At 33.9% G+C, this 1,078,441-nt stretch overlaps 3 protein-coding genes, 2 long non-coding RNA genes and 1 other non-coding gene across 20 annotated transcripts; 3 read left to right on the top strand and 3 right to left on the bottom strand.

Moving 5' to 3' along the window:
- The first annotated feature begins 75,764 nt into the window (after nucleotides 1-75,764).
- On the top strand, nucleotides 75,765-75,837 carry TRNAS-CGA (transfer RNA serine (anticodon CGA)). The gene has a single exon. It is a non-coding gene; the product is annotated as a tRNA-Ser (tRNA).
- Nucleotides 75,838-128,386: 52,549 nt separating this feature from the next.
- Nucleotides 128,387-696,406, top strand: LOC118193862 (protein trachealess-like). Of its 5 annotated transcripts, none has more exons than XM_085819599.1 (13): nucleotides 128,387-129,963; nucleotides 530,075-530,140; nucleotides 549,878-550,119; nucleotides 646,741-646,820; nucleotides 668,012-668,101; nucleotides 671,709-671,904; nucleotides 675,286-675,404; nucleotides 679,988-680,184; nucleotides 680,264-680,370; nucleotides 683,719-683,866; nucleotides 688,690-688,808; nucleotides 689,172-689,305; nucleotides 693,807-696,406. In XM_085819599.1, exons 1-13 carry the CDS (start codon nucleotides 129,881-129,883, stop codon nucleotides 695,028-695,030), a joined length of 2,805 nt encoding a protein of 934 aa, XP_085675725.1. In that variant the 5' UTR covers nucleotides 128,387-129,880; the 3' UTR covers nucleotides 695,031-696,406. The 5 variants fall into 5 exon arrangements, with proteins under 5 accessions (XP_085675725.1, XP_085675726.1, XP_085675727.1 ...); XM_035365024.2 differs by lacking the exon at nucleotides 128,387-129,963 and adding an exon at nucleotides 474,431-474,680; XM_085819600.1 differs by lacking the exon at nucleotides 530,075-530,140 and having other exon boundaries at nucleotides 128,390-129,963.
- LOC146996973 (uncharacterized) lies at nucleotides 406,318-410,884 on the top strand. The gene is made up of 2 exons (XR_015041510.1): nucleotides 406,318-406,356; nucleotides 410,716-410,884. It is a non-coding gene; the product is annotated as an uncharacterized LOC146996973 (long non-coding RNA).
- LOC118193861 (uncharacterized) lies at nucleotides 416,150-474,286 on the bottom strand. The gene is made up of 3 exons (XR_004759005.2): nucleotides 474,023-474,286; nucleotides 420,509-420,718; nucleotides 416,150-416,370 (listed from the first exon to the last, which is right to left on the bottom strand). It is a non-coding gene; the product is annotated as an uncharacterized LOC118193861 (long non-coding RNA).
- A 23,390-nt stretch (nucleotides 696,407-719,796) lies between the features above and the next one.
- On the bottom strand, nucleotides 719,797-820,677 carry rad50 (DNA repair protein rad50). 2 transcript variants are annotated; one of them, XM_035364934.2, is made up of 38 exons: nucleotides 820,550-820,677; nucleotides 815,408-815,562; nucleotides 803,544-803,630; nucleotides 803,321-803,422; nucleotides 802,374-802,436; nucleotides 802,193-802,234; nucleotides 801,468-801,541; nucleotides 801,260-801,365; nucleotides 801,103-801,171; nucleotides 798,902-798,991; nucleotides 798,704-798,764; nucleotides 794,346-794,500; nucleotides 794,162-794,263; nucleotides 788,726-788,908; nucleotides 788,507-788,611; nucleotides 784,901-785,002; nucleotides 780,780-780,892; nucleotides 773,878-773,976; nucleotides 773,685-773,771; nucleotides 771,998-772,090; nucleotides 769,830-769,955; nucleotides 769,570-769,705; nucleotides 769,347-769,460; nucleotides 766,001-766,096; nucleotides 762,423-762,570; nucleotides 762,256-762,313; nucleotides 761,769-761,970; nucleotides 754,003-754,032; nucleotides 752,052-752,132; nucleotides 750,068-750,126; nucleotides 749,090-749,237; nucleotides 738,338-738,465; nucleotides 737,724-737,895; nucleotides 731,316-731,454; nucleotides 727,872-728,014; nucleotides 726,192-726,325; nucleotides 722,513-722,641; nucleotides 719,797-719,941 (listed from the first exon to the last, which is right to left on the bottom strand). In XM_035364934.2, exons 2-38 carry the CDS (start codon nucleotides 815,534-815,536, stop codon nucleotides 719,896-719,898), a joined length of 3,951 nt encoding a protein of 1,316 aa, XP_035220825.2. In that variant the 5' UTR covers nucleotides 815,537-815,562; nucleotides 820,550-820,677; the 3' UTR covers nucleotides 719,797-719,895. The 2 variants fall into 2 exon arrangements, with proteins under 2 accessions (XP_035220825.2, XP_035220826.2); XM_035364935.2 differs by having other exon boundaries at nucleotides 820,570-820,671.
- A 32,285-nt stretch (nucleotides 820,678-852,962) lies between these two features.
- Nucleotides 852,963-1,076,606, bottom strand: LOC118181277 (meiosis inhibitor protein 1-like). 10 transcript variants are annotated; one of them, XM_085819592.1, is made up of 29 exons: nucleotides 1,076,337-1,076,606; nucleotides 1,051,298-1,051,345; nucleotides 1,044,254-1,044,327; nucleotides 995,213-995,318; nucleotides 984,962-985,168; nucleotides 972,790-973,008; nucleotides 971,148-971,193; nucleotides 965,951-966,021; nucleotides 962,466-962,565; nucleotides 947,168-947,302; nucleotides 944,739-944,939; nucleotides 934,678-934,846; nucleotides 927,616-927,800; nucleotides 926,311-926,438; nucleotides 923,277-923,412; nucleotides 923,048-923,159; nucleotides 920,031-920,088; nucleotides 916,516-916,640; nucleotides 909,500-909,601; nucleotides 909,320-909,394; nucleotides 905,103-905,226; nucleotides 903,003-903,098; nucleotides 902,799-902,903; nucleotides 894,492-894,628; nucleotides 881,122-881,352; nucleotides 875,666-875,747; nucleotides 865,448-865,539; nucleotides 857,061-857,177; nucleotides 852,963-853,180 (listed from the first exon to the last, which is right to left on the bottom strand). In XM_085819592.1, the coding sequence occupies exons 1-29, from the start codon at nucleotides 1,076,590-1,076,592 to the stop codon at nucleotides 852,992-852,994; spliced, it is 3,726 nt and encodes a 1,241-aa protein (XP_085675718.1). In that variant the 5' UTR covers nucleotides 1,076,593-1,076,606; the 3' UTR covers nucleotides 852,963-852,991. The 10 variants fall into 10 exon arrangements, 7 of the variants coding, with proteins under 7 accessions (XP_085675718.1, XP_085675723.1, XP_085675720.1 ...); XM_085819597.1 differs by lacking the exon at nucleotides 857,061-857,177 and adding an exon at nucleotides 856,229-856,309; XM_085819594.1 differs by having other exon boundaries at nucleotides 881,122-881,271.
- Between the last annotated feature and the right edge of the window lie 1,835 nt (nucleotides 1,076,607-1,078,441).

Below are 1,078,441 nucleotides of genomic sequence, written 5' to 3'. Positions count from 1 at the left end.
ACGTGATGATTGAGAAATTGGGATGTATGCAAATGCCTTCCACTTATCATCTTCCAATCTCCGTGTTTCCGAGCCCATTGGGACATCTGCTACACAGTCCCATATACAACAGTGTCCCATGAACGATTTTCAAAACACTTGCACTTGGACCTATACTGTATTGTGCTGTCGGCTGAGCCACTGTCTGGTACTGATTTTGCTGCACTAAGCGGGACAGTCTTTGGCGTCCTTTTTCGTAGGTGATGTTTGGAAATTCAACAACTTGGCATCTACTGCTGGTTTCACCATCATTCATCCACTTTGCATTAATTCTGATAATGGCAGATCGTGAACAATCTACCTATCGTGCAGTTTCAGAGATGCTCATTCCGAGTCTTTGGGCCATTATAGTCTGCCCTCTATCAGTTTGCTTAGATCAGCAGTCTTTTCATCACTTGCAAAGGTAAATGCAATAATAATACCTTACCTTGTCCAACAGCAGTTAAATACCATTTCCTTTTATCACATGCCCTCCACGTCATCCAGAAGAGTTCATTGAAAAATGTGGGGATGGTCATACTCAATTTGTAAGCAGTCTATTTTCATGATTTGAAAGATAGATTAAAAATCTTATGCTCCAAGATTGGCAACAATCTTAGAATTGAGAATTTGGCAAAAAAGGTAAAGAGCTTATGAAAGATCAGCAGCAGCTTTAAGAGTTGATATTTCGCAACACCACATATATAATTAATGATATTAATGCTTAATAAAAGAAAATTCAGAAAAATAGACTAGGCAGAATACTAGCAGATGAACATTAGGTAATACTTAATAAAAATTGTTCGAAAAAAAAATTAATGTCTTTTAATGCAGCTGTAGTCTTAAATGGCGGTGATAGGTCTGTATAAGTAATGCATATGTAAATATATTGGGCACTTGGTCAATCAAGTGCTTTACTGTGATTAAATGGTTAAGCTACTGAAATTTGTGTTTTGTTCTAGTAAGATGGACTGGTTGTATGGCCTTTTTTGTGCATATCAGCCAGTTGCTGTAAAGTTCTTCAAAAGGCATTCTTTAATTAGTCTGAGAACTTCTGAATGCTTTGACCTTGTACAATTAACTTGCTAATTTAGTAATACAGAAATAATATAGATACTGTATTTAATTTTTTCTTCTCTTCCTTTCCAAGAAGTTTAGTACCTGAATACTTTTCAGTAAATGTTGAGGCCATTTTCAAAAGGTAAATACAGAATCTGCCTTTTACGATGATAACCAAGATCACTGTGCTCGTCAAAACTGAAGGATTAGTGTATTTCAAAGTCATGTGATCATACACCACACGTGACCCTTCCCCTTTGAAAAATCAAAAACTTGTATGAATGAAAAACTATGGTTGTAAGGGCACTTGTAAGCTAATAGAACAGTCTATGCCAGTTATTGTATAAGCCGTATAGTTTGCAATTATTATCAGAGGAACAACTGAATATAAAATGGAATGCTACAAGTGGTGATTTATTACCTGAGCAAATGTATCAAAATTCTTAAAAGTTGGAAATCGCGTTTACTTTGAACATAAAAGGCGAGTGCATGTTGCTTATATTTTAAGTGTGTCGCATGTTTTAGTTTAAAACACATTTTGGTGTTCTGTTGCACCACCATATTTTCTTGTTCTTTTAACAGTGGTATTCAGGTTATAAGTTTTAATATTTTACTGATTTTATGCTTGTTGTACACATTTCCAATGTTCATCAAATGACTGACTAGTTGACGTGTTATGAAATTCCAGTGTTTAGCTACTGTATCTGTCCATCTTTTTGCAGGTACTGTTTACCATTAGTTTAAGTCTATGAGGATCAGGTGTTGCATGTTCTCTCTGAGACTGTATGTGGGTAGTCTTCTTAATTATAGTTCTAAGGGCAAGATATATGTCATTGAAAGTTTATTGAGGATCTCACCTAATAAGCAAAATTGCTTATTTTTTTTTATTTATTTATTTATTTATTTATTTATTTATTTATTTTTTTTTTAATTTTCTTCTTCTGCACTGTTGTGAAGAAGGTTGAGAGGGAAACAAAAGTTTGTTCTTATTTTCCAAGTACAGAATCGCCGATGTTTGATTAAGGCTGCTGGAAAGGATCCAGATTTCTTGAACACTGATAACTGATGATGAAATATTGTTTTATCAATATGAAACAGTAATGTTGATTTCACAGCTATGAACGCAAGATGCTGCAGGCGAGTCTCCGTTCACAACTTTTTGTGACAAAAGGAAAGAAAAGTGTTATTGCTGTGTTGCAGGTAAGCTAAGGAGGATTCTTTCTGATGGCTACTTATGTAAGCTTTTAGATTTGAATATATCACTGAAACAAGCATTTTTTAAACTTCTTCGGTGCTTAACTAGTAACATGTCAAATCCCAAGCAAAAGGACTTATGCCTGAAAGAAAAGGATATATTGTTAAAAGATTTTACGTTCTTGGTTATTGCAGACAAAGAAAAACTACGTTTGCAATTTACTTGGACAAGACATTATAATTAATGAATAACTTGCAAGTGGAAAAAAATGGAGATGTTGAGACTGATTTCCTAAAATGGTTTCAAGCTATAAACTAAAGAGTATTTCTATGTCTAGAACTTTTTTTCACTTATTCTCGAAGTTCTAGGACGTAGTTTAGTATCATCTTAACAAGTTGGAGAAAGAGAAATACAGCATGGAGAAGTAAAAACCCCGAAGGACTAAATGAAAGCTATTTTACTTGGGTTGCTAAATTAAGACAATTCACATGAAATTTGTAATACAGTAGACACTGAAGTGCGTTATAGAACATTACCAGAACACGCATTAATATTTAACAGTGAAACAACAGCTGGTTTAAGAAATTGAAAGAATGGGTACTTGTGGGGTCTTTGACGTATTGGCAAGAATGCACATGGCCGCTACGGTAACTGAATATCAGTTGCATGGTTTTGGGTCCGAGGATTTTGCACGCGATGTACCGAAAGTTGTCGAAGGTTCTTGAGAGTACCTCGCCTCTAAAGTTAAGTTTATAGCAATGCGTTATGTAGTTGAGTTCTGTTTTGTGTCTGAATGACTGAAATGAGGTCCCCTGTTTTTAAAATGCGACGTTGGAATTCTAAAAGAGATCTAGTTAGATTTAAGCTTGCCAGACTTAATTCTCGACATGCAGGTAAGTAAAGTTTTTAAGTTACTGTGGGTATGAATAATTTGTAAATGTACAGAATTGAATTAAATGTTAAAGAAGTCCAGAAGGGTGTCTTATTTTATCGTATTTGACTTAACATTGTACGTCGAAGCCCGCTGCAGTTAGTTAAGTAAGAAATATTTAATGATTAAAAAAATTTTGAGTTGCATTCATGACATAGAAAATGGCGAGCCAACCGGGATTCTATTTACACATAGTTGAGAAAGTATTGTGTTATTTGCATTACATTATTATAGAGGTAAAATTTTATTATTTTACCTTTCCATTGAAAAGGTCAGGCATTTAATCGTCTTCAGTATGTAAATACGCATTTATGCTTGAAATAATTTTGGTTTACTGTATATGTTACGACCTTTCTTTATTTATTTTTATTGTATAGAATTATATTTTCGGGATTGTTGAGTAAACACTTTATGTGGGATTTGCCAGGTATTTTGATAAAATTGCAAATTTTAAGTGGGTTTGCATTTAAAGGTAAAAATGAATGTTGATATGCTAAAGAATAAACGTACAACAGCACGTTTTACTTTTACCAGAACGAGTGAAGTTTTAACCCTTTGACTACTAACGCTACATATGAGTCCCACTAAAAGTCTAAAAATTACTGCTGGGTTAAAAAGTACTTAGAATCTCCTGAATATTGGGGATCATCTTCCAATAGTTGGAAAATGATGACACCGCCGTGCTCGTTGTACACAGAAGAACAAATATGAGTTGCCCAATGTGTAATGTTGGGTTATGCAAAGAATGCTTTACCCTGTACCACACGATGTACAATCTATTTCACTATTTCATATAATAAAGTTTGCCAGGATAATAAGTCAGCTTATAGTAAGTCGATCGCTACGTGCGGGACATACGTATCCCACCATTAACTACGGCTGGGACATATGTGTCTCAGACTTTGGCTTGGAAATCGTTTGTTGAAAATTTTTGATCAACAAACTCAAGGATTTCCAAGCGAATAATGGCAACACTGTAGGCGGAAAAACGTTTTTATAATAAAGTTTGCCAGGATAATAGTAAGTCGATCGCTACGTGCGGGACATACGTATCCCACCATTAACTACGGCTGGGACATACGTGTCCCAGACTTTGGCTTGAAAATCGTTTGTTGAAAATTTTTGATTAACAAACTCAAGGATTTCCAAGCGAATAATGGCAACACTGTAGGGGGAAAAACAATTTTATCTCTATGGCGCCAGATTGTGTATTGGAAATTCTAAAGATACGCTCTTTTAAAATTATTTTGCGATATTGCTGTTGAACTGAATTTTATGATTTAAGTGCGAAGAACGTGATATTTATTAAATAAAGACAACACACAAAAAGTTAAAAAAGTCCTTTTGGGCTTAATATAAAAGCTAAAAAGCTCTTAGTTTTTTTTTTTTTTTTTTTTTAAATTTTTAGTCCAAAGGGGCTTTGTTCCTGAAGGACTATTGTTTTCGCTTTGCGATTTTGCGTTGAATCACTATAAATGTCCGTTTCACTTTTCAAACTGTTTCCACCAAATGTTAGAGTCCTGCATTATGTTTGAAGAAAATAAATAATGAAAAATCTGCATAAATGTATGTATATTTCTCGCATTGTACATAGAGCCATCGAATTTTGAATGACGTCATCCTTCTACGAATATGAGCATGTGGAAGATCAAAATTTGGTACGTGGAATTTGTTTTATGATCGATTTCATATTTTGTAAAATTTTAACGAAGTTTTGAGTAACAAACTCAACGATTTAAAAGCGAGCAATGGCAACACTCTACGGAAATTTTTTTTCATCTCCAGCGCGCGGAACTGTGTATCAGAAATTCTCAACACATGCTCATTTTAAAATTATTTTGCGACATTGCTATTGAACTGAATTTTGTGGTTTAAGTGCAAAGAACATGATATTTAATAAATAAAGGTAACGCACAAAACGTTAAAAAAACGCACCCTTTGGGCGCAATTTTAAATCTGAAACCTTCCAGAATTTATTTATTTATTTATTTATTGTTCATTTATTTATTTAATTATAAAAGTATTGTCCAAATCTTACCTGTAATGAGTTAACAAAGTTTTCAAAACTGCTGCGCTAAGTTTGAGCGACATTGATATTCATTCAGCAATCAAGTAATCTTGATGTGACAATCTTTCGGGGAATCATGGCCCACATTTTGTTAGATGACGTTTTTTCAAATTTCAGTATAACCGCAAGTGTTCCAGTTTGAGGACAATTCCAGAAAGAAAAACACAATTTCATCCGTCGTATTTTCGTCACGACTCGAGTTTCGCATTAGATCTTCCCTCTTAATCCAAAGTAGTCAGTTATTAACTTTCAAGAAAAGTAACGGGATGTGCGAAAGAGAAATATTTCCAAACATTTCGAACCACGTTTTGTTTGTTTGTTTCACTTTTCCTTTTCCCTGGTGTGGAAAAGAAGTTTCCCGCGTTTGAGTGGAATCCATTGGGAGCAGCGATATACTACTCAGCGCAGAAAGTTTGGATGAACACTTTTCGAGTTTTGATGAGTCCCTTTTCGCTGTCTGGGGTTGCTGTGAGTTGTTGGCATCTTCTCAAATCACCACTAGAAGAAAAGGGAAAGAAAAAAGACGAATTTCATCTTTGAGGGGCGGGCTAATGTGTCTTCTGAGGAAGAGTATGTTTCAAGGTATTTTGCCTTTCTCATGTAGTGAAACCTGTTACGACGATTACCTCTGAAAATGATTGGTGAGAACATAAATAAACGACAATTTTGGTAACATAATGGATAGAGCGACGACTTCTAGAGAAGAGAAAATTATGGGTCTTGGGGAGGTTTTACTGCATTCATTTCATAACTTTTTGTATGAATTAGTTTGGCTTATTTGATTACGGCAGAGCACTCAAGGGCTAACTGCTTAAGGGAAAGGGATGCTTTCGTGGAGGACTTTCTGAGGGAACTGGCTCGTATACAGGTTAAGTATGAGGTAAACCAGCCTCATACTTAACCTTAACATACTGCAGCCAGCCCGTTCGCTGGATTCGAACCTCGGACCGAACTACCAGTGTTCAGCAATTTTACCGCTAGGTCTCTGGTGAGCTCGTAACCAGGAAGGAATTCCCTAATTTCGGGAGGGGGTAATGCAGTCAGCCTTCAGCTGTTAAGTGTTTAATTTTTGTTTAGCAGTATAAAAAAAAACTACCTTTTAATTTGTTATTTATCAACATTTTCTGTACATTTTTATTGTTTAAAAATACAATATATAAAAGAGGTTAAAAAATGGTGTCTTCCTGTTTCCGCGGTTGTCAAAATCATTCCTGTTTCCGCGAAATCATCAGTCTTCATAATCTCCCATCCCAAAGAGGTTATATTGTGCGGGGGGGGGGGCGAATGGACCTTGGTCTCTCCCGAAAGGTAGGAAAGCAAAAAATTTTTTAATTTAAAATGAAGAATTTTTAAAAGAAATAATCGAAAAATATTTACCACCTCAGATCTTTGCATGAATGAAGATAATAGTGTATTTAACCCTTTGCGACACCTAAACATTTCCTTCTGTACGCACAGAAAAATTGAATGAAAAAGGATTTATAGGTTACTCTGAACCTTCTTTATTTATAGTAGATGGCAGCTCAACACAAACCAGTCCATATATTTTAGCCATGTTTAATTTTTTAAGACCCTCATTTTTCAAATAAATTTTCCAGATTTTTTTTAGGGTATAAAAGGAATTGTTTGAAAAGAAATTTCTATGTTATTTTTTTGGCTTTATGCTAATCTCCTTATTTAATATTAGTTTTAATGTAAATCGTGCCTCAAATCAAACGGCGAACCCTAGGTGTGCCCAGACCGGACTCACCGATAATCTAAGACAACTGAGAGTCTGTATTCTTTGTTTCTCCGCATCTCATCGGTCAGTTCATGGACAACAATGCTCGTTTCAGCACTCTTTTCGAAACTCTATTCAATCAGTGTGCCACTTTGGGCACACCCACAGAATTAAAACGATAAGTGCTATCTTCACAAAATTTTACTTGTATACTCCTCTAGGACTCATTAGACTGCCTACTTTTTTTTTTTTTTTTTTTTAATCAAAACTCCAATTTTAAATAGTCAGTAGCTTGCCGGAAAGGGTTAAAAGGAGAGAGAAAGAGAGATGCTCAAACTCTGCGATGATTTTGGCAATGAGCTAAAAGATTATTTCCTAAAGTAAAAAATAGTATTCTTCCAAAATTCTGCATAAAAAAGAGTTATAATAAAATCTTTCAGAATAAATATTCGTTCTAAAACGACGACTTCTTTGGTCTTAGTTGCGCTTTTGCAGCTTTTAATTCTTTCATTTATGCAAATCCAATAAACTACATTTTCCTTATTTTTATTCTGAAATCGATACTGATAACTTTTATAAAGGGCTAAAAGTTTTTTTCCCCCTTTTAGTTTCAATAATGTCTAAAACATTCATATTGATCAATATAAAATGTAAAAATAACAGCTAATATTGTAGCAGAATTATAAATGGAATGAAACTTAAGATTTCAAGAGGAGCCTAAACTAAGACACGTCTTGAATCTAACGAAGACGAGGGATAAATATATCTCTTCCAAGTCCTGACGAAAACTAACTTATTCACAAAGAAACTGCCAACACCTTAAACAGAAGAAGAAGGTGTTGAAACTGCCCGGCTGTTCTTAATGACTCACCATGACATCTCCTGAGGGGCTGTGGGAAGGGAAACTGTACTCTCGAACAAGAAGAATTTTGAAAAACGCGGAAAGAGGAATCTCGGAAACAGAACTAATTCTTAAAAAATAATCTAAATCTACGTAAATATATACTATATGTGTTTTTCGAGTTTTGGAAAGGAAAGGCGAGGAGATCTTCTAACACTGCTTGGAAAGGATGCACGGCTTAATTTATTAGTGGGGTATGTAATGTAGTGCGGTGTAGACAATATTCCGTCATTTCGTCCTCCTTGCATAAATCATAAGTTAAACTTAATCGTCGCAATTATGTATGTTATATAAACATCCTTTTTTGCATACCTTCCTCTATGCGCGATTTTACGTTGAAGACATAAAAAGTATTACTGCATGTTATCGCTATACTGTACTTTAAATGTAACAAACAAACAAACAAAAATAAAAAAAAAAAAAATAAAAAATTATAAATAAATAAATAAATAAATAAAAATCTGATTTTACAAACAGGGCATTGCAAATTAAGAGTAAATGAATAAAAACTTTAAATAAATATGCTGTAACAAAAGTGATTGGAATCTTTCCGAATTAAATGCCTTTAGTAGTAGACCTGAATCGGTCGTTACAAACTGTAGTCTTTGCTATTCTTGTTATATTATTTGAAAATCGTAATAATAATAATTAAAAATCTTAAAGCTTTCGGATTTTATATTACGCCCAAAGGGGCGCCTTTTAAACGTTCTGGGTGTTACCTTTATTTATTAAATATGTTCTTCGCACTTAAACTATCCAATTTAATTGAACAGCAGTATCGCAAAACAATTTAAAAAAGAGCATATCTTTTTAATTGAATATCAGAATTTCGGATACACAGTCTCGCTCGCTGGAGATAAAAGTTTTTATTTCGTACAGTGTTGCCATTGTTCACTTTGAAATCAGTGAGTTTGTTAAATCAAAAAGTCGTTATCCGAATTTGGGCTTCCAGATGCCCATATTCGAGTAGAGGACTACGTTATTCAGAATTTGATGTCTCTAGGCACCGTTTTTTTTCACGAAATTCGAACTTTTGGACCGAACTACCAGTATTCAGTGACTTTTACCGCTCGGGCCTCTTTTGTATTAAATTACTAGTCGTCGAATAGAATCTGCTGGTTAGCAATTTAAGAAATTATACGCGGTGGGTGCCTTCCAAGGTGAAATTTCATATTTCACTTCCCGGATTGTTTTTCTTTATTGAATTTTCTACAATCATTATGAAAATTGTCTACTATTTTTATTTTGATCAATGGCCACGGTTAAATGTTATGAGATAAGTGAAGTACGGTTTCATTTCTTACTCGCGGCCCACCAGCGGCCGAGCGGTAAAGTGAGTGAACACTGGTAACTCGGTCCGAGGTTCGAATCCCGCGAACGGGCTTGTTTTCGTGGTTTTCCCCATGTGTAACGTGTATACGAGCCAGTTTCCCTTAGTAAGTCCTCCACGAAGGCATTCCTCCCTTTAGGCAGATAGCCCTCGAGGCTTTGCCACAATCAGACACACACACATTTCTTACTCGCGGTTTATAGGATGCAAAGTTATGAATATCCGGTTCTGGAATGAATTGAAATGGAGGTACTTCAAATAAAACAAAATTCAAGATATAATTTATTATTATCACGCAATAGAATGTACCTTTAAAATAACTTTTCGTTTTATTATGAAATAATAATATCGACATTAAAATATTTGAATAAAATCTCCTTATCATGAAACTTAAAAAGTCCTCCACGGAGGCATCCACCCTTAGGCTGATAGTGCTTTGCCGCTGCGGGCTTTGCTGTCATCAACTAAACCAAACCGAACCAAACTTTATTATGAAACGAAACATAAACATCAAATACTATTCAAACTAATGTGTAGTGTTGGTACTACCAATTTAATCGTTTTTTCCAGATTTTGCCCGTTTTTGACAACATTTCTTAATTACTTAACAAATAAATACAAAATTCGAGACACATCCTTTCTGACAACTGTATTGCGGGCAAAAATAATACGTGGGAAATACTGCAAACGCGAAAGTGGGAATGCTTAAGATGGATGGTGCTATGCTGCATTTCGGTATCGTAGAAAAGGAGGACATGTCCTTCATTCAAGTAATATACATGATATGCGTAGATTATAGGTTGCACACAAGTTAACGTCATTGTAATCATTCAACAGCTTTTTTGTTACCGGTTTGAGAATTTCAACTGCAAAAAGAAAAGCATTACAGAAAGTTAAATCAGCTTTAAAATTCCAGCTCACTTATAATCCCAGATCACCATATTCATTTTGAAGCTAAGCAACAAAAATCAAGGTTATATTTGCAAATTTTCACCCGGGTGTCCATAATCCCTTTGACCTGTCACTTGCTACTCGAGGGCTTTTAAGGGACACCAACTCGTATCCATGTTACTCGTGGAAAAAAAAAAAAAAAAAAAAAAAAAAAAAAGTCTGATGTGTACACCACATGACTTCTTTGTACGGAATATTAAATTATACGCATTTTTCCTGCATTTCATTTAAACGTATTGGATTGAATTAAATTTACATCGTCGATAGCGCATAAACCGCAATAGAATAAATGCACCCTTTAAAATTCACTACATTTGTTCACCATAGCTACGCTCTGGCGGAAACAAACAAACATTCGTGCAGATTCTTCATTATTTAATTTCTTTAAATATAATTCAGGGCTCTAACATCGGGTGGCAAAAATTTAAAAAGTGAAACGCCTCGTATTGTGAACCGATGCAAAATGCCAAAATGTAATTAATAGCCCTTTTGGGGCAGTATGTCTCTTTTGGCTAAAAAAGATAAGGGAAATGAAACAAAACATAAAGCAGATAGAATATGGGAGAGGAGATCGAAATAAAGTAATATCTATTAATATGTTTCGAGGTTGGAAGGAAAATACAGTAGGAATTCTTCCCTAAAATTTTCCCGGCCCACTCGCGACTGAGAAGTAAAGTAGCGTAACGCAAACACGGTTCAATTCCAGGCTGGCCTCGAGGTGTGTTACTTGGTTTTCCCCATGTAACACAGATAGCAGTCAACTTCTCGTCGAAAGTCCCTCACGAAGGTCATTGCTTTCTTCGATTAAACTAGCGTTTCGCGCTTCCTTACAAAGTTATTTATGGAAGAGGATTTTCTGCTTCGAGATAGAATGCACTTAATTTTCGGTATTCTTTCATTATGTCTCATACTGGAACTTTAATCCGGATTACTTATTGATTGGTTTCTGTAAGGATGACTTCGTTGAATAATGTCAGCAGTGAATACGAGTTAGTTTCTCTCAAAAAGCCATACAGCTCTCGAATGGCAGATGATAGGTGAAAGCGGGTCAGGACACCCGGGTGGTTTATAAGAAATATTCGGGTATTGTCTGGAATCTGCAGCCATACAAAGCAAGAACTCTCTGGCGCCTCAAGACGCGCTGCTTCGGGAGCTTAATAGACTAAATTGATTACTATGTTAGCTGTAACCGTAATTCCATCATCTTATTGCTTTCCAGTAATTTCGAGCAGCAGAAAGTGGTAGAAATATCTCGCGACCGGTTGAAAGCTATAAAAGACCGGAGACTGGGAGTCTGAGTGTAGCTGCTTATTTATTGTTGTTGCGAGCTGTTTAGTTCCGCGTGAGTTGAGATATCCGAATTAGCTTTCTCTTTAGAATAGCATATTCAAATTCTTGTTTTATTGTCTGCTCAACTTTATCACAGAAAGTTATGAAAACGATATCAATCTCAATTTTTTATAAAATTTACACTGAAGAGCCAAAAAATCTTGTACAGGCATACGTATGCAAATAATAGAGGTATGAAACCGATCACAGTAAAGCTCAGCGTTGGCAGCGTCTTATAAAAGCCAGTACAGCAGGAAGGAGCACGCGACCGACAAGCTCAAGGCTGTCATACACAGTTAAACACCCCAACTCCTAGAGGCCGTTCGAGGAGCACTAACCGCCCCCCGGGGACTAACCCCCAAGGGAATAATTTTGTTTCACACAGTCTGTCTTAAGAACAAGAGTTCAAGGTGGACGGCTGCGTATCAACTACAAAAAGAACAAAGTTACAGTAAAAAAAGACATCGACCCTCCCCTAGGGTTGACCAAGGGGAGCCAAGCCCCCAAGGACAAACTTCGATATCCAACCATGTAGCATCCCCACAAGCAAGGGGCAACAAGACAGTACCTTATGGCACCTGCCGAGCCTGAACCTACCACCGTATGTTAATGATGGTTCTAATCACTTTGAAGACCGTTAATTTTTCCCCAGAAGTCGAGTCTTTCTAGGTCTTGACCTAGCCAGAACGCCGGAATTGCTCCCAGTCGCCCCTCGGGGGAGCCTATATAATTTAACAAGTGTCTGTTGTTAGATCTGTTACTACTGCTGCAATGGCAGATCATTAAGATTTAAGTGAGTTTGAACTTTGTATTATAGGCGGCGCAGGAGAGATGGGAGATAGCATCTCCGAGGTAATGATCAAATTTGGATTTTCGCGTACGACCATTTCATTAGCGTAGCGTGAATATCGGGAATCCGGTAAAACATCAAATCTACGAAACCGCTGCGGCCGGAAAAGCTCGTGAAAGAACAGGACCAGCGACGATTGACGAGAAATTAAACGTGACAGACATGCAACCTTCCCTAATCGCTTTAGATCTCAATGCTAGGGCATCAACAAGTACCAGCGTGAGAATTATTCAATAGACCATCATTGATATGCGCTGCCGAATCCGAAGTGTGTACCGTTGTTGACTACAGGACACAAAGATTTACCCCTCGCCTCAGCCCGCCAACACCGTCATTGAACTAGTGATGACTGGACCAGTTGCCTGGTCTGACGGATCTCGTTTCCAATTGTATTGGGTGAATGGAGCACGTGTACGGGTATAGAGACAACCTCATGAATCCATGGATCTTCCATGTCATCAGGGGACTGTTACATCTGGTGGAGGCTCTGTCATAGCATGGGATCTGTGCAGTTGGCGTGATATGGGACCTTTGGTACGTCTAGATACGACTGTGTCAAGTGACAGATACGTAAGCATCCTGTCCAATAATCTACACCTATTCATATCCATTGTGCATTCCAGCGGATTTTGACATTTCCAGCTGGAGAACATAACATCCCACACTTCGAGAGTTGCTACCGAGTGGCTCTTTCTGACTTTAGACACTTCCATTGGCCACCTAGATTCCCAGACATGAACATTATAGAGCATATATGAGATGCCTTTCAACGTGCTGTTCAGAAGAGATTTCCATCACTTCGCACTCCTATGGATTTGTGGATTGCCCTGCAGGATTCATGGTATGAATTATATGAATTACTTCCAGCACACTTCAGACATTAGTCGAATCCATGCCACTTCGCGTGGCGGTAGTCACTATACTAGGCAAGTGTGGCAGTTTTTTTGACTCTTCAGTATATAAACCTTCGCAAATACGGAGGGAAACTTGCAATATACAATTCGAATTTCGCGAATTAATAGGCCTACTAATGGCTGAGTTGCTAAGACTTATGCTTAGTTCGCGTCAGGTTTAAATCCTGGAGACTAGGCCGTTTGTGTAGGTTCTTTCTTGGATTTTCCCATGCGCAACGCTAATAACAGCCAGTTTCAATAAGAAAGTTCTCCACAAAGACAACACTTCTTTTAAGTAGGCTTCATGTGCTTAACACTAATTACAAATTTAAATGGTATTTCAAAAACTTTTTTGAAGTGCGTGTCAATGTTTTAGCATTTAAAATTTGAGTAAAATTTTTAGAAGCTTTTGTAAATTGACAAGCAAGTTACTGCTCTTGTCTATTATATGTATTAATAATCAACTAGAGGGGTACTGCTTTAGAATCATCAATAATTGCTTATTTTATACCATTTATTTCTGATTTACATAATTAAAGGTAAGTTTCAAATCCAGAGAGGTGTATATTTGCGTATGGTGGAAGAGCTTCAGCCAGCTTTCGTAAATCATACAATGCGAAAGCATTATGTTACTCATTTCCGTTGAGTTTCGTGCTCATTTTAAGGAGTTACGTTACGTGAGTTAACAATTGAAATGAGCATAAGAAAAACTGCCGACTCGGATGGTTACATATTTTGAATATTTTCTAAAGACTATAAGGATTTATTTATTTTTATGAACTAGTTTTTTTATGTTAATTAGCTTTTCTGTCTTTTTCGCTTTCTGTTTTCCTCTCAGGATACAAATTTTAGTTCGCACGCATTAAAATGAGGTAGAAAGATAATTTATGAGGTAGAAAGATAATAATTAGCATTTAATGGAATGTTTTGGATTGTTGAATCAGAGCGTGTTCCGTCTGCTGAAGATCACGTTCTAGTTGAATCTCTTGATAGGAGTTTGTCTGCGGCGTTGCATTATTTTCCCCATTAAGCTTATCGATATTAGATTAATCTTATCGATATTAGATTTTGGCCAATGTGCTTGTATTCTGTGTAGCCTTTAGTTAAACTACGACTTAGTTTAATTTTGTAATTTTTTTAACTACTTTATCTATGCCTGAATTTGTAGAAACCTAGCTGAACTATGTAGTGACTTATCGCTGAGTTTATGTGTGTAAACAACAAAGTCCAGAGAAGCGTTAAACTCACCTTATTATTTACTACTCAAAGTAAAAATACAGATGATCCCTTTCTTGGGCTTACAGAAAAGCCTCTATTTGGGCTTCAAATCAAGATGCTAAACTAAACTAAGTCGAGGCTGTACAAAATTATCTAACGTAGTTGACGTTTAATTTAATTAACCGGCGAGTATTAGCAGTCAATACGTCAATACGACTGAACGTAGTCAGCTTTAAACAACGGAGCAGCCTGACGACAAACACGTGCCATTAAGGATTCCTAAGTTCTGCTACTGAAGTAAGCGAAACCTTCCTTTAAATACTCTTTATACTTCCATCAGGCCCACCAGCGGCCGAGTGGTGAAGTCGCTGAACACTGGTAGTTCGGTCCGAAGTTAGAATCTCGCGAACGATCTGGCTGCATGGGCGTTTTCGTGGTTTTCCCCATGTGTAACGTGCACACGAGCAAGTTCTCTTAGAAAGTCCTCCACGAAGTCATCCCTCAGGCATATAGTCCTCGAGGCTTTGCCCTAATCAATCAAACCAAACTATCTCTATGGAGACAAAGCAAGCAACGACACGTCAAAATCCGCTGTTAATTTCCTCGAAAAAAATGGAACAACATCTAGTCATTGAGGCCATACCCTTCTCTCATATCCGTGTTAAATGTGTCACTGCTGTAGGACTGCTGTAGCATGTAGCTGGGCATATCCCATTTTGGTTGCAATCGGCCTCACCAAAAGTAAATATATATACATAAACGAATAATTTATAATAAAAAACTTTTCATATACCATCTCCAAGATAAAGTGAAGAAATTCAATTAAAAGCATGAAAAATTTAAAAAATTTATAGTCAGAATTTTAAGTAGATTTGTAAATTAGTGTTTTCTAAACCTCTGTTGCTTTAAAAACATAAAACTCTGTAAAGAAAAATCCTTAACTGAATATATATATATATATATATATTGTAACGTCAGGACACCCGTGTCGGGTGAAAGAAAGATAGGTTGTCTTTTAAATTATTTATTTAATAAACTAAAATAGATTTCTTGATTAAAACATAAGAATAAACTGATCATTACAGCCCTAAATCATACAATATCCGCTAACGCAGATTGGACGCAAAAAGCCTCCTTTTTACTGTAGTTACAGCATAAAAAAACTATTGTTCTACAGAAACCACTGGCGTGGTTTAGAACGTAAAAGATGCGTCCTGCCACCTCAAAATCACATGAACTCTTACACAAAGATTTCACTCGTTTTGTTATCTGCGAAGAGAAACATAATTAGTTCCTTGTGTCCGGAAACTCCCAGGGTTTTTTTTTCTGCAGTCCTGCTTTTTGCAGGTATGGTCCATTTCGTCCGCGAACAAAACAGGAAGTTATAATTCAGCACCTGTGCCCGCGGGGGGTGCTAGTAGCTGTAACGTCACAACCCCTTTTTTCCGCGGGGGGCGGGGGTTTTCAGAACTCCAATACTCGGTAGCTACCACAGCAAGTTTTCAAAGTAAACTAATTAGCAGTTATTAGCATTAATACAATTTTACAACAACACTGGGCTAAGTACCAAGGCTAATATATAACAAGAACTATATTGAGGCCAGTAAAAAAAACATATAATCAACATAATACTGAGAAATAAATTTAATTATACACATACAAATAAAGAACGTATAATTTTCTGAAAAATGGAACATACATTCCTAAGTTTAATATTAATTATATATCTAGCCAGGCTGAAAAGGGAAACCTTGCAGATTTTTAATTTTCCGTTTGTGATAAACTCTCAATGGTAACCCAACACCTGGATGAGAACTACTACATTTGACCTCAAAATAAACATGTACATTTAATTTGACTTTAAAATCAGAAAAAACTACCTCATTACAAGTTGGATTTACATCATTCATGAAGTAGCTATATTTAATCTCCTTTGACCCTTCAGTACCCGGCACCAAGTATAGATAAATGATGAATTGGGGATTCTTCTACTTTCCTTGGTAAATTTACACTACTCGGTGTCTTGGGCAATTCTCCCACGAAATTTTTAGGCATTTGCAAACCTTCCGAGTCTGGTTGGTACGAAACGTCATTAGCTTATCTACAGTTTCTTGTTCGTGCCGAACCGAAAAGGAACTTAACTCGTTCACATTTCCCAAAGGGTTACTGTGATCGTTTAACGCGACTAAGTCAAAAGATGGTTTTACAACGTCACTTTTCTTTTGTAGATCAGATAACCGCGTCTTGTCTATAGTAAGTAGTGTCAGGTCGTTCACCTCGGTTTCAGGCAGGGCGAAATTGGCCTCCTTCATCCCTTCTGTTGAGGATGAAGTACGAGTTCGCCGCGTTCAGACTCCAGTGGACAACTTTTTCCGATTTCATTTCTTGATTGACTCGAAGCTCGAGTCTCCACTGCGTTTATTTGAAAGGAAAGTTTATCGTGTTGATCTACTGTTAATTTTTCGGCAGTTCTGTTTCCTAGCAAAGAATGGCCGGTGTCCAATTCATTTCGAATGACCGCAGCTTTTGTTGTTACTTGGCCAAAAGTTCCTTCTATTGTAACATTTGCTAAAGGTAAACAAACTAGGCCTTTTCAAACGGGTGTTTTACCCAAAAAGTCTCGCCCGTCAGCATCGAAGGAGTGAGATATTTTCCTCAAATTACATCAATGCATGACCCGGTATCTCTCAAAACTAGAAGATCAAAACCGTTCACTTTAGCCATCGTTAGATACGGGGCTAAACAATCTTCTTCAATCTCCTGGACTCTATTTACAGTAAACGGAGTTTTGATATCCTTTTTAACTGCCGGACATTGAGGCTTTAAGTGTTCGGTTGAACCACACGAATAACACTTAAGTGGTCTTCTCATATTAAATTGACGCTCATTCTGATTCCGGAGATGTTTCTTTCTGTCAGAGGCATATCTATCTTCCCCTCCAGACTGGTGATATTTTTGCGAATCTCTTGAATTTAAATGATTTTTATTTCCCCGTTGTGACTCAGAACTATGAATAGGAGATATCTTCTTCCGGGTTTCACGTACGTTTTCATACTCTTCTAGCATTTCCGCTAATTTCTCTGGAGTCGTTATCTTCGACCATTCGTCAATAAAATGTTGCCGCACTTCGGCATTTACACGACGCTTCATTTGGTTTGTTATCATGGCCGTAACTTCCAAACCTGCAATCCATTCTTCAAAATAATTCCTTAATTCAAAGGCAAAATCTCTCCAAGTGGTTTGGGGGTGTTTCTGAGATTGCACGAATTTGATGCGAAATTTTTCTGGACTAAGCTGGAACCTTTTAAGCAGCATCCCTTTTATATAAGCGTAATCATAAGCCTGCTGTTCTGGTTCTCGCATAATCAGCTGAACTATGTCAGTTGGCAAAATTGTCAATAAAACCGGAACCCATATTCTGATTGGTGAAGATTCGCACGCTTTGCTTGGCGCTCAAACATGACTAGATACAAACTGATATCGTTCTCTTCAGGATAAAATTTTGGCATCATTTTTTTTAGATCGTATCGGCTTTTTTTTAGTCCATTTTCTTCATTCCCGCCATTTCCAGAGTCATTTCCGTTAGCGGCTAGTAAACGTAACTTGGATAATTCAAATTCTATTTCTTCTCTTCTAATTCTATCCTGCCTTTCTTCTTCTTCTCTCCTAATTCTTTCCTGTTCTTCTTCTTCTCTCCTAATTCTTTCTTGCCTCTCTTCTTCTTCCTTCCTAATTCTCTCCTGCTCCTTTTTTTCTCTCTCAAGCCTCGTTGAAGTGATATTTTCTATCAGGCCTTTCTATCAGGCCATTCTATCAGGCCATTCGTTCCTCCTCATAGGATTCATTTTTCATATTTTCTATCAGGCCTTTCTATCAGGCATTTCTATCAGGCCATTCGTTCCTCCTCATAGGATTCATTTCCCATAATCAGCTGTCTTAAATCCAATATCCTAAGTTCATTGCTAACTTTTTCCCCTAACTCTTCAGCCAAGGATTTAAGATCCTCTTTCCTAACTTTTGCTAAGAATGCCATGATATAACCAAAATTATGATCCTAACAATTTTAGCTCCCTCACACTACAGATACATACAATTGATTTAAACAGATATCATTTTCACAAGAGAGAGTAAAAATTAAAGTTTTATAATTTTTTTCACAACCTATTTTACAGATGTTAGACAAAAACAAGACAGTTTACACTATAATATGCACATTATGCATTCAAAAATAAAAACAAAAATTTTCTACTTGAGGACGTATGAAACTACAAATAATATTATCCTCTGAAAAGCTTTAAATTCAGTTGCGTAAAATACACTTGCTTATGATAATACAATATACTTTCCTCAAAATTTGGGATATGTTAAAAATATGCATTCAGAAATACAATAAATTACACAATACCTATCCATATGCTAGTAATTAACATTAATATGACAACAGTTAAAAGGAAAGGTATTGGGGGTTTTATCATTCCCCTTTTACTCCTTCAATAGAAAAAAAAAAAAAAAATTTCAGTTCTTACACAAATAAAAGTTTGACACACCTTAACTGTAATTCTAATATTTATAACATTCAAAACGTCTTAGCAATGATATGTCAGAATGCCACCTAACATTAAAACCTTCAAGTTACAGTAATTCTACTCCTTTACACAATCCAATATATAAGTTTAATTTAAGCACAACACCTTAACATTTCATATATTAAAAAAAATCTATTAACACAGGTTTAAATTCTAAATTTTATACTTTCTTATAGTAACATAAAACCCAAAAAGCACATTTCTTTAAGCTTTACAGGAACAAGTTGACTTAAAACAGTTATGTGAACTTACATACTGATTTACAGAAATAAATTAAATTACTTTACTGCCTCAATATAAAATTCCAAGGTACTTACCCGTCTGGATTGGAGAGTTGAAATGGTTGCGATGCAACTTCGCTTCTCACAATTTAAGATTTTATGGACACTGATGATCCAGGCACCTATAACGCACACACACAAGATATGTTGATCTAAATTTTCTCGATCACAAAGGTGATCACCTACATATCACTTTTTCAATACTCTACACATCACAATGATCTGATGATCTTCGGACAATGATTGTCCCACACGCTCACTGCGGTAAATTTTCTCGAACACAAAAGATGATCGCACAAGTAGCACCTTTATCACCCCGCTTAAAGATGAGCTTATTTCAGGAGACTGTCGTTCCTCTTTTTCTGGACTGATGTCCGTAACTTCTTCGTGGATTCTATTCCCCACTTCGAAGAGCTGTAAATCACTTTTCTAGCGGATGTTCGTAAATTCGTGCTGCACTTCAGAGCCTGGCGGTCTGTACTATCTGCAAACACTGATAATGTTCGGACAATGGCTGTCCTACAAACTCGAGATGAATTTCAGACTCGGACGGTCTGCAATCTCTGCATGGATTTTCTTATCCCACCGCTGCCACCATTTATTATAGCTGTAACGTCAGGACACCCATGTCGGATGAAAGAAAGACAGGTTGTCTTTTAAATTATTTATTTGATAAACTAAAATAGATTTCTTGATTAAAACATAAAAATAAACTGATCATTACAGCCCTAAATCATACAATATCCGCTAACGCAGATTGGACGCAAAAAGCCTCCTTTTTACTGTAGTTACAGCATAAAAAAAAAACTATTGTTCTACAGAAACCACTGGCGTGGTTTAGAACGTAAAAGATGCATCCTGTCACCTCAAAATCACATGAAGAACTCTTACACAAAGATTTCACTCGTTTTGTTATCTGCGAAGAGAAACATAATTAGTTCCTTGTGTTCGCAAACTCCCAGGGGGTTTTTTCTGCAGTCCTGCTTTTTGCAGGTATGGTCCCTTTCGTCCGCGAACAAAACAGGAAGTTATAATTCAGCACCTGTGCCCGCGGGGGGTGCTAGTAGCTGTAACGTCACAATATATATATTATCCATTCTGGTACTCGGCTTAGTGAGCTCACTCATTTTTATTCTTATATTCTGGTAAATTGCGCATTTTTGGCTTTACAAATGATTGAATTATGTTAATCTTACCTTCCGTTTAAGGTGTTTATGCCTTTAGTTAATGTGCATGCAATAGTTGTAAAATTATCAACAATTTAAAAGCTGTTTAAGTGTGACTAAGCCTAATTTTTGTTTACCATAGCTGGCATATTTGTTTACATTTGAAACTCAGCAAAATAGTGAATTAAGTCAGTTTCTGTACATTTAGTGTCTTTTTGCCGAGTGGGAGCAAAAGTCAACCCTCAGTTTTGTGAACCAAAAAATCTGCCTTCTTGCCCGCTGGCCGATTTGCTTGATTTTGTGCAGAAACTCTAATTTTAATTGTAATTTTTTTTAAATTGTTTTAACTGTATTTCGTGTTTTATATTTTTCTATATTTTTGAATTTTTAATACAGATATTTTGAGGTTTTGTGTGTTTTTGTCTTGCCGCAAAGTGAGAACTGAATTCATTGAATGAGATGTATACCTCTAATGAAATTAGATGAAATAAGTTTAAATGAAATGTAGCAAAAAATGCGTATTGTTCAATATTCCGTACAAGGAAGTCATGTGGTGTACATATCAGATTTTTTTTAAATAAAATATTCAAATTAATTATGCTGTTTAACAGTTAAACTACTAACTTAAATACTGCTAAAGTATATCATTTTTAATTATTCTAAATAAATTAGTAAATAATGAAATTTCAAAGAGTTACTGTAATTTTTAATTTCCAGTCAGTATGCTTTCATTTATACTTATTTTTAGCAGGCAGAATTAACTATATTTACATAAAGACATCTAAAGAATTATTTGTTCTGAATCTCATGTAGTTAGTTTTGTTTTAATGAAAGGATTTAACATAACCATCATTTACTATTTCTCTTTTCATTTGCATAAATTTAAGTGTTACGTTTTGCGCAGTCCTAAAAACAGCGCTAACTCGCCAAATTCAAGCGCCAAATTCAGCGTATTCATTTCTTTCTGTTTATCTTCGTTTTGCTGTTTTGTACACCGCCGTGATCGGCCATCGAAATTATTGGCATGGCTGTCATCTTGGGAAGTTTATTTTTTATTTTTATTCATCCCTTCACTTTTTATGTTTTAAGCACCGGAGGGTGTAATAAACTCACGCGTGAGAAACGTGATGGAACGAAGAATATGAATCTCATATTATCCCCTGTGGACCATCCCCCCTTGCCTTTTCTCAGGCCGTTGTTGGGCGAATTTTCTTCGACTACGAAATGCATTCGAATGACAAGTAAAATTTTGCCGGAACAGTTGGGCATTCAGATAGGAACAGGACACGTGTTTTAAGAAACAATTTAATATTCTCTTTTAAACGATGCCAAAATTCCTTATCTAGCAAACTATCATTTTCAGACGGTTTGAATATTTATTAATGTCAGTAAATTTAATGTAAGCTGAGATGTAAAATACAGAGGAATGAAAAGAAGAAATATTTTTGTTGAACTGTTTTACTTAACCGTTATTTACTTGCGGTTTTATTTCTTTTCCGTATGTGACTTAAATGCGAGCTTGTTTATCTTAAAAACAATCTCCTTCAAAGCAATTTGGCCCACCAGTGGCCAAGCGGTAACGACGCTGAACACTGGTAGTTCGGTCCGCGAACAGGCTGGCTGTATGGGCGTTTTCGTGGTTTTCCCCATGTGTAACGTGTATACGAGCCAGTTTCCCTTAGAAAGTCCTCCATGAAGGCCTCTCTCCCTTAAGCAGATAGCCCTCGAGTGCTTTGCCGTAATCTAATAACCCCCCCCCCCCAAAAAAAAAAAAACCTTCAGAGCAAACCTGTAGAAAACTTTACTTTGCAAAACAATATATATACACACACACTCTCTGGCTAATGAATTAGAAACGTTTGAGATTTTCATTTGAATGCGTGCTCAGAAGTATGCAATTTTGTTTTAATGACATGGGTTACATGTGGTTAGAATGCTAATATAGGTTAAGGTGTAAGAGTGCTTTTCACGATGAAAGCAAAATGGGAAAGGACAGATCGTTCAATCATCTGAAAAAGGCTTATTTTTGCTGTCCGTTTGTTTAGCAGGGGCCTCGATTTCGAAGACAGCAAATCTCACTCGATTCTCAAAAGCAGCCATACCAAAGGTTTTCAAAAGTTGCTATCAGAACCCACAGTCCTTCTCTAGTAGACGTAACTGCGATTCGAGCACAGTTTTCCAGGAGAGTGATCGGCATCGTCTCCAACGAATTCTACGGCAGAACAGGAACTCTGCTGTGCGTCAACTGACACTGATCGTCAACCAAGGATCTTCCCAACAGATTTTAGCTCGAACCATGCGCAGAGAATTGCCGAGGATAGCAATGCATAGTCGGGTGCTGTGAGAAAACCACTCATTTCCGCCCGACGTATGCAAGAATAACTTTGCAGTGTTGTCGGGAAAGAAGACACTTCGCCGTTTAGTTAGCGTCAAGGAACCAACTCTTGTAGAATCTTGATAGCTTCAGCTATATCTTTTTAGACTTGCCCTTTCGACGAGGCACACTCATTGACTGCGGAACAGCAGGGTTTATATAGCTTTCGGCTTGTGTTCGAGAACATTCTGGGCTAAATCGGTAAGAATTCGTTCCAGAAGGTTCTCCAACCGCCCATGGTATATCTCCAATTTTGTCGCGAAATGGACGATTTCTCGCCAAATATGACAACTCTGCCTTCCCTTGCCATTTTATGGCAACTCTAAAACTGCTTTGCAAGGAAGCTATCTTACCGCACTTGGACAACATGGATTAGAAACCCAAGATTAATATTTTATTGGACCACCTTTTGCACGGATAACTGCTCTGACTCGTTCGAGAACCGAGTCTACATGCTTCTTCCATGCATTGGCTATGCAGCTTTTTAGATCTTGTAAATTAGATGGAAGAGGAGCGTTCTGTCGGATGTGTCTTTCCACCATATCCTAGACATTTTCTATGGGATTGAGTTTTAAGTTTTATTACTTAGTATTCCTGAGTTCAAGCCCAACTGGAGGCTTTGCTGTAAATTCCAAGAAGGAGTCAACTGTTAAATTAAGTTTGAATAATAAAGGGTAATTGACCCTTCGTACGTTTACGTTTCTATCTTTCTGAACTAAGCGATTATTCGCTTACCAGTTCTTAAAATAGGTTATAATAGGTTGGAATAAATAATAGGTTGGAACATTATATGCTCCTTTTTAGAAGTAAGAATGGGAACGCCCTCACCAGCAAGATCACGTGACCACTTCTCAGAGAGATGCGAGACAGGAGCCACGATGAAGTTCGAAAAGAAAAAGGAGTCTGAATTGTTATGATGTTATTCCGCTTTTTATGATCATTGTACCATTTCTTTTTATTTTATTTATCATTTCGCGTGTTAATTACGTCTGTTATGTTCGCGTGTTTTCGTAATTAAATTACTAAAATGCTACTACAGTTGGCATCAATAAGACTGTTGCTATAGTACGGAAGTAGAAGTATATCCTACAAATAACACACACTGGCAAATGAATATTGCGTTTTTCTTCTGTTACCACCACTTGTTACGTTATTTTCTTCCTTCACGTGCGTACGGGGTTCGTAGATTTGGAGTGAATAACGATGACATTTGATGAAGTATCGAAACACGCTTTATTTACCAATATTAATCAGATAGCTCCAAAATCACTTTTACAGTCGTCGAACTGTTATAAACACGCTGACACGATCAGCGACACAGCCTTCACACTGTCAGGCAATAACGGTGGAGACAGCTTCACTGCAAAGCACCCGAGTACAGCTCCCAACGCTGCTCGGTCGTTCTCGGAACTTCATCTACTCTGGAGAGTCTCCACGCTACAACTCGCGATGCACTCGACAACACAACAGAGCACGGCTCCCGAGTTTTCGGTTCAGTCGTTCCTGGAGCTCAACACGCTCTCTCGACGATGCACTAAGAGACTCCTTCGGTGCACTCGCTGCCCGGCTGTCAATTCGATCGTCTTCGCACGGACTAACTAGATGAGACCGACTAACTCGCATTCTACGAGGCACTCTGACTTGCCCTTTCGACGAGGCACACTCATTGACTGCGGAAAAGCAGGGTTTATATAGCTTTCGGCTTGTGTTCGAGAACATTCTGGGCTAAATCGGTAAGAATTCGTTCCAGAAGGTTCTCCAACCGCCCATGGTATATCTCCAATTTTGTCGCGAAATGGACGATTTCTCGCCAAATATGACAACTCTGCCTTCCCTTGCCATTTTATGGCAACTCTAAAACTGCTTTGCAAGGAAGCTATCTTACCGCGCTTGGACAACATGGATTAGAAACCCAAGATTAATATTTTATTGGACCACCTTTTGCACGGATAACTGCTCTGACTCGTTCGAGAACCGAGTCTACATGCTTCTTCCATGCATTGGCTATGCAGCTTTTTAGATCTTGTAAATTAGATGGAAGAGGAGCGTTCTGTCGGATGTGTCTTTCCACCATATCCTAGACGTTTTCTATGGGACTGAGTTTCGGGCTATGTGGTGGCTAGGGAAGGTGTTGGAAGTCAGACTGACGTTGAGCGAGCCAATTTTGAACACTTCTGGCACGATATATAGTTGCATTATCGCCCATGAAGTATCCGGTGCCATCAGTTTAAAAATGCAACATTGCAGGGTGCGCTAGATCTGCCAGTATATAGAGATATCTCACGACTGTTTGTTTACCCTCCAGGAACACCAGGACGCCGCTTCCATGCCAGCAGAACATGCCCCATATCATGATATTCCCATCAGACCCTTGCACAGTGCGAGTAAGGCAAAATGGCTCCATGGAGTTATCCTCAGATGTCCAGTGTCTTCTTTCCCGACAACACTGCAAAGTTATTCTTGCATGTCAGGCGGTAATAAGTGGTTTTCTCACAGACATCCAACTATGCTTTCCTATCCTCTGCAATTCTCTGCGCATGGTTCGAGCTGAAATCTGTTGGGAAGTGCCTTGGTTGACGATCTGTGTCAGTTGATGCACAGTAGATTCCCTGTTAAGAGAGATAATTCGTCGGAGACAACGCCGATCACTCTCTTGTAAAACTATGCTAGAACCACAGTTAGGTCTTCTAGAGAAGGACTGTTGGTTCTGATTCCAACTTTCAAAAATATTTGATGTGGCTGCTCTTGAGAACCGAGTGAGATTTGCTGTCTTCGAAATCGAGGCTCCTGCTAAACGGGCAGGAACAATAAACCTTTTTACAAATGGTAAAATATCTATCGCTTTTTCCCCTTTTAGTTCAGTCATCGTGAAAAGCACTCTTACACATTACTTATACTAGCATTCTAACCGCCTGTAAATCCCTTCATCAAAAAAAGTTTGCTTACTTCCTCCCCAGTGCGCATTCAAATGAAAATCTCAAAGGTTTCTAATTCATTGACCAGTGTGTGTATGAATCCCGTTAGTAGTCAAAAGACTCCGGTGCGCTACGTGTAGAATTAAGATTTATCTCAAAAACTGAGGAGTACGGCAGCCAGGCTGGGGAGCAATTTTAAACTCTGGTGTAATTGTATTTACACGAATTGAAACACTATCTTACAATACCTGCAGAAAAAAAACAATTTACCATATTTGGGAATTTATCTTATGTTTGGTATGATACGAAGAGCCTTTGTGAACTTGCCATAATGAATTAATTAAATAACCAATTTTACAATTTGTAGATAAATTTACGAAAACCTATTTAAGGAATTCATAAGAATTTGGTTTCGCGAATAATAGATCAACACTGCATTTTACGTTAATTTTGGAAGCATGCCTACTGGAAACATTGTAATTAAACTGTTCACTTATCTCTAAAGCAATGTTTCAAAGTGACGGGTTTCATGACTTTCCGTATGTTGTGAAACAGGAAGTAAAAAGCAAGGTTTCGTGAGTAAGATCTCTACGGTTTACAGAAGCTTAATTAATTATTCGATATGGAATACCTATCCATCTTTTCTGCGCACGCAGACGCATGCCGAGGTAGTTGGGTATTTCCACCACGTCTTGTTTGTTCCGGACACAAGCGGCGGTTGACATTCGACTTACCTGCTCGGAATTACAACAGTTTACTGAACACTCTGTTATAATAAGCTAAGCTCTGATGTATTTATTATTTTGATTAATGAACAAATATTGAAAGGAATTTAAAATATACGACTACCTAGCTACAAACAAAGAAGGCAGATATTTTTTCGTGGTCTTACAAATTTTAATCGTTATAGATGAAAATAATTAAGAAGTTCATGTTAAGGTATACAATATTATAAGAAAAAACAGAAAACATATATGAACAAAATACATATCGCTTGTGATGACTTGAGAAATGAAAATAAGATAGAAAATCTCGAATCAAGCCAGCATCTTTATAAGGTACTTTCTCCCTCCATTCTGCATACCTTCGTGGTATAAGGGTTAGCACACTTGGAGCGTATCGAGTCCAGGCGAAGGGCATTGCTCAATTTTCACTTACCCTACTTCAAAAAATCCTAATGATTCTACAGTGGCGCTCGAACTAAAAAAGGTGGTGCATAATGATGCTTCACCACCAGGATTAGGCGATTGGGTGTACTAATCTAAAAGGTGATGGACAATGACTCTACACCACCAGATCTAGCGATTGGGTCCTCTAATCCCCATCCGTCCTTTAAAAGGGGTACTATATAAGGTATTTTCTCCGTCCTTTCTGCATGCCTTCGTGGCGTAATGGTTAGCACATTCGGCGCGTATTCGAGAGGTCCAGGTTCGAGTCCCGGAGAGGGCATTGCTCATTCTTCATGTTTTCTGCTTCGAAAATAACTAATGTTTCTACATCTTGTCCTTCGGATAAACTGGCTTTTTCGATGTCTGGTACGCTTCTTTTAATTTAAGTGATTACTCTCGAAAACAGGAGGTTACCAAAGACGGTTTGAAGGACATTCATGTTTGGGAAGAGTTCCTAATATTCAGACAGTCTTGTGTAGTGTTTGATTTGCTGGGATTTTAGATTAATTCTGAAAAATCCATATTCTAGCAAGTTTTCTCAGGCGGAGAATTCGCATTATTTTAGAGATACTCGCTACTACCAAGTTTTTCCCTACTCTCCTTTCTGATGAATATATGAATAGATTAATTGTCTGCAACATAGGAGATTATATATGTTGGTTTGGTTTTGTCTGGTTTATGTAGCTACGCAGACCATTAGCTTAAAGAAGAGATGGACACAAAGGGAATAGTCACTACGTTACACGTGGGGAAAAACATCTAAAACGCACATGGAGCGAAGTCGTCAGGATTTAAACCAGGATGAATTACCAGTGTTCAGCGGTGTATCCACTCAGTCGCTGGTGAGCCTTACATTGATAGGACAGCATGATAAAGGCTAAAAATTAAAATTTTTGCTAATTAACATTTCGTGCATTGTTTAAGGACTTTGACGGAATTATATCAAGCTATGTATAACAGCATTCTTTCCGTCAAGTGCGAGTGGCATTTTCATTTGAAAGTTCCTTAAACCTGTCAGAACTGTGCTATTCTAGGTGCAGTGACTTCGTTCATAAGACGGGGGATGGGGTTATTTTCCCTCTAATTGGAAGATCATCTCGAAACGAATCTCCTCCTTTTAGCCGATCGAGTGACATGCCTCATAATCCCCCCCCCCATCACCCTCGCATGCCATTCGAAAAGTGATTGAGAACTCAATGGGTCCCTCGTCGACACACCCAAGCGCAACCGAAGCGAGCTTGTCACCGATTTTGCAAAGCACGTTCCTCTGTGCGGCCATCTTTTCAATAATTCAGCCAGACGCATCCTCTCCGAAGATTTTTATTGCCAGGACATGAAGTGATCGCTCGCCGCTTTTACGGCTGTATCCGAAAATGGTCCGGATTGTTTTCCCCCTTTTAGCTCTGCGGAATGGATCGAACAGTTGCAGTTTATGTGAATGGAAAGACAATAACTCTCTTAATTTGGTACTTTGCGAAAAAATGCCTACTCCTTTGTGGTCTGCCTCATTCTGTTCTACCAATCATCCTGGACAGTTTCTTCAACTTTTAAACCGCCGATTTAATAATAATTAATTGGATGAAACTATTTTTAGCTCATTCACTAGTAGTAGGAACTACGTTAATTACTAAAAATTTCCTTTTGGATTAAAAACCGGCAAATAATCTAGCTGAATGTGTACTTTTGTTGCTTTCTTCTTGTCCAAACTTGATTATGACCCATTTTACCTTAGAAAATCTTCTTCGGCAAATACCCTTAGTATGTCTTACCATAATCTAAAAAGATTCAATTAATCCTGTTGCTACAAGTTCTCTCGCCCTCGTTACTTTGGAAATGAAACCTACTTTTTGGATACGTTTACGATGTTAATAAAAAAATTAAAAAAAAAAAAAATATTGATGCTGACACCCACATGATTTCCTTCTACGGAATATTAAATTATACATATTTTTTTCCTGCATTTCATTAAAATTTATAGTCCCGAAATTCATTAGAGACAGATTTCTCATTCAATTATTTCAGTTCTCACTTCGTGGCAAGGAAAAGATACATAAAACCTCAAAATATCTTCATTAATAATTTTAAAAAATATTAAAAAAAAACTTAAAATGCCAAATACAGTTAAAACAATTAAAAGAAAACTATTTTTACAATTAAATTTACAGTTTCTACGCAAAAAACAAGAAATTCGGCCAGCGGGCAAGAATGCAGATTTATCCGTGCACAAAACTGAAAGATTACTTTTGGTCCCACGAGGTAAAAAGAAGGTGCAAAAATTGACTTAATTCACTATTCTGCTAAGTTTCAGATGTAAACAAATGGCTGCTCTGTTAGACCTAGTCGCACTTAAGAAACTTTTAAGCTGTTGATAATTCTACAACTATTGTATGCAGATTAACTAAAGACATAAAAACCTTAACCATAACCTTAACTATATATATATACTTTTGAAGCGGCCGATTACAACCAAAAAAGAAAATGCACAGCTACTTGTTATAGCAGTCCTATTGTAGAGACATTAGGTATTATTTGGAAGCAGGAAAACGTGAAAAATGAGCAATACCCTCGCTGGGAATCGAACCACGGACCTGTGAAATACGCGTCCAGAGCTGCAGACCACTAATTATAGATTTAATTTCACCAGATAGCTTTTTAATGAATCAGATATAGTGATATTTCGTTCTTCATCTTGTAAGGTTGTAGAGACATTAGTTATTTTGGAAGAAGGAAACAGAACAAATTTTCAACGCCTTCGCCGGGAATCGAACCAGGACCTCTGGAATACGCGCCCAGCGCGCACATCACTACACTACGAAGGCATGCTAAGAAGGCGGAAGAAATACTCTTACGGATTTGGTATTTAAATAGCTAATGTTAGTTGAATTATAAATTAAAATTAAATTCTTTTATTCCCCTTGCAGTGTAGCACGTGACGAATATTAAAGGAAAGCTAAGCCGGAAAATTAAAAATACAAGAGCACGTGCATTTAACATTTAATAAATCTCTCTCTCTCTCTCTCTTTTTTTTTTTTTTTTTTTTTTTAATTTCGAGAAAATTCCAGAAAATTCTCGCGCGCGATTTAATATCTTATAAAAAAGAGGAAAACCTCTCAATTGAGTTGTAAGATATGGCATACACGGGAGATATGTCATTATTCAGCAGTGGGCATGAAATTCGCTAAACCTCATGAAACTTATACCTGTACCCCAAAGAAAGAGGATAATAAACCTGCTTGCTCCCTTTGTGGAGAAAATCACGTCTCGATTTATAAGGGTTGTGTTAAACGCCCAAATAATATACAAAAAGCCATCGCTGCAGCGAAAGCCAAAAAAGAAGCAGAAGCAAGAAATAAATTCCAACTTAAAGCCGCTGACTTCCCTACGCTACCAAATAATGCAAATAAATCAGCTTGGATAAAAATAATCCAAATACTGAAAATGAAACTTCGATCTTTTCATGGAATAAAGTACACATTAATAAAGCAAAAGAATTCCTTCAAAAATTCAGAACTGCGAAATCAATGATGAGTAAAATCGAAGTAGGCATAGCCGCTTTCGATTATTTTACGAGTAATGACTTGGAATTCTAGTTTAACTTACTACAATTCCACTACTGCAACTTATTATTTCAACTCATCCTCATTCTGTATATATCATTCTTCAACTTGTAAGTCTGTAAATAGTTTTATTTATTTAAGATTTTACCTGTTTTGGACTTAGCTTATTTTATGATTTTATGCTTCGAGCTCTAACTGCACCGCAATGATACTCATAAGCCATTTTTCCTATGGACTATGTTTTAAACATTTTTATCAAATTAAACAATTTTCTAGCTTAGTTAAGAACTTTTAACGAACTTTGCTTATCAATCAATCAATCAAACAATTTATCGCTGGGATAGCGCGCTGTTTCCAGCTCGTGAAGAGTTGCCAATAGGCACATAACTTTAAATATTCTGACGAAGTAAACTGAGGCATTGAGGTGAAACTTTGCTTACTTCGAAGCTGACCAACCAGGTGCCTTCTCAAGATCACATGACTCTCCTCTGACTGCCTTCACGCAGCATAGCGCAAGACGCAGAACATCCTTCATACAGACTTTACAAACTAATGAACTTTAATTTTGTTTCACTTTCGCCTCTGTCTGCTGATGCACTTATGCATATCTTTATTAATTTTAAATCTAGTAAATGTATAATGGTTGTAATTTTCATGATGCTGGTAAAAACCCTTGGAGGTTGAGACCAGAAATAAAGATACGATCAAAAGATCAAAGATCAAATTGAGTTGTTGTAGTTAGTTAGTTTGTTGTTGTTTTAAGACTTTGTTTAGAAAACTTCTCTTGTTGATTGTAGCGAATTCGCGGATTAGCTTCCTTTAGCTGTTTTGAATTTAGTTAGTTCTCTTGAACGTTTGAGTAGTTAAAAGATAACTACTGTGAGAAATTGCAATACTGCAGGAATATCTGAGGAAATTTAAGCCTTTTTGTTGTGATAATAATAAATTTTGTTCATTTATCATCGGACTTGTACATTCATTTCATAACAAACCTGTACGCAAGCAACAATTTTTGGTGTCAGAAGGGGGATTTGAATTCCAATAACAAGAGCGATTGAAGAACAGTTAAGGCAGTTGATATCAGGCTTTGCATCGTTTAAGGAAGAAATGAAAGCTGGACAGAAAGAAATGAAAGCGGGACAGGAACAGATGAAATTGGGCCAGGAATTCGTTAAAAGAGGAGATGAAAGCGCTCAAGGAAAAAATGGATGCTAGTCAAAAGGAGATGAAACTGGGCCAAGAATCCGTTAAAAAGGAGATGAAAGCCGTTCAAGGAAAGATTGAAGCAGGTCAGGAGGAAATGAAAAGAGAAATAACCTGCGTAATAGAAAGTAAATTTGAGGCTATGGAAGAGAGAATAGGAGCTGTCGAAAATAAAGTCGGACAAACTGAAGAAAAGTTTTCTTCTGTCAAAGATGAAATAGAAGATAGAGTGTCGGCTGTGGAGCAACGAGTCGAAGGAAGAGTTTCGGCCGTCCAACAACAAATTGAAGAAAGAGTTTCTGCCGTCCAAGGACATATTGAGTAACAAGTTGAAGACAGAATTTGTGCTGTCGTCGCCAAAGAAGTTGGGTCTTTAAATAAATTCGTAGCGACGACAGGAAGCAATTCCGATGGTTTTAAATTCTTACCCATGCTTGCTCGTTCCTCACTGAAGCTATCTACGTATGATGAGAAGACATCCTGGCAAGTGTATAAGACCCAATTTTCTTATACACTAATTCTTATACACCAATTTTATAGTTGCGGAAGCGAATGGAGGGGATTCCCAAGCTAAGGCCTGTCATCTCGCCGCTTCTCTGAGAGCAGACGCAGCGGATATCCTGCAGACTCTTCCCGAAAACCAAAGGATAGATTTCGAAGCTCTGTCCGGCTCATTGGAGCTGCGGTTTGGAGAGAAATGTTTGAAAGACTACAGTAGGCTTCAGTTAAAATCCCGCCAACGTAAAACCACGGAAACACTCCAGGAACTCACCACAGATGTTGAAAGGGTGTCCCATCTCGCCTTTTCGGAGTGCCCGACAGAAACAAGAGAAATCCTGTCGCTGCAATATTTCATCGATGACATCCGGGACCCTGAAATATGGAAGGCTCTACGAATGGCGGATGTTAAAGATTTAAACAGCGCTTTAGTGTACGCCATGAAATTCGAGGCAACTCAGCAAGCAACTCGTAGGGATCGCCACCCAGTCAGATCTGTGCGAGTCTTTGAGCCAGTGGATCAATTGATGGCTCGTTTAGATGATTTAAAGCCAGAGAAGTCAACAACGCTTTGGTACGGAGTAGGAGGGAGAACAAAGTGGCTCTAAGGTGTTAGAAATGTGGTATTGAAGGGCACATACGACGGCATTGCAGAACACCCAGGGAACGTATAATAAAGCGGATGATTTGATAAGCTTAGTGAATGCCTTGAGACGAAATACTGGTAGGCCACATACGAAGGATTTCAGAACATTCCAGAGCACGGAAAATAAGAGAGGTGGGCTAAACAGACAATTAAATGCCATGGGACGGAAAAGGATTGACAAGAAATTAAAGTGCTGGAACTGCGGAGCTGAAGGCCACGTACGAAAGAATTGCAGAACACCTCAGGGTACGAAAATTGAGACCATTTCTCAGCAACGACATATCAAGCGACGGAGGTTGCCAGGTAATGAAAAACCTTGTTTTAAAGCGCTCAAGATTTCTACAGTGAGTGGCAACAGTAACGGACTGTCCATCCTATACTTATTATTCATTCTCCAGTTCATCTGGCATTGCATGCAGGGCATTTCTTCTGGTATTGGCATGGAGTGAAAATTAGAAACTACGTATAAATAATCGCGGTTTTGAACTTATTGTTTTATTTTTTTATTGAAAAAATAATCTTTTAGTATGAGTTATAGAGATGATAATGCAGAGCCTTCGCTCCCGAAAAAAGAAAAGTTCAATATAAAAAGGCTCTTACGGATGATGAAATAACAAATTGGTTGGCTGAGCTATCGGATGAGTACCCGAGCGATTTTAGTTATGACAGTGGCGAAGAATTCGTTCCTCCGACTGTTACCCATGATATTTCGTATTCTGATGATGATGAAGAACGAATCGTGCAAGAGGCTGCATGTCAGCAGGATGATTCAACTATGGCGTAAAACGTTATTCGGGAAACTCTTGGTATTTGTGGGATTGATCATACATATGCGAACTATACATGTACAAGATTACTGGAAAATGGATTCACTGTTTCATTTACGTCTATTTTCAGAAAATATGAGCAGAAATCGGTTTTTGCTGTTACTGAGGGCATTGCACTTAGCAAAATTCCCAGATCAGAATGCAGAGCTTCCAAAGGATCGACTGTATAAAGTAAGAGATATGGTGAATTTGTTCAACGCGCGAGTATCTGAAATATATTACCCAGGGTGTGAGACTAGTTTAGATGAATCGATGATACTGCGGCGTGGACGGCTTATATTCAGACAGTATGTGCCAAATAAACTTCACAAATATAGTATCAAGTTGTACACGATCACAACCCCTGATGGTATGGTTCTGAAATTTATGATATATACAAGCATATATTGGATAATTCTGGCGGAAAAGAACATGCAAAAAAAGTCGTTATGAATTTACTCGAGGGAATGCTGGATGTAGGGCATATCATATTTATGGACAATTATTATAACAGCTACGAACTGTCAAAATGTCTTGCTGATAGGAAGACTCTTTGCACTGGGACAATCAGAAAGAACAGAAAGACGCTTCCGAAAGAGGAAACGAAAAAAAAAAAAAAAAAAAAAACTGAAGAAAGGGCAAACTGTAGCAAAGTATGCTAATGGTGTGATGATTGCAATGTGGGAGGATAAGAGAGACGTCACTTACATTTCCAATGAATATAAAAATGATATGGCGGAAATGACAAACAAAAGAGGTGAAATTAAATCGAAACCTCTATCTGTAATTCCATATAATAAATTTATGGCCGGTATTGATAAGCAAGATCAGATGCTTGCTTATTATCCTTGTGAGAGAAAAACAATTAGGTGGCCCACGAAAATATTTGTGCATATTTTGCAAATAATGATGACAATTCCCACTTTATCTATAATAAATATTCCAATGAAAATACATCACTGTATGACTACCGTTTATCCGGGATACGAAGTTTACTGAAACAGCCATCTGTTCTTCGTGCTCCTGTGTGTGATCAGTCTGAATCTGAACATGTACTGAGTACACGGGAAGAAACAAAAAGAAGAAAAAATTCTAAGAAAGCAATGCAAAAGTTGCTATTCCCAAGGGAAACGTAAAGATATAATATACGTTTGCAAGTTTTGTAAAGGATCTCCCGTGTACTGCTTAGATTGTTCAAAGATAATACACAAATAACATTCTAGATGTATCTGTATAATGTCTTTGTAATGTTCTTGTTATAAATTCCTTTGTAATATGTATAATTGTCTGTAATACATATTGATATAAAAATAATGCGTACTGTCACTTATTTTTCTTATTTAAATTTATTTTTTACATTCCACGCGCCAGCCCGTAATGTGGCATTTGGGAAAAATTTTGACATGTAGTGCCAATCATGCACTGGCGCGTAATTAAAAAATTCTTTAATAAAAGGCTTAAATAATACTTAGGTATTACATAATTATCTTTTATTAATATTTTAAAATCATATTTCTTATAATAAGTGTGTTGGCATCTGGATACAATTTACTTCCATATGGATGGCAATAACTATCAATTTAACTCTAGTGACTGGCAGTCAGTGTGTTAATTGTTTTAACTTTATTTGGTGTTTTATATTTTTAAATTGTTAATGAAGATATTTTGAGCTTTTATATATTTTTGCTTTACCGCGAAGTGAGAACTGAATTAATTAAATGAGAAATCTATCTCTAATGAAATTGGAGAAAAGAAGTTTAAATGAAATGCAGGAAAAAAATGCGCATAATTTAATATTCCGTACAAGAAAGTCATGTGATGTGCACATCAGATTTTTTTCTTTAGCATTTCGAAACCTCCGTTAATATGGGTCCGTTTAACCAAGCTGGAATATATTTCGTATAAATTTTAGGACAAAAACGCAGAAAATAAAATTCTTTCTTAACCTTTTCTTCAGCTTGAAAACTAAAGAGACAAATTAAGGAGCGAAAAAGATAAAAAATTGCTCGAAATGTTTTGAAACAATACCTTTTAAAGAATGTTTATTCATACTCTGTTGACAAGGTTTCTTCACCGTCCATCATTAGGCCCCGCCCACTACTGTCATTCGATGCATGAGCACGTTTGGAAAATGACACACGTTTACTATTGGTTCCAACTCAGATCCCGCCCGCCCTTGTCGGCTGCCGCCGTCGTCATCCAGCGCCGCCACGGACGGATCGATAGAAGTTCGTTCCCGTCGAGTTGCAAAGCTGCGTTTAAACTTTAGTCAAACTGAATCGAAAACGTTGAATTTACATTTAAGGAAATGAATTGCTCTTCTTCGAACATGTGAAATAAATAATTGAAAGTAAAAAAAGGATTACGCCCAAAATGGCGTTTTTTTAACGTTTTGTGTGTTACCTTTATTTATTAAATATCATGTTCTTCGCACTTAAACTACATAAAATTCAGTTCATCAGCAATATGACAAAATATTTAAAAACAGCATATCTTTAGAATTTCGGATACACAGTGTCGCGCGCTGGAGATAAACACTTTTTTTTTTTTTTTTTTCTCATAGTGTTGCCATGGCTCGCCTTGAAATTGTTGAGTTTGATATTAAAAACTTCCTTAAAGTTTTACAAAATTTGAAATAGATAATAAAACAAATCCAAAATTAAAAATTCCAGATTCCGAGAGCCCACGCTCGGTTGGAGGAATACATTATTCAAAACTGGGTGGCTCCATCAGGTACCGTTGTTTTTTCACAATGCGAGAAACAGTCATGCGTTCATGCAGCTTCCTCATTATTTAGTTTTTTTTAAATATCGTACATGGCGATAATGTTTGGTGGCAACAGGTTGAAAAGTCCTTTTATGTGTTAAAGAAAAGTTCTATACGAAAGACGAAGCTTGAAAGTACATAAAACAGAAAGAAAATTCAGTTGTGCTTTATAGAATTATAAGCGATAAATATAGAATTAAACTTGATGATTTCTTTCGTAATTGAAGAGCAAAGTTTTACCTCTTCCAGAGAAACAATTTATTTAACTGTTGCCATCTGCAAATCTGCAATAGTTAAACAAATTTTATGATGAATAATTCACAGTATTCGGGAGGGAAAAAATGATCTTCTATATTGTTTATATAATAATATACGTAATACAATTAAAAATTTCATTTTTGTGGGTCATAAATTTTCTCTTTCGAAAATATAATTGTTTCATCAATAATGCTTATTTGTTTCGCTAAAATAGAATGTATAAACACTCTTATTCATAACAGCGTTCTAAAATAATCAAATAAATTAAAAATGTAATGTGAGAGATTAATTATAATTTAAACTATTGTAAGCACGATTTTTATAATGTGTGATTGTATATGTAACATAATTCTCTTTTTTTAATTTTAGAAACCTAAGAAAACTTCTTATAAAATAATTTCTTTGTTTATAAAGATAATAAATCGTTGTTTAGTGCTTGGTCTTACAGGGTGTGAGATATTTTCAGCAAAATATTAGACTGATAATATTTGTATGAAAACTACAGTGTAAATACGAATTTATCCAAAATTATATTAAAATATTATTTTCAAGGTATTTTTAATAATTGCATTATATAACATAATGTATTAAAGAAATCAACCTTTAAACACTGAAATATCAATAAAACAGAACATTTTTATTTTAACGTTAGATAAGGGCAAGTTTAAATGCTTTTTCTATTTTTGATTTCATTTCTCTCGGTTGCAAGGTATAAATATGTAACATTTCCCTCTTCCCAGTAAAATACAAAAGTTTGAATACTAAAGCTCATTTAGCTAGCAGTAATAATAATAATAAACTCACAATAATAATATATTTTGCCTACGTAATTGAATAATGATAGTGATAATAAGCTAATAATAATAATAAAAGAATTTAATAATAATAATAAAAATAGAAGTTAATAATAATAATAAGAAGAATAATAAAAGTTTACTAAAATTCCAAACATGCTTGAAAAACAGTCGGGAAAAAAGTTGAATAATCAGAATCGGTTCTATTTCTGTTCTTTATTCTTTCCATGTTGGAAAATATTAAATTTATATCTTTGTTTAGAAATCATGATTCAAACAAATTCGAACTTTACAGAATTTAAAAAAAAAAAAAAAAAAAAAAAAAAAAAAAAAAAGCCTGAAAGCTTTTAGATTTTTTTTTTTTTTAAATCTTATATTACGCCCAAACAAGGTTTTAAGGTTTTTTTTTTTTTTTTTTTTTTCCCCATTTGCAAACACATACACGTTTTGAGGTATTTGGGCTAACCCCACATTGAGCTAAAAATGTTTAAAAACAGCATATCTTTAGAATTTTCGATAGACCGTCTCGTGCGCTGGAGATAAAAATGTTTTATTACCAACAGTGCTGCCATACTGCTCGCTTTGAAATCGTTGATATTGTTAATAAAAATTTAGTTAAAGTTTTATAAAGTATGAAATAGAGAATGAAACAAATTCCAAATTCGAGCTTCCAGGTGCTCATGTTCGGGTGGAGGTTTATGTTATTCAGAATTTAATGACTCTGTGTATCGTTGTTTTTTCACAGTGTGCGAGAAACACATACATCCATGTAGATTCTTCATTATTTAGTTTCTTTAAATATAATACAGGCCGATAATATTTGGTGGCAACAATATGAAAAGTGATTTGAAGGTTTGAAGTGATTCGACGGAAAATGCTGTTTTGAGACTTAGATACCTCCTGGGCTAAGAAAAAATAAAAAGGTTAAAGCAAGTTGAAAGATGAAATTGCAAGAGACCAGAAAAAATTGCTAGCGTGTACTTTATTCCGGAGTCGTTTGCAGTGACCGTTATGGTTTCCTGGAGCGAGAAACGCGAATCAATTGCCTCCAGGATTCGAACCATGGATCTTCCCCTTCCTAACTTCCCACTCTTAACACGACAAGTGCTTTGTTCAGACGGTGGTCTTAATGTCATAAGTGGTTTAATCTGAACTTCGCTGCTAAGCAACAAACGTTACTACGTCACAAAAACCAGTTCAAAGATTTTGCCTAAAAGTTCTAACTTTTCAACTTAATGCCAAATTGGTATAAGAACCACCCATCGCAGCGATCGATAACTTTGATGAGTCAGCTATACATTTACGCATGCGCAACTTTCTCTTCCCAGAGTGACTATGGCTTAAAAACCTGCTAAAAAGGTGTTAATGGGCTTAATGACCTTTACGCCTTAAACCACAAAGTTTTATGACAATAAAACCTTTGTTTGACCAAAGTCTAAGAGAATGAGGTAATTTTTTACATCCTCTCACTCAAAATGCAACTGGGGAGAGGCGCGATACCAGTCGACCAAATCCAGATGATGACTACTTATTGTCTACCATAGTTTCGTTAGGAAACCGCTGTAAAAACTAATGTGGTTTTCGGGAGCACACATAAAGCAACCTAATAAATCCTCATATGGACTTCGGATAACTTTCCTCTTTGACGCAACTTAAAGAAACCAGAATGTAAGTTTAATTTAACGGTTTTTAACTAAAAACCAATAAAGGTTACTGTTTAAAAAAATTAAGAAATCAGAATTTAAATGTTCGACAATTTTCAAATACTATCATAATAACTACCTATTAGAATTTTTAGGTAATTAATTTTGATACCTGAAATATAAATGCGGTGAATACCTTAAAAATTATCACAATAACTATCTATTAGTGTTAAAACTTAGAAATTTTGAGAAAATTTTATTTTGCTAGACCTCTTGAATAGTGTTCTGCAGAACAGATGTAGACGTATACTTCCAATTACATAAATATTTCAATTGACGTAAGTTCTATTTATATTTTGTTAATTTTAATTTAAAGAAATCAGTTTTATAAAAAATACGAAATCTAATTTTTTATACCGCCCCTATACTAATATTAAGAAAACTGTGTAGTCATTATAGAACAAATCAAGCACAAAATATTGGGTTTCCCTATAACAAAAATTAATCGATATATTTAATTTCAAAATTTGTGGTTTTTGAGGTCTTTTTTTTAACTTGCCTTCAGAATTTTGTCAGTAATAAATAAATTAGAGTAATTAGACGTTAATTTTTTTCCCTTCTGCGAAGTAAAGGAAGTAAAGTAATCGAGAAAAATTTCGGGTATCATATGTCAACGAAGGCATTTCGACCGCTTTCGAATCCATTCGAATCATTTTTTGCGTGACGTCTGTACGTACGAACAGAATTAAGAACTCTTTTTTTTACAAGCCGGTTGTAATATGGATTTCAAATACATTCCGAAAAGATTTTTTTTCCATGACGTCTTTACGTATGTACACTGCTAAAATAAATGGAACAGTTCTGTATCTCCCGTTCTACTGGGCCGATTGATGAAATTCGAATGGTTTTTTCCATGTCTCGAAAGCGCTTCTTATGGTATATATTAGATTCATATATAGCATTGTTGTAATATATGTATTTTGACACAAAATCAGACTTTTTCTGAAATCACATGCCAATTTGTACTTCCTTGTACGAAGTAAAAGGAAGTATAGTAATCGCGAAAAGTTCCAGGCATCATATTTCAACGCAAATATCCATTTTCACCGCTATCGAATGTAACTTAACGATGTTTTTGCTTGACATCTGTTCATAAGGACAGAATAAAAGACTCTTTTCCACCAAAAATATTTGTAAAATTAATTTAAAATGAATTCTACAGAGAATTTTCCGTGGTATCTGTGCGTAAGTACGTATGTATCTCGCATAACTCAAAAACGAGTAGCCTCCGAACGTTGAAATTTTGTATATAGGACTGCTATAACATGTACACTGTAAAAAAAAAGTTCGCTCTTTACAGGCAAAAGTTTTGTAAAGTTACAGAAATCAAAAAGTTACAGAAGAATTTCCTGTAATGGTAACAGGTTGAAAGCAAACTGTAGCGGTAACAGCAGATTTGTTTGTAACATTACAGATAATGTTTCAGTAGCCGCGCGGAAGAATCACGTGACTGACTGGAAATTAGCCAATCAGGAGAAAAGTGTTTGAAAGCTAGTTGCAGAAAAAAACATGGCTGAATGCATGTTGGTTGTATAGCGCAGGTAAGTAAGAAAATGTTTACAATTACTACTTAAAATATTTTTTGTTCATTTTATGCAGATTATTCTCATGCACTTTGCACTGTTATATGTAGTGAGTAAGTATTTAAACGTTTAAGCTTTGCGATTAATTAATATCAGTGTTCGTAATGTCTAATGAGTTGAAAGAGTGCAAAATATTTATTCCAAATGCAGATCTAATAGTAGTATTTTGTCATTGTGCATCCGATAAATTACGCCTTCAACTGCCCTTATTATCATTTAAAACTAATTATTCCAAAATTTAATCACTGTTTGTGGTATATAATTGAAATGGTAATGTGGTTGTTGAAAACAAAACTAATCATTTTAGCGTTCTTTTCCAATCGTCTGACCAAAGAACGTTTGACATCTTTTTCCCGGCAGGCCTTGCGAGAAACGTTTATATAAACATTTAGAATTCTGAATGTAATGTATATATTTTTTTGCTTACTAGGTTTAGTTCATTCTTTTTCTAGGATTATCTAATTAGTTATACCTGATTTATAATTCAGTCTAATATGTTTATGTACGAGTGTGTTATGAAGTAAAATTACAAAAACTTGAACAACGCGGTCGAGAATCTCGTTTATTCCTTTAGTGTAATAATATTTTTTTCAGTGGTATTAATTTCTTACGAAAATATTATAATTCCAAAATGAAGTAATTATATTGATTAAAAATATGCCGTATCATACTTTTCGTAATGTTTTGTTTTACTAACTAGATGCAACTTAATTATTCCATATATTTTAATATACCAATATCAACAGGGGAAAAATGGAAATGACCTAAAATATTTTTCTAACAATTCGTTAAACTAATTATAAAACAAAACTAAAATTTTGTGCATTATTTCCAAAAATATCATTTCATTAATATTTTATAAATGACAACATATATTATATTTTATATATAACTACCATTGCATACTTATAAGTTTTTAAACATTTAATGTAGAATTTATGTTGATTTTATTTTGCCCAGTTTTAATACAGTTTTGAAGTATGATAGTCTTGTTACTAGGATAGCATGAATCTGCTAATACAAGTTTAATACATTTCTTGACAAATGTTTCTCTTATTCATGTAATATAATATATAAATCATAAAATAAGTTTTCTTAAAAATAAATTATTATTGTTTATTGGAATTTAAAACAATTCTGTATCTGTATGTTGTATTAAAAATAAAATAATAATGAATTTTTAATGAAGCATTGATTTTAGCATTAACAATATATATATATATATACACATGAATAAATGGAAATGCAAGCTACTTTTCCTTACAAAACCGCCTATGAATATATACTTTCCTTTAGGCTGATAGCCTTTGCATGCTTTGCCATATTCTATCAATCCAAATGATGCAAATATGCAGAAAATTTTACTTTCTTTGAAAGTTAATACCGGAAATAAAATTCAGTGCATTTGTAAACTACATTAGTTCTCTTATAGCTTGGCATTTAATTGCCCAATGATTTACTAGTCCAAACTAAGGCAGAATTCAGATATCGTTCAAATAAAAGAAAATTAATAAGGTCTGATTTTTAGACCTATATATGAAGATTTATTTTTTTTAAATATTATTTTAAGTCAACCAAATTAATTTCAAATTTAAGTAAGTATTCATGCCTTTCAGTAGCATTATTTTTGATATCTTAAATTAAATAACTGAATGCAATATTTCTTGTTAATAAAAGAAAAGCAATGTTATGAAAGACTAGCGAAGCAGATTTGCAAGTTCTAATTACGAAAGGTCCCATGCTTTAAGGGGTCATTTTTAAAAATACTTAATTAAAAAAAATATTTAACGTAAAACTTCCAAACTTCACACATGTGGAATATTAATTCTATATATTTTATCTCATTCTTATTTTATTAATTAATTTCATAGCATTTTGTGTGACACTAGTAGTAATTATTAATTAAATTTTATGCTGTTTCTGATCTATGTTTTGATTTTGTTATTAATCGCGTTAGTTTACATAAGATTTAAAATTATGTAAGGTACAAAAACCTTCTGCATCTATTAATATATGCTGAAGTGAATGAAATTATGCCAGTGAAATTTTTTAAAATCAAAAACAAATTTCTGTGGAAAATTAAAGTTATAAATTCTAAATGCAAACAAAGGAGTGAATTTGAAAGTTATCAAATAAGCCAAAGTGTTGGTCATTTTTTCAGTTTTGCAGAAGAATTTTTATACTTTGCAGAATGGGAATATGATGTTTGGTTTTGTTAGTATTAATTATTACAACTGAATTATTGCAACTTACATTGCAACACGTAATTTAGCTTAAAATTTATTTGAACTTAATTTTCTAATTTATTTTGATCATATATATTTCATGTGTCATAAGTCTTTGAAATGAACTTAATTCTATTTATTTACACAATTTTTTTAAAGAAGAAAAAGTCACATTTGTTTTGCTTAGTTGCACACGAAGATACATGTGTATATATAGAGAGAGAAAGAGGGGTTATGTTTACTTCCAGACTATTTTCCTCCTTTTATATTATAGTATGAAAATCAAGGGGGGAAATTAAGCAATCAATTTAATTTTGAAGGATGTGATTACAATAAGATCATAACCAATCAAAAATATTCATGAATGAACTACTGGTAACTATCATAGTATTATTATTTAAAAGAAACCTACATTCCAATAAGAACGCTTAGTAACATAACCATTTAAGTTATCTAATAAAAGTAATTTTCATTCCTACTTCCCTATACATTGAATTTCACTCTTAGTATTGCCCACTGCTACTCCCTAGACCTCAAAGCATTTAATGCATCTGGAACTGCAATTTGTGTCTTTTTCTACAGCATGCAAGTTATCACCGTTTAGTTTGTACTGCCACGAGCAATGATCTTCAGAATTATCGTATTGCGTTGCATATTCCACCCCACCCAGCTTTTAGAACCAGATTCTGAAAATTAAAAAAATATTTACATAATTTTCCCCCTTTTAATGCATTCAGAAAATGAATATTCCAAGATTTTAAAATGGATTTATCAACATAATGATTGTTTTCGTCATACTAACAAAGGCAAACTTTTGCACACTTAAGGCCCCGTTGAATCTTTCTCTTCTAACTGTTGAATATTATGTCAGCCTAATACAAACAATGATCTATGATAGTGAAAGCAAATACCAACTGCCATTCACTGTGCGATTTTGCCATATCAGCTGAATGTTCACCCTAGCAAGCATCGGACCACAACCTTCTCTAATTATTTATGTATGATCTGAGGCCTAAGGATTTGCAAGAACAACAATGAGAATGACAGAAGTTCAAATTATAAAGAAGAAATGAGATAACTTATTAGATGTTGCAATTATGTGTATTCTTATTGAAATAGAGGTTTCTTTTAAATAAATAATATTGTGATAGTAGTTGTTTATCCATGATTACTTTTCATTTGTTATATTCCTGTGACTGTGTCCTTTGGAAATTAAATTATTCGTTTAATTTTTCCGTCTTAATTTTCGGAAGATAAAATTAGTAAAAATAAGTGGGAATATGGCATCAAGAGCATTAGATATCCCCATTTTCTTGAAGCTGTTCACTATTATTGTTTCATCAATGATAGGCCATGCATCCAAAATCCACTAGCAAATCAGTTAGTAAGATGAAAATGACCACTATGCGGACGAAACATTTAGGGTAACTTGTTTTGTGAGCGCCTTAAGGAAGACAAACATTACCTAAATCTTTAAAACATATTCAGAATCCTGTGCTAAAAGAAAGCTAGGGGGAAAATGTTGTCCGAGTCCCAGTGATTCCTTTGGACAAATATGTAATATTGTTTTAGAAATTTAAGGTAATAAATATATTTTTCGAATGCTAAAACAGTTCGAGAAATTTATTCAAGTTCTGAATTCTGAATATAAGTATACTGTATATTATATTTAATAACTATGGTGGCTTCATTTATGAAAATATTTGAATATTGGCTGTTTTTGTACAATGAACCTTCTCTAAGCTACGTGATTCCTGAAAATTTTGATCTTTAAATGATAGTGGGCATCCTAGCGAAGTTATGTTTACTAATTAGTTATTTTATGAGGGATGCTGATTAAATTTAAAAAGTGATTGACTGAGGTAGCTTGTCGTAATGAGACGGTTCACTGTAATCCAATTTTTTAAAGAATTTAAGCTGTTCTTAATTAATTAAGATATTGTAAAGAAATATGATTAAAAGTGTTATATAAGCACATGTTTAAAACATCTATTAAAATAATTTTTATAAGCTTTTTAAGAGCATGATTATGATTTTAAAAGAAATGTTTTTTTCTTTATTTAGGAGACATGGTTTACAAAGAGGAGAAAAACCATTCATTTTTTCCAAGCAGTCGAAACGAATTTTTATGAAATATTTATTAAATTATGTTATTTTTTAATTAATTCTTTTTTTCAGGTTTTATGTAAAGTTTATGAATTAAGTAATAAATTATTTTTACTTCTGTATTTTAATTAGCATATTATTTGCTTCATAGTGTTTCACAATAAAATTATAAATTCAATAAACTTCTTAATTAACATGCTGTAATACAGAGAGAGCATAAAGTTTGTTTTCTGTTGTCACATGTTTATTTCACAATTTTGTATGCGAATCTCGAAATTTATAATATCTAGGAATACTTTTTTAGTATCACTTTCGAAATGGTAAATATTAAGCTTAGATTTATTACATATTATGTTTGTAAAAAATTATGGTAAAATTAAAATGCATTAAATTTTAAGCTAAACTGAAGTATTAATTTTAGAAATAAATTTCTTAAAGGCATAATTGTATTAAGAATTTTAAGGGAAACAAGGCTTTAAAAATTAAGGTCAGTTGGCAAAGTTTTATGCTTATTCAAAAAGCATGACATTAGGTTTTTAATGAAAGACTTCTATCTGTTAATGCAAAGGAAATTATTTGAAGGTAAGTAAAAAAGTTATGCATTATTTCAAACAATAGCAGACTGTTGACAAACACTGAGTGCAGATAAGAATAAAAAAATTAGTTAGACGTTGTAATTCAAGCGTATGAACAAAATTTGAATTCCTTGTAGTAACAAAATGAAGTTCATTGCTATGTTGAATTCTTTAATTTACTGAAAATGTCATTTTTTAGAAGGAGAGAATATATTTTTGAAATATGAAGAACAGCTGTTCTGAGTTCTTCATAGAAATATTTCACAAAATGTCTTTTACTGTAATAATATGATCATATCAACATGCAACACGTTTACTCATATAAGTTAAATCTAAAGCAACATGTGTCTATTTTAGCTAAAATTACTAAAAAGAAAGTTCTAGAACATATCTTATTAACTGACACTAACATGCAAATAAAACATACTATTTTTTTCAGCTATTTTACAGGGCAAATATAAGGAGTAGCATATCAATTTGAACTTTTAAATTAATCAAAATGATAATATGAAAGGTCTTTCAATAATATCAGACATAAGTTTCTCTTCATAAAACAAAAATACTCTGCAACAGACTAATGTTACTTTTTGAAAAAAGAACATTGCTGTTGAAAGCACATCTTTTAAATTAATGCTATTCTGAGGTCAAATTGACTAATTTAAAAAGCCAAACTATTATGCTTCACTTGCATATATCTGTATAATGATATACACATGAAGATATTGTTTTACTCAAAACATCTTGATTTCAATATATTTTATTATAATAAGCATCATTTTAGACAAAAAAAATCTACTACTTTTATAAACATATCCTTTAGTATTATCTATGAAAAATATATTCTACACACATAATTACTTAATGGGATATTAGAAGGAAATAATCTGAAACCTTTACAGATACAACCATTGGAATTTTACGTAAGAAAAGTATCTTCTACTCACATAATAACTTGCTATAATAATACAAGTAAATAACCTGTAACGGTTACAGATATATCTGTTGAGATTTTACATGAGAAAAACATGTTCTTTCTACATAATTATTTGCTGTAATATTACACGCAAATAATCTGTAACCATTACAGATATATCGTTTGGGATTTTACATGAGAAAAACATGTTCTTTTTACATAATTATTTGCTGTAATATTACACGCAAATAATCTGTAACCATTACAGATATATCGTTTGGGAATTTACATGAGAAAAATATGTTCTGGTGTTGGTGTTGGTGTATTTAATTACGGCAAAGCACACTAGGGCTATCTGCCTAAGGGGAGGGATGCCTTCGTGGAGGACTTTCTAAGGGAAACTGGCTCGTATACACGTTACACATGGGGAAAACCACGAAAACACCCATGCAGCCAGCCCGTTCGCGGGATTCGAACCTCAAAAAAAAAAAAAAAAAAAAAAAAAAAAAGTATGTTCTACTTACATAACTATATGCTGTGATATTACAAGAAAAAGATCTGTAACCATTACAGGCAAAACTTTTGTAATGTTACAAAGAAAACACCTGTTTCTGTTACTCAAATAACCCATGGCATCCCAGTTTCCATGAGTTTTCTTAGTAACTTTACAGATTTTTTTTTACAGTGTAGATGTATGTGCACCTCGTATTTTGGTTGCAATCCGCCGCATCAAAAGTATATAAATTATATATATATGTTTTTATGGCCTTAGTAAATCTTATACAATATTTTTAGAATTATCAAGAATTTAAAAATTGTTTAAGTTCTACTAAGCCTAATAATTTTTGCTATGGCGGCCATTGCTTTTTTACATTTGAAATAACAGAATAGTAGATTTGTTGCCAATCTAGAGAAAGTAAGCTTCGCAATAAGAAAGATAACGCCTTCTTTGATTATTGCAAATTAAATCATGTTTAATCCATTCTGGAATTTATTCGAGCAAATAAGTGTTTAAGATTTACTTCGTAATTTTCAATACAGACATTTGGAATTTTTATGTATTTTTGCCTTGTTGCGAAGTGAGAACTGAATTCATTGAATGAGAAATACTGAATCGCCTGTGAAAAACTGTTTCATTTTTATTTTTGTTGTTGTTCTTTGCTTAATTTCTTTTATACATCGTTTTAGATTTATTATAATATTTGAATAGAACATGTGGCAACGATTAGATAATTCTCAAGATGATATAAATTTTGTGCATTCGTAGTTAAAAAATGAAGGCCTCCTTATCAAACTTATCGGAAAAAAATTTCCACCTGGATTAATCCTACTAATTTCAAGTTTTTTGAAAAACAGAACTTTTCAAGTTCGTATTAAGAACGAGCTATCTAATATCAGTGTAATGAAAGTAGGTGTCTCTCAGGGCTCGAATTTTTCACCTTTTCTTTTTAACATCTACATAAATGATCTTCCCAGCTACAAAGATGCCATTATCGCCTGCTATGCAGACGATACTGGAATTCTCAGCAAATGCATCAATCCCCAAAGAGCCATCCAAAACCTTCAAAATGCACTAGACTGTATCTTCCCATGGTTTAACGTTTGGAAAATTAAAATGAATGAAAGCAAATCCACTACAATATATTTCCAAAAGAACCCTTCGAGAAGACATCTCAACAATATCACAATTAATAATATCTCCATCCCAAATGAAAAATGTATTAAATATTTAGGCGTTTATCTCAATCAAAAACTAATTTTCAAAAACCATATCGAAAATATCTGTAAAAATATAACCAAGCAATAAGCAGTATCTTTGCACTCATAGGGAGAAATTCTAAACTTAGTCTCGCTACAAAAAGAGTTATTTATCTACAAGCTTTATCCGCCCGATTTTACTGTTTACTTCCCCAGCGTGGGCTGCAACTGCTAGAGCTCATCGCGAAAAAATACAAAGAATTCAAAACAAGGCCATCCGGATAATTACAAATGAGCCTTGCTTCGTACGAAACAGTACTCTTCACAATGACTTAAAAATTAAACCCACGGATTCTGAAATTCTAAAAGCTTCTCATAACTTTTTTATGAAATCTGACAGTCATCCTAAGAATATCATCAAAAAACTAGGATATTATGATTTCACAATTGAACAACGCCACAAGAGGTCCCGCACTATTTACCATAATAGTCGGTGGCAATGTATATATTTTCGTTTTCTTCTTATTAAGCCAAGATTTTACTTCATTTTCTTTACTTATAGTTTTACTTATCAAATTACAAAGCGCCATGGACTTTGTTCTTGCCAAAGCAGGTAGACTTTGTGTGTAAATAGTTTTTGCTCTTGTGAAATGTTTCAATGTACTGCAAATTGTGTTTTTCATCATTTTACTTTCCAATTATTGCTTATCAGAAGAATAATTTTTACGAAATTTTAAAAATGCCTTACAATACATCCTGCAAGAGACGACGCAACCAGAGCTCCAGTCAACTAAAATGCTTTTCATCCCTACTAATAGATGGCACCACACGAGCTCCTCATTTGTTCAAAGATTACTTATTCTACGGACGGCGGCACAGGAGCCTCCGTCGCAGTAATCTCTGAGTTCTAGCACAACATGTGCACAAGTACTTCGATATTATTGGATACAACTTACTCGATTCTTCACACATTTAAAAGTCAAGTATAATATATTGGTAAAGGCCGTTAATGGACCATTTGCCTAAGTGATAAAACATAGACATAAACATAGTTAAAAAATGATTGAAATGTAGTGCTGTTAAGTAAACCTAGGGCCAGAGTGTCGCTATGGTAAACAAATATAATGAATTTTAAAGAATGCATTTATTCTACTGTGGTTTATGCGCTATCGACGAAGTAGATTTAATGGTAAACAAACGTAGTGAATTGTAAAGAGTGCATTTATTCTACTGTGGTTTATGCTCTATCGACGAGGTAGATTTAATTCAATACAATAAGTTTAAATGAAATGCAAGAAAAATGGGTATAATTTAATATTCCGTACAAGGAAGTCATGTGATGCACACATCAGATTTTTTTTCTTTTTCTATATTTTGATTTTACGACTCAATTTATGTCTACAATTTTGTGATATGTGGTGCCAAACTTACGGAGAAATTCAAAAATTTATTTTCGCGCATTTTTTTTTCAGTTTGCGCCAAAAATAATCCACTTGGTGAAGTTCTTAGTATATGCTACCTATTTTCCTTTCCCTTATTACATTGTGCATGAACGAAGAAGTCACATCGTACCTACTTTCAAGTAATTTTAACAAAGTGCCTGAACTACATTTGATGTTTTTATCGCTTTCAACTAATATGTCAAATTTCCAAACCTCGTCAATACATAAATTCACGTATACGTTCTGAAATTTTCAATAAAAACTCTAATTTTTTGCAGGTATACTTAGACATACATTTTATTTAAGAAGATGGTACAAATTTTATAGATTATAAATTTTTTATAATTAATTTTATAGATTTTATAGATTAAAATATTTAAAAATCCAAATTTTAAAAATAATCATAAAAAATGGGCGAATTTTATTTGGAAGGAACCTAAATTTCGAAATGTGAAAGGAAGAAGGAAATAAGTTTAATAAAAAAAAGAGAGATTTATAAATATATATCAAATTCCATTAATATTGAGAAGCTAAAATTTTGAGAGCTCATTATAATGGTTTTTAAAAACTACTCGTGTGATTTTCACAAAACTTTGCAGTTTGGCATAATTTGAGTCGCAAAATCGAAATATGGAAAAAAAAATTGGCATGTCATTTCAGATAATGTCCGATTTTGTGTCAAAATGCCTATATTAGAACAATGCTATCTATAAATCTAATATATATCGTAGGTAGCACTTCCGAGGCATGGAAAACGCAGTTTTAATTTCGTCAATCGGCCTAGTAGAACGGAAGATATAGGACTGTGCCCCCCCTTTTTTTTCGCAGTGTAAAATTTGTGTAGGGAAAATTTGCTATCGACGGGCAACTTTTACAAAATGATCCTTAAAAATCGTCAAATTTAGCAATTTTACAGTTTTGTGCATGTTAAATGTAACTATTACTTTCCATGCTACATAATAACTACGGAAAGATGTTATAAATATGAAATGCTTAGTAAATATTAGAAAAATAAAATAGGTGCCACTGGTCTATTGAAGGTTACTATTAGCCAGTTTCAGCTGGAATTTTATCCGGCTATTATTGACACCTCAAATAAACCCGGCTACGCGAGACTCGCATACAATACATCATAGGAGAATCTTAACCCTTTGGGTATATTTGACGAGAGAGACTCGTCGTCTGCTTACTTGGGCGATGCTACGGTGGACGAGTCTGACTCGTCATCTGAATTTAAGAAGCAGGCGTTGATGTTTGTGGCACCCCCGCCAGTGGGCGTTGATTACAAACATTGTTGTATATTTTTATTTGGAGCAAATAAAGGGTAATTAACCCTTCTTGAGTTTACGTTTCTGTTCTTGCACTTAAGCGATTATTCTCTTAGCTATTCACTCGGTTCCTCAACACTTAGTTTAGTAGAATAAGAGGAAGGAACACTAAAATCTTTCAACAAAAGTCTTTCAACATTCTGTCACGTCGTCCGTGTGTAGTACTCAAATGAGTTTTCATGAAATACTGGAAATAACTCAGCGACCGTGACACAATACGGTATAGTACTGACGCTTTCTTGAACAGAATAAATGAATGTACATTTGTTTTTCACAAACATTACATCCTAGCGATTCAGTGGCCAGCAGTCCCGTGGTTCCTTCTTAATAGTCATCCTGGCGTTTTCACATCATTTATTAACACATTTATTAGTAGGTTCTTCGAAACGACCTCGGAAACGTATTTCATACTTTGTCGGTTTGTTATTACTAAAAATATTCTATAAAATGCCTGCGAAATGTGGGAAATATGAATTGTTTCATACATTCGTCGCTAAGGCATTATATACAATGCCTAGGCATTCTATAGAATACCGGATTTCAAACTTTGCCGGTATAACATATACATTAAAATAAATAAAATTAAAAGGAAAAGTCAGTCCTAACTAAAATGATAAATTTTTGTTCTTCTTTATAAAGGCCCTAACCAATTCTTTCTACATACAAGACAAAACTCGAAAGCTTTTTTGTTTTATTGTTCTATTTTGTATTTTTTGTTTGTTTGTTTATTGTTCTATTTTGTATTATTAGTCCAAAGAGATTTGAGTCCCGAAGAACTATTACTTTCGTTTTGGCATTTTGCGTCGAACTCCTATAAATGTCGGTTCATTTTTCAAACTGTTGCCACAAAATGTTACAGTCCTGCATTATATTTGAAGAAATTAAATAGTGAAAAATCTGCATAAATATATGTATATTTCCCGCATTGTGATAAAGCAACGGTATTTAGAGCCATCCAATTTTGAATGACGTCATCCTACTGCGAATATGGGCATCTGAAATCCCAAATTTGGAATTTGTTTTATTATCGATTTCAAATTTTGTAAAACTTTAACGAATTTTGAGTAACAAACTCAACGATTTAAAAGCGAGCAATGGCAATGGGGGGGGGGAACCTTTTTATCTCCAGCGCTTCGAAATGTGTATCGGAAAATCTAAAGATACGCTCATTTTAAAATTACTTTGCGACATTGCTATTGAACTAAATTTTATTGTTTAAGTGCAAAGAACATGAAATTTAATAAATAAAGGTAATACACAAAACGTTATCCTTTGGACGTAATTTAAAATCTGAAACATTTCAGATTTTTGTTTTTTGTTTTGTTTTGTTTTGTTAATTGTTTAATTTTGTATTATTTTCAGTTTAGTATACGTATTTGCACTTTCTTTTATTTTACATGTACTCCTTTCGGGTTTCGTCTTACATGGGGAAAGAATTGGTTAGGGCCTTCATAAAGAAGAAACATATAATTTATTATTTTCTTTATAAGGCATTCTTCTTTATATGTATAGATTTTGTAATACTTACAAATTTTTGATTAATATACTCTACGATTTGAAAACCAGCTTTTCGAAATAAAGCATTTTTATCTCCTTGTCCGAAACTGTTGCCACTCAGAAAAATGAGTGCGAAAATTAGCGCTTTCAGAGTTTTTAACTAATATATAAGGTATTTCTCCCGCTTTCCTAGCGTGCCTTCGTGGTGCAGTGGTTCTGCACGCTGGGCCGGTACTTCAGAGGTCCATGGTTTCGATTCCCGGCGAAGGCGTTTGCTCATTTTTCATCTCTCCAGCTTCCAAAACATCCTAATGTCTCTACAAATATTTCGGCTGATTAAAGTCGTACGAAGATGAGAATAATCGAAACATTAAATACACTAAATACATTAATAAACATTAATATATTTAATGTTTGGCAATGCTATTTTTAGTTCATCGCAAAACTTAGAAATTTTAATATTTTTAGTTCATTGCAAAACTTAGAAATTTTTATTATCAAACTGTAGGATTTGAAAGCGAGCAATGCCAATAACTTTTGAAATAAAGCAGATTTTCATGTCCAGCTTGCGAGACTGTTGCCACTCGGAAAATATGACAGCCAAAATTAGCGTTTTTATGAGCTTTTAATTAATAACTCTTGATTTTAGCTACTTCTTTCTTTTTTTTTTTTTTTTTTTTTTTTTTTTTTTGGAAAAACGTGGACGTCGTCCTTTTCCAGGACCCCGGAAAGACTCGAAGAAAGTCTGGTGACGATAGCTATATTAGTGACTGAGTTATTATCGGACAACCAAATACACAAAGTTTCTTCTTTATATGTACAGATATATATATATATATGTGCATATGTTAAAAGTGGTTCTTTTTCTTCGTAACTAATTAATTTTCATCGTTATATGCGTAGCAAGAGAAGAGATTAATATAAATCAAATTATTAAAAAATGAAATAAAACCTTACAAAACTTCTTTTAAACGCATAAATATCAAACTGTATTTTATTTTAAAGGACTGACCCAGATATGTTTTTTTTTTTTTTTTTTCTGAATCATGTAGACTTCCGTATGCTCCGTATATACCAGAATGCACCGCTTAGTCTTTTAGTAATTAATAAATAACGCGAAAGTGATAAATCATTTTGTCGTTTATCTCCAAAAATAATTACAGACAAGCAGACGACATTCATTAATGGCTGAGGAAAATTCTCATCATGGCCCGAGGACAGATGGTCCGCCCAAGAACTTGTAGAAGAGTACGGCTGTGTGCTTGGTTCTTATTTAAACGTATTATTTTCTGTCATTTTTAGGGGAAGGAGGGAAGAAATAAAGAAGGGGAAAAGGGAAGAGATTTTTTTTTTCTTCTTCTCGTTAGGTTGATCAGATTAGTAACGTTTTCGTTTAAAGGGAGAAAAATGCAACATGAAAAGCGTTCACTTTGTACGCTTTTATTTAACTTGCTTTCCCGTTCGTTCTAGTCAATTTTGAATCTTATTTTTGACAGCTTTCTGCAGAGCAGATTTTTTTTTTGAAATTATTGTTATGGATATGGTTAAGATGACAACGCACAGAAGGTTTTTCAAAATTCATTATAGAAATTTTTTTATTTGTTAAATTTTGAATTTTTAGCCCAAGGGGGCGTTAGAATCCAAAGTGCTACTAATCTCAAAATAGCATTTTGTGTCGTTCCACTTTCTGCGTTGGTTCGCTTTTTAAACTGTTGCCACCAAATATTATCGCCATGCATTATATTTAAAGAAACTAAATAATGAAGAATCTGCATGAATGTTTCTCGCATTGTGAAAAACAACGGTACCTAGAGTCATCCAGTTTTAAATAACTTAGTCCTCCAACCGAACATGGACACTTGGAAGCCAGAATTTTAAATTTCGAATTTGTTTTATTATCTATTTCAAATTTTATAAAGCATTAGCGAATTTTTGATTAAGAAACTCAATAATTTCATAGCGAGGACTGGTAACACTGTACAACAACAACAACAACAACAACAACAACAACAACAAAAAAAAAAAAAAAAAAAAAAAAAAAAAAAAAAAAAAAAAAAAACCCTTATCTCAAAGGCGATATGCTATTTTACTGTTTTTAAATACTTTGTGGTATTGCTGGTGAATTGAATTTTATGGTTCAAGCGCGAAGAACATGATATTTAATAAATAAAGGTAACACACGAAACGTTAAAAATGTGCCCTATAGGGCGTAATATAAAATCTGAAATCTTTCCGATTTTGTTTTTCCGCTTATTCTTGCTTAATTATTAAATTAACTATTGTGGAATTCTAATCTTCGCACCGACGTATAGATCAACATTTATATTTGATATGAAGTTCTTACTGGTTTTTAAAACCTAAAAAAGAGATTGGAAGCTGGAAAACTTGAATCTCCAAGCATTTTGAGTCATTCGAATCCTATCTGTAAAAAGAGCTTTAAATCAAAATTTTGGGAAGATTAGTTTTATCCAGCAGAAGAATTCATTGAATAAATGAACACTTTTATTGCAATTTCCGTGGTGTCTTCTTCACGCTTCTGTGTTTAAGGGGCGTTTGAACCCCAAAATCTTCAAAAAATTGTGATTTTGGATTTTTGCATTTTCAAACTCTCTACACTTTTATCTTTCTAAAAATACCATTTTTTAATCTCTATAAAAATTAGAACTGTAAAAAAATCTAGTTTCGAATCTAGTTAATTTGTCATCTACTGCTTTGATCAATGAGGATTTTTACATAAAAACGCGTTTTTCTCCAAACGTGATTTTTTTATACTCGATGTACCTTTTCTCAGGAACTACTGTTCACAGGTATCTAAACTTTTTATGGCTTATTTATTAGGTTCCCTAATATTTAATAAAATGAGCTTTTTGTAATAAACTTAGAAAAAAATTTTTTAAATTTTTTTGTGTGAGAAAAGTGTTAAATTTTACTATGTCTAACAAAATATTCTGTAATTTACTCTAAAATTCAAAATGCTTCAAAAGCTCATTTCAGTATAATCAGATAGGTATACTTTAATTACAGAAAAAATTCCAAACTTGTATCTACAGCAGATTTTGAGAAAAGGTACATCGAAAATGGCCAATTTAACATTGTCGGTATAGGGGTTGCTGATACCCCTTAAAATTATTTGGAAAGCTAGATCGTGACTTCAACTGGGAAGCGACTATTTGCTATATTCATCTACACAGAGAAAGGGAAAAAAAGACCGCTTCATTCATCCCAAGAACAGTACGTACAGATGGCGCTCATGGTGCTTACGGATCTTCGGTAATACTTTTGACTGAAACACAAAAAAGGAAACCTAAAGTTGAAATTAATCTTCAGTTGAAAAAACAGCCGAAACTGAACAAAGATATCTAAACGTAGTTGGCTCTTGGCTAATACCACCGACGTAGACTAACTAGCAATTAATATGCACGGCCGTAAAATAGTAGGCTTAACAGTAGAGAAATAACGTAGCCGAAAGCAGAACACGCTGTATCTGAAGTAGATTGCAGATCTTTATTTCTGTATCCCCCCCCGGAGGTCGACGTAGGGTACTCTGCGAAGTACTGGCTAGGATCTGTGCCTAGGCAGTCTTGGCCACGGGGTTATAAAATTTATGAACTTGGCGGTTCCCGATGGTCCATGGGGTGGGTCCTGTACTCATTCTTCATGGGCCGAGGTGTAAACCCTCATCCACCAGGGTATTGGTAGCCAAATAGCAAACTGGACCATTGAGTGTCTGGTCACTGCTGTCCTTGGTATTCCATGTAAAGCCTAAGGAAAAGGGCATCCAGTGTAGTGCTGGCAGGTAGCCATAATGAACGGCTAGTCAGCGCTCCAGGGTCTCATGCCCACCCTTCCTGGCCGGGACAGTGGTTCTGACTGGCCCGTGTGTAGCGGTGGAAAAGAGGGAGTCTAAAATTATTGGTGTCTCGGGGTTGTAGGATCCGTGGGCCCAGCAGGAGTGTAAAATCGTCATCTTAGGGTGACACTGACTGATGCTTTGTATCGATCCCCAAAGTGTGATTAAGTTCACGGGTTGGGTATAGAGTTTAGTTAGTTTATTTCTCTAAGAGATCTTAGACCATTTTGGGCCTTTACCAATTTATATTACATATCCCTTTGGGATTAAAAATTCATAATTTAATTCCAGATAAAGCAGAAACTTTTTCACGTCTTTGCGCAGTAGTCTCGTTAGAGTAATAGTATAGTAGCTTCATAAAATAAAAATTATTTCATAAAATCTACTACTATTACTTCTAGTAGTAGTGAATTTCATGAAGTAATTTTTATTTTATGAATACTCTTATACTACAACTCTACTCCTACTACTATTTGCTGCTGCTTGCAGCTGTTACTACAACTACTACTACTACCTTTTATGCCCCAAAATATAAGTCTCCAGCCTTACCATTGACTTACCATCCTGCAAAGTATTGTAATTTAATAATCAATACGGACGCATCAGCAATCAATAGTCAAGAATGTCCAAGAGCATTTACAGACGGTTCTAAAATCCATGGAGAAGTGGGCGCAGCGTCAATAATCTGTTCATCTTCCTCTATGCCAACAATATAGCAAGGAAAATTATCTCCAGAAAATTCTGTTTATCAAGCTGAGCTGTCAGCAATTCAATCTGCAGTAAATAAAACCATAAGAAATAGATTCAGGACAATGGCAATCTATTCAGACAGCCAATCTGCATTATATGCCCTGAAGGACAGAAGCAATAAGAACCAACTGGTTCAGGATATTCAAAATACAATAAGCGCCCACCTAGAAATCCAGTTTTTCCTCAATTGGGTGAAAGCCCACAACGGGAACGACGGCAACGAGGCTGCTGACCTCTTGCAAAGGATGCATCGACTAACATCAACAGTGAGGTGATTCATGTCCTGTGGCCCCCAAGTCCATATAAAATTTACAGTGAATGCAATTGTCGAATCAAAGTGGCAAAAAGAATGGAATTTTGCATTGCAAGGCAGAAGAGTCCACGATTTTTTCCCAAGAACTGACAAAGAAGCACTGCACTATGACCATGTTCTGAATCAGTATATCACAGGGCACGGTCCTTTCCCCACCTACTTCCATGACAGAGGCATGTGCCCCACGGATCTCTGTATATGTGGCGAAAGGGGTGACCCTGATCATTACATTTTTGACTGACGGCAAACATCTGATCAAGCCTAACAACAATCTAATACCATTTAAGAAATATGCAATAAAGAACAGACACCTTAGGGCCAAAATCAGAGACGTTCATATACATATCCAAGGCCTCGGACTGGATATTTGTCATATCTAGTGTTTATTCATCTCCATATATTACTAAATTATATTTATTTAATTTTTTTAATTTATTGTTCCAATAGTTTCGTTTTTCTATGCAATGCTGATGGACGGGATCCCCAAAGACTTGTTTATTACACCTTCCGCCTCAGAAAGGACATTTGTTCATACATTTAAACTTTTGGAAGCATCAGTTGTTGAACTTTTCAAGGAGAGTCTTTTCTCAGTATGATTTGTGTACACTATTAATACCAGAAATCAGTTATCTCAGAAAGTCCTCTCAAGGGGTTGATGGTAAAAAGTGGGGCAGGAGGTCCTCGGACCCCCCCCCGGGTTGTTCTCCCTCCAAATTGGGGTGGAAAGTTTAACAGTTAGCTAGGTTCAGCAATACCTCAATTACCTGTGGTACTAGGGAGGTGCTGGCCTAGCTTCTACCTGTACCTATACCACTACTACAGCTTCTACCTGTAGTAGTGGATTTCACGAAATATTTTATTACTAGTAGTAATATAGTACTGGATTTCACGAAAGAATTTTTATTTTATGATACTGCTATACTACTACTACTTCTACTACTACTGCTAATACTACTACTACTACTACTTCTACCACTACTACTACTACTAGCAGCGGATTTCACGAAATAATTTTTATTTTATGATACTATTACTCTACTACTACTACTACTACTGCTGCTACTAGTAGTAGCAGTAAAGAGCTGTAGTATAATATTAGTAGTAGTGAATTTCACGAAATAATTTTCATTTTATGATACTGCTATTACTATTATTAGTAGTAGTAGCATACTATTAGTAAGATACTATTACTACTACTAGTACTACTAGTAGTAGTAATAGTGGATTTCACGAAATAATTATTATTTTATAGTGCTGCTATACTACTACTCTACTACTACTGTTTCTATTACTACTAACTGCTGCTATTGCTACTACTACTACTTCCGCTGCTGCTACTACTACTATTACTACTACTAATACTTCCAATAACTACTATTACTACTACTAATACTTCCAATAACTACTATTACTACTACTAATACTTCTACCAATAACTACTATTACTACTACTACTGTTGCTGCTGTTACTACTACTTCTAGATCTATTACTACTATTACTACACTACTATTAGCAGTACTAGTGTAGTAGTAGTAGGTGCTGCAGCAGTAGGTGATTGTGGAAGATATTAATATGAAATCTGACAGTGCATTTCTTCTGCCAGTTTCTTGTACTATGGTATATACGGTGTTACAGTTAAATTCATACAGTCATTCAGATGTTCATTAGTTATCCGGAATCTCAAATTTGGTTTTAACAAGCTACACTTGGCTCGGGAGCTCTAGGTAAATAAGACAGTTATAAATATCAACTTCTCATCTGAGACTAAAATCGTGGGCTCACAATCAAAGAGCAAAGATTTGCTATAGAATGAACAGTAACACTGTTAAACGAAATTCGCGCAACACAAAATGTTAAACACTTCTCAATGTTCGTTCACTTAATCTATCCTAATTCAAAATTGGCGACGAAGTTCTCGAACCTTACGTCATGTCTCGGAAGTTGCAACTCGTGATGGCCATTCTGTTATGCTATCGCACGAATTTCTAATCTATTTAACGATTAAGAACTGCACCAAGATTCTGCCTGATCGATAATTAACGCAGCTGCACGAAGGCCAAAGATTTTAATTACGGCTCCTTTAATGACCCTCTCTAATGGCACCCGTAGTGGTCATTACGTTCCACATTCCCCAGCTCTTTTAATATGCACGGTCATTCTATCGGGATATTACGTGTTCTACGATTAATAACCACTTTTACAAGGAAACTGTCCAGTCTGCGTTATTAAAGCGACTTTGTAGAGGGGCACCAAACTATCAAAAGCTTTATTCAAAGTGTGTGTGGGGGGGCTTAAGATGGCTCTGGACTTACGAAGATCCCCGTGATTTCGGAAGAAGGCAATCAGGGATCAGCGTCAGTAGTATTTTAGTGTAGTTATTGGTTTTCACAAAATTAAACTTTTACAGCATTAAAACATGACATTCATAATTTGGAAACATTGCATTCTGAGGATTGAAAGCTAAAGTTACTTACAATCTGACCTCACAGATACGATACGCCTCAAAAAATACATAAACTGACAAGAAAAGATTCTGATTACGATCCAGCGACTCGTTGAAATATAAGAATCTTTCCTAGAAAGTATAAATTGTTCTTAGAATCTTATAGACTACAAAGTCTTTCCAAATTTTGTGAAGTCATTATGCTATTTTGAAGCAGGAGACGTCAAAAATGTGCAAAGTCCTCGCTGGGATTCAAATCCGGACCTCTTGAATACGCCTCGAGTGTTCTACCGTTACACCACGAAGACATGCTGAAAGGAGGAAGAAAACACCTTATATACTCCCCCATTTAAAGGGTGACTGGGGATAAGGGGACCCGATCGCCAAAACTGGTGGTGAAGACTCATCATCCATCCAATTTAGTTCGGGTGCCACTGTAGAATCATTAGGTTCTTTTAGGTTCTAAGCTGCCTCGGGCGCCATTTCATTAGGGTTTTCTGATGCTGGAGACGTGAAAAATGAGCAATGCCTGGCTGGGTCTCGAACCACGGACTTCTCGAATACACGCCGAGTGTGCTAACCGTTACACCACGAAGGCATGCTGAAAGATTAAAACTGCAATAAATACATTTTTTTAAAAAAATCGCTCAGTTTTTAAAACATTTACAGATTGATTAAACTCAAAAGATAAATTAAACATCTCACATTTTGTCGAATGGCAACCCTCTAAGAACCAGTTAAGCGCGAAACCAGCGCTTTCGCATAATGCAGCATTTTGTGAAAATCGATTCAGCACCTGTGAGTAGAAAGTTTCTATAAATGGAACATTTGATTTCTAGATTATTAGATGGTCTTCCCTAAAATAAAACGTCCATGAAATTCGCGAAAATTTTCATTAGTTTTCAATCAATTAGTTACGTAAAGTTTCCGCACATTTATGTGCATAAAGCAATTTTTAAATAAACTTTAAGTGATGAATCATTTTAACAGCATTGTAGAGATTTAGGAAAATGCAGAAAAGACTTAAAAAAAGTTACAAGACTTAAATTCCATGAACGCATTGAGGGGCTATTTGATACACACTGTATGTATACAGGAAGTTAAATAAAACGACAAATGTAGGCCCACGGGGGCCGAGCGGTAAAGTCGCTGAACGCTGGCAGTTCGCTCCGAGGTTCGAATTCCGCAAACGCGGTGGCTGCAATTTCCCTTAGAAAATCCTCCACGAAAGCATCCCTCCCCTTAGGCAGATAGCCCTCGAGGCTTTGTCATAATCACATGAAACAAAACAAACGAAAACTGTTTTCATCAAGTCTCGATCATTTATGTTTTTTTTTTTTTTTTTTTTCAGCAGCAACATTCTGTATAAGAGAGAAAATATTCGAATTTAAAATAAAATATTTTATCTGTAAAAATTAATTTTTTTTTTTTTTTTTTTTTTTTTTTTTTTTTTTTTTTTTTTGCGTGTGTATCTCGGAAGAGTAAAATCAGTTGAGATGAAAATTTAATACAGTTTTTTTAATTCATTCACAAAGTTGAGGCGCATTTGGGTGTATTTCCGGTTGCGCTTGTTATTCGAGTCGTCTTGCAAGCCAATAGAGTAAAGTACATTTTGTCATTTTGCCGAAACAATCTGGAGTGTCGAAGCTTGGAAAGGATATCGGAAGGGAAAAAAGTACGTTTCGAAATCGATCGATTTTTTCCACCTATGCACGGCAGCTTCCACTTCTAATTCAACAATAACAAGAACAACAACAACAAAATTTACTTCCACCTCCCTTTCTGCTACCTCCAGAAATGGCAACTTTCTTTCCCTTTGTTTTCCAAGAAATGGATTTCGAATATTTTTGCGGCAGCGTTGCCTTATTCCATCTCTCTCCGGCTCTCAACATCCAAGTAACCATCCATAATTTAGAGTGGTGTTCTTTTCTTTACTCGGCCACTTTGTGTGTAGAAGGCCCACATCGTTTTCTTATTTTTTAATTTTTTTTTTGTTTCGCTTCACTCTTGACGGCAGCACTTTAGTGGGAGCTCCGAGCGTTAAGGAATAAGTTTAAATGGATATTTATTCGTTTATTTAATTCATAAACGAAGAGCAGGTTGAGGAACGGAACTCTTTTTTTTCTTAGAAATTGAAACTGCTGTGATATCGATCTAATGTTGAAAAAATTAAATACGTAGCAACGCATTGTTCTTAAATTAATGAAGTTGAAAAAGATATCTCTTTATCCAGTTGTCGGATACACAGAGGCTTATTTGTACGTTTTTCAGACGATTTTGATTGTAATTACAGAAATGTTGCTGGTGTTATTTATGCTCATTCGTCTGACAGGAACATCAGCTCAAGCCCACGATATACTTCGGGGCAAGGAGCGCAAGATTACACTTGTCGTTGGCAACAGCCTTGAGCACCTTACAAGTGACAGTGCGATTTAGCTCAGTTCCGCCCCCAATTTTGATGGATAGCACACCGGGGGGGCGGGTCGAGGGTCTTCTACCTCCTCTGTAATTCCACCAAACCACGCGAGAGGACTTTCGGCTCTCCGCATATTTAGAGTGCCGCTATGCCGAACCGATTCTATACTTTTATTAAGGACGCAGTCTGGCCCGCTTGACGAGCGATGCTCGCCTTATGACACAAAGGAGCTGCGCCCATATTACATAACACACACACACCATAAAAAAAAATGAAAGGTTTCAGATTTTAAATTACGTCCAAAAGGGGCGTTTTTTTAACGTTTTGTGTGTTACATTTATTTATTAAATATCATATTCTTTGCATTTAAACCATAAAATTCAGTTCAATAACAATGTCGCAAAATAATTTAAAATGAGCCTATCTTTAGAATATCCGATACACAGTTCCGCGCACGCTGGGGATAAAACGGTTTTTCCCCTGTAGTGTGGTGCCATGGCTCACTTTTAAATCGTTGAGTTTGTTATCATAAATTCGTTAAAGTTTTATAAAACATGAAATCGATCAGAAAACCAATTCCAAATTTAAAATTGGGTCTTCCACATGCCCATATTCGTAGGAGGATGACGTCATTCAAAATTGGATAGCTCTATGTACCGTTGCTTTATCACATTGCAAGAAACAGACATACATTTATGCAGATTTTTCATTATTTAATTTCTTCAAATATAATGCAGGACTCTGACATTGGGTGGCAACAGTTTGAAAAGCGAAACGGACATTTATAGTGATTCAACGCAAAAGCGCAACTAATCGCTTTGAATTGAAAAAAAAAAAAAAAAAAAAGAATACACTACAATAGTAAATCAAGCTATAAAACAAACAAACATCGTCTTATTGGTTTTTATATTATAAAGCTTGTGTATAGGAATTGGTAGTTGAAACGTAGGCTTGTTCAGATTTATGCACTTTATCTTTAATTTCCGTATTATGTAGATCTGTATTTTTCAGCTTATCAAGAAATGTAATTAGTTTTCCGTGCAATCTTTGTGGTATTTTTTTGCTAAATTTGATGATTTTGATACCGTTATCATATTGTTTATTAATGTAGTCCCTAGGGTTAGTTATGTTGTCTAGAGCACTGCTTCTCAACCTTTTTTGGTCCACGGACCGGTAAAGCTTACGAAAAAAATTCGCGGACCGGTGTTTTCCCCCCTCTCTCCCCCCCCAAATATTTTATAAGGTATTCAAGAATTACTACATAAGTTAATTATAATATTCTTATTACCATTGCCTACACTCATATTTAAATATAAATATAATTAAATATTGTAATTATTACATATCAGTATAATTATCATATATAAGTAAATAAACCTTTCAGAAAAATCACACAATATGACAAAAAATAATCACAAAAATTGTATATAAAAACGGATCAGTGACAATCCCTGGACAAGCGGATGAGGATCCCTTATCTACCATACCTGAAGCGCCACTTGTCAACCTTTTCTCGTCCTCAAGTGGAACAACTGAAATAATCGGAATGCATAATAATGCTTTCGTTGGAAAGCACATCTCTACAAAGAACACATTCAGGTTTTGCACCATTTTCTTCTGATTGTGGCCAAAGGACAAAACCATATTTCAAATGGTCTGCGATAGAGTGCCTAACAAAGCTTTTTCTTTTATTGACAGATTTTAGATTATATTCACCTTCATTTGTATTCGAAAGGGCGGACGACGTACTTGGTTTTGGAGAATCCTTTCTTTGCACGAAATTTAATTTCTTCAAATTAAATTTACCTAATTTAGTAGTATTATTATTGCCTATACTTCCTTTATGCAAAATATGTCCGGTCTTTCGAAACTGTTTTAACCATCTTTTAGTAGACTGTTTCCTTGGTGGAGGTTTATTAAATTTATGTCGGAATTATCTCTAAACTGTTTTCAGAGATTTCGCTTTCCATAACTAGAAAAAGCACATTTCGTTTCTAATACACGACGCCATTTTGTCTGTAAACAAACATGCTCCCTGTTGCCATTCTCCAAAATTAAAATAAACGAAATATCGATACTAGTGGAAGTACCCGATGCCAGTTAAGATAGATTGAGAGTAATGTATCTAAACAACAGAGAGAACGATACCGCTGTAATCCTTCTCTGATAACGATGCAAAAAATACGATTCAGTGTCATTCACTTTTCAGTGTGATGCGATATGGAACCCACATAAAACATTTCGATAGAAAAATAAATTACTTCTCTCTCATTATATCACAAACAATGGCATGCAGTTTTAAATAATTTTCGTCTTTCTAATCAAATGTTCGTAAAAACTCAAGTTCCATCCAATATTTCACCTATATTCAATTTTAGTCGATCAAATGTGGCAGAAAATGGATCATAATTGATCAGAAATCAATAACGCAAACAAACAAACAGACATTCTTTCTTCTATATTTATATAGATTTTGTAAAACTTGCAAATTTTCGATTAACATACTCTTATGATCTGAAAGCGAGCAGTGGCAACACTTTTTGAAAAAATATGATGTGTACACCACATGACTTCCTTATACGGAATATTAAATTATACGCATTTTTTCTTGCATTTCATTTAAACTTATTGGATTGAATTAAATCTACTTCACTGACAGCGCATAAACCACAATAGAATAAATACATTCTTTAAAATTCACTCTAGTATTTGTTTACCATAGCGACACTCTTGCGCTAGATTCACTTAACAGTATTATATTTCGTTCATATTATAACTCATAATGCACAAAATTTATATCATTTAAAGAATAGAATTGTCTAATCGTTCCACATGATCTATTCAAATACTATAATAAAACTAGAACGATGTATAAAAGAAATTAAGCAAACAAAACAAAAAAGAAACAGTTTTTCCCAGACGATTCAGTATTTATCATTCAATTAATTCAGTTCTCACTTCGCGAGAAGGCAAAAATACATAAAAACTCAAAATATCTATATTAAAAATTACGAAGTAAATCTTAAACACTTATTTCCTCGAATAAATTCCAGAATGGATTAAGCATGATTTAATTCGCAGTAATAAATGAAGGCGTTATCTTTGTTGTTGCGAAGTTTAGTTTCTATAGATTGGCAACAAATCCACTAGTCTGCTGTTTCAAATGTAAACTATCAATGGCCGCCATAAAAAAAAAAAAAAAAAAAAAAAAAAAAAAGGCTTAGAGGCACTTAAACAACTTTAAAATTGTTGATAATTCTAAAAATATTGCATCTGAGATCATTGAGCCGGGTAACCGAGTGGATATATATATAAATATATTCCAGAAAGAATTAAGCATGATTTAATTGGCAATAATAAATGCATGCGTTATCTTTGTTGTTGCGAAGCTAAGTTTCTCTAGATTGGCAACAAATCCACTAGTCTCCTGTTTCAAATGTAAACATCAATGGCCGCCATTAAAAACAGGCTTAGTGGCAATTAAACAACTTTAAAATTGCTGATAATTCTAAAAATATTGCACACAGATTTACTAAAGGCATAAAATCCTTAACCAGAAGATAAAAACAACATAATTCAATCATTTTTAAAGCAAAAAATGTACAATTTACAAACATATAAGAGTAAAGAAACTGAGATCACTGAGCCGGGTAACAGAGTGGATATATATATATAAATATATTTATATACGTTTGGTGCGGCCGATCGCAACCAAAATACGAGGTGCACATCTACATGTTATAGCAGTCCTATATACAAAATTTCAACGTTCTGAGGCTACTCGTTTTTGAGTTATGCGAGATACGTACGTATGTACATACGTTCGTACAGACGCCACGAAAAATTCTCTTCAGAATTAATTTTAAAGCAGTTTTATATATATATTTTTTGAAGGAAAAGAGTATTTTATTCTGTCCTTACGTACAGATATCACGCAAAAACATCGTTAAATTGCATTCGATAGCGGTCAGAATGGATATTTTCGTTGAAACATGCTGCCTGAAACTTTTAGAGATTACAATACTTCCTTTTTACTTCGTACAAGGAAGTAAAAAAGCATTTTTATCTCCAACGGGCTAGACTGTTGCCACTCGGAAAAATGAGTGTTTTCAGAGTTTTTAATTAATATCTCGGCTGATTAAAGTCGTTTGAAGAAGATGGAAACAGTCGAAATGGCTTCCCGCGAATTTTTGGAATCGGGAATAATATATTTAATGTTTGGTAATGCTATTTTTATTTCATATTTTGTAAAACTTAGAAACTGTTCATTAAGAACCTCTACTATTTGAAAGCGAGCAGTGGCAACACTTTTCGAAATAAAGCAGATTTTTATCTCCAGCGTGCGAGACACTTACCACTCGGAAAAATGAGGGCCAAAATTAGCGTTTTCAGAATTTTTTAATTAATACCTCTGATTTTAACAAATGTTTTTCTGAAAAAAGTGGATGTCGACCTTTCCCAGGACCCAGAAAAGAATTGTCGAAAGTCTAGTTACCGTAGTAGTGAGTGAGTTATTAGCGAACAAACAAACATACTTTCTTCTTTATATATATATATATATATATATATAGATTAATTATTTCCCGTTACTTCGTAAAATTGAGTTTCAATTTAAGAGTTATTCTCCTGTGTTTAAACTATGGAAACACTGCATAATATTATTAATGTCTTTCATTCATTATACTAAAAATGTAAGCGTATAACAAGTACGCGTACAGATATAAACTGAAAGATAAATATAGTATGGGCATGGAATATACTCTTTCAGTAGCGATATTTTTGAACTAATCCGCGTGGATGTACCAGCAGGTGGCGACTTCGTATTGTAACATGACAGTCCCCAAAACGGTAAAACTTGGTAATAGACATTCATAATCCTAATAATAATCAATACTTGAGTGTTTTAAGATAATTTTAGGACATCGGAGGAAGATTTTGCGTGTCTTCGAGTTCACGTTGTGCATCTTGGAGGAGGGACAATCGATGTCTGCTTGTACGAAATTTCTTTTGAGTGTTGAACAAAACATGTCATCGAGTCATCGTTAGTAGATTTTTATCGCGAGGGGGAAATGATATTTCCACGTTTATGACATCCTACCACTCAAGACAGAAGCGGCAATATTCGCTAGAGCGATAAGATCTTCTAGGTAAATAGAGGAGAAAATCCATCTCCACGCAATCCGAAATAGAGAGAAATCCCGAGAAGCTCATCGGATCGGAGATTTAAGGGTCAGTTTTGACCGGATATGACGCTTTACTACGTTTCGACCACTGGCGTTGTTATTGCGGATGTAGCTTCCGGTCAGCTCTTTCGTGGGGGATTGTCCACAACTTGAATTTGGTTGCTTAATGAGACAGATCTGCGATCAACATTTGATCCATTTGTTGTTGCGGAATTTCAACCAAAGGAGATTGACATCACAGCTATACGCGGTTATACTAGTACCGTAGAAGAGAAAGTGGATATTTTCATATTGGCTTGCGTCATAAAAGTGCCGCCACTTTGGGGATTATTGATTTGAGAAAAGCATCCTTCATAAGTGTGCTGGCATTAAATTTTGTTATTTTCATTAACTTTTAAAAGTAAATAAAATGTTACTAGTATAGCGATAACAGGACATTTATGAAGAATGTCTTTTTACTTTCTTGTGAGAAGTAAAAAGGAAGTATTGTAATCGCGCAAAATTTCAGGTATCATATTTTAACGAAAATATATATTTTGACGGCTATCGAATGCAATTTAACGATGCTTTTGCGTGACACCTGCACGTAAGAACAGAATAAAAGACTCTTTCCCCCCCAAAAAATTTTAAAACTGATTTAAAATAAATTCTGAAGGAATTTGTGGCATCTGTGCGAAAGTACGTATCTCGCATAACTAAAAACGAGTAGAACGTTGAAATTGTGTATGTAGGACTGCTATAACATGTAGAAGTAAACCTCTCATTCTGGTTGCAGTCGGCCGCACCAAAAAGTATGTAAATATATGTATTTGTAGAATTATCAACAATTTAAAAGTTCTTTAAGTGCGGCTAAGACTGAGTATTTTTACCATGGCGGCCATGTATGTTTACATTTGAAACTTAGCAGAATCTTGGATTTGTTGCCAATCTAGACAAACTAAGCTTCGCAACAACAAAGATAACGCCTTCATTTATTACTGCAAATTAAATCATGCTTAATCCATTCTGGAATTTATTCGAGGAAATAAGTGTTTAAGATTTATTTCGTAATTTTTAATATAGATATTTTGAGTTATTATGTATTTTTGTCTTGCCGCGAAGTGAGAACTGAATTAATTGAATGAGAAATACTGAATCGTCAGTAATAAATGTAATAAAACTGTTTCTTTTCTTTTTTTTTTTTTTAGTTTAGTTTCTTTTATACATCGTTTTATATTTATTATAGGACTTGAATGGAACCTGTGAGAATGATTAGATAATTCTAATGATATAAATTTTGCGTATTCTGAGTTATAAAATGAATGAAATGTAACGCTGTTAAGTGAACCTAGCACCAGTGTGTCGCTATGGTAAACAAATACAGCGAATTTTAAAGAGTGCCTTTATTCTATCGTGGTTTATGCTCTATCGACGAAATAGGTTTAATTTAATCCAATAAGTTTAAATGAAATGCAAGAAAAAATGCGTATAATTTAAAATTCCGTACAAGGAAGTCATGTGGTGTACACTTCAAATCTTTTACTTTACAATTTACCTTCATTGAAGTGAAGATTACTTTTTTTTAAAAAGTTAAAAATTAATCTTTATAGAAGCACGAGCACTTTTATGCAACGGTTCCACCGTAACGATGAAGAAAAGATTAAAATGCGTTATTTCTAATTTAAATTTATCATCAGAAGCATAAATAGCTTGTTTCGTTCTTCGGTGGAGAACATGCGTTTGAAATTCATCCAATAATGGATTATTTAAACACTTTCATTTCTCCATTTTTCTCCTTTGTACGAAGTAAAGGAAGTATTGTAATAGCGAAAAATTTTGGGTATCGTATTTCAACGGAAATATCCATTTTGATCGCTATCGATTTCATTTGAACCATTTTTTTGCTTTACATCTGTACCAGTTCGACTTTAGCTCAGTTCCATCCCCAGGCTTGAGAGAGAGCACCCCGGGGGGGGATACGGATCCGAGGGCTTCTCATCTCTCTTTCCATACCATCAACCTCTCGAGATGATTTTCGCTAGCTGCATATTTAGAGTGCTCCACACAGATTCAATTAATTAAAAAAAATCCATGCCTTCTCCGAGATTCGAACCCAGGCTCTCCTGTATGGCAGTCAGAGCCACTAACCCTGTTGGGCAGCAGATCCGCTTATATAATCCTTGTTAATCAAATGTTCGCAATCGTTTTAACAGTTGGATTATACTTACCCATTAGTAAGTATATAATACTTACTAATGGGTTAACTATATCTTCCAACTATTAACCCATTAGTATATTTTGACTTCCGAATATCGGAACATTTCGTAACTGAACAGGAATTTGAAACACTATTTTTTCGCTTAAAATGTAAAAAAATAATTTTGCAAGCAAAATTTCCTAACATGCTTTTGTAGTACGTTTGATACACACACATCCATAGATATACAAAGTAAATAAAAACAAGAAGCAAAAACTTTAAAATGAGTGAATTTTAAAATTTGTTAGCCCAAAGGGCATTATTAGCCCCTAAACGGAATTTTGCGTTGGCATTCATCATAAACGGCTGTACCAATTTTCAAACTGCTGCCAGCAAATATTATCGCCCTGTATTATATAGAGACATTAGGATTTTTTAGAAGCAGAAGATGTGAAAAATGAGGAATGCCTTTTCCGGGACTCGAACCACTCACCTCTCGAATACGCGTCGAGCGTGCTGACCACTACACCACGAAGGCATGCTAAGAAGGCGGGAGAAGTACCTTATATACTCCCCCTTTTAAACGGCGACTGGGGATTAGGGGACCCATTCGCCAATTGCTGACCCATTCGGGGACCCATTCGCGGTGCTTGAGAATAGTCACCCTTTTAGTTAGTTAGTCCTTTTAGTTCGGGCGCTACTGTAGAGACATTAGGATTTTTTGGAAGCAGGAGATATGTGAAAAATGAGCAATACCCTCGCCGGGACTCGAACCACGGACCTCTCGAATACGCGTCGAGCGTTCTGACCACTATACCACGGAGGCGTGCTAAGAAGGCTGGAAAAGTTCCTTATAATTTAAAGAATTTAAATAACGAATAATCCGCATGAATGTATGTATGTTTCTTGCACTGCGAAAAAACAACTATACTTAGAGCCGTCAAATATTGAATAACGGAGTCTTCCACTTGATTATGGGCACGTGGGAGCCAGAATCTTGAATTTTGAATTTATTTTATTGTCTGTTTCATATTTTGTAAAACTTAAATTTTTGATTAAAAACCTCAACAATTTCGAAGCGAGCAGTGGCAACACTATAAGGAATAAAACATTTTTATCTCCAGCACGCGAGACTGTCTATCAAAAATGCTAAAGATGTGCTGTTTTTAAATATTTTCAGCCGAAAGAGGCGTTATCCCAAATGCTCTCGAAACGTGTATGTACGTGTAAATGAAGAAAACGCCCCGTTGGACATAATATAAAATCTGAAATCTCTCAGATGATTTTATATATTATATTTAAAATTTAATTAATTTATTTAATAAATTAAACTGTCCTTGATAAGTTGCTCTTGCCCCTGATGATCTTTCTATGGAATCGGCAATAATTCTCGGGCTTTTTCTTTTTCATTTTAACTGACAATTCCAATTAATTAAGGTAAACTAACACGCCAAACAAATATTGATTTAGAAGTCAAACAACAAAAATCAGCGTTATATTTGCAAATTTTCACAGTTTCGCGCATTGCGTTTCTTTCTCTCGCCTTTAGATTTGATTTAAAATGACAATTGTCGAATTTCACCTATTGTCGAATTGTCGAAGTTGCCTAATGCGATAAGATGACTAATCCTTTCTTTCTGTGTATCTGGAACTTTAGTGAATTTGAAAGCTTTTTCGATAGGAGCCAAAATCCTTGGAATCGAGGGTTTTGAGGTTTGTGAGAATTTAACATTATATTTCAGAATTCTCTCTTGTTCTTCTGATAAACTGACTAGAAATATTAACCATTGGTTTAATATTTACAATGAGAAGATATTTTTGAACTAGTTAAATTGTAAGACTATAAAAGAAGGTTTTGGAATTAAAATGCAAGGGTGTTTTTGTGACTGTTAAATACAATCTCACTTTTAGATCAAGACTTTTCTTCAGTGGCAGTGAATTTTGGATAAAATTTGAAAATATAAATCTGATTTTTGTTGTTTGACTTCTAAATTAAATTCCAATTAATTATTATTACAACAGTGCCCATTTGCTTTTTAAATTGCTAATTATTTATTACCACAATAATGCATATATTTGCTTTCTAAATTTCTTAATTATAATATAATATTTGCTTTTTAAATTACCAATTGTTTATTACCCCAATTTGCTTTCTAACATTTCTTACATTTACTCTCTAAATTGCCAATAAATTATTACCCCAATTTGCTCTCTAACATTTGCTTTCTAAATTGCCAGTTATTTATTACCACAATTTGCTTTTTCTAACATTTCTTACATTTGCTTTCTAAATTGCCAATTATTTATTACCACAACAGTGCACATTTGCGTCATAAATTGCCAATTGTTTATTACCACAATTTGCTTTCTAACATTTCTTACATTTGGTTTCTAAATTGTCAATTATTTATTACCACAATTTGCTTTCCAAAATTTCTTACATTTGCTTTCTAAAATGCCAATTATTTATCAGCATAATATTGCACATTTGCTTTTTATATTTCACTTCGAATTTCGTTGGAAATAATGTCTTTACATTCTCTCTCTGTCTATATAATTCTCTCAATAAAATTTTCCATTGAGATGGCATTCAATTCCTCATGGCTCGATGTAAGACGGATGTCATTTTGTAAAAAAATATATAAATAAAAGAAAATATCTGATATGGCTAGCCCATGACATCTTGCCAATTCCATATTAAGACATTGGTGGACTAACAACGACGTTTAAGTAAACTATCACTTCCTGTTGACCGTTTGTGAATAAAATGTAATTTGTTTATAAACTTTATGACTCAGTATTAATCATAAACGTCACTCATTTATTATTTAGTTCTCCCATAAAATGCACAATGATAACTATACGCTGTAGAGTTTTCCTTATTTTGATGCTGGAGACATGAAAAATGAGCAGTGCCATCGCCGGGACTCGAACCCTGTACCTCTCCAACACGTGCCGATTGTGCTACAGTTACACCACGAGGGAATGCGGAATTAAGGGAGAAAATACCTTATGTACACTCCCTTTTAAAAGCGACTGGGGATTAGGGAACCCATTCGCCAAATTCTGGTGGTGAAGAGTCATTGTCCACCACCTTTTAGTTCGGGCGCCACTGTACAGTCATTAGGTTATTTTGATGCTGGAGACGCGAAAAATGAGCAAAGCCCTCTCCAAGTTTTTTAAAATAAAAATAATTGGTTAGAACAAAATAAGGTCTTTAGAATGTACTCTAAAGTGTTATATCAATCTAAAATTCACAAATCAATTACTTGGCAATCGCAAAAATTTTTAAAAGCAGCATATGTTTAGAATTCTTAATAGAATGTTAAGTGTTGCCATGCATTTCTTTTTATATTCGCTATGTTATTCACATTTGCTATATTATTTCCTTAAAAATAAGATATAGCGATATTATTTGGTGGCAGCATTCTTTTTTTTAAAAAGTGGTTCAAAACGAAAGTGAAACGAACACAAAATTGATGCCTGAGGCTAACGCATTTAATTGCTTCATGACGAAAGAATTTTGTTTTATTCCAAAAATGTATTTAATGCTTATAAATTAATTACGTTGTTCTCAATCACATACACTTGAAATGTAAATTCTGAGAAAGGTTTTTGGCTTATCTTTATAAGGCATTTTCTCCCTCCTTCCAGCATATCTTTGTGGTGTGACAGTTTGCACACTCGACGCGTATTCGATTGGTCCAGGTTCGAGTCCTGACGAGAGCATTGCTCATTTTTACTGTAACCTGCTACATGTATAATATAAATAATGTATAATATATATTTTTAACGAAAGTCTGTTCAGAGCTTCAATTAAAGTTTCGCTTCCTATATATCTAGTTTAGCCAAACTCTAATATGTTGTAATTGGACTGATATAAAAGTCTAACTGAAGGGACTCGTATAAAGTAAATATATGTATTGGACTGATATAAAAGTCTGACTGAAGGGACTCGTATAAAGTAAATATATGTATTGGACTGATATAAAAGTCTGACTGAAGGGACTCGTATAAAGTAAATATATGTATTGGACTGATATAAAAGTCTGACTGAAAGGACTGATTTATATTAAATATATATATTGGACTGATATAAAAGTCTGATTGAAAGGACTGAAATATATTAAATATATATATATATTGAACTAATATAAAAGTCTGACTGAAAGGACTGATATAAAGTAAATATATGTATTGGACTGATATAAAAATCTGACTGAAAGGACTGATTCATATTAAATATACACTCAAGAGCCAAAACATTATGACCACCTGTCAATAACGAGTTGGGCCACATTTGGCGCGCAACACAGCTTCAACCCGCCTTGGCATGGATGCCACAAGTTCTTGATAGATGGCCGGAGACAGATTGTACCACATGTTGTAGCAACGGTCACGCAAATCCGAGATATTGCGAATTGGTGGTCTTTGACCTCTGAGCTGCCGTCCCATGACATCCCAAATGTGTTCTATCGGATTGAGTTCCGGCGAGTTAGACGGCCAGGACATTAACTGGAAATCAGCATCATGTTCCTGGAACCACTCCAACACAATTGTAGCTTTGTGACACGGGGCGTTGTCCTGTTGGAAAATTTCATTTTCATCTGGAAAAACAGAGGCCATGTAAGGGTGCAACTGGTCCACAATGATGTTCAGATACCCTGTAGCATGCATGGTCTGCTCTACCACAACCACGGGTCCAAGAGAACGTCCCCCAGAGCATAATACCGCCACCACCGGCCTGTGTATGACCTACTGTGCATTGAGGGAGCAACTGTTCGCCTAGAAGACAGCATATCCTGACACGGCCATCGGCGTGATGAATGACAATCTGGGATTCATCTGACCAGGCAACTCTCTCCCACTGATCCATGGACCAGTCGCGATGTTCCCGGGCCCAGCGCAGGCGCAGTTGGCGATGACGCTTGGTCAGCAAAGGCACACGAGTGGGACGTTTGCTGCATATCCCCATATCCAACAGTGTCCGCTGAACAGTGTGCTCCGATACTTTTCTACTTGGCCCTGCATTGTATTCGGCTGTCAGCTGAGCCACTGTCTGGCTCCGGTTTTGCTTCACCATGCGAGACAGTCTCCGACGACTTTTTTCTTTGATAGCGTGTGGACGTCCAACACCATGTCGTATACTTCTAGTTTCACCGTCATTCATCCACTTTTCATACGTGCTAACAACTGTAGATCGCGAACAATCCACGAGTCGTGCAGTTTCGGAAATACTTGTTCCGAGCCTTCGAGCCATTACAATCTGTTCGCTTAGATCCGCAGCCTTTCCCATCAAACACAGAATTAAGTGAAAGAATTATTCTTCTGACTCTCCAGCAGCAGTTAAATACCACTTCCACCTGATCACGTGCCTTTCACGTCATCCAGGCGCGTTCATCGCAAAATGTAGGGCTGGTCATAATGTTTTGGCTCTTGAGTGTATATATTGGACTAATATGAAAGTATGACTGAAATATATTAAATATATATATATCGGACTACTATAAAAGTCTGACTGAAATATATTAAATATATATATATCGGACTACTATAAAAGTCTGACTGATAGGACATATAAAGTAAATATATGTATTGGACTGGTATAAAAGTTTTAAATAATAAAATCGAAAAGTTTTAGATCATATATAAATATAGTTTTCTGTTAAAAATTGTTATGGGTTTCAACTGAAGTATCACTTCTGATTGTCAATTAAAGACTTTTATGGCATTTGCATACACACAGATGGAAAAACATCATTCTAAAAATAATAAAATCGTGTTGTGGGAATCCTGATTCGTGCTTATTCACTGAAAACTCACTATCGAATCTTTGGATTGAAAACATTATCTCCCTCACCTATACACGTAGGTTGGCGAGAAGCAATAATAAAATAAATAGAGCATAAAAATTGCATGCTGAGCTTTTGCGATGTTTCACAACAACGGTATTTCGAATCGGACGCAATCATGATCTTCTGTATCATTAATTTCAGTTTCGTATATGTAGAATACCGGCACACATCATTACGCATTTTTTAGGTTATAAGTTATTTCTCATTTTCCAGCCTTCTTAGCATGCCTTCGTGGTGTAGTGGCCAGCACGCTCGACGCGAATTCGAGAGGTCCGTGGTTCGAGTCCCGGCGAGGGCATTGCTCATTTTTCACAAACCTAATTACTCTACAAGGTAGAGCACTGCCATGCATGTTAGCACCAAGCACTAAGTGTTGCACCTTGATGAATGTGTCTAGTACCAAGATATATATACAAAAACCCATCAGAAACTAACATAAAAGAGTTCTTGAGAACAAAGCTGAATGTTCAGACGAGCTATGACACAACAAACGTGCTAAAAATAAGAAAAAAATAGTAATACAAAATTGCTGTTCAGTTTAATTTGAAATCGTATTCTCTAGGCAAGACGTCTGGTGTCCAGGAGACAGTGATTTGAGAGGGTGATCAAGAGTAAAAGCACGCTCCGATATGTAGTGATCGGTATTTCTAAGCCAGTCACGTTCACAGATGCCTATGTCACTGTACACAGATTAGCTTAGGAAGAACAGAAAGGGGCTGTGGCTTGTTAGAAACTGCGTAAAAGTTGCTTTTTCAGTTAGCAGTTCTGTCCAAAACTTTAGGCATCAACCAAGCATTCCTGCCTGTTGCAGCTTAATCACAACGTTCCAGCCACTGCGCAAGAAAATACATGCGGGTAGAATGTTTCAGAAATGTAAATGATACTGAAATGGGGTGCTCCAAACGAAAATGAGTTTCGTGTGGAGTATGGTCCCCTCTCACACCAGATATGTTACTTAGTTCTGTTAGTATAATTGCATATTGGACAGGAGGCAACAGAGAAGTCTCAGTGGCAGTCGATCCCACTCCTGCAACAAGGAAGTTAACTCCAGGATGTTTTTCCGAGGGGGATGGAGAGATGAAATTGCTCTCCCAAAAGCTTTCTAGATGTGCTGTATAAGGTTAAGATCAGGAAATCTGGCTGGCCAAGCCACGCGACGAATATCCTCACTTCCCAGCTAATCGTCCACCAGCTGGGCCCTATGGGGAGAAGCGTTGATGTCCATTAACAGGAAACCAGAACAATTGTGCTTCTGAGAAATGAACATATGGCTCTACGATCTCCTCTCCATACCTTATGGCTGCCAGGGTGCCTTTGGAAAGCACATTCAGCCTTCCATCATAATGCCCGCCCAAACCGTTACACCTCCAAAATCGTAATGATCCTTTCCTCTGATGTGGAAAGGATGGTGAATTAACGGGGGCGCAGCCCTCAGCCCACCCAACCAAGAACACTTGGTCATATGACTTATCACAAGGGCCGGCCCATCTAACAACAAACGAGGGGCCAGAGACCCGGCCGTGCTCAAAAAACTAACAAAGAAAAACAAACAAATAAAATATTAAACTATGAATCCCGGGAAACCAAAAGCCCCAGGAACCGAGTAACAAAAAAGTTAGAAAAAAGAGAAGTAAACAAAATCATAAATACGACCAGTGAATTTCATGTCATCACTGGACCTTAAACATTCACACAAAAGAACATAATAAAATAATAAAGAACTGTTAGAAAATAAAAATAAGACAACACATAACCAAGCAAATACAATACAAAAACACCATTCACACATAGATTCCTATGGCTTCTCTTGAGCTATTCACAATCTTCATAATTTGTCTAGAATATTCCACAAAGTTCTTATAATTTTTCTTGAAATCACTTCTATAATATTTTTGATATCTATCCCTTGCACTCCCAGTAATAATACAGTTCTCAAAGAAATGCATAGAGTCTCCAGTGACATTACAAATATTACATTTATCATTGTCCTGCAATCCAAAACGTTTCAAATATGCAGGGAAGCGTCCATGTCCCGTAAGCATTTGATTGGCATCAATATCTTTATATAACTTCATTTTCTTTTCAATATTTATATTTTTCAGTAAACCACAATTTCTATTAGATTGTTCCCAATTATTTTTCCATTCGTTCAATACATAATTATATAGAGTAGAGGTGGCCCTTCTTCTAGAGTCTGGGATATTTTTAATAATCACATTTTCATCCACAGCTGCAGACTTAGCTAATTCGTCCGCCCTCTCATTCCCTTCATATCCTGCATGTGCTTTTATCCAGTGAAGCTTAATATTATGTATATCTTTCAATTGTGCATATGTCTTTTTTATTTCAAATACAAGAGAGTTTTTACTTTCAGGACCCGAGAGGGTCTGTAGCACCGACAATGCATCAGAATAAATATTTATATTATATCTAATTTTCAATGTGCCTTTAATCCAATTGAGAGCTTCAAAAATAGCATACATTTCTGCTTGATAGACAGAATTCATAGAATTTAAACGAAATTTCCAATTTTGTATTTCAATTCCATAGAAGAATACCACGATCGCACCTCCAATACCCCCCTCGAGTCCTGAACCATCTGTGAAAATATTCATTTCCTGACATTCGAGAAATGCACAGTCATAAGGAATCAAAATCTTATTACTAGGATGAATACAATCATCATCAAAATTTAGAAACGCTTCACTTTTAATAACACATTCATTTATATCTATATGATCAACCAAATTATTCGAAAGTAAAAATTTTTTATAATAAAAATTATACTGGAATGAGAGGGGCGGGACACCAGCAAGGAGGCAGACCACCTCTGTAGAGACTGTCCTGAAGACTCTCGTAACTGCCAGCATCCAGCTTCTCTGCAAAGTATTCAATTTATCTCGCAATCGGATCAACTCCCCTGCCCTAACACCCCAAGCACCTATTCCATAGAAAATCTTAGGTAAGATAACACTGTTAAAAATTCTCTTCAGTATCGGCGCTTTTTTTATGCAAAGTTTCTGTATTAAAAGTACTACGATAAAAATGTAAAATTCTATCAGTTTCTCTATGTATAGATTTAAAATGTTCAATAAAATTTAGCTTTTCATCTATAATAACATCCAGATATTTTATATTTCTCTGAAAACGGATATTCTTACCCTCAAATTTCAATCTTGGTGCTCTAGTTCTAGCACCCCCTCTAGGAAAGAAAAGTCCAAAAGTCTTTTCCACATTAAAATAAATATTTTCAGATTTACTCCACTTCAACATCTGCTCTTCAACTTTTATAAAGGTATGTTGTATTCTTTCCAGAGAGGAGTCCTTAATAATAAGCAGAATATCATCTGCATAACAAATTATTTCTGCATTAGAAACATCAGAATCCAAAAGGAGAGTATTAACTATTAGGGCCCAGAACAGGGGAGCACTACACGATCCCTGCGGACAGCCTTTAAACATATCCAAATTTATATCTAAATCTTCTGAAAATCCCTTAAAAACAATTCTTCTATTACTAAAATAATCCCTGATAAGTAAATAAAGATCTTTTGTAATCTTCAGCTCAAATAATTTATTTAATACGGAGGACCATCGAACAGAGTCAAAAGCAGCCTTGACATCGAAAGAAACAACCGCGACATGTTCAATACTTTTTATTCTACGTATTTTATCAACTACCCTAAAGAGTGCCAGATTAGCAGATCTTCTTTTCTTAAATCCATATTGATTTTCCGCAAGATGTTGTTTATCATTTATGACATATAAAAGTCTATTTACAATTAGCTTATCCAATACCTTAGCAAAAACCTTTAATAGACAAATTGGGCGATATTTATCTTCATTTTTAGGCAACAAAATTAATCTTCCAATCTTCCAGGCAATAGGAAAAACATGCAAAGACAAACATTTATTAAACAAAATAATAAAAAACGAAGGATAGTTCACAAACAATCTTTTTACAACTCTTGCCCGAATTCCATCCAATCCTGGAGCGGCTCTGTCTCTAAGACTTAAAATGACTTCCCTAATTTCTTCGTAGGTAAAGTCCAATTCACCATCCAAGTCGTCATTACCAAAGTTATCACCATTATTATCAGGATCATCAATTTCATCAGTTTCAATATTCAGTGTCTTTTTAACAATTTTCAAATATTCTTCCTTTACATCCGTAGCCGCTCTATTATCACTATCTCGTAATATAATCTGTTTCTTAATTTTATTCGTAGCAACTTTAAAAATTCCTTCGTAATATTCCTTGTCTTGAATAAAAGCCCTATTTCTGAAATCACCCTTCACCTTTTTAATTTTCTTTTTATAAAAAGCCAAACATTTTTTATATTCTATTTTTCTTCGTATTCTAGTTTCATCATCCAAGTCTTTCACCTGGCAACTCTTGCGGATAGCCCTGACTCTCCTTCTAAGAGTATTCAGCTCATAATTCCACCAAGCAGTACCACTACGTTGTCGTATCTCACACTTTAAATCTCTTCTCATTCTTTCTTCAATTCGCTTCTCCATATACAAAATTAAATCATTAAATTCCCCAGCATCCTTCGTATTGACAATACGGTCTTCAATCTCAAAAATAAACCTTCTCATCTTAACGCAACATCTATCAATTCTTTTAACATTATTTGACAGAATAATATCCCTCTTATCTTTAATACTAACATCCTTTATACTTATCAAAATATAGTTATGATCGCTAAGGGAATTTTCCTCCAATATTTGCATGTCAAAGTTCTCAATAAGAGAATTTGGAGAACACAACACCAAATCCGTATATCCATCTCCACATGCAGAAGAGAAGGTGGGTCTAGAATTTTCTTTATTCAATAAAATCAAATCATTTAAAATGATAAAATCTGAAGTTAAAACCCCTCTTTCATCAAGACTCTTAGCCCCCCAAATAAAATTCTTTGAGTTAAAATCTCCAATAATAATAAAACTGTCTTTAAAAACAGATATAACTTCTTCTAATTTTAAAAGATACGTATTCAAACATTCCACAGGGGAAAAATAAACTGAAATCACACCATAATTCCTTCCCTCTTTCTGTATTTCAATGGCAACGATAATATCAGAAGCGTGTTTAACTATGAATTCAATCCCAGGGTTTACGACAACAATAGCAGCTCTTCCTGTATCTGCATGGATGGTCCTCCAACTGTTTTTAATATAAGCCATTTTCTTTCCAATAAAATAAGGTTCTTGAACTGTAACAATATCAGGGATATCCTCAGAAATATTATCTATTGCAGAGAGCCGGCATGCCGCAGCATTACAATGATTAAGATTACAATTTAAAATGTGCATAGTTAAAAGGATCCAAAATAAAACCATTCAATATAATAATTATAATTTAAAATCCAATATATACAGTTTAAAAACGATATATACAGTTAAAATCAGCAATAATTATCCTGAACTTACCTGGGAGGCAAGGGTATAGTTTCTTCCAAGATTTTCAACTATATCCTTTCCTAGAAGTCTTCTTTTAGAAATAAATTACACAATAGTTCAAAAGTCTTTATTTCACACAATGTAAAAGCCGTAAATTATTAATTCGTAGCCACAGGAATAAATAAAAAGTTTAAATTAAAATCAAAATCAAAATCTCCCCACCGCAGAAGCTAAATCACCTCAAGTTTCTAGATCTAAATGTTCCCGAATAAATTTTTTCTCTCTTATAATCGAGGGACACTCTCTCCAAAAGGTATCGTGGTCATATTCCACATTAATACCATATCTATCTAAAGCTTCTTTACAGTTGATACATTCTTTCTTTTCACTATGACAATTTTTCCTCTCATGTCTACCATTACATGCAGAGCAAACCCTTTCAAACTTACAATTCTTCTTGGTGTGCCCAAATCTAAGACAGTTCATGCAACGCTTAGGTTGAATGAATAATTTTACAGGGTATGCTTTCCAACCAATCATAACTCTATTCCCTTCAAGGATATCTTGCTGACACCTAGCAGAAATCTCAAAAATCCTATGTGAAACTCCATGTTCTTGAGTTTTAATACGAAATAAGGATCTCGAACATTTCCCATCACAAACACAAAATTCATTAAATCTTTTCAAAACCAAGTCTTCTTCAACGGAGTCACTAATATTATACAAAATAACCTTCGGCTTAATAAACTTATTCCTTCGAGTCCTAATAAGTGTGTTTAATTTCGGATTCTCCGTAATAGCTTTTTCAACAGCAAGTATATCTGACCTATCTTTTAAATTGATAATCATATCACCATTTTTCTTTCTAAAAGTATTAAAACTTTTAACACCTATATCCTGTGGTTGGAGTTCAGCATTAAGTTCATCATAGACATCAACATCTTTATCAACTGGTCTTATAATCAAATCGTTAGCCCTAGATCTCTTTTCACTGTTTTTCTTTTTATCATTATTTCTTTGATCATCAACTTCTCTATCTCTCCTACTATCCAGTCTTTCATCAATCATTTGTTTTATCTCCTCTTTGAATTCTAAAAGAGTCTCCTCACTACTCTTACGCATATCTAATTCCATAATCTTAAGCGTAGACGTATGTGCCCATTTCACAACTGCCTCAACCTGAGCATTTAACTCAGAAATTAAATCCTTGGGTACTCGCTTCGTTTTTAATTCATCAATAATCCTATAGAATTCTTTAATTATATTCGACATTTCACTATCTCTTTCACCCATGTTTATAAAATAGACAATAAGAGTAATATAATAAAATTCTAACAACTGCGGTAAGGGAGACACTAAAAACACTAAAACATATATAAGAACATTTAGCTCAATCAATATCTTCTTAAAATTCTCAATAAAATTCAAAAAATCTAATTCTGAAGAATAAAATAGACTTAAAACACTTCAAAATAATTTTTAAAGTAAAAACTAAAGTTCTGGCATCCAAATTGAACAAATTGACCAGCGGGCGGAAAGACCAGAAAATCCAGTGCATCAAAACATTCTCGGACCTTTCCTTCCACCGGGCAGAAATACTTCATATAATGGTGCACCAAATGATTTTTTCCTATACTTTACGAACATCTACATGCAATGTAAACAATGTCCTCCACGTTAGGCCTCGTACACTCAAGATTTTCAGAGTTCAATATCTCAATAAATGTGCAAGATAAGATTGTGCATTTAATATTACAGTAAGATACAAGTATACCGAACAGAATTCTTCAATCAGATAATATTTACACACAATATTTAACGAATAATGCATATAAACTTACCCGACCATGCCAGGTGGGCGTTTCAGCAAGGTCGATTTCGAAAAACACTCATAAAAACTTAAATATGCACTTTCTTGCACGAAACTTGATATATCTTGATAGCGGAGAACATAACCAATGCAAAGAACACACTCAAAAATCAACACAAGCAATTTACACAGATTTAAAAGTCTTTAAAATACTAGCCACACACTTTCCACGCAACAAGCACTTCGGCGTTGCCAGAACCATTGGAAGGGATGGTACGGTGTTCCAGGTTCTCTCCAGGTACAGGTACGCTGAGAACCAGTCACGAGGCTGAATCTCGATTCCTCTATAAATAGCACGGTGCTGGACCGAAGTCTGGTCCAAGTCTGCTATATACTACAAAGCGTTAAAAACTCCGATTTTCATTTAGAAACACCCTATTATAGTTTTATTAGTTGATATTAAAGTTTTGAGCATCAAACTTTCAAAAATTATGGAACTTCTAAAATGGCTACTAACGGTAAATTATTTCAATGAATTACATTCCTATAGTGTTGCAAGTTTCTCTAAAGAGATTATCACATATGGCGACAGTTTCTGCTAAACGGGACTTTTCTGAGAAACGAGATTCCTGTAGCACTGGTTTAAACGGGGGGATTCGTAGAAAAAATAGCTCCGGAAGCGAAGTTCCGCCTAGCTACGGAAACGATGTCGCGGCTACGCGGGATTTTTTCAAACCTCACAAAAAATGTCTCGGCTAGAGTTCTGTCCCGGGCAGAGATCAACCAATCAGACGAAAGTTCTGCTTCTGAAGGATCATGTGATCCCAATCTGAGCGATAATCTGAGCAAAAATGGTAACCTAGTTACGTGGGTTTCCTGGAAATGTGCGGGCTCTGAGAATTGTCCCTTTAGACGTCCAGTCCCTCGTAGCCGAAACATTATGTGATTGGGACTTTTATGTTAGCTGATAGAAACATAACGACAGTAAGTCTCCACTCAGGGTGTTTATAAATGAATGGTGCAGTTTTAAATATTGACTGTAAATCGGTGTATTAATTTGCATGGGCAAACCTTGCAGTAAAAGCAGCAACAACTGTCCACGTTTTTTTAATGAATTCATCACAGTCTTTCAATATGTCTACCCTTGGTTACACGCCACACATCTACGCAGTAAATAAATTCTTTCCATATTAGGTGTAGCATGTTTGTCATAGTGGTCTAGCAGCGCATGCTTTATCCGATCATAAACTTCCTCAAAGGACACGAGCATTGGACGTAATAAGTAAACTTGGGTCAGTAACAAACCCCCAAAGAAAGAAATCTCATCCGGCGAACGAGGTGGCCAAGGAAGAAGGTTGTTTTCTGCTTTTGCAGCACGTTCAATCCAGAGTTGCTGAAGAACACGATTAAGAAGCTCTCGTACATTACTGTGAAAATGGGGCGAGCATCATCTAGTTGCAAAATGTATGTATCCTAACTGGTGTTCAGTTGGGGTAACAACCAGGTTTGCAAGATGTCTAGAAATGAGTCACCGGTCACAGTTTCTTGTTCGCGAAGAGAAATGGGTAGTGCACTTTCTCGCAGGACACCGCACAGAAAGTGACTTCATTTGAGTATGTGATTTCTCGCTTTCCCAGATACGGACATTGCGTTTGTTCACCTTGCCACTTATGTGGAAAGTCGCGTCATCGCAGAAGATGAATCTTTCTATAAAGCCATTTTCCTCCATTTTTAACTGCATCTCTTCACAAAAGTCGCACCTTTTGACTTTGTCTGCTGGTGTAAGAGCCTGCACTAATGCCACTGTGTGATGCTTACGATGATGAGTTTTGTCTCTGGTAAGGTAATACAGTACAACTCCAATTATCCGAACACCGAAAATCGCTTTCAGAATTTCAGAATTTTTCAGAATTGACTGAAGAAGAGAAAGAAAAGGAGAAAAAGTATAAACAAGCTCAAGAAAAGGAAAAGGAAGAGACAGGAGAAGATGTGGATGACGTGTCACTTGAATTAAGAAATACTCTTTTGAAAATTCCTGGATGTTCAGAAGTTAGTGCGGAGGATGCAGCAGAATGGATGGTGTGTGATTCGTCAGACTCTGGGTTTCAAATTCTAAATGACGATGCACTTTATGAAAGTGTGAAAGAATAAAGTTTCGAGGAAGAAGATTACCCTAATCTCGAAGTTGAAGAAGACACGGTACCATCAACAAGTGATGCGTTTGCCGGTCTCGAAGTGGATGGAGCGTCAGCCCGAGTGTCACCACATACAACTTCTCATTGTCAGGCGGATGCGCGACTTGACTGCTCGAGAACGGATGAAGACAGTGAAACAGCTGACTTTGACCGAGATGTTCAGCAAGCAACGATTTTCAGCACTTGTAAGTACTGTACAGTATGCTATATAGCATACACGTAAAAGTGTTGCCTTTTCATTTTAATTAATTAAAACCTCTTTTTCTTTCCAAATAGTTTTTTCCTCCCGTTTTCAACTTACAGTACATGGAACAGGTATAGTAATTAAGCAAATTGTACGTATACCTTTCTTCGGAAAAAATCCAATTATGCGAATTTTTGTTTATCCGAATGAGGTCCGGTCCCAGTTGATTCGGATAATTGGAGTTCTACTGTACCTCCATTTATTATTAATTTTTAAAACCGCACCTTTCATTTATAAAAACTATATAGTAAATCAACTTCAAATGAAGGTTTAAGTGCAACCTTTTCATTATAATTACTCGTCAGCTCTTCACAGTCACATAAGCTAAGCAAATCTCTGCAGATTACAGGAAATTCATTGCAAATGCTTGAGTGATATTAAAATGTTAAACACGAAGCGAGGCGTGCCTGCTAAGCCTTAATAACCATATAATTGGCTACTAATTAGAAATTTGTTTGTAGAAATAATACATGCCATAATTTATATAATTTTATAATACTGAGAGGTTTTATAATGGAGTTAACATGAACTCATGCTATTTTATTTATTTATTTTTATAGGGTTGTATACTTACATAGAGAGATGAAATTTACGCAGCATATTGAATATCCAAATCAGACTGAGTCGTGTGATTGAGGATGAGGACTTATCATTTTTTTAGGCTCTGATGTACAGAAGTGTTAAACAGACAATAGACCTCATTTTCCAATTATTTTGCCCTGTATAGGAATCCTCAGCCGTACAGGCTGTTCAAAAAATTGCTATTATTATGGGTAGGATGCTATTACTTCGAGGACAGTCTGAAAAAGGTTTGATTGGTTTCGAGATCGAAATTTCGGCGCAACAACTTTCCATGGTATTGATTGTCTACCAGACTTTGAAATGAGGCTCATTTGAACTCATTGATTTGTATGAATCTTCGCCAGATACTTCGCGTTTTGGGCTGAAAAAGGTAATGATAAAACCACAATCGATCAAAGCGTGCAACATAGGGGAAAAAATGGGAAAACTAGGATAACTTGAATTCTCAATGAAAACAACTAAAATTCATGTGTTGTTATACCGGATTCATTACTCGACCATTATCGTGAATATTTTTAAATACTCGGTGTTATTAGATAACTCTGTTACTCAGCTCGGTGTGCTGAGTTTTTTAAATTCTTATATGTAGGTAAATTGCGCATTTTTTGCATTAAAAATGATTGAATTATGTTGTTTTTACTTTCGGTTAAGGTTTTTATGCCTTTAGTTAACCTACATGCAAAAATTGTAGAATTATCAACAATTTAAAAGTTAATTTAGAAGTCAAACAACAAAAATCAGCGTTATATTTTCAAATTTTCACAGGACTAGTTTTGATGGTTTTACCGAACCATCATCCTCAGCTGCAAAAGCGAAAGTGAACGAGATAAGATATAATGATTACATAAGAAAAGATAAGAAAGCCTGGACAGGAGATATGCTACTGGCGCCATCTGTTGATGAAACCAGAACTAAAATATAATTTCTTTAAAGGCTAAAGGCAAAGATGAATTGGAATTAGGGTCGTTAACTAGAACAGAAAGATTTTTTTGAATGTGAAATGCCTCTAGAAAATTCAGTTCACCAATGGAAGATGTTTTTTGAATTTTGGCAGCAGAAAAATTAAAAGTGTGATTTTCGGACCAAAAATGTTGGGCAACAGAAGCCTTCTGTGTTTCCTTTTTTCTGACATATGCCTCATGTTCCTTAACGCGAAATTTTAAGGTTAATTTGTTGTTTGACTTCTAAATTAATATTTGTTCGGCGTGTTATGGTATCTTAATTTAAAAGTTGTTTAAGTGTGGCTAAGCCTAATTTTTGTTTACCATAGCAGCCATATTTGTTTACATTTGAAACTTAGCAGAATAGTAGATTTGTTGCCAATCTAGAGAAACTGAGTTTCGCAAAAACAAAGATAACGTCTTCTTTTATTATTGTGAATTAAATCATGCTTAATTCATTCTGGAATTAACATTTAAGTTATTAAATTATCCCACATATTGACTCAGCATAACGTCCACAACAAATTAAGTCAGTTTCTACGCCTTCGGTCTCTATTTGCGGAGTGAGACCACAATTAAACTTTCAGTTTTGTGCACCGAAAAACCTGCCTACTTGGCCGTTGGCCGAATTGTTTATTTCTGCGTAGAAACTGTAAATTTAATTGTAAAAGTTGTTCTTTAAATTGTGTTAACTGTATTCATCTTTTATATTTTTCTATATTTTTCAATTTTAAATAATAAATAAACATGTGTATATAAAAATTATTGTACTCAATGATGATCGAAAAGTATATTGTCTGCAAAGAAATGATTTAATATGCGAGAAAATAAAGATTTGTGATACTTTAAGCTCAATTCTGTTAATTGCGTTATCATGCCTTCACTTTTAGCCACCATTGCCTTCGAATGCCAGAAATTCAAGCACCGGATTGCTCCTACGCATTAAAATATCTCACGCATATATATATATATATTTTGTATGTAGGACTACTATAACATACAATTGTGCACCTCCCATCTTGGCTGCAATCGGCCGCACCAAAAGTATATAAATATATATATATATATATATATATATATATATATATATATATATAAGTATAAAGTATATAAATATATATATATATATATATATATATATATATATATTTATATACTTTTGGTGCGGCCGATTGCAGCCAAGATGGGAGGTGCACAATTGTATGTTATAGTAGTCCTACATACAAAATTTCAGCGCTCTGAGACTACTCATTTTCGAGTTATGCGAGATATATACATACATACGTACTTATGCACGTACAGACATCATGAAAAAAAATCTCTTCAGAGTTCCTTTTAAATCCTTTTTGCAGCCCATTTTTGGCAAAGGAGTCCTTTATTCTGTCCTTACGTACGGCTGTCATACAGAAACACCGTTAAACTGCATTCGATAACGTTCAAAATGGATGTTTTCGTTGAAATATGACACTCGAAAATTTTCATGTTTACAATATTTCGTACAAGGAAGTAAAAAAAAAAAAAAACTGAAGCAAAATGGCAATAACTTCAATTTAGTATTTTTAACTTAAATGTTTTATAACCGTTTAAATCAATGCAAAAGTTATTACATTTCCGAATCTGGAAATGGGAAAAAATTGTTGTTTGCCCTCTCGAAAAATCAAATCACTACGACAATAATTGCGAAACGGATGTGCTCATAATTATAACATAACGAGGATCTCCTAAAGTTATCTCTTTTGATAGAATGCGCTATAACTGCGAAATGGATTTGCTGATGATTATAAAGTATAATGGCATGTGACGGTAAATTTCCTATGTTCTCCCCCCATTTAAATGGGCACAGAGAAAAGACATGCGTGTCAGTTTTCCCAATCAAGTTGTAACGCGTTATCGTATAGCATATTTTTAGTTTCGATGATATTGTTCTGATTATTAGATTTTTCAGAACGGGAAGCATAAAAAGTCAAATTCTTTTCTTCCCTGGAATAAAGATCCATAATAATGTGGCAAGGTGCTATACGGAAGAAATATAATATTATTTCAAACGTACGAGATATTTCTAACTTCTGTTGCATATTTCGATATGCGATGGGCCCACCAGCGGCCGAGCGGTAAAGTCGCTGAACACTGGTAATTCGGTCCGAGGTTCGAATCCCGCGAACGGGCTGGCTGTATGAGCGTTTTCGTGGTTTTCCCCATGTGTAACATGTATACGAGTCAGTTTCCTTTAGAGAATTTCCCCACGAAGGCATCCCTGCCTTTAGGCAGATAGCCCTAGTGTGCTTTGCCATAATTAAATAAACCAAAACCAAACCAATATGCGATGGCTTGCGAGTCACCTGCTTTTCAGTACATGGCACTAAATTCAATAAAATGTGGTACGGATGCTTAAAACAGAGGTTCTTAACCGGTGGTACGCGTGCCACTGGTAGTACGCATGAGAAAAATATGTGGTACGCAAAGAAGCAAAGTACTTTTAACTATTCAATTCAAAAATTAAAACCCCAACATCCTGATTGTTTTTTTTCTCTAACACTGGTAAATTTATGCGATCTGAGCTTTGTCAAGCCGCTTATAGACTTCAGCAAGAGGTGAGCGATGTGTCTGCATGGCATATTTCGTGGTTCTTCCATGCTGCACGTTTCGCAAATATTCTTTTAGCCGTAGATATAACAAAATTTACCACGAATGGTGTTTTTAAAAGGCGTGATAGAAATGGATACTGTATTTAATTGGAAATAAAAAGTTCCTATAAAAGAGCTAATAATATCACATCTAATTCTCCAAAAGGCATTTCTCGTTTTGACATTTTGTGTAAAAATTTTCGTTTTGGCATTTTGCGTCGAAATCTTTAATTGTCGGTTCACTATTCAAATTGTTGCCATCGAATATTAGCGCCCTGTGTTATATTTAAAGAAATTAAATATGAAAAATCTGCATAAATGTTTGTATGGTTCTCACACAGTGATTAAACAACGGTATCTAGAGCCATCGAATTCTGAATAACGTAATTTTTCACCCAATATGGGCATTTGGAAGCCCTAATTTAAAATTTGAAATTCGTTTTATTATCGATTTCAGATTTTGCAACATTTCAACAAATTTTTGATTAACAAACTCAACGATTTCAAAGCGATCAATGGCAAAACTGTACGAAAAAAAAAAAAAAAAAAAAAAAAAAAAAAAAAAAAAATCTCCAGCGCGCCAGCCTGTGTATCGGAATGTCTAAACATAAGCTCATTTTAAAATTATTTTCCAATATTGCTGTCGAATTGAATTTTATGGTTTAAGTGCGAAGAACATGATATTTAATAAGTAAAGGTAACACACGAAAGGTAAAAAAAAGTCCCTTTGGGCTTAACGTAAATCTGAAATCTTTCAGATTTTATTATTATTATTATTCAGTATTTCTATTTATAAATTGAAAAATAATCATTGTAAAATGTAGTGGTTGTACTAAAGGTTCTGAGTTTTTTTTTAGATGGAACGCGTTAGTCAAAAGGTTCAGAACCGCTGCTTTAAAAAGTTACTTTACTTCATAAATGGGTGCAATATTTTATATTTAATTTCTTATCCGACATGTTTGTGGCATCGCCTTTTGTCGAGAGATAAATTACTTAAAATAACTGAAGTTCTAAGATACCGGCAGGCCAAATGATTCATTAATACATCGTTTTAATTGTAAATGTGTTCTAAAAATATTGATTTCTGGAGCAATGATCGATGAATCGGCTACTAGTGCCACTGGAAAATTTCAGTATCGATTTCGGCCTCGAAACTTCTGCAGGCGTAACTCTTACTTCGTCTTCTCGCTTCTAAATGAATTCCGCAACATTCGACGACCCCTCCGTCTCGTAATGAAGGAATTAGTATGGGCGAGCGGCCGGCGGCGAAATGACCGAGGCACTCGCGATAACTGCCTTGGCGGACAACGTGTTCCGCATCCACACGGGATATTTCCCTCCCCTTCTCCTCTCCTCTTTGTTTTTGTTTATTTTTTCAGATCATTTCTATTTTCCTTCTTTCCGATTTTACCCGGTGAGAAAAGCGCGTGCACTTGGGTGCCGCACGTAGCGGAACGTTGAAAATTCAACAAATTTGCATTCTCTAGTTTCTTGTTATGCCAGAAAAAAATATTTTTGAGGATGAATTCAAGTGCTTGTCAATATTCAATAAGTTTCGATATTAAGAATTTCACAGGTACAAGTACAGGTCACTTGTACTACAAGTACTACAAGTACAGGTACTACAAGTACTACAAGTACAGGTACTAGGCCAGAACCTCCGTAGTACCACAGGTAATTGAGGTATTGCTGAACCTAGCTAACTGTTAAACTTTCCACCCCAATTTTGAGGGAGAACACCCCGGGGTGTGGTCCGAGGTTCTCCCGCCCCTCTTTTTTTTTACCATCAACCACTTGAGAGGACTTTCTGAGATAACTGAGTTCTGATATTAACAGTGTACACAAATCATACTGAGAAAAGTTCAAAAAATGATGCTTCCAAAAGCATAAATGTAAGAATAAATGTCTTTTCTAAGGCGGAAGGTGTAATAAGCAAGTCTTTGGAGCTCCCGTCCATCAGCATTGCGTAGATAAATGAAACTGTTGAAACATTAAAATGAAATAAAAAAAATAAAATAATAATAAATAAAAAAAAATAAAATAAATAATGAAAAATAAAAAAAATTAAAATATATAAATAAAATAAAATAAAATAAAAAAGACAAATATGGTATAGTAACATATGGAGATGAATAAGCATTAGATATGACAAATATCCAGTCCGAGTCTTTGGATATGTATAAGAACGTCTCTGATTTTGGCCTTAAGGTGTCTGTTCTTTATTGCATATTTCTTAAATGGTATTAGATTGTTGTTAGGCTTGATCAGATGTTTGCCGTCTGTTAGATTTCAGTCAAAAATGTAATGATCAGGGTCACCCCTTTCGCCACATATACAGAGATCCGTGGGGCACATGCCTCTGTCATGGAAGTAGGTGGGGAAAGGACCGTGCCCTGTGATATACTGATTCAGAACATGGTCATAGTGTAGTGCCTCTTTGTCAGTTTTTGAGAAAAAATTGTGGACTCTTCTGCCTTGCAATGCAGAATCCTATTCTTCTTGCCACTTTGAGTCGACAATTGTATTCAGTGTAAATTTTAAATGAGACTTGGGCCACGGGACATGAATTACCTCACTGTTGATGTTAGTCGTTGCATCCTTTGCAAGGAGGTCAGCTGCCTCGTTGCCGTCGTTTCCGTTGTGGGCTTTCACCCAATAGAGATAAACTGGATTTCTGGGTGGGCACTGATTGTATTTTGAATATCCTGAACCAGTTGGTTCTTATTGTTTCTGTCCTTCAGGGCATATAATGCAGATTGACTGTCTGAATAGATAGCTATTGTCCTGAAATTATTTAATATAGGTTTATTTACTGCCGATTGAATTGCTGACAGCTCAGCTTGATAAACGGAATTTTCTGGAGATAATTTTCCTTGCCATATTGAATTGAGGAAGAAGAATAGATTATTGATGCTGCGCCCATTTCTCCATGAATTTTAGAGCCGTGTGTAAATGCTCTTGGACATTCTTTACTACTGATTGCTGAAGTGTCCGTATTAATAATTAAATTACAATACTTTGCAGGATGGTAGGTCAATGGTATGGCTGGAGACTCATACTTTGAGGGAGAAAAGGTGGTGCCGTTCAGGTAAGCATCTTCTTTCAACTGGAGTACTCTGGCTTTTATTGAATCCTTCGCCGCAATTAAATGAAGGGGAGGAATCCCAGTAAGAACGCATACAGAGGAATTAGTTGTCGTTCTTTGCAAATGCTCAGGAGAAAAGGTCTCTGAATGGGGAAAAGTTTCCTTTCCTTCCTTTCTGTCATAGTCTCCGAACAGATTGCGGCCCCATAATTCACTATACTTGAAATTACTGTTATAAATAAAATTTTTTGAATGTGAAGACGAAGTCCCCAGTTACTACCTTGCATTTTTCTGAAATTATAAGCGATTTGATTTGTCTTTTTCTGAGTCTCCGTGAGATGGTACATAAAATTAAGTTGGTTATCTATGTGGATACCCAGAAACTTCAGGTAATCTTAATTTTCTTTCCGTCCAGGCTGAAGGTGGGCTTTCTTAAGAGCTTTTGGCCTGACTTGTTAAAAAGTATAGCTTTGGACTTCACTTGCGAAATGCAGAGTTTCCACCTCTGGCATTCTATGTTAAGCTTTTTGAGAGAACCGTTCACATTCCTTTCGAGGATGTCTCTAGTCCTACCACTAACAACCAACGCAGTGTCATCCGCAAACGCGAAGATCTTCGTATGATCGGGAAATTCATATTTTAAAACGTCATTAAAGGTGAGGCCCCAGAAATCAGCACTCAAGCAGGATCCTTGGGGATATCCTCCAGTAATGTTTTTGCTGGTTATCATGTTGTTATGAATGAATATGCTTTCTCTATTATGAAAGTAATGAATGAGAATACTGAGAAGATTAGAGGGACAGTTGGCTTTATTAAGTGCATGTAATACTGAAGGCCACCATACTGAGTCGAAGGCACTTTTTAAATCAACACAAATAAGTGCACTATGTTCACCTTTTGATTTATTATGTTGGATTTGCTTCAGTATTTTATCAATTGCATGAATAGTGCTTGAGTTGGCTTTGAATCCGTATTGGTGTTTACTGATTGTTTGATTTTTGATAAAGTGATATCTCAACCGTCCGGCAATAAGTTTTTCTAGAACTTTTCCTATGGCGGGCAATAAATTTATTGCCCGAAATGCAGAAGGATCTTCGGGGTTCCTATCCTTCTTCTCGAAAAGTATAATTTGTCCTTTCTTCATGTTATCGGGAAAGGTCGACAATTCTAAGCATTTATTGAAGAAATTAAGAAGGATTCTTGGGTCATGATTGAGCATAATTTTTAGAATTTTGTTGTTTATCGAGTCGGGGACCGGGGCTTTCTTATTTTTGAGGTGCTTGATAATATTATTAATTTCTTGTAGAGTGAAGGGGGAGTCTTTTGAGCCATTCTGTGAGAAATTGGAAAGTCTAATCTCTCTCTGCTCGGGTGTGTCATCTTCTGAATTGTCATCCATGAAGATAGCGTCAAGGATTTTGGTTGCTGCTTCTTGCGATAGAATCTGGGAATCAGGAATACTCTTGTTGTTGCTTGCGTGATCTTTGTTGGGAAGCTTAATTTTTGTGGGGAACGAAGAATTTCCTAGTTGCCAATTTATGGAGGATGTCATACGTATCTTTATTTTGAGAACAAAATTTTTTCCACGAGGTTGATTTAGCTTCCATAATTTTCTTTTTGTAAATCCTTCTTTGCTCGTTGTATCTTACGCATGCAGCATTCCTAGAATTGTCGTCCAGTGTAGATTTTATTTTCCTTCTTAAGGCCTTAGTTTTGTTCCTCTCTGCCCTCAACTCTTTTGTCTACCAATTTGCAGTGAATTTATTTCTTGGAGCTCTAATTTTAAAGCTCTGTTGGGATATTCTTTGTATGATTGAGAAAAAGTTACTGGAGATTACATTTAATTGGTTGCGATCCCTGCAGTAGTTTATGCCATTCAAAATGGAAGTTTTTTCTTTAGCAAGGTGGTTTTTAAATTTCTTGATGCCAGATTCAGTTATGTGAAAACGTTTCGTGCTGGTACTAGAAAAAGTGAGATCAATCTCAAAGTGAATGAACTTATGATCCGAATTATTTTCCTCGTCCAGTATCTTCCAGTTTTTAAGAAAGGTGCTGGTATTTGTGCTTGAAAGGGTCAGGTCAGGCCATCCTTTACCTGAGCATGTTTCGAAGGTAGGCCCTTGTACGGTGTCGTTGTGAAGGACGAGAGAGTTGGCAGCTATGAAATCTTCTACTTGTTCGCCTCTAGAATCTGATTTTGGATATCCCCATTGCACGCAGTGGGCATTCATATCCCCACCGATAAAGTGATGTGCAGTCGGAGCTCTCTGAATTATATTGTCAAGATGTATAAGATTTCTTTCAATTTCTTCTGCGGGCGAACAGTAGCAAGAAGAAATGCATAGCTGTACTGTACCTGAATTAATTGAGATAGATATAATGTCTCTATCAATTTTGCATACAGTAGGGTCTAGTTGTTTGCTCGTTACGACAATGCATGCTCTGGGGTTTTGTTTCTGGACTGGAAAATCTTTGCTTAAGTTTTTATATAAAATATTCCATGATAATGGAAACCCTCTTATCTCTCCTTTCAAGCTGTATGGCTCCTGGATTAGTAGGATATCGTAATCGGATTCTGAGACGAACTGCACAAGTGAAGATGTGGCTTCCTTGCATCTCCTAAGATTACACTGAAGGCAGTTAAGGTTCTTGAGAATCTGTGAAGTTTTGATTAGCATTGAAGGATTTGGGGAAAATGAGGCATCCATAAAAATACTTTGCAATATGAAAAATGAGAAAAAGAGAAGAGTAACTGGGTAGATCAAAGGCTAAATTGCGTTGATGAATCGAAATGAAGTATAATTTAGACTATTTGATAATTTGTGATAGCTTTAATTTTTTTCGGTTTCTCTTTTGTACAGAGGGCACTGAGGTGCATATGCTGCATGCTTGTAATTAATGTTTGTGCCATTTGCGTTGTTGTACAATCTGCAGTTTATGCAGTTAGGTACCTCGGCTCTGCAATATTTTATTGAGTGATTGGCTCCACCACAGAATGCACAATAAGATTTAAATTTGCACTTGTACTGAGAATGCGTAAAGTCTTGACAGTGGAAGCATCGTTTGACGCCAAAGAACTCTGCAATAGGAAGGAAATTCCAGTTATAAGTAATGTTCCTGTGTTCCGTGCATGTCTTGAAGGTTGAAGAATTACATTCAAAAATCCATTTTACAGTATTAGGAAGTCTTCTTCCTTTTACCTTGAAGAGAGCGGAGATCCCTTTTTTTTTCAATGTTGATTTGATCAACATTGAAGTTCTTCTATTATGAGTTCTGGAGGAGTATCTTTAGGAATATTGTTAATAGATACTTTGGGCGATCTTGAATTTGGAGTCTTAATATCAAAGAGGGATTTAGCATCCGCTGTATCGTTCAATGCATGTGACACCTTCTTTAGCTCCTCTTCAGAATTACATCAGATGGCAATTCCTCCATTTTTAATCGGAGCGATCTTGTTTATTTTTGCTTTAATGTTTTTTAAGGGACTAAGAATTTCACAGCTTAATGTTTTAATTTTTAGCACCTCGTTAGGTTTATAAGCGCCTTCTTAGCGTGCCTTCGTGGTGTTGTGGTCCGCACGCTGGGCGCGCATTCCAGAAATCCGCGGTTCGATTCCCGGCAAAGACGTTGCTCATTTTTCAATGATTCTTGCTTCCAAATAACCTAATAGCTCTACAGGTTACGTTACGCTACGGCGGCATTTATCACCTATGCGGCTTGGAAAGTATATGCGATTCCGTGAAGGTGATCATCCATGATCTTTAAATTAATCACACTCGCGGCATTGCCAGTTACAAATTCTCAGAAATGCTTCCATTTGATATGCCATAAAATCTGACATTTACCTTTGAAATCAAGATAAAAAAAAAAAATTATTCGGATTTTAATTATGGCCTGGTAGCTAAAAATGATTCACTTTTAAATTTATAGATTTAATCTTTCATTGTTACCAACCACATGATTTTTAGTCATTTCAAACCAGATATTTAAACGACTTGCCCGTAGCCCTTACGCCTTCAGATAGATCGTAAGACCGTGAAAATATAAAGTCACGCTTATTTCATTGCTATTTGATTATTAGGAGGAATAATTTACCTGCATACAAAAACGGTAATTTTTTTATTTACTATTTTCTATGATATTTGTACTAAATTAAAAGTATAAAATAAAATGCATACGAAAACATATAATATTATATAGCTTTCATTAATAATGAAAGATTTAAAAACATTATTTTAGTCAACGCATTTTTTTGGATAGATGGGTGGATGGGATGGGATGGAACATGATGAATTTTTCTCTACTACAGCAACAAATCTGCAATTTCTATAACGCCTATGATTTTTTAAATTAAGGATTGTAGAGACATTAGGATTTTTTGAAGCAGGAGAGATGAAAAATGAACAACGCCTTCGCCGGGAATCGAACCACGGTTTCTGGAATACGCGCCCAGGGTGCTGACCACTACACTACGAAGTCGGGAGAAATACCTTATAGGATAACTAAGGATATTGTAATAATTCATGTAATTAATACTATATAAATTATATAGGTCAGGTTATAATATCCTTCAGAGTTAAAATTCAAGTTAAGAAAAGTGGTAGGAGAATTCTGCGAAATTTCAGCATCTTAATAAATCACTGGCTGGAATAAACACAACTGGAACAATTCAACTGCTGGTTTTTGCCGATGATATTTATATCATTGCGCGATCAAAACGAGCTGTGGTCGAGGCATTTGTCTCTCTTGAAAATGCAGCAAGGAAGATGGACCTCATCATAAATGAAAACAAAACTAAATTTATGATTGCATCTAATAAAACTGTTCATTTATCCTCCCTTGAAGAGTTTGTTTATACCATTAAAATCGTAAAACAGTTTAAATGTCTGGGCACATTTGATCACAAGTTGCAAAGATATAAAAATTGAAATAAAAAATAGAATATTTATGGCTAAATAGATGTTATTACGGTCTTAAACAACAACTTAAATCCAAACATAAAAACTAAATTAAATTTATATAAAACTTTAGTAAGACTTGCTGTCCTTTACGAAAGTGAATGTTGGATACTTAATAGAGCAGAGAAAAACTTGATGTCAACTTTTGAAAGGAAAATCTTAAGAAAGATCTTTGGGCCGGTACAACAAAATGGCATGTGGAGCATTTTCTATAATCATGAACTAAATTATATAATTATACACTAACTAATTATATAATATATAATTAGAACTAAATTATATAATATCTTCTATAATCATGAACATGGAAAATATTGGAAATATTGCGAAACTGACATTGTGAGAATCGTAAAGGCATCTCGTACCAGAGGACGACCACCCACTAGCAGGATAGACGATATCTGGTCTACATAAGGGGAAGAATGTCTTCGTTGGAGGGCTTTCTAAGAGAAACAAACTGGCTCGAATAAACGTTACACATAGAGAAAACGGCATGCAGCCAGCCCGTTCGTAGTGATTCGAATCCCGGGCCGAACTACCAGTGTTCGCGATTTTACCGCTTGACCGCTGGTGGACTCTAATAAGGTATTACTGTTATCTAAATGTTCTAAACTCAAAGGGAGAGAATAATCAAAATGAAATAATACGACTTCGCAGAATAGCAGTCAATCGTGTTCAAATTTTGGTTTATTACATCTTGTTAGTTACATTACAATGTAAGTCCATTTATCATGCATGCTTTCCGGTAATAAATTCAATGTAAAATATCTGACGTGGACATCGCATGATTTTTTTGTACAGCCTGTTAAATTATACATACTTTTTTTTGCTGCATTTCATTTATGTGTGTGTGTGTGTATTTAATTATGGCAAAGCTCACTAGGGCTATCTGCCTAAGGGGGAGGGATGCCTTTGTGGAGGACTTTCTAAGGGAAACTGGCTCGTATACACGTTACACATGGGGAAAACCACGAAAACACCCATGCAGCCAGCCCGTTCGCGGGATTAGAACCTCGGACCGAACTACCAGTGTTCAGCTACGTTACCGCTCGGCCGCTGGTGGGCCTCTGCATTTCATTTAAACTTATATCTTCGAATTTCATTACAGATATATTTATTATTCAATTAATTCAGTTCTCAGTTCGAGGCAAGGCATAAAATACATGAATCGCAAAGTACCTTCATTAAAAAATTGTAAAATACAGCATAAAGTGATACCAAATACAGTTAGAAATAATTTAAAAAAACAGTTTTTACAATAAAAATGAGAGTTTTCTGCGGAAAATCAAGGAATTCTGTCAGCGGGCAGGAAAACAAGATATTCGGTGCACAAAATTCAATGTTAACTTTTTGTCCCACTTAGTAGAAGACTCTGATGCACCAAGTGATTTAATTCAGTATTCTACTAACAGTTTCAAATGTAAATAAATGGCAGCCTCGTTAAGCCTAGCGCCGCTTAAGCCTTTAAACTGTTGATTGTTCTACAACGTTTGCATGCAGATGAACTAAAGGCATAAAAACCTTAACCCGAACATAAGAACAATATAATTCAATCACTTTTAAAATAGAAAATCCAAAATGTTTTCAGAATAATATATGTTTGGCGCGACCGTTTGCAACCAAAAAGAGAGGTGCACAACTATATAGCTGTTCTATATACTAAATTTAAACGTTCTGAGGCTACTCGTTTCTGAATTATGCGAGATAAGTATATACATATAAAATTTCTTCTGAAGCCATTTTAAATCTATTTTATCATCCGTTTTCGAAAAAGGAGTTCTTTATTCTGTCAGTAAGGCAAAAACATCGTTTAAATGGATTCGAGAGCGGTCAAAATGAATATTTTTGTTGAAATACGAGATCGGAAAATTTTCACGATTGCAGTATTTCCTTTACTTCGTACAAGTGGAAAGAAATATATACAGTAAAACTTCTTACAGCAACAACTTCCCAAAGACAGCCATTTTTGAAAACCTTTGAAAGTAGCGAGTAAATAAAAAAATACTCTGAATTCTCTCAACAGTTATGTTCTTTAACATGACTATGTCGTAAGAAAAATTAAAATCAGCTAGTGGCCGTTTAATGGATATTTCATCATATATCAATCAGCGAATGTAACTATTAATATGCAGCATGCATTTACAGATATTAAAGAGACATCTTTGCCTCTGAAGGATCAATAATTACTATCTGCCCTAAAAAGTTTTATTTAAATTCACACTTACCTATTGTGCGGTAAGCTTAATTCATATAGCTCATTCTTAAATCCTAATCTACAGAGGGAATGGATGGTATGGCGGCTTAAATGTAATTATGTTTGCGTGTTCTACAGAGGAGTCTTACACATTTTTGTAACGATTTTTATTTTCTCCATCAATTTAAATATTAATTTTAAAATATAAACCCGACTAACATCAAACAGGAATAAGGTTTAATTATCGTCTGCGGCATTAAAAATGTACTTTTCTTTCAAATGTCGCCCAAAAATGATCAAAGCTATATTTTCGCGCCGTCCGAAGAGAAATACTCTCATTCAATTATAAAAAAAAAAGATGTGAAAAGCATAGTTTTAATGTTTCTACAAATAAGCAACATAATACGAAAGGAAAGAAACGTCAGAGTTTACATCTGACTGAGAAAAAATTCAAAAAATGCATACCCAACAAAGCTACGTACAGCTCTTATTAAATCTAAAGTCACATCTCATGGTTTAAAGGAAAATCCAGCCCCTCCAGAGAACTACTGCAAAATCTTTAACTATCTCTGTAGGAACTGGGAACAAAATTATAAAGCCTGATTTAAAGCTAAACAAAACAGAAAAACACGGTGTTTTCATCGCCTAACGACGAAACATATCTCTCGGCTTAGGGCTATGAGCAGATTGCCGTATGAAAGTTATTTAGCAGGTGAAAAATAGAAATATATAGTTAGAATAGATGAAGTTTGGATATACTTATCGAAGTGCAATAGAAAAAGATCGATTTACTACCGAAAAAGAGGTGGTGTGGTGTGGTGTATTTAATTATGGCAAAGCACACTAGGGCTATCTGCCTAAGGGGAGGGATGCCTTCGTGGAGGACTTTCTAAGGGAAACTGGCTCGTATACACGTTACACATGGGGAAAACCACGAAAACGCCCATGCAGCCAGCCCGTTCGCGGGATTCGAACCTCGGACCGAACTACCAGTGTTTAGCGACTTTACCGCTCGGCCGCTGGTGGGCCGCCCGAAAAAGAGGAGAGAAAGACTTAATATGTTGCTTTAGAGAAAACAAGGAAAACTTTTCTAGAGGTTTTATGGTTATTATTAATGGATTTTCTTATAAAGGTAAACTTAAAATAAAGAAAGTAGAAAAAAGTGTAAAAATGAATTCGGATTCAGAAATATGTTTTAACACCTATTTTTTAAAAAAGAAATTCCATCTCTTTTTTCCAAATAATCTTCACTGTGTTAAGCTCCATTAGAATAAGGCTCCGAGCCATACCTCCATCAATCTGTTTTTTGAATAAATGAAACCCCAATCCAAGCTATTCCCTTTAAATGCATCACAACTAAGACTGCCGATGCGTCTCCTAGGAATTACTGTGCATGTAGACTTTTAAAACAGGCTCTTTATAAGCAGCATCCCAAAACATCGGATGGACTCTGGAAGATTCTGAAGGAGAAGTGGAAGTAAATCAACCTCGATGTTTTAGGAAAAGGACATTTATCTTGGAAATCAAGTTGTAATATGATAACACAACAAAAGGGCTGTCCCACTGAACCTATTAGAAAGTAAAATTATGTAGTTTGTTTGTATATAAATCTTTGCAAAATCGTTACAAAAATGTGTGAGCGCCCTCTGAAAAAGACGCATTCATGCAATGAAATAGCTTTCAGATTTTATATTACGCCCAAAGGGGCTTTTTTTCTAACGCTTTGTGTGTTTCCTTTATTTATTAAATATTATCATGTTCTTCGCACTTAAACCATAAAATTGAATGTAACAGCAAAATTACAAAATCATTTAGAAAGAGTGTATCTTTAGAATTTCCGATACACAGTCTCGCCGCGCTGGCGATAATTTTTTTTTTCCGTGCAGTGTTCCCATTGCTCGCTTTGAAATCGCTGAGTTTCTTAATCAAAAACTCATAAATGCTTTACAAAGTATGAAATCGATAATAAATTCCAAATTAGGGCTTCCAAATGCCCACATTCGGGTGGAATTGTACGTTGTTCAAAACTGGATGTCTGTAGGTACCGTTGTTTTATCACTATGCGAGAAACACACATACATTTGTGCATATTTTTCATTATTTAATTTATTTAAATATAACGCAGGGCCATAATATCGAGTGGCAACAATCTAAACAGTGATTTAGATTTACAAAGTTTTCGATGCAAAATGGCAAAACGAAATGAATAGCCCTTCTGGGCTAATAATAGATCAGAATTAAAGTAAACCCTTGTTACTTTCAGTAAACAAATACAGATTCTAGACAAACACTGGCAAAATAAAGTGTAGGCTGGTCGAATTTAACCGGAATGGATCTGAGTGTCGATGTGAGAATCAGCTATTTTAGACTTTCACCTGGCGAGTTCCTTTCAGCGATTCGGCAGTTTAGCGTATGGGGTCGTTGTTTCGTATGGCGCATTTATCAAAAAAGATCCTTCGCGAGACGCATACCAAGTATCACCTGTTCCAGTTTTCCCCTATACTTCACTTTGGATGTTCAACGATTCGTTGAGTTTCGCAGTTGTTTACTTTTGATGTTTCCAGCTTTAGGCCTTGACAAGTAACGGCTCCATTCACGTTGAAGGGTATTTAAAAATGATCAGTAAATGGTAGTTGTAAGCCGTTCTCTTTCTCGTGAAGACTCAATTTGATTTTTATTGAGTAACAAGGAAATTACAGTACAGAAGTCCCATCGAATTGTTATCCAATGCGTCCCGTAGACTGTAGATGTATTAAGAATTACACAAATTATATGCATTAAAAATAAATGTTAACTTTCTCTAATGAATGGTAACTTCAGATGAATGTTCCCCAAAACCACATGTGAAAATAATATTAATTTTTTTTGTCTTAATGTAAGTTTGATTTAATTGCTAGCAAAAGATCAAATGTATTGTTATGAATTTTGTATTTAGTTAGCTATTTTTGGTAGAATTGTAATTAAAATTGTTTTATTTCCCCGTGTAATGCAGGGCGTGACGAGTTTTAAGAGAAAACTACGCCGAAAAGTAAAATTACAGGAGTACGCGCATTAAATAAATAAATATCTCGTAATTTATATTTAAATTGAAATAATGTAATTGTGTGTTAGCTATAACTGTAATTCTACTTTTTTGCTTTCCAGAAAGCGAGAAAATAAAAATTACCAGAATGTTCTCGTGCATGATTAAAAAGCTTTAAAAAACCGAAGAAAAACATCTCTATTGCTGCTGATTGTAGCGAACTCGTGGTGAGATCAAAATTTCAGCATTTTGTTTTATTTCTTGTCATAAGAATAAATTTTGTTGACCTTTCATCGGACTTGCGCATTCAATCTTTTAAGAACCCGTACGCACGCAACAGTATTATAAATTAATTTTGAATTTTCTCTGTCAATCGAATTTATTTAACATAAAAATTCTTTAATCCTAGCAATTTTTATTTCCTTGTACAAAGTAAAGGAAGTATTGTAATCGCGAAAAATTTCGGGTATCATATTTGAACGAAAATATCCATGTTGACCGCTTTCGAATGCAATTTAACGATGTTTTTGCGTGACATCTGTACGTAAGAACAGAATAAAGAACTCTTTGACCCCAAACGGATCATAAAATTGATTATATTGGATTCAGAAAAGATCTTTTCGTGACGTCTGTACGTATGTATATATCTCCCATAATTCAAAAACGAGTAGCCTGAAAGCATTTAAGTTTTGTATATAGGACTGCTATAACATGTAGTTGTGCACCTTCCTTTTCGGTTGCAATCGGCCGCACCACAAGTATATAAATATTAATTTTATAATTCCTTTATACGAATAGAGAATATTTGTTAAATTCAAATTATATATATATATACCCACTCTGTTAATCGGTTCGGTGAGCTCAATTTTTCTATTTCACCTTTTATGTTGGTGAATTGTGCATTTTTGGCTTTAATAATTATTGATATATGTTGTTTTCCTCTACCGGTTGAGGTTTTCATACCTTTAGTTAATCTGCATGCAATAGTTGTAAAATTATGAACCATTTTAATGTTTTTTAAGTGCTGCTAAGCCTAACTTAGCAGCCATATTTGTTTACATTTGAAACTTAGCAGAATAGTGAATTAAGTCAGTTTCTGCGCTTTCAGTGTCTTTTTGGCCGAGTGGGACCGAAAGGAAGCTCAAATTTGTGCACCTAAAAATTTGCTTTCTGGCTTGCTTGCAGAATAGCTTGTTTTTACGTAGAAGCTCTAATTTTAATCGTAAAAAAGTTTTTAACTGTTTCAATTGTAACTAGTGTTTTATGCTTTTCTATATTTTTCAATTTTTAATGAAGATATTTTGAGTTTTTATGTATTTTGGCCTTGCCGCGAAGTGCGAACTGAATTAATTCAATGATAAATATATATATATATATATATAATGATTATTTTTCAATTGCTCAATAGAAATATTAAAACAAAATATGTTTTGCCATTTGCTCAACCTGTTGGCTATATTAAATGTGCACACATAAAAATGTATTAAACTGAAAATTGGTTACCATTTTAATTATCAAAAGTTAAGTTATAATACTTTAATTCTAAAATTTAGAGTGAAATTTAGGCCTGTTTAAGAGAGATCAATTTCTTTATGTCTGGTTTTATTTCACTTAACTTTATCCGCAAATTAGGATCCAATTTTAATTTTGTTCTGTATTTCTTTCTCAAATACAACGTGGAAGAAAATACTTATTCACACAAATATAGGCTGTGCAAAAAGGCAATAAAAATTTAACAGCTTTATTTGAAAGACTCTTATTCTCTTCTGTCTTTCAGCCAAAAGTTAGCAAGTGTGCTATTTTTGAAATCTTCGGTTATAGTTCAATTACAGGAAATTTCTATCAATTTTTCTTTTCATTCACGAGATTTTTGAATTGAATAGTTAAAAATACTAAACACATCGGTTTTTTTTTTTTTTTTTTTTTTTTTTTTTTTTTGTGCCACCTATTTTTCTCTTGCGTACCACTGGTTGAGAATCGCTAATCTAGACCATTAAATACATTACATTTTTTAAACGACTTTTGAATTATGTCGGCTTTAATTACATTCTATGCTCTTATTTAGTAGTGTACGCGTGCATTAAAGTGTAGTAGTGTACGAGTGCATTAAAGTAGTAGTGTACGAGTGCATTAAAGTGTAGTAGTGTACGAATGCATAATTACGAGATTGGCATGACACATTTGGCCTCCTTTTCAAATATTTTTTCATTTTCTCATACCGACGTATTCCGCTGTGGTTTTAAATTTTCTTTGAATGGTTTATTGATACACACATTTAAATGCTGAACTAACGGCGTTAATTCGGCTGGAATAACTGCTATGTCTGTATGTCTGCAGTGTCTCTTTCAAGAATTTCTTCGTGAAAGAATTAGTAGGAAAGGTATTTTCTCTCTCCTTTCTGCATGCTTTTATGATGTAACGGTAGCACACCCGGCGCGTATTTGAGAAGTCCAGGTTCGAGTCCCGGCGGGGTGCAGCTGAGTTTTCATATCTCTATCTCCAAAAAATCGTAATGATTCTACATAGAAAAGATATTTTCTACTAAAAGGACACTATATCAACTGAATCTCAATTAAAGCAAATGCAGTTTACTAAAGCCTTCTATGTTCACTTCAAAATCACGGCTTCAATTGACCACAGAAGGAGCAGATATCGGACTCCTAATTCCGCGAATTCGTTCTGGTCGGAAGTGCATTCTTATCGCACATTATGACCTCATTTTCTCGAAAACCTAGACTAACATTCTTGTGCACATCTGCATGAAATACAGCTCACCCCTTTTGCAGAATTATTTACTCCCTCAAAAATTCCCCTGATACACATACTTTTCCCCTTATCGCTTGTCAGTTCAGTGTGCCATTGTTCGAAAGCCTGGGAAAAATCTTCGAATGAAGGACTTTTATAAAGAAAAAAAAAAAAGAAAGAATGAAAAAAAGATAAAAGCATCACAATTTTGAAAGATAAAAGCATCACACATGTATCTTTCAGCTTTTTCCGTGAAGAAAAGGGTGCGCGGTATATGGCGAATATACCGTAAATAAAACTGCTTTTACGATAAATGCGTGCCCTCGCATACTGCCTAAAATTGTTGCCTACTGCAGGTGTCTAAAATTGAGAAAATATTTCTGAAATCTCATTTCTGTTAAGCAAATATTTCTATTTCACAAAGAAAGAATGAAAAATGACGAACTTCAGTAGAGCTTTAGTGAACACTAGAGAGACAGCAAAACCATTGATGCTGATCAATGAAACCGAGCACTGTAACCGTATCTCGCAACGAGATCTCTTTCCGAAGCACGTATACCTTTATCGGAGGAGTCTGCCGAGGGGCTTTTGATTGGAGAGAAAATGACGCTCCATTCAGCAACCCGAAGACGAAGAAGAAGAGATGAGTTGTTTCAAATGACTTGTTTACAGTGCGATTAATTCCATGCATCGATAAACCATTTAAACGCTCATTGACAACAACGTTTCCTTTCAATTAATTTTTTTTCTCTCTTTTTTCCTATGAAGTTTCTGCGATTAACGAGAACAATTGTACTTTCCCGTGCGCCATCGATATTATATTATTTTCCTTTCTTAGAGGTTAGAAACTGATTCGTCGTTTGTTCTCTGTTTCCGACAGAACAATTGAGGTCCACAAGCAGCGCTGAGAAATTTTGATTTACGAAGTGGCTTTTGTGTTGTGTTGGTTACAACTTCAGATCGTCTGTAGGTCTTTAGACTATCGGCTTTTTTACAATCTATACTATTAAAATCTGTGCTCGTCTGTTTGTTTGTTTATGGCATGATCTCCTCCGGAGCTGGAAGATGTTGAGTTTGAGAGAGGTACCCCAGGATTCGAAAAATTCGTGCGAAGCCATTTCGACGATTCTCATCTTCGTACGACTTTAATTAGCCGAGATATTAATTAAAAATTTTGAAAACGCTCATTTTTCTGAGTGGTTACAGTCTTGCACGCTGAAGTTAAAAATCTGCTTTATTTCGAAAAGTTTTACCACCGCTCGCTTACAAATCATAGAGTTTCTTAATGAAAAATTTCGAAGTTTTACAAAATATGAAATAAATGTACATAGAGCCATCGAATTTTGAATGACGTAATCCTCCTGCGAATATGGGCATGTGGAAGACCAAATTTGAAATTTGTTTGACTATCGATTTCATGTTTTGTAAAACCTTAACGAATTTTTAAGTAACAAACTCAAAGATTTAAAAGCGAGCAATGGCAACATTCTACGGGAAAAAAAAAAAAAAAAAAAAAGACAGACAGACCTTTTTATCCCCAGCGCGCGGAATTGTGTATCGGAAATTCTAAAGATAGGCTCATTTTAAAATTATTTTGCGACATTGCTACTGAACTGAATTTTATGGTTTCACTGCAAAGAACATGATATTTAATAAATAAACGTAACACACAAAATGTAAAAAAAAACGCCCCTTTGGACGTAATTTAAAATCTGAAACCCTTCAGAATTGAAATTTTTTTTTTTTTTTTTTTTTTTTAACAGCAAAGCAAAACCGACTAAAGAATATGCAAAAAACCTATGCATGGAAGAAGCTTTGAGATTTAAATCTTTTCGTTCGCACAGATGTGACAAATACGTATGTTGCTTCTAAATTCTTTACCCTGTTTTGACCAAAGAGAATTTTATACGTGAAATTTAAACAGTGCATTTCCATCGAAATGTTAAAAAAATCAATCAAATATATATTAACCACAGTCTGTTATAGTTCCGGAAGATTTTTCTTTAAGCTCAGCAGAATACAACATGGTGCTCAGCGCAAACATCCTCTGAGCCATTAAAAAACAAACGATCGGAATATAAATCAAAGAACATTCTCAAGATGGAAGCAATCATTAAGCAGTGCTCTGTAATCTCAAACGCTTTGACCTGTCAAAACTATGAAATTATGGTTTTATTAAGTTCTATTCACTGCGGTTGCAATGTTTTCACAAGCCGAACTGAGCTTTAATGTTTCGATAAGTGTCACGATCCCCCCCTCTCACTCCAACAGATATTCTTTCCTCCCTCTAATGGCACTCGGTGTTTCTCAAAGCAGATGTAGTACTTTTCTCCGTATGTGTGGAGTTGAGGTATCGGAGAAGATAATTATTGTTGCATCGGCTGCACCTATCTTCGACAGATGATTCTGTTTAAGAAAAAACGCGGTGAGACAGATTTAAGGGGCATCGAATCTATAGAATCATTACTCGCAAGCTCCGAAGATGCATTTGTAAGGATTTTTGTTAGGTGTCAATTATAATACTTTTATGTTCAAAAAATTCTTGGAAAATGTTTATAAGGCAATTCTATTTGATTTTTTTAACCGAAGATCCGGACATCTGAAACTACAGTAGAACTCCAATTATCCGAATCAATTGGGACCGGACCCTATTCTCGGTCTTGAACATCTCGGTCAAAATAAGTTGTTTGATTGCCATCATTCGTTTTCGGGCAGGCAAGTTGCGCATCCGCTTGAGAGTTGCATGTGGTCACACTCGGGCTGACACTCCATCCACTTCAACGAAACACTCTACGGGAGAATCCAAGGAGTTTGAGGGTCGGGAAACGCTTCATTAGCTGATGATCCCGTGTTTGCTTCAACTTCGACATTAAGGTCATCTTCTTCCTCGACACTTTGTTCTCTCACACTTTCATAAAGTTCATCATCATTTAGAATTTGAAACCCAGGATCTGTCGAATTCCACACCGTCCATTCTGCTGTATCCTCAGCACTAACAAAAAGAATATTTCTTAATTTAAGTGGCACGTCATCCTCCTCTTCTCCTGTCTCTTCCCTTTCCTTTTCTTCAGCTTCATTTTCCTTCTCTTCTTCAGTTGATTCTGAAAAATTCTGAAAGCGATTCGGATAATCAGGGATTCGGATAGTCGGAGTTCAGATAATTGGAGTTTTACTGTACTACATTAGTTGGAAATGGTCCATCCCATCGGTCCTTTATACGGATAGCAGTTATCTTCCGCTAAGCACTACACCATCTAGAGCAGTGATCGCCAAACCGTCGATCGTGAGCTACCAGTAACTCGCGGAGACATTTTCAGTCGATCGCGTTAAAGCTTCGATTGGTTAATTTTAATTCCTACACTGACGACAAAAACTGCTCATTTCTCCCGCGCAATTGTCAATGTAAACCTCATATCAAAGTTGATTGTATACCCATTAAACTTCATCTGTGTGATGTTTCGAGATGACTGTCTACAGTACACTAGGAAGGATGGGGCTCCCAAGATCCAGGCTTAAAATGCCTTTACACGGTTATAATGCCCCAAACCCTAGAAGGGATCCAAGGAGGCATAATCCTCACCGATGAATCCAGGGAGACAATTTTAGATGCGCAGTCTTTAAAAAAGCAACCCAAATCAATGGTAACTGGCAAACAGTTACCAACAAAGAGAACATATGCCGTCCAACAGTGTTGACCAAGGTGAGCCAAGCCTTCTATATTGTGTAGGATAAGGTTGTGCCCGTTATGTTTTTCGAGTGTATATTAGACATTTGCTAATTTGGATAGTCTGATTTAGGCACTGGTACTAAGCTATGTTTGTTCTAATAATGGCGTGTTCTAGCAAAATGCAGAAAACTTATCACTTTCATTCCTAATGGGGAAACCGATTTCTTCTTTACTCACGAAAAGGCCAAAAGTGCGAGTTATCAGTTGGGAAGAAAAGGAACGTCGAACGCCACTTCAAAATCGTTTACCCAGGGAGTGAGAAGGATTTTCCACTGAATTAAGGAAAGAAACGGTGAAATCACCCCCAGACAAACAAACAAAATCGGGGTGAAACTGGGAAAACATCTGTCATTTACATGGTGTTCAATGGTCCTACCGGTCCAATGGTCTACATGGTCCTGTTGTCATCTACATGGTGTCATCTACATGTCTTGCTAACGAAAGGCGTAATCTTGACTTCCTTGCGACAATGAATTTCGTGTGCTTGTTCTGATGAGGTCAGACGAGTGAGATCAGTCACCACAACAAAACAAACTGAACAAAAGAAAGTGTGGTTGATGTGTTGGCAGCAATTTTGCATTTTAGAACATTTCTTGATCTCTAAAAATGTAAACAAAAGGTTCACCTTTGGTACGTTCTCGATACCAATATAATTTCACGACTAATTTTTTGTTTATTCATTTACTTCCTTAATTCTTTTTTATCCAGTTTCTTCGCGCTAGCTTCGGTTTTGAATGTGCCAGCGCGTTTTTTCCAGGCACACCCGATCAATGCCTCGGCAAGCACAAGCGCCTCGAAAATTCCCCTAACTTGAAGCGCGTAATTGAATAAAACTAAACAATCTTCTGCGAGTGTAAAGAATTCATTAACCGAGGAGACTTTGAAGCGCTCCAAACCATTCTTATTAGTATGTAAATGAACGGAAGCAGAATGTCGAAATTTTATTCTCTTCCCTCTGTTTCACTTCTTTTCTTTTTTCCTTCTTATTGCTGTTGCTCTTTCTCTCTCTCTCTCTCCTGTGCTTTCCCAGTTAGTTATGGCGATTTGCTGAAACAGATCACGTATTCTAAAATGGCGGATGTTTAGAACAACGAGGCGAAAATCGCAAGCGAGCAATCGTTCTCAGAAACGTTTCAACAGCCGTGTTTCATGCTGTTTAGCGCCTTCTTTTTGATGAGTATGTATGTGTGCGAGGGTAAGCCGTTCGCATCTGCAACTTCTGAATTCTCGAGAGATAAATAAATACGGGTACTTTTAAATATTTGAGCTTTTGGATGGCAACAGAATTAATTTCGTAATATCAGTTTTAAGCAAGCAAATTTAAGAATCGGTGTTCTCGGCTTATTAGAAACAATATTAAGCTGCTCTGAAGAGGCAAAACGCATGGGAGACACAAAATTAACTTCCATCGCTACCTATTAGAAACTCCATTTCCTGTACTAACAAAGCAATTCTACGCTCGATGCAGCTAGCAAGAAAAATATAATTTTTGCGATGTAACTACGAAAGATGTTTTAAAGCAAAAAGTTACGATTTTACGATTTTGTGCGATGAAAACATTATAAAATGAATGGCTTTTATTTAGACACTTGGCTATTAACTTATAATAATTTATAAGTCATAATACTTAAAAACGTTCATAGTAACACAAATAGGGTGTAAAAGTTCGAAAGTTGACAAGCTCCCCAGGTAACACATGGCGTAGCAAAGACGTTACTACGCCCACTTTGCAACCTCTCGCACCAGTTTGCAACGTCTTTGCTACGCCATGGGACGGTCAAATTCCAACGTAAGTTTTCCTTAAAAACTCGATACTAAACTGCCCTTTATACATTCTTAGCCGCCCATAGACTACGTGGATTCACTGAGAACTGCTATTGGATTCCAGTTCAAATCATGGCAAACGGGTTGGCATTTTTGGTGTTTTCATCGGTTTACCTATGTTGTAATGTAAGAACCACCATTTGTCTTACAATGTTATTCTCCAAGGCAGACCTCTGTTTAGGAGATGGTCTTAATCAAATAATCCAAGAATTTTACATTCTAAGAAATTTTTAAAAGTCTTAATTAAAATTAAAAAGCAATAAAACAAAAATAAAATAAAATCTGAAAGCTTTCAGGTTTTATATTACGCCCAAAGGGGCATTTTAATGTTTTGCGTGTTACCTTTACTTATTAAATATTATGTTCTTCGCGCTTAAATCATAAAATTCAATTCAACAGCAACATCGTAAAATGTTTAAAAAAATATCTTTAAAATTTTCCATACACAGTCTCGTGCGATGGAGAAATAACTTTTTTTTCCGTAGAGTGTTGTCATTGTTTGCCTTGAAATCATTGAGTTTGTTAATAAAAAATTCTTAAAAATTTTACAAAATATGAAATAGATAATAAAACAAATTCCGAATTTGGGATTCCAGATGCTCATATTCGAGCGGAAGACTATAGACATTATTCAAAATTCGATGTCTCTAAGTACCGTCGTTTTTTAACAATGCGAGAAACATACTTATTTTCATAAAGATTCTTCATTATTTAATTTCTTTTAAATATAATGCAGGGCTCTAATACTGGGTGGCAACAATTTGAAAAGTGAAACAACATTTTATAGTAGAGGGCGCAAAATGCCGAAAAGAAATTAATAGACCTTCTGGAAAAATTGCTTCGTTGGGTTAATAATGATAACGGAGTGTCAATAATTAAGTTATTTATAAACTAGTAGTTTGAAACTTGCAAGATTCCTCCATTTCTTTCTTATGCGAAGTAAAGGAAGTATCGTAACAGTGAAAAATTTCGGCTCTCATATTTTAACGAAAATATCCATATTCACCGCTCTCAAATGCATTCGAACGATGTTTTTGTACGTACGGATAGAATAGAAGACACTTTTCCCCAAATCGGATTTTAAAATTCGTGATGTGTGCGTACGCATGTGCGTATGTATCTCGCATATGTCAAAAAAAAATAGCCTTAGAATGTTGAAATTTTGTTTATGGGACTGCTATAACATGTAGTTGTGCACTCCCTTTTTGGTTGCAATCCGCCGCAACAAACGCATATATGTAAAACGTGTATATAGTATATATATATATATATATATATATATATATATATTTGAATTTAACAAACATTCTCTATTCGTAATAAGTTAATTAAATTTTAAATGAAATATAATTACAAATGAATGATTAATTGTTGTTGCGAACTAATCTACAATATCATTTAAATTCTAAGAGCATATGTAAATCAAGTAAACTTAAAGAAGGAGCTAACCTACAATATAGTGGATTTTTAAAGTAAAAATTCTTTTCTTTTAACATTAAAGTTTTTACCTTTGCAATAGCCGAAATATTCCTTTTTTTACTTTGTATACAGTGTCTCACAAAAGTGATGGGATACTTATGCTTTACAAAAGGAAACTATGGTAAAATAAGTTAAAAAAACATGTAAAAATTTTTTGTGGGTGTGTTTCATACTTAAATTTAGTAACAATTATTACATCACATACATTTTCTCAAAATATTAAAATATTAATTTAATAAAAATACAGTTGTTTAGAACGGAGCAAAAAATGGCTCAAATAAGTGATGGGACACTTACTTTTCCATCAAATATTTATCCAAAAATTTTACTTTTTAAAAGGTTTTAATATTTTGTTGGATTTCCTTTCACTTTAAAAACATGATTTAATCTTCTTGGGATGGATTTGACTAATTTTTTGTGATTTCTGGAGTGCTTTTACCCCATTCTTCTTGAAGCACCGATTTTAATTGTTGTTTTGAAAAAATGGTGTGTTTGCGAATTCTTGATTTCAATTCTTGCCAAATATTCTCTATGGGATTTAAGTCTGGAGATTGTGGTAGTGTTTTTATTATTTCAGGACAGTTATATAGCAGCCAGGGTCTAACGTTCAAAGCAGTGTACTTGGGGTCATTGTCCTGGTAGAATTTAAAATCGTAATGAAGGTTCAATTTTCGTGCTGAAGATTTCAAATTTTGATTTAAAATGCCAATATACTTGTAATTATCCATTATACTGTCAATAAAAACAAGATTACCAACTCCAGCGGACAACATACACCCCCCCATACCATAACTCCTCCTCCAGCATGTTTTATTGTTGGCACGAAATTCTGTTTGCGAAATTCTTCCCAGGGTTTTCTCCACACCAAGATTCTACCGTCAGAATCAAATATATTAAATTTACTCTCATCAGCAGATATAACTTTATTCCAGTAATCAGAATTCTTATTTATGTTGGATTTTGCAAAAGCCAGTCTGAGTTTTCTTTCGTTTCACTTACGAAGAATTTTTTCCTGGCTGGTCTACCGTGATATGCAGTAGATGGAATTACTCTTCTATTAGTCTCAGGATTAACAATTAATCCATATAATTCTTGTAAATCAGCAGAAACTTTAGGAGCACTCATTCTTGGATTTTTTTAAATATTTCGAACAATAATTCGCTTTATTCCATTGGATAGCTTTGATGGTCGGCCAGGTCTTTTTTTATCCTGAATCATATGATTCTTTTTATATTGTTTAATGATATTGTAAACTGTTGAATGACTCGAGTTAGCTGTTTCAGGAGTTTCTCTAATAGATTTTCCACGTTCAATATGCAAATTAATAACTAATTTTCGAATTTCAGGCAAAGTTTCTTTTCGTTGAGCATTCATGGCTGCACAGAGCTAAAAAAACACAAAAATTCCAAAACAAACTGGAGAGAAATACTGCAGACGATTTTATAAATTATTGCCAATTGCTTTTGAGTAAAAATAAAAAACTCCAAAAATATTTTTATTGTAGTACGTAGTAGTATCTAATGGTGTCCCATCACTTATGTGAGCCATTTTTTGCTCCGTTCTAAACAATTGTATTTTTATTTAATTAATATTTTAATATTTTGAGAAAATGTACGTTATGTAATAATTGTTACTAAATTTAAGTATGAAACACACCCACAAAAAATTTTTTACATATTTTTTTAATTAATTTTAATCCAGTTTCCTTTTGTAAAGCACAAGTGTCCCATCGCTTTTGTGAGACATTGTATGTATTTTGAATAATGTTTCTCCTTGAAGCCAAACTTTGACATTTTTTCTTTTCTCATTGACAGTATTATCTATCGTTGCTTTAGCCGAAAAATCATGGCTTTCACAGCATTTTTTAATAGCTAAATACGAATAATTTCTTCGGAAAGAACACAAACATAGTCTTTCTACCATTGCTTCTTGAAAAGCGTTATTTTGCGTGAAAACACAATTCTGAAAAAGCAGACGATAATTTATGCTTTCAAAAATACAGTTGGAGTTAAAAAATATTCTTCCAAGCAGGCAGTTTTTTATAGAAAATCAAAGCAGTCTAAAAAATATGCGAAAATCCTCTGTACGTGTAGTCTTTTCAGAAGGTGCAACTAGCTAGTAGGTATTTTTTAATGAGGAATATTTTAACTACTGCGAAGCACGATCTTGCTATTAGAGGTTGGTGTTTTGTGGCTATCAGCATTAAATTAAAAATCTATTTGAATGAACCGTTTACCTTGTAGTTACCATTTGGTTGTGGTATGAAACTTGCTTAGCATTATTGATTAGTTCCATGTTAGTCTGTTAGAGTTTACAGTTAGATATCTTTCGAGTCTTATAAGTTCACGGTCTGAGGTAACTCTTCTATCGTCTGCGAGAGGAAATAATTTACAACAAAACTCTTGCTAATTCGAACTTGTATGGAGAAGACAAACTTTCGAAAAAAACACTCCAAATATCATTTAATTATAATTTTCGGCAGTTCAGTTGTCAGGACTTGTGTTTCTCTTGATTTGCTTTGGAAACATGGAATGCTCTGAATAAGAACAGGGAGCCTACTCAAGCTATGTTCAAGATTTGTGTATAACAGACGACACAAGCAGGAAGGGTATACGAAACTCTTTACATTCAATACTTTACAGGCACTTCCGAACTTCGGAATACAGAGACCAACCACTTGTGGTCTGAACGTAAGAATATAAAACTACTAACTAAAACTCTAACTAAAAGCTAACTTTGAATTAGTATACAAATGCCTAGCATTTGTATGACTGGCCTTTATTTAAAAGGTACGTATGTAGTACGCCGAGCTACTGAAACTACAATACGTTTGGAAATATCAAGAGGGCTAAACCTCTGACCTTAATAAGGCAACCAGCAACCGAGTGAAAACTCGTAAAACTGCAGTGGCAAGCGGCTTGCTTCCTGAAACTCCCCTCTCTCTCTCTCTCTTGGCAAAAAGCCACAACTTAAATACTTGGGCGTTAGCAAGACAATTTGCATAAACAAGTTAAAGCATTTAATTCTGGCCGGAAGTAGAAAATAAGAAGTGATAGTACAGTTTTAAAATAAAATGAACGTTAGTAAAACTTAGGATCCTTACACAGTATCGTTCAAATTAATCGAAATTTGAATGAACGAAAGTTCTACTTTAATTAAGAGTTGTACTTTTGGTCTACAATTATACTACATAATGTGATGCTGTAAATTTATAATGGATTAAGATTGTTTTTCTTATAAATGCAACTGTTATTCCTATGAGAAAAGAAGCAATTGGGAGCATGAAGTGCTATCACAGAAAGCAGCCTATTACATGTACCTTAAGTAGGTACGACAATAAGGCAGACTATAATATTTATCTTAATGATGCCATGATGCCATAATAATGCTTATTCTGAAAAAAAAATATACATATATATTTTTGCCACAAAAATTCGAAATTAATTACTATTCAATCAGCTAGTTGCATTTTCCTACTTGATATTTCCTATTTTAAAAATTCTCACTACAGGAGGTTTATGAGATTACGGCAAAGCCTAGAGGGCTATCTGCCTAAGGGATGGAATGCCTTCGTGGAGGACTTTAAGGGAAACTGGCTCGTATACATTTTACTCATGGGAAAAGCCACTAAAGCTCTCATGCAGCCAGCACGTTCGCGGAATTCGAACCTCCGACCGAACTATCAGTATTCAGTGTCAACCGCTCGGCCGCTGTTGGGCCCTTACTTCAGGGTCCTTGAGAATGAATGGTGGAATTTAAAGAGGCCTGTATGAAATACGTATTACATTAAAATGGACGAAAATGCTTTTACTTAATTCAATCCCCCGGAAACGTGAAGGAGTGAAATCAAAATATTCAAATATGCTTACCATTAGCTGACCATCATACCTTAATGACGTAATTATAGACTTCATAGCGATTTTTACTTTAGGGTACCTTGGGTATTATCGCAATCACCTTGGCGCAATATGGCAGTTTTTTTTAACAACAAAAAGAATGGTAATTTCAAATCGAAGAAAGTTATTTATTTCATATCATACGCGTTATTACTTAAATATTTAAATTTTAGTTCGATATTTATCCCGGAAAATGATTTATAAAATAACTTACGAGCGGTATCCCCCGCATTTAACTATTTCAGTCTACCACAATCTTACCGGGCATTTTTAACTCTTCCAAGCAAAATTTAACCCTCGTTTATTTTTTTATTCCAGCAGTATATAAATTTGACTGCTGTAGTAACTGAGAGAAAACTATTCTCGAAACAATTGCCGCTTCGAATGTGTTAGTTACATTTTTTCACGTTGTGTTTCCAAAAAAAAGTTGTTTTCCAAAATACGTCATCATCCAAATGCAAATCTGAACATTCCCGCCTTTGTGGCAAAATATTATAATCCTGCAAAAAATTCCCAGAACTTTCTTCGTTTGCAGGAAATTTCCACAACAGCATATTTCAAAATTCAATTTAAGACCAAAAATATCGCAGTTTGCCTTCAGAGCCTCTGTTATAAAACATCACGAAAATGGCGACTTTGCAAACGAAATATCGATACTAGCGGAAGTACCCGACGCCAGTTAAGTTAGATTGAGAATACTGTATCTAACAACAGAGAGAACGATACCGCTGTAATCTTTCTCTAATAAAGAAGCAAAAAATACAATTCATGGTCATACATTTTTCAGTCTGATGCGATATGGAACCAACATAAAAATTTCGATAGAATAATAAACTAATTCTCTCTCATTATATCAGCAACAATAGCACGCAGTTTTTAATCATTTTCGTATTTCTAATCAAATGGTCGTAAAGGCTCGAGTTCCATCCGATATTTCACCATGATAATTTTCGTCGATTAAATACCGCAAAAAATTTATCTTAATTGATTCGAAATCAATAACGCGAACAAGCAACACACAAACAGAAATTTTTCTTTATATAGAGAGAGATTTTATAAAATTTACAAATTTTTTATTACCAATCTCTAAGTTCGAAAGCGAGCTGTAGCAACACTTTTCGAAATAAAGCATTTTTAGCTCCAACGCGCAAGACTGTTGCCACTCCGAAAATTAATGTTTTCAGTGTTTTTAATTAATATTTAGGCTGATTAAATTCGTACGAAGATGGGAACAATGGAAATGGCTTCCCAAGAACTTTTGGAATCGGGAATAGTGTATTTAATATTTGGCAATGCTAATTTTATTTCATATTTTGTAAAACTTAGAGATTTTTTGTTAACAAACTCTGCGATATGAAAGCCAGCAGTGGCAACGCTTCTCGAAATAAAGCGGATTTTCATCTCCAGCTTGCGAGACTGTTCACTCGGAAAAATGAGGGCGAAAATTAGCGTTTTCGGAGTTTTTAATTAATATCTCTGATTTTATTTATTGTCTTTTGAAGAAAAGTGGGCGCCTACCTTTTCCAGGACCCAGAAAAGAATTGTAGAAAGTTTGGTGACTGTAGCTATTGTAGTGACTGAGTGTATCGCGAACAAACACACAAACAGACATTCTTTTTTATATATATTATATAGATTACAACTATCGATATGGTTACCTGAAGAACTGTTAGCGCGCGATTGCCACAGTTTGGCGACTTCTGAAAATTTGGCGACTTCTGCGAACATGAGGGCTATTAATATCAAAGTACCTAACGAACAACGACACATAACTTGAAAAGTATCTTGAGAAATTCAGTATATAAATATAAAATCAAGTTTCAGTAAAGAGCATGAGTTTCGTATTCATACATAATTTAATATTCATCTGTCGGAGAGATTATTTCTTGCCCTCCTCGATCTTAAGCTTTTTTTTTAATGATTATTTGGCTTTTTTTGCAAGTATGAAATAATAGAGAAGACACTGAGAATGAATAAGTGGGATAATGATGAAAGCGGTCATCAAAAAATAGATTTAGATTGTTCGGTTCTAAATTGAGTCTAACAGTCTAATGGCTGTCGTGAAACGTGAGAAGAATCGTAAATGTGATTAAAATAACATAATAGAAGTGCGTTTCACTCAGCTCCTACTCCGAAATTTCCTGGGCTTTCCATAAGTTCACTTTCCAGTTCACAATCGAACTCTGATAAGCCGAAAACGAAGGCAGCAGAAAACAATTTCGAGCGATCGGAGTTGCAGTTCACGAGATTTTTGTTTTATGATATAAATATTTAAAATGCTACATAGAAATGCATACAACTATATTTAAGAAAGAAAATACAAAACAAACAAAGAAAGAAATTACTGCTTGTAAAAATGAGGAAAATTATTTACATATACAAAGACTGTTCGCATATTTTATACACGAATTGCTTTGCTACAAAAACTATTCGCCTGCTTAGAAAACATTTTTTTTTTAATGCAGCTATATTTTTGAAAGTGTAAATTATCGTCTGCTACTTGACAATTTTGTTTTCATGCAAAATGGCGCTTATTAAGAAGCAATGGACGGAAGGCTATGTTTGTGCTCTTTTCGAAGAAAATTATTCGTATTTAATTATTAAAAAATGCTGTGAAAACCATGATGTCTCGGCATCTAAAGCAAAGGTAGGTAATACTGTCAATAAGAAAGGGGGGGGGGAAGTCACAATTTAGCTACAAGCAAAATAAAAAATCTGAAAGCTTCCAGATTTTACTTTACGCCCATATGGGCTTCTTCTTCTTCTTCTTTTTTTTTTTTTTTTTTTTTTTTTTTTTTTTTTTTTTTTTTTTACGTTTTGTGTGTTACCTTTAAATATCATGTTCTTGGCACTTAAACCATAAAATTCAGTTCAACAACAATATTGCGAAATAATTTAAAATTCTAAAGCGTATCTTTAGAATTTCGGATACACAGTCTCGCGCGCTGGAGATAATTGTTTTTTTCACCGCACAGTGTTGCTATTGCTCGCTTTGAAATAGCTGAGCTTGTTAATCAAAAATTCGTTAAAGTGTTACAAAATATGAAATCGATAATAAGACAAATTCCAAATTTCAAATTTGGGCTTCCAGATGCCTATATTCGCAGGAGGATTACATTATTCGAAATTCGATGGGTCTAGGTACCGTTGTTTTATCCCAATGCGAGAAACATACATACATTTATGCAGATTCTTCATTATTTAATTTCTTTAAATACAATACAGAGCGATATTCTTTGGTGGCAACAATTTGAAAAGGGAACCGACATGTATAGTGAATCAACGCAAGATGCCAAAATGAAATTAATAGTCCTTCTGGGCAAATTGCCCCTTTGAACTAAAAATTGTTTGTTTTTTAAAATTTTCCAAACTATCGCTTGTAAATTTTTAGAGGGCCGATCGTGCAGGCCATATGAGGGTCTTGAACTATCTCGACGAGATAGAAAGAAATTATGAGTTTTTCTTACCGAGTTTTTTTAGCATTTGGTTGAATGATTGTTTAACTAGAGTTTTGCACTAGGGATGCCTCTGAGAAAGATTTACTAAGAAAAATTGATTCCCAATCATGTTACACTTGGAGGAAATATGGAAATATTCCTGCAACAACCTCGCATGTTAGGATTTGAATTTAGGTCGAAATTCCAGTGCTCAACTATCTTATGCATTCAACCATCGAGTTGTTAATAAGTGAATATTATAGTTCGGCGATTATGGGAACAGCAACTGAACCTAGCGGCAATAGCAACTGAACCTAGGGGGAATAGCAACTCACGAGTTGTTCAGTTGCTATTCCCGCTAGGTTGAGTTGCGAATATAAGACAGCAGAACAGCAGAAGCTTAACACCACATTTCTACGTTATGTGCCATGTGTTTGGGATCATTGACGTGCTAGAATATGAAATTTCTATCTAAACCTAACTTTTTAGCACTTTCTTTTAGATTATTGGGGAGTGTATCCAAGTACGATCCAATACGATTTCATAATGCCATCAATAAAAACTACATTTTCTACCTCAGTTGAAACCATACAACCACAAACTATAACGGAGTCACCACCATGTTTAACTACAGGATGTAAATTTTTTGGATCCAAAACGATGTTGGTCTTGCTGCTTACGGTACGACGGCTGTCACTGTATAACAATATTAAGTATACATTCGACCAACCTTTTGGTCGCATCTGAAAATATTTTATCCCATTCTTCTTGCAACACTTATTTTAAATGCGCTTTGTGTTTAATTTTTTGTGTTTTTGGACCGCTGTTAAGACTGTGGCCTACAGATTTTCGCCGACATTGATATGTGGGGACTGTGGTGGTGAGTGTAAACTGCTGTTTACAATGAAAAAGACACTACATTTTGACGTTATGTGCCATTTGTTGGGGTTATTATTGTGCTAGAACATGAAATTTCTATCTAAACCTAGCTTGGTAGCACTTTCTTTTAGATTACTGCGGAGGATTGAATTCTCCATAAGGCGTGACGGCCGTCAGTGACGAAAATGTTGAATTTACTTTCATCAGTGACTACAACTTTCTTTCAAAAAGTTATTCATCTTCAATTTATGAGTTTTTGCAAACTCTAGACGCTTTTTACTGATTTTGCAGGCTGATGAATGGTTTCTTGCCAGCAACTCACTTTCATATCGGGCTTGTCTAATTTCACTTCGCACAGTTTCAGCACTTACACTTCTGCCAATAATTTGAGAAGTTTCTGCAACAAATCTGACTGCACTTACTTTAGGATCGATCTTGATATCTTTCAAAATTTTCTTTTAGGCAACATTACTCAGGATGCCTTTTATTTCTCTTGCACTTTTATTTTCAATCAATCCGTCACTTTTAAATCTTCCAATGACTTTTCTGGACACACGTGTGACTTCCACCAACAAGTTTAGCTATTTCACGATAAGATTTTCCTTTTTTTTATGTAATCTTAGTGTGAATTTTCTTACGTCGGTACTGTTTTCTTTTCGAGGAGCCACTTTCTATTTAAAAGCGTGGCTTAAAGTTCATATAACAAACTTCATCACAAAAGTGAAGAGGTTTAAGATAACATTACGCAACATTAGGTCAAAATAGAAGGTACGTAGAAAAAATGTAATCGTAGTTAAACACATTTTTCATTGGTGTATTCTCAATTTTTTGAACCACTGTACGTGTTTTAGTTAGGCTGTACAGCTGAATATATCCTGAATGGGTCCATGTTTATGCTGGTAAGGCCAGAATTGAGAATTTTTTATTTTAAAGGTATAAACATTTTAATGTCATTTAAAATTTTATAAAAAAGGCCAATAAATTTGTAAAAAGACATTAATTTAAGAATTTACTATGCTTTCATGGTTCAACATCCTGATTAGCCGATCCATATCACGTGACCCCAAGTGATCTCGTCTCACGTAAACTACGTTACAAAAATTTCATTCTCCCAGTAATTACATTAATTTCAAGTTAAATCTTAATTTGGAATAAATGTTTAAATGTCTTTTTACAAATTTATTGTCTTTATTTATTGGCTTTTTACAAAATTTTAAACCATATTAAAATGTTTATGCCTTCAAAATAAAAAAAAATTCTTAGAATTAACATTTTTTATGTGTATACTGTATGTTGTCGCCAACAAAGTCTGCTTGGCGAGATTTGCGCCGGCGAAACGGAAAAGTACCCAGTCTTCATACTCTGGATATGATATCATGGAATCGTCTGGAATGATATCGTGGACTTTCTTCGAGTTTGGTAAGTTTCATACAAACTCGTATGGTTACTTAAAATAAATTGTGAAAATAATGAAATTTCCTTTGCATATGCTGAATCGTAATCTGAGTGCATCTGTTCATTTATAAATTTACTATATTTATTTCCTATAAATATCAACACATATGCAGTTAGGGTTTTCTTACAATTTTACAACAGTTGCAAAATGCAGACAATTCCAAATTCATTTTATTATTGAAAGCTGCCTTACATTGCAGTCATGTATGAACGGTACCAGAATATATATTTTAGGTAAGCTGATTCAAATGTCTGATTGTTGAGTAAATCTGTAGCAAAAATAAAAATAAAAATTAAAATTATTACGCACTTAATACAAACTATATTTATCGAATAGAATGAAAGCATAAAATTGAGGATTCTAATTTTTAGCCGAAAGGGGCAATTTGCAGAGAAAGGGCTATTAATTTCGTTTTGGCATTTTGCGTCTGTTCACTATGAACGGCGTTTCCCTTTTCAGATTGCTGCCACCGAATATGAGAGCCCTGCATTTTATTTAAAGAAATTAAATAACGAAGAATCTGCATAATTTATGTATGTTTCTTGAATTGAGATAAAACAACGATACCTAGAGCTATCCAATTTTGAATAACGTACGTCTCCACCCCAATAATGGGCATCTGAAAGTCCGAATTTGGAATTTGTTTGATTATCAGTTTCATATTTTGTAAAGCATTTATAATTTGTTGGTTAAGAAACTCGACGATTTTAGAGCGAGTAATCGCAACACTGTGTAGGGGAAAAAAAAAAAAAAAAACTGAAAGGTTTCAGATTTTAAATTACGTCCAAAGGGGCGTTTTTTTAACATTTCGTATGTTACCTTTATTTATTAAATATTATGTTCTTCGCATCATGTTTCATAAAATTGAATTCAACAGCAATATCGCAAAATAATTTTAGAAGGAGCCTATCTTTAGAATTTCCGATATACAGTCTCTCAAGCTGGAGTTATAAATGTTTCTTCTGTACAACATTGCCATAGATAGCATTGAAATCCTTGAGTTTGTTAATCAAAAATTCGTTAAAAGTTTACAGAATATGAAATCGATAATAAAACAAACTCCAAATTTCAAATTTGGGCTTCCAGATGCCCATATTCGGGTGGAAACGTTCAATATTCAAAATTAGATGGCTCTAGGTACCTTAGTTTTATCACAATGCGAAAATCATGTACATACATTTATGCAGATTCCTAAATATATATATATATATATCTGCAGCGTGCTAAATTCTAAAGATAGACTGTTAATTTGGCTGTGAAAATACTTTGTGATATTGCTCTTGTATTAAATTTTATGTTTAAGTGCAAAAGAACATGCTATTTAATAAATAAAGGTAACACACAAAACGTTAGAATAAAAGTCCGTTTGGTCGTAAAACTGAATTGTGACAGAAGTTTGCTTGTATGTAAACACAAATAAGTAAAAGGTACACGGATAAAATTAAAGCCTAAACAATTATATTGAGAACTTAATAGGATAGAACTTAATAGATATTGAGAACTTAATAGGATAGAACTTAATAGATATTGAGAACTTAATAGGATAGAACTTAATAGATATTGAGAACTTAATAGAACAAAGGATAGATTGTTAATGGTGATGCTCTTGTTATGCAACCGATTACGGCAAAAGGGCGCAAAAATTATCTCACCTGAGGAAGGGATGCCGTCGTTGAGGGTTTTCTGAAAGAAGCGACTCGTGTATCTGTTTCGCATAGGGAAAACCTTCGAGGAAATGTATACCAAGTTGAGAAACACTAAATTTCGAGCAAAAGCTTTCTTTTTTTCCTCAGTTTAAACATCAGCAACCGTTAGAAATGAAATGTTAAAGGCAAATAAATAAATAAAAAATCTGAAAGGTTTTAGATTTTAAATTACGTCCAAAGGGGCGTTTTTTTTTAACATTTTGTGTGTTACCTTTATTTATTAAATATCATGTTCTTTGCACTTAAACCCTAAAATTCAGTTCAACAACAATGTTACGAAATATTTAAAAAAGCATATCTTTAAAATTTCCGATACACAGACTCGCCGCGCTGGAGATAAAGATGTTTCTTCCTTTACAATGTTCCCATGGCTCACATTGAAATCATCGAGTTTTTTAATTATAAATTCGTTTAAAGTTTTACAAAATATGAAATTGACCATAAAACAAATTGAAATTTCAAATTTAGGCTTCCCCATGCCCATATTCGCAGTAGGATTACTTCATTCAAAACTCGATGGCTCTTATGTACCGTTGTTTATCATAATGCGAGAAATATACATACATTTATGCAGATTTTTCATTATTTAATTTCTTCAAATATAGCTCTAACATTTGGTGGTAACAAGTTGAAAAGAGAAACGGGCATTTATAGTGATTCAATGCAAAACGAAAACAATAGTCCTTCAGGGACAAAGCCCCTTTGGACTAATAATAAATTCAAAATATTTTAAAAAATCTGAAAGTTTTCAAATTTTAACGGTCCCCTCAAATGGGTTTGTTAAGTTTTTTTACGCTCTCGCTGAACTCGCGGTCTACTAGTCTGCTGTTACACGCACTCTACTAACCCATTTTTTTTTTTTTTTTTTTTTTTTTTTTGTCTTAAAAGCAGCACAGCAGTGTATCTTTAGAATTCCCGTGTTGGCATGCATTTTTCCGTTTCTTGTCTTTTCTTTCTTTCTTTCTTTCTTTTTTTTTTTTTTTTTTTATCTTCCGAGGTTTTTCTCAGTTCATCATATCGCTGTTCAGCTTTCTTATACTAAGATGGCTTTACAAAACGTTTTTTAGTAATTTTCTGTTATCGGGACCGGATTCATAAATGTATGAATGTATGCATCTTTGTATGTACGTGAATATATGTGTATATGCATACACACACATACGTTTGTACTTACATATATATATGAACACATATATCCATACATTATATGTATTAAATGCATACATACATTTCTTTATGCGGTCCTGACAACAGAACAATACGTTTTTTTTATCTTCGTATTATTAACGTTTTGTGTGTTTGCTTTATTTATTAAATATCACGTTCTTAGCGCTTACGTCGCGCAAAATTCGATTCAACGGCAAAATCACAAAATATTTAAAAACAGCGTATCTTCAGAATTTCCGAGCGACAGTCTCGCGCTTTTGAAATAAAAAGGCTTCATTCCGTACGATGTTACCACTACTCGCTTTGAAATCGTTGAGTTTGTTAATCGAAAATTCATAAAAGTTTTATAAAATACGTAATATATAATAGAACAAATTTGAAATTTAAAATTCGAATGGAGGACTAGGTTATTCAGAATTGGATGGCTCTAGCCTCCTTTGTTTTCTCACAGTACTTTGTTTTCTCAAAGCACACTAGGGCTATCTGCCTAAGGGGAGGGATGCCTTCGTGGAGGACTTTCTAAGGGAAACTGGCTCGTATACACGTTACACATGGGGAAAACTACAAAAAAGCCCATACAGCCAGCGCGTTTGCGGGATTCGAACCTCGGACCGAACTACCAGCGTTCAGCGACTTTACTGCTAGTAGCCGCTGGTGAGCCTTCTGTATTTAATAAACAATCAGTAGTCTACAGGCTTCGTGTCTACGTTTCGTGCACTCTCTTCTTCAGTTTCTACTATTTTGTTAGTCACTCCGATTTTACAGGAAGCTCTGTTTAGAAACTTACGAGTATAACGTTTCTGAAGGTGATGCTTCCAATTTACTATAATATTTGTCGGGCATATTTATCTGACTATATCATGTTCATTAAAGGCCATATTTATGGATAGTAATATTCCATAGCTTTGAAAAAAATTCATTGCTTAATTTTCCATAAAAGGTAGTTTTAGTAAATTTAGTTTTTACTTTTTCTTTCAACAAATTTTAGTCATTTTTTACGAAACGTAATGGAAAAAAATATAGCAGTAACAATAAATGTATGTCTTTGTTCATGAAAACAAAACTTGGTTTATCAAGAATCTATTAGAGACGAAAACGCAGATGTTACGAGTGTGTTATTACGTCACGCTTTCCCATAACCGGCGCCAAATCGCAGCGCTTGGCGACAGTTTCACGATAACGGGATGATATGTAAGTATCATTATTTATTTATTACGTTATGTTTGGTGTCTACGAAAAGTACTTTTAACCTTTTATTTCCCTACAGGACTCTCAAGTCCCATCAATAAAATAAAATCGCCGAATTCTGTTTCAACGGAACTTTTAAATACCAATTTCATATTAAAAAAAAATGTAGTGAAAAACTTGTAAAACATTTTTGTAAGTTTAATATGAGATATTCTTCACGCACAAAGAATTATAATAAAAAAGTTACAAACTCTTTTTCAAAAAATAAAGTAATTTGGGACATAAAGGGTTAAAGGGAAATAGACCAGACTCACGCTACAAATAGATGGAAAATCATGAGACCTCATGCAGCCAGCCGTTTCCAAGGAATCCATAATAGTGTTCGGACAAATCGTTACCAGAATTATAAGTGTTCGATAGTCTTATCCACTCGATCACGATAGCATCTATTTATTTACAATAATCTATTTCAATTAAAAAAAAAAATCAGTCGAAGTCTTTTAAGGGAAGCATGTCATCGCAGAGATTTTCTGAAGAGAAAAACACATTGCACTGGCGTTTATGTGGAAAAAACCACGAAGAAGCCTCTTTCTCAACTTAAGAATAAATAAATAAATAAAAATCTGAATGCTTTCAGATTTTACGTTACGCCCGAAGGGGCGTTTTTTTTAACGCTTGTGGGTTACATTTATTTAGTAAATATCATGTTCTCCGCACTTAAACCATAACCTTCAGTTCAACAGCTTTAGCGCAAATAATTTTAAAATGAGCATATCTTTAAAATTTCCGATACACAGGAGATAATTCCCCCCCCCCCATCGTTTAGTGTTGCCATCGCTCTCTTTGAAATCATTGAGTTTGTTAATCATAAATTCATTAAAGTTTCACAAAATATGAAATAGGTAATGAAACAAATTCCAAATTAGGGCATCCAGATGCCCATATTCGGATGGAAACGCACGTTATTCAAAATTGGATGGCTCTAGGTACCATTGTTATATCACAATGCAAAAAGTATACATACATTTATGCAGATTCTTCATTATTTAATTTCTTTAATACAGGGCTGTAATGTTTGGTGGCAACAGTTTGAAAGGTGAACCGATATTTATAGTGAACCAATGCAAAATGCCAAAACGAAATTAATAGCCCTTATGGCTTTAAAAAAAAAAAAAAAAGTAGTAATAATTTTAAGATTTTTTTTTTCCAATTTAAAGATTAATTAATAAAAATTTGAAAGCTTTCGGATTTTATATTACGTCCAAAGAAGCGTTTTTTAATGTTTTGTGTGTTATATTTATTTATTAAATATCATGTTCTTCGTACTTAATCCATAAAATTTAATTCAGCAGTAATATCGCAAAATATTTAAATCAACATATCTTTAGAATTTCCGGTACACAGTGTCTGACGCTGGAAATATTTTTTTTTTCGTACAGTGTTGCCATGGCTCGCTTTAAAATCGTCAAGTTTCTTAATTAAAAATTCGTTACGGTTTGACAAAATAGGAAATAGATAATAAAACAAGTTCCACATTCCAAATTTTGGTTTCCACATGCTCATATTTGAACGGAGGATTACATTATTCAAAATTTGATGTCTCTCGATAGCGTTGTTTTTTTCCACAATGCGAGAAACATACATACATTCATGCAGATTCTTCATTATTTAATTTCTTTAATTAAATTGCAAGGCTCTAATAGTAGGTGGCAACAATTTGAAAAGTGAACCGACGCAAAAGACCAGAACGAAATTAATAGCCCATCTGGGCAAATTGCCTCTTTAGGCTGGAAAAAAAAAAAAAAAAAAAAAAAAAAAAACTTCTAATGGGCTCATAGTGGCTCAGCAAATAAGACCTGTGAACACTGGTTTTGTTTAAACCTTGTTCAAATCCCGGCGTACAGGTTGGCATAGAATTTTTAGCGGTTTTCCCCATGAGTAAGGTAATTACGAGTCAGTTTCCTTTAGAAAGTCTTCTAAGAAGGTATCCTTTCCCTTAGATAGATAGTTGTAGCATGCTTCGACTAAATCAGTTCACCTAACCCAACCGAAATTTTAGTATCCAGTGTTATGATCATTTCGGCGAGTGTCTGACCAAGTAATTCTCAATAAATAATGCTTTTCCTACGGTTAAAGTGAATGGAAAAACGCTATTCAATTTCGAAATTCTTGCTTTATGAGGTAATTTGAAGGAGCGAAATAGCATTGTTGTAGAAAGTCTGTGCTTTTTGAATCTTCAGTTTCCCTTCCCGGAAAGTAGGAATGCTGGAAATAAATCTTTAAGGAGACCGTCTCATTTGTCTCTCCTGGAGTCGCTCTGCATTTGTTTATCGCACGAAATTTAATTTGTGTCCTTCTCTTTTTCTTTTCCAGGACGAACTCCGAAGGGAGAACGAAAGGCCAATTTTTCCGCTCCTCCAGCAGGCTCCTTCATTAGGAGTAGTCTCTCTTTCTGTTCTCGCTGCAGCAAACCGGTACAAGCCCGAACGTAAACATGGCCAAGCATTCAGTGCACGCAGGGAGAGAGAGTAGCAAAAAGCGCCGCACATAATAAACCCGAGCCTCGGATTGGCGCATACGCGATCGACCCCTTTGCACGGGCATCTTGAGACGAGCCGCTCCCACTGACGGCAGACCCAGCTTGCGTCACGCGGAAGGCACGTGCGGACAGTGCGCCGACGAACCTCCACGATCGGCAGGGGTGTGCTATTTGCCCATATCAATAATTCGTTGCTGCACATTCGATGATTTTACCTCTTGTTAATTCACGTGCAACTATCAGGACACCGAGAAGCTTCTGATAATTTTCCATTGTTGAAGCAGGAATGATGTGCCAAAGCCAATAAATTGCGGAGGATTTGTAACCTAAAAATGGTAAACAAAACAAAATAAGCCAGGTTTTATGTTTATATCTCAGCGATGAATACGATCTCAATTATATCTTGGTGAGGAAGAATGTCGGTGGAATCTCTTTTCTTTTGCTTATATTTGATGGGCCATTTTCGACCCTTTTTGACTGGTGATGTGATCGATTTGCTTCCTTATTAATTAGCATTCGTTAAAAAAACAACAAAAAAAGTTATATGGCAATTGAATTGCAGTGGTTATTAAAAGAATAAAAATGTGCTGTATATAATAAATTCAGTGGGTCGCAAAAATTCGAAAGGGGTCGAAATTCTAGAATTCTTCGCCCAGGAACTGGCGCAATATTCCTCAATAAATAAGAAACTGAATAAATTAGTGATGGAAGATAATTTACGTTTATAATAAAACATTCATAATAACTGAAAATAATATTCTAGCAAAAACTACTGCGATGTTTCTTTTGTAAGTAAATGAACTGGATAACTATCTCGACTGAAAAACTGAGTGGACATGGATACCGATATTCAGATATCCCTGAAATGAGACTTGAGAAATTAAAGACCTCGCCACTGGGCATACGTTTAAGAACAATTCGCTTTTTCTTATTCGAGTCTGAGTTTTATTTATAATTTCTGCGATAAAGAATTATGGCATTTCCTTCCACCGACTGGAGGTTCTTCATGAACTGAACTGAAAACTCTTGCTGTCTGAAAGTGTTTCTGAAAGGCAATGAAACTGTCGGCTGCAGGATTACGGTAGAAACAAAGCTGGCGGCCGCCGACCCCAGTCTGGGCCGGCACCGAGCCGGAGGCGAGGCCTTGCGGCATCATCCTCAGCAAGTTTTCGGACATCCCGCCTCGGCAGCCACCCTCGCTTGTCAGTGTTGTTACCCCCCGGATCCTCTAAGTTCCATGCAGCCCACAGTGGCAGACGGGTATGGAAGCCTACCTATGGACCTCCATGTTACGGCGCAAGGTTACCATCCTTACTACAGGTAAGTGGCAATTTCCTTTTATATTTTCACTTACTTGAAGATTTATTGGTAATACACTATTTGCATTGGATGCAGATCCTTAAATTTTACATTTTTAAATGCTTCAGAAGTTAACAGAGAAACTTTATTTAAATGCACATGGAATCCATGTGATATTTCTCGAATTATTGTCGCATAATTTTTGTCATTAATTCGAATACTAATGAAACAGATACTTTAAAGCAATGTTTATTTACGCATGTAACAAGTTTTCCTTTGCATTTCATTTTCCTCCTTTATATTGGCGAAATTAGAAATTAGTGTGGTAAAATTGCTTCAAAAATGTATATTTGTTCTATCATGTTGTTAATTTCTGGTATTTTACATTTAAGCTTACTGGTGTTTTGCATTTTATTTGGTTCATAATCTGGTAAAATAAGAATCTGTCAACGAATCATGAAAAAGTCTTGTGAAGTTAAGAACGCTAAAACTTAATCAGTGGAAATGATCTCATAATTCGCAGAGTATCTGCAGTCTGTCTTCCAGTCCTACGAAAAAGCCTGCATTCTTAAAGCTTAGTGTATTTTCAGAATTTAAATTACATTCTTACAATATCTTCGGTCAAATTTTTTATCATCCTATTCAGAATATTTAAGGTTTTTACTTTTTAAATTACGCATGTGAATAAGTTACTTTATTACACTATCTTCGATCATAATTTTTATCATCATTTTCAAAATTTTAAAGATTTTTCTTTTTAAATTACACATACGGATGAATTACTTTATTGATAAATCTTCAGCAAAATTTTGATCCATCAAAATTTTTGTCACCATTTTCAGAATTATAAAGAATAAAAGATGAATTATGATTTATGACATTAAGATGAATTATGATTTTAAAGATGTTTTAAGTTACACATATGAATAAATTAAGTCATTACAAAATCTTCGCCAAAAATTATCATGCAGATATCCGCTAATATGATATATTATAGTTTACAATACCCAAAATATTTTCATTCAGCTGCAACCCAAAAGGTTTTGGAAACGATCTAGAAGTATCTAGAAGATTGCTTTTAATATCTGGAAGATCTAAAACCCCTGATCTTCCAGATATTAAAAGCATTCTACATAACTATATAAAAATGCGCCTCTAAGTTCCATGCATGTTCCTCATGTTTCGTTCCATGTAGTCATAGACATTCTACATGTTCTATGATTACATGGAACGAAATTTAATTGATCGTAGAATCACACTGACCGTCCAGTTACATAATAAAAGCCTAATCTGGCTCTTACAGCACTTTGGGGCAAAGATTTGTTATTTTTTAAAACTTTTTGCGTGTAGTGCATTTCATATATCAGGAGCGGAGTTTAACATTTCTACAAAAATTCTATTTTATTATTCAGTTATTTTACGTACGGTTATTTTTTAATAAATGAGTTAACATACAGGCTATACATAATGTTTAATTTTAGAAAAATATTACCTATATAATATATAATCTCGAAAATCGAGGAAAAGGTTTTATTTATGTATTAGTCCTGTTTGCTAAATAGTATTGTATTTCATTATGTTTGAACAAAAATAAAATAAAATAAATAAAAAATTTTAAAAAGTTGCTTGAATATTTGAAAATAGAAAACCCAGATAGCGCCTGAAATAAAATTTACCTTTATTATCACAATAATTAAAACTATTACAAGTTACCATATCTATATTAAGCTGAATTATAAACATAATCTTAATAAGGAAAATTTATCAAACAATGAAACAACTAATTATCGAAATAAATAAGTCAAGTTTTAGTTGGGATACGAAACACATAATGTTTTTAATATTTTCGTTTATTATTTCATTTTAGTAACCCTATAAGAAAAGTCTCATAGTTTCGAATTGCGAATAAACGCGTTGTCCAACAAATATATTTAGTTCACTATAAACAAAATATTAATGAATATATGAATTAAAATGTTACAGGATAAAAGAAAAGAAACTTCTTTGATGGGAGAGGGGGAAAGGTAAAGATGTTATGATATTCTTCTATTATCAGGACCAGATTCAGGAATATATGCACGTAAGTATGTGTCTACGTGCATATATATGTGCACGTGTGTATGTGTCTACGTGTATGTACATACATATATACACGAATACGTTAAGACATACATCTATATATACATGTAAACATACATACATTTCTGAACCCGGTCCCGATAACAAAACAGTACCAATGTTATCTTACTCCAATATTCTTAAAATTTGTCACTCGATAATTCAGGTCTAAATATAATTAACTGTTTTGGTATAAACATTTACTTATTACTGATTTTGCTTACCTTAATTATGTCTTAGAACTATAATAAATATATAGCTCTAATTTTTGTTGATTCGCATTACCGTTGAACTATTAATTATTGCAGAATGTAAAAATACATTAAAAATTACGCTGTATATCACAATTTTATTGCACTTAATGGAATTTATTACTAATAAAATGTACATTTCGTTTTTGAGAAATAAGATTTAAAATAGTTCATAATGTTACAAATTTTCGAAAAAAAAATATTGCGCTGTTTTAGAAGCTTAATTTATGCAATATTCCGTGTTCAATATTCCATGTCTCCGCAAACTTATTTCTTAGTAAAATTTTTAAGAACATTCCATAACCATAGCTTCCTAAATATAAATAAATAAATAAAAATTTATATTACGCCCAAAGGAACCTTTTTTTTAACGTTTCGTATGTTGCCTTTATTTATTAAATATTATGTTCTTGGTACTTAAACCATAAAATCCAATACAACAGCAATATCCTAAAATAATTTAAAAAGGGTATATCTTTAGAATTTCCAATGGCACAGTTTCTCGCGTTGGAGATAAAAATGTTTTTTCCCCCGCCGTATAGTGTTGCCATTGCTCACTTTGAAATCGTTGAGCTTGTTCATCAAAAATTCGTTAAAGTGTTAAAGTGTCAAATGAAACCGATAATAAGATAATCGATTCATAATAATTATGATTCTGAAATCGATAATAAAACAAATTCCAAATTAGGGCTTCGAGATACCCATATGCGGCGTAAGATTACGTTATTCATAATTGGATGGCTCTAGGTACCGTCATTTTATCATAATGCGAGAAACATACATATATTTATGCAGACTCTTCATTATTTAATTTCTTTAAATATAACACAGGGAGATAAATATTGTGTGGCAACAATTTTAAAAGTGAAATGGACTTTTAAAGTTTTCGAAGCAAAATGCCAAAACGAAATTTATAGCGCCTTTGGGCTAAAAATTGCTATTTGAGGAAACAGTATGGAAATATTGTACAAGTTAAGTTCCTAAAACGGCGCAATAGGTTTTTTTTTTTCAAAAATTTTTATCATTATGAACTATTTCAAATATTATTACTCAAAAACGAAATTATGCACACATTTTATTAGTAATAAATTCTATTAAGAGCAATAAGTATTTTGATATAGAACGTAATTCTTTTATATTATTCTGCAATAATTAAAACTTCAAATGTAATCTGAATCAATAAAAATCAGAGTTGTATATTTATTGTATTTCTAAGGAATAACGCAAGTCCAATAAATAAAAATATCGATGATTTATAAATACTCACCATATTTTAAATCTATTTAATATATAAATTATGGCTGTCGAAACTTCTCTTTGGTTGTATAGGAATTGGAATTAGTTTTGTAATGAAGTTTTAAAGAACTCTTGCCATTTTTGAACGAACAACAGCTTTATCAGTCAAAATTTAACAGAAAAACCGGAAAAACATTTTTTTAAGTTCGCGCATCGTCTGCGGATATTCTTTGCGAATAATCGTATAAATTTTGGCTGTCGAAACTTCTCTTTGGATATATAGGAATTAGAATTATGTTTTGTAATGAAGTTTTAATGAACTCTCGCCATTTTTGAACGAACAACAACTTTATCAGTCAAAACTTACAGAACTGGAAAAACATTTTTTAAGCTCGCGCATCGTCTGCAGATATTCTTTGCGGATAATTGTCTGCGGTAATTTACATTTCTTAGTGGAATTATGTTGGTAGAGTAGCAACGCAAATACGTTACACTTTGTTGGATTGCCACCCTTTTATCTCACAAGCAAAATTATATTAATTAAATAAAAGTTTGTAAACTATTTACTATCATGTAACCTAGGGCTTATTTATCAAGAAGTCTGCAAAATTACACGAATGTGATATAGTTTCGGAAAAATAGTGCTGAAACGAGCATTGTTGTCAATGAACTGATTTATCCGCAATGAGATGCGGAGAAACAAAGAATACAGACTCTCAGTTGTCCTAGATGATCGGTGAGCCCGGTCTGGGCACACCGAGGGTTCGCCGTTTGATCTGAAGCAAGATTTCAAGGTAAAAATTTAAAACTAATATCGAACAAGGAGCTTAGCATACAGCCAAAAAATAACATAGGAATTTCTTTTCAAACAATTCCTTTTATACACTAAAAAATCTGGAAGATTTCTTTGAAAAATGAGGGTCATAAAAAACTAAACATGGCTAAAATATATGGACTGGTTTGTGTTGAGCTGCCATCTAGTATAAATAAAGAAGGTTCAGAGTAACCTATAGTAATATAAATCTTTTTTCATTCAACTTTTCTGTGCGTAAAGAAGGAAATTTTTAGGTGTGTCCATACCGGACACACTGTGCCGCACAGGATTAAGGGATGTTGGAAGCTAAAATCTTCAAACCAAAAATGGTGATTTGGGATTTTTGCATTTTCAAGTTCTCTACACTTTTAACTTTCTAAAAAAATAGCATACTTTAATCTCTAAGAAAATTAGAAATGTAAAAAATGTAATTTATGAATGGAATGCTTTAATTGAGAATTTTTATATAAAAATGCATTTTTCTACATTTTTTTAATATTGGATATACCATTTCTCAGGAACTACTGCTCAAAGGTATGTAAATTTTTTATGGCTTATTTATTACGTTTCCTAATATTTACTTAAAGGAGCTTTTGTTGATAAACTAAGAAAACAAATTTCACAATCTTTTTTCAGAAAAGTGCTAAATTTCACTGTGCTTAGGGCCGGATTTGCGAGTAAACTATATAAACTATATCTTAAGACCCCCCTAAAATTTCAAATATACTCGTAGTATAAGTAGTATTAAAATATATTCTAACAAACTTATAAAGGGTCTCATAGGGCCTTATGAAGTCTTAATCTGGCTCTGACTGTGACTAATACAATGTTCTATAAATTACTCTAAAACTCAAAGTTTAAAAAGCTCATTTCAGTACAAACAGATAAGTGTACTTTCATTACAAAAAAAATTTCAAACGTGTATCTACAGTAGATTTTGAGAAAAGGTGCATCGAAAATCGCCAGTTTAACATTGTCGATATACGGGGTTCCGATTCCCTTTAATGCTTCATTCTGATTAATTATCTGATCGTGCAAAGAACGCGGACACTATCTCCAACAGAAGGGATCCCTTTGAAAGACTTTTTGTAGGAATAATACCCACTGTTGGCGAAGTTGATAACTACTGATCAACGGTAGTTCAGAACAGATTCGAATCCCAACGAACCGGCTCATTCCATAAGGCAGTTCTTTAAGCTTTCTTCACGTGTAACGTAAATATGATAGCTTGCTTTATAAAGTTTTTTACGAAACCTATTTGTTCTATTAGCAGACATATCTGTAAGGCATTTAGAGATCAATAACAGGGCAAACAATTTAAGAGAAAGTGACTGTCTCTCATCATGGAGAAAAGGTAAAAACCCGCAATATCCGAGTGGTGAAATCACTGAACGCTAGTAGTTCCAATATGAGTTCAATTTTAGGCAAACCGACTGGATATATGGTGGTTTTCCCCATGTGTAGCGTATATACTAGCCAGTTTCCATCAGAAAGCTCTTCACGAAGGCGTCCGTTCTCTTAGGTAGAGAGCCCTTGCGTGCTTTGCCGTAATCAGATATACCAAATCAAACTCAAAACTCCCGCAGGCAGCGTTTTCAACGGGAAACAAAACCGCGCCGAGATGCTATTATTCAGTCGTCATCCATTTGTCACAACTGGGCATATTTCCCTAAAAGACCACTGATGAAGGTCTCTTATTCTGATACTTGTCGTTAAGAATTAACTTCAGCTTTCTACGAGCTCGATTACTGTTAAAAATCTTTCATCTGGATAATTTAAAAATACTTTAAAACAACTTGCTTTCGTAAAATTCTAATCTGTGTATATTTTATGACAGTTTCGAAGAAAAAATAAAATTTAAGAAATCCCCTGTGATTTAAAAGCAGTTTTTTCTCCCCTTTGGCGTGCTGTAATTAGGTACAATTATGCGAATGCTGTAATATATTCAAAAACAGAAATATTTTTTAAAAACAATTCTTTTGATGAACAGCTTAATTTTTCAAAAAGTAGTTTCATAAACTGTATTGCGAAACAGCCTAATATGTAAGAGTTAGCAAATAAAATAACATTAACGAAATTAGAAAGTGTATTCTTACATGAGAAGGTAATTTAACATGCCATAAACTTCTAATAATGCAGCCAACGAGTATAAGAATATATGAAACATAAAAAACATTCTTCTGTTTCTATGCTGTTTTGCACCTAATTCTAGATAAAATGCTTGCCTCATATGTGAAATATTTCAACACTGGATTGTCTTTAAACAATATCGATATGATTTGCTTTAAACAATACAACTTAATAGGTTCCAGAGAAAATTAAAAAAAAAGGGGGGACATGGACACCACACGACTTCCTTGTACGGTCTATTAAATTATAAACATGCTTTTGCTGCATTTCATTTAAACTTATTTTCCCGAATTTCATTGCAGATATATTTCTCATGCAGTTAATGCAGTTCCGACTGTACGGCAAGGCAAAAATACATAAAAACTCAAAACATCTTCATTAAAAATTGTAAAACACCAAATACACACCAAATACAGTTAAACATAAAACATCAAATACAGTTAAAACTGTTAAATAAACTATTATTACAATTAAGAATATAGTTTCTACAAAAAAAAAAAAAAAAAAAAAAAAAAAAAAAAAAAAAAAAGGAAACAATTCGGCCAGCGGGCAGGAAGACAGCTTTTTTGGTGCACAAACTGACTTAATTCACTATTCTGCTAAGAGTTTCAAATGTCCCAAAACTGTAGTCTCGTTAGGCTTAGCATCGCTTAAACTTTTAAATTGTTGAATAATTCTACTACTATTGCATGCAGATTAATTAAAGGCATAAAACCCTTAACCGAAACATAATTGAACCGGAACAACATAATTCGATCACTTTAAAAGCAAAAGATGCACAATTTACCAACATATAAGAATAAAATCACTGCTCACCTAGCCGGGTAACAGAGTGTATATATATACGTTCCCTAGAATGCGTATACCAATTTCCCAAAGGCTAGTGTATGGTAGCCAAAAACAAGTACATGGCTTGTTTTTTGCTGCCATTACCCGTAAACATATTTTTCCAATTAGAAAAATTTTTTAAATCACACAAATATTCATGCTCTATCGCTCTCAAATTGAAAGAAAATCTGTTTGGGGAAAGTTAGGTTATCTATCTTTCCATATGCTCCTTCGATCCCTGCACTTAAGTTACGAAAATTTTATATCATTGTAACAAATAGAATGCAAAAAGTGTCATTCTCGTACGACAAGAATTGATCCAGATATTTAGCTTCAAAAATTTGTATATTTGATATCATTTTCAGCTGACGTTGAGGGATCGCTTCATAATTAAATTTGAACGCTTCGAGGTTGTTGCTTTTTTCCTTAATTGCCATTCAATGATATTCCTTTTGTTATTTACTGAGGTCTTTAATTAATAATTTTGTTATATTTGGTATGCCGAAAGAAATTTTGCAAAAGCAATTTAAAAATTTTCACAGTTGAAACTTACGTTTTAATGCTATAAAAAATATTCATTAAACGGCAATCTTTTTCATTCTTAATTAATGCAAAATATTACCAAGAGTTGATTACATATGAATACCGAAGACTGCCAGTGTGTTTTTAAAACACGAATTCTATAAGATTGGCGAATAAGATCTCCATTAAAAATTATTTTGACTAATTATCAGTACTTTTCAAATTTCATTTCAACATTATATCTATTAATTCTTTTTTTTTCTTTTTTTTTTTTAGCCCAAAAGGGCCATTAATTTCAAAATGGCATTTTGTGTCGATTCTTTTTCCAAGCTGCTGCCACCAATTATTATCGCCATGCATTATATTTAAAGAAACTAAATAATGAAGAATCTGCACAAATGTATGAATGTTTCTCGCACTGTGAAGAAACAACGGTATGTAGAGCCATCCAATTTTAAATAACGTAGTCCTCCAACCGAACATGGGTAACTGGAAGCCCGAATTTGGAATTTGTTTTATTATCTATTTCAAATTTTCTAGAACTTTTTTTGAACAAATTTTTGATGAACAAACTCGACGGTTATAAAGCGAGCAACGGCAACACTGTACGAAAAGAAAATTTTTATCTTCAGCGCGCGGGATTGTGTATCGGAAATTCTAAAAATACGCTGTTTTTAAATATTTTGCGATATTGCTGTTCAATTGAATTTTATGTGGTTTAAGTGAGAAGAACGCGATATTTAATAAATAAAGTTAACACTCAAGACGTTTAAAAAAAAAAAAAAAAAAGCCCTTTTGGGCGTAATATAAAATCTACTCGTAAAAGCTTTTAAGATTTATTTTTTTTTCTCCTTTTTTCTTCTTTTTTTGGCTTCAAGATGCTTGTCACTTAATGTTTTAGTATCAGAAACAGTTTTTTCTAAACTGATATGTTACGTACAAATGCAAACCATTCGTTTTTCAATTTGTTATGACTCCAGAATATAATCTCCAAATTTAAAATTATATACTTCCATCAAAGGTTTAAAATTTTAAATTAACCAGGTAATTAAAGGTCTGAAATGCTAAAATGGAAATTTTGTCAAAAAAAGTTCGCAAACAGTTTGTATCCTAGAGACGTAATTCAGTTTTGCTCGATTGATGCATAAGTCACTATACGTAACTTGTGTACTTGTTTTCGAGTATAATGTATGCCAGGGGTTCTTAAACTTTTTACAGTCGCGAGCCCTTTTTATTACTGAGATTTTTTTTCGCGACCCCCAAGACCCTATAATGTTTACAAACATTTTATAGGACCCCATAAGTATTGCGCAAATCCGACACACACGTGAGTGAAACTGTCAATTTTTTCACTTTTACTGTAATATATACTGTTGCAGTTTTAGGTCATTAATTTCTAATTTTAAGACATAGAACAATGTGAAAATTTTAAATAAGTAACAGACGAAATGACAGCGCCACGTGCAAAGCAAGGAAAATGAACGTTTATATTGTAGAGACATTAGGTATATTTTTGGAAGCAGAAAAGATGAAAAATAGCAACCGCCTTCACCGGGAATCGAACCACGGACCTCTGGAACGAAGGCACGCTAGGAAGGCGGGAGAAATACCTTGTACAGTAAAGTGTAGGTAGAACCTTTTTCTCGAAAAAATCCAATCATGCGAATTTTTGATTACCCGAATGAGGTCCAGTCCTCGTTAAGTTCGGGTAATTGGAGTTCTACTGCATTTTAATTAAAGTTGGAGTTCTACTGTATTTTAGATCTGTTAATTGGAGTTTTGTTAATTTTAGATCTGCTAATTGGATAATCGGAGTTCTACTGTATTTTAGATCTGTTAATTGGAGTTTTGTTAATTTTAGATCTGTTAATTGGATAATTGGAGTTCTACTGTATTTTAGGTCTGTTCGCACATTTTTAGATTAATTTCACTGTAATTACATAAACATTTTACCTAAAATGTTTGTATTTTAAATACTCTATTTCATAAACCTTTTTTTTTTTTTTTTCAATATCTTTCTACACCCTAATTTCCAAGGCAATAAAGTCTTTTGTAGTATCGGAAGAGGTATTTGGTACCATTCCTCTTGAACAGCTTTCAGGCCCACCAGCGGCCGAGTGGTAAAGTCGCTGAACACTGGTAGTTCGGCCCGAGGTTCGAATCCAGCGAACGGGCTGGCTTCATGTTTGTTTTCCCTATGTGTAACGTGTATACGAGCCGCCAGTTTCCCTTAGAAAGTCCTCCACGAAGGTTTCCCTCCACTTAGGCAGATAGCCCTCGAGGCTTTGCCGTAATTAAATTAAATTAAATAACCTTGAACAGCTTTCGAAAGTCCTTTTAGATCGACGTGTGAACAATCAATTTTTTTTTAAAAATCCAAAAACACAAAAATCCATGTGGATAGTCAGGAGATTTAGTACGCCTTGATACCAGTTTCTTGTACTATTTTTTCGAAGAAATTAACAGTGGATTTTGACGTTAGGCTGCTTGCTTTGTCTTGATGCAATTTTACTGATTGGTTGGTAAAGAGATTGATTGGTTGGTAAAGGCATTGTTGGTAATGAGAAGGATAGTTCATGTTTGAGAATTGGGTGTAAAATGTGTTCCTGATAATATATGGAGGTGACCTTAATATTTTTATCCAATCACTTTATTTTTAATTTGCCGTTATATGAAAAACAGAAATCATGATAAATCCCTTTGGAAAACATTCTTTAGATTTTTTGAACCATGATTTAAGATTTGTTTCTCTTCTTTGATGGTAATACATGGATCTTCTTTTATTGAAGTCATTTAAAAGCACCCAAGATTCATCTATTATGACAACACTTTTCTGTCCAGACAAATGTTTCCCGTAAAGAATTCTGCAGCGCGTTCTGCGTTCGAAGATATGTCGTGGAGAAAGACAATGCACATTATATATATATATATATATATATTTTTTGCCTTTTTAAAGTTCAGATCAGCATTCGATAATTAGAAAACTATAAATGGATTGGATTGGATTAATCAGTTATGGCAAAGCACACGAGGGCTATCTGCCTAAAGGGAGGGATGCCTTCGTGGAAGACTTTCTAAGGGAAACTGGCTCGTATATACGTTACACATGGAGAAAACCACGAAAACGCCCATGCAGAATTCGCGGGATTCGAACCTCGGACCGAACTACCAGTGTTCAGCATCTTTACCGCTCGGCCACTGGCGAGCCAGAAAACTAGGGTGTAGAAAGATATTGAAAAATAAGGGTTATGAAATAGAGTATATAAAACAGAAAAATTTTAGGTAAAATGTTTATGTAAATAAAATGAAATTAGTCTAAAACCACATTGTTAACAATTGGTACTTAGCATTTTAATGATTTTACGACTGTTCTTTGACTTGACGGATTTTTTTAACACTTAAATGCATGAATTTTTATTTTAAGGCATTAGAATTGATATCAAATAAAATGGGAAAAACACTAAAAAAAATTCTAAACTAAATTTTTATTCCAATTTTTGAAAAAATACTAACTTTTACAAAAACATATGATCAGAAATTTGTGTAATAACAATTTTATGTAATAATATAGGCATTATTATTACATAAAATTGTTGTATATAGACATTATTATTAGATAAAATTTTACGTAATAATATAGAGACATAGGTTATTTCGAAGCAGGAGACATGAAAAATGAGCAATGCCCTGTCGGGACTCGAATCTCAGACATCTCGAATACGCGTCCAGTGTGCTGCCCATTATACTACGAAGGCATCCTTAGAAGGCGGGGAAAATATCTTATAATAATACATACCTGTTCAAACAACTGTTCAAACAATTTTAAAACTTTAAATACATGAAAATAACAACCAACACAAAATCAAAAATTCGTAAACACAATGGATGTCCACACCCTACACATCGACTCACAATAATGACGGTTACACCGTTAGTGGTGCCATCACAATGAAACTTTCAAAACTATAAATGTAAACAGTATGTACCTAATTGGTTACATTATGCAATAAGCTAAAATTTATGTTTTGAATTGATTTACATGACTAAATAGGGGTATGTTGCCAAATGGCAACTACATGCATTTAAGAGTTAACATTCAAATCTTACCTTTGCAACATTATAAACATTCCGTTTTTTCTTGGAACAATTTGGAACAACGTTTTTCACTTGTAGCCAAACTTTGACATTTTCTTTCTTTCTTCTTGACATTATTATCTATCATAGCTTTAGATACCGAAAAATTCTGGCTTTCACAGCATTTTTTAAATCTAGATACGAATAATTTTCTTCGGAAAAAGCACAAATATAGCCTTCCATCCATTCTTTCTTTAAAAGCGCCATTTTGCATGAAAACAAAATTCTCAAATAGCAGACGATAATATACACTTTCAAAATTATAGCTGCAGTTAAAAAAATTTCCAAAAGACGATTTTTTAATATATCTGAACGCCACTATAGAGTCATGTTATATTATTATTTAGAAGATGGGGGCGTGAAAAATGAGCAATGCCCTCGCCGGGACTCGAGCCTGGATCTCTCGAATACACGCCGAGTGTGGTACAATTACACCACGAATGCATGCAAAAATGCGAGAGAAAATACCTTATAAAGTATTTCCGATTATTGCTTCTAGTAAAGTGATTAATGGTAAATGCCGTAAGTTTTGCTCGTGAAGAAAACGAAATTACTTTCTCACGAATCTAATAGTTATCCTCTGCGTGGAATAGGCAGCATTTGTAAAAGAAAAATTAAGCCCCCCCCCCCACTTTGCAAGCAACTTCTTCGGAAGCAAACAATCTTTGCCGGCGAAAGATGTCTTTTCCTCTTCGTGCAACAGTAGCTGAGTACGATTCGAATGATGGAATTAATGAATGGAAATTCTATTTCGAATCCAATAAGCGAGAGAACCGCAGCTCATTATCATTTCCCAAAACTGCGGTGAACGTCGCGCACCCCCTCATTAACCTTCCCTTTCTCTTCGGATGATAATTTATCAAAAAACGCCCCCGAAGTAATCGGAAAATATCCCCCTTTCACTAATCTATCTTTTGGCGCGATTTTGAAAATTTTCTCCTCCTTCTCCGGAATAATATTTCCACGGAACAACGGAAATTATCGCTTGTCCTCCCCTCTTTCACACACCTGAAAGTGATTTTAAGAGAAATCGAGGTCCAGAAAAACAGGGAATGATGGGAAAACGCGTCATTTATCACTGCGAATAAATATACAGTTTGCCACTGTGTAGGAAACTTAACGTTCCACGAGGAAACCTGGAAGCTGTACGCAGATGATTCTCTCGTGCCTTTAGCTTTGCATTTTTCTCCGTGGTATACGCCGTTGCTTTTTCCTTATCGTTTTCTAAACATTTGTCCTCTGGCGTAATTTGGGACGGAAAATGAAAAGAATTTATCTTGCCCTCTTTTCAGACCTAATTGACCACATAAAAGAAGGTTTATTGATTTAATCAATTGCGCATTGGTTGACATCAGGACCTAAAGAGTTATCTAGGACAGTTTCCTAAGATTTGCTTCTCTTCAGATTGCCATTTTTTAGTAGAATCTTTTCTGAAAGAGGTTCTTAAGCAGTCCTTAAACGCAGTCCTTGCGTTTTATTCAATTTGCGATGTATACTGCGGAAAAAAAAGTGGGACAGTTCTACATCTCCCGTTCTACTGGGTCGGTTGACGAATTTCAACTTGCGTTTTTCATGTATCGAAAGCGCGACTTAGGATATGTATTAGATTTATATATAGCATTGTTCTAATATAGGTATTTCGACACAAAATCCGACTTTTTCTGAAATAACATATAATTTTTCCCCCATATTTCCATTCTAAGACTTAAATGACTCCAAACTACCAAGTTCTATAAAAATCGCACGAGTCGTTTTTAAAAAATGAGCTCTCAAAATTTTAGCTCCTCAGTGTTAATTGAGTTTGGTATATAGTGTTTATTAATCTGTCTTTTTTTATTAAGCTTATTTGATTCTTCCTTTCATATTTCTAAATTCAGATTCTTTCCAAATAAAATTCATCCATTTTTTTATGATTTATTTTTAAAATTTGTATTTTTAAATAATTTTAATAACTTTTTCAAAAAACATTTTGAATTATAATCTATAAAATTTTTACCATCATCTTAAAGTAGACGCATTTCTAAGCATACCTGTAAAAAACAATTACATTTTTTTATTCAAAATTCCCGAAGATGTACGTGAATTTATATATTGGCTTGGCCTATTTGTTGAAAGCGATAAAACACCAGATGTGGTTTAAACACTTTGCTAAAATTATTTTGAAGTAGAAACGATGTGACTTTTTTTCCGTTCATACACAATGTAAAAAGGTTGGAACGAGGTGTCTTTTTTTTCCGCTCCAAATTCATGGGAGGGAAAGGAAAATTGGTTGCGATACATTAAGAGGTTCGCCAAGTGAATTATTCTTGGCCAAACGGAAAAAATTTCGCTGAGATAAATTTTTGAATTTCTCCGTAAATTTCGCACCAAATTGTACAAAATTTAACATCTAGGCATAATTTGAGTCGTAGAATCGAAATACGGAAACACATTGGTATGTTTTCAAAAAAAAAAGTCCGATTTTGTGTCAAAATACCTATGTTAGAATAGTGCTATATATAAATCTAATATATGTGCCAAGTCCCGTTTTCGAGATATGAAAAACGCAATTTGAATTTTGTCAGTCGGCCCAGTAAAACGGGAGATATAGAACTTTTTTTTTTCGAACACAAATGACATACGATAATGACCGGTGATCCACAGTACTCAATCTACAAAGATCTACGTAAAATGACTATGTTTCTTGTATAATTTTAGCTCAAAGGGCCAATTTGTCCGGAAGAGCTATTAATTTCGTTTTGGCATTTTGCGTTGGTTCACTATAAACGGCTTTTCCCTTTTCAAACTGTTGCCACCAAATATTATGGCTCTGTATTATTTGTAAAGAAATTAAATATTGAAGAACCTCCATGTGTGTATATGTTTCTCGCGTTGTGGAAAACAACGGTATCCAGAGAAATCATGTTTTGAATAACGCATTTTTTCCACCCGAACATGTGCACCTGAAAGTCCGAATTTCAAATTTAATACTTGAGATTTTTTTAAAATTTTGATTATCAAACTGAAATTTATGAGGCGATAGTGAGAACAACGGGATATCTATTAAATAAAGTTAACGCACAAAACGTTACTAATTAAAAGACAAAGAATTTTGCAAGCAGGCTTACTAAGAAATATGAATATTTATATGGTAAACTGAGAAAAGAGTAAAACAAATTAGAGAAAATGTATGCTAACACTTAACTCTGCAACGGGAATTCTAAACGTATTCTCTGCTGCTTTTAAAATTTTTGTTATTTTGTTATTGAAATGCATAAGGCTTACGTACGAAGCAGACTGGTTTAATTCTTTTCCCACTTTGCAATGTTATTATACATTTGTTTATTTATGTTGTTAATGGTATAACGTAATTGTATAAGCCTCGTGGTATACCTTGTGGAACACGAGAAACTGAAATTAGAGCTGAAAAAAAGGTATGCACTTAACAACAGGCTATATCAGTTTAGAATGTATCAGATTTGGATATCAGCTAGGAAAGAAAATCTTCAAGAGCTTCAGTTCCATGTGCTGACGTTAAAGTGACCATTTCTTTTGCAACTTCAATCGAGCCAGAGTCTCCGAATCTTGCTGTCAAGGGAGATTTTTCAAAGAAGATAGGTTTTCCATATTTTTTTAAGCGAACAGGCCGGCTGCATGAGCGTTTTCGTTTCCCCCCCCCATGTGCTCAAAGAAGCTGCCAGGAAATGTAGCCCGACTTGGTGTTAATGTCCCCCCCCATGTGTAACGTGCCTACGAGCAAGTTTCCCATAGGAAGTCTTCCACGAAGGCAACCCTCCAGGCTTTGCCATAATCACACAAAACAAATCAAGACACCTTCTTATCGAACCCCATCTTCTAAACATAAATGTCGCTAAAGTATTAAATAATGAATAGTTTGTTGGAGAAGAGGAACCTAAAAATTTAGGAATTTTATGCAAATCACATAGCAACCGATTGCAGATTCGCGGGCGATACGAGCTTTTTTAACCGTTTGTTGACTTTTGGAATCATGGAAGTACCCCCGCCAAAGTTTTAAATTCAATGAGATACAGCCTAGTGAAAAGTCCCTGAAAAGTTAGACTTTGCATTTCTTGCTTATTTGGTTAGTTAATGATGGCAAAGTACGCGAGGATTATTTACGTAATTCTAGGAATACCTAGAATATTGTTTTGAGGGATATTGTCTCGTATTTCACTTTCCATTGGAAGTAAATTATTAAAACGCTTTGTGCAGACAGCTCATTTGCCTGGGTTCTAAAATAAAACTTAGGTAAAGCTCTGTGTCAAAAACAGGAAATATGCATACTATATACATTCAGTAAAAGGCGGATGTAAATGATGAAGTTTATGTAAAGTTTTTGTTGTTTAAGTGTGCTGCAAGAATAATTAGGGAGAATAGGTACGTTTTGGCATTTTACGTCGTCCACTACAAAACGGCGTTTCACTTTTCAAATCGTTGCCACGAAATATTACCATTCTGTATTACTTTTAAAGAAATTAAATAATGAAGAATCTTCATGAATGTACAGATGTTTTTCGCATGATGAGAAAGTACCTGTGATCACCAAAATTTTGAATAATGTAGTCTTCCGCCCGAACATGAGCACCTGGAAGTCCGCATTTGTTTTGTTATCTGTTTCATATTCTGTAAAACTTTAAGTAATTTTTCATTAACAAACTCAACGATATCAAAGCAAATAGTGGTAATATTGTACCGAAAAAAAATCGTTTTTATACCCAGCTTGCGAAACTGTCTATCGAAATTCTAAAGATATGCTGTTTTTAAATATTTTGGTATTCTGCCGTTGAATCGAATTTTATGTGACATAAGGACCAAGAACGTGATGATGTTTCGCAAATAAAGTAAACACGAAAACGTTAATAATTAAAAGTCAAATTGTTTTGTAAAGCCATCATAGTAAAAAAATTGGGCTTAGATATGACAAACTCAGAAAATACTGAAAAAAAAAAAAAAAAAAAAAAAAAAAAAAACCCAGAAAACTATTATGCCAATACTTAACGCTGGATCATGAATTCTATATGTGTACTGCTATACAACTGTTAAAAGTTCTGTAGTTTTGCTGTTAAATTGTATATGGCATAAGGGTTAATAATAAAGCTAAAAAGGAAAAAAAAAAATTCCTTCGTGAAAGTAAGTGTAACAACAAAATGGCAAAATGGTAGATTACGAGATCAGCCAGAACGTACAAACCTTAACAAACGCTTCTGGGCGAACGTTAAAATCTGAAACATTTCAGATAAAATTAAATAAATTGAATGCAAAAAGTAAGTTGAAAGTAAGTCATATATTCTAATATTTGCACAGAACTGTAAACAACGAAAGTAAATAAATGAAACTCGGTGTGAAAGTTGGTGATAAATCAAATGAAATAGCAAGATAAAAAAATAATAAAGCCGATTATTGCAAAAATATAAACAGAAAAACACGAGGTAACCTTCTTGCATAATAAAATTAGCTGGCAACAAGACTGTATAATTTGCCTGTATCTCTCTTTCAGTCTGTATCATTAACCTAAAATTCTTACATTCTCCATACTCAGTGTAATAATACCACTTTAAATGTCATTCATCATTTACGAAAGTGAAGTTGATAGCAATCAGACGATATATGATTATAAATCTTGAACTGGTTTTCTTTACATATCTCTTTCATGAATGAACACGAACTTGTTTGGTTTTGAAAATTTACGCTTGATAACAAAACAAACAGAACAAATAAAAAAAAAAATCTGAAAGCTTTCAGGTTTTATAATACGCGCAAAAGGGCGTTTCTTAACATTTTGTGAGCTACCTTTATTTATTAAATATCAATTTCTTGTCTCTTAAAAAATATAAAATTCTATAACAATATCGAAAAATATTTAAAAGTAGCATACCTTTAGAATTTCCTCGCTTTGAAATCGTTCAGTTTGTTAATCAAAAATTCGCTAACGTTTTACAAAATATGAAATAGATAATAAAACATATTCGAAATTCAAAATTCTGGACTTCAGGTGCCCGTGCTCGGGTAAAGAACTACGTCATTCAAAACTGGATGGCTCTAGGTACTGTCGTTTTTTTTTTCACAATGCGAGAACATACATACACTCCTACAAATTCTTCATTAATTAATTTGTTTAAATATAATAAAAGGCGATAATATTGGGTGGCAACATTTTGAAAAGTGATTCAGACGTTTAGGGTGATTCAACGCAAAATGCCATTTACTGACTAATAGCCCTTCTGGATTATCTTCTTTGAGCTGATTAATAAATCGGGGGAAAATAGTTGCTTCTTTTTATCAAATAATATATACCATTTTATTTATAATAATGTTTCAAAGGTGTGTTCTGTAATTTATTTTAATACGAAGTGCACTGGATATTAAAGGACTGCCAAAACATATAGTCTTCACCACACGTTTTCTTTGCACTCAGCTGCACTATATATATGCAAGATAAAAAATATGCGAATCAAAATTATAATTTAAATTAACGGTAAACATTAATTCTCATTCTATTCTAAAAATCACAATAACTTCTCTGTATTGCATCATTTCTAGATCATTCTATGGCCTGCGCGGCTCTGACGGAATAATTGGGAACTGAAACTACCATTGTAAACCAAAACTTTTCTCTTCGCGTGCTTCCATTTTTCATAACTACGCACTTCAGCTTCTGTTTGTGCTGTGCTTGGACGCAATTGCGCTACGCTTCCTGATGCAAAAATATCAATAATGTAAATGTTCTTGAACAGGCGCGATAGGATGCCAAGGGATCTGTGGCTACATAATGTCAATTGGAAATAAAAATGGAATTAAAATCGCCTCGACTGCCAAGTTTTCCTTAGGAAGTCACCACGTTAGCTTACAACGCAATCAGAATACTTTCTCTTCAGTGTAGGATAACTACACATCAACCGTGTCGTGACTTTTTCCTTGTTTTTATTATGTCATATATATATATATATATATATATATATACATACTGTATTCCAACATAGTTGCCCAACTCGGTGAGGTCAATATTTTTATTCTTGGATGTTAGTAAGTTGTGCATTTTTTGCTTTAAAATTGATTGAATTACGTTGTTTTTATGTTCCAGTTGAGGTTTTTACGCCTTTATTTAATCTGCATGCAATAGTTGTAGAAGTATCAACAATTTAAAATAGTGTTAAGCCTAACGTGAGAGCCATTTGTTTGCATTTGAAACTCTTAGTAGAATAGTGAATAAACTCATTTGGTGCACCAACTTAAGTATGTTTTTGCCCAGTGGGACCAAAATTTAACTTTCGATTCCCTGAAAATTTTCAATTCAATGAAAATTTGGTCGAATTTTTGTTTTGACCTAGAAACTTTAAAATTTTAATCCAAAAAATTGTTTTTACTAACTGTATTATGTTTTAGGTTTTTCTACATTTTACTATTTTTAATGAAGATGTTTTATGTATATTTTCCTGATTGATCAAATGCGATTTTTGTGATTAAATCCATCTATCTATCTCTAATCATATTTAAGTTAGATATGAATCAGCTTCTCCTTACAAAGTGCTTCTTGAAGCATACCTGTTCGTAAGCAGAAAACTCTTGTGAATTTTGCCTTAATCCACCAGTTGGACATTAGCTCAGTCAGCTGTATGAACAATTTAGAACTGATGTTTGGTATCATTATCATAATTATTATTATGAAATTCTTACCATTTTAAAAATATGACTTACACATGACAAATGGCGATCATGCTGTAGCGACATTAGGTACTTTTTGAAAGCAGAAGTAATGAAAAATGAACAACGCCTTCGCCGGGAATCGAACCACGGACCTCTGGAATACGCGCCCACATGCAGACCACCCCACCGCGAAGGCATGCCAAGAAGGCGGGAGAAATACCTTATATACCCCCCTTTTAAAGGGTGACTGGGGTTTTTTTAGGGGACCCAATCGCCAAATCTTGCGTGTGGAGAATCATCATCCACATCCTTTTTTAGTTCGGGTGCCACTGTAGAGACATTAGTTTAATTGAAAAAGCCGAAGAGATGAAAACTGAGCAAAAGCCGTCGCCGGAAATCGAACCGCGGACCTCTGGAATACGCGCCCAGCGTGCAGACCATCACACCACGACGGCATGCCAAGAAGGCGGGAGAAATACCTTATAATGTGAGGTTATGTCGATGATCAAAAACTTTTCATGCGTTATAATGTTTCGGAGATACGAATAGGAAGCCTAAATGCTGGTAGTTTCTAAATACAATTTATGTCATGATTAAGTACCTATTCTGCCTCTGTTAATTTCTAAATAATATCTCTGTGATAATTTAAGTGTTAGTTATACCATAATCAATTTTTCAGTAGTATGTAGCATAAAAACTGAATAATAGTTTAAGATTAAAAAATCCGATATAGACACCACATGACTACCTTGTACAGCCTATTAAATTATACACATTTTTTGGCGCATTTCATTTAAACTTATTTCCTCGAATTGCATTAAAGATAGATTTCTCGTTCAATAAATTCAGTTCTCACTTCGCGGTAAGGCAAAAATACGTAAAATCGCATTTTCATTAAAAATTTTAAAATACAGTAAAATATAAAACATCAAATACAGTTAAAAGCATTAAAAAAGTGAGCAAGAAGACAAATTTTCAAAGCATAAAACTGGAAGTTAACTTTTAGTCTCACTCGGAAAAAAAAAAAAAAAAAAAAAAAAAAAAAAAGTTCGTGTAGTAACTGATTTAATTCACTATTTTACTAAGATTTTCTAATGTACATAAATGGCGGCTTCGTTAGGGTTAGTAGCTCTTGAATAACTTTTAAATTTCGGATAATTCTACAACTATTGCATGCAGATTAACTAAAGGCGTATAAACCTTAACCGGAGCATAATAACAACATAATTCAGTTAATTCTAAAGCAAAAAAATGTACGATTCACCAACTTATAACAATATAAAAACTCAGCTCGCCGAACAGGGTAACACAGTGGTTATACATATATATACACTATATATGTACACACACATATATATATATATATATATGTCTCCTGCCTGCTCAACAATTATTCACTTATGAATTTTTGTAATTTTTTAGGATTTAAAATTTTTTTTTGAAATTATATATTTGTTCGTGGATTTTGATACTTGCACTTTATTTATATATGCTGTCAGAATTTAAATGATTTGTAGATTAGTTCGCAGTAATAATTAATCATTTATTTGTTTGCAATTAAATTTCATTAACGTTTAATTTGCTTTTTACGAATACAGAATGTTTGTTGAATTCAAATTTCCTTCCTTGCAGCAATGGCGCAAGAGAATTATTTAAATTTAATTTAAATTTACTCTTTCTCCTTTTGAAACAAATATATATATAGTTTCGGTGCGACCGATTTTGGTACAATTACATGTTATAGCAGCTCCATATACAAATTTCAACGTTCTGAGGTTCTGTTTTTGAGTTATGCAAATTAGGTACGTAAGTACGTAAGTACAGATGTCACGAAAAAAATCTCCTCTGAATCCAATTCAAATTCATTTTACAATCCGTTTTGGAAAAAAAAAGAGTTATTTATTCTGTCCATACGTAGAGATATCACGCGAAAAACATCTTTCAAATGAACTCGAGAGCTGTCAAAATGGATATTTGCGTTTAACTATAATACGCGAAATTTTTCGCGATTACAATACTTTCTTTACTTCGTACGAGGAAGTAAAAATGATCACATATCAATTTTTTTTCTAAAAATTTATTTAAATCAGTACTTGTGCTCATTCATGTCTAATTTTAGCATATAAATGTGAATATGGACTACCACAAATGTAAATTTCGATTGATTACAGTAAAAGTAAATGTCTAAGGTTCTTGAGATCGTTATTGCATTAAGTTTTGTCATTTAGACCCCTAGACCCCCCTAATAGTGTCACATAGATACGCCGAAGTTTCTTCTTTCGCTCCGTTATATAAGTAATTCTTGGTTCTATTTCGTGGAACATATCTGTTGTGCCCAAGTGGCAAATTCCCACAGAAGTTTTGAGGATGTACTCTAAGGGGTAGGCGGTGGATTCCCGTATGTGGATGGCGGAATTATGATAATCTGAAAAGGTAGCATCGTCCTAATGATTACATAGGGGTCGAAATGTGGTCCAGAGATGTGGGATCTGAGAATATCATTTATCAGTTCTCCAGCGTATGGTCAGGCATTGTGGGCGAGAGAGTTCTTTGTGATGGGCCAGAAAGTATTCCCAAGAAGAGGAGCGATTCTTTATCATATTTTAGAATTTCCTTTAGTAATTATCTTGTTCTCTATCTTAACCATTATCACATAGGTTAAATTAGGGAAGAAATTTTATCTGTTCTGTTGCAGTAAAGCGAAAGTATTTTCAAAATGATGATGAAATCCAGTCAAATGTATAGCAGCATAGAACCAGAACCATTCATTCATTGGATAATTAAAAAGTTATTTTATAAGAAATATATTTGAATTAAGGCTTTCTCGATAATAATTATTCGGAGTTTAGTTAATAAATAAAATACTTGGATATATGATTTTCAGGCAGAATTTTCAAACGGTTTCAGAGTCATTAGGAATTTTTTGGACCTCTCGAATATGCGTCAAGTGTGCTACCGTTACACTACGAAGGCATGCTAACAAGACAGAGAAAATATATTATATACTCCCCCTTTTAAAGAGGAATGAGATTAGGGACGTACGCGCCACGTATACGCGCTTCGTACCACCTATACGCGCTTCGTGGTGTTACGGTACCACGAAGGCAAGCTGGAAGGAGAGAGAGGAATTTTAATTTTTGATATCAAATATTTTGTATGATATTTCATTTTAAATTAATTATCAAGGCATAAAGTTGGAAGGTCCCTCCTTTAGTAAATTAAATAAATGAATAATAATAAGATTTTTAAACGTGGATTAATAAAATAAGAATATACTAATGATATACAATTGTTAAACAAAGGAATGCCAATGACGAAAAATTTATAGGCGATTGTTCATGTAATATTTGACATCACATGCATGCATATTTTACAGAAATAGTTACGGTAAAAATAATATAATAAGAAGAAGCCCGCACACTGCTACTAAGTAGTTAAATATTTCGCAATTTGTTAATACTTTCAGATTTAATTTGAAAGCCTAATTAAGTATCTTACGTAGCGAGGGAAGATAAAAACCTTTCGAGATCAGCATCTCCTACACGAAATGATGCTGTATCATAATGTGATGTGAAAAAAGGAAAGATACGTTTTACGTTCTTTAATTTTTTTTTTTTTTTTTTTTTTTTTTTTTTTTTTTTTTTTAGCCCTAAGGGGCAGTAGCCCAGAATGGCTATTAATTTCGAAACGGCATTTTACGTTGTTTTCACTGCAAACATCAGTTTCCCTTTTCAGATTGTTGCCACCAACTATTGCAACTCTGTATTATATTTAAAGAAATTAAATAATGAAGAATCTGCATGAATGTATGCATGTTTCTCGTACTGTGAAAAAACGGCGGTACCTAAAGCCATCCAATTTTGAATAACGTAATCCTCCACCGAAACATGGAAGCTCAATTTCAAATTTGTTTTATTATCTATTTCATACTTTGTATCTTAACGAATTTTTGATTAAAATACTCGACGATTTCAATGCAAACAACGGCAACACTGTACAAAAAAAAAAAAAAAAAAAAAAAAAAAAAAAAAAAAAAAAATTAATCCCCAGCGCGCAAAACTGTGTATCGGAAATATGCTTTTAAAATATTTTGTGCTTTTTGTTTTTGAACATCATGTTTAATAAACAGAGATAACACATAAAACGTTAAAAAAAGCCCCTTCAGACGTAATATAACATTTGAAAGCTTTCAGGTTTTATTATATTTTTATTGCTGTTTTAATTTTACGAATTCAAGCATTACTTTTTTTTAACTTTAGAGCAGTTTGATCCTCTAAAATCGCAACACCTGAATCATAACTGCCAGCCTTGCTTTGTGACAGTCCACCAAAAAATTCAAATCAGTTCTATTTGTGATGAGAAGTATTTAATCGTTCATGGAATCGTATATATGATATGTAAATTAAAGATGAATTAAAGATTAAATAAATGTAAATTAAAGAATTTTGAAAATCGGATACTTCTCTTCATATGAAACTAAAACTGCTAGTGAATATCATCAGCTATCAGTGAGAAAAAAGTTGAGCAAGTTAAATATAATGATTAGCAGAATTAGGCAAAAATATTATTTCATCAGCCAGTATTATCAAAGCTTTATTGTTATTGGAGGGGAGAAAGTGTTTGACAATTTGGGACTAAGTACCACTCAAATTGCAGTCGGAGACGCACAAAGATTTTTTTGATTTTACGTTACACTTCGTTTTATTCTTAATGTCAAACTGAACGAGCTTGAGTTTCCCTGAGCATTTAATAGTGAAAAATAAGAAGAGAAACACACTAATATAAAACTCAAAACTAGGCAAGAAGCAACCTAAGCATTTTTAATTAAACTCTGCTCCAAAATAAAGTTGTTCTTTTGTCTTTTCATAGTGGTTAGTTTAACAGGTTTAGCATCCAAGATCCGCTGAATTAACCGTATTCGTAGTTGAGTTGGTCGGAGTTAAAAAATTGTCATATTGTCAGTGGTTTGGAATTGAGTTTAAATTTCATAAATGGAAAAACTGCACTAGATCAGATCAGATCTAATCATTACACTCTGAAAGACCTAAAGCAATCTGTACTATTAAAATCTATACTTGTTTGTCTGTTTGTTTGTTTGTTCCTACGGAACGGAGGGAATTTGAATTTCGGTACTCCCAGATTGCAAAAATTCGTGGGAAGCCATTTCGACCATTCTCTTCTTCGTATGATTTTAATTAGCGGTGATATTATTTATAAACTCTGAAAACGTTTATTTTTACCTCCATTTTTTTCTCAAGGCAACAGTTTTGCACGCTGGAGATAAAAATCTGCTTCATTTCGAGAAATGTTGCCACTCCTCGCTTTCAGATCGTTAAGTTTGTTACACAAAAATTTCTAAATTTTACAAAATAAGAAATTAAAATAACATTCAAAATTGTAAAAACAACCTTGTATTTATCATAAATATATTGAAATACTCAATCGATTTCGAGGGCAGCTAAAGGTCCCTCCTCATCAGGAGAAAGAAATAAAGGGGAAGGAATCTCAGAAACACGTGGTCCTTATCAGCACTGCACGTGGCTATAACTGGATTTTTAATCAGAGTTGCACTGGCCGCCTACTTTTACTGAGCCAGGCTATCTGATCAAGCATAAAAGACAAGAAAAATTAGCGAAGTTAAAAATAGGGAGCGAGGGGCAAATGCACCTTCACGCTCAGAATCTGAACTTCAAATAATGGCAACCACTGAACGGATTGAAAAGTAGGCGGCCAGTGCAACTCTGATTAAAAATCCAGTTATAACCACGTGCAGTGCTGATAAGGACCACGTGTTTCTGAGACTCCTTCCCCTTTATTTCTTTCTCCTGATGAGGAGGGACCTTTAGCTGCCCTCGAAATCGATTGAGTATTTCAATATATTTACTCTAAATACAAGGTTGTTTTCACGATTTTGATTGTCACATTAGCGTGTTTCTCTTCTACTCTTAAAATAACATTGCCAAACATTAAATATATTATTTCCAATTCTCCAAAACTCGTAAGAATCCATTTAGATCATTCTCATTTTCCAACGACTTGAATAAGCCGAGATATTAATTAAAAACTTGGAAAACGCTAATTTACGCACTCATTTTTTCCTAGTGGCAACAGTCTCGCAAGTTGTAGTTAAAAATGCTTTATTTCGAAAAGTGTTGCCACAGCTCGCTTTCAAAGCGTAGTTTCTTAATAAAATATATCCAAGTTTTACAAAATATGAAATTTAAATGGCAATACCAAACATTAAATATAAAAGTCATATTCTGACGCTGAAGAAAGCAAGCGATTGCATGTGACGTCATTGTACGTCGGAAAATTTTCATTAATGTCGGCATTTTAAATCAATAGCTGCTGTTGGCAACTTTTTTGCTTCAGAGTAAGATAATTGACTGCCACGTTAATTTTTTTATTCATATTGAGAAAAAGTTGTTATATTACGTTAAATTTCAAGGATGACGTTATACGCATTAACCTGAAGTATCAAAATTAATCAAAAGTTTTTGTTTCCTGGTTTGGCAACAAAAAATTATTTATGAATTGGTTGTTGCTTGGAATGATTTTATTCATATTGAAATGTTTTTAAGCATTTTCTTTTAAGGTGTACATAATTATGAATTTTAATTTTACATATTTATATTGTACAGGGGTACATAATTATAAATTAATAACTATAAATTCTTTAAGCCCTAGTCCGCACATTTGGCGGCCTCGCCCATTATAGTATCTTAAATAAAGTACTCTAGTCTTATATTATTAATATATTAGCTATATAGTACATGGGAGAATCCCCCAAAAAATGCTATTTTTAGAAAATAAGTCTTTTTTTTAATTACTTTTTAAAGCTTCATCAAAACATTTTCCTCAAGATATTAGCGGCAATTTCGTCCTGTCAACGTTAAGTTTATGGTTTTTTACTTTAACAAATGAAAGGCGTGGAACTGGGCGTGGTCATGTATTTTTGTTGTATTACGTAACAGCGTCTTGGAGAATAAAAAATGGTAACTGAAAAAAATACTGTATAGGCTGCCATATAGAGAAAATTTAACGGAGCAAAATCTATGTTCCAAACCTGTTGCTACAAGAAATTAATGCATCCTGGAAATTCCGTAGAGTGAATAAAATTGGTGTGAGTGATCAGAAACATTAATTGAAGGCAACAATGTGAAGTTTGTATTAGTTAAAAAGCAACTGATGAAGTTTTTTAACTTCAGTGTGTGAAGGACGTACCGCACATTACTCATCAAAATACTATATATTTCTTCTGCACAGGAAGCCAACATTCGATGATAATTCTAGTGGATCAGTAGCGGAGACACTAATCGCTGGTACCTCGCCGTGGCTTGAAAGCAGTTTGTCAAAAAAATCCCAGGTACTAAGTTTACTTTGTTTGTGCTAAATTTGTTGCTAAATTTACCTTATTTATGACAAATCTTGCTCACTTGAATAGAAAAAGAAGGTAAATTTTCTTTTAAATTTTTCCTCAAAGGGTTTATTCCTAGTAGGAAGTAAAAGAAGTATTGTAATTGCGAAATATTTTGGATATCATATTTCAACGGAGATGCTCATTGTGACCGTTCTCGAATCCATTGTGATTATTCTTTTGCGTGACATCTGTGCGCACCGATGGAATGAAGGACTCCTTATTCCAAAACGGATTGGTTTCTATTTGATTAGGGCAAAGCACTCGAGGGCTATCTGCCTAAGAGGAGGGATACCTTCGTGGAGGACTTTCTAAGGGAAACTGGCTAATATATATGTACACGGAGGAAAACACAAAACGCCCATGCAGCCAGGCCGTTCGCGGGAACCTCGGATCGAACTACCAGTGTTCAGTGATTGTACCGCTCGGGGGCCGAAAACGGATTGTAAAATGGATTTTTTAAAGTCGTCTCTAGGTATGTATGTACACACATATCTCGCATAATTAAAACATGATTAACCGCAGAACGTTGAAATTTTGTATATCGGACTGCCATAACATATAGTTGTGCATGAATATTAAATATCCCTTTTTATTGCAATTGGCAGTACCAAAAGTGTATATATATTTTGCTGCCTGCGAACGGGTTCGTATTTGATTAAATGCACAAGTCCCATAAAAAGTTAATAAAATTTGTTCTTATCCCAAGAAATATAACAAAACGCTGGAGTATTCCTCAAAGGTATTTGTACAATATCGCAGTACCACGCAATATAATCAGTAGCTATATTTTAAACTACTGTAACATTAAATAGAAAGCAATCCAAAGCACAAAGAAAGCTAATCCAATTTCACCGCGAAATCGCTACAATCAACAGCAACAGTTATCTAAACGACTACTGAATCGAGATGTTTCTCTTCGGCTTTTATTACTTTTTAAATCGGACTATGCTGGCAATTTCTGGAAAGCAAAAAGCGTAGAATATTTTTCAAATTAATATCAGTTACAAGGATAAACTTTTATTCAATGTTAAATGCACGTGCTCTTGTATTTTTTCTTACTTTTCGGCATACCTTTCTCTTAAAACTCGTCGCACGCTGCGTTGCACTGCGAAATAAAACAGTTTAAGTTATAATTCTGCTGGAAATGTCTAACTAAATGCAAAATTCGTAACAATATGTATATACATATACGCGTTTGGTACTGCCAGTGGCAATATATATTAAAGGTGTTTCAGCAAATCAGTTACAAACTATCATGAGAGATGGAGTACTTTTAGACGTTGGGAATCACATAGCAATGCATGTTCGGTGACGACACAAAAGAAAAGAAAGGAAGAACAAGAACAGGGGAAGAAACATGTTTATTATGTTTAGTGCAGCAGAAATCAAAGAATAAATACAAAGACAACGATTCTCATAAAAGTAGGTGTTTGAATGTAACGACACCGGATCCTGATGCAAGCCTCTCATGTTCGGCACATGTTCTGGAAAATACGAGGTGTGTCCCGGACTTTCCCTGCAGCTTTACACGATGCGTGGAACAAAATCTTCAGGGGATTTCGTACACTAATGCCTTGACGTACCTCCCCCCTTCCTAGGGAAAGTAGTGAATGAAAGTGAGGTCTGGCGATCTTGTTGGCCAATGCATCGGACCACCCCTGCCAATCCTATGTTAAGGATGCGTTTCGAACGCAATTTCGTAGAAATGATAATTAACACCTTCTTTGATGACAATCTACTGTTTTTGTTCTCATTTCTTGCGTTCCGCTACTCTAAGCATTTAAATAAATATATATTCTCACCGCGTTCGTGTCCTCCCTTTCTTGTGTTTTGGAATGAGTTTCCCAGCATGCATTGCTGTGTGTTGCCCACCTTCTTACACGGGCTAGCCCTTACTCAGCCTTTATTTTCGCAATTATTGCCCGTAAACATATACTTCTAATTACAGAAGGGTTTCAGTTGACCAAAATACCCGTATTTTGGCAGTTCCATAAATAAATAAAAAAAAAAAAAAAAAAAAAAAAAAAAAAAAAATCTGAAAGCTTTCAGATTTTATATTACCCTCAAAGGGGGCATTTTTTTAACATTTTGTGTGTTACCTTTATTTATTAAATATCATGTTCTTCCCCCTTAAAACACATAAAATTCAATTCAACAGCAATGTCACAAAAAAAAAAAAAAAAAAAAAAAAAAGAAAAAAAAAAACTCGCACGTAAAATATCCGTGATTGAAAATGCACGTGATGTTAATGTTAACGGAAGGCTTTATAGAATACCAAATAGCTAATAAAACAAATTCCAAATCTGGGTTTGCAAATGCCCATATGCGAGTGGAGGACTACGTTATTCAAAATTTGACGTCTCTACTTACCGTTGTCTTTTCCACAATGCTAAAAACATGCCTACGTTCATGCAGATCCTTTATTATTTAATTTCTTTCAATATAATGCAAGGCTGTAATATTTGGTGGCGATAATTTGAAATGTGATTCAGACCTTTACAGTGAACCAACACAAAATGGCAAAGCGAAGTTAATAGCCCTGCTGGGCCCTTTGGGCTTAAAAAAAGTCTAATTTAAAGCAGATGACGAAATCTAACTTTTAATTTAATTTTTAGGCAAAATGATTAACAGTACCGAAGTAAAGCTGTGACTACTTAAAACAGAATTCAAAGTTTGAGTCTTTCATGAAAAGTAAAGTTTAAACAGCTTTTCATGTTTGTCATAAAAGCCATAAACACAGTTTGTTCTCTGAGATCGTTGAAATATGGCAAGTGGCATACATTTTGAGCAGCAGAAATACGGAGCTGTTATTCAGGAAGACGGAATATCGCCGCACATCCCTCACGAAGGGATGGCATGTTCTTAACACTTGGCAATTCGAGAGATGGATGAGCTACAGTTAGTAGACATTACACTCGAAGTTCTTTCTTAAGGGAATATGCAAAATTTAGAAGTAGGTTTTGCCATAAAACTTAGTTGAGTAGAAGAATATATTTCTGTGTCTCAAGAAATTGCATGTCGTGCTGTCTGACGAATGAGGCTGTTTCAAATAATGCATGCTTTGAATTTTTGTGCCGCAAGCTGTGAGAATTACAGGTCTATGTTAATAAAACACTGGACAATTAATTTTTCACACTAAAAATCCTTATAGTAACTTGAACCTAGTGTTAACGTTATGTCTGCTAATAATAAATAAATAAATAAATAAATAAATAATAAAAACTGAAAGGTTTGAGATTTTAAATTACGTTCAAAGGGGCGTTTTTTTAATGTTTTGTGTGTTACTTTATTTATTAAATACCATGCTCTACGTACTCGAACCATAAAATTCAGCTCAACAGCAGTATCGCAAAGTAATTTTAAAATGAGCATATCTTTAGAATTTCAGATACACAGTTTCGCGCGCTAAAGATAATTTTTTTTCACGTATAGTGAAGCCATTGCTCGCTTTGAAATCGCTTTATTTCTAATTAAATAAATTTAAATGAAATTCAGCCAAAATTGTGTATAGTTTAGCATTCCGTATAAGTGTGTGTATTCCGTATAAGTCACGTGGTGTCCGTATCAGGTTTTTAGCCCAAACGGGCAATTTGCCCAGAAAGGGTATTAATTTCTTTTTGGCATTTTGAGTGAATTTACTTTTTAAATTGTTGCCACCAAATATTAGAACCCTGTATTATATTTAAAGAAATTAAATAATGAAGAATTTGCATGACTGTATGTATGTTTCTCGCACTGTGAAAAACAACGGTACCTTAAAACATCTAATTTTGAATAACGTCCATTCAAATAGCCTCCAATCGAATATGGGCATCTGGAAGCAAGAATTTGGAATTTACTTTACTATCTACTAGCAGCTAGCCTTTGTCTGGCTTTTAAATGTACCGGGAAAATGCCTGAAGGAAACACCAAACATTAAATTTTAAAACCGCACAGAATTTTACTCAGCGGAACAATTTTATCAAAATAAATAAATAAATAAATAAATAAAAATTTTTAAAAAATGTATTACATATAACAAAAATAGAATGAAATAAGCAATATCCTTTAATACAAATATTAATTATCCTAATAAATAAATTAACCAACTTCCCGTTGCCTTCTCTCGACAAACGTCCAACATCCAAGAGAAACATGAAATTTAAAAACTGCACAGAATGATCGACCTCATTTTTCCAAGTGGCAACAGTGCCGATATTCAACAGTCCAGTATACAATTGAATGAAAAACGGTTGCCAAAACCACATTTCTGAAAGAATGAAACTATTCAAAATCATGCGATAAAATCGAAAAGAGAAAATAAAATTAAAAAAAAAAAAAAAAAAATCTGATTCGAATTTTGAAAAATATCGCTTCGAGGTGCACTGGTTCTTGTCTAGTTGCATCTATGTACCAAATTTCGTAGCCCTGGGTATTAGCCTACGAACGAAAGACACACAGACTCTTTTTTTTATTATATGTAAAGATTTCATATTTTGTCAAACGTTCTAGAATTTTTGATTAACAAACTCAAGGATTTCAAAGCGAGCAATAGCAACATTCTACGGAAAACAAACATTTTAATCTCCGGCGCGCGAGACTGTCTGTTGGAAATTCTAAAGTTATGCTGTTTTTAAATACTTTGCGATATTGCTGTTGAATTGAATTTTATGGTTTAAGTGATAAGATGATATTTAATAAGCAAAGGTAACACACAAAACGTTAAAAACCGTCCCTTTGGGTTGGGCGTAATATAAAATCTGACAGCTTTCCGATTTTCTTTTTTTAGTTATTGTTTTTTCTTGGGTATTTTAAAATCACAAAAAGTCAATCTTAAGGAAAACCTGATTATGAACTAGAAAGAAGTCTTACAGGCATTCTTCTATCCCCAAGATCAAAATGAATGAGAGCGAGGGTAATCTTTTATTAAAATTTTCTTCTTCTTCTGTGTGTGTTCCCAATGTCCCCTCTTGTGGTTGATATTAGCACTCTCGCTCCATTTATTTTAAGAAACATCTTTCTAACCTAGTCTCACGTTTCCTGTACTCTCTTCCGAGTTACGCTTATTTTCTTCTTGCTATTTTATTTATTCTTTTTGGAGTGACCCGAAATGCAATTACTGTACTATAAAATGCTTAATTGCGGAGGAAAAAAACGACGCTTTTTGCCGTTTTCGCGCTTCTAGAAAGCCCCAGCAAACTGGAAATGAAACAAACAAACAAGCTTTTCTAGATCCACCCTCCTTTAAATGTTAATGAGATGGTTTGGAGTTCTCTCTCTTTCTTTGTAGTCTTCCATTCATTTGACTGGAGCTTTTTCAATTTTTTTTTCTGCTTTGTTTTTTAAGAGAAATTTCTTTAAAGTGGGCAACGAGCACAGCGTTTCTTTAAAGGGGGTTTTGCTGGCATGCTTCAGTGCAGATTATTCGGATCGGATTGCAGATTCATTCGATTAGATGAAGGCAGCAATGGATATTGCATTTTTTTCCTTCACTTGAGAATACGAATGGCGATTGCGGATTGCTTATTAGATCCCGAGAGTTCGTCTGTAGAGGAAGATTCGCATTTGAAATAAAGTCCGTGTCTTTGCCGGAAATAGATTTATATAGATGTATTCCAGTTGTCACTTATTACTTCCTTGAACGAAGTAAAAAGGAAGTATTGTAATAGCGAAAAGTTTCAGGCAGCATATTTCAACGAAAATATCCATTTGACCGCTATCGAATGCAATTTAATGATGTTTTTGCTTGACATCTGCACGTAAGGACAGAATATCAGACTCTTTTCCTCCACAGAAATTATAAAACTGCTTTAAAATGAATTCTGAAGAGAATTTTTCGTCGTGTCTGTACGTACGTACGTGTGTATCTCGCATAACTTAAAAACGAGCAGCCTCAGAACGTTGGAATTTTGTATATAGGACTGCTATAACATGTAGATATGCCCCCTCGTATTTTGGTTGCAATCGGCCGCACCAAACGTATATAAATATATTTATATGTATATCCATTATATCACCCGGCTCAATGATCTCAGTTTCTTTACTTTAATATGTTTGTAAATTTTGCATTTTTTGCTTTAAAATGATTGAATTGTGTTGCTCATATCTTCCAGTTAAGTTTTTTTTTTTTTTTTTTTCATTTTAAGAAATCTGCAAGCAATATTTATAGAATTATCAACAATTTAAAAGCTGTTTAAGTGCGTTAAGCCTAATTTTTAAATAACATGGTGGACATGTTTGTTTGCGTTTGAAACAGCAGAATAGTCAATTTGTTGCCAATCTAGAGAGACTAAGCTTCGCAACAACAACAAAGGTAACGCATTCATTTATTATTGCGAATTAAATCATTCTTAATCCTTTCTGAAAATTTTTCAAGGAAGTAAGTTTTTAAGATTTACTTCGTAATTTTTAATATAGATATTTTGAGCCTTTTCGCGAAGTGAGAACAGCATTAATTGAATGAGAAATACTGAATCGTCTGTGAAAAACTGTTTCTTCTCAGTTTTTGTTTTCTTAATTTCTTTTATACATCGTTCTAGATTTATTATAGTATTTGAATAGAACATGTGGCAACGATTAGATAATTCTATTCTTTGAATGATATAAATTTTGTGCATTATAAGTTATAATATGAACGAAATATAACGCTGTTAAGTGAACCTAGCGCCAGAGTGTCGCTATGATAGAAAAATATAGTGAGTTTTAAAGAGTGCATTTATTCTGTTGTGGTTTATGCGCTATCGACGAAGTAGATTTAATTCTATCGAATAAGTTTAAATGAAATGCAAGAAAAAATTAGTATAATTTAATATTCCGTACAAGGAAGGCATGTGGTGTACACCATGTCGTTGTGTCTATATTACATGGAAGAATGGTTGCCACAGCCTGTCTGAAAGAGAAGGACAGTTCCTTATGGTCCAGTTTTAAGAACTTTCGGTATCATCTGATAGGTATAAAGATTATTGTTGCGTGCGTACGGGTTCGTTATGAAATGAATGCACAGGTCCGATGAAAAATGAACAAAAATTTATTATTATCACAGCAAAAATGCTTAAATTTTCTCAAATTATCGTTCAGTATTACAATATCTCACAGTATTTATCTTTTAACTACTCAAATGTCCAATAGAACATTTTTTTTTTGTGTGTGATTATGGCAAAGCCTCGAGGGCTATCTGCCTAAGGGGAGGGATGCCTTCGTGGAGGACTTTCTAAGGGAAACTGGCTCGTATACACGTTACACATGGGGAAAACCACGAAAACGCCCATGCAGCCAGCCCGTTCGCGGGATTCGAACCTCGGACCGAACTACCAGTGTTCAGCGACTTTACCGCTCGGCCGCTGGTGGGCAATCTCCAGTAGAAAGTAATTCAAAACAGCTAAAAGAAAGCTAATCCGCGAATTCGCTACAATCAGCAAGAGCAGTTTTCTAAACAACAACAAACTAAGCAACTACCACAAACTGAGAGGTTTTCCTCCTTTTATAAGATTTTTAAAATCACGCGCTAGAATTTTCTAGTACTTTCTCGAAATCAAAAAGAGATATTTATTTATTTAATGCACGCGCTCTTGTATTTTCAATTTTCCGGCTTAGCTGTCTTTTAATGTTCGTCACGCGCTGCACTGCGCGAGAAATAAAATCATTTAATTTGTAATTGAACTAACATTAGCTTTTTAAATATCAAATTCGTAACATTATCATTGATTAACATTTTTCGTACGACCAACAGATTTTCTAAGACTTTCCAAATGTGTATTCTTCATACTTGCTGAATTCTTCAGCGCACTTCAACATTCTTCATTCAGTACATTCTTGACAGCAAGAACTATTTAGAACTTCTTTAAATCAATATTGAGTGATCATTGCCCTTTGTCTATGATAAAACGTCGACGAACTTAGTAAACTATGTAGTGACTTATCGCTGAGTTCCGAATTACTAAGACGTAGACTCGAGAAATGTTAAAATACCCTTTATTTCACTCAAAAAGAATAACAGTCGGCCCCTTCTCGGGCTTACAGGAAGCCTCTACTCGGGCTTTAACTCAGAATAGGGAATACGAAACTAAACTGTAATTAACTAAACGAGACTTAACCGAAGTTAAACACAGGTATCTAACGTAGTCGGTCCTTAATTTAAACTAAACTAGCCAGCTAATAGCAATAGGCGCGTATAATACGTCCGAGCGTAATGGCATCAAGAGAAACTTAGCCCGAAGGCAAGCACGCGGTCCTAAGGACTCCTTACACTCTCTATCGATGTAAAATGAGCCTTACTTAAATACTTCTTCTAACTCGTTTGTATTCGACGCGATTCCAAAAACTCATTCCGGTAGGAAGTTGTAAGTGGAAACAAGAATTGAAAGGAAAGAGTTTCCAAATTAAAATAACTGTTATGAAATTAAAATATACTTTACAACTTCTTTAAAGCAATAAATATGAGATTAGGAGAAAAACAATTAAAGGAAAATACAACTAGGTCAACTGATCAATAATAATTCCATGTAGATTTGATGATAATTCCATGTAGTCTTTGATGGCGATTTTTTGCTTAAGTGCCACTGGGTAATTGGACTTATCTTAAAAGATCAAGCTAAAATTTAAAATATATGTATTGTTGCGTGCATAGGGGCTCGTAATAGATTGAGTGGACAAGTCCGATAAAAGCTTCATAAAATTCACTAAATTATCACAAGAAATATGACAGAACGCTGGAATTTTCCTCAGTGATATTCGTAGAAGCGTTCACAATATCACGCAATATTATAAGTCATTATACTTCAAACTACTAAAACTTTAAACTACAGTGCATTGCAAAGAGAAGGAGAAAGCTAATTCAGATATTTCAGTTCGCGGAGAACCAAATTCATCACAGCACCAGTAACAAAGCAACTAAACTAAACAACTGAGCTGAGATGTTCTCTGCGTGCTTTTGATAGCTTTCAATCGATCGCGAGAAATTTCTAGTAATTTCTGCTTCTCCAGATTTCTGGAAAGCAAAAATAGTGGAATTATTTTTACTTTTCCAGCATAGCTTTCTCTTCAGATCTGTCTCGCGCTGCATTGCAGGAGGAAATGAAACAATTTTAATTATAATTCTACTAACATTAGCTATCTAAATATAAAATTCGTAACAATATATTATTCATGTATTGAAAATTTTGGAAAGTTGACGACCAGGATGATGATAATGAAGTAGATGAATGATGAAACTTTCTCAGGTTACCTTTACGCAAGCGTAATTGGAAGATAAACAGGCTGAAGTACTATAGGCAAAAGTTATCAATGTTTTCACTGCGTAATTATCGGTAGAAAGAAAGCCCACCCTGGTAGCATACCAGAATTTCGAACAGAACGGAAAATTATGATATACCAGATTAAGCATGTTAAAGTCTTCGTTCCTCTTTATTTCTATTGTTTGAATAAAAAGTTCGGATTTGCAAATGTTTTTACTATTCTTGCGTAAAAATTTAACGGCATTTTGCGTCTTTTCACTTTTCAAACTGTTGCCACCAAATATTATCCGCCACGTATTTAAAGAAACTAAATAATGAAGAATTTGCATGAATGCATGAATGTTTCGGGCATTGTAAAAAAAACAACGACATCTAGAGCCGTTCAATTTTGAATAACCTAGTCCTCCAACCGAACATGGGCACTTGGTAGTCCGAAATTTGAACTTCGAATTTGTTTTATTATCTACTAGCAGCTACGATGCCAGCCTTCGTCTGGCTTTTAAATGCACTGGAAAAATGATTGAAGGGAACACCAAACGTTAAATTTAAAAATTGCGGCAGAATTTTAATCTTTATACTTAAAAAAAAAAAAAAAAAATATATATATATATATATATATATATATATATATATATATATAAATTACAATGTATCCCTTAATACAAATATTAATTATCCTAATAAATAAATTAACTAACTTCCCCTTGCCTTCTCTCGACAAACGTGCAGTATCCAAGAGAAACATTAAATTTATAAATTAGACAGAATGATCGCCCTCATTTTTACAAGTGGCAACAGTGCCACTTTTCAGCAGTCCAGTATACAATTGAATGAAAAACTGTTGCCAAAACCACATTTCTAAAAAAAATGAAACTTTCAAAATGACGCGATAACATCGAAAAGACAAAATGAAAAAAAAAAAAAAAAAATATATGATTCGAATTTTGGAAAAAATCGCTTCGAAGCGCACTGACTCTTGTCTAGATGCACCTATATGCCAAATTTTGTAGCCCTGGGTCTATCGCACGAACGAAAGACACACAAACTCTTTCTTTTATTATATGTAGAGATTTCATATTTCGTCAAACGTTTTAGAATTTTTGATATTAACAAACTCAAGGATTTCAAAGCGAGCAATTTCAACACCGTACGGAAAACAAACATTTTAATCTCCAGCGCGCGAGACTGTCTGTTGGAATTCTAAAGTTATGCTGTTTTTAAATACTTTGTGATATTGCTGTTGAATTGAGTTTTATGTGGTTTAAATGCAAAGAACATGATATTTAATCATGATATCCCCGTGGATGGCCATGTCCGTCTGTATTTGTTTCAGTTTAATGAGACAGAAAACATATTCTTAATTGACTAGAAAGACGACCGGAATTCGCAACTTTTAGTTCAAATAATTGTGTGGGGTCGTCTATTAGTTTAATCACTGTCTGAAGACATAATCTTTCTGAAAGCAAATATTTTATTAACTTAAAACGAAGAATTTTGTAATTTTTTTTTAGAACGCTCCGAAATTCGCTTATTTGATTTTAGAAATGCTAATTTCCGTTTGCACCGACTTTCGAAACAGAAACACGTTTCTTTTTATTACTAGCGGTATCTTGTAGGATGAGCTTGCCCATATGGATTGCAATTTCCAAACCGCAGAGTCCTTTGGTTGGGTTTCTGACAGCCCCTTGCTGTTGCAAATAAGATGAATGAAAACGAGGCAAACTTCTCAACTCTATTACGGTGCTGAATTTTGGAAGGCCTATTCATTTTTCATCGCTCACGCCCCCGACTTTTTCACTGTAATCGTAGCACAATGCCGGACTACGTTCACCTCCACCCCCTGGCTATGTTTCCATGATGTATCTTGCACGTTAACAATACGATGAACTGGAAGATCTGTGTTTAATGGCAACCACTGGGTCGCTCAAAACTTTCATTTTTGTCCACGAGAGGATCTGTAAGAAGAAAAAAAGATATAAATTCATTAAAAAAAAACAACAACAAAGAGAAATAAAATATGAAAGTTTCAGCTTTATATTGCGCCCAAAGGGGCATTTTTTTAACGTTTTATGTGTTACCTTTATTTATTAACTATCATGTTCTCCGCACTTAAACCATAAAATTTAGTTCAACAACAATGTCACAAAATATTTAAAAGAGCATATCTTTATACATAGACTCGCGCACTGGAGATAAAAAATGATTTTCCCTTACAATGTTGCCATGGCTGGCTTTGAAATCATCGAGTTTTTTAAATATAAATTCGTTGAAGTTTTACAAAATAGGAAATAGGGAATAAAAGGAATTCGAACTTCCATGTGCCCATGTTTGGGTGGAGGACTACGATATTCAAAATTGGATAGCTGTACGTACCGTCGTTTCTATACAGTGCGAGAAACATTCACGCAGATTTTTCATTATTTACTTAATTTAAATATAATACACAGATAATATTTGGTGGCAGCAGTTTGAAAAGGAAAATGCCACAAAATGACAGAACGAAATTAAAAGTCCTTCTCTGCTGAAACTCTTTGGGAAAAATCTAAAACCTTTTCTTATACTCATATGCTTATTAGACAGGAAAGTGCTATTCTATAAATTCATAAATTTCATTTAACAGTATTTACTGTTCCTAACCCTATTAACTCATAATTATGTGTGCAAATTTGTAATTTTATAAATATTTTGTTAAAGCGCAATAAATTGAGCGAGAAAATACCAATCCAAAAGAAAACTTCAACTATTTTGTGCCCAAATAAGGGGAATGAATGGTCTTTATTCGATCAAAGAATGAGGCATTTCCGCCTAGTTATTTAGATTCTCTGGACCACATTGCCTGAAAACGATGTGCTAAGTGCTGTACTTAGACAAATATTATTTATTAATGACCACAAATAAACTCATGTTACTATTGCATCTGAGGCAAAACGCTTTCTTTTTTTACTTTCTGATTTTACTTATTTGGGCTTATCTTTTGATCCGAAAAACAGATATTAGAAAAAGCATGAACATAGCAACTTCAATGGAGCATTGAATCTTTTTTTTTTTTTTTTTTAATATCAATAAGTAAACATTTAATGGTAGATATAAAAACCATGCTATGAAGGCTTACAAGATATTTGTGTCAAATCTTTTTTCCTATATATTTTTCATTATGATACAGCATCGATAAAAATGCTGTATTCGAGGGGGGGGGAGAAATAAGTAGGGTATGTTTGTGTTTGTTTGTCGCTCGAAAGTGACAACAGAATGATAAAGTACACTCATGTCCATAAATTAAGGATAATGCAAAATCAGGCAAAGGAAGAGTTAGAAGCAAAACAAATTTGACTTATTTGTAAAGCTTATTTATTAAAAAAAGGTAAAGAGCAAAAAAAGATGCTATATGTTTGATATTATTAAAAAAATTATCGATTTTTTTCTCCCTGGAGCAAATTACAAAAAAAAAAAAAAAAAAAAAAAAAAAACTATTTACAAAATCCAATATTACATGTTTGGTATGATTGCTAATACATTGTATGTCTCCCAGACGATGCAATACAGTCCGTACAACGCCTAGGCATGCTGAGTATCAAATTATTGATCTGATCTTAGGGTATATTACACCACTCAAAAAGCAATGCACTCCGAAGTTCCGTTAGACATGTAGGAGGAGGTTGACGGGCTGCAACTTGTCGGCCAAGCATGTTCCACACGTGCTCTACTAGATTCAAGTCCAGTGAGAATGATGGTCAGTCCATACGGGTAATATCCTCCGATTGAAGGCATTCGCTTACGATGTTTGCATGGTGAGGACGGGCGTTGTGATCCATAAACACAAATTGTGCGCCCAGGGCGCCCCTAAACAAACGTACATGTTGTTCCAGAATGACGTCCCGATAGATTTGGCTTGTCATGATTCCAATTTGAACATGCAGGTCAGCTCTGGAACCCAGAATAATTCCACCCCAAACGAGCACTCCTGCATCACCGTAACGGTGCCGTTCAACGATGTTTTCTTGGTGGTAACGGGTATCTGGAGCTCTCCATATGAAACTCCGGCTAGAATCAGACTGCAAGCTAAACTTGGACTCGTCGGAAAACATCACACAAGCCCACTGTTGCGGTGTCCACAATGCATGCTCTCTACTCCAGGCTAACCGCAGGCGACAGTGAGTTGCAGTAAGTGGAACGTATCTGACAGGTCTACGAGCATATACACTGTAAAAAAAAATCTGTAAAGTTACTAAGAAAAGTCGTGGAAACTGGGATGCCATGGATTATTTGAGTAATCAAAACAGGAATTTTCTTAGTAACTTTACAGAGATTATACCTGTAATGGTTACAGATGTTTGACATGTAATGTTACAGGAAGTTATTCTGTAGGCATAACAAAGTTTTTGTATGTTGATTACCGAAGCATATGCCTGTAAAGGTTACAGATCTTTGATCTGCAATGTTACAGGAAATTATCGTGTAAGTATAACATGTTTTTCATATGTGATTTACCAATGTAAACATCTGTAAAGATTACAGGAAATAATAGTGTAAGTAGATCGTAATTTTTGAATGTGAATTACTAAAGGGAATATTTGTAGATTACTAGTGTTCTGCTTGTAAGGTTATTGCAAGTGATTATGTAAGAACATGTATTTTCATGTGAAATTTTAAAGGATATATATGTAAAAGTTGCAGATAATTTACTTAAAAGTTCTTCCAAATAATTATGCATATAGAACATATTTGTCTTATACAAAATACAAAAATGATGTATTCCTAAATATTAAATATTTTTATTGTAATATTACTATAAATAATTACACATGTAGAACATATGTTTTATGTGAAATGTCTACAGCTACTGCTTGTAACAAAATATGCTGCATTTATTTATTTGTGGGGAAAGGGAAGTTATGTAACTTTAAATATTAAGTTTTTTTTTAAGGAAAAATACCTTAGATTTTCTAAAAGATATACAACATTTTCTTTCAAAATATTTCCAATGTTAAAAAGAAGCTCAAATTTTATGTTTTTCTTACATCTGCATTACTTTCCTTTATTGAATTTTAAGACATCTCAAAGTTACATATGCATCACGAAATAGCTGGAAAAAAACTTGTGTATTAGACTTAATGGTTTTTTGGCAATAAATTAGTAATGTTTTAGAATTCCCCCGCTGAACACTGGTAGTTCGGTCCGAGGTTCAAATCCCGCGAATGGGCTGGTTGTATGGGTATTTTCATGGTTTTCTCCATGTGTAACATGTATATAAGTCAGTTTTCCTTCGAAAGTCCTCCACAAAGGCATTTCTCCACTTAGGCAGATAGTCCTAGTGTGCTTTGCCATACTTAAGTAAACTAAACCAAATCATTCTCCTTATACCCAACAGTGTAATCTAAAGAGACTGCAATTGGATATGATTACAGTAAAGAAATATTTTAATGAAATTGTTTCAATAAACAATTCTAAATATTTTTTCAAATTCTAAAAAAAATTACTTATGTAACTCAACAATGAACTTAAATTCAGTTATCACAAGTTATCCAAAATTATTTTCATGCTTAATTGCATTATTCATTTTAATTACAACATATAATTCTTTTAGGCATAAATGCTTTTTAATCTCTTCTGCTACTGACCATTAATTGAAATAATAGATTAATTAATCGGACAGTTGTACAGGTATTTTCCCAGATTTAAAACTTTATTAATAAATTACATTCTTCTCATTGAATACAAAATTGAAGAATTAGTTAGTCCTAAATTTAATTTTTCAAGTATTCCTTCTACTAAAACATTTATTGCCTACAGACAGCCAGACAGTAAGCTGAACACTAGCATTTGGCTCTAGATTTAAATCCTAGAGAATGGGCTGCCTGTGTAAATGTTTGTGTAACATCAAGTTTTCCTTAAAATATTCCTTTCCTTGGACAGATGGCCCTCTCTTACTTTGTCATATTTCAAATAATCAATTCAAGCATTTAATGTAGGTATGACTTCACAACTTCGTCCCAAATTCTAACTGAAAAATTGAACAGAATCCCCTGATACTGTGTCTATAATACATGATGAATATAGAATGATCTTAAAAATTTAAGGAAGAAAATATAATGTATTTGGAAATGCCTTGATCCTATAATTATATTTTTCTCTGCTATGCCTAGAAAATTAAGAAAAGAATGTAAAAACTGAAGATAAAGAATTCAGCATTAATAATTGATATGATAGTAGTAATAAACTAAAAATTTTTTAATGAAAAATTGATAATGCATAATGGCTCCTTAAAATTTTAATTTTCTATCCTACTATTAATGGAACTAATTTATCACTATAATCAAAATGACTCAGATTTTCTTTCTTTAACTGATGTCAAAAATACGATGATTATTTCAAAATTCCTGTGGATGATTTAATTGTTCTCAAAATTTTCTATTCATTTATTAAATGGTTCAGATTTATGTTTTTGTTATCATTATTTCAAACGACTTTTTGAATCTTCGGGAAAAATGTTTAAATCTTCATTCAACAAAATTATATTTTTAGATAGATTTTTATGGAATAAAAAATTCTGTAAGATAATATTCATTCACACAAGATATTAACTTAGTATTTGCTCATTACTTTACAAGTATTCGATGAAGCCTTTTAGTGTAACATACAGGTTACATAAGGAACCATTTCATTTTAACTTAATATTCCATAATCATATATTTTATTTCAAAAAATATCATATTTTGAAAATATTGGATATTGCAATGGATTTCGACTCTTTATTCCAATACACAGAATATAGAAACAAAAATAGGTTTATTTTTATTTGAAAACTATCCAAAAGGAAAATAAAATAAAAAATAGGTAAAATTTATATTATTGTTATTTTTAATTAACTAGTTGTGAAGGTGCAGTCCTCTTCTTCTTAGGATTCAAAGCATGGCTCCTAAATAAAGAAAAAATCACATTCGTTAGAAGTACATAACATATTCTAAATTTGTTATGTGACATTTTAATTTAGAATCTCTTCATAATAATTGCATGCACTTGCACATATTCCAAATGATTTAAATCTTTTTTTAAATTAAATAATTAAATTGCAAACAAGATTCCTTTTGGTCCTTTCATGAAATCATAAATTGCATGTATCATCCATTTTTGAAGCAAAAACAGTACAAATTTAAATAATTCATTTTGCAGAAAATAATTTGAGGTTTATTAGATATTTACTATATTTATTTGTAATATAAAATAAATCTGTAAAGTAGTTTTAATAATGATCAGATTTTTTTAAGATTAATTTCTCTAGAAATTGAAATGTATTAAGGTAGCACTTCTCAATCTGGGGATCATACAGCTTGCCCTCATGGTCCTCCAAAGTTTCCAAAGGAGACAAAAAAATTTAGTTGAAAAATCTCAGAGTTTAAAAAGTTACATATGACAATCATCTATCACCTTTTCTCGTAAGATAGACATTTTATGAAATTTATTATTGGTTACCCTACTTACAGACTTCCCACTCAGTCTTAGCAGTAAAAGATGGATTTAAAGCACTATAACTGTGGTACTTACCACCATATATCCAAATATACTATCATATATCCACTAAGACTGTGGTCTTACCATCATATATCCAAATATAGAAGAGCCATGCAAGAATTACAAATCATCCTTCTCATTAATAATCTTGAAATATTAGAAATATAACTTTTCTTCAATGGACTTAATTATGAAATATAACGGATTTTAATTATATATTAAAATATAAGTGTACTAGTAGTAATATATGCTAAAAAATTGCTTTCGAAGGGAACAGCAGCAAGGTGATTCACAAATTATGATAATTCACATAATCTCTATTCGAAAAAAGTTTGAGAAACGCTGAAACAGGAGAATAATTAAATTATGGTTAATACTGGTAATTTCAGCCATATGCTTTAAGCTTGATGATCAACATTAAAAAATTCTCAGAAAGTGTTAGATCAAAAACTACTTTTCCACATAATATGAACTTATACGTAACAGCATTTAATACTTAGCTCACTGGCAAAATATACAAAATTTGGAAATGCAAGTATATATATATAAGGCAAGTATATATATATAGTTATCAACAATTAATGCATGAACTTCAATACTTACACAATTAACAAACACATGAACAATGACGTTACATGCATTCATCCTCTGAATTAACTAGTCAGTTTGGGTATTTTCTATCTTAGATGTCGCAAAAATTGATCGTGGATTTAATATTTTAAATGTTCCTCTGATAGACATTTTAATACTTGTATTTTTTACATAGAGTGTCATCTTTAGTTTTACAGATATTCATTTGTTCACTTATTACGATTAAGTTTTACAGACAGAACAGATGATACCTGATTACATTAAGTGGTATTTAAGACAAACTTACTTACTGGTACTTAACACAGTTGCTAGAAAAATATTACATAGTGAAAGACAGGGTACAAAGTCAGAATCTGAAAACTTATTGACTTACACTAAGCTATTTAATGCTTGAAATATTTATGATTAGATAATATCTTTTACATCATCAATATCTAACAGTGATATGATATACTTTAAGTATACAGTAAAACCACTCTATAACTTTTCCATAATTTTGTGCAATTTTGATATTTAATGGAGGTGGTTACTTCATAAAGCATGATTCTCAGTGATAATTAATATCAATGTTTGTATCACCAGAATACTTGATATAATCACTTAAAGAGGTATAGTTGCTAAGGAAGGTTTTTCTATACTTCAAACAATGGTTTACATATTTTAAAAAGTATTTTTTCTGACACTGTTATTTAAAAAGTGTATAACTCCTTCTACTCTTAAGCATAAAAATTTGAAATTTTTATGCTTAAGAGTCATTCATTTAGTTGTAACTTACAGGAAGATATCTTAAATGCCTAAAATGTTTTAATTTATGAAAAACAGCAGTTAGAGTATATTGAAGGGTGCTCCCTGTATTATCAAGGGAGCGCAAGTTTGTGCAATTCTCTAATGTTTTCTTAAATGAAAATAGGTCGATGTGTACATGGATAAAGTCATGGGAGTGCGCGATGCCAAGTTTGTACAATTCACAATTTTTTTTAAGTGAAAATAGGTCGATGTATACATGGATACCGAGTATGTGCAATCTGTCTTCGTGTAGCGGCGGTTTTTGGCACACAAATCGTCGCTACACAAGCCAAAATAACATGGTCAAAGAATTGCACAAACTCGGTATCCATGTACTGCCAAAAATCGCCAAATTTTGCCAAGGGGCACCCATAAATATGCTTTTACCAAAACAAGCTTTAAGGCATACTGTCAATTACATTTTAAATTCCAGTGATTTTTCAACACTAGTTCAAATACTCTAAGCATATGTTTGCATAAGTTACATAACTTTTGCATCAGCAAAATTTATAACTTAGCAAATATGAACTATGAAAAAAAATATTTGAGCTTACCTTGACCCTTGGATTTACTAAATCTATGACACTTTTAACGCCAAAGAAATTCGATGACCGAAAATAAGCGATGATTTATTTAATCTGGTTTTAAAATGGGTCATTTTAAGTTTGGCTATATCAACAACATATTACTCAGTATTGTTGGATAGTGAATTTGTAATTCTTTTTCATTCTTGAAATATATACACATGACAGAATTGGAATAAAAATTTTAGGTTTTTCAGATGAACTCATAGATTGAACTAATTTGTTGAATTTTATCAAGTAGTTCTTAAAAATACAACCAACGATTAATTAAAACCAACTGCAATTCAAATGGATACTCTTTGTCAAAAAGGAGCAGTAGAACTTATTTTAAACATTCAGCAATAAATAGTTTTCTGAATATATTTTTTAGCGTAACGGCAGTTTCAAACATAATAAAGAGAACAACATGCATTCTAATGAGGATAATTTTGAAAATAATTCACATTAAAATATATCTGAAAGAGATTTTTAAATGAAAAGATGACACAAAATAATTATTTTCAAAAAATACATGTTATCTCAGATATAGAAGAAATTTGGCATTGAGCTGAGTATTGAAATTAATATATGCAACTGACGTATCATTACTAATATTTCCATGATTTGATATTGAATGCTATAACTATTAAATATTAGCAAATGCATTTTATAATGAACTTTGCACCAAAATTTATAGTAAATTTACATTGTAAGTACTAGAATGAATGTTGTACCATTTTATTAATATTTTACTTTTCAACAAGCATAAAGGAAAAAATAGAATTATTTTTCTTTAATGTTCCTAGTATGTTACATCATAGTTAAAAATATGTCAAAGTCACGGCATCTGGATTGCCTTTAGTAAATGTTGGTTATAATGTAACTTAATAGATGCTTTATAAGTTGGTAAAGACTGTCCTGGATTAAAACTATCTTTAACACAAAAAATAATATACATTGAATACTTTTACAAATATGTAATTGCTATCCGACTATATAATCTTTTAAGGCGAACTTATCGCATGTATTAATGAAATGATATTCCATTTTTAATGTATGTTAAGTTATTTTGTCGAATTTTTTAAATATATTACATTTATTTTTTCTTTTTCGTTGAGATTAATAATAACATACATAGTGTAATAATGCTCTGAAAAATATTCTAAAGCAGTTCACGCTGGGATTAATGATAACATGTATGGAATAATAATGTTACATCTGTCAACAAAATGAAAAATATGAATATTCTAACGCGATATGTTTTAAAAGATACATAAATATTTAACATGAGAAATTATTAGACTATAGATAGAACATTAATATTAAGCTTATTTGTTTTTAAACTAACATATTAACAAATTTGTTTCTGTTTATAAATATGAGCAGTTTAACTGCAGACACCTGCAGATGTAACGAATAAAAGTTGTTATTTTACTAAATGGAACACAAGCTCTGTGATTTGAACTCTAACAATAATTCAACACATTTTTATTTAGGAGCATTAGAATTATAAGCTAAACATTAAAAGAATTTAATTATAGATAGTGTAAAGAACATAACAAATACATTACATAAAATTAGTAAAATACACGTCAAGCACTATTTCGAACTTACCTCGACCATAGCAAAAATAATGGCTAACATGGCGACTATCGTTGAACTCTCCCGCTAAGACGCTGTTTTTCCACCTTCTTCCTGATTGGTTCTTCTCTCTCAGCCGTTTTAAGCCAAGTGATCACACGCTACGGACAAAATCCAAGCAAAACTTCTTGAAAAACTCCTGTAGAGTTTACAGTTTCGTTTGGTTCTGTGTTCGTTACAGGTATTTCCTTCGTAATTGTTCGCATTTCTGTAACTATACAAGACTTTTGTCTGTAAACTTCGAGGTTTTTTTTTACAGTGTAGACCAATCTGCCCTAAGCGTCTGTACACGGTGTGCCTTGAAATTGTCATACCAATGGCTGAAGAGAGCTGACGAGACAGGTCTGAGGCTGTGCTCCGCCTGTTTCTTTTGGCAGTAACTGCCAAATACCGGTCCTCATTCGACGTTGTAACTCTGGGGCGACCTGTGCTGTAATGTCTACTCACATTACCATCATCTGAGAATCGTTGCCAAAGCCTGGAGATGACACTCTGGGCAATTCCAAGTTAGTCTGATACTTCCAGTTGGGTACGCCCACATTCCAGACGGCCGATAATTCTACCAAGTAAAAAAGCATCCAAATGCGTCCTTTGTGTCATAACCATTCGGTTATTGGACTAAAATGCTTATAAAGCGCCTGCGAACAATTTTACTTCTTTGCCTGTATTCCTTATGTATCACTCTCTTACACTCTCGTCATTGTGACGTACCATCGGTGTCATCTGGTTACTTCCTGAAATTTGCATATGATTATTGAAGATATGTGTAGTGATTTTACAGGTGATATATTTATTTTAGAGTTCGATTTCCGCGTGACTCCGAATTATCCTTAATTTATGGACATGAGTGTAGAAGAAATATTTCAATAAATCGCTTAAATTTATATAGAGTTTTGACTTTGTGTATGTTACCAAAACAAGTGAGGTTGTATATCACTATTACTTTTTATTGAAAATTCTGAACTTTATGGAAGGTATTTTTATAAAATAAAATTATTTTTGTTATTAAGGATTTTATTATGAACTTCTCTGTCCTTTTGTTTTGATTTTGAGTATTAGCTAATTCTAATTGGTTATCGGAACGTGATATAGTAATTAAGATTATTTTTGCCGTTATGTAAATCCAGAATTAATGATTTTTTTATGTATTTAGTATTTTGTAATTTTTATAAATTTTATTTATTAGTTCGAAGGGGCTGAAGAACTGTTGTTTTCGTTTTGAAATTTTACGTCGGAACCCTATAAATGGCGTATCACTTTTCAAATCGTTGCCACCAAATACTATCGATCTGTATTATATTTGAAGAAATTAAATAGTGAAAAAATCTGCATAAATGTATGTATATTTCTCGCATCATTGTGATAAAACAACGGTACATGGAGCCATCGAATTTTGAATGACGTAATCCTCCTACGAAATATGAGCATGTGGAAGACCAAATTTGGAATTTGTTCTATGATCGATTTCATATTTTGTAAAACTTTAAAGAATTTTTGATTAACAAACTCAAGGATTTCAAATCGAGCCATGGCAACACTCTACGGGGGGGGGACCTTTTGATCTCCAGTGTGCAGAACTGTGTATAGGAAATTCTAAAGATATGTTCATTTTAAATTTACTTTCTGACATTGCTGTTAAACTGAATTTTATGGTTTAAGTGCAAAGAACATGATATTTAATAAATGAAGGTAACACACAAAACGTTAAAAAAACATCCCTTTGGACGTAATTTAAAATCTGAAACATTTCAGATTTTTTTTTTTATTATTTTTCGTTTCAAAAACAAATAAATTTCTTATTGATAAATGTTTTGAAGGTTTTTAAGCATTTTAAATAATTTTGTTCAAATTATTAACAATATTTTATCATTTATTAGTTCTACGGAGGCTGTTGTCGCATTGTTTTACACAATTTTCATTGTAATTAGAGAAGTATTTTACCTAAAATCTTTGTGTTTTAAATGTTTTGTTTGATAACTCTTATTCTTCACTATCTTTCTACACCGTGATTTCTAAAACTAAAGCCTCTTATAGTATCGGAAGAGGTTATTTATCCCATTGCTCTCGAACCGCTTTGCAAAGTGCACGGATTATTGTTGGTCGACGTTTGAACAATCCGATTTTTAAAAGTCAAAAGTACAATAAATTCAAATGGTGATAGATCAGGAAATTTAATAGCGATATGAGTGAAGGATATAACCTCGGATACCCGTTTCTTGTGCTATTTTGTTCCAGAAAATTAACAGTAGATTTTGACGTGTCTACTGCTTGCTTTATCTTGATGCACTTCTATTGATTGATGGCTCTGAGGGTAAAGAAAACGTATTTCATATTTGAAAAATTGGATATAAATTATGTTTTTGATAATATGTGGATTTGATCTTAACATTTTGCTCCACTCGCTTTATTTCTAATTTGTCGTTCTGTAAGAAACCAACAAAAACCATAAATCCCTTAGAAAAAATTTTAAATTCCTTTGAACCATGCTCTAAGATTTTTTTACTCGCATTTGATGATAACAAAGGGATCTCTTTTTATTGCGGTCGTTTAAGTACACCCAAGATTCATCGATTAGGACAACATTTTCCCATTTTTGTCACGATAAATGTTTCTTATAAAGAATCCTGCAGCGTGTTCTGCGTTCGGCGATATGTCGTGAGAAAGACGATGCACATTGTGTTTTTTTGTCGCTTTAGGATTCAAAGCAGCATTAATCACCTTATTAACAGTTTACACAGAGCATTATAATGATAATGGCAACTGTCCTTTGACTTGGCGGATTTTCTTTTAACATTAAAGGTCTTTCTAACCTTTGTAACATTCGAAATATTTCGTTTTTTCCTTGGATAGGTATTTGCAACAATTTTTCCACCTGAATCTAAATTTTGACGTGTTTTCCCCTTGTTGTAGACAATCTTAGACAACAACAACAACAACAACAACAACAACAAAACAAAAAAAAAAAAAAACAAAAACAAAAAAAAAAAAAAAAAGACACACCAAGAAAGAGTTATCCGAATGGGACGAAAATCGGTAGAAGTGATACAGAAAAACAAAGGATTATAGTTTGAGAAAAATTGGATAATTTTTTTGAAGTGATAGAGCTTTACAAAAGGAAAACGTCAGTAACGCATTTGTCCACCTCTGGCCCCCTTATGCAAGCAGTTATTCGGCTTGGCATCGATTGATAGAGGTTGCGGATGTCCTCCTGAGGATATTGTGCCAAATTCTGTCCAACTGACGCGTTAGATCGTCAACATCCGAGGGCCCTGCCCATAATGCTCCAAACGTGCTCAATAGGAGAGAGATTCGGCGACCTTGCTGGCCAAGGTAATGTTCGGCAAGCATTAAGGCAAGCAGTAGAAACATGTGCAGTGTGGAGGCGGGCATTATCTTGCTGAAATGTAAGCCCAGGGTGGCGTGACATGAAGCAACGGGCCTTAGAACTTCGTCGACGTACCGCTGTGCTGTGAGGTTGCGACGGATGACAACCAAAGGGATCCTACTATGAAATGAAATGGCACCCCAGACCATCACTCCTGGTTGTCGGCCGGAAGACAGTCAGGTTGGTATCACACCGCTGTCCGGGGCTTCTCCAGACTCGCCTTCGCTGGTTATCGGGGCTCAGTTCACAGCGGGACTCATCACTGAAGACTATTCTACTCCAATCAGCGATATTCCAGTGCCAATGAGCCCGACACCACTGCAAGCGGGCTTGACGTTGTACAGAGGTCCATGATAGTCGGCGCAAGGGGCGTCGTGACCTCAGTCCCCTTTCTGTGAGCCGTCTATGAATGGTCCTTGCGGTCACTAAAGCACTAGTAGCACGTACAATCGATGATAATGATGCATCTGGGGCTGTGAGTGCCGCTCTGACGATTGCTCGGTCTGCACATTCTGTTGTTTCTGTAGGCCTACCGCTTCCTTCTTGACGCTGTGTGCGGCCATGGTTCACCCATTCCTGCCAACATTGTCTAATATCGTCATCGCTCCTGCTCAAATATCGAGCTATTCGCCGATAAGACCAACCGGCTTCTTTGAGCCCTACTACACGACCTCTCTCAAATTCTGACATCTGCGCATGTCGTTCGCGCACCTGTGTGCGAGGCATAGTTACTGTTTACCAGAGTACACGGAATGAAATTCGTGAAAAATTTATGACCTGGAAACGTAATTTCTTCTCTTAAATATCCTACCAATAGCGCAGATCAGATGCGCTGTAGCGACAACCGTTCATTAATTGGCAGCCAAAATGTAAAATTTTGCATTTTTTGTTGAAACCTGTATGCATATCAATTTGCGTCCAATTTGCTTTATATCTTCTCGGTGAGGTTTTTTTTTTTTTTTTTTTTTTTTTGTCTAAGATTGTATATATATATATATATATATATATATACGTATATAGATTTTGAAAAACTTACACATTTTTGATTAACAAACTCTACGATTTGAAAGCAAGCAGTAGCAATACGTTTCAAAATAAAGCTTTTTTATCTCCAGCTCTCGAGACTGTTGCCACTTGAAAAAATGAGAGCGAAAATAAATGTTTCCGGAGTTCTTAATTAATATTTCGGCTGATTAAAATCATACGCAGTCGAAATGGCCTCCCACGAATTTTTAGAATCGTGAATATTGTATTTAGTGTTCGGCAACGTTATTTGTATTTCATGGTAAAACTTAGGAACGTTTTATTAACAAACTCTCGTATTTGAAAGCGAGCAGTGGCAACACTTGTCGAAATAAGGCAAATTTTATCTCCAACTTGCGACAATGTTGCCACTGGAAAAAATGAAAGCGAAAAATACCGCTTCTCCGATTTTTTAATTAATATCTCTGATTTTAACTACTTTTTTTTTGGAAGAAAGTGAACCTTTTCCGGGACTCAGAAAAGAATCGTAGAAAGCTTGGCGATGATAACTGTAGTAGTGATTGATTTATTAGAGGATAAACATACAGACTTTCTTCTTTATATGTATAGATAAGTATTCTTGTTTAATGTCCTGGAAAGATTTTTATCGAAGAAGACCAAAACTAAAAATTTAATTCAAATTGTTATACAAATTGGTATTATTTTATTGTATAACAGAGGTGGAGAGATGATATATTCTCAGAGGAGGAAATGAGACATCGCAAACAATTATGCTTCATTACAGATTCGGAATCTAAGATCAGACTCCGCCCCTCCTCCCATCTGTAAAATCATTAGCTTTGGCGAGAAATATGTTGACCTAGATTCCTCATCAGAGTGATAGTAAATTTTAGATAGTGACCTACGATCGAGCTTCACATCATCAGTTGTAGCAATTATTGTAACAATTATTATTTGATGCTAAAAAATTCCGTTATCATTTTAAATAGTACAAATTTTAGCTACTTCCCTAAATTATCAGCTGTGAACTTTAAATTCTGTAATTGCGATTATCAACTTTATACATTCATTACTTTAAAAATAACTCCTGATAAATTGTTTCTCAAGCTTAAATCTTCAAACTCACGTGCTGACCAGCATCATTGCCGTGGTCAGCACATAGGTTACGTGGGTGGTCACCCACGTGACTGACACGAATGTATCTTGTTTTTTCTGTGTTTACATTTGTCGGTATGGACTCTGCTTTCTAAAATTTTTTACAAAGCAGAGACTTTGTTTTTCATGTGTTCATTTATTGTCATCATTTTGAAATACGCTATAAGTACGCTATAAGTACGCTATAAATACGCTATAAATACGCTATAAGTTTATGTGCTTTATCACCCGACAAAGCAGGTTATAGACTTTGCAATACCTGACTAAGCAGATTTTTGGACTTCACGATTAGTGATTTGTATTCTGTATTTTCATCTTGAAATTATTGTAGTTCCAAGTGTAAAATTACACCACACTCCAAATGTTACAAGAAATAAGTTTTCGAACTGGAAATTATATTTTCATAGTACTTATACTGAGTGTACCCTACATCAGCTCAAGCTCGTTATTAAATCTCTCACCTTCAGTTAAAGACTCTTTTAGTGCCTAGCGGCAGTACTCGTCTATGGATTCGCTTTTTTCGGCGTGAGCCCTGCTGTGCTCTTAAGCATTTAAATAAAGCAACAGCACTAAGGCAAAAACTTCAAATATAGGTAAAAGCGTGTGCTAAAAATTAAGTGCTAAATGCCTATTGTATCCTGAGGACCAACGACCAATGAAAATCTGTTTTATTTTACTGCTCGTTGTGTTGCCACTGCTTGCTTTAATATCGTAGCGTTTCTTAACAAAAAAACTCCTTAAATCAAAAAGAAAGGAGGGAGAACATCAAAATTTGGCTTCAGGTGGAAAGTTGTTCAAAATGCATATATTCAAGGAAAAAATGGAGTGTTTCGAATGTGGGAAAAGTAAGGTCTTTAATGTTAAAATAAAATCTGTCGAGTCAGTAGCAAAATCATTAAAATGGTCAGTGTCAACTGTAAACAAATTGATTAAAGGTTGATTTGAATCTTAAAAAAGGCGAAAAAACGTAATGTGCATCGTCTTTATCCACGACATATCGCCGAATGCAGAACGCGCTGCAGAATTCTGTATGAGAAACATTTCTCCTCACAAAAATGGAACAGTAGACGAATCTTGGTTATACTTAACCAGTTAACTGTGGCGCTCTCGTTTAAGAGTGCGCACCGTTTTGTATCGCCAGAATCGAGCCACGACGAGTATATTCGTCCATCACAGAGTAAGGTGCGCTGGTAAGATATTGGATAAAAAAGATAAATTTATTTTATAAAATTGAAAATTTTATTACTAATATTGACTTATTTAGTTAACACAAACATATATTACATACATAAACTAAAAACGCAATCAATTCAATTAAATATTATACATATAAAAGTAAGAATTTCAATTCCTGCTGAGGAGTGATATTCAGCGAAACAGGTTGCTATACACAATGGGACTTTGCAAATCGAACACCAGTGACGCGATTCCTTCCTGATCTTACGTTTGTAGCAATGCGAACACCTTCGCGTAGGGTTGTTTTTTTCCGATGTTCCGAGTATATAATCCGGAACACGATTCCCGCCTAACTGGTTTAAATGGCCGAGTTTGTGTCGATTTATTTCTTTCAGTTGGATAAGTCGCAAAAGTGTCTTCAATAAATTTGAGCAAAAAGTTGATACGCGATAATGTTCCATTATTTTTTTTTATATAATATGAATGCATTCAGACACATAATGTCTAAGAAATGGAGAAATATCTTTTTGAGTCGTTTTCTTGCTGTGGAGTACGCTATGATAATTCCATCGCTCCTATCCACTCCACCCATTTTTTTTATTATAATCAATCACTAGCTCCGGTTTCTTTGTTGTTATTTTTTTCTCTGTCATTATGTACAGTACTTACTAAATAAATCTCCCTCTTATCTTTCCATTTCATTATACGCATGACGAGTATACTCGTCAATGCACAAAATCGTTCCGTTTCTCCATGACGAGTATACTCGTTAATCACAGTTAACTGGTTAAATGACTGCAATAAAAAAAGATCCATTTAGTATCATCAAAGAAGAGGGGAAAAATTAAAGACATTGTTCATCGAATCTAGAGAAAGTTCTTGGAGGCGATTTATGATTGTTGCTGGTTTTTCATGTAACGGCAAATTAAAAATTAAGAGTGTGGAGAAAAAGGTTAGGATTAATTCCACTTATTATCATAAACATATTTCATACACAATTTTTCAAATATGAAATACCTTCTCTTTAGCCACAGTGCGATCAATCAGTGGAGCTGCATCAAGACAAAGCAAACAGCGGCACGTCAATTTCCACTGTTAATTTCCTGGAAAAAATGTAACAAGAGGCTGGCCATACCCTTCACTCAGATCCCTTTAAAATCTCCTGATCGTTTTGTGCAATTTTGTGCATTTGGACTTAAAAATCGGTTGTCCAAACGTCGACATACAACTTCCTTAGACTTTTGGAAATCTGTTCGAGACAAACGGGATAAAATAACTCTTCCCATACTAGAAAAAGCTCTATTGTCTTGGAAATGACGGTGTAGAAAGATAGTAAAGCAGCGGTGCCCAACCTTATGCTCGCCGATCGTTTTGTATGTGCTCGCCAGGCCGATTAGATACTATGAACAAAAATATTTTTTAAATAACCATTCATTTATATTTCTTAATTGTTAAAATATGAAAAGCATTTATAATCATAAGCGATACCTTGCAAAACGTTATAAAATAATTGATTGCTGACTGATGAACTTGGTAGCGAACGTGGAATCTTATTGCTTCATTCCGATGTTAGATGGCTCAGCAGGGAAAAAATACTTCAACGATTTGTCGAACTTCTTTCGCCAATAAAGCAGTTTTTGGAATCCGGAAACGAAGGTTATAAAGACTTGGACGATAATAATTGGTTATCCAATATGTATTTTCTCACAAATATAACAGCTAAACTGAAGAAACTGAACGAAGATCTCCAGGGAAAAGAAAAAACCCCAATTGTGATGTAAATACGAACCAGTGTCCTTTAAAATGTCCTCTTTTAAGGCAGTAAACAGGAGTTGTTCTTTGAAATCTAAACTCGTGAAAATACATAAGTTGTTGGCAATTTTCGACCTATCGAAATGGGATTAGATGGGAGTTGCATTATCGGAATGGATCGATTCATTAGATGAGTTTATTGTCGACAGTATTTAACTGGAAAATAAGTTCAATATTTCAATAGACGAGCCAAAAATGGCCCCTTCTTTGCTTGCTTTAGGTTTCGGGAATATTTTTTGACTCGGGGGTGGAGCACAATAATGCAAAAGATTAAAAAAGAAAAGAAGTGAGCTAAATTCATCTCAGCGGCCGGTCCGCTCGTGTTATGGAAGATCGTTATTATGTCTTCAGTTACAGTATTGTGAGATTATTAATGATGTAGACTCGGGTCTCGAGGTCAGCCCAGACAGCCGACCGCGCCTACTTGTTGCTCTCGCTGGACGGGCTGGGAGTGGGGGAGGTTCCAGGACTCCTTTTTCCAAGTCATAGTCTTAGGAATTTGGGGAAATAGACTAGAAGAAAGGTTTCTGGAGAAAGTAGCAAGAACTCGAGAAAGGTACTAAAAGGTTTATAGAATTCTATTCCTTCTTTGACGACTTTTGATAACTATTTGTTTACTCTCTTCAGTTCAGTTACTTAAATTATAAAAATATTACGATAAAAATTCGAAATAAATACCTTTTAGCCCATAGTGGTGTTAGGCCAGAAGTGCTATTAGTTTCGAAACGGCATTTTCCATAAAATCGCTACTGTACAAATTGTTGCCACCAAATAATAGAGACCTGCATTATATTTAACGAAACTAAACAATGAAGAGTCTGCATAAAAGTATGTATGTATGTTTCTCGCATTGTGAAAAACCGACTATACCTAGAACCATGAAATTCTGAGTAACGTAGTCCTCCACCCGAACATAGGCACTTGGAAGCTGGAATCTTGTATTTCGAATTTGTTTTATCACCTGTCTCCTATTTTTTAACCTTTATTAAACTTAAAAACGAATTTTTCATTAAGGACCTCGACGATTTCAAAACGAGCAGGGGAAACACATTGTGCGGAATAAAATAATTTATCTCCAGCGCGTGAGACTGTCTGTCAGGAATTCTAAAAATATGCTCATTTAAAAATTATTTTATGCTGATTTTAAACAATTTTAGCACCAAGGGACGTTAGTCTAAATGTTCTCGAAACGTGTATATATGTGCAAGTGAAAAAAACGCCCCTTTGTGCATCATACAAAATCTGAAAGTTTTCAGATTTTTTCCCCTTTAAAATCCTTTTCTTACATTCTTACAGTATTTATTTATTAGTGAAGATATTTTAATTCCTGTGACTTTATATTCAGTGTTATGTCATCCACATCGCCATTCTTCAAATAATTAATGTAGAAATTAAATAAAATACCGCAAAGGTACCCGGATTCCAAAAATTCGTGGGAAGCTATTTTTGACCATTCTCATCTTCGTAAGACTTTAATTAGCTGAAATATCAGTAAAAAAACTCTTAAAACATTTATTTTGGCGGTCAGTTTCCGAGTAGCAACAGTCTCGCCCACTGAAGATAAAAATGTTTATTTCGTAAAGTGTTGCTACTGCTCGCTTTCAAATCTTAAAGTTTCTTAATAAAAAATTTTAAGTTTTACAAAATATGAAATAAAAATAGCATTGCAAAAAATTAAATATATTACTCCCGATTTCAAAAATTCGTGGAATACCATTTCGATGGTTTTCATCTTCGAACGACTTAAATCAGCCGAGCTATTAATTAAAAACTCTGAAAAGGCTAATTTTCGTTTTCATTTATCCGAATAGCAGCAGTCTAGCGCGTTAGAGATAAAAACCTGCTTCATTTCCAAACGTGTTTCAACGCTGTTTTCTCCAAGATTTTTGTTGCAAAATTTGCAAGATTTAGAAAATATGAAATAAAAATAGGATTGCCAAACATTAAATATATTATTCCCGATTCCAAAAATTGGTGGAATGCCATTTCGACTACTTTCATTTCCGAACGACTTTAATCAGCCGAGATATTAATAAAAAACTCTGAAAACACTTATTTTCACACTCATTTTTCCGAATGGCAGCAGTCTAGCGCTTTAGGGATAATAATCTGCTTTATTTCGAAAAGTGTTGCCACTCTCGCTCTTGCAAAATTTTCAAGCTTTACGAAATATGAAATGAATATAGCATTGCCAAACTTAAGAATATATTGTTGATGAAGAAAGTAAGCGATTGAATGTTACGTCAGTGTATGTCGAAAATGTTTCCTTAGTGTCAGCATTTTAAATAAATAGCTGCTATTGGCAACTTTTTTGCTTCAGGTGAGTATAAATTATGCGATATATTAATGTCATGTTGATTCTTTTATTGATATTGTGAAAAGGTTATATTACATTTAATTTGAATCATGACGTCATGCGTATTAATCTTATAATGTTGCGTGGCCCCAACTTGTCAGCAACAGTGGTAGTGACTGCTTTGAACTGTAAATTACACAAACTCGTAAGAAGGGTTTAAATCCCTTTTTATTCCACTTTAGAAATCACTGTTGCGTTCACTTGGCGCTCACAAACTACGCCGACCCGGCGGTGTAACAAAATAGAAAAATACAACTAAAAATAAATGACAGGATGAATAAATAACGAGATCACTACCTACGAGGGTCTATAATCGTAACTAACTTAACCGCGTTCTAAGATACAGCTGAGATTCAGCAAACTTACTGATTAAGAAGTTGAAAGATTCAACGAACTGCCGAAATAGGCACACAGGCCGAAACGCGCGGTTCTTAAATTTCTAATTAACAACCTTCACGCTCGCGATTCAAGAAGCACACTTTCAATCTCGTTTCCCTTCTATTTAAACTCAATTTACCTCTGCTAAAATTTGAATACTCTGCGCGTTCTACTACAATTTACATACTCTGGCATTGGCAATTCTAGGGGAAAGTAAAGGCTTGACAGGAAAGATAGCTTAAAATAAATGTTAGTTAAAATAAATATAAACCCTACAATCTGAAGTGACAAAATGTCAAAAGTTTTGTTTCCTAATTTGGCAATAAAAACATTATTTACTAATGGGTTGTTGCATCGAAGAAATGAACTGTTTTCATTCCTACTGAAATGTTTTTAAACATTTGCTTTTCTGGGGTACACAGAACTTATAAACTTTGATTTGGTTGCAGAGCGTTAGTACTTTTATATTATTTGAATAAGCTAAGTAATAATCAAGAAAAAGTAATTTAATCCACAATAAACTAATTTTTTTTCTCAGATTAGAAAGTTGGCAAATAATCCAGAAAACTGGACTTGCCGATAAATCCAGAAACACGTAAACGAACTGACAACAAGCCTAAACTAACTCGGTTCCGAAAACTGAATAATTCAGATAATTGGTATTTTGGATGTCTAGAATCTAGATAATTAGAATGCTGCTATGTTTTGATCTTGGAGAAAATTTTCAGAAAATTAAAAAAGAAACTGCTTTCGAGCCTTTCTTGATTATTTCAATGATCCACAGAACGATCCGTCAAAATGCGGGTTCTGGAGGAATCGTAATGTACCAGGTGTCAATGAGAGTGGTCACGCAAGGGCAGTTTTCGATCCGCTCTGGTGCGAGAAGGCCAATACGAAATCAACTATCCTCCGCGAGGGCCCGAAACAAAAATGGGCGTTTGCAGATCCATTCATTAGAGCCCCTTTAATTGCCACTCGCAACCGGAACTCGAGAGGTGCGAAAGGGTTAAGAGGGCTCTGGCTCATAAATATGGAAATGCGAGGCCGAGCTGATTCAAATGAGAAATAATTTCGTTTTCAGAGTTAGAGAAGCTGGCCCATTCCGTCGGTTTCATAGGGCAGGAAAGATCCCATCGTCTTTACCCTAACCCTAAATTTATTAGAGTTTCGGCAAATCCGTCATCACTCTAAACGGTTTCTGAAGTAAGTTTAGCACAAATGATTCATTCGTTTTGAAAAAGGCTATACTTTCAAAGATATTTTAAGTCCACACATGAAAGATACATAAAAAGAACCACAAACTCACCAATTTTGTACACCCTCTGCAAATATTCAGTATGTGTCCCGATGGTGACACGACACAGGTCCAGAAGATAATCGAGCTCGTTCCATACATTTTGTAGCATTGTTGTCCTGATGTTCCTCATGTCAATTGACCGGATCTTCGAAATACCATAAAAGTGTGTGTTAAGATTTTGCGTCAACAGTTGCATTTCAAACAGTACCATGTATAGCTTCTGCAACAATTAAAGCCGGAGGGTAACGCCCGTCGACTAGATTTTTGCGTCAACATCGGAGGACGAAGATTTTGCCACCAAGATGATACTCGGTGATGAAGCAACTTTCCACGTATCCGGGAAACTTGGTAAAATAGTGAAAAAAAAACTTGGTGAGATTGTGGTTCTTTTCACATATTTTTACTTCCTTGTACGAAGTAAAGTGGAAGTATTGTAATCGCGAAAAGTTTCAGGCATCACATTTCAACGCAAATATCCATTTTCACCGCTACCGAATGCAATTTAACGATGTTTTTACGTGACATCTGCACGTAAGGACAGGATAAAGAACTCTTTTCCCACAAAAAAATTGTAAAACTAATTTAAAATGAATTCTAAAGAGAATTTTTCGTAGCGTCTGTGCGTACGCACGTATGTATCTCACATAACTCAAAAACGAGTATCCTCAGAAAGTTGAAATTTTGTATGTAGGACTACTATAACATTTAGATGTGCACCTCATATTTTGGTTGATATCGGTCGCACCAAATGTATATAAATATATGCATATATATATATCCACTCTCTTACTCCGCTCAGTGGTCTCAGTTTCTTTATTCTTATATGTTTGTAACTTGTGCATTTTTTGCTTTGAAAATGACTGAATTATGTTGTTCTTATCTTCCGGTTAAGGTTTTTATGCCTTTAGTGAATCTGTATGCAATATTTTTAGAATTATCATCAATTTAAAAGTTATTTAAGTGCCGTTATGCCTAATAATTTTTTTGATGGCGGTCATTGCTTATTTACATTTGAAACAGCAGAATAGTCGATTTGTTGCCAATCTAGAGAAAGTAAGCTTCGCAATAACAAAGACAACGCCTTCATTTATTATTGCGAATTAAATCATGCTGAATCCTTTCTGGAATTTTTTCGAGGAAATAATTGTTTAAGATTTACTTCGTAATTTTTAATGTAGATATTTTGAGTTTTTATGTGTTTTTGCCTTGTCGCGAATTGAGAACTGAATTAATTGAATGAGAAATACTGAATCGTCTGTGAAAAACTGTTTCTTTTTTGTTTTGGTTGCTTAATTTATTTTATACATCGTTCTAGATTTATTATAGTATTTGAAGAGAACATGTGGCAGCGATTAGATAATTCTTAAGATGATATAAATTTTGTGCATTCTGAGTTAAAAAAGGAATGAAATATAACGCTGTTAAGTAAACCTAGGGCCAGAGTGTCGCTATGTTGAACAAATATAATGAATTTTAAAGAATGCATTTATTCTATTGTGGTTTATGCGCTATCGACGAAGTAGATTTAATTCAATCCAATAAGTTTAAATGAAATGCAACAAAAAATGAGTATAATTTAATATTCCGGACAAGGAAGTCTTGTGGTGCACACATCAGATTTTTCATGTGCGTGCCCGTAATACTTTTCAAGATATAGCTTTTTCAAAATGAATGAATCATTTATGCTAACCCTGTATATACGTGCCGTGTCACTAACAGTACATATAGAACAGAGATATACGTAACTGGAAAAATTTCGGCAATTATTACGATGGTAGCCATTGTATTTCGATACATTTAGTTAACGTCTTGTATTACAATTAATTTCTTAGGTTGTTCTCAGCCAGCTCTGTCTTAAACAGTTCTTAAACAGTCATCCAAGACGACTGTTGGCAATCATGTGAAATGTGCTCTTAAAGCTTGTTGAATATTAAAATATGTGAGGTAAATTATCTTTGGAATCACACTGTCAATATCTGATCACTATTCTTTACTATCAGCAATAATTTATGTGCAAGATCAATGCTACTTTCACAGTTTCTTGCTTATCACTAGATAATATTAGCTTTCTTCTTCCTTACTACCAAAGAACTTTATCGCACTGCAATTCCAACACATTTTCCTTTTCAATTTTAATATTTTTCTTCTACGTGAAGTGGATGCGATTTATAAAGAAGTAACACTCCCAAAATAATCCTGGCAAAGCGCAAACATAACTTTTCTGCCTAATTTCAAGTTCATTGCATTTTTTTAAAGTTTTCTGAATAAAAAATTATTATTTCCTCTCTCAGGATGTAAATTAATTATATCTTTAAGTGCAATTTTTTTGGTTAACATTTTCTTTATTGTTAAGTTAGTTAAAAAATATTTAATCTCGCTTGAGATAACTTAAGAACTTTAAGGTAAATTACTCTCTCACTCCAGTATGGAGATAAAAGTGTCTTTTTTCCGTACGTTTGATAATACACGAAAGGTTTAAGAAAAAATAAATCTGAAAGGTTTCAGATTTTAGCCGTCACCCAAAAGGGTTGTTAAGGTTTTTTACACTCTCACTGAGCTCGCAGTCTACTGGTCTGCTGTTACACTCATTCTTACTAGTCCTTCTTTGGTGTCTTTTTAGCTTAATTGTTAAGCATCATTTTCTTCCAACTTACGCCATTTACAGCTCAACAGCAAAATTACAAACATTTTAAAATAAGCATAGCAGTATACGTTTAGAGTACTCAATGTAGCCTTAAATGTTGGCATACATTTTCATTTTTTCTTTTAGTCTTTTCTAAGTTCATGATATCGATATTCAGTTTTCTTTAGTAAGACGGATAACAGAATTTTTTTTTTTTTTTTTTTTGTCTTTCATTATTAACTTTTAATGTGTTAACTTTATTTATTAAATAGCATTGTGATAAGGTCGCATAAAGCTTCTTTGTCTAGGATGAGTTTTCAGAGTGCAATAGTTTTCATATCTGTGGTGAAATCCTGTGCCTTTGTTAACGATTCCGGTTGCTGCCTCGAAGGTCGCTCCAGTGGACAAAGGGGTAAAAGAAGTCTTTTCATCAGGGTCAGGAGATGGACACTTTGTTAGGTATGAGTGAACGAATCTCCCCCTTCTGGGAGTTCCGCGCGAGTAAACACAGGGAGATAAAAAAGATGGTTTGAGAAGAGAGAAAAACTTTTATGTTTAAAGCTATGGGCATGTTGGCCTGCTAAGAACGATCACTCTTCGTGTATAATGCGTTAGAGCATTTTTCCTGTTTAGAGCTATGGGCATGTTGGCCTGCTAAAAACGACCATTCCTCGTGTATAATGCGTTAGAGCATTTTTCCTGTAACAATATTCTGAAAGTACGGGATTAAATATTTAAATATATTCTAGTCCCACATTGTCAAGATGTGTAACTATTACGGTTTTTATCTTATTAAAATTCATGTTACTGTTAAAACTTGAGTTAGAAGTTCATTTCAACCCGGTGTCACAACCCAGGATGCCATACATATTTTCATGCCCTTTGTGTTATTTCTTTAAAAACTAGCCGCTCGCCCGTTGAGCCGCCTAAAATAATTCATATTAAAAAGAAAAATTATATAATGATTTTAATGAGTCAAGCTAGTGCATTTAAAAAATATTGAATATTCCTGATTAGATAATTCATGATTTTAATACATGGTCATTTAAACCAATTACATTAAAAAGTAGGAAAAAATATTCTTAGAGTTGTGTTTATTACTTTTAAATCGTTCAGTTTATTGACCAGTAATACTCCAGTTTAAATTTGAAAGTATCTTGGACATTACTGAATAGCAACACTCTGGCTAATGGAAAATAAAAGTATTTTATTTCACGTTTTGGCAATACATTACTTTTATACATTCGAATTTAATTAAAATTGAAAGCTAAATACCTTACATTTTTCGGATGGCAACAGTCTCGCGCTCTGGGGATAAAAAGTATTGTATTTCGAAGTGTTGCCACTGCTCGCTTTCAAATCGTGAGTTTGTTAATATAAAATTCGTTATTATAGTTTTACAAGATATAAAGTAGCTAATAAAACAATTCTAAACTTGTGCTTCGAGATGCACATGGTCGGCTGGTGGACTACGTTATTCAAAACTGGATGGCTATAGGTGCCGTCGCTTTCTCACAGTTGCGCAGTAGTTTCTTTTCTGAAACTTAGAAAGTCTTTGCCAATGAATCGAAATGCCTTTAGTCAATGAGCTAGTAGGAATCGAAAGATCATGAGCACTTTAAAGCTTATATGTATCTACATTATAATAGGGGGACCGGAAAGTAATGTCGCTTTTTTACATTAAATTCAAACGAATAAATTTGTAACAAGTTTTTATTTTTAATCAATAATATAAGCACCCTCCTTATTAGCAACCTTTTGCCATCTAGTGTGCCGATTTCAATCCCAGACCGATAAAAATCAATTGGTTTATGAGTAAAATATCTCGAGATATAATTTTGGACATCATCCAAAATTTCAAATTTTTTTGTCGCTAAGAAAATGTTGTAGGGATCGGAATATATGGAAATCCGAGGGTGCGATATCGGGCGAATATGGTGGTGAGGCAGTACCTCCCACCTCAATTCATTATATTTTTCCAGTGTCCGTCTTGCACAGCGCAGTCTTGCATTGCCGTGTTGCAGAATGACGCCTTTTCTGTTGACAATTGATATTTTTCGATTAAAGATTGGTTCACTCCATCCAATTTTTCACAATAAAGGTCTGCATTAACAGTTTGTCCAGGTTTCAGAAATTCAAAATAAACAATTCCAAGAACATTCCATCAAACATCCAGAAGCGCCTTTTCGGGATGTAAACCCTTTGTAACTCCTATTAAAACTACCTTTAGAGTTTTGGATTATCATATAGGACTTATTTTTTTGTCTCCACTCATCAAACGATCAAAAAAGGTTCTGTAAGGTACCGTTGAAGCAATACGTTACACGTGATGGATAGGTTGGCTTTGTTTTTTTCGGAAAGATTATGGGGGACACCTGCTTGCTTATTTTCCTGCTTTGCTCCATCCAATTTTTCACAATAAAGGTCTGCATTAACAGTTTGTCCAGGTTTCAGAAATTCAAAATAAACAATTCCAAGAACACTCCATCAAACACCCAGAAGCGCCTTTTCGGGATGTAAACCCTTTGTAACTCCTATTAAAACTACCTTTAGAGTTTTGGATTATCATATAGGACTTATTTTTTTGTCTCCACTCATCAAACGATCAAAAAAGGTTCTGTAAGGTACCATTGAAGCAATATGTTACACGTGATGGATAGGTTGGCTTTGTTTTTTCGGAAAGATTATGGGGGACACCTGCTTTGCTTATTTTTCCATTCTGCTTTAAATGTTCTTGGATGGTCGACCAAGGTTGGTTAAGAGTGTTTGACATGGATTTGCTTCCACTTCTGCCTTTAGCATGTTGTTGTCGACATGCGCAGAAACGTCATTACTTTCCGGTCCCCCTATTATTATCTTAACCTGAAACAATACAACTCGGATATTAAATAAGCTTAACATAATAGTTTTAGTTAGTTTGAGTCCCACTGGGTAAGGTGAATTCACGCTTCTATGAGCTTTGTATTTGTTTTCGAAGAGTGAGTCAAGAACTGTAATATAATCCAAGCCAGGAGAGTCACAAATTACTCGCAGGAAAAAATATTCAAGAAGATCGAGGAACATTTCTTTCATTCCTGCAATTAGGAATTCAAGAACTTACTATTACGTTTTCCCAAAACTGAATCACCCACTCCTTTTTTTCTCTACTAAAGGCTTTCTGGAAAACCAAGATGAATTCGGAACTTCTTATTGACATTTTATTATAGAAGATACAGAACACAGAACACTAGGAGGAAGGGGCACCCAGACCTGGCAAGCTCCAGGCTGCCTTTGCACAGTTAAACGCCCCAACCCCTAGAGGCGATCCATGGAGGCATCACCTCCCGGTCAACCCAGGTGGACAATTTTTGTTTCACTAAGTCTGGATAAAAAGTCACAAATTCTATGGTGGACGGCTGCGCATCCACCCAGAAAGCATGAAACAGAGTTCGACATCGACCGTCCCCAAGTGTTGATCAAGGGGAGCATAATCCCTAAGGACAACCTTCGATAACCTAAGGACAACTCATGTAACGACTCCACAGACAAGGGGTAGACAAGACAGTATCATATGAGTCCTGCCGAGCCTGAACCATCCTCCGAATGAACGCAGGTACTAGTCCTGTGAAGCGTAGTTATTTACACCGTGGCCGAGACTGCCTAAGTGCTTCCCGCCCAGCTACTTCCCGCCCAACTGGGATAGTAGTTAGCGACGCTGACTACCATTCCCAAGAACCCGGGTTCGAATCCTGGAAAAGGCATGGACATTTATAGTGTCTGGGTGGCATGGGAGCACTGTACATATCCGTTCCACCTCGAGTTTTAAAGGAGAGCCGCCTGGGGGTGGAGAGTCGTGCAGTCACCTGTATGGTGTCCAAGGCTCTTTACAACGACAGGTAAAATCTTATAATGAGGAGCTTCTGCTCTAATATTATACAAGCGAGATCAATCGCAACAACACCAAAAATAGACCATCCACTTAACGCTTTGCGGCACAGTGTGTCCGGTCTGGACACACCTAAAAATTTCCTTCTCTATGCACCGAAAAATTGAATGAAAAAGGATTTATAGAATCTTCTTAATTTATAGTAGATGGCAGCTCAACACAAACCAGTCCATATATTTTAGCCATGTTTAGTTTTTTAAGACCCTCATTTTTCAAAATCTTCCAGATTTCTTTTAGGGTATAAAAGGAATTGTTTGAAAAGAAATTTCTATGTTATTTTTTTGGCTGTATGCTAATCTTCCTTATTCTATATTATTTTTAAATGTTTACCTTGAAATCTTGCCTAAAATCAAGCGGCGAACCCTAGGTGTGCCCAGACCGGGTTCACTGATAATCTAAGACAACTGAGAGTCTGTATTCTTTGTTTCTCCGCATCCCATCGGTCAGTTCATTGACAACAATGCTCGTTTCAGCACTCTTTTCTAAGCTCTATTCAATCAGTGTGCCACTTTGGGCCCACCCACAGAATTAAAACGATAAGTGCTATCTTTACAAAACTCCTCTAGGCCTAATTAGATTGCCTACCTTTTTTTTTTAAATCAACACTACGACTTTAAAAGGTAGCGTGCCGGAAAAGGTTAATCTTAAACTTTTTTTTTTATTTATTTAAAGAAAAAGTAATCCTCGTGCACCACAAAGTATCACAATAATCTTAAACGTTGAACGAAGGAATCCCTCTCTTAAGGGGACACGGGACGTTTAAATGAAAAATTTTTTACTTTTTGTTCAAACTTTAAAATATTTTTCAGTTATGTGTATTGTGCATGTATTTACCTAAATATACAATTTTATAATGATAGGGGTAAAAGTTTTCAAAAAAAAAGTAAAATAATTTTATGTATTTTTCCGTTTTATACTTATATTCATATAGCCCCTTGCGCATAAAAACTAATCAGAAACTTACAATAATTTTCTTAATGAATCTATATCAAATGATAAATAAAATTGGGCATGCATTTTAAAATAGGATGAAACATCATCGAAAAATAAATTATTTATTAAATTTTTCACAATTTTTTGAATTTTTATGGGTCATTATTTTACGAAAAGCCTAACAATTCCTAGAAAAGTTCATCAATAGTAAAATGGATGCACAGTTCTCTTATGAATAGTATTGGAATGGTATAAATCAAGTATGAAAATAATTCGATAACAATTAAAACGCAAGAGATAAAATCAGTACTCAAAATTTTCAAAAATCTGCAATCCGGGAAAATGCAATATAAAGATTTACTTTTACTTACATACCTGAAAATGACTTATAAATGCTTCTGCATTCTATTATATTACTACTTCATTTATTAGTTCTTTCTCAGCTCAATTTTGTTCATTTGGTTTAAGCAGAATCAATTTTATGTGCATATGCTCTGTAGACAAGCATAAAACACGGTACACACCGTAGACTTGTATTTACTTGCTAATCTACTTTTACCTATATTTCAAATATTACTGTCTAAAAATTTTCTTCAGTTATTCTGCATAGTATTGAAAATACAATATTATATAAATGAAATGGATTTGATCTATTTAAGTCTTCGATTGATTACACAATGGCAATTTGAAACAAAAGTGCGTCAAACTCTTTCTGAATATTGGTAGCGAACATTCGGTTACAGAACAGTTTTCACTGTCTCTTGGTATCAAAGCAATGGATAGGAAAGCTTGCAATAAATGTGTTGCTCAGCTTGTAAATGTGATCAAGGGTATAAAAGAGAAGGTATTTGAGTTGTCAAGAAAATAGTAAGGGAATAACATGAAAGCTGGTATCCATCTATGAAAGGTGAGTATATTATCGACACTGGAGTGTCGTTTCATGGTATATGGCATAAATGTAGACACAATTCCTTGAATTCTATTGGCTGTGCTAATTATTTTTTGACTGATTTAGCAATTGATTTTGTGGTAATAAACTATATATTTACTAAATTTTATGCAACTTTTTATACTTGATAATGACATCAATTTGAATATATTTTAATATTTATGGGAAAAAAACTAAATGCATAAAACATACTTTAATTATTTTGGAAAGTATATCAAAATGTGATTGTTCGATGGTAGAAAACTTTTACAGTCGAAAAGATTATATATAAGTAGCATAAAAATTTAAACATAGGTCAAAACAGAGTTAAATAACTTGATATTCAATTTTATGTACATTTTGATATTCATAATCACAATGCTTTGAAAATACTTAAATATTTCAGGTTCAACATGACTAATTAAAAACATACACAAAATTATAATGCATAGAAAATTCCTTATAAAAATAGAATAAAATACAAATTCTGAAAAAAAAAAAGGTACTCTATTGTTATCGGGACCACATTAGCATATGCACATGTATATGTATGTATGTATGTCCGTATACATGGTGTGTGTATGTATGTCCATATACATGTGTGTGTATGTATGTCCATATACATGTGTGTGTATGTATTTCCGTATACATGTGTGTGTACACACATATATATACATAAGTACATATTGGCATGCATACATGAATCCAATAATCCACATATATGCATATACACACATTACATGCATATAGACACACATTTCTGAATCCCGTCCTGATAACAGAAGAGTACCAAAAACAAAACTTGGTACTGCGCCATGCATTTTTTAAATTGTAAATCATCTTTTAGTTAGAAGAATAGTTTACAAATGGCTCGCACACATACAGTACTTTTACGCTAAGCAAATACACATATTCCAAAATGTGTGGAAGACACATAATGGAAAAGTACCAAAATTATACGCAACAGAAAACACAGTTTGAACTTAGTTTTCGGTGTAAATATGCTAAATCTCCATTGTTTTTAAAAAGCTCCTACACTGTATGTTATACCTTCATTTTTTAATTGTTTCTTTTCCATTTTACTTTTGTTAAACTTTTTTTTAACAAAAGCAGTTTTATATGTCACACTGTTTCTCAGAGTACTTTGTTTTAAACGTCGGCCATCCCATTTCTTAGCAATACATAATGCTGGACTGTTTGTAATCGAAGGGTTCTTTACATGTGCGAAAGCCTACATTTCCCATATTAAACTGGCTTATTCCTGACAGAGCAGCCAATTCTAGCCTTCGCTTTGAAACAAATACTTCTTTCGGGCAATGATGCCAAATTAAATTGTGCAGACTTTCATTTGAGTTCTGTGTTTTTCATTTGAGCATCGTTTCAACATTTCATCATTTGCTAATCGCTGGTAAACAGGAAGTATCTCAGATACTACCTTTTCAGATAGAAACGTCTTCATAGTACTATGGTTAGGAATTTGTGTGCCTTTGGCTAAAGTTCTATTATAAAAGCACCAAGATTCACTTCCTGAAGGACACTTTTTATGTTGTGGATTGGTATTTGTAGAGCAGCAATGATACAGGGAAGCAAATATTGGAGTTTTCATTTTTCCTACATCTGGTACATTATCTCTGATTGCTTTCCGGTAATAGTTTGTTAGCTTAGCTATAGTTTGTTCTGTAAGATTTCCTTTCTTTTTACCACTCAAACATTCTCCCTTTATCTTCCATTCTTTTACTTTATTGCGTAGCCCAGTGCCAAGTCTTTTCGCAACATGATTTAAACACTCTTCCTTTACTCTTCCTTATCACAATAGACTTTTAAATTTGAAAGGTGTATAAATGATTTTGCATCCCCATCCGAAAGAATTACGGTATATCGCATTTGACATTTTTCAATCGAACGTTTGCACAGTATCTCAGCTGCGAATACTTCCGTTGAAGTGGAAGAACGATCATAGTTCTTTTCGCACATACCTGAGGTTTTGTGGGAATCGAACCACACAGCATATTCCGCGCTATCAACACCCAAATCATGGGCAGTAATTTTACAATGATGGCAGTATTTCGAAATTATCACAAAATCAATAACAAGGCCAGACAAAATATCAATGACACAGCCAATACAATATAAGGAATTATGTCCACGTTTATGCCACGTGCCGTCAAACGACACTCCAATGTCGATAATATCCTCTCCTATCTTAGATGGATATAAAATTTCATGTTGTTCCCGTATTGCTTTCCTCGACAGCTCAAAGACTTTCTCTTTTATACTCTTGCTTTCTTTTACAAGCTGCACGACACATTTATCGAAAGTTTTCCTGTCCACTGTTTTCATACCAACAGACATTGAAAACTGTTCCATAGCAGAATGTCCTCTACCAATATTTAGAAAAGCTTCAACCATGTTTTTGTTTATCTCAAAACGCCGCTGTTCAGCCAGTCGTGGACTTGAATATGTTGAGCCATAATATGTATTGCATAAATTAGACATTATCTGTAGCTTTGAAGAATAACCAAAATTATCATATTTGTTTACTTTTAGTTCATTTTTATTGCAACACTGACACCTAAGTTCTTTCAGTAAATGAATCCACATATTATCACACATGACAGTGTAAGTAGAAGCATTACACTGGTGTGCAAAAATTAAGGACGAGACGGTTCTTTCAATATAACTTTGTACAAAAGCTTTACAAATCAACACATTTAATACCGTAAGATCCCCAATACGTAAGGACATGAGTAATGTAAGCAACACTTACTAAAAGAGAAATCAGAGGGATAAAAAGAAGCTTTATTGAAAAAGTAGCATGGAGCGCAATGCGACTGAAGGCCAAAACATCCCTGTGATGGGTGTCCAGCAAGAAACATCCGGTCTTTAATAGGGGATATGATCTCCCCTGACTGCTTGGCAGGTTTCACAGCGTCTGCCCATGCTGAGAATGAGGGTGTCAATGAGTTGTTGAGGCATTGCTGCCCATTCGTCTTGCAGCGCCAATCGAAGCTCCGGAATCGTTACTGGTGGTAAGGTACGAGCTGCCAAGCGTCTGCCTAGAAAATCCCATACATGCTCGATGGGATTGAGATCCGGAGATCGTGCCAGCCAATCCATACGTTCAATATCCTCACTCTCTAAGAGCTGTTCGGCAGCTACTGTGCGATGACACGGTGCATTGTCGTCCATGAAAAGGAACTGCTGACCCATAGCGCCTCTAAAAAGACGCACATATGGAAGAAGAATCTCGGAACAATAACGGGTCCCGTTGACTGAACCTGCGTCGAAGATGTGAAGGTCTGCACGACTACCAAGCATGATGCCTCCCCAAACGAGAACACCGCCACCTCCATACCTGTACCTTTCAATGATGTTCGAGGGATGATTGCGGCTTCCCCGCTCTCTCCAGATGAGTATGCGATGAGAATCGCTTCTCAGACTGAATCTGCTGTCATCTGTAAAGAGTACTCGTTCCCATTCATTGTCTCTCCAATTCCGGTGTTCCCGGCACGACAGAGAACGCCTTCTCCGATGGGCAGGCGTTAGAGGTACACACCGTACAGGGCGTCGTGCAAACAGACCACAACCGTGCAGTCTTCTGGCCACGGTAAAACGCGATATCGGTCGTCCAGTAGCCTGTGTCGTGTGTCTAGCTATTTCTCCCGCTGTCTGCTGCCTGTTTCTTCTGGCCTGTAAGGCAATATACCGGTCATCTGCGGGTGTGGTTCCTCGTGGACGACCACTACTAAACCCTCGGATAGCTGTTCCTGTAGTTTGAAATTGTCTCCAAAGTCGTGAAACGATGCTGTGAGCAATTCCGAACTCTGCAGCCACACTTGCCACACTGCGGCCTTCCTCCAACTTCCCAATGATTCGACCTCGGGTAAAAGCATCCAGATGTCGTCTAACAGATTGATTATTCGCCATTTCTCGCTGAGGCAGCAACTCGGTGTGATTTTAACTGCTATACGGCGTGCAATCTCTTTGCCAGAAATACTGATCTTACACCGACAACATGCTTTATACTACTCAGACACTCCCCCATTACGTCTACCTGCATATCTGCGCATGTGCTACCGTACATCACCTTACTTAATCTCCTGATTGGTCTTTCTGTCCGCTCTGCCTCTTCGTTCAGCTGATATGCTAATTTTTCGACTTCGTCCTTAATTTTTGCACACCAGTGTATTTTCCACTAAATCATCATTATTTCGAGCATTACTGAAGAAACACAACTTCTGTTCCGTCCTGGACATTTTACTATTGTTTAATGTTATACTCTGCGTGTCAGCACAATCAGAATGTAGTAACTCATCTACATCAGAATATTGTGAAACATCAGCATTTGGATTGCATACTTTGTGCAAACCAGTATCAAAACATTCAACAGTTTCACTTTTGCATTTATTCCATCTTTTATTTGCTTTATTGCCTGCACGTCCCCCCCTTTTTTTTTTGGAAGAACGGGACACAGGTTTTCGCCATCTGGAACTCATAGCATGCATACCTTCGATTTATAAAAACAAATCACAAATATAAGCAAACGAACTTCCCCGTGCCGCTAAATGTAAACAAAACTCAAAGTAGTTCCTGTTGCCATTCACGGAAAGAATAATATGTATGTTGCAGTTCCTACAGTTCGAAATAAAATGAGTTAGTGGCTTGTTTGCGAGTGCAAAGTCTGAAAAACAAATATGGCAGCCCTTTAAATGCCCTTTAAACGCATTTAAATGTCCATGTCGAAAACGAAATTTCCTTATAAAATGCTTAATTTTCATCGCAACTTAAAAATTCTTTTTTGTAAACATCAAATTTCGAATTTTTGAAGGAAATTTACGAATCTGAACGTCCCTTGTCCCCTTAAGGTTCTAGTGTTTGTCGTGTCTTGTCGTAATAAACTTAGTCCTAGTGTTTCTTGCGGTAATGGAATATCAAATTCTTCCTAAATCAATAAGTTTGTTCATTAAAGGTTTAGAATTTCCCTTTTCCGTGAGGTTTTTTTGACTTGTGACTTTATCGCAGTCAAGTGATTTTTTATAAACTCTAAGTTTATTTATAACTGACATGTTTATTGAAGAGAATTGATACTCTTTGAAGATACTATTTGAGAGGTGAAGGTTATTAGGAGGTGAATATTGTGTGGAGGCCTGAAAACCCGAGACCCAAGGACTGATAAATCAAGGTGTAGCTCTCAGATTTTCAGCCCCCTGCACACATAATATAATTCTCCATAACCCGCATAACCCACATAACCCAGAATAGTAAGCCCTTAAAGAACTCTTTTATCTAAAGCTACAAACAGTCAACGAAGGAACTCAGTTGCTGTTGCCAGTAGAAAGTGCAAAATACTCAGAGCAGAAGTTAGCGCTTTAGAAATTCATGTTTGAAAGGTTTGTGTTAAAATTACGTCCTCTTTAAATATCAGACTCATGCGGGGCTGTGTGTTTAATTTGTTGTCTAATTCTGTTTTGACCATTAAGTAAATAGTCTTTTCTACGGACCTCGTTCTGCCTAACGAACCGTTTTTGGACAGCCGGTTGAAGTCACGCTTGATTAGTAACCAAAAGAGTCTGCTTTCTCTCTACGCCTAGAGTTCTGGCGAATTCATTTAATGGCGAATGAAAGAAACTCACGAACAATCGAAAATCAGAAGCGGAAACTTGTGTGATTGGTGAGATGGCGATGCAGTTCACGCCCTTTATAGCCGATTTGGCGTCGGTTACGCTTCGGCGAAATTATTATGATTTTTTTTAGCGTTTTATTTTGTTTGATGCATTGGGATTTCTATATCTTTTAGCTATTAGGTTAAAATAAGGGGTTTCTCTTAGCAGTTCTTTTCTTTTACTTTTTAAAATATGCGTTGCCAGAAAGAGAACTGTGCGTAATACCTAGTATTTATTACGCATGGGACATTCGAATCCTCAAATGCCACGAATTCCAAAATGTTTCGACATTCAAACATTCGAATCTTTTCACATTTTACGTCATTCGATTTTTTTTTTTTTTTTTTTTTTGAATCTTAAAATAAAACAACAGACAGCTCAAGACTTCGGAAATATTAGATATATTGATGTTCGATAGAAATAATTATGAACATATAATGAATTGTTTCAAGTTCAGTGATATTTGGTATCAATACCGGCGAGAGCATTGCCCAGGTTTTATGTCTCCTGCTTCAGAAAGCCTAATGACTCTACAAGGTTAAAGGAAGATACATTACAATTGGTTTGGAAGGTGGTTCGTTTTATCGGCACAAGTCGTTCCACACATCGAAAATCATATAAACGTGAGTTTACTTGTCATATATCTAATTGATGGACTATGGTGATAGGCATGCTCGACCGAAGTGTGTAATGCAATTTGTCTTAATCTCTGTAACAACTTTTCTGCCTGAGGATGCTGTCAAAAGAGGTCGGCTGCAACAATCTATCTTTGATACGTTTCTGCATGCTGGATATTTCCGGATTCACCAAAATGTGTCTTTATTAGTAGTTACGTTGATCTCAGTATTCGCTTTTTCGCAGCAAAGATGTTCATAAGGGCCAAAAAGTTGCTAAAATTCGGCGTCGTTTTTCTCTGTATAGGGCTAATAAACTCATTCCTTGACTACATTCATAGTAACTTGTGAAATGACAGGTCAGGTCAGGTTTAAGTGAGGCACCAAAACTGCTTCATAGACATGTTAAACAATTTGACACGACATGATGATTAACATGCTCCTTTCTAACTTTAAGTTTCTCTCAAAAAGTCTTTATGAGAGCATCCTTCCCCCTCTCCACCATCATGTGTTTTGCCATTTTCAAATAACCTTGTAGTGTTCCTCTCTTTTATCTATTAACTAAATGTGGAAGAACCTAGTGAACTATTAAGCGAATAATTAAGCAAAGTCCAAAAACATAAACGGAAAATTCAAGAAGGGTTAATTACCCTTTATCGCTCAAACTAAAGATGTACAGATGGTTCCTTTCTCAGAACGTACAACAAAGCCTCAACTTGGGCTTAAACTAAAAAAATATAAGAAAACTAATTATTAACTAAAGAGATTTAGCCGATGCTAACACAATTCTAAACTAGTTGGCCTATAAATATCGAATTAGCTAGTGAAGCTATCAAGGGCCCGTAATACGGCCAAGCATAGCAACAGCTTAAAGAGACGTGCTCAAAAGGAAAACGCGCACTAGTTTAAAGTTCGAAGTCGGCGTAACTTCCACTGAAATACTACTCCTTCTCATTTGCATTGAACATGATTCTAAAATCTCATTCTGGTAAGGATTTTACGAGCTGAGGAGTTTTGACTTAAAAATAACCGCTATAAACTTAAGATAACCCTTACAACCTAATGTAATGTAATCTTAAAACGTGTAATCTTAAATGTAATCTTAATGTAATTTAATCTTAAAACCTAATGTAATCTTAAAACGTGGGGACTTACCGCATGTTTTACATCTGTGAGGTTTTATCTATTTATCTTTTAGCTAATCGTTAATTTTTAGTGCTTTCCTATCGCTCTCTTTTCACCCACGCTTTTTCATGCCAGAATGTAAACGAGATGGCGAGCGTTTATTCAGCGATATGGGACCCACATAAAAAATTTCCATAGGAAAATAAGCTAGTTCTCTCTCATTTAATCAGCAACAATGGCTCGCGGTTTTTAATGATTTTCGTCTTTCTAATCAAATGATCGTAAAAGCTCAAGCTCCATTCAATATTTCACTTATATTCAATTGTAGTCGATTAAATGTAGCAAAAAATGGATCATAATTAATCAGAAATCAATAACGCGAACAAACAAACACATAAACATATACTCTTCTTTATATGTACAGATTTTGTAAAACTTATACATTTTTGATTAGCAAACTCTACGATTTGAAAGCGAGAAGTAGCTACACTTTTCGAAATAAGGCATTTTTATCTCCAAAGCTCGAGACTGTTGCCACTGGCAATAATGAGTGCTAAAATTTGTGTTTTCAGAGTTTTTTTAATTAATATTTCGGCTGATTAAAGTGGTACGAAGATGGGAACTGTCGAAATGGCTTCCCACGAATTTTCGGAATCCGGAATAATATATTTAATGTTTGGCAATGCTATTTTTATTTCATCGTAAGTTTAGGAATTTTTTTATTAACAAACTCTAGAATTTGAAAGCAAGCAGTGGCAACAACTTTTGAAATAAAGCGGATTTTCATCTCCAGCTTGTGAGACTGTTGCCACTCGGGAAAATGAGGGCGAAAATGATAGTTTTTCAGAGTTTTTAATTAATAGTTCTGTTTTAGCTATTTGGTTTTGGAAAAAAGTGAACGTCGAGCGTTTCCAAGACCCAAAGAAGAATTTTAATAAGTGCGGTTACGATAACTACAGTAGTGAATGAGTTATTAGCGAACAAACACAAATACTTTCTTCTTTATATATATAGATAACTTACGCAGAGAAAGAGATCTTTTTGAAGAAACCGGCAGCTATTTTCTATCGATATTCTTTAGTTTCTTTGAAGAATTCGAGAAAGGTGAGCTTCCCCGTTCTCACGCTCCTGGAATGGAAATTTAATCAAAAGAAAGCGTTAAAAAGAGAGAAGAGTCACGAGAGATCAAGGCAGGGACGCAATTATGCTAATTGGACATCTCTCGTGAACGCCGGATCCATGAACGGTAGCGCACTTCTTGTCCGGTAGTCATACTGCAACTTAGCAACGCACTTAATGATCGTGGCGTGGCACGAACTGCGCAGATTTGTCGTGACCGCCTTTTCTCAGCCTTTCGCTCATCGCCGTGACGTATCCTTCCTACCTATCGTTAGGAACAGCGAATTAATCCGCTACTATCTGAAAAATGATGAGAATTTTTAAAGCTGAATTTTCATCTGAGGTCATGGAATGTCCGTCTACTGGAATTTGCTGACAGAAGTCGGCATTCTCTCATAATATACTAGTTATCAGTAAATTTGTATGCATTTTAAATCATACCATTGGGAAACTGTAATGTGAAAATTGTTCTGAATACCTTTGTATTGTGATAATCTATCTAAACCAGCGATTCCTCAACCGGTGGTACGCGTACCACTGGTGGTACTCAAGAGAAAAATAAGTGGTATGCAAAGAAACAAAGTATTTTAAACTATTAAATTCAGAAATCTCGTGAAGGAAAAGAACAATTGAGAGAAATTTTTTGTGGTCGAACTCTAACTAAAGATTTCAAAAATAACACACTTGTTAACCTTTGGCTGAACCGAAAAGAAGAATTTAAAAGCATTTCAAATAAGGCTATTAAAACTTTTATTGCCTTCTTGCACAATCTATTTGAGCGTACAAGGATTTTCTTTCATGTTATATTTGAAAAATAAATACAGAACAAAATTAAAATTGCATTCTAATTTATGGTGAAAACTAATCGAAATGAAACCAGACATAACGAAATTAATTTCTCTTAAACAGGCTCAAATTTCACACTAAATTTTAGAATTAAAGTATTGTAACTTAAATTTTGCTAATTAAAATGGCAACCAATTTTCAATCTAATATTTTTTGTGTGCATATTTAATACACATATCCAATATGGTAAATAGTAAATATATATTTTTGTAGTATTTCTATTGAGAAATTGTAAAAAAAATCATTGCAAAATGTAGTGGTGGTACTAAAGTTTTCCAATTTTTGTTTAGATGGTACGCGTTAGTTAAAACGTTGAGAACCGCTGAATTCTAAACTATTAAAAATCTATCTGCCTATTTGTTTGTGACATCATCTACTCCGAAACTGCGGCCAGTTGAGTTTCGAAAGAGGTATCCCAGGATTTCAAAAATTCGTAGGAAGCGATTTCGACCATTCTCATCTTCGTACTACTAAAATCGGTTGAGATATTAATTAAAAACTCAGAAAACGCTCATTTTCGCAATCATTTTTCCGAGTGACAACAGTCTCGCTTGCTGGAGATAAAAATCTGCTTTATTTCGAAAAGTGTTGCCACTGCTCGCTTTCCTATCGTAGAGTTCGATCTCGAACAATTATATCTTAGATATAATATTTCCACTTTTGATGAACAAAGTTGATAGCTGCTTCAGCTTTTCTGAAATTCAATTTTTCGTTCTTGAATACATTTTGTTTTAATGAAGAAGTTCTCCATTATGAGAATTTGAAGATGAACACGTGACACGATATTTTTCGATCCATTCCTCATTTATCTCTACATTAGCAGAAATATCCGATGCCAGTTAAGTTAGATTGAGAGTAATGCATCTAACAACAGAGAGAACCTTCCGCTGTAATCCTTCTCTAATAACGATGCAAGAAATACAATTCATAGTCATACATTTTTCAGTTTGATGCGGTATGGAACACACATAAAAAATTTCCATAGAAACATAAGCTAATTCCCTCTCATTATACCAGCAGCAATGGTATGCATTTTTTTTTTCGTATTCCTAATCAAATGTTCGTAACGCACAATCACACAGGTAGCAACGCTTTTCGAAATGAAGTATTTTAATCTCCAACGCGCCTGCTATTTTTATTTCATAGTAAAACTTAGAAATTTTTTATTAACAAACTCTAGGATTTGAAAGCGAGCAGTGGCAACAACTTTCGAAGTAAAGCAGATTTTCATCTCCAGCTTGTGAGACTGTTGCCACTCGGAAAAATGAGGGCGAAAATTATTGTCTTTCCGAGTTTTTAAATAATATCTCTGATTTTAGCTATTCTTTTCTTAGAAAAATGTCGACGTCGACCTTTTTCAGAGCCCAGAAAAGAATTGTAGAAAGTTTGATGACGGTAGCTATAGGAGTGACTGATTATTTGAGGACATATAGATTTTCTTCTTTATATATATAGATTACATCTTTATGTAAATAATTGCTTTTACTGTATTGCAGAATTTCTGACGCTGAGAATTATCTAAATGGAAGAGCTTTTGAACATGTTATGATAAGTGAGATGACAGTAAACGAAGTAATCACACAAAAAAATCACAAGCACTGCTAGACATGATTGTGATTTATTCATGAGGCTGAAATTGCTGTCACGTTGTCTCTTCTGACTTGCATACCGATCGCTTGCTAATACTTCTTTGGGAATACCATAAAACGATTTCCGTGTCCGTGAAACACGAATAATGAAAGAGAAGTTTAAAGAACGTAGAGTTTATTCAATAACAATAATAATCGCAGTACTGTTAGTAAATAATCTATTCATATAAATTCCAAATTTGCATCTTGAGGTTAAAAACCTTCCATGAGTAAGAAAGAACCTTTTCTACGCTGGCAAAAAGAATTATTTAGTTTATGGAATTATTTCACATCAACATCATCTATATCAATTCATTTTGAATTTAAATACATCATTTTCTTTTACCATGGTTATGCTCGTATAAAATGAATTAAATTTCTTTTTTTTACTACCTTGTACGATGTAAAGACGGTATTATAATCGCGAAAATATGTATGTATGTATGTATGCATCTCGCATAACTCAAAAACGAATAGTCTCAGAACGTTGAAATTTTGTATATAGGCTTGCTATAACATGTAGTTGTGCACTCCCCTTTTTTGGTTGCAATTGGCCGCAGCAAAAGTATATATATACATACACTCTGTTACTCGCTCCGTGACCTCAGCTGTTTTTATTCATATATGTTGGTCAATTATGCATTTGTCGCTTTAAAAAGATTGAATTATGTTGTTCTTATCTTCCAGTTAAGGTTTTAATGCATTTAATTAATTTGCATGCAATAGTTATAGAATTAGCAACAATTTAAAAACTGTTAGGTGGGGCTAAGCCTAATTTTTTTTTTACTATAGCAGCCATATTTGTTTACACTTAACAGAATAGTGGATTTATTGCCAATCTAGGGAAACTAAACTTCGCAAATAACAAAGTAACACTTCTTTTATTATTGCGGATTAAATCATGCTTAATCCATTCTGAAATTATCATTTAAGTTAGTTAATTATCCCATATATTGACTTAGCATAGCGCCCACAACAATAGTCAATTTCTACGCCTTCAGTGTCTTTTTCCCAAATGAGGCCAAACGTAAACTTTCGGTTTTGTTCACCGCAAAATCTGCCTTTTTACCCACTGAACAAATTGCTTGTTTTTGCATAGAAGCTGTAATTTTAATTGTAAAAATTGTTTTTTAATTGTTTTAACAATATTTGGTGTTTCATGTTTTTATGTTATCTTTCAATTTTTAATACAGATATTTTGTCGCAAAGTGAGAACTAATTAATTGAATGAGAAATATACGTCCAATGAAATTCGAGGAAATAAGTTTAAATGAAACGTAGGAAAAAGTGCGTATAACTTGATATTCCGTGCAAAGAAGTCATGTGGTGTACACATAAGATTTTTTAATCTTATTTAACTAGTGTTGTATTAGATATCACAGGTACATTATTTTAGCAAAAGGATTTCTACAAGTAGTATGCCCTTATAAAGTGTCGTAGTATTCTAAAGTAGGTTATGCCATTTCTGTCTACTCTTTCTTCTCCAAACGAGAAAGGTGTTGGAAGTATCATTTCGCACTCACACACTCAATCACATAGCCGCTGTCAGAAAAATTACATCCTATTCATTTACACGACTCACATCCCTGCAATAGAAAGGCAGGTCGACATAATCGTTCTGCCAATTGAAATTTCGTGTTCCCAACCAAACAATGAAGAGCATGTTTTTTTTCGGTAGCCGCCATCACCCATCCGACCTTTCGACCCCCTATCGCCGAGTGGCGCCCCTCGGCAGAAGCGTCACGAGTTTTCGTTTTGGGGATATAATCAGCTTGCAAAAGCTATAATTGAGCTAAGAACGCCTGGCTATGAATGGGAAGTACCTCGCAATTATAGTTATTTCGTGTTGGAGCGTGTGGTAACCGTCGATAAGGAGATATTTTCTTTCTGTTTTGCACTCTGTGCGGGATCGACCCTGCAATTCCGAACTGTTTATTGGTTTCGTTTATAGATCGAAAACTGTAATCAAATATTCTCATTCCTTCCATTCTGTGTTCACCACTCCTACAGATTCAGTATGTCAGACATTGCGTAACTATAACTTCCGAAAGATTTCCAATAGTTTTGCGAATTTCTGTTTCCTTGATAGGTACTGTCAGTTCACGCCCGAAGTGAACAAACACTTCTTATCTGTTGCCAACTGAAATTAATATTGTTGCGTGCGCACGGGTTGGTAATAGATTGAAGGCACAAGTCCGATAATAGGCGAAAAAGTTTATTTTCATCAAAAGAAGTATTTCCGAACTCTGTAATTTTCCCCAAGAATATTCGTACAAGCCTTCATGGCATCGCACAGTATAATCGGTAGTTACGCTTCAAATTACTCAAAACGTTAAACACAACGCAATGCAAAGATCATCTAAGGAGAAAGCTAATTCGGATTTATCTCAGTTCACGAGGAACTACAACTCGCAACAACAATAACTCAGCAACTGAAGAGCACATGCTCTCTCTTCGGCCTTAAATAGTTTCGAACCGGCCGCCGAGATATTTCTAGTACTTTCTGTTTGTCGAAATTACTGGAAAGCAATACGAGGGTGGAACTGCGGTTACAGCTAACATAGGAATCAGTTACATTTATTCAGCTACAATACTTATTACAGTGATACAGGGATCGGACCAAAATCTCGCCAAGTGGTCGCCAAACTTGGCGACTTCTGTCAATGTATTACTAAATTTGGCGACAAACTAATTTGCCAAAATCGTTGTCAGCTTATTTATTTATTCAATGTTAGATGCACTTGTCCCTGTGTTCTTACTTTTCCGGCATAGCTTTTTCTTAAAAATTTCTCTCGCGCTTCATCACACAGAAAAATACAACAATTTTACTTACAATTCTACTAAAACTACCTATCTAAGTACAAAATTCGTAACAATATGCAAACGGCGAGCATATATGATTAAAAATTAACTTTGTTTAATGTAACAGTTTAATAAAACTAATATTGGGCTTGTTCATATTTAATATTACTAAGTAAGAATAAGTATGGATTTAAGTATACTCTTGTGGTGTAAGTCTTTTAGCACGTCCAGTTAGCAAACGGGAGATCGAAGAATCTAAGTCTATTTCTCACATTTCATGAAAATCGAACATTTTCTACTGTGGCCCTCAAGTATAAAATGAGATTTTCACTACCTTGGAATTTTGTTGACCGTATCTCCCGCCATTTTCTAATTACCCTTTAGCCCTTTTAGTACCGAGAGAAAAGTACAGGACCTATGAGAAGAATACCGGGCCAGTTTGACGAATTTGCTAAGTTTTGAAGAAAAGATTATTAAAACCAAACTAAGAATGATATTGGCAAAATTTTCTGCTGCTAATTGAAATTGTATCAAAAAGGTGACTTTTTCGAATACCGACTGTTTAGAAATTCTCTGTAGAAAGGCCCAGGAAAGAATGAAAGAAAGATTTTAGTCTGGCCGCATGGATGCAACATTGTTTGATACAATATTTCTGTTTTAACAGCTATCCTAATGTTGCGATGACGGTCCCAAGAAGCTGTAGCGTGTTGATTTTTTATGCTCCAGCACATGCGCAGTCTCAGCACCAATCAGCTTCAAATATAATGAAAAGAGCTTTTTTTAAGTCTTTGGCCAGCATTAAGGCCAGAAGCGGTGGTCATTTTATTATGGAGGCGCCCACCGTTGTTTCGTAATGAAAGGACAGACAATTTACATACTCCGGGAGTCAAAACGATCCCTTCGGCACTGCAGTCACTAACAATCTTCCCGTCTAGACGAACTCTAAAACCTTCCTTTAAATACTGTCTCTTTCTACCTCGCATGAGTACTCAAAATTAACATTCGGGCAGGAAAACGGAAAGGGAGAATGACAGTAAAGCTACTCGACGTAAAATAACTCGTTAGGTAAAAATAAATAAATCTTTACAAACTGATTATTAGTCCAAACGGGCTTTGTCTCTGAAGGAGTATTGTTCTCGTTTTGCGATTTTGCGTTGAATCACTATAAATGTCCGTTTCACTTTTCAAACTGTTGCCACCGTATGTTAGAGTCCTGCATTATATCTGAAGAAATTAAATAATGAAATATCTGCATAAATATATGTATATTTCTCGCATGATGATAAAACAACGGTACATAGAGCCATCGAATTTTGAATAACATAATCCTCCTACGAATATGGTAATGTGGAAGACCAAATTTGAAATTTGGAATTTATTTTATGATTGATTTCATATTTGGTAAAACTTTAGCGAATTTTTGATTAACAAACTCAAGGATTTTAAAGCAAGCAATGGCAACACTCTACGGGAGAAAAAACCTTTTTCATCTCCAGCGCGCGGGACTGTGTATCAGAAATTCTAAAGATAGGCTCATTTTAAAATTATTTTGCGACATTTGAACTGAATTTTATGGTTTAAGTGCAAAGAACATGATATTTAATAAGTAAAGGTAACACACAAAACGTTAAAAAACGCTTCTTTGGACGTAATTTAAAAGCTGAAACTTTTCATATTATAATTTTTTTTATATTACTTGTTTTTAACAATAAAATTAATCACTGAAAAAGAATTAATGAGTGAAAAAGGCATACATTCTCATTCCTTAATTATATGCTTTGGAATAATCAAATACCATTTACATATATTTAATTTTAATACAAACTGAGCAATTGCGCAAGTAGTAGTAATTTGTTTTCGCACTAAATGAATTTAAGATCATACAACAATATATATATATATATATATATACATGTGTTGTATGATCTTTCGTAATAGATTGAATACAAGTCCGATAAAAAGTTAATAAAATTTAATCTTATCACGAGAAATATAACAAAATACTGGATTTTTCCTCCCAGATATTCGCACAATATAAAGAGTAGAGAAAGCTAATTCGATCTCGCGCCGTGAATTCGCTATAATGAACAAACAACAGTTATTTATTTAAACAACTGAATTGAGATGTTTCTCTCCGTTTCATATCTGTTTAACTCGGCCACGCGAGATAGTTCTAGCAATTTCCGGAAAGTAAAAAGAGTAGAATTACGGTTACAGTTAACATAGCAGTCAATTACATTTATTCGGTTTAAATATAAATTACGAGATATCTAATTATTAAATGCGCGTGCTCTTGTATTTTTTCATTTTTGGCGTAGCTTTCTCTTAAAACTCGTCACGCGCTGCATTGCACGGAGAAATAAAACAATTTTAATTACAGTTCTGCAAAAAATAGCTAACTAAACACAAAATTCGTAGCAATATACATATCAAACATACATCAAGTATATACAATCATATACATAACGTATATATCAAAAATCTAATATTAATAAGTGAGAAAGTAAAAGTCGCTTTGTAAAAGCGAACTGATACAAAAAGCAAAAACAAATCATTATGTACTAAATGAAGATATCTGCCTTAAGCTAGGAAATGTTAAATATTTCCACCAAAACAGTCCCGTTAAAACGGCGCTTTTACATGTCAATCGGAAAGAAAACTCTTCACCTGTCCGTATGCCAGGGGTACATGGCTCAAAAAAGTGAGGGGTCAGTAATAAACCAAAAGTCTAAACAGACATTTCTAGGAAGCATTCAGAGCGGTAGGATGTGTTGTAAGAGGAATTTTGTGCGTAGTATTTTATTATTTTATTCCTAACTAGCTGTTGCCCGGCATGCGCTGCAATGCTACTTTATAAGGTATTTCTCCAGCCGCCTTAGCATGCCTTCGTGGTGTAGTGGTCAGCACGCTCGACGCGTATTTCGAGAGGTCAGTGGTTTGAGCCCCGCCGAGGAAATGGCTCATATTTCATCTCTTCTGCTTCGAAATAATATAATGTCTCTTCACTTGTTTTAATTCCATTATGATTTTTTTTTCTTTATGCGTATTTTGCATGTTTCTATTGGCTTGTGTCTCCTTATACCACGGCTGATAATGGTTCGAGTGGTGAATTTAATTCTGGCGATTTCACTTTCCCCCCTTCGCAGTACATTCCTGGTACTTCGTTCTTAAATTTAAGAACGTTCTTAAATTTAAGAATCATCTTTAGAATTTTATAATTAAATTTAAGACAGATAATTTATCTGTCTTTCCAACGACCACACTTAAATGAAGTCTGTAATCATAACTCGCGTCTTAAAAGAATGCACCAAGATTTAAATCAGCGTGCAGTGTTCGATTGAATCGAGTACTATGCACTCGAAATTTTTCCAGTCTTGCTTCCAGTTACTTGTCTGTTTTAGAGGAATGGGCTTGGGCGGTGCGTACTGGAAAGTTTTCCGGCCTTGCTTCCCGTTGCTCGTTTGTATCTGAAGCTCGCAAATGCCTCTCTCTTTCGTATTTGAAACACAGATCGAGCAAACGATTTTCTTTTTGGTGGCATAACTGATTTCACATAGAAAGTAATGTTTTGTGACAACTATTAAAATTTCACTTTCAGAAGAAAAAGAAAATGCGTGTGATGCAGTAACACACATATTAATGCGTGAAAAATTAAATATTTTACGCTCTGTTGAACGATAACATACTTTAAAATATTTTAATTTTTGCAGTGGTAACACATTTATGTTAAATAGCCGAGTTTGTTAAATAAGTTTGAGACAGATTAACATAACTGTGTTTTTCTGAGTGGCGACGCAATTTTTTTTATATCCTCGTGTTTTCTGATTAAATTTTAAATACATATATATTACGCTTCGCAGAGTGGCAATGCAAAGCTTTTAAATGACTGAGTTTTTAATGAAAAATCGTTAAATTAGAGCGTAAAATGTATGTATACAAAAGAGTGCGGACCCCATGAACTGGTTTTTGAGAAATCTTCTGCAGACATTGACCTTCATCTTGTTTTCAAGGTTGAGTGTGGCAAGTTTCATAAAGATTGGATTTAAAATATAAATTTCCGTAAAAGAAAAATAAAGAAAGAAACAAATATTCATTTTTATATAGCGTTGCGAGCGTACGGCTTCGCAAGGATGCACAAGTCCGATACTAGGTTAATAAAATGTATTTTTATCAAAAGAAATATTTTTGAACTCTGGGATTTTCCACAGAAATATTCGTACAAGTGTATTACACAGTATAACCAGTAGTTACACTTCAAACTACTAAGAACGTTAAACACAACGCAATGCACAACGCATCTAAAGAGAATTCTAACTCGGATTTATCTCAGTTCACGTGGAACTACAGCTTGCAACAACAGTAAATGAGCAACTGAACTCAGATGATCTCCGGCGTTTTATAGTTTTCAACCGGCCGCCGAGTTATTTCTAGTATTTTCTGCTTCTCGAAGTTACTGGGTAGTAATAAGAGTGTGGGAATACGGTTACAGCTAACATAGCGATTAATTACATTTATTCAATTTCAATGCATATTACGTTTGATGCAGGGACCGGAACCCAATGCCGTCAAGTGGTCGCCAAATTTGGCGACTTTTGGCAATTTTTCGCCAAGTCGCCGAAACCGTTGTCAACTTGGCGATATATCGCCAAATTACCGAGATACCCACTTACTGAATGTTAAATGCATGTGCTCCTGTATTTTTACTTTTCTGGCATAGCTTTCTCTTAAAATTTGTTTCGCGCTACATTAAACAGAAAAATAAAACAGTTTTACTTATAATTCTATAAGGTATTTCTCTCGCCTCCTTGGCATGTCTTCGAGATGTAGTGGTTTGCACGCAGGGGGCATATTCCAGAGGTCCGTGATTCGATTCTTGGCGAAGGCATTGCTCATTTTTCACTTCTCCTGCTTCCAAAATATACCTAATGCCTCTACAGTGGGACTCGAACTAAAAGAGTGATGGATGATGATTCTCCACACCATGGATTTGGTGATTGGGTCCCTTAAAAACCCCAGTTGCCCTTTAAGGTATCCGACTACGTTTGATACCCTAATTTTGAAAAAGTGTACAAATAAACTCATTTATGGTGTTAATTAGCAGAATGCTACCTAAAATGATAAAAACAATTTACAAACATATTATTAAAATGTAATTTTTACTTTTTTCTCACATTTTGGATCAAAAATGTATTCAAATTTCACGAGATTAGTTCCCTCAAAATTATTTATCAATATTTTACTTTTATTTTTTTCACTTATATTTATTAAAGCATAAGGAATAAAATGGACTAAAATCTAAGCCATAAAGCAAAATGTCCATTAAATGTACCTGTTTGAGTACATACACTAGCTATTTTTCGAGAAATTTTTCTCTTTTCATTTACAAAATTGTCTGCAAAAATCTTAAATATGTAAATAAACCTAAACTTTTAGTCCATTTAATTCCCGATATTCTATAGAATATTTGTGGGAAGTATTATAAAATTGCTGTAGTAATATTTGAAGTTACGGTGTTTTTCGTATAAGAAATGTTGACGAAAACTAGTTTTTCAAAAAACAAATTTAAAGTTTTATCTTTAGAAAATATATTAGAAATTGATGTATTACATTGCTAAAACTGCCCTGTTTTGTATATTACACCTTCTGTTAACTCTATTTTAGAAGATCTTTTCTTTAAAGAAGCACTTAATTTTTTTCTTGTGATTTTTGCGGAATGTAAAGAATGCCGTTTTGAACTGACAATCCGAGTTTTATCAATACAGTTATATCTCTTGACAGTATATTGTCCATGTTTCATATTAAGTTTTGCCAATATTTTTAACATACCAAAAATCCATTATTAAACTGTATTACTGCTATATAGGAACCCAAACACAATGTTTCCAACTCAAACACTTGGTTTGGTATGATACGTTATTAAAACTCTCATTGTTTTGAGTTTCGAAACACACTGGACAGGATAATGCAGAAAATACATATTTTAGAATTTCAATATCGAATATTCTATTACCAGGTTCATAACCAGCAGCATTATTAGCTTCATTATAGTTTTCAGAAATGTTTTATTGTTTCCTAGTTTTAATTCACTGGCAGAATCTTTCACAGTATATCTGTTTCTAGCAAATCGTCGTTTTTTTAGAATGAAAAGTTCCACACCGACCCATTACGACGTTTACAATAATAAAGTGAAAATATTTTTATCACAATGTTAAAATAACAAAGTAGAATGAGATAAAAAAAATAATACTGAATAACAGCCAGCACGCTATATCAGAGTGTAATCAAATCAGAATGTAAAGACAAACGGAAATGATATTGCCAAATATGATACTGAAATTTCGGAAGTAATCTTGCTTCCAAGCACATAATAATAATACATATATTTCAAAATCATCTTTTGAATATCGCCAATAGTATTCAAATAAAATATTCTTGTTTCGAGCAGTCTGTGTCCCTTAAATATCAACTTCCGGCCATTTAAACAGCAACTTCCGGCCTTATAAACAGCAACTTCCTACTGAACCGAACTGAGAATCTATTGTGGGTAAACATATTGTTGTGTTCATGGGGTAGAACAAAAAAAGCAATAACTCTACTTCTAATCACCGGAGAGACAAGACAAAAATAGGTTTTAGAAGCTAAAATTATAAGCTTTAAATTAAAGTAATAAAATGTTTTTGAAAAATTTCTTCAAAATTGACGATCAGAACGTAGTCAGATACCTTAAAAAAGGAAGTACATAAGGTATTTCTCCCGCCTTCGTGGAGTAGTGGTCTGCACGTTGGGTGTGTATTCCAGAGGTCCGTGGTTCGATTTCCGGTGAAGGCGTTGCTCATATTTCCCTTCTCCTGCTTCCAAAAAGGTACCTAATGTCTCTACAATTCTACTAAAATTACCTAGCTAAGCATAAAATACATAATTTATTTTGGGGTTCATACTAAAAGGTAATTTCAAAAAGGCGAGTTTTGTTTTTTTAAATTACAATGTTTTGTTGCCTGTGCAGCAAATGTTGTACCATAAAAATAATAAACTTTGTATTTATTTTTATAGTATTGTGTTAGCTCTTTTTACTTAACTTTATTCTCATAGGTAAGGTTTTGTTAGAAAAGATAAGGCGACAAAGATTACCATTTGAAAACGGGTGGGAAAACAACTGGCACGAATTGACGCCTATGCATACCTTTCACATTGACAGTTACAAACTGCGTTTCAATTAATCTTCCATAATAAGACAAGACGCTGCTCATATTTCGGTATGGATCGATGAAAGACATGTTCGGAAGATTAATGGAAGGATTTTTATTTTTATCTTTCCATCCGAAAGGTAATAGTGTAGGTGGTTAAATCTCCACACCCGTGCAGACGATTTTTTTTCTTCATTTTTTTTCAGCGTATGGTCCAGTCCCAGAAAATAGTAATTATCTTGTCAAGGGAACGAAAGGACTTGGACTAAACGTATTTAAATGAATAATAGGAGATGCTACGAATGTAGTTGCCACAGATCGTTGAACGTAACCAATTTGTTTTCCATATGCAAAGATGATGACATGGGAACGATTTGAATTTCCTGTTAGGTATCGGTGTTAATTTTAGTAATATCGGAAATTCCAAATCCTACTGAACCGAACTGAGAATCTATTGTGGGTAAACATATTGTTGTGTGCGTACGGGCTCGTAATAGAATGAATGCAAAAGTCCGGTAATAAAGTAATAATAATAATAATAATAATAATAATAATAATAATAATAAACAATTAAAAAAATCTGAAATGTTTCAGATTTTAAATTGCTTCTAAAGGGGCGATTTTTTTTTACATTTTGTGTGTTACCTTTATTTCTTAAATATCATGTTCTTCGCACTTAAATCATAAAATTAAATTCAGCAGTAATATCGCAAAATAAATTTTAAAATGAGCATATCTTTAGAATTTTCAATACAGAGACTCACGCGCTGGAGATAATATTCTTCTTTTTTTTCCGTATAGTGTTGACATTGCTCTCTTTGAAATCGTTGAGTTTGTTAATTTAAAAAAAAAAAATTCCTTCAAGTGAAATTGGTAGTAAAACAAATTTTAAATTCAAATTAGGGCTTCCTCATGCCCATATTCGATGGAGGATTACGTTATTCAAATTTTGAATGGCCTAGGTACCGTTGTTTTATCACAGTGCGAGAAATATACATACATCTATGCAGATTCTTCATCATTTAATTTCTTTAAATATAATGCAGAACGATAATATTGGGTGGCAACAATTTGAAAAGTGAAACATCGCTTATCGTGAATCGACGCAAAATGCCAAAACGAAATCAATAGTCCTTCTGGGCAAATTGCCCCTTTGAACGCAATAAATAAATAAATAAATAAATAAATAAATAAAAATAAATAGAATAAGATAATTTTTATATACGAAATTCCAAGGAAAAGAAAGATAATTTTCTCTAAAGCAGCAAAATTAGTCAATAATTAATAAAAAAATTTTTAAGTTAAAAGTTTAAAATGTCTTCAAGTGGCCAAAAATAAAAAATAATGCAAAACAAATAAGATAAAATGGGTAATTCTTTTTAATTTAGGTACGAATAGTACAAAACAAAAATATAATATGGGTAATTTTTTTTTAATTTAGAAACGAAATCAATAAAATCAAATATTGTAATCCATGAAAATCAAGTCGGGAATTTCTTTTTTTATGTATTAAAAAATTTGAGAAAATAAAATACTTAAATTGTTTCACTTAGCCTTTAAATTACTTAAGATTATTTCAAACATATCTTCTACATTCATGAGAGCCTGTTTAGAACAGAATTTATTATTTTGCTCTGTCAAATTTTTTAATATAAACGATTTTTCCTAACTTGATTTTAACGGCTTAGCGATAATTATACTTTCCATTTTCGTTTCCTGAAGATGTTTTAAAGTTTTGGAAGTTTCAATTGAAAAAATATTTTTCATTTTCTATATGTATATATTATATAATTGATTTGGGGAAAAGTATTAAAAAGAAATAATGTATTAACGAAATAATTATAAATACATATGTCTAATTATAAACAATGAGTGAACAGTTATGAATAAATTAAAAATTGGAAATTCCTGATAGTTTTTCGATTTTTATTATGCCCAAAGGGGCTTTTTTTTTTCATTTACACACACATACACGTTTCGAGAACCTTTGGGCTAAAAATATTTTTAAATAAAATATCTTTAGAACAGATAGTCTTGCGGGCTAAAAGTAAAAATATTTTATTCCGTACAGTGTTGCCATTGCTCGCTTTGAAATCATTTAATCTTTTAATCAAAAATTGGTTAATGTTTTAGGAAATATGAAACAGATAATTAAACAAATTTGAAATTCAAGGTTTCAGGTGACATTATCGGGTGGAGGACTACGTTATTCAGAATTTGATGGCTCTAGGTATACTGCGAAAAAAAAAAAAAAGGGGGAGACAGTTCTAGAGCTTCCGTTCTACTGGGCTAATTGGCAAAATTCAACAAACCCAAGGTCTATTACATATGTAGTGTTAAATTATTTCTGCATCCTTTCGAATTGTATAAAATAATCATTACGAAATATGAGTATTTATTACTCGTATAAATTCTTCCATTAAAATTGAGAAGGGCTGTTAAATCAATGCATAATTTCTGGCTTTGGCTGAAATACACACGTTGGCTGAAACCCGAAGTGGCCAAATTACAAATTTTGGTCATAATCAAGGATGTAATATTTAAAATATGAAAAAAAAATTAAAGTAGGTATTATTTAATGATAAAGAACCGAAAGTTAAAAAAGGTGTTATTAAGTAATTACACAATACTGATAAAAATTTCATGTAGTATATAATACAACATAATTAAATATTTGTTAACAATTATGAAATGCTTAATTGATCTTTATATGAATATGTATTATGTTTTTTGCATTTTGCCTGTTTTGGTACACATGGAAATCAGCCAATTTGGTGGTCTTAATTCGCATGTTCACATAGAACATGCTTTTTTTAATGATCTTACTTACCTTTAATCCCTCTCGCGGAAAATAACGGTTTCGCTTTTATTGGAACAGCCATCCTGCACACTGAGCGCCATCTATCCCTACCTAGATGAATTACTCTCTCTTTAAGAGCTGTTGGGTTGCTGTTTTTGTAAATTCTGAAAATATCGCCACTAGTATTTTCATATTATTATTCCTATTTTTATTAGTTTTACATTGATTAAACCGTTGAAATATCTATATTCAGTTTTTTTTTTTTTTTTAGTAAGGAATTTCCCTCTTGAAATATTCGCCCAAAATAAAACTATCGTGATTTTATTATCATTTGCGTAATGATAACTTAATTCTTCAAAATAATTTTTCCATATTAATTTGTCAGAACAAAATTTTGAGATGGACGTAAAATAGCAAACTAAGGACCTAGAACCTTTCGCAGTATGCCTAGAGCCACCACATTTTGAATAACGTTGTCCTCCACCCGAATATCGTCACCTGAAACCCTGAACTTCAAATTTGTTTAATTATCTGTTTCATATTTCGTAAAAAAAATTAACCAATTTTTGATTAAAAAGCTCAGCGATTTCAAAGCGAGCAATGGCAACACTGTTCGGAGTAAAACATTTTTATTTCCAGCCGACAAGATTGTCTATCGGATATTCTAAAAATATTTTATTTTAAACTATTTAAGGTTCTCGAAACGTGTATGTGTGTGTAAATGAAAAAAAGTTTCTTTGGACACAATACAAATAAAAAAACTATCAGATTTTTCCAATTTTTAATTTATTAATATTTGCTCACTAATTGTTTATAATTACACATATGTATTATGTGTATACATATATATATGTAATGAAAACTATTTTAATTCAGACTGAAACTGAGAGAAATATACGGAGGGTGTTTGTTCACAGACTTTTGTAACGATTTTCCAAATATTTATACAAAAACAAACCTTAGAATTTTATTTTCTAATACGTTCAGTCTGATAGCTCTTTTGTTGAACTATCATATTACATCCTAATTTCCGAGATAAAAGTACTTTTCTTAAAATATCGAGGTTGATTTTATTCCATTCCTCCTTCGCAATCTTCCAGAGTCCATCCAATGTTTTGGAATAAAGAAGAGTTTTAAAAGTTAAAATGCACAGTAATCCATAGGAGACACTTCGGGGGGGGGGACTTGTGTGGGATGTATTTAAATAGAACAAGATTCAATTCCGGTTTCATTTCTCATTTTATCAAAAATAGAGCAGAAGATTTTTGGGTATGGCTTGGAGCCTTATCCTAATGAAATGCAGCGAAGATTGATTAGATAAAGAGATTTTTTTCTCCTTTCCATATATTAAATTTTCCGTTATAAGAGAATCCAGTAATAACCATAAAACTTTTAGAAAAACGTTCCTCGTTTTCTCCGAAACAACATATTAAGGCTTTTCCTCCTCTTTTTCGGCAGTCAATGGATTTTTGCTATTGCAATTAGTTAAGTATATCCAAGCCTCATGCATTGTAACTATATATTTTCATTTTTCACCTGCCAAATAATTTTCATACAGCAATCTGCACATAGTATTACTTCGAGAAACGTGTTTCGGCGCTAGGAGATGAGCATCATGTTTAATTGTTTTGATTAGCTTTACATCAGATTTTATAATTTTGTTCACAGTTCCTGCAGATTGTTTAAAGATTTTGCAATAGCTCTTCGGGGGGGGGCAGGGGCTGGATTTTTCTTTAAAACACGAGAGGCGACTTTGGATTTAATAACAGCTGCATGTAGCTTTGCTGGGTATGCATTTTTTGCCCTTTTTCCCAGTGAGATGTAAGCTTTGACGTTTCTTTCCTTTCGTATTAATTATGTCACTTATTTTACGTGCAGAAATATTAAAATCCCTGCTTTTCATGTCTTTTTTTTAATCATTGAATAAGCGTATTTCTCTTTGGACAGCGCAAAAAATATAGCCTTCGATCCATCGTTTATTTTTCGGCGCCATTTCAAAGAAAAGAATATTTTTAATGTTGCAGACGATAATTAAACCTTATTCCAATTTAATGCCAGTCACGTTTGTATTTTAGAATTAATGTTTAAATTCATGGAGAAAATCGAAATCGTTACAAAAATATGCATACTATATCCAATTACATACCACACAATATCCAAAGTAGGTACTCCATATAAAAAATCTAAAATGCTGGCTGCCATAGCTTTGTTCTTGGGTGAGGCGTGAATGCTTATTAGAGAATATTGTCTTTACTTTTTTCATCCATTGTCTAGCGATTTGATCAGTTACATAAAATTATGAAGGGTGCGATGATATGTGAATATATTTATGCTTATTAAGAATGTCCGGAATAAAAAAGAACCATAAAATTCCATTGCTTAATTATTATCCAATCGCTATTTTTCGATATTACCTACGTTTCGTTCTAACGCCTCCTTATGTCTTTATAATTCAAAGATCTTATATCAAAGATCTTGCTTGATAAATACGATATTTGGAACTTCTCTTTATATCTGAATTTAGGTTTCAAACGTAATGATGACATTTAATAAATGTAAGTCGTATGGTTGAAAACTGCGTTGCTGTTCTTGACTATTGCTCACTTCTCTGACTTATAGTCAGCCCAAGACCACAGAATTTCTCGTGGCAAGGAACGCGCGATGCGTCTGTCGTTGGCAACAGCCTTTAGAACCTAACAGTTTCCCCCCCCCAGTTAAATGGAGAGAACCCCGGGGTACTGGTCCGAGGGTATTCCACCCTCTTTTTCTCCTAGATCAGCCTCTCGAGAGAACTTTCGGCTCGCTGCATATTTAAAGTGCCCCCATGCTGCGCGGACACTATACATTTACAAACATCCAGGATCGCTTCCCGGGATTCGAACCCGGAAAAGCGACTTTAACCACTATACTGTTTGGGTGGCATGAAAAATGTGTATAAGCTCATATTACCTTATAAAGAGCCTTTTCTGAAAAAAAAAAACCTTATATGAGAGAAAAAATACAGATTTGATCATATAAACACCGCTCTCGTACTTTAAGTATATTACCCTACACTTTTTAATTGAAGCTATAATTGCCTTAAGTTGTACCGTTTTTTCAGTACCTTTAGAGAAATCAAAATTCATTTCTAAATTTTGAAGGAACGTGAGCGCCCAATTCGAAAGAACAGTATCCTGCGAAAGTCTTGGAAGTTTTTATGTGTATAGTGTCTTTGCGGCATACGGTTACTTAAAATACTTAATGAGCCAAATGGCTCATCCATAGGTTTGGTGGCAAGGGAAGACGACAGAAAGACTCTCATATCTTTTCCTGGAATTCTCCTTCAAAATTGGAACGGAATTGGGCAAATCATACTATTACTTGCACAGTACCTAAGGTCAACGCTAACGAAAGACATAATCCTGTGCCCCTCATAACGATAGAATTCTTGGACTATTCTAAAGGTACTCACAAACGGAACTTTTTTAAGTCCCCAAAATAAAAAAATCCTTAAATTTTATTTTGAAAACTTTCCAAATGAAATTATATTCGCCCCCATTTCCCCCTAGTTCATTATCTCGCTTTGTGAAAAAATAGCGGTACTTAGAGCCATCCAATTTTGAATAACGTAGTTCTCCAACCGAATCTGGCATCTGGAATGTCGAATTTCTTTTATTATCTCCTTCAGAATTTGTAAAACTTTAACGAATTCTTGATTAACGAACTTGTTCCGTACTTGTAGCTTTATCGTTTGGCTAACGGAGCACTTTCCCGTCGCATTTTTGTTATTGCTTATTTATTATGTTAATCTGTTACATCTGGCAACAAGAAATAATGTAAAGTTTAGTCTCTGATAATTGGCAACTGAGATACATTATTCTATTAGGCAGTAGAACGCGTACGCAAAATGTATTCGCTGAATTAACACTGTCTATGTTCTCGCTAAGAATAAATGATTAAATTATATCGTTAATTACGCATCTCATTTCTTACTAAGCTAAATAACGCTCTCTACATCGCACATATAGAACTCAATGATTTCAAAGCGACAATGGCAACACTGTATGGGAAGAAAAAGAAAACATTTTTGTCTTAAGCGCGCGAGACTGTGTATCATAAATTCTAACGATAGGCTCATTTTAAAATTATTTTGCGATATTGCTCTTGAACCGAATTTTATGCTTTAAGTGCGAAAAACATGATATTTAATAAATAAAAAATCTACTTTGGGTGTAATATAAAATCTGAAAGCTTTCGAGATTTTTCTTTTTTCCTTTATTTCATTTTATTAATTTATTTTACTGTAGAAAACTATCCTCAAAATTCCATACACCGTTTTACTTTTAAACAGCCAACCTCAAATGCATTAGCATAGATCCATAAAATGAAATCCATGAAAGCAAAATAAATAGCATCCATAAAATGAACAATTATTTAACGAATCAAGCGTTTCTCACGATACTTTCTTTGCTATCGTCATTTTTCCAAATTAGGAAATAATGTCGATTATTTTTCCTTTATTCCGTTATTACCACTCAATTAAATCGAATTTATTTTTTGAACTCCTTTCCATACGAGGAAGGAAATGTTCACTTTGTGGACGTTGCTGACCAACCAAAAAGTAAGAAGAATTCTTGGCAGAAGCAGTTGTTAAACAGTGGTCTTTTCAGGGGCGAAAATTGTCTTTGAGAACTTTCAAAAGCCGCCCGCCTGTCACGTAATCAGACGGTAAGTGGGAGAATGCATCAGTCTTAGGAGTATCTGCTGTCAGTATACAATTTCACTATTGCAGTTGAACATAAAAATTTCATGCCTGGGACGAGACGGCCTTTCGTAGTGCCTCGCTCTGACTGCATTAAATACGCGTTTCCTGCTTTAATCGTATCCTTCGCATGCGTCTCCTTTACATACAAAAGGAGAGAGAGAGCTGTTGCTTCAATTTAAACGTAAAGAGAAGACACAAATTGCGTCTCTGGACGCTGACCCTTGTGTGATTTGAATTGTTTAAAACTACGTGCAATTATATACGCATTTTTCAAAAATTCAGGCTCAAGAGAGATCATAAAAGATTGATGCTGAGGATAAAATATTTAAAAAAATCCCTAGTGAAGGTATATTTTTATTTCTGCAGTATTCGGATATAACTCTTAGTCGCACCCCTTATCTAAGAAACGAGTATTATGGCGTTATAATGTGTTTTCTCCCTTCCAGCATGCCTTCGTGGTATAGCGAGAGCACAGCAGGAGCGTATTCCAGAGATCCAGGTTCGAGTCCCGGCGAGGGCATTGCACAAGTTTCATGTCAAAAATTCGAATAAATCTGCAGTGGCACACGAACTAAAAGGTGGTGGAGGACAAGGCGGTGGAGATTCTTCACCCCCAGGATTTGGCAATTGGGTCCCCTAATCACCAGTCGCTCTTTAAAAGGGATATTTTATCCTTCCTTCCAACACGCCTTCGTGATGTAATGGTTAGCACATTCGGCGCGTATTGGAGAGGTCTAGGTTCGAGTCCTGGCGAGGGCATTGCTAGTTTTTCAGCCTTTCAAACGCCTTCTCGTAAAACATTGAGGCACGCGGCAAAAGCTTAAAAGCATAATGGACAAGCTAGAAAAAATGGGCATAGACCTCTGCAGGCCGGAATAGGGCACATGCAATAAACATAATTGGCATTACGATTCACAGAGCTTACTAAAGTAGCTAGGACAGCAATGGTATGTGTATCCGTAGTATGGAAATGTAACTGTTTTTAGTTATCCACGAGCCGATGTGTCGTTAAAGGCTATTAGCACAGTAATGGACAGTGCACATATAATACTGCAGATGTAACGTGGCATGTATTGAGTACACATCTGTTAAGCGTTTACAATTGTGAAGTCTCTAGATGGTTGCAGGGCCAGGGTAATACTCGAGTAGTCATAGAAAGCCGTCCGGGTGCCGTGTCCTGCTGTCACCTGTCTCCTGCTTCCAAAATAACCTAACGTCTCTACAAAATTCACGCTGATCAAAGCTATTTTAAAAGCTGTCCAATTTACAAATTATTTCGCCATTTTGCATTCATAAGAGTTATACTGTTATGCACAGCTGTTAATGTTTATTAAGTTATACAATATAAGGTTTTTCATCTTTCTGACGATCGTAGATATGCAAGGCTTTAATCTTGAAGTTTCATTTCCTGCCTTACAAGTGTTCAAGTGAGTTTAGGAATCATAAATTCACGGCTAACTTGTATTGTAGACTTCCGTGGGCTTTAAGGCTCACCAGCGGTCGAGCGGTAAAGTCGCTGAACCCTGGTAGTTAGGTCAGAATTCGACGAGCGTGCTGGCTGCATGAGCATTTTCGTGGTTTTCCCCATGTGTAACGTGCATACGAGCCAGTTTCCCTTAGAAGTCCTCCACGAAGGCTACCCTTCCTTTAGGCAGATAGCCCTGGAGGCTTTGCCACAATCAAATACACCTACACATCAGCTGTGGACTTCAGCGAAATGCCTGCTGGGATCTATGGCTCACCAGAGGCCAGGCGGTGAAGTCGCTGAACACTGGTACTCAAAAATGGATTTAACGAAGGTATTCTTCCATCAGGCAGATTGTCCTCATGTGCTTTGCTATAGTCAAAAAAACCAAAGTAAATCAAACCTATTGGATTTTCCGTATTCTCTCCCCCCCCCAAAAAAAAATGATATCCTCCACTTATTCTTTTTACACAGACTTCTACCATCTTAGAGTATTCGAAATTACTGCGGAATCTTCCCGATCTCGAGAACATAGAACATTTTTGTCTGAGCTTTCTGTAGTACTCTGAGCTGTGACTCATTCAGTAAAGATGCATAAGGTTTATGAAATAGAACTTCGGAACTGGCTCATTAATTTTAATACATCTGTGTATTTTATGTGCAATTATTAACGATAATTAGCAGCGAATGTTCTAATCACTGTCATTGACATACGTTGATATTCATGTATCTGTGGTTTCCATGACAACGGAAATTTCTTTGATAGAATAAGTAGCAGAAAAAAGGAAAACTCCAAGTAAAGTCTTATCTCATACGTTTATATAATAGAAGGAAAGAAAATCTAAAATGTTTCAGATTTTAAATTACGTCCAAAGGGAAGTTTTTTTAGCATTTTGTGTGCTACATTTATTTATTAAATATCATGTTCTTCACACTTAAACCATAAAATCCAGTTCAACAGCAATATCGCAAAATAGTTTTAAAATAAGTCTGTCTTTAGAATTCCGATACAGAGACTCACGCGCTGGAGATAAAAATGTTTTTTCTCCACAACGTTGCCATGGCTCGCTTTGAAATCCTTGAATTTGTTATTCAAAAATTCGTTAAAGTTTTACAAAATAGGAAATCGATCATAAAACAAATTCCAAATTTCAAATTTGGGCTTCCAAATGCCCATATTCGTAGGAGGATTACGTCATTCAAAATTCGATGGCTCTATGTACCGTTGTTTTATCATAATGCGAGAAATAGGCATACATTTATGCAGATTTTTTATTATTTAATTTCTTCAAATGTAATGCAGGAAGCTAACATTTTGTGGCAACAGTATAAAAAGTGAAACGGACATTTATCAACGCAAAATCGCAAAACGAAAACAATAGTTCTGCAGGGACAGAGCTCCTTAAGAAGAGAGGAAAATCTATAAGCTTTCATATTTTATTTTACTTCCAATGGAGCGTTTTTTGTAACGTTTCATGTGTTACCTTTATTTATTAAAGATCATTTTCTTTGCACTTAAACTATATAAAATTCAATTCAACAGCAGTATTGAAGATTACATAGAGGGCAGATATCTGCACCATGCTTTCTCAGTCCTAACATCTGAACTAACTGCCTTTTATTATGGTCTGTTGTACATCTCATAGCTCTGCCACAGAACGTTCATTGTTTATACAAACTCATATAGTGCTCTTAAATTGTTGGAAGCTTTTCCCAGCACCCAGAATCCTGTGGTAGTGGATGTTCTTAAGGTTCGTATAAACTTAACAATTCGAGGATATGAAGTCCTGTACTGCTGGTTCCTAGACATGCTGGAATAAAGGGAAATGAGCTTGAGATATCGCAGCAAAATCTGCTGTTGAACTGTCCAGTCGCCTCATCCCTTTTCGAAACATCTGTTGTGTCATGAAGGGGAAGATCCGGAGAAAATGGCAGGAAATTTGGGACGTTCAGCTTAACAACAAGTTAAAAAATGTAAAGCCTAGAATTGAGCATTGGGATTTTGCTGGAAATCATAAGGAGGAAGTTCTTCTGAGTCGCCTCAAAATTGGTCACACTAGAGTGACACATAACTATCTTCTGAAAGCTGAAAATGAGCCTATTTGTTTAAATTGTAATGTTTGTGTATCTGTTAGTCATATTTGAGTGTCCATGTTTTAATAGTCTTCGTGAGAAATCTTTTAATAGCCGTGACTTACCTCTCGACCGTTTAATCGGAAGAGAGGTCAATTGTAATTTATTTTATTATTTAAAAGACACTACCTTTTATTACCTAATGTAATCTGTTTTGAAAATTGTTTATTGCATTTTCATGGGTGCTTTTAATTTGTTTTAATATGACTTCCTCCTCTGGATTTGATACATTTGTCCACTTGTTTTTATTTATTGAGTTTTAATTTCATCAATTGTAATCATCCCATCTCGTGTTTGGCGCGCTATAATCATCTTTGGTTTTGCGCCATATCCTCTCACTCAACAGCAGTATCACAAAATATTTAAAACCAGCAAAACAGTCTATCTTTAGAATTTCCGATACACAGGCTAGTGCGCTGGAGATAAAAATGTGTGATTCCGTACAGTTATAAGGTGTTTCTCCCGCCTTCTTAGTGAGCCTTCGTGGTGTAATGGTCTGCACGCTCAGCGCGTAATTGAGAGGCCCGCGGTTCGATTCTCGCCGAAGGCGTCGCATATTTTTCATCTTGCCTGCTTCCAAAAAATACCTTATGTCTCTACACAGTGTTGACATTGCTTGCTTTGAAATCTTCGAGTTTGTTTCAAAAATTCGTTTAAAGTTTTACAAAATTTGAAATAAGCGATAAGCGATAATAAAACTGATTCGAAATTCAAAATTCGGGCTTCCAGATGGCCATGTTCGATTGGAGGACTACGTTATTCAAAATTGGATGGCTCTAGGTACCGTCATTTTTCACAATGCGAGAAACATTCATGCAAATTACTCATTATTTAGTTTCTTTAAATATGATACAGGGCGATAATATTTGCTGGTAACAGTTTGAAAAGTGAGCCAAGTCAAAAAGTGAGAAGACCCAAAATGCCGTTTTGAGACTAATAGCCCTTTGGTCTAATTACAGTAGTGAGCAAAAGGCAACTGAAGCTACGGTACAGCGAATTTTATTGAAAATCCATCTCAGCGCTGCTGTATTATTGTGATTCGTACTCGAAGGAGCATTCGCTGACGTAAAGATGAGGCCATAAATTTACAGTAATTCTGAATTGCGTGTTTATAACTTCACCCGCAGGTCATGGTGCCATTCTCCATCCAATTATCGACACATAAACAGCGAAAAGTTTACTGTTTCGCCTCTATTTGCGAGAGAAATGATTTGAAGAACCTTGCTGGGGGAGTCCCTATAATGGGACACTTTAAATGCATGTCCTGATGTTCCTCGTTTGCATATCAGAATCTTCTTGTACTCTTATCGCCACTTCCTCCACCAGACTCCTAGGATTGACAGATCGGGAATTTATAGCGGGATCTGTGCGCGATCGTTACGCGGCGTTCTTTGTGTGCTCGAAATCGAGGCATTTTCTGCTCAGTAGTGAAGAGTGAATGAAATCTTGTAAGATTCGATCTTTTTTTTGCTGCAAGGTGTTATCGGTAGAAATTGTTTTTAACCTAAAGCGAGAAATTCCACATTATGATGTAATTTTTACTGCCTTGTAAGAAGTAAAGGAAGTATTGTAATCGCGAAAAATTTCGGGTATCATATTTCGACGAAAATATCCATTTCCACTGCTCTCGAAATCATTTAAACGATGTTTCTTCGTGGCATCTGTACTTAATAACGCAATAAAGGACTGTTTGTGTCAAAAAGGATTGTAAAATTGATTTAAAATGAATTCAGAAAATTTTTTTTCTTGATGCCTGTCCGTTTGGATGTATGTATGTTGGTATCTCACATGACTCAAGAATGAGTAGCCGTAGAACGTTCAAATTTTGTATACCGGACTGTTATAACATGCAGTTATGCCTCTCCCTTTATTGTTCCAATCGGATGCACAACTCATATATATATACGTACATACATACAACTCATATATATATATATATATATATATATATATATATATATATATATATATAAAACGGTTTAGGAAATAAATTATATATATATACATATATATACATATATATGAGTTGTGCATATAACAGAATTATATATATATATTATTCTGTTACCTCGCTCGGTGAGCTTAGTTTGAATGAAATTTTTGTTTTTTATATGTTGGTAAATTGTGCATTTTTTTCCTTTAAAAGTAATTGAATTATGAGGCTTTTATGATACGGTTACTGTTTTTATGGCTTTAAACTAATCTGAATGCAATAATTGTAGAACTGTCAACAATTTAAAATTTAAGTGGCGAGTTAAGCCTAATTCAGCAGCCATATTTGTTTACATGTGAAAGTTAGCAGAATAGTGAATTAAGTCAGTTTCTGAACCTTCAGTGCTTTTTGCCGAGTTTGACCAAAAGTAAACTTTTAGTTTTGTGCAAAAATAATCTTCCTTCTTGCCCGATGGACAATTTTTTTTTCATTAAAAACTAATTTAAATTTAAAAAAAAAATTTTTTTTTAACTGTTTTAATTCTATTTGGCCTTTTACGTTTTTCTGTATTTTACAGTTTTTAATGAAAATATTTTGTGTTTTTATGTTTTTGCTTTCGCGCGAATGAGTTATATATCTCTAAGAAATTCAAGGAAATAAGTTTAAATGAAAGGCAACCAAAAATTTTATAATTTAATAGCGCATAAAAAGAAGTCACGTCGTATTCACATCAGATTTTTTTATTATGAGATTAAGGAAGATTAAAAATGGCAACATAAAATGTAAAATTAGGCATAGGAATTTAGATTGGCATAGATTTTATACAAAATTCAAGAGCAAACAAATTTTGTCGAACTCACTGTTTGCAGTAGCTCTAATTTAGTAATAGAAATGAGTAGTAAAACATAAAATCATATTTTGGTTCTAATGTAAACAATATTAATTCTCGCCGAGCATTAAAAACATGCAAAACTGAATGGATTGAATGAGCTATATTTCTCCAACATGTATATGTATCTCATTAAATACTCATTGTATTGGTGTAGCTAGGGGGAAGTCAAGAGAGAACATCTGTCTCCGGCGCAGCGTCTAGAAGGCACTAAATTAGAGTTACGAAGTTTTAGAATGAAATGTTTTCCATTCTTGGCGAACAGGAGGGGCCACGAAATCTTCAAATGTTCCTGGGCGCTGAAAATCCTAGCAACGATTCTGTCCCACTGTCTGCATAAAAGAGATTAGAGAAGACCCTATAAAAGATTCGGTGTTTTCATCCGATGTTTTTTAATCGATATTTATACTTCCTTCGCTTAGGCCGCAGGACCTTGGATAATCGATTATTTTAATACGATTTATATCTTATTTGCAGTAAGTGAAGAAATTATACATAGATTCTACCAACTAAGAGATTTTTCTCCCACCTCGATTTGCTCTTTTCTTTGCAAAAGGAACCGCACCTCTGCTGAGAACAAACAGATGTGTTTTGAAATTTGCTGGAAAAATAAAAATAAACAGTAAAAAGAAACACAGCCGTTAAAAAAGTTCTCAAGGCCGGCCGTCTTCACAGGACCCGTCGGGCCGCATTGTTTTCTCCGTGACGTCATTTTGCTTCTTCCTCCTTCGGGTCCGTCCAATGGTGGACAGATGAAGGGCGGAGGGGAGGGGGCCTCAGAAAACAGCGCGCGCGTTTAGGAAGCGGGAGCTTTTCAGTCTACCATTCACGCACTGCACGTTTCTGCACGTGACTCGGCGTGAGTGAGGTGATGCGTGACTCGAAATATTTATGGTCACGTGGTGGTGACGAAGATGGCTGAAGGGGACGGGAGGACTGAACGGGTGGCGCCCCCACGGTGAGTAGGTGCGAAACATTTTTCTCGATTTATTAAATCATCTTATCAGTAGCTATCTTGATACACGTAGTTACACCTTAGATGAAATCTCAATCCAAGGCTGCTGAACACCGGGAGACAGAAGTTCTCCTTAACTCACGGAATAAAATGGAACCCTTACTGGGAGTTCACTTTTCCAAAGTTATTTTGTGCATTTTTTCTTTATACTGCCAATCGACATTCGTCCGGTGGTCAAAGAAATGAAAACATTATATAATTATATTATTTTGCTCATTAAATTTTTTGTGATTATACAATTAATAAGCTGCATTACCTTCAGAGAGAAATTGCCCTAGGGAATATATTAAAATGGCAATTCGTCCTTGCAGAAGAATCAGTTTAATACATACTAATAAAGAATAGTAATAAAGAAATAAACGTATTCTCCTATCGGGCAATAACATTTGGAAATTAATCAAATTAACAGTTATTTGAAATCACGAAAACTGATGTCACACATCTGGTAACTAAAAATTTGGCGAGGGCCTGCTTAGTGGACTCATGAAAATAATCATGAATCTCTTTTAAATAAAATATTAATTTATAACATAAAATTATCAAAGCAACAACCCTGTGCACGGTGTAGATTATTCAAGAACTCTACAAGGTTACACATGAGAGGAATACGACCCGATCCACCTTGTCTAAAAATAGACCTATTTTTTCCTCTCTCCTTCCGGCGTGCCTTCGTGGTGTAACGGTTAGCACACTCGGCGCGTATTCGATATGTCCAGGCTCGAGTCCCGGTGAGGGCATTGCTTATTTTTTACCTCTCCAGCGTTAAATAAACCTAATATCTCTAACACTCAATCGATTTCGAGGGCAAATAAGTATAGGTTCACCTTCGTCGGGAGCAAAGAAATCTGCTAGTCAATCAATAAACTCGTTCAAGAATCTTTACTATGATTTCTTCCTTCCTTCTGATTGGAGGATTTACGCGAAATGCATTGTTTCATGCACATTTTTTTCTATTGTCGTTTAATATTACGCACTGGAATCTGTTCTGGAAGTAGTAGTAGATGTTAAAGTAGAAGTCAGCAGTAGCTCTGAAAGAACAGAACGTGTTTCTAGTTGTCCGTTGTGTTTCGCATGTTTACGTGTGACACATATTTTTTTACGACTAGAGGGCACATAGGAAAATAAGATATTTCCTTACAAGTTATGTCCTATGCCATCATTTTTAAGCGACTTGGTGAACATAATGACATACATAAACAAAGAAAAACATTCCACATTTCTATTTATTTTCTTATTATTGTATATTATGTAAATTTATTTCATTGTGAATGCTGTAATATCGTGTTTTTCAACCTTTTTCTCCATTGTTAGATTATTCCTCCTCTCCTTTCGAAAACTCGTCAAATAGACCTAATTAACAGTTAATTAGTCTTTGATCATTTTAACGTGTTTTATAAATTAAACAAATATGTAAAAAATATAGAAATTGTTGATAAATACCAAAACTTGAAAAAAAACTAGTTTTTTTAGCCTAATTAAGCTTTTACAAAAAAGAGCTATTATTCTCAAAACGGGATTTTGCGTTGAATCACTATAAAAGTCTGAATCCTTTTTCAAATTGTTGCCACCCAATATTATCGCTTGTATTACATTTAAAGAAATGAAATAATGAAGAATTGCACGAATGTGTGCATGTTTTTCACTGTGAAAAAACAACAGTACCTAGAGTCATCGGATTTTGAATTACGTAGTTCTCCACCAAAATATGGATATCTGGAAGCCCGAATTTGTAATTTGTTTTATTGTGTATTTCATATTTAATTTTTTAAAAACTACTCTTGCGATTTTTACAAAACTTGGTAGTTTGGCGTCCTTTGAGTCGTAGAATGGAAATATAGAAAAAAAAAAAAAAAAAAAAAGGTATGGTATGTTAGAAAACGTCCGATTTTGTGTCAAAATACCTGTATTAGAACAATGCTATATATAAATCTAATACATATCCTAAGTCGAGCTTTGGAGGCATGAAAACGCAAGTTGAATTTCGTCAATCGGCCCAGTAAAACGGGAGGTATAGAACTGTTCCTCCCTTTTTTTTTTTCGCAGTGTACAATATTCATGGTATTATGATCTGAAATACTTTTCTCTACTGAATATAAAAGTGTTCATATGCAGTTAACTTTTATTGTGTGGTTTGGTTTATTGCAGCGATTTTCAACGGGTGGTACGCATGAGAAAAATAGGTGGTATGCAAAAAAAACAAAGTATGTTTAACTATTAAAATTCAGAAATCTCGTGAAGGAAAAAAAAAAAAAAAGTGACAGAAATTTCCTGTGATCGAACTCTAAGTTAAGATTTCATAAATAACACACTTATTAACTTTTGGCTGAATTGAAAAATGAATTTAAAGGGATTTTAAATAAAGCTATTAAGTTTTTATTGCCTTTTTACACAACCTATTTGTGTGAAAAAAAGATTGTCTTCCATGTTATATTTGAAAAACAAATACGGAAGAATATTAAAATTGGATTCTAATTTACGGTTAAAACTAAGTGAAATGAGTAGGGACAAGAAATTGATCTCTCTTAAAGAGAGCCAAATTTCACACTTTTAAGTTTTAGAATTAAAATAATATAACTTAAATTTTGATAATTAAAATGGTAACCAATTTTTAATCTAATATTTTTTATGTGCCCATATTTAATAGAAATAACCAATGGGTTCTGCAAATGGCAATATGTACTTTTTTTTTAATATTGAAAAATTGAAAACTAATCATTGTAAAATGTAATGGCAGTGGCGTAGCTAGGATTCCAGCGCCCGGGGACAGCTGAAGAATTTGCGCCCCTTTCTGTGTGCCAAGAATGGAAAACATTTCATTAAAAAATTTCGTAGCATCAATTTGGCGCCCCCTGGATGCTGCGCCCGAGGAAAAGTGTCCCCCCTTGCCCCACCCTAGCTACGCCACTGTGTAATGGTGGTATAAAGTTTTCAATTTTTGTTTAGATGGTACGCGATAGTCAAAAGGTTCAGAACCGCTGGTTTATTGAGATTACGGCAAAGCACATTAAGGCTAGCTATTTAAGGGGAGGGATGTCTTCGTGTAGGACTTTCTGTGGGAAACTGATTTTGAGTCGAACCCAATTCGGAATTACCAGTGTTCAGTGACTTTACTGTTCGGCTGTTAGTGAATCGTAACTTTTACTGTGTGTATTTTCTGTACATAATATAACTATTCTTCTCTCTTATAACTTTTAAAACATTTTAGCCCAAAGGGAGTTAGCCAAAAAGGGTTATTAATTTTAAAACGCCATTTTACTTAGATTTACTTTTCAAAATGTTGCCACCCAATATTATCGCTATGTATTATATTTAAAAAAACTAAATAAGGAGGAATCTGCATGAATGCTTGAGTGTTTCTCGCATTCTGAAGAAACGACGGTAGCTAGAGCTATCCAATTTTGAATAACGTAGTTCTCGAACTGAACATGGGCACTCGAAAGCAAGAATTTTAAATTTCGAATTTGTTTTATTATCTATTTCAAATCTTATAAAACTTTAATGAATTTTTGATTAACGAACTTAATGATTTCAAAGCGAGCAATGGCAACGATGTACGAAAAAAAGACATTTTTATCTCCAGCGCGCGAGACTGTGTATCGATAATTCTAAAGATATGTTTTTCTGCTGTTTTTAAATAGTTTGTGATATTGCTGTTGAATTTAATTTTATATATTTTAAGTGCAAAGAACATGATATTTTATAAATAAAGGTAACGCACAAAACGTGAAAAAAAGTCTTCTTAGGAGTAATATAAAATCTGAAGGCTTTTCAATGTTATGTCTTTATTACATACTAGCGGAAGTACCCGACGTCAGTTAAATTAGACTGAGAATAATGCATCTGGCAACGATACCGCTGTAATCCTTCTCTAATAACGACGCGAGCCTACCAGCGGCCGAACGGTAAAAGCCGCTTAATACTGGTAGTTTGGTCCAGGGTTCGAGTCCCGGCGAACGGGCTGGCTGCATGGGCGTTTTCGTGGTTTTCCCTATGTGTAACGTGGATACGAGCCAGTTTCCCTTAAAAAGACCTCCACGGGGCATCTCTTCCTTTCCGTGTAGTGCCCAAGAGCAGAGCACGTAATAAGAAAAAAAAAAAAAAAAAAAAGTCTGAAATGTTTCAGATTTTAAATTACGTCCAAAGGGGCGTTTTTTAACATTTTGTGTGTTACCTTTCTTTATTAAATATCATGTTCCTCGCACTTAAACCATAAGATCCAGTGCAACAGCAATATCGCAAAATAGTTTTAAAACGAGCATATCTTTAGAATTTCCGATACAGAGACTCACGCGCTGGAGATAAAAATGTTTTTTCTGCACAACGTTGCCATTGCTAGCTTTGAAATCCTTGAGTTTGTTAATCAAAAATTCGTCAAAGTTTTAAAAAATAGGAAATCGATCATGAAACAAATTTCAAATTTCAAATTTGGTCTTCCACATGCTCATATTCGTTGGAGGATTACGTTATTCAAAATTCGATGACTCTATGTACCGTTGTTTTATCACAATACGAGAAATATACATACATTTATGCAGATTTTTCATTATTTAATTTCTTCAAATATAATGCAGGACTCTAACATTTTGTGGCAACAGTTTGAAAAGTGAACCGACATTTATGAGTCCGACGCAAAATGCCAAAACACATCTCTGCCCTTCGTAGCAGTCACCCCCTCCGTTCAGGGTCTGAAGTCCATGGACTGTATGTAGCTCAATCGTCTCTCGCATCCCAATTTTTGCGTTTATAACCTAATCGAATATTCTGGACTAGTAAAGATATCCGCAATCACTCACGGTGCATGAAAAAGTAATCGCTGCGTTATGCGTCGCGTCACACCCTCCTTACCTGCACCCGGTGGTCGGGAAGCAAAAGCCTGGGCAGTCGCGGTTGGCGGTCAATCAGAGTAAGTGTCGGCCCCACAATCTCTGTTAGGTGGTGTACATTTTTCATGCCTTCCGATTTGACCGAACCGCGAGGCCGGTTTCCGAGGTTGCGTTTGCGGGCGAGTGGATGATGGCGGACAATCAACACCGCGAAGTGTAGAAAAGGGGTCGAGTGGACGATGCCAGAAGATTCATTTTAGGTTGTATTCAACCTCTCCGAGAAACAAATGATTCACTTTCTCCTGAAATTCGTTTGGGTGCAATAGCGAAAATTAACATCCCTACAGCAAACGCAATTTAAGCACAAGAATATATATATGTCATAATAAAAGCATAAGGAAAAGACGGAACACTGTAGATGCGTGATTAGATCCATATTGAAGAAGAATTTTGATTGCGTAATATTTAAAGAACTTGGCAGTCGAGGCAGTTTTAATTCCATTTTTATTTCCAATTGATATTTGTGGCCACAATCACTTGGCACTCTAGTCGTGCCTTTCCACAGAAGATTTACATTTTTGATATTGTTGGGATAGAAAGCAAGCCAGCGAAAATTACATCTTAGCAAAGTAGAGAGCAAAAGCTGAAGTGCGTAGTTATGCAAGATGGAAGCACGTGAAGAGAAAAGTTTTTGCTTGCAATTCGGTGATTGGTCGTCAAGAGGCATCTGGTATTAACGGTTACGTAAGATCGCATGATTAATTTGAATGACGCAATGCAGAGAAGTTATTACTATTTTATAATAGAGAGGAAGAATTAATGTTTATAGTTATATTATAATTCTGATTCATATATTTTTATCTTACATATATATATATATATATATATAACAATAAAAACCTGAAAGCTTTCAGATTTTATATTATGCCCAAGTGGGCTTTGTATTCATTTACAGTCATATACACTTTTTGAGACCATTTCAGCTAAAACCATTTTGGAATAAAAATACTTAAAAATAGCATATCTTTAGAATTTCCGACTGAGAGTCTTCCGCGCTGGAGATAAATATATTTTATTCTGCGCAGTGTTGCCACTAAGTTTTTTTAATCAAAAATTCATAAATATGAAATACGTAATAAAACAATAAAATATAAAATTCTAAAAACAATAAAAAATAAAATTCGAAATATGAAATACGAAAATATGAAATATGAAATTCGAAATATGAATATGAAATACGCAATAAAACAATAAAATATAAAATTCGAAAAACAATAAAAAATAATATTCGAAATTTCAAATTTGGGTGGAGGGCTACATTATTCAAAATTGGATCGCTCTAGGTACCATTGTTTTTCAACATTGCGAGAAACATTCATACAGATTCTTCATTATTTACTTTCTTTAAATATAATGTAGGGCAACAATATTTGGTGGCTGGCATTTGAACCAACCGAGAAAGTGAAACGACGTAAAATGCCGTTTTCACACTAATAGCCCTTGCGGTCAGACTCTCCTTTAGGCTTAAAATAAATTTAAAAAAAAAAAGAACGTACACAGATAACTATTATAGTAGTCCCATACACAAAATTTCAATGTTTTTCGCCTGATCGTTTTTGAGTTACGCGAGATAATACGTCTGTACCAACGTAAATATGTCACGCAAAACTTCTTTTAATCCATTTTAAATCCATTTTGAAATCCGTTTGGAAAAAACGAGTCCTTTATTTTGTCTTTATGTGCAGACGTCACGCCAAAATAAATAAATAAAAAAATAAAAATAATTAAAAAAAAAAAAAAATCTGAAATTTTTCAGATTTTAAATTACGTCCAAAGGGGCGTTTTTTAACATTTTGTGTGTTACCTTTCTTTATTAAATATCATGTTCTTTGCACTTAAACCATAAAATTCAGTTCAAGAGCAATATCGCAAAATAATGTTAAATTAAGCATATCTTTAGAATTTCCGATATACACAGTCTCGCGAGCTGGAGATAAAAGTATTTTTTTTCTATATAACGTTACCATTTCTCGCTTTTAAAGCATTGAGTTTGTAAATCAAAAATTCGTTTAAAGTTTTACAAAATATAAAATCTATAATAAAACAAATTCCAAATTTGGGATTTCAGATGCCCATATTCGCAGTAGGATTTCGTCATTCAAAATTCGATGGCTCTATGTACCATTGTTTTATCACAATGCGAGAAATAGACAATCATTTATGCAGATTTTTCATTATTTAATTTCTTCAAATATAATGCAGGACTCTAACATTTTGTGGCAACAGTTTGAAAAGTGAACCGACGTTTATAGGAGTCCGACGCAAAATCGCAAAACGAAAACAATAGTCCTTCAGGGACAAAGCTCCTTTGGACTAAAAATCTGAAAGATTTTGAATTACTTCCAAAGGAGCGTTTTTTTTTTGTGTGTGTGCTACTTTTATTTCTTAAATATGTTCTTTGCGCTTAAGTCATAAAATTCAGTTCAACAGCAAAATCGCAAAATAATTTTAAAATAAGCATATCTTTAGAATTTCCGATAAAGTCACGCAGCACGCTGTATTATAATTATCATTATTTTTCCCCGTACAGTGTTGCCATGGCTCGCTTTGAAATCGTTGAGTTTGTTAATCAAAACTTCGTTAAAGTTTTACAAAGCATGAAATAGATGTTAAAACAAATTCAAAAAAAAATCTGAGATGTTTCAGATTTTAAATTACGTCCAAAGGGGCGTTTTTTAACATTTTGTGTGTTACCTTTCTTTATTAAATATCATACTCCTCGCACTTAAACCATAAGATCCAGTGCAACAGCAATATCGCAAAATAGTTTTAAAACGAGCATATCTTTAGAATTTCCCATACAGAGACTCACGCGCTGGAGATAAAAATGTTTTTTCTGCACAACGTTGCCATTGCTCGCTTTAAAATCCTTGAGTTTGTTAATCAAAAATTCGTCAAAGTTTTAAAAAATAGGAAATCGATCATAAAACAAATTTCAAATTTCAAATTTGGTCTTCCACATGCTCATATTCGTTGGAGGATTACGTTATTCAAAATTCGATGACTCTATGTACCGTTATTTTATGACAATGTGAGAAATATACATACATTTACGCAGATTTTCATTATTTAATTTCTTCAAATATAATGCAGGACTCTAACATTTTATGGCAACAGTTTGAAAAGTGAACCGACATTTATGAGTCCGACGCAAAATGCCAAAACGAAACTAATAGTCCTTCGGGATTCAAATCCCTTTTTGGACTAAAAATTGGGCTTCCAAATGCCCATATTCGGTTGGAGAACTACGTTATTAAAAACTGGATGGTTCTGGGTACCGTTGTTTTTTCACAATGCGAGAAGCATTCATGCAAATTCTTCATTATTTAGTTTCTAAAAATATAATTCATGGCGATAATATTTGGTGGCAACAGTTTGAAAAGTGAACCAACGCAGAAAGTGAAACGACGCAAAATGGCGTTTTGAGATAGTCCTTTGTGTTTAACGCTCCTTTGGGCCAATAAAAAGCTTTAATACGATGAGGCCTATTGGTCTATATATGATCATACTGTGGTTAATAATAATAGCTAAGTTATTTTTAGCCATACAGTTGAATAACCTCAAATAGCTACTGGATTACCAAGAATGTATCATGAAATTCGAAATTACTTAATATTAAAAATTACAGTGGCGGAAATGAGACCGAAAGGGAGCATGAACAATGTCAATGTAAATTATTTTATAATTTTAAACAAATGGCTAGTTGAATTGAAATGTGAATATTTACGAATAGTAGAACATAACACTACTGTTGCTGTTTACGACCACCCAGACGGGATACTGGTTAGTGAGGCTGACTAGAATACCGAAGGACTCGAGTTCGAACCCCCAAAAATGCATGTATATTTGTTCAAAAACATAAACAAAAATACACGAAACCCTCTTTCCGATCAATAGCGATAATTACTTGCTTTTAATTTAATTTCTTTTTCAAAGTTTGAAATTTTGTTATTCATGATTCAATTGAAGTTCCCGTAAAACATTTTTACTTTAAATCACAATTATCGGAATTAAACTTCCTACGCATGGGTTCACTCTTTTTAGATACTTCTACTAAATTTACATTAGGAGATAATATAATCAATATTTCTTTAGTAAATAAATTATTATTATCTTACTTTGCAGCTATTGCGCAAGTATTAGAAAAACTTGTTTTCGAACTAAGTGAATTTTAGATCATACAACTGTTCTAATATAGGTATTTTGACACAAAATCGGATTTTTTCTGAAATAACATATCAATTATTTTCCATATTTCAATTCTACGACTCAAATTACGTCAAACTATTAAGTTTCGTGAAAATCGCACGAGTAGTTTTAAAAAAATTAGCTCTCAAAATTTTAGCTCTTTAATGTTAACTGAGTTTGGTGTATATTTATTAATCTCCCTTTTTTTTTATTAAGCTCATTTGATTCTTTCTTTCCCATTTCGAAATTCAGGTTCATTCCAAATAAAATTCATCCATTTTTATGATTTATTTGTATTTTTAAGTAATTTTTATAAATTTTTCTAAAAAAAGTTTGAATTATAATGTATGAAAGTTTTAACATCATCTTAAAGTACCTGCAAATATACTTTTTACTCAAAATTTCCGAAGATATACGTAATTTATATATTGGCGCGTTTTGAAATTTGGCATATTTGTTGAAAGCGATAAAACATCAGATGTGGTTTAAACACTTTGCGAAAATTATTTTGAAGTAGAAACGATGTGACTTTTTTCCCGCTCTTGCACAATGTAAAAAGGTAAGGATGAGGTGCCTTTTTTTCCGCCCCGGTATAATGAAAGGGAAAGGAAATTTGGTTGCCATATATTAACAATTTCGCCGAGTGAATTATTCTTGGCGCAACTGAAAAAACTTCGCCAAAATGAATTTTTGAATTTCTCCGTAAATTTCCCACCAAATTTTACGAAACTTAATATCTAGGCATAATTTGAGTCGTAGAATCGAAATATGTAAAACATTGGTTTGTTATTTCAGAAAAAGTCCGATTTTGGGTCAAAATACCTACGTTAGAACAATGCTATATATAACTCTAATACATATCCTAAGTCGCGCTTTCGAGACATGAAAAACGTAATTTGAATTTTGTCAATCGGCCCAGTGGAACAGCAGGTTACTGTCCCATTTTTTTTCGCAGTGTACCTGTCGTGATTTACGACAGATACCATAACGGAACATTTTTGTGTATGGTACAATTTAGGTCTCTCTTACTAATATCTTCTTGGTCTGAGGTTTTGGGAAAGTGTATCTAAACACTTCGCAGAAATAACTTCACCTCTTTTCTTTATCTTCAAAAAATTATTTCAAACGAATTTTGTCACATCAAAAAATGAGCTTCGGTGACCTCATCTCTTCTGTTGGAGTTCTTGTGCTACAGTGACCTACAGACGTGGCTTTTTTTTATGGGACCACTACTACTACCCCCTAAGAGAAAACTCAGAACTAATAAGATGCCTTAGTTAGGAGAAGCCTTTTCAAACAGAAAACCAGCGAAAGAGGATGAGAAGAAGATTGCCTTCCGATCACGTCCTATCCTGGACGTGATATCCCTAAGCCGTGTGTCTGGAGAGCGGCGTAACTTAGAGTGAGTGCAGAGAATCACGTCCACTGACTCTTGTGGTCACGTGGCCGCAACGTGACACTCGCCGCGAATATTCCGATATTGTAATGTCTTTTTTAGAGTGCAGTCCGATTGGTGGGCAGAAAGTGGAATTTCATTTAATATGTATTGTGTTCTGAATTTTACATAACGGAAAGAATCTTCGAATGAATGTGAAGCAGAAGAGGACAGCATGAAGTAAAGTATGCTTGGTTGAGCAATTTGACCGAGAATTTCTCGATTTCAAATGGACAGCCGTTAGTCACCAAGAGGATTTCTGAGGTTTTTGTCCATGACCATTTAGTGCTTGGACTTGGAGAAACGTAAGCGAGGTGAAGATTCTTGAATGGGACATCCGTAATATTACAGATTCCTTGGCTGATCTTATGGACATATTATGTCCATATGATGATACTGTAGAATTTAAGATGAAAATTCATTATCCTGTAGAATTTTAATTATGGATGCTTCCATGCTCATTTCAATCATTGTGTGTTTTATGAATTGCCAAAATGATGTGTAAACAAGTAGTAATGACTTATTCTGCCATTTAGAAGTTGAATCCGGCATTTCCAGAGATCTTTTCTACAGAAGACTAACTACTGTTGCTGTTAAAGAGTTACTTATCAATTTCTTCTCATTTCTTTCTGATACAGCATAAAAAATTTTATTTCTTACATTTACACAAATTTTTTAGGTGAATAGAATTTTACAAATTTAAATGAAATAACATGCTACATATTTATTTAATTATAACAATATTGTTTATCATTAATTGGTAAAATGATGAAGGCAGATAGCATACGTATGTTTTCATTTTCGGAAGGTATGGCTTCGCGAAAGGCATGAAGCTTCTTAAGGGGAACTGGTTAGAACACTATATTTAACAGAAACACAGCAAAAATATCTGACCCTGAAGAGTCCCTGAAGAACAACTCTTAGTATCCAGTTGTATTATCTACTTGGTCGGGCGTTACGCGGTACTTTTAGTCCAAAGGGGCAGTTTGCCCAGAAGGACTATTAATTTCGATTTGGCATTCTGCGTTGATTCACTACAAGCGCTGTTTCATTTTTCAAATTGTTGCCACCCGATATTATTGCCCTGTATTATATTTAAAGAAATTAAATAATGTAGAATCTGCATGAATGTAAGTATGTTTCTCGCACTGTGATAAAACAACGGTACCTAGAGCCATCCAATTTTGAATAACGTAATCCTCCTGCAAATATGGGCATCTGGAAGACCAAATTTGGAATTTGTTTTATTATCGATTTCATGTTTTATAAAACTTAACGAATTTTTGATTAACAAATACAAGGATTTCAAAGCAAGCCATGACAACGTTGTACACATAAAACATTTTTATCTCCAGCGCGCGAGTATCAGAAATTCTAAAGATAGGAACAGTTTAAAATTATTTTGCAATATTGCTCATGAACTCAATATTGCTCATTTTATGGTGAAAGTGCGAAGAACATGATATTTAATAATTAAAGGTAACACACAAAATATAAAGAAAAAAAAAAAAAAAAAAAAAAAAAACGCGCTTTTGGACGTAATTTAAAATTTGAAAACTTTCAGGTTTTTTTTTTTTTTTTTTTTTTAATTTTTTATTACGCAGATTTTATTTAATTAGTAGGTCAGGAGTTAGTTACGCAGTATTACGCTTTTTGTTACGAAGCATTTATAGTAATATGCGATATAATATTTATAGTGTCCGATTAGTTTTTGGATTCTGGGCTCACTTGTAGATGAAAGAATAAAAAATTCTGTTCTGAGTTCGAATCCCTTTAAAAGGCTTGGGAGTCTTTGTAGTGTGCAATTGGAATAACAGCCAGTTTTCCTTAAAAGTATTCTATAAAGGCATCATTCTTAACACCTTGCTGCCGTATTCGGGTGACGGCAAAAACTCTGAAAGACGAGTAGCACGTATTCGGGTGCCAGTTTTATTGAAAGAAAGAAAATGTTTGTTGTCGACAGCTAAATTCATTCCGTTCACTAAGCTGCGCTCCCTTCCGTATCAGCTTTTCTTTCTTAGCAACCAGTTCGTACAATCATTAGGTTACTTTGAAGCAGGAGACTTGAAAAATGTTCATTTCCTTCGCCGGGACTCGAACCTGGATCTCTCGAATACGCACCAAGTGTGCTAACCGTTACACCACGAAGGCATGGCGGAAGGAGGCAGAGAATGCCTTATATACTCCCCCATTTAAAGGGCGACTGGGGTTTAGGGGACCCAGTCGCCAAATCCTGGTGGGGAAGAATTATCATCCACCATGTTTTAGTTCGGGCGCCACTGTAGAGACATTAACTTTTTTTGGAAGCAGGAGACGTGAAAAATAAGCAGTTTCCTCGCCATGACTCGGAACAGTCGAATACGAACCGAGTGTACTAACCGTTACACCACGGAGGCATGCTGGAAGGTCGGGAAAAATACCTTATAAATTCTCGTAAAATATGATCAGTCGTATCTACACTATATTTATTATCATTACATTTATCACTATTGGAATCAGGACCTGAGGATGTAATTTATAATTATAAATTATGATTGTAATTTATAATTATAACAGTATGAAAAATTTCGATCGTTCCTCATCGCTACTATTAGAATTTTTGTAAGCCTCTCAACAGGTTTCTTCTTTACTGTTGTATGATTCACTCGAAAAATACTCTTTTATTTTTCTTTTAGATATTACAGAAAGTTCGTGCAACAATTGTAATACATAAAAAAATTTCAATTATTTGTCACTACAGAAAAAATCTTTGGAAAAGAGGAAATAGTTTTCGAATCTCGCATCCTGTCTTTGATACTTCGTTCTTGAGGAAAGATTTTAAACTCAACGCATGCCTCGAAATGGTTTGTTCTAGACGTTCTAAATTTTTAAGATCGGAAACAGTTGAGGCATGGTATAGTAGCATTCTTGGCCTAAAGGAGATTTTTTTACAAACTGGCCTGGCAAAAAACGTTTTAAAAGCAGATAATCCTTGTTTGATTTGTTATAATAAACTAACAAAGCAAACAACAGGTTTATGGATTTTCTAAAAAAAAAAAAAGTTACATTTATTTCAGTATATGTTTAATATATTATATGTAGAGTCGAGTTTAATCAAATCTAATTTGCATTACCATTCAAATAAAATTTCCCCCATTTTTGCTTAATTTCTGTATTTAATCACCACAAAATAACTTCACGCCAATATTGAAATATTCATTCTTTTTACTTGTAAATACTTGTAATGTCAACAAACTTAATGGGTTGTTTGGAAAGCAATTTTTTTTTTCTCCAACAGAGGGCTTAATGGTATTTTTTCATTGCCAGTTTCTCATTTAAGCCACTGCGAAAAAGTTCGATTGATTCTACGGCAGCGGTTCTTGGTCGGTGCCCTTTCGAATATGGAAAGCGAAAAGCAGAATTTTCGGCATATTTGCTTTTTACTATCGGAAAGGTAAAAATGCTGTTCAAGCAAGGAAAAATATTATCCAATGTGCATTGAGAAGTTGTACTGACATAACGTTAGTGCCAAAATTGATTTACAAAATTTCAATCCGTCAGTTTTGATCTTGAAAATGCACCTCGTTCTGGAAGTCTAGTTGAAGCTGATGAAGACACAATAAAGGCATGAATTGATTCAAACCCGCGAATAACGACTCGTGAGATCGCTGAGAGATTAAATTTATCGCATACGACCATTCATGATGATTTGATGAATGTCTATAGATTTAATCTCAAAGCTCGACATATGGGTTTATCGTGTTCTCAAGTTCTTCTTTAGCTTCAACTGGCTTTCCAAAACGTGGTGAATCTTCGAGATCAAAATCTTGCAAACCAGTTTTGGCACTGGCGTTCTGTTAATACATTTTCTTCATATATATATATTGGATAATTCTTTTTCTTGCTTGAACAGCAAGTTTCCCTTAGAAAATCCCCCACAAAGGCATCCCTGCTGTTAGGCAGATAGCCTTCGAGGTTTGCCATAGTAAAATAAACCAAACGAAACCAAACGAGATTTTCATCTTTTCCTTGTGCAGTATTTGTTGTTTATTTTGTTGTTGTTATCGTAAATGCTCACTTTGTAGAGATATTAGGTTATTTCGACGCCAAAGAGATGAAAAATGAGCAACGCCTTCGTCGGGAATCGAACCACGGATCTCTGGAATACGCACTCAGCGTGCAGACCACCACCCCACGAAGGCATGCTAGGAAGGCGGGAGAAATACCTTGTATACTCCCCCTTTTAAAGGGCGACTGGGGTTTTAGGGGACCCACTTTCCAAATTCCGGGTGTGGAGAGTCATCATCCACCACCCTTTTAGTTCGGCCGCCCCTGTAGAGACATTAGATTGTTTCGATGCTGGAGAAGTGAAAAATGATCAACGCCTTCTCCGAAAATCGAACCACGGACCTCTGGAATACGCGCCCAGCGTGCTGACCACTACACTACGAAGGCGGGAGAAACACTTTATATAACATATTTATCTTTTCGACAGTAAAAAAGTAAACTATTTCGGAAATGCTGCTTTTTAACTTTCAGTATTTGAAAGAGCACCAACCAAAAACTACTTTTTAAACAAGCAAGCCTTGCTATATCATCTGTCAAAACATGTAACGATTATATGGCTATTGTTTGAAGGTGGCTGTGAAAAATACAATTATACCCACTGTTGGGGGAAAAACGAAATTATTCTCCGATGACCGCTTTTGAGTTACCGCTTTTGATCCATTAACTATTTTCAAAGAAATTTAATCAGTTGCAGGAGTAATCGATTAACAAGTAGTGACAAAACTAGGTTCAAAGAAAAAATAGCAAATATCATTAACTGGAGATGGACCTTTCACTAGAAGATTCAAGACCTCCCTTACTCGTCAATTAAAAACATGAAAGAAAACGCCTCGCTTTTTCTTCTTCTGAGGATCAACCATAGAGGAGATACCGACGTCTGCAAGAGATGGTGCTGGTTGGGAGTAGAGGCGAGCAATGAGGACTTGGAAGACATTAGGAAATTGACAAAAACTATTTACTAATTCAGCGATATGTTATTTCTCCCAGAAGCCTCTGCTTCGGATCTTCTTACCAGCAGAAAAACGCGCGCTCTCGCTTTTCTTTTCACGGCTGTGGGCGTGCTCATAACTGTGTTCAGAAGGTAGAACAGGTGGTTAAAGGAAAAGGGGTTATTTAGTAAACCTCATTTGGAAGAGTGGAGGTCATTTTAGACTGAAAGAAGCTAGCATTATTAATATCGAAGCAAAAATCTTTCCTCTTTCGAAATTTATTTGTCATTTTAGTGATCCCTAAATTAGAACTAAATATTCACGAAAACAAAAATGTATCTTTTTACTTCCTTGTACGAAATAAAGGAAGTGTTGTCATCGCGAAAATTTTCGGGCCTATTTTAACGAAAATACCCATTTTGACCCATTCGGACTAAAAGCAATGGACAAAATCTCTTATGAGGTTAGTTAATTAGTTTTAAGCACTGGCCCTCAGCCCAACTAGCAGGCGAGGCCTGCCATATGGCTATATCTTATGAGGTGTTTTCTCCCTCCTTCCAGCATGCCTTCGTGGTGTAACGGTTAGCACACTCGGCGCGTATTCGAGAGGTCCAGGCTCGAGTCCCGACGAGGGCATTGCTCATTTTTCATGTATTAAGCTTCAAAAAACCTAATTACTCTACAGTGACGCCCGAACTAAAAAAGGTGGTGGATGATGATTCTTCTCCACCAAGATTTGGCGACTGGGTCTCCTAATCCCCAGCTGTCCTTTAAAAGGGGAGTATATAAGGTATTTTTCCCTTCTTCCGGAATGCCTTCATGGTGTAGCACCCTGTGCATATTCGAGAAGTCGAGGTTCGAGTGTTGGCGACGGCATTGCTCTTTCATATCTCACGCTTCAAAAATCTAGTTACTCTACAATCAACAAATGTGGTTTTTTTTTTATTTAGAAGTAAATAGTGTTAAAAATTTAACTTCTAGATCGATGTAAGTGGGAAACTGCAAACGTATAAGTCTAATTGCATTTGGCGCTATTTGGAAGATCTTACGAAATCTCATATTTAGCAATTTATTTTGGATTTTTTATAGAATACTAGTGGCTAACTTGTGTACTGTTATGCATTTATCCATAAGTATATATACATACAGGATGATTAAAAACTAGAAGAACAAGCTTCTAGTAGCGGTAAAGTGCACCTAGACGACTCGGAATCCCGTAGCATTGCAGGATTGGAAATGCAATCCTGACGAGATAGGGGGTTTTTTAGGGCCTGTCGCAGGAAAATCGTCGACAGCCACTCGCAAAGGTTTTGAAATGGTAACTACGAATAAATATATCGTGATCCTTAATTGGCATTTCAAGGCCATAAGATTAAAATAAGTGATGTCTTTTCAGATAATGAAGTTGCTCAAAGCTTCATAACGGATCTTAGACATTTCACGGCCACGGAATCTCGGACGTTTTGAAATACGCGGGGCATCCATCGGACGTTCGCGGTAGCCATTTTAAAAAGCCCAATGAGTTTCAAAACGTCCGAGGTTTCATGCCTTACGCCACTTTACGAAATAGCAGGGATGTTCATCATCCAGAAAATCAGGACTTATTTTTATGGTCTTTTAAATGACAGTGTGTATGTATTCATATTTTCCATCCTCTGCGAGTGGCTGTCGACGGTCTCATAATATCCCCCTGCGGTGGACCACACAGAGATGAGAAAATCATGTGTGCAGTCCCTGCAAGTCATTGTTTTCAAGCTACGAAGTGTCACACGACATGGTCTGACATCGCAGATGCAATAATTCCTTCCGGTTGACACTACAAGAGACATAACTTGACGACCTTTGTCGAGAGATTTTTAGCGTTCTGCACCGCGTCCTCTCGATTTCGTTAGGGCTGACAAACCAATGATCCTGTTCTCCCTCAAATATCGTTCCAGATATAACGAATCAGAAGATGTAAAATACTACTGAAAAATTAAGGAGGCGTGGCTTATTCAGTCTGCAGCTTGTTTCCATCGGAACAACACGCCTGAATCTCTTGAACTCTCGATTAGACAGAAACTTGTTAGCAAATACCTCAGGTCACGAGGACTATATTTCACTGCAATAATTTTTTTGCTATCCATGCGTTATATATACATATATAATGTAAATTGTAATTGTAATAAATATGTTTTGACTTGAAAAAAATGAAATAAGTATTACACAATATACTGATGTACGTTGCGTAATATAATACATATAATTATTCGCACATGTAACGATTACACATGTATTAATTACAATCATTGTACATGTTTTTAGTACACATGTACTAATTACAATCAATTAATGGAATCAGAAGTTTCTGCCTGCCGCCGGGTACCCACACCCCTATCTCTTTAGGATTGCATTTCCGACCCTGTATTGCTATGGAATTCTGAGTCGTCTAGGTGTACACTACCCTATTAGAAATTTGTTCCTCTAGTTTTGAATCACCCTGTATATATTTTTTGAAAAATATTGAGAATTTAAGATTGGGAGATCTTCCTTGAGAGGCCCACGTATATTCACTCGGTTAATTCAAGCTTCGTGCTGAGACACAAATTTCCTGAACACAGTTGAATGGAGAAGTAGACTCCGAATGTTATAACAAGTCACGAAGAATTTTAGCACGAATTTCAAATTCTACGTCTCAGAGAATATTTTTCATAAATTGCCTTATGAAGCCAATTTATGATTCCCTAATGAAAGAATATTTTCGTGAACTACTTTAGTTAGTTCGTATTTGACTTTTTACCGTATTAAATTTTTCATACTAAAAAAAATAGTACTAAACAATAAATTATTTTTATATTAATTTCTTGTCGCCGAAACGGTATAGTACTACTGAAGGGCCAGGGTTTGAATTCCGGTAGAGGCATGGATGTTTGTAGATGTATAGTGTCTTTGCGACATGAGACCACTCTAAATATATGGCGAGCAGAAGGTTCTCTCGCGTGGATTGATGGTAACGGAGAGTGGTGGAGACTCTCGGACCACTCCCCTCTCTCAAAATTGAGGTGGAAGTAGAAGTTCAAACTCTTTGAGGGTCTGTCAAATATTCCACCAAATGTCCACGAAATTCATGGACAAGACAACAACAACAACAAATATATATATATATATATATATATATAATTAATAATTTATTTCCTAAACAGTATTGATTAATTGATTAAACCTTTTTATATTATTTTCTATATTATTTTTATATTATTTTTATGTTTTCTTTGATTTGTTTTTACAAAGTTTGCATTATTTATCTTTTTTATAATCTTCTATGTTTATTTCAACTTTACTTTGAATTCGATTTCATAATGACAATTTCCAATGTTTAATTTCTGCAAATAATATAGTACTCAAATACATAAAGATGATAGTGTCGGGGACGGTTACTCGAGTTTTACAGGATTTCTCTACAGTAATTGATTTTTACTCCAAATTGAATTGACTAAAATGCTTCATGAGAATAAGTTCTTTGAGTAGCAACTATTCGCGGAAATATTTGGCCTGACTAGAATTGCCGGTTTGGCTTTAACTTATAACTAGAGTAAAGACGAAACACTTTCATATTTACGTATTTTTATCAATTATTGTTCATTGAACGGGAGTTGGTTTGTTCCCCTTGAAAAGTCAACTAATTTCCGATCAATGACAATAATTACATGTTTTAATTTTTCCTTTTACAATTGAAATATTATTCTTCGTGATGATTTAACTCCAGTCCCCGTTAAAACATTATTAACATTTTGCTTTCAAATTACTTCAAAACATCTTTCAAAATATAACTTACCAGTATGGATGCACATTTTTAAAATAATTCTACTTTAATTAAACTTAGGAGATAATATAATCAATTAATCAATACTGTTTAGGAAATAAATTATTATTAACTAACTTTGCAGCAATTGTGCAAGTAATGATAACTTGTATTCGCACTAAATGGATTTAAGTTCATACAACATTATATATATATATATATTTGAATTTACTAAACTGCGTAGGATTAAGTGAAATTCGAAATATATTACTTGATTTGAACATATACGTGAATTAAAACATATCCGAAGACCTTAAATCACAGAGTAATGTTTGCCACTTTTAAACAAAAGTAATTTTGGCTTCAGAATTTCAGTTGCATTTATTATTTGGAAAAAGTGCACAACATTAGAATATTGTTACAAACTACAGTGATGCTTGGGGGGGATAAACTGATTAATATTCATAAATTTAAATTAAATTAGCTACTGCAGAATTGAAATTAAAAAACTGGAAAAAAACTGCTGGAAGAAAAACAAAGTACTGAAAAAAAAAAAAAAAAAAAAGTGCTAAAAGAAAAGATTTGTTTTCCTTTTGTCCGTGAAATTTTATAAAGAATGTACTTATGTTACTTGACTAAACTCTATGCACTTCTTATTGTGGTGTTAAATGAAAGGCCAAGTATAATGTTTGCTACCGAGCTATATTAAAGATCTACAAACCCTTATTTTCAAAGCATGCAGTAATTTAGCACTGGAAATGCTCCAGAACATCCACCAGCAAATTCTAGCTTGAATATAGATCTGTACCATGGTCCCAGATCGAAGATGTTTCACTGTTAGTATTTATCTTTCATAACTCTAGAAAGTTATTAGCCGAAAGGAGCGTTAGACCCAAAGGACTATTAATCTCAAAACGGCATTTTGCGTCGTTTCACTTTCTGCGTTGGTTCACTTTTCAAACTGTTGCCACAAAATATTATCGCCATGTGTTGCATTTAAAGAAATTAAATAATAAAGAATCTGCATAAATTTATGCATGTTTCTCGCACTGTGATAAAACAACGGTACATAGAGCCATCCAATTTTGAATAACGTAGTCCTCCAACCCAACATTTTTGGAAGCCCGAATTTTGGATTTCGAATTTGTTTTATTATCTCTTTCAAATTCTGTAAAACTTTAACGAATTTTTGATCTCTTTATAATATCGCACACGCGATTATTGATGTATTTATACCGGTGGTTAGATACCAAGAGAGGTGCATTTCAAGTCTTTTCTTCAAGTTATCCGGTGTACGTAAAAGGCGTCATTTCGTACTAAATATGTGACGCTATACATGAATCTTTGAGCTATCTCTTATGATTTAAACTATAAGTTTGTTAGTTTCCGAAATCCACGTGTAGCGGGTATTGCAGTCGGCCTGGAGAAATGATGAATGGTATTTAAAAATTAAAACTTATTATTAGTCCAAAGAAACTTGAGTCCCGAAGGACTATTACTTTCGTTTTGGCATTTTGCTTCGGACTCCTATAAGTGTCGGTTCCCTTTTCAAACTGTTGCCACAAAATGTTAGAGTCCTGAATAATATTTGAAGAAATTAAATAATAAAAAATCTGAATCAATGTATGTATATTTCTCGCATTGTGATAAAATAACGGTACCTGGACCCATCCAATTTTGAATGACACTTTGTCAAATCCCATCGAAATGCACAAAAACGTTTCTAAAAGTCAACATCATACTGAAGTTAATTTTTATGTAAACTATTGGATAGTGCCCACGTCCTCCGTCATTTATCACTTATCACTTTATGTAAACTATTGGATCAGTCCATAAATTCGCGAGCATTTTTTGGTAAATTTTTAAATAATTTAACAGTTTAATCAATTATATATTTCCCTCCGTTATCTACAATGTCTCGCCATTTCACAAGCAGCTTATTTATGCCATTACTGTAGAAAGACTCTGGTTTTGATGCAAAATAGCTTGAAAGTTCATTGTGTACATCCTGTTTAGAATTTAATTTTTTGCTAGTAAAACATTTTGTAATGTAGGAAGTAAGTGAAAATCACTTTTAGCAATATCTGGAAAGTAAGCAGGGTGGGGCAAATGCTCCCAATTAAATTCACTCATTTTTTGCAGCGTTGTTCAAACCGTATGCGGTCTAGCGTTATCATGATGAAACAACACTTTCTTGATATTTCTCGAAATTAGGTATATTTTTATTTCACTGGTGGGTAGAATTTCTTTGGAAAATAAATGAACTGATTTTATTAAATTGCATATTTTCTTTCACTCGCATTCATAGCGTATTGCTTTAAACTGAACAATGAAATTTTATGAAACTAGCAGAAGACGTGAAAAATACCTTAAAAGATCAGTTAGCGACCATAGCATGCTGAAAGTATGGGTTCTTGACTATAAAACTTATTACAAAGTACATAACAAGCGAATAAATTAAATATACCCAAAATAAGCTAACCACTCTAAAGTGAGAAAGGCAAATCGGTAGTCATTTTAACAATATTAGAATTTACAACAAGTATTAATAATTTCGTACTTCTGATCAGTTTCGACATTCTACTAACACAGACATTAGGATACTTTATTCGGTATTTTCTCCCTCCTTTCTGCATGCCTTCACGGTGTAACGGTAGCACACTGGGAGCTTATTCGAGAGGTCCAGGTTCGAGTTCCGGGTAGGGCACTGCTCATTTTTCATGTTTGCTGCTTCGAAATTACCTAATGTGTCTACCGTCTTATTGGCTTATTTTGTAATTAATTTTGTAATTAACAAAAATAAATCCCATAAATACAGCAAATGTAATGGAATATTTGATAAAGTTGCATCTGTCATATGCTGGCCTATTGAAAACAGATTAAAGTGAACACAAAATCTAAAGTAATTAATTTCGTTTTGAAGCAGGATATAGGACCTAAGTCTCTTTGGCCACATAAACTATATCTCTATCCTATTGATGAACCTAACGACTTCTCGGACATGCCTGAAATAATACCAGCGCAGAAGAAGGGTGAAAATATTCCTTTATTATACTCAACTATGAACATAAGGGCATGTACTTCCTGCTTTACAATAACACCGACAACTTGCGGTGGAAACTACGAATTTGTAACACAGTAAATCCAAGTCTAAAAAGATCAGTGCTGGACTAGCACTTTAAGTTACTGCTAAACTAGGTTGACTCGACAACCTAATAGGCGTGATGATTATTCAAATGGCCAAAAGGCGTATTAGCGTAACAGCAAGGTCAGAAACGAAACCTAGCGAAAACAAGCTCTGAATAAACTCCAAGATTCACCCGTTTAAATACTCCCTTCACTTAACTTTAAATTTACATCCTGGCGAGGAAACGCGATGTGAAGTTGAGGAGTTCAGGAAAGATAACAAAAATTTGAATAATTTGTTAACTGAACTAAAGAGACATGAAAAATGAGCAATGCCCTCGCCGGAACTGGAGCCTGGATCTCTCGAATACGCGCCGAGTGTGCTAACGTTATAGGACTAAGACATGCAGAAAGGAAGGAGAAAATACCCAATTGAAATAATACCTCTAACGCTGCTTATGATTTGCATTGTTTTTAAGGTTTTTGAAATAATTATCGTTGAAGCTGCTTAATGACAGTTAGAAATATGTCGCTGAGACTTGGTGGCAGCTACATTAGTTTTTTCTCATCCACGATCATGAAATATTTATCTCGGAGGAGAGAGAGAGAGACACTAAACCAAAAGCGAAATAGTACGGGAGACGGTCCATTCACCACCCTTCCTTTCCGGAGCGGTCTTGATTGGCCAGCAATGTGTACGGAATCCCTGGCCCTGAGAGCGTTAATTTTGGATGAGATCCATACTTTAGGAGCGTGCAGCGGACTCTTTATTAAATTTAGCGATAGACGCGTGGTAGCACCGTGTCACTGGTATCGATTGGGTCATATATCTTGCAACCGTGCGCATTCCGTCTTTATGATACTGAGTCTCGACCATTTTGGCTCTCGCCCATGCTGAACTACTCATTCGCGCCATTCTGGACCACACCTAAAACGGTTAAGTCCCACAAGAAGTTATATGGTTTGGAAGAGCTATCTCACAGAATAAGAAAGTTAACCCCCCCCCCCAAAAAAAAAAATTCTGAAAGGTTTCAGATTTTAAATTACGTCCAAAGGGGAGTCGTTTTTAACGTTTTGTGTGTTACCTTTATTTATTAAATATGATGTTCTTTGTACTTAAACCATAAAATTCAGTTCAGTAGCGATGTCGCAAAATAATTTTAAAATGAGCTTATCTTTAGAATTTCCGATACACAGTTCCTCGCCCGCTGGAGATAAAAATGTCCCCTCCCCCCGCCGTAGAGTGTTGCCATGGCTCGCTTTGAAATCCTTGAGTTTGTTAATCAAAAATTCGTTAAAGATTTACAAAATATGAAATCGATCATAAAACAAATTCCAAATTTCAAATTGGGTCTTCCACATGGCCATATTCGTAAGAGGATGACCTCATTCAAAATTCTATGGCTCTACGTACCTTTTTGCTTTATCACAATGCGAGAAATATATCTACATTCATGCATATTTTTTATTATTTAATTCCTTCAAATATAATGCAGGACTCTTAACATTGGGTGGCAACAGTTTGAAAAGTGAAACGGACATTTCTAATGATTCAACGCAAAATCTTCAGGGACAAAGCCTCTTTGGACTAATAATAATGTTTAAACAACAGATGTTTTTACGTTTCCTTTGTATAACTCTTGTTTGACATATACCTGTTTATTTTCTAGTGGTCAAATTGTTTTACTAACTGATTTTTATTTCTTTACTAAGTATAATAATCGGCGGAGATTAGTTTTGCAGTTCTTGCTGTTCTTGTCACTAATCCTCCTCATCTATACTTCAGCCACATAAAGTTCACGAATTTTATCGTGTCCAAGAGGCAAATGTGACGCCTTTAGGTATTTATTGAAAGCAGGAGAGATGAAAATTGAGCAGTGCCCTTGCCGAAACTCGAACCTCGAACCTCTCTAATACGCGCCGAAAGAGTTGACCATTACACCACGAAGGCATGCTAAGAAGGCGGGAAAAATACTCTGTATACTTACTTATTGGTTTGCCGACATACTGCTATGATAGCTCGCGTTTTCTTCATAAGATATCATAATACAATACGTGTGCTTTATTACTTCCTTGTATGGAGTAAATGTAATACTGAAATTTCGAAAATTGTCTGGTATCATATTTCAACGGAAATATGCATTTTGGCAGTTCCGGAATCCATTCCGACGATTTTTTTTTTTTTTTTTTTTTTTTTTTTTTTTTTTTTTAGTATAGTACTCTTTTTTTAAGAAAACGGAATGTAAAATGGTTTCAAGATGAAGTCAAAACGGATTTTTTTTTTCTTGACGTACGTATCTCGCATAAGTCAAAAATCATTTTCCAAAATATGTTGAAGTGTATATGAGAGTGCTACAAAATCTAGTTTTGCCCTTCCCTGTTTTACTGCATCTGGAAGTACCAAGCGTGTGTATACACACACACATGTTTGGCACTACTGATATATATATGTTTCTGACCCCTTGTCCGGCTTAGAAGTCCTTTATTTTCAGATTCGTTGGTGGTAGTTATATACTTACAGAAGTGTTTTAAAGACGAAAATGCTCATGTTTCAAATTTAAAAAAAATAATAATTTTCGACACATAACGAAATCTAACGTAAATACTTACACTTCGAAAAGTTATAGTCTCGTTATGAAAAAATGAAATTATAAGCTTGGCACCCGTACGACAAAAATTGACCGAGAATCATTGCAATTTTTGATGTCATTTTCAGCTTTAATTAAGCTAGAATAATTCGAGGAAATAAGTTTAAATATTGGGTATAGCAAAAATGTGCATATTATCTCACGGGCCGTAAGTACGTATGTTCACATCAGATTTTTTTTATATTAGCTTCTAATTTGTAAAAAGAAACCGTCGCGACAGTTTTACCGAGGTTCCGTTATGCAAATGAGTTTTCAGTTTGCTACTTTCATGCACAAAACCGAAAGTATTTTCTGCCAACATGAGATACGATGTAGGAAAAGATTGAGCTGTGAATAGAACGTTTTTACGCGTTAAAAATATAAAATCTCCATTGCGACGCAGAAATTTCACGATATGTTTGGCTCGAAAGCGCAGAAAAAATTTTTAATTTAGTTTGGCTGTGTATCGCTCATTAATTTCTGCAATTTTAGGTGACATTCTAAGAAGAAACATCGAAAATGTATTAATTTTTTAATCCAAAGGGGCTTTGTCTCTGAAGGACTATTGTTTTCGTTTTGCGATTTTGCGTCGGAACACTATAAACGTCCTATCACTTTTCAAATCGTTGCCATCAAATACTGTCGCCCTGTATTAAATTTGAAGAAACTAAATAATGAAGAATCTGCATAAATGTATGTATGTTTCTCGAGAGCCATCCAATTTTGAATGACGTCATCCTACTGCGAATATGGGCATCTGAAAGCCGAAATTTGAAATTTGGAATTTTTTTTATTATCCTTTTCATATTTTGTAAAACTTTAACGAATTTTTGATTAACAAACTAAAAGATTTCAAAGAAAGCCATGGTAACGTTGTACAGAAAAAAAAATTTTATCTCCAGCGCGTGAGACTGTGTATCGGAAATTTTAAAGATATGCTCAACTAAAAATTATTTTGCGATATTGTTCTCGAACTGAATATGTTTTAAGTGCGAAGAACATGATATTTAATAAATAAAGGTAAACACACAAAACGTTAAAAAAAAAAAAAAAAAAAAAACGCCTCTTTGGACGTAATTTAAAATCTGAAACCTTTCAGTTTTTTTTTTTTTTTTTTTTTTTTTTTTTTTTTTTTTGCAAAGCACTGAGATTCAAACTTATCTGCCTTCTGCAATGAAATTCTAAAATCATCGTTTGTAGTTGACGGGTCAAAAATGGCCGACTGCATAGAATCCTTAGGAAAGCAAATAGGCAAACTGATGTTTTTTGTCGTCCCGTGGGATTAGCGGATGACGGGCGAAGAATTTATTCTTTTTTTTTTTTTTTTTTTTTGCTACGGAAAGGTAGCGCCGTGCTACTTAAAGCGATGGACTATATTACTGCGCCATTTGATATAGAGCGCAGATGGCTACCTTCTGGCAAGTGGCTGTAAATAGCCCTGTTCACTTAGTCAACCGGAGCAACATCGACTTTGTTGAATACAGCCTACTTTTTCAATTCCCTCTCTCACTTCCAGTTTTTAGACATTAATAGCTTTGGTACTGCCAAGAAAATTAAGAATGATTATTCAAACTGCATACATTTTTTGGTATCTTCTATACTATTAAAATCAGGGCGCGTTTGTCTGTCTGTTTGTGGCTTTATCTCCTCCGGAACAGCGAGAGTCCCGGATTCAAAAAATTCGTGGCAAGCCATTTACACCATTCTCATCTTCGTACGACTTTAATTAGTGGAGATATTAATTAAAAACTCGGAAAGCGCTCATTTTGCTTTTATGTTTCCGAGTGGCAACAGTCTTCTACGCTGGAGATAAAAACTCTGCTTTACTTCGAAAAGTGTTGTCATTGTCAAATAGTAGAGCTTGTTAATAAAAAATTCTAAGTTTTACGAAATATGAAATAAAAATAACATTGCCAAACATTTAACGTACTATATATTATACAAGTACAAGGTCATATTTTGACGTCGAAGAAAGCACGCCATTGTATGCGACATCAATGTGTGTCGAAAATTGTTCCTTAATTGGTGGGGCGGAGTCAGTATTTTAAATAAATAGCTGCTGTTGGCAACTATTTTGTTTCCGTTTAGTATAACTGACACGATATATTATTGCCACATTAATTCTTTTATTAATATTGAGAAAACGTTGTTATATTATATTAAATTTAAATCATGATGTTATACGTATTAACCTGAAGTGTCAAAAGTTTGTTTTCCTGGTGAGGCAATAAAAAAATTATTTACAAATTGGTTGTTGCTTGGAAACAATGAACTCATTTCTTTCACATTGAAATGTTTTCATACATTTATTTGCTTTTCAGGAGTTTATAGAATTTACAAAATTTGCTTTGGCTGCAGCCCGCTAGTTTAAATATATTCTTTAAATAGGTTGGCTTTAGTACGTGGAGAATCATCCTGATGATCCTCCAGGAGAGGCGCATCACCTGGCTACATGCCAGGCGGCACTGGTCGTTTGATTTGCTACCTGCCAATCTCATGGGTGAGCCCGTAGCAGTGGGTCATTACCCAGCATACCGGGGGCTGACCCCCCCAGCTACCAAAACCGTACCGCTCAGGACATGCTAGACCCCAAGGCCGGCCAATAAGTGACCTTTCCCAGGGCCTTCAGAACCACCAAGTTCATGAATTTTATTCCCCCGTGGCCAAGACTGCCTAGGTACAGATCCTAGCCGGTAGCTGAGCAGAGATCTCTACGTCGACACCCAGGGGGGGGGGGGAACCCAGAACTCAGTATAAGAAGAAAGAGCAAACAGAATGCGGATAAAAGTATGTGAAATTTTCTTTAATTCATATTTCCTAGCCAATTCGCTCATTTTCTATACATTTCTATAGAATGCCAAATGAGAAATCGCAAAGTATGAAATACGTATCCGATTCATATAGAAATACAGAGAAGCAGCTAAAAAAAGTAATAGAAAACGTCCATACAGTGAGGAAAGGGTGAACCTAATCAGATTATGCAAGAAAAAGGGAGCCTGTTAAAAAGGGGGGGGGCGTTTTTTTAACGTTTCATATGTTACCTTTATTTATTAAATATCATATCCTATCTTTAGAATAATTAATTTAGAGCGTATCTTTAGAATTTCCGATACATAGTCTGGCGCACTGGAGATAAAAATGTTTTTTTCCCTACAGTGTTGCCATTATTCGCTTGGAAATCCTTGAGTTTCTTAATCAAAAATTCGTTAGAGTTTTACAAAATATGAAATCGGTAATTAAACAAATTCCTAATTGCATATTACGTCTTCCAGATGCCCATATTCCCAGGAGGATTGCGTTATTCAAAACTGGATGGCTTTAGGTACCGTTGTTTTATCACAATGCGAAGAACATACATACATTCATACAGATTCTTCATTATTTAATTTCTTGAAATATAATACAGGGCTCTAATAGTTGATGGCAACACTTTAAAAAGTGTTACGGACGTTTACGATGAATCGACTCAAAATGCCAAAACGCAAAATGCCTAAACGAAAACTTCTGGGCAAATTGCTCCTTTGGACTAAAAAAATTAATGAGATCATAGTCGATAGTGGATTAAACCAACATGATGCAGATATGATTACCGAAGAGATTTCCGTTTCTGATACCTGTTGTGTGCGTTTAAAGGAAACGAGCGATGCATTTTAATGCAAAATGCATCGTAAAAACATCCGTACCTATTGTAGCCATGCTAGTAAAGATGATGAAATGGATAACTTGTGCACCCTTTGTTTCAAAACTGAAAATGTTGTTGAAGATAAAATAAATTCTAAAATCAATCTGTAATTAAAAGCCAAAAAATTTAAATGAATTTGGAAAAGAAATTCTTCGCTGCTTCTTTGGGCACTATTGTGTGAGTTCCTATTCCAGATGTCGGCAAGGGGCAAGGTGATTAGCACACTATATTGGAAGTTGGATAAATGAATGTGACAGACGATGTTTTCTATAGACTTAAAACTTCTGAAGGAATTTTGAAACATATGCGAGCTTACAATTTACTGTAGAAGATCACTTTATTTTTAGATCACTTCACTTATTTTTAGTCCAAAGGGTCTTTGTCCCTGAAGGAGTATTGTTTTTGTTTTGCCATTTTGCGTTGGTTCGCTATAAATGTCCGTTGGACATTTATAGCACTTTCCAAACTGTTGCGACTAACTGTTACAGTCCTGCATTATATTTGAAGAAATTCAATTTGGAATTTGTTTTCGTATTTTGTAAAACTTTAACGAAATTTTGATTAACAAACTCAAGGATTTCAAAGCGAGCCATGGCAACGTTGTACAGAAAAAAACATTTTTATCTCCAGGGCGTGAGATTCCGTATCGGAAATCCTAAAGACAGGATCATTTAAAAATTATTTTGCGATATTGCTGTTGAACTGAATTTTATGCTTCAAGGCGAAGAGCATGATATTTAATAAATAAAGGTAACAGAAAAAATGTTTCAAAAACGTCCCTTTGGACGTAATTTAAAGTCTGAAAACTTTCAGATTTTTTTTTTAGATCACTTCACTTTATTCTTTTATCACTGATCACTTCATCTTTAGATTCAATTCCTTTAAAAACTTGCTTGGAATTGAAGATATTCCTGACCACGAAATTCCTCTCCGGCAAGTTTCAATTGCTAAGTCCAATGGAAGGAGCCAAGAATTTGGCAAATTTATGTGTAAAACAAAGTGCTAAAATCTGAAATGTCTTTGCGTTAAAAATGTAATTCAAAATGTCATTCAAGCCTACCATGTTGCAACAAGTAGGTTAATTTTAATTTCTTATTTTTTATAAGCCAGTTTTGTTTTCCTTAACGAGAAAGGAACAAATTTTGTTTTGTGCAACTTTCATTTTTCTTACACATTTAGAATAAATTACTCTCATTATTTTTTTCAGAATAACATTTATATTTTTGAGAAATGCACGTCATTTATATAATAGCCTTATCAGGACCTCTTTCATATTTTGCCTAAATAGCATTTGTCATTCTATGCAGGCTGTACCGTAAATGTTGCGACAAACTTCTTAGGGAGGTAGAACACATCATAAGGATTGAGAATTGCATAGAAACCTATACCTAAAAATGTCAGAGGTAAGTGGTAGTAGAGGTAGAAGATGGGAAAAGAAGCAAGAGTGATTAATTTGAAGCATTTATTGGACATAAATACAAATGGTGTACGACAGCTCGAGTGTTACAACAGATGCTTGAAGTTACCATCATCAGACGCTAAACTTGCCTGACATCGACAGACCAATTGAATGCCGCGAATTATTTGATCTTTCTAGAGTAGGAGGAGTTTCTCGATATGCTTGTGGATGTTCTACCAAATGTGAGGCGCAACATGCGATTCCAACATGATGGGCCCTGCTCATTTTGGGCTGGTTGTTCGTAGCCATTCGAACAGTTCATTTCCGCTGGGCGTGGTGGATTAGTTCCCTGGCCCCCCACGCTCACCGGATTTATCATTTATCGGGCCTTGATTTCTTTTTGTGGAAAGCCATCAAATGTGTCGTGTATCACGATCCTATTGTGTCCGAAATGGATTTCGGGGCAAGACTCGCCTGCGAAGCTGCTGCAATCAAAGAATCTCCCGGTGTGTTTAAAAATGTCCGGCAATCAATGGTCCGTCGGTGTCAGGCCACTTCAAGCACCCCTTCTTAATGCTCTTTCATTCCTCAAACGTAAACGCCTGTCAAGTAAAAATTTAGTTTCAGTTCCTCCATTTATAAGATTTTTATCCCACTTTTCCCGGGGCCTCTTTCGACTGGGATACCCTGCATAACGCCTAGCGGCGTTGTATAAAATACCGGCGTGTCAGACTTTACCAGTAACACATAGAAAACATCAGAAAGATAGTTATGCTTGAAAAGCCTGAAAATATGCGTGGAAAACTACAGGAGTGGCAATATTGATAGTAATTTATACTATTATCAAAATCGGCCAAGATTTTTATTGTAACTGCGCTGTAGAATAAGATTCTGGAAGAATCCAAACAGCTGTTCTTTGCTTATTAATGATCAAACGTATTATGATTACATTCGACCAAAGTGTGAAGACAGCGGTAATGAATAGAACCAAGCCCTCAGACCAAAGCAAGAAAGCAAATAACGGTGGTCATTAGCGCCGAGTAATAGGCACCTTGGAAACAGCTCGCAGTAGTGTCCGCGGCGAAGAAATGGTAGACGAGAAATGGCATTTTGGGCTTGGCGCCTTTTTACATATTTAAATGCGTCTTTCGCGCGCTTTGAAAGCCTATGATTAACCTTCGCGTTTCAACCTCTGGTTATTACTTTCTTACACAAGGCGTCAATTTCGAATTGTGAACTATCTCATTACATCTTTCTGTGTCCGCGCCCCTCTCACAGATAGGCTTGTTTGCATAAAAAGTTAAGCTTTTCTTTTTTAAGTCTTACCATCACTCGACAATTTAAGTATTGATAATAGTGTGAAAATTGAGCCTCGATTTTTTTTTTTTTTTTTTTTCTTTTCTTCACTCTGTTTTTTTCCTCGTTTCGCACTTTTCCATATTTTTCATCCCTCGAGGACACTGAATATATTCTTTCCAGTCTTAAATAAACAAATGATTATTCCTCAGTTAACATGCTATATAAGGAATTAAAATCGTCTTTTATTGGCTAAGAAAATTACTAAAATAGGTATAATAATTTAATTATTAACTAAGAGCGCAGATTACTTTTTCTGGTACATGCATACTACTAAGCATCGAAACAAAAGCGCGGTAGAGCACCTGAGAGCTATTTATATCCAAAAGATACCTTTGAAGGAGCATTTTCTAAGCGAAAGTGGCTCATAGTTACGTTACATCACAAGGTATTTTCTCAATCCTTTCTGCATGCTTTCGAGGTGCGGTGGAGCAAACACGGCGCATATTCGTGGGGTCCAGGTTCGTGTCTCGGCGACAAATTTCAAATCATACAAATTTCAGGGCTCATCCAGAGGTCGAGTGGCATAATGGCTGAACATTATTAGTCCCGATCTGGGCTCGAACCCAGCAATTCGAACCTAGTGGTCTTTGCAATTAATAAGCTAAATCAAAACCATACAAACTTCATGCGTCCACTGGTTCACCAGGATGAAATCTACTCTCTTACACCCTCCGCTTGGAGGCTAGGTACTTTCTTGAAAACATTCGTTGGAAATAGCTGAAAGCATCAGTCATTTAGCCATCTCATCGTCAAGATCATTGCCCAGGGTGTACCTCAGGAGAGTAGACTGATACTACGGCTCCCAAAATAGGGAAGGGCGTGCTCATACAGCCAGAGCTTATGCAGAATTAGAACTTGCATACGAGCCAGTTTTCCTTAGAAAGTCCTCCACGAAGGCATGACCGTTATTTTTCATTTCGGACTGGAAATTAAAATTTGCTGACCACAACATTGCCCAAAGCAGCAGCGATTGAAGTACCAGAGTTCATAAAGTGCTTATATTTTGAGTTACATCTGGGACATAATATTACGTACTATATTTATAAATATGTATATAATGTTTATAATAATAAGCAACTTTCTTCACACTAATAAGACGTTACTGCTATAACTAGAAAGATCAAAAAGTGAAGATAAAGATGTTGTTGAAAAGTACATGTCTTGGTTTTAAATTGTTCAGTTTCTTATACGGACGAGGAATTCTTTATTACAAATTTGAAAGATAAAGAATTTTTCTAAGAAATGACAGAAAAAATGACTATGTCTGAACTCCATCTGAATGATCAAGAGTTTCAGAATTTATATTACTCCTAAAGGGGCGTTTTGTTAACGTTTTGTGTGTTACCTTTATAAGGTTTTCTCCCGCTTTCCTAGCGTGCCTTCGTGGTATAGTGGTTCTGCACGCTGGGCCGGTATTCCAGAGGTTCGTGGTTCGATTCCCGGCTAAGGCGTTTGCTCATTTTTCATCTCTCCAGCCTTTCCAATTAACCTAATGTCTCTACATCTTTATTCAGTAAATATCATGATCTTCGCATTTGAACCATAAAATTCTATTCAATAACAATGTCACAAAATAATTTTAAAATGAGCATATCTTTATTAGAATTTCCGATACACAGTATCGTGCACTGGAGATTTTCATTTTCGTACAGCGTTGCCATTGCTTGCTTTGAAATCGTTGAGTTTCTTCACCAGAAACTCATAAATGCTTTACAAAATATGAAATAGATAATAAAACAAATTCCAAATTTGGACTTCCAGATGCCCATATTCAAGTGGAGGACTACGTTATTCAGAATTTGATATCTCCAGGTACCGATGATCTTCACAGTACGAGAAACGTACATACATTCATGCAGATTTTTCATTATTTAATTTTTTTTAAATATAATGCAGGGCTGTAATATTTTGCGGCAACAATTTGAAAAGTGCAACGCCGTTTATATTGAAACGCCACTAAATTCCAAAAAGAAATTAATAGCCCTTTGGTCTAAAAATGGAAATACTAACTCATATGTAGAACTAACAACAAAATATATTTCTTCTACGTATTATTGAAAACATAAATAAAGATAAAAATCGCTAAGATGTGTACATGCATTGTTTTCAAATATCTCATGTTTTTCAGCACATTCAATGTATTTTTGTTACTGGAAAGGCAAATTTGAACATTCCTACCTAGGTGCTTTGCAAGCAGAAATAAAATCTTCTGTCACAAAAACTGGTGACAGCTGTAAGATAAGACAATTTGGCAGGCCATCTAGGTTATTAATTATGTGGTAACGCAAAGACGTTCTTATTTGGAAACACCCAGATCTGTTGTACAAAGCTGACGTTTGCGAACACCTACATTTATCTCCCACGTAATTTTCACTAATTCATATATTATACTTCTAATCCATGAGCCTAATCCTTAGATTTTTGTTGAACAACTACGGTGTAATATGATTTAGAATTTTATTTTCTGTAGTTTCTAAGCTGAGAGATTTGAAAGGAGGAGGCAAGATGCCGAAAACGTTTCGCTTGAAACTACTAATAATAACTGATTTCTCTTTGTACATGACTACAGGGTGCGTCAGAAAAAGGCAGACTTCCATGCCACACTAAAACTGCATTTTACGCAATTTTCAGTATTGTAGGAATGTTAACAAAAGCTTTGGCGATTTAGTGTCTAAGCAGCAGTCAATCACGGCTAATTTTATGTGCACATGGTTTCCAATAAGGCATCCAACAAATTCTAATTCTCTGCGAATGAAATTTATCAATAAATTTGATATCTCTTCTTCATCTCCTCTCCCAGAGATAATTTTACTGTGAAAAAGTACATATTACCTCCAAAAAAAAAAAAAAAAAAAAAAAAAAAAAAAAAACATCAGACAGTTCCATACTTTAAACTCAATAAAAGTAACATCTCCAAAGGTTTCATGTTTTTCTGTTCAGCGTTGGTTTCCTAAGCCTAACATAGCGGTTGTCAGCCATGTTAGGCCTAACTAAGCCTAACATGGCTGAAAATCGCCATGTTAGGTTTAGCAGCAGTAGAAATTAACATCGTATATTTCACAGTGAATGCTTTTTAATCCTAGTCATTATATAATGTCGGAATTTTCGAAACAAATGCTATATAACACAATTAAAGTCTGGCTGGAAGCAAGGATGTTTTGTTTATTTCTTTTGTAATAATTGTGTCGTATTGTATGTACTTTGTTCTGTTTGTTAATAACTTTTAACACTTTGACTGCCGTGTCACCCGTACTCTGGTTACGGCAAAATTTCTGGTCAGGCTGTCACACGTATTCGGAGTTCTTTGAGTATTTACAAGGTAACGTAAATATTAAAAAAAAAAAAAAAAAGGAGGGGGGGACTGTTGAAAGAAAGAAACAAAAAATTATTGTTGTAGACAACTGAATCGTGCGTTCTTCGGAGTTAACTTTCCTTTCTTCCTAAACAACCAATTCTCGTAAAATATGATCAGTAGTGTCTAAACCACATTTATTGTCATTGCATTTATCAGTATTCGAATCAGAATCTAGAGATGCAATTTTGTTTAATTACCTTTCTGAAAAATCTCGACAGTTTCTCATCGCTACTATACGAAACAAGTTTTTTCTCCACTCTAATCTGATTCACTTCAAAAATATTCACTCAGTTTTCCCGTCTCTAGCATCAAAACTAACCTAATAGCTTTACAGTGGCGCCCGAACTGAAAGGTCACGGATGATGATTTTTCACCACCAGGATTTGATGACTGGTAACGGCAAATCCTCTGTCGCCCGTTAAAAGGGAAGGTATTTTCTCCCTCCTACCAGTATGCCTTCGTGGTATAACGGTAGCACACTTCGTGGTGTAACGGTATTCGAGAGGTACAAGTTAGAGTCCCGGCGAGGGCATTGCTAATTTTTCATCTCTCCTACTTCAAAAAACTTAATGGCTCTACAAATTTAACGTAAAGAAAAACTCAAGCATTTGCCACTTCAAAAACATATTCGGAAAAGGAGAACTAAATTTAGAATCTCGCACCCTTTCTTATACACTTCGTTCTTGAGGAAAGATTCATGTCTCAAAATGTTTCGTTCTAGACGTTCTCCTACGCTCGGAAACAATTGAAGCAAGGTATAACAGTACTCGTGGTCTAAAGGATATTTTCTAAAATTCTCGTTTGGCAGTCAAAGTGTTACACACATTGTATATTGATTTCTAGTTGCTCTGGTATTGGTCGCTTTTCGTATTCTTTCGGTTCGTGGACCTCGCCTCTGTTATGGATTTCTCACAGATGAGTATTCAGGGAGGATTCATGGTTATCTTCAGTTAGATACCTTTTACTTAACGACAGGTCACAGTGAGACTTGACAGTCACCTGTGACAAACGACAGCTTGATACTCCAAAAACCCTCGAGATCTCTCAGTCTCGAACAGAGTCGCGTATGTTTCGACATTTTTTTTTTTTTCCTTATTCATACTGTTACAAAATGCTCAACTGCGGTAAGGTAGGTTCCCCGCAAAATAGGTTTAGGGTTGCCAGAAAATGGCAAGGGAAAGCAAGTTTGTCAGCGCGAAATCGCCCATTTGGCGACAAAATTAGTAATATGCCATAGCCGGATGGAAAACATTCTAGAGCGAATTCTTACCAACATTATTTTTGTCGTTAATCTCTCCAAGTTCCCGAGCCCGTAGAAATGCAACAATACGTTCTTTTGCTAGTCTTTTGGAGTATCTCAGCTCTTGTCAATTTCGGTTTTTCTCGGGTAAAGGAGAAGCGCTTTCATATAGTCCTTTATTCCGAACACTCTTTTTGAATCTTCTAAGTTGCTCTGGTAAAAACGAGCATAAAAAAGAGCAACAGAGTGCCTTTCATTTCTTTATGCTTGCCCAATAAATTACAATTATCGTCTTGACGTTGCCTTGCAGATGAAGTCATCAAAAACCCAAGAAGAAATAAAATCAAGAGTGCCTATTTTTTTTTTAACTGCTTTCCTTCTCTATCCTGGAGGAGAGATTGTGCCCGATGAGAGCGCATAGGTCTACCATTCAAAAGAGTTCGCATTTATTTTATGGTGACCTTTGAGAGTCTATCAAACATCGCGCCGTTTTTTACCACCTGCAGTGCGGAAATCGCCCATTCTGACTTTGAAAGAGGACTTTCCTCCTTCGCAAAGCTTAGTTCTGGGCTCTTTTTTATTATCATTATCATTATTAACGCCCGACCCTTTTGAAAAGTTCGTTCGAAATATATTTTTTTTTCATCCCAGAAACAAAGTGACTCCCTTCATTTTAAATTCAGTGGTAGTAAATGAAATATTTTAGATTTGCCTTTTTTTTTTTTTTTTTTTTTTTTTTGTAAGTTCAATCTAATGCGTCATTCATTGTGGAATTTTTGTTGGAAGAAAATGAAAAGACCCTTTTCTACATTGGCAGTGGCTAGATTTTAGTGAAAGGTAATACGTACGTGTCCGTCACTATTAAAAAAAACATTTTTTTTTTTTTTCAAATAAATCATGATCTAAAAAAAAAAAAAAAAGCTGAAATGTTTCAGTTCCGATGCAGAGACTCACGCGCCAGAAGATAAAAATGTGTTTTCTGCACAACGTTCCCGTGGCTCGCTTCGAAATCCTTGAGTTTGTTAATCAAAAAGTCTTTAAAGTTTTATAAAATAGGAAATCGATATTAAAACAAATTCCAAATTTCAAATTTCAAATTTGGTCTTCCACGTGTCTATATTCGTTGGATGATTACGTCATTCAAAATTCGATGACTCTATGTACTGTTATTTTATCACAATGCGAAAAATATACATACATTTATGCAGGTTTTTCATTATTTAATTTCTTCAAATATAATGCAGGTCGGTAAAAAATCTGAACTGTACACCACTTGACTTTCTTGTACCAAATATATTTACCTTCATCCAAAAATAACCTGTTATTAATTTCTGTTCATTATTATACTAAAAGTTTTGGGCCTATTCAGATTACTTTTAATTTCTGTATAATGAAAATTATTGAAATTAAAAGTAATTAAATTAAAAATTCGATGTAAAATTACCCGATAATTATTTAGTGGTTTTCTAGGCATTAAATATATGAACACGCAGTGCATGTGAATTCTCTAGTTAAATGGGAGCGTGCGATTCTTGGGCGGCCAATATCACCCGGATCCAACGTATATAGAAAGAATCTTAGTAGAAATTAATGTGCAAAAACAAAAAGTGCCCTAAACAAGTTTAGGTAATAATTATTATTTAAATTTTCGCCTTTCCAGTGAAAGCTGCCAGCATGATTTGGATAGCTTAATATTTATCTTCAGTGAATTTAAATGTAAGAAAAGAACGTAATATGAGAAATTCCGTTATATAAAATATAAAACGTAATATAAAATTCTGCTCTAACTTGTTTTACTTTCCGATAATTTTATTTGCTACTATTTTATTGCAGAAATGTTCAGATACACAGTAATGATATCGAGTATATGAAATAAATAATAGTTTATCAAAGCTAGATTTCACGAAATTTATTGTGTTTCTTCGAAATATAAAAAACGATGTGGATACCACATGGCTTCTTTGTACGGCCTATTAAATTATGCACATTTTTTTTTTCTGCATTTCATTTAAAGTTATTTCCTCGAATTTATTAGAGATTTCTCTTTCAGTCAATTCAGTTCTCACTTCGCGGCAAGGAAAAAATGTATAAAAACTCAAAACATCTTCATTAAAATTGTAAATACAGAAAAGCCTAAAACGCCAAACACGGTTAAAAACTGTTAAAAAAAATATGCGATTAAAATAACAGTTTAAGTTTTGCCCCTGATTTGGCAAAAAGACACTGAAGTTGGAAGACACTGAAGAAACTGACTTAATCCACTATGCTACTAAGTTTAAAATGTAAACAAATGGCGACGTCATTAGGCTTAATGAAACACAAAGAACTATTAAATTGTTAACGATTCTACAACTATTGCATACAGATTCACAAAAGGCATAAAAGTCTTAATCGGAACATAAGAACAACACAATTCAATCACTTTTATAGTAAAGAATGCACAATTTGCCAATATATAAGAAAAAAAAAACTTAGTTATAGCAGCCATATATACAAAATTTCAATTTTCTGACGCTACTCGTTTTTGAGTCATGCGTGGTACATACATACATATGGATACACGTTCAAATCTCTTGTAAATTCATTTTACAATCCGTTTTGTGAAGCAGAGTCCTTTATTCTTTCTGTCCGTATGCACAGATATAACACAAAAACATCGTCGTTCAGGTGGAGAGCGGTCAACATACACTTTTTCGTTGAAATACTGTTACCCGAAAATAAAATGTTTATGATTACAATGCTTCTTTTAAATTGCACATGGAAGTAAAATAGAATGAAAGAAAATTCTTGTCACTTAAGTGTTGCGGACATTAGGATTTTGATGCTGAGAAACGTGAAAAATGAGCAATGTGCTCGCCGGGACTCGAACCTCGGACCTCTCGAATACTCACCGAGTGTACTGGCCATTACATCACGAAGGCATGCTAAGAAGGCGGGAGAAATAACCGTCCATGGCAGAGATTCTTGTGGAACATGCTTTAGTGTTATTCGCTGATGAGAGGGGTACTTAACTGATACGAATTTTGCTTTGAATTTTATCTTTGACTTCTCTCTTATTTAAGAGAGGTGCGTATTTCAACTTTTCATACTATAAGGCATTTTCTCTCTCCTTTAGCATGCCTTCGTGGTGTAACGATAGCACACTCGGCATGTATTTGAGAATACTAGAGTCCCGGCAAGGTCGTTGCACATTTACATGTGTCTTCTGCTTCAAATTAATGTAAAGGCTCTACAGTGGCGCCCGAACTAAAAAAATGGTGCTGGATGATGATTCTTCATCACCAAAAAAAAAAAAAAAAAAAAAAAAAAAAAAAAAAATTATTTCCAGCGCGTGTGATTGTGCATCGCAAATTCTAAAGATATGCTCAATTTAAAGTTATTTTGCCGCATTACTGTTGAATTGAATTTTATGGTTTAAATGCGAAGAACCCGACATTTAACAAATAAAGGTAACGCACAAAACGTTAAGAGAAGGCCTTTTGGGCGTAATATAAAATCTGAAAGCTTTAAATTTTTTTTCTTTTTCTAATTTTTACTTTCAATTTTCGCTTGAAACGATAAAAAATGAGCACACTTTTTGCGAAATGCAACTTAGTATAACCCTGTTGATGAAATGTAAGGACAACAGCGATTTAAAATATCGCACCTGAATTAACTTCCGTTTCGAATAGGGTATACCTGTAACCATACCAACGGGCTGAAGGGTGTGGTGATGGCAGACGTCAGTCACCGGATCAGCGGTCACGCGGACTATTTTCTATTCTCCGTGGAGAAAAAAAAAAGCAGGCTAATTATGATCTTCAATTTAATGGTGCATCTTCTGAATGAGTGCGATCCTCTAATATTAGTGCGACTATTCTGTAATAATGCATCTCCGTCTGAATGTAGAAAAGTTCTGCAGAAATAGATCAGATCTTGTGTTCGTGTTCTGGAAAAAGTGGAATAAATAAGATGGGACAAAACGAACATCATCTGGGATAGCCAGGAAATCCTCAACTAAAAAAATCTGATGTGTACACCACATAACTTCCTTGTACAGAATATTAAATTATAAGCACTTTTTCTTGCATTTCATTTAAACTTATTAGATTGAATCAAATCTACTTCGCCGACAGCGCATAAACCACAATAGAATAAATGCATTCTTTAAAATTCACTCTAGAATTTGTTTACCATAGCGACACTCTGGCGCTAGATTCACTTAACACTATTAATAATTATATAACAGTTAACTTATATAATAATTACATAACGGAAACTAAGTTAACAGTTAACTTATATAATAATTACATAACGGAAACTAAGTTAACTGTTATATAATCCAATAATTATATAACAGTTAACTTACATATTTCGTTCATATTATAACTCATAATGCACAAAATTTATATCATTTAAAGAATAGAATTTTCTAATCGTTGCCACATGTTCTATTCAAACACTATAATAAAGCTAAAATGATGTATAAAAGAAATTAAGCAAACAAAACAAAAAAGAAACAGTTTTTACATACGGTTGAGTATTTCTCATTTAATTAATTCAGTTCTCACTTCGCGAGAAGGCTAAAATACATAAAAACTCAAAATACCTATATTAAAAATTACGAAGTAAATCTTAAACACTTATTTCCTCGAAAAATTCCAGAAAGAATTAAGCATGATTTAATTGGCAATAATAAATGAATGCGTTATCTTTGTTGTTGCGAAGCTAAGTTTCTCTAGATTGGCAACAAATCCACTAGTCTCCTGTTTCAAATGTAAACATCAATGGCCGCCATTAAAAACAGGCTTAGCGGCAATTAAACAACTTTAAAATTGCTGATAATTCTAAAAATATTGCACACAGATTTACTAAAGGCATAAAATCCTTAACCAGAAAATAAAAAACAACATAATTCAATCATTTTTAAAGCAAAAAATGTACAATTTACAAACATATAAGAGTAAAGAAACTGAGATCACTGAGCCGGGTAACAGAGTGGATATATATATAAATATATTTATATACGTTTGGTGCGGCCGATTGCAACCAAAATACGAGGTGCACATCTACATGTTATAGCAGTCCTATATACAAAATTTCAACGTTCTGAGGCTACTCGTTTTTGAGTTATGCGAGATACGAACGTACGTACATATGTTCGTACAGACGCCACGAAAAATTCTCTTCAGAATTAATTTTAAAGCAGTTTTATATATATATATATATTTTTTAAGGAAAAGAGTATTTTATTCTGTCCTTACGTACAGATATTAAGCAAAACCATCGTTAAATTGCATTCGATAGCGGTCAAAATGGATATTTTCGTTGAAATATGCTGCCTGAAACTTTTCGCGATTACAATACTTCCTTTTTACTTCGTACAAGGAAGTAAAAAATGATAAAAATCTGAGTGCTTTCAAATTTTATATTACGCCCGAAGGGGCGTTTATTAACGCTTTGTGTGTTACCTTTACTTATTAGATATCATGTTCTTCGCACTTAAACCATAAAATTGATTCATCAGCAGTTTTGCAAAATATTTAAAAGAGTATATATTTAGAATATCCCATATACATTCTCGCGCGCTGCAGATAAAAATGTTTTTTTATTCGTACAGCGTTGCCATTGTTCGCTTTGAAATCGTTGAGTTTGTTAGTTAAAAATTTTTTATGTTCGACAAAATGTTAAATAGATAATAAAACAAATTCCAGATTCCAAATTTCGGCTTCCATTTTACTCAAATGTCCCCTGACACCCTTGCTTTTAAGCATGTTAATTCAAGACTATTTTTATAAAAATAATAACAAACACTAGTAATTTTAACTGGAATTATGAAATAGAACTCAAAGCAATTGAAATAAACACTAGAAACATAAGAAACACAAGAAACATAATAAACTATGTTATCTTTGCAAAACAAATGAAATAAAAATTGAAAAACTGAAATATATCGATAAAAAATATAACGAAATGTACAATGTGAAATGTACATGAAAATAGAAAAGGCTAGAATATGAATTAATTAACTTACGTCCTTTCTAGTAGGATGTCGGTAATGTGTTTTTTTCTGCGTCTAACTCCGAAGAGGTGTAGGCATACTATCCGAAATTCCGTTATCTGCAGTGGGATTACTTTGAATTATTACAGGCGGTGAACCTTTGAGAATCTATGTTTGGTATGTGGGATGAACTTGGTATGTGAAGGATGTTGTTTCGGAGTTCTTATGTGAGTGAAAAAGCGTCTGTTAAATTTTGATTATAATAACTATAGTTATTATAGTGAATAGAAATTAATTAATTTCTGGCTAATTGTCGTGGCGGAATGAGTAAGAAAAGAAGAAAAATAGCAATTTTCACTGCCAACGAGCTATTTGGCAGACTATAGTGTATGAAATATTCTCATTTTTTTTCAGTAACAGCATAGAAAGGTCTGAAAAACAATTATATTTTACATTATATACAATTTTGTAATTACACTATGTACAAATTCTCGAACTGATAGTCATCGAACTTATACAGCCTTTTCAGATTTAGGAACTATAATCAATATTTCTTTTATAAATAAATTATATATATATATAAGCACAGTATATAGCATACTCGGCTCCGTGAGCTCAGGTTTTTTTATTCTTATATGGTGGTCAATTGTGCATTTTTTGCTTTAAAAATGACTTAATTATGTTGTTGTTATCTTCCAGTTAAGATTTTTGTGTCTTTAGTTAATATGCATGTAATAGCTGTAGAAGTATCAACAATTTAAAAGTTATTTAAGTTTAAAAGTTGTTAAACTTTTTTTTTTTTTTTTTTTTTTACTATAGCAGTCATATTTATTTACATTTGAAGCTTAGCGGAATAGTGAATTAAGTCAGTTTCTGCACCTTGAGTGCCTTTTTGCCGAATGAGCAAAAGGTAAACTTTCCGTTTTGTGCACCGAAAAACCTGCCATCTTCTCCGCTGGCCAAATGGCTTGTTTTTGCGTAGAAATTCTAGTTATTTTCAATTGTTTGTATTTGGTGTTTTATACTTTTCTATATTTTTCAATTTTTAATAAAGATATTTTAAGGTTTTATGTATTTTTGCCTTGCCGCGCAGTGAGGACTGAATTATTTGAATGAGAAATCTAATGAAATTCGAGGAAATAAGTTTAAATGAAATGCAGCAAATGTGCGTATAATTTAATAAACCGTACAAGAAAGTCGCGTTGTACGCATGAGATTTTTTTCTTAGGAAAAGTACAATATAAGATTTATTAGATAGAACCGTTTAAATGGAGGACTGAAGGAAGTTGTTCAAGAGAAACGAAAGTTGCCTAAAACGTTTGTCCATCTGGCAATGCTAACACGTATTTGATTGGAATAGACGTAGTTAGACGCAGAGGTCAAATAAAGGACACCCACGTTGGCTTAAAATCAATAAAGCTTCCAAAAAGTCTCCAGAATTTGTTTGTCTGGAGTAAAAACTTTATTTTCTGTGTGAACCGCTTACGGTTTTTAACTTTCTGATTTTCGAAAAGGAGCTAATTAAATGTTTCCTCTTTAAATAGATAAGTCTGAATTTTTTTAACATGCAGTACGAAGGCCAGGAAATGTTCATTATGAAATTTTAAATTGTGGTTGACATTTTTTTCGCTGGACATCTCGAAGCCTTTTCTTCTCGGATATAGTTTCTTCGTGGTCGCTTCATGGCCAAGCGGAGGGAAAAAAGTGAGAGAGAGAACTTCTGGAATCAGTGACCCCAAATCCCGGATAAGAAGAAAGCGAGAGAGGGAAAAAAAACGGAGAAAGTAGCAGTTTTCTTCTTTTCTGTTCCCCCTCCCTTCTTCGTCTTCTACTGCCCCCAGCTTTTTTTTTTTTTTTTTTTTTCTTCTTCCTCCTTTCATTCCACCTTCTTGGTCTATTTCCTGCGCGGAAGAAGATGGCACTTCCCACACAATTGCAGACGAAATACGTGAGGAGTGTTCCAATTCCGGGACGTCGATTTTTCGCGCCTCCAAACTTTCATCTTTCTTTTGTTTGTGTTTTGGCCGCATTATTATTATTTTTATGGTGGCAGCACTTGTGCCGGAATGGCTCGGATGAGAGATCATCGATTGCATGTTTACTTAGGAGCGTAGGGCGAGAAAACATCGTCGAGGGTTTCGTCCGTTTACTTCCCCATTACGCACTGAGAGAGAGAGAGAGAGAGAGAGGGGTAGTTGGATTGAAAGGGGGCTGGGGGATGTGGAGGGGGGATTCGCACGTTTCACGAATCTCGAGACGTGGTTTTAATGCCACGCAAGCACGAGAAGGAAAAACTGGAGAAGTGAGGGAATTTTCCGTAATTTTTATTTTATTTATTATATTCTTCTTCGAACGCAACACGCTTTGGAGTAGCCGTCAGAAGAGCAAAAATGCAAGGAAAATGGTCAGAGAATTCGCGAAAATAAATAAAAAAAGAATTCAGAGAATTCTTCTGCGCCAAAAATCTTTCATTTTTGTCACACGCAGTTCGTAGCACAGTTATGCGTTAGAAATAAATTTCGAAATGAAAAATTGGCCGAAATTTTTAGAGGTATAGGTATATTAAAGTTAGACCAGTCTCACTGTTATGAGGTCCTCGACTTATTAAACAAAATCTGATGCGGATACCATACGACTTCCTTGTACGGAATGTTAAATTATACGCATTTTTTGCTGCATTTCATTTAAACTTATTTCCTCGAATTTCATTATAGTATTTCTCTTTCAATTAATTCAGTTCCCACTTCGCGGCAAGGCAAAAATAAGTAAAACCTCCAAACACCTACATTAAAAATGGAAAAATATAGAACAACATAAACCGCCAAATAAAGTTCAAAAAGTTAAACAATTTTTTTATAATTAAAATTAAAGTTTCTGCGTAAAAACAAGCAATTTGGCCAGCAGACAAGAAGGCAGCTTCTTCGGTGCACAAAACTGAAAGTTTACATTTGGTCCCACTCGGCAAAAAGACACTGAAGGGGCAGAAATTGACTTAGTTCACTATTCTTCTAAGTTTAAAATGTAAACGAATATGGCTGCTGTGGTTAAAAAAAATTAGGCTTAGCCGCATTTAAACAACTTTTAAATCACTGATAATTCTACAACTATTGCATGTAGATTAATTAATGTATAGACACCTTAACCGGAAGATAAGAAACACGTAATTCAATCACTTTCAAAGCAAAAAATGCACAATTTACCAACATATAAGAATTAAAAAAACTGAGCTGGAGGAGCCGAGTAACACAGTGGGTATATATATATATACTTTTGGTGCGGCCTATAGCAGCTAAAAAGTAGTTGCGCAGCTACTTTTTTGACAGCAGTTATAGCAGTCCTATATACAAAATTTCAAGGTTTTGAGGCTGTTTGTTTTTGAGTTATGTTAGATACGAGTACATACATGCATACATCCGTCTGCATGTACAGATGTCCCAAAAATATCTTCTGAATCCATTTTAAATCCATTTTATAATCCATTTGTGGAAAAAGAGTCCTTTATTCTGTCCTTACGTACAGATGTCACACCAAAACACCGTTAAATTGTATTTAATAGCGATCAAAATGAATGTTTTCTTTGAAACACATACCCGGAATTTTTCTCGATTACAATACTTCCTTTACTTCGTACAAGGAAGTAAAAATGCTGCAAACAAAATTTGAGTGAGAAGACAATCATGACTGTCAAAACGTCGATTTTTCTTTGCACTTGAGATTTGTCGTAATTTTAATGTGCGTTCCATAGGTTTTATATATATATAGAAGAATTAGAGGTAAATTCTGCAGATTTTTGCGCAATATTTATCTTTTGTAACATATATTATTAATTTTGCTAGAAGCACAAATAATTATAAATTTACTAATCCTCGCATCTTACGTTCTTTCTTTAAACCAAACTGAACTAGACTTTCAATTCAGCTGTGGAATTTCAGTTAACATGTTAATTTTATGTTAATTCTTTCCAGTACCTTCAATTATCTCTCTCAGCCATCACCAGTATGCAGATTAGGTTGAGTTTAAATAGCGACAAATACGCAGGTTGGAAGACACAGCTATGGCAGAATGCAAGATTTCTCCAAGATGTCCATTGGCTTACTAATCTGTATTTGAGGTTATTTTATATTTGTTATCTGGCAGGGTCGGAAGCCAATTTATCTACAGCCAAATTAGTAAGATGTTAAAATTTATCGACTGATTATACGTATTTAAATATTTTTAGTTCTGAGAATCTGCAAGCATAGGAAGTTAATTTTAATAAAATTACGGTTTTGTTGCATGATACAGGGGCCAAGCGGTAAAGTAGCTGAACACTTGATAGTTCGGTCTGAGGTTCGAATCCCGCGAGCTGTCTGGCTGTATGGGCATTTTCGTGATTTTTCCCATGTGTAACGTATATACAAGCCAATTTCCATTAGAAAGTTCTCCGCGAAGGCATCCCTTCCAACCTTAGGCAGATAGCCCTCGAAACTTTGCTGTAATTACATAAAACAAATCTACTGTATGATATAAATTTAAATAAACTTTTTAGATAAATTTTACTTCTTGTCTATATTCTTGGAGTTTTAGACCTCTTGTAAATACGAATACCAGAATTCGTTTAAAACCACAGGAAGATTCAGCATATGTAGTTTACTCGCTTATTAAGTTTAATCGTTACTGTTTGATCTATTTGATTTTCACAGGCTGCACGATTAACAGATAAATTATGTAAAAAACAGAACTTTACCGAATTTGACGAACAGCGTGATTTCGTAATACTCTTTTTTTCAATTTCAACAGTGTGGGAAAATGTTGCCTAGTTGTGTAAAAATGGTATTTTCATGTTCGAAGTCTGTGTTCCGAATTTGACAAAACTGCGTGATATCGTACCAGTGTTTTTTTTTACTTTTCAAACTGTTGCCATCCAATATTAGAGCTCTGTATTATATTTTAAGAAATTAAATAATGACGAATCTGCATGAATGTATGCATGTTTTTCGCATTGTGATAAAACAACGGTACTTAGAGCCATGGAATTTTGAATAACGTAAGCCTCCTACAAATATGGGCATGTGGAAGCTCAAATTTTAACATTTGGTATTTGTTTTATGATCGATTTCCTATTTTGTAAAACTTCAACGAATTTCTGATTACCAAAGTCAAGGATTTATATAACATATTGGTACATAATGACATACATATAACAATACATTTAGGAACATATAGATAGCATGATTATATACATAAATGCAAAGAGCACTTTTTTGCCTGTATATGTAAGAGAGTATATACTGAGTCAGGCAGAAATTATTTTGTACATGAATTTTTTTTCAGAATATTTTCAACTTTATTTTATTGGATGCATAAAAGTGTTGTATGGTCCTCTAGTCTTTTTGTTAATTCTAGTCTGTATTTTCGTCAATTTTGTTCTTCAATATTTTGTCAAGTAGGTAGTTTTGCCAGTTCTAATTCAAATTTTTTGAAAGTTCCAGTGTGTTATTTTTTTGCTTTTCTTGTATTGCACAATTCTTCTCCTCTACTAGCGAGGAACATAACTGAGAGTTCGGTTTTTCTTCTTAGTGGCAACGTTGCAGAGAAAAAACCTTTTTATCTCCAGCGCGCGAGACTGTGTATTGGAAAATTCTAAAGATAGGCTCACTTTAAAATTATTTTGCGATATTGCTCTGGAACTGAATTTTATGGTTTAAGTGTGAAGAGCATGATATTTAATAAATAAAAATAACACACAAAATATTAAAAAGATGCCTCTTTGGGCGTAATTTAAAATCTGAAACCTTTCAGATTTTCTTTTATTGCTAATTTATTCTTTTGTACATGTAAGTAACAACACATATTTTATTTTATATTACAAAGTTTGTAATTAAGTGTCGGAGCGGCCGGTAGATCTCACCAGTCGTTAGAGAAGAAGTTTCGATCTGTAGTAGTTAATTTCCTTTTTGAGTTATTTTAAAGCGGTATGCTGGCTCTCTTGCTGTTTGTGGGCCTGGGTTCTGCTGTTTGTGGGCCATTGAATGACTGTGGGCCTGATGTTTGTGGGCCAAATAAAAGGCACGCAGTGTTACGTGAACGTTGGCTTAAAATCAGTAAGGCTTCCAAAAGTCTCCAGAATAGCTCTACTTGTAGAGCTATTAGGTTATTTGGAAGGAAGACACTTGAAAAATGATCAACGCCATCGTCGTGAATCGAACCACGGACCTCTGGAATACGCGCCCAGCGTACAGACCACCACACCACAAAGGCACGCTAAGAAGGCGGGAGAAATACCTTATACACTAAGCCTGTTAATCCCCTAACGATGGTACAGGTAATTTTGATCCGTCATACTATACGCAGTTTCAGGTTTTCTTGTCAACCTCGTGACAAAAAAGACAGTTTCGTTCAAAATGACGCCTCGTTCTTTCATTCATCTGCGTGTTTAAAACTCTTTTCCTGAAACAGTGAATCCTTGTTATCTATAGGATCGATTGTCGAGCAGCCCTTACGGATAAATAAAGCATTTTTCGAGCGAACCTTCGTTAGGGCCAACGGGAATCCAGAGAATTCCTCGATCGGAGCACAGGCCATAAAAATTTAATCCAATAAGTGAGGTTTGGAATTAAAGTCTCGTGGGACGACCAGACATGCCGATTATCGGCCCTCGCTTCCTTAAAAGCAGGCCCGCGTCTTAGAACATTAATATTGCACGTGGAAAAGGGAGGGGGTGGAATTTAGGTTCCCAGGGGGGCATCCAACCTCCCCGGAACAGCCATGACTTCGGCCATTTGACTGCCGGAAAATGGAGGAGAAGAAGGAGGAATCGGGGAGGGAGAGTCTGTGTTATTTTAGAGTGGTTGCAGATTTTCGTCTTCCGATTTACTAGTGATTGAAAGACACAATCGTTTCATTGGCTAACTGCAGTGAGGGGGGTATTAAACTGGGTTCTTCTGGGCCCCAAGAAGCCGTGAAGAGTTTTTAATAACACTGTTAATGTATGATGTTATTATTAATTAGTTTTTGATAAAAAACAGAATTTTGTTTCTTTTTACATAATTTTTAGCTCAGAAGGGCTACTAATTTCGTTTTGGGATTTCGTTTCGAATCACTATAAACGGCGGATCACGTTTCATATTGTTGCCACCAAATGTTAGAAACCTGCATTATATTCAAAGAAATTAAATTATGAAGAATTTGCATCAATGTATTGTTGCATGCGTACGGGTTCGCCTTAATCACAAGAATAAATACAAAACGCAGGATTTTCCCTTAAAGATATTCGTATAATATCACAATATTACACAGTAGTTATTTTTTAAACTACTGAAACGTTAAATAGAATTCAATCCAAAGCGCAGAGAAAGCTAATCCGATCTCAAAATTACAGCAGCTAAGTAAACAACAACTGACTAAAACAACTGAACTGAGATGATTTTCTCCGGCTTTTTAAAGCTTTTTAATCGTGCACGAGAACATTCTGCTAATTTCTATTTTCTCAAAGTATCTGGAAAACAAAAGAGTAGAATTACAGTTACAGCTAACACACAATTGCATTTATTCAATTTAAATATAAATTACGAGATATCTATTTATTAAATGCGCGTGCTCCTGTCTTTTTACTTTTTCGGCGTAGCTTTCTCTTAAAACTCATCATGCGCTGCATTGAACGGGGAAATAAAACAATTTTAATTACAATTCTACTAAATATAACTAACTAAATATAAAATCCGTAAAGAGCTTTACCTAGAGCCATCGAATTTTGAATAACGTAATCCTCCATTCGAATATGGGCATCTGGAAGGCCGAATTTGGAATTTGTTTTATTAACTATTTCATATTTTGTAAGGTATTTATGAGTTTTTGATTAAGAAACTCAGCGATTTCAAAGCGAGCCATGGCAACACTGTACAATGGGGGGGGGATTATCTCCAGGGCGCGAGATTGTGTATCGGAAATTCTAAACATACGCTCGTTTTAAATTTATTTTGCGATATTGCTGTTGAATTGAATTTTATAGTTTAAGTGTGAAAATTGTGATAGTTAATAAATAAAGGTAACACACAAAACCGTAAATCAAAGCTGAAAACTTTCAATTTTTTTAATATAATTCTGTATTCCGAAATTTCGATAACCTAGCCTTAAATTTAAAATGTTCCCAAGATTTTATGAATATTTCTAAATACGGCAAAATTTAGTTCATCGAAGCTAAAATGGAAGAAAACCAATCCAATAATACATTATTTGAGAGGGGGGATGAATTTTGGTAACAGTTTTTACCCCTTAAATGTGGTGTTACAGTGTACACGGTATTACACGTGTATTACAGTATTTTTGTATGTGTACATTACAAAGATTTATATATCTATTTCTTTCAAATACTAAAAGGTCATCAATTCAATCTTCTCCCCCCCCCCAAACGTCGTTACACCGAGAGTGATGTGATCTAAAAATATGTCTAACCACATGTACGGATTTTTCCCTGCGTGCGTGGCGCGCTACAGAATGCTTATATGCAACCCGGAGAAATTATGTAGGACCTTAAAATTTTAAGTACAGAATTTTATTCTTTTTCGTTCCGATTTTTTTTTTTTTTAATTTTTCATTTATATATGTACTTTTGGTTCAGCGGATTGCAATCAAATATGGAGGTGAACAACTACATGTTATAGCAGTCTTATCTACAAAATTTCAACTTTCTGAGACTTTTTGTTTTGAGTTATGCGAGATATAAACATACGTATAAATTCTTATGGAGATCACAAAAAAATATGTTCTTAATCCATTTTAAATTCATTTTGCAATCCCTTTTGGGAAAAAAAGTAGTTCTTTATTCGGTCCTTACGTACAGATGTCACGCAAAAACTTCGTTAAATTGCATTCAGTATCGACCAAAATGCATATTTTCGTTTACCCTCATGTCCATAAATTAAGGATAATTCGGAGTCACGCGGAAATCGAACTCTAAAATAAATACATCACCTGTAAAATCACTACACACATCTTCAAGAATCATATGCAAATTTCAGGAAGTAACCAGATGACACCGATGGTACGTCACAATGACGAGAGTGTAAGAGAGTGATATATAAGGAATACAGGCAAAGACGTAAAATTGTTCGCAGGCGCTTTATAAGCATTTCAGTGCAATAACCGAATAGTTATGACACAAAGGACGCATTTGGATGATTTTTTACGTGGTAGAATTATCGGCCGTCTGGAATGTGGGCGTACCCAACTGGAAGTATCAGACGAACTTGGAATTGCACAGAGTGTCATCTCCAGGCTTTGGCAACGATTCCAAGATGATGGTAATGTGAGTAGACGTTACAGCACAGGTCGCCCCAGAGTTACAACGCCGAATGAGGACCGCTATTTGGCAGTTACTGCCAAAAGAAACAGGCGGAGCACAGCCTCAGACCTGTCTCGTCAGCTCTCTTCAGCCATTGGTACGACAATTTCAAGGCAGACCGTGTACAGACGCTTAGGGCAGATTGGTCTATATGCACGTAGACCTGTCAGATGCGTTCCACTTACTGCAGCTCAGTGTCGCCTGCGGTTAGCCTGGAGTAGAGAGCATGCATTGTGGACACCGGAACAGTGGGCTTGTGTGATGTTTTCCGACGAGTCCAGGTTTAGCTTGCAGTCTGATTCTCGCCGGACTTTCATATGGAGAGCTCCAGGTACCCGTTACCACCAAGAAAACATCATTGAAGGACACTTTTACGGTGGTGCAGGAGTGCTCGTTTGAGGTGGAATTATTCTGGGTTCCAGAACTGGCCTGCATGTTCAAATTGGAACCATGACAAGCCAAACCTATCTTGACGTCATTCTGGAACAACATGTACGTTTGTTTCGGGGCGCCATGGGCGCACAATTTGTGTTTATGGATGACAACGCCCGTCCTCACCGTGCGAACATCGCAAGCGAATGCCTTCAATCGGAGGATATCACCCGTATCGACTGGCCAGCATTCTCATCGGACTTGAATCCAGTAGAGCACGTGTGGGATATGCTTGGCCGACGAGTTGCAGCCCGTCAACCTCCTCCTACATATCTACCGGAATTTCAGAGAGCATTGCTTTTTGAGTTTGTAATATCCCCCAAGATCAGATCGATAATTTGATACTCAACATGCCTAGGCGTTGTGCGGACTGTATTGCATCGTCTGGGAGACATACAATGTATTAACAATCATACCAACCATGCAATATTGGTTTTTCGTAAATAGTTTTTTTTTTTTTTTTTTTTTTTTTTTTTTAATTTGCTCCAGAGAGAAAAAATCGCTAATATTTTTAATAATATCAAACATATAGCATCTTTTTTTGCTCTTTACCTTTTGTTTAATAAATAAGCTTTACAAATAAGTCAAATTTGTTTTACTTCTAACTCTTCTTTTGCCTGATTTTGCATTATCCTTAATTTATGGACATGAGTGTAAATATGATACCCGAAAATTTCTGCTATTGAATATTTCGTTTACTTCGTACAAGGAAGTAAAATGCCTTCATTATCATTTTCGAAATTTTTTATCATTTATTCTCGTCAATTTCTGGGGTATATTAGAGCAGACTAGCACATCGTAAACTAGACAGGAAGTCCGAAGATAAGGAATGGAACAAATCGAAAATTTCCTCCTTCAGAGAAATATTGGATGCCAAAAATGCTCCTTGCTATTCTTTTTCGATGACTATTTACAAGAGCGAATTTGAATATTTGAAAGTACCATTCCATCTCTAAAACAGATAGATAGATCTCCCCTTTTTGGATTGACTCATCCTCCTGTTCCGCAGACTTGTCGAAGCACACGGGGGTATCTCTAAAAAACTCATAGTCGGAAATCATGAATTTATCGTTCCCTTTTGGTGCCTCATCTCTCTTGTATAATAGCCTAAAAACGGACTTCTGAGATTTATATGTCGTAAAAATTATGATCTTACTCTTCGGCGTAGTCTAATCTCTTCGGTTGAATTTTCTGTCCAAGAAGATAAACTACCCTGCTCCCCTATTCCACGGGATTGGTCTTTTTAAAACAAGTCGGCCTCAAAAATAGAGATCCCAAGGCAGTTTACTTTTATTTGATGTTACTCTATTTTTTTTTTCGTGTCTACGTTTTTATTTGCCTCCTCCGGTAAGGTTGCGAAGCGATAAAAGCAGATTTGCAACCAGGCGCTCCGAAAAGAAGTAAGCACTGAGAACGGTAACCTTTATGTTCGCTTATTACGCCAGGCATTACAGAGAACTCGCATTCGTCGTAATTAATTTCTGTTAACTCTTAAGTCTTCGATAGTTATGATATGTAGCGTACTAGTTGCTACATAACCTTCGACAAAGCTGTCTACGGAGACTGCCCATCTTAAGAAGTAAAAAAAATCTGATGTGTACACCACATGACTTCCTTGTACGAAGTATTAAATTATACGAAATTTTCTTGCATAACGAATTTTGAATTAAGTCTACTTCGTCGATAGCGCATAAACCACAACAGAATAAATGCATTCTTTGAAGTTCACTCTATTTATTCACCATAGCCACACTTCGACGATACGTTCACTTAATAACGCTAACATTCAGTTTATAACTCAGGGTGCATAAAAATTATATCATCTGAAGAATTCCCACGGTTCTAACCAAATACTATAATGAATCTAAAACGATGTGTAAAAGAAATTAAACAAATAAAAAAGAAACAGTTTTTCGCGGACGATTCTGCGCCGCTTCCATAGTGCGCATGCGCTATTAATTAATTCAGTTCTCACTTTGCGGCAAGGCAAAAATACATAAAAATTCAAACTATTTTCATTAAAATTTGAAAGCTATAGAAAAACATAAAACACGGAATACGGTTAAAACAATTATATAAAAAAAAAACAATTTTTACAATTAAAATTAAAATTAAAGTTTTTACGCCCAAACAAGCTACAACTTAAATGTTCATTCCAGAATGAATTAAACATAATTTAATTCGCTATAATAAAAGAAGACGTTACTTTGTTTTTGCGAAGCTTAGTTTCTCCAGATTGGCAACTAATCGACTATTCTGCTTAGTTTCAAAAGTAAACAAACATGGCTACCGTGCTAATCAGAAATTAGGCTTAGCCGCACTTCAAAAACTTTTAAATTGTTGATAATTCCACAATTATTGCATGCAGGTTAGCTAAAGGCATAAAAATTTTAACCAGAACAGCATAATTCGATCATTTTTAAAGCAAAAAATGCACAATTTACAAACATATAAGAATAAAGAAAGTGAGCTAACAGAGTGGATATATATATATATATATATATACTAAAGGAATATTGATTATAAAAAGAGGGAACCTTCGTGTAGGAAGTTTGTGTGTTAAATAAATTATTATCTTTGCAGCTATTATTGCGCAAGTATTAGAAAAACTTGTTCTCGAATTCAATGAATTTTACATCGTTCAGTATTATATATATATACTTTTGATGCGGCCGATCGCGACCAAAATGGGAGGTGCACAACATAGGAGTCTTATGTACAAAATTTCAACATTCTGAGGCTACTCATTTTCGATTTATGCGGGATACGTACGTACGTACAGACTCTACGAAAAAAATCTTCGCGATTACAATACTTCCTTTTTAGTTCATACAAGGAAGTAAAAAGAACAACACATTGGATTAAATTTCATTAATACATTAGCTCCCAGCTTGAAAATCGAAGGCAAAAGTGTGATATTCTCAGTTTTGCCGAAGATTTTGATTTTCATTAGGTTATTCGAAGTCAATTGTTTATTGAGTTTTCATTAAGTTATTTGAAGTAGGAAACACGAAAAATGGGCAATGATTTGACTCGAACTTGGAGCCCTCGAATATGCGCCGAGTGTGCTACCATTACGCCACTAAGGTATACAGAAAGGAGGGAGAAAATACCTTATAAACACTTGACGGAGACTATATATAATTTAGCCTTCTATAAAGTTAGACAAAGTAATAAATAATTAGATTGGCGAGAATTTTATATGGCACTCTATTAAGAAGAGAGATTTGATGTAGGCTTATTAGCAAAATTTTGAGAAACTGTCTTCAAGAACCCTTTGATTCATTGCAAAAAGAGTTCTTTGTCAGTTGTCTATGAAAGCGATAGTGCTACCTATGAAATCTACGCCAATTTAAGGTTTACCTTTTGCTTAATTTTATAGTTTCCGTCTCCATGCATACAGGGTGCATAGGAAAGTGCCTTTAATCTGAAAATTCTTGAGAACAGAGCTATAGGTATGCAAGTGATGTAACCATATAGTAAAGCAACTGCGCCCGACCTAATGCAAACCACAGTACATAAGGTACACTGCGCCCCCCAAAAAAACTTAAAAGGGGGGCAGTCATATATCTCTAGTTTTACTGGGCCGACTGACGAAATTCAACTTGCGTTTCTCATGTCTCGAAAGCGCGACTTAGGATATGTATTAGATTTATATATAGCATTGTTCTAATACAGGTATTTTGGCCCCAAATCGGACTTTTTCTGAAATGACATACCAATTGTTTTCCATATTTCCATTCTACGACTCAAATTACGCCAAACTACCAAGTTTTGTAAAAATCGCACGAGTCGTTTTTAAAAAATTAGCTCTCATAATTTTAGCTCCTCAATGTCAATTGAGTTTGGTATATATTTATTAGACTCACTTTTTTATTAAACTTATTTGATTCTTCCTTTCTCATTTTGAAATCCAGGTTCATTCCAAATAAAATTCGCCCATTTTTTATGATTTATTTTTAAATTTTGTACTTTTAAATAAATTTTATAAATTTTTCAAAAAAAAAATTTGAATTATAATCTATAAAATGTTTACCATCATCTTAAAATAGACGTATTGCTAAGCATACCAGCAAAAAATGACAGTTTTTTATTCAAAATTTCTGAAGATATACGGGAATTTGTATACTGGCGTGTTTTAAAATTTGGCACATTTGTTGAAAGCGATAAAACATCAAATGTGGTTTCGACGCTTTGCTAAAATTATTTGAAAGTAGGAACGATGCGACTTTTTTTCAGTCATGCACAATGTAAAACGATATAAACAAAGTGCCTTTTTTTCCGTGCCGGCATTATGGAAGGGAAAGGAAAATTGGTTGCCATACGTTAAGGAGTTCGCCAGGTGAATTATTCTTGGCGCAAGCTGAGAAAATTGCGCCAAGATAAATGTTTGGCATCAAATTCTACAAAATTTAATATTTAGGAATAATTTGAGTCGTAGAATGAAAATATGGAAAAAAAAATTGGTATGTTATTTCAGAAAAAAGTCCGATTTTGTGTCAAAATACCTATGTTAGAACAATGCTATATATAAATCTAATATATATCCTAACTCGCGTTTTTGATACATGAAAACCGCAAGTTGAATTTCGTCAATCGGCCCAGTAGAACGGACGCAGTGTACCAGAATTAGGCGCAGCCCCACCCACCTAACCAAACAAGTTGGTCTTATGGTCATAACAGACCACACGGAGTAGATAAGAGGCTTCCTCCGTCCTTCCAGCATGCCTTCGTGGTGTAACGGTTAGTGCAATCGGCGCATAGGCTCGAGTCCCGGCGAGAGCATTGGTCATTTTTCGTGTTTCCTACTTCAAAAATCCTAGTGTGTCTACAATACATAGAATTCCTATAAATTACGAATGCACGAGAAGAAGTGCTATTCGTGCACTTTTCTGATTTTCTACTCTCAACCGAGATAAAAAAAAAATGACGAGCAGAATGTTCCTTGTCTGTTTCAGAAGCCTTATTTTCGAATTTTGGAAGATATGCTTACTAACCTGTGAAAATGAAATTTTGTAAATATCTCAAAACCACACATATATCAAAAGAGAAAATGATGCAAACTGCGCGTTTTCAGCCGATTCGTACTTTTTTCTCAACTGTGATCATGAATATAAAGAATTGTGTTTATTAGTAATTGTTATTGTTGCATTATTGTTAATTATTGTTATATTACATTAAATTTAAATTATAAGTATTAACTTCAAGTGTCCAAAATTTTTGTTTCCTGGTTTGGCAACAAAATAAATATTTACGAATTGTTTGTTGCTTGGAAAGAATGAACTGATTTCATGCATGCTGGGATGTTTTTATACAGTTTCATTGCTGGTGTACATAGAATTTATAAATTTTGCTTTGGCCACAGTCCGCTCTATCTGATGGGCTTGACGGATAGCCTAATTAGTTAAATTCCGGTTATCCAGATTCCAGGCATTATAGAGTTTTACTCTATTCGAAAAGTTCTGTTTATAGTATGGATAACTTATTCATAAGACATATTTGCCGATGATATGTTGTTTAACAATGTTACGTTTAAAAGTATTCTTTGTAGGTCTGCTTGGTTTCGGTTTCCCACACGCTGTGACTTAAACTGTTCTCGCTCTAAAAGGGCACGCGCGCTTCGGAGCGGATAACCGCCGCGCGTGTAAGGGGTAACTGGGGAAAACGAGACTCACGAGAATTGCCGGCACGTATTTATTGACTGCCACTTAAAAAGTAGTCGCCTTTCGAGCTTTTTGAGTGTTGTTACCGATGGAAGTGCTGCCGTTAAAAATGGAGACTCTCTTTGTGGACGTCAAATGTTGACTGCAGTAGTAAAAAACGATGCCCATTGAGTCCGACATGAGAGCTTTTACTGTGTCACTAATGTCTTTAATTGCGGAGTTAATTTAGCGTCCAGAAGAGTGGATGGAAAAGTTGAAAGCAACTGGAAGATTAGTCGAAGGAAATATTGAAACATTCTTTGACGCGAATCCTAATTGCAAACGTTTGCTGTATTTCCAAACATGGATATCAGCATCGAAAGTGTTAGATAACCGAATAATATACAGTTTAACTCCAAACTAAAACGGACCTCGAACCATTTGGATAGTTTAGAAATTCGATTACATCTGGAATCGAATATTTCCGTAAGGAATTTATTTATGAGAAAGTGTGTGTGTTTGACCTCTAAAATAATTCAGTCACTACCATAGGTTATTGTCGCAAAACTTTCTACAATTCTTTTTTGGGTCCTGGAAAAGGTCCACGTCCACTTTTTTCAAAAAAAAAAAAAAAAAAAAAAAAAAAAGAAAAAAAAAAAAAAAAAAAACTGAAGTGTTTTAAATTTTAAATTACGTCTAAAGGGGCGCGATTTTAACATTTTCTGTGTTACATTTACATATATCTTATAAGTTTTCATCGGACTTGTGCATTCATTTTATTACTAACCCGTACGCATGCAACAATATGAACCAGTTTTCTTTACTTTTCTCTTTGAAGATCTTTCACATATCCGTTCGTTCGAAAGTGGTCCTCAATCGTTTTTCTCTAATTGATAATCTAGCCTACTAATACTAGAATATAAATTAGAGAAAATCTAGCATTAGTATGCTCATCATCCTATTCTGTCATATAAATGTTTTCCTCACTGCGTAAAGTTTTAACTTTTATAATCCCAGAGTTTTGCCGCTTTGTAATCTATGTTTCTCACGAGGCTCTGGGAGTAGTATATTGTGTCAGCCTCGGGAGACAGTCACGGGGATGCTGTGATTCTAGAATTCCCAGTCTGAAGAATATAAATACTCCAACGCCTTCAGCCAGAAAATGTCCAAGCCTCCTGAACTGAATGCAGCGGCAACTCTAGGCCGGGATTTAAATCTGATAGTTACAGAAACAAAGTAAAGTGTAGTTACCGCTTTTCTTATCACACATGGAGTTGAAACACTTGTTCCGCTGAGGTGTTCTTTGACGATTATCCAACTCTTCGAGCCAAAGAACGATTCCCTGGACCCACTACGCTAACATTTGCATCACCACCAGACAGCCATTCGAACTGAGTTGTGGGTGTTTTTCTCGGTTTTAACAGCTTCCAGGCTCCTCGCCGCGGCAATTTGAATGCTCCAGCGATTGCGGTGTAGCGAATGGGGAGGACTGGCATTCGAATTTTGCCCTTTCCGGAACAACTAGGGCAGAATGAGACGACTCCCTCTGAAAGGCGGTTGGGAATTGTTTATTTGTGCAGTGAAATCGCTTGAGGAAGAAGAAAGAGGGGATGGGAAGTTTTCTCGCAGTTCTTTTTAAAACTGCGTGGAACTGTCTGGTAAGAAAGAGTTAATTAGAAACTAAATTTTCTATGCAGAAATGTGCAGACACTAGAAGAAGAACTTTATTTCTTTTAGAGATTTAGATAAGTTCTCTTAGATAGATTTCCTGAACAATCGAAATGGATATTTCCGTTGAAATAGGATATCCGAAATTCTTCGAGGTTACGATTACCGTCATACAAGGATGCAAAATATGCAGAAAAATTGAGATTTCAAGGGTATAACAATAAAACAAATTTTTCTGCAATACATGGAGAAAAACATCTGATGTGCACACCACATGACTTCCTTGTGCATAATATTAAACTGAACGCATTTTTTCCTGCCTTTCATTTAAAATTATTTCCTCCAATTTCACTAGAGATAGATTTCTCCTTCGGCTAATTCAGTTCTTACTTCGCGAAAAGGAAAAAATACACAAAAACTCAAAATATCTACTCGTACATTAAAAATTGAATAATGTAGAAAAAAAATAAAACGTCAAATACAGTTAAAACAATTGAAAAAATTACAATTAAAATTACAGTTTCTACGCAAAAACAAGCATTTCGGCCAGCGGGCAAGAAGGCATACTTTTTGGTGCACAAAATTGAAAGTTTACTTTTCGTCTCACTCGGCGATAAGACACTGAAGGCGTAGAAACTGAATTTGTTCAGAACGCTGAGTCAGTATATGGGATAATTTAATAACAGAATGGATTAAGCACGATTTAATTCGCAATAATATAAGAAGACGTTACTTTGTTGTTGCCAAGTTTACTTTCTCTAGATTGACAACAAATCCACTACTTTGCTAAGTTTCAAATCTAAACAAATATGTCTGCTATGGTAAAAAAATGAGGTTTACCCGCACTTAAATTACTTTTAAATTGTTGATAATTCTACAACTATAAAATGCAGGTTAAAGAAAGGCTTAAAACCCTTAACCGGAAGACAAGAACAACATAATTGAATCATTTTTAAAGTAAAATGCACAATTTACGAGCATATAAGAATACAAAAAAACTGAGCTCACGAAGCCGAATAAGGCAGTGAGTAAAAGAATATTCTTAGTGCTTTCGCTAAAACGTAGCTTTGATACTGTTGTTCCGGTGAAAAAAAATTTACATAAGTAAAATAAAGTGCAATGAAAAGTGTAAACATAAATTAAATAATTAATATTGTTGGAAAAGGGTTGGAAAAGTAAAGCAAGGCGGTGGAGGTGTTCTTATGTGAGGTGCATGTCAGCATCAGAATTAAATAATTTAGTATTTATTCGTGACATAATGAACCATGCTCTTTATTTAAATATTTTAAAACGTCATTTCAAATTATCCAGCCAAAATTTGGGTACTGGAAACCACTTTATATTTTATCAGAAGAACGATCGTAAACACATGGCCTTCAACGTTCGCATCTGGCCTGGCTATAATTGTCCACAAGTTCTGCAAACACCACCTCAGTCACCAGATTTAAACCCAACAGAACACATTTCGAAAGATCAGAAGTTTAGAACACGAAGATACAAACAACATTAGAACAAAAATCGAGCTAAAAACAGTAATGATGGAAAAACATTGATGCAGATATTCCAACAACAGTTTTTATATATTTTTGCCTTGTCGCGAAGTGAGACCTGAATTAATTGAATGAGAAATACTGAATCCTCTGTGAAAAACTGTTTCTTTTTTGTTTTGTTTGCTTAAATTATTTTATACATCGTTCTAGATTTATTATAGTATTTGAAGAGAACATGTGGCAGCGATTAAATAATTCTTCAAAAGATATAAAATTTTTTGCATTCTAAGTTATAATATGAACGAAATATAACGCTGTTAAGTGAACCTAGCGCCAGAGTGTCGCTATGGTAAACAAATATAGTGAATTTTACAGAGTGCATTTATTCTATTGTGGTTTATGCGCTATCGACGAAGTAGATTTAATTCAATCCAAGAAGTTTAAATGAAATGCAAGAAAAATGAGTATAATTTAATATTCCGTACAAGGAAGTCATGTGGTACACATCAGATTTTTTGTTATTGGTTTTCAAAAAAAAAAAAAAGTTTTAATCTCTACATATAATAAAAGAAAGCGTCTGTGTATCTTTCGTACGTGCTGGCTGCGCGTAATAGACCCAGGGCTACGAAATTTGGTATATAGGTGCATGTAGATAAGAGCCAGTGCACCTCGAAACGATTTTTTCAAAATTCGAAACAGAATTTTTTTATATTCTCTTTTCGATTTTATCGCATCATTTTGAATAGTTTCATTCTTTTAGAATTGTGGTTTTGGCAATCGTTTTTCATTCAAGTGTATACTGGACTGCAGACTATTGAAAATCAGCACTGTTGCCACTTGGAAAAATGAGGGCGATTATTCTGTGCAATTTTTGAATTTAATGTTTAGCTTGGATATTGGACGTTTGCCGAGAGAAGGGAACGAGAAGTTGGTTAATTTATTTATTAGGATAATTAATATTTGTATCGAGGGATATTGTTTATTTCATTCTAATTTTGTTATATGTAATACAATTTTTTTTTTTTTGATGAAGTTTTTTCTGCAGAGTAAAATTCTGCGCAGTTTTTTAAATTTAACGTTTGGTGTTCCTTTCAGGCACTTTTCCAGTACATTTAAGCCCACCAGCTGCCGAGCGGTAAAGTCGCTGAACACTGGTAGTTCGGTCCGAGGTTCGAATCTCGCGAACGGGCTGACTGCATGGGTGCTTTCGTGGTTTTCCCCATGTGTAACGTGTATACGAGCCAGTTTCCCGTAGAAAGTCCTCCACGAAGGCATCCCGCCCATTAGGCAGATAGCCCTAGTGTGCTTTGCCGTAATTAAATACACCAGACACCACCACCACCAGTACATTTAAAAGCCAGACGAAGGCTGGTAGACGCAGCTGTTAGTATGTTCATAAAATAATGAATGTACTTTTGCCAGGAGAATTTGTATATACTATTAAAAATTTTCATTCTAAAATATTAATTTCTTATCATAAAGCAATACTTCATAAATACTTAATAAAGCAATACTTCACTGAAACTCGTAAGTGTACGAACGCTTTCGTGAACCACTGTATATACTTAATACATTTTGGAAAAATATATGACATAATAATGAAAACCACATAAAGCGCTATGAGGCGTAAAGCAGATAGTATGAGGCAGTATGATTGTTAAAAACAATGTTGTAAAGCAGTTAAAAACGACATAGAAAATCCAGTCACTATGTAAATGAATTACAAATTTTCTTTGATTATCTCAGTAAAAGTATTGTAAATATGAGTTCGGGTAGTGTTTAAATGGGCACATAACTGTCATGATTATATCTAACCATCACATGTCACTTGTACAAGACAATGTCTGTAATGAGCATGTCTATGTTTATACGCAGAACCTTGTATGTCAATATGATATTTATTTTTTTGAAAGAAATAATCCCTTCAGCCAGGATAACTATTAACACTGTAAGACTTTTACCACAAGCGAGGTCAGTGGTTATCTCAGGCGAGGCTCAGTATGAGGCTGAACTGGTATGAAATTCCTATGAATGTTTATCGGCATTATTAATGAATCAACTTGATTGATTGAAAGAAATATGCGTGAAAGAAATATCATATTGATTCGAAAGACTGATATTTGTCATTACAATGATATTTCAGTTCTTTTAAATTCACTGGGTAGACAAAAGTCATTGTCCTTGAACGCATATATTTTCCTCTATATTAAATATTAGTTACTAAACCTTCTTTTTATTACTGTCAAAATTTCAGCAAATTTGGTTACTTTTAATAATTCAGTTTAGCATTTCTGTCTCTATTATTGTTATTATTATTTGAACGCAACTTTTTCCCTTTACCTGATTTTCCAGGTTTTGAAATAACTCAGAGAGAGATATGACATTACTGTTTCTTTTAATTGTTTCAAGTTTAGTTTCAGTAAGTGACTAGATTTTCATATAAAAGTTTCAGAATTTTTTTTCTCCGTTAACCATGCCGAGTCTTGTCTGAGTACACGACAGTTATCAGACAGTTTGAATTTGATCATTGTAATCTTCAGTTGTAAAAGAAAGTACTGAAATAAATTTTCATAAATTTCATCGGCTGTTTTTGGAAACAATTCTGAGGAATTTTTAGAGGAATGAGAGATCATAATTTTTCTCAAGAACGTCGAAGAAAACAACAGTGCTTTTCGAAAGAATGTTTCACTCTTTGAAAAAAGAAGGACACTTCAGAATTTTCTTCAAAACTTTTATTTTCAAAAATTAGCGAAAAACTGAGGCTGAATAATACTTAAATAATTTTAAATTCTAGTTTGGTGTGCGTCGTTTATGTGAGTTATTTTACTTACGTTATTTTGAAAAGTCCTACCAGCGGCCGAATAGTAAAGTTGCTGAACACTGGTAATTCGATCCGAGGCTCCAAATCCCGCGAACGCGCAGGCTGCAGGAGCGTTTTCGTGGTTTTCCCCCATGTATAACGTGTACACGAGCCGGTTCCTTTACAAAGTCCTCCACGAAGGCATTCCTTCCCTTAGACAGATAGCCTTGGAGGCTTGCCATAATCACATTGTAGAGACATTAGGTATTTTGGAAGCAGGAGGCTTGAAAAATGAGCAACGTTTTCGCCGGGAATCGAACCACGGGCCTCTGGAATATGCGCCCAGTGTGCTGCCCACTACGCTACGAAGGCATGCTAAGAAGGCTGGAGCATTACCTTATATACTTCCCCCTTTTAAAGGGCGACTGGGGATTAGGGAACCTAGTCAGCAAATTATGGTGGCAGAGAATCATCATCCATCACCATTTGTAGTTCGGGCGCCACTGTAGAGACATTAGGTTATTTCAAAGCAGGAGAGATGAAAAACGAGCAACGCCTTCGCCGGAACAGGAACCATGGTCCCTTCGACTACGCGCCGAGTTTGCAGACCACTGCACTACGAAGGCATGCTAAGAAGGCGGGAGAAATACCTTATAACATACACCGACATTTTGAAAAGACTTGAATGATTTCTGTTTGTTTATTTAGCTGATATAGTTTTTAGATTTTTTAAAAAAAAACTGGTATTTACTTTCTAGCCCTGGAAAATTTTACTTTTCCAAATTTTTGCAACTAATCAGCGCACTGCGCATGCGGTCACCTAACCCTAAATAGATTAATACAATGCAGAGTTAAAATTACATTTTTGTTCTTGCTTTCACATCCATTGTTAAGATACTCTCATAATTTAGAAATTATACACTGCTTCCTCTGAAAACCACTGCACAATAGTATGTAAAAGGAAACAGCACTTTTGTTAGAATTCCATCTACAAAGCATGCTAGTTTGAATGTGACGAGGAAAAGCTGTTACAAGCCCTTTCCGTCTTGTCGGCCGATTTGCCTCAAAACGGCCACATTCCAAATCGCTGAACTACACCCTGGCTCTCCTAGAAATGGGGGTCTCCCTCAAAGAAAAATACATATATTTGTTTCAAAAACTATTAAACTTTTCCCTCCCTAAAACGGATGTAAATTCGGTCCATTGTTCCCATCTGGAACATGGCGTGTCTCTTACCCTACTGTTCACTATTTTTTTTTTTTCTTCTTCTCGCACCCAATCTGAGCCGATTTTCCGGCCACTGAATCTGCAGCCCACAAAATTTCCATTTCTCTTCCCCACCGTGGAACACGTGGTCGGTGTATTACAATATATAAAACTCTATAACGCCATGTTGTGGCATTCCATTCTTGCTGTCCGTTTCGTGGCATTCCTTTTTCACAATTGCATTTTCGCATTGGGTTCCACACATTAAAGCCATGCGAGATCTTGGAATTCCCCCCCTCCTTTTTTTATTTTTTTTTCGTATTGTTTTGGAATTTAGGGGAGGTTTCGAGTAAAACTGCTAATCGTACTGCTTCTTCAAGTAAAACTGATCGTTTTCGACGATTTCATTTCTGGGGATTTTTCCTACGTCCCTATTGTATATCAGTTTTACATTTGTATTTACTATTATATATTGTGGACTTCAGCATCTACTTTCTTGTTTCGCTGCTTGTTAAAATTAGACATTTTCCGACATCCTGCATTTGTACATTAGGCATTCCACTTGGGATGCCTGATCGAGTATTCACTTAACTTATCATCACCAAAAACGATGTCCAGGATTCTCCTTAACCACTTGCGCTACGATTAACTTCACGATTGCGGTGCCGTGCGCTACAAGATAACAAGCGGTAAAGTGTCTCATTTACGCCGCTCCGCATCTGCGAGTGCAATCCAGAGCTGTAACTCGAGAAATAAACGATCTCGTTGTTAGGCGACGTGTGCACCACGTTAGTTTCATTTTTGCGATAAATGCCTATCGACCCCGTCGCTCGCGGTTTGAGACAAAAGCATCTTGACTTGCGTGGCACGTCTTTTTAGCGTAAGTAGTTAAGAGCATGCAAAAGAAGTGAGTGGGAGAAGACATCGCAAACAAGAATGAAGGCTGGCAGTCCACTCATTAGGATTTATCTATCCTCTGTTGGCGGAATATTTGTGTAAATCTGTATCACAATCACCATTTATAAATCATATTTGTTGAAAAATATGCAATTTGCCTTACTGCCATCCTATAATATTCATTTTTAAAGATTTCACACGATCAAGCCTCTTATCAAGAGCTTATAGATAAAAGATACAATTAAATTTCGCTATTGTTTTGTTGAGTCATTAGGTTATTTTGAAACAGGAGACATGAGAAATGAGCAATGCTTTCGCCGGGACTCGAAACCCGGACCTCTCGAATACGCGCCGAGAGTGCTACCGGTACACCACAAAGGCATACTGGAAGGAGGCAGAAAATACCTTATGTACTCGTTTCAAAGGGCGACTTCGAATTAGGGGACTCAAACGCCAAATACTGGTGATGAAGAATCATCAACCGCCATCTTTTTAGTTCGAACGCCACTGTAGAGTCATTAAAATTTCTAAAGAAGAAACACGAAAAATGAGCAGTGGTCTCGCCAGGACTCGAACCTGGACGTCTCCAATACTCGCCGAGTGTGCTAACTGTTAACCGCGAAGGCAGGCTAGAAAGAGGAGGAAAATACCTTTAGGTTGGCTGAATTCGAATGTCGGATTTCTAAACAATAGGTTCAATATCATATATATTTCTTCCCATGAAAATTTGTTAGCAACATCTTTAATTCCTTCGATTCCCTTCGATGTTAGTCATAAAATAAGTAGATGAAAGTTCCTCACAAAGTAATTTATTTCATGCAATATTTGAGTGAAGTAATTTTTGAAATATTTTATTTAAGCAAAAATTAAGTTGCTGTTAAAAATTAATATATATTACTACTTGTTATTTATTACAAATGGGCCTCCTGGAGGTGTTCTGATTTTATTAGATTTCTTAACACGGGAACTAAATACTATACATAAAAGTAAATCAAAATTCGGAATAATTATTTAATTTGAGAACAGTTTGAGAAACGCTTCTATAAACTGTTCGTTAATTGAAATCTTAAAAGAAATTCTCAAGCAATTCTTACATGTATTTCATACGTGAATGTACGTAACATTTGCATATCTTTTCCCTATTCGTTAAAATTTCCGAAGGAGCCCCCAATGCTTTCTACATGAGCACCAGCATTTGTAGGGCTTCCGATTGAGAATCTCTTTTCAAATGATGAGACTTACGGCCACGCAGTACGAAAGGGTTCTTTAACGTGTGAACTAGGTATTCCAATCTTCATTAATGGTATTAAGTAAGTCTCAGCTTCTTATCAGAAATTACGGAAAAATAGAGAAAATAAGTAGGATCATCATTATTTCTTAAGGTCAAGTATTATTAGTGGATGAGGCTGAGTACCTGGAAGTTAAAATGAACAAAACGTTCAGCTGCAAATGTCATATTAACACTTTTAAGGAGAAGATTTATAACTCTCAACAAAAAGCTGATTTTGGGTAACAATTTTGACTCAGTTTGGAAAATAAACTCCTTCTTTACATAAATGTCATTCGTAAGCCATTGCAAGCGACTCTGAATTTGGGCTTCTATCACTGACAGAGATTCACAAGTTCTTTTAAAATAGTTTGTGGAACTTTTTACTGGCGCACCAAACTTCTTTAAAACAGAGCAAGAGTATTTCAAGGAAGATTTAAGGGGGTAGAAACAGAGCGTGTTCTGCCTGCTGAAGGCCGCGTTGTTAAATTGATTCTCTTGTCAGTAGTTCCTCGGTTGATTCCCATTCCGCGACGTTGCTTTGTTTTGGCCGTCTTAGGTCAAAGCCAACTTGCACATTACTCTAAGTGTGCAGTCGTTAATCTAACATATTTTTCTTAGTTTTAGTTTATTAATTTAGCTTTGATTTGAGTTATAATTGTCGACTTAAGTAAATACGAGTGGCACCATCTGTTAACTTTTATTTTGATTGAAATGAAAAGGTCCTTTATACTCTTTCTTGTCTGGTCGGCATAGCCTGGCACAAAATAACATTAATTATAAAATTGATAATTACTTGTTTATTGATATCAAGTTATGCCGTGTAGTAAGTAAGAAATCATACAAAATAAATATCAGGGAACAATATACAAAAATTTTAATATAGTTTTTAAATCGATAACATTTTATCTAATACGTGACAAAATAAATTAGTGCCTTTTCGCTCTTCTTGCTTAATAGGAACAAGGTTTAGTCATATCAATAATCCCCTGCTCTAAAAAGGAAACAGGTTAAATATTGTTGAACGAGATGATTTCGGAGTTAACCTTTTGTTGCATACAAATAATCTAGAGAAGTTAAACGAAAATGTTAGTATTTTTTCTACCTAAAATAACCTTAGTAATAATAAAAAAAAATATTTTTATTTGAATTTCGTTTTAAATCATTGTTACAGTTTGTTCACTACACTGGACAGCATGCATATAGGTACATGCGTACAAATCTCTTTCCAACGATTTACGGTCATTGCATTCGAAATCATTTCCTGCCTTGTTTGCAGTGATCATTACCATCTTCTAAACGGTAAATCTACAACTGACGTGTACGTACAGATCCCCCAAAATACCTTCATTTCGTCGATTGTGATTGAATTCCTTTTGCTACGATTTTGTAACCTGTACCTATTGGATTCAAATGTCAAATGTTCTAGAAATTCCTTGCTAAACATAAACATTTCCGGTGGTGTTTTGGCTCGATAAGCAGTCCATTTGGGTTTCAATTCACTCTTTACGGTAGATCTTTATCGACCCAGTCCACAATTTTCTCAAACTGACATTTAAAATAAAATGTCTAAAATGACTGATTATGAATAAAAAATGGCAGTATAAGAAAATGTAAGCAATATTATATAATGTTTACTGTGAGAAATTGTACTAACTTGGAAACAGAAGTAGCAGCCATTTTCCAAATAGCAATGCTTTACTTAGTGATGCAGTACAGCCATCTATGATCGACAGTTGAAAGTTCTAATACATAGAAGGAATAAATACAGGAATGGAAACTGTTAAGGCATTTACAGAAGAATAAACAAATTTAAACTTTTGTCTACTAGAGTGGACATGATGCAAGAAAGGTTTAAGCAACTTAATTCCAGCTACGAAAAGTATTACATCCATACATCGATCTCAATCATCACCTTCTTTAAAATTATGCTTTCGTGGAATTTGAAACTGTATTTATGTTTCTAAGAGTTTGTTTGCATATGTGAAATTAAAAACAATAAAACATAAATCTAATAAACCCTTTTATCAAAACTTTGTTTCTAGTCTTGGTCTAATTGTTAAATTATTTATTTGCATTTTTTTTATTACTAGCTGATACCTGTCCACTTTACTGGGCACGCTATCTATTTGAATGTGAACTTAAACTTCTTATATGGACGAAATGTCTAATTTCGAATTGATAATGAATGTAATTTTTTAAAATTTAAAGTCGGGAAATATAGTGCCATTCAGTGAATGTCATACACAGATTTCCAGATGACCCATGAGGTACTGTGTATTGGGATGCGTCTTCATTATTTAACGTGGCGGGATCTCCAGTAGGCTTACACCACGAAAAATTGTCAACATAAAACTAAGGTTTATATACTGTTATCATAAGTTTCATGAAAATAAATGTTATTAACTTTGTTATCAAATTTTTTAATCAATTATAATTATTTTTCCTTCATTTTTTATGCATGGCAATTTTTATAAATAACAACATTTTTACTTTTCATCAGAATAATTTTTTCTCTTAATAAAATCATTTATTTTCATGAAACTTACGATAACAGTTAAATATAAATGTTATTATTAATCTTATCATTTAAATGTTGTTTGTATTCATTGGATAGATGCCAATTATTCACCAATTTAATTATTTGAAAGGAAAATGCATTCATTGGCAACATTGTATTTCATATCTAGTTTTGGCAAAAATAAAAGAAAATTCTAACTTGGATTTGAAAACCAAATGTATGAGAAACTTGTATTGTATAACAAAAATCCATTTTGAACAGGATTTATGTAAAATCTGTTCTTATTGCGCGTCTACATCGTGAAATGAGTAGCTATGCAAAATTTCAAATCAGTCGGATGTATAGTTTCGAAGATCTCGTGATGAGTCAGTGGTATTCTGCTTATACAGTAAGACCCCGCTTAACGCGGGGGATCCGTTCCATCAAAGTAGAGCGTAATGCGAAACAGCGCTAAACGAGGCTATCTTAACATGTAAATAATGGAGTTAGGGGAAGATGAATAGAAAATTGGTTTATTAAATTTAATAATGTTTTTTTAATAAAAATAAAACCAAACATTTATTTCTTACAAAAATAAAAACAATATAAACGAATATATTTATAAAAACAAATAAAATTCTAAGCCAGTCAGATCATTCAGTCTATTCTGTGTTTCCAATTTTCTGCCTTTTTGTCAAGAAGGCATTATGATAGATTGGCTTAATGGCATATTGCGTTCAATTTCGTTGTCAATCCATACAGACAATCGTTTTTCCATTTCCTCTACAATGTTATTTCTAGAACGGGTAATTTTAGTTCCAGAGCTCGACGTAGTTGCAGTTGCCGATGACAGTATTTTTTCTTTATTCTTAAGAATTGTCCTTATTGTTGAAGTTGCTAAATTCAATGCAGCACTAATTTGAGATTGACTCTCACCAGAATCTAATCTTTAATCACTTGCTTTTTAGTTTCCAGTGAAATGCTTTTTCTGGTTGCTTTCTTTCCTTGTTTTTTATTATCACCCATGATAAAAACTAAAGATCATAATATTTGTCACTGTATTAATCGTTATAGTATTATGTAAATTTATGCTTACAATAATGTCAACAAATGTTTCAAATGATAAAAATGCTTCCGTACAGCACCTCACCGCACCAAACAAGAAACACAACTACACTGTTTGGGATATGTTATTTGGAAACCTACCGCTGCACACAATTTCGAGGAATCCCCGTAGTTCATGCTGCGAGCAATTTCGGGGAATCCCGAGGTTGAAATAAAAGAGCGATAAACCGAAACAGCGCTAAACGAAACAGCGTTAAGCGGGGTCTTACTGTATATATTGTTACGAAATGTACAGGCGCGGTAAGATGGCTTCCCCACAAAGCAGTTTCAAGGTTGCCAAAAAATGCAAGAGAAAGTAGGGTTGCCACATTTGGCGAGAAATTGTCCATTTGGCTACATGCCTTGGACTGATGGAGAACCTTCTGGAACGAATTCTTACCGGTTTAGCCCAGAATGTTCTCGAACACAAGTCGAAAGCTATACAAACCCTGCTGGTCCGCAGTCAATTTGTGTGTGTGCCTCGTCTAGCGAGCTGACAGTCGGTCATTGAGCGAGTGTCTCGAAGTCTAGCGCCGAGGTGGTCGTCGAGTGCATCGAGAGAGTCTTTTAGTGCACCGAGAATTAGTGCATCGTCGAGTTTTGTCTTAGACTGTGCTGAGTCGAAAGCTATACTCTTGTGTATCGTCGAGTGCATCGCGCGGAGAGTCTGGAGAGTACGTGGAGTTCCGAGAACAACCAAGCAGAGTTGGGAGCTGTACTCGGGTGCCTTGCAGTGAAGCTGTCTCCACCGTTATTGCCTGACAGTGTGAAGGTTGTGTCGCTGATCGTGTCAGCGTGTTTATAATAGTTCGACGACCGTAAAAGAGACTTTGGAGCTGTCTTGATTAATACCGGCCGATAAAGTGTGTTTCGATACTTCATCAAGTGTCGTCGTTATTCACTCCAAATCTACAAACCCCGTACGAACGTGAAGGAAGAAAATAACGCAACAATATAGATAGATAGATTATTATGTTATGTTCTGTATATTATAGAAAAAATATAAGATGTCGTTGAAGAAAAGAAGGTGTTCGATACAAGAAAAGGGTTGGAGAACCTTGCTCTAAATATCTTTAGTACCTTTCGTCTAATATCTTTAGTAATAGAAGATATAGAAATTTAACAAAATTTTAAACTTTGTTGATATCAGGAGACAAACAGCGAAATAAAATCAGTTTTCTCAATATGGACATAAATTTCCTAGAGAAAATTTGATTTATTTGCTGGCTTTGCGCAAAACTGCGTTAGGTATTCAAAGAGGAGGGTATAAAACGCATCTTCGAGGACACAATGGGGTGCACGTGAGACCCAGGTGTTGTCCGAACGTGATAAATGTCTGCGGGGAGGCAAAATGGCCCGCAAAAGCCGTTATTACTTCTAACCACCCGATGGCCCGACGCTGGGCCATAAAAGCCGAAACGAACGGAAGGGGAAAAAAGGAACGAAAAAAACACAGCGCGGGTGAGATACGCTATGCCACTGATTCGGCTATCGTGAGATTTCCTTCTCGGTGGAAATTTATGGGAACACATAATCAAATATACAACAGTTGGAGTGTGTACATCTCCGCTGCTTTATAAATAATACCGTAAGTATCATTTCAGTTTCAAGAGGATGGATCACGGTGTAACAGAATTGTGAGTCGTTTATGCAGATGCCATTAAATCACATGGGTTTTGAGCAAAATGGAGCTAGGAGTGAAGACGCGTAACTTCGAAGGAGGAAATCCGGCATGACTTGTGTTAGTTATATGGGAGCAAAATATACAACTTCAAAGGGTTACTTACGTGCTTTTCCTCACCATTTAAAAGTGTAATTATAATCAGTTCGTTGAGAAAAACTAGAAGAATAATTTGTTTCTTACTTGCTTATACGAAGTAAAGGGAGTATTGTAATGACGGAAAATTCCGGGTACCATGTTTCGACGAAATTTCCATTTTCACCACTATCGAATGAAACTTAACGATGTTTTTGGATGACATCTATACATAAGCACAGAATAAAGGAATCATTTTCTCCAAACGAATTATGAAACTGATTTAAAATGGATTCAGAAGAGATTTTTTTTTTCGGAGCGTCTCTACGTACATACTTGATAATCTCAAAAACGATTAGCCTCAGAGCTTTTGAATTTTGTATATGGGACTGCTGTGCACCTCTCTTTTTGGTTGAAATCGGCCGCACCAAAAAAATATATATATAATTACAAAACAATTTTGTTCACTTTTCTTTATATTTCATTAATTTTTTTTTTGAATGGAATTTTGCTTGTTTGAAAAGTTTTGGTTTTAGCTTTTTTAAATTCTTTGCTGCATTTATAAGATTATTTTAAACTTATTAATTATGAATTTCAATTTTTCGTCTTTGTGAAAAATTAGTTCTAAATTTCTTTCTTTATGTCTTTATATATATATATATATATACCCACTCTATTACTCGGCTAGGTGAGCTCAGTTTTTTTCTTCTTATATGTAGGTAAATTATGCATTTTTTGCTTTAAAAACGATTGAATTATGTTGTCCTTATCTTCCCGTTAAGGTTTTTATGCTTTTAAACTTGCATGCAATAGTTGTAGAATTGTCGACATTTTAAAAGTTGTTTAAGTGCGGCTAAGCCTAATTTTTTTATTTACCATAACAGTCATAATTGTTTACAATTAAAATTGACCAAATTAGTGAATTAAGTCTTTCTGTATCTTCGATGTCTGAATCGTCTTTTTCCCAATGGGACCAAAAAACAAACTTTCAGTTTTGGGCACCAAAAAATTTGCCTTCTCTCCCGCTGGCCAAATTGCTTATTTTTTGGCAGAAACTCATATTTTAATTGTAAAAAAAAAAAATTAACTTTTTAATTGCATTTGGTGTTTTATGTTTTGCTATGTTTTTCAATTTTTAATGAAGATATTTTGAGTTTATAATAGTTTGAGAGAAGAGAAACACTCCAGTGTAAATCATAAAATCAGCAAAACAACAACCTTGTGTTGGCATAGATTTTAGCTAAGACTCTTATCGATTTCGAGGGATAACACGTTCAACTCCCTTTTCTTCAAGAGCAAAGAAATCCAGATTTTTGTGCTCCTGATGAAGAGAGACCTGTACGATTGACAGAGCCTTGACTAAAATCCACGCCAGGCTTTACTTTGCTATACGCTGTTATTTTGCTAATTTTATATGTGCAATTGATTTATCCACTTGCACATATATCGTTGATGCCAACTCTGTCATCAACAATATGTTGCTAGTAGATAAGAATCCATATGTTATTTTTTTAAATATTTTAGAAGCACTTTAAAGTTTTTTTTGTACCTTTTAGAATCATTAGAATGCTGAAAAAATAAAGCATTTGTTTGTATTTGAATAAGGATTGCAAAATTTTATTTTTGCTCTACCTTCCTTATCGTTCATTTCACATCTACTTTCTGCTACTACGTTACTTTTATGCTACTTCTATGACGTTGCTGTTTTATAATATAAACTTTAATGATTAAATTCAGTTTGATTATGTCCTAGAAAATAAAAAGAAATATTAATTTTAGTAGAAAAATGATCGGAAATGGAGATTTGTAAAAGCGCAAATCGTTGTTGGTATAAATGTTGTGCGAATTATGGAAAGCAATTATTAATTGTAGAAACATCATAAATTCTTTTGCGACTCCAGAGAAAATATAATTATATCCAATACTTATTCAAGGATCATCATGATTAGGAAACTACTTAACTTCCGTGTATGGCCTATTAAATTTTACACGTCTTTTGCTGCATTTTGTTTAAACTTAATCCCTCGAATTTCATTAGAGATAAATTTGGCATTCAATCAATTCGGTTCTCATTTCACGGCAAAGGCAAAACTCAAAACATCTTCATTAAAAATTGTAAAATACAGAAAATCTTGAAACACAAATGGCAGTTAAAACAGGGAAAAAAAAAAAAAAAAAAAAGATTTTTACAATTAAAATTACAGTTTCTACGCAAAAACAAGCGATTCGGTCAGCGGGCAAGAAGCGGGAGATTTTTTGGTGCACAAAACTAAAAGTTTACTTTTGGTCCAATTTGGCAAAAAGACACTGAAGGTGCAGAAACTGATTTCATTCACTATTCTGCTAAGTTTCAAATGTAAGCAAATATGGCTGCTATGGTAAAAATTAGGCTTCGTTGTACTTAAACAACTTTTTAAATGTTGGTAATTCTACAACTATTGCATTCCGATTAACTAAAGGCACAAAAACCTTAACAAACAAAAACGGAAGATATTCAATACATAACATAATTCAATCATTTTTAAAGTGCAGAATTTTCTAACAAATAAAGAATAAAGAAAATTCACTCATACAGCAGTAAAACAGTTTTTTTTTATAATACAACCAAAACGGGAGGTGCACAACTACATGTTATAGCAGACCTATGTACAAGATTTTAACGTTTCTGAGGCTACTCGTTCTTCAGTTATGCGAGTATGCGAGATACAAGCATACATACGTACGTACTTACAAACGTCACGAAAAAATCTCTTCGGAATTCACTTTAAATCAGTTTTATGATTTTTAGGGGGGAATCCTTTGTTTTGTCCTTACGTACAGGTGTCACGCAAAAACATAGTTAAATTGCATTCGATAGAGGTCAAAATGGATATTTTCACTGAAATATGATAAACGGAATTTTTCGTGTTTACAATACTAAGTAAAAATGGCTTAATTTGTATTACATTTCAACCCTTCTAATTAACAATTTTTCCCCTAAAAACAAGCTAATCAAAATTCTGTTTAGTTTGAATGGACAAAAATGGATGCAATTGATTGAATGTTTGCTTCTCCTAAATGCTTCATATGGAAAAACTCCCTTCCCTTTCAGGCAAAATGATGTAGCAGTGATGTCCATGGAATTCGTGTGACCCGCATACCAATGATATACTTGAAAAATAAATGTTATTGTTCATTTATGAGACCATTTTGGGGAAACAAAAATTGACGAAACGAGAGTTGGTTTTTAGATGGGAACTCTCTATTATCCTATTTTACAGAGAGAGATGGACAAGAATTCTGTAGATAAAAGGATCAAATGACATATTCCCATCTTTTTATAGCACTGGAAAAAGATCTTAAGCAGGAAACAAAGATTAGCAGTGCAACGAATTACTTCCAAATGAAATTAAATACTGAAATATTTTTATATATGTTCAAAAGTTGGAAATTTCTTTTTTAAAGCATAAGTTCATTTTAGTTTTTAATCGATTCTTAACAATCGCAATGCAGTAATTAATTATAATCGATTCTCCGGTTTATTTTGTGGAAGCTGTTCGCAAATTCTTTTTTGACGATTTTCATTGCATTTACAAAAATATTTTAAGTAAACTTTTCGCATTTTAAATGTTCCGTTTGATAACATTGTTCTTTACTACGTTTCTACACCGTAATTTCGAAGACAATAAAATTTTTCTAGTATCGAAAAAGATATTTTATCCCAAACCTCTTAAACAGCTTTCTAAAATCGAAGGAAGTTTGTACGTCGACGTTTGAACAATCCGTTCTTTAAAAGTCCAAAACTCCCCGAATGATACACCAGGAGATTTAATTCTCATATCAGTGAAACGTATGGTCCTAAAACATGTTTCTTGTTCTGTTTTTAGTCCAAAGGGGCAGTTTTCCCGGAAGGAATATTAATTCCGTTTTGGCATTTTGCGTTGATTCACGATAAGCATTGTTTCACTTTTCAAACTGTTGCCACCAAATATTATCGATCTGCATTATATTTAAAGAAATTAAATAATGAAGAATCTGCATAGATGTATGTATGTTTCTCGCATTGTGATAAAACAACGGTACCTAGAGCCATCCAAGTTTGATAACTTAATCTTCTATAGAACGTGGGCATGTGGAAGCCCTAATTTGAATTTGAAAATATTTTATTGTCGATTTCATATTTTGTAACACTTTAACGAATTTTTGAATTGATTAACAAACTCAAGGATTTCAAAGCTAGAAATGGCAACGTTGTACAGAAAAAACATTTTTGTCTCCAAAGCGTGAGACTGCGTATCGGAAATTCTAAAGATAGGTTCATTTTAAAATTATTTTGCGATTGCTATTGAACTGAATTTTATTTTTTAGATGTGAAGAGCATGATATTTAATAAATAAAGAGAACACACAAAACTTTAAAAAAAGGCTCTTTGGACGTAATTTAAAATCTGAAACCTTTCAGATTATTATTATTCCCCCCCTCAGCAAATTAACAGTGGATTTGGGCTTTGTCTAGATGCAGTTCTATTTATTGATGACAATATGTTGAAGGAAAACTATTTCATATTTAAAAATTGGGTATAAAATATGTTCCTGATAATATGCGAAGTTGATCTTGAGAGTTTTATCCACTCTTTTAAATTTTTTTATCATTATATCAAAAACCAACAACACTCATAAATCCCTTTGATGAACTTTTAGATTCTTTGAACCATAATCTAAGGATTTTTTCTCCTCTTAATAATAAATGGATTTCCTTTTATAGCGGTCATTTAAATATACCCAAGATTATTCTATTGTGACAACATTTTTCCATTTTTGTCCGAATGGTTGTTTCTCACAAAGAATTCTCCAGCGCGTTCTGCTTTCGACGAATATGTGGTGGAGGAAGATGATGCTTACTATGGTTTTTAGCCCTTTTAAAATTCAAATTAGCATTAATTACTTTATATACAGTTGACATTGAGAACTTTAATAATTATGGAACTGTTCTTTGACTTAGAAGATTTTCTTTTAACATTAAGTTTCTTACCTTTGCGACATTCGAAACATCCCGTTTTTTTCCTTGGATATGCATTTTGAACAATTGTTCTATTTGTAGCCAAATTTTGACGTTTTTTTTTCCTTTCTTATTGACAACATTATTTATCCTTTCTTTAGATACCGAAAAATCATTGTTTTCACGGCGTTTTTTAACACGTTGAGCGCCAGATTTTCCGTTTAGGCCGCGTCAGCCATCTGTGGCTGACACTAAATTTTCCGTTTAGGCCGCGTGAGCCATATGTGGCTGACACTAGATTTTCCGTTTAGGCCGCGTGAGCCATCTGTGGCTGAAAATAGAATTTCCGTTTAAGCCGCGTCAGCCATCTGTGGCTGACACTAGATTTTCCGTTTAGGCCGCGTCAGCTATCCTTGGCTGACACTAGATTTTCCGTTTAAGCCGCGTCAGCCATCTGTGGCTGCACTAAACTTTCCGTTTAGGTCACGTCAGCCGTTTGTGGCTGACACTAGACCTTTTCGTTTAGGTCGCGTCGACCGCCGCTGGCTGACAGCATGTAACATGATATATAACTATAAAATTTACACTGTTTTATGAAATTACACAAAATGTATCTAAAATTTACTTAATTTTGATTCATGATTTGATTTTGATTCATTGGATTTCATTGAAACACGGTAAACATAAAAACGGTTCTCCATTACAGCTATTACAAAATGTGACAACACTCTTTTAGTCTTTTTTCTGGCCATTACTCTACCAGCTTCTGTTGCATTTTTATCATAACATAATTTACAATATTTTCGTAATTCAGAGGCTTTTCCCGGTTTTCTTCGGAGTATATGCTGTCGTTTTCTAGATATTCTTGCATTTTTGTTCGACGAAATGTCCTCTTTTTCACAACATGTTGCTATCTTCTACCGCGATACGAATCACTGGCCCTATAATACCAGCGCTTTTAAGCGAAGGGCCTGGCCTGAACGGGATTGCCTAAAACATACGCGTGGCTCTCAACGTGTTAATAACTAAATGCGAATAATTTTCTTCCGAAAGAGCACAAATGTAGCCTTTCGTCCATTGCTTCTTTAAAAGCGCCATTTTGCATGAAAAAAAATTGTCGAATAGCAGACGATAATCTGAACTTTAAAAAATGTAGTTGTAATTAAAAAAATTTTTTTCAAGCAAGTGACTGTTTTTATAGCAAAGCAATTTCGTCGAATAAATGTGCGAACAGCTTTCTGTATTCCTCATATTTCAAAACTGTTTTTATTGTCAATAAACTAAGTTACATTTTTTAATGTTATTGCAGTTGCCAGTTACATTTATATCTCCAAATCGAATGTTGTGAAACACAATTTAAAATTTCTATTATTCACAGTGAACTGATTTAAAACTTTATAAACAATGACTTAAATTTCGAATGATATTTCAAATTAGGACTTTCGCTCCAGACGAAAAGTAACTTTTACTGCAACAGATATTTCTATGTGTAACAAATACGTAACTCTGGTGACATATAAGAAGATTTAAGCACCTCAATGCGGAAAGTTAATTTTGAGTTTATTCGTTATGACGCGTTTTATGTTATTTTATGATGAATTATGTATTCTGCTACATTCGCAATGTGAGTGAAAAGAGAACGCAATGTTAAATATGTGTGAAAAACTGGCTTCTCAAGTACACGTCTATGGAAAGACTGCTCTTCGATTTGAGATAAAGTAGGATATCTCATTCTGCTTATAACTGCTACATTCTTGATCTCTTGGACTCGAATTTTGACGGAAGCTAGGTTTTTAAATCAGTGTGATAGTGGGTTTAGTTATGCAGCTATCAAGAATTATTTCTATGTGACAACCTGTTCTAAGTTGTAGCCAACTCTATGAACAATATGAGGTAATTCTTATTCAAATTAATATTGCCATTAGATAAAAAATTTTAGGCGGGTTAGATCACATGAGATATTTTTAACTGTACAAAAATACGATCTAATTTCAATTGCAATATTTTCTTTATTTCCTTACTTCGTACAAGGAAGTAAAAAGAAAAAAAAAATGAAGAACTTATACTTCAAATTTTGTTTTATCTTCTAATCAAGAAGAACGGCAATGGGAATAAAAATTTAAAACAGCAGTAACCTAGACTAAAAACAGCAGAAGCGGTATTGAAAGATAAATGTCGAAAAGTATCTCAAGCAATCAGTTTACCTTCTTTTACCTACACAGGACGACCGATTTATCTTTCCACATAATATCGTAAACGTATTTTGCCGTAAAAACGAAATGCATCTACAATGACGACCACAGTTTATAGACTTCCCGCTGATAACATTTAAGTGAACTTTCAGACAGACGAGGCTTCAGATTTTACTTCATTTCGCCGTCAGAACGATTTTTAACGATTCTGATAATGCCGTTCGTGGGGGTAAGACCTGTTGCCCACTTAAGATTAGAATGTGTTTGGAAGCACCTCAAAAGACTGCAATTTTACGATCAACTCTCAAGTGCAGGTTATTTTGGATTTAGAAATTCATGTTACTCAAAAACTAGTAAACAGTATCGAACTGGTTAAAAAGTTAAGAAACATCTATAATTTTGGCTTAGTGGATTAGTTAGTTTAGTGGATTCTCATATTTGCTTCATCTGTGTATGGCAGACTTCAAAACTGTGTTCAGTGCTGTGAACTTTCCTCCCTACATAACATTGCGTAAAATGTCCATCTAAATCTGCCAACGTTTTACTTCTTTTCTTTCTAATGTTCTTTATAGATATAAAAATTTTAACAATATGGCATTATTAAATTAATTTCATTATTTTATGCCAGTAAAAAAATAATTTATCAAGTTAGTTTTTGTTGAATAGTGAAAGATTATTTTATGTAAATAACACAATGTAGTGAAAAAAAAAAAAAAAAAAAAAAAAAAAAATCTGATAGGTTTCAGATTTTTAAATGGCTCCCAAAGGAGCGTTTTTTTAACGTTTTGTGTGTTACCTTTATTTATTAAATATGTTCTTTTCACTTAAACAATAAAATTCAGCTCAATAGCAAAGTCGCAAAATAATTTTAAAATGAGCCTATCTTTAGAATTTCCGATACACAGTTCCGCGCGCTGGGGATAAAAAGGTTTTTTTTTGCCCGTAGAGTGTTGCCATTGCTCGCTTTGAAATACTTGAGTTTGTTAATTAAAAATTCTTTAAAGTTTTACAAAATATGAAATCGATCATAAAACAAATTTCAAATTTCAAATTTGGTCTTCCACATGCTCATATTCGTAGGAGGATTACGTCATTCAAAATTCGATGGCTCCATGTAGCGTTGTTTTATCACAATGATGCGAGAAATATATATACATTTATGCAGATTTTTCACTACTTAATTTCTTCAAATATAATACAGATCGATACAGATTTACTAAATATGAAATCGATCATAAAACCAATTCCAAATTTGGTCTTCCACATGGCCATATTCGTAGCAGGATGATGTCATTCGAAATTCGATGGCTCTGTGCATCGTTGTTTTATCACAATGTGAGAAATATACATACATTTATTCAGATTTTTCATTATTTAATTTCTTCAAATATAATGCAGGACTCTAACACTGGGTGGCAACAGTTTGAAACGGAAAACTGACATTTATAGTGATTCCAAGCAAAATCGCAAAACGAAAAGAATAGTCCATCAGGGACAAAGCCTCTTTGGACTAAAAATTTGAATACTTTTAGATTTTATACACTCATGTCCATAAATTAAGGATAATGCAAAATCAGGCAAAGGAAGAGTTAGAAGCAAAACATATTTGACTTATTTGTAAGGCTTATTTATTAAACAAAAGGTAAAGAGCAAAAAAAGATGCTGAATGTTTGATATTATTAAAACAGTTAGCGATTTTTTCTCCCTGAAGCAAATTACCAAAAAAAAAAAAAAACTGTTTACAAAAAACCAATATTACATGGTTGGTATGATTGTTAATACATTGTATGCCTCCCAGACGATGCAATACAGTCCGTACAACGCCTAGGCATGCTGAGTATTAAATTATCGATCCGATCTTGGGGGATATTACACCACTCAAAAAGCAATGCTCTCCGAAGTTCCGGTAGACATGTAGGAGGAGGTTGACGGGCTGCAACTCGTCGGCCAAGCCTGTCCCACACGTGCTCTACTGGATTCAAGTCCGGTCAGAATGCTAGCCAGTCCATACGGCTGATATCCTCCGGTTGAAGGCATTCGCTTACGATGTTTTCACGGTGAGGACGGGCGTTGTCTTCCATAAACACAAACTGTGCGCCGCCCGTGGCGCCCCGAAACAAACGTACATGTTGTTCCAGAATGACGTCCCGATAGATTTGGCTTGTCATGGTTCCAATTTGAACATGCAGGTCAGTTCTGGAACACAGAATAATTCCACCCCAAAATACCACTCCTGCACCACCGTAAAAGTGTCCTTCAATGATGTTTTCTTGGCGGTAACGGGTACCTGGAGCTCTCCATATGAAAGTCCGGCGAGAATCAGACTGCAAGCTAAACCTGGACTCGTCGGAAAACATCACACAAGCTCACTGTTGTGTGTCCACAATGCATACTCTCTACTCCAGGCTACAGTGAGTTGCAGTAAGTGGAACGCATCTGACAGGTCTACGAGCATATAGACCAATCTGCCCTAAGCGTCTGTACACGGTCTGCCTTGAAATTGTCGTACCAGTGGCTGAAGAAAACTGACGAGACAGGTCTGAGGCTGTGCTCCGCCTGTTTCTTTTGACAGTAACTGCCAAATACCGGTCCTCATTCGGCGTTGCAACTCTGGGGCGACCTGTGCTGTAACGTCTACTCACATTACCATTATCTTAGAATCGTTTCCAAAGCCTGGAGATGACACTCTGGGCAATTTCAAGTTCGTCTGGTACTTCCAGTTGGGTACGCCCACATTCCAGACGGCCGATAATTCTACCACGTAAAAAATCATCCAAATGCGTCCTTTGTGTCATAACTGTTCCGTTATTGCACTCAATTGCTTATAAACAATTTTACGTCTTTGCGTTTATTCCATGTATATCACTCTCTTACACTCTCGACATTGTGACGTATCATCGGTGTCATCTGGTTACTTCCTGAAATTCGCATATGATTCTTGAAGATGTGTGTAGTGATTTTACAGGTGATATATTTATTTTAGAGTTTGATTTCCGCTTGACTCCGAATTATCCTTAATTTATGGACATGAGTGTATTATGCCCAATGGGATGTTTTTTGGTGTTACCTTTTATTTATTAAATATCATTTTCTTCGCACTTAAACCATAAAATTCAGTTCAAAAGCTATATCGCAAAATAATTTTAAACTGAGCATATCTTTAGAATTTCTGATACACAGTCTCACGCACTGGAGATAAAAATGTTTTTTCTGTACAACGTTGCCATGGCTCGCTTTTAAATCATTGAGTTTGTTAATCAAAATTTCGTTAACGTTTTACAAAATATGAATACATAATTAAAAAATTACAAATTCGGGCTTCCGCATGCCCATATTCGAGTGAACAGATACGTTATTCAAAACTGGATGTCGCTAGGTACCGTTGTTTTTTCACAGTGCGAAAAACATATGTACATTCACTCATATTCTTCATTATTTAATTTTTATAAATGTAATACAGGGCTCTTGTTCTAATATTTGGAGGCAACAGTTGAAAAAGTGAAACCCTGTTTGTAGTGAACCGACGAAAAATACCAAAACGAAATTAATAACTGTTCTGCTCCAATTGCCCGTTTAGGCTAATAAAATAAAATAAAATAAAAATGTTATATATTAAACTTTTAAAGCGCGCATAAAATTTAATTTCATTGTTAAATTCTATCAGAAAATGTGCATGATTATTTTGTCTTACGAAAATAAAAATACAACGAACTTTCTCATGACAACCACCTTCTTAAGACGACCACCGGTAGTTCTGAGAATATAAATAAATATCCGCATTCAGTACCTCCTTTCTAAGCCAAACACTTCTACATAGGAGCCAAATCGGCTGGAACCAGAATCAGGTGGTTGTCTTAGAGGGCGTTTACTGTCATTTATTTTTTAACTGCGTAATTTTTGTTGAAATAAAAATAAATGAGAAAAATAAAATTAAGTCATTTGTATTAAATATGTATGTACTGCATAATGCACACAGATGTATAACGAGCATCTGCTATTTAAAATTATATACTTTTTTTTAATTTTAGGTATATTCCCCATATCACGCGCACCCTTTTCTTTACGAAGAATCCTGAAAGATACTGTTATCTTTTGAAATCGTTGATTCGAAGATTTTTTGCAGGCTTTCGCTTCACTGAACTGACAAATGATAAGGGGTGCGGTCAATGTTTGAGGGAGTAAATAATTCTACAGTGAGGGTGGTTTGTACTCAGTGCAGGTGTTCACAAGAATGTTATTGTAGGATTTCGAAAAGGGGGAAGTAATTTGGGATACGAATGCACTTCCGACCCGAATGAAATCCCGGAGTTAGAAGTCGGATGTTTCCTCTTTCTGTAGTCATTTTAAGCTGTGATTTAAAATTGAACATCGAAGGCTTCGCATTTGTAAATCGCATTTGCTTTAGCTGAAATAGTTGATCCAGTTTTCGTTCTAGTAGTAAGTGTGGCTCCTGCCAAAAGACACTGGTTTAAAATGCACACCCAAAGTACTCGTTTCAAAGGTAAAGTCATTCAGTTTGCGAAAGAACATAGAAACCGTGCTGCAGCAGGGATGTTTGGTATTGGTGAAAGCTCCATAGGTGATTAGAAGAAAAATCATATCACAATAATTACCGTATATTCGAGCATACAACGCACACTTTCAATTCAAAATATAGGAACGAAATTTATGGGTGCGCACTATACGTCAGCTATAAAACTGATAAATTTAGAAATAAGGAATAAGCATAAAAAATTAGATTTTTATACGTATTTAAATGCTGTTTATTTAAAAGAAGTGACATACCTTATGAACTAAAAATTTTCCATTATGGGGATAACAAGAGAAGTTCGTCATCCTCGTCTTTACATTATATCTTCAGCCAGATCATCGAATTCTGTTGCATCTTCACCGTCATCGTTACTGTGGTCCATAAATAAATAATCATCATCATCCGTCCCATCTTTCGCCAACACCTAATATCGTTACTCCAGCACGATTTCCAGTTTCTCTTCTCAAAATAAATGGCATCGCATTTGAAACTAGCACTGTGTTTCTTTCTTTTCGCAGGAGCCATGTTTACTACTGAAAGGATCAACTGTATTTCAACTAAAGCAAATACGATTGAAATTCCACGAATTCATTCAGGTTGGAGGTGCATTTTTACTCTAAATTATATCCTTCTTTCCTCGAAACCTTACAATAGCATTCTTCTGGACATCTGCATAGAATACAATCCACTGCAGGAATATTGACTCCCTCAAGCATTTAACCCACACACATATCGCTTGTCTATTCGTTTTACCATTGTTCGAAAGGCTAGGACAAATCTTCGAATAAGTTTTAAAAGATAAGAGCATTGCACGTGTATCTTTTAAGTTTCTTAGTAAAGAATTGGATGCGCGTTATACGGCGAACATACCCAATAATTAAAAAAAAAAATGTTGCTTGGAATTATAGATGCGCGTTTTACGCTGAAAAAGACGGTAATATGCCAAAGAGTGAATGTGCTTTGCGGAAAGGAGTAACAAAATACCTTATTCTAAAACAAAGCGGTCCTAGAAAATCATCAGAATCACTAGTAAGAGTATTTAGGTACTTGTAGAAACCAAATTTTTGTATGCTCATTTTGTCTTTATTTTTAAATCTATCAGTTTTATATCCGGCATATAACCCGCACCCATAACTTTCAATCGTGCTTTTGTATTAAAACTGCACGTTATACCCCGGAATATAAGGAAGTTCTTTTGACTCGCCTCAGAGTGGGTCACACTAGAATGACACATAACTATCTTCTGAAAGCTGAAAATGAGCCTATTTGTTTAAATTGTAATGTTTGTGCATCTGTTTGTCATATTATAATAGAGTGTCCATGTTTTAAATAGTCTTCGTCATAAATATTTTAATAGCTGTGACTTACCTCTCGACCGTTTAATCGGAAGAGAGGCCAATTGTAATTTATTTTATTATTTAAAAGAGACTGGCTTTTATCACCTTTGTTTTTGAAGATTGTGTCTTGGATTTTAATGTGTGCTTTTACCTTGTTTTCATATGACTTCATCCTCTGGATTTGGTACATTTGTCCACTTGTTTTTATTTATTGCATTTTAATTTCATCAATTGTATTCATCCCATCTTGTGTTTGGCGCATTTTAATCATATTTGGTTTTGCGCCAATAACCTCTCACTCACTCACTCTATACCCCGGAATATACGGTGCATTTGCTCTATGTATATTAAATACATGCACACCGATTTTCCGAATCGGCTGCGTTGCCAGAAAGTCCGAATAGTTGGAGTTTTACAGTACCTTTAGAATGGCGTATTCATACAACAATAGATGACTTCCATTTTTCATCTACACCAAATAGCTTCAAATAGTTTCTTTTCTTTAGGAATTTTTTTGCGAGGGAGAAAAGTTTAAAGTGTTAACCTACCCCCCCCCTCCGAGGTAGAAGAGGAAATAGCGGGGTCTTCGCACAAAAGCTACCAAACTCATTTAAATTTTAATGACCCCATATGAGGTCACCCACTTTCTCCCCCCAGCTCAATTTTTGTGCAAAGAAAACGAAAGGTGTTCTTTCCTTTTGCATTTACTCACATAAAGTTCTCGCTGAAAATTCCTAGAGATGCTGAAGTTTTTTCCTCAGCAATCCGAGCGTCAAAATTCTTGCAACGTGGGCTGCGATGGAATTCTTCCTATCAGAGGAGATAGAATGCTATACGGGAGAGTTAAAAGGAAATATAATCACTACAAGCGTACGTTCAGAACTTTTCTTTCAAATAATCTGTTTTAGGAAGATAAAACACAGTTTGTTACGGGAACTCGGCTTGAAAATAATTGTCTGGTACCTGGAAAAACTATTCTACTGTTTTCTCGCTAATATTATAACTTGCATGTTTGTCTGGGATTTTCACTTTCTTATATATTGTTGAGTGCATACGGATTCGTAATAGATTAAAAGCGCAAGTCCGGTAAAAGGTTAATAAAATTTATTCTTATCACAAGAAATATAACAGAACGCTGGAATTTTCCTCAGAGATATTCGTACAAGTGTTCACAATATCACGCAGTTATGATCGGTTGTTACCCTTCAAACTACTAAAACGTTCAATTGAACGCAATCCACAGCGCAGAGAAAGCTAATCCGATCAACAATAACAACAGCAGCTAATTAAACAACAACTGAGCTGAGATGTTTCTCTCCGGCGTTTTAAAGCTTTTTAATCAGTCGCGAGAGAGTTCTAGTAATTTCTTTGCTTCTCGAGATTTCTGGAAACCAACAAGAGGATGGAATGACGGTTACAGCTAACACAGTAGTCAATTACATTTATTCAATTTCAATACGAATAAAAGAATATGATGCATTTATTCAACGTTAAATGCATGTGTTCTTGTATTTTTACTTTTTCGGCGTAGCTTCAAATTTATCCCGCGCTGCATTGCACGGGGAAATAAAACAATTTTAATTATAATTCTACTAAAACTATCTAACTAAATACAAAATTCTTTACAATACATATGTATATGGTATTTTAATGTGGTGTTTGAAAACTGCATAGTTAGAAATATGACACTCCAATACAGACGTGGCAGCTTGGGAACATTGTAGGAACGTTCGAAGTCGCTTGGAACGCTTAGATATCGCTGCATAATTTTTCATGTTTTGTAGACGAGATAGTTTCATATTTTTATTGTAGAACAGTGTAGAATTTAATATATCTTTAAATTTTCTATATTTGTTTTTCATTTAATTTAACTAGCTTGAAGATTTTGATGTCTATAAATTATAAATGCAAACTTTGATAATTATACAATACTAGAAGCAATACTTCCTTTATTATGGAACGGAGACTTCTACGCGTAATTGTATTTAAGCATCCAACAGCCATCAGCAAGTTGTCACGTTGATTTGCATGGTAGAGGATTTGCCCATTTTTATCAAAGTTTATTTTATTATTGTACTGGCTTTTTTTGCTTTTCTAGGTATTAAGGTCTAAATTCCATTTTACATGGCTTTACAAATAAGAAAATATGGTATATTTTATAAGTGTTAAATAATTAATTCAAAGTTCATGAATCTGTAAAAGAAAATCTGGTCTTATATTGACAACAGCAATTTTTACAGAAGACTTTCAATAGAATATTCAATTTGCATATTAAAAATGATATTTAAAAGATTGTTGTTTTAAAAAATTATTTATATCAAAATTCTATAATTTTTTTCCACTATAGTATTTCCCTCGTTTCCCTGATGCTATAATGCTTTCTTCTAAAAACGGTTTTTTCTGTCGCCAAGCCTCCTTCTGTCTGGGGGGGGGGAGGTTTATGTAAGATAAAAAATATGCAAATCAAAATTATAATTTAAACTAGCCTTCATTCTCCCTCTCTATTCTAAAAATCGCCATAACTTCTTTGGATTGCGTCATTTCCAAATCAGTCTATGACGTAACTAATTCGGAATCTAAATACACAACTCTTGCAGAGACATTAGGATTTTTCGGAAGCAAGAAAGATTGAAAAATTAGCAACCGCCTTCGAAGGGAATCGAACCACGGACCTCTGGAATACCAGTCCAGCGTGCAGAACCACTACACCACGAAGGCACGATAGGAAAGCGGGAGAAATACCTTATATATTCCCCTTTTTAAAGGGCGACTGAGGTTTCTAGAGGACCCAATCGCCAAATCCTGGGTGTGAAGAATCCTCATCCAACACCTTTTTAGTTCGGGCGCCACTGTAGAGACATTAGGATTTTTTGGAAGCAAGGAAGATTGAAAAATTAGCAACCGCCTTCGCCGGGAATCGAGGACCTCTGGAATACCGACCCAATGTTCAGAACCACTACACCACGAAGGCACGCTAGGAAAGCGGGAGAAATACCTCATACTCTGAGAACTGAAACTTTTCTAACTCAAAATCTTCCTCTTCGTGCGCTTCCATATTGGATGACATATTAGCTTCACCTTCTACCCTGCTAGGACTTAGTTCCTCTGTGCTCGCTTCCTATTGCAAAAGTATCAAAAATGTAAATGTTCTGTGATTAGGCACGATTAGCGTGCCAAGTGATTGCGGCCACAAATGTCAATTGGAAATAAAAATGGAAATAAAATTCCAACGCCCTCTGGGCTAATAATACTTATTGTTATTTTACATATCACTGTTTTTATCACAATAAGTGGTATGTCAGAATGTATTCATTTTTAAGTTTATAAGGTATTTCTCCCGCGTCCTTAGCGAGCCTTCGTGGTGTAGTGGTCTGCACGCTCAGCACGTAATTGAGAGGTCCGCTGTTCGATTCCCGGCGAAGGCGTTGCACATTTTTCGTCTTTCCTGCTTCCAAAATACCTGATGTCTCTACAAGTTGAAAGGTCATTCAATGAAGAATAACGATACCTAGTCTTCTGCAAAATGTTGTTGTGTGGCTGGCATTTTAAAAGTGAATACCCGTATTTTCAAGTATTCTTCATGTGGCTAAAACTAGTATTGAATTTCGTTTTTTCAGTATTCTGAAAACTGTATTTTGGTCATATTGAGCATACAATGATCTCCGTACAAAAGGTTATCTTTTCTACGTCCGTATTTTATTTTGAATATTCTATTTGTTCATCCCCTTTTTTTAAAAAAAATTCTTTTGTAGTTTACGAGAAAACCAAATGTATTTGTTTCTTCTCCTTTCAAGAAAGTAGCTAATATTTTACGATTTTTTTCAACAATGGCTTCGTTCTTGAACGGAAAAGGTCGGTTGATTTCAACACATCGCCGGAAGAAACCTGTGAAAACTTCATTTCACTCAACATACAAACTTCTCACCGAAGTGGTTTAGTCGACTTTAGATACCGCTTTCGAAATCGGTTACATATTTCTCTGGATACTAATCAAAAACTCGTTGTTCCAACTTCTGACCTCAGACTGCGACTGCGCGTTGATTCATTAATAAGGATCCTACTCGAAATTCATGGATCCGTTTGGATCATAGATCACACCGAGTCATAGATCACTTTGATCACGCTACGCTGAGTCTTTCGTTTTCCGCGATTTTTCGCATGGCCACCTGTGATGTTATTAAAAGGGGGAGGGGTCGATTTGTTCCCTCCATCTCCTGTCTGCGCCTGTCGCCAGAACCGGTAGGTCGTCATTCATCAAAGCGGGCACGGTCATATTTTTCAGCCGCTTTATCGCTCCAGCCTGACATCTTTAGCACGGCCCACTGGTCCTGTCCTCTTCTGTCTGTAAGAAGAGAGACGGCAGGCCGCGAGGACATCTTTGGACACGGTGCCCAGAAAATGGCACTGTACGCTTGGCCCAGCAGGAGTCGGGGGCGGATATGTTTTTATTTTTTTTCTTCCGTAAAACTGCCTTTTAAGTTCCAGGTTCGTGCTTTTTTATCGAGACTGCGGGAATTGCAATTATTGCAAATGCAGGCTGTACAGTATATTAATATTATATAGTTAAAGAACGTGAAAAGAATATTACGCGCATAGGACAACTTATGAGTTCAGAGACTGTAAAATTAAAGGAGAAAAAGGACTGAACAGTTTCTGTGACATTCATAAACCAGAACAGTTCGAGAGTGCTCAGTTATTAAGATAAGTCCCCGGAAAATATGCAGTAAATATCCCAAATTCATTGAATTTTTTGTTTCCTAAACCTTTGTACGTTAAGTGGGATATCTAAATTTTTATGTCAGCATAATTTAGCGGTTTGTAGTCTTAGCTTTATTCGGTCTTCCATATTCCGAATTAATGCTTACGAAACGGATTCAGAATGCTGGTTAAGTAATACTTTTTTTACTTCAGGAAATTTGGAGAGATTAGTTGGTTTTGCTGATACTTCTGGTCTGGATACAAACAGTTATCCAGTACGATTTAGAAATCTACAACTCACAGATAGTGTTCCGATGTATAAAATGTTAGGTAGATCCAAATGCCTTACTTGCCAGTCAGTATTCCAAGATAACACTAGGCAAAGGTTAATTTTTTTAACATTATAAATATGTATGATAGGGATAAATCGATAGATCAGCGGTGTAGCTGATTGGAGACCTGTGTTCGTATTACTAACCAGTTCTGATAAAACCGTGACTTGCGAGACTCAGCAACGTATTATTTTAAAATGATGTAGGAGATATTATCATAAGAATGGGACCAAAATTAAGTTGTAGAATGTTATCGACATACTATGATACTGTGTTCCGTGAGGAGAAATACGAATTATTGCTTGACTTCAATGAAATATCACGATGATGCTTTGAACATTCAGAACATCATCGACATAGAATGATACTTTACTCCTTGATGACAAATGGGAATTGTTCTTTGACTTCAGTGGAAATACCAGGATGATGCTTTGAAGATGCAGAATGTCATCGACATACAATGGTACTTTACTCCTTGATGAGAAATGGGAATTGTTCTTTAATTTCAATGAAAATACCACGACGATGCTTTGAAGATTCATAATGTCGTTGACATACAATGATACTGTGTTCCATGAGAAGAAATGGGATTTGCTTTTTAATTTCAATGGAAATACCATGATGATGCTTTGAAGATGCAGAATGTCGTCGACATACAATGGTACTTTACTCCTTGATGAGAAATGGGAATTGTTCTTTAATTTCAATGGAAATACCACGAGGATGCTTTGAAGATTCAGAATGTCGTCGACATACAATGATACTGTGTTCCATGAAAAGAAATGGGAATTGCCCTGTAATTTCAATGGAAATACCACGATGATGCTTTGAAGATTAAGAATGTCGTCGACATACAATGATATTTTGTTCCATGAGAAGAAATGGGAATTTCTTTTTAATTTCAGTGGAAATACCACGCTGATGCTTTGAAGATTCAGAATGTCATCGACATACAATGATACTTTACTCGTTAATTAAGACACAATAACAAGCCGAACAAATACTAATTCAGAAGTCAAACAACAAACTTTACTCCTTGATGAGAAAAGGGAATTTTTCTTTAATTTCAATGGAAATACCACGATGATGCTTTGAAGATTCAGAATGTCATCGACATACAATGATACTTTACTCCTTGATGAGAAATGGGAATTGTTCTTTAATTTCAATTGAATAGCACGATGATGCTTTGAAGATTCAGAATGTCGTCGACGTGCTATGATACTTTGTTCCATGAGAAGAAATGGGAATTGCTCTTTGACAACGATGGAGAAACCACGATGATATTTTGAAGACTGTAAAGAGGGTACCTAAGATATTTGACAGTTGTAAGACGTGTTCCCTCTGGGTCGCTTATTCACACTAGATTTGGCAGACATGTGGCTTTCTATAGTAAGAGTAAATTTTATATCTTGACTAGCTTGTCTCTAAATAAACATCACAGATTATTGATGACTAGAGTGAACGTGGTTTACCACTGAATATCGAATGATATCCTAGACACTATACTTGGTTGTATGCAGCACAGCATACAGTGCTTGGTGGACATTAATGGATATTGGAAAAAACCTTCTGGAATGCAGCATCTTTCTAAAACAACCTATTAAAGATTCGAAAGGACATCATAAATGTTATATATTTATATATCATAAATTTTATATATAAATTTTGTAAGACCTCATCATGGCCCTCTACCCACTAAATAAGCGCATATCTCTAAATTGTGATCTCTCTACGATTTCTAGTTTGAATATCGTTGGATTTCCATCATATTTCGATACCAATGTTGGGCATTTCAGCTGAAGGAATCGGACATCTTCTGCCATTTTCCAGTCTCACGTATCCTCTCATATGTGTTAAATTCAAAAACTAAACAATTTTTATTCTCATTTTTACAGAATTGCCTATGTTAGTAGAAACCTTGTTGAACTATGTAGCGACTTAGTGCTAAATCCAAATGTGTAAATGAAAAGTCCAGAGAAGGGTTGAACTCACTCTTTATTATCTCAAACTAAGAACACAGATGGTCCCTTTCTTGGGCTTACAGAACTGCCTCCACTTCGGCTTTAAATCAAGGTAAGAAAATAAGAAACTCTAAAGCTAAACTAACCTAAATTGAACTTAGCCGAAGTTATTTAACCTAGTTGGCCCTAATCAAATTAAAAGGCGAATATTAGCAGGCACGTATAATACGGCCGAGCGTAGTTAGCTTAAACAACGAAATAGCCTAAAGGCAAACACGTACCTGTAAGGACTTCTAAGCTATTCTGCTGAAGTAAGCGAAACCTTCCCTTAAATACTATTTATACCTCATTTATATGCAACACGATACTAAAAACGTATTGTGGCAGGGAATAGCAGGTGAGAAACGAGAATATACAGAAAAGCACATTTTAAAATTAAAATTGCTGTTAGAAACATATAATAATTTCTAAAAATTTTCACACAACCATAATCCAACGCCATATTTGCACTTGCTTTCTAGCTTTGCTATTTAGTATAACTTTATAATAGACTATTTAGTTACTGACTATGGTTGGTGATTGCGATTTTTTTTAGTCCAAAGGGACTTTGTCCCTGAAGGGACTATTGTTTTCGTTTTGCGTCGAATCACTCTGAATGTCCGTTTCACTTTACAAACTGTTGCCATCCAATATTATTGCCGTGTATTATATTTGAAGAAATTAAATCATGAAGAATCTGCATAAATGCATGCATGTTTCTCGCATTGTGATAAAACTACGGTACCCAGAGCCATCGAATTTTCAATGACGTCATCCTCCTGCGAATATGGGCATCTGGAAGCCCACATCTGAAATTTGGAATTTGTTTTATTATCGGTTTCATATTTTCTAAAACTTTAGCGAATTTTTTATTTCAAAGCGAGCCATGGCAACGTTGTACAGAAAAAACCCTTTTTATCTCCAGCGCAGGAGACTCTGTATCGGAAATTCTAAAGATATTCTCTGTTTAAAAAATTATTTTGCGATATTGCTCTTGAACTGAATTTTATGGTTTAAGTATGAAGAACATCATATTTAATAAATTAAGGTAACACACAAAATGTTAAAAAAACGGCCCTCTGGACGTAATTTTAAATCTGAAACCTTTCAGATTTTTTTTTTCTTTTTTTCTATGATCAAAAAAATTTTTTTTTTTTTTTTTTTTTAAATGAAAGGTCATTTAACAATTTCGAAATTTCAAAATATCTAACGTTAAACAACTACATGACACTGACTTATATAATTTACCCTTTAACTATTATTTAAAGCAAGTCCATTTGCTTCAAGTATGTACTAAATTATGATTCCTAGCATATAATCATTAACACTTGTATTGTTAAATAATTGCTTAGCAGTGGGTGAGCGGTAAAGCCTGTAATGTAGATAAGTTTTCCTTAGAAAATCCTCCACGACTTCATCCCTGTTGTGATGTTATATGCTACAGAGATTTGTCCCAGAAATAATTGATAGCCACTTTTTTTTTAGCATTAAGTATTACGCTGAACACAAAGTTATGTGTTTATATTTTCTTTACTTTGTCTTTAAATCTTCATCTATCATTACTGGTTTGATTTACTGCTAGTTGTAATTTGATTTTCATTGGACGCTCTCGATGGCTGCTATGAATATTTCCAAGGATTTTACAGTCCAAAATACAACTAGAAGCAGTATTATCTAGAAAGCGTTTTTCGAAGGCATTCTTTCTGTATCATATAGATGTTGTTTTTGTGACTTATCTTACTTGTCTGACAGAACAAGCCCACGAAATTCATCGTGGATTAGTTTATGAAAATACCTATTGAAGAAGAAGACGAATTCCAAATAAAGTTAAGGAAAAAAATCGAGTTTTACCATTTCAGATGATACAATGTTTTAGATTTTAAGATTATGATCTGCAGTTAATATTTAATTATATCAGTCATTAAATCCCTCATTTGATAAAAAAATAGAATTTATTTGTTAGTATTGAAAGTAATAGCTAATAATCTTAATTTTATTTGATTTCTTTTTTTTTCAATTAATTCTTTAAACTCCTTCCTTTTTTTTTTTTTTTTTTAAAGCTTAACATTTATTTTTGTAGACTTGATGCATCATATATACCGTATTTGTCTCAGATTTTTCACATTTCAAAGAGTTTCTGAAAGAGAATAACATTACTGCCAACGACCGTTAATATGGCTTAATGAAACGAATATCGTTTTTATGGTTTAATTAAACAAATATGGTTAATATATTTTAATTAAACGAAGGCTCCAGGTTGACATAAGATGTTTAATTTAACTTTCAAATTATAACTGCAGATTTTTATTATACTGAGCAGTTTAAGATCAATAAATGTCCTTTTTAATAATCTGCATCTATATTTTTATACTACGTCTGAGCGAAACAGTTTTGAATATATTTACTTTGTGACGTACCGCTTTGATGTGTATGAACATTCGCAGCATTTTGAGTACCAATTAAAAATGTCTCTAATGTCGTATATTATGTATATGGTTTAGGGGTTACGGGAGTCTACTGCGGTACCGAAGACCTCCAGGTTCGAATCCCAAAAAAGAATGTGTGTTTGTAAATGTATAGTGTCTGCGAGGCATGGGGACAATCAATGACGAGCTGAAAGTCCTTTCGAGAGGCTGATGGTAGGGGAAGAGGTTGTGGGATAGGACACCGTCGGTCCCGTCTCCCCAGGGTCTCCATCAAAATTCGAATGGAACTAAGTGAAGTCGTACTGTCACCCGTGTGGTGCTCCAGGTTGTTGCCAACGGCAGGCGCAATCTAGCTTTCATTGCCCCTATGAATTTTGCGGGCCTTTTTCTGATATTACTGAGAGACAAATGAGTCACAGCACAACAACATGCATGCCTCGGGGGTTAATAGTGATGAACTTTGGAAAGTTTATTGCTTTGTGCTATTTTACTTCTTTGTACGAAGTAAAAGAAGTTTTATGATCGCGAAAAATTCTAGCTATCAGATTTCAACGTAAGCATCCATTTCGAACATTCCCGAATCCATTTTGATTATTTTTTTCTACGAGTTCTGCATATACGGACGGAATAAAGGACTCATTCTTTTAAAACGGATCGAAAAATGGATTTTTTTCGTGATGTTTGTATTTACGCATGTATCTGACATACGTAAAACCGTAGAACATTGAAATTTTGTATATGGGACTGCTATAGCATCTAGTTGAGCACCTCTTCTTTTTCTGATGTCATATTTAAAAAAATATTATTTTTGGGTAAATACCGAAATTTAACATAGGCTTTCGGTTCTATATTTATATTTGCGAAAGTTAGGAAACGAATTGTTAAATGGATTTAAAAAGGATTTTTTCGGGAGGTCTGTTAGTAAGTATGTGCGTATGAGTCTGGCATAACTCATAAACAAATCATGTGGGACTGCTATAACATCTAGTTGTGCACCTCCCTTATTATTGCACTCGGCAGTGCCAAAAGTGTGTAGCCTTCTCATACGGCTTAAAAGGTCTTACCCGGCATTTATTTTCTCAGTCGTTGCTCGTAGACATATATTTCCAATCACAGAAATGACGAAAATATTCATATTTTGGCAATTTCAGATTTTAAAAAAGGAATTAATTTGAGGAAAATAACGAAACCTAACTTTTAATGCCGTCTCCAGGCTCCTATAATTCTGGACAATTTTACACTCGTTATGAAAAAATAAAAATAGGAGATGTTGTCTCTTGATCGTGACAGAAACTAACCGGGATATTTAATTAAAAAAAATTGCAGTTTTTGATGTCATTTTCGACTTGCCTTAAGGGATCGGTTAATTAAGTTAGAATAATTCGTGTAAATAAATTTAGATGAAATGTAGCAAAAAAATGAGTATAATCTAAAATGCCGTAAGAGGAAGTCATGGAGTATCCACATTAGAACATTTTCAGTGATTATTTGCAATGAAACAGGTGTGTTGTTATCACAGCAATATACGTTTGATAGCAGCATACTTTATACTAGAGACTCCCAAAATGGGTCACGAGACAATTTTTGACCTACGGATCAAATCAGATTTTTGAAAAGGTTGTTCCTATTAACAATAAATATTTGTGTATGATTCTTAATTCATTTATAACAATTACCATATATTCTGGCTTATTACGCTCACTTTTCATACAAAAAATAAGATAGAAATTTAGGCGTGCGGGTTTTTACGCCGGATAGAAAAATGACAAATTAACCAGTTAACTGTGATCTACGAGTATACTCGTTATGGTGAAGCGACACGATTTTGTGCATTGACGAATATACTCGTCATGCGTATATTATGTTAATGAAATGGAAAGATTAAGGTAGGCTAGGTTATTTAATTACGGCAAAGTCTCGAGGGCTATCTGCCTAAGGGGAGGGATGCCTTCGTGGAGGTCTTTCTAAGGGAAACTAGCTCGTATACACGTTACACATGGGGAAAACCACGAAAACATCCATGCAGCCAGACTGTTTGCGGAATTCGAACCTCGGACCGAACTACCAGTGTTTAGCGACTTTACCGCTCGGCCGCTGGTGAGACCAGGAAAGATAAGAGAGAAGTTTATTTAGTAAGTGCTGTAGATAATGACAACGTAATAAAAACATAGAAAAGAAAAATATAACAAAGAAACCGAAGGTAGTGATTGATTATAATAAAAAAAAATGGGTGCAGTGGATATGAGCGATGGAATTATCATAGTGTACTCCACAGCAAGAAAACAACTCAAGAAGTACTACCAAAAGATATTTCTCCATTTCTTAGACATTATGTGTGTGAATGCATTCATATTATATAAAAAAAAATAATGGAACATTCTCGCGTATCCACTTTTTGCTCAAATTTATCGAAGACACCTTTGCGACGTATCCAATTGAAAGAAATAAATCGACACAAACTCTGCCATTTAGACATAATATAAGCCAATTAGGCGGAAATCATTTTCCGGATTATATACTCGGAACAAACAAACAAAAAAAAAAAAAAAAACCTACGCGAAGGCGTTCGCATTATTACAAACGTAAGATCAGGAAGGAATCGCGTGACTGGTGTTCGATTTGCAAAGTCCCATTGTGTATAGTACCCTGTTTCGCTGAATATCACTCCACAGCAGGAATTTAAATTCTTTCTTTCATATGTATAATATTTAATTTAATTGATTGCGTTTTTAGTTTAATATGTATGTAATATACGCTTATGTTAACCAAATAAGTCAATATTAGTAATAAAATTTTTAATTTTATAAAATAAACTCATCCTTTTCATCCAATATCTTACCAGCGCAACTTACTCTGTGATGGACGAATAGACTCGTCATGGCTCGATTTTGGCGACACAAAACGGTGCGCATTCATAAACGAGAGCGCCACAGTTAACTGGTTAAAAATAAGAAAAAAAAAAAAAAACATATATGAACTAAAATGAATTTTGAATATCAAGATTGGAATTGGGATATTGAGATTTTTACATGAACCAAAATGCTGCTTATTTAAATAAAATAACATGCCTTATGAAATTAAACATTCTCATAATCGGATAACATGAAGATTTCGTCTTGTTCGTCTGCCATTATATCTTCAGGCGTATCATCGAATTTTGTTTCATCTTCACCATCATTGTTATTTTGATTCATAAATAATCCGTCCCGTCTTTTAGCAACACCAAACATCCTCGCTGAAGCACGATTTCTATTTCCTTTCTCAAAAGGAATGCTTTCGCATTTGAAACCAGCCCCGTGTTTGTTTCTTTTCGCGGGAGCTATATTTACTACTAAAAGGAGCAGTAGATTAATTGTATTTCAACTAAAGCAAATGCGATTTACTAAAACCTTCGATTTTCATTTCAGAATATCGGCTTCAAATCACTAAAGAAAGAGAAAACATCTAACTCCAAAATCCACAAATTCATTGAGGTTGTAGTAACAGTAACATTTTTTATAGTAGCAATAACATTAACAATTTAACTCTACAATAGCATTTTTTTTTTGGCATTTTGCATGCGCTTTACCAATGTTCGAAAGGCTAGGACAAATCTTCACATAAGTGACCTCAAACGATAAAAGCATTGCGCATGTATCATTTAGGTTCCTTCGTGAAGAATTGGGTGCGCGTTATATGGCGAATATACCTAAAAATAAAAAAAATGTAGTTTAATTTTTTATGAATACCAGTGTATAACGCTGGTTATCTGCGTTATACATCGGTATCTGTCGGAAAATATGGTATTTTATTTTCTTCTTAGAATTTTCTTTCTTGCTTAGTTTTTTATTTTCTTTAGTCACTGAACTTAGATGGGCCGCCATAATTTGCAGCTATATATATGCTTGTGGGTGGATAGATTTTTAGTTTGGGAAGCACTCACTGTTTTACCCGGTAAAATTACAATAAGAATTAAACTATAATAAACGGTGAGCTTTAGTCCCTGCTTTGCGGACAAAAATGGCGGAATGTACGGTTTGTTATCAGACTGCCCGTTCGCATCATCCGGCGCATTCATAACGGGCGCGCTCTTCCTTTAGCTATCGAAACACTCTCCGCATTTATTTATTTATTTTTGAAATCCCTCCCATGGTCTCACTCCTCCTCCTCCCCCCGATAACGAAAAGAAGCTGTTTCCGAACCACTAAAGCGTAGAAAATGATGTTCAAGCCAACGTTCTCTCTTTCTCTTTCGCTTATCCGACGATCTTCGCCTCCTCCTAAAAAACAACACAGGGCCGACCCTTCCCTGCTCGGTGCTCCCGTTTCTAGAAGAAATAAAAATGCGGAAGACGAATGCCGGGTGGGCGGGAGGTGCAAATGCGGGGCACTAGGAACAAGGCACAGAAGGACTTAAAATGAAATAATATATAATGCTCCTTCCTCTCTTGAAAGGGTATGGATTAGGTGTTGGCAGTTAATTTGGAGAGAAGAGAAGGAGACAAAGAAAAGAAGGAAGGAAGGAAGTTAAATCGAACACCGTTTGGAGGGTAGAGCTTTTGAGAAAGCAGTTTTATCAGTTTGTAAGATTTTAGCTTTCTGAAGCTCCAAAGTTACTTTGCCCACTAAAATAACACTAATATTTTAACGGCCTGACAGCTATCAGCTTAATGCTTGACTACTAGTGGCAATCCTAGAAATATTCAAAAGCAAGAAAACCATTTTCCTGGAGGTTTCTTTGTTTCAGTAACCAGCACATCCAGCTTTCAGATTGGAAGACTCCGGTTCAGTTTCTTGAAAACACATAAGATAATTTTTTTGCTCAAAAGCAGGCTTTATCCCTGAGGGACTATTGTTTCGGTTTTGCGATTTTTCGCCGAATCACTCTGAATGTCCGTTTCATTTTTCAAACTGTTGCCAACAAATACTATCGCCTTGTATTATATTTGAAGAAATTAATGAAGAATCTGCATAAATGTATGTATTTTTCTTGCATTGTGATCAAACAACGATACTTAGAACCATCCAATTTTGAATTTGGGCATCTGGAAGTATTTCAGTGTGCTATCTGTACGCCACGAAGGCATGCGAAAAGGAGGGAGAAAACACCTTATGTACTCCTCCTTTTTTTTTAAAGGGCGACTGGAGATTAGGGGACCCAATTGCTAAATCCCGGTGAAGAATCATCCTCCACCACATCTTAGTTCGGGCGCCATTGTAGAGACAATGGGTATTTTTGAAGCGAGAGACATGGAAAATGAGCAATGCCCTCGCCGGGACTTCAACCTGGACATCTCGAATAAGTGCAGAGTTTGCTACCGTTACAGCCCGAAGACATGCAAAAAGGAATGAGAAAATAACCTTATAAAAGTATTTCATGTTTGAAAATTAGGTATAAAATATATTACCTAAATATGTGGAGTTGATATTAACATTTTTTTCCACTCTATTTATTTTTAATTTACCGTTATAGGAAAAACCAGTAACAACCATAAATCACTCTGAAAAAGTTCCTTTAGATTAGATTTCATGTTTTAAGATTTTTTTCTCCGCTTTGATGATAATAAACGCATCTCTTTTTATTACAGTTATTTAAATACACCCAAGGTTCAGCTATTGTGACAACATTTTCGCATTTTTGTCAGGATGAATGTTTCTAATAAAGAATTCTGCAGCGCGTTCTGCAATATTTCGTGGAGAAAGACGATGCACATTATGCTTTTTCGCCTTTTTAAGATTCAAATCAGCATTCATCACTTTGTTTACAGTTGACACGGAGTGTTTTAATAATTTTGCTACTATCCTTTGACTTGGCGGATTTTCTTTTTACAATAAAGATCTTACCGTTACAACACTCGAAGCATTGCGTTTATTCTTTGGATATGCATTTGGAACAGTTTTTTCACTTGAAGCCAAACTTTGAAGTTTTTTTCCTTTCTTTTTGATAATATTACCTATCCTAGCTATAGATATAGAAAAAACGTGGCTTTTGCAGCGTTTTTTAATAATTAGATACGCATATTTTTCTTCGAAAAGACTGCAAACATAATCTTCCATCCACGGCTTCTTTAAAATCGCCATTTTGCATGAAAACGAAATTGTCAAGTAGCAGACGATAATCTACACTTTGAAAAATATAGTTGCAGTTCAAAAAAGAATTTCAGAGCAGACAATATTTTTTATAGCAAAGTAAAATCGTTTAAAAAATCTGAAAACAGGCTTTGTTGTACTTATTCTTAGTGAATTCCGTACTGCAATGGTTTTCAGGCAAAAGACATTGTAGGCAAGTTGGCCAAAGAAAATTCTTCTACCATTTTGATACTTAATTTGTTATAGTTCGAAACACAAATTAGGCCAGTTGAAATGTGTAGCAATGCAACGTGAAATTCCTCTCTAATCATGATTGGTATTCAAAAATGATTTCAAGATTAGCAAAAGAAATTGTGGGCGAAAGTATCACAAACTCCGCTGCAAATGTTTTGAAGTAGACATCTTAAGTTTGTTAACAAACAAGATTTTCTTCAAACTGTCGAAATAAACCGTATGCAGAGGTCTCGTCTAATGGCTTACTGATATTGTTGAACTGAATCCTCAGGATCTGAAGTTTAACTTTGTAAGAACCACTTGTCTATCTTCTAAGTACCAACTGTACGTGTAGGAACTACACATGAAAAGGGTTAAAAGTACCCTTTATTAAACTCTCTAAAATTCACACTGCGTCAACTTGACACTAACAAACTACGTCTCATTGGGGCGGTGACTGAAATCACAAGAAATAAAATAAAAATTCGAAGATATTGACAAGTAGTGCATGCAAATCACATTACAGGGCCCAGAAAACTTCTGTTACTTAAAACCGCGTCGAAACTAGTGGTAGCAAAGTAAATGCTGTTATGCTACGTAAACCAGTAATAGATGCAGAAATAGAAGCTCACGCTACAGAGGTGACGGTGAATACTCAAAACTCTCTCATTTCCTTTCAGAACTCGGTATTTAAACTCTTTCTTCAAGGTAGAATTTGTATTCCTTCACGCGAGCTACCAAATTTAAATATTCTGGTATTGACAATTAGAGGAATGAAGGCTTATGGGAAAGGATGTAAAATTAAATTGGTTATTTAAAATAAAGATAAATCCTTACAACTTAATAAAATTATTGATGCTTTCAAAACGTAGTAGATTACTGGATTTTTTATAGCACCATACAGGCCTGGTGTTCTTAACCATTTTTTGCTCCGTGCTCTTCTTTTGCCATTGTTAAAAGATCCCTCCTTTACGCACATCGAAAAATTAAATATGTATATTTAGCTATATTTGTAAGAGATATTATTAGTTATCATACAGTTAATGTGTTCTTACAAGAAAACCTGGCAACTGCTCGTACAGGTATGAATAATACCAACACAGAAGAAGAGTAAAACAAATCCTTTATTATTCGTCACCCTCTTGAGGGGACGGTGGGCTTTAAAATTGCTAAAAATCAATCAAAATACTGAATTTTTTTTACTCTCATAATATTCCATATGCGGAACTACATAGTATGCAAAAAAAACCGAGTTCAAATATTCTAATTTTTAAAGAAGTTACAAGCATTTAAAATGTGTAAACAATGTAAACTTTGCCCTTTAAATTTTGGAGAAAAGGTACAAAAATGTATTTCAACAGTTATTTACTGACGTAATAATTATATATTTGCCAGAAAGAAGTGTTTATTTCTGAAAAAAAGACTGGAAATATCAGTATTGGCAATTATTAATGAATTAGTTTATGTGAATGTTATACGCACAGAATAGGAGGAAACAAACTCGTTTTCCCTACTCGTTGCAAAAACGCGTGATCAACGTCGCTTGAACCAAAGCAAAAAGAGAAGTTTATCTGCTTGAAAAAATAAATAAATAAATAAAAATACAAAATCTGAAATGTTTCAGATTTTAAATTATGTCCAAAGGGGCGTTTTTTAACATTTTGTGTGTTACCTTTCTTTATTAAATATCATGTTCCTCGCACTTAACCATAAGATCCAGTGCAACAGCAATATCACAAAATAGTTTTGAAACGAGCATATCTTTAGAATTTCCGATACAGAGACTCACGCGCTGGAGATAAAAATGATTTTTCTGCACAACGTTGCCATTGCTCGCTTTGAAATCCTTGAGTTTGTTAATCAAAAATTCGTCAAAGTTTTAAAAAATAGGAAATCGATCATAAAACAAATTTCAAATTTCAAATTTGGTCTTCCACATGCTCATATTCGTTGGAGGATTACGTTATTCAAAATTCGATGACTCTATGTACCGTTGTTTTATCACAATACGAGAAATATACATACATTTATGTAGATTTTTCATTATTTAATTTCTTCAAATATAATGCAGGACTCTGACATTTTGTGGCAACAGTTTGAAAAGTGAACCGACATTTATGAGTCCGACGCAAAATGCCAAAACGAAACTAATAGTCCTTCGGGATTCAAATCCCTTTGGACTAAAAACAGAAATATTAAAAATATTCTAAAGCATTAAAAGATAATGTAAATGTAACAAATAGAGATAAAACATATTATGCGAGTGAATTTTAAAAGTTTCATTGGATATAATGCATAAATTGTTTCTACCTCTAACTTCGAATCACATACCAATTTGCGATACGTTTATTTTTCTCGTGTTTAATAGTATAAGATTAAAAATAGTTAAATGATACGAAAGCGTTATCTAGAGTCTACATATTCATATTTAAAGTTAATTTGCTGTTTCTCATGACCGTGTGTTAAAGGTAAGTTTGAAGAAAAACTTTAAATTCGGTTTTCTCAAAACAAAATTTTTCGCTTTTCGTATGTCTTGAAAATGTTCCTTACGTCTCATTTTTAGTTAAAAATGAATGATATTTGGAAGACACTATCTTGTTATATGTTACAGTAGAACTGTGTATGCATTTTTGGATATGTGGTTATTAAGAAGTTTAAACTTGTGATAATGTTTAACAAAAGGTGACATTTTTCCGAAAACTGGGTTTAAGTTCCCAAAAATCCTTTTTAAAAGTTTCTGATCCATCGTATTCAATAACGGATACGCATAAACTTTTGTAAAGTCTTTATAACTAACTAAAAGGAAAAATTAGAATAACATATTGAAAATTAGCGCGCAAGGAGCATTTTAAATATTTAATTAAAATAATTATTTCTTTTAAAAAATTTTATTTTAAAGTAAATTGAAATTTTGAACATATATTTTATAAACTGGTGTTATAATACGTATATGTATAAAATTTCTTGTTGAAAACACAAAAACGTAAAAAACTAATGACTAAACTAACTAACTAAACTAACTAACTAAACTACACTCATGTCCATAAATTAAGGATAATTCGGAGTCAAGCGGAAATCGAACTCTAAAATAAATATATCACCTGTAAAATCAGTACACACATCTTCAAGAATCATATGCAAATTTCAAGTAACCAGATGACACCGATGGTAGGTCACAATGACGAGAGTGTAAGAGAGTGATATATAAGGAATACAGGCAAAGAAGTAAAATTGTTCGCAGGCGCTTTATAAGCATTTCAGTGCAATAACCGAATAGTTATGACACAAAGGATGCATTTGGATGTTTTTTTTTTGTGGTAGAATAATCGGCCGTCTGGAATGTGGGCGTACCCAACTGGAAGTATAAGACGAACTTGGAATTTCCCTGAGTCTCATCTCCAGGCTTTGGCAACGATTCTAAGATAATGGTAATGTGAGTAGACGTTACAGCACAGGTCGCCCCAGAGTTGCAACGCCGAATGAGGATCCGTATTTGGCAGTTACTGCCAAAAGAAACAGGCGGAGCACAGCCTCAGACCTGTCTCGTCAGCTCTCTTCAGCCACTGGTACGACAATTTCAAGGCAGACCGTGTACAGACGCTTAGGGCAGATTGGTCTATATGCTCGTAGACCTGTCAGATGCGTTCCACTTACTGCAACTCACTGTAGCCTGGAGTAGAGAGTATGCATTGTGGACACACAACAGTGAGCTTGTGTGATGTTTTCCGACGAGTCCAGGTTTAGCTTGCAGTCTGATTCTCGCCGGACTTTCATATGGAGAGCTCCAGGTACCCGCTACTACCAAGAAAACATCACTTGTAAGAATCTTAAGTTTTACTAACGTTTATTTTATTTTAAATCTTTACTATCACTTCTTATTTTCTACTTCCGGCCAGAATTAAAAGCGTTAACTTATTTATGCAAAATTTGTCTGGCGAACGCCAAGTACTTAAGTTGTGGCTTTTTGCCAAGCGAGAGAGAGGAAGGAATTAGTCGAAGCAGGCCGCTTACCTTAGAAGTTTTACTCAGTTGCTGGTTGCCTTTCAGGCCAGAGGTTTAATCCTCTTGATAATTTTAAACGTATTGTAGTGTTAACAGTTCTCTGTACTACATACGGCTTCCTGTTAATATAAGACCAATCTTCCACGTTTATTATTTCAAAGTTAAGTTAGAGTTTAGTTCTATTTTTATATTCTTACGTTTAGACCACAAGTAGCGGGTCTTTGTATTCCGAAGTACGGAAATTATTCTAAATAGAGAAAAATAAAGTGTTTTGTATACCCTTCTTGTGTATCCTGTCTACTTACCACAGTTATTGAACATAGCTTTAGTAAGCTCTCTGTTCCGAGTCAGGTCCTTGCATGTTCCCAAAGAAAGTAAGACGGAACATTGAACCTGATAGTGGCGCCCAACGAAGAAGAATAACCATGGCCGAGTTTCAAGAAGAACCTGTGCTGCCTGCAGAAGCGGCTCAGAATCCAGAAATGCCAGCTGCCGCCCTGGAAGGATTTGGTTACATCGTCTAGACCATGCGCGCTTCGATGAAACCAGAAGCAACATTTAATGGAAACTCACCGGTAACCAGTTTTTTTGGAAAAATTGGATGACCACTTCATGCTCTAACCGGTGCACGAGTTTCAAAAAGTTACCTTAGCTACCAGCGCTTTGAGGGGCCAAGCGCTTAATTGTTTCAAATGTATAGGCAGAAGTCTCTTGGGTCAAGCAGGAAGTCCCACCTATACTTACGAAAATTTCAAGACTGCCCTACTAAAAGCCTTCCCTGTTGTAAGGGATCGTGCGAAATTAGAAACGGAACGTTTCAGTATATATCTGCAAAGAATCGAAAATCTCTCAAGCTTTATTTTAAGAAAAATTAACGTCTTCAAACTCTTGTATGGAAACCGTCCGGATCCTGAGATAATTCAAGTGATTTTGCCGAGGTTACTGCCCCAAGTGCAAGACTTTATTGAATTAAGAAATCCGACTACACTGGAAAAGTTATTTGAGCTAGCAATCCAGTTTGAAAGTAAGAGAACCGCGGACATTGAAAGAAGACGCCAATATCAACAGCGAAACCAATTTGGTGCGCGAAGACTACAGCAAACTCAAGCACACGGCTACGGAAGCAAAGCGAATCAGTGGGCAAGGAAACCCGAGCATTCAAAAACAGCCGGCGAACGTCGACAGTTCAATAGCAATCAAGGAAAAAAGTCTGAAGGCCAGTGGAAAAAGAAGGAAGGCATGGAAAGGAAGAAACAAGATTTAAACTAAAACGGATTTCTGCTGACGGGAGGGTGCGGAAATCCGAATGCCACGAAAACCCCTCTTCCTTCAAGTTAAATACAGTAATGGTGAAAAATTTGACTCTTCCGAAGATTGAAGTGTTGGTGAATAATATCCCAGCCACCGCACTCCTGGATACAGGCGCGCAGTGTTCCTGTGTGGCAGAAGATTTTTTTAGTAAATATTTTCGTAAATATCGTATATATAATTCGGATAATACGACAGTGTTAGCTGCGCAAGGAGAAAGATGTAAGTGTATAGGTAAATTACCGCTGTATGTCCGTATCAAGGACGAACAAGTAAAGGTTATGTTTTTCATAGTAAAGAATCTGCAAGCACATATTATCTTAGGAATCGATTTTCTTTCAGAGGCACAAGCAACGCTAGATTTTAATGAAGCGTCCCTTAAGCTGACAATGAAACCAGTTCGAGAAGAAAAGGCTGAACTGCCGATGTTAAACCTTGACCACCTGCCTAATGAAGAGCAACGAAGAATCCGACAAGTGGTAAGTGAATTTGCTTCGTTATTTAGTGATATTCCAGGATTTACTCAAGTTACTAACCATAGTATTGACACCGGAGGTTCAATGCCAGTTCGCCACAAAGCATACCGGTATGATAAGAATAAGGAAAAAATTATAGAATGGCATATCACCGATATGCTACGTAAAAAGATCATAACGCCCATCTCAAGTAGTTATGCTAGCCCGGTGGTTTTATGTAAGAAAAACAATGACTATCCATTAACACATCCAAAAAGGTGGCGTTTCGCGATTGACTATCGTAAATTAAACTCCATAACTAAATATCCGGTATATCCGGTATATCCGTTACCTATTATTGAAGAAATTCTAAGGAACATAACATCCACCAAATATATGACGACTTTAGACTTAACGACTGGTTATTTTCAAATAGGGGTTAGGCCTGAGGACGTGCCTAAGACTGCTTTTATAACCAAGTCTGGCACTTATGCATTTCTGCGTATGCCGTTTGGCCTTTCAGGGGCACCGGCAACATTTCAGCGATGTATGGACATTGTGTTAAGGCCTGTTCTTGGAAAGTCCACATTTATCTATTTAGACGATATCATTATTACTAGTGATAATCTCGATCAACATGTACAGGATTTAAGACAGGTGTTTTCTTTATTAAATGAGGCCGGTTTAAAAGTTAATGTCGAAAAGTGCAAATTTGCAGTCCCTGAATTAAAATATTTAGGTTACAAAATATCTCAGAAAGGAATCGAGACAGACGAATCAAAAATAATCGCTGTACAAAAGTATCCGACACCAAACACGGCGAAGAAGCTCTCTTCTTTTCTAGGACTTTGTTCATATTATAGGTCCTTTATAAAAGATTTTGCAGCTATTGCTGAACCATTGTTAAAATTAAAAAGGAAAAAGGCAAGATTCTCGTGGACGGCCGAAGCCAATAGTGCTTTCGAAAAATTAAAACAAGCATTAACGCAACCCCCTGTGTTGAAATTTCCTGAAAAGGATGAGAATTTAGAAATTTCAGCGGATGCTTCGGATTATGCGGTAGGAGCGGTACTTTCGCAAAATCAGCAGCCCGTGGCATTTTTTACCCGAACTTTAAATCAAACACAAAGAAACTATTCCGCGACCGAGAGAGAGGCACTTGCAGTTCTGTTAGCAGTGCAAAAGTTCCGAGTCTATTTTGGAAAGGCGCCGATAACAGTATACTCTGATCATGCGGCGGTAACTAGATTGTACTCAGGGAAAAATTTATCCCCAAGGTTAATAAAATGGGCACTCAAGCTGCAAGAATATAATCTGGTAATCAAGCATACCTCCGGAAAGGAAAATATCGTAGCAGATGCCCTATCACGAATTAAATTAGACGAACAGGGTAATACCGTAAAGGTGGCAATGCTCACAGCATGTACAATAAATTCCCGAGAAACTGTAATAACCGAACTGGGTAAGGATCCTGAGTTTGGAAGCATTTATGAGTATTTAAAGGATCCTGAAAATTTTAGCCACCAAGATATTGTGGCGATAAGAAATAGGGCGGCCCATTACGAACTAATAGATGGTCTATTATTTTATACAAAAACTACGAATTCCAACAACGAATTTCGACCTGTTATCCCAGCTAGTCTTAGATTAAATATCCTGCAGGAGCTCCATGACAGCCCATTAGCTTCTCATGCTGATATTTGAAAAACTATCCAACGCGTACGCGAGGCAGTCTATTTTCCTGAACTGCAAAAGTTAACAAGGGCGTATGTCCAGTCCTGCCCAACATGTCAAGCAGTTAATTATATTAATTTCCGCCCGGCCGGGTTTCTAAATAGTATTAAATCCGAATTTCCAAATGAAATAATTGGCATCGATTTATTGGGCCATTTCCCAAAAAGTCAGTTAAATAAAAGTCACTATCTCCTTGTTATGGTTGATCATTTTAGTAAGTGGACCGAAATTGTTCCCTTAAAACGAGCCTCCGCGAAATTAGTTACTGATTCTATTTTAAATAAATATATTTTAAAATACGGGGCGCCCCTAAAAGTTATATCGGATAATGGTCCTCAATTTGTAAGTAATGTATTTGAAGACATGTGCCAAAAACTGGGCATACGTCATTTAAAAATGGTCCCGTATCGGCCGCAATCAAATATAGCGGAACGGGTCAATAGAAATATAGTGAAAATTATCCGTAGTTATGTTAAAAATTTTAATAAAAGCTGGGATAACTATGTCAATGAATTTGCTTTCGCCCTTAGGACCGCAAAACATGATACAACGGGCAAAACTCCTGCTGAGTTATTTTTAGGCAGAAAGATTATAACGCCGTTAGATAAATTATTTTATGTGCAACAAAGAGCCGCAGAATTTAAAATGGGTGATATAGAAAAGCTAATTAAAGAAGCAAAAAGGAATACTGAAGTAGCACAGAGAAAACAAAAGCTGTATTATGACTTGAAACGACGGGGAGTAACTTATAAAGTAGGAGATGAAGTATTAAGAATTAAGCATTCACTTTCTTCAGCACCAGAAGATAAAACTGCCAAATTTTTTCCACGATTTGAAGGACCATATGTCATAGAAAAAATAACTCACGCTGTAGTAGTGTTAAAAGCCAGGAATGGTGAAACCTGCTCCGCAAACATTGATCAAATCAAACCCTACTATGATCGTAATAAAATGCAAAATTTCAAAGATCTTTTGCAGGATCCGGCACGGCAGACACGGCAGGCACAAGCTCCAGAGGTGGAACAACGACAAGTACAAGGGCAAGCCATTAAGAGGCAGGAGCAAGTGAAAAGAAAGTTTTCCTGCGGGAAAATTGAAGGTAACAAGAAAAAGAAGCCGTTCCACCGTCCAGAAAAGAGAGCTCACGAACACCCCCAGAATGAAGAAGGGAGAAGGACGACGTATGAAAAGAGAGCCAGGAGAAATGACGGCAACTATAACCCGGCTCTAAAACGGAAGATCTACTCATCCGACAGGACTCTCCGCAGCAAATGTCGCCGAACTGCGGAAGGGTCACCAGCGGCGGAGGAAAAGTTACAAGGAAAATTTGAACGGCCAGCAACGAGGTCCAAGCAGGAACGCGAAAGAAGTTTCCCGGTTCCGCCAAGACCAGCCGCCATCAAACGGCCAAGACCACAGGCAGAGGCGAAAAAGAAGGTATTCAAGGGTGACCGAACTGGAGATAAAAGAAAGCTTCTAGAGGAAGGCACTGAAGGGCGAGCCCGCACAAGAAGGAGGATAAATCAAACGAGAATCTGCACTACCTTCCAGGACTGGGCTCAGAAAAGAATGTCCGAATATCACAAAGATAAGTAAAATTTTGTGTTACTTTGCAAACTTAAGTTAATCTTTCATTCTTACTGCAAGTGGCAGATTTCAAGAAGTTTTACCTCATGCAAGGTCTACCTTTATCGCCAAAAGGGCGAGAAATGAGTTGTTACCGATTTTGGTATTATGTTTTTCAATTACTCGCGCGTAAAACTAAAGTTGATGTATAATAGCGATGTGTAAATACTTAAATATTGTAAAAATTATTGTATAAATTTTATTTAAAACATTCTGGCAAGAAAGAAGTTTTAGTCTGAAAGACTTTTTGAAATGTAGTATTTCAATGTAGAAAGAATTGGCACTTGCTTTGAAAAGAATAGAAGTTAACAATGTACTACTAATGTAGGTTTTCAAATGCGTAAAATTAACGGCATGTTAATATGTTCTTATATACAATGTGAACTGTTATTTTAAATGTTAAGAAATACCGTGATATGGTAAAAGTGAAAGTAATGTTAATTTTTTTTTATTCGTGTGACTGTAAAAAGACTAAATTATGGTGAATATGTGTTAAAAGTTGAATGAATGTAGTTAGGCTCTCTGACGCTACACTTTAGAGTTAGCCACTTTCAGAATAGTACCTTAGGTTTAGAGTTGAAGTTAGGGTGTGTTACCAGGTCGTGGTATGTTGAATTTTAACACGTTAGTGTTTTGATTGTAGGAGGAAGTGTTGAACACATATACATAAACACATTCGTGTTTGGTGTTCTTTTACAACACATGTCAGAGAGTACGGGGAGAGATAATTAAAATAGTCATGAATGAAATAAGAATGTTAAGAGAAATATAAATATGCATGTTATTTGCCATTTCATTGTGTAACATTTCATTAAACTAGTTTTCCTTCCAGATCTCTGGAAGGAACCAGATTTGAATAAAAAGCTCCTGTTTAGATGCAGTACAGATGAAAAAAATTGCGTGTCCTTGGAGCTGCTATTGTAAAAACAAATTTCTTTTTTTTTAAATTTCTAGTTTCTAGCGAGAAATGTTTGTAAAAGATTGGCCTCGCGTTAGATTCTAGAGCTAAAAGTTTTCAACAAGGTCGTTTTAGGCCTCAGTTTCAAACTAATTAACTCTGGCGGGAAGTATGTAAGGATCTTAAGTTTTACTAACGTTTATTTTATTTTAAATCTTTACTATCACTTCTTATTTTCTACTTCCGGCCAGAATTAAAAGCGTTAACTTATTTATGCAAAATTTGTCTGGCGAACGCCAAGTACTTAATTTGTGGCTTTTTGCCAAGCGAGAGAGAGGAAGGAATTAGTCGAAGCAGGCCGCTTACCTTAGAAGTTTTACTCAGTTGCTGGTTGCCTTCCAGGCCAGAGGTTTAATCCTCTTGATAATTTTAAACGTATTGTAGTATTAACAGTTCTCTGTAGTACATACGGCTTCCTGTTAATATAAGGCCAATCTTCCACGTTTATTATTTCAAAGTTAAGTTAGAGTTTAGTTCTATTTTTATATTCTTACGTTTAGACCACAAGTAGTGGGTCTTTGTATTCCGAAGTACGGAAATTATTGTAAATAGAGAAAAATAAAGGGTTTTGTATACCCTTCTTGTGTATCCTGTCTACTTACCACAGTTATTGAACATAGCTTTAGTAAGTTCCGAGTCAGGTCCTTGCATGTTCCCAAAGAAAGTAAGACGGAACATTGAACTTGATACACTGAACGACACCGTTACGGTGGTGCAGGAGTGCTCGTTTTGGGTGGAATTATTCTGGGTTCCAGAACTGACCTGCATGTTCAAATTGGAACCATGACAAGCCAAATCTATCGGGACGTCATTCTGGAACAACATGTACGTTTGTTTCGGGGCGCCAAGGGCGCACAATCTGTGTTTATGGATGACAACGCCCGTCCTCACCGTGCAAACATCGTAAGCGAATGCCTTCAATCGGAGGATATCACCCGTATGGACTGGCCAGCATTCTCACCGAACTTGAATCCAGTAGAGCACGTGTGGGACATGCTTGTCCGACGAGTTGCAGCCCGTCAACCTCCTCCTACATGTCTACCGGAACTTCGGAGAGCATTGCTTTTTGAGTGGTGTAATATCCCCCAAGATGAGATCGATAATTTGATACTCAGCATGCCTAGGCGTTGTACGGACTGTATTGCCTCGTCTGGGAGACATACAATGTATTAACAATCATACCAACCATGTAATATTGTTTTTTTGTAAATAGGTTTTTTTTTTTTTTTTTGTAATTTGCTCCAGGGAAAAAATCGCTATTTTTTTTAATAATATCAAACATATAGCATCTTTTTTTGCTCTTTACCTTTTGTTTAATAAATAAGCTTTACAAATAAGTCAAATTTGTTTTGCTTCTATCTCTTCCTTTGCCTGATTTTGCATTATCCTTAATTTATGGACATGAGTGTAAAAGTCCACCGTGACTTTAAACACAAATGCTCGTACTTCGTGCTCACAATAACTGAGCTAAATCGCACTGTCGTCTGTAAGGTGCTCAGGGCTGTTGCCAACCACAGGCATAAACTTGCGCTCGTTGCCACGAGGAATTTAGTGGGCTTTTGCTGACTGTAGGGCAGACAAGTAAGCATTAGCAGCAGCAGCAACAACAACTTAAAAAGACCCCTCAAATCGCTATATGCTAATTAAAGAAATTAATATAGAAGCGTTGTTAAACTTGTAAGGATTATGTTAATTTTATTAACAGTTAAATTTTAAGTTCCTTTCCTGTCAAATTCTTAACTTCAACTTACTACTTCCGGCCAGAACGTAGTTTTGGAATCTTGCTGAATATTTAATGAGGAGGAGCGGTATTTAAACCACGAAGTTACTTACAGAGGCAGAGAGAATCAGAGTTTCTGATTTACGCATGTCTGCCTTTTTGGCCACACTCTCTCTCAAAGCTGTTAATACGCTCGGCCGTACTCAGGCCCTCGCTAAGCTTCGTAGTCAAAAAAGTTAAGGGGCCAACTCGATTTGAACCTTGATAGCTTCTATATTTCTGTAGTTAATCTTAGTTTTAGTTTAATTCTTAGTCTCTTCAGTTCAAGCCCGAGTGAGGGCTTTGTACACTCCCAGGCGGAGTTTTGTTAAATCTTATTGGAATAATAAAGGGTTAGTTACCCTTCTATCTTGTTGTTTCTTGTCACCCGAACTTGAGCGATTATTCGCTTATCAATTCTTAAGATTCTTCATTTCCAACATTAACTTAAAATGACAAAGTGAGGAACTCTACAAACTTTTGTTATTTTTTCCTCTTCTGCTTATTAAAAACTACCCAGTAATGCATGCACACATAGAACTCTTTAATTTACACTGTTTTAATAAAATACGTTATAAACTAAAAGCAACTTTTAGATATCAAAACATACGCGACTAAATTTAAATATTATAGGCTGGAAATATATGTAAAATTTGCATCAGCTTAAAGTTATCTTTTTAACAAATTTTACACATTGCATACTCTCTTATTCCTTTCACATAGATTGTTGAATTATTTCTTAATGCCAATTTTGTTACCTTTTGTTATGTGTTTCTGTCTGCGATATATTTGCAAAATATGCAGATTTCGTTTTACTTCCAAAGTTTCTACAGTGCAGATTTTTTGTCTTGTACATTTTTCTATTCTAATTATCGAGCAAACAATTGACGATATTATACCTTCAGTTCCTTTTTTTTTTTTTTTTTTTTTCATCATTCTTTCCACAATTGGTCGTCATCTACTCCTGTGTGAAAAATGTTAATTAAAATATATCTGTAATCTAGCAAGTGAACCTAAAACCCTTCCGATGCAAATGCCTTTGTTTACAATGTAAAATAATTCATTTCATAGTCCTTCAATTCGTCTCTCCTCCCCCAAAAATGAGCTAAGTTAAGGAAGCGAGATGAATATAAATTTCGTCATAGTTATTCATTCTGGAGAAGCGAAACAGTAAGTTTTAAGCTTCGTGTTACGTAATCCAGATGAAACCAGACGCATTAAAGCAGAAAAAAATGGCTGCTAACCGTAACCGACGCTTATACCTTAAGGTTCTCAATTATTCTTTGCCACTAATTCAATTATTGAAAAATGCGAAAGCATAGCAAAAAAAAAAAAAAAAAAAAAAAAAAAAAAAAAAAAAAAATATATATATATATATTAAAAAAAAAATTTTTTTTTTAAAGCCCAGAAGGGTTATTCATTTTGTTTTGGCAATTTGCGTTGGTTCACTATAAAATGGCGTTCCACATTTCAAGTTGTTGTTGCCAACAAATATTAACGCTGTGTGTTATGTTCAAAGAAATTAAATAATGAAGAATTTGCATGAATGTATGTATATTTCTCGCATTGCGAAAGAGCAACAGTACCTAGAGACAGCAAATTTTGAACACTCAAATATGTCCTCCACTCAAATATGGGCATCTAGAATCCCAAATTTGGAATCTGGAATTAATTATATATTTCATATTTTGTAAAAATTTAATGAATTCTTGATTAACGAACTCAACAATTTCAATGCCAGCAATGGCATCACTATACGGAAAGAAACAGTTTTATCTCCAGCGCCCGAGTCTCTCTGTCCGAAATTCTAAAGATATGCTCTTTTTAAATAGTTTGTGATTTTGCTGTTGAATCGGAATTTATGTGGCGTAAGCTCCATAAACGTGATATTTAATAAATAAAGTAAACACACAAAACGCTAATAACAAAAGGAAAAAAAAAAAAGCTTTTTGTAAAGCCGTCTTAGTAAGAAAACTGAGCGCTGATATGACAAACTAAGAAAAGTCTGAAAAAAAAAGTTTGCCAATACTTAACGCTGCATCTGGAATTGCAAATAAAAAAATATGAGGGTTCACGCACATCTGCATAAGGAGTTATACTTTTATGACAGGGCACCGTCATGACGGCACCCCAGCCAACCAGCCTATAACCGAATGTTGAGTGACTATTAAAATTCCCTACACAATTTCACAAAAGTGTCGCATGATCACAAATATTCACATCCTAAAAAAAAGCACACTGGTCATGAGAGAATTCTGAGAACAATGGATCAGGTCCCGGGAAAATAAGTCTGATCAGATTAATATCTCTCCTCGACAGAAGAGCCAAATTTGATTACATATGTTGTAATGATTCGACTCAGAAGGTAACCTACACCGCGAAGGCATCCTGGAGAGAGGGAGAAAATACCTTATGTACATTACATATGTACTTTAACCTTTTTATGTTACTCAGGACTCGGGCTTGGTTTCTCGGAGGTTAATAAATTAAAGTATGGCTTTAGAAATAATAAGTTTTATAATGATTTAAATTTAACTTTCTCGTTTAAGAGAGCACGGCCGGCTTGCTGGTTGCCTCGTTTTTTCTTCAAAGGGCTTGTTCCCTTAGTCGATATGGCCGACATTGTCGGCTGGGGGCTTTCGCCTATTACATGACTTTATGCGCATCCCCTTTTAAAGGGCGCCAAGTTGATTAGGGGACCAATCGCCAAATCCTGGTGATGACAAATTATTGTCCACCAACTTTTTAGTTCGGGCGCCACTATAGAGTCATTACGTTTTTTAAAGCAGAGGAAGTGAAAAATCAGCAATGCCTTCGCCGGTACTCGAATCTGGACCTCCCGAATACACACCGAGTGTGCTTCCAGTAACACTAGGAAGGCATGCTGGAAGGAGGGAGAAAGTACCTTATCTGGGAATCTGTGTATGATATTTGCATTTTATTGCCATCACTATTTGGTCTATTTTAGTAATTTGTTGTTATCATTGTTTGTGTTTGTTATTCGCGTTTTTTTTTTTGTTTGTTTTTGTTGTCTTTGGTGTCTGCTCTTGTCTAAATGTTTGTATTTGTTCTTTTTCTTCACTTTTATGTTTATAATTATTATTAACACATGATTATTCTCATTTAGATTATTTAGGTTTCATTTTTTCCTTTGTTGAAATGGGCGTGGCCTGTCATGACCGTAAGACCAACTTGTTTGGTTAGGTGGGTCGGGCTGCGCCCGCAACTGATACTGATATCTTACAACTGTATTAACTAAAAATTTTCTCGCCCGGTATTGTATTTTTAATCGCATTTTCGTGATTTTAGAATATTGTAGAACAGATTTGGAGTTTTTACTTGTAATTTTATTCATTTTGACATATTGAGATGTTAATGATTTTATGCCTTGTGATTTCTTCATTCTATATGACCTTGTTCCTTTTGACTTGATATGTGTTAATTGTGTGTTTATAGTGTGTGTTTTAACGTTGTTAGTTGTGCTCGAGTTTGGTGTTGTGGGGGATTCCTTTTTTTCTGGTGAACTTAAAGGCGACTCAAACGAAATCATAAGGTCTATTTTTAGACCGGGTGGATTGGGTCCTATTCCTATCATTTCTACCTTATAACATACATTGTAATGATTCAGTTTAGAAAGCTCCGCCCATATTTGCAGCACTATATAAATATTAAAAAATGCTTATATAGTTTTAAAATTTATTTAGTACTTTAAGACAAGATTGCAGAAATTTTCAGCTAACAAAATGTGAAAATATAATAAATTAGTTACAAAATGTTGCCATAAAAAATTAAGATTTCTATCTTAAAAATGCGGAATCTCCGCCAAATGTTCCAGGGAAACTATTTCGCCTATTAGTGATATGGACTGAGAATGGAAATACCCATATAAAGCCAGTCGTGAGTAGTGGCTTAATACAGACACGCTCTCCGTTTGAATCGTCTGCGTGTTCCTCCGCAGAACATTATTTCTTGGCTCACCCTCACGGCGTCGAAAGGATTGATAGCGAATCGCTGGAATCTTCCCGCGCATCCCTCTATCGGTGATGATCAGATTACGAGGATTCTGTGGATCTCTAGATTTCCTTTTTTGGCGATTTATCGCTGTTCCGGGTTTCAAAACTGTTAAGTAACATTTACATTCAAAGGGGCTTTGTTTCCTGAGGGACTATTGTTTTCGTTTCGCGATTATGTGTCGAATCACTGTGAAAGTCCGTTTCAACTTTCGAAAAGTGTTGCCACCCAATTTTATCGCCCTGTATTATATTTGAAGAAATTAAATAATGAAGAATCTGCATAAATATATGCAAACATTTTTATCTCCAGCGCGTGAGTCTGTGTATCGGAAGTTCTAAAGATAGGCTCATTTAAAAATTATTTTGCGATATTGCCGTTGAACTGAATTTTATGGTTTAAGTGGGAAGAAGATGATATTTAATAAATAAAAGTAACACACAAAATGTTAGAAACAAAAACGAAATTTTAAATCGGAAACCTTTCAGAATTTCTTTTTTATCAGTTTTTCCGTCCTGTTATGGTATTTCTGCATCTTGGTACGAAATAAGGGAAGTACTGCCACCGCGAATAATTTCGGGTAAGATATTGTCATTTCAAATATTCACCTTCCATTCCTGACTCCATTTAGACGATTTCTTTACGTGACGTCTGTACTTTCGAACGTCCAATAGTCCAATAAAATTCAAAAACATTTAATCAGCATGTCAATAATACTGAGACCATTGCTAAATTGGGTTCCAGCCCATATATATATATATAATTTATTTACTAAATAATATTGATTAATTGATTATATTATCTCCTAAGTTTAATTAAAGTAGAATTATCTTAATCAGATCATACAACATATATATATATATATATATATATATATATATATATATCAGGTAATGAGCTAGTAGATTCTCTTGCACAACAAGTAACAATGGGAATAAATCTACCAGTATTTTATGATACCCTTTCCAAAATTACATCTCAAACATATCGCATTCAAAGATCTATGATTCCTTTCCTCCCTATTGTATCAAATTTCGGTACTGCCTTGTATCCCTTAGCTAAATATTTAGTTTCTAGATTTTCAACTCTATTAGACAATAACATTTACACCATAAAAAATTCAATAGAGTTTGTAAAAAAGGTTAAAAACATTTCTTCTAGAAATTTACTCATGGTTTCTTTTGATGTAAAATCATTATTCACCAATGTTCCAGTGGAGGGTGCATTAAGATGTCTAGAAACCAGACTTCGCAATTTTCATTTCTCTTGCATCGAAATTGATGAGCTAATTTCTCTCACTCAACTCTGTTTGAAACAAACACATTTTGTTTTCCAAAATAAATATTACGAGCAAACTGAGGGATTAGCCATGGGAAGCCCCCTCAGTCCCCTCCTGGCTGATATCTACATGCATTGGTATGAATCAAAACTGTTTGAAACTTTAAACTTCCCGGCATGGTTCCGCTAGGTAGACGATACTTTTACCCTGTTTGAAGGTAATAAAGATAATTTAAATAAAGTTCTTTCAACAATGAATTCTATTGATCCTGCTATTCAGTTCACTTATGAACTTGGGACTTGTAATTCTCTTCCATTTCTCGACATTCTGGTCACACGTAACACATCCAACTTCAGTACTACGGTTTACCGCAAACCTTCATCGGTTTGCCTTCCCCCACACTTTAAATCATGTCATCCGATTAAACAAAAGTTAGCTTCATTTTATTCCTATGTTTTCCGTGCTCTTCAAGTTTGCTCCTCCAAACTAGCCCTTGTTGTCATTCCCTTCTTTCCATCAATTAGCTATAAAGTTGCACATATTTTGCAGAAATTTAACTTTCGTGTTGTTTATTCTCCCATCAATATAATTCCGAGTTCCATACTCAAGGACCCCATTCCGGATATGAATTCTTGGGGTATTTATAGGATTCCTTGCCAGTGTGGTTTGATTTACATTGGCCAAACTAGGAGAGCCTTAAAATTTCGCGTCAAGGAACATGAGGCGTATGTTAGAAAAAAGGACACACAGAAGTCTTCTGTTGCTCAACATTGTTGGTCCGAAAATCACACTTTCAATTTTTCTGCTGCCAAAATTGTTCAAAAAACATCTTCCATTGGAGAACTGGATTTTCTAGAGGCATTTCACATTAAAAAAAAATCTTTCCGTTCTAGTTAACGATCCTAATTCCAATCCATCTTTGCCTTCGGCCTTTAAAGAAATTATGTTTTAGTTTTGGTTTCACCAACAGATGGCGCCACTTGCTTATTCTTGTCCAGGCTTTCTTATCTTATCTAATCATTATTTCCTATCTTGTTCATTTGCGGTTTTGCAGCTGAGGATGGTGGTTCGGTAAAACCAGAAACTAGTCCTGTGAAATTTTTGAAAATATAACGCTGATTTTTGTTGTTTGACTTCTGAATTAGTATCTATGATTACAATAGCAATAAAGATGCACTAATTCTAAAACAGAAGAAAGAGCTTTAATAATTATTTTAAATAAAATTTATGCCAAATGTTTCAACTAAATTGATATCATCGTACTTTACGATTACAACATTATTAACTGGACATGGTCCATTTCTAACATATTTCAATAGATTTAAACCGACATTTGTAATTGTGGTAAAATAGGATGTCCCGATCATTAGGTTATTGAGTGTGAATACACAAAAGAGCATCAATTAAATAAATCTTCAAATCGATTTTGGAAAAAATGGACCAACCTATTAGAACCTTCTGCTTCTATAACAAACTTCCCAAAACAATCGATTACTGTATGAATTACAACAAATAATTTCAAAGTTATTTCATGAACTAATTACTTTTTGGATTCCGATGCTAAATACCAAAACTTATGATATACTTTATGTAATTTATTTTATATATATCAAAATTGACTAAATTCCACAATCATTTATAAAAGATTAATATTCGGACAAAGATCTAAATTGAAATTAGAATTAATTTGCATTATATCAATCCACTGAGACCCTCTGTAATTACGATCATCAGAAACACCGAAATTTATTTACATAATTACTGAATCTTTGATCAAAAATACTTAATACTGAACTTTATGATTTTTAGATCTCAAGAAATTTTGATCTATTGAACTTTATATTACTATTAGTGGAAGTACCGATGCCAGTTGAGTTAGATTAAGACTAATGCATCTAACAACAGCTGTAATCCTTCTCTAATAACAATGCAAAAAATACGATTCAGAGTCATACATTTTTCAATCTGATGCGATATGGAATCCTCACGAAAAATTTCGATAGAAAAATAAACTAATTCTCTCTTATTATATCAGCAACCATGGCACGCAGTTTTTAAAGATTCTCGTCTTTCTAATCAGTTGCTCGTAAAAGCTCAAGTTCCATCCAATATTTCACGTATATTCAATTTTAGTCCATTAAATGTGGCAAAACATTGTTCGTAATTGGTCAGAAATCAAAAACGCGAAAAACAAACAAACAAACACACAAACAGATATTCTTCTTTATATATATATATATATATAGCTTTTGTAAAACTTGCACATTTTTGACAACAAACTCTACGATTTGAAAGCGAGCAGTAGCAACACTTTTCGAAACAAAGCAGATTTTTTATCTCCAACGCGCGAAACTTTTGCCACTCGGAAAAATGAGTGCGAAAACGAGTGTTTTCAGAGTTTTTTTTTAATTAATACCTCGGCTGATTAAAGTCGTTAGAAGATGAGAATAGTCGAAATGGCTTCCCGCGAATTTTTGGAATCGGGAATAATGTATTTAATGTTTGGTAATCTATTTTTATATCACTGTAAAACTTAGATATTTTTTATTAACCAACTCTAGGATTTGAAAGCAAGTAGTGGCAACACTCCTCGAAATAAAGCAAACTTTTATCTCCAGCGCGCGAGACTGTTGCCAGTCAGAAATCTGAGGGCAAAAATTAGCTTTTTCAGTGTTTTTAATTAATATGCCTGATTTTAGCTTTTTTTTTTTTTTTTTTTTTTTTTTTTTTTTTGGGAAGAAGTGGACATCGACCTTTACCAAGAATTGTAGAATGTTTCGTTACGATAGCTATAGTAGTGAACGAGTTATTCCCGAACAAACTACAAAGACATTCTTCTTTATTAGATTGAACTTGAATCTTGAACTAGAACTTTGAATTGTTAATTTTACTAGACTCTTCAATTAATTATTGTATTAAACTTCATATTATATATATGCCTATTGCATACATCAAAATTAGCTCAATGTAGCATGTAAATGCAAGGAAGACTATGAATAACATTCACTGTCATGAAAACATGATTGTAAAATATTCACTGTAAAAGCTTCTGTAAAAAATTCCTCCAATAAATTAATTCCTTTGGGTGGGCTTTTCTGTTAGGTATTATTTTAGGTTGGAAGACCTCTCAGTGTTGCAAAATGCAACAAATGTACGTTCGGGCAGAATAAAAGTCTCTTTTTTTTAGAAATTGTTGTAGCATCTAGTCGTGCAACTTCCTTTTTTTATTGCAATTTGCAGTAACAAAACTGTATATATATATATATGTAATAATAAAATTCTATAGTCAAGAATACACTTAAAATTCTAACTGTATGTTCTTCTCATTTTTAATGGCGACGTTCTCTTCTTTGAAAGTACGTGGAATTAAATCCAAAGCCCCGTAATCAAGTTGTTTTTCCCGCCTTTTCTACACGTACAGTTTTAGAATGTTCTGGAAATATTTCAAGCGAACTGGTTTGGCTGACAAGGCTGACGTCATTTCATGGAAGCTCCGACTTTCCAGAGGCTATAAAAAGACTCGCAAAAGGAATATCGGGGCTTTTTCTGAAATGTTAGGATGCAGTAAACTTCATACAAAATGTTATTAGTAGTTCTTTTTTATTTACTCCAGAGATCAAATTTTTGTAATTGCTATTTTCTCCTGAAATATAATAAATGGATCCTGTTTTTTAAAACTATCGTCTGATAATTTAAGCTACGACTACATTGATGATTCTTCAACAATCTATTTATTCCTGACAAAAGCTGGTACATCACACATATATATATGTAAAATATTTACTAAAGAAATATTGATTATATTATCTCTTAATATTAATTTTAGTAGAAGTATCTAAAAAGAGTGAAGCCATAGGTAGTAAGTTTAATTCCGGAAATTGTTTTAAAGTAACTTGAATGTAAATTGTTAAAAATGTTTTACAGGGACTTGAATTAAATCATGAATAGCAAAATTTCAAACTTTGAAAAAGAAATTAAATTAAAAGCAAGTAATTATTGCTATTGATCGGAAAAAGATCATATAACATTTATATGTATATATATTATAAGTAAGAAGAATGTTAAAAGGCTAATACTAAAAGTACATTTGATACTATAGTTCCTTAGCAAAATTGTAAAATCTTGTAACAACTAGAAACACGTAATAAGGGACCAAAAATTAAAAACAAAATTTTTATATCCGTCCTGCCCTATAGCTGCAAAATTGAAGTAAAATTAACTTAAAGCATATTTGGTACAGTGTTATGTTTTATTTTTGTTACAAGGTTTCGAAGGCATGTGGAGGAAATTCTGGTACATCTGAGATTCGATGTTTCGTTTTTATATGAATTTTAATGCCCAAAATGAAAATCTAATTGATTCTTTATTCGGTTTTTGATCTCAAATGAGCCAGGGGAACGAGAAACGTTTTCGAAACATATTAATCGACTTTTATGAAGCTTTATATCAATTTCCCCTGATGAGTTCTCGTTTGGAGTTTCAGTAAAAGAAGATTATTTTTTATATTTTTATTATATTGTATATTTTTTCCTTTTTGCATTATATTTTTCGAGAAGCGAAACCCGAGGTCGTCCTGTACGAACAATATGTTCAGTTTCAAAGCGTACACGAGCTAACTTTGTAACGAACTGCTTAAGTTATAGATCCTGAGGAAGTCATATGTTAAACTAGTTTAATATTAACTAGTATTTAAACTGGTAGATGTTATCTATTGGCTGTATATTAAATTGAATAAATCTGTACATATCTACGGATCACATTTCTACAGGCTAGTAGGTTTTTATAAAGCTAGTAGCCTCTATAAGTGAAAGAAAAATAAACAACAACCGTGCTCTTTCTGGAAGTTGAATCACCAGTCTTCCAGTTGCTAGTTCGACCTACCCCCGGGGGTCGACAATAGAGAACTTTGCGAAGCTACTGGCTAGGATCTGTACCTAGGCAGTCTCGGCCAAAGGGGTATACAAATTGGGTATACAAATTATGAACCTAGTGGTTCTAAAAGCCCCGCAAAGATCTCGTATTTCTCGGTGCGGTGGTCTGGCAAGTCCTAGAGCTCAGGGCTCTAGTAGCCAGGGGTGGCATCCCGGGTACTGCCAGGGGGTGGCGCCTCGGGTATGATGGGTAATGTCCTTATGCGATGGGTAGCCCGTGTAACTGGCAGGTAGCAAATCATTGACAATGACCAGTGTCGCAAAAGCCATACGTCTCTCTCTCTCCCAAGGTGATAGGGCACGGTTTGAACACCTGCGTCTGGTTCGGCGGGGCGAGGGAACTCTTAGTGTTATTTAGTTGACGGAAAAAGGAATACCCAGAGTTGCTAGCTGGGTATGCGATCACTTAATCACGGAAGCATCTACAGGGGTTTACGATAATTCCTTACACACTACTTACATTTTCTGTCTCCTTTCTGCATGCCTTCGTGGTGTAACGGATAGCTCACTCGGCGAGTATTCGAGAGGTCCAGGTCCGAGTCCCGGAAAGGGCATTGCTCATATTTTCCATCTCCTGCTTCCAAACACACCTAATGTTTCTACAGTGGCGCCCGAACTATAAGGTGGTGGATGATGATCCTTCGCCACCAGGATTTGGCGATTGGGTCCCCTAATCCCCAGTCGCCCTTTAAACGGGGAACTATATAAGGTCAGAGAGTAATATACTATTTATCAATCAATACATACATGTTAATTTTATGACAATGCTGCTACACTGCCGGTCATCCAAAATGCAACACCACAAAGGAAGCAGTTTGGAAACATAAATAAGGCTTGAATCCTAAATAGACTTCAATAAGACATGCACGTCATATATGTGAATTACATCACGTAGAAGCACTACAGAAAGGGGGAAAACAGATTGTTTTTAATACAGGAATGAAGGAATTTTTCCAAGCATCCATTACTGTGATTATTATCTTTTATTTTATACCACAGATTGCAGTTGCAATGGTATGTTCAATGATATATTCAAATAGCAGTTGCCAGTGTGTATGTATTACAGTTGCAATGGAGTATTTAAAGTATTTTAAGATATTCTCTCCTTCGGGCATGCCTTCGAGGTGTAACGGTTATTCGTTGCTCATTTTTCGTCGACATTGCTCATTTTTCATGTCTCTCGTTTCAAAATAACCTAATGATTCTTCTATTTCATAGGTGTGATAAATTATGTTCTAAAATCTAAATTTTATTTTAAATCATGTGTGATGAAATGTAAGTATATCTACATTTTGTTTTTGCGTGAATTATTCCGTTTTTCAATCTCTTAGAAATTAGGAAGGAAGTTTAAAAAATTGTGAAATAGTGCAAATTCCCTTACTTTAACGATACTAGGTCAAGGTGGCCAGAAGCATCAACTGCTATCCTAAAAAAATACGCCAACAGCTCATTCTTCTTGGCGATCCTGTCCCCTATCGGCAACCCCTGAGCAGCAAACGTTGTTTAAAAAATATCCCCCTCCCCCAGATGCACGGCCAAGAACAAGTCGCTGAGTTACTAGTCGGTGATAAAAAGGTAGTAGGCAAAGAAATAAATAAAGCGGGGACCGTATCTGTCTCGTTTCCGAGCCTTGTGCCATAAATGGGTCTGGGCCCTTAAATGACTCTTCGCCCAAGACGCAGACGAAATAAACATAATGGGTGAGATGAACTCTATCTGATAGCAATTGAGTGGGAGGCAGAGGGGGGCGCTTTTATTTCGAGTACCACGGCTTAGAGAACAGTGGCGTAAGGTGATTTCTCTTCTCCTTTTAAACGCTGCCTTCGACGAAATGTGTGAGGACTCGTAATAAAGTTCCCAGGAACAGCCTAATTGTAACCAACCAATAAGTGAACTTAAAATATTAGAACATATCCAGCTTCGTCGTCAACCATTACATTAGACAGTTCATCTTACAAAAGCTTTTTCTGTCAGTATATTTGTAGGATTCTTCACTGCTTTTTTCTAAGATGAAACGTCGAGGAACCTAGTGACCTATGTAGCTACTTATTGCTGAGTTCAGAACAACTAAAGATGTAGACCCGAGAAGGGTTAAAATACCCTTTTATTGACTCAGATAAGAATAACAGTCGGCTTCTTCTCGGGCTTACAGGAAAGCCTCTATTCGGGCTTGAACTCAGAAGAAATAAGAACTTAACTATTATTAAATAAACGAGACTTAACCGAAGCTCACACGAGTACCCAACGCAGTTGGCCTTCAATTTAAACTAGCCGGCGAATATCAAAAGGCACGTAACATACGGCCGAGCGTTAATGGCTTCAAGAGGATTAGCCTGAAGGTAAACACGCACTACTCAAGATTCCTCGCACTCTGTATCGAAGTAACTAGTTCCCTGTACGTGCTCCGTGCTGGCATTACGCGCCCAGTGGCGCCCTAGAAGAGTTCCGGGGGTTAAACCCCCTTCCCCGCACTTCAGACCCTGACACTAATCGCCATTCGGCGATCCTGATCATCTAAAGGCTACCTGCCAGTCGTTCGGGCTGCCCGTTGCAGTGGGACATTACCCATCGAACCCGGAATACTACCCCCCCCCGCGGGCTACTACAGCCTCACTGCTCTAGGACACGCCATACCAATAAGTGACCTTTCCGGGTTCTCCAGAATCACTAGGTTCATAAATTTTATACCCCCGTGGCCGAGACTGCCTAGGTAGAGATCCTTAGCCAGTAGTTTCGCAGAGTTCTCAACGTCGACCCCCGGAAAGGTCTATCAAAGTAAGTTGAACCTTTCTTAAATACTTTATAAGGTATACCTCCCGCTTTCCTAGCGTGCCTCCGTGGTGTAGTGGTTCTGCACACTGGGCTGGTATTCCAGAGATCCGTGGTTCGATTCCCGGCGAAGGCGTTTGCTCATTTTTCATCTTGCCTGCTTCAAAAAAAAAAAAAAATCCTAATGTCTCTACAGTGGCGCTCGAATTAAAAGGGTTGTGTATGATGACTCTCCACATCGAGGATTTAGCGATTGGGTCCCCTAAAAACCCCAGTTGCCCTTTAAAAAGGAGAGTATACAAGGTGTATCTCCCGCTTTCCTAGCGTGCTTTCGTGGTGTAGTAGTTCCGCACGCTGAGCCGGTATTCCACAGGTCCGTAGTTCGATTCCCGGGGAAGGCAGTTGCTATTTTTCATCTTGCCTGCTTCTAACAACTCATTCTGGTATTGAGTTTAAGTGGAAACAAGTATTGATAGGAAAGGGCTTTAAAATTAAAATAACCGTTATAAAATAAAAATATATCTTACAAATTAATGCGTCCTAGTTAGACGAATTTAACAATTTCGCCATGGATGAATTCAGTAATTATCAACATGTAAGCATTTTTAATCCAATAATTAATCAATGTTTATTTTGGTGAACCTGTTTTATAAATGAATTTTTTAAGCTTTGGAATAAAATTTCCTAGAGTAATCTAATTGTAACCAATTAGCACTGCGAACTAAAATCTTAGAACATAGTGCCCTTCACTTTCAACGATTTTAAATGTACAGAGTGTAATTTTCATAATAAACTTTCCTGACGATGAATTCAATAGTTCTAATTATATGAATTTAATAATCCCACCGTGAATGGACAAAGCAGTCCACAATTAATATTCTTAATTTGATAATTAATTGGCATTTATATTAGTGAATCTGCTTTGGATAAATTCGTTATTCTTCGATATAATTTTAAAACGTATGATCCATTAAATTAGAAACCTTAATCTTGATAAGTATAGAACTGGACCTTCCTATAAATGGTCATTAAGCGTTAACCACTTTACCGTCTGAAAAACTCAAATATTTGCTTCTTTTATTTTCCTTCAAAGATAAAGGTTTTGCTTCTGAAACTGGCCTTAGAAATATTTATTCTCTTTCACAAGCTAGCAAGACTTATTTAGAAAACGGTCTACTTATATTCAAGAATGTTGAGCATCGTTATTTTCACCTTATCCAGGAGAAAAAAATTATTTTGTGTCTTTTACGCTCTTATCTGAAAATTAACAAAGACGATCTCTCAAAGACACGCTTTCAAATGAGCAGTAGTTCTCATTGCCAGCTGAAAGTGGCATGGAAGTGCATTCCTATTTCCCGATTTTTTAAGTGAACTGTGCTTTATCATAATACAACTCCATTCTGGAGAAAGGGTTATAATGTATTTCTCCCTCTTTCTTAGCATGTCCTCATAGTGTAGTGGTCAGCACGCTCGACGCGAATTCGAGAAGTCCGTGGATCGATTCCCGGCGAGGGCATTGCTCATTTTTCACTTCTTCCTACTTCCAAAAAATCCTAATGTCTTTACAGTGGTGCCGGAACTAAAAGGGTGGTGGATGATGATTCTCCACCATCAGGATTTGGCGATTGGATCCCCTAATCCCCAGTCGCCCTTTAAAAGGGGGAGTTTGTAAGGTATTTCTCTCGGTTTCTTAGCATGCCTTCGTAGTGTAGTGGTCAGCAAGCTCAGCGCGAATTCGAGAGGTCCATTGTTCGATTCCAGCGAAGGCATTGCTCATTTTTCACTTCTTTCTGCTTTCAAAAAATCCTAACTTATCTACAGAGTAACTAATTAGGCCATTCCTTTTTTTTTTTTTTTTTTTTTTTTTTTTGGCCGCATTCCGGATATTGAAAAAGACGCAGCAACGAGTCTTTTTTTTTTCGGGGCAGAGGTTACGGTCCGGGCCACATTTAACTCCGAGAATGTGTCTCGTTGCTGAAGCCTGACAACACTTTTCAAATCGACGATTCTGTCTCATGGGAAACAATGAAATAGTGAAATGCATTTGCCTGAATCTCATTGATGCTTCCGCATTTATAATTTGATTCCTTTTTAATATTAAAGTGTTAAAGGTAATCCTGCTATGTTTATCTGTGATGCAGAAATCAGTAGGCCTAGTTAGCAATCGCAGTACTCAGGTTCGATCATCTGTGAGGGCCTAGTTGATATTTGAAGATCTACTTCAAGAAACCTAACGATCTTATAAGACTAAATTATGTATTGTAACAAAAGACTACAAGAACATCTGCCTTTCACAGGGTCTCTTTCATGGAAAACTTGTTTTACATTTATGGCAGGCTTTGGAAACATGGTTCAATTTTCAGGTTACACTTCGGTAAAGCCTCCTTGAAGCTTCAGAGCATCTAAAACTGATTTTAAAAGCACTGCTGCCCTTAAATCAGTGCTTTTAAAATTAAAACACCATGAAGGTTTCACTGCAAAGTTTCACTTTGTTACACCGTGAAGGTTTCACCACCCTCAGCTGCATGCGGTTTTGCAACTGAGGATGGTCAAACCTGAGGAACCATCAAAACCTGTCCTGTGAAAATTTTGAAAATATAACGCTGATTTTTGTTCTTTGACTTCTGAATTAGGAAAAAATTCTTGTCAATATCTTTGAAGCGCATAAGGCTTCCATATCGAATTTTGCTCAGTGCAAGACTCAATGATGTCTAGTCGCGGAATTCAAATTAGGATTTCTTTTTCCATTGACGCATAACATTTTTTTACGTGAGATTAAATTGCAAATTTGCTTTTTATAAAAAAATGAAACAGCTTCGTTATATAAAAAGCACGCACTAAGAAACTGAGATACACTCTGAATACGACATAATTTTACCTGTGCGTCATAAGTTTTCCGTCACATTTTATTTGGTGAGTTGACGATGGCTTCCGATAGCTTGTTTTGTAGAGTTGTGTGTAAAACAAAGTTTCTTAGGCTTGACAGTTAACGACGGCGTCTGACATGAATGCTGAAGATGCTTGAAGATTATTTTTCTGTCTGATCTAAATCCTCACAGTGGCCGACAATTGTTATTAGTTGCTCATTTCTTATGAAAGGGTTTATCTCTATAAATCTATCTTTCCCTGGTTTATTCTTAGGGAAGGTAATACAATAGAATCACGATTAATCGATATTTTAAGTGTAATTATGGCAATACATATTGTTACTCACAAAACTTCAGAATACATTAGGTCTATCACACAACAAGCTGGGTGAGCTTCATTCTTTCATATATCTTAGTACCTGAAATCTTAGGAGCATATTTTTTTCTTATGTAAGAAGAGTGCTTCCTATTAGATTTTTCGGAGTTATTGTTGTTTCGGTGTAATACATTTTTCGAAAGTCTTAATTAAATTTTAAAGTCTTAAAAATTTAATGTTGTTATTAGTAGCCCAAAGGGCATTAGTCCAGAACTTCATTTAGGCCTTTTGCGTCGAAAACTTTAAAAGTCTGAATCACTTTTCGAATTGTTGCCACCAAATATTAGCGCCCTGTATTATATTTGAAGAAACTAAATAATGAAGAATCTGCATGAATTTATGTACGTTTCTCTCATTGTGATAAAACAACGCCATCCAGTTTTGGATAACGTACGTCTCCACCCGAATATGGGAATCTGGAAGCCGGCATTTGGAACATGGGATTTGTTTTATTACCTATCTCATATTTTGTAAGGCATGTATAAATTTTTGATCAACAAATTCAACGATTTCAAAGAGATCCATGGCAACACTGTATGAAAAAATGAAAAAAAAAATATTTTTAACTGCAGCGCGCCAGACTGTGCGTCGGAAATTCTAAAGCTAAGCTCTTTCAAAATTATTTTGTGATATTGCTGTTGAATTGAAATTTAGGGTTTAAGTGCGAAGAACCTGGTGCGTAATGTAGAATCTGAAAGGTTTCAGATTTTTTTTATTGATAAACTGAAATCGATTATTAAAAAATATCTGATTTTAATATACTCTGCTCTAAATTAGCATGTTTATTTCACTTAGTTACTTTTTATGGAAATTTCATTTCTGGTACTGATACTGAAATTAAATGGTGCGTCTTTTAATCGATTTTATCTTAGATTCGAAGATGCACTGAAAGATTAAAAATTCCTCAGTTATCCAACTATTTGTTCCTAAAATCCAAAATTGGCGGAGCATTCACAAGAAAGTCATACTGTCTTGATCATAATTCCAAGATGAGTTTGTTAATCGTGTACATGGATTTTTTTTTTATTACAGATAGGCTGCCTTAGTGATTTGGACACTTTTCTAAATAAATGCATTCCTACTTGTTTAAAAATACTGGTACCAATGGCCAGCTTAAAGGATTTATAATGCGGCTTCATGGTTTGAAGATGTTTCCAGTGAGTTATAGAAAGAAATAAGGCTACAAAAATGCTGCCTTATCATATACCGTATTTTCAGGCGTATAAGACACACTTATTTTTCTTTGAAAATAGCAGTGAAAAAGGGAGTGCGTCTTATACGCCTAAACTGCTTCTTATACGTCGATACTTATTACGCCGATTCGTCGTTTGTGAATGGATCAAAGCTTCATGGGATGCTGCGAAAACAGAGACAGTGGTTAAATCATTTAAGTGATGTGACATTAGTAATACACTTAATGGTGCATAGCAAAATTTTTTGTGTGAGGACACAGATGCTGATTTAGAAGAGGTTTCAAGTGACTTCAGGTCAACTCATTTAGCTCTGGTGATGAGTGTCTGGATTTTAATGAAGGAAATTAAAAGGTGTTCTTTCCCAGATAGATTGGGTATTACAGAAACTATTACTTTATATTTAAAATACTGTAAATTCATTATAATGATCAGTGATAATGTTTTATAATTCAAAGTTATGTAGAAAAAAGAGGGTGCGTCTTATATGCCGGCAAAAGACGGTAATTCATTGAAGCGTTTTATAATTGTTAGCTTTCAGCTCAGATTATTACCATCTTCGTTTTATGTTAGTTCTCAATTTGTAGAGACATTAAGTGTTTTTTGAAATCAGGAGAAATGAAAATTCAGCAACGCCAGGAATCAAACCACAGACTTCTGGAGTACGCGCTCAGCTTGCTAACCACTACACTACGAAGGCATGCTAAGAAGGCGGGGGAGAAATACCTTATATACTCCCCCTTTTAAAAAGCGACTGGGGTTTTAGGGGACCCGATCGCCAAATCCTGGGGTGTGGAGAATCATCATCCACCACTCTATCAGTTCGGGCACCACTGTAGAGACATTAGGTATTTTTGGAAAGCAGGAGAAATAGAAACTGAGCAACGCCCTCGCCGGGAATCGAACCACGGATCTCTGGAATACGCGCCCAGCGTGCTGACCACTACACTACGAAGGCGGAGGAAATACCTTCTAAATTATCAAATGCAATGGCGGCTTAGATATCTTGGATAATAGTTGACGTTCGTCTGTCCAAAATACGTTGACTATCCAAAGCTCTGTACTTATAGCTCCCTTGTATGGAAGGTATGTACGCCCTGGAGGACGAGAACCCCGTGGGGGGGGTGCTTTGGTCGGTTGGATTGACCTTTGGATGAATCCGGCGCTGTGTCTGGGCGCCCGATGCGAGATTCCTGTGCGGCTCCACTCAAGACATATCTAGATAAAGTAGGAAGTGGTGCTGTACCGATTAATCGCTACGGTAAAGGTTCGGAGGTCCATGAAACTGCGTATCCGTATCAGTGCCCACGTCCACTGTCACTTGTCACTGTCATCCAAAGCAAGATATAATCCTTTTATTCTAATTCTCTAAAAGAGTAATTAGAAAAGACTATCTTTTACGATTTCGATATTTGCTTCTCTTTGCTTTCACATCCAGCTTCGAAAACGGCAGTTTTTTTAACGAAAGAACTAACCATCGTCAAGAACTAATTCGTCATGGACTAGACATGGCTAGTCTTAACATATCACTCTCGTTACGAAGACGGGCAGATCGGTTCAGTGCATTCATTCTGCGAGTGACTCACACCGCTTTGCTTCGGAGCCGTGTGCAGCATCTGGGCAGGAAACAAAACTTTAAGCGGCGATTAGAGGAGACCGGGGGGTCAATGGTGGAACGGCAGCGCTTACCTCTCTTGCGCTGAGATAAGAGGAGAAGCCGAGGCAGGATTAGGAGTGGATGTGGGCTTTCAGTCGGGTCTTAGAGAGCTATTTAGAAGCAAATAAAGATCCCTCAAAACAGAGATGAAAGGAGGGCGAGTCGTGGTACGAATTGCAACTCGCCCAACTCAATGTGTTGGTTGTTTAGACATCTATTACGTAGGTCCAATGAAATTTTGGAAGCTAGGTATGTTGATTCGACTTTTTAACGTAAACTCCAGAGTTTAAAACTAAATGAATTTTTCAGCCAGCTAAAAGAAATAGCTAACTAATAATTACTTACATTAGTAGCTATAATTTCTGATCTGGCTTTCTTTAAAATGTCACCTCTTTATTTCAGGAAGCCTAAATGGAATTTTTGTGTATTTTTTGTAACCAACATAATTATTATAAAATTTATCGTTAAATTTATTTAAACTGTAAGAGATAACATTTAACCTTTTGACTACGAATTTTAAAAAAGAGAGAGAGAGAAATTAAGGAAATCTGGGAGATTTTACATTTTATAGCACGATAATAACTTTTTGTGTATTTATTAAATATCATGTTCTTCGCCCTTAAAGCATAAAATTCAAGTCAACAGCAGTAAAAGAAAATAATTTAAAAACAGCATATCTTTAGAATTTCCGATATACAGTCACGCGTGCTGTACATAAAGAAAAGTTTTTTTCCCCATATAGTTCTGCCATTGCTCGCTTTGAAATGCTTGAGTTTGTTAATCAAAAATTCGTTAAAGTTTTACAAAATTTTAAATAGTTAATAAAACAAATTCAAAATTTGGGCTTCCGAGTGCCCCTGTTCGGTTGGAAGAATATGTTATTCAAAACTGGATGGCTCTAGGTACTGTCGGTTTTTTCACAATGCGCAAAACATTCATGTAGATTCTTCATTATTTTTCAATATAATACATGGCGATAATATGTAGTGGCAACAGTTTGAGAAGTGAATCGAAGCAAAATGTCATTTTGAAATTAATAACCCTTCTGGGCGTACGACCTTTCAGCTAAAAATTTTTACCCCCATTTCAAGTGAACAGAAATATGGCAAATTTAGCATTTGAGTTTTTTTATGACAAACGGTTTTCAAACCAAAGGCTTCGAAACATATGTCCCAACCGTAGTTAATGGCAGGATACATATGTCCCACACGTAGCGATTGCCTTAAGCACACCTATTATTCTGGAAAATTTTATTATATGAAATAGGTTTTACATCGTATGGTTCAGGGTAAAGCATTCTTTACATTACCCAGCATTATACATTGGGCAGATCGTATTTGTTCTTCTTTCTACGTTTATTTGTGTACAACGAGCACGGCGGCTTCTCGATTTTCCAACTATTGGACTATGATCCCCAACATTCAGGAGATTCCAAGTACTTTTGAACCCAGCAAGTAATTTTAAAACTTTTATTGGGACATCTAATGCCCCGCTAGTCAAAGGGTTAAAATGAAGCATGCAGTTTTCAGTGATGAAGATAAATATAATAATGTATCTATAATCTATAAAGAAGAATGTCTGTGTGTTCGTTCGTTAATAACTCAGTCACTACTATAGCTATCGTCATCAAACTTTCTACAATTCTTTTCTGGGTTCTGGAAAAGGTCGACGTCCATTGTTTTCCAAAACCAAAATAGCTAAAATCAGAGATATTAATTAAAAACGTTAATTTTCGCCTTCATTTTTTCGAGTGGCAACATTCTGCCACGCTGGAGATAAAAATCTGCTCTACTTCGAGAAGTGTTGACACTGCTTGCTTTCAAATCACGTAGTTTATTAATAAAAAATTTCTAAGTTTTACGAAATATGGGATAAAAAATAGCATTGCCAAGCATTAAATACATTATTCCCGACTCCGAAAATTCGCGGGAAGCCGTTTCGACTGTTCCCAACTTCGTACGACTTTAATCAGCCAAAATATTAATTAAAAAACTCTGAAAACATTCATTTTTCCGAGTGGCAACAATTTCGCGCGTTGGAGGTAAAAACACTTTGATTCGAAAAGTATTGTTACTGCTCGCTTTCAAATTGTAGAGTTTTCAAAATCTCTCTATATATATAAGGTAGAATGTCTGTTTATGTGTTGTGTGCTTGTTCGAGTTATTGATTTCTGATCAATTATGATCAATTTTTTACCACATTTAATTAAATAAAATTGAATATAGGTGAAATATTGGAGGAAACGAGTTTTTATGATCATAGAAAGACGGAAATCATTCAAAACTGCATGCCATTGTTGCTGATATAATGTGAGAGAATTAGTTTAATTTTGTATCGAAATATTTTATGTGGGTTCAATGTCACATCAGAGTGGAAAATGTATGACTATGAATAAAACTTTTTCATCGTTATTAGTGAAGGATTACAGCGAAATCATTCTCTTTGATGATAGATGCATTACTCTGAATCTAACTTAACTGGCATCGGGAATCCGCTAGTTGATATATAAATATTATATAATGCGTAAGACTCGTTTTTACGACCACACATTGTCATAAGATTTCAACCATCATAGCCTTCATTGTTGAAATATCGAGATGATTTTTTTTATAAGTATTAAACCAGTCATCACGAAAATGCGTCTGTTATTTTATTATCAGTTATCATAATTGATTAAACAGATTTCTTCTTTCCTAGTGGCGACAATAAACTAATATAAATTTCCAATGAACATTTTCAAGTAAATAGACAAGTTCAAGACGGAACATATGTTTAAAAGAAAAAAACAAACAAAATATCCTTTTATGTCCAACTCAAATATGATTTTATATTTGAGAACCTTTTCTGCTTTGTTGTTTTTTTATTCGACAGCGAGTGTTTTCCCAAGAGAAAAACATTTAAACTCTTCGAAGAGTTTGTGCCGAGTTTTGACAGCAAGCGTCGATCAACCGTCTCTTGGGGTCTGTCGAGAGACAGAGACATTCAGAGGCAATATCTTCCACAACCTGCCTCCAAGCGATCTCCCCTCCCTTTAATGAAGAAAACAACAACATTTGCACTGTGAGCGAGCACAATTTTTTGCAGAAGGGAAGGAATTTTTTCAAGAAAAGATAATATAATGCTTTTTTATGTAGCTGGAGCTTAACATAACATACTTATGACTTGTGTATACAATTGCGCGTATATTTTTCAGAAAGACAAATTGCTGCCTTATTTTGGAGACAATTTATTATTTACTGTTCCTTTATCTCATAAAGCTACAGTTTCTTTATCTTTTATCATATCATTATCTTTGTTTCATTATTCTTATAAACTTTATTGTACTAATAAATCGAGTTGCACAATGAAAACAATGAACTCTGAAACTTTCCTTCGTTATTTCTAGTAAGAAAATTTAAAATGCAAAAACGTCTGGAGGGTGATGAAGTGATACATTTTGGCCACATTCAGAACATTAACCCACTGAATCATAAATATTCTCAGATATTATTAGCCTAAAGGACGTTTTCCCAGAAGTGCTATTCATTTCGTTTTGGCATTTTGCATCGACAATTTTAAAAGTCTGAATTACTTTTCAAATTGTTGCCACCAAATATTATCGCTCTTATACTTAAAGAAATTAAATAATGAATAATCTGGATAACTGTATGTATGTTTCTCGCATTGTGATAAAACAACGGTACCTAGAGGCATGCAATTTTGTACAACGTACGTCTCCACTCGAATTTGTGCATCTGGAAGCCCAAATTTGGAATTTGTTTTATTATCGGTTTCCTATTTTGTAAAACTTTAACGAATGTTTGATTAACAAACTCAACGATTTCAAAGCGAGGAATAGCAACACACAAACATTTTTTATCTCCAGCTCGCGAGACTGCGTATCGGAAATTCTAACGATACGCTTTTTTCAAATTGTTTTGTGATATTGTCCTTGAATTGAATTTTATGTTTTGACTGCGAAGGACATGATATTTAATAAATGAAACTAACAAACAAAACTTTAAAATACGTAATATATAATCTGAAAGTTCCCAGCTTTTTTAATTAAATTGGGAATAAAGAAAACAATTGGAAATTATGTTTCTGCTTCTTAACAGGTAGTTTAATCAGTTATAATAATGCAAGGACCAAGTTCGAACAGGCAGAAAGCATTCATCGTTGTTTTTAAATTTCTTTAATGGCTATTGAACAGGCTGGCTAAACTGGGTTCTTGTGATTTTCTTCATCCGTGATGTAAGTATGAGCTAAATATTTCAGCTCTGTGTTGCCATAATGAAGTAATCGAGATCCGACGGTGATGAGCATCAGTGCTAATCAAAATGCAATGTTTGGTTTGGTTTATTTGTTTATAACTCGAGGACTATCTGCTTAAGGGTTGGGATGCCTTCATGGAGGATTTTCTTACGGAAACTTTTTTTTGAACTGCGGGAACCATTTTGTCTTTTTTCGATATTGGTCACTGCTAAGGCCGGAAATAGTCGCCATTTTATTGTGGAGGCACCTAAAGGTGGCTACTGCTACCCCATATGAAGGAACGGACAGTTATACCCATGCCTTCTCCGGATTCGAATCCATGCTCTTCGGTATCGTAGTCTTAGGGAAACTGACTCGTATACACGTCACACATGGAGGAAACTGCGAAAACGCCCATGCATCCAGCCGGGATTCGAATCTCGTACAGAACTACCAGCGTTCAGCGATTTTATCACTGAGCGGCTGTTATGCCCCCAAAAGGTAAGCAATAGTATTCAAATTAGAAGTAGAATTTTTCATTTTGTAAAGAAAAATCAGTCGCGATAAGTTCTGATTGACCAACGATAATTTTTGATTGAGATGTTAAATACATTCTAGATTATATTAATTTATTTGATGTTCTAAAAAATTCCTTTTTAAATTAGACTAAATGTTGATTTAGACCAAAATACCGCTAAACCACACATGTAGAAATTTAGGTGCGGTATTTAGATTTATTCTAGAACGTTGTTAGATATTCCACGCCATTATTGTCTATTGAAAAGCATTGATTTAAAAAGGTTAAGAAATATTATTTAATTGTATTTTTACTTCCTTCTACGAAGTAATGGAAGTAGCAATGTAATCGCAAAAATTTTCGGGTATCGTATTTCAACGAAAATATCCATTTTGACCGCTTTCTAATGCATTTGGACGATGTTTTTGAGTTACATCTGAACGTACTTACAGAATAAAGGACTCTTTTTCTCAAAATGGATTGTAAAATGGATATAAAATAGATTCAGAAGAGATTTTTATTTCATGCTGTCTGTTCGTATTCACGTACGTATGTATGTATCTCGATAACTCAAAAGCGAGCAGATTCAGAACTTTAAAATTTTGTATATGGAACTGCTATAACATGTAATTTTACAGCTCTGTGCTCGGTTGCAATCAGCTGCACCTAAAGCATATAAATGTAGTCTGTTATCCGGTTCGGTGAGCAAAGTTTTTTTTATTCTTATATGTTGGCAAACTGGGAATTTTTGCTTTAAATGTTAATTATAAAATTAATTTAATTGAATTATGTTCAACGATGAATGCTTTCTGCCTGTTCGAACTTGGTCCTTGCATTATAATTGAATTATGTTAATTGAATTATGTTCTTCAATTTTTCGGTTATGGTTTTTACGCTTTTAGTAAATCTGCACGTTTAAATTGTAGAATTACCAACAATTTAAAATTTGTTAAGCCTAACGAAGACGCCATTTGTTTAGATTTCAAGCTCTTTATAGAATAAAGAATTAAGTCACTTTCTGCACTAACTTTAGTGTTTCTTTGCCGAGTGGAACCAAAAGTAAACTTTCAGTTTTGTGCAGCAAAAAATCTTTCTGGTCGCTGGCCGAATTGCTTGTTTCTTGCGTAGAAACTCTAATTTTAATTGTAAAAAAAAATTAACTGTTTTCGGTGTTTTATATTTTTCTGAATTTTTTAATTTTTAATGACGATGTTTTGAGTTTTCGCGTATTTTTGGCTCGCCGTGAAGTGAGAATTTAACTGATTGAATGAGAAATATATGCAATGAAATTAGAGGAAATAAGTTTGTAAATGAAATGCAACAAAAATTATGCATAATTGAATAGGCTGTGGAAGGATTTTTGAATTGCATGACTGTTTTGCAATATTCAGTAGATCTTGCATTTAATGTTAATATCGACCAATAAAAAAAATATGGATTCTAATTTTAAAGTAAACATACACACACATATGCGTATACTCACGTAAGAGGAAAAATACAACTGTAACCGGGATAATTACGAAAACCCTATTAGCTTACTGTATCAGTCATGGTGGTAATACTGACAGTGTCAGTTGCTGAGAAGGCAATAATAAAGCTACTGATCGTCGAAAATTAGACGCAAGCTTATCTATTTAATCAATTAGAATACCTTTTTTTAGCATGATATCTCAAATTCTTTTGCTAATGTAGAAACTGCTGCAGAATTATGGGAATATTTTTTGTAGGAATACTAACATAATTAGAAGAATTATGGGAATTTTTTTTTGATTTAGGCCCATATCACACATGCATTTGTTTCATACGGACAACTGTTTTGGACAATTTTCCTCCCTGGCGTATCATTGAAGGAAAGACGCGCGATTTTTTCCTTCCTTCCCCCCCCCAAAAAAGCACGATGTTTGCTTTTAACCAATCAGCTATCAGCTTGTTTGTAATGGAGTACCAGGTTCCCCTTTACATGTTAACCCAAAAGTGATCTGTGGTGATTGGCTGTTGTGACAAAGCAAAAAAATTTGTTCTAAACAGTTGTTCTTTCGAAATAAACGGATGTGTGATAGCAGCTTTAGAATGTTTCTGTGTTCTATTTCGAGCAGTCTGATGTAGTCAAGAGAATCCATACCTCCCTGACATCATTCAAGATGTCCACTAAGTCTAATATTATAAGAAATTTCATAGAATTTATTCAGAATGACCAATCGTATTTCGAGCAGGCAAATTTCATTCGATCTGCTATTCCAATAACAGCGGTTCGATGACTTTAGAAATAATCGAACTACAAAGTACGGTAGATAGTTTCCTGTAAATCTTGTAGATCAACATTCTTTTCGGCATAAGCAAAAACTCTTAAGCAATAGATATTAAATATAAAATGTGGGCTTCATGGCTCTTGAGCTGTTTCTTGGTGACCACCGACTCGATGATAGTATTTGGTTACTTTTCGGTGACTGACTGACTGAGAATTGTCAGCTGATCCTTATGACGCTGGATTTAGGCGATGCTCCATAGCAGGTCTCAGCAACCTGTGACCAGCATGTCACTGAGTGACCTAGTTCAGAATTTCAAGTGGTTCCGAAAATAAAGTATAATATAAAAAATAGATATGGAACGAATACCTGAAAAATACAATATATATATATACAAAATTCGTAACAATATATAAACCGAGAACAAGTCATGACAATAATATTTTTGCTATGGCGAGCATGCTTTTGTATTTTTAAAAGCATAAAAACAGAAGAAATCGATAAGTTAAGCAACACATAATCTATAATTCCAAAAAAAAATGTTTTTGCCATTCTGTCCGCGTTCGGTTCAAACTAGAAATGCCAGGAAATATTTTCACACGTGAAATTTATTTTAAATAATAATAGAAGCATCTTAACTACCTAAAATTCAGATGCTTGTACTCGTCTAAAGACGATTGCAGTATGAGCCAGGCTTGACTAAACTGACGTCACAAGGTCAGCATCGGGAAAATCATTGATATGGAAGAGAAGAATAAAGTTCATTCAATTATGCCAGTTTTTATAACTAATTGCAACCAAAAAAGGCCGCCGACGCCTGTTCCATAGCGTTGCTGCAGAATGTGTTATCAGTTATTTAGCAATGTGTTTTAAAATGTTGTAATATTATATAGTAAGAAACATGATGCGACGTACCAAGAACAGACCTTGCATCAAGTATTTTGTAAGCCTGCCTTGAATGACGTCATGGACAACTAACTGGAGTACTACATTTCTAATCCTGCGGCGTTCGATAATCAAGTTTTGTTTACTAATGGTTGATTACGATTATACTACCTTTTTAGCTTTGGAATAGAAAATGAACCTGTCGTTAGAAATGGTAGTTTCCAAAAGAGACTGACCACAAAGGTCTAAGCAAATCGAAGGGAGGATGGGCCATCTCAGAAAGAAGCTACTGATCGATCTTCAGAGGCGTGTGTGCCTCTCGTCACGTCGAGCCCAATTTTTCTTTTCTTCCGCTATTTTGTTTCTTGGAACCGAGCTCGCCTGGAAAATAAATGAAGGTCTCCAGCAACGTGATCTCATTTTCGTTCTACGGCATGCTCTAGCAGTTCCTCCTGCCTCCCCCTTTACGTTTTTGCCCTCTTTCTTGGCTCCGGAATGTGACGTCAGCGGAACACGTTCGCCTGCACGTCCGTGGAGTGTTCGAGCATATAAATGTTTTCTTTCTCCCGTGGCACGCATTGCTCTGGCACGGATTGTCATGCTCGTCCGGACTCGGTCAGAATCACGGGGAGGCAAAGGGGAATGGCTCTGTTGTCGACCAATTGTCTTCAGTCTAAGCGCATATTGCCTTGAAGATGAGACACAAGAACTGAGCTCTAATTGCCAGTTAAGGCAGTGAAGTAATAAACTTCAGAAAAGCAGATATTCGAATTTAATAATAAAATCTTGCAGTATTTATATTCACTGCATAAAATCTCCAACCTTTGCTAAAACATTTCCCCCCAATCGCGGGCACTTGGCTATGTCAACATCGGCCACTCCTAAGGCCCGATATGGTGGTCTCTTTATTATGGACGCACCTAATAGGTGGGCCACCTTTGCCTCCTGTCGAAGGACAGACAGTTACACTCATGCCTTCTCAGGGCTTCGAGCCCGGGCTCTTCGGTATTGCAGGTAAACTTCCCTAACCACTATACCGTCTGAGCAGCAAGCTTATTAATGTGTTAACAGAAATAATACAAAAACAATTAAAACCGGAATAAAATGCAAACAAAAAAAATTAAAAACTAGAAAGCTTTCATGGTTTATATTACGTCTAACTGGGTGTTTTTTAACGTTTTGTGTGTTACCTTTACTTATTAAATATCATGTTCTTTGCACTGAAACCATAAACTTCAATTGAACAGCAATATCATAAACTATTTAAAAAAGCATATCTTTCGAATTTCCGATACACAGTTTTGTGGGTTGGAGATAAAAAATGCTTTAATTTTTCGTACAGTGTTGCCATGGCTCGGTTTCAAATCGTTGAGTTTCTGAATCAAAATGTCTTTAATGTTTGACAAAATATGAAATAGATAATAAAAAATATTCAAATTTGGGCTTCCAGTTGCCCATATTCGGGTGGAGGACTACATTACTCAAAATTCTATGTCTCTAGGTGCTGTTTTTTTCACAATAAGAGAACAATACATACATTAATGCAGATTCTTCGTTATTTAAATTCTGTAAATATAATGCAGAGCTCTAATATTTGGCGGCAACAACCGATGCAAAATGCCAAAACGAAATTGATAGCCCTTTGAGGCAAAATGACCCTTTGAGGTAATGGAACCTGTTACTGCTACTGCTTCCATAAGAGGAACATCTCTGAAATTGACAAGTACTTCTGGTAAAATAATTAATTGAATATTGCAGATAATCAGTCTCTAAGGCGAACATTTCCACAGAAGACCGAAATTGCTTGGAACAGGGAGTGATCGTCTTACAGAAGTTTCACTACCTTTAATAAGACGATATAATGGTTAGGGGGCTCACTGCCACACCGAAAGTCCCGATTTCGAATCCTAGAGAAGGCATGGATATTTTGTAAATATATAGTGTCTTCGCGGCATGGGGGCTTTCTAAATATGCGGCGAGCCGAAAGTCCTCTCGAGGAGCTAATGGTAGGGAAGAGGGGTGGGAGACCCTCGGGCCTGAGTTCTACTGTGACCTCTATGGTGTTCAAGGCTCTTGTCAACGACAGGCCCAGTCTTTTTCTCCTTGCACAAAGACTTTCGTGGACTTTTCCTGATTTTATTATGAAACAATTGAGATAAGTCGCAACACCAACAAAAATTGTGTTTATTAAATTGTAGCTTGTAGATACAAATCGGGTAAAGTAAAACTTACTGGTTCTGCTTTAAGTAATAAATAGAACACAGTGAATAGGATACCAATAATAGAAGAGTAATAATAGAAGCTCATAATAGCGTGCTTGATCTAATAATACTTAATAATAGAAACTCAAGACTTATGTAGCTTTGATGTTCAGTCAAAAGGTTAACTTACAAAATTAAAACCTCTTTTACAGCCATTTAAAATGGCGAGTTAAATTAATTTATCTTTACAGCTAGAATCTATTCGGGTGTTTAAAAGTTAATTCAATCCACTAAATCAGGGCCGACGCTAAAGCCGGTGAAGGCCGAATTCAGAGCATTAATATTTTTAGAATTTCGGATGGAATAGGGAGGAAGAATCTCGGAGTCTTAGATTTCCCACCGCACACTCTGCCATTGGCTAGCAAGCACAATGATCAAAAGACTTTCGCGCGGTGGACATTCCTCTATACTGTCTAGACTACCAACGACCAAGCAGTAAAGTCGCTGAACACTTGTAGTTTGGTCCTGGGTTCGAATCTCGGGATGGCTGAATGGGCGTTTTCGTGGTTTTCCACATGTGTAATTTGTATACGAGCCAGTTTCTCTTAAGAAGTCCTCCACGAAGGCATCCCTCACTTTAGGCAGGTAGCCTTCGAGTGTTTTGCCGTAATCGAATAAACCAAAGATTTATTTGGTTGATTTATTTGATTTAATTATTTAAGTTGAAACTTAGATTTAGAAATATCAAGATTGAATTAAGGGGTATCAGCAACCCATACTGACAATGTTAAGTTGGCCATTTTCGATGTACCTTTTCTCCAAATCTGCTGTAGATACAAACTTGAAATTTTTTGTGCAACTAAAGTATATCTATCTGATTATATTGAAATGAGTTTTTGAAACATTTTGAATATTAGAATAATTTACAGAATAAAAAATTTTGCTAGGCATAGTAAAATTTATAACTTTTCTCACACAAAAAAACTTTTTAATTTTTTTTCCTTGGTTTATCACAAAAGGCTTATCTTAGTAAATATTAGGAAACCTAATAAATAAGCCATAAAAATATTAGATACCTGTGACCAGTAGTTTCTAAGAAAAGGTACATCGAGTATAAAAAATAACGTTTAGAGAAAAACGCGTTTTTATGTAAAAATCCTCGTTTATCAAAGCATTCGATGACAGATTAAAACTAGATTTTTTACAGTTCTAATTTTCATAAAGATTAAAGAATGGTATTTTTAGAAAGATACGAGTGTAGAGAATTTGAAAATGCAAAAATCCGCAAAAACATTTTTTGAAGATTTTTGGGTTCCAGCACCCTTAATTTGATCATTAAGCTACTCTAGGAAAGAAAATAATCATTAAATTAAAAAATAAATGCAAAAAATAAAAACAAAATGAGATAAAATGCGTCGAAGTTTTATGGGCGGGAGGGGTTTTAGAATGAATCTTATTTTTGCACATGCGCAAAAGTTCGATAATGCCGGTTCGTGGTAGAAGTGAGTCAAAAATTAATTTCAGGATTTAACCCTAACAAACAAACACATTGCGAAACCAAACTAAATAAAACAGCGTAAAAAGCAATTGTGAATAAAAATGATTCCAACGTGTTATTATGCAACATTCAAACAGATTTTGAAAAGCTTAAAAAATTAGATATGGAAAATGCTGATGAAAAATTTATGTTATTTCAAAATGTAATCACTTCTTCTTTTTAAATTTTTTCAACCATATTTAATAAAAAGAATAAAAAAATAAAACTGAAATGTTTCAGATTTTAAATTACGTCCAAAGGGGCGTTTTTTTAACATTTTGTGTGTTACTTTTATTTACTAGTTCTTCGAACTTAAACTATAAAATTCAGTTCAAGAGCAACATCGAAAAATAGTTTTAAATTGAGCATATCTTTAGAATTTCCGATGTAGAGTCTCGCACGCTGGAGATAAGAATGTTTTTTCTGTACAACGTTGCCACGGCTCGCTTTGAAATCCTTGAGTTTCATAATCAAAAACTCGTTAAAGTTTTACAAAATATGAAATCGATCACAAGACAAATTCTAAATTTCAAATTTGGGCTTCCACATGTCCATATTCGCAGTAGGATGACGTCATTCAAAATTCGATGGCTCTGTGTACCGTTGTTTTATCACAATGCGAGAAATATAGATACATTTATGCAGATTTTTCACTATTTAATTTCTTCAAATATAATGCAGGACTCTAACATTGGGTGGCAACAGTTTGAAAAGTGAAACGGACATTTATACTAAACCAACGCAAAATTGCAAAACGAAAACAATAGTCTTTGAGGGACAAAGCCGCTTTGGACTTAAAAAAAAAAAAAAAAAAAAAAAAAAAAAAAAAAAAAAAAAAACATGATCTTCATCGCTCAATGCCGAAACATGTTTCTTGGCGTAAGACTACGTGCAGATTGCTGTATGAAATTACCTGGCAGGTAAAAAATGAAAATATATAGTTACAGTCGATGAGGGTTGGATATGTTTATCTGATTGCATTAGAAAATGATCGACTAATACCGAAAAGGAGGAGGAAATAACTGAATATGTTCGTTCAGAGAAAACGAAGGAAGTTTTTCTAAAGGTTTTATGGTTATTAATGGATTCTCTTATAATGGAAAACCTAAAATAAGGAAATTAGGAAAAAATATCAAAATTAATTCAGATAACTATCATAAATATGTTTTAACACCTATTTTTAAAAACAAATTTTATCTCTTTTACCAAACAATCTTCATTGTGTTAAGTTCCATCAGGATAAGGCTATACATCTAAATCGACTGTTCTATTTTTTGAAAAAATGAGAAATGAAACCGTAATTGAAGCTATTCCCTTTACATGTATCCCACTCAAGTCCCTCGTGCGTTTCCTATAGATTACCGCGCATTTGCACTTTCAAAACAAGGTCTTTATAAGCGGCATCCGAAAACATTGGAGGGATTCTGGAAGATTGTGAAAGAGGAGTGGAATAAAATCAACTTTGGTGTTTTAAGAAAAAGAAAACATGAAAAGGAAAGAAAGAAAGTAAACGAAAAAGAAAGAAAGTAAAGAAAGAAAGAAAAGAAAGAAAGAAAGTAAAAAAGAAAGTAAAGAAAGAAAGAAAGAAAGAAAAAGAAACCATGAGTAAATTTCTAACCATAATTCATATCCAAAATTCACTGCCCTTGAACAAAAGTCTTGGTCTAGAACAGAGAATGTAGTTAACCGTCATAAAAACACCCTTGCACTTAAATTCGAAGAATTTCTTTTACAGTCTTCCAGTTCAAGCAGTTCAAAAAATCTTCCCATTGTAAACATTAAGCCAGTAGTTAATATTTCTAATGCTAGTTTATCAGAATAACAAGAAAGAATTATAAATATAATTTTAACTTCTCACAAACCTCTAAACCGTCGATTCCAAAGGTTTTGGCTCCTATCGAAAAAGTTGTAAAGTTCAGTAAAATTTCAGATTCACAGAAGAAAATGATCAGGCATCTTATCGCTCATAATGTGAAATTCAATAATAAACCTTTGAAACCAAATCTAGCCGCGAGAGAAAGAGCTACAATGCGCGAAATTCATTCTAACCCGGACATTATCATTTCAAAGGCCAACAAAGGGGACCAGATAATCGTCATGGATAAGAACACTTACATCGATGGTGTCACTAAACTCTTAAACGAAGGACCATACAATCCGATCCCTAAAGATCCTTCACCTTCGGATATGCCAAAAATAAAACCTGCGATCAAATCTTCGCAAATCCTTTCAAGCAACTTAAAACATTCGCTTATCCCATCTGTTGCGAATTGTGCCAGATTATATGCTCTTCCCAAAATTCATAAAAGTGGTATTCATTTCCGCCCTATCGTATCAAATTTAGGTACTGCCTCGTATCCATTAGCTAAATATTTAGTTTCTAGATTTTCAACTCTATTAGACAATAACATTTACACCATAAAAAAATTCAATAGAATTTGTAAAAAAGGTTAAAAACATTTCTCCTAGAAATTTACTCATGTTTTCTTTTGATGTAGAATCATTATTCACCAGTGTTCCAGTGGAGGGTGCATTAAGATGTATAGAAACCATACTTCGCGAATTTCATTTCTCTTGCATCGAAATCTGTGAGCTAATTTCTCTCACTCAAAAGGGTATCAGACTGAACATATTAGAAAATAAAATTTTAAGGTTTGTTTGTATATAGTAAATCTTTACAAAATTGTGTGCATTTTATTCATTATTTAGAGAATATGTATTCTAAAGTAGCACTTATTTTCGAAACCGAAGAAAAATCTAATAGCTGAGAAGTTCTGTGGGCCAGACGAGAAAAGAAAAGTGGTGGTACAGCCAAAGAAGTAGAGTTAACTCTTCTGCTTCTTAACTCTGGGTATAACCCGTTGTCGGTGGTATTGACGTCTCAGCCCTATCAAGTGGAGTAACATCTGTGTAATAACAATAATAGAAACGGAAAGGTGCAACAATGGCACTGAGAAGGTGAACCGAAAACCCTGCAATTATGTCGTTGAGGTGCAAGCGGCAATTTGCAGATAAACTGTTCGAAGCCCGGGGCACCGCGGTTCATCCAGGATGGGGAGGCAGAGTTGCCAGAAGGGGGAGAACATTCAGAACGATTTCATAATAGCTCAGGGATCATCCATAAATTGATTAGTTGTTAGATGATTTCATATTTAAAATATTCCTAAGAATTGAGAAATGTCGCGAATCGTTTTAGAATTTCCCCATAACACGTTCACTGCCGAGCGATATTTTCAAAAACGGTTCCACCACGCCAACAAATTTTAATTAAATCTAAAATAAAAATACAAAACATGTATTTATGAGAAAGATGTTGAATTTAGATATTTTTTAGCCCAAAGGTTGTTAGCCCAGGAAAGCTATTAATTTTGTTTTGGCATTTTGCGTTGATTCGCTATATACGGCGAATTAATTTTGAAATTGTTGCCACCAAATATTATTGCTATGCATTATATTTAACGAAATAATGAAGAATCTGCATAAATGTATGTACGTTTTTCGTATTGTGATAAAACAACGGTACCTAGAGCTATCCATTTATAAATAACGTAATCATGCACCGAATATGGATATCTGGAAACCCAAATATGGAATTTGTTTTATTATCTGTTTCATATTTTGTGAAGCATTTATAAATTTTTGATTAAGAAACTAAATGATTTCAAAGCGAGCAATAGCAACACTGTACAAAAAATAAATAAATAAATAAATAAAAAACATTTAAATTATTTCCAGGGCGCCAGACTGTGTATCGGAAATTCTATTCTTCTAAATATTTTTAGATATTGCTGTCGAATTGAATTTTATGGTTTAAGTGATGGAACATGATATTTAATAATATATATTTAATAAATAAATAAACACACAAAACGTTTAAAAAAAACCTTTTGGGCGTAATATAAAATCTGAAAGCTTTCAGTTCTTCTAGTCTAAAAGGGCAATTTGCCCAGAAGGACTATTAATTTCGTTTCGGCATTTAGCGTTGATTTACTACAAGCGTTGTTTCAATTTCCAAATTGCTGCCACCAAATATTACCGCCCTATATTACATTTAAAGAAAGTAAATAATGAAGAATATGTATAAATGTTATGTTATCGCCTTGTGATAAAACAACGGTACCTAGAGCCATCCAATTATGAATGACGTCATCGTCCTGCGAATATGGGTATCTGGAATCCCAAATTTTTGATTTGAAATTTGTTTTATTATCGATTTCGTATTTTGTAAAACTTTAACGAATTTTTGATTAAAATATTTTTTTTTCCGGCCGTAGCAACACATTGCTTTCATGAATCCAAGTTTGCTAATTAAAACTGAAAGATGATTTTCCGACTGGCTGTAATCTCACGCGCTGGAGATAAAAATATTTTTAATCCAAAGGGGCTTAGTCTCTGAAGGCCTATAGTTTTCGTTTCGCGATTTTGCGTTGAATCACTATAAATGTCCGTTTCACTTTTCAAACTGGCCCACCAGCGGCCGAGCGGTAAAGTCGCTGAACACTGGTAGTTCGGTCCGAGGTTCGAATCCCGCGAACGGGCTGGCTGCATGGGCGTTTTCGTGGTTTTCCCCATGTGTAACGTGTATACGAGCTAGTTCCCCTTAGAATGTCCTCCACGAAGGCATCCCTTCTCTTAGGCAGATAGCCCTCGAGGCTTTGCCATAATCACACACACACACTTTTCAAACTGTGTCCATCCATGTTAGTGTCCTGCATTATATTTGAAGAAAATTAAATAATCTGCATTAACTGTATGTATATTTCTCGCATTGTGATAAAACAACGGTACATAGAGCCATCTAATTTTGAATGACGTCATCCTACTGCGAATATGGGCATGTGGAAGACCAAATTTGAAATTTGGAATTTGTTTTATTACCCATTTCATATTTTGTAAAACTTTAACGAATTTTTGATTATGAAACTCAAGGATTTCAAAGCGAGCCGTGGCAACGTTGTAGAGAAAAAAAGTTTTTATCTCCAGCGCGCGAGACTCTGTATCGGAAATTCTAAAGGTATGCTCATTTTAAAATTATTTTGCGATATTGTTCTTGAACTGAATTTTATGGTTTAAGTGCGAAGAACTAGTAAATAAAGGTAACAGACAAAATGTTAAAAAACGCCCCTTTGGACGTAATTTAAATTCTGAAACCTTTCAGATTTTTTTTTAATTATTATTTTTTGTTAATTATACGAGTTATATCGTAGTCGGTTTTTGCGATAAATGTTTCATGGCAGCGCCAACTACGAGTATACTCGTAGTGAGTATATTCGTAGTTGGCCGGTTGCTTATAACAAAGATTGAAACTTTTTACAACAATTATTATAGCAAAGATTATTATCAATTGCTTGTCTATTTTTACAGTTCTATGTTCCTTACTTTATAATTACATGTATTATAGTTATATTAATTATAATAAATTGAGTCAATTTTTTTTTTTTTTTCCCTAATCCTCAAAGCCAGATACCTTTAAATAACATGAAAATACTACCAGTTTACGGGCCAACTAGGTTAGAATTCTGTTAGCTTTGGCTAAATCTCTTTAGTTAGTCATTAGTTAGTTCTTATTTCTTACGCTTTTGAGTTTAAACCGAAGTGGAGGCTTTGTTGTACGCCCTGACAAAGAGGCCACTCTATATTTTTACTTAGAGCAAATAAATGGTAATTAATCCTTCTTGGGTTAACGTTTCTATTCTTGGACTTAACGGATTATTCGGTTAGCTGTTCACTAGGTTTCTCAACACTTAGTTTAGTAGAATAAAAGGGAGGAACACTGCAACGTAATAGGCGTTACAAGGAAGTCATGTGGTGTCCGGATGAGAATTTTTCCACTAGGGGAAAAGTTTAATGTGAATTCAACTAAAAATGGGCTCGACTTTGATTATCTGTGTTTCATTTTCTTATTTCTGAAGCGTTTTACTTTCCAAACAGAGAAGAAATTTACATTGTTTGAAAGCAAATACAGCAGGCTAGATTATTGTCGAAATAGCAGATCGCAAGGCTTCATACTTGTTGTTTTCTATTTTTTGTAAATTTGTATTGTGAAAGCTTTTATATGTCTTACTGTACCCACTTTTCAGATCACTTAAACATGATTGTGGGGATTTAAATTTAAATTAATCCTTGTGGTAATTTAGTTATGGGGGGAGATAGATAGGTCAGATTACACTAGATCAAAAATTTTGCGGAAATGGTAATTTGCAAATAAGCATTTCACTGGAGGTTGCTAAATTTGTCTGGAATTTATTCCGCAGTTTTCTAGTTGTTGAAGTTTAACATTTAATTTACTTTCAGTTTTATAAAATCAATTGGATTTTCGTTACCCATAACAATTTAGCTATGTTTTAATATTTCTGAGTGTTTATTGAATGACGTTAAGTTCAATGACGGAAATAGTTTTTATATGATTAGACTACTATTTTAAAACCTTCTCAGCGTTATGGCCGGAAAATTCCGTATAGAAGGCTGTCTTCTATATTCATTATACATAAAAATTTCTGCTAGCTTTTAAATGCATCTGATTTCGGTTTGGATGTATATTGGAAGAAAAGGAATCAAGATACAAAATGAGAGAGTCTTTTTTTTAATTAAAATCAAGAAAATATCACTTATTCATGACATTCTGAGGAACTTTGAAATTTCAGGGCTAAACCCGTAACGCTCAGAGGTTCTCGCTTCTGACAGAATAATGGTTGTACTCTGACTAGTCATCGAGTCGAACTGAGTTTGGATAATACACACGGGTACTTCATTTCATATGGCTTTAACACTATATCAATTTCATCAATTGCAGTGGCTGGCGAATAGTGGTGTGCCAGTCTCTCGGCAATCTTCGTCCAGATGTTCTCTGGGTGAGAGATGTGGACAAAATGAGAGCCAGAGCAATAGTCGAACATCTTCTGTATCGGGAATGTTCAGGACAGTATGGCAACATGTGGTCGAGCATTATATTGTTAAAAAATGGGGTTAAGCAGGCCTCGAAGATATGACATAGCCCCGGGTCTTAACGCATCAGAAATGTAACGGCTGCAATCAGAAATGCAACGGCTAATCAGAAATGTAACGGTTAGTTGTGCAAAAAAGAAAAGGTACCTCATACCGATACGCCAAAGTCATAAACATAAAAGGACAACATGTCCCTTCAGTCAGGCGCTAGTGGCTCGGGGTAACTGAGATACTCTACCCCGCCCTCCTGCTGCCCTTAATTCCATATTCGCCTGACACTTACGGGATCCCGACCAACATGGTCAACAGTATCGCGGAACGATAAACAGCAGTTCCGATAGATCCAATTCAATGTTACTATCCTTACTATCATTCTCGCTTTCCATTTCCCTGTCAGAATGTTAATTTAAATTTTATGTGGAGATTTCTGAACGGCATGAAATGCCTATTTCAGTTTCAGACCTTCACATCTCAACGCACGTTGCAACACAGCCCTAGTTCAACAAAGTGGAATTTTATATAGGAAAGTATTCAATGACAGTTGTAGAGACATTTCGATTTTTTTTTTTTTGCAAGTTGGCAAGATGAAAAATGGCCAACGCCTTCGCCGGGAATCGAACCACGGACCTCTGCAATACGCGCTCAGCGTGCAGACCACCACACCACGAAGGCATGCTGAGAAGGCGGAAGGAACACCTTATACAGTTACCTTGCGATATGTTATTTTCTTTATTAATGACTATCTAAGCTTTTCTAGAAATCATTTTCCTGTTTTCGAAAGCAAGAAATTTAACCCGAAGCAGTGACAGTTCGTATTTTGAAAGTGAAACATAAAAATGAGAGACGTGTTTTCTAAAGATAAAAGTCTCAAACTTCGTGTTCATTTGGGAAAACCTCAAGAGATCGATCACTGTTTGATATAACGCACAGCGTCAGAATATTATTTTCTTACCACATTTTTTACTTCCCAGAATTCAAGATTGCAAATGGCTCGAGAGTGACCTCGTGAAGCTCAGAAAGTGTCGATAATGAAGCATTGCCAGGCATATATATATATATATATATATATACCCGTCTTTGAAGTGATTTTTCGCTCTTTCACACAGGACGCCATTGTCGAGCGGGATGACGGGAAGGGGGCGAAGCGTTCTAAACATTCCCAGAGCCATATTATATATATATTTTTTGCCTTCTTCCTTCTATTGGCTCTGCGCAGATTGCGACGAACCGGAGAAAGTAAAAAAAGAAAAGCAAAAGAAGAGTAGAAAGAAAAAAAGCAAAAGGCGGGGCTTAAGAGAGAACGAGAGATTCCGCGCACGTATTCCGGCGCCCGGGATAAATATTTAGCTTTTGCGGCGCGGTCTCCTCTCCGGAGTCGACGGCAGCATTAACATGCAGAGCGCGACTGCGTCTAATGACGCATTCACTACAATCGGGCCCTGATTAAGTTAAGCTGCGCTCTCAGCGAGATAGGTAATTTGGCCCACTTGCCACAGCAACGTTCGCTCGCTCACCGAAGATTTCTCTTCGGGCCTTTATTTTTATTTGCAGCCGTCTCTTCCGGAAGCTTTCACTCGGCAAGCTTTCCCCGGAGGTATGTCAGTCCGGCTTCAAGACCATGTGACGTTTGTCATCTTGGAACATCACAAGCTGGTTAGTTCCCACAAGCGACATTCACCTGCAGATGCAGATGTTGATAACACCAATATTTTAGCCTCATATATAAAAGACCTCCTCGTAAAAGTTGTACATGAAGTGCAAATCAACCGGGTTAAAGCCTATATCGGTGTTCTGTCTACATATAATAAAAGAAAGAAAGAGTCTATCTGTCTGTGGTGACTCTCGTTTGTGCTGTTCGTGCGCTAACAGACTCAAGGCTACGAAATTTGGTACATCTATTCAACAGCCAGTGCCCCTCGAAGCGATTTTTTTTTTCAAAATTTGAGTCAGATACAACGTTTTTTTTGGAAAATTCCAGCGTCACAATAATAATTTCAGGAAAATGTAAATTGTGAACCCAAGTGTTAATCTTAAGATCAAAATTTGAAAGAAAGGTATTTTTTTAATTGCATCTCCAGAAACCTTATATCATCCATTTTAACTTTTACAGTCAAATGGGTACTTTTCCGTTTCGCCGGCGCAAATCTCGCCAAGCAGACTTTATTGGCGACAACATACGGTATACACATAAAAAATATTTAAAAAAATGTTAGTTCTAAGAATTCTTTTTTTGAAGGCATAAACATTTTAATATCGCTTAAAATTTTATAAAAAGCCAATAAATAAAAACAATAAATTTGTAAAAAGACATTAATTTAAGAATTTACTATGCTTTCATGGTTCAACATCCTGATTCGCCGGTTCATATCACGTGAACCCAAACGATCTCATCTCACGTAAACTACTCTACAAAAATCTAATGCTCTCAGTAATTATCTACATTAATTTCAAGTTAAATCTTAATTTGGAACACAAATTTAAATGCAAGAAATATTTTAATTCGTACGAATAGCTTACACAGAAATTATGTAAAACTGCAGTGCTTTACTTCGTTAATGCATTCTCATTAGAATTGATGAATTTAACCCTTGACTTTACCTTTTCTATATTTTCGGCTTCGGGTAAGCGCTGTGATTGCATCCTGATTGACTTAATTACCGAAAATGGCCTTAGATATAAAACTTAACTAGTATCTGATAAAAATTCTATGTAATTATATGCTAGTATTGAAAGAAACAATCAATCTGATAAGACAAAGCGGCGACTTGTTTTGAAAATGAGGCGTAAAAGGTTACCAGCGAGAATATTCCGTTTGGCATCGGTTGTACCATTATTGGCGACTTCATCGCTTGCGCCGGCAAAACGGAAAAGTACCGTCAAATGTTTAGAAAAAGTTATTTTCCATTATAAAACTTCTATAGCTGTAAAAATGATTAAATATCTATTTTCCACTCTATTTTTTTCTATGCCTTATTATTAAAGGAAATTTTCGATTCTAAATTTTAACGCAGGTTTGTAGAGACATTAGGTATTTTTGGGAGCAGGCAAGAGGAAAAATTAGCAACCGCCTTCGAACCACGGACCTCTAGAATACCGGCCTAGCGTGTAGAACCACTACACCACGAAGGCACGATAAGAAGATGTGAGAAATACCTTGGTTTTTAGAGGACCCTATCGCCAAATCCTTGGTGTGGAAAGTCATCATCCACAACCCTTTTAGTTCGGGCGCCACTGTAGAGACATTACGTATTTTTGGGAGCAAGCAAGAGGAAAAATTAGCAATCGCCTACCACGGACCTCTGGAATAACGGTCCAGCGGGCAGAACCACTACACCACGAAGGCACGCTGAGAAGGTGGGAGAAATACCTTATAGGGTTTCTTAAACTATGGGTCACGACCCCCAAGGTGGTCGCGAGACTTGCAGCAGGGGGTCGCGAAAAATTTTAGCAGTTTTGATATTTCTTTAACTTAATATAATAATTTTACAATTACCAAATATTTTTACACAATGTATCTGAAAATAGATAAAGATAATACAGTTCAGAGAAAAAAACGAAAACATTTCGACGCATTCTTTTTATAATGTAAAAGTTCATCTTCCTTTCTTTGCACGTGAAGCTGCCACTTCGTCTGTTACTTATTTAAAATTTTCCCATTGTTCTATATCTTAAAATTAAAACTTAAAGTTAATGACCTAAATCTGCAATAGTATATTACAGTACAAGTGAAAAAATTGATAGTTTCACTCACGCATTTGTCGGATTTGCGCAATACTAATGCGGTCCCACAAAATTTTTGTAAATATTATGGGGTCCTGGGGGCCGCGAGAAAATTTCAGTGATAAAAAGGGGTCGCGTGTGAAAAAAGTTTAAGAAACCGTGTTTTAAAATAAATATATTACAATTATTTCCCAGAAATAACATGTAAAAGTGCTCAATTCTTTTTTCTTTCCTTCTTTTTTCTGTGAAACGGACAAAACAGTAAATACTTTAATCTCTACATATAATAAAAGAAAGAGTCTGTCTGTGTGTGTGTGTGTGTGTCTTTCGTTCGAGCTGCGAATACCCTTATATACCCAGGGTTACGAAATTTGGTACATAGGTGCATCTAGATAAGAACCAGGGCACTTCGAAGCGATTTTTTTTTTAAATTCGAATCAGGTTTTTTTTATTTAAATTTTTTTGATGAAATCGTATCCTTTCGAATAGTTTCATTCTTTTAGAAATGTGGTTTGGGCAACAGTTTTTCATTCAATGCTTTGTATACTGGACTGCTGACTGTTGAAATTATGAGATAAAATATGTATTGCTTATTTCACTGTTCTTAAGATACTAAAACGTTTAGCATGATTTTTTTTTCCAGCGGGAAGTTGGTTATTTATTTATTAGGATAACTAATATTTGTATTAAGAGATATTGCTTATTTCATGCTGCTTATTTTCTTTTGATTTTTGGACACGCAACAGGCACATCGCAATCTTATTCTGACGCGCATGTGTCTCTCGAGGCACAACAGAAAGAATTTCCTTTTTTTTTTTTTTTTTTTTTTTATCTCTTTCTTTATTAGCTAATGGCAAAGAGGTTTGTATATTTTGAATTATGTCATCTCAAAAGCACAATTTTGATTGATTATTGCTTTCTGATGATAGTTTCATTCTTTTAGAAATGTGGTTTTGGCAACAGTTTTTCATTCATTGCTTCGGATACTGGACTGCTGACTTTTTTCTCTCGAAAACATGAGATTTATTGCTTATTTCGTTGTAACTTTTTATATTATGTTTTAATTATATATAATTTTAATTGGTACTTTTCCGTGCCGGCGTAAATCTCGCCAAGCAGACTTAGTTGGCGACAACATACAATATACACATAAAATATGTTAACGAATGTTAGTTCTAAGAAGTTTTTATTTTGAAGGCATAAACATTTTAATATGGTTTAAAATTTTGTAAAATACCAATATATAAAGACAATAAATTTGTAAAATGACGTTAATTTAAGAATTTACTATGCTTTCACAGGGCTAAAGAAAGAGAATGCTTTCATGGTTCAACATCCTGATTCGTCGGCTCGTATCACGTGACCCCAAGTGGTTAAATTTTTATTTGGAATGCAAGTTTAAATGCAAGAATTATTTCAATTCGTATGAATAGCTTACTCATAAATCATGTAAAACCGTAATGCTTTACTTTGCTAGTGCATTCTCCTTAGAATTAATGAATTTAACTCTTGTATTTGCCTTTTCTATATTTTCGCTTTCGGGTGAGCGGTTTGATTGCATTCTAATTGACTTAATTACCGCGAATCGTCTTAGGGCATAAAATTGAACTATCTTGCAAAAATTCTATGTAAGTGTATGCCAATATTGAAAGAAACAATCAATGTGATAAGAAATGGTTGCGACTTGTTTTGAAAATGAGGTGTGAAAGGTTACCAGCGAAGATATTCCGTTTGGCATCAGTTGTACCATTATTGGTGATTTTATCGTTTGCGCCGGCAAAACAGAAAAGTACCTTTTAATTATATAAAAAGTTTTGCACGATTTTTTTAGGAAACAAAGTTCTTAACTTCCTTTATATCGTTTGAATTCTTAAGATTTTGTAACGGGAAGTTGGTTAATTTATTTATTAGGATAATTAATATTTGTGTTATAAGATATTGATTATTTCATTGTACTTTTTTTAATATGTGATACATTTTATCATTTTTTGATAAAGTTGATCTGCAGAGTAAAATTCGGTGCAGGTTTTAAATTTAAAATTCGGTGTTCCCTTTAGGTATTTTTTACGGTACATTTAAAAGTCAGACGAAGGCTGGCCGCGTAACGGTTAGTAGGCAAAAAGAGGGCCGACATGCTGACCAAAAAGGCTGCTACGGGTAATGCCGCGGATGCATTCGATATTCAAACGTCAAAAAGAATTATTATTGGTAAAGCCGAGGATTCCTATTATGATTGCTGGAAAGAGAGATGAAACATTTAGTGAAAAAGAAAAGATTATTTGTTGAACTTTCGGAAGTTTCTAAAAGTATGAGAATGGTCATAATAGTCATAATACAGGGAAGACCCAATCCTCCTAGTCCCACTGGACCATATGACCATAAAGGGTCGACCCCCTCAAGACCACAAAAGGAAAGAAGAGAGAAAAAGAAGCTAATTAACTAAAAATAATTGGAGGTTAATTAACGAACTAAAAATCAGGAAGAGACATACAAACAACGAAGCACAGCACGAAACATTCAAAATCCAAAAACAATTAAAAACCCCACGGGCAAACAGAGTTGCGGAAACTCTCAAGAAACATTCATTCACATGAATTTTCGGAACAAGCACAGGCGGTCCAAAGCCATCGAGGAATTCCCAATTTAAATAACCTGTAGAAGGTCAAACCGAATTCCCCACAATATTACTTTAATAGCATATTATTTGTATAATCATAATTCCATTTTAACTATTAATTTATTTCAAAAATTTACTTTAATAGTCCTACCACTATCTGAATTCAAATGTATTAATTATCTTTAATAATCATAGAAAAGAAGCTCCAAGACTGCCAAAAACCAAAAACCAAACCAAAACCAAAACTGGAAAAACCCAAGATTGCCCTGCATCACATTAAAACCCCAGCAATTACTCCATCAAGAACAGAATATAAGAAAAATTTTAAAACTTTAAAATTTCAGAACATTTTAAAATCAAAAACTACAATTTAAAATTTAAGAAAAAATATAAAAATTCCATAAAATTTAAAAATCAAATTCCTGAAACTCAAAACCACCATTGATTTCGATAATTTAAATCTGGTAATCCATCAGGATTCTCAACATCTGCAAGGCCACATCCATGCAACAATCAACCGCATCCCCCCGAAACACCACATGCACAAAACATCCACAATGCACCAAATAAAACAATACACAAAAAAATTTCAAAATTTCCGTAGTAAACCTATAAATACTCATAACTGAGAATATAATACATATAATCAAAAGATAAATATACACAATACTAAACAAATATTCCAAATTCAACTCTATTAGAATTAATCAAATTCATTGCACATTTAGAATATGTTTTTAAAATTTCCAAGTTCCATGACTTATCTCCAAACATTTCTTTCTCAAATTTTCCAGTAAGGAACAATGATTCAAGAAGTGATCTGCGTTACCAACTTGATGGCAATGACCACACAAGTCTGAATTTTGTAAATTAAATCTCGAGAGGTACGCGGGAAATCTTTCATGCCCAGTTAAAAACTGGTTTAAATCAATATTACTAATTGGTCGCATACCATTTTGAATTTTAATAGACTTCAAAAGACCCACGCACCTCTCTGATTCATTCCATCTAGTATTCCAAATATCATCATAAAAATTATTCATGTTTCTAATTGCATAACTTCTCGAACCAGAAATTTCTATATATTCACAATCATCATTAGTGGTCGCCTCTTTAGCCAGCACGTCGGCCCTTTCATTTCCAACAAAGCCAACATGGGCTTTTATCCAGTGTAAATGAATGCACATATTCTGCATCAAAAATTTCAATAGACATTTAATATCAAATATTAATAAATTAGTAGGACGGGCCGAGGTCAAGGATTGAAGCAAAGACATACAATCAGTATATATATGAATAGAATTAACACAAGTCAAATTTTTCTTAACCCATTGAAGGGCTTTAAGTAAAGCACAGCATTCCGATTGAAATACAGAATTATAATTATTAAGCTTATATTTTTTATATTCAATTTCAGTTCCATAATGATAAATCACAAATGCTGCACCCAATTTATCATCTTGCCTGGACCCGTCAGTATAAATATCCAATTCTCCAATTATTGGGAGTTTACAATCAAATTCAAAAACACATAAATCAGAAGGATGTACCAAAATATTATTAATTCTTTCAAACATATGCCTTGTAATCAAAAGTAAATCAAGTAAATCAAGTATGAGAATGGTATGTGATTTTGATTACACTCAAGTAGTTACCGGACATGGGCGCTTCCCGGAGTACTTGAAAAGATTTAATTTTACGTAACAATAGTCTTTGTAGTTTTTGTAGTGCTGAAGGCAATGCGCGACATTTCGTCTGCGCATTGCCTTCAGCACTACAAATTTCAGCACATTCTACTACTTCAGCATTTCTGTCGCAATAAAGACTACACATTATTGCGACATGTTAAGGAAAAACGTGGTAACATAAGGGAATTCTACTACAGCATTAAAGAGTTTAGATTTGTAAGGGATTTGATGAAATTTCTAAATGGCGGTAGAACAATGCTGGGAATTTTAATTTTGATGTTTCTGACTGCATTTCTGTTTTAATCTTTTAACTGTATTTTCGTTTGTATGTGTTGGTTGTACTGCGTTCATCATGAGGCCGGTCATTATCGGCCAGGAGGGCTTCAACACATTCGTATATTACATTACATTACATTACGATATTCACCTACTTCCAGAAATCGTTATTTTTTTCATTCGAAACGCATACATAAATTGCTAAAAAAACTTGAGCCTACTGATACTGATGTTGAAAATTTAACAATAGAAATTGCTATCAAATAGTTAAATGTGTAATATCAAATTTGGAGACCAAACTGAGCTTTATCTTTCAACCATTAAATGTGAAAATGACCTCCGAAGCTATAGAACTGCTGGTTTTAGTTTGCTAACGTCAATTTCCGTCGCTTATTTATTTCATGCTAATGCAAGAGAAAGTTACCAAGAACCCACTTTTATGTGTTTCCTGTTGTTTTCTCCGAACATTGAGTCATACGATAGTCCACAGATATATCTTTATTATACTTCCTATACTTACTGTTATTTCTAACTATCGACATTTACAAGGCAGTTTCATAGGCATGGTACTTTAACCTATATTTTGCGTACATTATTTTTTCTTTAATTATAGACAAAATAAATTCCTGAATAAGTGTGTAAAATAAGTTTCACGTCTTTTAGACACTGCTTTCTGAAAATATTGGTATACAGAAGATAATTCTTGGCCACGACACTTTCATATATTAACTTTACACGTTGTTTTCTATAATTACTACCTAATATATTTGCTACTTATCAACTTACAAAGGAAAAACAAACAAACAAACAAAAATTTAAAAGCTTTATGATTTTATACGCCCAAAAGGGCGTTTTTTTAACGTTTCAAGTGTTACCTTTATTTATTAAATATCATGTTTTTCGCACTTAAACCATAAAATTCAGTTCAATAGCAATGTTGCAATATAATTTTAAAATGAGCTTATCTTTAGAATTTCCGATAAACAGTCTCGCGCGCTGCACATAAAACGGTTTTTTCCCCCGTAGAGTGTTGCCATGCCTCGCTTTGAAATCCTTGAGATTGTTAATCAAAAATTTGTTAAAGTTTTATAAAACATGAAATCTATCATAAAACAAATTCCAAATTTAAAATTGCCACATGCCCATATTCGTAGAAGGATTAAGTCATTCAAAATTTGATGGCTCTATACACCCTTGTTTTATCACAATGCGAGAAATAGACATACATTTATGCAGATTTTTCATTATTTAATTTCTTGAAATATAATGCAGGACTCTAACATTGGATGACAACAGTTTGAAGAGTGAAACGGACATTTATAGTGATTCAACGCAAAATCGCGAAACGAAAACAATAGTCCTTCAGGGACAAAGCTCCTTTAGACTAAAAAGGCATGGAAAAGTTGAAAGCTTGTAATCAAGGCGCATTGTCGTTGCAGTTTTCAGGAATTATCGTAATTTATTCCGTTTACCTTCACTGATATGCTTTTCCGTGGTTTTTATCTTCCGTATTCTGCATAAATCTACAGGGTCGGTTATATTTTATGAGTGTATATTATACAGCATTGCATTAAAAACTTGGGAATGATGCCTTCGTGAAGGACTCTTATACACGTTACACATAAGGAACTGGCTCGTATACACGTTACAGAAGAGGAAAACCACGAAAACGCCCATGCAGCCAGCCTGTTTGCGAGATTACAACCTCGAACCGAACTACCAGTGTTCAGCGACTTTACCGCTCGTCCGCTGGTGGGCTCCAGTTCTGATAACAAAAAAACATGTTTGTCAGTTTATGTACTACCGTTTTAATATTTTAACTTTCCTCTTCATAATTATCTTTCTTTCAGGATATTGTCTTATGTTCGTTACCTCACCATACAGTTCTGCAAACAGCAGTGCACATAAAAAGGAAACACTATATTTCTATATGTTTTCAATTGACTACGCATATTAGCTTATTCTACATGAACGAGTTTTTAAATCAAAACTCTTATGTACGACTGAGTTGTTTCTAGGAAAGAATGAACTGATTTCATATATACTGAAATGTTTTTAAGCATTTTCTTTTCATTAAGCATTCATTAAACAAACGTGTACACAGAATTTATAAATTTTGCTTTAGCCTCAGCACGCTCATCTGGCGGTCATGTCACAGGTTTCTTGTTTAGAAATAGATTAAATTTCCGGATGACACTACCTTCATTTTATCTCTTGGCAATAAAAACAGGATCGTATGTTTGGTTTAATAGCGGCAGTAAATAAAAATTAATAATAATTGCTTTTTTTAACTTGAAAAATAATCAGGTTTTGATAAGATAAATGAAATTAGATTCACCTTACAATCTCTTACAATGTTCTTTATTTTGTTAAACAGAAATTAAGGAGAGAAAAATTACCAGCATTAATATCTGCTGAAAAATAAGGGGTAAAATTGGACAAATTTCCTTGTTAGCGTTAAAGAAAATACATATTCTGCTTACAAAGCTCAATTATTCGGATGATGTGTGGTTAAAAATTAAAGAATTAATCATTGATTAATTAAAGAATTATTAAGCCGCCCAACCAAGAAATTGGTTAGTGATCCTGACGCCCGTACCTAAGGGCCCGAGTTAGACAAGTGAGATAAGTCACAACAACAGTAAAAAAAAATTATTAACGAATGTACAGGTGCAGTAGAACTCCAGTTATCCAAAATAACTCTGGAGTTCTACTCTACCTGCATCTTCTTTCAGAATTTTTTCATTTCCTAAAACTTACTGATTCTTTTAACCCTTTATGTCCCAAATTACTTTATTTTTTAAAAAACAGTTGCAACTTTTTAGTCTAAAAGGGTAATTTCCCCGACTATTATTTCAAGGACTATTATTTTCGTTTTGGCACTTCGCGTTGGTTCACTATAAATGCCCGATTCACTTTTCAAATTGTTGTCACCCAATATTATCGCTATTATTGAAAAAATTAAATAATGAAGAATCTGCATAAATGTATGCATGTTTCTCGCATTGTGATAACACAACGGTACATAGAGCCATCGAATTTTGAATGACGTCATCCCACTGGGAATATGGGTATATGGAAGCCCAAACTTGAACTTTGGAATTTGTTTTATTATCGATTTCATATATGGTAAAACTTTAACGAATTTTTGGTTAAAAAACTCGACGATTTCAAAGCGAGCCATGGTAACGTTGTACAGGAAAAAAAAATTATCTCCAGCGCGCGAGTTTATGTATGGGAAATTCTAAAGATAGGCTCATTTTAAAATTAATTTGCGATATTGCTTTTGAAATTAATTTTATGGTTTAAGTGCGAAGAATATGATATTTAATAAATAAAAGGTAACACACAAGATTTTAAGAAAACGCCCCTTTGGACGTAATTTAAAATCTGAAACCTCTCAGATTTTCTTAAAGATTTTCGGGTTTTTAAATTTTTATTGTATTTATTTGTCTGTGAGAAACATCTCACATTAAACTCACAAAAATATTATTAGTTTTTCACTGCTTTGTTTTTTAAATTTAAAACTAGGGTTTAAAAGTCCAGCTGGGAAATAAAGGATAAAATTCAGATTTGTCCCATTGAAAGACTTGGAAGTTTAGATATATTTTATTTTTTTTTATAATTGTTCGCTTTATTGAAATAGAAATCAACCAATCAAGCTCGTCATGACTAATTTTATATTTATTTTTAGAAGCGTCTAGCAAGTTTGGTAAGAGTTTTCTTTACAGTTCCATTACCCCGGAAGTTCTACATTTCCCGAATTATCCCTTTTCTTTTTTTACTTAGGACCCTTGCTTTGTTAGGGCAACTGAATCAATAGCCTGATTAAGAAGGGCTCGGGGGCAATTGCCCCGCATTTCCACAGAGGTCGAGAAGTCCTCGCTTATGCTAATGAGAGCGGGGTTAAGTGTTTGTAGAGGGTGACTTTATCGTTGACAGAGTTGATTCCACACTCCGCTAGTGAGGAATCGCTAGACCCCTCGCACTCTGGCAGATAAGTCGCGACAGTCGCAATGGAGCAACAGCATTTCGAAAAGCATTCCTTTCTTTGAGTTGTGTCTTCAAAAATGAAGATGTAAATTCGGAATTTTATGTCATTGGCATTCCAAATGTAGCAACAATACTTTCATCCTTATTAATAAAATCGAAGAACCTGTGAGTGATTATCAGTTCATCACATTGTGGAAAGACGGTGAGGCGGGAAACATCAGGTTTTGAACACACGTAATTCTACACGAGTATGTGCACGTGGAATTCCAAATTTTGAATTTCGAGTTATTTCATTTATTTATTTATTTTCTTATGTCTTGCGCGATTTTAACGAACTTTTACCATTTTTTCCAGTTTTAAAGATGTTATTTTATATTTGCATAGTTTCATATTTCTTCATCTCCACGACTTTATTGGGTTTTTAATTTCCTAGGCTTCACTACATCGCCGCCCAGACGGTAGAGTGGTTAGGGGAGGTAAACCGCTGAGTTGGCTTCTGACCCAGGTATAGATATATCCATGCAGAATTGGTTACCAACTCGGCGGGACTCAACCACTAGTTACCAGGCTGCAGCCCTGGGCAGCCCCGGCTGAGCAGATGACATTTATAAAATGCAAAAAAGAGATATACATATGCATACAAGGCACTTGAAGAAGAGTACAATCAAAATATATGTATATACATATAAATGCAAACTCATATACAGATATATAGTACATAGTTACATACATAGATATTCCGAAACAAATAAAAGTATACATACTCTCACTCATATTGATATATACACCCATACATATACGTTATCATGATGCTTAAAGTTTACTAGAAGCATGCCATTGAGGTACGCGTGATTCTTAGTATAAATTAGGTACCATAAATAAAAGATATAAACATGTACAGATACATTACAGCATTCAGATACAGTACGAACTTTATGTATGAGAACCTGGCACAGCATAAATACAAAATTACATATTGAACATACATATCACATACTCTGTTGCTGACATATTGAACTAGCTTATATAGACTTTTATGACTACTATCTTCCAGTGTCAGAAGAGTAATCTCTAGTACAGTAGTCAATTATTGTTTTCAGTTTCCGCTGGGCAATTCTGTTACTTTGTAGATTCTGGAACCAATATGGCCAGAATCTGGCTCCTGGTTGCATGAGGCTGTTCAGTGCTGTGTGTGGGCAGGAGAACACAAAATGATCTGGATGACCCTCCTCCCCACATTCACAGTTACCATTCTCTCTCAAGCCAAAGCGGCAGAGGTATGAAGGGAAGGGCCCATGACCAGTGAGGAAATACGTCATGTAATTGCTATTAGTTTGGGTTGTTGTCTTGACCTTGGGAATGAGATTATAAACACGTTTCCCTGTGGAGGCTTGATCCCAACGAGACTTGATCCCAACAAATGCTTAGGAGCTGATGAAATGTCCGACTCTTTAAGGTCCGAGACTGGCCTCAGGGTCGGGACTTCTCGCAAAGTGGATGAATCCGCTGCTTCCTTTGCGACATCTGCTGTCTCATTTTCCTTCTATTCCTGAATGCGATACCAAGGACTCGGGTTCGAATCCATGAGAAGACATGGATGTAAAATTGTCTGTCCTTTCATAGAAGGCAAAGGTTATCTTCCTATTAGGTGCCTCCATAACAAAGGGACCATCACATTTGGCCTTAGGAGGGGCGAATGCCGGCAAGTCTTCACTACGTTGTCCCTTAAAAATCCTCCATCCGCCGTAGCTTTTCACAAAGAACCAAGGGCCTTATTTTTGTAATATCCTAAAAGGGTTTTTTTCCTGTCAACAATAACATCGCATCGATAAGTGTGGACTTCACAGCTCTTGTAATCAAGCGAAGAGCTTAGTTTTGCATCACTTCAAGTTTATTAAACACCCATAGTGGGGCAGTGATGAGAGGTTCACAACAATATGTCATTAAGGATATAAGTATTAAATGGAATGTTAAGAGTGGACGGAGCTCACTTCCAAATACATCCTGCTAGACGCTTAAGAATACTAAGTCTATTTGAAACACATTCGGTAAACTGTTCAAAATGAAGCTTCCAACTTAATTTATTATCAAAAATCATTCCAACATAAAAAGTTAAAAGCGTTAAAAAGTGAGAGAATGGTATCCAACTCAACTTATTATCAAAAATCATTCCAAGATAAAAAAAGTTAAAAGTGTTAAAAAGTTGGAGAACGATATGCAACTTAATTTATTATAAAAAATCATTCCAAGATGAAAAGTTAAAAGCGTTAAAAGGTTGGAAAATGATAAGTCCTTCTCTAACTCCCAATAGTCCAAGACCCAATGCAGTTGCGGCTTTCCATCCGTCTACAGGACATGACAGCATTTCAAGCGATTCTGTTTGCCCTATCCTAAGACAATGCCTATGCATTTCAAGCGATCTGCCCGCTTTGTAATTCTGGAGAAGAAATGGACAGAGACCACCTGTTTGGGTGAGGGGCTCTTCGTGGTCGTCAGATACTAATACAGGAGAGTCGAGATACTAATGGCAAGATTGCTCCTTAGACAATGACTTCGATATTTTTGTTCTTAGTTCTATTGTTTGTAATCCTTAGTTTGTAAAATTTTAGTTCTTTGTAACTTCTTGCCTAGCCACTGGGGAAAAAATGTTTCACCTTTCATAGTAAATTACAGGAGTTTACAAATTATAGGAAGTTGAAGAACTTAGTTTTTCTTAATAAAAGTTGCAGAAAAAGATTCACTTCTTTTTCAAAAACAATTACTTTGTTTATATAATTGAATGTCTCCAGAGATATGAGATTTATCTGCCTTGGAACAAGGATGCCTTCATCGAGGACTCTATGTATGTGAAATTTAATTAGTTTGTGTTTACGTTATTGGGTTAAAATCACCAAAAATGATCAAAATCAATTTCTATCGGCATTAGCTACATTATTATCGCCATTAACAAGTGGTATCTAAGGGTGACCTCTACCGTTCATTATTTGCTGGCAATTTCAAGCGAAATTTTGAGGTTAAAATATTTATAGGAGCATAACATTTTAAAATTAGTCAGTTGCATTGATAAAAGGCTTATACTTTTTATCATAATAAACATAATTTATAAATATCTTATTTTATTATGAATTGATAACAGCAAAACATTAATAGCCATTTGAAACTGAACTATTCAATTCTATTACTTTGCTGATTATGCTTGAATATTACATGTTTCATCGGTTTTGTTTTGTTAGAATTCTAGCCCTTTTACGAAACTTTTTGGCCCAAAGAGGCGTTAGACCCAAAGGGCTGTTAGTCTCAAAATGACATTTTGCGTCTTTCCACTTTCTGCTTTGATTCATTTTTTTAAACTGTTGCCACCAAACGTTATCACCCTGTATTATATTTAAAGAAACTAAATATTCTAAAGATATGCTGTTTTGTTGTTTTTAAATATTTTATGATATAGTTGTTGAATTTTATGTGGTTTAAGTGCGAAGAATGTGATACTTAATAAATAAAGGTATTTAATGAATAACGTTAAAAAAATGCCGTTTATAGGCGTAATGTAAAATCTGAAAGCTTTGAGATTTTCCTTTTTATATTCGAATTTTTGTAGACATTAGTTCCTTCAGTTCTGGAGAGTCACACATGAAACAGGATAATAATGGATTTCCAAGACTAGAAATTTCTTTTCTTTCGCCTCGGAACGCATCAGCTGCTGAGAGGTGAAGTAGTTCAGACCGGGGCTTAAATCCCAGCAAACGAGCTGGCTAGTCGGGTGCTTTCGCGGTTTTCCTTATATGACGTGCGTTTGATCCTGACAACGCGTCACATATAAGGCACATATGACACACGTCGTGACGTGTGTTTGTTGTGACGTATGTTGATACCTTTGTCCTATATACCTTAGTCCATGAATGCATCCTCCCTTTGGCCAAGATAGCTCTCGAGCGCTTTGCCATAATCAAATAAACCAAACCATGATTCGCCAATTTTTTCTTCTTCTTTTATCGGGCTCACCAGCGGCCGAGCGGTAAAGTCGCTGAACACTGGTAGCTCGGTCCGAGGTTCGAATCCCGCGAACGGGCTGGCTGCATGGGCGTTTTCGTGGTTTTCCCCATGTGTAACGTGTGTACGAGCCAGTTTCCCTTAGAAAGTCCTCCACGAAGGCATCCCTCCCCTTAGGCAGATAGCCCTCGAGGCTTTGCCATAATCACACACACACACTACTTTTATCGCTTCGTTTTTATTAATATTTATAGAATAAACGTTATTTTTCTTCATAGAAGAAAAATAATATGCATAACGTTCGTTTGCTGTTGAATTTACCGATTCCCCATAGCCATATGGCAGGCTTCGCCTGGCAGGTGGGCTGGAAGGGCAGTGTTTAGAACTAATTGATGTATGTATGATGATGGAAAAGAGGAAGAAAAAGAAACGCAAATGAAGTTTTATTAATTAATTTTTAACCAGCAGATGAGTCGTTATATGATCATGCTTCTTGAACCACTTCCATTTCACAACTCAGCTTATGTTAAAAGAAACTTTTTTATATTAAAAGGCTTAATTTTGACCATGAACATATTCGTGGACAGATCCTTGATTCTCACGTTCAAAATCATTAATATCTAATACATTTGTGCATGCCCCCCCCAGACGGGAAAGTGGTTGATGACGCTGAGTGCCATACCGAAAAGCCCCCCCCCTTTCGAATCCCGCAGAAGGCATGGATCTTTGTAAAGTTATAGCGGCTGGTGCGGCAGGGGGCACTTAAACTACGCGGCAAGCCAAAAGTCCTATCGAGAGCTGGTAGTAGAGAAGAGGGGTGGAAGACTCCGGATCTGCCCTCGGGTGCTCTCCTTCAAAACTGGGGTAGAATAAAGTCGAATACGTCGGACCGTTACCTGTAAAGTGGTCAAGGCTCTGGCGAACAACAGACGCAATTTGGTACTCCTTCCTGCGATCATAACTAGTGGGATTGTTCTGACTACATCAGACAAGTGAGATAAGTAACAACATTAGTGCATCACATCACATGAACTTTTAGTTATCCGTTGTAATGTGTTTCCACCTTAGGTATTTATTTTATTAATCTGTCGTGAAGCACATTTTTTCTCAAAAAGTAGCATAATTCTATAAAAATAACACGCTTTTTAATGAATACAACAAAATCCTGCCATACTTCTCTTGCATGCTCTCTACGGCTTTGTGATCTGAGGAGAATATTCGTCAGATTTCCAAAATCCAAATTTTCCATTTCAGAAGAAATCCAGGTGACAATCTACAGCGTTATGTCATATTTGGAAACGCATACACCTTCGCACCGGAACACCTTCACAACAGATTTGAATAATCCGACCATTTGTATTTCGAAGCTCAACCTACTTAATAATCGCTTCACTGTGGGTCAAGCGAAAGAGTTCTCATAGTCGCCGCCCCCTTAACGACCAGTTAATTAATGCTTTCTCGAAATAAATGCATCGTTGACCGCGTCCACTAAGAATGCATCAGATGGCCATTAAATTTGAAACTCTGAAATTCTGATCGGCTGCCCACTCTCTTCCAGTGCTTAACGTTGCCACCATTAAGATAATGAGCTCTTAGATGGAAACTTCATAGCTGGAATTGATATCTTGTATAATCTAAGAATATTGTAATGCGTTCAACTCGCCTCTTATGTGATGTGGTAGTAAATTATATGTATAGTCAGCAGATACTTTTACAAAGGGATGACTCGTTGTAAAAGTCCTATAACATTCCCAGTTATGATTGCTTTTGTTTCTCAACCATAATTTTTCGTCATAAGCTGATATTTTAAACCTGTAAAATGCTTTTACATTCCTCATCGTACCTTGCTCTCTATACTATTGTTTATTTATGACATTAACTCCTCCAGAACGGCGGCGAGTTGAACTTTGAGTAAGGTACCCACGGATTCTAAAAATTCGTGGGAAGCCTTTTCGACCAATTTCATCTTCTTACGACTTAAATTAGAGAAGATATTAATTAAAAAAACTCTGAAAACGCTAATTTTCGCCCTCAGTTTCCCGAATGGCAACAGTTTCGCACGCTGGACACAGAAATTTGCGTTATTTCGAGAAGTGTTGCCAATGCTCGCTTTCAGGTCGTTGCGTTTGTTAATAAGAAATTTCAAAGTTTTACAGAATATGAAATAAAAATAGCACTGCCAAATAGTAAATATATTATTCCCGATTCCAAAAATCCATGGAAAGCTATAGCGACTGTTCCCATGTTCGTACGACTTTAATTAGCGGAAATATTAATTAAAAACTCTGAAAACGCTCATTTTCACACCCATTTTTCTGAGTGGCAACAGTCTCTCGCGATGGAGATAAAAATGTTTTATTTCGAAAGTGTTGCCACTGCTCCCTTTCAAATCGTAGAGTTTGTTAATGAAAGATTTATGTTTTACAAATATGAAATAAAAATAGCATTGCCAAACGTTAAATGTATTATTATTATGTAACATAATATTCTGATGTCGGAGAAAGCGTGGGATTACGTGTGACATCACTGTATGTCGAAAATTTTTCGTTAATATCAGCATTTTAAGTAAATAGCTGCTGTTGGCAACCTTTTTGTTTCTGGTTAATATAACCGACACGATATGTTATTGCAGCGTTAATTCTTTTATCGATATTGAGAAAATGTTGTTAAATTACATTATATTTAAATCATGACGTCATACGTATTATCCTGAGTGTCCTAAGTTTTTGTTTCCTGGTTTGGAATTAAAAGAATTATTTACGAATGGATTGCTTGGAAAGAATGAACTGATTTCATTCATATCGAAATGTTATCATACGTTTGCTTTTCAACGGTACATAGAACTTATAAATTTTGTTTTGGCTGTAGCCCGCTAGTATTAATATAATAAACGCAGATTAAATTTAGGGAAGTGTACATAAAACATAATTCTTTTGCATAAGGCAGTTAAAATATCCACAAATGATAATACAAAATTGCAACAGTGAAATTTTCACAGATAATGTACAATGAATGGTATGATGCTAATAAAAGGGTAGTTAAATGCGCAATTAAAAAAATGAATGATAGAGTAGCTCACATTAAACAATTCAGAACAATCTAAGCGATATTACACCGTAAATGATTTAGTACTAATGAATTGTTGATAAGACATATTTACAAGAACAATATGTTTAAGAGCGTGGGAAAGAACGTGAAAGTGATACTTCCAGCGATATTGATTATAGGAAATCGTTTAATTCATTCAGAATGTTGAAAATGGAATTAATTGGATACGCATACACATTCGCACGTTCGTTTCAGAGCAAGAACATCTCTAAATATATTGACTTCGCCTGCTGTTAAACTTCCATTCGCATAATTTTCATTTCTAATGACGGTGTAATATTTATCCTAAATTTCTAATAATTAAATTTTAGTTAAAGTTACTTTCCTGTTCTTTCTTAATTTCAGCTTTCAGAATCGCGGTTAAATGAAAATGAAGGAAGTGCAAGTATTTAAAGTTGAAGTTCTATTGACTTCGTTAGAGATTCGGTGATTCTGACTGGCATGCGTTCGCCTTTTCAGGCTACTCTCTCTTTCAAGCTATTTCTACTCTCGGCCGTACTTTAGGCCCTTGATAGCTTCGCCATTTAGTTATAGCCATTAGTTATTAGGCCCTTGATAGCTTCGCCATTTATGGGGCCAACCCTTGTAGAATCTTGATAGCTTCGGCTATATCTCTTTAGTTAAGTAGTATTCTTAGCATTCCTGAGTTCAAGCCCAAGAGGAGGCTTTACTGTAAACTCCGAGAAAGGAGTCAACTGTTAAATTTATTTTGAATAATAAAGGGTAGTTAACCCTTCGTACGTTTACGTTTCTATCATTCTGAACTAAGCGATTATTCGCTTACCAGTTCTTAAGATTCCTCATTTTTAGCTGTACATTCTAAGTTAGAACATTACAACCGAAAACTGAGCTTTAAATTTCCAAACATTGACTGTTACATTTCGGAAGCAGGATTAACTGTGCCGTCTGTGGGGCTCGAACACTGCAGATCTTCGTGTTTCCACTATAAAGTTCCAGTCTTTTATCTTGCAGCTATGTGTGTGGAACCTCGATAACTGGTAAGCGACTAATCGCTTTAGCTCAAGAAACAGAAACGTAAACTCGAGAAGGGTTAATTAGCCTTTATTGCTCAAAAAAAAGAATTTACAGACGGCTCTTGTTTTAGACCGTGCAGAAAGCCTCCGCTTGGACCACTCAGGAATACCAAGAAATCCAATTTAACTAATGCTTAGCTAAAAAGATATAGCCGAAGCTATCATGATTCTAAAGGAGTTGGCCCTTAAAAGTTAATTAAACGACGAAGCTATCAAGGGCCTGAAATACGGCCGACCGTAGTAACAGCTTAGAGAGAGAGAGTAGCCCAAAAGACAAAAGCGCGCTAGTCAGAATCTCTGGCTCTGTAAAACGAAGTCAGTTGAACTTCGACTTGAGTACCGCTCATCCTCATTTGCACTTACCGCAATTCTAAAAACACACTCTAACAGGAAATTGTAAGCTGAAATTAGAAGGGACAGAACAGTAGCTTTAACTAAAGATGACTGTCAAAAACTTAGGATAAACCTTACACACATTCGATCAATTTATTACTGTCATTAAATTACGATTCATAAATAATGTATCAGATGAAGTTCAAACGATGATTCTCTTTATAATTTATTTTCGTTGAAAGAATTGGTTTGGATTATTTGATTACGGCAAAGAATTCCATCCGTCTAAAGGAAGGGATGTCTTTGTGGAGGACTTCTGAAGGAAACTTGGCTCAAGAACACGTTACACATGAGGAAAACCACAAAAGCATCCATGCAGCGGCCCGTTCGCGTCAATCGAAATTCGGATCAAACTACCAGTGTTCAGTAACTTTACCACTCGGCCGCTCTTGGACCCTTCGTCGAAAGGAAGGCAGTGTATTGCTACCTACCTTGTAGAGATATTATTAGATTATTTTGGAGGCAGAAGACATGGAAAAAGAGCATTCCGCTCGCCGGGACTCGAACCTGGACCTCTCGAATACGCGCCGAGTTTACTAACCAAGAAGGCATGCAGATGAACAGGTGAAAGACAAATGCAGGGCCGGACACTTGGACGGCTTTTTATGACAAATCGAGTACCGTCCGGTACACGGTAAAAAAAAAAAAAAAGTTCGCTCTTTACAGGCAAAAGTTTTGTAAAGTTACAGAAATCAAAAAGTTACAGAAGAATTTCCTGTAATGGTAACAGGTTGAAAGCAAACTGTAGCGGTAACAGCTGATTTGCTTGTAACATTACAGATAATGTTTCAGTAGCCGCGCGGAAGAATCACGTGACTGACTGGAAATTAGCCAATCAGGAGAAAAGTGTTTGAAAGCTAGTTGCAGAAAAAACATGGCTGAATGCATGTTGGTTGTATAGCGCAGGTAAGTAAGAAAATGTTTACAATTACTCCTTGAAATATTTTTTGTTCATTTTATGCAGATTATTCTCATGCACTTTGCACTGTTATATGTAGTGAGTAAGTATTTAAACGCTTAAGCTTTGCAATTAATTAATATCAGTGTTCGTAATGTCTAATGAGTTGAAAGAGTGCAAAATATTTATTCCAAATGCAGATCTAATAGTAGTATTTTGTCATTGTGCATCCGATAAATTACGCCTTAAATTGCCCATATTATTATTTAAAACTAATTATTCCAAAATTTAATCACTGTTTGTGGTATATAATTGAAATGGTAATGTGGTTGTTGAAAACAAAACTAATCATTTTAGCGTTCTTTTTCAATCGTCTGACCAAAGAATGTTTGACATCTTTTTCCAGTTTGACAGGCCTTGCGAGAAACGTTTATATAAACATTTAGAATTCTGAATGTAATGTATATATTTTTTTGCTTACTAGGTTTAGTTTATTCTTTTTCTAGGATTATCTAATTAGTTATACCTGGTTTATAATTCAGTCTAATATGTTTATGTACGAGTGTGTCATGAAGTAAAATAACAAAAACTTGAACAACGCGGTCGAGAATCTCGTTTATTCCTTTAGTGTAATAATATTTTTTTCAGTGGTATTAATTTCTTACGAAAATATTATAACTCCAAAATGAAGTAATTATATTGATTAAAAATATGCCGTATCATACTTTTCGTAATGTTTTGTTTTACTAACTAGATGCAACTTAATTATTCCATATATTTTAATATACCAATATCAACAGGGGAAAAATGGAAATGACCTAAAATATTTTTCTAACAATTCGTTAAACTAATTATAAAACAAAACTAAAATTTTGTGCATTATTTCCAAAAATATCATTTCATTAATATTTTATAAATGACAACATATATTATATTGTATATATAACTACCATTGCATACTTATAAGTTTTTAAACATTTAATGTAGAATTTATGTTGATTTTATTTTGCCCAGTTTTAATACAGTTTTGAAGTATGATAGTCTTGTTACTAGGATAGCATGAATCTGCTAATACAAGTTTAATACATTTCTTGACAAATGTTTCTGTAATTCATGTAATATAATATATAAATCATAAAATAAGTTTTCTTAAAAATAAATTATTATTGTTTATTGGAATTTAAAACAATTCTGTATCTGTATGTTGTATTAAAAATAAAATAATAATGAATTTTTAATGAAGCATTGATTTTAGCATTAACAATGTATATATATATATATATATATATACACACACATGAATAAATGGAAATGCAAGCTACTTTTCCTTACAAAACCGCCCATGAATATGTACTTCCCTTTAGGCTGATAGCCTTTGCATGCTTTGCCATATTCTATCAATCCAAATGATGCAAATATGCAGAAAATTTTACTTTCTTTGAAACTTAATACCGGAAATAAAATTCAGTGCATTTGTAAGCTACATTAGTTCTCTTATAGCTTGGCATTTAATTGCCCAATGATTTACTAGTCCAAACTAAGGCAGAATTCAGATATCGTTCAAATAAAAGAAAATTAACAAGGTCTGATTTTTAGACGTATATATGAAGATTTATTTTTTTAAATATTATTTCAAGTCAACCAAATTAATTTCAAATTTAAGTAAGTATTCATGCCTTTCAGTAGCATTATTTTTGATATCTTAAATTAAATAACTGAATGCAATATTTTTGTTAATAAAAGAAAAGCAATGTTATGAAAGACTAGCGAAGCAGATTTGCAAGTTCTAATTACGAAAGGTCCCATGCTTTAAGGGGTCATTTTTAAAAATACTTAATTAAAAAAAAATATTTAACGTAAAACTTCCAAACTTCACACATGTGGAATATTAATTCTATATATTTTATCTCATTCTTATTTTATTAATTAATTTCATAGCATTTTGTGTGACACTAGTAGTAATTATTAATTAAATTTTATGCTGTTTCTGATCTATGTTTTGATTTTGTTATTAATCGCGTTAGTTTACATAAGATTTAAAATTATGTAAGGTACAAAAACCTTCTGCATCTATTAATATATGCTGAAGTGAATGAAATTATGCCAGTGAAATTTTTTAAAATCAAAAACAAATTTCTGTGGAAAATTAAAGTTATAAATTCTAAATGCAAACAAAGGAGTGAATTTGAAAGTTATCAAATAAGCCAAAGTGTTGGTCATTTTTTCAGTTTTGCAGAAGAATTTTTATACTTTGCAGAATGGGAATATGATGTTTGGTTTTGTTAGTATTAATTATTACAACTGAATTTTTGCAACTTACATTGCAACACGTAATTTAGCTTAAAATTTATTTGAACTTAATTTTCTAATTTATTTTGATCATATATATTTCATGTGTCATAAGTCTTTGAAATGAACTTAATTCTATTTATTTACACAATTTTTTTAAAGAAGAAAAAGTCACATTTGTTTTGCTTAGTTGCACACGAAGATACATGTCTATATATAGAGAGAGAAAGAGGGGTTATGTTTACTTCCAGACTATTTTCCTCCTTTTATATTATAGTATGAAAATCAAGGGGGGAAATTAAGCAATCAATTTAATTTTGAAGGATGTGATTACAATAAGATCATAACCAATCAAAAATATTCATGAATGAACTACTGGTAACTATCATAGTATTATTATTTAAAAGAAACCTACATTCCAATAAGAACGCTTAGTAACATAACCATTTAAGTTATCTGATAAAAGTAATTTTCATTCCTACTTCCCTATACCTTGAATTTCACTCTTAGTATTGCCCACTGCTACTCCCTAGACCTCAAAGCATTTAATGCATCTGGAAGTGCAATTTGTGTCTTCTTCTACAGCATGCAAGTTATCACCGTTTAGTTTGTACTGCCACGAGCAATGATCTTCAGAATTACCGTATTGCGTTGCATATTCCACCCCACCCAACTTTAGAACCAGATTCTGAAAATTAAAAAAATATTTACGTAATTTTCCCCCTTTTAGTGCATTCAGAAAATGAATATCCCAAGATTTTAAAATGGATTTATCAACATAATGATTGTTTTCGTCATACTAACAAAGGCAAACTTTTGCACACTTAAGGCCCCGTTTAATCTTTCTCTTCTAACTGTTGAATATTATGTCAGCCTAATACGAACAATGATCTATGATAGTGAAAGCAAATACCAACTGCCATTCACTGTGCAATTTTGCCATATCAGCTGAATGTTCACCCTAGCAAGCATCGGACCACAACCTTCTCTAATTATTTATGTATGATCTGAGGCCTAAGGATTTGCAAGAACAACAATGAGAATGACAGAAGTTCAAATTATAAAGAAGAAATGAGATAACTTATTAGATGTTGCAATTATGTGTATTCTTATTGAAATAGAGGTTTCTTTTAAATAAATAATATTGTGATAGTAGTAGTTTATCCATGATTACTTTTCATTTGTATTATTCCTACTGTGACTGTGTCTTTTGGAAATTAAATTATTCGTTTAATTTTTCCCTCTTAATTTTCGGAAGATAAAATTAGTAAAAATAAGTGGGAATATGGCATCAAGAGCATAAGATATTCCCATTTTCTTGAAGCTGTTCACTATTATTGTTTCATCAATGATAGGCCATGCGCCCAAAATCCACTAGCAAATCAGTTAGTAAGATTAAAATGACCACTATGCGGACAAAACATTTAGGGTAACTTGTTTTGTGAGCGCCTTAAGGAAGACAAACATTACCTAAATCATTAAAACATATTCAGAATCCTGTGCTAAAAGAAAGCTAGGGGGAAAATGTTGTCCGAGTCCCAGTGATTCCTTTGGACGAATATGTAATATTGTTTTAGAAATTTAAGGTAATAAACATAATATTTTTCGAATGCTAAAACAGTTCGAGAAATTTATTCAAGTTCTGAATTCTGAATATAAGTATACTGTATATTATATTTAATAACTATGGTGGCTTCACTTATGAAAATATTTGAATATTGGCTGTTTTTGTACAATGAACCTTCTCTAAGCTAGCTATACGTGATTCCTGAAAATTTTGATCTTTAAATGGTAGTGGGCATCCTAGAGAAGTTATGTTTACTAATTAGTTATTTTATGAGGAATGCTGGTTACATTTAAAAAGTGATTGGCTGAGGTAGCTTGTCGTAATGAGACGGTTCACTGTAATCCAATTTTTTACAGAATTTAAGCTGTTCTTATTTAATTAAGATATTATAAAGAAATATGATTAAAAGTGTTATATAAGCACATGTTTAAAACATCTATTAAAATAATTTTTATAAGCTTTTTAAGAGCATGATTATGATTTTAAAAGAAATGTTTTTTTCTTTATTTAGGAGACATGGTTTACAAAGAGGAGAAAAACCATTCATTTTTTCCAAGCAGTCGAAACGAATTTTTATGAAATGTTTATTAAATTATATTATGTTATTTTTTAATTAATTCTTTTTTTCAGGTTTTATGTAAAGTTTATGAATTAAGTAATAAATTATTTTTACTTCTGTATTTTAATTAGCATATCATTTGCTTCATAGTGTTTCACAATAAAATTATAAATTCAATAAACTTCTTAATTAACATGCTGTAATATAGAGAGAGCATAAAGTTTGTTTCCTGTTGTCACATGTTTATTTCACAATTTTGTATGCGAATCTCGAAATTTATAATAACTAGGAATACTTTTTAGTATCACTTTCGAAATGGTAAATATTAAGCTTAGATTTATTACATATTATGTTTGTAAAAAATTAGAGGTAAAATTAAAATGCATTAAATTAAAAGCTAAGCTGAAGTATTAATTTTAGAAATAAATTTCTTAAAGGCACAATTGTATTAAGAATTTTAAGGGAAACAAGGCTTTAAAAATTAAGGTCAGTTGGCAAAGTTTTATGCTTATTCAAAAAGCATGACATTAGGTTTTTAATGAAAGGCATCTATCTGTTAATTCAAAGGAAATTATTTGAAGGTATGTTAAAAAGTTATGCATTATTTCAAACAATAGCAGACTGTTGACAAACACTGAGTGCAGATAAGAATAAAAAAATTAGTTAGACGTTGTAATTCAAGCGTATGAACAAAATTTGAATTCCTTGTAGTAACAAAATGAAGTTCATTGCTATGTTGAATTCTTTAATTTACTGAAAATGTCATTTTTTAGAAGGAGAGAATATATTTTTGAAATATGAAGAACAGCTGTTCTGAGTTCTTCATAGAAATATTTCACAAAATGTCTTTTACTGTAATAATATGATCATATCGACATGCAACACGTTTACTCATATAAGTTAAATCTAAAGCAACATGTGTCTATTTTAGCTAAAATTACTAAAAAGAAAGTTCTAGAACATATCTTATTAACTGACACTAAAACATGCAAATAAAACATGCTATTTTTTTCGGCTATTTTACAGGGCAAATATAAGGAGTAGCATATCAATTTGAACTTTTAAATTAATCAAAATGATAATATGAAAGGCCTTTCAATAATATCAGACATAAGTTTCTCTTCATAAAACAAAAATGCTCTGCAACAGACTAATGTTACTTTTTGAAAAAAGAACATTGCTGTTAAAAGCACATCTTTTAAATTATTGCTATTCTGAGGTCAAATTGACTAATTTAAAAAGCCAAACTATTATGCTTCACTTGCATATATCTGGATAATGATATACACATGCAGATATTGTTTTACTCAAAACATCTTGATTTCAATATATTTTATTATAATAAGCATCATTTTAGACCAAAAAATCTATTACTTTTATAGACATATCCTTTAGTATTATCTATGAAAAATATATTTTACACACATAATTACTTAATGGGATATTAGAAGGAAATAATCTGAAACCTTTACAGATACAACTATTGGAATTTTACGTAAGAAAAGTATCTTCTACTCACATAACTTGCTATAATAATACAAGCAAATAACCTGTAACGGTTACAGATATATCTGTTGAGATTTTACATGAGAAAAAATGTTCTTTTTACATAATTATTTGCTGTAATATTGCACGCAAATAATCTGTAACCATTACAGATATATCGTTTGGGAATTTACATGAGAAAAATATGTTCTACTTACATAACTATATGCTGTGATATTACAAGAAAAAGATCTGTAACCATTACAGGCAAAACTCTTGTAATGTTACAAAGAAAACACCTGTTTCTGTTACTCAAATAACCCATGGCATCCCAGTTTCCATGAGTTTTCTTAGTAACCTTACAGATTTTTTTTTACAGCGTACCCGCAACTGTTGAGCACTGGTTTTATGTTCCGCAGTGCCTGTATAAGTGCAGACCGTCAATTGTGCAAATGTGAGGTTAAGATGTATATGTTAAAATGTACAGACGTATACACAAGCATAACGTGTAAATACAAGTTTAATGTAAATGTGCAAGGATAAAATTTCTACAGTAAATATGACAGTGAGCATCTGGCCTGCTCTAGATAATGATGGACGGGATGCCGTACTGATTAACCGTTATGGTAAAAGGACAGTGCCCACGTCCACCTTCACTTATCACCTATCACTTAACACTACAATTGGGCAGACATATACTTAATATAAACCATAACATATACATATCATAACATACATTATTATTAGAAGAAATTATTACATTCTCGAGAAGGCATGCAGGAAAGAGGAATAAAATGCGTTCGAAAAATAACCATTGTTGGAAGAATTGATTTCATCCGTAAGTTGCATTGGAAATGTCCAAATGGCCGAAATACGTCATTCTCGCAATTCATTACCACATGCACCACTTACGTACGAATGGAAAGCTTCTTGTTTATTTCATCTCCCAAAAAATATCGTTGATAAAGCGGCTTTGCAAAACTCGGGGTAGACGCATTCTTGATATTTCTCTTCCTGACAGTCTGAGAGTTGATCAGCATGCAGAAGCCGCATCATGCCCCGAACACCCCCAACCTCCGCGCTTCGCATTTTATTCAAAGCACACCTAATGCGATCCGCCTTTCGCTGCCGTCACCGCGGACCTAAGCTTGAATGAATAACCCCGAAAAGTGAAATTCGTCCTTTTTTGTTAAGCCTAAAAAAAAAGAAAAAAAAAAAAAAAAAGTTGAAAAAAATATTGCGGCCCACCACAAGATAAAAGGAAGAAAAAAAGGAGAAGGCAGTCTCAAAGAAAAGGCAAGAAAAAAGTTTATCCCTGTATAAGAGAAATCTCCGAATACCGCGGTTTGATTCTAACGGGCCGCATTCGTAAAGAGGTTTGCCTCTTAAATTCTGAATCTTGCATGTGAAGCCATTTTTGACCACCTCTTTCCTTCTGCAACATGCATTCCTTACCATATATTACATACAGCTAAGGTAGGTTATCACTAATATTATTCCACGAACGACTGTGAAGTCTAACCCTACAGAAATACAAGGTCCCTGTCTACACTCATTAGCTCCCGCTTTTACTATTAACTAGAGCCTTGAACTATCAAACTCCTCTGAAAAGTGACAGAATCAAATTTAAATAAGTGACAGGCTAACTTAATTACCATTTTAAAACAATAAAAAAAGAAAATCTGAAAGGTTTCAGATTTTAAATTACGTCCAAAGGGGCCTTTTTTTAACATTTTGTGTTACCTTTATTTATTAAATATCGTGTGCTTCGCACTTAAACCATAAAATTCAGTTCAAGAGCAATATCGCAAAATAATTTTAAATTGAGCCTATTTTTAGAATTTCCGCTACACAGTCTCGCGCGGTGGAGATGCAAATGTTTTTTCTGTACAAGGTTGCCATAGCTCGTTTAGAAATCCTTGAGTTTGTTAATCAAAAATTCGTTAAACTTTTACAAAACAGGAAATCGTTAATGAAACAAATTCCAAATTTCGGCTTCCATATGCCCATATTCGCAGCAGGATGGCGTCATTCAAAATTAGATGGCTCTAGATACCTTTGTTTTATCACAGTGCGGGAAATATACATACATTTATGCAGATTTTTCATTATTTAATTTCTTCAAATATAATACAGAGCGATAATTAGTTTATTAATTAACCTTCAATTATTTTTAGTTAATTAGCTTCTTTTTCTCTCTTCTTTCCTTTTGTGGTCTTGAGGGGGTCGACCCTTTATAATCATACGTTCCAGTGGGACTAGGAGGATTGGGTCTTCCCTGTATTATGACTATTATGACAGGGCGATAATAGTCGGTGGCAACAGTTTGAAAAGTGAAATGCACATTCAGAGTGATTCGACGCAAAACGAAAGCAATAGTCCCTCGGGAACAAAGCCCCTTTGTAAGTCACAGGCTAACTTCATTTCCGTTTTAAAACACTAAATAACCACACAGGTGACTAGTGGGGCTCACGAGCGGCCGAGCGGTAAAGTCGCTGAACACTGGTAGTTCGGTCCGAGTTTCGAATCCCGCGAACGAGCTGGCTGCATGGGTGTTTTCGTGGTTTTCTCCATGTATAACGTGTATACGAGCCAGTTTCCCTTAGAAAGTCCTCCACGACTGCATCCCTTAGACAAATAGCCCTAGTGTGGTTTGCCATAATTAAATAATTAAATACACCACAGGTGACTAGTGTATTTACTGACCTTGACTAATGATAACATACTAGGTATAGTAATAAAATTAATTCAATTTCTGCAGCTTATATACAGGGTGATCCAAATGTCCGTTAACATTTGAAAGTTCAATAATTTACATAATAATGTAGGTAGAGAGGTACAAATTGACACATATGCTTGAAATGAATTGGGGTTTTATTGAAAGAGAAAAAGGATAAAAGAAAAAAAAGGGGGAAGAAAGAAAAAATTTAAATTTAAAAAAAGAATGAGAGTCATGTGTGAAACGAGCTGCTGGAGTGAGCGAGGGAATCAGGCCCTTCATAACTTTTTCTATTTGCTATCGTCCGGGTGTTGGTCACAGTGTCGTGTGGATTTATGACATCAAATCGTGATCCGACCTTTTTCCTTCGAGGAAACGCGTGTTCGGTTATTCAGACTGACAGTGTGACAGGTGCGAGGTACACTGATGCATTACAGAACCGCATCATCCCCAGTCTAGCTGATAAACACTTGTTGGAAGGTATGACGTTAATACAGGATGGCGTTCCACCCGATATGGCTACACGTGTGAAAGCTCTCTTGCACAGATCGTTTGGTGAGGATCGCGTACAGTGCTGTTCACAACATTGTGATACGCTCCCAACATTCACAGCCGTACTTAATTAAAACTTAAATTCTTGATAATTCTACAGCTGTTGCATGCAGATTAGATAAATGCATAAAACCCTTAACCGTAACATACAAACAACATAATTCAATCATTTTGAAACCCAAAAATGAACAATTTAGCAAGTTCATCGAGCCGAGTAACAGAGCGGGTATATGCATATATATACTTTCGGTACGGCTGATTATAACCAAAAAGGGAAGTGCACAACTGCATGTTTAAAGCAGTCCTATATATAAAATTTCAAAAGCAACGAAAATGGGATATGCAGAACTAAATATTATAGCAGTCCTATATACAAAATTTCAACGCTCTGAGGCTATTCGTTTTTGAGTTTCGCTATTCGTTTATGCCATATGTACGTATGTATGGCACAATGAGGTTCTTCTGTGCTAAATCAGAGTGTATATCAAAATCGAGTAAAATCTGAATTGGATGTATACGCGAAATCGATTTTAGTAATGAATGGATTCATTAAACTGCCACCTAACAGTTTTAACAAGAGTTAAATACTTGCACTGCACATCATTTTATTATACAAACACATCTTTCTTCACGAAGAACTAGAGACATAACCTTGAATTTTATTCAAATTTTTCTCCGATACAGAAAAAAGTGTTGTTTCAAATTTATCAAGAGGCTTTGATGCTCTGGGAGTTTTCATATCCACTGCCATCATGTCACCTAAATTAATTCATCTGTTGAGGAAGATTACAGTGCCCGGCAAAGCATTCTGTATTTGGAGAAGCTTAATCTTTGGAGATTATTCCAGCTACCTATTCAAAAACAGATATAATATAATGCAGAGTGGACTTTTAAAAACATGAATAAATATACCTAATCATAATACAGGTTACAACATAGAATGTATTTGTCAAAAAATGGATTCTACAAATAATTAAAATATGTTTTAGAGTATATATGTAACAAAAAAGTATATAAATTTAAATTAGCAATAGCCCCTTAAGGCTTCATTTTAATTTGTTTATTACCCTTCTGTATTATAAAAATAGGAACCTTTTCCTACGCCGCGTTATTTCGAGACTAATCCGTGTCATATTTTTACATAACGCTAATGATGTATAGGGAACTAAACAGCCAATAATAATTTTACAGGAGTATTAATAATCCAATCAAATGCATTGAGGACCGAAACTAACCCATTCTGAATTAAGATTTCATTCTAAACACAACTTACTTGCTTTCTGCACTTCAGTTGTTTGTTGCTTCTCTTCTTAATGAAAAGCTGTAAAAAAATGTAAAAGTTTTAAAATAGGCAAGAGTAGTGTGCCCGTTTGTAGCCGCAAATTGTTACCGAAATAAAAATGAATATTTGATTCACCTCGGCTGTCAAGTTTCTCTTTGTTCTGGATCAAAAGTCTACGTAATAGAATATTTCTACATCTGCGCCATCAAAAAGTTTGCTTTCATCACATATACACTTTTTTGAAAAAAAAAAAAAAAATCAAATCATTATGAAGGAAGTGGTTGTTTTTGATGACATTGAATATGTGTATAACTCATACACAGATAATAAAATCATTAAAAAATCAAGGTCATAGTACCTGTTCGCGGCTCACAATCACCCATTGAGTGTTCAAATTAGTAGTTGGTCTAACCGCCCCTAGAGGCAATGCATGCTTGAATTCGTCAAGGCAAGGAATGGTAGAGATCCCTAATGTTATCCTGCGACACATTCTGCCAGGTATTCATCAATTGTCGCTTCAGATCTGTGATATTTTGTGGTGTCCAAATTTGGCGGTCTACCATGTTCCAGACATGCTCGATTGGGGAAAGATCTGGTGACCTTGCTGGCCAAGGAAAAGTATCACCCGCACGGAGACAGTCCAGAGATATGCGAGTGGCCTGGCATTATCTTATTGGAAAATGGTCCCAGGATGACGTGCCATGAAGGGTAATGCATCCGGCCGCAGGATGGTAACAACATATCATTGAGCTGTTATCGATGTACGGAGGATGACAAAAGATGACCTGCTGTCATAAGAAATAGAGCCCCACAATATCACACCAAGGGACCAGACACGAACACGGTGGTCATCTGCTTCAAGAGTGAGCGCGATTCATCGATGAACATTGTACGATGTCAGTCTGATGGCAGCCATGACAATCGGCTACGACACCACTCCAGACGACTCCCCCGATGTTGTGGGGTCAAAGGCAAAAATCTTAAACCCCACAACCTTTCTGTGAGGGAAACTCCGCCTCAGACAACCGCCTTGAGATGGTGAACGGTACCACGCGAGGTATAGACATGGCTGTAGTGCGTTGAATTGTCGACAATGATACCGTTGGGGCGGTTTGGGCCTAGCAAACAATCATCCTGTCTTGCGTCGCATTTGTGCTCCTTGGCCTTCCAGAGCCTTTATTTCGTCGGCAATTTCCTTGTAGCAACCATTGCTGGCAACATCTTTGCACAGCACTGTCTGTAAGCTGCAGGTGGCGACCTATTGCTCGACCCAGCTGCACGCAACCCTACAATTCAACCACGTTCGAAGTCCTTTGGTTGTCTGAAAGGTCTTCAACATCGTCGTAATGGCGTCATTAGTTGCTTCTTTACGGAATTACAATGACAGAAACAAAAAAAAAAAAAAAAATTCGGCCTCAATTACTGGTTTTATACTTTGAGAATTGCCCACTAGAAATGAGAGCTGTGATCGCAATTCATTTCCCTTGTTCGATCAAATGTTTTTGCAAACCAAATATTCAGGAGCAGGAATTTTGATTGGTAAAAGTGTTGATCCATAATGACTAGAAAATTGTTGATCCATAATGACTAGAAATCCATAATGACTAGAAAAAAGGTAGATTAAATCTTCAGTTTTATTTTCAGCAACATGTTGCGGCTACACACAAGTCGGCACATTAAATGCGCCTTTCCAAAAGGCTTACATTTTTGATAACTTTGTAGTAAGAAAGCAGCAGCAGACAGACAGCAGTCTAGTTAAGGCAAAGCGTAGAAAGAGAGTGCGTAATGTTCAGGATGAAATCTTAAGTCAAACTGAGTTAGTTTTGGTTCTCAAAGCATTCTGACTGGACAGTTAATATTGCTGTAAAATTATTATTGGCTGGTTGAGTTTTAGTTCCATTTACATCATCATAATAATTACGTAAGAGTCATATGACATAGAATAGTCTCGAAATGACAGTGTAGAGGGGGGTTACTATTTTAGAATTGTGAAGGGAAATTTACGTTGCTAATTTAATCTTTTACATATTCTTTTTCTTACACAAACACACACACACACATATGTATATATCACAAAAGTAGGTATGTAATATATTGTTGCCTTCGCAGATTTGGAGTGATTGACGACAACACTTGATGAAGAATCGAAACACAATTTATTTGCCACAGGAGACTTCCAAAGACACGTTTACAGTCGTCGAAAATCTACGATAAAACGCGCTGAAACAATAAGCAACACAGCCTTCGGGCTACTACGGTGAAAATAGCTTCACGACAAAGCACAAAAGTACAGCTCCCGACTCGGTTCGGTCGCTTTCAAGAGAATCTCTAAACTCAAAACACGACTACTGAATTCAACATACTCTTCATACTGCTCTACTCCGCGTACAGCAGAATATATATAGCTTTTCACCTGCCTTCGAGAACATTCTTGGTAAAACCGATAAGAATTCGTTCTAGAATGTTCTCGCTCTATCTATGGCACATCGCCAATTTCGTCTCCAAATGGGCGATTTCGCGCCAAATCTGACAACCCTGCGTCTCCTTGCCACTTTTTGGCAACCCTAACCCCGCTTTGCGTTGAAGCTTCTTACCGCAGCTGGGCATTTCGCAACAATACTTTATATATGGCTGCAATAGACTGGTGGTTGTTTTGGGGTAGTTGTAACCTGGCAAGGCTATACTTCGTAGGTACAAGAATGACATATGCGGACAGATGTGCCCGACTTCAACATAAATTTGTTATTGGATAAAGCAGTTCTGGAGACACAATATCTGATTCCCACATTATTATGAACCCCATAAGCATCCCATATGTTTGCAAACATAGGTCGTTTTAAGATACTGGAAGATACGTAGAAGCGGTAGTGACGCATATTAGCCAAATGATGGCAAAAGCGAAAAAGGACACTACACATTCGGAAGAAGCGTGAAATACAGAGAAAAAAGTTTCAGTTTCAATAGAAATCTTACTCAATGATTGTATAAGCAGGCCCTGCTTTGTGCCCTTACGTAAGATCTCATGAAAGGGATTAATTTTGAAATGATGCGCTTTAGATTGAAATATTGTAAACAATTTTTTTAGGACAGAAAGGGGAAATATCCAAAGTAAAATGAAGAAAATGACGGGACAATTGCCAATTAAAATTGGAAGTTTGCTTTACATATTTTTGTCTTGCATATTTATATATATAAAAACAAGAGATAGGAATTATATCAGAAATGGTGGTCAACTATCTAATAGGAGCACAAATCAATATCGAAACAAAAACAAAACAATTCAATGAAATAACATAAAAATATAATAATGTAACAAATATTTGAAAATTCCTCGGGCATCTTCAAGCAGCTGGAAAATTTTCAACAGAATGAGATTCCTGAATTATATTTAAATGATTATTGAAAAAAGTAATGAATAATTCAGAATTTTTCATTAATTAAAAATTATCATCAAGATTGATTATGTCTTAATGTTTAATGAGAGTTTTTTTAAGTATACTTACATTTTATTTTAAATTATATTAAATTTCTTTATTTATGTGCATATGTGTAAATTACAAAGTGAATAAAATTAAACTGAATAATTCAAATTTAGTACAGTTTAGAAAGTGATTATTATTTTTTAAATTGCTTACAAATCAAAATGATATCAGATATAGACAGTAGCAGAAATACAAAAAAGCAAACAGCATGAAAAAAGGTCATACATAGGTGTTCTAAACTGTAAACCAAAACTTAGTAAATGTCCACCACCGCTGTAGTCACTGAACACTGTTTGAACTATCTCTGAACCGGCTGACTGCATGGGAGTGTTTGTTGTTTTCCTCATGTGTAACGTGGATGAGAGCCTGTTTTCCTGAAAAGGCCTCCACAAAGACATCTCTTGATCGATGCTGCTGTGTATTGCCATATCCGCTCTATAAAAACAAAGTAAATTTTATTGACAAAATGGAATATTCCTGCTTCCTTTGATCAACAAGTGAGTAATTTTTCAGTCAGTAACTATTATATTTAATTAAAAATTCTGTAATAATTTCTTCATGAGGCTGCAATTACTTATTCATGAGGCTGCAATTACTTAATTTCTAATGAAATATTCGAGACCAGAGGCCGAGCGGTAAAGCCGCTGAACACTAGTAGTTCGTTCCGTGGCTGCATGGGTGTTTTCGTGGTTTTCCCCGTGTACAACATGTATAAGAGCCAGTTTACCTTGAAAAGTCATGCAGGAAGAGCATCTCTTTGCATGTTAAATAAACCAAAACAATATAAGGAAATATTAAGATTTCGGATATTAAATGAGGTGTTATTTATTAATCAATATATGTTATTCTAAATTCGTAGCTGCGTTTTCCAAAATCTGAGGGCGCAATGCCATTGCTTTCATATGAAAGTAGAGCTAATTGATACAAGCAGATCTTCTACTTATGAGAGAACCTAAAAGGTTTTAGTCAATAACGTATTACTATAAGAAACTGTCACTGATTATATACTTTTTTAATTACTTCACTTATTTTTATCTCATTAACTTGAATCATATTGTTAAGTATTGAAAACTCTGCAAAAAAATGCACTATCAAAAATTGTATCATGTTCCACTATACAGTCATTAGGTTATTTTGATACTGGACACGTGAAAAGTGAGCAATGCCCTCAACGGAACTCTATCCTGAAACTCTCGACTACGCTCCGAGTTTGGTACCGTTACACTACGAAGGTATGCAGAAAGGAGGGAGAAAATACCTTACATGCTCTCGTTTTAAAGGGTGACTGGGGAGTAGGGGGTCCAGTCGTCAAATCCTAGTGGGGAAGAATCATCATCCACTACCTTTTGGTTCGCGTGCCACTGTAGAGTCTATTATGTTTATCTGAAGCAGGAGTAATTAAAAAAAAAGCAATACCATCGCCGGGACTTGAGCCTGGACCTCACGAATACGGGCCGAGTGTGTTACCGTTACGCCATGAAGTCACCCAGAAAGAAAGGAGAACACCAACTTGTTTGATTTCGGGAGTGTGGCAACTTATACCACTAATCTATGCTTAAATTTTATCTAACAATCTGGTCGGCGTAAATTTATAAAGTTTAAGAGGGATGTCAGGAAAGTAAATGGTGTGTTTTTGGGCTAATGAAAGGTTTTCAAATCTTCCTCTTCGACTTTCTTCTTCCCGTGCACCCACACCTTAGCGTCACATTTTACTTCTTACCGAAGTATTAAATATTCACTTCCCAGGATGGGATGAGCTGTACCAGTGTAAAAAATGAGCATTGCCTTCGCCTTATAAATCTCAGAACTTATTCGATTGATTTCTTTTGAATTCTCTTGAAAACAGCGAACTATTGCGAAACAATTCAGAATCTTGTCCATATGAAGGAAAGGTTAATAGCAGCAATTGAAGTTTTAATGGAATGGGGGAAACGAAATTCTGCATCGCTCAGATTTGCGTTCTGATGTTGAAAAAGAAGAAACTTAAATTTTGTAATGCTTATCGAAATGGATGTTAATGTACTGCAATTGATATATTTCAAAGCAGATTATATATTATACATAAAAGCATACAGAAAAGGTTTACACATTTTTGCAACGATATTGCAAATATTTATGTGTAAACAAACCTTAGAATGTTATTTTCTAATATGATCAATCTGATAGCCCTTTTGTTGAGCTATCCTATTGCATTTTGATTTCCAAGATAAAAGTCCTTTTCCTAAAACATCCGGGTTGATTTAAGGTTAAGTCTTTTTCTCCTCTTTTTCGATAGTAAAAGCTGTTTTTTTCTATTGTAATCAGATAAGTATATCCAAGCCTCATCAATTGTAAGTATATATTTCCATTTCTCACCTGCCAAACAATTTTCATGCAGTAATCTCCGAGGAAGATGTTTCGGTGTTAGGCGATGAACATCATCTTTTTTTGTTTAAATGAGCTTTAAATGAGATGTTATAATTTTGTTCACAATTCCTACAGAGATATTTAAATATTCTGCAATAGCTCTTTGGAGAGGGGGAGGGCCGGATTTTTTTTGAAGCATGAGATGCGACTTTAGATTTAATAAGAGCTGTACGTACCTTTGTTGGGTATGCATTTTTTGCCTTTTTCTCAGTCGGATGTAGAGTTTGACGTTTCTTTCCTTTCGTATTGATTATGTCACTTATTTTACGTGTCGAAATATTAAAACCGTGCTTTTTACATCTTTTTTAAATCATTGAATAAGAGTATTTCTCTTCGGACCGCGCAAAAACATAGTCTTCTATCCATTATTTATTTTTCGGCGACATTTTAAAGTAAAGAATATTTTTAATACCTTAGGCGATAATTTAACCTTATTCCAGTTTGATGCCAGTCCCGTTTGCATTTTAAACCCGTTTGTATTTTAAAATCAATATTTAAATTCAGGGAGAAAATCAAAATCGTTATAAAAATGTGTAAACACTCTCCGTATATTGACAGCTGACAATTTTTCTCGGGCATTTCGCACAAGGAAGATCTCATACCAAAGTTATTTTTAACGCCAACAGATGATATCATCAAAATTAACTCAGCAATGGAAACTAGCCAAAGCAATGCTTTCTTTTACTGTAAATGTTAACAGTAACATAGCAGTACAATATGATCGAAGATTAACAAAAAAAGGGAGGGAAAAACAACAATTCTTATTCTAGACATCACACTGACGATTGCAATTGTTCTTGCAAGAGATCCTTTTGCGAGTGGTCAAAAATGACCGTTTCATTGTCTGGCTGCTGGGGCACCTAGAAGGGGGTGACGAACATTGTCATGGACATCACGAATTGCACTCGCCACCCATCGGTCAAAACACCAGGCAGATGTCGCATGATCTTTTCCGACTTTTTTCTTCTCCCTGCCTCTCTTCATGTATATTCTCCTCCCCCACCGTTTTTTTTTATATATCTATCTATCTTTAGGAACTTATGCTCAATAAAATCCATATGCGGTATAGCGGATCGTAACAAAGTGGGTAAAGATGGAAACCTCCGAGGAAGATTTCTCCTTTTTTTATGATCTTATTATTTTTCCCTAACCGATGCGCTTGCTTAAGGCTGCAGAGGAGGATATGTGTTATTTTCAAATGAGAAATCGATTAATCGATAATAGATACTCGAGTCCAGATGAAAGAAGGCGCTTAATGCTATGTTGTTTGAAAGATGGCGTCTTTCCTATTTATTAAAAGGAACTATGACGGTCAGTTTATTGTTAATGAAACCCATAACAAGGCATTTAAGAGATTGCCGATTCGAGGAGTTAAAAAGTGCGGCAGAAAGTTTTTTTGATAATTATTACCAATAAGTTCATTATAATGTCACTCATTACATTCAGAAAATAAGGACGTCGTACATAAGCGGGTGCATATTGACGAGCTAGATGTAAGGCTAAATATGAATTCCGCTCCTCTTTGAGAAAGTTCATTATACGTAAAGCTTACAGTATTAAATTTCCAAATTACGGAAGAGGATTTTCTCTTGTATACTGTGCGAAAAAAAGAAAAAAAAAAGTTGAAAAAAAATTCTGAAAGATATCAGATTTTAAATTACGTCCAAAAGGACGTTTTCTTAACGTTTTGTGTGTTGCATTTATTTATTAAATATCATGTTCTACATACTCAAACTATAACATTCAGTTCAACAGAAATATCACAAATTAGTTTTAAAATGAGCATATCTTTAGAATTTCCGATACAGAGTCTCGTGCGCTAGACATAATTTTCTCCCCCGCACAGTGGTTGCCATTGATCGCTTTGAAATCGTTTAGTTACTTAAACAAAAATTCGTTGAAGAGTTGCAAAATCTGAAATTGACAAATAAAATAAATTTCATATTCAAATTAGGGTTCACACATGCCTATATTCTAAGGAAGATTACGTTATTCAAATTTGGATGTCTCTAGTTACCGTTGTTTTATCAAATGCGAGAAACATACATACATTTATACAGCTTCTTTATTATTTCATTTCTTCAAATATAAGACAGGGCGATAGTATTTGGTGGCAACGATTTGAAAAATGATATAGCCTTTTAAAGTTTTCAACGCAAAATCGCAAAACGAAAACTATAGTCCTTCAGAGACAAAGCCCCTTTGGACTGAAAAAAAGGGTGGCAGTTCTATGTCACCCATTCTACTGGACCAATTGATGAAATTCAAATTGCGTTTTTCATGTCTCGAAAGCGGGACTTTAGAATATTAGACCCGCCCCCTTCCCCGGACTACAGAATTTCGTGGGAAGTCATTTTGACCATTCTTATCTTCGTATGACTTTAATCAGCCGCTAATTTCGCTAATTTTCGCCCTCATTTTTCAGGGTGGCAACAGTCTTACGCTCTGGAAATACAAATGCTTTATTTCGAAAATGTTGCCATTGCTCGCTTTCAAATCGTAGAGAAATTTGTAAAATGAAATTAATTTTAATGAAAAATTTGTAAGCTTTACAAAATATGAAGTAAAAATAGCATTGCTAAACATTATTAATATTATATAATGGCATATTCTGACGTTAAAGATAGCGCGCGATTGCATGTGACGTCATCGTATGTCGAACATTTTTCGTTGATGCCAGCATTTTAAATAAATAGCTGCTCTACGCAGTTTTTTTTTTTTTTTTTTTTTTTTTTTTTTTTTTTAAATTTCGGGTTAAGATAATTGACACAATATGTTATAGCTGCTTTAATTGTTTTATTGATATTGAGAAAAAGTTTTTAAATTACATTAAATTTAAGTTATGACGTCATGCATATTAACCTAAATTAAAGTGTCAAAAACTTTTGTTTGCAGGTTTGGCAACAAAAAAATTATTTACGAATTGGATGTTACTTAAAAAGAATGAACTCATTTCGTTTATATCGAAATGTTTTTATGCATTTTCTTTTCAGGTGTACATAAAACATATAAGTTTTGCTTTGGTCGCAGGCCGCTGGTATACAATTAAAATTAGAAGTGTTTAAAAAAAATGAATAAATAAAGAGAGAGGAGGGAAGAGAGAAACTTCGTATTTCATCCTTGAAGACGATATTCTCTCCTTATAACCTTAAATTGTCCCCTTCGTATTCTTCTCTCGCCTGGCAAATGGCCCCCAATACAGGGACCCACCTTTTCATAGACCTATCCTTCAAGCCTCTCCCCTAACTTCTCAGCAAACGAGATCCGATATACGGACGTTGACACGTCCTCATTGCAGATGGCGAACTTCTTGTTTCTTTCGTTCCCATGACGACGCAGCTGCGGAAAATGTACAATAGAGGGCGCTCGCTGTCAGACCTAGTATGAGAATGGCAGGGAAATTTGAATTGCTGTGTTGAACACATTTCCAGAAACTAAGTTTCTCAAAACTTCGGACCGGTGCTCAAATTTTCCAAAGCTCAGCTGCGATACTTCTGAATTACAGTTTCATTTGGAAAGCATCTGAGCGTCCAATAGGATGAACAATGACGATTATTCTGTTGCGAAATAGTATGTAACCATAACAAACGATGAGCACAGAAAATCTTTTTCTACAAGAATTAAATATTATTCAAAGATATTCAAAACAAACTGTTTATTAAATTAGGTTGACTGCTAAAGTTAAATGGAATGCTTATTTTTTTGCAATAGAAACTCTGGAAATAGTTATTTAAAAATGTCAATTAGTTAAATCTGTATATAATTTAGAATTATATCTTTTGTTATCACTTCAATATAAAAATCTTAGTCTTTTCGTATTATATGAAGTTCAGTTGCATCTTAAGGTAGAAAGAGTTTTTTTTTTTTTTTTTTTCTTTTACTTCCTTGTTTGAAGTGAAGGAAGTATTGTAATCACAAAAAATTCCGGGTGCCATATTTCCACAAAAATATCCATTTTGAGCTGTATCAAATGAGAATGCAATTTAACGATGTTTTTGCATCATTGCGCAGCAAAAGTATATATATATATATTCACTCTGTTACTCTGCTCAATCAGCTCAGTTTCTTTATTCTTATATGTTTGTAAATTGTATATATATATATATATTTTTTTTTAAAAAAAAAGGTTTGAATTATGTTGTTCTTATCTTCCGGTTAAGGTTTTTATGATAGTTAACCTGCATGTAATAGTTGTAAAATTATCAATAATTTAAAGGTTTAAGCGCGGCTAAGCTTAATTTTTTATCACAGCAGCCATACTTGTTTACATTTGAAACTTGGCAGAGTAGTGGATTTGTTGGCAATCTAGAAAAACTAAGCTTCGCAACAACAATGTAACGTCTTCTTTTATTATTGCGAATTATGCTTAATTCATTCTGGGATTATCATTTAAGTTATTGAACTATCCCATATATTGACTCATCATAGCGTCCAAAACAAATTCAATCAGTTTCTGCGTCTTCAGTGTCTTTTTACCGAGTGAGACCCAAAGCAAACTTTTAGTTTTCTGCACCGAAAAATCTGCCTTCTGGCCGCTGGCGGATTTTTTTTTTTTTTTTTTTTTTTTTCTTTGCACAGAAACCTTAATTTTAATTGTTAGTTTTTTTTATTGTTTTCACTGTATTCGAGTGTTTTATATTTTTCAATTTTTAATATAGATTGTTCCGTCTCGGTTAGAATATTTATGTCTATTTGTACTGGCTTAATGTTTGCAGCGCCACGTAATGTTAGTGGCGAGAGCCCAGTACTAATCAGTAAGCGATAGGGATGCACTCGGTCCACATCGAGTCTCCGTTTCTCTGCCCGAACAATGCAGCAGTCAATTGTTAATTATTCCTTACTCACTCTTTGCCCGTTTAAAGCGGCATTATTGTTCTTGAACGAAAATAAATGTTGTTAAGTTTCTCGACTTGAATTTTATGAATTAATATACAGTCCACAACTACCAATTGCTATCAACATAGATATTTTGAGTTTTTATATATTTCTGCCTTGTCGCGAAGTGAGAACAGAATTAATTGAATGAGAAATCTATCTGTAATGAAATTCGAGGAAATAAGTTTAAATGAAAGGCAGGAAATATGCGTATAATTTAATATCCCGTACAAGGAATTCATGTGGTGTACACGTCAGATTTTTATTCATAGTGTAAAAACGAATATGTGTCAAGAAATTTTGAATTAAATATAAACTTCTACTTTTATGGGACTTGTATTCGGTCACATAACAAAAATTGTAGAAAACAGTTTTCAATCAGGATATAAAAACCTGAATACTTTTGTTGGAAATATATAAGTAAAAAATCTGCTTCATTTCAGTTTACATTTCATTTTAATAGACACTGAAATTTATCTTAAAATTTTTACTTTATGTTCGAATCGTGCTCATGCTTTACTACGGATAAGTTTCCTTATATTTTATCATTGCATTATATTTTCACGAGTTAAAAATCGATCAATTTATGATTAATTTAAATCGATATAGTTATTTACATTCTTATATACCAGAGCTGGCCATAGCGCAGCTCGCTAGCCGCTAGCGGCTCTTGCTGGTCAGTGGTATTGCTCTCATGCAAATAAAATACGTGTATGAAATATTGAGCAATTTTAACATGGTAAGCTAAAACTGTTCAATGTCCAAAATAATGTGTACCCAATTTATCCGCCCACCAGCGGCCAAGCGGTAAAGTCGCTGAACGCTGGTAGTTCCGACCTGGGTTCGATTCCAGGCAAATGGGCTGCTTGCATGGGTGTTTTAATGGTTTTCCACATATGTAACGTGTATACGAGACGAGCCAGTTTCTCATAGAAAGTGGATGCACGAAGGCATCTCTCCTCTTAGACAGATAGCCCTTGTGTGCTTTGCCATAATTAAATAACAGACCAAACCAAAATAATGTAAGACAAACAGTCATTGAATTATAGTTTAGAATCAGAAGTTTGTCTGATTATAGTTTAGAATCAGAAGATTGTCTGTTTGTTTGATTTGAAACAGGTCTCAAATTTTCATTTGAAATTCAAATGAAATTTCAAATTTTCATTTGAGACCTGTTTGATTACTTTTAAAAGGATGTGAATATGGACTCGTGGCTTGCGAAAAACCAAGTTGCGGCTCTCGAACATTTCTGAATTCCAACATTGGGACTCTCACTGATATGAAATTTGGCCACCACTGTTATATACTGTTATTTATTTATTAGGCTTTGCTTCGGACGCATAATATACAATGCATTAATGATGTGAACACACATTATTAACATTTCATGGAGAAATTTAATTTAAATCTAGCATACAATTTGATAAATCACTGTTGTTAATAAACACTTAAACAAATCACTGTCTTCGCTGTTTAAAAAAAAATAAAAAAAGAAAAGAAAACCTATTTTTACAATTTAAATTAGAGTTTCTACCCCAAAGCAAGCAATTCGGCGAGCGGGTAAGAAGACTAATTTTTCGGTGCACAAAACTGAAAATTTACTTTTGGTCCCACAAAAAAACACTGAAATGCAGAAACTGAATTAATTCACTATTCTGCTAAGTTTCAAATGCAAACGAATATGGCTATTCCATTAGGCTTGGCCGAACTTAAAGAAATTTTAAATTATTGATAATTCTACAAGTATTGCATGTAGATTAAATAAAGGCATAAAAACCTTAACCGGAACTTGATAATAACATAATTCAACGTTACAGCAGTCCAATATACAAATTTCAACGTTCTGAGGCAACTCACTTTTGACTTATGCGAGATACATAGTATATACGTACGTACAGACATCACAAAAAAATCTCTTCTGAATCCATTTTAAATCCATTTTACAATGGAGTTTGTTAAAAATTGTTCTTTATTCTGTCCTTACGTACAGATATCACTCAAAAATATCGTTAAATTGCATTCGATAGCGGTCAAAATGGGTATTTTCGTTAAAATATGATACCCAAAATATTGCGCGATTACAATACTTCATTTACTTCGTACAAGTTAGTAAGAAAGCAAAATTATTTCTAACAATAAAGTAAATTTACGTTTGCGACAAAGTTATTTGAGTAAAAATTAGTTGAGTCCTCTAGCACTTATGTTAACTGAAATATAATTATAGTTAATTGAAATTTAATTACTTGAAACATATGTATTACACATAACGAATTCTACAATTCTGCTACACATAAAAAAATATTACGTCTCAATTATTGTATTCCAGTGTGCAAAAATTGAAATGTAATTTGTTTTAAAATTTTCTAGCAGTTTTAATCTTAAAATGCATCTGAATAGGTTTTAGTTAATTAACAGATATCGTACATTTAAGTTTAAATTTCTGTAGTAATAGTAAGAGCAATAGTACGTTAATTTAACAATAAATAGTTTATTAGTTGTGTTTCGTACTTGTAACTTTATCGTTTGACCGAAGTTTGGCGCAAGTATCGTTTGCCCGATCCGAGTTTCAACGTTCTGAGGCTACTCGTTTTTGAGCTATGCGAGATACATACATACATATGTGCAGACGTGACGGAAAAAATTTCTTCTGAATCCATTTTAAATTCTTTTTGCGACCCGTTTTGGGAAAACGAGTACCTTATTCTGTCCGTACGTTCAGATGTGACGCAAAAACATCGTTCAAATGTATTCGAAAGCGGTCAAAATGGATATTTTTGTAGAAATATACCCGAAAATTTTCGCGATTACAATAATTCCTTTACTTCGTATACAAGGAAGTGAAAATACAATTAAATAACCTTTCGTAATCTTTTTAAATCAATGCTGTTTAATAGACAGCGATGGCGTCGGATAACAAAATCTAAATACTGCATCTAAATTTCTACATGTATGGTTCAGCGGGTTACAGCCGAAAACATCGCGGCAAAAACATCGCAGACGAAAACGTCGCGGAGAAAACAACGCAAGACGAAAACGTCGTGCTACAAAACATCGTGGGAGAAAACATCGCAAAGAGAAAACATCGCAGTTCTAAAACATCGCGGTACAAAATATCGTCGTCGAAAATAAAGCGGTTCAGAAACTTAGCAGTTTAAAAACATCGTCGTCGAAAATATCGCGGTAAAAAACAAAGTATCTACAAATCATCGCATGACGATAACATCGCACACATGCTTTTTTCAGCTTTAATAACTATAAATGGATATTCCCGTAATGATTTGTGAGCGCAAGATGGAATAAAGGATAATTTTTACTTTCATATTTTTTGTTAATCAATAAATTTTTGCTGAGAAAACAAAAACGAAATTTAAGCATAGAAAATTAATGCAACTTATAGCACTTAATAGAATTTTAAACCGACATAGTTAACTAACAAAGGCCCGTTTTTTATACAGGTTTTACTGGTAATTTTCATGAAAGGTATAATCTATAAGTTGCATTTAATTTTCTATGCTTAAGTTTCCTTCTTACGTTTTCAGCAAAACATTTATTAGTTAATAAAAAAATGTGAAAGTAAAAATTATCCTTCTTTACATCTTGCGCTCACAAATTATTATGGGAATATCCATTTACAATTATTAAAAGCTGAAAAAAGCATGTCTGCGATGTTATCATCATGCGATGAATTGTAGATACTTTATTTTTTACCACGATATTTTCGACGACGATGTTTTTAAACTGCAAAGTTTTTGAACTGCTTTATTTTCGACGAGGATATTTTGTACTGCGATGTTTTCTCTTTGCGATGTTTTCTCCCACGATGTTTTGTAGCACGACGTTTTCGCCTTGCGTTGTTTTCTCTGCGACGTTTTCGTCCACGATGTTTTTGCCGCGATGTTATCGGCGAACACCGGTTCAGCGGTATTTCGGACTAAATCAACATTTTATATAATTTAAAAAAGAATTTATTAGAATATCAAATATATTAATATCAAATAAATAACCGAATATTTACTTATAATAGGAAAAGGAAGTTCGTCCTAAAACTTCTGTGGCGTAAAATAATGTAACACTTCCATTCATTAAGAAAATACTGATATCTGTCTCGTGAGCAGTCTCGGAGAGATGAAGATGGCGTAGTTGTTCGTTCAGATTCTAAGATAAGGGTCTTTCAAGCGTGGTATTTGGAGATCTTAAAGCTTTTGATCGATACCTTTTAAGAAGCTTTGCCCTGATCGGAAAATCCTATGTGAAAAGAGGGGGGGAGTGTTAACGATCACTTCTAATTGAATTACGTGATCCTTCCTTTGCTAGCCATCTCCAAAGCTTTCGTTGCGTCGAGCAGACAGAAAATTTCATTTGTGGTTTTATTTTTTACGTGCAATTAGACTTTTTACTTCTTTGTACGAAGTGACATCTATACGTATGTATGTATCTGGCATAACTCAAAAATGATGAGTCGTAGAATGTTGAAACCCGTACATACGGATTCGTAACAGATGGAATGCACACAGAACCGATGATAGGTTTGCAGAGAGGTTTGTATATTTTGAATTATGTCATCCACAAAGCACAATTTTGATCAATTATTGCTTTCTGATGATAGTTTCATTCTTTCAGAAATGTGTTTTTGGCAACAGTTTTTCATTCATTGCTTTGGATACTGGACTGCTGACTGCTCTCTCTCGAAAATATGACATTTATTGCTTATTTCATTGTAAATTTTTATACTATGTTTTAATTATTAAATATTAATTATGTAAAAGTATTGCATGACTGTTTTAGGAAACAAAATTCTTAACTTCCTTTATACCATTCGAATTCGTAAGATTTTGCAACGGGAAATTGATTAATTTATTTTTTAGGATAATTAATGTTTGTATTAAGGGTATTGCTTATTTCATTGTAATTTTGTTATATGTAATATTTTTTTTATTATTATTTAATTTTTTATGAAGTTCTGCAGAGTAAAATTCTGTGCAGTTTTTAAATTTAACTTTTGGTGTTGTTCCCTTTAGGCATTTTTCCGGCACATTTAAAAGCCAGAGAAGGCTGGCCGCGTAGCTGGTAGTTATTTATATAAAAAATTCTTATTATTTTGATAATATGCAGCCTTAATTAGATAATTAACTTGTCGCAATCGTTCGCGAGGTTGAGATCTTGTGAACCAAAGATGTGCATTTAAGAGTTTTCCATCAAAGTCTGCGCTCGAATGAACACTCGAACGCCAAGTTTTCGATTTTATCCATTTTGTGCACTCTGTGAGTTTTTCACTAAATTGATTGCGCAACTTTTGCTCTCGTTCATTCGCTTTTCCAACACTGTTGTAAGTTCAGGTTGGAATTCTAATATTCCTCTTTTCTGCCTGTCAGAGTGGAATGCGACCCTGTGTTCTATGGTAATAATTGTTCATCTAGATGAGTACTATCACCCCTTCTAATTTGTAAAAACAATTTAGAATCTCCCCGTATATCATCAAGATCTGCTGCCAAATTATGTTTCTGATGTTCCTTATAAAATCCCTGAGAATGTTCATTATTTTTACATGCCGCGCATTTATATGTGTTGTTCTACGCTATATTTGCTTCCAGAAATTCGCTACTTTTAGGTTTTATTCAACTGTTAAGAATGGATATGGCTGTCAGGCTGCGTCTTGATGCACCCGTCGGCCATCCAATAGCCGAGCGACAACCGCGAATAGCCGGTAGTGAATCACCCTCTAATTAAAGCGAAAGGTGGATCGGGTCCTTTTTGGTCAATTAGCCTAATTAATTTTCCTCTCGGAGCCGAACGCCCTCGCTTATTCCATCCCTCCCTCCACGCACTCTATGATTGCCTATTAATCCGTGTTAGCCCAAGCGTAAGCTTTGGCCTGCGCTGCGGTTGAGGAACATTGGATTAAAACGATTAGTTTCTCTCGCACTGTGCTTTGCCTGTCTCGCTTTTAATTTGGATCGCTTCATTAGCCAGCGCAGAGATTTTTTCGAATGTCGTTGGGGAGTGGAGCGGAAGCAAGAGGAGCACTTGCAAAATCAAATCGGTCATGTTGTGTTTCATTCGCAGTGAAAGGAGCTCTTCATATACATAATAATTAAGGTTTTGCGCTATGACCTGGCTCCTTTTATGTAATCCCGTTCCATTACGTTGTATTATTGTGGGCTCTTTGTTTGAGAGAAGAGTGATTAATCTATATATATATAAGAAGAAGGTTTGTGGGTTTGTTTACTCGCGATTAACTCAGTCACTATGATAGCTATCATCACCAAACTTTCTACAATTCTTTTCTGGGTCTTGGAACAAGTCGACGTCTACTTTTTTCAAAAAAGAAAAGTAGCTAAAATCAGAGATATTAGTTTAAAACTCCGAAAACTCTAATTTTCGTCCTCATTTTTCCCGAGTGGCAACAGTCTTGCAAAAATCTGCTTTATTTCGAAAAGTGTTGCCACTGCCCGCTTTCAAATCGTAGAGTTTGTTAATAAAAAATTTCTAAGTTTAAAAAGTATGAAACAAAAATAGAATTGCTAAACATCAAATATGTTATTCCCGATTCCAAAATTCTTGGGAAGCCATTTCGATAATTCCCATCTTCGTACGACTTCAGTCAGCCGAAATATTAATTAAAAACTCTGAAAACGCTCATTTCCGCACTCATTTTTCCGAGTGACAACAGTCTCGTCCGTTGAAGATAAAAATGCTTTATTTCGAAAGGTGTTGCTACTGCTCGCTTCGAAATCGTAGAGTTTGTTAATCAAAAATGTGTAAGTTTTACGAAATCTGTATATATAAAGAACGTCTGTTTGTGTGTTTGTTTGTTCGCGTTAATGATTTCTGATCAATTATGATCAATTTTGTGCCACATTAAATCGACTAAAATTGAGTATAGGTGAAATATTGGATGGAACTTGAGCTTTTACGACCATTTCATTAGAAAGATGAAAAATTATAACTATTGAGATAATTTTTATTATTTCTTTTAGAAAAATAATTTATTTTGTGAGAAAGATTAAGTAAGATCAGATGCACATATTATTTGTCATCGGAATCATCATTTAATTCGAATTCAATACGCACGATAATCGGTTAGTACGATTTAGTGAAATGGTATTCTTTTCCAGTTTGAAACAGTGATTATTTTCGCTTTGTGGAATATTTTTGCCACTAATTATAGCATTTGTTTTTAATCTTGGAGTATTCTTAAAACAAGTAAGACAGATAGTTATTATACTAACGAAAGATTTTTCGGATTCGGAGATCATCATTCGTTAAAGTGGTGCTCGACCGGAAGGCCTTTACCTACATGTTTATCAATCCGCTAAGGACCTGTAAAAGTTCGTTAAATTCCATAGAAATGGAAAAGTCCTGTGCACTCGTAATAAAAGTGCAAAGTCTTCAGTACTGAAGAACTTGATCAGGGAAGACGCCATATATTGGCCACAGATGAAGTCTTCGTTGGGTAAGCAATAATAGCAACTATTTTGGCATATCTTTTCGCAATGGCATATCTTTTACACATTATCGTAGATTTGACACAGTATCGTACAGTAAAAATGGAAAATAATATATACAAGTCCCAGAAATTTTTCTGCTTTCGTCCGAGACGAAAGCACCTATATCTTAATGCTCATAGGGAAGTAGATAAAGATGAAACAAAATCTAGATTAAATAGTTGAAAATAATAAAATATATACAAAAACTACCATCTAACATTATGATGTATAGTTCTGGGCCGTTTAATGCGGCTGTTCGATTGGATAGTCGTACTCCCCTATGTTTTTAATAAATTCGTGAGTGGAGGAATCACATTTTTCGTAGAATTTGAATGTAATCTTTAGTAATTTGGCATCTAATGGTAAAATCTTTAGAGAATTATGGATAACAGTGTTCCTACCGAACCACAGAGAGTTCGAAAGATTGTTCAATTACCTACTTTCATGATATATAGTATATACTACTACTATAAAACATCTGATATGGATACTACGTCACCATACACATTCTTCATTTACGCTATTTCCTCAAATTTTATTAGATATATTTCTCATTCAATTAATTCAGTTCTCACTTCGGGGTAAGGCAAAATACATAAAAACTCAAAACATCTTCATTAAAAATTGCAAAATGCAGAAAAACCTAAAACACCAAATGCAGTTAAAAAGAGTTGCAATTAGAGTGAGTATCTATGCAAAAACAAGTAATTCGTCCAAAGGGCAGGGAAACCAAATTCTAGGTGTACAAAATTAAAAGTTAACTTTTGGTCTTATTGGGCAAAAAGACATTGAAGTTGATGCAGTCAAATGACTTAATTCACTATTCTACCGAAAGTTTCAAATGCAAACAAATGGCGGCCTCGTTACACCTTCTGCCGTTTATTTAAAATACTTGCACTGTTGATAATTCTATAACTATTGCATGCAGAATAACTAAAGGCATAAAAACCTTAACCGGAACATAAGAACAACATAATAAAATCCCTTTTAAAGCAAAAAGCTGTATAATTTACAGACATATCAGAATATAAAAAAAAGGGAACTTACCGAGCCGGGTAACAGAGTGGTTAATATATACATTTATGTAGATACATAGTGCGGGTGAGTACAATACAATACTTTTTCGAGGTTACAATACTTCGTTTACTTCGCACAAGGAAATAAAAAGAATTGGAAACGCTTCATCTACAGTAAGCATGATCATTCTAAGGTTCTTTCGAAAACTGTTAGCATTTTCATCGACATTAATTACAATCCATATTTTATTATATTTTACCGTTTGCAAATAAATTAATTTTTGTTAAATAACGAACTTTTTTGGCAATTTCTGAAAATAGAGAATATTCAGAGATTCGATGTTAATCGATCTTCATTTAACAATTAGGGGTATTATTCAAAAAGCTATAATATTATTTAGATCCAATCAAAAAATCTATAAAGTTAATTTTACATGTATAATTGGAATTTGAGTACAAAAAGTTAAAATATGTGTTAAAAGAAAATAATTAATCTCTCATAAATTCTTTTACCTAACTTTCAAACCTGATGCTAAAGCAAACATTAATAACCTGACAACAAAAGAACATGAGCTGTTTTCAAATTTGAAAAGACTTTGTTTGGTTTTGTTCTGATGGGAAAAAGATCTTCTAAGTCAGCCGAAATTTTGATAATTTCATCATCAGTTATCTAAAATCGCATGTCATGATGAAATATGACAACTGTTCTCGGTTGATATGACATCTCTACTCGGTTGTTTTGTGGAAAAATTGCTCAGTTACTAATGTCGATAATTCTACATTATTATGCAAGTTAAGCAGTTGAATTGTGTTATTGATAATTTTATCATCTGATATAGATTATACTAGTGTTTAAGCCCGCAAAGAAAGTGCTTAAAAACATTTCAGTATAAAGGAAGTCAGTTCATTCTTTCCAAGCAAGTCCCAATTCGTAAATAATTTTTTTTTCTTGCCAAACCAGGAAACAAACAAAGAGACAAAATGTTAAAAAAACGCCCCTTTGGACGTAATTTAAAATCTGAAACCTTTCAGATTTTGTTGTTGTTGCTGTTAACCTTGGAAGGATCTTGATTGTCTCTTACTTTCATTTCCCTTAATTCTTATAGTGTGCTAAGAATACAAAATATCTGCCCTCCAAAAGTTGAATTGCTTGAATTACTTATATTGGATGGATCACTTTTCAAAACAATTGCATCCATTTTAAGAAACGTTCTTCACTGCATCGACCTTTAAAAAGAAGCTAAAAAAATGGTTCATTTCTTGGTATATTTAATGGAAGATCGTTGCCTTGAAGATGAGGTTATTTTAGAATCGCTGGTTAACAAAGCTCAGGACGGACCCGGCGAGTCGATACTGCGTGTCTGGAATAGAGAAACGTTCGATGCATAGAAATATCACTAAGGATGGCAGCTCTTGCTTTTGTCCTTTCTTCGGTGCCGACCCTATCTGATAAATAAGGCAAAGGCTTTATGTCACAAATCAAGTGTATTTGTTGGGTCAATTCCTCATTCCCTCCAGCCCTGATTGCTCAAATGGTCAATTTAGTTCCTCTTCTCTCGCGGGGAAAGGTCACAAAGTACACTAGTTTTGGAAAGGACGCCAATACTAGAGAGTGTATTATCGACGTTGCCAGCATGACTGATGCTTCAAGAAAAAATGCAGATCCTTATTTCTGATATTAACAACTAACGGTAATAAAGATTTTTTTAAAAAAAATGGGTAAAGCAAATTTCAGATTGCAGGATAATCACTCACAGGAAATTTTGTTATTAAATAACTGAGGGGGGAGAATTAAAAAAAAATCGTTTCGTAAATTTAGTAACTGTCTAATGTCTCAAGGAGAAGTTTAGTATTACAAATTTTAACATATTAAAAAATAAAAGAAAAATTCTGAAAGCTTTTAGATTTTATAATACGCTCGAAGGTGCGTTTTGTTTTTCATTTACACGCACATGCACATTTCGAGAGCATTTGGCTAGTGCCCATTTGGGCTAAAAATATTTAAAAACAGCATATCTTTAGAATATCCGATCGACAGTAGCGCACACTGGAGATAATATTTTTTAACAGTGTTGCCATTGCTCGCTCAGTAATGGTTGACTTTGTTAATAAAAAATTCGTTAAAGTTTTACAAAATAGGATTTAGACAATAAAGCAAACACAAAATTTAGAATTCCGGGTTCCAAGTGCTCATATCCGGATGGAGGACTAAGTTATTCAAAATATGATGGCCCTAGGTACCGTTGTTTTTTCATAATGTGAGAAACGTCCATGCAGATTCTTCATCAATTAATTTATTTAAATATAATACAGAGTGATATTATTTGGTGGCAACAATTTGAAAAGGAATACAACGCTTTTAGTGATGCGACGCAAAATGCCCTTTCGAGGCTAATAGCCCATGTGGGCTGAGGCCACTTTGAGCTAAAAATTTGTAAATTTAAAAAAGGTAAAGAAAAAATTACAATTTCGTTTTCGTATTTAGTTTGTAGGGATTATGTTAACTTTATTAACAGTTAAACTTTGAGTTAAATTTCCTTTCCTGTCGATTCTTAAGTTCAACTTACCACTTCTGGCCAGAACGTAGTTTTAGAATCACGTCTGAATACATAATGAGGAAGAGCGGTATTTAACCGCGAAGTTCTTCGGTCTTAGTGAGAGAGATACCAGGTATTCTGGCTGCACGCGTCCGCCTTTCTAGGCTACTCTCTCGTAAGCTATTATCACGCCCGGCGGGACTTTAGCTTGATAGTTTCTCAGTCTATTAATGTTAAGGGGCCAACTCTGTTAGAAATTTGATAGCTTCGGCTATACCTCTTTAGTTTAGATTAGTTTAGTTAATTCTTAGTCTCTTAAGTTCAAGCCGAAGTGTCGACTTTATTGTACACTCCAAGACGGAGTTTTGTTAAACCTTAGTCGGAATAATAAAGGCCTAGTTTACCCTTCTATATTGTTGTTTCCTGTCACACGAACTCAAGCGATTATTCGCTTATCAATTCTTGAGATTCTTCACTTCCAACCGTAACTTAGAATTACAAAGTGAGGAACTCTACAATTTCGACACCTAAAATACCTTCAAAGTAAACAGTTACCACAGGCTAATTAGTTAAAGACTTAACTACCAGAAATTCAAGCTGTGGTTGATAAATTCATGTATTTAAAACAGGTTTCTCAAAATCGTGTAGAGACATTCGGTATTTTTTGGAAGCAGGCAAAATGAAAAATTAGCAAACGCCTTCGCCGGGAATCGAACCACGGACCTCTGGAATACCGGCCCAGCGTGCAGAACCACTAAACCACGAAGGCACGCTAGGAAAGTGGGAGAAAAACCTTATAACCGTAATGCCATTATTGCCTCCTAATATAACGCAACGTGAAAGTGTTTCTACTTAATTTCATTTAATTCACATTTAATACAGAATAAAAGATTTAATCATTTAAGAAATAGATGGTAACTTTTTCATTGAATCGCTTGCGCAGGAGATTCGCAACAAATATTATCCTCAGTTGAAGTGGTAACTATGTAAGTTCCACCAAGATGTAAACTTTGGGGAATGAAAACAGTTATTTCTTTTTTTCGAGGTATGTGTTCACTGATCTGTGAAAAAATCATATGCTTCCACCAATGAAAAATTCATATACTTCAACAAAATATTTTAGAAATTTTTTTGTAACAAAAGCTAACTTATTATATGTTTTTAGAGAGACGAACAGAATTATTCAATTCCCGTAAAGCACGTGAGGCATATGAGTCTAATCTGCATCCCTGGGTATGGTAACCGAGGGTCTGGGTCCTTTCTCATCTTACCCACAACCTTTCGAAAGAATTTTCATCCGGCAGATTTTGAGTTATCGCATTTCGCAAAAACGTAAATGTCTATATTTTATCATGAATCCAAACCTGAACTCAACACAAAAGATTTAAACGAAATGAGGCTATTTTGTAATAATATCACGTATGGTTTACACCTAAAACTAGTTTATAATCATTTGTTAATATTTCAGCGGTGCCATTTCAGATACAGTGCCTTTAGCTGAGGGCTTGTTATACATTAAAATATGATTACTAATTGATTACTGCATACTAAAATTTATTACTGCATATCATTAAAATATCTGAAAGTTCTTCAAGCAAATTTCAATGCAAAAAAGGATTAAAAATTGTAAGAAAATCATGTTATTGATTTATAATGAACAACAGTTTTTAATTAACGAATTAAAAATTGTACAAAATACTTAACAGTTACATTGTTTTGCTTCATGTTATAAAATATATATTTTTACAACTTTAACAATGCTAATTAGTAAAACTTTAAGAAGTAAAATTTTTATAATACTAAATTTATCTGTTTTCATACATAACTTCTTTTCTATTTGTTTGTGAATTAGGTTTACTTTAATAATAAAAATATAAAATCCAAAAGCTTTCAGATTTTATATTACGCCCAAAGGGAATTTTTTAACGTTTCGTGTGTTACGTTTATTTATTAAATGTCATGTTCTTCGCACTTAAACCACATAAAATTGAATTCAACAGCAATACCGCAAAATATTTTAAAACAGCATATCTTTAGCATTTCCGATACGCATTCTCGTGCACTGGAGATTTTTTCCGTACGGTGTTTCCATTGTTCGATTTGAAATCGTCGAGTTTGCTAATAAAATTTTTTTAAAGTTTTACAAGTGTGAAATATATAATTAAACAAATTCGAAATTCGGGGCTCCTTGTGCCCACGCTCGGGTGGAAGATTACATTATTCAAAATTGGATGGCTCTAGATACCGTCGGTTTTTCTCAAAGCAAGAAACAGATATACATTTATGCAGATTCTTTATTATTTAATTTCTTTAAATGTAATAGAAGGCGAAAATACTTAGTGGCAACAATTTAAAAAAAGATTCGCCATTTATAGTGAAAATGCCAAAACGAAATTAATAGACCTTCTGGGCTAACGCCCTTTGGGCTAATTAGCTGATAATTAATTTAAAATAAAGAAATGAATATTTAAGCAATGGAAAATTAGCACTATAATTTTAAAATTTTCATCAAAATTGAGAAATGCAATTAAAACGACCAAAAATCGAATTACAGTCTGTAATTTACGAAACCAATGGAGCTAAATTTGCGATGATGTCAGAGGTTATATGAGCATACATAAATACGACGTCACCCAATATCTCACGTAATGGGCTATTTTCGAATCTCCTTCTGCTACTTTAGTTGAAAACTTTCTGGCAACACTGCTCCCTTTTAAACGGCGACTGGGGATTAGAGGACCCAATCGCTAAATCCTGGTAGAGTTATCGTCCACCACCTGTAGAGTAACTAGGCATTTTTAAGTTGGAGATGTGAAAAATATACTATGCCCTCGCCGGGATTCCAACCCTTGACCTGTCGAATATGCATCGAAAATGCTTCCAATTATACTAGGAAGGCATGCAGAAAGGAGGGTAAAAAATGCCTTATACTAACGTAAAGCTCGTATATATTTAAAACACAGCATTAGGCTAAGTTAAAAAGCGCAGAATTTGGAAGTGCCAATGGAAAAGGCTAAGTTAGAAGACAAATACAGATTCGTATTTGACTCGACTCATATTTACTTCATTTCAAAAACCAATCCTTCCCAAATGACATTCAAGCCTCTTTCAGGAAATGAACAACAGAGAACGACAGCAGCGTTCTGTACAGTTAATTTACATTAGATTTATGTGAATGATTGATGTTTCAGCTAGGTGGTCCAATACGTTAATGGAAATGAATTTTGAAATTTTGTTTTATTCTCCTTTTTCCAGAAGCATTATTTAAAAACAGCAAAGATGCATCTGGTCTTAAGAAATATAAACAAATTCTTCTATTAAAAACTTTGTGCCCAGTCAACCTCCACTTGTAAAATCAAACTTTTAAATAACTTTCCTTATGTTTAAATTAGATTCCGTTCGTTTCTTTGCAACAGAATTGATGATTCCTCGCCACGAAACCGTCTGCCACAAGCAACCCGTAATTTAATAAGAACGGACCTCAGGTTTCTTTTCTCTGTCATAATTCGATGCTTCCTTTCTTCGTCTTTCGAATTTCCGGTCGTGTGGAGGAATGGACATGTCGTAGTTAGTCAGCTTTTCTTTCGGCAAGCGTCTTTGGAGACTTCTCTTGTGTTGCCAACTCCCAGCCATCTATTCCCCGTGAAAAAGGCTAAGTGTGCTTTGCGGCCTCTTGGTGGATGAGGGCCCCTTGGGTCCCTTCCGTATAATGGAGTAGCAGGGGTCTTCTGATTGAGGAGGGGTGGACCTCAGTTCAATCACCGAGAGCTGGACATTTATTGCTGAGGAGACAGTGACGAAATTTGTGTTTCCTATTCCTCCCTCCTCCTCTCCAGCGACTGTACCTCATCATCCCCTCTCTGTTTGCGCTTCACACTTCCATTAGTTACATTCGATGAGAATCCAAATGAAGTAGTTGCACCCTCCGAACGGAGAGCCCCCCTTTTTTTTACCCAAATACCTTGCTATGTTTTAAAATAAACTGAAACAACTATTGGAGCGTATGGTGTAACGTGCTAGTCATAAATGTATTCGAGAATAATAGCTTGTAAATTTAAAAACTCTAGCCTTAGAAGTCGACCAACATAGTCATTTTTGAGCAATAGTTCAATGAACGATGTTAGATTCTTGATACCAGCTCAACGAAACTGATATTGAGTTAATATTTTTTTTAGATAGTACCTAACTTAGTAATCCTCAAGTAGGATAGTACTTAACTCAGTAATTAGTCATTTTTAGATAGTACCTAAGTAATCCTCAAATAGGGTATAGAAATCATACTATAAGGTCTTTTCTCCTTCCTTTCTGCATTCCTTCGTAATGTAACGGTAACACGCTAGGTGCGTATTGGAGAGCTACACAGGGTAGAGACCCGTCGAGGGCTTTGCTCATTTTTCACGTTTCCTGTTTAAAACAACCTAATGTCTTGTAGTAACTATTTCCATTACCATTCAGAGAGCATTAAATCCAGAGGTAAGTGATTATTCCGTTTCGTTATTAATAAATAAAATTTTATTTACAATTAATACAATGGTTACAAACATTATTTATTAGGCACACGCCTTCATTATTATTAGGCATAACACCTTCATTCTTTCATCAAACTCAAATTAAGTCATAGAATATCAACAGAGATAAGACGATCGGAGCGCCACCTAACGGCGCGAGCTATCAACTTATAACATGTCTCTACAGTGGCGCACGGAATAAAAAAAAAGGTTAGTGGACAATAAATTCTTCACCACAAGGATTTGTCGAAAGGGTCCCCTAATCCCTACTCAGAGGGAATCCCAGTCAAAAGGAGGAGTATATAAGATATTTTTTCCCTCATTTCTGCATACTTCGTGGTGGCGCCCAACCGAGAGATCCAGGTTCGATTCCCGGCGAGAGCACGTCTCCAGCATCAAAATAACCTAATGACTGTACTTCCTGCTCTGACTGCACATGTTGGATGAAGAGTAGAGCAGAAAGCACGGAGACAGTGAGATCCAGGCATAAACATTTTACCGACCGACGCAATCTCTGCGGGTCCTAGATTCTGCTGCCTTTTGCCACCGTAAATTCTAAAAGTTTTTCTGCAATTCCTATATTTTGCTATTAGATGCTTTGTGTAGGTTATGGAACACTGCATATTTTTGCTGTTGTAAATACGTTATGTCATGATGTTAAGTTGCCAAGCTATGTCCGTGTGCTACGCTATGTCATGTCGCTATGCTATGCAAAGTTATGTATTTGCTATGGCAATATGCTATGCTATGGTCAATGACTTTTGTCTACGCTATGCTATGCCAACCTGTTGTACACTTCATGTTATGCTGTTTATTTATTTTTTGTTTGTTTGTTTTAAAAATGTTTTGTCAATATATATGCCTCCATGCTATGTTCATATGCAAGGCTATGTTTTGTATGCCGTGTAGGTTATATGGAGCTGTTTATTTTATGTTGTAAATCTGTGACGTCAATATGTTATGTCGCAATACTATGTATGTTATGTCTATGAGATGTTACGGTATGTCGCTACGCTATATCCACCTCTCATGTGGTTAAGTTACGTTGTGTATTGCTGTAAATATGTAATCCTTATGCTATGCTATGTCATATCATGTTGCAGTGCTGTGTCATGTTATGTCTACGCTACGCTTTGTCACCATGCAATGTACACCTGTCGCATAGGTCATGCCACACTGCGAATTGTATGTTGTAAATATGTAACCTTAATATGTTATGTTGCTATGTCTTCTCTATGCTTAACTATGTTATGTCGCTATACTATGTCCACCTGTCGTTACGTTACGTTGTGTATTTAATGTTGTAAATATGTTATATCGCTATACAATGACTATATTCTATACTAGGTCACGTCGAAATCCTATGCCATGTCATGTCTATGCTGAGTTATATTATGTTGCCATGCAATGTCCACCTGTAGTGTAGGCAATGCAACAATAGGTATTTTATGTTGTAAACATGTTATGTTCTAAATGGAAAGGGTCCCGGACTATACCCGATTAGTCTTTGAAAGCCGTCCGGGTGTCCGGCCCTGCTGTCACTTGTTATATGCTTTTCTAAATTAAAAAAAAAAAAAAAAAAAAAAAAAAATTGCCAATTCTTGGCTTCCGGCTCTGGTTATCGGCTTTGGCCCGGTTATCTGCTACAGCGCCAGTCCTTGACCTGGACGCCGGCTCCCTATGCTAGATTTCATCATCTGCTTAAATTTCCACACTTTTTTAAATAATACTTTTTTCATTTAATGTAAACATTTGTGGTATGCAGTTCTTTCGGGTATCACGCAATGTAACTAGATCGACTCAAGTGCCAATCCTTGAAACTTCTCACAAAGACTTTATAAGGTTATTTTCTCCCTCTTTTCTGCATGCCTTCGTGGGTAACGGTAGCAAACTCGACGCATATTTGAGAGGCCCATGGTTCTAGTCCCGGCAAGGGCATTGCATATTTTTCACGTTCAAAGTAGCCTACATACTTTCCAACACCGTAAACTTGTGGATAACTAGTAACTTTAACGTAAATAACGTTAATGTACTAACTTTAACGGTAAGAGTAGCACAAGACTACACAATTTACTTTAAGCTAACAGGCTGACTCAGAACCTACACCGGCAGGATAATAATTCGGCGGCAAGAATACGAAGCCGAGTTTGAAGTTAACAGCTAGAAGAAACAGCGACGTGCGCTTCCAACGAATAACCACGCTCTGACTGAACTTTTCACTCCATCAGTTTAAATACACTCGCTCACATGATTTACATTCTGGCCAGCAAAAGCGATTAGAATAAGAGAACACAGAAAGGTTAACAAATTAAAATAATTATGAGTAAAAATAATTGAAACCCAACACATTGTAAATATTTCTTTCATTCTGTGCAAAGTCCGGCTTGCCACTATATATAAATCTGTTCAGGAGTGCATAACGCAGAAACCACATGCAAATAAAATATTCCGTAAAGAAAACAAGCACAACATATTTTAAAGCAAATCATTTTAGCCCTAGGACACTAGCTCAGAAGGGCTATTAATTTTGTTTTGGCATTTTGCGTCGGGAATTTTAAAAGGCTGTATCACTTTTCAAATTGTAGCCCTGTGTTATATTTTTAGTTATTATCGCCCTGTATTATATTTACAGAAATTAAATAATGAAGAATCTGCATAAATGTATCTATTTTTCTCGCACTGAGATAAAAGAACGATATCTAAAGCCATCCAATTTTAAATAACGTAATCCACTAGAACACGGGCACCTGGAAACCGGAATTTTGAATTTCGAATTTGTTTTATTATCTATCTCACATTTTGTAAAACTTTAACGAAATTTTTATTAACAAACTGAACGATTTAAAACCTAGGAATGGTAACACTGTACGGGAAAAAAATTATGTCCAGCGCGCGAGACAGTGTATTGGAAATTCTAAACATAGGCTCATTTACAAAATTTTTTGCGATATTTCTGTTGAATTGAATTTTGTGGTTTAAGTGCGAAGAACATGCTGTTTAGTAAATAAAGGGAACACATAAAACGTTAAATAAAAGTCCCTTTGGGCGTAATATAAAATATGAATATTTTCAGATTTTTTTTTTCTTCCAGATTTTTGGTCATGAATAATTATTCACAATTTACTATGTTTTTCACTTTGAAATCCCAGTCTCAGGTATGCCTAAGAAATGTATTTAAGTGTCCGCTTTAGATGCTATTACGAAGTTGTTTTGTGAGATTTTTCCCCCTCTGTTCTTATTTGCTTTATGCGATAATAATAAGACTTGAAAATATTTAGAAAATTTTAAAAGTTGTTGTTTTAGCCAGACTTTATGAAACAGATGCGATTAATTTTTTAATAATGAAGGAAATGAAATTCATCTAAATATAATTTACCTCTTTGGATTGAATATTATTTGAGTATTAATTAATTTTTTTGACTAATGGAAATAATTTGCCATGTCTAAATACCTAATGTCCTTATACCATTCGAAGTAGCTATTATACTTGAACTACAATAAATTTACACGTTCTAAAATTAATTTATATAAATTTTCCATTTTTTTACTTAGGCATTTTTGCTGTGCAAAGTAAATAATATTTAGGTTCAAAACATAAAACGTAATTATAACAATAAAAATATTAAATAAATAAAATAAAAAAAATCTGAAAGGTTTCAGATTTTAAATTACGTTCAAACGGGCGTTTTTTTAATGTTTTGTGTGTCACCTTTATTTATTAAATATCATGTTCTTCGCCCTTAAGCCGTAAAATTCAATTCGACAGGAAAATAATTAAAAAAGAGCGTACCTTTATAATTTCTGGTACACAATCTCGCGTCACTGGAGATAAAAATGCCTTTTCTTTCCTGTACGATGTTGCCATGGCTCGCTTTGAAATCCTTGAGTTTGTTAATCAAAAGTTCGTTAAAGTTTTACAAAATATGAAATAGATGACAAAACAAATTCCAAATTCCGATTTGCGGATGTCCATATTCGAGTGGAGGACTACGTTATTCAAAATTTGATGTCTCTAGGTACCATTGTTTTTTTCACAGTGCGAGAAACATACATAAATTTATGTAGATTCTTCATTATTTAATTTATTTAAATATAATACAGGGCGATAATATTGGGTGGCAACAATTTGAAAAGTGAATTAACGTTTATAGTGAACCGACGCAAAATGCCAAAACCAAATTAATAGCTTTTCAGGGCTTAACGCCCTTTGATGTTAACAAACAAGCTAATCGAACACTCTTGACTCGCAACATGCAGTTCCTTTTCATGGAACATCTCATCATAATTGTCTTCTCATTACAAATCTAAATTATCACGTGGTAAAGTTTTGCTTTTCCTTATGTTTTGCCTTGGTATGGAAATCATTTACTTATTGCCGGAGGATCGTAGTGATCTAAGATGGCCGACAACATCTGGCCTCGGGATGACTCAAGATCATGTTTATCAAACATGTCACATCTTCCTGATGTGTTAACCGAGAGTACACCCCGGCCATTAGGGGGAAAGAGAAAAAAAATTACTTCTTTTTTTTTTTTATTTGTACTCTTTTTACTTTTATCCTACGCATCTTATGAGGGGGGAATAAGAAAAAAAATCTGAGAAGCCTAAATAAAATTCTCCTCCGCACGTAGTCTCTTTCTTTGACGTTCTCTTTTGTATACATTATAAACCTAGTGGTGGTCTATTTGTTGCAATGAAGGGCCTCATCTGCATACCTAAATAGTTCGGTTTGGTTTCTGCGGGTACACCCGGGGGTTGGGAAGGGAGGGGGAGGAAAAAGCATTCCGAAAACTCGTGTTCTCGGAGATCGACAAATGTTGTTAGCGAAATCTCTCGGAGGAAACTTCAGATCTGCCGTGGTTTAAAACCCCATAAACCCAAGAATGCTCTCTTTCGTCGCCTTTTGATTTTGGTTTATGCTCCTTTTCGTAATATGTTACTTGCTTCTGTGTATTGACTGGTGTATGTATGATTGCAAATAATAAGTATGTGTATCGAGTTAAGCTCATTCGAATTTTTGAATAATTGAATAAAAATGCAGATGCAGGTATTCACATTTAGAATAACATGTCGGGCATTTATTGCATAAATTAAGCATGCAGATAATCATTGTATCATTCAGCTATAAAAATGCAATACTGTAATCACTATTTACTGTCGTTCTAATTACAATTTTTGCTTCTGCGATGGTGTGAAAAATGATATATATTCAGGGAACCACAAAATAAGCAGCTGGTTCCGTCTGAAAGACGTTCAGCTTTTTCTCCTCAGCATTTAGCGGCTTTTTTAAAAATCTGAAAGCCTTCAGATTTTATATTACGCCCAAATGGGCAGTTTTTTAGCCTTTTGTGTGCTACCTTTATTTATTAAATATAATGTTCTCCGCACTTAAAACATAAAATTCAACTCAATGGCAATATCGCAAAATAATTTTAAATAGAGCATATCCTTAGAATTTCTGATACACAGAAATCGTTAAAGCGTTACAAAATATGAAATTGATAATAAAACAAATTCCACATTCCAAATTAGGACTACCAGTTGTCCATATTCGGTGGAGGATTACGTTATTCAAATTTTGATGGCTCTAGCTACAGTTGTTTTATCAGTGCGTAAAACATACACACCTTCATGCAGATTCTTCATTATTTAATTTCTTTAAATATAATACAGGGTAATAATATTGTGTGGCAACAATCTGAAAAGTGAAACGGATATTTAAAGTTTTCGACGCAAAATTCCCAAAACGAAATTAATAGCCGTTCTGGGCTAATGTCATTTGAGCTAACAAAAATTCTTTGGCTAGAAAATTGTGATATAGTGTTGATATAAATGTTATAGAGAATTTTGTTTACACTTTTACAAAGAATGTTACATTTTGCAGAGATTTTTCTGTAAAGTATAAAATTTTGTTACAGGTATAACATAGATCTTATAAAGGATTTTGACATTGTCACATTTTTGACAAATTAAAACACTGTTATATAAGATTTTACCAAGAGTAATGCAAAGTTGATGAGCAGGATTGTTAGTGAATACTTCTGACATGAACTCTGAAATTCTGAGAAGATTTTACGATTCCGAGAAAGTATTTTGCAAATTCTGAGAAAAGTAAACAATTTAGAGAGGTAATTTAACAAAATCTACTAATGTTACAAAAATAGCCACCATCTGAGATTTTAATCACGAAATCAATTCATGGAACGTTTGGAATCTGTATTTGGAAATTATAGATCACGTGGTCTTGATCAAATTATCCAGTTTTTCCTCTTTCGGAGAACGTTGAATAGCATTTCCCGACAACCAATCTATTCGGCGAGGAATATATGGATCATGTTTTAATTGTAGAATCACTTAGACGTTTTACAAAGATGTTGACTTTAGTTTGTCGTGCATGATTTACGGAAAAATCGATCTGGTTTGCTCTAGATATAATTACAACAGAGCGCAGTTCGTTATCATTATACCAGCAAGTTATCGGTGTACCTACCTATCATGCACATTAAAAATAATAAGTTGTAAATGTTAATGGCAATTCAAACCGCGATTCCCACTGACAAGTTGTGCGTAATTTAGTAGGGGGCTTCAGAACCACTCTCGGAGAACATCATTGCTTTGACAGAATCGAGTTGAACATCAAACATCATGCTGTGCAATTTGTCACCTCTTGCAGTTGTGACTCAGTATATCTATCTAACTGCAAGCCTGTTTTATTCTATTGTTTCGATAAGGTTGTAGAGACATTAGGTACTTTTTTGGAAGCAAAAAAGATGAAAAATGAGCAACGCCTTCGCCGAGAATCAAACCGCAGACCTCTCAATTACGCGCTGAGCCTGCAGACCACTACATCACGAAGGCTTGTTAAGAAGGCGAGAGAAATACCTTATAAGGTGCATGAATTCATCATGACCAAGAGGTTTATGTGGCTGTAATTGACCAAGGACCTTGAGCACCTTATAGGCGACAGTTGGACTTTTGCCTTGATCCGTCTCAATTTTGATGGAGAACCTCGGGGAACGGATCCCTAGGTCTTCTACCCTACTTCTTACCTTACCATCAACCTTTCAAGAAGACTTTCTGCTCAACAATAACTTAAGTTCCCTCATGCCGCAAAGACATTTCACATTTAGAAACATCTACGCTACCTCCGAGATTCGTAATTGTCCCCAGCTGGCTCTGAAAACATTTACGTTGGTGACTCATTGTTACAAGAAGTTTTAGCAAAGAGTACGTTAACTGCAAACCTGCCTTAATCAATAGACAAAAACTGTTTCCACCCATGCTGATCTTTCATTGCATCTCTCAGAGCATCATTCGTTTTGTATTGTTGAGCGGCTACTGTAACCTGCTTTATAGGTTGTTCTTACCAAGAGTCACCTTGGGTCACCAATTCTTTGCAGGCCCCGGTCGAAGCAAGGCTATCACCTATGCATCGACATAGGTATACTAGGTACCGCCGGGCCTTTCTAATTGCTAAGCTTCGGCCCTGTATTCACTGGAATTCCAAGAGAGAACATCCCGGCAGGCAGTATGAGGGTCTCTCATCCTTCTTCCTCCACTAATATATCAGCCTTGTATCAGTAGTGTTCAAGTAATGTAACAGTAGAACATTGATCTATGATATTTTAATTCTCATTTTTATTTGGGGGGGATCTCTGTAACGTATAATTTCGTGGATTTATTTACCGACTTGTGCAAAATCATTCCCATTTCATCAGTATTAATATTCAGTTTTATATCAATGTATCAGTAATGTAGCAGTATTAATCAGTGTTAATATCAGTATCAGTATTATATCAGCCTTTAATCAGTTCTGCATCTGTCATATTTGCATCAGTAATATACCAGTAATGTATCTTGAATATTAATCTGTAACTCTGTAACATGTTATATTGTATGTCTTGTCGTGCACGTTGATTACCTTTCAGGTGGCATTATGTATTTTGAAGGGGTGCTATAGATAGTACAATAGTACAAGAAATGTAACAGTAGAACATTCATTTGTGATATTTTAATTCGCAATATTTTGAGTCTCTGTAACGTATTATTTCGTGGATTTATTTACCGACTTATACAAAATCATTCCCATTTAATCAGTAATAATATTCAGTGTTATATCAATGTATCAGTACTGTAGCAGTATTAATCAGTGTTAATATTAGTATTATATCAGCCTTTTATCAGTTTAGCATCTGTCATGTTTGTATCAATAATGTACCAATAATGTATCTTGAATATTAATCTGTAACTCTGTAACATATTATATTGTATGTCTTGTCGTGCACGTTGAATACCTTTCAGGTGGCATTCTGTATTTTGAAGGGGTGCTATAGATAGTGGTAGACGTGGTGCTATACTAATTAACCGTTTGATAAAGGGATGGTGCCCACGTCCTCCGTTCTCTCTCTCTATCTCTCACCCTTCTTCCTCTATCTTCAGCCTCTCAAGAGCATTTCGGGATGTCATGTATTTTGAATGCCCCTTACCGCGCCAACACTATACGTTTACGAAAATCAAGCTTTCTTTGGGATACGAATTATTGTCCTTCGATGCGGCAGTCAGCGCCACTAGCCCCGATCCCGTCTGAGCGGGCAGCACAGACTGGTTAATGTCTGTGGTGTCTTTTGTCATCGCGAGGCATCAACAGAAGTGGCGTGCTGATGGTGAAGGATGCGTTCCAGTAATTTGGCCAAAGGTACCAGACATGATTGGCAAAGATATTGAAGGATTGTACACTGCGAAAAATAAAGGGGGGACAGTTCTATATCTCCCGTTCTACTGGGCCGATTGACTAAATTTAAATCGCGTTGTGCATGCGTCGAAAGCGCGACTTAGGATATATTAGATATATATATAACAGTGTTCTAACATATGTATTTTGACACAAAATCGGACACATTTGATGTTATTATCACTTTCAACTAATGTGCCAAATTTCAAAACGGGCCAATATATAAATTCACGTATATCTTCGGAAATTTTGAATAAAACACTCTAATTTTTTGCACGTATGCTTAGAAATATATCTACTTTAAGATGATTGTAAACATTTTTTAGGTTACAATTCAAAGTTTTTTCAAAAAATTTATAAAAATTATTTTTAAATATGAATATTAAAAATAAATCATAAAAAATAGGCGAATTTTATTTGGAAGGATCCTAAATTTCGAAATGTGAAAGGAAGAATCAAATAAGTTTAATAAAAAAGAGCAATTAATAAATATGTATCAAATTCAATTAACATGGAGAAGCTAACATTTTGAGAGCAAATTTTTTAAAACTACTCGTGCTATTTTTACAAAACTTGACAGTTTGGCATAATGTTTGTCGTAGAATCGAAATGTGGCAAAAAATGGGCCTGCCATTTCAGAAAAAGTCTGATTTTGAGTTAAACTACCTATATTAAAATAATGCTATATATAAATCTAATACATATCCTAAGTCGCGCTTTCGAGACATGAAAAACTCAATTTGAATTTCGTCAACCGGCTCAGTAGAACAGGAGATACAGAAGTGTCCCATTTTTTTCCCCCGCAGGGTACGTTTTTGTATCTATGGTAATAAAATTTTATCGGAATTTTCGACGTGTTGCCATTGGTCCAACGCTCGGAAACAAACTGATAAGAAATTACGTAAGCTTAGCATGAAAGATCAACCAGCAATCCAGATAACTTGTATTGCGGATTCTGTAATCTGGACAATTGTAATTCTATTGGCACTTTTAAATACTAAGCCATCTCTTTATGAACTCTATCGATCTCTTATTATAATATTTCTATATCAAACCTTTGGTTACAATATCTAAAATTATCAATTTATACATTGCTCTTAATAAAATTATTAATATATACATTATTTTAAAAAATATATTTTTTCCTCGTTGAATGGCTATCCTTCTGTTTACAAAATAGAGATTCCTTTGTAAGAACCAAGCTCAAAGACAGTTTTACAATTAAAAGCAGTTAAAAATGTTTTTTTACAGTTAAAATTAGAGTTTTTATGTCAAAACAAGCAATTCGGCCAGCGAACAAGTAGCCAGATTTTTCGGTGCACACAATTGAAGGTTTGCTTTTGCTCCCACACGGCAAAAGGACACTGAAGGTGGTGCACCAACTAACTAAATTCATTATTCTACTAAGAGTTTCAAATGTCAACAAATGGCGGCCTCGTTAGGCTTAGCACACCTGAAGGCATAAAATCGTTAACCGGAACATATGAACAACGTAATTCAATAACATTCAAGACAAAAAATGCAACGTTCTAAGGCTGCTCATCTTTGAGCTATGCGAGCATGCATATAATATATATAACATGCATATAATATATACGTACAGGCATCACGAAACAATCTCTTCTGAATCCATTTTAAATCCATTTTACAATTGATTTTAGAAAAAAGACTTCTTTATTCTGTTCTTACATACGGATGTCACACAAAAACATCGTTCGAATGAATTAGAGAGTGGTCAAAATGGACATTTCATTGAAATAGGATGCCCGACATTTTTCGCGATTATATTACTTCCTTTACTTCGTACAAGGAAGTATAAATGGCTTGAATTTTGTCAAAAATTACTTTTAACTTTAAGGCTTTATGTGATAAAAGAGGTTTTTAATATGATGGTCATTACGTTTGCCTTTTTGTCTGATGGAATTTTGGTCAGTCTAGTTACAATTAAAAGAACGGCTATAGAATTTTACGACGGAGCTACAAAATTCCATATTCTTCTGTCTCTAGCAGTTTTTTGCACAGAAGACAAGAAGATAGTTGGTTGTTTGTTACTTGTGGTTATCAGTTTTCTTCCTCAACTTAATCGACCATTTCAAACGCGCCCGGAATCACCGCATAAATAGCGTACTTTAAAAATCTTTTTTTAGTTTAATAAAAGATAAATATTTTTCTTTTGCTTGAAATTCGAGTTTTTATGCGAATCTATATACAAGATAACGACCTCGGAGTCCCCCGCGAATTTAACACGCGCGCCTTTTAGTGTCATTTTTGTGAATTTTTACCGACTCCGGTCGCCTCCACCTCTAGCGCGATTTATACCTACTTAATGACGGTTGGCAATGCAAGAGGCCCTGTCCCTCTGAATTAATGATGACGCGCGGAGTTGAGATGAAATGTTCCTACGTCACGTGTGCTCCGTTGCAAGGGTGGGGATGGTGACCATTTTAGCAGGAATCGTAATAAGAGCGTAAGGGGGGATGATAGCGAGTAATTGTATTACACGGTGATGAATGAAATGGTGTAACAGTCACTTTGGCTGGTAGCAAAAGACGTTATGATAAGTTCAGATAATTACTGTGGCGGGTAACAAAATGATGTAAAATGATTAACTCTCATTTGCATATCAGTCGAGCTACTTCTTCTGGAAAGCTATAAATAATTTAATCTTCTTTTTCATGGAAATTAAAAAATAAGCATTAACTAAAGTGAACCATTGTTATTCGGCCAGATTTATAACGTCTACAGAAATGAAATGGCAGACATGTTAGCCCCTTCTGTCTTTTTACTTCCTCGTACGACGTAAAGGAAGTACTGTAATGGCAAATAATTTCGGGAATCGTATTTCAACGAAAATATCCATTTTGACCGCTATCTAATGAATTTTAACTATGTGTTTGAGTGACATCTATACGTAATAGCAGAATAAAGAACTCCCGAAACGAATTGTAAAACGGATTTAAAATGACTTCAGAAGAGATTTGTCGTGATGCTTGTACGTACGTACGTAGGTACTTATGTATGTATATCGCATAACTCAACGAGTAGCCTCAGAACACTGAAATTTTGTACATAGGACTGTTATAACATGTAGTTGTGCACCTCTCTTTTTGATTGCAAACGGCTGCACAGAAAGTCTCTCTCTCTCTATATATATATTATATACACATAGTATATATATATATTATATATACGCATAGTATACAATATACACCAAATCAATTAACATGGAGGAGCTAAAATTTGAGAGCTAATTTTTTAAAAACTACTCCGGCGACTTTTACAAAACTCGGTGTTTGGTGTAATTTGAGTCGTAGGATCCATATATAGAAACGGCGCAGCGTCCAGGTGGCGCCAAACTGATTTAAAGAAATTTTAAAATGAAAAGTTTTCCATTCTTGGCACACAAAAGGGGGGTTGTCTTCAGACGTCCCCGGTCGCTGAAAACCCTAGCTACGCCTCTGCGCATAGCTCAAAAGTGAACCTTAAAATATTGTAATTTATGAAAATATCCCTCGGATAAATGTCATTTACATGAATCTATATCTCTCCGTTTTTACGAAACCGAATTTTCTTTATATGGAACTGTTCCCAAGTCCCATAATACAAGAGCCGAATATCGGGGATAAGTGAAGAAAAAAGGGGGAGTTGTTTGTAGGAAATCAATAGGGTACAGTCACAATACAGGCAATCTGTTATTGAGGGTCGTGGTAGAAATAGATTAGCACCTTGTCCGAGAAGCTCAATCTCAGCTTCCAGAATAAAGCGTTAAATATGACAGCTCTACGCACACGGTTAGTGAGACCGCGTCATTTGCAGTTTGATGCTGTCAAGACATTTGAACAAAAACGGAATCAAAAAGGAAAACTTAAAAGGGCTTGGTACCCCAAAACCGATAAAATTACGGATTTTTCAATTTTTTGTTAAAATGATTCCTTAATACCCTTTCTACACTGAAGAGAAATTTTTAAACGATCTGACGATAATAAATAGTATAAAAATTCTTTAAAAATTTTTCACAGTTCTTTAAATGCCATAAAACCTTTGTGTTTATTTTTTTAAACTTCTTAATTGTTTCAGTAACTTATTAAAAATAAGTGTAAAAGAAGAGGAATGTAATTTAATATCGCTGAAACTATCAACCAACTCTGTTTATATGTATAAACTGATTGATTTAAATACAAATTAAAAAAAAGTTCGGAAAAAAAATTCTTTTTCACCTTAAAGTTGGCAGTTTTATATCTATATATATAAAGAAGAAAATGTGCTTGTTTGTCCTCTAATAACTCAGTCACTGTTATAGCTATCGTCACAAAACTTTAAAACTTTCTACAATTTTTTTCTGAGTGCTGGAAAAGATCGACGTCCACTTAAAAAAAAAAAAAAAAAAAAAAAAAAAAAAAAAAAAAAACTAAAATCAGATATATTAATTAAAAATTCGGAAAAACGATGGTTTTCGCAGTCATTTTTCCGAGTGGCAACAGTCTCGCAAGCTGGAAATGAAAATGTGCTTTATTTCGAAAGATGTTGCCACTGATCGCTTCCAAATCCTAGAGTTCGTTAATAAAAATTTCGAAGTTTTATGATGAAATAAAAACAGCATCGCCAAAGATTAAATACATTATTTCCGATTCGAAAAATAATGCGTGGGAAGCCATTTCGACTATCCCCATATTCTTGCGACTTTAATCAGCCGATATATTAATTAAAAACACCAAAACATTCATTTTCGCACTCATATTTCCGAGTGGCAACAGTCTCGCGCGTTGGAGATAAAAATGGTTTATTTCGAAAAGTGTTGCTACTGCTCGCTTTCAAATCATAGAGTTTGTTAACAAAAAATTTGTAAGTTTTAGAAAATCTATCTATATATACAATGTCTCACAAAAGTGATGGGACACTTGTGCTTTACAAAAGGAAACTATAGTAAAATAAATTAAAAAAAACATGTAAAAATTTTTTGTGGGTGTGTTTCATACTTAAATTTAGTAACAATTATTACATGACATACATTTTCTCAAAATATTAAAATATTAATTTAATAAAAATACAATTGTTTAGAACGGAGCCAAAAATGGCTCACATAAGTGATGGGACACTTACTTTTCCATGAAATATTTATACAAAATTTTACTTTTTAAAAGGTTTTTATATTTTGTTGGATTTCCTTTTACATTTAAAACATGATTTAATCTTCTTGGGATGGATTCGACTAATATTTTTGTGATTTCTGGAGTGATTTTACCCCATTCTTCTTGAAGCACCGATTTTAATTGTTGTTTTGAAGAAATAGTGTGTTTGCGAATTCTTGATTCCAATTCTTGCCAAATATTCTCTATGGGATTTAATTGTGGATATTTTGGGGGTGTTTTTATTATTTCAGGATAGTTATACAGCAGCCAGAGTCTAACGTTCAAAGCAGTGTGCTTGGGGTCATTGTCCTGGTAGAATTTAAAATCGTCATGAAGGTTCAATTTTCGTTCCGAAGATTTCAAATTTTGATTTAAAATGTCAATATACTTGTACTGATCCATTATACTGTCAATAAAACCAAGATTACCAACTCCAGCGGACGACATACACCCCCATACCATAACTCCTCCTCCAGCATGTTTTACTGTTGGCACGAAGTTCTGTTTGCGAAATTCTTCCCAGGGTTTTCTCCACACCAAGATTCTACCGTCAGAACCAAATATATAAAATTTACTCTCATCAGCAAATATAACTTCATTCCAGTAATCAGAATTCTTATTTATGTTGGATTTTGCGAAAGCCAGTCTGAGGTTTCTATTCTTTTCACTTACGAAGAATTTTTTCCTGGCTGCTCTACCGTGATATCCAGCAGATCGAATTACTCTTCTAATAGTCTCAGGATTAACAATTAATCCATATAATGCTTGTAAATCAGCAACAACTTTAGGAGCACTCATTCTTGGATTTTTTTTTTAATAATTCGAACGATAATTCGCTTTATTCCATTAGATAGCTTTGATGGTCGGCCAGGTCTTCTTTTATCCTGAATCATATGATTCTTTTTATATCGTTTAATGATACTGAAAACTGTTGAATGACTCAAGTTAACTGTTTCAGCAGTTTCGCTAATAGATTTTCCACGTTCAATATGCAAATTAATAACTAATTTTCGAATTTCAGGCAAAGTTTCTTTTCGTTTAGCATTCATAACGACACAGAGCTAAAAAACACAAAAATTCCAAAACAAACTGGACAAAAATACTGCAGACGATTTTATAAATTATTTCCAATTGCTTTTGAGTAAAAATAAAAACCCCAAAAAATATTTTTATTGTAGTACGTAGTAGTATCTAATGTTGTCCCATCACTTATGTGAGCCATTTTTTGCTCCGTTCTAAACAATTGTATTTTTATTAAATTAATATTTTAATATTTTGAGAAAATGTATGTTATGTAATAATTGTTACTAAATTTAAGTATGAAACACACCCACAAAAAATTTTTACATGTTTTTTTAATTTATTTTATTACAGTTTCCTTTTGTAAAGCACAAGTGTACCATCACTTTTGTGAGACACTGTATATAAGGAAGAATGTATGTTTGTGTGTTTCCTTCTTCGCGTTATTGATTTCTGATTAACTATGATGAATTTTTTGCCACATTTAATCGACTAAAATTGTATATAGGAAGAATATTGGGTGGAATTTACGTGTATTTGATTAAAAAGACGAAAATCATTAAAAACTGCGAGCCATTGTTGCTGATATAATAAGCTTATTTGTCTATCGAAATTTTTTATGTGGTTTCCATATCGCATCCGACTGAAAAATGTATGACTCTGAATCTTATTTTTTGCATCGTTATTAGAGAACGATTACAGTGGTATCGTTGTCTCTGTTGTTAGATGCATTACTCTCAATGTAACTTAACTGCCATCGGGTACTTTCGCTAGTATATTATATATTAAGCTCAGGAAATATTTCTGTGTATATCATCAATGAACTTTGTTATGCTTCTTCAAAAATTTAAATTAATTTTGATAAGACACGAACAGAAAGAGGTTGAGTCCAATAGCTAAGAGAAACTGACAAAATCACATAAGCTGCTCAGCGGTTTTAAATAAAGTGTTTTATATCTGTTAACATTTCATGTTTTGCTTTTGAACAGTCTCGCGCGTTGGAGTTAAAAATGGTTTATTTCGAAAAGTGTTGCTACTGCTCGCTTTCAAATCATAGAGTTTGTTAATAAAAAATTTGTAAGTTTTAGAAAATCTATCTATATATACAGTGTCTCACAAAAGTGATGGGACACTTGTGCTTTACAAAAGGAAACTATAGTAAAATAAATTAAAAAAACATGTAAAAATTTTTTGTGGGTGTGTTTCATACTTAAATTTAGTAACAATCATTACATAACATACATTTTCTCAAAATATTAAAATATTAATTTAATAAAAATACAATTGTTTAGAACGGAGCCAAAAATGGCTCACATAAGTGATGGGACACTTTAATGCATAAAACGACAAATTAATATTATTAATATTGATTGTAAGTGTCTTGGAAAATACATTATAATTAATTCATGTATTAAAATTGTTTTGAAAGTGTTTTAAGAAACAAAAACAGGTGAAGAAATCTTTTACTAGCATTTTATGATATTTTTGCAATATTTCTGGCCAAATGAGCTTTTAAACAAAAGCTCGTAATTTATGTTTATATTAACCAATTGAACAGTACTAGGTTTTATTTTATATATAGATATATTGAAATTCAGTAACAAAATTTCTAAAAAATTTGAAGTGATTTAATGACCAGAGTTTAGAATCTTAAAACTGTGTTTTCTCAGTTTGCATTTTTTCCATAAATACTTTTACTTTTTAAGTCCTAAAACTTATACAGATATGGACTAAATTATTTAATATTTTTACTGCCTGTTTAAAATTATATACATAATCGAAACAAGGTTGGGTTTTGTAAAATAGAGAAAAGAAAAAATTATTGGAAGTTAAAATGTGATTGATATCATAGTTTTTTAGTTTTTACATAAAAATGTGCTTTTTATTTTTTTGTCAGAAACTAATTCATTATATGCAAAATCGATCCTTAAAGTTGTTAAGAACACTGCAAAAAATATAATAAAAAAATTGGGGGCTAAAATATTGAAAATTGTAGGAGAAGAAAGACATTTTAAATAAATTTTTCTTTGAAACGTTTTGATTTAAAAAAAAATATTTTGGCAAATTTTTTTTAGCTTAAAATCCTTTTGAATTTTAAAACCACTCAATAATATTCATAAAAAGTAGATGAAAGTTCTGAAGTAAAAAAAAAAAAAAAAAAGTCATTCAAAAGGTACCGAGGCTATGAAAATTTGGCAAAAATTATGAATTATATTGTTTTGTAGGAAAAATAATAATTCTGTTAAAGCGGAATCAAGTAAAATATCTAATTCTTATTAAAAAATCGATCACAAACGTTTGATGTTAGAAATACCTCTAGCTTTGGATTTTTAGTGCCCTTTTAAGTTTTACCTATTTTTCACAACCTGGTACATTATACTATTTTCCATTTTAAATTACATTACGTTCTGTTACCAAAGCATTTATCACTCATTACATTGGCTTGTGCTGCTGGATCACAGTTCGTACGTCTTTCTATGAGGCATAATATCTTTAGTCTAATTTTCAAATCATACGTCGTTGACCAAGTTGATTATGTAATATATAAAATATACATTTTTCATGTTTTTCTCCATGCGGATAAGATTGCTGAACAATGGTAATTCAATCAAATTTCGAATTTCATTGAGCCCCCTTTTGAATCCACTTTAAATCTATTTTACAATCCGGACGTCACGCGAAGGGGAAAAAAAGTCTAAGTGTATTTGAGAACTACCAAAATGGATATTTCTTTGAAATATGATACCCGAAATTTGAGATCATAATACTTAATCTATTTCGTACAAGGATGTAAAAAGTACATGCCAAAATATATTTTACGCTTTTTTTACGCTAATTATTCTACTTATACATTGCATATTTTCTGAAAGAGTATACATATTTACTCAAAAATGTCGAATGTTTACTGGTTTTTGGAACACCTTGTTCATTACATATTAATGCTAACTTTTTTCCTAATGACATTGAAATTTTCTCCCTCCTTTCTGTATGCCTTCGGGGTGTAACGGTTAGCACACTCGGCTAGTATTCGACAGGTCCAGGTTCGAGTCCCGGCGAGGGCATTGCTCATTTTTTCCTTCTCCAGCATAAAAAAAAAAAAAAAAAAAAAAAAAAAAAACTAATGATTCTGCACAGATCACATCTTTTCCTCGACGAACCGAAATCAGATATTATGCCCGAAATCGATGGAAGCCCTAAATTAATGTACTCAGTAGAACTCTTAATTCTATATCAAATAATCTGCATTTGCGTAATTTTCTTTTAGTCACATGCACAGGTAGCAGCACTCTTATTTCATGAGCATTTGAAAACGCACTTCAATAAACACTAATTTATTTTTTAAAAATGAAATTTACATTTTGATTTGGAATTCAGAACTGAGCTCAGGCCTGAAAGGGCCTAGCAAAAGACTGCAAAATACTGGTAGTTCTCTCCGAGTTAAAATCCCGGCAGATGGGCTGGATGCACGGGAGATTTCTTGATTTTTTCCGTGTGTAACGCGAGTCTGTTTCCCTTAAAATATCCTCCACGAAAGCGGGCCTCCCCTTAGATAGACATTGTGTGTTTTTATATTTATTTTTCATTTTTATCCAAATTTACATTTGTTTTTATGAAACATTTAATATAAATTAAAGATATTAAAAGGTAACATCTTTAAAGCATTGTTAGCCCAAAGGGCGTTAACCCAGAAGGGCTATTAATTTCTTAAACATCACTTTTCAAATTCTTGGCACCCAATATTATCGCACTGTGTTATATTTAAAGAAATTAAATAATGAATAATCTGCATAAATATATGTATCTTTCTCGCAATGTGATAAACAACAGTACCTAGAGCCATCTAATTTTGAATAACGTACGTCTCCGCCCGAATATGGGCATCTGGAAGCCCACGTTAGGAATCTGGAATATGTTTTATTATCTATTTCATATTTTGTAAAGCATTTATGTGTTTTTGATTAAGAAACAAATGATTTCAAATCTAGCCATGGCAGCACTGTACGGGGGGGGGGATTATCTCCAGCGCGCGAGATTGTGTATCGTAAATTCTAAAGATAGGCTATTTTAAATTATAATACAATATTACTTTTAAATTAAGTTTTATGCTAATGAATTCTAAAGGTATACCGTTTTTAAATATTTTGCGATGTTGCTATGGAATTGAATTTTATGAGGCTTAAGTGCGAAGAAGAACATGATATTTAATAAATAAAGTTAACATACAAAACGTTAATAGTAAAAAGACAAAAAAAAATTGCAAGCCATCTTATTAAAAAATCGCAACTTTGATATGATGCGAGAAAGAACGATGCGAAGAAATATATATATATATATATATATATATATATATATGCCCACATTCAACATTGCATCCTTAATTTTAAACGCGTGCTTCTATGTTGCTTTTAAAATTTTTGTAAATTTTCTCATTTTCTCTTAAATTGTATATGGCGTAAGTGCGAGGAAAATGATGATTAATAATAAAGCTAGAAAGAGAAAAAGGAATAGGTTAACAGGAGTCAGTTTAAGAGCAGACTGGTAAACTCCGAGCTCAGGGAAACCTTAATAAAACATTTTGCGTAACCGTTAAAATTTGAACTCTTTCAGATTTTCCTATTTTAGCTCCTCCTTTCTTTTTCTTTTTCAAATCAAATCAATGGGAATCTCTTTTTCAATATAAATGTTTCATTAATTATATTTTTTTTAGTACAAGGGTTTATGTTAATGGCTACTTATGCTTAGATACATTCTTTTTTATCTTTGCTTACTTAAAAGTTTCCAGATTTTATATTATGGCCAAAGCGGCTTGCTTTTCTTTAACGTTTTGTGTGTTATCTTTATATCTCTTTGCAATTAAACCTTGAAATTCAATTCAACGGCAATACCTCAGAATAATTTAAAAAGAACATATCTTTAGAATATCCGATACACAGTCTCGTGCGTTGAAGATAAAAAGATAATCCCCCCCCCCATTGTTGCCGTTGCTCTCTTTGAAATCGTTGAGTTTCTTAAAACAGAAACTCATAAATACGTTACAAAATATGAAATTGATGATTACCTATTTTTCACAACCTGGTACATTATACTATTTTCCATTTTAAATTACATTACGTTCTGTTACCAAAGCATTTATCACTCATTACATTGGCTTGTGCTGCTGGATCACAGTTCGTACGTCTTTCTATGAGGCATAATATCTTTAGTCTAATTTTCAATTTATATAAAATATACATTTTTCATGTTTTTCTCCATGCGGATAAGATTGCTGAACAATGGTAATTCAATCAAATTTCGAATTTCATTGAGCCCCCCTTTGAATCCACTTTAAATCTATTTTACAATCCGGACGTCACGCGAAGGGAAAAAAAAGTCTAAGTGTATTTGAGAACTACCAAAATGGATATTTCTTTGAAATATGATACCCGAAATTTGAGATCATAATACTTAATCTATTTCGTACAAGGATGTAAAAAGTACATGCCAAAATATATTTTACGCTTTTTTTACGCTAATTATTCTACTTATACATTGCATATTTTCTGAAAGAGTATACATATTTACTCAAAAATGTCGAATGTTTACTGGTTTTTGGAACACCTTGTTCATTACATATTAATGCTAACTTTTTTCCTAATGACATTGAAATTTTCTCCCTCCTTTCTGTATGCCTTCGGGGTGTAACGGTTAGCACACTCGGCTAGTATTCGACAGGTCCAGGTTCGAGTCCCGGCGAGGGCATTGCTCATTTTTTCCTTCTCCAGCATAAAAAAAAAAAAAAAAAAAAAAAAAAAAAAAAAAAAAAAAAACTAATGATTCTGCACAGATCACATCTTTTCCTCGACGAACCGAAATCAGATATTATGCCCGAAATCGATGGAAGCCCTAAATTAATGTACTCAGTAGAACTCTTAATTCTATATCAAATAATCTGCATTTGCGTAATTTTCTTTTAGTCACATGCACAGGTAGCAGCACTCTTATTTCATGAGCATTTGAAAACGCACTTCAATAAACACTAATTTATTTTTTAAAAATGAAATTTACATTTTGATTTGGAATTCAGAACTGAGCTCAGGCCTGAAAGGGCCTAGCAAAAGACTGCAAAATACTGGTAGTTCTCTCCGAGTTAAAATCCCGGCAGATGGGCTGGATGCACGGGAGATTTCTTGATTTTTTCCGTGTGTAACGCGAGTCTGTTTCCCTTAAAATATCCTCCACGAAAGCGGGCCTCCCCTTAGATAGACATTGTGTGTTTTTATATTTATTTTTCATTTTTATCCAAATTTACATTTGTTTTTATGAAACATTTAATATAAATTAAAGATATTAAAAGGTAACATCTTTAAAGCATTGTTAGCCCAAAGGGCGTTAACCCAGAAGGGCTATTAATTTCTTAAACATCACTTTTCAAATTCTTGGCACCCAATATTATCGCACTGTGTTATATTTAAAGAAATTAAATAATGAATAATCTGCATAAATATATGTATCTTTCTCGCAATGTGATAAACAACAGTACCTAGAGCCATCTAATTTTGAATAACGTACGTCTCCGCCCGAATATGGGCATCTGGAAGCCCACGTTAGGAATCTGGAATATGTTTTATTATCTATTTCATATTTTGTAAAGCATTTATGTGTTTTTGATTAAGAAACAAATGATTTCAAATCTAGCCATGGCAGCACTGTACGGGGGGGGGATTATCTCCAGCGCGCGAGATTGTGTATCGTAAATTCTAAAGATAGGCTATTTTAAATTATAATACAATATTACTTTTAAATTAAGTTTTATGCTAATGAATTCTAAAGGTATACCGTTTTTAAATATTTTGCGATGTTGCTATGGAATTGAATTTTATGAGGCTTAAGTGCGAAGAAGAACATGATATTTAATAAATAAAGTTAACATACAAAACGTTAATAGTAAAAAGACAAAAAAAAATTGCAAGCCATCTTATTAAAAAATCGCAACTTTGATATGATGCGAGAAAGAACGATGCGGGGAAATATGTATATATATATATATATATATATATATATGCCAACATTCAACATTGCATCCTTAATTTTAAACGCGTGCTTCTATGTTGCTTTTAAAATTTTTGTAAATTTTCTCATTTTCTCTTAAATTGTATATGGCGTAAGTGCGAGGAAAATGATGATTAATAATAAAGCTAGAAAGAGAAAAAGGAATAGGTTAACAGGAGTCAGTTTAAGAGCAGACTGGTAAACTCCGAGCTCAGGGAAACCTTAATAAAACATTTTGCGTAACCGTTAAAATTTGAACTCTTTCAGATTTTCCTATTTTAGCTCCTCCTTTCTTTTTCTTTTTCAAATCAAATCAATGGGAATCTCTTTTTCAATATAAATGTTTCATTAATTATATTTTTTTTAGTACAAGGGTTTATGTTAATGGCTACTTATGCTTAGATACATTCTTTTTTATCTTTGCTTACTTAAAAGTTTCCAGATTTTATATTATGGCCAAAGCGGCTTGCTTTTCTTTAACGTTTTGTGTGTTATCTTTATATCTCTTTGCAATTAAACCTTGAAATTCAATTCAACGGCAATACCTCAGAATAATTTAAAAAGAACATATCTTTAGAATATCCGATACACAGTCTCGTGCGTTGAAGATAAAAAGATAATCCCCCCCCCCATTGTTGCCGTTGCTCTCTTTGAAATCGTTGAGTTTCTTAAAACAGAAACTCATAAATACGTTACAAAATATGAAATTGATGATTACCTATTTTTCACAACCTGGTACATTATACTATTTTCCATTTTAAATTACATTACGTTCTGTTACCAAAGCATTTATCACTCATTACATTGGCTTGTGCTGCTGGATCACAGTTCGTACGTCTTTCTATGAGGCATAATATCTTTAGTCTAATTTTCAATTTATATAAAATATACATTTTTCATGTTTTTCTCCATGCGGATAAGATTGCTGAACAATGGTAATTCAATCAAATTTCGAATTTCATTGAGCCCCCTTTTGAATCCACTTTAAATCTATTTTACAATCCGGACGTCACGCGAAGGGAAAAAAAAGTCTAAGTGTATTTGAGAACTACCAAAATGGATATTTCTTTGAAATATGATACCCGAAATTTGAGATCATAATACTTAATCTATTTCGTACAAGGATGTAAAAAGTACATGCCAAAATATATTTTACGCTTTTTTTACGCTAATTATTCTACTTATACATTGCATATTTTCTGAAAGAGTATACATATTTACTCAAAAATGTCGAATGTTTACTGGTTTTTGGAACACCTTGTTCATTACATATTAATGCTAACTTTTTTCCTAATGACATTGAAATTTTCTCCCTCCTTTCTGTATGCCTTCGGGGTGTAACGGTTAGCACACTCGGCTAGTATTCGACAGGTCCAGGTTCGAGTCCCGGCGAGGGCATTGCTCATTTTTTCCTTCTCCAGCATAAAAAAAAAAAAAAAAAAAAAAAAAAAAAAAAAAAACTAATGATTCTGCACAGATCACATCTTTTCCTCGACGAACCGAAATCAGATATTATGCCCGAAATCGATGGAAGCCCTAAATTAATGTACTCAGTAGAACTCTTAATTCTATATCAAATAATCTGCATTTGCGTAATTTTCTTTTAGTCACATGCACAGGTAGCAGCACTCTTATTTCATGAGCATTTGAAAACGCACTTCAATAAACACTAATTTATTTTTTAAAAATGAAATTTACATTTTGATTTGGAATTCAGAACTGAGCTCAGGCCTGAAAGGGCCTAGCAAAAGACTGCAAAATACTGGTAGTTCTCTCCGAGTTAAAATCCCGGCAGATGGGCTGGATGCACGGGAGATTTCTTGATTTTTTCCGTGTGTAACGCGAGTCTGTTTCCCTTAAAATATCCTCCACGAAAGCGGGCCTCCCCTTAGATAGACATTGTGTGTTTTTATATTTATTTTTCATTTTTATCCAAATTTACATTTGTTTTTATGAAACATTTAATATAAATTAAAGATATTAAAAGGTAACATCTTTAAAGCATTGTTAGCCCAAAGGGCGTTAACCCAGAAGGGCTATTAATTTCTTAAACATCACTTTTCAAATTCTTGGCACCCAATATTATCGCACTGTGTTATATTTAAAGAAATTAAATAATGAATAATCTGCATAAATATATGTATCTTTCTCGCAATGTGATAAACAACAGTACCTAGAGCCATCTAATTTTGAATAACGTACGTCTCCGCCCGAATATGGGCATCTGGAAGCCCACGTTAGGAATCTGGAATATGTTTTATTATCTATTTCATATTTTGTAAAGCATTTATGTGTTTTTGATTAAGAAACAAATGATTTCAAATCTAGCCATGGCAGCACTGTACGGGGGGGGGATTATCTCCAGCGCGCGAGATTGTGTATCGTAAATTCTAAAGATAGGCTATTTTAAATTATAATACAATATTACTTTTAAATTAAGTTTTATGCTAATGAATTCTAAAGGTATACCGTTTTTAAATATTTTGCGATGTTGCTATGGAATTGAATTTTATGAGGCTTAAGTGCGAAGAAGAACATGATATTTAATAAATAAAGTTAACATACAAAACGTTAATAGTAAAAAGACAAAAAAAAATTGCAAGCCATCTTATTAAAAAATCGCAACTTTGATATGATGCGAGAAAGAACGATGCGGGGAAATATATATATATATATATATATATATATATATATATATATATATGCCAACATTCAACATTGCATCCTTAATTTTAAACGCGTGCTTCTATGTTGCTTTTAAAATTTTTGTAAATTTTCTCATTTTCTCTTAAATTGTATATGGCGTAAGTGCGAGGAAAATGATGATTAATAATAAAGCTAGAAAGAGAAAAAGGAATAGGTTAACAGGAGTCAGTTTAAGAGCAGACTGGTAAACTCCGAGCTCAGGGAAACCTTAATAAAACATTTTGCGTAACCGTTAAAATTTGAACTCTTTCAGATTTTCCTATTTTAGCTCCTCCTTTCTTTTTCTTTTTCAAATCAAATCAATGGGAATCTCTTTTTCAATATAAATGTTTCATTAATTATATTTTTTTTAGTACAAGGGTTTATGTTAATGGCTACTTATGCTTAGATACATTCTTTTTTATCTTTGCTTACTTAAAAGTTTCCAGATTTTATATTATGGCCAAAGCGGCTTGCTTTTCTTTAACGTTTTGTGTGTTATCTTTATATCTCTTTGCAATTAAACCTTGAAATTCAATTCAACGGCAATACCTCAGAATAATTTAAAAAGAACATATCTTTAGAATATCCGATACACAGTCTCGTGCGTTGAAGATAAAAAGATAATCCCCCCCCCCATTGTTGCCGTTGCTCTCTTTGAAATCGTTGAGTTTCTTAAAACAGAAACTCATAAATACGTTACAAAATATGAAATTGATGATTACCTATTTTTCACAACCTGGTACATTATACTATTTTCCATTTTAAATTACATTACGTTCTGTTACCAAAGCATTTATCACTCATTACATTGGCTTGTGCTGCTGGATCACAGTTCGTACGTCTTTCTATGAGGCATAATATCTTTAGTCTAATTTTCAATTTATATAAAATATACATTTTTCATGTTTTTCTCCATGCGGATAAGATTGCTGAACAATGGTAATTCAATCAAATTTCGAATTTCATTGAGCCCCCTTTTGAATCCACTTTAAATCTATTTTACAATCCGGACGTCACGCGAAGGGAAAAAAAAGTCTAAGTGTATTTGAGAACTACCAAAATGGATATTTCTTTGAAATATGATACCCGAAATTTGAGATCATAATACTTAATCTATTTCGTACAAGGATGTAAAAAGTACATGCCAAAATATATTTTACGCTTTTTTTACGCTAATTATTCTACTTATACATTGCATATTTTCTGAAAGAGTATACATATTTACTCAAAAATGTCGAATGTTTACTGGTTTTTGGAACACCTTGTTCATTACATATTAATGCTAACTTTTTTCCTAATGACATTGAAATTTTCTCCCTCCTTTCTGTATGCCTTCGGGGTGTAACGGTTAGCACACTCGGCTAGTATTCGACAGGTCCAGGTTCGAGTCCCGGCGAGGGCATTGCTCATTTTTTCCTTCTCCAGCATAAAAAAAAAAAAAAAAAAAAAAAAACTAATGATTCTGCACAGATCACATCTTTTCCTCGACGAACCGAAATCAGATATTATGCCCGAAATCGATGGAAGCCCTAAATTAATGTACTCAGTAGAACTCTTAATTCTATATCAAATAATCTGCATTTGCGTAATTTTCTTTTAGTCACATGCACAGGTAGCAGCACTCTTATTTCATGAGCATTTGAAAACGCACTTCAATAAACACTAATTTATTTTTTAAAAATGAAATTTACATTTTGATTTGGAATTCAGAACTGAGCTCAGGCCTGAAAGGGCCTAGCAAAAGACTGCAAAATACTGGTAGTTCTCTCCGAGTTAAAATCCCGGCAGATGGGCTGGATGCACGGGAGATTTCTTGATTTTTTCCGTGTGTAACGCGAGTCTGTTTCCCTTAAAATATCCTCCACGAAAGCGGGCCTCCCCTTAGATAGACATTGTGTGTTTTTATATTTATTTTTCATTTTTATCCAAATTTACATTTGTTTTTATGAAACATTTAATATAAATTAAAGATATTAAAAGGTAACATCTTTAAAGCATTGTTAGCCCAAAGGGCGTTAACCCAGAAGGGCTATTATTAATTTCTTAAACATCACTTTTCAAATTCTTGGCACCCAATATTATCGCACTGTGTTATATTTAAAGAAATTAAATAATGAATAATCTGCATAAATATATGTATCTTTCTCGCAATGTGATAAACAACAGTACCTAGAGCCATCTAATTTTGAATAACGTACGTCTCCGCCCGAATATGGGCATCTGGAAGCCCACGTTAGGAATCTGGAATATGTTTTATTATCTATTTCATATTTTGTAAAGCATTTATGTGTTTTTGATTAAGAAACAAATGATTTCAAATCTAGCCATGGCAGCACTGTACGGGGGGGGGGATTATCTCCAGCGCGCGAGATTGTGTATCGTAAATTCTAAAGATAGGCTATTTTAAATTATAATACAATATTACTTTTAAATTAAGTTTTATGCTAATGAATTCTAAAGGTATACCGTTTTTAAATATTTTGCGATGTTGCTATGGAATTGAATTTTATGAGGCTTAAGTGCGAAGAAGAACATGATATTTAATAAATAAAGTTAACATACAAAACGTTAATAGTAAAAAGACAAAAAAAAATTGCAAGCCATCTTATTAAAAAATCGCAACTTTGATATGATGCGAGAAAGAACGATGCGGGGAAATATATATATATATATATATATATATATATGCCAACATTCAACATTGCATCCTTAATTTTAAACGCGTGCTTCTATGTTGCTTTTAAAATTTTTGTAAATTTTCTCATTTTCTCTTAAATTGTATATGGCGTAAGTGCGAGGAAAATGATGATTAATAATAAAGCTAGAAAGAGAAAAAGGAATAGGTTAACAGGAGTCAGTTTAAGAGCAGACTGGTAAACTCCGAGCTCAGGGAAACCTTAATAAAACATTTTGCGTAACCGTTAAAATTTGAACTCTTTCAGATTTTCCTATTTTAGCTCCTCCTTTCTTTTTCTTTTTCAAATCAAATCAATGGGAATCTCTTTTTCAATATAAATGTTTCATTAATTATATTTTTTTTAGTACAAGGGTTTATGTTAATGGCTACTTATGCTTAGATACATTCTTTTTTATCTTTGCTTACTTAAAAGTTTCCAGATTTTATATTATGGCCAAAGCGGCTTGCTTTTCTTTAACGTTTTGTGTGTTATCTTTATATCTCTTTGCAATTAAACCTTGAAATTCAATTCAACGGCAATACCTCAGAATAATTTAAAAAGAACATATCTTTAGAATATCCGATACACAGTCTCGTGCGTTGAAGATAAAAAGATAATCCCCCCCCCATTGTTGCCGTTGCTCTCTTTGAAATCGTTGAGTTTCTTAAAACAGAAACTCATAAATACGTTACAAAATATGAAATTGATGATAAAACAAATTCCAAATTTGGGCTTCCAGATGCTCATGTTGGGGTGGAGACGAACGTTATACAAAATTGGATGGCTCTAGATACCGTTGTTTTATCACAACGCGAGAAACATACATAAATTTATGCAGATTCTTCTTTATTTTATTTCTTTAAATATAATGCAGGGCGATAATATTTGGTGGCAACAATTTGCTAAGTGAAACGCCAAAACGAAATGAATAGCCCTTGTGGGTAACGCTCTTTAGGCCTTAAAAAAAAAAAAAAAAAAAAAAAAAAAAAAAAAAAGATGGAGAGAGAGAAACGAATTTAGAAAGCCCTGGACATTTATGTCTGCAATTTTCATCTTGTTCCATTGCCTAATATAACAGCTGCTGTGTATGAAATTTATCAGAGGGGGGAAACAGATATTGATACCGAAATTAAAGAAATCCGAGACCATTTAATGGACGAGAAGTGGGAACTGCGAATTGTTTTATGGTCGAACAAAAGGCAGGAAAAGAAATATCAGACGCCTTTTCACTCTCCCTTCCGTTGAGGGTATTTTTAAAGAGTTCGAATGGCCTCTCGTCGGATGTCCAGCCGTCCCCTAAAATAAAAATTTCCCCACCGATGAAGCCCGCTTAATCCTATTTACCGTTCTCCGCCGCTGTGGGGTAAGTAACTCAGAAGGCACATTTTGGCACCCCCTAGACCTTGTGACGTCACCATTCTAGATCCCCCTTCTCTCCCTTGGGATTTAAGGGTATTCCCCCGCACCCACTGTTTTAGTTTCTCTACAAGGTGGGGATTCGTGGTGAAAGATATCTTGCTCGATTGCCTTATGTGGTTTGGGTTTGCAACGGAAGCGATAGACTTCAGAGGTGGACTTGCTCTCAATCAGAGAAGAGGAGGATTTTGTTTTAACAAAAAAAGTGAATCAAAATAGCGTAATCACAAGACACTGTCAATTTCTTTTGAAAGAATTAATTACCTGCATTACATCCTCCAGTTTAGTTGTGAATTTAAAGACAGCATTAGCTGTAAAATTTTTTTCATGTATTTCAGGTATCTTCATATAGGGTACTAAAATCTCATTAAGTACAGCTAATTGTGCATATATTTTATGATATTTAACACTTATACGTAAAACGACAACAGGTTTCTATTGTCTTCTTCATTCAGGTAGACAGCCGCCCAGAGGGTATAGTGGATAGAGGAGCCTACTACGATACCGAAGGGTCCGGGAGCGAATCCCGGAGAAGGGATGGATATTTTCAAATGTATAGTGTTGGTGCGGCATTGCAACATTCTAAATATGCGGCGAGCCGAAAGTCCTCTCGTGTGGATTGGTGGAAGGGGAGAGGGTGAGAGATCTCTGAAGCCCGTACTGTCTATTAAAAGTGGGCGAAAAATAGAAGTCCAACCTCTCTTCGGAGTAGGCTTTGGCAATTATAGTTCTATGTAATATGGACAAGACAACACTATTTAGATAGAGTTACTGAACACACACTTGTTTTTAATTAAACTGCTGATGGCGTATAGAATCCCGATAGAAAATAAAAACACGGGGGCTTATTACATGGAATAAAGTGTATTATTAGCCCAAAGGCGTTAGCCCAGAAGGGCTATCAATTTCGTTTTGGCAGTTCGCTTTGATTCAATATGAACGGTGTTTCGCTTTTCAAATTGTTGCCACCCAATATTAGAGCCCTGTATTATATTTAAAGAAATTAAATAATCAAGAATGTGCATAAATGTTTCTCGCACTGTGATAAATCAACGGTACCTAGACCCCTCCAAGTTTGAATAACTTAATCTTCCACAGAATATGGGCATGTAGATTCTAATTTGAATTTGGAATTTGTTTTATGATCGATTTCATATTTTGTAACACTTCAACGAATTTTTGATTAACAAACTCAACGATTTCAAAGCAAGGAATGACAACACTGTACGACAGAAAAAAAAGGAAAGAAAACATTTTTTTATCTCCAGCTTGCTAGACTGTGCATCGGGAATTCTACAGATATGCTCTTGTAAAATTATTTTGCGATATTGCCGTTGAATTGAATTTTATGGTTTAAGCGCGAGGAACATAATATTTAATAAATAAAGGTAGCACACAAAACGTTGAAAAGAAAGCCCCTTTGGGCGTAATATGCAATTTGAAAACTTTCAGATTTTTTTTTTTTTTTTCCTCAAAATTGTTTTCTTTACCCGTAATTTTTGCATTTCCAAATCCCTGAGCTCTCATAATCTTACTCAGAGTGTTTTTTTGATGTTATCCTCAAACGATTTCAACCTTGTGGACACTTCTTTTATATTATTACGCTTTGTTTTAGTATTGTTTATGTTCTAGAATAAGGATTCCTGTTTTCGGACTTCCTGTACAAAGATTACTATATATTTTCTTACAAAATATGATGAAATAATCCAATTCAGTTATGTTCCTAAGTAAGAATAGTAATGTTCTTGACTAAGAATTCGTCAAGGTTTGGTCTTGGGCGACGGTAACTATTTATCCTTTCATTAGAAAATTAAATATCAGGATTTAGGAAAAAGAAAAATAAGGAAGAAACTAAAGAAAACAAAAAAGGCAAACTTTAAAGAAAATTGCAAGAAATACGCTAATTACATAATTTGACCGGGAAATACTAACGTCGAGGTCTTGTAAATGAAAATGAGTTGCTATTTTATGTTTCTTAATGACTTGAAAGTTGATCATGCAGTTATTGTCATTTAAGAAATTTCGTAATTTGCATTACCAGTATGCAAGAGAAAATTAAAATCTGAGATGATTTTATAAATGACGAAAAATTCCCACCTTCTATCATTTACTGTCTTGGAGACACCCGAAATCAAAATCTCACGGAGCTAGGTTTTAAAACGATTCTGTAAGGAACAAAATGACCGGATTTTCTAGTTCGAAATTAAAAGAAAACTTACCTTTCGTTCGGCAACCAAGTATCTTTCTGGCAAGATACTGTGCCCACCCCCCGACAGAGAAAGGTAATAGCAGCCGGCGGACCTCCTCTTGAAAAAGCAAGAAGACAGACACTACTGTAGAAACCACCTCCCTCACTTTTATCACCCTGTCGAAGTCCCCGCAATCTTAGGTGAGGGAAGGGGGTTGTGTTCGTCAAAATAAGCACATTACCCCCTTATGCGAAGGTGAGAGGGGGGGGGGCGCCGACCACACCACATCGAACTTACGTAATCGTTCGAGATTCCGACTCGGAAAACTCTCCACACCCCACCCTTGAGCACTTCCTTCCCCGGGAGCCTATCAGGTGGCTTGCGGCGCGCGCCGCCGAAGCCGGTGTCGGTCGCGGCTGTTCCGTCCACCCCCATCACATAGAACGCCCATCCCGTTAAAGTTGCGGCCGCACGTCGTTGGCACGGCGGCCTTTCCCCCTCGTCTGGCCTATGCCTCATCGGAATTCTGCCGGCGGGCGAGAATCTGCGGCCGCAGGATGCTAATGCTGCGGCACCAGCACGGGGCCCCCACTCTGGGGGACCCGCACCACTTAGCAGGACCCCCAGTGGATTTGTCGGGACACTACGCAGCTTTCGCCGCCGGGCAGCCGCCCTTTACCCATTCGTGGTAAGTAAAAGAACGACCGCATTGGGCGGTTTTGTTTGTGCTTATTTTTATTTTTATCAACTGCTCTGAGTTATCATTTTCGTGAAGACACGCTTAACGCAATCAGAATAGGAATTTCAGAAAATTAAAAAGACGTTCTTGAAGAAAGAGCATGCGGAAGTGCTGTTTAAAATTTCTTTATATTAGTAAAAGTAAATGTAACTTTACAGTTGTTTTTCTTTTACCCAAAGATAAGTGAGGCCTTCTGTCGCTGAAGACAAAAATCATGAAAGTACGGTTATCGCCTCAGACAGTGGTGCTGAACTATTGCTTTCCAATCTCCAACGAAATAGCAAGCGTTTTTCGAAATATTCTAAAAACAGCATTGTTTAATATTTCGAAACATTACAATAGTTTTCAGTGAAAGTTTGTTCGTGTGAAATAATAATAATAATAATAATAATAAAAAAAAATATCAGACGATGTTATACTTTAACAAGTCCTGAAAAAGGCCCTTCATCTTTATTATAATAATGTGTTATTAATCAGTGTGATAAAATGAAACATTAAAAACAATATTTTATCTGTATTTCTTAGTAAAATTTGCAACAAGATATTATTCTCTTCCATTGGTTTAGAATACAGTTCAGGATTTCCCTTTCATGTATATAATTGCAATTAGTCCGTTTGGCCTTTTTCGGTTTTTTAAACATTTTGCTTTTTCAGTTTTTTTTTTGCTATACAAATTTTTAGTCCAAAGGGGCAATTTGCCCTAAAGTATAAACATTTTTATCTCCAGCGTGCGAGACTGGGTATCGGAAATTCTAAAGATATGTTCAGTTTAAAATAATTTTGCGATATTGCGCTTGAACTGAATTTTATGTTTTAAGTGGGAAGAATATGATATTTAATAAATAAAGATAACATACAAAATGTTAAAAAAACACCTATTTGAACAGAATTTAAAATCTGAAACCTTTCAGATTTGTTTTTTCCTGTTTTTATTTGTTTTCCTACATTTGTATATTATTATGTAGTCCTGGGGTTGCGAATACATGTAGGAAAAACATCTGATCATTTGAGAGCCGCTAAAATGTTGTTTTAGAATGAAGATTTGATTCGAATATAGCGGTTTTGTATCTCAAATGATTCAGAGGAACGAAACATGTATTTGGAACTCATTAATCAAATTGGTTTAAGGCTTCAAAACACTTTTCCCTTGACAAGTTATGTTTGAAGCGTTAAACAGAGGAGATTAATACATAGTTTTTGTTTAGTGTTGTGTTTTGTATTATTTTCAGTTTTGTATACGTATTTGAAGTTTCTTTTCAGTTTTAATGTACTCTTTTTGGGTTACGAGTTACAATGAGAAAGAATTGGTTAGGGCCTTCATAGGGAAGAAATTACAATCTATCATTTAAGTTCCGACTTTTCCTTTTAATTTTATTAATTTTATATACATGCCATATATATATATATATATAATGTTGTATGATCTTAAATTCATTTAGTGCGAAAACAAGTTACTACTACTTGCGCAATTGCTGCAAAGTTAGTTAATAATAATTTATTTCCTAAACAATATTGATTAATTGATTATATTATCTCCTAAGTTTAATTAAAGTAGAATTATTTTAAAAGAGGGAATCCATACTGGTAAGTTATATTTTGAAAGATATTTTGAAAGATTAATTAAACTTAGGAGATAATATAATCAATTATTCAATATTGTTTAGGAAATAAATTATATATATATACTAAAGTAATATTGATTATATATATATATATAAGTTAATTCAATTCATAGAAATCTAACTATTGTTTTCCAATGCTGAAAACATAGTTAGAATTTCAGCTTCTGATATATTAAATAATCTACTAGAAAATTATATCTGTCTACACATTATTTTATTCAGACCGTTGTGAGGGCTTTTATATTTTTATGTGTTTTGAATTACTCTATTTTACATCAAAAAAAGAATAGAAAAAATATAGAAACTAAAATTAGTTTTCAAACTTGATGTTTTCATTTAATAGCGATGGTTTAGTTTTACAACTGGCCAAAACTGTGTTCTTTTTATTTATTAAATGATAAATTATTCTTTAATGTGTTAGACCACAATCTGAAGTTTTCAGATTCGATTTGCCACCCGGAATACATGCTAAAATTTTTCTGATAGATGGAGTTTTTATTATATAGTGAAACTAATGTTGGAAAATGATACTTTAACTTTTTTTCATTTACAAGGTGCATAAAGTGTTTTTGGGGGAAAAACTAATTTCTTAATGAAGGCGTCACTTTTAGAAAAGTGAAATATTATTGGTCTAGCAGAATCCTACAGACGGTTGTGCGTTATACTAAAGATTTCAGGGCAAGATCTTTTTTATATATATATAAAGAAGAATGTCTGTGTGTGTGTTTGTTTGTTCGCATTTAACTCAATCACCACTATAGTTATCGTCACCAAACTTTCTACAATTCATATCGTAGTCTTGGGAAAGGTCGACCTCCACCTTTTTTTTTAATAGATAAAATCAAAGATATTAATTAAAAACTCTGAAAACGCCAATATTCACCCTCATTTTTTTCAGAGTAGCAACAGTCTCGCACGCTGGAGATGAATATCCGCTTTATTTCGAGAAGCGTTGCCACTGCTCGCTTTCAAATCGTAGAGTTTGTTAATAAAAAATTTCGAAGTTTTACAATGAAATAAAAATAGCATTGCAGGACATTAAATGCATTGTTCCCCGATTCCTAAAACTTGTGGGAAGCCATTTCGACTGCTCCCATCTTCGTACGGCTTTAATCAGCCGAGATATTAATTAAAAATTCCGAAAACACTCATTTTCGCACTCCTTTTTCTGAGTGGCAACAGTCTCGCACGTTGGAGATAAAAATGCTTTGTTTCGGAATGTGTTGCCACTGCTCTCTTTCAAATCGTAGACTTTGTTAATCAAAAATTTATAAGTTGTGCAAAATCTTTATATGTAAAAAAGAATATCTGTTTGTTTGTTCGCGTTATTGATATCTGGTCAATTATGATCCATTTTTTGCTGCATTTAATCGACTAAAATTGAATATAGGTGAAATGAATGGAACTTGAACTTTTACGACCATTTGATTAGAAAGACGAAAATGATTAAAAATAGCGTCCCATTGTTTTTCGGATGTAATGACAGAGAATTAGTTTATTTTTGTATCGAAATTTTTTATGTAAGTTCCATATCACATCAGAGTGAAAAATGTATGGCTATGAATCGTATTTTTTGCATCGTTATTAGAAAAGGATTTTAGCGGTAACATTATCTTTGTTGTTAGATGCATTACTCTCCATTTAACTTAATTGCCATCGGGTACTTCCGCTAGTTGTTTGTAATTTGCATGCGTAGAAGGTTATTATAAAAGCTTTTTTTAAAAAAATTCGAATATCTGGGAAGATTACAAGGCAAAAAGTGCTCCTCATCCCATTAGATACAAAAATCGTGATTCCGATTTATTTGTATTATTCTGAAAATAATGTCTCTAATGTAGGACCCAAATGATTTCCGTAACTAGTGATTTAATTAACTTGGAATTTTAAGAAATAATTTTTCATGTAAATCTGTACAAAACTGAGCATTGTATTTTGGATATCCTTTGCTTTTAAAGTATTGAAAAGTTAATTTATTGTTGAGTTCAAAACAACCACTTCATCCAGTTTTCGAAATTACGGAAAAGGTATGCACTAACCTGAAGAAAATTTGTTTAAGCATTTTCAATATTTTTTTATATTTTTAATGTTACAATCTAAACCGATTCATGAATGCATTGAATAAAGACTAAATATGTTATATTTTTGATAGTTAAAGTTATTTTTTTAGCAAAAAAAGATTTTTAAAAGATACTATGTAGCCCCAAAGGCGTCTTAGACCCAAAGGGCTATTAGTCAGGTCAGAAAACGGCATTTTTCATCATTTAACTTTTTCCATTGGTTTACTTTTCAAGCTGTTGCCACCGAATATAATCGTCATGTATTTTATTTAAAGAAACCAAATAAATAAATCTACAGCCATCCAGTTTTGAATAATGTAGTCATCCAACCGAACGCCCTCGAAAGCCCGAATTTTGAATTTCGAATTTATTTTATTATCTATTCCAAATTTTGTAATGAATTAAAATTTTAACGAATTTTTGATTAACAAACTCAACAATTTGGCCAACGCGCGAATTTGTGTATTGGGAATTCTAAAGATGTGCTATTTTTAAATATTTTGTGATACTGCTGCTGAACTGAATTTTATGTGGTTAAGTGCGAAGAAAATGATATTTAACAAATAAAATTATAAAATGTTAAAAAAACGCCATTTGGGCGTAATATATAATCTGAAATCCTTCAGATTTTTAGTTTTTTATTTATATTGAATATCCTTTCTTTTAAAGTATTGGAAAGATTTTTTTTAGTTCAAAACAACATTTGTTTTTAAAAACGATCACTTCATCCAATTTTTGAAACTTGAAAAAAAATTATGCATTAGCCTGAAGAAATCTTGTTTTAATTCAAACATTCTTAATATTTTTTTTCCACTTTTAATATTACAATCTACACCGACTCATGATTGCCTGGAATTTAGTTTAAGTTATTTTTAACTACAAAGATTTTTAAAAGATAATTTTTTGATAAAAGCATAAAATTTATTTTTGTGGTACAAAAAAAAAAGTTTTAAAAAAGAAGTCCTTTCTTCAATTTTCAAATTTAGTCAAAATGTTCGCAGTTCTGAAGGTTTTTTTTTTTTTTTTTTAATTAAAATTTCCATTTTATTTTGCACTTCTCAGCTTTCAATGCTTGCCGGAAGTCAATAATAAATTGAGAAAATTCTACCGCTAGTGCTATTCCGTCTAAGAAAAACTGTGCACTTATAATTTAAAAACAACTTTTTTTTTTTTTTTTTTTTTATCAAAGTGAAAATGTGATCATTACTCTCTAAATAAAATTTCTTGTTAATTGCTTACCATCAAAAATGTCAACGTTTAGCTTTTTATTTATTTATTTATTTATTTTTTTTTTATATTTTAGTAAGAAATAATTTTTAGCTTTTTATATTTTAGTAAGAAATAAAAGCGGATGCCAGAGCATAGAAAGAGCGCCATATTAGCTATGAAAAGTTAGAAATTCATTTTAAAAAAGCTGATGTCTAGTCCACATGGCTTCCTCGTGCAGAATATTGAATTATACACATTTTTCCTGCATTCCATTTAAACTTATTTCCTCGAATTTCATTACATATATATTTCTTATTCAATTAATTCAGTTCTCAATTCGCGGAAAGGGAAAAATACATAAAAATTCAAAATATCTTAATTATCTTTAATATACAAAAACAAAAAACACCAAATACAGTTATAACAATTAAAAAGAACAATTTTTACAATTTAGAGTTTAAAATTAAATTAGAGTTAAAAATTAGAGTTTTTACGCAAAAACAAGCAATTCGACCGGCAGGCAAGAAACTAGAATTTTCGGTGCACAAAACTGAAAGATTCCTTTTGGCCCCACTCGGAAAAAAGACACTGAAGGTGCAGAACGACTTCATTCACTATTCCGCTAAGTTTCAAATGTACACAAAATATAGCTGCTTAAAAAAAAAAAAAAAAAAAAAAAAGCCACAGCCACACTTAAACAAGTTTTAAATTGTTGATAATTTTAGAACTATTGCATGCAGATTGACTAAAGGCAAAAAAATCCTTAACCGGAAGATAAGAAAAACGCAAATTATTTTTAAAGCAAAAAATGCGTCATTTACCAACATGTAAAAATAAAAAAACTGAGCTCACAGAGCCGAGTAACAGAGTGGGTATGTATATATAAATTTATATACCTATATTGCAACAAGAAAGGGAGGTGCACAACTACATGTTATAATAATGCTATATACAAAATTTAAAAGTTTTGAGGATGCACTTTGAAGACGTCACGAAAAAGGTCTCTTCTGAATCCATTTTAATTCAATTTTATAATTCGTTTGCCGAAAAGGAATCTTTTATTCTGTCCTTACGTACATATATCAAGCAAAAACATCTTCGAATTGCATTCGTTAGCGGTCAAAATAGATATTTTCGTTGAAATATGATACCCGAAAATTTTCGCAATTACAAACTTCCTTTACTTCGTACAAGGAAGTAAAAATGTTAGATATTCATTTTAAAAAAGAAATTGCGGGTGTTAATTTTTAAGTTTGAAACACATCAAGAAGGGCAAATTTAAAACACAGTATTTAAACTATAGAGTTTCTCACTTTGTAAATGCTAAGTTACATTTGAACGTGAAGAATCTTAAATACTGAAAAGCGAATAATCGCTTGAGTTCGTGCAACAAGAAACAACAAGTTGGAAGGGTAAATAACATTTTATTATTCAGGTAAGATTTAACAGAACTCCGTCTTGGAGTGTACAATCAAAGCCGACACTTGGGCTTGAACTTAAGAGGCTAAGAATTAAACTAAAACTAATATTAACTAAAGAAGTATAGCGGAAGCTATCAAGATTCTAACCGAGTTAGCCCCTTAACGTTAATCGACTGCGAAGCTATCAAGGGCCTAAATACGGCCGAGCGTAATAATAGCTTACGAGAGAGAAGCCTAAAAAGGCGGACGCTTGCAGACAGAATACCTGGTAACTCTCTCACTCAGCAAGTAGAACTACTCGGTTAAATACTTCTCTTCTTCATTATGGATTCAGACGTGATTCTAAAACTACGATCTGGTCGAAAGTAGTAAGTTGAAGTTAAGAATCGACAAGAAAGGAAATTAAAATTTAACTATTAATAAGATTAACATAATCCTTACAAAAATAACAGAACTTTATTAACGTTATTTTACTATTTTGCAAGTATTTCATTTTAAAATACATTTTCCCTCCCCCTTTCCTATGTAATTGACTCTGGGGTTTCTATCAGTATACTTCCTTGTTATCTTCTCGGGCAGGATGTCCTTTCTACGTTTACGTATGGTACGCTGTATCAGCATAATAAGCAGCAAAATTATTTGACTATTAATTAATTGATATTTCATTACATTACCGCAATCAGTTTTTTTAGTAAGGAGATTCGAACAATTTCTGAAATATGTGTTAAATACAATTTAGCTGTAATTGTAACGAATTAATAATATCAGTTTGTTCTCAAAATTATTGTCATTTCACAGCACTTTTAAGAACAAACTGATGTACACAATGTATCCTAACATTAAAACTGATAGTTGCAATTAGCATGCCCAATTTGATTTATGTTTATAGTAGTGAACTTCATAAACTAAACCTGCCTAAGAAACACCACATTGCAGGTATCATTGTATGCTGTCAACGGCATTAGGTCCTTAAACAAGGATGTTCAAAAATGAAGCTTGCCTTATAAGCCCAAAAGGGCTATTAATATCGTTTTGGCATTTTGCTTTGATTCATTATAAACGTTGAATTACTTTTTAAATTGTTGCCACTCAATATTACAGCCCTGTATTATATTTAAGTACATTTGCATAAATGTATGTTTGTGTTCTCGCATTGTGATAAAACAACGGTATTAAGAGCCACCCAATTTTGAATAACGCACGTCTCCACCCGAATATGGGCATCTGAAAGCACAAATCTGGAATTTAGAACTTGTTTTATGACCTATTTCATATTTTCTAAAGCATTTATGAGTTTTTGATTAACAAACTCTACGATTTCAAAGCGTACAACGCCACGATTGTACGAAAAAAATATTACCTGCAGCGCGCGAGCCTGTGAATCGGAAATTCTAAAGTTATGCTCATTTTAAAATTATTTTGTGGTATTGCTGTTTTATTGAATTGAATTTTATGGTTAAAGTGAGTGCGAAGAACATGATATTTAATAAATAAAGGTAACACACAAAACTTTAAAAAAACTCTCATTTGGGCTTAATTTAAAATCTGAAAGCTTTCACGTGTTTTTTTTTTGGGAGGGGATTTTTTTATCTTTTCGTTAAATTTGCCGTTAGGCGAACGTTAAATATTTAGAATTTTAAAGGTTTAAAATTTTGTATTTTGTTGTGGAAAATTATGACAAATCATTTCGACTTATTCTGAGACAAATGGTGTTCAAAACTGCCGAAAACATTAATATTAGCCAATAGCAGTAAAACAGGGTTTTATTAATGTAATTATAATAAAATATAAATTAAAAGCATTTATTAATACTTTTTTGAAGTAGAAATTAAGTATAAAACGTCGTTAATAGCTAAAACTTATTTTGCTCAACGGTGCAACTTATTTTGCGGAGTGAATAAGCCCAATGATCCCTGGCAATTCAATGCTGACTCAAATCCAGCAAACCGGTGGGTCGCATGCATGCGTTCTTGATTTTGCTCATTCGAAACGTGAATACAAGTCAATTTAGCACAAAATGTCTTCCATACAGGCTTTCTTTCTATTAACTCTAATATTCCATCTTCTCGTGTTCCTAAAGGAATACCACGAAGCTTACATAAGTAAGTTATAGCACTAACAAAATAAACAAACAGAAGTTAAATGGCACTGCAAAAAGGGAACGGAAAGAGGGGAAAAAAATTGTAAAAATATTTAAATAAAATAAAAAATCTAAAGTAAAATACAATAAAAAAATCTAAAAGTTTTCAGATTTTATATTACAACCAAAGGGCCTTTTTTATATTTACATATACACACACGTTTCGAGGGCATTTGGACTAACGTACCATTGGACTAAGAATATTTAAAAGCATCATATCTTTAGAATTTCCAATAGACGGTCTTGCGTCCTGGCTTTAAAAATGTTTTATCCCTTGTTGTTGCCACTGCTCTTTTTGAAATTAAGTTTTTCAATCAAAAATTCGTTAAAGGTTTACAAAATATGAAATAGACAATAAAACAGTTCCAAATTCGGGCTCTCAAGTGCTCATGTACGGGTAGACGACTATGGTTTTCAAAATTCGATGACTCTAGGTACCGTTATTTCTTCGCGATGTAAGAAACATACATTGTAAAAATGTTTTACATGTATAATTTTTAAATGTATGTTTGTAAATAAATGTTTTACATGTATAAAAATGCATGTTACTATTCATGTGGATTCTTCTTTTTTAAGTTTCTTTAAATATAATACAAGGCGATAATATTTGGTGGCAACAACTTGACAACATTTACCTTAGAGATAGACTAACCCAATGGGCGGAGCTCGCGTCACCCACATGTCTGCAACAACATGCGGACACGTCACGGCCCACATGTTGGCCTACCTTACGACTTACGTCTTGCTGCCCACGTGTCCGCAAGAAGCAGTAGAGATGATCTGGTTTACTTTAACATTGAAACCTACGGTGTTTGTATCACTTAACTGTTCTTAATTATTAAATGTGATTCGTTGTATAAGTGATGAGATTATGAGTCACAGTTTTGCATATAAAATTTTATATATCTCATAAATACACTTTTTACTACATTTTGCGCATTTTGGCACGTGTAATTTTTGCGTAAACATCTTTACTTTGGTAAAACGATAAAAACTCTAAACAAAAAATTTATGAACTTACTTTTGTGTACAAATAAAACAAAATTAAATAAGATTGATGTACATGACGCTTTGAAAAAACAAATAAGGCAAAATTAAACAGGATCTGATAATTTATTTTTACTCTTATGAGCATTTACAGGCAGTGGTTTTTAAATTTCTTATAACGTTAGAAAATGTTCATTTATTTGAATATAAATTAATTATAAACATTAATTATAACTTAATCATTAATTATAATTGCGAATCATTAATTATAAACATTACAAGATGACCATAAGTTGATTATTTGTTTTAATAATTCATAAAAAAAAAGTTCAAATTAAAAGTAAAAAAAAAAAAAAAAAAAAATCTGAGTTAAGGTTTTAGATTTTAAATTACGTTCAAAGGGTCGTGTTTTTAACATTTCGTGTGTTACCTTTATTTATTAAATATCATGTTCTTTGCACTTAATCCATCAAATTCATAAATTCGTAACATAAAATTCAGTTTAACAGCAATGTCGCAAAATAATTTTTAAATGAACTTATCTTTAGAATTTCTGATACACAATTCCGCGAGCTGGAGATAAAAATGCCCCCCCCCCCCGTAGAGTCTTGTCATTGCTCGGTTTTAAATTGTTGAGTTTGTTAATCAAAAATTCGTTAACATTTTACAAAATATGAAATCGATCATAAAACAAATTCCAAATTTCAAATTTGGGCTTTCAGATGCCCATATTCGCATTAGGATGACGTCATTCAAAATTGGGTGGCTCTAGGTACCATTGTTTTATCACAATGCTAGAAACATACATACATTTATGCAGATTCTGCGTTATTTAATTTCTTCAAATATAATACAGGGCGATAGTATTTGGTGGCAACGATTTGAAAAGTGATACGCCGTTTATAGGGTTCCGACGCAAAATCACAAAACGAAAACAGTAATCCTTCAGGGACAAAAAGCCCCTTTGGACTTAAAAAAAAAAAAAGAAAAAAAAAAAGAAAAAAAAAAAAAATCGCTCGCGTTTGCTATAGGCAGTCTATGGAAGTGATTTTCTCTGCCTGAATGGATACACGCTTCTTCAAATTGCACTTTTGCCAATATTTTAGAAATTTAAAAATCTTCTGTTTCTTCGATTTTGATTTGTGAAATTTTTGCCTATCGCTATCAGTCTAATATATAGGAATGCACTAATACAGAAAGGAAAGGACATATAATGGCAGGACAATTTTGGAGGAATGTGGGCTCAATGTGAAAGGCACAACTCAAGATTCTAATGTTAAAAGTTAAGGAGGAAATAAAAGCACATATTTCCATCGATTTCTAATTTGTTTTGAAACAGCAATATACAAAGCTGAATTTGTTTCGACTGTTTCGACTCATTTCGATTGTGATCGATTGAACGTGACCACAGAACATCGATTATTTTTCGAATTGTTTCATTGATTTCTGATCAATTATGATAATTTTTTTGCCACATTTAATCGACTAAAATTGAATGTAGGTAAAATACGCTAGCGGATATTAATGATATGAGGATTTTAATAAAAATAACTCACAACGGAACAAAACATTTTCACCCGATTTCGCTACATTGAAAGATCAATAATTAGAGAAGGTTTACAGCGGTGTCGTTCTCTCTGTTGTTGGATGCATTACTCTCAATGTAACTTAACTGCCATTGAGTACGTCCGCTAGTTTAACTGCTGTTTATAATAATCGAACCAAGTTGCCTCTGGTTTACTGTTCTTTATTCCTTTGCAGAATTTTCCCCCTCCCCCCAGTTCTGAAGCCTCCTTTTGGAATGTCCGAAAAAAATATATTTGTTTCCATTCTGAGAATTCGCAACATTAGGCAGCTAGCAACATCCTTTGCAGCCGAATGTTCAGAACTGATTGCTCTTTCTTGGCTTCAACCCTCAAAGTTATGAACCATCTTTCTTGAGTATTTGGAAAAGATGTTATTCCCCAATGCTCAAACACAAGAAAAGGTTGCAGAGACAGACTACATGTGTCACCCAGGTTTCCTTGCACCCAAATATTTATTATCCAGACTAGGTACCGTATATTCCGACGATAACGCGCTCTTTCAACACCAAAAAAAGATCGAAATTTACGGGTGTACGTTACACGTTGGATATAAAAGTAATAGATTAAAAATATGAAAAAAATCAGCATAGAAAAGTTACATTTTTACGTGTACTTATGCTGTTTATTTTTTAAAAAATTACATACCTTGTAAGGTATAAATTACTTTTATAACAGTTATTTCAATTTCCAATCCTTTTCCTATCGATTCTTGTTTCCACTCACAACTTCCTACAAGAATAAGTTTTTAGAATCGCGTTGAAATGCAAATAAGTAGTGTTTAAGGACGGTTCAACTTACTTCGATAAAGATTATAAGGAATTCTTAGCAGCACTTGTTTGCCTACGAGATAAGTCACTCTTGAAGCTGTTACGGTCTGTCGTATATTACGTGCCTTTCAGTATTCGCCGGCTAGTTTAATTTAGAGACCAACTACATTAAATCTTGTGTTTGTCTTCGGCTAAGTCTCGTTTAGTTAATTATAGTTTAGCTTCTTATTTCTTATTCTGAGTTAAAGCCCGAGAAGGGGTGTACTGTTTTTTTTATTTGAGTGAAATAAAGGGTATTTTAACCCTTCTCGAGTCTACATCTTAATTTTTCTGAACTCAGCGATAAGTTTCTACGTAGTTCCCTAGGTTGCACGACGTTCATCTTTGACAAGAGGACTTAAAAATCCTACAACCTTGTGAACTTAAAAACTTTCCATTATCCGATAACATGAAACGTTCGTCGTGTTCGCCTTCCTTTATACCCTCAGTTACGTCATCGCTTTCTGTTTCATCTTCATCATCACTGTTATTCTGATCCATAAATACTATATAAATAATCACCATCTTATCCATCTTTCACCAACAGTAACTGTCTTTGCTGCAGCGCGATTTCCTTTTTATTTGGTAAACTGAATGACTTTGTATTTGAAACCAACAATATGTTGTTTTGTTTGACAGGAACCATATTTACTGCTAAAAGGCACACCAGATCAATTATATTTTAACTAAAACCTTCGATGCTCCCTTCGAAATGACCACAGAAAGAGAATACACCTGAATCGTAATTCCGCAAATTCTTTCGGGTTGGAAGTGAATTCTTACTCCACATTATATCCCCCTTTTCTCGAAAGCCTACAATAGCATGCTTTTGGACACTTGCATTGAATACAATGCACCCTCTTTGCAGGTATATTTACACTCTTAATTCTTTGATTGGCAGAAAAAAGCAATTAACTTTTTCACCAAACTCTTGTTTTATTTACTATATCAGGTGTTAGGTGTAATTATTTGCGACAAATACACATATTTTGTACAGGACGCGTAAAAAAATGACCACGTTCTGGTGGCTACTGTCAGTGACCACAGAACACATCCCTACAAATCAGTCTCCATGGTATTCATGGAAACAGTTTTTCCTTTTCCAGCAGAGTGCACCTTTGCATGTGCTGCATTCTCACACTGTTCTTACAGGCTTTTTCTTGGTGCTGCAGAGTGTACATCGTCGTGATGTTGTCTTCGATGGCTGTTGCTTATTTTCTTGAAGACGAATTGCTGCATCAACTATTGGCTTATGTTTCTCGATTGGTTTATGTTTCTTGATTGCCACCTAGTGAGCTACAAGGGAACTTCAAAAACGGTCAGTCTTGAAAATCTCTCACACGAGTGAGTAAGACGCTCAGTAGGAAAGGTGGTTACTGGAGGTAACCACCGCCCTTCAGAAAGTTAAGCATTTAACCCACAAACATATTGTTCCCCTTATCGCTTGCCAGTACGGGTATATCATTGTTCGAAAGGCTAGGGCAAATCTTCAAATAAGTGACCTCAAAAGGCAAGAGCATTGCGCATGTAGCTTTTAGGTTTCTTCGTAAAGAATTGGGTGCGCGTTATACGGAGAATATATCAAGGAATAAAAAAATGTAGCTGGAAATTATGGATGCACGTTATACGGCGGAAAAAAAGATAGTTATTATTGCCGGAGTGGATTACTCTCAATTTTTAAATTTTCACGTGACAATGAACACTTTTCCTCACCGCTGAAAGGTAGCAAGAAGCGATTGCTTATTCAGCATCTGATTTGTGGCAACTCTCAAGCATCTGAAGGGAAAACGTTCCGTGAATTGGTATTGTAGTGTGCGAAAGACGGAGAGGGGGGTATTTCTCGTCTCCCGTCAACGAGTGAAGAGTTCGTTAGAAACGAGGCAGTCTCCTACCACCCTCCCAGCCGGGAATGCGCTCTTTTTTCCATTACCATAACCTTTATGGTAATTCCCCTCATCAGGCAAAAGCGCCGCAAACGATGGGAATCATTTCGCGGATACCGATACCTTCCTTCTTCCTCCTTATTCCTTAGCTGTCAACCGCCTCCAGAGAGACGGAGAATCAGTCGGCTTTTAGCCGAGGCCTCTCTCTGATTGGATGCGGAGATGGAACCGGATACGGCACTGGCAGAAGAGAAAGCGCGAAAAATAAGACTCTGAGAACATTTTTCGCCTTCTTTTAAATGGATTTCGAATCGTTTCCTAAACTGAGAAACGAGAATTCCCAGTGAGGTTTGTCTTACATCCACCAGGCGGAAACTTACGACTTTGTTCATTATATGTATATTTGTATGCACCACATTAGGGGCTTCGGTAAGGAGAGACGTGTATTTTCGCGTTTAAAAGCATTTGAGCAACAAAAAAGGCGTGAAAAGTTGCAAAAGATACATCGCAAAAGAGTGTTCTAATTCTAGCAGTTAACTTTTCGGAATTATTCTCAGTCCATAAGGAAGAGTTAATAAAACAAACAAGTTTTTAGCTGGGCAGCTGTAATTTTTTGTTGGGCAGAGATCTAAGTTTATTTATTTAAACGTGGAATAAAATATATTCTGTTTGCATTTATCTATTAAATATAAAGCATATGATTAGAATAGCTTCTCTAATTTAACATTTTCAATGCATCTGATTGAGTATTTTTACAGATGAAATTGTTAAAAATTAATTTTCTTTACAGATCGAATTTCTTTAAATGTTCGATTACCGTACTTCGAAATGGTTACCCCACCCAGGAAGAGGATTTAATTTCGTTTTGGCATTTTGCATTGGTTCACTATAAACGGTGTTTCACTTTTCAAATTACTGCCACCAAATATGAGAGCCCTGTATTATATAATTATATTAAATAATGAAGAATCTGCATTAATGTAGGTATGTTTCTAACGAACCTACATTAATTGCTGTGAAAAACAACAGTACCTACAGACATCAAATTTTCAGTAACTATGTCACATAAAATTCGATTCAAAGGCACAATCACAAAATATTTAAAAACAGCACATCTTCAGAATTTCCGATAGACAGTCTCGCACGGTAGAGATAAAAATGCCTCATTTCGTGTAGTGTTAACACTGTTTGCTTTGAAATCGTTGAGTTTGTTAATCAAAAAATTGTTAAGTTTTACAAAATATGAAATAGGCAATAAAACAAATTCAAAATTCGCGCTTCCAGATATCCATGTTTGGATAGAAGACTACATTATTGAAAATCTGATGTCTCTAGGTACCGTCGCTTTTCGACAATGCGAGAAACATACATATATTAATGCAAATTCTTCATTATTTAATTTCTTTAAATTAATTTAGAAGGCGATAATATTTGGTGGCAACAATCTGACAACTGATACTGATGCGAAGCATTTGAGTGTTTCGACGCAAAATGCAGTATCAAGACTAATATCCCATTCGGGAATAACATCCCTTTTCCTTTTTAAAAGCGAAAAAAATTCACTTTAAAAAACTGAGCATTTTTATCTTCACATTTTTGTCAAGATTTGTATTAATTCCTTTTCATAATATCCGGTTGTTAAAAGGAACTCGATTATCCGTTACATTTTCAGTTGTTATTTTCTATCATTCGCTAGCCAATTAGAGAGACGGATGGACAGCACGGAACCATCTGTAGACAACGACTACCGCTTAACATAAAAACAAATCATGTTAAAAATATAAATAAAAAAAAATCTGACAGCTTTTAGATTTTATAGTACTCCCAAAGAGGCCTTTTTTTGTTGTTTCGTTTTGTGTGTTACCTTTATTTATTAAAAATAATTTTTCTCTGCACTTGAACCATAAAATTCAATTCAACAGAAATATCACACACACAAAAATAATATTATATCACTAAAGAATAAACGTGATTATCGAATAAACACCATGTTGTCCAAGTGTTTCTTATATTTATTTACAACACATCTCATACATGAACATATTAGACTGAAATATAATCGAGGTACAATTAATGAGGTAATCCAAGAATAAACTAATTTAGTAAGCTAAAAATATCCGTTCCATTCCGAATTCTAAGTATTTGTTTACGTAAATATTTATCCGAAGGCCTGTCGGGAGAAAGACATCAGACGATTGCAAACGCACGATCGCCAGCGATCACATGATCATTTTATTTTCAACAATTTCAAAAGTGAATCGACTCAAAATGTGAAAACGAAATTAATAGACCTTTTAGGTAAATTGCCAGTTTTGGCTGATAAAATTATCAGGTTGTGCAATAAAATATGATTCTATTATGACAGCATTTGGAATGATAAACAAACCTAAAACGTTGTTTCGAAAAACATAACATTTTACTCTTACTGTCGAAATAAAATTACACAGAAGGCGATGTTTCCATTGCAAATACCCGCGCAAATTCGATAATTTTAGAATATCATGTTCCTTTCAAATAATTTCCTGGAGTAGTTTATGACCTTTTACCCACTTGTACATAAAATTTAATAAGAAAACTTTCTTCATGTACAACAACAAGGAAAATAATTTAAATACATGGTGTTACTCATTTATTCTCTTATCACAATGGCAATCTGAAGAGTAACGGGTAATCAAAATTTCAGCCTACTGCCAAACATACAAATAAACAACCTTCCCCCGAAAAAAAAAAAAAAAAAAAAAAAACTTTTATTAGCTTTCCTTAGCATTTTCAGTTGAACCGATACTTACTGGTATCATATGACATAATGCTAAATAGTATTTTGTGCGGAGCACTTTAAATATACCCATTAAAGAATTTTATTGCTTGATCGTAACTGTGTTTCATGATGTCTAAAATATCAAAATAGCTTTCTTAAACATATACAATAATTTGTGTCTTGCAGTGTTAAATATATTTATAAGCATATCTGTATCAAATTCTAATTTTTATTAGTTTATAATTTTTATTTCTTTATGCCAAAGGAAGTTTGCCCGTGAGGGACTATTGTTTTCGTTTTGGCTTTCTGCGTGGTAAACTTTTTTTTGTATCACTTTTCAAATCATTGCTACCCTATATTAGCGCCTTGTCTTATATTTAAAGAAATTAAACAATGAAGAATTTGCATAAATGTATGTATGTTTTTTGCATTGTGTTAAAATAACGGTACCTAATCGGGCCCAGGCCATTTATTTTCAAAATACATATTTTATGCAACTATTAGGGAAAAGTAGCTCGTTTATGACCAAAAATACTATTTTTGGAATTCTGTTGTTGTTTTTGTTGTTTATAATAGGGGTGGTAACATATTTACCACCGCCCGGTATAAGCAATGGCATTTTACTGAGTTGTGCAAAAGAAAAAAAAATCATAATTACAAAAATATCACAAATAAACATGTATTTTTGATGAAAACTATTTATTCTTGATTATTTAAATATACATATAATATGAAATCGATGATTAATATAAAATTAATTACAGGTATAAATATAACCAAATGCACTACTTCTACTGATTTAATTTTTATTTATAACATGAAGCAGCACAGAATGGTACATGACATGTTGAACAAAACACCTTGGTACGTTTCTGATGTACTTTTGTGCTGCAATATTTGCACTTTCTGTAACTCTCTCCTCTGACTGGCATGTGTGTTCTAACATTAGTTGTTCGGATTTCGCCTTGAAATAGCATTTTCCTTTTTCTCTGATACCCAGTTTGATTGCAGTTTTCGTTTTTTACTAGAGAAGCCTCCAATTAGGCTGCGAGCTACTCTCAACCTAAATTCAAGTCTTTTTCCCAGTGTAAACTTCAGATTGATATAGGTAACCAATTGATGCGTTTGATCTAGCCCAAATCTTATAAACTCTTTTTACAGGCTTCCCTGGCATATATTGCTTCATTGTGGACCTTCCTTTGAATTTTACCATTTTTTCATCAATAGATTGAAGTCTGAATATTTTTCTTGAATTTTTATCTAACTGGGTGATCAAAGAACGCATTTACGGTAATTTGTCAAATTCTGGCTCATTTCAGGGAACAGCCTTTTGATTGCCATTGATATACAAATTTGAAAGGATATTTTTTTAATCTCTTTGCTGGCATAATTGACGACATATCTTGATTATTGAAAAAAGGAGTCAGAAGACCAGTACAAATCTAAGGTAATTTATTCATTCCCTTCATAATTAGGATTTCCCAAAAAGCCTGCACTTCTTCTTGCGTGAGGGAGTCCTTTTCGGAATCTTCAGGATCTGAAGGCAGTACAAAATAAAGCTCTACAGCTTCTTCGGTGATTATTTTTTTTTCTTTTTCTTCAATGCGTTTACCTAAAATAATATTCATTATATTTAATTAGTTACTTATATTTTGAAATCACTTGAACATACTGATCAAAATATTACCTTTATAGCATTCTAAAGTAATATTTTAATTCTAATTTCTAAATACATAAATATTTATGCAATCCTAAATAAATGCTAAAGTATTTTCGATAATATTTATAATAATTAATGTTAGAAATAATTAATTACTGAAATGCTAATATAAAAGTATTAGGTATGCAAAGAATCAAGTACCATGCCGAACAAAATGCTATTTCTAAAGCGAAACATATTAGTAAAACTGTGTTTCTATCAGGCAGTGGTAAATTATTTACCACCTCTAAAATCACTAAGCGTGCCGTGGTAAATAATTTACCACCAAATTAAAATATGTATAAAACAAAATATTTCGCTATATTTTTTAAATGCCTAATACAATTTAGCTATCAAACCTTTAAGATACAAAATATATGAATATATAGCTTTTAGCGTGTTTTTATATATCATTACACAATAAAATAAGAAAAGAGTACGTGCTTACCCTCTCCATTTTGCTTGAAAACTGGATGAATGCAGAAATGTTGCGTTTTACGTCGCCTCTACAGCCATCTATTACAGAAAATGTGAAGCTCTGGTTCCAGAGGAATATTCCTGATATCGGGCGCTGTTAAATAGTTTTCCGTATGCTGATAGAAAACAAATTGCTTAGTGGTAAGATATTTATCACCGCCTGTAAAAGGGTTATGCCAAAGGAAGTTTGTCTCCGAGGGACTATTGTTTTCGTTTTGGCTTTCTGCGTGGTAAACTTTTTTTTTTTTTTTTTTTTTTTTGTATCACTTTTTGTATCAAATCATTGCTACCCTATATTAGCGCCCTGTCTTATATTTAAAGAAATTAAACAATGAAGAATTTGCATAAATGTATGTATGTTTTTTGCATTGTGTTAAAATAACGGTACCTAGAGCCATACAATTTTGAATGACGTAATCCTGCTGCGGATATGGGCATCTGGAAAACCCAATTTGTAATTTGGACTTTGTTTTATGATCGATTTCATATTTTGTAAAACTGAAACGAATTTTTGGTTAAAAAACTCAAGAAGCAATGGCAACGTTGTACAGAAAAAACATTTTTATCTCCAGCGGGTTAGACTGTGTATCGGAAATTCTAAAGATAGGTTCAATTTAAAATTATATTGCGATATTGCTCTTGAACTGAATTTAATGGATTAAGTGAGAAGAACATGATATTTAATAAATAAACGTAACGCACGAAGTGTTAAAAAAATTCCCGTTTGGGCGTAATTTAAAATCTGAAATCTTTTAGATTTTTTTTTCTTTTAGTATAAAGTGTCAAAAACTCTAATTCGAATGTATTGCCGACGAATTTAATTTTTCTTGCTCCACTCACTTTAGATTTGAAATTCTAGTAAAAATGTCGAAAAATATAAAAGGATTTATTATATTATAAGCTATTCCCTCTTGTAGCATGCCTTCGTGGTGTAACGGTTAGCACAATCGGCGCGTATTCGAGAGGTTCAGGTTCGTGTTCCGGCGAGGGCATTACTCATTTTTCAGGTCTCCTGATTCAAAATAACCTAATGCCTCTGCAGTGGCGCCCGAACTAAAAAAGGTGGTGGATGCTGATTTTTCACCACCAGAATTGGGCGACTCTGGTTTCCTAATCCCCAGTCGCCCTTGAAAAGGGGAAGTATATAAGGTTGTTGTTGTTGCAAGCGGGGAAACGTCTGCCCCCCGGGCCATAACAGTGGCCAACCTATCAGACAGTAACGGAGAACAGCGGGCCAGCCATGTTCCATCAAATTATCCAATCAAATCAAAATCTCTGTTCTGATTAATTCTCATCTTAATTTCTTCAGCTACATGTTTAAATTTCTCATAATTTTCTTAATCCCCATTTATATCAAACTGATGTCTCTGAACTAGATCTCTAATAAAACTACAAGATTCAAGAAGTGGCCATTATTACCTTTTACTTTGCAAAATTGAGTTTTCATTTCCTGAAGACCAAATCTCTTAAAATATGCTGGGAATCGTCCGGGACCAGCAATAGTTTGGTTCATATCTGTATTATTACAACTATCTTTTCGAATATAACACTTCAATATCTTTCTTTCCTAGGGCATGAGCTAGGAATTCTTAGGGCATTTCTTTCCTTTGCCAGCGTGTCCGCCCTCTCCTCACCCATATATCCAACAATGAGCCTTGATCCAGTGTAAATTTATGTTATCTATTTCAACCAGAAGTTTGAAGTAATTTTTATATGGTTTATTAGTAAATTATCAGTGTGCATATTAGAAATTACGTATAAAGTAGACAAAGCATCATAATAAATATCTATTTTATGTCTGTAAGGCAAGGTATATAATGTATTTTGTTCCTCTTTCCGCATGGCTTCGTGGTGTAACAATTAGCACGCTCGGCGCGTATTCGACAGAACTAGATGGGAGTCCCGGTGACGGCACTGCGAATTTTTCACTTCTCCTGCTTCAAAACAACCTAATGTCTCTACAATATAGCAAATAACGTATTTTTTTTTTATTTAAGAGATGTTCTCTTAACCCTTAGGGTACGGATTTAATTGAAAAAATTCTTCTGTTGACTATTCACAAACAGCATTCACTAAAGTACTGGAAGAAACTTGCTCTTATAACTGATACCAATCATTTTTTTCCATGAATAAGAATGTACGTGTTTAATTCTGTCCTAGTCTGAATGACGATTAATATTCGTTATCCATATCTTCAAGTGCAAAAAAGCGCATGACAAGTCGAAGTCGTCAAATGTACCCAAAGGGTTAATTGTGTAATTTCTGTTACTTCTTTGTAAACCTAAAATTGAAGCGAAGGTACAATTTTAAATTCAGAATGTCAATTCCATCCCGCTATGGACATTGAATTATAGCCCCATCGTAACAAACTATATAAAAAAAAAATTTCAATTTCCTCTTCGCTTGTTAATACACAGGGTCTATGTTTGTTAACTTTAAAGTTCTAGATGCGTTATTTTATACATTTTCTAACAATCGTTTCCTAATTAAGTTCCAAATTTTAACACGCTGAGAAGCAAATTTAAAGAGAAATTGTCTTTTTTCTTGCTTTGCATTGTAGAGATATTAGGATATTTTGCTGTAAGAGCCATGCAAAATGAACAATGCCCTCGCCGGGACTCGAACCTGAACGTCTCGAATGCGCACCGATTGTGATGCGTTACACCATGAAGGCATGCAGAAAGGAGGGGAAAATGCAGCATATACCCCACCTTTTAAAAGGCGACTGGGGATTAGGGTACCCAGTCGCCAAATCCTGGTGGTCGAGAATCATCATCACTTGTTTTAGTTCGGGCGCCACTGTACATTTATTAGGATTTTTGAAGATGGAGACGTGAAAAATGTGCAATGCTCTCGCTGGGACTTTCGAACCGCGAATCTCTCGAATACGCGCCGAGTGTGCCGCCGTTACACCCCGAAGGCATGCGGAAAGGAGGGAGAAAATACCTTCTAACATGTATGCATGCTAAGTGAGTGAGTCTAAAGTCACGCCCAGTGAATGTGAAGCATGAAGATGTTTCAGTTCGGGAGCGCTGATCAGTGATGGCAGAAGTTTTAAAGAATACCAGAAAGAACTACCTAACATAATTATTTGAAACGAATGCTAGATTTTAAAGTATGAATTCTTATACTTTAAAATATTAAAAAAAATATTAAAATCTTTTGATAACTTCAACCGAAGTGGAAAAATATTTTAACTACGCTCTCTGGAGGCAGGATGCGTTTTTAGTAGCCAATCGGTTATATTTACAAAGCTGCGCTGTACCTGATTCGATACTGCAATACTCCTCTATTTTTGAATTTGCGAAAGGCCTTCGCTTCACTGCGACCGAGCCCACTTTCGAGTTGGTGATTCATTTCCATCCGCTTCCGAGCGATCCGTTGGCATTTTACGGGAAAACTCTAAAAACCGCTGCCAAATAAAAACAGAAATCAAGTGGAGAGCTGCCGTAAACTAATAAAACTGTGGTGGAATAAAAACACTTTGGCTTCTAGGTTTTCGTGCAACTCAGCGGAATTTGATAGCAACGAACAGGTTTGCCTTTTTCTTTTTTTGGTCCCTCTTCTGGCTTCCAACATTTTTATTTCACCCCAGTTTCGGTCCTTTTAAATCCTCCTATCAGCGAATTCCCGGTTCCAAGAACATCATCTCGGGAAGTTCTTGAAAATTGGCTTTCAATTCCTGGCTCTCTTTCCTTCCGTCTGTTGGAGCAATGTTCTTCTTCTAGAGGAAAACCTTTACCATTGAATCGAAATGAACTTTCCAGGATCTTGCATTTATTTAGGGTAAGAGTTCTGGGTGGATTTTATGATGCGCAGATTATCATTCTAATAGCGGGCATTATTTCTATCCCTTTGGGTTATGAGCAAATGTTCTTGCTTCAAAGAGAACATGCGTCAAGTAACAGAGTCAATTTGGAGTTGGTACTTCCGTATTCTCAAAATTTCGTCATCAGTAGTAGTTAAATCCTTTATTACGACAAAGCACTTCAGAATTATTTCAAGGACGACTAAAGTAATTTAGTGGATCATGTATGAATAAAAAGAAACCATTGTTGCCACGGGCAAAATTATAATTTTGGTGGGAAATAAAATCTCATCAGCTAACTACAAGAGTAACCTACATAATTCAATATAATTGAATTCTATATAATGTACTGTAATTGAATTCTGTATAATGTGTTGTAATTGAATTCTATATAATGTATTGTATTTTACATAATTCATTTCAAGTACCGGAGCTTTTCGGTGGCCCAGCGAATAAGACAACAGAATTGCTAATACACTCTGCATCGGTTATTAACAAACTAAAAATATCTAATGTAGACTCCACATGATTTCCCTGCACGACATATTTAAATTATACACGTTTTGGCTGCATTTAATTTAAACTTATTTCTTTTAATTTCATTATAGATATATTTTTGATTCAATGAATTTAGTTCTCACTTCGCGGCACGGCAAAAATACATAGAAACTCAAAACATCTCTATTAAAAAGTGTAAAATACAGAAAACCATAAAATACCATATACGGTTAAAACAGTTAAAAATATTTTGATGTGAACACCACATCACTTCCTTGTACGGAATATTCAATTATACTCATTTTTTCTTGCATTTCATTTAAACTTATTGGATTAAATTAAATCTACTTCGCCGACAGCGCATAAACCACAATAGAATAAATGCATTCTTTAAAATTCACTCTAGTGTTTGTTTACCATAGCGACACTCTGGCGCTAAATTCACTTAACAGTATTATATTTCGTTCATATTATAACTCAGAATGCACAAAATTTATATCATTTAAAGAATAGAATTATCTAATCGTTGCCACATGTTCTATTCAAATACTATAATAAAGCTAAAACGATGTATAAAAGAATTTAAGCAAACAAAACAAAAAAGAAACAGTTTTTCACAGACGATTGAGTATTTCTTATTCAATTAATTCAGTTCTCACTTCGCGAGAAGGCAAAAATACATAAAAACTCAAAATATCTATATTAAAAATTACGAAGTTTACTTCGTAATTTTTTTTCCAGAAAGGATTAAGCATGATTTAATTGGCAATATTAAAAGAAGGCGTTATCTTTGTTGTTGCGAAGCTAAGTTTCTCTAGATTGGCAACAAATCCACTAGTCTCCTGTTTCCAATGTAAACAATCAATGGCCGCCATAAAAAGAAGGTTTAGCGGCACTTAAACAACTTTAAAATTGATGATAATTCTAAGAATATTGCATACAGATTTACTAAAGGCATAAAACCGGAAGATTTAACCGGAAGATAAAAACAACATAATTCAATCATTTTTAAAGCAAAAAATGTACAATTTACAAACATATAAGAGTAAAGAAACTGAGATCACTGAGCCGGGTAACAGAGTGGATACATATATAAATATATTTATATAGGTTTGGTGCGGCCGATCGCAACCAAAATACGAGATGCACATCTACATGTTATAGCAGTCCTATATACAAAATTTCAACGTTCTGAGGCTACTCGTTTTTGAGTTATGCGAGATACGTACGTACGTACAGACGCCACGAAAAATTATCTTCTGAATTAATTTTAAAGCAGTTTTATAATTTTTTTGGAGGAAACGAGTCTTTTATTGTGTCCTTACATACAGATATCAAGCAAAAACATCGTTAAATTGCATTCGATAGCGGTCAAAATGGATATTTTTGTTGAAATATGCTGCCTGAAACTTTACGCGTTTACAATACTTCCTTTTTACTTTGTACAAGGAAGTAAAAAGGAAACAATTTTACAATTAAAATTAGAGTTTCTATGCCAAAACAAGCAATATGGTCAGTATACAAATAAAGCAGATTTTTCGGTGCACGAAACTGAACGTTTACTTTTGGTCTCATTCGTCAGAAAGACACTGAAGGTGCAGAAACTCACTTAATTCACTATTCTACTAAGAGTTTTGAAATGTAAACAAATGGCAGTTTCGTTAGGCGTAGAGGCACTTAAACAACTTTTATTAATTGTTTATATATATATATATATATATATATATATATATATATATATTGTATATAATATTGTAAGGTACTTCTCCCGCTTTCCTAGAGTGCCTTCGTGGTGTAGTGGTTCTGCACATTGGGCCGGTATTCCAGAAGTCCGTGTTTCGATTCCCGGCGAAGGCGGTTGCTAATTTTTCAATCTCTCTTGCTCCCAAAAATCCTAATTTCTCTACAATATATTATATGTAATATATTTCTAAATATATCGATATACATCTAATGAATGTGTTCCTTTTTGTGGTACATTTTATGAATGTGTTAATTTGTAAGAATTTTTTAGTTCGATATACATTTTATGAACGTGTTAATTTTTGAGTTTGGTATATATATATATACATTTCGATATTATTTACATTTAAATGAACGTTTACTTGCTTATCGTGAAACTCGAATTCTTTTGTCGAATACAACCCCCTTTCTAACGCGGCGAGAGCGATATCCCCTACAAAAGGAGGGAAGGCCCCCGAAATGAATTTATGACCCTAGCTGAATTATGGATTGATCCTTTATTTGCATACGACCATCATGTTCCCATTATTCGTTGTAGGGACAGAAAGCGCAAATTAGCAAAAGCTGATTTCGAACGTCATCCCCCAACCAGCCCATATTTCGGGGACGGGCCCGAGCCTCGGAAATCGGTCGGTTGAAAATGCGTTCACTGCAGTGGGGGATTCCTTCTTTCCTTTGCATGAGTAGAGGAATTATTCATTTTTCTAACCCCTGTGGTTCTATTTCATACGCGTTACTCAGGTTACAGTGGTGAACCTCTTCTTTCCCCTTCCACAGTTTTATATAATAAAATGGAACCACGCGAGATCCGGAGGAACATATCCAGAATAATGAAATTATACCTTGAAATAATATTAGATGTAGAAATTTCTAGTTTGAATTGTTATGACGGAAACCTGACAAAAATGTTTCATGATGATAATCCTCTAAACGAACTTCAAAGATATCGTACCAAAATCCTCCAGTGCCTCCCCCCCCGAAATCCGACAGCTTTCGTTCTCACTTGGCGGCAATGCAAAAGTACGCAAAATCTCAAAATTTCTTTATTAAAAACTGAAAAATATAGAAAAATAGAAAACACTAAATACAGTTAAAACAATAAAAAAAATTTTTGCGCATAAAATTAGAGTTTCTACGCAAGAACGAACAATTCGGCCAGCGGGTAAGAATGCAGAGATTTTCGGTGCACAAAACTGAAATTTTCCTTTGGGTCCCACGCGGCAAAAAGGCACTGACGGTGCAGAAACTGACTTGATTGACTATTCTGCTCAGTTTCAAAAGTAAACGATATGGCTGCTATGGTAAAAAAATAAGCTTAGCGGCACTTAAACAACTTTTAAATTGTTGACAATTCTACAACTATTGCATGCAGATTAACTAAAAGCATAAAGACTTAACCGCAAGGTAAGAACATAATTCAATCATTTTTAAAGCAAAAAATACACAATTTACCAACATATAAGAATAAAAACAACGTCACTGAGCCGAGTAGCAGAGAGTATATATATATGTAAAGTAGTAAAAAGGAAGTAAAAGAGAATTTAAAATTCGAATTAACATTTAAAGATATTAGATATTTTTTGGAAGCAGGAGACTTGAAAAATGAGCAACGCCTTCGCCAGGAATCGAACCACGGACCTCTGGAATACCGGCCAGCGTGCAGACCACCACACCACGAAGGCACGCTATGAAGGCGGGAGAAATACTTTATAAACAAGCTATTAAAAATAAAACGGTTTTAGCTGCTGATGTTTCAAAATAAAATTAAAGAAGAAAGTTTGAAACCTATTAAAATTCGTTAAAAACATTTGTAGTTTCCTACCAAAATTCCAGAAACGCTATGTCAGGTAAGTGATAAAGTAAAGTTTAAAATATTTTTAAAAAAAACCTGTCCAAACTACAGAAAAATGGAAAATGTGTACGAAAACATTATATATATATATAGTTATATATAGTTATATACTTCTGGTGCCACTGATTGAAATCAAAAGGGGAGGTGCACAACTACTTGTTATAGCAGTCCCATTTACAAGATTTCAACGCTCTGAGGCTACTCGTGTTTGACTTATGCGAGATACATACATACGTACGTAAGAGCATACGCACGTACGTACAGACGTCATAAAAAAAGAACTCTTCTGAATCCATTCTTAAATCCTTTTTGCAACCCGTTTTGGGAGAAAGAGTCCTTTATTCTGTCCTTACGTACAGATTTCAAACAAAAACGTAGTTAAATTGCCTTCGATAGCGGTAAAAATGGATATTTTCGTTGAAATGTTATACCCGAAAATTTTTGCGATTACAATGCTTTCTTTGGGAGGTACAAGGAGGTAATAGGTTCTCAAAAGAAATATTTTTGGAGGTATTAAATTTACCGACCGAGAAAAACTTGGCGAGTTGTTATTGGTTCTTCAGGATATTCCTGATAAAACTATTTTCCAGTAGTCCTCAATTAACTATCTCAGAAATCGATGCCTTGCATTGGAGACTGTATTTTGTATTGCATTTGAAGGGTGAATTTATAGTATTGTTTAAATACTGTTATGGTCATAGTTCTAACTATAATAAAAGCTCTCACACTAGTGAAATCATTGTATAATCAGTCACGGAAAAGTAACCAACCTCTTTAATGCATCGTTGATACCAGCCTTATCTCCTTCAAGTAACAGCATAAAGACTATTAAATTTTACTAAACAAAAAACATGAAAAATCAACTGTTCTGCGACTCGAATCATGAACCATCTAGTTAGATGTGCTAACATTTACACCAGAAAAATACACGCTTGGGGAAATGCCGTGATTCCTAAGAATTTGTTAGTTGAAGGAAATGAATTATTTAAAAGTAATTTATACGTCTCAGTAGAACATTTTACCAAGGTTTACTAATTATACCCTAAGATTTACAACTTAAAGACATTTTAATACCATTTATGATGTATGTGTACTACAGTATTTCCCACTCAATCAGGACACAAACATGTGCTAAGAGCTTTGGTGCACCATTTCGCAGCCCCTTTACTCATTAATTACAAGGCATGATAAAAGAACGATAAAGATTGTGGAAATTCATTTACTTTGACTAATAGTTAATTTTTGATTAAAATTGACTAACAGTTAATTTTTTCTTTTCACCCATGTTTTCCCGCTAATGATAATCAGTTAGAAAGTGGTTTCAGAGCGTGTTATGCCTGCTTGAAGGCCACGTTGTTATTTTGAATTACTAGGATTTTATTCTGTGGCTCCGAGTGCTTCTAGCCATTAAGCTTGTTTCCGCCGGCTTCCACGAGTGAGAGCCTTCCTGCGCGTTTAAGTTATCCTTTGAGCCGTTAGGGTAGTCTCGAAAGTGCGACTTAGAAGTGAAAGATATATATTAGATATATATAACATTTTTTTAACATAGGCATTTTGACACAAAATCGGACTTTTTCTGAAATGACATGCCGATTTTTTTCCCATATTTCCGCTCGATGTCTCAAGGTATGCCAAAGTTCCAAGTTGTGTAAAAATCGCACGAGTAGTTTTTAAAAAATTAACTCTTAAAATTTTAACCTTCTCCCCCCCCCGGAAAAAAAAAACTTTTAGATCTCTCGTTCGGCTCTGCCGATTGAAGAAAAGTAACACGTATTTGTCATGTCTCGAAAGCGCGACTTTGGATATATGTTATATTTATATAAAACTGATATTCTGACCCGAAATCGGATCTTTTCTAAAAGAACATATTTATTTATTTATTTTTCATATTTTGATTTTACAATTCAAATTATGTCAAAGAGCCAAGTTTTGTAAAAGTCAGACAAATAATTTTTAAAAAATTAGCTCTCAAAATTTTACCTGCTCAATGTTAATTGAAAAAAATTAATTAAAAACTCAACAATTTTAAAACGAGCAGTGGCAACACTGTAGGGAAGAAAAACTTTTATCTCCAGCGTGCGAGACTGTCTATCGGAAATTCTGAAAGGTATACTGTTTTCAAATATTTTTGGTGCCAAGTGGCGTTAGCGAAAATGCTCTCGAAAGGAACCTCTGTAAATGGAAACAACACCCGTTCGGGCGTAATACAAAATCAGAAAGCTTTCAGATTTTATTTTATTTTTTTAATTCATTAAAAATTTTAGTTTTGTAATTCTAAAAAAAATATTTTTAGTTGAGTACGGGAAAAACATAGCCCCAAGTTCTGAAATGGAGTAATATTCAAAAAATGAATGGAGTCTTTAAGTAATATTCATTACTTAAAATTACTTAAAAACATACCTACGAGTGAAATGTTTCTTCCCATATTGTGAGGCTCTGAAGATTTAACAAAATATACCTAGAAATGACAACGTAATTCATTGCATTGGAAACAAGTTGGAAGTAACCTTTCGTGTTTAATTCACTGTCTCGTTCCTAATCTGCAACTCGCTCCGGCAACTTTAGGATACCCTTGCTTCCATAAATACAGTAACGCAGGGGGACAGCTACAATGGGCACAGTATTTGCATAATTTCCCCCACCCAAACGTGTAGTTGGTAACACTGAGTAAACGTCTGGAGGGGTGCTCTACCTCTTCCCTTATTGATCTAGTGCCACCACCAACCCCAAGGGTTAGGACATTGGAGTTTCTTTTCTCGGCAAGCGAAACCGATTCTTTTTAGGGAAAAAAAAATAAATTTTTACTCGCTTCTTCAGCTTAACTTTTTATATTCTTATCAACGGTTTATTAAAATAAAGCGAAAGATTTCAAATTTTAAATTACGTCCAAAGCGGCGTTTAATCTTTGTGTGTTACTTTTATTTTTTAAATATCACGTTCTTCGCATTTAAAGCATAAAACTCAATTTAACAGCAATATCGCAAAATAATTTTCAAATGAGCCTATCTTTAGAATTTCCGATACACAAAGCGCTGGAGATAACGTTTTTTTCTGTACAGCGTTGCCATGGATCGCGTTGAAATCCTCGAGTTTGTTAATTAGAAATTCTTTAAAGTTTTACAAAATTTGAACTCGATAATAAAATAAATTCCAAATTTCAAATTAGGGCTTCCACATGCCCATATTCTGTGGAAGATACGTTAGTCAAATTTTTATGACTCTAGGTACTGTTTTTTTATCACAATGCGAGAAATACATTTATGCAGATTCTTCTTTATTTAATTTCTTCAGATATAATACAGAGTGATAATATTTGGTGGCAACGATTTGAAAAGTGATACAGCCTTTTAAAGACAATGCAAAATTAAAAACTGAATACCTCATTTGAATAATGTCTTACCTCAGTTGAAGCCTTTTAAAGGTTTCAACGCAAAATCACAAAACGAAAACAATAGTCTTTCAGGACAAATCGACCCTTTGGACTTAAAAGAGTTCTTTATTCTGTTCTTACGTCCAGGTGTCACGCAAAAATATAGTTTAGATGGATTTGGAAACGGTCAAAATGGAAATTTCTATTTAAATATGATACTCGAAATTTTTCACGATTACAATACATTTTTTACTAGGTACAAAGAAGTAAAAAAGACGTATGTTCAATCGGCAAATTCTTAGAAAAAAGTGTCTGCAATTTTTTTAATTATTACATATAGAATAAAGAAATATTTTTCCGAGGATTGTTTGCACTTGAAATGACACGCAGTTCCTTTTTATTTTAACATATTTATCATAAAACTATTATTATATAATTCTAACTATATTTAATTATGGAGCACATAGTGAAGTATTATTCTTTAATGGTAGCCTTGAAAAGTTTCTTTACTCTCGCAAACATTGTCTAAGTCCGCATGCCAGCTGTACAGGGTGTCCACAATTTAATCACCAAATAACAGAATTAAACTGAAACGTGATTTTGCAAAGTAGCAAAAAATAATTTGTATTGATATAATCTTTAGTTCAAGGAATTTCGTTTATTCCAATTTGGAGAATGACAACCGGGAACATGTTTGCTTAAAAAACAAAAATTGCGTTATGCATTGAAAAAGCAATGTGTGTTCTCCCATTATGGCACACAAAATGTCCGAAAATAGCTTGAAGCGATTCTTAATCTGAACTTGATAAACCTCCACTTGTTAGAAGACGGTTAAAAATGTTTCCGGGAGAGCGAACATGTTTTGCGTAAAAGAAGTGCAGACACGACGAGCGTCGGTGATGAAAATGTTTATGCCGTTCGAGATATATTTGTGTACAATCTCAGTAAATCCATTCGCAGTGCCAGTCTGTAAACTAGAAATTCCCAGATCTACTGTTCAGAAAGATTTTCATGAACGGTTGAGACTGACTGCGTATAAGTTGCAGATCTGTGAACAGGTCATTCCTCGGGGATCGACGTAGAGAACTGTATGAAGCTACCGGCTAGGATTTGTATACCTAGGCAGTCTAGAAGGGAAGAACTTCTTGAAAAAGACCGAGGGAATAAGTTTCAAACATTTTTTTTTTTTTTAATTTTTTTTACTAAGGAGAAATTTTGCCATTTTATAAAGAATTACTTATAAAGATAGATACACTTCATGAAGGACTATAAAGTACTACTTTAAGATTTTTATTTTATTTATTTTTTTATATGGCACACTATATGGCAATGTAAAAACCTTTGATTTATTAATAAATACTAGATAAGGGCGGACGTGGGCAGAACCAATTAACCGTAATGGTAGAGGGATGGTGCCGACGTCCTCCGTTACTACTACAACTAACTACTACCTAGGCAGTTTCGGCCATGGTGATATAAAATCACGAGTATGACGGTTCCAAAACCCCAAAAGAAGATCGTTTTCTACGGTTGGACTGAGGGGGGGGGGAGGAGACTGGCAAAGACTACTGCCCTGTGAGGAGATAGGTAAGAGCTCCGTACTTCGCTTGGTAAGGTTGCCCCACATGGATAAGCTCCAAGCCCACGTAGTACTGGCGAGAGCATTTAAATGACCAGTCAGATCTCCAGGCGTGCATGTTCAAAGGCAGCGATGGCGACATTGTACGGAAAGAAACATTTTTATCTCCAGCGCGTGAGACTGTGTATCGGAAATTCTAAAGATAGGTTCAATTTAAAATTATTTTGCGATTTTGCTGTTGAATTGAATTTTATGGTTTAAGTGCGAAGAACACGATATTTAATAAATAAAGATAACACATAAAACGTGAAGAAAAAAGCCCTTTCGGACGTAATATAAAATCTAAAAGCTTTCAGATTTTTTTTTTTTTTTTTTTTTATATATATATATATATATATTCAGCAATGTTGCGTTAAAGTAAGGTTGCTTAAAATTTTTCCAATCACGACCCCTTTTCATCACTGAGATTTTTTTCGCGACTCCCAGGACCCCATAATGTTTACAAAAATTTTGTGGGGCCCCATAAATATTGCGCAAATCCGAGAAAAGCGTGAGTGAAACAGTCAATTATTTCACTTGTAGGACAATATACTATTGCAGTTCTAGTTCATTAACTTTAATTTCTAATTTTAAGACATAGAACAATGTGCAAATTTTAAATAAGTAACAGACGAAATGACAGCGTCACATGCAAAGCAAGGAAAATGAACGCTTATATTATAAAAAGAATGCGTCGAAACGTTTTCTTTTCTTTCTTTTTTTTTTTCTTTTTCTTTGTCTGTATTGTCTTATCTTTATCTATTTTCAGAAACATTGTGTAAAAATATTTGGTAGTTATAAAATTATTATAATAAGTTAAAGAAATATCAAATCTGCTTAAAGTTTTGGCGACCCACAGTATAAGAAACCCTGCTTTAAAGCAATCCAAGTTTCTTATTATATTGCCAGCTAAAACTGATTTCATTGTTTTGTATGTATATTAAATACATTTGCTTTGCTCTTTATTAAGGACTGTTAATTTAACAAAAACTATTTTTACGTATAAAATACTAATTCCGCGCATTCAGATCCAGAATATTTGTTTTAAGTTCTCAGGTTACAGTTAACAAATTCTTACCTTGTCGAAACTGCTGCTTTCGCGAGGCGGTAAAATTCTCCTCTTTCTTTCCCTTGGGACTTAACGACTACTCTGGGAGACTATCGTCATGCTGCAGACTTTCCTTATCTTGAAAATATCTTCCACGAGTGTTCGAAGTCACCTATTTCGAGGACATTTCCATGTCCACCGAGAGAGTCCTAACCTCAGATCGTTCCAGCAACCTCCGGGGGCCATTGACAAACCTTTATGTGTCTTCGTATTCAATGAAATGGAAAGGATTGCCCCGTAATACTTTCCCAACAGTTAATGTTATCGATTATTTAAAATCTGATATATCGTATCATTATCTATTTTTGCCAGGCGAACGAACTGGCTATGTGGTTGGGTTTTGTGGGTTTTTTTTCCCCCGTGTGTAACGGGAATTCCTTAGAAAGCCCAGTTTTCCTTAAAACGTCCTCCAGGAAGGCTTCCCTTCCCTCAGGTGGATGCGGATAATCCACGTGTGCTTTGCGGTATCGAAATAACCTAACCTAACATACCTTTCGCTAAAATATTCCATGGTGGAAAGCAATAGTCGGGCGAATATCATGCAGACACGTTTCATTGTTCCTTTCCAGAGAGCTGTTCAGAATAAAAAACAGTGCATGTTAAATAAGTTAAATTAAAATAATAAAAAAAGAAAAGGAAAGGAAAATATGAAAGGTTTCCGATTTTAAATTACGTTCAAAGGGGTGTTTTTTGACCTTTTGTGTGTTACCTTTCTGTATTAAATATCCCGTTCTTCGCACTTAAATCATAAAATTATGTTCAAGAGCAATATCGCAAAATAATTTTAAACTGAGCATATCTCTAGAATTTCCGATGCAGTCTCCCGCGCTGGAGATAAAAACGTTATTCTGTATAACGTTGCCATGGCTCGCTTCGAAATCGTTGTGTTTGTCAATAAAAAAAATTCGTTAAAGTTTTTTCAAAATATGAAATAGATAATAAAACAAATTCCAAACTGAAAATTAGGTCTTCCAAATATTCGATTGGAGGACTACGTGATTCAAAAGTGGATGTCTCTCGGTACCGCTGTTTTTTCACAGTGCCAGAAACATTCATACATTCATGCAAATTCTTCATTATTTAATACAATTAAAGTGCTGGGATGTGTTATTTGGTGGCAACAATTTGAAAAGTGAAACGCCATTTACTGTGAACCGACACAAAATGCCAAAATGAAATCAATAGCCCTTCTGGGAAAATTGCCCCTTTGGAGTAATAATAATGAAAGGAATTATATGATCTGAATTTCAACTTCATCCAATAAAAATCAAAGTGGTTTGTTTTGTTGAGAACATGAGTTTATTTCAATCAATTTTTTTTTTAAAGAGTTTTTGTAGTTGATAATAATTCTGCATGACTGATAACAACCTGTACTTAATCATTTACATACATAACAAATAAATATTAAATATATATATAAAGAAAAATGCAAGGAATGTAAGGGTAGCAGTAATTTATGGTGGTGTGTGGTGGTGTATTTAATTATGGCAAAGCACACTAGGACTATCTGCCTAAGAGGGAGGGATGCCTTTCGTGGAGGACTTTCCAAGGGAAACTGGCTCGTATACACGTTACACATGGGGAAAACCACAGCAGTAATTGATGAAACCTTTCAGATTATTAATACATTTAAATTATGGGCTTATATATGTCTAATTTCATTGTATTAAAAGAGAAATAATTAAACCGATTTAAGCAGTTTGAATGAAACACTCTTTCTATTTTCATAACTGGACCTAACTTATTATATGTTAATACGCAATCGGAATGTAAGATCCTTATTATAAAAAAATCTGATGAGGAATATCACATGACTTCCTTGTACGGCCTATTACACGCCTTTTCTTCCTGCATTTCTTTAAAATTAATTCCCCGAGTTTCTTTCGAGATATATTTCTCATTCACTTAATTTAGTACTTACCTCGCAGCAAGGCAAAAATGCTTAAAATCTCAAAACATCTTCATTAAAAACTGAAAAGTATAGAAAAGCATAAAACACCAAATACAATTAAAACACTTAAAAAAATTACAATTAAAATTAGAGTTTCTGCGGAAAAACAAGCAATTCGGCCAGCGGGTACGAAAGCATATTTTTCTGTGCACAAGACTGAAGTTTACTGTTGCTCCCACTCGGCAGAAAGACACTGAAGGTGCAGAAACCGAGTTCACTACTAACTCTACAATTATTGAATGCAGATTAATTAATGGCATAAAAACCTTAACTGGAACACAAGAACAACATAATTCAATCGCTTTTTAAAGCAAAAAAATGCACAATTACCAATAAATAAGAATAAAAAACACTGAGCTCACCGAGCCGAGTAACAGAGTGGGTATATGTATAATATATATAAAGAAAGGAGAACAAACTAAAAAAGACCTTTGTGGTCAAGAACTTTTGCGCATTGAGGTGCAAAAATTAGAAAAAAAGGTAAAAAGAATATTTTTAGTGCTTCCGCTAAAAAGTAGCTTTGATACTGTGGTTTCGGTGAAAAAAAATTTAACATAAGTAAAATAAAGGGCAATGAAAAGTGTAAACACTAAATAAGCAATATTATCACTAGAATATTTATAAATAAAATTCAGATCTAATTGTAAGTAATATGTTGATGATGGTAAGGCAAACACTTTTACTCTATTATTTAGAGTAAAAGTGTGGCATAAGACTTAAGCAAAAATACAAAAACAAAAAAGCGGTAAATGATAAATTAGCCCGATTCGAATCTCATTACTGACTCTTCAGAAGGAATTTATAATGATTTTCGAATCCAGCTAATTCCATATCGCGTTTCGTCGAAACAGACAATTGAAACTGTACACGAAATTCTTGTTTGAATATTAACTGAAAAAAACTTGGTCAAAAACTTTAGTCTCAATTCTCTATATTTATATATAGAGAGTAGTAGAGATTATTTATATTCTCTACTACTCTCTATATAGAAATTTATTTCTATATAGAGAGAGAGTAGTATTTATATAGAGAGAGTAGTAGAAATTTATATATAAAGCGTATGTATATATATAGAGAGAGAGATAGAGATGATTTTATATATTTTTATACTATGCAATCAGCCACACCAAAAGTGTATATATATATATTTAATTTTGTTGTGGTCGATTGCACCCAGAAAGGGAGATACACAACTACATGTTATAGCAGTCCTATATACAAAATTTCAATATTCTGAGCCTACTTTGTTTTTGAGTTGTGCAAGGTACATACATACGTACGTACGTGCATACAGATGCCACTAAAATATCTCTTCTGAATCCATTTTAAATAAATTTTATAATCTATTTTGGGGAAAAGTGTCCTTTATTCTTTCTGTGCGTACAGACGTCACGCAAAAACATAAAATTGCATTCGAGAGCGGTGAAAATGGATATATTCGTTGAAATATGATACCCAAAATATTTCATGATTACAATACTTCCTTGACTTCGTACAGGGAAGTAAAATCCAGTATTAAAGTTAATGATCTGACAACCATTGCCATGAAATAGTTATATTATGAAATGGAATGCGTTTGTATTACTAATTTGTTGATTCTTCTGGAACCCCTCTGGAGACATGCTGCATGATATTTAGAAGTTAATTTAAATTTATAGGAATGATATACTAAATAACTTGAATGTTTCCTTCTAGTATAAAATATAATTATTGAACGGTTTTCAATATAATCAAAAATAATCTCGCTACATTCCTTAAGATGATATAGTATATGGCCGTAACGAACGTTTTCCGCCAAAAAGAGTTCTTAATAAAGTCATAAAAAAACATGGAAACTGCACCTTTACTGCGGGCTGTAATCACCACCCAAATCTATGCTTTTCTGCCAACGTTTTGGTAGTTTTTCAAAGCCTTCGGTCCAGAAACTTGGTGGACGCGAGCCCCACAACGGATCAACCACATTTCGGATATCTTATGTAGAATGGAAGATAGCACCGGCAAGATGTGGCTGCAGATGTGAAAAAATACAGAAGTCGGTAGAAGCGATGTCGGGGCTATAGGGTGGATATGGCAAAAGATCCCATTCGAGTCCGTACAGAGTCCAGACGCTGAATGCAGACACATGCACTTTTGCATTATCTTGATGGAACATTACCTTTTTTGCGCCGGAACACAGTTCGACGTTTTTCCTTAATAGCAGGTCAACACGGATTAGTGTCCTGTGGAGGGTTTTAGCCTTTTTTCAGATACTCTTTGTGGATCCCACGGCAATCCCACCAGATACAAAGCATAATCGTTTTGTTAGTTAAACTGCTACCGACAGGCTCATCGGAGGCAGACCGACCCCCCCCTTTTCGGTTTGTGTTGTTGAAGTAAATCCGCTTTTCATCGCAAGTGATGATCCGGTCCAGAATTTTGTCCCTACATTGATATTCGAGCAGATTAGTGCAGGCCCGAACACGTCTGTCCTTATTTGCTAGAGTCAATTCATGCGGCACCCAGCGATTGAACTTGTACGTCAAGTTTATGGATGCATAGCGCAACTGATGGACACGGTACTAACGTCTAACTCTTTAGCAAGCCCTCGAGTGTTCTATATTAATCTTCTTCCGCGCGTTTTCGTAGGCGGGCCTCATTAACATCAGTATGCCGGCCAGAGCGCTCTGCTTCTTGAATGTCATAGTCCTTGTTTTTGAACCTTCGGTACCAAACCTTCACAGTGTCATATGATACAACATCAGTACCTAAAGCTGTACACATGATTTGGCGACATTCTGTAGCTGACCTTTTGCAATAGAAAGGATGGTTCTAATCTGGTAGCGTGACAGTTCCATTTCAGACATCTTGTACTCAATGATAACGATATTTTTTTACAGATTTCGCAGCACAGTGTTCTAAAGCAAGTCTCTTTCTTTCAAAGGCAAAAAAAAAAAAAAAAAAAAAAAAAAAAAAAAAAAAATAAATAAAGACGCCAACTCGAACTGTTTGCGCAGATGGTATATGCGGTGGAGGAAAACTTTCGTTAAAATCCCGATAAATCCAAACATTGACGAAAATAGTCTTTTCTCATTTATTTAGCTGTTCTTAGACTGAGTAATGATATAATATTGATTCTTTCAGATGTTTGTAAACGTTTTGCAATTATTTTTAAAGTAATGTTACGTCATTCATTACATCATCTACAACATAAAATAATCGTAAACAATAAAAGTTTTATTTCAAATAAAAATGCAAAATTAAATTTATTTTTAATATTTAGAAGCCATAAATAATGTTTAAAACACGGAATTTATGCATAATAAAACGCACTGTTTTTTAAATAAAATGACAACAAAGTATCGGTTACCATAAATAACTTGTCTAGGAATGTGTTTACCATAAGTGGTATCGCTCGCCAAAAAAAATCGCCAAAATCCGTGCAACCGTCTACCAAAGTAGTGCCGCAATGAGAAAACTTTCACATAGAACTTTCCTGAAAAGTAAAAAAATTGTAATTGTGATTGTACAGCGGCGGGAACATGTTAAACGATCAGTGGTTGCCTCGGTGCCTGCGGGCGTAGGGTTGGAAACCCCTGCCCTACAGTCTTTCTAGAGCCAGAAAGTTTATGTTACCAAAACATGCGAGACTCTACAATAGATCAGAAGAATGGAGTGGAAAATGAACTTGAACTGATCGATTCTGATTGTTCCCTGTGGTGAGAATTACAAAAAAAAAAAAAAAAAAAAAAAAATATCGATGGTCTAAGCAAATGCATCGGCAGTGGAGACAATTAAAAACATTCTTTGAAAGAAAAATACCCAAACATAAAATACAATTTTTTTCTGCGAAGAGAACTCTGGACTTCCCCCTCCCCCAGTCTGAGTAAAAGCACCAAGACTGACTTGCCTGAAGCGATGATTCCTCCTTAATTAACGAAGACCTTGTCATCCCTCTTCTTTCGAGTTTCTTGAAAACTTTATTTACAGTACTTTAAACGGAAAATACTAAGCAAATTTATAGTGCCGAAGAATAACTTTTTAAAGAATGAACTTCGGATTCTGCAAAACTGTAAGTTCAGATACTTTCAAGTCTTCTGCAGGTTGAAGCATAGGTTCAATGGCCATGCGTTTATCATTTAGAGGTAGAGCGACGAGTCAGAAAAAGACACGTATGGAGTGCTCCATTAAGGAAAAGAATGGATGCTATTTGTCTGATTTCAGCCCCCCTTCTAACCGTGTCGCGTCGTCCGAAATTGGGAGAATGTCTCGATTTACTTTTATTTTGCACCGTGTTTAAGGTTCCAAAGTAGAATGTCGATTACGCGCTTAATGTTTCACTTTAGCGAACGTGTTTCTGCTGTACTCCTTTCTCTGGCGAATCGTCGCTCGTTGTTGGCCTTCTGATTTTTCTTTTGCTTGTTCTGCTTTCGTCTATGCCTGCTCTCTCACTCTTCGATGCGAAGACTTAAATCGTTTAAATAACCCTAATTAAAAATATCTGATGCGGACACCACATGACCTCCTTGTATGGAATATTAAATTATACGCATTTTTCCTGCATTTTATTTAAACTTATTTCCGCGAATTTCATTAGATATATAGTTCTCATTCAATGAATTCAGTCCTCACTTCGCTACAAGGCAAAAATACATAAAAACTCAAAACATTTTCAGAAAAAATTGTAAAATATGGAAGAACATAAGACACCAAATACAGTTAAAAGAATTTAAAAAAAAAATTTACAATTAAAATTAAAGTTTCTACCCCAAAACAAGCATTTCGGCCAGCGGGCGAGAGGGCAAATTTTTCGTTGCACAAAACTGAAAGTTTACTTTTGGCCACACTCGGGCTCTCCCCAAAAAAACATTGAATGTGCAGAAATTGACTTAATTCATTATTCTGCTAAGTTTCAAATGTAAACAAATACGGCTGCTATGGTAAACAAAAATTAGGCTTAACAACTTTTTAAAGTTGTCTACATTTCTACAAGTATTATATGTAGATTAACTAAAGACATAAAAACCTTAACCGAAACATAAGAACAATATAATTGAATCACTTTTAAAGCAAAAAAACTCACAATTTACTAACTTATAAGAATAGAACAAACTGAGCCTGCCGAGGCGAGTAACAGAGTGGTTATATATATGTTATTTATACACATTTTGGTGCTATCGCGACTGCAACCAAAAAGGGAGGTGCACATCTACATGTTATAGCAGTCCTATACTCGTTTTTGAGTTCTGCGAGATATATACATACATTGGTACGTACGTACAGACATCGTGAAAAAATCACTTTTGAATCCATTTTAAATTAATTTATAATCATTTTGGGGAGAAAAGTCCTTTATTCTGTCCTTCCATACAAATATCACAAAACATCGTAAAATTGCATTCGATAGCGGACAAATTTGACATTTTAGCTGAAATATGATACACGGATTTTTCGTGATTACTTTACTTCTAACAAGGAAGTAAAAAGAATTATTGGATAATTGTACTCTTTTTGCGTTTTGCAACTACCCTATGAAATTGTACTTCGCCGATCTTTACCTTAATACTAAGCATGGGTAGGTGCTTAAAACCACTAGACTCTGATATTTCGATTCGGGTTGGAATTCCAAAAAACTGACTGAATACATAGGCGTTTCTGTGGTTTTCTTCGTATATAATGACTATATGTCGTGTATATGACTATTATTGAACTATATGAAATAAAACGTAAATTATTTAAAAACCACTGAGTGCACAAACTTTAATGAACATGTAAACGTCACTACAGATACTCGGATTTAGGTTGGGACATGTTCGATATACCTGTCATCTTTGGTTATGACGTGGCGCAGACGAACAGCAAAATTCTGCATGACTCGCTGAAGTGTCGGAACATCGATGCTGTCGATGATTTCCTGTCGATCCTCAGCAATGGATTTTGGCTTATTTCTGTAGACGTTGTCTTTAATATAACCCCACAAAAATGACTCACCCCTATTCAGGTCCAGAGAATATAGCGGCTAAGCGAGTCCCATTCCAGCGGCCTCAATTTCAGTAGCCCAAAGCCAGAATGCGGTCTCCAAAGTGCTTCTCCAGGACATCCAATACTCTCTTGGTCCGAGAGGTCGAATTCCATCTTGCATGCACCACGTCTTGTCGAAATCAGGGGCACTTTGGATAATGGGGATGAAATCATTTTCCCAAACCTCCACATATCGTTCAGCAGCCACCGTGACATCAACGAATATCGCACCGATAATTCCGTGACTGGACATTGCACACCACAGTCATCCTTTGACAATCACGAAGTTTGAACTTCATCACGCAAACTGTTTAGAAGTCATGATGGTTTTATTTCATATAGTTGAATAATTGTCACCCTGTAAATACGAGGCAGTTTCTTTAGAAACCCAGGCGCACAGGCGGCCGAGCGGTCAAGTCGTTGAACCCTGGTAGTTCGGTCCGGGAGTCGAATGCCTGCGAACGGCCTGGCTGCATGGGCGTTTTCGTGGTTTTCTCCATGTGTAACGTGTATAGATCTAGTTTCCCTTAGAACGTCCTCCACGAAGGCATCCGTTGATTTAGGCAGATAGCCCTCGAGCGCTTTGCCATAATGGACATAAACCAAACCTTTAGAAAGCCTTCCATGGAGGCATTTTTTTCCCTCAGGCAGCTATTCTCGTGTACTCTGTCACAATCCAAATAACCTAACCTAACTTAATCTAGCGTGTTTTGCCACAATGAACTAACCAATTAAAAAGGCAATTTGTGTTTATTAGTAAAACTCTGGGTATTCAATTTTTCACAATTTTGGATCTGAAATATTATTTAACCTTCCCACTTGGATGGAATGACGCTAACGAGAGACTCAATTAAAACATTCTTTACACATTTTTATTTATCTAGATTTTCCCCAATTTTTCTTCATTATCTTCAATTCTCTTTGTAGCGCGTACTGCTGCTCTGTCGTTTCCATTCAGACGACAGGCTCCCTTAGTATCTGTTAATGAATGTGTCAGTTTTTGAAGATAATATCAGAATTTCTTTTAATTGCGCATTAGATAAAACACTTTGCATACATTTTTAACAAAATATTCATTTCAAAACTTAATTAAAAACACAAATAAAAAATATAAAATTTAGGAAAATAAATATCTGAAAGCTTTCAGATTTTATATTACGCCCAAAGGGGCGTTTTTTAATGTTTGGGTTGTTACCTTTATTTATTAAATATCCCGTTCTTTGCACTTAAACTATAAAATTCAATTCAGCAGCAGTGTCACAAAATAATTTAAAAAGAGCATATCTGTAGAATTTTCTAAACACTGTCTCTCGCGCTGGAGATAAAAATGTATTTTTCCCCTAGACCTTACATATTAACGAATTTATCTATTATCATAACACCTGCAATATACTGTTTTCCAAATGGCAATTTGCTATCACTTTATTCTGAAGTCGTCTCAATTTAATTTTCTTGGCCTTAAACGAAATATGAAAAGAGAGATCATAGATGTTTCAAACATTATACCCCTTGCAACGAATGTTGCCACTTAGTATAGTGGAATAATAGAAAAAAATGCTACTCTTACAATATCGTTACATGAAAGTAAAGGGCGGCTGCAAGCTCCGGCCCCCTAATGTGATTTTATGATCTCATGCAATTCATAACAGTCCACTTCCAACGATATTCAATGGACACATTCTGCCCTATTCAGCTCGTAAAATGTTAAGGGATGCGGTTGCTAAGATAATCTGACCTATCAGGCTGTTTCATCGATAAGCTGGGCTAAGGTTTTGCAAAGTATCCGTATCCGAAGCTGTTTTAATTTTGAAGCGATGTTTCCTGTCATTTTTAGTTTTAATATAGTATTTAGTTTAGTTATTCCTTGCAAATTTGCACAGATCTGCTCCAACTTATAGACAATATCGACATTGGAAGATATAAATCTCATTTGGCAAATGTTACCGAAGTATAACTTTTGTACTTGCTGCAAAACTATCAGTTGCTTAAGGAGGTAATTTTATTACGAATCCCGGAGAAGGCATGGGTATTTGTAAGAGAAAAAAGTCCTCTCAAAAGGTTGATGATTTTTCACATTTTAGCTCTAAGAAAGAAGGGTAAAAGACCCTCGGACCCCTCCTCCTAAGGTGCTCTCTGTCAAAATTTGGAGGCGGAGTTGAGCTAAAATCAGACTGTCAGTTATAAGATGCAACAACATTTCGGAAGTACAGCTTTTAAATGATATGATGAACTGTGATTTTAAGTATTTTTCCTTTTATTCGTAATGTTTTGTGTGTTAACTTTATTTATTAAATATTATGATTTTTTGCACTTACGCCACATAAAATTCTATTCAGCAACAACAACACGAAGTATTTAAAAACAGCACATCTTTAGAATTTCCGACAGACAGTCTTTCACGCTAGAGATAAAAGTGTTTCATTTCGTACAATCTTGCAACTGCTTGCTTTGAAATCGTTAAGTTTGTTAACCAACAATTCGTTAACGTTGTACAAAACATAAGATGGATAATAAAACAAATTCGAAATTCAAAATTAGGCTACAGGATTACGTGATTCAAAATTAGATGTCTCCAGGTACCGCTGTTTTTTCCCAGTGCGAGCACACATACATACAATCATGCAGATTCTTCATTATATAATTTCTTTAAATATAATACAGGGCGATAACATTTGGTGGTAACTGTCTGAAAAATGATACAACGCATTTAAGTGTTTCGACGCAACATGCCGTTTTGAGACTAACATTCCATGCGGGAATGATGCCCTTTTGGTCTAAAAAAAGAAACACTAATGCAAATATTTAATTCCGAAATTTTTCATAAAAGTTAGCTAATTTTCGTTACTTACTTCGCGATCTCCTGCGAATTTTCATGTATGTAAGTAGAACATGTTTTCTCATGTAAATTTTTAAAAGTCATACCTGTGATCCTTACAGATTATTTACTTGCAATATTATAGCGAGTAATTATGTAAGTAGAACATCTTTTTTCTCTTGTAAAATCCCAAAGGTTATATCTGTGATTGTTACTGATTATTTGCTTGCAATGTTACAGCAAATTATGTAAATAGAATGTATTTTTTCCCGCAATCATGTAAATTATTAAATAACTAAAATTTTAGTAATTATGTAAACAGAACATATTTTTGTCGTGTAAAATCCCAAAGGATATGTCTGTAACCGTTACATGCTATTTGCTTGTATAATTATAGCAAGTAATTTTATAAGTAGAATTACTTTTCTTAGGTAAAATACCAAAGGTTATGTCTGTGATGCTTACAGATTATTTGCTCGTAATATTACAGCGAGTAATTGTGTAAATAGAACATATTTTTTCTCATGTAAAATGCCAAAGGATATATATGTAATATACTAAGCGCGCAGTCATGAATCCGGTACGAAACTGCCCGCGTCTTAATTTTAAGGATCAATGTACATCGCAATTTATCATATTTCATTACGATTGAATCATAGAAATCACGGATTTCATTATAATTGGATAAACATCTATGGAGATGATTTCTTTATGCTTGGAAATAAAGACTGGAAATCTGTCAAGTTTATGTTTCTTTGTCTTCATCTGTAAGACTTCACTCTCAGCCACGACGACATGGAAGTTGAGTCCTCTTCTATGTTCCTGGAATTATTACATATATATAACCATTACATGTTATTATAGCAAGTAATTTTGTAAGTAGAACAGCTTGTATTATTATAGCAAGTAATTTTGTAAGTAGAATAAATTTTTCTTGCACAAAATTCCCGAAGGATATATCTGTAAAGATTATAGACTAGTTGCTTGTGATAATTTTATTTTACCCCGAAGACATTTCGGAAGATATTTTTCCATCGCTTCGCAATAAACAAGCTTAACTTTTTTTGGAGAGGGGGGGACAGCGTCCGGATAATACTTCCTCTTAGTTAATCGAGAGCTGACTGACTGTTATATCATTCAATGCCACAGTTAAAAATATCCTAACAGGCCAATTCTTAAGCATATAAACATTAATAATTAAAAAAAATTCTCAAGCATGAAAATACTCAATAAAAAAAATTCGCGCTTCCTCCCTTGCCTGCAGGCCCACCAGCGGCCGAGTGGTAAAATTCCGCAAACGGGTTGGCTGCATGGGCATTTTTGTGGTTTTCCCAATTTGTGGTTAACAGGAGCCAATTTTCCTTAAAATGTCCTCCACGAAGGCATCCCTCCCTTCCATGTAGTGCCTTAGGGACAGAAGACATAAATAACATATAATATTTCCTCCCTTGTTGAACAATCTGAGAAAGAAATTAAATTGTTTGTAGATAAGTTTTTTAGTTTTAGATATTTTAGTAATTGAGAAATAGGTACATAACGATAAAAGAATCGATACAGTAAGACCTGCTGCAGCTTTGGTAAGGCGTATAATCTACCTGTTTCCAGCATTTCCTCGAAACATGAGCAGCAGAAGTGAATGAAATGTTTTCTTCTTCTGAAGGAATCGCCGCTGCCCTCTAATTGGCTTTCATCATCATTACAAAGCATTGTTTTCGCGCTCCCTTCTACCCCATTAAACAGATCACTTCCTTGATTGAGCCCATAAACTGGAACCTGCCCCTTCTCTCCCTGATCAGGGGTAATGGCCTAAATGATTACACCGGAGAAGGAAGAAGTACCTGGACAGGAAGATAGGTTCCCCCCCCCCCGCAGTCCATCCGTCAGTACAGATATAGGGGGCGCAATTGTGACTCTTAACTCCTTACATAAGAGTGCTCTTAGGCTGACTTAAAAGCCGCTTTTTGGCGACATCGGATGGGGGAGGGGCAATCTGGCATTTTCGGGAATTTCTACTTCTGAGATCATGAGTATAAAGTAGCATGTTGAGATTAATATCTGAAGATTTATTACGTCTAAGATTCGCGTTATTTTTAATTTATTGGGCGAAGCAAAGGAAATATTGAAATCGCGAAACATTTTGGGTATCACATTTTAATGGGCTGACCGTTTCCGAATCCATTTGGGCAATTTTTTTGCATGACGTCTGCATGCAGGGATAAAATAAAGGACACATTCCATAACTGATTATGAAATGGATTTAAAGTGGACTCAGAGAGGACCTTTTTTTTTTTTTTTGGCCTCCTGTAACGTAAAAAAAAAAAAAAAAAAAAAAAAAAAAAAAAAAAAAAAAAAAAAGAGGAGGACACTTCTATATTTTCCGTTCTACTGGGCCGATTGACAAAATTCAAATTGCGTTTTTCACGTCTCCAAAGCGCGACTTGGGATATATATTACATTTATATACAGCATCATTCTAACATAGGTATTTTGAAACAAAGTCGGACTTTTTCTGAAATGACATGCCAATTTTTTTTCATATTTCAATTCTAGAACTCACATTATGCCAAACTGCCAAGTTTTCTTAAAATTGCACTAGTAGTTTAAAAAAAAAAATGAGCTCTCCAAATTTTAGCTCCTCAATGTTAATTGAATTTGGTATATATTTATTAATATCTCTTTTTTTATTAAACTTACTTGATTCCTTCTTCCAGAATTCGAAATTTAGGCTTAATCCAAATATAGCTTGCACATTTTTAATTATTTATTATTAAAATTCGTAATTTTAAATATTTTTTATAAATTTTTAGAAAAATATTTTGTATAGCTACAAATTTTTAACATAAAGTTGTTGTACTTCTAGGCACACCTGGAAAATATTAGACTTTTTATTAAAAATTTTCTAAAATGTGCATGAATTTACATATTAGAGCGTTTTGAAATTTGGCAATTTTTTTTTTTTGAGCGATGATAACGCCAAACGTTAATACGTGCTTTGTTAAAATTATTTGAAAGTAAGAAGGATGAGTTTTACCCCCCTCGTTTACACTGCAGAAAAGAAAAAAAAAATGGCTTGCTATAAATTAAGAATTTCGCCGAGTGATTTATTGGCGAAAACTGAAAAAATACCGCAAAATAAATTTTTGAATTTCCCTGTAAATTTCGCACCAAATTTGACAAAATAATTCGAGTCGTAAAATTGAAATATGGAAAAAAAATTGGCATATCATATCAGAAAAAGTCCGATTTTGTGTCAAAATACGTATGTTAGAATGATGCTATTATATAAATTTAATATATATCCTAAGTCACGCATTTGAGACATGAAAAACACAATTTCAATTTCATCAATCGCCCCCCCCCCTCAGTAGAACGGAACATATAGAACTGTCCCCCTTTTTTTTTTTCGCAGTGTACATGTGTATCTGGCATAATTCGAAAACGACTAGCAGTAGAACGTTGAAATTTTATACATAGGACGGTTATAACGTCTATTGTGCACCTCTCGTTTTTTTATTGCAATCGGTGGTACCAAACATATATATATATATATATATATATATATGTGTGTGTGTGTGTGTGTGTGTGAGCGTGGATGTAAGATAAAAAATATATAAATAAAAATTATAATTTGAACTAACGATAACCCTTTAATTCTCCCTCTCTGTTATAAAAATCGCAATAACTTCACTACGCCATTTCTCGATCATTCTATCTTGCATGGCTTGCACGTAAATGTAATCTTTCAGTTTTAATTTTATGAAAGCTATATGTTGTAATGGCCGGAAATGAATAATACTTTTATCCTCCAAGCGCCATTCAGTAAAGCCCATGATATTTTCAAATTTAATCTGGAAGGTTACTGAGTAATAAACTTAGAGATTTTAAAGCACTAAACACAGTTTTTTCAGAATACTTTTTTTTTTACTTTCTAATATGATTGACTTACATAAACATGTATTAAAGTCTCGAGATGTCTAATTAGAAACATTTAATATTTTTATACATTACATAAATTAATAAATAAAATAATAAATTGGAGGGACTCATTAAAATCATTCTATTTTTTCATTCCCGGCCGCACGAGCGGCATGTTGTGAAAGAAATAGCGAACATAAAAATATGTATGGCAGCCTCTAACATTTTGTCAGAAATTCTAAAGATATGCTGTTTTTTAATATTTTGTGATTTTGCTGTTGAATTGAACTTTGTAGAGACATTATGATTTTTTGGAAGCCAGAGAGATGAAAAATCAGCATTAGCCTTCGCCGGGAATCGAACCACGGACCTCTGGAATACCGGCCCAGCGTGCAGAACCACTACACCACGAAGGCACGCTAGGAAAGTGGAACAAATACCTTATAACTTTATGAGGCGTAAGTACGAGAAACGTGATTATTTAATAAATAAAGTTAACACATAAAAACTTTAAAAAAAAAAAAGATAAAAAATATTTTTTTTTTTGCTAGCCATGTTAAAAGAAAACTGAATATTGATAGGATGAAATAAGACTGAAAAAAGATTAAAATGTTATGCTAACATTTAACACATCAGGAGTTCCAAACATATGCTGCTGTAGCTTTTTAATTTTTTGCAATTTCGTTGTTGAACTCTATGTGGCATGAGTGAGAAGTAAACGAAGCTAAAACGCTAATCATGCTAATAAAGCTAAAATGACGAAAAAAAGGGGATAGTAGGAGTGAGTGCACAGCACACTTGTAGACTGCGAGCTCAGTGAAAGCTTAAAAAACCTTAACGAAAACTTTTGGGCAACAGTTAAAATCTGAATTCTTTCAGATTTTTTAAAAATTAATAATTTACTCTTATTAATTGTTTATTTAGAAAAACAATGATTTTTTCTTTCATAACACAAGTTCCCGTACATTGAAACCTATGAGGTTTAAGCGTGGTCCAGGTTTGGAATATAGTCCAAAGGGGCAATTTTCCCTGAAGGACTATTAATTTCGTTTCGGCATTTTGCGTTGAAAACTTTAAAAGTCTGTATCACTTTTCAAATCGTTGCCACCAAACATTATCGCCCTGTCTTATATTTAAAGAAATTAAATAATGAAGAATCTGAATAAATGTATGTATGTTTCTCGTATTGTGATAAAACAACGGTACCTAGAGCCATCAAAATATGAATTACGTAGTCTTCCATAGAATATGGGCATGTGGAAACCCTAATTCGAATTTGAAAGTTGTTTTATTATCGATTTCAGATTTTGGAACACTTCAAAGAATTTTTGATTAAAAAACTCAACGATTCCAAAGCTAGCCATGGCATCACTGTACGAAGGGAGGGAAAAAAAAAAAAAAAAGTTTTTATCTCCACCGCGCGAGACTCTGTATCGAAAATTCTAAAGATACGCTCATTTTAAAATTAATTTGCGATAGTTCTGTTGAACTGAATTTTATAGTTTGAGTACTTAAAACATGATATTTAATGAATAAATTTCACACACAAAACGTTAAAAAAACGCTCCTTTGGACGCAATCTGAAACCTTTCAGATTTTATTTATTTATTTATTTTTGTATAAATTTCATATAGACGTATATATATATATATATATATATTGCTGCATTCTGCACACAATACATATTTTTGTCGCTTGATTTGTTATTTATAATTTTATTTTGTTGAAGAAATTTTGGTATTTTATACAGATTATACATATTATTGTTATATTCAAATTCTCTTTGCATTTTGCCACTTAGAACCTAGTTAATGTCTTCTTTAGATTTCACGAAAGAATGTTTGCCAGACCCTCAAAGAGGTTTTACTTCTAGTTTCCATCCCAATTTTGAGAGCGACCGTCAGGAAGTGGTGCTTGGTCTCCCACCTCTCTCCCCCCCCACCAAACCACACGAGAAGACTTTTCGACACGCCATATATTTAGAGTGCTTCAATGCCTCATAGACACTGTACATTTGAAAACATCCATGCCTTCTTCTGGATTCGAAGCCATCCCTTCGGGTGTCAGCCGATAACATCGCGGCAAAAACATCGCGGACGAAAACGTCGCGGAGAAAACAACGCAAGACGAAAACGTCGTGCTACAAAACATCGTGGGAGAAAACATCGCAAAGAGAAAACATCGCAGTTCTAAAACATCGCGGTACAAAATATCCTCGTCGAAAATAAAGCGGTTCAAAAACTTTGCAGTTTAAAAACATCGTCGTCGAAAATATCGTGGTAAAAAATAAAGTATCTACAAATCATCGCATGACGATAACATCGCAGACATGCCTTTTTCAGGTTTTAATAATTGTAAATGGATATTCCCATAATAATTTGTGAGCGCAAGATGCAAAGAAGGATAATTTTTACTTTCACATTTTTTTTATTAACTAATAAATGTTTTGCTGAAAACGTAAGAAGGAAACTTAAGCATAGAAAATTAAATGCAACTTATAGATTATACCTTTCATGAAAATTACCAGTAAAAACTTTATAAAAAATGGGCCTTTGTTAGTTAACTATGTCGTTTTAAAATTCTATTAATTGCTATAAGTTGCATTAATTTTCTATGCTTAAGTTTTCTTTTTGTTTTCTCAGCAAAAATTTATTGATTAACAAAAAATATGAAAGTAAAAATTATCCTTCTTTCCATCTTGCGCTCACAAATCATTACGGGAATATCCATTTATAGTTATTAAAGCTGAAAAAAGCATGTGTGCGATGTTATCGTCATGCGATGATTTGTAGATACTTTATTTTTTACCGCGATATTTTCGACGACGATGTTTTTAAACTGCGAAGTTTTTGAACCGCTTTATTTTCGACGACGATATTTTGTACCGCGATGTTTTAGAACTGCGATGTTTTCTCTTTGCGATGTTTTCTCTTTGCGATGTTTTCTCCCACGATGTTTTGTAGCACGACGTTTTCGTCTTGCGTTGTTTTCTCCGCGACGTTTTCGTCTGCGATGTTTTTGTCGCGATGTTTTCGGCTGTAACCTCCCTTCGGTACCTCAATAGGCTCCACTAACCACTATACCGTCTGGTGGCTATTATTTCATTTTGCATTTTATAGGAATTTTTATGCCTTTCTGTTACTCTTTTATGCACATTTTTGATGATTTGATTTAAAATCTAAAAAGCGTTTTGTATCCCTGAATGTATGAGATCTTGGTCAATCGGTCACTTACTTTATGTTAAAAACTTTTAAGACCGACCTTGTTATGTTGAACGGAAGAACCACTACAGACTTTTGAAAAGTAGCTGCCTTGTCTTGTTGCGGTCAAAAATCTTCGAGCAGTTTTATTTCAGAAGGAATGGGAACTAATCAGAGTTGGAGAATTTAGTTCGACGAGCTGGCAAAATTATAACCACGGTGACTTTGGGGCATGAACTGTGACTTTTGGGACTTATAACCACTGTGACTTTTGCGCTATTTGAGGACAAAGAATATAACTTTCGTCATGCACATTCATGCTATAATATTTATTTGTGAAATGTATTTATAATGATAAAATTTGTTATATATTTTTGAAAACTTATTTCCGGTGTTACTTACTCAATAGTCGTCACGTGTGTTGTAGAGTCTTCTAGCATGTTTTCGAAACATACACTGTAGACCATGGCTGAGAAGACCGAGTAGAGAATTCTCGCTAAGTCTTGGAAGAAACAGATGACTACAGAAGAAGGATTAAATAATCTTTTTATTTGGACTTAGCAGAAAATGCACTCCCTCGGTGCTCTTAATCTACCACCACTTGTGGCTAAGTAACTTAACAGGAAAATAAGATGTAAAATCACAATAGAGTAAGATTGGCTACACGACTGGCTCCTCCTATATCTAAACCGCTCAATCGACTGCACACAGCAAAGCCGAGCCTAGAATATCAATATAAACTAAAGAGGGTGGCTAACCATATTGCTTAGCCAAAGAGGGTGGCTAAGCTACTTCAAATACGCGGCATCAATTCGGAACTAAACCTGTAGAGACGTTAGAATTTTTTTGGAAGCAGGAGACTTGAAAAATGAGCAACGCCTTCGCCGAGAATTGAACCGCGAACCTCTGAAATACGCGCCCAGCGTACAGACCACCACGCCACGAAGCCATGCTAGAAAAGCGGAAGAAATACTTTATATACCCCCTTTTAAAGGGCAACTGGGGTTTTTAAGGGACCCAGTCGCCAAATCCTAGATGTGGAGAATCATCATCCACCACTCTTTTAGTTCGGGACATTAGGATTTTTTTGGAAGCAGGAAACGTGAAAAATGAGCAACGCCTTCGCCGGGAATCAAACCACGGACCTCTGGAATACGCGGCCAGCGTGCAGACCACCACACCACGAAGGCATGCTAGGAAGGCGGGAAAAATACCCTATAACCCTCCTACTACAAATTCTAAAACCGTTGCTTAAATACCGATTCCGAACTCACTTAGATTTGCATACACGTCAATAAAATTTACATTCTACCAGGAAACTGAAATCAGAAGGGAAAGGAAAGTTTTAAAATTGAAAATAATTGGTTAGAATAAAATAAAGTCTTTACAGTGTTATGTCCATTAAGTCTTCGTATCCCATTCGAAAATTAGTTATAAATCCGATTTTCTTGTCACTTATCAAGGTAATTTTGTACATTTGTAAAAATGTACTTTTGTATAGCCTTGTATTTAAATGAAAGCAGCCCGTACAGGGTTTCAGCTGGTATTGCTGAGTTTAGAAATTTTCGCAATTCCAAATGGCCAGTTCCATCGTGGTGATTGCGCCTGCTTACTTTTCTTGAAACCAGTTTTTTCTTCTTCTTACCCCCATCGCCAACATCTCGAAGTGGGCAGAAAAGGTGGAACTTCATTCAGGGCAACAAAAGTTCGGACAAACAGGAACTTCGGTAGCTACAAATCTAATCCCCGATATGTCATCACGTGATGCCATCGCCTGAATTCGGAAAAAAAAAAAAAAAAAAAAAAAAAAGGATCCACTCACTCCCTCCATCCTCATTCACAACTTCAACAACGAGCACCCATGCTTTCAACTTAATAACACAGGAATTTTCCTCCGCAAGATTCGGTTGTAACTTTCTCGAGATTTGATTGCTGGGAAGGACATTAAATTTCAATGCACTCATCCGTGGTGCTAGCGGATGCGCCTCTAAGAGGCTGCGGAGCGGTTCTTTCAGTACGTTTTGATTCCCGACCCCCTGTTCGCTCAACTCCACTTGCTGAATGGGTCCCGTGAAGTTGAACGAAGGCCAGAAGTTCTTTCCTATCGAAATCGCGATCCAATAAAGGAAGTTCAGATGGAAGAATTATAACAGTCTTCGACATGAGGAAGGATGTTTTCCATGTGAAAGAATAATGATCTTAGTCCACTTGAAACAATAAAAAATTGAAAGCTTTAAGATTTTGTATTATGCCCAAAAGAGCGGTTTTTTCTTGTTTCGTGTGTTACCTTTATTTATTAAGTATCATGTTCTTCGCCCTTAAACTGCATGAAAATTCTATTCAACGGTATTATCACAAAAAACTTCAAAACAACATATCTTTAGAATTTCCGATACAGTCTCGCTCGCTGGAGATAAAAATGTTTTTTTTCCGTACAGTGTTGCCATGGCTCTCTTTGAAATCGCCGAGTTTGTTTATTCAAAATTCGTTAAAGTTTTACAAAATATGAAATGGATAATAAAACAAATTCCAAACTCTAAATCTGGGCTTGCAGATGCCCATATTCGCTGGAGGAAAACGTTATTCAAAACTGGATGGCTGGATGTACCGTTGTTTTATCACAATTCGAGAAACATACATACATTTATGCAGATTCTTCATATTTAATTTCTTTAAATATAATACAGGGCGATAATATTTGGTGGCAACATTTAAAAACGTGATTGGCCGTTTATAGTGAAACAACGCAAAATGCCAAAGCGAAATTATTAGCACCTCTGGGTCAATGCTCTTTTGGGATGATAATCGCACTTCCTATGGGACTGATATAATGAACGATGTCAATCAACTTTGGAAAAGAAAAAAGAAAAATTTGATAACCGCCTTAAAGTTAGCACAGAAAGTTTTGCTTTTAACTTTCGAATATTGGATATAAGAATAATTTTCGGTTTGCTTGTATTCAAATAACTAAAATTAATATTGTATTTCTTTGACCAAAGATAAAGTCAATTTCGCATAGTTAGAATACATAAGAAACGTATTATTTTACCCATTTAGTACATTACTTCCTCTCCAGGTGGCTCGAATTTAGAAGCAAGAAATTAAAAAATATCAGTTTAATATTTTAAAAAGATGTAAATTATTTATTAATTCTATCCGAGGTTAGAATCCCGTGAACGTACTAGCTGCATGTACGTTTTTGTGGTTTTCCCCGTATGTAACTTATATACGAGCTAGTTTACTTTAGAAAGTCTTCCACGAAGGCGTTCCTCCTCTTAGGCAGGTAGTCCTCGAGTGCTTTGTCATAATCAACTAAAACTTAATAAAATCTTTTCACAAGTCTTCGTGATTAACTACAAGCTCGAGGTATCTTTCAGAGGTCGTGAGTTCAAATCCCGGCGAGAACAAATCGGATTTTTTCAGTTCTAACACCGGAAACATTCGATAGACTCTACAACTGATATGGGAAATCGTACCAACTGATTCAGTTCTAACGCCGAAAACATTCAATAGACTCTACAACTGAAATGGGAAATCGTACCATTTCATTCAGTTCTAACATCCAAAATATTCGACAGATTCTACAACTCATTTGATTCAGTTCTAACACCGAAAATATTCGACAGACTCTACAAATGATGTGGGAAATCTTACCATTTGATTCATTTCTAAGACCGAAAAAATTCGACAGACTCTACAACTGATATGGGAAATCGTAAAATTTGATTCAGTTCTAAGACCAAAAAAATTCGATAGATTCTACAACTGATGGGGAAAATTCTACCATTTGTTTCTAGAGAATCAAATGGTTCGGTTTTGAAAAGAGGAAGAACTGAGAAAAAATGAATCGGAATAGTCCCAATAAGGTGGCCATCAGGTATTTTGCCCTAATAATTGAAAAACCAGGTGAGTATTCTTAGAAGTAGTGACTACTCCCAGACCTACTGCTCACATGCTCGTTATTTCCAAAGCGGTTTGTCTAATAATTGAACAACTAACTGACTATTCTTAGAAGTAGTGAATACTCCCAGATTTACTGCTCACATGCTCGTTATTTCCAAAGCGGTTCCCTAATAATTGAACAACCAGCTGACTATTCTTAGAAGTAGTGACTACTCCCAGACCTACTGCTCACATGCTTGTCATTTCCAGTGCGGTAGGCAGTTAGAAATTTAAGGCAAAGAACTGGAAAACTGTGTGCATGAAAGAGAATATTTTAAGATAGGGGGCTATTGGATGTTAAATTTACCCTACTCGAGGAACGAAACACACATTCACATGGCACATAAAACTATCAGAAAGACAACCCGAGATGAAATTGCCAGTATTTTGTGATCTGTACCACTTGATGCGCAGAACTTATCCGTGTGTTTAATATTTGGTGTACCAGGCTTTTAGAATTGAACGGCCTAGTTGATTCGGTGCTCTAGTATCCAAAATTGCTCTCTTGGGATGAAACTTATTTCAAATGATTATCGAATTATATTTATTTTCTCTATAATAGCGTAGAATGAAAGCACAGATGCAGATTTTAAATACTGGAAAGGAGATACGCAGCGCCATCTATGAAAGGGACTGAAGGTAATAAAATCGCAAATGGAATCACTCCAACTACCATATGCAATTTATGTTAATACTAGTAGTTCAGGTATACTTTAATTTAAAAAAATATATTGGGTGGTTTTTAAGGTACTCTTTATAAAGATTTATTTTTGTCTCCGAAAGAGAAATTAATTTGTATGCTTAATTTTTATAGTTTTCGTGTGCATTTTGCCTGTGTTTGCTTTTAGGAGCTCTGACGCTTGTGTTCTCTCACCCTCTAGGCAGCTGGAATGTCTGTACATGATGGGAGGAACGGCAGAGCTGCAGCACAGAGGGTGGGAGAACTGGTATGTCTGCACCTTTTTTTATTCTTTTAATGTATCTTTATTTATTTTATTTCATTTACTTTATTCGAGAAACAGCAGAAATTTTAAAAGTAATTAATCCTCAAAGTAGTTCAATGCCAATAAAATCGTAATGAGGCATTAGAAATTTTATAAATTTGTGTGATTATTGTTTAACGAAAGTTTCTGAGTTTCCTTCGATGAATGCAAACTTTTAACAGATATGAACTATCGAGGTAAATTTCGAATAAACTTCAACAGATAGAACATATCGAGGTCTATGTCGAATAAACTAAAATACATGTTGAGTATCGAGATACTTCTTCAGTAAATTTCAATAAATGAGAAATATCGATGTCAATGCCGAATAGACTGCTATGTGTGGAAAGCATCGAGGTGAGTATGGATTAAATTCGCAGAAAAATTCGAGTATAGAGGTCGCTGTGAACTCCGGCAGATCTGGAGTATCGAAGCCAAGTAACTTCAACAAATGTAAACATCGAAAAAAAATTAGACCTTATATTTACTGCATTTAATGATGCTGTTAAATTCTAAAGGCAATCATACAAACTGTACACTCTGTATAAAAAAAAGGCAGGCAGTTTTTATACCTTTCGTTCTGGTGGGCGGATTGAAGAAATTTAACTTGAGCTTTTCATGTCTCGAAAGCGCGACTCTATATATATATTAAATTTATATACAGTATTGTTCTAATATAGTAGGTATTTTGACATAAAATCGGACTTTTTCTGAAATGACATGTTTTTCCATATTTTGATTCTATGACTCAAATTACGCGAAGTGCGAAGTTTTGTAAAAATAGTACTAATCTTTTTTAAAAAATTAGCTGTCAAAATTTTAGTTCCTCAGTGTTCATTAAATTTAGTTATCTTTTTATTAATATCTCCCTTTTAATAAAAACTTATTTGATTCTTCTTTCACATTTCGAAATTTAGATTCAAGCTGAATAAAATAATTCGCAAATATTTACGGATTTATTTTTAAAATTTGTAATTTTTTAGTAATTTTATAAATTTTTCGAAAAAAAATCTTTGAATTATAACCTTTAAAGGTTTTGCCATTCTCTTAAAGTAGATGTATTTCTAGGCATGCCTGCAAAAAATTAGAGTAATAATTATATATATAAGAAATAGAGAAATTATATATAAAATTTCTCACAATATATGCGAATTTATATATCGGAGAGTTTCGAAATTTGACATATTTCTTATAGGCGATAATAACGAAAATTTTTATTTACGTACTTTGCTAAATTATTTGAAAGAATGAACGAAGGGCCTTTTTTTCCGCTTGTGCAAAATGAAAGGAAAAGAAAGAATAGGTTACCATAAATTAAAAATTTCGCCAAGTGAATTATAAAGGACGCAAACTAAAAAAAGTGTGCCAAGATAAGTTTTTTAATTTTCAGGTAATTTTTTCACCATTTTCAAAATTTTATATTTATGAATAATTTGAATCGTGGAATCGAAATATGGGAAAAAAACCGATATGTCACTTCAGGAAAAGTCTGATTTTGTGTCAAAATACCTATGTTAAAGCAATGATATACTCATATATAAATCTAATATATATCCGAAGTCGCGCTTTCGCGACATCGAAAAATGCAAATTCAGTTTCGTCAGTCGGCCCAGTAGAAAGGGAGATATAGAACTCCTCCCTTTTTATTTTATTTATTTATTTATTTATTGTGTGTGTGTGCAGAGTGGTATGAACAATTATACATCTAGCTTTGATTATAAAAATGAGAACATTTCAACCGTTGTACCAATCATATACAGAACTGAACACGCACCATGAAATTAATTTTAACCTTTATTGATAAATAAAAACTGTGACTCATATTGAAAAGAAAAAGCTTTAAGGTCTTGTAATAAATGAATGATATGATAAAATACTAATTTCATTCTTGTTCATTTAGTTAAAAATTAGTTTTTTTTAAAAGTACTGCAATCCGATACGAAATTCTTAATACTAAAAACTAAAAAACATACATGGAAAGTTTCTTTGAAATGTTTTTCTGATCCACATAAATGTTTTAAGTATTTGAACCGATTAACCTAACACTAATTTCATGGCAAATAATTAGCACGTCATATTGGAGACAACATGTCAAGAGTTTCAAAAGCTTCTATTTGTTTAAAATACAGAGACTCCTTTAAAAACTTTCTAAAAAAATGCATCTCTTTAGGTTAGCATGTAAAGATTTATCTCATTCCCCAGGGCAAATTTCGATGTGTAAGCGACAGCACGTCAGATTAGCAATTTAAAAACCCGTCATTTGTATCCCAGTGAGGTCACGACTGACTTTTCAAGTTTCCTGTTTCCATAACACCTAATAATCTTGTAACGTTGTGCGCTTCCAACCTGCACGCAACAATAGTGGTGACTGCTGAGAACTGGAAAGGAGACCAAAGTCTTGAAAAGGGTTTAAATCCCTTTTTATTCAAGAAATTACTTAAATTCAATAATTTAATTAGAAATTACAAATGCGTGCTCTTGACGCTCACAAACTACGCCGACCCGGCGATAAAATAAAAATAAGAAACTAAGAAAAGTAACAAGTGACTACCTATGAGGCTCTCTAAAACGTAACTAACCTCACCGCGTTCTAAAATACCGCTGATAATTCAGCAACTTCTGAATATTACGTTGAAAGATTAACAAACTGCCGAGGCAAGCACACAGGCCGAAACGCTTGGTTCTTCAATTTCTAACTAGCCACCTCCACGCTCGTGAAGTAAGAAAGCACACTTTCGAACTCGTTTCCCTTCTATTTAACTCAGATTACTTCCGCTGATAATTTGAATCCTTGCGCGTTTTACTAAAATTTACATACTCTGGCATTGGCAATTCCAGGGGAAAGTAAGGCTTGACAGGAAAGTAGTTTAAACTTAAAATAAATGTTAGTTAAAATAACTATAAACCCTACATTTGCCGCTGCCAGAATTTGGTAAACTTGGAAGCAGGTCCTAGAAACGACCTGTTGAAAAGTTTCCAAAATTCTGAACTAAATTTTAAGAGCCTCGTTTACACAAAAAAAATTTTATCTCACAAAAGGTAGAATAAATTTCTGTAGATACTTATTTTAATTCTCTCTTCTTACAGCAACCTTTCCTGGACTTGAGCAATCAATCTGTTCTCTTCCTTCCAGCATCTGGAAGGAATAAGTATCAGTATCTTTCTAAATACATTATAATTTACACTTTCTTGACACTGAATAAGCTTTTGTTTTTGAACGATTTATTTTCCTTGGTTATTGCTTAATTCACATTCATTCAAGTATTCAAACATGAATTTAACTTTACCCTGGCTCTCCACCATGTGTGGTGTCAAACGGGAATATTCGTGTTTTAGTATTGCAACACTTCCCCTAACCACAATGATTTGTTAGAATTCAACGACCAAATAGACACACCTTACTCGACATTCTACAACTCGATGAGCTACTTTAACATTCTTAAAATTCAAGTGCAGGTGGAGAACCCTACAAAACACATTCATTCTAACTTCCCCCTCATTCATCTTTAGACATGCAGGCTTTCGCTCTAAAGCATGATTTTATCTACAGTTTAATACTTAAATTTGAATTCATTGCCTTTGAGCATTTACTTTTAGCATCTAAAATTTTATGCTTCTAGACTAAATTCTACTTTTACATAACGTTCAAGTATTTACGTGTATTTACAAAATTCTAATACATATGATTTTTACAATTTACCATAAAATGAATAAGAGAAAAATAAATTTTTACTTTACTCATTCTTCGCCAAGCTGGCGGCACTGAAACTAAAGTTCTTATTAATAAAAGAATACGAAGTTATTTTTATCTTCGGCCAAATTTTGGCTTTAACATAACAGAATTAGTCTTTCGACCAACAGAAACTGCTTGTTCTTAGATTTTATACTTAAAGAAAATAATACTTTTGCCTTAGCTAAATAAAGTAAAACAAAGCTAAGTCTCAACCGAGACACATTGACTTCCGTCAAAACATAGAACTTCGTATTTACGCATAACATTTCGGAACAAAAGAAAAAAAAAATTATAGAAGATTTTAACTTATCTTTGAGTTTTCGATGATTGGAACTCTGTCTTTCTTTTCTGGCAGAACTGTTCCCACGTTATAGGTTTCATGGACGTCAATCTTCTCCTTAATGACCTCTGAGTGTCGTCCACATTAATTTTTCGTTTTCGTCCTCTGCATGCTGGCCTCTTGGCGTAGTAGTCGTCGGGTTGCTGTCTTTTTCGTTTTTCCCCTGGACGGCTGGTCGTGGCGTCCTCCGGTCTGGAGTCATTCTTGAATTTCTTCTGTTGTTGCTGGTCTTTTCGTTCCTCCTGCTGTCTTTTTATTTTCCGGAACGGCGGCCTTGTTTGCACCTGACTCTCTGGCCCTGGGAGCGTTCTCCTTGATGTATAATTTCTGCTGCGATACGTTGTAGGTGGTGTTTTCCTCTTTACCAAGGTTTCTTTACGCGGTGGCTTTGCATTCTTGTTTTTCTTAAATGCTGGAGTCTGAAAGTTTTCGTTTCTTCTTTACGGTACCGTCGCCTGGGTTGTAGAAGGGCTAGGTATCTCTTCAGTTCTCTGCTTCTTGGGTGGTGGAACGGGTGACGTTATTTCTGGACCTTCTACTTCTTTCACGCTTGAGTCCTGCAAGAAACTTTTAAGGATTTCAAAATCATTTTGATTATAGTATTTTTTCACCTGGTCGGGACTTGCTTTACAGATTTCCCCTCTCACGTTCTTAAGGTACAATACGACTCCTTTGATTTCCTGAATTACATAGGGGCCTTCAAATTTTGGAGCTAACTTTGCAGTAAAATTGTCTGGGGCACTTGATAAAGAAAATTTCCGCTTCAATACTTTATTCACAACTTTAAAATCTGCTTCACGGCGTTTTCTATCGTAATATATTTTTTGCCTATTTCTTGCCGTATCCGAGCTTTTAAGCCCCTGGTCAATAAGTTTTTGCACATCTTTCTGTTTAAATTCTTGCTCTATTTGTTGCACAAAGAATAATTTATCTAAAGGCGTAATTCACTTTTGGCCTAAAAATAATTCTGCTGGGGTTTTTCCCGTAGTATCGTGATTTGCCGTTCTTAAAGCATAAGCTAACTCATTTATGTAGCCATCCCAGCGCTTGTGATGTGTGCTAACGTAACTGCGAATTATTTTTACAATGTTTTTATTAACTCTTTCTGCTATGTTTGCCTGTGGTCTATACGGAACCATTTTGATATGGCGTATGCCAAGTCCAGTGCATATGTTTTCAAATATTTGACTAATGAATTGTTTACGTTATCGCTAATGACTTTTATCGGTGCACCGTATTTTAAAATGTATCTGTGTAAGAATGCATCTGCGACTGTTTTGGCTGACGCGCGTTTAAGTGGAACGATTTCTGTCCATTTTGAAAAATGATCTACTAAAATAAATTACTAAAAGAAAACGATTTTTATTTAACTCGCTCTGGGGGAAAGGACCAAGAAGATCTATGCCTAAAATTTCCTTCGGAAATGTAGCGCGAATGCTATTTAAGTACCCGGCCGGGCTGTAATTAATATCATTTATTAACTGACATTGATTGCAGGACCTGATATACCCAGTTACTATTTTGTATAATTGCGGGAAATATACCGCCTCGCGTACCCTTTTTAAAGTCTTTCTGACCCCTAAATGACCCGCTGTTTTCGCGTCGTGTAATTCCTTCAAAATGCTTAATCAAAGCGAGGCTGGGATCACTGGTTTGTACTCAAGATTTTCGTTTGTTGTTTTCGTATAAAATAATAAATTATCTATTATTTCATAGTTTTCTTCTCTATTTCTTATCGCATCGATATCTGTGTGCTCAAAGCTTTCGGGGTGTTTCAAATATGCATGGATACTTCCAAATTCAGGATCAGCTTTCAATTCAGCAATAATTGTATCTCTAGAATCTAAAATTTTTGAAGTCAACACAGCGCATTTAAGTTCGTTGCCTTCCTCGTCCAGTTTTATACGAGAAAGTGGGTCAGCTACATTGTTTTCCTTACCCGGTTTATATTTGATTATTAGATTATATTCTTGGAGTTTTAAAGCACATCTTATTAACCTGGGCGTTAGGTTTTTCCCCGATTAAAGTCTACCAACAGCCGCATGATCCGAAAAGACTGTTACTGGCGCTTTGCCAAAATAAACTCGAAATTTGTGTACAGCCATTAATACGGCTAATGTTTCTCTCTCTGTAGCTGTATAATTCCTTTGTGTATGATTCAACGTTTTACTAAAAAATGCCAAAGAATGGCCATTTAGCATAAGAACCGCACCCACAGCATAGTCCGACGCATCTGCTGCAATTTTCAGGTTTTCGTCCCCCTCCGGGAATTTCAAAACAGGGGCATTGATGAGCGCTTCTTTTAATTTTTCAAATGCGGTATTTGCTTCCGCTGTCCACGTGAATTTACTTTTCTTTCTTTTAATTACTAACAAGGGTTCAACAATATTAGCAAAATCTTTTATAAATGACCAATAATAAGAACATAACCCAAGGAAAGAAGAAAGTTTCTTGGCGGTGTTGGGAGGTGGGAAATTCTTGATTGCTTTTATTTTTGAATCTTGAGTTTCTATACCCTTTTGCGAAATTTTATAACCCAGATATTTAAGTTCTTTAGTTGCGAACTTGTATTTTGAGTAGTTAATTGTAAGACCGGCCTCTTTTAATAATTTAAAAACTTCTTCTAGATCTTTAATATGTTGTTCCAACGTACTACTCGTTATAATTATATCATCTAGATAGATTAAAGTCGATTTTCCTAGGACAGGCTTTAGAACAATGTCCATAGCTCTCTGGAATGTTGATGGGGCCCCACGTAACCCAAAGGGCATGCGTAAAAATGCATAAGTGCCCGATTTTGTTATAAACGCGGTTTTATGTATGTCTTCGGGTCTCATAGCTATTTGGTAGTAGCCAGACGTTAAGTCCAAAGTAGTCATGTATCTAGTAGATTTAATCTTTCTAATAATTTCCTCTATAACCGGCAAAGGGTAAACTGGGAATTTAGTAATACTATTCAGTTTTCTGTAATTGATAGCAAATCTCCAAGCCCTTTTATCCGACGGAGGATACTCGTTCTTTTTCCTACACAGTACGACTGGACTCGCGTACTCACTATTTATGTGCGTTATTACTTTGTTCTTTAACATTTCCTGAATATGTTCTTCTATGATTAGCTCTTTTTGTTTATCATAGCGATAAGGTTTAGTCCTACAGGGTTTGTCGGCAGTTAACTGTATCTCATGCGTAACTATTTGACAGCTACCAGGCCGTTCTGAAAACAAGTTTGAAAAAGTACTCACCACTTGCTGGATGGCTTGACTTTCATGGTCATTCAAATGGCTAAGGTCAACTTGCGGTTGTTCCACTGGTTCCACCACCCTCCGGTCCATCTCCAGCACAATAGAACTGTCCTGAAAATTGAGTTTGGCCTTCGCGGCCCTTAAAAACTCCATACCTAAAATAAGTGGATTTTGCAAATTTTTTACTACAAAAATTAATAATTTAAGGCTTTTATTTTGGAGTTGTATTTTTAAAGATAGTTTTCCGATACATTGACAAGTTTGTCCTTGTGCTGCTATGATTTCTGTGTTTTTATTTTTAAATAATCGAAACCTATTAAAGTTCTTCTTAAAAAAAGTATCACTCATGAAATTACCTTCTGCTCCTGTATCGATGAGGGCTTCTACTGGTACATCGCCAACCAGGACTTGTATAATTGGTAACTGGGAGTTCTTTACGATGACCGTATTTAAGTGTCTTCTTGAGAGTTTTTTTAAAACTTCCGGGGTCTGGACCCTCGCTTTCACAGGCCACTCTACTCGTTTAAAGCTTTCCTTTCAACTTCTGCCTTCTGGGTACGCGGACGGTTGTTTTTGAATTTCCTTTTTGGGCCTTGACCTTCGACCTTCGATGAGTTGGCTTGATAGCTCTTTCCCCCATAAGAGCGGTTTGCATTTCTGGTCTGCTCATTTGAAGATTGCCTTCGGATACTTTGAGAATACGATGGCCCTCTAGCTTTTTCCGCTATTCTGCGATTTTGAAACTTGACCGCCAATTCGAAGAGCTCCTGCAATGTGCTTGGGTTTCTAATTTCAAAGTAATCTTGAACAGCAGGTAACAATCTTGGTAAGATTATTTCAATAATCTTCCCGTCGGGTTTCTTCCCATACAACATATCCGTCCGCTTAATTTTTCGCAGAATAAAGTCCGTCAACTCTTTTATATTCCGTTGATAAAAACTATATAGTTCGGCTTCTAGCCTTGCTCGATCTTTCACTATGGGAATGGCCTTTAATAACGATTTTTTGAAATTTTCAAGTGTATATGTCTGGCCTCCGAATTCTCCTAATAAAAATTTGCCTATATTCTTCCACCATAGCGCGGCCTGTCCTCTTAGTGCAGATGTGGCGATGGCAACTTTTTGTCTTTCAGGCACAGGGTAGAGCTGGAAGTGACTGTCTAGGCCTTCTAGAAATATCGCCACCGAATTTTTTCCGTCGAAATTGATGTTTGGTTTAATTGACGCTCTCATCGTCTGGACCAGGTATCCAAATCCTTCCAATTGGCTTGCCATTTCTTGTTGTTGTCCAGCAACTTCCATCCAATTTTCGGCCATTTCAGTTCAACAAGTGTTCGGGCGCCAATGTAACGTTGCGCGCTTCCAACCTGCATGCAACAATAGTGGTGACTGCTGAGAACTGGAAAGGAGACAAAAGTCTTGAGAAGGGTTTAAATCCCTTTTTATTCAACTTTAGAAATTACAAATGCGTGCTCTTGACGCTCACAAACTACGCCGACCCGGCGGTAAAATAAAAATAAGAAACTAAGAAAAGAATAGTAACAAGTGACTAACTACGAGGCTCTCTAAACGTAACTAACCTCACCGCGTTCTAAAATACCGCTGATAATTCAGCAACTTCTGAATATTACGTTGAAAGATTAACAAACTGCCGAGGCAAGCACACAGGCCGAAACGCGTGGTTCTTCAATTTCTAACTAGCCACCTCCACGCTCGTAAAATAAGAAAGCACACTTTCGAACTCGTTTTCCTTCTATTTAACTCAGATTACTTCCGCTGATAATTTGAATCCTTGCGCGTTCTACTAAAATTTACATATTCTGGCATTGGCAATTCCAGGGGAAAGTAAGGCTTGACAGGAAAGTAGTTTAAATTTAAAATAAATGTTAGTTAAAATAACTATAAACCCTACAATCTTTACACTGGTGTCTTAAAATCCAAACCGAATTGTCTTTAATCACATTTAGCAGCTAGGCAACGATAATTGGTGTAGAGAAAGTATAGAATATGTTTAAAACAATCATTTTAACAAAATCCCTTTCTAAAATTCCAGGCAGGAAAAATGCTAGGCCCCGCAAAGCTATGTAACAACGAAATCCCCTGCAATTTATACATACCATCTCTTTTCACGCCAAGAAAAGCCTCGGTAATATATATATACGCTGTCTGGCTCGATTCAGGTATAGAGATGAAAAATCTTTATTTACCGCCGGAGCGTATCTATGGCCTATTGCCGAGGTTGTAGTAAAGGGGATAAAAAAAAACTGGGGTTTCGAGAAATAAAAAAATCCGCTGATTGCTGACCGCAACTGCGTTAAACCAAGCGAACCAAATCCAAGCCCTTAACTCCCCGTCTACAGTTATTGTAAAAGTCCCTCCCAATGCCAAACTGAGAGAGGTTGCCATTTTGGATCCCTTCAGTGCTTTGCCGGAAAACGAATTTTACAGTATTTGTGCGATTCAGATAAACATGGTGATTTACGAAATAATTAAGTTTTCTGATTTTCACCATAAAGTTTTAGTTAGCAGATTTACAAACACTTTATAATTGTTATTTTGCAGATAAATTATAGATAACATTTCACTCGTGGATTCTTAGGTAAATGTGTGGACGTAAATGAAGCTCGGTAATTTGTATTTTAATATAAATAAATTAATGTAAATTCCGCAGAAGTAATCCACAGACAGAATAAAAAATTTTTGTTTATTAAGATGACAGATCTTCGTTACGCTTCCTTGAAACTCATGCAATTATTATTTAAAATCAAACTCCATCTAAGATTGAATTTAAAGTTGTTGCCACCAAAACTATTAAATAATGAAGAACGTAATGTATTAAATAATAATAATGCATTAATGTAAGTAATGTATTAAAGATAATAGTGTATTCAAGAAATTAAATAACGAAGAATCTACATGAACATATGTATGTTTCTAGCACTGTGGAAAAAAACAGTACCTAGAGACATCGAATTTGGAATAGCGTAGTCCTCCATTCGGTTATGGGAATATGGAAGCCCAAATTTGTAATTTGTAATTTGATTTATTATCCATTTCATATTTTGTCAAACAGTAAAGAATTTTTTATTAATAAACTCAACTATTTCAAAGTGAGCAATGGCAACACTGTACGGAAAAAGAAAACCTTTTTTTATCTCCAGTGCGCTCAATGTGTATCGGAAAATCTAAAGATATGCTGTTTTAACTATTTTGTGATTTTGCTGTTGAATTTAATTTTATGGTTTAAGTGCCAAGAACATGGCATTTAATAAGGTAATACACAAAACATTAAAAAAACGCCCCTTTTGGCATAATATAAAATCTGAAAGTTTTCAAATTTTTTTTTTCTTTTTCAAATTTAACGTAATATAACAACTTTTTCTCAATATCAATAAAAGAATTAACGGAGTAATAACATATCAGCTATCTTAATCGGAAACAAAAAAGTTGCCAACAGCAAGTATTTATTTAAAATGCTGATATTAACGAACTATTTTCAACATACAGTGACGTCACAGGAAATCACGTGCTTTCTTCAACGTCAGAACATGACCTTATATAATAATAATAATATATTTAATGTTTTTCAATTCTATTTTTATTTCTAATTTTGTAATACTTATAAATGTTTTTATTTAACTTACAAACTCTACGTTTTGAAAGCGGGCAGTGGCAACACTTCTCGAAATAAAGCAGACTTGCCACTCACTTTGCCACTCGGAAAAATGAGGACGAAAATTAGCGTTTTCCCGAGTTTTTAATTAATATCTCGTCTAACTAAAGTCGTACGAAGATGAGAAGAGTCGAAATGGCTTCGCACGAATTTTTGGAATCCGGAGGAAATTCAACTCCCCGCCGTTCCAGAGAAGATAATGCTAAAAACAGGCAAACAAACAGAAAGACACGCGCAAAATACAGTTTTTACCAAATATATTGATTATTATGTCAGTAGTATAATAAGGACATTTTGCTTTGTGAAATAAGGACATTTTGCTTTGTGCGAGAGTAAGCACTGAAAAGGTAGCAGTTCGCAGAATACACAGCAAAATCTGACTGAATATAATTATTATACCTCTGTATCTGCAATTTGGTGCGAGGGGTGGACAGAAATGTCCGCCTTCCGCCGATATGGTTTCGAAAAGTAGTCTTAGTTATTGTTGTCCATAAGGCCGAGTTCGAAGGCTGACCATAATCCGATGGGCATGCGGGAATAGTGCGGGGGGGGAGGAGCTTTCAGAACAGGAGGATGCGGATGAAGGGGGGCTGGAAACGTGTATTGAGAGGAATACTGTAAAAAGCTTTGTGCGAGAGGGGGGGAGTACAGGGAGTGTAAAAATGATTCTCCAGAAATCACGACTCTGTGCCGCATGGGATTTTTGCCCGATCTTTAGACAATCGGAGAGTTTTTCGGGAAAAACTAATGAAAAACTTGAGTGTGAGGTTTTATCTCCCCTACCTTTTATTTTCTGATTTTCTTTCTTACTTTTCCTTTTTACTCAATACTCTCTGTGGAGAACAATTTTGGAAACCAGAGCTCAGAGAGATATTGCTAGAAACTCTCAATATTAGACCTAAGCATACAATAAAGAATTAGTACAATAAAAGTATTAACAGGTTTAATAAAACTAACAATAATAATGAAAACAAGTAGAAGCTCAGTATTAGCTACAATATGAGGGAACTGGTGTAGTTAAACAAACTTATAAAAAAAGAGATTGAGTGAAATTTGTCTAAGATCCATCGTTCTGAATGATTTTGGTCTTCTCCGAAGGTGGTGACCTCATTGCTCAGTATTAATACATATTTATCTTTGCATTAATTCTGGTCATATCGAAAGGAGGTCGCCTCGAGAGCGTTTACTATGCAGTGAAAATCGCTTTACACGAAACTGAAGGGAATAGAAATATTTCTTCGTGTTAAAGGATATTGAAATATATATATATATATATATATATATATATTCAACAAAATTAGGTTTATTAGAGTGCATTTTATTTGCATAGATATGTATATATGCATATATTTAATAAAAAACCAATGAAACAGAAACATCCGGAAGAACTTAATGAAATTTAATGCAAAATTCTGAAGGTTTTTGTAAAACAAAACATTTATTGAGTTTTTGAAAAGTAATCTGATATTTTTCATTGCATTGTCGTTTTTTACCATCAAATTGTTCGATGTCGTCCAATTTGTTATTCATTTCACCATTGTAATGTGCGTCTAAATAGCTGCGCATACGTTTTACGATGTTCCTCATTTCGGATGGCGTGGGAACAGGAACTGCATTATTCTTTTCATTTTCGTCGTCGGAATCTGAATCAATGATATTTTTTTAGCATTGAACAAACTCCAAAATGTCTTTGTCTGCCCTAATTGGGGCTGCACACACGTTACCATCAACTACTGCAACGAATTCTTCCGATAATACAGTAGGACAGTCCAATAATACAGAAACTTTCTCAAACATTTCATTAAGTGTCGACTCACTTTCAATACCCTCCTTCTCCATTTCTTTTGGCGCCAAAGAATCTGATACTTTTGAGAATCGTGCATGACGAAAATAATTTTTATTCGCCTTTGGAGTCACTCAATTCCATGCAGAGAGGAACATGTGAACCATATACTTTTACTCACACTGTGATGTACTCCTCACCGAATTCCAAAGCCAACTGATGAGAGATAAGACGTTTGTAGGGGTGAAAGTAGCTTATATAAACAAAACTCGCTCATGTCACAGGCTATTCGGAGGGTATTTCTAAAGCCAAGTTAGCCACCTTTCTACGAAACATATGAAACCAAGTATATGTATTTTCCGTATTTTGTTCATTCCCAGAAAGGATATCTTTTCGTGTTAAGCAATTTTCGTTTCGCGTTAAGAGAAGCAAAATGCATGAAAATATATAGTAGTTTCTCGGAACCGTTGTATTATTTCCTGTTAACCGATATTTCGTCTTAAGCGTTTTCGCATTAAACATATATTTCACTGTAGTTAAAAAGGATTAGTTCATTACTCAATTACAACCATTTGCTTTTCCTTTTTCTATACATTTTCCCCTCATTTTTACCTCTTGTAATTTTATGCATTAAGAAAAGTCATGTTAGGATAATATTTCAAGAAGTATTACGGCTGCGGTCTACGTTCTGGACATGGAAACCTTCTAAGTATGGCAACAAGAAGTTGACCTTTTTCCTTGACTGGTTTAGGAACAATATCGATTATTCTTAAAGATAAATCAAATTGCAAATTTACAGAACACTGTAAATTGGACTCTGTATTTCTGTCTTCCAGCAAAGTAATTTTCAAATAACGATTTATTAAATGATGGTTAAATAATAATTTTCTCCCGCATTGTCTTCCTTCTTTCTGCGTAGCACACTCGGCCCGTATTCGAGAGGTCCAGGTACATATCTCTGCGAGAGTATTGCTCATTTTTCATGTACTCCAGCATCAAGAAACCCTAATGAGTGTACAGGGTCCCTTGAAATCACAGATCTGTGAAACCCGCTTTTAAATTTATTAGAAGATACCAAATCTAGGTAACTGTGTTAATGTAAAGTTAATTGAAAACATGCGAAGATATGCAACCGAGTTATCCTAATTTTCTGCTGATGGTGAACGTTTTGAAGTTTGAATACAATAAAATGTTGCATATGTACTGTAAATACCTTGACAGGTATGCTTATAGCTTTCGTATTATATAATTTTTGATTAAAGGTTATAACTAAAATAAGTAGTCGAGCACGTGATTTCTGGAGGATTATTTTTTCGCTTACTACAGGTACAGTTTACATGTCCAATTTGTTTTAGTATCTGAAAGTAATTCGAGAAGACAGTTCACTCTGACATAGTTAAGCTCACCCGTACGTTGATTATTACTCGTATCACTTTTAAATCCTTTTATTTCGTTTTTTTGTTTGCATATCTTTGGAAAGAGTAACCAGAACAAGATTTTCATTAAAAAAGCAAGCTTAAAACCGGGAGAAATATCTTGCAAATATTACGTCTAGAAATCTGTATAGTAACGCTCTCAGAAACAAGCACAGCACCTGACAGAACTATCAAGTTGTTTCGAATTTTATTAATTTATTGCTCCCGAATTTCTTGATTCCTCCACGATAAGATTTTTCTGATTATAAGCTCTATAAGTGAAAAAATATGCCTAGAACATTTGGGTTAGCCATTGTTTTTAGCTAGTATTCTGGTGTTTTTTAAATGTTTTGCAACAAATTTTGATTCTCCTGCGAGCTAGTTTAACAGTGTAGACTTTAGAGAAGGAATTTCCATCTCGGCATTACTTGCATTTCAGTTACATAATTAAACTCATGTTTTATTTTTAGTGCTTTTAGCGTATACACTTGACATATGGTAAAAATGTACAAGATATGGATACAAACAACATGCAGCGTGGAATTTAAAACCATGTTATTTAAGGCAATAACATTAACTGATTGAAATGAATTACAAAACTGTAACTGTAAGTGATTGCTGCGGCGTGGAATCGCAACATATAGCGTCGAAATTACATGCAGCATGGAAGTTACACACAGAAATTCAACGTGGAAACAACAATATACAGCAAACAATAAAATACAGCGTTGAACAATAATGACAGTTACATACAGCAATACAGCTTGGAAACTACATGCAGCATGGAAGTTACATACAGAAATATAGCGTGGAAGCAACAACATACAGCGAACAATAATATGCAGCAGGGAAACAACAATTACGTACAATTACATACAGCGTGGAAATTACATACGTGAAAGCAGCAATATACAGCGAACAATACAATACAGCGTGGAAACACAATGACCATTACATACAGCAATACAGCGTGGAAACACAATGACCATTACATACAGCAATACAGCGTAGAAATTACATGCAGCATGGAAGTTATATATAGAAATGCAGCGTGGAAGAAACAATATACAGCGTAGAAACAACATAAGCAATTACATGCAGCATGGAAGTTGCATACGGAAATACAGGAAATACGTGGAAGGAAAATAATACAGCGAGCAATAATATGCAGCGTGGAAACAACAATTGCAATTGCATACAATAGTACAGAGCGGATATTATGTACAGCATAGAAGTTACATAACAACATGGAACAAAATATACAACGTGGAACTTAAGCGTGAATGATGTTATTTAAGGCAATTAAATGTAACTGATTAAAACTCTAACTGTAACTGACTGGAATGAGTTACAAACTTTAACTGTAACTAATTGGAATAACTGTAACTGATTTCTTTGAAATATGTAACAGCAAACAACTATTAGTACATTTTTTTGCCATACATTTTTTTGATTAGCTAAGTTCTTCTTTAACTATTTTATTCGTAACTGGTATATAATTCACAGCGTAATTCTCTTCTTTCTATTTTCAAGAGTAAAATTTTAAAGAAACAGGGAAGACGAGCAAGTAAACATGATAAGAGTTTATTTATTAGACATAAGTTATTTCTCTCGCTTTCCTAGCGTGCTTTCGTGGTGTAGTGGTTCTGCACGCTGGGCCGGTATTTTAGAAATCCATGGTTCGATTCCTGGCGAAGGCGATTGCTCATTTTTCATCTTGCCTGCTTCCCCCCCCCTCTGCATTGGCGCCTGAACTAAAAGGATGTTGGATGATGATTCTCCGCACCCAGGATTTGGCGATTGGGTCCCTCAAAAACCCCAGTTGCCCTTTAAAAGGGGAAGTATATTAGGTATTTCTCCCGTCTTCCTAGCGTGCCTTCGTGGTGTACTGGTTCTGCACGCTGGGCCGGTATCTGGAGGTCCGTGATTCGATTCCCGGCGAAGGCGTTGCTAATTTTTCCTCTTACCTGCTTCGAAAAAATACCTAATGTCTCTACAGACTTAAATGAAAATAAATTAAACCTGAAGGCAATGTTTAGATATTTAAATTAAAAATTCCTTTGTAATTCTATTTTTAGTTGATTTTCCGCTAATATTAATTTCCGATTCGACCAAGTGTTAATCTTTAGTCAATGTTTTTTCAATGTTTCGCTGTCCGGTAGCTGAACGGTGAAACCGCTGAGCACTGAGAGTTCGATCCGGAGACAAGTTTCGGTACAACGAACATAAAGCCTGAAAGGGAGTTTTGTGGTTTCCTCATATATAATGAGAACATAAGCCCGTTTTCATTAAAAAATCCACCAGGAAAGCATCCTTTTCCTTAGGCAGAGAGCCGTAATGTGATCTGCTGTAGTCTAATCATCCACTCCAATTCATATTAATTAATAGTTATGTCTCTGCTATCTTCCTTCGAAACAGTTAATACTTTCGTAGAGAAACTGAAGGTTAACAAAATTACGTTACGCTAGAGGTCGTCTTTTATACTTATATGAAATATTTACTATTTTACATAATTATAATGGCATTACTTCGCCCAAACTATTTGAGAGCTTGCTAGAATAAGCTGTTTTTCATTTTCTGTTTTGCCTAACATTATATCCATAACTCGCAGAAACATTAGGAACGTTATCTAAACTTGTTTTATGCAGCTTTAATAGAAATAACTCACGAGGGCAGTTTGGACACTACTCATATTAAAACGGAGATAATAGTGAATTATTTACAATAAAAACTCATATTTCTGTGCTCCTGTTTGTATTAATTAAATCATCGAACCAACGATCTCTCAAAATTTTGTTCATCGCTGCTCGAAGAAGGGACTCAGAGAAAACAACCCATCCTTGAATAACGTTCTCCAATAACTCTCACTATCGGCGACCAATGTGATAATCCACCTTCATTGCAGGACAACCTCCTAAAAAGGCTTCCGTGAAACGGAAGAAAATCTGCTCTAACACCCCCCGCCGAGCCTACAGCGCTCAATTTGATACTCAACCCCAAACGAAATTTCAGGGGTGCATTCGAAATGGAACTTAGGTGAGGGTGGGGAGATGTGTCACTCCCCCAGGAACGGTTCTCTTTTGTGATGGTGTGTGAAGAAGTGGGGATTCTTGCAGCAGACAAGTCAAAGACAGTTGTTGACAGAGTAGTTTTCAACAGGCCGCATGATGTCACACGGACCCTCCGTTCTGTGTGTTTAGAAAGGTTTTCCCGGTCCCTCACGTTCTCGGAATTGTAAAACCGCCGCTCGCCATTTCATTTTTCATGGTCAGTTTTCATTTTAAAATGAAATATAAAAAGTGCTGTAGGGCTCATTGCTTCTGGACTTGGCAGCTGCGAAGGAAAGAAAACGAATTTTTCGTCTGCTTCATACTGATGCTAGATGGTCTTGTTCATAGGTGCAGCTGCATTCGCTTTAAGTACATTGATAATCGTAAACAGAAGTTATCAGTTTTTGAGGAGTATTGCATAAAATAAAATTGAAAGCCTTTTATCTTAGCAGCTTTACTTCCTTGTACGAAGTAATTGCTTGACAACTGTATGTAAGAACATAATAACTAATTAATTTTTCCGCAAACTAATTACAAAACTGAATTAAAATGGATTCAGAAGAGATTTTTTTAGTACGTACATGTACGAACGTACAGACGCCACGAAAAAAAATCTTTTATGTATCTCTCATAACTGAAAAATGAGTAGCCTCAGAACGTTGAAATTTTGTATATAGGACTTATATATAACATGTAGCTAAGCATCTCCCATTTTGGTTGCCATCAACTGTACCAAAACTATATATATATATAAACCAATAATTCATAATAATTTATAATCCGAAAACTTTCCATATACCATCTGCAAGGAACACAAATTCAATTAAAAACCATGAATGAAAAAACTTTTAGTCAGAATTTAAATTAGTATTTTAAAAAGTAATTTAAATTTCCTTGTTTAAAAAAACTGCTAAGAAAAATCTTTAATGCAGAAATAAATTTTAAGTAATTGAAAAAGTAACTATTGTCATTGAACGCAGATTAATCGACTTATCAAGGGAATAAACCAATCTACCATCAGTTAACAACAACTAAAGTAAGAGAGAGTGTTTCATCTTACTTCCAAGTAAGCATCAAACTATTTGCTAGATCCAAATCCTAACTCATAATTAATACTGGATCCGAAAAAGACATTAGTCCATTTAAGCGAAAAGAGTCTCGTTAAACAAAATAGCAAATAATCTTAAAATTATTCTCATTAAGAACACAGTCTGAAAGAGATGCTTAGTTTGTTTAGAAAACATATCCCCTACACTCTCATTTTCAATAGCGAGGAATATACATACATTTATGCAGAATTTTCATTATTAAATTTCTTCAAATATAATGCAGGACTCTAACATTTTGCTGCAAAAGTTTGAAAAGTGAACCGACATTTATAGGAGTCCGACGCAAAATGTCAAAACGAAAGTAATAGTCCTTCGGGACTCAAATCCCTTTGGACTAAAAAGTAAAACCTATATCAGAGAAATTATATGACGGAAAATCGGTGGGTTTTTATTTAGAATTTACGCTAATATAAGGCTACGTTAAATTTTACATTTACCATGTTTCGCTTTTAATTGGACTATTTCTTAAATCTTTCGTCTTTAATCTCCTAATTAGACTACATCTTTAATCACTAATCTTTATAATCTTTTACTCAGACCACATCATTAATCATTAATCTCTAATCAATAATCTTATAATTAGACCATATATTTAATCACTAACCTCTAATCACTAAACTTTAATATTCTAATCAGACCATGTCTTAAATCATTAATATCTAATCAATAATCTTTAATCTTCTAATCAGATCACATCTTTAATCACTAATCTCTCTAATCAATAATATTTAATATTCTAACTAGACCGTATCTTTAATCTTCAAATTACACCACATATTTAATCACTAATTTCAAATCAATAACTTTTAATCTTCTAATTAGGCCATATATTGAATCATTAATCTCTAACCAATAATCTTTAATCTTCTGGTCAGACCATATTTAATATTTATTTTTGACTAATAGTTAATTTTAAGTTAACTTTCCTGTCGTTAACGGATGAATATGATTGACTTGCTGAGTATCAAAGCAATAATTAAAACAAAATCCGCTTAATTTCTGGAGTCATTCCGTTAATTTCATTAGCAGGAAACAGACTAGGTGGTGGCGAATTATCGTCCATTACATTATAGTTCGGGCACTGCTTATAGAGCCATCTGGAGTTTTCATTTCGGTGCAAGAATTGTGAAAAAACTGTGACGCCTTTGCTGCAGACTCGAGCTGCGGATCTTCCGATTGCTAGACGGAAGTGTTTTCCTATTACACCAGATCGCTTATTTTTTAACATGTTTATAAATTCGATTTGCAGTGATCTATTAGAATGCAATGGTATGCTTAGTTTTGCTATTATTATGTCTATGCAAAGATTTCAATTCAATCATACCTCATTTAAAACAGCCTTTGTATTTTGTTGCAGTATTTTGGAGATGAGGAAGGAAAAGTCTCGAGATGCTGCCAGGAGTCGTCGTGGCAAAGAGAATTACGAGTTCTATGAACTCGCCAAGCTGCTACCCCTGCCGGCGGCTATCACAACCCAGTTGGACAAGGCCTCCATCATTCGACTCAGTATCAGCTACCTCAAGTTGAGGGATTTCACGGCACACGGGGACCCTCCCTGGAGCAGGGAGACATCCCCTTCTGCCTCGAAGACCATCAAAGGTAAGCCTTTCTATGTTCTAAAGATGCTCTTGCAGTTGCATATTGAGATCTCCTAAATATTCTGAATACTTTTTCTCGTCTTCTCAGAGGGATTTGTGCATGTAATCAGAAGCTTTCTCCTTGTCCTATGTGTGTTTTAGCATCGTAATCTACGAATGTTCAGTGCCTTTGTGGGAATTTCTGTATTCAGTTAGTATTTCTGCAATGAATTGAGCCGAAGATGTTAAATTTGTTTTCCTAAACAAACAACAATTTTTTCGAGTAATAGGGTGCCATTTTTTTCATCGAATTAGAGAAAGCGAATCGAAGTTATCGGGTTTTTTTTATTGACATAAAATTTTCTTCTTGCTACTCGCCCATGATATCTTGCAGATCGCATTACTCTTCTTACAGCTTCTGGATTTACGCATATTCCATATAATTTACGAAGTTTTTCAAAGAGTTTAGGAGAAGTCAATCTTGGACTCCTTTTAATATTCCTGTTAATATATAAAGCGTTTCATTCCATCAGATAACACAGATGGTCTTCCAGGTCTTCTTGTGTTTGGAATACGATTCTATTTCTTGTAACGCTTACTATTATCAGAAACTGTAGAATTACTTAAGTTAAACAGGCAATTTTTTAATAGGTTTCTCTTTCTTTTGACGCAAATCAATAACTAATCTGCGAGTTTCTAACGATGTTGCCTTTCGTGACTCAGCCATTGCAAGAAAACATTAAAGTAACGAATATTTTCTAAAAATAAAATTTGAATTTTAAAAGCAAACGATTTTTAGATTTTTACCTAGCTTTTTTGTCCAAATTAATTCCATGAAATTTTGTTTTTTATTTATTGCAGACGATTTTAAGTAGAAATTACCAAAATGTTCGATTAATTTCGTGGTATCTTTCTTTTTCTATTCAGCATAAAACGTTATTTTTTAATTTTACTATATGTTACAAAGACAGAGCCAAGAGAATATGTATTCGAAGTAAAAATATTCTTCATTATTTTACTTCAAAGCTTTTCTCCTATTACTTAAAAAATTAAAACAATTATAGTGGCCAACTTTGAAATATCATTTAGGAATAAATAAAATTAGCAGTTCAGTTCTAAATATGAGCTTTCAATTCTACTCATATTGACTAGACAATGACTTCTATGTATGTATTACAGAAGCAATTAGCCATATTGCAGTTGTACAGAAAGTACGGCAATTTTTCGTGTTATGCATTACTTTTGATTTAAAAGAAGCCTTGGGATTAATAAATTTTTAATAATTGGTATCTCTTTGTCCTGCGAAGTGCTGATAATGATGTCATATATATATTATGAATCATAACAGCTGTAAGGTTAAATTCCAGAGACCAATGAAAACATTTTTGCTACCTGCTAACCTGTACATGATGATTTAGCTACGTGTAAAAGAATTTGTAAAAAAAGTAAGATACTTATCTTTCAAATGAGATACATTCTGATGGCCTCAGATATCACATGGCTTATGTACAGTTAGTGTAAACAAACAAAGACGTTCTTGTTGAGCTCTTGTGGAAAGTATCTCGTTGAATCTTTCTGTTGTGGATTAACGAACTAAGCCATTTTAAAGCGAGAGATGCAATTTAAGCTCGTCTTGTATAAGCAGTTTTAAATAATACTAAAATGACATAAAAATGGTAATTCTTCACCACCTTTCCTAATATAATCTTTATCTGAAAATTTACTTCAGCTATGGTTTATAATCAGAGTGGGATAATAACACACCTACCTAAGGCAAAAGGAATTTTATTTTTTGCTTATATCATCCTTATAAAGTTGAGTCGAATGCGAATATTTATTTTTAACAAAAAGTGGCATAAATGAAAATTTCAGGAGTATATATTTCAAAAATTGTAACCGTATCTCCTTTAATTTGTTTCAAACCTCTGAATCAAGAATGGTCAAATCTTTTTAACACTAATTTTGCTGATTTATTTTGAAATCCTTTTCTTAATCATTCGTTAAAATTAAGTAAATTTTTTTAAAAAAGTTCTGACAGAATCTTCAAAGTTTCGGAGATGCCATCTGAAGAACTGTGGCCTGAATTATATCAAACGCGGATATATAAACAAACTATAAACAAAGTGTTGTCACTCAATATTATCGGCGTATATTAAGTTTAAAGAAATTATGCAATGAAGTATAAGCATGAATGCTTGTATATTCCTCGCACGGTGCAAATATGACTGAACTTAGGCCATCAAATTTTGAATAACATATTCGTCCACCCGAACATCTGCACCTGGAAGCCCGAAATTTTAATTTCGAATTTTATATTTTATAAAACTTTAACGTATTTTTGACAAGCTCAACGATTTAAAAACGACCAGTGGCAGTACTGTACGGAATAAAACACTTTTACTTCCAGCGTATGAAACTGTATAACGGAAATTCTAAAGATATGCTGTTTTTAAATATTTTGTTATTTTTGCTATCGATTTAAATTTGATATTGCATAAGTGAGAAAAACATGTTATTTAATTAATAAATTTAACTGTCAGAAACGCTAATAAAAAGGCCCCTTCAAAAGTTTTGCTAGCCATTTTAACTAAGAAAACTGTACATTGATATGATAAACTGTGAAAATAGAAAAATATATGCCAACGCGTTACACTGCATCGGGAATTCTAAACGTATACTATAATACTGCTTTGAAATGTTTGGTAATTTTGCTGTTGAATAGTATAAAGTACGAATAAAATAACGCATAATAATGAAGTGTAATACACCGATAGATGGCACTGGAAAAAAATATATAAACAGGAAAACAATGTACATAAATCCTGTTATTAAAAGACAAAATATTCAAAATAAAATTTAAAAAATAAATCTGAAATCTCTCAGATTTTACAATTCTCCCAAAGGCGCATTTTTTAACGTTTTGTGGGTTCCTTTATTGATTAAATATCATGTTCTTCGTACTTAAACCATCAAATTCTGTTCAACAGCAATATCGCAAAATAATTTTAAAATGAGCATAGCTTTAGAATTTCCGATACACAGTCTCGCGCGCTTGAGATAAAAATGTTTTAGTCCGAAGGGGCTTTGTCCCTGAAGGACTATTGTTTTCGTTTTCGATTTTGCATTGGTTCACTATAAATGCCCGTTTCACTTTTCAAACTGTTGCCACCGAATGTTAGAATCCTGCATTATATTTGAAGAAATTAAATAATGAAAAATCTGTATATATGTATGCATATTTCTCGCATTGTGATAAAGCAATGGTACATAGAGCCAGCGAATTTTTAATGATGTAATCCTCCACCGAATATAGGCATCCGGAAGCCAAAATTTGGAATTTTTTTATGACCTATTTCATAACACTTGAACGAATTTTTGATTCAGAAACGCGACGATTCCAAAGCGAGCAATGGCAACACTGTGCGGAAAAGGAAAACATTTTTATCTCCAGCGCGCGAGACTGTGTATCGGAGATTCTAAAGATAGGCTCAATTTGAAATTATTTTGCGGTATTGCTTTTGAAGTGAATTTTATGGTTTAAGTGCGAAGAACATGATATTTAATAAATAAAGGTAACACACAAGAGGATAAAAAAAAAAAAGCCCCTTTGGGCGTATTGTAAAATCTGAATGCTTTCAGATTAAAAAAAAATTTTTTTTTCTCTATATTTGGTTTAAATTTTCACATTCATTTCCTTCTTCGAAACTTGCGATGAAGGTAATTAGTCAGATGAACACCCGCTCGTCTGCCGTTTGTTAAGATGCATGTTCTAGTCCCTGTTAATACAAGGAGTCGTGCAAAAGATTCCAGGTGTGTTCTTGAACATCAAACCCTTTCACCGGCAACCACGGTGAGAAATAAAATATCTGCTCTTGGCATATGGGATTCCAAACTCCATCCATCATGGCTGCAGAGACTTATGGAAATTTTTAGAACAGCTGAATCGCCATCCGGGTGTAGTGGACAAACTAGAGTTGGACTTTCTTCCATTCTCCGAGAACAATCCTTCCCTTACCCTCCGGTCCACGAAATGAGATTAAGAGGCCATTTCCTTTCGATGAGCGAGAACAGAGAAAAAGCGACTGATTCAGCTTCCCCGTAGAAAGCGAGTTTTATACCTAATGAAGGCCTAATCAGACTGAAGGTCTCTTATTGGATGGGGTCGGGCGACATTTCGGCCGCCTCATAAATTCGGAGCGTGAAGGTCCTGCCCGGGGGAGAGTCTGGAGTGGAACGACCCTTCGTAATCAACTTCGTGAAATGGGTGATTTACCAGTGCTTGTTCACTTGTACGAGGCGTGTTGTTATCTTCTACTCCATTCTTCTGTACGCGTGCACTGCAATTGCGCCCATTGTTAAAGTCAAAACTTCTGATTAGATTTTAAGGCCAGCAAGACGAAAGCACTATAACACACGAACAAATGAATTAAAGATTAATTTGCCTTACGAACAGTCTTTTTTTTTTACACGTAACAAGCCCACCTAAACGAATTTATTAATTTTCATACCAAAAACATGATTTATATAACCTCAATACTATACATGTATTTTTGAAATTTGATTACATTTTAAGAATAACTTCCAGTAGAATAAATAAATATTAGCGCATTTTTGAGACAGATTCGTAAGTAATTCCGGCAGCTCTTCAGATTTAAATGATTTGGTTTACTTAGAAATTTATGAAGAAATAAAAAAGAATGATACTCGCAAATATTGCTGGATTTTATATCAAACTCTACAGCTCCTGACTGTACGCAAATTATTTTTAGTTATTTTACATTAATGGAAAGAAGTTAATTTTGCCTTTCCCTCAACTGATATATAGCCTTTTCACTTCCTTCTACGAAGTAAAAAGGAAGTATTGTAAACGCAAAAAGTTTCAGGCAGCATATTTCAACGAAAATATCCAATTTGACCGCTATCGAATGCAACTTAACGACGTTTTTGAATGACATCTGTACGTAAGGACAGAATAAAAGACTTTTTCCCTCCAAAAAAATTATGAAACTGATTTAAAAGGAATTTTGAAGAGAATTTTTCGTGGGGTCTGTGCGTACGTAGGTACGTATCTCGCATAATTAAAACACGGACGTCGGAAAAGGTGAAATTTACAAGTCTTCGATTGCTAATCATAGTTGGAAATTTAATCACAATTTCGACTTCGGATGTACAAAAATTACCCAGAAAGCTTCTTCCACCGGAAAATTAGATTTTCTTGAAGCTTTCCCCATTAGCAAAAATTTACCGTGTTTACTTAAAGATTTAAATGATTTAAACTACTAAGGCTTTTAAATTATCCTAATTTTTCAATTTTCGTTATTATTTCTACTAACGATGGCGCTACTCTGTGTTTTCTCTCTCGATTTCTTTCGTGTATAAATATGTTCTTATCTTGGTTTTTCAATTTAAGATTTCTTTGCTCCTGATGAAGAGGGACTTTGTTCGCCCTCGAAATCGATATTCTATGCTAAAAATCTACGTCTAACACAGGTTGTTGCTTCACTTTTATAATTTATTTGAGGCATGTTTCTCTTCTGTCTTAAAGAAAGAATTTTTATAAAATACTTATTTCTACAGCCAACCGATATTCAGAAACTTTTTAATTATTTATTAGATTCTTTGCACCAAATTTGTTGAGAAATTTGTTGATAATGCTTCAATGCCCTTGTTGCCAAATCCCGTGCAAAATTCCCCACCATTACCACGTATCATCCAAGATACTTCCTGTGAGAAATTGTCCTCTTCCCATTCCCCACTTTCTTTCACAGTGAGACTCGTGCTTATGTTTGTGTTGCGTCTTTCACAGTGTGAAAAAATAACCATTTTTTGAAAAGCAATACCTCATATGATTGCGTTTGTACGACCTGTTATTGAATCTCTACGAAAAAGTGGTTCACTTGGCGGTGGCGGTGGTGCTGGATGTTTCGGGAGAGAGCACGAGAGAGGATATCCATTTTGCATACTCCAACAAGTATTGACAAGACCCGAAGAACTGTAAATGGATTTGCATAAGTACATACGCGAAACGAAGTGAGAATTTTGGTGTCACGGGGAAGTTACTTGTCGCGCAACGGGCGGTCTCCGTGTTTGAACTGTCCAGCTTTCAAAAAGGTACCACAAGATAACCGAGGCTGAAAAGAGGCATCCGCTTGTTATTACTATAGATATGACAGTCACTTTACTATAATTTTTTAGTTTCCCTGGGATTCCCATGATTTCAAATCTGCTGTCTGATTTTCGAAATTAAAAGAAATCTTGTTCTTGATTTTTAAACCGCCAGATTTTAAATACGCTTCCAGCATTGTTAACCCAAAGGGTCAATTTGCCCAGAAGGTCTATTAATTTCGTTTTGCCATTTTGCTTTGATTCACTATAAATGGCGAATCACTTTTTAAATTGTTGCCACCAAATATTATTCGCTCTGTATTATATTTATAGAAATTAAATCATGAAGAACCTGTATAAATGTATGTATGTTTCTCGCATTGTGATGAAACAGCGGTACCCACAGCCATCAAATAATGTAATCCTTCCCTCAAATATGGGCATATGGAAGCCCGAATTGGAATTTGTTCTATCATCTATTTCATATTTTGTAAGTCTTTAACGAATTTTTGATTAAGAAACTCAACAATTTCAAAGCGAGCCATGGCAACACTGTACGAAAAATAAAACATTTTTAACTCCAGTGCGCCAGACTGTGTATCGGAAATTCTAAAGATATGCTCTTTTAACTATTTTGTGATGTTGTTGAATTGAATTTTATGGTTTAAGTGCGAAGAACATGATATTTAATAAATAAAGGTAACACACGAAACTTTATAAAATCGCCCGTTTAGACGTAATTAAAAATCTGAAAGCTTTCATATAAATATATATATTCAAATCTTGATTTATGGAAGTTCACCTCGAAGACTATTAATTTTGTGAGATACTCAACCTCACACTTGACAGAAATTGCCTGTGTGAAAAATCACTTGCTTATCAGACAACTGAAATTATAATTTTATCACCATGATAAACTCTGATGTTGAGGATATATAATGTGTCGAGTGAATTTATTTCAGATTTAACACTATAAAATCCGATTACACTTTCTTAAATTATAACATAGTTCTTATAATTCTGAAACAGTTAAAATCAGAGATAAAAAACAACATATATTGAAACAAATGCTCTCTGATTTAGGTTAAAATAACACGCCGAACAATGATTACTTTAGAAGTCAAACAACAAAAACCAGTGTTATATTTGCAAATTTCCGAGAAACTTGCAGAAATTTGCACTTTCACAGCTGAGGAGGAAGGTTCTGCAGTCAAATCATCGAAACTAGTCCTGGAAAATTTACAAATATAATGCTGATTTTTGTTGTTTGACTTTTAAAACAAAAGCTATTTTGTTAACATTTAAGAAAATGTTATATGTTTGAGAAAATGATAATTCATATATGACGCACTTACACCATGGCGATTATTTATTCCTTACAATTAGACTGTTTGCACCAAGTTTGATGGGTGGCCGCCATTAAACTTGGTCTCTTTCACAGTATCGGTATTCTGATGATGCTAATTATTAGTTTGAAATAAATTGTTATGCCGTGAGATGAGATTTAAGGAAATCAAAATCGTAACATCTACAATGAAGTGCCGAAAGCAGCTCTGAAAAATAAAGACGAGTTTATTACAGATGGCTAAAAGAAAGATAAAAAATTGTTACACCTCTATTTCAATGTATACTGTTGTTGTGGTTGTTATTGTGAATAACCTTGCTAGTTTGATATCAGAACTAGCCCACGAAATTCATAGTGGCAAGGAGGCAAGATTGCGCCTGTCGTTGCCAACAGCTTTGGGCTCCTCACGACTTTGCTCAGTCCCCCCCCAATTTTGAAGAAGAGCATCCCAGGGGGACGCTCCAGAAGGTCCCCACCCCCCTTCGTTTACCGCCAACCTCTCGAAAGGACTTTTGGCTCGCCGCATATTTTAAGTGCCCCCATACTGCACAGACAGTATACATTTACAAACATCCACGCTTTCACCGGGATTCGAACCCGGGCCCTTTCGGTACGGTAATCAGAGTTACTAACGACTATCCCGTTTGGGTGACATAAGTATATTACAAATTGCATTAGTCACAGCAATTAGAAACAGAAACGGAATTTCAGTTATTCTAACACTGACCAGTACAAGGTAAGCATTCTAAATTTCTTAGTGCCCATTAGTGACTAATGGATAAAGCCGGGAAGCACCTGTGATTAGTCCTAGATTCGTATCCAGCAAACGGTGATTAGTCCTGGATTTCGTACCTGCTTCTTGTCTTCGCATGCTTAATGTGAATACTCGTAAGTTTGCTATTTGTTCCATGGGAAAATATCTATTCTAAGGCCCACAGTCTTCGTGCATTTTTCTGTAGTCAGTAATCAACTCTTTACTTTCCTTAAGTAAAGAGTGACATTATTTATTAGAAAAACATGTTATTTATTTTAAATTAAAGCATCAGCGAAAAATATATTCACGAATTTGATCATAAATTCTAGTACAATAGATAAATAATAATATATCTGAAGGAATTCCTCAAACAGATATAATTAACTATAGGCGTATATCTCGTTTTTAACCGGCATTTTCTGTAACCAGAAACATTAGATATTACAGATGCAGAAAAACTGCGGGAATTACACAGCAGAGTAATCTTGGTGCTATCTAGAAATTTATGTTGTCAATAACAACGCATAAGCATTGTTAAAGGCTGTAGTAAAACTCGGGATAATAATGTAGTTAATATAAAAAAGGAAAGTAATGTAGACACTATAACAAATAGAGTAATATATTGGAATTACAGAATTGTAATTTAGTACATTCTGCAGAAAGAAAAAAAATGTGCAGAATTTAATTAGATTGGAGTGGCATTTATATTTGAACCAATTTAAGTAGGTATTTTCTTCCTCCTTTCTGCAAGCTTTCGTGGTGTAATAGTAGCACACTCGGCTCATTTTCGAGAGGTACAGGTCCGAGTCCAGGCGAAGGCATTGCTCATTTAGCGTATTTTCTGCTTCAAAATAGCCTAATGACTCTACACTGGGGCCCGAACTGGAAAAAGGTGGTGGATAATTCTTCACCACCAGGATTTAGCGGTTGGGTCTCCTAATCACCAGTCGCTCTTTAAAAAGGGGAAGTATTAATTTAGAAGTCAAACAACAAAAATCACCGTTATATTTTCAAATTTTCACAGGACTAATTTCGATGGTTTTACCGAACCATCATCCTCAGCTGCAAAAGCGCAAATGAACGAGATAAAATAAGAAAACCTGGACAGGAGATAAGCCACTGGCGCCATCTGTTGATGAAGCCAGAACTAAAGCATAATTTCTTTAAAGGCTGAAGGCAAGATTTTGTGAAAATTTGAAAATATAACGCTGATTTTTGTTGTTTGAATTAATATTTGTTCGGCGTGTTATTGTACTTAATTAAGGGGAAGTACGTAAAGTATTCTCTCCGTCGTTTCCGCATGCCTTCCTGGTGTAAAAGTATCCCAGTCGGGAGTATTCGAGGCCCCAGGTTCGAGTCCCGGCGACGAACTCCTGGATTCATGTGTAGACAGGTTGATTTAGGTTGATTTTTTATGCACTTCTGCGTCAAAGTAACAGAATGAATCTACAGTGGTCCCCAAAATAAAGGGTGGTGGATGATAATTCTTCACCAATATGATTTGTCAGTTGGGTCTCCTAATCACCAGTCATCCTTTAAAGGGGGTCTCCCTCTTTTCTGCATGCCTTTGTAGTGTAATGGTAGCGCATTAGGCGCGTATTCGAGAGGTCCAGGTTCGAGTTCCAGCGAAGGCATCGTTCATTCATTCTGTCTGCATTTTCAGTAATACTTAATGACTCTACAGCATAGATTTTGTAATACGTATTTAACGCATAATATTCCTATACAAGGTGAAATTGAAAATTAAGTCACAGTCTTATGCTTTATAAAAGAATATTATACCAACAACGCTACTGAAACGGACGAGCAAATACAAACTTACAAATCATGTTTTAGTTGAAGTGGTTCTTTTCTGGAAACCACGACCATTCGTAGCTTTCTGTTATGCGATTTTGAGATGTATCTCCTTAATACAATCATTTGGAAATGGAGAGATGAACATCTTTGCAGTCCGTATATTTAGGTTGATTTTCTCGTAGCATACTTTTAGGCTCATCCTCTTCTTGATCTGGGGGAAAAGGACTCCATTTTTTTTTTTTTTTTTTTTTTTTTTTTTTTTTTTTTTTTTTACTTTTCTTCGAGTTGATTTGAAATCGATCACCGCGGGTTCTGAATTCTGTTTAGATCTTATCGGATTGGTGAGGCCATCCTACACTTTCGAAATGTCTTTATGAGAAATAAAGAAAAAACGAAATTGGTGATGCTTTAGAATAAATCGAACGAAAATTCTGTTCTCCTGTGTAAAGGGGAAATTTTAGATCTTGAATATGTTATTTAAAATTTCTTTTCTTGAAAATCTAAGGAAAGTGTCTGTGTAATAAAAAATATCCTTACTTTCTCAGATAACTGCAAATTTATCTCAGTATGAGTTCTTAAAAAATAGAATTCACATTGTAGAGTCATTAGGATTTGTTTGAAACACTCGCAGGGATTCGAATCTGGACCTCTCGAATACGCCTCGAATGTGCTACCGTTACAACATGAAGGCATGCAGAAAGGAAGGGAAAAATACCTTATAATATTAATAAGAGTTACGACAAATTTTATATTGGGAACCGGCATGACTCTAGCATATTAATAGTTTAAGAATTATAATGCCTTTATAGTAAATTTGTTATATTTTTACATTTTATTGCATTTTATATTGTAACTTTTAACATTTATATATATTACCTGCTCATATAATAGGTTTTTAACTTTATTAATGGGTGGCGTACGTTGTTTGGGGAATTCATAGGATCCACATTTAAAACTGAAAAACAACGTAGACTGTAGAACGTTTTTAGACTACTTTGCTTTGCTGTGAAAAAAATCTGATGTGTACACCACATGATAACGCAGCAAAAATACTGATAAAAACAATAGCTTTTATTACAAGCTGTGACTTCTAGTTGCAACCAAACCATGAGTCCTAAGGAAATATAACTTAGGAAACTGGAAAACTGGAAAAGAATAACTTTTTCTTATAATAGAATAAATAAGTAATTTCTTGATTGCTAGACATATTTAAGACATTACTAAATTTTTCACTAGACCTTACAACAAAAATGTAATAAAGCACTTTCCGCTCAGCTAATACTTTTGGTGAACTATATTTCTGTTTTATCCTGGTCAGCTATTTTCTCTGCCATTTGCATTATCTACTCTATACTCCTTTTATACTATACAATAATATCCTTACATCCTTGCCCTTATCCTTACAACTGCGCTACTCAGTGACTGACTACTTCCTTGTTCAACTCTATACCTAAATTGGAACTGACAATAAAACTATCATGCTTACCATTACTATACAGAGGCTTTTCATGCATTTTTTAGACTACTTTGCTTTGCTGTAAAAAAAAATCTGATGTGTACACCACATGATTTCCTTGTACAGAATATTTAATGATACGCAATTTTCCTGCATTTCATTTAAACATATTGAATTTACAGTTAACGAATTTTGAATTAAATCTACTTCGTCGATAGCGCATAAACAACATAATAGAATAAATGCACTTTTTAAAATTCACTATATTTATTTATCATAGCGACACTTCGGCGCTAGATTCACTTAACAGCGTTACGTCTCATTCATTTTATAACTCAGAATGCACAAAAATTATATCTTCTGAAAAATTAACACATGTTCTATTCAAATACTATAATAAATCTAAAACAAATAAAAAGAAAACAGTTTTTCACAGACGATTCAGCGCCGCTTACCTATTGCGCATGCGCTACTAATGAATTCAGTTCTCACCTCGCGGCAAGGCAAAAATACATAAAAATTCAAAATATTTTCATTAAACATTAAAAGATATAGAAAAGCATAAAGAAACCAAGTGCAGTTAAAACAATTAAAAAACAATTTTTACAATTAAAATTACAGTTTCTAAGCAAAAACAAGCTAATAACTTAAATAATTTAATTCGCAATTATAAAAGAAGATTTTGTTGTTGCGAAACTTAGTTTGATTATATTGGCGGCAAATCCACTAGTCTACTAAGTTTCAAATGTAAACAAATATGGCTTCCATGCTAAAAGAAAAATTAGGCTTAACCCCACTTAAACTTTTAAATTATTGTAAGCTGCTTTGCCATAGTTAAATAAACTAAACCAGCCCTTTATTTATAACCAAAATGGAAGGATGAGCTGCCAATCTTGACGCTTGTGAATATTAATATCTTATCTCCATCAAAGAATTTTGCTCGGAAATGGTGCAACTGCTTTTCGAGCATTTCCGACCTTTTCCGAGATTTGAATTGACATAGCTGCTGATAAATTTACGTCATTAGAAAGAACTCCACTACACAATAAAGAATTTTCCTGCAAATTATGCAGACAGAAAGTGATATTTCAATAAAGGGGACAAGGAAATTTTCCTCTCTCAGAAAAAAATTCAGAACCCCGAGTCAAAAGGTCAAAAGTTAATTTGGGGCAGAAATAAAGGGAAGGCATTCTCTGAAAAATAGAACGCATCTGAAGCTATGACAGTGAAAGATATTTTCCTTCTTTCTAGATCTGATTAATTAAAATTTAAATTTAATATATTTCCAAGTAACCACAATCCATGTTTTTTCTGTCTCAAATATTCAGCAATTAACGTTTTTTCGTGAATTCGCTGCATTTTAAAAAATGAATACATAAATAAAAGGAAACAAAAATCTGAAAGTTTTCAGATTTTATATTACGCCCAAAGGGGCTTTTTCTTAACGTTTTGTGTGTTACTTTTATTGATTAGATATCATGTTCTTCGCACTTAAACCGTAAATTCAATTCAACAGCAATATCACAAAATAATTTTAAAAGAAATCTTTAGAACTTCCGATACACAGCCTCTCGCGCTGGAGATAAAAATGACCCCCAACTAGTATTAAATTTAAGAAAATGTGAAATAGATAATAAAATAACTTCGAAATTCAAAATTCAGGCTTCCGAGTGCCCATGTTCAGTTGAAGGACTACGTTATTCAAAATTGGATGGTTCTAGGTACCGTCGTTTTTTCACTTCGTTTTCCGAGAAACATTCATGCACATTCTTCATTATTTAGTTTCTTTAAATATAATGAATGGCTATAGTATTTGGTGACATCAATTTGAAAAGTGAACCAATGCAGAAAATGAAAAGACGCAAAATGCTGTTTTGAGATTAATAAGTTCTTTGGCCCAAAACAATGTAACTGGAATAGCAAATTAAATTCTTTGTGCTAAAATATGAAAAGTAGGTTATAGCGTCTCGTATTCTTAGAGAGCATAAATTAACGAGATTATAGCAGACTATATGAGGAATTATCCTTTTGTAGGGCAAAGTACAGAGAAGGTTATAAAGAACCGTTTATTAACTTACTATCACAGATGGCACCGCCCTGTGCTCACAAAAAGGCAGCAGTTTTGTCTTAACTTAAAAAGTTACAAGTAACTTAAAATAGGATTAAACTAACCTAACGGCCTTTCACAGGTTACTTATGTGCAGTCAGGCTCTGACTCGTAAAGGTCGGCGTAAACAAGCCTAATGGCTAGAAACGCTCAACGCCACAGAAATCTCATCGCTGGTAAATTAGAGATAGCAATGTGGCCTTCAGGCGGCAGAACAGACTCCCCTCTCTTTCTGAATTCAATTTCAAAAAACCTGCCCATAAATACTAACTTTTTTGTACCTCATTTGAATACACGTTCGCTGACTCATTAACATTCTGGCAAGAAAGCGTTAGTTGAAAAACGAGAATCATTTCAGTTGGCACCATTGTTTCAATATGAATGGCCACACAGATCTCCAGACCTGGGAAAGTTGTTTCCGAAAATACAAGTAAATGCTAGATAAATTAAATAAATCCCCACTAGGTAACTATAGATTAATGCCAGAGTCCTCCAAGAAAAACGTACATTTTGAGCATTTGAACGCATACTAGAAAACAGTGTTAAGTTACGCATAATAAACTGCTCACCGTTTTAAAAATAATTCAAGATTTAAAATATTTTTACACTTTTAAAATACAATACCATCACCTTGTTGACTGATGACCTTTTTACTGACGCCAGTAAAAAAATTTAAACGCATCGTTTTTACGCATATGTAAAGCAAGCTAATAGGACAAAAATTCATGAACTTATTTATTCTTATTTTTGAAGAATTAACGTAAAATTTATTTTTGAAACAATTTTATATACATTATTTACTTACAGTTATGTTCACCAGATGGTCTTGCTGCATTTTAATGTGCTGAATATATAACTTCTGAAATGTTACAGTCAAATGCCATCAGTTTGCTCACCTCTTACGAAACATTATTCTTAACATAAATGAATAACCAATATTTGATTTTGTGACATCAATCGAGATGGAAAATCATCCCAAGCTGATTCTCTCTTATTGTCCAATTTCAGCTAAAATGGATGAGAAACCATCACTGATAAACCTACACTTTTGATATAAATGGCCTTACTGATCTCCAGACCTGGTATCAATTTTTTTATTATGGTTCCTGAAATCCTAAGTATAACTAAAGTTACGGGTATATAGATATCAACCAACATCAATAGCAATGTGAAAAGAGGTCATGTGACGGCATGTATCAATGATTTCTTCAGAAATCCTAATTTGGCTGTCTATTCGCTTATCAACAGTGCTTAGGTTGTCATATTTAGTATTTATAAGATATTTTGTTTTCTTTTATGGTTAAAATGCCATTTTCTGGGCATAATCTAATTAAAATTTTGCATACTATAATTTTGCATATTTGCATACTATACTATTTCCCGTAGTTAGAAAATGTTATTGACTTTATGTGTCTCTATACCAATTGCTTTATTACATACTAGTAATATACTCATTCCTCGCAAGGGCGAAAAAGTTAAGGAAAATTATTTCTTTACGAAGCATAAAATGTTAGATAAGTTCATGGAATTACTAAGGACAAAGATCAGCACTGAAAAAGTGAAAAACCCTTCACGTAGTAAAAAAGTGTAATGTCATATATAAAAAATCTGATGTGTACACCACATGACTTCCTTGTACGGAATATTAAATTATACGCATTTTTTCTTGCATTTCCTTTAAACATCTTAGATTGAATTAAACCTACTTCGCCGACAGCGCATAAACCACAATAGAATAAATGCATTCTTTAAAATTCACTTTGTTTACCATAGCGACACTCTGGCACTAGATTTACTTAACAGTATTATTATTTCGTTCATATTATAACTCAGAATGCACAAAATTTATATCATTTAAAGAATTATCTAATCGTTGCCACATGTTCTATTCAAATACAGCTAGAACTATGCATAAAAGATATTAAGCAAACAAAACAAAAAAAAAAAAAAAAAAAAGAAACAGTTTTTCACAGACGATTGAGTATTTCTCATTCAATTAATTCAGTTTTCACTTCACGACAAGGCAAAAATACATAAAAACTCAAAATATCTGTATTATAAATTACGAAGTAAATCTTAAACGCTTATTTCCGCGAAAAAATTCCATAAAGGATTAAGCATGATTTAAATAATAAATGAAGGCGTTATCTTTGTTGTTGCGAAGCTAAGTTTCTCTAGATTGGCAACAAATCCGCTACTCATCTGTTTCAAATGTAAACAAGAGCAATGGCCGCCATCAAATTAGGCTTAGCGGCACTTAAACAATTTTAAAATTGTTGATAATTCTAAAATATTGCATACAGATTTACTAAAGGCATAGAACGTTCTGAGGCTACTGGTTTTTGAGTTATGCGAGATACGTATGTACGTACATACGTTCGTACAGACGCTAAGAAAAATTCTCTTCAGAATTCATTTTAAAGCAGTTTTTTAGATTTTTTGGAGGAAAAGAGTCTTTTATTCTGTCCTTACGTATATATATCACGCAAAAACATCGTTAAATTGCATTCGAAAGCGGTCAAAGTGGATATTTTCGTTGAAATATGCTGCCTGAAGCTTTTCGCGATTACAATACTTCCTTTTTACTTCGTACAAGGAAGTAAAAAAGCTGATGTGTACACCGCCTGACTTCCTTGTAAGGAATATTAAATTATACGCATTGTTTTCATTTAAACTTTTATAAAATTTTCATTTAAACTTTTATAAATTTATTATACGCATTTCATTTAAACTTATTTCCTCGAATTTCATTGGAGATAGCTTTCTCATTCAATTAATTCAGTTCTTCCTTTGCGGCAAAAAATAAAAGGCAAATTATATAAAACCTTAAAATATGTTTATTAAAAATTGAAAAATATAAAAAAGTATAAAACATAAAATACAGTTAATACAATTTTAAAAAAAATCGCAATTAATGATAGAGTTTCTACGCAAAAACGAACAATTCGACCAGCGGGCAAAAAAGCAGATTTTTCGGTGCACAAAACTGAAAGTTTACTTTTGGTAACCACTCGGGAAAAAGACATGAAGGTGCAGAAGCTGACTTAATTCAAAAAACAAATAGGGCTGCTGTGGTAAAAAATTAGGCTTAGCCGCACTTAAACAACTTTTAAATTGTTGATAATTGCGCAAGTATTGCATGCAGGTTAACTACAGGCATAAAAACCTTAACCGGAAGATAAGAACAACAAAATTTCAATCATTTTAAAGCTAAAATTGCGCAATTTACCAACATATGAGAATATAAAAAACTGAGCTTACGAAATCGAATAATAGAGTGGGTATATATATACATATATAAGTTTGGTGCAGCCGATTGCAACCAAAATGGGAGGTGTACGACCTACACGTTAAAGCGGTCTTTATATAAAATTTCAACGTTCTGAGGCTACTCGTTTTTAAGTTACTTGAGATACATACATACGTACTTCGGTAGATACAGACGTCACGAAAAAAATCTCTTCTGAATCCATTTTAAATCAATTATATAATCCGTTTGTGGAAAAAGAGTCCTTTATTCTGTTCTTTCGTAGAGATGTCACCCAAAAATATCGTTCAATTGCATTCGATAGCGGTCAAAATGGATATTTTCGTTGAAATATGTTACTCGAAAATTTTCGCGATTATAATACATCCTTTACTTCGTACAAAGAAGAAAAGTTCCTCTTTTGACATTTCATTTTCTGGCAATTAAACCTGAAAACTCCGATGAAAACTGCTAATTTTGACGTTAATTTCAATGTAAAGTGAAAATTTTAATGTTATTTTATATTTTCAAATTCTATCACTGCTTTTTTTTAAAGAAATTCCAACTCTATTCTTGTTGTCACTCAAATATATTTCTTAAAATGTGTGAAAGAAAAGCATGCTAAATTTTGAAGCCAATAATTTCATGAACAATTATGCAGCTTCAGATTCAGCTGTTCTTCAGATTCTACTTATGCGTACTTTAGTAAGAAGTAAAAATACAGCGACGGAAAAAAAAGTATATTAGTAGAAAAACAGGGACATTTAATGGGAATATAATAATATTACACTTATAATAATAAAATTAAAAATTTAACATTTAAAGCAGCTTTAAAAGATAGTCATTTGCCTCAAAAACCAAGTTTATTGTCAAAATGTAGCCAAATTATTGTAATTTTCCTTAAGACTTATCTATAACAATCTCTCTCTCTCTTTCGGGTTAGCGATAAAGTTGCTGAATATTGGAAGTTCGACCGTGTTTCGATTCCTTTCAAACGGCTGCATGGGCATTTCCGTGGTTTTCGCTATGTGTTGTAGAGTCATTAAGATTGTTTTTCTTGACGCATGAGAAAAGAAAAATGTGTGATGTTCTCCCCGGGACTCGAACCTGCACCACTCGAATACGCGCCGAGTGTGTTTAGTGTTATTTAAAGATCATGATCAGTGACTCAAGAAGCGCAAACAGAAACAAGTAGAACATTTTCCTAAACATCTAAATACATAAAACTTTTTAATATAATTTCATCTTCATTTGTTAAATAATTGAAAATTAGCAAAGCTTAAATTAATATGAATAAAATAATTTAAAGTACGTAATTGCAAGCAGTATTATATGAAATTAAAGCACCGTGTGTAAACATTTTGAGAATTCACCTTTTTATTTGTTGTTTATGTACACTAATCGAATCAACGAATGGCGCTGCCTATGAATACTATAAATCTAACGACTTATCTAAATGCCACATCTAAATTTCTGCAAGCACTGGTTCAATTATGATTCTATGATCAAATACTCAATCTAGTTTTAAAAGGATTTATTAAATACTAAGCAAATTAATCTAATCTAGAATCTAGAATCAAATCTAATTTTACATCTCATGAGCAGCGTCCTAGTTGCGTCATAACAAATAGAAAGTCAAGTTCTCACTGTTGCCATTCCGAGGCAGAGAAAAGTTTGTTTCTAATCAAATCGGAACATCGTCATAGGGAAAGTTTCTAGTCAAACCGGAACATTTGTTAATATTTAACTATTTACACAGTTACATTAAATACAAAGATTTGATATTATCTCATTAATCACCAAGAATGTTACAGTTATGACAAAGAAACTTTACAAATATTTAAAACGTTTCAAAAACGTTTTCTATATTTCAATATGGAATTTTGCCACTAACATTACTTACTTACATCTATGAATATCATGATTTTGTAATGAAATCCCATAATGTGACATTTCTACTTTTCATTCCATTACTCCATTTATGTATGATGTAAAGAAAATAACAGGATGGGAAAACAGACATATCATTATTCTCTTTTATGACATTTCTGTTTTTATTATTCTGCTTTTCATCCTATTATTTTATACTAGCCTTTACATTTGAAAATACTTGTTTCAAAAGTTTCTATCGTATTGAAAGAATTTCAATAACATTTTAGCTTAAATAAAATAAGTTACGTTCGTAACGATATTTATCCAATATTCTTTTGGAAAGAAATTTAAGTATTCTATCTAATTATTCCATTTCTGTGATTCCAAAGAAGAAGAATTCATTTTTATTCTTATGTAAATATGAAAAGAACGATAGAATTCTCTCGGATTTATTTAAGTTTAGATTTAACGTTGTTTCTGCGAAATTCTCAGTCATGAATTCGTGGCATTAAGACAGCAACTGCGGTATGTAAACGTTCAAGGTTATTCAAATTACTTGTAAATATACTGCATTTTCTCAGAAATATTACAAAAAGAAAGCAGAATACAAATATATATTTTATTTTAAACATTAAATATACATGAATGCTAATAACAAAGCAATTATGTGAATTCATGACAAGTGACAAGGGACGGAGGACTTGGGCAGGTTCTCTCTCCTTTGTGGTGTAATTGTAGCACATTCGGCGCGTGTTCGAGAGGTCCAAGTTCGAGGCCCGACAAATGCATTGCACATTTTTCACGTCTCCCAGCATCAAAATAACGTAATGATTCTACAGTGGCGCACGAAAAGGGACAGTGGATCATCCAGGGGATTTTTCACATTTGGTCATTTCAAAAGCGTATTGTCCAGATGTCGATCTACAACCTTCCTTGGACTTCGGAAAACTGTTGAAGAGGAATGGGATAAAATAGCCTTCTTTCGATAATGGAAAAACGGTTTATTGTCTTGGAAATTACGGTATAGAAAAATAGTGGAAGAATAAGGGGTATCGAATGAAACATTTAAAACACAAAAATTCCAAGTTAAATGTTTTTGTAAGTGCAATAAACGTCGTCAAAAAGTATGCGAATAGCCTTAGTATTAACATGTGTAAGTTAACTTTCAATCACCTAAAAATTAAATTAATCTTTGATTACGAAAACGCAATTACGAAAATTATTGTTCACGCTTAGATTTAATTCTAAATGTTAGCAACAAGCCAAGCCACGTGAATAAATAATCGCTTAAGTAATAGAGCACATAAATTGGTTTATATTTCAGCATCTACAGTCTATAGCAAAGCAAAAGAAAAACTAGCGAGGTTAAGAAACGCAATGGCGGTGTTATCTGTTACATCTATTAATCTCTATAGATCTTCTTTAATCTCAATTGGTCCACCTGCGATCGAGCTGTAAAGTCTCTGCACACTGATAGTTTAATCCGAGGTTCGATTCCCACGAACGGGCAGGCTCCACGATCATTTTCGGGGTTTTCCATATGCATAACGTGTAGACGAGCCTGTTGTCATTTGAAAGTCCTTCACGAAGGCATCCCTCCTCTTAGGCTGATAGCCTTCAATGTTTTTCCGTAATCACATAAACCAAACTAAACTTTAATCTCAATTTTATACTTCTCGGTTGAGGAAAATTCTTGCTCTATGGATTAAGAAAAACCGTACTACATGGGTGCGGTTTAAAAAAAAAATGAAAGCAGCTTCAAAACCTAACCGATTAATCGAATTCCGAAAATTAATTTTTACACTTTTATTTCTATCCCATAGGGCGTTAGTTCAGAAGGGCTTATACCATTTGGGCTAGTAATAAAAGTGCAATTTCGTTTTGGCAATTTGCGTTAATCGGGGAATCACTTTTTAAATTGTCAGCACCAAATATTAGAGGCCCAGTATTATATTTCAAAAAATTAAATAATGAAGAACCTTCATAAATATATGTATTTTTATCGCATTGTGATAAAACAACGGTACCTAGAGCCATCCAGTTTTGAATAACGTAACGTCTCCACCCGAAACTGGGCATCTGGAAACCCTAATTTGTAATTTGTTTCATTATCGATTTCATATTTTGTAACACTTTAACGGATTTTTGATTAACACACTCTCATGATTTCAAAGCGAGCGATGGCAACACTGTACGGGGAGGGAGGGAATTGTCTCCACCGCGCGAGACTGTGTATCGGAAATTCTAAAGATGTGCTCATTTTAAAATTATTTTGTGGTATTACTGTTGAATTGAATTTTATGGTTTAAGTACAAAGAACATGATATTTGGTAAATAAAGATGTAAAGATTATGTTAATTTACCTAACAGTTAAATTTCGAGTTAAAATTACTTTCCTATCTCTCCTTAATTTCAAGCTTACAACTTCCGGCCAGAACGTATTTTGCGTAATCGCGTTTGAATACAAATGAAGAGAAGTATTTAACTGTGAAGTTTACTGACTTCGTTAGAAAGTCAGTTATTCTGACTAGCACGTGTTTGCCTTTTCAGGCTGCTCTCTCTCTTAAGCTATTAATACGCTAGGCCGTAATTTAGGCCCTTGCTAGCTTCGTCGTTTAGGTAACATTTACGGTTAACTTCTTTAGAATCTTGATACCATCGGCTATATCTTTTTTTTTTTTTTTAGTTAAGAATAGTTTAGTTCTTAGTTTCTTAAGTTCAAGCTCAAGTGGAGGCTTTGTTCTAAACTCCAAGAAAGGAGTCGTCTGTTAAAATTTATTGGAATAATAAAGGGTAATTTTCACCCTTGTTACGTTTTGTTCTCTGTCTCACGGACTCAAGCAGTTATTCGCTTATCAGCTCCTAAGATTCCTTAACTTTAGCTATAGATTGAAACACTTCAGAATCTTACAAAGGTAAAACTCCAAACGTTAAAAAAAATATTAATGTATAATGTATAATGTATTAATGTGTAATGTATAATCTGAAAGCTTTCAGATTTTTTTGTTTTGTTTTTTATATTAAATTAATTTTGAAATTGCGGAAAGTAATATATTCAAGATTGGTTAAAAATCATTTTCCTTAAGTAAGCTTATTATAATGATTCACTCTGAATTGATTTTTGTTGATTACTGTTGTCTTAAAGAAATGTTCAGTACCAATTAAAATGATGTCAGAAATACTGGCTGCTTTCAGCAATGGTCGTCTTGAGAAGGTGACTTACACGACATGGTCTGCTGAGCCTGATTATGTTTTCTGTTTACCGCAACGAAAAAGATACCCACTTACATTTCACTGGCATGAATAACCTTTAAGAATTTTCCGTCCACATAGTGAATGAAATTTGTCTTTAAGTAAAACTAAAGCTCAGATGTAAAAAAAAGCATTCTTTCAAAATTCCATGTATGGTTTGCTGTAATGAAATTTACTGAAAGTTGAGTCAGTGTCTTTGGGTTTTTAAATCCAACTTCATTCGAGAGGAGTTCACCTTTTCCAAAACACATTTACGGAAAGTCGAGCCACATTCCGAGCTGCCTTCTGGAAACATTCAAAAGGATTTTCGGAAAAGGAAAAGGAAGGTTATCTTTCCCTTTTTAGTTCACTCACCGGACTCGAGGTTCAAATGGAAAGAACCCCCGTTGAATTATTCATGGAGCCCTGTGGTCAGCCCCCTCATGCATTTGGATTTGTATATCACTTAGCTGCGTCCCGTAATTTCATTTCAGAAATGGAATTGGATTATACCTACCCTGGCTGGAGGATTTTGAGGGGCGAAAGGGGGCGTGGAGGGACCGTCAGATGATTCGATTTACATGAGCAGCGCCACGGTGGTTCAGGTGTTTTTTAGGGGTCGGGTCCGGATGGGCAAATAAGAATGACCGGCAATTCTGCGACGAATAAATGCCACTGCGCTGCCTCACATGAATGGAAACTGCTTATTATTAATAAATGGGTGGACCGCGACCATCTTTTATTTCGAAGGTATTCCAAAGAGTTCGTATAAGGATCTGTAAAGAAAGCAGATGCAGATACAACAATAGCTTTCTGCGTAAAATAAATGGGTGGTCCAAATGAAGAGATAACCGCTGTAATCCTTCTCTAATAACGATGCAAAAGATAAGATTCATAGTCATACATTTTTCAGTCTGATGCAACAAATCCGCTACTCTGCTGTTTCAAATGTAAACAAGCAATGGCCGCCATAAAAAATTGTAGGTTTAGCGGCACTTAAACAACTTTAAAATTGTTGATAATTCTAAACATATTGCATACAGATTTACTAACGGCATAAAAACCTCAACCGGAAGATAAGAACAACATAATTCAATCATTTTTAAAGCAAAAATTGTACAATTTACAAACATATAAGAGTAAAGAATCTGAGATCACTGAGCCCGGTAACAGAGTGGATATATATATAAATATATTTATATACGTTTGGCGCGGCCGATTGCACGCAAAATATGAGGTGCACATCTACATGTTATAGCAGTCGTATATACAAAATTTGAACGTTCTGAGGCTGCTCATTTTTGAGTTATGCGAGATACGTACGTACGTACGTACGGACACCACGAAAAATTCTCTTCAGAATTCATTTTAAAGCAGTTTTATAATTTTTTTGGGAGGAAAAAAGACTTTTATTCTGTCCTTACGTACAGATATCACGCAATAACATCGTTAAATTGCATTCGATAGCGGTCAAAATGGATATTTTCGTTGAAATATGCTGCCTGAAACTTTTCGCGATTACAATACTTCCTTTTTACTTCGTACAAGGAAGTAAAAAATAAATATCCTTAATTGTAAGAATAACTAAACGTATCCAAATTCTCAGAAAAGCAAATGGTTTCGATGTCTCAGAAAAGAGAAGATATTAAAATGTTATTACTGTATTGGCACTTTTGTATTAAGTAAACTTATAGAGTCATTAGGAATTGTTTTCTGAAGTAGGAGGTATGAAACATGTGCAATATTCTCGTTGAGACCCGAACCTGGACCTCTCGAACACGCGCCGAGTGTGCTACCGTTACATCACGAAGGTATGCAGAAAAGAGAAAGAAAATGCTTAGATACTTCCCCTTTTAAAGTGCTAGGCATCCAGAAAGGAGGGAGAAAATACCTTATAAACTAATTTAACAAGCTTTCAAATTGTGCGTTCAGCGCTTCTAGCCGTTAAGTCTGTTTTGTCGACTTTTACGGAGTCAGAGCCATCCTGCGAGTTGAATTACCCTGTGTTCCATTAAGCTAAACGTACTTCATTTATTTTTAAGTTCATTATTATTTAACTTCTAAATTATTCCAAACCTAAGTTTGCAAATACTCATTTTGAGTCTTATAATTCGTCTTATAACATGTCTTTTCGTAGCATGTAGTGGGAGTGAGAGCCATTGGCCAGGCTACCGACTTAAAGTTTAACTAAGCGGATTTTGTCCCTGGTCAGTGGGATGGAAGGCTGTGAGAGCATTTTTTTTTTTTTTTTTTTTTTTTTTTTTTTTTTTTTTTTTTTCGATTTCAGAAAATAAGCTTACAGAATCACAATTTTTAGTGATACAGGTCATCTGAGTTACATAGGATGTTGGTTACATAGGATATTTAAATTAGCTAAATTACGATATCTTGTTTTGTGATGTTACATTAGACATAATTGCAGTTATTCTTGAAAGGTTGTACTTTATGTTACGTTTAGTGTTTCGTAGTAGTATCTTAGGTTTCATTTACATTACACTCTATATTTTTCTTTCGATACATGCGTTATGTTAGGATGTAGCACATTACACCCTACATTATATCGTACAGTACATTATACACGGAATTACTGGAAATTATTATATTAGAGTACATACATTATGTAAGAATACAAAAAATTAAATCATGCGTTATATTATTCAATACACTATGTTTGGAATTACGTTGACTACATTGCATAATATATAATACATTTTACTTTACTACGTTCGCTTTTCGCATACGTGTCTTTGACATATGAATCTGTCACGTACGTGTCTTTGACATAGAGCGCCTTACTGCAATACATAGCACATTACTGGCACTTATGATATTGTACACTACATACATGGTACTAATTACTTTATATAAAAATCACACATTTCTGAGGCTTTACTCAAAACTCTGGTGAAATTTCATATAAGGTTTTCTGTTAGCGGCTTGTGGAGATTCATTTAATTTATCTAACAATTAATTTTTATTTTAGCGCAATTTTCCTTTGATTCTCGCCTTCAACCCACGAGAATGTTATTTAGCTAGTGCGCGTGTATTCAAACGAAATAGAAAGAAGAAGTGCTTAAGGAAAGGGTACGGAATTATGTTTTAAGGGCGTGTTAATGAAGGCGATGTTGATATATGGATTTACTAGCGATTAGATTTCTGAGGCTTTAAGCGCTTCCATCCATTAGGCTTGTTTCGCCGACTTTTACGAGTCAGAGCCATCCTTCGCGTTAAATAATCCTGTGAGTCATTAGGCTAAACGTAAATACATTTTGTAAGTTCATTGTTACTTTTTTGAGTGAAGCCAAAAGTGTTGGCTTCTGCAAGCACGAGACGGTGCCATCTGGGATTATATTGAGTTAGTAAAAGGTTCTTTATACCCTTCTCTGGACTCTTAACACTTGAGGATCACACAGTCTTCTTGTGTCTCGATAGTTTATGCTTACGAAAAACACGAGAAGTTCTAAGCTAACACATGTTCAAGTAATGTGCAATCAGAATTACGCATTACAACAAATTTAAAAAAAATTTTCACCGAAATAAAATTTATTATTTTATGTCAATTATGAAAATTTTAAATTTATAAATTTCCAGAGCAGATAATGTAACAAATTCTGTCAATCTGTATACCGAAGCATTTGGCAGATTCTATATTTGAAAGCTTTAAAAGTTTAGCCTTAATTACCCGTCATAGACACCAGGTGGAATTTAGGTGAAAGGAATCTTGAAACATACCCTGTATTGACCACATCTGGCATGGATCTTCGCTCCGGATTCTTGTGCTACCTATTCACTCACAACAGAAAACGGAAAAAATGTCTTAGTTTTTTGCATCTTTCCCACCTAAAGGCGATTTAGATGAGTTATCACCACTCGCATAGTTCTATTTTAGTGATGAGTTAACAGTCATCACGTTTCTTTTCGTTCAAGCGCAGCAAGTATCGCTTGCAGGAGCTTAAGATGAGAGAAGGAATTAAAAAAAAAAAAAAAAAAAAAAAAAAAAAAAAACTGCCCTTGCGCGGAGTCGAACAGAGAACATTCAATGCACTTGACCTTGTGCTATCCACTTTAGCTCAAGGACATCTTTGGCTTTTGCAATTATCCATTATTATTATATTACTATCGGAAGTACCCGATAGCAGTTAAGTTAGATAGAAAAGTAACAATAGAACACAACAGAAAAACGATACCGCAGTAATCCTCCTCTAATAAAGATGCAAAAAATGCGATTCATAATCATACATTTTTCAGTCTGATGCGATATGGACCCACATAAAAACTTTACACAGAAAAATAAACTAACTCTCTCTCATTATATCAGCAACAATAGCACGCAGTTTTTTAATGATTTTCGTCTTTCTTATGAAATGGTCATAAAAGCTCAAGTTCCATCCAATATTTCACTTGCATTCAATTTTAGTCGATTAAATGTGGGAAAAAATTATCATAATTGATCAGAAATCAATAACGAGACAAATAAACATTCTGTATAGATATAGATATAGATATATTTAGTAAAACTTACAAATTTTTGATTAATAAACTCTACGATTTGAAAGCGAGCAGTAGCAACACTTTTCGAAATAAACCATTTTTATCTCCAACGCGTGAGACTGTTGCCACTCGAAAACATATGTGCGAAAATGAGTGTTTTCAGAGTTTTTAATTAATATTTCGGCTGATTAAAGTCGTACGAAGATGGGAACAGTCGAAGTGGCTTCCCACGAGATTTTGGAATCGGGAGTAATGTATTTAATGCTTGGAAAAATTATTTTTATTTCATTGTAAAACTTGGAAATTTATGATTAACAAACTCTACGATATGAAAGCGCTCGAAATAAAGCAGATTTTTATCTCCAGCTTGCGAGACTGTTGCCACTCGGAAAAACGAGAGCGAAAATTAGCGTTTACAAAGTTTTAAAATAATATCTGTGATTTTTGCTTTTTTTTTTTTTTTTTTTTTTTTTTTTTTTTTAAAACTTGGACTTTGACCTTTTTGAGAAACCCAGAAAAGAATCGTAGAAAGTTTGGTGACGATAGCTACAGTAGTGACTGAGTTAATCGCGAAGAAACATACAAACAGACATTCTTTTTTATATATATAGATTATCAATGATATTATCCCTTATTATTATTAATGATCTTTTTTAGTTTATATATTTATCTGCAACTGAATTTGTACTCGTTTAAAGTCTGCGTTAATTATTTTTGTTAAAATTTAGTTCACTCGGAAGTATTTGAAACAATTTAACTGATTTTTTTGTTGTCAATTTCATTGGTTCGTGATTTACCTGCAAGACGTCTGTATTGTAGGAAAAACCAGATTTACAGGAAAACTACCAACAACACATGTCGCATGGGTTCCATATGATGGTACTGCGCCAGACTACTGTAATAGTAATTAAGTCATAAGGTATTTTCTCGCTCCTTTTCGCATTCCTTGGGGGTGTAACTAGATGCACGTTCGACACATATTCAGGAGGTCTGACTTCGAATCCCAGAAAGGCATCTGCACGTTTTTCACATTTCAACACCGATATAATCTAATTACTCTACTCTTTAAAGTTTAAAATAACCGTCGCGCAGATAGTTAGGGGATGGAGAGCCATCTGAGGCATTAGGGCCCGGGTTCGAATCCCGGAGAAGGCATGGTTGTAATTGTCCGCTCCTTCATAAGAGGTGACGGTGGTCCACCTATTACATGCTTCCACAATAAAGTGGCCACCACTTCCAACCCTAAATTTGTCAAATGCCCGCCGATGGGAAAAGATGAGTTTAAAATAACTAATTTTTAATTAAAAAAGAAATAAACCTTTACAACAGAAAAAAATCTGAAAGCTTACATACATTACTCCCAAAGGGGCGTGGCGTTTTTGAACGTTTTGTGTGTTACCTTTTTTTTTTTTTTTTTTTTTTTAAATATCATGTTCTTCGCACTTAAACCCTCAAATTCAATTCCAACAGAAATATCACAAACCTTTTAAAAGAGAATATCCTTAGAATTTCCGATACAAAGTCTCACGCGCTGGAGATAAAAATGTTTTATTTTTTAGTACGGTGTTGCCATTGCTTGCTTTGAAATCGTGGAGTTTCTTAATCAATAACTCAATAATTGCTTTACAAAATATGAAATAGATAATTCAGCAAATTCCAAATTTGCCTTATAGATGTCCTATTTGGGTGGAGAGATATGTTATTCAAACTTCGAAGGCTCTAGGTACCGTTGTTTTATCACTATGCGAGAAATATACATACATTTATGCAGATTCTTCATTATTTAATTTCTTTAAATACAGGGCGAAACTATTTGGTGGCAACAATTTGAAAAGTGATTCGCCGTGTATAGTGAATGAACGCAAATTGCCAAATCGAAATTAATAACCATTCTAGGCTAACGCCCTTTGTCCTAAAAATCTGTCATTTTGATGACGGATTCATTCTATTTCCAAACAAATTAAGTATACTGCTTAATTAGAAACGGGTAGTCTGATATATCGTATAAGTAAAGCGCAATCTGGTAAATGTAAAACCGAAAGGCTTCTTAAGTATAAAAAGATTTAACTCATTCATTGATTTTTGGGTTCTCTAAATGTGACATTCTTTTAATTCTAAAAGCAGTTTTAGTGCAAATAAAAGTGAACTATATCTGTTTAAAATTTCAAACCTATTTTATACTTTGAGTTAGAACAAAGGATTTTAGAATTATAAATGCAATTAAGTTGAAGCAAACAATAAGCTAAAACCGTAGCTGTTAATGATTCTGTAGTTTAAAAAAAATATTGTGCAGTACTCTGCATAGTTTATATTGATATTCAAAATAAATTACTATAATTTAACTCGTCATATAAATGTAGTACTGCTATACAACGATTAAAAGACAGTTTACAGTTTTTCTATAGAAGTTGGACGTTTGATGGGCTACCTACACCAGAACTCTGAAATGATTCAGTTTTAGCATTTCTGGTTTATACCCTCTGGATAATACGCCTAGAGATTTTAATACACCAGAAATTGAATCAAACTTATAATGTTTATAAGACACTCCCCCCCTCCTTTCCGCATCATACTCGACGTGTATTTGAGTGGTCCGGCGAGGGAATTCCACATTTTTTACTTCTCTTGCTTCAAAATGTCCTAGTGACTCTACATTGGAGCCCGAACTAAAAGGTGGTCGACGATAATTCATCACCAACCGGATTTGGTGAACGTGTCCTCTAATCCCTATTCGCAGCTTAAAAAGAGAGGAGTATATAAGGTATTTTATATTTCCTTCTAGCATGTCTTCGTTGCGTAAATGAAAGCATACTCGACGCGTATTCGAAAGGTCCAAGGTTCGAGTCCCGGCGAGGGCACTGCACATTTTTCACCTCTCCTGCTTCAAAGAAAAACTAATGAATATACTAATGATGCCTGAGCTAAAAGGTGGTGGATAATAAATCGTTACCTCCAGTATTTCGCGAATGGATCCCCTAATCCCCAATCGTCCTTTAAAAAGGGTTAAGGTATATAATGTATTTTCTACCTCCTTCTAGCATGCTTTCGTGATTGCGGAGCGGAGGCATGCTGGAAGCACACTCGGCGCGTATTCGAGAGGTCCATTGTTGGAGTACCAACGCACCCGTTGCACATTTTTCACATTTCATGTCATGAAAAAATCCTAATAACTCTACATGTTTATTCCTATTATTATTTGATGAAAATATTTATTGCCAAGTCAGCATCTTAGAATTAAAAGAAACCTGCTGTCAAAAGTACGACTGGAAAGCCGGATCACAAGGTAAATTTTTGAAAAAAGATTTTAATATACGAAGACGGAAGGTTGGCGTCAATTATACCAATGTTAATTTTTAGTGGCAGTGGTAGGATAGCAGTTTAAAAGGTGTATTAGTTTTGTAACATCAAATTATATGAGATTCCTAGAATGCCCTATCGTTTTGGATCCAACCTCGTTTGCTAACTTTTCTTGGCAGCCCTCTCCTATATTCAGTATACTAACATATATTTTAGTAGTCTTAAAGGAGGTACAAAATATATTTTCAACGAAAAGCGCAATGCAGAAATGTTCAAGAAATCTACGTAAGCACCTCAAGAAAGAACTATCATTAAAATTCCTCAGGTCAACACAAAAGAAACATTCAGTTAGAGGCCTCGATTGCCAAAAAATGATTCTAAATAGTCAGTTCATCGCGTCGTACGGTGTACGCGTAACATGTTTACGAATGGATAGATGCGTGAGCGCGAATGGATGCGCGTAAGCGGAGCTTCTTCGTTTATCCCGGACAGGCCATTTTCCCTCTTTTTTCCCTCCCCTCCCTTTGTCTCTCAAACTTGTGGGTCACGTGCGCGAGAAGAATGGCTCGCAATATCTGGCGAGAGTCACGTAGGTTTCGGGAGGGGGGGTCTTCGGCAGCCCGCCCTTACCTCCCACCACCACCACCGCCGCCGCCGCTATCCTCTTTCTAATGTCAATATTGGTGTTGGGGCAGCAGCTAAGTAGTGGATTAAGCTTTAAAAAGGGGATGGAAATCCTCAGGATAGTGGTCATTATCCCTGCATCAGGGATATTACGAAACGATGCTTCATTGGATAGGGATTTCTTCTTTTCTTCGCCCCCCACAAACTCCGCCATCCCCCCTCCTTTTTTATTTTCAGGAAAAGAAAGTTTTCCTGCTGCTGCTGTTGTTGCCATTCCCTGAAAGAGAAAAACTTGGTATTCTCTTTGTGTGAAATTGTGTGCACTTTTACGAAGAAGAAAAGAAATATAAGTTAAAACTTTAAAGAGGAAGAAATTCGGAAAGAGTTTACTTCGCTAGAAATCGACGTTTGGTCCTCTTACAATTCTTTTCACCCTTACTACGCCCCTCCCGTTCCTTTTCGAATATCAGTCAGTTTTGTGATGATCCAATGTGACGGCACATTCAAAAAGATTTTATTCTCCCGTTCGAAGGACTAAATAAAATAAAATCTCCATAATAGGCTCAACTTTGCCCATAGTTCACCACCGTACATTTCGCTGCCAAATGTGGCGACACGCCGTTCCATTCTTTCCCGCCTTTTGCTCGTGACTTTTAAAAACGCGCTTTTTGCGTTGCATTACGAAACAGAAAGCACTTTTTATGTGCCTTGTTTTCCGGGCGCCTTCTTTCGCTTTCATTCGAATAACCTCATTTTCCAAGGACCAAAAAGAAGCATTCGGTCCTTTTAGAAATTCCAAAAGGAGGGTACTAGGAATTTGTCTCCTAAAGTTGACCTTTGTACCCCACACAAAGACGTTATGCTTTTGCGAAGACACTGTCGAGTTAACTTTCGTTGCTTTTGACTGATTCTTCAATGCAAAAATGCACTGTTGGCGTTGGAATTAAATCTGGGACTATTATAGATCAGAGAATAATGAAAAGATTGTGATGTTTATCTATTTACTTTTAAGTAATAGTTCATTTTAATTTGAAAGACTTTTCTATTACCCTCTTTTCACACACACGTTTCATGCCAGAATGTAAATGAGATAGCAAGAGTTTATTCAGATTAAGGTAGAAAGAAATGCTATTTAAGCAGGAGTTTCGGAAGTTAGTTTTAGAGCGTGTCTGCCTATTCCCGGCAAAGTTTTGCTATGATTATTAGCGACTTGCGTTAGCGGAGTTGAGTGTTCTAGCCATTCGGCTTTGCCTCGCCGGTTTATTACAAACCAGTTTATTACAAACCTTCCTGCGCATTAAAAGTATTCTGTGAGCCGGTAGGCTAATCTACCACACCTTGAAATTACTATTAGGTATTATTTCTGTTAAATCAAAAGTGCTTGGCTCATTGTAACCCAAACTGGGTCATTTGTTAATTTTAGTTTTGAACAAAAAGGTCTTATACACTCTTCTTCTGATTTCTGTTTTGTTTCAAAAGGCTATTCTTCATTACTCCTTTTTAAAGTCTGAATTGTATGTTCTATTAGTTTACCGGCATTATATGTGTTTTTAATTCATTTTAACAGACATTTAAATGACCCCAGATGTAATGCTTACCTCTTCCATATGAATCTTAGTTATTATCTTAGCTTTTTCTTAGCTAACTCTAGTTTTGTCTGATGATCCTCTACGTTAATGCTAAATTATGACCTACTCCAGCGACTTTCTGCTCAATTCTGTAACAGCTATTGATATTTATGTGACTCGTCGCAAAGAAACTTATGTTCAGAATCGTTTTCATGTCCTGCTTTATTGTCACCAATATTAATTTCTGTAATAGTATAGAGACTTTAGGTCGACTCGAAGCAGGAGAGATGAAAAATGAGCAACGCCCTCGCCGGGACTCGAACTACGGACCTCTCGAATACGCACACAATGTGCTGACCATTACACCACGAAGGCATGGTAAGAAGACGGGAAAAATTCCTTACATACTCCCCCTTTAAAGGGTGACTGAGGAGTAGGATACTCGATCTCTAAATTCTGGTGGTGGAGAATCATCATCCACCACCATTTGTAGTTCGAACGCCACTGTAGAGACATCTTTTTGAAGCAGGAAAGATGAAAAATGAGTAGTGCCCTTGCTGGGACTCGAACAACGGACCACGGACACGTCGATCGTGCTGACCACTACACCACGAAGGCATGCTAAGAAGGCAGGAGAAATACTTTATATATTCCCCCTTTTAAAGGGCGACTAGGGTTTAGGGGATCCAATCACCAAATCCTGGTGGTCAAAGATCATCATTTTCCACCTTTTGTAGTTCGGACGCCACTGTAGAGGCATTAGGTTATTTCGAAGCAGGAGAGATGAAAAATGAGCAATGCCCTCGCCGGGACTCAAATCACAGGCCTCTCGAAATACGCGTCGAGTGTGCTGACCACTACACCACGAACGGATGCTAAGAAGGCGGGTCAAATAACTTATAATAGTATCTTTTTCAAGTTCATCATCACTAGAGCTTTCATATAATATCAATACAATTCCTTCTATATAATTAATCTTTCGCTTTTGAATAATATAACCAATATCTTCCCAAGCGAGCAAGCACAAAAATAGCAATAACTAGAGAACTCAGTGCACAATCTGATTTTTCTGAAAGAGTTTAGGTTCCTAAGTGCCTCATGATTTTTAAAAAGAAAAAAAAAAAGAATTGTCAGTACCATGCATTTTTTTTTTTTTTTTTTTTTTTTTTTTTTTTTTAACTAAGCCTGTAAATTAATGACATTTTCATAAGTACAAGAATAGTATACTTCGCTGCAAGATTTCACTTGGATTTAAATTATATTTTGCGTTATGCCCAAAATGATTCAATAGTTGTAGAGAACATGCACGTTTCATTTGAAATCCATAAAAATTAATACTTATTAAATATCCATCATGTTTAAATAAAATTACATAAAGAATTTAATTTTAATTTTTTTTCAAAATTGTCAAAATTTTAATTTTTTTTTTCAAAATTGTCAAATTTTTAGAATTAATTTTAAGCAAAGTTAAGTTTTTAAAATCAAATTTTGAAATATCGATCTTAAACTGTTTATTATCAAGTTTCGAAGGCGCATGTCTGTGGTTCGAATCCCAGCGAACGGGCTGGTTGCATGGACGTCTTCTTTATTTTCAGCATGTGTAACGTGTTTCAGTTTTCCTGAGATAGTCCTCCGCGAAAGCATCACTTCCTTAAGGCAGATAGCTCTGGAGTGCTTTGTCATATTGAAATAAACCGACCGAACTTTAAATGTACCGTAAAATTAAATTATATGAAGTAACAACACTTTGGAAAGAAATTCACAAAATTTTAAAAATCACTTTTTACGTTTCTGACTGGGATTCCTTCAGCAGGAAAGAGAAAAATGGAGGAGAATGGGGTGAATCACATCATCGCAAGAATTTCGTATGGAATATTCAACTCGTTGTTATATAGCAGTCTCTTTAAAACAACGATCTAATCTTTTGAAAATAAATAATCGTAGTGCGGCAGCATAGCGAATTTTTCTTACAAAATTGTTTTTTAAATTTGCTGCTGAAAAAACCGTTTGTGGGATTCAAAACCTTTACAATTCATATTTAAGTTTAGAGAGCCTAAGGTAGTTTAGGGGCCTAAAGTATTCTAAGACGTTAGGAGTAGAGTTCTTTCAGGTAATTTTAATCACAAGTTTTAATTTTTCACCCCCCCCAAAAAAAAAAGAGAATTTTGAGCCAGACGTCACCTGGTACCAGATCAGGAGAAAATATCAGAACTGTACATAAGCTCAAATGGACAGGATCATTGTGGTTCTGGCTTTTCAGAGCAATAGATTCGTTTTGTGAAGAAATGCGTCAGCAAGTGTTTTAACTGTACCTGTAAACTATTCAGTAAATACGTTTTCAAGTCAAAACGATGTACACTGCAAAAAAAAATTCGCTATGTCTCCCGTTCTACCAGGCCGATTGACTAAATTCGACTTGTCTTTTTCATGTCTCGAAAGCGAGACTTAGGTTACGTATTAGATTTAGATATAGCGTTGTTATAAGATAGGTATTTTAACAGAAAATCAGACTTTTTCTGAAATGACATGCCAATTTTTTTCCATATTTCGATTCTACGACTCAAATTAGGCCAAACTTCCAAGTTCTGTAAAAATTGCAAGAGTAGGTTTTAAAAAATTAGCTTTCAAAATTTTAGCTCCTCAGCGTTAATTGAACTTAGTATATATTCATTAATACTCTTTTATTATTAAACTAATTCGATTCTTCCTTTCACATTTCGAAATTTAGGTTCATTCCAAATAAAATTCGCCCATTATTTTTAAATTTTGTATTTTTAACTAATTTGTATAAATTTTTCAAAACCATTTTCTATCACAACCTACAAAATTTTTACCATCATTTTAAAGTAGACGTATTTCTAAGGAAACCTGCAAAAAATTAAAGTTTTTTACTCAAAATTTTCGAAGATATACGTGAATTTATATATTGGTGCGTTTCGAAATTTGGTATATTTGTTGAAGGCGATAAAACATGAAATGTGGTTTAGGCATTTTGTTAAAATTATTCGAAATTAGAAATCATGTGATTTTTTCCCCTCGTGCACAATGAAAAAAGGGAAAGGGAAATAGGTTGTCATAAATTAAGAAGTTCGCCAAGTGAATTATTCTTGGCGCAAATTGAAAAAATACGCCAAGATAAATTTTTGAATTTCTCCGTAAATGTCTCTCTAAATTTTACAAAATTTAATATTTAGGCATAATTTCAGTCGTAGAAACGAAATCTGGAAAACAAATGGCATGTTACTTCAGAAAAACTCCAATTTTGTGTCAAAATACCTATATTAGAACAAAGCTATATATAAATCTAATACATGTGCTAAGTCGCGCTTTCGAGACATAAAAAAATGTAATATGAATTTTGTCAATTGACGCAATAGAACGGGAGATACAGAACTGTCCCTTTTCTTTCTCTTTTTTGCAGTGTACAAAGCATGTAAATTGGTTTTAAGAAAATAAACATTTAATGAATGCACGCTGTCAAATCATGATTTTGTCTGCTATTCAAAATGAAATCTCACGGGTCTAATTGTTTGGTTGAGTGATGGAGAACGAAAAATCACCAAGCGACGCCCACAAATAAAGCAGCGAAAAAGGGAAAGTTACGTAACTCGCAAAGAATGTTCGTGTTTGTGAGCGCATATATTTTTTGAAAAATTTGTAGGTGTATAAACGTACGAGCTGCTGAAAATCTTTATACCTCCATCTACCTGTCCACCGTTTTAGTACTCAGACTGAGTTTTATACTTGTACTGCATTTCCAAGGCCCCAGCAAGTTGCAGCGGTATTTTAAAAGTGTAATTTTCGTTTGTGTGACTTGACGAACAGTGGAAACAGAAGAACTTTCGGCATTGACATTTTCTAAAACATATAAGGTATTTTCTTCCTCCGTTCCGCGTGCCTTTGTGGTGTAACTGCAAGCACACTCGACACTTAACGTATTCGAGAGGTCCAGATTTCAAGTCAGATTTTTCACGTCTCCAGCATAAAAAATCCTGATGACTGTACAAACGTTTTAATCCTATATGGCTACTGTAAATAGCTAGCTATGCTTAAAGTAGGTAGCAAGTTGATAGTTTTCTATTCAAAGTTATTTCTTAATTAACCTTTGGTAATGGCCTGCTAATGTAGATTCAAAATGACCTAACGAATCCCGTAGATTCGTTAGGTCATTTTGAAGCAGAAGAAGTGTAAAATGTGCCATGGTCTCGCCGGGACTCGAACCTGGACCTCTCCAATACGCGCCGAGTGGGCTGCAGTTACACATCCGTTAAGTATGAAGAAAGGAGGGAGAATATATACTCCCCCTTTTAAAGGGGGAACTAGGGATGGAATGTAGTTCCTTTACGATTAACGAGATGTGGAAGTTTCTGGAAGATGGATTTGTTTAAACTGTCCAGTCACCAAATCCTGATGGCGAAGAATCATTATCCACCACCTTCTAGTTCGGGCGCCACTGTAGAATCATTTGATTATTTTGATGCTGGAGGCGTGTCCACTCGCCGGAACTGGAAGCTGTACTTCTCGTATACGCGCCGAGTGTGCTTCCAGTTACACCACGAAGGCACGCTGGAAGGAGGGAGAAAATACCTTATAATTAGAGATGGTCTGTTATGACTATAAGAACAACTTGTTTGATTATCTGTGTCGAACTCCGCCCACTTCTGGTACCTTATAATCTGACCAACAGTGAATTACTTTTTCGTAAAATTATAAGGTATTTTCTCCCTCCTTCCAACATGTCTTCGTGGTGTAACGATTAGCACACTCGGCGCGTATTTGAGAGGTCCAGAGTTCAAGTCCCGGCAAGGGCATTGCTCATTTTTCATCATTCCTGCTTTAAAATAACCTAATGGCTACGAATTAATTAAATGGAAATGCAGTATTCGCCTTTGTTGAGTAAAGGAGCAATAAAACTAAATGTTATTCACCTTTCTTAGTAAAGGGGTCATAAAACTAAAATTTACTCACCTTTACTTTAGAAAGGAGTCATAAAACTGAAATTTATTCACCTTTACCGGTAGATGGCACGAGGAACGGAATTTTCAGTAATTTTGTGCAAGCTTCACTCCGCTGCATCTACTTATTATCTGCTTCTGGGCACTAAGTGGTCATAGTAATTTTTAGAAAATTTCATTTAACAAGTCTAAAATTTCTTTTAGACAAATTCCTTTTAGATTTGTTAAGGATATATTCTGCAACCCAGACTAGTGACGATTATATTACTGCACTAAGTGAAATCACCATCATTTTGAAGCTAGTTAACGTGCACTTATGTATTTTCTTAACTCCCTTTTAACGTTGGATAATTTATTTGTAGAATGAGCTCATTTGTGTGTATGAAGTCAGAAGTAGATAGGACACAGTGAAAATTACAAATGACTGCCATGAAGTTAGAAAAAACTCTTTATAGCTTGCGGTTTGAACTAAGAATTAACAATATAAAAAAAATGAAGTCAATTCCTACTTAAGTCAAAAAAGAAAAAAATTATTTTTGTTACTTTTTATTAACATTATTAACATTTCTCCGTTTCTGTCTTAAGAAGCTGGTGTTGGTCTATAATTTCTCATTCTATCTATCTCTTGTAATGCTTCATTATTGCAAGGAAACTTTCCAATGAATTTAGAGCAGTCCAGTTCTTCAATTAATATTCCATCTAGTGATTTCACACGACTCAAGGCGACATAGCTTGATCTGCTGCGAAGAGGTTTCGTCTAAAGAGGTTCGTAATATTTCTAATATTACTGCATAATCTACAATGCCATTCATTTATTTTAACAAGCAAGGGACATTTTAAAAGGTTATACTTTAAACGTATATTATTATCACGTTAACATAGAAATATGGGAGAATTTTCACCACATAATGAGACATTCCTTCCGCTTCATCCAACTCTATAAAACTACAATTCTTTAATTCTTTAAGAATCTTTAGAACTCCGTCTTACTGTTGCCACTTGCTTTCTGTTAAATATTACAGTCCTATTCATCACAGTCATGTACTATTATTTATAAGTTGTTATAAAATTAATTTTTACAGCGCCTGAGAATTCCTAATAAACGCTCATTATTTGTAAGTCTTATAATATATTTAATAAAATCAATATATCTTTAGTTCCGATAAAAAGGAATCAATAAGTAGGAATTGATTTTAATATGTGAAAAAAACTGTATTAACATCAAGTGTCATCCACTACAAGTTAAAAAAAAGTGTATTTGAACTTGAGTGGGTGAATAAAAAGCATTTTATTAAGGAGTGAAAATTTGAACAAGATATAGGGAGAGTATAAGCTAATAGCAGGAATAATTAAAAAAAAGACTACTGTTCAGCTGTCTGAGGGAAGACGGACTTTTGGGCCCAAGGTTTGGATTTTCGGATTCGGTTTTTGGATTTCGGTTTTTGGACCTTCGCCTCATTCTGCCTTTGAAAGTTTCAGATTGCCATTCTTTATCGTTAAGTGCTTATTACAACCATCTTGGCTAATTTTTGCAACAACCAGCGGAAGCCGTATATTTTACATCAAGTACGTAGGAGAGAGCTATGAGCTGACCAGGCACTGCGCTAAGGTACCCTACAATCACCTGATTACGCTAACAGTCTGCGCATGTTTTATTCAAAAGTTCTTCCTTCCTTTCCCACCGCACTTTTTCGCACCTCTTCACCCGCAGCTCTAAAAGAGAAGCGACCAGGGGGTGATTCAGAGCCACTTACGTGATAAGCTGATCACTTCGTTTGGACGAGGAGGGCTTTCTTAGATGCGGTAGTCCCTCTTTTGCCTTCGAAAATTTTTTCTCTTGTATCACCTTCGACAGGGTCGCCCATCCCAATCGGGGTGAAAGGAACGTAAGTCGTTTTTTCACCCTCCCATTTTATCCTCGCTGTTAGGTTTTTTTTTTTTTTTCAAACTTTTAAGTTTATTTTCATCCGCTACTAGGTGATCTATCATTTAATTATTCAGTGCCGAAGTAGTTCCTATCTATAACTTCTTCAAGAAGAGTAGATCTTCTCGATGTTTTATCTTTCAAGCAGAAGATCTTTGGTTTCCAAACGCACTCGTCCATATTATAGTTAGAAACATTATAGTTCAACAAATTCAAAAATAACTTGCACTGCCAACCAAAACCTAAAGTGATTCTGAAGTTGTTGGGCCCTGAAGAAACTAACTGCTAACTCCTTCTACAGTTTAAAATTTAGTCCAATAACTCTTAACGCACTACTTACATTGACGTAATTTCACTAATACGATCGTCACCAAGTATTTCTGTTTCAGTGTGACGTCACAGATTTTTCAGGTTCTCTTCGCCTTCATGGGTTCAGTCTTTATTTGCTAATTTCCAATTTGCATGAATCAATTCTTTCTCAGACTGCTGGAATCATCATTAATGTTGTCTCACAATAAACCTATTGTAATTCTTTAAATAAAACGTTCTTTTGATAGGTTTTCAATTCTATATATGCCTAGCATGAAATGCAGGTGCCTCCGAGTTCCACCATATACTTAAAGAACATTCCATAACAGTTATCAATTAATAATCAGCGATCGAGACTGTTGCCAGTCGGGAAAATGAGGGCGAAAATTATCGTTTTAAGAGTTTTTGATTAATATCTCAGCTGATTAAAGTCGTACAAAGATGACGATGGTAGAAATGGCTTCCCACGAATTTTTGGTATCTGGAGGAGGGGGGTTATGTCACTTAAAAATCAACTCTCTGCCGTTCCGGAGGAGATAATGCTTTAAACAAATAGACACACAGACTCGAACAGATTTTAGAAGTATAGCTTGTACTTGTGATAAAATTTCTTACCAATAATTTCGTCTGGCGTAAAGTTTTCAGAAATAATTTAAATAACTCGAATCATATATTTCTTTAAATGTCCCTAATATATATATAAAAAAAAAAACTATTTGTTTGCTAGCAGATAACTCAGTCGCTACTATAGCTGTCGTCACTAAACTTTCTACAATTCTTTTCTGGGTCCTGGAAAAGGTCGACGTCTAATTTATTCCAAAAAAAAGTAGCTAAAATTAGAGATATTAATTAAAAAATCTCGGAAAAACGATCATTTTCGCACTCATTTTTCCGAGTGGCAACAGTCTCGCAAGCTGGAGATGAAAACCTGCTTTATTTCGAAAGTTGTTGCCACTGTTCGCTTTCTAATCCTAGAGTTTGTTAGTAAAAAATTTCGAAGTTTTACGATGAAATAAAAATAGCCTTGCCAAACATTTAAATACATTATTCCGGATTCCAAAAAATCGTGGGAAGCATTTCGGCTATTCCCATCTTAGTACGACTTTAATCAGCCGAAATATTAATTAAAAACTCTAATTTTCGCAATTTTCGCTAATTTTTGCTGATTTTCGCTAATTTTCGCACTCATTTTTCCCAGTGGCAACAGTCTCGCGCGTTGGAGATAAAAATGCTTTATTTCGAAAAGTGTTGCCACTACTCGATTTCAAATCTTAAAGTTTTTTAATCAAAAATTTGTAAGACCCACAAAATCCATACAAAAGGAAAAATGTCTGTTTGTATTTGTTTTTGGTTGTTCGCGTTACTGATTCGTGATTAATGATGATTAATTTATTGCTAAATTTAATCGACTAAAATTGAATATAGGTGAAATATTGGAAGGAACTTCAGCTTTTAACACCATTCGATTAGAAAAACGAAAATCATCAAAAACTGCGTGCCATTGCTGCTGATTATAATGAGAGATAATTAGTTTATTTTTCTATGTAAATTTTTATGGGGGTTCGATATTGCATAAGAGTGAAAATGTATGACTATGAATCGTATTTTTTGCATCGTTATTACAGAAGGATTACAGCGGTATCGTTTTCTCTGTTGTGTTCTCTCTGTCGCATTATTCGCAATCTCACTTAACTGCCATCGTGTACTTCCGCTAGTGCTATATTTTTAATTACTATAATTTTAATTACTATATTTTTAAAATAAAAATATTGGTCAGAACAAAATAAGGTTTTTACACGATCACCTGATAAAAAGTTTGGAGTTTGGATGAAAAGTGCTGCCACGCTTACTCGCCAGATTTTCTGCCTCGGGTTTTCACTTGTTTCACTCTCTTTAAAGTTTCTTTCGTGATATAACATTCAATTCGTATGAGGCCGTAAATCAGCACCTTGTTGAGTCTTTCGCAGATAATGCCAGGTTCTTTTATGAAAATAAAAACTTATCGAATAAAACAGAAACTTCACTATAGACTGATCATTGTTCTTTCTATAAATAAAGGACCAGCTTTGAAGAACATTGAAAAAATGCGTCATGACTTTTCAATCAACGTGTAATAAAACCGAGTTGATAAAACAATATCGTTATAAATCGAAATTACGTTTAGAAGAACACAAAACTAGTTAATGAGTATAAAATCGAGAAATATCATTTAGGGTAAAAATAATATTTAACAATGTTATATCCTTTGCTTCTTTACCCTCCCCTTTCTTTTTTAAACGTTTTTCCCTTTCTGTTCCAAGTAATGAATTCAACCGACGTTCGACGTGGACGTGCGGCTTATCGTGGAATCCGGCTTAATCCGTCAGGTGATCCAGTAGCATGGACGTGTTGATCCAGCGCCATTGATTAAATTGACTTACTAATATCGATAATGGAGGATTTGTTCTAACTTCTCGTTCAAGACTTGCTTTAGTTGGCATGAGAAGAAACAGAAGTGTCAAAATAGTAACGGAGAGAAGAAGTGTTTTGGAAGACACCAGCACTTTACAACCAGTTAGTTATATGAAGTCCTTCATATTTTTTTAGCCCAAACGACTATTAATTTCGTTTTGGCATTTTGCGTCGAAAACTTTAAAAGTCTGAATCACTTTTCAAGTTGTTGCCACCAACTATTAGATCCCTGTATTAAATTTAAAGAAATTTAATAATGAAGAATCTGCATATATGTATGTATGTTTCTCGCATTGTGATAAAACAACGGTACCTAGAGGCATCCAATTTTGAATAACGTACGTCTCCACCCGAATGTGGGCATCTGGAAGATTTAATCGATTAAGAAATTCAACGAAAGCGAGCAATGGCAACACTGCACGAAAAAAAATATTGTTTTCTCCAGTTCGCGAGACTGTGTATCGGAAATTCTAAAGATATGCTGTTTTAAAATTGTTTTGCGATATTGCCGTTGAATTGAATTTTATGGCTTAAATGCGAAGAACATGATATTTGATAAATTAAGGTAACGCACAAAACATTAAAATAAAGCCCCTTTGGGCATAATATAAAATCTGAAAACTTTCAAATATTTGTTAACCACCTAGCTGCATAATTTTCTTTAATAATTTAGAAATTATTCTTATTCTTTAGAGATAATTGGAATAAATGATAGCGCAAAATAAATGCGAAAAAGGACCTGAAAGATTTTAAATTTAAACGATCGCCCAAAAGCATTTGTTAAGGTTTTTTACGCATTCGCTGAGACTGCAGTCTACCAGTCTGCTGTAGCATTCACTCCTGCTAGCTTTATTATTAACACTCTTTGACTACTAATGAGACTTGTATGTCCCCCACTAAAAGTTTAAAAATGACTGCTGGGTCGAAGATTGCTACGATTCTCCTGAATGTTTGGGATCATCCTCCAATAGCTGGGAAATCAAGACGGCCGCTGTGCTCGTTGTACACAAATGAGCGTACAGAAAAGAACAAATACGAGTTGTCCAATGTGTAACGTTGAATTATGCAAAGAATGCTTACGATACGATGTAAAAATCTATTCCATATAATAAAGTTTTCAAGAATAATAGGTGTGCTCACAGTAAGTCGATCGCTACGTGTGACACGTTAGGACATATGTGACCGAGACTTACCCTTTGTCAAAAAAATTCCAAATGCTAAATTTAGCTTATTTATGAGAAATTTTTTTCACGTGGATAGAAAAGCGGTGTAAAATTTTTACCATAGCTGCCACACTTGTTTAAATTCGAAGCTTAGCAGAATAATGAATTAAGTCAGCTTCTGCACCTTCAATGTCTTTTTGCCGAGTGAGACCAAAAGGAAACTTTTAGTTTTGTGCACCAAAAAATCTGCCTTTTTGCCTGCTGGCCGAATAGCTCGTTTTTGCGCAGAAACTTTAAATTTAATTGCGAAAAAAATTCTTTTAAATTCTTTCAACTGTTTTTCTATATATTTCCATTTTTAATGAAGATATTTTGAGTTTATATTATTTTTGCCTTGCTGCGAAGTGAGAACTGAATTAATTAAATGAGAAATATATCTGTTATGAAATTCGAGGTGCTTCGTGTTAGCAGCAAATATTGTTGTGCATCGTATTAGCAGCAAATGATTACGTGCTTCGTAATTAGAAGCAAATATTGTCGCTATTCTGTCTCGGACAGAGGAGAATGTTTACGAGTAGCGCATGCGCATTATGTGAGCGGCGCTAAATCGTCTGTGAAAAACTGTTTCTTTTTTATTTATTTAATTTCTTTTATACTTCTTTTTAGATTTATTTTTAATAGTATTTGAATATAACATGTGGCAACGATTAGATAATTCTTCAGATGACATAATTTTTGTGCTTTCTGAGTTATGAAATGAATGAGATATAGTTCTGTTAAGTAAGAGCGTGGCTATGGTAAATAAATATTGTGAATTTTAAAGAGTGTATTTATTCTATTGCGGCTTATGTTCTGTCGACGAAGCAGATTTAATTCAATAAGTTTAAATGAAATGCAGTAGAAAATACGTATAATTTAATATTCTCTACAAGGAAGCCATATGGTGTACATGTGAGATTTTTTTATTATAAATTTATTATTTTGAAATGCGTAGAAAGCAGAATGAGTTGACGTTAGTAATGCCTGATAGAATTGTAAATTTAAGAAATAATGGCTCCACTGACTGTTAAAGAGCAAAAATTTTAGGATTAAATTTGTCAACTGTTTATTATGTGATATGTAATTATAAATCAACTGAAAGTATCGAAGATAAAAAAAGATATAGCAGCCTAAAGTTCTTACAGCAAGAGAAAGTTGAATGATTGAAAGGTCAGTAAAACAGAACCCTGCTAATCATGGTGGTGGGAGCGTTATGGCAAGAGTAGTACGAGCTGGAATGGAACTGGTAATTTGACTATAATTGAGAGAATTTTGAACGCAAGAAAATGCGTAGCGATACTGCGAGATAATTTAATTCAAAGCGTGTCAAAATTGGTTACTCAAGATGATTTCTGTTTGAAACAAGACAATAACCTTAAACATACAGCTAGGGCTTAAACATACAGCAAAAAAACTCTTCTTATATAAAGTTTCCGAAACACTGAAAACTCCACCCTAAGTACCTAATGTCAACCCGATTGAGAATTTGGTATTTTTTAGATCAAAACGCTAGAAAATATAAATTTTCAAATAAAAATGAACTCAAAGGTAGTCTTTTGAAAACATGAGAAAATATATCGAGAGATCTAGCCAAAACATTACTAGAATAGATGTAAAGAAGACTACAGGTTGTTATAGACAACACTGGAATTTTTACAAAAAATAAAATTTTATTTTTGGTATTGTTGCGTGCGTACGGGTTCGTTTGAATTGAATGCACAAGTCCGATGAAAAATGAACAAAATTCATTATTATCACAACAAATAAAACAAAATGTTTCAATTTCCTCAGATATTCGCACAGTATTACAGTATTACAATATCTGACGGTATTTATCTTTTAAATACTCAAACGTTCAACAGAACTTATTTCAAAACAGCTAAAGGAAGCTAATCCGCAAATTCGCTAAAGTCAACAAGAGCAGTTTTCTAAACAAACTCTTAAAACAACAGCTAACTGAATTGCCAGTGCCAATGATTAAAAATTATGGAGTGCTTATGGTTCAAAAAACTAACTGAATTGAGAGGTTTTCCTCCTTTTTTCATAAGATTTTTAAATCACGCGCGAGATTGTTCTAGCAATTTCTCGAAATCAAAAAGAGATATTTATTTATTAAATATTAAAACGCACGTGTCTTGTATTTTTAATTTTCTGGCTTAGCATTCTTTTAATATTCGTCACGCGTTGCACTGCACGGGGAATAAAATAATTTTATTTATAATTCTAGTAACATTAACTATTTAAATACCAAATGCGTAAGAGTATTGTCTTCATTAAATTTGAAGTTATTGTTAATTAGTTCAAATGCTTTTTCCCCTTGAATATTTGCATATCTTTATGTTTGTATGTTATAGGTGATAACAAACATTTTACTTTTACTTCCCTGTACGAAGTGAAGGAAGTATTGTAATGACGAAAAATTCCGGATACAATATTTCACAGAAAACTTCCACTTTGATAGCTACCGAATGTAATTTAACAATGTTTTAGCGTGACATATGTACCGTAAGGACGGAATAAAGGACTCTTTTTTTCTCAAACGAATAATGAGATTGATTTAAAATGGATTCAGAAGATATTTTTCTCGTGGCGTCTCGTGAAGTATATATATCTCGCATAACTCAAAAAAAGAATAGCCTCAGGACATTGAAATTTTGTATATAGGACTGTTATAATATGTTTTTGTGCACCTACCTTTTTGGTTGCAATCGGCCACACCAAAAGTATATATATATATAGAACAATTCAGGTGCTCGGCTCCGTAAGCTCAGTTTTTTTATTCTTTTATGTTAGAAAACTGTGCATATTTCGCTTTAAAAATGATTGAATTAGGTTGTTCTTATCTTCCGGGTAAGGTTTTTATGCCTTTAGTTAACATGCATGTTATAATTGTAGAATTATCAACAATTTAAAAGTTGTTTCAGTGCTGCTAAGCCTAATTTTCTGCTTACCATAGTAGCCATATTTGTTTACATTTGAAACTGAGCAGAATATTGAATTAAGTCAGTTTCTGCAACTTCAGTGTCTTTTTGCACAGTGATACCAAAAGTAAACTTTCAGTATTGTGCACGCGAAGTCAGAACTGAATTAATTGAAAGGAAAATCTATCTCTAATGAAATTCGAGGAAGTAAGTTTAAATGAAATATAACAAAAAATGCGTATAATTTAATATTTCGTACAAGGAAGTCATGTGGTTAAGCATCAGACTTTTTATTTATTACGTAAGTTACGTGAACTAGTTATGTAAGAATTTAATTTAATTTACACCATTTGTAATAAAATTATTAGCTGAAAGGGGCGTTAGCCCAGAAGGACAATTAATTTCGTTTTGGCATTTTGCGTCGGTTCACTTTCCGTGTTGATTCACATTTCAAACTGTTGCCACTAACTATTACAGCTCTGTATTATATTTAAAGAAATTAAATAATGAAAAATCTACATAAATATATGTATGTTTCTCGCATTGTGCTAAAACAACGGCACACAAAAGCCATCCAATTTTGAATAACGTTATCCTTCAGCGAATATGGGCATGTGGAAGGCCTTAATTTTGAAATTTGGAACTTGTTTTATTATCTGTTTCATATTTTGTAGAGCATTTGTGAGTTTCTGATTAAGAAACTTAACGATTTCAAAGCGAGCAATGGAAACACTGTACGGGCGAAAAAAAAAAGAAAATCTGAAAGGTTTCAGATTATAAATTACGTCCAAAGGGATGTTTTTTTAACATTTTGTCTGTTACCTTTATTTATAAATACCACGTTCTTCGCACTTAAACCATAAAATTCAGTTCCAAAGCAATATCGCAAAATAGTTTTAAAATGAGCATATCTTTAGAATTTTCGATACAGAGTCTCGCGCGTTGGAGATAAAAATGTTTTTTCTGTACAACGTTGCCATGGCTCGCTTTGAAATCCTTGAGTTTGTTAATCAAAAATTCTTTAAAGTTTTACAAAATATGCAGTCGATAATAAAACAAATTCCAAATTTCAAATTTGGGCTTCTACATACCCATATTTGCAGTAGGATTACGTCATTGAAAATTCGATGGCTCTGTGTACCATTGTTTTATCACAATGCAAGAAACAGACCTACATTTGTGCAGATTTTTCATTATTTAATTTCTTCAAATATAATGCAGGACTCTAACATTGGGTGGCAACAGTTTGAAAAGTGAAACGGACATTTATAGTGATTCAACGCAAAATCGCAAAACGAAAACAATAGTTCTTCGGGGATAAAGCTCCTTTGGACTAAAAAAAATTTAAAGAATATTTTTATCTCCATCGCGCGAGACGGAAATTCTATAGATATGCTGATTCTAATATGATTTTGCGACATTGCTGTTGAACTGAATTTTATGGTTTAAATGATAAGAACATGATATTTAATAAATAAAGGTAACACACAAGACGTTAAAAATGTCCCTTTGAGCGTAATGTAAAATCCGAAAGCTTTCAGATTTTTTTATTTATTGCTTATATTTGCATTGTTGAAATCCTTTTTTTCTAGACTGTACAGTTATGAGATCTCTTGAAGTCTTGCTTTCGCCTCGTCCGTTGTCCTTCACTTCTGAACAACTTCCAAGATCTCTGCAACGGAACCGATGCCACTCACGTGCACCGTTCCGTGAAATATGTATGCGGAGCTTCACTTGCGACTGCATCTCGATATTCATTTGATGGAAAATTGTGCCTCTTTTTATTATTATTTGTATATTTATTGATTGGCGCGAGCGGTTACGTAAGTCGGCAGCGTTCATTCGAATCCCATCCCCCTATTGTGTTGAGAAGGGAAAAAAAAATATTCCTTGGCACTCGAAATTTGCGGGGGAAAACTGCGACTTCTGCTTTCGAAGAACGTGACACGAGTCTGCCCGCTTTCGGAACGAAGGGAAACGCAGCTGGAAGATTTCGTTGCATTTTATCCGAGGTGGTATCCTTCAGTGGCAACGCAGCCGATGGCGATTCCAGACGCATTTGAATGAACCGCACGGCCACTCAAAAAACAAGCCGAGATGGAAATTGCGCGGTGTGCGGGTTTTTGGATGTAGTCGATATGCAGCTTCACATCTTTGCATTGGGTGCACCTTTAAAATTCGCGACATATTTGTTTACATAATATCTCGAAAATATACATATAAAACAGTAACATATGACAACAATACGTAACAATTGACGGGCACAACTGATATATTAAAGTCTCGAAGTTGGTAATGTAACCGTAACCTTATATTCACAAGCAATTTTCCAAGACAAAGGCGGTTACAAGAAATGGCGTGTAATATCTACCCTAAAATGCTATACGACGGGAAATATGTGAATTAGGTAAAAGATTAATCGATAAATTTTGCAGATTAACACGAACAACATAATAGAAACTCTGTGTACATATGACTTCCTTGTACGGAATATTAAATGATACGCAATTTTCCTGCATTTCATTTAAACATATTGAATTAACGGTTAACGAATTGTGAATTAAATCTACTTCTTCGATATCGCATAAACTACAAGAGAATAAATGCACTCTTTAAAGTACACTATATTTATTGACCATAGCGACATTCCGGAGCTAGGTTCCCTTAATACTTTTACATCTCATTTATTTTATAACTCAGAGTGCACAAAAATTTTATCATTTGAAGAATTACCACAAGTTCTATTCAAATACTGTAATAAATATAAAACGATGTACAAAAGAAATTAAGCAAATAAAAAAGAAACAGTTTTTCGCAGACGATTCAGCGCCGCTTACCTAATGCGCATGTGCCACTCATTAATTCAGTTCTCACTTCGCGGCAAGGAAATACATAAAAATTCAAAATATTTTCATTAAAAATTGTAAGATATTAGAAAAACATAAAACATAACTTAAATGATAATTCCAGAATGAATTAAGCATAATTTAATTCGCAATAATAATGGAAGACTTTATTGTTGGGAAGCTTAGCTTCTCTAGATTGGCAACAAATTCACTATTCTGCTAAGTTTTAAATGTAAACAAATATGGCAGCTATCATAAACGAAGATTAGGCTTAGCGCACTTAAAAGGATTTTAAATTTTGATGCAATAATTCCACAATTATTGCATGCATGTTAACTAAAGGCATAAAAATCTTAACCAGAACAACATAATCCACATTTTTAAAGCAAAATATGCGCAATGCGCAATTTACAAACACATAAGAATAAAGAAACCGAGTTCACTGAGCAGAGTAACAGAGTGGATATATATATACTTTTCGTGCGGCCGATTGCAACCAAAATACAAGGTAGCCATCTAAATGTTATAGCAGTTCTATGTACAAAATTTCAACTTTCTGAGGCTACTCGTTTATGAGTTATGCGAGATACATGCATTCATTTATACGTACGTACAGACGCCGCTAAAAAATCTTTTCAGAATTCATTTTAAATCAGTTTTATAATTTTTTTGGTGGGAAAAAGTCCTTTATTCTGTCCCTACGTACAGATGTCAAGCAAAAACATCGTTAACTTGCATTCGCCAGCGATCAAAATGTATATTTTCGTTGGAATATGATACCCGAAATTTTTCGCGATTACAATACTTCCTTTTTACTTCGTACAAGGAAGTTAAAATTGTAAAAATGTTCACTGAGAGCTGAGTCGTAAAATTACAGTGCGTTCGTTATTTTTCTAGAGAAGCTTGAGTTCAAATACTCGAAAACTTTTGTCCTTTATAGTTTGGAATTACCTACGTGTAACGCTCACCTTTCATGCAAAAAAACCAGAACCAAAATTTGCGGGTGCGAATTGTACGCCGGGTATAAAAAGGATAGCTTAAAAGTAAGGAAAAATTAGATTTTTAATTGAGCCAAAATGCTGCTTATTTAAAACAAATGACATACCTTATGAAATTAAACATTTTCATTAAGGATAACATGAAGAGTTCGTTCGTGTTCTTCTTCATTTATATCTTCAAGAGTATTATTGAATTTTGTTTCATCTTCCTCATCATTTCTATTTTGATCTATAAATAAATAATCATAATCCGTTCCATCTTTCACCAACAACAAATATCCTTGCGGCAGCACGATTTCCACTCCCATTCGCAAAATGAATGGCTTTGCATTTGAAACTATCACTGTGTTTTTTCCTTATCACGGGAACCATATTTACTACTAAGAGTAGCACTAGATCAAGTACATTTCAACTAAAGCAAATGCGATTTATTAAAGTTTTTTATTTTCAATTCAAAATCTCGGCTTTAAATGACTAATGAGGGAGAAAACATCTAATTGCCAATTCCACGAATTCGTTCGGATTAGAAGTGTTCTTCAATAGCATTCTTTTGGACACCTGCATTGAATACAATCCACCCTCTTTGCCAGAATATTTACCCCCTCAAGCATTTAACCCACACACTTATTGTTCCCCTTATCGCTTGTCAGTGCTATTTACCATTGTTCGAAATTTTAGGGCAAATTTTCGAATAAAGGACATCAAACGATAAGATAGAGCATTGCACATGTATATTTTAGTTTTCTTCGTGAAGAAATGGGTGCGCGTTAGACGGCGAATATACCAAAAAATTAAAAAATGTGGCTGGAAATTATAGATGCGCGTTATTGTCCCGATAATACGGTACATGTATTGAGAAAATCCTCAGAAACTTCGGTAGCTATAAAAAAAAATATTTTTTGCACTATAAGGTATTTTCTACCTCCTTCCATCATGCTTTCGGTAGAACACTCGGCGCGTATTCGAGAGGTCCAGGTTAGAGTCCCGGCAAGGGCATTGCTCATGTCTCTTGCTTCAAAAAACTTCAACTCTACAGTGCGGCCAGAACTAAAAGGTGATGGACGATAATTCGTCACTATCAGGATTTGGCGACTGGGTCACCTTATCCCCACTCACCCTTTAAAAGTAGAAGTATTTGAGATATTCTCTCCCTCAATTGTGTAGGCCTTCGTGGTGTAGCAGTAGCATACTCGATGCGTATTCGAGAGGTCCAGGTTCGAATCCCGGAGAGAGCATTTCTCATTTTTCATGTGTGTTGCTTCAAGGAAAACCTAATGGCTCTACAATGCTCGTGGAATAATTTATGGTTTCTCAAATCCAAAAGCTTCCCCCCCCCCAATCGTGCAACGAACTATAGCATTTTTAATGTGGCAATTATTCGTTAATTCGAAATAGAATATTGGAAGCATATTGAACAATTTGAAACGTGTAATTACGATATTTAAGAATAATGATTTTGATACGATGAATTTTGACGCAGATTGACAGATTAAAATATCAAATATTGGACCCTATAAAATGTCTCCGCGGATTTTTGGTACGTTTTGGAACAAAAATTTTCTTTTTTGAAAATGAATTTTAATCAAGTGTACATATAACCATTATTATCTATGAACTTTTGTCATCTTCGGGTACCTTCATAATTTCATCGGTGTAGAACGTGTATCGTTTATTGTCGAAAAGCTTGGCCACGCGATTTTCAGCGGCGCTTCGGTCGGCCAATTTTTTACCATGAAAAGAGTTTTGCGAATACCGAACAAACGGTATTCAGATGGTGCAAGATCCGCGGTATACGGTGGATGCATCAAAACTTCCCAACCAAGTCCGTCAATTTGTTCTAAGTCATAAAAGATATGTGTGGCGGCGCATTGTCATGATGGAACACAACTACCTTTCTGTTGGCCAATTCTGGGTCGCTGTTTCTGGATTGCTCGCTTCAAAAGTGGTTCCATTTCGTTGCGTTTCAGCAGCATTTCATAATTCGATCAATAATTTTTTTTTTTTTTTGCGTTAATTGATGTGGCATCCAAACATCGAGGTTCTTTTTGTAGACTGCTCTTTTCAAATGATTCCAAACTGCCATGTGGTTGACCTTTAATGCCTCCACTATTTCCTGACAGCTTGCGTGCCTGTCCCAGCGTCATCTTTTTGAAACGACCACTCTACAGAAAGCTCAAACTGTTCTGAAATTGCAGTTCGTTTGCTTATAGAGATTTCATTAAGCTAAGAAAAATTTGAACCTTATACTGGAAATAATTTTAGAGAGAGCTTTGTAAAAATATTACAGTTTTTTTTTACAGATTATATACGTGAAAAAAACTTTAATTTTATTATACCTCACTCTATTATTTTAACGTACTAATTTGTAATTTTGAAACACTATATACACACATTATTAAATCCCATAAGTGAAGAAATTAAAAAGTAAAAAAAAAAAAGAGGGAAAAAAAAAAAAAAAAAAAAAAGAGCTTTTAGTGCTATGCAGGAGAACTAAAAACTGAAACAGAAATTATTAACTTGGTTTACTTTGCCGAATAGAGTAGATTGTAAGGGAATCTGTTTCAACATTTTTAAAAATATATCACAAAGGACGTTAGCCCAAAAGAGCTATTAATTGCGTCGATAATATTAAGAGTCTAAACTACTTATCAAATTGTTCCTACCAAATACTATCGCCCTGTTTAGTTTAGTTTAGTTTACGAGTATGCTGCAACCCTCCTGGCCGACAATAATCGGCCTCATGGTTAACGCAGCACACACGACTCAGACAAACAACAACAACAACAATAATAATAATAATAATAATAATAATAATAATAATAATAAATAAAAGATTTAAATATTTAAAGTCCTGTTCCTATGATAGTCTTGTTTTCATTCACAATCCTCATAATTTCTGTTGCATAGCTATTCAAGAATTTTCTTTTTTCAATTACATTTTATTCATTTGTTTTTCCAAACCTCGTCCTCACACTCTCGGTCAGTTTACATTCTTCCATAAAATGAGCTGCATTTCCGTACTTCCCACAAGCCAAGCATTGATCATTGCCCTGGAGATTAAAACGTTTTAAATAGGCCGGGAATCTACCATGATCCGTGATAACTTGAATAGTATCTATATTGTTAAATAGATCCATTTTTCTTTTTATGGTCAAAATCCTCAAGTAACCCTTATTTTTATTTGAACCATTCCGTTCACGAGCTCATTTATCATTTATACTTGCTTTCATTTTTCTCAAGGTAATTCTTCTCGAATCATTAATAGCCTCATAAATATCACCCTCTCCCAGGGCAGCCTCTTTAGCTAGCATATCCGCCCTTTCGTTTCCGATAACACCAATATTTGCCTTGACTCAATGAAAATATATACCATTTTTCTCTCTTATTTTGTGATAAATGTTTTTTATATCCAAAAGAAGTCTATCGCTTGGTTCCGGATTTGCCAAGCCTTGTAGGGCGAGAGAGCATCAGAATAAATATGTATTGTAAAGTACTGTTTTAAGTTTTTATAACTCCACCGCAGTGCCTCTCTAATTGCAACCACTTCAGCTTGATACACTGATTTATTTCCTTCTAATCGTATTTTTCTATTATAGATTTCAACTCCGTAATAAAAAATAACAAAAGCGCAACCAGTTCCACCTTCATATCCGGAGCCATCAGTGTATATATCAATCATGCTAGTATTCATATAATCTTTCGTACGGTATACCCTTGAAATCTTTTGGATGTATATTAATAAAATCTTTTCCTGTCGAGGCGTTACCATTCAAAACATCACCATTTTCACATGTTAAAATCCTTTTAAACCCATAGCTGAGTAAACATTTTTCATAATAAAATTTATAAAAAATTGAGAGGGGCGGAATGCCAGCAAGTAAGCAAATAACTTCTGTAGAAACAGAACGGAAAGCCCTCGTGATTGCAAGCAGCCAGCTCCTTTGCAATGAATCCAGTTTAGTTCTCAGTCTAATCAATTCCCCTGCCCGGCAGCCCCACATGCCAATACCATATAAAAGTTTTGGCCTAATAACATTTAAATAAATATCTCTAAGGGTAGTGCTTTTTAACTTTAAAGTTTGTGAATCAAAGGCACTTCTATAATATTTTAAAATTTTCTCTATATCTCTGTGAATTGCCTTAAAATGTTCAATAAAAGTTAGCTTTTCATCAATAATCACTCCAAGATATTTAGACTTTTAAAATTAATCTTTATACCATTAAATTTCAACTTTGGTTTTCTAGTAGCCTTACCAGCCCTAGGAAAGAAAATAGCATTTATTTTTTCATTGTTGAACTCTATATTTTCTTCTCTACTCCAGTTCATAAAAGTTTCCTCTAAACTCTTAAAAGTTTTTTCGAGTTTCTCTAAAGAGTCATCATAGACAATAGCCAAAATATCATCTGCAAAGCAGAATAATTCAACACCAGTCATGTTAATAAAAATTTTATTGACAATGAGGCTCCAGAACAGGGGTGCGCTGCAGGAGCCTTGAGGAAATCCTCTTTCAATATCGTAAACAAGATGGACAGAACCATTTTTATTTTTGAAAACAATCTTCCTATTTTTTAGATAATCTTTAATAATTTCAAAAAGTTGTTTTGTGATCCCTATTTTCTTCAGTTCAGATAACAGGGACGGCCAAATAATTGAGTCAAACGCTCCACGGATATCGAAAGAGATCAGGGCAACATGATGTCTTTGCTTCTTATCTTTCAAATGAAATAAAACGTTATATAAGGCCAAATCCGTAGACTTGCTTCGTTGAAAGCCATATTGCCTGTCACTAATATAGTTTATTTCTCTTAATTTGTGTTGAATTCTTCTATTTGTAATTAGTTTGTCATAAATTTTTGCATAAGCCTTAATGCAAAAATTCATAAGAGGCAAATAGGTCTATATCCTCCATTATCTTTTGGAATGAGTATCATTTGACCAATTTTCCAAGCATCTAGAAAAATACTCAAATAAAAACATCTATTATATAAAATCAAATGAAATGAAGGAAACTCGTCAAATAATTTCTTAATAAGCCGAACCACGATCCTATCTAATCCGGGGGCAGAATGAACTCTTAAACACTTAATCGTATAAGAAATTTCTTCATAGGTAAAAGCATCTTCAATTTTGTAATCATCTTCCATATTGACCTCCCCCGCGATACTTAAATCACTATCCTGCTTTCCATGTATAACTTCTTCCCCAATTTCCCTATAAATCTCCTCCACAGAGGCGACCCCCACTTCCTGTGACTATTTCAAAATCATTTGACTTCTTAACCTTCCTTTTGCAGTCCGATAATAATTATCATAAAACTCCTTATTTAGTAGAAAGATCCTATTTATATAATTTCTTTTAGTTTTTACTTCCTTGTACGAAGTAAAAAGGAAGTATTGAAATCGCGAAAAGTTTCAGGCAGCATATTTTAACGAAAATATCCATTTTGACCGTTATGGAATGCAATTTAACGATGCTTTTACCTCACATCTATACGTAAGGACAGAATAAAAGACTCTTTTCCTTCAAAAAAATTATAAAACTGCTTTAAAATAAATTCTGAAGATACTTTTTCGGGGTGTCTGTCCGTACGTTCGTACGTATGTATCTCCCATAAATCAAAAACGAGTAGCCTCAGAACGTTGAAATTTTGTATATAGGACTGCTATAACATGTAGATGTGCACCTCGTATTTTGGTTGCAATCGGCCGCACCAAACGTATATAAATATATTTATATATATATCCACTCAGTTACCCGGGTCAGTGATCTCAGTTTCTTTACTCTTATATGTTTGTAAATTGTACATTTTTTGCTTTAAAAATGATTGAATTATGTTGTTTTTATCTTCCGGTTAAGATTTTATGCCTTTAGTAAATCTGTGTGCAATATTTTTAGAATTATCAGCAATTTTAAAGTTGTTTAATTGCCGCTAAGCCTGTTTTTAATGGCGGCCATTGACGTTTACATTTGAAACAGGAGACTAGTGGATTTGTTGCCAATCTAGAGAAACTTAGTTTCGCAACAACAAAGATAACGCATTCATTTATTATTGCCAGTTAAATCATGCTTAATTCTTTCTGGAATTTTTTCGAGGAAATAAGTGTTTGAGATTTACTTCGTAATTTTTAATATAGATATTTTGAGTTTTTATGTATTTTTGCCTTCTCGCGAAGTGAGAACTGAATTAAATGAGAAATACTGTTTCTTTTTTGTTTTATTTGCGTAATTTCTTTTATACATCATTCTAGCTTTATTATAGTATATGAATAGAACATGTGGCAACGATTAGATAATTCTATTCTTTAAATGATATAAATTTTGTGCATTACGAGTTATAATATGAACGAAATATAATACTGTTAAGTGGATCTAGCGCCAGAGTGTCGCTATGGTAAACAAATACTAGAGTGAATTTTAAAGAATGCATTTATTCTATTGTGGTTTATGCGCTGTCGGCGAAGTAGATTTAATTCAATCCAATAAGTTTAAATGAAATGCAAGAAAAAATGCGTATAATTTAATATTCCAATACAAGGAAGTCATGTGGTGTACACATCAGATTTTTTAAATTTTCTTTTTGTAAAGAGCTAAATTTCTTTTGTATTCAGTTTTTCTCTTAAGTCTAACGTTATCATCAATCTCGCTAACCTGGGAACTCTTCCTTAGTGCCCAAAAAATCCTCCTTTGCTTGTCCAAATCTTGAGTCCACCAACTAGTAATTTGTCTTTGTTTTTTCTTACATTTTACTTTTAGGTACTTATCCATAATATCGATTAATAATTCTTCTAGTCGAGAAATGCACTCATTCTTTTCCATTGATGTCTCGCACTTAATTATTCTATCTTCATAGTATTCAATGCTTTTACCAATATTATGAAGCATATGTTTGACTTTTCTTAAATTTCTACTGTAAGCAAAGAAGTAATCTTCTTCAATTTTGAAATCTTTCAGTCTCACTAAAATATATTTATGATCACTCAGTGATTCAGCATCTAGAATTTCCATTTCAGGGCTCCTCATTTTTAGTGTCGACGACCCAAGCGCGAGATTAGTCCACCCAACACCCACCGGCGAGTAAAAGGTAGGTCTGGAATCACTATCGTTAAAAAGTTGTAAATCATGTTGTAAAATAAAATCGTTGACTAAAATCCCCCTTTGATCCAAATATCTATCGCCCTGTATTATATTTAAAGAAATTATATAATGAAGAATCTGCATAAATGTATGTATGTTTCTCGCATTGTGATAAAAGAACGGTACCTAGACCCGTCCAATTTTGAATAGTGTAAGTCTCCACCCGCATATGGGTGTCTGGAATCCCAAATTTGGAATTTTTTTCATTATCTATTTCATAGTTTGTAAAACTTGAACACATTTTTGATTAACAAACTCAACGATTTAAAAGCGAGCAATGGCAACACTGTACGAAAAAAAAAATTTTTTTTTCTTATATCTTTTTATTATCATTTTTATCTTTTTTGTATAAAAGGAAAAAAAAAAATTTTACCTCTTTAATCTTTATCTTCTTTAACATAAAAATGTTATTGTAATGTTTTTATTAGTCCAAAGGGGCTTTGTCCCTGAAGAAGTATTGTTTTCGTTTTGCGATTTTGCGTTGCATCACTATAAATGTCCGTTTCACTTTTCAAACTGTTGCCACCCAATGTTAGCGTCTTGCATTATATTTGAAGAAATTAAATAATGAAAAATTTGCATAAATGTATGTCCATTTCTCGTATTGAGATGAAACAACGGTACCTAGAGCCATCGAATTTTGAATGACGTAATCCTACTGCGAATATAGGCATCTGAAAGCCCAAATTTGAAATTTGGAATTTGTTTTATGATCGATTTCATATTTTGTAAACCTTTAACGAATTTTTGGTTAACAAACTTAAGGATTTCAAAGCGATCCATGGCAACACTCTACCGGGGGGGGGAACTTCATCGCGCTCGGAACTGTGCATCGGAAATTCTAAAAATAGCCTCATTTTAAAATTATTTTGCGACATTGCTATTGAACTGAATTTAATGGTTTAAGTGCGAAGAACATGATATTTAATAAATAAAGGTAACACATGAAACGTTAAAAAAAGCCCCTTTGGGCATAATATAAAATCTGAAAACTTTCAGATTTTTTGGTAATTCAGTGGGATTCTTCTTTTTTAACTTTTTTTTTTTTTATTATTATTTTTTTTTTTATGTTATTTTTCAAAAGCTTTCCCTTGCATGCTAAAGTTCTGTTTTATAAATTTTATATTCGGTGTTCTTAATTAGAAATACATAATGACAGAAAAGAAAAATGAAACTGATTGAACAAAGAAAAAGTTTCTTTTACCGTCTCCATAACCTGCAAGGACACGCTATTAACATCACAACGTATTCTTCTTAGAGTCTGTGGACGCAGGCGTAACAACAAGGGTGGCTGCAGATAAGAATGCATCTGATCCTGTTAGTCACTGGGGAAATGTATTTCAGAGCTTGACATTTGGGGCTGAATCTCCTGCCTGCAGAAGGACGATGGGGAGGGAAAAAAGTCAGCACCTAATTGACCGTGATGTCCATACTGGTGGCCTGCAAAGAAGTGTCAATACGTAGTGTAAATTGGAGCTTGCCCTTCTGATGTTTGGGAGTGTTCGGATATTATTCCAGGCATAGCTTCAGGGGCACTCGCGGTGGATGGTTAAAGAAATATCCCCTTTATTGATTAAACTAAAGAAGAAGTCCATCCATTGGCAAGGGACACAATAAGACACATCGCAGAAGAAACAGAAATTGCACGTATAAAAAGTTCGTCATTTCTGGTTGTTTTCGTGTCCATGAATATCACGGAAGAATGGTTATCAGAACGTCAAGGACGTTGCACTTCTACTTCCATTCCAATTTCGACTGAGAGCCTGCGGGTGGTGGTCTGAGGGCCTCCCACCCCTCTCCTCTACCCCCAAACCATACTGAAAGACGTGCGGCTCGCAATATATTTAGATCAGAGGTGGCCAATCTTTTGGGGAAGATTGCCACTGTCTGAAAAAGAAAAGTTATGCGTGCCACTTCCAAAATTTTCAACACATTAAAAATATAAAAATGTGAAAAATTTCATTTACAGGTTCATTATGAGATTTTGTTTTTGCGGAAATTTGTGTAGCAGGCATTTAAAAAATAATATCTAGATATAATGAAAGAAAGAGTCAGTGTGTCTTTTGTTCGTGCTGCGCGTAAGATAATAGACCCAGGGCTACGAAATTTGGTATATAGATGCATCTAGACAAGAGCCTGTGCACCCTGAAGCGATTTTTTCAAAATTCGAATCAGATTTATTTTTAATTTTATCTTTTCGATTTATCGCATCATTTTGAATAGTTTCATTCTTTTAGAAATGTGGTTTTGGCAACAGTTTTTTATTCAATTGTATACTGGACTGCTGACTGTTGCCAATTGGAAAAATGACGGCGATCATTCTGTGCAGTTTTTAAATTTAATGTTTTTATTGGACACTGGACGTTTGTGGATAGAAGGCAACGGGAAGTTGGTTAATTTATTTATTAGGATAATTAATATTTGTTAAGAGATATTTCTTATTTCATTGTAAATTTGTTATATTTAATACATTTTTTTTATAATTTGTGGGTTTTTTAGTCTAAAGGGGCTTTGTTCCTGAAAGACAATTGTTTTCCTTTTTCGATTTTGCGTTGGTTCACTATAAATGTGGATTTCACTTTTCAGATTGTTGCCACCCAATGTTAGAGTTCTGCATTATATTTGAAGAAATTAAAAATGAAAAATGAAAAATCTGAATAAATGTATGTACACTGTTAGACAAAAAAAATAAATAAATAAATAAATAAATAAAATAAACGACACACCAAGAAGGAGTTATCCGAATGGGATGAAAATCGGTAGAAGTGATGTACATGTACAGAAAAACAAATGATTACAGTTTGAAAAAAATTGGATTATTTATTGAAGTGATAGAGCTTCACAAAGTGAAAAAGTCAGTAACGCGTTTGTCCACCTCTGGCTCTTATGCAAGCAGTTATTCGGCTTGGCATCGATTGATAGAGGTTGCGGATGTTCTCCTGAGGGATATCGTGCCAAATTTTGTCCAACTGGCGAGTTAGCTCGTCAACATCCCGAGCTGGTTGAAGGGACCTGCGCATAATGCTCCAAACGTGCTCAATAGGAGAGAGATCCGGCGACCTTGCTGACCAAGATAATGTTTGGCAAGCACTAAGGCAAGCAGTAGAATCTTGCTAAAATGTAAGCCCAGGGTGGCGTGACATGAAGGGCAACACAACGGGTCTTAGAACTTCGTTGACGTACCACTGTGTTGCATGGTTGCGACGGATGACAACCAAAGGGGTCCTACTATGAAATTAACTGGCACCCCAGACCATCATTCCTGGTTATCGGCCTGTCTGCCGGAAGACAGTCACGTTGGTATCACACCGCTGTCCGGGGCGTCTCCAGACTCGCCTTCACTGGTCATCGGGGCTTAGTTCAAAGCGGGACTCATCACTGAAGACTATTCTACTCCAGTCAGTGACATTCCAGTGCGAATGAGCCCGACACCACTGCAAACGGGCTTGACGTTGTACAGCGGTCAATGGTAGTCGGGCACAAGGGGCGCCGTGAGCTCAGCCCCCTTTCTGTGAGCCGTCTATGAATGGTCCTTGCAGTCACTGAAACACTAGCTGAACGTGCAGTCGATGATAATGATGCATCTGGGGCTGTGAGTGCCGCTCTGACGATTGCTCGGTCTTCACGTTCTGTCGGTTCTGTAGGCCTACAGCTTCCTTCTTGACGCTGTGTGCGGCCGTGGTTCACCCATTCCTGCCAACATAGTCTAATAGTGGCATCGGTACTGCTCAAATGTCAAGTTATTCGCCGATAAAACCAACCGGCTTCTTTGAGCCTAATTACACGACCTCTCTCAAATTCTGACATCTGCGCATATCGTTCGCGCACCTGTATGCGAGGCATAATTACTGTCTACCAGAGTACACGGAATGAAATTCGTGAAGAATTTATGAACTGGAATCGTAATTTCACCTCTTAAACCGTTCATTCTTTGGCAGCCAAAATGTAAAATTTTGCATTTTCCGTCGTAACCTGTATGCATATCAATTTGTGTCCAATTTGCTTTATATCTTCTCGGTACGTCGGTTATTTTTTTATTTATTTATTTATTTATTTTGGTCTAATAGTGTATATTTCTCGCATTTTCATAATACAACGGTACATCAAATTTTGAATGATGTAATCCCTACTGCGAATATGGGCATGTGGAAGCCCAAATTTGAAATCTGGAATTTGTTTTACTATCGATTTCATATTTTGTAAAACTTTAACGAATTTATGAGTAACAAATTTAACTATTTGAAAGCGAGTTATGGCAATAATCTGCGGTGGGGGGAAACCTTTTTATCTCCAGCGCGCGGAAATGTGTATCTGAAATTCTAAAGATAGGCTCATTTTAAAATTATTTTGCGATATTGCTATTGAAATGAGTTTTATGGTTTAAGTGCGAAGAACATGATATTTAATAAATAAAGGTAACAGACAAAGCGTTAAAAAAACGCCGCCCCTTTAGACGTAATTTAAAATCTGAAATCTTTCAGATATTTAAAAAAAAAAATTTATGAAGTTGTTCTGCAGAGTAAAATTCTGCTGAGTTTTTAAATTTAATGTTTGGTGTTCCCTTTAGGCATTTTTCCCGTACATTTAAAAGCCAGACGAAGGCTGGCAGCGTAGCTGCTAGTAATAAATAAAACAAACATACAAACTAGGTTTTATTGTTAGTAAACATTGTTAAAGGTTCAGTCAGTTAGCTTACGTATAAAACATTTAATTCCAAATAACTATTAAACAGCCAGTACTTAATTAACGTGGTTTTTGAATGTGTAGTTTTTTACCAAGTTATCTGTATTAGGATTAGTTCTTGAAAATGCAAACCCAATTAGGTGTTTTAGGTGGATATTTGTTAATCTTGAAAGACATTTTGATCTCATAATGTCCATAATACAAAACATTTGTTCACAAACTTATGTTGATCCAAACCTACAACAACAGGGTGACGGAGTATTGCTACAATGAAATAAACTTAAATTAAAATTCAAGGAGTTAATCGTATTTATTCTAATGTGTTTATGTGTGTATCTACCGACGGAGTTTTTACAGATGATATTTATATTTTTCCAATTCTTTAAATTTTTCTAGAAGTGTTAGCGTGCCACTGTTAAGACTCCACTGTGCCACGGATTGACCATCCCTGATTTAGGGTGACCCCATTCCGCAAAGACAATATACATTTACAAGCATTTACGCCTACTCCGGGATTCGAACTCTTGCCGTTCAGTACCGCAGGAGGTTTCCCTAACAACTATATCGTCTGGGGGGCTTCGCCAGTTCTTTTCTCCAAGGAAAGAAAATCGGAAGCTTATATTTCATAAAGAATGTTCGAGTATAATTTTCCTCTTCATTATCACTTATTGTAGTGTTATTAGGCCCACCAGCTGCCGAGCGGTAAAGTCACTGATCACTAATATTTCGTTCGAGGTTCAAATCCCGCGAACGTACTGACTGCATGGGTATTTTCGTGGTTTTCCTCATGTGTAATGTATATACGAGCCAGTTTCTCTTAGAATGTCCTCCACGAAGGCATCCCTTCCCTTAGGCAGATAGCCCTCGAGGCTTTGCCGCAGTCGCATAAACCAAACCAAACCATACTTGTAGAACACATAATAATTTATCATAAGCTGAGCGTAATATCCTGGGAAAAATATTTTTTAAGATTAAAGATGCGGACTGTCATCCTTAATATTTTATCAATATCCGGCATGAAATCAGGTTATCAGAAAATCAAAGATATTTTTCTTTCCGTTTGCTACTGTTGTGCAATGATCATTGCATCCGGTTATTAGTTAAAAGTCTAGTCTATTTCCTAAAAAGGGTGTTAATGATTGTTAAGATTTATTTTTGTAATAATGGATTTATCCGAAATGATAAGTTTAAATTCGAGTTATGATGTATTTTAAAATGGAGTTTCTTAGCTATAAGTACTTTATAATAATTTCAAAGTAATACCTGAAAGTAAAAAAAAAAAAAAAAAATTAAGGCCTTTTTACTTCATCCTTGTGGGCGGAGTTAACAGTGATGCTTTCGCGGACTGCCATTTAAGTGGTTGTTCTAATAATTTATATTTTGTTTATGCGCATCCCGGGAAGCATAGGCTGTAGAATAGCCTTCGCGGTTCTCCCCATGTGCAATGCAGATGCGAGCCAATTAGCTCTCAGAGAGATCTTCACGAAGGCATCCCTTTTCATAGGCAGATTGTCCCTCTCTCAAACGACTAGTGTTTAGCGATTTTATCATTCGCCCAATGACGGGCAGGAAAAAAAATGAAAAAAAAAAAAAAAACTCCAAGTTTTCAGATTTTATATTACGCCCAAAGGGGCTTTTTTTAGCGTTTTGTGTGTTACCTTATTAAATATCATGCTCTTCCGACTTAAACCACAAAATTCAATTCAATAGCAGTATCGCAAAATAATTTAAAAAGAGCGTATACTTAAAATTTCCGATACACAGTCTCTCGCGCTGGAGATAAAAATGTTTATTTTTTCGTACAGTGTTGCCATGGCTCGCTTTGAAATCCTTGAGTTTCTTAATCAAAAATTCGTTAAAGTTTTACAAAATATGATAAAACAAATTCCAAATTAGGGCTTCTAGATGCCCATATTCGAGTGGAGGACTACGTTATTCAAAATTCAATGGCTGTAGATACCGTTGTTTTATCACCATGCGAGAAACATACATACGTTTATGCAGATTCTTTATTATTTAATTTCTTTAAATATTATGCAGGGATCTAACATTGGGTGGCAACACTTTGAAAGGTGAAACGCCATTTATAGTGACCCAATGGAAAATGCCAAAACGAAATTAATAACTCTGGGTTTAACTTCTGGGTAAATTGCCCCTTTGGGCTAATGAGTACAAAATGATTTGGATGATCAAGTGCTGGTAGCCGTTAGCAGGTCTATCTTAGCAAGTGGAAGATCCGCGTTTCAAATCCTGGCGAGGACGCGCTTGATTTTTCACCTCTTCTATTTCAGTAAGCCTAAGTCTCTGCATTATTGGTATTACATTAAAATAATGCTCTTCCTTATCACTTTCCGTACCTAAAGGTTGTAGACTCATTAGGATTTTTGAAGCAGGAAGCATGAAAAATGAGTAATCCCTCTCTCGGTGGTTCGAACCTGGACCTCTCGAATACCCGCCGAGTGTGCTACCATTACACCACAAAGGCATGCAGAAAGGAAGGAGAAAATACTATACATATTCCTCCTTCTAAAGGAATACTGGGGATTAGGGGAACCCATGGCCAAATCCTGGTGGTGAAGAATTATCATCCACCTCCTTTTTTAGTTCGGGCGCCAGTGTAGTGTCATCAGGATTTTTTTTCAAATCAGGAAATGTAAAAAATCAGCAATGCCCACCCCGGGACTCGAACCTGGATTTCTCGAATACGCGCCGAGTGTTCTACCGTTACACCAGGAAGGAATGCAGAAAGGGGGGGAGAAAACACCTTATAAGATAATCGTAGAAATCATTTTCGTTATCCATCTATTCAAGCACATCTTCCGCAACGTCACACGAAAACATTACAAGCCATTAACTGGTGGAACAAAGATGTATGTATCCAACAAGTTAAATGTAGATCACTCCGGCGAAATCTTAACCTCTGTGTCAAACATAATATCCTTATGTATTCATTCCAAATTATGTATTATTATTATTATATATTATGTATTATTATTGTATTATGTATTATTTATGTATTATGTAATTTATCTATTCATTCAATAAACTGCTTGGATTACGTTGTAGGGAGACGGCGCCCGTCTTCTCCGTTCCTAATCCTAATCCATATGTTCTCTTATCCGTCACGACGACTTTCTCAAGACTGACGGATAATCGAAATTATTCAGGGGAATAAATTAACAGGATCTGCACATTAACAGAAGGCTTAATTTTTTACGATCTTTTTTTATAAAGAACAAGTGATTCGGATAATTCATGATCCGGATAACGTGTATTTAATTGCAACTCGTTTGTAACTTATCACTTCCTATAAAGCAACACTATTATCATTTGTTAATCGGAAATCATGAAATAAATTTCTCAGCTAGAATAACGCAAGCAAAATATCAATCCTCCATCTTTAGCAACCTCCCCTTGCTGAAAAAAGTGGATAGTCGAAATAGACACCAAAAAATAAAAGTAAAACAGCGTAGACCAAAAAGTCAGTCAGAAACTCAATCTTTTTCACGCCGCTAGTCGGAAAGATTGGCCCAATAAATGTTGATAGACAACTCAACTCAACTCCAAGCTAACGAGACTGCTGTAATTGAGCCCCCAGAACTCTTTTTCCCCCGTCGCTTCTTGTCGTTTTGTGCTCCTGCTTTTGAACCCCAGGGATGCGGGGTTCACATGCACGTAAATAAAAATAAAAACATAGTTTGGGATCTGGAGCCCTGAGCAATTTGAAGAATTCCTCTCTCTCTCTCTTTCTCCACCTCACATCATCGTAATCTTCATCGACCATGCTGAATCTCGGAACGTGTCCACTCCCCAGAGTATTCGAATATAAAACGGTCGAGCATTCTATAAAAATATTGAGTCAATAGTCCCTATTTACCCAGATAAGCTAATAAATATTCGAAAGTATTTAATCAGAAACGTTGTGGATACTCTGATATGTACCAGAGGTAAACAAAATGAGAAAGAGCAATCAAAAGGAATTATATAGACATATATCGATATAATTTGAGATTTACATTATATAAACCAACGCATCATTCCTGTCAATAGAAATAATTGAATAACACATTAATGTGGGTCACATGATATTTTAAAACATTTAAAACCAAACTTTTGGAAGCATTTATTGTTAACAGTTTATCAGGTATTTTCTCCCTCCTTGTAGTATGCCTTCGTGGTGTAACGGTAAACACTCTCGGCGAGTATTCGGGAGGCCCAGGTTTCGAGACCCGGCGAGCGCATTGCTCATTTTTCATGTGTTCTGCTTCAAAATAACCTAATGACTCTAAAGTCCACAGATTTCGAATCTTGGCAAAACAAATAGTATTTTCACAGGACGGAAAAATTTGTTGCAAGTTCCGTGCGCGAGCGATCCAGCTACATAGTAATTCTTAAACTAGTAAACTTATTCTAACGGCTTAGTTTAAAATTTTTTTAAATATTAAGTTAAATTATTGACATCAGATTGCATTTTTAAATTTTACGAATTTTTATATTTTTAAATTTTTAGAATATAGTATATATTAACTTCGCGAAATATTGATTGCAGATTGTTTGGGGTGTTAGATTCTGAGGTTTTTGGATTACAGTCATTATTATTGCAACTATTTTCGACGCATGTGAAAGATTTAATAACACTGCATTTATCGAAGGCAATTAAATAGCAATAACTTCATTTTTCTCACCCTTCGTATAGGTTCTTTAGAAATAACACTTTTAAAAATTGCATCGGTAATTTTCCTTTACACCGATAACTCGAAAACTTGTTTACCAAAACGCCTTGTTGGCGTGCTGGTAGGGGAGGCGGTTGCCATACCACTGGGTTCGGTTTCGAATTTCGAAGAAGGTGCTGATGTTAATAAGTGTATAACGTCTTTGCGGATGGGGGTATTAAAATTCTGTCGTGCCGAAAGTCCATTCGAGAGGTTAATGGAAGGAGAAGAGGGATGGCAAACTCTTGAATTCACCCACTAGGAGACACTCAAAATTCATTCAAAATTCTGACAAAGCGGGGAAAATTCGTGCTGGCATTTATAGAGGCATTAGGTTATTTCGAAGCAGGAGAGAGGAAAAATGAGCACTGTCCTCGGCAGGATTCGAACCGCGGAACTCTTGAATACGCACCGAGCGTGATGATTACTACACCGCGAAAGCATGCTAAGAAGGCCCTAGAAATACTTATATACTCCCCGATGATAAAGGACAAATGGGTTTAGGGGATCCATTCGCCAAATCCTGGTGATGGAGAATCATCATTCACCACCTTTTTTAGTTCGGGAGCCACTGTAGTGACATTAGGTTATTTCGAAGCAGAAGAGATGAAAAATGAGCAAAGCCATTGCCAGGACTCGAACCAAGGACCTCTCGAATATGCGCCGAGCGTGCTGACCATTACACCACGAAGGCATGCTAAGAAGGCAGGAAAAATACCTTATACACTTACAAGACAGGCACAATCCTTGTCACTTTGCCATAGTAAATTTCGTGGACCTTATCTGGCTACAGCGTCAGATTAGGAGAACTGAAACGGCAATGACAACTACTTACCATAAAATTTTAGTTTAGTATCCATGTAGACATTCGATCTATTAATCTGCCTAAGACTAATCATCTTTTAGCTTTTGATTTCAAATGAGAGACATGCGAAGTGTTGTAGCTTTAATAAACGTGTTCAGTTGTCTTAACACTCGACATTAGCAAATTCACTTCTGCTTTTCCTTCATAAAAGTGTCTTAAAAAAGGAAGTACAAAGTAAAGATTTGGCTTTGAAAGAAGATGAGAAAACGAAAAATCTAAAAAGTGAAGAGCTCGTTGCTTAGGTAAATTACCCAAAGCTTGTAATTGCTTTGCTTGTTGCGTAGGGGGAAAAAAGGGGGAATTTTCCTTCGCTTTTGTGTTTCAGGTTTAAGTGATTTCAGCAAACGGTTGTTTCCCTAGTCCCCGTTGGATAGAATCCTTTTTAAATGCAAATGGCAGCTAGGTCGTATTTGCTGTGGTGGCTCGACATTTCCAGCAAGATAGAAACGCGTGAATGAGAAGTTAATGTGTCTTTTTTTTTTTTTTTCTTTTTGCTCGTTGTTCTTCCCGCCATTTTATTAGAATAAGAATTGCTTAGAAATCGGTGCTGCCATCTAGTGGACATCATTTACTACGATTGGCAACATAATCGTCATTGTACTTTTTGTCTCTTTTTAACTATCGTGATTGTTACAAAACAATCATTTCTTCAATAATTTTGATTTTATTTTACATAAAAATGCGTTTAATAAATAATCGAATTTCTTCGTGCCTGTTGTCATAGTGTAAGCGTAGCTACGATTCTGTCATTCGAATCCCGGCTAACAGTACGGTTATTTTTCATGTCTAATGCTCTCTAGGTGCACCCACACGTGTACACTGGTCATCAAAATTAAAGGATAATGAGGAAAAATGTGCTCACTAAGTTAATGTTGCAACCAATAGGTATCGTTGCTGAAATTATTTATGTTAATTAAATAGAGTTGAACACAAAATTGAAGTTCCGCGCGCATATATTAGCGCCGGTAATATGCGAATTCGGTGACTGACAATGTGGTGAGCAATGGTCGCATGTTGGAATTCCGGTCTGTAGCGTTGTTTAAAGCAGCAGTCATCGACCGTTGGTCCGTGAAAACTTTTTGATGGTCCTCAGAAAAAATGGGACATTATTTATATTTTTATGAAGATTCAGTTTTAAAAAATGACGGTTAGCAAAACCTATTATATAATATGGATTATAACTTTTTTTTTTATTTTAGTTACTACTTTTAGCGAAATTCCTTCTGAATTTAGTGACTTTTTAGCTATTTTTGCAGGTGTATCTAGCGACAATCGAAAGTGAGAAATGGTTCTAGTCAATGTGAAGACTGCTAATTTTTACCCAGACGTTGAGTCTGTCTAGACCTAGCCAGAACCTGCCATCTTATAGACGATGGTTGTAGTCAATGTGAAGATTGTTAATTTTCCCCCCAGGAGTACTCTCTAGGCCTAGCCAGAACCTGCCACCGTATAGAAAGTGGTTCTAGTCACTGTGAAGAGTGTTAATTTTTCACTAGGGGTCGAGTCTGTCTTGGTCTAGTCTGACTAGCCAGAACGCAGGGATTGCTCCCAGTCGATCCCCGGGGGAGGGCTCACAGATAAACAGCTATCTTATGTTTGCAACTAGTAGCGTGGCTTTCTAAAGGCAGAACACGCTCTAGTTAAACCACCTAAAACCTTCCTTTAAATAATATCGCTTTCTAACTCATCTGAATACGCGCCAACTAAAAATTAGCATCCTGTCAGGAAAACGGAAAAGAAGAAAGACAGTAGTTACTTAACATGGTTAGATAAAAAGCTTTGTAACACAGCTTTATAACGTATAAGCTTTGCCGTATAAGCTTTGTAACGTATAAGCGTAAGTATTGCCGCTTTATAACGTACAGTGGTGGCCAAAATTGTGGACACTTTAGGAAATTTTTATGTTTTTGAAATTTGTATGCTTATGGAAAACGTTACGTTTCACAAAATGCAAACTTGTATACATCCTTTTAAAAAGAATTTATTACTGAATTCAATACAAAACACAAAATTCAATTATTTGCAATACAAATTGTTAAACGATAATAGTTATCGATATACATTAGATAGTGATGATTGCAGTGAGTTATCAGTACTTAGTAGGGTACCCTTTATTCTTGATTACAGCTTCACATCGACGTTTCATTGAGCTGACAAGAGTTTTAAGCTCTTCTTTCGTTATTACATGATGTCAGGAAACAATTATAGCCTCAATTAGTTCCCTTTTATTTGATGGGCACCTCATTCGGACAAGAGTTTTCAAACGGTGCCACAAATTTTCGATAGGATTGAGGTCAGGACTGTTTCCTGGCCATGACAACAATTTAATGTTCTTTGTACGAAACCATTCTTTCGATATTTTGGCCGTGTGGCAAGGAGCAGAATCCTGCTGAAAAATAAACGAAGCATTGTCGGGAAAGAAATCTCTGATGGAAGGTAGAAGTTTTGGTTCTAGAATAGTGTCAATGTATTTTCTGGCATTCAGTGTCCCATCGATAACATGAAGGCGACCAATACCATCTGCTGACATGCATGACCAAATCATAACACTAACTGGGTTCTTCACATTTGCTTGAATGCATTCAGGATGTAGCTCTTCTCCTATTCTACGTCTTACATATTTTCGCCCATCACTACCCAATAACGATATCTTAGTTTCATCACTCCATATAACTTGTGACCACTGATCTGATCATCTGTCCAATTAATGTGTTCCTTTGCCCACTGTAGTCTTCTTTTCGTTGCTGAAAATTAAGATAAGGCTTTTTTTCGTGGAATTCTACCTCTCAGTCCAACATCTGTTAATCTTCTCCTGATTATTCTCGAACTGACAGAAACACCAGCATCATTCAGATCACTTCTGATGGCCGTTGATGACATTTTTCTATCTTGGAGACATAGTTTTTTTATTCTTCTGTCATCAATACATGTGGTGCACCTTTTTCGGCCTTTTCCTTCTTTGTTTTTCATTGAATTTGTCTCCTGATATCGTAAACAAAACTTTCGGACTCCAGATGTAGTCACTGAACCACCCACCTGTTTTGTAATTTCAGCATTACAAAAAAGTTGACCACTTTCTCGTAACACAATAATATTACATCTCTTTCTAGGTGACCAATCTACTCTTTTATTTGATGTCATTGCTTCTTGACTAAATATTAAAAATTTTTACAAAAATTCCTACTTGTAATTGCAGTGTATAAGAAACAGGTCCTCCTTCTACAGAACAAAGCAAAATAATGAATTGTTTCAAGTGTAAACATGATGTCAGCTTCTACAGGCAGTTACTAACATTTTATTGGTTCTCAAAACAAGAACAGTGATTGGCCAGGAAACCTAGACATTACAAACCACTTCTTAACTGTGTTTTTTATTTATATTAAAGTACATATAACGTTTTTTGTATTGCAAATAATTGAATTTTGTGTTTTGTATTGAATTCAGTAATAAATTCTCTTTAAAATGATACATAAAAGTTTGCCTTTTGCGATACGTAACATTTTCTATAAGCATACAAAGTTCAAAAACATAAAAATTTCCAAAAGTGTCCTCAATTTTGGCCACCACTGTATTTTCGCCCTCCAGGTTTTATGGTGTAACGGTAGCACCCTCGGCGCGTATTCGAGTGGTACAGATTCCAGTCCCGGCAAGCGCATAGCACATTTTTCACGTTTCTAGCTTCAAAAATCCTAATGCCTGCACAGTGGTGCCCAAACGAAAGGGTGGTGGACAATAATTCGTCACCACAAGGCTTTGGGGATTGGGTCTTCTAATCCCCGGTCGCCTTTTTAAAGGGGCAGTATATAATGTACTTTCATCCTCTTTCCAGCATGCCTTCATGGTGTGACGGTAACACACTCGGCGCGTATTCGAGAAGTCCAGTTTCGAGTCCCGGCGAGGGCATTTCCCATTTTTCACGTTCTGCTGCTTCAAAAATCCTCATGTCTCTACAGCTTTTTCTAAAAAAACTGATAATAAATTAGCACAAAAATATATTAATTGTTTAAAGCTACAAACAGTTTAAAAACAGTACATCCTGAATGCATAACTTTAATCACAGACCTGTGCATGTACTCCGAATTAATTACATTACAGTAATGTGAAATAAATCTTAAATGATGCCATGTAGGGTTATTTAAACCGAACAATATATACAAAACAAAGTTATCCTCATAAACACCTAAACTTAAAGCGGAAGAAATTTGAACTTTTTCAGAAATATTAAAATATTTAAACTAGAAGAGTATTCACTGCATGACGGTTTTCTTATAATTATCCAAAGTCGCCCACTTTTCTTTTAAATAATTCACCTAAATTTTCTAATTTCACACTTATGCATCTTGCACGGCCAAGAGATCTCATGCAGCGCTACCTACTTAAAAATATTTTTAGCTCCGAACGATAGGGGCCATTAAGAAAGGTAGCTGAAAAAAAAAAAAAAAAAAAAACTCCAAATTGCCCCCATCAGTTCCATCTAAAGCTCGCGCTTTCAAATCCGTCTCTTTTCAAAGGAAATTGGATGTTCATCCCCAACCCACCTTTCTTCCGCGGATATTCCGAAAAGTGGCTTTTTATCCCTGCAAGAAAAATGGATAATACTTTGGAGACCATTTGCATACTTCTCTCATAATATGCTTTCCCTTTCAGAATTTGCTTGGCAACCCGATGTGGATCTAGAGGAGCCATTGTGCAAGTCGGGAAGATTCGCCGAATCCTTACCACTGGAAGAATTTTTTTTCCTGTTTCGATGTTTTTCTATTATTTGAAGATTTCCAGATATTCTTTTTTATTTCTTAGGATTCTATTACGAAGGCATATTTCCATTTAAATTCTCGCAATAGCGGGAGCTTTCATTGTTGGATTGTTTTTACATTGCTGACTGATCTTGACCGTCCATGATTTTGTGCCCAAGACCGCGGAATAACCATTTCTTTGTACGCAGGAAATTGCTTCAATTTAAAAGTTGTATTCATTGTGGTTGTGGGGTGTAGCGGAAAAATTTCGTATTTAATGCCAAAGTAAATATACAAATTAGCAACGTACTTTCAAAGGCTTTACTTTTAAATTCGTGAAATCTGAATTCCGAATAGTAAAGAATTACTAAGAGGAAAGGATATCTTAGGCTCAGCCATATAGACAAAAAAAAAAAAAAAAAAAAAAAAAAACTGATGTGTGCATTATATGAACTCCTTGTACGGAATACTAAATTATACCCATTTTTTTCTGCGCTTTGTTCAGACTTATTTCCTCGAATTTCGTTAGAGATGGATTTCTCATTCAATTAATTCAGTTCTCACTTCGCGGTATGGCAAAAATACAAAAAATCTCAAAATATCTTCATTAAAAATTGAAAGATATAGAAAAATATAAAACACCAAATACAATTAAAACAATTTAAAATTAAAATTTGAGTTTCTACGCAAAAATAAGCAAGCGGGCCAGAAGGCAGATTTTTCGGTGCACAAAATTAAAAATTACCTTTTGGTCCCACTCGGAAAAAGGACACTGAAGGTGCAGAAAGACTTACTTCACTATTCTGCTAAGCTTCAAATATAAATAAAAATGGCTGCTAGGGTAAGAAAAAATTGGTTTAGCCGCATTTGAACAACTTTTAAATTGTTGATAATTCTACAGCTACTGCATGTAGATTAACTAAAGGTATAAAAACCTTAACCGAAAGATAAGAACAACATAATTCAATCATTTTCTAAAGCAAAAAAAAATGCACAATTTACAAATATATAAGAATAAAACAATTGAGCCGAGTAACCGAGTGGATATATATATATACATATATTTATATACCTTTTGTGCAACCGATTGCAACCAAAAACGGAGGTTCACATCCACATGTTATAGTCCTCCTACATACAAAATTTCAACGTTTTGAGGCTAATCGTTTTTGAGTTATGCGAGATACACACATACTTACGTACGTGCATATAAACAGGTCACGAAAAAAAATTTCTTCTCAAGCCATTTTAAATTCTTTTTGCGACACGTTTTGGGAAAAAGATTGCTTTATTCTGTCGTTATGTACAAATGTCAAGCAAAAACATCGTTAAATTGCATTCGATATTGGTCAAAATGGATATTTTCGTTGAAATACGATACTCTTTCTCGATTACAATACTTCCTACAAGGAAGTAAAAATGTATACATTTCCCGTATTCTTTGTAAATATTGCAGATGGCAATAGCTTTTGGTAAAAGTTTTCTTAAAGAAAGATTATCCAGAATTACTAATTTTTCAAATATTTTTATTAAATTTTCTGATATAGCAGATATAGATCATCTTGCAAAGCCATCGGTTCAGATGGGAAATATGATGAGGAATATAAGCTTCCTCAAGGTGTTTGAAAAATATGTGAGTGTTCTGTACTTTATCGTTTGGACGATTTATATTCATATTTTTCAATCACTCCTGTAGAGTTATAAGGTATTTTTCCCACCTTCTTAGCATGCCTACGTGGTGTAATGATCAGTATGCTCGGCGTGTATTCGAGAGGTTCGTGGTTCGAGTCCCGGTGAGGGCATTGCTTATTTTTCATGTCTCCTGTTTCGAAATAACCTAATGTCTCTACAGAGTAACTGATTTTCAAAAAGAAATATATCTGTGGTGTATTTCAGCGAAAAAAAAAGTAAATGAGGATTTCTGTTGGAGTGGATACCACAAAACTTTTAATTAATTAAATTACAAATCATATGAAGAATTTTAGTAACGGTTCAATTTACTTAATTAAAAATTTCAAAATAATTATTTGGTTATAAGTTAAACAACACTTTTTAGACTTAATTTAGGGAATCAAGATTCAATTCCCTCTAAGTTTCTCTACCCTAAATCTTCAAGAGTAAAATTTCCTTTTCCTGTTGAGTATAACTAAAGGCTTCACGTGCTTCCGTTTTTTTTTTTTTTTTTTTTTTTTTTTTTTTTTCCAGTTTTTAAAATTAGAGACCAGGGTATCAAATGTAGCAACATTCCAGTAGAAACCCTTATTTTCAAGTGTAATTCTGAGTCAGTGCAGGCCTTTTTGCCATGTACTGACTCGGAATTAGTCAGTATAAGAATACATTGCCTCTTTTATATTATCCTCATGGTACTGACTGAGTACTGTAGTCAGTACCATGAGGATTATGTAAAAGAGGTGTGGTATTGGAAAAACTGCAATCTGTTAGAAGGCATTAATTGAATTGTTAAGAGAATTCACTAATTATCAGCTTTCTTTGTTTCATGTACCACTTTCTTATCACCTTTAGGTATGCATAGTATATGTGCTAACACGTACGCTCAAACATATGGATAGAGTTTACATTTTTGTCCCTTTGCTGAAAAGTATGGACAGATACACTGTAAGGAAATTTATAACAGTTATTTTAATTTTAAAGTCCCTTTCCTATCGATTCTTGTTTCCACTTACAACTTCCTACTAAAATCTCTTTGCATGCAAATGGGTAAGAAGTAGTACTTAAGGAAGGTTCAACTTACTTCGTGAGAGAGAGCTGGGAATCTTGAATAGCGCGTGTTTGCCTTTGGGCTAAGTCTATTACCGTATAATTACGTGCCTTTTGATAGTCGCCGGCTAGTATAAAACAAGGGCCCACTACGTTCGATACTTATGTTAGCTGCGGGTAAGTATCCTTTTGTTATTCATAGTTTAGCTCTTATTTCTTATTCTGAGTTTCAGCTCGAGTGGAGGCTTTATTGTAAGCCCAAAAAGGAGCCAACGGTTATTCTTAATTGAGTGAAACAAAGGGTACTTTAGCTTTTTTTGAGTCTATCTTTAATTGTTTGAACTCAGCGATAAGTTGCTATACAGTTTACTAGGTTCCTCAAAGTTTATCTTAGACATAAGGAGTGAGGAACCCCCCCTACAACACTTTGAACTCGTATGTATATAAAATTAACATAAAACTTATAAATAATTTACGGAAAGGCTAAGCAATTGAAGGCATACAAAAATAAGGTTGTAGTGTTTTTACTATTTTAATTAACCAGTTATTATGATTTAGACCTTTTCTATCCCTTCTTTCTTCCGTTTCCACACCAGAATCCAAATTACCTAAAAATTATTTAAACTCGGATTTTTAGATTGCAAGACAGAGCAACTCGGATTTTTAGATTGCAAGACAGAGCAACTCGGATTTTTAGATTGCAAGACAGAGCAACTCGGATTTTTAGATTGCAAGACAGAGCAACTCGGATTTATAGATTGCAATTGCCTCTCGAAGCCACGTTACTAAGTTGCTGCCTGATCCGATGAGATCTTCGGTCTTGTGTTATAACTGCCGATATTGAGTAACTATGGCAGTTAGGTTTTAAGCCAACTTCGCGTTAAATTGATTTCTATTGTCTTTGACTGCCAGTTATTTTAAATTTGAAGTTGCAGTTGTTTAGATTAATTCGCCATAATTGCTGGCTGAGTTGAAAGCAACAGGCGTGTCTCCTGTTCTTCTTTAGTTTTCAATAGAAGTTCTTTTACATACTTTTCGAGGCTCAGCTGTTATTTTAGATAATTCAGTGCCAGTGTATGTAAAGCTTGATTCAAGTTTATGATAGCAAAGAAGATTACCAAACTTTATAAGGCCTTGGAAAATTCAAATAAAAATTTACAGCGAATGTTCCATAGCAGTTCGTTGGTGTTTTTGTAAGCGCTAAGTGCGGGCATTTGTGTTAAGAATTTGGAGAATAATAAAAGGTCATTTTTACCCTTCTTCTGTGCTGGTATTCTTTACGCATATGCGAGAAGTCACCAGGTTATCTTGTAAGATCATTTTAACCTTATTGTTTTAACAACAATTTCAGAAAACAAATTTTATTTCAATAATAATTATGCCTTAAAAATCGATTCTAACTTCTAAATGAAGGCCTATCTTTCCCTCGGACACAAACATTGGAGAGAGGTTGAGATATTTAAGACAAGCAAAGCCCCATCCACATGCGAAATTCTTATTTTTCAGGAAATGCAATGAATATATGAGAGCGGGTTAATTTTTCGTTTCTAAAAGAACTTAAAAGGCATTCACCTTAATCGTGCACGTGCCACGTTAGTGAGTACCTATTACAGAACTCCTGTATACTCTTTGAACGATATAAGGAAACGCAGGGGAATCTTACATTTATTCTCACGGTGTTATCGGACCGTATTCAAGGAAAATTTCTGCTTTTGATGGCTAGGGTTATATCGACAAGGCATCGCGGTCACAAAGTCTTGAACTCTTCCCTCTTCATTTTCAAAGCTCCACTTTTCCGTTAAAAATTTCTTTCATATCCTGATACTGTTTCTAGAATTCTCACTGTTATCATTTGTGACACTTTAATTGTTTTATTATTTTTCATTGATGTTTTATTCGCATTTTTCAATAACTTTTATAACTATCATCCTTTGAAATAAATAGTCCATTATATATAGAATCAGGGCTTAAATTAAAACGGAGATCGACTGAGGTATTTGTTAGCTTCTGAGTGGAATAGTACTTCCAGTAGGAGTCCAAAATAAGACGAGTTTCAATAGTTTATTTTGCTTACTTTTATTTAACTCTTTATAATCCATTTAATAATTTATTAAATTTCTCTTTATCTCCTTACATTTCTTTTAGTTTCAATTTAATTTCGCAATTATTAATCCAAAGGGCGTTAGTCCAGAACGCCTATTAAATTTTGGCATTTTGCATCGAAAACTTTAAATGTGCGCTTCACTTTTCAAATTGTTGCCACCAAATATTATAGCCGCGTATTATATTTAAGGAAATTAAATCATGAAGAATATGGATAAATGTACATCTGTTTCTCACAGTGTGATTAAAAAAAAAAAAAAAAAAAAAAGCGCTTTTTTTTTTATCTCCAGCGCGCGATGCGTGTATCGAAAATTCTAAAGATAGGCTTATTTAAAAATTATTTTGCGATATTACGGTTGAATTGAATTTTATGGATTAAATAATATGGAACATGATATATAATAAATAAAGGTAACACACAAATCGTTAAAAAATGCCTCTTTGGGGGTAATATTGTAGAGACATTAGGTATTTTTTGGAAGCAGACAAGATGAAAAATTAGCAACCGCCTTCGCCGAAAATCGAACCGCGGACCTCTGGAATACCGGGCCAGCGTGCAGAACCACTACACCACGAAGGCACGCTAAGAAGATGGGAGAAATACCTTATAATATAAAATTTGAAAGCTTTAGATTTTTTTAAAATTTTTAATTATCTTATTTATTTATTTTTGTTCTTCTTTCCTGACAGTCTTCCATAAAGCTCCGGCACTTCTAATTTTAGAAATGAAACCCTGTTGGGGAATGGAATTTTTAGCTTAATAGTATAACAGTCTTTAACAATTTTATAAAAGATATGATAAATTACGTCGAAGGTCGAAGACCATCTGAGCAGTCTTTGGAATTTACACTGCATTTTAATATACGAAATCTGCGATGCGTGGTACGAAGAGGAAGAAAGAAGAAGTCAGGACGAGGGAAGGGTGGGAAAAACTATAAATCGCGACAGAATGGCGGGGAACACGAGAGCTTAGTTGACATTCCGGTATGTTTCTCGACGTCGTTAGATTCCCTCCCGAAAAGTGAAAGCGAACCGCAGAACATAAAAGCGCTGCTCATCTAACCAGAAGTTCGACAAATGCCAACATTTGTATGTGCGCGGGAAGTTTTCGACTCTTTCAACCTTTCCTTTTTCTTGTTTTATATCTACGCCGGTGTTTGACTTGAAGCGTCAACCTCACCCCACCCGCCGCATGTCGGAGTGATGACAGAAATATTGATGGTCCGCGGAGAAAATGGCGTTTTACACACCGTTGAATTTTCGGGAGACGACAAACGGTGCGACCCCGCTTTTTGACACACTGCTACTTACGATTCTCGGAGGCTTAGGAGCATTACGAGAGAAATAACCTCTTTTGACAAGCAGAACCCCTATCTCCACCCCCCTTCAGTCCCAGCTGTAGATTAATACTGACGTCATTGAGTTCTTATGACTGGCCCATTCGAAATCTTTCCCCTTTCTTTTAAAATCAACTTGCGCCTCATGGAATGGCTCGAGATGATTGTAACTATCCAATCATAATCGAATCCTTCTACGCAATAACGGAAAGGAAACAATGATTGATGACGAGTGATGCAAGAAAAATTTCAACTGGTCATTGTTTTGCTCGATTTCGAGGCTTATGCTTCAATCACAATTTAAGCTTTTTAATTTTAACAAGGTTTGCAAAACGGCAAATCGAAACCTAAGATTCCTCCAATTTCTTATTATTGACACAATAAATATCAAAATGAGTTTTACTTTCTACTGGAAAATTAACCAATCTCGGATGTATTTAGGTGCGTAACAAAATTCATGGAATGTAATCGCTTAAAAAGTAGTTTCTCTCTCCTTCCGGCATGCCTTCGTGCTGTAACGGTTAGCACACTCGGCGCGTATCCGAGAAGTCCAGGTTCGAGTCCCGGCGAGGGCATTGCTCACAATTCATGTCTCCTGCTTCAAAAATCCTAATGACGCTACAAGTCGATGCCACGATCCCATTTCTTGTTCAGTTCTTTCTACCTTTCCCCCATCTTTGCACACCGTTCTTGATCCATGCCTTTTCCGAGCGCATTCGTCAAGTTAGTGAGCGGTGAATCGTTAAAAAGAACTCATTCACTTCAGTGAGCGAACGGTTCCGATCTGATTCCTTTGAAAAAAGAAAAAAAAAAAATTACCTATCTCTAGCATGTATTTAAAGATTTCTTTTGAAAATCAGAACACGGTGAGTTCTTCTTTAACTTGAATTTGACTGAAATGAAAGCCTTCTTGAAATAAATTTCTTCTAGTTTTGTGACGCGGATAATCAAAAATTCGGTTAATTCAATTTTTTCCGAAGAGAGGGTACACTTTAATTAATTACTTTATATACTGTATTAATTACTTTATATACAGATGGGATAAACATTCGCTTATCCCATCTGTTGCGAATTGTGCCAGATTATATGCTCTTCCCAAAATTCATAAAAGTGGTATTCCTTTCCGCCCTATTGTATCAAATTTAGCTACTGCCTCGTATCCATTAGCTAAATATTTGGTTTCTAGATTTTCCACTCTATTAGACAATAACATTTACACCATAAAAAAATTCAATAGAGTTTGTAAAAAAGGTTAAAAATATTTCTCCTAGTAATTTACTCATGGTTTCTTTTGATGTAAAATCATTATTCACCAATGTCCCAGTGAAGGGTGCATTAAGATGTCTAGAAAGCAGACTTGGCGAATTTCATTTCTCTTGCATCGAAATTGATGAGCTAATTTCTCTCACTCAACTCTGTTTGAAACAAACACATTCTGTTTTCCAAAATAAATATTACAAGCAAACTGAGGGATTAGCCATGGGAAGCCCCCTCAGTCCCATCCTGGCTGATATCTGCATGCATTATTATGAATCAAAATTGTTTGAAACTTTAAACTTCCCGGCATGGTTCCGCTAGGTAGACGATACTTTTACCCTGTTTGAAGGTAATAAAGATGATTTAAATAAATTTCAACAATGAATTCTATTGATCCTGCTATTCAGTTCACTTTTGAACTTGAGACTTGCAATTCTCTTCCGTTTCTCGACATTCTGGTCACACGTAACACATCCAACTTCAGTACTACGGTTTATCGTAAACCTTCATCGGTTTGCCTTCCACCACACTTTAAATCATGTCATCCGACTAAACAAAAGTTAGCTTCATTTTATTCCTATGTTTTCCGTGCTCTTCAAGTTTGCTCCTCCAAACTAGCCCTTGATGAAGAACTAAATTATTTAAAAGCAATAGCTATACATTATTAATCAAGCAGTTAAAAAATTCTCATTTCAACACACTAAAAGGCACACTCTTGTTTTAGGAGATAATAAAAATTCTGTTGTCTTTCCTTTCTTTCCATCAATTAGCTATAAAGTTGCACATATTTTGCAGAAATTTAACTTTCGGGTTGTTTATTCTCCCATCAATAAAATTCCGAGTTCCATACTCAAGGACCCCATTCCGGATATGAATTCCTGGGGTATTTATAGGATTCCTTGCCAGTGTGGTTTAATTTACATTGGCCAAACTAGGAGAGCCTTAAAATTTCGCGTCAAGGAACATGAGGCGTATGTTAGAAAAAAGGAAACACAGAAGTCTTCTGTTGCTCAACATTGTTGGTCCGAAAATCACACTTTCAATTTTTCTGCTGCCCAAATTATTCAAAAAACATCTTCCGTTGGAGAAATGGATTTTCTAGAGGCATTTCACATTCATAAAAATCTTTCTGTTCTAGTTAACGATCCTATTTCCAATCCAACTTTGCGTTCGGCCTTTAAAGAAATTATGTTTTAGTTCTGGTTTCACCAACAGATGGCGCCACTTGCTTATTCCTGTCCAGGCTTTCTTATCTTATCTAATCATTATTTCCTATCTCGTTCATTTGCGGTTTTGCAGCTGAGGATGGTGGTTCGGTAAAAGCATCAAAACTAGTCCTGTGAAATTTTTGAAAATATAACGCTGATTTTTGTTGTTTGACTTCTGAATTAGTACTTTTAACTTGGTTAACAAATTTTGTTTTGTTAATAAAAACATTTTATTATTATTATTCGCCCAAAGGGGCAATTTTCAGGACTGTTAATTTCGTTTTTGCATTTTGCGTTAATTCACTATAAACGGCGAATCACTTTTTAAAATGTTGCCACCAAATATTATCGCCTTGTATTATATCTAAAGATTTTAAATAATGAAGAATCTGCATAAATGTATGTATGTTTCTCGCATTGTGATAAAACGACGTTACCTAGAGGCATCCAATTTTGAATAAAGTACGTCTCCACCCGAATATGGGCATCTGGAAGCTGTAATTTGGAATTTTTTTTATTGTCGATTTTATATTTTGTGAAGCATTTATGAGTTTTCAATTAAGGAACTCAACGATTTCAAAAGGAGCAATGGCAAAACTGCACGAAAAAAAAAAAATATTTTTATCGCCAGGGCGCGAGACTGTGTATCGGAAATTCTAAACATATGCTCTTTTAAAATTATTTTGCGATATTGCCGTTGAGTTGAATTTTATAGTTTAAGTGCAAAGAGCATAATATTTAATAAATAAAGGTAACACAAATATTAAAAAGTCTGATGTGTACACCATATGACTTCCTTGTAAAGAATGTTAAATTATACGCATTTTTTCTTGCATTTCATTTACACTTATTGGATTAGATTAAGATATGCGGTTTATGCGCTATCGACTACTTCGTCGATAGCGCATAAACCACAATAGAATAAATGCACTCTTTAAAATTCACTCTATTTGTTTACCATAGCGACATTGGCGCTAGGGACATTTAGCAGCGTTATATTTCGTTCATATTATAACTCAGAATGCACAAAATTATATCATTTGAAGAATTATCTAATCGTTGTCACATGTTCTATTCAAATACTATAATAAATGTAGAACGATGTATAACAGAAATTAAGTAAACAATAAGTAGACGATTCAGCATTTCTCATTGAATTAATTCAGTTCTCACTTCGCGACAAGGCAAAAATACATGAAAACTCTAAATATCTATATTAAAAATTACGAAGTAAATCTTAAACACACATTTCCTCGAAAAAATTTCAGAAAGGATTAAGCATGATTTAATTCACAACAATAAATGAAGGCGTTATCTTTGTTGTTGCAAAGTTTAGTCTCTCTAGATTGGCAACAAGTCTACTATTCTGCTGTTTTAAATGTAAACAAACATGTCTGCCTTGTTATTTAAAGATTAGGCTTAACCGCACTTAAACAGCTTTTAAATTGTTGATCATTCTACAAATTTTGCTTGCAGATTTCTTAAAGGCACAAAAACTTAACAGAAAGATAAGAACAACATAATTCAATCATTTTTAAAACAAAAAATGCACAATTTACAAATATAGAAGAGTAAAGGAACTGAGATCACTGAGCCGGGTAACAGAGTAGATATAAACCTAGCTTATTAAGTATATAAATATATTTATGTATGTTTCGTGCGGCCGATTGTAACCAAAATACGAGGTGCACATTTACATATTATAGCAGTCCTATATACAAAATTTCAACGTTCTGAGGCTGCTCGTTTTTGATTTATGGGAGATACATACGTACGAACGTACGGACAGACACCCCGAAAAAGTATGTTCAGAATTTATTTTAAAGCAGTTTTATAATTTTTTTGAAGGAAAAGAGTCTTTTATTCTGTCCTTACGTATAGATGTGAGGTAAAAGCATCGTTAAATTGCATTCCATAACGGTCAAAATGGATATTTCCGTTGAAATATGCTTCCTGAAACGTTTCGCGATTACAATACTTCCTTTTTACTTCGTAGAAGGCGTAATGTAAAATTAAAAGGTTTCAATGTTTTTTTTTTTTTTTTTTTTTTTTTTTGTTTGTTATTGTTGACATTACCGACACATGAACATGTTTATGGTTTAAAACACTTCTGTAAGTGGAAATATGTGACTAAATTTCGTAGACCAACGTCTGTAAGTGAAAATTTCCTAGACCAACGTCTACGAAAGACAAAAAATGGCCAGACAAAGATTTCTAAGCCGGATCAAGATTTTAAACGTATATCTGCATATATGTTTGGCATTGCGGATTGCAATAAAAAAGGCGATGCAAAACTAGATGTTATAGTAGTCCCATATATAAAATTTCAACATTCTACGGCTAATCGTTTTTTAGTTATGCGAGATATATACGCAAATAATACGAAAAGTCTCTTTTGAATACATTTTAAATCTATTTTGGAAAAAAAAAAAAAAAAGAGAGTGTTCTTTATTTTCTCCGTACGAACAGACATCATGCAAAAACCTCATCCAAATGGATGTTGGAACATGCACAAGTCCGATAAAATGTCAATGAAATCCATTCTTTTCAAAAGAAATATAACAGAATGCTGGAATTTTCTGCAGGGATATTCGCACAAGTGTTCACAATATCAGGCAGTAATAATCAGTAAAACGCAAATACGTTAAACAGAACGCAATGCACAGCGCATTTAAAGATAAAGATAATCCGATCTCACGTTGAAATCACAGCAATAACAACAGCAGCTAACTAAACTACTCAGCTCATATGTTCTCTCTCTGGTTTTTATAGCTTTCAATCGGTCGCGCAAGATCTTTCTAGTAATTTCTGATTCTAGCGACTTTTAGAAAGTAAAAGAGGATGGAATTACGGTTACAGTTAACATAGTATTTAATTACATTTATTCCATTTAAATATAAATTACGGGATATCCATTTATACAATGTTAAATGCAAGTACTCCCGTATTTTTTCCAATTTTCTGGCATAGCTCTCTCTTATAATTCGTCTCGCGCTGCATTGCACGGGGACATAAAACAATTTTAATTTAAAAAAACTGAAAGGTTTCAGATTTTAAATTATAGCCAAAGCTGCGTTTTTTTTTAAAAAATCATTTTAAAATGAGCGTATAATTTACAATTTTCGATACATAGTCTCGCGCGCTGGAGATAATTTTTTTTTTTTCGTACAGTGTTTCCATGGCTCAATAGCTTTAAAACAGCTTAGTTTGTAAATCAAAACATTCGTTGAAGTGTTACAAAATATGAAATCGATAATAAAACAAATTTCAAATTCAAATTAGAGCTTCCGCATGCCCATATTCTATGGAAGATTACATTATTCAAATTTTGATTGCTGACGATCATATTCGATGGCAACGATTTGAAAAGTAAAACAACGCTTATCGTTAATGCACGCAAAATGCCAGAACGAAATTAATTGTCTATCTGGGCTATTTGCCCCTTTGGACTAATAATTCTACTAAAATTAGTTATCTAAATACAGAATTCGTAACAATATTTTGCTCACTGATATGGCCGTAAAAATGTAAACTTGTAAGTGTTTTTGTAAAGCAAATTTACAAGCTACCGAGACACGCTCTCTAAACCAACATCGAAATCCAGATCATTTTGCTACCTTACAGAACACTTTTATCATTTTTTGTTTTGTTCTAGTTGCCGGGTACGAATTGCTCCACGTATGACGCAAAGAGAGAGAGAAGCGAGCCTCACTTGTGGCAATGCGAGATAAATAGCGCCTCGGGTGTCATCTGGTGGGAGCTTTCTGCGTGAGCTTTAATCAAGAAGGGGCGCTTTGACATATGTGCTTTCATCATCGTGGCGGGGAAGATGACACTACGGACGGAATGACAATTGACCCTGCACTCTGTGACCGTTATTAGGCATTAATCTGCTCGTCCATCATCTTCTCTTTCCCTCCCCCCTCGATCCTTCTCTCCCTTCCCCCCACCCCGAGGGAGGAGGATGCTCTCGTCTGAAATCTGGTTGCGTAAGAGTTTCGCTCTCGGAGGTCATATTTTACCCGAAACAAGACTTGTGAATTCCGATAATGATTCGGAATAGCTAAAGATACACAGTGAAATATTGCGTGATCGTTGCATTATGCCACGCTTGTCGTTACGTTGCATCGTACTTAACAGTGGGACAAATGCAGCTCTTTATTACGTTTAAAAATACAAGATCTGTTCGCACATATTATAGACGATTTTTCTTTATTATAACGATTTTCCTTTCACTTTGCAGATATTCGTCTGCTTGGAAATTTGTTTTTTAATTGCAGCTATATTTCTGAAAGTATTGATTATCGTCTGCTACCTGACAGTTTTATTTCCATGCAAAATGGCAGTTTAGACAGAAGGCTATGTCCGTGTTCTTTAAGAAGAAAATTATTCGTATCTACAGACGGTGCTTACATATTTTTGTGATGATTTCGCAAAGATTTATATATAAATACACCTTAGAACTTTATTAGTTCAAAGAAGTTTTCTTCCTGAGAGATTATTCTTTTCGTTTTGCAATTTAGCGTCGAATCACTCTGAATGACCGTTTCACTTTTCAAACTGTTGCCACCCAATATGATCGCCCTGTATTATATTTAAAGAAAATTCAATAATGAAGAATCTGCATAAGTGTATGTATGTTTCTCGCATTGTGATAAAATAACGGTACCTAGAGCCATCGAATTTTGAATGACGTAATCCTACTGCGAATATGACCATCTGGAAGACAAAATTTGGAATTTCTTTTATTATCGATTTCATATTATGTAAAACTTTAACGAATTTTTAATTAACAAACTCGACGATTTCAAAGCGAGCAGTGGCAACTTGTACAGAAAAAAAACATTTTTATCTCCAGCACCGGATACTGTGTATCGGAAGTTCTAAAGATAGGCTCCATTTAAAATTATTTTGCGATCTTGCTCTTGAACTGAATTTCATGGTTTAAGTGCGAAGAACATGATATGTAATAAATGTTAAGTTCTAAGGTCTTTTTTTTCTAAGGTTCTGAGGTTCTGAGGTCTTTGTTTAAGGTCTTTTCTTAACATACAAAATGTTAAGAAAAGACCCCTTTGGACGTTATTTAAAATCTGAAATCTTTCAGAATTTAGCTGAGAGCCTTATCCTGATGGTACTTAAGACAGTGGAGATTGTTCGGATAAAGAGATGGAATTTCTTCTTTAAAAATAGGTGTTAAAACATATTTCTGATAGTCATCCGAATTAATTTTGGCATTTTTTCTACTTTCCTTACTTTAAGTTTTCCGTTATAAGAGAATCCATAAATAACTATATTTAGAAAAAATTTCCTTGTTTTCTCTGAACCAACATATTGAGCCTTTTTCTACACTTTTACGGTAGTAAATCGATTTTTTTTTCTATTGCAATCAGGTAAATATATCGAAGCCTCGTCAATCGTAAGTACATATTTCCATTTCTCCCCTGACAAATAACTTTCATACAGCACATAGTCTTACGCCTAGAAACATGTTTCGGCATTAGGAGACAAACTTAATGCTTTTTTTTTTTTTTTTTTGTTTCGATTAACTTTAAATCAGATTTTATAATTTTGTTCATATTTCCTACAGAGATGTTTAAAGATCTGGCAAGAGCTCTTTTGGAGCGCTGGAGTTTTCTTTCAAACATGAGATAGTACCTTCGATTTAATAAGAACTGTACATACCTTTGCAGAGTATGCATTTTTTGCCTTTTACCCTGTCAGATGTAAACTTTAACGTTTCTCTCCTTTCATATTAATCATTCCATTTATTTTATGTGTAGAAATATTAAAACCGTGCTTTTCATATCTTTTTTAACAACTGAATAAGAGTATTTCTCTTCGGAAGGAGCATAAACATAGCCTTCGATCCATTGCTTATTTTTGGCGACATTTCAAAGAAAAGAATATATTGTTACAACTGCAGACGATAATGAATCCCGCGAACGGGCTGGCTGCATGGGCGTTTTCGTGGTTTTCCCCATGTGTAACGTGTATACGAGCCAGTTTCCCTTAGAAAGTCCTCCACGAAGGCATCCCTCCCCTTAGGCAGATAGCCCTCTAAGCTTTGCAATAATCTCACACACACACACACGCAGACGATAATGAAATCTTATTCCAATTGGATGCCAGTCACGTTTATATTTTAAAATTAATATTTAAATTCATGCAGAAAATGCAAATCGATAGAAAAATGTGTAAACACTCTTTGTAGTTATCACAAAACATGGTGTTTCGATATCTAAAGCTATGATAGGTATGTGATGTCAACAAGTAAAGGGTCGACAATATGTTGATGTCGACAAGACATATCAATGTTTGGCTTCAAGAGGAAAAATGGTTCCAAATACATATCCAAGGAAAAAACGGAATGTTTGAATTGTTTAAAGGTAAGTTCTTTAATGTTAATAGAAATTCCGTGAAGTCCAAGGGCAGTAACAAAACCATTAAAATCCTCACTGTCAACTGTAAGTAAAGTGCTTAATGCTGATTTGAATCTTAAAAAGGTGAAAAAAACAATGTGCGTGGTCTTTCTCTAGGACATATCTTCGAACGCAGAACGCGCTACAGAATTCTCTATGAGAAACATTTATCGGGATAAAAATGGAAAAATGTTATCATAATAGACGAATCTTGGATGCAATTAAATGGCCGGAATAAAAAGAGATCCATTATTATCATCAAAGAGGAGAAAAAAGTCTTAAAACATGGTTCTAGAAATCTAAGGAAGTTTTTCTAAGGGATTTGTGATGATTGCTGGTTTTTCATATCGCTATATAAACCAAATTTAAAATAAATAGACTGGAAGAAAATGTTAAGATCAACACCACATATTATCAAAAACATATTTTATACCCTATTTTCAAATATGAAATACCTTCTCTTTACACACAGTGTGATCAATCAGTAGAATGCATCAAGACACATCAAAATCTACTGTTAATTTCCTGGAAAAAATGGAACAAGAAATCGGGTATCAAGGCGGCACTTTTTGATTTCGAGAAATTGCTAAAACAATCTCGTGCGTGATTTGAAAAGCTTATAAAAAGGAGGAAAACCTCCCAATTCAGTTAGTTAGTTAGTTTTTTTATGAGTTTTGCTTAGTAAACTGCTGCTGTTGACTGACGTGAATTTGCATTGAAATGGGACTAGGTTTTCTCTATTTTGAATTAGTTCTATTGAACGTTTTTAGTAGTCTAAAAGGTAACTATTGTGAGATATTGGGGTATTGTTTGCATATCCGAGGAAATTTAAGCATTGCTATGATAATAAATTTTATTAATTTTTTCATCGGACTTGTGCATTCAATTCACAACGAACCCGTACGCACGCAACAATACTCAGAGATCGCATCGTTACTTAGTCATAGTACCAGGACTCATTTAAGGAATTTCGGGAATTTTAAGGAATTCCAACTTTAGCGTCTTTTTCCCAGTGTAACTACAATTTTACATTCAGTTTTGTACATACAAAATTTGGTCTTTTTGGCCGTTGGCCGAATTGCTTGCTTTGGCAAAGAAACTTTAATTTTAATTGTAAAAATTGTTTTTTTAACTGCATTTAGTGTTTTATGTTTTTTTATATCTTTCAATTTTTAATATAGATATTTTGAGTTTTTATGTATTTTTACCTTGCCGTGAAATGAGAACTGAGAAAAATGAAATGAATGAGGAATATTATATCTCTAATGAAATTCAAGGAAACAAGTTTAAATGAAGTGCAGCAAAAAATGCGCATAATTGAATAGGCCGTACAAGGAAGTCACGTGGTCTTCACATCAGATATTTTCATTTATAGCTAATTGTAATTTCTTTTGCGAGAGACGATCCTTTTTGTAATATTAACATCAACATCAGCTTCAATGAATCCCTCCGGAAAGGTTTGCGTTTGCTTTTCATAAATATTTTGTGGAAATTTACGACGAACTTAATCAAATTTGACCTCATTTGCCTCTTTTCTTTCTTTTTCTTTTCCTAAGTCACTATAATTATGTAAATAAATTAATAAATATTTATTATTTATAGCTAATATGGACAATATCGATATTTTACCTTAACAAATACCGATTTCAAGAAATTGCAAAACAATATGAAATACTGTTGTTTTATCGGTATTGTATTCAATAGATACAGGACTTACTAGTTAGACCATCTGCTAGGGCTAGCTGGTTAAGATCGGTAATGCAAAACCTTTGCTTCCTGAAGTAAATTTTATGTAATTAGATAATATATCGATACACACAGATCGTTTAAATTACTATAAATATAGCAAAAATAAACCTGAAAGCTTTCAGATTTTATATTAATTCCAAAGAAGCTTTTTTTGAGCGTTTTGTTTGTTATCTTCATTTATTAAATATCATGTTCTTCGCACTTAAACCATAAAATTCAGTTCAACAGCAATATCATAAAAAAATCTGAAATGTTTCAGATTTAAATGACATCCATAATGGGCGTTTTTTTAACGTTTTGTGTGTTACCTTTATTTATTAAATATCATGTTCTTTGCACATAAGCTATAAAATTCACTTCAGTAGCCAGGTCGCAGAATAATTTTAAAATGAGCTTATCTTTAGAATTTCCGATACACAGTTCGGACGCGATGGAGATAATAAGGTTTTTTCTCCCGTAGACTATTGCCATCGCGCGTTTTAAATCGTTGAGTTTGTTACTCAAAAATTCGTTAAGGGTTTACAAAATATGAAATTGGTCAGAAAACAAATTCCAAATTTCAAGTTTGGGCTTTCAGATCCCAAATTCGCAGAAGGATTATGTCATTCGAAATTGGATGGCTCTAGATACCGTTGTTTTATCACAATGCGAGAAATAGAGATACCTTTATGCAGATTTTTCATTATTTAATTTCTTTAAATATAATGCAGGGTTCTTATATTGGGTAGCAACGATTTGAAAAGTGAAACGCCACAAAATGCAAAACGTAACTAATAGCCTTCCTAGGCTAACGGCTTTTGGGCTAATAAATCGAATCCATATAATGTAACAATAAAATTTTCTTTCGCATTATTCAAGTCAACGAAGAATTTAAAATACGTAAATAAATGTCACGTAATTTTATTTGGGCTTTTAAATAAACTGTTGTAGCAAACAGTCTGTTATATCTGAGTTGATATAATTTTCGTTACAATTTCATGACCAAAAAGGACCAATATTTTGCTACATAATTCGGAGCCTATCTAGATTCACCCCCTCTAGAAAAATAGAACAAAAAGAAAAATTTCGAAGCCGGGAGGACTTGATCTGACCTATATTGAATTGTGTGTCACCTAATCCAAATGGATGGAGCTTGACGTTTTCTTCTTCGGAGAGGGGGGGGGGGAGGGGAACCTAATGAAGTTTATGCTTTCCGAAGAGTTGCTCCCCCCATGCCTATTTATCTTGATATGCCGAGATTTCGCTTCCCGCTTTATATATATCATATCTCTTTGGCAATAACCTGTCTCGTAATGCATCAAACAGGAGGTGGCGATCTCCTCTCGGTAGGGGTTTGAACGAAATTGAGACTTAACCGCAGAACAACTCCCTTTCACTCTCATCTCCGGACATTATCTCCTCTTTAGCTGAGGTGATTCCCACTTTCGATTCTTTTCCCCTCTCTCAGATTTCACTGCTTTACAATAACGCTTTATTGCTGAACAGTTAACCATAGTGAGAAGTGGTTTCTGAAGTCGAAGATAGTGTTCTGAAAAGCCGCAAGGTTAATAATATGTGTTTCAGAGGACTAAAGAGTTAGGATTATTCCTTATCTATATATATAAAGAAGAAAGTCTGTTTGTTTATCCTCTAATAATTCAGTCACTACCATAGCTATCTCTTCCAAACATTCTACGATTCTTTTCTGGGTCCTGGAAAAGGTCGACGTCCACCTTTTTCAAAAAAAAAAAAAAAAAAAAAAAAAAAAAAAAAAAAAAAAAGAGCTAAAATCAGAAATATTAATTAAAAACTCGGAAAAACAATCATTTTTCGCCCTCATTTTTACGAGTGGCAACAGTCTCGCAAGCTGGAGATGAAAAATATGCTTTATTTCGAAAGTTGTTGCCACTGATCGCTTTCAAATCCTAGAGTTTGTAAATAAAAAATTTCTAAGTTTTACGATGAAATAAAAATAGCATCGCCAAAGATTAAATACATTATTCCCGATTCTAAAAACTCATGGGAAGCCATTTTGACTATTCCTATCTTCGTATGACTTTAATCAGTCGAGATATTAATTAAAAACTCCGAAGACATTAATGTTCACACCCATTTTTCCGAGTGGCAATAGTCTCACGTGTTGGGGATAAAAATGCTTCATTTCGAAAAGTGGTGCCACTGCTCGCTTTCAAATCGTAGAGTTTGTTAATAAAAAATTTGTAAGTTTAAAAAAATCTATATATATAAGGAAGAATGTCTGTTTGTATGTTTGTTTGTTCGCGTTATTGATTTCCGATTAAGTATGATCAATTTTTTGCCACATTTAATCCATTAAAAGTGTATATACGTAAATATTGGATAGAACTTGAGTTTTTACGACCATTTGGATTAGAAAGACGAAAATCATTAAAGAGAGTTAGGATTAATGCTTATGTGATAAAGACAAGATAAAGATGGATGTTTTCTTTTCATTTTGAATTAACTGCTTTTATTTTATTTTACTCTGCTCTTTATTTCTCAACAAAAATAATTTTCGTTTCCAGAAGATGCAAATTATTAATAGCTGTTTAAGAAATTTTAGTTCATAGTATACAGAGGGTGATTACATATTTTTGTAACGAATTTGATTTTCTCCATGAATTTAAATATTAATTTTAAAACATAAACGTGATTGGCATGGAATTGGAATAAGGTCTAATTATCGTCTTCAGCATTAAAAATATTCTTTTTCTTTGAAATGTCGTAGAAAAATAAACAATGGATCAAAGGCTATACTTTTGTGCCGTCCGAAGAAAACTACTTTTATTCAATGATTAAAAAAAGATGCGAAAACATGGTTTTTATTATTTCCACACGTAAAATAAGTGACATATTAATACGAAAGGAAAGAAACGTCAAAGATTACATCTGACTGTGAGAAAGGCAAAAAATGCATACCCAACAAAGGTACCTACAGATCTTATTAAATGTGACGTCACATATCATGTTTTAAAGGAAACTCCGAAGAGCCATTGCATAATCTTTAACTATCTCTGTGAGAACTGTGAACAAAATTATAAAATCTGATTTAAAGCTAATAAAAAAAGCATCATGTTTGTCACCTAACGCCAAAACATGTTACATGCAAAAAAAAAAAAAAAAAAAAAAAATCAATAAAAATGTATTACATATAATAAATTACAACGAAATAAGCAATATCCCTTAATACAAATATTAATTATCCTAATAAATAAATTAACCAACTTCCCGATACTTTCTCTCGACAAACGTCCAGTATCCAAAAGAAACATTAAATTTAAAAGCTGCACAGAATTATTGGCCTTATTTTTCCGAGTGGCAACAATAATATATCAGCAGCAATGGCTGCGTGCCATTGTTGATGATATAATAAGAGAGAACTATCAATTTGATGCGATTTCATCAAAAAACATAAAATTAAAAAAAATCTGTTTCGAATTTTGAAAAAAAAAAATAGCTTCTAGGTGCACTGGCTGTTGTCTAGATGCATTTATGTATCGAATTTCGTAAACAAGAAATTTACAGGGCATGTTCACTAAGCAGTTCTTTAGGGAATGCGACATAGAATGTTTCTAAAGTTCAACCCAAACATGAATTGCAACAAAACATTGCACTCTTGGCAGAGAAATCCAGTTTTGGAGAAACAGCACATCACAGTTTTTTGAGGAAAAATAATGGGGTGGTAACATTACAAAAATGAGTTGTAATAAGGCCTGTGTCCACCCCTAGCTGCAATACATTGGCGGCAGGATCGTTCCATGCTGTCAATTAAATTGACGTTCAGTGAAATGGAAAGCAACGAGCAGACACTGAGTAATTTTTGTACAAGCTCATTTAACGACCTTGGAGGAAGACTCGAAGCAGCAATCTGTCTCCCAATGTAGTCAGTCCCAAAGACGCTCTATCGGATTTGCGCTCAACAACAACAGCAAAGGTGACGTTTGAGAGGGAGTGGTGGGTACAGATGCTTAATAACCTGGAAGACCACTTCTCCCATCTTAAAAATTGAGTAAGTAGGTGGAAATTACTACAACTTAAAACATGTGTTGTGTAAATTTAAAATTTCTGGTAAATCTATCGTATAACATATATATAAAGTACTTTGCCTAACAGAAATGAGAAACTCCCATTCTTTGGATGCCTAGTTTCAAACGGCGACGAAACATGAGAGTAGAAGAATGGAAGTTGATCATTGGTAAGCGCGTAAGGGATATGAGCAAGGTTCCAGCTATCGAGATGACAAACATAGGCAATGATTTGGTTATATGTATAAGAAACGGGAAAGTAGTGAAAGTTCAAAGGGATGGCATGAAGATGGGGTTCCAAAAAAAATTTTAATCTGTTACAGAGAAGAGCTAAAAGGAAAATGGGAAACAAAAAAAGGATGTAGGGGAAAGAGGTCATACATCCGAGCCGAGTCAGAAACCCTTTCAAATTTCAACATTATTGTCATGAAGAATGCAGAATTACCATACCTACAGATTTAGCTTCTGCTAAGCCTTAATTAAATAATAGGCGACTCCTTAAATTGTTTTAATCTTAAAAATTACAATGATAGCAATATAGTCTAATAATGAAAATAAAACAAAATGAGATCCAAAAGAGATTTAATGATATTTTTTGTAAGCACAAAGCTCTTAATAAGTAATATAAAATCTGAAAGCTTTCAGATTTTTTTTTCTTATTGCAATTTATTTATTTCAGTTTTTATGTTCACTAAAGAATACAAAAATTAAACGTTTCCGTTCATTTTTGTGAGGCACTATATAAAACTATAGAAACAAAAATATTTCTGGTGACGTTAGCATATAGATTTTTAGAAACTCTTTGGCTTTCGGAACGAGAAATATACAAAATGATTGGCCACAAAAGTTTAAATTGGCTTAATGCTCTTATAGCATAATGAATCTTGAAGTGCAAATATCTGAAATTTTTTATTAAGCATTTAATTCTTGGAAAATGAGGAAACAAAATGTCAGAAATAACCTCTAGGTCTGGGCATCTTGCTAATGGTGGTATGTGTGAAAGCACTTTTGCACATAAAAAGATATCCTGCTTTAAAAAAATGACAAAAAAAATTCCTCTAAAAATTGTGCAGACGGGCCTCTTTCCGTATCCTTTCCCGGGCGAATTGTGTTATGCGTCAACGATGCGGCGAAGATCTTCTAAAATGGCGGGGGACTGCAGAAGTGCCGAGAATTTAAAGTTCCACACTGCCTTCGTGGGAGCTTTAGATTTCATTTTCTGAACTTTAAGAATTCCTCTATTCTTTGGGCTCCGCGTTGAAGACAGCCACCGGGTATTAAGAGTTCACTTCTTCGGAGGAAGAAGAATTTTCTGTACAAAAGCTAAATGCTCTGCAAGGAAATAATAAAATAAAGTTTGAGCTTCTTTCTATACTTATGGCATTATTTTTACGTATTGATAATGAAATTCATAATTTTTTAACGTTTATATGGATTCTTAAAATACAGTCATCTTTGATAAATGGAATACTTCAAGAGTATAACATTTTTAGCTATATATCTGGCCCGAGAAACCAAAGTAAATTATTGTCGACTTCAGTATGATGAAACACTTCAAGACCATAACTTATGCCATAACCGTAACTCACTTATGCGATTAGTCCGATTATCTGGAATACAAATATGATGTACAGATGGTGAATACGATCGGTTAATAAGGGCACTTCAGAACCATTATTAGCCCAAACGGGCAATTTGCCGAGAAGGGCTATTAATTTTGCTTTGGTATTTTGCGTTGGTTCACTATAACACTCTGAATCACTTTTAAAATTGCTGCAAACAAATATTAGATCCCTGCATTAAAGAAATTAAGCAAACAGAACAAAAAAGAAACAGTATTTCACAGACGATTCAATATTTCTCAGTTAATTATTTCAGTTCTCACTTCTCGACAAAGCAAAAATACATTAAAACTCAAGATGTCTGTATTGAAAATTATGAAGTAAATCTTAAACACCTATTTCCTCGAATGAATTCCAGAATGGATTAAACATGATTTAATTCGCAATAATAAAAGAAGGCGTTATCTTTGTTATTGCGAAGCTTACTTTCTCCATATTGGCAACAAATCTACTATTCTGCTGTTTCAAATGTTAACAAGCAATGGCCACCATGGAAAAAATTATAAGGCTTAGCGTCACTTAAACAACTTTTAAATTCTCGATAATTCTAAACATATTGCATGCAGATTTATTAAAGGCATTTTTGACACAAAATCGGACATTTTATGAAATGGCATGGCAATTTTTTCCACATTTCGATTCTACCACTCAAATCACGCCGAACTGCCAAGTTTTGTAAAAAACGTTCCAGTAGTTTTTAAAACATAAGCTATCAAACTTTTAGCTCCTCCATGTTAATTGAATTTGGTACATATTTATTAATATCTCTTTTTTTATTAAACTTACTTGATTCCTTCTTCCAGAATTCGAAATTTAGGGTAAATCCAAATATAATTCGCACATTTTTTAGGATTTATTTTTAAAATTCTATTTTAAAATATTTTTATAATGTTTTCGAAAACTTGTATTAAACATAAATTTAAGCATAAAAGTTTTCGCATCACCTTAAAGTAGATGTATTTCTAGGCACACCTGCAAAAAATTGAAGTTTTTTTATTCAAAAGTTTCTAAGATATGCATGAATTTAAATTCTAGCACATTTTGAAATTTGGCATCTTTTTTAAGCAAATTCGGTTTACGAACTTTGTTAAAATTATTTGAAAGTATGAGCGATGACTTTTTTCCGCTCATCTGCAATGAAAAAAAGAAAAGGAAAATAGGTTGCTATAAATTAAGAAGTTCGGCAAGTAAATTACTCCTTGACGCAAATTGAAAAATTTAGTCAAGATAAATTTTTGTTTTTCCTTTAAATTTAGCACCAAATTTTACAAAATTTAAAATTTAGACATAATTTGAGTTGTAGAATCGAAATATGGAAAACAAAATTGGCGTTTCATTTCCGAAAAAGTCCTATTTTATGTCAAAATACCTATGTTAGAATAATGCTATATATTAATCTAATATATATAGCAGTCCCTAATACATATAGTAATCTCGCTTTCGAGACATGAAAATCGCAAGTTGAATTTTGTCATTCGGCCCAGTAGAACGGGAGATATAGAACTGTCTCACTTTTTTTTTTTTTTTTTTTTTTTTTTTCAGTGTACCTAGAGACATCAAACTTTGAATACGTAGTCTTCCACTCATCTTTTGGGCATCTGGAAGCCCAAATTTGGAATCTGCAATTTGTTTTTTACGTTTTGTAAACCTTTAACAAATTATTCATTAACAAACTCAACGACTTCAAAGCGAGCCATGGCAACACTCTACGGGAAAAAAGATACTTTTATCTCCAGCGCGGCAAGACTGTGTATTGGAAATTCTGATATGCTCTTTTTATATTATTTTGAGATATTGCTATTGAATTGAATTTTAGGGTTTAAGTGCGAAGAACATGATATTTAATAAATAAAGGAAACTTAGAAACTTATTGTAACTTAGAATTACATAGTGGGAAATCCTGCAACTGCAACTAAACCACCTGTTGAATAGTTTAGTCATACTACCTTTGACTCGCAGCTCCAAGAATCTTGAAATAGAAGCTATACTCTTTTAATTCAGCATTAAGCAATTATTTACTTAATTTAGAAGTAAAACAACAAAAATCAGCGTTATATTTTCAAATTTTCACAGGACTGGTTTCGATGATTTTACCGAACCATCATCCTCAGCTGCAAAAGCGCAAATGAACGAAGTAAGGTAAAAGGCTGAAGGAAAAGATGGGTATGTAATAATATTTTGAATATAGAAAACTGCTAAAATTATTCAAAAAAACATCTTCATTGGTGAATTGGATTTTCTAGAGGCATTTCACATTCAAAATAACCTTTTTTTTTTCTAGTTAACGACCCTAATTCCAATCCATCTTCGTCTTCAGCCTTTAAAGAAATTATGTTTTAGTTCTGGTTTCATCAACAGATGGCACCAGCAGCTTATCTCTTGTCCAGGCTTTCTTATCTTATCATTATATCTTAATTCGTTCATTTGCGCTTTTGCAGCTGAGGATGATGGTTCGGTAAAATCATCGAAATTAGTCCTGTGAAAATTTGAAAATATAACGCCTATTTTTGTTGTTTGGCTTCTAAATTAATATCTGTTCGGCGTGTTATTGTATCTTAATTATGTACTTTTTCATTTTAGGAGGCAGCCTGCGGTCGCGATCTGCGTCTTCCGTAGCTATGGATATCTTTGAGCAACATCAAGGAACACATATCTTACAAGTAAGACTTTTCATTTTAACTTATTTGAAATAAGAATACGTGAGCCTGTTTTAGAAAGTTACGTCTTAGAAAGTCACGGCCCAAAACAGTGATAAAAATATGCAATTTCAAAGAGGCATACACCTTATAAAAATTTCATTATTTCAGTTCGGTTTGAGAGTGTGTCTTCTAACTCGCACTCATACAAACTCTAAGTATTAAAATGCCAAATTTAAAATCCATCAACTTTAGAGTATTTCCAGCCAATGGGTACTTTAACATTTTCAACAAATCAAGCCGAGTATTTAACTTTCTACTGCTGTCAGTTACTTAAGTTGATTACTTTAGAATATCAAAACATCCATGTTCTCACAGTCCTCGGTACAGAGGAAGTTCACACACTTTTGTAACGATTTTTCAAAGATTTATATGTAGACAAATTTTAGAATTTTATTTTCTAATATGTTCAGTCTGATAGCGCTTTTGTTGAACTATCATATTACATCTTGATTTCTAAGATAAATCAAGATGTAATATGATAATAATTCTTTTTAATATAATAATTAAATAATTCTTTTTTTAAAACATAAAGGTTAATTTTATTCCACTCCTCCTTCACAGTCTTCCAGAGTCCCTCCAATGCTTTGGGATGCCGCTTATAAACAGCTTGTTTTAAAAGTTAAAGTGCATGGTAATCCATAGGAGAAATATTAGGAGAATTGTGCGGGGTGATTTTAAAGGGAATAGCTTCAATTCCGATTTCGTTTCTCATTTTCTGAAAACACGCAGTCGATTTAGAGGTATGGCTCGGAGCCTTATCCTGATGGAACTTAACACAGTGAAGACTGGATAAACAGACAGAGTTTCTTCTTTAAAAATAGGTGTTAAAACATATTTCTGATGGTAATCCGAATTCATTTTGATATTTATTTCTACTTTCCTAATTTTAAGGGAACCCAAAAATCTTCAAAAAATTGTGATTTCGGATTTTTGCATTTTCAAATTCTCTATACTTTTATCTTTCTAAAAATACAATTGTTTAATCTCTATGAAAGCCAGAACTGTAAAAAATCTAGTTTTAATTTGTCATTGACTGCTTTGATCAATGAGGATTTTTACATAAAAACGCGTTTTTCTCCAAACGTGATTTTTTTATACTCGACGTACCTTTTCTCAGGAACTGCTGCTCACAGGTATCTAAAACATTTTATGGCTTATTTATTAGGTTTACTAATATTTACTGAAATGAGCTTTTTGTGATAAAGTAAGATAATTTTTTTAAATTTTTTTGTGTGAGAAAAATGCTAAATTTTACTATGCCTAACAAAATATTCTGAAATTACTCTAAAATTCAAAATGTTTCAACAGCTCATTTCAGTATCATCAGATAGGTATACTCTAATTACCCAAAAAATTTCAAGGGTGTAGCTATAGCAGATTTTGAGAAAAAGTACATTTAAAATGGCAAATTTAACATGGTCGGTATAGGGTTGCTGATACCTCTTCCGTTATAAGAGAATACACTAATAGCCATAAAACCTTTAGAAAAACTTCCTTGTTTTCCTGGAACCAACATATTAAGCCTTTTATCCTCTTTTTCGGTAATAAATCCAACTTTTTATATTGCAATCGAATAAACATATCCAAGCCTCATTAACTATAACTATATATTTACATTTTTCACCCTACCAGATAATTTTCATACGACAAACTGCACATAGTCTTACGCCGAGAAAAATGTTTCAGCTTTAGGCGACGAACATGATGCTTTTTTTTATTAGCTTTAAATTAGATTTTATAATTTTGCTACCAGTTCTTACAGAGATATTTAAAGATTGGGCAATAGCTCTTAAGGAACTGGAGTTTCCTTTAAACATGAGATGCGACTTTAGATTTAATAAGAGCTGTACGTACCTTTGTTGGGTATAAATGTTTTTAACCTTTTTTTCCAGTCAGATGTAAACTTTGACGTTTCTTTCCTTTCAGATTAATGATGTCACTTATTTTACGTGTAGAAATATTAAAAACCATGCTTTTACATCTTTTTTTTAATCATTGAATAAGAGTATTTCTCTTCGGACGTCGCAAAATATAGCCTTCGATCCAATTTTTATTTTTCGGCGACATTTCAAAGAAAAGAATATTTTTAATACTGCAGACGATAAATAAAACTTATACCAATTTGATGCCAGTCACGTTTGTATTTTAAAATTATTATTTAAATTCAACAATTAAAAATCGAGATTGTTACAAAAATATGTAAATACCCTCTGTATTTCTCCATTTTTATAAAAAAGAATATAATAAGATCGCATCGCCATGCTGATTATTCACTTCGTTGTAAGTGACTGTAAATACTATGCTCATCACAATTTAGCTACTCTTAATAACTCTTTTATCTAAGAAAACGTCACGAAAGAATCTTTCGAACAGAAAGACATGTTACTATGCTTAAGAAAAGACATCTATAAAGTTTGATTTGCTTTGAAAGAATAAATTAGTTTTAAACTCCTAACACACATAAATCGAATTACCACTTACAAAGTCTTGGAAAGGTTTTAAAATAACCTTTTTATTTAACAGAACTTAGAACATAAATTCAGTTTTCGAGCTCACAAAAATCAACCACCACATGTGGCGATGCAACTAAAGTAACATTCAAATTTAAATTAAAACGTAAGCTAGTACTCAAAGACTGCATAAGTAAATTGTATCTAAGTTGTATAAGTATCTAAGTTGGCTCAAAACTGTAACCGGCGTAACAATTTAAATGTCAGCAAACATTACCAAGATGGCAGAACTAATATAACTCGGCTTCGAGAGGTAAGAAAACGCTCTGTTTTACAATCCAAAATCCTCGGGTTAAATAATACTCTCAAACTAGTTTGAATTCTGGTAAGCAAACGGAACGGAGAAGTGATGGTAAAGCTGAAATTATAAAAAAAAGGTTAATCAAAATAATAATAATTCTACAATGTCATGTCATACCTGTCATAGTAGATTTTCTTCTGCACAGACTTCTTCACTTTCCGAAACGGTTAGAGGTCAAATGGTGTCAAATAAAGAGAACTGGGTGGATATCCAATCATCCGTAACCAACAGAATGGGTGTATCCGTAACCAATAGAATAAGAGAAATACTCTTATTCTAATGGTTACGGAGAGAGCTACGAACTGAAGCTTATTAGTTACGAGAATTATAATCAGTTATTCAAACTCTCGAAGACATTCATACTGAAGATAAGCCTGAAGACAAAGGATAAAATATGTTTAAAGTAATCTTTAAAGGATAAACAAATTAAGCAAGTTTGTATCTAAATTGCTTCCAAGAAAAATTAAAGGAACATTTAGACTACTTCTCATATATATAAGTTCTAAAGTAAATTTTAACATAATAATCAGTATAATATTGGTGGAAGAAAGGAATATACTCGTAATTCCTTTTCTAAGTGAAATCTTTCTCGAAACATCGTAATTTTGAATATTACTTGACATTTATTTCAAACATTTAAAAATTCTTAACTTTTAAGCGGTAGCAATAAACTTCACCATTAAAAACAAAATACTCAGATAATCAATCGGAAAAGATATTGCATAGATATATATTACAGATTACATAGAGGCGAGTACGTTACATCAGCAAAATAAAATGACAGAAAAGCAAATTCAAACTCCCCAACCAATCAAACTAATACCTACGTATCATTAAGAAGACATGTTTTAAGATCGTTTATATCAAATGAAGTGAATCATGAGTTAATATATCAACGAATGATATATCAACTTATGATGCGCCCATTCTAGTACATTGTAAAGAATGCAGAAAGTAGGAAAAAGATGTCAGTTCAAGGAGCCCTGGGATTAAAGGAACATTCCACGAACGAAAACTGAAAAATACTCTAAACTTTTTATTCCAATTAGGCGCCTTTCCACCGAATTAGCATAACCAAGTTTGAGATTCTCCGCTTTGCCCGTCCCCTTTCCTTAAAACAGAACTTTTTCTTTCTTGAGAAAATTCTTAAAGACCAATTTGGAAGTCACTAAACGAGTTTTCATGGCGAAAATCCAAAAGGAATTTGAAATTAGTCGGCACGACTAAAAGTATTTCCTAATGTTATTAGAGGGCGCTCAACAGGAATATGTTAAGAATATTTTACACTATGTAAAAGGGAACGAATTACAACAAAGGCGCGAGACCGTCTGATTGAGTTAAGGCCAGGATGGGACTCGTTGGGTAAATGGTTGAGGGATCCGTTTCACCGAACCCTTCGAGACTCAAGAAGAAATGAATGCTAACTCGCATTTGCATTGGTTTACATTTAATAGAGGTTTTTTTTCTAAAACATTATGTGTAATTTGTAGTGAAGAACCGTATTCATTGCACATGTGACAGTCCTCGCAGTCAGCTTTGTGACTGAATTCACCAGATTTCAAAAGTTTATAAAGAGAATTATTTTTGAAGCATTTTCATAACAAACAAGTAATATAAAAAAATTTTCAAAGTCAATTCCTACTTAGGTCAACGAAGAAAAATTTTATTTTAGTTACTTTTCATTAATATTATTAACATTTTTTCGTTTCTAATTTATGAAGCTACTGGTGGTCTATAATTTCTCATTCTATCCATCTCTTGTAATGCTTCATTACTGCAAGGAACTTTTCCAGTGAGTTTCCAGCAGTCCAGTTCTGTAATTAATATTCCATCTAATGATTTCACACGGCTCAAGGCGACATAGTATATGACCTGCTACGAAGAGGTTTCGTCCTAGATATGTTACTGCATAATCTACCGTGCTATTTATTTATTGTAATCAGCAAGGGACATTTTAAACATGTATTATTATCACGTTAACATAGAAATATGGGGAGAATTTTCGCTACACAATGGGGCATTACATCCGCTTCATCCAACTATATAACACTACAATTCTTTAATTCTCCACACTTTAGAAATCTTTAGAAATCTGTCTTACTGTTCCCACTTATTTTTGTTATTATAATCCCATTTATCACAGTGATGTACTATTATTTATAAGTTGGCTCAGTACGTAAGAATTCCTAATAAACGGTCATTGTTTGTAAATCTCTACTTATAATAAAAGAAAGAGTCTGTGTGTCTTTCGTTTGTGCTGCGCGTAAGCTATTAGACCCAGGGCTACGAAATTTGGTACATAGGTGCATCTAGACAAGAGCCAGCGCACCTCGAAGCGATTTCTTTCAAAATTCCAAACAGTTTTTTTAATTTTATTTGATTTCATCGCATTATTTTGAATAGTTTCATTCCTTTAGAAATGTGGTTTTGGTAACATGTTTTCATTCAATGCTTTGTATACTGGACTGCTGACTGTTGAAAATATGAAAAAAAAATGCTGCTTTTTTTTTTTTTTTTTTTTTTTTTTTTTTTTTTTTTTTTTATTTTTGGACTTGCAACACTCATATCGCAATCTTCTTATTCCTGACGCGCATGTGTCTTGTGAGGCACAGCAGAAAGAATTTCTTTTTTTTCCCTCTCTCTCTCTCTCTCTATTAGCTAATGGCAAAGAGGTTTGTATATTTTGAATTATGTCATTCACAAAGCATAATTTTGATTGGTTATTGCTTTCTGATGTTTATAAATGTGGTTTTGGCAACAGTTTTTTATTCAGAACTTCGGATACTTGACTGATGACTGTTTTCTCTTTCAAATATAAGAATTATGGCTTATTTCATTGTATTTTTTTATTTTATGTTTTAATTATATAAAAAGTTTTGCATGATTTTTTTAGGAATCGAAGTTCTTAACTTCTTTTATACCATTTGAATTCTTAAGATTTTGCAACGGGAAGTTTTTTAATTTATTTATTAGGATAATTAATATTTGTATTAAGGGATATTGCTTATTTCATTGTAATTTTTTAATATGTGATAAATTTTTTAATTTTATTTTTATTTATTTATTTATTTTCTATTTATTTATTGATGAAGTTGTTCTGCAGAGTAAAATTCTGCGCAGTTTTTAAATTTAACGTTTGGTGTTCCCTTTAGGCATCTTTCCAGTACATTTAAAAGCCAGACGAAGGCTGGCCGCTTAGCTGCTAGTATATTTAATAAAAAGATCCTAACTTTAGTTCCTATAAACAGGAATAAATAAGCAGGAATTGACTTTATTATTTGAAAAAACTGTATTAACATGAAGTGTCATCCACTGCAAGTTTAAGAAAATGTATTTGAACTGGAGTGGATGAATAAAAATTATTTTATTAAGGACTGGAATTTTGAGCAAAATATAGGGAGAGTGTGAGCTAATAGTAGGAATTTAAAAAAAGCCTTAAATTTTGGTAACAAGCATATTCGTGCGCGAACTCGTTCCACAGTCTTCTGTACTACTACTACTACTATTCCTACTAGTACTAGTACTCCTATTCACAAAGTATCTACTATTTTATAATATACAAATTTCCAAGCAAGCAATTTCATGCAACTCTGGCATTTTTCTTGACGCTAATCGCTTCTTTCTTAATCCTTAAATGCATGTAGCTGCCATGTGTCAACATACTCATATTGAGTCATGTAAATCAAATCCAAACACAAATTTTTGCTTCCTGCATAGTGTAACCAATTGGAAACGTACTATTTACGAAGTTTAGTTTTGGAAGTTTCAGTCTGGTGGCACCACTAACGATCTAACGGTCATTATTGTGAGTTGATGTGTAGCGTGTGGACATTATTCGTGTTTACGAATTTTTGATTTTGTGTTTGTTGTTATTTTGATGTATTCAAAGATTTGAAATTGCTTGAACGAGTTTACAAGGTACTTGTTATTATATAAAATTGTTATGACACATTTCCCTATCATACGTTTTTTTCTTGTAAAAGTTAATAATATTTTTTCAAAATTGGAATAGAAACTTATTTTAGATTTTTTTGGTATTTCCCTATTTTATTTTAATGTATTTTTGACTTTAAAAATAAACATTCACGCATTTAAGGGTAATAAAAATTCAAGCATTTAAGGGGCATTCTTAATAATAATTTTTAAATTTCGCTTCAATTATTATACATTTAAATCTTTTCACTAAAGTTTTATAACACTTACGTTTCTAATAAGAATTTATTTTGTTTTTCCCTTGCTTTGGGAAGGGGACACAATTTTTGGATGAACTATTATAATTAATACACATTGAAATAGCTCATCAGCTAATTCTGGATACAGAAAAGCAAGGATTTTTGTAGAAGACAGATTTCAATTGATTTCAATGTTCCTCCTCCTGACGCAGTGGCATTGAAGTTGATTGAATTCCTCTTCTATTATGTTCGTTTTTCTTTAAATTTCATTGATTTTTTTAATTAGGTACTGCTTGCTTGAAGAGTTTTGGTCTTGACATTTATTAAATTCTTCTTTGCATTTATAGGATTATTTAAAATTTATTACTTATAAATTTTAGTTTTTAGTCTTTGTAAAAAATTAGTTCTAAATCTCTTACATTATGTCTTATACTAAAATACTAGGCATGATTTTATTTTTTTAAAATTGTTTTGTAATTAATTATTATTATCATATATTAATTATTACTGCTATCATGTGGTGACGCACATTTGCGAAGATACGAGGAATTTTCCGAGTATCGCCGCAACAAAGACGATCCTGGCGACTGGATCGATATTGGTATCAATGGGGGACTCGAAGATTAAGCTTTTCATGTGGCTCCACAGGAAAAAGTCCAAACACGAGAGATCCGGTGACCTTGGTGGCCAAGCTATGGGACCTCCTCTACCAATCCATCGCCCTGCAAATTTCGTGGTTCAGCAATCCTCTCCGCAATCCACGGTAGAAAATACCGTTGGGTGCAAGGACCGACCGTTTTTATACAATTTATTTACAATGTCACCTAGCAGCTCGCCCTTTACGTTCCGACCATACATTCTATGATGAATATTGCTCGTATAGCTGCCTTTTTTCACCCCCTAAAGTTTTTCCCTCTTGTTCAGATTCACCCTCTATACAGATACACTTACTAAAACCACTTTTGCACTCTCAACTAACAAAATACTGTGAAGAATAGAAAAATCTGATTCTATATAAGAAATCGAAATATACAAATATGCAGGAAGCAAACTTTATTTATTCTGTAACAAAAGGTTTGTGGATGGTAATTATATAGATGTAGTAGTTAATGAAAAGCTCTGGAACAGAATCTGAGAATGTTAAGAATGTGCCTGTAAATGTACTTTTTCCTTTCACATATGACTACTGCTAGAAAACCGGACACTAGTGAAAGTAACCAAAAGATGAAGCTCTGAATTTAGTGAAGGCGTTTCGCTTTTGGACGATCCGTTCTTTCAAGCGTAACCAAAACCTGTATGTTCCGGAAATAATCGTTTTTAGGCAGAGATTTGCTAAGGCTCTATGCTATTTGAGATATGGGGTCCTTTATAAGTCTGTTATAATATATTTTAATACTATATTTATACTATATTTTTTTTTTGGGGGGGGGCCCAAGGAAGTGGGGTCTCTAAGCAAATCGCCCTACAAATCGTAGCTTATACGTAAACCCTGTACTGTTCTTAGGCCACCCAGACGGTATAATCTTTAAGGAAAACTACTGCGGTACCGAAGGGCTCCGGTTTCCCGGAGAAAGCATGGGTGTTTGTAAATGTATAGAGACTTTGCGGCATGGGGGCACTCTAAATATACGGCGAGCCAAATATCCGGTCGTGTGGATTGGTGGTAGGAAAGAAGGGTGGAAGTACCTCCTGCCGTACTCTCCCTCAAAATTGGGTTGGGAATAGAAGTCCAAGCTCCTTGAGGCTCTGGCAACCATTCTTCCATGAAATTCATGGGCAAGACAGCAACAACAATCGTTCCTAGAATGTTATTTATGCACAGGGTGTCACAAAATTCTTTCCCCGATTCCAAATATTCATAAAGTATAAATTATGATGCGTAGACAAATACTTTTTATCTTCAATTTCATGTAACATCTTCAAGCTTTTGAGTACACAATTGATAAACTTCTACGTATAAAATTCTTTCATTGCCCGAAGGATATTCAGGCGATATTCCAGTTCCATCCATGTGTTGGTCAATATTACGTGAGTGATGGATGTTACGACTCCAGTAATTCTGCGCAGTAATGGTGCGATGTCGTTCACCGGTGTTTGGTAAACCTGGTCCTTGCCATGTCTGCAAGGGAAAAAATCCAGTGGTGTTATGTACGGTGATCATAGAGGCCAGTTTATGGGACTATCACGCCAGATCGATCTTCCTAGAAATGTTGCATCCAAACAGGCATAGACGCCTAACCCCCAGTGAGGTGACGTACAATCTTGTTGGAAAATTTAAGTCCGGAATGTCCTGAATCTTTGACACAACAAATAGCTGCAACATATCAAGATTTGTATGTGCTGAGACCATCTTTTCATTTGAAAAAAAAATGATCCTATGATTTTATTATGCATAAGACCTAACATTTATTGATACGTTTATTGATACCTAACATTATTGATACCTAAAATTAATACACTTATTAGCCCAGAAGAGCTATTAATCTCTAAAAGGCATTTTGCGTTGAATCACTTAAATGCGATGTATCGCTTTTCAAATTGTTGCCACCAAATATTATCGCCCTCTATTATATTAAAAAAATTAAAGAATAAAGAATCTGCACGAATGTATATGTGTTTCTCGTATTGTGAAAAAACAACGGTACCCAAACTCATCAAATTTTGAATAACATAGCCCTCCACCTGAAGATGGACACCTGAAAGCTCGAGCTTGGAATTTGTTTTATTGTTTATTTCATGTTGTAAAACTCTAACGAATTTTTGATTAAAATACACAAGAATTTTTAAGCGAGCAGTGGCAACACTACGGAATAAAGCATTTCTATCTCCAATGCGCAAGACTGTCTATCGGAAATTCTAAAGAATTGCTCTTTTTAAATATTTTAGCCCAAAATGGCGTTACTTCTAAATTCTCTCTAAACGTGTGTGAAGCGGCGTAAATGAGAGAAACGCCCGTTTGGCCTTAACATAAAATCTGGAAGCTTTCGGATTTTATTTTTTAAATTTCTTTAAATTCATAATTTCAATGAACTATGGTTCGAGTTAGTTAAGACTTCCGGAAAGGATAAAATATCAGCCATGGCCTTATTATGTTTAGAATTAGTTATAATTATCAGCTAATTTTTTTCGTGTTCCCTTCCGATGACGGATTATATTGTTTCAAAGGTAAAGAAGTAGCGCAAGCAAAGTTGATATATATAATATTTATACCATGCCATAGGCCCAAGAGAGAAAACGTTTATTATTTCTGTGCCATTTCAAACCGAAAAGAAATTTTCGTTAACTTAATAAGCATACTGAAAGAATTTCTGGTCATTGATTTCAGAATTATTGAATTAAGCATTCTTCTTGATATATCAAAGTTACGTTAATCCGAAATATTAAATTACATGCAGTTTCTGCTGCATTTCATTTAAACTTATTTCATCAAATCTCATTAGACATACATTTTTCGTTCAGTGAATTCAGTCCTCACTTCGCGACAAGGCAAAAATACATAAAACCTCAAAGTACCTTTATTAAAAATTGAAAAGCATAGAAAAACATAAAACACCAAATACAGTTAAAACAATTTAAAAAAATTATGCAATTAAAATTAGAGTTCCTACGCAAAAAAGGGCAATTCGGCCAGCGGGCTAGAAAGGAAAAACTGAAGGTGCACAAAACGGAAAGTTTACTTTTGGTCCCAGTAAAAATCCTTTCCTTATTTCGATATAATGAATATTGAATCTTGTAGGAAGAATAAAGCTAAATTTTCAGAATGAACAAAATACTTTTATTTGAATTTTAAAACAGAACAAAAAAAAAATAAATAAATACTTCAGCTCTTAACTATCAAAATTTTAAACTCTTAACTACTACAGTTAAAACTCTTATAACTATTAAAATACTAAAACATTAAACTCTCTAAACAAAAATATATATAAAAATCTTCCGAATCCTCTTCCTGTTGCCACACCGTAAAATGCAAGTTCTTGTCCTATTATTTATATTTCACGTTCTCTTTAAGTCACGATCTTTATAAGTCATGATCTTTACAAGTCACGATCTGTACAAGTCCCCCACAAGAAGCACATTCGTCACCTTAGAGACAATGCTGCTCAGAGTTCATTGAGAGAGAAAGCGTTAACAGCTAACCTTGACAAAGCATCAGCATTCCCATGTGAACTCCCTTTGCGGTATGTCACAGTCATGTTATACCGTTGTAACGCTAAGGCCCAACGAGACAGTTTAGCACCGTGAGGGGCGCTTTGGGTCAAGTAGGTGAGGGGATTGTGATCAGATACAATCTGCACTTTGGCACCGAAAATCCATGTGTCAAAATTTTTCAAGGTTTCGATGACAGAAAATGCTTCTCGTTCGATGGTTGACCATCGTTGTTGACAGGGCGTTAATTTCTTGCTGAAAAATGCTATGGGCATTTCTTTGCCATGTTCGTCGTTTTGAGCTAAACACGCTCCAATTGCGAAAGCAGATGCATCCGTATAGAGTTGAAAGGGCTTGCTGATGTCTGGAGTATGCAGAGATGGCATTTTAATCAACTCTTCTTTAAGTTTGTTGAAAGCTGCTTCTTTTTCAGAGTCCCATGGAATATTATTTGGAACACTCTTCTTTGTAAGGTTTGTAACAATCTCAGAAAAATTTAGGATATAATCCCTATAGTAGCTTGCTAGCCCTAAAAGACTCCTGACTTCTTTTTTAGTGGTAGGCTTAGACAGATTTCTGATAACTTCTACCTTCTCAGGATCTGGAGAGTGAGTGCCAGAACCTATTACATGTCCTAGAAACTTCACGTGACTCTTTCCGAAATCACACTTTTCTAGATTTGCGGTTAGACCTGCGTTTCTCAGTCTGAAACACTTGGTCGATGTGATAGACGTGGTCATCCCAAGTTTCAGAAAATATTGCCACATCATCAATATATGAACGGCAGTAGTTCTTATGGTTTGCAAGCACCTCATCCATCGATTTTTGGAAGGTACTTCCAGCATTTTTCAAACCGAAAGGGAGAACTTTCCATTGGTAATGGCCGGAATGAGTGATAAATGCTGTGTAGGGTTTAGCTTCTTCTTTCATAGGAATTTGCCAATATCTCTTGGTTAAATTGAGAACTGTTATGAATTTGGCTTTCCCTATTTCGAATAGTAAATCTTTAGCAATCTTCATCGGATAGGCGTCCGGAATTGTGAAGCTATTTAAAAGCCTGAAGTCTATGCACAGTCTAACGCCGCCATTCTTTTTTGCAACACATACTATAGGATGTGCCCAGTCACTGTCACTGGGTTCTATAAGATCCCATTCTAACAGTTCTTTAACTTGACGATCGACTTCCTCTTGAAGTGAAACAGGAACACGGTAGGGCCTCAATCTTTTCGGATTACATTCTTCTGTAACCTTAATGTCATGACCATCAACATTGGCTTGACCATGTTTGCTACTGAAAACATATACATAAGATTTTAGTACTTTAAATAGTCCTTCCCGTTGGTAATATTTTAAGTCGCCTTTCAAATTTTGTAAATGGGTCCAGATATCATCAGCAGATTTATTCATAAGATCTGCTGGTGCATAGTGGATATCTCCAAACTCTTCATCTTGGTCAAAAATGATACCAACGTGATCTACACGAGCAATATATGGCCTTAACTTATTTATATGGAGTTCTCTAATACTTCCGTTTTCCATTTCGATTTTGGCAGAGTGTGGCCTGGTAAGTTTGATCACGGTAGCTGGTCCTTGCCACGTGTTGAGCAATTTATGAGATGATGATGGCATTAACACGAGGACTTTGTCCCTAACATTGAAAGTCTTTTCTTGAGAACGTAAATTGTATCTTGAAGTGTACTCTTCTTGAGATATTTTGGAATTTGCTGATGCAATGTCACGAGCTTTTCTTAATTTTTCTAAAAGGTCTTGTAGATAATTTTCAATTGAACGGGAAGCTGTAATTGGAATGCTACGTTCACCTGTCCATATTTCTTTCAGCAAAGATAATGGTCCTGGTGGTATTCTTCTATATACCATCTGGAAGGGAGACAAACCAGTGGTGCTATGTGGCACTTCTCTGTAGGCAAACAGGAGATAGGGAAGATGCAAATCCCAGTTTCTGCCATGTTCTTGGATATTTTTGTTCATCATCTCTTTTAAGGTTCTATTCCAACGCTCGACAGCACCCATACTCTCGGGGTGTCCTGGAGTGGAGAATCGTGGAGACACACCAAGTAAGTTCTCAAAGGCTCGGGTGAGTTTGGCTGTGAAATTAGTTCCCTGGTCGGAACAAATCACTTTTGGAAATCCAGTTTGAGTAAAAAGCCTCATCAAAACGTTGCATGTTGTTTTCGCACTTATGTCTTTGACGGGGGTGGCTTCTGCCCATCTGGTGCATAGGTCAACTGCACATATCACAAACCGATGACCTCTCCTGGGTGGAGGTTCTAATGGCCCGATACAATCCACGCTCCATACTTCAAAGGGTGTTTCCGGCCTAACAATAGGTTGAATTGGGATTCGATCTTTGTACGTAACTTTTCTCCTCAATTGGCATTCTTTACAACTTTCACAGAATTTTTTAACATCTTGCTTAATAGTAGGCCAAAAGAATGAGTACTTGATTCGTTGAATTGTCTTTTTCTCACCGAGGTGGCCGGCAAGAGGGATTTCGTGTGCCATTCTTAGGACTTCCCTTCTTTTTTCTAAAGGTAACACAACTTGCTTAATGTTTTCACCACAGATTTATTCGGAATGAAGTAATATGCCATCATCGAAAGTATATGAATTTTGATTTTTATTTGCCCATTCAAAGCATTTTTTCAGAGTTTCGTCTTGTTCTTGATGTGTCTTGAATTCTAGTCTTACTCTATTCGTTGTTTTCCGAGACTCTATGTTTTCTTGGGAAAGCTAATTAACAACAGCCAAATTTGTAGTATTTTCCTCAACTGGTAACGGTTTATCATCTGTCTCTTTGTACTCTAAGGGGGATGCATCCCAATAACGATCACAGTTAAACAGTTCGATATTCCCACAGAGTGTTTCATAAGCTGAAGAACTCAATAGCAAATCGGTAACTAGCTTTTTTGAAACAGCACACGTAATGGACACTCTACCGTGAAAATCATCGTCAATTTTCATCTGGAAAATCTTTAGTGGAGTAATTTCGTTTTCACCAAAAGCAGAAGATATCTCGATTTTACTTTCTCCTTCGCAAGGTATGTTGTCAACTAATTTCTCACGGACTACTGAAATTTGTGCTCCCGTGTCTACGATTCCATTTAAAATAATATCTCCACATTTAACTTTGACAAGTTTTAATTCATCTATGTTTCTAGATACGTCCACTGATTTTGAGACAGGAATAGAGATCTTGGCAGTTAGCACTTCTGGTTTCTCTTTTTCTGCAAGGGGTGCTTGTGTTTGTATTAAGTTGTTTTGTGCTGTTGCAGAAGCACTTCTTGGTATCCGATTTTTGGTACATAACTTAGATGTATGACCTTCTTTTCCACAATTATATCAAGTTAGTTTGAAACTAAGCTTTTGTGGTTCGTCACTCTTTCGGGATGGGTACACTCTTGGTGTGTTTTCAGCGGACAGCGACTTATTTCTGAAAGCTCTTTCTAGAAGTGGAGAACGAGGTGTCCATTTTTTATTAGTTCTGTCTGCTGATGGATTACCACCAGTCCGTTTTGAGATATTACGAACACTGTCATATTCGTCAAGTTTATCAGCTAATTTGGTTGGAGAAACGAAATTCGCCCAGTCGTCAAGAAGATGGTCTCTTACTTCATAGGGTACTCTTTTCTTAATTTGGTCAGTAATAATCAAGTCTTTTAACGCGGCAAAATTTGTGATTTCAAGACCATTGATCCATTCTTCAAAATAACTTGTAATTTCGTAGCAAAAATCTCTCCATGATTTTTCAGCGCTCTTTTGGTGCATCACAAATTTTTTTCTAAAGCTTTCAGGATTTAATTTAAATCTTTTCAATAAAATGGCCTTAATGTACTCATAATCTTCAAAATTTTCTTCAGATTCCCTACCAATTAATTGAATGATTTCAGATGGCATTAAAGTCAATAAACATGAAACCCAATCTTTAGGATCAATCTTTGTCCTTTTAGCTTGTCTTTCAAATAAGGATAAATAAATCACAATATCATCGTGTCTTAAATTGAATTTGGGAATAAGCTTAATTAAATCAAAATTATGATGTCCATTTTCATTTGTTGGTGGAGTTTGTGTTAGTCGAACACGAGATTCAATTTCGAGTTTCCTCAATTCAAACTCCATTTGCTCTCTTTTCTGCTGTGCTTCTAATTCTTCTTTCCTTCGTTGTTCCTCAATCTCTTCTTTCCTTTGCCTTTCCTCAAGCTCTTCTTTCTCCTTTCTTCGCTGTTCCTCAATCTCTTCTTTCCTTCGCCTTTCCTCAAGATCTTCTTTCTCCTTTCTTCGCTGTTCCTCAATCTCTTCTTTCTCCTTTCTTCGCTGTTCCTCTTCTTTTCTTTTCCTCTCTTCAATAATCGTTAAAAACACTTCTTTAGCAAATGCTTCATCATATGTATCACTTTGAATTATTTCATTTTTTATCGCCACGATTTTCATACTTGGATCTACTTGAATTTCTAATTCAGCAGCTAAAGCCAGCAAATCCTCTTTTTTCCCACGTGCCATAAAAGCCATGTCTCGATTTTATTCAGTCAATAGACTCTTAGTTTTTTATTAAAAAAAAAAAAAAAAAAAATCTTTTCTTTTTCTATTTAAATATAATTCACAATGAATTTAATTTTATTCGGCACGAAAATCAATCAATGGAATCAATACTTAATGTGTTGTTCACCTACTCTGGCGAGTCAAAACGAAATTATATTTGAACACTGGCGTATTCATTACTTTGACAAGTAAATAAACTAAGATTCCATGACGGAAATAATAATTAACTTTTCATAATCTTAATTAATTATTTTACGTTTACAAGGTAAATTGAGCTCTCACCTGAGTTTTTTTGGTTCGTAATTATATGCGGGGAAATCCCGATCCTACCGGCTGCGCCAGTAAAAATCCTTTCCTTATTTCAATATAATGAATATTGAATCTTGTAGGAAGAATAAAGCTAAATTTTCAGAATGAACAAAATACTTTTATTTGAATTTTAAAACAGAACAAAGAAAAATAAATACTTCAGCTCTTAACTATCAAAATTTTAAACTTTTAACTACTACAGTTAAAACTCTTATAACTATTAAAATACTAAAACATTAAACTCTCTAAACAAAAATATATATAAAAATCTTCCGAATCCTCTTCTTGTTGCCACACCGTAAAATGCAAGTTCTTGTCCTATTATTTATATTTCACGTTCTCTTTAAGTCACGATCTTTATACGTCATGATCTTTACAAGTCACGATCTGTACAGTCCCACTCGGCTAAAAGACACCCAAGGTGCAGAAACTGACTTGATTCACTATTCTGATAAGTTTCAAATGTAAACAAATATGGCTGCTATGGTAAAATAGGCTTAGCCGCACTTAAAAACCTTTAAATTGTTCATAATTCTTCAACTATTGCATGCAGATTAACTAGAAGCATAAAAACCTTAACTGGAAGATAAAAAAAATAATTCAATCACTTAAAAAAAAATACGCAATTTACCAGTATACAAGAAAGAATTAAAAAAAAAAAAAAAGAGCTCACCGAGCCCAGAAATAGAGTGGGCACATATATATACTTTTGGTGCAGCCGATTGCAACCAAAAGGGAGGTGCACAACTACACGTTATGGTCTACCGGGTATATAGAAAATTTCAACGTTCTGAGGCTACTTTTTTTTTACGTATGCGAGATAGATACATACATACGTAAAAACAAAAATGGAACAGTTTTATATCTCTCGTTCTACTGGAGCAATTGACGAAATTCATCTCGCGTTTTTCGTGTCTCGAAAGCACCACTTAGGATATGTGTTAGATTTATATATAGCATATTGTAATATAGGTATTTTGACACCAAATCGGACGTTTTTTAAATGACATGCCATTTTTTTCCACATTTCGATTGTACCACTCAAATTATGTCAAACTGACAAGTTTTGTAAAAATCGCTCCAGTAGATTTTAAAGCATGGGCTCTCAAAATTTTGGCTCCACCATGTTAATTGAATTTGGTATATATTAATATCTCTTTTTTTATTAAATTTACTTGATTCCTTCTTCGAGAATTCGAAATTTAGGCTTAATCCAAATATAATTCGCACATTTTTTTAGGATTTATTTTTAAAATCTCTATTTTTAAATATTTTTTATAATAGACTAGAAGAGAAACACGCTAATGTGACAATCAAAACCGTGAAAAACAACCTTATATTTAGCGTAGGTATAATGAAACACTCAATCGATTTCGAGGGCAGCTAAAGGTCCCTCCTCATCAGGAGAAAGAAATACATAGCAAGAAGAAAATAGGAATCACAGAAACACGTGGTGCTTATCAGCACTGCACGTCGTTATAACTAGATTTTTAATCAGAGTTGCACTGGCCGCCTACTTTTACTGAGCCAGGCTGTCTGATCAAGCATAAAGAAATATTAGCGAAGTTAAAATAGGGAGCGAGGGGCAAATGCACATTACGCTCAAAATCTGAACTTCAAATAATGGAAAGCAACCACTGAACGGATTTTTATACCCTCTGGTAGTACTGGTAGTACCAAGTGCGAGGAGGTAACGCCATCTATCGGCAAAAATAATTGAATTAAGACAGTAGAATTTTAAAGGCATTAGGAAGGACTGGATTGGACTTCAAATCATTAACTAAACTTTCTAAATCTTTGTGAATGTGAAAAGCCTCAAGAAAATCCAATTCGCCTATGGAAGAAGCCTTTTGGATGATTTTTGCAGACCCAAAATCAAAATTATGGTTAAAAGTCCAGCTATGATACGCTATTGAAGACTTGTTAATTTCCCCTTTTTTGACATAAGATTCATGTTCCTTGATACGAAACTTCAACGCTCTTTTTGTTTGGCCAATATATCTTAAACCACACTGACATGATATACTATAAATTCCCCAAGAATTCAAGACAGAAACGCAATCTTTTAGAATCGAAGGGTGAATTTTATTAATAGGGGAGAAACCGACTTGAAAATTGAATTTCTGGAGAATCCGTGCAATTTTATAGCTAACAGAAGGATAAAATGGAAGCACGACAAGGTCATTGATATTATTTCTAACAGTGGAATGTCTTCTTTGATGGGAATCTGAAAAATTTTTTTTTTGACGGCTTTATCAATAATCACGGGAGAAAATCCACGGTCAATCGCAACTGCTCTCAAATAATTAAGTTCATTGGTAAGCAAAGATTCAGAGGAACAAACTTTTAGCGCGCGGAAAACATAATAGTAAAAAGAAGCCATTTTTTGCTTAACAGGGTGGCATGACTTGGCATGGGGTGGTAAACAAACTGCAAAGGGTTTACGGTACACAGTGGTGCTAAAATCGGTTTCATTGCGGATTATAAGAATATCGAGGAAGGGGAGGGAATTGTTGGATTCAATTTCAAGAGTGAATTGGATGGCTGGATCAATTGAATTCATAATAGATAGAATCTCGGATAAATTCTCTTTATAACCGTCAAAAAGTGCGAAAGTGTCGTCAACATACCGAATCCAAAGACGAAAAGATAATTTATCAAATAATTTCATCTCAAAATAGTGCATATAAATGTCAGCAAGTACCGGACTGAGAGGATTACCCATAGCCAATCCTTCAACTTGACGAAAATATGCATTTTGGAAAACAAAGTGGGTTTGACTTAGAGAAACTTTAGTAAGCGAAACCAACTTATTAATTTCAGTATGTGTGAAGTGAAATTCCCGAAGCCTAGTTTCAAGACAATTTAGTGCTCCTTCGACCGGAACATTAGTAAACAATGATTTGACATCAAATGAAACCATAATGGAACGAAGTGGGGAAATATTTTTAAGTTTATCAATGACTTCAACAGAATTTTTTACAGTGTGAATATTGTTATCAAGTAGAGGAGAAAATCTGGAAACTAAATATTTGGCCAAAGGATATGAAGCAGTACCTATGTTGGAAACAATTGGTCGAAAAGGAATACCGGTTTTGTGGACTTTTGGAAGAGCATAAAGTCTAGCGCAATTAGTAATAGGCGGAATAAGTGATTTCTTCAACTGAGTTGGCAGAATGTGGGAAGATTTAATAGCACTTTTTACTTTCATGAGGTCCGAAGTTGAAGGATCTTTAGGGATCGAGCAGTATGGGCCTTCATTTATCAATTTAGAGACTCCAGTAATATATGTGTGTTTGTCCATAACAACGATCTGTCCGCCCTTATCAGCTTTAGAGATAATGATATTAGTATCAGAATTAATTTCACGTAAGATCTCATTTTCCTTTTTGCTAAGATTAGAACCCAAAGATTTATTGTTAAAATTAACGTTATGAGTAATTAGGTGGCGGATTGTATCCTTCTACGTTTCCGAAATTTTGGAGAATTTAAAGGCTTTCTCTATAGGGGCGATGATTTGAGGAATTGAAGGTTTAGATGTCTTTGAAAAATGAAATTTTGATGTTTGCATTTAAGTAGAAACTGTAGATGATTCAAGAATTTCGTACGCTTAAGGCGTAACTTACAAAATCGGTTCCTGTCAGTGGACATATTGTGAAAAGGGCACAAGCAAGAAACAAGTGAACAAAAGAAATGTAATTCCGAAAGTCCAAACAAGTAATTACTTATAACATGAAAAAAACACCAATAAATAATGAAGACAATTTTCATCAACAAATGACAAAAACATTCCAAAAGGAGAGAAACATCCAATACTGAAAAACCAATAGCCACGTGGAAAGAAGCAACGAAAGTCAAAATCGTGCACGTGGTAAACCGAAAAAATATAGAATTACCTCGAAAATGCCGGTTGATAGCATAAACCAAATCCGAAAAAATGATGGCCACGTGGAAAGAAGTAAATAAAATGGTGCACGTGGTAAAACAATAAACAGTAAAATATTCTCGAAAATGCCGGTTGATAGCACAAACTAGACTAGAAGCGAAACACGCTAATGTGACAATCAAAACCGTGAAAAACAACCTTATATTTAGCGTAGGTATAATGAAACACTCAATCGATTTCGAGGGCAGCTAAAGGTCCCTCCTCATCAGGAGAAAGAAATACATAGAAAGAAGAAAATAGGAATCACAGAAACACGTGGTGCTTAACACAAAGATTGTGAAACACGTGGTGCTTCACAAAGATTTAGAAAGTTTAGTTAATGATTTGAAGTCCAATCCAGTCCTTCCTAATGCCTTTAAAATTCTACTGTCTTAATTCAATTATTTTTGCCGATAGATGGCGTTACCTCCTCGCACTTGGTACTACCAGAGGGTATAAAAATCCGTTCAGTGGTTGCTTTCCATTATTTGAAGTTCAGATTTTGAGCGTAATGTGCATTTGCCCCTCGCTCCCTATTTTAACTTCGCTAATATTTCTTTATGCTTGATCAGACAGCCTGGCTCAGTAAAAGTAGGCGGCCAGTGCAACTCTGATTAAAAATCTAGTTATAACGACGTGCAGTGCTGATAAGCACGGAATCGAAATATGAAAAAAAAAATTGATATGTTTTCCAAAAACAGTCCGATTTTGTGTCCAAATACCTGTGTTAGAAAATACTATATTATAAATCTAATACATATCCCAAGTCGCGCTTTCGAGACATGAAAAACTCAATTTGAATTTTGTCAATAAGCCCAGTAGAACGGGAGATACAGAACTGTCACGTTTGTTTTTTGTCCCGTTTGCAGTGTACGTACAGACGTCACTTAAAAAATCTCCTCTGAATCCATTTTAAATCAATTTTATAATCCGTTTGGGGAAAGAGTCCTTTATTCTGTCCTGACGTATATTTTTATTGAAATATGATACCCGGATATTTTGTGATTACAGTACTTCCTTTACTACAAGGAAGCAAGGAAGTAAAAAATAGCACTACATAGCCAGTACATGCGTTGAATAATAATTATGGCATTATTCCTGATTAACGAAGGTATTTCTACTAAAGATCTGCGATTACATGATTAACAAACACATCTCTACTAACAGTTTTTAAAACTCTTCACGCTGTCCACAGTTTTTCAAAAATCTTATATATTCATTTATTCTTGCAGTCTCTGGATGGATTTGCATTTGCCCTCAGCGCCGACGGCAGGTTTTTGTACATTTCGGAAACTGTTTCAATATATCTCGGACTTTCACAAGTAAGTTGTCTTTTATTTAATTCATATTCATTATTTTGGTTTTTGACCAAATTTAAACGAATAAACAAAATTCTGATTGCCAGAAATTTAATTAATGGGAATAAATGATTCTGCGATATGTTATTAAATAAGTAAAATTTGATGACATAAAACATTTATTGAAAACTGCACTCGGGTTTAGTAAGTTTATAACAACTGAATGTAACGATGCTTTATTATGATTTTACTCTAATAAACACATATGAAATGCTGCAGGTAAATAATATTGTAACTGTAGAATCAATAATAGCTCATGGTTTATTTTGCCATTAAAATTTATCATTCTCAATTTGTCTAGTATACAAAGCAAGATAAAATATCTCGTTGTAACGAAAGTTTTCTGCCAAAAAAACGCTCTTATTAAAATTGGGACTTGAAGATAAAGATGAAATGTTTTACAGCTTTCACAATACATTGTTCTAAAGCAAGTCGCTTTCTTTTAAATGCCAAAAATCAATTGAGAAAATCTAATTAACCACTTGCGCTAAAAAGACGTGCCACGCACGTCGAGATGCTTTTGTCTCATACCGCGAGCGACGTGAACGCCACGTCGATAGGCATTTATCGCAAAAATGAAAATAACGTGGTGCACACGTCGTCTAACAACGAGATTGTTTATTTCTCGAGTTACAGCTCTGGATTGCACTCGCAGATGCGGAGCGGCGTAAATGAGACACTTTACGGCTTGTTATATTGTAGCGCACGGCACCGCAACCGTGAAGTTTAGACGTAGCGCAAGTGGTTAAACACTCTAACGGAACTGTTTGAGCAGACGATATTTGCGGTGGTGGGAAATTTTCGTTGTAACCAGATAGTTTTGCACGACGATTTTGAAGTCATTAATGGCATTTGTTCCTACAACCATCTTCCAGCTTTCTGGTAGCTTGAAAATCGCATCCTTGTAGAAGTAATTTGAATTCAAATCGGAAACTGAAAGATTGAAAGATGGACATCACCCTGATCTTTAGATGTTTTGCCGTCTAGAAAAAGCTGAAAAAGATTGAAAAAAGATTGAAAGATATGATACGTGGATGGAAGAATGTTTGATGAAAAATGATTTCTCAGTTGAAATCTTCGATTTTTGTGGTTGATCATCCTCGTGTTATGTGAACTACCATTGTCTCGGTGAAAAATTACACCACTGCTTTTAACCATTCTGAGCAAAGCTTAATACAAACGCTCGAACTGATGGCAGTATGCTTCTGAACTGTTGGTCAGTTTCATTTCAAAGTGGTCAGTGTTCTTTATATCCCAACATCATGACATACTTTTTTTAAATGGAGTTCAGGTTAACTGCTGGAAAAGTATTTTACCCTGGACTCGGCGTTTTTTTTTCTCCCAACTGGACTTTTAACCCTTTCCGGCACGCTACCTTTTAATTTGGAGTTTTGATTAAAAAAAAAAAAAAAACTTCTATATCTCTCTCATTCTACTCTGCCGAATGAAGAAAATTAACTCGCATTTGTCATGTTTAGAAAGCGCGACTTGAGATATATATTATATTTATATATAGCATCCTTCGAACACCGATATTCTGACTGAAAATGGGACTTTTTCTAAAAGGACATACTTTTCTTTCATGTTTTGATTTTACAACTCAAAGTATGTCAAAGAGCCAAATTTTGTAAAAGTCACACGAGTAGTTTTTAAAAAAGTAGTCCTCAAAATTTTACCTCCTCAATGTTCATTGAATGTGGCATAAATTAATAATATCTCTTTTTCTGTATAAGGTATTTCTCCTGTCTTTTTAACAAGCCTTCGTGGTGTAGTGCTCTGCACGCTCAGCGCGTAATTGAGAGGTCCGCGTTTGGATTCCCGGCGAAGGCGTTGCTAATTTTTCATCTTGTCTGCTTCCAAAAAATACCTAATGTCTCTACATTTTTATTAAACTTATTGGATTTTTTCTTTCACAATACGAAAATGAGTTTGAATCGAAATAAAATCCGAAGCTATTTTCGGATTTGCTTTTAAAATTTGTATTTTACTCATTTTTATAAATTTTTCGTAAACGTTTTGGATTATAACCTATAACATTTGTACCATCCTTTAAAGTAGATGTATTGCTAGGTATACCTGCAAAAAGATTAGAACTTTTTTATTCAAAATCCCGAAGATATACGTTAACCGTCCGGAGCACTTTTCATTTTTCTACGAAGAGCCTTTGTATGTTACTTTTCACATCTTAATTCCTTCGTCCACCAGTTAGTCTTCGTATTCTTGTTGTTGTTATGGAGTTTAAAGGTGTTGGTCGCTGTCTCCTGTATTGTTTTAATAATTGTTTCCGTTATATCATGGACTGAATCGGGTGATGTGCATTTATCTAAAAGTTTCTCCGCATACTGGAGAGAGGTGGAGAATTTTCTTCCAAACTGCCTTGCTTTCTGCTTTGAGATTGAAAATCTTCTGAATTTGTGGTCGGGGATTTCTTCTGATAATTCAAATGTAATGTAGTTGTGATCCGAGTGACTTGAGTCATCAAGAACTTTCTATTCTTGTATTTTGTTGGAAATACTCAATGTTGACAGTGTCAGGTCCGGCCATCCTGTACCATATTCTGTTTCAAATGTAGGAGTGTCTGAAGAGAAATTATGTACATACAGATTGCGTGTAGCAATAAAATTCGCAACTGTTAGTCTTTTGTTATCTGCATTACTGTAATGCCCCATTTAATGGTGGGCATTAAAATCACCTGTAATCACGTGCTGTGATCCTCTGAGATTACCTAATATTTTCTCTCTGGAGATTCGGCCGCATAATCCTCTTGTGGTGAGCAGTAAATGGAAGTTATTTTATGAAGAGCTGTTCATATTTACAGTTAAGACTTATCACATTTCTATGGCTTAATATGATTGTAGGGGACCATTTGATATTGGTGACTATAATACACGCACCTGGGTCGACCAGAGGGTTTTTTTGGGTAGTTTGAAATATTTGCCAGTGAAGGGGAAGGCATCTAATTTCAACTTTTAAGCAAATTCATGACAGTAACACTTAGTCAACCAATATACTGTTTTCTCGCTGTTTTCTTCATGCCTTCATAATGCAACGGTTAGTACACTCAGCGTGTATTCGAGAGATCCAGGTTCGTGACCTGGAGAGGGCATTGCTCCTTTTTTATGTCTTCCGCTTTAAAAATAAATAAATAAATAAATAAATAAATAAAGCTAACCTAATATCTCTGAAATAGCACCTATAGCTTAAGTCGTACTATGTTTGAAATTGAAGGACAAATATAATAAAACTTCAATCATAATTGTCTAATTTCTCAATTAATTTATTAATTGTACAAATATATTAATTCAGAAAAAAATGATTACAAAGATACATTTTGATCTGCAGCAAATAAGTCATGTTCTCACGCTTTGCACTTTAGGCCATTGAATCATATTCTGTTCGCGGTCTTCGTCACAGATATTACAGGGAGACGAACACGATGTGAAAAAATATGGTTGACTAGAAGATAACGCTTTTTGCTGGAAGAGGCACAGTTGGTGTGATAATACGCCTAATATTTAAAAGGTACAACTAAAGCGGTGGCACGACTTACGCTACTTCTCTTTCTTCGCAGGTCGAAATGACTGGAAGCAGCGTCTTCGACTATATTCACCAGCAAGACCATGCAGAATTAGCCGAGCAGCTGGGAATCAATCTGGCCCAGTCGCAAACGACAATGGCATCCAGCCCTGGTTCCGTGGCCTCTGATGAAGGCTCTTCATCCTCGGCTCCCGGGGGAACATCTACTCCTACTGGACTAGACAGACCTCGTAAGAATTTTAATTTTTTTTAAACTGTTTTCCTTCATTGTATTTTACTAGAAGTTTGAATTAATGAGGAGTTAATAAGAAATTAATTAATGAGGAGTTAATATCAAATTAATTAATGAGGAGTTAATAAGAATTAATGAGAAAAGCAATTCAATGAATAGATTTTATTGTTATTTTTCAGGATATTCGTCTGATATCAAGGGTTTTAGGATTTATGTGATCGATTATGGGTTTCAGCAAATCTAAAATGATGCTGTTCTTCAACAGCAAACTTATTATGGTTGCCAGTAAAAAAAGTATTTAAGTTATAATAACCCGAAAATGATTATGATAACAAACTGCAGTTTCTCATGGAATAAATCGTTTTATATTCTTCTAGTTTTTCCAACTTGATTTTTATATAGGTAGCTTTGTAGAAAACAAGAAGAGTTTTATTTTAAACACCTAGGCTTTTGAGGTTTTACTATCGCCAAAATCCTACGATGATCAAAATCACTGAAACTAGTACCCACGAGAACTCTGATTTGCATTCCACCAGTGTATCTTTGGTCTTTAAATTTTAACGTTAGAACAGCTCAGCTTCTTTAGCGTTCGAAATGTTTTTCTTTTTAATGGCAAGAAACATTAATTCAGGCACTTTTCGTCCCATATCTTGAAATCTAATTTGGAAACTCTCCTTGATTCTTTGAAAATATTTCGAGAAAAAATATTGTTCTGCTTCTTAATACTGTCCAATCCAGTTATTTGACCACAAAATGCCCTTGCTTGAAGTGCCTGTCATATATTGGCAGATAGCAGTTTCTTTGAATGGTGAACCATTTCAGCAGTGCTTCCCCAATATCCTTACGCTCGGCCTTTCTCCCTTTTTTTTACTCGTACCAAATATTTGCTCCATGAGTAAAAACTATCGAGTCTCGATGTTTTTCCCAGTAGTATTAACTGTAGGTGTAAAAGAATGTATGAAGTTTTCAACTTTTGGAAAATATGAAAAGTGAATACAATCTTATTATTCATCTATTCTGTCCAATGTCCAATGCATTTACTTCTCCAAAAACATGTACGATTGCAAAGCAAAATGCCAAAAAATATAATACCGCCATAGCACAGAATATCCTCAGGATGTCCTATTTGCGTCGCAATATCCTCGGACATACTTAGGATATCCTGAGTATGTTGATTCTCAGATGTCCCGAGGACACTGTAATTTAACGTCCCGAGGATGTCTTGTTTAATTCGCTATGTCCCGGGATATGTCAGAATGCCCTGAAGATGCTGATTCTCTGACATTCCGAGGGCTTTGCAAATTTTACACCCTGAGGATATACCTACTGCATTTTCCCGAGGACTTCGTTGACAAGCATTCTGAGAATATCTGTTATCAATTCTACTTGTTTGGGGTTTTCGAATTTGCGCATTTCAAATTATACACATTCTTTAATTTTTCATACGTATTTTGCTATGAGTTGTTTCTAACTATCGTTCAACAAAAATATTGATATCCAAGGTTAGTCTTGTCATTTTGTAATTAATTTTAACTGCTATTTTTCCTGGCATTTAAAAAAAATATTTAAGCATAGAAAGATATTTTTAGTGTACTAACTGTTTCTAGAATATTTATTAAATTCTACATAACGTTCGAAAGTCCTGTAAAAGACCTAAAGAATGCAAAATCGCCCCTTCCACAGACAAGAAAGGACTTGGTCAGTATTTTAAATACCGGAATTAAAACAAACTGATAAAGATACAAAATGTTCCTTTTCTAAAAGATGAATTCTAAAAGAAGAATGCACATTCCCAAGCTTATACTTCCTCTTTTCTTGAATAGCAAAAAGTTCCATCATAACATCAGCTTTAAAGAGAGATTTGTGTGAACATCGTGAATGGAATGAAAGAACCCATTCAAGTTCTTTGGTGTCGCAAACTATGTTTACTGCGTATTTTGGTTCTTCAGAAACTAGATGTTATATCAGTTTGGCTTTTGTTTGGAATGTATAAAAAAGTAATAGTGAAGATATAAGGACAATAATGTAAAAGTGTGTCCTGGTAAATTAATTTGCGGGGGGGGGGAGATATGCTTCCTAACATACGAAATTTAGATTATTTTAAAGATCAGGAATACTTTACTTTAGTTAAAACTTGTAGAAATACTGAAAACTTCACACAAAATTTCATTCATAGAACACGCAGAGTTCTTGAAATTTGATTTTCATGCAATGGAAGTTCGCCATAGAGGTATAAAATAACGTAACGTGCATAAAAAGTAAAGGTGATAGGATAAAGTTCATTGCAGATATATTTCTGAATATCATGATTTGCCTGAACGTCAGTAATTATCAGATAACATTAGACAGCGGATGCTCTTAATAAATGTTTCCTAATAAATGGAAGACCTCAATATGCTTAAAAAGGTAATGTTTTAATCATGAAATTTGCTTAACAATATGCAAAAGAGCTAGATTTTTGTGATGAATTAATTGAATTATATGAAAAATATAAATATTTCGAGTTCAGAAAAATTAATTTATGATACTTTCATAAATTAAACAAGTTAATATATTCTACAAAAAATGAAGAGGTTGGAGGTAAAAGTCTAACATTTCTGAACGACGATAAATTTAACTTTCCTGGATGAACTGATTCTGGAACATCAAAAAAATATGTTGATGAATATTTAAATACAAAATATGAGCATAAACAATATAGAGCCATTATTCGGAAAACAATTTTATTTTCACTTTTTTTTCCAGTTTTCTGATACATTGTCAGCAGCACATGTCAACATTTATTCAATTACCCTTAGTCAAATTAAAATATGTTACCAAAATTACAATTTCTCTGTTATTAGAAACGTTTCGGATACTCACTAGGCAACTGCAACAACAATATTTGTATTAGAAATAAACTTCAAAATTAAATCTAAAATTTACATTTCACATCTCTGAAGATTTGAAATGTTTTTGCAAAAAAGCCCCTTCCCGGATGGCATTATTTTCCTCCTAAATAATCTCGTCTTTTCGGGGCTATTTCAAGTGCCACACGGGCTTTCTCATCTCTTCTTTCTTTCCCCTCCTTTTTCGGCTTCCTCCTTCCTTGTTCCTGTAACTCATAAGAAACCGCATTATTGCAGCCCCTTTTCTCACACTATAGTTCAATACTTCTTATATATTTATTTCACACTTTAAAAATTATAATTCAATACTACTTACTTGCCGAGGGTAGAACTTGAGACCATTCTGTCGAAGCGAAGTATCTTGCCAACCTGTCTCTGGGGCCCCGGAGGAAATCGATTCTCTTAACTACACTAGCCTAAACCGTTTCTAATACCTGTAGTTATCTTTCATACTTTTCCTAAACTACAGATGCGATTCTTTTTTTTCCCAGTTCCCGTGATGACATTAAACAACAATACATCCTATAAAGGAATGGACAGATCCTTTTGTATTCGGATGAAATCTACGCTAACCAAACGAGGTTGTCACTTCAAAAGCTCTGGATACAGGGTAAGTTTTTTTTCCCTTCCACTCTTCAGCAATCTGAAAAGTAAAAACAAATACGATTACTGGTTAAAGTTATAAACCAATGTCTAAACACTTCGATTATCTGAAAAGCAAAGTAAAGCTGGAGTTCTTTCATCCCCATACGCTAACGCTTCAAATATTCCAAATTAAATTAAAAAAATATTCCAAAATCTTTCATGGAGGTTTTATAAACGGTCACAAATATATGAACGAAGTCTTAGAATCATATGTAAGTCTGTGTAGAATTGCTATTGCCTCAGACGTTTTGCTAATGAATGATAACGCTGGTCTGTGTCGACCATCTCTGGTATCAGAATATTCGGAAACAGAAGATATCTCTTCAGTGGATTGACCAGTCTATTCAACACACTTCAGTCCTACTAAGCATGCATTGGATAACCGAACTGCAGCGAGCCCGATGTCTGTCAGGATTTTCCAGGATCTGAAAAGAGCACTTTCAGGAGATTGACGTGGAATTTCAAAACAATCCCCTGAACTTTATGAAATTAAGATGTGAAGATCCCATACCTGTCCGAAGTCTCCATACCACATATCAAATAAAGATTTCTCTATCAGTTCCTATAAATATGACTTAAAATTTAATGTTTTGAGAATGATCAATTGGCAAACATGGTGATTTAAATCAAATACTATAAAATCCCTCGTTACCGCCAATATCAAAATAAAGGCACTTTTGAAGGTCTAAATTTAAATCCGAAATTCGAGATAAAAAAATATAAAATGGGGTAAGAAAGATTGAAAGCATCTGTATTGTGTTTCTGCTTCCTACCATAACAAGTCTTGTCCAACCAATGAATTATCCAGAATACAAAAGATAAGCGACCAATTTCTTTTTTGTTCCGTGATGTACGAACTCTGAAGAACGAATTTTATCTCGAGAAGAACTTTGTAAATTAAAAAAGAAACTTTGTAAATTACTCGGCACAAAATCCAAACAACACCTTTACAGCCACAGCCATGATAGAGAGGTTTAATCGAACTACCTTTAATAAACTCTCGCTAATTGTTTCCAGAAATCAACAGGACTGGAACCACACGTTACCTCTGTTTATACTGTCTCACCGTAGTGTTATTCCGATCCCAGACGATCTTTGGTCATCAGCTTCGTTGGCTTGTGATTTATTGTTTGATTGCCCTCTGGATGCGCCCTCATCGCCTGAGGCGCCATTCAAGATCTTCAGGCATGGTTTGAAATGATGCATAATTTTGCTCGACAGTGAGTCAACTTAGCAATGGAAAAGATGAAGACTCGATACGACATGAGAGCTGCAGGACATCAATTTAACAAAAATGGCAAAGTGTGGTTATGGAATCCAAATCGAAGAAAAGGACTTTCTCCTAAACTGCAATCACTCTGGGACGACAGGTAAAAGTGCATGGAGCATCAAAAACTTCACTATAGAATCAAACAAGGTATTGTCTCAATACACTAACAAGCTAGAGTATGAAAAACTTCAACTGACTGTATGCTATTTCTGAGTAATACTGGAGTTATACATCAAGAGTTTTTACATTTAAACATAAGGAAGTAAATAACGTAAAATTACATACAAAGTTGCATAAATAATCCATGTTTAGAATACTCATTAAAATATTGGATTACGTAAATACAGCAGAGCTGATATTTTGGAGATTGTTGCACTGGAAATTTTGCATTTTTATGTAACTAGATAAACATATGGGATTTGATTTTGCTAATTCGTATTATGTGAGGATATTTATTACAGGTAATCATTCTGAGCTCAGATCCCTTTAGTCCAAAGTTCATGGTGATCTCAGCTCAGTAAGTTAGGTGTTTAGGAGCATTCTGAGCTCAGATCCTTTTAGTCCAAAGTTCATGGTGATCTCAGCTCAGTAAGTTAGGTGTTTAGGAGCATTATGGAAATTGTTAATGTAGCGCGGAGTCAATTACTGGAGTGTGATATAGACATTGCTCTTTCGGCTTTTTCGTTTTCGAAAACATAACAACGACCGCATCACTGTAACATAACAACGACCGCATCACTGTAACATTTCGGATAACATAACAACGACCGCATCACTTTTAACCAATATTCAGATCCCCCTGTTTATCCAACCAGCATCTTTTAGCCCTATTATGTAACCCTTCTCAAAGTCTGACAAATGTTTGTAACGTCGTCGAATATGTCTTAAAGGCATCTTTCATTACGGTGTCATATTATAAATCCATTGCAATGCACGATCGTATATGCTCGTCTGTCATCACACCTGCCCTTTTACATTCTATCAGCTGTAAACTTCAGGCGCGGACTGTATCGCTCCACAATGCTGAATGATGCTGCAAGTTTAATCCTTTATTTACGCAACTTAAGAAACCACATTTGCATGCTGTGTTTCGAAGTTGTGGCTCAATGTTTTCTCGGTGCATATGTATATTATTTTAAAACAGTGTGCGTGCACAATGTTCCCAGACAAAAGGTTTTTCGATTATTATGTAATTTCTTTTAATATAGACGACGCAGAATTCCATGAACCAAATCATAAGGCTATTGAAGTTTCCTGTATCGTAGTTCTCGAGATAACAAAGCAGGAAATAAAACATACAGAAACTTATGAAAATTTGATTAAGCCATGCAACCTGAAAATGAATAGATTGAGGATGTGGTGGAATTAAGGATATCTGTGCCTAATTATGTATTGAGGAATGAAATGGTATAAAACTTTCACCAATTTCATTGTTAGACAATATCGATCAAAGAACGATGAGCGATACGGCCATCGATATCAAAATATGAAAAAAGGTGAAGGCCATTAGGCTTATTCTTCATTTTAAGTTGATGACAGTAGTAGAATCAGGTTAGTTGTGTGTACACTGTTTCCATCTGTGTTGATATATCTTTGCGGATCAGGCGTTTTGAATAGAATTAGATATAACTAGCTTGCAAATGAAAATGAAGCAGCAAAGTAGACTGGAGGTTAAAAATAAACTATACATACTACGCTGTCTCAGATTTGGTGGGAAAACAATAATTGGAAATTTTCATTAATTTATCAAAATATTAAAAAATAAATAAAACAAATGCAAGCATAAACATAAATAAGAATCTCATCATCCCGCTTTGATGCTGCAGCAGAGTTGATAGGCACAAGCCTTTTGTTGTTGTTATTATCAGATGTAAAGAACAACTGCAAACAAAACGTTACGGACGTCTTTTAAATCACTCAAATGAACTACAAGTTCTCCAGATGAATGAATACGATAATTTTAAAGAATAAAAACTATTTATTTAGTTAAAACTCAGCCTTAAACTAGCATAAAATTAACACAAACATTATCAAAATAAGCGGAGAACACTGCGTTCTAAACATTAAGTGAAAAGGAAAAAAGAATATTTTTCTTAATAACAATAATAATAAGCGGAGAACACTGCGTTCTAAACATTAAGTGAAAAGGAAAAAAGAATATTTTTCTTAATAACAATAATAATCTTTGCCTTCCAATCACAAGAAAAGTAATAACAAAAGTGCAAGTTGAAAATCATAGGTGAAGTAGTAGTTAAGCTTAAATAACGATATTAATTACTGTACAATCTTTAACAATTAGAGTCTACTAATCTGAAGTTGCATAATTCGCCCTTTAAGAGGAATTCTGTGTCAACCGACAGACCCGCTCTAGCAATATGTTTGCCATCGACATAACCTGGCAAACTGCCAGTTTTCAAAAGGCCTGCCACTCGACGCTCTATAAGATGGTCGTGTTAAATTAAAACACTGCATTGCTTATCTAATTTGCTGATTTAAATGCAATGCATACATTTAATGATTTTAATTTTATCTTTAATAATATCTGTAACTGCGTAATTTTTAATACACGGAAATTACATGAAGCTCACGTGATTTGTAGTTCACAGAGTGAAAATATTCATAAACATTTGCATTATTGAAAAAAATAAAATATTTTTATTTATAAATAAAATATTTTTCTTACACCATGCATTACATATTTTGGAATGGAATAATTGTTTGCACAACCATTTGCAAACAAGTCTTCATTAACCCTTTGACTACTAACGGGACATGCATGTCCTACTGAAAGTTTAAAAATGACTGCTGGGATAAAAAGTACTTAGAATCTTCTCACTGTTGGGGATCGTCTTCCAATAGTTGGAAAATCGAGACGCCGCCGTGCTCGTTGTACACAAATGAACGTAGCGAAAAGAACAAATATGATTTGCCCAATGTTTCACGTTGGGTTATGCAAAGAATGTTTTTACCCTGTACCATACGATGTAAATCTATCTCATATAATGAAATTTTCCAGAACAATAGGTGTGCTTACAGTACGTCGATCGTTATGTGTGGGACTTAATGTATCCCACCATTAACTACGGCTGGGACATACGTGTTCCAGCCTTTGACTTGAAAACCATTTGTCAAAATAATCCCAAAGATTAAGGTAAATACCCAGCATATAAATTCTGACATGCTTAAACTAAAATTATATGATTGAATGAATCTTGGTTAATGACTGTTTAGTTTGCTTTTACATGAAAGATTCTGAAGCAAATTTTTATTTTTCGTAGGTTGTACTAATACTGTCTCACTTGAGGCCTCAGTATAGCTTCTCTAACGGCAGGAAACAGGGGTCAGCAAATGTGATGGGAATGGTGGCCATGGCCATTGCATTACCTCCACCTTCTATCAACGAAGTAAGATTGGAGAGCGACATGTTCGTGACGCGTCTCACATTCGAATTTCGAGTGGCACACTGTGAACCTAGGTAAGACAGAACTTGAAAATAAATGTCAGTAATTACTGTTGCCAAAGTTTTATTCTAATTTTCCACTATTTCTTCCCAGAGTATCAGAACTATTGGATTACACAGCAGACGAACTGACGGGTAAAAATATGTACGCACTTTGTCATGGGCAGGATGTACAGAGATTAAGGAAATGTCATATTGACCGTGAGTAAACGGTTTTCTTTATTCGAATCCATTATTTCTTTAAACAAAATTATGTGTATAAAGCTATAAAGAAATAGATTTTTGCATATTATCAGTTAATTTGTAACTGCATTAAAATATATTTTCGAAATCTTTCTACTAATTTTAATAGAACATGAAATGAATAAAGTTAAGTTAAAACTAATACAACAAACAACTGTTGTATGCCATCTGACCCTCCATAGTTTTGTTTCACATATATTTCTTGCTAAGTTCCCACATATCTTTCTTGAACAATCCATATAAAAAAACTCCTGATATTTTGAAATGAACGCGCCTTTTTTCAGGGCATTTCCTTGAATTGCAGTCAAGATCTGGCTGAATGCCTAAAGCAAATTTTCAGTAAAGCATTATGTTAACTATTATATTATTTTATATTACGATAGATGATAATATTTCTTAAGAATAGAGTATACCATTATTTTCTGGATACTACAAGAAACTATTAGATACAAATATCATAAAATATACAAAAAAGAAGTTTCAGTCTTTCATCTGAGTTTCATGAAAAATGTCTCATGACACAACTAAAGTGTTAAAGACCTGTAATAAGAATTAAGTGTTTTTTTTTTTTTTTTTTTTAACTACTCTACAATCTAAATACAATTTTAAAAGTCTCATAATCTAAGATTATAAAAATAATTTGGAGTTATCTGATTAAATTATGATTTCAAGGACAAAGATACGAAATACAGCAATACAAAGCAATATCTGAGCTATTCACTTTGAGTTAAAACTTCCAAATAAGATATAAAACGGCACGACATTTTAATTCCAGGCAAGATGACAGCAAGTACGTGGCGTAACTGCATGGAAATGACGTGAATATTTGTATTTAAATACAGCTGAGTTAATATGTTTATATATAGGACTCAAACTGTTACAGATGGGTGTTACACGGATTTACTACCTGAACTGTGGGGAGAACTTTTCCTAAAAACTTAAAAGTTTTCAAAATAAAATCTTCCATACTATAGTTAACTCTCCCTTATACGTGAGAAATTCCCTGATACACACGAAACCAATAGTCCAAACTCTAAATATATTTTGATATATTCTGAATCAGTACAGTGACCAAACGTCTTCAGTGAAATGAAGAAATACATGACAATTACATGAATTATCGACTATGATTCTACAGTCGAAAATACGGTCAAAAGAGCAAGAACTACTCCCCATAATGCCTACTGGTAATTTTGTATACATCCTGCATATCGTTCATTCTACTCAAGAATCAGTTTATTCTAAATCGCACTGATTTAGCACTTCTCATACTATCATGTACGTGAGATCTTCATGCGGACTTAATATCACAGTAGAAAAGCACTTTTCTGGAAACTTTAAGGTCATGAGTTCTGTACTTGATCCCTAGAACTTTGCGTTTCAACTGTTATTCTGGACATATTTTTGCATTATATCTAATGGTAGAATGTTCATTTATTTATATTCTCAATTTATGTTTTATTATAATTTGTTTTTCTTTGCATTGCATTATACTCGCAAGTGTAGTACTACTACAATTCACTTTCACGCCAACAGAGGGCAGCACTAGCAATCTCAAGATCTTATCCTGTGCATTACATTACTTTGTCACTCATAAGACATTCTATTTTCGGCCATTTGGATGATTGTACGACTGCACATAATTTCTAAATAACGTAAAAGGCTCCACGGCACCCGGGTGAACCATTAAATACATCCTGCTGTAGATGCCAGTAGAAGAAAGAAGTTCTAAGGCATATGTTAGTTATAGCGAAGGCAATTTACATCTGTGCATGCACTTTGGAGTAAAATATAAGTATTGAAACTTAACGGCAGTGTATTAACATCATACTTTAAGAGAAAACTGAAACGTGTATTGCTGAAACTTTAGAACTATTGAAACTGATAAAATGATTAAAGTATCATGAAAATGTGCTGTGCATGTGAATATCATAAGCTATTCAAAGATGGACCAGACAGTGGTATAGAATATAGATGATCCCACAAATGTAACTGAAGAAGCATAATTGACAACAGATGACCCAAGAAGTTTAATTGATAACCCGGCAAATGAAGAATTACAGAGTAGATGAAAAAGGAGTTTAATTGAAGAAATGCTCATAAGCAAAACTGCAAAGTTTGTGCAACTCAGTCGTAACCAGAGTGCTACTCTCATAGTGAAAGATATCCTTAAAAAAAAAAAAAAAAAAAAAAAAAAAATATATTACAGAGTTAGATGATACTGCCCACTCATCTGACATAACTTATGGTGATTTTTAACTAAATTCCTAAATTAAAAGCTTCCCTGATGAGACCTCGATTTCCTAGTACATATCAAACAGAATGGGAGCCACATACTTGGCATTATTCTGGTAAACGAGTTCAAGACCTGTTTTCAGAAATGAGAATTAAGTCAGGGCAAAGATTCACAAATAGGAGGTGGTAATTTAAAATCTTTTACACCCGTTATTATACACACGTATATATTTTTACTAATAATTCTATGCATGCATATTTTTAGGATTTTAGGTTAATTAACCATTTGTTATGTTTGAAACTTTACTATAACTTCTATTTTCCATACTCCTAACCCAAATACAAATTAGTTATGGAGTGTTTAAGCCAAGGGTTTGAATGTATTAGAGTTAGAGAAGCCTCATTTGCAGTTCACATCCTAACACCATTTCTATTAAAGTTTTAGCCATTTTGCTAGCCGACTTTAATTACTCCAAACAGCTTATATAGACTATTTTGTACGTAGTGTCTGTTGACATTACTTGAATTTAAGCTTTTCTGAATACCCACAAGAGGCGAAGTTTCATTCTGTAACATAAGTAGTGTTTTCTATTGAATTTCAAGAGTTAATAGAAAAGTTATCGCAATCTCCATTCGATGTAAGATTTTTTTTTATTCAGATTAGAGTGATAATTTGCTTGTCAGTCCAGTAAGGTCTGAAAGACATTGATTTAAGATTTGATACAAGCTGAACCTTATGTACATTTTTAAGGCGCCACAGTTTAAAGTTGCCATAGAATTAAATTGCCGCAAATTGCCATAGAATTAACTTGCCACAGTTTATACTGTGATTCTGACTTGCAACATAAAGGATATTTTAGGATGAACAAATAATATGCCTCATGCAGATTCTTTACCATTCTCAACAGAAGAATATATATATACATATAAAAACCCACAACTAAATGTACCAACAAGTACATAAGTATTAATATGCTATTTGATGATCAATGCAACAAGACAGAATTAATATTATCATTGGTGGCTGACAACAAAGATAAAACTATATTTCTTTGTGTTACCCCATCACAGTGATTAACAAGGGCCAAGTGATGAGTGGGTACTACCGTCTAATCAACAAGACAAGTGGATACACCTGGCTCCAGACATGTGCTACTGTGATTTGTAACTCCAAAAATTCAGATGAGCAAAGCATCATATGTGTTAACTACGTTCTCAGGTAATTATGCAAAGAAATTTTCTAATAAATTTATATTTGTAATGCAAAATAATAATTCATGCAGTTTTACAGTAAACCTAAAATAAAATACGATTTAAATTGTAGTCTGCACGTTTACGTTTAGCCCATTTTAAAACATTTGATATAAATCTATAAGCTTCTTTGTTGGTAAGTTCAATAATTAGTCATTATTAAATAATTCCTTTGAATTTTTTGTAAACTTTATTTGATACTTACCTGGACTCACTTCATCTTTGAAATTAAATAAGGACACAAAATAAATAGGATTTAGACTTTTACATGCAATGTTAGAATTTTACAGTTTGACGCTTCATACTATACTGAATTCGTCTGCCCTTTTTCTCTCACATATGTTGTCACACACACAATAATAATAACACAAAAAAATTTGAAATGTTTGAGATTTTAAATTACGTCCAAAGAAGCGTTTTTTTAACGTTTTGTGTGTTACCTTTATTTATTAAATATCATGTTCTTTGCACTTAAATCATAAAATTTAGTTTACTAGCAATGTCGCAAAATAATTTTAAAATGAGCATATCTTTAGAATTTCCGATACACAGTTCGACGCGCTGGAAATAAAAAGGTCCTCCCCCCTTGTAGAGTGTTGCCATTGTTTGCTTTTAAATCGTTGAGTTTGTTACTCAAAAATGCGTTAAAGTTTTACAAAATATGAAATCGATAATAAAACAAATTTCAAATTTGGGATTTCAGATGCCCATATTCGCAGTAGGATTACGTCATTCAAAATTGGATGGCTCTAGATACCGTTGTTTTATCACAATGTGAGAAATATACATACATTTATGCAGATTTTTCATTATTTAATTCCTTTAAATATAATGCAAGACTCTAACATTTTGTGGCAACAATTTGAAAAGTGAACCGACATTCCAATGCAAAATGCCAAAACGAAATCCTTCTGGATTCAAATCCCTTTAGACTAATAATACATAAACAAAAATAAACATCCGGCACAAGGACAGTGCAAGAGAATGAAAAAATAAAACAAAAATATTTTTAAACTTAAGCTTTTACTTAGCTTACTCGTGAAGTCTGCCGCTCCGATAAAAGTTTGCATAGATTTTTAAACTAGTTCCAGATAAGCTATGGAGCTCAAATTTTGAACACACACTGCCTGTGGATGACAATGTGGTGAAACAATTTTTAAAAAATCTCATATAGTTTTCTGAATCCTGAAACGTTTTTCATACATATCTTTCTTTAATGAACAAATTAAAATTCTCAGAATTTTACTGTTTGCATCATCGAATAGGATGGAATAAATTCTTTTTAAAGAAATTTGTATGGGATTTTAAACACAATTTCTATTTTTTTGCGAATTTTCGAAGATTGCTGGAATTTTTTCAGTTATTTGATGCTTATTATTTTTAAGTTTTAATATAATTCTAACATAAAAATACATAATAACATGTAATTTTAACGTAAGATTATCTGTTATAAAGTTCAGAAGTTTTTACAGATTACAAAACAATTACTTCACCCTCTTCTAAAACGAGAATGATAAAATATTAATTGGACAATTTTCTACATTAAAAAAAATATGCTGTAGTGTGAAAAAAAAAAATTTGTTATTTATTGAGCATCAGTTCATAACACAATTTTAAGGTTATGATAGTCATCACATCATACTATTTATCTCCATCCCCTTACTAGAAAGAATTATTTGGAAAACAAAAATATGCTTATTACAGTTGTTTTCTGCCTTTTTTTAAATGCTTTTTCTAACATTAATTCTCTACACACTGTTCACTTACAATTTTATATCATGAATAATGAAAGCATGGACACCGTGTAGTAAAATTTTACGTTACAAAAGCTTTCACATATGCTCTAAAATATTAATAATTCTTTTTATTATTCAAAGCAGTTTTCAGATGTTTCTGACATGCAAAGAAGGTCTTAACCTTTAAATTTTTCTTAATAAATAAATAATATGCATATATATACACAAATACATATGTAAATTTACTTACCTAAAAATAACAAGCAGTGAAAAATTATTGATAATATTCTATAGATAATTCAATAAAGAAAAGTTATGGATGAAGTTTTTGATCACCAATAGTAAAATATTTGATGAATTCTTGATAACCAAAAGCGAACCTTCTGAAGAAAATTTTAAATTTCTTGAAATCTCCAAAACAACTCTGCATCACCAAGTATAGTTTTATTTGCATAATTTTAATTTTCAATTCAAACAGAAATTAACCTTTTTTCAACAGTATGTACTTCTAAGTCAACAAAACCATTTACAGTTTTTCATTGGGGATGGTACTGATTAATTTCCAATATTTTTAATGCTTTATCGACTCATTTTTTAAATAAAATTACAATTTGCACCTTACTTGTGATCTGCCAGACTTTAAGAACTTTTATCAATCGATAGTTTTTAAATTAAGAAAATACTCACACAAGTTTCACCTCATAAACTATTACAATCTGTCCTTTGAAATAAATTATAATTAAATTTTTACATTTTATTAATATTACCTCACATGTATATACATATACGTAATATTTCGGAAAAGTTGCCATTATGCATTGTAGATACATAAAGAAGAAACTTGCAGAAGTGGCCTCATTAAGATACTCTTTTCATTTGTAGTTCACAAACCTATTTCAATGGTACAACTGAAACTTTTAGATATAATTTTGAAGACAGACAGAGCTGAAGTCTACTTAGCAAGTGAAGCAGAAATAAAATGCACTGTATTCTCAGATCTCTTTTGATTTCAAACTGAAAAAGTTATAGTTTGGGTTTTCTCATTGGCCATTAAAGTTTCAGTATTGGTTGTTTGAATTTCGCAAATTATCTGCATCACTAGCATTATGTAAAAGATAGAAAAAGAAATATCAGCAATTAATAGTTTCATTACAAATTTTTAAACATGTACAAGGTAACCAAAAAAGTTCTTGCCGTTTCGGATATGACACTGGAAGAGCTAACCCCAACATAAAAACAGTCGCCAAACCTGGTGATGAAGTGGTTAGGATGGGAGTCCAGACACTGACCAAGAGTATAAAAGCGTGTTGCATCGGTACTTCAAATATAACTCACACAGCGACTGATTGAAAGGGACACGTCAAAGGCACTCATTTAGAGCTGTTTGCTGTATGATTTTAAAGTAGACCTGTCAGCAGAAGATATAAGTCACCGGATTTGCCAGGCCTTTGGGGATGATGTCGTTAACAAACAAACAGCTAGGCAATGGTTCCAGAAGTTTAGGTCAAGGGAAATGTCTCTTAATGATGCACCACGCAGCGGTCAGCCACAAACGCTGGATTATGAGGCCCTGTGAGCAGCCAGAGAGAGTGACAGTAGCCAAAGATGTGGTGAGCTTGCTGCATGCTTTCAAGTATCTGATGAAACGATCAGACTTAGAAAAGGCATACAAGCTGAGCAAGTGGGTATCCCCCTCCGATTCAAACAAGCAACAGTGTGTCGCTGTCTGTCATTGCTTACTCGGCACCGCAGTGCATTCATATTTGATCGAGTACTCACCAGCGATGAAAAGTGGTCCAGTATGACACACCCAGGCATTCCAGACATTGGTTGTCATCACTGGCCCTCTGTGCCACACACTGCCCGACCTTATCTCTCCCCACACAAGATCATGCTCTGTATCTGGTGGACTGGTCACCACTAGTGGCATGTGGCTCCGGAAGCCAGGGACACCATCCAGCGACTGGGCTGGGAGACAATACCCCATCCACCCTACTCCCCAGACCTCACACCAACAGCAATCCAGGGAAGAACCTTTTCCGTTCCCTTGACAACCATCTTCAAGGGAAATCCTTCAACAACTGGGCAGACATTTTGTTTCCAAGACTCTCGAGTTTTACCACAATGGCATCTCACAGCTAGCCACTCACTGGCAAAAGGCACTGAATGCCAATGGCGATTACTGTTGCACCACTTATGGTAAGTAAATTGCCTCAGTTAATACTTTGTTTGGGGAAGAGTGGCAACGCCTCAATTTATCGTGAGACCATGATTAAAACAGTAGTTTAAAGATTTTTAAAGTAGATACGAGTTTGTAATGAAGCGGTTTGTTGCAAAATAATTGAAATAAAATGTTTATGCCTCTAAAAAACTTTTTGTCCGGCGATTGTCATTTATCTGATTTAATGAGTATCTTTAGTCTAAAGTAACGGACAATTAATTTAAGGATTAGTGGTGATTATTTGTATTATGACTTTTTCTTACTGACTGTCCAAAACAGCAAGAACATTTTTGGTTACCCTGTAGATTTATAAATCACCTTTTAACACATATAAACAAAATATATGCTATTTGAATAGTTTTTGTCTTTAAGTTTTTCTCGATATCCATAATAAGCAATGATTTTAATTAAATAGCCAATACTGATAATCGTTCTCGAATATCCGCTCAAAATCAGCACCTGAGTCCTTTTTGCACATGTGCATTTACACAGGCACATAGCTAACTGCAGGAATTAATGACACATGTAAGTGATTCATGATGATTCAAATAGCTTCATTTTTTTCAACAACCGGTGAAGAACATAATAAGAAATAAAAAGACAAACTCTACATAAAATCATTTAGTTTGACAAATGGCATGTTAATGATGTGCATGTGCATTTGCACACTGGCAGCTTAAGAAAATACAGAAGGAACACTGCTTCCAAGCATTCTTAAAATGATAAAACTAGCTAGAAGCCTGCCTAATAAAACTGCATAATATTTCTGAAAAAGATTATAGTTGTAATTTTATTTAATATTAATACTGTTACTTAATATACTGAAATTTACAGTGGTGTGGAGTATGAAAACTGCATCTTGGACTGCAGCCAAATTCCCAACTCTGAGAATCTGAAACCAGACGATCCCAGTAATTCAGAAAGAGAATCCTCGCCGGACACAGATGCTAGAGGTCTGTTGTTTTGAAATTTTCAATAGCAAATTTTCCCTTAATTTTAAATTGCATACACTGTACATTAATCACACCTTACACAAAAGGAATCAAATAATAATACCAAGAGCTTCAGGAACATAACTTTAGAGCTCATTTAAATAGACCTTTTCAAAGTGAAATCCAAATTTTCTGAAATAAACGTAAGGAAAATTCTTTTATTAATTTGAAGCCTCGTACTTTATGTTTCATTTCAAGTACTGATTTTAACAATAATTTAGAAAATTACAATGATACAAAATTAAATTTTCGGTTTTCTGTTTTCAATTCTAGTATGGAAAAAATATGATTTGAACTCACAAATAAATATTCACTCTTTTGTAGAAGATCCTCCCTCAAAAGAAGGATGCTGCAGCCCCAAATCTGCAACTGACGGACGGTGCTCTTCAACCGCAGGCGGTGAAAGCAACCATAGTGATCATCTTACTCAACTGGTTAAACATTCTGATCCAAACAGAGTAAGTATCTTCCAAGGACGACTAAAATATAGTAGAGTATCATCTAATTTCGTCCTGTCTTCAGCTTTGAATCCAACAGCACAAGATGATAACAACAAGTACAAAAGATACTAAAACCAGCTCAGAATTGGGAAAAAAAAAAAAAAAAAAAAAAAAAACTAAAATGTTTAATGTAAATTTAACATCTGCTTCTTGTTGCCGACAATTCAATAGTATTTTAAGCATTTACAAAATACATATTACATTAGAGATTTAGAACCTGGCTTCCATACTAGCATGCCTTCTAACATTAAAGCAAAAGCGAAAACTCACCAACAATAATAACAGCACTATAACAGATAGAATATGAATGTCACAAAACTCTTGATAAAAGTTGCAAACACACCTTCACTTAATTTTGATTTTTCTTGTTATCTGAACTCACTTTATTAGCATTTCTAATGGAGATGACAGCAGAAGTGCAGAAAAAATGCAGCATAAGAAAACAACATGTTAATTATAAAAAAACCTAAATACTAAACAAATTAAAAATGAAGTTAATACCCCAAAAAAATCCCTTTATAAATAAATTTCCATAATACAACTCTGCATGTTGTCATTGATAAGCAATTATAAAACAACACAAATATCATAATCATGTTTGTAAAATAATTTTTAAATTATGCACATTAGAAAGAAGGTGCAAGTTTGCATTGTTTTTCAAAACAATCAGTGAAATCTGAAGCTGATAAAAAAACTGTAATATTCATATATTCTACATCCAAATTTGCCAATAACAAGAAAAGTTGCACCGACAGTTCAAGAAATCTTTCAGATACAATATTCTTTTGGATATTTTGGGTATATAACAAAACTATTCCTTTCTTTAAAACTAAAATATCAGATGAGTAATAAATTTAAAATTTTATACTCCATATTTTTTATCAGTTACTGATTTAGAAGCAATTATCAGTTTTAAATAAATAAATTACTATAATATTTAACAGCATGAAGAACTATTGACCATATATTGATGATAATTTACTGCAAATGCTTTCATTTTTAATAGGATTTAGGAGCTTAAAGAGTTCATTGCATCACTATCAATTTTTAATTTGTAAAGATCTCACAAATATTTTCTGATATGAGAATGGGTTTTAACTAGTCTGACAAGAATTTTCAAATTTTGTACACCTAAATATTACTTTTATTATAGATTCACCCCCCAACAGACATAAAACACAATTAGTATTTATTAAGAAATGGTTTACATACAAACTATGAAACATGTTATAGATTTTGCAGCTACTCACAATATACGGACACACTACTCCAATGACTATACAGTGAGTCTACCTACCCTAATCTTAACAGCTCTCTGCAGTTATCATAGATTAAATAGAAAACTTAACAATATAAGCACATTTTGGTAGAGCAACACCAGAAATCAATCATAAGTGACACTGAATCCTAACATAATCAACCGCACGGGAACTATAATTAAGCATAGAAGCTGAACATTTACCACAGACTAAGGCAATGCAGTTTGACTGTAATTACAACTTTGCATGTTTAAGTGCACATTTATGTACTTCTAGAGCAGATGAGCAAAATTTAAGTGTAGTAAAAACAGGCCAACGAATAACTGAAAACCGTTACAAATTGAACATCAGTATTTAGCCACCAGTAACAGTCAAAACTGGAGTTGGATGAGAAAAATAAAAATACATAATCAAACAAAAAACAAAGAGAATTAGGGGTAAAAAAGTTACCTGTGTTTTTCAAATGAATTAGTATTAAATACTTTTATATATATATTGATATCAAATAGCAATTTTTTTTTTAGTCATCTTTATCTTCAAATGTGATAAAATTTTGTTTTAAGGTATGAGAAATTCCTCTCCTGATATTCGAACTGTCTGATTTTACATCATTTTGCCATTTGATTATAGATGTAATAAGCTTTGTATATCAACCAGCTGTCTACTTCTGTAAATGATTTGTCCAAACACGGAAGAATCAACCTATTACAAATTTTGTACATAAATAAAAAAGAATTTTACTCATCATTCTTGAATTTTTTTAAAGAACTATAGTATAGCACAGGGTTTCTTAAACTTTTTTCAGTCGTGACCTCCTTTTATCACTAAGATTTTTCCACGACCCCCCAGGATCCCATAATATATACAAAAATTCTGTGAGACCCCCCATAAGTATTATGCAAATTTGACACACGCATGAGTGAAACTGTCAATTTTTTCACTTGTATTGTAATATACTATTGCAGTTTTAGGTCATAACTTTAATTTCGAAATTTAAGACATAAAACAATGTGAAAATTTTAAATATTTAACAAACAAAATGACAGCGTCACGTGCAAAGCAAGGAAAATAAACATTTATATTATAAAAAGAATGCGTCAAAATGTTTTCGTTTTTTTCTTTGTCTGTATTGTCTTATCATTATCTATTTTCAGATCCACTGTGTAAAAATATTTCGTAATTGTAAAATTATTATAATAAGAAATACCAAAACTGCTAAAATTTTTGGTGACCTCCTGCTGCAGGTCAGCAACCCCCAAAGGTTTTAGAAGTTTAAGAAACCTTGGTGTAGCACTCAAGTAGTCTTCAGGAATTTTGCATGGTGGACTGTTAAAATTATTTTTGTCTTAGCGGTGATAAATTCCAAAATAAGCATAATAATTTCCAGTTCCTTCCTATAAGCAAATTTTCTGAGAATTTTGTTGTTTAGATAGTAAAGAAGCTTGTGATTAACTTTCTGTGATTATTATCTTCCAGTGTCAAAATACATTTGTAAATCGAGATCTATATTTAGTGATTAGAACTTAAACATTTGATCTTCTTAAGTGAACTGAAATCTTTAGTTAAGAATTACAGCGATAATGAGGAAGGAAACATCTCAAAGCACTTTGGTCTCAACACAAACCACACATTGGCCTCGGGGCAGTTCACTTGCATAAGAATCCTTTGATGTGGATGAGATATCATGAAATTTATCAGATAGTTTCCAGTTCTTTCAAGATGATACACTTCTTGGCTGATTCCTCAACAGAATGCAATTCATATGGCTAAGCTGAACATTCAAAGAATGCTGATGAGTCCAAGCATGCGCAGTCACAGCATATCTAAACATCTACATGACAGATCTTGCTTTTCTAGAGATTTCTTCATTGTTTCTTTTTGTGAAAGCAGTTTTTATAAATATGAGTGTACAAATAGGTACGATAAACATAAAGTAATAATGCACTTTCATCTTAATGTTTATTTCTAATTTTACTTAATGAAAGTTTATTTTTCATATTTAATTTTAATGGTCTCTGAGCCTGATATATATTGTTACTCACCAAAGCATTAACATGAAAAAAAAGCAGATTAAAATAATTGAACAAATAAAGTTATCAGAGTCATGAAATCTTTCTTTACTGTTATGAATGCCTTGAATTTCAATTCTAAACTAATGATACTGATCAGGTTTGTAAATTTTAGCTTAACTAATGTTGTTGATCAGGTTTGTAAATCTTAGCTAGAATAAAAGGAAAAATTATTTTTTGACCCTATTAAACTAGCATGAAATCTCATTTATTCAGATAATATTCAAATTAATTTTATTTGAAATTCAATTTTCTGAAGATAGTATGTATTTTTCAGTAAATCACTTATTCCAATATATTACAAGCTATATTATCTCAGAGACAGTCAGCAAGTAGACAATGCTTTTTTGGATCCACAAAAAGGTTTTACTCAAAAATCTTCAAAACAGAAAATATATTGTAATTGTGGCATAAGTTTTCAAACTTGAAATGGCTATTATTAATGTTAAAATAAAATGTTCTATAGCAGACAATATATTTTTCTATAAAATAATACAAATTACAAAATTAACATATATTTGTGAAATATATGTTAATTTGTAATACCATATTATTTCTAATTTAAGCTGCATGTTTCATTCAAATTTTTATGTAAAATTAGGGTGCAACTAAAATTCAAAGCGAATATTTTAATATCTTATTTCAGTCGATCTCTCATTTCTTATGATCAGGTCAAAAAATTATTAAGCACGCACTTATTTTTTAAATATCACAAAATTAATAATTTAATGATACCAAAGATGATATACTTTGGTGCAAAAGTGAAGATGAGAATTTTCTGAAAGTAGAGATCATGTAAGGGGGGGGGGGAGAAGTATATCTGAAAAAGATTCTTAATAAAATAGGTAAGTACCTATTTATGAGAATAAAAGTGTCTCTTATTTTTCAATTCTTCTCATAAAATCGTTTTCATTCCTTAACATTTTTTCCAATTTTAAAATGCTTTGGGATTTAAATTTGAAGCAATATGATAGTTAAATATTTAAAATGCATTTCAATTTTTTAAAACTAATATTGTTTTACTTGTTATGATTATCCATACATAAAAAATCTGGTGAGAAATAAATGAATTTTATCAAGTTATGCTTGAAAAAAATCTTGCTCCTTACTCACAATCTAAATATTTTATAGGACAGGTGCTCACTTCATGATGAGACAGTTCCTTCAGTTAATGGCTTTGACATAGATCAGAAACAGCTTGATTTAGTTGAAATACCCCGCTACCAAAACTCAGTCACGAAACATTCAAGCCATCAGACATGTACAGATGGAAGAGTTAAAAAAAGAAGACTTGTTAGCAATGGACTATTAATTAATGATACAAGTATTAATACCAATGATCGAAAAAGCCCCTCTGACAATACCACATCTAGTCTGAATAATGCCACTAGTCCTGTAGACAGTGGAAGAACTTTAGTTGACAGGCTTACTCCTGACAGAACAGGTCTGAGTTCATCAGATAATGGCATTTGTCACCCATCAACAACACCTCCTTCTTCAGGTGAAATGGGTAATGACAAGATAGACAGACCTTGGAAAAGATCTCCAAATAACAGCGTAGCTGCAAGAAGTACTTACAACTCTAGCTCAACAATGTCTGTTAAAGATTTAGAAGATGTGATGAATAAGCATCTACCTTCACAAGAGGGACATGATTCCTTAGGAAAGAATGGCAGCAATCAGCAACAAAAATCCACAATCCAATGGATAGGTGGTCCCCAGACTACGCTGCCTGCTTCTTCCTTGCTACGGCAGATATATGTTAACAGAGAATCCGTAATACGATCTGGGACTCACATAAGTCGACCAGCATATTATGGAGATTCACAAGGACCATTGCCCACTCCACCGGGTAATGGAAGTGGTGGAGATTCATATCCGGACCAAAGTCAATTTATTCTGCCAAGTAAAATGACAGCAGAGTCCTATGGTGTCATCACTGGGTACTCTACAGCTCCTGTCACTGTAACCAGTTACATGGACACTTATTCTGCCATGACACCTCCGGCCTCAGTTTCTCCAAGGGACAAATTTCACCCAGGTATAGCAGATACTGCCGCTTTTAGTGAAGCAGCAGCTGCCGCAGCTGCGGCTGCAATGCCTCACATGCATCATTATGTATCAGATGGCACATTGCAGCATCTTCCTCTCAAGCCTCAAGTATTTGTACATCCTGGTACCCTGGATCCTGCCGCTTACGGACATTCCCACGCGCAGCAAGCTCTAAGTGCAGAACAACAGCAACAATTGTATGCTCATCATGCAAGTGGGTTTCATTTATATCACCCATCTAACAGCAAAACATCACAGCATACAGTGAATGGAACATCCTGGTATCCACAGCCAAACACATAACTGGCCATGAGCCTTGTGAGGGAAAGTTTTCTCTTTTTGTCATGTAACATAAATATTCGCCTTGAAATTTCAATTTAGGGATCATAATTTAGCCCCCAAAATAAATTTTGGACTTCATTATTGATGTTATACATAAAAAACAGAGGGATAGATGAAGAAGCATTCAGAATTCACTTTAGCTAAAAGCTTGGTTAGTAACATAGATGTTTTTTGTAAAAATTTAGAAAAAATTAAGTTTATTTCAAATATTTTCTTGAAATTTTAATCACAAATAATTTTCTCTTTCATCTGATGAAACCTTTTTTTTTAAAATTTTAATTAAAAAGGTACATGTATAATTTACTGCATCTTTTATCAAAAGCTATTTCATTAAATTACAGATGCTATCATATTAATATCAAATGTCTGTACTTCTACACAAATAATGCAGTTTCATTGTTTTTACTATTCTTTTTTTTTCAGTCAATATAATGCATGATTTCACAACAAAATACAGAAGGATATATGCATTTAAATCAATAGAACTAGTCACTGTAAACAATCTTTTTTCCTTCCCATAAACCATTCTGCAAAAACATCAATGTATTTTCAAACATATTTTATATGTAATTGTGAATGAAATATGATTCAAAAAATAGAAAGAAAAAAAAAAACTACCTCCAATATGCAATATTTGAAGACGAAAAGATTCCAAATTAATGATTTGTTTTTTAGTTTTTCTTTTATTTGCATTGAAATAGCAAAAGATGAAATTTTCTGTTATATGCGACTTAAAAATACATTATTGCCATTTTGCATTTTAAATTGATTGCTGTTTGCAAAGTGTGAACTAAATCTGTAGTTAAATACTTCACAGAATTTAAATTCTATGCAATATAACATGGTATTTATGAAATACCTGTAAGCCTACTATGCAAATTTTAAAAATTGCTTAAGAATCATATTTCACATCCCAACTTTATTTCATCACTCTTTAGTTTTACTTTAACCCTCAATCAAGTGCACTGAATATGATCAGTACTGATGATGGATGTAAAAAAATAAACGTATTTAATAAGATTTATTTTGCTTGGTTCCCATTTCATCTATGGTCTTGTATAACTTAAGTGACAGACTGGTTAACTTAATAGTTCTTTACTGAAAATATTTAATTATACTAATTGTAAGCACTGTTTTAATAACAAAAGATTTAGGAAAAATCTTTTTTCCATGCAATTCAAAACCGGTTATTTTGAAGAAAAAAAAAGTTAATGTGTTTCACTCAATCAAATTGAGGGTTGTGTAATTTTGATCTTGTTATGTTTGTTTCTTATCGTTGTACGTGTTACCTGAATCTATTATTATTATTAAAAATTTTAATAATAAATTAAATACTTCAAAAATGTTTAGTGTTTTCTTTTTTATAGCATATTAAACTACCAAATGACCAAAAATAAATTCCACTATCAGATTCTCAAAAAGTGGTCTTTTGATTGCTATGTTGAGCATGAGTGCTGATACTCAGACCAATGTTAGCATAAAAATTTACATACAAAACCCACGAAAATGAAAAATCACATAAAACTTCAAAACAAGAAATACATTTCAAGGTTGCACTGCTGCTTAAAGGGCTGTGCAAAATTATAAGCCTGAAAAAGCAAGTACGAGTCAAAAAGCTTGGTAGGGAGATTTAAACTGAACAATCCTAGATAATCTCTCACTATTTCTCAGAATAAGTATGACTTACATTCCTTTGTTCTTGACAGCACACAAAAGTGCAGTTAATGAGAATATGAGATTTACATAATTCTACATGATCCATGCCTGGCTCTTTGGACATGTAGCTAAGTGCTTTTCTTATCTGAAAGGTCTTAAGATGCATTTAGATGACATTCAAAGGTCAAGGTTTCACACATGGACTTAAACTGAGACTTTTAAATATTTAAGGATATTACTTTGATAAATATTACCATTACAAATTCCTTGATAATTGCGTAAGAACAAATGTTAGATTCTCTCATACCACATAGCAATTGCAATAAATGGAAGGCAAGAAAATAAGCAAAGAAAATGCTGTTGTAACACACTTTATCATTTGTTTAAAATGAAATGAATGTGCAATTGTTAATTTAAAATAAGCTGCAGTCAGCCAGTATACAGTAAAAACTTATTTAAATATGTATAGATTATACCACTTATTTTCATGAGAAATTATGCCATTTGCAAAGAATATCAACTACAAAATGTCCAACAATATGATTTGTGTCAGCATATTCATGAAAGAGCAGTCCGATATCTTGAATGGGAAAGCAATTCTGACAGGAATGGATGTCTCAAAGAATGTCATCTCTTGATTGAAAAAAAGTTACCAAATCCAAAAGAACAGCTTTAATGAAATGAGTGTATGACAGCTTTAAATGTGTATTACAGCAGGAATACAACAGGTATAGACGATCACTATGTGTCTGCTTCAGGAACAAATTTAAATGTTATAACTGTATCAATAGCTGCAGACCTTGAGAATACTACATGTAATTCACATATCAGCTTGAAACTTCAACAGAATTATGCTCAATTATACATATGGAAACCAGTCAAAAGACTTTGTTATCATCAAACCAGATCAAAACCTACATGAAGCATCATAAGTAAGACCATTAGAAATGATCACTGGGGATTTCCAAGACAAATCTTGGTTCATTGCAATACATATTCTGTGCCATAAAACGGTGTACATTTTACATTAGAGTTTCTTATGGCACAAAGGTTTGCTCTTCATTATGCTGGTGCTATCTTCCATTCTGCACAGGATGCCTGAAATGAGTTCGACCTGTTTTTTAACTTGCGACCACCAAGTTTCTGGGCTGAAGGGTTTGAAAAACTACCAAAATGTTGTCTGAATCATAGATTTGGGTAGTGATTACTACCTGCACTAGAGGTACTGCTTTCATGCCCCCTTAAATTTATTAAGAACTTTTTTTGGTGGAAAACTTTCATTACAACCAGATATGATTTCAGAAAATCACCTTGGACCTTTCTCCTGAACAAATGAAGACAGCTATAACCTAGTTTGCATGGGCTATTACATAAGTCAGCAGAAACTTATGCCAGCAACTACGAAACTTCGTCTGTTGCAAAACTTCTCATATACACCTGAATTTCCTGACCTGGAATTCTTTTAATTCACTCTGATCAAGGAATAAATTTCACTTCTGCTTAAAGGGCTGTGCAAAATTATAAGCCTGAAAAAGCAAGTACGAGTCAAAAAGCTTGGTAGAGAGATTTAAACTGAATAATCCTAGATCATCTCTTAGTATTTCTCAGAATAAGTATGACTTACATTCCTTTGTTCTTGACAGCACATAAAAGTTCAGTTAATGAGAATATGAGATTTACATAATTTTACATGATCCATGCCTGGTTCTTTGGACATGTACCTAAGTGCTTTTCTTATCTGAAAGGTCTTAAAATGCATTTAGATGATATTCATTAGCTTAATGGGAATTATTAAAGATACTGAAAGGATAAACATTAAATATGAAGAAAAGAGAAGGATAGCAACTGCAAGAAAGGAGACTTAAATAAGAATATAGAATCTCTAACATCACTGATATATCATAACTAAATTGCACTCAAGTTAGAAAAGTGCATTTGATATGATCAAGAGACTGCATGAACATACACAACGATTTCCTAATAAACTTAAAATAGAACATTGCAAATGACTTGTTTCTTATAATGAGGGCTTGTTGTTCCTGATTTTTGGCACTGAAATCCTAAAGAGGTGATACAGGAAATTTTCGTAAATGTTTGTATTTCTTAGTATATTTATTTTCATCTAATTTCTATTATTGAATTTTTACATATTTATTTAGAATATTTTGCAGTTTAATCACTGTATAATTTTTAATTTGTATCATATGTATGTGTTTAATAATTTCTTTGTTAATTTACTATAATTCTATTGTTAATGTAAATTCTGTTAATTCAGAATTAAGAAAGAATACAGCCTAAAGAAAACTACAGATATAGGATACTGACATTTACTGCACCTTAGAGATATATGACAATTACTTTCAAATATGGCAAGATTCTGGAATTTTCAGACAGTACATTCTCAATGTCTTAGATCAGTTTTTAGAGAATACTCTACAGCAAGGATGCCCAACCCATAGCTCACATTACACATCTGGTCTCTTCTCAGTCTTGCAAAGTCAAGTGATAAGAAGGGAAACATAAAGTTGAATTCTATTTATACCGCACACTGAAAGGCATGGCCTACTCTTCTTCAGAAATTGATGAGCCAACATGATATTTTACACTAGATGCTGTGCAGCAGCATTGCTCTCAATATCCAGTGGCGTAAATAAGGGTATGCAAGGAATGCCATCGCATAGGGGCCCGAAGGCTTAGAGGGTCCTTAAATGTCCTGTTGAACTGCATTTACATATTTAAACTTAAAAAAACGGATTCCATTACATATATATAGAAGATTTAATTCATTTTCCCTTGATGAGTTTGGAATTAGAATTTCAATAAAAGAAGATTAGTTATTATTTTTATATTTTTTATCTTGTATTTTTTTTTCTTTTTCTTTTCATTTTTATTTTTAGAATTTGTACTACTATAAATTCTTATTTTAATTTTGATATGTTTTGATTTTGTGTTAAAACCCTTTTACACGACTGTTAATAATCATATAGTTGAGGAATAGCCTTAATTTGACTCCAATTTACTTTTCACTTATCTTATTAAAAATCTTTAAGTATATGTAGATAGTAGAATTCGTTTTCTTTTAAGTTTTTAATGCCCCCCCTACCTATATGGTGCAGTGACGCAATTCTCTGTATGACGCAGATAGCAGGCCCTTGGAAGCACCTGAAACAGCTAAATTCAAGTGTTTGCAAAAGTTAAAATTCCAGCATTCGACTATGAAATAATAACTTCATGACCTACCCCAGTTTAGGGGTAGCAGTGAGCGGAAAATAGAAAAAGTTCCTTTGTATTCCTTAGTCTCAAACCTGAAAATTATTAAAGGCGACCCCCCCCCTAAAGGAAAGGTTTCTCCTTTTGCAATCCCAAATCAAAAAGCGGTAGAATTGAAAATTAATTGTAACTATTTATTATAAAGTACTTATTTTATATATTAATTTATTTCTGTATAATTCGCATTATGATCGAATAATCAGTAGACATATTTTCTAAGTATAAATCAAAGAAGTAACTAGGCAGGATTCTCGTACTTTGGAATGAACTTTGCAAGTTAAGAGAAATCGTGGTGTATTATTTGCAGTTTGTAATTTTCATAATATGTCATTCCGCTAGAGTTTAATTTTGCTCATATATTGAATCTCTTACTAGCTTTTCCATTAAACGCAAGTCCAAAAATCAGTCCTAATATTCAATTTGAAATTGAATTTATTAGTGTGAATGATTTTTACAATTTAATATAACATGTATTTCGTTGGTTCGCTATAAACGGCGTATCATTTTTCAAATTGTTGCCACCAAATAATTTCACCCTGTATTATTTTAAAAAAAATTAAATAAGGAAGAATCTGCATGTTTGAATTTATAATTCTCACAATGCAAAAAACGATGGCAACCCGTGCAGTCGCACCAAGGGGCAAGGTAAGGGACAGAAACATTTTGGATTTAGAAGCACAATTGACATTACAAAATGGAAAAGTTAAAGGCGATCGATTTTTTCTCTGTTTTTTACACTAATAAGCTGGAGGGGAGGGAATCATTCGTAAGTATTAATTGCTAACTCCAGAATACATGCTTTTCTTTCTTACGGACACAAAATCATTGACGTAAGTTGAGCAGTTGTGGCATGAAAGGACTTTGCCCCACCCCCATGTCGAAATGCTATTCTAGTCCAGGAAACGCAAAGAATTTATGGGGCCACATTTGGAAAGGAGAGATTTCCCGTTTGGCTTAGGGATCTTTGAATGAATTCAAGGTCCAAAAAGGGGGGGGGTTACGACAGGCTACGAACACACAGATGCTCAAACATTTAAGTGGCCAAATATTTCAGTTAATTTCCGGCGTAAATTTAATGAAATTTATATTTTCACCCATGAGGGTAGGAAATGGAATAGATAAATATTTTTACTTGAAATAATGAGTAAATAAATATTTATCCAATTTTTCGTATCAAAATTTTCAAAATATTCTCACATTGCAGGTAAAATGCAGGTTAGGAATTCTTTAAAATCCCTAATCGAGAATTAAATCTGAAAGCACAGAACTCGTTTGAGAATTTACTTGATTTGCTTTAGAAAAGAGAAGAGCTGTAGTGTTTCTTAACCTGTAAATTACCCATCTACCAAAAATTCACACTTATCTGTAAAAGATAATTCTGAAGACATTAAATTTGTTTTGAAAGTAATATATTAATCTCTCTTCTTTTGAAAAAATATAATAAATTACAACTTTTAACAACGTGAAACATTTAAGCGTATAATTGATTAATGCGCAATAATTTGCACGTTATTTAAACGGAATTGAATTATTATATAATAATAAAGCACTCGAGGACTATTTGCCTAAGGGAAAGAACGCCTTCATGGAGTACTTTCTAATCGTTATTTGAAATGAAATTTTACAATTTACTTTACTTTTGCTTTTAATTTACTTTCCATAGCATTCAGCACGTGAAATCATCAATAATAGTATAATAATGATAATAAAAGTGGCATCACACAACTAAAACTATATACTACTTCGTAAATTTCGATAAATTAATTACTGAAAATAATAAACATATCAATGGCAGCATTGCCCTAATAGTTTTAAGTTGAATTTCAACATCTGAAAGAACGCGAATTACATTGCTATTTTCACGACACAAACGAATGGAATATTTCAGAAAAGAATGCTTCCCTGTTATTGCAATATTTCAATAATTTTTGCAAATTAAAAAATTTAACACGTTCTAATAGTAAGTGATGCGATTTTCACTCATAAGATCCCTTTGTACATTATTCTCTTTCACTTCGGCATCACTGCATAATTTTTCTAAGACACAAATAGCTTCCGTTAATGTTCCCATACATTATATTTATTTTTTATATTTTCGTCATTAATAAATTAATGATTAAGATAAAAAATTGATACTGCTTAATTTATAAGCAGTGTAAAAACTGGAAAGCTGAGGTCATTAATTTCTGAGACATAAATAGCTTTCTAAAACGCAAATAAAACAGATAACAATAATCATAAATATTAATGCTCCTAAAATATATCCGCTTTCCTAATTGATTTTTGCTTTCTGATCACCAGGGGTACAACAAAGCTATTTTCATTAAATGAAGTTTTGCGCATTTCTCTACGAAGTACTCAAAACTTGTTTCATACAGTTTTATTTTTACTAATTATGAAGAAACTTTATACTTGTTTCCTAAACTTGAAATTTATGTGTACTTCTTTTAGAATCCATGCGACAGAGTGTGAGTACTCATCTTCAAATACACGTTAGTGTCAATAAGCTCAACTCTAAATTACTAAACAATTCTGGGTCTATTCATGTATCATTGGAATATGACAATTATAATAGTACAATTTGACTGAAGGGAAGAAGAAAAAAAAACAAATGTTTCAGCGTTTTAAGAGGGAAATGGACAATGGACATCTTTACAGTAAAGTCTTGGATGAAAGTTTTACTGTGACTCAACTTGGGAAGAAACTAGAAATTTATAGTGGAGGCGGGTCCCTTTCTTCGTTAAACAGCAGCATTGAAGTGTGAAACGCGACCCCTCAAGTATACGTGTAAATTGGGTTCCCAGACAAAAGCCCACTATGATAATTGCCCACGCGACAAATACCCACAGCGATGAAAGCGAACATTGATAAAAGCCCACATCGATGAAAGCCCACATTGATAAAAGCCCACGTATATATAAGCGCATGATGATAAAAGCCCACATGGATAAAAGCGCACATAATCAAAAAGGACTTACCATTTTTTTTTAATACTAAAAAGTGTATTTATTATTTTAGTAGTATTCAGATCTGAATTTTATTGTCTCAAATATATATCTGTATCTGTATATTTTATCACTACTTTATTTGTTTAATTTATTAGGTTGAAAGGAAACTTTCTGCACTCTGATTAAGTGATTAGCTATAACGTTTCGATGATAAATCTGAAATTGCATTTTATTATTTATTTACTTATGAACTTTGGTATGTATATGTAAAAATGAAAAATATCATTGTGAAATTTCTCACGTGCTATTTTCAAGGTAATATGGCTGAAATTAAATATAATTATGTTACATTACTAAAACTATTAACTTTTTAATTAAAAAACACTTTAATTTTATTTTCTTTCTTTTTAGTTTTTCCTTTAGTTCCTTTTTAGTTTAGGAATATTAAAACAGTTTAGCATAATGATAACTTGGCTAAGAGATATTTTATTCTTTACTTTAGAAACATATTTCTCATTGAAAGCTTTTTTGAATGTAACAATTATAATTTGGCGAATATCTGGAGATATTTTCTTTTACATTTCTGAATAAATTAAAGCTGCCAGCTAACACCCTGTCAGAAAATGAATTCCAAATGTAACCTCTTAATCTTTCAACTACAGCAATTTGAAATAGCGTTTTTAATTTTCATTTTGTTTATTTATTTATTGGGGGGGGGTGGAACAACTCTTAGAAGTCAATATATCTACAAATTTAAGTACAATAGTAATAAATATGTAGCATTTTATTAGAGTTTGTGAAGATTACAAAGAACTATGCAAATAACATCTAATAAAATTTTGTAACTACATAAATATGTATTTATAGAGTCATCAGATTCAAAGTTCATCATTTTTAGATTCTAAGTATACATATTATATAAATTCATCATTCATTAATAGTATTATGTAAAGTAAGAGAAAAATAGTATTAATGTTTCAAATTTTAATTTTTTTAATAATTTGTCTTACATTTGCTGTATATTTTTCAAGACGTATGGATATCAGTTATATAGCATGAAAAATACACAGAAAGCAGCTTATCTTATGTAACAGCTGATTGTGAAAGAAAAATTACAGTGCTCTTAATTACAGTTCTACTGCTTTTAAATCTCTCTATTGTAAATAGCCGTTTTCTAATTGAAATTAGATTAAACTAATTCCATTATCCATTAGAAAATAATTATAGTGAATTGACGACATTTCTAAGAGGTTCCCTTTTGAAGGAAACCTATATTTTTTGTGAACATAAACAAACACTGCCAGTGAATATCACATTTATAAGACCACCAGATCTACAAACAAAATCCTTTAAAACCGTGAACGGTTGGGTTTATAGATGGCTCACTATATTTTTAATAAAACATGTATATCTTAGTTATACACTTGCTGCATTTTGATTTTCTGTCAAAGCGGAGGAACAGTGGTTCTATTTCTTTAGAAGTATGTTAAATTTAAAAAATGGACACTATATGACAAAAATGGAATTAGATTCAAAAACACACCTCTTTAACATGTCTGAAATTCATTATTCTGCTCGGAATAAATTTATCTGAAGGAAATGTTTAATAAATATTATAACTCAAAGACTAAGTCAGGTCAAAGTAGTAAGGGTCATTTCGTCTGAATATATCTTTTCTTAATCGTAAAGTGACTTTTCGAACAGCGAATGAAACAGGAAAGATAGAATAAGTGCAGACGGCACTATTCGAACTTGGCATGAAAAGAGAAAGGACGAAATGGCACCAAGCCAAGGAAAGGCATGCCTTCGTGGAGGACGTTTTTAAGGAAACTCGCTCGTATACATGTTACACAAGAGAAAAACCACGAAAGTGCCTATGCAGTCATCCTTTCCATAGATATTGTTACGAATTTGATATTTAAAAAGCTAATGTTAGTTCAATTATAAATTAAATGGTTTTATTTCCCGTGCAGTGCAGCACGTGACGAATATTAAAAGAAAGCTAAGGCGAAAAATTGAAAATACAAGAGCGCGTGCATTAAACATTGAATAAATATCTCTTTTTGATTTCGAGAAAGTACTAGAAAATTCTCGCACATGATTTTAAAATCTTCTAAAAGGAGGAAAACCTCTCAGTTCGTAGTAGTTACTAGTTTGTTGTTGTTTAGAAAACTGATCTTGTTGATTGTAGCGAATTCGCGGATTAGCTTTCTTTAGCTGTTTTGAATTAAGTTCTATTGAACGTTTAAGTAGTTAGAAGATAACTACTGTTGTATATTGTGATACTGAGCGATTATTTGAGGACATTTAATCATTTTTATTGTGATAATAATAAAATTTTGTCCATTTTTCATCGGACTTGTGCATTCATTTCATAACGAACCTGTACGCACGCAACAATATTATAACCCCGGACCGAGCTACCAATGTTCAATGTTTTTACCGCTTGGCCGCTGGTGCCTACATGAAAAGCTTAAGAATTATATGACTGACGCTTCTTTAATGTACAGCTTTTATTTCCTTTTTTATTAATTTTTATTCATTTAACTAATTATTTATTTTTTCCGATATTTGAACTTTTTTCTCGGATTTATTTTCAAAGGAACAATGTCTAGAAAGTTTTGTGAATCAAAAATAAATTATTGTCTTGGATGATATACGTTCTATCAATAAAAAAAAAAAAAAAAAAAAAAAAAAAAAAAGAAAGAAAAGAAAAAAAAAATCACGTTTAGAATGTAATATATGCAAGTTGTTATGCATACTGCTTATCTCAACAAACGCTCAAAATCAATAGAATATTTTTTATGAAACTAACCCCAATAAAACGTGGAATTGTATTTAATTTTATGTAGGAATGTTAGCTTTAAGAATGGAGCTAACAAACAAGTTATAAGGCTTAATTGTTTACGGAAGCATGCAAATTGTCAATGAGCTTCTGTAAGATTGCTGGTGACTTCTCATTAGTCAATAGAGTCCGCCAAGCGATAAAGTCGCGAAACACTGGTAGTTCAGTCCGAGTTTCGAATCCCGCGGACGGGCTGGCTGCATGGACGTTTTCGTAGCTTTCTCCATGTGTAACTTGTATACGAGCCAGTTTCTCTTAGAAAGTCTTCCACAAAGACATCTCTCTCCTCAGGCAGATAGCCCTTGAGGCTTTGCCGTACTCACATACACCAAATCAAATTCACTAATCAATATGATGTTCAGTAACCAAGAATAAAGATAAAGGTTGAAACCTTTTATCCAAGAGAACTGTTTACAAGAACTATTTTCCAGCATGCCTTCGTGGTATAACGGTTAGCAGACTTGGCGTGTATTCGAGTGATTCAAGTTAAGAGTCCCGGCGAGCGCATTGCTCATTTTTCTCCAGCATGGCGCCTGAACTAAAAAAAAGGTGGTGGACGATGATTCTTCTCCACCAAGATTTGACGACTGGATCTCCAGTCGTCTTTAAAAGGGGGCGTATATAAGGTATTTTTTCCTCCTTCCAGCATGCCTTCGTGGTGTAATGGCTAGTACAATCAGCTCGTATTCGAGATATTCAGGTTCGAGTCTCGGAGAGGGCATTACTTATTTTCCTGTCTCCCGCATTTAAAAAAAAAATAATAAATAAAAAACCTAATGGCTCCACAGTAAGAACTAAAGATCCGTAAAGTATAAAATTCTATATTTAATTCAAGTTGGCTCAGTCTAGATTCTCAACAGTTTTTCCCTCATGTGCCCTTTTTACCATTGCTAAACGATCATTCAGTACCTCTTTCTCCAAACTTGACAAGTACTTATCCGTTTGTTTAAATAGGGATTATTTGTAATGCATTTTATAAATTAAACAAGTATAAATCATTTTGATAAATACCAAAATTTGAACAAAAGTGTATTTTTATATTCATAAACTAAATCTAAATACTTAATACGTAAAGAAAAGTTTGACTAAATTACTCTCTGAAACTGTAAAAATCCCCTTAGGGTTATTTCTCCTGATTGAGGACCCATAGTCTAGACAGAATTAGTTTTTAATAGTGACTGAATGTACAGATAATTTAATTTATCATGCTTCTCTTATTCTAACTTTTGTTATACAAAATTTCGGATCACGTGCATGTTTTTTGAAAATTAAAGTTAAGACACAAATTTAAAAAAAAAAAATATGTTTAAAATTTGATGCTGAATTCAAAACAGTTTATCTATCTAATAAACCTATGAGACCAAAGTTGAAGTATACCTTACTTGTTCTTACTAACTTCTGCTTAATGAATTATTCTTAGGAACAAACCTTAAAAACTGGTGAAACATTTCATGCAGAAAACAAGATATTAGAAATTCTATTCTACATGTATATGTTTTTAATTACATTATTTTTATTGACTCTCTGTTATATATACATATAGGGTTTTAATTCAGCTGGAGTCCAAAATGAAATGTGTTCCGCTACTTAAATTATTTGTTATTAATTTAATTCATTTTTTATTTTATTGTCATTCATGAATCTGCTTTGTGCAGCTGAAGAAAAAAGGGAAAAAATATTAATTTTAATGTAGCATATACTTCGGTGTGGGTTTTTGTCAGTGTGGGCTTTTATCAGCGTGCTGATATGTGGTTTTTTATCTTTATATCTATGTGGGTTTTTATCAATGTGGGCTTTTATCAATGTGCGCTTTCATCGGAGTGGGTATTAGTCGCGTAGGCAATTATCCCAGTGGGGTCTTTTTTGTGAGCTTTTGTCGCGTGCGCTTTCGTCCAGTGGGGGCCCACCAGCGGCCGAGCGGTAAAATAGCTGAACACTGGTAGTTTGGTCCGAGGTTAGAATCCCGTGAAAGGGCTGGCTGCATGGGCGTTTTCGTGGTTTTCCCCATGTGTAACATGCATACGAGCCAGTTTCCCTTAGAAAGTCCTCCACGAAGGCATTCCTCCTCTTAGACAGATAGCCCTCGAGGCTTTGCCATAATCACACACACACACGTCCAGTGGGCTTTTATCTGGTCACCGTAAATTGGCTGATGACTCAGAACAGTAAACTGAACATTAAACTTGCTCTTATTCTAATGCCATTTCTCTAGTCTATGGCGAGAACAAACAGAAGTTTTTCTTTAAAATTAAATTTCAAAGTGATCTCAAATATAATTCTTCATTATAAAGTTTATGATAAATATGAAATATAAATATAATCTATGTTTCCATACCTTAAGAAACATCATAACAGGCCAAAATTAAAAACAAAATTTTTTAAACACGTTCTCCGCTATAGTGCAGGATCGATCAACCAATCAATCGGTTCGACAATCGAAAATCAATCGACTTGAATGGAGCTCACCAACATCTAAAAAGCGTTTTTATTAATATGCAAGATATGCCCTGGAAGTACAACTTTTATTATTATAAATACTTTTAGAATAGAAATCCAAAATTTGAAATCCGTTAAAGATTTAGCTAAATTAGCAATGGTAAAATATTATGACATCACAAGCAGTTATTCGGGGGTATAATATGCAATTCACTTCTATTGTATTTATCATTATCTGTAACCACAGCCACGAGTGAGAGGTCATTTACAATACTGAAATTAATAAAAATATATTTATTTAAGAAACAGTATGACACAAGATCGGTTGTCAAACCTTTCACTATTGAGCGTTGAAACTGTGATGGCTGAGAAAATGGATGTCCAAGTATTGATAAATAATTTTGTGGAAATGAAGATTAGGACACGCAAATTTTAAAAGAATTTTTTTCTTTATGATGAATTTTGACCACCAATGTTATCATTACACTTATTGAGGGAGGAAAAAAATAGAGAAGAAGAGCAGTACGGACTGAGGAAACTTAAAAGGAAACAGTAACAAACTTTAGCAATCATATTTTCTATAAAAATCATGTATTCAAGTAGTTTAGTGTACCAAAAGGTTTTTTAAAAAGACAGAAAAAAACTTTACCATACATATTTTCTACAAAAATTGTATGCTCAAATAGTTTTCTTTATGAAGTTTATGATAAATGTGTTTTATATTTAACAAATGTATCATTTACATTATAAAAGTTCTTATTTATTACTTGTATATTATTATATAAATTATGTTCGTAAGCTGAGTAAATCACAGAGTACTATACATTAATGTAATAGCTTTTCTGTACGTTTATCAATTATCTTGTCTGTCAGTTCATAATATAACTAATTATTTATAAGTTTGCTAACTTAAGCGAAAAGAATTTGGATAGGCGCAGATTTTATATAAAATTTAAAACATTAGTATGTAAAACTTCTTGGATTTTATATAAAAATCTCCGCAAATCTAGTCTTTCTTCTTTTTCTTAATGCTATACGTCGACATGTTCCTTTTCTTATATAGACTTATTCATTTATTATCAGTATGCATCTCAGCGAAAGGAGAGAAAAATCTGTCTCTCGCACTCACACAAAAAGTCTTAAGTAACTGAATTAAAATCATCTGACGTCAAATACCCAGACTAAAGCAAATTTACATTTCACCAGTTGGTCAAGGGAAATTATTTTCCTTTTTATTTTTCTTCATGTTACGTACCTTTCAACTGGCTCCCTAAGAACGTGCTTATACTTTTCAACAATTAATCCAGATGTGATAAAAATCATCATGAAAACATTGGCTCCTGGAATCCTTAATTTTTTTTATTTTTAAGCACGTTAAATTTATTGGGATAGGGGCCCAGAAAAATTTTTTGCATAGGGGCCGAAGAGTTCTAGTTACGCCACTGTCAATATCGTCATATAGCAGTGATGCCATGATGGGTTGCTTCAGATTGAACTGAATATTGCATTTTTATTTGCTAATCTCATGAGTATCTTTGCCACACAATGTCTAATTATTTTACAACACCACCATCAGCCTTTTATCGTAATCTACATCAAACACATGCCAGCAAACACTGAACGAATTTTCGAAGCTGTGTGTAAAGTAGGTAATTTGGGGGTTTCATACAAGTATAAAAAATATTTACTTGCTCTAGGTATGTTGTTCTTTAGTTTTAATAAATATTAATGTTTTCATAGTTACCTTAATCATGTCATCATATGAGCCAAAAAAAAAAAAAAAAAAAAAAAAAAGAAAGAAAGAAAGAAAGAAAAAGAAAAAAATTACCTACAATTATAATTCTAATGAAGAATGGGATGGGATATATTTTCATTGAATTGAAGAATCAGTATTTGCTTGATTTACGGTTCAACAGTTTCTGTTGGAAAAGAATATAGAACGATATTTTACAATGTTTCATAAAAGTTATGATACTAACAGCAATGCAAATAAATGTAAAGTGAAAGAATCAAAAAGCTCATTCGTTGCCCAACAATCAAAGTTTACCAAGTCTACAAATAAAGGTCATTTACAGCTGCAGATATACTTAGAACTCGCAAAAAAACCCTTTGAAGATGCCAACATAATTAAAGAAGCAATGCTTCATGCATTGGCGATTTTATTTCATGAAACTAGAAATAAGAATGAAATTATGTCAGCTATCCAAGAAGTCCAACTACTCAGAAATTCCATCACTGGTAGACTAGAAGCTGTGTCTGAAAATGTCACATAACATGTAAAAGATGATTTATAAAATGTGTTTAATGCAATATGAATCAAAAGATATCTGCAACATAGTCCAAGCAAATATTTTATTTTTATTATATTCTTTAATTCATATTTTATTTATTCATTGAGCAATATCTCAATGAAAGAAGATATACTGTAAGTTTTGTCATTAAAAGACAATACACACTGAATGGACATATAACAATCTATTAAAAACCATATACAGTCAAAAGTCGTTAATTCGGAATGATCTATAATCCGGACATCAAAACTAAAAACTTTCTGCGCATGGGCCGCGTTGACACATGCGCAGAGGCGTTCACGCGGGCGCGTAAGACCTTTTACGACTGCGCATATGAGTGTGCGCAAGTGCAGAATACGTTTTCGCGTGCGCATTTTATGTATAATGGACGTATAAGCTAAATCATTATCTATTTCAGTTAATGTTGATGATTGCGTTGTTCCTTAATTTTCGAATTGCATCCGGCTTATTATTTTTTGCAGACTGTAAGAGAAATTTTATAAAAGTAAGCTTAAACTTTCGATTATATCAAATAGAATTTCCGATATATATTTGTTAATATGTAAAGGATCTAAAGCGAAAGTATGTTTTGAAATCCGAAATCTGTTTATCATTTTCACGCTGCTCGGCAGCGGGCGCGTAATGAATTGGAAGTTGGTTTGTCAGCACTATCCTTATCTTCAGCGCAGATGTTTTTATTTTATTTGGCTTATAATTCCTTACCAAATGTAGTATTTCATCTCGATATGCTCCGTCTTTGATATGATTTAAAACAAGTTCCTCGTCATTATAATTCGCTTCCGATAGCGAAGAAAAGTGACAGAGGTTATTGAAAACAAAAAAATTTCGATTGACAAATTAGTCGGTGTTCTTGACACAGCAATTATAGGACTTGAACGGCGGAACTTTGTAACTGAACAAGAAATTATGTCTGTTTAATAGAATTAAAAAGAAAGTACTATCACATGAAACGAAGCAAAACTTAACAACTTACATTGAAAGAAATGTTTAATAAAGTAAACAAATAAATATTAAGCTTTTTCTTTTTGCAAATTTTGATACCCTTTAGATCATAATTGTTCTTTATTTCATAAATTACGGTTTCATATTTTTAATTTTGGAATTTCTGCATGCCATCTTACGAGATTTAAACTGATGATCTATAATCCGGAAAAATCGATAATCCGGAATCGCCGAAGTCCCGACGAGTCCGGATTAACGACTTTTGACTGTAACTGAAATTAATCTTTCATTTCAAAAACCTGAGACCATAACAATAGACAGCATACCCGTCACAATTGGTTCTGCTCTTAATTTCATCAAATTATCTAAGAATGATGCTGAGTTTTCAAACATTTTTAGTTACCACTGCATCTTCCTCAGCAGGCAATATGTACAAAAGTTTTACACTATGAACACATGAGAAAAGCTGTTCGAAAAATAATTAAAAATTCTATTCGTGCTAGACCACTTCAAAATAGCTTGTCCAGAGTACTCATTATTGAGCTTGATACTGAGTATGGTGTTTGGTATAAGTACGAGAGATGATGGTGCTGGTTTGAAATAATACTAACCAAGCTAGGCCACATAACATATTTAATTATTTACATAATGTAAACATTGCAAAAAGCTCTGTTAGCACAGACAAAGGTGAACAAATGCACCACAGATTCACAACATAACTACTTCAAACTATTAACTATACTAATTTTGGCTCCTCTCATAAATAGCTTGTCCAGAGTACTCATTATTGAGCTTGATACTGAGTATGGTGTTTGGTATAAGTACGAGAGATGATGGTGCTGGTTTGAAATAATACTAACCAAGCTAGGCCACATAACATATTTAATTATTTACATAATGTAAACATTGCAAAAAGCTCTGTTAGCACAGACAAAGGTGAACAAATGCACCACAGATTCACAACATAACTACTTCAAACTATTAACTATACTAATTTTGGCTCCTCTCACAAGAGGGCACTACATTAAACCACACATTCCGGCCCCCACTGAAACAGGTTTCAATAATTCTAAATAAATTTACAATTAAATTCAAATTTACACATACCATATGAAATATACTATGAGATACACTTTAACACAAATTACTTCAATTACAACTAAATTCGATAGCATACAGCAATAACAATGTCATACATACAAAAATATTACACTTGACCTAAAATGAATAAATGAATAATGTTTATCCATAATATAAAAATTTTATATTTGATTGTTGTTTTGTATAGGCAAAAAAATACTTAATTTTTTGACATGCCTTTCAAAGAGACCCTTTGTAAGAGTACTCTAACTACCCTAAGTCTTTTTTCCAGTCCATGTATAACTTCTTCAACTCGACATGAAACCCAGCAGCAGATAAGCAAGTTGTCTTTCTTCACAAGCACAATAATTCCAGATTTAATGTTCTCTTTTCTACACCACCATTTTGTTCACTGATTGAAGTTATAATAAATAATCCTTTTAGCATCTTTATTCCAAATATTCCGAGTCATTTTGGTGACTCTCTCATCTGAACAATCTGTTGTCAGTCTTATATATATAATTTGTGGTTCCACAAATGCTGTTACAGAAGGACCAATTAGAAAATGTCTAGGGATTAATGCATTAAAATCCCTTGCATTCAAAGAGAGAGATGAAATTGTTCTGGAGTTTAAGATTCCCTCTATTTGGGTTACTAAAGTTAAAAATTCTTCAAATAGTTAATTTTGAATTCCCAACACTTTTCATAAGATGTGTTTTTGAAGAATTAAACCCCCATCTCCAAAGCCCACCCAAATGGGGCACCTTAAGTGTTATAAATTTCCATCTGATTTTCTCTGACAACAAATAGTCAGTTAAGCCTTGCTCTGGTACTTTGACTAATTTAAACAACTTTCTTTAAGGTTAAGAGAAAACTTTCTTTAAGGTAGCACTTTAGAGAAAACTTTCTTTAAGGTAGCAATTAATGCCCCCAAAGATTTTAAATGCAAATTATACAGTACAAAGTCCGTAATCCAGACTCATTGGGACTTTGGCAATTCCGGATTAGGGGTTTTTTTACGGAATATAGATCGTCAATTTAAATCTGGTAAGATGGCATGCAGAAATTATACGTACGTAAACGCATTATGCACATGCGTAAGTTTGTGGCTTTGAGGTTTGGATTACAGATCATTCCGGATAATGAACGTCTGGATTACAGACTTTGTACTGTATTAAAATCAAAACAACAAAAAAATCAAGTTCAGAACAAATAAATATTTTTGCATTTACCAGAAAAATACCACATTTTCTTGTGTAATTTCGAAGACCAATAATCATGATATATCCATGCCACTAACCATGTTGAAAAGCTTAACAGTTCAATTTGATTTTTTTAATAATTCACAATAATATCAATAAATATACAAAAAACATCAATAAATTTCTTTTTTTTAACTTTTAAAAGTGCATTGTACGAATTCTTATCATTTTAACAAGCAAATAAGATAGAATGTTAAGTAAGCATAAATTTAAAAATAATAATAATAATAATAATGTGTAAAAGATTACAAAGTTTCCCTTACCAGTTTTTTTTTTAAATTTTTTAATTTTTTAATTTTTTTTTAGAATTGACAACAGAAAAATAGCCACTCTTAACCAAGGGGGCAGAATTTTCTTTCAACACGTACAGATTTCTTGCTTATCGCAAGAACACACGAGTCACCCTCTCTAGATTCTGTAGGTTACTGGAAACCAAAGATGCTGGTAACTTACTTTCCCTTTGTTTTCTGAAAGACAATCTGATTAACACAGCAAAAATTTGCTCTACGCCATGCGCAGAATGAAAGATCGAATTTACCAAGAAATGGATCCAGTTCCATTACTGCTGCAAAACTTTTTTGGGGGGAAATCACTGCATGAAATTCCCTGACTTTTCGAGATTTTAGCTAAAATATTTATATTCCCTGATAGTCTTGGCCAATTTTCAAATTCCCCGATTTTTTCTGGTTTTCTAGGTAGTGGTAACCCTGAATCATGAATAATTTTTCTGAATTCCCAAATAGTTTTAATGTGAATATTAACAAGAATTCTCTTCTTTTCGAAGCAATTTTGTAAAACCATAAATTACAATTCAAATGTATCTTCTCAAGTTTCTAATACTTTGTTTCTAATACTAATTACTTCTATTACTCTTTCTAAAACTTTTCCCCTTATGGGTGGCATGCAGATAAAGCAGTTTTTTTGCATTTGTTAATTCAGTATTTGAGGCAACAATATTATTAAATTCAACTATGTTCCACACTTTATACTCCTGCTAAATTGATGAGGTGGAATTTCAGGTAGCTTTATTTTGCAACTACTGTTTGTGATATCAACTTTACTAATGCTAACAACAATATCAATTAACATTTGACAGAAACTTACCGCTGGCTTGTCGGTTTTTGCTTCTATGTCTAATAGTTCCTCTTCTGTTTCAAAAGTGTCATCCTTTTCAGTAACATAGTATTCCATTCGAAGGGTTCCACTGCAACAAAAACTTTTTGCAAAGCCTTGAGCTTCATATCTATTTTGATTTTAGTCATATGCTGGAATTACTTGCTATGATGGTCTCTATGCTGGTTAACTGGCTTCTTTCGCTTTAATACAACTACAGTGGCCATTTTATACTAATACAAACTTATTACTTAACAGAAACAAAACTAACTCCAAAAGTGGGCCAATTTTTCTTGGTGTAAGTATGAGAGATGATGACGCTGGTTCGAAATAATACTAACTAATATTACACAGTATATTTAATTATTCACATAATATATAGCATTGCAACTGTAAGCATTGCAATGGTGGGATGAGAGAATACACCATATAGGTCCACTGTGTAAACACTTTAACTCAACTATTTTGGACTCCTCACGCAAGAGGGTGCTACATTAAACCAAAATTATGGAACATTAATGTTACATTCTAAAATTAGATGGTTTAGAAAGGGAAATTTTTAGACCTACAGCGATTTTTAGAGCTTCTTCCAAAGATAAAACAATTCTGAAAATCCAGAAATGAAACTTATGAAGAACTAAATAATCATAGCTGGTTATCTTATTTAGCCTTTCTTATAGACATAACAACCAAAACAAACTAAATCTTAAACTTCGGGGGGGGGGAGTTATTGAGTTAAATTAAACTTAAATGTTGAATGTAATTTTTAACTAAAAAGGAACATAATTTTTGCCACTTTACGAATTTCAAAAGCTACATCAAGATATATATATATATATATATATGAAAATTAAAATAATTAAATATTTTGAAAATCTTGACAAGCTCAAAAATAATTTCAAAATTAGATTTTCATAAAATTCAGCTCACTGCTACATTCATTTCAAATCCACTTGTTGATACTAACATTTCTGAAATATCACAATAGTATGTTATATGAAAATTCTACTGACCTAGAAATGGAAGTAACAAATTTTCAGTCTGCTCTACAATTGAAAACAAGAATATAACAAACAGACTTTCTCATTTACAGAGGATATCTGTAAATGAGAAATTTTATTCATTCTTAAAAGAAACTTTTCAAAGCTAAACACCTGCTTTGGACCAGCTTACCACTGAGAACGTCGTTTTTCGATAAAAAACTCTTTAAATCAAAGTTCAGATCTAGGATAACAAATGAACATCCAAATGACTGCATGAATTTAGACATAACACTGTACAGTACAAAGTCCGAAATCCAGATGTCCATTATCCGGAATAATCTAAAATCTGGATCTCAAAACCACCAACAACGTTTTTTTCGCAGGCTTTACACATGTGCATTTGATTCCTCCTCGACACATAATAAAACATCTGAAGAGTCCCGATTCTTAATTTCACTTCGACACTAAATAAAATACCTTGTTATTGAAGAAACAATCATTTTAACATAAATTTTTATGATCAGTAATTTGGCTTCGTTGCTGCATATTTGTTTTGGCACACATCTCAAACCGAAACATTCCACACAGATGCATCATTGATCTGAGTGACGGCAACCGGGCGAATCATTATTTATTATACTTTCCTTTTATCACTGCATGTTTATATCAAAACATGACAACTTGAGTAATGACTCATGTAGCAATGCATAAACACTTTTTTTATGTTAGTAATTGAATAATAAAGGAGTATGGTAACCTTTTATGTTGACATTTATGCTTGGCGATGATTACAGATTTAAGTTCAATGCGTTAAAAATGATGACGAGGAAAGATTTACCAAAAATTTCTTTCCATATTCTAAAAATAGATTTTGTTGATAATACTCATAGACCCAAAGATTACATTTAGGGCTATTTGAATTAAGAATAACTGATTCACATAAACCCATAACCAGAGCCAAGGCTCATATGGCCGTACTGGGTCGCAGAATTTAGGACCCACATTGACTGCATAAGGTTAGAAGATATCTAACAAGGGCCTTCAATAAGTATATGTGGAAATTTATTTATTCAGAACTCTGATAAGCCTTAAGCATGTGCAAGAAATAGACATAAGTATAATAAATAACTAATAAAATTCAGGCTTAATTGTCTCAATGTGCGATAGAAGCAAGATAAAATTTAACAGAATAACTTGCCGTTAGTCACCAAGCTCATGATGCATAGCCAAACATGTAGTGAAGGATACCTAAATTTGATGATGGTAGCCACTAATTTTAAAGGTTTTTCAGATATAGCAAAACAAAGGTGAAATTTTCCAATTAACGGATCTTGTAAAGAAATATGGAGAAGAGGTAATAAATGAAGATGCTATAAAAGAAGTTTTCATTGTGATGACAATGCTTCTCAATCATCAATCAATTAATGAATGGCAAAATCTGTAGTATGGTTCTAGATCCAGAAAATATCGCTTCCGATTGACAGAGAGGTTATCGAAAACGAAAAAATTTTGATAGTGAAGAAAGTGACAGAGAATTTACTGAAAATGAGAAAATTTTGATTTTCAAATTAGTCGGAATTCTTGAAACAGCAGTTACAGGACTTCAGCAAAGTAACTAAACAAGAGACTATATCTGTCTACAGAATTAAAGAGAAAGTATTAGCACAAAAAATGAAGCAACTTAAACAACTTGCATTGAAAGAAATGTTTAACCACTTGCGCTAAAAAGACGCGAGATGCTTTTGTCTCAAACCGCGAGCGATGTGAACACCACAACGATAGCCATTTATCGTAAAAATGAAAATAACGTAGTGCACACGTCGTCTAACAACGAGATTGTTTATTTCTCGAGTTACAGCTCTGGATTGCACTCGCAGACGCGGAGCAGCGTAAATGAGATACTTTATCGCTTGTTATATTGTAGCGCATGGCACCGCAACCATGAAGTTTAGTCGTAGCACAAATGGTTAATAAGGTAAACAAATAAATATTAAGCTCTTTTTTTTAATTTTAATACCTTTTAGATCCTAAATACTTCATTATTTCATAAATGGTGATTTCAAATTTTTAATTTTATAATTTCTACATACCATCTTACTAGATTTAAACTAAGGATCTAATATTCAAAAAAATCTGGAATCGCTGAAGTCCCAACGAGTCTCGATTTCGGACTTTGTATTGTACTTACTTTAAGTACAATAAACTCTCAGAAGACATGCTGTATCAGGTTCCACATTAAAATATGCTTTTCCTGTATTTAATTTTCATTTTATTGAATTTTCAATAAAAAGTAATATGAAGAATAGATAATTAAATGTTTTCTCAACTTATTATATTATATCACACATTTTTAAAGTTTGTGTAATTTATGCTTTTATAATTGAAATATTTAAAGTGCAATATATAGAATTGTGGTTCGGCAAAATTTTTTTAATTCTAAATTGGCTATTAGATTTTAATTCTAAATTGGTCATATTAAAAGTTGGGCTAGAGTGTTTTAGAATGCCACCCCCCCCTCTTAGATATGACATGAATAGGAGGCTGTTAGGAGGATTGAGTTGAGTCTGCAGACTGAAGTATTGTTGAGTTTAAATACTTAAAGATTTTTAACATTCTGCTTTGCAAAAATTAAGTAATTTTGAAGTGTGTTTACAGTTTTAGAGTATGAATTCTGATTGCAGCAAATCCTGAAATTTCATAGATTGAATCTAAGATACTCATTTTTGTCTTAAGGATAAAAGAAGTGTTACATCTCATTCTTCTTTAAAGTACCTAAAAACTTCATTTGCAAAAACTGCCTTCCCTTCAAAGTGTGATAAAGATTTGCATTTTCTTCATCTGGACAGATTATCTAGGAGATCTTAAAGAATCACAAAATTATATGCTGTAAGATGAGATCGAGAACAGCATCTCTAATGGTAAAACTCAAACTCAAACTTACCTGAAAAATTGCACTATTACCTGAAAAATTGTAACAGATTGAATAATAATTTATAAGATTTACAAAAAATGATTAGCACAAATTAAAGCCTGCAAATGCTCAAATTTCGAAACTCGTATTCATTGAAAAAATACTGTTTTTATGTGACTTTCATTACAGGAAGGTTAGATGATTGAAAATCACATATTTAATTTTTATAACTTTTATTTTACTTTCAGGTGTTATGTCATGCTAAAGCCATCATATCTGTATAGGATAGTGAAAAAAATCAAATTCTGAAAATCTAATCTTTACAGTCTTCTTTTTGTATTTCTCTTTTCTGCAAAGAATTGTTTCTTACTAAGATGATAATACTGCACAACATTCCAATCTATACTTTGTTTTCTATCTTAATTTATGAGGTAATAGCTCTACCTCCAAAAATTTGATGCTAAAAGTACTATCATCAGGCTCATTTAGCAGTGCATAGTCACTGTATGGCAAGACTGTATTCCCTCAAAAGTGTTTATATGATTAAGAGCTTATGAAACCCGAGCAATTCTCGAGAAAATTAAATAAGAAAGAATGGTTAGCATGTTTACTGAAATATGAAAATCTTAAAGATATCAAAATATAAGCTCAAAACTATTAAAATATAAAACTGGAAAATTTTTCCTTTAATATTGATTCCAGCCCCATTCCCCCCAAAAAGATAATAATATTAACGTATTTTAACAATAAATTATATAATATTAATATATTTTAAAAATAAAGTTTCTAAGAAGCAAAAATTGTAAAATTATTTTTAAATATGCTTTTTGCATTGAAATATATCTCTTTTAACTCCAATTAACAGCAAATAAAAACTAACTGATGAGTTCAAACTTTAGTATCTACTGAAACAGATATTTTAGATGAAAGATGAATAAAACAAAAACATTTTTAAGACAGTATTTACAATTTAATGAAAAATAATTATTTATTTTAATTAAAATACCTATACATCATATGCAACAGAATAATTACATTTCAAGGCAATATTCGGGTTGCTTTTCTTCTTCAGGCAATATCTGATATGTACAACTTTGATACTTTAGAGAATGTACTGCAAGTAAAATAAATAAATAAATAAAAATCCATTAACACCATAACCATTATTATATTAACTGAAAAGAGACACCTACAAAATTTGAAATAAAGTTCATGAGTAATATGTGAATGGAAGTTACTTGATTTCCAAATAAATTATATGCAATTTTAATAAATAATAAACAAGTTTGCTTGATTTAATAATTTCATTCAAAAAATAATTTAATAATTTCATTCAAATTCTGTATAATTTTAGTGAACCTTAAATGGAATGTGCTTGCAAATGCCGAGAGTGCACTTTCAGATGTTAATAAGAAAACTGAATTTGAGCATATTTATATAAAGATCTTAGATTTGCTAGAAGCACTAATAATCTGATAGGTAAAGTATTGCAAAATTCAGAAAAAAAAAAAAAATCATCCAGCTTAAAATTTTTATAATTTTAAAAATTAACATCATAGAAGGGCAAGTAACATATGAATGCAAAGGAAAAACACATAAGTTTTATTTACATATATTTCATACGACTTTCTTACTTATATCACAGTGATATGGAAATTCTGAATTCGGAAAAAATTTGAAAAGTCATGGTGATATGGAAATTCCTGCTGAACATGCTCCAATGTGTCAATGGCGAACCCTTCTAAAGCAATAGAAATGTGTTTTTAGTTCATAATGCAGTATGAGCTATGGTGGTTCAAATACCTGATTTTTTACATACCCCACAGAAAGAAGTCATAGGAGGCAAAATCTAGAGATCTAGAAAGCTAGGCTATATAAAACCAAAACAGTTGGTTGGCTGCATTTGACCAATAGCTTGTAAATGACTCAGGTGATCCATTCACCTTGATGCAACCACTGCCTGATCCTGGGTGTAACAAAGTGGATATATGAAAGCAATTATTATGGCTAGCATGAAGATCTTGTAAATGGCAAAATGCAAAAAGTTTTCTATTGTTCAAAACCATTTTTACTTTTTCTCAAAAACAGCTTTTTAAATAACAAACTAGCACCCCCTATTTTTTACACTTAAATTCAAATATTTTTCTTTCATATTAATATACTATTTATCATTTTGTTAATTTTTTAATTATAAAAAACTGAAAGCATATGATTCTCTCTGAATTAGCCTGTATAACAAACACTCCAAATGAAAAGTCTAGCATTAGTACCATATTTCATTAGCATCAATAATTTTTTAAAATTATTTTAAAGATAATTCATGAAAAACTCTTTTATTTTCATCTTCATTACTACATTTGCTAGAGTTATTTCACAATAAACTCTTAAAATGTTGAAGAAAATAGTAAATTGTACTACATTTTGAGCATTTTAAGGATAAATATCATGAATGAGATTTATTTCCATATAACATTTTCTTATTTAACATAATTCTAACATATTATTACACTTATCCCTCAATTTACACAGTACTCGTTTTACACAGTTAAAAAATTTTTTACAATATGACACAAATGCTGAACAAGCTCTCCAATTCCAATGAAAACTTAGTAAATGCTTAAATTAATATGAGAAGGTTTACAAAGATTTGGGAGGGGGAAACCTAGGCAATTGCTAATTACGGATTTCATTACAAAGTCTTGTCAATCTGAAATATTCCCTAATTCGTAAACCATTGAAGCAGAATCTTATTAAGAATGCTCAAGTGATGAAAGTGACATCATACCAGTCAAGAGGAAAAGACTAATAGTTCACGAAAGTGATGACAGTGATTAAACTTATAATAATTTTTTTGAATGATATTATATCTTCCTAATGTAAAATAAATCAAATATGTACTTCTATTACCTACATATATTTGTTATTTTATGAACTTTATTTATTTTAAGATGTCTTACTTTTGTTTTATGTAAATAAATAACTAAATTATGCTCATTTAGTGTGCTTTTCCTTTTACACAGCAAAATCCAAGATTTTGATTTACAAGGTTTTATGCGGAACCTATCTTCTGTGTAAATCGTGGGACAGGTGTACTATATAAATTGCATCATTATAATAATAGTATAGCTAAATAGGTTTTAAAACTGCAAAAATATTGATAAACTGCAAGACCTTTTAGCACAGAGTAGAAAATAAATTCCAAACAATAAAATGGATGGATTTAGATAAGTTGCTATAAGTGGCATGATTTTGGATATCTTCATAAAACAACTTGTTACAAACAGTTTGTTACAAAAATTCATGCATAAACTCATAAGACTTAAAAAAAATTAAATTCCTAAAGGCAGACTGTAATATGAAATTTCAATCAGCTTTCTACTGCTTAAATTTTTCTGTCTTAATTATCCCAGAACTGCAGCTAACATCATTTCATTTCTCCCATTGAAAAAAATTTTCAGCCAGCAGTTTACTGCATGAATTCTTTTTTTTATTACATTAGCTACATTTTGTCCTATTTTTAAAATTTACATGTCCTATTTTTAAAAATTATAGAAGTTTCTGAATGCACAATTTCTACAGATTTTGAAACATTACCTAGTATATTACTATCTTTGCAAAATTATTTTCAGTCAGATTAAATATATATATATACACATAAGAAATAAAAGAAATAATATCCACTTACTTAGCATCTTTTGAGACTTTATAAAAATAATCAACAATATTTGATCTTCCTAGGCGCTCAATGAAATCTTCATCATGAGTAATAATAATAAGTTGGAAATTTTGCTGCTGAGAACGTGACTGTACAATTCTAAAAGCAAATACGATAATTAAAGATTGAAATTCACAATAGATTGGAACTAATTTTTCTTTAAATTTTATAAATGAAAATTACTAATATGAACTGTTATGTATCGATAATGCTTATCCATTTATTATAAAGAACTGCCATGTGTGAATAAAACAATCATGAAAAATTAACATTCTTATAAATAATGCAGACTATTATATAATGCTCTTTAAACAATTTTTCCTTTTAATTAGTTACATTTTTGTCTTTTTTTTTTTTTTTTTTTTTCTTTTCCTTAAGGCACATTTTTAACATTTATCTCTAACTGTTTTTTCCTTGTGTTGTTATATAATTCGACTCATTTTGATATAATATAATTCAGAAATGGCTATTTAAAACTGGAGAACAGTGAAAAAAATGATTTAAAAGCCCTTTTAATCTTTTTTATTTTTATTATTTAATGAAAAGTTATTATACTCACGAGCAACAACTAAGTTAAAAGATCATATCAAATGATAAATGTAAAAACTGAACAGCTTTAAATTATAAGGTATTTTCTCCTTTTATTCCGCATGCCTTCAGAATGTAATTGGAAGCACACTCAGTGCATATTTGGGAGATCCAGGGTTCAAGTCTCGGTAAGGCCATTGAACATTTTTCACTTCTACATTCAAAAAAAAAAAAAAAAAAAAAAAGACAATAACTCATCATCACCAAGATCTGGCAATTGGGTCCTCTAATCTCCAGGCACCTTTTAAATGGGGAAGTATATAAGATATTTTCTCCCATCTTTCCCTGTGTCTTCATGGTGTAATTGGAAGCATATTCAATGTGTATTCAAGAGGTCCAGAGTTTAAGTCCTGGCAAGTGCATTGCTCATTCTTCACATCTCCTCCTTCAAAATAGCCTAATAACTCTACAAATTTAATATCAAAGAAATGAAACCCAATTTTATTTCTAATACATACACATTTAAATCCATTTATATTTTTGCAACAATTTCTATTATGGTTTTACTTTTAAATATTTTAAGAATTAATTATTACTCAATAATGAACATGCAATCATAACTAATTAACATATTTATAGCTATCAAAAAAAAAACTTTTTTGTTTTTGTTTTTAAATCCTACACCAGACCTAGTCATGACTGCCATTAGTTTGTGACATACAGCCCAATAGAATTTAGAAACATTAAAAGAAATACAATAATTTTTGACAGTATTAGCTGATACAATGTCCTTAAGTCCAAAACAAGTGTCCATACGGTCACAGCACATGTCATCAGCATCACATAATGGGCAAGATGGAGTCTGTTAATCCAAATCAGTGTAGGTATTTCATGAGGTAGTTATGTCCAGTTTTTAATCTTAAGTTAGCAACACTGACAGGTCTAAGTTGGTCATAAGAATGGGATTCTCCATCAGGGAGCACCCAATCTTTCCCTTCACAGTTCCTATTCTTCTGCTGAAGTTGAGTCCACATCTGGCTCTAATGATTCTCTTAGCACTGTGATAGAAAACAGGAGGATTGGATTGAGGAAGGATAGATCTAGCCTTGGCCAGAGTGTCAGCAAATTCATTACCTGTGATTCCACAATGACTTGGGATTCACTGCAGAGTAACACTGCGACCATTATTTATTACGGAATTTATCACAAGCTGACGATTTAGAACAGACTCATTGTTTGAAAGTATGACTGAAGAAATTGTTTTAATAGTGACCTGTGAATCAATAAATATCAAAATGCTCTGATCATTTCTTTAACTGATTTTAATCAAGGCTAGTTGGATAGCAGCCACTTCAGCATCATAGTTAATACAATTTGCAACAACATCCCTGCTAACCTAAAATGCCGAGAATAAAATCCTTCAGCAGCATTGCTATTAGCACCTATAGCAAAACCATTGGTGTACACATGCAGCCAGTGCATTGTTGGAAATCTTTTTCTAATAGTGGCCAAATCAGCCATCCTCAATTCTGTCTCAGTGTAGGATTTTTCACTGGCAACAAGAACCAAGTCTAAATTATAATTTGAGAAGTTCAAATGCCTTAGAAACATACCAGTCTCAAGAAGTGTCTGTCTTTTAAAAGAAGGGATATAAAAATATCAGACAATTCATTTGTCACATGTAAAAAGGTAGGTTGGGATTTTATCCTACACTCTGCAGGATTGTACATCTCCCAGAAATCACCAACCTCACAAATCTCTCAACCAACTTGAGAGCACTTATTTTCCTTCGATGAGTCAGAGCCTCAGTATTTGTTTGCAGTTGCATGGCCAGGATAGGAGAAGATATGCTCCAACAATGATGATTCTCAGGGCATTATTTTGAATAGTTTCAACACTGTTCCATATAGACTCATAAACAGTTATGAGAACTTCACCACCATATTTGATAGCAGGCCTAATATAAGATTTATAAATGGCACAGAGTAGATTTTGGTAGTATCCCACTTCATAGCGGTAAACATTTTGAGCAGATTATTTCTCATGTTGCCTATACCCAACATCCTGTTTATTTCAAATTAGAATTTCCTGGAATTCGAAACAATTCCCAAGGTAAGTAGCCTTTTAAATCCTGTGGAGCTATTGATCTCCACAAAATAGCTCTATCTCTTTAGGTTTGGTACTAAGGATAAAAAACTGAAAGGTGGTCTTACTCGTATTTACAATCATTTCATTGTTTTTGACCAAGTCAAAAGGGCATCAAGGGCAATATGAAGCAAATCCTTTCAAAAATATATTTAAAATATTATATACTTCAGAAAATGCTTGGATATGGTTTTCAACATTTACTATTTCTATTCCCCAGCACTGCACTACATTTGTAGTATGTCGTCTTTCTCAATTTTTCTAAAAATTAATCATTCCAAACTGTTTGTAAAAAACTTTAAATTTTCAGATAAGAGAAATAGAAAAACAAAATATGACATATAAACATATATATTTGTCTATATACATGACATATATATTTGTCTATAAACAAAATATGACATAAAAAAGGACTATAGGTTTTTTACACAATGCTAAAGAAGTTTCTTGCTGGTTTCCAGCACATAGTAGGGATTCTTGGATTCTTACACTTAAGTACTGAACAGGAATTAAAGGCATCGAAGTACTTTGCTTACAACTGCTATTGCTTAAATAGTTAAATTTCACATTATTTTCAGCATCAAAACAAGTAGAAAAGGCAATTTTTTTGTTGTTTTTAATTTTTCTATTTTACAGAGTTAAATATAAATTTAAAACTGCTTAACAAATATTTACTGCTTATATATTTATTACTATATAAATAAAGAGATGTTTTTAGTGATTTCACTATACTTGCACAATAATTTAACTCTTTCGGACCTTATGGGTCACATTTTAACTATGTTGTGAGCTTTTTGTTAAGGTTTCAGCCTACCAGTCTGGAATCAAATATCTTTCTGAGACCATAAAAATTCCCCATCCTCCATTTAGGAATCTCTGCTCTATATCTAACAGAATCAGAAATCATAAAAAATCATCAAGGGAATCATAGGGATAGAAAAAGTACATTTCTAAAACTTAAAACTAAACTACTCACTCGACTAATGCACGAGCAAGTTTGGAGATATTCTCCCGGTCAAGATTAGTAGTTGGTTCATCCAAGGCTATTATTCCACAGTTCAGACAAAATGTTTCAGCCAGTGCCAAACGTATTATTAGCGATGCTAAAACCTGAAATTAAATAAACTTTTCTTCATTATTACATATAAGTCAAACACAGACATACAAGATATCTTGAAAGCGGCCAGTTACTTTGGTGACATTAGATGTGGTATTAAAAAGTGAAGTCACATACTTCAGATCCAGATCAGTACAGTAAAAAATAATAATAATAATAATAAATAAGTTGACTTACTTTGAATTTTAATTAATTTTTTTAATAATAGACTACTACAAAGAGCAGCTGATGATCCAGTTCATTATCACTCTTCCCTCCCCCCTTGTGGTTTCATCAAGTCCAATGTAAGAATGGGATGATTCTTAAATTTTTAAGAATCCAAATCTAGACTAAGTCCATGAGAAATATTTAAATTTTTTAGGCGTGTGGAGGGGAAGAAGTGAACTTCAGTTAGCTTTTGCAAACAAAGTGCTAAAAAGCAAATTTATTATAATTCTATGTAAAGAACTGCAATAAATTCAGGCAATGCAAATAAACACATTTGACTAAAAATGTTATAACAAATTCACAGTACTGCCTGAAAGAAACTGAAATATGTTCAGTTAAAAAATAGCATTTTCTAAATATACTACATCTTTGTACTTTAATTCTTCAATGATTATATCTGGCATCCACTACATGCTTAACACTAGCTAGCACTGCTTAAATCCAGCATTCATCATATCTGGATTAAAAAGCAACTAGTACGTTGTTTATATACAATTTGAAAATCTGTGTTTAATCATATATAAACACACACAATGGAGAGAAAGGTAGGTAAAAATATACCGATGAGAATTTGAAGAAACTGATGATGTTAAAGATCAAAGTACCAACCCATTGAATTCATGGCATAGTGATGGCTAGTTTCATCAATGCCAAAGAGTTAATATTTATTTATATTATAAGTGTTCAGATTGATTTGAAATAATTCACATTGTCAATTTAAGCCAGGGTTTCACAACCCTATGGCGCAGGCACCATGGTGCCCACCGCTCGTGTAATGTGTGCCCGCCACTGTATGATCATAATAAAAATGTTTTAGTTCTCAATATAATACTGTGTGAAAATTTTCTCCGTTTTAATGAAATAGAAATGCTGTTTAACACAGATACCAGCACAAAGTGAAATGCAACCGATCTCTCTCTCTCTCTTTTTTTTAATGCGCATGTAATCTATCCAACTATAAATTCACCTTGAAAAAGTAAATGGTGCCCACAGTCCAACAGATATTTTAGAATGTGCACTTAGAGACAAAAAGGTTGGGGACCTCCTGTTCTAAGCAATATATATAAAATTATATAAGAATTATATTCTATATAAAATTTTTAAATGAATGGAAAATCCTATGTCTTATTAGTTGTTAAAAACTGCCTATTTTGAACGTAATTTTCTATCCATAGTGAAAACAATACTGCTTACTATCAAGCACTTTAAAAAATTGTTAAATTCACAGACAGACATACATGGCAAATAAAATCTGAAGTAACTAATAAAACAGTAACATTAACACAATCTTGAGGCTATTGGATTTTCAATTAAACTGATTTAAGTGCCCACCTTTTGACCAGCACTGCATCGACCCCTCATATCAGTAGCTGTGTCTCCCTTGAACATAACTACTCTATAATTGTATTGTCTTCGAGCTTTCTCTAAACCACATTCTCCATCTTCATTAGATTGTATCTCAATGTAATCAATATCTAAAGTAAAAAAATACAAAAGAATTTTATTAAAAAAAAACTTTTCAAATTTAAGAAAACTATTTCTACTGTTTCACAAATGAACTGCCATTGCATTTAATTGTATGACATATTTAAAATTCATTAATACTAAAAAAATATAAATTAAAGCCTTAATTACTTCAAATGAAAAATAAAATATCTATCTCTGCAAATAGCATGCCAGCTGTTTTAAATGATACTACTTTTTATGTGCACTGCGTGGGAAAAATAAGGGAAGGACAGTTTTCTATATCTCTCATTCTACTGGGCCGATTGATGAAATTCAACTTACATCCTTCATGTCTCGAAAGCGCGACTTGGGATATGTATTATATTTATATACAGCATTGTTCTAATATAGGTATTTTGACACAAAATCGGACTTTTTCTGAAATAACAAACCAATTTTTTTTCCATATTTCGATTCTACGACTCCAATTATGCCAAACTACCCCGTTTTGTAAAAATCATAAGAGTAGTTTTTAAAAAATTAGCTCTCAAAATTTTAGCTCCTCAATGTTAATTCAGTTTGGTATATATTTATTAATCTCTTTTTTTTTATTATTAAGAAGCAACATGTACTGGGTAAGGAGAAAGATGTAAAACTTATTTGATGCTTCCTTTCACATTTCAAAATTTAGGTTCATTCCAAATAAAATTCACCCATTTTTATGATTTTTTTTAAATTTTGTATTTTAAAATACTTTTTATAAATTTTTCAAAAAATTTTTGAATTATAATCTATCAAATTTTGACCATTATCTTAAAGTTTCTAAGTATACATACACAAATTTTTTTTATTCAAAATTTCCAAAAATATACGTTAATTTATATATTGGCGCATTTTAAAATTTGGCATATTTATTGAAAGTGATAAGTTCGCCAAGTGATTTATTCTTGGCGGAAACTGAAATAATTGTGCCAAGATAAATTTTTTAATTTCTCCGTAAATTTCGCACCAAAGTTTAGAAAATTTAATATCTAGGCATAATTTGAGTTGTAGAATCAAAATACGGAAAAAATTGGTATGTTACTTCAGTAAAAGTCCGATTCTGCATCAAAATACCTATGTTAAAACAATGCTATATATAAATCTAATATATATCCTAAGTCGCACTTTCAAGACATGAAAAACGCAATTTGAATTTTGTCAATCGGCCCAGTAGAATGGGAGATATAGAACTGTGCCCCCCCTTTTTTTCCATCTTTGTTTCCATCGTTTTTTTACCAACTTTGTCTTACTTTTGCTAGAATGACTGGCATAATTTTGGCAATATCTTTACGAACTTTCATGCTTGATAAAATTTCACAATCAAATTAAGATGTTTCACTTTCATGTTTATGTCTATGCAATATGTCAGTTTTTATGTCTAAGAGAAGGTGGTTTTTTTTAATTAAAAAAATTTAATTAAAAATTTTAATTAAAAAATTTAAAAAATTTAATTAAAAATTAATTAAAAAAATTAATTTTTAATTAAATTTTAATTAAAAAAATTTTAAATATAGGCTTTTGATATTCCTGTTGATAAGAAATAACACAAATGTTCTTATAATCCCGAACCAGAAATTTCTGCCTTTCATTTAGCTTTACTCCATTGAATTATATTTTTATACATTCAGCTATCAAGAATTTTAATGAATTTGGTTGTTTATATTTTGTGGTATCATTATGGCATGCAAAGTCTATTTTTCGTACTTTTTTAACCTATCGATCATAATTAAAAAAACAATATTGAAAATCATGCAGGTTTTCTAAAATTATAGCACATGCACGATTTCATATTTCAGAAAAACAAAAACAATTATTTAAAATTATCATATTATCACATAAAAGTTACAAATTTCTTAGTCTGCTGGCATATCACTTCAAATATCTGCCTGCTTGCAAGATTGCCTCCAGAGTTTTAAAAGTCTGTTGTGTACATAAGAAAGCTTCACAGCATCATGTAGTAACATACATGGACATTTCTCAGCAATCCTTTTTCAGCTTATTTCCATCATCATCTTTCTCCTTACCCAGTACATGTTGGATTATACTGTTATCAATCTAAAAACAGTTTGGCAAGAGCAGAATGGTCTAACTCTGCTTCAACTTCTCTTCAGGCTAGAGTAATATGTAAAGTAAATATGGCATCTTTCAATGTAATTTATTTCTGAAAATCATGGGCACCAGCTTCAAAAGTTTACACATTAATGCGCACAAAGGGATTGGTATTCCGTCTTCATATTCTAGACAATTCCTTAGTTCACTGCTATACAAGGCTTGTTATGTTAGGCTGCAAAAATGTAACACAAAGGTTTTCCACATTATAGATTTTCTGTTTATTATTCCATTACATAACTTTTTTTTATCTTGTAGACTTAAATTTCAAATTTAAATTTAGATCTTTAAAAGTGCTGTTATTTTAATACTGCCAGTTAATTGGGTAATGATGCAAAATTTTACTGTAGTATGATCTCACACTGAAAAGTTTTGTTAACTTATATTCAATAAAATCCAGCTAAAGATAATAAAGTCATGTAAAACAGGAATTTAAAAAACAAAGCTTCAAGTAAAGCTACTATTCTGTCAAATATGTATGTATGCATGTGCGTGCATATGCACGATAAGTTCCACAACAGAAACAAAAATTATCAAGGAAGGAAAGCTTACAATGATAAACAACAGTCATTATTGAAAAAAGGTGCATGTTGTTCTTGTCTAAACAAAGCAGTCATTTAAGTAACTTTTGTAAAGTTAAAAATAAGTTGAACTATTCTCAACATAAAATCTTCATTTTTATGTATTTATTTAAAACACACACACACAAAAAAAAAAAAAAAAAAAAAAAAGTACGTTTCTTGTAAATCTCAGAATTCCCTCTCTTATTGATAGAGAAGCAAAAAAATTTATTCGTACACTCTTTACATTATAATTTGAGCCCAAGGCCAGGAGAAAGTCTGACACAGAGTGACATATACAAGTTGCATAAGTGATGCAATGTCATTGCACATGCAGGGATCTAGACGCTATACGAATTGTAGAATTCATATTAGCTATGTCAGTGATAGTTTTGCTATTGTGTCTGTCATTTGTGAAATAAAACGTACTTCTTTTACATTAGTATTTGTCATTGTGAACTCCAAATCACCCTGCAGCATGCAGAAGTGGAGCAGGAAGTAACTGTTTGATTTTGTGTGCAACAAATAAATAAAATCAAATATGAGTTGCATAAATTAATGTTACATTGCTTTATAATATGAAAAATAAATAAATACAAAATCAAAATCAAATACACACCATTCCCTGCATAAGTTCTAAGCCACAGATCTTTAATAATTTTGTTAATTTCGCACATTTTCATCTGGTGGTAATTTATAATAGCTTTGTTCAATGCAACATAATACTTGCTTAAATCCTCACATACTAGCTGAGTTGTCTACAGGATAAAATAAAAAAAAAAATTAACATACATTCACACATTTCAAATATCCACCTTATATTTAGAATCTGCATGCAGAAAATAAAATTTTAAGTAAAAATAAAAAGACATAATTTATTGTTGTCAAAAACTAAGATGAATGTTCCATATATAGCTAAAAGATACATGCAGCATGTTAGACAGAAAAAAACAATCTGCTTCTGAGGAACAGGGATCTGTGTCTGATCACTCTTGAAGCTGGTGAAGTTTTATTCAAAGCGTACACCAAAATAAGGTTGACTTTTTTTTTTTTTTTTTTTTCCTAATTTAAAATTTTACATTGATATATTTCTCTTCCACTTGATTTTTTATGAATCTTTGAGCAATTTATGGAATTAATGTAGTATTGTAATAGAAGGATGAATAAAATAAGTGCTGAAGTCAAATTACCTGATGTAGAATAATTACGCATGTATATACGTAGGTTGGGGCAAAAGTCATGGCAACTATTTATTTTCTTGATGATACCAATCCGGTTAGAAAATGAGACATATACAGACGAAAGGACAAGTTCTTAACTACATTTGTGGACAATGAATAGAACTGAAATATCGTAACACACGAATTTATTATGGTAGTATACAGGGCAATATAGCCTTCACCGTGCAAAAGAATGATAACACAATACACGTAAAGTTGGCATGACAAACCTGGGCCTAAAGACCTTCAATGTAGTCCCCTGCTACTGTCACCACACGCTGCCAATGATGTAGGAGACGCTGAATACCATCAGCCTCAGCATTTGCCGCACCATGTGTGAATCGGGTTATCTGTTGGCGCGTAGCATTAGCAATGTCCTCTCGTGTTGCAAAATCTTGGGAGTGAGATCAAAGTCCCAGGGAAAAAGAACAGGAGAGTACGGTGGGTACTCCAATTCTTCTCATTCCCAACGTCGGAGTAGCTGCCGTACACACTCTGCTTTATGTGGTCTTGCATTGACATGCAGAATTATTGCACTGCCCACAAGATCCGGACATATATCCCGAACACCACACCATACCTGTCGCACCAGGAAGTCCCTGTAGTACTGTACGGTCACTGTTCTGCCATGAGGAACAAAGTGGCAAACAAAGACTCCCCTGACGTCATACTCGACGATAACCATCAATTTGACCGGGGAAGGATTCTGGCGCTAGCTCATTATGCAATATCCTGTGAATGGTGTGTTTCTCGATGCCACTTGCCCTCTCTAACTCCAGTAATGTCCATCGTCTGTCTTCATCCACGAGGTGCTCGATGACGGCACGTGCCAAGTTGGACCGCACACGCACACACGCCAAGTCGGACCGTAAAACCGTGCCAAGTCACTGGTCATCCTGAATGTTGCTCATCACTGGTTGACACACGTCCTTGCCAAAACTTTCCTATCCACCGTGCTACTGTACAATATGGTAGGACATTATTTCCAAGGGCTTTTACTAATTCACTGTGACATTCTATAACATTTCTCCCTCGGAGGACAGCTATTTTGATGTAAGCGCGCTGCTCAACACAGGTTACTTCCATCTCGCACAGTACTCACCAACTGACAGATTTCAGAGCCCTCGCTACCACAGAGCCATCTGTTGTTCTGCATACACGTTATGCCTGCAGAACTTCCACATGAAACATATACGTTTTGTGATCCGTTCACATATTGACAAGAAAATAAATTAGTTGCCATGACTTTTGCCCCAAACCTCGTATATGTATGCTTATCAAAATTAAAGGATAATGACATAAAAATTTTAAGGATAACAACGGATACAAAATTAATTAAATCATCAATATCTTAATATGGTGTATGGTCACCTCAGACAGATACGCATACCTCACATCTTGATTTCATGAACTTTACTATTGTGCTGATCAAATCTTGTGATATTGCACATCACTCTTCTAAAAGTGCAATTTTCAGCTCCTGGAAGGTCCAGAGAGGAATTTGGCATGCTAAAATTTGGAGCCCTAAAATTTGGAGCATTCCACACATGCTCAATCGGGTTCAAGTTGGCTGAGTAAGGTGGTCAGTCCATTCAAGTAATAACTTCTGTTTGCAAGTATTCTGAGACCATATATGCTCAATGAGGGCGAGCATTGTAATCCGTTAGCAAAAACTCTGGACCAGCAGCACACCTTAACCTTTTAACTGTCATGCCCGAGATAATCTCGGGCACAGCACTGGTGTTCGAAAATGTCACGCCCGAGTATTACTCGGGGTATTTTTTTTTTTTTTTGAGTGCATCGTATTGTTATACACGAATATATATCAGGAGACGTTTATTTCGGCTTCATCTCTTTGTCAAACCCAACTGAATCTCCGGAAAAGTTAATGTGCGCTCAGTTCAATAGATGACAGCACTTTACTGAAAATTTCAAAGGTTAGAGGTTATAAATTCTTTGGTTCAAAGTGCATGGGATCTTTTTGTTGTAAAATGGCATCCAGTTCTTTGAAACGTTATATAGATGATTTAGATTCTTCAACCGAAGATGAAGGATGTGTGTTTGATGAGCAGTATTCATGATACTTCCATGGTCAGCCTCAAAAATAAAAAAATGGAGATATACTCAAGCCGAAGATTGTTTCTAATTACAGTCTAACTATGGGTGGTGTAGATCGCTGTGATTAGGAAATATCATTTCATCCAACAATCCGAAAACATCAGAAAAAATATTATAAAAAGATATTTTTACATTTACTAGACAAGGTACTCTGGAACTCATATTTGCTCTATAAAAATGTAGTTGAAAAACGTATTACATTTTTAGAATTTCAAATCCAAGTTGAAGAAGAGCTTTTACATAAATATGATGATGCAGCTTCTGGACAAAAGAATGCTGGCAGACCACCTACAATAGATAACCCTGCCCGTCTTACTGAACGACATTTTATATCCCATATTCCTCCTACTCCTGCGAAACGTGAGCCTAGACAGTGCAAAGTGTGTTGTTCGAAAAAGATAAAAATGGGGAAAAGATAAGGAAGGAATCCCGATTCTGGCGTAGTGATTGTGGAGTTGGTTTGTGCTTGGAAAAGTGTTTCCAGTTGTACCACACATGACTGAATTACTGAACTACTAATAGGTATTCACTTATATTTATTTATTTTTTAGAAAATAATTAATTGTTTTCATTATTAGAAAATAGTGCTCCACTAGAAGCGAACTTTACAACTGCCATGTTGAGTGGCAGCCACCTCAAGCAAATACGCAGTGGCTACAAAACTTTAAAAAGTTTACCCATGTACTTCAAAATATCAATTTTTAACTACTTAAGAATGTTTTATTTTGTACTAAATATTTGATTTTTGCAATAAAAAAATTTGACAATTTGTGTACCCAAATCATCAAAATAACTTGACAGTTAAAGGGTTAACAGCTAACCTGGGATTCCAATACCACACAGTTACAGAGCGTCCCTGAAAGATATGGAGCTCAGAATGGATTTGTCATGATTCCTCCCCAAACCATTAAACCGTGTTCGCAGAAATGGAATATTCATGGACAAAGGAAGGCAAGTTGCACATTCTTTCCTCTCTTCTGATCAAAACACGTCTAGTGTCACTGTTCAGACTATATCTGGACTCATCAGTAAAAAATACTTGTTAGTAAACAAACAATTTTGAGGCCAGTCATCTTGGCTCCACTGAACATGACGATGGCACCAGTTTAAATGGGCCCTGTGGAAACTGGATAGAGTAGGACACAAAACACTGGTTTTCTTGCACAGTCCAACCTCCTTAAGCCTTCGTACAGCAGTAGAACGGTTAATTCAAGTTCCTGTGGCAGCCTCAAGGTCTAAAAACAAATCTCTTGTAGTTGCTCCTCAGTTTTTTTGAGCTTATAACTACAGAAAATGGTCTTCTGATATAGTCGTTATTCTTGGTCACCTTTTGACCAGGCTGTCAACTGATCAAGTGCTTAAAAAGTGGCTCCAAACTCTTGATATGACACTTAGAGGGATATTCAAATCTTGGGCGACCTCCATTTGTGTTTGACATCCCTTGGTTCTGCCAATTATTCACCACTTTTGACCTTCACTTAAAGGATACTGATCCCTCTCAGAAACCGTAATCAATTTAAGCAACACTGCAAACCGGAATTCCAACATGTGTCCATTGCGCACCCCATTGTTAGTCACCAAATTTGCATATTTCCAGCACTAACAAGAATGTGGAAGTGCAATTTGTTTATTTAACATAAATAATTACAGCATTGGCACTGGTTGCAACATTAGCAAACTGGTTGCAACATTAGTGAACTGGTTGCTTAGTGAACAACTTAGTGAACTTTGCAAACTGGTTGCAACTTAGTGAGCATATTTTTTCTCATTATCCTTTAATGAACAGCATAATAAACATGTTTCACTGATATAGTAGTAACATTAAAGGCATATAACATGAAGTAAGGAAAGGGAATATTTTTCCTACTGTATATTAATACATTATATTTTAAGTACCCTCAACATTTCCAGCTATTTTCCTTCTTAGTAAATTATAGTGTTCGACAGCAATTTATTGGTATTTTGAAGAACAAAACTAAATCAGTTAAATAAATTTTAAACTACATGATAATGTCAGTTATTAGTTTTATAAACAAATAAAAGTTTTGCATGTTTTTACATGCAAAATTTATTATGTATATATAAAGCTAATTTTATTTATGTATGTATAAAGCTTGATAGAAATATGTTTCTAAACTTCAAAAGAGTTAGGAAATAAATAATAAATAAATAATAAAACATCTTCAATAAAACTTAACACTTTCAAAGTGAATTTAGTCCAATATTTAAAGCCAATTTTGATACTAGGTATCCTCCTTTCTTTAACAGAAGTCTGGTAGAAAGTAACTGTGATTTCATCATGTAAAAATTGCAGAAATCAATTCCAATAAAAACAGGAACCACTGCCAAATATAACAATAAATGCGAGCATTTTTCAACAAAACAATTAGTAATTAGTATAAATCTATGCATTAATTCTATAAACAATAATATAGAACCAGAAGCATTTTCTACCCATGCTTTAAAATCTTCAGTATTTCTTTCTGGTTAACCATTGCCCACGCAAGCAATAAAAACAAATATATTTCATGTTTCCCGCAACACAAATGCAAACATTTAAATCAGTTTTCAGGTGTTAAAGTAGAAACTGAAAAATAAAATTGCACCTTTTTTTTTTTTTTTTTTTTTTTTTGGGTTGTGGTAATTAAATTTATTACAAAGTCACAATGAAACTCTATTTTTAAACAATTTTTAAAACATGATGTCACTATTTTTTGCAATTTCATATTCATGTTATACTTGTTTTTTATTTACTTTGTATTATTCTGAATTTATTTTTACAATGTTTTATTATAAATTAGAATATTTTTCAGTTATATTTCAAACAATTTTTTGTTAATGTATAAATAAATTATATATAATCCTGTACAAATAATGTATAATTAAATGTGTATAAAATAATTACATATATTTATTTATCTGTAAGAAAATACATTTATATAATAAATGTACATTATTAATTATACACATTTATTTATTTATTTTTACATTTGCTTATGTATAAATAAATGTGTGTAGTTATTTGGTTTTAGTGCACAAAATTCTACATGAATAATCACTGAAATTTTGCATATAATTCAGTCAGAATTTAGGATATTTGCCATAAGAATTACTGTTTTTAGTATGCTCTACATTCCAAAATAAATCATCACATATTATTAAACAATTTTCAAACAAAAACTTAATTTTCATTTTCAACACTAATCACGAAAATTAAAGAAGATAGCATTAAAGTTGTGTGTGTATATTTAAGAATATCGTGTGACTGACATATATCATTTCTGCAATTAATCAAATTCTAATATAGACTGCTTTTTTCAAATTTGAAAGCTTCACAGAAAATTAATTTTACAGTTGAATTTATTGAGGAATCTACAACTTAATTTCTTCCTTTTTTTCCCCCTTAATATTCATTATTTGAAATAAAAGACCTAAAATGATTTTAGGTCTTACATATATTTAACATTTCATTGTTGAATTATTATGAAAAAACACCATGAACTAAGTCAACTGAATGAGAAAAAGACCAACATAAATCTCTAGGAAATCAAGAAAACAGTACTTCTTATGGCAAAACTTTATAAACCAAAAAAAAAAAAAAAAAAGAAAAAAAAAAGAAAGAGGAGCGAAGAACCTGTCACAAAAGCATTAAAAACATCAGTACATATTATATAAATTTATATAGTTACCCTTAATTCAATGCACTTGTCTTTATGCTTTTTTTCAGCATCTTTGAACATACTATCTTCAAGCTGTTTTTTCCAATCTCTGATTTTTTCTTTCAAAACATTTTCTCGTCCTACAGCTTCATCATGCTCTCGTGTCAATAACTTTACATCTTTTGTTAATTTATCTATATTGCTTCAAAAATTAAATTTTATGTAAGAATAATCAAACAACTCTTTAAATAGAAATTCAATTCACAAAAATTCTTAATTGCATTACTTATTAATTTATTAACACATAATATATGTCACAAACCACAGATTCAGTTTCATTGGCTTATTTGTTTAAGAATCTTCAAATTAGAGAAAAAGAATGTTCAGAACAGATTGGCATCTTCTGGCAATGCATAATGTTATATGGAGGAAAAACACAACCAATTTCAATTTTAAAATTATGGGGAAACTTAACCTTAGATTGCTGTTAGTGAAGACCATTTTGTTACCTATTATTAAGACAAAAATGAGGAAAAAAATAAGGTAATAAATAGGCAATCACTGCATATCTATTAAAGCCCATTAAAAAAGAGAAAATAGTACATTAATATTTTAGGAAATAAATTTTATTGTAAAATACTAACTTCAATAAAGATCTGATGTCACAATCTCCAACTTTACTTTTTAATGTTTGGCATTTTTCCCTCATTTGGCCAATCTTCTCAATTATTTCTATAAGTTTCATATTATCTTCTAAATCCCGGTATTTCAGCTACAAATAAATGATACACAAAGTAAAATATCAGCTTACAACTCACTAAACTTCCAAACTTTAAAACAAGGACTATTTTAAAACAAAAGCAAAAATAAATCTTATTTTAAAATCCACTGAATTGCATACACATATTAAATCCAATTACTTAAACTGCTTTGAGCTTTTTTGGCTAATTTTTTAAGAACATTCAAGCAATATCTCTATTCTGATTTTGAAATTTCAGGCTTCAGAAAACTTGCCTTTTCATACTAGCATACCTTTGGCTTACTCTAAAAATGTGTTTTTTATTTTTATTTTTATTTATTTATTTTTTCTTTTTTAATTCATATTCTATTTTTTTTTCCTACAACCCTTTTCATTTGTATAGTTTTGAGTAATTATTCCCATAAATTTTTGTTATTTATTGCTAGAAGCTTTTATTCTCTTCTTCCCCCATTACTGTTGGTGGTGTATAACTACACTGGTGTGCAAAAATTAAGGACGAAGTCGAAAAATTAGCATATCAGCTGAACGAAGAGGCAGAGCGGACAGAAAGACAAATCGGGAGATTAAGTAAGGTGATGTAAGGTAGGACATGTGCAGATATGCAGGTAGACGTAATGAGGGAGTGTCTGAGTAGTATAAAGCATGTTGTCGGTGTAAGATCAGTATTTCTGGCAAAGAGATTGCACGCCGTATAGCAGTTAAAATCACACCGAGTTGCTGCCTCAGCGAGAAATGGCGAATAATCAATCTGTTAGACGACATCTGGATGCTTTTACCCGAGGTCGAATCATTGGGAAGTTGGAGGAAGGCCGCAGTGTGACAAGTGCAGCTGCAGAGTTCGGAATTGCTCACAGCATCGTTTCACGACTTTGGAGACAATTTCAAACTACAGGAACAGCTATCCGGGGGTTTAGTAGTGGTCGTCCACGAGGAACCACACCCGCAGATGACCGGTATATTGCCTTACAGGCCAGAAGAAACAGGCGGCAGACAGTGAGAGAAATCGCTAGACACACGACACAGGCGACTGGATGACCGATATCGTTTTACCGTGGCCAGAAGACTGCACGGTGGTGGTCTGTTTGCACGACGTCCTGTATGGTGTGTACCTCTAACCTCTAACACCTGCCCATCGGAGAAGGCGTTCTCTGTGGTGCCGGGAACACCGGAATTGGAGAGACAATGAATGGGGACGAGTACTCTTTACAGATGAGAGCAGATTCAGTCTGAGTAGCGATTCTCATCGCATACTCATCTGGAGAGCGGGGAAGCCTCAATCATCCCTCGAACATCATTGAAAGGGACAGGTATGGAGGCGGCGGTGTTCTCGTTTAGGGAGGCATCATGCTTGGTAGTCGTACAGACCTTCACGTCTTCGACGCAGGTTCAGTCAACGGGACCCGTTATTGTAACGAGATTCTTCTTCCATATGTGCGTCTTTTTAGAGGCGCTATGGGTCCGCAGTTCCTTTTCATGGACGACAATGCACCATGTCATCGCACAGTAGCTGCCGAACAGCTCTTAGAGAGTGAGGATATTGAACGTATGGATTGGCTGGCACGATCTCCGGATCTCAATCCCATTGAGCATGTATGGGATTTTTTAGGTAGATGCTTGGCAGCTCGTACCTTACCACCAGTAACGATTCCGGAGCTTCGATTGGCGCTGCAAGACGAATGGGCAGCAATGCCTCAACAACTCATTGACACCCTCATTCTCAGCATGGGCAGACGCTGTGAAACCTGCCTAGCAGTCAGGGGAGATCCTATCCCCTATTAAAGACCGGATGTTTCTTGCTGGACACCCATCACAGGGATGTTTTGGCCTTCAGTCGCATTGCGCTCTGTGCTACTTTTTCAATAAAGCTTCTTTTTATCCATCTGATTTCTCTTTTAGTAAGTGTTGCTTACATTACTCATGTCCTTACGTATTGGGGATCTTACGGTATTAAATGTGTTGATTTGGAAAGCTTTTGTACAAAGTTATATTGAAAAAACCGTCTCGTCCTTAATTTTTGCACACCAGTGTATTTTCAGTTTTCTCATATCACTTTTCATGGATAAAAATAAAATTTCCAAGTATTCATAAAAGAAAAAAAAAAAAAAAAAAAAACTAAAGACTGAATTTTGTCTAGATTTAGAGAGGTTAAATACTTATACCGAACCACGCTTGGATATACTTTCATCTGAGGCAAGAGGTAAATGTGCACTCTTATTCGTTCTATTAAATTAATTATATTTCCTCATTTTTATATTAAAAAAATATAACTATTTTAAATCACAATATCTTAGTTTTTCAATCACAGTTTTAGGTATTCAGGAAAATAATATATGTAATGATAAATGATTTAAAATACTATAAAAGTAAACAGCATATAACATTGAAGTAATGTAAGTAGTACTACTGAAGTTACTATAAAAAGCATTGCATTAATTTTCAAGTTTTTTTTTAAATTTAATTTGCTTGCTTTTAATGAAGCACAATCCTCAATTTACCATTATTCAAATCATGGAGAGTGCACAGACGATTTTTACTTTCCTCCCTCCAGAAAACTTAATGCTTCCATACTTGCTATAGCTCTACCCTAACGCTAAGGTTAACTTAGCAACAGAAACTGCCAATATTAAAAAAATTCTTAATGCAATCAAAATTAAATATAAATAAACTAAACTATTGTTAGCATTTAATTAGTTCCTTTACTAAAAACACATTCCGTCAAACATTAATTGTTAGTTACTTGCTTTATTCAGAAACATTACCGTCAACATTACTGCTAAAAAACTTACAGTTCAAAAATATTATCGTTCTGATTCAGAAACATTACCGTCAACATTACTGCTCAAAAACTTACAGTTCAAAAATATTATCGTTCTGAAAAAAACTGTTGTTGCCAATCGGGAAAATACATTTTTAAAAAAAATTAATACGTTGCGTTTACATTCGGGCATCCTGACTTAGTTACGACCTCGGAACATTAAGAACTTATATTTAAAAAAATTAAATCTGTAATATTAATGTTTATAGTTCGAAAGTCTTTAGTTGTCATATAGATTCACCGTCGTTTTCTATTCTTTTTCCGTGTCCTAGTTTTAGTAATATGCGGCATGTTGTTATCGTTATCCTTAGTAACACTAATGTCATCACCATGATCATCGTCTTCTTCTGATTCAGCTTGACACTACCATGACTTTAATTGGCTCACATGAGCTGTCGTACTAAAGAAATGTCCTTTCACCTTCTCTTCTAATTGAGTCACTCTATAGGTATCACTTGGTAAAACTTCTGTAACTACCAAAGGTCCTTGATACTTTTGTTGTGTTTTGGTTGATTCTCCAGTTGATTTAGGTACTCTTCTCATAACTACTATTTCTCCTCGTTCAAATGTTAAAGAATTACTTTTCTTCTTGTCATAATTTGCTTTCATTTTCATCTGCATATCTTTAATTCTCTTTCTAGCTTCATTTTGTAAGATTACTGAATTCTCCCATTCATTTGCGTCTTCATCTGTAATCATCCTCATCAATCCGTCGTTAAATTTTGGTGAATAACCGTGAAGCATTTCGAAAGGAGTTTTATTTGTAGTCTTATTTATCATATTGTTTAAATTTCTTTTGCATTTCTTAATCTTTTTGTCCCAGTCTCTATGATTCGGATTTTCCATACTCGTTTTAATCGTAGCCAAAATTCTTCGATTTGCTCTTTCCACAATTCCATTACCACTTGGATGTTGAGTTGAATTGAGTGTATGACTGATTCCATTATTTTGACAGTACTCTCGAAATTCCTTCGCTGTGAAACATGTTCCTCTATCGCTGATAATTTTTTCTGGTAACCCAAAATCATCTACAAAACTCTTCAATGCAACTAACACATACTTGGTTGCAGTACTTTTCATAGGATATAAGCGTGTAAATCTCGTAAAATTATCAATTATTACAAATAATTCTGTATTTCCTCTTGAACTTTTTACAAATGGTCCTAAATGATCTATATGTACAATTGCAAAAGGTCTTCTACCAGGTCTAATTGGATGCAGTACTCCTTGTTTCTTACCACTAGGCATTTTATTTACTAGGCATTCGAAACACATCGAAATGTGACGCATAACATATCGTTTCATCCCTTTAAACCAGTATGATTCCTTGATTTTGGCAACAGTTCTATCTGCTGAAAAATGTCCCAAAAGATCGTGAAATTTTACTACAATACCTTTTCTCATCGATTTAGGTATGACATATAACAATTTCTCCTTTTCCTGATCTTTCACTTTACGAAACAATCGATTATTCTTCAAGACGTAACTTTCAGTTACATATTTCTCTACATTCATTCTATCATTTATCTTTTTCTTTAAAATGTCTATTAATTTGCATAATTCTGGATCTGAATGCTGAATCATAAGAATTTGTTCATCTATCGTTAGCGTTAAACAAACTTCCAAGTTGTTTTCAATTATAGAGTCTAAAGTTTCTTCTGGCTGATGAACTGGCGATTGGCTCAATGCATCTATGTGACTCATTTTTTTACCTTGCCTGTGCTTTATTTCAAGATTGTATTCCTGGATCAGATTACTCTACCTTGCTATCTGAGGATTTGAAGTTTTCTTTGCGTTTAAATAAACTAAAGCTTGGCAGTCTGTAATTACCGTAAATCAGATTCCAATTAAAAATTGTCAAAGTCGTGTCAAAGTCCAAACTATAGCCATTAATTCTAATTTGCTTGAATGATAATTCTTTTCTGTTTCTGTTGTCCCTTTACTTACACAATAAACTAAATGCCACTTTCTATCTTTACCTTTTTGCAACAGCATTCCTGCCAGTCCTTTGTTGCTCACGTCTGTGTGCACTTCAGTCTCTGCTTCGGAATTATATAATGCTAGTATTGGTTTATTAGTTAAATGATCCTTTAAAGTACTGAATGCTTCTTGCTGATCTTCGTTCCAACGAAATGTTTCATCCTTCCTCGTCAGTCTCGTTAGCGGCTCAGCTTTCTCTGCGTATTTCGGTACAAACCTTCTAAAGAAACTTGTAAGACCTAAAAATTGTTTAACTTCATGTTCATTTGTTGGTTTAGGAAAGTTTAATATGGCTCGTACTTTTCTTGGTCCAGGTTGCATACCATTTGATTTTATTAGAAATCCCAAATACTCAACTTCATCTTTTCCAAATTCGCATTTTGTCAGTTTCAATGTCAGCATTGCTTCTCTCAATCTATCAAACACTTTCCTAAGTTTTTCCATCATTTCTTCCCAAGATTTAGCCGGAATTAATATGTCGTCCAAATAGCACAATACTTCTTTATTAAGCAATGGACCTAAAACTTGATTCATAAGTCTCTGAAATTCTGCAGGTGCATTAGCTAACCCAAAGATCATACGTTCAAAGTGACCAGTATCATCTGGAGTGATGAAAGCTGTTTTCAGTTTCGCTTCTTCAGTTAAAGGAATCTGCAAATATCCATGAGCTAAGTCCAATGTAGTGAAAACTTTACACTCACTAAGACATTCAAGGAGATCATCTATCCTAGGGAGTGGAAATTTATCTTTAACAGTTTGCGAATTCAATCTATCACTAATCGTAATTCACCTGTTTTTTCTTTATGAGTAAAACTGGACTAGCATATGGAGATCTTGTTTCAGTAACAATTCCATATTTCTTCCATTCATTTATTATCTTCTTTATAGAAGCACGCTCTTCGGCATTGGTTTTATACGACTTCATGCAAATAGGCTTACTCCCTTCAATTTCTTTAATATCCATTTTTGTTAAGTTTGTACACCCTAATTCCTCCATATTTAATGCAAAACAATCTCGATACTCATTTATCAAATGTAAAACTTCCTGTTTTCTCTCTGGCGTAATATTGTTATTAACTTTAATTTCTTCTAAAGTAATCGGTCTCTTAAACTTTTTAATTTCATTTATTATCAGTATTTCCTTTTGACTTGAATTTTCAGTTTTCTGATCTGAACAACATAACCGTTATTTATTTCATCAGTTTTAACTTTCACGAAATTAACCATATTACTTTCGATTTGAGTTTCTTGGGAAGCCTTCAGTTTAATTCGCGGAGTGTTCCTATCATTTTGCAACTGTGAAAATGGGCAGTCATTAGCATAGCGTATGTGCAAGATATTACCTATCTTGGCATATGCAATATGCGGTAAATCAATCCATGTTCGACCAACTAATAAGTCACATGGTTGCGTTTCATCTCCTACAATTAGAACTGTTATGTCCTTTCCTTCCACATTGTCAATCTCTAAGTTAACAGTTACTTTACCCAATGTTCTAGCGGCTGGTTTATTCTGGTTCCCAAAGCCAAACAATTCCTCCACATCAGGTTTTACAATAAGATTCAGTGTCTTAGCCGCAGACTGTTTCAATAAACACGAACTAGAACCCATATCTATGATTGCAGTAATTTCTTCTCCATTATTGATGCGAGCATACTTTAAATATACAGCTGGTGAAACACCTGAATTCTGGTCCACGGATAAATAAGTTTTAACATTTGTCAAGTCTGGATTCTTAGACGTACACTTTTTAAAAGTATGACCCTTTTCATTACATTTCCTGCAAATAATTTCTTTTTTAGGCTGAGGACAATCCATCGCTATATGTCCATAACCATTACAATTGAAGCATTTCGGCTCACCCTTTTCATTGCGGATACCAGGATTATATTCCCTTTTCCTTTCGTCTGTTTTATAAAATTTATCTCTCAGATTGTATTTCTTATCAAAACTGTTTTTAAAACCCACTTTGAAATTACCATCTGTCTGCATGGAATCTTTAACATATCTTTGTCTTGAATACTGATTATAGGATCATTCATAAGATTTAGAACCAGATTTGGGCTTAGAATTATGCCTAAAAGTTTTATTTTCTACTTGAAGTACTTTTATCCCTGCCCGAATATTTTCATATTCATCTAGTTTTTCAGCCAACTCTTCAGGATTAATGAATTTAGACCAATCATCAATGAAATGGTCTCGGATAGCAGCGGGGACCCTCTTCTTTAATTGATCAGTAATAATAAGTTGTTTTAAAGAGTCAAAATCTGTTACATTTAATCCAGCAAGCCACTCTTCAAAATAATTTTTTAATTCAAACGTGAAGTCCTTCCACGTATTACGCAACGTTTTAATATGATCAACGAACTTTTGCCGAAACTGTTCAGGGCTTAACTTAAATTTTCTCAGTAGCAGTTGTTTAACGTGCTTATAGTCGTTAGCTTTCTGTTCTGATTCACGGGCAATTAATTGAGTTATTTCATAAGGCAATAGACCCAACAGCTGAGAAACCCAGTTTTGTTCTTCTAACCCAATACGTTGTACCTGTCTCTCAAATAAAACTAAATAAAAACTTATATCACCTTCATTCAAATCATACTTATGCATTAATTTACTCATATCACAAATATTACTTCTACTAACATTAGAAGAAACAGAATCATTTACATTACTACTTCTGATTTCCGCTTCTATTTTCAATTTTTCTAGTTCAAAAGTTTTTTGCTTATCTTTTTCCATAATTTCCATTTCAAATGCTCTTTGCTTATCTTTTTGTAAAATTTCTAACTTTTCCCTGTCTAAACGATCATTTATAATTCTATCTAGCATTTGTTTAGTAAAGTCTCCGTTATAATTCTTACTATTCAAAATCATATCTCTTAAGCCTACAATTTTAATATCAGAAGTGACATCTACATCAAGTTCCAAAGCAAGTTCTTTTAAATCACATTTTTTGCCTCTTGCCAAATAAGCCATCTTAGACTTCAATTTTCAAATACTAATACAATAATTATACTTAAGTTCTTTCCGTTTAATACTTAGACATAACATAAACAGTTTATAAATTCACGTACCTTTCTACTTTCAGTTTTGGCGAGTTTCCACATTCAGTTTAGGCTTAGCATACGTTAAGGCAATACGTTGTTAAATCTAGATAATAATTCTAGTTTATCCCACTTCTGAAATGTTAGCATTTAATTAGTTCCTTTACTAAAAACACATTCCGTCAAACATTAATTGTTAGTTACTTGCTTTATTCAGAAACATTACCGTCAACATTACTGCTCAAAAACTTACAGTTCAAAAATATTATCGTTCTGAAAAAAAATGTTGTTGCCAATCGGGAAAATACATTTTTAAAAAAAAATTAATATGTTGTGTTTACATTATATTCATCTATCATCTTTAAAAGATCTAATCATGCTTTAAGATCCAGAATTATTTGAACAGGATGATTTTTATAACTAGATATTTGGGATATCATATTTACTACTGGTATTTACTTGCATTGGGGATTTTCACAGTTTCAGATATAAGTTATTTTATAGGTAGCTTTTTATTGTTTAGACTGTCTTATTCCTCCACATCAAAATTCAAACTTTTTGTTTGGATTAAATAATTTAAGAATAACTCAGAAAATCATATCTTGTCGCATTTCTTCATATTCCAGGCTTAGCCCATAATTAAACTTAGATGCCGATTTGCTAAATCTATCCAGCAATAACTGTTGCTATTACATGAATAACCTTACCTGAGAGCAACTGTACGGTTCTACGGGAAATTAAATTTGGATACAGCAAGACAAAAACTTGCACTATGCCTCGATAAACATTGTAATGAGAAATGGAACAGGGCAAACTTTATATAGGAAACCAAGCAAGAAAAGTAATGCAATATATTTCATTTACAGACATTTGATGCTATTCTAATAGTCTTTTGTGCATTAGATTTGCAAGAACAGGTTCTAGACAACCGCCATACTTTCCAAATTCAGTTCATAGACTTTGAAATGCTTGTCATGATCAACTTGAATCCATCTGAATATTAATGGTATTTAATACAGCAGAAATTGCAGTAAGGATTAAAATTCAGGTTAATGGAAAACAGTACAGAATCAATGAAGCAGTTCCCCAGCAAATTCAGTTTACCCATAAATGTAAATCATTACCCATAAACATAAATCAATGTCAGTATCTTAGTTTCAACTATTAAGTTTAATCCGCACTTTCCATGACCCCTATCATAATGGCACGAAGATTATCACCAAATTAGTTTGAAATAAAGTAAAATGACTCTTGCTTGGAAGAATGTCCAATGACTCCAATGGCAGTATTTTCCTCAGTCATATATAAATCAAAAATCGTTACATATGGCCTATGCACAGCTCTTCTTGTAACAAATAAACTAGTTAAGTGATCACTCTTAATGTAAATGTCAGTCCAGTTTTCAAATGTAAGAAATATAAATAATGGTGATACAATAAGACTTGTAAAAAATATCATTTATTAAAACATGACAAATGAAAAACAGAAAGCTGAATGCAGTTTCTCTCCTATTGGCAACACTGTGCTATTTGTATATATTTTGTTATGATTTCTAACTTTATTTACAAATTTATAATATTGTCTACATTAAATCTGTAATATTATCTGCATTAACTATATGCAATTTCATGAATTCATGAATTTTTATGTACTTAGCTAAAGCAACAGCGCCAATGTCATTTTACTTTTACTTAAAATGTGTTCTTGGATCTAATTACAGGCTAAAAAAAAAAATTAAAAAAAAAATATCCCAATATATTAGTTACGTTTTGGTGAGACATAAATCTATATTTAGAATAACGAACCATTGTTTATAAATATATGTTACATATATTGCATTCTTGATTTTAATTCAGCCCATCAAAATAATGTCTTAAAACTTTTCAGTAACGGAAAAACACCCATCTTTCTAGTGTTCAGAAAACTAATATTTGAACTCCATCTAGCCCTAGTGAATCGCGACTTTTTAAAATTAATAATTTTTTGGATGTCAATAAAACTACTCTTTCATCTAAACACCTTCGTTCTGTTTGTTCCTTCTGTCTTGCCCCTTTCTTCAAGGACTGACACTAAGTGATGGTTAGGATTTGAAAACTCTATATATAAAAAGGATGCAACTTCAACAAACCCATCACACTTTAATTGTAGCTTTACTTTTTTAATCTTCATTCAATAAATTATATGTCTGCTCAGTATTTTCACAGAAAAAGGACAATACAGTTATTAAAATGCACCTTAAAAAACTGAAATCTAAGAAGGTAAGTTATTAAACAGATCATAAAAAATTGAAACCTGAAAGGATCAGTAATACATATTACCTCATTATTTATACATATATCAAATACTGATCTCTTATTTTTTTTTACTTCTTTAATATTATGGTAATGATTAGATAATTATAAAAACGAACAATAAAGTACACAATTGTAGAAATCTAGTGATAAAATCTGTGTACTAAATTTACAAATTAAACATATATAAATTATAAACTTAAAAAAGGTGTTTCTAATTAAAAAATTAACATTTTTAGTCAAAATGATTATAAAAATGTAAAAGAAAGGGCTTTTTGTAATTAAGACAGAATTTAGCTTTTTAATTATTGAACACTTACAGCTATTGTACCAAATCTGCATCCTAAAAGGGTACATTAATAAAGATTTTTAAAAAGTAATAATATTGAAAACTCGTATAATTAATCAGATATTTTTAAACAGCTTCATTACTAAAGAAATTAAAATTGTATTAAAATTTGCCGAATTTTTATAGAAAATTCCTAGGTACAAATGATAAGATTTACTTTCTGAGAGGCTATATCTTCATTTAACATCTTTTCCTCAAGAGAGCATTTGTTTATTGCTTCTTTTTTCTTATCTATTTCGCTTGATATATTGCCTAATTTATCTTGGTGCTCCACTAATTTTCTTTCTCTATTCCCCTTGATGTATCTGCAAATATAAATGAAAACTTCAGTATATCTTAAAGTAATGAAATAGAACGTTTTTCCCAAAAAGACATTACATTGGAATGCATATTATATTGAAATACACATAAAAGCAATTTTTCAGAAGGAAAGAAAATCATATCCCCCCTTTTTTTTGTGATTGTTGTTGTTAGTCCAAAGGGGCAATGTGCACCAGAAGGACTATTAATTTTGTAATGCCATTTTGCATTGATTCACTATATCGGTTCACTTTTCAAATTGTTGCCACCAAATATTAGAGCCCTGTATTATATTTAAAGAAATTAAATAATGAAGAATCTGCATAAATGTCCGTACATAGGCTATTTTTTTTTCAACCTCCGATTGGCTATAATGTATCAAATATGAAGGTTGCTACTTTCATATCCGACAGATTTTTGTTGTGCTTTTTAAAAGATTTAATCACATGAAATAGGCTGTTTTATGTCATCCGTTTTAGACTACAATCACGTAATATATTTTAATTTAACATCTGAAGAGAGCTTCTTTCCAACCTTTGCCACCTTTTCAGTGTTAGGAATATCAGAAATCATAGGATAATACGTACAATGTTATTAGTATTTATAGTATTTATTTGGCTTATTATTCTATAATGTACTACATTAGACTCAGCCAATAATTTCCAAAAAAATAAGTTTGAAAATATATCGTATTTTGTCAGAATAGCATTAAACTTAAATGAAATAAATTACTATAAAAATGTATTTTAATGCAAATTTTTAATATACAACAGTTGACCAAAAAAATCAATGCACTGTACCGATCAGATAAATTTTAAAATGCAAAGCTTCTTACTTTTGTATTTCTCTTGATATATCTTCAAGAACCTCCATTTCTTTATCCTCTTCTTTAATCTATTAAAATACCAATTTTAAAATATTATCATTTATCAGCATTATACCACAGGATTCTAGATATTCAGACCAGCTGGAGCTACATTATATTCATATAACTGCACTATAGTTACTATTTAGATAAAATTTATATTTACTATCAGGAAGTGAGGCTTTTTATATTTTATTTCAGAGCAGAGTATACAGTTAGTTTTTGCGATATTTTAAAAATTGGTATGTATTATCCCGTCAGTTGTGAACCTGGCACCAAGCAGCATGATTTAAGTTCTGAATAAGAAATAAGCTAATAACATACTCAATATTTGTGCATTCATCTAAGATAATTCCAATTTATTCCCAAAAGACCACATTTTATTTTTATGAATAAGGATATAAATTAACTTTTATTGCTTCCCCCCTTACATTTTGAATTTAAAAAAAAAAAAAAAAAAAAAAGGAGATTAAAATTTGGAACCTGCTTTCTACAAAATATCAAGGAGAGGATTATTTTCAAAGTTATGGGATCCAACCATCAAAAAATGAGCATCAGTGGACACACACAAAATTCCATGTAACGCAAATGACTAGTGCACCATTGTAAAAGCTTTGCTAACTTTCATTGTTCGATGGTAGCCAACTTTCACATACTAACATGCAAGTATTAATAGTATACAGGATAGTATGTAAGTATTTTAAAATTTTATAAGATCTTATTTTTACCTATAAAAATGCATACCAAAAAGAACACATCAAAATGCTAGTTGAAATCAACTGACAGCAGTTACTCTGAAAAAACTGGTTACATAAAGAAGAAATTAACCTAATACAGTACAAAGTCTTTAATCCGGACTCGTCAGGACTTCGGTGATTCCGGATTAGGGGTTTTTCTGGGTTGTAGATCATCAATTTAAATCTGGTAAGATGGCATGCAGAAATTATAAAATTAAAAATATGAAACCGTAATTTATGAAATAAAGAGCAATTATGATCTAAAGGGTATCATAATTTACAAAAAAAAGCTTAATATTTATTTGTTTACTTTATTAAACATTTCTTTCAATGTAAGTTGTTTAAGTTGCTTTGTTTTTTGTGCTAATACTTTCTCTTTAATTCTATAAACAGACATAATTTCTCGTTCAGTTCCACTGTTCAAGCCCTGTAATTGCTGTGTCGAGAATACTGACTAAATTGTCAATCGAAATTTTTTCGTTTCCAATGACCCTCTCTATCACTTTCTTCGCTATCAGAAGCGGTACATCGAAACATGCTTTCGCTTTGTAGATCCTTTGGCAGCTCCAGAATTGGAAACTCTTTTTGACATAATCGAAAGTTCAAGCTTACTTTTATAAAATTGCTCTAACAGTCTGCAAAACATAATAAGCTGGCTCCAATTAGAAGATTAAGGAACAACGCAATCTGCAACATTAACTGAAATAGATAATTAGATAATTTTAGCCTAGCTTATACCATCCGTTATACATTAAACGCGCATACGAAAACACATATGCGCATGCATGCGCAGAAAGTTTGTAGCTTTGAGGCCCTGATTATAGATCATTCTGGATTATGGACATCCGGATTAAAGAGTTTGTACTATCACTACCTTTATTTTATCTATTTTTAAGCACTTGCTACAGTTATATAATGTCTCATGGAGGTACTCACAAGACACTATTACTCCATTAATGTGCTAAGTTATGTATATATATTTAAGGCCAATTTATGTCATCCACATTCTTCTAAATTAATTTATTAGCTTCTAAAAATGTGTACAATACTTTATCTATATATTTATATTAATAAAATCAATGAACTTCTCAATAAATTAACTGCAAGCTTAATTCTATTTATCCAAAAAGTTAAAATAAATAATTCAGACAATTGAAATTTGGATATCAGGAGTTTAGATAGATGACACTTGAGAAAATTATAAATAAAATTCTTACCTTTGATCTGATTACTTCAAGTTCCTGTTCTTTCACTTTCAAAGCAGCTTCTTTCTCTTTATTTAATTTATTTAATTGAGTCTGTAAAAGATTTGTAACAATTAAGCAGATGTATTTATATCAATTGACTTGATAATAAACTGAAGTACTGAATAACAAAATAAATTAGTGTTTAAGAAGAATTTGACAAAGAGCTGTTAAATTTAATTTGGTAATTACGATATAAATCTTAATTCCCAAATGCATTCAAATCCCATACTTAAAAATTAAATATTCCTTCAAACAGTTATGAACATTTGTCTGCTTCAAGAAATTATTTTAAAAGTACATCTTCAAAACATAAATGATGCATGAAAATGTACAAAAATGTCTAAATAAAGTAAACTTATTCGTTCTGTCTCTAACAGATTATTATTATTCCCACTCATAAAGCACTTTTTTTTTTCAAAGAAAATATACTGTAACAAGTGTCACTAAGATAATTCTAAAAAAAAAAAAAAAAATAGTTAAATAAAATAAAAAAAAAAACTTTAGAAATGAGGAAAATTCATGTAAAATATATTTAAAAAAAACTCTTTTTTCATTAAGATATATCAAATACTGAAAACCACAAATGAACTATTAATGGCCAACCTTGAAATTTTAAAAACTGGGAGGTTTTCACCCTATACAGCTATTCAAAGGAACTCCAGACTGACTTTATAAGGTATACTTGGTTATAACGCAGGATTCAGGTTATTCAATTATTTATAATACAACTGTGATGTAAAATATATTACTATTAGATATTCTAAATTTTATGTTTTTTTGGATGATTTCCTTTTAAAATTTTCTTATAAAAGACTGAGAAAATCTTGAGTAGGGAAAAAAAAAAAAATTTGTTTATAAAAGTGCTTTTAAATATGATGAAAATAAAATTAATAATTAATGTATATAGCATTTGTATGGCAAAGTTAAGTAATGTACCATATATTGAAGTACACAAAACTAAATACAAATATTAATTAATTAAACTTTGCTTGAATCTTCATATAAAGATTTACAAACATTTACAATAGATTCATAGTGCTCAGATCAAATGAAATATAATAAGAGAAGAATCAATAAATTGTAATAAGAAAAAATTCAGAGGAAATAAAGTTTAATAAGAAAAAATATTCTGAAAATCATTAGAGATGGGGGATGAAATTTACTAATTTAGATTTTATTAATTCTAAAAATTTCATTTACTGCTGAAAAACATTTTCATTAATAAAAACTAAAAATTAAAAATTGAGAGATTTGGTAACCTACACAGAGATGTGATGAAAAACCAGCAAAACTGGCAGCTCTGTAATGCATTTATTGCTGTCAACCACTATTAATGAAAGCCTTACACCTAACTTAGCTTAGTTAATGATAATCAAAATTTTCTGCAAGTAAACATGGAGGAAATTCATTGCTGATTTTTTAGCAGAAATGATTATTTTAAGCTCCCAATGCAGTGAAATTTCAAACACTATTCAAGGTTGTTTATTACTTTTAAAAGTTATCAAGCACTTTATTAAAAGAGTACTTCCTTTTTAAAAGCATTTGAATCATAAGATTGTTCTGACTGATGAACTTTATACTAATAAACTATAACATAAAAGTTTTCTCTGTTTTCATGTAAATAATTAGAGTACTGATTTAGCTGCTTTACAAGGTATTTTCTCCCTCCCTTCTATGTGCCTTCGTGGTGTAATTGGATAGCACATCCAGTTAGCAGTCGAAAGCTCCAATGTTCGAATCCTTGTGAGGGCATATATTTTTCCTTCTCCTGCATCAATAAACCTAATGATCATAGCTTATCAGGGAAAATTCCTTTCAGACCTATGAAACTGCAAATTTTTATGAAAAAGTAAGCACAGGAATCATAACTATTTTAAAGGCATGACTATAATTACATTTAAAAAGTAATAATAATTCTTACTTCTAAAGATGTCACAGTTGACTTAGCTTCCTGAAAAAATGAAACAGCTTTATCAAAAAGTTATAGGCACAAAGTGTACTTCTTTGTTAATATTTAGGTATTTTGAAAATTAGAAATATCACACAATAAGTATATGCAAAAATGATGAAAAAAAACTTATATGTAGAATATGAATCAGAAAAAATAACATACAAAATTTAATTTTGCAAATATATGATAATTGAAACTATACATGAAATACTGAATAAAATACACGAAAATGTCAAAGCATGGATAAACATAAGCATTAGAAAAAAGGATAATATCTATTACTAAAATACTACATTAAAAGCAAGATGGAAAGCTAAATGAAATAACTCTCCGGTGATTTGCTTTTGTAAGAATATAATTTTCAAATATCTCACGTATGGAATAAAACAAATGAAATTCAAACATAAAAATAAGAATATGTAAGATATAAAAGAAAACAAGTGAAATATGAGATTAAATACATAATTTTTTCTCATAAGTACAGCTAAACTTCCTTATGACAAACACTCACAGTTCCACATGATTTGCTCTTCAGTTCTTAACTTTCCTGATTTGTGATGATAAAAACCATCACACAGTGATTTGCCCAAGTATACTCAGTGTCCTCAAACACTTAATATAAGTTTAGTCCAAACGCTGCAAGTGAATACTCCACTTTCACTGCACAACATACTTTCCTCCCCCCCCCCCATAAAAGTGACCACTACCAATCTGAGACAGCACGGTTGCGGTTTAACACAATAGGCTTTCTACTTTGCAAAGGAAGAATGCATGGAAATTAGCTATATTTGAAGCAGATGGTAACATATTTCAGACAGGTTTTTGTTCAGTTTGCTTACCACTGCAGAATGAAATTAATTTTATTAAGCTACCATTTAAAGGGTTAAAAAGGTTATAGACTAACATTGGTGTTCAATACGCTATAAATACTTAAAGTTCACCTATGCAGATTCTCATCTATCGGTGATTAATACCATGAGAAATTTTACTGCATGATAATACACAAATTTAAAAAATACAGTCAAACTCTATAAAAACTTCCAGAGATCAAAAGTTTTGGTTTAATATTTCTGATCTGACTATGAAAAATGGATTATCTCACAAAAATATGCACTGTTTAGGACTGAGTAAAGGGAAAAAAGATTAACATTGTCACATCTACCAAAAGAAGTTATTAATAAATCTAATTAAAATGCAGTTATTAAATTAATTGTTTGTTCAGTTTCTCCAAAATGTCTAACAAATTCATTAGCCTTTTCCTGGAGCATTTGCTTGATATTGGCAGATTATGGCTTCTTTGAATGCCATACTATTTCAACAATGCTTCTTCAACCTCCCTGTATTCCATTTCTCAACTTTTTTCTTGTATCCAAGTTTTCTCTAACAGAAGAAATTATAGAATTTCAATTTTTTTCATATACCAACTGCACATTTTGATAAACTGTATTTCCGGCAGATATCAATTTGGCTGCATTCATTTTGTATTTTTTAAATGATGTTGACCTTATCTTCAATGTAGAAGCTTCCCATTTACTGCTTTCAAGTGGATGAACTTTTGACACAGAAATAAAGGGCAAAGAGCTTGATCAAAGAATACATAAGAGTTTACTCTTCTGAAAAAATATGAAAAAGATAATTTCATCATTCTATGACATCCAGTGAAAATACAATCATTTTCCAAAAGATTTGTATGATTGCAACACAGAATTCAATACTTTACAAGAACATCTAAGTCTGGCAAAAGACCTACACAATGGCAAAATCCTTATTATTGGGATTGTTCTTTCCTAAAACAAGAATTCATTGTGAAACCACAAGCTAAAGAAAGCACTACTTTCTCTTCCCCTGAATAACAAAAATTATAAAATTTCCACCATAGCACCAACCTTGAATAGAGTTCTGTCTGGAAGCACAATCGAAAAATTCAAATTGAAACAGAGGACCCATTCATACTTTTTGGTTCAACACAGTCATGTGCACCATGTGGTGTCCTAAGATTATAAGGTATTTCTCTCAATAAAACTCGCATAAATTCTGGGAACATATGACAAACACAAAAAAGTTTCAAACAAAGATATCCACACAGTTCGCTACATCAAATTTTCATATTCTTGGATATTCACTACTAGAAAGCTCGGCAGTCATACGAAATGACCGCTGTTCTAGATATTATAAATTGTAATTAAAATTATTCATGCCTGGTAATTCAAACTGAATTATCCAGGGAAGACGGCAAGGAAGCCCCTTTGCTTACTGCCCCAAAGGGTTTCCCCCTTCTACTTGCTTAATTGCTCAGAGTAGAGTGCAATGAAGGAAACCACTGGCGATACATTTCTTAAAAGCCACCACTAGCTCAACAAATAAAGGTGATTTAAATAATAAAATGTTAATTCACATGTCAACGATCTCTTTGTACACAACATTTCTTGTGTAGATCTTTCCATCATTTTTAAGCTTGCCTTGCAGAGGACCATCCATTATTTTTAATTTTACTTACATAAAGTTGACCATGTCCAAATGCAGGCTCAGGTAAAAAAATCCCAACACGCTTAAGCGTTTGTCCCTGAGACTTATTGATGGACATAGCATAGGTTAGTTTTACAGGAAATTGTCTACGTCTCAATTGAAACGGCAACCCTCTGGCACGGCAACTTCACTAGGCTAGTACACTTACGCAAGCAACCAATAAACTATCGGCGACAAACAGACACTTAAGCTGCATATAATAAAGATATTTATTTATTTCATTTTATTTGTTTTTTCATTGTTGCCGGTTCCATATTTCCAAATTCTATTATCTATAGATGTTAAATTTATTTATTAAATGTTCAATGCACATGCTCTTGTATTTTTTATTTTTCCGGCTTAGCTTTCTCATAATATTCGTCACACGCTGCAATGCACAGCGAATAAAACAATTTACAGTTACGCAAGCAACCAATAAACTATCGGAGACAAACACTTAAGCCGCATATATATAAGATAACAGTATAAAATAACATTAAGCATATAGGATACTGGATAGGACTAAAAGATTAATTAATTTTATCCTTATTATAATCACTATCATTATTCGTTATTCTAAGACAAATTTGTTACAGAGGGGTTTATCTGTAATTCATTCCTAGACCAAAGAATATAGTTTGATATAAGTTATAATAAAGTCAGAGTTAGAGCTGTTGTATCAGGCAAATGATTTTGTCAGACAATAAAAATGTTTGTATTTAATGAAATATTAATGAGGAAATACAATAAAAGCTCAACTAACTAGAAGGATTCAGCAATGCCAGATGCCGGACACGTGAAAATTCTGGAGAGTCAAGAGTACAAAAAATGCGATTCAAGGTAGAAATGATAAATGAATGGAAGAAAAAATTTCAGTCTACAATTTAAAAGAAAAAAAGTCTTTTTTGTTATCAACTTAAATATCAAAAGTCTATATTTATCAGTATGTTAAATTTCTTCTAGTAGTTGATTCCTCGATATTATGATTTTTAAACAATTATGTTATATCGACCATGAAAGTTGATCCCACCAACTGGCACCACCAAACATTCCAGCAAAAACTTGAAAGACGCGATCTAACTTTATCTAATTTGATAATCAACAGACACAAATTAAGGATATAGCATATAAAAATCTTAAAACACTTGTTGTGATATTATAATATAATAAAGAATAACATAATTTTGTAAATACTTTGCTACATGTTGTTCATTTAGTGCAAGTTCTAAAATTTTAATCTTTTCAAACAGATAAGTATCAGTTAACTTACATGCTTCATCATAAAACATGAAATGTCTTATTGAAAATTAACTACAGAAAACCAAGATGAAGATCTTAAGATTGCAATGGGTGTCATGCTTATCTATAGCTTGTGGTAAATCACACTGTTTGGTAACAGCGAGATTTTGTTATGAATCATAGACCTAGACGTGTTTCATGATGGTTGTACGAGTCTCTCATTGTTTAATTTTTTCATTTAAAAAAAATCTTCTAAAATTTTAAAACACTCCAGTTACTTGAATGCTAAATAGTTGAGCAATTGCCATAATTAAAATAAATGACTATTATATGTGATAGTGAAATTATTAGCATTTACATATGATAATAATTATACTATTAAAATTATGATGCAAGTAAATATACATTATATTTACTTACATCATAATTTTAAAATGAGTGGCTTAGCTCCATGAGAATCTCAGAAGAATGGAAAATTTTCATATTGAACTATAAAAGAGTTTATGTCCCCCCCCCTCACTTATCAAAAGTTCCCCACAGCATGCAAGAATACTTTTTTACTTATCTTCCAGATCCAGCTCATGAAGCTCATCAGCTGGATCAATTTTTTCAAAGACAATCATCTCAGCTTTTGTCAGATTTAATCCTTTGCTTAGTTTCGAAATAATCACAGTTTATTCTGTCGCGTAGAATAAGTTTCTTTAAGAATGCTTTGGTTCCAAAATCGTAGACAATTACTAACATGAGTTCCAGGATATTCAACATCCATTTATAATTAATTGTCTCTTTGGCATAACAACTCCAATAACAAGAGCATTTGATCAGCTTTCATATTAATTGCAAAATTCATAACTGCTATAAAAAGGAGGCATAGATTTTTCTAATGCCTTTTACAAGTTTTTGCACAAATTCATACGTTGATTCCCCTAAAGATGTTTTTTTCTGTTAAGTCCAGATTTTGACCTATGGTTGCCTTTAAACTGGCAGAAAGATATTTAGCATAAACCATTTAATTACAGATATAATAATCACTGTAACTATCTTGTTCATTCTGTGATCTGACTATGTGACACTGATTGAAGCAGACAAGTGGTGCTTATGGTCAAAAGGGGGGATTCATGTTTCGGGTCAAAATTCCACATGATTGACTGAACTTATTATTGACTATTAACATCCCCGTAAAAGCCTAGTTTCAAGATCGGGAATAATGCTCGAGCATGACATATGGTCAACATAAAAGTAGTCATCCAAATCTTGAAATTTAGTTTTCAGATTACTGAAAGGCTAAATTTGTTTTTAACAGCTTGTAGCCTCTCTGAATAATAAATCATAAGCACAAAGTGTTACCTGAAAATTAACACTTCTCTTTCACTTAAAAAAAAATGAGCAATTTGCAATTTATTTTTCACTTCCTTATCACAAACTTTTATGCTGTAAATAAAAGCATGCCTGGGAGTCCCAGCGAGAGCACTGCACATATTTCATTCTTCCTACTCCAAAAAACTTAATGACTCAGCAAGTGGTGCCCGAATTGAAAGATAGTAAACAATAATTTGTCACCACCAGGTTTTAGAGATTGGGTCCCCTCCCTCCCCATTAATCTTTAAGAGCGGAAGTATGTACGGCATTTTCTGTTTCCTTACCATGTACCTTCATGACGTAAGTGGAAAGTACATCTGGTTAGCAATCGAAAGGTCCGGAGTTTTAATTCTGGTGAGGGCATTATATATTTTTTTATCTTTATTGCTTTGAAAACCTAACAATTCTCTAATATTTTCCTTTAAAAATTTAATTTCACTGATGCTGAAGGCAGTATAGTCTTCTAAATTTACTTTTTTCTCAAAACAATTAGGGAACTAATTACATGACTTATTCTGCATCAGCACTTGCAGCAGAGCATGACCTTTGAGATACAACCCCAAAAGTGGTCAGAAACTTTTATTAAGTCTTCAAATGTTGGCATTAATGTTGTTAATTTTTGTATCATTATGTTTATGGACTATTTCAGGCTAAGTGAAACTTCTGACACTTCTCATAATTCAATGAGACAGACACTTGTGAATATAAAATAAGTGTCTTCAAAAAATACATATTTAATTACAAACCTTTTCAATCCCTTAGCCATTTATCTGATCACATACAGTCTCCAAAATAAGATAATTCTTCCAATGCACACAGATTAAAATATTGCACACCACTGCACCATAGTGCATGGAAATAAAATGCAAGTTTACAATGTTAAATCACTAAAGTATGAAAAATGATACATTTCCCCTACATTTTTCATTTATGAAATATTCTTGCGATAAATTCTTTTGTTCAGATATATAAATACAAAGAGCATGAATTTAATGCCTAACTAGAAGCCTTTTTTTAGTATTGAGCTTTAAGTAAAGTTTTCTTAAAATTAAAAGCTTTAATATCAAACAAATATTTCTACATTAATTACTATCAAAATTTCAGATTTTTAATTTAATTAAATTCAAACAAAATTTTTGATTCAATAAACAAAATAATAATAGAACTCAAATATTATCTTCTTTTATAACACTAAAATAAATTTATAAGGATAAGTCCAAGCCAAAAAAGCAATTTTTGAAGACCTAAAACATCAAAACTTTTCCCGACATCCAACATAAAAGAAAACCACATTAAATTGAAAAAACAAATAAATAAATCTATGAAATGTTACACCGGAAGCAAGGAAGAATCATTACTCCTTAAACTATATAAGTCTCAGCAATATTTTTAGAGAGGAGAAGGTTGTTTTAAACATAGTAATAAATTATATACTGGCATCAATTTAAAACTAAAGTGTACTGTATGTAAAAAATTCATTTTGAGATTCACTTGTTTCATTAATTTTTACTACTGAAGAATTTTACTATTTTCAAAGCATGATTTGACTGTTTCATTTAAACACTAATTCATTGTTTCACTTAAACACTAATTCGAGAATAATTTATCCATTAAGTAATATATATGGCTCATTTTTCAAATGGAAATTATCTTTTTATGCTAGCAATCTTGCACAAATGGATTTAAAGTTTCTAGACTTCCATAATGGCTAGGTAAGCCTTCGTGCTGCTAGGCTTTAAGATTGACATCTTGAAATGATAATATTAATATTTCATACAGATGCATCAATATATTTTCTAAAAATTCAAACCAACATACACCAACACACACACCAAAAAAAGATGGGATTTTATTAGAAGTGGTTACCAGTTATAAACAACATATATGTCTGTGAATACCTTTACATTCAGTTTGTATGTAATAAGGATCCCTGATGAAAAATGCATACATGATAATAATAATAGTAATGTAATTGCTCATATGTGATAAAAATTCAAATACTGTAAAAAGAATACTATCTCTATGCAGAAAACACTTTTCTCTCTCTCTTTAATTTCAAGCAAACATAATATAAAATCAAGCTCAGACAAAAAGGTTTATGCAGAATGCTGGTGAAATTAATGGAGGTTGATGAAATTAAAGCAGAAAGGAGGGTAGTTATCATTAAACCAATGTTTCCTACACATGATCAGACGATAATGGTTAAGAAAAAATAATGATGGTTATGATGACAGAGAGAAAGAAACGTATGCTAGGAAATTTGAATTTGATTTGCTTTACAGACACTGCTATAACGATAGATGCTCAAAAAAATCTAAGAACGTTAATCTAGAAAAAGTTGTATATATGCAACCATATAGACAGTAAGATTAGCTATTAGTGCATAGATGCTGCATGAAAAACAGTTTACACTATAAATTTTTTTAAATGCATGAAAAACATTAATTCTTGAATTACTAATTTAAATTTAATTATAAATGATCCTTAATGGCATAATTTTATGAGTACAGAATACTATTTTATCAAATTATGCATAACCAGGAGATTTCTTTTATTTATCATATATCTATATATCATTTATTTACATTGCATTTTCTTAAAACTCTTTTAAAAAGCATTGCAAACTTTTATACCTTTGCAGCTTCAGCTAAATGGGAGTTTTCTTTTATCAAAGCTTCATGCTGTTCAATCAAGGAACTTTTTTTCTGTAAGTCAGTATACATTTTAATTTTTTTAGCCTTTAAATCATTTATCCTTCCTTTCAATACTTGCACTTGTTCTCTGAAGTCATTAATCTTCTGTTGAATCAAATCAATTTCTTGAGCTATGCACTTCCTGTCAGGATCAATAAAAGCTTTAAAGTATATAATATTATTTACACATACACTGTTAAATGAAATTGTGTATAGTGAAATCTTAAACATAAAAGACTTTAAAAACATTTTGAATACACAGTAGACTTCTGAAATAATGAAACTGTAAAGACTAGCAAAATAAACACATGAAATAAAAAATTTGCAAAAGGAATAGTATTAAAAAGGCCAATATAACAGTGCATTAAAAATAAGCAGGTTTTATAAACACAAAAAACACCATAAAGTGAGATCATTTAAGACTTACACTTCTTGCTGAAGAGAATTTTGTTCTTCAACAGCTTGTTGAACATTCCGTGAAAGATCTAATAAATGAAAGAAAAAAATAATTTGAATTATTTTAAAAATTATTTCCAACTTGGATTAATGAGTTAAATAAAGTCAAGCTTCAGTTTAATGAAAGTATATTAGTACCTTTATTAGCAATCTGTGATTTTAAAAATGTCAAATTTCTTGTAAGTCGTTCTATATCACGCTGAGTTTGACCAATCTGAATAACATCAGGAATAATATTAGATGCTGTCTTCAAGTCACTGTTTATGTCATCCAAGACTTCCTCTAACTATAGAACCAATGTAATGTAAAATTTTATTTTCACATTAGATTTAAACATAATCAAAGAAAGCAGAGTGACACTGTTAATATAACATTATGTTAAACGAGTTGTAAAATTTATACACTGACATTTACATTCTAGACATTAAGAACACATATTAGTATAGTACAATATGACTATCATTTTGCATTATGTACCAGCCTTCTTCACTGTGTAACATTATTTTGAACAAAAATGCACCATGGTTAATAATTAATAAGGTTTTGGATGAAAATACACATTTAATTACATACTTAAATTTATATGAAAGCTAGAAGAGAGCCATATGATACTTATGCAAGTGCAAAATTAACAATTTCTGACATGAAATAGAAGAATATGTAGTATGTATAACCTAAAGCCCTAGTCTTCAAACTTTTTAATTATACACACCTCTTATAAATATAATATAAATAATTATTTATCACAAATATTCCTGACTAAAAAAACAAGGTTTCATTTTAATATATGAATTATTTACAAGCTTATACACTTGTCAAAATTATTTGTTAACATACATTTATGAAAGAATGCAATTCTGATTTCATACATATAAAAAGCTGGTTTTGAATATTGGATAAATATTTTATGGTAGCTAGCTAAAAATCTAATTCCTAATACGATTTTTTTTTTAATATCTGAATTTAGTATATATCCCAGCTGAGTTAAAAAAGGGGGATACTGAAGAATAAAATACTTCTGTAAGTTGATCCAAATGAAATGGCCAACTTTAAAGATGAGCCCCCCCCCCAAAAAAAAAGAAAAAAAAAAGAAAGAAAGAAAAAGAATAACAGTTCCATCAAGTTATCTTCATCAGCAACACATCATTGCCAACATGTAGCAAAGACATTTATATCACATTTGTAAAAACCAGTGTGATGAAGTCCTTTACTGTTGACAAACTGATTCATCATTGGGAAATATTTCTTACACTAAATATGGTTCAAGTGATGGAAAAAATTGGCAATCTGTTGGGTAATTGTTAGGAAATATTAAAAAATGAGGGACAAGTTTGCATCCACAATTATTGACTTGATGTATAGTTGACAATGTCATACGTAGTCAGACATTATCTTAAAGAAATAAGAATATGTTTTTATTAACAATTACAGCTTTCTTAAAGCATAAGTTGTCATGCATTTTGCCAAACCTGCTGTACAATAGCAAGCTGCATTTATTGTTCTTCTCATTAAAGGAATGAATTATAAATAACACCAGCAGATCACCATACAGTAAAAAAGAACTTCTTTTGAAAAGTGCCATTCGAGTCCTCCCGCAGTATCTTTTGCTCACAACAGCAATGAACATGATTGTCGGAGAATATCCACTTCTCATCCTCAATTACAATTTGGTGCAGGAACCTTTTTTTTTTTCTTTACTTCTTCTTAAAAGAGAAAAGCATGCCTCCAAACACCATTCTTTGTTTAAATCACACCCTAGTTGATCTTCCTTACTTTTTCTTTTATTGTCAATTGACATGAAATGGCTGAATAATGTTTATTTAGTGAATGAATGATCTTTTAAGCAGTTTATTACAGATGCATCACATGCCTTATTAATGTTTTCTTTATTCATGTTCATGCAGACTCTCCCAGTTTGAACTTGTGAAAAGTACAGCAGCATTAACTAACTGGGTTCTGTGATTGACTTAATGTTGGTAATATTTTATATGTAATACTTGATGAATGAAATAAATACTGTAAATGCATCATAAACACATGACACATGCGATGTGAAAAAAAAATTGTATAAACTTTAGTGCTTGCTATAACCAGTGTAAACCTAACATCATTCAGCAGCCATTTCTTTTGCAACAACCAATATTTCAATCTATAAATATATATATATCAAGAAAGATAGATAGATAGATAAATAGATCTAAACACAAATGCCTCACTCTATTAGCTTATTCTATTGTTTGCATACTGAAAATATTCATCATTCAGTCTGAAAATTTTTTATGCAGCTAAAATTCTTCTGAAATTCAACGCTATTTTATTAACTATTTTTGAATAATTTATTAGATATTGAAAAATTGTTAAGAAATAATACATACAAAACCCATCAAAAACCTTCTTAAAAATTTCATAATGGTTTTATAAAATTCTTGATCTTCTAAATCAGAAATTGACCCTATAATTGCCTTTTCCACTGCAAGTTTCTTGTGGTGTAAAACTGGTAGCATATCCAGCTACCATCCAAAAATCCATGGATTGATCCCAAGTGAGGGCATCACTGACTTCTCATGCTTTCTGGCTCAAAAAGAAAAATCTAAAGTGGCCCCCAACTAAAACGTGGTGGATTGATTAATTCATCACCACCATTTGGATTCAACGACCGGTTCTTCTCCCTCCCCAGTCACTTTAAGTTGAACAGAATAAATAAAATTTTCACTTTGTGAACTGCTCTCATATGTAACTGAAAGCACATCTGGCTAGCACCGGAAGATCCGAAGTTCAAATTCGAGCAAAAGCATACCTCACTTTCATACTTTCAAATTGATAAAAAACTAATAGCTCTATAACCTCATATCTGACTTCATTATATAATGCCTTTTTCACAACTTTATTTGGCAATTTTAGGTTGTGATGAATGACAAAATAAGATTATTAATGAAAAGTTAGTAAGCTGCGAAATTAAAAGTATGACTAACATTGAATGAACAATGAAAATAACAGAAAATGCACTTCAATAACAAAATGACCTGTAAACTAATTACTTTACTTCCACTGTTAAATCAGCAACAGTCTGTTGAATTAAACTGTTAGTTATCATTTTGTAATAAGCTGTTAAAATCTTAGCAAATATCAATTTATATCTAAATTTTATTTCTATGTGAAATTATTTATGACTTTAAAATAAATTTGTGAATTATGGTTATTTGCATTTCTGAATGAACTCTGTCATATGACCTATGCTGAATATTACTATAGTGTCTGATACTCTTTGCTGCTTTTATGTTCAAGAGGATATGTACACAGCTCCCTTTGATGACACCTTGTACCAGAAAATGAATACGTTAGGTTTTGGATAGGAACAAGGTAACTGCACAACAGCTGCAGGAGTGCACTTACCAAATACGTGCCACAACTGCACTATGAAAAACAAATACACCTTGGTACCTTAAAGACAGGCATTTCAAAATTAATTGTAAATATAATTCTGTAAGCACTAATTCTATATCTCTTATATCTAAATAAATTTATATATAAATAAATATATATTTATGAGGCAGTATACAACTGCCTCCTTCTTATGTGGACTGCTTCAAATCAATAAATCAAACCAATACATCTAGCTACAGGAACAGAAATTTCATCAAAATTCATACCCATAAAAAATAAATAAAATAAATAAATAAAAATTAACAAAAAATAGTTACAATGCAATATATTACCTCATTTATTTTAGAGGTAGATTTTGTTATATCAGCTGTAACCACCTCTATTTTCTTTTTCAACTCCGGTATTTCTTTCTCAGCAAGAACACTAGCCTACAAGAAATATGAAAATAATATTTAAAATTCCTCAAATATTTTTACAGTAAAAGAACAAAAAATACAGAAAACTCAGTATTAACTGCTGCGAATATCACAATAGGCTTGATAGTAAAACATCGTTTTTATTTTGAACAGGAAAAAATATTCAGAAGTATATTTTTCTTAAATTCGTACCACACTAGGGATAATTAAGGTGCTCCACAATTTCAATATACGCAGCTTACATTTCAGACAATAGAGAAAGAATGCAAAGTGAGAGACATGGTTTATTCAAGCAGTAGCAGGCAAGAAAAGTAATGGGTACTAACAGCGGTCATATTTATAGCTGGAAAGTCCTTGTGTTAATGCTGAGCAGCGAACGGGCTAAAAATTTCTCAGTGCTGAGAAATTGCATGGAAAAAGTGATGTAACATGCTAAAGAATGACACAAAATGGTGCAAAGCGTATCTTTGCAGCAGGGATGTGTTTAATTAAAATTTATGAAACTGAAGGTTTGTTGCCAGTTGGTTCCAATTACGTTTAATAATAATGTTTCATATTTTACATATTATATATATATCAGTTTCTGAAAGCTTAGCTTTTTTTAATACCTTTTGACCTAATCACATCGATACTACGGAATTTCTTCAGCAGATGGAGCTATAGTTCATAACACTAGTGACCTATATAATTAGATCAATTGATGATAATTAGATCAACCTATTGATCAATCTGGTACTAACTGATTTTTAGCTTTTCCTGAAAATCACTCCTCCTTTCTTTCTCTCTATATATACACAGAAATAAGGTCTACCAGAAAGTTCTGTCAGATAGTGTTATATCAAGTTTCCCCACACATGCAGGTAAGACAGTCTTTTCTGTGTTAACCGAAACAAAAGCATCTCATATCTTTACTTAGTGAGACACAATCATATAAACATGGCTACCGATTAAGCTCCTTTATGACACCATATTTTGTACAAACTTCAACACGGAAAATATGCTACAGGAACATGGCAAAATTTAGTAACAGTTTTTGGTAGAGATGCAGTTTTGGACAAAATATGCAGGAGATAGTTCAAAAAATTTGAAGCAGGAAATTTCAAACTAGGCCCCGCTCAGTCTGACTATCTATGATTGATGATGATGTTGTCAAGACTACAACAGCAAGATCTTTTTTGACATCGGAAATTGTGGAAAAGATTAATTCAGCTCAAACAATTTCAGTCCACATTTAGAAACCATATTTGATCTGTAAATATTTTAGATGAATATATCATAAGTGAGAAAAATTTGCATGATTAAGTAGCCATGTGTACATTTCACCTTGCTGGGAACAACGAAAACAAACCCCTTTTGGACTGGATGACTACTGGCGGTGAAAAGTGCATTACCTATGAAAACATCATTACGAAAAGAACATACTGTGAGCCCGGACAATCTAGCCCTCTAAACCGAGTTTGAATTTGAATAAGAGAATGCAGTTTATATGGTTGGGGCATCCAAGGACCAATACATTACAAGCTTTTGAAACCTGAAGAAAATTCAGAGAGTACTGTCAGCAAATGAATGAGTTAAACAAACCAATCAAAAAAGTGGCCAGCGATGTTCAATTAGAAAGTATATTATACTGAATCATGATAATGCTGTACCACAAGCTGCTTTGGTGATACATCAGAAAATCACAGACCTAAGCTGGGAAATTCTGCCACAACCAACGTACTCCCCACACCTAGCACCCTCCAATTATCACTTTTTTTCTCTCTTTGCAAATTTTTTGAAGGGGAAAAAATTCAAAACTGAAGCAAATATCAATCAAGCACTATTTGAGTTCTTCGCCTCTAAGGACAAGATGTTTTTTTCAAAAATAGTATCCACGTATCACATTCATGCTAGCAAGAGGTCATAAATAATGACAGAATTATATTGTACAGTAAATATTAATTAAAGGTATGAAAAATGTATTACTTTCTTTCACTTCCCAAATGGACAGAATTTCCTGATAGACCTTACAGAAACATAAACAGATATTTCTACATATAAAATTATTTATATATAGATACTTCTATATATAAAATTTAAACATATATTCTTAAAAAATGAAATTACATAATCAGGAAGGTCTGGGAATAGCTGATTGTCCAGCTGAGACAAAGACAACTTACACAATTGTTAGAAGCAATGAATTTCTTGCGTGCAGAAATATATCAAGGCTAGCAGTAGCCATGCAAAAAATATTTAAATAGTTCTTTTTCAAATAAAAGATGGAGATCATACATCTAAACAACTCCCGTGAAATTAAATAATCTTTGATTCCATTTCTAATACACTAATAAAAAATTATAATTTATAAATTATAATAACAAAGAAATAGAGGACTACAATGAAATATCAATAGATTTTCTAGAACATACAAAAGAATTCTCAGTATGCACAAATATTATACTGTATTTGCTCATGTATTTTTCCTCTTAGCTGCATAAGGTTCTGGAAAAAACTCTTTTTTTCGTAGTCACGTAACTTCCCCTTTCCTCAAGGCATTCAGGCAGTGAGCCTCCTTAAGTTTTTAAATAGATTTGCCCATGATAAGATTGTTTTCATCATTTTAGTTTATTTGCTTGTGAATTTTGTGTGCATGGGCTCTGTTTGATGAAACAATTATAGTGAAGAGTTTCAAGGAAGCAGAGATAAATGCTGTTCATGATGGTTCTGGAAGATTACTGCATGTGGGAAAACAGAACATACTGAATGGTGACAAAGATAACAGCAGCGATGATGGTGATGACCTGCATGCTGTAGCACACATCATAGACAGCAGTTCCAGCAATACTTCTGGAACTGCTGTCTTAAGTGGACAATAATAAGATTGCCAAGATTCAAGATACACAGAACACAAATGAAGCTGTCTCATTACATATTGGTAATGTTAATATTACTATGTAATCTTACAGGAATGTAGGTTCTTATAAATAAACAATACTGTGATACTAGTTACCAGTAGTTTATCCATTAATATTCTTTATTTGTTATGTTCTTACTGCAACCATAACCTTCAGAAATGGAATTATTTGCCTAACTTCCCCTTTTCAATTTTCCTATGATAGAATTAATAAAAAAGGGGGAAATACACAAGTAAATACAGAACTATATTAGACAGATGACTTTTGTTATGAATAAAAAGTTTAAAAGTTCACACAGGAAGAAGAAAAGTCTGATATATATGAAGTCTAAAAATATTATGAAAGGAAGGGGAAAATATACATACAGTCTCTTTTATAGGTTTCAGCTCCAACATCTGATTCAGAATTTTTTCCTTTGATGCTATTAATTTTGATTTCTGATCAAGTGTAGCAGGTACTGATTGTAGTTTCCTTTGCAACTAAAATAGTTTAAACATAGAATTTAATGGTAAGAAAATACAAAATATATATGAAAATATACAAAATCAAGATAGTTAAAACTCTCCTCTAAATACAGAAAGAACTTACATCTTTTATCAATGACTGAGCTTCCTCTTCAGCCTGGAAAGCTCTCGTACAAAGAGGGCAGCACGGACGAGGCTTTTCTAATTTTTCTACATATTTATTATAAAGGTACAAACTTCCAGTTAATGCCCCCTTTTCACTAAAAAAAAAAAATAAATAAATAAACAAAAACATTTTTTTTTTTTTTTTTTTTTTAAATCTCCAAATCTTAAATTTAAACTTGCTAGTGTGATAACAAAACAAATTAACAAAAGTTCACTTACTCCTGAAGCTCTTTAATCATATTTTTCAAAGAAGTTATATTGTAATCATAGTCTTGACTTCCACATAAATCAAAAATCTTTTTTTGATTTTCAGATAAAGTTTCCTCTTTAGCCAATAACTGGCTCCTAAAAGAAGAAAGAAATTAAATCTTTCACCTACTTCAAAATAATACAATCTGCAATTTATTTGTATTAAAAGATGTACTAGTACTATTGCAAATTCATAAACTTATACTGCAAAGGAGAAATGCAAAGCACCTTATTAACTTAAGGCCAACAATAACAAATATAAACTTAAAAAAAAAAAAAAGAAAGAAAGAAAGAATTTATCGAACAATCATAACTCTTATTAATATTTAAATGCATATGAAATAACTCAAGCAAGTAACATTTGATTTTAATATGATAAAGAGAAGAATGTAATGAATTTGTTTCTCTACCTTTGGCCTACCTTGCTTTTAATGACTTTATTGACACTTTGTAGTGAATTTTTTTTTTTTTCTTTTTAATAATAAAAAAAAAGGGGAGGAGAAAAATAATTTATTTTCTAATGCTTCTCATATATGTATTCAAAATAAAAAATTTGGGGAAGACATCATATTTAAGAGGCAATGTTTCACTTCTAAGAACCTCTCAACAAATACTCAAGACATCACTTTGATTTATGACTTTTGTGCTATATTTTAAATACATGAAAAATTTTGGATTTGTACTTTTAAAAATTGTTTTCTGATCATTTTTCTTTTCAGATATAATCAATTTTCTTATGTCTTTTGAAAATACCAAAACAAAAGATCTGAATACCAAATGTATAAAAAATTACTCTAAATAACAATTTATAAGCCTATGAATCATATTTTTATATTATAATTGTGTTCCACATTTGCTGATTTAGAATTCATTATTTACAATAAAAAGAAAGAGTTCACATTCAAAATAGAAGCCAAATAAGAATAAGCTATAATAACACAATAAAATGTTCATTACTGATTTGCCCTGCATTTCTCACAGTGAGAACTTATGAACACCAGTATAGATCCTTCTGATACTTTCTCAGATTGCAAATTAAATATGATGGCAAGGAGTTACAGCTATGGTAAAACAATATTTACTCATCTAACCTTAGACTCACATGAAATTTTAAAAAAATAAATAAATAAATAAATAAAGAGAATTGAAAGCTTTCAGATTTTATATTATGCCCAAATGAGCATTTTTTTCTTTACAGATGCATTTCAAGAGCATTTGGGCTAATGCCACATTGTGATACAAATATTTAAATACAGCTTATCTTTAGAATTTTCGATATACAGTTTCGCATGCTGGAGATAAACATGTTTTATTCCCTACAGTGCTGCCTTTGCTTGATTTGAAATTGTTGAGTTTTTTAATCAAAAAAATTTTACTAAAAAATTTTACAAACATTAAAATTTTACAAAATACGAAATAAACAAAAAAAAAAAAATTCAAAATTTGGACTTCCAGGTGCTCATGTTCAAGTACAGGACTATGTTCTTCAAAATTTGATGACTCTAGGTACCGTTGTTTTTTCCACAGTGCAAGAAACATACATACATTCATGTAGATTCTTCATTATTTAGTTTCTTTAAATATAATAAAGGGTGATAATATCTGGTGGCAACAATGTGAAAAGGAATTCAGACATTTAAAGTAACGTGATGGAAAATACCTTTTTGAGACTAATAGCCTTCCTAGGCTAATGCCCATTTGGGCTAAAAAATTCTTTTAGGCTAACATATCAGAATGCTTTACTTGTATGCATTTCAGAGAGAAAAATTATATAATGTAGTATTCAGAATACTATGCAATATTTTATATAACAGTACAGTATATAACACAACATATAACATACTTTTCTCAAAGTTTGTTAATGATTTGGTGTGCAATTTATTAATTAAACTCCATTATATTTATGCAAGTCATAACAATATCACATTTAATACAGTATTTAAAGGACCTGGAATGCATTATCTGAAGATACAGGCATAATAATATATTAAAGATCAGTAAGACAATGTTAGCACCATTTTTCAAACTAAGTTATAATTTGATACAAAACATATTTTTAAAATTAGTAACATAAAATAATGCAGATTTTATTCCTTTTTAATATTTATTACTCAAAGGATTATATTTTCGTTACTTACTTGTGAAATTCTTTTGTTGTTTCAAGCGAAGACAGAAGACCACGTTCTTTCTCCAAATCTTTATTCATTTTCTGAATTTTTTGGTTCAGTGAACTATGAAACAGAAATGATAATTAAAAACTTCTTCCAAAAAATTTATAATTTTCTTGCACTAAAAATAAAATTACACTTTTTTAGGGGGTTGGACAGAGGTAACAGCAGTTATGTACAAAAATTGCTCAAAGTAAAAATCAATCACTTTCACTAGCTTTTAATTTCTTACTGTAACATTTTGGCAACAGCATTAAATCAAATACATTGCTTACACCTTTTCATTAAAGAACTGACACAAGAATAAAATTATAAAACAAATTATTCTCTGTCATATAAATTAATTTTTATACACTTATTCTTATAAAAGATTGAGTTACATCATACTAAAATTAATTTTCACATATATTTAATCAAAAAATTTGATATTACATTATTGAAAGTTTAGTACATTTTTATTGTAAATGTACTTTTATGAATAAAGAAATCTTTAACATATTATCCAACATAAAAATGTAATTATAAGGTATGTTACCTGTAACTGATCTAGCAGTGGTGTTATATTTGGAATATAAATGCTATTGAGGATACTGCTAATACGATAAGTTATATTTAATTAGTTACTAAAATTTATGAATTTAAAAGCTCATTTAAGACTTACAGGTGAATGAATTTAATACATCTGTTCTCTAATAAAGTATATTTTTAATTTTTTATCTCACTCTGAAACATCAAAACTGCTGGGTGAAAGCAAAACATTGCCAATTTAAAGTAAGATAAAATTTCAAACCTAAACTACATTTAGTTTCACCAAAACTCTTTGTGTATTAAAAAAAATAAATAACATAGATTCTCTTTCCTGCAAGAAACAATAACAAAAAAATTCTTAGCCTTTATGGCAAAGTTCAGGTACACATTCCATTGAAATTAAATTCAAATGACTGGTTGGTTAGTAGTTGATTATGAGAAATCATGCAAGGACTATTTACCTTAGAAGGGATGCCTTTGTGGAATGTTGCCTTAGAAAAACTCTCTCATATTCACCTTACACATGGAAAAAAAACTGCAAAATCATATGCAGTCAGCTTATTCGCTGCACATCCAAACCAGAATAAATTACTACTGTTCAGTAGTCTTACACACTTAGCTACTGGTGAATGTTGAAAGGTTTACTGTAACGGTGCAGAATTTCTCATGATTAATGTCACAGATGGCATACTAATGCAGCTTTCATACACAGTTCATCTATAAAAGTTCCATCCAATAAAACCAAAGTTTTGATTGAAGCAGTAAATAGGGCAGAAAGAAAAGTATTTTAAATATAAATTTATGAAATGATAAGTCTCAAAACCAGTATTGCAACAATGAGTATTAACTGTCTAGTATGAAAAATAATTAATTATTTTTAAATGCTTATTTTTTAATTGAAAAATATATAGAATAATTCTGTTCGAAGTATTGACACATATAATCTTACTTTCCACAAGTTTAATTTTTAGTTGGGAAGATGTAAAATATTTTAAAAAAATTAATTAACACACTAAAAATCTTTTTAACAATGGAAAAGAAAAAAGGATTATTTAAAAATGTATGCTAACAAGCACAGCAAATTTTAAGCTTTTGCTGGTAATACAAAAATAAACAGTCTTAAACATACTTTATTAAAGTAGTAAGTTTTTCGTGGATACCATCTTCAGGTAATTCTTGAAGAAGATGCACAATAGTTTCCCTATGGCGACTCAATCTAAACAAATCAAAAACACATAGTGTGAAAAGATTTTTAGTTTCTCTTAGAATATGACCCTGAAGAAAAAAATAGTGTTCTACATATAATTAAAATTACTGCTTACATTTTATTAATTGCTTCTTGTTTAGAACTAATATCTTTTTTAACTATATCTATTTCAGTTCTTGTTTGATTTTCTTTATGCAGCTCATTGATTTCACGGCTGAAAAAATATTTAAAATTAATGAAAAATCTCACAATAACTGAATAGAAAAATCAAAACATGAAAACGAGACTGCAAAATTCTCCACAGATATATCATGAATGAGAAAATTTACTGCAAAACATTTTATACCAAAATCATAAGTATGAAAATATGAGTATGAAATATGAGTATGAACCATAAGTATGAAAACATTTTTTACATTTGATAATATTAAACATGAATTTACTCAAATTAAAATTAATTTTTTTATAAATCAAATTTAATGGAATTTCAAAATCAGTTCACATTATGATAGGCACAAAGTACACTACTAAGTTATATGCCTATCCTATTATAAAGCTGCATTAGGAATTCAATAAAAAATAATGCAAAAGAATTACTCTAACAGCAATAATATAAATGAACAAAATTTTGGATTTCAGTAACATATTTACTCTAGAGCATATTTTGCAGTATTAAATAAGGCAGAATTTGGAACCTGAAAAGTAAAGTCTAATTTATAGTGATACATAATTATACTCATTAACATCCATACAAAGCATCATGTAATATGCATAAAGTACAGCTTATGGAAGGAAATAATAATGTTTAATGTATTTATATACACATAATAGGAAATTATCATACTTTCAGTACAATATATTGTACTCATAGGTGAAATAAGGGAGAGTAAAAAGTGTTCAGTAGCTGAATAATGAGAAACATCACTGCCAGAAGGAGAGTGATATATAAAATAATGAGATGAGGATATGAGGATAACTAATATGTAAAAACCACAGAAAAACTGAATTCATTTATATTGCAAATTGTATAAAGACTAAGTAAAAACTACTTCAGAAAAGGGCAAATGTTAAGAACTTTCTAAAGGAAATTAGCTCATAATCACATTACACATGGAGAAAAAACAAAACCCATCCACCGGCCCACTTCAGCTCCCAGAAATCAGAATCTAAATCCAGAATGAAACACATGTGATTTAGAGTTTTATGCCTTTATAGTAACAGATGAACTTTACAAAATATAAATAGCATTTATTTAATTTGATTTAAACAATGTACACATACTTATGACAATCATAAAAAATAATACAAGCTCATGGTTTCCACCTTCCCTAAATAATCACCACTGAAAGCAACCGAATTTCTGGAACATAATAAAAGTATTAACTCTCTGACAGCTTAAATTTTTGTATCAAAACCACTTCAAAAATTTGAAAATTGCATATTTTTTTACATATTTCAAATCTACATGTAGTTTAGAGTTAAATTACATAACATATTTTTGTAACCAAGATTTTTTAAACATGGATTTTGTGGATAAGAACCAGTTTTCATAAAAATCAATTTTAAGAGTAATTACATTAAGACAAAAATTCTGAACATACAACTTGATTAAATTACGATTTACTTTACATCATACAAATGTAAAATATGTATACTAGTGAAATATTCAGCATTTAAACAAATTTCAATAGAAATAAAGTTTAGTGCAGTAAATTTCAAAACAAGGTTCCAGACAAATTCTACTTCATATTCTTCATTGATTAATTGTTTCCTAATGGAATATTTTTGCCCGTCATAGTTTTTTTTTTTTTTTTTTTTAGGGGGGAGCAGGTAAAACAAACTGTGAGGCTCTTTTCTTATGAAAATAAGAGGTATGCGGCTTGCAAAATGACAAACTGCCAATCTCAAAGGAACTAGATCTTGAGAACAATACTAGGTCTTTCAGGTATATCTCATATATCTCTCTCTAAATACTTCTAGATACTCTGATAAACCATTTGCATTCAAAATTACATAAATTTTAATTTTTGCAATGGGTTACCTCTTTTTTTTTATTTTATTTTTTATTTATTTATTTATTTTTCCCCAGATCCAGTCATTTTGGGTGGTTAATGAACAATTCTAGATTCTTCACTATCTGGAGATGAGTCCAAAAAGTAATAATCTGTTTTGCTACTGCTATCTTCAAATTAATTAAAAACGCTTTCACTATCACAAGTCCCAAACGTACATTCTATCACTTGCTGAGTGCTTCCAGAAAGCCATAATTCTGAATATGAAAATCTGATCTGTACACCACATGATTTTCTTGTACGAAATATTAAATTACATGCATTTTTTGCTGCATTTCATTTAAACTTATTTCCTCCAATTTCATTAGAGATAGGTTTCTCATTCAATTCAGTTCTCACTTTGTGGCAGGGCAAAAACCCAAAAACTCAAAATATCTTCATTAAAAATGCAAAGACATAGAAAATCTAAAAGACCAAATACAGTTAAAATAATTTTAAAAAATTTTACAATAAAATTACAGTTTCTACGCAAAAACAAGCAATAACGCCAGAAGGCAAGAAGGCAGATTATTCAGTGAACAAACTAAAAGTTTCCTTTTGGTCGCACTTGGCAAAAAGACACTCAAGCTGCAGAAAGACTTAATTCACTATTCTGCTAAGTTTCAAATGTACACAAAATATGGCTGCTTTAAAAAAAAAAAAAAAAAAAAATAGTCACAGCCACACTTAAACAATTTTTAAATTGTTGATAATTCTAGAATTATTGCATGCAGATATTTTTGGAGTGGCCAAGGCAAAAAATCCTTAACCGGAAGATAAGAACAACATATAATTCAATCATTTCAAGAGCAAAAAATGGACAATTTACCAACATATAAGAATGAAAAAAAAGTGAGTTCTTTGAGCTGTGTAACAAAATGGGCGCACGCACACACACATACATATATATATATGATAATTTAATATGTAGAAGGAATCGGTTTACAGTCATTATGGCCTTGGTTGAAAGCATAGAGATGAAGATGATGAAACTGAGTTTTCACAAACCACCAATCTTTATTTTCGCACATATACAAAAATCATCCTTTTTGCAGACAAGTTATTTTTAAATCATATTTGAATACAATAACTTCTTATATACACAGGTTAATGAGGATATGACATCAGTTTAGAATAAGAAGGAACACAGCCAGAGAAGCACGTATTTGACAGCATGGCAGGAGCTAGGAAAAGACTTCATTAACTCACCAGCAGTACTTATACCAAAGAAGATGCAATTGTAAAAATGAGCTACGATTGTTTAATTTTAGTTTGGGTTATCCTTTTCAAGTAGCATTATATAACATGCAAAGATCTCAAATTTGGGAGAACACATTAATTTAGGGGAAGAGCACCAAATCTAGAATGTTAATTTTGAGATCGCCAATTCTTAAAGCACCTATCGTATTTTGTTATATCTTACATATATATTTATATATTTTTGGAGTGGCCAATTGCAACCAAAAAGCGAGGTGCACTACTACATGTTGTAGCAGTACTACAAACAAAATTTCAACACTCTGAGGCTACTCATTTTTGAGTTATGCGAGATATATAAATATATATGTACATACGCCATGAAAAAATCTCTTCTGAATCCATTTTAAATCAGTTTTATAATTCGTTTTTGGAAAAAAAGAGTCCTTTGTTCTGTCTTTATGTACATATGTCATGCAAAAACATCGTTAAATTGCATTTGATAGCAGTCAAAATGGATATTTTTGTTGAAGTATGATACCCAGAATTTCTCGTGATTACAGTACTTCCTTTACTTTGTACCAAAAAGTGTTGCATGCGTACGGGTTCATAATGAACTAAATGCACAAGTCTGATGAAAAGTGAATAAAACTTATTCTTATCCCAAGAATAAATACAAAATGCTTAAATTTCGACAGATATAATCGTACAATATTGCAATATCTCACAATAGTTATATTTTAAACTACTAAAACGATGAATAAAACAGAGAAACAGAGAAAGCTAATCCGATTTCACCGCAAACTTGCTACAGTCAACAACAAGAACTAAGTAGACAACTAAGTAAAAACTTCCTTTACCTTCGTACAAGGAAGTAAAACTGGAAATGAAAACAGCAGGAGCCCTTACAAAATCAGTTATGAACTCTATGCAAAAACAAAAATCTAAGCAATAATAATGCCAACTACTGAGAAAACATGAGTCAGTGTCTAAATATTCTAGAAAATACAATAGATGATTAACCCTTTCCTGCACACTACCTTTTAAAGTTGGAATTTCGATTTAAAAAAAAAAGGTAGGCAGTTTAATTTAGGCCTAGAGGAGTACACATGTAAAATTTTGTGAAGATAGAACTTATCGTTTTGATTCTGTGGGTGCATCCGAAGCGAGCACATTGATTGAATAGAGCTTCGAAAAGAGTGCTGAAACGAGCATTGCTGGGAAGTGCGTAAAAGAATAAGAGATTTTGCCTACAATTTAAAAACACTAGATTCTGAATACCTTAGCAGATTTAGTATCTAGGATGTGCCACGGGGAGACCTGCAACTCTGCACCCCATAAAAGGCTCTTTTTTGGGTATATGATGATTACATGTGTATGAATGGGAAAGGAAAAAAAAACGCAACTTGGATATATGATATTTACATTTCATACTTTAGTCTATTTTCTCCTGGTGGTACTTTTCAAAGAAAGTGACACCACCTTTGAAAAAGCAAAACCCAATATTGTATGTTTTGCACATGTACCGGGATCTGTATCAGATTCACTATCTGAAGTAATTTGTGTAGCACTTTCAGTGCTTCAGAAATGGTCAGCCCTCTCCGATCCGTTTGAAAAATAGTTAAAAATCTGAAAAAATAAACTAATATTATATCTACAATAAGAAATTATAAACTGTAAAATAAAATTAAATAAACGTCTACAACTCAAAACTACTAAACGTAGTGCTAGCGAAACTTTGAACGAAAACGAAAGAGAAAAAGAGAACTGCTCTAGTGAGAAACCAAACAGCTAACTCATAAAATTGCCCTTGACCTTCAGAAAATCACCCTAACAATTTTTTGGTTAATAACCAAACATCCCCTCTACCCTCCCCAAAAAAGAGAGAGAGAAAAGAAAAAAGAGAAAAACAGGAAATGAAACACAGATGTGGACCTACCATTCTGTTGTCGATGAACTGATCGATGAGATGCGGAGAAACAAAGAATACAGTCTCTCAGTTGTCATAGTGTTGTGGTGTGCCTGGTTTGGGCACACCTCGTGTTCATCGTTCGATTTTAGGCACGATTTTAAAGTAAAAATTTAAAACTAATATAGAATAAGGAGATTAGCATACAGCCAAAAAAATAACATAGAAATTTCTTTTCAAACAATTGCTTTTATATCCTAAGAAGAGTCTGGAAGATTTCTTTGAAAAATGAGGGTCTTAAAAAACTAAACATGGCTAAAATATATGGACTGGTTTGTGTTGAGCTGCCATCTACTATAAATAAAGAAGGTTCACAGTAATCTATAGTAAACTCTAAATTCTTTTTCATTCAATTTTTCTGTACGTACAGAAGGAAATTTTAAGGTATGCCCAAACCGGGCCCACCGTGCCGCAAAGGGTTAAACAGGGTAAATGTAGGATCTGCTTCTAAATGCAGGGCAAAATTGCACACGCATGAAAATCACAGAATGAGATATTTTGGTACTTTCATGTTGCCCGTGGAAATTCCAGGATAAGCAGTCAGAGGGTTAAGCATCACCTTTCTAATGCAAACACTTCCATGATAGACTAAAATCATAAGGAAACATGAGAAATCATCCTGTAGGTTTCACTATATCAATACAGACTGCATGTGTTAATGATGGCAAAATGAGAATTCTATCAAAGAGAACAAATGCCTTTTAAAAAGACTTTCTTAATAGGAAGTAACTACTATTTATATTGCACTTCAAGAGAAACATAAAAACTTCATGCTTATTTAGTTATTAAGAGCCAAGCCAAGGATGAACTTTTTTTTTTTTTTTAATTGAGGGGAAAAAATCTATTTTTTCATGCACTACAAAGTGATGTGATACAGGGTTACCAAACTATGAGGATTACCATGAAGCTTACAAAAACCTAAGTAATAAAAGATATCAATTAATTCAAACATCTTTGACTAAAACGAACACATACACAAAAAAGAGTAAAAGAAAAATAATATACAAAAAGAAAATAATTTACAGCATTCAAAATAAACATCGATAAAAGGCATTAAAAGCATGGCAGACTGAGGGTAAAGAAACAAAATCATGACATTTCGGTGCCCAATTAATTTTAGTCTACATTTTAGTTAATTTCTTGCATAATGAAGCAAAGGGCAGTCAAAAAGCACTTTGATGAACACCGAAATCACAATAACACAAACTTGAAGATGTCAGCTTAAACCATTCAAGATAAACATTAAACCTGCCATGCCCAAACAGAAATTGCATAACATTAAAATTGAGCAATAAATTCTTATTTTTTGGTCTTTCAAAGACAGTAGGAAATAACTTTCTTGTAATATTTCCCTTACCAGAAGTGATATAATCATAATTCCATTGTTGAGTCATTGTAACTTTGAATATTTTTCTAAATACGGTTTTGAAATATTTATGTCAACATTAATATCTTTTTTGGTTGCATTCTTAGGAAGTCAATCTCTCGTTTCCATAAATCTTGGTACGACCACGAACAAATGCAAGAAACACTGAATTCTCCAGCAGATCCCCAAAAGACTCATGTATGCTACCTATTATTCATTATATGATGAGATATTTTTAGGGACTCAAAAGACAGAATCCGTGCAGATTAAACAACTGGGAACTTTTGAGAGGTTGGGGGGCTTTATTCCCTCATTCTCTGATAGACTAAATGGTAGATATAAAATAATTATTGCAACATACAGTAGAATAGGTTTTCTAGAGAAATGTAAATTAAAAATACCTACAGCTCAGTTGTTTCAAATGTAATACTTACTTCAAAGCAGAAAGCTGCGATTCAATCCCATTCCTTTTATTCTGTTTTTCAGACAGTTGATTACGCAAATCATCAACATTAATATGACCTTCCAAATTGCTTAGTTCACCTTCCTGAATTGTATTTAAAATATTGCAAAAATTATTTTAAATAATATACAAATATTTTCTTACCTACAGAAAAGATAAAAACTAACATGTGACGAAAAACATAATGCTTCAAATATTAAAAAAAAAAAAAAAAATCTGCAGAATAGGAAAATCTAACATGCATTCATTAAAATAAAATTTTTATTTTATATTTAACTGAAATACCAGCAATTTAAATTCATATAACAGTTTTAAATAGGACAAGTAAACTTCTCTGTTCATGTACAAGAAGTTCTCTGTTCATTTACAAGAAGTTATGAAAATTAAAGAGTTTTATAATGAAATAAACAAGTCTAAGATTTAGAAGTAAGTAAAAACATTTTTAAAAATTTGACATTCAATATTCTATGTACAGTCTATATATTTATTGCGCCAAAGCCCACTGTAGTCTAGTACCAGTATTTCTCAATTTTTGAGATAAATCATATGGTTTAGATGTAGTGTACTGAAGCCCTAAATGAAAGGGCTCTCGCACTTCTTTTCTGTAAACTAAACCCAACCGCAATGGGCGTTTTTTTAACATTTTGTGTTGTAGAGACATTAGGATATTTTTGGAAGCAGGCAAGATGAAAAATGAGCAAATGCCTTTGCCGGGAATCGAACCACGGACCTCTGAAATACCAACTCAGTGTGCTGACCACTACACCATGAAGGCACACTAGGAACAAATAATATGTATTTTTAAGAAGGAAAACTTCGCAGCAACAGAAGTGTCTCCCTTCGGACAAAAAGGGAAAAAGCTGCACATGCGTGAAATATCTGTCGCCCAAAAGCACCAAAGCTGGAAGCTGATGTCGAAGTTCGAACAGGTTCGACGGTCACGTTTATCAAGAGCATAAAGCTGCTTGACTCCATTTCCCCCCCTCCATATTGCCGAATATAAAATCAGACATCAAACTGTGATATGGATAATGCAAGTTCAATAGCCAGTAAAAGAGAAACTTCACCTAATTTTCTTATTCATCTTAACCCGTGTTCCTCAATTTCCTGTACACGTAGCGGAGGAGGAAAATGACGGCCAGGTCCGGTACATCATAAAGGGGGAAATTCTTGCCAACAGGTTCCATCACCTAATCAATTGCCAAATTTTCCTTCTTTTCGGAGTAAAAGACAAACTGGTTTACATTACATCTATGGTGCCTTTCCTTCTTTACATAGATGTTCTTTGGTAAGAAGGCTGGAGAAATACCTTACAGTGTGTCACCTTTAGTTATTAAATATCATGTTTGCACTTAAACCATAAAATTCAGTTCACAGCAATGTCACAAAATAATTTTTAAATAAGCAAATCTTTAGAATTTCCAATACACGGTCTCGCGTTCTGGAGATAAAAAGGTTGTTTATCCCCTGTAGAGTGTTGCCATTGCTCGCTTTTAAATTGTTCAAAAATTCATTAAAGTTTTACAAAATATAAAATCGATTATAAAACAAATTCCAAATTTCAAATTTGAGCTTTCAGATGCCCATACTTGCAGTAGGATGATGTTGTTCAAAATTGGATGGCTCTAGGTACCATTGTTTTGTCACAATGCGAGAAACACATACATTTATGTAGATTCTTCATTATTTAATTTCTTCAAATATAATACAGGGTGATAGTATTTGGTGACAACAATTTGAAAAGTGATACAGCCTTTTAAAGATTCCAATGCAAAATCGCAAAACGAAAACAATAGTTCTTCAGGGACAAAGCCCCTTAGAACTAAAAATTATGCTTTAAAAATCTATTCTAACTTTTGAATGCAAGCCTGTCTTTCCCTCAGACAGAGGTTCAGACATTTAAGGAAAGAAAAGCCCCTGCTCACATGTCAAAGTTTTATTCTCCAGGAAGTGTTATCCTCCTTCTCTATCTCAGTAAGAAAACTTTTCATTACTGAAAATACTGAAAGTGATACTCTGGTCATGCACATGCTGCACTAGTAAATTCCTACTGCAGACCTCCAGCAGACTTTCTGAATGATGTGAGCAAACGCAGGGGTCCATTATTGTCATTAATTTAGAGGAGCCATATTCATTCTCATGTTGCTATGGATCGTATTGAGGGAAAATTTCCCCTTGATGTCTAGAATTATATTGACAGGCCATTGAAGTCTTGCTCTTCTCTCTTTATTTCAAGGCTACATGTTTCCGTTAAAATTTCCTTCCATATCCTTATACTGTTTCTAGAAAGCTCACTATTCTCCTTAATGGTGCTCTAATTGCTTGATCTTTTTTCATTGGTGTGGTGCAAAAAAGAATAGTTTTTGTACCTATCATTCCTTGAATTAGCACATTATATGTATAACCAGGTCTTAAATTCAGACAGAGATCAGCTGAATTACATTTTATCTTCTGAGTGGAATTTAATTCCAGCCGAGCATTAAATAAGATGAGGTCTGATAATTTATTTTTTATTTAACTATTGATATTTAATTTAACCATTTATTAAATTGTTATTTATCTCTTTTTATTATATTTTAATCTTAGTTTAATTATTTAATTATTTAATTATTTTTAGCCCAAAGGGCATTAGCCCAGAAGGACTATTAACTTAGTTTTGGCATTTTGCGTCGGTTCACTTTTCAACTCGTTGCCACCAAATATTAGAGCCCTGTGTAATATTTAAAGAAATTAAATAATTAAGAATCTGCATAAATGTATGGATGTTTCTCGCATTGTGATAAAACCATCGAATTTTGAATAACGTAATCTTCTACTGAATATGGGCATCTGGAAGCCCAAATTTTGAAACTGAAATTTGTTTTATTATTGATTTCATATTTTGTAACACTTTAATGAATTTTTTATTAACAAACTCAATGATTTCAAAGTGAGCAGTGGCAATACTGTACAGAGAAAAAAACATTTTTATCTCCAGCACGTGAGACTGTGTATTGGAAATTCTAAAGATATGATCATTTTAAAATTATTTTTGCGATATTGTTGTTGAATTGAATTTTATGGTTTAAATGCAAAGAACATGATATTTTATAAATACAGGCAGTACACAAAACATTAAAAAATGACCCTTTGGGCGTAATGTAAAATTTGAAAGTTTTCAGTTTTTATTTATTTATTAAATTTTTATTTATTTTATTTATTTATTATTTTTTCATTCTTTCCTGACAGTCTTCCATAGGGCTCCAACACTTATAATTTTAGAAATTAAATGCAGGTTGCACCATTCCTAATTTAATAGTATTACTTACTCCATTTAGATATTGTACATTACACCTATAGCTGTTTATGAATTCTTAGAATAACTTTGATGTAAAAAGTCTGTTTCTGATTAACAAGCCAAATAATTTGAAAGCAAAAAAAACACAATTCTTCATCTCTATTATTATAAAGTATTAGCTGGACTCTTAAAACTATAATAACTCATTAAAACTGATACATATTTTCTCCCTTTTTATAGGCTAGCTGCACAAATGGATATTATACTTAAATAGCATCTGCTTTAAAAACTGCACATCAGTTATCAAAAGCATGGATTTAACATATCTAAGAGGGAAATATGTCACTTTATTCAAAATAAATAGAAAAACAGAAAATTTAAATGGGAGAAAAATAATGATTGAAATATTCACTGAAACTATATATTTTTACAATATCAAATATGAAGTCTCTAGTCTAAAAAAAGAAATCTACCGAGTCTACTGTAAGCTGTTATTCTGGAATGCCTATTTATATAAATTTTATTCATAAAAATATCCATATATTTTTGTCAGAACATCCAATAGAGCATTTTTACAACAGATACTTACAAAAATTTTTACAACGATAATTTGTTATGCAGGAGAAACTGACTGTATAATTCTTATCACAAGAAAGTTCAATATGTTTTAAAATATACTCATTCAGTGATATTTTTCCCAACAGATTAAATATAGGTGTACAATATTATCATCTTACTTATAATAAAAAAATAACTACAGTTAAGTAAATCAAATTAAAAATAAGACATTCATAAAGAGCACACAAAATACATACTGCTTCTTTGAGATCGCCTTCTAAAATGTCCTGCTGAGATGATAAGGAATCTATACGACTTATTTCTTCTTTTATATTGCGAATAGCAGTTTTATTCTTTGCCTATGCAATAAAAAGTATTCAATAAAAAAGAAAGTCATGGACGTTAATCTGTATATACACAAATACTGGAAAAGTGAAAACATAAAATTAATCAGTTGTAAAGTTGCACATACTTGTATAATATTTCACAACAGTGAAGAATAATTATGTTTAAAATCACTCAGCTTAATTTGTTATATACAACAGATCTCCAAACATACAGACACCTTAAAATTCAGATATATGAGCTACCTTTAGAAACATATTTACTATAATATAAGTGAATTTTAGTTTTATGTTTACTGAATTTATCTCATTACAACTTACACAATTAAAAAGTTTTAGTATTTCCATTTCTTTTTTTTTTAAATGCATACAAAATTTTTAAACGAACATGGCAATCATTTTCTTTTTTCTATTTGCCTAATGGCAGCACATTTCTATTTAAACCAAAACAAAACAATAACATTAATTTTGTGTTAAGTAAAATTCTTTAACTAAACATAAAATTTTATTCTTACTTTTACTGTAATAAAAATAGGCCTTTTTTAAATTTACATCAAACAAAAAGAATAATACATTTCTACTAACTAAAATTAAATCAAAACTTTTCTTACTGAATAAAATAGCAATATTGTTGTAAATCCTGGTAGGTAACTGTAGTTATTTATTTGTAATTTTGTCTTTACACATTTTTAATTTGTTGTGTATTTGTTTCTGTTGCTTTCATTAATTTATTTCACGATTCCCACTAAAATTGAGCTTTTAATTTTTTTGAATATTTATCACTATAAAAAAATTTTCCTGACCAAAGGTAAAAACTAGTTACAATTTGTTACAAAACATACTAATACAATAAAGAAAAATAATAAAACTTATTTATTAAGCCATTCAAAAAGGAGACAAGGTTTTTTTTTTAAAGAAATATTAAATTTTGGAAGAGAAAGCTGTTTATCCTCAAAAAGACATGTATAACGGTGCATCATTTACTCTTCTTGTGTTTCAAAACAAAAATTCACAGCATAAATTACCAGAAAATTGACAAAACTGTTTAATTAGTATTATAATAATAATAAGTAAACAGTATAATGATTTCATAATTACAATATTTATTTTTGAAGAGCAGCTGCACTTTGGAAGAAAGGAACAGAACAGTTATATTTCTAAGATAAGAGTGAAGAACAGCTCACTAACAGGTGGAAAACAAAACTATGGTTTGATGAAGTGTATCAGGTACTGTAAGTCTTGCCCAATACAGAGTTTATATCATTAGTATATTGTGTAAGCGACAAAATCATATTCTGAAAAGTCAACTAACTTTCCATGGAAAAAATGTGTTACGCAATTTGAACAAACCTAAATATTGTTATAAACAAAAAGGGAAAATGAAACAAATGTTAATCAAAAGTTTCCCTTCCAACGGCGGGCCCTTAGCCAACTTTGGATTGGCCACTACTAAGGCCAGAAGTGGCGGTCACCAGTTCTGGACTTTTAATAAATGCATATACGAGGGTCACTCTGAAATTTTGAGATACACATAGGTTTTTAAAGTTATAAAATTCTAGTAGTGTGCATAGTACTCTCTTTCAGAATCAATGCACTTCTGCAGGCAAATTTTCCAAAGATTAAATGCGTTAAGTCATTCATTTTTTGGAATTGATGAAAAAATTACATTTATAGACTCATCAATCTCATCTTTGGAATAAAAACGACATCCACATAAGTTCTTTTTCAAATTAAAAAATAGCCAAAGGTCACGCGTTTTTGTTCAAGAAACTCTACAGTCAATCTTGCTGAATAAGAGGATGCATTGTCATGGTCTACCATTCACTTCTTGATAAATTTATGGAAGGCACTTAGTGGTGTACCAGTTAGCTGTGACTGTCTTCTGTCCTTCTAGCTTGATGGTTTTGACCAGTCTTGTACTTCTGAGAAAATGGCATATATTGCTTTTTCACGGCACAATGTCTTTTCACCATTGTGGGCATGGAATCACCTTCAAAGACCCATACTTTACTTTCTTCAGGTGCTGGAATATCAAAAATTGGTATATACATTTCATCACCAGTTATGATTTTTGAAATAATGTGGTGGCCACCATTTTTAAGTAATTTAAGGGTTTCTTTACCGAGTCTGACACTCTCCTCTTTTTGGTGCTCAATTAAATTATGGGGACCCCCAACAATAAACTAGTTTCTTCATATGCAGTTCTTCATAAATAATTTTATATACAGTGGTGAATCCAGTGTTAAGCTCCTTCATTTGGTAGGTGCAGCGATTATCATCGATTAACAATTTTCATATGGCAGACATATTATCCAGGATTACTGCTGACAACAGCCTTCCTGTGTGCTCTTCGTAGTGAAGAGAATTTGACCTCTGTGAAATTCTGTAAACCATCTGAGTACAATAGAGCATGAGATGGATCTTCATTTCCAAATGCAATTGCAGATGTTGAACACATTCTTCTTGATTTAATCCCATTTTAAAATCATAGAAAATCATTGTGTGATATACTGGTTAACTCCATTTTTCCTTCAGCCTAAAATTTATTCTATGCTAAACCAATATCTGCAATTATTCACCAATAAAAAATCATCTGCTAAGCTAAAATAGTTCATATTTACAAATGTAACAATTTTTTCTGTCACTTATCGTCTGCACGTATCTCAAAAATTCACCTCCATATTTTTCAAGCTTGTTTTAGATGTAATTACCATATATTCTGGTGTGTAATGAGCACTTTTAACACAAAACATAAGATCGAAATTTATGGGTGTGCATTATACGCCAGATACAAAAATGATAGATTTAAAAAAGATGAGGAAAAAATTAGCATATAAAAATTTATTTTAACATGTACCTAAATGCAATTTGCTTAAAAGAAATTATATTCTTTATAAACTTAAAAAATTTTCTTAACTGATAACATGAAAAGTTCGTAATATTCGTCTTCCATTATATCTTCAGGCACATCATCGAATTCTGCTTCATCTTCATTATCGCTGTTATTCTGATCCATAAATACATAATCATCTTGCCTTCCATCTAGATCGTTAAATATACTACAATTTTTTAATTGCAACCTCTTTGCAGAATTATTTACTCTCTCAAGCATTTCTCCCACACACATATTGTTTCCCTTCTTGGTTTCTCAAATCAGTATACCATTGTTTGGATACCTGGGAAAAATCTTTGAATGTATGATTTCAAAATATAAGAGCATCGCACATGTACCTTTCAGGTTTCTTCATAAACAAAAGGGTGTGTCAAATATAACTAAAAAAATGTAGTTTGAAATTATAGGTGTGCATTATACACTGGAATATACGGTATGCCATTACCACGTTAGGTTTCTCATAAGTCAATGCTCAGAATTCACAAGAAACGAGAGATTAATACATTTCTTAAAACAAATTCACAAAAATAGTACAGCACTTTGGATCATAAAATTTCTGTAACTTTCTCTGACAATATTGAATCTGTACATTTTTTAGAACTAAAAAACACTTTAAAAAAACTTACCATCTGTTCATTACTAGTAATAAGTTTTTGCTGCTTTTGAGCTTTTTCAATATGTTTCTTTTCAATATTATTTTGAATCTCACTCTCAATACTTTCATGCTTTGTCTAAAAATTAAAAATACAAGTATTCAGTATTTTAAGAGGAATCTGTATCAGATTACTATAAGCTATTGCACACAGCATTTACATAAATAAGCATAATTTGAAATTTATACAAACTTTGCAGTTTGAAAACTCTTTCTGAGATGCTTCATTTCTTTGTTTCAGCTGCTGTAATATACTGGTTACTTGCGATTCAACCAATGGTTCATCTTCATCATCAAATCCAAAATCTCCTAAGCCTAGATTTTGCCGTAATGATTTCAACTTAGAATCTCGACGTGCAATAAGTTTTTTGTAATGCTGAAATGACAGATTTGAAAATTAAAAAAATTACAAATTATAACAAATAAATTAATTTACCTATGCAGTATTACAACTGTAGTATGCACAAGAAATGTTGATTTATTTCACACAGTTATATAAATCAAACATAAGACATAGAGGTGAATTAAAAAGCAACTACCCCCTCCCCCCTTTTTTTAAATTCAAGGAAAATACAGATTCATAATCACAAAAAATTGAAAGTTTTAAAAATATGTACAAAACTTAATATGGAATATAAATTAACAGTATATGGTTAAAAAAAAAAAAGTAACACAAAAAGAGGCCACACATTAAAAAAATAAATTCATATTTGTTGCATATTTTCAAAACCAAAATGCCTCACAACCGGACAAAAACAATTACTTTGGTATAAAATTCTTCCAATTTTTTTTTAAATTAGACTCAGGGAATCAGGATGCTAAAATGGCTCAATTACAATGGCATGAAAGCTTTCGAACAAGCCTCATCAGAGAAAAATGAAAGTGCTTATTGTACCATTTCTTGTTAGTGTACCATTACATGTTTATTGAACCATTCCTGCTATGTAGTAATAAATTTAAACATACTGTAGAGACATTAGGTATTTTCGGAGGCAGGCAAGATGAAAAATTAGCAACGCCTGTGCTGGAAATCGAACCCCAGACTTCTGAAATATGCGCTCAGCGTGCAGACCACCACACCACGAAGGCATGCCAAGAAGATGGAAGAAATAACCTTATAATACACTTCATTCCTTGTGTTTACAGAGCAGATTTTTAGCTGTTATGTTAATGATGATAGTTAATTAAAAAAAGCTTTTTCATTTCAGTGTTATATTCAATCAATTACATGGCATATTCCAATGTTAAAGAGGATTTTTGCCTAGTTGTTAATTACTGAATAAGACTTATTCAGTAATTAACAACTAATATATTCAAAGTTTTCAAAGAATACATACGTGCTTAGCTAAGATAGATTATTGTTATATATAGGAGTATTAGATTCTTTTGAAAAATATGAGGTACACCTTGCACACACACACACACACAAAAACAAAAAAAAAAAAAAAAAAAAGAGGTGTAAAAGTTCTATATATCCCATTTTACTGGACCAATTATCAAACTTTAACTTGCATTTTCCATGTCTCGAGAGCACGACTTGGGATATATATTAGATTTAAATATAGCATTATTCTAACATAGGTATTCCAACACAAAATATGACTTTTTCTGAAATAATATACCAACTTTTTTCTATATTTTGATTCTATGACACAAATTATGCTAAAATGCCAAGTTTTGTAAAAACCACAAGAATAGTTTTTAAAAATTTAGCTCTCAAAAGTTTAGCTAATTGAATTTGGTATATATTTATTGATACCTTTTTTTTATTAAACATATTTGATTCTTCCTTTCACATTTCAAAATTCAGGTTCATTCTAAATAAAATTCACTCATTTTTGTGATTTATTTTTTTAATTTGTATTTTTAAATAATTTTTATAATTTTTTTTCAAAAATTCATAATATATAAAATTTTTACCATCATCTTAAAGGAGATGTATTTCTATGCCTACCTACAAAAAATTAGAGTTTTTATTCAAAGTTTTCAAAGATATATAGGAATTTACATTTTGGCACATTCTGAAATTTGGTGTATTTATTATAAGTGATAATAATGAAAATGTGGTTTATGCACTTTGTTAAAATTATTTGAAAGAATGAACAATGGACCTTTTTTTCCCTCATGCATCAATGAAAAAAAAAAGCAAAGTAAGTAAGTTAATATAAATTAAGAATTTCGCCAAATGAATTATTCGTAGTGCAAACTGAAACAAAAAAGTTGCTATAAACTTTTAAATTGCTCACCAAAAATTACAAAATTTAATATCTAGGCATAATCTGAGTCATAGAATCGAAATATAGAAAAAAAACTGGCATGTTTTTTCAGAAAGAGTCTGATTTTGTGTCAAAATAACTAATAACTGTTAGAATAACTGTTAGAATAATGCTAAAATAACTGTTAGAATAATGCTATATATAAATCTTATATATAGCCCAAGTCGCACTTTCAAGACATGGAAAACGCAAGTTAAATTTTGACAATCAGTCCAGTAGAACAAAAGATATAGAACTGCCCCCCTTTTTTTTGCACAAGGTGTACAGTTCAAAAGCATATATTTCTAATTCAGCCTTTGCAACTCAGCCTTTTAGATTTCAAAGCAACATATAAAGCAGTTTGATATTCTGGTAGTTTAAAATACCAGTTCAGCAAACATGAAAATCATAATGACAAAGATTATAATGAATTTCTTTGATTAAAAGAAAATACAACATTTACCAGATTAAAAAATCAGATACCATAGAAAAAGTATCCGTGAAAATTAAGCACTATAAAGAGATTAAAATTTTAAAGGAATTTAAAAAACTGGCAATAATATTTAGACAGACACCAAATTGTTAATGAGATACTAGCTAAGGCACAACAGTTCAACTAAACATAATTGTACCTTCTGATACTAATTACAGTGGTGGTAGTAAAATTATGTGTTAACAGCAAAGTAAGAAATACTGTCATTCTACAGAATACCTAGGTATTTTATAGAACATCTGGCATTTTTAGGCAAAGTATAAAATATGAGAATTATTATATACTTTACCTAGGAACTGCATATAATACTTAGACATTCTGTAGCTCTTTACGCAAATGTACTGTTACAAATGCTCTTTATGCAAAATATGAAAAAAAGGTTATGATAAGGCTATTATTTCAAAGAAGGTCATTCCTCAAAAACACATGTTATTTTGAAAAACCAATGAGACTGCCATTAAAAAAACTTTCATTCAGTATAAATAAAAAATATTTTAAGTTGTACAAAACAATATTTATTCTCTTCTCGTTACAGTTTTTCATGAATTACGTGAATTAACTCCGCCCGCAATGTAATACCGTATAGTACTCATGCCTTATTTAACAGGATAAATGAGTTCACATTTGGCTTAGACAGTTCATTTTTGAATCATTTCGCTGCACGTCTGCTGACTGTGACTCTTTCACCAACACTATATCTTGCTCTTCCATTTTCATGCAGAACAACATAAAACTAAATTTTATTGAATAATTTTCAGTAAAATTGCATATTTTCACAGTCCCCAACAAAGTGCAAATAGCAAATTCTGAACCTGAGTAGAGGACATGTATTTTGACACTCCCAAACAAACCCCAAAATGCAAATGGCAAATTCTGAATCTAAGTGAAGGAATAAAAGTCACGTGACTTTCTACATGATATTTGAAAAGAATCAGATATATATTTCACACTTTGCCAGTTTGGCACTCTATAGAACAGTGATTCTCAACTGGTGGTATGCAAAGAAACACAGTATTTTTAACTATTAAATTCAAAAATCTCATGAAGAAAAATTGATAGAAATTCTCTGTGATCAAACTCTAACTGAAGATTTCAAAAATAACACAGTTTTTAACTTTTGGCTGAAAAAAAAAAAAGAATTTAAAGGCATTTCAAATAAAGCTGTTAAATTTTTATTGCCTTTTTGCACAATCCATTTGTGTGAACAAGTATTTTCTTTCATGTTTTATTTAAAAAAGAAATACAGAACAAAATTAAAATTGGAACCTAATTTATGATCAATGTCAAGTGAAAAAAAGAAATTGATTTCTCTTAAACAGGCCCAAATTTCACAAATTTTCATAATTAAAATGGTAACCAGTTTTTAATTTAATATTTTTTATGTGTGCACATTTAACGTATCCAATAGGTTGCGCAAATGGCAAAATGTAAATACTTTTTTTTAATATTTCTATTGAGAAATTGAAAAATAATCATTGTAAAATATAGTGGTAGTACAACTAAAGTTTTTCAATTTTTGTTTAGATGGTATGCGTTAGTCAAAAGGTTGAGAACCGCTGCCATAGAATGCCTAGGCAATGTATAAAATGTTTAATCATTTTACACACAGCCAACCAACATTTAGCATTCTATAAAATGCCTAAGTATTCTATGGAATGTCAGATTTTATACTTTGTCAATAACATATATAAAAATATAATAAATGTTACTATGACTCAAAGAGGAAAAAATATATATATAGGTCAGAAAAATAAAATATAAATAATAAAAAATGTCAGCAATATGCTCCACTCCAAGGAAGGCATTTTCTATTGAAATTGAATATGCATCATTACATCGCACCTTTATATTCATCCTCGACATCCAGGCTACAGATCAAGACTTCATAAAACCATTACCTATTGTTCAATTTTCTTATGATCAAGAAACTAATAAAATTGGAGAAAAAATTCTAATGAAATTACTGTAGTCATTTCATATATAGCATGTTATCCTCTTTATTTGGTATTTTCTGAAGAAAAGTTAAACAGAGCAGTATTTTTCTGATGATGCTTAGGTAAAAATTAATAAAATAAAACTATGATTACAACCTGCCAATACAGGTGCATTGAAAATAGAAACTGTCAAAAGAGTTAAAACCATTTACTTAAACACTTTTTACTATAACTCTTAAACATTTAATTACTTTCAATCTTTATAAAATTAAAGAATTAAATAGAATAACTTGTTAAAAATCCTTAAAAGATAAGAATTAGGTTCTAGTAAATTCTCTTCAAAAAGGTAAATTATGATACTCTGTATACCTCTCCAATCTTACATACTCAGAAAACTACATATAGATATAATATAGGATTGTCAGTAAACAGGTTACAAATGGCTAAAGCAATAAAACTGCATAAAGTACTTCAGTAATAGTGCTTATTTTTTCATATAATCCATACCTGCAACACTACATAATTATGACTGTTACATTCACTCCTTGCCTCTGGATACAGATTAGCTGCACAAGAAAAATATCAGAGCCCACTTCTCCTCTAATGTACATTATTTCAGCATGTTCTCAATTCTCACACTGCCGTAAATGCTTCAACGATTAATGGCATTGCTCACAGACTCAGTATTAGGTATTACTTTTTTTTTAATTACTCATGGTTATTTCTTGACATCGGACAGCAATTCAAAACCTATTTATTGACTTTTATTCAGAAAATTTGATTTGTTTATCACAGGAATTTTACATAATAAAAGACTGCTATATATGCAGAAATGCTAATGCATGCATTAAAGTAATAAAAAAATGAACACTTATTATTAATGAAATGCTTAATTACAAAAGAAATAAACTTATTATATAATATTGAGAAAAGCTTTATCATCTTACATCATGATCAGCTTTCAGTTTGCCAAGTTCTTCTAGTAGCTGAGATTTTATCTTCATGTCAGTCTGAAGCCTCTTTTCAATAATAGAAGTTTCTCGTTTGATCTATATAATTACAATCATTCTTTTTATCAAAGATAGAGTAAGCGCTCAGTTTTGCACAGTAATGAATTACAATCTATAATACCTTGTCAAGATCACTTTTCTTTTGTTCCATAACAGAATTAAAATTCTGCATTTCATATACAAGGTCTTCTTTATTACCAGTGAACAAATCTTTAATAGTCTTCCTCAGATCATGTTCATCTTTCTCATACTTTTTAATTAGACCTAAATTTTTTTCTAAAGGAACAAAATAAATAACAATAAATATCAAAATATGACAAAAAACTTGAAAACTTTAAATATTTAAAAAAAGTAAAGCATACAGTTATTCTGCACAAATAATTATTTAATTATTGTGTCAATTATGTCTAAATGAATAAAATTTTAAACTTAGGTATGTAAAAAAAGCAATTATATTTAAGTAATCGCAAAAAATGTCTGAAATTCAATTCATTTACAGCAACAGGTTAAATAACATACTTCACAATAACTTTGCGTATTCTCCATATCTCTCCCCACCAAAAAACAAATGATCAGCTGACAATTTTTGAAAAGAAATATGTTAAAAAAAATATGTTATCACAGAAACTAAGGATTATGATGTGTTACCAGAGCAGTAAAATCTCTTATAACCTGCATTCAATTAAATGGCAATATAAAAATAATGGCACTTTGGAAAATCTAAATTTAAATTCAAAGTTTGGGCCTTTAAAAAATATATAATGGACTAACTAACAGACTGGCAACACTTTCATATGTACAGCCATGTTACACGCTTCTATAACTCATGTCTCCCTCTCCCACAAGCCTCACATTATGTGCAATTCTGAAGGCAGCGTCTATAATTTTCAGAAATAATTCGCAATAACAGATGCCAATTTTACTTAGTCTCTTGCCTGGAACTGGAAAGATGCAAAGAACATTATTTTACATCTCATTTGGCATAAATTGTAGCCTGTGATTACATTTATATATAAAGAATTGAAGCTGTTAGTATAAAAAATATTCTATGCATTTCAAGAGCATTTATCTACGACCCAGTTTGCTTAGTTTAAAATACTAATAAAAATCTTCTGATTTTAAATAACATACTTGCCATTCTATCACATTCAAAAATCAGGAAGTTTTTTTTTTGTAAAAAATCAGAAGAATTTTGTTAATAAATAACAAAAAGATCTTTATATTCTACATATTTTTAAATAAAAAAAATCTCTAGAAAGAAAATATGTTTTTTAATAATGAAATGACTTTAAATAGTAAATAATTAATATTTGGAAGTTCAGTTATTATTTCTTAAATGCAAATAATACAAAAATACTTATATGTAAAAAAAAAAAAAAAAAAAAAAAAAATTATTACTTGTACCTCCTAATACGATAAAAATACTCTAATCTGTTTCCCTAATCCTTAAATCATATTTTAACCAGATCACTAATCATCGATTGCAAAACATGATAATGTAAATACACTGCAGAACTGTGTTAAGAACATCGAATGATGGCAAAATGGATTGTGCAAAAAAAGCAAAAACATAAATATTCATTCTTCATAAGATAAACTTAATAAATGGAAAATGAGTCCCTTGTTAAGCTAATTTTTATTTTTGAAGAACTTTGCTTTGGGAGAGCTTTACGCTTATACTTTGTAGTATTATTTTGAGAACTGACTGTTAAATTCCCCACAGGTGCAGAAATTACTTCATTTTTCTCACACCTATTTTTAAAAGCGGAAGTAATAACTACATCTCCATTTACTTAAGGTTTATTTTATAACTTCCAGAGCCTTTTATCTTATCTCTAAAAGCATTTACTTCTTCCTAAAAAAGTGTAAGAAGTGGGTCCACTGGTCGAGGACTCTAGACAAACATTTCTCTAAAGATAACCAGTGTGTACATACATATTTCAGATTTTTTTTCTTATTTCAGTATTATGCAACTGTTGGAATTGTTTAAATTTTTCCTTCCTTTTAGCAATCTTTCCAAGTTTAATAATGAGCATCAGCAATGCATTCGACTGACAATATACTTTGAATTCTCAACATGGCAATTATACTATTTTAGCAATGTAACTTTGTAACTGAACACAAAATTATGTCTATCTATAAAATTAAATAGAAAGTATTAGCACAAATGAAACAACTTACATTAAAAGAAATGTTTAATACAACACACAAATAAATAATGAACTTTTATTGTAAATTTTAATTCCCTTGAGATAGTTTTTTTCCCCCCTTCAAATGGCGGGCTCTTGCCTATAACACCGTTGGCCACTATTAAGGTCAGAAGTGGTAGCCATTTTATTATGGAGGCACTTAATAGGCAGCCACCGTTACCTGCTATGAAGGGACAGACAAATTTATATCCAAGCCTTCTCCGGGATTCGAACCCAGGCCCTTTGGTATCACAGTCAGGCTCCCCTAGCCACTATACGGTCTGAGCGGCTCTCTTTAAATAGTAAAAAAAAAAAAAAAAAAATTTAATTTCTACATGATTAAATTTAAACCAATGATTTAAAATCTAGAAATTTGACATCCAGAATTACAACAGTCCCAATGATTCCAGTTCTCGAACTTTGCACTGTATCAGTTAATAAGTAATACAGGGTTGCCACTCAAACAGGAGAATGAAATTCCCTGACTTTTCCAGGTGTGTTTCAAGAAAATTCCAGTCTATCCGCGTAATGTACGTTGGCTGTGCTAAGAGGTAAATTAATTATGGTATTACTTGTATTGTGTAGCAAATTCACTTAATTATTTAATAAATCCCAGAGGACATTTATTCTTAATTATTCTTGGTATACTTTGTTTGATAATTTTGTTTAGTTTTCCACTTAAGAAACTTAATAAAATTTAAGATATATATATTGGATAACAAATGTATGTTTTATTTAATTATTACTCATGATCATCACCAGTTCAACACGAGGCTAATCCGGTCCTTATAAATCACAACACAATGCTAAATAGTTAGGTTAGATTTTAGGTAAATTTAATTTGTGTGAGGTATGTTCTTAAAAGGCACCTTAACACTTGAAAACACAAATATAATTATAATAGTTGTTGTTTTCTCCACTGAAGATTTATAGAACCATTCACTAAATTTCATGGGTGGAGTGGCAGGCACAATGATGGCAGATAGCTTGACTCTGTGGCATAGTTGATAAATGGAGCTCTTTTGAAGAATTATAAAATGACTCGATAATCCAAACTTCTCTTTATTATTTGTTGGTTCTCATCAACATATCTTACTGCATAACATATCTCATCACACGAAACAGCACAATGGGGTAAAACCTGCACCCCACAATTTTGAACTACGCAGTTCCACTTTTGAACAATAGAAAACACTGTGAAGCAGCAAACACAGTTATGCAATCAACAGTAGGTGAGAAAAGTGATATGTAGAAAGTAGTTGGAATAGTTATACTCAGAAATATTTTGTTCGAGTTCTAAATGATGATTGGATAGAAGCTCACAGCAATGTGGATCTTTGCTTGGAAAGGTTTGGTTTATATGATACGGCAAAGCCTCAAGGGCTATCTGCTTAAGGGAAGGAATGCCTTTAAGGGGACTTTTTAAGGGGAAATGGCTCGTATGCACGTTACACATGGGGAATACCACAAAAACGCCCATGCAGCTAGCCTGTTTGCGGGATTTGAACCTTGGACCAAACTACCAGTGTTCAGCCACTTTACTGCTTGGCCTCTGGTGGGCCCCTGCTAGGAAAGAGTGACATAAAATGGTGCAATATGCCTTTTTGAAAAGAAGATATTCTTGAATTGAAAGTTAGTAATTTAAAAGTCTACTGCCAAATTTTGTTACATATTTTATATTTTACACATATATACAGCACAAAATCAATTTTATTTTAAATCAGAATAATTAGTTTTAATCAGATTGGTTAAGTAATAAGGATTATTAATAAAGAAATTAATGTTACTCATTTATAAGTAATGCAGAAACTAATAAATTGTCAGGACATTAAATTAAAAACGGTCCACTCAGACATATCATCAAATAAAAATAAGCTGTTTCTTACTTTTACATAATAACACTTATTTATCTCCATGGAATGTTTCTACTGAAATTGATTGTGACAGCACTAGAAAATGGTCTATATAGTCCTAAATTAGCACCAAATGCTTTCTAAACATTTCCATTATTGAAAAGATTACCGTGCAGTAACAGATTCTCTTCTTAGATGGAGAAGTGTAAAATGCCATGGCCACAGTACAAAGCAATGTAGTTCTGGTTCGCAAATCAGCCCCAAAATGTTACCAAAAAAAATTAATTTGACGTGACGGATACCACTTTTAGAATACAGAATCTGTAGAATAATTTCATTATAAATAAAAAATTTTGACTTGACACTTTTCAACCATCCTGTCTACAGCTAGTTATATAGTGTATAATATAACTAAAAAATATTTAGAACTTCATTACCAAGTGAAGCTTGAAGTGCTCCAATTTCATTCTGTTTTATTTGTAATTCCCTCAATTTTTCCTTTAAAAAGAAGATGGGACATTATAAATATAAAATTCTAACATATTATAACAAAAGTATAATTTATATTTATTACAATATCTGTGAAACAATTAGTGCATTTAAGGCAATCTATGACATATGAATTTAATATTTACATTTATAGGTTTTAATCTTGCATTCACATCTTGAACAGTATCCTTACAAGCAGCAAGACGAGTTTCAGTTTTCTCCAACTCTTTTTGAAACTATTAAAATACATAAAAAATAAAAATTGCGATGATATAATTTTATTAAAACAAAGTAGCAATTATTTTTGCAATCCAACGTACAACTAAAGTATGATGAAGTTTTATTAAAACAAAGTAGGATTTTTGCAATCCAACATATAACTTTTGATGCATTTAAAAGTTATAAAAACTAATATTCTCATATACCTTAATTTCACCTATAAAAACTGGATTCTTGATCTGTTGGTTGGATTAAGAAAATAGTGTTCAGTGGAAGAAATAAAATCTCTGCTTTCAGGTGTAATTTTGTGCAGAAATTCACATGTAATTGAATAATATATAGTTGAAATTCTCGGGCTGAACAAATTAAATGGAGACAATTAAGATAAGGCATATACATAAAATCCCATTTTGTAAGAGATTACTGCATTTGTCAGCACCACAAACTTTTCATGAATGATTCCAAGCAACTTATCCAGCTGTTTCACCGTGTACTTCTGGGTACCTATCACAAAAGAACACCAAACACAAATCAAAATCACATGAAAGATGTGTGATTTTCATTTGTGTTTTTTGTTCTTATCTTAAAAGATCTTAAGATATCTTAAAACACTGCACCAGTATACCCCTTTAAACTGTCTACTTTGTATGTGCTGATTTATGAAATATTTCTAAACAAGATGAGATTTGTTTTAAAACAGATAATGAACAGATCATAAATTGCAAGAACAAAGCAATTCCTTTTATTAACAAAATTTCTCAATTATTTTATTTTACATTCATTATTTACATAAAAGTTTTCATTTTACACCTGTATTTTCTTTCCATGTCTGCTTTTTCTTGCTGCCACCTTGACCAACTAGGTATAATTACATGCAGTCTTTTTCTTAGATACAGTATTTACAGACTTAAAGAAAATATGTACACTCAGTACCAGAATGAATAATATTAGTAACAGCATGGCCATTAAGGATGTTTCTCTAGCCATTCTGAGTCACTGTAGCCATTTTATTGCAGACACTTTTTACAATCTCTGACTTCAATTCACCATGTGCTTCATTTGGAATTAAGCATTAGATATTTACTAAATGCATATGTTAAACAATCAATTGCTTCTTCTTAAGAAATGCACAATATTTACGCAAACTGATGATATGTGTATAGTAGTGATTCCCAGCCTGTGGTCTACCAACTATTATTGGTACATTTTAAAAAAATTCGTCTGCAAAAACTCTCTTACAAAAAAAAAAAAAAAAAAAAAAAAAATCATTTTTAGAATTTCAGATTAAACTTTCCTTTAAACAGCAATTTTTTTTTTTTGTTGTTGTTGTTGTTGTTTCCTAAAAATGATAACATATGGTGATACCAATACATGACTTCTAAATAACTTCATCACTTTAACACTCTGTTGATTAATTTAGCCAAGGTCAAGTATACGAAAGTTGCTATTTATATTTCTGGCCTTAGCAAAAAAGTAAGTGTCACTAGGTGACTGCAGATGATTCCAGTTGGAAATTTTATATTTTTAACTATAACTTCTTCAGGAAGTTTTGCCATTTTAGGATGATTTGTATTGTTTACAGTGAACTGAAAAATTCATCTTGGGCAAAAAATGGAACATTTTCTTGCGATTACTTCTCGTAACTTTTGATGCGAATTATCAAGACAAGACTGCTTCGGTGAACTTAATTCTTATACAGTGATATACACTTGTATAAGAACATATATAGCGATGTATTATCATTGTATTATATTCTTATACAGCAATAAAGCACCATTCTACAGTATTGTAAAAAATTGGTATAACGAATTCAATCATGCAAATACTTAAATTTAGTGCTAAGAGCTGTTCCATTTACAGAAAAGTATCATATTTTTAATTAACATAATATTTTAATTTTTGCCAGTTTCAATTTCTGCCACAGCTTAAGCAAAAATTATTTTTTAACAGCAGAAAGTCAATCTTACATTTAGCAGAAAATAAATTTACCTGAAATTATCAAAATGTTGCACAAGTTAATTAACATGAGTAAAAACATTCAATGGAATTAATTTTATTTTAGAAACAGACATTTTGGATTCTTTTCTAATATATTATTAATGCCAATATAATAAAAATAAAACAATACCTCTTCAGCTTTACGTTTGTTAGTCTTCAAAGATTCAACCTCTGTTTCAAATATTTTGATATCGGACATCTTTAATAAATCATAAGCATTAGTTTAAATTATAAGACATTTTAAAAATTACAAAATTTGTAATAAAAAAAACTTTAAAATGAATTACTTTTTTTTGTCTGATACTTCTAATTTCTTCTAAAGCTTTAATGTATCGAGTAGCAGCAAAGATTTCATCAAACTTCTGTTTTAGAGCTCGACCTTCACTCAAAGGCCTAAATAAAAGCCATTTTTTTTAATATGAATACTAACACAAATTAAATGTGTCAAAAAGATTAAATAGCATTGCTAAAACTATTACTGATAAATCAACGTACCAATTAGATTCTTCCTGGTGGCAAAAGATGACATTGTTTAAAATTGCTTTTGACACTCCTAAAGAGCCAATCATCTACAATAAATATTTCAAAAGTTAAGAAACAGCAAACATAAACCAGAAGAAAATAAATAAAAAAAAAATTTAATAAAAGTCTGAAAGGTTTTCAGATTTTAAATTACGTCCAAAGGGGCATTTTTTTAACACTTTGTTTGTTACCTTTATTTATTAAATATCACATTCTTCACACTTTAATCATAAAATTCAATTCAAGAGCAATATCGCAAAATAGATTTAAATTGAGCATATCTTTAGAATTTCCGATACAGAGTCTCACGCGCTGGAGATAAAAATGTTTTTTCTGTACTACATTGCCATTTCTCGCTTTGAAATCCTTGAGTTTGTTAATCAAAAAATCGTTAGTTTTACAAAATATTCACATGCCCATATGCATAGGAGGATAATGTCATTCAAAATTCGATGCCTATATGTACTATTGTTTTATCACAGTGCAAGAAATATACATACATTTATAGAGATTTTTCATTATTTAATTTCTTCAAGTATAATGCAGGACTCTAACATCTGGTGGCAACAGTTTGAAAAGTGAAACGGACATTTATAGTAAACCAACACAAAATCGCAAAACGAAAACAATAGTCCTTCAGGGACAAAGCCCCTTTGGATTAATAATCATGTATTACCTATAAAAGCATCAAAACTTACTTCAGTATCAATTTCAGCACATTTGGAACTTAAATGAATTTTCTGAAAAATAAATTCAATAATTGCAATGATTTCCATAGAATAAATAAATGAAAATTAAAAACATTTGTTTAACAAAAAATTACTTTTTATAATACTTATTTAAAAACTAATAACTTATTATTTCATAGAAACTACTTGCCTCATTGTTAGCACCATAACGTGTTATGCTTCCTTCTAATGTCTTTAATGTTATTTTTTTCACCTAAAAAGTATATTTACATTTATTTGCAAATATATTTACACATATAAACATGCAACGTGCTCATAATTATTCCTTACCTTGATGTAAGAATAAAAAATGTCTTTGACTCAACACATTCATATTAACTTAAGCACCAATAAAATAAATTATATATGAAAACTAAAATTTATAACATGAAATAAAAGATAAATTATTTAAGCTATATTAGCTAAATTTTTTACAAAATACGCATTAGGAAATGATGTCACAATTATAATTTTAATGACAAAAATTTCACATACCTATAAGTAAAATATTACAACATTTGACTATACATATTAATTTATATAAAAAAATACTACCATACATTACAATATATGTCAGTTAACAAATTGGTTTAAATTACTTTGCATGCTTTAATAAAATTTATCAGTGTTTTCAGTTTTGATGTCCAAATGCAAATTTTATTCGAAAGGATAGAAAAATTTTCAATTTTTTTACTATACACTAAATTAATTTTTTCTGATTTCACTTATGATCAAAATATCTAATTTAGTACTTGCATATTAGTGCACCCACCTTGGTGCAGTTTGATTGTTTTCACAGAAGAAAAAGAAGATTTGGTGAATTTTTGGATTGCAACTTAATAGTGGATACGAGTACCTACATTGCTATGCGCATAGTTGCTACAGATTGGCGACGTCTAAAATTTGCCGACTTCTATTCCGACCGGTTGTGAAAATACTTAAGTACCTCTAACTTGAACAAGCAAGTCAGCCATTACAAAAAACAAAGACTAAATTTACTACAGAAAAGATGCTTTCATTAATTTGCATGCAAAGATATTACAGATTTTACAAATAAATAAACTATTCTACTATGCTTTGAAAGGATGCCCTTCTTACCGCTTGTGAAGCCAACAGAGATCGTGTTACAATAACCTTTTTTCCTAGTACGTCACGAAACTGCAATTTCACTTGTCCTTTGACTTCTTGTTCGCCTGCAAACTTTATATAAATTTACTTTAATAGATTAACATATATGTTTTACTCAGGTTGTCAAACAAATTGCATTGTTAACTAGAACTAAGGATAACAATAATATGTGTGAAATAAAACAAAAAGTTACCTTAGGATCAAGTACAAAGGATCCACCTCGATCACTATTTGGTGGTGGGTCTCCAGTTGTCATGTAACGCAAGCACTCGATAATAGTCTGAAAGCAAGAAAAATATGAAATTTCAATACTGAAAACAGTGATTAAATAAAGGAGAAAATGTCATTAGGATATTTATTAATAAAATATAACTACTAAGAATGCAGACATTTGTAAATCATTAGATTGTTCTATAACAGTGGTGGCGAACCTATGACCCGTTGGTCAGACAGTGACCCACTAAGGCTTTTTAAATGACCCACGTGTTGATTTTTATTTTTTTGAATCATAAAAAAGCAAAAAGACAATTAAAAATATTAATACGAAATATAAATATCTAATGTCAAATTTAAAAAAAAAAATTAAAAATTAAATTTAAAATATTTCCAAGCTGACATTGGCCAACTGATTTTTAGTTGTGAATCACTCAACACTCAAGCCACACCTCTCGTCTCCTCCAATGATTCATTACACATTACATGCCTATAATTTTAAATGTACAGTTGCTTGAAAAGTTATCTGATGCTGCCCATCTAAAGTTCGCATGAATGAAATGCTACAAAAGGATAGATTTCAATGACAATAGTAAAGAAGTTTTGAAAGCCATAATGAAGGGTCGAATCCCAGAAAAAGCACAGATGCTTGTAAATGTACAGTGTCTGTGTGGCATGGGGGCACTCTAAATACATGGTGACCCGAAAGTCCTCTCAAGAAGTTGATGGTAGAGAATGAGGGGTGGGAGACCCTCAGACTTGCCCCCCTGGGGGTGAAGAAGAAGGTTCTGTTTAACCATAAAACTATAGTACTGCATGTTTAATTATGTTACTCAGTTGTTTTTTACTGATTTCTTTAGCCTTTAGTTCCATGGCATGCCCTTTTGTAAAAAAAACTATAGTATGCACATTATAGTGCAAATATCTAAGTCACCAGATTTTCAGAATGCATTACACTCTGGCCACCATCTCATGAAAATCACATGTATGATTCTTCAGTTTTAACAAGCAACATCACCACTTCCATACACACTTTTTCTGTTGTATTCTAAATAGCAAAGATTTTTATAAACCAATCACAATATTTTTTGTCCTAAGATAAATTTTAAAATAAGCGCTTTCAGGAATTTGCCTGCAACAAAAATGTGACAAATTCTGCAAAAATTCAGTATTTCGAGTAACAGCATGCCTGGGAATAATGGCTTTGAATCTATTCCTAAAACAATTACTACAAAATTTCAATCTAGTTAAAAAAATGGCGAAAAATTTGTCACTAATAAGTTCATGATTTTTGGTAGGGATGCGGATGATCAAGAAAGTACTGAATTAGATATTTATTGACTCAGTTTCAGTCCAGAAATATGAACTGCACTCTTCCTTAACTTTCTGGTCTGACACATCCTATTTTGTCACCTTATTACAGTGTTTCCCAAACTCTTGACATATGTATATCCCTTCTATAACTTTTGTAACGCTGAGCATCCCTCGTCAAAGAAAATAGATGTATTTCAGTAATAATCAAAATTTTTTTGTTTTTTTGTTTTGTTTGTGTGTGTGTGTGTGTGTGTGACATACACAAAATAACAAGAAAAGAGAAATAAAACTATTCATAATAAAATATAAATGAAAGTTGTAAATAACATTTATTTGTATTAATGAGAATGATGAAATTGTTTGTGCTGAGATGACAAATCATCATAATTTGGTTTCCTGGTTGTTAATTTCAATCTGAGATGCAGTTCCATGTCCAATAGTCTGTTCCTTCTTTTCGACTTAGTCTAACACATGTTGTATTTGTAACCAAAATGATGTTAAAGTGCACTCCTTGTGTTTATTTTTCAAAAATCTATCTGAAGCCAATTCCGGCAATTGCTCTTCTTCTGCATGCGACAAATGTTCTGGCATAGATGTTGTGTTAATGTTAAATGGATATCTTATCATTCAATATTTTTGTTTAAATCAGGGAAATGGTTTCTCAAGCCCACTTGCAAACTCTCCAAATGCTGTGTTGCATTTCAGGCGCATCAGCATCACTTTCAGTAGTCAAATTTGTTATAAACTGATGAAGAGAGGGAAATGAGTTCACTTCTCCATTACCAACTCTCTTTTACTCTAAATTTAGTTTTGCGATGGCAGCGTTCACTTTATCTTGAAAGTGAAATAATGATTTTCATTTTTTTTGGGGCCTTGTAATAATGAGTTGAGACAATTTAAAACAGAGAATATATCTACTAAGTATGCTAGTTTACAAAGCCATTTCCAGTCATGTGAACAATTTAACTCAAATCTATCATTAAGAGAACATTGAAGTTTATGTCTAAATTCAAACAATCAATATCCAAAGCCTCTCTGTGTATGCAACAATGTGTGGATAAGACATTTGGGGCAATGTTTTGAATTCATGCCCCATAGAGTCCTTTATTAATTCCGACCATACGTTTTGCTCCATCTGTGCTTATTCCAACACATCTATTCCAATCAATTTTGTTCTCTTGCATAAATTTATTCATAACATTAAAGATATCTTTTTCTGCTATGTGACCTAATAAAGGCTGACAAAATGAAAAGTCGTTATGAATTTCTTGATTTTTTTCGAATCTAACAAAAGCTATAAAATTTGCAAAATTCGCAATATCAGTGGACTCATCGACTTGCGATGCATAATAACAACTTAACAAACCTAGAAATATCAAATAATAACATCTGTTTCACATTATTAACCTTTAAAAGACAGGTGGCCTAAGAATTGGCCAGAGCTGTTGTGTCTCAAAAAGACGGCTGTGGCCGAAATATCGGCCAGCCAATTCCCCTCCCCCATTCTTGAGGGTGCGGAGATAGTCATTGTCCAAATAATCTCCCTTGCCACTTATGTGAGATGACCTTCGCGCCTCCCAACTGTGGGGTTTCATAAATTCCCTTTTGCTTCCCTCAGCAGTGAAATCTTAGCAATTTTACATTAGTATTAATTTCACCAACTTTTCAGTGTCATTAGAAATGTATTTTTTCTTTATATTTCCCCTTTTTATTGTAATTTGTGTATTTAATATTGCTGTTCGAAACATGCAAAATGCAATGGAGTGCAATGCAATGAAAATATAATCAATAAAATCTGTTTTTAACGTAAAGGAAAATAATTTAAAAAAAAAAAAACGCTAAAGGATAAAAAAAAGCTTTTATCGCAAAACTGCAAGAAAGAACAATGAACAATAATGTAGCTGAAAGATGAAATAACTTATGATACAATGGAGGGGAATCTATAAATTAAACTGAATAAGAATACTAATGAAAAAGGTAAACGAAACTAATATAAGAAAAATACAACGGGATTTGTTTGATATATAAATATAAGCTGTCACACAATGCTTGGAAACAAATAAAAGTGAACTGCCAGTTTATACGAGAAGCAAATAGATAAAAATCATTTTTGAGTATAAATTAAAAATGTTAATTAGTACATGTAATTCTAAACTAAATCCAGATTGGAAACAAATAAAAACTGAATAAACTATAAACTGATTATAGGCGTGCATTTGCTGCTAAGGCATATTTTCATTATGACGCAATGTCAAAAGTTAATATTCCAACCTATGACAATTATTTAGCTACGAAATCTCACCATAATACGTTTCCCTAGTTTAGGGGAAAGAAACAGCAAAAAAGAGAACAAATTCAACAAATTCTTTTATATTATTCCCTAGTCTCTTATCTGAAAATTAACAAAGGCAACCTACAAGAAAAAATGCAAAAGAATAGTAGTTTCCCTTTACAATGGCAGCTAAAAGGGGGGTGAAAATACATTTGGATTTCACGTCGTTTTAAGTGAAACCTTTCCAAACTGCCCCGTCTTTTAAAGGTTAAACATATCAATGATTTGTCGATAAACTGTATTATTTGAGAAAGAAGCGCAGTCAAAAGTTTGTTTCGCTCTCTTTCCTATCAGTACTTCTGCCATTATCATGGCTGCAGGCTTGATTAAAATTTCGCCAATGGTTTCCGCTGCACTACATTTTGCAATTAAAAGGGACATGTGATACTAAGTTTCTAGTATTTGTTGATTGTCACCTCCTGTCAAACCCCACATTACTGTTTGAGATTGATTTAAATGGTTAAGTTTATTTTCAAAAAAATCTATTGATTTAAATGGTTAAGTTTATTTTCAAAAAAATCTATAGGTTTATCTTTGTACTGATAATGCTTTGTCTCAAAATGGCACTTTAAGTTAAATGGTTTTATACTTTCACTTGTTAGATTTTCAAAACAATGACGCAAAGTGGAATAGGCTTATTTCCTTCTCCAATCCATGAGAATTCAAATTTCAGATATTCTTTCCTGTAATTGTGAGTTTTCCTTGCTTTCTTCTTAACAAGTTCTCTCAGAATTTAAGTTGATTCATCGTTAATTTAATTATTTCCTGTTAGTTGATTGCTACTATAATCATTACTTTCTTTTGGTGTATTAGTTCCAGATTTCAACCAGCAATCCATAACTTAAGTCAGGGATAAAAATTATATTTTATAAAAATAATTAAAATATGTCGGACTTACTAAAGCGCTTAACAAACATTTCCTATACGAAAAATTGCACAAAAGCTAAAAATACACAGGCTCCTTGAGAAGGCACTAACTATTAACGAGTCTCTATTAAGTTGTCTCTATAACGAAATGTGGTATACTCCTGCCATATAATACAGGACAATCTTACGCCTCTTAAGACTGTCTTGACTTGATAAATGAGAAAATTTTTCCTAGGAATTGAACGTAAAATCATATACGTAGAATTAGACACAGCTCAGCACGATGCACTGCATATCCCCACCAAACTCCGGTGCAACACATACCCCCTACCAAACTCTTCCCGTACCCCTGGAAGTACGCCGACCACACTTCGGGAAACACTGGTCTATTATTATCATGTCATCAAAACTAAGGATATTGTCTATTCTTATCTTATCCAAATCAGAAAATAGATATCAGAATTTTGGACATCCTGAAATGTAGATATGAAGTAGCTTTTAAAAATCAATGCAGCAGCAAGACCGTCTAATAATTCTTGACATATTTCAACATTAAATCTGCTGTGAAGAGCATTGTAAGATTACAGCAAAGCACATACACAAACATATTTTTTAAATGCTTGGCATACTTTACAGCCAGCTACCATATTCCATGAGAATTATGACAGCCATGAATTTGAATGTTTCTGGATAATACTGCAAGTAAAAAACTAAATTTTCCAATTAATGTAATAATGTGAAGATATGCTAAATGAAAATAATATAACTTAAGCCTGTTATTGCAATGACCAGCATCCTAATCATTAATCGAGAGATGATGAAATCTGAAAATCATTGTAGCAATCCGGAAAAAGCCAAACGAAACTAGTGATGCCTGGTGCTGAAGAAATATGCTAAGCAAAAGTAGTGCCAAATGGTATGGCTTTAACTGAAAAAGAAACATAATTTTTTTTTTCAATTAATGGAATGTGTATAGAAATACTAAATGAAGATGGTATAACTTACCCAAACAAATTAACAAACAGAAATACTACTATTAACGCCACTCTGTTAAATAGCTTATCGTTTGCACCATTAAAAGTGGTTATACAGTCAAAAGTCGTTAATCCGGACTAGTCGGAACTTCGGCGATTCCGGATTATTGGTTTTTCCGGATTATAGATCATCAGTTTAAATCTGGTAAGATGGCATGCAGAAATTATAAAATTAAAAATATGAAACTGTAATTTATGAAATAAAGAACAATTATGATCTAAAGGGTATCAAAACTTACAAAAAAAAAGCTTAATATTTATTTGTTTACTTTACTTTCTTCGCTATCGGAAGTGAATTATAATGACGAGGAATTTGATTTAAATCATATCAAAGACTGAGTACATCGAGATGAAATACTACATTTAGTAAGGAATTATAAGCCAAATGAAATAAAAACATCTGCCTGAAGATAAGGATAGTGCTGACAGATCAACTTCCAATTGATTGCGCGCCCCGCCGCAGAGCAGCGTGAAATTGATAAACAGATTTTGGAATGGTTAGATAAACAAAGGATATGCCTTTATCCATTTTTTGCAGCAATTCCACTTTTTGTTTAATGGACTTCGAAACATACTTGCGCTTTGTAGATCCTTTACATATTAGTAAATATATATCAGAAATTCTATTTGACATAATCGAAAGTTCAAGCTTACTTTTATAAAATTGCTCTAACAGTCTGCAAAAAATAATAAGCCAGATCCAATTCGAAGATTAAGGAACAACGCAATCTGCAACATTAACTGAATTAGAACATTTTAGCTTAGCTTATATCGTCCATTATACATTAAACACGCACACGTAAACGTTTTTTGGGCCTGCACACACACATATTCGCAGCTGTAAAGGTCTTACCCGTAAAGGTTTGCGTCAACGTGACGCATGCGCAGAAAGTTTGTAGCTTTGAGGTCCGGATTATGGGTGTCCAAATTAACGACTTTTGACTGTATTTGTACAGTACAAAGTACATAATCCGGACTCGTCGGGACTTCGACGATTCCGGATTAGGGTTTCTTTCGGATTATAGATCATCAATTTAAATCTGGTAAGATGGCATATGGAAATTCCACAATTAAAAATATGAAAACATAATTTATGAAATAAAGAACAATTATGATCTAAAAGGTATCAAAATTTACAAAAAAAAAGCATAATATTTATTTGTTTACTTTATTAAACATTTTTTTCAATGTAAGTTGTTTAAGTTGCTTCGTTTTTGTGCTAATACTTTCTCTTTAATTCTATAAACAAACATAATTTCTCGTTCAGTTACAAAGTTCCACTGTTCAAGTCCTGTAATTGCTGTGCCGAGAATACCGACTAACTTGTCAATTGAAATTTTTTCGTTTTCAATAACCTCTCTGTCACTTTCTTCACTATAGGAAGTGGTATTTTCTGGATCTAGAACCATACTATAGATTTCACCATCCGTTAATTGATTGATGATTGGGGCATTGTCGTTGCAATGAAAAACTTCTGTTATATCATCTTCATTTATTACCACTTCTCCACATTTCTTTACAAAATCCAATAGCTGGAAAATTTCACCTTTAGTTTGCGATGTCCGAAAACCTTCAAATTCGCGGTTATCATCTTCATCGTCCTCAGCATGAAATATGGTAGCTGGTCATAAATTGTGCCAAGCATTTTTTAACGTATCTGGAGACACATACTCCCAACGCACATGTGTAAATGCATTATGTGCATGCATAAAGTATACAAAAAAAAAAAAAAAGTTTGTGGCTTTGAGGTCCAGATTATAGATCATTCCGGATAATGGATGTCTAGATTACGGACTTTGTACTGTATTGCTTAATGTGGCAATGCTATGTTGCTTCGATAATGTAGTTTACAAAAACTTTAGTCATTCGTCTGTTTCGCTGCTTCATCAGAAACAAAATTTGGAAGGTTAAATAAAAATATTTAAAATGTTAAATAGTGTTTGTATTTTAAATTTATATTACAGTCCACTTAGAAATAACAACTACAGCACAGTTTAAATCCAGAAAATACTGTCAATAGTAGTGGATGAAATGATAAAGAAGTTGCTGAAAATGAAAAGATTTCAATTGACTATTTAATATGAATTCTCAACATGGCAGTTATAGGACTTGAATGGAACTTTGTACTGAACAAGAAATTATCTCTTTCTATAAAATTATTAAAGATAAAGGAATAAAATACATACACAATCGAAATTCTTGAAGTAATTAAAGTTAAAAGAAATGTTTAATGAAACAAAATAAATGTTAACATTGAGGATTTTTCTTAATTTTCTTCTTCCCTTCCCCCCTTTTTTTTGGTAAATTTTGGATGAGGTTATTATTGCTTGATTATTTAATGAACAACCATTTCATATTTTTAATTTTATAAATTTTACATGTCATCTTATAAGATTTAATTAATGAATTAATGACAAAATCCAGAAGTCCTGATGAATCTTGAACTTTAATAAAAACATTTTTAAAAAAAAAAACCTTCAGATTTAATGATAATAATTTTCCTTAATTTTTGTCATAATGTCTGGGAAAATGTAAAAGAAATATAGCAGACTGCTTCAGAAGAGCTGAGAATCTATGCGAATTACTCATAAGTTTAATTAAAAGTCTATGTTTGATCATACATTTTAAAGTGCTCCTTGACTTAGTAAAGATGTATTAGTAAAGAAATTTACATTTTAAAGTGCTCCTTGACTTAGTAAAGATGTATTAGTAAAGAAATTTACAGTAAGAATAAAAAAATAAAGAATTTCAGAAATTAATGAGAATTGTAATCCTTGTATTTATTAAAAATCACACATTCCCCCCTCCTTTTTAAAGGAAGTTAGCTCAACAATGCATAGTTAAATATCATTATCATTGTACCATAAGTCAAAAATACATTTTAAAACAGAATAAAAATGTTGTTGAAAATTTAAAACTTAATAATAAAAAATTATTGATTAAAGGTTTTCTTCCGCAAAGGATACTGTAGCAGCGGTGTGTATTTACTCGCCAACGGCTAATCGGCCAAGATTTTAGAGTTAAGTTGCAAGATATTTAGCATATGGAAGCTATGATTTTAGCAGTGTACAATCAAGTTATAAGATATTTAGCATATAGAAGTAAAATAAACAGGTTAACCATAACATTTAAAGCATAAAAATTAAAGAAACGTATTAAACACATATAAATTAAAGTTAGCAGGAAAAGGCATACATCAACTGGTTAAACATGATATTTAAAGCATATAAATTAAAATTAGCAGGAAAAGACATAATATTAATTGGTTAAGCATGATAAAGCATATAAATTAAAGTGTATATAGTAATACTTAGGCTTAGCATACTCCATATCTCTTTTATTAAATTTATATGGTTCTGTGGAGGACTTTTTTTTTTCCCCCAAAAAAACTGTGCTGGTGAGGAAATTGTCGGAGACCTGCTATGCTATAGGAAAACAATCCTTGCCTTATATCGATGTGCAAAAACATTCAGTTTGATGCTAGCACAATAAAAAATATTGGCTCAGATCAATAATAACTTACAATAAGCAATTACAACAATGAAAATAAAGTCTTTGCTTAAATCTCTGTTGAACTTATTATTATTCCCTTATATAAACAAAGTTGAGAAGTGGAAACATAATTGCTGCTTCACTTTTATATGTCTGTTAAATTCAAAATTTTGTAAATGTATTTATAACAAATATTTTCAATAACACATTAAAAACACTTCAAAAATAAAAAAACAAAATAATTGTCACCATAAAATAATGAAACAAGCATGAATGTTAAAGTGATGACTAGATGTCATGCCATAATCAGTTCCAATTATTTGTATTGACACACATTTCACTTTTCACATTTCTTTTCATTGAAAGAAGAAAGTCCACCTCTGAAAGATGTTTGAAAACTTACAAAAAATGATCTTCTGCAAATTTACCATAAAATGGACATAATTCAATGCTATATACATTAGTGCAATTTAGAATATCCAAAGTGAGAATTGAAAAAGCAATATTTTCATTTCTATTTATGAAATAACCAATGCTGTTGACAAATTAATATGTATCCTAGGATAATTCCAGTTCCAGGACATCATTGAAATTATTTCTTCTTATAACAGATGTGGGAAAAAACCAGCAGTTCCAGTATTCGAGACTTTTCATCTGGCCTGATGAAATGAAACATGACAACATCATTTTCTTCTGAATGATGCAGCCATATGCACAAAAAAGACAGATGAAACACTTTTCAAAATGTTATATCTGAAATGAGTCGTAAATGCTTTGCATGAAAAGTTCATGAATTGTTGCCGGACATTCACAAACCTATTTGTATTCTAAGAAATATCTTTTTAAATCCCTGTTATAGTGAGAATCTTTAGAGAGATTGCAGCTGATATATTAGTTTTGACAAAGTGGGTAACATGTCAAGTGAGATTGTTATTATGCCAAGCAGCAATTAACTTTAGGGGGCATGGCAGTGCGATAGCCCAAGATACTGAATACTGAAGATTCAAACTTGGATCAAACTAAAGAGTATTCAACAATTGTATTGCTCAACTACTTGTGAACTTGAACAGAAGTATGAATACCTTGTTAGTGAAACTCATGACTCATAAAAAAAAAAACAGGAAAATTTATAGTTTTCAAGATTAAAACATAGTCGATTTTGTTATGAATCCCATGGCTCTGACATGTTTTAAATATACTCCTGGTATACAGATAGAAGCTAAATAGTCATTGTCCTGCTTACAACAGCTATAAGATATAACATGTCAATGTAGAATCTGAAGGGAAGATTAGGTTATTCGAATATGGCAAAGCATACCAGCTATTGACCTGAAAAAGGATGCCTTTATGAACAACTTTCTAAGGAAAACTGGCTTGTATTTGCGTTACATATGAGGAAAATCACAAAAATCAACTATGCAGCCAGCCCTTTAACCATGATATGAACCCAGATCAAACTACCAGTATTCAGTGGTCTTAACGACTTGTAGGAAAAATCTGAAGAAAATGCTTGCAATATCATGTAATCAGAAATTAACTATGTGTTACATAGCAGGATTACTTTTTCAAGTGTCGAGGTAGAGAATGCTTTTTCCCCCTTTTTTGTTTATATAGGTATTTGGTGATGATATTATTCATTACTTATATTCTCTATTATTCATACAGAATATTGATACTTTTAGTTCATGTAAAAGTCTTTTTCATCAAGTGCTTTGCTTATCGATATTCTCAAAATTGTGTTTAATAATTAGTGCTACTGTACATATAATATATTAATGAATTTATTACTAAATAATACATTTAAAATATTCATTTTAAACAAGCAATTTTTCAAAGTTGTTTCTTGAAGTAAATTACTAATAGAATTTACTTCCTTAAAACATTCTATTATGAAACCACTGCCTTTTTCATAATAAATTTGACAATGCCAAGAATCTTCACTAATATTCACATCCTTTAAAGTAGCATTGTAACTAAAACTCAAAGAACATTATACATCTTGTTATCTTTCAAGAGTCTTTAGAACTATGATTAATTACTCAAAGCAGTGGTTTACTAACTTTGATGACCCTGGGAATACATAAAACTATTTTGTCATCTCAGAGAACCAATAATAATTTTTATTTCATTCTAATTATCTATTGTATATAAAAACCTAGCATTCTCTGAAAAGTAACTGTTAAAATGCATTAAAAATATATCAAATTTTTAAACATGAAAACTGATTTAATTCTTACTATTTTAGGTAAAAATAACAGTAATAAAAATAAAAACTTAATTATTTAAAACATATATTATTGCCGCCCACATTAATCATAATGTTTTAGGAGCCAGGCACACTATGGTTCTACGCGTTTAAAGAATTGAAAGTTTTAAGTCTTTTAAGAATTACATAAGCACACAGCCATGCTAATTTAACAGTCGTGTTATCAATTATCAATCACCCCTGCCATATTTTCACCTCATCCGATAGTGATGCACCACTAGCCAGCGGCAAAACGGAGCCCCAAACAGACGAGAACACAAGCACTTAAGTGCTTGTAGAACCTGGTTGCTACCTCTACCTCCGACAACCAAATTCACCGGGTTACCAGCTTTCAACTATTATTGCCATTTTTGGCAATGTTTACATTTAATGGATCCTTTGTGGAAGTGCTTCCTTGCTACAGTTTAAATATAAACTAAATAATTAAATGTTTAAATGTAAGCTTATGCAAGTTAAATAAATATGCATATATTTGTCTTTACATACTATACAAATTCAAAGCTAATGAGCTAAAATAATTTAAAGAATACTATGCTTACAGTTTTTCCTGAGCCGTTAGGTCCAAGGATTAATGTAAGAGGCTTGAAAAATTCAATGACCTGTCGATTACTGTCTTCAGGCCCAAAACTTCTAATGCCCATAATGGACATTTTCTCAATAACAGACATGATTCAGTCCTAAGAGACAAAATCTCCTGCAAAAGATGCATTAAATAAAATTACAGGTTTGTGCATAACTTACTTTATTAATAATGTTTGATAAAATTACTGTTTTGAAAACATATGAACATGAATAGAGTAAAAATATATTTGGTGAAAACCCCCTTGGTGAAAATCGGTGATTTTTTGGCACCATTCTTGTTTACATCCAATGCCCTTGACAGTAAAATGGCCTAACAACTTAGCGATAATTCAAGGGGTACCCCCCCCACGAATAGCATCAACATTAGTACAATTTTTCAATCTAAATTACTTTATAAGTAAAGTAATTACTTGCAAGAGATACTATTTTACTTGGGAGGGTGTTGGCTCTCAAATGGAAGATATTGCATAAATGAAATAACATATTGGAAAACCAAAGATGTATTGAGGTACTGCTTGGATTATCACAAAGTTGTTTCATTTATGGTAACCTGAGTATTTCAGGGTGTATGTTTTGGAAACCCTATTATGATGTAGTTGGTTGTAATGTGTGAATGCAGTGATTTCGATAGTTGAGAGAATATTTCTCGGGGCTTATTTGTGCGCTGGATGTCAGTTAGGAAGTATATTGCTTATTTTGTGCTTTACACCCTAAATGCCTGCCGGTGGTAAGACTAACCTGAAGTTTCTGTACGATTTGGAAAGAAAACATTGAGGAAGCAGAAAGTGTTTTTTTTAAGTGGTTGAGGAGAGAAGAAAAGAAACTTTGTTGGGATGTAATTCAACGGAATACCTTACCTGGAACAACAATCATATCAGATTGCTGGAAGTCGTACCATTATCCTTCTGATAATGGCTTTGTTCACCTCTCAGTAAATCATACAGTGACATTTAAGGATTCGGAAGCCAGAGCTCATATCAACATTATCGAAGGTATGCGTGGTGTAATTAAAAAGGATTTTCAAAAGAAATGCCACCGACAGTCCAACATTACGGAGGATATTTTTTATTCCTACTTCTGTGAATTTATATAGCGACGGCAGTATATAGATTCTAGTTCAGATAATTTTAAACAGTTTTGGGATGCTGTTAAGGAATTCTATGTGCCACATACTGAATAAACAGAAATTTCAAAATAAGATAAGACAAATATCCTTTTTGTACTGCTCAGATTAGATAACATGCATGTCCATTTACACACAAATAGGAATGGCACAAAAAAAATTACCAATTTTTGCCAAGGGAGGGATCTTGAAATACAATTTTCCCAATGTATTTTAATACAGCATATCAATTTTATTTTAATTCAATAGGTTAATGTAATTTTAATTTTATTTTAATAGGTATTATCACAATCAGTTTAATTCCCACACTGCAGAATGTCACTTTCACAGCAATCAAGAGCAAGAGAAACTACAAAGTGACTAAGCACATGATTCAAGGTGAAAAGATGAGAAGCATAATAAGAAGGATGCCAAAGAAAAATAATCAAAGTTCCACAGCTCACTAAGACCAAATAAGACACTGAAATGAAATCTTGCCAGTTGTTATAAATCCTTTCATTTTTTCTGAAACTGAAAACATAATTAAAACTTTTACTAGTTCTCAGCATCAGGGCAGGTCCAGAGCATGTGCAGCCACAGCGGACAGCAAAATTTGTAAAATTTAGGGAGTTAATGGGTGGCAGATTCTAAGAATCGAAGTGACTGCACCTGGCAGCAAAAGACCTAGCACAGGCACTACTCAGCATTTGCTTGATTGCAGAAAATTGTCACAATAAACATGGTCCTTAGTTGGGAAATACTATTTCAGAGTTTGTGCACACCAAAATGCTAGAAATAAGAGGATAAAAGAAGTTAATATTCTCTAACATCTCAAAGTCCTCATAATTATGTTTCAACACAGAATAGTACTTGTACATTTAAACTTTTATTCTTAGACTTTAGTGTCCAAAAGTTAACAGTAAAGAGTCTGCAAGGAATTTTTTAACTAGAATTTGATATTAAATTTTATAAAAAATATAATTATGATATAATTGAAAAGTTAGCCTATCAAAATACATACTGTGTAAGAAGGTTCCACCAGCTTAGAAAGTTTAAGAATAATTTGGAAATGATAGTAAATTTTCTTACCAATTTCACTTAGTCAAATGCTTCATAAACAATTGATTTTTTGTAAGGCTAGAAATCTTCATTGATATCCAAATAGCTATGCTCTTTTAATGAGAATTTAAATTTTATACTTACAGCTGTAAAAAAATTTAAAAATTACATTCACAGAAACAATATACTGAAAATTTTTCCTTTATACAATTTTATGCAATGCTTTCAAAACAATGTGCAATTTCTGACATTTACAGACACAACAGAAAGCACTTAATTTTTTATGTTATTCTGCACTTGTTGTATATTCAATCGCACAGTTTTTACCATTTTTCTACGGGTATTCTCAAATTATTCTTTGGTAGCTGTATTTACTTTGCATGGCTATGAAGGCTATAATTACATGTCCATTAAATTGACTTCATTACCACATTCTACAGTTATTTATACTTCTTTCAAACAGCATATTCAGTTTAAAATCATTGAAAATTGGACTTTGTGATCCGTTGTTCTTTCCTTAAGCTCTTCATGAAAAGTAATTACATTGCTCAGAAGTATCCACTACTCTGGTTAAAAGAAAAAAAAATATTGCTTTACCAAATCATCATATCGAATCTGCCTTTAGCTATATGTCTCACTGACTATCTAAAGTTCACAGTCAGTAAACACATCATTAAAAGTGATTGATTGATTTCAAGGCGAGCAAGCATCATCTACAAATTGCACTATATTTTCAACTATGAATATTTTTAAACCTTTCAATGGTGTCTTATAAAAGAATTCCACTGTTTTAATATATTATACTTCATTTTAAAGCTGCATATACATGTGTTACTGAAAATGTTTGGTAAAAGTTTACAATTGGGTTTTCTTTTTTGCAGATTCTTTTTTAATGCCAAGATCAGTACCAGGAAGGTACAATTTCAAGATGGCCACTACACAAAAAAAATAAATAAATACATAAATAAATAAATAAAATAAAAAAATAAGATGTTAAAGAATTGCACAAACTCTTTGTCCATGTCAAACTATTTTCAATTAAAAAAAAATCATCTCAGAATTGCACAAACTAGGCACTGCTCACTGCTTTAACTTTCTCTATGCTCACATCGATCTATTTTCACTTTAAAAAAAAAAAAAAAAAATCAGGAAGTTAAAACTATTATGTTAATCAGAAATGAGGTTTTATCGCCATAATTGAACAAAATATGTTGCTAATCGAAAGGGTACCCAATTCTACACTAGAGCCAAATTTCCTTAAGATGAAAACAGTTTATTTGCTTACGGTTGAAAATGGCTATTCAGCTTAGCTAGACAGCTACCCTAACATGTTTGTTACTTCTGTTCTAATCAAAACGATATAAAATACATTAACTCAAATATTTTGTTTATAACTACCTTGTACATTCAGTTTATCAAGCAGAATTGTTCGCAATTAAAATGGCTTTATCCTGGATCAAGAAATTATCCATGGGGTACTACATTAATTTATACTCAGATGCCTTATCTGCTCTTATGGCACTCTCCCGCCCCTTTCAAAAGAATAATATTGTTAATGAAATTAAGCATATATACTTAGAACTACGAAAGAAGCATATTTTGAATTTACATTGGATCAAAGCTCACACTAGTCATTATGGAAATAAGAGAGCGGATTCTCCAGCGAAAGAAGCCTCCCTGGGTGTTGGGAACGAAAAGGATTTTATTCAAGATTCGAAAAAGAAACATGTACTATAATATATGACAAGCTTATTAGAGACTGGAAAAATTTATTGGGTATCTCTCTGAAAGAAACAATAACTATCTAAAATGTTTAAAAATTAGCAAAAAAATGGGAAATTTAGGAGATGCAGCTGTCAATCAAATTCTCACTGCACATGGAATGTTCCCTGCTTACTTAAAAAGGTTCCACCTCCAGGCAAATGATATATGTAAAGTTTGTGATAAATTCAGCGATTCAAAGCATTTCGTTGAGGACTATTGCCTGACTGGAAGTGTGAGAGAAAAATATAAATTTGCGAAGTTTGAGAATTTATTTAATAATTATAAATTGTTTAGAAAATTTGCAAGAGATATTATGCAAACTGTGCATGAGAATAAGAATATTCGTATCGCGATGTAACAAAGCAGAAAATCATACTGAACACAGAAATAATTGAGGTAACTTATAAATTTAAGATGAATTTTGATGATATAAAGAAGATCTGGGTTTAATCCTATTATCCGGTGCACACGGGATTTGGCTACTTTTGGCGACTTTATGATGAGCAGTAAAAACGCGACATATACGATGAATAGTAAACAGGTCATTCAAAGAATATATATGGTTATACATAGTATATAGTATATATAGACGTTCTTTGGATCATTTTTGGTGTTGGCGATAATTTTCAAAATCACGCCAAGGCTGCATCATATACTAGGATTTTACCAAGATCTGAATAATAATAACTAATTGAAAGTAAAACTTATAAAGATTTTAAACTCAGGAAAAAACACAGAAATGGAATTCGGTACTATTTCACCGAGAGTGTTTGAAATTTTTTTTTTTTTTTTTTTTTTTTGTTATGCCTTTGTGGCTGGGACTGTCTCCTCATAGCCATATGGCAGGTTTCGCCTGCTAAATGGGCTGGGGGCCAGTGCTCAGAACTAACTAACTGCCATGTACACAAATAGCAAAGAAGCTCCTAACCATAGCCACTAAAATAAATTATGAATCACAAGAAGACATTTTACTGAAAAATGACGGAAGCCACTGCTCTTAACATTTTATACTTGTACAGATTACACAATGTAATATAAAATCATTATCAAATTTCACTCATTCTTCGGTTTAAAAAACAGAAACAAACAAAAAAAAAATTAAAGTACATTTTTCCCATGTAAACATAATAATTACTTAAAATGAATAAATTGTAATTGAAACGACTATGCGTACAAACTAAGAATTTGAATTACCCGCGATGCAAAGGTTAAAAATAATTCTTAACAGTAACTCTCTAACATAACTTTCCGCTGAACAGACAAAATAGACAGAAGTTTTGTTTTGCACGTGTTACGTCTTTCTACACGCATGGCGAAAAAATCCTGTTTAGATACGAAGGAAAGGTCAATAATCGCAAAACGAAAACAGTAGTCCTTTAGATACAAGAAACTCCTTTGAACTAAAAAGAGTTTAAAAAATAAAGTAAAGTAAAAACCCCAGACTATATCAAAAAAAATATTTATGGCTATAAATTAGACAGAGGAAAACTGCAATGTAATCTATCAATATTCCGTAATGTGCAAGTGTACAATATGTCAAAAACTGAAGTTCGCGTGCCTTACGAACTAGAAATAAAAGACCCCTAATGGCGTTGTTATAGGCATGTATCTCACCTTCATTTCTGCATTTCAGCTTAGCTAGACTGTTGTTTGTTGCTTTTGTTCTAATCAAACGGATATAAAAAATGTAAATGATCTGAGAGAGGCTTAATTAATGTGCCAAGTCATTTGTGACTGCAAAATATTTAACTAAAATAGAAGGTATATGCTTAAATTTAGATCGAATGCTTCTTATTAAATCTGCTATGTCTGCTTCATCCTATATTATTTCGTGTTTCCCAGCACTTCCAACAGGCCGCCGCGTGGGGGTGGCAAAATTGTTCACCGCACAAAGGCGCCTAGGCCAGGGGGCGCCAAATTTATTCTTATCACAAGAAATAAAACTCAATGCTGGATTTTTCCTCTTAGATATGCGTACAATATCATACAATATCACGCAGTAGTTACATTTTAAACTACTAAAACGTCAAATAAAACGCAATCCAAAGCTCAGAGAAAGCTAATACGATCTCACTGCAAATTCGCTACAGTCATCAAAACAGTTATGTAAACTACTGAACTGAGATATTTCTCTCCGGCGTTTTCAAACTTCTTAATCGTGCACCAGAAGGTTCTGGTGATTTCCGTTTTCTCGAGACAGACAGACAGACAGACTAAGTAGACAGATGTCTTGTTTTGCACCCGCTAAGTCTTTCTGCACCGATGGGCGAAAAATCAAGCATAGGTGCGAAGGAAAGGTATATAGAAAGGGGGCAATTTCGTATTTGAGGAGAGTAAAAAGGGAACTTCGTACATCTTGCACGAGTTCAAAAGGCCAGGAAGAAAAGATGGGACAAAATAAAATTTAAAATAAATGGCCTAAAAATAATAGATAGGAAAAAAAGGGGGCCTAAAGAAAGAAAAGGAAAAGGAGTAGAAAATATCCTAAAATACGATTATGTCCATGAGTGTAGTTAAAAGGAGGAAAATTGGTCTTCATTTACAATAAATAGTCTCTCACAAGTGTGTGTGTGTGTGTGTGTGTGTGGTGAGTGTGTTTGGTAATGATGAATAGATGTGTTACTGGGGGAGAAAAAAATATTGACGGTGTTAAATTGCTTCGTATCAAGGTATTTAGCATGAAATACAAAGTAATATGTATGCTGAGTATATGCAAAGTAATATGTATTGCATCCTGAGATATCAACAAAAGTCATCATACAAAGTATATATTAATTTAACTAAAGTAACTTGTGCTATTTTCGTTCCCAACATTTTCATACATTTTTCAAAAAACAGCAGCAGACAAACAAGATAGAACCATATACAATACAAGACCACAACCGTACACACACTCACAAAAACAAAAGATATATATATATATATATGTGTGTGTGTGTGTGTGTGTGTGTGTGTGTAAATTACTGAGTATATGTATTAAAAACACAAATTAAACATAGTATTTATTAATTTATATATCATAATTTATTACAAGATTTATTATTTTACTATCATAATTTATTACTACTCAATTAATGCTAGAGACACAATGAGGGACACTGTTGCTTATATAAGCTCATAGTTCTAAGAATTTATTTAAGGCAGTGACGAATAATCCATCCGTTACATATGGACATTTAACAGATAGCAAGGAACAGTATGAGAAAAAAATCGGTGAGGTATAATGTTATTTAAAGGCAAAAAATATTTAAGCGATCTAAAAAAAAAAAAAGAATCCAGAGGATCCGAGGTGAAATAGCGCGATGTCGTAAGTCCCCTATTTTCCCTCTCACGAGATTCCTCAAAGCAAGATAAGGGAGCTTTGTAAGTGACGACAGACGTGAACTGATAACGTTGGCGTCTGTTCGGAATTGTTTAACAAAGGAAGCCACAGGCAATGAGCAATTTCAAGTATTTTTTAATGCTAAAAACTGATTAAAAGTTAAAATTTATTTATTTAAAGGCACATATTTATAGAAATTTGATTGAGTTTAGATGAAAGAAGGGTACTTATCTTAAAATTCCAGCCTTTCGTAGTACTTCCTCACATTGTCCGCTGTTTCATTCTCACCAACATCGCAACTGAAAAACTTTTGAAAACGTGTAGGTATTGTAGAAAAATCAATATTTCAAAGTAATTTAATTGATAATCACCAAGGGGAAAGGAATTTTTTCACTTTTTTACGGAGCGCTGCGAACGTCCAGCCGCTTGCCTCGGTGATCGCACAGTGGCGTAGCGACAGGGGGGGCAAAGGGGTGCATGATGCCCCGGGCGCCGCTCGTAGAGGGGCGCCAAATGGTCTCCAAACAAGATTTTCCGGAAAATTTCCGTTTTTATTTTGTTCGATTTCTGGAAAATATATTTAAATTTAATAACTATTGTAATATAATTAATCATTTATTTTCTTGATTTGTCTCATAAAATGTGTAATAAAATGTTTGCAGTACATCAACCAAACGTTCTTTCTGACCATTTTATTTCTCCAAAATAGAGATATATTTTTATTTTTTTAAACGAAATGCACGCATATCTCTCGCTTTTTATTTTAAAACGATAACACGACCTTCTCCCGAATTTCTCAAACATATCTAGTTTCCAAAATCCAATTCCATAATCTGGAAATGACATTTTTGGAAAATCCTAACGCTTCCGCTACAATGGATTGCATTTGACTCTCCTGTAAACGACTGATGGCCTTCTAGTCTACTGATTCTACTAAGTGATCGGACTGACTGCTGCAAACAGTCAACTCTTGTCAATTGTTTTTAATCTCCTACTACAAAAGGAATGCTGCAGGTCGCTTTTCACTCCTTATCTTAAACTCATAGTTTTCGACGTCACAGATTAAATTTGCATATTCCCAACTTTTTAAACGTTATAATTTCCCTTTATAATCTCTTCTATTTCCTTTTGTTCAAAAAGGTTATCGATTATATGGTTTTCATACCGAACCCACAATATCCCCTAATTGTTTTGAGCAGTGAATGTTACTTCATGACGTTACTCCGCAGTAGAAAAGAAACGGAACCTAAAATTCCACTACAGATATATAGAGAAAATGTTTTCCAAACCTAAGAGTCGCACTTTAAATACTACTTACTATTTCGTTATCGAATGCTGCTATGAACGTTCGTTCAGCAAATTAAAATAAATTTTCACATATTTACAATCAACGATGGGCCAAGATCCCCTAAGTCATCTAGCATTTTTAAGTGTGGAAAGAGAAAAATTTGAAAGGATCGACTTTGATGAAGTAAATGATAAATTTGCTTCATCCAAGGTAAGAAAAATGTATACATAGTAATTAATTGTGTTCATGTATTATATTATTATTAATAAATATAAGTGCTCGACCATGTCAAGGTGCACGTGATTGAAGCGAGATGAGAGCAAATTAAAATTTTTAAGTTGGCTGGTGGTGTGTCTGACAATTTTAGATCTTTGGCACTTTAAGCACAAACGTGTCCGGTTGGCTATGTCCTTTTGCGTGCTAGGCCATACGAAACGTTGCTGTATCAGTTTCCTCGAAGCCTTGATGCCAGGATGTGACAGACGATGTAACTGACTAAAAATGGCATGGCGAAACCTGGAGGGAACATAAAGTCGAAATCTTGAATCTTAAACATCATAATAAAGTGATTTTCCAGGTGACAGCTGCATAGGCTGCAAGTTGAGATTGGTGGAAGATTTGCTTTTCAAGAGGGTTTGTAGTTCTGAATCCCGGTGTTGTTCATCCGCAAGGGCAGCAAAGTTTATTGGCGAAGGAACGGCTAGTTGTTCAATACGAGACAAGGTGTCTGCAACAATATTCTGCGAACCCTCAATATAACGGATATCTTTTGATATATATTGCTCGTAGCATAAGTCGAAAATATTTGACAGCTTCATAAATTCCTAATAATTCGCGATCGTGAGTGCTGTATCTGGTTTGTGCTGGTAACAGTGTTTTAGAAAAATATGAAAGTAGTCTCCATAATTCTTGATCTTTCTGTTGTAAAACTGCTCCTATACCTGCTGTAGATGCATCATCGTGTAGAGACATTAGGTTATTTTTTGAAAGCAGAAGATATGAAAAATATGCAACGGCCTTCGCCGGGAATCGAACCGCGGACCTCTGGAGTACCGGCCCAGCGTGCAGAACCACTACACCACAAAGGCGCGCTAGGAAAGCGGGAGAAATACCTTATAAACGTAGAGTGATAACTGTTTAGATGCGGAAGGATACTGCAAATTTGGTGCCGAAATTAAATCATTTTTGCATATTTGGAACGCTTCGCGAGATTCTGTGGTCCAGGTTATAACACGTTTATCGTTTTTCTTGCTTCCAAACGAAAAAGAATTTAGAGGTGCTTGTATGGTCGCTGCATGAGGTAAGAAACCTCGATAAAAATTGAGCATGGCAAGTTTCTTAAGTCCTTCACTGAAGATGGTTCGGGTATATCGTGGATAGCGGTGACTCTATCTGGAAGGGGTCGAACGCCATGAGCGGAAATTTCATGACCAAGAAAGGATACTCTTGGTAGGCCAAAAACGCATTTGGAAGGATTAAGACTGACATCGTACCTTTGAAAACGTTCAAAAACTGTTCTCAAATGTGATAGGTGTTCTTGCTCTGAAGAGGAGGTGATTAAGACGTCATCAAAATAAGGTACACAAAAGTCGAGGCAGATTAACACCTGATTCATGAAGCGTTGAAACGTTTGAGCAGCATTGCAGCAGTTTTTGGAATATCAGCTGGGTTAACGGGCACTTAGTGATACGCCCGCTCAAGATCAAGGGTTGTAAAAATAGCTTTTCCGTCTGAAACTTGCATACAGTCTTGAATGTGCGAGACTGGGTAACGATCAGGAATTGTAGCTGCATTTAACCGACGATAATGGCCACACGGGCGCCAGTTACCATTTAGCTTCCGAACTAGATGGAGCGGACTGGCCCATTAACTTTCTGAAGGACGGCAAATTCCCTGTTCCATCATGTATTGAAATTCCTCTTTGGCGGCTTTAAGCTTGTCCGGAGGTAAGCGTCTTGGTTTAGCTGCAATTGGAGGTTAGGTAGTTTCAATATAATGTAGTACATCGTGTTTGGATTCGGAACTACCCATAACTGGGCGCGTGTTTGTAGAGAATTCTCTGAGAAGTTGACGCCATGGGGAGTTACCCGAAATCAGTTTAATGCTCAAATCTTGACTATTGTGAATTACTCCCGGATAAGTTAAGTTGGTTGTAGAATCTATCAAACGGCGATTCTTAAGATCGACAAGCAAAGAAAATTTTTGAAAAACGTCAGCGCCACTAATAGGACTTGAAATGAATGGCCATTGGATGTTGCGGCGCAATCCTAAATCAACAGATATCAGGCGTTCACCAAAAGTTTGAATAGGAGTTCCATTTTCTACATAAAGTTATAGCTTGGTAAGGCCCTTTTGTTCGTGAAAATGTGGTGGAACGACAGAAACATCGGTCTCGGTGTCTACAAGAAACCTTAAGCCCGAATTCTTTTCGATGACGAAAAGGCGTGCAAAATTCCGGCCGCTGTTTTTCACAACTTCGAGCAACGGCCCTTCTCGTTTCCCTGATCGTTATAACGACACAGTGGGTGGCATTTGTTTGCCTTGTTTCCAAATTTGTGGTGGTAAAAACAAATAGCCGTGTTATGAATACCCGGCTTTCATAACGTTTCCTCAGTGGGCTACGACGTGTATTTCGACCACGGGATGTGGAGCGGTTGCGCTGAAAAGGTTCAGCTTGGATGGCTACAATCTGAGCAACCTGTTTGAACCAATCATCAATTTGAGCCTGTAACGCCACAGTACCTGGACCAGGAGCCTGCACTGCGTGTATTTGCGCTGGAATGGCCAACTTGTGAATTTTATCAGCGATTTCGGGAAGATTTTTAAATGGCTCCCTACTGGCCGCTAAAATGGTTTGCATGTTAGATGGGAGTCTATGAATCCATAATGTTTTAAGAATGTTATCCGTTAGGTTACCGGTGCCTAAGTCTGACATTTTAGACAGCAATTGAGAAGGCCTCCTATCACCCAATCGTAAATCGTGCAACAACTGCTTGATTCTGTCTATGATTCTTCACAAACAGAAATTAATATTTTTTAAAGACTTGTGTTTATCCGTCGCCGGTGAATTCAAAATTATTTCACGAGCTGATTGCAGTACCTCTGATTCTAACACGGAGATCGCTGTATAAAATTGAGTTTTGTCGGCAATAATGTGACTTAATTGCGCATCCAATTGAATGAACCATAACGATGGGTCTCGGCGACAAAAAGGTGATGGCTTAACTGCCACTCGCGCCAATTGTGAAGCAGCATCGTTGTCAACCACTTTATATCAATCAAATACGCACAATAATAATATGTATAGAAAAATAATCAACATGTTTATAGTGACACAGTTTCTTGATACTTGAAATCAGAGAAATTGGCGGCTCAAATGCTGTAGACGATACATATATCCACTGAAATTATGACAGAAATATGTTGACTCACCGGAATGCGGCACAACGCTTTAAATGACAGGTGAAATGTCTTACTTGCATCTCATCACACTGGATAACTTACTGCTGCTCAGAATTTTGACATATGAACTCCATATTCGTGCAACATTGAAGGTTGCTATTCGTAATAAGTACGTGTCACCAATTATGATAGTACAATTTTTTGAGACAGATCATTAAATAATTATAACAATTGAATAGAATAAATATTATTTTGTTCTTTGTTGCTATGGGTTATCAGACTGGCAGAGTTGAGTTGTAGTAGGCAAGTTGCTACATATCTATTTATCTATAATGTATATTAAACTTTTAATTGTTTAAAACCTGCACTTTTTAAAAACACTTATAACACCTTTTGAACTAATTCTAGATCATCGTATGTCTGATTTTTCCGCCGACACAGATGCATTTCCGAATCCATGGATAGTGTAGTTAGGTAGGGACTATTCTTAATATATTTTTGAGTATTTTATGGCAGATTCAGCATTTTATTATTATTTGCATTATTTTCTTATTACGAATATATTCTATACATTATATTACTGAAATTTTTTATTGTGGGGGGGGGGGCGCCAAAAAGGTATTTTGCCCCGGGCGCCAGTCTTGCTTGCTACGCCACTGTGATCGCAGCGCCCTCCACCCCGTTTTCTCGATATTTCTGTAAAGCAAAAGATTAGAATTACGGTCACAGCTAACACAGTTGTCAATTGCATTTATTCAGTTTAAATATAATCGTAAATTACCAAATATCTATAGATATCTATAGATATCTGGTAATTTAGGATAAATATCTGGAAATTTACATGCGCGGGCTCCAGTATTTTTACTTTTTCAGGGTAGCTTCTCTTAAAACTCGTCATGCGCTGCATTACACGGGGACACAAAATGATTTTAATTATAATTCTACTAAAAATTGCTAACTAAATACAAAATCCGGAACAATATATTTGTTATTCTCTCCAGATACAGGGGTCGTATATTATTGTGTTGTCTTAATCATCTGTATTATAGCTCTTATGTATTGTTGAGGTATTTCCTCACTTCTCCAAGCCTTATGACCTATCTGGTGGAACAAGTAAGGTTTTGCACTTCTTTTCTTAAGTTACAATAAACTAATAATGGTTATAAAAAAGTAAAAGTAGTTGCGTCAGGAGGAGTGCGTCCAAAAGCAGGCAAATAAACCGCGAACTCAGCGGTAACACTCTAAATCATTTCAGACCTTTTTCCTTTTATTTAATAGTGCGTTCTTGTTTTGAGTGCTGTGTTATTTTACATACACAAATAAACTTGTCTACAAATTAAATTGCTTCAAAACATAGTTAAAATATGAACTGTCAATTTTTATTCATTATAACACATTTTATTCTTTCTTGCAATTTTAATTGCAACCGCGATAACCGCGAGTCTGTTTCGGTAAATCTTCAATTTGCTGTAGCTGCTTTTATATAATCAGTTATGATACAGATGTCAAACATTTTTGCTTCGAAAACAGCAGTCAACCATTATGTTGTTGTTCCAAGGCGAAAATATTTCAAACAGCAGATGCCATCAGAAGAATATTCTCTCATAAATTTGAAGTTAAAAAATATTGAATTGAAAATAACTCTAAAAACCCTCTTCACCTCTTCCCCAACGGCAGATGCGATATTTATCATTTAAATATTACAATATTATTTTTACAAATACAACTTTATCAGAACTTGTATTCCTCTTCACTTGCTTTGGAAATATGAACTGTCCTGACTCGGAACAGGGAGCTTACTCAAGCTATGTTCAATAAATTGTGAAGTAGACAATACACACAGGAAGGGTATACGAAACCCTTTATTTTTCTATCTTTACAGAGATTTCCGGAACTTCGGAATACAGAGACCAAACACTTGTGGTCTGAACGTAAGAATATAAAACTACTCACTAAAACTAACTTTGGATTAATATACAAGTGCCTAGCTTTAAGATTGGCCGTTATTTAACAAAATCCGTATGTAGTACAGAGAGCTGCTAAAACTACGATACGTTTAAAATTATCAAGAGGATTAAACCTCTGGCCTGGAAGGCAACCAGCAACCGAGTAAAACTACTATGGCAAGCGGCTTGCAATAACTCTTTCCTCTCTCTTGCTTGGCAAAAAGCCACAACTTAAGTACTTGGCTTTAGCAAGACAAATTTGCATAAATAAGTTAAAGCTTTTAATTCTGGCCGAAAGTAGAAAATAAGAAGTGATAGTAAAGATTTAAAACAAAATAAACGTTAGTAAAACTTAGGATCCTTACATACTTCCCGCTAGAGTTAATTAGTTTGAAACTGAGGTCTAAAACGACCTTGTTGAAAACTTTTAGCTCTACAATCTAACGCGAGGCCAATCTTTTACAAACATTTCTCTCTAGAAATTATCTAATCTAGAAATTAAAAAAGTCGTTTTTGTGAAACAATTCCTAACGACAGCGATGAGGCTGTACAACTCCCACGTTAGTTTCCCCCTCACCCCCGCTAACTGTGATTGGACTTGATCCAAAAAAAAAGAAGGAGAAACATTCTCTCCTTGTATGACTCACTTCTCGCGTTGTGCAATGGACAGTAAACAACGCTTGTAATCATCGCTATATTTTTTTTCTTCATATACCTAATAAATATGTTATTTTTGCGTTTGCTAATACAATGATCGTGTTCCTTACCTCCGCAGCTTGGATTATACTTTATTAAGGTAAGAACTTTAATTCTGTTTTATTCATCTGCTCGTCTCGATTTAGCGAAGTTGTAACAGTAAACAAAAATGAACCACGAATACCTTCAACAAAAGATTATGAGACTGTAAATATGTTTACTTCAACTAAACGCATAAAATATATCGAGATAAGCCATTAAGAATAAAAGACAGAAAAGATACTTTACCATAAATTATCGCTGGATAATCCGAAAAAGGAAAAGCCAAGCCTGTGTTCAAAAGCGAAACAAAACTGCATAGTTGCGTACTGCGAAATACAGAAGCAGAAATGGCTACTAGCTGCGAAAATAAATATTCGATCATGAAACTAAACAATAACAACTATCAAGTATGGAAATACAAATTTGAAATGATCCTGAAGAAGAAAAATTTATGGGATTTAATAGCAGATGATACACCAAAAGAAATAAACGTCGAATGGAGAAAACGAGATGAACAAGCACAAGCTACCATTAGTTTACTCGTAGAAGACAACCAAATCGTACACATAAGAAATAAAACGATAGCCAAAGAAATCTGGAATGAATTAAAGAAAATACATGAAAGAAAGAATCTTTCCAGTAAACTTTACCTTCTGAGAAAGCTGTATACGTTAAAAGCAGAAAACGAATACAAACTCGAAGAACACGTCAACAAGATGCTCGAAATCGTAGACGAACTGCGAGGAATCGGTGAAGAAATAAAGGACAGTCACATTGCAGCGCTCTTACTAAGCGACTTACCAAAAAGTTACGAAAATCTCATTACAGCTTTAGAAGCACGCCCAGAAGAAGAACTAACGCTGGAATACGTAAAAACGAAACTCATCGACGAATGCCTGAGAAGAAAAGAAGTAACGCGAGCAGAAGAAACGACTGCCTTCAAAACGAATTTTAACACAAAATTCATGCATTTAAATCAACGAAGATGCAATTATTGCAAAAAAAAATAGGACACTTAGAAAAAGAGTGCAGATTCTTAAATAACCACAAAGAAAAAGATAAAAACGAAAGTAAATCATTTTTCAAGAATGAAAAGCAAACAAATAAAGGAAATTATGGAAATAAACAGAAAACGAAAATTGCTGTAAACGAGGATACACATGAAGATGAAAACGTAAATAAGAATCATGAGAAGACTGAGAATTACACGTTCAAAGTCACCAGAGAAAGAAAATCTCAAAACTCAAACTGGTCAGTTGACTCAGGTGCTACTTGTCATATGACCGATAACATAAACTTTTTCACCAAATTGGATAGAAGCAAAACTGAGCAGATAACAATTGCTAACGGCACGCAGATGAAGTCCGAAGGTATAGGAGAAGGATACTTATACTGTACAGACGACGAAGATAACGAAATAGAAGTGAGACTTGTAGATGTTCTGTACGTTCCTGACTTAGAAAGAGGATTGATATCCGTACGAAAAATTACAAAGAAAGGATTTACAGTTGAATTTGAAGAAGATATTTGCAGAATAAAAAAGAAAAATAAAACCATAGGAATTGCTAAAGCAGAAGGAAATTTATATACTGTAGTTGAATCGCAAAGAAGAAAAGCCAAAATTGCAGCTGCAGAAAGAAGAGAAAATAGTATAGATCTTTGGCATAGAAGGCTAGGACACAGAAATTATGAAGCAATCAAGAGGCTAAAGAATGATGACCTGGCAACCAGAATAAGAATTGACGGAGAAGCTAAAAAGGAAAAAGAATGCGAATGCTGTATCAGAGGCAAAATGACTGAATTGCCGTATCCCAAGCTAAACAACTATAGAGCAAAATCAGTTCTAGACTTGATACATTCAGATATTTGTGGACCAATCGGTACAACATCACTAGGAGGAAAGAAATACTTCATAACATTCATCGACGATCATTCGAGATACACAAGGATCTATCTGCTAGCTACAAAAGATGAATCTATCTCCAAGTTAAAACAATTTGTAACCATGACGAAGAACAAATTTGGAAAGAAGCCAAAAGTCTTAAGAACAGACAATGGAGGAGAATATACAAGCAAAGAGATTGAAGACTATCTAAAGGAAGAGGGAATCGAACATCAAACCTCCGTAGCATATTCACCGCAACAGAACGGTAGAGCAGAAAGAAAAAATCGATACTTAATGGAAATGACAAGATGCCTGCTACTCGATTCAGGACTCAAAAGAGAATTTTGGGGTAAAGCCGTAATGACAGCCACCTATCTACAAAACAGGCTACCATCAAGATCAGTTGAAAAAACACCGTATGAACTATGGAATAATAAGAAGCCGAACCTAAGCCATATCAGAGTTTTCGGCAGCACAGCTTATTGTCGAGTTCCAAAGCAGAAAAGAAGCAAACTAGACGAAAGAGCAGAAAAAGGGAATTCTTGTTGGATATAGTCACCGTACTAAAGGATATAGAATTTACATGCCACATGCAAACAACGTCGTGATCAGAAGAAGCGTAATATTCGATGAAAACAAAAAAGAAGAAATGCCTTGTCAATTAAATGATCAGCATGAGGAAATAGAATGGCCTTTTACAGAAAATAAATTGACAGAACCACGTCCAAATGATATTACAGAGGAAGTAATTGAAACAGAAGAAATTCCCCCATTACCGAGAAGATCCCACAGAACGACTAAAGGAATCCCACCAAACAGATTCTCATACATGGCTAAGAATGAAGAAATCAAAGTTCCTAAAGACTGGGAAGAACTTCAAACTTTTCCTACCAAAGAAAAGGAACTGTGGTTAAAATCTACGAAAGAAGAAATGGAAGCACTGAAGAGGAACAAAACATGGGAACTAGTCTATCTTCCAAAAGGAAAGAAAGCAATTGGAAACAAATGGACATTTAAAACGAAATCCGACGCTTCAGGAAATGTTATCAGATACAAAGCTCGTTTAGTAGCTAAAGGATATTGCCAAAAATTTGGGCGCGACCACGACGAAGCATTCGCACCAGTCGTAAAGTATACAACAATAAGGACTATTTTGGCAATAGCAGCTCAAAAGAAAATGCACGTAAATCACTTCGATGTAAAAACAGCTTTTCTATATGGAGATCTGAAAGAAGATATATATATGAAGCAACCAAAAGGCTACATCTCTGCTTCAGAAGCAAATAAAGTCTGTAAACTGAATAAAAGTATCTACGGACTAAAACAGGCAGCCAGAAACTGGAATCACAAGATAGCTGAAATCCTGCGCAAACAAGGATACGTTCAAGGAAAGGCTGATCCATGTTCCTTCACACTAATCGAGAAAAACGCAAGAACTTACATAATCGTTTACGTTGATGACATATTAGTCTCGAGCGACAAGTGTGAATCAATCCAAGAAGTTGAACGCATTCTCAAAGAATATTTCGACATTCGAAATCTTGGAGAAGTGTCTACATATCTAGGAATTGAAATCGAAAGAGAAAAAGACGGAAGCTTTAAACTTCATCAAGCTAACAAGATTAAGAGTATGATCGAAAAATTTGACGGAGAGTCACCAAAGAAACTAAGCTATACACCCATGACTACGAATTTTACGAAGAACCAAAACAACCAGGATGACGTTTTTCCCGATAATCGGAAGTATAGGGAAGCAGTGGGAGCACTTTTATATTTAGCAACAGTATCAAGACCTGACATAGCGAATTCTGTTGGAATACGTAGCAGAAAAGTTTACTTTATAAGTTACTACCCGTAGTTTCATATCATAATACAGCTTTTGTTTCCTTTGTGCTACTTCAGTGTTCTTTTTTGCGTCTATAATTAATTTTTCTATATCGCCCATTTTAAATTCTGGGGCTCTTTGTTGAACATAAAATAATTTAGCTAACGGCGTTATAATCTTTCTGCCTAAAATAACTCAGCAGGAGTTTTGCCCGTCGTATCATGTTTTGCGGTCCTAAGGGCGAAAGCTAATTCATTGACATAGTTATCCCAGCTTTTATGAAAATTTTTAACATAACTAAGGATAATTTTCACTATATTTCTATTGACCTTTTCCGCTATATTTGATTGAGGCAGATACGGGACCATTTTTAAATGACGTATGCCCAGTTTTTGGCACATGTCTTCAAATATATTACTTACAAATTGAGGACCATTATCCAATATAACTTTTAGGGGCGCCCCGTATTTTAAAATATATTTATTTAAAATAGAATCAGTAACTAATTTCGCGGAGGCTCATTTTAAGGGAACAATTTCGGTCCACTTACTAAAATGATAAACCATAACAAGGAGATACCGACTTTTATTTAACTGACTTTTCGGGAAAGGGCCCAATAAATCGATACCAATTATTTCATTTGGAAATTCCGATTTAATGCTATTTAGAAACACGGCGGGGCGGAAATTAATATAATTAACTGCTTGACATGTTGGGCAGGACTGGACATACGCCCTTGTTAACTTTTGCAGCTCAGGAAAATAAACTGCTCCGCGTACGCGTTGGATGGTTTTTCGAATACCAGCATGAGAAGCTAAAGGGGAGTCGTGCAACTCCTGAAGTATATTTAATCTAAGACTAGCTGGGATAACAGGTCGAAATTCGTTGCTGGAATTCGTAGTTTTTGTATAAAATAATAGACCATCTATTAGTTCGTAATGGGCCGCCCTATTTCTTATCGCCACAATATCTTGGTGGCTAAAATTTCAGGATCTTTTAAATAATCATAAATATTTTTAAATTCCGGATCCTTACCCAGTTCGGTTATTACAGTTTCTCGGGAATGTATCGTACATGCAGTGAGCATTGCCACCTTTACAGTATTACCTTCTTCATCTATTTTTATTCTGGATAGGGCATCTGCTACGATAATTACCTTTCCGGGGGTGTGCTTAATTACCAAATTATACTCTTGTAACTTGAGTGCCCATCTTATTAAACTTGGAGATAAGGTTTTTCTTGAGTACAGTCTAGTTACCGCCGCATGATCAGAATACACTGTTACTGGCGCCCTTCCAAAATAGACTCGGAACTTTTGCACTGCGATCAGAACTGCAAGTGCCTCTCTCTCAGTCGCGGAATAATTTCTTTGTGTTTGATTTAAAGTTCTACTAAAAAAATGCCACGGGCTGCTGGTTTTGCGAAAGTACAGCTCCTACCGCATAATCCGAAGCATCCACTGAAATTTCTAAATTCTCATCGTTCTCAGGAAATTTCAACACAGGGGCTTGCGTTAATGCTTGTTTTAATTTTTCGAAAGCACTATTGGCTTCGGCCGTCCACGAGAATCTTGCCTTTTTCCTTTTTAATTTTAACAATGGCTCAGCGATAGCCGCAAAATCTTTTATAAAGGACCTATAATATGAACAAAGTCCTAGAAAAGAAGAGAGCTTCTTTGCCGTGTTTGGAGTCGGATACTTTTGTACAGCGATTATTTTTGATTCATCTGTCTCGATCCCTTTTTGCGATATTTTGTAACCTAAATATTTTAATTCAGGGGCTGCAAATTTGCACTTTTCGACATTAACTTTTAGACCGGCCTCATTTAATAAAGAAAACACCTGTCTTAAATCCTGTATATGTTGGTCGAGATTATCACTAGTAATAGTGATATCGTCTAAATAGATAAATGTGGACTTTCCAAGAACAGGTCTTAACACAATGTCCATACATCGCTGAAATGTTGCCGGAGCCCCTGAAAGGCCAAACGGCATACGCAAGAATGCATAAGTGCCAGACTTGGTTATAAAAGCAGTCTTAGGCACATCTTCTGGTTTAACTCCTATTTGAAAATAACCAGTCGTTAAGTCTAACGTAGTCATGTATTTCGTAGAAGTTATGTTCCTTAAAATTTCTTCAATAATAGGTAACGGATATACCGGATATTTAGTCATGGAGTTTAATTTACGATAGTCAATTGCAAAACGCCACCTTTTCGGATGTGTTACGTGATAGTCATTATTTTTCTTACATAACACAACCGGGCTAGCATAACTACTTGAGATGGGCGTTATGAACTTTTTACGTAACATATCTCGAATGTGCCACTCTATAATTTTTTCTTTATTTTTTCGTACCGATACGGCTTGTGGCGAACTGGCAGTGAATCTCCTATGTCGATACTATGGTTAGTAACTTGAGTGAATCCGGGAATATCACTAAATAACGAAGCAAATTCACTTACCACTTGTCGAATTTTTTGTTGCTCTCCCTTAGGCAGGTGGTTGAGGTTTAATGTGAGTGGTTCTCTTTTTTCTTCCCGAACTGGTTGCATGGTCAGCTTAAGGGACGCTTGGTTGAAATCCAGCGTTGCTTCTGCCTCTGAAAGAAAATCTATTCCTAGAATCACATGTGCTTGTAGATTTTTTACTATAAAAAACATGATCTTTACTTGCTCGTCCTTAATGCGAATATATAATGGTATTTTACCTATGCATTTGCATCTTTCTCCCTGCGCAGCTAACACTGTCGTATTATCCGAATTATATATTCTGTATCTACGGAAATACTTCCTAAAAAAATCTTCTGCCACACAGGAACACTGCGCGCCTGTATCCAGGAGTGCGGTGGCTGGGATGTTGTTCACCAAAACTTCAATCTTTGGAAGAGTCAAATTTTTCACAATAACTGTATTTAACTTGAAGGAAGAGGGGTTTTCTTGGCCATCGGATTTCCGCACCCTCCCGTCAGCAGAAATCCGTTTTAGTTTAAATTTTCTTTCTTCCTTTCCATGCCTTCCTTCTTTTTCCGCTGGCCTTCAGACTTTTTTTCTGGCTTACTACTGAACTGTCGACGTTCGCCAGTTGTTTTTGGATACTCAGGTTTCCTTGCTCACTGATTCGATTTGCTTCTGTAGCCGTTTTCTTGCCTTTGCTGTAGTCTTGGCGCACAAAATTGGCTTCGTTGCTCATACTGGCGTTTTCTTTCAATGTCCGCCGTTCTTCTACTTTCAAACTGGATTGCTAGCTCAAATAACTTTTCCAGTGTAGTCGGATTCCTTAATTCAATAGTCTTGTACTTGGGGAAGTAACCTTGGCAAAATCCCTTGGATTATCCCAGGATCCGGACGGCTTCCACACAAGAGTTTAAAGACGTGAATGTTTCTTAAAATAAAGCTTGAGAGATTTACAATTCGTTGCTGGTATATGCTGAAGAGTTCCGCTTCTAATTTTGAACAATTTCTTACGACAGGGAAGGCTTTTACTAAGGCAGTTTTAAAATTTTCGTAAGTATAGGTGGGACTTCCCGCTTGACCCAAGAGGTTTCTGCTTATACATTTGAACCAATTAAGCGCTTGGCCCCTCAAAGCGCTGGTAGCTAAGGTGACTTTCTGGAATTCATGGACTGGATACAGCATGAAGTGGTCATCCAGTTTTTCCAAAAAACTGGTTACCGGTGAGTTTCCATTGAATGTTGCTTCTGGTTTCATCGATGCGCGCATGGTCTGTACGATGTACCCAAATCCTTCCAGGGCGGCAGCTGGCATTTCTGGATTCTGAGCCGCTTTCTGCAGGCACCACAGGTTCTTCTTGAAACTCGGCCATGGTTATTCTTCTTTGTCGCACGCCACTATCAGGACTTGTATTCCTCTTCACTTGCTTTGGAAACATGAACTGTCCTGACTCGGAACAGGGAGCTTACTCCAGCTATTGTGAAGTAGACAATACACACAGGAAGGGTATACGAAACCCTTTATTTTTTCTATCTTTACAGAGATTTCCGGAACTTCGGAATACAGAGACAAACCACTTGTGGTCCGAACGTAAGAATATAAAACTACTAACTAAAACTCTAACTGAAACTAACTTTGGATTAATATACAAGAGCCTAACTTTAAGATTGGCCGTTATTTAACAAAATCCGTATGTAGTACAGAGAGCTGCTAAAACTACGATACGTTTGAACTTATCAAGAGGACTAAACCTCTGGCCTTGAAGGCAACCAGGAACCGAGTAAAACTACTATGGCAAGCGGCTTGCAATAACTCTTTCCTCTCTCTTGCTTGGCAAAAAGCCACAACTTAAGTACTTGGCGTTAGCAAGACAAATTTGCATAAATAAGTTAAAGCTTTTAATTCTGGCCGGAAGTAAAAAATAAGAAGTGATAGTAAAGATTTAAGACAAAATAAACGTTAGTAAAACTTAGGATCCTTAGAACTTTATTATTTACAATTATGGAATGGAGGGCCGGGGGCGGCACTGGCGAGATAGCTGGTCTCAAATCGCACGTGGGCCCCGAAGCAAAATTATTCTGAATATATGTTATAATATAGTATGTTTCGTCCTACTGCTCCTCTTGCTGCTCCCTCTCTTGTTTCTCCTCTTCCTTCTGTTCCTCTTTTTGTTGCTCCTCTTCCTGCTTCTCCTAATGCTGCTCCTCCTCATGCTGCTCCTCCACTTGCTGCTTCTCCTCATGCTGTTCCTCCTCATGCTGTTCCTCCTCATGCTGTTCCTCATGCTGCTCTTCCTCTTACTGCTCCTCCTCTTGCTGCTCCTCCTCTTGGCACAGGAGGAGGAGCAGAAAGAGGAGCAGCATGAGGAGGAGAAGCAGAAAGAGGAAAAGCAGCAAAAAGAGGAGCAGCAGCATAAGGAGAAGCAGCAGGAGGAACAGCAAAAAGAGGAGGAGCAGCAGGAAAAGGAGCTGCAGGAAGAAGAGGAGCAGCAAGAAGAGGTGCAAGAGGAGGAGCAGAAAGAGGAGGAGCAGCAAGAGGAGAAGTTACAAGAGGAGGAGGAGCAGCAACAAGAGAAGCAGCAAAAGGAGGAGCAGCAAAAAGAGGAGCAACAAGAGAAGGAACCGCAAAGTACATATTTACAAAAAGCAGAAAATGCATCAAGGAGATTAGTTTTCATATTAATAACATTTGCATCCAAATTTTACTCATTTTGAAGAATATTTCTCACCTCGTGAAGATCATTTCCTTTCATCACCCTATGATAATCCCTTCAACACAGAGTTGAAAAATAGATATGCCTTCAACAAGGAATAAAACTTCAATATACTTTAGGGAGATATGGTGGTACTGTTTTGCTATCAGGACCAGATAAAGAAATGCATATATGTATGGATGGATGTGTTCACGTATGCATGTATGTATATATAAGTATGAATGTGTGCGTATATATACAGTACAAAGTCCGAAATCCGGACGTCCATTATCCGCAATGATCTAAAATCCGGACCTCAAAACCACCAAAACCGTTTTTCTCGTAGGCTTTACGCATGCGCATTTGATTCCCTCTCCGCGCATAATAAAACATCTGGAAAGTCCCGATTCTTAATTTCACTTCGACACTTAATAAAATACCTCGTTATTAAAGAAACAATCATTTTAGCATAAATTTGTACGATCACTAATTTGGCTCCGTTGCTGTGTATCTGCTTTGGCACACTTCTCAAACCAAAACATTCCACATCGATACATCGTTGATCTGACGCCAACCTGACGAATCATTATTTATTAAGCTTTCCTTTCATCACCGCATGTTTATATCAAAACATGACAACTTGAGTAATGACTCATGTAGCGATGCCTAAACAATATTTTTATCTTAGTAATTGAGTAATAAAGGAGTATGATAACCTTTTATGTTGACATTATGCTTGGCGATGATTACAGATTTAAGTTAAATGCGTTAAAAAATGTTGACGAGGAAAATTTACCAAAAATTTCTCTCCATATGCTAAAAATAGATTTTGTTGATGATACTTATAAACCCAAAGATTAAATTTAAGGCTATTTGAATTAAGAATAACTGATGTGTTATTCGCATAAACCCAGAAACAGCGCCAGGGCACGTATGGCCGCACCGAATCGCAGAATTTAGGACTCACAGAGACTGCATCAGGCGGTAAGATATCTAGGGCCGGCACTCAATAAGACTTAAGTATATGTGGGAATTTATTTATTCAGAACTCTGATAAGCCTTACGCATGTGCAAGAAATAGACATAAGTATAATAATATTTAACTAAACAAATACATTTCAGGCTTAATTATTTCAATGCATGATAGAAGCAAGGTAAAATTTAACGAAACAACTTTGTCGGTAGTCGCCAAGCTCATGATGCATAGCCAAATATGTATAGTTAAATTTGATGATGATAGCCGCTAATTTTAAAGATTGTCGGATATCGCAAAACAAAGATGAAATTTTCCATTTAACAGATTTTGTACAGACATGTGGAGAAGCGGTAAATGATATAAAAGAAATCTTTCATTGTGATGACAATGCTTCTCGATATTCAATCAATTAATGAATGGTGAAATCTTTAGTATGGTTCTAGATCCAGAAAATACGCTACCGATAATGAAGAAAGGGACAGAGGAGTTACTGAAAACGAGAAAATTCCGACAGACAAGTCAGTCGGAATTCTCAGAACACTTACAGGAAGTATTATCACAAGAAAACGAAGCAACTTAAACAACTTACACGGAAAGAAATGTTTAATAAGGTAAACAAATAAATATTAAGCTTTCTTCTGTTTGTAAATTTTGATACCCTTTAGATCATAAATACTTCCTTATTTCATAAATCACGATTTCATATTTTTAATTTTATAATTTCTACATGCCATCTTACTAGATTTAAACTTATGCTCTAATATCCGGAAAAATCGCAAATCCGGAATCGTCAAAGTCCTGACGAGTCTGGATTTCGGACTTTGTACTGTATATACACATACACACATGCATACATTTCTGAACTGGTCCCGAAAACATAACAGTACCGATACATTTTGTGACATAACATCAATCAGATGGTAGGTAAAATTCAATCATCTTAGCTTTTCTAAATCCATTCATTAAAAATTGCTATCACTATCTACACCTGACATTAATGTTTCATAATTTCATATTCATTAAGAAAAAAATGAAATATATTACGGCATTCTGATCATAATAAATGGCACAATGATTATAGCAAAAGATTAAGCAATTTCCCATGTTTCTGTACAGTACCGATGGGATTCTGACAGAAGTATTTTCAGAATTAAACAGTTTCAGCATATTCATGAAAAACGAAACTCAGTTTTACATCTTATTTTAATAGCGTTAAATCAATATGAATTTATATTTGTAAATCAAAATTTCCTCACACTATTGCAAAAAATAATATGAAATGTTGATTTTGAAATATACAGATAATAAAATTTGAGAACGTGTTGTAATTTTATTTATTACATTTACAGCAGGAAATAAATGTCCTTTCGAAGAATACCGAAAATGGAAGTTCTCACATGTTTTATCAAACTTTTATAAATGAATTTAACAGAACGATTATCATAAGATACTTACTAACAAACAATTACTACAGCACCATCGGATATCGTAACCAGTTAACTGTGGCGCTCTCGTTTAAGAGTGCGCACGGTTTTGTGTCACCAGAATCGAGCCATGACTAGTAAATTCGTCAATCACAAAGTTGCGCTGGTAAGATATTGGATGAAAAAGATGGGTTTATTTTATAAAATTGAGAATTTTATTACTATTTACTTATTTGGTTAACATAAAAATATATTACATACATATTAAACTAAAGACGCAATAAATTAAATTAAATATTCTACATATAAAAGTAAGAACTTACATTCCTGCTGTGGAGTGATATTCAGCAAAACAGGGTACTATACACAATGGGACTTTGCAAATCGAACACCTGATCTTAAGTTTGAAGCAAGGTAAACACCTTCGCGTAGGGTTGTTTTTTTCGATGTTCCGGGTATATAATCCGGAACATGATTCCCGCCTAATTCGCTTACATTGGGTCTAAATGGCCGAGTTTGTGTCGATTTATTTCTTTCAACTGGATACTTCGCAAAAGTGTCTTCAATAAATTTTTGAGCAAAATGTTGATATGCGATAAAGTTCCATTATTTTTTTATATAATATGAATGCATTCAGACACATAATGTTTAAGAAATGGAGAAATATCTTTTTGTAGTACTTTTTGAGTCGTTTTCTTGCTGCGGAGCACGCTATAATTCCATCGCTCATATCCACTCCACCCATTTTTTTATTATAATCAATCACTAGCTCCGGTTTCTTTGTTATTATTTTTCTTTTCTCTGTTCTTTTTATGTTGTCATTATGTACTTACTAAATAAATCTCCCTCTTATCTTTCCATTTCATTATACGCATGATGAGTATACTCGTCAATACATAAAATCGTGCCGCTTCTCCATGACGAGTATACTCGTCAATCACAGTTAACTGGTTAACACCAAGTCTTCCATGTCTGTTTATCTCACATGGTCATAAGTTAACGGCCCACCAGCGGCCGATCGGTAACGTCGCTGAACACTGGTAGTTCGGTCCAAGGTTCGAATCTCGCGAACGGGCTGGCTGCATGGGCGTTTTCGTGGTTTTCCCCATGTGTAACGTGTATACGAGCCAGTTTCCCTTAGAAAGTCCTCCCCGAAGGCATCCCTCTCTTAAGGCAGATAGACCTCGAGTGCTTTGCCGTAATCTAATACAGTCAAAAGTCGTTAATCCGGACTCGTCGGGACTTCGGCGATTCCGGATTATCAATTTTTCCGGATTATAGATCATGAGTTGAAATCTGGTAAGATGGCATGCAGAAATTATAAAATTCAAAATATGAAACCGTAATTTATGAAATAAAGAACAATTATGATCTAAAGGGTATCAAAATTTACACACACACAAAAAAAGCTTAATATTTATTTGTTTACTTTATTAAACATTTCTTTCAATGTAAGTTGTTTAAGTTGCTTTGTTTTATTTGCTAATACTTTCTCTTTAATTCTATGAACAGACATAATTTCTTGTTCAGTTACAAAGTTCCGCTGTTCAAGTCCTGTAATTGCTGTGCCGAGAATACCGACTAACTTGTCAATCGAAATTTTTTCGTTTTCACTAACCTCTCTGTCACTTTCTTCATGCCTTTATCCATTTTTTGCAGCAATTCCATTTTTTGTTTGATGGACATCGAAACATACTTTTGCTTTGTAGATCCTTTGGGAGCTCCAGCATCGGAAATTCTATTTGACATAATCGAAAGTTCAAGCTTACTTTTATAAAATTGCTCTAACAGTCTGCAAAAAATAATAAGCCGGATCCAATTCGAAGATTAAGGAACAACGCAATCTGCAACATTAACTGAAATAGATAATTAGATAATTTCAGCTTATACCATCCGTTATGCATTAAACGCCCATGCGTAAACGTATTATGCGCTTGCACACACGCATATGTGCAGCCGTAAAGGTCTTACACGCATGCGTCAACGCGACGCATGCGCAGAGAGTTTGTAGCTTTGAGGTGCGGATTATAGATCTTTCCGAATTATGGGTGTCTGAATTAACGACTTTTGACTGTAAAACCAAACCATATGTTAACATTTGCCATAATTCAACACAAAGCATGATGAGTAGCCAAATATTGCAACCTAGCCCAAAAGTAGTCACGTGACGGTATACATTTCAGTACACAGTTGGCGTTTGTCTGTATTTAATTGTGGCGGACTAGTCAGTCTGACGACTCTTCTATTTCGTGGTGCCAATAGTCTTCATAATAACTATACCTTCCTTTACACTATTAGGAATTTCATTATGCAGTTTTCATGTTAAAACCATCTCAATGAAAATCCGAAAATAAAATATTTATATTTCATGTTTTAATGCAAAATTTAATGTTTGTTAAAGTATGGTTACAACATGCAAGATATGTTGTTTTCCTGGAATAAATAATAAGCAAACAAAAAGAACATGGGATTTGCAATTGCAAGACAAATTGAACAAAGGACTCGTGCAAACATCGTACATTTCATCAAGCGTAATGCCTCCGTGAAGAAATCAAACACTTCACACTACTGTGATACCTTTTTGCCATATGACCAGGCTTAAGATAAACAAGGCAGCATCTTTTGCGTATAACTTGAGATAAAAAAAAAGATCCAGAATCTTTACTTAATAGCGTTTCTATCTTTGATTTAAGCTCCAGAGAATTATCTCTATAATCCTCTGCCGCCTCAAAATCGGCTTCGTATTCAGCAATAGCCTCAGTATTTTCGAAAAGTAAATAACGAAATGTTATTCTGAATCTCATCTAAATGTAAAAAATTTATCTTGTAACTGAGCGTTCAACGCGCTCAGCTTATCGCCATCCTCGGCGTCTACTTTCGTCGCCAAATATTGCTTCTGCAAGTAAGCATATATATATGATGGTTTTTTACTTCAACGCAGTTTCATATTTGTTCTTAATTTATATCCATATCAGTTTCTGCATTTGACAAGAGTAACAAACTGCATAATGAATTTGAGAATTACCAAGTTATTTGTATTTGTGAAATTGATTGCACATGACACCAAACACTAAAATATTAAGGAGCTGGTTAGAAAAAAAATAAGGTCTTTACAGTACTTTTGTTATCTGTTCTGACATTCTGTTTGAATGTGCCCTTCTTGGTTACACCTATTACAGATAGGAATAATTAGATAACATTTTTTAATGTGTCCGAATTCATAATAATATAAACATCTTGTTACTCTTTTGTACTCATTTAAGATGTGTATAATTCACCTTAAATAGACTTTTTACTCTTTTGTCGCTTAAGAGTCCGGATATTATAAGTGAACTTCTAGTCTTGATTTTGTACTAAATTTTCGAATTATAACTACCATTTAAAATTTTTATTTAGAGATTCCAACAATTAAATTTTTAAATCATCATTAAGTAATGACAGATTCACATTATAAATTATAACCTTTGGATTTATTTTTATTGTTAATTTCACTTTAAAATCCTTCTTCAGGTTTGCATTTTCAGCAGTAGCTTAGGGTACCAATTTTCAATTGATTCGGAGAGATAATTTTGACTAGTTTTCTTTTTCATTTGTTCCAATGTTTGACCTTTTTTCTTTAGAGTATCTTAATGTAACATAATCTGGTTCATTTTTTCTGTTAATTTTTTATCTGCATCGAGATATAGATGTTATTTTATCTGCATAGGTCGGTTTATGCTGTTTTTCATTATCATCTAAGGAAGTATGCCTTATTTCTTTTCTTTCAATCCACCTTTCAATTCAGTATTTTCTATTAAAACATCTGTTGTTATATTTTGTAATTTTTGAAAAATCTGTCTGACCTTATTTTTCGCACTTTTACTCACTTTCTATGCGGGATTATCCAATACTCCTAGCTCTCTCGCATGATCATAGGAAAAGGACAGTGCATTTTCAGCGATGTATGATTCCATTAAATCTGAAACACCTGATAATTTTTTAGGGCAGGATTTTTGTCTTCAACTTTGTCTTCAGTTTTATCCTTGTTTATTTCCGTGTTTTGTCTTACTTCTTCTCTTTTTTTCATCCGCCATCCTCCTCCTCGGGTTTTTACTGGGGAATGCTTTCGCTTATTTAGGTTATCGTCTAAAAGAACCATCGGACTATGGCAAGATAAGACACTCATGGTTGAAGTTTGCAGCGGAAGCTCTCAATGTAGCTCATAAAACTTTACTCTCAGTTAAAATTAACTTCTTCCAGGGATTCATCTGAAGTAAATGGCTAAAGAAATTTTCGAATAAAAAAAGTTTCTGAACAACCCAAGGTGAACCTCTTATTAAAATTTTAAATGATTCATTTTGCATTCATTACTTTATAATATAATGCTGTTTTTAATGCATTAAAAACAAAAGTATTTTGAACCATTTATTATAAACTTATTTTGATTTAAATCGCATGAAAAGATCACCTATAGCATAATTAAGAAGATACTAAAATTTATATTAGATTCAGATTAACGGTACTTAGTACCTTTTCCTGGGCCATTGTTGATAGCAAATAAGTCAATGTAAAAAAAAAAAAAAAAAAAAAAAAAAAATGGAATGCACTGTACGAATATTTTGCTTTTAATTTACTAAAGTATTTGATTGTTTCATTTGTGATAATTTATTCATTTTCATAAAAGTATTTTAGTCCATAGCAAATTTTCGAGATCGGCAAAAAACTTAAATGATCTGTTACTAGACCGAGATACTCAAGTATTGCTTTCAATCAGTAACAAATATTTCCGAATTAGTAACTTGATGGGACACAGCTCATTATTTTGCGTGCATTTACACTTAAATAGTTATTTTAAGTTTTAAAGTATAAATTGCTTTTAACTAATGAGAAAATAAAGCTAAAACTCTCTCTCTCTCTCTCTCACATACACACACACACACACACATTAAAAAAAAAAAAAAAAATCAGAAAGCATTCAGATTTGACGTCGCACCAAATGAGAGCTCGTTAAAGTTTTTCTGCTCTCATTAAGCATCCCAGGTTACCAGTTTGCTCTTGGATTCACTCCTCCTGCAAACAAAATTGCGGCTTTCAAAATTGAATCGCTCATCAATTGAGATATCTCACCGAAATCTCGCCACGAGTTCTTACACTTAGCTGCAAGTTATACCTTTGTTGAATTAGTGATTAAATTTCGGGAGCCGCTATAGTAAGGAGGTAACCAGTGTTGGCAAACAGTTTTCTATTTCCTCAATCTTTTCTCAGTTTATCATATAATAATAAGTTTCCTTACTAAGATGATTAACAAAGTTTGTAGCCCAAAGGGCGTTAGCCCAGAAAAGCTATTAATTTAGATCTGGTATTTTGTGGCGTTTCACTTTTCAAATTGTTGCCACCAAATATTATTGCTCTGTATTATATTTAAAGAAATTAAATTAAGAATCTGCATAAGTGTATGTATGTTTCTCACATTGTGAAAAACAACGGTACCTAGAGACATCAGATTCTGAATAACGTAGTCCTCCAGACGAATATGGGCACATGGAAACCCGAATTTGGAATTTAGAGTTTGTTTTATTATCTATTTCCTATTTTGTAAAACTTTAACGAATTTTTAATTAACAAATTCCACGATTTGATAGCCAGCAATGCAACACTATACGAAAAAAAAGTATCTCCAGTGTGCGAGACTGTGTATCGGAAATTCTAAAGATATGCTATTTTTCAATTATCTCGAGATATTGCTGTTGAATTGAATTTTATGGTTTAAGGGGGAAGAACATATTTAATAAATAAAGGTGACACACAAAACGTTAAAAATGTCCCTTTGGGGTAATATAAAATATGAAAACTTTCAGATCTTTTTTAAAATTTTATTTATTTATTTACATTTTTTTGTTAACTTTTCGTGTTATTATTTATTAAACACCAAGCCCTTTCCACATACGCCACATAAAAATTCAGCATCAAAATCACAAATTACGTTAAAAAAAGGCATATCATTAGAGATCCCGATAAAGCGTTAAGCCATGCCATACACATTTTTGTATTTGTTATATTATTCATTTAAAAGTCGCTGCTCGCGAGGCCAGTCACCTGAAACAGTTATAAAAAAAGAATAAAGTATATAATGATTTTAATGAGTCTAGTAGGATAGTTTCATAAAAATATTTAATATTTCTGATTAGATTTCTCATTATTTTAAAGCATTTTTATTTAATTCAGTCATTTAAAAGGTAGAAAAAGTATTCTTAAGCACTGTGTTTCCAGCTTTTAAATCAGTTTGTTACTCAGTAACCTTCCACATCAAATCTGAAAATTAAATAGCTTAGAAAATGGCAATGCTCCGAGGCGTGGAAAATAAAAGTATTTTATTTCTTGCTGTGACAACATTACTTTCAAATAGCCTAGTTTAGTTTATTGAATAAAACTGAACTTACATTTTGCCGAATGGCAAAAATCTGGCAAGTTGAAGAATGAAATACTTGATCTCGAACAGTGTTGCCACTTCTCGATTTCAAATAGCTAATTTAGTCAAACAAAAATTCATTAAAATTTGCAGAAAATCTGAAATAAATAAAAAGTAAATTCGAAATTCAAAATTTGTTCTTAGAGGTGCAAATAACTGTTCGTGTGATTTTATGTGTATTAAAAATTCAATGGCTCTAGGTGGTATCGTTTTTCCACAATGCGAGAAATATACATACGTACATACAAATACATATAATTTTTTATTACTTAATTTTTTTTAAATAATACAGGGCGATAACATTTGGTGGCAATAATTTGAAAAGTGAATCGGACACAAAAATTATATGGACAAAAATGAATTTCGAGACTAACAAACACCTCTGGTGTCAATAAAGACGGATAGAGAAAAATTCTGTTACGAAATCTTCAGCTGCGGTAAGATAGCTTTCCCGCAAGGTTTAGTGTTGCCAGAAATTTACAAGAGAACTCAGGGTTGCCAGATTTGGAGCGAAATCGCCCATTTGGCGACAAAATTGGGCATATGCCATAGACGGATGGAGAACATTTTAGACGAATTCTTACCAGTTTGGCCCAGAATGTTCTCGAAAGCAGCCCCAAAAAAGCTGTAAAAACCCTGCCTATAAGTGGAGTACTAGTCCTATCGCTAGTCTATCGAGTGTTTCGTAGTCGACAGTCGAATTGGTGCATCGAGAATGTGCATCGTTGAGGCTATCGTCGAGTGCATCTCGAGTTGTAGCGTGGAGAGTCTCGAGAGTACGCTCGTCTCGAGAGAACGACCGACCCGAATCGGTAGCTGTACTCTAGAGCTTTGCCGTAAAGCTGTCTTCCCCATTATAGCCTGATAGCTTGAAGACTATGTTGCTGAATGTTTCAGCGTGTTCGTCGTAGTTTTTCGACGACTGTGAACTTATTTTTGGAGCTGTCCTGAGTAAACTGGCTAATAAATTGTGTTTCCCTTCTTCACCAAATGTTGTCTTCAGACACTCCAAATCAACGAACCCGAAAGAACGCAACAATACTAAGGTCATTCCCTTTTCTTCTGCAGTGTGAGTCAAACGTTGCCGGCGTGGTTTTATCTGCAGGTATCTTTTTGATACGCAGATGATGGTTTAATCATTTAAATTCATCACAATAAAATATGTTAAAAAAATCCAAAAGTTTTCAGATTTTAAATTTCGTCCAAAGAGGCCTTTTTTTTTAACGTTCTGTGCGTTACCTTTATTTATTAAATACCATGTTCTTAGCACTTAAACCATAAAATTCAGTTTATTAGCAATATCGCAAAATAATTTTAAAATGAGCCTATCATTAGAATTTCCAATACACAGTTCCGCGCGCTGAAGATGAAAACGTCCCCCCCCCCGTAGAGTGTTGCCATGGCTCGCTTTCAGATCGTTGAGTTTGTTATTAAAAAATTCGTTAAAGTTTTACAAAATATGAAATACATAATAAAACAAATTCCAAATTCGTGCTTCCAAATGCCCATATTTAGGTGGAAACGTACGTGATTCAAAATTGGATAGCTCTAGGTACCGTTGTTTTATGACAATGCCAGAAACATACATACATGTATGCAGATTCTTTGCTATTTAATTTCTTTAAATATAATACAGGGCGATTATATTTGGTGGCAACAATTTGAAAAGTAAATCGGACATTTATAGTGAACCAACGCAAAATGCCAAAATGAAAATAAAAAAAATGAAGGACTAGGGGTCCTTGAGGGTAAATAAAAAATTGAGCAGCTAAAAATAGGATGAATGAAAATTGAAACTTACCCTACAAAATAGTATAGATGATATTACACTCCATATCTTACTGCAGATGATCAGTCTTTCGATTAGTGATGACAAGAAAATGATAAGGAATTAAATTTGTATAAAACAGTTGTTACTGTACACACTTTTAGAAGCATCATCTGTTGATGACTTGTGTTATGAGGCGAAAGGGAATTTTAGAAATCCAGTTCTTTAAACCCTTGCATCCCATGTATACACTAGTCGATATCTGCTTTATAAATTGCTAAAATCCGTGTATCCTTTAATGGATACATGATAGCATAAAACAAAATGTAACCACACACATCAAACATTGTGATTTATTACACTGGGATTAAAATTCGTACATACACGATCTAGAATGAATTATAAGAATTGTTAGATTACATATTTTCATGATATTGTTCAAAATCTTCCCAGGTACAAAATGATTTTTGACATATGTTATATAGACCCACCAGCGGCCGAGCGGTAAAAGCCACTGAACATTAGTAGGTCGTTCCGGGTTCGAGTCCCGACGAACGGGCTGGTTGCAAGAGATTTTTCGCGGTTTTCCCCATGTGTAATGTGAATATAAGCCACTTGCCCTAAAAGAGACCTCCACGAGGCATTCTCCCCTTTCCGTGTAGTGCCTACGGCGCGAAGTACGTAATAAGTAAAAAAGACATACATTATTATGTATGGATAGTTAGTTTAGTTATTTTTATTTATGTTACAGCATACCTAACATCTATTTCGCTTTCTTTTTTAACCTTCCAAGGTATCAACAAGTGCATGTATTTTTATTTCCTTTTATGAAGTAAAGGAAGTACTGCAATCGTGAAAATTTTCGGGTATCATATTTCAATGAAAATATGCAATTTAAGGATGTTTTTGCGTGACATCTGTATGTAAAGATGGAATAAAGGACTCTTTTTTCCCAAACGGGTTATAAAATTGATTTAAAATGGATTCGGGAGAGACTTTTTCGTGACGTCTGTACGTACTTATTTCACATAACTCAATAACGAGTAGCCTCAGTACGTTGAAATTTTGTATATAAGACTGCTACAACATGTAGTTGTGCACCTACCTTTTTGTTTGCGATCGGCTGTACCAAAAATATATATGTATATAAAACAACAATACAATTTTTTAAAATCTAATATAATCATATCTAGTATTTTCGCGCATTAAGTTGCTGCAAAATATCAGCAAAGACATAAAGTAAGAAATTTAGAACCAATTTTACGAGAACCAAAATTTGAAATTCATCAGTAATACGATTCATAAAATTCAATAATTGTAAAAAATAATCTAATGAACGTTAAAACTAAAGATTTTAAACAAGTAATACTCTAATTTAAAAAAAAATCAATGAAACTTAAAGAAAAATGAACAAAACAAAAGAGGAATTCAATCAACTTCAATGCTACTTCGTTAGGAGAAGGAACATTGAAATCAATTGAAATCGCTCTTCCACAAAAACATCCTTGCTTTTCTGTATCCAGTATTAGCCGATGAACCATTCTAATGTATATTAATTATAACAGTTCACCCGAAAATTCTGGCCCCTCCTCAAAGCAAGGTGAAAACAAAGTAAATTCTAAACATAATTCGTTTTTACAAAGCGTACTCAATCCAAAGAATTGAAACCGAAAGTGAAATAATAAAATACTTTAGTTTAAATTTCAGATCAAAATTTTACCTTTAAACAAAGAGAGCTTGTTACTCGGCTCCTTGATCTCAATTTTTTTTTTATTTTTTATTTTTACATATTGGTAAATTGTGCCTTTTTTTGCTTTCAAAATGATTGAATTATATTGTTCTTATCTACTGGTTAAGGTTTTTATGCCTTTAGTTAATCTGTATGCAATAGTTGTAGAACTATGAACAATTTAAAAGTTGCTTGAGTGCGGCTAAGCCTAACTTTTTGACCACAGCAGCCGTATTTGTTTATATTTGAAACTTAGCAGAATAGTGACCTTCAGTGACTTTTTGCCCAGTGGGACCAAAAGTAAATTTTCAATTTTGTGCATCGAAAAATCTGCCTTTTTACCCCTGGCGGATTGTGTAGAAACTCTAATTTTAATTATAAAAATTGTCTTTTTAATTGTTTTAACTGTATTTGGTGTTTTATATTTTTCAAATTTTAATACAGATATTTCGAGGTTTTATGTATTTTTGGCTTGCCGCGAAGTGAGAACTGAATTAGTTGAATGAGAAATATATCTAATGAAATCTGAAGAAATAAGTTTAAAATGAAATGCAGGAAAATTGCGTATAATTTAATATTCTGTACAAGGAAGTCACGTGATGTGCACATCATATTTTTATTATTGTACTCATCTTTTAGTTTATAAGGTATTTCTCCCGCTTTCTTACCGTTCCTTCGTGGTGTGGTGGTCTGCACACTGGGCGCGTATTCCAGAGATTCGTGGTTCGATTCCCGGAAAAGGCATTGCTCATTTTTCATATCTCTTGCTTCTAAAATACGTAATGTCTCTACAGTGGCGTCCGAATTAAAAGGGTGGTGGATGATGATTCTCCGCACCCGAGGATTTGGCGATTGGGTCCCCTAAAACCGCAGTCGCCCTTTAAAAGGGGGAGTACACAATGTACGTCTCCTGGCTTCTTAGCATGCCTTCGTCGTGTGGTGGTCTGCACACTGGGCGCGTATTCCAGAGGTCCGTGATTCGATTCCCGGCGAAGGCATGGATCATTTTCCATCTCTCTTGCTTCCAAAATACCCAATGTCTCTACAAGTTCTGCGTAGTTATAAACAGGGAACAAATCTGGGTTTACAGCGTACGCAAAGGCAGCTAGCTAAGCTCCCTATGGGATGCAAGAGGTTAAAAGGTAGTTTAGATTCACTTTTTTTTGTCAAATATACATTTCTTGAGTAAAATCAGAATAGCCCACTTAATTAGGTCTGATTCTAAAGATCTACTTTAAAATTCATAATTAAAAATACTTAAGTTCACAATCTTTTTTACAGAAACTGATGATCTTTGAAATAATGGACCTACTTTTCAAACACAGTTTAAAGATTCACCCATATAAGGTAATTTCTCCTCTTTAATTTTTATCATTTCCATGAGTAATGACAAAATTTCACTTAATTTGGTTTAATTACAATATCACTCGTTTTTGGAGTCGTTTCATTATCTCGAGATATTGTTATATTACTATTTCTGAATAGTGACTAAGAAACAAACACTGATGCGTTTGGAAGACACTGACGATTTAGACTTATTTTTCCAAATAAAGTGTTTTTGTTTGAAATGCGTATGCTGTTACTTACAAAATATGTAGCACGAAAATATATTTCATATTAATTACGATAATAAGCTGTGCATGTATACATTATAGATGTGAATGTATACATGTGTTCGTTATAGAAGAGAAATACGAAAAAAACAGTTTTATTAAATTTCTTTAAATTTTCGTCTTATCTGCCGTAGCATCTAATATATAACGTTCCACTTGAGACACCAGGTTTTCGTTTTCCTCCTCTTTTCCTCCTTTATCTTCATGTCGAGTGTTCCTTGAAATTTCATCTAAAATATTTTTCAATTCAGTTTTCTTTTCTTTTGAAATATACTTCTTGTAAATACCATTATGAAGCTAGAAAAATATTAAAAGAAAAGTCTAATGCTAGTTTTCAGGGAAAAAATGTAAATTTATGCAAGTTTTAAATAAAATAATAATAATTATTATATATATAGAGAGAGGGTGTACCGTAAATGTTGCGACAAACATCTTAGGGGAAGTAGGGCACATGGTATGGATTACGAATTGCATAAGAACCCTTGCCCAGAAACGTCACTGTACGCCGCCAGGGGGTTCTCTACAGGAGAGTGCTGATGGAAAGTGAGGATTGCCTCATTCGAGCGGTAGCCACCATACAAAGAGCATGGAACGCTTGTAGATATGTACTTAGTGTATGGAATAGATGGAGGTAATGCACAAGCCGCTGCACACATTTATTGAGAACGCTTCACCGCAGACATCAACCACACCACAGTTTGTTTGCACCTCTGCATCAAAATTTGTGCGACTACAGGTTAGGACTCAGTTTAGTCTGGATGTTCGTAGCCATTTGAACCGCTCATTCCCGCATCGACGGATTGGGTGTGGTAAGTGTGGGGGTCAGAACCAGTTTCCTGACCTCCACACTTACCGAATTTATCCAGCCTTGATTTCTTTTTGTGAGAAGCCATCAAAAATGTCGTGCACCACGTTCCTGTTCTGTCTGAAATGGATCTCGTGGCAAGCCTCGCCTGCGCAGCCACGAGAAACTCTTGATGAGTCAAAAGTCAAAGAAACTCTTGATGTGTTTGAACATGTTGGGCAATCATTGGTCCGTCGGTGTCAGGCATGTTTGGCGTCTGATGGTGTTGTAACATTCAGACTGTTGAAACACTGTTTGATTAATTTGAAACATTTATTAGATATGAATACAATCTCTTGTTTCCTTTCCCATCTTCTACCTCTGCTACCACTTGCCCCTGACATTTCCGGGTCTAGGTTCCTATGCAATTCTTAATCCTTATGATGTGCCCTACCTTCCCTAGAAGTTTCTCACAACATTTACGGTACATCCTGTATATAAAGAAATATACTGAAATCGTGAGCGGTGTCACCTCAATGAGTTGCTATTGTCGCCCACTCAAATTCGAGTGGATGCGTAGAAGTTTTCGCTACGTTACAGTAAGCTCTCGCTTAATACAGTTAATTAATCCTGGCAAAATAATATGTTAAATGAAAAAGTCCATAAGCAGTTGCACCTACTCATCCCGAGTGTAAAAACGTTTTCTGAAACTTTTGCGACTTCTTTTTATTTTGGGAATGTTTTTTTTTCTGTGAACAAATTTATCATTATAGTACTCATACGCTTGTTGTCGATCAGTGTTAACAAATAATAACAAATCATTAGAATTTCACAAATTTAATTAATAATTCCTTCACACTGGAAAAGTCTGTCATTTGAAGCCTAATTTACATCCATTAGCGATGTTTTTGTTGATATATGTGAATAAGTATTAGCTTTATTTCTTTCAATAATGACTGACCGATGTTCCACCGACAGTGGAAATACATGGTATTTTAAATAAAAAATAGCCCGCAGTCAAGGTATATGAACTACAGAAACGTTTAACTAAAACAGAGTTAAATGGAAAATGACTGCACAATGTTTCATATTAGTTGTTTTTTTATTATATTCTGTTTTCACCAGGGCCGTTCCGAGCGGGGGTGCAGCGCGTAAAACTACGCGGGCTGCGAAATCAGGGGCGGCCGGACTGTCGCGATATCACGCCTAAATATTTTAAATTCATTGTAAGTACTTTGTCATATGTAAGTACTTTTAATACAGTTTGTCATATGTAAGTACTTAGTGAATGCGAAATAAAAATTTTATTAATCCTTGAGCATTTTGTTTAAAATTTGGGGGCAGCAATCTTAGGAAAGTACGCGGTCTGCCAATGGCCTAGGAACGGCTCTGGTTTTTGTAGTGTTATATATATTTAATTATAGCAATATTATGTACTATTATTTTACTACCATATCTTTTAAATTTGTTTTTGTGAACCGTAAAGTTGAAATGAAATAAAAAGGGCAATGAAAAGGAAATGAGATAAAACGAAATAGTATATGCAGACGCTCCTCACTTTACGAACTTTTCACAGATGTGAGCAAATCTGTTCTAAAAGAGTGCAATTTGTACCGAATCGAAAAGAAAATATACAAACACTCATGTACGATGTCATATAGTGCTACCTTCTTATTTATGATTATTAAAGGCGTCCATCCGGGATAGTGGTTAGTGACTCTGACCGCCGTACCGAAGCGCCTGGGTTTGAATCCCGGAAAGCGCATGGATTTTGTAAATGTACATTGTCTATACGGATTGGGGGCACTCTAAATATGCGTCGAGCCGAAAGTCCTCTCAAGAGTTTGGTGGTAGGGGAAAAGGTGTGGATGATCCTCGGACCCGTCCTCTTAGAACTTACTGGCGATATATTAACTAGTATTGGCTTTACTATATCCGATTCAATTCTGATAGTAAATTGTCAACAATGACTTCGACTTAACTCTTTTAAATCAAGTTATAACTTCGAAAATGAATTAGTCAATACATTGTATGCAATATGTCTTAGTGTCGCACTCTAACTGCACAAAAAATGAGCACTGATTAAGTACATTCATCTGTCACCCCCTTTGGCGGTGGAGACTGATGGTTAGTAGATTTTTCCACTGAGCAGGCATTATTTCGTTTGGTCTTTGCCTTAGGTACCTTCTTGGTGGTGTTACGGTGTGCCCTCTCTCAAAAATTGGGGGCGGAACTGAACTAAAGCAACACGGTGTTGGCTAAAGTCGGGCGAATATGGTGCTCAAGGCAGTTACCAACGAAAGGCCATTTGACTCCTTGCCACGATGAATGTCGTGGGTTTGTGCTGACCATTGTCAGACAAGTAAGACCGGTAACAACAATAACAACGACGGTTCAAAAGAAAACCAGTACACAAAGTTTAGACCCTTGTTTTCTCAAAACACTTCAGAAATTACTGATGCTGACCCATCCTTCCATCTTTCACCCCGCCATCTCCTCGCAAACGACCCTTTTACTTTTCGATGAAAACTCATCAGAGATTGATTCAGACATGAACTCACCCTTGCAAATGTAAAGATTTAACACTAGCATCATCTTCTCCCCACCGACACGTGCCTCAAAGACGACAATCCAAGGACGTCCTATATAGAAAAAAAAAAAAAAAAATTATTTACTTTATTTGCCGGCATATAAGACGCACCCCTTTTTATACACATTTTTGATCGATAAAACTTTATTACTGATCATTATAATGAATTTACGGTATCTTATATATATGCGGCTTAAGTGTCTGTTTATCGCCGATAGTTTATTGGTTGCTTGCGTAAATGTACTAGCCAATGGGGTAAAGTTGCCACGGTATAGTCCATATACACTGATACCATACATGCAGTTATCATTGTTTTAATTAAATTATCATGGTATTTAAGAACATTTAAATATTTTTAATTCATACAATTGTTACTTATTATGCATTTAACTATATTTACATATGAATTACATAGAAACTTGCAAACCTTGGGAAATTAAAGGAGACGAAACCAACTAATGAGTCGTGTGTAGTACATCTCATCAAGTAGGTTTACCCAAACTCCTATGCTAAATATCCTTTCGCGTAAAGAGTTTAAAAATGTGCCCGATTTTATTCCGACATTTTATTTTAATCTTGAAATGGTTTACAACTGAACGCAAGAGTTCGTGAATTCCTGTTCAAGAGTTCGTGAAAGAACGGACGTAAAATTAACGGACATCGTTAGGAATAACAGCAGAAAATCTAGCAACATTTTAGAAACATATTCATACGAATGGTCGTTCGAAATATAGCTTGTTCTGAAAGCGAAGAGCGTCTGTACTTTTAATGAAAGTTTACATGAAAAGCGTATTAAAATTTACTTTCAGGGCGCAAGCTCGTTGTCCTTCATTCCATTCAGAACTTGAATTTATTAACTTGTCGGTCACTTGGTGAACGATTCCAACTAGAGCGATGTTTTCATTCTGGGAGCCAAACCACTGTCAAATAATAAGTGATATTTTTAGAAATATCTTACCAACATAATTTGTTATGTATATTTAGTTTGTCATCAGAAAAACAAAAACAAAATATAGTTTTTGCATATTAATTTTTGAAACATTTAAAAAGAAACTGAAGGATCTCGTTTGTAGTTTTAAAGAAGAAATACTTTAAGAGTTTTATTCCTGAATAACATACGATGTGTTTAGGAAATTTCTGATCACATCGTATGAAAATTTAAGTTTTAAAAACAAATATATAACGAGCACGCTATAAGCAAATATCTTAAAAATTATTCTGAATTTTAAGTTTAAAAAATATAACAAGCACGCTATAAGCAAATATCTTAAAAATTAATGTGGTAATATAATTCAAGAAATTAACAGAATCACATATTTTTCTTGTATTTAAAATGTGTAATTTTATCGAGCACAAAGAAAGAATTACCGGTTTCATTACGGAAGCGAAGTACCGTATATATTCCGGCATATAACGCGGACTTTGGATACAAAAAAATAAGAACGAAATTTACGGGTGAGCGTTATACCCCGGGTATAAAAATGATAGATATAAGAACAAGGAATGAGCATAAAAAATTAGATTTATACGTGTACCTAAATGATGTTCATTTAAAAGAAATGACATACTATGAACTTAAAAATTTTCATTATTGGATAACAGGAAAAGTTCGTCATCTTCGTCTTCCGTTATATGTTCGGGCACATCATCGAATTCTGTTTCATCTTCACCATCATTGCTACTATAATCCATAAATAAATAATCATCATCTGTCCCATCTTCCAATAAACCAAACATTCTTCCTGCAACACGATTTCCATTTCCTTTCGCAAACTGAATGAGTTTGCATTTGAAAACAGTACTGTGTTGTTTCGTTTGGCAAGAGCCATATTTACTACTAAAAGGAACACTAGATCAACTGTATTTCAATTAGAGCAAATGCGATTTACTAAGGCTTTCTATGTTCACATCAAAATCATGGCTTCAAATGACTACAGAAAGGAAAAACATCCGATTCCTAAATCCCTGAATTCTTTCGAGTTGGAAGGTCATTCTTGCCCTACATTCTGCCCCCTTTATTCAAAACCCTAGAATAATATTCTTTCGAACAGCTGCATTGAATACAACCCACCCTCTTCACAGGCATATTTACTCTCTCAAGCATTTAACCCAAACGCATATTGTTCCCCTTATCGCTTGTCAGTTCGGTATACAATTGTTCGAAAGGCTAGGGCAAATCTTCAAATAAGTGACCTCAGAAGATAAAAGTATTTCATATGTGTATATTTTAGGTTTCTTCGTGAAGAATTCGGTGCGCGTTATACAGCTAATATTATAAGGTATTTCTCCCACTTTCCTAGCGTCCTTCGTGGTGTAGTGGTTCTGCACACTGAGCCGGTATTTCAGAGGTCCGTGGTTCGATTCCCGGCGAAGGCGATTGCTGTTTTTCATCTTTTCTGCTTCTAATTAACCTAATGTCTCTACAATATAATTTACAGACCTCTGGTTCGATTCCTTTACCTTATCCTTCATGTTCACTAATGCAATATAAATCTTCATTTGTGGGATTTTCGATCTTTCTTACAGCTAATTAATTTTGCTGCTAATGTTATCACTGTATTTTTTCAATTCAATTCAATTCATTTTCATTCATTCATTGTCTTCAACACTAATTGGCCGCGTTTTCATGAGCTTATTAAAGTGCGTTTTTGTAAACCGCAGAAAGAATCGTGCTAGAATACAAACTCTATATTCATTCGAAAGAAAATGAGACGAAGAGTTTGACTTAACTCCAAATAAGTTTGGGTTAACTCCAAATAAGTTGGGTTTTTTTAGTTTTCCATTTTCAACAAAGCGAATAAGTAAACTTCATATATTTGTAATACATTTGTCTCTTAAACCTAATTTGGGCAACAGTGACAGTTTTATTGTTTATTGTGTATGCATATCCAAACAATGTAAGATATTTTGATAATTTAACTCCCAATATCTGAAATATAACACATAGTTCTGACTTTAACTTGCTTTAATATTATTGCAATTCAAAATTTTGCATGCTCCATTTTTTACACTGTTGCAATTGTTTCTGTTTTCACATTATTTTAACTTTAATAGCATACTAAATTAATATTTTACAACAGTTGAATCACATCTAACTTAAATGAAATTTTACCAGGATTAAATTGGTTTTAAACAATATTTATTAGGCAATATTTTAATAATGATTTTATAACAAACAATAATTATTATATAAGTTTTTAATTGCAGTTTTAACATGCAGTATCTCTATTGCTAATCTAATGATTGATTCTACTAACCAATCATACAATAATCTATATTGATTTCGACTATTACAACTCTTATTTTTCTGGCGCTAATTGTTGTCCTTATTGTGTACTGAATTGTAGTAGAGTGTTCAGTTACATATATATTTACTTCAACTAATACTTTGTGACATTTTAATTATACCCGTCAACCTATTTCAGCTGAGCTTGACTCTGTAACCCTTCTCTTTTATATTGTTGCTATACAATAACTGCATGATAACCTACATACAGAGCTTACTTTGATCACTGACGTCTAATATACAAGGTGTGACATACACACACACAAAGAAAAACGAGACTATGTATGTAGCTTCAAAACAGCGTGAAGTTGGAAACAACTATTTGGGTGACATCATGCCACACACCTTCTCTTATACATGTGGCCAGTTTTGACTTAAGCGACCACCCCAGTGGGTAGTACTGCGTCATTGAGTGAACACGTGCAACTGCATTCTGCCGGAAAAATATCTAATGTAAAAACTGAACAGCGAAATCAACATCAAGTTTCTTGCGATACTTAAGAAGTCAGCCTCGGAGAGAACATTTTCAAATGTTTCAAATCTTATGGAGATGAAACGTTGTCTCATGCACGTGTGTTTGAATGGCATAAGCGGTTTTAAGAGAAAGGGACAGTGTGGAAGATGATTTGGGAAAAAAATTAGGAAAAAAAAAGGCCATAGTTGTGGAGTGATGGATGGCTGTTGCACCAGGACAATGCAGCCGCTCACACGCACTTATCTGTCAAACAGTTTCTGACCAGCAAAAACATTACTGTGATGGGGCATCCTCTTTATTCATCTGATTTGGCTCCATGCGATTTTTTATTTCCTAAAGTTAAATCTTACTTAAAGGGAACCTATTTTACTTCAGCTGAAGAAGTTCAGGCAAAAATGGAGAATCTCCTGAAAGGGCCTTCCAAAAACCTCGTTGCAGAACTGTTACCAGCAACGGCAGCATCGAACGCAGAAGTGTGTGAATGCTGAAGGGAACTCTTTTGAAGGTGATAATGTTACGGAGAACTTATTCTGTAAGTACAATGATTTATCGGACCAGTCTCGTTTCTTTTGTGTCATACCTTGTATTATTGCTGATGCTTCTCCGACTTTCAACCCAGTATCCTATGCAACATCAAATTAATGCTCCCGTGCCCTGTCCTTAAGTTCAACTTAATCAAATTTCTCTTCTAATACCTCTTCAGCTTTGATTCAAGCAACTTATCAAACAAGGGTATTTCAAGAATATTAGATCTATTCAATAACTATAGTAACAAAGTCATTTGCTTTCTTATCGATAGAAAAGTTACTCACAAAATCAATAATCTGCAGGAAGTTTTTGAACAGTAGCAGGAACGTTTTCCTCCCAAAAAGAACTCACTTAAGTGCACCTTAATAATAAAGGAACCCAAACCTAGAAAAGCTAGCAATTGCTTTTGGGGTACTTCCTTCAGAAGTTGTTGGAGACCTTGTAAGGTATATTTTAATTTTTCTAACAGTTACTTTAATTTCGACATGCTTCCCTATCGATTCTTGTTTCCACTTACAACTCCCTACCAGAATGAGTTTTGACAATCGCGTCGAATGCAAATGAGTTAGAACTAGTGTTTAAGGAAGGTTCAATTTACTTCGTGAAAGAGAGCTAGGAATCCTGAGTAGCACGTAAAAAGTTATTTTGCCTTCGGGCTAAAGCTCTCTTGGAGCTTTTGCGGCCAAGCGGTAAAGTCGCTGAATACTGGTAGTTCGGTCCGAGGTTCGAATTCCGCGAACGGGCTGGCTGCATGGGCGTTTTCGTGGTTTTCCCCATCTGTAACTATATACCAGTCAGTTTTCCTTAGAAAGTCCTCCACAAAGGCATCCCTCCCATTCGGCAGATATCCCTAGTGTGCTTTGTCATAATTAAATAAATCAAACCAAACCTTGAAGCTGTTACGCTCGGCCGTATAATACGTGCTTTTTGATATTCCCCGGCTAATTTAAATTAAGGCCCAACTATGTTAGATAATTGTGTTAGCTTCAGCTATGTATCTTGATTAGTTCTAATTTAGTTTTTATTTCTTATTCTGAGTTCAAGCCCAAGTGGAGTCTTTGTTGTAAGCCCGAGAAAGGGACCAACTGTTCATCTTATTTTGAATGAAATAAAGGGTAGCTAACCCTTCTTAAGGTCTACCATTTTAGTTCTTTGAACCCAGCGATAAGTTGCTTAACAGTTCATTAAGTTCCTCGACATTTACTTTAGCCAGAAAGAGTGAGGAACTCTAAAACCTTAATGCATCTTTTGAAGATTTATTCTCAGATAATCAACTCACAGTTATAAAAGACCTTTAAGAGATATTAGTTATTTAGTTAGTTAGTTATTTGAACCCAGCGATAAGTCGATTAACAGTTTACTAAGTTCCTCGACATTTACTTTACCAAAAAGAGTTAGGAACTCTACAAGTTTAATGCATCTTTTGAAGATTTATTCTCAGATAATCAACTCACAGTTAAAAAAAAGATCTCCTTTCAGAGATATTGGGCAATAAACTTACATTTGACATTTCCTTCACAGCAGCAGTCATTATCTCAACCTAAAGCAATATTTTAATAGGCTTTAACACGAGTTTCTTTCTTTCTGATCAGGTGCATCAGCTGCCAAGAGTTAGGGCAGTTGAGAAGAATCTGCCCCCAAAACTCAATAGTTTACTCTATTTGCTCAGATTCACAACAACATGAGCAGTGCACTGCAGAAGAAAAAATGCATCAGCTGCATTTACAAGAACACTGCGAACACAACATACTTTCAGCCGACCACTGAACAGATACATTTTCTTTGACATTAATTCACACTTTCAAATATTTGAAACACTTCTTTGCAATATCTCTTCTTCTAATAATAATATTCTCTTATTAATACGCCTATCACATTTTATGATGCACTTCATTTAAACTTATTTCCTTTGAAAGTGAGACACGATCTTACAGTTCAAAGTGCCCTTTTAGCACTATCGATTGCAATTAAAAAAGAGAGGTGCACGACTAGATGATATAGCAGTCCCATATGTAAAATTTCAACATTCTAACACGAATCATTTTTGAGTTATACGAGACAGATATGTTCGCCTCATACATACGTACGAACAGATGTTAAGTCGAGACTAGTCAAAGGCTTTCAATAAAAAAAAAATAACATTTTACGGCAATTCGATTTTGAGCTATGCGACGTAACACATTTGCACACACACACCCACAAAAACGGGACCCCGCTCTGATGGGTCGATTGGCGAAATTTAAATTGCGTTTTTCATGTCTCGAAAGCGCGACTTAGGATATATATTAGATTTATTTAATGCTTGAAAACCGGAGGGGATAAATTATACGGCGTATATTCAAAAAATCCAATCAGAAATTCAGAAAAGGGATTAAAATAATCGAGTAAATGTGGTATTTGAACGATCGTGAGATTCTTTATAAGCTTTGCAAGATAAAGATTTTTTATGACTGAACATCAGATGCTGGGCTCTTCATCATTTAATGCTATTTAATACACAGTGCAGTGTATATTAGATGAACAGAGGGCTTAAATGATAAACGTATCACGTCAAAATCATCTATAAAGACAGAATAACATTACTGTATTATATATTTCAAAGGACTTATTATTTTCAACAATGTTCGTTTTACTAACAAAATACTTTCTTGCATACATTTTACATTATTACCATAAAATAGAAGTCTTTAAATTATGTGCGGAAAAAATAGTTGCCTTGAAAGGCAGAAACACGCTCTTTCTCACAATACGAAAACCTTAGTTGAAATAATTTTCAGACTAATTTGTATTCTTGTAGGGAAATGGAAAAGATAGTTAAGGCTGAAATTATAAATAACTGTTTGTGCAAAGTAATAATAACCTTACATATTTTACATTTAATACCACTTTACATTTCAGTAACTAATTTGTGTCATTTTAATAACGTTATTTTTCTTCTTCTAATGAAATTAGGATTGATTTCCGTGTCGGGTCAAAAAATCGGGGAAAATATAGGATATTTCCTTTAATGAACTTTTCATTTCCATGAATTAAATCCTTAAAAATGCACGCATTAAAAAAACATCCTGTTTTGTTTACTAAGCAAACTGTATTTCAGTTTGTATTTTGCATATACTGAATAATAATAACTCGATAAAATATTAAATAATATTTAATATTATTTTTTTCTTTCGGCTATCGATGTGCATGTCGATTTCAGATATAATATTAAATAATATTTAATAATATTTAATATTATTTTCTAGTTATTCTTAAGAACCACATATACTTGAAAATTGTGATTCTGATTATACATTTGTGTATTCTGATTATACATTGAAACAGAACTCGGATACTGCAATAAATTAAACTTTATTTTCACGAAAATGATGAACTGATATGATAAGAGTTGAAATGGGTAAGGCTAACCGAAATGATAAGGATTGAAATGTATGAAGATATATTTATAACTTAATCTCGTTTTTGGATCTAGAATAAATACAGAGAGTAATTTCGGTAAAAAAGTTTTATACTAGAGCTTCAATATTCTATCATATATTCAATTTTTCAAATGTTCTATCTAATAGTTTAAATATTCTATATGATTTTTCTTTCGGCTATCGATGTGCATGTCGATTTCAGATATAAAAAGGAATACTCTCTTCTGTTAATAATGGCATGTTTCGGATCCCCTCCCCAGTTTAATATTTCCTTTCTTCCTATTGTTTCCCTAATTTCTTAGCATTTCCACCTACGAGCTCTCTAGGAAAAAGCGTAATATGGGAATGGGGGGAAGAAAATGAAAAAAAAAAAAAAAAAAAAAAAAATCTGAAGGCTTTTAGATTTGATATTATGCCCCAAGGGGCTTTAACGTTTTGTGCGATATCTTTATTTACTAAATATCACGTTCTTCTCTCTTAAACTAATCATAAAATAGTTTAAAAAGCGCATATCTAAGAATTAACGATACGCAGTCTTGCTTGCTGAGCATAAAAATGTTTCCCCCCCCCTACGCAGTGTTGCGACGGCTCGCTTTGAAATCGTTGCGTTTGTTAATCAAAAACTCGTTAAGTTTTAAAAAATATGAAATAGATAATAAAACAAATTCCAAATTCGGGCTTCCAGATGCCCATATTCGGGTGGAGACGTACGCTATTCAAAATTGGTTGGTTCTATGTACCGTTGTTTTATCACAGTGCGAGAAACATACATACATTCATGCAGATTCTTCAATATTTAATTTCTTTAAATACAATACAGGGCGATAATATTAGACGGCAGCAATTTGAAAAGTGAAATGGACACTTAAAATTTTCGACGCAAAATGCCAAAACGAAATTAATAGGCTTTCTCGGCTAACGCCCTTTGGGTTAAAAAATCGAAGTCATACAGCAATGCAGAGTCAGACAAGTCATCTTTACGGGTTAGTCTACAAAGGAAGCCAGTCATTAAAGTGCACGAGCATGGGAGAGAACAAAATGCTTTAAATCACTCACAAGATTTTTGTAAATTGCTGGAAGATTTCAGAAGGTATTCAAAGGTTGCCACTATGAACTGCAACACACGAGTGACATTGCATGGAATGAGCGCATTTTTGAAAATTTCTAGCTTGTCTCGGACTTTCGAACCAGCTACTTTCGTAGGTATTTCAAAATCCTCATGGCACTCTGTAACGGAATTTGCGATGTAACTCTAGATGCATGTTACTATTTCTGCAGATGATTTATAAATGAAGGTACCACGAAAGAATGTATGAGCAGCCTCGAAACCGAACAACGCCATCTACCGTATGAAGGTGGCGTTTAGACGCTGCATTACTGTATGATTCTTATTTTGCTTTGAGCAAATCCTTCCGAAATTTATACAGAATTTTTAGCTAAATCATTCTATTTACAGTATACATATTTCGACAAAGCACTTACCTTTTTAAACAAAGTCCATAAGTTATTTTCCATAGTATGAAATTTTGATTCCAATACAATTCTCAGCCATGGTTGAAGCATTATATGTTTCTCTGGAAATATTAAGACTTCAATCAATAAAATAAACGAAAGAAAATAAAAAGTGCATTGTTAATCACAGTTTCTGCATATCTGTAACCTGCTAGAGTTACTCGTATTTATTATGAGAAAGATGCTCGTCTTTAATTGTTAATGAAAGCGAAACGAAAGAATATTATATAGCATTCCAAAACATTAAATGCAAATTATGTAGACTACAGTGCTATAACTGATGAAAATATATCGCACCACGTTAACATTTTACTCAAGCACAGACAACATAATTTTGATTTTCCAGTTGTGCGCTTTCAGGTAAATGTACTATTTAATCTAGTGTTGGAAAGTTTTAACTTGCGTAACGAGTATAGACTATTTCTAAAGTCACTGCCGAAAAAATTAGTTTTTAAAGTTCCGTTGTTTCTAAGTTGCTGTTTTGCAGCAAAATGGTATACTGATGAATGTGGAAAGATCTCATAGTATTAAACAAAGCGTTATCATTTAAAATAAAATTAAAAATTCTCATGGGTACACCACATGACTTCTTAGTACGGAATATTAAATTATACGCATTTTTCCCGCATTTCATTTAAACTTATTTTCTCGAATTTCACTAGAGATATATTTCTCATTCAATTAATTCAGTTCTCACTTCGCAACAAGGCAAAAATACATAAAAAATTTAAAAAATAAAATAAAATAAATAAAACACCAAATACAGTTAAAACAATTAAAAAAATCAATTTTTTTACAATTAAAGTTACATTTTCTACGCAAAAACAAACAATTCGACCAGCGGGCAAGAAGGCAGATTTTTCGGTGCACAAAACTGAAAGTTTACTTTTGGTCTTTTACAGCATTTAAGTCTGCGATGTTATCGAGAAAGAGAGTTCTTTAAGTACAGATGTTACCCAGAAACATCGTGAAATTGCATTCGATAGCGTCAAAATGGACATTTTCGTTAAATATGGTACCCGGAATTTTTTGTTATTACAATAAAATGTTATTATTACTGTCAGATGTTATTTATAAATATCAAAGAGCACTAAATTAGAGTTAGAAATTTTGCAATTGATATATTAATTGGCACTAATAATAATATGTTTTATTTGACTACTACCTTATTGTTTTAGATCTAAATCTTTAAGCGATGTAAGCAGCCCTCTTGTTAGTGTACTGAGCTAAAATAACAACCCTACTCAGATCTTTTAACGTGACGGGTGGATTACAAATGCCCACTGTTAGGGCTTTCGGTCATTTGTCACTTTACGAAGAACTCTGAGTTGGCTTGCTACTTTGGCGTCTTCGATTAACAAGAGGGTTCTTGGCATCGTTTAAAAATAATGTTGACCATAATAATAAGGGAATACCTTTATTTAGTGTAAGAAATGCGTTAAAAAATAAAAATTCTTGCCCGATATATTTAGGTGCACATAAGTTGCTTAAATGACTCCTTTAGTGATACTAATTATCAGTGCGTTTTATCACGTGGAAGATAAAATAAAGACGTCAGGATGTAGAGACATTAGGTAATTTTGAAAGCAGGAGAAGTGAAAAAGGTGGTGGAGAATCATCATCCACCACCTTTTTTTAGTTCGGGCGTCACTGTAGACATTAGATTATTTCGAAGCAGGAGGGATGAAAAATGGGCAAAGCCTTCGCCGGTACTCGAACCACGGGCTTCTTGAATACGCGTCGAGCGTGCTGATCACTACACGATGACGGCATGTAAAGAAGGCGGGAGAAATACCTTATAAGGCTTGTCGAATTTCTGTCTATCGGATCTTAACTTCTGTCGGAAAAAACAATAACACTTGAGTTTAGCCACATATATCAAACATTGTGAAATATATGCAAATTCTTTATAAGTTTAACGCAGAATATATTTTAACCGATGTATATACGCCTTAAGCTGCACTGAATGGTTTTTAAAAACTAAATATTTAAGACTTTGGAAGATCTAACTATACGTCCAAGGCGTTTATTTGACTTTGGCAAAACATTTCCTTTGAACCCATTTTCCCCCCTCCCGGAAAAAAAAAAAAAAAAAAAAAAAAAAAAAAACCCACTTGCAGGGAAAGGTGTAATTTATTCTTTAAAATTCCTTCAAGCTCCTTTCATTACAGTTGCAATAAAACTCCAAAAAGTTAAAGTAATGCTTCTTTCATGACAAGATTTATTATTTTTCAGTTCTATTACTTCCGTTTGTATTAATAATTTAAACTGTCCACTTACAGTCATGTTTTAGTTTTTATTTAAACTTTTCAATCTATATGGTTTTACACTAATAGCATAATCTCAGTCATTGGAGGTACTGAGATATATTCAGGAAAAAAGTTTGGAAAAATCCAGGAATTGACACCAGTAAAGAAACGATTTGGATCTTCAGATCTATTGACATCATCAATCTCATCGCGAAAAACTTTCATTTTCCTACATCCTGGAAAGCTGCTGTAATTTCGCTGATATTGAAGCCTGGAAAGGCAATAGACGAAGCGACCATTCAGTTTATTTCCTGGATATAGCAAGATCACCGAAGCCATGATACACTGGAGAATTCTGGACTTTGCAACAGACAACAACATTCATATTCCTAAGCGACATGGATTTGGACCCCGGCCCAGCATTCTACTTTCTTTCTTTTCACCGACAGCGAGGCAGCCGGTCCAATGGGTAGTTAGCATATCGGCCAGGTAGCCCGCTGACGGAAATAACTTGAACAAAATAACACACTTATAAATACATATTGTGCTCAAGACGACTGCTGAGGGCAGTGCAAACAAATGCTGGACGAAGACGATAGTGCATGATGGAAGAAGGGTACATTGCTGGTGAGAAGAACAATTTCAGTTACATATTTACGGAGTTATGGATAGGTGGTTACAAATACTAAAAGTAATAAGAAATAAAATACTAGAAAGTGAAATAATACATAAAATAAAAAAAGGCAAAACAGTGGAAACAATACATAAAATAAGGCAAAATACATAATTCAAGGTTTACAGTTCAAGGAGATAAATATATACAGGGAATAAGAAAAGCCGACTAAGCTAAGTTAAGATAAAATTAGTTCACTACAGGTACGGAGCATACAGGGCCTGTGCTAGTGACGAGGATGGTAGCTGAGAATTACTCCAGCCTGTCTGAGATTTTGCGTGCAATGTTAATGCAATCGCATATGCGTTTCAATGCATTGCGATTTTTTGAAGTAGCTTCGGCCCATGCATGGATGTGGTTTGCTACTGGTTGCCTAAGATGATATTTGGCAGTCTCTCTGCAAGCGAACAGATAGTGGTCCGGATCTCCTACCATCCCGCATGAGCAATGCTCATTTTCGCGTCGTCTGAAGCGATGCAGGTTAGTCATGAAGGGACCGTGTCCTGTTAGATACTGAGTGAAGTGAGACGAGCCAGATTTTAGAAGCCGGCAGACTTTTGGAAAAAATCTGTAAACTCTTCTGCCGGTGGTCTCTGTCTCCCACAGATGTTGCCAACGTTTGAGTAATTCTCTCTCGAGCTCAGCTTTTAAGAACGAGCCCGGGAGAGGCACGTCAAGTGTGCGAACGTGGGGGTCAGTTGCTGCTCTTTTGGCTATTGCATCTGCAATTTCATTACCCAGTATTCCAGTGTGGGCAGGTACCCACTGGAGTTCAGGCGAACCACGGACCTCTGAAATACCGTCCCAGCGTGCAGAACCACGTACACCAACTGCTTCAAGTTGTGGAAAATACATGTCAGAAGCCTCAAGAATCCACTGGAGGACTGTTACTAGATATCTAGAAAGGCTTGCATTGTGTTGGCTGGAATCGGATCATTTACAGATTAATCACTCTGGGTTTCCCATACTGCATTTCACACATAATTAAATTCTCTTTTACCGATAGACACTTTGCCATTTGTATAGAAATATTGGCAGTTTTGGCAATAGGTCCTCCTACCTTTTAGTTTGCAAGTTTCTACAGAGATACGAAAACAGAGTAAATTATCAGCTTCATAAATGCACTGAACTCCAGGCTCATTATTTAACTGAGCCTGTAATAGAGGCATTGTAACTCTAATTTTAAATCATATCACGGGGGCCACTTTCAGAATATTAAATTCAAGTGTAATTAATTCCTCTTTTAATTTTTCAGCGGGCTAGTCAGAAGGATCCCTAGTAACACCGTCAATCATGGCGCACGTGGCACACACATTCGGAAACTTTACAAGCATGTGTTCACGCTGAGCATAACACACGTGGGCTAGGAGATAAACACCTTCTCGCACAGCGATAAGACGTTACCGCAGGAACATATTACCATTACCTCTTAACTCGAAGATTGGTGATTGAATCCTTACATTTTCCTTTTTATGCAATTGTGAATGTTGTGATGACTTGCCAGGGTACCTGGGTTCGGGAACCCTACCTCTTGTAGAACACGTGACACTTTGAATTTTATAGATAGATAATAACAATGGAGATATACAAGTTAGGTTATTTACAAAGCATGAGATATGGGTTTAGACCGCGGCCCGGCATTCTACTGTACACCAGCAGTACCAGAAAGTAAAGTAAACCTCGAAAATGCTGTAGGGAGCCGTTCGAACTAATAACCTGTAAAGAAGGTTAGCACGAAATTTTGTAGAAGCACCAATGGTGCTTCTACAAAATGTGTCATTTGGTATTACAAAGCAAAGTTGAGAATTTATCATAGTAAATAGGTATTTACATAATAATAAGATAGTAAGAGATGCATAAAACAAGTATTATAGTATATTACACACATTTTAACATTGCAAGAGGTCTATTTAAATTTGAGAGATCATTACAATCGTAACTACAGATTTTTATTGTAGTACTCTGTCTTTGGTGAAATCCTTTGGCCAGGTTGCGACAGTGTGTCCTTAGATGGACAATTTTAAGTTCCTCGTGGATTGCATTATTGCGAATATACCACGGGGAGTCTGTGATTTCCTTTAAGAGAGAAAATCTGATATAGACTGATAATCTGACAGATGTGGAAGAGAAAATCTGATAGACGTGGACTGTAATCGCCTTCACTTGTGGCAGATACCTCATACTGTTTCGATGTTTGCTAAACAGTTTGATTTTAAATAGCAAAGTTTCGGGACGGCTTTAATTTCCCTGACTTTCTCCACTCGGAGGTTGAATAAAGATATCGGTAATTTATATCTGAGAGATAAATGACTAATACTATCCAAATGAACGCGCCATCCATGCCTGGTGATTTTTGCCCTGTAGACCATTTGACATGAAACGGTATGTAATAAACATTTCCATATTTCATAACCATTTGCATTGTACATATTGTCGTATGAAAGCTAAACACGATTATTTAGAGGTTATAATATAAAGTTAGAGTAAAAGTGAAAGTAATTTGTCCTATCAATCTTGGTTTTGGGTCATGCCATTTTCTCTAAAAAACATGAATACATTTAATTTAAACGAGGATAGAATGGCTGTAAAGAGTGACTGAATATTTTCTCTGACCATAATATTTTCCCGAGCATCAAAGGTACTGTTTTCATGCCATATCTTCATTCTTTTATAAGTTTTCATTTTGTTATTTTGATTGTTTTCGGAATTCAAGCATTTCCAAATATTTTTCGGGAACATAACATTTGCCTTGAATTTATTGTTTTAACACAACTGAATGCAATAATTGAAGGGAGGGAATGAGGTAAAATATCGCAGTTGCAGATACACCAAATGAAGCAAAACATGAGCCATTTCAGTTATTGTTAAATGACGTCATAATAAAATTTTAACAGAAAACTGAAAATGAAAATAATTCTCAAATGAAAGCAAGATGACTTAAAAAAAAAGAAGCAACGAGAAAAAAAAAAAAAAGAAAAGAAAATCTGAAAGGATTCAGATTTTAACGTCGTATCAGAGCATTTGTTAAGGTTTTTTATACTCTCGTTGAGCATCGCAAGTTACCAATCCGCTTTTGGACTCTCTCTTGCTAACACAATTTCTTTGACATTTTAGCTACATTATTAGGCATCGCTTTCTTTGCACTTAACATTAAATTCTAAAGCAAAATATTTCAAAAAGCATAGGTTTAGAATTCCCGGTATGGTGTTAGGGACTCTCATACATTTATTACATTAGCTATATTATTTATTTGAAAACTAGGAACTTCAGCGGCTAGCCGCATAAAAGAATTTTCATGAAAAAATACTGAGGAGTCCAGCTAGTGTCATTTCATAAAATTATTTAATACTATCTCTAATTAGACGACTCATGCTTTAAATGAATTTTTACACATTAAATTTAATTAAAATACATTTCTATTTAAATAAAACATATTAAAAAATTTTAAAAAAATATTCTTAAGAACTGCGTTTATTGTTTTTCAATCACTTGATTTGCTACTCAGTAAAAGAAAGATTAATTTGAAAGTTAAATATCTGACGCTTTACTGTGTAGAGACATTAGGTTATTTGGAAGCAAAAGATTTGAAAAATGAGCAACGCCCTCGCCGGGAATTAAACCACGGACCTCTGGAATACGCGCCCAGCGTGCAGACCACTAAGGCATGCTAAGAAGGCGGTAGAAATACCTTATAATTGAATGGCAAGACTTTGGTGCCTGGAGATAATAAGTATTTTATTTGAGGCAGTAGTAATACATTGCTTGCAAACAGAAGAATTTGTGGGTTAAATATGAAAGCTAAGTACCTTCCTTTTTGACGAATGGCAATTGGGCGCACTGGAGATAAAAATGTTTTATTTGAAGAGCCTTGCCACCTTTCGCTTTCAAACCGCTGAGCTTGTTAAGTAAAAAATTCTTTAAATTTGTACTAAATATGAAATAAATCAGAAACAAATTCGAAATTAAAATTTCGGACTTCGAGCGCCCATGTTCGGGTGGAGGATTAGGTGTATTAAAAATTAGGTTGCCCCTAGGCTGGCGTCATTTTTCCCCAAAGCGAGGAACTGTAATAATTTTTGCTTAAAATGTTGCTATAGTTTTACTGGTTTAGGGGCGAATTCCCAGAAATTCAAGATAAGAACAAGAAACCATATATTTAAACTGAACTGTTTAAAATAGCAATACCAAACGGTAAGGAGTAGTTGGTGTGATATTATTCTATCATAAATTAACTCCATACGGAGAATTGTATAGCTACTTAATAAATAAAAGGCTTCCGTTGTTCAAGACGTAGTTGTGCCTTTTTTATCACTGGATCGCTGGAGCACCAAGCTTGCAACAGTTCCGCAAATGAAGTGGTAACAATTTCCATTTCGCAGAAACACGATTTTACGCAATCAGAGAGAAAATGTATGATTTCAAATGTTTCAGATTATACATGCAATTTTATTTTTTCAATATGATTTGCCTACGAGCAAATTTTTAAAGTGTGACTACAAAAATTATGGAGTTGGATACTCCAATTCTATTCCATTAGTTGTGCCATAATCTTTCTCCCATACATCATTTAAGATTTTCTATAGATTAAGACAACTAATGTGTAAAAATTTATTACTTATTCAGTAACACTGAAATTTAGCTCTTGCATAAACGAAATACTGATGATATTAAAGCTGCAGAAAAACAGAATTGAATATTGTTAATACATTTTGGTCAGAGCGAGGAGTAAATGTTTAAAGTGATAAAACTGCAGCTGCTTTACATTTTAAAAGGAATTATTACAAAAATGTACCCCCTTCCAAAAAAAGGAGGGAGAGAAAAATCCTACTTATTTGAATGGCTAAAATATCAAATAAAAATTCTTTTTCTCATATAAAAGATGTATAGTATTTGATTATTTTCCTGACAAATATTTTCACCTGCGGAAAAGGTTTTCCTGATGTAAAAGTTTTTGTCCTTATTTGTCTATTAAAATACATATCTCTACCTTCAGATGCAAATTTTAGTTTTCGTGAACTCATTCGCTCGTTTAATTATTCTTAGAAGTAGAATTTATGAGAAATCCTTTGAAGGAAGAAAACAATGATTGAGAAATCATGTATTTATTGATGCTCTCCGACAGCAGAAATTTTGTACCCTATTTCGGATGACCGAAAATATCCAGTCCATTTGTAAAAAGGATTGAGGATATGTACACTTCTTGGTAATTACTAAGGACAGACCTCAAATTTTAGTGTACCATAACATTAAGCGGGAGTGATGACTAAGCTCGATCAAATACTGTTGCTGTACTGTTCAGACTTTAGAATTAAGAGCGTTTATTGTTCAAGAAAATGCAGAAGGTTTTGAAATATCCAAAAGTAATAAAGTGCTGTTTTGATACTATGTACGGAGAATTGGGAAAATGCATATTAATGACAGATACAGGTAAAAGCTAAGCCAGGATCTCTGTAGTACCACAGGTAATTGAGGCATTGTTGAACTTAGCAAACTTCTGCCCCAGTTTTGAGGAAGAACATCCCGAAAGGCGGGCTTATAGTCTTCGACACCTTTCCCTATCATCAGCCTTTCGAAACGACTTTCGGCTCAACGTATATTTTGAGTGCCTCTTGCCGCACAGACACTATACGCTTACAAATATCCAAGCTTTCTCTGGGACTCCAGCTCGCACACTTTGGTACGGCAGTTTGCGTCACTAACCATTATACTGACTGGGTGGCGCGTATGAACGACAGCACTCACCTTAACGAAACGTGTCAATACGAAGCATCTTTACCGCGGACTGTGATGCAACTTTCTACATGTCGTATCATGCTTTATACAGCATTATCCAGCACCTGTTGAAGCAACTGATCTGATTCCTGGATGAGTGTGTTCTTGTTATAGGATATTTTCGACCAGCAAGTCCTTTTCTCAGAGCATCCCAAACATTTTAATAGTGATTTAGATCTGAACAATATGGTGACCATACGAGGTGTTAAATATTCTCGCTGTCTAGGCAATCTTGAACAGCGAGTGTTTGATGACATGGTGCGTTGTCGTGTATGAAAAGAAATTTATCACCGAAAGGACCACTGGAAAGTCCAGCATGAGGCAAATGAATTCTCAATTTATCGTTGGCCAGTCATTGTCTCACCTGTAAAACCAGATGTAGAAGTGTGCGGCCATTGATCATTGTGCCGCCACATACCATGATATTGTCCCCCTTCCCGGACATTTTCTGGACGACCAGCAGTACCACTCTCACGCCAGATCAGTTGTGACGTTTATAACCCGATAACAAACTGAACCTAATCTCATCTGCACAAGTCCAGTCCTCTTCAGTCCAACTGCGGTGCTCGCGACAGCATTGCAAACGGGCGGTACGTTGTTGTCTAGGCAATGGAGTACCAATAAGTCTGAAGTGTATAGTTCTCACAAACGTCTGGCTGCAGTATTTCGAGAGATCTGTTATCCTGCGGCAGCAATAAACTTGCTCGCCACCTGCTGAGCTGTCTTGCACCAGTTTTTGGCAATGTTTCCGGCACCAGTTATGGCAATGTACTTGTCTTCTGCTGAGGTCGTACATCTAACACGATCTCCTCCGTAACGCTGGCTACATATTGCAATTGTTTGAAATGTTTTCCATAACCACGAAACAACGATATGGATCATGTTGAACTCCCTAGCAATACCTATTATTTTTTGCCCTTCTTCGATATTTCAAATGATACCGTCACGGGTAAAATCATCTGAGTGATGTCGAGAAGACATACCGAAACTTCCAAGACCGTCAATTAAATTTTTGTCGTACAACTTTCACTTGATACAACAGCTGCCCGCATGCATCAAATCCTTTAAATTTTTACCAGCGTTGTCACTTGATAAACAGACGAGGGAATAAAAATTTCCATACGCACACCTCTTCTTACTGTTTCGGCACTTATTTTCCACGCTTTACTTTCTTTCATTTTGTGGTTGCTATAGGTGATAATGTTGTCGTTCTTAGCAATTAGTCAGTAGTGTATATTTTTCTGTTTGCAGGAAAAAGAAAATCTAAGGAATCTTCCTACGCCATTGCAATGAAAATCGAACCTCTCTGATACGCTTTTAACAGCAGATGTGTTTCTTATGTGCGCTTTTTTTTAGTGGGATCTCTCGTGTTGTTCTGGCACCTCGCAGAGTAGCTTTAAAATCTAGTTGAATCAATCCCCTCGCATAAAAAGAAAAAAGTTTTTCGAAAGAGAAATATAAAAATCATAAAAGTGTAAAGCATTTATAATTTACCTAAAGCCCAATCTTTCTCATTCAAGATGTTCAGTAAATTAATGTATGTTGTTATTACATCTTCTTCAAATATTGGATCACCCTAAGAAAAAGCACACACATGTTAATTGCGAACAGTAAGTACATAATCAATGAAAATACAATTTAAAAAAATATTAAAAATCCAATAATTTTTACAAAATATTTCATATTTCTCAACTTATGTTTCAGCTACTTCTCAGCTAAAAACATTCTTAATTCACCTTGCTATTTTTTCTTCCTCAAAAACTGCGTTATTCAATACTTTTCAGCATAAACCTCACGAAATTGAAGGAATTACAGTTTAAAAGATGGATCCATTGTTTCTGACAATCATGGCCGACAACAATGACTACATCCTCGAGAATCAGCCTGAGTGATTTGTGCTTTATCTTATCGGGTTACTTACCCATTTTTTGCCTCTTTAAAACCCCAATTTAAAAAATGACATTAGTTACTTCTCGAGATCTGAACCATGGTCAATTGTCACGGTCATCTCCCAACTGTCAGCTAACCATGCAAATAACTTACACCACAAAGGCGCGCAGCCCCCCTGCGTGGGAGGAAAGCGAAAATTCCGTACAAAAATACCTCTTCTCAGCTTGGTTTAATCAAACGTGTTCTACAACAATTCTTCTTCTTCTTCTTAATAATAATAATTAATAATAGTAGTAGTAGTAGTAGTACTAATACTTAGTACTAGTTCAGCACTACTACTAATAGTAGAACTAGTACTAGAATTAGTATTAAAACTAGTGCTAGTACTGAGTTCTAGTTCCAGTACTTCTACTTAGAACTAGCAGTACTAGAACTATTAGCAGCACTAGCAGTACTAAAACTACTAGCAGTACTAGAACCACTAGATAAACTAGAAAAAGCGTACTGGCAAAATTGGAACTACAGTATTGGAACTAGCAGCACTAGCAGTACTAGAACATTGCTGTTGTTGTTGCCGTTGCCGTCGTTGTAGTTGTCGTTGCCTAGGGGATTCTGAACTAGGTGCATACTTTCTTAAAAGCAAATATTTATTTCAAGTTAATTTCTAACTGGAGAAGTCGCATTTTTTGAATGTATTTTATTGACAGTTAAAACTTGCCAGGTTACAAATACGATATCTAAGAACTAAAAAGTCCGACGATCATATGAAATGACCGCTGTTCTAGATATTATAAATTGATGATTATAAATTGATTATTATTAATTGATTATAAGCAGATGCTTATAATGTTGCTAATGCAAACAAATGTTCACGTCCCCCTTGGCACGCTCAATTTGCGTTCAGTTATAAACCATTTCAAAAATAGATGATTGCTAATGCAAACAAATGTTCACGTTCCCCCTGACACGCTCAATTTGCGTTCAGATGAAAATTCAATTTAAAATAAAATGTCGGAATAAAATCGGGCACATTTTTAAACTCTTTACGCGAAAGGATATTTAGCATAGGAGTTTGGGTAAACCTACCTGATAAGATGTACTACGAACAACTCGTTAGTTGGTTTCGTCTTCTTTAATTTCTCAACGTTTTTAAGTTTCTAGGTAATTCATATGTAAATATAGTTAAATGCATAATAAGGAACAATTGTATGAATTAAATACCATGATAATTTAATTAAAGCAATGATAACTGCATGTATGGTATCAGTGTATATGGATTATTTGAATGCCGTGGCAACTTCACGCCATTGGCTAGTACAGTTACGGGAGCAACCAGTAAACTATCGGCGAAAAACAGACACTTAAGCCGCATACAATAAAGAAGTAATAAATTGCTTTTTAAATTAATTGAAGAACGTTGTACATTCCTACAGCTATGATTAAATCAACTCTTTTGTCGGTGATACGGACTACTCCGAACGTCGTTTCTCTCGAACTTGGTCCCTTTTTCACATTTATGTTGTTAGGATTTTCTTCTTTCAGTGTATCATTCCTTAAATCAAAACTTCACCTGGCATATTAGGAACTAAATATTCGCCAAAATAAACAGTATGAATTTCAACATAAAAAAGAGATACAACTACAAAAATTACACGGTGCTTTAAAAAGAAGGGGGGTAACAGAGGTTAGCTCTTTGTAAAAGCATTATTTCTTGTAATACAAAAAGGCGCCACGTATCACTTGATTCATGTGTTTAGTTGCATTTAGTTGTTGTGCTCTTTCTTACATTCCAAGTGGCCAGTTCCTATTTTTTCGTTCAAGAAAACGCATATATGCCACCCTTGTTAATATTTTTGGTACTACAGGTAGAGTTCCACAAACTCGACTCCCGATAACTTGACATTCCGTAGAACTCGCCAACTTTTTAGGTGCATTTTTAAGATACCTCTAGGCCAAACAGAGCTAATATTACATACAGTACATATAATTATTATTTTGTAGAATAAAGGAGAAATCTCACAGAACAAGATACCTATACGAAACATGCAATGTGATGCAATGCATGTACCAAAAAGACAAAACATGCTTTGAACAGTGTCACAAAAAAATCTTTTTTGACATTTAAAAAAAACAGAGTTTTTATCTGAGTTTTTTTAATCCATTTATCCGAACGTCCTTATTATGTATGTTCTTATAATTTCACTGCTATAAAAAATTACCATAAATGTTTATTTTTAAATTTTTTTTCTGACGATTTACTTTGTAAAATAATGTAAAAATTTTATATATAATGCAATTCTCAAATACATTTTTTTTTAAATTCTCAAGTTTCGTCATTTATTGAAAATGCGCAGGGGAAAAAGGTAAGTTTTGTTTTCCTACTACCCATGTAAGTTTCCAAGTCGTACGCTGGTTTCACAGTGTGACTACCACCCACAGATCAATGTGCAAGAGTAGATTATTTTTAATTAATATATTTTTTGTCTCTGGGATCATGATATTCGATTTCTAGAGTATTGTAGTTAAAGCACCATAAAAATAATATTGCGCGTATCAAAAAAGTTAAACATTAAGAATTTTGCAAAGCCCACCCCTTATTCCGTAAAACTCGACGGCCTCTCAGTCCACATTATGTCAATTATGGGAGATCAAGATTATCCCATCAAGATGGCCTTGATTATGTCGATTTTGCGGGACTCTACTATAATCATTTTCCGTGGGCCGTGAAAAAATTGCCAAACAATTATTGACGACAGTTATGCTTAATTAATTATGATAAACCTAACACAACTCAAGAGTTTGATTTCACACAATTCACGAGTTCAGTTAACGAGTCAGAGTTCACGAGTTCATTTAACACAATTCACGAGTTTGATTTCTTTTCTGCCTGTGAATTTTTTTGCGAGAAATAAAAGTTTATTTAAAGTATTGCTTCTCCCCCCCCCCCAGCTTGTCGTGGAATTTACGATTGCCCATGGATGAAAAGTTTGCGACTGATTTATTTCAAACAAGAAGCATCATCAAAAATAAACAGTTATGCTCGAAAAATCATGAAATTGAATTGAGTTTTGTACAAAACGCCGTGAAATACGCTGCAGGAAAAGATGTTGCAATGAGAGAAAAGGAGTGGGAAGCAAAATTGGTTTGAAAGTTCCAAAATCGCTTTCCACACAATTATAAGGTTCATATATTTCTAGTGCCAGGGGATAACATCAGTTGAATATTGCGAATTGAAACTTAAGATGAACCATAATACGACTTTTGACTGGAACAATTACATGCGGGAGGTTTGCACAGCAGCTTTAACAGCCCGGCCAACTGTGAAAATTAGCAAAAGCAACAAGGCTAGACTTAGACGAAAGCTTTTTCACTAAGAGGAAGAGTAACGTTGGGCAGGTTCTTCCACAACAAATGGGTTTTTGGCGGATTGTGCAGAGAATGCAATGAATGCTTTTTGGTTGCAGTTCCTGATCGATTGGCAAAAACTTTATTGGCTGTCATTGAGGAAAATATCATGTGGAAGAAACCACCATTTATATGGATTGTTGGAAGCCATTTAAATCGGATGAACTGCGAGATGCCACAAATGACTGCTTTTGCATGAACTTTACCTTTGTGAACTAAAATACTACATGGATTTACTGCTAACCCAAACTTCCAACTTCTCTATGCTAGATTGATTGCCTACTTTATCCATTTCCGCCCTCGGGTGAGCGGCGTGATTATGCCCTATTTTTCTACAACCGTGATTGGCCTGAACGGCAAAATTTAAATGAACTGGTTAGAACTCTTCGTAGTTGACACCAGAATTGAAAATGATCCGTATCCGTATCCGAAATGTACCTCGCCGGAATTCGAATGATGAGTCTGCCAATCATAGCTAGACGTACTTCTATTTACATAGCGAAGGTACATAGTGCAGAAGAACTGATCTAACCTAAACTAAACATAATAAGCCGTACCGCCAAACTGGCACAACCGACAAATTAAAACAAACAAAATAATAAAAGACTGGAATTAAACTACAGATAAAAACAACTCGCCCTCCGAAGAAGATGTGTCGGCCTCACTAACAGGGTCATCTCGACCTTTATTCAGAATAACACATACATATAAAAAATATAATTAAAATTACTATGTAAACAGTTATATTCAATTACAGAGAGCAAGCGAGATGATAACATTAAACGTATCTATTTGTAATACCATAATTGTATTTACAAACATTCTATATAAAGCATAATATATACAGAGATTTTTCGTCTATATAAAATTCTTATTGTATTACAAGATAATCTAATCATTACTCATATTATAAATTTATTATTACTTAAATCTACAGAATAATTAGTCTTTGATTAACACTGAATAATTGATCGGCTCCTATACATAAATCAAATAGATCTTTACTAATATAACAGCTGTGCGGAAGACGAAAATTCGTTGTAAATTATTACAGCATGTCAACTGAGCAAGAATTGTTAAGCAAATACAGCGCGCGTGACACGATGTCTGTTGTTCTGACACGTGTAGATTTGCCGAAGGGTCATACCTAGATTTTTGCCAAAGCAAATTTCCTTGTTATTGAAAGAATATAGTGGCATATTTCAATCCTATAGTGATGCTATGTTGCTGATAGTTGTATCGCCATAGTTACGTATAGTAAAAAATAATTTTGTAAGCACGTTACATAACTTGCTCTCTCTTTCTGACAGAAATATCTTGTTAGTAAATCAAGAAGCCCAGATAAGTTTTAATAAACATAGCAGACAAATGATTCTTACAAAATTATTTAAAATCATGTAAAATTTAGGGTACTGTTCTGTTATCGGGAATGCATTCAGAAACGTAGGTATGTATGCATGTATGTTTAGATGCATGTGTTCATGTATGCATATATATTATGTACGTACGTGTGTGTAAGCAGACACACATATACGCACAAACAATCATGCACACGTGCATACATACATACATTTCTGAATCCGGTCTCGATAATAATACCAAATTTAGAAACATGCTCTTAAAAGGAATATATCACAATAGACGTTTATACATACTAGGGTTATTTCATTCTGCAAATACAAAACTAAGATTCTTATGTCTGTACTCGATAGCGGTCCCAGATTGGTTGAAGCTGAATCTGGCTTTTGAGAAGTGACTCGGAGAAACGTTTCTTTGAATTCCGTCTTTACTAAGTTCTTAAGCAGCTGGAATGTTAATCCTTTAGTATAAGAGCAATTCAGCCATTTCAGGATTTGGATAAATGAAATTTTAATATGGAAGCTACTCTGAAATACAAGCAAATTTATTTCATTAAATCGTAATTATATATAACATTATACTATTTTTATGGCGCTAAAAATATCTAAATTAGACAAATTTCTATACTTTAGTGCTATGCAAGTTAAGTTCCTAAAATTGGTATCTAAAAATGGCCTGGTCGGAATTTCTTTGAAATGCCTAATAAAAATCGAAATCGACAAGTTGTGTTATGTATTTTAACTTCTAAATTCCTCACTGTAATAAAAAAGATTTTCACAGAGTATGTGCGTCTAAGATTATAGCAGAATTCTTTATTTTATTTTATTATTATATATGTTATGTCTTATTTATATTATGCCCATGATTACTTTCGGTCATGTCTTCAGAGTCATATCATGCATATGCATGCTATCTCTACATAAAAACATAGAGTAAATCATGCATACTGCATATATGTACACATTACTTTCAGACTTTTTAACAATCAGTGTGAAAGAAATACGTATTCGTTCAGAAGACAAGGTGAATGTCATGACCATTGCGATTAGATAAGAAATTTGAAGAGAGATATTCCCCTTTCTCTGATTGACTTAATGTAATGCCGTATAGAAAAGCTCTATAATAACCGAAAATAATATGCTAACAACAGAAAAATAAATAAAAGATCTTATTCATCGCCAATAGGCATCAATATAGTACACAAACAGGATATTTCGTGAAATCTGCGGTGAAAGCAGAAAGGTAATTAACAAATGACAAATTGAAACCAACAAAAATCACTTTCAGATAGAAAACGTTTCATAGCAATGAATTGTGAGAATTCACTGATAAAGTTAAAAAACAACTGGAGGATTTGAAAAATGAATATACAAGGTGACCTGGATTGAAACTCCAAAAGATGTTAGCCGGTGTCCTAGAAAAGAGTTCTCTGAACTTATAGCGGGAAATGCGTAGTTCCACTAAGCAGAGAATTTCTCCAGCATGAATAAAAGAGGCTTCGAATTCGATAAAGATTCTTACAAACACGTCTAAGGGTTGAATTTTTTCCTAATCTTATTTTTGACATTTTTTTAGCATGTACCTCTGTTTCATATTACAATAATTTTCACTTTGTTCATATTTTAGTAATAGACTGTGGCGTTTCACAAAGAATGCACATTTAAGCATATCTTTCAATACTCGTACCAAACTCATACCAGTTTAAGCAGTCCAAATAACGGTAGCTTAAAGGCTGCAACAGTTTTAGTCGTATGATAACTTTCAATAAAAATACACGAAATTAAATTTTTAATACGGATACCGTACATTTCAACTATGAAAATAACTTTCAAAGCTGAATTAATCAAGCAGAGTACAATATCTGTTCATTCAATAAAAATCACTCTAGCTATAACTGTTTAAGGATTTTTAACTACAGTAACAAATACTGCTAGAGATAGCTAAGCAAAGACTTCGGTTGGAAACTATTAGAAAATATATTTTACATTAGAAAAGTATACATTCCTAATTATGAGTTTCAAATTTCAATTTGAAAGAAAAAGTTATCGAAAATAATTCAGATTTTTCACTGCTAAGTATGTGTCTCGAGTTCTCACTTGAAAGGGAAAATTATTTAATATAATTTCAGTTTTATGCTGATTCTAAAATCGGTGCCCCTTTAGTTCGATAAAAGTAATTTAAATTATTACATTTAACAAATATTCGAAGTCAATTTTGTATATTTTAGATTGGCATATTACATATTTGTATATACATATATTACACGCATATATTTCTGTATTACAATTTATATATTACATAAGTTTCCTTTATTATATGTAAGTACATATTATATGTATATTACATATTCATATATACATATATTACACACATATATTTCTATATTACAATTTATATATTATAATGTAAGTTTCCTTTATAAGGTATTTCTCCCGTCTTCCTAGCGTGCCTTCGTAGTGTAGTGATTCTGCACGCGGTGCCGGTATTCCTGAGGTCCGTGGTTCGATTCCCGGCGAAGGCGATTGCTCATTTTTCATCTTGCCTGCTTCCACAAAATACCTAATGTCTCTACACCTTTATTTTAACTAACCAGTTATTTTATGTTTTGAATCTACTGCCACTTTTCCCTTTTGTTTTCCCGCCGCAATGAAAATTACGTGCATTTAAGGTGATGTTCCTAGATTGTAAGACAGAGCGTACTCTGCCTCTCGAGGTCACGTTACTAGGTTGCTAGATAAGATAAGATTTGTAGGCTTCGGCCTTCTGTTATAATTGCCGATATCTAATATCCACGTAGGTTAAGTTTTGAGCCAGCTTCGCGTTAAAATGACGTATGTAGCCTTCGGCTACTAGCTTATTTGAATTTAAATTTTGCATTTGACTTACTATATTTAAGTTATCTCGCCGTAAACGGTTGGCTGAGTTGTAAGCACAAAGCGTGCCTTCTGTTCATATTTAGTTTTTAAAAAACGGTCTTTCACACCCTTCTCAATTTTCAGTTGTTAGTTACCGATAATTTGCTGCTAGTCAATCTAGAGTTACAGTTTATGATTGCAAAGAAGATATCTAAACTTTATAACATATTTTATATATTGTTACGAATTTGCTATTTAAAAAGCTAATGTTAGTTCAATTATAAATTAAATGGTTTTATTTCTCGCGCAGTGCAACGCGTGACGAATATTAAAAGAAAGCTAAGCCGGAAAAATTAAAAATACAAGAGCGCGTGCATTAAATAAATAAATATCTCTTTTTGATTTCGAGAAAGTACTGGAAAATTCTAGCGCGTGATTTTAAAATCTTATAAAAGGAGGAAAACATCTCAGTTTGTAGTAGTTGCTTAGTTTGTTGTTGTTTAGAAAACTGCTGTTGTTGATTATAGCGAATTCGCGGATTAGCGTTCTTTAGCTGTTATGAATTACGTTCTATTGTACATTTGAGTAGTTAAAAGATAACTACTGTGAGATATTGTAATACTGCATGATAATTTGAGAAAATTTAAGCATTTTTGTTGTGATAATAATAAATTTTTGTTCATTTTTCATCGGATTTGTGCATTCATTTCATAACGAACCCGTACGTACGCAACAATTTTTGGTGTCAGGAGTGGGGTTTGAATGCCAATAACAAGAGGGATGGAAGAACAATTGAGACAGCTCATTACTGCTTTTGCTGCTTTCCAAGAAAAGATGGAAGCTGGCCAAATATGTTTTAAAGAAGAAATTAAAGAGAAAATGGATGCTGGTCAAAGGTCCGTTAAAGAAGAAATGAAATTGGGCCAGGAATCCCTCAAAGGAGAAATGAAATTGGGCCAGGAATCCGTTAAGGAAGAGATGAAATCTCTTAAAAATGAGATGAAAGCAGGTCAGGACGAAGTGAAAAGAGAAATTACCTGCATAATAGAAAATAAATTTGAGGCTATGGAAGGCAGAATAGACGCGGTTGAAACTAAAGTTGGACATATAGAAGAGAGAGTTTCTGCCGTCGAACAACAAATTGATGATAAGGTTTCTGCTGCCGTCGCCAAAGAAGTTGACAGCCTAAAGAAGTGCATAGCGACGGTAGGAAACAATTCTGAAGGTTTCAAATTTTTATCGATGCCTGCTCGTTCCGTTCTGAAACTATCTACATATGATGGGAAGACCTCCTGGCAGGTGTATAGGACACTATTTTCTATCGTTGCGGATGCGAATGGGTGGGATTCCCAAGCTAAGGCCTGTCATCTCGCCGCTTCTCTGAGAGCAGACGCAGCGGATATCCTGCAGACGCTTCCCGAAAATCAAAGGCTAGATTTCGAAGCTCTATCCGGCGCTTTGGAGCTGCGCTTCGGCGAGAAATGTTTAAAAGACTACAGCAGGCTCCAATTAAAATCTCGTCAACAGAAGCTCACCGAAACGCTTCAGGAGCTCGCCACGGATGTTGAAAGGCTGTCACATCACGCCTTTTCAGAGTGCCCGACAGAAACAAGGGAAATCCTGTCCCTGCAATATTTCATCGATGGCATCCGGGACCCTGAAATACAGAAAGCACTGCGAATGGCGGATGTTAAAGATCTGAAAAGCGCTTTAGTGTATGCCATGAAATTTGAGGCAGCCCAGCAAGCCACCCGTCGAGACCGCCATCCAGTCAGAGCTGCTCAAGTCCAGGAGCCAGGGGATCAAGTCACTGCTCGTCTAGACGATTTAACTAGACAACTGAACGCCTTGAGACAGAATATTGGTGACAAGAAACCGACCGTAAAGTGCTGGAACTGCGGTGCTGAAGGACACATCCGACGAAACTGCAGAACACCCCAGGGCACGGATGCTAAGACCGCTCCTAACAAACAGCAGGGAAACTAATTAGTGGCCATCTCGCGGGGCGGAGGTTGCCAGATCATGAAAAGCCCCAGCTTAAAGCGCTTCAGATTTCTGCAGTGAGAGGCGGCAGTAATGGACTTTTCATAATAGGACATATTAATGGAGTTCCCTGCAATATGACGATAGATACAGGAGCCAACGTTACCATCATCCGAAAAGATTTGGCTCAACAACTGGGAAGCAAACTTATCTGGACGCCGCCCTGTGTTACCCTACAGACTGTGTCCGGTGAGAAGATTAACATCGATGGAAAAGTAAACGCTAACATCACGTTTGGAAGTGTCGCTTACCATCACACGGCATATGCAGCAGAGATCACTGATTCTTGCATACCCGGATTGGACTTTCTAAAGAAATACAATTTTTCCTTGGACTTTAAAAATAACGAATTACATTCTACATCTGAGGACATAGCGTTATTTGGAGTCAATGATGAAGTTAAATCTGCTCATAAAATCATAGCACAAGACAATATCACAATACCGGCAAGAACAGAAATTTTACTTCCTGGATCCATAGCCGAAAACAGAAATTTCCGCTACGGCATCATAGAATATCCCAATAACTGTAATAGCCCAAAAGGAGTACTAATAGCCTCAACACTCGTCGACCTATCCAGAACGGTTATCCCGGTGAGAGTCGCCAATGTAACTGAGAAGGGGAGAATTATTAAGAAAGGCGACGTGGTTGCAGCATGTACTCCAGTAACCAGCGTTGAAAGAAAGAGCAATATCCAAGAATCCGTGTCCTCATCAGAGAGCATTACATCGGAGTTATTGCAGAATGCGCAATTGAACGATGAAGAGAAGAATGCTGCCGATTGCGTCATCAAAGATCTTCAAGTTGTTTTCTCCCGCTCGTCTTCTGACGTGGGTCGAACTAGTTTGACACAACATAGAATAGATACCGGCGATCATCCCCCGATCAAGCAACATCCAAGACGTCTACCGTTTGCTAAACAGGAAGAGGTGCGAACACTGTTAAAAGATATGGAAGAAGGCGATGTCATCGAGCCTTCAGCGAGTCCATGGGCATCTCCCATCGTTCTCGTCAGAAAGAAAGACGGCTCAACAAGATTTTGCGTTGACTATCGCCGGTTGAATGAGGTTACGAAGAAAGACAGTTACCCTCTTCCTAGAATTGACGACATTCTAGACACTCTTTCTGGAAGCAAGTGGTTCTCAACACTTGATTTAAAGAGTGGGTATTGGCAGGTAGAAATACAGCCTGAAGACCGAGAAAAGACGGTACACAATCTTTTAAATGTTCTTACATAAGAGTCAGGCACATGGAAAGTTAAATTATGTTTGGGCGCTAGGATTTTTTTTAATCATCTTTTAATCTCTCTCTTTATTCTTTTTTTTTATTTTTTATTTATTTTTTTAAAGTTTACTATGTGCAATAATTTAATAGGTTACAACTTTCCTCCATGCAGGACCAACGATTTCACAGAAGCCCCATAAAGATACGACGGTTGTGTCACGATAAGCACCCGCATGTAGACATTTAGCAAGTCCAGAAAATCCACGGCAGTTAATTTTTCAGGCAAAGTCCTTCTATCTTTACTTTATCTAACACAAGTTTCTGTCTATTCTAACAGCGATTCTTAACAGTCTTTTGATTGCTTCTTTGCTTAATTTTAAGTAGTTCCTAACAGGATACTCTTTCCCCGTACAACAACATCCAAGCTTATATGTAGACTATATGAGGCTCTTAGCCGTCTATTCGGCTGCCTTCCCGGAGCAGGATGGAGCAGAGAGTAGATGGTTTCTGCCAGGAAGATAACACACTGTGAGGCTAAGGCCAGGTCAGTGGTCTTCCTTGGTGGCGCTCACTCACTCACTCACTATCTATACGGCAGAAAATTCCTGCTCCGCACCGATCATGCATCATTAACCTGGCTTTTAAATTTCAAGAATCCTGAGGGTCAAATAGCCAGGTGGATACAGAGACTCCAAGAATATGACATCACTATCCGTCATCGTAAGGGATCATCACACGGAAACGCCGACGCCCTGTCTAGAAGACCTTGCCAAGAAAACTGTCGATATTGTTCCAGGGTGGAAGCGAAATACGAGCTGCTGACTCCGGTCGCAAGACAAATTACAACATCAACATCGGCTGATCGAGAACCGTGGAGTGATGATGAAGTCAGGAAAGACCAGCTGGAAGACCGCGACATTAAACCCATAATTGATCTAATGGAGTCGTCAAACAGAAAACCTACCTTGGCAGGACATTTCTATCTGTAGTCCTACAACCAAACAATATTGGGCACTCTGGGATTCACTTCACATTCGAAACGGCGTCTTATACCGGAAATCCGAATCGGATGTTGGGAAGACGTTCCGATGGCAGCTGATACTTCCAAGATCCCGCATTCCTGATGTCCTTAAAGAACTACATAACAGCCCTACGGGAGGTCACTTTGGAATAATGAAGACCTTACAGAGAGTTCGTGAGCGCTTTTACTGGAATAATGCAAAGGATGACGTGCAAAAGTGGTGCCGATCTTGCGATGCCTGTGCAGGTCGGAAAGGACCCAAGAGACGCAGCCGAGGCAAGCTGCAACGTTACAACGTAGGGGCGCCTTTTGAACGAATCGCCTTTGACATCCTGGGACCTCTGCCACGAACTGCTGATGGCAACAAATACATACTCGTTGTCGTTGATTACTTCACCAAGTGGCCTGAAGCTTATCCTATTCCTGATCAAGAGGCTGTCACAGTAGCTGAGGTAATGATACAGCACTGGATTTCCAGGTTCGGAGTGCCTCTTCAGTTACATTCCGATCAGGGAAGGAATTTTACCTCGGTAGTAATCAAAGAACTATGCAAACTACTCGGCATTGACAAGACCCAAACGACGCCATTACATCCCCAGTCGGACGGCATGGTAGAGAGGTTCAATCGAACCATCCTTAATAACCTCTCATTAGTGGTTTCCAGAAACCAGCAGGACTGGGACAAGAAATTACCACTCTTTTTACTGGCTTACCGCAGTGCTGTCCACGAGACTACCGGCTATTCTCCATCACAGATGCTCTTCGGTCGTGACCTTCGTCTGCCTTGTGATCTATTGTTTGGCCGCCCTCCGGATGCTCCTTCATCGTCTGAGGAATATATTCAAGATCTCCAGGCCCGGTTTGAAGTGATGCACAACTTTGCACGAGAGCGAGTCAACTTGGCGACGGAGAAGATGAAGACCCGCTACGACACAAGAGCTACTGAACATCAGTTCCACGAAGGAGACAAGGTGTGGTTGTGGAATCCGACTCGACGGAAAGGACTTTGTCCAAAATTACAGTCACCTTGGGTTGGCCCGTATACAGTCCTAAAAAGGCTGAATGACGTCGTGGTTCGGATTCGTAAGTCTTCGAACTCTAAACCTAAAGTCGTTCATTACGACAGGTTAGCTCATTACTATGGCCATAGTACATAATGTAAATAATTGTAAATAGCATAAGACCATGGTCCATTTTGTTTTTAAATGTGTATTTGATTTGATTTGTATTTAGTATTTGATTTGCATTTAGTGTTTGATTTGTATTTGATAGCATTTGATTTGTTTTATTTATTGCATTTATTGTTCATGTTGTTTAATATTGTAATGTAATGCTTATTAATGCATTTATGCCACAGTTGTAAGTTTAGCTTCCTGTCCAGGGATTGTACTGCCCGGGACGTGCAGTCCTTGGGAAGGGGGCAGTGTTACGAATTTGCTATTTAAAAAGCTAATGTTAGTTCAATTATAAATTAAGTGGTTTTATTTCTCGCGCAGTGCAGCGCGTGACGAATATTAAAAGAAAGCTAAGCCGGAAAAATTAAAAATACAAGAGCGCGTGAATTAAATAAATAAATATCTCTTTTTGATTTCGAGAAAGTACTGGAAAATTCTAGCGCGTGATTTTAAAATCTTATAAAAGGAGGAAAACATCTCAGTTTGTAGTAGTTGCTTAGTTTGTTGTTGTTTAGAAAACTGCTGTTGTTGATTATAGCGAATTCGCGGATTAGCGTTCTTTAGCTGTTATGAATTACGTTCTATTGTACATTTGAGTAGTTAAAAGATAACTACTGTGAGATATTGTAATACTGCATGATAATTTGAGAAAATTTAAGCATTTTTGTTGTGATAATAATAAATTTTTGTTCGTTTTTCATCGGATTTGTGCATTCATTTCATGACGAACCCGTACGTACGCAACAATATTATAATTTCCCAGAAGAATTTTTTTAACTCTTTTAACAATACAAAGAGCAACTTAATAATGCGAGCTTTCTTTGTATAGAAAATTCAAAGCTTATATATTTTTACTAAAAGATTTCAAGTGATTAAAACAGTGGAAACCTGATAATATATCGGTACTTTTCTATTTTGTCGGCGCAGGCGATAAAGTCGTCAAAAACGATACAACCGATGCCAAACGGAATATCCTCGGTGGTAAACTTGATTTTCAAAAGAAGAAGCAGCAATTTCTTACGGAATTGATTGTTTCTTTTAATACTGGCATAAAATTACATAGAAGTTTTACCAGTTAGTTCAATTTTATGCCCTAAGTGCTAGAAATTACTTTCAACGTGTTAGGCTTAGCTTCGCCAACGCTGTGGGTGTTGCTTTTCTTTCGGAGAAACCAAAATTTCTTCTTCGTTTCTGCAAAACAAACTTCTTTAGAGCATATCGTGCTTATTTCGTGATAGAAATTACTTAAATGACAGATATATTTTGAAGATATAGTAGAAAGAAATAAGCAAACCACAAATGCACGTTACATGTTTAGTTAGCCAAGTAAATATTTCTACTACATTTTCAAAATGTATCTGCCATTTAAGTAATTTCTATTACTAAGGGCTTTCGCGGTATTTAAGTAAATTAGGATGCAATTTCACCGCTCACCCGAAGGCGAAAATATAGAAAAACCGAAGTCAAGGGTTAAATTCATCCATTCTAATGAGAATGCTCTAAGCGAAATAAAGCACTGCGGTTTTACATAATCTTTGAGAAAGCTATTCATACAATTTGAAATAATTCTTGCATTTAAATTTGTATTCCATAAGATTTAATTTAAGATTTAACTTCAAATTAATGTAGATAATTACTGACAGAATTAAATTTTTGTAGCGTAGTTTTCGTGAGATGATATCACTTGGGGTCATGTGATATGAACCGGTGAATCAGGATGTTGAACCATGAGATCATAATCAATTCTTAAATTAATGTCTTTTTACAAATTTATTTCCCTTTATTTACTGTCTTTTTACAAAATTTTAAATGATATTAAAATGTTTATGCTTTCAAAATAAAAAATTCTCAGAACTAGCATTTGTTATTTATGTGTATACTGTGTGTTGTCGCCAATAAAGTCTGCTTGGCGAGATTTGCACCGGCCAAACGGAAAAGTACCGATATATCTTATTTGATTCGCTTCTTAAATGCGAACAATGAATCTATGACCTACATTCTAGAGGTGTATATGTGCAAATATATAGTCGTGAAATCCCGTTTGGATTAAGCCTTACATTTAGAAACATACATACACACACAAATATATTATATGGTTTAAAAATATACAACTCCATGATCTAAGTAATTTACTTTTGGGCAAACGCAGCTTAATAAACCTGGGAATATAAAAATCGGAGATATCTGAAGAAGTGTAAGAAGCGAGCAGCCATAAAATAATCTGAGAATTTTCTTATAACCAACAAAATTTTTGCTGAAATTCGAAAATAGTTATCGCCTTTAAAATAAACTTTGGAGGAGTCTGTACAGTTTTTTTCAACGTTTCAGGTCATCGAAACACTGTTTACAAGCGATGGAGATAACCGTCGCAAAATACGCGAACATTTGAAGCTTTTAAGGGCGTCTTATCTTTGGTTCATCTCCAACCACTTTCGTGCCCACATAAAGCAGTTGTACTAAACTTCGAAGCAAACTCCTTTGTACAATGTCTTTTCAGTAAATGAAAATTACTCCTACATTCTGCTATGCAAAGGAAAAAATAACCAATTTAAACTGGCTTTAACAAGAGTTCAGATATCACTCTTTTCTAAACATACATTTATGCTTTCACTTTTTTATTTATTATTTGGTCTTTTAATTTGTCCGATTACTTTATGCGCACTCATGTCCAAATTTATCTTCACACTTTCAAAGATATTCCGTGAAATATCCAATCGATGTAATCCATTTTTGCCGGAAATGTGTGAAAGACAAATCTAATTTGCATTATCCAGTCAAAAGTAATTAAGTGGTTTTCAGTATACAAATAACGGCCCTACGTCATCTGACGGTGAATCAAGGGTTCTGCCCAAAGTGATTATCTTAATAAATTTCTGCAATAGACATTTTGATCTCAGTGTGTAACGATTCAAAATGGTTTGTTATGACTTCGAAGTATGATTTGGAAGAATCTGTGAAGTGGCGAATCATCGCCGTTTAGAAGCAGGGCCGATCATGGAAGCAGTGGATTGGATTATTTAATTATGGCAAAGCACACAAGGGCTATCTAAAGGGAGGGATGCCTTTGTGTAGGACTTTCTAAGAGAAACTGGATCATATACACGTTACACATGGGGAAAACCACGAAAACGCCCGTGCAGCCAGCCCGTTCGCGGGATTCGAACCTCGGACTGAACTACCAGAGTTCAGCGTCTTTATTGCTCGGCCGCTGGTGGGTCCATGGAAGCAATGAGACATATGAATATAAACAAAGACACAATATACAGAATATACACAAAGACACAATATACAGAATATACACAAAGACACAATATACAGAATATACACAAAGACACAATATACAGAAAGAATATACGCAAAAACTCGCAAAGATACACAAAGACACACAGAATATACACAAATACACAAAGAGACAATTCCTACGCTATGGAAACATTTCAGATATCTGGCACTACCGTAAGGAGCCGTGGGCATGATTGTAATTAATAACAACTGCTTCTTAAGATGAATATTTACCAATAATTACCCGCTATAACAAGTAGTCTATTGCTCGGTTGTTAAATTCAGAACTTGCAGTCGCCATTGGAATTGTTGTATCACAACAAATTGCATACAAAAGATTTAATGGAAAAGGTCTTCATGCCAGAAAGCAAACGGCATGTGTTTCACTGTCTTCACAACAAAAAATGAATCGCTTTAATTGGTGCAAATAACATTAGAACTGGAGTGACTCCCATTGGTCCCATGTTTTCTTTACTGATGAGTCCGAGTTTAGTTTAAAATCTGATTATAAACGTGGAGACAATAAGGAATGGGAAATCTTCATTCGAATATCATGTAACGTGATTGTTTCGGTAATGCAGGTGTGATGATATGGGGAGTAGTAATGATCGATGGACATACGGTTTCACCATATATATCCGGATGTGGTTTTAGGACTTTACACCTTTCAGAGGTGCATGCAAATCTGATTTTTTATTTATGAACGATATGTTCACCCACATCCAGCAAACCTCATTGACAAGTTTCTTCAAAGTAAACACATTGAGCCAATGTCGTGGCCAGAAATATCTCCTGATGTTAATCCGATAAGAGATTTTATAGGGTACCTTGGAATAACAGTTGCAAGGAGATATCCTCTTCCTAGAGAGGTAAATGCTCTGACGACCACATTTCTGAAGGAATGAAACTTAATTCCTCAAACTGGAGTTAGCAACGTCATTGCCAGCATGAAAACATCTTGTGATATGCGTGTGCAAGTCGGGAGAGATTGCATTACATATTAAATTCAAAAGTCCTAATATTATTTAAAGTTATTCGTTTTTCTGAGTTCTCCTTGTAATATATTACCACAATTTTTGTTCTTTTATTTTTATACAGTCTTATATTATATTAATGCTCTTAAATTTTTCTACTGTTTTATGGATTATGATATTATGTATCATTCCACACAAAGTGATAAAATTAGTATAGCTATTAGTTTTAAAAATTCGCGATTTCATGCACGTAAAGATAATGGTTGTCATGGGTGTATGTATGTCACGGTCATGGGTGTACGTATATATATATTAAAAATTATTCTGTTTTTTTTTTTTTTTCCTAAGATTTCCTAATTTCTTGGAAAATAAAAAATCTTTCCTTTTTAAATATGATAATTTTTCTTCCTTTTACTGAATGTCTTTTACAAATTCTTTCTTTTACAGACTTTAGTGATTCCTTCCATTAAAAACTGTAGTAGAGATGAAGACCTGAAATCAAGAAGTTTTGGATTTTGACATCCAGTGAAATTCTTAATAGAATATTTAACAGAGCTTTCGCTATGAAGTTTCAGCAAACAAACAATAACGTTTCGTCCCAATAGTTAAAAATCAGATCAAATTTTAAGGAAACATTTAAATGCATTAAAAATCTATGTATTTATTTTTTATATTATTTAATTACAAATTATTTATGTTCATGACCGCTTATCTCAATATACTTATGTGTTCGAAAATTTAAAAAAATGTGTGAGTACGGAGGATAGAAAAACAATTTCCATTTTCATACACTTTAAAATTTGTTTAGTCAAAAATTTAATGTTTAAATACGACATCTTCATGTAGAAAATCAACAATCTTTTCAGCATATAGTGTTGTTTTGCTATTACTCGTATGAAAGATTAAATTATCACATATACAGAATTTATAAACTAGAAAATTCTTTCTGTGAAACTTCACAGTTCCTCCTATTTTTATAAATAATCTTATTACGCTAAAATAAATCCCATATATAATATTTGTTAAAATTCAAATTTTAAATAACATGGAATGGGAAGAGAAGGAAATTACATTTGAAAATAAACTATATACCTTCAAATTTTCATCTATTTGGCGTTCCAGAATAGCTGCTAGTAAATGCAGTGCTTCAAATTTCAAGCTTTCTTCTAAGACAAAGCATTTATGCAGAAAAGCTGGAAGTTTTGCATTTTCAGCAACCACATGCCAACCTGTAAATTTGTAATGTGAATTTTATTTTTAGGAACTAACAAAATACCTATACCACTGGTATATTGGTAATTAAAAATGAAGTGGCATTATTTGCATTTTTACTCATTGTTTATGCCTTCAGAATTTTCCATAGCTTTATTCATTAATACAGGAAAGAAATTTTAAGGTACCACACGTATTATATGAGATATAGGTCCAGAGACCTTGCAGATTAAGCCATGCGTTGAATATCTCCACTTTCCAGAAACTCTATTTCAGCTACTGTAAGATGAGGTGTAGCATTGTCGTCTATAAGGAGGAAGTCTGGACCACAGCACCTCTGACGAACAGACAACTCCGTTAACAACAGTAGACACCAGCGACTGAAACTACATGGGAGATGTGGAAATTAGTATGGCTACCAAGAATATCATCTCAAACGAGAACTCTGGGACTTCATGAATAGTCCCTTTCCATGTTATTGCTAAAGCATAATGATGTTGGAGGGCTGATTGCGTGCTTCCTTCTCTCTTCAGATGTGCATACGTCCAGAATCGCTCGTCAGACTAAATTGGCTCTCATTCCTAAAGTGCATTCGACCCCACTCGTGTTGTGCTGAGTTTTTGTGCTCATGGCACCACAGAAACCAGCGTTTCCGATGAGCAGGCGTTAGTAGCATTAATGACCGTTTGCTGAGCATATAGACCACATTTGCATAGCCTCCTGGCTACGTTAAAGCTTGATTTCGTACTTTCAGTAGTCTGTTGCATGTGCCTTGCAAATCTTTGGACAGCGACATCCTCTCTGTCTGCCGCGTGTCTCTTCTTGCCAAGAACAATATATCGGGTTTCTACCACCGTAGTATCCATGGACGACCTCTGTTGATTGCTCGATGAGCTGTTCCTGCCCATCGATGTTGGAGAGATTCCAGACTCCTCTATATTTGCCACACTTCGACATTCGTCCATCATCCTAACGAAACGACTTCAGGTTAGATCATCCTAGTGATATCTCTTGAATTGCCTGTTGGCCATATCACACTGTAGCAGAAACTCGATATCGTTGAAATTACTATTCATCGTGCAAAAGCTTTCACCGAATGGATGAGTGTACAGCGCCTGTGGGCAACACCCCTGCCTCTGTGATATATATACGAAAGAGTGTTCAAGGTGATTTGTCGGAAAATCTTGCCTGGGACTACGATTTTCTCCAACTGTTGGAAAACCTATGATTGCTTCATAATCAAGATTTCGAAGAGCTTTCTGGCAATCACTTCCTGACATATAAAAACCCTGAAACGGGCGCTTTCACCAACATCATCCAGGGCATGTGGAACTAGATTATTCCTGCTTTGCAGAATTTATGAAGCATCGCCGGTCCCGGGATGAGGAAGAGAAAGATCCGTTTCAGGAGTACAAGAACTGTATTAAAAAGTTGTATGCGCCGTAGTCCTGTGACACTGACGATGAGACATAGCCAGGAATATACGCGGTGAGTACTTTTGATTTTGTTAATTCTCTTTTGTATTTGTAACATACGTTTGTGGCGTTATTTTCGGAGACAGCCACCTTGGAAAATATTACTTTTCTTGGCGTGAAACAAATTTGCCAAAAATATCAAGGGATACTGTTGTAAATTTTTACTTCGGGTATTTCATAAAAGTTCCCGAAATCGATGAACCAGAATGAAGCGAACTATCCTAACTTTCATTTTTTTATTTTCAACAACTGCCATGGTAAGAGACACATTTTTATACACTACTTTGCGGCTGCGAAGTTTCAATCCTCAGAGCGTGTGGCCATGCGGTGCAATACAAATATACTAATTTTAAATAATATTAAAGAGAAACATAACGAAACTTCTCAAAGTGCATCATTTTCATATGCTGTAATAGAAAAGATCAAACAGAGGAAATCACATGCCCAACCTTCGTGGAGGACTTTCTAAGGGAAACTGGCTCGTATACACGTTACACATGGGGAAAACCACGAAAGCGCCCATGCAGCTAGCCCGTTCGCGGGATTCGAACCTCGAACCGAACTACCAGCGACTTTACCGCTCGGCCGCTGGTGGGCCTGTAGTGTATTTAAACTGAGGGCTTTTGGGTTGATCTTTACAATATGGTAACTGGTAGTTTGGCGACATTTTGGAGGCGATAAAGCTTACTACCTGGGACTTTGGTAATAATGTGAGCAGTACTCAGTTCCGATTACGCATTATTTTGCGTGAGGGAAATGAGATATCATGGGATATGTCATGTGATATTAATGGACGAATTACGGTTCTTTAATCGGAAAAGGAGGGAAATCGGGAAAAAATGTGGAAATTTTGTATTTAGCTTTATTCTGTGTTGTGTGAAACAGTGTTGTTTAATTTTTGGATCCCATGGCCCTAACTAAAGTGAATTCGAAATGGGTATTTAGGCATTGTGATAAAGAGAAGTTTGCTTTTTATTTAGCGGAGGAAGTATGGAGGAAAAATTCGCACAAAAAATCTTTCAATAATTTTATTGAATGAATTAGAAAAGTGTATCCGCCACGTAATCAAGATTCTGAAGAAGATTAGGTAAGTTAGTATTTTTAATTATTTGAGGATATTATTTTTATGCATTGTTCTAAATGTAAGGTGGAAAGGAATTTGGTATTATTGGGAAAATTGTTATTAGCAATGATTTAGTTTAAAGTAATTAGGATTGTAAGGTAATTTTTATTAATTTAATGTATGTGCTCATTTATATTTTAAGTAGTGTTTTTGAATTTAATTATATTTTAATTAAATGATAGTTATTTTGTGAATTTTATGTTTGTAGGAATTTGGTATACGTTTAAGTTGAAGTAAACGTGCATGGAAATAATTTAAATATTTGATACTAAGTATTTGTAATGCTTGCGGTATGAATTCGTTGGTGACGTGTATAATGTAATAGATGATTTAGAGGTAAAAGATTTTGGATATTTTATTTATTTTATATGTGGAAATGTTCATATTTGTAAAGGGTAAATACTTTTTCGCGATCAGGTAATTTCATATATGTTCTTTTTACCGGGTTTAAAGATTGAGAAAATTGTCATGTATTTTCGTGAAATTTTTCTAATTTATGAGAAAAAAGCAGTGTACATGGATATAGTGAAGAGTGTGCGCAATGCCATTTTTGTGCAATTCTGGGATGTTTTTTTAAGTAAAAATAAGTCGGCGTGTACATGGTTTATGTGTATGTGTTATTTTGAAAAACGCGTAAGGAGTATGGTATTGTGCACTTTTTCCCAATTTTGGAGTGAATATTTGTCATGATTAAGCAGTTTTGTTTGATAAAATTTCTAGCATAAGTGTAATTCGGCTAGTAGATTGTTGGAAGAAGTGTTCAGTAGATAAGAAGAAAAGAAACATGTCTTTACTTCGTGAAGACAAAATGGCGGCGGGGAAAAAAAAATAGAGGGTTGCTGTAGGAGAGTTGGTTGCCAAAAAACTGCCAAGTTACCATAATGTAAAGATCAACCGGCTTTTGTATCGAGAGAAAGAGTTCGTGGCACTCGCAATGCTTTGATTAGAGCAGCTCTAGCTAAATATAATTATATCGGCTTTGCAGATCTCTCGCAGTCAGTTGATTTAAACTTTCGTACCAGTAAAGTTAGGTTGAGCCAGCCTATAGTTTAAGATATTTTCTGTATGTAGTCTTAAACAACGTATCAGTGTTTAAATCTTATTTGACAGATATTGCTTAATTTATCTCGCCACAAATAGTGGTTATTTCTAGCAAGTGCCCCTTATGCTCCGAGTTGTGTTTAATAAAAGATTATTTAAAATCTTTTTAAGTTCTTGCCGGGCTAATTTTCCATAAGCGGGGTAAGTTGGCGCCAAACTCGTTTCGTTTGCGATGTCAAACTTCACATCGCCGTTTCCCTTCGCAATTGCCAACTGCAAAAAGAAAAGGCGATGTAAAATCTAACATCGCCAAACGAAAATGACTCTAAATACAACATAAGCATAAATTACTACAGACTGAAACATAAATTTAAAACAAACTACAAAAAATTCAAGTTACAAACATGAAACTAAAAATGGTACTATTCGGTTTTAAGGTCTGTAAATAATCGCTAAACTATTGTTGATGCCAGTGCTGCCAAAAATAATTGCGGCAACCCTAACGCAAGAAAGGAAGTATAATAGTAAATAACTAAGAGTGATGTTTTAATTTAGATGAAAGGTTAATTTCATATAATACTTTTTTATTATTATAATTTATATATAAAAGGCTAAACATGACTGAATGGAAGCATAAGAGTAAATAACTATTCAGATTATTATTATAATTTAGTATATAAAAATTGCTAAACATAACTGAATGGATGTCTGCATCGCTATTTCGCTACCGAGTTATTGCTAAAGCATAATGTCATCTCGTTGGTTGTTCAAACATAATTTTCTATAATGAATGATGCCTTTTTTTTTTTTTTTTTTTTTTTTTTTTTTTTTTTTGAAAACATTCTCGGTAAACTGCAGAATCGCCCACTTATTTATTTGCCGCTTTTTACAAGGTTAAAAACAATTGGATGTTTGTAAATTTTTTTTTAACTTTTTAAGTGACAATAGGCCGATGTGTACATAGATAAAGTCAAGGGTGTGCGCAGTATCATTCTTGTGTAATTATGAGATTTTTGTTTTTAAGTGAAAATAAGTCGATGTGTACATGGATACCGAGTATGTGCAATTCTTAAAAACGCGTCAAGCAGTGGGTGATTCTGCATTTCACCCAAAATTCTATCGCAGACTTTTCGTCATGGGCAATTCCTAAATTGTTAAATCCATAGGATATCAAAAAAGGATTTAAAAATTAAACTAGTATTTCAATGGCGTCTGAAGAAATATAGAACTATATAAACTTGCGCAATCTGAAATCAGCGCGTACGCTAGATTTGGCACGCTGTTAAATGGGCGCGTTTGCTAGATTTGGCGCTTTTGCGCATACATTTTCGCTGAAATTTCTTTACGGCCCTCAAAACGGAATAGTACCCTAAAAATTATTAAAATACAAAAATAAGTTACTAGAAAATACAAAAATAATACATACCAAATATCTCTTCGGTTGGATGCTTGCAGAGCCAAGCATAATTTTGGTTGGCGATAATTGCACCAATCTTGGTAACCCTGCTTTGATACACTAGATATTCCAACCGCATAAATCCTTGAAGTAACTAACTAGCGTCTACATTCCAAAACGGCAGCCTATAAGAGAGGCGATTCTATTATTTTCATCGGGGAGTAGGGAAGTTAGAATGGTTTTCTGAGGAATGCCAACGGCAGTGCACGATGTTTGCTTACATTAGGAAGTTCAGAAAATTGCAAAGGTGGATTGCCTTAGTTTCTGCGGTTATTTTCAGGGAAATATTAGGCAGTTTTTTTGGTTTGCTGATAGAGGGCAAATAGATAATTTACCTTTATAAATCCACGTTTATCTATTTAAACTTCAGAAGATTTAAGATGAAGTGAATATATTTAACACAACAGTACGCAAGCTTAAGACTTGTAAATCTTTTAAAAAACAATACATCGATAATTAAAAATATTATTTATAGTTCATTATTAAAAACTTTTTATAAATGCATAGTTATCATATAATTAACAATTCATCCATGCATTATCTCATTATTTATTATAATTAGAAGAGAAGATATTTTTTACAGTAATGTTTAAAAATTTGCTGTTGTCTTTTAAAAGATTTACAAGTCTTAAGATTGCGTTCTGTTGTGTTAAATATATTCGCTTCATCTTAAATTTTCTGAAGTTTAAATAGATAAACGCGGATTATAAAGGTAAATTGTCTATTTGCCCTCTATCAGCAAACCGAAAAAACTGCCTAATATTTCCCTGTAAGTAACCGTAGAAACTAAGGCAATCCACCTTAGCAATTTTTTGAACTTCCAAATGTAAGCAAACATATAGTCCACTTTCGTTGCATTCCTCAGAAAAACCATTCTAATTCCCCTACTCCCCGATGAAAATAATAGAATCGCCTCTCTCATAGGCTGCCGTTTTGGATGTAGACGCTAGTCTTGAACTAAGGGTAATGTGCAGAATCGCCCATTTATATGGCGCGTATCGATGTGTACACGGACAAATTTAAAGGAGTGCGTAATGCCAAAGTTTGTGCAATTCTCTGATTTTTTTTTTTTTTTTTTTAAGTAAAAATAGGTCGATGTATATATGGATACCAAGTTTGTGCAACTCTTTAACTTATTATTTTCCATTTAGCGATTTTTAGAAACGCACCAAGCAGTGGGTGATTCTGCACTTTCCCAGATTTTCGCCAAAGTTGTGGGCTCTCCTAGGATTTTACCGTCTCTTCACTCGCATCAAAAAATTTCACGTCTACAAAATAACTGCGTAATTAAAAATAAACTTTAACCCTTATTAACAACCATCTTCGAAGAACATTTTGGACACTCAACATCAGTTTCAATCGAAGGAATTAAACCAAGTTCTGAAATGAATCGTATAACACTTTCCTCTGACGTTAAAATTGTCAACCAAGTAAATATATTCAAATTCACTAATAATGGATGCATCATAAACTCGCTAAAACAGACAAGTTTCTATCGTCGTGGAATTCAACACACTGAACCACTTTCGCTCAACACTTTAAACATTCCACATATCTCAGTTGCCACATGCAAGGAGCAAAATTAAAAAAATAATAATTAACTAACCCGAAAAACATTAACTAAATAAAATTAAATGATAACATTCATAATCTGTAAACTACAGTCATCTGAAATCCAACATACTCCCATCAGCAACAGCTTAACTTCCTGCAAATATTAAACAGTAAAACTTTAAAAAATAAACACTATTTAAAAGTTAAATTCAAAAAATATATTATGGCTACACATAACTCACATTCAGTACAATCACCGAAATAATAAAACACGGTCCAGACAATTTAAAATCAGATTTGCAATAGTATTAACGTTTCTTTATCATTTTATCATCCAACTTAATTATTTAACTTTAACTGTTTAATTATTAAAATTTAAATTAATATTCTAATCTTTAAAATCTAACTCCCCCATATGCTACTCAAAACACTTTTATATATGTATTATTGATTCCAGCAAACTGCACAAATGTACAAGCTTGCATATCTTAAGTCATCATCTGCAATCAGGTAATTCAGATTAATCCTGTCTCTATTTTTATTTCTTCTCCCCTTTTTAATCCACTTTTCCTCGCTTGCCTTCCCTTTAACTATCTTAAAACTTCTCCGTCTTTTCTACAGTTAACTTTCTTCACGGTTCTTTCCGCTTCAAAAGTTGCTCCTATTCTTCTCTCGCCACGGGCGGTAGGAGAACTTTTTCGCCTCTTCAATCCTTTTCCCCCCTTCTTTTCGTTCCACCATCCCTTGCTCCGAGCTTTAGTCGCAAGACTCTCTCCCCCCCCAGCCCATCCCCAAGGCATTAGCAATTACTGCGGTTTTCCGTATTACCTAATTTACCTTTCCCAAGCCCTGGAAAATTAAGTTTCCCGGCTGATTGTCTTTCAATCTTTCCGATTCCATTAATGCAATGCATTCAGGAATTCGCCTTCAATCATCACCTCTCTCTCTTTCAATCTGGTAAAACAGGTTGAAAGCAGAAAGAATTTATCGTCCATAGTGTGGACTCCTTATTCACTTCCTTCCCTGTAAACCCTTAATGGTTTCCTTCATTACCCTTCAGCCAGTGCTTTGTCTTAATCACCTCAGTTCTCCTTAACGAAGTTGTGGAGGTAATTGCATTAAGTTGCAAAGGTACTCCGGAAAATATCGCCTTGGGCCTTGGGCCGAAATAAAGCTCTATGTTTGCCACAAGAAAACATACATCCGGAAACCACAACCAAATCGAAATCGCGCCAAACAGAAACTATCGCCAAGTTTCGCGTTCATCCTGCTTATGGAAGATTAACTGCTTGCAATACTATTTCAGATATAATGATCACTCACTATATGTCTAGTAAGGTTACAGGACAAAAGTTCCACTATCAGGATAAGTATAATCTTAAAAATGTAATGTAAAGAAATTATTTTTGAAAAATGATAATTGAATATTTCATCAAATTCAAACATTGAATTACATGAATTAAATCTTATTCATTATTAAACGACATATTCTTGTATTTTCCCACACAGCTAGAATATTAGTTAATACATATTATTACTTTTTTCGTCACTCCTGTTCTTTTTCACTGCAAAATGTAAGTAACGAACGGCTGGTACCAAAATGCTTTCATCTCTATGTTTTGTTGAACAACAGAAGCTTGTAACTGAAAAATAAAGCATAAAGGTTTTACACTAAAAAGTAACTAAAAGGTAAATATCGGAAATATTAATACAAAATGTTAAAAAAAATTGAATGGACATACCCTGGAAGATCAATTTAATCGGAATTTCTAAATTTTCAGGACGAATTTGATCATAACACCACAATAAACTTTCTTGCCCGAGAGAGAGAATTTCATCTGCAATAAGTTCCAAAGAAGAATATAAAGAAGGTAGTTATAAAGATCGCATAGAAAATTAAATATGGTTAACAATTTCCAAAGGGAAAAGAAAATATCATATTTCATCATAGGGCCTTTAAAAATACATTTAAATAAATGGACAATGCTCAAAATTTCTCCTAATTTTATCGGACAGGAACCTTAATCTTTATTTACTTCCCATACCCATTTTCTTCCTCAGCAGGAAGATTTTTCTACCGTTGCAATGCGCAACATGCATCCTTTTTTGGAAAATCTTTTGTCTTCTTGGTACTAGAATCTCAATACAGATTTGTTCTTTACTGTTTAGTATCTTATTATCAACTATCTAAACTTTTACAGTGCTTCAAAACTTACACAAACGGAACTGTTTTATACACTTTGTTTTATTTGCAATTAAAGCTCTACTTGCAATTAAGCTGCACTGAGTGAAAAAAATAATTTTTATGATTATGATATTAGGTCATGTAAATGATATATTTTAGTGGATTTTTTATTTTTATTCACTATCGACTCTTCTCTCAGTTATGATGCTTGATATTAAATACATTACCTGTTGTAATTGCAAGAGTCTCAGTTGTAACTATTAGGATTACTACAGTCTTAGTTTTTCTCTTCACAGTCTTAGTCCTTTATGCTGTAGCAACACTGATTCAAATTAATAATAGTCAAATTTTCAAAAAAAAAAAAAAAAAAAAAATAAGGCATGGTTGAAATAGCTATTGAATCCAAATGTTTGAAAAAAAGTATGTACGAGTCTGGATGGAGAAATTTCAAAAGTATTCGGAAATTCAATATTTTAATTTCAACAGAGTGAATAATTTTAAATTTGAGATTGATGATACTTTTAGTTAATTTCAGACACGTAAAATTAAAATAAAAATTTCTCTAAACCAGATTTTTTAAAAATAAGCTTTTAATAAAGATTACGGCTTACGCCTCTAAAAGTGCAAATATATTCATTGATTTCATTTAGGGACCCACGCTTTTATTATACATGATATAAAATTGTAGATAAAAGCTGTAAAGAGAATTTTAATCTATTTTTTCTCATTAAACTACATAATAAAGAATTTTTCTTCTTTTAATTCGTTTATTATTTTATGAGATTTAAACATGAGCTTATTTAAAAAAATTCTTTTTAAACGCTTTTTATTTTTATCTTTTTATTCTGAATGACGTGTATTAAATTCAATCACTCAATTGAAAAAATGACTTCCTTGCACGGATTTTTTCCTTTTAGTTCCAATAATGTCTAAAACATCCATATTGATTAACACAAGATGTGAAAATATCAGCTAATATTGTAGCAGAATTGCAAATGGAATGAAACTAAAGATTTCGAGAGGAGCTTAAACTAAGACACATCTTCAATAATATCAGGAAGACTAACTCATTCACAAAGAAACTGCCCAGCTCTTCTTAGTGACTCATCGTGACATCTTCTGAGGAGTTGTGGGAGGGTGGCTGTACTCTCCAATTTCGCGGGAAAAGGAAGAATTTTGAAAAACGCGGAAAGAGGAATCGCGGAAACAGAACTAATTCATCTAAAATAAGTGTTTCTTGTAAATGTGTTCCACAGTAACTATTCACTATATATATAACTATTTCTACAAATGTTAGGTCGAAGAATACGTAAATAAATTTACAATAAACTTAATTTTAATGGGTCTAAAGAAAAGCCAAGCGATCCGGGTTATTAATACTTTGGATAATTGAGGTTCGGATAATTAGAGTTCTACTGCATTTCAAAAACGAATGTCAAGTTCATAAATTAAAACCCAAAAGCCAATTTTGTTGAATGATTAATCCGAAACTCGAAACAGGACGTAACTTAAATACGGTAAATTATAATTATGCATTGCTTATAAATACGTATATATGCACTTTTTTATGCAGAAATTTTGTTATTCCACAGCCTTAAATTTTATAACATTGTTCCAATAAGTAAAATTTAGTCAAAATTATAAATTAACTAACTACCATTTGACTGCTTTTCTCCGTAATTTTTTATAATGAACAATCTTGTCAAGGAGACATGGATATGTTGCACTAAATCGGAAATTAATTCATCCATTTTTTCACTAAAAGCGGTATTTTGGTATACCTGAAAACATAAAAAAATTAATATCTAAACAGCAAAATCTTCGTTTATTTTTAGCATAATTTAAATTTTTAATGGCGGTATATATAGACATAAGAACAAAATTTATATTATTTTAAAACTAGATTTAACAGTATTAGACAAAAGGCGCTTATCTGAAAAAGAAAGAATAATATATTACTTTAATATTTTTGAAGAGAAAAAAAAAAGTTGTTTAAGAAGTGTAAATTTAAGGTGGAATCATGAGCACAATTCAAAACAAACTTTGCAATGTATTAGCAATAGCAATGAAACACATAAAACGCATATGTATGAAAATTCTTAATAGATGCAAATTATAAGTTCACGCTGGTTCTAGGTTGCAAATATACATTTCCCGTTGCTGCTATCTTTACGAATTTGTCATTCTATGTGTTTCAGAAAAGTAACAATTAATGCATTTAAAATGAAGAAGAAAATATTAACAATTGTATGAGAAAACTGTTAAGAAAATTAAACGCCTGCCATTTGTAAAATTGTATAACTGTTTTCAATAAAAGAGGAAAAATTCCAGAAAAAACATAAATTGAAGCTAATTGCATTAATTACATTGTAAAGGTTACTAAGTTTCAACTGTTATTTTAGGTTTAAACATGCTTTACTGTCTATTCTCGTTTCCCATCTACTATTCCCTACCATAATGAGTTTTTAGTATCGTGTTTTATGCAAATGAGTTAGAAGGAGTATTTAACCAGTTAACTGTGGCGCTTTTGTTTAAGAGTGCGCACTGTTTTGTGTCGCCAGAATCGAGCCATGACGAGTATATTCGTCAATCACAGAGTAAGTTGCGGTGGTAAGATATTGGATGTTTCATCCAATATCTGGGGGTTATTTTATAAATGGGTTTATTTTATAAAATTTAAAATTTTATTAATAATATTTACTTATTTGGTTAACATAAGCATATATTACACACATATTAAACTAAAAACGCAATCAATTAAATGAAATTTTATACATATAAAAGTAAGAATTTAAATTCATGCTGTGGAGTGATATTCAGCGAAACAGGCTACTATACACAATGGGACTTTGCAAATCGAACACCAGGAACGCGATTCCTTCCTGATCTTACGTTTGTAGGCAATGCGAACACCTTCGCGTAGGGTTGTTTTTTTACGATGTTCCGGGTATATAATCCCGAACATGATTCCCGCCTAATTGGCTTATATTATTTCTAAATGGCCGAGTTTGTGTCGATTTATTTCTTTCAATTGGATACGTCGCAAAAGTGTCTTCAATAAATTTGTGCAAAACGTTGATACGCAATAATGTTCTATTATTTTTTTTTTATATAATATGAATGCATTCAGACAGTCTATGAAATGGAGAAATATCTTTTTGTAGTACTTTTTGAGTCGTTTTCTTGCTGTGAAGTACGCTATGATAATTCCATCGCTCATATCCATTCCACCCATTTTTTTATTACAATCAGTCACTAGCTCCGGTTTCCTTGTTATCATTTTTCTTTTCTCTGTTTCTACTACGTTTTCATTATGTACAGTACTTACTAAATAAACCTCCCTCTTATCTTTCCATTTCATTATACGCATGGCGAGTATACTCGTCAATACACAAAATCGTGCCGCTTCTCCATGACGAGTATACTCGTCATTCACAGTTAACTGGTTAAGGAAAGTTCAACTTACTTCGATATAGAGTGCTTAGGAGTCCTTATTGGTATTTGCCTTCTGGCTACTTCGTTCTTAAATTTACTACGCTCGGCCTTATTGTACGTGCCTGCCGATAATCGCCGGCTAGGTAAATTTAACGGCCAATTACGTTAGGTATTTGTGTCTAGCTTCGGTTAAGTCTGTTTAGTTTAGTATTATATTAGTTTCTTATTTTCTTATCCTGATTTGAAAGCCCGAGTGGAAGCTTTCCCGTAAGCATGAGAAGGGGCCATCTGTTATTATTATTATTATTATTATTATTATTATTATTATTATTATTATTATTATTATTATTATTATTATTATTATTATTTTGAGTGAATATAAAAGGGTAATTTCACCTTTCCCAAAACTCTGTAGTAACTACTTGAACTCAGCGATAAGTTAGTTCACTTGGTTCACTTGGATAAGTTTATTCACTTATATGTTTGCTTGCAAACAATGAACATATATAACTAACAAGTATTTCCAATGGCTAGAACAGAAATGGGCAAACATTTTCGGTCGCGGCCAAAATAAGTTTTTCTAAAATTTTTAAAACAATATACAAGTATAGTATATTAGTATATTTAAATATGTTAATGAGATGAATGAAATTACGATTTAATTTTTAAATGTTCCTTATATTTAGGTTCGAAGTGAACTGTACTAATTCTCAGGAACGAGGCTAAATGCTCATACGTGAGTCTACTTCTGAAATAATTCTTTCTAACTTTCATAGTTGAAAACACTTGTTCACATATATAAAATGAAGCAAACATAGCACTGATTTTCTGGGCGTGAGATATTAAATTTGGGAATCTTACTTTCGATAATGATTCGCAAAACTCTTAACTTTAGCATATTTAGAAACAAATGCTTGAGATGATTGTGAGATTGCAACTCAATTAATTCTAGCTGCAAATCTGACCTCACTGCTTCACAATTTACGTTGAAAGGCATGGTAAAAGTATCCAATTCTGTTCGAATGGCACTCAAAAGTTAATATCTAGATACTGTTTACCTTCTTAAAAAATGTTTTGTCGGCTTGATAATTTTTTACAAAGATTTCCTGCAATTTGTTTTCTTTCATATCCAGACATTGCTTCCTAATTGGAATTCTTATGCTTTTAGATGTGAAAATGACGGGAAATGTTATATTTCTTTGAAGACTGCTACAGCTTTACTGCAGATGAGACACACTGGTTTATCTTTCACAACTGTAAAAAAATATTTCCAGGTTCATTCATCATTTAAAGTACGACACTATGAATCAACTTTACGTTGTTTAGTAGCCATTTTGGGGTTTAAATATTTTACGAATAACTCAAACAAGCACTAGCTACGCTATACTTTTAATTAATTTCACCACTATTCACAATTATCCTACATGTTAGCATTCTTTCCATACGCAATCAATAATATTAAAACTCGTTCCAAAAGAAAACGCCGCTGGCTGGAGCATTCTGCCACATGTGAGACATAATTCACCTATATTGAATTCCCATACGTCTGCTCCCCGAGAAAGAGATAACGCTTGTTAGCGCCAATCTACTGCTATAACTAACAGCCACTTTTAACACTTTACCAATTGAAAGCTGTCTGTGCTTGCTATTTTCGTCGATTTATGTTTTGAAGAACAAATATAGAGAAAATTTAAAAAAAAAAAAAAAAAATCATCATTCCTTTGGAAAAAAGGGAAGAAAAAAATAATATTTAAACAAAGTAGAAAAGGAGATGGATATATAATATATAAATATATATTTCTTTTAATTTGCCTCCGAACGGCAAATTCAAATTCTATCCGCGGGCCGGCTAGAATCTTTTGGCGGGCCTACGGGCCGTAGTTCGCCCATCCCTGGGTTAACAACGTGCAAGATACGCTTTGCTAAGAGATAAAAGTATCTGTACAAGACTGTGAAAATTATTTCTCCCCTTTACAATGCATTATACATCATTTACTAGGTTAGATATAATGATGGAAAGATATTTATCATTATAAGATAGTGAGAATGATCTCTGGTCCTAATAATGCATTACAATTACTTTGGGTTTCTTGTTACAATATAGTATTCGTGTAATAACAAGAAAACTACTGCTGAACAAATTTATAGAATGAATAAGTACTGATATCCTACATGATATGTGAATAGGTATTGATATTTGAAGAAAGCGGATGAGAGCTGATGTTAGAGAAAAATACTGAAAACTGGAATTAGGTATTGCGTGATAAAATTTCCTTTACATATTTTTGCCGGATTATTTGTATCTTCTTATATTTCCGATAAATATGATATAATTATCTCTTATTTAGTTTCATAGTAATTATTATCTCTTATTTTTATTCAATTTAATGGACTTATTTCCAAAATGGTAAACTTATCAAAGATTTATAATACACTCACTTCGCATTCATAAGCTTTCTTGAGAAATGAAAATGCAATACGAGATTGAATTGGGGAAGTCAGATCAAATAAATCCTACAAATCAGAAAGAGAAAAATTAGTTTATAATTTATTCACGAACAAATTAATTTTACAGTCAGAACATTTTTTATTAAAAACGTAAGCAAGAAAAGCCCTTACCATATATGTTTTCCGTGCCAGTTTGTTCAAACATAACAAGTGAAGAAGGATATTAACATCGTGATTTTCTGTTTCCATGCTGGATTCTAGCCACATCTGAAGCTTGAAAATAGATATTTTAACATCTTTAGTATATGAAAGTGTTTTTCAGGTACGCATATAATCCGATATAAAAGTATACTACTACTAAATAATTAAGCCAAAAAAACAGCTTATTATTATAGAGCTTTAAACTGACATCAAATATGCAACTGAATTTTTCATAAATTGTAATCCACATATTTAAATAAAACTACAGTAGTCTCCCAATCAACCAGAGTAATACAGGGGACGACGCCCATGGTTAACACAAAATCTGTTTGCAGTTAATTCGACAGCAGTAAATAAAAACATCCCATATTATAATTAATAGAAAAATACTATTAATTATTTTATTGTATTTTAAACCAGTTTAATCTAGAGAAAAAGCCTATTATTTAGGTATGAAAATTAAATAAACTTTCAATTTTTTTTTTTTTTTTTTTTAAAGAAAGAACAGTGTTTTCGTTTACAATAATCTTGCATTATATTTTGAAAGGATTCAGTGAGAAACAGATAATTAATAGTTGCACACTTTGTAGAGACATTAGATTAATTGGAAGTAGGAGAAGTGAAAAATGAGCAACGCCTTCGCGGGAAATCGAACCGCGGACCTCTGGGATACGCGCCCAGCGTGCAGACCACCACACCACGAAGGCATGCTAGGAAGGCGGGAAAAATTCCTTATAACTTAAGCTACTATTTATCAATTTACCAATTCATTTTAATCAAATGATTAAATATTTTAAATTACATACATTAATTATATATCTCTAATTATGTACAATTAGCAGGTGTACTGTTTCGGATGAAAGCAATTCCTAAATACTGTGACATTCGATGTCATCACTACTTAAATTTCACTCATTTTCTTTCTACACATGCAGTAAAAATTTTGTTTTATTCTGAAGGTTTGTGATAGCAATTTTTTACATCATTCTGAAATGAACAAATTTAACGTATTTAAAACCAGGCTCTATTAATCCGCAACCGAATTAAACCGCTTCCGATTAATCGGGAGTTTGGCTGTATTAAAATAGAGCAGTTGTGATTTGCACTTCAGATCGGTCAAAAAGGGGACTATTTAAAACTTTGAATTGAATATAAATAAATATAAGGAAATAATTCTTTTAATACTTATTATATTTTTTTATCCCTCCATTTGAACAACGTACATTCTAAAAAAGTTCTACTTTACTACTTCTCTCTCCTCTTTTTTCCTTCTTTTCAAGTACGCATCTCAATGACTGTGCTTAACAGCACCTTTTAATAGACGGCTTTCTAGCACGAACAATTCTTGCTTATATAGTTTTATATATATATTTGTCGACAGAATTTCAATTTATGTTTAAAATTATAAATGCTAAGGTTATTTATATATTTAGATAATATTCATAATTATTATACATTTAAATACATTTAATAACCAGATTTCTTCAAAATAACGTTCAGAGAAGTTTATGAGTCCTTTATTTTCAAATACATTTATAAATAATTTAATAAGTATTGACATATTTAGTTAAAAGGCAAATGCATTTTTTTTACAAGACCATGCATAAATACTTTTATATATTTTACATTTTTCATTTTCGGAAAGTATAAATCTTTATTTTCTGTGCATTACTTATATTTTTCGAGTAAACTAATTTACAATAATTTAGCATATATCGGAATTTTTACACAAGAAATATGTATAAATATTATTGCGATCTACGGGTTCGTGGATTTGGAGTGATTGATGATAACATCTGATGAAGAATCAAAACACAATTTATTCGTCAATATTAAACAGAACAGTTCTAAAGATCCGTTACAGTCGTCGAAAAACTATGACAAATACGCTAAAACAATCAGCAACGCAGCTTTCAGGCCATCAGGCTATAACGAGGAGGACAGTTTCGCGGCAAAGAACTGAAGTACAGCTCTCGACTCATTCGATCGCTCTCGGAACTCAAAGAACTACTACTGAACTCAACACACTCAAGATACTCTTCACGATAATCTCACGATGCACATAACTTCGCGTACAGGCAGGGTTTATAAAGCTTTTGACCTGCCTTTGAGAACATTCTGGGACAAACCGCTAAGAATTTGTTCTAGAATATTCTTGCTTCGTCTATGACATATTGGACAGTTTGTCGCCAAATGAGCAATTGTGTACCAAATCTGGCAAACCTGCCTTCCATTGCGATCCCTAAATATGCGTTGCGGGGAAGCTATCTTACCGCAGCTGGGCATTTCGTAGCAATGCAAATTACATGCATTATTTTAAAAAAAAATCAGTGTTCTTCGAAAGTTATACTCAAAGACCCTCTTCCCTTAGTAAGAACGTCCCTGCTTGCTTTACTTTATTTAAAATTTAATCTGACATATGTGCCGGATTACAAATTTAACAGGCAATTCGTATTTACATTCAGCCATTAAGATTCGAACTTTTGACTTAAAATGAGTTTTCGGATACATTCATTATCAAATTCAAATTTTCTGGTAAATACATTTTGGCAGAGCATTACAATACCTCTCTTAGTAGTTTTAACAATTTACCGTATTTGACGGCATATAAGATGCACTTTTTTTCCTAAATTTGGTCTCAAAAAAGTTACCTGTGTCTTATACGTGAAGGTAATTGCATTCAAAAATTGTTTATTTGGCTTTTACGAAACGTGAGAACTAAAAGAAACCACGCTATTGAAACTTTTTTCCTTGTGTGTGGCCGTCTAAATAAGGGTGCGTCTTATATGCCAGTGTGTCTTATAGCCGTCAAATACGGTAATAGTTCTCTTATCTATTGACACTTATTCTTGATTGCCTGCTCTGCATAACACTATTGCTTCATTTTTTGAAACAGTTAAAACAGCTAATTGATCTAAATTCAAAATATCTGAAATTAACGCATTGCAAAGAAATCCAAAATATAATAATATACAAAATATATGGAAATACCAATTAATAACATTGATGATGCTTTTTTCATGTCTTGAAATTGTTCTATAATGCGCAGATTACGACTATCCTCCTTTTATCGGGGATTAGATGAAAAAACAACAACAACAGCAAAAATGGTTACCTTTCATTCAACAGTATATGTGTTAAATAATAAAGATTTTTCATTCATAATTATCTAGTACATTTATTCATCAATTAAACATGTCCCAAGTGCAGTTAAAAAAAAAGAAAAAGAGAGAGAGAAGGATAACTGTAGTTTCATATTTTTTATGACTCTGTTAATTATTGATATTATTTTTATATTAAAAAAAAAAAGAAACAGCTAAAAATAGCGATTTGTTTATCCACAATGTTGAGCGAAGTACATACTACCATGTTATGTGAATGACAAAAAATATATTTTATTTAAAAAATTTTGATATTTGGAATATAAAACAAAATCAGCAAATACACTATTAAGAGCATCGAAAGAAGAGTACAAATTTTTACGCTTGTTAGTTTTAAGGAAATTGAGCTTTAAAGTGTGTTATCTATTTGCGATATTTTCACATTTTAAATTTACTTTAAGATTTATTATTCTTTACACATAACAAATATTTTGCTGAAATGTGTATTTTAGTAATTCAGTAGCTTAGACTTTTATGAAATAAATTCATAATCAGAAGTGCTATTGTAAGTTATCGAAAGATAACCAAAATGTGATTTGTCGGGAAATGCCACTAATTTATACAAATTGCTATTACCCATCCAGTTATGAATATTTCTTTTGTGCGGAAAGTGTCCCTGCTTTTCGATTTGTGTGGAAGTACTACAAAACCGCTCTCAAGGTAACATTCTTTGGACGTAAACAGAAGTGCCACACCCCCTTCGACTACCAAAACGCGGCAGCACTGCGTCAACCCGTAGAAGGAAAAAAAATGTCTCCTTCTAATTCCTTCCTCAGTGTTTTTCCTCCTCTTCATTTTTCTTTTCTAACTTATCTATATACTATACTGGTTACGTTAGGAGTTTTAACAAGGTCTTAAAAAATATATTAAACTCAGAAGAGTAAAAAAGGACTTTTAGATTGAAACATTCATGTAAAAGTATAGTTCCGTAGGCAATGAATTTGCCTGTTTAACAAATGCAATGGAAATATTTTAATAAATACAGACGAAAAAGTCATTGATCAGGACAGTTATGTGTGCACAAGAGATGTAGCAAAAATTGAAGTAGAGAAACAAATTGAGTTATTTAAGGACATGCCAGGAAGAACTGACAGGTATTTCGACTATATATAAAGAAACCTTTTCCCGTGCTTTAGATAAAGGTTTAGCTTTCGTTTATCGAACTTCAAATCAACACCAATGCATAGAAATTGCCAGAAGGCAGAACTTGGCAGAAGGTGCAGAACTTGGGTTTAGTAAACCATTATAAAAGTGACCCAGAAATTAAATTCATATTCGAAGGTGTTTTACACTGGTTCGCATTCGTTTAGAAGCGGTAAACGATGGATCTTTCTATTATATATAAAAGAAAAATTCCTGCAAAAAAAAGAAATAGAAATTTTCAATAATTATATGGTTGAGCAATGGTTAGAAAATGCCTTATTGGTGGCATGTGTAACTGTTATGATGGACAACCTAGAAGACATAATGTTCCAGAAAGATGTACTAGTGAAATAAATGTCCCTTTTAAGAAAAGTCACACTAATATATTTGAATTTATTCTGTTTTTAAATGAAGACGCAGCATATTATGATTTTCTTTGTAGCAGCGTGGAAATGAATATTGCCTTTCAAAGATATCAGAAACACTGTGACGTAGAATAAAACAGGCAGTCCAAGATTTCGAAAATAGGAAAATCTCCATTAGAAAATGTTTAGAAATATTTACGTTGTGAATGGCTACGTTATGAAATTTTTATGGCTATTGTAGAGACATCAGGTATTTTTTGGAAGCAGGAAAGATGAAAAATGAGCAATCGCCTTCGCCAGGAATTGAACCACGGACCTCTGGAATACCGGCCCTGCGTGCAGAACCACTACATCACGAAGGCAGGCTAGAAGGTGGGAGAACCACATTATAGACTCCCTTTTTTAAAGGGTGACTGGGGGTTTTAGGGGACCCAATCGCCAAATCCTTGGTGAGGAGAATCATCATTCAATACCCTTTTTAGTTCGGGCGCCAGTGTAAAGACATTAGGATTTTTGGAATCAGGCAAGATGAAAAATTAGCAACGCCTTCACCAGGAATCGAAACATGGAATTCTGGAATACCGGCCCAGGGTGCAGACCACCACACCACGAAGGCACGCTAGGAAAGCGGGAGAAATACTTTATAGCTACGTTAATTTTTAGCCATAAATAACGTTATAGCTACGTTATGAAATTTTAAAAACTAAGCAATCAACTTGAATAGTAAGCTGTGTTAAACAATGTTAAAAATTGTGTAATCAGTTTTGATGTTAAGCTATGTTGTGAAATTTTAGGAAATGAATAACAAATTTTAATGTAATAAATATTAGTAAAGAATTTTTCTTGTTGAATTTTAAAGTATTTCATTAAATTATTAAAATGACAGTGCAATTAAAATGTCACTTAATTATTTATATATTTTCTCAAATTCCTTTCTAAAACTCTAAAAAAAGGCAGCGCTTTTTGTTGTGAGAGCGAACTGGTGTTACATTAAATGTGAATTTGTAGACTATAGTGATGTACAGAAATACTGAAGTAACGTTTATTTAATATGTTTTATACTACAACACTTACAAAATAACAGCACATGTAAATAAACTGTTAAACGTAAAATGAACCGTACATTCTGAATGAGAAAAGAAAATAACACCAAAAATAAACTTACCTAATTATGTGATTAAGGTTATGCAGTCTTATTTACTTCAACAACAACCGGTGATGGTCCGAATGTATAAGAATATAACCAAATATTCACCGAAGTATTTGGATAATGTCGACATTCTCCAATTTCCGTCTTTCACGGTAATAGATGCATCGAATTTTCAAGAGGATTGTCAAACATTTAAATGCACTGAACGGAAGCTATGAAAACTGGTTTTCTTTGAATCATGTTTTAACCAACTGTACTTTTAAATGCTTTCTTTTTTAACTAGGAAAATCGCATTTCTAAAGTTTTTAAAGGATTTAGTTAACGATAGTAAACAAAATTATTTGCAATAAATACAGTACGAAATTTATGATTTTATTTTGCATCGAATTTACACAGATCTTCTAAAAGTTATTGTTTTTGGATTTTGCAATAAATTATTTATAGAATTTGTGTTATATATTACTTCTTCTTCTTATAAAATGATGCTTCAACTAAGCATATATGATCAGAAATTAGAAAATTAACTATAAATTTGCGACTAGGAAATGTATTAATAGTTATTATTAATATAATTATAATAAAAATTATAATATTAATATAATCAGAATCTCCGAGTCCAGATTTCGATCAGATCAGAATCTCCGAGTCCAGATTTCGATCAGATCAGAATCTCCGTGTCAAGTGCATATTGACAAGAAATATAAAATTTAGAAATTCGGACAATTATTTTAAACATTAATTTATCACTTTAGGTTTAAAACATTATTTGAAGTTAGTAATTCATGATCAGTATGCTGTAGAATTAGGATGGAAATAAGAGAAAATCTAAGTGAATTAACTAAAAACATTGAACGTAATTTAAAATCTAATAGAATTTTTTTAAAGAAACTCTTCAAAACAAAACTTTTGATTCGTGCTTGATGGAAGGGTAGGTATCCGATTGTTTTGAGCATAATTTTTTTAAAGTTATTCATTTTTATGGAAAGCCTTAAGGTCTGATTTTTTATCACCCTACTTTTTTTTTTTTTTTTTGTGTGTGTGTGTGTGTGTGTGTGTGTGTGTGTAACACTGCATTTAATTCTTGCCCATTTGATTAAGAAGAAAAAACAATCTTTTTAATGATTTTACAAAACGTCTTGAAGAATAATGTAAATAAAGTTTTCTTACCACATATGAACAAAACGGGTTAACTGAATCGTTTCTGAAGCACCACCACAGTAGGACTTTATGATGTGTATATATTAATGAATAAGATGATAATTTTGACATTAAAGTCCAAAGCAATCCATTAGCTAAATGAAAAGATTTTGAATTAGACATAATAGTACAATTTAAAAATACAGGCTATTAACAGAAATAATGAGCAAAAATTAATAAAGCAGAAAACTGCTGGTTACAAGAAGTAAATATTCATAAAAATAATAAAAAAATTTAAATCTGAAAGGTTTCAGCTTTTAAATTACGTCCAAAGGGCCGTTTTTTAACATTTTGCGTGTTACCTTTATTTATTAAATATCACGTTCTTCGGACGTAAACCATAAAATTCAGTTCATGAGCAATATGGCAAAAGAATTTCGATGCGCACTCTCGCGCTGGAGATAAAAATGTTTTTTCTGTACAACGTTGCCATTGTTCGATTTGAAATCCTTGAGTTTGCTACTCAAAAATTCGTTAAGTTTTACGAAATATGAAATCCATAATAAAACAAACTCTAAATTCTAAATTCGAGCTTCCAGATGCTCATATTCGACTGGACTACGTTATTCAAAATCTGATGTCTCTAGGTACCGTTATTTTTTCACACTGTAAGAAGCATACATACATTTATGCAGATACTTAATTTAATTTCTTTAAATGTATTACAGGGCAATAATATTTGGTGGGAACAATTTGAAAAGTGAAACGCCACAAAATACCAGAACTAAATTAATAGCCTCAAATAATTTCAAATTAAGGCTTCCAGATGCCCGCAGTAGGATTACGTCATTCAAATTGGATGGCTCTAGGTACCGTTGTTTTATCACAATGCGAGAAACATTTATGCAGATTCTTCCTTATTTAACTTCTTCAAGTATAATACAGGGAGAAAATATTTGATGGAAACAGTTTGAAAAGTGAAACGGACATTCAGAGTGATTCAACGGAAAATCGCGAAATGAAAACAATAGTCCCTCAGGGACAAAGGCCGTTTGGTCTAAAATTTAATATGACAATAATTAATAAATATGAAATGTCACAAAACCAGTGTAATTGTAAATAATACATTATTACAGCTGATGTTGAACAGAAAATAGAAATCAAAACCTAGCTTCATTTGAAGAACTAGCATTTTTGCCATTATAGGTTTTTACTACCTTTTCAGAGCGAGTGAGTGACGGGAGCTTGGGCACCATTCCTCTACCATTGTTAACCGATTTATAGCCACATCCACCATACTACCGTTATAGAGCGTTTTAGAATTATAAGGTATTTTCTCCCTCCTTTTTGCATGCCTTCGTAGTGTAACGGTAGCACATTCGGCCCGCATTCGAGAGGTCCAGGTTCGAGTCCCGGCAAGTGCATTGCTCATATTTCGTGTTTCCTACATCAGACATCCGAATGACTCTACAGTGGCGCCCGAGCTAAAAGGTGGTGGACGATGATTCTTCCCCACCAGGATTTGGCCATTGGGTCCCTTAATTCGCAGTCGCCCTTTAAAAGGGAAAATATTAGGTCAGTCCATAAATTCTTGCGCATTTTTTGGTAAATTTTTAAATAATATAAAAAAACACAATTTAACATTTTAATGAATTATATATTTTCCTCCATTATCTACAATGTCTCGCCATCTTACAGGCAGCTTTTTTATGCCATTGCTGTAGAAAGACTCTTGTTTTGATTCAAAAAACTTGAAACTTCATTGTGTACATCCTGTTTAGAATTAAATGTTTTCCCAGTAAAAAAAAAAAAAAAAAAAAAAAAAAAAAAAAAAAATGCAAGGCACGAAATAAGTGAAAATCACTTGGAGCAATATCTGGGGAGTATGCAGGATGTGGCAAAAGCTCCCAATTAAATGCACTCATTTTTTGCAGCGTTTATCGAGCCGTATGCGGTCTAGCGTTATCATGATGAAACAACACTTTCTTGATCGTGGGTGTTTTTTGATCAATTCTGAGTTTAGACGGCAAAGTTATTCACTATAAAATTCTGAATTAATCGTTTGATTTGGTTCTAACAGTTCAAAACGTCCTAAACTGGGTTCATCTTTCATGCTGCTTTTTCAAACTTAAATTTTTTTAAACCATTTCTGGGCAGTCCTTACACTAATAGTGTATTTACCATGTACACTATTAATGTTTATCGCTGCAGACCTGGCAGATTCACCACACGAAAATAAAACATGTAGCACAGCACGTTTGTACTGATTATCTATATTCATCTTCTATGGGTACTAAAATGCGTTCGATATTTACGAAAGTGGGTGATGAACTGAATAATATGTTAGTCAAACGATGACAAGTTTCAACAGGTTAAAAATTGTATTGTTTTAGTAAATGCGTCATAGTGAATTCCACGCATATTCTTAATGCGCGCAAACTTATGGACTGACCCGTTTATAAGGTATTTTCTCCCTCCTTTTTGCATGCCTTCGTGGTGTAACGGTAGCCCACTCGTCGCGTATTCGAGAGGTTCAGGTTGGAGTCCCGGAGAAGGTATGCTCGTTTTTCATGTCATCTTGATACAAAATAACCTAATGTCTCTACGCAATAAAATAATATATCTTGAATGATGGTTTCCAGAACAATGGTTTCATTTTAAAGGAATGATCTAAAATGAGATGGGATGAAATTTCTATAAATTTAATTACATGTATACAAGATATATATTTTATATAATGTCCACAAAGAGCCCATTTCCATAGCGAATCAGTAATAAAAAATTCGTCTTCACATGATTAAAATTATCACAGCTATCATTAATTAAAACTTGCCAGGACTGTATGCATATATTGTTAAAGATAGCTAAGTAACCTATAAATCTTTAAATCTTTTTTCATTCAATTTTTCTACGTGTACAGTGAGAAAATTTTATGTGTGCCCAAACCGGACACACCGTGCCTCAAAGTGTCATTCGTAGCGCATTCTTACGGAAAAATTGCTGAAATGTTTAAAGAAACCTTCCCAAATATTCAATGATTCAACAAAGAATAATGATCTTTTGCTTGGTAACCTGATTCTGTGAAACTAAGCGTTTTCACCGTAAGAAATAAAGTAGCCACCCATCTCTTAAGCACTCGGAAAAAATAGATAAAATGGGTATTAAATCTTGCAGCTGAAATCAAAGAATCTGAGAAAGATGACATTGCAATCAAATTTATTCGCTGCGAAGTACTGGTCAATCATAAAATTTTGTTCTGCTCAAGAAAAATTCATCTACATCTTGCACGAACAAAGGGCTTTTAAAGTAAATAGCATGTTTCCCTTTTTGGATCTACCTATATAATACAATAATATTTTTGAATCACTCTCTGATAATATAATATTACATGTGTGTATATATGCATGCGTGCGTGTGTAATAATTTTAGTTATTTACTAATATTATTTATTTAAGTATTATCGTATACAAGTGCATAACATTTTCTGAAATTAGTTACATGTGACCGACATGTTATTGGGAAAAAATTGTATGGGAAAATCTAACCTTCACTAAGTCCAGTATCCAGCTTTATACCTTTGGAAACACATTCATACATGCAGACCTAAAAGAAAAAACAATTTATTTGGAAAAATGTGCGAAAGTGGAAACGGAATGAAAAAGCTTCAGTGTTTCCTTCTAATTTTATATACCGGCTAACATTAGATGTCAGCCAGTAGATAAATTTCTAAAAATGAAATTTTAAACAAAATTCTAAAATTTACATTCGTATTTATTTTAATTTCCGAATACTTTGATCGTCATTTTAATTTTTATCTTATACTGATATTTATTTTTCATGCAAGATGGTAAGGAAATGAGAAGTTAATTGTTCCAAAAAATATATCGTTAGGCATTTTTCTTTGGAAAAATTCCATCCATATGTAAGCTATTAAACTGCGATCGGAAAGTATGTAAATTTTTTATGAAAGATTTATAAAAGAAAAGGAATTTAATTATATTTTCTTGCGTTACTACAAATATGAAAAATTACTTGATTTTTTTATATTAAAGTTAGTATTAACTAATTGTTAAAAATCATCCTTATGTTGCTGAAGCACTTTTAGGCGCTCTAATCCCCCGTCAGATCTTTGGAATAAATTTTGAAATTATTTTTAGCACTTTCTGAAATATGTTATTTGAAACTATTACATGAACTATCGGGCAATTTTGCATAAGTCAAAATTCAACTGATTTTTCAAAATTGTTTAATAAAAAATTATTTTAATTCTCAGACCTAAACATTTATAGACAAAAACCTAAATATTTACAGGCAATAACCTAAACACTTTTGGGAAATGTTTTCCAGAGATTTAACTTTTCCAGACTTTTTACAGTATTTTAAGTAACCCAAGAAATGTTTAAAATAAACGTTTTAGGAACCATATATTACAAAAGGAACATCCATATACATGCACTGATGTTTGTAAACATAGTTCTTTTAAAATAAAGCTTTCGATAAAAAAGAAAAAAATATTCGATCGTACCAAAGTTCCGAAATTATGAAAACAAATATCGATTAGAGAATCTATTTTTAAGAAGCAAAAAGGGATGAAGAGTTCCAAAAATTTATTCCCAATGTACTCGCTGTGTATCAAGAAAACTCAAATTTATTAAAATAATTTAAAATACACCTAAAATTTACACAATGTCGGACGAAAAAAACGTAAAATTGTTTAGTAACTTACGGACAAATCTTCTGAAATCTTCCACTGACTGAATTATTTTCCGTAGTTATCTAGTCTGCGTATAGCAGACTATCTTGTGAAACGTATAAGATAATATTCACAATTTTTCGTTATTTTTGCTTTTAATTGATATTAGAGTTTGCAACTCAAATGCTGGAAACATTTTTCAAAGCCGCAAAATGCAGTGACATTCGATTATTTGTGGAAAATATTTCTTGTTGATTACTTTCATGACACATCACAATGGGGACAATCTGCACCACACAATTTTGGTGATGACGCATTACATTTTTAACAGAAGCAGTCAAGCCAGAAACGTTATCAAGCTTAGGTAGCAAGCTTAGTTTAGAGATAGAAAGTACACAGTTGGATTGCCAGGGTCTATACGCAATGAAGAAGGTTATGATTGCACAATGCAAAATTAGTTTTAGATTTGAAGCAGTCTGGAGATAGTTATTACCACTTTGGGAATAGAGGGGGGAGGGCACAAACGAAGAGGAGGAATTAAGGGGCTACTGTTAATATAAAGTATAATTCAGAGTTGCTTATTTTTTATCATTTGGCTTGGATTAAAAATTATATTTTGACGATAGTTTGTAAAGAGTTATAAGTATCTTACACTTAAATTTTATTTTTTATAACTTATTTATTTATATTTTATATTTAAATACATTTTTAATGAATATTAAAATTTATTTTATATTTAATAAAATTTATACTTCAAATTTTATATTTAAATAAAATTTTCCAGTTTGAGCAAGTTTTATTTAATACTAACAATACTTTCTTCAGAATTTCAGTAAATTTCTAATATTTTTTGGGTACTTTTCCGTTTTGCCGGCGCAAGCGATAAAGTTTCCAATAATGGTACAACTCATGCCAAACGGAATATTCTCGTTGGTAATCTTTTACGCCTCATTTTCAAAACAAGTCGCAGCCATTTCTTATCAAATTGATTGGTTCTTTCAATACTGGCATACAATTACATAGAATTTTTAGCAGATAGTACAATTTTATGCCCTAAGGACATTCGCGATAATCAAGTCAATTAGAATGCAATGACACCGCTCACCCGAAGGCGAAAATGTAGAAAGGGCAAAGTCAAGGGTTAACTTCATCACTTCTAATGAGAATACACTAGCAAAGCACTGCGGTTTTACATAATTTCTGAGCAAGCTGTTGGTACGAATTGAAATAATTCTTGCATTTAAACTTGTATTCCAAATTAAGATTTAACTTGAAATTAATGTAGATAATTACCGAGAGAATTAGATTTTTGTAGCATAATTTACGGGAGATGAGATCACTTGGGGTCACGTGATACGAACTGATGAATCAGCTTTTTGAACCATGAAAGCATAATAAATTCTTAAATTAATGTCTTTTCAAAAGTTTATTGTCTTTAGTTATTGGCTTTTTTACAAAATTTTAAAAGATATTAAAATTTTTATGCCTTCAAAATAAAAAAATTCTTAAAACTAACATTTGTTAACATATTTTGTTTTGTGTGTGTATACCGTATGTTGTCGCCAATAAAGTCTGTTTGGCGAAGTTTGCACCGGCGAAACGGAAAAGTACCATTTTTTGCTATTTGATTCTGTATTTAATCACTCCATATGTAATTATAAGCACAGTTTTTCTTCAAATATCTCATTCAAAATAAATTTCATTTCCGAAGCCATACTATATATAAGTTACATTTTTTGGAAAAATATCTTCCCTTCTTTTAATGAAAGGTGCTAGACATAACTCGAAAGAGAAATTTTATATTAACTCTAAAAAGCAATAAATTATCTTTCAAATGATATCATAAGTTAAACAAAACACGCAACTTACAGCGATAATATATATCAAATGTTTCACTATAATTTCCGAAGAGTTGAAGGTCTCGTAATTACACGTGATATAATACGCCAAATGAGGAATTAGCAATTTAACATCGATTAACCTAAAGGAAAAAAAAAAAAAAATAAGTATATGTTCTTCCGTTATTCAATAGTTTGTTAATATGATTCATTTTGAGGAAAATTTTTAAATCAGAAAATAATTGTAAATATAAACTTACATTTCTTCATTAGTAAAGGATATGTAACATAGACACAGGAAAGCTACTTGAGCCGAAGCGATGCTGGATGCGGAAGAGCTGTTTTCAGTTACGTCACATTTCTGCGATAGGAAATAAGCACATTCTTGAAAGGAGCCTATGACAATGCATAAGATATAAACAATATTATAATTTTAATCAGATTTTTTTAAGAAGTTTTCATGCCCTGGCTAAAAAATATGACATCTTTGTCTCATCTGATTAAGCAATAATTAAATACCTATAATTCATTTCATTGCAAAACTGCTGCTAAAAGATTTTGTTTTTATTTAATTCAACAATTTTTGTAATACAAAAAAGGTAATTTATTTTCATTAATAAAATTACACATAATAGGAAAAGGCTTAAAAATGTCATTTTTTAAGAGAGCTATTAACTTTTGTATTAATAAACAAATAATTAATTTCAATATTTGTTGAGTTTTTACGCAATTTCTTTACTAACCTGTATTTTGACATGAGAACAGAATCTGCCAATGGATTATTTTATTTTATTTAGGTCGTTCCAGCGAAACCACCAAAACTGTTCTTATTTTTAAGGCACAAATTCGATTGGAATGTATTATTGACAATTTCTAACGCTAACAATTACTAGTCTAATTCCATTTAAGCAATCTCTTCGTGATTGTAGCAAAATGGAAACGTTAAAAATAGTATAAGAGATAGAAACATTTGCCCAGTCTAAAAAAAAAAGGTGATAAACAAAGCGAATTGACAGCTTTACCCCTAAGTGAATAAAATAGTAATAAAAATCTAAAATATGGTCCAACGGTTCTTTAAACACATATTCAGCGCGAAAAATAGCTTGATATGAAACGTAAATTGTGTGTCCAGTTTCCTAAGCATTTCTGAATTAGCAAGTACAAAGCCTAACCATCTTAAATGTTAAATTCTGGCTCTGTGAAGACAATAAGGAAAATTATTGCCTCGTCCTTGAAAAGTAACATCAAGTCGGGAGAAAGATTAAAACAATTACATCTTCAGTCTAGCGATTTTCACAACCCATCTAATAATAAAAGACTCCGATACTTGCAGATTAACCAAATGCAAACGCTAAAATAAAACTTAAGTATTTAAAATGCGATACTCACAAGACAAAGTTCGTTATAAGTTTTGGCTCATGTCCTCAACTCATGTGAGCAGACATGGCTAGCATAGGCGATTGAAGTAAATTCAGAAGCTATGCGAAAATTCATATTGAGATGACCAAGTGTCTCTGCCAAAAGCTTTTTGCCAAATTTAAGAACTCTGTTTTTATGCATGTAACTGTGAAAGACCGAAATTAGGGAATGTCGGTAATATTCGGGAAATATTGATACGTGCCAAACACAAGAAAGTTGGGCCCTGAATTTTTTAGAATATTCTCACAGTTTTGTATTGTTAAATGGCTACTGAATGCTTCAAGAGGTGATAAACCTCGAGTTGTTATTGTGTTGACCATGTAATTTCAGGGAAGAATGGTCACCAGGGCCTCAAAGAGGTTAAACTTCTACGTTCCACCCTATTTTAAGGTAGAGAATACCAGGAGGTGGTCCGGGGTGGAATCTCTCCCATACCACCAAACCACACCAGAGGACTTTCGACTCATTACATATTTAGAGTGCTCCCATGCCGCAAAGACACTATACATTTACAAATATCCGGGCCTTCAGTATGCAGCAGGCTTCCCTGATTACTATGGGCGACATTAACCTCAACTGAAAGGGCATTAAATGATCAACATTCATTGGATGAATTCATACGGATGTAAAATCATGTATATAATATACTATGCATAATGTATGGAAGACTGATCACAAAAGTCTTGCTGCAGTCGAATAAACAATATTAAAAGGCTTCTTAATCTACGAGTTCTTAATCTCTTAAGAAATCCTTTGCCGATCTTCGCTCTAGATGAGGGTTTACAAACGTTTTCACAAGAGTCAGAACTAAATGTTTTTAGGCTATGCGAGCCAAAAGAATAAGTGATGATGCTATGAAGTTAAGATCTAGCGAACTTATAAAACCAAAATTTGCTCGCACAAATCTGTTCAAGAAATCCTAGAAATCCTAAAGGCAATGTATACAGTTATTTGCGACGCTAGTTGATTTAATATCACTAAAAGAATTTTTTTTTCTTATTTACGTTTTAATTAATTCTTGATTATCTTAAGCAGGAAGTTTTCATTTGTGGCGGGGCTATATTTTTTCGTTGCTGCGCTGCAGCTACCTAAAAGAGTAATTGCTTTCCATTACCATGTGTTTAACCGTGTTTTCTATTTACACCTTCTTAACCGACGCCATTTTTATTTATTTACTTATTTCTTTATTTTTTTTTTAGCTTCGTGAAGTGCCTCTACGATTTGATAGTCATAAAAAGATTAAGGTTTAGTGTCAAAAATTTGTAAGTATAGATATGACTCCTATGCAATGAAACTGCAAAAGATTTCGGATATTTCATTCAAAGAATAAGGAAGATATCCTTTTTACAGTTTCTAAAACAATTGTTCTTAACCCACAAATCGTATAAAAACATACGGCGGCCTTATAATTTATTATTAAACATATGCCGGCCTTATAATAAATTAATTATCATTCACGTACAGTATGTTCCTATTTAATTAAGATACAGAAAACTATGAAACCCAAAATTCTGAACTATATTACTCGCTGAAAAATGCAATATACAACAAAATGTTGCCTCCTCTAGGTGTAATTACTGATTAGCCACTTCTAGTAGTAAATTATTGACTATATATTTATTGTATCACGACTAAAAGCTTAGACTTAAGCGCACTAGGTATGCTATTTTTTATCTTTTTATAGTTAGAATAATCTGTACTGCTAAAAATTGTGATAAATTCACCCTATATGATAATTCGCTTTATTACTCTTCCATAAGGAGTATACTGTAGATGGGAGTGGTCAACTAATCCACATTTTAAAATGAAAATGGGTTTTTTAAAATTAATTTTGGCTATTATTATTAAAAATATTGCTCCGCAAACAACACTTACAGTCAAGATGAACGATTCCACTGTCTACTGTTTCCATATATGTATCTGAAGGATCAGATTTCTTGAGAAAACAATGTAATACGTTTTTCAGGCACTGATTGCAAACGTCTTTTACATCTACAAAATCGCTTTGAAAACGAAAATAAAGTATACATTATTTAAAACAGAAATATCAAATAAAATTAATAACAAGAATCATACATTACACTAATTCACTTTCAATGAAAATGCTTTAAAACCGAACAGCTATCCGGAAATGTTTAATTAGGAAGCAACTGATTGCTATTTTATAATGTAATAGTATAAATTTTAAATTCAGGATAAAACACAGGAAAAGATAATCAGCAGAGTGAGCAGCAGTAGATAATTGTATTAAAAAAGGAAATAAAAAATTGGAACTGATTATAACTAATTAAATCCTTAATCTTGATACAGAGCTCTTCGAGCGCTTCTGCAACTACCTGGTAATAAGCCATTAAATTAAAAAAAAGTAAAGGTAAGAAAAACATTGTAGAGACATTAGGTTATTTCGAAGCAGGAGAGATGAAAATTAATATGCCCTCGCCTGAACTCGAACCACGGACCACTCAAATACGCGCCGAGTGTGCTGACCACTACACCACGAAGAGATACTTAGAAGGCGGGAGAAATAGCTTATAACATGAATAGTCAAAAAAGACTCTTAAACTGATTTTTTAGTTTCTATAGTTACTTCATTTTATTTTGCGTTAAAATCTGAATTAATGTAAAAGAAAAAAAAAAAAAAATACAATTTGAATAATTTTAAAATACTGTTTATTCGATAAGCCATGTAATGATCAGACTGAACATCATTGAAATAATAGCAAGGAAAGGCCTGTAAGTCACAAAGCATTAGACTAGATTGGATTATTTGATGCTAAAGCACGGCAGGGCTCTCTGCCTAGGGAAAGGAATGTCTCTGTGTAGCCCATTCTATAGAAAACTAGCTTGTATTCATGTTATAGATGAAGGAAACTATGAAAATGTTCGTATAGCCAGCTCATTTCCCGGGATAAGAACTACTAGTGTTCAGTGATTTCATCCACTCGGCCTTTATTTGTAGGTAAAGTGTAACTGACAATCGATGTACAAGTTGAACATTTTATAATCATATGGCTTAAAGATTCTGTTAAGTCTATTTCAGTATAATATTTTATTTAATTTGCATTTATTAAAACCAGCATAAATACTGGATATATTCACCGTAATTTGCAAACGATCATTTCAACAAAACTTTGAAGGGGTAAAAAAGAGTCTATTTAATAAAGTAAAGCAGAAACGTACCAATTAGATAAATAGGTTTCATTCATTTTCACATCCCAGAGATGCTTAAAAAGTCGAACTTTTAGAATCTTCTTTGCAAATGCAAAAAGTAACTCATCATCTGCATTATCTTCAAATAAAATCGATAGAACTTTGAAGACATGAAACCAAATTATCTGCCCGACGTGAGCTTTTGAATCGAGATGCTGAAAATATAAAAGTTATTGAAATTAGATTAAGTTAAAACACATGAATTTTCAGATCATAATTTACATGATATTTCATTTAGATGTTCAATGAAAGAAATTATTAAGTTCAAATTTAAAATAGTTTATTAGCGATATTCATTCTTTCGTATACAAGAAGATTCGTTAATGATATGCGCCTCAATATATCCTCCCACATATCATCTAGTGTGATATACGTCTCAATATATTTTCAATAATATCCTGCGGAGAGATCCAGTTTTCATTTATCTCAATACAGTTGTTAAAAGAGTATACGTTGTTAAAAGAGTATACAATACAGTTGTTAAAAGAGTATACGTTGCGATGTGTATACGTTGTCACCCAAATTCTGCCAAGTAAGACTTCAGATTATGCCACGCGTGTTTTTTAATAAGTCGGAATTGAGTCACTTGATAATTACATATCTGACTAGTATTACTCTAATGATATAAATGATATTTGTAATCAAACAATTAGCATTCTGTCAATCCATCTAGACACTGAAAGTATGTTACATATTATCATACATGCTAATGCAACAATACTGAAACTGGAAAAATAGCTAGATGTTACGGACGAAACATTTCGTATAGAATGGCGGCTTTCGCATTCATTACACATAAAAATTTCTGCCAGCTTTAAATGTGTTTGATTTCGGATTGGATGTACGGCAAAAGAAAAGTAATCAAGATACAAAGTGAGAGAGTCGTTTTTAATTACAATCAAGAAAATACCATAAGTAATTTATCAATATAATTTTAAAGCTTTGCCAAACTTTGATTTAAAAAAATGAATTGGTTTTTGGATTGCTTCAAATTCAAACTTAAAAAAAAAAAAAAAAAAAAAAAAAAAAAATAATAATAATAATAAAAAAAAACCCTAAAAGCTTTCAGATTTTACATTATAAATTATGCCCCAACGGCCGTTTCTTTAACGTTTTCTGTATTACCATTATTTATTAAATAGTATGTTCGTTGCACTTAAACCATAAAATTCAATTCAACAGCTATATCGGAAAATAATTTTAAAATGAGCAAAGCTTTAGAATTTCCCATACACAGTCTTGCGCGCTGGAGATAAAAATGTGTTTTTTTTTTTTCGAACAGTGTTGCCATTGTTCGCTTTGAAATCCTTGAGTTTGTTAATCAAAAATTCGTTAATGTGTTACAAAATATGAAATCGATAATAAAACAAATTTCTAATTCTAAATTTGGGCTTCCAGATGACCAAATTCGGTAGAAGATTACGTTATTCGAAATTGGATGGCTTTAGGTACTGTTGTTTTATCTCAATGCTAGAAACATACATAGATTCATGGAGATTCTTTATTATTTAATTTCTTTAAATATAACACAGGGCGATAATATTGGGTGGCAACAATTCGAAAAGTAAACCAACATTTATAGTGAACCAACGCAAAATGCCAAAATGAAAATAGTCCTTCAGGGCAAATTGTCCCTTTGGACTAAAAATAAAAACCTCTGAAAGTATTTATTAATATTAAGCTCATAATAATCTCGCGAAGTTTAACACTCTGGGATGTTTTATAATGTAAGAATATTATTCGGTTTTGTATCCCTCTTTCCGCCTTTCTTAATCTTTCGGACATTTGATTAACCAGTTTTTCCTAAAGATGTTTTCTTTCTGATATTTTTGCAAAAGCTTCTTTACCAGCTTCTTCTACGCACATTGAAAACGTGCAAAAGACTTCAGCTATTATTTATGGGACAGAATTCAGCACGATCCGTTGTTGCTTGAACGTAAATCACTCGCAAAGCTTCCTCGTTGTTTAAACTTTTGCATTCCGTAGGCACCAAAAACGTGACAATTTTGATTTTCTCTAAAACTGCTGTATTAGAGTAACAATGCAAAATAAAGGTTAAGATGATCAATAAAATGAAAACGTTTTCGAAAATAAATAAATAAATAAATAAAAATTGCAAAAATAAAAAAATTAAGTCGCAATTAGATATACTTGTGTACATGAATACATTATTTATCTATCAAAGCAAACATATACCTATGCGATTACGAATTTAAGATCTTGTTAATATTGGATGTGCCGGGATTGATTATCACTTTTGGGCATCTCTAAGGTAAAGTCGTGTGTACTAGTATCTAAAACGAAAATACCTTAATGAAAATACCATTGATTTAAAAAAAAATGAATTGGTTAATATTGCAAAAAAAAAAAAAAAAAAAAAGAGATTTATATTACTCAAAATTTAAATTATGATGGCAGTGACATTCAATCTGAAACCGAAATTATTATTGGCAGTCGCAGGGATAATGTTTATGCAAGTGTTTAAGATATATTCCGTGAATAAAAATTTAAATTCTGAACATGAAAAGTTTAATTTTTTAAAGCCCCTTATGCATTTATGCGATGTGCTTTCTATGACGCATTTTTAATGCAATCCTTCAGAGAAATACTTCGCTTCCAATGCTCCTTTACATCCTTTTTCTGTGTGATTTTCAAATTAAAATGTGCTATTTAATCCATAAAATATTTACTAAGTGTTCTTGTCGTAAACTAGAATTAAAAATCTGATGTATACCCACATGACTTCCTTATACGGAATATTAAATTATATGCAATTTTTTTTGCACTTCATTTAAAACTTATTTCTTGGAATTTTATTAGAGATAGATTTCTCATTCAATTAATTGTTCTGACTTCACGGCAAGGCAAAAAAAAGATAAAAACTCAAAATACCTTAATTAAAAATTTAAAAATATAGAAAAACACAAAACACCAAATACAGTTAAAACAACCAAAAAGACAATTTTTGCAATTCAAATTAAGATTTTCTAAGCAAAAACAAGCAATTCGGCCAGCGGTCGAGAAGGTAGAGTTTTCGGTGCATGCATATTAACTAAAGGCATAAAAGCCTTAGCCGGAAGATAAGAACAATATCATTCAAACATTTTTAAAGCAGAAAATGCCCATTTTACCAACATTTAAAAATACAAAAACGAGGTCAGGGAGTCGAGTAACAGAGTGAGTATAATAATACGTTTTGGTGTGGCCGATTGACACCAAAAAGGGAAGTGCACTACTATATGCTATAGAAGTCCTATATATAAAATTTCAACTTTCTGAGGCTAATCGTTTTTAAGTTATGCGAAATACATACATTCACACATACGTACGTACGTACAGACATGACGTAAAAATCTCTTCTTATCCATTTTAAATCCTTTTAGTAACCCGTTTTGGGTAAAAGAGTCCTTTATCCTTACTAGGGATTATAATACTGGTATACCGGTATACCGAATACCGGTATTTTGAGCCATTTGTACAATTTTATAATACCGGTATTCACCAGTTTAAATACCGCTTTTTCGGTATTTACTAGAAATTTTTTAAACTGTCTCCACTTTATGTTCAAAGGTCGCTAACATAGCAAAATAATATACGTTTTTGTTTTTATCTAACGGGCGAAATTAATTAGACTGTGAGTACAAAGTTGCATCGTACAGTCTAGAGAAGTGATACTATATGTGAAACATCCAAGAAGACGAGCTAAAACTCTCCTCTCCTATTACAGCTCAGAGCGATACTACACACGAGCAGAATTCGTAGTCCGATATTGGTATCTGTGAAAACAAGGTTGTAGTTGTAAAAAAAATGCCTAATATTTCGAAAACTGTCGATATATTTTAAACTAGTGAAATTGTTATTCACATTGTATTTGCATATCATACTTTAGGGTTCAAAATATTTTTCAGAATTATTATATACTCATAATTAATAAACTCATGATAATGAATAAGAATAATTTTAAAGAACATAAAAAATCTGTTGATAATACTTCGGTTTGGTTTCATTATTTATATGTTGAAAAGAATATGGTGGCACAATGTAAAAAATTTTCAAGAGTTATTAAAGTGAATGGAAGAAATACAAGCGGACTCGGTTTGGTTTCGGAACTTCGGTTTGGTTTTGTATGATACACATTTAAAAACAAAACACGAAATACAAATCTGTTAAAGAGGAAAGAATATAATTCCGATGAAGATACAAATTTAAGCACAGTGGAATGTGTGAAATTTAAGCATCGAAAAATGTGTGGAAGTGCTTGAATCTAAACTAGGGAAACATGGATTATCCCTGAAAGAAGATATTGTATCCATAACGACTGATGGAGCAACGGTTATGAAAAAAGTTGGAAATTGATTGGTGCAAATCAGCAATTGTGTTATGCTCATGGAATTCAATTAGAAGTAATATATGTATTATACCCAAAAAATAAAGAACAGAAGAACCCAAATACTGTGGATATAGAAACTTCTGGTTCCGAGTGATACTACATTGAAGAGAATGACAATGTAATTGTTGAAGATATTGCTAATGAGTATGAAATATTAACTCAGAATTGCTTCCTATAATTAATAAAGTTTGAAAAATTGTTAAGATATTTAAACATTCCCCTACAAAAAATGCTTTATTACAAAAATATATACTAATTGAAAATAAAACAGAACATATGTTAATATTAGACTCTAACACACGTTGAAACAGTTTACTCCTAATGATAGAACGAATTTTTAAACTGAAAAATCCAATACAAAAAGCAATAATCGACTTGAACATGCAAATTAATTTTTCTAGTTGTGAATTCGACTTAATATCCAAAACTGAATCAGCTCTACTTCCAATAAAACTGGCTATGGAGGCATTATGTCGGAAAGATTCTAATTTATTAACAGCTAATGCAGCAATAAATTTCATGTTGTAGTCACTGAAAGAACAGCACACATCACTATCGGAAGAATTATATATTAAATTGAAAAATCGAGCAGAAGAAAGGCATACCGAAATAGAAAATGTATTTACATAATTATAATAATTTTAAAAATGAAAAGAAAAAGAAGAAGAGAGACTAACCGAATCGAATTGGATCAAGTTTATATTAAATTTTCTTAACATTTTTTATCCACAAACCTATCTACATTCAAAAGAATTCGGCACAGTTATCGAAGATGATGATGACAGTAATGTCGATATCGATAGTGAAAAGTGAATTTCTCTTGAACAAAAATTAGAATTAGCGATAACTAAAAAAATTTCAACAAACCAAAATACAATACAGAAATCAGTTATATCCAAAATTATCCGACGAGAAATCGATTTATTTGAAGATGAGAGATTTAGAGGTAAATATTTGAAAAAAGTATTGTGTGTGTGTATTTAATTATGGCAAAGCTCACTAGGGCTATCTGCCTAAGGGGAGGGAAGCCTTCGTGGAGGACTTTCTAAAGGAAACTGGCTCGTATACACGTTACACATGGGGAAAACCACGAAAACACCCATGCAGCCAGCCCGTTCGCGGGATTCGAACCTCGGACCGAACTACCAGTGTTCAGCGACTTTACCGCTCGGCCGCTTGTGGGCTTGAAAAAAGTATATCGGGCATTGCTAACAGTACCATCAACTAGTAGCGTAGATGCTGAAAGAGTGTTTTCGACAGCTGGTAACGTAAATTTGCACAAAATTATTTTCCAGGCTTAATGACAGTACAATTGATGCATTATGTTTTTTAAGATCACATTTAAAACTTTTGTAATAGTACCACATTCTGAATAGTGATATTTACACTATTTTTTATTTAAATACCTAGATGTTCCTTTTTTTTTTTTTTTACTTTTTGTAATTCTTTATATACTCTGATAATTTATAAGTTACAAATAATTTTTTTTTATATTTACTTTCTCTAATAAATCTGGCAAATAAAACAAAGGAACATCTGTGTTTTCTTTCTTTCTCTTAAATTCCTACTACCGGTATTAAGATCTAAAAAATACCGAATACAGTTATTGAACTTTTGGTCCGATATTGCAATCCCTAGTCCTCGAAACATCTCGGAAAAACATCGTTAGACTATATTCGATAGCGGTCAAAATGGATAATTTATTTAAAATATGATACCCCAAAAATTTTCGTGATTATAATACTTCCTTTAGTTCGCACAATGAAGTCAAAATTATGATGACCTTTGTGCGCAATAAATATGGCGCGATTAAAATTACTTTTTTAATTGCGCAATAACATTTATGAAATTGCGCAATAATAATTTTTCCTTTGAATCTGAAGCAGTTCAAAATTTTTTAAGGCAAAGTTTTATTTCACATTCAATAAAACATTCTAAAATAATTCCTAGACATTTCTTCAGACATAGTTCTGAAACATCAATTTATGAAAATAAGATTCAAGATTTTTCTACGAGATTCATGTATAAAGCAGAATTAGTATTGAGTTTTTATTGGCAATCAAAATCACACTTTGAAATATTTTAATTTGGGCAGTGCAACATATTTCTCTTACAAAGCCGAGTTTTTTACTAAATTCGAGACAAATTCATATAATGGCGTTTTTCCGAGCGGCAGCACAATTTTTTTTATATCTCCGAGTATTCTGATGCTTTTGCAGAGTTGCAATGCAAAGCTTTCAGATCGCTGAGCTTCTTATAAAAAGGTCGTTAAATTCGTGTAAAAGATATGTATATTGAATTTTTTTTTTTTTTTTTTTTTTTTTTTTTTGAAAAAAGTGGACGTCAGCCTTTTCGAGGACCCAGAAAAGAATTGTAGAAAGTTTGGTGACGATAACTATAGTAGTGATTGAGTATATCGCGAACAAACAAACAAACATTCTTCTTTACATTATATTGGTGATTATGTCTTCGGTTATATAATAAAGTACTTGTATATGCATAAAGTGTTTTCCTTTCGAAGCTTAAAAATTAATTTCGATAAAAAATGATTTTCGAAAAAATATGTTTGATTATCAATTTTGAAAAGTAATAATGTGCTATTTAAACAGTGAAAACTTAATTACTTAAACATTTATACTTACCAGACAGTACGGTATAAATATTTCGTCTAAAGATGATAACGATATATTCATTAGCGGAACATAAATTCTCTTTTTGTAAGATTCTTGTTGTATTTCATCTACGTTTCCAGTACCAGGACATGAAAATGCATCTTCTGTGATAGTGTTTGAGCAATCATCTTTCGCAATTCTGAAAATAGAGAAAATGCTACTCTGTTATAAAGCACCTGTAGAAAAATAATGAGTTATATCAATGGCAGTGTGTATCTATATATTAGGTCTTATATGGTCCCGTCATTCAGTGGCCTAATAGCTAAAAGAGGCCGAACACTGGTATTTAACTTCAAATTTTATTTCTAAAGGTGAACAAAGCTGATTGCATGAGGTTTAATTGTTTCAGTTATGTGTAACGAAAATATAAACTAGTTTTCTTTAAAATCATTCTCTACGAAGACATCAGTCCCCATAAGCAAATATCTTTTAGTACCTTTAGTTTATCTTAACTTTCCCAATAAATAATTCCATCCATTTTTTATCCCCCCAAACAGACGGCGTGGAAGAATCTGGTCACGACATTTTCCCCGTCAATCCAGGATGAAGAAACTTTATACTTTCCAACAACTAAATAGGATGTTTTAAATTTCGCCTTTAAAGGTAGAATATTAGATTAACGAATTCACATTTTTGACCCCCAATAAAAAAAAATGCAGTTACAAAGGAATCAATAAACTTCACGAAACGAAAAGATAAATATTTTTAACACAGTCCGAAATATCCCATTTCATCTATCCCCATTAACGTTTTCATTGGACCGGGATATTACCGGAAAGACTCCAGCTGAATTATTTGATGACAGAAAGTCAATAACCTCCCCAGATAAACTGTTTCCTGTTCAAAATAAGTTCGCAGAAATTAAGATGGCAGACACCCAGAAATTAATTTGTAAGGATTATGTTAATTTTATTAACAGTTAAGTTTTAAGTTAAAGTTCCTTTCCTGTCAAATTCTAACTTCAACTTACTACTTCCGTCCAGAACGTAATTTTGGAATCATTCTGAATACTTAATGATGAGGAGCGGTATTTAAACCGCGAAGTTACTTGCAGAGTTAGAGAGAATCAGAGTTTCTGATTTACGCGCGTCTGCCTTTTGGCTACTCTCTCTCTCTCAAGCTGTTATTACACTCGGCCGTACTCAGGCCCTTGATAAGTTTGGTAGTCAAATAGAGTTAAGGGGCCAACTCGATTAGATTCTTGATAGCTTCGGCTATATTCTTTAGTAAATCTTAGTTATAGTTTAATTTTTAGTCTCTTAAGTTCAAGCCCAAGTGTCGGCTTTGATTGTACACTCCAAGGCGGAGTTTTGTTAAATTTTATTGGAATAATAAAGGGTTAGTTACCCTTCCATCTTGTTGTTTCTTGTTACACGAACTTAAGCGATTATTCGCTAACTAGTTCTTAAGATTCGTCACTTTCTTCAGTAAATGAGAAATACACTAGTGAAAATCTTACAAATTGACGAGACAGTAAAAAATTCGATATCACTAAAGCAAAGCAAAAATTTTATTATAACGAGAAAAAGCAGGAATTGGATCTTAATTATTCGACACCCAAATACTCCATTTTCGAAAAGGCTCTTCTTATTTAACGAAAAAGTACTCATTGTATCTAAACCACTTATCTGGGCGTAGTTCTTAACAGAAAGTTAACCTGAACGTATCATATTAAACACATCAAATGCAAAGCTGTGGCTGTTATTAGTAGTTTAACACCTTTCATGGGTAACTTTTGATAAGAAAAAGCACACTTATACGGCCATGATAAGAGCCATCCTCTCGTATGCCTCGCCGGCCTGGGCGGCCGCTAAGGATATTGCCAAGTTACTAATTACACAAAATAAATTTCTGAGAAAATTACCGATGCGCACTTCTGCGTCCGCAATGACACTTTACATAGAAATCTCAAGATTGAAAGTTTCGAAGAATACCTCCACAAAATAAATGAGAATTTCTTCTCTAGAGCCTTTAAATGTTATCATCTCAGCAACAACGTTTAGATAACAGTATTCTGGATGAGGATTGCACATTAAGACTCACCTCACCCGAGATTCCAACATTTCCACATAACACGCATTTCTCATGTCACCTGTAAAATTCAACATATAGCTCTGATTTAACACATTTTTACTGCATTTGTTTCATTCATCTTATATTTGTTTACCATTAATTATTGTTTACTGTGCATTTTCTCAACTCAACAGGTAATTCATGATACTTTTAATTAAGCTGTAGTTATGCTTTGCACGTTACGACTCGCCTTTACGTTATTATGTCTCCATTGACCCTATTGTTTTGCTTGGTCTTGAAAGCCTGTGGTGTTTTTTACCTCCCTTTTTTTCACATCCTTAGTCCTCCTACTTTCCACGTGTCAGACTGTTCTACGTTATATGCCTGTACGGCTAAATTGTTAATGAGCCGGATACGTCACGCTCTGCGTGATATTCGCAGAGATACAGGTGACAAGCAAGGAGTTTAAGGTGGGAGATAAAGTTTCGAAATTAAACATTCTCTTTAGCGCCCTAGAAGAGGAAGTGAGGAAGTTTTTCCATAAGATCGAAGACTCATTTTTGATTATATTAGGAAAAGTTAGAGTACTTAAAAGTGCCGAATGGGGAATGTTTTAAGGGTAATGTGGATTAGATAAAGCATTATTATCGAACGCGCTGATATGCCTCTTCTTAAAGACGTTTTGAAGGAATCACCCAAAGCGAGCAAATAAGGCCATAAGGAAATATGGCGGAATGACCATCAACTTCGGGAATTCAAGGTCCACAAACAAAAAGGAAGCAGGCGGGAAATAGTGAACGAGACAAGAAAAAACTAAGTGCGATGAAGAAAGTAAAGCTACGGGTAAAAGGGGGCCAGGACGACAAAAAGGAAATGTTTCAAAAGGAGAGGAAAGGTGCAAAGTTCCAGAAGATGCGGCAATCAACCGAGTAAACAGCAACGACTAGTGGAAAGTCAAAGCACGAGGAATCAGGCGCCGAGACAGTTTTGCAGTGACAAGAAAAAATACGGTTATCCAAGGCAGAGTTCACGCGTCAAGCGCCCGATAGAGGACGAGCCATCATAGCTGAGAAAGCTCCAGAATAAAAGGAGGTTTTCGACGGCACAGCAACAGTGAGCCCAGCCGATGAAGTCCCAGGAGAATCAAAGGACATATTCAGGGGCGGGTCCAGGAGCAAGGAAGTGGCCGGTGTCTCCAGAATTTCCCCAACATAAGAGGAAGTCCGCACAGATACGCGAAACAGCCCACAGAAGCAAAAGCTCAGGTCACTCGGAAAAATGTCAACAGCTTCTGAGAAGGTTAAGAGTTCAGCACACAGCGACCTACCCTTCCTGGAACGAGTTCGTGAAGAAGCGGATGCAGGACTACTACCGAAGCAAAAGATAAGACAGTTTTATTTTAAGAATTCAGTTTTAGTTTTTATGAACAGTTGCTGGTTTTGTGGAATTCTGCCTGAAGCAAGAGCTTTTCAGGCTGATATACAGCAAGAAGCTTGTAATGTTGCGCGGCCCCAACCTGCAAGCAACAATAGTGGTGACTACTATTAACTGAAAAGTACACAAAGTCTTGAGAAGGGTTTAAATCCCTTTTTATTCAACCTTAGAAATTACAGTTGCGTGCTCTTGACGCTCACAAATTACAGTTGCGTGCTCTTGACGCTCACAAACTACACCGACCCGGCGGTAAAATAAAAATAAGAAACTAAAAATGAATAATAACAAGTTACTACCTACGAGGCTCTCTAAACGTAACTAACCTAACTGCGTTCTAAGATACCGCTGATATTTCAGCAAACTTCTGAATATTAAGTTGAAAGATTCAACTATCTGCCGAGGCACGCACACAGGCCGAAACGCGTGGTTCTTCAATTTCTACCTAGCCACCTCCACGCTCGTGAAGCAAGAAAAGCACACTATCGAACTCGTTTCCCCTCTATTTAACTCAGTATTACTTCCGCTGACAATTTGAATACTTTGCGCGTTCTACTAAAATTTACATACTCTGGCATTGCCAATTCCATGGGAAAGTAAGGCTTGACAGGAAAGATAGTTTAAACTTAAAATAAATGTTAGTTAAAATAAATATAAACCCTACAAGCTCTTTAATTTAATTATGCATTTATTTGAATGATTTTAAATGCTTAGTGCTATAATACAGTGACTTTAGCCCAAGAGTCAGTTTAGAGAAAATTTTGGCGTATTTGTACATAAGATTTAAGCAACTTCTGTAACCTGAGATTTAAAAAGGCAAGCAGAGTAAATATTTTGAATATAAATTAATTGTAAATGTTTCGTGAACTATGCTTGCTGACAGTTGTATAGAAGTAAATGTATTCTGTTAAATTAATTGTAAAAGTTAAAATTGATGATTTTTGTCTGAGATTTAAGTACAGAATAACAAATGATAATAAATTAATTTAAAGTAAAAGGTAAATAGTGAAGTAGTTAGTAGTGAAGTTAGTAAGTAGTGAAGTAGTAGTAGTTAAAAGTTAGGTTCTCCAGCCAAAAAAAAAAAAAAAAAAAAAAAAAAAAAAAAAAAAAATTAAGCTTAGCACATCAGTCCTGAAAATTAAGGTGTTCGTTGACGTCTAGTGTGTCTTTTTAAGTGATTAACTTGTAGGACTTTAGTCAAATGGCAGTGCTGAAATATTTTGTACAAGTATACACGCTCTTACATACATTACAATGCTGGAGAGCACGAGTGAGAAATTAATTTTAGAGAAATTGCAAAATGCATGAAGATGATTAAGTTAAATTGGTAAGTATATGAAATGTTATGTTTGCCCAATATTTTTAATTCCAGCTGCCTGAAAAGAGATGAGTTGTAGATATTAAAACTAATTTTGTTGTCAAGAAGAATTGTCCAAGAGTAAATCGTCTGTAAAACTGTTTCGATTTATAAATTTCTTGCCTGTAAAAATTGGCTCAGGGTTTAGGGTTTCCTTTAGTTTGCATAATAAATTATTTTTAAGTTTGGTACCTCTCCTGAACCTCTCATTTTCTCCTCGCATTTCCTCGCCAGGATACAAATTTAAAAGTCAAGTGAAGGGAGTATATGAAGAGACGAATCTAAAAGTTTATTCAGAGGGTAATCTCGCTAACCAGTCACTATTTTGTCCTCGCTGTTGGTACGCTGAGTTGCTGATACGCCCTTATGGGGTATATCGCCGGTGGGTTGTTGAGTTAGCCTAGTTATCTTATTAAATTGTTAACCCAATACTACTATTTATCTTTGAATTTATTGTTAAATAAATTATTCCTAAGTTCCACCGCAAGGATGAAATGCGTATGAAGTTATTGTAAGTATGAAATGCGTGGATTTGTGTTAAGAGTTTTGACGATTAATAAAGGATTTATTTTATTTATTCAAGCCTGTGCGAGAAGTCGCTGGATTTCCTAGTAAGAACATTTTACTTTATGATAGCGAAGAGAACAAGATCTTACAAGGTTAGGTTTAGAACTTAAAATCCGAACAAGACTTTCATTGTGATTACTTAAATTCTGGTGGGGATATATGTAGCATTTATTATTTAAATTAACGAGTTATTTATAATTTGAGCCTTTACTAAAACTTCTCGTTTCCTTTCGTCACCACAAGTGTAAATGAGTTAGACAGTTTAAGCTGCGGGTTTCGGATTGTAAGACAGAGCATGTTTCTGCCTTTCTAGACCACATTTAGTTCTGACATCCCCGTTATTTATTCGGATTTGCGTTATTTCCTGCCGACATTTAAATTGTTACGCTGGTTAGAATCTAAGTCAGCTTAAATTTATATTTTAGTAGTCTTTGACTGTTTGCCTACGTTTTAATTTAAATCTGACTGTTATTTTAGTTACATCGCCACAAGTGGTAGTCGATCCTGCTAACACGTATTTCTCCCGCTTTCCTAGCGTGCCTTCGTAATGTAGTGAACAGCACACTGATCTGGTATTTCAGAGGTCCATGGTTCGATTCCCGGCGAAGACAGTTGCATATTTTTCATCTTTCCGGCCTCCTAAAAATTCCTAATGTCTCTGCAGTGGCTTCCGAACTAAAAGAGTGTTGGAACTAAAAGAGTGAAAAATACGGAATTTGATTCAAATTTTCTGAAGTTCATACCAGCGTCTTGAAGAATTTTAACTGCACTGCATCAGTTGATAATGAGAAAGATTCGTCAACGGAGTCTGCTCCATGGATAAGGTCATCAACATATAAGGACTTATTTAACCCATTAACCGCCAAAACTACAAGGAATGTTTCTTTTCTCATGAAAATAATAGCAAATATTAAATTAAGCATTTATAACATAAATTTACAAATTAAAAAAATGCTCTTACCTGTGGAAAAAGCGAGTGTTGCGTTAGCGCAGCTTCAGCGGAATAAGACTACGGATGTTTAGTGAGTAAGATTGTGGAGGCTGGCGCTGCGATCACCGAGGCAGCTCAGCTCAGCTAAGCGACCTAGGAGAGTTCTTGATAGAACTTTTAACATCTTTCCTAGGAAGCCAAAGCGGAGGTGTCTGCTTGACTAGGAATTCTTTCTAAAAATTTTTAAATTAACAAGCACTTCACGGGCCTAACCCGGCGACCCTTAACTATTTCTATATTTCCACATGCCCGCCGGACCTAATTCGGCCTCGTTTCTCGGTTTCATATCCGTGCTGCTATAGGTAACATGCTCCTCCACTTGCCAAGACCTCATCTTTTCATAAAACACGGTCCAGACAATCAATAGTCAGAATTATAATAGATTTAACGTTTCTATATTATTTTATCATTTAACTTAAACTATTTAATTATTCAACTTTAAATTAATATTCTAATCTTTAAAATCTAGCTCCCTCATATGCTACTCAAAACACTTTTACTATATGAATTTTTGTTCCAGCAACCTGCATATATACAAGCTTGCATATCTTCAGACATCATCTGCAATCAGGTAATTCAGTTTAATCCTGTCTCTATTTTTATTCCTTACCCTTTTTAATCCACCTCTTCGCTCCAACTTAAACCTTTTTTCCCCCCCTGCCTTTCCTTTAACTCTCTTGAAAAACTTCTCCGTCTTTTCTACAGTTAACTTTCTTCACGGTTCTTTCCGCTTCAAAAGTTGCTCCTATTCTTCCCTCGCCACGGGCGGTAGAACTTTTTCGCCTCTAGAACTCTTTCCCCCCCTTCTTTTCGTTCCACCTTTCCTTGCTCCGAGCTTTAGTCGCAAGACTCTCTCCCCCCCCCAGCCCATCCCCAAGGCATTAGCAATTACTGCGGTTTTCCGTATTACCTAATATACCTTTCCCAAGCCCTGGAAAATTATGTTTCCCGGCTGATTGTCTTCCAATCTTTTTGATTCCATTAATGCAATGCATTCAGGAATTCGCCTTCAATCATCACCTCTCTCTCTTTCAACCTAGTAAAACAGGTTGAAAGCAGAAAGAATTTTTTCGTCCTTAGTGTGGACTTCTAACTCACTTCCTTCCCCGTAAACCCTTAATGGTTTCCTTCATTACCCTTTAGCCAGTGCCTTTTCTTAATTACTTCAGTTTTCTTAACGAAGTTGTGGAGGTAATTGCATTAAGTTGCAAAGGTACTCCGGAAAATATCGCCTTTCTCCTCACCCAGGATTTGGCGACTATGTCCCCTAAAAACCCTAGTCGCCCTTTAAAAAGGGGAGTATATAAAGTATTTCTCCCGCTTTCCTAGCGTGCCTTCGTGGTGTAGTGGTCAGCACACTGAGCCGGTATTTCAGAGGTCCGTGGTTCGATTCCCGGCGAAGGCGATTGCATATTTTTCATCTCTCCGGCTTTTCCAATAAACCAAATGTTTCTACACATGAAAAGTGCATTTATGTTCAAATTTTGTATTTAAATACAAAGGTTATTTTAAAACTATTCCAAGACTTTTTAGTTAACTTCAGACACAGTGATAATTCGCTTTATGTCTATAAAACTGGTTTAGGCTCTCACAGGCAAGCCAAACTCTATACTTAACTAATATCAGCAAAGTCGAATTTCGATAAACAGATCCATTTTTCGAAATTTCCTTCGTTATTTAACTTTTAGAAACTTGCTTTTCAAGGAGCTTCAAAGAGGCCTCATTAAACATTTATAACGTAAGTGCATGGTAACTTTCGAGTTATCTTTAATGATTTCATGCTTAATAAAGGTTTTAAAGAAACGTTAATAACTCCAGCACGGGGAACTTATCTAAAAACACAGTGCTTATCAGGATTGCTCGTAAGGGCCAGGCCATGTGTTTTGAGGTGGGACGATAAAATAGTTTCATGTGATCATATTTAGCAGGCAGTGAGTAGAGCTACGCAATAGAAAACAATAGTGAGATATCTAACATACTAAAAGACGGTGTAATCCAAACATCAGTAGAACACTTAAAATTTGAACTTAAAAAATAACTTAAAAACCATTTTCGCGAATTTAAATTATACGGTATACCATTTGATTTGAGAATAGACAAAAATTAAGCTGCTTTTTAAAATAAATTTTATTATATAAATATTTCAGCTACAACCAAGCCCAGGAGACTGTTATTAAGAAAGAAAGATATTATGCGCTTGACCCCTATATTAAGAGCTGCAAGGAGAAGGGATAATAAAGTATATGACATCATGTCATTGACAGTATGAGTTAGTGTTGGTAAAATGTTATTACTTTAACAAAGAAACAACAGTAATTGCAGCTTTCCCAGCTGACGACCTTGCAAGGTCGGGAAAAAAATCATAAATAAAATATAGCTGATTCTTTCAAAGAACTCTGCAATTGTTGAAAAATTGGACATAAATGGTATTATAGCATGTTAGCAACAAACTTTCCCGAAATTTGAGCTGCCATTCCAGCATTAAAGACTAGCTAAAAAAATTCAGTGTCTTCATAAATAGCATTTGAAATATCTTCGTAAATTTATTGCTTCCGATTCTGAACTTATTGTTCGAGCTGTAGTAAATCAAGCGCCATCTAGTGACTGTAACTGAACGAACTAAAATGGATATAACGAATTTGTACTGGGAGCTGAAAACTATATGTTTTTTTTTGCATTTTTGTGTTGATTGCTTAATTGTGCAATGCAAATTCACCGAACAGCATTACTTGAGAGGTTTATAGGCGTTTAGGTCAACATATATTTAACCACAAGTACTGCATTAGATGTTGGTTAAAAAGGAAAAATTAGTAGAGGAAGAACTATTTTCGAAATTGCCCAGCGAATGAAGTTGACGCAAGAAAATTTTATTGCATAGTAAAATTAGCAAAGATAACCAATTAAATAAATTTTGCAGAATGGGAAGAATATGTCTTTTCCTTTTCTTCTTCTTTTTTATATGCATTTAATCAATAACGTTTTTAATATTAAAAAATTTCCTATTAAGTTTCTTTTGTGAAGCATTTTTTGTGGAATGTTTTTTTTTCGTTAAAACAAGTAGTTTATTGAAACGTCATATTTTACAATACATAAGCATTTAATTGTATTTAAATTGCCAATAATTTACAATTCGTTTAAAATTTCGTGTTCAGTTTACAGAAGTGTTCATCAGTCAGCTGGAACGTATACTAGAAAACAGTTTTTACAAGCAACTTATGAAATTATTAACTTCCTAAGCAGTGTACAAGACTGGATCAATTGAGTTAGCCTTAATGATGTAATGTAAGTTTTTAAGTATTAACAATTCAATTAGGAAAATAAGAAAAGTATTACTTTTGGTACGATTTACATCTCAAAGCGCAAAAATATAGACATACCATGTTTGACTATTTACAAGTATCAAATTAGAAAATTGTACAAAAATTATTATAGCTAAGACTTTTCTCAGTTAAGTAAAAATGTAAATAGAAAGATAAAAGTATATTTAAGAAATTATTATCTATATAGAATCTTATGCAGAGGAAATTTGCATAAGATTCATATAATACAAGTAAAAGTTTCAGATAAAATTACGAAAAGCTTTAACTAATAATTACACAGCTCTATTTAAAAAAAAAAGATTTGTATCAATGTAAAAGGTTTAATAGAAGAAGAAGGGATTTTTATTATTACCTAAGGCTGTAATAAATAATATCCAAACCAGACATTAATATTTTCATATCTGTAGGCAAATTATTAATATTATCAATATGTTTTCTGGAATATGTGTCAGAATGCGAAGTAGGAGAAAAAAATGCTGACATATCTTTCAGGCATGAATGCACCACATGAAGAATAGAAGATAAAGGAAAAGGCGTCGGCAGGTTCCTTTTCCTGTAATCAATCGATATAAAACTAAATTAGTAATCATAGACTCTTAAAAAGTAAAATATTTTCTCAACTAAATATTGGCTATTCGGAAAGTAGTTTTTTCCCAACAGAGGGCTTAATTATACTTTTTCACAGACACAGCATAGTCATTAATATTTTGACAGCTGATATAGCAAGGCTTGTTTGTAAAAACGTTTGATTCATTCTACGCAGTAGTTTCTGGTTGATGCCCTTTCAAATATGGAAAAAGAAAAATCAGCATTTTCGGCATATTTTACTTTTTTCTCTATCGGAAAGGTAAAAATGCTGTTCAAACAAGATAAAATTTATCTAACGTGTATAGAGAAGATGTATTGACAGAACCTCCAGTGTCCAAACTGGTTTGCAAAATTTCGTTCCGGCAGTTTTGATCTTGAAGATGCACCACGTTCTGGAAGGTCAACTGAAGCTGATGGAGATCTTAAGAATATGAGGAACCCATATGTCTAACTCTGAGATTAAACCCAGTCTTTTCAAATGACAACGAACAGTCGAATTCGATAAATTTAATATCTCAGCGATCTCACAAGTTTTCATTTGCCGATTTGCATCAATTAATGCCTTGTGTCTTCATTAGCTTGAACTGGCTTTCCAGAACGTGGTGCATCTTCAAGATCAAAATTGGTGGATTGAAATTTTGCAAACCGGTTTTGGTACTGGCGTTCTGTCAATACATCTTCTCCTTACATACGTCGGATTTTTTTTTCTTATTTTAACAATATTTTTACCTTTCCGAATGTAAAAAAGTAAAATATGCCATAAAATGCTGGTTTTCATTTTCCACATCTGAAAGAACACCGACGAAAACCTGCTGCGTAGAATCAATCGAACTTTTTCACAAACAAACCTTCATGTATCAGCTGTCAAAATATATAATGATTATGCTGCTTAAGTGTGATATTGGCTGTGAAAAAATACAGTTAAGCTCTCTTTCAGGAAAAAAAAAAAAAAAAAAAACCAAATTTACTTTCCGAACAACCCAATTAGATGAAAAAAATCCAAACAATGAGAAAAAAATTAAATTTTTTTATTTTGAACTTAACTAATTGACTAATATTTTAAATGCTGCACTTTTTTTTTTCTGTTCATCTTTCCAGATTCAATTAATGCGTTCCAGAAGTATCCAGATTAAACGATTATAAAAGACAAATGCAACGCGCTTGTGAAATGTAATACTTAAAACAGTTTTGCAGCTATGGATTGCTCTGTTTTGTGAATCCCTAGTTATCTGACATTTGAACGAGTAAATAAAACTACCTTTATGAAATTTCCTATCTTGACACTTTACAGCTTCATATCTAGAGAATTCAAAAATTTTGCTTTAATTTTACCGTCCAAAACAGTGGTAGGAAATAAAAATATTTTGTTAAACTTATGGATTGCTAACTTTTTTCCAATATAATTACTCGATTAATTAAATTAGTCGTTCTGTGCAAAATTTAAAGGTTCTTTGTCTTGCTGCAAGTTCCATAAATATCTCAGCTGCCACAATTTTTAATAATATATAATTTTAATAATAATATAACCATTAGATACCGAAAACGTCTTATCTGGATTTAATCTGCGTAGTTAATTACATAACTTAAGTTGTGTAGTAACAAAAATTCGACTGAAAAAGTTGTCTAGATTGACAAAAGTAAACACGTAATATTAATCATAATTGTAAACAGATTCTTTTACATAAAAACTGTCATATTAATATTTAAAAATCAATATATTTTCAAATGATATAAATACGAGTCTTTAGAATTCGGCAAAAACTATCTTGATGAACAAAAGAGTTTTATTATCCGCTTTAGTTATCTGAATAATTTCCTAACAATAGTTTTGAATTATTTTTTAAGGTTCAATATGTTATTATTATGTGCAAGCATTTCAGGCATAAATATTTACTTTTGTGCCCTAAACTTAGAATTTATTTCCAATTTTAGCACAAAGCAATTTAGTATGAAAAGTTAGAATACCAAAACGAAAAAATATATGGAAATTTAGAATAACATTAAATGCAAAATCTATAGATCCTTTTTAAAATAACAGAGAAAAAATGTTTATATCCATTTACAGAAATATTAATGAAAATTTATTCAAGATATTTTTATTTAATCTTATATAATTTAAAATTTAAAAAGTTAGCTGAAAAATTGTAATCTCACCAAAGTTAGAGTAATAAAAGGCTACTAAATGAAGCTTACATAAGCAAAACTATAAAAAATCTGCCAGCAGCAAGAAGCACAGTAGTACTGCGTACTTTAAACGCTTTTTCAACCAGTTTAATAGATTGCTGGAAAAGGGAGCATCGAATTGAACCAGAAGAAAGACACTGGTCACTGTGGAAAAGAAATGGTAAAAATAAGTGTAAAGTAAACAATAACTAAAACATAATATGCTTTCGTTAAAGGTAATTGCTTTTTAATATTAAGTAATGAATTCCTTAAGGGGTGTTGGAAGCCAAAAATCTTTCAAAAATGGTGATTTGGGATTTTTGCATTTTAAAAATTCTCTACACTTTTAGCTTTGTAAAAATACACACTTTAATCTCTATGAAAATTAGAAATGTAAAAAAAAAATCTTGTTTTAATTTATCATCGAACGCTTTGATCAATGAAGATTTTTACATGAAAATGCGTTTTTCTCCGAATAAAATAATTATCACTTTTTTTTTTTTTTTTTTTTTTGAGAAAAGTACTAAATTTTACTATGCCTAATAGAATATTCTATAAATTACTCTAAAATTCAAAATATTTCAAAATCTCCATTCAGCATAATTAAATAGGTGTGCTTTAATTATACAAAAATTTTCTAACGTGTATCTACAGCAGATCTTGAGAAAAGGTATAGGGAAAATGCCAATGTCCAGTATAGGGAGTTCCGACTCTCCTAAGTTATTATATTGTTACGAAATGTCCAGCACGGTATGACAGCTTCCCTGCGAAGCGGCTTTAGGCTTGCCAGATTTGGCGTGAAATCGGCCATTTGGCGACAAAAATGGCGATATGCTAGACGCAGCGAGAACATTCTAGAACGAATTCTTACAAGTTTGGTCCAGAATGTTTTCAAAGGCAGGCCAAAAGTTATATAAACCCTCCCTTGCACGCGGAGTAGCAGTGTATCGTGAGTTTTATCGTGAAGAGTATCTTGAGTGTGTTAAGCTCCAACGATCGACCGAGTCGGGAGCTGTATCTTAGTGTTTTGGCGTGGAGCTGTCTTCACCGTTGTAGCCTGATAGCTGTGCTGCTGATTGTTCAGCGTGTTATTTAGCTGATTTTTTTCAGCATGTATTTTTCAGCTTGTTTATCAGCGTAGCTTTTCGAGGACTGTAACGCGTCTTTGGAACTGTCACACTGACGAATAAATTGTATTTTGATTCTTCATCAAGAGTTGTCGTCAATTACTCTAAGTGATTAAATATTCATCATAATCGAAATGATTGTAAATCGTCATTATTGAATTTTAACCTCTCTTTAAAGTATCTTATGTTCCCCAAAAAACTTTGTGGAGTTATAGATGATAGCCATTGATGTAAACTTAACATAACAAAATAAGAGTTTCAAGCTTAAAATCTGATTTTTGCGCCCTGTTTCATTCTGAAATCCCGACAAGGTACCAATTGTTCTATCTGCTTTGGTTCGCATTTGTGACTAACTATTTATCCTAAGGGACTATTTATCCTAACTATTTATCCTAGGGCAATAATGCTGAATTAAATGTCATACTTTATATTTTAAGAAAACTGACAGTTTTAAAAGGGGGGATGTTTGTTTCTCCCATTTTCAAAAGAGGGGAATTTCTTTCAGAACATTGTAATATTTTAAGTTCTTCGTTCTGTCATTTTTTTTTTTTTTTCATTTTTAAACATCCAGAAATTTACAAATTAATGTAATAAAAGAAAAGAGGAGTCAAACAGTGCATTAGCTACAGCAGACGGTAGTTGATTCACTGCTGTTTTCCTATCATTCGCGCGATTACCAGTTGCTCTTATATAATGGATTAAAATTGATACCTTGTAGCGACATTAGTTATTGTTTGGAAGCAGAAGAGATGAAAAATGAGCATCGCCTTCGCAAGGACTCGAACCACGGGCCTCTCGAATACGCGCCAAGCGTGTTGACCACTACACTACGAAGACATGCTAAGAAGCCGGAAGAAATAACTTAAATAAATATGAGTGAAAGTTCTCCAATTTTTCAGTAAGATTTAGTTGTTGTTGAGAAACTTAGTTGGGAATCTTCCTAGAATCGACATTTCAGAGTATTATTAGTTATTGAATAGCTACTTCTTGTTTATGGATTAGAAATTAAGCTATTGATTATTTTTGACTTGCTGCATGAGCTTATATTGTACTTAAAGAAACTATGTTTATATTTGGAATTATCTGTGTTATTTTTATTTAACACTAATTTTTATTCCGTGTTATCATTAATTATAGTAATTAAAATAGTTATTAGAATTGGTTTAGTTTTAAATTTTCTTCTTTTAAATTAAAGCATTAGTACTGACTATTTGCACGCCCAAGTGGGGCCATCTGTGAATATATATGAGTTAAAATAAAAGAGTATTTTAACCCTTCTTCTGTTGTTCAAGACCCAGTAGAACTTAGCGAAGAGTCGCTTCGCAGTTCTAGTAAGTTCTAACAATAAAATAATTTAGCTAGAATAATATAGTGTGGTGTTACATATGGCTCTATTGGAAAGATCAATCCAAACATATAAAACAGCTCAAGTATCACACAAGAACAATGATATATAATAAAAAAATCTGATGTGTACACGACATGACTTCCTTGCACGGAATATTAAATTATACGCATTTTTTCTTGCATTTCATTTAAACTTATTGGATGAATTAAATCTACATCGTCAATAGCGCATAAACCACAATAGAATAAATGCACACGAAAATTCACTATATTTGTTTACCATAGCGACACTCTGGAGCTAGGTTCACTTAACAGTGTTACATTTCGTAAATATTATAACTCAAAATGCATATAAATTTATATCATTTGAAGAATTATCCAATCGTTGCCAGATGTTCCATTCAAACACTATAATAAATCTAAAACGAAGTATAAAGAAATTAAGCAAACAAAACAAAAAAGGAACAGTTTTTTCACGACGATTCAGTATTTATCATTCAATTAATTCAGTTCTCACTTTCCGACAAGGCAAAAATACATAAAAACTCAAAATATCTATATTAAAAATTACGAAGTAAATCTGAAACACTTATTTCCTCGAATAAATTCCAGAATGATTTAATTCGCAATAATAAAAGAAGACGTTATCTTTGTTGTTGCGAAGCTTAGTTTCTCTAGATTGGCAACAAATCCTCTATTTTGCCAAGTTTAAAATGTAAAAAACATGTCTGCCATCGCAAAATTCATTAGGCTTAGGTTAACTTAAACCAGTTTTAAATTGTTGATAACTCCACAAATATTGCATGAAGATTTACTAAAGACATAAAAACCTTAACCGGAAGATAAGAACAACATAATTCAATCATTTTTAAAGCAAAAAATGCACAATTTACAAACATATAAGAATAAAGAAACTGAGCTCACTGAGCCGAGTAACAGAGTGGATATATACTATATACATACATTTATATACTTTTTTTGCGGCCGATTGCAACCAAAATACGAGGTGCACATCTACGTGTTATATAATAGCAGTCCTACATACAAAATTTCAACGTTCTGAGGCTACTCGTTTTTGAGTTATGCGAGCTACGTACGTACGCACAGACACCACGAAAAATTCTGTTCAGAATTCATTTTAAATCAGTTTTATATTTTTTTTTTTGGGGGGGGGGAAAGAGTCCTTTATTCTGTCCTTACTTGCGGATTGCACGCAAAAACATTATTAAATTGCATTGGATTGTGGTAAAAATCGATATTTTCTTTGAAATATGATACCCGAAATTTTTCGCGATTACAATACTTCCTTTTTTTTTCGTACAAGGAAGTAAAAAGAACAAACATTTAAAAAAAAAAAAAGAATCAGAATAAGTGAACATGACAACAAAAGTAAAAGTTACAAATTCAAACAACAAAGAAAAGAACATAAGAGATGTAGTCTTTACAAGGAGTTCATGAAAGCTCTGGCATTTCCGTATAGTTTACTTATCTCACTCTTTATTTGAGACTCTTTATCTAGTTCCGGGCATATAAGAAGATACTCTGCATTTATGATACCCGAATTGAAAATTTGGCACATACTAGATGGAATATATCAATTTTATTAAAATGATATGCCATGCAATCGTGGCCTGTTTTGCAGTCTGAAGTTTGTCACAGGCTCTTTACGTGTTTTTTTAAAAAACCTTTTACGTGTTTCCTGAATGTTAGCCCAGGATTTGCCTGTTGATTTTACTGTCTGGTCAGATTTAAGAGTATCCATTAATTTCTCAAAAATATGCCTTTTAAGTGACTCTGGAGGAAGTGTTTTGCCATCTTGTAGCTCAAGTGTTCCTCTCTTGGCTATAGTCTGCCGTTTCATTACAGTCGATACCTACATGTGAAGGAATCTATTGAGAAACGACTGTTTTGTTGTATTTATAAAGAAAGTTCAAGGTTTGTCTTATTTCTGAGATAATCTGGGTATCTGTGTCATGATTTATAACTACAGCCTGGATGGTTGCTTTGTTCGTCAATCGAATGGTTAAAGCGCTTTTTTACAGTTATATATATATATATAGAGAGAGAGAGAGAGAGAGAAAGAGATGAAACTATAAAAAATACAGATAGATATATATATATTTTATATATAGCTTCAATTTATCTTGTACTATCGAAGCATTTGTCTGACTCGTGGCTTGGCACATTGCTTATTTTCAGAAATGTTATTATTTGACGTTCCGCAAGATCTCTTAATTTATTTTTCAAATTAAAAAACAGTATATTGACTAAACTGAGCAATTTAAAATCAATATGAATTATTTTTGATAATTTAAAGCTTTATTTGATTTTATTTATTACTATTTTTTTTTTTTGTATTCTTCCTAACTGATGTGATACATATAACATGTAATTAAAGTATTTATGATATACCTAATTAATTATTTCTAAAATAAGCATCTTTATTAAGCACTGTAATTAAGGAAAGAATTTACTGACATCATATATTAGTGGAAAGCAGAGATATTATTACTTTTCTATTATGCTTTATTTTCTTATAATTTTTTACTTAATATTCATTTAAATTCATTCACTAAGAAATTTATGTATGTACAGAGAAAACAATATTACACGCTGAGAAAAACAAAGGGTCGCTGGGGAGAAATTTTCGGGGACAGGAGAGGACGGCGAAAGGGTTAATGCGGTCTCTAGGTTCCTATACTTATAATTGAGAACGTTTTACCCTCCTCACGCAAAAATAAAATTAGCAGTTTGACACCTGTATGACAAAAACTGAGATATTTAATTTCAAAATTTGCAATTTTTAATGTCATTTTTAATTTGCTTTGAGGGATAATATTTCGAGGAAATAAGTTTAAATGAAGAGCAACAAAAATGTGCATAACTTAATATGCCGTACAAAGAAGACATATGGTGTCCGCATCAGAATGTTTTTACTAAATTATCTTTAAAGCAAGTTTTTCTTAACCATGAACATGATCAGCATTGCAAAAGACTGATTGTTAAGCTAAACCTAATACGAATACTTATGTAAATTGCTTAGATAGTTTGAGATTAAGCCTTGTAAGATTATTTTTCAGCAGTTGTTTCATGAAATTCTTACTTGAATTCGAATTTTCAAAATTAAGTTCCCAGCATTTCAAACTTGTTTGACTTGTCTGCACTATAAATTTATGACTTTCAGAGAATTATTTTACAATAACCAATAAATCTCGATCTAAGATTGTAGTTGTTTTCAGTTTCCAACAGATTTTGTCGAAATAAAATACTTTTATTATTTTTTTTTTTATTTACAGCCTTCGGGAAAGCAATCCTTTGTATTCCTGTCAGTACGCCAATATGAAGAACACATCTTCGATTTTGATATATGATCACTATTTTTCTTCATATTTTGATGTAGAAATGCTGGAAATTTCTTAAATTTTCATAACGTTATGTTGATACGAATGAAAGCGCTTAGAAATCTTGAACTAATAAATTTAGTTTGTGCTTTGTAGCTAGAGTTTTCTTTTATTTTGCCCTTAGAAAATTACTGCCCGAGGGATTGTTCAACTGAGTGATTTCAAAAATAAATTTTAACAGCTTCGACGCCCTTATAAATACTGTTGCCTGGATTAATCCCTGAAGTTTTCAGCACTTCGCTGCAAGAGCAAAATAAACCACATGCAGTCGAAATCGGCTTATAACAACCCCCCCCCCCCCGGAAAAAAGGACGAGCATGTCCGCTCCGGCCGATTTGCTATACATTTAACGTTATTTTATACCGTTATAGCGAACTTCTGAAGATATTAAAATAGGATATAACAAATTATATATATATATATATATATATATATATATATATCTTCGACTGAAACCTTTTTGTAATTTTCGTATTTTTCAGAATTTCTGCAATTTTAACGAAATGATTACTAACTCTAAAAATCATCCACATTTAGGATGTCAGAATGCACATTGCATCCGTAAAGGAAAGCACCTTTACATTGCTTTTCTTTTATGTTCAATACCACTTTTCTCTCTTTTCTAAAAGCGAAACAGATAGATTCCCAATCTAGGAACGGATCTAGTATGGGAACCCAATCTAGGAGAATGAGGACACAATAAGCAAACCTTAGGACACTATATGGCTTTCTTTGCATATGGTGTGCGTGACCATTAAAACAAAAACCATAAGTGAATTCTAAGATTCCTTTCAAATTCTTTGACTAAGTCGTCAGACCCGAGCTCCATTCAAAATTGATACTATGATGGAATTTTGAAATTTTTCGTTTTTTGCAAAAAGATGAAGTATGTTTTATTAAAAATTTTTACTCTATCATATTATAATTCCATCATACTATAACTATAGCAATTTAATTTAAAGAAAATCACATGTTTCTTTTTCCCCTTTTAGAGATCATTCTCCGCGCTTTTCCATCCCTTTAAGGAGCTATGAAACTCGGTTTTTAATGAAGTAAGCAGAACGTTCGGCAATGCATTTCAGAAAAGATCGTTTAGTAAATGGCATTATACCAAATCTCTCGAAGCTATGTAAAGTAGTTTTCTTAACAGGCAACAGTTTGGTTTTGCTAACTAATAAAATCAAATAACAATGTGAAATCTTGAAATTAATTTTTGCCACCTTTCCATAGAGGTAATTTTCTTGAAATGCTGTATCTATGCTATTTGCGATGACAATTAAATATTACAAGAGTGTTTTTCAAACACAGAAGTAATTTGTTTTTATTTAGCACTGAATTTCTTGCATATTCTTTGTTAGAGATTAAAGGTCACAGAATTTTGATTCTTTTAACCCTGGATAGATTAAAAAACAGTCTTAAATAATATATTTTCATTCAGTATCTCTATCATCATCTTTTAGACAACAATTTATGAAATTGTGAGTGTCCTCTCAAATAAATGTTAAATGGTCACTGACAGAGACGGAATGCCGTTAGGCGGCAAATATTCCAGAAAAAAATTACAGGGTAAAAATGCATTCAATAAGAAGAATTCAGTATAATTCTGAAGATAAACTGGATCTGCCTTCGCTGTCAAATTCTTTAATTTATTTTATAAATAATAGTATTTAGACAAAATTTGGACAAAAATAGACAAAATTTGAAAATTGTATTAAGGAAAAGATGGGACACTGCTGGCCATTAACATTGCAACACCATGAAGGAAAGCAAATACAAAAAGATATTTATTATACGTAAACAGAACGGCAGGAAGACAAAATGAATAAATTTGTAAGCAGTTTGAGGGTGTACAGCGGTGCGAAATTAGTGGAAACAGCTGCCACCCCGACAGCTAAAACGGCCCGTAAGATATATTAAACAACATGCATGTATTAAATTAATCTGTCTTTTAAAACATTTTCCTAAACGCAAAAAAATTCTCACGGTGACAGCCTGTAAAAGTGATCATATTTCTGAAAACATAATTAAATAACGATATAAGGTATTTTCTCCCTCCTTCAAGCATGCCTTCATAACGTAACGGTAGCATACTCGTCGCATATTCGAGAGGTCCAAGTTCGAGTCCTGGCTAGAGCATTGTTCATTTTGCAAATCTCCTGCATCAAAAAAAAAAAAAAAAAAAAAAAAAAAAAAAAAAAAACTTATGGCTCTACAGTGGCGTCCGAACTAAAAGGCATTCGACTATAATTCGTCACCATCAGGATTTGGCAAGTAGGTCCCCTTCTTCCCAGTCGCCCTTTAAAAGATGGAGTATATAAGGTATTTTCTCCCTCCTCCAAGCACGCCTTCGTGGTGTAACGATAACATACTCGGCGCGTATTCGAGCAGTTCAGGTTCGAATCCCGGCGAGAGCATTGCTCATTTTTCACATCTCCAACATTAAAAAAACTTAATGACTCTAAAACGACACTAAACTTAATCTATAATTATATTCTCTAAGGCGACCACCTTCACAGAAAATTACCGATCAGTCAGTCTATATACCAGTTCACCTATTCATAGAGCATTAAAATCATCTGAAACAATGAATGGTCATCTTAAAGGGATTTTCTCTGTTTACGAGGCATATACTTCTAGCATACTTATATTACATTCGAGTTGCTTTAAAGTTTGAGTGAAAGAAACAAAATAGTTTACTGAAACTATCAGGTTCAATGTTCCGTCTTACTTTCTTTGGGAACATGCAAGGACCTGACTCGGAACAGAGAGCTTACTAAAGCTATGTTCAATAACTGTGGGAAGTAGACAGGATACACAAGAAGGGTATACAAAACCCTTTATTTTTCTCTATTTACAATAACTTCCGTACTTCGGAATACAAAGACCCACTACTTGTGGTCTAAACGTAAAAATATAAAAATAAAACTAAACTCTAATTTAACTTTAAAATAATAAACGTGGAAGATTGGCCTTATATTAACAGGAAGCCGTATGTAGTACAGAGAACTGTGAACACTACAATACGTTTAAAGTTATCAAGAGGATTAAACCTCTGGCCTGGAAGGCAACCAGCAACTGAGTAAAACTTCTAAGGTAAGCGGCCTGCTTCGACTAACTGCTTCCTCTCTCTCGCTTGGCAAAAGGCCACCACTTAAGTACTTGGCGTTCGCCAGACAAACTTTGCATAAATACGTTAACGCTTTTAATTCTGGCCGGAAGTAGAAAATAAGAAGTGATAGTAAAGATTTAAAATAAAATAAACGTTAGTAAAACTTAAGATCCTTACATACTTCCCGCCAGAGTTAATTAGTTTGAAACTGAGGTCTAAAACGACCTCGTTGAAAACTTTTAGCTGTAGAATCTAACGCGAGGCCAATCTTTTACAAACATTTCTCACTAGAAACTAGAAATTTAAAAAAAAAGAAATTTGTTTTTACAATAGCAGCTCCAAGGACACGCAATTTTTTCATCTGTACTGCATCTAAACAGGGGCTTTTTATTCAAATCTGGTTCCTTCCAGAGATCTGGAAGGAAAACTAGTTTAATGAAATGTTACACAATGAAATGGCAAGTAACATGCATATTTATATTTCTCTTAACATTCTTATTTCATTCATGACTATTTTAATTATCTCTCCCCGTGCTCTCTGACATGTGTTGTAAAAGAACACCAAACACGAATGTGTTTATGTATACGTGTTCAACACTTCCTCCTACAATCAAAACACTAACGTGTTAAAATTCAACATACCAAGACCTCGTAACACACCCTAACTTCAACTCTAAACCCTGAGGTACTATTCTGAAAGTGGCTAACTCTGAAGTGTAGCGTCAGAGAGCCTAACTACATTCAATCAACCTTTAACACATATTCACCATGATTTGGTCTTTTTACAGTCACACGAATAAAAAAAAATTTTTAACATTACTTTCACTTTTACCATATCACGGTATTTCTTAACATTTAAAATAACAGTTCACATTGTATATAAGAACATATTAACATGCCGTTAATTTTACGCATTTGAAAACATACATTAGTAGTACATTGTTAACTTCTATTCTTTTCAAAGCAAGTGCCAATTCTTCTACATTGAAATACTACATTTCAAAAAGTCTTTCAGACTAAAACTTCTTTCTTGCCAGAATGTTTTAAATAAAATTTATACAATAACTTTTACAATATTTAAGTCTTTACATATTCCTATTATACATCAACTTTAGTTTTACGCGCGAGTAATTGAAAAACATAATACCAAAATCGGTAACAACTCATTTCTCGCCTTTTTGGCGATAAAGGTAGACCTCGCATGAGGTAAAACTTCTTGAAATCTGCCACTTGCAGTAAGAATGAAAGATTAACTTAATTTTGCAAAATAACATAAAATTTTACTTATCTTTGTGATATTCGGACATTCTTTTCTGAGCCCAGTCCTGGAAGGTAGCACAGATTCTCGTTTGATTTATCCTCCTTCTTGTGCGGGCTCGCCCTTCAGTGCCTTCCTCTAGAAGCTTTCTTTTTTCTCCAGATCGGTCACCCTTGAATACCTTCTTTTTCGCCTCTGCCTGTGGTATTGGCCGTTTGATGGCAGCTGGTCTTGGCGGAACCGGGAAACTTCTTTCGCGTTCCTTGGACCTCGTTGCTGGCCGTTCAAATTTTCCTTGTAACTTTTCCTCCGCCGCTGGTGGCCCTTCCGCAGTTCGGCGACATTTGCTGCGGAAAGTCCTGTCGGATGAGTAGATCTTCCGTTTTAGAGCCGGATTATAGTTGCTGTCATTTCTCCTGGCTCTCTTTGCATACGTTGTCCTTCTCCCTTCTTCATTCTGGGGGTGTTCGTGAGCTCTCTTTTCTGGACGGTGGAACGGCTTCTTTATCTTGTTACCTTCAATTTTCCCGCGGGGAAAGTTTCTTTTCACTTGCTCCTGCCTTTTAATGGCTTGCCCTTGTACTTGTCGTTGTTCCACCTCTGGAGCTTGTGCCTGCCGTGTCTGCCGTGCCGGATCCTGCAAAAGATCTGTAAATATTTGCATTTTATTACGATCATAGTAGGGTTTGATTTGATCAATGTTTGCGGAGCAGGTGAAATCTGCTCCGCAAACATTGTAAAGCAAATTCATTGATATAGTTATCCCAGCTGTTATGAAAATTTTTAACATAACTACGGATAATTTTCACTATATTTCTATTGACCCGTTCCGCTATATTTCATTGCGGCCGATACGGGACCATTTTTAAATGACGTATGCCCAGTTTTTGGCACATGTCTTCAAATACATTACTTACAAATTGAGGACCATTATCCGATATAACTTTTAGGGGCGCCCCGTATTTTAAAATATATTTATTTAAAATATAATCAGTAACTAATTTCGCGGAGGCTCGTTTTAAGGGAACAATTTCGGTCCACTTACTAAAATGATCAACCATAACAAGGAGATAGCGACTTTTATTTAACTGACTTTTTGGGAAAGGGCCCAATAAATCGATGCAAATTATTTCATTTGGAAATTCGGATTTAATACTATTTAGAAACCCGGCCGGGCGGAAATTAATATAATTAACTACTTGACATGTTGGGCAGGACTGGACATACGCCCTTGTTAACTTTTGCAGTTCAGGAAAATAGACTGCCTCGCGTACGCGTTGGATAGTTTTTCGAATACCAGCATGAGAAGCTAAAGGGCTGTCATGGAGCTCCTGCAGGATATTTAATCTAAGACTAGCTGGGATAACAGGTCGAAATTCGTTGTTGGAATTCGTAGTTTTTGTATAAAATAATAGACCATCTATTAGTTCGTAATGGGCCGCCCTATTTCTTGTCGCCACAATATCTTGGTGGCTAAAATTTTCAGGATCCTTTAAATACTCATAAATGCTTCCAAACTCAGGATCCTTACCCAGTTCGGTTATTACAGTTTCTCGGGAATTTATTGTACATGCTGTGAGCATTGCCACCTTTACAGTATTACCTTCTTCATCTATTTTAATTCTGGATAGGGCATCTGCTACGATATTTTCCTTTCCGGGGGTATGCTTGATTACCAGATTATATTCTTGTAGCTTGAGTGCCCATCTTATTAACCTTGGGGATAAGTTTTTCCCTGAGTACAATCTAGTTACCGCCGCATGATCAGAGTACACTGTTATTGGCGCCTTTCCAAAATAGACTCGGAACTTTTGCACTGCTAACAGAACTGCAAGTGCCTCTCTCTCGGTCGCGGAATAGTTTCTTTGTGTTTGATTTAAAGTTCGGCTTAAAACTGCCACGGGCTGTTGATTTTGCGAAAGTACCGCTCCTACCGCATAATCCGAGGCATCCGCTGATATTTCTAAATTCTCATCCTTTTCAGGAAATTTCAACACAGGGGCTTGCGTTAATGCTTGTTTTAATTTTTCGAAAGCACTATTGGCTTCGGCCGTCCACGAGAATCTTGCCTTTTTCCTTTTTAATTTTAACAGTGGTTCAGCAATAGCTGCAAAATCTTTTATAAAGGACCTATAATATGAACAAAGTCCTAGAAAAGAAGAGAGCTTCTTCGGCGTGTTTGGAGTCGGATACTTTTGTACAGCGATTATTTTTGATTCGTCTGTCTCGATTCCTTTCTGAGATATTTTGTAACCTAAATATTTTAATTCAGGGGCTGCAAATTTGCACTTTTCGACATTAACTTTTAGACCGGCCTCATTTAATAAAGAAAACACCTGTCTTAAATCCTGTACATGTTGGTCTAGATTATCACTAGTAATAATGATATCGTCTAAATAGATAAATGTGGACTTTCCAAGAACAGGCGTTAACACAATGTCCATACATCGCTGAAATGTTGCCGGTGCTCCTGAAAGGCCAAACGGCATACGCAAAAATGCATAAGTGCCAGACTTGGTTATAAAAGCAGTCTTAGGCACGTCCTCAGGCCTAACCCCTATTTGAAAATAACCAGTCGTTAAGTCTAAAGTCATCATATATTTGGTGGATGTTATGTTCCTTAGAATTTCTTCAATAATAGGTAACGGATATACCGGATATTTAGTTATGGAGTTTAATTTACGGTAGTCAATTGCGAATCTCCACCTTTTTGGATGTGTCAAAGGATAGTCATTATTTTTCTTACATAAAACCACCGGGCTAGCATAACTACTTGAGATGGGCCTTATGATCTTTTTACGTAGCATATCGGTGATATGCCATTCTATAATTTTTTCCTTATTCTTATCATACCGGTATGCTTTGTGGCGAACTGGCATTGAATCTCCGGTGTCAATACTATGGTTAGTAACCTGAGTAAATCCTGGAATATCACTAAATAACGAAGCAAATTCACTTACCACTTGTCGGATTCTTCGTTGCTCTTCATGAGGCAGGTGGTCAAGGTTTAACATCGGCGGTTCAGCCTTTTCTTCACGAACTGGTTTCATCGTCATCTTAAGGGACGCTTCATTAAAATCCAGCGTTGCTTGTGCCTCTGAAAGAAAATCTATTCCTAAGATAATATGTGCTTGCAGATTCTTTACTATGAAAAACATAACCTTTACTTGTTCGTCCTTGATACGGACATACAGCGGTAATTTACCTATACACTTACATCTTTCTCCTTGCGCAGCTAACACTGTCGTATTATCCGAATTATATATACAATATTTCCGAAAATACTTCCTAAAAAAATCTTCTGCCACACAGGAACTCTGCGCGCCTGTATCCAGGAGTGCGGTGGCTGGGATATTATTCACCAACACATCAATCTTCGGAAGAGTCAAATTTTTCACCATTACTGTATTTAACTTGAAGGAAGAGGGGTTTCCGTGGCTTTCGGATTTCCGCACCCTGCCGTCAGCAGAAATCCGTTTTAGTTTAAATTATTTTTCATTTCCGTGCTTTCCTTCTTTTCCACTGGCCTTGAGACTTTTTTCCTGGATTGCTATTGAACTGTCGACGTTCGCCGGCTGTTTTTGAATGCTCGGGTTTCCTTGCCCACTGATTCGCTTTGCTTCCGTAGCCGTGTGCTTGAGTTTGCTGTAGTCTTGGCGCACCAAATTGGTTTCGCTGTTGATATTGGCGTCTTCTTTCAATGTCCGCCGTTCTTCTACTTTCAAACTGGAATGCTAGCTCAAATAACTTTTCCAGTGTAGTCGGATTTCTTAATTCAATAAAGTCTTGCACTTGGGGCAGTAACCTCGGCAAAATCACTTGAATTATCTCAGGATCCGGACGGTTTCCATACAAGAGTTTGAAGACGTGAATTTTTCTTAAAATAAAGCTTGAGAGATTTTCGATTCTTTGCTGATATATACTGAAAAGTTCCGTTTCTAATTTTGCACGATCCCTTACGACAGGGAAGGCTTTTAGTAGGGCAGTCTTGAAATTTTCTTAAGTATAGGTGGGACTTCCTGCTTGACCCAAGAGACTTCTGCCTATACATTTGAACCAATTAAGCACTTGGCCCCTCAAAGCGCTGGTAGCTAAGGTAACTTTTTGAAATTTGTGCACGGGGTAGAGCATGAAGTGGTCATCCAATTTTTCCAAAAAACTGGTTACCGGTGAGTTTCCATTAAATGTTGCTTCTGGTTTCATCGAAGCGCGCATGGTCTGGACGATGTAACCAAATCCTTCCAGGGCGGCAGCTGGCATTTCTGGATTCTGAGCCGCTTCTGCAGGCAGCACAGGTTCTTCTTGAAACTCGGCCATGGTTATTCTTCTTCGTTGAGCGCCACTATCAGGTTCAATGTTCCGTCTTACTTTCTTTGGGAACATGCAAGGACCTGACTCGGAACAGAGAGCTTACTAAAGCTATGTTCAATAACTGTGGGAAGTAGACAGGATACACAAGAAGGGTATACAAAACCCTTTATTTTTCTCTCTTTACAATAATTTCCGTACTTCGGAATATAAAGACCCACTACTTGTGGTCTAAACGTAAGAATATAAAAATAGAACTAAACGCTAACTTAACTTTGAAATAATAAACGTGGAAGATTGGCCATATATTAACAGGAAGCCGTATGTAGTACAGAGAACTGTTAACACTACAATACGTTTAAAATTATCAAGAGGATTAAACCTCTGGCCTGGAAGGCAACCAGCAACTGAGTAAAACTTCTAAGGTAAGCGGCCTGCTTCGACTAATTCCTTCCTCTCTCTCGCTTGGCAAAAAGCCACAACTTAAGTACTTGGCGTTCGCCAGACAAACTTTGCATAAATAAGTTAACATTTATAATTCTGGCCGGAAGTAGAAAATAAGAAGTGATAGTAAAGATTTAAAATAAAATAAACGTTAGTAAAACTTAAGATCCTTACAAAACGACTGATAAGAATTGTTATCTTTAATTAGTTTTAAAACAATAGTAAAAATTGGCCTATTAGATAATTATTATTGTCAATTTCCTACACAAAATCAGGCGTCTGAACTAGATTAAAAGAGTGATTTCAAAAAGAAAAGAAATAATTTTAGAATTACCTAGAAGCCATACGTGTCAAGAAATTAAAAGCAACACATAACAACCTCCAGTTTCTGACCGACAGAAGATGATGACTTACATCCAAAATTGTTGTCATGCCTAAAAGTGACAGAAAAATTACTTGCAAAAAGCTCTACATTTTACTAAATACTTACAACGAAAGTTAGTAATTTAGCCATATCTTTAATTAATTTAATATGAAAAAGACTTTAAGAAAATAAACCATAAAAGATTTTGTATGAAAAATTCAGTATTACCTCAAGCATATCTTTACTGTCTTCTTTTTCAATCTCAGAACTAATTACGCTATACTAGCTGCATATATTAAAATAAAACTAAGGATGCAATATTTTAAAGAAAATAAAAATTGGAGACATGTTAGTTATCACTGCCACTATTTTATATTTTTCAGATACTCTGGAACTTATTGACTAGTATAACGGGAAGCTCGTCCGGCTAACGTAGGAAAATCTGCAGTTTAAATCGCTGAAAGAGTATAGCTGAATTTTCGAGTTTCTCACCCCCAAAAAATCTAACAGCTGTATAGATTGATCGAACCGTCAAAGGTTTCTCATTGCTTCATATTCCGTGGGTAATATAATTTCAGGACTAATACATATTTCATGAACAAATTATATTCTTTGTAAATAACGTAATAGGTTATTATAAGGTTCTATTATTTTTACTAGTAGTTATTTCAATTCGTTAGCCTTTTCCGTCTTTTCTTATTTCCCTCACGTTTCTTCGCTAGTATGTTAATCAGGGTGGAAGAGAGTTCATTTAAACTTGAAGTAGCGAAAAGTTTAGTTAGAGCGTAGTTTCGCTAATGACAAAAGCATTTTGTTAATTCTACAGCTCTTGAACTTATAATTTCGGTGGCAACGATGCGAAGCTGAGATTCTGTTCATATAATTATCAAGAACAGAATCTCGGCTTCGCATCGTTGCCACCGAAATTATTATTATCTCACCGACTTATGTTTCTGAGTCAATTTGCTAAGTTAAACCGCATTGTGAAGTCTTGCACTACTATTTACATTTGAATTAACTTGTTACGTTATCTTTTAATTTCCTCAGCGCAGGTAGTTGGTGACTGTGTAAGCACATTAAGTCCGTGCCGTCTGCAAGCTATTGTGTTCAATAAAAGAATCTTTTACACCTTTCCTTTGTTGTATTCATCTTCGACTCTTATTGCGAGGAATCGCAATATAGAACTTTAAGTAGATTTAGTTACAGTGTATGTTAGCTAAGAAGACTTACAAGATCTTCCTCCCTTTGGCCACATAAACTCTACTAGATCATACTAAGGAACCTGGCGACTTCTTGCACAGGCAAGAAATAATACCAGCACAGAATAAGAGGGAAAATAACCCTTTATTATTATTATGAACAGAATAATAATTATAATTATTATGAACAGAAAGGCACGTACTTCGTGCTTTACAATAACACCGACAATTTGCGGTAGAACTTAAGAGTTGTTACACAATAAATTCAAGTCTAAAGAGTAGTGCTGGACTAGGAAATTCCGCCTCCTTTTAGAAGTCAGAAATAGAAACGCTTAACTGAAGAAGACGTTACGATAAAGACCAAAGAAGAAGTTGCATTTTTCAATGTGTATTTAAGAAGTTTTCTTCTAAATTAATTCTCATAGCTAATTTTCGTCCATTTTCTATTTGTAGAGGATAGATCAAATCTGCAGACATAATTCTATATTTCTTGGGAAAAAATGACTGAAAAGGAAATGCGATCTATCCGATGCGAGTCATTATGAATATGCTTGAATTTAATTTTCAAGAGTTCAACTTCTCCTCTCCCCAAACACCACCTAAGAGTGTGCTTCTGAAAATTTCGCAACAGCACTTTCTTTGATTCCAAAAGAATCATTCCTATAACTTGGTTTCTCTTCATCTCAATTAAGGATAATAAATGTCACACGTGCAAGAATTCTAACATTTTGCTCACAGTACAGACAGAAAATCACATGGTCGCTTTTCATGGCATTGCACAGTATCACTGATTAGTGACTGTACATAAGTTTTTGCCCTCCAAGGATATTACTGGGCCTCATCAGCTTCCTTATTCAGTAAATTTTTCTCCCTTGTATTACTTCTTATTCCCTAAATTAAAATTGAAACGAGAATAAACCTATTATTATGAAATTAATAAGTTTCTTACAATCTTGGTCGAGTTTCTCAGATATTTTCACTCAAAAAAGCGTATTATCGAGGCTGTTGTAATGCGCAATTAATGTGATCTGAAGGAAAGGCATCGATGCATAAGGATTATAGTTTGAATTATTTGCTGGAAAGTTGATTTCGTTTATTCGCTCCAGAAAACTACCGAGTTTTCTTATGATGAAGAGAATTAAATTTTTTGCCGTATTTTGAGAAAGACAAATATACCCTTAACATGAGATACATTAAAATCAATGAAAAAGTGGTGAAGAATTTTTCATAATAATTGTCACGTAAAATTTATTACATTCTAAATGTTTTCAGTAACTACGTAAAAAAATCAATAGTTCCTCAAATATCTTGGGAGGTTTATCTATTTATTTTTAACTAACAGTTAAGTTGAAAAGCCTTTCCTACCTCTCTTTTCACCCACACTTTTCATGCCAGAATATAAACGAGATAGCGAGAGTTTATTCAGATTAAGGTAGAAGAAAAATGCTATTTAAGCAATAGTTTCAAAAGTTAGTTTTAGAGCATGTCTGCCAATTCCAGGCCGCGTTGTGCCGTGATTTTTAGAGACTTGCGTTAGCGACGTTGAGTGTTCTAGCCATTATGCTTGTCTCGCCGGTTTACTACACAAACCAGAGCTCTTCCTGCGGGTTAAAGTATTCTTTGAGCCGTTAGGCTAATTTACTACATCTTGAAATCTATTACACACCTACTACACACGGAGTTCTATTCTCGCTTTCTTAGCATGCCTTCGTAGTGTAGGGTCAGCATGCTGGGCGCTTATTCCAGAGGTCCGTGCTTCGATTCTCGGCGAGTGCGTTGCTCATTTTTCACATCTCCTGCTTCCAAAAAATTCTAATGTCTCTACACTGGCGCCCGAATTAAAAGGGTGGTGGATGATGATTCTCCACATCCAGGTCCCCTAAGCACCAGACGCCCTTTAAAAAAAGGAGTGCATAAGGCATTTCTCTCACCTTCTTAGCATGCCTTCGTAGTGAAGTGGTCAGCACGTTGGGAGCGTATTCCAGAGGTCCGTAATTCGATTTCCGGCGAGGGCGTTGCTCATTTTTCATATCTTCTGCTTCCAAAAAATCCTAATGTTTCTACAGTACTTTTAAAAGTTTATGTTTCCTAAGAGACATAAACTTTACAATGGGCTTAGTAAATATACGTAGAGCAAACTATTGTACAATGTATAGTAAATTACAATATAGTATATGATAAAATACAATTGCTGTACAGCACTCTTAAAGTATGAAAAAAAAACATAATTAAAAACAATATAGGATGTGCGCTTACCATATATATTATGACATGTTTTGAAGAACAAAGAATAGTGTGACATGAGAACAAGGCAACAAAGAATAGTCCTATAATGGATAAAAAAAATATTAATTGATTAACAGAAATGTGTTTGTTAAAAATCGCACAAATAACTGCAATAAAGTGCAACTAACATGAAAAAAAAAAACATAAAACAATAATTTTTCGATTGGTTTTGAAGAATAAAATGAATAGCATAGCATAAAATTCTAAGGGTTTCCTTTCCTTTTATTATACAGATCTATAGTACTTTATTACCAGTAAAATGACTCGTTTAAGCCAAGCTGAGTCCCTCATGATTATTCCTCACAATTTGTCGTTTTTTGTTTTGAAAAATAAAAATTTAAGGAGATATAATATGAGGTTTTGTTCTCTATAATTTGGAACATCACTAGGAAGGCTTTCTAGACAGAACGAAAATCACGTTCTGTCTAGAAAAGCTTTGAGAACAGTCTTTACCCTGAAATACTTAACATTCAAGATAATTTATTTTTAATTATTTTATTCACATATAATTTTTAGTGAAATGAACTCCCGTCTGAAACAAATGCTTGCCAAAAGACAAAGTTTTATAGGTAATTCGTTGTTTTGCTTCTAAATAGGTCTTTTTTCTCCTCTTCTAGTTCTAACAAACAGGAAATATGATTTAAAAAATGAATTTTCAACTTTTTTTCTCCTGAAAAAGTTTAAAATTTGCAATTTGAGTAACAAATTAGAGCTAACAAGGGATGTGCGAGGCTCTAAAATTGCCAGTTTGTTCAAAGAATCTTAAATATGACACATTTGTGAAAACACTGAGCCGAAAAAACCCTTTTTTTTTTTCAGTTTCATCCCGGAAAAATTACCTACCGCTTAGTCATACAAAATGGAAAAAGCTTTCATATATAGAAATATATCTTTCTTTCGCCCAGAGCACTCGAAGTTTAGAAAAATAACGACATTTTGTTGTTTTTCGTCAATCTTTTATGATTACTAAACTCACTACTACTGAAATGCAGTTGTTCCTTAACGTTAATTTTGAAGCACGAGGAACACGAAAAATTTCGAATTACTTATGCTTTTCAAAAAATGCAATTCTGTGTAGTAAACATAGCAATATTACGTATTTTCTGATAATTTTATTTTAAATTTTAGTTAACAAACGGTGAACATATTTTATCAGTTTCAATTTTGTTACTGAAAAGAATGAACCTTTAAGTTAGCTTTTTAGGACAATTCTGGCATAATGCATCTTAATAGGAGGGTCAACCTAATCAAGCCATTGCGTCAGCTGCAAACGCCTTTTCTGATGCTTCAGTCACAACTTTGACACACCGTTCTATAGCTATGGCTATGGCAAGAGAAGATTTGGAAATCTGTTTGCAGTAATGTGCTAGTCTTTAATAAATTTTTGATATCCTCATCTGTGATATTCCTTAATAGTGGAGGAGGAGGAGAAATATTGCAACTATGCCACCAAATCATGTTGACTTAGTCTATTGCTCTGAACTTGAATTTTGTCTTGGTGGAGTTTTGAACAGTTTTTTCCTTGAAAAGTTATCACGTTTTCAACAATCGGCGAAGCAGTTAGTTCTTTGATATGTCTTTTGTCATCCACAATCATTGTAAGGATTAAATTTTCGAGGTGAATAAAAGATTCCGCTGAAATACTGAGTTGGTGATTTGCAGTAAATTTTGACTTAGATATCATGATGTTATGATGGATTCAAAAATTTCGATTTTAAACTAGAGAAGCACGCTACAATTAAAAATAAAATATCTCTTCTACCTAATTTCAATAATAAGTTTTCGTAAGTTCACGTAAAGTTTAAGAACTCGATCTGTGGTCCATTTGAGGGCGAAAGCTATAAATCTTCTAAAATTGCACCTGATTTTATGGCAGCAGAAATATCACATAAGTATAACTAATCCTTGCTAAACACTGTTCTGTGAGCTTGAAGATTGGAAAATGCAACATGTTCGAAGCAAACCTAAGGAAGTTTCCTGCAACCAGCGAATTTTTTTCGCCCACTGCATTGATAACTCAATGTCCAGTTCGGTCTGGTGGGATAACACCATTATTCAACTACAGTTCAACAACTACAGTTCCATCACTTCCTTCAAAGGAAATCTCACTCAAATGTAAAATTATGGTAGAAACCATTTCTTTAGCAAGTCTTATAGAGGCAGAAACATGGCCAATATATTCTGATCCTAGTCTTTGTATGAGAGAATAAGGGTCATATTTTACAAATTTTTAGAAACGTATTGAATTAATCTTTTTAATTAACATTGTATCGCGTTTCCTTCCTTTAAAATACAGACCACGTACTGTTTCTTAAAAGCCTGACTCTGCAAATTATTTCTATTAGTACAAGTTTTCCTCCGGTTGTTTTGTTTCTGTCAACGACATGAAAAATTTCTAAATCAGTTATCATTTTAAATAGTTACATAATATCTATAATATACACAATACTTACGATTACACAATATAATAACACAATATTTGATAATCATAATCACCCTTTCAAAAGGTTTGTATTTTGTAGTCAAAATAACAAAATATTGCTATTTTTGCAAAAAATCGCGCTTTTTGAGTGTTTTGCGGAAATAATTTAAAATTATAGGTATAAAAAGTTTTTGTGTTTCTGATGCACCAACATTTACATTAGGACCTAAAGCGTTTCGACAATGCTAAGACTACTAAGTATAAACAATTGACGAAAAACCCAGTTTCACCATTAAGCCTTCATTTAAAAAATGAATTTTAAACTTTTCTTCTCATGAAAAAGTTTAAAATTTGCAATTTGAGTAACAGATTAGTGCTAACAAGGGATGTGCGAGGCTCTAAAATTGCCAGTTTGTTCAGAGAATCTTAAATATGACACATTTGTGAAAACACTGAGCCGAAAAAACACTTTTTTTTTTCAGTTTCATCCCGGAAAAATTACCTACCGCTTAGTCATACAAAATGGAAAAAGCTTTCATATATAGAAATATATCTTTCTTTCGCCCAGAGCACTCGAAGTTTAGAAAAATAACGAAATTTTGTTGTTTTTCGTCAATCTTTTATGATTACTGAACTCACTACTACTGAAATGTAGTTGTTCCTTAACGTTAATTTTGAAACACGAGGAACACGAAAAATTTCGAATTACTTATGCTTTTCAAAAAACACAATTTTGTGTAGTAAACATAGCAATATTACGTATTTTCTGATAATTTTATTTTAAATTTTAGTTAACAAACGGTGAACATATTTTATCAGTTTCAATTTTGTTACTGAAAAGAATGAACTTTTAAGTTAGCTTTTTAAGTGCGATGCGCGAACAGAAGATGTAATTTGAAGTGAACATTTTTTTTCTCATTCTGCTTATGTAGACGATAGCCATAATTTCCTAGGTATATGGATAGAAAAAAAAATTTTAATGTTTTTCGGCCCACCCTAGTGCGCACCTTTCAGAAATAAGGAAAAATATTTTAAATGATATGCATATTTTATTTAAATTCTAGAAATGGGCTATATATGCTTTTATGATATAAAAAGAATAAACATAGCAGACGAAAAGATTTTAGTTCGAATGCCTTAGAATTAGCGCTCTGTTTTCAGTGGTGATATTACTGAAAAATCGTCTTCTTTTTTTTAAAAATTAAAGAAACTTTAGCAATGGATCATTTAGCAAAGTCTTATTTAAGTATTCAGAATTTCGATAAAATCGGGGAATCTAAAGCCATGAGCTCCAGTGGTAAATTTTAAATCATTCAAATTTTTTTAAAAAAAATTCCTGTTATTACTAAGTTTTTGAAATTCTTATTGAATAAATGTATTATATTTTAAGTAGTATTTAAGAACGACATAATTTTGTACCAACAACTCGCTTAAACATCCAACAAATTGTTTAAAGCTTAACCTTTAACTGCTGTGAGCGGTCTGAGAGACTGCTGAGGGTTTTCTAACCGTCGTTTCCACCCCTAAAAACGAAGAATGTTCCCTGTCCTTCCTCCTACCTTCCCAAACCCATCCCACAAGGTCACATATCCAGTTTCACACTTCTAGCTTTAGAACCTAAATACCAACGTAAAATTTTAAATTAGGCAAAAAGGCAATATTATATTTGTAGTCATTAGGTTATTTTGAAGCAGAAGACATGAAAAATGTGCACAGCCCTCACCGGGATTCGAACGCTGGACCTCTCGAATACGCGTCGAGTATGCTTCCAGTTACACAATGAAAGCATGCGGAAAGCTGGGACAAAATACCTTGGGCGACTGGGAATTAGAGGACCCATTTGCCAAATTCTTGTGGAGACAAATTATCGGTTAACAGTTTTTAGTTCGGGCACCATTTGTAGAGTCATTCGGTTATTTCGAAGAAGGAGACGTAAAAAATGAGCAATGCCCTCGCAAGGATTCGAGCCCTGAACCTCACGAAGATACGTCGAACATGATTCCAGTTTCAGCACGAAGACATGCGGAAAGGAGGGAGAAAACACCTTCGAGATTTATAATGTATTTCTCCCCCTTCCGGCATGCCTTCGTGGTGTAAAGGTTAGCACTCTCGAATGCGTATTTGAGAGGTCCATGTTCGAGTCTCAGGGAGGGCACTGCACATTTTTCTCATCTACAGCATCAAAATAACCTAATGATTCCAAGGGGTGCCCAAATTAAAAGGTGGTGGATGATGATTCTTGATTCTTCACCACCAGGATTTGGCAACTGAGTCCCCTAATCCCCAGTCGATCTTTAAAAGAGGGAGTATTCAAGGTATTTCTCTTTCTGGCATGCCTTTGTGCTGTTACGGTTAGCACACTCGGCGCGTATTCGAGATGTCCAGGTTCGAGTCCCGGCTAGGACATTGCTAATTTTTTCAAGGTTTCCTGTATAAAAAAAATTCATAATGTCTCCATAGACTTTTCAAATAAATGTCTATTGCTTTCAAGGGCAAATTCTGGTTCCTCTTCCCGGCAGCAAAAATAGCTTTGCCTTTGTGTTAGAAACAGTGATCGGACACAAAGCTTCAAGTGCAAAATATTCTTATTTTTCAAGAAGACAGACCTGTGTCAGCCCAGCCTCGGAAACAATAAAAACTTTTATTTTAAATTTACGCTTATGTAAGTTTAATTTTTGCTTGATTTTACATTGATACTTTAAATAATGTTAGTGCATTATTTTTTAATCAACAACCATTACTTACTCAATTAAAAGGTCATTTTTGATGCATACTGCTTCAAACAATAATTCTAAAAATATAAAAAAATCGTTACTATAATTTTTATACACATTTATATTTAATGAAATAGATCATTCAAATGTCAATGTATCAATCAGATAAATTACACAAACCTGGAAAAAATTTTAAAAAAAGCTTTAAATTTGAAATTCATCGCACCGAATTGTGTTTTTGGTTTTACAATCTGGTCAGAATATAATATTTGAAATATATTTTGCATGAAGCATATTTTGCATTTCTAACCTTCCTTTTCTTCAATATGATGATATATAGTCCTTATTGTTACATCCTATATCTTAAAACATAGTAAATATTAAAATATCGTGCACGTAATTTTCGAAACTAGTTCATTGATTAAAAATTAATAAATGATGACAACTTTTCTTTAATAGAAATATATTCCATATTCACAATAAAGGATAAAATTTTAAAGCAGTACAGATATCCAAATTATCGAATTTTCTTCATTTTTAATGACTATATATACTAATTATTTTAACTATTATACTAACATATTATACTAATTATTTTAACATATAAGAAGTTTTCAGAATTTTCATGTGTAAATAAACAGTTCAAAATGGAATAATTTATGCACATTTTAGTAGTTAACAATGCAATATAAACGGAAAATTTACAATTTTTTAGAACTAGCTTAATAAATAAAATTTCATAAGTGTCCTGTATTTGAAAGCATTTGAATAAGAAGTATTGTGAGTTCAGCATCATGAATATAATACATTACGTCCTTAACGTCGCAATCACTCGACCACAGTCACATATGGAATTGTTCCAAAGAACTACAAAAAAAGAACCACTTGACTGCAAAAGGGAAATAAGAAGCTATCTTCACTTCCGTCTATTGTTTTCTCTTCCTATGGTAACTGATATTTTTAATCAGTTACTATTTTATGTTTTAAATTTCAAAGAAAATCAGCAAAAGATCATTTTCATATAATTTATAAAGTCTAGTTCTCTTAAGGAGCATACACTATAGACCATTAAAAAGACTACTGAAGCGGTCTTGTGAAACAAAACAAAACTCAGAGGAAGGGTGTATAAAAGACACTTTCATTCGAACACAAACTTAACAATTACCCAACTTGGGCTTACACAAGCCAAACACTTCTGGATTAACAGAAATACATACGTTGAACAAATTCAAAATGTGGTAGTTTGGCCTAACTGTTCATAGGATAATTTAACGTGCAGGCAAGGCTCTGGTTTGTAGAAATCCATTGAGACAAAGCCAAATGGCTAGAAGCACTCAAAGCAACTCAATCAAGTCACTAATAATCACGGCACAATGTGGGCTGGAAGTAAGCAGACACGCTCTAAAATTAACTTCCGAAACTCTTGCTTAAGTAGTAGTACTTCTTTATACCTTTATCAAAATAAACGCTCACTGTTTCCTTTAGTTTCTGGCATGAAAAGAGAGTAATAAGAAAGTAGTAAAACTTAAAATGAACTATTAGTACAAAATAAATAGATAAACCTCACAACTCTATTTAAAATGCTGCAGATGTTCTTGTATATGCTTTAATGAAAACTAAGTTAAACTTTTGTTTCTCGATGTCAGTATATTAAATAACTAATCGTAACTAACCTGGAATATTTGCTGCTAGTAGAAGGTGAACATGATTTTCATATTCTGAGGAATCTGATAGTATATGGCACAGAGTTTGAATGATGCTCACTTGAAATGAGGAATCTGGAGACAGAATCATCTTTTTGATAATTACGGAGAAATCCGAAGTTTTACTTGAATTCTCAAAAAACATACCAAATCTTCTAGGTTCTTTGCTTAAGAATACTTTTAGTAGTGCTGTAAAGCAAATAAACAAATTACAGGAAAAATGGAAATAAAATTTATAACTAGAATACATTATAGGTAAAACTTAATGCACTGCATGACAAATTAAATAAACTTTAAATTTTGAACTATTATAGCAACATTCGATCACGTAAAAGAAAATACTTATTTGATATTACCTTAAGGATTTTGTAAGCACCATTGGAATTCTAAGAAATGATTCATATTTTAGTTAGTCTCCTAATCCATGCAACTGGCAAATATGCAGAAAGAAAGATCGAAGCAAGGTGTTAGGAATTTGTCTGAAGTCTAGTCTAATTTTATTGTTAAGAGTTATTCTTATGCCTTCTGGCTATCTCTCTTAGTATTTTATTTAATAAAATGATTTATTTAATAAAATGATTCGGACTCTGATGCGACATTATCATAGTAAACAATGAGCTTTCAATCTGAAAATTACTTTTTCAAGTTTCAATGAATCTTGTTTAATCTATTGCCATGGAAAAATTTAAACAATTCGTTAAAAACATCAGCAAGAAGGAAACTGCTATGTAAAAATTCTTCAATAAATCAACAGTTTTTATTCATATTTTTCTGAGTATTCTTTAAGTTTCCACTCCAGTTTGCCAAATTCGCATTATATTTTTATTGGTCTATAGTAAATCAATATTCGCAGCAGATGCACTACAGTACTGATATTTGTTTTCACATAATTAAAATTATTTAGCCTAGATGTCTATACAGTGAGTTATAGAAATTTATTTAGAAAAAGAATTAATATACAGCGTACAACTGATTGGGGTAAGGCTCTGTACACCCTATTATATCCACAGATGATGATTTGAAAAATATTAAGTAGAGTTAAATTACTTCGAGTGTTAACGTGACATATATGAACATTACTATGGAAATACATTCAAACTCAATCCAATAAAAAGGTTATGTTATTTATATTAGATTACATTCCAAATATTTAGAATATTGTTAAAGGGCCTTTACAGATGCACTGAATAAGTTGATATATACATGTAAGGTAAAAAATCTGATGCGGACACCGCATGACTTCCTTGTACAGAATATTAAATCATACGCATTTTTTGCTGCATTTCATTTAAACGTATTTTCTCGAATTTCATTAGAGATAGATTTCTCATTCAATCAATTTAGTTTTCACTTCGCGGCAAGGCAAAAATAATAAAAACTCAAAATACCTTCACTAAGAATTGAAAAATATAGAAAAACATAAAACACCAAATACAGTTAAAACAATTAAAAACAGTATCTGGCTGCTATAGCAAAAAGAATTTGGCCTAATCGCATTTACACAGCTTTCAAGTTGTTGATAATTCTACAAGTATTGCATGCAGATTAACTAAAGGCATAAAAATCTTAAATGGATGATAAGAAAAACATAATTCGATTATTTTTAAAGCAATAAATGCACAGTTTACCAACATATAAAAATAAAAATACTGAGCTCACTGAACCGAGTAATACTCGTTTTTGAGTTATGCGAGATACATACAAATGTACGCACGTACAGGCGATAAAAAAATGTCTTCTGAATCCATTTTAAATTAGTTTTATTAATTCGTTTGAGGAAAAAGAGTCTTTTATTTTGTCCTTACGTACAGATGTCACGCAAAAACGTTAAATTGGATTCGCTAGTGGTCAAAATGGATATTTTCGTTGAAATATGCCACCCGGAATTTTCGTGATTACAATACTTCCTTTACTTCGTAGAAGGAAGTAAAAAGTATATAAAATAAAATTCTTCTGTCAACGAAGATACAGCTCTGACTTTAGTTTTATAACAGCCCCATAAATCCTCTTTTTTATTTGAATATCCTGCCTTTCTTCTTAAAACTAGGTATATGCTTATAAGATTTTATGTTAATTAACCAGTTATTATGATTTAACTATAATTTCTTTCTTTCGTAGTTCTCACTAGAATACGAATTAGTTGTCTGTGCATTTAATCCGACTGCCTGAATGTTTACAGTTAGAACTTCTAGCAGCCTTAGCATATTTGGTATGTATAGCTTATGTAACTCTGGCATATTTGGTGACAAACAGTTTGAAAAATAAACCAACGCAGAAAGTGAAACAATGCAAAATGCCGTTTGGAGACTAATAGTCCTTTCAATCTAACGACCCTTTGGGCTAATAATGATTGCTATGATTACCTCTTAGTGTTAAAAATGCACTTCCCTTGCATATTATACTGTAACTATATATAACTCGGTCTAAAACATGATTATGGCTACTACAACAATTTTAACAAATATTTTATTCCTTCAATTTGAGCAACATATTGCTACGGAAAAAAAAAGAATTTATCAACTCAAAAAGTTAAATTTGGATAAAAATGAGTTTTTAAAAATATATTATTAATACCGATTCACTCATCACGCTACTCTCAAGTGAGACCCTAAGATTTCAGGCGGGTTTCATCTTTCCCTAGTTTCTGATATTCAGCTTAAGGTAAGTAAGTAATACTTCAAGTTTTACTATGAAATTTAACACTTATTTAATCCTACTTTCTTGGGTTATTGAAGGAAAATTAAGAGAGCTAGCATTAATTAACTTAAGGAAATTAGAAGTTCAATCACAAATAATATGAAAATAGTCAAAGGCTCCACCCAACAAGCTAATAATTATACCTACTAACTTGAAAGACACCACCATTTAGCACAGCCATTTTATATTAATAGCTGTTAGCACTAACTGGAAAGACAAAAATTTCGCCAAAGGAGAAAAGGAACAGAGAGGCACTCAACAGATCTTTCCCTCTGTTTATATTTATTCTGCTCTCTCTTCTCCTTCTAAAGTTCGTGTATGTGTGTGTGTTAGTAAGACAAAGCCTCTAGGGCTATCTGCCTAAGGGGAGGGATGCCTTCGTGGAGGACTTTCTAAGGGAAACTGGCTCGTATACACGTTACACATGGGGAAAACCACAAAAACGCCCATGCAGCCAGCCCGTTCGCGGGATTAAGAACGTCGGACCGAACTACCAGTGTTCAGCGACTTTACCGCTCGCTCGGCCGCTGGTGAGCCTCCTTCTAAAGTTTGACCAGCGTCAGAACGGTAAAGATGTTGAATGCTATTATTTCGACCTGTGGTCGAATCTCGGCGAATGGGCTAGCTGCATGGGCGTTTGCGTATTTTTCCCCATGTATAAAGGGTTAGTTTTCCTTAAAAAGTCTTCCACAAAGGCATCCCTTCCTGTAGGCAGATAGCCTTCCGAGTCCTTTGTCATAATCAAATAAAAAAAAACATTTCCTAAAAATCACAACTTTCTCCTGTGCTAAGATATACATCTTCTGGACAGTTTGGTAGTGAGACAATAGAAATGATAGAAAAAGGCTAATTTTTGAAAAATCAGGTTAAAGCTTGGCGGCTGTGAAGGCAGAAAGTAAAAATAAATTTTTGACATATTTCGGAGCACAAATGTAATTTTTTTAAGTAATTTTTTTTAGTTTTCTTAAAAAAATTTAAGACACAGATTTCAGCTTCAGTGATACATCTCATAATTAATAATGGATATCAAAATCACGTTGTTGCAGAATTATCGCGAAACAGGTCACTTTAAAGATATGAGCATTGCAAATTAGCAACAAAGGCTACATCTCTAAATTATCAGTAAAAGAAGTATAAATTCATCAAAATTGATATCTGAAGAGGTATTTTACTTCAGAAATAATTACAAATATTTGGATATGGTAATTTATTTCTAACAATTTTTAAAATATCTAATAAAAAGATGATGATAATTTAAATAAAATGATAATTTACTTCTAATAATTTTTAAAATGTATCATAAAACGTGAAATAACATCTAAATAAATGCATTTGGATATCAGTTAATTATGGCAAAGCTCACTAGGGCTATCTGCCTAAGGGGAGGAATGCCTTCGTGGAGGACTTTCTAGGGGGAACTGGCTCGTATACACGTTACACATGGGGAGAATCATGAAAACACCCATGCAGCCAACCCGTTCGCGGGATTCGAAACTCAGACCGAACTACCAGTGTTCAGCGACGTTACTGCTCGGCCGCTGGTGGGCCCACACAATCGGAAGGCGTTATACTTTTTAGAGTTTCAGTTATTAAGTCAAAAGTATTTTTTGCTGAACCACAACTTAAAATTTTTCGATAGCCCAAAATTGGTAAATTTCCTTGTAATTCACCAAAAATTTCACTTCTTCTTTAATTAAAATTTTACAGTAGATATAAATTAAAATTTTACAGTAGATATTCGTTTTACACCGAAACATAAAAATTTGCTTGATATGGTTTTTGCATCAAATAAAAGATACATGTTAACATTCATTTAAATATATAAAAAACTGAATTAAAACTGAGAGATAGTAGAATTGCATAATTTTGTCAGAGCTGCATCATTAAATTCATTTCAGAAGATTATATTACCTAAATTCAAAATGGTATGTTTAGCTTTGATCGATCATTAGCTCAAAAAGGGCTATTAGTCTAGAAATGGGATTTTGCATCCGTTCGCTATAAATGGGGCATCATTTTTCAAGTTGTTGCCACCAAATATTATCGGCCTGTATTATTTTTAAAGAAATTAAACAATAAAGAATTTGCTCGTACGTATGCATGTTTCCTCCCATTGTGAAAAACCAACGGTACCTAGAGCCATCAGATTTTGAACAACGTAGTCTTCCACCCTAACATGTGCACCAAAAGCCCGAATTTTTAACTTCGAATTCGTTTTATTTTTAATTTCGTATTTTTTAAACTTTAATGAAGTTTTGGTTAACAAATTCAACAATTTGAAAGCGAGCAATAGCAAGACTGTACGGAATAAAACATTTTTTATCTCCAGTGCGCGAGACTGTCTATTGGGAATTCTAAAGATATGGTTTTTTTTTTAATGATTTGTGGTTTTGCTGTTGAACTGAATTTCATGTTGCGAAAGTGCAAAAAAAACGTGATCCTTAGTAAATAAACTTAACACACAAAAAGTTAATAACAGAAGAGACAAGAATGTTTTTGTTAGCCATCTTACTAAGAAATCTGAATATTGATATGATGAACTGCGAAAAGACTGAAAAAATATAAAAATGTAGGTGAACACTTAACACTGCATCGAGAATTCTAAATATACGTTGCTATGCGTTTTTAATTTAACTGTATGTAGCGAGCGGAAGTACGAAGAAAACGATGCTTAAATAATAAAAAAAATATCTTATCAGGAGGGAAATGCAACAGCAGACTGATAGACTGCGCTCAGCTAGAATGTAAATAGCCCTAACAAACCCCTTTGGGTGACTGTTAAAATCTGAAATCTTTGAGATTTTTTAAAAATAATTTTTGTCTTATTTTTATAATTTAATAGTTTGATGGAAAACTCTAAAAGACTGTTAAAATTTGAAATTTTTCAGATTTTTTTTAAATAAGATTTTTTCTTATTTTATAATTTAATAGTTTGATGGGAATATCTAAAAGGCTGAGCTTCTAACGTCATTTTTCAGTCGAGCATAAAATTCACTATCTCTTGATTTATTAATGCCAACGTGCAGTTATACTTTAAAGAAATGTAATTTTCTTCGCTAAATCTGAATATTTAGTCCATTTTGGATTATAATGGATTACAGTGGCCTGCAACTCTTGATACCTCCACATGGGTACAATTTCTATCTTCAGTGCAAATAAAATATTTTCTTGCTTTATGGGGTAATCGTGGTCTATAGCTTAGCCTTTTATCTGAGAGATGTTAAAAGACTCGAAAGAACCGTTTCACTTATTCACTCGATATTTCCTTCCATGTTGCTGACGATATCATTTCTTAGTTTGTATAGCATTGCATTGGTATCATTCTGATAATAATATTATTATCAATTTGATAATAATATCATTTCTTAATTGTCTAGCAGATTTTTAGAAATTATTACTTCCAGTTTTAAATGCTTTTAACGTTGGAAGGCTTGAGGCTATATAGGCAATTAATTTTGAAACAAAATAAAACTATAATTTCTTTCTGATGAAGTATGGGAATCAAAATGTTGCTTTCTTCAATATATATAAATTTTTACATGAAAGGAAAGAATATCTGGTAACATATGATACAGTTGGAAGAATTCAGATTTTATGCAAGGTGACACCTGGATAGATCAAAATCAAATACAAGGTTAATAGGCAAATCAGCTGAGTTTCACCTTTAAATACAGTTAGGAATAGATTATCTGGTAAGAGCCTTGGATGACTGGTAGGTAGCAAATAAACGACTAGTGTAGTCCTAGGTTCGATGGTGCCAATTCCTTCAAGGTTCGAGGACAAGGGTTGAAACCCTGGGTCTGGTTCGGCGGGAGGGTGTGGACTCGTACCCTTCTAATGTGGAGGAATGAGGAATGTCGAATAAGTTAAGGTAAGACCATCTACCTAAGGAAAGAAAATTGTGGCTGTGGAATTCAAATGCACATCAGAATAATATTGGTACATGTGATAGAGCGCTTAGAAATGCAAGGAACTTTTTATTGAGACTGAACTTGGACAAAATATGGGCTTTCCAAAATGGAAAAATAGTTTGATCGGAATATTTTCAAATATAGTATATTTTTAATTGAAAAATCAAAAATATTTTTAATTTTTAAGGTTTTGAAAGTCAAGAAAATAAGCCAGCAAATCGCATCAACATTTTTCATTAATTTCAAAAGGAACTTTAGGATTGTATTAACATTTATTTCCATAGTAATAAAATTCCCAATCACTCTAGCTGCAGAACAATACATTGGTCGCCCCGACGGTACAATGGCTAGGGGAGGTAAACCGCTGAGTTGGCTTCCGACCCAGGTATAGATATATTCATGCAGAATTGGTTACCAACTCGACGGGAGTCAACCACTAGCTACCAGGCCGCACCCCTGGGCAGCCCTGGCTGAGCAGACGACATTTATAAAATGCAAAAAAGAGATATACATGTGCATACAAGGCACTTGAAGAAGAGTACAATCATAATATATGTATATGCATATCAATACCAACTCATATACAGATATATATACACACTTACATACATAAATATTCCGAAAGATATAAAAGTATACATACTCTCACTCATATTGATATATACATCCATACATATACGTTATCATGATAGGTATAAAGTTTACAAGAAGCATGCCATTGAGGTACGCGTGATCCTTAGTATAAATTAGGTACCATAAATAAAAGATATAAACATGTACAGATACATTACAGCACTCAGATACAGTACGAACTTTATGTATGAGAACCTGGCACAGCATGAATACAAAATTACATATCGAACATACATATCACATACTCTGTTGCTGACATATAGAACTAGCATATATAGACTTTTATGACTACTATCTTCCAGCGTCAGAAGAGTAATTGCTAGTACAGTAGCCAATTATTGTTTCCAGTTTCCGCTGGGCAACTCTGTTACTTTGTAGATTCTAGAACCAATTTGGCCAGAATCTGGCTCCTGGTTACTTGAGGCTGTAAAGTGCTGTGTGTGGGCAGGAGAACACAAAATGGTCTGGATGACCCTCCTCCCCACATTCACAGTTACCATTCTCTCTCAAGCCAAAGCGGCAGAGGTATGAAGGAAAGGGCCCATGACTAGTGAGGAAATACGTCATGTAATTGCTATTAGTTTGGATTGTTGTCTTGAACTTGGGAATGAGATTGTAAACACGTCTCCCTGTGGAGGCTTGATCCCAACGTTCTTGCCACATTCCTAGGAGCTGATGGAATGTCCGACTCTTTAGGTCCGAGACTGGCCTAAGGGTCGGGACTTCTCGCAAAGTGGATGAATCCACTGCTTCCTTTGCGAAAACATCTGCTCTCTCATTTCCTTGTATTCCCGTATGAGCTGGCACTCGGATGAATGAGGGTCTTTGCGAAGCAGGCATGTGGGTTAGAATGTCTCTAATGCTGCTGACGATAAATGGCTAAGGGAGCCTACTAGGGTAACGAAAGGCCCGGGTTCAAATCCCGGAGAAGATGTAGATGTTTGTAAATGTATAGTGTCTGTGCGGCATGGCGACATCCTAAATATGCTACGAGCCGAAAGTTCTCTCGTGTGGAGTGGTGGAAGGTAAAAGGAGTGGGAGACCCCCGGATCTTTCCCCAGGATGCTCTCCCTTAAAATTGGTGTGAAAAATAGAAATCCAACCTCTCTTTGGAGTAGAGTCTGGCAATCATTGTTCCATGTAATATGGACAAGCCAACGACAACAATGCAATGCACGTTTTATTTATTAATTTTTGAATTATTAATTTAACTCGAAAACTCATTTTTAATCTTTTTCATCATAAGAAAACGTTTCAAATTTCAAGAGACATCATCTATTTTTAAAGATTGAATTTTCATTATTTATAAAACTGCTTACGAGAATGCTTTTAAAGTTTCCATTCAAAATAATAAATTTTTGCGTACGGCGTACAAGTAAGATGATTAGCAAATCAAACCAAATTGATTTTTTTTTAAGGCACAGATAAGGTTTAGAGTTAACTCTTCTCAGTGGTATATTAAACAGTATACATAAATTAGCTACCTGTAAACACAGACAACAAACTGAAAGTAATACAAATTCCGAAAATTTGCTCTTGGCTTAAGAAAAGATAAAATCAAAGGGTCCACGTGGTTCAAAGGGTCAATTTTTTTTTTTTTTTTTTTTTTTCGAGATATGAAAAACTGTCCTTATCAGTATAAAATAAAATTGAAGCTTTAACAGCTCTACAATCTTCAGACAGCTTCAAACTGCAATGAGACGTAATGCAAACTAACACAAAATGTATGTGGATATTGCTAACAAACTTTCATAATTAATTTCAGTTTTATATTATTTAAATATTGGATCAAAATTTTCGTCTATTTGAAGAATGATGTGCAGTAGGAGAATATATTGCATATTCTTATAACCACATTTCTTACTGTTTGAATCTTCAAATAAAATTCGTGGGAAATGATATCAACTATTTAAATATCTGATATGGACATCATATGACTTCTTTGAACGGTCTTTAAATTATACAAATTTTTCCCTGCGTGTCATTTAAACTTATTTCCTCGAATTTCATTACAGATATATTTCTCATTCAATTAATTCAATTCTCATTTTGTGGGAAGGCAAAAATGCATAAAAACTCCAAACAATTTCATTAAAAAGTGTAAAATACAAAAACATAAAACACCAAATACAGTTAAGAACAGTTAAAAACATGTATTTAATTAACTAAATTTCAATAGGTTAAATAAATTTTAATAAGTAAATTTTAATAAATAAATTTTAATAAGTTAACCTTTTCACAATTAAAACTAGAGTATAAGGTATTTCTCCCTACTTCTTGGCATGCCTTCGTGGTGCGGTGGTCTGCAAGCTGAGCGCGTATTCCAGAGGTCCGTGGTTCGATTCCCAGCGAAGGCGTTGCTCATTTTTCATCTTTCCGACCTCGAAATAATCTAATGTATCTACAATGGCGCCCGAACTAAAAAAAAAAAGGTGGTAGATGAGGATTCTCCACACCCAGGATTTAGCCATTAGGTCCTTTAAAAACCCAGTCGCCCTTTAAAAGGGGGACTATATAAGGTATTTCTCTTGCCTTCTTGGCATGCCTTAATGGTGTGGTGGTCTGCACGCTGGGCGCGTATTCTAGAGATCCGTGGTTCGATTCCCGGCGAAGGCGTTGCTCATTTTTCATCTCTCCGGCCCCGAAATAACCTAATGTCTCTAACAGAGTTTCTACGCAAAAACCAGTAACTCGGCCAGCAGGCATGAAGGCAGATTTTCCTGTGCACAAAACTGAACGTTTACGTTCGGTCCCACTTGGCAAAAAATCTGATGTGTACACCACATGACTTCCTTGTATTGGAATATTAAATTATACGCATTTTTTCTTGCATTTCATTTAAACTTATTGGATTGAATTAAATCTACTTCGCCGACAGCGCATAAACCACAATGGAATAAATGAATTCTTTAAAATTCACTCTAGTATTTGTTTACCATAGCGACACTCTGGCGCTAGATTCACTTAACATTATTAATAATTATATAACAGTTAACTTATATAATAATTATATAACGGAAACTAAGTTAACTTATATATTTCGTTCATATTATAACTCATAATGCACAAAATTTATATCATTTAAAGAATAGAATTATCTAATCGTTGCCACATGTTCTATTCAAATACTATAATAAAGCTAGAATGATGTATAAAAGAAATTAAGCAAAGAAAACAAAAAAGAAACAATTTTTCACAGATGATTGAGTATTTCTCATTCAATTAATTTAGTTCTCACTTCGCGAGAAGTCAAAAATACATAAAAACTCAAAATATCTATATTAAAAATTACGAAGTAAATCTCAAACACTTATTTCCTCGAAAAAATTGCAGAAAGAATTAAGCATGATTTAATTGGCAATAATAAATGAATGCGTTATCTTTGTTGTTGGGAAGCTAAGTTTCTCTAGATCCGAAACAAATCTACTAGCCTCCTGTTTCAAATGTAAACATCAATGGCCGCCATTAAAAAAGGCTTAGCGGCAATTAAACAACTATAAAATTGCTGATAATTCTAAAAATATTGCACACAGATTTACTAAAGACATAAAATCCTTAACCGGAAGATAAAAATAACATTATTCAATCATTCTTAAAGCAAAAAATGTACAATTTACAAACATATAAGAGTAAAGAAACTGAGATCACCGAGCCAGGTAACAGAGTGGATATATATATAAATATATTTATATACGTTTGGTGCGGCCGATTGCAACCAAAATACGAGGTGCACATCTACATGTTATAGCAGTCCTATATACAAAATTTCAACGTTCTGAGGCTACTCGTTTTTGAGTTATGCGAGATACGCACGTACGTACATACGTTCGTACAGACGCTACGAAAAATTCTCTTCAGAATACATTTTAAAGCAGTTTTATAATTTTTTTGAAGGAAAAGAGTATTTTATTCTGTCCTTACGTACAGATATCACGCAAAAACATCGTTAAATTGCATTCGATAGCGGTCAAAATGGATATTTTCGTTGAAATATGCTGCCTGAAACTTTTCGCGATTGCAATACTTCCTTTTTACTTCGTACAAGGAAGTAAAAAACACTGAAGCTTTTGCACCAATTGATTTAATTCACTATTCTACTAAGAGTTTCAAATTTAAACAAATGGCGGACGCGTTAGGCTTAGTACCGCTTACAACTTTTAAATTCTTGATAACTTTACAACTATTGCACGCCGATCAACTAAACGCATAAAAACCTTAACCGGAAAATAAGAAAAATATAATTCAATCATCTTTAAAGCAAAAAATGAACGATTTGACAACACGTAAGAAAACTAAGCTCATGGAGCCAAATGACAGGGTGGGTTTGTATATTTATATACGTTTGGTGAGGCCGATTGCAACCAAAAAGGGAGATGCACAATTGCACGTTACAGCAATTTTCATACAAAATTTTTAAGTTCTGAGACTACTCGTAGTTTTTGAGTTACATAAGATGTAGATATACGTACAGACGTCACGAAAAAGTTATTTCTGAAACCATTTTAAATCCGTTTTACAGTTCGCTTTGGAAAAGAAGAGTTCTTTATTCTGTCCGTTCTACAGATATTATACGCGAAAGTTTTCGTGATTACAATACTTCTTTCACTTCGTATAAGGAAGTGAAAAAGGTCTAGTCAATTTTTTTTAATGAAGAATATGTTAACAGAAAAACATTTTACGTTTATATATGTATATGATTTTTAGATATACTTTGCGTATATTTTTATATCATGTTTCCAAACTTCGGTTTGGTTCTTTTAAATATGAAAGCATTACAGTATGTCACACTTCGAGAGGCAATTTATTTGATTTTACAGTCTTTTAAATATAACTATCGCTATAAATGAAATAAAGCTATTATTGATCTAGTGAAGCCCATAAAGCAATTAAAAAAATAATACCAAGTGTATTCTTCGTTAAATCTTTCTTTTGATCATGAGTCAGAATACTCAATATTCCACTGACTATCAAACGGTCGGTAGCGGATAAAGCATCATCACTGGTACGGGAATCGGCTGAAAAGATTTGAATCAACAAGTATACGACAGCAGACTTCACTTCCTCTGATGGATAAGTCATCCCATTCACTACGAATTGCAGAAACTTGCCTGAAACAACAATTAAAAAAACTCCAGTTTTAGGTTTTTATGCTTGCAATTACAAAATAAGTTTCAAATTCAGGGAATGATGAGAAAAAAAAGAGAAAAAAATTTAAAAAATATCGTTGGAGTGAAAATCTAAAATAAAACAGAGCCCTCCGATGAGAGGGAAAAAATTCCGCAACTACTGGGATAAGTTATTTTTGAAATAGCTGTTGGGGCGAATTTGAAGTAGAAATATGTTGGGTGGTGTTTTCGAAAGGATACCAAAATAACGTTGTTGTAAGTGTATTGTGCAAAATATCCATGACCCACTTTTTAGCTATCAGTAATTATTGAAAAGTAGCTAAATTTAGAAGAAGTATAATAACTGTTGCGTAACAAAACATTATTTGCCGCATTTCGCCAGCTAAATTGCATTATCTAATAATTGTGCACGGCTTCATCATCATTCAGTATATATATATAAATTTACTAAGCGGTTATCGAGTACATTATCTCCTTTGAGAAAGGTAGTAGAATTTTAGTTGAATGAAATAACTTGTAAGCATTTAAAAATGAATCTTGAACACTTTTTAAAAAAGAAACATCAAATATGAGCCATGAAAAAGTTGACAATGGAAAGATTTAAAAAATGAAAAGTATTCAATTGACCAAGTAATTACCGTCACTGTTCGGAAATTGGTTGACTTTTCAAGGGTAGCAAACTAACCCCCCGATCAATTAACAATAATTAATCAATGCGAAGATGTTTTATCTTTTACTCAAGTAAGAATTATAATGCCAAACTGGTGAGTTTAAGCCAAGTGGGTAGATTTTAAGTGAGATGAATTATTAATTATTAATAATAAATTCATTAAATTAATAATTCAAAATGAATTCTATCCCTCAAAGCGGCACGAGTTTTTGGATTTATCATGAAGACCTGCAGCATTTATTAGCTAAATTTATATAATTACTTAGTTTAGCCTCTATTGTCATAAACCTAATTCATTAAAATTACATTTACATTGGGCCCACCAGCGGCCGAGCGGTAAAATCGCTGAACACTGGTAGTTCGGTCCGAGGTTCGAATCCCGCGAACGGGCTGGCTGCATGGGCGTTTTCGTGGTTTTCCCCGTGTGTAACGTGTATACGAGCCAGTTTCCCTTAGAAAGTCCTCCACGAAGGCATCCCTCCTCTTAGGCAGATAGCCCTCGAGGCTTTGCCATAATCTCACACACACATTTACATTATTAAAGAAAGTAAGGAAGCAAAATATCTTAAGTTATAAGCTAATATGATAGCGAGTGACAAAAAATCTTAATGACCGGATAGTCATGCCGCTCAGAGGGATAGAATTCATTATGAATGTGGCCATTCCGTTTAGCTAATAATTTTTTTTTAAAAACATGGGATATTATTATTTGGATGAGTAGTACTAATATTTTCTCACTTGAATAAAGTGTCTCCGGCACCCTCGCTTTCATTTACGTTAATTCAAAGTAATCTTTAGAAGCATAATAAACAAAATGCAAATTTTGCAAAAAATTATTAAATATAAAAGTTGACAAATATTTACAGAAAATAAGGTACATTAAAATGTACATTTTAAGTAATAAGTTACATTAATACCTTAGTAATAAGGTATCTACAGAACCTTTGTAATAAAATATTTACAGAAAAAAATGTACAAGTACATTTTAATGTACCTTATTTAAGTAATAAGGTACATTAGTACCTTAGTGATAAGGTAAATTAAAAATGTACTTCTACCTTATTTTCTGTAAATATTTTTCAACTTATATATTTAATAATTTTTTGCAAAGATTGCATTCTGTTTATTATGTTTTTAAAGATTACATTGAATTAACATAAATGAAAGCGAGGGTGCCGAGGGTACATTTTATTCGAGAAAATATTACTACTACTCACCCTAAAAACAATATCTCGCGTTTTTTTTTTTTTTTTTTTTTTTTTTTTTAAATTATAAACTAAACGGAATGGCCACATTCATAATGAATTCTATATAGCACATTAACTTAAATTCATCTCACTTAAAATCCACCTACTTGGCTTAAACTCAACTTACCAGTTTGGCATCATAATTCATACTTGAGTAAAAGATGAAAAACCTTCACATTTATTAATTATTGCTAATTGATCGGAGGTTAGTTTGTTCCCCTTGAAAAGTAAACTAATTTCCGATCAGTGACGATAATTACTTGGTCAATTGATTACTTTTTCATTTTTTAAATGTTTCCAGTTTCAATTTTTTCATGCCTCATATTTGATGTATCTTTTTTTAAAAAAATTTCAAGATCCATTTTCAAATGCTTACAAGTTATTTCATTCAAGTAAAATTCTTCTAACTTTCTCAAATGAGATAATATACTCGATGATCCATTAGTGAATAAATTATTATTTTGTTACTTTGCAGTTTACTTATTTTATTACTTTATTATATTACCGTTATGTTATTACTTTATTATATTACCGTTATGCTCAAGCGTAAAATCCGTTATTTCATAGAAAACTAGGTATTTCATGAAATAACTACATAAGAATATAAAGTTATTGAATTCTACGATTTAGCTAGGTATTCTATAGAACAGATTTTCTTAAACTGAGGGTCGCGACCCCTTTGGGGGTCACCAAAAATTTTAGCAGTTTTGATATTTCTTTAACTTATTATATTATTGTAATTTTACAATTACCAAATATTTTTACACAATATATCTGAAAATAGATAAAGATAAGATAATACACACAAATAAAAAAACGAAAACGTTTCGACGCATTCTTTGTATAATATAAACGTTCATTTTCCTTGCTTTGCACGTGACGCTATCACTTCGTCTGTTACTTATTTAAAATTTTGACTTTGTTCTATGTCTTAAAATTAGAAATTAAAGTTAATGACCTAAAACTGCAATAGTATATTACAGTACAAGTGAAAAATTTGTCAGTTTCGCTTACGCATGTGTCGGATTTGCGCAATGCTTATGAGGGTCCCACAAAATTTTCATAAATATTATGGGTGTCCTTGGGGTCGCGAAAATAATCTGAGTGATAAAAAAGGGTCGCGACTGAAAAAGGTTTCAGAAGCCTTGCTATAGAATAAAGATTACTTGGTCGTTAAAGTATGAAATACGGCAATCAAAAGTTCTACCAACCGGTTCTAGTTGCTTCTAGTCAGTTTTGAACCGCTTATAGCTGCTTTGCAATGATATGTGTGTGTCTGCGCTTCATGCCGCTGCTTTAAGACGTATAATTTACACGGTGTATTTATGTTAGCGTTTTACATTTTGGATTATTAATAAATATTTTTGCCACCTGTTTTCAAGCAATGACTTCTGCAGATATGGGACCAACCTGTAAATAAGAGAGATTTAATGCGAGAGAGATTTGAATCTTTATTAAATAAGCGTGGGCAAAGGAAAACTGTTCTCACTTACTAGTTAAAAATAATTAACGTTGATAGCAAAGTAAAAAAGTGCTAAAACAGCACATAAAAAAGTACCACGTGACTATTGGTTATTGCAAGCATTAGAATAACCTTTAAGTCTAAGGAGTAGAAAAGTTAATCGTGCGAGTAACAGATGCAAAACCTGATGTGATAGTTTATTGCTCAAATGACCTTGCTCTTTGTATGTGTGACAAGCACATGTATGTTTTAATGACATGCAAATGTATTTTTCGAGAGATTTTAGCTGTTTATGAGCAATTAATTTATAAAATAACTTTAAAATTGCATATTTTCCACTTTAACAGTCTGTCATTAATTATTTCATAGAATAACTAGGTAAAATATGAAATTTTTCATCTATTATATACTTTAACTGACTTGTCTAGTTATTTCATGAAATACCTAGTTATTCTATGAAGTAACTGAATTATACATTTTAACGGTAGCATACACTAAATATCATGCATATATACTACATCATATATACTATATATATATATATATATATACTAAACATCATTTATGGTGTATATATATAAATACGTATTACCTTATAAAAATTATTAATTTTTTATTATTACTTTTATTATATTTACAAATTGTTTTATTAAAAATAATATATAATAAATATATGCCCTTATAAAAATTATTAAAACAATTTTAATTAATAATTTATTAAAATGTTTTTAAAAAATATTTTCAAAGCCTTCTAAGCAATTTGCATCTTACTTTATTATAAATTTAAGAATACTTTTAATTCAATCTATAGTATTTTCCCAGGAGAGTATAATCTATTTCTTCTAATTTATAAATTTTAAGTTTTGCTACATATTAACAGAAGTTTATAAACTTCAAATTGAGATTCTAAATTATTAAAGTTGCGTGTGCAGCAAAATTAATTAAATAAACTAAGAGAAAATGATTAAATCAAAAAAGGAGGGGTCTAACAGTCTAACAGGAAACACATACATCAAAACAGAAAGAAAGATAAAACAACTCCTTATGACTTATACAGAGGCTGTTCACACATTTTTAGACGATTTTACTTTGTTATAAAAAATATTGTCTGCTCAGAATTTTTTTTTTCAAACTACAACTATATTTTTAAGTATAAATTACTGTCTGCTACTTGACAATTCTAAAAAAAATTCTAAAATGATCCTACAGTGGCGCCCGAACTATAAAAAGGGTGGCGGATGATGATTCTGCACCAACAGGATTTGGCGATCTTGTGCCCCAATAACCAGTCGCCCTTTAAAATGGGGAATATATAAGGTATTTCTCCCGCGTTCTTAGCATGGCTTCGTGCAGTAGTAGTTACAGCTCTCGGAGCGTATCGAAGGGTCCGAGGTTCGAGTCCCGGCGAGGGCATGGCACGTTTTTTTCATCTCTCCTGCTTCGAAATAAACTAATGTCTCTACAGCATGAATAGTAAAAAGCATTTGCTGAGTGCAATTGAAAGATATGATTTAAATGATCGGTAGATACAAATAAAGATGCGAATAGTGTGGTATAAGTTATTAATTAAGAACTAATAGTGTAGTACTATATTTTACTAAAATAGTTTAAAAATATTAGGGTACATTTGTAAAGCAAACATGAGTGTCTTCAAGAAATAGATATCTGATGTGGACACTACTTAATTGTTTTGTATGCAGTAATAAATTATACACATTTTTCACTGCACTTCATTTTAACTTATTTTCTCGAATTTCATTAGACACATATTTCTTATTCAATCAATTCAGTTCTCACTTCACGGCAAGGCAAAAACGCATTAAAAAACAAAGCATCTTCATTAAAAATTGTATAATACAGAAAAACCTAAAACACCAGATACAGCTAAAAACAGTTAAAGAAAAAACAATTTTTACAATGAAAATTAGAGTTTTACGCAAAAACAAGCAATTCGGCCATCGGGTAAGAAGACAGATTTTCGGCACACAAAATTTATATTTAACTTTTGATTCCACTGGGAAAAAAAGTCACTGAATTTGATGCACCAATTGATTTAATTCACTGTTCTATTAAGAGTTTCAAATGTAAACAAATAGCAGCCTCGTTAGGCCTAGCTCTACTTAAACTTTTAAATTGTTAATAATTTTATAACTATTGGCTGAAATTAACAGAAGGTATAAGAACCTTAACTGGAACGTAACAAAAACATGATCAGCCACTTTTAGAAGTGACAGAGCTTCACAAAGTGAAAAAGTTAGTAACGCGTTTGTCCACCTCTGGCCCTTATGCAAGCAGTTATACGGCTTGGCATCGATTGATAGAGGTTGCGGATGTCCTCCTGAGGGATATCGTGCCAAATTCTGTCCAACTGGCACGTTAGATCGTCAACATCCCGAGCTGGTTGGGAGGGCCCTGCCCATAATGCTTCAAACGTGCTCAATAGGAGAGAGATCCGGTGACCTTGCTGGCCAAGGTAATGTTCAGTAAGCACTAAGCCAAGTAGTAGAAACACGTGCAATGTGGAGGCGGGCATTATCTTGCTGAAATGTAAGCCCAGGGTGGCGTGACATAAAAAGCAACACAACGGGGCTTCAGAATTTCGTCGACGTTCCGCTGTGTTGTTAGGTTGCGGCGGATAACAACCAAAGGGGTCCTAATATGAAATGAAATGGTACCCCAGACAATCACTTCTGGTAGTCCGCCTGTCTGCCGGAAGACAGTCAGATTGGTATCACACCTCTGTCCGGGGCGCCTTCAGACTCGCCTTCGAGGGGCATCGGGGATCAGTTCAAAGCGCGACTCATCACTGAAGACTATTCTACTCCAGTCAGCGACATTCCAGTGCGAATGAGCCCGACACCACTGCAAACGGGCTTGACGTTGTACAGACGTCAATGGTAGTCGGCGCAAGGGGCGCCGTGACCTCAGTCCCTTTTCTATGAGTCGTCTATGAATGGTCCTTGCGGTCACTGAAACCCTAGCTGCACGTACAATCGATGATAATGATGCATCTGGGGCTGTGAGTGCCGCTCTGACGATTGCTCGGTCTTCACGTTCTGTCGTTTCTCTAGGCCTACCGCTTCCTTCTTGACGCTGTGTGCGGCCATGGTTCACCCATTCCTGCCAACATCGTCTAATAGTGGCATCGCTCCTGCTCAAATGTCGAGCTATTCGCCGATAAGATCAACCGGCTTCTGTGAGCCCAACTACACGACTCTCTCAAATTCTGACATCTGCGCATATCGTTCGCGCACGTGTATGCGAGGTATAATTACTGTCTACCGGAGTACACGGAATGAAATTCGTGAAGAATTTTATTTACGCGGAGCTAGAATAGTACATGAGTACACAATGAAATTTAGAATTTAGAAGTACATCTAGGAAACCTGTTAGAGCTGGCAACAAAACATGAAAATATATTAAGTTATGTAGTAAACTAGTGATGAACAATCATAATTAAATAACTAATAATTTGAATTTCATGATTTAGATCAAATGCATTTGCCAAGCTGAATTGCAATGAGTTCTACCCAGTTGATGTGGCTTGAAACGTCGTAGGTCGGCGGCAGTCACGTGAGGAGTTACCCTGCTGTAAACTGACCTCGGCCAATGCTTCTTGAAAGTTCACACACCGGTGGAAAAAGAAACAGTAATTGCAGGTAAGCACAGTCAAATAATAAAGTGAAAATGAAGAATTCACACTTAAAAACGCACAATACTTGTAAAGCATAGTAAAATAAATGTATACACAATGAAACAGCAATAGGACACTTGATGAACCAACAACACAGCGGTTTTAGTCCTGTACTCTGTAGCTGTTATTCTCAAAACGCGAAGTGGTGAATTTATCGTAACTTCTCCTCTTAAATATCTTGCCATTTGCGCAGATCAGATGCGCTGTAGCGACAACCGTTCATTCATTGGCAGCCAAATTTTTTTTTTTTTTTTTTTTTTTTGTCTAAGTGTGTGTGTATATATACACGTTTGGTGCGACCGATTGTAACGAAAAAGAAAAAGCACAACTACATGTTATAGCAGTCTCATATAACCAAAATTTCAACATTATGCAGATAATCGTTTTAGATTTATGCGATATACATATATTTGTACGAACGTACCCACAGACGTCACGAAAAATTCTTACGATCCACTATGGAAAAGATTCCTGTATTCTGTCCGTGCGTACAGGTGTCGCGAAAAACAATTATTTAAATAGATTCAAGTGTGGACAAAATGGATATCGTTGAATTATGATGCTTGAAATTTTTTTGCGATTACAATACTTCTTTTATTTCTAACAAGGAATAAAAAAGCTTTTGCACAGTTGATCAATGCCAGTACATGTAAGGCATTTTTGATTTGTAGGCAAAAGTAAATTTAAACGCGAGCGTTCTGTGGCGATTAAGGAATCATAAATCATGCAATACACTCTATAAAATAAAAAATGACGCACAAAGAGTTTAAGAGTTATCCGAATGAGACGAAATTTCGTAACTTATTTTCGTTGGAAGGAATATGCAATTGATTAATTTTTAGCAGCCAGTGACTGACTAGCTGGAGCTCCAGCTTATTGCAACGGAGCATCCTGATGAGGTATAAAATACAGGGCATTCAATTGCTATGAAATAACTTCCATGAGAATGTGGTTCCCTCCTCACGCGTCAACTATACCAGTACCTCTCAGACGAATTAGCGAACAGTATGATCATATGTGATTATCTTAGAATGGACGTGCCATTGGAAAAATTGAAAGCAAGGTGGTCAAGGTGCAGGAGTGCTAACGTTTGGGTCGGAGCAATGCTACCATTCAAAGATGTTGGCAGGAGTGGGTGAACCATTGCCGTACAAAGCGTCAGAAGAAGGCAGCGTTCAACCGAGAGCGACTACAGAACACGAGAACAGAGTGATCATCCGATCGATGCTCACAGCTTCTGATGTGTTCCTGTTAACGACATGACATGTAACCGATACACCAGTGACTGCAGTGACCACTGATAGGCGACTAAGTGATTCAGGGCTGAGGTCACGCAAGCTGTTGGGCCGACTGCCCCTCACCGCTCCATACCGCAAAATACGTTTTCAGTGTTGTCGAGCGCATTCGAACTGGGATTCATGAACTGAAGCAGAATTATAAAGGGGTGTTCAAATGAAAAGGTAAGAAACGACACTATGGACATATTGAAGTCTTTATTTCAAGTAATCACCAAAGGCCTGAGCATAACTGTCCCATTGTTTCACGACCCGAAGGATTCCCTCTTCCTAGAATTCCTGTAGCTGCGACAGGAGCTAGTCCACCACTGTGTCCTTCAGTTCGTTCTCCGAGTTGAAGCGCTTTCCTCTGAGATGTCACTTCTCACAAGATCGCTCACCTTGTCGATGAGTTTGACCGTGATTACCATGCTTGCCAGATGTGATCTCTGGTCACCCCTCAAACATTCCAGGCCTTCAAGAAAACGAGCACTCCACTTTCTCACTGACTTGTTGGACACCCGTATACGGCCACCATCCGGCGATGAATAGCGGCCGTTTTAACCCCTTACACAGTCAGAAATCTGATAACGCCTCGCTGCTCCTCAGGCGTCGAAATTTGTAATGTGAGCGTCGTAATGTCTTCACACTCACTGCGGCATCAGTTGGACGGAACGCACAACTGCCTGCCCGCGCATTCACACAACCACGCCAGACACAAGGTTTGCGTCATTAGATGTCTTACTATCTCAGGCCAAAGCGGAATATTCAAATTTCAACCGGTTTGGTTGTTACGACTTTTTGTACCTTTTCATTTGAATAGCCCTTGTATTTTGATCCCTCTTAAGCTTTGCCTCGATGACCAGCGAAGACGTGTCTGAAGACGTCCAGAACAACAGTGGCGTGCTCACCTGACTATCGTCCGCAACATAGCCCGACAACTAGGAGTTACGATGTGGGTGCCATTTCATTTGATAGCTGAGCACCTCTGGCTATCATCTGTGATACCGTTATAGCAAGTAACTCAAAAAATGCTACATTTGGGATATTAAAAGGAATTTACTTCGAATAGTATATTAATTAATAGAATGAGATCCCTTATGATGCCATAAGTTCATAAAAGTTAATAATATCGCGTAATGGAAGTATCACGAACAATGGTAGAAAATTTAAGAGCATTAGGGTAAATTATATTTTAGATATGGTTATTGTCAGTTATTTATGTTCTATTATTTTGCATTATGTAATCGAAGAAGAAATTCATTAATATTTATTATTTTCAAAAATATTTGCTAAAAAGGCAGATGAAATTCATTTGCTTTTTTTTTAATAATCGAAAGTTTCTTATATAAAAATTTCAAAAAATTTGATTTCAGAGTTAGCTTTTTCAAATTTTGATCCAAGACCCATATAAAATTTCTCAAAATAAAAGTATAAAATTTCAAGAAAATAATTTCAGTATCAGGGTAAGAGTATTCTGTAGTATAATTATAGCTTTTTATATGGTTCTTAAGAGCACGATATCAAATTAGCAAAATATTTATCATACTTAAGCAGAAACATTTTCAAACATTCTTAAACTGTTGCTCTTGAAAAATACAGCGTATAATACATTATAATACATTTGCATTAAATTTTAATTTAAAATATACTGCTATTATAATTTTAACTTATAATACCATTATCTGTCAAAGTCTTTTCTATTATCTCGGGCAGCAGTTGGAAAAGACCCCCAAGCAACCGGAGTTGAGGCAAAGTCTGAAGATAATTTTCTTCTTCTTGTATCTGTCATTACGAATTTAAATGTTAAATTTAGAATACGAAAATGGAAAACTAAACATTCTAAAAGCAGAATTCCTAATACAGTAATATCACATTATCATAAACAACATATATTTTATATCTTGAAAAATGGTAAACAGAATCCCTTTAATATGACTTGAAATCAACTTTATTTCCTAATTATTTCTACTGTGAAATCAGTGCTTAAAAATAGTTGTATTACAGTATATATATGTATGATACAGTATGTATATTACAGTAACTAATAGCCACACGTGTCTATTGTATTAGATATTACATGAATTATGATTCTACTGATAAGCATAATAATACCACAATTCATATAATATCTGCTGTACAAGACATTATATTAATTATGGTTCATCTGATAAACATAACACTTATACAAATAACAGAGTACTAAAAATACGGAAATAACATTTAATTCTTTTCCTTTCTTAATTTTTTTACTTCCTTGTACGAATATCCATTTTGACTGCTATCGAATGCAATTTGGCGATGTTTTTGCGTGACAACTGACGTTAAGGACTCTTTTTCCCCAAAGAAATTATAAAAATGATTTAAAATAGAGTCAGAAGAGATTTTTTTTCGTGGCGTCTGTATGTATGTATGTATCTCGCATAACTCAAAAATGAGTGTACTTAGAACTTTGAAATTTTGTATATAGGATTCCTATAACATGTAGTTGTACACCGCCCTTTTTGGTTGCAATAGGCCGCACCAAAAGTATATATAGCTCATTTTTTTTTATTCTTATATGTTGGTAAACTGCACATTTTTTGGTTTAGAAATGATTGAATTATGTTGTTATCTTCCAGTTAAGGTTTTTATGCCTTTAGTTAATCTGCATGCAATAGCTGTAGAATTATCAACAATTTAAAATTTGCTTTGTTTTTTCGTAGAAATTGTTATTTTAATTGTAAAAATTGTTTCTTTTATTGTTTAATTGTATTTGGTGTTTTATGTTTTTCTGTATCTTTCAATTTTTAATGAAGATATTTTGAGTTTTTATGCATTTTCGCCTTGCCGCGAAGGGAGAACTAAATTAACTGAATGAGAAACATATCTTTAATGAAATTCGAAGAAATAAGTTTAAATGAAATGCAGGAAAAAAAGCGTATAATTCAATATTCCTTACAAAGATGTCATGTGGTGTACGCATCAGATTTTTTATTTTTTTACAGCTGATAAAAACTTTAATTTAGCGTATGTGATCAGCATCGTTATATATATATATATATACATCTTTTTTGAATATATATGTGATATTTTGCAGCAATCGTGATGAAGCTTGGCATCAAAGTTCAGGCATGGCTTTTCGCAGAGTGGTAAAGAGGATATCCAAAGACGACACAAATTGGTTTAGCTTTTAATTGCCCATTTTTATTTAATCCAGTTAGCAGATAATTTTCCTTTTATACGAAACTCTCTAAGTTACATATACATAGTGATTTTATCTGAGTAGGATTGAATTTAAACTTTCTGCGTCATAACTAATTCTAACAAAGGAAGGAAAGATGGGCAGAGCAGCGCAGAGTCTTGTAGCAGCGATATTAAGAAGCAGTCTGACTGAAAAATGGCGAGTACTCAGTATTTATAGTAGCGGTTACGTAATAGGCTAGCAAATTCTAGAAGGTACTGGTCTAGGGGGAAGATCCTAAATTGCAGAAAGTTAATTAAAGGTTGCGTGTTCGCGTAGAGCAAAGACATCTTATTTTTTATATTTTACATATATATATATATATATATATACTGTTTTATATTACGACAGATATTTCGAAAGGCTGATTTTTTTAAGTATCTTTTTTAAGTTTAATTCTTCATTTCTGGAATAGGATTCAATTTATCTTTTAGAAACACTACACTGAAATAATCTACAGATGTATAATTAACTATGGTTAAAATGAAAACTTAAAAGGAAACTATAGTATTATTGAAGGCTTACAAGTGGTTAAAAAATTATAAAGCCTATTACCAGTTTGACAGATAGATGTCCTGTAAAACCGCTTAAATTGCACAAATAATGTAACTCTTCTGCTATATTCTATTTTTCCTGTCTAATGGAAAGCAAAATCCAGAATGAGGCAAGTATCTTAGCAAAGGCACTTACTAACTGGAATGACATAAATTATCAGTTCTCCAAACTAAACGGAGTTCTTCGAGTTCTCACTATACCAAGCTAGCCTAAGAAAAATGACTAAGACTATTTTTCTCATAATCCAGAAGAGCTTTGCATTGATTACTTCAAAAGAAAATCCAGACGAAATTTCTCATGCAGATAATCTGAGATACTGATGAAGCAACTCTTTGTAAAATGAGAGCATCAAAATGTTTACCTTTCTGTGTACCTGGATGTTCAGATGACTGCTACAAAAAATCGTACTACAGGAAAACAAAACTCTTATTTTTTAAGGAAGATGAGAACGACCAGCTCTGCCCTATTTCATTATAATATTAGGAAGATCTGCTGCGTAAGTCAATTGTAATGTAGGTTAGCTGATGGAAACATTTTGAAATCCCTTTTTTATTCAAAATTTGGTAACTGTACAAGAGCTGTTCTTTTCCATTTTCAAATCTGAGTCCTTTGCATTGAGTTGCACTTTGCACAGCGTTTAATAAAGGATTCAAAAACATAGAATATGCTATTTTATGATAGCTTTTTAAGCACTAACGGTTTGGCGTTTTATATTTTCTCATTTGAAGGGAACTTATCCTTGCTTAGTTGCCTGCTAGGAGGCTCAGAAACCTCATGCCACTAAGACTATGTAAGGTATTCTAGTGCTATTAGTAAGATATCAGACAATGATGCCAGTACCACAGCAGCAACGAGCAGCCGGTAATGTCCTAACGAATATAATTTTCGTAAGTAACTCAGAGCTTTCTCCTTCATGACTTTTCGCAAATGGTTTTAGAGATGTTTAATTAAAAGCTCCTAAAACTAAAACAGTCAAATACTGAGACATACCCCTAAAACTGAAATGCTAAATATTTCAATATATGGCTAAATATTTTAGTATTTCGATATTCACCACCTGCGCATGCTGGATGGTGATGAAACACTTAGCCATTCTCCAGGATTTTGATGTACGTAACATTTCAAGTGTGTCATACGCTTAGTTTAACATAAAAATTTTATCGTATTTCTGATATAGAGTCGTAGAGGTTAGCAGCCACGAAAAAACATACTAAGTACTACCACTCGCTGTAACAAAATACTGAGGATCGGAGATGTCCAATTGCAGGATCAAACACGCCGTTATAAAATTTTTATAAAATATAGTACATGTTTGACAGTGTGATATTCGTTACGTGCTCGACTATTTGGCACTACACGAAAAAGGAGGGATGTCTCATGGAGGACGATTTAAGAGAAAGAGGATCGTATCTACGTTACACGTGAGAAAAGCTAAGAAAATGCCCATGCAGTCAGCCCATTCACCGGAACTCGAACCACGGACCGAACTACCAGGGTTCAACCGCTTTTACCGCTAGGGCACTAGTTGCAAGAGGAAACGAAAGGCGATTTTAAATCGTTTTAATCAGCGTAGTATATTTAATTACTCTTCATAAAACATTTCTTATTTGATATCTAAAAATTTTTATTTGTCGATTTATAGTTTAATAAATTATATTAAAATAGTTTCAGGAAAGATGTGGACGAAATCATCCATTGAAATAAGAAATCACATACTGGAAGAATTACGCAATACATGGTATCTCATTTGGAGAAGCATGTGAAACGAAAGTACTATGAATTATTCAAAGTGAAGAAAATTCAATTACTTCGCTAAGAATGTTTCCTTTCCTAAAACATTTTGTAATGAATTTGTAAAGAAACATAATTCGCTAGCAAACTACAATAAAACCAGTCACAGCTATGTGTACATGAGCTAGTGTAATTTTAAAGAACAGGATATTAAACTGTTAATGATTTATCAACTATCGAAATATTTGAAAATATAAATCGTAGTTTTGGTATCTTTCTTTCGCCTTCTTGTAAACATACAGTAAAAATATTTCCGCAAAATGTAGGGAAATACTTTGTATTATACATCAGCAGACTTTCGCTTATTACACTTGGGCATTAGATTTTATATTTAACGTTTTACTTTTTCTCTACAGCTAAACTTGTAAATTCTTTTGTATCACACTCGGACAGTTTTTCAGTGAATGATCTTTGCTTAGATTATCCAAGAAATCACTCCTTAAGATTCTGCTATGTAATATTCTTAGTAATAGTTAAAATGTTTTGCGTTTTGTATAAAGCAAAATGATGTGGAAACAATATCAGCCACACTTCTACGGCGTATAATGCAACCACGTTATTTTTTTAGGTGATAACGCACTGTCACTTTTTAACTCCAGAAACTTTTTGCTTTTATTCATATTAACTTTAATAATTTCCTTTTCGGTAATTTAAAAAATTTATTTTCAAAACATTTTATGCTTTATGAGAGTTCTTGATAAAAGGACCTGAAAGAGTGAATAAACCACCTAGATCGAGTCCACTAATTTATCATGCCCAAAGAAAAGTTGTAGAGACATTAGGCATTTATTTGGAAGCAGGCAAGAAGAAAAATTAGCAAACGTCTTCGCCGGGAATTGAACCACGGACCTCTGGAATACCGGCCCAGCGTGCAGAACCACGACACCATTAAGGCATGCTAGGAACGCTGGAGAAATACCTTACAAAGTATTTCTCATGTCGTTAGTGAAGGCCCTAGGCACCTTGCAGGTTGACAGTGCGAAGTTACCTAGTCCCTCCTAATTTTAATGGAAAACACTTCAAAGGACGGATACACAAGTTTCTTACGTATTCTTTCCATCTATTACCAACCTCTCGGAAACCAAGTATTCTTTCCATCTACTAACAACCTCTCGGAAATACTTTCGGTTCGGTGCTATTTTAAGTGCCGCCTTGCTGTAAATACATCATACATTTACATTCATCCGTATGTTTGAACCAAAGCCCAGCGCTATGACTGCCGGCCGGTTCCACTGACACCATGGCAAACATGGCGGTTAAAATGTTTTATTACACAGTAAACAAATTCAGAGGATTTGAAGAAAATTTTGAAAAAAAATCAGAGCAGTTTGTTTTCTCTGAGTGTGTGCTTATATGCAAGTCTGTAGAAACGTTTTATGGCAATATGTATATATGATGCAGTGGCTTTACAAGGCATGACTCAGCTTTTATAGGTTACGAATGTATTCCATCTTTCTCTTTACTAGCGATAGAACATATCGATTAAAAACAATTCAGCACTGAAAAAATAATTTAACAAGCTTTATTTCTCCAACAATGCAATCTTGTAAATAATAATAAGTTGATTTGTCTTTTTTTTTGTTTTTTGTTTTTTTTTTTTTTGGTTGTTGTTGTTGTTGTTGTTGTTACGCCAGCATTTCTATAGTGAACAATTTAGAAAAACTGACCCCTGACCTAATTCCGATGGATTTCTGAAATTTAAGGTGTACCTATAAAATCCAAAAGATTTATCAAAATTGAAAAATGCCATTCAAGGTGAATCTATATAGATTCCTTGTGAGATGTTACGTTAATCATTGTTGACAGCAACTTCCCGCATACAATTCATTATCGACTGAGAAGGTGGGCACGTTGAAAACTGGGGCACATAATTCCAATAAAAGGTAGGTACATAATTCCAATAAAAGGTAGGCACGTAATTCCAAGAAAAGTTTTTTTTCCCTCTTTTCTTTTGTATTGTCACTAGTCCTTTACAATGTTCTTCTTTTACGCTGGCAGGTTTCGTCTTACGTGTATCGTTCCAAAGTCATTTATGGTTTTTCAATGCGCTGATCAATTTGCCAAGAAAAAAGGTGGGTGTCGCCAATCGAAAATTTCGAAATTTTTACCTGCAAACAGTTGTATTGTTTTAAATCATCACGATCTCGTGAGCATACCTTCAAATAATAATGCCTGAAACTGCATAGCAAATGGTTCAGCGGATAGGCTGCTAAGATTTCATATATTGGAGAAACGTTTTTATGACCATTCTGTATATATATATATACTCGTATATATGTATACTCTTTTGCAAAAAAATCGAAGCACCAAGAAGGACGTTTGCGATCGTGACGAAATTTGGTATGCAAAAACATCTTGATCGAACATACAAATGATCAAAGTTTCAAAGCAAATGAACAGGAATTGCGATCATAGCGTGCATTTCTAGTGTGCAATTCGCAAAGTATAAAATCAGTAACAGTGGTGGCTTTTTTGTTGCTGCCATTGTAATTTCAAAAAGAAGCAACTAAAGATGCCATTACGGCGATATTTAAGACCTTACAGACAACTAAACGACTTCGAACGTGGTCGCACTGTAGGGCTGTGTGAAGCTGGGTGGTCATACTGAGCAATAGGCTGCCACCTGCAGTATCATTGTCGACTATTCAACACGCTACAGCCACGTCTATACCTTCCGTTGTACCGTTCACCATCTCACGGCGCTTGTCTGAGGCGGGGTTACGCTCACAGGGGCCTTTAAGACGTTTCCCTTTGACCCCACAACGGAGTCGTCTGGATTGGTGTTGCAGCCGAACATCATGGCTGCCATCAGACTGGCATCGTGTAGTATTCAGCGATGAATCCCGCTTCACTCTTGAAGCAGATGACCACTGTGTTCGTGTTTGGACAGGACGGGGTCAGCGGTCCCAATCCGCATTTGTTTTACAAGGCATACAGCCAATAACCCCTGGTGTGATAGCGTGGGGCGCTATCACACCAGGGTTTTCGGGTTTTCTTATGACAGCAGGTCATCTTAAGTCATCCTCCGTACATCTTTAACAGCTCAACGATATGTCAATACCATTCTGCTGCCGGTTGCATTACCCTTCATGGCACGTCATCCTGTGGACATTTTCCTACAAGATAATACCAGGCCACATACCGCTCGCATATCTCTGAACTGTCTTCTCGCGGTTGATACTCTTCCTTAGCCAGCAAGGTCACCAGACCTTTCACCAATCGAGTATGTCTGGGGCATGATAGGCCGCCAGATTCAGACACCACAAAATATCGCAGATCTGAAGCGGCAACTGATGAATGCCTGGCAGAATGTGTCGCTGGATGACATTAGGAACCTCTGCCACTCCTTGCCTCGACGAATTCAAGCATGCATTGCCGCCAGGGGCGGTTCGACCAACTACTAATTTGAACACTCACTGGGTGATTGTGAACCGTGAACAAGTACTAGGACCTTGCTTTTTTAATCATTTTATTATCTGTGCATGAGCTATACGCATATTCAATTTCATCAAAAACAACCACTTCATTCATTTGACCTGAGCTGCATTAGTTTTTCACACTTCGATTTTTTGCAAGAGTCTACATATATGAAATCATAGTAGCAACTATTGTGAAAGGAGAGTTGGAGAGGGAGCACATATTATAATTATTATATTAGAGAGATATTTTAAATATTTGAAAGTGCCAACGATGTCTCTGTAAATTACGACAAGGTAATCTTAGCTTAAAATGTACCAGCCGCTTTGGGTGCCCTGTCGCTTTTGATAATGATGTGTTGAAATGTGCATTTGAAAGAAATCCACATGCAATTGCTGAAGAGTTGCAGAAAAGGTTAATTCATTATCATCAACTCCATAACACCATTTAAAGTAGAGGTGTCCAACCTCTTGGCTTTCTTGGGCCACACTGGAAGAAGAAGATATATTTTGGGTAATACAAATTAATTCTAACACCAGTGGCAATTCGTGACTTTCAAAATATGTGACTCACACAACTGCGTACTTCCATTGTAAATTATGGGGTGCGCTCGCGTTTGACCGCTGAAAGAAATTTTTGAATTTCATCTCTAGAAGAGAAATGTAAGAGTCTGAAGCATTAGTTCCAGCTAGCTGATTGTGTACTATATATATAAGAAAGCGTATACATAGAAAATCAGTAATCAGTGATTCACTTAAATCAGATGGGGAGCCGCTATTGGTTAATACTAAGAAAATGGGGCAAAATTAATAACATGGCTTATTTTTTGTTTTGTGGAAACATAGAGTAATAAAAATCAGAATAAAGAATAAAAATTTTTTAAAGAAATCTGAAAGCTTTCAAATTTTACATTACGATCAAAGGAGCTTTTTTTTTTTTAACATTTTGTGTGTTACATTTATTTATTAAATATCATGCTCTTCGCACTTAAACGATAAAATTCGGTTCAAGAGCAATATCGCAAAATAAATGAATATAAATTTTAAAATGAGATCTTTAGAATTCCGATACACAGTCACACGCTCTGAACGTTTTTCGTACAGTGTTTTTTGCTATCGCTCGCTTTGAAATCGTTGAGTTTGTTAATCAAAAATTCGTTTAAAGTTTTACAAAATATGAAATAGGTAATAAAACAAATTCCAAATTCGGGCTTCCAGATGCCAGTACTCGGGTAAAAATATACGTTATTCAAAGTTGGATGGCTCTAGGTACCGTTGTTTTATCACATACATACATACTTTCATGTATATTTACATATATGCTTACTTACATACTTTCATGCAGATTCTTTATTATTTATTTTCTTGAAATATCTTTGACACAGGACGATAATATTTCGTAGTCAAGTGTTTGAAATGTGAACCGATATTTAAAGTTTTCAATACAAAATGCGAAAACGAAATTAATAGTGTTTCTGGGCTAACGTCCTTTGGGCTAAAAATTTAAATCACAGTTCAAACACTATTATTCATTATGGCATCAACATGAACACAACGCTGAAACACCAAACTGATTTTTCACCTATACATAACTTAACATGTTGTAAGTGCAAAAAACGATGTAATAAAATGTTGGAAATACTTTCCCGCCTTGATGGAAATAAGGTTTAAGAACACCACACTACGTTAAATACACCTTTGAAGCACTGAAAATATGACATCGTTGGTATCCATCGCAGCCTGAACACTAGAAACGCTGGACGCGCAAGCACAAGTAATATATCAAAATGAAGATAATCACTTCACATAGAAGCAGAAGGTTTGGAACCCCTACTCTATTTAAAATGCATTTCTTTCGTTCCAGCTCGAAAGCGTTGAGTAACCCATCCGTCCATGATGAAAGCCAACCTCGAACAGCGATCGCAACAGCAAAATGTATCACATATGGGGGGGGGGGAAGGTCTTAATATTTCATTTGAGCTTCGCACTCGCTTCTTTGGCCGCATTGATAGCTCTTTTGGGTCGTATGTGGCCCGTGGGTTGGGCCCCCCTGATTTAAGGGAACCTGAAAATTAAGTCGCTCCAAGTTTGACAGATAGGTTCGGCATGAATTTATTGACGCTAAGCGAAGAAACAAGGGAACATCTGCTCTGATGTTCATTCAAATGAAATAAATTCTCCGTCTTTGAACCGTCTAGTAACTGATGGCGAAAAGAAAATGGTAACTTGAGGCTTGCAAAACTTCATTGGTGGAGACGGATGCAATTCCCATGAGCACTTGAAACGGGCCTTGGAGCCGCTTTTCCAATAAATCGGCCGCTTTTTGTGAAAATAGCATAATAAAAAGTATTGGAAGAATGTTTTGCTGATTCAGATGAAAAATATACAGTTGATTAACTTATTTATTTTTCTTACTTATGTTTTTATTTCTTCAACACTTACTTTAAAAACGGCATTATTTATGGGTTGACATATCTTTATTAGATTGAATCAAACAATTTATTTTATTCAGTATATAAGTTGGCCAATTGAAAAATATGTTTCGTCTTCAAAGTTTCTCTTTGACAGCCGCATTCATCTTACTAAGCCGATAAAACATTTAAATATATATAATTTATCGTTTTTCTCTTTACTTAGGAGAAAATACATTTCCTTCGTACATTTTACCTCGATGGTATTTAGTTAATTTTCTTGCATAACAACTTTATCAAACTCATGTAAATTCTCCATTTAAGTTTAAAAATAAACTTTGTACTCTTGGTGAAGCATTTCCAAAATATAGCATCATCTTATATGTGAGGCTTTTGTATAATCGATAATATCGTACATGTATATATATAGGAAAACAAATAAAATGTGCTTTATTACAAATTAGCAAGGGTTTAAAAGTGAATAGCAAGCATAAGTATACCTCCCAGCATAAATATACCTTATGCTGGGAGTCATAAGACATCGCCATTACATTCGTTTGCGCTCTTCTGTCTTTCTGGTGCTTCTCAACTTTTGCACGATTGCGCTCTCTAACGGTGGCTTTCTTAGAACGCCATGTATCAGCGCTTACATTTTCGAGTATTCTGAAATAAGAATTGTCCCAGAGATACAAACTAATTTTCTAATTACGACGTATTTCTACATTAAATTCCTCATACACGTTATTTATCATACACATTACGTTTACATTAAACTTATAATGCACAATACACATTACTGATACATTAAAAGTATACCTTATGCAAAAAATTGACGTAATGATGAACATACTTAAATTCACATAAATTATCCATTATTATTAGAGTGAAATAAATTCCCCTTTTTTTAACCGTCTAGTAATTGGTGATGAAAAGAAAATGGTAGCTTGAAGCTTGAAAACTTTGTAGGATTTTACTTATTTTGCATAACATATTTATTTTAAGTTTTACTGTTCTAAACTTCTCAACTTCCCCTCACATTCTCTCGTCAAGATGTAAATTTAAAGTTAAGTGAAATGCTATTTAAATGTGTGATTATCTCAGTTTATTTTGAGCGTGTTTCGCTAGCCAAGCGCACGTTTCGTTGTTATTGCGCGGTCACGTTAGTGTCTCTTGGCCTTATCAGTTTAGTATCACGCCGGTTAGATTTCTGTGAGTCCACCTTTTAGGCGTAAATTGAAGTGAGTTCTTGCACTATTTATTTTCAGATTTGACTTATATTATAGTCTATGTTTAGTTACCACCGCAAGTGAACGGTGTTTTTGTAACGCACGAAGTCCGTGCCTTTCTGTTAAATTAGTTTGAATTAATAAAGGGTTATTTTGCACCCTTCTTCTGTGCTGGTATTTAATTCACGACTGTGCGAGAATTCGCCAGGTTCACTGTGGGATCTAATTTAGTTTATGTGGAAGAATAGAGATAGGTCTTACAACTTCATTGATGGAAAATGATAACAAAGACAATTCTCTAAAAATTATTATTAAATACATAATAAAGTTGAAATAACACTGATTCATTGTCTGTTCTAAAATAATCACAAGTTAATAATGACACACAGTAAATCTTTCAGTCTAACGTTCAGTAAGTTCTACGAATTCAGTGAATTCTCCAAATGCCAAAGTCTTTAGAGACCTAATCAGCAATCACATGCATATAGACATAAAAAATGGAAAGGTCTTACCTTAATCATAGCAAAATTTACTATCATTAATCCTTACGAACAGATCTTCGTGGATTTGGTCGAGGGTTCCAGTTAGGTAATTGGTTGCATCTTGGTTGTTATCTTCTTCTTCCTCCTCCTCATCATCATCATACCTGGTCTCGGACTTACCCGGTTTTAGTTATCTTACATTAGTTACGGTAGTGAAATAGTGACTTCGATCCTTCGCTTCTAGTTGTGTTACTGTATTACTGGGAAATATTTCCGTTGTTATAAATGATTTCTGTATTTCGGCTGTGTTGTGGGAGGTTGATCTGTAGCTTTAGGAGTACATCTCATCACAACGATTTCTTTCCTTGTTCAAATATCAGTGTATGACAACTCTTCCTTTCATTTCCGTTTGTTGATCTTTAGTTCTTCCTCGGGGTTGTTCTTGGATTTCTTGCGTGTTATTTCATATATCTACATCTTCATCTACTAACTTCTTAAGGACACCATCATTAAATCTGAGCGAATAGCCATGTAACATTTCAAATGGTGTTTATTCGTAGTTTTACTTACCATGTTGTTCAGATTTCTTTCTGTCTCTTTTATTTTGAAATCCCAGTCTCTGCGTTGTTTATCCAACAAGTATTGAATAAAGGCTCAAGGCCACCAATCAATATAAGACAGTTGCTTTCATGCCTATGCTTTATCTCAAAATCATATTCTTGGATTAAACGACATCAACAAGCTATTTGAGGATTCGTAGTCTTCTTCGCATTCTCCTTCAGTCTTGCATCATCCTGCTTAGTTTTCTGTTTTTCTTTTAAAATGTAGTTGTTAGTATATCCTATGCTCTTGTTTGGGGTTGTCATTCTACCATCAGTAACTTTCAATATTGAATCCGGACTTTCATGTTTGTTTTGAAGTAAAAATCAGGCCGCTATTTATATTGGTGGTTTGAAGCATGCATTAAATTCATCGTATTGCTTTTCATTTCCTTTGGATTCTCAATATTATTTAATGTTTTTCTTCACTTCATTTTCTAATTAAGCGAATGAAATTTTAATTAGCATACAAGGTATTTCTCCCGCTTTCCTAGCGTGCATTCGCGGTGTAGTGGTCAGCACACTGTGCCAGTATTCCAGATGTCCGTGGTTCGATTCCCGGCGAAGGCGTTTGCTCATTTTTCATCTCTCCGGTTTTTCCAATTAACCTAATGTCTCTACAGTAGCGCCCGAACTAAAAGCGAATGAAATTTTAATTAGCATACAAGGTATTTCTCCCGCTTTCCTAGCGTGCCTTCGCGGTGTAGTGGTCAGCACACTGTTCCAGTATTCCAGATGTCCATGGTTCGATTCCCGGCGAAGGCGTTTGCTCATTTTTCATCTCTCCGGTTTTTCCAATTAACCTAATGTCTCTACAGTAGCGCCCGAACTAAAAGGGCTGTGGATAACTACTCTCCACACCCAGGATTTGGCGATTGGGTCCCCTAAAAAACCCAGTCGCCCTTTAAAAAGGGGAGCATATATGATATTTCGCCCGCTTTCCTAGCATGCCTTCGTGGTGTAGTGATTCTGCACGCTGGGCTGGTATTCCAGAGGTTCGTGGTTCGATTCCCGGCGAAGGTGTTGCTCATTTTTTGTCTTGCCTCCTAAAAACAATACCTAATGTCTCTACAAGCATGCTAATGTTAAACGTGTCTCCTACATTAAAAGCGGGTCTCCTCCAAAGTCAACATTTTATCATTTAAAGTATCTCTCCCGATAATTAGGTCAAATGGCTGAGCCTCGTTTATTATAACTAAATTCGCGGTTGTTTTAATTTCATTGAAAAATTCCGAGTAAAGTTTCATCGAAAAATTCCGAGTTCCTGTACCCAAGGTCATCGCAGATGCGTGATTCACATTTTCGATTCCAAATAATTTGTTTCTTTTTGGCTGTATCCGCAGTCGTAATTTCGAAACTCCTGGAGAGTTTGTTAAACTAATATTGCTTCTTGTATCTATCAATCACTCTCACTATTATCATCAGACACTGTCGAAAATCGTTACTTTCTTCACATACGCTGAAACGTCTGAAAATTTACCATGATTCTTTGCAAGACTGCTTTCTTTGTTTACCGTCTATCCAATTCTACGCTACTCTCAGTCTGACTGTCGCAACAGGCATTTGGCGTTACAAATCAATCTAGAATGTTTACGTTTGCATGTCAAGCAAAGTTTTTTTTTTTAAATTTACATGACTAAACCGTAGTATCTGCTCTTTCGTTATAAACTTTCCACTCCTCACGTTCTTTATCACAGTTTTCAGAGCAGTGCGCAGAAAATACGAATTTTCTGGTATTTTCTGCGGTTGTGTTTGGAATCAAATCTTGCTTTTTCCCTTTAAATTTCTGGTTGGTTGGTTTACTTTTATTGGCACAAAACCTTCAAGATTATGATGGGCCAGACGAACAATGAATAAATTTCAAATGCATGTTTTGTGCATTTGAAAATGTGCACTGAAATATATTAGATGAGGTTCGTATGAGCAGTGTTCCGATAGTAAAATAAAAATCATTCACTTGTTTACCATAGATACTATATAGCGAAACTAAAATGCATAAAGAACATACTACTGTATTATATAAATTGTTAACATATCCTGTAATGTTGATGGAAGGTATATGCAGACGAATGTGGAAAATGCTCTAACAACAGGTAGAGCAGACAAAAAAGAAAAATAACTCAAATAATATGATAAAAAGATACGTCTTTTGCAAATTTTATGAGGCTAATATGGGGATTTCTTCCAATGTGTTCTATTAAATTAGTGTTCATAGACTTGAAATGAAACAGACGTTTTTGACTAAAAGCAGGACAACATGTTAAAAAATGATTGACTGATATGGGAACATTGCAAATACCATAAATAGGCTTACTACCTCATTTCAAGAGATATTGATGTGTCAATATCTCTTTACCATTTCGTAGGGGAGTCAAAAGTACATCCTCCTTTCGATTTCCTCTCGACTCCTAGTACTCCAAACTGGGTTTTACCCGCCTTAATTTTTCACATTCCCAGTGCACTTGCCACCTGGTCAAGATCTTTGCTTTGATGTAACAACGTATGTCTGTAAAGCGGACATCATTTTCAGAAGTAACATCAGTTGATTTTGCTGCGACATCGGCAAGTTCATTGCGTTGATGCCAGCATGTCCAGGCACCTAGCAGTATCAGTATGCAACAGAAACCTGGCGTTCCTCGAATGAAGGTGTGCCTTTAAAATTAAGATCAAGGGGTGGCTAGTATGAGCATTTATTGATTCAAATGTACTCAGAGAGTCAGAGTATGTGATGAACTTTCTGCTATGCTGCTTAGAAATAAAGGATAAGGAATTCAAAATGGCAAGAGACAGTCTTACGAAGTTTACTATTTATTTCTTTATCACAAACAAAAGCTGTCCCGACATGATCATGATTCTTTGAGACATCAATAAAAATTGCTGTATAGTTAAAATGTCTCCTTCTATGCTATAGGAATATTTGCTGATACTGGACATCATTGGTGTTGCTTTTCTTAAGTCCTCCAAAAAATGTCAAGTACGGTCAGAGAGCAGTACCGAAAAGGTTAAAGCTTTCGGGATGCAGATCATTTAAGTTGGGTTCTTCGATCAGTAGGTGAATGCGAAGATCAAAAGAAAAGAATACACGAAAGACGTGCTTGGTAGAAACGACCGTACTGGTCAGATATCATGAGTCGAACAGGATGTTCGGCTTTTGAAGTTACTTTATAATGAAATTCAAAGAACAACTGTTTGTGTCTGCATTCAAGAGATGGTTCAAAACAGATGGCATATAAACTTTGGACTGGAGATTTCTTAAAGCTCCAGAGCATATCCGTAGAGCTTGATGGTGGACCAGATATCCGATATCAATAGTACAGAAGGTCTTGCTGATCCATAGATAACACAGCCATAGTCAAATTTGGAACGAATTAAAGCTCTATAAATGCGGAGCATAGAACAACGTTCTGCTTGCCATGAAGTATTAGCTAGGACTTTCAGTACGTTTTAGCACATTTTTTCTTTAAATTTAAGATATGCGGAAGGTGTGTATTGGTGTGTTGGTGTATTTAATTATGGCAAAGCACACGAGGGCTATCTGCCTAAGGGGAGGGATGCCTTTCGTGGAGGACTTTCTAAGGGAAACTGGCTCGTATACACGTTACACATGGGGAAAACCACGAAAACGCCCATGCAGCCAGCCCGTTCGCGGGATTCGAACCTCGGACCGAACTACCAGTGTTCAGCGACTTTACCGCTTGGCCGCTGGTGGGCAGATATGCGGAAGGAATGTGAGCTTTCTGCCAAATATGACTTAAAGGAAGCTAGGAATTTTGCTTCTGACTCAACTCAAATCAAGGAGCCGTCAAGATGCAGCTCTGGTTCAGGACGTAGATTTCTTTTGCGATAGAAATGCACGCAGACTGTCTTCTGACTGGAAAATTTAAAACCATTGTTGTTAGATCACTTTATTATTCTGTTAAGAGCAATTGGCAGTTGTCTCTCAATATATCTCATATTTTGACTTGAAAGTATATCATCAAATCATCAAACATGCAGCGAACCATGCACTGTGGGGGGGGGGAGTTCTCTTAAAATAGAATTTATTTTCTTAAACTTCTGGAATCTATTTCATTTTTCAGAAAATTTATTAAATGTCTGTTCATATTCTAAGCTTTAACTAAATTATTATCGTTATTATTATAACTTTCGTTTTCCCGTTTTGTTCCTTCCTAAGGAATTTTAATAAATGTGTTATGTTCGAAGAACCATTTTTTTAATGCTGTCTATAAAAAAATACAATAGATTACGTTTAACGTAGTTGGAACAATAAACTTCCATATGAATTCAGTTTAGCACCAAGACTTTGCAAACCGCATACTTGGATTTCTGTTTGTATTGTATAACTTTTATAATTATTCAATCAGGAGGCCGATTTTACTACATTCATATTTAACAAATAGGAATACCGGCTCTCATACCGGTCTCTTATCTCAAGCAACAAACTATGTCTCGACTTATGACTAAATGGCAAGACGAGTGGAATAGAAGTGCCACAGGACGAAGAGTATACAAGTACATCCCTATGGTCTCCCTGCACAGACTTATTCCTCCTTACTATACCACTCACTTTTTGACAGGCCACAGCCCCTTTCCTTCTTATCTCTACCGCTTTAAGATTAGAGATAATGCATCTTGTGAATGTGGTGAAGAAGGCAGTCCGGACCATTTTGCATTCAGCTGCAAGACATCAGAGACTCAGGCAGCCGAGTGATAATAATAATAAGTCCATGTGGTACAAGAACCTCCAATATAAAAAATATACAACCACCCGGCTCAAAAACATTATTGACTGGTGTGCAGATAAATACTCTTAGCATAGACAAGCAATCTTAGCATAATCAGTTTATTAAGAGAATACTGTAAATGAATATGAAGGATAGCCCATTTATAATTGGATTATAGAAAATTAGAATGCTCCATGTCTATGGCAGTAGATTTGTACTGTGCTCTGATACAATACACTGCATAATGTGTTTGCAATTGAACGTGCCTTGTAATATATCAGTAATTGTATTATATATTGGTAATTATATTTTGAAAATCGCACATTAGTATTGGCATTTGTAAGATTCTTTTAACATTTTAGCTATTGTTTAAGTAAATATTTAGTATTTTTTTAATTAGTCCGAGGTTGCGTTTATAAGATACAATAATTGTATAAGTATTAGCAATTGTATAATTGCATAATGTACTGGACTTGTTATAATTGTAATAATGTACGGAATTTTGTAAGATGGATTATGTATTTGTATTTCAGTTTATGCCAAAAACAAAGTGGTAACTGAACAAAATATTAGTATGCAATCAGAATCGTATCTATTTAAGTTATATGCTGATGAAATATTGTGCATAGTAACTGTATAATGTAATAGCGATTATAATATATACTAGATTTTGTAAGATGCAATTATCTAGTAATGTATGAGTATTTAATTAATAAGTGGATAATAAATATCATAACTGTATTTGTAATTAATGCATTTCTGTTATTTATCCGTAAATGTACCAGTTGTAATATACTTGCAATTGTATTAAATATTGGTAACTATGTAATGCACAAGTACAACATATTTGTATAATGTACTGTATTATAGAAGTACTTGGAAGTTTGTTTTTGTTTTGTATTATGCGCAGTAATATTATATGCTCCTAAGTATAGGAGATTTGATAAAGTACTATATACTGTAAAGTAAATTTGCATGTGTGTAATGTATCAGTTCTTGAAACAGGTTTTAGTATTTACCTCAGAATGCAAAAAAGTACTCGTTAAGAAGTAGATTGATAAAACAATGTACTTGTACCTGCTGTATAATGCATTCCGTGTAAAAATACTTGTGAATAAGTAGATTGATAATACATTGTACTTCTACGTGCTGTATAATACATTTTTGTAATAATATGGTACAAGTTATTGGTCAATCAAATATTGGTAAATGTATAGTGTATAGGTATAAAGTACAGGTATTGGAAGCATAACAGTAGTTTCATAAAATGTAATAATTTTTTAATAATGTTTTTAACCCAGTTATGTTTTAGTACTTATTTAAGAATGTATTAGCATTTATTCAAGAATGTGCAGTGTATTTGTATTATGTAATTGCTTCACATATTTGAATCTATATTTTATATTTGTATTATGTATTAGTAAGTATGCATGTATTATGCACAATGGGTAAGAGATTCGGCTTCCTAAGAAACACAGTGCTTTAATATCTTCAAGGACCTTAAACTGCTGAGTTGGTAACCAATCCTGTATGGACTATGCAATACTCTAGGACAGAAACCAACTCAGCGGATTTCAGGATTTCAGTTAATATGAAATCTTACAATAATTTCTTTCTTCTAATAACTTTAAGTAATTCCACTGCTAAATTATTTTCTGATACCAGTAGTCCTTGAATGCAAATTAAAACTAGTCCTTCTAAGAAAGCTCTGAGATAATTATATTTATCTACTTTAGATAAGTGTTTGTTGCTACGAATCGCATTATCAGACTGTGCTCAAAATTCCTGAAACTTCTTGATATCACTCTCAAAAGATTCTACATAAAGTTTCGGCAATTTTTGGGTTTCGCTGGTTCACTATTAAGTGAAGAATTCCTCTTCAACGACAAATCTGCCTTATTCCTATTTGAATTCTGGAGATAATTCTTGACCTTCGTTTTCCCGCATATAATACGTTCTCTATATTCCTGATCATACTCGACTTCTGATTCGAGATCCGGCACTTCAGAAATTAAATTCTCAATTTCTAGATCTAATATCTGTTTCGCTTTTAACTGTAGATTCATCACACATTCTTCTAGTGTTTTTATATCTACAATATCTTGTTCCAGTAATTCAGATATTCTATTAATTACTTATTTTGTTAATTTGCTTAACATTTTCTGTTTCGTTAAAGCTTTCTTAGTATATTCATCCATGATAATAATTAAGAATATGGTTCTATACTTGTAAATTCTATACTCTGTTAGTATTATCATAAGTAATTCAATATAAATATTCTACAGTTCAAGAAAGCATTCAAATTTAAAATTGAAACTTAAACCTTCTTCGACGATCATGGCGCTTGAGGATTCGGTAGGTTAAATCCCACTTCTCAAAATATGTGAGCTGGTGACCTAGCTTTTCTCATCAGAACGGCTCACATTCTTATTAAACTAGGTTTATTAACGAACAATTATTTACATATTTACATCCAGCAGTATGCTAGAGGTCAAAAGATGTCGCCATTACATTCGTTCCCGCTATTCGTTGTTTAGCGCTTCTCAATTTTTGCGCTGAACGGCGGCTTTCTTACAACGTCTTCTATCGGTGCTTACAACCTGAAGAGGTGAATTACGTTAGGTTAGCGATAAATTATTTGAATAATGCAATGCATATGAGAGCTGGAGGGATCTTAATGGAGAGATGCCTTCGTTAGGGACCAGCACCTTAATAGAGGTATGCCTTCGCAGAAGACTTTCTAAGGCAAACTAACCAGTATTCACATTACACATGAGAAAACACGAAAATCAACCATGCAGCCAGCCCGTGCACCTGGCACCTTTTCTCTTTCTCTTTTCTCTTTCTTTTTCCCTTCTCTTTGCCTTTACACTTTCCTTCCATTTTTCATTTCCCCTTCCCTTTTTTCCCTTTCCCTTCCGTTTTTCATCTTCCTTTCCCCTTTACATTTCCGTTTTTCATTTCTGCTTCCCTTTTTCCTCCCTTTTCCCCCTTCCCTTTTCCTTTCCCTTTTCCTTCCCTTCTTTCATTTCGACAGATAGCTAGATAATTGCCCGAATTAGTGAACATATAAATACTCTGACATGCATTTTTTAAGTCATTGAGTAAACTTCTTTTTATATACAAAGAGTGCGAATTTCCCAAATTTATCCGTGCATATAATTTTCAGCTTTCTATTTTTGAACAGAATTTATGGACGATTATTTTACGATTGGACTGTGATAGTAGTTACACAGTCACTTGTTGTGGGAGTGGTATTTCAGCACTTCCAGATCCTTTCAATTAATTGATGCATTTATATATACAGTGAGCCCACGGCTCCAGAGGATTTCAATCTTCAATGGAGGTTTTATGTTCCTAAAGCTGAAGAGTCATTAGTCTTTTTTTTTTTTTTTTTTTTTGTGTGTGTGTGTGTGTGTGCATGTGTGAAAAATGTACACTGCCGTCGCCAGAACTCGAGCCTGGACCTCTCGAATACGCGCCGAGTGTGCTACTGTTAGATCAAGAAGGCATTATGGAAAGCAGGGAGAAAATTGTTCAAGACTTTTGAAGTTTATTAAAGAAATATCCTGAAATGGAAGTGTAATATATCGCTTTATCAGTACTATGTTTTAATAAAATAATGATTTAATTTCAAAAATAAACAGTAAATAATGTAGCAAAATATATTTCAAAAGCTTATTTTTAACTTAATTATTTTAAGATTTTAACTACGTAATATTTTGAAACGGACTAAATTAATAATATGTGTAAAGCAAAAATGCATTACAAAAGTTTTCTGTGCTTCCAAAACACTCTGAACTTACTAACATATTCATCGACTGAAGTACACCTACTCCTCAAACGAAGTCTGCCAATTTCCTTTAAAAAACCTCCAGCAGTATGTTCAATAATTTAGTTGTATTTCAAATACGTACTTTTAATTAAGTAGATATCGCGACATAAGGTTACAGAAATGTTTTGATCTGAGATTAATTACTTAAGATTTACTAAGTTAAAAATATAAAACTCTATTCGGTCCTTCACTGAATATATCAGTTTCGAATTAAATGAGACCGATAGCAGAAAAGATGAAGCTCATTTCTCTCAAAAGCTAAAACGAATTACCTTGAACATCGATTTGAACTTCTTGTTTGAGCAGATTACCAACTGTGCTAACAAAAAGTGGAATTTAACTAAGAATAGTTTAGGAAGCGATGAATCATTTAAAGAATATTTTATCGCAACCATTAAATCAAGTCTATTTTAAAATTATTTTATAAGTAGGCTCAGTACAATTTATTCTTTCCAACCAAACTCTTGGGAAATCTCTAGCAGTTATATAACAGAATGAGAAAATATAAAATCAAGACTAAAACTGACTAACCACTGTGATCTCTAAAAATATTTGTTTCCTTTTTACAGTGCGACTTGCAAATGTACGAGCTTGCTTTGTTTAGTACATCACTTTGATAGAAAAAGTAAGCATTCTGTTGATCGCTTTCATACATAATTGTCGCTATCGAGTTAGAGCTTTATAATTGTAGAAAATAATATTGCTCTTGAGGTTAATTTACGGTCTCAAAAGTGCTGTTCATGGTAGAAAGACAGAAGTGCGAGAGAAGAGTCACATTTCATGCCACAGTTGATACTACAATGTCATAAATTAAATGGTTGTTATATGATACATATTTGTGAACAGAGGTTCTATTAGTTATTGAAAGATCTCATTTTTTTAATTAACTATGATATTTGGATAAAGTTATTTACATTCGAATACAGTACAAGTGCATTTCACGTAATTTAGTTCCTTACTAGGTACGAAAATTACAAAGATATAACGCAGTCGGATTCTACGGAGTTATGATCAAACTTCCCATAAAATCCTTTTAAGTACTACATATTATCAAAACGCTTTACCCTGAAAGCGGAAAGTGTGACTTTTAAGTTATACTAACACTTAACTTATAACGATTCTTCTTTTACGCCTCGTTTCATCATGTACTCACTCAGTCCAGAGGATTATACAAATGTTATAACAAGAGGCGAGGGTAAAAATGAGAAGGATCTTAACCGGCATTCATCGAAATACAGACTTTAGCTGTTTTCGCAACCACTGCTAGCTTACAGAAAGACAGCCCGCTGATCGAAACAGATGCGAACACCTAATATTGGCAGTGCTCTCGCCAGGACTCCAACCCTGACGTGTCGAATACGTGTCGATTATGCTTCTAATTACTCCATGAAGGCATGCAGAAAGGAGGGAGACAACACCTTACATACTCCCCCCCCGAGGGGTCGACGTAGAGAACTCTGCGAAGCTACTGGCTAGGATCTGTACCTAGGCAATCTCGGCCATGGGGATATAAAATTTATGAACTTGGTGGTTCTGAAGGCTCCGGGAAAGGTCACTTATTGGCCGGCCTCGGGGTCTGGCATGTTCTGAGCGGTTGGATCCGTAGCCAGGGAGTTATCCCCCCGGTTTGCTGGGTAACGGCCTTCTGCGACGGGCTCGCCCATGCGACTGGCAGGTAGCAATTGACGACCAGTGCTACCTGTTGTCATTTCCAAGTGCTGCGCTGCTTCCCTGGAAGGGTAATAGTGGAGTTTGAACCTCCACGAAGTGCCCAAAGGTGGAGTAGACCTGTAATGTGCGTAATTGTTCACGGGGCAGGGAAGCCAAGAGTTACCTTATCTTACCTTACATACTTCCCCTTTTAAAGGGAATTAGGGAACCAAAATCGCCAAATTTTAGTAGTGACAAATTATCAACCACCACTTTTTAGTTCGGCGCCCGGCACTTGAAGACTTTTTGTTTTTGATGCAAGCGATGTGAAAAATGTGCAATGTTCTCGCCGGGACTCGAACATGTACTCATGGAATACGCGCAGAGTGTGCTACCGTTACACCACGAAGGTATGCTGGAAAAAGGGAGAAAATACCTTATAAAGTCCTTGCTGGATACTTACGTGAAATTGTTATTTCAAACTGACTGACGTAGAATAAATAAACTGATTTAAGTCAAATGTATTAACTTGTCTCACACATGTACTTACATAATGTATATAAAATTGAAAACACATTAATTACGTCGTTATGAGTATGATCTCTTTTATATAATTGAATAAGGTCATTCAGTATTAACATCTTTTCATCTGTTATTGCTTTCAAGTGCTTGTTAGAGATGTTATTTGTTTTGGATTATAAAAGCAAATACAAACTCAGAAAACTGAATACAAGTTTAAAACGAAAGTGATGTTGTAATAAAGCTACCGAATAAACAAACAAGTTTAGTCACTACCGTTAAGATGTTTGCTAAGGATCCATTTATTCCATGTTATTTTATACACATATGAGAAAAATTAACTTCATAATTGCTAATTTAATTATAAATTAATAGCGAGTTGCACAAGCCCTTCGTAGGTACTTACTATATGTGAAAGGAAGTAAAAAACATAGAAGATAGTTTTTACCTTTAAAAAAGTAGGTGTTTATAATAAATAAGAGTGAAAACGCTTCAGTTCTTATTATCTGAGATGTGCGCAGGAAAACTGTAAAGTTACTCGACATTCAGGTAATAAAAATTAATCAAATCAAATTTGTATGCGTGTTTCTATCTCAGAATAATAATCCAATTATTGTCGTAAAATAGCAATAGCTGTACCATTAGAAAGTTCTATTTTTACAAGTTTTGAAAGAAAAGTTATGTTTTATTTTTTCAAATTTTTTACAAGTCCATTTACTTAATGTATTCACTACATAGAAAATGTGTATCGCTATTCTATGTATGTAAGATATGCATAGTCAGTCTAGAGTTCAAATAAGTTACAAGGTTTTTTACAAGTTAGAAACTCACTTCGCTAAGATTTTTTCACTGGGAGCCAAAGGAAACGGTCGTCGAATTTCTAGACTTAAACAAAATTCTTATTGGAAACCTCCGAATACACCTATCGCCAGTTTCCATAATGGTAACGCGTTCACTGAGTTCTCCAAAATCAGATAGGCAGTTTTTTCCACATTTATGATCGTTTAGAAAATATTAAAGCTCAATTTCAGACCATCTAGTCATGCTTTTCCAAATTCAAATTTATAATAAGACATATAAAGCGGAAATTACAGAGTTCACCGAGTGCATCATTTTTGCTATTCATTGAAACCAGTCACCATACTTAGGTTTTCGAGATACAGCCTTACACGTAACTTCAGATCTCGCTTTTACTCTGCAACTGCCATCTTTAGATTTCATTGGTAAATATGAAATGAGCAACTTGCTTTCACCAACTAAACTATTTTGCGGTTACATTGATAATCCCTTTGTGTTTCTAACTTTAGTAACTCCGGTTATTAAAATATGGCAAAACAGGCAAGGGCTATGCGCGAAAAAGAAGGGATGCCTTTCGGGACGACTTTTTATGGGAAACTGGCTCAGATACGTTACATATTGGAAAAAGCATGAAAATCACAGATGCAGTGCCAAGCTGTTTGCTTAGATTCCAAACTGGGTCGAACTCTCGGTATTCAAAGATCCGCAGTTGTACTACTCGACAGTTGGTGGGACCACAATAACTTCAGAATATCCTAGTCTGACCTTCATTTAAAGATGATCTAAAATCAGGGAATTCAATATCATACTCTAATAAAAAAATTAATTAATAATTGAAAGTAAACTGGGAAAAGTATTTCCGAAATCCAAGTAAATAACTCATTGTGTATATTTCTTTTCATCCTCTAATATTCATCAGCTTACCATAATGCATTACAACGCCCTTGCCCTTGAACATACCAACAAAATGTTCAAATCTGTACGAAGGTTTTTAATAAAATATGGAATACCTTCATGCATAATGTTGGCTATATTCTATAGACTGATTTCCTTCTTGCTTTATGATTCCAGAAAAAAAAAACTATCCTGTATAACGTTAACAAATAATTTATTTTTTAACAATGACTGCTCCTTGCGTCTAGTAACGAAAGCACCCTCAGAATGGAATGCGATATAAATGGTTCTACATCATAGACGAACTGCCGAGAGGAGTTAAAGGAAGCGATCTATTTCTGTTCTTCCAGCTGATTCAGCGGCAGGAAACAACAGTTGCTGACCTAGTTGCTTTTGGCTTCGTTTCTTTTCAATCTCTTGAAACTTCGTAAATGTAGACACGTAACTTTTCGACAGAAAGTTAAAACAGCTATGTGGGTACATTTTTAAAGTTTAATTTCATCAGACAGAGGCATGTCATAAATTTATATAAAATTGAAATATAAGGCTTTAATTCTCTTTCTTTTCCTTTTTTTTAAACTTCAAATGTGGATAAATACAATCGTGATATTTTCTCGTTTTGAATTCTACGATTTTATTTAATATCTGTATTATAGTGTTTTAGATTTATATATGGATTTCTAAAAGCAACCGTATAGATGCATTTATACGTATACATTTATGCATACAGATATTCCTTATCTTATATACATAATAGATAGATATTTAGATATGGAGTGTATGCATAAGCATACACTAAAATAAGGAATATATAAGATAAAATTAAAAAAAAATTAATACACCCTTTTCTCTTTTTATATTCGATATTTTTCTATTTTAAAAATAGTAATATGTTTATAATAAATCTTTCTGCAGCGCAACATTTAAAAATTACTAGCGGGCTGGAAACAAAGCAAAATTTATAAGTTCTATGTACCCCTGAAAAACGAATGTAAACGAATGAACATTTCGGTATGAATGAAATCAGTTCATTCTTTTTAAGCAACAACCAATTCGTAAATAATTTTTGTATTGCCAAACCAGGAAACAAAAACTTTTGTCACTTCAGGTTACCTCTGACATAATAATTTAAACTTAATGTAATAATACCTCTGACATAATAATTTAAATTTAATATAATAATACCTATACATAATAATTTTAATTTAATGTAATATAACAACATTTTCTCAATATCAATAGAAGATTAACGCGGCATTACTATAGCGTGTCAGCTATACTAACCTGAAGTAACAAAGTTGCCAACAGCAGCTATTTACGATTATTATTAAAATGCTGACATTGGCGGAAACGTTTCGACATACAATAACGTCACATAGAATCACTTGCTTTCTTTATCGTCAGAATTTGTATAATAATAATAGTTTAATGTTTGGCAATGCTACTTTTATTTCATATTTTGTAAAACCTACAAATTTTTGATTAACAAACTCTGCGATTTGAAAGCGAGCAGTGGCAACACTTTTCGAAATTATGCAGATTTTTATCTCCAGTGCGTGAGACTGGTGCCATTCGGAAAAATGAGGGCGAAAATTAGCGTTTTCAGAGTTTTTAATTAATATCTCGGCTGATTAAAGTCTTTCCTAAAGACTTTATCAGTTACTATCATAAATTAGTGTTTTTCAGAGCTTTTAATTAATATCTCGGCTCAAAGATAAGAATGGTCGAAATGGCTTCCCACGAATTTTTGAAATCCGGGAATATCTCTCTGGAAGCTAACTGCCCGCCGCTCCAGAGGGGATAATGTCGCAAACAAACAGATGCGCATATATTTTAATAGTATAGATTTCTTGTCATATCTCAGAAAACGCTTTAATTAAATCGAAATTTTAATTAAACCGATAATAATAAAGCGTTGCTATGTCCCTTTGTTAGAAAATTATCTGTAATTTCACCATTTTTATTCATACATCAGACCATTTTTATAAGCTTTTATTAAATTAATTCATTATGTTTAACTGCATCCAAAATTTTGAAATCTATTTTTAACCTACTTCGTGATAAGCTATCGAATTCAAATTTTTTGCACACACTGTTTATCAATGACGATGCAAAACACCAAACCGATTTTATCCAAATTCGATTTGCATTTCTTAAATTTAATTTTTAAACGATTTTTTTCAAGTATCTTTTTTTAACGAATAAATCAAAAATATCAGGATTTTACTGTTTGCACCATGCTACAAAATCCTTTAAATGAAATCTATATGAATGTTTTAACTTAATCTCTGAATTTTAGGGGAATTTTCGAAATGCACGATATTTTTCAACTATTCGGCGTGCATGATTTTAAAATTTCAATATAAAAAATGTCTCAGATCTAAAGGTCTAAAATGTTCACAGATTACAAAGCACACACTTTGACCTCATTTAAATAAGAATTATAAGAAAATATTAATTGGGTAATACTAATTAATAAACATGAAAAACAAATTTTTCTGAAAGGATGAAATTAGAAGAACAAAATTGCAGAGAATCCGCTTCAAAGAAGTTTTATGTTTAAGGCGAAATATCTAGACGTTCAAAACCATATTTTGCTGAAGTCTTTCATTCAGTTCCTTGCGTTAAGTATTTCAGCCAATGAGCCTATGTTAACGGGAAAAACATAAGAAAATAACATTGCAGGTTTCATCGCTAAGGGCGACTGTTTTTTCACTAAAGGGCTGTATAAATTTAAATTACATCAGAAAATATTATGTCATCATATCCTCTCTTGTCTTCAAAAAATATAGCCCACGAATGCCTAGCCGACTTTCTGTATCGTAGACATGATCTGACAATATTCCTATACCTCGTCTCCATCGCAAAAAGAAGATGAGCAGTAGAGTCATTACGGTTATTTTTCGTAGCAGTAACCTGAAAAATAAATGATGTCCTCACTGAGATTTGAACTCCGGACCTTTCGTGGCTATCCAAAGCTGTTTCCCAATTACACCACGATGATATGAGGTTAGGAAGGAAAAACTTTATTAGAAACTGTGGAGTCATATCAGCAATGTATGCTGTCCAATACCCAAAACATGATGCGAATGATAATCGGTCTTCGTGTGTTGCAGGAAATGGGGCAACGACAGTCTTATTAACTAACTAAATGTCTTATTGTTGTAGATCTTTGAAGATCATAATTTGGTTTGTGTCTAGTCGTTCATTCAGGATATTTAATTTTCTTTGTTAGACAGCATGTTTTACAAATTAATGAAAAATGTGTTCTGAAATTTAATTTCAAAGACATTTTTCGATCAAGGTATTAACCCTTTAACTGTCGAGTTATTTTGATGATTTGGGTACACAAATTGTCAAATTTTTTTTATTGGAAAAATCAAATGTTTAGTACAAAATAAAATATACTTAAGTAGTTAAAAATTGATATTTTGAAGTATATGGATAAAATTTTTAAAGTTTTGTAGCCACTACGTATTTGCTTGAGGCGGCTGCCACTCAACATGGCAGTTGTAAAGTTCGCTTCTAGTGGAGCATTATTTTCTAAAAATGAAAGAAAATGAATTATTTTCTAAAAAATAAATAAGTGAAAAAATAAATAAAAGTGAATACGTATTAGTAGTTCAGTAATTCAGTCTTGTGTGGTACAACTGGTAACACTTTTCCAAGCACAAACCAACTCCACAATCACTACACCAGAACCGTGCTTCCTTCCTTATCTTTTTCCCATTTTTATCCTTTTTCAAACAACACTTTGCACTGTCTTATAGGCTCACGTTTCACAGGAGTAGGAGGAATACAGGAAATAAAATGTCGTTCAGTAAGACGGGCAGGGTTATCTATTGTAGGTGGTCTGCCAACATTCTTTTGTCCAGAAGCTGCATCATCATATTTATGTAAAAGCTCTTCTACAACTTGGATTCGAAATTCTAAAAATGTAATACGTTTTCCAAATACATTTTTATAGAGTAAATATGAGTTCCAAAGTACCTTGTCTAGTAAATGTAAAAATATCTTTTTATAATATTTTTTCTGACGTTTTCGGATTTTTGGATGAAAGGATATTTCCTAATCACAGCGATCTACACCACCCATAGTTAGACTGTAGTCAGAAACAATCTTCGGCTTGAGTATATCTTCATTTTTTTTTAGGCTGACCATGGAAATATCATGAATACTGCACATCAGACACAGATCTTTCATCTTCGGTTGAAGAATCTAAATCATCTATATAACGTTTCAAAGAACTGAACGCCATTTTACAACAAAAAGATCCCGTGCACTTTGAACCAAAGAACTTATAACCTCTGACCTTTGAAATCTTCAGTAAAGTGCTGTCATCTATTGAATTGAGCGCACATTAACTTTTCCCGAGATAGTGTCGGGTTTGACATAGAAATGAAGCCGAAATAAACGTCTCCCGATATATATTCGGGTATAACAATACGATGCACTCAAAAAAAAAAAAAAAAAAAAGAATTACCCCGAGTAATACTCGGGCGTGACATTTTCGAACACCAGTGCTGTGCCCGAGATTAGTCGAGATTGTGCCCGGGCATGACAGTTAAAAGGTTAACACATGTGTGCAAAATTAAGAGAATTTGCAAGTTATGTCTATCTTTTACTAAAAGTATTCAACCAAAGACACTAATGCAATAATGCAACATTTAAAGTCGAATGCGCAACGTACACTTGCCTGTCTACGGAGATATGATTGTGAAGAGATGCAAGCGCAGGAGGGGTTTTTGGCTATTTCTATGCTCATAGTCCTCCACGAGATTCGCTGTGTTTCTCGCAAGAGATGAGTTGATTTTATAAACTATCAGGTAAGATGAGTAGCCACGTAAGTATGGATGACGAAATCAGATGGAAAGTTGTCAGTAGATTGGAAAAAGACCAATCACAAGCGCAGGTGACTACAATGGTCAATATAACACCCAGTGACGTCTATAATTTTTTGAAACAGTTTCAGGACACTGCATCCATATTGAAAAAACCTGTACAAGGTCGACAGCGACAAATGAACATCGTTATTTGACATTTTCAGCGCTGACAGAGGACTGCTACAACTTCGTAGCTCTCTCATGAGCTGTATGTTGCTACTGAAACCCGATGTTCACAGTTTACAATTAGCCGTTGACTTCAAGAGAAAGAATTGTGTGTCAGAAATACTTTTGTTTGCGTCTCGCTTGGAATGCTTTAACTTAGAAACATATTCTCAGAAAGTCTTTCCCCAAACTCCGTTACTTGACCTTATGCTATGCTTCCATATGAATACCATCCATTAGCTTTGGTTATTGTTGCCATTACGTGACACATAAGACCTTTATTTTCCAAGTGACCTCCCACGTAGACAATTTTCAAAACACTCACATTCGACAAAACACTACAACTTTAACTGATGTTTTAGATTTGGTCTATTTGTAACTTCTTAAGAAACTGAAGGATTTAAAAGCAATAAATATATTCCTTATGTTTTTCACCGCATACATTCGTGGAGAGTGATAATGTTTTTTCTTTGGAATTCAAAAATGGTAACTGGAAGTAAATAGCTTAATTACTTTAGATAATTATATGTTTTCACTTATTTTTTAAATAAGTGTTTAATAAGATGTTTCTTTTCAAATGATTACAGTAAAATTGCTCCTATTTTTACTAATTAAAATTATCTTTAAGGATCTGTGAATATTTTTCAAAATAGTAAATGGGAAAATAAGGTGGCTTTATAGAAAAAAAATAATTCAGACAATTTTGCCAATGTCTTAAAAGAGATGCTGATATTTTTTTTAAATCTATGAATCATATTTCCCTGAATTCGGATAAATTGTGTCTCCATGAACAACTAGAGAGAAAAGTAATTTAGCAATTAACAGATAATTAGATTATTTATTAATACGCAAATACAAATTCTGCATCTTTATCTAAAAACCTACACCTGCACTAATGGAGCATTATTTACTTCTAAACGTGTAAATATATCGCGAGTAAATACAAGCAAAGGCAATTAGTAATATTATACATTGCACTATTCAAAAATTTCAGTTAACTTACAAAAATTTATTGGAAGGTATAATAATTTTAATAGTTTATTTTATTTTTAATAATGCACATAATTTATCATATATATATATATATATATATATATCCAATTGATAATTTTTATGAATATTTCAAGCTCACTATTGTATGATTTTTATTCTAACTAGTAGCTAAAGTTCTGCAGACTCTTCTAGACTTTCTCGACAAATAACGAGCTATTTTTACGTCTTAAACGACTCACAAAATGCAGAAGTAAGCTAAAGAAAACTTTTTCATAAGACTATAATTATAATTCTAGTCTTAAAGGAACAGAATGGGCAAAATGTTTTGCTACAGACAAAAATACAAGCAAAGGCAATTAGTAATATTATACATTGCACTATTAAAATATTTCAGTTAACTTACAAAAATTTATTGGAAGGTATAATAATTTTAATAGTTTATTTTACTTTTAATAATGCACATAATTTATCATATATATATATATATATATATATATATATATCCAATTGATAATTTTTATGAATATTTGAAGCTCACTATTGTATGATTTTTATTCTAACTAGTAGCTAAAGTTCTGCAGACTCTTCTAGACTTTCTCGACAAATAACGAGCTATTTTTACGTCTTAAACGACTCACAAAATGCAGAAGTAAGTTAAAGAAAACTTTTTCATAAGACTATAATTATAATTCTAGTCTTAAAGGAACAGAATGGGCAAAATGTTTTGCTACAGACAAAACTTCCACCACTAGTGGATACTTAAATTAGCATAACAGACAAGTAAATAAAGATGTTGATAAATTAGATTATATTTTCAAAACAAGTCAATCCAAATATAGTCCTGTTTTGTAGTAAAGAAAATAAAAATAAGTTACTCAGATATTTTACCGGTGCGAACTTAAAATAATGGCTAGCGAGCATATTGTGTCAGTCCATAATTCGTGCGCATTTTTGGTAAATTTTTAAATAATATAAAAAAACACAATTTAATATTGTAATCAATTATATATTTTCCTCCATTATCTACAATGTCTCGCCATCTTATCTTTTTATGCCATTGTTGCAGAAAGACTTTTGTTTTGATGCAAAAAAAAAACTTGAATGTTCACTGTGTACATCCTGTTTAGAATTTAATATTTTCCCCGTAAAAAATTTTGTAAGGCACGAAATAATTGAAAATCACTTGGGGCAGTATCTGGGGAGTAAGCGGGATGTGGCAAAAGCTCCCAGTTAAATTCACTAATTTTTTTGCAGCCTTGTTCGAGCCATATGAGGTCTAGCGTTATCATGATGAAACAACACTTTCTTGACAGTCACCAATCGTAGGCGTTTTTTGATCCATTCTGAGTTTAGATGGCAAAGTTGTTCACTATAAACTTCTGAATTAATCGTTTGATTTGGATCTAACAGTTCAAAACGTCCTAAACTGGGTTCATCATCCATGCTGCTTTTTCCAACTTTAAATTTTTTAAACCATTTCTGGGCATTCCTTTCTGGACGTACACTAATAGTGTGTTCACCATGTACACTATTAATTTTTATCGCTGCAGACCTGGCAGATTAACCACACGAAAATAAAAAATGTAGCACAGCACGTTTGTACTGATTATTTATATTCATCTTCTATGGGTACTAAAATGCGTTCGATATGTACGAAAGTTGGTGATGAACTGAATAATATGTTAGTCAAACGATGACAAGTTTCAACAGGTTCAAAATTGTATTGTTTTAGTAAATGCGTCATAGTGAATTCCACGCATACTCTTAATGCGCGCAAACTTATGGACTAACCCGTATATAAGGTATTTTCTCCCTCCTTTCTGCATGCCTTCGTGGTGTAACGGTAGCCCACTCGTCGCGCATTCGAGAGGTTCAGGTTGGAGTTTATTGGATTTTCCGGTCAAGGCGTTTAAACTGATGATAATTTTATAAGCATTGTTTGATAGAAATTCATTTTTTCTATTAAAAATAAAGCTATTAAAATAACTCAAAAGTGAGTTTTACCGATGACTAGTACTTGGATCACGTGATATTAAATGTACAAATGAATTTTTTTAAGTGCATTTAGAAATATATTCTTTCTCTACAGGACGTATTCGATGAAAATTCAAAAAAACTGAAACGTTTTAATTACTAATAGCTCAAGTGTGAACATTATGAAACATCTTTAACTGCGAAACATAAAAAAGTTCTTAAGACATGTTGGATGTTTGCCTGTTTTCTGTCGCAAAGAGGCTTTCGTCCAAGTTTCAACAGACTTTTCTTTTTCTGCAAAACAATTTTAAACATTTGTAAGAAAATAAGAGGTCAGAAAAGTAAATTGGGCAAGCTAAAGAAGCGTACATGAAAACAACGATCACTAAGAATTCGAGTTTATTCTAATCAATTAATTTCATAAAAAACAGTAGTTTAGCAGTAAAATGTAATCATTTCTGACTTTGAGATTTCCTTTATTTATATTGAAAGAAACGTATTAAGCACCACTGTTTTCCCTTTGGTGTCATTTCACACAGCTCCTTTTTTATGTTTCGGATCCACAAACATTTTTTTCTAATTCAAATTTAGGAAATCGATACTAAACGTGTAAGCTTTCTTACGAAGACGGAAATATGAAGAATCAGCTTCGCTGTCGCCAGTTTCCTAACTGGGGATTTTTCGATTGCTAACTGGATGTACTACCGGTTACATCGTGTGGTCGCGTACGGAAAAAGGTGAGAATTTCTTATATTTTCTCTCATTTAAACGGAGACTGGAAAAAGAGAAACGAGGCCAGTGAGTCAAATAAATCCAAGTGGTCCACCAAGTTTTCGTAATACGGAACTGTAGAGCTATCAAGGCTTTCAGAGCCAGAAAACGTGAAAAATTAGTTACTTTGCTCAGATTTGAACTAGAGATCTTCTTACAGCTAGGGAGACGTGCAACCATTTACACTAAGAGAGCGCGTACGAGATAATAACTTATAAACGTAGTTGCAAAAGTTATCCTATTTTTTTAATCTAAATTTAATTTACTATATTCAATTCGTCTCATCCGTTTACTTTGATACCTTTTTAAAATACAGATAGAGGGAGAGAAAAGAACAGCATATCAGGGATGTTTAATGTACAATTCTTTTCCGTCTATATTTGCAGTGCCTTTATAATAGTAGCTAGAACGGAAAAGAACTGTGTAAAAAGAATTTTACATAGAATAAAAATGGCATAAAAATTTCAGTAAAAACACAAATACGAGGGCCATCCAGGAAGTAGATTACGTTTCCGTCTGTGTCCGCTAGGGGCGGGGCTAGCGCGGCCATCTTGGGGTCAGAGCGTTGCGCAGCTCAGTCTGCATCTAGCCGTGCTAGTGAGAGGTTCGTGCTGTGCTCCGTTCAGATACTGTGACGGTTTGAAATGTCTGCGTTAATTGAAAATCCCGCGAGCTGCGAGGTGCGCTCAGTAATAAGGTTTCTGACTGCAAAAAACTGTAAACCGATAGAAATCTATCGGCAGCTTCGTGAAGTGTATGGGGACAATATTATCACTGAAGGTGGAGTGGGTCATAAGATTTCAAAATGGCCGAACCAATGTTCACGACGAAGATCGAAGTGGGAGACCCAGCATAGTGACCGCTGAACTTCTCGAAAAAGTCGATGCTAAAGTCCGTGAAAATCGAAATTTCACAATAACGGAACTTTCTTTGAGTTTTCCACAAATTTCGCGAAGTTTGTTGCACGAAATCATCAGCGAAAAGCTTGGTTACCACAAGTTTTGTGCAAGATGGAAGGCAAGAAGAGGTAACGAAGTGGTTGAAGGCGCAGGCGGCCGAATTTTTCGACGAAGGAATTTCCAAGCTCGTACATCGCTACGATAAATGCCTTAATTTGTATGGTGACTATGTAGAAAAGTAGTATTTGAGTGTGGCTTTCATCTGTATATAATAAAATTTGTTTCCTATACTTTCTTTATTTTTTTACTCCAAAACGTAATCTACTTTCTGGATAGCCCTCGTATATCCCATATTAAAGAGAATTAGGTATATGTTTCATTTAGTAATTTATTTACTTTTCAACAAGTATAGTACATTTTTAGAAACTAGCTAAAGTGTTGGAAGCGTTACATTCACCTTTATTTTTTTCTCTCTCCTTTTTTAACTTCAAAATAAGAATGGCGTAAAAAACGCAACATCCCCTCCACCGCAAAGTAAAAATAAATAAAATAAAGACAGTTGAATAGCATGTTTTTGTTTCTTACACCTACAATGCATATTTAATGAAGAGCTACAGCGGTTCGTTCTGGAAATTTTCCTGCAGATATATCCAAAAATAAACAAGGTTAAATGCACAAATAAGCTCGAGAAAAACTATACAGCTAATTTCAACGTCAGAGGTTCTTTTCTGCCTGTTGAACAACCATACAGTGCTCCTCTACCTTTATTTGTGCCTTAAACATTTTTTTTTCCCTTTCTTTCTAGTGACATGTTCCCTTTATTTTTTAATCTATGATTCACCGGTTCATTCCTTTGCAATGACAATCTAGAAGTGATTTCAGATTTGAGAGAGCACTTCTTTTTCATTCTGATGTATGAATTAATGCCTGATTAAATAATTAATTAACGGAACTTCTATTATTTAATATAGTTAATATTATTATTTCTTCCTGCTTAATGAATTAATGGAATATAAATATTTTATTCTTTTTTTTTTTTTTTTTTTTTTTGTTAGTAAAATGCACATAAATGTTACTTAAAAGTATACTTTTATAATGAAAGAATGAACCTTTTTTTTCTCTATGAGAATTACCCATTCATATCTTCACGTTTGCAGCTTAGCCTTTCCAGCCTAAACGTTTAACAATTTGGCACTTTCTTAGAAACTTTTGCTGACCCCTGCTCTATTACATAAAACTGACGTCAAGGTTTCTAGTGGTAAAACTTGACGTTATTCAGAAATTATGAGATAGCAAAAACGCGAATTAGAAATTTGTGAAATTGCCTAATTATTAGGAAACGACATTTTTTAACATACCTACTGCAAATGAAATGCTACATTGCTAAATTTAGTTTGCGTCAATTGCCTTGGCATGATACACTGATTCTATGATACACTGATTCTACAGACCAAACAACTGAGACCCGAAATGCGTAGCTTATCTTCGATCATGAATCAGTCTACCTTAGAAGAAGAATGCTGCAAAGTAATATTGCTTTTATGGAGAATTCAGACTAACTACAGAAATATTACATGATGGTATGCTATGCGCTTTCTTATATACTGAATGTATTGTAAATTAAACCGAAAAAGCTTTGTAAATATTCTTTCATTACATAAGATGTTATAGCTTTCTACTCTCGCACCATTCTTTTCTGGGAAATCCCATATGTCACTAAATTAATGTGATGCTATATTCGGTTAATTTACATTTTTTTAACACTTAGTTTCTCTGATAATGTTTCTACCATTAAAAGTTTGACGCGAGTTTTTGGATCAGTCCGATCTAGGTAGAACATGATTAGTTTATAATAAGTCTACATCACTCTCACATTTCTAGTTATTTTCTATCAAAATTATTTCGATCAATTTGGTACCATATATAATATATGCAATAGCCCATTGCACATTTATGGCACAGTAGTTGATCCACAATACTACCATCCTTGTCCATTGAAGTTCTTTTACTCTTCAGTTGACTTTTTTGATGATTCAATTGAAAGCGGGTGGAAAAAGTGATGTGCCGGTGGAACCACCAGTCCCGGGGCGTCTCGCCGACGCTTCCGAAACTCAGTTGGCTTCGCTCCCATTTCGAACCTGCTGTGCTTTTCTTTCCACTCGTGCCCACCCATTTCTAACTGACACGTGTCTTCTCATTGTGTCGAAATCTATTCTGGAAGAAGGCAAGAACCGGGCTAAGGCTTTAGTCACTTAGTTAATGTAAAGAACAGTATATGAGAGACCTTACCATTCTTACCAAAAAGAAAAGAAAAGAAAGAAAGAAAAATTAACCACAAAACAGAAATTAGAAAGCCTTATGTCATTCTTATCAACTTTAACTTCTTCGAAGGTTTCCTCATTTTTTTTTTTTAACTAAAGGTTTGCTGCTGATAATATATATTAAAAGTTTAACTTCTTTATACTTATTAAATATGCTGTTATTTACTACGGAGGGGGAAATTATGATGTATACCATTTCTGACTGGGGAATTAAAATAAGATTACTAGATTAGATAGCATACGTGAATTAGTGTACTAATATTACTATTATCATCGAGTCAATTATAGTTACTTTCATACATATAAAGTTTTTGATATTTATGAGAACTGAATTTTTAAGATCACTTTTGTAAGACACTGTAAGATTGATTTCTAATGAAAATTTTCTTAAAAATTAAAAACTCAGCGGACTTTCGCTGATTAATAAAAGAAAAATTTAAATTAGTCAAATAATTTTAAGTATCCGCACTGTACCGCAGGAATGCACAGCTAGATGCTTTGCATGAATTTAGATATTTAAGACCAGGTGTTAAAGTATTCATGCATAAAGACTGACGCTTCTTACTTCCTCGTAACGGAATTATTATAAAGGCGAAAAATTTCGGGTATCATATTTCAACGAAAATATCCATTTTGACTGCTTTCGGATCTATTTAAACGATTCCTTTGCGTGACATTCGTATGTATGGACAGAATAAAGGACCAATTTCTCAAACTGAACTTAAAATGGGGGAAAAACAGTTCTGTATATCTCATTCTACTGGGCCGATTGACGAAATTCAACTTGCGTTTTTCATGTTTCGAAAGCGCGACTTAGGATATATATTAGATTTATATATAGCATTGTTTTAATATAGGCATTTTGGCACAAAATCGGACTTTTTCTGAAATGACATGCCAGTTCGTTTCCATATTTCGATTCTACGACTCAAATTATGCCAAATTGCCAAGTTTTGTAAAAACTGCACGAGTACTTTTTTAAAAATTAGCTCTCAAAATTTTAGCTCCTCAATGTTAATTGAATTTGATATATATTTATTAACTTCTCTTTTTTTTTTTTATTAAACTTACTTCATTCCTCCTTCCAGAATTCAAAATTTAGGCTTAATCCAAATATAACTCGCACACTTTTGTTATTTGTTTTAAAAGTTTGCATTTAAAAATATTTTTTATAATTTTTTCGAAAACCGTTTAGTAGTTTAGTATTATAAGCTATAAAACTTTTACCGTCATCTTGAAGTAGATATATTTCTAAGCATATTTGCAAAAAATTAGAGTTTTGTATCCAAAATTCCCTAAGATGTACGTGAATTTACATTTTGACATGTTCTGAAATTTAACGTATTTAATATAAGCGATAATAACGAAAATGTGGTTTACGCACTTTGTTAAAATTATTTGAAAGAATGAACGATGGACCTTTTTTCCTCTCGTACCTCATTGGAAAAAAAGGAAAGTAAATAGGTTACTATAAATTAAGAATTCCGCAAATGAATTATTCTTGGCGCAAGATAAAAAAAATGTGCCAAGATAAATTTAAAAACTTTTCCATAAAGTTTTCACTAAAAATTACAAAATTTAATATTTAGGCATAATTTGAGACGTAGAATCGAAATATTGAAAAAGAATTCATATGTTATTTCAGAAAAAGTCCGATTTTGTGTCAAAGTACCTATGTTAGAAAAAAGTTACATATAAATCTAATATATGTCCTAAGACGCGCTTTTGAGACATGAAATTTGAATTTCGTCAATTGGCCCAGTAGAACAAAAGATACAGAACTGCCCCCCTTTTACCCCGCAGTGTACCTCGCATAACTCAAAGATGGGCACCTTACCCCAAAACAAAAATTTTGTATATAAGACACTGCTGTAATGTGTAGTTGTGTATCTTCTTTTTTGGTTATAACATATATAATCAGCTGCACTAAACATATATATATCAACTCTCTTACCTGGCTTGCTGATCTCAATTTTTTTTTATTCTTATGTGTTGCTATATCGTACATTTTTTTTTTTTTTTTGCATTAAAAGGCATTGAATTATGTTGTTCTTACATTTCGGTTAAGTTTTTTATGCCTTTAGTTAATCTAAATGCAATAGTTGTAGAATTATCAACAATTTAAAAGTGCCTTATAGCGAGGCCACCATTTGTTTACATTTGAAACTCTCAGTAGGATAGTAAATTCAATTGGTGCAACAACTTTAGTGTCTTATTGTCTAAGTGGGATCAAAATGAAATTTCTAATTTTGTGCACTGAAAGATCTATCTTCTTGCCGCTGGCCGAATTTCTTGTTTTTGCATAGAAACTCTAATTTTAATAAACAATTTTTTTAAAAACTGTTTTAACCACATTTCGTGTTTTATGTTTTTCTGCATTTTACAATTTTTAATGAAGATGCTTTGAGTTTTTATGCATTTTTGTGCTGCCGCGAAATGAGAACTGAACTAATTGAATGATGAATATATCTCTAAAGAGGAAATAAGTTTAAATGGAGTGCAGCAGAAATATATGTATAATTTGATCTGCCGTAGAAAGAAGTCATGTGGTATTCACATCAGGTATTTTAATGAAATTTTAATCAGAATCTGTTCTGTTCACTTGGCTCGAATTAACGTCACTAGTTAGCATTCATAGTCATAGAACATTATTTGTCCAGTTTATTGGAACTGATCGAAAAAATTCAGTTTAAAACTTTATAGATGCCCCATGTTGGGTAGCCCTACGATAAAAACCTAAGTTAAGAAAACAGAAACGAAAACTTGTTATTTCTTGGAAATTGCTAGCGTTTTTCAGAATTTTGCTTGCTGCAAGGAAATTTTTCACTACTTTAACCACTTCTTTAAAGAAATGAATTTTTTTTTAATCAAGCAGTTACTTAAATATTTAGTACGTTATAAATATATAAACTCATGTAAGTTGTTTATTTTTCTTTCACATATATGTAAGTTCAGTTCTGCGCGGAAAACAAACTGATTCCAGTAATATTTTTAAATTCTTCAAGTCTAGAAGGAATCAAAATAAAGAATTTTTTTTGACAAAACTTCAATGAAATATGAGGAGAAAAAAGGATGAGAAAGAAAAGACGAGTGACACCAGTATTCATTGTATCAGAAAAGCTATTAAAAGGATGTGTTTTGAAAAAGTAAGAATAGTGCTATATGTTAAAAGGATAGGCTAATTTATAACATCAGTACCTAATGCATAAAAATCTAATGTTTATTATATTATAATGCATTTAGTTGAAAAAAATGAAGTATACTATAAATAAAAGTTATATTTGGATATCATGCAAACCACTCTTTTTTATTTAAAAGAAGGATGTCCTTCGCAGCACTGTGTGCCCGGTCTGGTTTCCTTCTGTACGCACAGAAAAATTGAGTGAAAAAGGATTCATAGGTTACTCTAAACCTTCTTTATTTATGGTAGATGTCATCCCAACACAAAGCAGTCCATATATTTTAGCCATGTTTAGTTTTTAAAGAACCTCATTTTTCAAAGAAATCTTTCAGATTTTTCTTAGGAAAAAGGATTTTTCTTAGGATAAAAGGAATTGTTTGAATAGAAATTTCTATGTTATTTTCTTGGCTGTATGCTAAATCTCCTTATTCTATATTAGTTTTAAATTTTTACTTTTAAATCTTGCCTAAAATCAAACGGCGAACATCAGGTGTGCCCAGAGTGGGCTCACTGAGAGACTAGGGCAAAACCAACAACTGCATTTTTGTTTCTCTGCAGCTCATTCAGAATAGAAAGGTGGGTCCCCATCTGTGTTTCATTTCCTGTTTTCTCTTTTCTTTCTTTTTTTTTTTTTTTTTTTTTTTTTTTTTTTTTTTTTGTGGGGGGGGGAAGGGGAGGTTTGGTTATCAACTAAGAAATTGTTGGGTAGATTTTCTGAAGGTCAGGGGTAATTTTATCAGTTAGCTGTTTGGTTTTTCACTACAGCAGCTCTCTTTTTGTCTTTCGCTTGCGTTCAAAGAAGTTTTGTCAGCGCTACGTTTAATAGTTTTGAGTTGTAGAGGTTTATTTAATTTTATTTTATAGATTATAATTTCAAATTGTAGATGTAATATTAGTTTTTTTTTTTTTCGGATTTTTAATTATTTTCCAAATGGATCGGAGAGGGCTGACCATTTCTGAAGCACTGAAAGTGCTACACGAATTGCTTTCAGATAGTGAATTTGGTACGGACCCCCGTACACGTGCAAAACATGCAATATTAGGTTGTGCTTTTTCAAAGGTGGTGTCACATTCTTAAAAAAGCACCAGCATGAAAAAAATAGACGAAAGTATAAATATGAAATGTAAATTTAATATAAGGGATAATAACAAAAGTGTGGTTTACGCACTTCTTTAAAATTATTTGAAAGTAATGAACGTGACCTTTTCCGCTCGTGTACAATGAAATAAAATGAAAAGAAAATAGGTTAAGAAGTTCGCCAAGTTAATTATTCGTGGCGAAAACTGAAAAAAATACGCCAAGATAAATTTTTAAATTTCGCACCAAATTTTACAAAATTTGATATTTAGGCATAATTTGAGTCGTAAAATCGAAATATGGAAAAATATTTGGCATGTCATTTAAGAAAAATCCGATTTTGTGTCAAAATACCTATGTTAGAATGATGCTGTATAAAAATCTAATATATATCCTAAGTCGCGCTTTCATGACATGAAAAACGCACTTTCGTAAATCGGCTCAGTAGAACGGGAGATGTAGAACTGGCCCCCTTTTTTGCGCAGGGTACATAATACTTGATGTCAGAACATCTTTTATTATTAATTACAATGATTCTGAAAACACTCATAACGCAGTCGGTTGAAGATATTACAAAGTAAATGGGCTAAAACGTTTATGACTTATATATAGTACTGAAATAAAATTAAACCGAAGAATGCTGAGGACCGTCGAAGGTTTTGATCATCAGTGACCTATGAACTGAAGATCAACAGCGTGAAGCAGATTAATGGCAACAGTTACCGATACACGTATTTGATAAATGGAAGTATTGAAATGTAATAGAGCGCTGAAAAAAGGTTTGAAAATATTCCACTAAACATTACTTTTATTAAAAAATTATACAGTTTTGTACCAGATATGCATTAGAACAATATTTCACTGATTAGAGTGCAAAGCATCTTATACTAATTAAACAGTTATTACGATTTAATTCTTTACTATAACTTCTCCTTTCCGTATTCCTCACCAGAATATAAATTATTTTCTTGTTTATTTCAGCTGAGGGTTTTGGATCTTTAGATTAGAGTTTCTTGCAATCGCGTCTTGCGGTTTGGATTTTCGCCAGCTTTGCTTAAAAGTTATATTCCGGCTTTTGTATCGGGTCAGTCCATATGTTTGTGCGCATTTCCAATAAATCATTTATAATAAAGTATTTATACAAATCAGTCAAAGTTACACTTTTGCACTTTTTGTTATTATATATGAAGCCTACCGAACTACTTTGAATACCTTGGAAACACGATGAAAATCTGATGTAATTTGTCAAAGAGACTGTTGCAGTATATCTATAGTAATCAGTTATCCTGTAGCACCCTTTCTCAACCAAAGGGTGAGACGTCGTTGGGTAACCACTTGCGTTGTATTAGCGTCGAATTCGCGATCATAGCGGTAGACCAATAAATTTGTACTTCCCTTCAAACTTGAATATTCATCTCTGCAAATTATCCCTATGATTAAGAAGGCATTCAAGAATACAGATCTCTAGTATTACTTGCTCAGTTTGGGATTCGCAAATATAAAGGTTCAGCCATTGAGAATATGATAGAATTGCAATAAAAAATTTGATGTGTACACTGCATGAATTCCTTGCACAGAATATTAAATTATACGCATTTTTGCTGCATTTCATTTAAACTCATTTCCTCTAATTTCATTGGAGATACATTTCTCATTAAATTAATTCAGTTCTCACTTCGCGGCAAGGCAAAAATATATAAAACCTCAAAGCTTTCTTACGAAGACGGAAATATGAAGAATCAGCTTCGCTGTCGCCAGTTTCCTAACTGGGGATTTTTATCAAAAATTGAAAAATATAAAACATTAAATACAGGTAAGCAATTAGAAAAAACTTTTTACGATTAAAATTAGTTTTTCTACACAAAAATAAGCCATTCAGCCAGCGGGCAAGAGGCTGTTTTGGTGGAAAAAACTGAAAGTTTACTACTTGTCAAAAAGACAATGAAGGTGCAGAAGCTGACTTAATTCACTATTCTGTTAAGTTTCAAATGTAAACAAATATGACAGTTATGGTAAAAAAAATTAGGCTTAGCCGCACTTACAGGACTTTTAAATTATCTTAGAAGTCAAATAACAAATATCAGAGTCATATTTTCAAATTTTCACAGGACTAGTTTCGATGATTTTACCGAACCATTATCCTCAGCTACAAAAGCTCAAATGAATGAGAAAAGATAGTTGTAGAATTATCAACAATTTTTAAATTGTTGATAATTACATAATTGTTGATAGTTACATCTCACATCGACATTGTGTCTTAATAAGTATTATCTTCTGCTGTGTTGGTGAACATTGTGCTTTGATAACAATCACTCATTAGATAAAACTATTACTTTAACTATTAAGTTTTAAACTATTAAGTTAAAAGGTATTTCTCCCACCTTCTTAGCATGCCTTAGCGGTGTAGTGGTCAGCACACTCGACGTGAATTCGAAAAGTCCATGGTTCGAAACCCGGCGAGGGCATACCTCATTTTTTATCCCTCCTGCTTCGAAATAACCTAATGACACTATAGTGGTGTCCGAACTAAAAGGGTGGTGAATGATGATTCTTCATCACCAGGATTTGGCGATTGGGTCCCCTAAACCCCAGTCGCCCTTTAAAAGAGGGAGTATATGAAGTATTTCTCACACTTTTCTTAGCATGCCTTCGTGGTGTAGTGGTCAGTACATTTGATGCGAATTCGAGAGGGCCGTGGTTTGAATCACGGGGAGGGCATTGCTCATTTTTCATCTCTGAGAAAAGCGTAAAATTAATTCTATAGAGAAAACATGCACATTCTGAGAATTCTGAATATTCTAAATATTCATGGGAAAAACTCTTACCGTGAAAAAAATTAAAAAGAAGGCAATTTTAATTAGGTAGCTATTTCGCTTTTGTTAAGAATTGTTTCGTAAATTGTGCTTTATAGTATTTACTATGTTGTTTATTTTTTAGATTCAAAATATTGTATAAAGTAAGTCGCCAAAATGGAAAGTAATGTCACTTAATAATGACAGCGAAAAATGAAAATATTTTATTGTAATGTTATTTCCTATTTATAATTTCAATATATTACCATTATTTTAAAGAAATTTGTTAACGTTATAATGTTTTAAAAAAATCGTCAAAAATTTCTCAGATGTCCGAATTAAAATCTTTCTATAAAAACTGATCTTAAAATCTGTAAAATGTTGTCAAATTTAGTCGCCAAATTTAGAACCGTTTAATAAAACAATTCACATCCCCAAAAGCTCAGGGAATTTGTTTAAAGTCCCAAAAAGTTGTTTAAGAGTTCTTCATCAAGAAAAGATGAAATAACTTCGAAATGCTTCTTCACTTTTTGCCTTGAAACTGGAGTATCCCACTGTTTATATTAGAAATAGAAACAAATTATAACCCATATACCCATTCAAAAATTAATTATATTTGTCATCGAATCGCCAAAAGTATTCCTCCAAAATGCTAAATCACACCAAAAATAGCAGTAGTAAAAACAAACAGAAATTTCAGATGATTAAAAAATTAAGGACCTGCTGCCGATTTTGGCCGAAATTAAGGACTTTATAGACCAAATATCGATTCCAAAAAAACTAAAGACTCTTAAGAACCGTACGATAAAAGAAAGTCAACATAACTCTATGGTTAGCCCTTAAACGGAATATTAAGTTTAATTTCACACCTTAGTTTTAATTTGTTAGGTTAAGCAAATAACGGCGTGCGTAAAATGTAATAGTTTTATCTAATGAGTGATTGTTATTCCTTGTTGTGATAACTAGTCCTCTTGATGTGAGCATAGTCTGGATTAGAACTACGAACTGGCAGTGGTCGAGAGGGAAAAGGTTGTACTTGTCGTTGGCTTAGGCCACAGACAATCTGTATGAGTTTGAACAACTCAGACCCAGTTTTGATAGAAATACCAAGGGAGACGAACCCAAAAGCCTTCTACTCTTTTTTCTTCTAATAACCAGTCTATCGAGCTACTTCAAATACTTTCTATTCAAATGAGTTTTAAGTGCCGCTGCGTTGCAAAGACATTATATACTTTATGCATGATCTTTCCAGGATTTGTGGCCCACCAGCGGCAGAGCGGTAAAGTCGCTGAACACCGGCAGTTCGGTCCGAGGTTCGAATCCCGCGAACGGGCTGGCTGCATGGGAGTTTTCGTGGTTTTCTCCAAGTGTAATGTGTATACGAGCCAGCTTCTCTTAGAAAGTCCTCCACGAAGGCATTCCTTCCCTTAGGCAGATAGCCCTCGAGGCTTTGCCATAATCACACACACACTTTCCAGGATTTGTACTCGGGCACAAGGCTTTGGCAGACATGCCAACTGGTCGACGACATTGTAATTTACTTCATTAAATTTGATTTAAAATAATTTATTTCATTGTTTAAAAATTAATATTATTCCTTCCAATCGTGCCTTTGTTACATAGTACCTAACACAGTTAACAAACTGGGAGTTAGTTTCCATCTACGGTGCAACTGTCTTTTTAAGCTTCTTGCTTTGAAAAGCTTGATATTCACTTTACAGAGGCAACGGAACTAAAGCGCAATGGACTACTATTCGTATTCGCCCCTGAATTTAGAAGACTGGGTTTCGTGTATTTCACCCAGTTCTTCTTAAAGTAGAGAAAATATAATTAATTAGAATCAAGTCCTTCCGAGAATGTAATGTTTCACTTTTCGTGTTTTCTCGAAAGCGCTGTAGGCGAAGTTCTAGATTAACATCTTCCTTAATAACTATCAATGTAATTATGGCATTACTGCCGTTCAGGCCCTTGTAGTTCAACTCAGTGTTGCCAAATGGTTCAGTTTTTGCAAATTTGTTACCTCTGACAACCCTGTGCTGCTAATATACGATTTTGCGAATTTTCCGCTATTTGATCAAGGATATTTTTAGTAGCTTTAAATCCGTCCGTCCATCCATTTATTTATTTATTTTTGCTTTATCCTAAAATACGGAGAAAAGACAATTTTATCCATTGCTATAAACTATCAACTCAGTACCTAAACAACTGAGTCAAGAAAGAAAGTGATTAATTTCAAACCTGATAAATAAATTAAGCTCTGAAAGGGGGAAAACTGAGCTGGTATCTAAATCCATCAAACTAAACATTATAATGATTTTCGATTTACACCTGCATTAATTACGTTACTTTTATTTCCTTTGCATAAGTTCCATATTGTTATCCCTTATCTGAAAAGAGATAGATTCAAGCACATTTTTATCGCAACTATAACTTTAAAGAGAAATTTGTGACATAAGCAAGCGCATTTAAGCGCATGTTATTGTTCTTTGAAGCAAACGTTTTCATTCCTTATTGCGTGCTTTCACGTGACTGGAAGGACGTCCAGTTAGCAGTCAGAAATTTCGGAGTTTCAGTCCCTGGGAGGGTACAGCTGTTTCATGTTTATCGTTTCAAAAATTCTAAAAGATTCTACGAGTGACACCCAAACTAAAATGCAGTTAACGATAATTCCGAGCTACATAGATTTGGTGAATACGTTCCTTCCTCCCCGGTGGCATTTCAAGTGGGGAGAATCTAAGTAATTTCCTTCATCTTTCCCCCCTTACCTTCGTGGTGTAACTGGAAACACGTCTAGACAGCGATCACGAGCTAAGAATATCAAATCTTGGAGAGAGCATTACTGATTGTTTCTATTTCTTAATTCAGAAAGCCTAAGAGACTCTACATCTTATTCAGAGCATACTTTGAATTTTGAAGCTGTGAGTGTATATCGGTTACCATACTTTAATATACTCAGATTCAAACTCGAAGTATGTATCGGTGAATTAAGAATATGTATCGGTGAACATTGCCAAGTACTAAATCTAAACATCATTACAGTTTCAATGATAATTTCTGCTGTCACAATACCTTCAAGACTAAAAACTGGACGCTTAAAATTTTAACACCTGTGATATACAGCCCGATAATCACAATTCCTGACATTTCTGAAAAAAGTCTCCTTTCTTTTCCTTTAGTCTAAAATCCATTATTTATTTTTCATATTATAAAGTATGTTGTTGATAAACATTAACAATGTGAATCACTTAAAATGTTATATTACCTGTAGTTCTTCGAAGCATTTTGCAACATGTATTATTTTATACCATTTGTATAAATAGGCTCCTAACCCCATATAATGTATAGATTACAAAATTTCTGATTTTATCTCTTTTGTACATTATCATCTACATAATTCATAAAATCTAATGATAATGATTAAATTTTAAAAATTTTTTAAAAGTAATTCAACTAAATTTATTTGCTGTTTCCGTGTAGTTCCACTCTATTATTTGCATATAGCAAAGTGCACACGGGCTATCTGTCTAAGAAGAAGAATGCCTTCGTGGATGACTTTGTGAGGAAAACTGGCTCGTATTCACGTAAACATAAAGAAAACCACCAAAAGGAACCATGCAGTCAACACGTTCCGCTTGCGCTCGAACTTAGTACAAGCTACTAGTACTCAGCAGTCTTAACCGCTAGATCACTGGGGTGGATTAACAGTACTTGCAAATACATAGAACAAATTTTATGAGGCACTAAACGCATGAAATATTCGAAGATGGACTTTTTTTTTAATTTCATGTTAAAGGTCCAGAAGCTTGGGCAAAGAGATAACATGAATTATGAACAAAATGTGATATTGTAGATAAATTATGCCGAGAATGTTATTGCTCCCTCCTCTTGGCGGTGTTCATGTTCATGTTTGACACAGATTAAGATCAGAACTGTTGTCAATTAGAAAGTCTAAAATCCATTATTTATTTTTCATATTATAAAGTATCTTGTTTATAAACATTAACAATGTGAATCACTTAAAATGTTATATTAGTTCTTCGGATGCATATTAGTATTAGTATATGTAGTTCTTCGGAGCATTTTGCAACAAGTATTATTTTATACTACTTGTATTATTAATAAAATAGGCTCCTAACACCATATAATGTATAGATTACAAAATTTCTGATTTTATCTCTTTTGTACATTATCATCTACATAATTCATAAAATCTAATGATAATGATTAAATTTTGAAAAAAAAAAGAAGAAAAAAAAAAAAAAACTGAAAATTTTCAGATTTTATATTATGTTTTTTTTTTTTTTTTTTTTTTTTTTTTTTTTTTTTTTTTTGATGCTTTGTGTGTTACCTTTATTTATTAAATATCATGTTCTTCGCTCTTGAATCACAAAACATTCAATTCAACAGCAATATCAAAAAATATTTAAAAACAGCATATCTTTAGAATTTCCGATACAGTCTCGCGCGCTGGAGATAAAAATGCCCCCCCACCCGTACAAGAGTAGTCATTGCTCGCTTTGAAATCGTTGAGTTTCTTAATCAAAAACTCATAAATGCTTTACAAAATATGAAACATATAATAAACAAATTCCAAATTCGGGCTTCCAGATGCCGATATTCGGGTGGAGACGTACATTATTCAAAATTGAATTGCTCAACGTACCGTCATTTTTCACAATGTGAGAAACATACATACATTAATGCAGATTCTTCAATGCGTAATTTTTTTAAATAGAATGCAGGGCGATGATATTTGGTGGCAACAATTTGAAAAGGGATTCAAACTTTTGATGTTTTCGACGTAAAATGAGAAAACGAAATTAACAGTTTTTCTGCGCTAACGCCCTTTGGGCTAGTAATATGTAGCTTGCAGTTCTTTATATACTTTTTAATCTTCAATCTTACTCCAACTGCCATCTTTTTCAAATAGTAATGTATTTTTTAATATTTTGATATTTTCTTATTCACACCATTGTATGCTCCAGAATAAAATACAGAAATGAGCTTCTGAGTTTTCCAAATAAGAATTTTTTTTTCTACTTGTGTTCCGATGTTATATAATAATAAAGATTTAACTTTAGTAATTGATATTAGTAAGTATTACTTTTACTTATTAGTAGTAAAATCTCCTCAGAAGGGTTACGTAATGATGAAATTGTAGCTTGAAGTTTTTAGAATGCGGAGTTTTTAAATATATATTAAGAAACACAGTTTTAATTACAATAATTTTGTTAATTAGGATCAGTTTTATGTTTAAAATTAGGGTAAGGTCAATATCAATTTCCCAAATACCTTAAAATAATTGCTGATGATTTACTCTTGTTATTCACGCACAATGCATTTGGTTTCTAGTCTTACGTACAGAAAGAAATTAGACAAACGCTGTGTTCTGCTCCTTGTCCAAGCTAAGGATAGCAACTAGACAGCCGATACTAAAGGCGGCTTAAATTTAGTTCCTATTTACGTCAGGCAAAAGTATGCCACTCTCTTTGCACTTCTACATTGTGGCTCGAAAAGAAAAGTGTGGGATTAATACTTACCTCGACAGTCATTCTCTGCGTTACAGCGAGCTCTACCGCTTCTTTTTTTGTGTGGAAAAGGAACAGGAGAAGACCTACGGAAAAAAAAAACGAAAAGAACATTTCAGTATAAACAGGGGTCATACGTTCGACTGAAAAATATAAATGCTGCTCTGTTTGCGCACAGAAGACACTTCCGCGATAATTACATTCTTTGCGAAAAATAAAATATTTTTCCCCATAAAAAAGAGAGCTCTTGTTGCAAACAGAAAAATAGCATTAAAAAAGGAAAAAAGATAGGAAATTATGATATACCCAAAAACATGTAACTCACAAAATTTGTAAGCTTTTTGATTCTGTCTATATAAGCTTAGACCAGAATGATTTTTTTAAATATTTTTTAATATAACAGCTTTTTTAACATACATTTGTGAAGATGGCAGCATAAAATTCTAAATAAAATAGATTTAATGTACACTATGTAATAAGATATGTTCATAGTAAAGTTTAAAATGCAATTAAAAAATCAGATTTCCAAACTAATATAACAAATAAGAATACCCCTTTTTAAAGTATTTTACTTATTTCTTTAAGTATCAATATGCAACAAAAGCGGTTTAACTTACTATCCAAAACTTTTTGTACCCGAAGTGGGAGAAGTGGATAGAGAGAAAAAGAAGGAATTTAAAAACATGCAATTCTAAAGCTATCTTAAGCATAATTAAAGTGAAGATAAAGTTTTTTAATTGTATATTAAAATTAATTTAATATTCGCTTTTTCAGCAATTAAAAGTTTTTTAATTTCGTTACGATTGCATTTATCGAGGAAGACGTTCATAAATTTAACGCTGCTGGCGGAAATTTTAAAATCTTATTTAATGCCCGAAATAAAACATAAAATTAACCAAACATTATTTGGAATAATTTCAAAAATGATAAATTTCTAATTCGTGCTAGGTCGAACACGACTCGGCCGCTTGTATAATAGGGTAAGAGATTTTAAACTCGCACTTAGTTTATAGAGGTTTAACTAATACTTTAGCGCAATTATAATTATATTAAACAGCATTTTGCTTAAAAATAAAATAAACCAAGACTCTTTCAAATGTTATTTTCAGTAAATTCTCAGATATATTTTAGAGTTTCTTCTTGCTACATTCTTCCTTCTTCTAAGAGCTAGAGCAGAGTAAAATATCTGATATGTACACCACATGACTTCCTTGTACGGAATATTAAATTATACGCATTTTTTCTTGCATTTCGTTTAAACTTATTGGATTGAATTAAATCTACTTCGCCGACAGCGCATAAACCACAATAGAATAAATGCACTCTAATTGTTTACCATAGCGACACTCTGGCGCTAGGTTCACTTAACAGTATTACATTTCGTTCATATTATAACTCAGAATGCGCAAAATTTATATCATTTAAAGAATTATCTAATTGTTTCCAAATGTTCTATTCCAATACTATAATAAAGCTAGAACGATGTATAAAAGAAATTAAGCAAATAAAACAAAAAATAAACAGTTTTTTTACAGACTATTGAGTATTTCTCATTCAATTAATTCAGTTCTCACTTCACGACAAGGCAAAAATACATAAAAACTCAAAATATCTGTATTAAAAATTACGAAGTAAATCTTAAACACTTATTTCCTCGAAAAAATTCCAGAAAGGATTAAGCATGATTTAATTCACAATAATAAATGAAAGCGTTATTTTTGTTGCTGCAAAGCTACGTTTCTCTAGATTGGCAACAAATCCACTACTCTGCTGTTTCAAATGTAAACAAGCAATGGCCGCCATCAAAAAAATTATTAGGCTTAGCGGCACTTAAACAACTTTAAAATTGTTGATAATTCTAAAAATATTGCATACATATTTACTAAAGGCATAAAAATCTTAACCGGAAGATAAGAACAACATAATTCAATCATTTTTAAAGCCAAAAAAAAAAAATTGTACAATTTACAAACATATAAGAGTCACTGAGCAGGGTAACAGAGTGGATATATATATAAATATATTTATATACGTTTGGTGCGGACGATTGCAACCAAAATACGAGGTGCACATCTGCATGTTATAGCAGTCCTATATACAAAATTTCAACGTTCTGAGGCTGCTCGTTTTTGAGTTATGCGAGATACGTAAGTACATACGTTCGTACAGACGCCACGAAAAATTCTCTTCAGAATACATTTTAAAGCAATTTTATAATTTTTTTGGAGGAAAAGAGTCTTTTATTCTGTCCTTACGTACAGATATCATGCAAAATCATCGTTAAATTGCATTCGATAGCGGTCAAAATGGATATTTTCCTTAAAATATGCTGCTTGAAACTTTCGCGATTACAATACTTCCTTTTTACTTCGTACAAGGAAGTAAAAATGAATGAAAAGTATCTTCGTTATATTTTTCCAACCGCATTTTATTAATTATACATAATTAGCAAAAATCAGTCGCACTTGATATGTGTTTTGAATTATTTTTTGCGCAATTTTAGCGTTTGTTTTGATAAATATTCCATTAGGAGCAAATTCGTGGGTTACTATTTGAGATTCAAGAATGCGATCATGTTCCATATAGATCATATTCCACTATGCTGCAGAGTATAGCACCATGTCACTGTATGCCAAACACTATAGTATACCGTTATTGCAAGTTTACATACTCTTTCTTCCCTCTTTGAATAATTATTCCGAATTGAGCAGGAGGAAATTGATGGTTTATTGTAACAAAAAATAATGGCACACAGCAAAATAACTAACTGTAAATAGTTTAAGGAAAACACTTGTATGAAGCAATTCCTCATAAATGCACGAGAAATTCCATGTATACTCCCCAAATCACTTACTATGTAAAGTTTAGATAGTAAGTGGCTGTACATTGTAAACAGATACATTGTAAACTCTAAGACGGAATGCAGCTACCTCTCTTTGAAGAGGCAACCTTTACTTTTCACGCGCGAGATTCATGCATCCTAGGACATGATATTTTAAAGAAATTGGACTTTTTTGTAAATATCAAGTGGAAATTATTGGTTTCTCTAAGAAAAAGACACATTTGAAAGTATTTTAATTGGTGCTGCTCTATTAAACGTAACGAAAGAAATATGTCAGTCAGAGTCACTATTATAAGCAAAAGACCACGTATACTGTGCGGAAGAAAAAAAGGGGGCAGTTCTATATCGCCCGTTCTACTGGGCCTATTGACGTAATTCAACTTGCGTTTCTCATGTCTCGAAAGCGCGACTTAGGATATGTATTAGATTTATATATAACATTGTTATAATATAGGTATTTTGACAGGACCTTTTTCTGGAATGGCATGTCAATTTTTTTTTCCATATTTCGATTCTAGGACTCCAATTATTCCAAACCGCCGAATTTTGTAAAAATCGCACGAGTAGCTTTAAAAAAATTAGCTCTCAGAATTTTACTTCCTCAGTGCTAATTGAATTTGGTGACTTAATTACCGCGAATGGTCTTAGGGCATAGAATTTAACTATCTTGTAAATATTCTATGCAATTGTATGCCAGTATTGAAAAAAAAACAATCAATCTGATAAGAAAAGGCTGTGACTTGTTTTGAAAATGGAGCGTAAAAGGTTACCAGCGAAGATATTCCGTTTGGCATCAGTTGTACCATTATTGGAGACTTTATCACTTGCGCCGGCAAAACAGAAATGTACCCACATTTTTTATTAATTACACCAATAATGTATATATGTTTATAGCAATTATCAGTCAGCTACGGTTTAAAAAGTAAAGAAAATTTTACCAAGATGTATAATGTTTTTTAATTCTCTCATTTTCAATATTCTGCACTTTCATAATCAGAAAAACAAATTAAAGATACTCTGCTATAAAACTGGGAAAAGTCCTCGGTAGCAGCATTTTTCAGAAATGTCGGTTTACCAAGCCGGATCGATGCTCTAATTATGCTAGAGTAATGCGCGAAGAGCAGTTAGGCATTTTCCATCATAAACGTAATTTATTCTAATTAAGTCCTACTCGTTACAACCAGTTGTTGCTATGATATTCATTTCAGCTTATTTCATCGAAAAGCTATGAGCAAGCAATTTTAACCTTGCCAGTTCAGAAACAGAAAAAGTTAACTTAAATTTATTGTCATGAATAGAAGCATTTTTTGCACTGTGAAAATGAGAAAGCGTTGAGATTGTATCCTAAATTCCTCTCTCATTTTTGCACTATGCATATAATCTCAAAAGAATCTCAATATTTTCTCGTTTCCATGCAAAACTATCTAGACTGGAATTACTTCCTCAATAGCTATTTAAGGGTGATGGATCATGGACTGCGAAACGCTAAGTTAAAGAGAGAATACGAATATTGTATTCGATTGTCCTTTTTTGACAAAACAAGAGTTTTGTAGGAATATTTATATTTATTTTAAGTAACCAATTTTATTCCAAATAGTTCTTTCCTATAAGCCATCATTCCCCTAGTTGTCAATGCCAAAATATTTTAATTTGATAGCGCGTGTGAAGAAATGCAAATTCTACCTTGAGAAAAAAATTAAATACCTAGTTTTAGATAGCATATTCGATTTTACGTCACCTTTGTGTTGTGAGCGTCTATTTCCGCAGTTATTGCTGATTTACGTGGCTTAACAGCATTTACTTTGCTGCCACTAGTTTCGACTGCTGCCACTAGTTTCGACGCCATTTTAACCCTTTGCGGCACAGTATGTCTGGTCTGGACACACCTACAAATTTCCTTCCGTATGCACAGAAACATTGAATGAAAAAGGATTTATAGGTTACTATAGGTTACTCTGAACCTTCTTAATTTATAGTATATGGCAGCTCAACACAAACCAGTCCATATATTTTAGCCATGTTTAGTTTTTTTAAGACCCTCATTTTTCAAAAAAATCTTCCAGATTTTGGTACTATTCCGTTTTGAGGACCGTAAAAAAATTGCAGCGAAAATGTATGCGCAAAAGTGCCAAATCTAGCATACGCGCTGATTTCAGATTGCATAAGTTTATATAGCTCTATATTTTTTAAGATGCCATTGAAATACTAGTTTAATTTTTAAATCCTTTTTTGATATCCTATGGATTTTAACAATTTGGGAACTGCCCATGACGAAAAGTCTGCAATCGAATTTTGGGTAAATGCAGAATCAACCAATGCTTAACCCGTTTTTAAGAATTGCACATACTCGGTATCCATGTACACATCGACCTAATTTCACTTAAAAAAATCCCAGAATTGCACAAAAATGGCATTACGCGTACCCTTGACTTGTCTATGTAAACATCGACCTATTTTCATTTAAAAAGTAAAAGAAGATTGACAAAAATCCATTTGTTTTTGCCCTTTTAAAAAGCGGCAAACAAATAAGGGCGATTCTGCACTTTACCGAGAATTTTTTCAAAGAAAAGGCATAATTTATTATATAAAATTATGTTTGAACAACCAACGAGAGGAAGTTATGCTTTAGCGATAACTCGGTAGCGAAATAGCGATGCAGGCATTCATTCAGTTATGTTTAGAAATTTTTATGTAAATTATAATAATGATCTGAAATAATTATTTATTCTTATGCTTCCATTCAGTCATGTTTAGCCTTTCTGATATAAATTATAATAATAAAAAAATATTATGTGAAATTACCTTTTCACCTAAATTAAAACATCAATCTTAGATAGTTATTTACTATTATACTTTCTTTCTTGCGTTAGGATTGCCGCAATTATTTTTGGCAGCACTGGCATCAACAATAGTTTGGCGGATTTTTACAGCCCTCAAAACCGAATAGTACCCAGATTTTTTTCAGGGTTTAAAAGGAATTGTTTGAAAAGAAATTTCCATGTTATTTTTTGGCTGTATGTTAATCTCCTTATTCTATATTAGTTTTAAATTTTTACCTTGAAATCTTGCCTAAAACCAAACGACGAACCCTAGGTGTGCCCAGACCGGGTTCACCGATAATCTAGGACAACTGAAAGTCTGTTTTCTTTGTTTCTCTGCCTTTTATCGGTCAGTTTATTGACAACAATGCTCGTTTCAGCACTCTTTTCGAAGCTCTGTTCAATCAGTGTGTCCACTTTGGGCACACCCACAGAGTTAAAACGATAAGTGCTATCTTCACAAAATTTTACTTGTGTACTCCTCTAGGTCTAACTAGACTGCCTATCTTTTTCTTTTTTTTTAAATTAAAACTACGACTTTAAAAGGTAGCGTGCCGGAAAGGGTTAAGTAATATCAGTTTTCTGAACCCTGTAACGTGATTTCTACTACTTGTTAATATCTTCGAATTTTTAATTTAGTTCTGTTATTTCAGTTATCGCCCGGGTGAGGCGTAGTGTGTTAGCCTCAAGTTGACGCGTGAAGCTCCTATACGCACTTACTTCACGTATAGTTGTCACTTAGAAGATAAGCAAGTGGTTCTCACAAGTTATCTGTTTATCTCGGAGGAGAAGGTAATCGTTGTAGATAACGTTCTGAGAGAAACTCATTTGCATTTTTGCTGCTTATGAAGAGATAACCTTAAAATTACGGGTAATTCCTTTGATCACATGGAAAGAACTTCGAAGTGAAAAACGAAAAGGCTTTAAATCACATTTTTAGTAAATGAATGCGTTTCGGGACTCTTACGTTTTTAATCAAAGCAAACTTACTTCAGAATGATTGCAAAGTGACACAAGTCAGTTTCAAATGAATTGCTTTCCGAAGTCTTTGGAAGGATTTAAATTTCAAAAGACAGATGCAAAACACCTTTTCATTTTTCTGTACAGTAAATAAGAAACATAAACAATACGAGTCGTAAAATTTAAGTTACAAGCTTATCTTTCGCAAAAACTAAATAAATAAATTCAATGCTTTTCTTTTAGTGAAAGTTTGTATTTTGTTTTTCTTATTAATATGAAAAAGATATCTTTTCCCTATATTATCACTCTCAGGTTTGCGTCTCTAAAGATGGTATGTACAAAATTAAAAATTGAAAAGAATGAACGCGTTAATGTAAAAAACGAAAGTTTTCTACTGGCAGTTTCTATAAAAATATCAAACTTGCAAGAACTTACATTCACTAGCTGGAGCGGCAAGGCGTTCATCTTTACCGCATGATAAACCTGTATTTGGAAGAAAAAATCAAAAAGAAATCAGATATTTTAGGATATAATTAGATGTTCATAATCATACATATATGACGTAATACAATATATAAATTTATGTAAGATTTTAGAGATAACACAGGCTTTCTATAAATTAACGATACGAACACTGTAACTATAATAACATTCCTCCCTTTAAACATTAGCATTTTTGAAGAATACCATTCCTCAAAAATGCTAATGTGTAAAGGGTTTCATATAAATAAACGTAAATTTAGACTTAAAAAAAAGAACAGCTTGCTGGTGGCCGAACGGCCAGAATAGAAAACTGGAATAATTCTTTCAGAGTTCGTTGTATGTATACTGAGAGGCCTAACTGACTGAGTTTTCGCTATTCTTCCCATATCATCATTACAAGTTTAAATAGATCGCATGCTGGAATTATCCTTAATTAAAAATTAAAGCGTCTTTCCAATGTAAATGGCGATACATAGTCCCTTGCAAAATCTTGTCTATAACAGGAAATTCGGTAACGTATACGAACTCGGTCAGCTCATCTTCCTTTGCCTTTATAATCCTGATCTGTTTCCAGTTCCTTGCATTTCACTTTCTTTTTATCTGAGAACCATAACAGCAACGACGATATACAACGTAAATACAAGTTATTACAATTAGGAAGCAAATTTACATATATCATTAAATATTATAAATTTCAAGCATTATAACTTAAGCTTTTATCTCCAGTTATTTAAGCGCTGTAACTTCAGTTCCTACATATGTTTGATTAAAAAATATCTAACTTCATGCTCTAAATATTTTACTTTCGCGCCAGTGTACGTTAATTAGAACTTTAATTTGTCTCAGGAAGTGTAAGAAGCGAGTAAGACATACATTTCTGGAAGATGATAAAACGTCCTTGATATTATATATGTCTTGCATCTGATATTAAATATGTGTTGTAAGTAATAATGCAAGTATAGTTACTCGTCCGTGGTAAAGTCCCATAATATTTGGGGGTTTGGCAGTGAATTTAATAATAGTTTCGGGAAACGGCTACTTCAATATCACATTGCCTCGTGTTTGCATGGATTTTGTCAAGAACTGATGATTCGATTGTTTTTATTCATCTGAAAAGGATACAATTCCGAACACGTGGGATTAAAATACTTCTGAAATAGGTAAATTAACTTTAAATTGTGTTCTATATTGCAAAAAGAAGTTAATAGATTATAAGGTATTTTATCTCTACGTTCTGTATGCCTTCGTGGTGTAACGGTAGCACACTCGGCTCGTATTCCAGAGGTCCAGGTTCGAGTCCCGGAGAGGGCATTGCTCATTTTTCATGTCTCCAGCATCAAAATAACCTAATGACTCAATAAGATATAAAAGAAATTGAAATTGCTATAAAATATGTTTTAAAGTAGAAAATGTTAAGTGGTTACATGAATTTATATTTCATAACGAAGAATACCGATAGAACAGAAAGCGACTTAAGATATTTTACTGATTTTGCATTTAAACTAGAATGTTATAAGCGATCAATTTGCAATGCAAATTCAGATTTCGCAATTTTCAAATAGGTTTCAAAGATACTGAAAGTTTACTTTCCAAAATTGATTATAATGCGTACAGTTTGATTGATATAACGTTGATATAATGATAAAATGATATCGATTGATATAATGATATACAGTTCGACTGATGTAATGATACAGTTCGATTATTGAAAACTTTGAGAATGTATCAAATTTGTTAAAACTAAACGAACTGCAAAAATTACTTTTTTGGCAAAGAATATGTAACTGCAAATGCAGAATTTTTCATTGAAAGCGAAACGAAAGTAAATTCATGGAATGCATTTAATGATTTATTATTAAATGAATATGGTATTTTGTGCTCAATTACACGAACTGTTATCTGAATGTAAAATGCAAGAAAAGAAACTCTATATGAACACTTTCTGTTAATTAAAAATCTGTGTTCCAAAGATAATATTGAAAATGCCGTTTTGGTGGAATATATTATTAATGGCATAAATCGTTCTGCACAAGATAAATCAATTCTTTATAGGTGTAAATCTTTGGCGGAATTTCAAGAAGGTAAAATAAGAGCAAATGCCCTGCTTCAACTGCGAGAATCCTAGTCACGTGAATTTGTAAGTATAAAGGCGAAAAATCTTTCAGTGTAATTTATTTGGTCACGTAGCTGCAGAATGTGGGAGAAATAAAACAGTTTTAAGCGTCGTCAATCATGTATGTGTAAACAACAAACAGTTAAATGATATACATACGAGTAAAACTGTGTTTATAGATGCGAAAAGTATTTCTATAGTAATTGGCTGACCTAGTATTTTAACTTGGCAGACTTTAGTAATAAGAAAATAAAACCTACTCACTATTTTAAAGGTTCAGTAGAATTGTTGAATATGAGATTATATCCAATATTATGTTGTTCCTCATGGAAAAATTTAAAATGCTATTGGGAATGGGCTGGTTCGACTAATGAAAAATACTAATAACAAAGGGAGTATTCCTGTAAATTAGAAGTTTGTAGAGTCATTGGGTTTATCCATGCTGGAGACGTGAGAAAAGCGCAATGCCCTCATCGGGACACGAACTTGGGACCCTTGGAATACGCGCCGAATGTGCTACCGTTACGCTACGAACGCATAGAAGAAAGAAATGAGAGAAAATACCTTATATACTCCCACTTTTAAAAGGCGACAGGGAATTAGAAGACCCAGTCGCCAAATCCTGGTGGTGACGAATTATGCCCATCACCTTTTTTAGTTCGAGTGCCATTTGTAGAGGCATTATGTTATTTTTTGAAGCAGGAGATGAGGAAAAATGTGCAATGCTCTCTCCAGAACACGAACCTGGACCGCTCGAATACCTGCCGAGTGTGCTACCGTCACACAACGAAGACATGCTGAAAGAAGGAAGAAAATACCTTATAAGTTCACTATAATTTAATGTATATAAATGTATAACAAGGATATTACTCAGATATTTGTTCGGATGTTAATAAAAATGTAAGTTAAAGTAAAACACTTAGTTGAAAATTTCATTTCTAATAAAACAATGACTACTATAGAGGAAAACAAGATTGGCCCAATTAAGATTTGAAATATTGAAATGAAATACAAGATTGAAGCTGAGAAAGACGGTGTTAAAGTTTGTTTGGAATGTGAAGCATTGGAAAGAACTAAAGAAGTATTATCAAATCAAAAGATATAGATGCAATTGATGCATTAAGAATTCTTTAAGAAAAGGAGAAAAACCTATCAAAAAGATAGTATATCAAAAGAGAAGGAAATTCTTTCTCAAAAAGATAAAATATACCGATTAGACGAATAAATAAAATGTGTGAAATTTCAGTTAAAAGATTGCGACAAAAATAAATTGAGAAACTCAATTGCGAAAAATAAAGGTTGTGAAACTAGTGCATAAGGGAATAAAATGTTTTAACTGAAACCAGTTTGTTTGCAAATCTAATGAATATGCTGATGAAATAAAAAAAGACCTTTATCAAACGGTATCCGCCGAAAATGTCGCGGCAAAAACATCGAGGACGAAAACGTTGCGGAGAAAACAGCGCAAGGCGAAAACGTCGTGGTACAAAACATTGTGGAAGAAAATAAAGCAAAGAGAAAACGTTGCAGTTCTAAAACATGATGGCACAAAACATCGTCGTCGAAAATAAAGCAGTTCAAAAACTTGGCAATTTATAAACATCGTCGACGAAAATATCGTAGTAAAAATTAAAGTACCTAAAAATCATCGCATGAGATAACATCGCAGACATGAGTTTTTCAGGCTTTAATAACTGTAAAATTTAATAATTTTTAATAATTGTAAAAATTCGCATAATGGTTTGTGAGCGCAAGATGTAAAGAAGGATAATTTTTACTTTCATATTTTTTATTAACTAATAAGTATTTAAGACACAATAACACGCCGAATAAATACTAATTCAGAAGTCAAACAACAAAAATCAGCGTTAATTTACAAAATTTTCACAGGACTAGTTTCGATGGTTTTACCGAACCATCATCTTCAGCTGCAAAACCGCAAATGAACAAGATAGGAAATAATGTTTAGATAAGATAAGAAAGCCTGGACAAGAATAAGCAAGTGGCGCCATCTGTTGGCGAAACCAGAACTAAAACATAATTTCTCTAAAAGCCGAAGGCAAATTTGGATTGGAATTAGGATCGTTAACTAGAACAGAAAGATTTTTATGAATGTGAAATGCCTCTAGAAAATCCAGTTCTCCAATGGAAGATGTTTTTTGAATAATTTTGGCAGCAGAAAAATTGAAAGTGTGATTTTCGGACCAACAATGTTGAGCAACAGAAGACTTCTGTGTTTCCTTTTTTCTAACATATGCCTCATGTTCTTTGACGCGAAATTTTAAGGCTCTCTTAGTTTGGCCAATGTACATTAAACCGCACTGGCAAGGAATCCTATAAATACCCCAGGAATTCATATCCGGAATGGGGTCCTTGAGTATAGAAGTTGGAATTTTATTGATGGGAGAGTAAACAACCCGAAAGTTAAATTTCTGCAAAATATGTGCAACTTTATAGCTAATTGATGGAAAGAAGGGAATGACAACAGAATTTTTATAATCTCCTAAAATAAGAGTGTGGCTTTTAGTGTGTTGAGATGAGAATTTTTTAACTGCTTGATTAATAATGTTGGGTGAAAAGCCCCTGTCAATAGCTATTGCTTTTAAATAATTTAGTTCTTCATCAAGGGCTAGTTTGGAGGAGCAAACTTGAAGAGCACGGAAAACATAGGAATAAAATGAAGCTAACTTTTGTTTAGTCGGATGACATGATTTAAAGTGTGGTGGAAGGCAAACCGATGAAGGTTTACGGTAAACTGTAGTACTGAAGTTGGATGTGTTACGTGTGACCATAATGTCGAGAAACGGAAGAGAATTGCAAGTCTCAAGTTCAAAAGTGAACTGAATAGCAGGATCAATAGAATTCATTGTTGAAAGAACTCTATTTAAATCATCTTTATTACCTTCAAACAGGGTAAAAGTATCGTCTACGTAGCGGAACCATGCCGGGAAGTTTAAAGTTTCAAACAATTTTGATTCATAATAATGCATGTAGATATCAGCCAGGATGGGACTGAGGGGGCTTCCCATGGCTAATCCCTCAGTTTGCTTGTAATATTTTGTTTTTCAAACAAACACATTTTGTTTTCCAAAATAAATATTACAAGCAAACTGAGGGATTAGCCATGGGAAGCCCCCTCAGTCCCATCCTGGCTGATATCTACATGCATTATTATGAATCAAAATTGTTTGAAACTTTAAACTTCCCGGCATGGTTCCGCTACGTAGACGATACTTTTACCCTGTTTGAAGGTAATAAAGATGATTTAAATAGAGTTCTTTCAACAATGAATTCTATTGATCCTGCTATTCAGTTCACTTTTGAACTTGAGACTTGCAATTCTCTTCCGTTTCTCGACATTATGGTCACACGTAACACATCCAACTTCAGTACTACAGTTTACCGTAAACCTTCATCGGTTTGCCTTCCACCACACTTTAAATCATGTCATCCGACTAAACAAAAGTTAGCTTCATTTTATTCCTATGTTTTCCGTGCTCTTCAAGTTTGCTCCTCCAAACTAGCCCTTGATGAAGAACTAAATTATTTAAAAGCAATAGCTATTGACAGGGGCTTTTCACCCAACATTATTAATCAAGCAGTTAAAAAATTCTCATCTCAACACACTAAAAGCCACACTCTTATTTTAGGAGATTATAAAAATTCTGTTGTCATTCCCTTCTTTCCATCAATTAGCTATAAAGTTGCACATATTTTGCAGAAATTTAACTTTCGGGTTGTTTACTCTCCCATCAATAAAATTCCAACTTCTATACTCAAGGACCCCATTCCGGATATGAATTCCTGGGGTATTTATAGGATTCCTTGCCAGTGCGGTTTAATGTACATTGGCCAAACTAAGAGAGCCTTAAAATTTCGCGTCAAAGAACATGAGGCATATGTTAGAAAAAAGGAAACACAGAAGTCTTCTGTTGCTCAACATTGTTGGTCCGAAAATCACACTTTCAATTTTTCTGCTGCCAAAATTATTCAAAAAACATCTTCCATTGGAGAACTGGATTTTCTAGAGGCATTTCACATTCATAAAAATCTTTCTGTTCTAGTTAACGATCCTAATTCCAATCCAAATTTGCCTTCGGCTTTTAGAGAAATTATGTTTTAGTTCTGGTTTCGCCAACAGATGGCGCCACTTGCTTATTCTTGTCCAGGCTTTCTTATCTTATCTAAACATTATTTCCTATCTTGTTCATTTGCGGTTTTGCAGCTGAAGATGATGGTTCGGTAAAACCATCGAAACTAGTCCTGTGAAAATTTTGTAAATTAACGCTGATTTTTGTTGTTTGACTTCTGAATTAGTAATAAGTATTTGCTGAAAATGTAAAATGGAAACTTAAGTATAGAAAATTAATGCAATCTATAGAACTTCAAACTGACATAGCTAACTAACAAAGGTCATTAATAAAATATTTTTTATTAGTTTTACTGGTAATTTTTCAAGAAAAGTATTATCTAAAAAATAATAGAAAAAGAAAGATAAGTAAAAAATTCTAAGTTAATTATGAGATAATTTTCTTCACTTTTGTTAATCTGATACTCTTATAATGAAAATTACTTCTTGTTTTATTTAAATTTCTTGTTTTGCTTTTTTAAAAACGTATTAATTAATAAAAAATATGAATGTGAAAATTATCCTCCATCTTGCGCACACAAATTATTATGCGAATATCCATTTGCAATTACTAAAGCCTTAAAAATCATGTCTGCGATGTTATCATCATGCGATAATTTTGTAAGTACTTTATTTTTTACCACGATATTTTCGACGACGATGTTTTTAAACTGCGAAGTTTTTGAACCGTTATATTTTCGACGACGATATTTCGTACCACGATGTTTTAGAACTGCGATGTTTTCTCTTTGCTTTATTTTCTCCCACGATGTTTTGTATCACGACGTTTTCGCTTTGCATTGTTTTCTCGGCCACGTTTTCGTTCACGATGTTTTCGGCTGTAATCTATCAAATGTAACTGCTCTCAGACTAATTCTGCAAGCATAATGATGAAAAACAAAATTAATGTTGTATCTTTCGATCAATACTAACAGCCAAGTTCGCCTTATTCGAAAATGTGCTAGCGTTTGGTTTCTTCAATATCGAAAATTTTCTCTCAGGTACATCTAGTTTGGGCAGCTGCAGAGTTTCACGAATAGTTGTATAATAGATGGGTTAGATTTGACTGCAAGCTTATTGTAGTTAATAAAACGCAACTTTTAATATTGTAGTTTATGAAACGATATGGTTTAGTGCCGTTTTTAATATGGATATTATTGTAAATTATAGTGGGAATATAATAATAATATTCAATCAACATCAGTTTTTAACATAAGCCTTGAAAATAAATTTTAAATTGACAGTGTCTTAATGTTACAAATTCTCAATGACAAACTGTAGAGAATATAATATTTAATTATAAACCAACTAAAATCAAAATAAATCTACACTGGAGAGCCAAAAATTATGACCACCTACTCAATTACGCGTTGCGCGACCTATATCCTGCAGATCAGCTGCCCTTTGCATGGATTCCACAAGCTTTTGGATGACTACAGATTGGTTGTACCAAATGTCGCAGCGGTCGCGCAAGTCGACATATTCCGACATGGTGTTTGAGTTCTGAGCTACCACTCCACGACATCTAAAATGAGCTCTATGAGTTAAGATCCGGCGAGTTAGGTGGCCAAGACCTTAATTAGAATTCATCCTTATGCTCCTCGAACCACTCTAACACAATTCGAGCCTTGTAAGATGGGGCGTTATCCTGTTAGAATATTCCATTTCCAGTTGAGAAGACAGACGCAAGGTAAAAGTGCAAATGATCCGCAGTTATGTTCAGATACTCCGCAGCTTTCATCATCTGTTCTACCACAACTAAGGGTCCCAGAGTCGCCCATCAGAACGTCCCTAAAGCTTAAAGCCGCGACCACCACCCTGTGTATGACTTGCTGTACGAGGTGGGGAGCAAATGTTTGCCTGGAAGACGGCGAGACGGCGTACCCTGATACGACCATCGACTTGACGAATGAAAAATCGTGATTCATCCGACCAGCAACTGTCTTCCACTTATTAATGGTCAGTCTGGATGCTTCCGGGCCCACTGTAGGCATAGTTAACAATGACGCTCGGTCAACAGAGGCACACGAATGGCATGTCTGCTGTGCAGTTTCATATCCAACAGTGTACGCTAAACTGTGTGTTCCGAAACACTTGCACTTGGACTTGCATTGTATTGGGCTGCCAGCTGAGCCACTATCTGGCGCCGATTTTGCTGTACCAAAGCGGAACAGTCTCCAAGGTCCTTTTTCTTTGATGACGCTCGCGTGGACGTCCAACACCTTGGCATCTACTTCTGGTTTCACCGTCATCTGGTCAGTTTATTGTGTGCAAAAGAATTTATCGAAAGTAGAGAATCTAGTAATTCAAAGCTGCTTTTGTAAACATTTCAGTTGAAAAACATTTTCGGTAAGCAGAGATTGATTAGTTTATTATGTGCAAAAAATTAATCGAAAATAGAGATCTAGTATTCTTAATTTCCTGTTAATTGTTCAAAACTGAATTGAGGATCCATAAATTCGTTACATTACAAACTCAAAATCTATTATAATAATGACTATTACTCAAACATCAACGGTTTTTAAGTGCATAAAGATGTGATTTGTTTCCTCCTATCTTTAATGCCTGAAAACTAAATAACGCCGGTTCGGGTTTATTTTTATGCCGATTCACTTAACAGTTGCCAATGCGTTAAATTTTCATTTTCAAAAATCCTCTTCTGAAATACTATCAGCATTGGCTGCCGCCCTGACTGGTACAGAATTTAATACTTTTGAGTGCTGTTATAATTAAGCTTGGATTCAAATACCGGAGAAGCTATTCTTATTTGTAAGTCTACAGGGTCTGTGTGGTATGAGGGCATTCAAAAAGCATGTTCACCCAAAAGTCCTGTCAAGCGGATGTAGTAGAAGAGGAGGAAGAGGCTTTTCTACCGCCTCATCCTTCCCCGGGGCCGAAACTGTGGCGGAGCTCGGTAGCTAGTGGAGTGGGATTACACCTGTACGATCAATGGCGTGGTGGCCCACTTCACTTATATCTGTAGCTGTCACCACCGGCAGCAGTTCCTTCCCACAAATGGTAAACTTCTCTAGGAAATACTGCAAATATTCTGTAATTCATTGAAGCCATTTATATTTCCATATATGACAGATTATTTATTTTGGAGAATCCAGCAAATCTTGATTGATGTATGTCATCAATGAACCCAGATGTCTCAAAGTTATCTCCTTAGCCAAAATGTCATAATGCATACTTTTACAAAACATGCATCTAAATCATTTATTAAGAGACATTATAGATATATTTATTAAAAGCCATTATACATTACATATTTTAATTGAACTAATTTTCAGTGACAGAGTTCGATTATTTCATTGTACGCAAAAAATGCTTCATTCGTCAATGTTTAGTTTTTATGTTTACCATTTCACAACTTTCCATATATTACGACATAAGAATGCGTCTTGTACTTATCAGTTTTTGCCACTGTTAACTGCTGATACACGGGTTGGTTAACATTTTTCAGTCACAGTCTTTTTATATATCGACTTACATTCAAAAGACTAGTTTGAAATCACTTAACTTTCATCCTTAAGCCAATAGCCTTCCTACATTAATAATTCTCTATATCATTATCTCCCCATCACTTACCACTGGCCGAGTGGGTAAGGCCGCTGAACAAGATATTTCCGTTCGAATTCCGAATCGCCCTTGTATCGAACATTTTCCGCTTTTTTTTTTTTTTTTCATGTGTATTGGTACTTCTCTTCAAATGTCCTTCATGTCCCGCTCAGGTTATAAATTTTATCATGCTAGTTAAAGAGATGACTTTGTGTGCTGTGTTATACTCATATAAATAAAAACAGATTTTAATAAAATGGCTTTTGTACTTTATTCCTGCATTTTGAATGGAGGATGATATTTTAATCTCTTGACATAATTTTAAACTTTTGGGATATTTTTCCCTTTTTTATTTAAATAGCTTTTCTGGTGGGCAAACCCGCCATTTCAGGCAAACAACCAATTCGTAAGTATATTTCTTGTAAACAAATTAACGTTTTCAAAGTTTTAATTAATATGTTGCAGCAACCTGCAACAATCAGAAATCAATACCTTGCGCAACCCGCAACAACCAATTCTTAAATAAATTTTTTGTTACCAAATTAGCGTTTCCAGAATTTTTAATATATTGCAGCCGCAACCTCCTAGCAATCAATAATTAATATCTCGAGCAACCTATAGAAACTAGTTCGTAAATAATTTTTTTCCCAATATAGTGTTTTCAGAGTTTTAAATTAATATCTCAGCTGATTAAAATCTACAAAGAAGAAAATGGTCAAAATTTCCTGCGAATTTTCGGAATTCTGGGTACCTCTCTCGAAGGAGATGATGTTACAAACAGACAGACATTCACAGATTTTGATAGTATAGATTAAATCATAATTAAAATTCAACATATTCTAGGAATGACAGAGCCTGTTGCTTTAGAGTTTTAGCGCTTTCTTTCTGGAAAGGCATAAAATGAATCATTTGACTGAGATTTCTTCACTAAGAATTGTAAATAATATGCCTTAACTGTTGTCTGCATTAAAAAATAATGAATGTTGAATTTGGTCTCATGTATCAGGAAAGAATTGCTTGGAATCTTAAATTAATTAACCAGTTATTTATGATTCAATTCTTTTCCCTTTCCGTATTTCTCACCAGAATGTAAATTAGCAACAAGTATTTAAACTGAGGTTTTTGGATTTGAGACAGAAAGTGTTTTTGGCATCGAGTGCGCGCTACGTGTTTAAGCTCCTACCAGCTTTCATAGTTGTAATTTTTCGGCTTTGCATTCTTTCGCTGCTGACACTTTAATTCTGAAGCTCCGAAAAGAGTTAGGAGACAACTTCTAATTAGTATTTAATGGTGTAGTTCTTGACTATTGTTCAACATTTGATCAAATTTGTACTATTTTATTATATTTAACATCACCGAGAATTATATAAATTTATAACACAAGATCTTATGTTCTAAATTCTTTTTAAATAAAAAGGTTATTTTAACCTTCTCAAGACTCTATCATTGTTCTCAGAGATACAGGTAATACGCTTCAGATCTGTTAGAGTTATTTCTCTAAAATAGCATTACCAGATCAAGTGCAACCCTAAAAATGAATTCTTTTCTGTGAAATTAAAGCTTTCGATGCAATGAAAATGGGCATTCGTTTTCATACAGATTTAGAAATATGCGTGTTTCTTATCAGGATTAGGAAAACATCTATCAGCACTATCAGGATTAGCAAGATCCATATAAATGTTAACAAAATACTTTGGGGGGGGGAATTAGCTGAAGAAATTTAAGATAGGCCATCATTTATCCATTCAAAAATTACGATATAATTTTTAAGCTTTTAATATTTTATGTTGAATATTGTACTAATAAAGGAAAATTTTGTGCAAAAAAGCCCCAAATTAATGCAAAATAAATTAAAATCTGATACTCTTGAAATTTATATGTCGCATAATTTGCCAACATGCATTTTTAAATATTGTTTTTAATAAATTTCTCCACAGTATCAAATGCAGATTAAAATTACACACAAATTTCTAAAGTTCTTAATTTATAATTCTTAACAGAAAGTTCTTAATTTCTAAAAAGATACAAGTTCTTGATTTCAGTTCTGTCACTTTGGCACCACTTAAGGTTATATTATGTGATGCTATGTAGAGGTAAAGAGACCAGTAAGTAACCCCATACACTAACTAGAAAACCAACAATTTTCCGGCGTCCTCGAGTTGTGATGAAATTATAACTCCAGCCGACACTGAAAGTTCTGGCACTGCCGGCCGCATCAACGGCACTCCTACCTTTCAGCGTTAAATTAGCTCAAGTAAAATGCATTATATTACATGACTTACATAGCGATACATAGATGTACACTTTCGTGGTGTTATCTATTGTAGTGGGTACAGGTGACATGGTTCAGGACATTATATATTGCAGTAGCTACAAGTGGGATGTTCCCACGCTACAAATCATTTTTGTTTACTATCAAAATTGAATTAAAACTATAAAATTGTTTACAAAGCTTACATTCAAGTATTGTCGTATAGTTGTGCTGATACTTTAGAAACTCAGTTTTGAGGATTCATTTTGTGCTGCTACGCATATTTTTGCGATAATTGATTTGCAGAAATCACATTATACCTACCAGTACACTATTATTCATATTGTAAAGATGTATTGACATTATATTATTGCAGTGGCTAGAAGCAACTTGTTTTCTAGTTTATAGATCATGTTTACAATCATGACTTATTTACATCAATATTTATAATCAGCAGTCAAAAGTAAAATATAAAATAATAATAATAAGGACATAAATAAATGAGTTTGAAAAAAGAAAACATTAGCTTCATCTGCATACTTATGCATATTGTGTTCTTTTAGATATTTCTGAATACTTATGTTGATACATACTGAACTTATTTTTGTCAGTTCATTATATGCAATTTCGTGTGTTCTTACAATAATTAGATTGCCATAATTGCATTTCATAGTACATTACATTGTTAATACTTTACCAACTCAATTTTGACAATTTATAATGTGTGTTCGCTTCTGAGGTTATGTTATGTTACCTTATGTTACGTCGCATTGTAGAGGCCATCTATTATTTATCCTAAGTAAGCAGGTCGTAGCCCCTTGAACTCAAATCACGCTTAAATTACTTGGAACTCAACTCAATTTTCCTGGTTTATCTGAAAGGTTTGCGCTAAGCATTTGCAAATTTGCTATATTCTTATACCCCTTGTGAAACATATAAAATTCGTAAATCAGAGAACAATCCGTTCTCTTGTAAGAATCAACATCTGTAGCAATCTGTAGCAAACTACGTAACCATAATTTTTAAAATAGTTTTATTTTAGAAAATAATTAAATGTTCATTTAATAAACTAAAGTTCTCAAATTAAAATATACGTTAATGCTACGTTCAGTACTTCATAACAATGTTTTTGCTATTTCATTCTACAAAATCTTTAAAAATTTTCTTTTATTTTGTTAGCTTAAGCACAAAAGCAAGTTTGAGTTGACGAATGGAAAAATATGTTAAAAATATGTTAGATAGTTGAAAGGGATACTGGTAACAAAGCTGTAAAAAAATTTTAGATATAAAGTAGCAACACATTTTTATGGGGAATTCCACTGATCTTCCATTTTTCATATTTAAAATTAGGATTGTTTATATATCTTAATATGATACACGATTCTGGTACATTAATATTTAATTAAGCAATAGCATTAATAAAGTAAGGGATATTTCAAACCGCCAACGCTTACCGTTCAGTGTTATCCTAAAGCAATAATGCGAGTTATCGCCTGTAGCTCAAACTGTCTGTGGAAATGCAAGCACACAAGCTAAAAACTTAACTATTTTATCTCACCACTTGGCGAATTCCGAATAAAAATATTTCAAATAAAATAAGTTTCCTTACTTCGTAGTAGTTAACTAGACTCATAAATCAGCTGGATATATTACAAGTATTTCTAATAAAAGACACAACTCGAGCTGGACAACTTAACTCCAAATCAACTTATCAATCTGAACTGATGTCTGGCAAATATCTCAAACGAGCAATGGCTATACTGTATCTGAGGCAAGCATAGCAGCTGTTCACATAGCCCTAGCATCAATCTGCAATAATAACGATTATGGTTCTTCTTTTCGATTTACAGTATGCCACTTGTTAAACTAATCTTCACAAATCTCTGTACTGAACATGCACGTGACGTAACGAGAGATAAAATTGTTGTTACTTATGCTCACTTGTCTGACCGTAACATCAGTCCGAACCCACAAAATTACTCGGGGCAAGGAGCGCAAGATTACTCCTGTCGTTGGCAACAGCCTTGAGAACCTTACAGGTGACAGTGTGATTCTGCTCAATTCTGCCTCTAATTCTGATGGAGAGCATCCCGGGATGGGGTGGGTCTAAGGGTCTCCCACCCCTCTTCCCTTTCCCCAAACCACACGAGAGGACTTTCCGTTCGCCGCATATTTAGACTGCAGCCATGCTGCACCGACAAACAACCTAGCCTTCTCCGGGAATCGAACCCGGGCCCTTCGACACGGCAGTCAGCGACAATAACAACTATATCGGTTGGGCGGCAGGCATATTCAGAAAGCCGGCAGACCTTCTCTTCTGCGGTTTGCTTTGATTCGTTAAAACAATAAACGTGGGGTTACAGAATCTTGTGCTTGGCCACTTTTACTCCACCGCGTTTGCTATTTGTTTGTGAGAGTGGTGTTCCAAAAAGGTTTAGTGTAGAAACAGCGCATCCTCAAATAAAATATATTTTTAATTATACTTACTCATAATTTAAGAAAGTTATGTATTTTCTCTTCATTGCACACTTTTAACCTCTTCGTCGTCCGTAAAGCGTTTAACGTGTTCAAGTGAAACTTCCGCAGGGCGGCCGTAACGCGCCTCAAGCGGTCTTCTATTTTAAAACTTTTAAAGGTTTAAAACGCTTTCTAAATGTTTACTTGTTTGAGTTTTTATTTTTGTTTGTTTTAATATCTCCTAGAAGGTAGCACTAATCAGGTATTCTATTTCTAATTGAATTTGCCTCGGGTTTTATGAATATTCGCGCCATTTTACATAAGATACAAGACAGAGAAATGGCTTCAACGTCTACTCAGCAGAAAAACAGAAAAAATGAGGTTGTGAATTGGAAAGACAAGAATGATATACGTTTGATGAGTACAGTCCATAATAACTCGAGGAGTGATGTTGGAACACGGAAAAGAATAAAAAAAACCAATAATTGTAAAAGATTACAACAACAAAATGGGAGGAGTGGACCGCCTGGATCAGATGTTATCAAATTATCCTGTTGTTAAAAATAAGCAGAGATATCATTATTTTTCCATTATGCTTTATATCCTTATAATTTACTTAATATTCATTGACATTCATCCACTACGAAAGTCATGTATGGAAAGTTATGATGTACAGAGGAAACAACATTACACGCTACAAAAAACAGACGGCCGCTGGTGGGAAATTTTCGCGGACAGGAGAGGACGGCGAAAGGGTTAAAAATATTCCTTTGCTTGCATAAATTAATACGCTATGGAAATTTGCACAACACTTTCTAATACAAATGACAAAAAGGTACACTGCGCAAAAAAAAGGGGGCAGGGAACAGTTCTATACCTCCAGTTCTAGTGGATAGATTGAGGAAATTCAACTCGAAAACACGACTTAGGATATGTATTAGATTTATATATTAGCGTTGTTATATATATTAGCGTTGTTCTAATACACGTATTTTGACACAAAATCGGACTTTTTCTGAAATGACATGCCACTTTTTTTTCCCCATATTTCGATTCTACGACTCAAATTATGCCAAACTGCCAAGTTTTGTAAAAATCGCACGTTTTTTTTAAAAAAAGGAGAATGTAGATTTTAAATCGCATGTAGTTTTTAAAAAAAATTTTCAAAATTTTAGCTCTTCATTGTTAATTGAATTTGATATAGATTTATTAATATCTCTTTTTTTATTAAAATTATTTAATTCTTCCTTTCATATTTCGAAATTTAGGTTCATTCCAAATAAAATTCGTCTAAATAAATCCAAATAAAAGTTTTGCTATCATCTTAAAGTAGATGTCCTTCTAAGCATACTTGCAAAAAAATTTGTTTTTATTCAAAATTTCTTAAGATATACGTGAATTTGCATTTTGGCGCGTTTTGAAATTTGGAGTATTTATTATAAGCTATAATAACGAAAATTTGGTTTACGCACTTTGTTTAAATTATTTGAAAGTATGAACGATGACTTTTATTCCGCTAGCGGACAATGAAGAAAAGAAAAGGAAAATAGGTTGCTATAAATTAAGAAGTTCGCCAAGTGAATTATTCTTGGCACAAACTGAAAATATTCGCAAAGATAAATTTTTAAATTTCTCACTAAAAATTACAAAATTTAATATCTAGACATAATTTGAGTCGTAGAATCAAAATTTTGAAACAATTTGCTATGTTATTTCAGAAAAAGCTCGATTTTGTATCAAAATACCTATGTTAGAACAAAGCTATATAAAATCTAATATATATCCTAAGTCACGCTTTCGAGACATGATAAACGCAATTTGAATTTCCCAATCGGCCCAGTAGAACGGGAGATATAGAACTGTCCCCCCTTTTTCCCCCGCAGCGAACATATACCAATTCTAAGTAAACACTTTTCTCGCAAATAATTACCTAACAGTTTCAGCTCATTCTTTATCCAAATATAAATGAACTATTAATAACATCAGTAGGTTATTTAAAATGTGTTCCACATAATTCCCCTATGCTTTCATTTCTAAAAGATAAGCCAAGTGGGCGTTTATCGATTACGAAGATTTCAAATAAAAAAAATTCAACGATTATTTTCCTCATGTGCTCTACGTAATTATTATTTTAAAACTTACATATACAATTACTAGATTCTAATATCTATTTTGTAATCATACATTATTTCTGCTTATACAACAATATAGACATACATATTAATTCTCATTATTTGTTAGACTAATTACTTGCACAATTCTGTTTTCTATTAGCAAGAAAGCTTAACAAAGCATATCAGTACTTTTCATCATTGCATCAGCAACATGAGCCAGTTTCTGTTCATTAAAACTTTTATAGAGGTCTCATGATGAATTAATTAAAATAATGGAAACGATTCAGTGTATCAGAGAGATGTATTCGCATTGCGTACAGCCTCGTATATAATAAGAAAAAAATTAAACATGAAGGTAGGCTCTTTTTCTTTCTGCAAGATTTTCTCTAAACAATCTTGTAGAATTCTCTAATTTTCTAATGTATTTCTAAGTTACAGTTGAAAGTGAAGAACCTTAAGAACTAGTAAACGAATAATCACTTGAATTCGTGAGATGGAAAACAACAAGTAAGAAGGGTGAAATAACCCTTTATTATTCAGAATAAAGTTTAACAAAACTCCGTCTTGGAGTTGTACAATAAAGCCGACACTTGGACTTGAGACTAAATTAAACTGAACTAATCTTAACTAAAATGATACAGCCGAAGCTATCAAGATTCTAACGGAAATGGCCCCTTAACGTTAATTGACTGCGACGCTATCAAGGGCCTAGAGTACGACCGAGCGTAATAATAGCTTATACGAGAGAGTAGCCTAAAAAGACGGACGCGTGCAGTCAAAATATCTGGTATATCTCTCACTAAAGACTGTAGAACTTCGCGGTTAAATACCACTCTTCCTCATTAGCATTCAGACGCGATTCTAAAACTACGTTCTGTCCGGAAGTGGTAAGTTGAAATTAAGAATCGATAGGAAAGGAAGTTTATTTCAAACTTTAAATAAAATTAACATAATCCCTACAAACTTACCACTATTTCGCATAAAACGTAAACGAAGCAACGAAACTTTGTAATCGATTATAAAGTGCAAAGTATATCAGCTATTCTCCATCGGTGATGAAAGAACAGTCTGTACCATTCGAAAAAGTGGCGATCTAACTTTAGTAGTCAGCTAAGTAAAATGTCAAAGTACTACAATTAAATATATTACAAAATAATATAAAGATTATGATATGATTTCTTGAAAGGTAGTTGTGTTTTGAGCAGCATTTTCATATCTGAAGTTTTTTTTTTTTTTACTTTTTATACACTTTATTTTTATTTGATAGTTTTAGGTTAATTGGAAAGGCCGGAGGGATGAAAAATTTGCAACGCCTTCGCCGGGAATCGAACCGAGGACCTCTGGAATACGCCCCCAGCGTGCAGACACCACACCACGAAGGCAGACTAAGAAGGTAAGAGAAATACCTTATAAGTGTACTATATTTTTTCTCTACTTTGAAGATGCGCAACTAGAACTTGCAACCTTTCAAAGTTTAATTTAGCCTCCAAATTTCGAAACTAACCCATTGCTTTAAGCTGAACTGCTACAGGACTACATATACTTTACTTCCTAACTCCACTTTCGCAGCTATGGCGATTTGCGAAATGAGCATGGTCCATCATTAGAATTAAGTGCGAAAAGAATTTATAGAGTTTGGTGTTCTTTGGTAACATAAACAAGATCCAAAACTCTAAAAGACGATACGCGATTTATCGCTATATCTGAAATTATAGCAGAATCATAGAAAGAATGTAAAGGACACTTTCATTAATCCAAATAAAGTTTAACAGCCGGCTCCAACTCAGAAGTTAATACTTTTGGCTTAATCCAAAAATAATGGAAAAAAGTAAAATTGATGAAATTTATGTATAGCCTAAAGGCTTCACAGATTAACTAGCGTTCAAGCTGTCTCTCATCAAAGTCGACGTAAACAAACTTAATGGCAAGAATATCGAGAATCAAACTTAGCAACATGGCCTTTAAGCAGGTACAACATGTTCTGGTGTCGCCCTCCAAAACGTTCCTTCAAGTACTTCCTTTCTACTTAATTTGAATACCGCGAGTGTTGGGAATTTGCATTCTGGCAGGGAAGTGAAAAATAACGAGTTATAAAATTAAAATGAACCTTACAAAGTGATGACTATTCAGGGATTTACGACCCTTGGCTAGTGGTCGGATTTATTGACGAACAATCGTGTTTTTATTTTTCTGTAGCGTTGAAAAGCACGTCGCAAAATTGGATTTTTTACCGGTATAGCTTGAACAGAATATTAAAGTATTATGAATTAATTCCGTAATACAATTTAAGATCTTTTAAAGGTCTGACATCGTTTCTTTCGCTAAAACTTAGTTTAGCTAATGTACTGAAATTTGAAAGACACTCTGGTAATAATAAAATTGTTTTTCCTTTGATTTTAAAGAGAGCATTAATTATCTTAAATATATTACAAATTAATATGCTTCAACTGTTTTTAAACGATTTGGCAACTCACTCCATCCTAAGCGATCTTTATTTTAAGGCTGTTAAAAGAAAAACCCGCTACTCGCGAAAGACGCGAACGCAGTTTGGCATCAGTTCAAGCTATATTTCATAAAATCGCTCAAGTGTTTAACAGCAAGCGCAAAACAAATTATTTTATATGATTTTCACTATTTGAGTTCTGGGGGAGAAACTGTTCTGCTCAATGCACAACAGGTTATAGGCGACTCTTATATGTAAACATCCTTCTGCGGTATTTCTTTTGTATGATTATGTCAGAAATTTAAAATAAGCAGATTAAAAATGAATAATGTATTAATTTAAATGGTTTAGGCAGAGTTGGAAAGTTCGGTCTAGCTGTAATTTGAAGCATTTTGCAAATTTGTTATTTTCAAATAATCTTAAAAAGCTTGCTCATTCTGTCGTCTTTATGAAACACTGGGCATTCATTGAATTTTCGTTTTTTTTTTTTTTTTTTTTTTTTTTTTTTTTATTCGAAAAAAAAAGAAATTCATTCGGCTTTTTTTTTTCAAATTGTATTTATGAAAAAAACGCTGCCTTATGCAGGAGAATAGTTTTTCAACTTCTTCTGTTCTAAGTTTCTTACTCTTGCATCGATTCTTGAAACAATATTCACTCTGTGAGTTAAATGTTAATGCAAAACAAGCTATCAAATTTTATGAAAGTCATTTCAATACTGAATGAAGGAGAAGTTGTGCAAAATATAAATTCTAAAATATTACAGTTTTAATTTGGCAGAAAAGTTTACTGGAATAGTTTAGAAAAAATTTATGGAAGAATAAGTAGTCAGAAAATAAATAATCTTGCCTCCCGAATATCTTCCTACCGTTTTGGTTGAAATCTATGCTTTTCTAGCATTTCATTCATACGAACGTTAGGCGCGTCACATCAGACAGTTTTTTCAGACATCAGACCTGAGCATTTAAAATTCTAGGCACGTTTGAATCATTGGAGGAGATGAGAGATGCGCGGTTTGAGTGTTGAGTGATAGACGATAGACAATCAGTCAGGTAACGTCCACTTGGAAATACTTTTTTTAATTCAGCATTAGTTATTACAAAACTTTAATTTTTAAATATTTTCAACTGTCTATTTGCATTTTTATGAAAAAAAAATAATTTTATATATTTTAATCTCTGACAACAAGAGAGTCATTTAAAAATCCTTCGTGTGTCAGTGTCTGATTTGCGGTTCTTAGGCGGCCACCACTGTTCTAAGATATGCTTGAATTGTTCCTAACAGTTCCCTCTCCTAAGTACTATATCCTATTTTGAGCATTAGGATTTTAGAAAAGAATGATAAGGGTTTCCAATTGCCTTCGTCCAAATGTTGCCATACAGTTTCAACTGTATAGTTGGAAGCATCACTCAAGAGAGCTAATGATGAGTCCGAATTAGGAAAACTCAACAATATATCATTTGCCGTATCATTTTTGCATTACTGAATTATTCTTTGGTACATGATATTTTAGGCACCGTTTAAAAGTTATAAATAAAAGGACACCGACACATTTTTCAACCACAAATTCAGCAGATAAATTTTATTTTTAAAAAATATTGTGTAATTTAAATTTCACATTGGTCAAAAATAAAAAAAAACATTAACAAAACTTAAAGTTCAGTTTTAACTTCGAAATACACACCGGTCATATCCCACCCACATGTGAAAAGCTCCGGGAGGTGCAATGAATTTATGAAAGCGCTTTATTCTTTCCTTATACGATAAGAAACTTGATTCAACGGTTCTAACCGGCCCAAACCGGATTAAACAGGTCCAAACAGGCCTAATTCAGTTTGATCCGGTTCAAGCCAGTTTGAAAGGGATACCACCAGATTAAAATCGTTTAAAATGGCTCAAACCGTTTCAGACCGGCTTCAACCAGTTTGAAGCAGTTTAATCCGGTTTGACACGGATTTAACTGGTTTAAAAGGATCTAATTGGTTCTGACAGGACTAAAGCGGACGGCTCCAAACAGATTAAACCGATTAGGACCGATTACCAGTCGGAACTGGTTTGAAAAAGTTTAGAACCAGTTAGACCCGTTTTGAAGCAGTTTAAACCGGTTCAAACCAAACAAAACAACCAGTTGGAACCGGTTTCGAAAACTTTGAATTGGTTGGAACCATTTGGAGCCTGTTGGAACCACTTGGAACCGGTTGGAACCAATTGGAACTGGTTGGAACCACTAGGAACCGGTTGGAGCCTCTTGGAGACACACTGGAACCAGTTGGAATCAATTGGAGCCACTTCAAACCAGCTGGAAACATTTGGAACCGGTTCTGACCGCTTGGAACAAGTAGGAACCACTCGAAACCAGTAGGAACCACTCGAAACCAGTTGGAACCGCTCGAAAGCAGTTCGAAGCACTTGGAACTATTTGTTATCACGGTAAAATCCTAGTATACGGTGCAGCCTTGGCGCGACTTTGAAAATTATCGCCAACACCAAAAATGATCCAAAGAACATCTATATATATATACACTATACACACATAGTATATGTATATACACACATAGTATGTACTATGTATATACTATGTTTAACTATATATTTTCTTTTAATGACCCGTTAACTACTCATCGTATATGTCCCGTTTTTAATGCTCATCATAAAGTCGCCAAAAGTAGCCAAATCCCGTGTGCACCGGATACTAGGATTAAACCGTTATCACTTGGAACCAGTTGGAACCAGATGGTACTGGTTGGAACCTTTTGGAACCAGTTGAAACCGGTTGGAAAAATTTGAAACCGTTGAAATTGTTTACCACAATATGCCGAGATTATAATAACTGGCTCAAACAGCTGCTCATTTTTTTTTTTTTTCGGTGACCATTTTCCAAGGAAATGTGGGTTTGGAAAGCCAATACCCCTTGTGATGTTTTATCGGAAATGATGTAAGCTAATTCTTTCACAATAAAGGACCCTTGAGAAGTGTAGAAACCTTCAACTCAAGCACGAGCTCCATTCCCCTTTTTCTTTTCCAAGGTGACCTTCTTATTTAAAAACAATAACTGTTCATTCATCAAGTGAATCTCGATAAGATTATTAAAAAAATTGACCTTTATGAATTTTTTTGGACACATTCTCTATTGAGTATAAAAGAGGGTGTCGCAGAGAAGCTGAATTATTCCTTCAGCAGTATACAGAGAGAAAGAGAAATTTGGGGGTAAGTGAGCATTTTTTTCCTGATGTTATTTTCATTTAAGCTTTGTCCTGCAGCTTTATAAAATACTCCTCCAAACTTTTAAATCTTTAAAAGAAGCAGACGTGTTTTTCACCCCTATTATTTAAAGCATTTCCTTTTTCTTTAAAAAATGATAGATTCTTTAATTAAATTTGTCATCATGAGTTCTGATCCTCTAACGAGTTCCTCTAATAACTTCAAGAATTTGTATTTATCATTTCCTTAAGACAAAAGGAAGAAATAGTTATTCTTCTTCAATAAATACAAAGAGCTAAATACTTTTAGTTATTAAGGAATAGAATGTCATAACTTACATTTTTCATAGCTTATTCACCCATGGATCATCAAATTTAGAAGCACCTCCAAGATGAAAGTTTTTTATGACAATAAAATATGCCATATTGCTTAAAACAGCAGAACAGCATTTTTCATTTAATTCGAAACTGTACCTATAAATGCAACAAATATGTATACTTCTGCGATGTTTTCACGCAAAATAAAGAATTGTTTTATATTTGACTTAGCATCGTGAATATTTTACTAACATAGAAAGTTATATTATTTTCCGAAGATAATAGCCATGGAACATTCACAGATGATCGAGTATGTAGGAAAACTCGAGTAAAAAAAACTCTGGTTAAGGAAAACTCTGGCATTTTACAGTCACCCGGAATCATTAGAACAGGACGTTTAAAATGGCTAGTTGGTACGCTGTATTTTCAACCATAAGTTGGCAACATGAATGAGTTATACCGACGATGTAGAAGTACTCAACATAAGGTTTCAATGCACATTTGTAACGCTTTGAAGAGATATTGCTTACCTTGCTGCAGCAACAAAAATCCCTAACAACAGTTGCCCGAAAATAGGAGGCAACACTGAATATAGTGTGGGGAATTGTCATAGTTCTTGAGACAGAAGATACATTGGAATACAAAGTAATACGATTTCGCCAGCAGATAACTATCAAACTTTAAAAGGCATCTAGCATGAGATTCGCTAATATTAGAATGCTTCAATACTCACAGATACATTGAGTTTGTAAGTATATAGCTGCAAGCAATGTGGGTTCGCTTTTATTTTTATACTTTAACTAGCTTCAGATGCCAGTTAAGTTTGATTATGAGTAATGTATCTAACAACAGAGATAACATTACCACTATAATCCTTCTCTAATTACTGTTTGTTCCGCTAGCAACTCTCAGTTTATTCTCAATGTCTCTCAATCTGCTTCGCTCTCTTAAGCACGCTGTTATCGTGCTTAAGATGCAAATTGAGCAACCGATTTTCGCTCAGGTGGTATAATTCATTTCACAGCAAAAGTAACGCTTTGTGACGACTATTACAAATTCACTTTCAAAAGCAAAGAAAATGCGTGTGATGTAATAGCACACATGTTAATACGTGCATGTTATTGTGTGAAAAATTAAATATTTTACGCTTTGCCGAACGATAACACACTTTTAATTTGGCCAGTGCAACACATTTCTCTTAAATAGCCGAGTTTTTATTAAATTCGTGAGAAATTAATATAATTGCGTTTTCTCGAGTGGCAGCACAATTTTTTTTTATATTGCCGAGTATTCTGATTAAATGTGAAACATATATATGTTACACTTTTGCAGACTGGCAATGCAAAGCTTTCAAACAGCTGAGTTTTTAATCAGAAATTCGATAAATTTGCTTAAAATATATGTATATCGAATTTTTTTTTATAAAAGTGGACGTCGGCCTTTACTAGGAGCCAGAAAAGAATTTTAGAAAGTTTGGTGACGGTAGCTATAGTAGTGACTGAGTGTATCGCGAACAAACAAACACGCAAACAAGTCTTTATATATGAAGATTACAGCTGTTCCTGAGGACTGTAGACATTGCGAAATGCCGCACTTTGCGACCTTTGTTCATACCCCTGAAAATTTCATGACGATTGTTATTGGCAAGCTCGATATTTTTTCTTGCAAATACTTTTTTGTATTTGTTTTATTGAAAGCACATAAAAAGTTGCATTTTATATCTACAAAATTTTGTTCAAAACTGTTTTCATATCTTTCTGTCCCTTATTTTGGAAATTTTTCTAATTGAGGTTACACCTGATCGATATTTAAGGAAATCAGTATTATAGCTATCTTTATGTGTCATCTTGTACCGTGTTGTTTTTACTGTGACTCATTTTCCTGATCTAAGCACAGCCTAGATCAGACCAGAATTCATCTTGACCAAGAGGGAAAGGATTGCATCTGTTATTGTTTGAGGCCTTGACCCCCTTACAAGTCACAGCGCGATTTTGCGCAACATCACACAAGAATATCCGGGAGTCAGAGGGCATCCTATTTCTCTCTAGGTATATATAGATATATAGGTATATAGCCTAAATATGTAGATGTAGTCCTAAAGGTAAATTTTCGAAAGTCTTTCCCTTCTTTCCTCATCACCAACCCCTGAAGAAAATATTCGACTCTAGGGCGTTTTCAAATGCATCATGCAACAAGGACACTATACTCTTATAATTATCTATGCATTCTTGGGGATTGAAACCCGGACGAAGGGTATGACAGCCGGTTTCCCTATCATCATGCAACAGGGCGGCACTCTGTAACGTGATGATTATTTTGTTACTATTAATAAAAAACATTTAGTTTTAAATTACCACGATAAATTCCATAATGAGACCATGATGATGATTAAATGCAAAGAAACTTACCTAAAAGAACCATCGATGCATGCATTATGACTTTGTCTTCGTTTTCAACAGCAATTTCAATAATTCTAGGAATTTTCCGCAAAATATCGACGAGTTCAGAAAGTATTAATCTTTTATACACTGTGAATTGACGATCATTTTCCAGATTTAAAATAGCGCAAGCAAAACATAGGTTATAGCTTAAACCTGCAGAACTGTGCTGTAAAATCCATTTTTTGTCATGAACTGGGGTACTACAGCAGCCTGGATTTTCCATTCAAATGAAATTTCGAACACCTAAATTTAAAAGAAGGAACAGAGGTTTTCTTCAAATAAAACTCACGTTCATATTGATATTTCAAACTATTTGCGATGTATGTGCTTTAAAACTTTTAAAGCTGCATGAAATTTACTTTTATAACTATATGAAGTACAACCTCTAACAAATACTCTGGCTAAAAGGTAATCTCTGCCACTGCGAAAAGTGCTAATAAAATCAAGTTTTACTAACCTAGTAAACATAGATATGGATTCTTAGAAAATCCCATTCAAGTCTTCAGTTAATAGGTAACTTAATGTAAAGATAAACGCAAAAGTTATGTGAATAACAGCGTACCCTCCTGGAGAATTTTCTGAAATGAATCTGATTCGTCTAAATGCACCTTCAAGCAGCCAATTCATACAACCACCAGGAAACATATCAGAATGTTCAGTGCTTTTATCCACTGTCTTATAAACTCAGTGAGAATAACTAAAAATACCTCTGTAATTATTGTATGACATTATATGGCATACTTTGTATTACGTATTTTGGTCAGCAAAACTTTATTTTTGTAATATTTTGTTTGATTCAGCTATTATATGTTGTTTGGCAGCTAGAAATATGAGAGCTTATTATTAGCTCAATGTTTTCATTATTTTCTGTCGCACACAGCTTAGTAATGATTTCTTTATTATTAAGTTAAATAGGAATTCTCCAGCAGAGTTTAAAATAAAAACACGCATAATTTCCGTGAAATGTACTGAATATATTTATAGTTCAATTGTTTATTTATTACAAAGTATCATAATTTATCATTTAAATAGCTCACGCATATAAATTATTCTGAATTATTTTTAGTGATTGCCAATTTTTTTTAACATATTTTGATCATATTTAACGCGCTTTTCGAAAATAGAACATTCCTGAGATTAAAAATAACAGAGATCTAAAATGCTAAATTAAAAATTTTATGTTTTCCAAAATATATAAAAGAAATTAATTCTTCTGTTCTTATTTATTTATTTTTTTTTTCAAAAGTGAAGTTAAGGAAAATAATTAAGAAAAGTTTAAGAGAAAAAACAAGAGAAAATTTATTTAAACTATTTCATTATAAACTATTGATATATGTACATATTTACTAAAAATATTTCAATATTTTGCTTTAAATTCATTTATTTTATATCTTTTATGCAGATGCTCTTATAAAGAAAGACTTTTTGCAATTTTTAACTAAAAATATTAAATTACACTAAACATGAAATAAAAAAAATAAATATATAAATTAAATTTTTCTTATAAAAAAGCCTTCCTTCTAGCATTTATACATATACTTTTAAAAATATGCTTTTAAAAGGCCATGTATATTTCCCACGCAGATAAGCCCTACTTGTTAAGTACACCCTTAGTAAAATGATAGTATTTGAGTGCTGCTAACAGAATATATTAGAATACCATAGTTATTTATGTATTTGTGAAAACAAAATTTACAAAGCATTAAAATGTGTTCTGTCAGCTTCATTACTTATTTGTATAAATAAGTTTTCATTTAACAACCAATTCATTTCGTCAACGAATTGGATGCTAGTAAAACATTTCGTATATTTTACTTGTTCTTTTCATTTCGGAATTTACAGCATCTACACGATTTCGGAATTTACAGCATCTACACGATTTTACCTTTATATTTTACATGAAATCAGGACAGTAAATATGATCGAATGCTGCTTTGTTGCCTGTTCTAAAGCGATCTTTTGCCACTTTTAACATCTCTGAATCTCAGTTCTTGAATATATGAATACCCATTTAATATTTTATCGTCACAGTTACGAAAGAAATGTAGAAAAAATAATAATAAATATTACAA

Source organism: Stegodyphus dumicola, chromosome 6 (genome assembly GCF_044657685.1).
Source record: "Stegodyphus dumicola isolate Sdum_Otavi_A_Nest chromosome 6, ASM4465768v1".
NCBI classification, from domain to species: Eukaryota; Metazoa; Arthropoda; class Arachnida; order Araneae; family Eresidae; genus Stegodyphus; species Stegodyphus dumicola.
This window is presented reverse-complemented; position numbering and strand designations above follow the sequence as displayed.

Excerpts from the sequence above, each read along its gene's own strand:
- LOC118193862 (XM_035365024.2), top strand. The coding sequence starts at position 474,550 with ATGCTAATGCTGCGGCACCAGCACGGGGCCCCCACTCTGGGGGACCCG. Across the intron at positions 646,821-668,011 it reads AAGGAACACATATCTTACAA|TCTCTGGATGGATTTGCATT; the intron begins GTAAGACTTTTC and ends TTATTCTTGCAG. Across the intron at positions 675,405-679,987 it reads TCAAAAGCTCTGGATACAGG|GTTGTACTAATACTGTCTCA; the intron begins GTAAGTTTTTTT and ends TATTTTTCGTAG.
- rad50 (XM_035364934.2), bottom strand. The coding sequence starts at position 815,536 with ATGTCTGTTATTGAGAAAATGTCCATTATGGGCATTAGAAGTTTTGGG. Across the intron at positions 798,992-801,102 it reads ACAAACGTAAAGCTGAAGAG|TTTCAAAAAGAGTTGGAGAA; the intron begins GTATTGTTTTAT and ends GTATTTTAATAG. Across the intron at positions 762,571-766,000 it reads CTACCTCTAAAATAAATGAG|TTAGAGGAAGTCTTGGATGA; the intron begins GTAATATATTGC and ends TTGGTTCTATAG.
- LOC118181277 (XM_085819592.1), bottom strand. The coding sequence starts at position 1,076,592 with ATGGAAAATCCAGGCTGCTGTAGTACCCCAGTTCATGACAAAAAATGG. Across the intron at positions 1,044,328-1,051,297 it reads TGCCGCTCCAGCTAGTGAAT|GTCTTCTCCTGTTCCTTTTC; the intron begins GTAAGTTCTTGC and ends TTTTTTCCGTAG. Across the intron at positions 903,099-905,102 it reads CGGAGAAAAGCAGTCAAATG|ATGAAATTCTCTCTCTCGGG; the intron begins GTAGTTAGTTAA and ends AACTTATTGCAG.